Source organism: Mustela erminea, chromosome 12 (genome assembly GCF_009829155.1).
Source record: "Mustela erminea isolate mMusErm1 chromosome 12, mMusErm1.Pri, whole genome shotgun sequence".
Lineage (NCBI taxonomy): Eukaryota > Metazoa > Chordata > Mammalia > Carnivora > Mustelidae > Mustela > Mustela erminea.
The window spans coordinates 80,869,937-81,978,416 of record NC_045625.1 but is presented as its reverse complement, the minus strand read 5'-3'; the positions used below and the strand labels follow the sequence as shown (position 1 = coordinate 81,978,416).

At 41.8% G+C, this 1,108,480-nt stretch overlaps 5 protein-coding genes, 6 long non-coding RNA genes and 3 pseudogenes across 33 annotated transcripts; 8 read left to right on the top strand and 6 right to left on the bottom strand.

The window, feature by feature from the left end:
- Positions 1–15,699: 15,699 nt before the first annotated feature.
- On the top strand, positions 15,700–111,135 carry SMC5 (structural maintenance of chromosomes 5). Of its 3 annotated transcripts, XM_032306540.1 has the most exons (25): positions 15,700–15,999; positions 20,246–20,387; positions 28,359–28,411; positions 41,839–42,001; positions 43,119–43,253; positions 45,003–45,143; positions 46,479–46,640; positions 47,975–48,046; positions 65,602–65,857; positions 67,584–67,738; positions 71,043–71,156; positions 73,265–73,359; positions 74,166–74,298; positions 76,440–76,613; positions 76,710–76,879; positions 88,416–88,539; positions 88,889–89,011; positions 101,911–102,036; positions 104,701–104,745; positions 105,161–105,256; positions 105,689–105,793; positions 106,004–106,123; positions 107,302–107,481; positions 107,564–107,659; positions 108,739–111,135. In XM_032306540.1, exons 1-25 carry the CDS (start codon positions 15,812–15,814, stop codon positions 108,880–108,882), a joined length of 3,312 nt encoding a protein of 1,103 aa, XP_032162431.1. In that variant the 5' UTR covers positions 15,700–15,811; the 3' UTR covers positions 108,883–111,135. The 3 variants fall into 3 exon arrangements, with proteins under 3 accessions (XP_032162431.1, XP_032162433.1, XP_032162434.1); XM_032306542.1 differs by lacking the exon at positions 104,701–104,745; XM_032306543.1 differs by lacking the exon at positions 106,004–106,123.
- On the top strand, positions 20,394–24,054 carry LOC116570043 (complement component 1 Q subcomponent-binding protein, mitochondrial-like). Its single transcript, XM_032306544.1, is given in 2 exon segments — positions 20,394–22,154; positions 22,156–24,054. Coding segments are annotated over 2 exon segments (927 nt in total). The 5' UTR covers positions 20,394–21,588; the 3' UTR covers positions 22,517–24,054.
- LOC116570044 lies at positions 78,598–95,330 on the bottom strand. Its single transcript, XR_004277263.1, has 3 exons — positions 95,246–95,330; positions 93,811–93,814; positions 78,598–78,609 (listed from the first exon to the last, which is right to left on the bottom strand). It is a non-coding gene; the product is annotated as an uncharacterized LOC116570044 (long non-coding RNA).
- Positions 111,136–171,494: 60,359 nt separating the features above from the next.
- Positions 171,495–193,659, bottom strand: KLF9 (Kruppel like factor 9). The gene is made up of 2 exons (XM_032306458.1): positions 192,894–193,659; positions 171,495–172,279 (listed from the first exon to the last, which is right to left on the bottom strand). The coding sequence occupies exons 1-2, from the start codon at positions 193,396–193,398 to the stop codon at positions 172,050–172,052; spliced, it is 735 nt and encodes a 244-aa protein (XP_032162349.1). The 5' UTR covers positions 193,399–193,659; the 3' UTR covers positions 171,495–172,049.
- A 488-nt stretch (positions 193,660–194,147) lies between these two features.
- LOC116569946 lies at positions 194,148–213,275 on the top strand. 3 transcript variants are annotated; one of them, XR_004277257.1, is made up of 5 exons: positions 194,372–194,466; positions 194,753–194,940; positions 210,683–210,813; positions 212,379–212,686; positions 212,937–213,275. It is a non-coding gene; the product is annotated as an uncharacterized LOC116569946 (long non-coding RNA). The 3 variants fall into 3 exon arrangements; XR_004277256.1 differs by having other exon boundaries at positions 212,379–213,079; positions 213,172–213,275; XR_004277255.1 differs by having other exon boundaries at positions 194,148–194,466; positions 212,379–213,275.
- On the top strand, positions 198,622–203,154 carry LOC116569945 (annotated as a pseudogene).
- On the bottom strand, positions 200,976–243,129 carry LOC116569947. Its single transcript, XR_004277258.1, has 5 exons — positions 243,046–243,129; positions 242,310–242,613; positions 213,270–213,445; positions 206,202–206,369; positions 200,976–200,986 (listed from the first exon to the last, which is right to left on the bottom strand). It is a non-coding gene; the product is annotated as an uncharacterized LOC116569947 (long non-coding RNA).
- LOC116569948 lies at positions 221,060–222,619 on the top strand. Its single transcript, XR_004277259.1, has 3 exons — positions 221,060–221,357; positions 221,710–221,847; positions 221,970–222,619. It is a non-coding gene; the product is annotated as an uncharacterized LOC116569948 (long non-coding RNA).
- Positions 243,130–272,577: 29,448 nt separating the features above from the next.
- TRPM3 (transient receptor potential cation channel subfamily M member 3) lies at positions 272,578–1,057,959 on the bottom strand. Of its 19 annotated transcripts, XM_032308298.1 has the most exons (28): positions 1,055,382–1,057,959; positions 526,816–526,895; positions 525,054–525,258; positions 511,546–511,759; positions 508,046–508,170; positions 494,192–494,363; positions 477,880–477,954; positions 457,932–458,106; positions 436,586–436,709; positions 396,983–397,055; positions 371,314–371,414; positions 369,780–369,914; positions 365,702–365,752; positions 357,397–357,432; positions 357,083–357,223; positions 353,652–353,681; positions 352,313–352,602; positions 351,548–351,776; positions 349,226–349,393; positions 343,644–343,784; positions 337,179–337,307; positions 332,601–332,852; positions 326,841–327,051; positions 291,900–292,050; positions 291,582–291,781; positions 289,948–290,080; positions 280,784–281,067; positions 272,578–279,114 (listed from the first exon to the last, which is right to left on the bottom strand). In XM_032308298.1, exons 1-28 carry the CDS (start codon positions 1,055,562–1,055,564, stop codon positions 279,092–279,094), a joined length of 4,131 nt encoding a protein of 1,376 aa, XP_032164189.1. In that variant the 5' UTR covers positions 1,055,565–1,057,959; the 3' UTR covers positions 272,578–279,091. The 19 variants fall into 19 exon arrangements, with proteins under 19 accessions (XP_032164189.1, XP_032164172.1, XP_032164174.1 ...); XM_032308281.1 differs by having other exon boundaries at positions 272,578–281,067; XM_032308283.1 differs by having other exon boundaries at positions 272,578–281,067; positions 326,877–327,051; positions 1,055,382–1,057,958.
- LOC116570778 lies at positions 334,287–337,483 on the top strand. The gene is made up of 2 exons (XR_004277552.1): positions 334,287–335,154; positions 337,203–337,483. It is a non-coding gene; the product is annotated as an uncharacterized LOC116570778 (long non-coding RNA).
- Positions 424,585–426,650, bottom strand: LOC116570777 (annotated as a pseudogene).
- On the top strand, positions 646,699–648,682 carry LOC116570775 (importin subunit alpha-1-like). Its single transcript, XM_032308302.1, has one exon. It carries the CDS (start codon positions 646,820–646,822, stop codon positions 648,407–648,409), a length of 1,590 nt encoding a protein of 529 aa, XP_032164193.1. The 5' UTR covers positions 646,699–646,819; the 3' UTR covers positions 648,410–648,682.
- Positions 848,169–851,243, bottom strand: LOC116570779. The gene is made up of 2 exons (XR_004277553.1): positions 849,985–851,243; positions 848,169–849,773 (listed from the first exon to the last, which is right to left on the bottom strand). It is a non-coding gene; the product is annotated as an uncharacterized LOC116570779 (long non-coding RNA).
- Positions 1,030,215–1,031,061, top strand: LOC116570776 (annotated as a pseudogene).
- Positions 1,057,960–1,108,480: the final 50,521 nt, after the last annotated feature.

Genomic DNA, 1,108,480 nt, shown 5'->3' with positions numbered 1-1,108,480 from the left:
CCTAAATAGAGCCGAAACATTGAGGAAGAGATATCAAGATGTGAACCAACTCAACAGTATACGAGACATTATAATTTCCCAACCCTGTTCTTCCTGTCCAGAGCTTAGTTGTATTTGCTGAATAAAGAAATGAAAATATTGTCCCCAAGACCTAACACAATAGCTCCTGCATAACAAGGGGTTTGTAATAGATAGTGACTAAATGAAGTAATTCACCAGCCTCCTTGCTCATGGATTACTTAAATCCATCATAAAAATCAGAGCTAACATTTATTGAATACTTACTATCTTCAGTTATCATTCACTTTGCATGAATTCGCCCATTTAATTCTGATAACAACCCATGTGTAGATCTCATGATATTTCTACTGTATATATAGAGAAAATGAATTTGTCCAAGTTCAGCAGCTGGTGTAGGGCTTAGGATTGGGCCTGGTGTGTTTCATTGCCAAACCTGTGCTCCGATCCTAGCAGGACTGCCTCCTGAACCTGCCAGCTCTCCTGCCAACTCCACCCCCAATACCAATTTATTTATTGATTGATTTCTAAAAAGATTTTTATTTATTTATTTATTTATTTATTTATTTGACAGACAGAGACCACAAGTAGGCAGAGAGGCAGGCAGAGAGAGCAGAGGAAGCAGGCTCCCCACTGAGTTGAGAGCCCAACGTGGGGCTCGATTCAAGGACCCTGAGATCATGACCTGAGCCAAAGGCAGAGGCTTTAACCCACTGAGCCACTCAGGCGCCCCCCCCATACCGATTTAAACCATAGGCAAAGGTTCCAACTTTCTCTCACTCCAGAAGATTCAGTGGCTACCAAAATTGCACCAAAGGTTGCCAAACCCGAAATCGTACTGGTGTAGCCATTCTGGAAAACAGTAATGGAAGTTCCAAGTTCCTCAAAAAGTTAAAAATAGAGCTACCCTATGACCAGCAATTGCACTACTGTGTATTTAACTAAAGGATGCGTAGTGGTCCGAAGGGGCACCTGCACCCCAGTGTTTGTAGCGGCAAGGTTCAAAATAGCCAAATTATGGAAAGATCCCAGATGTCCATCGACTGATGAATGGATAAAGAAGATGTGGTCTATATACAATGGACTATTACCCAGCCAGCAAAAAGAATGAAATCTTGCCATTTGCAATGATGTGGAAAGAGCTAGAGGGTATTATGCTACGCAAAATAGGTCAGTCAGAGAAGGGCAAATACCACTGGATTTCACTTATATGTGCAACTGAAGAAACAAAACAGATGAACATAGGGGAAGGAGGGGGGGAAAGAGAGTGAGAAGTAAACCATGAGACTCAACAACAGAGAACAAACTGAGGGTTGGTGGAGGGAGGTGGATGGGGGATGGGCTAAATAGGGGATGGGCACTAAGGAGGACACTTGTGATGAGCGCTGGGTGTTGTATTGAAGTGATAAATCCCTAAATTCTACTCCTGAAGCCAAATTCTACCATATATGCTAGTTCACCAGAATATAAATAAAAACTTGAAATTAAAAATAAATACTCATTGGGACACCAGCTTTGGGAACTTGGGGACAAAAGGTGGGAGTTGGCCACTAGTTACTAAGTTATGGCAGAAAGGGAAGAAGTGATTGTTACCAGTTGTTGTTAAGAAGCAACGGGTAGTTCCTATCTGAGGAGAGAGGGGTAGAAGGTAAGAGGACTAATATACCCTTCTTCACTCATGTTCATTTGGCGGCAGAATTCACTCTTTGGATGCTTTTCTTCCTTTCCAGGTTGCTCTTGCCATTCATTTTAACTATATTTCGCCTGGATGAAAATATGAAAGTACAACGTAGTTTCCTCGGGTTTACAAATGCCCTCACAGAAGGCGTGCCAGCTAATGGGTACGCCGCGACCATTCCCGCACAGGATTTGCATTTACTTTATCCAAACCCACAAGTGCTTCAAAGACAAACTACTTTTTCCAGACAGACCGCCTTCTCTACAACAATTTGCTCTCTGGGTTGGAGATTATTTATATGTAGAAGGCAGTGAGGCAGAAGCTAGGACCACTGAGTCAAGGTCTGATTTCACGTGGAATAAGAAAAGATTCAACAAAGATTTGGTGACGGGGCACCTGGGCAGCTCAGTCGGTTGGTTAAGTGTCCTGCTCTTGGTTTCAGCTCAAGTCATGGTCTCAAGGTGTCCCAGCTCAAATCCTGGCCTTGCCACTTACCAGATTCAGGACTAGGGGCAATTCACTTACACCGTCTCTGATCCCTACTTTCAGTCTGCAAAATGGGGCGGACTACTCCTTGTTTCTACTTCTTCGGTTGCTGTCAAGATGAAATGAAAGTGATACCTACAAGCATTTAGTGTCTGACACACAAGAGCCGCCCTAGTTTATTTTAGAAGGTTTGAGTGAATTTTTTAAAATAAATCACAGTTCTTTCAATGTATTCTTTCTCTCCAAAGGAATTGTGAGTTTATAGTGCCATCTTAAGGAGAAAGCAACCATAGAATCTTGTCACTTACCACGTTTTCCCTTTGTACTAACAATGCTAGGCTCATTTTAACCAGCAGCTGGGCAGTGCCTTTCCCTTTGCTCTTCCTTCTCCAGTCGCCGTTGGTGGTTCTTTTGGGCTGCTCGCCCCATGTATACACCCGAGCAGAAGTTATCATGCTAAACCTAAGTTCTTGTTCTTATGGCCATCTTCTCAAGAATGGTCACTTTCCAATTTTGTGCCCCCAACTGCCTACCACACTCAACAAATATTTCTGGACTAAAGAAACAAGTGCTCAATTAAAAACATTTAGTTTAATACAAATACGTATGTGGATTTCAGAAATCACAAGGGATATAAAGATTCTCATTTGTCCATCAACATCTCATGGTCTGGAAACCCATGCTCTAAAAATTTAACATGAAAATGTGTCCCTGGCCAGTGAGGACCCTTGGGGCAAGTGGAAAAAACAACTTTAAATCTTCTTTAGGGTGCCATAACTTTCAACCCAGGCTACACACATTTCCCACATATAAAACTACACAGAAGGACTCGCAATCCAAAATTGCAACACATTTGGTCAGCTGTCAACAGCGGAATTAGATAACCAAGACTTCACAGCATGATATTTTTTGATAGACACTTTAAAATAATGATTTTTAAAAATAGACACACAAAAACAAAAACATTGAGCGCATGAAAAGCAATATGCTATGAACTAAGGAGCAGGCAGAATGATTTTAAAGGGAACCAAATAGAACTTCAACACATGAAAAATAGTCATTAAAATTAAAAATTGAATGGAAGAAGCAAATAATTAATCATGCCTAACAGGAGAGAACTGGTGAACTAGAATATAAGATAAGAAATGTGAATACAATAGAGAGAAAAAAATGAAAAATATGAAGGAGGCAGAGAATGAGAACATCCAGAGTATTACAGAAAAAGTTCCCAAAAGAGAGAATGGGGGAGGGAAGATTCAAAAGGAGAACATTTGAGACAATTTCAGAATTGGTTATGGGTAAAATGTTTCAAACAAGGAAGTCTAACCAACTCTGAGCAATGTAAGTGAAAATAAATCCACACCTAGATCCATCATTATGAAATGCCAAAGGCAGAGAGATTTCAAATGCAACCAGAAGGAGAAGACAGATGAATTACAGAGGAATAAAAATTAAACAAAATCAAACTTCTCATTAATGAGGAAGGTGTGAAGACTGTGGAGTAAAACCTTCAACATCTGCTGAGAGAAAATCACATCACCTGGAATGTTATCATTCAGAAGAACAAAATCACGACATTTTCAGATAAAGAAGAAATCATGTATTGTTCCTATGTATGTGTATAGATATGCATGAATATATTCATATACGGATATTCCTCAACTTACAATGGGGTTATACTCCAACAAACCCATCATAAGTTGAAAATATTCTAACTTGGAAATGCATTTAATACACCTAGCCTGCTGGTCACCATAGCTCAAACTTACCACCTCAACCATGCTCAGAAAGCTCACATTAACCTCCAGCTGGACAAGATCATGGAACACAAAGCCTATTTTGTAATCAAGTGTGGAATATCACATGCAATTTCTTGAATACCGTATTGAACATGAAAAACAGAATGGTTGTCTGGGTACAGAATGCTTGTGGGCTGTTCATGCTTGTGATCCCGGGGCTGACTGGGAGTTGTGGGCGCTGCCCGTGCCTAGCATCACAAGGGAATATCGCATATGGCTAGCCCAGGGAAAGATCTGCATTCAAAATCTGAAGCATGATTCCTCCTAAACGCGTATGGCTTTCACACCAATGTCAAGTTGAAAAATCGTAAGTCAAACCATCCTTGGTCAGGGACCATCTGTACATCTAGATCAATGACAGTTAAAAGTACCACCTATCAAAATTCGTGGGATGTAGCTATTAACATATGAAAAGAATCTTGTCATCTTAAATTATTAATTTGAAAACTAGAAAAAGGGAGAATTATTGAGACAAGCAACAGACTTAAGTTAGAATAAGAACAGAAAATCTAAAGAAAGAAGGAAAACGGAAAGAGCATACATTAATAAAATAAAAACAAAATCTAATAGGGAAAGAATTAATAATCTGTGAAAGCATCTCAAGAATTAGACTAGCAAATTAAACCTAAAAGACAATACCACCCTAGATCCAGGTGAAGGGAGCCTCCACCCTGAGAGCCGGTTGTGGGGGCTCTAAGCATTCCATAAATGGTCTCAGATTGCGCCATGAGTTGAGAATACCAGGCTATCAGTATGTCTCATTCTTTATTTAAATTTTATTTTAATTAATTGGTCAATTGATTGATTAACTAATTTCACATGGCAGACGGAAGCCGCCGCAGGTAGGCCTCAAGGACCAATGGAGCTCTTACCAGGCCCAGGAAGAGCTATGGTCTTGGGGAAAAGGTGGTGTAAGAGGGGCTGTGGCCAGACGTGGAGGAACACAGCCTCCTCTGAAAGGCAGCGGTGCTCCAGTCCCTAGTGAACCCAATCAAAAGTCAGAGGACAAGTGAGCCTTGATGACACAGGCCAGAGAAATCTATGTCCCAGGCCACAGAGCAGGGTGAAGAGGGTAGGACAAGGGATACAGTGGGGCAAGCAGAAAAAACAGCAGAGAATCTTTGTCTCTTAATGCATTTGTGCTCTCTCTCTCTCTCTCTTTTTTTTAAGATTTTATTTATTTATTTGAGAAAGAAAGTGAGATCACCAGCAGGGAGGAAGGGTAGAGAGGGAGAAGCAGACTCCCTGCTGAGCAAGGAGCCCAACGTGGGGCTGGACACTAGGACCCTGAGATCACGACCTGAGCCAAAGGCAGACCCTTAACAGACTGAGCCACCCAGGCGCCCCGCCACCCCTACCCCCCTGCATCTTTCTTTGGATCTTAATGAGAAGGAATAGGAAGTTTCTCCGTTAGTTATCATGTGCGCTCCAGGTTTCTGATAAGTAGCATCCCTCAAGTTCAGAAACTTCAGTGCCATTCATAGTTTTCTAAGAACTTATCACAAACAGACATTGAATTTTATCAGATGCTTCTTTGAATAGGATTTTTCCCCTCTAACTTTTTAACATGGTGAATTACATGGATAAGTTGTAGATTCTTTTTTTCTCATTTGGAATATCTAACTTTTTTTAAAGATTTTTTAAAAAATTTATTTATTTGACAGATCACAAGTAGGCAGAGAGGCAGACAGAGAGAGAGAGGAGGAAGCAGGCTCCCCACTGAGCAGAGAGCCCGATGCGGGGCTCGATCCCAGCACCCTGAAACCATGACCTGAGCTGAAGGCGGAGGCTTTAACCCACTGAGGCACCCAGGTGCCCCTGGAATATCTAACTTTTATGTGAAACATAATCCAATCCAACTGTGAAAGATTGTAAGGCATGTGTGGCCAATGTTAAAGAATAGTAATGACCACTGGTGGACCGTTGATCCTGCCTGAGAAACAGAACATTATCAATAACTCGGAAGCAGTCTGCGGACGACGGCCCCATCCCACATCCTTCTCTTGCCCAGAGAGGTGACCATCATCCTACAGTTCATGGTAAGCCTTCCTTTGTTTTGTTTTTTTATAGTCCTATTTGCTATCTATGCATCCTAACAATATATTACTTAGTTTTGTTGGTTTTATACAAAGGTAGGGTGCCTGCGTGGCATCTTGGTTTAGGCTGAGATCATGATCTCAGGAGTGTGAGACCAAGCCCCACCTCAGGCTCTGGCTCTGCATTGGGCATAGAGCCTGCTTGAGATTCTCTCTCTCCCTCTCTTTCTGCCCCTGCCCCCGCTCATGTACATGTGGCCACACACACAATCTCTCTCTCTCTCAAAAGAAAAATTATACAGAGGAAATAATTGTGTGTATGCATGTATATATGCATACATATGTATATATACATATATACACACATGTATACTATAAGCATATATACACATGTATACATATATACACATATGTATGTATACATATATATATCCACCTATAATTTATCTTTTTTGCTCAAAATTATGTTTTAGAGATTCAGCAATGTTGACTTTCTAGCTATAGTTAATTCATTTTCACTGTGGTATGATATTCTATGAAATGATTATATTGCAATTTATTAATTCATTTTACCATTGATGAATATTGGAGTCGGTTCTAGATTTTTGCTCTTGTGACAATTTTGCTAAAATATATTTTGTGCAAGTACCCCGGTACCCATGTGAAAGATAGCTTTGGGTTGCCTCTCAAACATGTGAATTGCTGGTTTGCACAATAGGTCTGCTATGCTCAGTGAGGGAAAAGTGCTTCCCAACTACACAACTCTTACCAGTGTAGATGAGTGCCAAAAATATGCGAATGTCAGATTTTAATTTTTGCCCATCTGGTAATTAGGAAACCGCATTTTACTGAGGCTTTAATTTACATATCTCCAATTTCTAATTCAATTGAGCATCTTATCAGTGTTCTGTGACCATTCATGTTTAACCTTGTGCAAAATGCCTATTTATTTTGCCCATTTTTCTAGTGAACTGTGTATCTTTTTCTTACAGATTCATAGGAATCTCTTAATATTCCAGATACAAATTCCAGAATTTGATTCATGAAAGCGATTAGTTTTTAATGTGTATGAACTCATAATCTTATTTTCTTTGTGATTTATATATATTTTTTGTCTTAAGAAACTCTTACCCTGTGTTTTTAAAGATATTTCCATATAGTTTCTTCTAGAAAAGTAAACTTTTGTCTATTTCCTTTGAAGTGTTTGATTTCTCTGGAATTATATCCAGCCAACTTGCTAAGCTCTCTTGTTATTTCTCAGAACAGACTCTGTATTTACATACCGTTGCTGCAACAAATCACGACACACTTTGTGGCACGAAACGACACACTCATTATCTCATAATTCTGTAAGTTAGAGTCCTGAAAATGAGTCTCATGGAGCTAAAATTAAAGTTTCAGCAGGGCTGTGTTCCTTCTGGAGGCTCTAACAAAAAATCCGTTTGCCTTTTCTGGTTTTTAGAGGCTTCCCGCATTCCTTGGCTCAGGGCCGACTTCCAGCTGTGTTCTCACTCTAATGTCTGCTTTCATTGTCACATCCCCTCTGACCCTGACCATCCTGCCTCTCTCTCTCTTTTTAAATATTTTAGTTATTTATTTGACACAGAGAGAGATTACAAGTAGGCAGAGCATCCTGCCTCTCTCTTATAAGGACCCTCGTGATTATATGGGTTCACCTGGATGCTCCAGTAGAATCACTCCATCTCAAGATCCTTAACTTAATGGCATCAACAAGCTGGACGAGATAGACAAAAGAGAGACATTTGACATATTTCTCAAACAATCAGTTACTAAGAAATTGACCGCATGTAACAATGTCAAGAAACTGAAGGAAAGTAATTAGCATGGTATATAGTCTAGCAATTTTAATTCTTGGTCTCTATCCTAGGGAAATTCTAGCACCTATACATAAAGACATGTTTGAGGATGTTCCCTAAAGCAATGTTTGTAAAAATGAAAAATTGGAAGCAATCTGTATGTCAAATCTGTAATGGATAAAGTGAGATACAGTCATACAAAACCCTACAGCACTTAAAAAGGAACAAGTTTTATATGTGTCAACATAAATATATCTCAAATATATTTTTGCATGAAAAATAAAATTACAAAACTATTCTTACTATATTTTTAACATTAATACATTTATCTGTATGCATGTAATATGTCTTTATATAACACATTTATGTAATGCATTCACACTCAAAATATTACTACATATTTTCTGTAGATAAAATGCATGTAAATATAAAAATGACCTTAAAGGACATTACATTACACACTAAATAAATGTATAGGTAGAGGTAGTTAACTCTGGAGAAAAGGGTCACAGCAGCAAGATTGAGGGGAAAAAATGCCAAAAGTACACTAATTTGATCTGTGTTGTTTTATTTTTTAAGAGGAGAATGTATGCATGTGTTTCATGTGTAATTGTTTAAAAAGTAGATAATAGAAAGACAATAAAATCATGCCACATTGTTAGCAGTGTTAATTCCTTTTTTTAAAAAAAACTTTTGAAAATACCTTTAATCGATCCCTTTTGGATATTTAAATTAATTCCAATATTCTGTTAAAATAAAACGTGCTCTGATGAACATCTCATATTCACATTGCTGAATATTTACTTAGGGCAAATTCATGAAAGGAAAATACTGACTTAAGAGGCATGAATAATTTTGTTGTTTTCATCTGTATTGCTAGATTATACCCCAAAACTTGTTGAACCAAGCTCCTCTAACATCAGCAATTTTCCTTTTAGTGCTGGAATCTCTTTTTGTTACTCTCTCATGAACACTGGATGAAAGATTATAATTTTCAATTTTTGACTAATTTGAACGGCCAACTTTATATTTGCTTTGTAATAATTTGCACTTTTTAAATACTTGGTGTGAATATTTTTTCAAATATCTGTTGCCATTTTAGTTCTTGTTTTGTGACATTGCTTGTTTTAGATTTCTTTTCAAATTTTTATTTAAATTCTAGTTAGTTAACACACTGTGCAATGTTGGTATCAGGAGTAGAATTCGATAATCCTTCACTCACATATGACACCCAGTGTTCATCACAAGTGTCCTCCTTAGCAACCATCACCCAGTTAGCCCAACCCCCAGCCACCTCCTTCCACCAACCCTCAGTTTGTTCTCTCTCTTTAAGAGTCTCTTATGGTTTGTTTGCCTTTTTTCATCTTTCTCTCCCTTCCCATATGTTTAATTGTTTTATTTCTTCAATTCTACATATAAGTAAAATCATACGGTACTTACCTTTCTCTGATGGACTTATTACACTGAACATAATACTCTTCTAGCTCCATCCACTGCAAATGGCAAGATTTCATTCTTTTTGATGGCTGAATAATATTCCTCTCTCTGTGTGTGTGTGTGTGTGTGTGTGTGTGTGTGTGTGTACACCAAATCTTCTTTACCAATTCATTCCATTCATTAGTCAATGGACGTTTGGGTTCTTTCCATAGCTTTGCTGTTGTTGATAGTGCTGCTACAGACATCAGGGTGCATATACCCCACCGAATCAGTATTTTTGTATCCCTTGGGTAAATACTTAGTAGTGCAATTGCTGGATCATAGGGTAGCTCTATTTTTAACGGTTGAGGCCTGTCCACACAGTGTTAATTCTTTTTTAAAGATGTATTCATTTACTTTAGAGAGAGAGAGAGTGGGGTTGGGGCAGAGGGAGACGGTGTCAAGCAGACTCCCCAACAAACATGGAGCCATACTCAGCACTCAGTCCCATGACCCATGAGATCATGACCTGGACCCAAAATCATGAGTCTGAAGCTTAACTGACTGAGCCACCCAGGTGTTCCTGTTAATTCTTGATGGTAGGAATACGCGTGCGTGGTGGTTGGTTTCTGTTTTGTGTTTTTGGGGGGTTTTCAAAATTCATAAAATAATAACAAAAACACAAAGGCAATTTCAATTATACAAAGAATGTTTGGCTACCAATCAAAACGGCGGACGTGAGAACTTAAAACCCCCAAGTTCATGGGAGAGTTTATTTTATACTATATGGAGCGAATTTCAGCAGATTTAGCATGACTCTGACAATTCCCAACTTTCTTTCCTCGAGGAAGTAACACAGTGTGAGGGGAAACACTCGCTCTCCCCTGCGAGGCCTCTGACCTAGCCTGGACAAGGAGGACTACCCGTTCACTTGGCGAGGACCGGCAGAGAGCGCTGCTCCTGGTGCTTTAGTGCCTCGTTCCCAATCTTCCGGAAATGGAAGGTAAATTCCTTCCGGAGCAACGTAATATCTGTTTTCCCATTTCATATCCTCAAACGAAATGAAGGCACATTTAACCATAGACTTTCTATCCTGACACATTACAGAGAATATTTTGAAACCTCATATTAATTCCTAATATTTTTTTTTCAATCTTTCGGTTGGTTTGTATCCAAGAGATGGAAATTTGAGAAAGATGCAAATCTGTTGAGACATTGATCCAGAATATAAACATGAATTATGAAAAAGTACTTAGAACAGTAGCTGGCATATGGTACACTCTGTTAGTATCGGCTATTACTACTAATATGGTAGCTATTACTAGAACCAATTCCAAGTGTACTGACACCACGGTAAGAAGAAGCAGATATTTTCATTATTTAAAGCTTTTGGGGGGGCACCTGGGTGGCTCAGTCATTTAAGTGTCTGCCCTTGGCTCAGGTCATGATCCCAGGGTCCTGAGTCAAGTTCTGCATCGAGAGGAGCCTCCTTCTCCCTCTCCCTCTGCTGCTCCCCCTGCTTGTGCTCTCTCTCTCGCTCACTCTCTCAAATAAATAAATAAAAATCTTTTTTAAAAATAAAGCTTTTCTTGATCCCAGGGTCCTGGGATCGAGCCCCGCATCGGGCTCTCTGCTCTGCAGGGAGCCTGCTTCCTCCTCTCTCTCTCTCTCTGCCTGCCTCTCTGCCTACTTGTAATCTCTGTCTGTCAAATAAATAAATAAAAATCTTTAAAAAAAAATAAAATAAAGCTTTTCTATGATGTTAGGAACAAATTTTTTTTTAAGTAAAAACTTTAAAGATAAAGTATCCTTCTTTCTAGCAGAAGCTTGCTGTATGGGGTGTTAGTTTCCCTCTTGGAAGGGTGTTTACTCTCCTCAGAACCCCTCATCCCTCCCTACCTCTTCCCCAACCGTTTGTTCTTCTTCTTTTTAAGATTTAATTTATTTATTTCACAGACAGAGATCACAAATAGGCAGAGAGGCAGGCAGAGAGAGAGGGGGAAGCAGGCTCCCTGCTGAGCAGAGAGCCTGATACGGGACTCAGTCCCAGGTCCCTGGGATCATGACCTGAGCTGAAGGCAGAGACTTTTACCCACTGAGCCACCCAGGTGCCCCTCATTTTCTTTTTCTTAAGATTTCATTTATTTAGAGAGAGAGAGTGAGAGCACATATGAGAGTGGTGGGGAGGGGAGAGGCGGGGGGAGGGAAAGGGAGAGAATCTCAAGCAAACTCTTGCTGAGTGTCAAGCCAGGCCTGGGGCTTGTTCTCAGGACCCTGAGAAAACGCTTCAGCTGAAACCACGAGTCAGATCCTTAACCAACGGAGCTACCCAGGTACCCCTCCCCAACTGTTCTTTAACAAGGTTAATTAGAAAGTGTGAGTGAGGGCACCAGGGAAAAAGGGTTGTTTCGGGGTCCCAAGGACTTCAGTTTCAGCCTAGACTTTTTCCTTCCTTTCCAAGGGACAAGGGCTCACTTTTCCACTTTAAGAATCTGCCAAAAGCCAAAGTAGGATTTCCTTTCCCTTGTTCTTATCAGAACCGGAAGAGTGAACCGTCTTAGTTGATGGTGGCCTCCGCAGGGTCCGGTCTGGGTATCGTGCCCCACCTTCTTGCTCCTCTAGCACCATTATCAAGGGCGTGTGTGGTAAAGCCAAGAATGACAACTCAGAAGATAGTATTCCAAGGGTGAGGTGAAATATACTTACAGTCCTTGACCCTGACCCTTTTTTTTTTCTTGATTTTTTTTAAGACTTTTTAAATTTATTTGACAGACAGATCACAAGTAGGCAGAGAGGCAGGCAGAGAGAGAGAGAGAGGGAGAGAGGAGGAAGCAGGCTCCCTGCTGAGCAGAGAGCCCGATGCGGGACTCGATCCCAGGACCCTGAGATCATGACCTGAGCCGAAGGCAGAGGCTCTAACCACTGAGCCACCCAGGCGCCCCGACCCTGCCCCTTTCTGCCAGTTTTTTGTTTGTAGCAGTTTTTAAGTTTCTGGAGCATTGTAAGGCCTTCACTCGATGTAGCCCCTGGTGACTTACTCCTTGGTGAGTAGAAGGTTAAATACAGTGGCATGGCTAGATCTATTAGCCAGCAAACATGGCATGACGAGCTCAGCTGATGAGTGGGCTTCAAATCCTGGAAGTATAAATTCAACTATGTGGCTCACTGACTCATTCATGAGCCGCAGCTTCCTGTTAATTGATATTGTTTCCTGAGACCGTCTCCCTCTGCCTCCCTACTCTCACCTGTTTTGAGACAGTTTTCACCAGTGAAATTAAATAAACCAAGTGTGGCAAGATATATGTGTACAGGTTTATGGGTGCATGAAATTATTAAAGAATGATAAGAAGCACTGAGCTTCTTATAGTCAGACAGAGGATCCTTGGTTCATGCTAATACCCAGTCACACAGAGTCCCACAAAAAAGAAATATTTACGTCAATTATACTGTCTGCTTGATGGAACACTATATGGTTACTTAAAACTAGGTCACAGAAAAATATTTAATGGCGTGGAAATATACTCATATTATGTGAGAAAAAGAAGGTTAAATAATGGGAGAGAGATATATATATCTACATATGTAGATATATATATATACATATATATATATCTCGATATAGATAGAGAATTTGTGCAGCATCATTCTGGATTTGGGGGGGTGTGGGGGGCAACAAAAGGAGCATGTCGTATACACAGAAGGAAAAAAGATAAAACATACATCCAAAACCTAACAGTGTTTAGTCTGGGTAGAGGAATTCGGAGTAACTTTTCCCTTTGTGTATGTTTTTCTGAGTGTTCCCCAAGTTTCTATACTTAATATGTGTTGGTTTTGTAATCAGGAGTGAAAGTGATAGTATTTTCCTTTTTAAAAGGTGGTGGCACCAGTTAGAATCACAAAAATTAACAAGACAGGAAGCAACAAATGTCAGTGGGAATGCAAGCTGGTATAGACACTCTGGAAAACAGGATGGAGGTTCCTAAGGATGTTAAAAATAGGGCTACCCTAGGACCCAGCCATTGCACTCCTGGGTATTTACCCCAAAGATACAAACCTAGGGTTTTAAAAGGGCACATGCACCCCAAGGTTCATAGCAGCAATGTCCACAATAGCCAAACTGTGGAAGGAACCCAGATGCTCTTCAACAGAGAAATGGATAAAGAAGATGTGGTCCGTACTTACAAAGGAATGTTACTCAGTCATCAGAAAGGATGAATACCCACCATTTGCCTCAACATGGATGGAACTAGAGGGAATTATGCTGAGTGAAATAAGTCAATCAGAGAAAGACAATTATCATACGGTTTCACTCATATGTGGAACATAAAGAATAGCACAGAGGGCAGTAGGGGAAGTGAGGGGAAACTGAAGGGGAAGAAATCAGTGAGGGAGATAAACCATGGAAAACTCTGGACTCCGGGAGCCAAACCGAGAGAAGAGAGGGGTGCAGGAATAGGGTAAGTGGGTGATAGGTATTAAGGAGGACACGTGTGGCGCTGAGCACTGAGTATTATATACAACTCATAAATCACTGAACACTACATCAAAAACTAATGATGTATTTTTTATGTTGGCTAATTGAACATAATAAAAAAATAAAATAAAAGGTGGTGGCAGAGTATGACTGGCTGGCTATTTAGAAAAGAACTCTTAGCTTGTGCGCATTTGGGTGGTCATAACAAGTTCAGGGACTCATGCTCAACTTTCAGGTTGATAACCACAATTTGATTAATTCACCGAAGAACCAATAATGGTACAAAACGGGTTCCTGCACTCAACTACCATCACTCTGCCTGTGTTATTTTTCCATTAGAATAGATTCCCCCAAATGTTATCATTTTTTCAAAGACTTCGACTCTTCTAAGGTTCTTGAAGTGCAGTAACGAATTACTTTCCAAAAAACTCGTTGCAATCTTGTAAGAATAAGAGCATAGCACCCTCCTGAGCACGATTTGACCAGTTCTAAAATTACTCTTCTGTAATTTGCCCTTTATTATTATTTATTTCTAGTAACCATGGTGCATTCATATGCTTTTTTCTCATTCTATTTTCTTTGCTAATAACCTTTAGAGATTCCACTGGTGTGAGAGGACGTGGAGGGCACCTGGGAAAGGAGCATTAGTCGCAGGTGTCAGGAGTCAGGATTCTACCGCACCCGTTTTCTAAACGGCCTCCCCGCTTCCACGTTGGCCCACTCCAAACAGCAACCAGAGTGATTATTCAAAAACTTTTCATCAGATACGTCTCTGTCCTGCTTAAAACCATCCACTGGCTTCCCAGCGCTTTAAAAATAAACGGCCTTGCCATGATGGGCAAGGCTCTGCTCGGCAACGGTGGCAGCCACACTGGCCTTCCCTTTGTTCCTCAAGCATCCCAGGAGTTCCCACTCCAGGGCTTCCGTCCTTGCCTCGAATGCTCTTTCCTCATTCATGCACTTGCTCCTTTCTCATTTAGGGCTCAGCTCAAACACGACCTCTCCGGACATGCCGTCTGTGCCTCTCCGTACACCTGTTCTGTTTTTTTTTTTTTTTTTTTTTTTTTTTTTCAGATCATCTAGCCCAGCCTGGGATCACCCTGATCTTTGGGGGTTCACGGGTTCTTTGGGCTCCGACGTGCACCCTTGACTGGGGTCCTCTGGGCCGCAGCCGCAGCCTCCTGGAGGGCAGACGTTGATGAGCTGCGTGAACGCGGAGCTGCGAAGCCCCGGAGCCCCTCTTCCTCGTTGCGTGAGGTTAGGCAGCTGCAGGTGGGCAGGTGTCAGTGCAAGCGCGCGCTCGCCGAAGCCCGTGCGTTCCAGCTCGCGGATCTCTAGAAACCTCGGGCCAGGAAGCCTTAAAAGGGAAGGAGGAAGCGAGGGGGTGGAGGGTCCGCCGGCAGGGTTGGCGCGGTGCCGTCGGTTCACAAGTGGAAGCGCGCACGGGGCTCAGCACGACGCTTCTTAAGGGAGGCCCGGGCACGGGGCCAGTGCTGGGGCTTCCCTTTTCGGACCCCGCGCCCTGCCTGAAGGGAAATAGGGAGCCAACTGAGAAGAGGGAAAGCCAACGACAGGCGAGTCCGGGTCCGCTCGATCGGTGCCCGGACAAGGCTGGTCGGTCGTCGCCCGCCTCCCGCCCCGAGTGCCACCGCCTGCCTCCGTCCGTTCTCTCGCGGGTCGGCTTCCCCGGCGCGCTGAAAGGGCTTCCAAGTACTAAATGCAGTTGACGTCTATTTCTGAGTTTAAAACACCCAGCTCTGAAAAATGCACAAACGCTCAGAGAGGAAGGTCGAAGAGCCGCCCACACACGGAGGCCGTCGTCCCCGCCCGCTTGCGCCCGCGCCCGGGCGCCCCCCGCGCCACCCCCACCCCGCGACGGGCTCCCGCGGCCTTCAGCCTCCGAGGCGCGGGGCTGGGGGGCGGGGCCCGGCGGCCGCCTGACGCCGCCGGGCGGAACTGCGCAGGCGCGGGGCGGGCTCGCGGGCGCTGTCGCGCGCCGGGCAGTTCGCGCGGGAGCCGGGCGCAGCGGCGCCGAGGCTGCAGGTCGGTGGGAACGGAAGCGCGTCCGGGACTGAGGGGAAGCCAGGATGGCGACTCCGAGTAGGAAGACGTCGACCCCAAGCACCCTGCCCTCCAAGAGAGCTCTCCCGAGAGATCCCTCGTCGGAGGTCCCGAGCAAGAGGAAGAGCTCGGCCCCGCCGGCGCCTCTGCCGCTGCAATCGTCCAGGCCTTTCGTGGAAGGCTCTATCGTCCGCATCGTGATGGAGAACTTCTTGTGAGTGGCCGGAGGCCGCGCCGCGGCGGGGAGGCGGGCGGGGGGCGCAGGCTGCGCGGCGGGGTGAGGCGGGAGGCGGCTGTGCGCCCGGCTGGGGGTCTGGCGGCGAGTTCAAGCCGGGGTTACCGTGAGGATGGACGTCCGCGTTGGGGTGGTTCGGCGTGCGGCCGCTGTGCTGCGGGCTTCTATTCATTCCGCCGCCGTTCTCGGAGGGCGTCCTGCGGCGGCCGCGGATCGCTGCCGCCTGCGAGTCGCGGCCTACGGAGGGAGGACCCAGTCTCTAATTCACCCAAGTGCGGGCGCCGGGAACTCCGAGGAAGCCACAGTTAAATCAGGGGAGCCGTGATGCTGTGGCGGAGTCCGCGGTTGCTAGGTGGGCCAGGTGGTGAATCAGGCTGTCCCGGATGGAGGTGCAAGTGTACGCGAACAGGAGCCTCCTCTCTGTTGTGGGGCCCCCAGCAGACCCTTGCCCCCTCCCAATCCCAGCTTTCCCCCCCGCCGGCTTCCCCTTCTGTCTTTCCAGACAACTAATCATCGTAGTAATCATTTCAGGATTTAGTAAATACGTCTTAACACAAATGCTGTGTATCTGTCTAGCATCTTACAGTTTTGTTGTTGTTGTTGTTGTTGTTGTTGTTTGGTCACGGTCTTTTTTTTTTTTAAGCTTGCACATGGTGGCTTAGGATAACAGAATTGTAATAATACCATCCCCCCATCTATCATGTGCCAGATGTAGAAGTAGAGGCTTTATTTACACAGTACTCTGATTCTCACCTTATAACAACTCTTAATCTCTTTGACGAGACGAGCTCAGAAAGCTTCATTTATCCATGTTTCTGCTGTAACAAGCAACTGAATTGCTGTTTGAATCCAGATCAGGAAAGATAGAGAAAATCAAATGGGTGACCTACCATAAGAAGATCTGTGTATCTCAGGATGCCTTAGGGGCACAAAGGATGAAGCGGTTCATTTCATCCCTAACTGTGAGAAAGGGCTTTGTAGAGGAGGTTCACCACAGTCTGCCGGGAAGAGCACTGTAGACAGAAGGAACTGCCTGAAACAGTTGGTCATCCTTAGGAAGTGTCTAGTATTTGAGAATGGGTAGAACGTAAGATGTGAGTGACACGGACAGAGATGATACCTAGGAGGTAGGCAGCTGCGGAGGATCCGTGTTTTCTGGGCTGAGGAATTCCAGCTTTATCCTGTCCACAACCAGGATGCATTTCAAGCAGGGCTTGACATGTTATTTCCATCTTACCCCCGCCCCCGCCCCCGCAGCAGTGTGAGCAATGATGTAGAAAGGGTACAAGTTGGGAGGCAAGACGACTTTTACGACAATGAGAGGGCATCAGAGTTTGAACCTAGGAGTGACAGTGGGAAGTAGTGGAAAGAAGATTTGACAGGATCAGGCTACAGTTTAGGAGGCCTGAGGGTAAGAGTTATGCAGTATTTTTCTCAAGTTCTCTCTTGCTCTTGGTCAGATGTGGTCCTTTTGGGGACCGGGAGCAATTTGGGGAGAGTAATAATGAATGCTTTGTGGATCCTGCAACTTGAAGTTTCCTGTGGGGTGTCTACAAAAGATCTTCCATAAGCAGTATTTTTAAGGGTCTGGAAAATGTGAACAGGTGAGAGATTTGGAAGTGATGTGTATAGATGGTTCTTGAAGTTGCAGAAATGGTTGAGCTGGCCCCAAAGGAAATATAAATAGGAATAGAAGGCCAGCTATGGCGTCCTGGAGGAATGCCAACATGTAAGGGTGAGCAGAAGAGGAGCTGGGACAGAGAAGAATCTGTTCAGGGAGGTAAGAGGAGAACCGTGGGAGATTATTCTCTAAGAAGCCTAAGGGGAAAGTGTTTCAAAAATATTATCTGCCGCATTCGAGTGGGGCGACAGGACTGCGAAGAGCCTACTTTATTCTGCATTTGGGAATTCTTCTACCCTTTGAAGCAGGGTACGCACAGCGTTTTGCAAGTCCTAGAAGAAGGAATAACTGTGAGGAAATAGAGCTTGGCTGGCTGTCATGTGCAGAGCTGTCCCCATTTATTTTCATGATCAGAGGGCTCTGAGTTTTAAGAATGAGGGCGGAGGGGTGGGCTTAGAGAACTGAAGTGGTCTGAAAGTCAGTAGTTACCGGAGGAATTCCTAGGAGTGAATAAAGTCCAGTGGGATTGGGAATGGAGGGAGAGGTTTTTAGGCTGACAGAATAGCTTGTGCAAAGGCTTGTAGAATAAATAACATAAAGATAGTCAAGAAACTGAAAGAAGTTCATGATAGGTAGAATTCGGAGGTCTGGTTAGAGAACATGGGAAGGAGGTAGAAAGTAGAAAAAGATGATTCAAGAGCTAAATTCTGAAGAGTCCTGTTGTTTTCTTCTTTTTCTTAATGAGTAATCTCAAAACTGCGTGTCTACTGACAGGACTTGATGACTTGTTGATTGATGGGGGCCGGAGGGGAAGGAGTTGGGAGAATCAAAGATGATGCAAAACTAATGCCTAGGTTTCTGACTTGGTCAATGGGATGAAGATAAGAGACCACAGGAATGGTTTGGGAGTAGAAAGATAGCGGGTTTAGTTTTGAATGTGGAAAGTTTGAAGTGACTGTTCCGCAGCATCCACATAGTGTTTGGGAAGTGGTGATTTCATCTGTAGGTCATGTGGGCTGACTTTGAGCATGTCAGTCCTACCAGAAGTCCTGGAGGATATATGAGATACCAGGCAAAGTACAGAGATGGAGAAGAGGGCAGGCATTTGACAATAGTTCTTTTCAGGAGGTGCTTGGAGAAAAGGAAACTCACAAAAAGGGAATTCCCAATAAAATCAGTCAGACAAACTAATTTTTTTTTTAAATGTGGAGGCTTTGTTTTGTTTTGATGTGTGGGGTGGTTTTTGTTTTTGTTTTTGTTTGGTTGGTTGGTTTCGTTTTCTTGGTTTTTTTTTTTTTTGGCAACTTTCTGTTGATAATATCTATGTGTATGTTATAGGCTAGGAGTTCCTCTCCTTTTTCCTCGCTTTTATTGTTATCTTAAACATCAGTTACATCACTGTTTTTTTTAAAACAGGGGCACAAAGATATTATAGCAGAAAATTAAAAAGTTGAAAGAATCAGGGTTCATGTTTTGGGATTAAGAAGTTCCAAGGCTGTTCATTTTCCAGATGCCTGAAGTTCCCAAACTAGTTTCATTTTAATCATTATATTAAGGGTTTCTTTATGATCCGGCTTCCAACAGAACAAAGCATTTGAAAAGATAAAGTAGGTAGATAGACACTGTTGAGATGTGGGGCTGGAAACCTGTCAGAAAATAACTTGTTGACTCCCTGTACTTACTTTTATTACCACATGGCACTTCACATTATTTTTCTCTGAGCACTGAAGTGGAAGTGTGCTTGACTACATTACTGACATGCCTACCAGATTAGTAGCTGGGTCAGTTTTTATCAGGTTATTATTTATGGGTTCTAATTCAAGGTATTCAGAGACAAAGTAGAAGATTATCTGAGTCTGTTTGACATTTTGCCATAGTTGTCCTTGGTGACTAATAAAGATTAGGTGCTACCTTGCAGGTAGTTAATTAAAACTCTGGACAGCAGACAGCTTTCTGGTTTGAGGGAATGTTACAGAAGTGCTTGGTGATGATGCATTCTTGTTTTTTTCCATAGGAGTAACATTTATTTGAACATGGACTAAACAGTGAATATCTCCGGCAGCATATTGAAAAAAGTGGATTTTTAAAAAATTAACAATAAAATGAAACCATTGAGTTGATAGATGTGTGATTGGAATAGAAATTTGGATTGTTTCACTTAGTAAAATGTGAGGGGTTGCTATTAAGCATTTTAATTCCAGAGAAAGACAAATGTAAAATTCACAGATTTAAGATGAGCCATGGTTTCTCTTACATAAAATTTTTTGAAAAATTATTTTTACAGTGGCTTTGATAAATTTTCTCATGAAAGGGATAAATAATACCAAACTTTGCTTCATTCAACAGCTGTAAATTAAAAGAGCCTATGAAATCTTATTTTCCCACTGATATTCTTATTTCAGATACGCATTATCATTTTCTCAGTTTTTCCACTGATTTTTTTTTCTCTCTAGTTTATTAATAATGTATAAATAACATTAAAATGTAAGGTCAGCTGGCTTTTAAAGCAATTCAAGGAAGCCTGTAGAAAACATCAGCAGAAATAAATGTTTTTGTAAAGAAAATATTTTTATGTCTTAGTAATTTTACCTCTCTATAATTCAGAACGTATGATATCTGTGAAGTCTCTCCTGGACCCCATCTGAATATGATTATTGGAGCTAATGGAACAGGAAAGTCTAGCATCGTATGTGCCATTTGTCTTGGATTAGCAGGCAAACCTGCTTTCATGGGACGGGCAGATAAGGTGAGTGAACTTAAGTACTTTAAAAAAAAAAAATTCAGAGTTGCGACTTGCTTTTAGTAACAGATCACTTTCTCTCTCAGTTCCTTGAGTAAAACACAAATGTAGAGCTTGAAAGTAAAGAATGGAGTTGGTAGGTAGAACTGCTGGCAGGAATTGCCATTTCTAGAAGTATTTTGGACTATATACCTAGAGAATTCTCCAAGTATGTAACACTTAAAATGCTTAGGAATAGTGTCAAATGTCTTCTTAAATGTATTCCTGGGCTTGTGGAAAGATGAAGCAAACTTACCAAGGGCAGAGGCAGAATTGTGCAGATCCAAAGACATCAGAGTTGTTCCCCCAAGGGCATTCGCTGACTTTGCACTGGAAAGGCATTTGGTTGCCCTGAATTTTGGGGGTCCTGGAGGTAGGGGAAGACTGGGAGATAAAACTAGAAGGCAAGCACTGTGTTTAGAAGGAAAAATAACCCCACAGAGTGGGACATACGGTTACTTACTTATCTGATTGTTAGCTCTGAATATAGTGGAATAAAAAAAAAAAATCCTCCTGAGAATTACTACTATTTTCTGTTGAATAATTGACATATAGTATTAGTTTCAGGTGTATAATATAGTCAATATTTTATATACATTATGAAATGGTCACCACAATAAGTCTAGTTACCATCTATCACTATACAAAGTTGTTACTATATTATTGATTGTATTCCTTTTAAGTTGTCTTATTTTTATATAACAAAGATTGTTAATTAATCTCTTCATCTCCTTCATTTGTTTTTTCCATTCCCCCTCTTCCCTCGGCCAAAAATCAGTAATTTCTAGAGAAGGTTATGGGGGGTAGATAAAGTAGAAAAAAGGAATGTAAAAAAAAAAAATAAAGATATGTTACAGGTCGAAAACAACCCTGAAATTCTGGTTTAAAAATACAGATTAGTTCTTCTTGCTACTTACCCAGTCTAGGCTGTGATCCTTGGGTACCTAGGCTGCTGGAGTCTTCACTTGAGTACATTGTCCTGTGATTGCCACCTAGGTAAAGGGAACTGGCTGTTAAAAGTTCTTCCAAAAAGCCACAGATATTTGTTCGGCTCACATTTTCATTGGACAAAGGCCATTAAGAGGCCACACCTTCCATCAGAGGGAAGGAGCAAATGCAGTTATGCCGCGGGCTTGCAGGAGAACTGTAGTGTTCATGAACTGCCAGGATGCCTACCGCCAGGCCATTACCAGAATGGGGCAAAGATTTAAATGATGATGAGAGTATTATAGGGCCCTCTGTGTCAGCTGCTGCACTACTGCTGCTGTCATGCCCAGTGCCTTGCTCGCTGGGCTCTGCGGCCACTGAGCCACCACACGCCATGCCTGCCCTCTTGTCTCAGCCCACGCGGCTGCCTTCGCCGCTGCAGCCCATGCACCCCAGGCCATACATGCGGCCCTTTGTGCGGCTCCGGGTGGCAAGGGCCCATGCTGCCTACGGTCTCCTGCGCTCTCCTGGGCCCTGCGGCTGCAGCACACTGCACACCCAGGGGCACAGAGCTTTTGTTGAATTGCTGAATGATGACATTGAGGAGGAAATGGAGATACCAAAGCGTAATTACCTCCCCAAGAGTTCTGGAAGTTGGGAGCTGGAAGTAGATGGGTCAGAAGCCAAGTTAGTGCAGAAAGTTGCCGGAGAGAAGATCACTGTGGCTTTCAACATTGACAATAGTATCCTGCCAACATTGGATGGGGAGGAGGAGCTCTCCAAGGGCAGAAGGTTGAAGAACAGCCTGATTGACATCCATTCCCGGTTTTGTGGTTGAAGTTTTGAGGACTTGTAGCAAGAAGCCCCCGGTGCTGGACTGTCCCTGTCCAGAAGATGAGACTAGGCAAGAAGAGGAGGTCCCGAGTGACACTGTCTCCATCAGGGAAGTGAGCTTTCAGTCTGTTGAGTCTGAGTGGAAGGATCTGAATTACACAGTCAACACTGATCCCCTGGACTGGGCCTTATATGACTACCTGATGGATTTCCCGGCAGATGGATGGGGGGGTAACACTTCTGCAGATGAGTTGGTAGAGCTCCGCACAGACCTGGAGCACTGGGAATACATTCCTTTAATCTTCGATCACAAACATTTTGTCAGAAGCCAGTAGAGCAGCAAGACCTCGAACACCTTAATTCTATGGCAAGCTTTGGCCAGGGAACAGCCTACTCTGAGCCAGGCATACACATATGTTGAAATGGTTTTCATCCTAATATCATGGAAAATTTTCAAACTTAAATTATTTCCATTGCCCTCTAATTTACTATTCATTTATTTCTTTTCTACAACTCAAATATTTTGTTCCTAGATTTTTGTGTGACATAGGGACAATAAAATTGGCTTATCTCCTCCCTAAACAAAAAAAATTTATGAACAACTTTATGGTAGTAAAGCTTAAATTCTTAAAAGTTGTGAATGTGTAGGTTTCTACAACTACATAAATGATCAAAATGGACTCTTAGGAGAAAAAAAAGAGCTGTTAATTTTCTTAGAACACCGAAGACAATTATTCATTAGTTCTTAAAGGAGTCATTTCCCATTTTACACAAAGAATATGACTGTACCAGAATGTGATGGTACCAGAATCCATCAAGGATAGAATAAGAAAAAATAGTTTAACTTACAAATAGAGAAGCAAAAATCTCAAGAAAAAGAAACAGTAGTCTGTTGAATCTAATACATAAAATACGTAATACACCATGACCAAATAGAATTTATTCAAGGAATGAGAGATTGAACATTAGAAAAAAGTTAACATCTCCTGTTTTATTTATTTTTTTACATAGCCCATTTTAAAGGAGAACTGGATGATCCTCTCAGTAGAGGAAAAAGCATTAAATTCCACAGTAATCTGATTAAAAAAAAAAAAAACTCTTAGCAAATTAGGAGTAGAAAATACCTACCTTTTAAAATTACATGAAAGACAAGTGAAAATGTGCAGCAAGTTCAGAACCAAGTCAAGGGTACCTACTCACACTGCTACTCAACATTGTTCTGCAAGTTCTAGGTGGAGCAGTAAGGTAAAACAAAAGAAAGAAGGAAAACTATCATATATAGGTTTTATGCAAGTATGCAGTGAAAACCACAAAATACTCCACATAAGCTTTCTGATGAATTAATCTGGAAATTTGTTAGGCTTGCTAGTTACAAGATTCTGTAACAAAAATCTGTTGCATTTCCATACACTAACAATGAACAGAAAAATGCAATTAAAAATCGATATTTATAGTAGCATCAAAAAAGCAAGTAACATAGCAATAAATTAACAAGACATGTAAGGCCTATTTTTAGAAAGTTTAAAATTTTATTTGAAAATATTGGAGTTGGATTAGATGGACAGATACACTGTATATATATTAATGAGCATGAAGACCTACTATAAAAATGTCATTCTTCACATTGATAAACATATTGAGCATCATTCCATTCAAAATCCCAGTACTGTCTATAGCAAATTCCAAGTTGCCTTTAAAATTTAGGTGAAAAAAGAAATGGCCAAGAATAGCTAAGAAACTCCTAAAGAAATTCAACAAAATGGAAAAAACTTGCCCTATCAGATACCAAGACTTAACACAAAGTTATAATAGTTCATGAAAACATTGTATAGAATATTATTTAGAGGGGCACCTCGGTGGCTCAGTGGGTTAGGCCTCTGTGTTTGGCTTAGGTCATGATCTCAGGGTCCTGGGATCAAGCCCCACCTTGGGCACTCTGCTCAGCAGGGAGCCTGCTTCCCCGGCCTCCTGTGCCTGCCTGTCTGCCTACTTGTGATCTCTCTCTGTCAAATAAATAAAATAATAAAATCTTCAAAAAATATATTTTTAAAAAGAATATTATTTAGCCATAAAAAAGAATGAAATCCTCACATTTGCAACAACATGAATGGACCTAGAGCATGTTAGACTAAGTGAAATAAGTCTGAGTAAGACAAATACCATATTTCACTAATATGTGGAATCTCGAATACAGACTCAATGCAGAACAACAAATACAGAACAAACTGGTGGTTGCTAGAGGGGAAGATGAGGTGGGTTGGGTAAGATAGGTGAAGGGGATTAAGAGGCATAGACTTCAGTTTACAACAAGTCATGGAGATGAAAAGCACAGCATAGGGAATACAGTGGCTAGTATTGTAATAACTTTGCATGGTTACAGGTGACAACTACACTTACTGTGCTGAGCGTTATGTAGTGTACAGAGTTATCATTGTTGTACCTGAAACTAATCACATTGTTTGTCAACTGTATTAAGAAAACAAAACAAAACAAACCTGTGGTATTGGTGGGAAATACATCAGACCAGTGTGCTATGACAGAATAGAAAGCGCAGATCCAAAGCTGTGATGAGTAGACTCTTGATTTATGAAGACTGACATTGGAAACGAATGGGGAAAAGATGGATAAATTGCACTGAGGCAGTTGGTTGTGTACGAAAAAAAGAAATTAAGTTCTATCTTCACACATGAGCACACATCAGTTCCAATTGGATTGAAGATCTAATTGTGATTGACCAGAAAGGTTTTAGGACATACTGGTGTAGAGGAGAATATCTTTGTTAACTTTGTTAACTTTGGGTTAAATAAAAGTTCTTAAGTGAAAGTATAGGTTGAAAAGGAAAATACTGATAAAAATAAGAAACTTCTATCAAAAGACACCATGAAGAAAAAGACAAGCCTCAAATTGGGAGTGGGTATATATAGCCCATATAACAAAAGATAGGTATTTAAACTTTTTAATAAGTAAAACAGTAACAATTAAGAAAGGATAAAATATGTGCTCAGACACTTCACAGAAGAGGCAGCTCAGACAGCCAAGAAGTACAGTGGATCTTTGAACAACTTTGGTTTGAACTGTGCGAATCCACCTATATGTGGATTTTTTTTTAGTAAATACAGTATGATACTGTAAATGTGTTTTCCATATGATTTTCTCAGGAACTTGTTTTTGTACTTGTAGGAATACAGTATATAGTACATGTAACATACAAAATATTTATTAACTGCTTATGTTACTGCTAAGGATTCTGGTCAACACTAGGCTATTAGTAATTAAGTTTTGGGGAAGTCCAAAGTTGTATGCAAATTTTTGTGCAGGGTGTTGGCAGTCCTAACCCTAGTGTTATTCAAGGACCAACTGTATTTTTAAAGATACGCAACTTCACTCTCAGAAAAATGCACACTAATGCTGGCAAAGTGTATTCCTCAAAAATTCTGGTGATCAATGTGCTTATAAGGAAATGGAGCAATGGGAACTCTGATGCACTCTTGGTGGGAATAGAAATTTTATAGTCTTGGAAAATGGCATTACCTAGTGAATCTGCAGATGCATATACCCAATCACTCAAAAATTCTACTCCTAGACAGCCCTTGTACATTAATACTAGGTAAAAGTATTAAACTATTTATAGCATTATTATTTTTAAATAAATCCTATTATAGTCAAAATTGAATATTACATACCAGTGAAAATAATCCTTAGCTCATTGGTTAAATCTCAAAACATAATTTTAAGGAAAAATGCTATTTTGGAAGAATACTTGTAATACGAATTTATATAAGGGTCAAAACACAAAGTATTTAATATTTTAATATTTAAAGAGCTATATGGCTATATGTATATAACAAAACTAGAGAGAAGCAAAAGGATGATCAAGTCAGGATTACATTTGTTGAAATAGGATACAATAGTATTGAGTTCTACAGGGAATGTCAGATATACTGTTAATTTTCAGTTCCTTAAATTTGTGGTAGATGCTTGGTGGTTTTACTGTTGCTTCAAGCAGTGTATGAAGTTTATATGTCATATTTGGTGTATATTTCACATAAAATTCTGTTTTAAAAAGGAAGTTTGAGGGATACCTGGGTGGCTCAGTGGTTTAAAGCCTCTGCCTTGGGCTCAGGTCATGATCTCGGGGTCCTGGGATCAAGTTCCGCATCAGGCGCTCTGCTCGGCAGGGAGCCTGCTTCCTCCTCTCTCTCTGCCTGCCTCTCTGCCTACTTGTGATCTCTTCAAATAAATAAATAAAATCTTAAAAAAAAAAAAAAAATATATATATATATATAAAAGGAAGTTTGAGAGTTGAGTTATCCCACTGCAAAATAGTTGTAAAAGTTAAAATGATTCTTTATATTTTTCTAAAACTGCTGGGAATATTGCAATATTATTAAAATGGTATTATAGGTTTCTTAGCCAGGCTTACAGTTTAATGTAGGATTACAAGATTGACGCATATACCCTTAAGGTTATAAATAAATCTATTCAAAATACGTGTGTATGTGTGTGTTTTTCTTTAAATACTCTTTGGGAGGCATTTATGAGTTAAGAGTACTCATAGGTACTACTCTATTAATAATTAACTTTTGACCTTAGCCATTTGTCTAGACTTCAGTTTTTCTTTATTTTAAAGTTGGGGGTTGGAGTAGATAACTTCCAGAGACCAGATTTTTATAAATACGGATGTGTAGTTTTTTAATTATTAAAAATCATTTCTTAAATCCTTATCTCTGTGTAATGGTCTGCTGGACTCCAAACTTTGTATGATTGAATGGATTGGTTTGTAACAGTTTCCACCAATCTTCCCATTTATTTTTGGCTTGAAGAAGACAGACCTTATCCTTGAGTGGTATGCTTTTTAAAGAAGGCTGTGGAGCGCAGGGTTTCTTAGGTGACAGATTACAGACTTTTGGGTTTCACTACATGCATTTAGGGGCTGTACAAGTTCTCAGCGAAAATACTTTTAATGTTGTATTTATAGTTAAATCTTAATAGGGAAATTTAATACTAGCATGTTCTGTACTATCCATATATACATTTTATAATAAGAACTGCTTTGTAATTTTTTTTTCTTACTGGTGCCAAATATTTTAATTGATGCAAACTAATGAGCAGATAGCACTCCTACAAAAATGCTGTTGTTTTTCCTGTTTATGAAGAAACTAAAACAGAGAGGTTTAGTAACTTGGTCAGAGTCCAACAACTTACACGCTTATGGCATGAGATAGGAACCTGGATGCTGTGTTAAAGTGTGTCTGTCCTCTTAATCATTAAGCTGGACTTTCTAGTTACAAGGACAGACCTCCTTTGTCACCTTTCTGGGCCTCCGTTTCATCGTTTGTAAAATGGATATAATACATATCTCCTACAGTTGCTCCTGAGTATTAAGAAAAAATTATAAATTGCTTAGCACAGTAGCATATGGTAATGCTTAATAAATGTTCACTGTTGTGATTCTAATTGCTTTCCTAACTGCTGTTAGCACTATCAAAAGGATAATTCTTTGCAAGGTGTGTTTCCACTTTTTTTTTAGAATTACTTACTTAGAGCCTGATTGAAGATCCAGTCTGGTATTTTTTAGGCCCAAGGTCTCTCTTCAGATTTGTGCCTGTACATGTATTCAAACTAGACTAAATAGGTCTATTTTACCATGTAAATTGTATTTACTATGTGTATTCTTCTTTTTAAGAAAATGATAATTACATCCTCATTAATAACAAGATGGGTAATATTAGAATAGTTGTTAATATTTAATCTGCAACTCCAGAGGAGTCTCCAGGGGTAATAAGGAGATTTGGTCAATCCTGTGATTAAACTGTAGAACCTGTTTTCCCGTTGGCTTTTTTGCCTCTACCAAGATGTTTAGGATAGAGGCTAAGTACACAGACTCTGGGGCCATATTATGTGGGTTTAGTTCCTTGCTCTGTATCACCTTTTGGCTTTGTCATAACCTCTGTAAGAGGCTGTCTGGCACCTGGAATGCTCGTAAATGGTAACTAATAGTATTTTTACTTGTGGGAGGAAACAATGGAAACAATTTCCCAAATCCGGGAAAATGAAGAGAGTGGACAGAGAAAATAGTTACTGAAAGGATTTGAATGTGACAGTAATGACTTTGCTGAATCTGTGGTATAACATGGAACTGTCATCACTGAGTGCACTTTGTCTTTTTTGCTCTAGGTTGGTTTTTTTGTGAAGAGAGGATGTTCCAAAGGAATGGTTGAAATTGAATTGTAAGTGTCAAAACTGCTGAAACCCCTTTTTCCTGTACAGTTGCTTTATGTTCATGCTTTTGTGATGACTTTAGAAAATATAGCATTATGGTATAACTATTAGACATAATATTTAAAGGATGTTTTATCCAGATAAGTTTTTTTTTATGCATCTTTTAAAATCCAAATGGTAAGATTTTTCTTTCAGTAGATTTCCTAAAGAAATTACCTCTCTTGGCAGCCATTTCTGATGTGTCAGAGTTAGTATTCAAGTTAAAACCAGTTACCCATCCTTAGTGTATGTACTCTCAGTCTTTTAAACACAGATAAGCTCATTGTTTAGTTGATTTAGTGAGTGTTGTTTTTTGGAGTGTTTATAGAAAGTCCTGAACTTTTTGAGCTTAAGTAGCTTTTAAAGATCATCTGATAGCTTCATCATTTTTATAGCATGTGGGGAAATGATCTTTTTACTCAAAAAGTGGGAGAATGCTTTATTTATGTAAAGAGAAATAGGCACACATAGAAATAAGAGAAAACAAGATTATACTCAATTTATTAAAATGTAACAATAGTGTTTTACTGAAAGATACAAAACTAAGACATGAATAAATGGAGGAGCATACTGTGTTCCTAGAAACATAAATATTCACTTTCAACATTTTCAATCCTTTCAAATTAATATATAAATTTGATACAGTTCCAACCAGAGTATCAACAGGTAAGTGAACAAGTTGATTCTAAAGTACTTTTGGGAGAATAAATGTTCTGGAAAACCCAAGAAGATTTTGAAAAAGCAGAATAATGAATAAGATGTCTGTGTACCAGATGTTAAAGGGTATTATAAAGCTGTTAATAATAAGGTCTTAGTACAGAAAATTAGAGAAGCAGATTGAAAAAAGCAGGGAGATCTAAATGTATATGAGAATTTATTATAAAGATGGCAGCTTAAGTGTAGGCTATAAATTACTGGAATTGAGGTGAACTAATTGGCTATTAATTTTTATAAACATAAATTTAGAGCTTTATCAAACATCTGACTCAGATCTAGAGGTGCTAAAGGCTGAGTGAAAAACTATGTAACTTCGAAAAAAATAGAAAAAATGTATATTATTTTTTAAATCTTAGGATTTAAAGCAGAATAGGATACCCAAAACCATAAAAAGGAAGATTGGAAATTAAGATTCTATACAAATCCAATTGAAAATAATGGTACCGCAGTTAAAAATGAATGATGGGAGAAAACATTTTCAGCACAAATAACATGTACATGTCTTAAAATTACCAAAATACCAGTATCTCATGCAAGTCAGTAAAAATTACAAGCAACTTACAGAATCTAAGCAAAGAAATTTAACACTAAGTAAAATAAATGGCCAATAAGTATAAAAAGGATACAACTCATTAGTTAAAACTCATGAGTTTTGAAGGAAATCAAAATGAGAATTTTTTCCTTTGAGTTTAGAAAAATTTTTAAGTAAAATTTAGTAATATGAAGGTGTAGAGAAGTGAATCCTGCCATGCACATGGGAACATAAGCAGTACATCATATTCGGCAGTAATAATAGATTTTAAATAATCTTCGGTCCAGTTACTATTCTAGAGAATGTTTTACTCATTTGGACAAAATTAGATTTTTCCCAATTTTAATAGTGAAAACTTACAAACCCTCCAAAAGTGTACCATCTGATAAATGGCTGAACAAAATGTGATGTACTCATTAAAGAACATCATACTCAGCTGTAGAAAGGAACAAAACGCTGATAGATCCGACAACGTGGGGGAACCCGGAGAGCGTGCTTCGTGCAAGAAGCCAGACGCCAGTACTGCCCGCTGTGTGATTCCACGTCTTCGGGAGGTCCAGAATAGGCAGATCCACAGAGATGAAATAGATTGCTTGGGAATGAGGGGAAGAGAGAGTGGGGGGAGTGGCCGCTTAACAGGTTTGGGCTCCTTTTTGGGTTGGTGATGACATTTCGGAATTAGGTGATGGTGGTGGTGGTGGCAGAACCGTGTACATATGTTAAAAACTGTTGTTGATACACATACTCCTTCAGCTGTACACCTGAAATGGTTAAAATGGTAAATTTTATGTTAGGTACATTTTACCACAATAAAAAAGCATGGATTTATATATATAAAATGGATTATATGATAGGAGTTATATGTCATTTTTATAAAATTGCCAAAAGTATTCCTGTGTTAGCCTTGGTGCTGTCCATAGCTCACAGTGGTTTCTTAGATACTACAACTGAAACAAACTGTGCGGGGTATATTTATAAAATACAGAGGGAATATTAATATATATAAAATACAGAGGGAGTATTAATACGTACGTTTCAAAGTCCTTTATGGGTGGCTGCAGGTGTTAAGCACTTCCGATTTTTTGCTCTGAATCAGCCTGGTTGTTTTCTTGGTTATCTAAAGAGGTAGACTTTTTGGTACGTAATAACAAATAGCTGTAATAATCTAACTGGTGAGCAAAACCAGAGTTCTGTTGCCAGAACTACAGGGGAGGTCTCCCTTTCCCCAAACTCTTTTAGCTACATTGTGGTCACTTGTTGGGAATACAAACAATAAATGGCTTCTCCTTAGTTGAAATTGTTACTGCTATTGAACAATGTGTTAACTGGTCATACACTCTTTGGAACAGTGGATGGAATAATGTCTAGTATACATATATGCGGTCATTTTCAAGTATTTGAAAATGAGGGAAGGGCAGATAAATACATAGGTAAAATACATATGACATTGGATGGTCATTAGTGTTAGGTAGAAGACTGAGCAGAAAAGGAGTTTAGGGAGGGAGTGCCAGAGTGAAGTTTACAGCATTAAATAGGGTGATCAAGAAAGTTCCCACACAGAAGAAAGTACCTGAGCAAAGACTTGAAGGAGATAAGGTGTTGAGTATGGAGATACTTGGGGAACCGGCATGTCAGCATCTGCAGATACTAAGAAAGACTGACGTGGTACCCAGTGTGTTTGCCTTGAACTGAACAAGAGGATAGTGAGAGATAAGGTATGAGACTATCAAGGAGCCAGCTCATAGGGTCTTGTAGGCCAGTGTAAGGACTTTGCATTTATTTTGAGTAATCTGTGAACCCACCAGGATTTGAGCAGAGAAGTGGCATGATGTAGGTGTCCTCTGTAGTATCTTAGCCTCCTTGGTTTTTTTTTTTCCCCCTTGATTTGAAAAAATTGATTTGTCTGTTTCCTCAGTCTTTGTCAGTGAATTGATTTCTGCCTTATGGTTTTCGTCTTACATCATGGTTTTCTGTTTCATTATTTTCTATATTAATTCTTGAAACTTTTGTTTTTTGATTTTTTTCTTAATTTCTTGATATGGATATTTTTTACACAAATTTTTCGTCTTGTTTTCCTTCGTATAATCATCTAAGGCAAAAAAATTTCCCTCTCAATATTGCTTGAGCTCTTTCTCCCAAATTTTGGTATGTAACATTTTCCTATTTTTCAGTTCTGTTCATTTTCTTTGAGTTCATAATTAGAAGTTGTTTCAAATTCTAGTAATTTAGAATGTAGTCAAAATGTAGTAATTTTCTTGTTATTTTAGTGTTGATTTCCACTTTGATAGTAGTTCTGTGGTAAAAAAAAAATACATCTGTTATAAAAATATAAAATTACACGTTATATTTGTTACTGTATATATTCTATATTACATGTTACTATATGGTCCGATTTATAGTAATATAGTATATGGTCCAATATATAGTAATATATATAATATATAGTAATACTATATATAGCATATATAATGAATAATAATACATAGTAAAATTATATATTGCTGTATTATATGTGTAGTGTATATTGCATGTTTTATTATATATACATATATATAACCTTAGAGTAATACATAGTGTAATATATAGTAATATATGTAAATATATGGTCATATACCAACCCTTGGAAATTTGTTAAGGCATCCTTTCTGTAGTGAGCTTACATAATTGTTACCCACTGGGTTGAAAGAATGAGTGGAGTATTCTGCTCTTGTTATGTGCAGTGTTCTGTGTCCATTAGTGCAAGCTGATTAATTATATTGTTAAAGCTTGTATATTTTTGCTGATTTCAGTCATCAGATCGATTCTTTAATTACTGAGAAAGGTGTATTACATTTTCCTTCTATATAGATGTAGCTTCAGGATACAGCTAAGATTCAGATTGTTCTATCTTCCTAGTAGAGTTGAACTTTCTGTTGTGTACTGACTTTATCTTTTGATGCATTTCCCTTAGAATATGTTTTAATTTGCCACTAGTGTAGTTGGCGGCTTTCTTTTTTTTTTTTTTTTTTTTGTAAAGATTTTATTTATTTGATAGAGATCACAAGTAGAGAGAGGCAGGCAGAGAGAGAGGAGGAAGCAGGCTTCCCCGCCAAGCAGAAAGCCTGATGCGGGGCTCGATCCCAGGACCCTGAGATCATGACCAGAGCTGAAGGCAGAGGCTTATCCCACTGAGCCACGCAGGTGCCCTAGCAGCTTTCTTTTTTAAGTGGTTTCCAAATTACCTTTTTTTATTCATTAATTTCAAATTTTTAATACCTTTTGTATCTCATTTCAACATGATAGTTGGGTGGTGTTTACATAGTCCCCCCCCCCTTTTTTTTTAAAGATTTTATTAATTTATTTGACAGAGAGAGACACTGTGAGAGAGGGAATACAAGCAGAGGGAGTGCGAGAGGGAGAAGCAGGCTTCCCGCAGAGCAGGGAGCCTGATACGGGGTTCGATCCCAGGGTGCTGGGATCACGACCTGAGTTGAAGGCAGAGGCTTAACCCACTGAGCCACCCAGGCACCCCTACATAGCCTTTTAAATAGTGCATATCCATTACATTTATTGGTTTATATGTTGGGACTTATTTTTACTGCCTTATTCTGTGCTTTTTATTTGTTAATATTTTTCAGTATTTCTTTTCTCTCTTGACTTTGTTTGGATTTTTGTGTAATTTTTCTTTACTGTTTTGGAAATTATTCATTCTTGTATTAGCCGTTGTTAGAATTTTTAACACATATATTTGAATTTGAGTCTAGACCAAAATGTCTGTATCTTCCTATTGAATAAAGACCTTAGAGTTTTTAATTTGAATACCTTGTCTGAACTATTTTAGTTTTGTCTTGTCTTTTAAACTCTTTTAGACATAATAACTATTATCAATTTCTATTGTCAATGTTTGTTTAGAATTATCTCATGTGTCTTTGGTTTGTCTTGCTTTTATTTTTTCTTGCATTTTTGTTATTTCCTTTGAGATCACTTTCTTTCCGCCAGAGGGTATTTTTAAGAGTTTTCTTTAATGAAGATCTAGTGGAATGTTCAGTTTTTGTCTGAAAATGATGTTCTTTTGCTCTAAGTCTTTTTTTTTTAAATTTTTAATTTTTTTTATTAACATATAATGTATTATTAGTCCCAGGGCTACAGGTCTGTGAATTGCCAGGTTTACACACTTCACAGCACTCACCAAGCACATACCTTCCCCATTGTCCATAACCCAACCACCCTTTGCCCCGGCAACCCTCAGTTTGTTTTGTGAGATTAAGAGTCTCATGGTTTGTCTGCTGCCCGATCCCATCTTGTTTCATTTTTTCCTTCCCTACCCCCCAAATCCTCCACTTGCCTCTCAACTTCCTCATATCAAGGAGATCATATGATAGTTGTCTTTCTCTGATTGACTTATTTTGCTCAGCTCTAGTTCCATCCATGTCGTTGCAAATGGCAAGATTTCATTTCTTTTGATGGCTGCATAGTATTCCATTGTGTACACACACACACACACACACACACACCACATCTTCTTAATCCATTCATCTGTTGATGGACATCTAGGTTCTTTTCATAGTTTGGCTATTGTGGACATGGCTGCTGTGAACATTTGGGTGCACGTACCCCTTCAGATCCCTACATTTGTATCTTTAGGGTAAATACCCATTATTGCGATTGCTGGGCCATAAGGTAGCTCTATTTTCAACTTTTTGAGGAACCTCCATGCTGTTTTCCATAGTGGCTGTACCAGCTTGTGTTCCCACCAGCAGTGTAGGAAGATTCCCCTTTCTCCACATCCTTGCCAGCATCTGTTGTTTCCTGACTTGCTAATTTTAGCCATTCTGACTGGCGTGAGGTGGTATCTCATTGTGGTTTTGATTTGTATTTCCCTGATGCTGAGTGATGTGGAGGACTTTTTCATGTGTCTATTGGCCATCTGGATGTCTTCTTTGCAGAAATGTCTGTTCATGTCCTCTGCCCATTTCTTCATTGGATTATTTGTTCTTTGGGTGTTGAGTTTGATTAGTTGTTACAGATTTTGGATACTAGCCCTTTATCTGGTATTTTGTTTGCATATATCTTCTCCCATTCTGTCAGTTGTCTTTTGGTTTTGTTGACTGTTTCCTTTGCTGTGCAAAAGCTTTTGATCTTGATGAAATCCCAGTAGTTCATTTTTGCCCTTGCTTCCCTTGCCTTTGGTGATGTTTCTAGGAAGAAGTTGCTGTGGCTGAGGTCGAAGAGGTTGCTGCCTGTGTTCTCCTCAAGGGTTTTGATGGATTCCTGTCTCACATTGAGGTCTTTCATCCCTTTGGAGTCTATTTTTGTGTGTGTTGTAAGGAAATATTCTAGTTTCATTTTTTTTGCATGTAGCTCTCCAGTTGTCCCAACACCATTTGTTGAAGGGATTGTCTTTTTTCCATTGGACATTCTTTCCTGCTTTGTTGAAGATTAGTTGACCATAGAGTTGAGGGTCTATTTCTGGGCTCTCTATTCTGTTCCATTGATCTATGTGTCTGTTTTTGTGCCAGTACCATACCGTCTTGATGATGACAGCTTTGTAACAGAGCTTGAAGTCTGGAATTGTGATGCCACCAACTGTGGCTTTCTTTTTTAACGTTCCTCTGGCTATTCGAGGTCTTTTCTGGTTCCATATAAATTTTAGGATTATTTGTTCCATTTGTGTGAAAAAAATGGATGGTATTTTGATAGGTATTGCATTAAACGTGTAGATTGCTTTAGGTAGCATAGACACGTTCACAATATTTGTTCTTAAATCCATGAGCATGGAATATTTCTGTTTCTTTGTGTCTTCCTCAGTTTCTTTCATTAGTACTTTATAGTTTTCTGAGTACAGATTTTTTACCTCTTTGATTAGGTTTATTCCTAGGTATCTTATGGTTTTGGTGGAATTGTGAATGGGATTGACTCTTTGATTTCTCTTTCTTCTGTCTTATTGTTGGTATATAGAAATGCAACTGATTTCTGTGCATTGATTTTATATCTTGACACTTTACTGAATTCCTGTATGAGTTCTAGCAGTTATGGAGTGGAGTCTTTTGGGTTTTCCACATAAAGTATATCATCTGCAAAGAGTGAGAATTTGACTTCCTCTTTGCCGATTTGGATGCCTTTAATTTCTTTTTGTTGTCTGATTGCTGAGGCTGGGACCTCTAGTACTATGTTGAATAGCAGTGGTGATAATGGACATCCCTGCCATGTTCCTGAGCTTAGCGGAAAAGCTTTCAGTTTTTCTCCATTGAGAATGATATTCGCTGTGGGTTTTTCATACATGGCTTTGATGATATTGAGGTATGTACCCTTAGTCCCTACACTTTGAAGAGTTTTGCTCAAGAAAGGATGCTGTACTTTGTCAAATGCTTTTTCAGCATCTATTGAGAGTATCATATGTTTCTTGTTTTATCTTTTATTAATGTATTGTATCACATTGATTGATTCGTGGATGTTGAACCAACCTTGAAGCCCTGGAATAAATCCCACTTAGTCATGGTGAATAATACTTTCAATGTATTGTTGGATCCTATTGGCTAGTATTTTGGTGAGAATTTTTGCATCTCTGTTCATCAAGGATGTTGGTCTGTAATTCTCTTTTTTGATGGGATCTTTGTCTGGTTTTGGGATCAAGGTGATGCTGGCCTCGTAAAATGAGCTTGGAAGTTTTCCTTCCATTTCTGTTTTTTGGAATAGTTTCAGGAGAATAGGAATTAATTCTTCTTTAAATGCTTGTTAGAATTCCCCAGGGAAGCCATCTGGCCTTGGGCTCTCGTTTGTTGGGAGATTTTTGATGACTGTTTCAATCTCCTTACTGGTTATGGGTCTGTTCAGGTTTTCTATTTCATCTGGATTCAGTTATGGTACTTTATATGTCTCTAGGAATGCATTCATTTCTTCCAGATTGTTAAGTTTGCTGGTGTATAGTTGCTCATAATATGTTCTTATAAGTTGGTTGTGATCTCTCCTCTTTCATTCATGATTTTATTTATTTGGGTCCTTTCTCTTTTCCTTTTGATAAGTCTGGCCAGGGGTTTATAAGTTTTCTTAATTCTTTCAAAGAACTAGCTCCTAGTTTCGTTGATTTGTTCTGTCATTTTTTTGGTTTCTATTTCATTGATTTTGGCTCTGATCTTGATTATTTCTCTTCTCCTGCTGGGTTTAGGCTTTCTTTGCTGTTCTTTCTCCAGCTCCTTTAGGTGTAGGATTAGGTTGTATATTTGAGACCTTTCTTGTTTCTTGAGAAAGGCTTGTATTTCTGTTTTCCTCTCAGAACTACCTTTTCTGTGTCCCACGGATTTTGAGCAGTTGTGCTTTCATTATCATTTGTTTCCATGAGTTTTTTTCAATTTTTCTTTAATTTCCTGGTTGACCTATTCATTCTTTAGTAGGATGCTCTTTAGCTTGCATGTATTTGGGTTCTTTCCAACTTTCCTCTTGTGATTGAGTTTTAGCTTCAGAGCACTGTGGTCTGAAAATATGCAGGGAATGATCCCAATCTTTTGGTACCTGCCAGTTGATACATGATTTGTGACCCAGGATGTGATCTATTCTGGAGAATGTTCCATGTGCACTAGAGAAGAGTGCATATTCTGTTGCTTTGGGATGGAATGTTCTGAATATATCTGTGATGTCCATCTGGTCCAGTGTGTCTTTTAAGGCCTTTATTTCCTTGTTGAACTTTTGCTTGGATGATCTGTCCATTTCAGTGAGGGGGGTGTTAAAGTCGCCTACTATTACTGTATTATTATCGATGTGTTTCTTTGATTTTGTTTATTAATTGGTTTGTATAGTTGGCTGCTCCCATGTTAGGAGCATAGATACTTAAAATTGTTAGATCTTCTTGCTGATCAGACCCTTTGAGTATGGTAGTGTGTCCTTCCTCATCTCTTATGATAGTGTTTGGCTTAAAATCTAATTGATCTGATATAAGGATTGCCACCCCAGCTTTCTTTTGATGTCCCTTGGCATGGTGAATTGTTTTTCACCCCCTCACTTTAAATCTGGAGGTGTCTTTGGGTCTAAAATCAGGTTCTTGTAGACAGCATATTGATTTTTTTTTTTTAATCAATCTGATACTCTGTGTCTTTTGATTGGGGCATTTAGCCCATTTACATTCAGGGTAACTATTGAGAGAGATGAATTTAATGCCAGTGTATCGCCTATAAGGTGACTGTTACTGTATATTGTCTCTGTTCCTTTCTGGTCTATTACTTTTAGGATCTCTCTTTGGCTGGAGGACTCCTTTCAGTATTTCCTGTAGAGCTGGTTTGGTGTTTACAGATTCTTTTAGTTTTTGTTTGTCCTGGAAGTTTTTTATCTCTCTTTCTATTTTTAGTGATAGCCTAGCTGGATATAGTATTCTTGACTGCATGTTTTTCTCATTTAGTGCTCTGAATATATCATGCCAGTTCTTTTTGGCCTGCCAGGTCTATGTGGATAAGTCTGCTGCCAATCTAATATTTTTATCATTGTATGTTACAGACTTCTTGTCCCAGGCTGCTTTTAGGATTTTCCCTTTGTCACTAAGACTTGTAAGTTTTACTATTAGATGGCGAGGTGTGGACCTATTCTTACTGATTTTGAGGGGGGTTCTCTGCGCCTCCTGGATTTTGATGTTTGTTCCCTTTGCCACATTAGAGAAATTCTCTACAATAATTCGCTCCAATATACCTTCTGTTCCCCTCTCTCTTTCTTCTTCTTTTGGAATCCCAATTATTCTAATATTGTTTCATCTTATGGTATCATCTATCTCAGATTCTCCCCTCATTGTCCAGTAGTTGTTTGTCTCTCTTTTGCTCAGCAGCTTTATTCTCTGTCATTTGGTCTTCTATATCACTAACTCTCTCTTCTGCCTCATTTATCCTAGCAGTAAGAGCCTCCATTTTTTATTGTACCTCATTAATAGCTTTTTTGACTTCAGCTTGGTTAGATTTTAGTTTTTTTATTTCTCCAGAAAGTGCTTTTATATCTCCAGATAGGATTTCTCTAATATCTTCCATGCATTTTTTGAGCCCAGCTAGCACCTTGAGAATCATCATTCTGAACTCTAGATCTGACATATTACCAAAGTCCGTATTGATTAGGTCTCTAGCCTTTGGTACTGCCTCTCGTTCTTTTTTTTGTGGTGAGTTTTTCTGCCTTGTCATTTTACCCAGATAAGAATATATGAATGAGAGAATAAAATACTAAAAGGGTGGCACAGGCCCCCGAAAAATGTGCATTAACCAAATCAGAAGAGAACTCAGATTGTGGGGAGAAGGGTTAAAAAGAAGTTCAAAAAAGAATTTAAAAAAGAAAATATATGTATTTGACTGGTGAATAGAACAGAGCCACTCACTTGATTTTGGGAGTATTTTGGAGTATCTTAGAAGAAACTACCTCCCAAAATTTTAAGAAAGAAAAAAAAATACACACACACACACACACACAAATAAGGGTAAACATGGTGAAGGGATGGAATATGACTGTAAAGATGAAAATTAAAAAAAAAAATTTCTAAAAAGGGGCACCTGGGTGGCTCAGTGGGTTAAAGCCTCTGCTTTCGGCTCAGGTCATGATCCCAGGGTAGTGGGATCAAGCCCCATATCAGGCTCTCTGCTCAGCAGGGAGCCTGCTTCCTCCTCTCTCTCTGCCTGCCTCTCTGCCTACTTGTGATCTGTCTGTCAAATAAATAAATAAATCTTTAAAAAAATTTTTTTCTAAAAATGGAGTTGATAATTTAAGTTGGTTGGGAAAAGAAAGAAAAAGAAAGTGGAGAGAACTTGCTCAGGCTGGAGATTAGAACAAACCCTGTGCTAGATTTAGGGTATATTTTGATCTATTAGAAGAAGTTGTATCCCAAAATTTTGTAGAAGAAAAAACCCTTTCAGAAAGCGGTCCACTTTCTGTTTCTAGAATTGTTGCTCTTCTTCTCTTCGATCTCCTGTTGGATTTGTAGGTGCTCGGAATGGTTTAATAACGATCTAGCTAATCTCCTGCTACCTGATGTCATCTCAGCCTTCTCTTCCTCCCCCATCTTGACCTACCCATTCTAGGTCTTGAAAGATGTATTTGGTAGATATAAATTCTACATTGATAGGTCTTTTCTCAACACATGTGAAGTATAATTCCGTCTTCAAGTATGAATATAATCCTAGTTTCTTTGGCAGTAATTCTCTTTATCTCAAGTGCCTTTTTTGCGGGGGGGTGGGGAGGGGGTCATTGGTTTCATGTGGCTCAAGTGTCTTTTGAAATCCTGTTTTTGTTGTTTTATAGTTTCACATCATATATTTAGATGTGGATTTATTTTTTTTATTTATTTGCTTGGGATTTAATGAGCTTCTTAAATTTATGGTTTGGAAAATTCTTATCTATTATCTCTTCCTATATTGCCAGACTTTTTTGTCTTCTTCCCTTCTAGAACTCCTATTAGATGTTGGGTTCTCTTAGTCAGTCATCTGTGTCTCTTAACATTCTCCATATTTTTCATCTTTTTATGTCTTTGTGCTGCATTCTAGATCCATTTCCCTTTAGTTCTTCTTTAGATATAAGTAAATATTTTCAATCTTCTATTTCTTGAAATATAGTGAATTTCTTATTCTGTATTTGCCCATTAATTCAGTATGACTCTACTTTGTTATTTCTGCTAGTTCTTACTCTGGGTTTTGTTTTCATGTATGTGTGTTTCCAGTGAGCTGCCCCTTTCTCTTTGAACTTTGTGTTAATTTTTTGAGGGTAAAGGTAGATTCCTGCTGAGGGAATTTTCACTAACTTATACAACAGACCACTGGGTACTTTCAATCCAGGATCAAAATATACACAATTCTCAGTTTGTGCGTTTTGGAACCCTAGGTATGTCATGTAATTGACTTAAGTATACTAATATATCTGAGACTGGGTTGATGTTATTAACTGTCCTCAGGAGAAATTGTGGGTTGTTGTGTTTTTGTTTGTTTGTTTGTTTGTTTGTTTTTGCAGTTTAAGCCGTAGTTTGAGACAGGCAATTTACCTCACTGTCAATGGTGGTGGTGGTGGTGCTGGCAGTGGTGGTGATGGTGATTATAGAGTAGTTCTAGTTTACCCTTACATGGAGAGTATAGTCTTTTGGGGATGGTTTTTATTAGACTCTCGGGGCCTTTGTAGCTCCTCTCCTAGGAGATTATGGAAATGAATGTGTAAGGTTATTTGGTGGAACAGATACTCCCAAAGTAAAAGCCAGTTTTCATTTTTCAACTTCTGGATCTCCACCTGCCCTGGGATTTAGGCCAGATTTACTTGCCTTCATGCTAACTGATAAATGCATTTGTGAACATATTTTAATATTTCATTATTTGTAGTTCAGAACAAGACAACCAACAGAGTACTTCATTAGTCATTCTGCTGGAAATGAAAATTTAAAATTACTTTTTTTTAAAGTTCTAAAATCTTAATGTTTGTGGAGTGTTCTGATTACAGTATAGTCTATATACACGACATTTACAAAGTATCATTGTCATTTAGCCATTGAATACCAATAATTTATCTTTCTACCACATGCTGCTGATTCCCAGTGAAGAAGATGGATGGGAGGTGTGGAGCAGTAGTACTTCTAAAAGCAAGAAATAAGTAAATACCCTTCTTTCAGATTCTGTATTGCTTAATGTTCCTTTAAGAGGGCGTATGATATAGTCCCCTCTGAATTCAGAGTGGAGTACATGACAAGGAAGGCATGGGCTACCTGTATGACCAGGCTAGTTTTGATGTCTGGAACTGCTTATGCAAAAATTGGTTTTCATTCCTTTATCTTCCAGTAGAGGAAGTTACAGCACTTAATTTTGTATGGTTGAATATACCAATCCATTTTGAATTGCAGTCAACGCATGTGATTGGAGAATAATAATTAAAGGATAAATAACTCCAGATATGTAAATCCTCTGTCAGTGTTTGGAAATTAGTGTTGGCTTTGTTTTATTTTAATAGTTTAAATAATTATGATGTTGAAAGTGGTAACTTACCTGTGATCAGTTATGTATTATTACCAATAAATTATCAAGTTTTCCTTTTTTGGAGGGGCCAAAATTTCAAAAGGAATAAAAGTTATAATAATCCTGTCTGGCAACCTTTTTTGCAAGAGAATTTTGGAAATTATATTTCTAAAACGATATATGTATTTTGAACATAAAGATTTTTAAAATTATTTTTAACTAGGTTCAGAACTTCAGGAAATCTTGTAATTACCCGTGAGATTGACGTGGCAAAAAATCAGTCGTCTTGGTTCATCAACAAAAAATCTACAACCCAGAAAGTAGTAGAAGAGCAAGTTGCAGCCTTAAACATTCAAGTGGGCAATCTTTGCCAATTTCTACCTCAGGTATGAGAGAATTAAGTGTACACATGGTAGAATTTGTGTCCTCTTCATGTCATAGCAGAATCTAAATACTTTTCAAAGAATATTGTAATAGAGGCTATTTAAAGTAAGCCTCATAACTAATACTTTCTACTTTGTAAAAGGTGGCATTTCGTCTCATAATCTTATTGAAGTAATTTGGAAGATTTCAATTAATAAAAAGCTGAAAGTCTAAACTACAGAATATGGTAAAGGAAATAAAGTATTGTTTTTAAGTACAGCAACTTGCGTGTCCATGTGCTAGAGTTTGTAGGCACTTAAAATTTTGGTAATAACTTCTTAATCATGTTTTTATATAAAGTATGTGGTGTACTAAAACTCTTAAATCTATAGATGTACATTCTAAAACTTTGTTATATTTTAAATTTTAGTAAAAATACCCTGAAAATGCACATGAAATGTTAAATTTGAGTGCTGTGTAGTGACTGAATTATAGTTCATTTTTTCAATTCAGAAACAATGACTTAATTACATTTGTCCAAATTAAAAAAAAATTTAAAATTTGAAAGCATTGTTAGCTGATGTCTGATATGTCCAGAAGTAGTTGTTGTAAATATCCTTTTTCTTAACTTCTGACATTCCAGTTGATGTGTGGTAGATAATGGTTTCAGTCCAGGGAACTCTTTTTTATCTCCAAGCTATTTATTATATGTATATAAACACTTTACCCTAGAAATATCGACCTAGAAAATTTTAAAGGATTCTTAGATGACAATTCATACCCTTTATCATTTTAAGAAATAATATATGAAGGACAGAGTTTGTATATATTGCACATCTTAACAGTTTTTTTTCTTTTAAATGCGTTTCATTTTAACAAGCGTGATCGCTGAGTGAAATATGTTTTGAAGATATTTATGAATGGTAATAGTTGCAGAGCGCCTGGGTGGCACATTCAGTTACATGTCTGACTCTTGGTTTCTGCTCAGGTCATGTTATCAGGGTCGTGAGTTCGAGCCCTGGGTTGGACTCTTTGCTGAGTTCAGAGTCTGCTTAAGTTTCTCTGTCCCTCTCCCATTCTAACAAATAAGTCTTTTTTAAAAATGATAATAGTTGCTGATATTTAAGTTTTATGCTCTAGGATAAAGTTGGAGAATTTGCTAAACTGAGTAAAATTGAACTTCTTGAAGCTACTGAGAAGTCTATTGGTCCTCCAGAAATGCACAGATACCATTGTGAACTCAAAAACTTCAGGGAGAAAGAAAAACAACTAGAGGTATTTATAAACAGACAACTCATTTTTTATTGTCCCTGACTGATTTCCATATTTCACAGTGTGGTAGGGTGAATAGTAGCTCTGATTCATCAAGTGGCTTCATATATTTGTGGGTTTTTTCCACCTAGGATTGTATTGCTGACATACATTAAGTCATAGAAAGTGAGAATTGGAGTTGAAAAAAGTTTGAAAAATTTGACTACCATTTCTTCAAATACATGTTATTAATTGAACTTCTAAGGAACCAATAATGGTATTTTAAAGTATTTATTTCTCTCAGGAAGTTTCGGTATTATTCTTTTACTCATTCAGTATTTCTTACAACACCTGCCATATGCCAGGATGGTACAAGGCTTTGGGTAATATAGCAGTGAACCTGTAGCTTTTGATGTAGTGTCTCTGTTGAACCTGTTCTCATATTTTTTGAGTTGCAGGAGGGTAGACTTTGTAGAGAGCTCTGTGTTCTGTTGCCGTGTTGTTTTTATGTTCACCTTAAATAAACACATAGGCTATAAAAGGATATTTTAGTTTATCATTTGAAGAGGTGTTTTGTTTAACAAATCATTTTCGATGTCCCAGCCACTAAAATAAATTCAGTAAATTTTCATAAGATACCTTATAAACAGATGCTCTCTCTTCAATTGTAACTGTCCATACTTAATAATATGCAAATTATTATAATTTATTATACTTTTTCAGAATCCATGACCAAAGGAGTAGTAATTATTTTATGCTTTTTCAGATACTCTGTCCGTCTTTGTACCCTTGCCCCCCTGGAACAGTCTGATACAGTAGTCCCCCATTATTCACGCTTGTAGTTACCTGCCATTTCAATTACCCATGGTGACCTGTGGTCCAGAAGCAGATGAGCTGCCTGATATATATATATATGGTCACAAGGTCAACAGTAGTCTGATGTTATGTCACAGTGCCTCACTTCATGTCATCACATGGCATTTTATAATCTCGAATCATCACAAGAAGGGTGACAATAGTATGATAATATATTCTGAGAGAGAAGCCACATTCATTAACTTTTATGATTGCTTATTGTTACTCTGTTTTCTTGTTATTAGTCTCTTACTGTGTCTGATATGTAAATTAAGCTTTATCATAGGCATGCATGTACAGGAAAAAACAGTATTTATGGGTGTGGTACTGTCTTCAGTTTCAGGCATCCTCTAGTGGTTTGGGCCTCTATTCCCCTCAAATAAGGGGAGGGACTCCTGTACACCATCAGAAACTCTCTGAAATTAGTACCGTCCCCTGAAGGAATGTAGCCACTTATCCTGCTAGGTTTTGAGTACATCTCTGCATTTGTTAACTCAGTCTAAAGGGCAAATTTTAGCTTCCTTCATCTCATTTCTAAGTCCTAAGTCATGGGTATTCATAACATGCTAATTGTAGTAATGCTAGTTTTCACTTGTATATCACATTATAGCTTTTGTTGACCTTGCACTTTAGAGTGTGTTGCTTCTACCCTTGAGGTGAGTGGGGCAGATAGGTGTTTTTTCTTCAGGCAGGAAGAGGCCAGGCTTAGAGATGTGGTGGGGCTTCCCCACAGTCACCCAACTAATAAATCGCAGGGCCTAGACCAGAGCTCAGGTATGCATGTTAGTTGTACACAGTTCTTAGGAACGCCCGTGAAATTCTTTATTGTGAAATTTTGGTAGCATTGTTCATTTTCATCATTAAAGAATCTGACCTGTTGACTTTTCAGTTAAACTAATTGTTAAATATTTGTTTTAGACCTCGTGCAAAGAGAAAACTGAGTATCTAGAGAAAATGATTCAGAGGAATGAACGATACAAACAAGATGTGGAGAGGTTCTATGAACGTAAGCGACATTTAGATTTGATTGAGATGCTTGAAGCTAAAAGGCCGTGGGTGGTAAGTCTTAATTATTAGAGGCAAAATAGTGATGCTTTAACTAGCAGAAAAGCTATATAGAAGGTACTGATTGCTCTGTATTCAAATTAGGTGCTTTTGTTCATTTTTGCTTTATATATCATAATACATTTGGTATTATTGATGGTATTATGATATAGGTGTGTACTGTTACTGTTATTGTGTAACAAATAACAGTTGATGGTGCTCTTAACTCTTCCAGATTTGAATCCTCAACAGACAGTTTGTTTTATAAGATGTTAATGAGCTAAAAATGTTTACACAAAAAAATCTTTGAGTGTCCTCAGGTCACAGAGAATTTACTTGGTGTGTACCACTAATAAGTTCAGGTGCAGATGCAGCTGCGGGCTATGGACTAGAATTCTCTACTCCGGCTTCCTGAGTTTATTGGAGCTACTGTTCCTTTTAATCACTGTGCAGTGTATGGTTATTATTTATGACCACAGTTTGGGCTGAAGAGTCCCATTTCCTCAGTGCATTTCTTTTTGACGGGCAGAACAAAATAAGAAAGTTTTATCATGTTTGTTCCAGGGTTAGAATGGAGGTAATTGTTATTAAAATGGAAAAACACGTGGCTGTATTTGTGGCCTTTCTCTGCCACCCCCTCACCCTACCCTGTCCCATAATTCCATTATTCTTGAATTTTTTGCTTTACAGCTTGTTTTGACTACATTTTCCTATGCCCATTATTACTCTTAATCTACTTTTTCTTTCTCCTTTAAAGTCTTTTGGTTTATCTTCTTCTTTCTTAGATCGATTTCAATCTTTTTTTCTTTTTTAAAATTTATTTTAATGTTTGTAATCTTTTCTTCATCCCATTCTTACTGTATGCTCTCTGAGTACTGCACTTACTTTTGTTTTTTAGCAAACATTAATTCCTGTGACATGACAAGCATCGTTTTTACCCACTTTTTTTTTCCTTTTGATCCATTTTTCCTTTGTTTTTTCATTTTTACTTTTTATAACTGAGTTTCGTTTATTTATACATTCTCATATCTCTTCTTTATCGAGAGACTAGAGGAAAACCTCATTTTAGTAGCAGTTACTGGGTAAGTTTCAGAACCATGGAAGTCGGAGTCCGGCCTAGTGATGGAGATAAATTGAGTGATTTTCAAGCAGAATTCTTAATAAGTCATTGTTGGTATTCGCTATTTCTGAAGTTGTTTCAGAGGGTAAATTTTATATGAGTAGTCTTGCCAAAAGGATATCAAGACAAGTCTTTTCATAGGTTTGGTTTCTGCCTGCACTTTGGTTTTAGTCTATGTGTTAATTTAAGCTAGTAGTGCGTTAACTTCTGTTTCCTGAATTAATTGCAAGGAGTATGAAAATGTTCGTCAGGAGTATGAAGAAGTAAAACTAGCTCGAGACCGAGTGAAGGAAGAGGTGAGGAAACTTAAAGAAGGGCAGATCCCTATGACCCGTCGAATTGAAGAGATTGAGAGGCAGCGTCAAGTGTTGGAGGCTCGAATCAAAGAGAAGGTACTTTGCTGGCTCAATTTAGGATTTTCTGTATTTTATTTTATTTTTTAAAGACTTCATTTATTTGACAGACAGAGATCACAAGTAGGCACAGAGGCAGGCAGAGAGAGAAGGAGGAAGCAGGCTCCTTGCCGAGCAGAGAGCCTGATGCAGGGCTCTATCCCAGGACCTTGGGTTCATGACCTGAGCTGAAGGCAGAGGCTTTAACCCACTGAGCCATCCAGGCACCCCAGGATTTTCTGTATTTTAGCAAGTACAAAAAGTACTCTGCAGGTCTTCCAAGTAATTTTGTGAATTTACTTGTAGCTTTCGTTCGTTTTTTAACTCAAGTCTGCCACCATAGGGCTTTCGGGCTCCTAATTATCACGTTGGGCAGGTTGCTACTTTAAGATATTCCAGCATACAAAAGAGCAAACTGAAATGTGATTTTTTTTTCCCCCCCAAAGATTGTATTTGAGAGTGAGCAAGAGAGCGTGTGAATTGGGGGCAGAGGGAGATGGAGAAGCAGAATCCCTGCTGAGCCGGGAGCCCAATATAGGACTGGATCCCAGGACCCTGAGATGACCTGAGCCAAAGGCAGTCGCTGAACCAACCAAGCCACCCAGGCGCCCCCAAATCTGATTATTTTAATAAGAGAATTCAGAGTAGTATTCCTGGAAACATTGAATTTCTTCTATGAATTTATCATAGAAAACCTGATGTTTTTAGAATAAATAGTATAATGGCATATGGAATATTCCATTTATTAAAAATTTTATTTGAAAATTTTAAACCTAAAAATTTTTATGGTCATGGCTTTTAACCTTTAGGGAGATTTTGGAGTCCAAGATTTTGAAGAACAGTTTGAACTATTGACCCTGCTATCCTAATAGAATGTTTTTTTAGAATCAGATGAACTACCAAGAGATAATCCATGGGAAATGATAAAGAAATATGTATGTATATTGCCATGGCTATTTTTTTTTTTTTTTTTTTTTAATTTGACAGACAGAGATCACAAGTAGTTAGAGAGGCAGGCAGAGAGAGAGGAGGAAGCAGGCGCCCTGCTGAGCAGAGAGCCCGATGCGGGGCTCGATCCCAGGACCCTGAGATCATGACCCGAGCCAAAGGCAGAGGCTTTAACCACTGAGCCACCCAGGGACCCCCTATTTTTAATATCAGTAAATAACATTTTATAGATTTGTAAGTAAGTTAGTATTTTGGGTGGTAACTGAATTTGGTTTGGAAGAAATGAAAAGCCTTGTGGATTAATTTGATATTTGGGTTGGTAAGGCCTCATAATGGCTTGCTTAAGATTTTAACTACGTTCCCCTCCTTCTGGTTCAATCTTACAGGCAACAGATATTAAGGAGACCTCTCAAAAATGCAAACAAAAGCAAGATATTATAGAAAGGAAAGATAAGCAGGTAAGATTGTTTTGAAATTTTTACTATGGTAATGTGACTTAACTTTTGTGTTAAGGTCTAGATTATGGGACAACTTTTTGTTTGGAAATTGTATAAGGTCCTCCTCATTTTCCTCCTTAATCTGTGAGGGATACTAAGATTGGGAAGTAGAGCAGTTGCACAGAAGATAATGAGGAAAAATTCGCAAGACTACTCCTGGGCAGGCACTATGATCTTTGCAACTGAGTGGTTCTAGTTTATTGGAGTGATGGTAAAATTGGATGTAGTTATCTCAGTAGCAGAAATTAAATTTTAAGAGATATATTCTGTTGACATTAAGGGTAGGACGTTAAAAAGTCGATAATAAATTCTTTGTGCATGGGTGGGGCTTGATGGCAAAATCATATTAAGATGGCTGTGGAAGAAAGCAGACGTCTTGCATAAGAGATTCCTAGCAGTATGTGGGGTTTTTTTCTTCAGAGCCATTCAGAAACTGAAGTTTGAATGACCTTTCTTAGGAATAGACGTATAACTTGAAACATTACTGGTGGTTGAAGCATTATGTGAATCTTCCAGTTTTCAGCTTCACTCCTTTTTCTGTGCCTTTATCTTCAGATCCCAAGCGCCTCTCATAAACGGTGCAGAGGCTGAGCTGTCAGGGCTAAGTGCTCAGGGTATCTGTGCGGATGGGGTCTGGGGGCAAGGGGACAGGAGATGCAGGGCAGGGCAGTCCTGTTCTATATGTTGTTTTTTATACTTGACATGTCTGAGTTCTCCAGAAGTTCTGGAATGGGTTTTTTTTGTTTTGAAAGAGTCTTCTTTTCTTTTACTTTTCTCTCATCGCCTGTCACACTGTGGCTTCTGTAAAAGGATACTAAATTAGTTGTCCTTCTGCTGTCTTTCCTCTTTTGAATGCCATTGAGGTCTCCAGTTGCTGACGTTGTCTCTGTTGTTCCTCATGGGAGTGAACCCTTTGTACTCCGTTGCTAATATTTCTTTAGAGTTTAGGAGGGAAGAGGCATAAAGATTTCACTTTTAAAACCCTAAACAGGAATACAGGTTGATACGTTGTGTAATGTTGAATCATCTTTAGGTTTCAGTCGCAAATTGTACTTGATATTTTACTACATTGCTGGATTCAACTAGAAAATCTTGTTTTTATGATATTTTGCACCATGTGAGATGGGCCTAAAATTTGATTTTGTTCCATCCTTAACTGGTTTTTCAGTTATGCTTACTTTTCAAGTAGTTTAATACTCCTTGGACCAGGATTGTCCATTTTTGCCTAGGCATACTTACCAGGGCTTGTCACTTCCGTAAGTTATTTCACTTTTCACTTTAACTTTTAGTAAATACATTTCAGGGCATATATATTTTTCTGGTTATCACTTGGTTATGTCTCCTATGTGTTGATAAGTGCTTTTATTGCTTTTCTGTTTAAAAGTTCGTATTTTCAGTTAAACATTTTCATTCATTTAAGGTTGTACAGGAGTTCTTGCCATTTTAATTTCTATGAGTACGGAATTTCAAAATGTGAATGTAGAATTCTACTTCTTTTCCTTTCTGTTTAATTATTGTGAACTTTATGACCTTATTTTAGATATTTTGAAATTATTTTGGACTTGTATATTTGGTTTTATACATGTTTTGTATATAATAAATAATGTATACTCTATATATTTATATGTATGTTTAAATTATGTATATGCTGGAACAGGTTTACTATACGTACATTATGCAGATGTTCTACATACTTTATTACCTACCCAATTTATCCATTTTTAAAGTGTGATCCTTTTTCTATGAGTGTAGATTTGTCTATTTTTCCTAATAGTTATTTTAGTTTTTGCTTCCTAGATTGTAAAGCTGTCTTTTTTATTTATTTCTTGCATCGTATTTTGATTTATCTTATCTGCTGAGAATAGTATGTGTTGGGTTTTGTTCTGCAGTTTTTGTCATCGTGGTGTTGTGACACTGTCACCAGGAAGGGACTTTCCCCAGGTCCGCTTACAGCTGTTTTCACCTCCCTGTGCTGCTTGTTCGATTTTTCCTCCCTGCTCCTCTTTCTTCCTTTCTCTTTTTTGTTGCTGTTGATAAAGGTTTTCTTACTCCATTTTTCCCCCCTAAAGTTGTATATTCTAAGCCTATTCCGTTGACTACTCTTAAAGTTTAAGTAACGTGTGTTTTTTTAAAGTTAGCATTCTTACTCCTCCACTTAGTTTAGATACTTTCTCTCTTCTGTATCCACACCTTCAGAAATTTTACTTGTCTTTATTTAAAAAATGTTATTTTTTATGGTCTGTCTTGACTTAGACTTAATATGTGTGGCTAGTTTATTTGATCATGTTACTTGTTTTATCATTCTTCTGTCTCTTAGGAGGTAGACTTTTTTTTCTCGACAGATATTTTCCATGGGTGTTTTAGAGACTTGATGAACTTTCTGAGTACTTGTATGTCGGAAAGTACATTCTTTTGCACTCATTTTGGAATGTTAATGTTGCTGAATTTTAAATTATAAATTATAAATTACTTTTTTTCTCAACACTTTGCCTATTCTTCCTCTGTGTCCCGGGAGGTCCCGTTTTGTTCCTGAGAAGTAGAAGATACGAGAGCTGGGCAGAGACTGTATTAGACCCTTGAAGAAAAAAGAAAGGAAATTGAATTTGATTCTAAATGCAGTGAGACACAGAGAAGGCTTTCAAAGTTTTTAAGCTGGAGAGAAATAGTATTTCATATGCTTTAAAAGCACTCAGCATTGCCTTACGGATAGTAGACTGAAAGGGACAAAAATAAAAGCAGAGAGTTCGGTTACAAGGCTGGCTTCACCTCATATGATAGCAGTGGACAAGCGAATTTAGAAAACTGAACCACAGAATTTGCTCGGGGAGTAGATTGAAGAATTCAGTTGTGGAAGAATAGAGGATCCCGTCTTTGACTTCACGGTTGGATAGCGGTACCTGTCACTGTAATGAGAATTGCTATGACGGGAAATGAAGAGTTCTATTTGATTATATCATCTTTCATCCTTTTACTTGAAACCTGTGTCTTCGAATCTAAAATGTGTTTCTTGTGTATCATGGGTTTTCTTTCTTTCTTTCTTTCTTTTTTTAATTGAAGTAACTATTAACATACAATGTTAGTTTCAGGTGTACAGCATTGATTCAGTAATTCCCTGTACTACTCGTTGCTTACCACGCTAAGTGTAGTAACTGTGTATTATCATACAGTGTTGTTCCAGTATTATTGACTTTTCCTTACGTTGTACTTTTCATTTCTGTGGTTTATTTTGTAAGTGGAAGTTTTGATCTTTTAATCCCCTTATTTCACCCAGCCCCCCACCCGCCTCCCCTCTGGCAACCACCAGTTTTTTGGACTTAAGAGTCTATGTGTACACAACACACATACACACAGAACACATCTTGTTTATCCATTCATTTACGGACCGACACTTAGGTTGCTTTCATATTTTGCCTATTTTAAATAATACTATAGTAAACATAGGGTGCATATATATTTTGAAACTGGTGTTCCTGTTTTACCCTGTAATGGAATTACCGGATCTTAAAGTATTTCTATTCCTAACAGCAGCTCACAGTCGTTCCCTTTTCTCTACATCCTTGCCAGCACTTGTCAATTGTCTTTTTGATACTAGCCTTTGTGACTAGTGTAAAGTGATTGCTCATTGTGGTTTTGATTTACATTTTCCTTAAGATGCATATTATTGGGTGTCTTTTTTTTTTTTTTTTAAGTTTTTACTTACTCGTTTTTCTAGAGCAGGGGGAGGGGCAAAGGGAGAGGAAGAGAATCTCCAACAGACTTACTGCTGAGCACGGAGCCAAATGTGGGGTTCTATCCCATGACCCTGAGATCATGACCTGAGCTGAAATCAAGAGTTGGACCCTAAAGTTAGCCGTTTATGCACCCCAAGCTTCTTTTTAAGTATCTGCTGGGCATCTGTATGTCTTCTTTGGAAAAATATCTATTCAGATTTTCTGGTTATGTTTCATTCAGGTTGAGGGCTTTTTGTTTATTTTTGTTGTTGTTGTTTTTTGGGGAGGAGGGTGTTGAGTTGTATAATAACTTTATATATATATTGGATACCTCTTATCAAAAGTATCATTTACAGATGTCTTCTCTTATTCACTAGGTTGCTTTTTGTTTATTGATGTCTTCCTTCACTGTGCAAAAGCTTTTTATTTTGGTGTATCAGTAACTGTATTTGGTACACCCATAAGCACAATAGTTTATTTTTTGCTTTTGTTTTCACTTGCCTGAGGAGACATAGCCATAAATATGTTGCTAAGGGCACTGTCAGAGAGATTACTGCCTGTTTTATCTTTATTTTATTTTATCTTATTTTTTTTTTCCAGTTTTTCAGAATTCATTGTTTATGCACCACACCCAGCCCTCCATGCAATACGTGCCCTCCTTAATACGCTCCACGAGACTCACCCAGTCCCTCCCCTCCAGAACCCTCAGTTTGTTTCTCAGAGTCCACAGTCTCTCATACTTCATCTCCCCTTCCGGTTCCCCCAACTCACTTGTCCTCTCCACCTCCCAATGTCCTCCGTGTTATTCCTTATGCTTCACAAGTAAGTGAAACCTTATTGATAATTGACTCTCTCTGCTTGACTTATTTCACTCAGGATAATCTCCTGCAGTCCCGTCCATGTTGATACAAAAGTTGGGTATTCTTCCTTTCTGATGGAGGCATAATACTCCATTGTATGTATAGGCCAAATCTTCTTTATCTATTTGTCTGTTGAAGGACATCTTGGTTCTTTCCACAGTTTGGCAACTGTGGCCATTGCTGCCATGAACATTGGGGTACAGATGGCCCTTCTTTTCACTGCATCTGTATCTTTGGGGTAAAAACCCAGTAGTGCAATTGCAGGGTCATAGGGTAGCTCTATTTTTAATTTCTTAAGGAATCTCCATACTGTTTTCCAAAGTGGCTGCACCAACTTGCATTCCCACCAACAGTGTAAGAGGTTTCCCCTTTCTCCACATCCTCTCCAGCACATGTTGTTTACTGTCTTGTTGATTTTGGCCATTCTAACTGGTAAAGTGGGTATCTCAGTGTGGTTTTCATTTGAATCTCCCTTTCATGTGTCTCCTAGCCATTTGTATGTCTTCTTTGGAGAAATGTCTTTCATGTCTTCTGCCCATTTTTTGACGTGATTATCTATTTTGGGGGTGTTGAGTTTGAGTTCTTTATAGATCTTGGATTTCAGCCCTTTGTCTGTAGTGTCATTTGTGAATATCTTCTCCCATTCCATGGTTGCCTCTTTGTTTTGTTGATTGTTTCCTTTGCTGTGCAGAAGATTTTGATCTTGATGAAGTACCCAAAGTTCATTTTCGCTTTTGTTTCCTTTGCCTTTGGAGACACATCTTGAAAGAAGTTGCTGTGCCTGATGTCAAAAAGGTTACTGCCTATGTTCTTCTCTAGGATTTTGATAGATTCCTGCCTCATGTTGAGGTCTTTTATCCATTTTGAGTTTATCTTCATGTATGGTGTAAGAGAATGGTCAAGTTTCATTCTTCTATACATAGCTGTCCAATTTTCCCAGCACCATTTTATTGAAGAGAGTTTTTCCACTGTATATTTTTTCCTGCTTTGTCGAAGGTTATTTGACCATAGAGTTGTGGGTCCATATTTGTGCTCTCTACTCTGTTCCACTGGTCTGTGCGTCTGTTTTTTTTTGCCAGTACCATGCTGTCTTGGTGATCACAGCTTTGTAGTAAAGCTTGAAATCAGGCAAGGTGATGCCTGTTTTATCTTGTAGGGGTTATGTGGTATTCAGGTCTCACATTTAGGTCTTTAATCCATTTTTAGTTTATTTTTGTGCATGGTCTAAGAAAGTGGTCCAGTTTCATCCTTTTGCATGTAACTATCAAGTTTTTCAGCATTTATTGAAAAGATTGTTTTTTCCTTTTGTATATTATTGCCTCCTTTGTTGTAGATTGACTTTATAGGTGTGGGTTTATTTCCAGGCTCTCTGTACTGTATACTGCTGATTATCTATATGCCTATTTTTTGACGGGTACCGTGCTGTTTTGACTATTATTATAACTTTGGAGTATATCCTGAAATCTGTGATTGAGATACCTCCAGGTTTGTTCTTTCTCAAAATATTTGGCTATTCAGGATATTTTGTATTTCCATACAAATTTTAGTATTATTTGTTAAAGTTCTGTGAAAAATGCTCTTGATATTTTGATAAGGATTGTATTGAATCTGTAGGTTGTTTGGGATAGTTTAAACATTTTAATGGTATTCTTCCATGAGCATGGTATATCTTCCCATTTGTTTGTGTCACTTGGTTTGTTCCATCAGTGTCTTAGAGTTTTCTGAGTATAAGGCTTTTACCTCCTTGGTTGAATTTATTCCTAGGTATTTTATATTTTGGGGGTGCAGTAATACATCAGATTGTTTTCTTAATTTCCATTTTTGCTATTTTATTTTGAGTGTGTAAAAATACCACAGATTTCTTTATCCTGCAGTATTATTGAATTCTTTTATCAGTTTGAACAGTTTTTTGGTGGAGACTTTAGGGCTTCTTATATATAGTATACCATCTGCAAATAGTGACAATTTTACTACTTTTACCAGTTTGGATGTCTTTTATTTATTTTTCTTGTCTGATTGCTGCATCTAGGACTTCGTGTATTACGTTGAATAAAAGTGGTAATAGTGGATGTCCTTTTCTTGTTCTTAATCCTAGAGGAAAAGCTTTCAGTTTTTCATCATTGAGTATGATGTAGATGTGGGCTTTTCATTTATAGCCTTTATTATGTTGAGGTATGTTTCACTCTAAACATGAGTGGTTATTGTATTTTGTCAAATGCTTTTTCTGCATGAATTGAGATGATGATGTGATTTTTGTCCTTCTTGTTAATGTGATGTGTTACATTGGTTTGTGAATATTGAACCATCCTTACATCCCCTGAAAAACTTGAGCTTGGTCCTGGTGAATGATCCTTTAAATTTATTGTTGAATTTGGATTGTTCATACTTCAATGAGGATGTTGCATCTGTATTCATCAGATACTGGTCTATTGTTTTTTTGTGTGTTGGTAGTCTTTTTGTCTGATTTTAGTATTCATGTAATGCTCATCTTGTAGAATGAATTTGGACTTTTTCTCTCCTTTTCCATTTTTTGGAATAGTTTGAGAAGAATACATACCACCTTTTCTTTAAATGTTTGGTACATTTCACTTGTGAAATCACTTTGTCCTGGACTTGTTTGCTGGGAGATTTTTGAGTAGTGATTCAATTTCACTACTAGTGTTTGGTTTGTTTTGTTTAAATTTTTTGTTTCTTCCTTATTCAGTTTTGGGAGATTATATGTTTCTGGAATTTATCCATTTCTTCTGGATTGTCCAATTTGTTGGCCTATAATTCTTCATAATATTTTCTTTTTTAAAAAAGATTTTATTTATTTATTTGACAGAAATCACGTAGGCAGAGAGGCAGGCAGAGAGAGAGGAAGGTAAGCAGACTCCCTGCTGAGCAGAGAGCCTGACGCAGGACTCAATCCCAGGACCCTGGGATCATGACCTGAGCTGAAGGCAGAGGCTTTAACCCACTGACCCACCCAGGTGCCCCAATATTTTCTTATTTGTGTTTCTGTAGTATCAGTTTTTTCTTTTCCTTCATTTCAAATTGTATTTATTTGAGTCCTCTCCCTTTAATTTCTTGATGAGTCTGGCTGAAAGGTCATCAATTTTGTTTATCTTTTCAAGGAACCAACTATTGGTTTCTTTTATCTTTCTTTTAGTCCATTTTTCATTTATTTATGCTTTAATCTTTATTATTTTCTTCCTTTACCTAGCTTTAAGCTTGCTTTGCTCTTTTTATTTTATTTATTTGACAGACAGAGATCACAAATAGGCAGAGAGGCAGGCAGAGAGAGGGGAGAAAGCAGGCTCCCTGCTGAGCAGAGAGCCCGATGTGGGGCTCGATCCCAGGACCCTGGGATCATGACCTGAGCCGAAGGCAGAGGCTTTAACCCACTGAGCTACCCAGGCGCCCCAATTCCTGTGACCATTATTTTGAATTCTTTATTAGGTATATTGTTTACCTCCATTTCACTTAGCTCTTTTACTGTGTTTTTTGTCTTGTACTTTCATTTGAGATATATTACTGTCTCGTTTTGCCTGACTCTGTGTTTGTTTCTGTCTATTAGGTAGCTAGCTACATCTCCTCGTTGTGAAAGTCAGGGCCTTGAGTAAAAGAGGTCCTGTGGTACCCTGTCGTACTTGCCCTCTCTGGTCTCCAGAGTTGCCCTCTGTGCGGACTGCATATTTCCTGCTCTTGAGGCTGAAATGCTGTTGCCTTCAGCCTAGCTGACTGCTATGACCCAAAGTATGTGCTGTGGGTGCACTAGGCAGGGTTTGGTCTCTGCTGTTGAGAGGCCTGAGGTTGCCTCAGGCTTGTTGGCGGGCAGGGCTGGCCATTAGCCTACGAGTCTCTCATTCGCCTCTCTGCCATAGTTGCAGGAGCATCAGAGGGCACAGCTTGCTCCCTGCACAGCCGGCTACGGGTCTGAGCCACTGGAACTGCAGGTGTGCCAGTGTGTGGGGTTATCTCCCCCCTCCCCAGGGCAGGGGTCACTTTAGAGTGGCACCAGTATCTGCTGGGGGTGCCTCCAGCGGGTGGCGAGGCAGGAGCAGTGCTTTGGATGGCTGCGTTCTCAGGGGAATGCTTGGGGGGAGCACATGATGCTGGCGAGATAGATGCGAGAGGGTCAGCTCTGGCTTCTCCCAGTGTCCGGCTGTGTAGGCTGGTGGAGTAAAAGAGAAGCGGCATCTGCCAGCACTTTTGTTCCTGGAGAACTCTCCTGAAGATCCCTGTCCCTTTACACGTTCTAAGATTAGCCAGTAAATCCCCTTCATTTATACCCCAGGTGGTTTTCAGACTGCTGCTCTGGGCTGTGTCTCACAGAGTTCCTTGTTTTTCGGACTCTTTAAGGGCAGCAGCTGAGTTCCCTCTTGCCCTCTGGTTCTTTCAGATCCAAGTCCCGCTGATTTTCCAAGCCACGTGTTTTGGGGATTCGTCTTCCCAGTGCAGGCGCCTGCTGCCGGGATTGCCTGGCGTGGGGTCTGATCCTCTCACTTCTCCGTGCTTGTAGTGTCCCTCCCGTTTGTGGTTCTTACCTCCAGGGCTTCACTTCCCAGTAGTGTCTTCGTCCTTCCTCTCCTTTTCCATGCGGCCTCCCCTTGACAGTTGACTGGGGAGGGTCTGTTCTGCTAATCTGGAGATGGTTGTCAGGTTAGTTGTAGAGTTGTAGCTGTTACCTTGTGTCCGCGGAAGGAGGTGAACTCAGAATCCTCCTACTTGTCCATCTTCCGTATCCATTTGCCCCTCCCTGCCTTTACATTGGAGTGTTTAAATCACTGACATTTGATGTGATTCCTGACGAAGGTAGCGTTTACGTTAGCCATTTTGCTCATTTGTTTTCAGTGTCTTAGGACTTTTTTGTTCCTCTAGTTCTCCATTATTACTTTATATTAAATGTTTTCTGTTGTACCATTTTAATTCCCTTGTTTCTTACACTGTATTTTTTGAGCTGTTTTCTTAGTGGCTGCCTTTAGAATAACAATATCTTAATTTATAACAATCTGGTTCATATACCAACTTGATTTCAGTAGTATGCACACTTTGTCCCGATATAGCTCCATTCCATTCTCCCTGCTTTGTGTTCTTCCTGTCCTACAAATTGTATTTTAATTATTATAAGCCTATCAGCCCAGCTTTTATCATTATTTCTTCATATAGTTTTGTTTTGGTAACAATAATGTTTGATTCTCTGGCACCAACCAAGTGTCTTACAATTCAGTTCAATTCTGATACTAACCACCAGGAATTAGAGCAGACTCTACAAGTTAGCAGGACAGCCCTTCCTTCCTACATAAGTCTCAAGGACCTAGGACACAAGTTACCTGCACTTTGGCCTGAGTTGGCTGCAAATTCAGGGGTTCCCACATCCCCTCTTCAGGTTTGGGACTTGCTACATCGACTCGTAGAACTCAGGAGAATGTTATACTTAGCAATTGCCAGTTTATTATAAAGGATGCAACTCAGTAACCCCCAAATGGAAGAGATGCACAAGGCAAGGTATGGGAGATAGTGTTCAGAGCTTTCTTTTCCTCTTCTGGGTGCATCACCTTCCCAGAATATTGACCTGTTCTCCAAACCAGAAGCTCCAGAACCTTATCGTTTAGGATTTTTAATGTTTCATTACATAGGCATGATTGATTAAATTTTTTGGCCACTGGTAAATGAACTTAAAATCTTCAGTTCTTTCCGCCTCCTTGAGGTCAGGAGGTGGGGATAAAAGTTCCAGCCTTCTAATCCATGTGCTTGATCTTCCTGAAGCCAGTCTCCATTCTCAAACTATCTAGGGGGCCCTTCCAAGACTCATCTTATTAGCATAAAATCAGGCGTGGTCAAAAGTGCCTGGGTGCTTGGTATGAATAGCAAAAGCTGCTTCTGTCACTCAGGAGATTCCAAGGGTTTTAAGAACTCCAGGCCAGGGACCAGGGACTAAGAAAATAAATATTTTATATTAATACCACAACAGTTGTCTTTTAAGTCAGATAAGAGAAAAAAGTTACAAATGAGATACATTTTTACTCCCTTTTACATTAACTGTGTAGTTACCTTTACTGATGCTCTTTCTTTGTACAGAGTCAGGTTATTCTCCAGTGTCCTTTCATTCTGGCAAGAAAGACTAGGATTTCTTGTAGGGTGCTCCTGCTAATGATGAATTCTCTCAGTTCTTGTTTAGCTCGCAATGTCTTAAGTTATCTTTTGTTTCTGAAGGATGGTTTCCACTGGATAGAGAATTCTTGTTCTTTTTTTCCCAGCACTTTGAATGTGACATTCGCTGGTTTCTAGCTTCCCTGATTTCTGATGAGGAGTCAGCTTTTAATCTTACTGGGAATCCCTTGTACATGATGAGTTACTTTTTTTCTTGCTTTCAGTGTTTTTTCCACAGTTAACTATGATGGTCTTCAATGTGACTCTCCTTTAAGTTTATCCTGCTGGGAAGTTATTTAGCTTCTGGGGCATGCAGATTAATGTTTTAGATCCAAGCTGTGGGAATTCTGGGGTTGTTAGTTTCCTCAGATATTCATTCTGCCTTTTTCTCTTCTCCTGACACTCCTGTTCTGCATAGTTTGATATACAGTGATATACTTTGTTGCACATTTTTATTCATTTTTTTTTTCTTTTCATCAGACTGGGTAATCTCAAGTGACCGATCTTCAGGTTTCCTTTGTTTTACCTGTTCAGATCCCTTTAGCCTCGCTAGTGAATCTTATTTCAGTTATTGTACTTTACAGCTCCACAATTTCTAGTTTGCTCTTTTTTGTACTTTTTTCCTCTGTTGATATTCACTGTTCAGTGAGACACTGTTCTCTTCCTTTCCTTTAGTTCTTTAGACATGGTTTTCTTTAGTTGATTGAACATTCTTAAAATAGCTGTTTTAAAGTCTTCACTTTGTAAGTCTATTTCTGGGCTTCCTCAGGGATATTTTCTATTGGCTGCTTTTTTTCCAGTGTATGGCCTATACTTTTGTTGAAAATGTTGTAATTTTTGTTGAAACTGGCATTTTAAGTAACATGATGTGGCAACTTTGAAATCAGTTGTCCTTCTCTCCCCAGGCTTCTTGTTGTGGTTTGTTTAGTTACTTTCCTAACTAATTCTTTGAAATTTGTATTTTTTGTTGTATGTGACTATTGAAGTCTCTGCTGAGTTAGTGTACTGGTCAGATATTTCCTTAAATAACTGCAACCAGGATGTCTCCCTGTCTTTGTCGAGGATCTCCTCATGTATGTTAGGTCACACCTTCAACACACAGCAGGGTAGTGTTTTTACTCTGTACCAAGATTCAGTAAGTGCTCTCTAAATTGTTGCAAGGTTTGGTTAATATCCAGTGCTAGTTTACAGCTCTGGTTTGGGTTTCACTTCCAATTTGCACATAGCCTCAAGGTGAAACATTCATGTACGCAGAGCCTTTGTGAGAGCTTAGGGTCTCTTCCAGTCTTGAGCATGTGCAGAGTTCTAGACATGCACACTGTCTGCTCATACATGTAGCCTTCTAGATTCCTCAGGAGTTTCCCAAGTCTCACATAGGTGTCTCATTCTCCAGCTTTTTAAGTTTTTTGGGGAAAGTCTATTGTTTACCACAACTGTTATTCCTCATGAAACAGCTGTGGTATTAAACACTTGCCGCTGATTGTTTTTAGCAAATGCTTCAGGGTAAAGGCTGCAAACTGTGGAGTCATGTCGAATAAAGATAGACCTTATAGTAAGGTTTTCCAGAAGTGCAGATAGATCAGATAATGGTAGTTTTCTAAGAATGAGAACTTAAAACCTTTTTAACCAAGGGAATGGGGCTTGTTCAGAATCCCACAAAATTTGCTGTTTTTACCAAGATTCAGACATTTTTATGGAATAAACAGTCTCCAGGTAATTATAAGCATTTGATTAAATTCCGGAGTTCCAAAAAAGTTAATTTTGACAGTTTTTGTCAGTGTTTTCATTGCTTTTATGGAGGAGAGGATTTTCATAGTTTGATTTTGCCATTCCTGATGACATCCAAATCTTTTCTATATCTACAGAAAAATGTTGCTGGGATTGTAATAGGAATTGCATTAAACGTGTATATCAATTTGGGGAGAATTGAAATCTTTACTGGGTTGAGTCTTCCAATCTTTGAACACGGTATGTCTTCATTTATTTAGATACTTGATTTCTTCAGTGAGCGTTTTGTAGTTTTTAGCATACATGTTTTTTGTATTTTGTGAGATTACACCTAAGTATTTCTTTTCCTTTCCTCTCTCCTTTTCAGAAATAGAGACCTTGGGATTTTCTGCATAGGCAAGCATGTCATGTACAAGTAGGGATGACTTTTGTTTTTTCTTTTCTGATTTGTATGCCTTTAATTTCTTGCCTTACTGCACTGGCTAGAACTTCCAGCACTGTGTTAAATAAGAATGGCAGAAGTGGACATTCTTATCTTGTACTTGATCTTGGGAGGAAAGCAACTAGTTTTTTTTCACTATTAAGTATATTGTTAGCTGTAGGTTTCATATAGATTTTTTTAATCAAGTTTGGGAAGTTCCACTCTTCCCATGTTTCTGAGAGTATATTGATTGAGTGTTGGATTGTTAAGTGCTTTTTTTATTTTTTTGCATCTATCAATACAACAGTGTCCGTGTTCGTCTTTAGCTTATTAACATGATGCACTACCTTAATTTTTTTTTTTAACCAACAAATAACCTTAAATCCCTGGAAATCCTTCTTGGCTGTGGCATATAAATATACTTTTATGCATTGTTGAATTCTATTAACTAATAGTTTGTGTTTGTGAGGGATATTCTGTAGCTTTTGTTTTTATACTGTCTCTGCTTTTGGTGTCAGAATACCAACTAGCTTTATAAAATGGGAAGTGTTCCCTCCTCTTCAGTTGTGTTTTTGGAAGAGATTGTGTAGAATTGGTGTTAATTCTACACAATTGGTGAATAGTTGGTGAATAATTCTCAAATGACACTATCTGGGTTTTTGAGATTTCTTTTTTGGGGAGTTTTAAAATTATGAATTTTAATAGAGAGCTATTCAAGTAATCTATTTCATATTCAGTGAGTTGTGGTAGCTAATATTTTTTGAGGAATTGGTCCATTGTGTCTAAATTGTCCAATTGTGTACATAAAGTTTCTTACTGTCCTTTTGATGTTTGTAGTGATACAGTGATACCCCTGTTTCATTCTTGATATTGTTAATTTCTGTCTTCTCCTTTTTGGGAGCACCCCAAAGAAAGGGGGCAGCCTTTCTAGAAGTTTGTTAATTTTATTGCTTTTTTTCGAAGAACCAGCTGTTGGTTTCATATATTGTCTCTGTTTTTCCCCTTTTTTAATTTTATTGATATCTGTTTGTATCTTTATTATTTCCTTTTTTCCTGCTTGATGTGGGTTTATATGGTGTTTCTTCTGGGTTCTTGATCTGAGAGTTTTCCTCTTATATATGTACCTAATGCTATAAACTTTATTCTCATCCCTGCTTTAGCTGTGTCCACCAATTTTGATATGTTCTATTTTAATTTTTGTTTGCTTTAATGTATTTTTTTCCCTTGTGACCACAGTTTATCTTCTCACCTATTGATGGATATTAAGTTATTACTGGTTTGGGGCTATTACCAGTAAACTGGCATGAGTATTGTACAAGCTTTTGTATAAATATGTGCTTTCGTTTTTTATAATTTCCTAGGAGTAGAATATCATAGTATGATATCAAAAATATAGTAGAATATAATATTTTGAAGAAATTGACAAGCTGTTTTCCAAAATGATTGTTAATAATTTATTGTAGGTGTAATTGATACAAGTTGACTTTTGATGGCTTGGAATTTTAAAAAAATTGTCCTCTACCGTAAGTAATTAGAGAAACTCTGCTTAGAGTAGTCTTAGACTTAGGTAGCTACAAGGACTCTACATATATTGTACAAGATAAAATGAATTGAGTACAGATAGAGTTAGGGTGATGGATTGTAAAACAGGAATAGTACTCTGATCATAGCACTGATTTTAATTATGCTGTTCATGAAGTATGAGACAAAGTTATCAGCTGAGTGAGTAGAGCGCCTCCAGCAATAAAGAACTGAGGAAGGGAGGAGGCCAGGCTGTGAACTCCTTTTAGAATGAGCTCACACATTTATTAGAGAAATGTAATAGGTTTGTCTGGTAGTTCTGAGTTCCTATTTAAGTTTTGTGGCCATGAATTCAAAGTGAGATGAGTTTTTGGAGAGTTTCTTCAATTAGTTCAGCTTCTTGGATACTGCTTAGAATATCCAAGACACATAGTATCCAAGACACACAGAAGGCATATAGTTGGGTTTAATAGAGACTGCTTTTTTCCCTAGCTGATGTGACATAGGAGTGGTAGAGAGTCAAGAGTCTTTGCAGGGAATGGTTCTTGTGCTGGCTTGTAGAACTTTAGCAGATTAAAGAAAAGAAATGAAGGGGATAATGGATTGTGAAAAGATGGTAGGGTCACTGGATTGCAGGACCCTGTGGAGTCAAAGAATAGTTTGGATACTACAGTAAGTAAAATGGAAGTAAAGGGGACTGGAAGAACAAGATTGTAGAAATGGTTTTCAGGTGTATAGTTTGTGGTGCTTTACATGATCTGAAGTAAAATGGTAAGTAGCTGAGGAGAGGTTTAGGAAAAGATGGTTAAAGGTGAAGAAATCCAGGAACACAGAGGCCGAAGAGTTAGACTGTGGGACTTCAACATACAGAGAGGAAAACAATTGGCATGCTAAATCATCAATGAATGGAGTGAGGAAGGGTGTGCAGGGTGAGCTAGTTAACACAGCAACAGAGATGATGGGTGGTAAAGCCTGATACCAGTCTTCAAGGGAAATTAAGTGGGGCTTACTTAATGGAGGATATAGTACAGTAGGGATTAGTGAGGATTAACACCCTCCCCACCTCTGAAGGATTGTGGCAGGAGGTCACCTTAGAGAGGATTCTAGGGAGAATGTCTTTCAGGAATAGCCAAGTGTCAGAATAAGAACATTCATGGAAATTGAAGATAATGGGTGATCTAGGAGTTTGTACCTATGGTGCCTGATATAAAACCTGAGTATGATGGAATTAGTCATGGAAGTTTTCTGGATGAGAACTGCACATGAATTCGAGTTCAGAAAGCTTATCTGGAAGAATGGGGTCCCCTGGGCTGCTTCCTAGTTTTTTAAGTCAGGTAGTCATACAGATTTGTTCAGTAGCCCCAGTGATTTTTGGTAGCTTTGTGGGTCTCTGTTTTGCTGGGAGTACAAAGGCTTTGCAATATTTCTTGTCCCCTTTTCATGGAGCCTTCTTCATGTGTTTGGTGATTTTTTTTTTTTTAAAGATTTTTAAAAATTTATTTGGCAGAGAGCAAGTACAAGTAGGGGAGTAGCAGGGAGAAGGAGAGGGAGCAGCAGGCTCCTTGCTGAGAGGGGAGCAGTCCTGGGATCATGACTTGAGCTGAAGGTCAGATGCTTAACGACTGAGCCACCCAGCACCCTGTGTCTGGTGATTCTTAATTCTGTCCCTATTTATTCCCATTGCCTTGGACCTCATGGGTTCCCTGGCTGGATACTGTGGCTTCTTGTCTCCTTCTTCCTTTTAGGTCCATTGAACATTGTTCACTTTCAATCACAGATATGTATTTTAACTTTCACTGTTTCTGCCTTCTGCCTGTTTGGTATAGGAGGGGGGATTTTGGATGTTCCAATTCATTTTCTTGACACTGCCAAAGTTAAAGTTTCAGAAAGGAGAAATTGGTACCAACGCAAATGTCCAACAGTAGGGAACGGGGTGAAATGTGTCATAGCCATGTAACAGGACATTACACAGGTAACAAAATTTTGTTTTGCCAAGGACATGGGAGAAATGAGAAACTGCTCTCAATACATTTTTAGTGATACCATAAAACATATATGTTCCATGAAAAGATAGAAGTAGATATTAAAATGTAAAGGTTTAAGGATATTAAGGTTTAGATGATTGCTTGTTAAAAATTAGTGTGCTTTCCATATTTCCATATAATGAATTTGATCCTACTTTGGTAAGGGGGAGGGAGAAAGGGAGTAAATAGGACTTGGAGTGAAGGCAGCCTAACAGATTATGTGATGTGTTGTTACGAAATTGTACTTTTTACACAACGAGGATTCTATACGTGTATATTTTTGTGTATGCATGTGTGTCTTAAAGTCTTAACTTTTAGCTGGACTTTGTAAGGTTTTGATAAAAATCTACTGGCATCTTATATGACTTGGTTTTTTTTTTTTTTTAACAATTTACCTTGAATATGTCACCAAATCTAAACATATAGTTGGAGGATTAATCTCAAAATATTAATTTCAAGTATTAGTAAATAATTTTGTTGAAAGAAAATAGTTTCAGGGGCATCTGGGTGGCTCAGTCTGTTAAGCGTTTGCTTTTGGCTCGGGTCTCGATCCCAGGGTTCTGGGATCCGGCCCAGTGTCAGACTGCCTGCTCAGCAGGGAGTCTGCTTCCCCCTCTATCTCTCCCTCTGCTTACTTGCTCTCACTCGCTCACTCTCTCAAATAAATAAAATCCTAAAAAAAAAAAGTTTGTCGAAAATTAAGACTGACATAACCTTTGTTATCATTTCTGTTATTACTGCTTTATTCAAAGTTTCTCATATACATATAAACACTATTTTAGTTGTCTTCTGGTGTGTGATATGAATTTATTTTCTGTCAGTATTTAGAAATCTGCAAATTGGCTTTACAAATATTTTGTTTATTGAGCAAATATTTAATAAGTGCTAACAACTATATGCTAAGCACCGCTCCCAGTACTTAGGACATTATTAGTGAACAAATAAAGATAACAGGTGGTCTGGTAGGAGTAACACTCTGAATTACCGTAGAGTACTGTTTAGTTAGGAAAACACCCATGTTGTTAGGTTGTTTGCATTTTAAATACTATATTACTATAAAAGCCTTAGCAAGAGAGAAAAAAACAGTCTCCTGTACCATCCTTCTTTGTTTTCTCAGATTGAGGAACTGCAGCAGGCATTAACGGTAAAACAGAATGAAGAGCACGACCGCCAGAGGAGGATAAGTAACACTCGGAAGATGATAGAGGATTTGCAGAATGAACTGAAGACCGCAGAAAACTGTGAGAATCTTCAGCCGCACATTGATGCCATTACAAATGATCTGAGACGAGTTCAAGATGAAAAGGCATTATGTGAAGGCGAGGTAATTGATAAGCGAGGAGAGAAGGAGAGCCTAGAGAAGGAGAGAAAGAGTAAGTTTTATGAAACAGGGTGAAGAGATGTTGATACAATGGAGATCTCTTTCTGTTGATGGCTTTCTTCTTGCCCTGGTACCGTGTCTTTAGCTGCTCTAATCCCCTTGTTGAGGAAGCTCAGCTTGGTCTTTGCAAGTTAATGTCTTAATCACCTAAAAGTAGCATAGACCGTGCTTTGTGACTGGCTAACCATTCATTGCCTTATGTATGTCAGATTATGACAGTTGATTTTAATTCTGGAAAAATGGTTTCCTTTATTTTCTTCACAGAGTCACTCACTATTATTTATCAGATCGAATTTAAGCTCTTCACTCTAGTTTTCAGAACCTTCCATTAGCTTTGCCCTTTTGAAATCTGTTCGATTTCATCTTTGCTCTTCTTCTCTATGGACCATGAAAATTGATTTATAACATTCTACACATGGAAGAAGTTTTAAGTACTAACTACTCAGTGTGTACGACTAAGATCAGTGAAAAAAAAACAACCCCCATTTTGTATGTTTATCAGTTTCCTCCACCTCTTTCAGATCTCCATACCCACTCTCAGGTGTGTGCATTTTTAAATAACTCAGCAGTTTTTTCCAGTACACCATTATTTATATTTTTATCATGTTATTTCACCATGGCTTGATTAATTAATTTTAAGATACTATGTTTTGCTATTTTATAACTTGAGATACAGATTTTGGCTCATAACAGTTCCTATCCTATATTAATTCCTTGAGTGGGGTTAGTAGTATTAGTTAGTAATCATTAACCTTTATGATTGATTTATTATGATACCCTTCTATCTTGTGTCAAATAGTTGTCAGTAGTGCTTGAATGCACACTTTGTAAGCTGAAATACTAGCACTCATCCTTTTCACTTTTTGCTCCTCTGACATTCTAAGTCCTCTAATTTGTGCTCTGGTTTTTATATTTTCAAGGCTGAAAACATCTCTTGAGAACCATATTAAGTTTTATGTGCTCTGTTTATGGGTTAATTCTAAAAGCTAGGAATAGTAAGGATTCTTGCAGCAGTGAGACTTGTTTACAGCAGAGCCGGGTAATGCGGTAGGGTGAGATTTTCTTTCATTGATGGCTTTTTTTTTTTTTTTTTTAAGTTTTAATTTACCTTTAAAAAATCCATTTGCCTTAATATTTTCTTAGAAAGAAAAGAAAGTAGGCAGTTGTCTGGGATTTCTTGGGCTTCGTCACAAATCCTTTTCTGTGTTGGGTAAAGCTATTCCTGAATTCTGTGTACTTTTTGTTTTTTTTTTCTTATATTACTTAGTATGTTCTTACATTGTTCCCTTATCTTTGGGTTACCTTGTAGGAAGAGATATTTGGGGATTAATTTCAGAGTCTTTGCATCCCTAAAGATGCCTTTATTTCATGATCCTCTTCTCTTGGTTTTGTTGTATATGTGACTCTATGTTGAAAATTTTTCTCAGAATTTTGAAGGCCTGTTGCAATCATGTTAGGAAATGTAGTGTTTTCTTACTTTTTTTTTTTTTTTGCTGACTTATTTTTGTGACCTCTTTAGTTTTGATAGCTTAAAGAGCATGTTTTATCTCAAGTGTTTAGAAATTTGATAATAATTTGTCCATGGTGGTCCTTTCTCACTGTGGTGGATACTTGCTGAGTGGTGTTGCTAACTTTTGGATCTAAGGTATCTTTTGTATTACTAATGGATTCAGTAGTTAAAGCTTTCAGAGAACTAATAACTTTCCTTTCCTTTTTAGGTGTGGGTGATAATATTGTACGATTTGACAATCTTATGAATCAGAAGGAAGATAAGCTGAGGCAAAGATACCGTGACACATATGACGCTGTTTTATGGCTAAGAAATAACCGGGACAAATTTAAGCAAAGAGTCTATGAGCCTATAATGCTCACGGTAAGAAATTTTGTTCATTGTGGTAGCATCTGTTTCATTATTGTATTTCATATTGTATTCATTATAGATTTTTTGTTCTAATACAGATTTTTTGTTGTTTTAAGAATTCCTAGTCTTATTAACACCTTAGTTTCCCTTTATCAGACTTGTGGCTACTGATGTGCTGCTGAATCCATACCTGACTTTTGACCAATAAGTCTTTGGACTTTGTCAGAGTATGGAACTGTCAGCTTATTGACCAAGAATCCTGTATAAAATTAGTTCAGTCAGCTAGTTCCTTCTGGCAGTTACTAGATTATAGCAGGCCATAGAAGTTGAAGAGGAAGTCTCCTCCAAATAATCGAGCATTCTTACGATTCTGAGAATGCAGCCAGCAGTCTTTTGACCACATAAACCTTTGATAGCTAGCTATTTTGATGACCATGGGTCATTTAGAATAGGATAAGCTGTGTTTAGTAAATCATTTAATGAAATGTGGCCATGGAATGGCTAGGAAGATTTCCATCTAAAATATTTTTAAAAGGTTGGCCATCAAAAGAGAAAATAAAGTAAAAGCCACATTCTTTGACAGTGATATAGTTAGGTATAATATGAACTTAAAACTTACCAAAATGACTCAAGGATTGTTATTGCTGGGTTATAGTTTTCTTTTTTTTACTTTAGGAAAGAGTGTACTATAGATCCTTGTAGGATTCATGAAAACTTCTACTTTCTTTAATTCATATTTGTATTATTATTTAAAATCATTTCATGTAGTCTTTTTTTTAATAGATTATATTAGCAAAGTTAATATGCATAATACTGTATTCTCTTCTTGCTCAGGTATGTATTATTATTTTTGCCAGATCAAGAAGGGAATATCTATTTTGGATGCAGACATTATTGTTTTGATTAATTTGGTAAGGACTGAAAGAAAATAGAAAAAAGTAGTTTGAGCCTTAATAACTTATAATGCAAGTAATTAACAGATTTTCATTAAAATGTCAACCTCAAAATTATAATTCACAACTTTGGTAAATTTGCCATCCTTTTATCTCCCAATAGTAGTAGCCTGTCACCAACAGGGATTACTACCTGGCATATATTTATATTTCAAATTACATTTGAATCTTTGAAATAAAAAGGTACAGTCTTGCTTTTTTTATCCTTTCTGGAATACCCTTGTATTCCGCCACCCGCAACATATACACTTAATCCTTCAATATCTAGTTGAAATGTCATCAATGTGGACAAGTTAGCAATCCATAAACTTAAAATTTTAGCTATATTACTTGTCAACTGTCCATTTCCATGATTTATTTCTAACCAGCTCAGTCTAGAATGGGAGAACTGTGCAAAGAAGTACTTATAGTTCTGTTCCTCACAGCAGGGTTTTATAATAGCCCAAATGATAATGGGACAAAGAAGAAAATTTCCAGAGATGGACTGGTCATGTAAACTGTTCTATAATCTATTAAAAGGAATACTATGCAGCCATTAAAAAGTCATTCTTGGTGTCTCTTAATATAAGAGGACATTTATGATCTATTAATGATTTATAAAACAGGTTCTAAGATAGATTGTATAGAAAGATTTCATGTTAAAAAACTGAACTATGAGTCTGCCATCAACCAGCAGATGACTCTGGAGTACAGTGTCTCCTCTGCCTACCACTCTGTCTTTACTGGGTTGTGAAACAGTGGCCTTGAACTTTGCCAAATATTTTCTTTACCCATCTCATGAGAGGAGCTTGCTAAGTAGCTGATGAAGCCGCAGAACCAACAAATTGGTGAAATCTTCCTTCTGGATGTCAGGAGGCCAGATTCAGTGCAGAGCAGTTTGCGTTACCTGGGGAAAAAGCAGTGTGACTCAGTCACTACTGGAAGGGCACAAGCTGGGCAGGGACGGAAATGACCCTATTCATGTGACTTTTTGAAACTATTCTCTAAATGAGCAGGTGACGTTCTTCAAAGAGCTGAATGACCACATCACCACTGTACACAAGGTGGAAGCCCCAGTAAAGGGGAACTCTGGTAAAGGAGTGATAATGAGAGCCCCGTCTTAGGCCGACTTAGCCACAGCTCTTTTTAAAAAGGGGACTTCTGCAGTCACAGTGGGGTTATTTTACCCTCTAAGTCGTAGCTAACACCCACTTCTCTTTCATTTGTACCATTGCTTCTGATGCAGTAATTGCTACCAAAAAAAAATAATAATAAGGAATGATAGAGGCTACATTTCTGTAGTGTTTAAGTTTAGGTATTTCTTGTGACTTACTTTCTTGTGTATCGGTTTTCCCCGTTTTAATGCTAGCTGATATTTTGTAGTTTAAAATAGAGAGTAATACTTGCCAATGTGTATATGACAAGCATTGTACTAAAATGTTTTTATTAGCTCTCTTAATCCACATTTGTTCCTGAGATGTAGACTATTGTACTGTGCCCATTTTGGCGATGAACTAACTGAAACTTTCAGAGACTTAAGGGTATGTGATTTGAAGCATCATCTGTCTGACCCCAGAGCCTTAGCTCTTCACCAGTAGTATGCTGTGTTTTATATAAATGGTACATAAATACCTTCTTTCACAAATCTTTTTTTTTTTTTTTTTTTTCCAAGAAGGTGGATTTCCATCTGCTGAAGATCATCTATCTGCCCCCTAAAATTCCATAAGAGAGCACGTTTCATATACCCCTGTTACGGATCTTTATTATAGTGTTCTGCTTTTTTTGCTTTTTTTTTAACTTAGCATCTGCAAAAAGTATATTGATTTGTTGTCTTGACCTTTTTAGTATTTTCCATAACATTGAACCTCACATGCAGAAGGGCCTGGTTTGTTAATACTTAAAAAATAAATCCTAGTGATACAAGCCTAGGATTTCTCTTGAAAGCACTATTAAAGTTGTATTTTAATTCTTTGTGTTTTTATACTGATCAGTTATTGCCATATATAACTTCCTCTTGAAGATTAAGAAGACAAATAGTAAAAGTTTGGGGACAGAAGAAAAATGTTTATACTCTTAGATTACCTTCTGAGCCATTTCAGATGTTTTCCAGAGGGTTGACTAGAAAGGAACATAGTTACTTCTTAGATAAAATCAAAATTGATGTGCATCAGGTGCTTATTTAAGTCTTATTTTTTGTTTTATGATGTATTAGATGTTTCTGGGTACTAAATTAAGTAGAGGTTTTAAAATGTTGAGTCTTCAGTACCAAATTTTATCCCCCTTAAGTGTTAAATTGAAACTTGTTAAATAACTCAAAGTAAAATTATGTTTTAGTATTCACTTTGGATTTCATGAGAATTAACTTATATTTTCTTTTTGTTTAGATCAATATGAAAGATAATAAAAATGCCAAGTACATTGAAAATCATATTTCATCAAATGACTTGAGAGCTTTTGTATTTGAGAGTCAAGAAGATATGGAGGTTTTCCTCAAAGAGGCAAGTGACCTGTGTAATACTTTGACTCACCTGGTGCTTACCTTCTGGTACTTCAGTTTTTAAATGCAAACTAAAACAAAAAATAGTCATTAATTATACCAGCAGTAACTTTTGTATAAAATCATTTGATTTTGTGAATTTCTTTTTTTATCTCTGTCATTATTGGGGAATGAATTTGTTTTGCAAGAGAAAAAACAGTCCATAATTCCATCTGTAACATGTTTTGAAGTTATTTGGAGTTAGTAAGAATAATTCTGTCATACTGTTTTAAGAGCAAAAAAATCCATAACGATGGACTTTTGGTCTTCAACATCCTTTTTGAAGATGTACTGGAATCAAACCCTTCTTTGATGGGGAGCGTGGGAATCAATATGTTGTTGCTTTTAAATAAAACCTCTTCAAAAAGAATGAGAATTCTATATCTGGCTATTGAAACACCCTGGGAGTCTAAGCTACTACCAGGCAATGTGGCTTAGTAGTTACAGGCACAGACTCTGTAGATAGGCTGCCAAGATTTGAATTCTGGCTTTGCTACTAAATTGGGCAAGTTTCCTAAATGTTTTATGCCATAATTTCCTCATCTGTAAAATGTAGATATATGATCTACTTCAAAAGATGGCTATGAGGATTAAATCCTTTAATAAATAAAGGTGTGTAGAATACTGCTTATTTGTGATTTTTATTACATTATCTATAATATATATATGTATATATATTCGATATATATATTGTTGTTCTTATTGTCAGTCAGATTTCTTTCCTTTTGTGTATGTCACCTTTTAAAACCCTAAAGATAGGTTTAGATTTTGTTTTGTTTAAGTCTTTGTCAGCAAGTATAAGGACAGGACCCTGAGTTAGGTCGGTGGTCCTCGATTTCTGTGGTGCACTAGTGATTGGAAAGAATCCTTACTTTTTTTTTGGCTTTTACCATATTGCCCTCCTGGTTTGGGAGTTTGCAGAGAATGTGAATATATGGTAATTGCATAAAAAGTTGCATGTATAAAATTACAGAATGGACTCCAGAAAGTTAGACAGTTGTGTAGTTTGGTATTATTTAAGCTTAGCCAGGAGTTTTTGTTGTGGTGTGAGAGCTTTCTGAAGAAGTCGCTTCCTTAGATTACGAGTCTGATATGTGGCATGCTATGAAGGGCTTTCCGTCAGGTGCATTTGTCTGCTTTCTATTGGAAATGGCCTGCTTAGCCAACACTGAGTGCCTTTTTCGAGTCAAAAACTTGGGCTTCTTTTGCGCTAAGGATATGAATCCTATATAGATAATGTGACCTGGGTTCCTGAAATTTTGACCTTTATTTTTGTGTGTGTGCTCTGTTAAGTAACTTTTCGTAGCTTCTCCTCAATAGGACTAGAACTTCCTCTTACAGGTGTGACTTTGTTTGTATTTTAAATTGTGAAATTTATCGTATATAACCGCCTCCTACGACATTATCTATTAGAGTACCATTCCCCATACTACCATGTATAATAAGTATTATGTCTGCTGTGCAGTTACCCTAGATGCCCTTTATCAGGATGATGAAGTTTCCTTCTGTTCCTAGTTTGCCAAGAATTTGTCATATTTTTCTGCATCTGTTGGGGTGATCATATGGGTTTTGTACTTCATTGATTTAAGTGAGATTGGTTTTTGGAGCATATCATCAATCTCACCTTGCTGGAATAAACTCTACTTGGTCATGTGTATTGTTCACATATTGCTGGATTCCGTATACTAATATTTTGTAAAGGATTTTTGCATATGTATTCATGAGGGCTTTTGTTTGTTCATGTTTTGGTATCAGGATTATGCTAGAATCCTAAAGTAATTTGGGAAATGACCATTGTACTTCCTCTTACTTTCTGGAAGAGTTTTGGTATTACTGCTTCCTCGACTGTTAGAGCATATTTGTTTTACTATTTTCACTGATAAATACTTTCTGTAAAAACATGTAATAATAGGGTCATTATCACACTAAAAAGTTTGCTTGAAAGTACCATTAAATATCCAGTTTTTGGTCATCCTTTCCTATCCTAACACCAGTTGGAATATAACTTCAAAAAATCATTTTGATTGATAGTATATGTCAATTAAAATATATTCTTTCCCTTATATTCAGATTCGTGACAATAAAAAATTAAGAGTAAATGCTGTTATTGCTCCCAAGAGCTCATATGCAGACAAAGCACCTTCAAGATCTCTGAATGAGCTAAAGTAAGTCTTGAAACTATTTTTAGAATTAACCTGTTATTTTGAATATTGAATAACCATTAGCTTTTAAATATATTTTCTCTCACATAAGTATGTTATAAACTATTTATTTCCTTATAGGATCTCTACTTAAGTCTAAAATAAGGAAAAATTTAGGAACAGATAAATTGTAGAATACTTACTATATGGTGATGATGTTTCAGATCAGTGGATCAATATTGAATTGTTGAATGGAAGATACTAAAATAATTGGTTAGGTGTTGGGAAAATAAAACAAATTGTCACTTTGTAATGCAGGAGTGATTTCCAGAAGGACTAAGTGGAAAATTTGCAATTATGAAACAGTTATAAGTAAATATCTTAATTCTGAATGTAAATAAACATTCTAAAAATAAAAGCAATGGAAGAAACAAAAGAGATTAATAGTTTTTAATGATGAATATTAAAAGAAATTGTCACTTCGTAATGCAGGAGTGATTTCCAGAAGGACTAAGTGGAAAATTTGCAATTATGAAACAGTTATAAGTAAATATCTTAATTCTGAATCTAAATAAACATTCTAAAAATAAAAGCAATGGAAGAAACAAAAGAGATTAATAGTTTTTAATGATGAATATATTAAATTTTTCTGACAAGGAAATCGGTCTCAACATTAATCATAATATTAAGTGTTTTTAAAATACACAGAAATTTCTGCTGTACAACCATTAATTTATATGTTATTGTTTATTTGCCACTTTTCAACTATCAGATTTCTTTACATGATATTTTTTTAAGAAGAAAAATCTAGTAAGTGCTTTTCATTTCAGACAGTATGGATTTTTCTCTTACTTGCGAGAATTATTTGATGCCCCTGATCCCGTCATGAGCTTCCTTTGCTGCCATTATCATATTCATGAGGTTCCTGTAGGAACTGAAAGGACCAGAGAAAGAATTGAACGGGTAAGAAAGTACTGAATCTAGAACCTCATTTTGTTAACACTTCTTAGCATAAAAACATCAAGCAAAAATTTAGAGATATTTAAAGAGGTAGGACATTCTGTTATTTTAAACCACACAGAAATTCTTTGTATTTTACATTTTTAATATACAGAAAACAGTGACTGTTGACTAATACTATATGATAGGTGTAAGTGATGTGGAGTTATCTGGAGGAAACGCTTTAGTTGAAGCCTAAAAAGAGACACCTGTCTTGTTTGGCAAATTGTTCAGACTTTATATTACTGGCTTACCCATTTAAATTCTTGTATTCCAGATTATTTTTCAGAGAAAGTATATGTTAGAATAGTAGGCTGGGTGTAGAACTGTTTTGGTAAGCCCTTCCTTTTCTTTTTTTCTTTTTCTTTTTTTTTTTTTTTTAAGATTTTATTTATTTGACAGAGATCACAAGTAGGCAAAGAGGCAGGCAGAGAGAGAGAGGAGGAAGCAGGCTCCTTGCTGAGCAGAGAGTCCAATGTGGAGCTTGATCCCAGGACCCTGGGATCATGACCCGAGCTGAAGGCGAGGCTTTAACCCACTGAGCCACCCAGGCGCCCCACGCCCTTCCTTTCTTAAAGCTGCCCCTGACGATTATCTCTGGTATGAATGACCTCCCTTCATAGGATCTCCTTTCCTGGCTAGCATAGCACACACTCGTAGTTCCTATGTTCTGCTCGTGCTGGGATTTCTCTCCTCCTCATATAAACAGTCTCCAAGACTCACCTTACATTTGTTGCTTGTCACAGGCTGAAACAGGAAAGAAATCTCTTCATCTACGCAGGTTTTTCCATAACACCATTTGGAGTGTTTTTTGCTTATAAGCATCTAGGACCCTGTGAGAGACCCAACTACTAGTTGTTCTATTGAATTTATTACAAAATGTGTTTTAAAAGTTTACCACATAGTATACCAGTATCCCTAGGACAACTCATTTGTAATTTAGGGACTCTTTTTACTTAACTGACATAAGATAGAAATGAGGGCTCATTGCCAACTGTTTTGGGGGGGAAAAAAACCTAAAAAACCCCACCTAGCTGATTATAATAAGTTGCATGTGTCTTTGATTAAAAATTTCACTATGGGGAACATCTGAGGAAATAAATATTAGGACTTGCATGTGGGTGTACCTCTCCTGTCATTTAGAAAAGAGGATAAGACCATATATGCATATAAGACCCTTTATGGACTTGTTTTGATTAATTTCTAAGACTCTCCCCTTCAGTTAAATTGTCTCCTGCCAGCCTTTGGTCATGATGTCCTTTTTGTTGGGAGGGCCCTTCCTTCACCATTTCTTTCAGTTTAAATTTATTAGAACTTGAGTAGCCTAACTTCTTCTTGCTTTCTTTTCATTCCAAATTATTCTGCAATTTATGGATGCCGGGTTATACCCTGTTAAGTGTGCGTAAATATGCCTTATCTCTTCACTTAGACTATAAACTTCTGGATAGAAACAAGCCACAAGAGTATCGATAGTGAAACTTCAGATATTGGAAAAAACTGTATTATGAAAGCCTGCTCTTTATTAGTATCCAGAAATATGTAAAATAATGTTACTGTCTTCAGAATGAGCTTTAGTTCTTGGAACTTCTTGTCTAAGTTCTTGAGAGAGAAGCTCTCCGAAAAATTAAAAAAAAAAAAAAATTGAGATCCTTTGAATGTTTCCAGGAATTAAATATGATTATGTGTCTGTGAACAATATAACTGAGGGAAGGTGAGAATCTGTGACTTAGGTGAGCTACCACAGTTGTGTGTCCTGAGCCACTCGTTCCTGGTATCTCCTCTGTAGACCCAGCAAAACTCCAAAAGGACACTTACTTGGGAGAGATTATGTAGTCAAATAAAAGTATAGTCGCCTTTGCCATCGTTGTTTGGATTTTCTCCCTTCTCTCTTCTTTAGTGTTTTCCAAAATGATAACCTGAACTATAACACCACCTTTTGAGAGATGTTACTGGAGAAGTTAACAAGAAAAAAAAATTGAAAACACATCTGTTTTGATCTTCTAAAATTCACTTGATCTGTATTTTCTAATGCTTCAGTCCTTGTAAAAATATTTTCATTAAGTGTACACTAACATTTGTTTGACATTGTTTGACTTCTGTGCCAGGTAATACAAGAAACCCGGTTAAAACAAATCTATACAGCAGAAGAAAAGTATGTGGTGAAAACTTCCATTTATTCAAATAAAGTCATTTCCAGTAACACATCCCTAAAAGTAGCCCAGTTTCTCACAGTCACTGTGGATCTTGAGCAAAGACGACACTTAGAAGAACAGCTAAAGGTTGGTTATTTTGAGCATTAAAAAAGGATATTAACTGGATTTGTAATACTTTAACTAGAATTGTTTTTAAAATAACAATTTTGAATATTTTTGTAGGAAATTAATAGAAAATTGCAAGCAGTGGAAGCAGGGTTGATTGCCCTATATGAGAGAAACAAACATCTAGAACACAAAGACAATGAACTTAGACAAAAGAAGAAGGAACTTCTTGAAAGGAAAACCAAGAAAAGACAACTGGAACAAAAAATTAGTTCCAAACTGGGGAGGTAGGATTCCGCCTATCTGGGCAGCGGGGTCGGGGGTAAGGGGTGGCAGGGCACTGTGAGGGTACTGTTATTAGTTATACAGCCCTACCTTGTTCTGTTGTGCTGTGCCTAACACATTGAAGGGTTGTGCGGCCCTGTGTCAAGCAGATCTGTTGGCACCATTTTTCCAGTAGCATTTGCTCACTTTGTGCCTCTTTATCACATTTGGTGATTCTGACAATATGTGTGTAGTGATCAGGACTCTGAAAGCGCAGGTAGTGGTCAGCATTTTTTTAGCAGTGAAGTATTTTTTAGACATAACACGGTGGCACACTTAATGGACTACAGTATACTGTAAACAAAACTTTTATATGCACTGGGAAACCACAGAATTTTTTGGACTCCCTTTACCGTGGTCTGGAACCAAAGCTGCAGTATCTCTGACGTGTGCCTAGACCCTGTCCTGATGATGAATTCCCACAAACATGTTTTATCCCCCCAAAATTGTGTGTAGGACAAAAGTTGGTGAATCTTAAGTGGCGTGAGTTTTCCTGTCCCCTGATTAGCTGTTTTTAATCCCTGGACCCCTTTCCGTGCTTAGAAGTTATGTTGGTACGGTTTATATCATTGGTATTTACCATATCAGTAATTAAAACTGGGGATTGTTAAAATATTTAGGAAAAATCACGGTTTTCTAAACAATATGTTTAGCAGAAAGAGGGGCATTGTTTTACATTGTTATCAGGCTCTTTAAATGAGTGCTTTCATGTCATATCTGCTCACTTTCAGTCTCTTGTGAGAGGTTGCTTTGAAATAGATGAGGAAAACATGGCCTCACATAGATTTGTAGCTGGGAAGGGAAGGAGTACTTTAATAGACTTTTCAGATACTTGTCTATCATCTTCTTTAATACTGTATCACAACCTGCCAAGATGGAGTTTGTTGAAGTTCAGTTGCACTGTGAAATCTGAATCAGGGAAGTAGATCACTCTTACGTTAAAGTCCATTGCACTGTAAGTGGATCTTTTACATGATGTAATTTTGTTACATCATGCATCAGTCCTTTAGAAAATGTTGGTCTTTCATATGTTGACATATTTTATTGTGTAATATAAAAAAAAAATGATGTCGATTTCCAGTCCCATCAGAAGACTCTTTTAAGAATTAGGAAGCTATCAGGCTCACAGGCTCACAGTGGTAGACACAAATTCCTCAAAAATACAAATTACACATGAAATTTGTTTATCATTGTTGACAAATATTGGCAGTTATTTTTCTTGAAGTGATAGACTCACTTGTTCACTTTGGGTGGGGAGTAAAATCTGCCAAATACATAAGTCTAAATAACGATAGTTTGTCTTACTTCTTTCATGAAATAACTTTTTTTTTTAAGATTTTATTTGTTTACTTGACAGAGATCACAAGTAGGCAGAGAGGCAGGCAGAGAGACAGAGAGGCTGAGCAGAGAGCCCGATGCGGGGCTTGATCCTAGGACCCCAGGACCACGACGGAGCTGAAGGCAGAGGCTTTAACCCACTGAGCCATCCAGGTGCCCCTAACATTTTTATTTGAAAGAATAATCTAGTCCAGCTCCCAACTCAGTCACACAAGTGCTTTTCTGTGAGGCAACCATCATACTTCGGTATGCATCGTAAGTACTGTGTGCTTTCTGTTTCGTCACACGGACTATTAAAAAGATACATACTCAGTTACCACTGGGAGGTGGTTCAAGATGGCAGCATGGAAAGATACTAAACTCCCCTCCTTGCACAGACCCAGCAAATCAACAGCTACATAGAAAATGTTCCTTCTGAAAAAGACCTGAAAACAAACTCAGCAGCTCTTTTGTTACAAAGGATGTAAGGTTCACAGCCAGAAGGGTAGGAACTACAAGGACAGGATCTCCTGCAAAACCCTGCGCTTAGCGTGACCAGCACTTGGGAAGGATATCACAGATACAGAGTTGTTCCCTGAAGAGCAGAGTTTGTGCCCCATGTCAGGCACCCCCAGCTCTTGGGACCTCTACCAGAGAGATGAGTCCCCAAAATGTCTGGCTTTGAAAACCAGTGGGGCTTATACACAGGAGAACAATAGAGCAGTAACGAGTGGATTGTGCTCTTTTTAGGGTTCATGCAGAGACTCACCACAGCACCCTGAGCAAAAGTAGCAGTGTGAAAAGTGCTTAGGCCGTTTGCATTGGAGGTTCATTTCTCGTCTTAAAGCATCTGCCCAAGGAGGGTGCCTGGGTGGCTCAGTGGGTTAAGCCTCTGCCTTCGGCTCAGGTCATGATCTCAGGGTCCTGGGATCAAGCCCCGAATTGGGCTCTCTGCTCAGCAGGGAGCCTGCTTCTGCCTCTCTCTACCTGCCTCTCAGCCTACTTGTGATCTCTGTCAAATAAATAAATAAAATCTTTAAAAAAAATTAAAAAAGCATCTGCCCACGGGGTAGGAGCCTAATGGGAATCCCTCCTGGGACACAGGCACTGGTGGGCACCACTCTCGTATTCTCCCTCTAACCTGCACTGGGTGTACGGCGCCCTGCAGTCCCCGCCAGAGCTGGGCGCCCAAGGGTCTGAAACAATCTTCTTGGCAGATTACTATCCCCAGGGTACTTCACAGACAGCAGTCTGAAACTTTCTCCAGTCTTCCTCTGAAAAAGACCTCTCTTTACTTGTCCTAGAACTTTAGCCTTAGGGGCTTCAGGATTACCACATATCTATAAGCTATGAAATTGTTCTCAGGGAACATGATCCAGGAGATGCCATCTTTCTACTTGGTTGGCCTTGCTGAAGCTCACCAGTACCTCCTGGAAAGGAGCTCTCTCCTGTGGAGCCCTGATTTTCCCAACAGTTTCCTAGGGGATAATTCCAGGTTGCCTGGTCTGTAGACCAGCAGGGTATATGGTGGTCCCATAGGACTGGATCTGTATTTGCATGCCTTAAAGGCTGCTGCCTGAGGGTTCTAGCTTCTGGCTTTTCTTCCACCTGAAACTAGGAACAGACTGAGATCCCTTCCTCTGGAACACTCGCAGGACTTGGCACTCTCTCAGCAACTGGGAGCTGGCGAGAGTAAATCCAGGCTGCTCAGACCCCAAAGGTTCACATCACCACTGAGCCAGAGGAGGTTTGAACGACAGGGTTCATCTCCATGAAGCCATTTCAAGACTTGTTGAGGGTTGTTTCATCTGTGCTTAGAAACAACACAGAGTCAAGCAAAATGAAGAGTATGTTTCAAATGAAAGATCATGGTAAAATACCAGAAAAAGAACCATTATGAAATGGTGGTAATTTACCTAAAAAAGAAATCAAAGTAATGGTTTTAAAAATGTTCACTGAACTTGCAACCTGAATGAACACAGCAAGAACCTCAGTAAAGAGAAAGTATAAGAAAGTACCAAACAGACTTCACCGAGCTGAAGAATACAGTAACTGAATTAAAAAAATACACTGGAGGGTTCCAACAACAGACTAGACGAAGCAGAAGAAAAATCAGTAATGTGGAAGCCAGGGTAGTAGGATTCACCCAATAGCAAAAAGAATTTTATTATTCTATTTTTTAGAGAGCACATGTGTGTGAATGGGAGTGGGGGTGAGGGGTAGAAGGAGAGGAAGAATCTCAACAGGCTCCACTCTCAGTGCAGAGCTTAATGTGGGGCTCAGTTTCATGACCCTAAGAATCATGACATGACCCGAAATCAGGAGTCGGACACTTACCTCAATGAGCCACCCACATGCCCCAAAAACAGAATTTTAAAAAGTAAAATAGCTTAAGGGGCCAGTGGGACAACATCAAACAAATAATTTCACATTATATGAGTCCCAGAAGGAGGAAGAAAAAGGAGCAGAACACATATTTGAAGAAAAAATAACAACTTCCCTAACCTTGAGAAGAAACAGACATCCAGATCCAGGAAGTGCAAAGAGTTCACATAAGAATAAATGGAAATCTGTTATGCAGAAGAGCACTGATTTTTTTACTGAAAACAAAGCACAGTCAGATGCCAGTGACATTTGACAGGACCGGAAACCCACATCCCTCAGTAATGAAGAATTTACACAATTAGTGTTCGAGGCTTTTGATGTCTGTTTTGTTTTTCAGCCATCATGACATGACTGATGGAAGCATATTATTTGTGTCTGAGAAAATATAACTTCATTGCTTCAATATTTACCATTTGATCTTGTGGATCAAAGTATTTTATCCCAGAGAGGGAACATTCACTGGTTTAAAAAAAAAAATTCTCTACCCATCTGCTGGAAAGTGACTCATTAACACTGGAGTATTTAATATCAGAATTCTGTTGTCACATGCTTTGAGGAAGCATATGAGACCAAGAGAGTCATGTACCTATGAATATGTGTAATTTATAGGAAATTTCGAATCAGTAAACAGTGTATCCACCTTAGCAAAGAATGGTTTCAAAGGAACTATACAAGCACAGATAGGCCCTAAGATGGTTGAGATTGTATTGCAGCCACTGTCAGATAAGCTACAACTTAGTTCATCCAGGATGTGCACTGTCAAAGAGCTTAATGAAGAGTTTTAGACATCTAGACGTAGTCAAGAATTTTATTGCTAGGTACTAGGAAGTACCTGTGATAGGACATTTGAAGTTCTATGAACATCCAGTTATAATTACCACGTGATGGTCCAGAGCATTTGCCAGAAATGTCACGAGCACTTAATGCAGTATGGGAAAAGCTATGTCCTGTTACTACACGTTTCTAAACAAAGGACCACGGCGGATTTGGCTTCAGACTCACTGTGTCATTGATCTTTAGTAGAATTCAAGGCCAGAGTTTTTGTTCGTACTCACCTCATACTAAATTATGCAGAAGTTAGGGGTGATGAGTACTTGGCATTGAAGTCTCTCTCCCTGAGACGACCACTGACAAAAGCCAAGATTCTGGGTCTGATAATTGTATAGACCTAGTCAAGCCTCGAGAAAGCATTGGAAAGGTTTGATCACAGCCCAACCCCTTCTCCTTCCTTCCAAAATTCGAGAAAATCCTCTCACACAGCAATCAGACCCTTCCCTAACACCAACAGGGACCCAGCAGATACCTTCACTCCTCTCAGATGCCATATACCAGCTTACCAGCTCCTGAAAAGACGGTAACAAAGAAGGTCATAGTTTAGTCAATCTGTTATTCAGACATTGGTACAGCCGGTGAGGTCCTAACGTTGCAAATTTCCCAGTTTCTTAAGCCTTGGCTCAGTCTCCATATTTAGCCCAATTACAAGCTGCGCCGCATCTGACAGACCAGGTGGAGCGACAGCCATGGCTGACAGAGGCAAGTATTCACGAGCCACAAGGAAACTAAGCAACATTGAAGATCCAACTTCAGATGGCCCATGGTTAAGGGCTGTAGATGTTTTTACAACAGTCAAGCCCTGAGTCAAATTTGGATTCCGTTCACCTTTCTTCTGAAATTCATCTAACATCCAGCAACTTGTACCTTCAATTTTAAGGACCAGGTTTCACACTAACCAGAATGCAAGTGCACTGCATACTGGACACAGTGGCACACACAACATGATTCAGCAGTGGACTTTACAACGTCCACCAAGTCAGGGTCCACGAACACGCGGAGGTGGCACCGTGAGCCGGACACAGAGCACTCTTAGAGCCCTGCTGTGTGACACTGTGACGATTTCATAGCTGGACCAGGGTCCAGATTCCATCTCGAATGCCACAAAGCAGCCCAGAGGGCTGCACTAACGCCATTCATTCAGGACGCACACAAGGACGCACACAAGGTATTCTCAAGGTCAGCAGCTTGTGGTTAGTGATTACATGAGTGCCTCCTCCCATAGCTTGTGGGGTGGTCATGGTGCTTTGCACTGTGCTTACGGGACGGGCGGTGGCTGCCCTACTTCTGCTCCTGAAAGCAGCGGGCGCAGATGTTGTCCGTCACACAGCAGCAGCGGACTTCCCAGCTTGCCCTAGATCGGCACCCATCGCGGGCTCCAGCTCCTGAGCAGTGTTTACAGCCTGAAGGATTCCCATGGAGCAACCTTGAAACAGCTTATCCTCTCTGCTGCATTGCCACCCCCACAGGGCACTTTCCCTCAGTCCCATCCCCAGCAACAGCAGTCTCCACAACAGCAGGAGTCAGCCCGGGACTGGCAGTTAGATCTGCTCTTCTAAGCTGCAGCCACGGTAGGACATAGGCCTCCTCTGACCTCAAGGGAGGAAGGTGTTGGCCATGAAGAGTTGCTCAGAGGATCTGAAGCTAGGGTAAGTCTTAGTAGTTTCACAAGAAGCAGCATTGAATGTTCAAGTTCCTGGAATTAGTTATTAGCAAGGAAAATGCGGCCTAGTGTTACAGATAGCGTTCAACATCAGCCAGTGGGGGGTGACAGTGTTGGACTTCCTGGGGTTTTTGTTGTTGTTGTTGTTGTTTTTTAATGGGAAGAAGTGTATTGCCAAATATTAAGCTTAGATATGAAACATGGTCTCCAGTCAATCAGCAAGGCACTAACAGTATTAGTAACCTTTGGCTCTATACCTATTTTCAAGTATTATAGGACACATCACTGTCATGTTCAGGGCACAGTGATGCCATGAAGATAGTCTAGTAGACTCAGTAGACCCCTTCCCGAGCCCCTCTCCCTTTTCAGAGAATGATGGGATAGTAATTAATGTCAGAATGTTGTGTAGGTACAAATTTTTTATGTACAAATGCTGTAAGTGCTATGGCTATGTCTGAATAAAAGAGAAAGCAAAAAAAAAAAAATACTGTCATCTTAATAGATGCAGAAAAAGGACTTGACAAACTACAACACCCATTTTTTAATAAAAACTCCTAACAGTGTGGGCAGAGAGGAAACATAGTTGAATATAATAAAGACAGTATGCGACAAATCCACAGCTAACATTATACTCAACTGTGAAAAGCTAAAATAAGTTCCTTTAACATCAGGATCAAGACCAGGATGCCCATCCTCCCCAGTTTTATTCAGCATAGTATTAGAAATTGGGATTTCTGATCAGAGCGGTTAGGCAAGAAAGAGAAATAAAAAGGCATTTAAATTGGAAAGACGTAAAACCGGTGCTTTTTGTGGCTGACGTGATTTTACATAGAAAACTTTAAATATTCCACCAAAAGAAACTTGTAGAACAAATCAGCAAATTCAGTAAAGTTGCAGGGTACGAAATCAGCATATAAAAATCTGTTGCATTTTCATACACTAACAGTGGACTCAAAGGTGAATTAAGAAAACAGTCCCATTTATAAAATCACACCAAAAAGAAAATGTTTAAGAATAAATTTAACCAAGGATTTGAAAGACCTTATACTGAACCATACATAACACATTAAGGAAAGAAATTAAACGATACAAATAAATGGAAAGATTTTCTGTACTCCTGGATTTGCAGAATTAATATTGTTCAAGTATCTGTGTTACCCAGAGCAATCTATAGATTCAGTGGAATTCCTATCTGTTTCCCAATTCCATTGGCATTTTTCAGAATTGGAAGAATCCTAAAATTTTATGGGACCACAAAAGATACCAAGTAGCCAAAGCAGTCTGGAGAAAGAAAAACAAAGCTGAAAGCATCGTGCTCCCTGTTTTCAAGCTGTATCAGAAAACTATATTAATCAAAACAGGTACTGACATAAAAACAGACACATAGATCAGTGGAACAGAATAGAGAGCCCAGAAATAAACCCATGGATCTGTGGTCAGTTACTTTATGACAAAAGAGATAAGAGTGAACCACGAAGAAAGGATAGTCTCTTCAATAAATGGTGCAGGAAAATCTGGACAGCCCCATGCAAAAGAGTGAAACTGGACCACAAGCTTACACCAAACAGAAAAATCAACTCAAAATGGATTAAAGACTAATATAAGACCAGAAATCCTAAAATTCCTGGAAGAAAACAGTAAGTTCTTTGACATGAGAGTGGACAGCAATTTTTTTTTTTTTAACTGACTCCCAAGACCTTGGCAACAAAAGCAAAAATAAACAAATTGGACTACATCAAACTTAAAAGCTTCCGCCCAGTAAAGGAAGCCATTGCCACACCAAGAAGGCAACCTATGGGACAGGAGGAGATACTTGGAAATATTGTGTTCAGTAAGGGTTTAATATCTAAGATGTAATGAATTCCTATAACTCATAGCAAAAAAACCCCAATCTGATTAACAAATGGGCAGAGAAACTGAATAGACAGACGTTTTTTCCAAAGAATACCTACAGATGGTCAGCAGGCACCTGAAAAGGTGCTCAGTGTCACTGATCATCAGGGATATTTAAATAGCCACAGTGAGATTAGCATGTCACACCTGTCAGAATGGCTGTTATCAAAGCACAAGAAATACCACATGTTGGCAAGGATGCGGAGAAAACGGAACCCTTGTCTGCTGTTGGTGGACATGTAAATTGGTGCAGCCGTTGTGGAAAACAAGATGGAGGTTCCTCAACACATTAAAAATAGAAGTACCATATGATCCAGTAATTCCACTTCTGGGTATTTATTCAAAGAAGATGAAACACAGATTTGAAAAATTATCTGTGCTCTCATATTCATTGTAGCATTCTTTACGGGAGCCAAGATATGGACACACCCTCAGTGTCCATGAATGGCTGAATGGGTAAAGGAGGAGTGAGATACACACAGACACATGCATGTGTGTGTGTGCACACACTGCACTACTGCTTAGCCATGAGAAAGAAGGAAATCTGTGACAAATGAGTGGAACTTGAGAGTATTATGCCAAGTGCAGTAAGTCAGACACACGCTATATGATTTCAGTTACAGTGCTATCTAAAAAACCAACGGACGGCAGAAACGCATAGATACAGAGAACCGATTGGTGGTTGGGGGGGGCGGGGCTAGAGAGGAGAGCTGGGGGTTGGTAAAATAGGTGATCGAGAGGTCCAGACTGCCAGGATAAGATAAAGACTCACGGGAAGGTAATGTGTGGCGTGTGACTAGTTAATAAGACTGTATTGCATATTTGAAAGCTGCTGAGAGTAGATCTTAAAAGTTTTCTTTATCAGAGAAAAACTTTGATGGCTACATACGGTGACAGATGTTAACTAGATTTTTGTGGTGATGATTTCATGATATATACAGACATGAAACCATTAGGTTTCACACCTGCAACTAATATGTTATACTTGAAGTAAAAAATGAAAATATGTAAGATTCACGACTTAATAGCTAATGTTTACTGTCACAGCAATATTAATTGAATTGGACATTTCTGAAATTTTTGAGTACATGGCACTGAAGAATCTCACGACGCTGGGTGCACTTTGGTGCTTCTACCTAGATGTGTCCCTGAGCACTAGCGTATTTTTATTCACCATTGCTTTTATACCGTCATTGCAAAAAACATCACTACAGTCCGTGGGGCAGTTGAAGTCTTCTCACAACAGCGGGAGTAGTTCAGGATTCCCTTGCAGTGGTTTCCGGGATCCCCACAGGCCTCTGGACCACACTTTGAGAACGACTGACCCAGACCTATATCCAGAATAAGAAGTCCGTCGACTTTGGATCGGTGGGAGAGGAGAGAAGGCGGTACAGGCAGCGAGCTGAGCAGCCCAGACCCTTAGGCTACGCGCCTTCGCACTGATTCTGAAAGAGAGTAAAAGGGAGGGAGGAGGAGGTGCTGATTTCTCACAGAAGAGGGCGGGCACCTGGGGGTTTAGCCCACTTCTTCAGCTGAAGTCTCCCTTGTTCACCTGGAATTACGTCTGCCTTTGCCTTAATGATAACATATTCCATAGAATATGCAAATAGTGTACATCTTAGCTGAAGGAGAATGGCCGGCTTACTGAGAGCACCCAGGCAGCTCTCTTCGGAGCCCCTTAGCCGCTCTGTAGTATTTGGATGTTCTGTAGAAACTGGGATATAACCGAGGGACAAAAGCTACGAGGGTGTTCGTTCCAGGCAAGGGGAGCATGGCTTCCGGTTCTAAGGCTTTCCCCATAGTCTGCTTCACACCTGACTTTTTGTTGTGATTATCCTTTTTTCCCCCCATAAAGATTTAGATATTAATGGCATCGTCAGTCTTTGATAATGAATGCCCGCTTACTTTCCTTGAGCTAAGGTATCTGTTTACCTTGACCTAATGTATAGTATGTGTTCTTAAGCACATTCCTAAATTGAATCATACATGAAATGCATTAAGAGAATTTGTTCTTTACTGGTTTTTGTTGTTGTTTTTTTAAACCATTGTCCATTAACAATTAGGGAAAATGTAACAGTGTACCTTTGGTGCTTAAAGCAAGATACTATTTAGTCTGGCTGCCTCGATGGTTTTCATCTCTGAGCCCCTTTTCAGCCTTCACCTTTGTCCTCATTCGTGTCTTTCATCATCTGCAAGACACCTAACCTTTCCTGTTTGACTGTTCTGCCGGACCCAGTGTCTAAAACCAAACTCTCTCTTCGTAAGTGATGCGGTTTTTTGTAGTGAGAGGGCCTTTCATACCCATCACCAGCCTGCTTCTCATACCTATGTTAATCACCTCTGGGTACAAAACTCCTTTTCTTAGATTGACTTGCAACTGTTTCGAGTCTCCTTTCACTTGACCCGTTTCATCTCACTTCCCTGGCTTCCTCTACTCTCTCCTTCGTGTACTGTTCAGGCCCCTGTCTACAACATCTGCTGAACTTGTTCATTCTTGTGTATTACTGTTTCCAAACTGGGTTCCCGCTTTTACCGTGGAGGCCACGTGGTGGGGTGGAAGAGAACTTGGGCTGCTGTCGGACACATCTTAACCACATACCACTCATGATCTCAGGGAACTTCATTTCTTATCCTTAAGTTTCTTTACCTTGAATAGCAAAGTAGTATAGACTTTTAGGGTTGTATTATCTTTTTGCTATATATTTTTAATCTGTTAATCAGATCTCCCCAGTTAAGCTACTTTAGGTAAGGGACTGTGTGTAAACAACATTCATAACGATGGTTAGTAACTAATATTCATCAGTGAAGGGCCAGGCACTGTATTAAGTGTGTTACATATTTTACCTTTATAAAATTTTCATCATAACTCTGTAGGGGAAGTACTATTACTTTTTCCACTTTATAGCTAAACTAAAGTTCAGAAGAGTAACTTGTTTAGGGGCGTCTGGGTGGTTCAGTTGGTTAAGCAGCTACCTTCGGCTCAGGTCATAGTTCCAGGGTCCCGGGATTGAGCCCTGCATCAGGCTCCCTGCTCGTCCAAGAGCTTGCTTTTCCCTCTCCCTCTGCCTGCCACTCTGCCTGCTTGTGCTTTCTGTCTCTCTCTCTGTCGTATAAAATTAAAAAAAGAGTGACTTGTCTAGTTATACTGGTCATCAGTGGCAAAGAGGAGATCAAATCCATCTTCCTGACACCAGATCCTGTACCATTACCATCATCATTACTTCAGCTGTGCTCAACAAATACTTTTAGATCCTGAGTGGTTACATAACCAGATTGTTTAATCTGGAAGCTAGTAGTGTTTATGTCTGAATAGCATGGCTTAAAAAGCCCATCAAACAGCAGGAGACCTAAGGATTTGGGCTCAAACCTGTGTTAACTCGGATTTCTCAATCATTATGTGTTTCATACAGTTTAAAGCTGATGGAACAGGATGTTTGCAACCTGGAGGAGGAAGAGCGAAGAGCAAGTACCAAAATCAGAGAAATAAATGTTCAAAAAGCAAAACTTGTTACTGAATTAACAAACTTTGTAAAGGTGAGCCGTTTTCTTAATTTTAGTCACTTTTTTATAGCAGGTAGATAAGTTAGATTTTAAAAAGCTCTTGGTAAGATTTTACTATAATTTTTAACTTCGACATTGTTCATTTTAGGTCAGTAAATGGGTTAAAAGCACTCAGTAAGCTAAGTTATTATGTTGCAGATGATTCATTTAAACATACAGAAAAACATCGAAAAACTCTCTAAGAAATAATCGTAAAAAGAACAATTTGAGCTATCAGTTGCATTAGAAAAATGTTCTCTTTGTCATGGTTTATACATTTTTTAAAACTTTTTTTTTTCTTAGTTGTCAAACAGATTAAACTTTTAGGGATTTTTGTTCCTAGATTTGTACTTCTTTGCATATACAAAAAGTTGATTTAATTCTTCAAAATACTACAGTGATCTCTGAGAAGAACAAACTAGAATCTGATTATATGGCTGCTTCATCACAACTCCGTCTCACAGAGGTACAGTTTTCCTTTAATTTTTTATGATGGGGTTCCTGTGTCATCACTTGGGATATGCATTTTTTTCCATGCTCTTTAGTTTACGAATTTAATGCATTTTGCGGATGAGGAAGCATTATTTGAAACACTGTACTATGCATTTTATGTTATTTGACTGGGGGAGGTACGGTGTAGGGTATCGAATGGAGTCACTAGACACGCAGGGTCTCCTGTGTGTTCTCTTAACCCGTATAAATTAGAGTCCCCCTGTCAGCAGCTAGCAGCTGGTGGCCTTTACTACAGTTTGTGCAGCCCGTAAAATACGGTGCCGATGAGTTACAGTCGCCACCCAGAGTGGCTTTAGAGTACGGTTTTGGTGTTTTAATCTTCTGGTAATATCGATGCATGAAATGATAAATACGAAGATAACATGCAGGGGGGGAAACGTGATGCACTGAAGTTAACGAAAATGCCAACGAAGAACTGATAGCAGAGTGCGAGTAGCAGTGGCGTAGTTTTGAGTCTTCCAAATCCTTCCCCACAAACAGAAGAGCAACTAGGGTAAGAGCCACAAACCCATGAACAACATGGACAACAAAACTGAGTTCCAAAGTACCCCTCTCGGTGTACTGCAGTTTCCTCTCCCCGTAACCACCCGGTGTTGGTCCCCCACAAGCCTGCCCTGCAGGCTCCTGCCGTAAGTCAAGATAATCCCCTGGCTTAACGCCCAGCCCTCTGATCACATGATTTGTCTTTCTGGCATTGTCCATCCCTTTCTTGAGTCATCTCCTAAGCTTGAACATAGCTATGATCCAAGGAGTGGGCTCCTGAGTAACCCATCACTCAGAAAATTCCTAGGATTTTAGAGTCTCTTCCCGAACATTAGGGGCAAAGGCCTAATTCTTTGTTATACAACATGTGTGAACGCCAGAATATCAGTGGGTAAGAATAAGGGACATGGTAAATAGGGGGAGAGTTCATTCAGGGTACCCAAAAATGAGGTTACCAACAGGTTCTCCTCTCTAAACGAAGGAGGCCCCACGAGCTGTGGAAGGCTCTGCAGATCATTTTGAGAGCAGCTGAAGCTGGGAGGTGACTGTAGGCCCCAGAAAGGTCCGATGGAGCAGTGGTGGTCCAGGCCCTGGGAAACCTCCAACCAAAGTAAACTACTTTGCAGAAGCACACTGCTTACTGAGAGCCAGAACCATGCAGTAGACGAAGGAGACAATAAAATTGGTCTTACATGGCTTTAAGGCTGAAAGCATAGCTGACACACAGCACTGGAAACGGGAGAGGAGAGACAGTTGAAGTAAAACAGAATATAGTCCCTGATTGTCCCATAGGTATCATCAGGAAATAAGATGATATTACTTCAAAGGAGGTGCTTTGGGAGACAGAAAGGAGGAATTTCAATACTGTTTGTAGTGGGAACCAACAGACAATATTATTAAAAAGATATAAAGGATGAAGGACATTATATAAGGCATTTGTGCAAATTTTGCTAAATACCAAAAGATATACAAAGAAAATGAGAGATAAAACACATCATATCACTAGAGATTAGATATTTTATTCATATACGTATATGCCCCAAAAGTAAATATGACATGAAATGACCGAACTAAGGCCAAACATCAGTCTTGTCATGAAGTATGAAAGGAGGTAACTCATCTTTAAAAAAAAGACCATTTCCAAGTTCCAATATGGTGCAGAATGTGAGAGATACATCTTTAAGAAAGAGACTGAGTAAAGTTTAAACAAGAGGTTGTAGAGCCCAGTGGACTTTTTTTTTTTTTTTTAAGATTTTATTTATTTATTTGACAGACAGATCACAAATAGGCAGAGAGGCAGGCAGAGAGAGAGAGAGGAGGAAGCAGGCTCCCCTCTGAGCAGATCGATGCGGGGCTCGATCCCAGGACCCTGAGATCATGACCCGAGCTGAAGGCAGAGGCTTTTAACCCACTGAGCCACCCAGGTGCCCCTGGATTTTTTTTTTTTTCTTTAAGATTTTATTTATTTATTTGACAGAGATCACAAGTAGGCAGAGAGGCAGGCAGAGAGAAAGGAGGAAACAGGCTCCCTGCTGAGCAGAGAGCCCGATGCGGGACTCGATCCCAGGACCCTGAGATCATGACCTGAGCCGAAGGCAGCGGCTTAACCCACTGAGCCACCCAGGCGCCTGGATTTTTTTTTTTTTTTAATCACAGAAACCCAAAATATTGAAAGGATCTATATTTATGAAATCACAGTGATACTTTTAAAAAATAGTAATATTGGTCCCCTTTGGAGGATATTGGAGAAGCAGCTCATTATTTTGAAAAATGGCAAGGAAAGAATCTAGCATTTATCCAGAATTTCCTGGGTGATGTATTACTTAGGATAAGTAAGAGAAGATTACAGAAGCATTTCAGATAATGCAGAGGGAATTGCAGTAATAGACTGACAGCACTTTGTAGCTGCCAGTCAATCAGGGGATCATATTAGCTGCTACAATCTCACACACACACACACACACACACACACACACACACACACACAACCAGATCTTTTTGTGCATACCTTCAGACATAACATGAGATTATTTCAGTCTGATTAAAGTTCTGGCCCAGGGTGTGTCAGCACTGCCAACATTGTCCACTGGAGAAGTCTTAGTGTAGGGGCTGTGCTGTGCATTGGAGAATGTGTAAACACATCTCTCTGGCCTTTACTTGCTAGATGCCTGCTAGATGCCAGCAGTCTGCCCCTCCCCACTCCAGCTGTGACGAGATTGCCGGATGTACCCTGGGGGACAAGTGGTTCTCCCATTTCAGAACCACTGTTCTAAAACTACCAATTTTAAGTCTGTAGAATACTCTAGTTTATAATTAGATCTCAATTTAGAGGATAAATTGTCATCAGAAATATTTGAATCTATTTTGATTTTGTAAAACTTACAGTTGAAAAAGTAAATTCATGCACCCAAGTTGTTCTAACTAAACATTTTCTGATAGCTGGAGTATTGGTTTTTATTTTTAAATTAAATTAAACTAAAAATGTAGTTTCTCAGTGATACTAGCTGCATTTTAAGTGCTTAATGGCCATGTATGATTTGGGCCTGCTGCATTGGATAGTGCAATATCTAAGAAAAGGAAAAAGGGGAGAGAGAACCTAATTAAGTGAAAAAGATCTTTAAAAATATATTAACCAAATAAAATGAATGGACATAATTTAGATCCCAATTTGAACAAAACAATTGTAAAAAAAAAAAAAATTTTTTTTTTTTAAACCTGAGAAATGGAAGTTTGAACACTGACTCAATAATATTAGAATTCATTGACATTTTTAGGTTTGATAATGTGGTTATGGATTTTTTTTAAAGTCAAAAATACATGGTTTTAGTATTTATGAAGAAAATACAATGTCTGGAATGTCTTCAAAATCCTCCAGGGAAGAAGGGAATCTAGATGGAGTATATATGACACTATCTTGGTCTCGAGTTTAGAATTGTTGAAGCTGGATGATAGGTACCTGAAGGTTTACTAGACTGCTCTCTCTGCTTTCATGTATGTTTGAAATTTTCCATAATCAAAAATTTTAAAATGCCAGGAAGCACAGGACAGTGATTTTTGAGGGAAGGGAAAAAAGGGCAAGATGATCCCTTGGATGGCCTTAGCTTACTGCCCGGAAAGTTTCCAGGCCACAGTGTTGGAAGAGGAAGCCAGTAGGAAACAGAGCGCAGCACTACAGAGCTCACAAACGCTGAAAGGGTATTAGGAGAACGGTGAACGACTTTCAGGCAGTAAATTTGACAATTTAGAAGAAATGGGCAAACTCTTTTTATAAGCCCCAAAAGTCCCTGAAGGAAGAGCTAATTAGAATAGCCCTGTATTTACTAAAGAAATTAAATTTGCACTTAGAAACCTTCCCACAAGGAAAACGCCAGCCTTGAGGCTTCATTGGTGAATTCCAGGGAGAAGGAAGACTGACAGTTCTACCTAAGAGTCTTAAAAGGTGAAGGGGGGTGGGGGTACTTCATGACGGATTCTATGAGGCTAGCATTCTCCAGTATCAAAACCAGACTAAACTATAGACCAGTGAATCTCGTGAACCATAGCTGCAAAAATTGATTTAAAACGCTAGCAAATGAGGGATGCCTGGGTGGCTCAAATGGTTAAGCATCTGTCTTCAGCTCAGGTCATGATCTCAGGGTCCTGGGATTGAGCCCCACATCAATTTAAAGATTTAAAAATAAAATCTCGGGGAAAAAAATGTTAATCCAACAGTATATAAACAGTAAAATCCAACTAACCAAGTGAGTTTATCTTAGAAGTACAAGGTTGATCTAACATTTGAAGATTCATCAGTGTAATCCAGCATGTGAACAACTACAGAAGAACCAGATGATTGTCTTACTATATACAGAGAAAATATTTGCCAAAGTCTAGCATCCTTTTATGATAAAAGCTTTGTGTTTCTAGGAATAGAAGGAAATTATCCAAAACCACTAGCTCATAGCGTACTCATTGATGAAGGAATGAAGCTTTCCCCTAATGACTGGAAACAAGGAAAATGCTCACTACTCAGTTCTGTTCCACATTGCACCGGAGATCTAGCCAGTGCACTAAGGAAAAAAAAAAAAAAAGAAAGAAAACCCCAAAACGAAAAACTTGTCTATTTCAGACAGACTTAGGTCTGTGGAAAATCTTAAGGAGTCAGTGCTGTCAATGCATTTAGCAAGGTTGTAGGATACAAGTCAGTATAGAAGTTCAGAATCCGATGTGGCTCCATCTCCTAGCAATAAACAATTGGAAATCAAAGTTGAAGAGGACTCTGTGGGGCACCTGGCTGGCTTGGTTGGTTAAGCATGACTCTTGATCTCAGCTCGGTCTTAGCTTGGGGTTGTTTTTTTTTTTGTTTTTTGTTTTTTGGGTTTTTTTGGTTAAGATTTTACTTATTTATTTGAGAGAGAGAGAGAGAGAACGTGTGCACAAGGAGAGGGGAAGCAGGCTTCCTGCTGAGCAGGCAGCCCGATGTGGGGCTGGATCCCAGGACCCCAGAATCATGAGCTGAGCCAAAGGCAGACACTTAACGGACTCTTAAGGTGCCCTTAACTTTGGGTCTTGAATGCAAGCCCTGTGTTGGCTACCCAATCCGTGTGGAACCTACTCAAAAACAAAACAAAACTACTGTGTGCAATATCAAAAATATGAAATGCTTAGGGATATATTTATAAGACCTGTATACTGAAAACTACAAAATCTTGCTGAAATTAAAATAAGACTTAAATAAATGGAGAGATTGTGTTCATGGATCAAAGGTCCAGGATTTGTTTAAATGTCAGAACTCTCCTATAGATTCAATGAAATTCCCAGCAGGGCTTTTAGAAATTGACAAGCTTATTCGAAAATGGAGTAGACTTAGAAGAACTTTGAAAAAGACCAGGTTTGATGACTCACCCTTCCTAATTTTAAGGCTTATTATAAAGCTGCAATAATGAAGACATCATTGTATTGGTGTAAAAATAGACGTATATGGCTAAGTGGGACCGAACAGGGAAACCAGAAATAGATTCACACATATATAGTCGATTGTTTTTTGGCACAGATAACTGAGGCAATTCAGTGGTGTAAGAATAGTCTAACAAATAGTGCCGGAACAATCGTGTACAATTGAATAATCCTGTACAAAAGATGAGCCGCAACCCTTACCCTCCTACCGTATATAAATGGCCACAGACTTAAATGGAAGAACTAAAGCTAAAAGCTTTTTGAAGGAAAAAAAAATTCTTGGTTTGGGAAAAATTGAGTGGAACCCAAAAAGCACAAATTGTAAGGCAAAAGGAATTACAAGTTTTACTTCAACAAAATTAACTTGCTTTTCAATAGATGCTGTTAAAAAAGGCAGGCTACAGACTGGCGGGGAGCATATATTTGCAACGCGTTACACCTGACAAAGGACTTGTGTCAAGGTGATGGGCTATTACTGGGGGCCAAATGGAGCCTAACAACTGCTTATATTAAGTCCCTGCAAGCTACTAGTTCTTGCATTTTCAAGGGATTAAAAAAAAAATACATAACATTCTGTATGGGGCCCTCGACATACCCTCGACAAAAATATAGCTCCTTGGCCCTGTACAGAAAAGGGTTGCTGACATGGAGAATACTATAAGAAGAACTCTTGTACAACTGTCAATACAGAGATGACAGCCCAGTCAGAAAATGGGCAGAAGATTTAACATAATCTTCACTAAAGAAAATACACAGATAGCAGATGAACACGTGGAAAGACGTAGGGAAGCGTGAATTATGAGCTATAGCCGTAGACCCACTGGAACGGCAGACGTCGTGCGGACGTGTTGGTGAGGGTGTGCAGCATCTGGGACTCACGTACATCCTGGTAGAGAGTTCAAGGGCACAGCCACTTTGGAAAACCATTAGAGAGATTTTTAAACGCTAAAAATATACCTGCCAATCCAGCCATTCCTCTCCTAGTATTTACCCAAAAGAAGGGAAAGGATATATCCATGAGAGACCGGTACAGGAACAGGTGACAGTTTTGTCATCATTAAAAGCCGGAAACAAATGTCCAGCAGTGTTGAAGACACGAATTACAGTATATATCCACACCACAGGGTATTACTCAGTTGTAAAAAGGAATGAATTACTGAGACAGTATGATGGATCCTAATTATGCTGGGTGGAGGAAGCCAGACCAGAGACAACTCTGATTCCATTTATATGACATTTACAGAATGTAGAATGGCCTGTGATGGAAATCAGTCAGCGGTGGCCTGGGGGGATATAGTGGGGTAGGTTACAGAGGGGTACACAGTGTTGAAAACGGATAGATAGGTTTGTTACATTGGGGGCGATGGTTTCGCTGTTGAATAGGTTCCTCAGAACCCACCAGCTTGTCCCCTTGAAGGCAGCTCATTCACCAGTTACATTTCCAAGCTGAAAAAATGCTTAAAAACTTAGGAGCTTATCATTTGTTTCACTAAAGTCTTTTTTCCTACATTTCCTACTATGAAATTTGAAAGATACACCAGAGTAGGAGTAATAGAACTTCCATACGTCCCTTCTCCCTAACAAATGTAGCACTTTGCCATGTTTGTTGCAGATTTTTAAAGCTCGTTCTGTATTTGAAGTCCCTTGTGCCTTGGTCGTCCGCTCTTTTCCCCTCCCAGAGTCTGCTACGCTGTGGCTGGGTCTGTACATGATTCACATTATGCCTCACTTTCCAGAAACATTCCTTTGCTTAATACTGAACTGGAGTAGTGTCTTTTTGTGGAAACAGACCTGATAAGTTTTAGGAAATTGAGGACCGCTCAGAGAGTGGGAACATTTTTCTAAAGTCAGCCTCTTCAGAATCGGCTTCCAGAAAAAGTGGCTAGAAAAAGTTGGGAGAAACAAGTTTTTGCTAGCTGATAAGCACGTTAGAGTAGTAGGCGAGCACAAACACAGCTCGCAAGAAGGAGCTGAAGGTCAGGTTTGATACGCTAGGATTGGTGAGTGTGCTTAGAGCAAAGGCCGGAAGCTTGGAAGATGCGGAAGTCCTTCCTTCACTGTTGTACAAAACAAAAAAAGCAGAGGAAGGGAGCAGGAGTAGCCAGAGTCTTTCTGAACATGGTGAAGGGATGCAGCAAAGAAACAACCGAAGGTAGTACTGAGATGGGGGGCGGGGGGAGGGTGCTGTGGGAGCTGGGTATGGAGCTAGTTAGCCAAACGGAGCCCTGTCTGTGTTTATTTCATTTCACGGGGTGCGAGCGAAGTCCTCTATCCGTCATGTGTTCAATGGTAAAAAATTAAAAATCGAGCCCATGCTACATTTGTCACCGACTGAGCCTGTGAGCCTGGTTGTTCGGGGGAGGGGACATTACAGAAGAGATTTCAGGAAAAAAGGACCCCATCGCACCCATACTGTATGGAGTGAATCCAGCCACACAATACAGCATTGGATCCTTGTGCGTGAAGTTTTGTTTTTGAATTAAGCGTTCATGAGCTACGGGTCATGATCCCAGGGTCCTGGGATCGAGCCCCTCGTCGGGCTCTCTGCTCAGCAGGGAGACTGCTTCCTCCTCTCTCTGTGCCTGCCTCTCTGCTTACTTGTGATCTCTGTCAAAAATTTAAAAAAAAAAAGCATTAATGAGCTAAAGAGAACTAACTATAGGTTGGTGTCACGTTTACAGAAGTATCATGAAATCGTGAGGGCTTTGGGGTCAGTGTCCCACCTTCAGCCCACTCTGGAATGGAGCTGCTCTGCAGCAGCCTGTGGTCACGTAGATGTACCAAGACCTGGTGGCAGCGGACAGAGTTACTGTCCTGGGACCCACTGTGTGAGTGGAAGCAGGAATATTAATCCTTTGAGCAGAGTAGACTATGATGGAGAGTAGCAAAGTTTCTTGGGAGAAGGATTTGTTTTCAGTTTTTCAGTCACTAATTTTTTTATAAGGATGCCACATTACACTGTCCAAAGAAATAACCTCTGGTTACTGCTTGTCCCTTTAGATTTGGTACCTGGAAATAGCCACTCTGTTCTCAGCCTCTCGACCACTCACAGACACACGCGCGCACAGCCCCCGTCGGGGCCATGCTGCCCGACTGTATCGTGTGTCTCCTCGGCAGTATTTTGTACCATTCTCTTTTCTCTTTTCCATGAGCTGATCTGAAAATTGTTTTATACATCCCTTTCGGAAGGTTCTTTTATTTCCTGCACTGTATGCTCATTAAGTGTTTGTTGCTGACTGACCATGGTCCCTAATCACCCTTTTGGAATAATGAAGACTGAGTGGAAGAGTGTATAGCATATGTCTCTCATCGTTCACTTTCTTACTTTACTTTTCCTTTCTGTTTGTGGTCAGATGCTCGTACTGTTATTCTTGCTGTCCTGTGTCCTTTGAAACAAGAGAAAAGAATGGGTTGTTTTTTCCCCCCCACTTGTCCCTCTGAACACTTGGCAGGTTGCACTAAGGAACCGTTACTACCACTTCCCATTTTGTCTTTGACGCTGACCATGAAAACACGTTCACAAAAGAAGATTGAGATGTTCAGTCATATCCATGAGGGAACTTGAAGGATGACCACCATGGGGTTTGATAGGGCCTCAGACTGTTGGAAGGCCAAGAGGGCAACAGGGTTGCCTCTAAAATGTCTTCAGAGAAGAAAGGTGGTTGTGTGTGTCGGTTAATTGTGTCAGGAATATCTTTAGGACAAGTTAGTAAGCTGACTGCATGTCAGTTTACATATGAAGGTGGATACAGAGGGATAGACCTGTTACTTGGTTGAGGTTTTGGGTTTTTTTGTTTTGTTTTAAGCCGCGCACTGCTTTCCTAACCCTCGCTTCATGTCTCTTATTTTTAGCCATAGGTATTAAAATGCCTATCTGCCTTGCCAGGGGTATTGTGATAATTCCATTTAATATATATCAAGATGCTTAGTGCACTGCCTAGCATGAAACCAGGGTTTCCTTAATAAGTATAGGTTTGCATCAGAATTAATATTAGAAGAATTAGAAATTGTTTAATGTGTTTGTCCTCCCACTAAATTTAGATACCCCTTGCTTTCATCTAATGTTCTCTTCTGGGGACTTCCTGCTTACCTCTGTCCCACAGCACAATATCAGGAGACTTGTTTTTTAAGATAGATAGACTTGAGGAGAGAAGAGGTCATTTAACAGGTAAACCGTATTGCCGCTTCTTAATTTCTTATCATTATAATTTGTAATCTTGTATACTAGTAAGTCAAGACCACTGTCTTTTTAAATTTCAAATTTGACATTAAAATTTAAAGTTGATTTTAAAAGATTACTTTTCATATTTCTAAAATATGTATTCTGCATGATATGTAGTAAAACTTAGTTAACATTTGAATTTGAAATCCATTAAGTTGCTATGAAATTTGAGGCTTATTTATATCAAAGGAAAATTAAAATACTGTTTTTATTTACAACTAGTGTTTTAGTAAAAGTTAATGCTACTTAGAACTGACATTTCTTTCATACAGAATATCATTTTCATTTTGACTCAATATTGTTAAATAGAATACTTTATTATAAATTTTAGGGGTAGTATGCTTTTTGTATTTGGTAAGAAATTCTGTGACGCATTCCAATTTATTCCACTAGAGGGCCCTCTTAGAGAAGGTTTTCCTCGTTCAATGTCATTATACGCCTTTCAGGACCATTGAACTTTCTCAGAATTTCCGAGAAAAGATGATACTTATTCTTTCAGAATATGTACCCACAGAGTAGTCCTTTCTGAGATGTTGGTGGGGCATAGTTTGCAAATTTGCCTTTTTCTCCTCTTAGGTCTCCCACAGATGAAAAGTTTCTGTTGTCCATTACCTGTTTAAAGGATAGACTCTAAGCAGAATTGTTAATAAAGCCTTTTTCGCGAGTCTGACTTTACAACATTATCTTGGATCATGGTTTGCTTCTCTTCTTCCTGCTCTTTACCTGCCCTCCCCACCCCGAGCAGGGAAACTCAGCAAGAATTATGGTTGGGGTTATAGGATTATGGATGGTGGTGGGGGCCGGTAGGGGGTGTTGCGCATGCACCCTGTGAAGAGTTAGGTCACAAACATGTACATAAAGAATGGCTTTCTCTGATAAATACTTGATTGGACCTCTGCCACTCAGTGGAAGGCAATGTTGGATGAGGTTTTGTCCTCCCGAGTCCAGAGGCCCACATGTGCTTTGTTTTGGCAAGGCCCAGAGGAGTATGAAGCGGGAATGGAAGACTCTAGAAGTTTCTCCCTGGCCCCCCTTGACAGCTGCCTCAGTGTACTTGGCCCTGAGAGCAAAGCAGGTGTGGCAGGGAGTCTTCAACGTTTTCCTTCCTGTGTCTCAGGTTCAGGGAACTGTCCTGACACGTGTTCGGATCAGGCCGGCTTTGTATCTGCAGTTCAGTCCAGGACATATTCCTTTGACTTTGTGTGTGTGTGTTGGGTTAGGTCATTTGCTGTGAAACCTGTGTACATCAAAGTGACCTGAGGACCTTAATAATGTACATGTCCAGGTCTCTGCCCGGAGAGATCTTAATAAATCTGCCATGTCGCTGGGCACCGGTACTGATTGACAGTATTTACCATTCCCCTCGCACACCCCTTTGGTATTTTTTGTGCAGACTGAAGTTGGAGGCTTCATGGGAAGAGCAAGCCAGACCTGTTTTCTTAGGAACCTGTTCACTTGGTATTTTTGTAACCTTGAGCAAGGTTCCTAAGATCTCTGAGCCACGTGTAAAGAAGATAATACATACTCAAAGATTATAATGAGGATTAGATTAATTAACATACAAGGTAGTGGTTCTAACAAGCTTGGCCCCCAGAAGGCATTCCATGATGCCCTCCTCATTACCCATGAAACTTGCCATCGGGCTCTTGTCTACTTTATCACTGATTTTTTCCAATCTTCCCTCTCCTCCAACTATGGTAGATTTCTTGTTCCCTAACTAAGCCTCTAAGGAGGCTTCTCTGCCTTTACATTTCTAATCAGCTGTCCTGGGACTGCATTCTGCTACTTCCTCTTTCGTAGTTGCTTACCTGTTCTTGAAAACCATTCCCCTGTCCTGGCTTCTGTGACCACTCTGGCCTTCTTTCCTGTTTGCCTCTGCCACCCCCGACCCCTGGCCCCACACCTCTGGCTTTGCTTTTCTCTCCAGCTCTCTCCGAGGGGCATGGTGCTGTAAGGAAAAGAGCATGAGTTCTAGAAGCAGGCGTGGATGTGAATCCTGACAGCCTGCAACTAAGTGTGTGAGTTTGGACGAGAGGCTTCATTTCTTTTCTTAACGTGCAAAATGGGGAATAATATCCTTGTACAGTACTGTGAGAAGGGAATCATGTGTGAAGCACACAGCACATAGCTTTCCGTGAACAGTAGAGCTGTTTCTCTAATGATAATAATTTTGTGTGTCTTTCTCCTTTTTCACCTTTCTGTGTTCAGTGCATAATAAAATACTGACATTTAATGGATTCTCAGTAATTATCTGGTGAAGGAATGAATGGGTCCATGAATAAATGATAACTATATGAAAGGCACCAGGACAACTACCAAACACTATTTAAAGGTTCTCTTCACATTCATGTGCTCAGTTTTCAGATAGGAAGCCTATGTACTATGTGTTTCAAATTGTATTAGAATATAATTATATATATATAACTAAGTTAAACTTTTCAGAAAAAAGCAAATTTAAATTTCAAAGCTCAGGGGGCACCTGGGTGGCTCAGTTGGATAAGCATCTGCCTCCGGCTCAGGTTATGATCCCAGAATCCTGGGATCTCAGTGGGGAGTCTGCTTCTCCTTCTTCCTGTGTGTGTGTGCTTACTCTCTTTCTCTCTCTCTCTCCCCCTCAATAAATAAATCTTAAAAAAAAAAAAAGATGAATTTCAGAGCTCTTAAGGATTAATGTCATATGATATGCTGATAATATTTCAAAGTGTAAGTTCAAATTTAAACTTTCTAATCTTGGTCATGATTTTTGAGGTATGGCTTTTAGATGATGTGCTTCTTAAAATTCAGTTGTTGATGTACAGGCATACCTCATTCTGTTACTCTTCACTTGACTATACTTAAGATCTGGTATAATATCCCATTATTATGTCTATTATGGTGACCTGTGATCCGTGAGTGGCTTTGCTGAAAGCTCACATGGTGGTGGTTAGCATTTTTTAGCAATGAAGTATTTTTTAAGTGAGGTGTGTACATTTTTTTAAGACATAATGCTATTGCACACTTACTAGACTACAGCATAGTAAATGTGACCTTCACACACACTAGGAAACTAAAACATTCACTGCACATGCTTTACGGCGATGGTTCCTTTATTGAGGTGCTCTGGGACTAAATCCACAGGGTCCGCAAAGTACGCCTCTAATGTGGTTTAATGACGTAGTCTTCTGACATAACGGTAACCTACAAATTATCAAAACTTCTTTTTCTCGCAATAGCAACATTTCATTGAGCTGGATGAGAGTCGACAGAGGTTACTGCAGAAGTGCAAGGAGCTGATGAAGAGAGCTAGGCAAGTATGCAACCTGGGTGCGGAGCAGACGGTTCCTCAAGAATACCAGACAGTAAGTATCACAAGTGTATAAGGCTGCAGGGTCACGTGCTGCTACGTTCTCTGTCAGCTTCAGTGTGTGAGGCGTTGTAACGGCCCTGAGAAACAAAATATGCTGAAAGAAACAGCCGATTTCCCCTGTTTTTAAACTGAGTTTGTATGTGAAGTAATTGTGCTTATGGATTTTCTTTACTGTATTCAAACTTGAGCATCCGTCAGTCCTGGCTTAGTCCTAACGCTACTAAAGCACAGGTAGCCCCTTACCCAGTTACCAGTTCCAGAATGTTCATTCTTCCCATAAAAGGCTTTTTTTCCTAACCTACCTTTAAGAGGTAGGGTCAAGTGGAGTGTAATTTTTTTATGGAAACATAGCATTGGCAATTGGTGTATAAGAAATGGTAAATAGAAGTGGTATTTATTTAAAAAGGCAAAGTGAAAATGTCTTTCTGGAAAATAGGGTGTTTATTTAGGGTTTGAGGAGACCCAGATCTCTGGGGCTAACATCTGTTGGTACGAAAAGGAGAACAGAGGCTTTCCTCCTTTCCTTTTTATTTTCTGTGCTGACATTCTGTTTGGTTAGTAAAAGGAGATGCTGCCTTATTAATTATGTGGCCCTATGACCCCAAGTGTTAGTAGGGATTGTACCTTGCCTAACATACCACCTTTGAATGTCAAAATAAAAGAAGAAACTAGAAAATGAATTTTTAGAGGAAGTATTTTATTTTAATTTCAATAGATAATAAAATGTGTATTTCCCTATTTCAGTAGTTAATGTCTAATCTCTTTCAATAGCTAATGATATGTCTGAAAAAAAAGTTTGGATTAAATTTTTAAATCCTCAAAGATCTTACTCTATTATATCAGACACAGATACCCTGAAGGGTGGTTCTATTTTAGGTACATAGTAGGGATTTAGTAGGAACATATATAAGACAAATCGAGTGGCTCTTATTTCTAAAAATATATTAGAACTTCTCCCAAGTACATGGAATTGTCATAAAATAAATAATAGTAGATATCTGTAATGTTTTTTTCTTTCAGAGAATAATATGGTTCTATCCTTGATAAGTTGTATTGTTTTTGAAAAAAAATTAGAAGATAATTCATATATTATGAATGTTCAGGCACTGAACAAGACAGATACTTCTCTATTAAAGTTTATATTCTAGTCTGGAGGGAGGGGCAGATAAATTAAAAAACAGAGACCATGTCGTCTTATCAAGAGGTGCTAAGAAGAAAAACAAAACAAGGTAAGAGGATAGTGCCAGGGAAATCTCCTTCGAGAAGATAGAATTATGGAGGATTCCTGAATGGAGAGAAGAAATTAGTCAAGTGAGAGTTTGAAGGAAAAGTTTTCCAGGCAGAGCTAGTCACTGCATACAGAGCCCCGGGGGCAGAAGTACACAGGGCATGTCTCACGTGAAGGAAGAAATACTCAGTCTGGCCCAGACAGGATCATCCGGGCACGAAGGACGGTGGAAATCAGAGCAGAAGGAGCATAGGTTGTATGTGGAGACAGAACCCACTGGAAGATTGTCAAGAGGACTGATGGGGCTGGCTGAGCGTGTAGCACGTGCTGACGGCCTGGTGGGGAATCCAGCAGGGACAGAAGAATGAAAGCAAGGAGACCCTTGAGAAGATGATCGCTTTGGACCAGGCCGGAGAGAAGAGGGGCCTGAAGCAGTACTGGGGTTGGGGGGGGGAGTTGGCCAATATGAGGATCTTTTTGAGACCGTCAGCAGGACTGGCTAACAGATTAGAGGGAAGGGGTGAAAGAGAGAACCAGCCCCTGGGTTCTGCCGTGGACTGAGACGAAGAAGATTGAAGGAGAAATAGATGGGCTCAGAGTGGTGGGGAGGGCAGGTGACACGAAGATTTCTCCTGGACCATCTTCAACGGAAGACGCGCACTGGGGATTCACTGAAGATGCCGAGAGCATGTTCAAGCACAGGGAGAGCTCAGTGGACAAGTCAGTCAGCAACGGACACGTCTTATCTGAGGGCCTGTAGAAGCTGAACTGCTTTCTGAACAGATAGAAGACAACGATTAAAACGTTAGAGTCATGTCGTATTGCAGGATCTTTTTCAGAGTTTCAAGATTGATTTTGTACCTCGTGTTGTATTAACTATGCAGGTTGTGTCGGCAAATCCGTGTTCTGCTTTCCTCCCAGATAAAAAGGTGTCTGTTCTGACTTGGTTCTAGGACCTGGACTCAGAAGGTAGTACGGCTGACCCTCGACCAACACGGGTTTGAACTGCATTGTGAATTTTTTTTTCAACAAATACAGTGCTATCAATATATTTTCTTTTATGTTTTCCTTGGTAACATTTCCTTTTCTCTAGCTTACTGTATGAGTACAGTATGTAAAATACGTAACATACAAAATACATGTTACCTCACTGCTGATGTTCTCGGGAAGGCTTCCAGTCAGCAGTAGCTATCAGTAGCTACGTTTTGGGGGCGTCAAAAGTTAGTTATACATGCGTTTTTGACGACACAGTGGGGCTCAGTCCCCCTAACCCTGTTGTTTGAGGGTCAGCTGTGCTACCGTGAAATTCTGTCAAAGTAATTGGATTCTTAAGATGCTTTTGTCATTCTTCGTAAGTACAGTATAAAGTTCTAACTTCTTGCTCTCTTTCAATGCCCCACATATTCTGGACCCATTCTACCAATTCAGCAAGTACCCACCATTCCAAATGGACACAACTCCTCACCCCCCATGGTATGCAGCGCTTTCTTTTTTCCAAGCTCCTGTTTCCCCTCTGCCTTGCTTTCCCTCCGCTTCTTGCTTAAAGGCCCACAGACTTCTGGGAAAGTGAGGCCTCTCAATTCTCTTAACTCTCTGTAGCTCCTCTAGCATGAACTGATATTTCCCTTCTGTAAATCCCATAGCCTGTAGGGTAGAACTGCTTACTTTAATACTCAACACCAATACTCAGTCTTAAGGTGTTTTCCACTGTTACTAAGTGTAAGCTTTTTGAAGGCAAAAAAAAACCCTGTTTAATTCCTTTGATTCCTTGTGTGCTAGCATGCTGTTGAACACGTAGTACTTACTCAGCAGAATATTTAACTGTTCAAGTTAAACTGCTTTTGCTAGACTATTTGTAATTACAGACCATTTTCTTCTTCTTCTTTAGGCTTTCCAGGATCTTCCAAACACATTGGATGAAATTGATGCTTTGTTAACTGAAGAAAGATCAAGAGCCTCTTGTTTCACGGGACTGAATCCTACGGTAGGCCTCTTTTCTTACTGCCTGCCTCAAGCACAGCCACCCCCTCCCCATGCACACCGCGCACGCGCGCACCCTTCCCTCCAGTACTCGCCTCCCACTCTGTACTAGAGCTCTTGGTAATAATAAGCTAGACAGCAGGAACAATGTGCTTTAAATGCCAGATTCTGAATCTATTAGAATTTTAAATAGACTCTTCCTAAGGAACACACTGTTCTGTGCCTTTCCTTTATAAAAAGAATCGTTGGGCTAACCTGAAATACTGCAGTGTATTTTTTCAAGGATAAAAAACCCGTTCAGTAGAAGAACATTAATTAATGGCATACAAACAATGCAACACAATTGGCATTTTCTGTTAGTGCTCTAATTGATGCAAAATTTCCTGTGATGTTATCCTTTGGTAGATTTATCTTAAATGCTTTTTTTCCCTGCCAGGTCGTTCAAGAATACACAAAAAGAGAAGAAGAAATAGAGCAATTAACTGAGGAACTAAAGATAAAGAAAGTTGAACTGGAGAAATACAGGGAAAGCATTTCACAGGTAATTATTTAACCTTTACCTTTTCTCTCTATCACATGCTTACCGTGTATCGTATGGGAGTGTGGAGTAATGCAGCCTGAAACGACAGGCTTCTGAGAACAGATGCAGTGTGTGTGTTCTCATGACTCGGTTGGTACTGAAATGGTTTTGTGGACAATCTTCTGTCAATGCAGTCAGCCTTTAAATTGTGCTTTTATAATTGATTCGCAGGTAAAAGAAAGGTGGCTTAATCCTTTAAAGGAGCTCGTGGAAAAAATTAATGAAAAATTCAGCAATTTTTTCAGTTCCATGCAGTGTGCTGGAGAAGTCGATCTACATACAGAAAACGAGGTAACGCCGCATTTGAAATGTTTCCTGAAGTGATTGTAATTAGATGCTAACAGTATGGACAGTTGCTTATTCTGAAGTATGCTTCCTAAAAAATTGTCCAGAGGAAGGAAAACACCACCTCTAGGAGCCCATCGCTTTTTGGGGGTGGCGGGGCATTTGAGACAAGTCCCTAATGCTTTACTAAAACTATAGATAGGTAATGGTTATTCAGCTGTGAATGATTTGCTTTAGAAATCTACCACTGTCCCCAGCAGAAGAGTCCTAAAGAGATCGGCAAACGTCACTGAAATACAGTATCAGTGGTTTCCTTTTTTTAATCAAGATTTTAAGAGTACCCAGAAATGAAAATATTTGGAAATTTGTTAGTAATTCCTTGAGCTGTGAGTTAATGCATTGCAAAGGGTAGGTAAAATAATTTCCATTCAGAAATGTGTAAAGTGACGAACCTGGGCTTTGCTTTAAGGTCACTGAAGATGAGAGGGGAGAGCCAGAGCTGACACCGGAGTGGTCCTGTGCTGCGCGCAGTTGACGCTGAGCTTATTTTAGTGTTCTCTCTAGTTTTGTGTATGTCAAAAAATTTCCCCACTAAGTTTTTTTTTCCCTTAGGACAGAAGTGAAGACAATAAAAGATCCTTTTCCTTCACATCTTAACATCTTTGTATTTCAGCTTGTATGCAGTTCTGCATGTACGCTACGTGCGTGGCTAGAGAGCAGGGTAGTGCCTCAGGAGCCTTGCCCCACGACTGCTTCCCTTGGCTGATGAATGGCCAGCGTTAATCTCACTTGGTGAGATGGGAGATTCTGCCCCAGCGATGTCGTCTGCAGTCCTGGGGCTCTTACAGTGCAGGGACGGAGTGTAGTAACAAGTATCATTTATAGTGAACTGCCCACGTGCCAGGCCCTGTGCCGCAGCACTTGAAAGCGTGTTAGCGCCTTCCAGCCTCTCAGTTACTGTATAAAGCAGGTACTTCGACCAACTCTTCCTTACGATTAAACTCAAAGTATCAAAGAACTAGTCCTTATCCACATGCCTTGAGGGATCTTCACGGGTCTATTCAGACAAAACTCCTTTCACTAAATTTAAATTGTTTTCTTATCATTTATTCAGTCTATTTTCAAATAGCAGTAGGAAATTGCTGGAGCCAACCATAACCTGTCAGCGCTGTCCCGTTTTACAGGAGGACTACGATAAATACGGAATTCGAATCCGTGTCAAGTTTCGCAGCAGCACGCAGCTGCACGAGCTGACGCCGCACCATCAGAGCGGCGGCGAGAGAAGCGTCTCCACCATGTTGTACCTGATGGCTCTGCAGGAGCTGAATCGGTGTCCGTTCAGAGTCGTCGATGAAATCAATCAGGTGTGGTGCTTTTCCTTTTCCTGGGGCTTTCTTGCAGCTTATAACCGATTTAAATGTATTCATTGTGATTGTCATTGTTTAGGGAATGGACCCGATCAATGAGCGGAGAGTGTTTGAAATGGTTGTAAATACTGCTTGTAAAGAAAATACATCTCAGTACTTCTTTATTACACCAAAGGTAGGTAATAAGTCATCTACGAGCGCTCATTGTACTCAGAAGTCCCCGGTGGCCTCATCATGGAGCAGACTATGGCCCGATAGATCAGTATGCGCAGAAACACTCCCAGAGAAGGACTAACAAGATGACAGTATTATTTATATAAAGGGGACAAGTTCCAGTGCCATACTCAATCAGAAACCTTATTATTGGAAGAAGAAATGTAAGAGGCATAGAATTATGTTCTGGAACCAAGATTTCCTCCCTGCTTTTGGCACTTAACTCTTCATTTAGAGAAGTTCCTCTTTTAGCACTTTTTACAAGAGGCAGGAGAACGCAAACCCTAGGGGTCCGGTGCTTCTCATTTGTCTGGGACAGCACTGCCCGGGTGCAGGGTAACACTTAAGTTACTCTGACCTCTCCTCTCCTCCAGTTAACTTGGATAAAAACACAATTATCCTTACAGAGAATTTTCCATTCTAGAGCTAGAACCATGACAGCAGGAAATTTTCTTTTGTGACCTCTTATGCTGTGGCTAAGGTGTAAGACCAGGATACTCAAAGACATGTTTGTTAATATTATCAGATTTTTTTTAAACCCAGTAGGCATGAAAAATTTCACTGGAGAGCCCATCTCAAATGCACATTTTTATTGAATGGTAGCATCTGTCTTCTTTGTCCAGCAGATGCCCTCTGGTCTTTACCAAACCCCCTGGCCTCGAAGCCCTCCCTCTGGCACACACCTTGCAGGCTGCCAGGCTTTCACAGACCCTTCGAGTTGCTCGCGAACTGTTTGTGGATACATAAAGTAGGAATCCTCAGAAAATTCTGAAGGACATACTTCCAGGGTCAGCCTGGGAAATTGTAGGATCTAATTTGGCCTGGGACTGCTGACCAGGCCCTGGTGTGGATCCTTCAGGCCAGGCGTCAGGTGTGGCAGTTCCAGTAAGGACCACTGTGGGAGGCTGTGTGTGTTGAGTTGCCAGCCTCCTAGGTGTGTCATTAGTGTTAGAAATAGCATTTGACTTGACACATGTCAGTATGGCAAACTGTACTCCTTAATGTATGGCATTATAGGACCATCTGTTTTCACACTTACAGCTCCTGCAAAATCTTCCTTACTCTGACAAGATGACCGTGTTGTTTGTCTACAATGGCCCTCATATGCTGGAACCTAACAGATGGAATTTAAAGGCTTTCCAAAGGCGGCGGCGCAGGATCACATTCACCCAACCTTCTCAGTAAAAGTGAAGGGCAAGAACTTTGGAATTTTTTTGGTTAAATCCTGTTTATAAGTATGGCTCACCTGAATAAAAGGAGATTCATTAAGACTAAGAGATGGGTCATTTTTGGAAGCCTGCTGTTAAATGCAAAGGGTTGATGAACGGACACCATAGTAACGCCTTTCCGTGGAACCTCATCTGATAGGTTCAACAGAAACTGAAGACTTACTTTCTCCTAAGTCGTTGGCCCTCTGACCACAAGTCAGTGGGTTCCCATGGCAAAAGGTACTTACTTAGTATTCACATCACAGGTACCGGGGAAGGGGTTACCTGTCACAGGAAGTGTGCTTGACCTGGTAATTCTGAGCTTTAATTCCAGAGGAACTTTAATTACTCTCAGAGTCTAAAGCGGACTCTACAGGTCAATCATAGTTTCCTCCCAGTGTTATATTTAATTTTTTAAAAATTGATATGGAAATGTCTAGACTAATGTATAATAATAATTTATGACAGATCTATTCATTTCTTCCTATTAAAGAGGATTACCTTATCTCCACTAGGAAATGGGATTTTATGGGCCTTTGAAAAGATTTTACAAAACTTGCCACTGTAATTGTATTGGGATCTCTAGGGGAAAACATACTGGGCTTCAAAAATGGTAGCAGAACGTCTCTGAAATGATGCCACAAGGTGGCCACTAGATGATGCAAGGAACAACCAGAAGATTGACAGAAAAGAAATCAAGTGATAAGGGTTTTTAAAGAATAACCCTGTAAAGCATGTGTGGGGTTTGTTTTGGGGTTTTGGTTTTTTTTTTTTTTTTTTGGTTGTTTTTTTATTTAAAGTCAACTGTATTTTACATCTTCAATTTCTAAAAGCATTTTTATAATTATTTTTAGTAAGATTTTTTCTTAAGATTTCATATACTGGTTTCTACAGTTTATATTTGAAATTTCTCAGTGTTATGTCAAGAGTGAGGGAAGCACTGATTTGTTTTAAAACATGTTTCTAGAACCTAAGCTTTTAAGTCCTTCCTTAACAGTGTTGATCCTACCCCATTGTCTTAAAAAAAAATCTAGTTTAAACTGTTTGAGCAGGAAAGAATTAGATGGGAGAATCATTTGTTTATCTCTGAGTTAATACTAATTAACATTGCCAAAACGAATTCTGTTCTTTAAAAAAATAAAGCTTGTGAGATAGTGGACTAATCCAAGAACATATCTCTGGACAGCGAATTGGATCTGTGCCAGAAATGACAAAATTATTATTTTTTTGACTTGGTAGCTTCAGTAAATTGAAGAATTCACTTTGGCTTTTGTAGATTCATAAATAGCCATGGAGATTTATATTCTTAATAGGTCAAAAAATAATGATCCATAAGTCTATATACTTGGACATTTTCTCTTTAAAAAGGTATTTTTTCTTGAAAAAAATTTTAAAAGAGCCTTCTCCTCTTAGCTTAATGCATGTATTATGAAAATATTTTAAAATAACATTTTTACTCGTGTAACAACTCACGTAAACATCGAAAAACTTGGTAACCTATTAGTAAAAGGATGTTGTTACCAAATGTTGGTTGTTTAATACTTTGATTTCCACCAAAATATCTTTACTAATATGTGCTTACTGTCATTTGTCTATTGTCTGAGTCAGTGCCAGTCATCTTATTTCTGTAAAATGATTCAGTGTGAAACAAGAGCTTGAAGATGAGGCATGTTTGCAAAAGAAAAAGGTCAAGTACATTTCAGTTTGCATTTGCCAGAAATTACTCCATACCTTGTCTGTAAGCATTTTATATTTCTCTATTGGACAAATACTTAGTTTTACATTGGATTTTGAGCTGTAAAGGAAAAATTATGTATCATTTTAAGAAAATAAGCCTAACACATGATATTCTCAGCCACTTAAAACTTCATATATTTTCTGCAGAGGTTGATTTCTAATTACATACAAATTGTAAAAACACCAAGTAAAAGTCTGATTTGATGAATAAAATATTTAAAGAGAAAATCTTCATTGATTTGCCTAAGGAGAGAGTCTCTATTCACAGATTTTTAGTGTTCAAAGTAAAAAGTAAAGATTTTTTTGCTGCTTTCTGATTGTATTTTGGACATGTGCTTATTTTCTTTGGAGTATGAATCTTTAGTATGTGGAAAATGTAATTTTGTCCTACTATAGTGTGTGTCTGTGTGTATGTATGCGTGTGTATCACTGGGGGAAAAAATCGCTGTGGGAAATGCTACTTTGTTGGTAATAAATGCATATTTTCATATTCTTTTGGTGTATGTTATTTTGAATGAGAACTGTTTTTACACTTTCAACCTTCTTAAGAGTCATTCTGGTTTTCACACTTACTGAAAAACAAGTCTGTTCAATGTGCCTTTGCTGGTCCGTCCATGGTCAAAAGCATGGAAGTTCTTGTCTGCCCGCAAGGGAATTACAGTCTCGTCACAGCACTGAACACAGTGAAAAATGTTTTAGCCATCTCAGGAAGCCAAGGTACAACACAAGTGTAAACACTCTTAGATTGAAACGCTAGATTTGCTTAAAAAAAAAAAAAAAATTCACAATAGTCCTTTTGTCTTCATACATTAAGCTGCTATCTTGACTCAGTTTCCTTATTGTGAAATGATAATACTGCATTCACAGGGTTGTCAGAGGAAGCAGATCAGGTAAGGGGTCTCTCATGAGGACACCTGGCATCCTAGTGTACACTTTATCAATGTTGGCTCTAATTTTTTTCCAGCTTTATTGCAGTTTGTATTTAAATTTAAAAAAAATTTTTTTTAGAGGGAGAAGGAGCACAAGTGGAAGGGGCAGAGAGGGGAGGAGAGAAGCAACCCAGCAAACTGCTCTGAGCACAGAGTCTGATGCGGGACGCAATGTCACGACCCTGAGATCACAGCCTGGGCTGAAACCAAGAGTCGGACGCTTAACCGACTGTCACCCAAGCACTCATTGTGTTTTAAATCTTAAATGTTATACACTATGTATTTTATACATCAAGAACTGAGAATTCCCACTTAAGAACAGTTAATGTAGTGTTTTTATTCTGTTTACGGATTGTGTCTGTTGTTCCAAGGACATAGACACCTATTGGTTTTGACTGAGCCTTTCTAAGCACAGATAAAATTGTCCTACATGTTCATGAAATTTGAATTTATTGGTATTCGTATCTTCAGAGTAGTTCATCTCATTTCTTTATAGTCACACCATATATTTTGGAAAACTTGTAATTAATTGCAAATTTGGAGGATTTGACTCTCTTTTGACAGTTCAGGCGTATTTCTTATTCCCAGTGGAAAATTGGGATTTCTGGGGTTTTTGGTTGTTGAGATAGAACTATTCACTCCTTGCTTCAAAGTAAGCAAGGGATTAAACAAAGCTGGCTTTAAAAACAAAAAACCAAATCTTCCAAAGAGAACAAACAGGGCTGTTCTGTTCAGCTCCCTTCTAAGGGGATTTGGTGAAGCTGAGCTCTGGCTCGGTGTTGGCTGTTCTGGGGCAGCTCACAAACATGAAGGATGTTCTCCCACCATAAATACCACCTTACCTATCTGATCATCCGATAGTCAGGTTTCATTTCCTTTTGCTTCTCAAGAGCATGCTTCCACACGTGGTCCGTGTCCAGGCCCATGTGTTAAAGTGCCCCCTTGGCACCCCGACCCTCCAGTCTCCTCTCGTACCAGTCCTGCCAATACTAAGGAGTGGGTTCAAACGCCATTTCAGAGTAAAAGATTCAGGACAAACTGTCCAATGAATGTTGTGATAGAATCATTTTAAATTCTTTTCATATTATTTTTAAAATCTTAATTTAGTCCCAGTGATCTCGGTGACATGTTGCATTCTTCGCTTTCCAAATACTTGGAAACAATCCCCCACGTGGCTTAGATCATCCTCCTCTTTTCACTATCTTAAGTCCTGAAAAGAAAGCATTTGAGTGATTTAGGCTAGCACTGCTAAGCCCGGTTATTTTGTAAACTAGAGGGAATAGTAATTGGTTTATAAGCTGTATTATACTTTCAAAGTGTTTCCACCCAACAACCCTGTACTGTAGATTAATGGAAACTTAGCAGTGTTAAAACTTTTTCCAGCTTTTACTGTCAGTAAATGGCAGAGGCGGGGCTGAAGGAACTTGGTTTCCCAGAATACTGTACTGCCTTTTTAATCCAGGTACCTTGCCTTTTGGACTGTTGGGAGCTATATCATGAACAGTTACTGGTTATGTAATGTACTTGGCTACAGCTAAGTGCTGCTCCAATATGCCCCTGAATTAGGGTACAAATTTTGCAGGAACAAAAACCCAGGTAGATAGAACTTATACAAGATAGACCTTTATTCCTTTCTAACAGAGCTCAGCAGTCTGGGATTTCTCACCCAGTTCATATTTGGCTTCTCTGCCTTTCTCAAGAAATGGTGGGTTCTTTCTCATGGGCCAAGATGGCTACTCCAACTCTTGCCAACATTTGTATCCAAACGATGAAGAAGGGAGAAAGGGACAAGAGGAAGACATGGCAACCACCCCCCCTTAAGATCTTATTTGAGAGAGAATGAGATAGCCAGAGCGTGAGCAGACTGCTGAGCAGAGAGCCTGACTTGGGGCATGAGCACAGGACCCTGGGATCATGATCTGAGCTGAAGGCACCCCCAACTGAGCTACTCAGGTGCCCCAACATGGCTTCTTCTTGAAGAGAATGCAAAAGGCCCAAGTTACTTTAAGTCTTGTCCCGAACTTAGTCGCATGGCCTTCAAGAGACTTGACTATGTTAGCTTTAGCTATGGGACTATGTACCTAGTTAAACTCCAGCCACTGTTTTAAAAAAAAAAAAAGGGTGAGGAAGGGGGACAAGAAGGGGAAAGCAAGTCTCCTCTCTCTGATACTCTCAAGTCTTGGCACATCCTTAGCTACTGGGAGCTATTAAAAACCTAATAGGCTCCTTGGACAAGCACAAGTATCTGAAAGCAAGAGCTAGGGCAGGATTGAACAGGGTTTATCTCCTACACGAATTAACTTCAAGACTAGGAGAGATGATTACTTCAGTTAATGCCTAGAAACAGAGAGTCAAGCAAAATGAAGCAACAAAAAAGTATGTTGGGAAATTAAAGAACAAGATAAAAACTTAGAGGGGGGAAATGAAATGGCAATAAGTAACCTACCTGTTAGTTCAAAGTAATGGTCATAAATATGCTTACCAAACTGGGGAGAATAGATGAAAACAGTGACACCTTTAACAAAGAGATGGGAAATATGAGAAAGTGCCAAATAGAAGTTGCAGAGCTGAGGAATACAGTAACTGAACTAAATGATCCACTAGGGGCATTTAACAGATTACATGAAGCAGAAGAAAGGATCAGTGAACTCAAAGACAAAGCAATAGAACTCACCCAATCAGAGCAGCACAAAGAAAAATGAATGAAAGGAGGAAAGACAGCTTAAGAGATTTATAGGGTGACATCAAATGGATTAATGTTCCCATCATAGGAATCCCAGAAGGAGGAGAGAGAGGGGCGGAGCTTTTCCTTGAAAAAAGCAATGACTGAAAATTTCCCTAACCTGGAGAACCAAACAAACATCAAGATCCAGGAAACCCTGAGAGTTCCGAAGAAGATGAACCCAAAGAGACCCACACTAAGACACATCATGAGGATGTCAAAAGTTAAAGATAAGGAGAGAATCTTAAAAGCCAAAAGAAAAAAACAAGCTGTTAATGTACAAGGAAACACTCATTAGACTATCAGCTGATTTTTTTCAGCAGAAATTTTGCAGGCCAGAATAGAGTGGCATGATCTATTTAAAGAACTGAAAGGGGAGGGAGTTGGGGACCCTTCCCAAAATACACTACTCAACAAAGTTATCATTCAGAATTGAAAGAAAGATAAGGAATTTTCCAGACAAGTAAAGCTAACAGCTTTCATCACCATCAAACCAGCCTTACAAGAAATGTTAAGGGACTTCTATAAAAGCTAAGAAGAAGGGTGCTAATTAGTAACAAAATATAAAAGAATAAATCTCACTGGAATGGAAATATAGAGTAAAGGTAGAAGATTAATCACTTTTAACGCCAGTATGAAGGTTTAAGACCAAAGTGGTAAAAATGACTAGGATTATCATAATTAGTTAAGAGATACACAAGATAAAAAGATGTAAAATGTGACATTAAAAACTTAAAATGTAGGAAAGAGCACTCATCTGAAGATGAGCATTCAAAGTTAAGTGTTACCAACTTAAAATAGACTGATAATCGATTTAGGTTTTCTATATAAGCCCGGTGATAAACAAAGCAAAAACCTACAGTATTTAAATAAAAGAATCTAAGCATACCATCACAGAAAATGAACCAAACAACACAAGGGCAAGGGAAGAAAGGAACAGAAGAACTCCAAGAGAGCCAGAAAAAAATAACAAAATGAAACAAGTACATACCTATCACTGATTACTTTAAATATAAGTAGACTAAATTCTACTGAGTAGAATTTAGTAGAAAGAGTGACCAAATGCATTAAACAACAACAGGACCCATCCCAGTACTGCCTACAAGATACACACTTTCAGTGTAAGAATGCACAGAGTAGAAGCTAAAAGATGAAGGATTATATTCTACACAAAAGGAAACTAAAGAGAGCTGGAGTCGCTGTATTTACATTAGACAAAACAGACTTTAAAACAAATAAGACTATAATAAGAGAAAAAGAAAAGCATTGCATGACGATAAAGGAAATCAATTTTTTTTTTTTTAAGATTGTACTCATTTCTTTGACAGAGAGAGAGCGCACCCAAGCAGGGGGAGCGGCAGAGGGAGAAGGAGAGCCCCGACTTGGGGCTGACCCAGGATCCGGGATCATGACCTGAGCCAAATGCAGATGCTTAGACTGAGCCACCCAGGGCCCCAAGGGAATCAGTTCAATAAGACGATATAACATTTGTAAATATTTGTGTACCCAGCATAGGAGCGCATCTATATATATGTATATGATATATGTGTATAATATATTTATTATTGGAGGAACAGTAATACAGTAACACTTGGGACATTTTTAATACCAACTTACATCCGTGTAAAGATCACCTATCTAGGAAATCAATAAGGAAACCACCTTCAACAACACATTAGATCAGATAGACTTAACAGTTACATACAGAATATTCTATCCAAAAGCAACAAAATATACAGTTTTATGTGCTCATGGAACATCCCCCCCAGGATACATCATGTGTTAGACACAAAAACGAGACAATATCTTTTTTTTTTTTAATTTGACAGAGAGAGATCACAAGTAGGCAGAGAGAGGAAGGGAAGCAGGCCCCCGCTGAGCACAGAGCCCGATGCAGGACTCAATCCCAGGACCCTGAGATCATGACCCAAGCCGAAGGCAGTGGCTTAACCCACTGAGCCACCCAGGCGCCCCCCACGAGACAATATCTTTAAGAAGACTGAAATATCAAGCATCTTTTCTGACCATACACAGTGGTATGAAATTAGCAATCAACTGCATGAAGAAAACCAGAAAATCCATACATATATAGAGATTAAGCAACATGTTAATGAACAACAAATGGAACAAAGAAAAAAATCAAAAGGGAAATCAAAAAATACCTTCAGACAAATGAAAACAGACAGAAAACCTGTTCTAATAGGCCAGTTCACAGCAATAAAAGCCTACATAAAGAAATAAGGAGACCCGATAATCTAACTTTTATATCTCAGTAAACTCGAAGGAAAGATAGAGTCTCAAGTTAGTAGAAAGGAGGACATAACAAAGATTACAGCAGAAATAACAAGATGGCAACAAGTACATGCCTATCCATTACTTTAAATGTAAATGGACTAAATGCTCCAATCGAAATATAAAGGGTGGCAGAATGGATTGGACAATATATATATATATTGCTGCCTACAAGTGATTCACCTCGGACCTGAGGAGATATTCAGACTGAAATTGAAGGGATGAAAAGCATTTAATGCAAATGGAAGTGGAGGTGGGGAAGCCAGGGTAGCAATACTTTTATCAGACAAAATAGACTTTAGGGGCACCTGGGTGGCTCAGTGGGTTAAGCCTCTGCCTTCAGCTCAGGTCATGATCTCAGGGTCCTGGGATCGAGCCCTGCATCGGGCTCTCGGCTCAGCAGGGAGCCTGCTTCCACCTCTCTCTCTGCCTGTCTCTCTGCCTGCTTGTGATCTCTGCCTGTCAAATAAATAAATAAAAAATCTTAAAAAAAAAAAAAAGACTTTAAAACAAAGACTATAGCAAGAGACAAAGAAGGACATTACATGATGATGAATCAACCCAAGAGGATATAAGAATTGTAAATATCTACATGCCCAACCCTATAGCACCGAAATACATAAAGCAAATATTAAATGGACATAAGGACAGAAATTAGAACACCTCCCTTTACATCAATTGATAGATCATTCAGGCAGAAAATCAATAAGAAAAGTGTCTTTGAATGACATATTGGGCCAGATGGCTGTAATGGATATATATAGAACATTTCATTCCAAAACAGAATATACATTCTTTTCAAGTGCACACTGAACATTCTCGAGACAGATCACATTTAGGCCTTTAAACAAACCTCGATCAATTTAGGAAGTATGAAATCATATCATGCCTATTCTCTGATCACAACCATTTACTAGAAATCACTTATAGAAAAACTGTAAAAAGTCAAATATGTGGAAGTTAAACATCACCATACTAAGTAATTAATGGGTTAATGGATCAACCGAAGAAAATGAAAAGTACATGGAGACAAATGAAGATGAAAACACAGGCATCCAAGATCTTTGGGACAGCAAAAGCAGTTTTTTTTAAAAATTTTTTTAATTTATTTATCAGAGAGAGAGGGGGAGAGAGCGAGCACAGGCAGACAGAATGGCAGGCAGAGGCAGAGGGAGAAGCAGGCTCCCCGCTGAGCAAGGAGCCCGATGTGGGACTCGATCCCAGGATGCTGGGATCATGACCCGAGCCGAAGGCAGCTGCTCAACCAACTGAGCCACCCAGGCATCCCAGCAAAAGCAGTTCTAAGAAGGACATATATAGCCATAGAGGCCTACATCAGGAAGTAAGAAAAAGCTCAAACAATCTAACCTTACACCTAAAGGAACTAGAAAAACAATAAGCAAAACCCAAGGTGAGAAGAAAGGAAATAACAGAGATTAGAGCAGAAATAAAGGAGACAATTAACTGATTTTTTTAAAAAATCAATTAAACCAAGAGCTGGTTTTTTGAAAAGATAAATAAAATTGATAAGCCCTTAGCCAGACTCATAAAAAACAGCCCAAATGAATAAAATCTGAAACAAGAAACATCATAGAAATATGTAAGATTATAAAAAAAAAATACTATAAAAAATTAAATGCCAACAAACCGGACAACATAGACAAAATGTTAAAGCCCTGAACCTAACTTTCCTAGACTAAATCAGGAGGAAACAGAAAATCCAAACAAACCAATTACTACTAATAGAATTGAATCAGTAATAAAAGAAAGAACAAGATGGATTCATGGATGAATTCTACCAAACATGCTATAAACTGCGTCATCTACACAGTACGGTCCTGGCACAAAACAACATACTGATCAACAGAACGGAATAGAACCACAACTATAAGGTTAGTTAATCTACAATCGTGCTGGGAAAACTGAACAGCTACATTCAAAAGAATGAAACTGGACCACTTTTGCACACCCTACACCTAAAATAAAAACACTAAAAATAGATTTAAGGCCTAAATGTGAGACCTGAGACCATTAAACTCCTGCAAGGTAACAAAGGCAGTAATTTTTCTGACATCAGCTGTAGCAACATTTTTCTAGATATAGCTCTTAAGGCAAGGGAAACAAAAGCAAAAATAAAGAATTTGGACAATATCACAATAAAAAGCTTTTGCTAATGATGAAGGAGATCACTAAAAAACAAAATGGCAAAGTTCCGAATGGGCAAAAATATTTGCAAGGGATATATCCAATAAAAGGTTAACATCTAAAATCTATATAAAGATCTTATATAACAACAACACAACAGACAATCCAATTAAAAAATGGGCAGAGGACCTAAATAGACATACTAGATGGCCCACACAAGAAAAGATGCTCTGCCTCACTTATCACCAGGGAAATGCAAGTCAAAACCACGAGATATCGCCTTACGCCTATCAGAATGGTTAAAATAAAAACCAGAACAAGTAACAAGTGCTGATGAAGGGAGAAAAAGAAATCTTCATACACTGTTGGTGGAGATGTACATTAGTAGAGTGGAAAACAGAATGAAAGTTTCTCAACAAATTAAAAATAGAAATACCACATGATCCAATAAATCCACCACTGGATATTTACTGAAAAAAAAAAAAACTGAAAACACTAACCCAAAAAGACATCTGCACCCCTCTATGTATTGCAGAATTATTTACAATAACAAAGATAACAATAGAGCCAGAAAACAATAACAAATGAAACAAGTACAAGTTTGTACAAGTACAACATGTACACATCAAATTCAACAATACACTGAAAGGATCATACACCATGATCGAGTGGGGTTTATTCCAAAGGATGGTTCAACATCTGCACATCACTCGATGGGACAGAGCACATTAACAAAATGAAAGATGTATGATCGTCAGGATAGATTCAGAGAAATCATTTAACAAAATTCAACATTCATGTGTGATTAAAAACTCTCAACCAAGTGGGTATAGAGGGAACGCACCCATAACAGAGGCCGCATATGACCAGCCTGTAGCTAACATCATACTCCACGGTGAAAATCTGAAAGTTTCTCCTGCACAGTCAGGAACAAGACTGGGATGCCTGCTCTAGCCAGTCTTACTCAATATGGTACTGGAGGTCCTAACTAGAACAAGTAGGCAAGAAAAATGAACAAAGTCTTACAAATTGGAAAGGAAAAAGTGAAGCATTTGTCTATGACGTGATATTATATACAGAAAACCCTAAAGACTGTATCACAAACTGAGAATAAACAAATTCAGTAAAGTTGTAGAATCTGAAATCAATACACCAAAATTTCTGGCATTTTATACACTACTAATGAACTATCAGAAAGAGAAAGTAAAAAAATGATACCATTCATAATTGCTCTAAAAAGAATAAAACACCTTGGAATAAACTTAACTCAGGAGGTAAGAGGCTGAAAACTATGAGATGTTAATGGAAGAAATTGAAGATCTCACTCACACACACACACACACACACACACACGGAAAGATTTCATGTTCATGTGTTAGAATAATTAGCACTATTAAAATGTCCCTATCACTTCAAACAACCTTTATTCAATGCAATCCCTATCCAAATTCCAATGGCATTTTCTACAGAATTAGAATCAACAATAAAATTTTATGGAATTTTATTCCTAAAATTTTAAGGGATCACAAAAGATGCTCAGTAGGCAGAGCAATCTTGAGAAAGAACAAAGCACCTGGCTCCCTTGTTTCAAACTGTACCACAAAGCAATAGTAATCAAAACCAGGATAACATTGACATAAAAACACATCAGTGGAACAGAATAGAGACCTCAGAAATAAACCTACTCATACACAGTCAATTCAGTTATGACAGAGGCAAGAATATACAATGGAGAAAGGTCAGTCTCTTTGACAAATGGTGCTGGGAAGACTAGAGCACTTTCTTAGGCCATACACAAAAATTAACTCAAAATGGATTAAAGACTTGAATGAAAGACCTGAAACCATTAGACCTCCCCATCAAAACAAAAACAAAAACAAAAATATCCACCAACAACATGGGCATAGGTGTTGGTGGTGATATTTTGAATTTGACACCAAAAGTAAAGGCAACAAAGGCAAAAATAAGCAAGTAGGACTAACCTCAAAGTAAAAATCTAAACAGCCAACCATCAATAAGATGAAAAGGCAGCCTAGTGAATGCTAGAAGATATTTACAGAGCATCTATCTGATTAGGGGTTAATATCCAAAACACACACAGAACACATACAACTCCACACCAAAACCAAACAAAAAATGGGTAAAAAATGGGCTGAAGTTGTAGGCATGTGTTTTTCCAGAGATGACATACTGTTGACCAACAGACACAAGGAAATATGCCCAACATCACTAATCATTGGGAAAATGCAAACCAAAAACCTCACACCTATTCAGATCGTTAGAATCAAAAAGACAAGAAATACAGTGTTGGCAAGAGTAGGGAAGATACGGGACCCTTTTGCTCTGTTGGTGGGAATGTAAAATGGTTCCTCAAAAAAAAAAAAATATATATATATATATATATATAACTACCCTATTATCCAGCAATTCCACTTTTGGGTATTTATGCGAAGAAAACGAAAACACTTACTCAAAAGGATGTCTGTAGTTCTACGGTCATTGCTGCATTATTTACAATAACCAAGCTTTGAAAACAACCTTATTGTCCATCAATAGGTGAATGGACAAATAAATTATACATATAGACGCAATGGGGTATTATTCGGCCTTTAAAAATAATGAAATCTTGCCATTTACGACAATATGAGTGGAACTTGAGGGCACTACGCTAAGTGATATAAGACCAAGAAAGACAAAGGCCCATGGGGAGCTAGAAACCAAAGCCAGCCTCACGGATGCAGAGCATGGACGGGAGAAGCTAGAGGGGAGGGGTGGGGGGTAGAAGAAATGGGCGAAGGAAAGCAAAAAGTAAAAAATAATAATTAAAAATAAATATAAATAAAAGTAAACAAACTTGGTCTATGAAGGTATTTTCAATTGCACCCCAGGGCCGCCCAGTGGCTCCATTGGTTGCGGGTCTGACTCCTGATTGCCGCTCAGGGTGCGGTCTCACGGTCCCGAGACCGAGCCCTGTGTCTAGGCTGAGCTTCCTGGGGATTCTGCTTCTCTCCGTCTGCTCCTCCTCCCACTGACACTCGCTCTCTCTAAATTAAATGGACACATCTTTAAAAATATAAAAAATAAAGTGTACCGCAAAGATATTTTGAGGTGCAGTAATGGCATACAGACCGAACACTGCTGACATCAAGAAGGTTTGGGGTCTGAGAAATGGGAAGGCTTCGTGAAGATACGGAACATGGGTATTCATGGTGGACACACCGAACAGGCAGGCAAGCTACACGGGCTGATTATACAAGTGGAAAGATATTCGTGTCATCAACAATTTATGTTATTTCCAGCCGATCCAAGGCAATTCCGTCACATAGAATTCTTAGGAATTTTGTTTGTCATAACCCAAACTCAACATGGATAAGAGCTATTCCCCCACAATCTTGTTTACAGATACAATGAAAGTAAGTCTTAGATAATTCTGCCAGTCATAGACATTTGGAATGATTATTATTTTGTTATTTATGTCATAGACATTTATTAAGCATTTGTCACAAGGAAGTATTGAACTCTTCTTGTACTGAACTTTCTATGTACAGTGAAGTTCTACCTAGCTTTTACTCTTTCGGAGGATTTGATCATACTTTGCATGAAAGGTTCACTTACACCAGATGTGATAATATTCCTTTACTGGAAAAACAACAAGATATCCTTAGACCAATTTCCAGTCCAAAGTTTGCTAGGGACTCAAGCTTTGGGAACCATCTCTGAGTAAAGAATCTGGAGCTTACTGGATTCTTAAACCAGTTCACGAAATAATTGGGAATATTTGAACATTTTAGCTAAGCTATTAATGCATATGTTGGAGACCTTTAATTTCTCAGCGAGAGCTCATTCTGAACATTCATCATGTTAATTACGAGCTATCAATTTAATAAAAACCCAATTTTGACGCTCTGTGCTAATTAACAAAGCATCTGTCTGGTTTTAATCAATATATAGATAGTATATCTGTATACTCTGGGGCGGGCTCTCTGCTCAGAAGGCTCAAGTACACCCTCGTTAAGCCAATGGATACACACGCTATCACTGTGCCCAGGCAGAACACTTGAAAGGAATTTTACATGGAACAGCGGCCAAAGGCCGTGATGGAAAAATCGTTTATAAAGGTAGGGTGGGGCAACATAATGCAGAATAAGGCACAGAATTTTCTTATTACATTGTCTTGTTGTTGCAGCAGGAGAATAACACAACCAGAACTTAAGCCCAGGAGGGCTCTTTAGGCCATCAGTTTCAAGGGAAGGAAACCAGGGCACGCGAGAAAGAGAAAGCACGTAGATGCATAAGGAAGACCGAACAGTTGCTGTGCTAAGAATAGAAGTAGAGAAGTAGAGGAAAAGCACAAAAGCTATTTATACAGAGAATATATGAAAATATTGATCGTGCTTCCCATTTGTGTCATGTTTGGTCTTTCACGGATCTCCTTTAATTTGGAGAGAAACTGTAGAAAATGAATATTTTCTCGGTGTTAGGGGACTCAGAGTCCTCAGATGGACTTGGCCACCCTCATCAGCCTAGTGCAGCGCAGGAGCTGGGGCTCCGAGGCAGGGGTGCACTGAGGGGTGCAGGGAAAGGCGAAACGCGAGAAGTAGGCACCTGGGGACAGAGACGCGCATGAGCTGTTGGTGACAGTGCCCGACAGGTGCTGGCCTCAGGATAGATTGTGCTGAATCGCTCACCACTAAGTAAGATCCCTTCTGACCCAGCGAGTCCGCCCACCCGAACGGAGCCTGCCTATTCTCCCCTGGTATTTCCAAGCATGGGTGAGGGTGTGAAACCCAATACTGTTTGAAATGCAGTCCGGAAACAGGTCAATAAATTAGGAAGCCAACAACCATTAGAAAGAATATTGCACAGTCGTTGGAAAGAACGAGGCTGCTCTTTGTGTCCTGAGAAGATCAGATCTCCAGGCTGCATGAAGGAAAACACGGAGGTCGTGGGGAGGGGGAGAGGCAGGGAAATTACTACGTGCATTTGAAAAGAAACACACACCCTTCATTTTCCAGCTCTTGAAGGTACAAAGAAACAGAGGTTACCTCTAGGGAAAGCAACAGGGTTGGAAAGATTTATTTTTCACCATAGCCCTGTTTGTATCTCTTGAGTTATAAACCTTACACTACTTATTTTTAAAGCTTTTTTATCTTAAAAAACAAACAAACAAACAAACAAACAAACAAAACAACCAAAAACATACGGGCTTTGAACTCAAAGAGAATTTACTTCCACTACTTAACTATGTGAACTTGGTCAAGGTTTTATTCTTTTTTTCCCAATTTAGTGTGATATCATAGATGATATGATGAAGTGTCTTACGAAGCCAATGCAGAGACACAATCATTGTCAAAATTTGGTGTAATTCTTCTCTTTAATTCTTTATTTAAAAAAATAAAAATAAAAACTGACCACTTTACCTGATTACAAATACAGTTAAGTTTTAAAAAGTGTATTACATATCACCACTGCTATTCAACATAGTACTAGAAGTTCTAGCCTCAGCAATCAGACAACAAAAAGAAATTAAAGGCATCCAAATCGGCAAAGAAGAAGTCAAACTATCACTCTTCGCAGATGATATGATACTATATGTGGAAAACCCAAAAGATTCCACTCCAAAACTGCTAGAACTTGTACAGGAATTCAGTAAAGTGTCAGGATATAAAATCAATGCACAGAAATCAGTTGCATTTCTCTACACCAACAACAAGACAAAAGAAAGAGAAATTAAGGAGTCAATCCCATTTACAACTGCACCCAAAACCATAAGATACCTAGGAATAAACCTAACCAAAGAGGCTAAGAATGTATACTCAGAAAACTATAAAGTACTCATGAAAGAAATTGAGGAAGACACAAAGAAATGTAAAAATGTTCCATGCTCCTGGATTGGAAGAATAAATATTGTGAAAATGTCTATGCTACCTAAAGCAATCTACACATTTAATGCAATTCCTATCAAAGTACCATCCATCTTTTTCAAAGAAATGGAACAAATAATTCTAAAATTTATATGGAACCAGAAAAGACCTCGATTAGCCAGAGGAATATTGAAAAAGAAAGCCAAAGTTGGTGGCATCCCAATTCCGGACTTCAAGCTCTATTACAAAGCTGTCATCATCAAGACAGTATGGTACTGGCACAAAAACAGACACATAGATCAATGGAACAGAATAGAGAGCCCAGAAATAGACCCTCAACTCTATGGTCAACTAATCTTCGACAAAGCAGGAAAGAATGCCCAATGGAAAAAAGACAGCCTCTTCAATAAATGGTGCTGGGGAAATTGGACAGCCACATGCAGAAAAATAAAATTGGACCATTTCTTTACATCACACACGAAAATAGACTCAAAATGGATGAAGGACCTCAATGTGCCAAAGGAATCCATCAAAATCCTTGAGGAGAACACAGGCAGCAACCTCTTCTACCTCAGCTGCAGGAACATCTTCCTAGGAACATCGCCAAAGGCAAGGGAAGCAAGGGCAAAAATGAACTATTGGGATTTCATCAAGATCAAAAGCTTTTGCACAGCAAAGGAAACAGTTAACAAAACCAAAAGACAACTGACAGAATGGGAGAATATATTTGCAAACGATATATCAGATAAAGGACTAGTGTCCAAAATCTATAAAGAACTTAGCAAACTCGACACCCAAAGAACAAATAATCCAATCAAGAAATGGGCAGAGGACATGAACAGACATTTCTGCAAAGAAGACATCCAGATGGCCAACAGACACGTGAAAAAGTGCTCCATATCACTCAGCATCAGGGAAATACAAATCAAAACCACAGTGAGATAGCACCTCACACCAGTCAGAATGGCTAAAATTAACAAGTCAGGAAATGACAGATGCTGGCCAGGATGCGGAGAAAGGAGAACCCTCCTACACTGTTGGTGGGAATGCAAGGGGGTGCAGCCACTCTGGAAAACAGCATGGAGGTTCCTCAAAATGTTGAAAATAGAACTGCCCTATGACCCAGCAATTGCACTTCTAGGTATTTACCCTAAAGATACAAACGTAGTGATCCGAAGGGGCACGTGCACCTGAATGTTTATAGCAGCAATGCCTACAATAGCCAAACTATGGAAAGAAACTAGATGTCCATCAACAGATGAATGGATCAAGAAGATGTGGTATATATACACAATGGAATACTATGCAGCCATCAAAAGAAATGAAATCTGCCATTTGCGACAACGTGGATGGAACTAGAGTGTATCATGCTTAGCGAAATAAGTCAAGCAGAGAAAGACAACTATCATATGATCTCCCTGATATGAGGAAGTGGTGATACAACATGGGGGTTTAAGGGGGTAGGAGAAGAATAAATGAAACAAGATGGGATTGGGAGGGAGACAAACCATAAGTGACTCTTAATCTCACAAAACAAACTGAGAGTTGCTGGGGGGAGGGGGGTTGGGAGAAGGTGGTGGGGTTATGAACATTGGGGAGGGTATGTGCTATGGTGAGTGCTGTGAAGTGTGTAAACCTGGCGATTCACAGACCTGTACCCCTGGGGATAAAAATATATTATATGTTTATAAAAAATAAAAAAATTAAAGATAAAGTATATTACAAAATTCATCAACCCATGTAAAGTAGAGTGACTTGCGATGAAGATTTAGAATAACGAGAAGTGTTTAAATGCTGGTTTTTTGTTCAGTAAGCCCGCCATATTTTCCTCTTGAGTCCAAAAATCATCTTTACTGTCAAATGTACCCTTCCTGGCTAATAGCATATCCCGTCTAGAAAAAGCAGCAGCAAGTGTTACTACTATAAATACTATGGCTCCGGGGAGCTGGTTTGTACTGAAACAGCACAGGTTATCCTGCCTGTCCTGCATGGACATCACTCAGCGACTTCCAGGGACTTAAACATGGTTACTCTGCTTTGCGGGTGATGAGGACAAATGCAAGTCTTAGTCAGAGTGTGCAGGAAAACAGGAAGCCTCATTCATTTTCCAGTCAAGTTCAAGTTACCATTCAGAATTCTGTAACATGAAACCTAGAACCGCAGGCTTTCCTTTGGGGCCTTTGCTTGAGCTCTTCAGGCCATCCTCAAGTAAGTGCAGACCACTTGCTCTCTCGCTGCCTTCCATCTCCCTCCTGGAGAGAGAAACCTAAGAGAGGGATCCCTGTGCCAAGGGGAGAGAAGCAGCACCATCCACAGAAGGAATGTCTGTCCCTATTAGGTAGGACTTAAACCGGCCAAGGAGAGCACACTGTGGCCATATGACCAGAAGCAAGACAGGACAAGAGCCAGAAGGGCCCAGTGGCACTGTAGAGCAAGTCTCAAGTTCCAGACTCCCTGATACAGAGCTCAGAGCCGGCGAAGGAGGCGGAGTCCCAGGGCCCAGGCCCAGGCCCCACTTGCAAAGCTGCCCCAATTGATCCGGACCATTCACGGAGGCAGCGTTCAAGAGAAGAGAAATGAGCATCTTTATTAAGCCGCCTTCCTATTTGATCTCTGCTACAGTAGTGGAACTTAGCATAGTTAATATGCAGCCAAATAGGGCGCCTGGGTGGCTCAGTGGGTTAAGCCGCTGCCTTCGGCTCGGGTCATGATCTCAGGGTCCTGGGATCGAGTCCCGCATCGGGCTCTCTGCTCAGCAGGGAGCCTGCTTCCTCCTCTCTCTCTCTGCCTGCCTCTCTGTCTACATTTGATCTCTCTCTGTCAAATAAATAAATAAAATCTTAAAAAAAAAAAAAAATATGCAGCCAAATAGGAGACCCTGCAAACCCGTTACTTCCGTAAATCTGATAAAGTCAAAATAAAGTATCTTTTTTTCTCGCCTAATTTGAACTTTTGATTAGTGACATGGTGCCTTTCTGTTTCTCAGTCATTTGTGTTTCTTCTTTGAATTGTCTCTTTTCCTTTTGTGTCCATTACTTGACTTTATGGACTTTTTCATATTGATTTTTGTAAGTATATTTCATGTCTATAAAATATATGAACCTATAGAAATATGTTTCATAAAATGAAATAATGAAACAAGCCATTTGCCCATGATATAAGTGGCAAATATTTTTCCCCAGCCTATTTTTGACTGTTTATAGTGTGGGGTTTTTTGTTGTTGTTTTTCTAGGTAAGAATTGCTGTTCCTGTGGTTATTTTTTATTTATTTTTTTAATTTTACTTTAGTCAGATTTTTTATTCTCTGCTCTATGGAATTTTCAGAAAGGCTTTTCCTACTCTTAGATATGAATAATTTACTCATGTTTTCTTCAGTCTTTTTATAGGTTTTTTTTACATTTAAATCTTTGCCTGTAATTGGTTTTGAAATAAGAATGAAGCAAGAATCAAGCTCCCACACGTAACCAGTCTGTTTCCACATGGTTTCAAACACTCTTTATTCATGGTACATATTCTTATCTTGTGGAAGTAACTGGCCCACTTTTCTTATTGCTCAGAATTACTCTATTTTCCTATGCTTTATATTTCCAGGTGAACTTTAGAATCATTTTGGCCTCTAGAAAAACAAGTTTTTTGTGATTTCATTTGTTATTGTATGAGTTTCCAAATGAAATAAATGACATTTATATAATATCAGATCTTCTCACTCAAGAGTAAGATAGGTCTCTATTTCATCAACTTCCTATATTCCAAAGAGATTTATGATTTTATAGATTATAGATTTATAGGCCTTTTCAAATCTATTTCTAGGTATCAATCTTGGTGTTATTGCTATTATGAAATAGAAAATATAATAATCTTGATATTTTGTAACTATTAAACCAAATTAATAGGAAAACTTGGTTGCCTTCCCCAGATTATCAGTCACACATGGACTTATTTTATTAAATTGATCTTGTACGCTGGAGCACACAATTAAAAAATCCAACTCATTTGAGCTAGTCTATTCATAAAATTTGTTCTGAAGCCATATACCCTAGCTTGAAATGATTCACAGCCTTGAAGATACTAAAATATGCATGAGCCAAAAATGTTAGGTAACATATAAAACATTATCTGAATTGCTGGTATATTTTCAGGTTATTGATACTTCTTGCCATAAAATACAGAACTCTAGTTCACGGAGGCGTATGGAACTATTTCATATTATTAAATATTTGTTACTATTTAAAAACTAAGGACTTTCTCATTTTGTGAAGAGTATATATTAGACCCACAGAACCAAGAAATCTGACGAAACCCAAACACACGAAACAGGACAAAAACAACACCAAAGTGTATCAGAAGGAAATCGCTAAAAACCAGTAAGAAGGAGAAAAACTTAAGAGCAGCCACGGGACAAGATATTATATAAAACAAGAGAAGATATTATATAAAACAAGGGAAGATTAATAGGAGATTCCTCAATGGCTAGAATACGGATGAGAGGTCTGTGGGGCCGCATATACTGAGCACTGAGAGAAAAAACTCAACCTAGGATTCTCTACACAATGAAACTCTCTTCCCAAAACAAAGACAAAGTAAAGATGCCTTTAATTTTTTAATAAAGTTTTTTTATTGGGGCACCTGGGTGGCTCAGTTGGTTAAGTGGCTGCCTTGGGCTCAGGTCATGATCCCGGGGTCCTGGGATTGAGCCCACATTGGGGTCCCTGCTCAATAAGGAGCCTGCTTCTCCCTCTGCCCCGCTCCCTGACTCATGCTGTCTCTCACACTCTCTGACTCAAATAAATAAATAAAATCTTTTTTAAAAAAGATTTTATTTATTTATTTGACAGACAGAGTCACAAGCAGGCAGAGAGGCAGGCAGAGAGGTGGTGGGGGAGAAGCAGGCTCCCTGCTGAGCAGAGAGCCCAATGTAGGGCTCGATCCCAGGACCCAGAGATCATGACGGGAGCCAAAGACAGAGGCTTTAACCCACTGAGCCACCCCAGTGCTCCAATAAATAAAATATTTTAAAATAATGTTTATTTCAGCAATCTCTACACTCAATATGAGGCTCGAACTCACAACCCCAAAATCAAGAGTTCCATGCCCTTCTGACTGAACTAACCAGGCAGCCCAATAAAGACATTTAGACATACAAAAGCACACCAATTCTACAATAAATCTTAACAGAAGTTTTACTAGCAGAAAAAAAAAATCTAGATCTACAAAAGGAATGAAAAAAAGAATGAGGTAGTAACTACCTGGGAAAATATATAAATTATATAAATTTTAGATATATAAAATAGACATTTTAATATTATTTAAATATATTTAAAATATTATTGACCATTTAAATAACAGTAATAACGTAGAGTTGGGTTTAGAACTTATGTAAAAAAGTAAAATGCAGGACAACAACACAAGGATCAGAAAGTGAGAAACGGAAGCATACTAAGGTTCTCATAATATTGTATCTACAAACGTGGTATACTATTACTTAAAGACAAGATACAATAATAACTCATCACAGTCCAAAAGCCCTAAGGTAATTGCTAAAATAACGTAGAATTACAGCTAATAAGCAGGGGCTGGGGTGTGGACCAAATGGGTGAAGGTGGCCAGAAGGTACAAACTCCGGTTGTAGAATACAAAGCACAGGGATGTAACATACAGCACAGTAACATAGTTAATAATGGTGTGCTGTGTATTTCAACGTTACTAAAAGAGTAGACTTTTTTTGTGTTTTATAGATTTTACTTATTTATTTTAGAGAGGGAGGGGCCAGAGGGATGAGGGAGGGGCGAGAAGGACAGCGGGGAGGGGGCGGTGGGGGGGCGGGGAGAGGGCTGGAGGCGAGGGGTGGGAACGAGAGGTGGGGGGAGGGAGGGGACAAGTAACTTCTCTAACCATAATGGAGTTAAGTTAGAAATAAGAGAAAAATCTAAGGAAAGTCTCCAAATATATAGAAGCTGAATAAAACATTTTTAGGTAACATGTGAGTCAAAAAATAATCAAAGCAGAAATCAGAAAGTATATGGAACTAAATAAAAATAAAAACAAAACATATCAAAATTTGCCTATACAGTAAGACTTAGGGGAAATATATAAATATATTAAAATATCATATATAAAATATTAAATATAATATATATAAAATATATTAAGATATTATATATAAAGGATTATATATAATATAATAAACTTATATAGTAAGTATTAATAAGTATACTTATATAATAAATATATACTATTAATAATTATATAATAAGTATATACTTACAAGTATATAAGTTAATAATTACTTATTAATAATAAGTATATACTATTAATAAGTATACTTATATAATAAGTATATAAATATATAATACTATATATAATATATAAATAAATATATTATATTATAAAAATATATATCACAAGAAATGGCTATATATATTTATATAAATATATATATTTTATATATTTCTAAAGAAAAAAAATATTTATATATATATATAGCAAGAAATGGCTATATATATATATATATATATATAAAATATATATTTTTTTTCTTTAGAAAATAAAGATCTCAAGACCTTAAGCCATAAACCTCCTAGAAGAAAACTAGGCAGAAAGCTCTTTGACATCTGCCTTAACAACAGTTTTCTAGATCTCTCTCCTCAGGCAAGAAAAAATAAACTATTGGGACTACACCAAAATAAAAAAAACCTCTGCACAGCAAAGGAAACCATCAGTAAAACAAAAAAGGCAACCCACTGAATAAGAGAAAATATCTGCGAATAATACATCCGATAAAAAGTTAATATCCAAAAGCACGAAGAACTACAACTCAACATCAAAAACAAACAATCCAATTTTTTAAAAAGGGCCAAAGACCTGAAGAGACATTTTTTCCAAAGACAACATATAGTTAGCCAACAAGCACATGAAAATGTTCAGCACCACTCACCACTGGGAAATGCAAATCCAAGCCTTACACCTGTCAGGGTGGCCGGAATAATAAAGACGACCATAACAAGTGTGGGCCAGGATGTGGAGAAAAAGGATCCCTCGTACATACACTGTTAGTGGGAATGTAAAGGAATGTAAACTGGTATAAGCACTATAGCCATTATTTTTTGGAGGTTCCTCAAAAAATTAAAAATAGAAATATTATATGATCCAATAATCTCACTACCTGGTATTTAGCCAAAGAAAACAAAAACGCCAATTCAAAAAGGTATACATGCACCCCTATGTTTACAGCAGATTATTTATAATAGCCAAGATATGGAAGCAACCCGCATGTCCATCAGTAAATGAATGCATACAGAAGATGTGGTGTTTATATATAATGGAATGTTACCCAGCCATAAAAAAGAATGAGATCACGCCATTTACACAATACAGACGGACCTAGAGGTCATTATGCTAAGTGAAAGAAGCCAGACAGGAGAAGACAAATACCATATTATTTCACCTATATGTGAAGTTTTAAAAGCAAAGCAAATGAACAAAGAAGCCAAAAACCAGACAAATACAGAAAACAAATGGATAGTTGCTTATATCGGGTGTTGGGGGGGGCAGTGAGTGGGGAGTGAGAAAATTAATGACCCCAGCTTCTACCTTAAGTAGCTAGAGAAAGAAAAGCAGATTAATTCCAAGGTAAACAGGAGAAGGGAAATAAAAATCAGGACAGAAGTTACCAGTACGAGAATGAGGAAAATGCCGCTACTAGAGATTCCATAGATATTAAAAGGATAAGGAAACACTATGAACAAATTTATGCCAATGATTTTAAAAGATTTTATTTATTTATTTGACAGACAGAGATCACAAGTAGGCAGAAAGGCAGGCAGAGAGAGAGAGGAAGGGAAGCAGGCTCCCTGCTGAGCAGAGAGCCCGATGTGGGGCTCGATCCCAGGACCCTGAGATCATGACCTGAGCTGAAGGCAGAGGCTTTAACCCACTGAGCCACCCAGGTGCCCCAATATGCCAATGATTTTGATAACTTAGATGAACTGATAAATTTCTTGAAAGACACAAATTGCCAAAGCTTGCCCAGGAACGGAACAGCCCTAATTTATTTAAAAAAATTGAATTAATAGTTGAAAACTTTCCCACAAAGACAACTCCAGGCACACAGGGCACCACTGGCGAATTCTAAATATTTATGAATATTCCACAGACTCTTCCAGAGAATGGAAAACAAGGGTAAACTTCCCAACTCATAAGCCCGGAGATTACTCTAATACCAAAATCAGACAAAGGTCTTACAGAGAAATTGCAGACCAATATCTTTAGGTAATAATATAGGTAACAAAAATCCTAAATACAATTTTTACAAATAGAATCCAATATAGGTGAAAAGGAGAATTAATACATTTGACGAAGTGAAGTTTACCCAAGGAATGAAAGATTGTTTTGACATTTGAAAATCCATCAGAGTAGGCCGGGGTACATGGATAAGTCATCTGAATTCTGAGTACAAAAATCCATCAATGTAACTTATCATATTAACAGATTAAAAATCTGTATCCATAAATATAGAAATTGTATGTGACTCTCTCTACAGATGCAGACAATCATAGGAGAAACTCTAATGTCAATTCTTGACAAAAACTTTCTGGTAATGAAGAAAAGAATGAAAAATTCCTCAACCTGATAGAGAGCATTTACTTAATATCCTCTAACTAGTCATACTTAATGGTATACAATTAAATGATTTTCCCCTAAGATCAGGAACAAGGCAAGGATGCCTAGACTCAATGCTGGAGATTTTAGCCAATGTGATAAGGCAAGTGAGAATAAATAAAAAGCATCCATATTGAAAAAAAAAAAAAAACTGTCTTTTTTCACAAGTGACATGATCCCTTATGTAGAAAATCTCATGAGATCTATGAAAATCCTGAGGGCCAATAACTGAGTTCAGTCAGTTTTCAGGATACAAGATCAATATATAAGAACTGTTTCTAGGGGCTTCTGGGTGGCTCAGTGGGTTAAAGCCTCTGCCTTCAGCTCAGGTCATGATCCCGGGGTCCTGGGATCCAGCCCGGTGTCAGGCTCTCTGCTCAGCGGGGAGCCTGCTTCCTCCTCTCTTTCTGCCTGCCTCTCTGCCTACTTGTGATCTCTGTCTGTCAAATAAATAAAGAAAATCTTTTAAAAAGAGAGAGAGAGAATTTTTCTATAGACTAGCAATGAAGATTCAAAAATTAAAAGCACCAAAGAGTACTGTTTGTTTACAGTGGTATCAAAAAACTTGAAAACTCAGGGAATAAGTCTAACAAAAGATATGAAAGGCTTCCACACAAAACTATGAACAATGCTGAGAGAAATTAAAGAGGACTTAAATAAATGGAGATACAACTTGTTCCTAAGTTGGAAACTCAGTCTTGTTTTCAGTTCTCCCAAACTGATCTCTGGCTTCAAAACAGACTCTACCAAAATCCTAGCAGGAATTTTTATAGAAATTGTGACAAACTGATTCTAAAATCCAAAAGAAAATTCAAAAGATCGAGAATAATCAGAACTTTGAAAAAGAAAACAAAATTTAAGTTCTAACACTAACATTTCAAGAATGATTATTAAGCGAAAGCAATCAGGTCAGTATGCTAGTAGCATACATAAATAGATTAGGAGAATTAAAGGGTCCAGAAACAGACTTTTTTTTCAGCAACTCATTTTCAACAAAATCGCCAATACAATTTAGTGGAGAAATGATAGCCTTTTCATTTAAAACAACAAAAGATCTACACATTAGAAAACAAAATAAACAAGCAAAACTTTGATCCCTATTTTCCAACATATAAAAAATTAACATAAAGTAGACCATAGGCCTACATGTAAAACTTAAAAGGGAGAAGTAAAACTTCCATCAAGAAACAGGGTAACATTTTGGGATCTTGGGTTAGGCAAAGATTTCTTTTGACACCAAAAGTGTAATTCATAGAATAACAACTTGTTCAATCTGAGTCATCAGAATAAAAAAAACTTCTGCACATAGGAAGGATACAAGTAAAGAAAAAAAATTCCAGCCAGACTGGTAGAAAGTCATTTCAGAGGGTACATCTGATCAATGACTTGTATTCAGAACTTATACTCTCAAAACTCAATAATCAGAAAACAAACCAATTTTTTTTAACAGCCATGAGTTTCAGTAGTCAATTCACCAAAGAAGATAGGACCAGTGCATTAAATAGTACTCAGTGTCATTACTCATTAGGGAAATGCAAATTAAAATAATGCCATACCACTACACACTCAATAAAATACCTAAAATTATAAAAGATATTTAATGACAAGTGCTGACATCCATGTAGAAGAGCTGGAAGGCTCCTACAAGGCTCGTGGACATACAGAATGGAACCACCACTTGGAACAATGGTTAGCCAGTTTCTTAGAAAGTTAAATACACAGATAGCAGATGATACAGCTCTTCAACTCTTAAGTATTTAGTCAACAGGATTATTGTAAACATGTGTCCATGCAAACATTTTCCTAACGAGGTTTATAAAAGTTCTCCTTAGGAGAGCCACAAACTAGGCACCACCCAGGTGTCCATCAATAGAGAAATGGGTAAGGAAACTATAGTATATTCTACATGCAATGGAGTTCTACATGCTGCATTCTAGAGGCAATGGAATTCTATATGGATCTATCTCCAAATTACACTCAGCAATGGAAACCAGACACCCTCTCCCCCATACAGGACACACTGTATTATTCTACTCATACACAATTCTAGGAAAAGCAATTTAACTTATAGTAACAAAATAGAGGCGTGGTTGCCTGGAGATGGTAGAAGGGGGTGGAAAATGATGTGAGAAGATTGTAAAGGGTCATGGGCAAATTTTGCATCTGATGGACTTGGGCACAATCTTGATTAATTAATCTTGATTAATGGTTTCTACAGGTGTATGCATGTTAAAATTTACATTCTGCTCTTTAAATAGGTGCAGTTTCTTGTATGTCAATTATAACTCACCAAAGCTGTTAAAATTATTAATTGGATAAAATATTGAGAACTTAAATCAATCTGATCCTCCCTCTGAACAGATGGGAGGAAAGGCAGACTTTCATAATAAAGGGACTCCCATTCCACAGCAAATCAGAGCATGGAGACAGTTTCTTGCAAAGGTTTGCTAGTTTTATTATTCTTGGTTGTTTGTCTTGCCTTTCCTTCGTGCTAGTTCCTGGGCGTCCCTGTAAGACGGTTTTGATACAGAGTAAGCAAAATTCCATACTCAGGAACCCTCTAGAAAACATCCTCTCCTTTAACATCCAAAATGACCCATCTGTCTTCAGAGGGAGAACAGATTCTCAGCTGATAATAACCCAAACTCATTATGGAGTTATAACCAATGTTCAGTCCTACAAATTGTTCCTGAGTATCTAAACCAGGGAGTAGAACACCCAGCTTAACCACCGGGTGCCTGAAGCCTAGGACTTCTTGTCTTTTTATTTTAATGTGCAAATATAAACTCATTCCGCATAAGCTTGGATTCGGTTTGCAGAATTTTGCAGAAACTCTTCAGAACCCACAGAGCCCCGGTGGAGAGATTAGGTTATCTGTCCCCTTGCCTCAGCTGTAGCTTGCAAATGTTAGTAAAGTCTTTACAGAGAGGTTGGGTCCTCCCCGAGTTCCATACCTGTTGGATCTTGGTAGAAGCCAAGCACAGGAGAACGGGGTTAGGTCTCAGTGTGTATCACCAAACACAGATGAAACAGAGGACAGGACCCCAAACCCTTGATCTCTTGACTTCACCATCCCATGGTTCTTTACCTTATTTTGAAATTATAGGACACAACAACTGTTTTCCTTTTGAGAGATTCCCTTCTCATTTTCTTTCTGTTGCTCAGTTCTAAACCTGGTGGCTCTTCGGGAACTCAATGTGGAGAAATTTCAAGAGGGAAAACTCTAGCCACAGAATATTATCAACCGTTGAAAAGTGGCATTGAGGTTGGTTTCCCTCCACTAAGCTGTGTGTGCGAACTCAAAAAACAATGCCATCCTTTGAGATGGTCTCGGGACAGTCATTTGAAATGACTGTGAAGGCAAAACCAATAAGAAATCAACAAAAGAGCAATGAAGTGACTTTCACAAGGAGTTTTGGGGACCGTGGGTATTTTCCCATTCACCGCGCACCTCCCTTTCCTTCAAACATTTAAAAGACTTTGGCCACAAAAACTGCCTTGGTTAGAACACTATCAAAAACCATTTCGAGAATACCCCGTTTCTGTACTATCTTATTGGTGAAGTACTTTTTCTTTCGCCCAATTTCCTATCTCTTGCTCACAGGTTTTAATTATAATAGCTATCTTAACCATTTTCACATTTACATACAATTTTCCCCATCGCGTAGCCAAGAAATTTCCCACAAATGCTGCCTATTTTTTTTTCAACACAATATACATATGGCCATTATTTTTCCTTTTCTGCTTTTTTTCCCTTTTTATCCTCCAATGTATTTATTTCCCCATTCTGCTTCCATGCTTCTGACGCCTACACGTTTGCAGGCTTCTGCATTTCTATTCTTTCTAGACCCATTGCTCTGCCTTTCTTCTCCCACTTCCAAGATAGCCTTCATGAGTAGCAAGAAAAATATCCTCTTGGTACAGGACCATCCAATATCGGGCAAATGCCTTGCACGTTGTTGTGTTGATTCAATGAGATGAGCAAGGGTCGCCTGGGTGGCTCAGTGTGTTAAGCCGCTGCCTTCGGCTTAGGTCATGATCCCAATAGTCCTGGGATCGAGTCCCACATCAGGCTCTCTGCTCAGTGGGGAGCCTGCTTCTCCCTTTCTCTCTGCCTACTTGTGACCTCTGTCAAATAAATAAGTAAAATCTTAAAAAAAAAAAAAAAGATGAGCTAAGCTTGAAAACCCAGCTGCCCCGCCCCTCCCTTTTTCTCGTTTTTGTTTTGTTTTTTGGCCAAGTAGCCTCAAAATCTTTTTGTATTAATACGTTCATGCCAACATTAGTTGAATGTCCAGCCCTGTGTCCGGTAGGTTGTAACCACTGCGTGTGCTAGCTCACTGAATCATTACGCTCTCCGGGGCAATCCCAGACTCTGCCCTGATTGCAGGAGAGAACTTGGGCTCACCAAGTGAAGTCACTCTGTTACCCTTTGCTACACATGGAGTAAACCACAGGACTGTTCTGAGCCTCTGCTCCCTGTTTCAGAGCCTGAACCCTGGCGTCCCAACCTCCCCTGCCCCCTGCCTTCTTGTTCTCTTCCTTCTCAGACCCCCCCTACCTGTCTTCGGAGAGACCCTCTTTTCCTTATGTATCTTCTGACTTTGATTTTATTTTATTTTTATTTATTTTTATTTTTTTTAAGATTTTATTTATTTATCGGGGGTGGGGGAGAGAGCAAGCACAGGCAGACAGAATGGTAGGCAGAGGCAGAGGGAGAAGCAGACTCCCTGCTGAGCAAGGAGCCTGATGTGGGACTCGATCCCAGGATGCTGGGATCATGACCTGAGCCGAAGGCAGCTGCTTAACCAACTGAGCCACCCAGGCATCCCCTGACTTTGATTTTAGATTGGTCCTATCTCCTAAAATATTTTGCCAAGCAAAATCGATGTGAAGGAGAAATTTGATGCTGGTGTTTTATTTATTTTTGCCTTTCTCATATAAAACCTCTCCCCTGAGTTCCTGTCTTTGTCTTCAACCTCAAATTCTGTGGTTGCTTTCTGACGCTGAGTGACCCTGCCTGCAAATCCACAGACTCCTTAGGTTGGAGGAGGTTGCCTGGCATTTTTAATTTCTTCTGAACTTTCTTTCCTGCCTGGTTTGCCCTTTCCTTGTATCTGCTGGGTACTTCTTTCCCCCTCAGAGCAGTAGTCTGGAGACTCGCCAGTCTTCAAGCCTAGGGCAGAGGGTTTTAGGATTCTCTCTCCAATTCTGTTTTCTTTACATGACATGCAAGAATGGAAAAGGATTCTGCATCCATCAGGCCTTCTGGAACAGTCTGACTCCCTTGTTCATGTCTGACTTCTGAGGCTTATGAGCTTCCTCCCCTCGAGCCCCACACGTGGGTGGGCTGATGGAGAGCCTGAGGGTCCATCTTGCTCCTGCAGAGCTCCTGTTCTTGCCATTGAAGGAAGCTTTGTCTTCTGTTCCCCTCTTGTGGGGCCTTCTGAGTTGGCTACCTTGTCGTATATGGTGCCCAGACATGGTTTGACCCTCCTCACCATTGTTCTAACCCTGGCTTCTTAATTTCCCCTGAACTTAGTACCTTGCCTGATTTATTATTTTCCTTGTTTTGTTGGTATAAACCAAGAATTCTCACCAGCCCATCCTTTATTGGTGTTTATTGAAGGTTATCATAGTGTCCTGTTTCCCTGGTATTTATACTTTTCCATTTTGGGTTGCCTCTTGTTCACATTGCTCTAGCATATTCTTTACTCAATTTAATATGCATGACTGATCAGTCATGCATCAGACAGAGGGCAGGTTTGTTGGACAAGGAGTATTTCCAGTCACGGTTTTGCAACTTTTCAGCTAGCAACGACCCCTTTACCTTTACAAACAATGTCTATATATTTACACTGAAGATTATAAATCCTGCCTATAGGGGTGCCTGGGTGGCTCAGTCGGTTAAGCACTGCCTTCGGCTCAGGTCATGATCCCAGGGTCGTGGGATCAAGCCCCACGTTGGGCTCCCTGCTCGGCGGGGACCTGCTTCTCTCTCTCCCTCTGCCCCTCCATCTGCTTCTGCTGTCTCTGTCTCTCAAGTAATTAAAATCCTTAAAAGTAAATAAATACTGCCTATAATTGTTGGAATATTCATTTTAAAAGTAATCTATTTTCGATAGAAAAGGTAATACATGTGTGTAGATACACAAAAGACAAAGAAATCTCCCGGTCACCTCAGACCTTCCCATCCCCTTCCCGGAGGCAATCACTTAACCATCAGGATATACCAGAAACTTGCAAACACACACATACAAACATATATATATACATACATACACACCGACTTTTTTAAAATTATAACTTCACTCATACATGTGTACACACACACACACACACACACACACACATATACACACGGGGCACCTGGCCAGTGTCTGAAGAACGAGTCATTCTTGATCTCAGGGTGGTGAGTTTGAGCCCCACAATAAACAAACAAACAGACAAATAAATAAATAAGCAAATTAAAAAAAAAAAGATGTCACAAATAGAAATACCATTGATTAAAGTAGGCAGGTGAATCAGAGACCTGTCTGCCATAAGTTCTGTGTCCCCAGTGCTCAGACAGTACCTGGCCTTTAGAAGGCACTCACTCCATAGTTGTTGAATGAATGAATGAATGAATGTTGTTCACAGAATTTATCTTGAGACGTATCCCTTGTCGCACAGAAGTTCTACCTCATTCTTGTTAAGAGCAAATGTTAGTCCACATTGTAAGTTTGTCATTCCTTTATTGGACTGAGACCCATGATGGACTTTGAGTTCGCTTCTGACCTTTTCTGCCTCAAAGATTAATGAGAAGTGACCTCACCGAGGTGGCTCATGTTCGGCTCTCCCACTCCACTGTGTATAGAAAGTTCTTTGCTCTTTTCAGGAATAGGTTATAAGAATGGATCATCCCATCAGAGGTTTCGGGTTTTTCTTTATGGAAAAAGACAAAAAACAAAAACAAACCCCCTCAAACTATGAAAGGCCCCAAAATATGAGAGAAATATCCTACTGAAAATGAAGAAAAGTGTTGACAAGCAGGACCAGGGGCATCTCTGCCTGGAAAAAGTATTTAAATAACTTGGAGAAAAAAGGGGCTGCTTAAAAAAAAAAATACATTTAGGAAATTTTTAAGCATTCTGGAGGTAAACAGATGTTATCTATTTTCTAATTAATTGTAGCCAACATTGTTTTTATCAGTTTGCTCTTGGGCAAGTTACTAGGAACTGGGGATTTAAAATTTTACATAATGGAAGTATTGCTTAAGTAGGAGACTGTAAACAACTTAAGACAACTCCAATGTTTCAGATTGAGAGGGATAACAAAGTCTAGGATGGGGAATCCCTGGTTCATTGAATGTACCACCCAAGTTTCTCCTGCCCCATTTCATTCTGGAAAAATTGTCCCCAAAGGACAGTTGGGCAGTGAAACATTACAGAGATGTTGGACTTCTAACAGGTCAGCTAGAGCTGGCTATACCTCATTTTATCACACATTGCTTTATTGTACTTCACAGATTTTGTTCTGTTTTTGTTTTTACAAATTGAGGGTTTGTGACAAGCATGTCTACCGGTACCATCTTTCCAACAGCACTGGCTCATTTTGGGTCTCTGTATCATTTTGGTATAATTCTTTGAAATATTTCAAACGTTTTCATTATTATTGTATTTGTTATGGGGATCTGTCATCAGTGACATTTGATGTCACTAGTCACTGCTGTGCGGTGCCATGAACCATGTGAGACGGAGAACTTAACTGATAACGATGCCTGTTTTGACTCTACAGCTGGTCATTCCCCATCTTCCCTCTCCTCCCTGAGAGTCAACGATGTGGAAATTAGGCCAATTAATAACCCTTCAATGGTCTCTAAGTGTTCCAGTGAAAAGAACAGTCCTACATCACTCACTTTGAATCAAAAGCTAGAAGTGAGTAAGCTGAGGGAAAGAGGCTTGTCAAAGCCTGAGATGGACGCAAGAGGCCAGGCTTTTGGGCTAACAGCCACGTTGTGAATGCGAAGGAAAAGCTCTTCAAGGAAATTAAAAGTGCTACTCCAGCAAGTGCACGAATGATAAGAATGTCAAACAGCCTTGCTGCTGATATGAAGAAAGTTCTAGGGGCCTGGACAGAAGACCAACCCAGCCACAACATTCTCTTCAGCCCCAGCCTAATCCAGGGCAAGGCCCTAGCTCTCTTCAACATTATGAAGACAGAGAGGGGAGAAAGCTACACAAGAAAAGCTTGAAGCTAGAGGGGTTGGTTCATATGGTTTAGGAAGCCATCCCTTTGAGGCTCCTGGCTGGCTCCGTTGGTTAAGGATCTGACTCTTCGTTTTGGCTCAGGTTATGAGTTCAGGGTCATGAACTCAAGCCTTGCATCAAGCTCTGCGCTCAGCAGGGAGTCTGTCTGAGATGGTTTCCTTTCCCTTTTCCACCCCTTCTGCTCCTACCCTGCTTGTACTCTTTCTTGCTCTCTCTGAAAATAAATAAAATCTTTAAGAAGGAAGCAGCAGCAGCTGTGTCTATTCCGTAAAACTGCGAGGTGAAGCAGACAGTGGTCTAGAAGATCTAGCTGTGCAGACAGCCACACTGACCAAATTTTCATTCTGATGAAACAGCCTCCTATTGGAAGAAGATGCCAGCTTGGACTTTCACAGATAGAGAGAAGTCAGTGCCTGGCTTCAGAGTTTCCAAGGACAGACAGACTCTCCTGTGAGGGGCTCATGGACTGGTGACTAGAAGTTGAAGCCAAAGCTCATTTACCACACCAAAAGTGCTAAGGCCCTTAATAATGGTGCGAATTCTACTCTGCCCGCGCTCTATAAATATAACAACAAAGCCTAGATGACGGTATGTCCATTAATAACACGGTTTACTGAGGATTTCAAGCCTGTTATTAAGAACTACTGCTCAGAAAAAAAAATTTTTTTAATATTACTGTTCTCTGACAATGTACCTGGTCACCAGAGGGACCAGAAGGAGATGTACAAAGAGATAAATGTTGTTTTCATGTCTGCAAACCCAACTTCCTTTCTGCAGCCCAAGGAACAAGGAGTCATTTTCACTTTCAAGTCTTAAAATTTAAGAAATACATGCCATAAGGCTATAGCTGCTCTAGACAGTGGTTCCTCTGATGGAGCAGGGCAAAGTCAATTAAAACCTTCTGGAAAGGAATTGCCATTCTAGGTGCCATTAAGAACATTCACGATTCATTGGAAGAGGTCAAAATATCAACATGAGCAAGGGTTTGGAGGAAGCTAATTCAACCTTCATGGGGGACTTTGAGTGGTTCAAGACTGCAGGGGAGGAAGTAATTGCAGACGTAGTAGAAAAAGCAAGAGAACTAGACTTAGGAGCTTGAAGATAGACCTGAATGGCTGCAAACTCACGATAATGTGTTAATGGACAAGAAGTGGCTTCTTATAGATGGCCAAAGAAAGAGGTTTCTTGAGATGGAATCTCCCCATGGTGAAGATGCTGTGAAGATTGTTGACCTGACAACAAAGAATTTAGAAGATTACATAAACTTAGTTGATAAGGCAGGGACAGCATATGAAAGGATTGACTCCGATTTTGAAAGAAGACCTCCTGTGGGTAAAATGCCAACAAACCACCCCACGTTAAAGAGAAATCTTTCATGAAATAAAGAGTCCATTGATTTGGCGAATTTCACCGTTGTCTTCTTTCAAGGAAACCCCACAGACACCCCACCCCAGCCTTCAGCCACCACCACCCTGACCAGTCAGCAGCCATCAAAAATGAGATTACGACTCACAGAAAGCTCAGATGATGGTGAGTATTTTTTTTTTTTTTTCCCAGCAGAAGTATTTTAGGGGCACCTGGCTGGCTCAGTCAGTTCAGGAGCTGCCTTCAGCTCAGGTCATGATCCTGGGGTCCTGGGATCAAATCCTGCATCAGGCTCCCTGCTCAGTGAGGAGTCTGCTTCTCCCTCTCCCTCCGACTCACCCCCTGCTTGTGCACATGCGTGCACATGCACATACACACACACACACAAATAAAATTTTTTTAAAACTATTTTAAAATTAAGATATATACATCTTTTTGTAGACATAATATTATTACATATGTAATAGGAAACAGTGTAAACCTAACTTTTATAGGTACTAGGAGACCAAATTCATTTACCTCCTTGTATTGTACTATTCAATCTATTGTGGGAGTCTGGAATTGGACTCGTAATATCTCTGAGGTTTTCCTGTATCACTGTCTTAAAAAAATGTGATATTAGAATCTTTTTACTGATTGTTTTGTTGGCTTACAAATATGTTTTTCTCAACTTTGTGGTAGCAGGTTTGACCAGCGTCATGGAAGAATTTTTGGTTAAATGTCATGAAAGGATCTTAATTTAAAAATGGAACTGGCAAATATGAAATGAAAAATATCACATGTGCACCCTCAGAAAAACAAAACGGAAGGACCGAGACACTATTTCCTGTAAATGCCTCTTTTACTGAAAACCAAGACTTATCTCCTGACCAATGAGCATCCACCAAGGACCACTCCTCATCCTCAAGCCAATGAACTTACTATTTGGACTCTGCCTGGACTTCCCCTGTTTATGCTCCTTGTGCATAAATACAGCCCCTCCCAAATCCCGGAGCCTGCTACAGCATGTGTTTCCCAAACTGTAATTCTTCTGTTATTCACAAATAAACTTAATTTTTTGGAAATTCAAGTTCTCCTCAGTTGACTTCTTTGAGTTGACATTTCACAGGTGTCTAAAGAGGCATTTGAAGGAAACAACTTCCGGAAGGACAGTGACCGTGAATTAGGGTGCACTTGGTTTGGATTTAAACCTATGGATTTTCCTCAGAGTAAAACTCAAACTTAAGTGGAGAGGCATAGGTTGAGCACCTCAATACTGCTAAAACACTTTCCACTTCCATGTACAATCAATGGTTTCCAAAGCACAAGAATCCCACATAAGGAGAAGATGGGCACGGACAAGTAGTTTTCACAATTGGTTGCTTGTGGCCCACAGGAAATTCCATGCAATGGGGGATACCTGGTCAAGAGTCAGACAACTTAGGTAGAGACGGTCAGCCAGGGGAAACAAATATCCCTTGAAAGGCACACTGTTAAACAAAACACATTTCCCAACTCTCAGGCTCTCTAGGATACTTCTTTGCTCTTGAGAAAAGTCCAAAAGTGGGGTCCCAGTCATCAAAATGGTCTAACGGTGGCCCCATTTCAGGAAGCCCAGCTGGGTTTATGTTAGACATTATAGTCTCTTCTTATACACATTTTTCACTAAATGGACCAATATTACTAAGACAATCTGGAATTACAAAGGCCATTATGAGGAACATCCCAACTAGACAAGATCCTTCCTTTATGAAGTGCACTTGAAACCGAATGGGATACCTACTTTAACTGGCATGCAGAAGCTTCTAGAAGCCTTCACGATTTCTTAATAGCTTCACTAGAAGATTCATTGCAAAAGACTAATGAAAAATTTTAAAGAGGAACCTAAAACAAAGACGGTATGACTCAAGTGACTCCCACTGCTTTCTTCTATCTGCCTTTCCTGGAGTGCTCAGCCTATTAATTCTCCATCTGAATCATCTTTCTATATGGAAGAGACTGTAGGATCGTAAACAAAAGTCTGCCAGGTTAGTGGCCTTAAAGGACACCCCATATCTACCATCAAAGGAGGGCACCGAAGGGCCTCTCCTAGGGTGATGGGACTCTGTGGTGTTCTCCTACCAGTCATTCCCTTAAATGGCCAAGGGAAAAAATTAATGTTGACAAATCCTGGTAGATCCTGGAGCTGCATGCTGTACTTTGAACTCCATCCACTCTAGAACCTGTAGATGGGATCCAGAGAAGACCAGAGACATTGGTGAAAAGTGAGAATTCTTATTGCACTCAGCTTTCCTGAACCTGTCTATAGAGCCCAGCTGAAAGAAGAAAATCAATTTTTGTGTTGTCCATTTCCAAATCCAGACCCTATTTTTTTTTTAATCCTTTATCTCCCAGAGATAGCTGCTGCCTCTTGTTGCCCCATTTTGTGTCCTGAGAACTCGGCTTGGTGCTAATCATGTTGGGCATGCCAAAATACTGCCAGAGAGAAACGTGGGCTCAACCCCATGTTTATGAAGGGTCCTACTGACTACTTTCAGCCCTCAGGAGAATCTCCCAAGTCGTCTTTATTTTATTTTTTGCTATCTTTGGAAGTTGCTCTGGATCTTGGGAGTATAGTATCCTTTCCATCTTTGAGGAGACGCAAAGTGAAAATTGGCTAAAGTTAAAGTTGGTCACAAGTTAAAATTGAAAGCAGATACTGAAAGCAAAATTGAAAGCAGATATTCAGGGCCTCATAGAAACACCCCCCCCCTTTTTTATGGTCTTCTCCCCTAACCTAAAATGAAACTACGTACCAAGATGGAAAGGAAAAACAACAACAACAATCATTTCAAAGACAGTCAGCTTGAAATCTAGAACACGGGAATCTTTTGATTTCCATCTTAGCTGGAGATCTTCTTCTTGGTCTAAAGCAGCAAACTGAAGATGATGTAATAGGATGGGAGGGTCAGCCTAGGACACATTCAAGTTCCAAACCAGTTCCTTGAGGAACTAAAAGCAATGTTCCTTGTCTTTATAAGAACAAGAATGCAGCTCTAGAAGCAATTTATATCCCTTTTTTTTTTAAAACCACCAATCCCCACACTGTCCCCTATTCATCTCAAAAGCCCTGCAGATATTATAAAGGATCTGGTCTTAGGAAACCAATGTCCCTCATGGAGGAACTTTCCATGGGCCTCTGAGATGTCACTGTTCTCCCTGGTTGCCCCTAAGAACTCTCAATGAGGCCCATCTCTTCGAAGTGCAAACTCAGGGGGGTTATTCTTCTTAAATGAAAACTGGAGAGTCGGGAAAAGACTATTTGGAAAGACTTGAGTCAATTTTCTCAAGTGTCTTGTCTACAAATATTAGTAAAAAAGCTTTAGCCTTCTGAGCAGTTAATTTTAATTTATTCCAACTTCCGACAATACAATTTGGATTCAACTGTTCTTTGAAAAACTATTGATTTTTGTATTGTACATGACTCATGGCTAAAATTTTTACAAGAACAGTAAGATATATGTTATATCTATTTTTTTTAATGTACACCTATGTATGTGTGTATGTATGAGATAAATGTGTGACATTTTTCTATCTCTGGATGGTATTGCTAAAATTAATTTGGAGAAGAGTTCTATTTAATTGGCTTCGAGAAAAATAAGCACGTACCAAATTAAGTATTCCTAAAACTCAGAAGTACAAAAATGAACCCAAATGTTTTTCAAGTTTACATGATCTAAGATAAGTCTTCAATAAATAAAAGCTAGTCTGTAGGTTTAATGAAAAGAAACCGGTCTTTAGAGCTGTCAGCATTAAATATTAAATCTTTGTTCTACCTAGTTTTCTGAAGGTCAAATAACCTCATGTTATCCCCTTTATGGAATTTCTCAGCAAGAGAGAAAACCTAGGCTAGTTAGCTGTTTAATGTCTCAAGGAATTTTTATGAGTAATCTAAGCTTAATTATGAAGAATAAAGTAGATATAAGTAAAAGTTCACAAATGAACTTTTATTATGTTTAATTAGCCAACATATAATCCATCAGTTTTTGATGTAGTATTCAGTGGTTCATCAGCTGCGTATAACACCCAGTGCTCATCCCAACATGTGCCCTCCTTAATACCCATTACCCAGTTACCCATCCCCTCAGCACCCTTCCTTCTGTAACTCTGTTTGGTTTCTAGAATCCAGAGTCTCTCGTGATTTGTCTCCCTCTCTGATATCTTCCCATTCAGTTTTCCCTCCCTTCTCTTTGGTCCTCCAAGCTATTCCTTATGTTCCACATAGGAGTGAAACCACATGATACATGTCTTTCCCTGCTTGACCTGTTCCACTTAGCATAATCCCCTCCAGTTCCATCCATGCTGATGCAAATGGTAGGTGTTTATCCTTTCTGATGGCTGCGTAATATTCCACTGTATATATAAACCACATCTTCTTTATTTTCACTCATCTGTTGAAGGACATCTGGGGCTCCTTCCACAGTCTGGCTATTGTGGACATTGCTGCCATGGACATTGGGGTGCATGTGCCCCTGCTTTTCACAATATCTGTATCTTTGTGTAAATATCCAATAGTGCAATTGCTGGGCCATAGGGTAGCTCTATTTTTAACATCTTGAGGAACCTCCATACTGTTTTCCAGAGTGGCTGTACCAGCTTGCATTCCCATTGACAGTCTAAAAGTGTCCCCCCTTCTCCACATCTTTACCAAAACTTGTTTCCTGTCTTGTTAATTTTTGCAATTCTAAACTTATGGCTTTGATTTGAATCTTTCTGATAGCGAGTGATGTTGAACATTTTTTCATGTTGTCTGTTAGCCATTTGTAGGTCTTCTTTTGAGAAGTGTCTGTTCATGTCTTTTGCTCATTTCTTGATTGGATTATTTGTTTTTTTGGGGTGTTGAGTTTGAGAAGTTCTTTCTAGATCTTGAATACCAGCCCTTTATCTGTAATGTCATTTGCAAATATGTTTCTCCCATTCTGTATGCTGCCTTTTAGTTTTGTTGATTGTTTCCTTTGCTGTGCAAAAGGTTTTTGTTTTGTTTTTTAAGATTTTATTTTTTAAGATTTATTTGACACAGAGAGAGAGATCACAAGCAGGCAGAGAGGCAGGTGGAGAGAGAGGGGGGAAGCAGGCTCCCTGCTGAGCAGAGAGGTTAAGGCAGAGGCTTAACCCACTGAGCCACCCAGATGCTCCTAAGATTTTATTTATTTATTTATTTATTTGACAGAGAGAGACACACACACACACACAACGAGAGAGGAACACAAGCAGGGGCAGAGAGAGAGGGAGAAGCAGGCTTCCATGGACACTGGGATCATGACCTGGGCCGAAGGCAAATGCTTAATGACTGAGCCACCCAGGTGCCCTGTGCAGAAGCTTTTTATCTTGATGAAGTCCCAAAAGTTCGTTCTTTGCCTTTGTTTCCCTGCTTTTGGAGACGTGTCATGGAAGAAGTTGCTGTAATGGATTTTTCAACAATAATTGTGTTTGATGGTAGGTGCATTTAAAAATGGTTTCCAAATTTGTTGGTTACATAAAAACTTAAAGTCATACTGAGAGAAGCTAAATAATGGGTATTTGTTGAATGTTTACTGGAAACAACTGTTGCACATGGGCTCGTCTACTTTGGGCTTCTGGTTTACAGAGGAACTAAAGATACTTGCGCCCACATTGGTAAACATGCCATACATTTCTAGAAGTGTATACTTTCAGGAATTAGGAAATATTTTTATAAGTTTGCCAGTAACACACAGTTCACAATCATTTACCTAATCCTCACTACAAATTAGGGTTTTTAAAGGGTTAAGTATTTGTATATATGTAATTAAAACTAGTAGAATTAATAAGGAAACATCGCTGTATGTCAGTTAAGTAGAATGTTTATTTTAAGCAGAAGAAGTGTGAAGGGTGAGGTGCATTTCTGTTCAAGGAAAAGAAAGTAACTTTGTCCCAAGGTAAATTTGGTTATTTCAGAATGGGGAAAGGTGAATAAAGGGCAAAATAAATGGATTTAGAAAGTTGGGAAGAAAGAGAGGGATACGGGTGGGGTGGGGAGAGAGAATCATACCTTGTGTGGTCAAGTTGGCAAAAACTAAATGAATTCTTACAAGTTTTTTTTTGTTGTTGTTAATAAGCTTTACTATGAATAGTACACTTATGTAAAACTCAACCTTAAGTTTCTTTCATCCACTGATAAAACTTTTCTTGGGCTATTGGTCTGCTCCTGGTAAGAGATGGTGAAGGGGTTTTCTTTACCTTTCCAGGTTAACTGCCTGGACAGCAAAGATATTGTGTCTTAACACAATCAGTGGGTGTGCTTTTTGTTGCCCTTCCCAGGTCTTTGTTTACTTCAGAAAGCCCATGCTTTTTAATATTCAAAGAGCTAAGTTTTGTTCACAACCTAGGTAAGCTTCCAGATTTTCTATTTTACTTTGGTTAAATAATTATTATTTCACAATGGTCTGTGATCCTGTTTAGTCCAAATGTTCAAACCCTCTGACATTTTGACAACATCCCCAAATCAAATCCGAAATCTTTTTTTTTTTTTTTAACCTCAAAGTAACTTTGAGATTTCCCACAGGGACATACACACACACACACACACACACACAAAATCTCAAAGGACTTACTTCTCATTTGGTAACATGTGAAACTAATTAGATTTACTTGACATGTTAAGTTATACAGGAAGTGTTCTCAAGTAAGAACTGATGCTAAGCCTTCTTAGCTTCTATTTGTATAGGTCCTAATTCAAGTCTTCTAGAAATTTATGAAATTCCTAGAAATCTGATATGTTCTGGTATAATTTTATCGGCCATAATTGCAGTTATCTTAAAATGCCAGAAGGGGAACAGAAAGTCAATCTTTGACAAAATATTACTTTAAGATAATTATTTTTAGGAAATAGCATACCGAGAAAAAGATCTCTAGAAACTGAGTAGACATTACCCTTTTCTATGAAACATTTACATTTATGGGAAAATCTCCATTTGTAAGGGGGTCTCCCTCTTTGTACCAGAAGAGAAGGGTATCTCTAAATCTCTGGAAACTCTTACCAATGGAGAAGGCAAAGACTTAAAACTCCAGGACAACCTACTCTTGCTTCCCATGCTTTTCATGGTAACATCCCAGACCTGGCCCTCCCCAACATTTTCTTTTTTCTTTAGCTGGAGATGCTATTTAGGTGGTGGATTGGGCCAAGTATCTCCCATTTATACAGGTGGTATACAAGTTATTAAACTTGTTTCTCATCTGCCAATCTTTTAATTTAGGGTAGTCTCAGACAAAAACCAAGAAGGAAGGATAGAGGGAAATTATTTTTCCTCACAGTGATGTGTCACACAGCAATAACCAAATTTCCTTGTCAACTCCATTAAAACAAGATCTCCTCAGGTTTGTAACCATGGGCATTTTTAAGCCAGTTGTCTTTGTTTTTTTAAAGATTTATTTATTTATTTGACAGACAGAGATCACAAGCAGTCAGAGAGAGCGCTCAGAGGAAGCAGGCTCCCTGCTGAGCAGACAGCCCGATGCGAGACTCGATCCCAGGACCCTGAGATCATGACCTGAGCCGAAGGCAGAGGCTTAACCAACTGAGCCACCCAGGTGCCCCTAGCTCATTGTCTTTAAGTGATTCCTTCAATGAAGATTTTTCTTTCACTTATTGGATTCTGATTGGTTTGGGTCTTGGAGGCCATGGTCCTAAAATGCTCTCCATAATCCTAGTAGTCTCCCTGGTGAGCTGTAATGAGGATATTGTTTTTATGCTTATCAAGTGACCATGGAAATGGTCTAGCCTAGACCTAGATCTCAGCCTGGAAGAGCATGGCTGAGATTGTTTCCTAGTCCTTTTGTTGTTCAAATGAGACCAATGATATCCACTTGCCATTTCCTCTTCTACGTGGGATAAGACACCTGAGGATGGTTGTCCTCTGGTCCAAGGGACCTGCGCTCCATCTAACAATGTTTTTGACTGAGGGGAAAAAAAAAAAAAAAAGGAAAATAATGCTCAAGTGACATGGTTGATGAGCAATGCTTTCTGTAGAAGATCCTGACTGAGAGAGGTAAATGTGAAAGAATATCTAAAATAGAATTGGAAGATATGAAATGGGTGATTGTAACCATATACCCTCAGAAGTATGAAACTGAAAAACTGGAAAACGAATCTCTTGCCAATTCCTGATTTACAGAAGACCAAGACTTGCCTCTTGACCAATGAACACCCACCAAGACTCTCTCTCCATCTTCAAGCCAGTGAGTTTACTACTTAGACTCTGACTGGATTTCCTCTTCTTTGTACTCCTTGTCCATAAATACAGCCTGTCCCAAACCCTCAGTGGACTCGCCAATAGCTTGCCCAAATTGCAATTCCTCTGCTCTTCTTGGGGAAACAAACAAATAAACAAACAAACCAAAAACCTCAATTTCTGATCATTTGAGCTTGGCTCTGTGTACCTCTTTATTTAGGGTGACGAAGTTATAAAAGTCAAAAGTCAAACTAGCTACAACACTATAAAATTCACTTATACACACGACTGGGAAGTAGAGGCTCAAACTAGGATTCAGGCACAGCTGACTGGTTCATAAATCGGCCCTTTGCCATGCAAGAATCATGCAGTCCAACTTAGCCAATGTAGCAGAAAATAGCTCGTCTCTTCCCAACATCGGTTTGGCCAATCTGAGTTTCTGGGAGGGACAGGGTGTAGGAGTCCCCAAAGAATGGGGCGGAGCCATGTTACACCAAGGTAAGTAACACAGTCCAAAACCCAAGAGCCCACTGGGAAAGCGAAGAGTAAATACATTGCTCCTTGTCAATGTTGTGTGCTGTGGGAGCCAGAAGAATGAGCGGCCAAATCTTTGTTTTAAAAACAAATTAATGATTAATATCCATGTTGCATCAGCTGAGTACATGCCTAGACCCCTGTGACCTTTGTACCTCATTTCTCTTCAGCACAGGCTCTCCTCCTAAAGACGCTACAGTTTATTCCGCCTCTGCCCCTCCCCCCACTTTCACGCCCCACAGCCACACCTTCACCTTGACGAGACTTAACTCCAGCTTTTAAATGAGCAACAACACTTTCTAGTTCAAACACTTGCCCAGATCGTTGGAGTTTATTTTTCAGCTGTGTTCCTCGATCTGTTATTATCATGAAGGTTTCTAATGGGGAGGCGGTGGGACGGGTGAGAAGAACCAGGAAAATTAGAGGCCGGCTTCAAAAGCAAACTTTAGGCAACCTCGTTCCGAAATGCCTTTCAAGTACATATAAAATTTCAGATACTTAAATTGGAGGACACTTAAAAACATTTCAGTGTTGAGACATTCCTTCATAGAATCCTGAAGAGGGAAAAATACAAGCGATAAGCCCTGATATTAAAAATAAACATAGCTGAAGCATGCATAAAGGTTGACGCATTCAGGTAAATTCCTCAGAGGCCAACTGGTATTTGCATGGGTGGGGACAACAGAAAAATAACTCTTTTTGAGGATGCCCGAAGCTGATTGCCTACGTCCAGCCCAGAAACACAGAAGGTGAACATAGGCGTTTAAAAAGTAACTTTGGGGATGCCTGGGTGACTCAGTTGATTAAGCAGCTGCCTTTGGCTCAGGTCATGATCCCAGCGTCCTGGGATCGAGTCCCACATCTGGTTCCTTGCTCGGCAGGGAGCCTGCTTCTCCCTCTGCCTCTGCCTGCCATTCTGTCTGCCTGTGCTCACTCTCTCTCCCTCTCTCTGACAATTAAAAAAAAAAAATCTTAAAAAGTAATTTTGGTTTCCAAAGAAAACATCTTTTTAGCCATCATCAGAAGTATGTAGGAAGCATCGGTTGCACATCAAGGTTGATCAAGTCAGAAGGAGAAGTCATTTAAAATGCATTTATCCACAACTCCCTTAAAAAAATGGGGGAAGGCCTGAGGAAGGAGGGGTTCAAGCCCCATATGGGGCACCCACTTGCCCTTGGGACCGGCACCAGGAAGAGGAGCTCTCGCCATGTCTGGCTTTGGAAACCAGCAGGACTTAACCTGGAGAGCAGGAGGCTATAGGAAACGGAGAGTCTGCTCTCAGAGGGCCTGCCCGCAACCTTGCTCGCTCTGAGACCCAGCACAGACACAGCAGCTTGAAAAACACATGGGCCACATGTGAAAGAGATTGGCGGAGTCCCTGTAGGGCAGGTGCTGGCAGGGACAGCATGGAGACTTTCACCAGGAGTGGAAGCACTGGTGGGAGCCATTTTCCTTCTCCTCCTTCAGCCTAGCGGGCCCCATGCTGGCGGCTACCAGTTGTGACCTCCTCCATCCCCATCGCTGGCACCGCTCGCCCAGCTCCGGGCTTCCCCTGCCGACTTGCCACACCCAACCCATCCGCCCCAGCAAGGGGCCCCCCCCCTGCAGCAGCTCCCACCTGACCACGCCCAGCCAACAGCCTCAGCTGGGACCAGCTCCCGTCCAAGTTGTCTCCTGCCATAGGGAGGAAGAGGCCAGCCCACCTCCAGCAGGCCCACAACAGCTGTGGCCAAGTTCTACAGCCAGTCACGGCAGGCGCTAACCTCGAGGACCCCCCCACCCCCACCCCCAAATAGCATGCCTGCAGCAGCTGGAGCAAAACCTCTTGGCCAGCTGTGCTCGTCGCCAGCCTCACCCACCAGTGCACCTGCAGCGGTCAAGGCCTGGCCACAACAGGAGAGCGCATGCTGCTGCTACAGTGGATAGCCCTAATGCACCTGGTTCTGGGGGCTGAGGCGGACTGCACGTCTGGGACCCACAGGATGCCTTCGACCTAAGACCCATGCCTTCAAGACCAGGAGATGTAGTTGATTTACTTAATAGATAGCAATACACACAAAGAGACAAAATGCAGACAAGAATGTGCTCCAAGTGAAAGAACAAGACAAAACCTCAGAAAAAGAACTAAATAAAGTGCTGATAAGCAATTAAGAGTTAAAAAATAATGGTCCTTAAAGATGCTCACTCGACTTGGGAGGAGAGCGGGTGAACTTAGGAAGAACTTCAGTAGAGACAGACAACATTAAGAATAACCGATCAGAATCAAAGAGGGACAGCAACGAATAAGCCAGAAGGACTCAGCAGCAGTCTAAAGGGCTCCAAAGAATAGATCAGCGATCTGGAAGACAGGGTGTGGAAATCATCCAAACTGAACAGAAAAAAAAAAAAAATTTAAATAAGGATAGGTTAAGAGACATTAGGGAGAACATGGAGGGTACTGACATTTGCATTATTGGGATATTGCGTTGTGTAGGGGTCCTGGAAGGAAAGGCAGAAAGGGGAAGAGAACTTAAGAAGTAGGAGCTTAAAAGTTCCCTAACTTTGGGAAGAAAACAGTCACCCAGGTCCCAGAACAGAGCTCAAGAGAAGATAAACCCAAAAACCTTCACACCAAGACATGTAATAGCAATGTCAAAAGTTACTAGAGAGAATCTTAAAAGAAGCAAGAGAAAAGAAACTGGTTACATGTAAGTTAACACCCTAAGACTAAGAGCTGAATTTTCAGCAAAAACTTTGCAGCCACAAGAAAGTGGCAGGAAATACTCTAAGTGCTGAAAGAAAAACTTACAACCAAAAATCCTCTGCAGAGCAAAGTTATCACTTGAAACTGAAGGACAGTTTTCCAAACAGAAAACAAAAACAAAACCCTATAGGAGTTCATCACCACTAAACTGAACCTACAAAAAATGTTAAGGGAACTTCTTTAAGCAAAAAAGAAAAGGCCATAAGTGGAAGAAAGAAAATAATCAAAGAAAAAATTTCCCTGATAAAGATATACTGAAGGCAGTAGATCAATTGCTCATAAAGTTAGTAATCAGTAAAGTCAACTCTATCTATAACAATTAGGTAAGAGAAACAATATATTTAAATATGGATGTAAAATATGACTGAAAATATATAAATCATGGAGATGAGGGAGTAAAACTGTAGTGCTTTAGGTTTTGGAATTAAGTAACCCTCCACTTAAAAAAAAGACTGCTTTCTACATAGGGTGTTATCTATGAATCTCACGGTAACCACAAACCAAAACCCAATAGATACCTAAAAAATGAAGAGAAAGGAATCCAAGCATAACACTAAAGAAAAGCCACAAGAGAAGAAAGCAAGAGAAGAACAGGGGAAAACTACAAAAATAATGAAGAAATAATTAATAAAATGGCAGTAAGTATGCACCAATAATTAATGTATTTGGATTAAATGTTCAAAAAACCTCATCCAAATGTTGCCTGTAATACACTTCAGACTCGAAGACACACACAGACTGAAGAAATGGAAAAGATATTCTGTGGGAATGAAAATTGGTGTGGGGGGGAAGCAGGGGTAGCAGGACTTAGCTGACATGATGGAGTTCAAAACAAAGACTGTATCAAGAAGCAGAGAAGGGCATTACAGAATGACAATGTGATGAATACAAGAGGATATAACAACTGGAAATATCTTTGTATCCAACAGAGGAACACCTAGATACGTCAAGGAAAATTTAATAGACATAAAGGAAAAAAATGAGGGTAATAATACATTTACATCATACAGAGATCACCAAGACAGAAAATCAACAAGCAAACGGTGGCTTTGAAGGACACATGAAATCAAATGGACTTTACGTACAGAACATTTCAACCTAAAACAGCAGAATACACCTTTTTCTTGAGTGCACATGGGAGAACAGATAACGTGTCAGGCTGCAAAAGTCTCAAAGAATTTAGGACCCTAAAATCCTATGGGGCATTTCCTTTAACCAGAATGCTATAAAACTGGAAAAAAGAAAAAAAGCTAGAAAAAAGACAAAGAGATGAAGCTAAACAACATATGGGTCAATGAAGAAATTGAAGAGAAAATATTTAAAAAATACCTGAAGGCAAATGAAAATGGAAAGAAGGTTCCAAAATCTTTGGGACAGAGAAAAAGCAGTTCAAAGAGGGAAGTTTATAGCAATTTAGGCCTACTTCAAGGAACAAGAAAACTCTCAACCTGTTTGCACACATAAAGAAACTAGAAAAAGAACAAGTCCAAAATATAGTAGAAGGAAATGTTACATATCAAAGCAGAAATACATGAAACAGAGACTAAAAAATAGTGAAATGATCAATGGAACTAAAAGTTGTTTCTTTGAAAGGATAAACAAAATTGACCAACCTTTAGTCAGATGCATCACACACAAATGTGCGCACGCACACATGTGTACCACTAAAAAAACCTCAAAATCAGAAATCAGAGAGAAGTTACAACCTAAGAAATACTAACAAGAGAAATACAAGCGATTGCATTAGACTGCTCTGAAAAAAAATACACCAGCAAATTGGATAACCTCCAAGAAATGGACACATTCCTAGAAACATGCACTCTTTCAAGACTGAATTGGAAGGAAATGGAAAATCTGAACAGACCCATTCATCGTAGTAAAACTGTATCCATAATTTAAAAAAAAACAAAACCCAGCAAACAAAAGCCAAAGACCAGGTCTTCACAGTTGGATTCTACCAAACATGTAGAGAGTTATTATATAGACTTCCCAAACTACTATCCCACCCAAAAAAAAATTAGAGAGGAACGAACACCACCAAATTCATTCATTACTCGGATATCTAAACTAGACCAAAGCATGACAAAAGAAAGAAAGTTACACACCAACATCCCTGATGAACATAGACACCAAAACCCTCAACAAAATAACAGTAAACCAAATGCAACTTTACACAAAAAGATTCATTCACAACAATCCAGTGGGATTTATTTCAGAGATTCAGGGATGATTCAGTATTTGCCAATCAATGTGATACATCATATTCACAAAATGAAGAATGAAAATCATACAATCATCTCAGTAGCGTCCAAAAAAAAAAAAAATCTTTGACCAAATTCATTATTTATGATAAAAAAAAACCTCTCATCAGTATTAGAGGAAACACACCTCAACATATTAAAGACCACATATGACAAATCCACAGCTGACACAGTCAATAGTGAAAAGCTGAAAGCTTTTCCTCTAAGATCAGGAACAAGAGGAGGATGTTCATTCTCATCACTTTTATTCAACACAGAGCTGAAGTCCTAGGCACAGCAATCAGTCAACAAAAAGAAATAAAATGCATCCAAACTAGGAAGAAGTAAAACTGGGACTATTTGCATTTAACGTGATACTATATATAGAAAACCCCAAAGACGCCACAAAACGAACAAAAAACTGTAACAATAAAAGAACCCACCGTAACTATTAGAACTAATAAAGGGACTCAGTAAACTTGCAGGATACAAAATTAATATAAAAATATGCTGGATTTCTATAGACTAATAATCAAAGGGAAGTTAAAACAATTCCATTTGTAATTGCATCAAAAAGAATCAAATACCTAGGAATAAGTTTAACCAAGGAAGTGAAAGACTTGTACTTGGAAAATTCTAAGACAATGGTGAAAGAAATTCAAGAGGATATAAACAGAAACAGCCCATGCTCGTGGATTCCAAGAGTATTAAAATGTCCATCCTACTCAAAGCAATCTACAGATTCAATGCAAACTCTATCAAAACACCAATAGCATTTTTCACAGAACCAGAATAAAATTTGTTAAAATGTGTATTGAATTCCTAAAACCTGTATGGAATTACATAAAACCTTGAAGGGCCGAAGTGATCCTGAGAAAGAAGAATGAAGAGGAAGGCATCACACACCCAGATTTCAAACTATACTACAGAACTATACTAAACAGAACAGTATGGTACTGGCACAAAAATAAAGAACACAGCTCAGTGCAGAGAATTGTGAGCCCAGAAATAAACCCATGCTTATGGTTAATTTACCGGACAGCTATATGCAAAAGAATAAAATTGGACCATACAGAAAAATAAATTCACATGGATTAAAGATCTAAATCTGAGAACTGAAACCATGAAACTCCTAAAAGAAAACATAGGCAGTTAACTCTTGGACGACAGTCTTAGCTAGCTAGCTAGCTAGCTATCTATCTATCTATCTCCATAGGCAAGAGAGACAAAAGCAAAAACAACAGAGACTACATCAAACTAAAAAGCTTTTGCACAGTGAAGGAAACCATCAACCAAACAAAAAGTAAACTTCTGAATGGGAGAAGATATTTGCAAATGATATACCTGATAAATGTTCTTATCCAAAATATATAAAGAACTCCCACAAGTCAAATCATGACAGTTTGATTAAAAATAGGCCAAGGACCTGAACAGAAAATACTTTCTCAGAGAAGACTTATAGATAGCCAAGAGACACATTAAAAGATGCTCTGCAACACCGATCAGGGAAATCCAAGTCAAAACCATACGGAGAGATTTCCTCCCACCTGTCAGAATGGCTCAAGTCTAAGCGACCAGACATAACAAGTGTTGGTGACAATGTGGAGACGAAGGGACCCTCATGCACTGTTAGTGAGAAGGTCACGTGGGGCAGCCAGTATGGAAAACAGTAGGAGATTTTCTCAAAAAATTAAAAATAGAAACACTGTATGATCCAGCGACTTCTAATTCTGGTTGTTTACTCCAAGAAGATGAAAACACACTAATTCAAAAGGATATGTGCATCCCTAGGTGCACGGAAGCGTCATTTACAATAGTCAAGATATGAAAACAACCTACGTGTCCACTGACGGACCAATGAACACAGAAGATGGGCTTACATCGGCAATGAAGTACTACAGAGCAGTAAGACAGAATCAAATCTTGCCATTTTTTTTTTTTAAGATTTTTATTTATTTTGAGAGAGAGAGAGAGAGAACATGAGAGGAGAGGTCAGAGGGAGAAGCAGACTCCCCATAGAGCTGGGAGCCCAATGTAGGACTTGATCCCAGGACTCTGGGACCATGACCTGAGCCAAAGGCAGTTGCTTAACCAACTGAGCCACTCAGGTGCCCAAATCTTGCCATTTCTAACCACAAAGATGGACCTAGAGGATATTAGGCCAAGTGACATATTTAAGATAAACAGAAACACTGCATGAGTTCACTTATATGAGGAATCGAAGAAACAAGTGAACAAACAGAACAAAAAATAAACAGACTCATAAATACAGAGAACCAGTTGGTGGTTGCCAGAAGGGACAGTGGTGGGCACGTGGGCAAAGTAGATGAAGGGGATTTAGAGGTGGAAATCTCCAGTTATAAGAGAAATTGAGTCATGGGGATGTAAAATATAGCACAGGGAACAGAGTCAATAATATTGTAATAACTTTGATGGTGAGAGATGGTGACTACACACCGTGGTGAGCATCTCGTAATGTATACAGATGACCAGTCACTCTGTACAACTGAACCGCATGAAACATCACTATTGTTCAATTGAAATAAATAACCCTTAAACGAATCCATTTAATCCTTAGTCTCAAGAAAAAAAAGAAAATTGGGGTAAGTTAGCTGGAATCTTGGCTACCATAAACACAGTATGATGAAATTATATAATGAACACATCCTAGAACATAATAAAAGTTTAGAAAAGCTATAAGCTGCTTAGCCCTTCCTCTATGGAGACCCCTGTCTGGTGTTTTGGGGTTTTTGTTTCTTTTTTTTTTTTAGTTGTCTTGATTTGTCAAATGTGTAATTATTGTGTATTTCAATGTGCAGATGAATAGAGAGGCTGACCTAGGCAGGATCTAAAATCTGCCAGAACTAGGCGAAACCCCAACAGAGATAACGCACCGCACCGAAACCTTTGAAGGGACTGAGCGGGGAGGTAGCGTGCTAGGGCTGGTATCCTGCTGCTTGAGGAAAAGGGAGAAATCTGCCAACATCTGATGGTTCACAGCTTAAAAATGCAAAGAATGTATAGGACCCTAAGGTTTTTCCTGGAATTAACAGAAAGCAGGCATACCTCCTTAGGTAAATATGGTTGCTTTGAGCTCCTGTTGGAAGAAACTATGAGTCTCCAGGGGGTGTGGTGTTTCTGCCCGAGAACACAAAGGTGTCTTTGAGAATAAGCAAAATGGAGTTCAGTTTGGCGTGCCTATGATCATTCTAAGGGCTGGGGCCCTTTAAATCCTGCTCTTGTGGGTACAGCTTTGTTGAGTGTTAGTTTCACTTAATAAAGACTTCTTTACTTTTATAGAAGAGCTGTAACAGAATGGATGATGGGCTAGATTCGCCCTCCAATTTTTTTAGGCTCAATGGAGCCATAATTTAACCCTGCCAGTTCTGGCGGCATACGGATCAGCCCCACCCAAACGCCCATTATCCAAGAGGAGAGGAGGGCAAAAAACTCTTTCTGCAGAGGCTCCTCTCTCTGTTTGGGGGACTGCCTTTTGCAGGAAAAAAACAGAATATTTACCGTTAGTATCTGAACATCTCACCTACACAGAAATGAGAAGGTCAAAGCGATCACACCGCACGGGAATCCTCCCATTATGAAGGGACAAACAATGAGTTTTGGAACACTGAAAAAAAAAATTTTTTTTAAATAAAATAAACACAGGGATTACAGGGGTCCCTTTGAGTACCTTCTTCTAGGATGCCTGTTTATAAATTGAATAACAAAGGAAGCCAAATGACAAAGGAAGGCGTTGCCGATCAAATATCAATTAAAATTTATGACAAACACAAACTTCAAGTAGTCAGTATTTGAAAATAGATATAAAACCTAAAAGCTTACCCTAAAATCTTGTCTAGACCACCCACCCGGTAGCTCCTAACAGACAGGCTGACTGTCTAGAAAGAAACAAGCCGCCTTAGCTGTGCCAGGCTTGCAAACCTGAATCTATCACCTCCACTGGGATTTAAGAAAAAGGATGGGCATTTCAAAAATTCAGACTTCAAAAGACATTTGATTTTTAAAAATACGATCCAATGGGTAATACCGCTTATATTTAAAGCTTGCCTTCAGGAAATATTTATTTTTTAAAAAAGATTTTATTTATTTATTTATTTGACGGAGATCACAAGTAGGCAGAGAGGCAGGCAGAGAGAGGAGGGGAAGCAGGCTCCCTGCTGAGCAGAGAGCCCTATGTGGGGCTCCATCCTAGGACTCTGAGATCAGGACCTGAGTTGAAGGCAGAGTCTTAACCACTGAGCCATCCAGGCGCCCCTCAGGAAATATTTGGATAGGAAAAAGCCTAGAGCAGAGGTCAGCAAACATTTTACATGAAGGGCCAGATCTCAAATACTTTAGGCTTTGCAGGCTGTACAGTCTCTGCCACAAAATCTTCACTCTGACACTCTGTGACAGCTGTCACAGACTGTATGTAAATGAATGAATGGCTGTGTCCCAATAAAACTTTATTTATAAACACCAAAATGTGAATTTCATGTAAGTTTCACGTGTCTGGTAGAACATTCTTTTCGAATTGTTCGACCATTTAAAATTGTGGAAACCATTCTCAGCGTTACAGGTTCATTAAAAAAAAAAAAAAAAAAAGAACAGGCTATGGGTCAGGATTGAGCAGGGGCCAGAATTTGCCAACACCAACGCGCGCCCCCCCCCCATAACGCACTGTACACACATTGCAGACTCTTTATATAAACAAAGGCTGACTTCAGAAAACTGTACCCACACGAGGGAGAAATGGGACTGAAACTCCTTTTATTAATTGAAGGCTAGATTAACTCCAGGGGTGGGGGATGGAAAGACCAAGTATTTGCTGAATGCCTAGCACCGTGACTGAAGGCTTCCTGATTCTCCACCGGAACAGTCCCAGGAGACGCTACATACACACGCACGCTTTTCCTGGAGGAGGTAGGACACTCAGAGAGAGGAACTGCTTTGCCTAGATCTGGTTCCCAGCCAGGATTTGAACATGGGTCAATCTTCAGAAAACCTGTAGTTTTCCAGGGAGGAGCAGGGTTGATGAGGAAGGTGGGAAGGGCAAGAGATGCTCCGAGAAGAGGAAAAAACCCAAGAAGCAGGAGCTTTGGGGCTGCAGGGAACAGAGCTGACCTGGGCTAGAGCATGGACGCGAGAGTGAGCATTCACTGCTCTGCTACGCAGCAGCCCTAGAGACCATTCCTCATCTACCCAAAGTGACTGGGTGGTGTGACCCCAGATTGGCTTGTGGTGCGGGGGGCCAGCAGTCCTAAGCGGACCGCTAAAAATCGAACTTAATTAAGGCCAGACCATACAGCAAGTCACCCGCCAGACAAGAACTACAGCTCTACCACTGCTGTTCGAAGAGGCAAGTTTAAGTCCATCTAAGTTTCGATCGACTTCTGGCATTTTCCCTCCCCCTTTTAACAAATACATAATCCCTCTGTAAAGACTTGGGAAAAATACACATAAGGACTACACATGAAAAATTGTCCATGCAAATAATCACACTTCACATTTTGGGGGAATATCCTTTAAGTTTTTCTGGTCTTTTATCTACACGTTTTGAAGCGGGGACTGTGCTATTCACCACTTTTTGCACCAAACATATCTCAGACTTGTTTCTAGGTCATTCCCCAAAGTCAAATCTATAAGTCGTTCCCCCCAAAACAAAGCAGAATGGCCGTTATCAAAAAAGGCTGGTGCAAATCTTCGCTCCGTCCGCGCCCCAGGTGTGAACAATACCTATCAGATCTGAGCGAGGTTTGCAAAGAACTCCAGTGGGAAAACCTGCTCACCTTGCCAGGGAATCTCGAATTTATATAATCATGGGATCCTTCTGGTACATAACATTTAGAAAACTGATACTCTACAGAATATCCGTGGTCAAAAGCTGTTCTGCATGATTTGTAATGGTCCCGAATATTCGGTGATTTACGCGATCCCTTACGAACTTTTACAAACAAAACCACCAAGCCCAGTTTTGCAACTAAATCTTTACAAACACGAATGGTAATTCCTTGGACATGCAATTGCTTTGTCAAGGATGCGAACGTTACAGTTTTCTTTTTTCAGAAATGGGTATTGCAGATAAAATTGTCTTGCGTTTGCATGAGAACTTGAATGCTACATTTCCATTCTAAGTTTACTTCATTAATAATTAATGGAGATAATGAACCAGGCAAGCCTCTACTAGACGCTTAATATCCCGTTTCTACTCTAAGACCAACATGAAAAAACAGCTGACACTCTCATATACTCCTGGAGCAAACAAACTGGTACTTTGCAAAACTGTCGGCAGCATCTACTAAAATTGAACACAAGCGCACTCCATGTATTACTTTTCTAGTGCTGTATAACCCATCACCACAAACTTAGCGGCTTAAAACAAAACCATAGTCAACTCACAGTTCTGGAGATCAGTCTGACACAGGGTGGCTGGGTTGTCGTCTCCTGCCCAACGCTGAAATCAAGGTGTTCAGAGGACCGAGTCCTTACCTGGAGTCCTTGGGGAGAAATCCACATTCTAGCTCCTTCAGGTTGTTGGCAAAATTCAGGTCCTTGAGGTCCTGTTTCCTTGCCGGTGGGCAGCTGAGAGCCACCCTCAGCTCCCAGAGGGCACCCCGCAGTCCTTGCAGGGGGACCCCGGATTATGAAGCCAGCAACAACGCCGGAAGGCTTCCTTACGTCCAGTGTCTCCGTCTCTCTCTCCTGCTCCTAGCTGCAGAGGAACTCTCTGTATTTAAGGTGGCTGGTGTGATCAGGTTCACCTGGCTATCTCGGTCTCATAAAGCCCACCTGGATAATATCCCTGTCATTAGGGCATAGAATCGGGCGGCTATTTTGGTATTCTGCCTGCCTCCTCCCATAACTGAGTTCCAGTCCTAGATATATACCCAGCGGAAATGCATACACAGTTTTCTCCAAAATGTAGGCACAGAAGGCTAAGAGAAACACGATTCATAGTAGCCAAAACCTAGAGAAACTCTTTAACAATAATAATTGTATATTTTTATAATATAAATACATAGTGTGGAGTAACCAGGTCAGTATTTCATGGGACTAAGTGCAGGGGAACCTAACGGAGCCCAGAAAGTCACAGAAGACTTCTCGGGGAAAGTATAGCTTTCACGGCAAAGAATGAGAGTGAGTGATGGGGTAACAGTGGGCAGGACTGGCTCTGCAATTGACATAATAATAGGAAAAGAGGTAACACGCATGCAAAAATTATGAGCAGATGGGTATCATAAATGGACAGCAAAATGTGGGTGTGTGTGCGTGGGGGGGGGGGCAATGACATGCCCAGAGAAGTAGACAAGGATCAGAACACGGAGAACCTTGGAGACCACATTAATACGACTGACCTCGGGGCGCCTGGGTGGTTCAGTCGGTTGAGCATCTGACTTTTGATTTCAGCTCAGGTCATGATCTCAGGGTCCCGAGTTGGGCTCCACACTGGGCATGGAGCCTGTTTAAGATTTTCTCTCCCTCAGCCCCTCCCCCAACTCCTCTCTTGTGCTCTCTAAAAAAACAAAGGCTGAGGCTGACCTTAATCCTGCTGGGATGGCGACAGAAAAGGAGGACCTTGTAAAAGAAAGGATATGGACATATTCCCAATCGGGATCAGGACACTGCAAAGTGGAAGGTGACATTTCAAGAGGAACGTGAGGACACTAGGTTCATTAGGAGGCTGTTCAAGGAGTACAGGTTAAGAGATGGGAACCTGAGTTGCTGGCGTGAAAGGAGCAGGAAAGTTATCGGAAGTCTGGAAGACTTGAACCCACCTCCATGCCCCAAATCTCAGAGTCCTATGAGCGTTGTTGTGGTTTTGAATCCCATTAGCTCTCAGGAGGACATGTGCCGATCCTAATCCCCACTAGCAAATGCCCGTGTCTCCCAGTTCTTGACAGAATGGGTGTTTAAAAAAAAAAAAAAATTTCACCACTTACATAGGCAATAACTGTACCTCATTATTTTATATTGTATTTTTGGTCGAAAGCATTAACATTTATTTAAATGTGCATTGCCTGTCATTTTGTAAAGTATTGATTCATATCACTTTAGGCTAGATTGTTTGAAAGGTGTTCGTTTCTTCCTATTGTGAGAAATTATAAATTAAATATACTAACCCCTTTGAAGTGCGTTTCTCCATATCCACACCTTTTGATTTTGTGGAGGCTAATTTTTTTTTCATTTCTAATGATTTCATGTGATTAATTAAATCAATTCCTCTATTATTGGTTTCCACCTTGGGATTTAGGCATTTGAGTTCTTCCCCAATCATGACTGGTGAATCTTTACCTAGATTTTCTTTAGGTGCTTTAGTCATTTTATTTAAATCTTCAATTGATATAGGATTTATTTTGGTATATACTATACAGTATCTCAATTTTTTTCTGGATAATCATTTGGCTAAACAAAATGGGTAATTCATGCTTTTCCTGTTGATTTGGAATACCACTCATATATATTAAATTCTTATGTCTTCAAAACAGGCTGTAATTCATGAGCCAAATTCCCCTATGTTACTTTTCTTTTCTAAAATACTCTCAACTGGGGGCGCCTGGGTGGCTCAGTGGTTTAAGCCTCTGCCTTCAGCTCAGGTCATGATCTCAGGGTCCTGGGATCGAGCCCCGCATCGGGCTCTCTGCTCAGCGGCGAGCCTGCTTCCCCCGCCTCTCTGCCTACTTCTGATCTCTCTCTATCAAATAAAAAAAAAAAATCTTTAAAATACTCTCAACTGTTTTTGCAAATAAGGGTTAAATGAGCTTCCTAGAGTGAACTGAAATGTTTCTCATCATTTTCTATGCTCTGTGTTCTAACAGTTTAAAAACTAAAGGAGATATTAGTTCCTTAAAGCTTTGAAAGATTTTGTTTATAAAATTTTCCAGGTGCTGAAATTCTCTGACATTTGTCAACTTCTTTTATAGCTTTTGGTCCATATAATTTACCATCCATTTAAAGTGTTCTTTGGAGGGGCGCCTGGTAGCTCAGCGGGTTAAAGCCTCTGCCTTCGGCTCAGGTTATGATCCCAGAGTCCTGGGATCGAGCCCTGCATCGGGCTCTCTGCTTAGCAGGGAGCCTGCTTTTCCTCCTCTCTCTGCCTGCCTCTCTGCCTGCTTGTGATCTCTGTCTGTCAAATAAATAAATAAAAATCTTAAAAAAAAAAAAGTGTTCTTTGGGGTGCCTGGCTGGCTCAGTCGATAGAGCATGTGACTCTTGATCTCAGGGTGGAGCCCCACACTGGGTGTAGAGGTTACTTAAAAATAACATCTTCTGGGGTGCCTGGGTAGCTCAGTGGGTTAAGCCTCTGCCTTCAGCTTGGGTCATGATCTCAGGGTCCTGGGATGGAGCCCCCCCGTTGGACTCTCTGCTCAGCAGGGAGCCTGCTTCCCCCTCTTTTTCTGCTGCCTCTCTGCCTACTTGTGATCTCTTTCTCTGTCAAATAAATAAATATTATCTTTTTTAAAAAAAAAGTTAACTATTTGTTTAAAAAAAATCTTCTAAGAAACAGGTAAATCTTTAACTAAAAGAACCATTTAATCAAAATGTCCAAAAATATTAGCGTATCATACCTATAGCTAATTTCTCTTTTCATTCATAACATGAATTCAGATTTTCTTTTTCTTGCTAGGCTTTGTCAAAAGTGTATATTTTATTGGTCTTTTTAAAGATACACTTTTTGGGTTACCTATCAATCCCATTTAAATTTTATTCTTTCCTCGTGCTTTTCCTAATTTTTTCTTTCACTTTTTGGCTTCTGAATTGATTGCTTGGTTTATTTTTATTTTGTTCATGGATTTAAGCATGTAAGGCTCTAAGTTTTACTTGAGGTAGAGCTTTGGGATTTTTTTTGGATTTATAATTTTCCCTATTTTTATTGTCTTAAACTGAGATTATAATTTGTATTTTTGTCTTTGACCTATGAATTATCTGACAGCATTTTAATTTCCACTATTTAAAAAAATTATCATTTTGTTATGACTCGCTCACTTTACCACCTGTGGTCAGAAAATGTAGTCTACAGTGTGTTACTTATAGTCTTACTATATCCTCTATTTTTGTCCAGGTTCCTTGGATATTTGAAAAGAACATGCATATTATAAAAATACTCTTTCTCTTCCTTGGGTAAGATGGTGGTTTTCATGAAATCCTCCTGCTGGTTTTTTGTTTTTTGGGTTTTTTTCGCATTTTTTTGCTTTGCAGTTTGATGGACTATGACTAGGCATGGTTACATTTTCAATCGAGAATGTGCCCATACAAAGTAATTTTTTCCTGAAATTCTATTTTTTTTAATAAAGATTTTTATTTATTTATTAGACAGAGATCACAAGTAGGCAGAGAGGCAGGCGGAGGGGTCGGGGAAGCAGGTTCCCCGCTGAGCAGAGAGCCCGATTTGGGGCTCTATCCCAGGACCCTGGGATCATGACCCGAGCTGAAGGCAGAGGCTTAACCCACTGAGCAACCCAGGTGCCCCTTAATTATTTTTTCCTGATACCAATATGACTACTCTTGTTCAGTGGATTCTTTGCCTTGTCTTTAACAATCACTCTGTTTAGCCAGTGTCGTTTCATTATTAGGGGACCCTCTAGTGAAATGTGCGCGGGCGTGCACACACACACACACAATTGCAGGTGCACACATAGGCAGTACTTCATTTTTTTTATCCAAATTGAAAATCTGACTTTAAATAAGGACATTTAGGTGACACGCGTATTCTGTGTTTCTTCTTATTTTGTCTGTTTCTTCTTATTTTGTCTTCTTTTGCTGGGCATCGATCCGGACTAATTTGTTTTCACTTTCTACAGACTGTGCAGGACTTCACTGTCCTTCCCCTTTTAGGTCTTTCACTTCCCGATTATTCCTGCCCCTACCCAAGCAGATGTCTGTTTTCACCATTCTCATGTAACGGCTCTAATGAGCCACCAATAACTTCAGAGTCCTAAATACAGCGAACGCTTCCCTTTTCACGAGCTCTGGTCTTACTACACCCTCCTCGTGACATTCAACACATCTGATCACTCTGCCCTCCCCCTCTGCCCCTTAGTCTAAGACCCTGCCCTTGTCTGGATTTTGTCTGCGGGTCAGTGCTGTCTTTCTGTCCTTCATTCTCCTCTCTCTCCCCCTCCGCCCCGTCCCCACTAGGCGCTAACACTGCCCTTTCCGTCTATATTCTACCACTGGGGAGTTCCTCCACTTGTGGCTTTAGTTACTCTCAGATATGCCTGACTTCCAAATCTCCAGTCCAGATCACTTCTTGGAGCCCTAAACTAATATACGCCATCATGTCGCCTTCCCCCCACACTTAGGTCATAGGACTCTTGTTTTCATCACGTTCTTCTCACGATCTGCAATTATACGGAAAATTTACTTATGTGTTTCCATTCCCTGACAGTATAGCCCCCGACTGCAGAAAGCTTGTAGGTTTTTCTTCAGTCTTGCATCCGCAGTGACAACAGTGCCTGACGTTAATTAATAGGGGCTCAGCAAAATGGGTCAAATGAAAATGACTCTTAATAAATCCCACTGACCTGATGCAGGCATGGAATTGACGGAGAACTGGATTGAGCACATCCAGTTGTCTACACCTGTCTACACCACTTACTAGACGTGTCTTTTAGCCGGTTATCTGACCCTCAGTTTCTCCGTCTGAAATATGAGGATAACAAAGGCCTCTACTAGACGGGGCTGCACAGAACTGCTCCATGGATTAAACGAGAAGAAAAACCTAAACACAGTACATAGTAAGGGCTTAATAAATTGTAGCTAGCTAGTGTGTATCTATAGAAATTACGTGCGCGCGCGCGCACACACACACACACATTTTGTTCATTTAGTGTAATGGTTCTACCGTCCTGTCTTTGGGACCTCGACTTGCGTCTTCTTAACAACATTGTATCTCAAGAGCAGAGTCGGAGTCTCTAACGTCCCCCGCCCACTGCCTAGGCCGCCCCAGCACGGTTATGAGCTTTTATAAACCTCTTTAAATGATTTACCTGAAAATATAAATATTTTCCTCCAGTATCATACAGTGGTTTCAAGCAGCCTACATTCCTTCTACTTCCTCAGAGGTCTGCGAACAGTAAATACACACAGGTCTCTACAAATATCACACATGCTGAACGACAGAGTAAAATCATCTTTGGACTTACCGTAACAAATCCTGTGGGCCCACGCCGAAGCGGCAGCCCCCATCACGGCCAGGTACGCCCCTTTTACAACACACAGCGGCAGGGACAATTTCATCTTTGTCATTTATTCCTTTTATTTGGACAACGTATATACATATGTACAAAATACCTACTGTCAGAATCCTCTTTTATAATTTCATTTGATTTACAAAACGGGACAACAAAATAACTTAGGTCACTAATACTGTACAAAAATAAAACTGATTAAACAGTTGTAAAGATCAGTATCTTACAGTGTTACAGATCATTCATCTGCGGTGAAAGAACATCTCGGTCTATCCAGAGTGATGAGTGCTGTGCTAAGTCTACCTGCGAAGTGACGAGGAACCAATTTCTGTAACATGACTACCAAATATAATTCTCAAAAGAAGCATGATGTAAAGCCAGACCTTAAAGCCAGGGCGTCATTCCAAAGCGGTGAAGGGCTTTCTTCTTCCCTAACCAAGGAGAGGAGTTATCTTAACTCTAAAACTATTAAATTTTCCAGAATATGACAACTACTTACAGTATTAGATAAAACGACTTGTCTTTCTTTTTAAACACCTGCAAGAGTCTTTCAAAAAAATTCAGTTTGGTTAAAAAAGTAAACAAAAATTACTATCCTGCATTTGGATTTTTACAAGTTAAATCCATGGTCTTTTTAATATAAAAAGTAATTGCTTCATAGTTTTAGTGTTCAATGAACTCTAGTAGTCCTATTTGAACCATATCTTGATAGAGTAAATCTAATTAGAATGCTGGTTCCTGTTTCGTGACATTTGAAAACAGGATTTATCACGAAGAATAAAAAGCCTTGAGTTTATACGTTACGTTACTATAACATATAAGAGAATATCAAATGTGTGTTCTTCAACAACTTGAAAAGGCAAGTAACAACTTTTTTTTTTGGGAAGTTAAATTGTGCATTTTTTTTTTTTTTTAAACAAGTTGCTGCGTTTATATCCATCTAAGTAAGTGCGGGACAAAAGCCACATACAGATTTACTCTTGAAACTACAAAGATTGTCTTTCACTGACTTTGCTTGGTTTTCCTTCATTTCTTTCTGTGAGGGGAAGATGAGTTTGTCCAAGTTGGTGGGTTGCTAGGCAGCCCCAAACTCCTCACTCACTAAAAGGCAGCGTGCAAAGGATCACAAGCAGGACCGTTCCGTGAGCTCAGTAAGAAATAGACAGCCTAACCTATTTCGTATGGAAGAACAGATGTCCTTAAAACTTATTTTGGACACAGAAATTAAAATTTGGTTTAAAATAAGCGTTTCAAAAATCTGAAACAGAGGTAGAAAGTGTTCTTTATTTTTCCTGACATGTTTTCCCGTGAGAAAACACTTTCCTTTTTATCTCAATGGACTGTTCCCAGTCCCTAATGTTAAAAGCAGTTCTCTTTATAGAACTACTGATACAACTACATTGGTTAAACAAACAAAAAAGAAAAACACCGTGCTAGTGATGGCTATTGTATTGGAAGTCGGAGTCAGCCGTGCCCCACGCCTGCTGTAGGAGCCCACACCAGTTCTGAACCTGGCAACGAGCATGTGTTGGATGAAATCACGAGTTCACTGACGGGGAGGCACCCTAAGTTTACACGACACAGCTTATAGCACATGTATAAACGAGAGTGCACCGTAGCTCCCTGTGTTAAATAGCAGATAAAATTGCCAGAAAGCATTCTTTCTGACAAAAGAAAATGTAAACATTTCTCCCACAGTCACTGCTGACTCCCTGTACTTGAGGTTTCTTTGCTATGAAAACAGTTCAGTTTTTTCTGACCACGTGAAGGCCAAAATTAAGTTTTCAGGTAAATGGCATTTTATGGATGTAGTGGTTTAGGCCATTGTAGACACCTGGATACAAGATACATAGTGGTGAGGCTTCTGATGTCAAAGATACAGTGATGTGTCTTCAATCACATGCATTTCGTGTGCCTCTGTTCTCCAAAAGGGACCATTTCGAAGTCACCTTGGATAATCATCATGGTATTTTCCCTTGGGACTCACTACTTACGGGGATATATTTTTCTTTTCACATGTCAGCTTCCTCTTCCTTTTTTACATAATTCTTGCACCTGTTAGTGGGAGTTTGTAGGAACACGGGAAGGAGACCAACACACCTCTTTTTCTTCACAAAATCGGTGTTTCAGAAGTTACTGTTATGCACCCGTTCAATAAAACCCAACAGAGTCAAAACCCTCTCCCTTCGTGGCACTGGAACAGTAAAGTGATGTTAACTAAAAGGATCGGAAAATTTGGAAAAGTTAATAGAGTTAAAATTCTCTTTGTTCTTTTTGCTTTTTTAAAAAAATACTACCCTCCTTTTCCTTCAGCATCTGTCCTATATATTCTGCCCTCCCATCTCTGCCATGATCTCATAGGGAAACGTGTATACTATATATATATGTATATTAAAAAAAAAGCAGATTATAACGTGGTTCCAAACAGAATGTCTGCTTCTATCCTTAAAGCACATATTTAACTTATTCCTCCTCTGCATTAGAAAATAAAAGTGCAGCTTATGTTCAAAAAGTACAATTCATACAAAGCAAGGTTTAAAAGTTCCGTACTTAGTGTAACCTTTTAGAGGTTTGTCTTGATTAGTATAAATTCAGACTGCTTACCCATTGACTATAAGTAATTTTTTTTGTTGTTGTTTTCAAGTCTTTAGATGACAGATCATGCTGGAGTAGATGTGCTCTTGCTTGCATAAAGACAGCTGTGCTATGGCGTGTTTTTTGTTGGTTTTTGTGTGTTTTTTTATCTCAAAGGTTAACGTGATTCAAGAGAGTGGTTTTGCTAAAGAAACCGAAGCACACTCGTCATTACATCGAAAAGGTAAGAAAACAATTCTGAGACAGCAAGCACAAAGGGCCCAGAATCACTGTGCGACGCCACAGGTCCGCTCACCGGGTCAGACGTATGTACACCAGTGTTGAATCTTTAAAAGTTCACCCCCTCCCCCAGCCCCGTCTTGGCCTTGCCCCCCTCCCCCCACCCCCATCCACCCCCCCCAAAAAAAAATAAAGGAGAGAGAAAAAAAAAGAAAAAAAACCAAAACCAAAGCATCCGCCTTCCCTCCAGCAGTCAGAGACGGTTCCGAGCTGCCGCTGCGAGGGGCCCCAGGGTGGGCTTGGGTCGCGGGCTGCGCTGTGCTTTTCAGAAACCGCGGCGGGGCGGGGAGCGCGGGGGCGGCGGCGGGCAGGGCCCCGCGCGCCCCGCAGCGCGCCCCCTGGCGGCCAGCCGTGTCCCCGGGCGCCGGCGCGGTTGGGTCCGGCGGGCGCGCGCCGCGGCTCACAAGGGGTGGGCCAGCGCCTTTTTCGAGCGCTTGATCATACTGGGGTGGAACTCGGTGTGGCGCCGCGCGTGCTTGGTGAGGTGGTCGCTCCTCATGAAGCGCTTCTCGCACAGCGGGCAGCGGAACTGCTTCTCGCCCGTGTGCGTCCGGTAGTGGCGCGTCAGCTCGTCCGAGCGCGAGAACTTTTTAAGGCAGTCTGGCCACGTGCAGGGGAAGGGCCGCTCACCTGCGGGCGGGAGGGGGGTCGAGACAGGACGCGGGTGAGACAGCAACGTCGCGGAAGGCGGCAGGCAGCGCCGGGACCCGCGCGACACGGTCCCCCCCCCCCCAGCACCCCCCGCCCCCGTCGCCGGGCTGGCATCCTGACCCCCGGGGCCAGGCACGGGGCTGCACGCGGGGACAGTCTGCGCAGAGGACCCTGACGGAGGCCTCGGAAGGAAGCAGCGCTGCGGACCCTCCCACACCGACAGACACATTGCTGTCGCCTAAGCCACCCCCCCAGGGACACCTAACAGACCAATAACTACCCTGAGGACGTTCCCCTGAATCATGTTCTCCACGCGAAGGAACCTGCTGTGTTATACCCAGGGGACCCCTGAGCGCCTTGGCTGCTAACATCATCATCATCATCATCATTACTACTATTATTTGGGGGAGGGGCCTGGTTATTCCACGTGGTGGCTGGTCGCACAGGTTCTCCCAGAAAGTCAGGAACCTTAGCCCTTCCCTGCATTTGCTGAGGCCGCTAGCCTAACCCACATCTCCCCTAGAGCAGGTGTTTCCCCTGGAGCTCCTGAGTGCTGTGGTCACCGAGCCTCTGTCAGGGCCAGTCTGGGGACAGGGAGGCCGGCACCCGACCAGAAAGCCTACTTCTTCCTGAGCATCTTGGTAACAAATACTTTTAGAGACCTGGAATGTGCTTCCCTGTGAAGGCCATATTTTAAGTCATATTGTTTTATTATTATTAATCTCTATGCCCCACTTGGGGCTCAAACTCACAACACTGACATCAAGAGTCATACACTCTTCAGGGTGGCTTAGTGGGTTAAAGCCTCTGCCTTCGGCTCAGGTCATGATCCCAGGGTCCTGGGATCGAGTCCTACATCGGGCTCTCTGCTCAGCAGCGAGCCTGCTTCCCCCCTCTCTCTGCCTGCTTGTGATCTCTGTCAAATAAATAAATAAAATCTTAAAAAAAAAAAAAGAGTCACATCCTCTTCTGATATAGCCAGCCAGGCGCCCCAAGTCATATTGTCCTATACAAAAAATACATTTGTTCCCTCTGCTGCGTAATAATCCTTTAACTATCTGAAGACGGCTCTTCTTTCTCTAGTCTCTGTTCAGACTAAGCGGCCCTAGTTTCTTTCCTATTCCTCATCAAAGAATTAACATTATTCTAAAACAGTAGGCGCTAAAGGCTTCACATGCATAATCACACTGATTTCTCATAGGATGCCCCTTGGAGGTGGCCCATTTCACAGATGAGGAAACAGGCTCAGCACTTGCTGGTGTTTCCAGCAGCCCTTCCTTCGCGGTGGCTTTCCTCAGATTCACCATATTGTCTCCATGTCCCACTTAATTAAAATGCAGCCAAGCTTCCCCCTCCCATGTGATCACGTTAGCCTTGGGGGGCCTCCTGGCCCCTGCTGTGGCAGGAGAGGGCCCGTGGCCACATTGGCGGGACCCACACACAAGCTGAAAGGCAGAATGAGCCGTTTAAGATGAGAGGGCCTTGTGCAGCCCTCTTTGTGTGTGCCCGCCTGCCTACTTCTCACCTCATTCAAACACAGCCCAAAGCAGCAGCTTCACAGACCCTAGGCACACAGGCTCCTGCCTTCCGCAGAACTCTCCAGACACTCCTTTGGTAGGTGTGAGGAGTGCATGTTTTCTCACTTCTGTCCCCACCTTCCCGGAACCCAGAGACTCAAAAGGCTGAGGGCTGCCCGGTGCGGTGCGTCTGAGTCATGCAAATATTATTCATCCTTCCCCTGCCTCCTGCTTCTCCTACCCTGGGCCAGAGATGCAGAAATACCAATAACAACAACAAAACCAAGCCTGTGTCATCTCGATGACAGTCCGCACATGGCTAAGATTTTATTTGCTGTTCTCTCAGCAGAGCAATGGTCATCACGCCCCGGTCAATCTCCTTGTTCTTACGGGAAACCGATATGTGCAAAACAAATCTGTACCAGTAGCTTCGTTACACGTGGGGCGGGGTGTAAACCCTTGCTTCGCCGGGGGCTGGAGAGCCACAGTAGCACAAGGCAACAGGACACCGATGAATGCCGAGTCCTACCCAAGGTGGACGGGTGCTGGGGTTCAGGAGGCATGAGTATGCTCAGAGACTCCAGGAGGGCCAACACCCCCCAAAACAAAACAAAAAGCAACCGTACTTCAAACTGAACCCTCTGAAAAACTCAACAACACAGAGTTGGAAACCACACTTTTGCAATTTCTGCTGGATCCAACAGTATTCTACCCGGTTCAGAGCTTGGAACAAAAAGGTGGAATTCAGGGTGTCATAACCCAACAAGGTTGAACCCCCTGGGATGAGGACCACATCAGGTCTGATTTTTGTGCTGCTTATACTGCCAAGCATTTAGTTACTTCCTAAGTGTGTGAGCGTGTGTGTGTGTGAGCATGTGTGTGTGTGTGTGTGTGTGTACATATAGCTGGGGTCGCTCACATGACAGACCTACTCAGAAGTTCCCAGATCGCTGGGGAAGACAACTCCAGCCTCTTTCAGAGTTACACAGCCAAGTCCTCTGAATCCCCGTGAAAGGTTTATGGGAGAAATGTTCTCTTAAACATGTTATGTTAAAAAATATAATGAAGGGTTAGAATTCACACAGCGATGAATTATAAAACCAAACCAAACCAAAGCATGCCAAGCAAAACCACCGTGCCCGCTCCCTCCGTACTGGAATCGTCTCTCCCCTGCTTTGTGATTTGGTGGTAAGAAAAGCGACAGAAAGGAAAGGCTTGGTGTTTTCTTGGTGCTTGTTAGGACAAAAACTCGTCAGAGTGATTTTTCTTAGAGGAGTGGTAATGTGGTTTAGCTTACTCACTAGCACATGTTTCTTTCAAGTGAGTCATGAGAGGAGGTTAATTTATTGGAACAGATCTGTGTCCACTGTGGAAAAAATGGATCAGAAGACCACTCTGCTATAGTCTGCATTGGAAAGAGAAAGAAGGTTCTCCCTCTGTTTTAGGAAGATGGCTTGATGGAAGAGAGAGTCAATGGAAAATGGTCATGAAGCTTGAATCGGCTGTATGTACAGAACTATTAAGTATTTATGCTTGTGATGTATGTATGTTTCAAGTGTAATCAGGGTCCCTCCCCACTGAATTCACCTTCAGTCTAGCTTATGGCTACACTGTCCTCATGGCCCCTCATGGCTGTCCCCGTGTGATTATTCTCTTGCTTCTAACCCAGATGCTGCCTTTGACGTAACATCTTTATCCGTTTCAGAGAGGGCCACCTACTGAGCCCAGAGCAAATCCGAGCCAACAGCAGCCTTTGTTAGACTCATATAACTCGTATAATTCCACCTTACAGTTTCTAAGCATTTAAAAAAAGATCCACTTGGATGTGAATTCCTAGTGTAGAATCTCCAGGATCATTCTTTATTTTTCTCGGATCCTTTGGGAAAACATTAGGAGCTTTGGATCAGTGATCTAAACCAGGGGTTTAGCAAGCTATAGCCCCCAGGCCAAATCTGACCTGTAAAGTCTGTGAGTTAAAATGGTATAAACACCATTTTTACTTTGGTTTTTTACCAAAGCAGCTGGAAGGGGGGGAGGGTGGGGAAATCAAAAGAACAATAATATTCTGGGATAGGAGAAAGTTTGATGAAATTCAAATTGCCATGTCCATATCCCAAGTTTATTGGACCACAGCCACATTCGTCTGTTTGGGTATGGTTATCTATGGTGGCTTTCTCACTGCGACAGCGGGGTCAAACAGTGGCTGCAGACACTGGACGGCCGACAAAGCTTTGTTAAGGAGAAAGTTGGCCAACCCATGATCTCACCCTGAAGACTTGAACTTGTACCTGCTGTACACCAGAGTTTGCAAGTCCAGATGTCTTCAGGAGCCAGACACATGGTGAAAATGGGTGAAACACCAGGTGCATTCACGGCTTGTGCTGGATAGGGCTTTGTCCCCTCAAAGGCATTCGGATTCAACACTTTACAAAGCATTGTGCCAGCCAGACAATGTGTGCGTGCAGGAAGCCTGGGTTCTTCTTGGGGACCTAGGATTTGTAGCCCTTTGAAACCACCCACTTCTTTAACCCATGAAGGTTCTGCAACCTACTCTGGGATACATTTCGAATGTTCGCTAATAATAGACACATAATAAGGTATCATCTAAAAAATGATACACGCTTTGCACCTAAGAAAGTACGGAATGGAGAAATCCTATGCGGAGAAGGAACAGAATTTAAAGGAGAATGGGACCAGAGATCATGGGACAGAGGAAGAAAAGAGAGGTCTTGGAGAAGATGTGGCTGTTGTCCCGTCATCCTACAGCCAAGGGGAAATCAAGTCAGGCCTGGAATTCTGCTCAGTGCTAAGGCTCACAAAAGAACAGTTAAGTTTCTTCACACCGACCAAATCGCAGGGCACAGCAACTACCAATTAAAGAATCTTTAAATTAGTCCTTAGTATTAGTGAGAGCGTTACCGTTCTCCAGGGGAGGGGGGCAGGAAGAACAGGCATGTACTAGTGTTTTATTTCTGGCCTTTACAGGAAAACATACCCAGAGGCAGTGACACAGTCAGCTCTTGCTCTCCGGGAGCAGAGCTCTCACAGCACAAGCTCTGCGTTCTCAGTATTTGCACACCGCTCCCTCCCCTTGCAGCCGCGAGCGAAGCACCTCTCAGTGACAGGCTCGGCTTGGAGTAGAAAATTAACTGGATCAGAATAGCTACTGATCCAGTAGGGCAGCCGGTGTGTAGAACACTTTTTTGCAGACAAAGGTCAGGCCTCCCGAGGTCTCCTGGGCCTCCAAGGGGTTCCAGAGGAGTAGAGGCTGCTGGCTATGCGCATGCGCGCCTGCCAACTTAGCCTAAAGGAAGGGACAGCTCGTTGTTTTCCAGAAGGGGCCTCCACTCTACCTGGGGGTCAGTGGACAAGGCCAAGTGGTGAGTCCTCCGTACAAGAGAAGAAAGAGGACAGTGTGGGGAGTGCCAGCTGGTTACACTCAACTTGGTCCAGGCTCCCTTGGGTTCAGAAAGGCTGCCAGTGAGCTATGGGCCCAGGGTCCGGGAGGCCTAGGCCTTCAACACACCTGCTTTCCCACCTGGCTCTTCTCCCCGTCTGTTTCACAGCTCCGTGGAAGAGCCTAAAAGGGGCTGACCTTAATCAAGGCAGGAAGGTTAAAAATACACGCTTCATGAACCTCCCATGGCTTCTACCAAAGGGAACTCCCTCTTGTAAAACAAATCTAAGGGTGTGAGGCCTCCTTTTCAGAACGGAACTCCAAAAATGCCAATTAGGAATCATGGCTTCTTGCAGATGGACAAAATCAGGGCCGCTTCTTGAGGAGAAAATAGTGCATTTTGATCATTAAAAAAGCAACTAGGATTCCAGAGAAAAAAGGATAACCTGACATTAGGAAATCACATTGATAGGATTCCCCCTTTAAACCGACTAATACACTCATCCCCACATGTATTTTCCCTCGAAAAATGCAAAATAGTGTTTGGCAAAATTCAACATCCAGCCCTAATAAAAGCTTTTAGGAAAATAGAAGAATTATTCCTTAACGGGGTAGAAAAATATAGATCCAAAACACCTCCCCTGCAAGGTCAGCAGGAAGATAAAGGCAGCATTCTATTAGTCGGGCTGGAGGCATGAATGGACACTGCCCCCATCACTATAGCTACTTAATGTTGTTCAGGAAATGCTGGTGAGTGCCATTAGATAACAAAGGAAGAAGTAAATCATCACAAGGGGAAGGTGCTAGAAGGATTATTTGCAGTTGATACAACTTTCTATTTGGAAAGTCGAAGAGAAATACCGAAAAAAACTAATATAAATTTAAAAAATGCATTCTCCGGTATAAACATACAAAAGAGCAGTGGTTTTCTTATATGTTAACCACAGCCAGTCCGGATGAGCCTAATGATAAAAGTTCAGGACCCGCATGAAGAAAATCATCAGACCCTGATATAAAAGAAAATGAACAAATGGAACACTTCCCATGCTCTCAGATGATAAGATTCAACAGTAGAACATGACAATGCTGTACAAAGTCGTCTATGAAATTAACACATAGCTTAGAAATTCTTTTTTCTTGAACTTGACAATATTATGCTAAAGTGAGTTTGGAAGAATAAGTATACTCCACTTGCCAAGAAAATTTTACAATAGAACAACAATAAGTGAACACTAGTGATACCAGTTATTACAATGTATGATTAAAGCTGTAATAATTAAGACAGTGCGAGACCAGCACAGGAAAAGACAACTCAGTGGAACAGAGTCAAGTCTGAAAATAAACCGAAGACTCAACACGGATGGGATGTTCCAAATTAGTGATGAAATGAATGTTTAACTCAATAAATGGTATAGACATCTGAAAAGATCAAATCTCAATCCCTCCCTTATACCGTTCCCTTCAATAAATTCTATAAATTTACATTTATATACATAAATGTAAAATATAAGACCACAGAGGTGAGAGAAAGTATAGGTGACTATTTTTAGAATCCTAGAGTGGGGAGAGATTGTCTAAACATGAAACCAAAGGCAAAATTCTATTGGAAGAGTAGTTGTGAAATACATAACAAATTTTAAACTTCTGTATAGTAAAAATATACATAAGTGAAAAAATTTGAGTCAGAAAGGTGAATAAAGGAATTTGCAGCATAAGACAAAAGACAATACAAAAGGTACACTTACAAATCAAAATTAATAACTCAATTTAATAAAATGGCACAAAGATGCAAATAAGTAATTTGCAAAATAAGAAATATTAATGGCCAATAAATAAATAAATGGAAATATATTTAATCTCACAAGTAATCAAAACAGGTCAATTAAGACATCAATGAAATATTTATCAGGCAGGCAAAAATGTTCAAAAGTATGTGCATATGGGGCACCTGGGTGGCTCAGTTGGTTAAGCACCTGACTTTTGACCTCAAGGTCATGAGTTCAAGTCCTGTGTTGGGCTCCATGCTGGGCATGGTGCCTACTTACCAAAAAAAAAAAAAAAAAAGTTTGTACATAAGCCCATCATTAGCGGAGGCATGAGGAAACAGGCAACTCCTGCAAAAATGGACTTATAATTGATCTAGAGCTATCTGGCAATACATTCATCTAGGAATTATTTCTGGTATTAATTAGAGAGGAACGCAATAGTATACAGGGATACCTGCTTGGTTCATAAGAGCTAAAACTTGGTAACAACTTAACAATAGAGAAACAGTTTGCTACATTGTAGTGCATCCATCCAGTGGGAAAATGTGTATTTGTTACAAAGGTACTAGGCTGTTACAGAATGAAATGGGAAATGTTAGTAAGACACCACTACCTGAAAAGGGCAGTGTGTGATCGGCTGTATACGTACGTAAGAGCAGCATCTACGGAGGGAGAAAACCCTGGAACAGTATATACATAATATGGACAGTAGAGGTCTACAGGCGGGGGGATTAAGAGTAACACTTTCTGTTGTATTTTCTGATTTTTTAAAAACAGTTAAGTAGAAGTTTCTTTTATAAGACAAAGTTAGAAAAAAGTCTTACACAAAACAAAGGAAACGGATGAATTTGAGTTTAAAGTTTTCCATGAATGGATTGATCATTGATCAAGAATATATTCTACACAGAGAATGGGGGGCAAGTCAGGTATTTACTTTCTACTGGGAAATAACATTCCAGTGTCCAAGACCAAAGAAAGGAGCATCATTCTGTTTCCTTCTCAAACTGTTAGAAAGTAAGAAACTTTCAGAGGACACTTCACCTGTTTCCTCACTCCTTCTCTACTCCCCCCGCCAACTTTTTCTGTAATTGAGAAAAAATCGCCCCACAAGGACAGGCAGGAATCTCCCTTCAGAGTTACGTGGATAGTAATGACAAGGCTGCAACACCTGAGGCGTGCGTTCGCTGGGAAGCCGGGGAGTGAGTGTATGCAGGGGTGCAAACCCCAGGGTCCCATACAGCGTTCGCAGATGAGGCTGGCGGGACACATACCCGTCCAGACCTGCCCTGACCCTAGGCCTTCGGGACCCCCATCCCCTTGTCCACGATCACCTATCCTCGTTCCGACTGGGGAGCGATGCTATTACAGGTACAGAATGTGAGCCTTTGCTTTATTCTTTTTCATGTCCTTGACCCTCAAATGCAGCAGGACCATGCACTTGACAGAAGAGGTAGGCAACAGACAATTCTACACTTCCCTGCAAACGTTGCTCCAATTAACTACGACCTCAAAAATCAAGAAATCAAAAGTCAGAAGAAAAACCCGAAGTCTCCCGTTTGCCAGAATTATTGCGACCTGCACAGGCAGAGGCTCTGAAGAAATAAACACACTTCATCGGCTCTGGAAGAATCGTCCTGCCCCATATCTACTGCCATTCCATTATCCTGTCATTTGCTCTTGGCCCCTTTCTGAATCCCGCTTGTGATCTGGTTTCTTTTTATATTCCACTGGTTGATATAACAGAGTCATTTTAGAGCTTGAATGTGTGATTTTACTTCCTGGCCCCTGTGTTTATCTGTGGAAAGCAACCCGCTCCATTCTTTAGGTTCTGAGCTGGGAAGTGGGGGGTGTGTCTGTAACATCTATCATGGGACGCTTGATGTTGGTGTCTAGGAAGCAAGCCTGTCTGAATATTGTGTGTGTGTCCCCAACCTCAACGGATCTGGGAGTTCATTCGTGCGCTGGGGCCTCAGAAGGAGAGACGGTGGACACCAGATTCTTGACTCTGGGTTCTCAACCTAGCAAGAGAAATGTCCTCATGTCTCAGTCATACGGCCCCACCGGAGCTGGCGGAGGTGCAGTGACCTTACCTCCACTCCCAAGCACACAGCTAGGTCTGGGCTCAGATTAACTGACTCCCATGCCCATGGTCTTCCTGCCCATCCCAGACTATATGGCTTCTGCCCAGTTGTTTGTGGGAAAGAGAAATAATAAATGAACCCACTAAACACTGAGCAGGATATAAATGTTTAATGGCAAAACCATCCTGAGAACATAGATTCTTTGGATCTTTGCATTTTGGATGACTTTGAGAACCATCAGATTCAAACCTGTCAAACCTGACAGATAAAGCCAACTCAGAGGGCAGAGGGCTTGTCCAAGGGTATGCCAGGATGAGAACCGGTTTTCAAACACCTCCTTCAACTCGGAGCACAAGACAAGATTAGATGTGAAAGAAGAGCAAAGGCTCTAACTCACTGGAGAACGGGCCTCCTACCACGGGCTTCTCCCATTCTCTTACTCCTGGGTTCTTCTCCCCAGACGGGCTGACTTCGGGAGGGCATGTATAGTTTCAAGTCTCTTGACTGGACCGGTGCTTCCTACTGACACCTGAGCTATAGAGAGGCTGGAGGGGCTGAGTTTACAGAACAGGTGTTGATGGTTCCTAAGAAAGGTCCTGTATTCTCTCTCCTATTAATAATAGGTGTGGGCAGTCCTAGGGAGGGGCCACTGTCATCGGGCCTAGAGCGTGCACCAGCCGCTCTGGGGAAGTCCCCTCTTTCCCGGGGCGGGGCACGCAACTGCTGGAGTTGGGCAGCCACGCCAAGAGAAGGGTCTCGGTGCATGCCTCCTAGCCTCACCCTTCCAAATGTAGGGTGGGTCCTGAGCCCAGGACCACACAGCTGGGAGAATGTCCCTGGCATCCCGAGTCACAGAGCACAAGGATCTGCCACTCTCCAGAGGCCCTTTCGAGCAGAGGAGGTCAGTGCATGAGGACCGAGACCTAAGCTGGCACACGACACCCCACAGAGGACCATCAAGGTCAGAGCATAGTATGCAAGATCCACGGCCCTCCCATGATGTCAGAAAGAAAAGAGGGGGACTTCTTGCTTCCCAAATACTAGCTCACTCCCAGGAGAAAGAAAGGCAAAGGAAGAGGGAGAGAGAATGCTGATTTTTGCAAACATTTACCCAAAAAAGAATGCAATTCAATAGAAGTGACAGAGAGACCCTCATAGGAGTCAAGATGACATTTCTGCATCAACAGCCCAAAATGGTGGGGGTGAGGGCAGGGGTTAGGGGAGAACATGCGCCAGCACTCAACAACCCAGCTCTGGTTACGGAGTGACATCTTTGCACACCTCGGGCTTGTGATTGGGAAATTCGTGCCCGATGCACACAGTGGCTTTACAAGCGCCAATGAGACGTCTGGCTTCCATCGCAAATACAAGGATTCCCTTTCCATTTGCGCACTTAGGTCTAATCATACGTAGCATCCACAGCTCCCAGTCTCAAGCAACCGCGATCCAGGACTAACGACTTCGGCTCGGATCAAGCAATGGGCAAAAGATAAAAGCCCAGGAGACAAGACTGCTGTCTGGTTAGAAAAATGCCTGCTCTACCTGCCAGCCAGGCAGGGGCCCTCGCGGTGGCTCAGAGGGACTGGTGATGCTTTTCCAGCACATGCGGCCAGCCTTTTCCCTCTGGGCTCAACCTCTGTACGCCGCTGGCCCCACAGTAAGGCTGTGATGACCACATGCCACAGGGGCCACCATCAAATCGTTTTTCAAGCTTTAATGGGCTGAGCTACGGGTTCCTATGGCCTGGTGTTTGTCACCAAGGACCACAAAGCTTGGCAGGACTGAGCTGTCCGACCTTCCGCAAGCAGCCCCCCACCAGCCCTCCTGGGGCTGGCATTCCCTGGGCAGAGCTTCGCCACGTGAAAGCCAGCAGGACATCGAGATGACTCAGGCTGGAGGGACAGAGCCCCTGTTTCTTCACACCGGGAACCCCCGCTTGCAACAGATAATGCTCCCTAGACAAACATTTCGTGGCTGGCCACGGGGATGATTTGTAACATGACCGAGGAAAAGCCGGCTGTTCGGCTGTCATTCTGCTTACTGCCGTTAAAACGGCAGAGGTACAAAACCACCGTAGAATTATGGCAGCACAGAAATTTAAGTCATGTTTATGTGTTTTTTTGTGAGTTATTTTTAAGAGCTAATCTTTGCCTCACTATTTAGTAGGGTGGTGTCGGGCACGGCGCATGATGGATTGACTCGGGAACCCCAACGGGAATTGTCGTACAAACAGCCCATCTTTGTGAATTTGAGGCCTTTATCTGTTCACAGCCAGGTGACAAACATTCCTGTGGACACAATTCATTTCTCTGGGCATTAAAATGGGTAGACAACCGGAATTAAGAAAACGTGAATGGGGCAGCTTATCACACTGCTGTTAACCTTATTCCACGAGAGGCTTCTAGAACGTCCACGGAAGCGGCATGAAGTATGAGCCTGAACACAAGAAATGCGTGTTGAAATAATCTATCTTCTGCCAAGACCATTTAGTATATGCAGTGGCGGTCTATCTTTAAGGATGAACTCCAGAGATAGCTCTGAGTCCTTTCTCTTCAAAGGAGAGGGGGGGGAAATGCTGTCATACGGATCTGTCTCTAATTTTGTCAAACCGCTGCTTTTTGGAAAATCCTGTCTATAGTTCTACGTGGGCAGATGGAGGGGGTATCTGCTGGCTTTGCCTGTCGGGCATCCATTGCTTCTTTGGGGTCACAAATAGCATGCCTTGAATTTCCTTGTCGAAACTATCCCTTCCCCACTCTGAGTCTATGTAATTCTTGGGCAGGAGAGGGGACCCCAAACCCCAAGCCCAGAGGTTCGATGTGACCTAGCCATGCCACTGTGACTGAGTTCAGGGACAGGTGCAGAATTCTAGCTCAGTTATGAAGACTGAAGCCCAAGATTTTGCTGGGATCACTGGGAAAGGAGAACTTCCTCTCCTTGCTGAATTGGCAGGCTGGGAAAGTGCTACCACCGGCGGCTACCTTACCACCCTCCAGAGACAGCCTGCCCACGAATGAAGCCAAAGCACAGGACAGCAGAGCTGAGCCAGGGAGAGAGCCAGACACCGAGTCCCCGAATCCAGAGATACCAGAAACCAGAGCTACCCTGATGTGTGGGTAATTTGAACCAATAAAGTTCTATTTTTTTAAGGAGCTGGTCCTAGTCTAGACTCAGAGAGTCTAGACCGAGAGCCCTGACTAATACAGCTGTGGGCCCAGAACGGGTGTCTTTTCAACGGGAAGGAAGCAGGTTCTGAATAGCTCTTGGAAAATATAGGATAGGTTTGGTCAGAGTCCAAGATCTCTGTAGATATTCTTAACCAAGGTTCATCAAAACCAGCCACGCGCCAGAGTTAGAACACAAGAGTAAACAGCTGAGGACCTTGGGGCCAAGTCCAGGAGAGGCATGCAAGGCAGGATCTCTTTCCACTGGTGAACCCCACCGGGTCCAGGCCAACAAAAATTCATGCGTAATTCCAGGTAGTTAGAAACATACGAGGAAAATTCCAGAGTAACAACCTGGACTAAGATAACGGACACCAAGTCTAATTCCTCCTATAAAACAAGAGTACTTTCCTATCTCATAGGGCTTCCATGAGTTTCAGTGTCACAGTGTATGTAAACCATTTGGCTTAGAAGCTGGCACATAAAAAATGCTGAATGTTATTGCTGTTTCTATTATTACTATTAATATTCATAATTTTCCATTATTACTATTATTCACAATGTTCACAGTTCCTGCTTTCAACATCTAAAACAGCTCTATGCCTGTAACAGTCACTCAATAAATAAATATTCTTTCAACGAATGAGCTGTTGCTGGACTGCTCCGGAATTGCAAACACAAATTCTAGGATCCTCAAGGCCTTCTGGGAAATACCTGTAAATTATTTTTAATTATAATTCTTGGTGTATGGGGACACTGTCCAATATGCTCTAAACACCTTATCTGAATTAGTCTCGGAACAACATCAGTTGAATCACTGAACTCCATTTTACAGATGGGAACACTGAGGCTCAGAGAGTTTGTACCATATGAGAGTGGCAGAGGCAGGACTCGAGCACAGGTCTGAGGGCCCCAAAGCCCTCTGACTGGTCTCTCTACTGAAGCAAAGGCCTGTCCTGGAGATGCCTGCGTTCGAGGTCCTTAGAGTGGGCTGGCCTCCCTACCACACACTCTTCTCACTGCCTCTACCTCATCAAAGCTGGGCCCCTGGGAGGGAGAGATGGGGAAACCTCCTTTTCCCTCCCTTTGAACCAAGACGATCTATAAAATTCATTCCGGTTCTGAAGTGTCTGCAAAGCTTCTGTCCGTTGCCTGCCTCACCGGTTCCCTCTTTGGTTCCAGTCGACTCTGGGAGGCACTCACTTCCAAAATGACAGAGACTTGCCTTGGAAAAATGTTCCCACTTTGTTTGATACAAAATACTGCTGCCTGCATTTCAAATCCTTGTCATTAATTTTGCATGGCTTAAGCTCCCCTCTCTTTATTTTCATCTATGTAAATAATGCCCTCGCTTTTTAAAAAGGCTCAATCAGGGATGAATTCCGTTCTCCTGTTCAAATTTGTGATCATTCTCAGTTTTATTTAAAAAAAAAATAAAAAAGAAAGAAAAATATCGAACACCCAGGGGCCCTGGGCTTAGCCAGAGAGCTAGCTGTTTCTTGCAGCTCTAGAACCCTTGGATTTCATTTCCGGATGTTCATTCGCGGCTCAGGATTCCAGAGGCTAACATAGCTCACAATGCACCCAGATTCCAAGTGAAGCCTGTGGGTGCACCTTTGCAAACATGGGCTTGGAGCACCAATGGAAATGAATGCCTCGCAGGAACCCAGGCATAAAAAATGGGGACCCCTCACTCCCTTAGTGGGAAAGGCATGCTCTGTGCATAATAATGTGAGTCCTATTATTTCCTGAGGGGACTGCTTGAGGCCAGGGTAAGACAAATGTTTACTACTGGCCTTAATGCACCAAAAAGGTATTAAAGTTTCAGGAGGGCTCCAGGAAGGGTGGAGAAGGAAATCTCACTGACGCTTGGCCTCGGGCTGGTTCCCAGTGTGCAGTTCCCATAATAAGAGGGCAGAGGTCCCAGGGCTGACACTACCTCTTGTCCTTTCGCTTGGTTAATTTGGTTAATGCGAAGCCGCTCTTTAAACCGGGTTTAAAAAATGTTAACCGAGGGTTGGAATTTTCGGGAGACCGTGGCGGGGCGGGGGAGAATTCAGATCAAAGAATTGCAAAGAATTCACCATGAGGGAAGGTCTCTAGGTCGGCCTTGCCCAGGCCTTTAGCAGGTCTTTGACAGCCCTTCAGAGTCCGGGGCGCCCTCTTGTGTTGCTGAGGAAACCCGGGCCCCCGGAGCCCGGGCTCTGGGCCCAAAGTCACATGGCTGTCAGGGCAGCAGGCCAGCCTCGGAACCCTCCAAGAGAACGTGCGTCCAAAGAACAATCCCCGTGCCTAAGAGGGTGGCCAGACCCTCCTCTACAGGCAAAAGGATGGGTGTGATGACCCCTCAAGGTCACTTTCAAGCTCCAAATTTTCTTTTGATACTGACAGCTGCTGCCACCAAAGGACTTTGACCTAGACCTAGGCCTGTGACTAGCTTCCCAACAAAAAGTGGGGCGCAGCCAGAGACAGGACCGCTCAGAAACCACTGCAAAGGATCCCATTTCTTTCCTTTTAACCATCTGTGGGGTTTTTTTTTTCCTTTCCCGTCGCCCCTCCTTTTTGCGTGTGTTGCATAGAAACAGAAAGTGCCTTTGTACCAATTACGAGGTACTAATTTACGTTCTTCAGTGGGCGTGGGGCTTGCTGGAGAAACATTAGGAGAAGGTGGGAGGGTCGGACGTGGGGGAGGCCTGCAAGCTTTTTCTCCAAGCCTGAGAACAGCCAAGGGGAGGGAAAAAACAACCCCCCAAATCTGGAAGTCAAGACTAACGAAAATGACGAAGCTGGTTTTATCTTGTTTGTTTAAATCAACCATGCCCGTGACCGGTGTGCCTGAGTGGCTCAGTGGGGTAAAGCCTCTGCCTTTGGCTCAGGTCATGATCCCAGGGTTCTGGGATCGAGCCCCACATCGGGCTCTCTGCTCAGCAGGGAGCCTGCTTCCCTTCCTCTCTCTCTGCCTGCCTCTCTCCTTACTTGTGATCTGTCTGTCAAATAAATAAATACAAAAATCTTTAAAAAAAAAAAAGAATGCCAGTGACCATAAGGCATTCAGAAATCACCCTGATGGCCTAGAAGGCCGACTCTAACCGGCGCACGCCATGTGCTCTCAGGGGCTCCTGGAAGAGTGAATACTGGAACCCATCTGCCCACTTTTCTTCCCAACGAACTTCTCAAGGAAGACCATTGTCAGCCGCTTTCCCAATAGGTCATATGATAGTTCTCCCTGGGAAGTTCGAGCTGGGAATTTCCCACAGAATGACTCGCTCTTGGGATAAACGTCAACAATTGAGACAAGAATGTAAATCTGACCCTTGTGTTCAGAATCCAAGAACTCATTTCCCTCAGGTTACATCTTTACATCTGAAGGTAATGGGGTGTTGCCATCAAAACAGCTCTGCATTTGTCCAGAGACCTCCTCCCCCACCCCAGGCCCTACTTGTCCCTTCCCCTGTCCTCACCACTCTTCAAAGTTCCTGGGGGAAAAGAGGGGGAAAATCTTTTCATCCTATAATTCTACTCCGTGTGTATTTTCTGTTGTGAGACAATAACCTTGCCGGCAGCCAAAGCTTTTCTAAGTCAACTCTGCTTTATTTCTGTGAGTACAGGGGAGGTGAGGATGAGGAACCCCGGGTCCTACCTTGGGGCCTGGCAACAAAGAGAAGTTGGGTTCCCCGAAAGGCCTCAATCCCCAGCGGGCTGGGGCTCCGGCGGCCACCTGGGCCATGAGTCCTTGGAATCGAGGGGGTTTCAGCCTCTTGTCTGAAGCCCAGAAGCAATGCCTTTAGGAGTCCCTCCTCGAGATCCTTAGAAACCTCACATCTTCTAGAGCTGGAGCTAGCCTTCTTCTCCCATGTAGATTGTCATTTTTTTTTTCCTGACAGGATGCATGAGGTGGTGTCTAGACTGTCTCACTGGGGAGTGGGGTGCATATGGCCCCAAGGGGGCAAAAATCAGATCTTTGGCAGGTGAGGAAAGTCTTAGCTATCACAGTGGTTTGTGGCCTTTTAAAAGAGTTCAGGACACACACAGGCCTGCAGTCTTCCCGTGGCACTGACATGTCATGGGAGGGAGGCCGATTATAGGGAAAAAATGTCTAACGTCTCCTTAGGGGAAAGAAAATGGGGGTGGGGGGTAGAAAAACAATTACCTGTGCAAGCAAGCCCCACTCGGGCTAAGCTGTAAATCTATTTTGGATGAAGCGTGTCAGGCTATGAAATACAACAATCCACATCACTTGGGGAGCCCTATGGAGAGAAGAACAGGGCAGAGAATGTGTCCTCAGGGACCACACGCAGGGCCTCCCTTCTGCTTCGGAAGTGGCAGAGACTGGACACGGGCAAATGAGGAGCCTGCCCCAAGGACACTTGTGCCCTGAGGCCCCCAGTCTGGGGTCTGCGGCCAAAGCGAGACCTTGCCCTGTCCCTGAGCCCCTGCCTCCCGGGGAATGGAATGGGTCCTTTTACCCACCTCTGATGGGACAAGGCTGTCCTAAACCGAAGGGTTCACTCGAAAGCTTTTTCTGATAATTAAAGGAGATGAGTACAAGAGGCTCAAGCCAGGCCTGGCACCTGTGTTAGCAAAATTTTAAACCTAGAGAACTTCGTGGCTGAACGGACATTCCTAAAGAGCCCAGAAAATCCGTTTCCAGGGTTGGAGGAGACCTTCCACGGCGAGGGTCCTTCAGATCCCCCCTGCCCGATTTTCTCAGGTATCCCAGGGAAATATGCAAGCAGGAGAGGGAGAAACAGAAGCAATCGCTCTTTTGGGGGTTTTGCAACTCTCTGTCTCCTTGATTTTACACAAATGTCCTTCTGCTCTATTAAAAAAAAACAAATGTTGTTTTTAAAACGTTTTCCGTAGAACTGGAAGGATATACCCAGTGTCCTCAAGCTCAACCCATGTCGCCACTGAGGGAGAGCTGACTCGAGTCCTTCTGAAAAGAAAGTAAAATGGCACTTAGCCTGGGAGCAAAGCCTCAGGTCTCTGTCCCTGGGATGTCAGCCTCATCTACACCAGCTGGTCCTGAAGACTTCGATCTGGAATTCGGATGTCCTTGTTTCCTTCCTCCAAACTTACCCCCCCCCCCATATATACATAACTATGCAAGGTGACCACAAAGTCACGAAACAGGATAAACTTTTTTCTTTTTTTTTAGTGTTCATGATGGGTGGAAGAGACGGGGATGTGGCAGAGGCCTGCGGTGTGAGTGGGTATTTGTGGAGCCCGTTTGGGGTATATGCTCTGAGGTGGGGGAGGACTGTATGGCTGTAGATGTGCGGGCTGTGAGGGGACTTCTGTGTGTGTGTGTGTGTGTGTGTGTGTGTGTTTGTAGGTGATGGCAGTGATGGGGGTGTGGGTCTGCAGGGGGGGCGTGACAGGATTAACTTTAAATTGCTTGCATTAAAAAAAAAAAAAAAATATATATATATATATATATATATATATATATATATATATTGCATGTGTTATCAGGCAAAGCACTCTAATGGGTCTAATTGTTAAGCTGTAACGTTACCAAAAATACCCTCGAAAGTGTCCCAAAAGTCTGGAAATGAGAAGGAATGTATTTGTGGCATTTTTGAAATTAAACCATGGATCTGCTGCTTAAAGGTTAGAAGCACATTACTGGAAAAGAGTCTCTGACCCAGGGGCTGGAGGAAAGCAAATTGAGCACAGTATTATAAAATGTAAACCGATGTACTACTTCAAAAAAAGTTCATCCGGGTTCCTAATTTGGAGGAATCCCTCTCTATTACACACAAACTCTCAGATTCAGGATTTCTTGAGGTTTTCTGTTTGTGGCACCCTAAGCTAGTTGCTTTGTCTACGTTATTTAATCTTTGCATAAGAGCCTATGAGGAGACCAGTGGTAACAGCCTATCCAGTGGATTAAGAAACTGAGGTTCAAAGGGGTGGGTAGTAAACTTACATGCCAGCAAAGATGATGCAAATGACTAAAATAAAGGACACTGCCCTGCAAAAAATGATCAGTTCAAGCCAATTGTTGCTGGATAGGGATTCAGGCCCCGTACTGCCCGACTGATCGATTTTTCCAGAGAAGCCAGAACTCTGGATTTGGGCCGAATCTTCTGATTTTCAGATGCTGGTGACTAATTACATTTTTCTATTAACTCTGTGTTGGCCAGGCCAAACGGATTTGCGAAGCAAACCCAGCGGCAAGCCTCTAGTTTGCCAGCTTGGAATTGAAGGAACTCGCTGAAGTTTCCCCCACCTGGGAAACAAGACGACATAGGAGAACCAAACTCAAAATCGTCCTTTTCTCTTCGGAAAGGACAGCAGTGGCTGCACTGGCTTAAAGGCAATTTTGTTTAAATGACTCAACTTCTAAGGCCACTGCGTCCATGGAAGTGGGAGCTGTAGGAGGCTCTAGGAGGCGACCACGCAGCAGGAAGGACTCTCATTGGGCCACACTGAGCAGGGGGGTGTGGCTGGAATTTTAGCTGTTAAAATCTTCACCAAATGCAAACGTTCCAAGGGCTAGCTCAGGTCCACCTTCTGGATTTAATACCAGCAAAAAGCAAAACAACAACAACAACATTACCTCATTTCCCCCCACCCCAACGCAATCTAACTTGAAGCTGAAACTGCAACTTCCAAATGTATCAGACCTGTAAGTCTCTTATTTAAAGAGGATCCTTGACACACACCTTCTTCAGCAGGAGGGTGCTGCCCACCATATTTACAGACGCTGAGGTTTTTGTTCAACCTTGCCCTGGTGTTCCAGAGTCTCCAAACCTAAACAAGACACCTGCTCTCATCCGATCACTAGTTTCAAGAGACCGACTGCAGCATTTAGAATGGGATTAACATTTCACTCGGTCTTCCACTCCTGACTGTGTAAAAGGTTCTCCTGGAACAGCTGAGCTGCCTTGCCTTATGGAAAATTAGAGATCAGCACGAATGCACACACCCATAAGCAGCCATTTCTGAAAATGCCCGAGAAAAATCACTCAGCTGAATGGTTCAGAACTCCAGGAATCTTTTTTTCTAAGACAGCAAGGCTCAGGTAGCTGCCACAGAAACCCTGCAAGGCCTCCCCAGCCCAGCCTCCTGACCGGGCAGCTCCCTGAAGGAGAGCGTGCCTTTGCTCAAGGTGGCAGTGGGTGTCTGAGCTCCGGGAACATGGCTGACAAGGCCAGGCCCGCCCAACAGCTGCTGGTGAGTAACACCCTCCAGTTAATATACCCCTGCCTCACCCCGGGGGAGTCACACGAAAGGTCACATCCCCCAATCCGGGCGTACATCTGCCTTCCGACAGCCTTACACATACAGACTTCCAAGTCTGCTGTTTGAGGGCAGCTTTAGATGACAACCCCAAACAACCTCTTGGGACATGAATCACGCAGGAAACTCTGTTGCACGCCCGTGCCAGCAGCCACCTCGACAAGAAGCACCGTCCAAAGGAAATAAAATCCGAAACACAGTTACGTGGCTTTGCTTTTCAAAAGCAAAACCAAATCAAAAACCAACCCATGATCATTTTAAAACCACAGGCCCAGGGCCTCGTCTTAAAAGTACCTACAAGGACACCCCCAGATGACAATACTTGGCTAAGTAACTCCAACAGCCTCTTCAAGATCGCGTCAGAGGGTTGAAGGAACAGAGGATCCAAGAAAAGATCAAGTCCTGTGCTTCCTTATCAGAATAGCATCGGCAGAAGAACGTTACTAAAGATGGTGGGATAGCACGGCCCAACCCTTTCCAACTTTTTCTGAGTTATGTTAAACAGAATCAGCAGAATTGGCTGACCAAGGTCTCTGTACGCCTCCAAAGCCCGTTTTATTCTGCATATGTCTTCCTGGCCACATTCCTTCAGCCGGGCCCCTGCCTTTTCGGTCTCTCTGGGGAGAGAGCCTTCCAGGTCTCCAGGCCCAGGTTCTCTACCGAGCCTTGACCTCAGGCAAGGACCACACCTGCCCCCTAACTATTCAGGGTAGAGAGGGTGCCACGAATCATGGGGGTTGGGGGGTGGGGGGGTGGGAATCAGCTACCCAATGTCATTAAAAAGGCTAACTAGTCCTGAAGTTAACCCACCAGCCATCACTGGATCAGACTCCTCTGCCGCCTGAAGCCGTGTTATTTTAAACCACCCTGGGGACTCTTGGCCAAATTTAAAACCACCTCGGCAAGCCCCGAAAAGTGGCAAGCATACAGCTAAATGAGTCCTTAGTCATCCCTAAAAGGTTCCACGTAAAGCGTGCCGCTTCTCCCCAGGTTCTGGGCATTTCGCTGCAATCCCTTAAGAGAATCAAATAAAAGATACGCCATTTGACCTCCCCGGTGCCAGCGCCTGCCCAGGTGGGGTGGCCCCACGGTCGGCCGCGGGGTGCGGGAGTCCTGGGGGCGGGGCGGGCCGGGAGGGGCGGCACCACTCCCCTCCGAGCCACGCACAGGGGCTGGCACTCCGCACTCACTCTGCCCGCCAGGTTAAGGCTCTCCATGGCTTCTAGAGACTGGAGACGATTACGGAGAGAGGGAGCTTTTCCGTCTCTACGCGGCTCCAACCTTTAAAGCGTTAAACAGCATCTTATCCAAAATGTGGGCACCCTTGAGGCCGAGCGTGGTGTCCTTAACGCCCGGAAAGACTGCCCGGCCAAAGGTTAACTAACCCCAGAGCTCGGTGGGAGAGGGAGACGCCGCTAACCTGTATGCACTCTGTAATGGGCTTTGAGATGGGAGGATTTTCCATAGACTTTCCCACAGCCACTGTAGGGGCACTTGTGCCTCTTTTCGGAGGCGTGTTTCCCCTTCGCAGCCACTCCAGGGTGGAGGAGGGAGAGCGGGCTGGGCGCGCTGCCAGGATCCTGTCTCTCCTCCGGGCTGTGAGAAGGACTCGACCCAGATTCGGTGGTCACGTCGCTGTCGGATCCCATATCCTCATCCGGACTCTCCAGACTGTCGCTGCACACCGAGGGGGTCTGGATGGGTCGGTACTTGTTCAGGTCCAACAAGCTCTTGGCGATGGTGACCAGCGTGCAGTAATCCTTCCAGGTGTCCCCCGGGTCGCCGTGCTCCTTGGTCACCTCGCGCTCAGGGAGTCGCAGTCGCTCGGCGTCCGGAGCGCCCCCATGCTCCGGCACCGCAGCGCGGTTCGAAATAGAAACCAGACACTGGGCAGCCACGAAGTCCATGTAGGCGGCCGCGGACATGGTGCGGGCGACAGCAGCCCCGGCGGCGCGGCCGAACTTGGCGGTGGCTGCGGAGGTTCGGCTCGCCCTGCCCTGGCCTCGGACGACGAGCGCGGCGCGGCGCGGCGGCCAAGGGGGCGGGGGCGCGGGGCGCTTCCGACTCGCAGGAGCGCGAGGCGACCTCAGCCCCTCATCTTTACGTAACCGGCAGCGCCTCCGCACGCAGCATCCACGGCCCCGGGCTCCGCCGCGCTGCTGCTGCCGCCGCCGCCGCCGCCGCCGCCGCTCGCCGCCGCCCGCGCCCCGCGCCCGGCGTGATCCCCCCGACGGGCGCGCCGGCCGCTCCGAGCCGGCTCCCTTGGAAAGATGCCACACGTGGCGGCCGCAAGTTTATTCGCTGGAAAACGCCCCCGAGGCGCTGGGAGAGGAAACTGCAAGCGCGGTCCACGCCCTCCGCCGCCTCTCCGTCCAGCCAAAGCCCCAGGACATTCACCCGACCACCCCGGCGCGGGTGGCGAGGGCCGGACCGAGCGCCGCGTCTAAGAGACACTTTTCCCCCCGTCGGCGGACGCCGTCTGAGCCCCTGCTCCGGCCGGACCGCACCGTTCCGGCATTCTCTCGCTCAGTAACAATTTCGCAGAATCCCATCACGTCACAATCCAAACCCCCTCCAATTGGCCAGCGGGGAGGGTGATTCAACTCTGTTTACTTTCTCCCCCTGCCAGTCAGAACGGCCCTTCGGTGGAGAGGTGCGTCTGGAACCGAGGCGTGCGGCCAATCCGACTGTTCCGTTTCGCCGCCTCGTGCTACCCCGGCCGCCTCGAACGCTGACATTTAAAAGGGTAACAGCCGGGAGGCTGGAAGGGGGCCGCTGCCCAGCCTCGGGAGCGCCTCTCGGTCCGGGAGCCGCGCCGGGGCCTCCGCGCCCGCGGTCCCGCCCGCGGAGCCGGGGGACACGCCTTCCCCGGGCACTGGCGCGCGCGCTCGTGACAAAAGAAAACTTCAGGTGCGGTTCTCCAGCTTGCAAACAGTTAAGTGACTTCCTGCAAACGCTAGAGTCCCAGCAACCGGCCTTCCAATCAAAAGTAAGTTGGTTGATGTCACTGACATGGGCCCAGCCAATCAGGAGGGCGCTCCGAAAGCAAGCGCTCCGCACTTGTAAACGCCGAGAGCTGTAGTGAAACTGGACACATCCCCGTGTTTTGGGTGGCTGGTAGTAAAAGTGAGATATGTATGCGAGGGCAGGGGTGATGAGCAAATGCAACGCCGAGTCAAAACTTAAAACACAACAACAACAAACAACGAAATATGTCAGGCCGAGTTGCCCAAGAATAAATACAAATGAGAAAGCATCATTTCATTTTTTTTTTTTCAGTTCGGGGATGCAGCATACTTGGAGGCAGATTTTTAATAATCATTCGATCTAGTGCACAAATTGACTATGAGTAATTCATCTTAAAACCAAAGTCTTTTTTACTGGCTCACTGTTCCTACCTGGAACACCCCATCTTTGCTTCTGTGATGCCTTTTCATTCCTCTCCTTCCCAATGCAATCTACTCTAGGTAAGTTATTTCAGTCTTGTTTTGAAGCTCCTGGAACCCATCTTCAATTAAATGGACGCAAAAATTTCTATGACTTTATCAAAGACACCATTCTCCTTCGATCGATCCCTGGATGAATTTCAGGGGTTCTCTTCCCCTTAGAAGCAGTGATATGCAGGGACATGACTTGTCTATCTTATCAGGTAGATAGTGACAGAGCTCAACTGAAATCATAAATCTAATGATTCCAAGCCCTTTGGGCTTTACAACAACCAAGCTCTTCGATTTTGTGAAGTATTAACTGTGCTAAACAGATTCTTAAGAACGGGAACAAGCCAGAGATCCTTAGCTATTGAATATTTTGGCATTACTTGATCAATGATTAGCACGGGTCTTGGAGTCTGATGAACTCAGTTTGCCTCTCCCTCTGAATGAACGATGAGTTGTTTTCCATCATGATAGCTGAGAAAAGAATCTAGGGTTAATGCCTAATGCAGGAGGCAAACTGTTAGCACGATTGCTTAAAAATATGTTGATTTTCCTAATTGGGTGTGAGAGGTACCTGCCTCTCACTGATACAGATCCACTGAGGTTCAACCATGGGCTCTACTGGCTGTTAGCCTTAGGTTAAGGTTTGGGAAAGTTATACTACTTTCCTGGTCTCTAAAGGAAGAGTTCCAAATGAACCCTCCCAGTTTGAAGGCCAGTATAGTTCCTTGTTTTTGACTTTGCTTTTGCCATGGTCCAGGAAGATATAGCAGTAGGTTGATTATATGGAAAAGTGAAGTGTGAAAAGGAAGTGGCGGTCAGCCGTGAGTGTTACCATCGCCATCAGTATCATAGTAAAGTAGGTACATCATGGAATGTAATGGTAAAAGTGGCAAAAAAAAAAAAAATGGTAGAAGTGAAGCCATCTTAGAGTTCTTATATTCCAATCCCCTTAATTTTAGAAAAGAATTCACTGAAGCCCAGGGGAGTTTGCCTACTTCATAATTTTTCTGGGACAAACTCTGTCCCCAAGGATACATGATCATCTAGAAGTCACACCTTGGCTTGCGTCTTTAAAGTCCAGCACAAATACCAATGGGATGGCTCCAGGGTCTCTATGATCACTGCCTGCACAGTCTCTTGAACTTGCATTGCAACAGGCATTGCACTGAGCACCCCCGGATTGCCCTAGAGTTCATTAACATTGGGGTTATTCCAGAAAAGAAGGAAAGTCTGTATCTTTCCTTGGACATTATAATCCAGGAACTTGAATGAATCCATCATCATCGTTTTTTTTGCAAAATATAACTCCCCCTTACTTCTTGCCCTCTTTTCTTTTATTAATTACCTTTAATTTAATTTTGTTTGGACTGGACATAAACCCTGAATTCTTCCAACTCATTCATTTCACAGTTATAGAGGAAAAGTAATAAAAGAAAACCAAGATTTCATGCACACGAGTTTCTCTCACATATTTATAAATGTATCTGCTGCTCGACTTGATTTAGAATAGCTTTTTAAACCCAGAAATTCTAGAATTATAGAATTCTTTCCCCTTTATCTCTTTTTCCACTCATTCCTTCTCCAGATACTTAAGTTTCAGTCACGGAGCTAGGCATGGGCGAGTACAGAAATGAAAAGACAGTCTATCCTCGATGAGACTTATATGTTAAAAATAAATTATATATACCATAAACTAACATATATCACAAGTAATAATTCCTACATCAGGAGTGTGTGTGTGTGTGTGTGTAATTTAACAAGCTTCCCTTGCTCTGTTAGGATGTGTGTTATAATAGTTTTATGATTAAACTCAGCTTACACTGTTTTGCCAGCATGTAGTTGTCCCAATTAAATTCTGGCAAAGTAAATTATCCCAAATTAATATGAATCATTCCTAATTACAATGAATAATTTACCAGTAAAGTATATATTATGCCACATAAATATGAGAGGTCTGGTTTCCCCCAATTTAGTCTTTGTAAATACACATTTCAAATCCACACAGACCAACTGGGAGGAGCATGGGACTTCAAAGACTCTAACTGTGCTCCTCGTTTATAAGTATGTGTTTTCCTCTCTAAATTCTGTCTAAGGCTTGGTTTTATTATCCCAGTTCTCAAGAACAAGCGTTTATGGGCCTGTAGCTAAAGTCTTATTTTCTGTGCATCCTAAGATAATTATCAGTATCACCTCTAGAAGAGGTAGTGCCTACCTTGAGCTGATTCTTTGAGCAGGTATTTGGGCCAGCTTAGGGTAGAGAAGGGGCCTCCTGGGCCCGAGATGAGCAGCACGACCCTAGGCAACCTCTTAGAATTATTTCCTTATCTGTGAATTAAGGGCATTAGATGAATACATCTCCACAGTCTCTTACATATTCCAAATATTCTAGGGATCCCCCCAACCAAAAAAAAAAATCATAGGGAAAAGTACTGAGCAAGACTTGGGTTCTTTAAACACCATCTCATGTGTTATGCATGTACAGACAGTTCTTTATGGCAACGAAGGTCAGAATGTCTTAAATTAGTATTTAATGGGATAGCAGGCACAATACAAACTTGTCCTGAATCCCTTGAATCTTTTCTTCCTTAATTTCATGGTCTTGCTTTTTCTCTCTTCAAGCTAGCTTGTGCAAATTTTCCACCCTAGCCTAGCCCAAGCGGAGGTATTTCCAGGACGAATGCAGCCCATTCCCAGTCCTCTTCCCTGAGATTTTAATCCTAATTGAGCCCTGGGCAGAGTTTCCCCAACTCTCTGGTGGAGCTTATCACCTGGGGCTTAATCTAAAATACATATTGCCCAGTCTCATCTTTGCCCAAGACCCAGGGAGGTTTAGGTTAGAACAGGACTCTGTACATAGTGGGTTCTGCCAACTCTGGCTTTTCTCACTCTTTCCTGCTGGGAGGCGTGGACGGTGCTGGGCAGAGCTGCCAGCCTCCCGGCGGGAAGGAAAGAGAACAGATGGCCCGCTGGGGGTAGGGGATCACGTGTCGGACCTCACTCTGGGCTAGATCCAGACTTCTTTCAGGACCCAGGCCCTTCGGCTTCAGCGGTTCCACCTAGGCACACAGCATCTATCTACCTGGGGCAAACCAGCATTCATTTTAGGGAAAGCTGGGAATTAGGAGGTGGTGGTGAGTTGGGGGAGGGGAAGGCGGACCGAAGGGATCCGGGCTCCCAGCAAAGGCAGCAGTGCTAGATTTGAAATACAATCAGGTAAAGACCTATCTGCCAAAACGCCCGCGACCGTAACATCAGTTAACACGCAGGGTCTGGAGAGGGAGGGGGGCTCCGGCCCGCTCGCAAACTTGCACAACGCCCTACTTTGCTCTCGCTCCACTTAGCAGCCTTCCGCAAACTCCAGGCCTTTCCTTTGCCGAGCAGAAAGGCCACACGTTCATGCATATGCAGGAGGATAAGTTTAGCTAGCAGCCCCCCGCGCGCGGAGAGGCCCTGCGCGGCGCACCGTGCATCACCCGCGCTCGGGGGCGGGCGCTCGGCTCCGGCAGCAGACTGGCGGGCGGCGCGGCCACTTGCGGGCTGCGCGCCCCGGCCTGGCATCGCCCTTTTAAAAAGTCTTCCGCAGGCGGCCGCCGCCGCAGCAGCAGCAGCCGGAGGAGCCGAGTTCATCTGAGGACAGCCCCAGTTCTCAGAAATCCCTTCCCTGCTGGAACATCAAGCTCCCTTTACTGCAGTTGAACAAACTGCCCTAGATTGGGGGATGAGGAACCCGCCCCAAACTCGTGCAAGGAGCTCCGGGCGCCCGCGCCCACGTGAGCTAACCTTGAAATTAGTCCCCGCAACCCCGGCGGGAGGTGGGGCAGGCTGGCTGGGGTGAGAGTGGGCGGGGGCCGGCTGCTGGCTCTTCTAGGCCCAAGCCCTTGGGTTTGGGCCCTCCGCTGGCGCGTACCGCGCCCACCACCCTGTTTCATAACTGTCGGGTTGAATATTTTTCTTTTTTAACTCTTTGGGGGAGCATAGGTGCGCGCGCGTGTGTGTACTTGTGTGTGTGTTGAAGGAGGTTGGAGGGGGCGGGTAGAGGCACCTTCCCCATCCCCCACAGCCGCGAAGAGGAAAACCTGCCTTGCGGTCTCCCCTGGGAACACTGCGGAGTAGGGTGTCGGGATGACATCAGCTTCTAAACATAGCCCGCACCGCACCCCAACTCTGAGCGCAGCGAGCAGAGCTGGGGCGGGAGCGAGGGGAACGCAGGGAGGCGGGTGCTGCTGTCCGCGGGCGGGGCGCGCCGGCCGGCCGGGCTGTGCGGGAGGACATGACTTTGCAGGAATCCTGCTCGCAAGAGTTTGCAGGCGATCTCTCCCGCGATGGTCGGGCCACGGGGTTAGGAAACATTCTTTCCATTCCGCGCGCTCCCTTGCCCCACAAAAGCCACGGACACACGTGCGCACGCACGCAGTCCCGGGATCTAAGGTGTCTTTATTTATATAAATCAACCCAACCCCCGGCCGAAGCTCCCAGCTTGGGTCCGCCCGGGGGCATCCATGCCCTCCAGCCTCGTGCCTGCCTGGGGGCTAAGCCCGCGAGGGGGTCGGCGCAGCCCTCCCGGTGAGTCAGATGGGCTGTGTTTCCTGTGGTTGTTGTGGAACAGTTTGTCCTTTTTACCACCCCCCCCCCTCGCCCGGTCTCCACCCCCTTGGTAAATATAGCGCTCACGTTTCATCATCTCTTTGTCCAACGAGCGCCAGACACCCCGGCCCGCGGCCCCCGCCGCCTCCCTCCTCCTCCCGGCTCGCGGTTACCTCGCATAACCCCGCGCGGGCAGGCGGCGGGCAGCAGCTTGCCCCACGGCCCCCGCCAGCCCTGCACCCCACCGCTTCCCGGGCGGTACACTCCCACCCCCACCTCCTGTTCCCACCCCTGCTGCCAATGCCCCCGCGAGTTGTGTCCCCAAGCCTCCGTCCCACCCCTCTGGCCCGCTGTCCCGGGGACCGGGCCGGGATTCGTGTAGGTGTTGGGAGGTTCACTCCCGTTCTTCCCAGCCGCAGGCGTCCCCCCGCGCTCCGGCCGGTCCTGGGTCGTCCTCCACTTACCCAACCTCCCCTCTCCCAAGTCCCAGGGCCGCCCCCTGTCCCCCTAACTGAGCGCAGGGGACGAGCTGCTGAGACAGTGTCTGATTCACAGACCGCTGAGCCCGCGACGCTCACTTGGGGGTGGGCGCTTCGTGAACGTCTCCTTCCCACCCCCGCACCCCAGAGGGGAGTGGGCTGGAGGGGCGGGAAAAGCGGGGTGGGTGGGTAACAGCCGAGAAGTGCGCGCTTACCCTTCCCTCTCCCCCTCCCCCTCCCGCTTTCATTTGCACACATAAGCCACCCACCGGGGACCGGAGGCGGCTGGTGTTCTCCGAACGCCGGGAACTGGCTCTCTCTGTGGTCTCCTGTTTACTTCCCTCCTCGCCTTCCCCCTCCCTCCGCCGCGCCCCCACCACCCCACGCTGCCTCCCGCCCCGGAGCAGCTGGGAAACCTGCTGCAAAACACTGCAGTCATGAGATTTCCCTGGACCCGAGCTGTGGCCTGGGTTTGCCCTGCCTTGCCCTGCCTTGCCCTGGGTCCACTTGGGGCTCTTGGTCCTGGAAGGAGAGGCTCTTCGGGCGCCCCATCCAGGAACCGGAAGAGGGGACAGCCTCCCCCCTCGCTTCTTTGTCCTCCCTCCCTCGCTTGGCACCAGATACCATCCTGTGGGGGCCCTGCCTGGCTGCCTTTTTGGCCAGGGCCCTGGGCCACCCCTAGGAGTGGCCACCTGTCCCGGGAGGGGTAGTGAGAGAAACGACAGTGTGCAAGGACTCCGAATCCAGGATGCTGCGGGGCTGGCTAATTGGCCATCACAGGCTGTCCTGTTCGGGCCAGGGTGCCGGAAGTTCCCTGCTGACTGAGGTTTTCCGGCAGAGCCCCCCCAAAAACCTGCTCCCAGGGACACACCCTCTCCTTATGGAGTCTGGCAAAACCTTCCCTTGCAAAGCTTGCTTCCCAGCAGGGAAGAATTCGGTTTCTCTTCCTAAGTAAGCTGAGTGAACAAAGAGCTCCCCAGAGGCCATGAGGGTGCGCTCTGGGGGCCGCCCACCTGAAGCTCACCCCCATTTATAAACCACCTCTTCACCACAGCTCTGGGCTCCACTGTCATGGTTACCAGCTCCCTGTCCTTCCGCAGCAGCACCAACGTTGCACAGAGGTGGAAACAAACAGGGGCATTGAAAATGTCCTTTTGAATATTCCAAACGCAGCCTTGGAATTTGGGTAGTGGAGAAGAGGGAATGCAAGTCCCCCCCTGTGGTTCAGTGGTTGCCTTCGGACCCCATGACCTTGAATGAATCCGTCACCCTAATTGGCCCCTCAGGTGACCGAGGAGGGAAAGGAGCCCGTTGAGATACTACAGAGTGCAGTTCGGAACAGAGGAGGTCCACCTGCGCTGGGGAATCTCAAGTCAGTCTTCTGCCCTTTCCACCCAGCCTGAACCCCCAGCACACTACACCGCCCCCTTCTGCCGTCTCCTGTGGATACCCTCTTCTTCCCGGAGATTCCAGCACCTGACCCACAGTCCTGCACCTTCGCGCCACCCCTGCTAATGTTTCAGGGGAATCTAGCAGCCTTGTGGAATAATGACCTGTCAGGAACCCCAGTCGCCCCACGGCAACCCTTTTGCCCTCCACCTTGGACCTTTGTCATGTGGATACCCTGGACCTTTTTTACTTCTAAAGAACAGCACCACCTCTGCTGTCTTCATCTCAAGCCAACAGGTGCCTGACCAACACCTCCTCCCCCTCCACCTTATTTACTCTAATAACCCACTTGAACCGTTCTTTGACCTTACTTTGACCTTCAGCCTACTCTTTCATTGTTCATCATGGCCCTTACAGTCTCACAACCCTCCTATCCAGCTTCGATTTCATGGTCTCTGTCCATCACTCTACCATCCATGCACCTCTCTCTGCCTTCTTCCTGGGACCACCCACCCGGCAAGACCCTGATTCTGTCCAGCTTATCCCGCAGGACAAATCCAACAGTGCCGTCCTCACTAATTCTACGATCATGAATCTCAAGTTCATGATCAACACCGCCCTTCTGCTTTTCCCTACTCTGTTGGCTCTCTCACACTCTGAAATGACCCTGCACCCCTCCCCCCTTCCTCACTCTGAGCTGAAAACCTTGCTCCTTAATCTCTGACAAAATCAACGCAGTTTCACAAGAACTGCCCAATCTTGCCAGCACCATAGCTTCCATCCCACCTGCCTCTCTGCCCTGGCGTGGCCTTTCCTCCTGCCACAGGGAGGTAGTAGCATCCGGGCCCTTAGGTAAACCAGATCTCTCCACGTGGCACCATGGTCCGTCCCTCTCTCAACCACCGACTGACCGCTCCTGGGATTACCCCCCATCTCCTGCTCCTCAGCCGTCCCCTTCTCTTAAGTAATTCTTGGGGACACAAAAACATGGTGTGGTTCTTCCTTTCTATTTTTGAGAGAGAGAGAGCGAGACTGAGAAAGAGTGAAAATGTGTGTGTAAGCAGCAGGGGTGGGGCAGAGAGAGAGAGAGAATGAATGAATGAATCTTAAGCAGTCTCCACGCTCAGCACAGAGACTAATGTGGGGCTCAGTCTCATGACCCTGAGATGGTGCCCTGAGCCGACATGGAGAGTCCAATGTTTAACGGACTGAGCCCCCCAGGCACCCCTTCCCTTCCTTTCTTTATATGTGTTTGTACGTATCTCCTTAGCCCCCAATTCCCCTCCATTATTACTCTTTTTGCCACTTTTTTCTTGGCTGCAGACATCTCAAAGTTGCCTGTGTGCCTGCATCTCCCATTCCCTCTTGATCTCAGGCCCATCTGACTTTCACTGTCCTTGCACCGCCAAAACCGCTGTTGTCAAGGTCACGAAGGAGCACCATCCTACCGAATCCCCTGGCCACGCATTTCCCTTCATGCAGCTTAGAGCAAAGAAGACTAAGGAGGACAATGAAGGAGGAGGAAAACGGGAAAAATACGCCGTCTTAGAAGCAAAGGGGAGACAGTGTTTCAGGGAAAGAGTTTAATTCTTCATCTCCTTTGCTGGTTTCATTTCTTCTCTGGACTCTCTAAACATCGCAGTGCCCTGTCCTTTGGCTCTTCTCTACACCTACACTCGCTCTCTTGGTGATAGGATCCTTACCTTCTAGCTGCCAATGACTCCCAAAAATATTTTTTAAAGATTTTATTTCTTTGAGAGAGAGTGAGTGAGCACACAAGCTGGGGCAAGGGGCAGAGGGAGAAGCAAACTCGATGCTGAGCAGGGAGCCCGATGCAGGACTCGATCCCAGGACCCTGGGATCATGACCTGAGCTGAAGGCAGACCCTTAACCCACTGAGCCACCCAGGAGCTCCTGACTCTCAAGTTTTTATCTTCAGTCTAGACCTCACTCCTGAATTCCACATTTGACTGTCCATCTGTCCATTCATCATTTCCACTTGATTATCTAGCAGGCATCTCAAACTTCACATATTCTAATGGAACTATTGGTTATTTCTCCCTACAATGACTTCATACAAGGCCCTCCCATCTTTGGAAAAGGCATCCCTGTGCTTCTGGTTGCTCAGGCCAGGAACTGAGGAGTTCTCTTTCATTCTGTTCCTTAACCTATACCCCTGGGCTAAGCCCTCAGGAATCCTGTCAGCTGTGATTTCCAAATATATCCTGAATCTGCACTTGTCAGTTTCACGACCACCTTCCTCTCTCTCGGGTTGCTAACTGCAGGAGCCTTCTCGCTGCTCTCCGTGCTCCCACTGAGCCCTGGCTTCTTTTTTTCTCAACACAACTGCCACAGTGCTCTCCTCGACCCCCATACCAGGTCAGGTCCCTCCTCTGCTCAGATCTCCACAGTGCTCCCCATCGCTCCTTGAGTAACTGTCCAAGTCCTTATCCAGGCTCTTTCTCCTACCTGGAAACTCCGCTCCACGAGGGTTCTGCATGGGCTGCTGGGGTGGCTCAGTTGGTTGAGTGTCTGCCTTTGGCTCAGGTCGTGATCCCAGGGTCCTGAGATTGAGCCCCACCTGGGCTCCCTGCTCAGCGGGGAGCCTGCTTCTCCCTCTCCCTCTATCCCAGCACCACCCCCCGCACGGTGCTCTCTATCTCAAATGAATAAATAAAATCTGTAAAAATCAAGAGAGGGTTCTGCATGGCTCACTCCCACACCTTCCTCAAGTCTTTGCTCCCCAGTCCCCCTCTAAAAGTGGTCTATCTACCTTGACTGTTGCATTTAGACAACTGCGATTGCTCGCTCCTAAGTTTTCTTTTTTCCTTTGACACTTAGCATATTATGACATGCTACGAAATTTGCTTATTTATGAGAGAGAGAGAGAGAGTGTGTGTGCATGTGCATAAGTGTTGGGGGAGGAGCAGAGAAGGAGAGAATCTTAAGTAGACTGCACACTTACTGCACAGGCCACTGTGGGTCTCGAATTCATGACCCTGAGATCACAACCTGAGCTGAAATCAAGAGTCAGACCCTTAACTGACTGAGCCACCCAGGGGCCCTGCCTCTCTACATTTACAAAAAGCAAAAGTGAGATCAGGCTGTACTTTTCAAAATCTCGTTTTCAGCTAACAATTTTCTGTGAATGCTTTCCATATCCTACATCACATTCTTCTACCTTATTATTTTAAAAAATAATTTCTCTCTTGAATAAGTAAACATTCACACGGTTTAGTTAAAAAAGTATAAAAGGCTATGTAATGCAAAATCTCTTTCCCAACCTTGTCCCTTTTCTTGTTACCTTTTTCGGAAGCAACGGAGTATTTCTGTCCGGCACAACCCTCCCCCCCTTTTCAGGAGGTAAGTTCTTTCTCAGGTATTTTATGTACATCCAAGCAAATACATATATATATCTTGCTTACACTGAACACAAATGGCTAATATCAAATCAGTGCTCTGTGGTTTACTTTATTTTTTAAAAAGATATATATTTATTTATTTATTTATTTATTTTAGAAAGAGAAAGCACGAACAAGAGGGACAGAGGGAGAAAAAAATCTCAAGCAGACTCTGCACTGAGCTTGGAGCCCATTGTGGGGTGTCCTCTCATGACCCTGAGATCAGGACCTGAGCAGAAGCCCAGAGTCTGACGCTCAACGGACAGGGCCATCCAGGCACCCCATACCTTACTTTATGAACATAATAATATATCTTGACAATCACTAAAGATCAATATATGTAGTTTCCTTAAGTTTAAGGGCTTCCATGTAATTCTGATATAAGGGATGCCTGGGTGGCTCAGTTGGTTAAGCATCTGCCTTTGGTTCAGGTCATGATCATGACCCCAGGGGATTGAGGCCGAAATGAACTCCTTGCTCGGCCGGACAGCCGCTTCTCCCTCTGCCTGCAGCTCTCCCTGCTTGTGCTCTCTCTGGCAAATAAATAAAATTAAAAAAAAAAAGAATTCTGATATAAATGTACCTTAATTTATCTAACAAGTCCCCTGCTGCTCAGCATTTAGGTTACTTGGAATCTTTTGGAATTTCAAAAATCATTACCATAAATAACCTTCGTTCACACTGGGGCAATGGAGCCGTAGGAGGAAGTTCTTGAAATGAAATGCCCGATTAAAAGATACCTGCATTCGTAACTCTGAGAGATGTCAAACTGCTTTCTCCAGACTTTGTACCAGTTTATAGACGTCTCCTCCTAAGCCTGCAGGAGCACGTGTTACTCCCATCCCCATCAACAAGTTGGTTAAAAACGAGTTTTATCTTTGCTGATGTGATTAATAAAAATGATATTTTAGGGTGCTTTTAATTTTCCACCTCTCATTATAGGTGAGGTTGGGTATCTTTTCACATGATTGAGAGCTTTTGATTATATATATTTATATATAAATATATATTCTAATATATATTATATATATTAGTATTATATATTATAATATATTTATATATTATATATATATTATCCATAGTTATTACCCCTTTTCTTTCAGACCATCAGATTTTTTCCCCCAGGGTCTTTGTATATTAGGACATCAGCCTTCTCTCTGCATGGATCACAAACATCTTCCCCAATGTGTCACTTGCTTTTTCACTTTACTTATTGTGTTTGTGCCGTGCAGGAGTTTTTAATGTTATTATTGTTGTATTTTTCAGTTTTCTGTACTTCCAAATGTTATTTCAGAAAGGTCTTCCATATTCTTATTATGAAATAACTGTCTCATGGCTTCCTCTCATGCCTTCATGATCTTATTGACCTATTAAAAATTTTTTCTGAGCTGATAATGCCTTTTCTTTTTTTTTTTTTTTCTTACCTCATTGTACTTACCAAAACCTCTAGCAAAATGTTGGTGAAAGTAGGGACAGTGGGCATCCTTGCCTTGATCTTGGTTTTACACGGGAGCAAATAGGTAAATGATGGGCTGACTCTGCATTGCCGAATTACTCTCCATGAAGTTGATGCCAATTTGAACTGCTCTTCCTGGCTTGGAGTTGCCTAGGAAACCGTAACCATTAAGTATGATGTTAGCTGTAGGTTGTCGATGTCCTTTATCACATTTAGAAAGTCCCCTTCTATTCCTAGTTTGCTGAGAGTTTTTATCATAAATTTTGACAAGTGCTTTTTCTGTATCTATGGGGATGATCATATGCTGGTTTGTTGGTTTTCTTTTTTCTTTTTTTTTTTTTTTTGGCCTTTATCCTGTTAATGTAGTGAATTATATTACTTTATTTTTGACCCTGAAGTCATTTGTGGAGTAAACCCTGCATTTCTGGAGTAAACTCCACTTGGTCATGACTTATCCTTTTATATATTGCTTGATTATATATGGCTAATACTCGGTAATGGGATTTTATATTATGTTCATGAGGGATATTGGTCTGTAACTGCCTTTCTTATGGCATCCTTGCTATGTATTGATTTAAATTCCTGTTCATTTTTCAGTCCATTTCTGGATTTTATATTCTATTCTCTTCCATGAATCATTGCCTTTCTTATCTTACTATTGTTAACGGGTGGATTGTTGGGTATTTAGGAATTGGGTTATTTCCCATGTCCTGTTATTACAGACAACGCTGCAATGAACAGTATTTCGGCTAGATCTTTTCCGACTCCTTGATTATACCCTTAGTATAAATCCTTAGAAGTTGAGTAACTGGGTCAATGCAGAGATGGAAGCAGAGTAGTGTACAAATGCTTTCTTCCTTCGTGCCTTCCAGGGGCCCCTTCCATCCCACTCATGCGTCCCATTGATGGAACCTTAGCGGAAGCAAGATGGCAAAGAAATGTGGAAAAGTCCTTGGCAGGATCCAGCTCCCACTGAGACAGAGCAGCAGGGCTGGGATCGGGGACATTGGATCTGCGCAGCCTTAAGGAGCCCTGTCCTTAGAGAAGCCCTTTGCTGTCAGTGTCTTGAAATTCATAATCCTTTCTGAGCAAGGGGTCTTGCGTTTTCACATTGCTCTGGCCCTGCAGATGATGTGGTCGGTCCTGCCGAGCAGAGCACAGAGGGACCAGAACGGAGCTGAGCGGAAAATGCCAGGGCTGCTCTGTTACCAAATGGTTCCTCACAAAGTTTATGCCAATTTGAATTACTTCCCAATGTAGGGAGTTGCCTGGGAAACCACAAATTCGTTATGGTGCTGATAGGGAAGTGCTTAAGGGTCCCCCTCGACAGTCTCCAGCAGTAGCAAAAGCAAGAACAGAGAAGTCAACGAATTGGTTCCTTGCTCTTCCAACTTAGGGAGTCTGACTAGAAACCCTCCCTGTGCTCCAATGTGTCACCCCCCCTTCACCCTTAAAGAAGAAAACAGATCTGACTGGTATTACTGGTTGTCACAAAATTCATATGGTTTGTTTGTTTGTTTGTTTTTTGGTCTATCTGGTCTACCATTAAATTTATCTTTTACTATTCTTTCTATAACTTACTGGTGCAGAGGAAACAGTGGGTCTCTCAGCAGTACTTGGGGGTTGGGCTTTTCTAGACCTGCTTCTGGAAGCAGACACCAGGCCTCACATTGGCTCTGAAGAACCCACCAACAGGAAAGGAATGGGAAAGATGTTCAGAGAAGGTTCTGGAGATTTGGGGAGGGTGGTTACAAGGGTCAGAGTGTGGCCCTGCCACTGTGGAGGGGTGGGGGGGTGGTGACCTAGAGAGGAAGCAGAGGCACCTCCTAGGGAACCCAGAGGGGTTCCAACCCTTTAGAGACCAAGACGAGCCCACTGTGGGATAAGGCACTTTCAAATATACCTCCCCTATGCCTACCACCATTGTCAAAAATATCCTTCTTAAAGATCTATTTCCTGAGTTAAAGCCCATAGGTAACTTTCTGTAGCTACTCATGAAGGAAGCAATTCATTCATTCATTCATTCATTCTTCAATAGATTGGGCTTCCATAATATGCCAGCACTGGACTTGGTAGTAGGGGTATAATGGTGACTAGCACACCCATGACCCCTGCCTTCCCAGTTCTATGGTCTAAAAGGGGGAGGAAACTAATCAGTTGCAGTACAGTGTGATTAGCATTGGGTCAGAGGAATCAAAGGGGTCCGTAAAAGAAACATAACAGGGGCCCCCCACCTTGTCAGAGCATCAAGGAGGGACTGAGAACAAAGCCGGGGGGGGGCAGTTAGGTAAGGAAGGAGGGGAGTGGGGGGGAGGGGTGTTGTAGGAAGGGGAAGAGCAAATACAAAGTCCAGAGGTGAGAAATTAAGCTTCTGTAAGAAACTGAAAGAAGTTCGGTGTGGGGACGCCCCAGGAGGGAGAGCTGATGCTCGGAAAGGGGGCTCGAGTCACATCTTCATGGGCTTTGAGTATCCGTAGGGCCTTGATCCTAAGGACAAGGGCAAGCCCTTCAGGTCTTTAGCCTGGAAGGAGACAGAGATTTGTGCTTTTGGAATGCTATTCTGCCTACGTTCTGAGGAAGGAATAGAGTGGAGCCAAGCTTAGAGGAAGGGAGACGAGCCCAGGGAAGAAAGGATGTGGCTTGGAATAGGGTTGGGGCAAAGGGATGGAGAGAAGTTGGCAGTTTCTGAGAAGCTGAGGAGGAAACATTGTCAGGGCTTGGGAATCAGATCAGGTGGAGCAGGGCCAGGCAGGGCAAGCATGACTCTTTAGTCTAGGGAATGGACAACTGGGGACACAAGCTTGTGGTTAGGACAAAGTTGGCCCTTGGGCGAGTTGAGTTTGAGGTGTCCGTGGAGCTGTCCAGCAGACGGGGGGGGGGGGGCTCCTCACCTTGAATTACTTTGTTACAGATTAACAACCAAACTTGCACATTACAAAGGGGAGAAGATGCAAGTACCTTTGCTTTGCTCAAGGAGGAAGGACGGTCTCCCACCTTGAAATCATACGTCCAATGAGAGATCCCCCTCTCCTGGTTGCGTTAAACTCCCTGCACTTTCTCTAGAGCATTCCTCTCACTATTACTGCTAAGTTGTCCATTTACCCATCAGTGTTCCTTGCTGGATTATGAGCTGGAGGCAGGTTCGGGGTCCAATTCATCTTTGGTTTTCTAGCATCTCCTAGGGTACCTTGAACACAGTATACTCGTCTCCCACTAAGTGACTTTAAAATAGGCTAAAAATTCTGCTGCTAAGTGAAAAGCTGTTACATGGAGAAAAAACCCCAAACAAACCTCTGTTCATTTTAGTGGGAAAAACTGTGTTGTATCCCATCTCAAGATACCAAACAATTTTCAGATAGAACAATATAGCAATTGAACAATGGCAACAAATTAAGTTAAAGACTAAGCACAATTTGGGGCATCTGGCTGGTTCAGTCGGCAGAGCACGGGACTCTTGACATTGGGATCCTGAGTTTGAGCTCTACGTTGATGCAGAGATTACTTAATTAAAAAAAAAAAAAAAGAATAAGCACAATTTGAAAGTTCAATCAATACAGTTTCTACAGAAAAGGTAATGTATTAAAACTTTCTTGTAGTTATTCTTTGTTTTTTGTTTTTGTTTTTTTATCCTTTTGGTGACTTCTGCATTCTCACTGGGTTAAAAATAAAACTATGGCCCAGAAAGATATTTCCAGAGTTAAAATAAAAGTTAAACAAGCACGTGCTTGGAAATACATGCAAATAGTGTGGGCACACTAAAGGTCACAGAGTCATAGATGCTGCAATTCCTCAGTCCTCTCCTGGAGCATGTGTACACACACCAGGATGTTTCAGGTTCATATCAACAGGACTTGCAATTCAGATTTGTTCCAAGCAATAAACTGTGTGTCAAGAAAATTGGTGAGTGGTCTTTGTTTGAAACCCCAATGAAGAAATAGTACTTGTTCATTGTTTAGTGAGTTTTTGAGTAAAAGAGTTATTATACATATGTATATAAGAGAAAGAAGTGGTATGACCTCCAAGAGGTGTTATAGTGAAAAACTGCTAATGCATAAAAGAAAGATGAAGGAAGGATCAATGAATGGATAGACACTTGGTAAGGCCCTCTTGGAAGGTCAGAAGGAGCCCTTGTTATCTGAGAGAAGTCTGAGAACACTGGGGAGCCCGCAGTGATGGCAGAACTGATGGGCAACCCAAGCAGAAGCCAGTGCAAAAACCAATATTCTGGAAGAATGCTAGCTACCCGTTAGCGATCGTTTGGTATAAGCTATGTGTAATGACAGAAGATCTCTCCTGGAGCCTTGGGCTCTGCCAAGAGCACCTTGCTTTGCACGCCAGCCCAGAAGGCCTTCCTTTGGTCTGGGTGGCCAACTTGAGTGTGGAAGCCCTTCAAGTTTCCAGTCCACTCTGCGGAAAGATCCTCATTTGTGTTGACCACTGGGAATTCTCTCTTCTTCCTCAAGGTGACACCATGGCCTCTACTCCCTTGGGACTTGGACACCAGCCATGTTGCCATGTTGATTCTAGTCTGTCAAGTGGGCCAAGATGGCTGCAGCTTCCTTGGTCTAGGGCTGTGTCGGACAGTTAGCATATGGTAGGTACGAGTTTCCTCCTCCCTGTGCCCCGCAAAACCATCCGCCTTCACCTCTGCTCCTACTGCCTCAACTTAAACCAACCTGGAACAGAGAACAGTTTCTTGCATTTACCATCTACCTGGCATATGCGTTCCTTGAAATGTCAGGGTCTTATGCTCCCTCTCTTCTCCGTCCTTCTCAGTTTTTGCATTTGCTTCTCTGGTTTCCATACATGACTTTACGGTTTCACAGTGTGCCCATTTTGCTCTCTCTGGCCTGTCCCAGTGCTCTATTGGCTCTGATCTCTCTTTCTTTCCCCTGTATTATTTCTGCATACTTGTTCTCTCTGTGGCTTCCCACTAACGTATGTGAAGATCAGTGAGAGCTTTCTGTCCCACAGACCAATGGAAAAGCCATAAGGAGCTCTGAGCATGAACATTATGGGCACGGAAGCAGATCATAATAAATTACCAAAAAAATTTCAGCATTATCAGATCTTAAATCTCAGGAGATGGTGGCCATTGAAATCCCATACAACCATTTTAAATTTTACTCCAGTCTTTCTTAAGCTCTCAGTTCTAAGGCATTCTACTGAATGAGTTGATGTTTCTAGCAGCTCGTAGATTAGCAGGAGTTGGGGCAAAGGTGGTATAGGAAGCGAGCCTAAGTGTTCCCCAAGGGGTCTGCAATGATTATAGGAACCTTCTGTTGGATCCCCAAACAACTGTCTTCAGCCAGCTCTCAGTTTCCAGCTTCTTGAGTCTGGTGTTTATTGTTGAAAAGGTGTGTGGCTTCTCCCCCGGAGGCCCCTTCTCTGTTGCAAGGTCTGTTAACACGGTTTTAGATTTGACTGGAGACTAAGAGAAATCAGCCGACCAGAGAAAGCTGCATCTTGGCATTAGGCTGATTTCAATAAATTATAAATGGAACTAGCCACACTGAGTGAGGCCACCCATTCAGCCCAAGTTATATGAACAGGGGTTTAAGATGTCAGCGCTCTCATAGTTCACATTACCGTGTGGATCTCGGTGGAAATTTTACTCAGCACAACCACTTCAGGGGGAATATCATGTCTGAGTTGTTTGGAAAAGGCAACATGGCTTCTCTTAACACTTTTATACTTTCAGTGCTTTCTAAGCAGCTTTGTCACCTGAAATGGAGGCAAACATTATTGCTCTCATGTCATGGGTGAAAAGAGGGTGCATGGCACGAATCGACTTTCACCTTGCAGGGCAACGGCTGAGTCATTCAGGGTCACAGGTCTGCTTTCTGCTGCTTATTCTATAGGACAGCCTCACCTCGTGGTCGGCGAGTTCAAAGCCCTGGGCTCCCCTACGGTGGGAGGCAGGCTGTTGGTGACCTTGAGTGACTTTCACAGTCTCTCTGGCTGCCTGTTTTCTTGCTGGAAGTCTAGATAACACACCCATACATCTGATTGTATCTTTTTTTTTTTTAATTAGGAATGATGGATTGCCAGTGAATCAGAGGTGAGGGTGTTATTATTATACATAAGTGCAGAATCTCCAGGTTAGAAAGGACCTAGAAAGGACGGCTGGCTTAATGGTCCTGAAATTTTGCCTTACAGGGGAACTCGTGAAGGACTCCAAGACTACAGCTTTCTGAGGCCCAGCCTCCTGAAACGGAAAATACCAACAATGGAAAACACCAGGATTCTGTATTTAACAAAATCACCGCAGGTCGCCTGGTGCTGGTTTAGAAACCATGGCTTAGGTGGAACCCCTCCAAGAGCACGGAGCAGGAGGCACGCTCGGCAGCTGCTGAGGAGACAGATGTGCACTGTAAATAAATGGGCCACGGAGGAGAAAAGCGACCCCCTTCAGAGCAGTTGAGCTGGGGGGAGGTGCTGGGAAAGACTGGAGTCTGTTTTTGCCAGTAAGTCCTTGAGTTTAGGTATGGAAGCTGGAAAAAGCCCCGACTGGAGCAGGCTCAGCGTGAGTCAGCTGTGTGACCTTGGGCAAGCCGTGCCCCATCTCCTGGCCTCAGTTTCCCATCTGTAAAATGGGAGTGCAGGCTGGTTGATCTCTAAGGTGTTTCTACGACACCTGGGCACTTCCCTACCATCCTTTTTGATGGGGACGTGCTGCAATTCTAAGTGTGCTCCTTTATCTTAATGTTTTCATAGAATGCTTTACAGACCCAGTGCTTGTCGTGTGGAACCTGTTCTAGTCACATCCTCCCCCACCCCGCCCTCGAGCTGTGTGACTGCCCACAGCGCTCAGAGCATTCCGAGAAGATTTTTGAGCTGGAAAAGCAACTTCCAAGAAGGTGAGATCTAGGGAAGAGAGAAGTCTAGATGGCAGAGGCTTGCGGAAGGAGAGGTGGTTTGGTTTGTCTCCTACCGGACATCTCTGTTCCAGGTGAGGGTAATTCTACCTGCTGCCTGCTACTGCGGAAGGTGACCAGAGAAGGCTCCTTCGCTGGCAAAGACAGAAGGTTTTCCAGTGACCGTGCTCACCTGGCCCTGGGTCGTGGCTGCTGTTGGCAGGGAGGCAGGTAACGGCCATCACAGCTGGCGCTGGCGTGGGCTGCTCAGGCCCCAGGCAGGCCCCGGGACAGGAGGCCCAGCGAGGCAAGGCTGCAGGAGAAGCAGCAGCATCTCATGGGCCGGAAGTGATCAAGTGTTCACCACGACTGGAAAGGAACCAAAAGAGAACGGTTTCGGTAAGAGAGCCAATGCCGAGGAACCAAGGAAAAGGTTTTATTAGGCCGTTGTTAGGGTCAATTAAATTCAGTGGAGGGATGGTTACTGAGTACCTCCCACGAGTCAGAAACTGAGCCCAGCTTTAGGAATTCAAAGATAAACAGGGCACGGTCCGTTCTTTTAGGTGTTTATAATCTGGTAAAGACGTTCTCCGGAGGATGGCATATCCCGTGTCTTTCCAGCGGGGACAGCACAGCGTGGGGCCGGGGGAGCTTTACAGGGTCTCGGGCAGCAGGAGAGGAAGGTAGAGAAGGTGCCGTGAGTAGGACTTTGCTAGGAGAGAAGGGAGTGGACAGGCCTTCCCAGCGGAAGAGACACAATTAGCAAAGACAAGGAGGTGTGTAGAAATGTGGTGTCTTTGGGAACCGAGAGGAGGTTGGGGGCATGAAGGGTAATAGGTACACAGCGGGGAGAGGGGGTCAGAGGGGTACAGTTTCAGATTTCAGACCTCGCTGGGGAGCTGGGCTTAGAGAGTGTGTGTGGGTGTGTATGTGTGTGTGTGTGTGTGTAAGAGCTTTAGCACATGGAGTCTCTTGTTAAATACTCACATTTGTGTTTGAGAAATACCGTCCTAGAGAAAACACAGAGGGACGAGTGGGCAGAGGGCAGGAACGGAGCTGGGATCATATTAGGACGTTAGCGGGGAGAAGGGTGGTGGTCGAAAGGCCAGGTCACCCGTGTCTGGATGTGGCCAGTTGTGAAAGGGAGGTGCGAAAAATCATTCTTGGTTTTCTGGCTGGATCAAGGGACTCCAGAGCTGCCGCCCCCAACCCCGCCAGCCCCCGACCCCTCACCCTTCACCCCTTCCCGCCCCCTCCTCTAAGTCTGTATTCGTTGGGCCGGGGGCACCTGCTCTCTGCTTCTCCAACACGCATGCCAGATGACTTGGAAACAGGGGGCTGAGTGGCTCACTTGAAGGAACAGAGTGTTCTGAGAGGCGCCCATCAGAGGAAAGTACTTAAAAATAAACTTGGCAAAACTCTTTTCAGAACTGTGTATTATTTAGGACTATTCATCTGGAAAACAAGTAAGTACATATATATATAAAGGGGACCGTTACCCACATACTGAAATGTACGACGAAACTCTGTGACAGATCCCAGAGCACACCTCGCTGCGACCATCCTGCCGGGCTGGAAATGTGGGCAACGCTGCCAGCACCCTGGAAGGAAGCCCCTTCCCGTTCAGACCCCCCTTCCCTCCCCCCCCCCGCCCCCAGGAGAACCACATCCTCACGAAAGAACCTGAAAAGAAACCGCGCATTTGGAAATTGCGTCAATTAAAAAAAAAAAAGTAACAAAAGCCCATCTTCCTTATTTTCCTTTTTCCCATTTTAGCTTAGTTTCTCCTCATCTTAGTCTGACTGACTTTGGTGGGGGTGGGGGTGGGGGTGGGGGGTGTCCTGAAATGGTCATTTGGTTCAGTCCCTACGGTAGTCACAGAACCACGGTCCGGGCTGTCCTCCTGTCTGCGTCCCTTCATCATCTCTGTGACTTTCTGTGGCTTCTGCAGCTGTGACGACAGAAAGGCCGTGCCTCCTGCCAGTGGCATTTACTTGTGTCCACAGCGGTGAGTGCAGCCCGGACCGTGTACAGGGACAGAGCGAGGAGAACAAAGGGTGAACATGGTGCCCGGACTCCTCACATTTACTTATTTTAGGATCTCGGTGTCTTTACGGGCGTGAGGAGCTACGTACCCATCGCACTTTCTAGAGAGGCTCCTTCTTCAACCGGCCCTTAGGCTTGCAGGCTTCCGCCCGTTCTGGAAGCTACGTGTCCATTCGTGACAGCGGGGAGTTGTGTGTGGAAAGAGGGTCTACCTAGAAGAAAGGGTGGATGGCCCAGATGTCTGATCCCCTGGGGCGAGCCACCTCAAAAGAGGCCAACGGGGCCAGGCATGGGGGGCATTTGGAAAGACCCACCAATTGCCGAGGAGCCCTCAGCCTCCTTCCCCGCTTTGTCATCCAGAAGGCCGAGTGGGCCCGCCTCTCCAAGTTCACCTCAAGGTTTACGAGGGTCAGCGTGTTTGTGCTGGCCTTGACATTTTCACAGATCGCTCGTGGTTGTTTTTATTAGTTTTATTCCAGCTGCTGTGCCAAGGCCCTTGGAGCAGCCTGGCCTTCCAGGCCGGCTTGGGCTTGGGCGTGGAGTCCCTCCTTAATTGACTCAAGTCGGGAAGAGGTACCATGTGCTTTGAACTCTTGCCTATTCCAATGCCGGACAAAATCCCAGGCAGGCACCGTAGGAAAACCAGTAATGAGGTTCACACCTCCAAGCTGACATCGCCCCCAGACTCGGACTCTGTCTGGTCAGGTGTTAAGTGCCAAGGTGAAGTGCAAGTCCAAGGGGGGGGCAGGTCTGAGGCATAAACAGGGCCCCAGAATGTGCTTCCTCCTGGGTCCTAAGTGACGCCGGCCTTGGGAGATCTCGCAGCAATCCTGTCACAACCCCGCAGCTAATAGCATCACGATGACCTAAATAAATTCACAGATATCAGTGACTGCCTGTGTTTTCACTTCACACCGACTCTCCCCAGATGTGCCTCGGCTGGGGAAGTACTTGGGAAAAGGCCTCAGGGAGAATTTTCCTGCGAAGCTATTAGTTTTATCCTACTTCCTAGAGACAAAATAAGAAAAAAACAAAAACAAAAACTGAAGGAGGGTTAGGAAGAAGGGCCCCAGTCGTCATGATGCAGTGGATGTGTCCTGCTGTTGAGATGCTTTCTTGTTTCATATTTATTATTTAAAAGAGATACCAAGGGCAGTGTCAATGGAGCAAAATATTTATTGACTTTCATGAACCGTCCCCCAATAGAGACTTTTTTAAAAACTTTTATCAACTCTAGTGTGAAATTGACTTCTATCTCCTCCAGTATAGTGTGTAATCAGAGTGTCTTTCTTTGATAAATTTTGATACTTGAAAATGGACCCAAGATCAAGCGTACCTCAAAAAGTGATATCTCAAAGAGGGGCTCCCTTCGGCTGCCATTTGTTTATCTGGAGTGTTGAGTCACCACTGGGAATCAGAAAGCAGTGGCCTGTTTACTAGAGCTTGGAAAGACGGTCTCCACATGTACCACTAGTGCAGGGTGTGGTAGATGGGGTGTGGTGGGAGAGAGAGGGAGAGGCCCTAAATTAAAACAGATTTAAGAGTTCTATCAACCAAAGGCAATGGAAGACCTTGCTTAGGTCCTGCCTTGGACAAACCGACTGACTCTAAAACAAACAAACAGGGAAACAGAACCTGCGACAATTGGGGGAAATAAGACACTGACTGGATATTTGATGACATTAAGAAATTATTTTTTCTTAAATGGCATAGCAGTTATGCTTTTTTTTTTTTTTTTTTTTTCAAGTTCTCAGGACACCTGGGTGGCTCAATCGGTTAAGTGGCTGCCTTCAGCTCAGGTCATGATCCTGGGGTCCTGGGATCAAGCCCCACATCAGGCTCCCTGCTCAGTGGGGAGCCTGTTTCTCCCTCTCCCTCTTCCTGCTGGTCTCTGCAAGTCCTGCCTGCTTGTGCACTCTCTCTGAAAAATAAATAAAATCTTAAAAAAAAACAAAAAGTTCTCATCTTCTTATATTTTAGAAATAGGTACTGAAGTATTTACAAGATGAAATGATATAATGTCTGAAATTTGTTTCAAAATAACCCAAAGGGTCAGGATGGGGGTTAAGGGTGTGGCAAGGGAGGGGGGGCAAGAGATGAAATAAAATTGGCCTTGAACTGGTAACTGTTGACGATGCTTACAGGAGTTCTGATTTATTGTATTATTGTCTCTGCTTCTCCATGATGAACATTTCTGTGATGAAAAGTTACAAAGGAAAGACCTCCTTGACTCTTGTCTCTGTTTGTTTTTTCTTTGTAAGGGAAGGAAAAGGTAGTAAGGATCCCCTCTCCAATGGGGCATACAATTGTTACCCTGGTTCAATTTATAATCAAAGAAATCTCAATGGGCTCTTTCTAATCTTATGAATCTTTGATTATATGATTCTGTAAAATTGTGATGAAGTGACACTGGGCTTGGGGAGAGGCAGGAAAGCAATGGACTCCATCCACTGGGAAGTGGTTGGTTTTTTTTTACTTATACAAAGTCAGGGATCCAGTCTGATTGGTTATAAGGGGGTGGGGTGATGCAGGACAAGACAATGCTAGGCTTCAGGCACTCTTATAAATGCAGGTGGGGAGAGTACTTATGGTTTGTGTGATACAGCTCATTTAAATTTAAATAAAATTTTATTTTTTTAAAGATTTTATCTATTTTTTGAGAGAAAGAGAGAGAGCTCGAGTGAGGGTAGGAGCAGAGACAGAGGGAGGAACTGACTCTCCTGTTGAGCTTGGAGCCCCACTCTGGGCTGGACCCCAGAACCCAGAGATCATGACCCGAGCCGAACTGACAGAGCCACCCACACACAACCACCCCTCTCCCGCCCTTTTTTAAGATTCGATAAAGCACATTTTAAAGAAACTCTGTCCTAGACTCAGAAATAACTTATACCTTAGCATGGATTTCCAGCACTATCACCGCTATATTCGTTATCTGTGCCGTGTAACAAATACGCCCATGTTCAGTGGCTGAAAACCACTAACATTTATTATCTTACAGTTTCTCTGGAAGGTGGTTCTGGCTCTCAGTCTCCCTGGAGGCTGCAGGCCGGCACTGGGTGCAGCTGTCAAATTCACATCTGTGGGTCTCTCCACAAGGCTGCCTCCTGACCCGGTGGCCAGCTTCTCCTAGAGCAAGTGAACCGTGAGAGCATGAGAGAGAGCCTCACATGGAAGCCACAGTCTTTTGGTAACATAATCATGGAAGTGGTAGCTCATTGCTTCTGCTGCATTCTGTTCTTGATGAGTGAGTCACTAAACCCAGTGACAGTGACCGGCTCCTCCTCATTTGCCCCGGAGCTTTCCTACATTAGCACTGAAAGACCCACATCTTGGGCATCCCCTTGGTGGGCAAACCAGGAGGACTTGTTGTCCTGAATCCAGCTGACACTCAAGCGCAGGGACTTCCTTAAGGGCATGAAGACCAAGGGGTGGGGATTACAGAGGGTCACCTTGGAGGCTGGCTACCATAGCAACCTTTCTAAGATTTACTTCTCTTCTTACCAAAGAGTCAAGCCCATGAGCCTCTGGTGATTTATAAAATAAATGTTGCAGTTTGTAAATGATATAATGAATCATGTCAAAGTGAATTGAATAAATATATAAACCCACTCTAGAAACAAAACTTCATTTGAATGGGTTAATGAGATTTATTATATCCATGTATGTATGTATGTATGTGTATATATATAGGGTTTTTCCCCCCCCATCTAGTCATCATTTCAAGGCAAATATTGAAGTGGATATACCATTTCCATCTTTTGCTTTGCTTTCTAGAATTTCTGGCTAGATTTATGGCCTAATTTTTTTTAAATTTATTTGTTAGAGAGAGCGAGCAAGCGAGCACAGGCAGACAAGAGTGGCAGGCAGAGGTAGAGGGAGTAGCAGGCTCCCCGCTGAGCAAGGAGCCCGATGTGGGACTCGATCCCAGGCCGCTGGGATCATGACCTGAGCCGAAGGCAGCTGCTTAACCAACTGAGCCACCCAGGCATCCCTTATGACCTAATTTTTAAAGAAAAGTTAACTTTTGAACTATGGAAGTATCATGCTTTATTCTAGGCTTTATTCTAGACTATTGGGAATCTATAGAAGAGTGATATGAAACAGAAAAAACATCCAAAGATTTTTGCTTATTTCTGTATATGTTGATGCTTTGTGTTTAACCTTGTAGTACACTTTCTATCTTTTCACACATGTCTTCATTCATGTGCTTTTTAGGGCCCCCATAGTTTTCCAATTAAGGGGCTATGCCATGATGTTCTTCACATTTCCCTATGGCTGGATATTTTAATTAGTTTGAATTTTAGAGCATTCTCTAATAATTTTAACCCACGTTTGACCATTTTTGACTCTGACTCAGAAGAAAAGTCAAATCATTCATTCATTCATTCATTCAAGAGACCATTATTTACAAAGGACCTACTGTGCGTCACGGGGAGGACTGGTGACCTTATAGGATGAGGAGTCAGAGAGAGGGGACTGACCTGCCAGCAGACAGCCCCCATTCTCCTCTGCTAAGGCATCCTCTCTATAGGGCAGGCTTTGCCTTTGTCGAGGGCCTTCACATCATTCGGTGCTGCCCATCCGTGGGTGGGGAGGTCTGCCCTATTCTGGAATTCAGTATTAGAAAGCTCATTATTCCCGTACCCTTAAGCCGTGTCTTCCCTCCCAGTCTTTATGACTCATGTCTTAGTCAGTTCAGGCTGCTGTAACAAAAACATCATAAACTCGGAGGCTTAAAACAATATCTATGTCTTATAGGTCTGGAGGCCGAGGGCAGGGTCCAGCACAGTTGGGCTCTGGTGAGGGGCCCCATTCTGCAGCACAGTTGGGCTCTGGTGAGGGGCCCCATTCTGATTTGCAGATGGCCGTCCTCTCGCTGTATCCTCACACGGTGGAGAGTAGGGAGCGGTCTTGCACCTCTTCTTCTAAAGGCACCAAACCCTCATGAGGGCTCCACTCTCGTGACTTAATCCCCTTCCAAAGGCCTCATCTCCAAATACCACCCCACTGGGAATTAGAGTTCCAATATGTGAATTTTGGGGACACACATTCGGTCCACAGAATTGTAATAAAGCTGGTACTTTCGTCTTCTTCCGCTGGACTCCTGGGACTTTTTCCTCAACCAGTTCCGAACTTCCTCACATACCAATAGCTAAGGTCTAGTGTTGGGGTTGGGGTGGGGCTGATCCAGGGAGAAGCAGATTGTTTCCTTGGTTCAGCCCTTAACCAGTTTTCACAGAACAAATCATTTCCTTTCTTTGAGGCCCTGCACCCAAGCCCACCCTGGCCCTCTTCTGGGGCTGGGGGACGCCACTCCCTTCCCCGCAGGAGGTGTAACCCTCTCCTGTTTTGAGCCAGCTGCTGACAGACCCTTTTTTCCAACCTCTTCCATCTGATAACTCGAGGGGGAGAACTTTGGGAATAGAGAGCAAGGAGAGAGGGCAGAAGTAGGCCAAATAGTCGCCTTCTGGGCAGTGCCCAGCCTCACGCTTCTCAAACGCAAACTGACCCTTTTCAACCAAATGGATGCACAGGGATGCAAGTTTAAGTAGGAGGAAACCTCTCTCAGGGGGCCCCTTGGCTCCTCAGGCGAGTAGAACTCTTCAAGAGCCAACCCCAACAGCTGACCCTGCCATGTCTGAATACATAATACAGACAGACAGACATACATACATACAACACATACATGCCAACTAAATGCAATAAAGATATATAGAATATATATGATAATATACAATAATACTATGTTTATACACATCTTAGGATTTAATGCTACAGACGGATACATATACGCATATGCAGAACAAAGCAAGTATATACACACACATTTGCTACATAGAACAGAACAACCTCCCCACCCCCAAGGCTTTAAGTTCAGTCAATAAACACAAGGAAGGCACTGTTTGCATACTTCAGCTATCCTCAGGGTTAGCTCTCTGAGTCACGCCTCTCCTCCAACTCGGGATTTAAATCTGTTGGGAAGGCAGTATATGGAGGATGAGAAGTCAAGAACCGGGGCCTGCTTCCGACCCGCTCGCTGGCTGTGTGACCTGGAGAGACGCGCCCTCCTGCTTAGCTGCCTGAGTCTCACTGCAGTTGGTGGGGTAGAGGCTGTGCTGTATGGGCTTTCTAGCTCCTTCCATAGGTGTATACTCTGAATGAACAGCCAGTGACTTGTCAGCGGCCAGAGGAAGATGTGATGGGAGAGAGAAGGTGGTGAGCTTGGAAGAGACAGGTAAGAGGGCTGCCCTCACCCACCAGAGTGGTATGGTATGCTACTAGGAAAGGACAGAGATCCAGACATTTTGGCTGAATGCAGGCCTGTCTTATCAATGGTTTCAAGAATGACGTAGATGACTATAGTCCATTTTTGCACCCTTTAAAAGAAAAGTGCAGGGCTGGGCCCTTCATTGGGTGACACAAGGAACAAACACAGTGGTGGACCAGCCACGGACAATTCCACGTTGCTTGCCAACAGGCTCGCCTAAACTGCTGCCTGCAAGGGTCACCAGCCAGATGCTCCAGAACTTGATAAACTAGAAAATGCTATATCCATCTTTCTGTTTAAGTCATGAGCTATTTTTCAGACACATTCCTTCAGGAAAGCTCCCATAGGATTCACTTTTGGTTCTCTCACCTGGCCTCTCCCACCGAAGGCATGATACATATTTATTGAATGTATTGGCACAAGTTGTTTATAAAACCTTCGCTTGGATTGTAGTTAGGTAGGTATATTAGGGAACCTTTTGTGCTTGCTGCAACTCTGGGCTAGAAAGGCGTGATTCAAGATGTTTCCTTTGGGTTTCTCAAATATTTACCTGGGTCCCCTGTATTTTTTGTTTTCTAGTTCCTCCTCACTCAAGCACTTCCCCTCCCTTCCCCCTCCAAGCCCACCTACTCTGGAAGCCTCCAAGATCGGCCCATCGGCGTTTGTCCTGAAACACACAGAAGGATTTCTGCGCTAGATACTGACTTTTTGGTATTTCCTGCTGGAGCTCTGTCTGGGTGGAGTTGCCGCTGAAGTGCCAGAGTTTTCCTGTTTGTGCAGTTGATTTTCAAAACCTTAAATAAACTCTGTTGTGATGTGTTCAGAATCGTAACAACTCAACAGCTGTTTATTGAGCACCTACTACGAGCCCGGCCCTGTTCCAGGGGCTGAGTGGATGGTGGTGACCTCAGAAGACACCCCGTTCAGCGAGCTCTCAGTCAGGTCCAGGACACTGATTAGTAAACAGGCACTTGCCCTCCACGTGGTGAGGGCCGTGAAGGATAAAGTCCAGGGTGCTGGGATGAGAGGTGGGGGTGGGGGCAAATAGCAGGGGCAGCGAACCCAGGCTCAGGCCTGGCAAGGCTTGGGGTCGGGGGTGTGGATGTGCCAACAGAGAACCAAATCCCACTAAAACCAAACCCCCAAAACATGAGAAACTAAAGTTTGTAGAATCTGTTCTCATTTATCTGCAAGTCAATGACTCCCCTTCCTTTGCAAGGAAACTTTTCCAAGCCTTTTTTTTTTTCCCCCATAGCTTGAGTCTCCCAATTCCTTCTGCATCTGCTGCGAGCTACCCTAGAGGCACAAGTCTCCTGAAGTCAGAGGCACCTACAGACGGACGGACGGAGACAGCCTGTGGGAGGGAAGGCCCGGGACTGGGTGAAACGTTGCATTTCCTGCTCGGAAGGAGCAGGGAGAGGTGGGGTCAGGCGGGGAAAGTGAAGGGCTCCCAAGCTTCCAACAATTCGGGTCTTTAGAGGGAATTTCATGATTTCATGTGAAGTGAATTTTAGGCCTGTCCAGCAGGCCCATCTCTCCTCAAACACCAGGGAGGCAACACAAAAGTATATTCCAGAGCGGCTGGAGGTAAGTGACTTGTGTATTTTCTCCTTTTTAGAGTTCTCTGGGTCATTGTTCCCTTCCATTTGTGCAAATAATAAAGACCAACTTCTTGCCAAAAGAAAAAAAAAATTGGGTGTGGGATAGGAAACAAAACAAAGGATTCTGTGTGTCTGGCCAGACAGTTCCCTGTGATTAGGTTTGGATCTACTTTTGATCTCTTGGTCAGGCAATAAAATGCCTATTTATTTAGTTTCAAAATAACTTTTTAAAGGTGTGATTTACACGCCATAAAACGCACCCGTTTTAAGTATACCGTTCTGCGAGTTCCGACAAATGTGTGTGTGGGCGCCACTTTCTCCACAACCAAGACCGGTTGTGACCCCCCGAAGTCCCCTTAGGGCTTCCTCTTGTTCCCCCAGCCCCAGCCAGGCAACCACTGACCCAGTTTCTGTCACCAGAGATCAATTTGGCCTGTTTCAGAACTTCCACTAAATGGAATCCCACCGTGGTGTTCTGTTGTGTCTAGCTGTCTCCCCTGGGATCAGCATCAATTGAGATTGAGTCCTGTTGTTCATGTATTCTCGGTTCATTCCTTTATTTAAAATGCTGATTTAAAAAAAAAGATTTTATTTATTTATTTGACAGAGAGAGAGATCACAAGTAGGCAGAGAGAGAGAGAGAGAGAGAGAGGAGGAAGCAGGCTCCCTGCTGAGCAGAGAGCCCGATGTGGGGTCTGATCCCAGGACCCCGAGACCATGACCTGAGCTGAAGGCAGAGGCTCAACCCACTGAGCCACCCAGGCGCCCTAAAATGCTGATTTTTTAAGGAGCCAGCGGACGTTCGATTTTCACACTCAGGCCGAGGAGGGGATCGAGGTCCCTCCGTTCTACAAATTCTATCAACTCGCCCAGGAAGCGCAGACCCAAGGACTGGGTCAGGTTGGTCGAATCCCATTTAAGCAGCAGCCGGACCCACGAATTTCTGAGGGGCCTGAGCCCAGGAGGACGGGGAGCGACGAGGCACTGACATGAGAGAGGACGACTGGGCTCTTTGTCTGGTTCTAAGTTCAGCAAAATGGGACGATCCGGGAAACAGAAAATATACTGCTGTATTTACATGCGCACCTGCTTCAGGACGCCCGGCAGGAAGCGGCCGGTGGCAGAGTGGGGTCCTGCAGGGCTGGGGTGGGCAGAGATTACCAGGTAAGGGGAAGACCACGTCAGTTGTGTGGCTGATAAATGAGAACTACAAGGAGAGCTGGTCATTCCTGAGCACTCACGGGGCACCTGGCACTCTTCCTACACTCACTGCGTCCTGGGAGTCTCTGCCCGTGCCTGAGTCTCTGCCCATGTCCATCACATCCCTTATCGTATTCCTTTTTCTTTTAAAAGAATTTATTCGACAGAGAGAGAGGGGGAGGACAAGCAGGGGGAGCAGCAGAGGGAGAGGGAGAAGCAGACTCCCCGCTGAGCAGGGAGCCTGATGTGGGACTCGATTCCAAGACTTCAGATCATGACCTGAGCCGAAGGCAGACGCTTAACCGACCGAGCCACCAGGCGCCCCCTTACCATGTTCCTGTGCACTTATCACTGCGAGCCGTGTGCCCCCTGTGTTGGGGGACAGTCCTCGAGCTGCTGGAACTGATTTGCATCCCAGCCTGGACAGCAGACGTACCTGGGACTTATGGGTAACCAGACAGGGCAGGGGACAAGCACCTCAGACCCCCGTGTCACCTGCCTTATCTCCAGTTCTCTGGTTCATGGCATTTTGCTTGACTCAGCATTGCTTGGCCGCTTTCACTTCCCTGTCCCTTTTCCTCAACTTCTTTTATTTTACAGAGGGAGAGAGGGCAGCAGGAGCAGAGAGAGAGAGAGAGAGCAAAGAGAGAATCACAAGCAGACTCCACTCCCAGCACAGAGGAGCCGGTGGTCGCGGGGCTTGATCTCACAAACCTGAGGTCATGACCTGAGCTAATAGAGCGAAGGGTCCAGTGCTTACGGGACTGAGCCACCCCTGCGCCCTTACTCCTCACCTTCTGAAGCAGTAGCTCCTGGGCTCGCTTCCTGATAAATCACATTTACATGATTTCTCCTCTCGGGGTCTGCTTCTGGGGACCCCGGACTTAGACAAAGTAGTGTGGCCACAGTTGTTTTACAAATAAGAAACCCGAGACACTCTCTCTCTCTCTCTCTCTCTCTCTCTCTCTCACACACACACACACACACACACACACACACACACACACACACATCCCTAGCTAGACTGTACTCATCCTTCAGACAGAAACCCAAACTTCACTTTCTTCGGCAGCTTTCCCGGACTCCGCACCCACGGGAAGTCCCCTGCTTATGCTCCCGCACGCCTCCTTTGTGGCACTGATCTCCAGTTCTCAGTCACAATGACCTGCTAGATCATCTCACCCACGACCATCTCCCTGCCAGACTGAGGGCTCTGGGAGGTCAGGAGGCTCTCACCTCTATCCCCAGCACCCCAGCAGAGTTTCTAGAACACAGTAATTGCTCAATAAATTTTTACCAAACAAATGATGTGAAGCTCCTTTAATTCTCTTGCAGGTGTTCACTGGTGGACCTCTTGGCCTCTGCATGGGCCAGAAATGCATAACGTATAACCCCCAGGGGTGACACGAGGCCTCCCGCCCAGCTCCGTACTTCTGGGTATTTAGGGCAAGGTGACATTACTTTGCTCCGGGGGACCAAAATTCAGCATCAGCTGTGGAGCTGAATCCAGATATGAGCCTGGAAGTCTGGGTGAAATTTGAACGGATTATTCGCAGGAAATTTGAATATTATTTTAATGAAATCTGATGCCGCCTAAGCACATATACATTGCGAACTACAGACACGTTCTTGGATCCCTGTCCTTCTCATCAAAAGCACACTTAGTCCTGAGTTCTCATTAGGAAGCTGAGAAGCATCCTGTTTCCTTCTATTCCAACAATGATGATTCCCAGCTATATAAAATTTACAAACTGCTTTGGAAGCATCTGTAGAGAAAGGTGCCATATGAATGTATGAGATTATTGAAATAAATGCTGATTTAGAGATTCCCCAGGTGGATAGTTAAAATATACCCAGGCTCACACATAACGCTCATACCCCACACTCAGGGTACTTTCCGCTCTGATCAGCAGGGATAAATTTTCCTACTTGACAGTTGACTGTAAATCAAAAGTGTGTTCGAATAGTCACCAGATTTCTGCTGCTGTGTGCTGCTGTTTTCGACAATCCTTCACCTCCCGGGACACAGGACCTGAAGGATCTTGGCACTTTCTCTCCACTGCACATGGAGAGAGGTGCTTAGCAGCAAAGCAAATATGAGTGGAGAATATAAATAAGTCAGGGTAGCCTTAGAAAAGTTGACCTCTGGATCCACCATTTTTTTCCCCAGTAGGTAACAGAATAAGAAATCAGGAGTTTCCCAGGTTTTTACCAATGCAAAAGAAAATACTTGTGTAACAGTATATGGAGAGTATTTGACCATCAATAAATACTGAGTAAATAATTCTGAAGGTAAACACAAGCCCTTATTTCCATAAACCCTGATTACTGGGCTAAACTAACTGAACTTTCTCCTTCTGATTTAATCCCTCATAATCCTGCCCATCCATGTTTGCTTGGAGGAGCTCAAATAAACCAGACTGTTCCACACCCCAGTACCTTTGCACATGCTGCCCTTTGTGCCTGCACCAGAATGCTCCCTGTTAATCCAGATGGGCTGGGGTCACTTTCGGATATTTTAATACCCAGTTACAGGATAACCTTTCATTTCCTTTATGAAGTTTTTCTTGACACATTCTCCCACTCTTAGAACTGCCACTTTATCCCGCGCAAATGCACATATCTATTTAACACAAACATGGCTGGGCTCTCTTGGGAAGTCCTCTGCTCTCCCCCTGTACACTTTGAGGTCATAATCAATACTCCATTGCTACCCAGTTGCCTCCTTGTGATCTCCCAAGCCTCTTCCCAAAGCATTTTGAGTAATGTATATTTTGCTGAAATGTTCACAACGGAGGTCAGTGGAAGGCTTACACGAAACACCACGTGGGCAAACTTTGTAAAATCGCCACCATTCCCAAAGCCTCTTCTCTCATTAGCAGCAGGCTTCCTGCCTGCCTAGTTGTCATCCCAATCCCATTTAGCATTTCAGCCCTTTCAACCCTTCCCCGTTCATAAAGGAGAAAGCCTCAAAATCCCTGAAGTTTCAGGGCCTTTCATCGAACAAGCCATCTCTTTGAGATTCCTCTTAAAAGGCCAGGGTAACAACATCAAATACATTTCTTCTCTTCCTGCTAAAGACTCGAGCTCCTTGAGGGTCAGAATCAAGCGTACACACCTTGGTGTCTCCCATGCAAAATATTTAAAATATTTGTGAAACATCAGGATAAGAGAATCTAGCCACAGAATAAAATCTCTGAAGTTCCACTGTGACCATGGCTTTCTTCTGCTCAAACACCTTCCGTACCTTCTCCACTCGTGCTCTGGCCAAATGCCCCTTCTTCCTGACTATGATGGCTATGATGGGCCGTCTCCCCTCAAGGCCACCATGCATAATGTTGCCTTCGGGTGTCCATCTGAGTCATCTCTCCAGCCCTGGAATAACCTGTGTCACTCAAGAAAGTGGCTGGTGGTGGGGTACCATAACCCCATGGAAGGCCACCGTGGATGCAATTGGTCTGGTCTTGTGGTCCATTCAACTCCTAACCCTTCTTCAAGGCTCAATGCCTCACCGACCTCTGGAGAGGTCCCTGAGGGTTGCAGTCCAGACATAATTCACTCCCTTGAGTCCTCAGGTTATAAGCCTTGAATGCAGCCACTCTGATGCCCCTGAATTATCCGGACTTACATTATCATGCAATTGGGGGGACTGAGGTTTTGAGGTCATCCCTCTTCCCAGAATGTGCTCGTGATTAGACCTATTGACTGAAATTTTCAGGCCTTTTGCCCATTTCCAGACTTGCAGTATGCGGGTGCTTCTCTTGCCCCTTGAAGTGATGTGGTCATGTGTGTCCCTTTAATTTGCTTTGCCCAGTAAAAGGTAAGCAGAACAGACATGAGCCCCTTTGGAGAAGAGGCTTTCAGAGGGAGAAGCATGATGAGCAGGTGAGTGGTTGATCCCACCGTGTGTCCCCCTGACCCAGGGACTGGCAGCGTGAGAGCTGTCCGGGGGATCGTTCACCTGTCCGGAGTCTTGAGGAAAGGCCCAAGTGATTCACAGTGGGCACATGGTGTGAGCAAGCAGTCAGCTGTGGTTGTGTTATATCGGCTTGATCCAGAGGTTATTTGAATAATTAATAATTAGTAATAATAATAACATTAATTAATAACAAAGTTACGCTTGCACAACCAGACCTATCCAGACAGACTGTAAGTTCCTTGCAGAACCCAGGCAAAGCTGACCTCACTATCCCCCAGAGAACATAGCACAATGTCCCCAGGGCATCTGATAACTTTTGCTGAATGACTCTATAGACTGAGATATGGTGCATAGAGGAGACTGGAGAGTAGGACTTGGTGTCAGGACTTCAGCCAGAGGCTTTGGCCTTGGGAAATCCTAAAGAAGTGTATCAGATGATTCTAGCAGTATTCTAATAAGGTTCTCACACGCGAGGAGGCAGGAGAGCGTAAGGCTAGGAACCTGGGCTCTCACGCTGGACTGGCCTGGGATTAAGGGCAAAGTTCTGCCAGGCACTGGGCCGCATGACCTGTGGGCCCATTAGTGCAGTTGTTTGAATTGGAAATGACATCACGACTTGCTGTATAGGATTACTGCGGGGATTAAATGAGAGAATGTATGTAAAGCTTCTGGCACATAATGAATGGCAACCAACGTCATTCTCTGAGGCTGTCCTCCCATCAAATGTGTGTGGGTTGTACGAAATCTTGCTTAATTCTCTGGGAACGACTTCCCTTCGTTTACTCCCTCTGAGATCTTGGTCACTTGCCTAGTCCTTGAATTTATTTAGCTTGGTCTACCTCAGATCCCTGGGGTTTTGCTTTTACTGCCCTATGCACACTCTGGCATTCTGAGAAATCCCATCTGCAACTGACTGGAATTGGCAGTAGCCCTTGGCAAAGGACGTCAGGGGGTGGGGGAGGGGAAGCATTTCTTGCAACCGGCGGTCTGCTGCCAAAATCTTAAACAGGGCCCTCCACGTGGTGGGTGAAGTCAGGGAGGTGATCTTCGTGGGGCAGAAAAAATTGAGGAGGTCATGGTGACCAGGTCCAAGGAAGCCCTACGTTGGCCTGGGCCCTGGCTCACGGAGCAGGTGATCCTTCTACTGAACCCTGGGATCCTATCTTTGATGGTGAAGGCAGCAGGGACGCCTGTGAATGTGTCAATGATTGACTCCTTTCGTACCCTGGGGCTTGGTATGGCGCCTGAGGGCTTGTGTTTCCTTGAACTCCCAGCCTAGCGAGCCCTGTGTTCTTAGGTTCATGCGTTGTCCGTGACTGAGTCCTTGAGGCTACCTCTGTCCATGTCCCCCGCCCCCACCCCCTGGGGAGGCAGCCGCAGTGAGGTAGCTGGTCCAATCTCTCCAAAGGTGCTTGTGTAACTTGTTTTTCCAAGTCTTGGCAGGAGCTCCAGGGCTGAAGTGAGAAAGGCTGTTTACATTCTAGAAGAGCAGTCCCGAGCAGTGTCTGACATCAGGACTGTCCCCAATCAATCCCTGCTCCCCCGCAGCTTCTTCTCTCTGGGATGGCTTGTGACCCAGAAGCAAGGAGCCTGAGCGTGAAGAAGACAGGCTGTGACGAAGCCTTCACCCAGCACCAGGGGTCCGCGGCCGCCTTGTGTAAACCTGAGAGGCGAGGGAGCAGCTTGAGAACGAGGCTTTTGTCGCCTCCGTGTTTGGTGCAGTGGCTCGCACTGAGCGCAGTGCGTGGTGGCCACGATCAGTGGCCATCCACTAAGTCAGTAACGGGGCAAACGCGTGGACAAGAAAACATGTGAGAGGCCACAGTGGTGGCGGTTCTCAACTGACACGTTAACGGCTTTCTGTGAACGGTGGTACTTCCATTACTAATGCTCATGACTTTATTATCTGGTCGATGCCATGCAAAGGCATATGTGATTTCCTTGCATTCTACGATAGTCAATAGTTCTATAGAATGGTAGCCCCTGTTCCCCTTAATAGCCAAAGAGGCCACAGAGACTCATGGGCCCAAGGTCTGGGATCTTGCCTGAGGTTTACAGACCGTAAAGCAGGACTCAAACGCTCTGGCCAGCACCCAAGCCCCTGCTTTTCCACTTTCCATTTTTTCCCCACGCTGCCCCTCACCCCTGCTGGACTCGGCCACCTGCAGCAGCACAAGAGAGGGACCTCCAAGGAGGGGGGAGGGGGGCCGAGGAGGCAGCACCGCCACTCCCCTGCTGTGGGTAGCCTGCATTCTTGTTGTCACTCCTTCCTCTATCAAATGGGCTTGAATTCAGCATGAAAAGTGCAGTGGGCAGCAGCCCCATTCCAGAGGTCAGCACTTAATACTGAAAACACCCACCCATACTCAGGCCTTCTGGTACCTCGGTCTCCAGACCCTCCCCCCTCCCTGGACACTTTCCCAGTGTGGATGCACACAACTTCCCTCTTTTCCTCCTCTTCTGATTGGCTTCAAGGCTAGGATTTCCCTGCCCTAGAACGATCCTGCTACAACTACTGCCCCATACTTAGACCGTCTCTGGCATCATATATGCACTCTTCAAATATTTACTGAAGTGCGTGCTAACTTCCAGAAGAAATAAGACCAAAACGGGAATCCAGAAGAAAATGGAAAAGCCCGGAGGTCGGGGGAGGGGCTGCAGGCGCCCAGTCTCCTCTCTCCCCGCCTCCCCCTGCCCCAGGACCCATGCAGCCGGGCGGATTCAGAGTTCAGGTTGCCTTTTGATGACCGTAACATCCGAACCGGCAGAAAAGCTCCAGTCGAAGCCAGAGCAGAAAGTGACCACGCAGGGGTTGGTTCCTTGGAAATGTTTCAGCTGTAAGTACTCTCCCCGAGGAAATATCCAAACAACTTCCTCGACCCGCTGGGGGCAAGAAGCAACCACCCGGTGGAGAAGCGCTTCTGCGACCTCGGGCTCCCGGGGCGGGAGTGAGCGCGCGCGGGCGGCTGCGGTGCGTGTGTCCGCGTGCGCGCGCGGTGGCAGCTCGGGGACCGGCCGCGGGGCGCCTTTGACAGCCGCTCTATTCAAACGCCGGGGCCGTGGGCTGGCGCGCGGTGCCTGCCGCCGCCGCTGCTGAGATCATGCTGTTGATTTTGTTTTACAGAGAGCGGCCCAGCCTGTTGTGCAGAGTACAGAATGTTCTCTTCTGTGAACTGAGCTTGAACTTCTCCAACCCACTTTGTCTGAGGAATCACACAGACGCAGAGGGGAAAAGGCAGGGAAGATAACCCCCAAATTGTTGAAATCATTGTGTTCTCTCTGGTTTTGGCCCAGATCTGTTGCTTTTCACGACGCATAATGAAAAATCCCAAGCATTAGAGTTCTTGGAAGAACTGAATGCCTGTGATGTCCTCTGTCTCAGCCAGGGCATGGGGCTTCAACTTTGGAAATGTACAAGTCTGTCACTCTTTCTCCTTGATTTTTGGTTCTTTCCCCTTTATTTTCTTTCTCCCTTTTTTCTTCCTCCTTCTCTCTTTTCTTCCTTCCCATTCCCCTCTCCCTCCCTCTTACCATCTCTCTCTCTTTCTCTCTCTTTCTTCCCTTTAAGGCACTAAAGGGACAAGGACAACAAAAGCCATTTTTCCTGTAAGAGAGAGAAAGGCTTCCAGTGCCTGTGACTTCTCTTGCAGTTGTTCAGGCTATCGTGATTTTAAAAGAGTGTTCCCCAGTGTGTTGTATGGCCCGAGAGAACGGACAGCGAGGGCTTTGGGTTGATGGCCTTCATTAAATCACCCACTTGAGAAGCTGCCCATGCTTGGTAAAAGTGGTTTGAAATTTCTCTTTGAAAACAACCTTTGCCTAGTCTTAGGGCCCAGTCTCCAGATTGGAGGCACTCTGATAAACAGTTTGGGGATCTGCTTGGAGGCTCTGAGTGTGAGACCTCTCTAGGACAGACAGCAGTAGCTTTCCAACTTATTTTTTAATAGCAGTGGATTCCTTTCCTTATACTCATATTTACCCCAAACTCACTGGTAAGGCAGAAGAGCACAACTTCATGTGAGTCATGGATTGGAAGTGTGAGCTGTGGGTCTGAGTCTCCTACTTGTGAGTGTACATAAGATATTGGACAAGTCAATGTGTGAGAGGGACACAAAGCATGTCTTCTGTATGTGTACAGTCATCTACAAGCGTCAAGTGCTATCCTGGGTCACCACCACCAAAAGGATCTTCTCTTGAATTTGCTCTCTACCATGTGCCTCATAACTGGGGGCCCACTGGCTGATGGACCTTGTTCACTGCTGGAAACTGGGAGATTCCTACCAGAGGGTCTACTGAGATGATTCCACTTCCCTGGACAGTCCACGTGACTTTCTGACTTTCCTTTTTAGGTTAACATGCCACCAGAATATTGGTTCATTCATTCATTCAATCCATAAAATATTACTGAATTCTTGTTGTGTTTAAGTTACTGGATGGGACCTAGGGGTTGGGAGATAAGGAAGCTATGTTCATTGCCTTTAAAGAGGTTATTGTCCAGTGGGAGCGGCGGAAATACACAAGTACATACACACGCACCCATTCACACATAATATTTATGTATTCCTTGTAATACAAATGAGGTCAATACATGTTCAATGGAGGGGCAAGTTTAAAATGTGAAGGCAGAGTATTACAGGAACAAGATGAAGATTCTAATAAGTGGGAGTTGAGCCAAGAGCAGTCTAGACAGCAGAATACAGACATCATGAAAATAGTTAACAGGTTAACAGGATAGTGTAGTATATTTGAATATCAGTGAGTAGTTCTTTTGGCTGAGCAGTTGATGCTAGAGGATGTAAGAAGAAGCAAAAAAATACACTGACCCTAGATTGGGGATATCTACTTCCCTCTCTTATGTCTATTGTTAACCATTCTTCTGGAGTCTGTATGAACCTCAGAATCCTACTCAACACAGTTCTCTAAGAGGCCACCACCAGTCAGTCGGTGTTGGCCCCTGAAATAAAACCACCTGTCAGCATCAGGGAAGATGGCAGAGGAGAAGGATCCTGAGCTGACACCCTCCCAGAGATACAACAAGGCCATAACTACACATATTTCAACTCACTCTAAAAACCACCGGAAGACTGGCAGAGCGCATCTTCCACAGCTGGAGTCCTAAAGAAGAGGCCACATGGAAAAGGTTGGGAGAGAAAGAGATGTAGTTGGGAACCAGACACCCAGCCTGACTACCTGCAAGTGGGCAGGAGGGCACCAGCATGGAGGAGGGAGCACAGAAGTAGCAGTTTAAAAGGTGCCTGCATTATACATGCAGGAGATTTGTTGGCTAATTTCAGGATGTGTGGTAGAGGGACAGGGATCTGCAGGAGCTTCCTATGGAAACAGAAGTACTGGTGCGGGCCATTTTCTTGCTCTCCTTTAGCACGGATAGCTGAAAATTTGCAGGAGCCAGCTCTGACACTCTCCATTTCCTTGCCCAGGTGGTCCCCTGTGGATCCAGGTGGACCCCCCATAGGCAGGCTCCCCTCCCAAGGGGCTCCCACCCTGCCACATCCGATTCTGGTGGGCAGCCCCCTGAAACAGAATACCCATTCCTTTCAAGTGCACGTGCAATATTCTGTAGGATAGATCACATGCTAGGCCACAAAACAAGTCTCAGTTACTTGAGAAGACTGAGATCTTGTGGGAAATGGGAAATCAAGTACAAGGAAAAAACCTGGAAAAATACAAACACACGGAGGTTAAACAATACGTTACTCAACAACCGAAGGGTCAATAGAGAAATCAAAGAGGAAACGATATCAGGAGACAAAAGAAAATGTGTATATATAGTGATATATATATGACTAAAGAACAGCAACAAAAAAGAATAAACAAAACCCAAAGTTAGGAGGAAGAAGGAAAAATAGAAGTCAGAGGGGAAATAAATGAAGTAGAGAGTTAAAAAAAAGAGAAAAGAAAGAAATAGAATTAAGGGTGGTTCTTTGATAAGATAAACAAAGTTGACAAACCTTCAGCCACAATAATCAGGAAGAAAGGAGATGCCTTGAATAAAGAAAATCAGGAATGAAGAAGTTACAACTGACACCAAAGAAACACAAAGGAGCATAAGAGACTACTACAGAAAATTATACGCCAATAAATTGGACAATTAGAAGAAATGGTACAATCTTCTAAGACTGAACACTGAAGAAATAGAAAATCTGAACAAATTGAACAAATTTTTTAATTAAAAAACTGCCAACACACAGAAGTCCAGGACCAAATGGCTTCACAGGTGAATTCTAGCAAATATTTAGAGAAAAGTTAACATCTATCCTTCTCAAACTATTCCAAAAATCAGAAGAGGAGGGGATGTTTTTGAACTCATCCTATGAGGCCAGCATTATCCTGATACTAATCCTATAGGCACTACAAAAAAAGAAAATCACAGACCAATGTGAATATAGATACAAAAATCTCCAACAAAATATTAGCAAACCCAATTAGAAAATACATTAAAAGGATTATTCACCAGGTCAAATGGTATTATCTCAGGAACACAAGGATGGTTGATATCCAAAAACTGATCAACATGACCTACTACATTTAACACAATGAAGGATAAAAATCATATGCATATCCATAGGTGCAGAAAAAGCATTTGACAAAGTTTAACATCCATTTATGATAAAAACTCTCAACCAAGTGGTACAAAAAACACATACCTCAACAAAATAAAGGCCATACTGACAAATCCACAGCTAATAAGTGCTCAGTAGTAAAAAGCTGAAATCTTTTTTCCCAAGATCAGGAATAAGACACGGTGTCCACTCTCACCACTTTTATTTACCAGAGTGTGGAAGTCCTGTCCACAGCAATCAAATAAAAAAAGAAATAAAAGGCATCTAAATTGGTAAGGAAGGAGCAAAATGACACTATTTGCAGATGACATGGTGTTCTACTTAGAAAACCCTGAAGACTCCAGCCAAAACTATTAAAACTAATAATTGACTTCAGTAAAGTTGCAGGATATAAAATTAATATACATAAATCTGTTGTGCTTCTATACACCAATAATGAAATAGTAGGAAGAGAAATAAGAAAACAATCCCATTTACAATTGCGTCAAAAAGAGTAAAATACCTAGTAATAAATTTAACCAAGGAAGTGAAAGATCTGTACTCTGAGAACTATGAGGCATTGATGAAGGAAATTAAATATGACACAAATAAGTGGAAAGGGACACCACGCTTGTGGACTGGAAGAATTAATATTGTTAAAATGTCCATACTCCCCAAAGCAATCTACAGATTCAGCGCAATCCCTTTCAAAATACCAACTGTATTTTTCACAAAACTGGAACAAAAAAAATCCTGAATGTCTATGGAACCACAAAGACTCTGGCTAGACAAAGCAATCTTGGGAAAGAAAAACAAAGATGGAGGATCACACTTGCAGATTTCAAGCTATACGACCAAACTGTAGCAATCTAAACAGTATGGTCCGGGCACAAAAACAGACACACAGAGGAATGGAACAGAACTGAGATCCCAGAGGTGAATCTGTGCTATTATGGTCACTTAGTCTGTGACAAAGGAAGTGAAAATATACGATGGGGGGAAAGATAGTCTTTTCAGTAAATGGTGTGGAGAAAACAGGACAGCTATATGAAAAAGCATGAAACTGGACCACTTTCTTATACCCTACACAAAAATAAACTCAAATGGATTACAGACCTAAATGTAAGACCTGAAGCTCTAAAACTTTTAGACTTTTTGAAAGGGTTTTATTTTATTTATTTATGTATTTGTCAGAGAGAGAGAGAGAGAGCGAGAGAGCATGAGAGCATGCACAAGCAGGCAGAATGGCACACAGAGGCAGAGAGAGAAGCAGGCTCCCTGCTGAGCAAGGAGCCTGATGTGGGACTCGATCCCATGACCCTGGGATCATGACCTGAGCCAAAGGCAGCGGCTTAACCAAATGAGCCACCCAGGCACCCTGAAACCATAAAAATTTTAAAAGAAAACATAGGTTGTCATGGATATTGGCCTTAGCAATATTTTTCTGCATGTGTCTCCCCAGAAAGGGAAATGAAAGCAAAAATAAACAATTGGGACTACATCCAAATAAAAAGCTTTTGAATAGTGAAGGCAACCATCACGAAATGAAAAGACAACCTACTGCATGGGAGAAGATATTTGCAAATGATAAATCCAATAAAGGGTTCATATCCAAAGTATATAAAGAACTCTTACAACTCAACCCCAAAAAACTCCCCCAATAATCTGATGTAAAAATGAACAGAGGACCTGAATAGACATTTTTCCGAACAAGACATAAAGATGGCCAAGAGATACATGAGAAGATGCTTGGCATCACTAATCACGTGGGAAATATAAATCAAAATCCCAATGAGGTATCACCTAACACCAGCAGAATGGCTAAAAACAGAAAGACAAAATAACAAATGCTGGTAAGGATGTGGAGAAAAAAGAATCTTCCTGCACTGCTGGTGGGAGTGTAAATTGGTGCAGCTGCTGTGGAAGACAGTATGGAGGTTCAAAAAAAAAAAAATAGAATTAACATAGGAGCCACTAATTCCACTTCTGGGTACTTTCCCAAAGGAAATGAAAATACTAACTCAAAAAGATATCTGCATCTCTATGTTCATGTCAGTATTATTTACAATAGCAAAGATCTGGAAGCAACCTACGTGTCCATCTGTAGAGGAATGGATAAAGATGTGTATGCATACAATGAAATGTTACTTAGCCATAAAAGAGAATGAGATTTTGCTATTCCTGATAACATGGATGGACCTAGAAGATATTAAGTGAAATATTTCAGGTAGAAAAAAACAAACACTGTATGACTTCACTTATATGTGGGATCTAAAACACAAAACAAACAAAACCAAAACAGAAACACACTAAAAAGTATAGAGACCAGAACACACTAAAAAGCATTATAGAGGGCACATGATATGACGGGCATTGGGTGTTCTATGCAACTAATGGATCCTTGAACACTACATCTGAAACTAATGATGTATTGTATGTTGTCTGGTTGAATTTAAATTAAAAAAAAATAATAAATAAATAGAAAAACCTGGTGGTTTCCAGAGGGGAGATGGGCAGAGGAATAGGCAAAGTAGGTAAAGCAGATTAGGGGCTACAGACTTTGTTATTATAAAAAGTCACAGGGATGAAAAGTATAGCCCAGGAAAGAGAGTCAGTAACTGTAATAACTTCATATGGTAACAGGTGGTAACATTTATTATGGTGAGCCTGTTGCCATGCATATAACTATGGAATCACTGTTGTGCATCTGGAACTAATATAATATTACATGTCAACTATATTCAACTAAAATTGAAAAAAATATTAAAAGAATTTTAAAGCCACTTGTCCTTCTCTGCTGGGGCTGTGATACTCATGTTTACACATTTGTATGTTATTTGGTGTTCTTGGGGGAGTTTCTGCATGTTTTTAAGAAGGGGATTGATAAGAGTGAATGCCAAGATTCAACTGATGCTTTCGTAAGGAAGCCGCTGGCCATGGGAAGGCTCCCTGGGAAAGGGGGGGACAGAGAGACAAGTAAGCAGACCACACAAACCATCCTGACCAGTGGGAGTGGGAGGGACAAATGTGCTGGACAGATGGGGCTCTGCGGAGGTAGGGTTAGTGATAATAGAGGAAGGGGAAGGAAATTTGACAGTAACGGAGTGTTTTCATTTGGCTTACTGACAGGCAAGCGGGGTTGCTCTGGTCTGAATGTGCCCCACCCCCCAATTCATAGGTTGAGAAATGCTAACCCTAAATAAATGAGGCCCTGGGGGTAGAGCCCTCATGATGGGAGTATTTCCTTAGGAGAGAGACCCAGCTGAGCTCCCCAGCCCCTTCCAGCTACAGGGACACAGCAAGAAGTCTCAGATCTGGCAGAGGGCCTCACTCTACCGTGCTATGATCTTGGTCTTCTGGCTTCCAGAACCGTGAGAAATACATTTCTGTGGTTTATAAGCTATCCAGTCTGTGACATTTAATTTAGTATTATTATTTACGATCCATTTATTTATTTTAGAGAGAGAGAACAGGGGCAAACGGGGGAGAGAGAGAGAGAGAGAGAATATCAGGCAGATTCCCTGCTCAGCACGAGCCTAACTCGGAGCTCAATCTCACGGCTCGGAGGTCACCACCTGAGCCAAGACTCAGAGTCAGGCACCCAACTGACTGAGCCACCCATGCGCCCCTGGTGAGCTTTTAACCTTTATTTTATAAGGGGAAGAGGATACACTGAGTTTCAGACAGGAGAGACAATGGAGAGAATTCAGCCATCATTTGGAAGTACAGATCAGGAGTCAAGAGCTAAAAAAGTAATTCAGAATTCAGCCACACAGAGGAACCAAGGGAAGCCCTGAGAGTAGATGTTATCACCCAGAAAGAGCTATGCAGGTCTTTTACAGGCCCGTGGGGGAAGAGGGCCAGGTTAGACCTCGAGAGGTACTTATAGTAATGAACACCAGAGGAAGAACATTCTAGAAATAATTCAAATTCCTAACACTATGGGAGACCATCTAGCTCTCCACTGCTGTATCTGATTTTTCTTTAACACACAACAAAGACTGGGGGTGCCTGGCTGGCTCGGTTGGTAGAGTGTACAACTCTTGACCTCGGGGCTGTGAGTTCAAGCCTCACATTAGGGATACAGTTTACTTAATTAAAAAAAATTTTTTTTGGAGTGCCTGGGTGGCTCACTTGGTTGGTCTACCTTTTGATTTTGGCTCAGGTCATGACCTCAGAGTCTTGGGATCGAGGCCAACTTTGGGCTGCACCCTCAGCGGGCAGTCTGCTGGGGGATTCTCTTTCCCTCTGCCCCTCCCCCCACTTGTGTGTGCGCTCTCTCTAAATAAATAGTCCTAAAAAGAAAAAAAAAGAATGATGACTCATCTTCTTTAATACAGAATCTGTATTCTGTGCCTGTTTGAGAATAAAAGAAAATAGATTGTTTTCTCCTGCATATTCTCTAAGGCAGTATTTCAACTCTTAGTGGTTGGCCGTGACCCCCAGAGAGAAATACAAGTTGCTTATGCATATATAATTATGTATCTGAGACAAAGGGCTTTGTGGAACAATATCTACCTGTATCTTCTACATCTGATGCTATTTTCTATTTTACTCTCTTTCAGTAAGGAAAGAAAAAAAAAAAAAAGCTAACTGGGTCCCAGTGAGTTGATACCAGAAGAGACACTGGGGTTCAGGGCGGTGGTTTCGGGAAGTCCACTCTCCCTCTAGTGGTCGGCATCTTTCAGCAGAGATCAGAGCTTGTTCCTCTTAGTCTCAGCTTGGCCTGGCGACCCCTGCAGAAGAACTTAGCTCCATCTCCAAGGGCCCCTCTTTCCTGGAGGAATTTTTTTTTTTTTTTTTAAAGATTGTATTTATTTATTTGACAGACGGAGATCACAAGCAGGCAGAGAGGCAGAGAGAGAGAGAGAAGGAAGCAGGCTCCCTGCTGAGCAGAGAGCCCAATGCAGGGCTCGATCCCAGGACTCTGAGATCATGACCTGAGCCAAAGGCAGCGGCTTTACCCACTGAGCCACCCAGGCGCCCCTCCTGGGGGAATTTTTAGCTTTAGGAGGAAGTCTAGGTGAGTTCTGCCCACAGGGCTGCTGATGTTGTTCCCAGAGGCACATCATCACCATCACCACCATCATCAGGACAGGGACTGAATCAAGCACTTCACATACATTATTAACGATTCTCATAACAAGCCTGTGAGGGAAATGTGATTATCACCTCCATTTTACAGATGAGTTCTATCAGAGCTAAGAGAGGGAGCCCCCCCCCAACTCTGATCTGCCCGTGAGTGGAGAGCTGAGCTGCCTCCTCGGCTGGCTCTCGGGGCAGGGGGATAAGCTCCATCTTCCTTGGTTTGCTCCATGTCATCCCCGTCAGGCCCCAGCAAGTGTCTCTCAGCGAGGCTGCGGCTGTCACAGAGTCTCTGACATGCCTTCAAGAAGCAGAGGCAGGAAAAGAAGACAGCCAGAGAGGAAAAGTAAGGGAGCTGCGCGGAAGGCTGATGAATGTACTTTTGAGGCAGGGCTGGAAAGGGGTAGCGGACAAGCCCTCGGCACCTTGACCTCCTTGCCCCTGTCTTGGCCCTGACGGTCACCCACCCCCACATCTCCAGCAGGCTGACCTCTCCCAAACAGCTCTGTCGTCCTCACTCTCGTGCTGTCTCGTGCTGCCTGCGGACACGGCCACTCTCCCTGTCCAGAGCTGAAACCCTTCCTCTCTCCCTTCAACGCCAGTTCAGGGTCTCCCCTTCTCATGGCCATTCCAGCCCTAGCTACCGCCCCCATTCCTGGCCCATGACCCCCTCATGTGGTTCAGCCTGGGAGCTTTTCTCTCGGGCTCTGGATGCACGGGGCCTGTCTGATCTCAGTGCCTGGGGTCGTCTTGGGTCCCCGCCTGGAATGCATCTCCTCCTTCCCCCTCTAGACCTACCCAGGCTCGAAGACTCTGTTCCCACCAGGCTTCTGCCCCGATGGCTTCCCCTATCCCTTCTTCTGTCTTTGCCTCTTTGTCTTTGTATCATTCGTTGAGGAGTATCACCAAACACTGCAGAATATTTAAATGGTCCACAGGTACACCCTCAACAAATTCATTCATTCGTTTAATTTACTTAAATATTTACTTATTTATTTTTTAAAAAGATTTTGTTTATTTGTCCGATTGTTAAGCAAGAGGAGTTGCAGGTAGAGGGAGAAGCAGGCTTCCTGCTGCGCAAGGAGCCTGATGTGGGACTCGATCTCACGACCCTGAGATCATGACCTTCGCCAAAACCTAAGAGTCAGACATTTAACCAGCTGGGCCACCCAGGTGCCCCTTCACTCATTCATTTTAAAATTATTGTTTGAATTGCCTATTAAGTTTCTGACGCAGGAAAATCAATGAAACTGAAGGTAGGTATCATGCCCCCAGGATTTGCAAACAGGGCAGCTCCGTGCAGGGGAGAGCTGTAGGAGCAGGGCCAGACCCCCCTCACCACCTCCAGAGAGGAGGGGGCATGTGAGAGAGGGTGGGCCGGTGAGAGACGTGCACTCTCCGGGTCACAGATATTGGTTCAGAGACGGGGTGTGCCCAGCTAGGCCCCTGGGAAACCAGTCCCTGGTTCTTGCTAGAACTATCTGGGAATGCCAGGCTGGTGGAACATGAGCCAGGAGCTGCTGGCAATTATTACTGCCACCACCTGCAGGGGGCCCATCCAAAGGTGAAGCCAGCATGGAGGGCACTGGCATTGAGGGCTTCTGGATAACACCTGCTAAGCCCCTGAACGCAGCCACTACTGCACCAGAAATCCATTGAATTCTTTCTCGCTGAGGCCGGTTTCTGGGCAGATTCAGTAACATACCACTCCAACAGCTCTAACTGTGTGGCCTCTTCTGTGATTCCCCACTCCGTGGTGATCTACCAGCGGAGAACAGCTCAAGACATGGCTCTCCAGCCCTCACTAGCCAAGCTGCATTCCCATCCTGGCTCAGGCCGGGCTGAGGGTCAGATTCAAGTGAGTCTGTTGATTTCACACGGCGCTGTGGAGAGGAGCCCCGCCGGTCCCCCCATGTCAAAGCCTTCCCATGGCCCTGGACTGGCGCTGGTGGCCTTCAACTGCTCAGTGAATCCCTGTGGCTTCTGGACCACTTCCTGTCCGCCCACTGGTGCCAAGAGTTGGTATTGGTGTCTCTGCACATGGTAGAGGTGACCCTCTATCATTTGATAGGCGAGGTGTATCTCGAAATGAGATAGGATCCTCATGTCGAGCAAGACTTGCGGAAATGAGCTTGTAGGTCTACAGGGGACCGATCAACCGTAAGTGGTGACACAGAGAGAACCAGGAAAGAAACTTCATTTCAGTAATGCCTGTGGACAAGTGCTGGCCACTGGGTATATGCTTTATCTGTTCTCTGCCAACTTCTTATCAGTCCATCAGCGTGTATCTAATAAGCACTGACTAGAAATTAGAGCCAGACCCTGGCAGGCATCTGCCAGAGCCCTAAGCCAATATTTGTCTAATACACATCTTTGGCGATTAATAATGCTTTACAGCCTTGATGTCATTTAGAGACAACATTGAACACAAGGAGGACAAACTCTTGGTTCCCAATATGGTGCCTGTCTCCACCCCTGGGTCAAGGAATGACCAAATATTCCTGAGAATATTTTCACACGGCGGGTTATGCCTTGAACTACAACACTGCCTTACCTTCAATGTCCTGAGGACGTCCCACCGGCTTCCGTGCCTGCATCCAGTCTCCGGCCAAGGCCACACGCGGACACGCCCTTGGCTCAGGTCCTTCTTGCTTAAGTGCTTCTGCCTGGTGAGTATTTGGAACATTTCAGGCACCCTCTCTGGCCCCTTTGAGGTAAGGCCTTCTATAGTCCAGTCATAATAAAATAATGACAGCAGTCTTCTGCGACGGAGCCCAGTGAGTATCTCCTGTTAGAGGTGCATTCAGAAGCGAGGCTAGCCACCGGTCTGCATGTGAGATGGTGGGTAGCGGGTAATCCTACCAGAAAGGATGATTTAATTAGAACCTGTTAGGAGCAGGACTTCCCATTCAGCTCCTTCTGATTAAGAAAGCTCAGACTGGACGCCTGGGTGGTTCAGTGGGTTAAGCCTATGCTTTCTGCTCAGGTCGTGATCTCAGGGTTCTGGGATGGAGCCCGGCATCAGGCTGTCTGCTGAGCAGGGAGTCTGCTTCCCCCTCCCCCTACCTTCCTCTCTGCCTACTTGTGATCTCTCTCTCTCTCTCTCTCTCTCTCTCAAATAAATAAATAAATAAATAAAATCTTAAAAAAAGAAATGAAAGCTCAGACCCTTCTGAGACGGAACAATATACCCCCTACCCCCTAATATCCCAGAAATCACTAGGCCTGAAAGATCTGGTAATAGTTGTATTTTTCCTATAGCCAAGAGCTGGGCAGTAGATTTCACTTACCTGCTCTCCTTCACGGAAGCTGGGTTGCCGTGGTTTTCAAGCAGATGCTAAAGCAGTGGGTCTCCTGGGCACTGGCTCTCAGCCTGGAGGTCACATTAGAAAATGAAGATTTTAGGGGCGCCTGGCTAGCTCAGTCAGTAGAGCATGACTGTTGATCTCAGGGTTCTAAGTTCAAGCCCTGCATTGGTTATGGAGATTACTTAACAATCTTAATAAATAAATAAATAAATAAATAAAGATTTAAACCTAAATCTTAAAAAAAAAAAGAAAAAAGAAAAAAGAAAAAAGAAACCTGGGGGTTTAAAAAACTACTCATGTCTGCCCCGCCCCTCCCCCACCCCACTGAGAGTTAATGTGGTCTGGGGTGCATCTGGCATCAGGATTGAAAAATCTTGCCACCTGGGGCACCTGGGTGGCTCAGTTAAGTGTCTGCCTTTGGCTCAGGTCATGATCCCAGGGTCCTGAGATGCAGCTCCTGCATTGGGTTCCCGGCTTGGCATGGAGCCTGCCTTTCCCTCTCCCACTCCCCCTGCTTGTGTCCCTGCTCTTGCCATCTCTCTCTGTCAAGTAAATAAATAAAATCTTAAAAAAAAAAAAAAAAAAAAGAAAGAAAGAAAGAAAGAAAGAAAAAGTCTTGCCAGCTACTTATAATGTGCTGTAGTTGTGTGATCTGACCAGGTGCTGAGGAAAAAAGAAAAGGCTAAATCCAGCCTTTGTTTATAAAGGTTATCATTGCTTAGAATTTTCTTTTTATATGCCATGGAATTTATGACTTTGTAATAAAGAAAACTGGACAAGGCTTTTTGGTTTTTTTGGCTGTCGGTGGGAGGAAAAGTCTCCTCCTTGGGCATCCCATAGTAGAGGGGGTCGGGGGCTGGGGAGTGGGGGGGAGGTGCCTGGGGAGGGTTGGGGGTGGGGGGAGGGGCAGTGCTCTGTATACCAGGATTGGCAGCCTTGCACACTTGTCCAGTGTAGGGATGGGGTCAGGCCGCTAAATGCTGGAGGAGCAGGATACCAACAAGGAGCTTTAGGCCTGGAGTGAGGCAGGACTCCTACCTAGCTCAAGGCGTGACATTGACTCAGGGGTGGCTGATTGGCACCTTTTTTTTTTTTTTTTTTTTTTTGAGAAGACATACATAAGGATTTGTAAACTGAATCTCTCACTTGTAAGAACACTGAGCGGTCAGCTGGGTGGCTCAGTCAGTTAAGCGTCTGACTCTTAAATTTCAGTTCAGGTCACGATCTCATGGTGGTGAGATCAAGCCCCATGGGGGGCTCCGTGCTCAGTGGGGAGTCTGCTGGGGATTCTCTCCTTCTCAAGCTCTCTGAAAATAAATAAATATTTAAAAAAACAAAAAACAACAACAAAAATCCCCACTGAGTGCCAAAAAGCACATGCGGAGAGTAGACACACAGACCCCAACCTGTCTTTGAAAGTCACCTTAGTTCCTTCCCACACTCCATGAGAAGACAGCTGGTAATCCTCTCTCAAGCGTGGAGATGCATTGCAATTCTTCGAATAAAAAACAAACATCAAAAAATTCCAAGAGTAGGGGCGCCTGGGTGGCTCAGTGGGTTAAGCCGCTGCCTTCGGGTCAGGTCATGATCTCAGGGTCCTGGGATCGAGTCCCACATCGGGCTCTCTGCTCAGCAGGGAGCCTGCTTCCTCTTCTCTCTCTCTGCCTGCCTCTCTTCCTACCTGTGATCTCTCTCTGTCAAATAAATAAATAAAATCTTTAAAAAAAAAAAAAAAAAAAAAAAAAAAAAAAAAAAAATTCCAAGAGTAATCAGTGTCCTTGGTGCCGTCCTCTTCAGTGTGTAGACACGCATACGGAGACCCAAAGACTTAGAGGGATATGCCCAGGGTCGCATGGTCAAGTAGTGGCCATAGGACATTCTTGAACATTCTTGATCAAACATCTAGTCCCTACTTCTTTCTTCCCAACAGAATTACCAATATGGGCATCTGTCCTTCCCAGCGTGAAACTTAGGGATGCTCAAGGTGACAGCATGTCCAGCACTGAGCAGATCCTGGTTCATCTAAGCCAGTCTACACACGGCATTCTCCCGGGAACTGCTACGGATCCCGTGGTGAGGACTTGACCTGGGGTGGCCCAGTCAGATCCACGGGGAGGACTTAGGTCCCACGCTTGGGGGAGAAGACGGTCTTTCCTGCCTGTTGCCTCCATTCCCAGTGGGAGCCATCAGGGGTCTCTCTGATGCAGGTTTCCAAACACCATCAGAGCACCGAGTGACTTTCTAGGGCTCGGTTTGCGGCAGGTGAATCTTATGCTGGTCCCCAGTGCAGTGAATGGCAGTGCCTGCGTCTGCACGTGGAAACAGAGACAGGAGAGGAAGAAGTACCTGAACTAGCCAAGATATTGTGGCTGTAAGAAATGGATGATGCACTTCAAGCTGCCTAAATAACAAAAGAAACACACTGGCTCAAGTAAAGAAAAAGTACTTGGATGCGTGACTCAATCTATAGGCTCAAATGACATCACTAGGACCTGCCTCCTGTCACTTCTGGGCCGTCCTATCCACCCACATTGACTTTATTTATTCTCACATTCCCCACAGGGTCAGTGGACAGCCAACAGCTCTGGACACACCTTCTCCCCGACCCCAGACCCGTGGAATGGACGTGAACCCCTGCCCCCGTCATTGCTCTGTGGATCGCAGGGGTCTCATTGGCTCTGGGGGATCACATGGCCATTTCCCCACCGATGGCTGCGGCCGTGGTCTCAATGGCCAGGCCCGAGCTGTGTGTCTCTCTCTCCCTGGAAAGAACATCAACTGCAAACAGCAGCCGATCCGTGAAGGAAAATTACTGTTCTGTCAGCCAGGAGACAGGCAAATTGGTGCTGGCTGCCCAACTCAATAACTAGAAGCTTTTCCAAATGTGTAGGTTTTGTTGGGTTTATATTGTGCACAGAGCAAGAGAATTTGAAATCAGAGATCTCAGCCCACAATAGTTCACTGGGGAGGGATACCACTTTGCCATTTGCCGGCGGATTTGTTGGGGATTGAATGAGATCCTGTATAGCAAAGTACTTTTTAAAATGTTAAAGGCTAAACCCACATGAGGGACTGTTGTCTGTCATTACTGTTGTCTTTTCTGAGTTTCTCCCACTCATGCTCTGATTAGGATGTAATGTGATTTCAGGCAAGACAGAGGAGGAAATGCATCAGTAGCAGCTAGAATGATTTTGGCCAAGGTGGCCCTAAGCATACGTGGCATCTCTATGAGAATGAGAAATAGACCCCTCCTTCCCTCTAGGTGATGCAGTTCTCAGGGAACATGGCTTGACAAGTGGATAGAATCTTTGTGCAAAGAAAAAGTCACCCCTTCCCCTAGCTAGACAACCTGAATGCTAGCTGACATGGCAGGGTAGGGGGAAGCCTACTGGATTTCAGCAGTTGCTGCCCCCTAGGCAGGAAGGTGACCAGGCAGGGGTGGGGAGTTCTGTGCAGTGCACAACCTGCACTGCTGTACTTTGTGGCCCTGACGCTGGTGATGAACCATCGAGCAGGTTGAACTCTGGAAGCCTCACCACTCCTTTTCCTGGCAAAGTTCATGCAAGCCTTAAGACCATTTATCACCTTCCTCTTTTTGGAGCATGTTCACTTCGTGCTAAATGCACCAGGCTGCATTCTGTTTCTTTTAGTTAATTACCCACTGGCGCTTCAGAATCGGCCGGCCTTTTCAGATGCTCAGTGCACATCATTCCAACAGCAGGGAAGAGAAGACTTCCTTTCTAACCACGCTGATGAGTGATGTCGCTGAGGGTGGCTCACCCTTTAAAATGAACACAGGGCAATTGCTGCACCGCGGTCGGCTGTTGCTGGAAAGTCAGAGCCGATTTCTCTGAAATGCCCAGGAAGAAGGGAGGGAAAGCACAGACAGCTTCCCCTAGACGGACCGCCACTGTTTGCTGTTCTAAATCCTCCTGGCAACAGCAACTCCGGAAAGAAATTATTTGAACCAGAGCCAGCCAGCCTCCAGGGAGCCAGGGATCTAATACTGTCGCCTTTGTGTTGCTGTGACTGAAAGTCGTCTTCTTCTTAAAAGATTATCCTTCTCTTGCGTGACAGATGGATAGTTGGAGCCAGCAGGAACTTGCCATGTGGTTGTCCCTTTCGCTTCACCCTTGGTGTCTTCTGGGACACCTGAAATGCTAGAGACTTTTCAACACGACGTGAAGCAGGATTCACCCATCGCCGCGAGGCCAGTGCTGCGGTTTAGGTGAACCGAGTGTCAGTGTGACGCGTGCTCGGGTCTCTTTGGCCTGGACGGCACCCACCTTGGCTTCATGTCGCTGTTCTTCCTTCGGTCCCCTCCGGGGACCCAGGAGAGTCTGCTGCCCCACCTGCCAGCTCCTGTTTCTGTTTGTCCTCCTCTCCCCATAGATCCATCCTCTGCCCCCCCCCCTTTTTTATTGCCCCCGCTGGGCTCCTTGCCCCCATGCTTCTGGTTGAGAGGCACAGCGGGCCCCCGGAAGGTGTCCGTCTGTTTCCTGCAGGGACACTCAGTGATACAGTCTTCATCCTTGCCCTCTTCTGGAGTGTCTTCCTGGACGTTCGCCTGGGACCTAAGAGAACGCCCCGGCCCACCTCTTCAGCCACCTGTGCCCGTGTTAATTCTCTGTGACCCTCTCGTCTTCCGACGCTCTTCCATCCTCCTCCCCTTCCTTCTGCTCACCGACAAGAACCATCATAGCTGCTTCTTAAGTGGTCTTCTTGTTTCCACTCCATCCTGCCTCTTCTGGAAATCAGCGATTTAAAAAAATCTCCCTAGATACAGGCCTCCGGTTATGGAGTGAATAAATCCTGGGGAGGAAAGGGACGGCACGGGGGGTGCAGCCAGTGGCATCGCGACAGAGTCGGCTGGCGACAGAGGGCAGCCGCGCCTGTGGTGAGCCAGCGTCACAGCGTCACATACAGAAACGTCGTGTTGCTGTCGTACACCTGAAACCGAAACTCGCGTGACCCTGCGTTACATTAGGAACCTACAGCATAGTCTAAAGATTTTATTTATTTATTTGTTTTTAAAGATGGTTTTTCTTTGAGAGCAAGAGAGCCTGAGCTGGGGGAGAAGCAGAGGGAGAGGGAGATGCAGGCTCCCCGCTGAGCAGAGAGCCCGATGTGGAGCTCAGTCCTGAGACTCCGGGATCAGAACCCGAGCTGAAGGCCGACACTTAACCGACTGAGCCACCTAGGTGCAACCTACTTATTTATTTGAAAGAGAGAGAGAGGCAGAGTGAGAGGGACAGAGTCTTCAGCAGACTCTGTGTTCAGGACGGAGCCCAATGTGAGGCTCAACTCCAGGATCCTTAGCTCACAACCTGATCCGAGACCAAGAATTGTCCCCTTAACTGACTGTGCCACCCAGGCACGCCCTGTAAGTCTATTTTTCAAATATAAATCTCCCCAAACACCTAGAACCCATTTATGAAGGGAGGTTCCTGATAGCCTCCATCCTCCCCTTGTGAGGGTCTCCCAACCTGCCCCACCTTGCTGGGAGCCCTGGGAGACGGACGGATCAAAGGGCTCCCTCACCCCCTTGCTTCCTGCTGGGTTGAGCCAGTTGGGAAGCACTGAAGGGAAAGCAGAAGGCAGGAGGAAGGTGAGGTTGGGGTACTCATCTCCCCGGCTGCCTCCCGGATGGGCAGGGGTTGGCAGTGGCCATGCGTCCCTCGCGTGGGCCACAGCTGCCACAGCAGACGCCCCCGCCGCTGCTGCTCCTTCTCCCCTCCGGGTCTTGGGAAGAGAGCCTCTCCCTCCTGCTGCTCGCCTGCACCTGCCCACCACCTTGTTCACAGTCCTGTCCTGTGAAACTGTCCTGAATGACCTTCAGTTGAGGGTGCCTTGGACTTCCTGCTGGGACCCCGACTAACGTCCTGGGGCCCTAATGAGTCAAACCCAGTGGACTCCCCTTCTCATCATGGAGGAGCTCGCATTGCATTCCGGTCACTCCAATTTAATACAACTTAGCTCAGTCTGGTTAGAAATTTCATCTCCTCTCTAATTTAATTCTCATTTCTTGTCCTCTCCTCAAGGATACGGATGCTTGGAGTAAGGCGTGGTAGAGCCCTTCAAGTCTTCTCCCTCTACCCGACATCCAGTGCATGTTGGGGAGGAGGAAGAGGGGAGGGGACAAATCTCTCTTTCCCCATCTAGCTACTGAGACAGTTTCATCTTTCTGGTCCATGAAAGTCTCTGGCTGACACTGTGGGCCAGGGGAGGCTCTCTAAGGGGCAAGAGTCCAGACGAATGGGCGAGGTTATTCCGTGCCAACCAACCAACCAACCCAGAATCTGAAAAACCCAGATCGGCAAAGCCTGACTTCTCTTTCTACAGCACGTCCACGGCAGGTCAGCAGAGCCCTGCTCACCAGATCCCTCAGGGACTCAAGCTGATGGGACAGCCCCTGCCCCAACACTGCTGCTTTCCCAGGAGGATAGCGCCTCGCAGAAGGTCCTGCACCGGGACTGCCACAGATCAGGGAGACACTGACCCTTGCATGCACGTCATTGGCCAGAACTAGTCACATGACTCCACTCAGTTGGGAGGCGTCAGGAAATGTAATCTTTCCACCTCCCCAGAGCGGGGGTCTGAGTGAGCCCGGAACGCTGCTGATGCGTCCACAGGGTACATGCGTGAGTTCTTCAGAAGATTCTGCACAGCCTTGTTCTCCGGCAGGGGAGATCAGACTCCAGCCTGCCTAAAGCTGACCCGGTCTCCATCACTGAAGGCGCACTCCCCAGCACATGGCTTCCCGGTTTCTACTCCTGACAGGCAGCACTGCTCCCCCCACCCCCAACCCAAGGGGATAAGTCATAAGATGTCTGAAGCTCAGCTGCTATTTTTATTTTTTTAAGAAAATTATCCTGTTCAAATACACGCTTGCCATGAAATTGACCAATTGCATTATTTTAAAGTACACAGTTTAGTGATATTTACTACATGCACAGGGTTGTACAACCATCACCACTTCCTCATTCCAGAGCATTTCCACCCCCCAAAGGGAAACCCCATACCCATTAAGCAGTTACTCCCCATTTCTATCCTCACTCTAGCCCTGGCAACCTTGAATCGGCTTTCTGTCTGTGAAATTGCCTGTTCTGGCTGTTACGTATAAATGGAATCATTTGATCTAGGTCTTTGAGCGCAGCTACTTTCTGAGGTGCCCCTGTGACCCATGGGAAACTCATCCACTGTTGTACCAAGCTCTGGCTGGGCAGGTCCCCACAGACGCCTCCTCTGTCCCCCTCCTGTCACTCTGGTTTCCTTCCCCCTGGCTCAGTGGGACAGCAGCACCCTGCTTGTCTAAGCAGGGAATCGACCCTGTTCTCAGACCCTCTGGGTGCATCTCTATGGGAATCCCTTCCTTACACAAGTATGGAGTGGGGTGGAGAAGAAAACACACCCCCAGTGGGCACTGTATTCACTGGCCAGTGTCTCCTGATTCCCACTCCACCCTGGCAGGAAGCGCTTTCTTAGCTCGAAGTGGGCTGATCGTAGTGAAAGCACAGTTAACAAGCCCTGGGGGAGTGTAGCATCTGGCCCCATTTTCCCCCTATACTCTTGACCATATGTGCTGTTTAGCTGCGGTCATTTTTGGCTACAGGCTTGAGGACCACGCTGCCACAGGAAAGTCCTATTTGAGGTCTCCTTATGCATCATTTTGATAATGTTCCTCCCCACTCAGCAGCTTTTCATGTCTGTTATGAATGGGTCAGTCCCAAACTCTTGGCTTGGCATTCAAGGCCCTTGACCAACTAGTTCCTGTTTAGCCTTCCTTCTCGCTGTGCCCTGCACAAACTCTGCTCTCTGTAGGCTGGTCTGCTCAACTCCCTGCCTCCAGAGAGACCTCGCTCTATTTGGGTTGGGGTCCTTGACCCTGCCGTCCCCACCTGGCACGCACTTCCTCTCTTCCTGGATGGGAGGCTCTTTGCCCTGGTCTCCTCACGGCCTTCCTGGGTCTCCAGCCTCCCTGAAGTCCACCGCCTGGCCTGGCCCTTTTGGGCAGGTGTGTGCTGCCTTGGTGGCCAGTGACCTGCTACGGGTTGACACCGCCTTCTGGGGACAGGGTGAGTTGAATGACCCCACCGATTGTGGTCAGCATGAAGGCTGACCCTCCCATCCCCTCACGCCGTGTGTCCTCAAAAACGGAAACTAGCAGAGCCAGACAGAAGGGCGATTAGCCAAGGCCACAGAACCCAAACCCTTCTCCCGGCTGGTGAGTGAGATGTTAGGAAGGAGTGAGGAAGGGGACTCTGGAGAGCTCCGCCATCTTCCAGGGACACCTGCTCGGGGTCCCGCTAGGACTAGGCATCAGGAAGTGATGGTCAGGGGCGCCTGGGTGGCTCAGTGGGTTAAGCCTCTGCCTTTGGCTCGGGTCATGATCTCAGGGTCCTGGGATCGAGCCCTCCATCGGGCTCTTCGCTCAGTGGGGAGCCTGCTTCCCCCTCTCTCTCTCTACCTACTTGTGATCTCTGTCAAATAAGTAAATAATATTTAAAAAAAAAAAAAGGAGTTGATGGTCACCCATGTTCTGTTGGAGTCCTCTCAGGCTGAGCCAGAAGTCCATTGTGTTGCGGCCAGGGTTAGGTGGAGGGGTGGGGGAAGGGAGAGAGGAAAGGGAGCAAGAAAGGGACTTTGGGGCAGGAAGAGAGAAAGGGCAAGTCAAAGGAGGGGAAGGGTGGGGGAGGGGAAGGGACTAAGGAATCCCAAATTTGGTGAAAAGCAAGATTTTTCTCATTTTGCTGAAGGGAAGAGCTGGTGGTCCTTGGGCTCCTGTATGCACGCGTCCCTCCTCCTCCTCCTCCTCCTCGCCCAGGATGCACCATCATCCTGCTCTCCTCCAGTCACCTGCCGTCACAGTCCAAAGCAGCCTCAGCCCAGACTGCATGCCCCCTTTGGCAATATCCTCTCTGTGCTGTGCCCTGCTCTGCTCCCGTGTTTCTGGTTTAGTTCATTGCCACGCGGGAAGCGGACTTGTGCCCTGGAGGAATTATTCCGGGAGCTGGACGGGTGCCCGGAGGGACAGACTGTGGTCGCATCTCCAGCGCAGGCTGACCTTTCTCAGGATGGCCTGGAGCCACTCAGATGCCCGGAGTTTCCCTGGGCCCTGCAGGCCCCTGGAAGTGGGTGGGCCTCGTGCCTGCTGCCCCAGCCCTGGGGTATCCTTCTTCCTTTCCGGGTCCCGGGCTAGGCCCTCCCTAGCTCAGGGCAGACTGGCAACATTCTGGTGAGGTTCTCGGACGTCTGCAAATCCTTGCTCCCTTACTTGAAGGCAGAGCCTCTAGGCACAAGGGTTATGAAGAAAGTTCGTATACGCGACTCCTCTAAAGCCCGTGATGTGGCGTGTGTCCAGGTGAGGGGTCCCGCAGCTGTCTTCTTTAGTGTCAGCCTTAGCACCACGTGCGTTCTCATCCGTGAAGCCTTCGCTCCTGGACTAGGCAGCGGCTCTGGAAAGACGCCTGACCTCCAGACGCTCTACTCCATTCGGTCTGTGGCTGGTGGATTCATTTTGCTAAAGGCCGTCTCGTAGCTTCTCATTCTTTCCCTCAAAAGCCATCAGTGGCTACCATTGCCTACTATGGAATGAATAACCGGTTTGTGCCATCAAATTCTCGGTGCTTCGTCCAGACAGTACAACCCTGAGGGCAGGCCTGGGAGCCGGGGAGCCATGACTCTCAGCAGGCTGGGACCCCGACTCCTGGTCCCGGTCCCAGGGATGCCACTTGGAATGTTGGTCCTGGGATGATCCTGCCTCTTGAGCCAAACATCCTTTCCATTTGGGGTTCCTCCTCATCCCAGGCCTTCAAGTAGCAGCCATTTACACAATCTGGAAAAGGAACGTTCTAGATGAATCTCCAGGTTTGCAGATCACGAGAAGCCGGTGATAGCTAGTTCTTGGCACGAAGACTCTCACATTTTTCCTCCCTGACCCATGGCAGTTGGGACTAATCCACTTAGGGCTCAAGGAGCCCAGTTGAGACCTCAAAAGGTTTCTGAACCCCACCTGGGCCACCGGTACCCACTGACTGAACTTGGCAAGTGAGACGGAAACCTGTTATTCCGACACACACTTCTTCTACTGAACGAAACTCTAAACCTTGATAAGACTGTGTATAAGAAGACATGAACGGGTCACTACAAGGGACCCAGAGTGGTAGGGGGGAGGGGCTGGCGCTCACAATTGTGTGATGATTACATTTTGAGATTTAACCAGAAAATTTTCTTCCTCATTCCCGATTATCCTTAGCCCTTTCCTGAATTCAGGCTAAAGACATTCTGCTTTTATTCTTTTACTGCGCGAATGACTCAGCAAAAACGCAGAGAGAGCTAAGAGTCTAAACAGACTTTTGAAACTCCTGGCAGAGATGGTAATTCAGGGGAGGGGGGGTTGGTGTGGAGAGAAAAGCATTTGATGTTCAGAAGCTTAAGTTTTGGAGTTTCAAAAGGAGAGCTCCAAAGGGGAGCTCAGGGCACTAGGAACACAGGAGGAATAGAAAAAAGGAATGAAGGCAGACAAACAGGGAAAGGCAGTCCTGGAGCGGAGGCTGGAGACTAAGACCTCGGAGGTGAAATTCTGGGGAGCAGGGAGTCTCTGACAAGCGCTCCTGGGCCCTGCAGGTCCCTGCGTCACGTCTGGAGGAGATAGGATGGGCTCCTAGCTGCGCTTGGGAAACTGAGGCCACAGGGAACCTGCACCTCTCTTTCCTGGGGTGAGCCTAAGAAAGGGCCCAGCGTGGTGTGGAAGGTGGAGGGCCTCAGACCAACGCTCTGGGTTTCTTGAGGCCCAGGGGAGTGTGAGAAGCTCGCTCGGGCAGGATCCTGAGCTCCTGAGAGCGCCAAGGATGAGGCACAGAGAGAGGCAGGGGACACACCACAGGGCAGAGGACAGTGACGGTGGGAACCCTCTGTGATACCAGTGTGGTAGAGGACACAGAGGGCCCAGGGACCCCTTGCCCTGGCATCTGGAGAGACAGGAGGAAAGGATCGCTATAGGGATTCTGAGTTTGGGGAGATAAAATTTCTGCCATTGAGCAGAATGGGAGCACGGAAAAGGAAAGCAAGTCACACTGTGGGCACATTTCAGCGGGTATTTATATGCACTGCACATAGAAAGGCACTCCCCAGGGGCGCCTGAGTGGCTCAGGGGGTTAAGGTATGCCTTCAGCTCAGGTCATGACCTCAAGGTCCTGGGATGGAGCCCCATGGGGCTCCCTGCTCAGCGGGGAGCCTGCTTCTCCCTCTCCTCTTACCCCCACCCACCCACGCCCCACTGGTGCTCTCTCTCAAAGAAGTAAATGAATTAATTTAAAAAAAAAAAAAAAAGGAAAGGCGTTTCCCTGACTGTAATTAGGAAGTGTCTCTTGACTGACTATGGCCTGGTTGTCTCTTTCCAGAAGCATCTAGTTCTCTGCCAGGCTGCCCTGATCTGGAGCACTGGGTGGGGGTCTGGACAGTGCGCTCCGGGAACTGTGGTGGGGAAGACTCAGGGTAGGCCGTGCTGAGAGCGGGAGGAAGCTGGCGGGGTAGGGCCGGCAGGCATGGCAGCTGTGTGACAACGAGCGAGGCCTAGAAGGCACGCGGCTAACAGGAGGTCTCCTCAGAATCATCAAGGGGGACGGCTGGGCCCCCCGGATTGTGTGTGCAGACCCAGAGCACTGCGGATCGAGAGCTGGGCCCAATGCACAGTACTGGAGGGAAGGTATTTTTGGAATCACAGAGGAGAAAAGATCTCTGGGCCTACTCGACCTGCAAGAATGTAAACAGATAAAAGTACGAATAATGTCAAAGAAGTGGTTCACTTAGGGCCTAGCCTTTCTTATCCTCAGCATTATCGGCATTGCGAGGCAGGTAATCCTTTGTCGTCCTGGGTATTGCAAGATGTCTAGCAGCAGCCCTGGCCTCCGCCCACCACAAGACAGGAGCGCCTTGACCCCTGTCCAACCCCAGGTGTGATGATACATTCGGATGACTCCGTATGTCTCCTGTCGGGGTTGGGGGGCAAAACTGCCCCCCCCCCCCCCCGCCGCCCAGTAGAGAACACTGACTGGCTTAGTTTCACGTTCCCAAAGCATGCATCATGGAATGGGTTTATGCAAAAGAGACGTGGGGTCTCTGCGGCCCCATCAGTCTGCAAATGCTGAGTGAGAAGCAGCTAACCAGAGCTACTTGTTTGCAGGACTTCCCAGGCCTGCCACATGGCCACGGACACGTTAAATCTCCAAGAGGGAGCGTGTCTGATCAGTGCACGTTCAGTACACGCCGGACATTGCTACATTAGACACATTCACGGCCTGGAAGTCACAAGGATTAATAAACACGTTATTGGGGGCGCCTGGGTGGCTCAGTGGGTTAAAGCCTCTGCCTTCAGCTCAGGTCATGATCCCAGGGTTCTGGGATCGAGCCCCACATCGGGCTCTCTGCTCAGTGGGGAGCCTGCTTCCTCCTCTCTCTCTCTCTCTGCCTATTTGTGATCTCTGTCTGTCAAATAAATAAATAAATAAATAATCTTAAAAAAAAAATAATAAACACGTTATTGGCACTTTAAAACGGACGTATCTACCCAGTAGATTTTGTTTTTGCCTTTTCATGGTCATTCAAGATCAGTCTAATTATTCCTTCTTCTAGGAGAACCAGGGCTCAGAATTAAGGTATGTTCTCATGGCCAACCACCAACACACGGGGAGACTGGGTTTTAGATTCTCCATTCCATGTTCTTAGTAGGTTTCCGCCTGGCTTCCCGGGCACTGCCCGGTGCTTCTAAAGCTCAGGTCCTGCCACGAAGTTTCTCCCCAATCTCCGGGACGCGGGCCATCTTCTGTTCAGAGTTCTCTCAAGAGACACTGTTCACTGGGTCCCCATTTACAGAGGCAAACGGGAGGCTCAGTGGGAAAATACTGGCTATCTTCGGCACAAGGCAGCTTCCTCGGGTTACAATTTTTAAGTAAAACGGTTTTCTTCCTTCTGAAAATGAAAATGGTCATTGCATTGTTTTATGTTTTCTTTGCTTGCCAGGAAGCTCAGATCCAAAACTTCTATCTTGTCTGACAGTGTTCTTTCTTCTTGGTTCTATTATTATTTATTGCATATTTTCATACGGTTTGTATACAGCCTCAAACACATACAATTAATAAATGGAAACCTTGCAAAATATTCACCCCTTAAAAAAAAACCAAACCCTCAATGCTTAAAAATGCTTCCATCTGATTTTATTTTGTAATCATGGTGAAATGCTATGTGTGGGTGGCGGCCAGGAGTGGTCCCATTTGGGTGAAAGACGAGCAGCCATCCTTGTGGGTTTCATCTAAGCCACGTATCAAGCGTGGGGTTTACAAAGCCTTTGCATAATCATTACCTTATTTGAGCTCATCAACTAGCCTGCGAGCTGGAGCAGGTATCACTAATTACCATTCCCATTTGACTGCTGATGAGTAAACAAACCCAGGCTCAAATATTTTTAGAGGACTTATTTTTTTGGCTTTCCAAGATTTCTGGCCCAGACTAGCTGGTGGAAGAATTGAGATGCAGAGCTGGGTCTTTGGCCTCCACGTGGAACGCTGGACCTGAGCAGGTGGCAAATCTGCGGCACCTGTAATGGACGCAGCCACCCCACCCCCCACCCCCGCAATGACCCCCACGTACAAGCTACAGGGTCCAAGAGGGGGGCAGTACAGCCCTCAGTGATCTGCACCCGTTTCCCACTGAGCACAACCATTGCCAGAGTCCTCCCCACAGGGCCCCAGACACACATCGTCAGTCACACAACAGATATCCCAAGACAGAGGGACAATTTTTAGAGTGCTGTGAAACTCAAAGATCCTCAAATTGTAGGGCTATATACAAGATTAAAAACACGAGATCATAGGGGCACCTGGGTGGCTCATTCGGTCCAGAACATCCGGCTCTCGGTTTGGGGTTCTGATCTTGGGGTTATGGGATCAAGCCCAGTGTCAGGCTCTGTGCTTAGCAGGGCAAATGCCGGAGATTCTTTCCCTTTGCCGCCCCCCCCACCCCCACCCCCCGCCCCGCCTGCCCTGGGCGCATGTGTGCTAAAATAAATAAATAAATCTCGAAAAAAGCGTGAGATTATAAAAGTGATGGCTTTTGTCTGTAGCCCCTGCATGGCCATTCGAACTGCCGTGGTGGGAGTCAGCTCTGGCCGCCGTAATAAAATGCCATAGAAGGGGGGTGGTTCGAACAACAGAAACTTCACTCTCACCGTTCTGGGGGCCAGAAGTCCAAGTCCGAGGCGCTGACTGTTGTGGCGTCCGGTGACTTCCCCAGCAGCGCGTCTCACGGGGTGCTCACTCCTCGGCGTGCGCCCCAAGAGAGCGGGAGAGCCTGTGCTCGGGGAACGTGGAAGCTGGAAGCAGCTCTCCCCCCTTTATGAGGCCTCCTTTGTGAGCTGATTTAGCTTTAAGGACCTCCACCGGGCCCTCTCTCCAAATATGGCCACGTGGGGGGCTTTGGGACCCGCAGCCCATGAATTAGGGGAGGGGGCGCAGTTCAGCCCACAGCAAGCAGACCTGTCGTTGGGGAGTAAGTTTATTCCCAAGGTTTGCTCCCGTCTGGATGGGGCGAACTGTGCAATCAGCCCTTGCTGATGGGCTAAACAGCACGCACGGGACACCTGGAGCAAAGCCGGGGCTGATCTCGAGGTTTGGCGGCTTCAGCTGTAACGGCCCTGAGCTCCCTTCTCAGCGGATGTTTGGAGGCCGGCACTCAGGGTCACTGCAAGTCTGGCACTAGGTTCCAAATTTGCACGTGGGCCGGCACCCCAGGGCAGCAGGTATAGAGAGCTGCACAGGCAGCTGGCACGAGGAAGCGGAGAGGAAATGTCTTCTGCAGTTCCAGAGAATGGCTCCAGCAGAAGCCCGCTTCTCTGTCTTCAGGGACACCATGATCGCAGGGCTTTGGGTTTAAAAATAAAATCACAACGTTCTCTGAAGTGTGGTCTTTTGTCTGACTTGCAGTATAAATTAAGGGCAATTAAAATCAAGGCCCTCCTTGTGGCGTGGGATGGTTTATCAGTAAATGTGCTTCCTTTGCTATCTGGTCCCAGATGATGTGAGATCTCGGTCATCCTGGGTGAATAACATGGCGACACCCCAGCCTAGTGTTCTTCATCGAAGGTTGATGTGTTATTTAAGGCCACGCTCCTATTCTTTTTTAGTCCATTTCCTTAATGTCCTATGAATGTGCTAGAAAGATGGCCCAATGATAAAGGAATCTTGGGATCATTGACTGACAATCACGCCTCACCCTTTTCCTCATCTGTCTGTCTCTCTCTCTCTCTCTCAAGGATAAGGGACCCAGAGCCTCGCATGATAAAGCCACAAAAGGAACCAAATTATGCTGAGCAAAAAATATTCTTTTCCTGAGAATTTCCCAGGAGTTTGGGTATTTTTGACTCTTGCTCACTAAATATGGAAAGATTGAGACACCACGAGAAGCAGGGGAGCTGTTCTGCTTTTTTTAGTCCTTCTGTTAAGAAATCATTTCATCTCTTTGAGGCTGTGTTTACAATGTCTCAGAAGTCCCCTCCCTGTGGAAAAGTCAGAGCCCTCTGCACGGTCACAGTTTCTGGAGATGTTCTCTGGCTTTTATTTTTGTATAAAGGATAAAGCTCCGTGAACGATCGTTTCTATTTCCTGGTGGTCTGATGACTGCCCAACATAGGGAATGAAGCAAATGGCATCTTTTATCTCGGAGGAGTCCTCCCTTTGCCTTGCATTTGGCACTGGCTCCCAGTGTTCTCTGAATTGATTCAGTGGGCGTGTCAGTGGAACTGCGGGGGGGGGGGGGGGACGGGCGGGGGGGGCAGGGGAGGCAGGGGTGGTGGGTTGGTGGGGGCAGAGGTGAGGGGTGGAGGTGGGGAAGGCAGAGGAGGGACGACCTGGGTACCAGGGCTAGGGAGGGAACTTTGTACTGCCCTCTGCATGCACAGTATGCCTTTTTATGAAGGGATAGATAAGATTGGGAACTTCAGTTAATGGGGGTTAATTTTAAGGATATGATTGTGGAAATCAAGAAGAGGTGGAATGGTCAGCTCTACTGAAAATGAGTGCATTGTTCAAGGAGCATGAACACTCATTCAGAGTTCAGAGTTTAATACTTTGGCAGTAGCGTTGGTCCAAGAGCAACCTGGTGACCGGCCATACTGCTGGCCCTGTGTCACATTCCCCCCCACCCAGGGTCATTTTACGTGTTTCTCTATTTTTGGTGGTACATGCACTCTGGTCTTCAGAACTAGGGGTTTGGTCAGATTCTTCTCCTTGCTCTTCTTGTTTCGCTAAGGACTTGTGTTTTCTATCTGGTTATCTCTCCCTTAAGGTTGTGAACAACCACGAATGTTCATTGTCTGGATATATTAATTTATTACCATCGAAAAATGATCATATTCTGATTTTATCATTCTTTATTGGCCGGGAGACTAGCTATGAAGAGAAAATTTCCAGGTCAACTGTTTGATTGCCCTGACGTACGTTTCCTTCAGGAAACAGTAAATGCTTGATTCTTCCCTTCTATTTATTAGTTTTCAAGATGATGAGTTGGTTCTCTGAGGAGCATATGGAGAAGTTTTGCATTCCTATAAAGTCATATTTTTAACTGTGTTCATAGACTATGTAGACCTTAACAGTGTTCAGGACTTGCACAGGGAAAAACAAGACCCTTTAGGCAGAGCTTCTCATGCACTGTTAGGGGAAATGTCAATCGTTGGAACCACTTTGAAAGGCCATTGGGCAAAATCTAGAAAAGATAAGTACATTGCTCCAACCCAGCAATTTTTTTTCTAGAGAAACTCTTAAAGTTGCAGGCATACAACATTATTTATAATAGTAGGCATTAAAAAAAAACAAAAATGTTAATGTTCATAAAAAGGAGAATGACTAAATGGATTATTATATATTCAAGTGATAGAATAGATCAATATATAGCAACATAGATTTCAAAAGCATAATATTGAACAAAAAACAGACTATAGAATGAGTATGGTAATGTATCATTTGTGTAAAATTAAAATCTACAAAACAATACTGTGTGCTGTTTATGGCTACATAAATAGATTTTAACTGTAATAAAACATGAACAAAACCCTTCTTTCTCTGAGCTCCCGGGAAGAGAGAATTGTAGTTTGTAAATAACTCTTTTTATACTATTTTCCTGTTTCTCTGCTCATTGCACTGCCTTGCCTTCCGGTTTTCCCCTGGGATTTAGGTTTGATTGACTAGTCTGATTGATATTTCCACTTGGATGCATTCTTGCGAAGGCATGTAGGGGGGAATGGCAGTGACCGCTCTGGGTAGTGAGCCATCTCGGGGGACCAGGGTGGAGGGAACAACGGTACTGAAGTAAGAGAGAACCCCAAGGTTTTATTTACTTGGTGCTTTCTGCAACCTTCCAGAAGGAAGACTATTTCTTGTGTAAACATGTCAGATCTGTAAAAAGTACAGGAAATCAGCTTCCGAAATTGTGAAACATCAGTGGCACGACAGCGTGCTCTGTGACAGTATAAAGTGCAAATTTTCATCATCAGAGGAGCTGCAAACAAAGAAAAACGGAGCCCTGGGCGATATGAGGCAAAAGCCACAGTGTTTGGGGGTGGGAGAAACAGTCTTGTGCTCTGAGAAATGAGACTGTGGGTTTTGGGAGGCAAGCTGGCAGCCCACAAATGTTTTTTTGTTAAAATTGTTTTGGCAAAAAAAAAAAAAATTTTTTTTTGGTTGAATTTTTATTGGGAAAAATGTACTGTTTAAAATTGGGTAAACATTGAAGTATTGGGAGATTTCACATTAAAAACTATATAAATTCGGATTCTGGGTTCTCTTGACAATCCGAAGGTTGGGCACCTCTGGGCTCACTGTGTGTGGGTGGCAGGGAGCAGTCACTGGGAGCGCTGCCCCCTGCAGGGTGAGCATGCGCTCTCTGGCTCCCTGCTGTCCCCACAGGACAGCGCCCCTTATCCCTGTCACCTGCCTGCTCCATTAACAGATCAGTACTGCCTATTTTCCCTCTGCAGATAATGGCACTTCATTTCTCCCCTAACCAAGGTTTCTTCCCTTCGAACATTTTCAGTCACATGTCAAATGAAAACCAAGAGCCCTGTGCCCCTAGGGTTCCCCCACCTTCCTCAGGCCTTTGTTTTCTTTGGGGGTTGGGCAATCTGATTCCACTAAAAGGTGAGTTGGTAGATCCTCCTCGAAACCCTGGTTCCTCATTGGCAGGACCGTGACCTTAGTGCTTGGTCTTGGTCCTCTGTGGCCGTGAAAGATGGCAGAGTGCACCGGGCTGCCAAAAATAAATTTTACAATTCTGAATGCAGACCACACTCTATTATTTATAACACCCACAGCAACGATTCCCAAAGAACGAAGTCTAATTAAGAATTCCTACTCATTATCTAGTGAAAAAATAGATTGGGATGAGTCCCAGACTCCATCCCTGCCTGTGTATGGGGTGGGGGCGGGAGGGCGAGGGCTCCCCAGGTGAGGAGAAAGAGAGGCCCAATGGCAGGTTCAAATAGGTCATTCAATCAAAAGACTCATTTCCACAGGGCAACCTCGCAGAAGACTGCGTGCCCAGTGCCGTGGGCAGAAGTGGGTTCAGATGAGTCAGTGTGGACTGAGACTGAAATATAAAAGATACTGCCAGCTCAACAACACAGGCAAACTGTAGCTGGAACGTTTCCATGGAGAGGGCACGTGTGTGATGTAACCAGAGGATGTCGGGAAGGGGTGATCCGAGGGATACCCACCACCACCACCACCACCACCATTTTGCAAAATTCAGCTTCCATCGCTGCTTCCTTACCTGTCCGATATCCCAGGGCTAGAGAGCCATATCTTGGTATTCAGACACGATCCCTAGGCTTGGTCTCTTTTTGTATAAATATCCTTGGGAGAAGCTTTAAAAAAGGCTTTTTAAAATACGGTTACTGTCTGTGCCAGCCTCTTCCTTATACATGAATTCGTGCCCAAGGTGACGTAGCTAGTCAGTGGTCACCAACAGTGGGCTCCTCCAATTCCAGATTTCTTGGTCTTTGTTGAAGTTAGTTCTCAGTGTATGTTCCTAGGACTTCTGTGGGTCCTGAGGCAGGTCTATGAGGTCAGAACTGTTTTCACAGTAATACGAAGACAGTATTTGTCTTTTGAACTCTCATTCCCTCATGGACGTATGGTGGAGTATTCCAGAGGCTACGTGACATGTGCTATTACAACAGATTGAATCAGAAGCAGATAGGGAATCCAGCTGTCTTCTAAGTCAGGCGCTGAAGAGCTTTGCAAACATACAAACAATGCCATTCTACTCGCTTATTTTTTTGTTTATTTATTTTGGAGCTCTTTGGGATTGTCAATAATTTTGAGGAGTGCAAAGCATCCTGAGATCGAAATATTTGAGAACTGCTGTTCAGTGGCACAGCTAGCACATTGCCTAATCTTCTTCATCGAAATGTGGGCTGGGTTGCTTTTTCTCTGAGACAGCCAGCCCTGGAAGTGAGAGTCTGTGGGGAGAAAGGTGGGCTTTACCATGGAGGACAGACTTAGGCCTGAGAAGATAAGCACAAGGGTCTTTAGGGAGAGAAGAGGGCATGGAGTGGGGAGTTGGGAAGCGCTAGGAACAAAAGCTTCTCTACGCCCAGACTGGGAGTTGGATTATTATGGTGTAGTGGTGGGAACCAAGACCTGCTTCGGAAGACTCGTTTCAGCAAAACCATTTAGGAATGGTGCGATCTGGGCAGATCACTTATCTTCATAGGGTTTTCCTCTTCCTTAGCTCTTGGCTGGACTAAATCAAGATTTTCAACCCACTATGATGATAAAATCATAGATAATAATACATAGAGAAGTAATGAAAGATAAAATAATATAAAAGAGCAAAGCTTAGAAATATTGATTTAATAAAAAATTAAGGCATATTTGGCATTGTCTCCTAGCATAAGGCTGCTCTACTTATCTGAGTTCTGATGTGCTTTCTTGAGTGGGAGCACAGTGAGCACAGAATGGGTTCACCCCAGGAAGCGTAAGTCACCACAGCAGAGGAGAGAGGCAAAGAGCCACTGAAACTAGGTGATTTAGTACAGTTCTCTTTTGGTTCAAAGTCTCTAGAGGTCTAGCGTATGGTTTGGTGCATCTCCTGTTAGCATGTGTCCTCAAAGAATAGAGGAGAGACCACTTGGAAGGAGGGTCAAGAGTTACCAGACTTTCTGGCAGCACAGACCTGTGATTTCCCAGCTCCGTCACCTAATTTATTTGTGTGTTTTTGAGCAAGAGATAGAATCTCTTTGAAAAATGGAATAATATTGCCCACCGTCTAGGTAGCTGTTCAATGAGAAAACATATGTCCAATTGGCTGGCTCATAGCCAGCAGTCTATGAAACATTGGCCTCCTTCTGTTTTCTCAAAGTGCATATACAGAGAACCGGATGATATAACATGAAAAGTTGCTTTTTTGGGGGGTATCTCTTGAGGACACAGAGGGCTGTCTCAGAGGAGTGGGTTTCCAGCACTTAGATGTTGATTAAGAGGAGAAGAAATGTGATAATTGTGTCCATGGAGCTGAGAGAATGCCATCTCAGTGGCCTGGTCACTCCTGGCAGCCGCATGGAATGCTTCCTGATTCATAGCTGCTCTCCTGGGTCCTACTTCCCCGGAGGCATGACGGACGAACCCACAGGCAGCAAAGACTTTGCTCCCCATTTATCTTCTGGCTTGCTGTTGGAGCCATTTGTTTTCCAACAGGTGAGCTGGAGGAGATGGATTATAGGTTGTCAGGATAATAAGTAACGGGATGTTGTGATCATTTTCTTTGTGATGTACAAGTGGGAAATACTTAAGTGCTTCAATTTAGCCTAACAACAAGCTCAGGAAATAGAAATTCTGAATCCCAATCTTTCCTCCCTGGTTTCACTTACTGACTTGAAAATTCCCAGAAAAAGTGCCTTATTCAGGTTTAAGGAAAAAAAAAAAACTCTTGGCACAATTGTATTTGGAGAAGATAAAGTAAACACTGGCTAGAGTTAAACATTATTTGACAGTACTTTGTGCAAATAAATATGGTAGGCAAAGAGATCTGAGGGGATGTTGTCAGGACTCCTAGGCTGGTGCCACTAAATGAGCTCCAACTGAAAACCTTCTCTTAGGATCCCAGAACACAGAGTTCTAGAACTCCAAGCACACAGTTTGCATGCAATCTGAGAAGGGGATTGGAAAAAGCATAGGCCTTGGAATTGGGAGACAGCTGGGTTTGAACTGGGGCTCTTCTATCTGCTAAGTGTGTGACTTTGGAAATATCCTTTAACCATAGGAACCTCAATTTTCTTATCCATAAGTTGGAGGTGACAAAATCTACCTTGTAGAACTGTTTTGAGGATTCGACATAATGTATGTGAAGTGTGTTATAACAACAGATGCCTAATTAATGGTAGCTCTGATGGTCATGTTGTCTGTAGTCTGTGCTGATAAATTAGGACACCTACTTTAACTGGAACTATTTGCCCTGGGGAGTTACCTCACAGCACCCCTTTATATACCACACCCTGTATTGTTCGCTCCTCTAGTCTTGCTGAAAACGACTAGGTTTGGAGACAAGTCAACTCCTCAATGGTCACGAGCCGCATACATAACCTTAGGAAGGAAGCACATTAAGTACATTGTGTAAGTATGAGAGCAATGGCAGGTCCCTGTGGATAGAGAAGTTGGAGGATGGGTGATCAGATCCACTCTTCCTAGTTCTAATGGAAGATCATCTCAACTTACTTTCCTACAGCTTTGGAAAACATACATACAGATATAAAGCAAATAAAGCAAAATGTCAAGCATCATTGCCCATAGGCAGAGGGTATAAAAGTGTTCATCATCCTATTCTTTCAATGGCTCTGTATGTTTGCAAGTTTCCATGATTAAGAGGAGAAAAAAGAGAGAGGGGGACTTAGGGGTTGGTTCTAGACTTCTTATTAATACTGGAAAAACTAAGAGACAGTAATCGTTCTATTCCCTGTTAGTAGACCAGCAGCCCATACTGGTTTAAAAAATAAAAGGAGACGAAGCCTGTTCACTTAGACTTTTCAATGTGACAGAGAGGAAATCTAGGTATATGTCAGTCCCTTAAAGTCACGATGAGAAATCCGGGTGCTGGGATGTGGGCGACTTTCTCAGCAGCAGACAGTCCTTCCTGAGGTGGAGGTGGGGAGCCTGATCTCAAGACGAATTGAGGTAATTGACAAGACTATTAGCTCATCTCCATTTGTAGGCGGAGTTTGCAGTGGGAGAATCTTTGGTTCTCAGGGGACTCGGAGGTGCACAGGCTGTTCGAGCTGCCTTCATCGGAAATAGACTGACTTATTTAATTCAGGATCTTATGGTCTCGAGTTCAGTGCGGTTGCTCAGCAGCTGTGGAGGAGGACAGGTGAGAGCCTGCCATTTGCCTCAGGGCTCATCCAGCTGTCAGCCCCATATCTTCTGCAGACAGATGTTTCAGGACGACTGTGTCTGCTTTTTGTTTTGCCAGCCTGCATGGAATCTCAGAGCTTTGGACTTGGAGAGACGTTTGAGTCTTAACCTGGGCTCCCAGATTCTTCCTTCGGTGACTGTGGATGGGCTTCCGGGATTCCAAGAACACTTTTCAACAGTCTCATGATTCTAAGCTTTCTTCCCTAGGAAAGGTTCCTATCTTTCAGCAGATTCCAATAAGTGATTACAACTCAAGAAATTTAAGAGCCACTTATCTGGTCCAACCTCTACACCCCACATAGCAGACAGAAAAAAAATGAGAGAACAAATTAGGAAAAACATTTTTTGGAATGTCTGTATACTTTAAAGAACTGACCTGGTTTTCAGCCTCTGCAGACTGAGCTAATGGGCCAGGAAAATCGGTTGAATGAAATAGAGCCACTGGGGAGCTTTTGCTGTCAGCATAGAAACTCCAAATAGCAGAGACAAGTCTGGTTGAAATCCCCAAGAAGGCAACATCATTTGGGAGCAGGCTCTGCAGTCTCGAGAAGCCAGGGACATGGGGGAGACCAGTTGGATGCTTTTGCATATTTACATTTGAGCTCTGAGAAAGAGAGTATCATTGAGAAATATTAATGTCAACAAATTCTATTGTCCACCCACTTTCCTCTCCACCTCTCCACCTGGCCCCTCCAACCCATTTTTAAAAACGTGGGTCTCTGGGCAGAACTGAATTCTGGCAGAACTAAGAACCGAGAAAGCTCAGTTTTCTTTCTGAAACACAGAAAGCCCTCTCTTTGATGAAGTATGGTTGTGCTCACCCAATGAGCAAGATAAAGACAGAAGAGATTCTTTAAACACTGAAAGTGATAGGGGCATAGCAAGGGGTTGGAGAATAGTTATAACCAACCCATTTAGGTACTTCTATCTTATTTTTCTTTTTAATTTTTAAATTAAGCATAAATAACAGAGTTTTAAGTTAGTTTCAGGTTTACATTATAATGATTCAGCAATTGTATACATGACTCAGTGCTCATCACTGTAAGTGACCCCACTCACCTGTTTCACCCATCTCTTCACACCCCCTCCCCTCCGGCAGCTACCAGTTTCTTTCTATACCGTTTAAGTAATTTTTGAAAGACTCCAAGTATCTGGGTGCTAGATGGAGGGTCTGGTGTGTCCTGAATGTCCTGAAGCTGCCTCTGCTTCGAGTGGCTTCGAGAGTCCCGAGTGGCTCCTGGTGATGCGGGAAGCTTCCTTCTGCATCCAATCTCCTTTCTGCCACCGTCTCTTATTGTCAGCTCCTCCCGAGCACCCAGTCACCCTGTGGACCTCTCTGTTAGCAGCATCTTCCTACCACTGCACTGACTTTCATGCCAAGTTTGAAATTTCCCTTATGGGATATCTGTTGGATTTTGTATACCCTTCTCCTGGATTAGGAGGTCACTGAGGGCATATTCAGACATGCCACGATGGGGAAAAATACCTTGGTGGGCAAAGTATCTATGACTATGGTCTCCAAAATACCTTTCAGCCCAGATCCAGTATGCTCGAAAAGGTCCCATCTGTCTCCTACCTCAGCCTTATTCCCACTTGCCATGGCTTGGCCAAAGAACCATTGTTCATATGTTCAGCCATTCAACTCATCACTTGTTTGTTTCGTAATTCATTTATTTGTTCACTCATGTATTTGGTAAATGTTGATTGGCTCACAACTGGAATATACAATTGCTCACCCCACCCCTCCACCTGAATAATATTTGAGGATTCACATTTGAGAATCAAAATCTCAGAGTCATCTTCCATGTTCCCCTTTCCATTGGGCTGTTTCTATCCTCACCCTATCGTGAGTGCCCTACTTGATTTCTCCTGCTGCATTTAACCCCATCGATGGTCCTTTTACCCCATTGGCAAGTCCTGCCTCTCTTCCACTTTGGCTTCTATCATTTCCTTTTTCAGGTCATCCTCACCTCTCCCCTAGACCACATTTTCTGGACTTGCCTTGTCCTACTATGATACGTTGACATACCTGTAGCCATTATGAATTACTTACCTGTTTTCTGGTGCTTTCTTGTCTCTTCATTCCATTGTGACTTTTTTTGATGGCAATCCTTTTTTGATGGTAAAACTTTTTGCCTATAATCCTTCCCCCACCCCCGCTTTTCAGCCTTTCAAAATCCCACTCATCCTTCAAGGCTGAGATATTTGAGCTCAAGTGTCCGTCACCCCTCCTGAGAAGCCCCTCCCAAACTTTCCTTCAACCCTGCTCTCCAGTTACTGCGAATTTGACTGCACATTTCAAAAGCACACTCTGTGCTCCAGAAGGCTTTGTTTATGTAATCTATTCATGGTGCTTTGAAAACTCTGATTTGGATAATGACATATCTGCTTCTGTTGGACGGGGAGCTCGCTGAGGTCACAGACAGTCTATGCATTTATTTCCTGACTCATTCCATGAGCAGGCACTGAACTGGGCACCAGAGACTGCACCACGGTGCTTGTGGTTTACCTGGAGAGACAAACAAGTCAACCTACCATCATCAAGTAAGGTGACAATTGATGGAGGATACATGTGAGGCTTGACACATGGTCAAGAAAGGAGAGTTTATTATGATGAATTACAGAAGGCTTCACAGAGGTAGAGCTGGTTGAGTTCGACTTAAAGGATATATTGCCTTTTTTCAGTAATTCTGAGTACACATTTCCCCCCCATATTTTGAAACCAGAATGTGTCTTTTGATCAACGTGTGCCTATCGTGTGGCAGCATTTCTTTTCCACCGCAACACTGATACTGATTTGGCAGGGTGTCGTACAGTCTGTGGCATCTTTGTACTAAGGTAGGGTGCTTCGATTCTTGTGGTTACATGTAAAAGGTACCAACGTGATTTTAAATGAAAGCGTGTGCATGGGAGGCATATTAGTAGTTTCCTATCGCTGCTGCAGTAAGTCACCACGAATGCAGCAGCTTTCAACAACACAAATTTATTCTTTTACAGTTCTGGAGATCAGAAGTAAAAATGAATCTTGAGGGGCTAAAATCAAGATGTCAGCAGGTCTGTTTCCTTCTGGAGGCCAGGGGGGGAATCTATTCCTTGTCTTCTCCAGCTTTTGAGGCTGCCTTCATTCATTTCTCGGCTGGTGGCCCCTTCGCTCATCTTCAGCGTGAATCACTTCAATCTTCGCTTCCCTTGTCACACCTGCTCTCTGACTCTGACCACCCCCTCCTCCCTCTTATAAAGACCTTTGTAATTACACTGAGCCTCTGTGGCTAATCCAAGATCATCTGCCTATCTCAACACTCTTAATTCATTACATCTGCAGATAAGATAACATGCATAGGTCCTGGGGGGTGAGAATGTGGGCATCTTTGGGCAGTCATCAGTTGGCTTACCATATGCGGAATTTATATTAAGGATACTGATACGCTCTTAGACCCCAACATGGGACTATGGTTATGTCCCAGGAGGAGTCTCAAATTTCTGTTTCCCCTATCTGCTCCTGTCTCTGTCTCTATATTCCTTCTTTCTCATGGCAGACTGATTTTCTCTGCAACTCTGCCATACACAGGAACATGATTGTCAAGAATTCCTGAGCCTGTAAGTTATGGCTTCACCATGCCAACCCCATTTGTTCCAAATTCCTAAGAAAAAAGCTCTGACTAGCTCTCTTGGGTCTGTGTCACCCTTTGCCAAAGATCTAGCCAAAACGGTGGCCATAGACAAAGGACACCGCTCTTCCGCAACATACAAAATGGCTGCCAGGAAGGAAGAATCTCAAGGGATGCTCGTCTGGGCACATACTAGAACACAGTCTTCTGAAAGGATGACTCGTTCATCAGGAAATTAAGTAAGAGGGTAACATTTCAAGTAGAATGTGCTGGTACTTGGTCAAGTGTTTTTCCAAAAGTGAGTCTCCACTGAAATATTTGTTGAATTAGGTTGAGTTGTAAAACTTCTTCAGTGTCTTCATCCGTGGGGTTTTACTACCTCTTGCCTGGAATCCTGTGGTCAGTCCCACGGCACCTCTCCCTCCCCTGCCACGTCACATTTTTGCCCAGAATTCTTTAGTCACTTTCAGAATAAAGTCCAAATTCTAATCTGGATTCATGTGTAAAATGATGAGTGAGTCCCTCCCCCCTGCATCTGGGAAGGAAGAATAATAATGCAGATTTCATAGATGTGCTGAGTGGATGAAGTGGAGATAAGGGATGGTGATATTTCCCTGCAAATCTCCAGTGTGAGTCCTCTGCCCTGATCATGTTGGCTTCTGTTTTCCAAGCAGACCTTAATCATTCTCATGGCTACAGCTTTGTTTTCCAACAGCCTTGGAAATAAACACCTGCTTCTTACCTCCTGTCTTCCCCAGCCCCATCTATTTCATTAAGCCTGGCTAGGCTACAGATGTTCATTCTTTCCTCTTACCCAAAAAGCATCTCTTGTTTGTTCTATGCAGTCTCAGAGCACATTATGTAGTCCGGTTTCCTCCCCGAATGTGGGAAACCATCCACACCCAGCCTTCCTGGCGGCCATTTTGCTTCCACGTGAACACTTTCAGTGTTGATGAGCTAAATTTGGGCCGCTCATCCTGATTTCTTCAACAGCTCTAATTAAATAACTATACCATGTAATTATCTTTTTAGTCATGACAGTCTTGCCTTTTTAATAACATTTTCAGTACTTCCAGGGGAACAAAGTAGCTGCTCGAAAGATATTGGTTGTATTTCTGCCTAAAATGACAATTTCACGACATTAGTAGTTAAACCATTGCTACCACTTTTCTCTTCTTTCAAATTTACCATTCCTTGGAGGAGACATGTTGCTTTTCCAGGGCTTGTGGTTATTGGAACGATGTCTAGAACAGATGTCTGAGCAGAAAGAAGGCAAAGGTGTCTGTTGATCCTTGAACCAACTTTTCTTGGGCCACTTTAGATTACTTTTCAACAGTATCTGAATTTTTGGAAAAAAAGGAAAAACTTCTGCAATACAACTTCTACTCCTTCCTCGGTATTCTTTCAATCTTTACTATTCACATATGACTATCTCTACATCTATATCCCTGCTTTAATTTTTATGAAAATTAGGATTAGACCCTATATGTTGTTCTCAATTTCCTTTTAAAAAGACTTGAAAAGCAGAGAAAGACAATTATCATACGGCTTCACTCATATGTGGAACATAAGCAATAGCACGGAGGACCGTAGGGGTGGGGAGGGAAAACTAAAGGGGGAGAAATAAGAGAGGGAGATGAACCATGAGAAACTATGGACTCCAGAAACAAACTGAAGGTTTCGGGGGGGGGGCGCGGGAGGGATGGGGTAGCTGGGTGATGGGTATTGAGGAGGGCACGTGCCTCAAAAAGTAATGATGTACTATACAGTGGTTAATTGAACATAATAAAAATAAATAAAAAGACTTGACAATATACCAATGGCCTCTTCTCATGTCAATGTACAAAGGTTTAATTATTCTTAATGGCTCCATGGTATGGCACAGTTGGTCTATTTTTTTTTTTTTCCCTACTGACAGTACATCTATTGTTTCCAACTGATTCCTGAATTCCAATTTCTCTGCTTTGAAAGATATTAAAAAGATAAATGACTGCCACACTCTTACTTATAAATTTACCTCATATTAAGGGTTGAGTTTTATCGCCCCCACTGTTTCTATGTTGAAATCCTAGCCCCTTGAACCTTAGAATGTGACCTTTTCGGTGAATAGGGTCATTTCAGATATAACTAGTTCAGGTGAGGTCGCACTGGAATGCAGTGGGTGACATACTATAAGAAGAGTAAATCTGGACATGGGTGGCACACAGGTAGAGTATCATGTGAAGATGGCAGAGATTGGGGTGATGCCACAAGCCAAGGAATGTCAAGGATTGCCAGAAAATCACGAGAAGCTATGAAAGAGGCATTGAATAGATTCTCACAGCCCTCAAAAGGAACCAATCTTGACAACACTTTGATCTTGGACTTCTTGCTTCTAGAACTATAAGGCAAAAAATTTCTGTCATACTACCTAATTTGTGGTATTTTTTAAAGGCAGCCCTGACGAACAAACACATCTAGTCTTATATAAAATAGGTGGGTCTTTGGTGCCTGAGATGAAGAATATTGGGGCAATGGTTCATTGTTTTGAGTACAAGTCCTTTTAGTGTGACTATATTATGTCCTAAGATAATGACTGTGACACAGCACAAGAGAAAGATGGCTGATAGACGGCTGAAACTGGAAGACAGTACTGTGCCAAATGTTGGGCGGAGGCCAAGTTAACAACCAGAGATCAGGAGAGGTAAAAAAGAAGTAATTCCTGAGAACATTCCACTGATAGGGATGTGGTAATCTAGGCCTTTAAACAACAAGTCATGTTCTGGTTTTTAATCAAACAGAGTAATGTCAACAAGTAAGTAACAGACAAATTACTTTTAAATCTAAATTAACTTTTAAATTTAGCCCTAGAGAATTAATTTTCTTCAGCCTTCATCAATATCTCCTTCAAGGAAGCTGAGATCTCAAAAATCTCAAAATCTGAGATTTTGGTAGCAAAGGATGGTGGACCCAATTTTCCAGGAAATCTGAGAGCATGTGGTTGAAGAGTGTGTGTGTTACATAAATCTCCATATTCATAAACACAGACACATTGCTATACTATCCGTCCCATTTTCAAAAGATTGGCTAGACAGAGCCAGTGGGAAAGGTACAGATGAAGAGACTAGTTGGAGCAAAGCCTCATTCATAAAACTGGGGTCAGTACTGGAGATTCCATGGGGCTGCCCAGAAGTTCTAACCAGGATGAAGCACTAGAGCATTTGAAGGCTCATCAAATTCCTGTTCCCCTTACCTGGAGTGACCTCCGTGTGTCTTATTAAACCCGCCCTGTTCCTTAGGAACATTCCAGGGCAGCCTTTTCCAGAGGCTACCTGTTCTCAACTTCTGCTCTGCAAATTAATTTACATGGCCCTAAGCAATTATCTCTGTGTGCCCCAACTCCTCTTGGCATGCAGATGGTGGAGATCAAGTGATGGCAAATAAATGCACAAGGAAACCCAAGTCATGTTTTAAACTACCGAGGTTTTTTTTTTTTTTTATTGCAAAACATTTGTTACAGAAATTTCAGAAAGTTTTTCCCAGGGTATCTGCCAACTTCTGCTTCGAATTATATATCTAAACAAACAAGCTCAAAGTGCATTGTGAATCCAATAATAGACCTTTAAAAAAAGAACAATTCCTCTAAGGATTTATATATATTTATAATGTCGATAGATATGCCAACCGCGGTCTATCCATACACAAAGAAGGAAAAGATGTATATATATTTAACAAACCCAATTTCAAAATTGTTATATTTATAGGAATTCATTTAAAAATGATATCTGAATAATTTCCCCCATTATAAACTATGGTTAGAATGCTTACAAATGAGAGTCTAAGTTCTAGGTTATGAAATGACTATGAGTACAGTATACCATGTATACTGTTTTGCACAGCAGGAACAGCAATATAAACTCAAGTTAGATGCTCTAGTGACAAAAAGCAGATAAGCCTTGATACGATGCTATGTACGGTACTCTTCTTCTGAATCCCCCTCACAAAGATCCTGCCTTTGGGTCCAGAAAGATGCAGCTAGCAAATACACATGCATCTCTCATTCAGGAGAAAAGGAATAACCCTGAATAGGGTGAGTTCCTCTCCACCCCCACCTCAGTTCTCGGTGTATTTCTTGTATACACTAAGTCAGGATCAAGAACATGATCCCAGCTGGCCCTAAGTCAGAGGTCCCAAACTATTGCCACTGGGACTGAATGCTGCTGGCAGACATGTTTGTTTGGCTAGCAGAGTGTTTACAAATTGGAATGTGAATGTTTTTGTCATAGGACGTGTGTTCCCTCGTGCCCCACAAACCCTGCTTCTTCCTGTTGTCTTTCTTGAGTCCAACGGGAACATTTGTGTCCTGGCGTCAGGCCCTGCCTGTCCTTCGGCTTGCAGCCCCACCATCTAGATGCAGACGGCTGGTTCTGATGACATGTGGGGAATGGGGGTAAAGACGTGAGGGGTTCTTTTGGGGTTCAGATAGGCATAGAATTGGACGGGGCCAACACAAACACTGGCTGAGTTCAGGATAGGGGGTAGAATGCGGGGTGGGTGGGGAGAGCCTCGGTTAGTGGAAAGATGAGGGGTGGACAAAGTCTGAAAGCATGACCTGTTCCAAGGAGCCCGTGTTTCAGCTTACTGTGCCAGGCTCCACGGGGTGCTGAGGTCATAGGACCAAGGGTCTGTGGGTTTGGCAAAAAGCCTGTTGTGCTGGGCCAAGAGAAAAGAAGAAAGTTAGGGGGGTGAAGAAAGCTGCACATCTGGGGGCCAAGGTGAACTTACTTCTGCGGCCCAATGCTCCGGGCAGCCTGCCCATCCCGGAGGAAGGCCTGGGTCAAGGTTGGTACCGAAGCTCTGCAGAGAGCCCACCGACCTGTGGCCATGTGTGCCCTTTTCACTTTCCAGCACATAAACGCTATGCAGACAGGCAAGGGGCTGGAGGCTTAAGGGGGCTGGCAGACAAGGGAACTTAGGGAAGGGAAAATTCACCTCACTCTTATTGCCAGGTGGATTACGTGGCCACCGAGACCCTTTCTCAGACAGACATATAGAGATCGTCACGTCTTGACGTCATAGCGACCAGCGCAAGGAACTCATCAGAGAAAAGGTAACAAAATGGCTTTTGTGAGTGGATTAAAAAAGAAAAGAAAAAAAAAAAATCTTGTTTTCCTTAAATCAGAACCAAGCCCTGCTTTGGTTGACTCTGGTATGGGGAAAGAGAACGTCTGACATGGAAAGGGAAGAGAAAGTTTAGGCCAGCAGAGGCTGGGAGAAGTTTTCTCTCCCTGTTGGAAGGGCAGTCATTTATAAGACTGTGCAAAGTGGCTCCTTTCCATTTGGAAAAGAGAGGCTTCTGATAATGACATGGTGATTTCTTTAAAGGGCAACCTTCTTCAGTCACCCGGTTCTGGATCAGACCCCCAGTCACCCACCCCTCGCTCGCCTCTGGACCAGGCTCGCACACAAGGTAGAAAAGCCACCAGGTAGGAGGGAGGTCACGGGCGTCATTGGGCCACTCATTCATAATGCTCTGTGGCTTTCTGTACTGTCCGAAGGGACTTCTCACTTTCCGCTCTGGTTTCGCGATTTGCACCCAGTGGCCCTAAAGGATCAGAAATGTGTCTTTCCTACATCACAGATGCGCCAACACCTGCACAGTGTCGGCCAGCCATCTCTGGGTCCTCTAGCTACGCACCCTGTGGTTAATACCTTATTTCATATTATTTGTTCGGAGCTTAAAATAAGATTAAAAAAAAAACCCTTGGTTACTTTTTTGTTTTTAATTTTTAAAAATCAAACATAATCCCCAAACAGTATAAGAAGCCCAACAATGTGAGCGAATTCCTAGCTGGGTTAAGTGTTACAGCAGGCAATAGTCAAATATTAAGTGTCTTTAAAAAGTCAAAAGAAACGCATAAAGCAGAGCATGCATTTTGTTGCCACAAAATTAAGACTGGATTTGGAGAGGGATTACTTCATTTAAGTTACATCGCTATCATTAAAGAATAATGAGTCAGATGCAATATTGAGAACATATATAACTACCTACACACTAGCATCACTTCATCTAGAAACAAACGTATCAGTGTTACTAAATGAACATATTTATAAAATACTGTACACTGCTTCTGCAGGGGGTTAGCAGATGTAAACAAACAGCTAATTCCACACTGGAGTTGAAAATATTATCTTAAGTTCATTTGTCACAGAGTCTTTCGCATCACAGGCCAGTTCGCATTTTGCAAAACCCAACTTGCCTACCACGGTTCGCGGGGCTGGTTAGAGGACGGACCTCGGCCCAGGCAAGTAGTTCCTTGAGGGTTAGAGGACTGCGAAAACCAAAAAGCAGATCGGGAACCAAAGTGCTCATTTTGCGGGGATGCTGAATAACGTGGAATTGGGCACATACTTAATCCTTGCGACATGTGCTTCTTTACTGAATGTCACAGACTGGCCAGTGACGTTCATTAATACAACCACATGCTACAACTATGCCGGGTGAAACACGGGTTACATATATGTGTATGTGTGTTTTATAATACAGCATGGCTCGACACTTTGGATGGCACAGTCTATAGATGGCGCATGATGGATGACTGGATAATATTGATTGCCAAGACAGAAGTCACACAGCCAAACATTCAGGAAGATTAGACTGCAGAGCCTCAGAAAGTCGAATGAATGTACTATCCAGTTATCTACCATAATATTATCTATAGAAACCATCTTTGAGAATACATTTGAAACATTCAGAAGAAACACACTGTGTGTTTTTACAAGTACCTTTTTCCCACTGGATTATTCATATATATATATTCACATATATATGTGTGTGTATACACACACACACACACACATATACATACATACATATGTGTGTGTGTGTGTATGTGTGTGTGTATATGTATTTTTTTAAGGAGAACTTTCAAAGTGCTAAATATATATCCTAGACCTGGAAGTTTAGACTTAAAAGGAAAGCCAGTTCTGGTAAAGTGCTGTGTTCTGCCTGCTAATACACCTCTGGCTTGCAGAAATGTATGAACTAGCCATGGCAACTGTGCCCAAGTTTTCCAGCCCCTCATTCAAATCCGTCAAGGAGGAAGTTTCTAACTGTAAGTATGGGTCAATCAGGGAATTTCCATGGCCATTTTCATAAAACACCCTTTTCTTTCTTTCTTTTTTTTTCAAAAGGAACAAGTGACTTAGAACAAATCATGACGTATAGTACATGTAAAAATTGGCACCTCAGAAGCAGATGATGAAACCAAAGCTATTACTGCTGTGAGCTCTCTCTGACTTTATTTATGTTCCTCAATAATGTGCTGCCCATGAGCTGCTTAACTCATAGAGACAGGTAATTAACGTCCCCTTGATCAGGGACGGGATGGAATAAATGAGCTGAACACGAGCTTGACTGCACAAGACCATGGAGTCAATGCCATGTCGGGGCGCGGAGAACCCAGAAATGGGAAGAAATGGATTGAGACAGAATACACATGTATGTGCACAGGAAAGAAATGGCTCATGAGAATTGCACGGTTTACATTTAAAGTAATTTAAATTTGGCTTATATATTTTGCACACATCACAAAGAGGTAAGAGCTTCGTTTTCCTGTACGACAAAAGGACCAGGCAGTCACGAGGTCTGGACTGGCAAGGACTGCATTTCCCCAGTCCTGTTCTGCTCTCTCCAGAAATCATGATGAATGGAAACACTTGTGCACATAATTTCTTTCCCTCGCTTTCCAGAATGGGGCCCTAGAGGTACCATGATGTCCTGCTCTGTGGTCAAAGAATAATGGTTTTGCCTCCTTCCTGGATTCCTCTACAGACTCACTCAGAGAGCCTCTGGCTTCTTAAATCATCAAACATTAGGATACAAGTATATCAAAATAGCAAAATATAATCTAAGGGACGAAAAGAACAAAATCTTGGTTCCAACTCTGGTGCTGAGACTTGGCCTTCCTGAGAATCACAGAGAAATGGTCTCAAATGTAAAGTGCCTATTTGGACTTCGTATCGATTATGAACAAACATGGTTCCTCTTCCTCATTATCAAGCAACTGGAACCAGGGGTTCATGGATCCTCCTTTCAAGTTACATTGCAATGCTGCATGTATATACATTTTCTTCTGGGGAGAGGGCCCAGAGATTTCATCAGATTCTCACTGAGATGCATGGCTCAAGGAAGTTTAAGGGCAACTGATTTATTCTCAGACCAAATGCCTATTTGCTGAAAGGGAAACAGCCAATGTGGGGCTCAATAAAAATGTAAGCATTTCTAGAGCAATCACACACGAGGGAGTCTGGTTGCTTGTGTCCGATTTACTCAAATGCCAAAGAGTGAGAAGGAATTCTTTAATTCTTTGTATGTGGCCTCATAACTATTTCTATAGCCAAAAGGTTTGTTCAGAGGGGTTTAAAAAAAAAAAACAAACAAACACAAAGCCTTACAGGCTAGAGCTTTAGTCCACATATTTACTTGATTTCACATAATAAGAAAATTTGGAGCTCCCAATGACAACTCAACGGGAGAACCACATAGTATTTTGGGGGCCGAGAATATTAGGTCATTTTCCTTAAAGATTTTATTCTTTTGAAAATCAGGGACACAAGAAGGAATTGGAAGATTTGAGGGTCAATATTGCTTTATCCCCCTTCAAATCCAGATTCTGACCTAGTAGCGTACGTCTGTATTAAAGAGTCCGTAATACTATCTGGTTTAGAATTGCATGTCTAATTCAGACTGTACTTGGCGTAATCACTTCGTGCAGGAGAAACCAGACTAAATAAGATGTCATCGCAGCAAGTGTTTCCGGACAGAAAAGAAGCAAAGGGCAGGTAGCCAGTCATTTTGGCAACTTTAGTTTGGGACAAGGAAGAGTTAAGGTCATAGGGATTTAAAAAAAAAACAAAAACATAATTTCAACATCTGTCAAAATTCAACTTAACAGAATGAGCTCTTTCAATGGAACTCCTTGGGTATTAAAAATCCTGGTTTATACCTCAAGGTGATAGAAAAGTCCAAGCCTCTGAAGAAAGCTCTATATGCCTGTCTATATACTATATATAAACATGTCTCTGTGTAAATGCATATATAGGTATATAAGCAGCATATACTATAGAAGTCTTTATGTGGTTTGCTTTCTACTTGGGTCTACTCTATCATTTTTATAGCTCTACATATAAGAAAAATATTCATGGTAGGCCTGCAACTGATGGCTTTGGGTTGTACCAAATTCCCAGTCAATTCTAAGATTATTTATGATTTGAAACTTCCTTAAAAAGTACTTTGGAACATTTCCATATAAAAGATACCAGCCCTTGAAAAACTCCAATTAAATTTATGCTGAGCTCAGATTAAACGGCAAAACTCTAGGTATGAAAATATCCACGTGTGATCAGATCTTCATATACAAAATGGTCATGTGATGAGTGGTGTGAAGAATTTCTAGGTACATCTTGGAAATGTTCAGAAGACATGGGGGAGCCATGCAAATGATGACAATCACACAGCAGCATGACACGGGACACGAAGGGTGAGAATGTAACAGTATACCACATGGCAATTTTAGGTGAGTTCTGCCCACTATATATATTTCTTTCTTTCAGTTCACTATCACAGATTCAGTGAGTGACTTCATTGATGACAAGTGAGGTACAAAATAAATTAAAAATATAAAATTATTTAATTACATTCATCCTGAGCTTGCTCGACTATACTCGAATGCCCACTATCTGTAATAAACTACTTGACCCTTGTTTTTAGCCTCAATTCTTCTTTCATTTTGCTTGCAACACAAAAAGGCATTTCTGTTCCCTTTATTTTCTTCAAGAAAGATAAACAGTTGTGGCACCAGAAGTGAATATAGAAGAGACAGGTGAACTATGACTGTTACCTTGTTTTTTCTTTATAATGATCAATTACAGAAGTGTTGGCATGAGAAGGATGTGGGACGTTAGGTAGAACTGCTTGCTGCCGGCTTATACTGAATAAAAAGGATGCTCTTCATCAGTCACCAGTGATGGAGCCAATGTGAAAAGAAAACAGAATTGAAGTTTAGAATATCTCATTTGTATGCTGGCTACTTTATTTTATCTTATTTTGCAATTTAGCCCTGTATCCTAAAACTCTTGGTAATGGTCAGAAATGGAAAGATGCCTCCTGGCATGGAGAGTGCGTGAAGCCCCTTCATTCCCAGAGCTCATGGCTTTCTGAAGTCGCTAGACCTACACGCTCACCGCACCCCTTCTTCTCCCTCTTTTCCCACCCTACCCATCGAGTGTGAACATGACTTAAAGCCCCTGTGTTTGGCACTGGGCTAGACCAAGTGCTTTCCTGATCTGCGGCCCAGAGGTCATCTTCGAGTTAACACCTCCCAAGGCATTGCTTGTTTTGCTCAGCTAAGAATAAAGCAGGTAAGCTTCAAGGAAGGGGAACAGGTGGAGTTCAGGGAGAATTTCAGGGCTGGATTCTTGAGCCTCCTGCAGTGCTGACTAAGAAGGTTTAGTTGTGCTTGCTTTCAAAGCTGTGGAAGGCGGATGTTCTCGACAGTCTCCTCATGGACAGGCTGTCCCCTCGTCCCTCTGGCTTGGAGGACTTACTCCTCTGGAAGGGGTTTCGCAGGCTTGCTGTGTTCCGCTGCCTGTCGAGCTTGTCACTGATGGAGAAGCTCTTCCTGGTGTGTGCATATGATGCACTTGGCTCCTCTGCCGAGTAGCTGTTGGCACGCTCTATCTTGGGAACCGTGATGTTGTTGGACAGGGTTCTGTCTGAGTTATCACCCTCCTGGGAGGGTACTGTGATGGTGGCTCTGCGGCCTTTGGCCTCGTTCTCCTCGCTGTCAGAGCTGGGGTGACTCAGTTCTGCTTCTCGCTCAGGATGGCAGCACAATGGATCCTCTACTTTGCCTCCCAGGGCACCAGGGAAGGTGGCCCTGTCAGCAATCGCTTGAGGGGCATTGACACACCTTGTGTCAATACAGTCTGTAATACTTGTGTACTCTGCTGTTTTCACGGGCACTCCAAAGTTGGCGTAATAGCTCCTCGACGGAGAAAACATAAAGCTATGAGATTTCACAATGGGGGCCTCTTCTAGAAGAAAGGGAGTGGTGGCTAGGTAGCGGCTACTTTTGGAGCGCTCGATGCTCTGGTACATTGGAGGGTCAGTGTCCCAGGGGTTTTGGCATTCTGGGAGGTGCGTATAGTCTGAAGAAAAAGATCTCGTGTCCATGGAGGTGATGTCCTCAAAATCGATGCTCCGGCTTGGAGGTCTGTCTGTGGGTGCAAGAGTTGCATAGGCACTACTTGAAGGAGCTGTGGAAGGTGCTAGAGCTGAAAAACTGGGCTCTCCCAGGCCAAGGATATTCATGGAATTGTCCAGAGGGTCCATATCACAGTGGAGTTCATCCATGGCAGAGACATAGATGTCGATACACGAAGACGGTCTTCTAGAGTCAGGAACAATGGCCAAGGTGTTTGCGGGGGCTGCAGGAGCTTTGGACTCTTTCGCTACAGAGTGGGAGCTAGTAGCCCGGTGTAGGCTCAGGGACCTTTCTTTAAAAAGACTCTCCAACTTTTCTATACCACCTTTGTCTTTCATATTGACTGAATAGAAAGAATGGCTTCTCATACGGGGCATTAGGGTTGGAGAAGTTGGGGACATGGTCTCCTCACCTGCAGGGTCTATACTCTCTTGGAGCTTGAAGGTGTTCCCCTCCTGGCTGTTGAAGCTGCTCTGGCGAACGATGTAGGCGGCGTCTGTGCAGTCAGACGAGGTCCGGGAGCGGATTTTGTTGGACTCGGCCCGCTCCAGACCTGTCAGGCGCTCTAGGGCCGTGGCCATGCGCCCAATGAGGTCCTCGAGCTGCGCCAGTCGGATGTCCACGGTCTGGAGCGAGGCCTTCATGCAGTGCTCCCTCTCATTGACTTCCTCCAGCCGCATGGACATGTTCTCCACCCTGGGCAAGAAACACAAGGAGGGTCACGCAAGGCCGGGCTCCTCTCCGGAGAAGCTAAATCATCTGGAGCTGGAAGAGGCCTGAGGGATGATCTAATCCAGTGGTATTTATCTACCAAACCCCTTTCCACTCAGTAAAATTTAATGCACAATCCTGATAAACACCAAAGTTGAGTAGTTCTTATTGAAGTGGAGTGGGACCCAAGTACCTCATGACTTAGCTGGGACCTGGAGCGGGGTTCAAGGAACTAACCATGTATTCGGGCATCGGCTAAATCAGTCGCCACCAAGATGAGGATGTTGCCTTTCGATGACTTGATTCAGAACTGCACCAGAGAATTTCAGGAGGCAGCTTTTCTTGTTGCAGTGTCCACAGAAGACTTGGAGTGTGGACTGGGGTTATTTTGCTTTGCACTATTTTTTTTTTTTTTTTTAAGATTTATTTATTTATTTATTTGACAGAGAGAAAGCGAAAAAGAGAGTGTGTGCAAGCAGGGGGAGCAGCAGAAGGAGAGAGAGAAGTAGTCTCCCCACTGAAGAGGGAGTCCGGACATGGGGCTCGATCCCAGAACCCTTGGATCATGACCTGAGCTGAAGGCAGACTCATAACCTCTGGAGCCTCCCAGGCGCCCTCATTTTGCATTTAGATAATCATCTTTTTTGGTTGTTGCCATTTACAATCATCTTTTTAAAATTTAGCACCTCTGAAGGAATTAATACAGTCCTGTCACAGAGGCACCTGTGATATAATTTAACCCAAGCATTTCATTAATGAGGGAAAAGCAAACATCAAGGAATTTAACCAAGATTACATAAAGTAATTTATGGTAAAACCTGGAGTGCCTATCAAGAAGTAAATTCTACTACTCCTCTCTCTCTCTCTCTCTCTCTCTGGATAGCTGGTCACAGATGCCTTATATTACAGTCATTTCTAGATGTCTCTACCCTCCCCACTGATAATTCTCAAGGGCGTGATCTGTCTCATATTCCTTTTTCCATTTCCATGCTGCCAGCTGCCACTAATGGTTCACCGAGTCCATCGTGGTTATGAACTTGATTTCAATGGTCTAGTAGGCTGCCTGGACATTTATTTACAAAGACAGAGGCCACATACTTAAAATAAAGCTGTGCCATACTTTTCACTTGACTGGGGAAGGAGAAACCAGAACCAAGCTTTGCTGTGACCTCCAACTTGCACTATGAAATGCCGCAAGGCAGATCTTTTGTGAGATCCATTCACAACTTTTCTGGAGAAGCTAGAAGTAAAGATACGTTTCCAATACTCCCAGTGGGCACAGTAAGTCTGGTGACTGCTGAGCCTTCAAAGAAACATGCTGGGGGCGGAGTACAGAATGTGCTTTAAGAACAGTGGTGGGAATTGGGGCTGGGTCCCCTCAGCTGTAGTGATTGGGGGGAGGGGGCAATATGTAAATAGTAGCGACACCCTCGTCAGAGAAAAATACACGTTACAGTGCCCAAAGGAGGAGTTAGAGGCATGTGGTTTCCCTCTCAGAGGAACTGAAGTTCTTTTCTTTTCTTTTTTTCTTTTTTTTTTTTTTTAAGATTTTATTTATTTATTTGACAGAGAGAAGCACAGTGAGAGGGAACACAAACAGGGGGAGGGGCAGAGGGAGAAGCAGGCCCCCCACTGAGCGGTGAGCCAGATGCCATGTCAGGACCTTGGGATCCTGACCTGAGCTAGAGGCAGACACTTAATCTACAAAGCCACCCAGGGGCCCCAGACCTGAAGGCTTTAAAAAACCAAAAAGCTCTTCTGGCCAGAGTGTGAGCCTTTGGCCTCGGCCCTGTCTCTGTCTCTGTCCGCAATAGCCCCCTCACCCCCCCCCAACTCCCTCCTCTCACTCTTTTATCTTCCAGGGTCCCTTCCCCGGGCTCAAGGTTCCAGACTGCCCTCACCAGCCCTGCCCTGGAGATGTCCTTCTCATGCTCCAGACCCAACGTAGCACTTCCAGGGTCCGGGAACTTTCTGCCGCCACGCCCCGGTGTATTCCTAAAAGACTTGAAAATTGAGCAATTCTGTATCTGGCAAACCCAATGCTCTTTACGCAGCTAATGCAGCTGATTCAGAAGGAAAATACAACCTCCCCCAGCTTCAGTTGATTTTGTGGTATAAACATAGCTGGAGAAACACTACTTAAAATAATAAGTTTGTGTGTCGTACAGAGGCACGATTCATTTTGTCACCATCTAGCCTCTGCAGTTTGGTTTCACAGGGACTGCAGTTTCATATTTTGCCATGCAGTAAGCTTTGGGTAAGTGGGTAAAATACGTCTTCATTAAAGTCGGGAGCAGGAGAGACCCATTTTTGTAGAATGAGACTTTCCATTTTGGATGCTCTAGGTACTGGGATCTCTTAGTTGTTTAGTGTTGGCAGAATCAAAACAGGCAGGACAGTGTTCTTCCTCCTCCTCCGTCCTTTCCTGGAGCCTGGTGTACAAAAAGTTGGTATGGAAAGAGCGAAAGATGCTCTTTCAGCATGACTGTGTGTGAACACGGGTCTGAACACTGGAAAATATCTCCCTGCTCTGCGGGGAGCTCCCTGCCTGTGTCCCACCTGCCTTCCGCCCAAGGATCCAACGGGGCAGAGAAAAGCAGCCGGTGAGAGGCAGAACTAAGGCACCATGAGCCCAAGGAGGAGTTAGGAGCTGGTTCCGGATAGTAAACGAGACAGAAACTAAGGAGCCCCGTGGGAAGGGAGGAACAGAGAGGGAAGGACAGACAGGCGGTGCACGGAGGAAGGACAGACAGGCGGTGCACGGAGAAAGAGGGTTTTCAAGGAAAACGAAGAGGTGGCGGGGGGAGGGGGTACTCAAAAGCCAAGGAAAGGAGCAGGGCCCCAGGGAATGACAGACAGGGAGGTGGTGGGGAAGACAGCCCGAACAGGATCCCGGAGCTATTCCTCGCCAGTCTCTCCTCAGCCGCTCTCCTGTGGGGTCTGAGCTGTTTGGAAAAGTAAGAATTGGGAGGAGGGGCTGTTTCTTCCAACTTCTGGATTTCTGGATGTGTTTAACCACCAAACGGTATGATCAGTTAGGTAGTGAATATAACTGCAGAGGTTTAATACAAGAGTTGAAGAGAAGAAAAGATCCTGGAATCAAAATTTACATGTTTGTTCCATAAACAGAGTGCCTCCCTTCGTCTTAAAACATTTTTTTTAAAAGATTTTATTTATTTATTTATTTGTCAGAGAGAGCACGCGCGAACAGGCAGAGTGGCAGGCAGAGGCGGAGAGAGAAGGCTCCCTGCCGAGCAAGGAGCCAGATGTGGGACTCGATCCTAGGACCCTGGGATGACCTGAGCCAATGACCTGAGCCAAAGGCTTTGGCTTAACCAACTGAGCCACTCAGGCCTCCCAGAACATTTTTTTGAGAAGTGACTGTACATGGGTGTGCGTCACCAATATAAATAGGTGTGAGGGACAAGCAGAGTTCTGGGTCGTGATTGCAGTCACTAGTTACTGACTCTGGTCAAACCACTCAGGAGATAAAACAGAAGTAAGAATGGTAAGGATTTATGAATCGATAGGAAGTCTCAAGGAGAGAGAGACAGGAAGTCACTAAGTGAGGATGAAAAAGAGGCACCATGGAAGGGAAGATGCCTTTTCTTCTTTCCCTTTTTCCCTTTTCTTCTTTCCCTTTTTCCCTTTTCTTCTTTCCCTTTTTCATGTCTCTGGGCGTCACAGGGCGTACTCAGCATCACTCCGGAGGCAAGCACAAGAGGGGCACAACAGGGTCCTGGAAGGATGTGATGTCTCCTGTCCCTGGGTGCCCAAGAAAGTGACAGCTGGGACCCCACCAGAGGGCACGCAGTGGGTTGTTGAAAAGCACAGGGAAGAAGACAACGAGCCTCTAATGGCCAATATGATGAAGAAAAGAGCCTTCACAAGAAGATTCTAATGACACAGAAAATGTCAGCTTCAAAGTGCAATTTCTTAAGAGCTGTTATTTTCTAGAAATTCATTTTCTTTCCTGATATGCTCAAAATGTGGTCAAAGGAAATGCAGTAAAAGAAGGAGAAGGACTGGGGCACCTGGGTGGCTTAGTGGGTTAAAGCCTCTGCCTTCGGCTCAGGTCATGATCTCAGGGTCCTGGGATCGAGCCCCACATCAGGCTCTCTGCTCAGTGGGGAGCCTGCTTCCTCCTCTCTCTGCCTGCCTCTCTGCCTACTTGTGATTTCTGTCTGTCATATAAATAAATAAATAAATAAATCTTTACCCCCCCCCCCAAAAAAAAGACAGACAAGGACTGGTTGGCCATGCCTGTTTCACTTATTTTTTAAAAAAGATTTATTTATTAACTTGATAAAGAGAGAGGAAGAGAGCACACAAGCAGGGGGAGAGGCAGAGGGAGAGGGAGTAGCAGGCTCTCTACTGGGCGGGGAACCCTATTTGGACTTGATCCTGGGGCCCTGGGATCATGACCTGAGCTAAAGGCAGACGCTTAATCAACTGAACCACCCAGGTGCCCTGCCATGCCTGTTTTAGATCTCAAACAAAATAAGATGGAAACAGAGAGGAAGGCAAATCATAAGAGACTCTTAACTTTAGGGAAAAAACTGAGGGTTCCTGGAGGGGAGGTGGGGGGTAGAGGGGAGGCGGGGGGTAGAGGGTAACGGGGGGCTGGGCATTAAGGAGGGCACTTGAAGTAATGAGCACTGGCTGTTGTATGCAACTGATGAATCACTCAATTCTACCTCTGAAACTAGTAATACACTGTATATTAATTAAACTGAATTAAACAAAAACAAAAACAAAAAACAACCTCCCTGGAGCGCTAGCAGTAGGATGGCTACAGGATAAGGGGCAAACACAATCCCATATCACATGAACCAATCACAGGGCCTCTTGCTGGGGGAGAGGGCATGCTCACACAGGTTTTCAAATGAAAGGCTATGATGCAGAACAAATAAGGCAAACTCTGGCTTCTCCATAGACTGACACCTAATTTGTGAATTATTCAATTCCCTTGGGGTCACCTTCCCTTCCCTTTGGGCTAGTCATCTTTCTCATCATACTGGGAAGGAAAAGGGAATGCAATTTAAATCCAACTCAATCAGCAGAGCTACCAAAGATCAGCACTGGAAAAAAGATATGGTTGGGAGGTGGGTAAAGCTCATCTTTCTTGGCTTACACTGGTTTTTGATTACTTATGAGTCTCATATATCTGAAGTTATTCTTGTCTCCCTTTGTTATGAAAATTAGAAGTTGAATACACTATTAATAGTCACATGACTGTTCCTTTTTTTTTTTTTGGATCTAGGTGAAGAGCAAAAAGGACACAAAGCCCTTTGGCTCAGGAATGATGATGTTCGATAAGTGATGCTAGAAACCATGTATATCCTTCTTCGCTTAAATTGTTACTGGAGAGAAGAAAAATCAAACTGCAACTTCTTCTGACAAGTGGAACTGGACAGGTGGGGTGATGGGGAGGGTGATCCGGAAGCTCTCAGTTGTGGGTCTGAGAGTTAAATGCCCACGGGGAGGGCAGATCAAGTGAGCAGGTGAGGTCAGGAAGCAGGTGAGGACAGAAGCAGGGATGCTGTGGCAGCAGAGGGGATGCCCAGGCCAGAGGCACTCAGAACAGATTTCAACCATCACTGCAAGCCTAACCCAATAGCCCTCTGTGGGCAGATGTTGCCCAAGAGCCACCAGTTTGCAAACCCTGCTTTAAGGGAGTTAAGAACTTGCCGCTGCGATCACTAGAAAATGTAAGCAATCCTTAATAACCAGTGGGAAATAAAAAAGAAATGCCAGGAGACTGGAGATAGGAAAAGGTTTTTCTGATATGAAAAGTTCCTGAATTATAGGAATTATATGAGTTTGACATAAATTCTAGGCAGCATTACAGAATAGCTCAGTAGTATATAGTTAAGCAGATGGTACTTTTTGAGTACTTTAAAAAGGTAGAGTTCTTTAACAGGAGACTTTATGGGCACAGCAGTCATCTTGTCTTGATAATTTAGACCAATACAGTAACACAGATGCATAATGTTTGTGATGGAGTACCTAGTGATTTTAGCAGGGAGGCTGACACACTGGGCTGAGGGGAGAAATGTGGATATCTGGCTGGTTATTAACAAAAGGAGAGGGGGTGAAACAGGGGCCAATACTGTCAGTGGAAGGTATTTTTAGAGTCATACCAATGTCTTGGTTCTGTCTTGGTTCACATGATCTGTGCTGGTGGGCATCTGGGGAATTATGGTGAAGGCACAGCAGGTATACTTATCAAGTCAACAATGAGATAAAATGAATATAATGGAGAAAAGAAGGATTTTTCAGAATCAATTCCTAAGAGGTGTTAGTGATCTCTCAAATACTGTATTGCGCTCTTTATATAACATTTGGGTGCAAAAATATGACTTAGGAATGATGCATTTAAGTTGACAATTATGGAAGTATCTTTGTATTTCTATAAAGATTTATGCAAGTAAAACTTATATAAATAAGTTATATTTTACAGGCGGTGGCACAGAGAGGAATGTGGGGCTCGCTATGTAAAGAAATCCTTTTCCCAAGTCTTTTAGCAGAGCAGAGCCAGCTCTTAATTTTTCTGATCTCAAATCCCTGTATTGGGGCTGTTTAACATGAAGAGAGAATTATATAATATCTTATTCATATGTGTACAGTTAATTACGTAAATTAAACATTAACTATCCAAATGTGTGTGTGTGTATTATATATATGTGTATTATCTATCATTTATTATCTATTATATGTTGTCTATCTGTTGAAAGCAAATGGGACATGTGATTTCACCTGCCATTCCACTCAGAAAGTGTCCCAGAGCGCGCGTGAGGTGGGGAATACGGGTCCTCTGCTTCCTTGGTTGATCTTCGTTCCCTCATGCACCTTGTGGCGTTTGTTGTGCAGAGTGCAATTCTAGTTTTTAACGATTTTTTGGTCCACTTGCAAATGCGAAACAAACCAATACCACCACTACCACCACCGACAAAAATCAAACCCCAAACAAACACAGACAGAAGCAACAGAAGCAGGATGAGACCTGGACTTAGATGCACCTCTCTGGCACCTGAGCTTGGTCGTGAGCTTGTCCTGGCCTTCCAGGCCTCCACTCCTCCAGAAAGCTACTTAATGCCTAAGACACAGGAAGGGGGTGCCTGTGATCTGTCCTGAATTTCTGGAAATTGCTCACCTTGGTCATCGTCCTTGAGGGCAGAGCTCTGTAACCACACCCAGAAGAAGACGGTCTTGGGGAAGGAGTCTCCTGCAAGTGCTTACAGGTGGGCATGAGAGGCTCAGGTAAGGTGTTATATATAGTTCCTTCCTGTTTCTATCCAGTTCCAAGGAACTGGTGGCATGGTCACAACATGTTCACAGGCGCTGGTGCCCATACCTCTCATTCTAGTTCCCCAGAGAGGTGAAGGCTTCCTTGCATCTCAACACTCCTTCCCCCTACCTTTCTTTGATCCCAGGTCTGTAGCTTTTTGAGATCAAAAAACATTTCAAAGTCTCGTGCACATATGCTTTGGAAATGTTTGAGCAACAGGCAATGTGTCCGCGTGGCACAGTTTTCTGGAAACCACATGGCTATATGTCCATTAATAAATAGCTTTTTCAAGGCCTTAGAATGAGAGATTTTTAGATTTACAGCTCCTTCCTCTGTTTGCCAGAAAATTGCTTCACATCATATCGTCCTAGAATGCTCTGTTGTGCAATGACAGATGTGCATAAAATTTGTGCGCAGCTTTAAACTTTGTTAATATTGGCGGAGTACCAATGGATACAATCACTCACTGGCATGTGTGTATATACCTGCTTATCTAGACTGCATTCTTCAAAGAAATGAAGAGGCAGGGACAGAAGAATGCGGCTTGTGTAATTTCTACAGAGCCACTAGAGAGTGTACAAAGTGGGTGAGCAGATAAAATGTCATTTCCTGAAAACTTGAGGTCACTGATTCATATCTTAGAAGTCTAAATCATATCAACTGAAGTCATCAATATAATGCCTTTCCCCACTATTTGTAATAGTGCCATCTTCATGTCTCAAATGCTTACAACTGAAAGTTACACCAAGCTTTGTAAGTCTGCACATTCTTTACCAGAATGGTTCCCAAATGATGGGTTTTGAACATGCCAGCCCAGAATGAAGTGTTTATTAGTCTACGGCAAAATGAAAAAATTCAGAAAATGTAAATCCCTTTGCATTAAGCTAGATTAATTACACTTCCAGGATTCTTTCTTTATATTTTGGGATTGTTTTTTTTCTTGTAGTGTTACTGGTCCACAAAACTATTTGACCAGTGAGATCTGCAAGTATATCACCACTGGCTAGAAGAATCTGCTTCTCTTCATTTGTTTTCATATTGTTCCATAAAAAGAATAAAACAAAATAATTCGGAAAAAACCGCTCATCCATTATTGTACCTAATTCAGAAGTCTCTGGCTGCTGCCGATTCAGAGGCACTGAATATCCATGTGAACCAGGTACGAGGACTGTTCTCCTCCTGAAAAGATGTCTGGGGATCTACGTGAAACGCCAACCTGCTGGAGCCTCAGCCCAAGGAGAGACCTTGGTCTCTTCTTGGGCTGGGTCTCTCTTGGTTGGTGTCTGGGCGGGAATGTTCCAATTTCTGGTCTGAGCCAGCAGACCTGTCTTAGACTCAACAACCTAGTGTCCAGGAGAGTGGGTGCTATTGCCTCCTGGAGAAGTCCAGGATCTCTAAGTATGGGATTTTGGTCGATAGATGCTTCAGACAATGTTCCATTCGCTCATAAGCTTGGACAATAAAAATAAGCACAAGGGGAATCTTTGTTTTGGGGGGCTGCAAACAAACACAGCTGATAAGGCACGCCATGACACAAAACATCCTTGGGAGGGGCGTGTGCCCATGGAACGTACCTTTCCGAAGTCACCCGTATCCTCTCGTCATTGGATGAGTTGAATCGATCATCCTTCTCTCTGAAATATTCCTCTATACACTGCTCTTCGAAATCGTGTACTTTCTTGAGCTCATCATCAGTTATGAACAATTCTGTGGAAAAAAAGTGAGCGATGTAAAACAGGAAGGACAAGCAATGGCATCTGATCTATGGGCCTAATGACTTTCCTCACTTAATCAACGTTCAGAAAAGGGGTTGAAATTCTTTACTAAGTGTCAGGCTAACTCCCAGCCCAGTCGGGTGACCTCCGTCCCTGTGCTCCTTCTGTGCGTTAGGCTCACTCTGGAGCCCTGGAGTTCTGAGTGTGTCTGGTTTACTGCAGGGACGGGTTCGAATCATACACATTGCAAGGCTGAGAAAGGAGCTAAGTCAAAGAAAAAGCAGGTTACTCAAAAGCTCAGTTTCTGGTTTGTGGAGTGTGGCAGACGCCCACAGCTGAGGCTGGAAAGCCACATCCACACATCTCCAGCCTCCTCTGAGGTTGGCAGCAACCACAAGACCCAGTTTGGCTCCAGAGAAAGAAGTGTGCTGCAGGGAGGGGTGGTGTGCTGGGAAGAGGTTCTGCCTTCCTGATAAACTCTTCAGAGGGAGCTGCTTCTCTCCACATTTTCGCACCTTCCCCTTCTTCCTGTCTGGAACACAAATGTGATGACTGGGAAGACAGCAGCTATTTTGCTCCCACGAGATAAGACAGTGCAAGAAGGAAGAGCGGAGCCTAAAAGGGAATGCAGGGTCTTTGACTTCAGGGAGCCACTACTGAGCTCTGGACTCCTACCCCTTCGCTTTTGGTTACACGAGAAAAATACAACTTTATTGATTTGTGTTGTTGTTAGTCCGGTTTTCTGTAACTATCAGGGAGAGTAATTCATAACTGATACAGCCGTAGAAAGAGCCCAGTGGAAATGTGAACCCTTTTCCCACTAAGCTTTCTATTTGCCTAGATTTGTGTTTCTAGTGGAAACAGTAACTTATGGAATTCCAGGCTCTCTTTGACTCACTAGTTTTAATGTCTAGAAAGAAGCTGGGCATTGTTTTGTCAGGGAAGTTGTTAAAAGCTTCAGACTTAGAGAAGCCATTGAGGAAGTGGCTTTGGTTTCAGCTTTGGCGCACTAGTGATCACCAAGAGGTACCCCCTGAGCTCCAATCCCAGAGGCTATGGCCCAGTAGATTTAATGCAGGTGCTCTATTTAACACACTTGGAGAAACCACAGGAGCTTGCCTGTATGAGGCTGGACTCCCAGTGGTTCCTAAGTGTGCGTGGGGTACTGAGGGGCATTTAGGGACCTGCAGGAGCTATTGGTATTCAATGTGTGGAGGCTGGGCGTGCTAAATCTTCTGTGATGTGTGGGACAATCCCACGCCATGAAGAATTATTCCACCCCAATGCCAATAGAACCTCCTTTTAGAAACACTGGGTAGAAGGTGGATCGTGGTGTGTTTCTATTTTTCCTTTGACTAATAGAGAGCAGGGCTGATTTCCTCATGAAGTCCTACAGGCATAATAGGGTGGGCATGGGGTCCTACATGGCTGTCTGCAGGAGATGGTAGGAATCCCTGCTTTGTGGTGGCCCAGGGCCGTCACCCGAAGCTTACTCAAGCCGTAGTCCCTCTCGTCTGGGTCGCTCTCGTGTTTTCGCCATCGGCAGCACAGATGCTGGAAGATCATGGTCATGTGGCTAAAGATGATCAGAGGTGGGGGCAGAACTGGCCTTTCGTGGAAAGTCATGATAAGCTGATACCTCTGAAACTTCCACACTTGGTTGGATATGGATTTTACCTCAAAGAATGTATTGCTGAAATAGAGATGAGAGAGAATCAAGCGAGAGATGCCACTCCTTTCTCAGGCACCAGAGCCTGCCCTCCCCTGGCCTCCCACTCCGTCCCAAGACCTCCGAGGAAGGATCCACTTACTTGAAGACAGCGATGAGCAGGTTGACCAGCAGGATGTTTGCCACTAAAAGGTAGCAGGCCATGATGGCCGGCACAATCCAGGCTCCCGTCTTGCAGGGAGGCAACTGAATTATTTTGCCATCCTCTCGGGTCTCATTCTGTCCACAGGGAGCTGAAGGAAACAACAGAGGCAAGAAATGAGAAACTGTGGTTCTGTGATTAAAAAAAAAAAGAAAAAGAAAAAGAAAAAAGGACTGATTTGAAGGAGAGAGGGTTTTTTTAGATGGAAGAAAAAGAGGGCCATCTCAAACAAAAAGGAAAAAAAAAAAAGAATTCTAAAAAAGCCAAAATAGAAAAATGAAAGCTTTGTGGATATCCCAAGGGATGGATCCCAGAGCGGAGCTGGTTCGGCTCCTGAGGTGTCACCGGACATGAAAGAGGTGTTGGGATGCCCGCTTGCTCACCCTGTCCCTTGCCCCCGACCCCCAGTGAAGGATACTGGCTGTCAGGAGGAAGCCTGTCAAGGGCTTTCCTGGGGAGGGGTGGGGGGTGCAGAGTCTCACGGCCCCAACAAGTTACTTCCAAAATGTGCCGTGGAGGCTGCAGCATCCAGCCAGGTGTAAGAGCAGTGGCAGCGGGTTATTGATTGGAATTAACACAGGGCACAGCTAACTGCTGTGGGAAACAACCCAGGGCACCAAGCTAAGGATCTGCGGCCTCAGCGTAGAAGGCGTAAAGCAGGGCAGCGCCTTGGGAAGTCTGCGGAGGGCTTGCTGCTCGGCGCCCCTGATGGATGGCATTTCGCTGGGAGGCCAATGAGAGGTGATGAGCTGGGACCCTGGAGCCCTTAGGTACCTGCTTTCTTCTGGTGGCATTTCCATTCTGAAAATGCGCTTTTCAAGGGCCCAGGGCACAGAACCCAACTGCACTGAATAAGTGGGCAAGTGGGAAAAAAAAAAAGAGAGAGAAAGTTCTGGAGGTGGGGGCGAGGAGGAAGGTGATGTGTGGGACTGGGGGAATGTGAGTAATGTGCTAATGAGGCCTGCTTCGAGTTTCCAGGTAAATTCAGGGGAAAAGCAAATCCTTCACAGAGCTTTTTAGCGCTGCACGGAGAACATGGCTGGGGAGTGAGACGGTGCCCGGGGTGAGCAGGTCCCTCTCCTTCTCCAGCTGCCTCCTACTGTCTTAGAAAGTGGCCTGCCTGTAGGAAGCAGGATGGGCCTGCAGTGGTCTCAGCACTTGCTACAGGCAGCTTTTGAAGGTCTGCCGGGAAGGTGTGCAATGCTGGTCCAGAGTCTCGGCTGGAGTATCTGGCAAGGGGGGTCCATTCCCTTCTCAAGAGCTAACGTGGCTACGTGGGGTGCGCCATCGTGGTTCTCAACCCTGGCTGTGCTGAGGAGCTTTAAAATACGCCGATGCCCCATCCCACCCCCAGACAACTGAACCAGAATCTCTGAGGGTGGCCGGGGAAAGGGTATTTCTTTCCTTTAAAACTTCCCAGGTGCCTCTAAGGAGAGTCCCCTGAGCTAGATTTAGGCTGGTAAGTGTATGTGATTTCTGACATTCTCTCAAGCCCCAAAATGCATGTTCTTAGCCCAAAAGGGGTTTTTAATGTCAGGACACTAAGACAGAAAAGATGCTTTGTTTGGATCAGGCCATTGTGTATCGGGGTCAGGTGTGTTCCAGCATCATTGTTACTGGTATGTGGGGCACTAAAACCACCCAAGAGGGTCCTCTGGAAGGAGCTGATTACTCCTTTGGAAGGAAAACCCAGTGATGGAGCCCGCCCCCCCCCCCCCCCCCCCCCCGCCGTGCTTCAGGACGAAGTTCAAACTCTGAGGGTGTCTGGTCCCGTGCCACCTCTAGCCACTTCCTACCCCTCCGCAGCATACAAACTGGACTGAGTCTCTTGTGGTTCCTAGAAATGTCACGCTCTCTCTTCCTGATTTTCAGCCATGCTGCTTTTGCTTCCAGAAGGCCCCTCCAAAACCTCACTCCCACTCCCATGCTCCACCTTGGGTGCACCCTGTTCAGTTTTCAACGTTCACGTAGCTTTCTGGAGCTTTCTGGAACCCATCCCAGCTCACTTTCTGCTCCTTTCCAGCCAGGACTGGGGGAGGTATTGACAGAGACTCCCTGCCTGGCTAAGCTCTGCTCAGGCTCTTCTGGGCTTTTTTCAGCTAGGCCTGGACTTTTGTCTCTTCATTGTCATTTTCAGCAAGAATCCTGCTAAGCCACTTTGGCCAGAATTCCCACCCTTAATAACTCATCACCACCGACACCCGCTCCATTTTCTCATCCTCCACCATCCCCCAGCCTGTGTCTTGACCACCTTGGCCAGCCCTTGCCAAGAAGCCGGTTCGGCCTGTAGGGCAGGAACCCCCTACCCTGGTATTTCCTCTTCCTGATTTTCCAGCTACTGACCTACCCATCGATTTCTGGTTTCCCTGGCTGCATTCAGAGTTGGGCCCAATCTCTCTCTCCTATCGCAAACCACCATCGTAGTTGCTCTCCACCCCCTTGAGTGAAGTCTCCCTTGCCATCTTCCCCAGGAAACGCTGATCCCAGTTCTTTATCTGGGATCCTCAAAAGGGAAGGACAGTAGAGACGGGAGGACACCCATGGCGAGAGCATAGCATGTGCCACCTCTGCTCTGGGCACTTCACGAGGGGTGACATGCCTTACCCAAGATCGCACAGCTAATGAGGGGTAATGCCAGAACCATTCAATCATTCATCAAACAAAACAAAACAAAAACAAACCGAGAGCTTGCTACGTGCTAGCGGAACTGGGACTGGAGATAACAGTGATAAACGAAGAAGTGAGTCCTGGCTTCCCTCTGACCCCAGAGCTGGTAAGTATTCTGATTTATCTCAAGTGGCCTTTCCAATGTAGTAATACATAATAATAGTAGCGACCACCTAGTGCATGCTTAAATGTGCTATGAGCTTTAGTTATACCACCTTATTTTAATTGTGACAATATTTTGACACAATAGATATCCTTATCCCCATTTTACAGATGAAGACTTGAGGCTCAGAAAGCTTGAGGATCCCTGTCCAGATCTCAGTCAGAAAGTCCGTGCAAGCCTTCTTGATTACAAAGTTCCCACTGTGTCTCTGAAGAAGGGGCCTACACAGGGCTGAGGGGGGGCCTTTCTGTTATGAACAAATGCAGACACAAGTCCATAGGTATCTGAATTTTTCTCATTTCCATCAACATGAATAATGGCCTGAGCCATTCCGATGAGGTAACAAGGTCAGAGACTGAAGAAAGAAATCTCATTCACACTATGCGTATCAGATGTAGGCACCCACGTCGCAAAGATTAAGATGCATACCCTTTTAATTCCATCCTATAATATATTTGGAAAAGAAACTTTTTAAAAAATTCACACAGTACCTTCTCCCCAAAGAGTAACAGAAAATTAAAATGAAACACTAGGCAGTGTTTGATATAATCAGAGTCATCCTTAAAAATATGACGAAGAAGCGTATTTCTCCAAGATTGCCCCTTCCCCTCCTGTCTGAAGAAACGTCTCAAAAGCTTATTCCAGATCACAGTCAATGGAATAAAGAGCTTAGTTAAGTGTATGACTACATTTATCCTATCTTTTTTTTTAAGGAAGGATTTTCAACTAAAAATCCATCCTGAGAAGATAACAGGACAAAAAGGATTTCTCCACCTCCTTTTGAAAATCCATACAGTTTGCCAGAGGATTTAGAATTCCATTAGCACAGCTTCTACGGCCTACTCCAAGGGTGAATTAGATTTAGATGGCTCTGCTCTTTTCTCACACAATGCTTTTTTTGGCAAGACAACTGGAGATGCTTCCCTTCGTATGGCTACATCCTTCTAGAAGGTTCCTGATCTAAATGTCTTGGGTGGTGGTGGAGCCAGACAGGAGTTTTCCTTATGGAAGTGGGGGGCAACTTTCTATTTCTTTCAGCTTTTGGGTAGGGCTACCATCTATGTCTTCCAGTAACGGAGGAGAGGAAGAGCAGGTGTAATTGAAAACCAGGGAAGCTCCGACTTTGTAGAGTCAAAAGCACCATCGTCAGCTCTGCCTCTGCCTTCTTTCGTGTTTCTTTTCTTTTCCCTTCCCCCAGCCAAACTGCTAGGTAAGAGGCAAAGCGGTAGTGATGTGGCGCAAAGGTAACTGTCAGGAAGGAGAGAGAAGAGGCCTCAGTTTCTCCACATGTGAATGTCGGGAATGCTATTCCCTATAGCATGAGAAGTCCAAGATGATTTCAGAATACAGGGGCAGGGCACTGAATAACACTGAATCAGACAGTGAGAAACTGATGACCTTTTCAAGTCCCTTTTGATCTCCCTGACTCCATCAGAAAGAATCGCCAGTTGAGGATAATACTCCTTAAACACGTGCTTCATTTTTGCTGAATTCCCTTATTAGAGAAAATTGGGCAGGCTGAAGGCTCAAACGACTGGACAGAATTTCATAACAAGGTGGTGGTCGTTCTGTCTGTTTTATGGTTATCTTCTATTTCTATAAAATCATACTGATTTTTCAACTTAAGGCCATGATGATACATTTTAAAAAATAATTTAGCTTTGAAAAAGAAGCCAATTTCTCTCAAACCATCAAAGGCTAGAGCACATTTCTACAAAACAATGAATGGTTTATGTGACTAACGATTGAGAAATCCTGGACTAGATGATTTCCAAGCCCATCTAGCCCTGTTATTCTGTGACTCTGTGTTTCTGTGGCAAGGAGTAAAAGACCAGAATAACTCTCAGACTGGATGGTCTATCCCTGGAGCTAATCTATCCCTGTAGGTCTATCCCTGTAGGTCACTTGTAGAAGCCTTACACTTTCCACCCTGAGCCCAAAACCAATCAAATAATTAGCCCCCACTGCCTGACATGCCCCACTGCAGGGGGCATCAGTGACAAAGCCTTGGACTCTTCCGGGTTTCTGGTCTACTTGCTATTTGCACACATGTTCAGCCTTAAGCCACTTAAAAAGCACTATTAAACTGAATACGCCTCACTTTTTTTCATCTGGTGAATGAGAAAGCAGGATGTCACAAGCCAAGGTGGGTCATGTGTGAGTCGTGGGTGTGGGTGGGGCATGCATTATGGGGAAGAAAGTCACTTCCCTCTGTTGCCTTAGTTCTCCAGTCTTGCTATTCAATACATGTAGTTCACATGGTGACAAAATTATTGTTTTTTTTGATGTTATTTGAGAGGCTTCAAAATTCCAACCTTGGTATTCATTCTTTGGATCAGGAATTAGTATCAGAAAGATTCTGGGCAAGTCTTGCTGGGGCAGGAGGTAGCCTGTGGCACGGGTCCGTGAGTTTGTTGCCATGACACACTGGATTGACTGCACAAGTGGCTCCAGTTTCTCTCCTCCCCCCAGAGCGAAGCTCCTTTGCCATGTGATCTGATAGTTTTTCTCACCAAAGAAGTAGAAACTATTTTTTTTGCTCCTTGATTCTGAGTTTGGCCACGTGAGTCTCTTTGGCCAATGGGATGTTAGCAAATGGGATCCCCAGAGAACCCAGACAAAACCCTTGAATGCTTCTGTTTCCACTCTTCCACCCCAGTCATAACCATGAGGAACAGGCCCAAGTTAGTCTGCTGGAGGAGACACACATGCACCTCTGATTCCAGGCACTTCTGCTGCTGGAGCTCAGGCTGGTCTGCATCAGTTGACAGCCAGCGGAGTCCCTGGCACGTGACTGAGCCCAGCCATGACCAGGAGAACCGTCCAGCCAGCCCACACCCTCCTGAGCTCGATAGGCTTACAGCTTTAAGCCACACTTTCTAGGGTGGTGGGTCCCTGGGCATCATCAACAGGTAATGTCCATATCCATGGCCAAGGGACAATGACAATACATACTGATACGCACACTCGACATCCTCTGCACTGCTCACAGCGAGGAGAGACAGCCTGCCTTTCAAGCAGACACAGCCCTAAGTTCTTCACTACCACCCGCTCCCCCGCAAACTCCCAGTTTAGGGCCATTCCCATCACCACCCAAAGAGCAAATTCACTGAGTGATGACCAATGAGTAACCAGCCTCTGTCTTCAGAACTTAAACTGAGGTGCAGAAACTCGAGGGAGAGGGTGCCAGGAGCTTCACGGAAACATCACTGGAGTCAGACCAAGTTAGATCGTGTCAGAGGAAAGCAAGGCATCAGAGGGAGGGAGCGGGAGAGAGAGGAGGGAGGAAAGGGGAGAGGCAGGGAGGTGACTGACTGATTGAAGCTACAGGGAAGTGGTGAGAAGGCAGAAGACAGCGGTCATGTCTTCGGAGTCTGGCTTCCCCAAACCACTTCCAGTTTCACTTCCAGTCAGTGCACGTCATGCTTTGCTTCCTGTCTTTGAATGTCTCTGAGGTTTCCTCTTATACACTTAGAGCCGGTCTTTATTTATTCTAGTTTGAGTGGGTTTTGTTTTCTCACAAATTACCATTTTTCTCTTGTTGAGGACAGTCATTCACACCTTAGAGAGAATCAGCATCTTGGGCTAGAAGTTTCTTGAGAGGGGACCATGATCCAGAGTGCTGGGAGTTCATGGCAGTTACGAAGGGGCTCAGGAAAATGTTGGAAGGACAGAAATAAAAAGCATTTAACTTACAATTTTACTGAGGGCTCACCTCACTCGTTTTGCTCTTTGCCTAAACAAACTAGGATTACTGGAGCTTTTTTCTTCTTCAGACCAAAACCAAAAGAAAACATAAGTCCGAGAAAGTCAAATAAATGATTGACTCTCCCAGATCTCTGTGTCACCGTCTGTCTCCACTGTCATTCTTGACTAGAAGGTTCTTGTCAAGCTCCTCATGTGGCAACAACATCCCTTCTCCTTCCATCACAGACGGGTTAAGATGGCCTTAACCGTGAAAGGTTTCCCCAGTGGGTCCACAATATCTTAGCCATCATGCCACAGGAATATGATTTATGTTTTTGTTTAAAAAGGGATTGCACAGTTTTTCAGAAACCCATTCATCTATTCCATAAGGTGCCTGAAGAGGGAAGAACCAGGCTCTTCTTCAGGAGGGAGCGTCTTATCAAAAGAACCAGCAATCTCCCTGCAGGGCTTCCTGTGCTGAGAAACATCAGTCCTGAGAGCCAGACTGGGCATATCTCCATGTAGACATACAGACGTACATCACAGACGCGAAGCTGTAACAGCTCCACAAAAATGATCCATGGCTCCCGCCGATTCCCATTGGATCGTGCCCCCAGAGTTATTGACATCAAGGGAAACAATCAATGTGGCCCCTAATATTCAGTAAAGCATTTACAAGCAAACACGAGTTCCCACTGACATTATTTACGAATTCCCTGGTAAGCGACAAGGCAAGAAATCCATTTGCACTCACAGCTCATGCTCCTGGCTCTGTCTGCTGGCCCACTTCCCTCTTGGGAGCTGTCTGGCCCTTCTTGCGTGGGCTCTATTCACCTTGCCCTCTCTCCTGTTATGTGAGGGCCACCTTCATATAAACAAGAGCCCACTTGTCTCTGTTTCCTGTTAAAACATGAGCTTTGGGGCGCCTGGGTGGCTCAGTGGGTTAAGCCTCTACCTTCAGCTCAGATCATGATCTCAGGGTCCTGGGATCGAGCCCCGCATCGGGCTCTCTGCTCAGCAGGGAACCTTCTTCCCTCTCTCTCTCTCTGTCTGCCTACTTGTGATCTCTGTCTGTCAAATAATAAATAAAATCTTAAAAAAAAAATTAAACGTGAGTTTTCACACTTCAACGGATGCTCCTCCAACAGCAGAAAATCTAGATCAGAGGTGGTCCATATTCTGCTTAAACCTAAACTCCCGTGGGCGGGCTCACCGGTGCCCATCACTTACTGCGAGGTTGTGAATACAAGTCCAGCTGTATGCTACATATAAACAGTGTTGTGATTCTAGTACACGGCTGCAGGGCAGCACATATACACATAGTAGGTTAACAAATATTTTCTCTCCCCGGGAAACACTGACATACGCCAGTTGCAATGAACACTTTCACCTTATACGAGTGATCTGTTAAAGGTAAGAAACTCGGGTGCAGGTCAAGTGGAGATGCAAGGTTGGGGGGCACAGAGAGGGGAAGGACTGGGAAAAGGACTTTGCTGTTAATCATGGTTGGAATATTTTAAATAATCACATTGCTGTACCTTTCCCGTTCGGGGATCTACCTATAATGGGTCCATCTTACTAAGTCATGTTCTGAAGTCCCTGGACACAAGGCACTGACTGTAGGTGGGCTCAGTATGAGCCCTAGACTGGATGTTTTGCTATTTGTATACTACTCAGCAGGTCAGTTCCTGTATCTGAGCCTCAGTGTCCTCATGTCTAAGTTTGACATCACAGCAGTAGAAATAATATGAATAACTGTGATGATGCCTGTCCAGCTTCCCTCATCATTCTTTCAAGTACTAATAGAGTCCCTTACCCTGTTCTGAGGGTTTGGGGTACATGGGTGATGGCACACCAGAGACTCCTGCCCTTCCACTGCCTGCACAGGGAAGGGGTGGGGATGGGAGCAGGTGGGCAGAAAATAAACACTAACGTAATAAATGAGTCAACAAAGTGGTGTGCTAGTAGGTGATAAGCATTGCGGAAGAAAAAAGGGCAAGGCAAAGGCAAGAGGATCAGGAGGAGGTGTGGGTGGCTGGGAGCCACACAGAGAAGGTGAAGTGGGAGCCAGTGAGGGTGTTGGACAAGATGCTTTCTGGTGACAGGGTGCATTCGGCAGCAGGCACTGCCAGTGCAAAGGCCCTGGGGTAGTCACAAGCTTGCTGCATTCTGTGAGCCACAGGCAAGTTCTCTTGTGTGAAGTAGTGCAGGGGACAGGAACTTAATAAGAGGAGAGATCACTGAGGGGTAGAGGGAGAGCATCCTGTGGGGCCTTGGGCAGGTCCAGTCAGATAGTGATAAGGTGCTGTTACTTACTGTCATCCTTCCTGGCTCTGTTAAAGAAACAGTAGTTCCCCTTCACCCCCTTCACCTAATTTAGCTCCTGCCTGGTAGTTTCTTGCTCTACTAAATGAGCCCTCTCTTCATGGCTTCTGTTTTTTCTCAACAGCTCCCTGATGCCCTTAAATGAAATCGGAACCAAACCCCTGTCCTAGTTGGGAAAGCTGCAGCCGGCTGAATTTTGGTCCTGCGCAGTCTGCAACAGGGACTCTTGGACTCCCCTCTGCACCCACCTGCCAGAGAGAAACGGGGTGCTCATCAAAACTGGTACCCGAGATCGCACGAGCATTCTTACCATCCCACCCACGTGAAGGGCTGTCCTGCCTCTATTGGCCAAAGGCAGAGCTGATTTCTCATCTGACTTGAGCTGAATCACCTTTTCTAGACAGAAGAAACGCTCCCAGTGCGAGCCTGGGGGAGGGAGCAGGGTTCGCAAGATGGCTTCGGAACACAAACCCACCTTTTGTCCTTGCAGCGAAACCCTTTAGCGGCGGCTGCTTGGTGCTAACTGCTGTCCCCGCCCTGTCAAAGAACAACAAGCCCAGGTACAGGTGACCACCCCCCCCCCCACCCCCGTGCCTTGAGTATCTTAACCTTCCCTGGTGCAGGATTCCCACCAAAAGCTGCGGCCGGCGGATAAGTCTGAAAAATGTGTGGACTGTTGTATTCAGCAGAGCGCATGGCTCTCACAGTTTATGAAGAGAAAGGGCGGGTTTGAGCTCACAGCTCCTGAAGGCAGGAAGGTTGTGACTGCTTTTTTAAGTGAAATAGATGGTTGATGTAGCAACTGCATTTTCCTCTCAGACCCGGGTCCTCCCGCTTCCCCCAACAAGGATGCCGCTGTTTTCATAAACCACAGCTGAGTTGAGGAGCGTGCTGGAAGAGAGATGACTTCACTTTGTCATCGCACAAAGCACACGCTGCGGATGAGACAGCTGACCTGTATTTGTTTTTTTAAAAAACACGGCCATCCCATTTTTAAAATAAGTTTCTGCTTCATGCGGCTCCACTCTAATAAGGCCGGGTGGTGGTGTTCCTGTGGCCAAGTCGGTCTGAGGAGACCTTCGGGAGAATCTGAACATTAAATTACAAGCAGTATGAAATGGGCTTGTTTCTGAGGCCTGCCTAGAAGAGGAAAAAGCCGGGCTTCCCTGCTCTACACCTTGACTCATCATGAAGCAAAGGCTGCTCTCTGGGTTCTCTGGTGGACCAGCTAGTGCGCTGCAAATGCGGGGTGTTTATAATGGAATGTTCTTTCTTTCCCCATATATTGTCCAACCATCGAGGCAAAAAAGAATATTAATATGCAGGCTCTGGGCCACACACTGAGCCATGACATACACACATGTGGGTGAGGACAGCCACACCCAGGAAGAGAGGAGAGAGCACTGCTAAGAGAGCTGCGGGGTCAAGTTCAGCTGGACTGCTAAGTCAGCTAGCAAGATACAGAGCAGCGGCCTCCCGCGCGCATCTACCGTCCGCCTGGCTACAGTCAAATCCCAGGGTGAGATGCAGCGCTGCTGTGGTGACAGAAAACCAACGTCCAATGGAACAAGAGCGATCACTGCTCCTTGGGGCCGCAACAGGACATGCCAACGTGGACAGACATATAAGGCCGATGTTCATCTATGGGCTTTCAAAGAACAGGGTTGATACGGCTCTGATCAAACAAGTTTCAAACTCAGGTTTAAGGATTTAGAACTATATAGCAAACAAACCATAGTTCCAACCATCTTAGAGATTCTATGTCAGAGTCTATGCCGGATGCTTTCATATTAGCTCATTTCATCGTCGTAATTAACAAATTTGTTTTTTTAAAAAAGGTAATAAGGTTACAGAGGTTGGACATGAGGACAACATGGTGAAAATCCTGCAAGAAACACTTGAGGATTTCTCATCTTCTCATCTGCTTTTTAAACTTCCATTTGACAAATAATAAAACACTTGCTATATCCCAGGAAGTATTCTGCATGCTTTATAAATTTCAGTTCCTAAAAAACAGGAGAAAAATACGAGGTAGTGTCTTAGTGAGTCAAACTGTCCTAATAAAAATGCCATACACTGGGGGGCTTAAACGACAGGTATTAACTTCCCCTAATTCTGGAGGCTGGAAAGTCTAAGACCTAGGAGCCTGATGAATCGGTTCTCCAGCGAGAGCCGTCCCACTGGTTTGCAGACAGCCATCTTCTCACTGTATCCTCATATGGCAGAGAGAGAGAGGAAGCAAGCCTTCCACTGTCTGTTATTAAATGGGCACTAAGCTCATCATGAGGGTCCCTCTCATTTCCTCTAAATCTAGTTACCTTCTAAGGGCCTCAACATAGTCACACTGAGGCCTGGGGATTCAACACATAAATCTGGGGAGAAATAATTTAGTGCATGCCCGGTAGGTACTATTATGTCCATTCTACAGATAAATAAACTGAGGGCCAAAGAGGAAGTCACTTGTTCAAAGGCACACAGCTAGGAAGAGGCCTCAGAGCCTGAATTCCTAAGACATTCCATCATCTTAGCTACCATACTGTTTCATGTCTCATGATGAGGCAGATGACGGCTACGTTAAAGTTGAAGGTCCAGACGTCTGCATACAGACTTTCCTTGCGTTTCATTCTTTTGTCTGGGTCAGGCGCCCCTAAATGGTGATATCCATAGGGAATACTCTGATGAATTCTTCTCAGAGTGTAAGTTTAAGCATAAGTAATTTTTGGCCAACATGCTTACTTTAGAACCACATCTCTGTGGATAATACATTCAATATAAATGGAAAATGTAGATTGATCACCACAAATGTAGTGCAAGAAATCACAAAGCCCAGTTTTCATTTTATTGATTGTCCACTGCTGCTTTTGGAACTGAGTAAGCTGATATCTTTGGGAAGGGTCATGAACAGTAATTCTTGAACCAGAAGTGCCATTCATAAAGTGCTGGACAAGCTGCTTCATCTCATAGGTTTGAAGACTCCATTTCAGTCCTCCTCAGGTCTCCTTTACCCCAGTCAACTGTGTAAACAGACGGTTTTTAACCCACGGAATCAGAGATCTCCCCACTTCACTAGAAGGTGTAGATGAGACCAAGCATAAGCAACTGGCTTAGGCATAGGTGTTTGCACCCACCATGACCGAGGGCTTCATTTAGCACCACGGTGTTGGGTTTGCAGTGGGGTCTGCTGGGAAAAGGGCTAGGCATGGCCTAAAATAAAGTACCATCAGTGAACAGAGCCAAACCTTGTTTTCCTGTGTGTTGTGAGCAATTAGCCTGTTACTTCACGTTTCTAGATGAGTGAAGGAACTGGTTATATCCGTGGTTGCCATGGATATGCTCCGCTCCAACTGATCCCAGATTACAATATGATGTTGAGTTGAGGAATAGCAAGCAAAGGGATCTGGCCTGACCGACTGGTAGAAGTGTGTGAGCATCTGAGACCAATCGAGATGTTCACAGTCATGTTTATGTGCTTCAGAATCAGAGAGAACTGCCGTCGTAAAGACAGGTACACAGGGCCCCATGAGCAAAGTGGGGCCAATGATATATTCATTGCAGTGTACTTTTCATTTAATTAATTAGGTTTTCATATGAATGAGTGAATTTTTTTGGTACCTGTGCCTCGTTCAGGCCTGTTTGTAGTCTAAATTGTATTTCCACACAACTGACCCAGAATATTGATCCATGAATAATGGTACTTAATCTGCTCTACTTTGAGATTTGAAGAGGTAAAGCCAAGGAGGTTTCTATCCTTGTGTGGATTTCACAGTCTGAATTACTTAGTGATCAAGACTGGAGTTCCTTCAGAGTCTGGGACTCTTTATTTGTATAGAATCTTCTTGCTAGGCAATCTGTAGCTAGCTTAATTTAACACATGGTATACATGTAAAAACAATGGACTTGCATTTCTTAAAATTACGTAGTACATTTTTGTTGTTGTTATTATACTAATTTGGATTCAGTTGGCATTTCATATTAGTAAAGGTTTAGATCATATTATGCAATGACATTGTAAAAAATTAATTTGCCAGACAAGCAACATTTGGCTATTTTCTTTCTTCTCCGCCTAAGAGAATCCTGGTGTAAGTTAAGTCGATTAAGTATTGGGTCATTCTGACATGACCACATCACTGTTGGGTAGAGTAGATCCAAGCACCAAATGTCCATGGGATGTCCGGCAAGTCATTTAAGAGTAGAGAGAAGCCAGCCCCTTGCAAAGTACTGGATTCCAAACGGCTTCAGCACAGGGACTCTTCTCCAGTCTCTCAACATTCTCTTCTTTTGCTCCATTGTCTTTCATTCTCTTTTATTTCCATGCTGATTTTTGGAAGAGATTCTGAGGTCAATTTTCTGCTCCCCCAGAGTAACAATGCCATTTGTTTTGAGCTGGCCAGAAGATCCAGTGTCCCCCTTCTGCATGTCCTAGCAAATGCAAGGCCCTTGACATCTGCTTTGAGGTTGCACAGGGGAAGCCTCCTATCTCCAGATTCTCAGAATGCTGTGAAAGCCAGTCTCTGTCAATGCTGCCGTATTGCACCTGTACACACGAGACGCAGAGTGTCCTGGAACCATGCTCCAGAGCCCGCAGTCTGGGTTCAAACCCCAGCTCCACCATTTCTTAGCTGGGCAACATATGGCAGGCCACTGTAGCTCTCTGGGCCTCAGGTTCCTCTACTATAAATTGGGTGATAATCAAAAGTACCTCAAGAGTGTTGCTGCAGAGGGAAATGAGTTGTCGATCCACAGAGAGCTTTAGATACTGCCCAAAACGAAGTGAGCACTCAGTAAATGCTGCCATTCCTGCAAGAGGCCCTATGGCTGAAAGCCCCCAGCCCAGGCTCCTGAGCCAGCTGCCAGGTTTCAAAGTCCAGCACCAGCTCTCGCACAGAGGCAAGTTAGGTATTAGGTCAAGCTGTATGACCGGTTTCTACAGAAATGGCAATGTCATAGGGTTCAGTCAAATACATGCGTGATATTCGGTCCTTTGTCCATTAAAACCAGGGGCCGTAATCCTACCTTCTAGGATTACTATGGGGAGGAAATGAGGGTGCATTCACAAACACGTGGGACAGTGCTTGAGATGCAGACAGCCCACTTAAGTATTCGGTGTTATTATTTGTCTTACCCTCACATCTCACTACCACTTGAGACAAACTGTCCCCAGGAATAGCCTGCTTAGTAATCCTTCTTGCTTCTGACTATCAGACTTTCTGTCGCATGTGCAATGCCCGTCCTGTCCTCCAAAGCTTGGTCTCAGTCTGTCCAAATGCCCCGCCCCCGCCATTCCCTCCATTTCTACCACATCTCCTGGCTTTTGTACCTTACCAAGGACACGGTGTTTTTACATTTAAGCCACCAGTGGTTCCTGTGGCATCTTTGTCTTCTTCATATACTAACCCTGGGGTGTGAGGGTCTAGGGAGGACGTGACATTTCTTCTACTTTGTGTGCTTTCAGGGGATAATTATTTTATATCTTTAGAAAAATTCCTTAAGTTGTATCTAAGTTTGGGACCCCTAGCATCTTCCTGTGTATGTGTGTGTGTGTGTGTGTGTTTTACAACGGACTTAAAAAATAAAATAACTGTAGACTTAAAGAAAAGTTGTTAGTTCAGAGAATTCCCAAATGCCCTTTACCCAGTGTCCTCCAATGTTAGAATCATCCACAACCATTTTACATTTGCCAAAATGAAGAAACCTACACGCGTCTAATTCTATTAATCAAACTTCAGACCTGATCCAACATTTTACCCATCTTTCACTAATGTTCTTTCTCTCTCTCAGGATCCCATCCAGGACACTACGTTGCACTTGGTCATTCTGTCCCCTCAGTCTCCTCTGGTTTGTGACAGTGCTTAGTCTTCCATGTTTTTCATGACCTTGACAGTCTTGAGGAATCCCAGTCTGTTTCACAGAGTAGGAAATTAACTCCCAGTCTGTTTTACAGAGTAGGAAATTAATAATTTGAGTTAATTTTATTTTCTCCCCCTAATGATTAGACTGGGGTTATGGACTCTTGGGAAGAACACCGAAACGTCAAATGTCCTTCTCATCATATTATCTTGGGGGTATATGATACCAACATGACTACTCATTGGTGATGTCAACCTTGGTACCTCTGTGGGTCTACAATTCTTACACAGAATTCTCTGTATGCTACAGTTACTGAGAGACCATCCAAACATTCACGGTAAGCAGCTACAATGCCAAAACCATAGCATTCTGAAGCACTGAACAGGCTTGCTCAGTTGTTCTCAACCTTATCAGACCCAACACCTTTTTTTAAACAATAAATATTTTCAAATGCCTTGCTTACTATTCTGAGTAAAAAATTTATAGAGGGTGTAATTTATCTGTACTCATGGTCAATGAATACAGTAAAATCAATATAATATCCTAACTTTAATATAAAGGGGCAACGCAAGGAAAATGGCATGTAATAAAATAATAAACATTTCCATATATAAATGCTCAGGTCTGACTACTCTATAAGCCCTAGTAATGCAGTCAGATTCTTATACCCGTAGGAAGGCTGTTCACAAATAAGACAGACACAAATGTACAGACTGATCGAGGACTCAAGGACAGTGAGTGGCACTGTCATTGGTGAGCTCATTTTCTCAAGGGGTGAACCACACTTCGGAAAGGTCCAAAGCCAAGAAAATAACCACCGCCCTCAATTTTCACGGTGTTTCTTTCCTGGAAAAACCCACTGCTTATGGAAACCATGCAAAAATATTATGCCTTTAAAGGTATGATGGAGTTAGGCTCTAATGACCATAACACATGTGTGTACGTGCTGGAACAGCACAAAGCTGTGTGGGGCAGAGAACAGTGCTTGATTGTGGGAATATCCTGCGCGTTTTAGGACACAGGATCTCCTTGGACTCCACCTGCCACATGCTAGCGGCACACCTGAATCAGAAAGGGCAAAGAGACACACTCCTTGAATTTCAAGACTAAATTTCCAAACTACGGGGGCCATGCTGCCCTAGTCAAGACTACCACCAGTGTAGCTGATGTTCAATGGCTCCTGTTCATTCCTCGGAGCTGGGCACGGGTCCATGTCACCAGCACAGGAAGGCAAGACTTAACCTGGAAGTCAGGCCTTTCAGCTCCTAATCTGCACGACCTGGTGCTTGTCAGACCCTCAAGAGGACCCACTGGTAACCCTTGGATTGTTGCTGATTGATCAAATCATGCAACTCACATCACCTACACACATGCACATGCACATGCTTACGTACACACGCCCCACCATCACTGCCACAACTCAATTCCTGCAATGAGTCTACCCTTCGTAGACGTCCCATTAAATGTAGGAGAATATTCATTACTTTACATTGGCCTAAAAGGCCCTGCGCAACTTGACCCTCATTTGTCCTTCAGCTTTATTTCATGCAGTTTCCCTCCCCCCCCCGGCCCACACATGTTCTGTCCCTACCATGCTGGTCTCCTCTCAGTTACTGTCAACAGTTACCTCCTCCCTGCTACAGGGCCTTGGCACATACTGTCCCCTCCTCTCTGGCTCCTTCCCTACTTGTTGCCTGGCAAGCTCCTACTTACTCTGCATAGCATAGCTTAAAAGTCACTTATTCAGAAAGCCCTTCCCTGAGTCTCCTTGTGTAAATACTCTAATTTCTTCTATTGCTTGAATATACACTTATCAGAGTTTAGGATTAAGTACTTACACGATTCTGTGTTTGATACCTGATGCCTCCACTAGGCTCCCCAAGAGGCAGAAGCTCCCCTGGCTTTGCTCGTTATTGTACTCCCAGCACACAGCCTAGGGCCTGGGACAGAGGACATTCTAAATCTTTGCACAACACGTGAAGAGAGGAAAAATTTCATTAGGTATCTAGAGTGACTACTGGGTTGACTAGAAGGCAGACACAATAGGGCACACAAAATCACGGCCTTCCATGATGGGCAGGAGCTATGGAACCTTGGTTCTGCTTTGCTGGGAAGACAGAGAGGCATGCTCTCTGAGACTGTTTCTTTTGGCTTCGTTGTTTCAGTGGGCTTGATTTCAAAAGGACACCCGAGCACAGAGAAGGCTGGGAGGACCTCTGTTTAGACAACTCAAAGCTCCTGCATCTGTCTGGAGCTAGCTTCCCTGCTAGAAGGAATTGGAGGCTCAACTAACAGCTCTGCAAGCTTCGGCATTCTAAGACTCAACCCGGTAAGTACGCCTGGTACATTTCTTCCTTCCCCTGGTATTACCAATATCATCCTATCTGAATAGTTCTAGATGTTGTCTCTTTTAAAGTGCAAATTTCAGCTACGTTCTTTCCCAAACTTCGGTCCTTTGGGTATCACTTGCATTAATTTGGAACATCTGCACGTCACCAGTGCTATTATTTATTAATGTTTTTCTTTGAACCCATCAACCCTGACGTTGATGCAGATTTTAGCTTCAAAACACACACTAATAGGCATGAACTCCTGTATTTCTGGGGTTTGTTATATTTATTTGGGAAGGATTGCTTTTTCTTCACCATGTTCTGGACGTGGAGGTGGGGACGCACACCAAAGCAGACCTCCTTCCTGTCCTTAATTTGTTAAGAACGCTGATGAACGGAGTGGTCCGCTCACTTGCAAGGCCACGGAGTGGTCGGCGCTGACAGAGCACGGATTCTGTGTCTGGCTCCTCGTTCTGACCTGGGCGCTCCCTGGTCACGCAGACTCAGAGCGTTCTTAACCCAGTTCTCCCGCCACACCAGGCATTCCATAAATGTGAATTGTGATGGGACTAATGATCACTCCTCAAAGCCGACTCTTCTGTGAGGCTTTTCCCCCCGAGGATGTTGTATCCAGTACATGCGCTGGTACCTGGGGAGCCAACACCTTTCAGCAGGCTCTTCCCAATTTGTAATATTCTGAGCTATCTGTGAGCCATGTCTCATTTACAAATGCTTTATTCTTCCTGTTTACATTACTGGGAGGTTCACAGTTTGGATGATGAATGCTATTCTGACTTCCTCATAGGAGTCAGGTAAATCTCCTCTTGGGAGGGAGGATGTATTTTTCATGTGAGTGTCTAACTCATCCATGATGGTGCTTCTGAGAAGAGCCAAGGTGTCACCACCCCAGGGCCAGAGAAAACTTTCAGTGAGGCCCCAGGATGGCTCCAACACTGGAGGGAGCTCCCCTCCTGACTCTGGAAGCCACCACTGACTTCTGGAAGATTCCTTGCCCACCTGTCGGCATAGGGTGTTGTGCTGTTTCCTGCACTACGGCAGAGCTGCTGATGCTGTTTTTAAATTCAGTCCATAATTTAGAATTAAGTCACACACTGGACTCCAAGCATTCCACCATGACATGTTACACCAACCTGAGCTGCTTTCGACCTTAAACTCTGATCACACTGGTGTTCTTTCTGCTCCTCACCAAACACATCTAGATCACTCCAACCACATGGCGTGGGTCCTTGCTGTTCCCTCGGACTGGAACATTCTCTCCCCTGTTCTTGCCACACCTGTTTTCATCATTCATGCTTCAACACAACCTTATCTCTTCAAGGCCTTTCCCTGACCATCCTATGTTAAACTGCACTCCCAACTCAGCCAATGACCCCTTGTCTATTACTTAGACTTACTTTCCTCATGGGACTTATTTTGACCCCCCAAATAGCTTATTTATTTGTTTACTAATGGCCTATTCCCCTCTTGCCCCCAGGAGGATGTAACTCCCACCAAAGAAGGGATCTCTCGCTTACTGCTTCCTCTCCAGTGCCAGCTAGGGCACTCTGTAAGTTGTTGCTAAGTACACAAACACAGGACTGGGGTCCAGTCCCCACAGTGAGGTGCAGGGGAAAAAGAAGGACCGTGGGGTCAGCTGGATGCAGCCGTCTGTTTTCCTGGAGAAATAAGAACACGGGCTTAGGAGCTCGATAGGGCTGGACCCCAGTTCCACGTCTGTCGTCCTGGCTGTGTGCCAGAAGCAAGTGATTTCACGTCCACTCTTTGTGCGCAGCCACAGTAAACCAGGACTCAGCACGCCGCTCCGGGATATCACGTGCCTGGGCCCATGCCATCCTCAGTACCGGGATCTCAACAAATGTTAATTGACTTCCCTTCCCTTACAAATGCCAGAAGAAACCCACGAAACTCATGACAGCCCTTGTAACACACTTGACAGCTAATAAAGAACTCGGGCGTCCTTACGTTTGGTACAATCTGCGTTAAGTACAACTGCCATACATTTTTCAAAATGCAGTGACATTTTCGATACTTGGTTATCTTATGCAGACTCCGGAGCAAGGGTAGAGTCTTAAATCCGCTGAAAAGAACAGAGTCTTTCAGTGCATGACCTAGCTGATAGAGGTGTCCCTCCCCTGTATATTCAATTACTTGCCGTATAATAGAACCGGACGCACCGCAGAGAGTTTGGTAGCTGAACAGTACGTTCCTCAGGTGGCATAAGTGACTTTGAAGTACCTGTCAGCAACTAGCCTTCCTGGAGGCGTGCTGCAACTGCTCAGTTCACAGTGGCATTTTGCTTCGGAAGCCCTTGTTCGGAATATTAAAAAGGGCATGCAGCAGACCTCATTCCTTCGCTTCAAGGACTGTGATTTTGTAAAGCTGGACCCCATGGTCTACTCAGGAGAAAGTTGCTGGCTCCAGCAAATGTTTAAAGACGGTCTGAACTGGGTCCAGTGGTGCTCAAGTTGGTCGGTAACTATCACTGTGAGTCTGAGCACGGGGAGTGTGGTTCTCTTTCCTGCTTCCTCCCGATGATGAGCTGGGCGGACTGAACTGGACAATGTCACAGGACATCCAAGGTCACACAAGCCGCTTTTTCTGTTAGTGCAGGACGGTGCTCTCCTGTTGTTTGAAAAAGTCACTGGCCTTTTGCAGATGTGGACTTGGGAAGGGAAGAGTTGAAGTTTGCTAGACTTTGTCTTGATCAGCAACATTTCTGGTAAATTCTGAATGATCAGTCAGGTCTCTGGGTTCTTCTCATTCTTCACTGCAATGGCAGTTGACTTTATTCTATCTGAAATTCATGCCCAAGAGCAGAAGATGGGACCTATTGGTGTCCAAAGGTGGTTTGTCATGTTGGCCATTGTGACGCCATCATTGCCTGATGTCCAGCTTGGCCTTTGGTCTGAAGTCAGTGAGCAGAGCAGAGCGGGATGGGGAACTCTGTAAGGGATGGCACATGGGGGCTGGCATGCTTTGCTCCTGGCTTCAGGTTGTGAGGACTCGGGATCTTTTTGGATCTGTTTTTGAGGACTTTGCAGAAGTCGAGAGCAACTCTCTTGTGCCATTTTTCTTTGCGAAGCAACAAGAAGTTGAATTTTGGATTCTGAGAGGCAAGGTTTGCTCAAACTCAGCACTACTGACTTTTTGGGTTGGCTAATTCTCTCTTGGGGGGGCATCTTGTGTATCTCAACATGTGCAGTAGCATTCCTGGCCTCTATCATTAGATGCTGTGAGCCTCCAAGTTGGGACAGCCAAAAATACTCCAAGACAGTGCCAAACGTCTCCTGGAGGCAGGAGCTGGGGGTGAAACCGCCCCTGATGGAGAACCTTCTCCGCGGGAGATTTCATGGTCACATGTAAACTTGGATATTCCAGCTTCTCTGGGCTGTCCTGGGGCTTTAAGACCTTTGAGTTTCCTGGGAAATAGATTTCTGATGGCCCTGCAGACAGGCAAAGGAGGAACTAAGGACAAAGATCTGAGAGGGTGGAACCCAAATGCACTTGATTCCTTCTCTCTCTTCCTCCCTCTCGTCTTCTAGCAGTGAAGCGGGCAGGGGCGCAGACGAGGGGCACCTTGGCTGAACTGGAGAAGCCAGAGCTGGGAAGCCCAGTGCCTGCAGACGAAACTGGGAGGGCCTGAAGATTTCTGAACTTCAAGCAATCCTGTTGTATCAGTTCAGGCATCAGCAAATTCCTGCCGGCAGCATGGAAGACAGTTTCTGGAGGCAAGCTGGGCATCAGCCGGGGCCCTTGGCAAAACTGCCATGTAGGCAAAGCTGTTTTTGCCACCACCTCTCTTTCTGAACCTCCCCCACGCCCTGTCTCACTTTCTCTGCCCTCCGGGCACACCGTCGCCTGCGCTATCCTCTGGCTGCTAAGTCTGCCTCGTCCGGCCAGAGCCATCTGCTTGTTATCTGCCCCCAGATTCACTCTCCTAACCCGAATGCTGATTCAGCTATTTTGGGGGTTAAGACTAAAGATTCAAATACCTCACACTAAGGGGAGAAGAGTCAGTAGGTTTAACCTATTCAGGGGATGTTTTGATTCACTGAAGCTTGCTGCTCTTCTTCTAGAACACATTTGGGAACAAATGGCCTTGCCATGGCTTTTCCAGTTTCCCTGAAATGAGCCTCCTGGTTGCATATTTTCCCAGTCACAGTCTCCCCACCTGGCGATCACAGCCTTTGAAATCCATAAACTGAAGAATTAACTAAGAAAGGGGCTTCACACAAGGTGAGCTGTGAATTTTCCATTAAAAAAATGACCCAAATTCCTGAGCCTGGCCTACAAAGGTCTTTACAATCCCCCCTGTCTAGCCTCTTCTCCATTCATTCACTCAAACTGGGTGAAGAAGATGGACACAGACCCTGGCACCCACTCTCCAAAAATGCTTGTTGTCCAGAGGGGGCTATACAAAGCAAACCAGACAAAATCGAGTAATGCCACGTGTCGGCCCTGGGAGCACCTTGCAGGGGGTACTAGCTCCAGTGGCTGGTCCAGGGAGGGAGTCTTGCCATTTCCACGTGCCTATACCTGACACACCTTGTTACCTCCCTCCAGCTTTGTACCTGAGTGTCCCTCCACTTAAATGCCCTCCCCTCACCTTCTGGAAAACTCTTTTAGGATCCAGTTTATCTGCTACCCCCCCAGAGAATTTCTCTCTGGCTGCCCTTTATCCTCTCTTGCTTTGCTTTGCCATGTCTCCCGCTGCTCACCCTCCAAATAAGTCTGTTCTTTTCTTTAAGCTTATATGCCCATTCTAGGGAAATACAGAAATACGTATCATGGTGATTTGCAATGATGTGTTTACTTGTCAGTCTTCCCTATGAAACTTTTCTCAAAGCCGAGGCAACGAAGTGTATCTCTTTCTAAGCCCCAGCTCCTAGCACAGCGCTTGGCACACAGAAGGTCTCAGTAAAGGTCGCTGTATGAATGGACTCATCCAAACTAGAATCTGGAAGATGTGATCACAGGTTGCCTGCTTTACTCCCTTTTGTCTTACATTGTGGGATTTTTATACGGGAGAGTCCATAAAACATACATGACAGTTTAAAATGAAAACTCACGTAACCACAACTTGGGTCAAGAAATTGCTCTCCTCTGTTCCTGGCTCATCAGTGGGTGTCATCTACTCCAACCAAGTATGTCGTGAAGACAAGAACTCCAAATTCTCTATCTGACCTGAAGTTATTGGGGTCTCCTGCGAAGCATGTTCTCAGCTTGAACCTCAGGCCTGAGATTCCAGATACCACAAGCTTGGCTGAAAGCCAAGCAATTCAGTCAAACATCACTTGGCAGACGTGGCCTGAAATCTAGCCGGAGGAAGCTATTCGCTCCACTGGACAGGATCTGGTACGAGATCTTGAGTACTTTACTCTCCCGCTATGTATCCAGACTGCAGGTTTATGTGGACTCTGTCACATTTGAGAAAAAAACTGAACACGTGAGCCTCTCTGCTAATAGATAACCTGCGTGGAGATGGGTTGATTTTTTGGTGGCTGTTAATACGGATCAGCTAAAATCTTGCCATGTGAGCGGAAGTGGTGTACTGTGCTCTGCTTTGAGTGAAAAGCAGCCATCTGCCTCACTGCATTTGGTCAGAACACTGTGCCTTTGGAAAGGCCTCCAGTTCCAGGAGGCATGGCAACCCCCCTCGGCGCGACACAGCTCCGAGCTGGCAGGGCTGACTGTGCGGGTCTCATCCAGTCCTGCTGCGGGGCCCCCCGGGGCCTCTCTTCCTTCCCCAGCTGCCCTCCACACGCAAGGACCAGCCTGCCCGCCTTCTTCCCCTCCTCCTCTTTGCCTTTATCCAGCCCTGTCTCCTCTCCTTCCTTCCTTCCTTCCCTTCCTTACAGCTGTCCAGCAATCACCTCTACATACAGAGTAGAATAAGGACTTGTTCAATAAGTACTTCTTGAGCCTGGCTGTAATTCTTTTCTTGAACATAAACTCAGCTAAATTTCAGCAAGTTGTCAATTCCAGGGTCTTCTGATTTCACTTTTCCGTGTGTGTGTGTGTGAGAGAGAGATGCATGAATCCACTATCACTGTACTTAACTTTAACTCAAATTAAAACACTTTGGGGGGTAAAGCAGATAACAGCCTTATTCTCGTTCTATTCCTTGCTTCACGGGGTTTAATTCCAGCACTATTTTCTGAGCATCTACTATGTGACAGACACAGTCTGAGACGCTGAGGCTACAGCAGGGAGTAAGGCAGAGGTGGTCCCTGAACTTAGCTGTCCAGGGTGGTATCCACTAGAACTTATATTTTACATATTATATTTTATATTCTAGAACTGAGCTGTCCAGGGTGGTATCCAATAATGACATGCAGCTATTTAAATTAATTAAAATTATATAAAACATAATATTCACCATCTTCGTACTGGCCCCATTTCAAGGGCTCGCTAAGCTCATGACTAGCAGCTAGGTATTGGACAGCACAGATCTAGACCAGTCCCATCATCACAGAAGAGTCTACTGAACAAGGCAGTTCTGGAAGAATCTGCTAGAACTACTACCACTCTGAGACCGTAAGAAATCCCCATAGCCATACTACGAGATGATTAATTATGATACAAGATCATGATTCCTTTACATACAACCTACCCTTTGAAACACGGAGCTTGTATCCAGGAGGCCTGGAGCTAATGAGTTTATTTTTATTTTGAGCATCCTGTTTTACTTACAAGACAGCTACATCAGTGTGGCGGAAGAGCCTTTTGAAATACTCATTTTTCCCTCTTGTCTTTCAAGCAGGTATTGGCTCTATATCAGAGAAAGAAGGACTGCAGGGCAGAATCCAGAAACAGCCTTTGAGTCTCTGGCTGCTTTTGTGGTCCCGATGTATAAGCTCAGGGCCTTCAAGTGTTTGTAGAAGGGGCAACAGAAAGGAAGATTTGGGGAATAGATGAAAAAACCTTGGCCTAAAGGAGGACTGGCAGAGAGGAGAGAAGAGAGAAATGTTTGTGCAGACAGGTGAGGGTGTTTGAGGGGGAATGCATGTGTGTCGTGGGCTCAGGCTGCATGGTTTTCCTGGCCATTCTACTGGGGGTAGAGATCCCAGGGGGATAGTGTCTAGGATTTGGTACAGCAGGGAGACATCACAGATCCACTAGACCTGAAGGGTCAAACTGACAACAACGATGGACATTTTAGCAGCTGTGTGATAATTCCACTACATACTGTTTCCACTCCAACCCTAACCAACCTCTGGGAAGGCAAAGAGGTATAAGCCTCAGGTTGTGACTTTCCTCAGGCTTTATGGGGATACATGTTCAAAACAGGAGTTAGTAGAGTTCTAATAAAAAAATAAAGCTGCTTTTCTGGCAGCATCTGTGTTTGTGGTCTGGGAGCCATCCCCACTCCTCAAGCAGTGTGGTTTCCTTGTACACTAACTCAACAACCGCAGACCTCGTCCCCTTTGGTTTGCTGTACTTGATTTGGTCGGGTAACATTTCTCCTGAAAGAAATAAAGGCATAAAGCAGTGTCCTCTTCTATATTTGGATAAAGCGTCAAATAGGACATTGGCTCCATCCGGGAGCTCTGGTTTCACACGTTCATCAACGGAAGTAAGGGGAGGACGCCAAGGCCATGGCATAACGGGACGGTCCTGATGAGGAGTTAGCAAACTATTGCCCATAGGCCGAATCTTGCTCGTCTCCTGCTTCAATAATAAAGTTTTATTGGAACACGCAGAGTTATAATGTAGACTGTATGGCTCTCAACACCACCTGACATTCAATAGAAAGAGGCAGCTGACCCTTTGGCTCAGATTACAAACTCCTGAAAGAGTAGAACAGTGTACATCTCCTGCTTCCTGCCAGGACCTGCCTGTTGAAGAGCAGGTCCAGAGCAGGGAGCGGAGAAACATGGTGGGAAAGATTCTAAGGCTGAGATAAACTTGCTTGCTTCCAGAATGGCCTCCTTCACGGACTCCTGGGAACATAACTCCTGGAGTTACAGCATCAACTTCAAGTGTTAAAGAAGGACAAGGTGCAAATCCGTCTCTATCATCTGTCATGACAGAGATAATCTTGTCGCCTTGTTACTACGGGTGATCAGATCAACTGTCTCCTTTATGTATAATCTGGGTGCCCGGGGTCTCCTGCTCTGCACTGCAAGGAAGGGTCCTGAAGCCTCCAATGCATATGGCCTGTGTGTCCTTCTTAGGAGGAATTCTTCCAGGAGCGACACCACGTAAAGGAGTCACGAGAAGGTGATTTGTTGAGGCTGTGCTCCAAAAGAGAAACCAGACAGAAGAAAGGGGAGGAAACAGAGTAAGCAGTGGGAAAAGACCAAAAACAACAACAACAAAATACCCCAAAAGAAACTAAGTCTAATTTCAGATGAAGTCCAAGCCTTAGCCTGATCTGACGGGGGGACCTTTGGAGTATGAATCGCATTTCACATTCAAGAAGCGACTGTGCAGTCCTGAAGACAGTAGCTTTTCCACTGAAGCCAAGAGTCAAGGGAACTGGGATTCCATACCCTGTCTTCCTTTCTTGCCCAGGAGGCAGCATCAGCCTTCAGAGGCCCTGGAGGTACAGAAACTCTCAGGCACTTCCGACTCTCTGGGTGCTGTAGAGGCGTCTGCAGCTCAAGGTGACGTTCATAGCGAAGAGCCCTTAGCATCAAAGCACACAGAAACTGGACGGTATGAACAAGACTTTGGTGAAGGGGGATCTGGGAAAGGGGACTAACAGTATTTGCTACATGCCAAGGCTTACCAGCGATTTGGGGTTATACGCTATTCTGAATCATCCACACCATTTCTACGATATGGGCCCTCCCATATATAGCAGCTGCTTCTTCCTCTTTTCCCTCATCCTTTTCATTTTTCTTCAGAAAAAAATTATTTTGGAGGGGGAACCCCCCCAAAAGCCACTTTTTGTTCAGGGTCTCCCTTGTTATAATTAAAAAGATAAAATGTTCAAAATTTGCTTTGAGACTGTATCATTTCTCCTGTAACATCTCCAAGGGGCAATAAATCCCAGGATTTCTCTACCCACTCTGTAGAAGGGCATTTCTTTTATTTGACCCAAATCTACAACTTTCATCCTTCAATGGAGCCTTGGCTCGAGTACACTGGGATTTGGGGGCCCATGTCAGACACACTTTCTCTGCAGAGAGATTCATTTGGGGCGTTCACAGACTCCACACCTGGTTGTTTTCATCTTTCGGAGCAAAGAGTCCTCATCTTCCTGATCTGTCCTCAAATTATGGCTTCTCATTTACTCCCTCCTTAAGTCTGGCTGCTCTTCTCTGGCTCAATGCATCTAGGTCTTTCTTGAGAGACAGTGACCAGCCCCATCCTCAGGGTCCCAGGCACACATCGCCACAGCTCCTGATCAAGTAAAGGTAGTCCATTTTGTTTTTCTTTTAATGCTATTCTAGATGATGTTCAGCATCACTGGGTTGAGTTATACACTATGTAGGTGTCTCTAGTATTCAATCTATAGTGATTACCTTTTCCTCCATGTAATCAATTGCATCTGGCTGGACAACAGACTATTACTGGTTTTTTGTTTTTATTTTTTTAATTTTTACATTCAAAAAAAAATCTTTTTAAGTAATCTCTATGCCTAACATGGGGCTCGAACTCACAGCCCCAGTATCAAGAGTTGTATGCTCTTCCTACCAAGCCAGCCAGGCATCCCACACTATTATTGGATTTTAATGACTGCTTTCATCTTAAACACGCTCTTAGTCAACCTTTCCACTACTTTTCTTCTGGCACACCCATGAACTCTTTCTGTCTTTCACTGTTGGCTTAGTAGTCAGCATTGCCAGAGACTAGTGTTTTCTCTAAATCTTACAGAATCCCATTTTATTTTTGCATGTGCTAAAGAGGACAAATTCCACCAGAGTTTTAAAGAAAACCCTACTGATTTGCTTCTATGTGGAGGGACACATACTTTTTATATCTCTTGTCCCCAGCGAGAAGTTAGCTCCCTATAGGTGATGAAATAGTCGCAACAGCTAGATGGGAGGCTAACTCTTCTCTCCCGAGTAAACTTTTTGGGAAATGGTTTAGAGCTTTTTTGAGATAGTTTCAAAAATTTTAAATATATCCCATCTGCTGATGCTTTATTTTCCATGGGGTTATGTAGGACTGCTTGGAGTATTTGCGGTAGAGTAGAAAAAGCATGGGCTTTGGAGTCATGCAAACATACCATGTACCAGAGGTGATCTGTTAAGGGCAGAGTTACAACAGAGGCTGAAATTGGCCAGGATGGGCCAAGCACAGCATTTAACTATAGCCAAGGTATCAGCAAGTCTACAGTTAAAAGACAAATGGAATACTTCAGGTGATAACAAGAGCTCATTCTTGTGAAAGCTAATGAATGGTGATGCTTCTGTAGTACAACAGGTGACTGCTAATTTCAAAAGGGGAGCCTCCCCCAAGGCAGGAGAACTCTCCAAGCCACCTGGGGTGGTTCCTCTTTAGAATCTGGCTGTTCTGCGTCACTACAAAAGGTTTCCACTTCCACCCTTTGAGGGCATCGGAACCATCTGTCTTCATCACAATCTTGGAAACCTGAGCAAAGGTTGCTCTAGACCGCCTATGAGACCGAGCTGCTCTTAGCCCAGTTTGGCCCCTTATACTACTAAGGCTCCAGACTTCAGCTGCCTCAAAACTCTAGATAATTATTCCCACCCTACTTCTCTGACCTATCGTCCTCTATTCCTACAGTGCAAGTTCCTCTGGTCAACTAGGCTCCCCTAAGCTTCTGTCCTCATGTCATGTTGGGCTTTTGTCCACTGAATTTTCCTGTCATTTCTCCCTTTCCTCCCTTTCCCCAGAGCCTTCTGGAACATCCTTGTCATTGAACACATACTCCTCTGCTTTCCCATACTTCTACAAGCCCAGTCTCCATTTTCTTGCCTTAACTACATCCCATTTTGCAGAAAGACGCCCCTTCCCTGTAACCTCAAAGGAAAATCGCACATCCTTGTACATCCATCATTGCAGTTCCCCTAAGTGACATCTGCATTGTCCCTGATACTTTGCCTCTTCCCACCCATTACTTTTCACTCTTGTACCAAAAGCCCTTTTTCCTCTAAGTTTCAGGTAATTTCGATCGAAGTCTTCCTGTCCACTCCTGTCAAAAGAACACTTCAACAGCTGCTGTGACAAATACAGAAGAACCTAGCTTCAAGATGCCTGACCTCAATTCCAGCATATCCAAGAATCCATTCTGGACCTTATCATTCTCCTAAATTGCTCTACCTCTGAACTATGAATATCAATTTACCACCTTCGGCCACAACATTTTATCATCCCACCTCTCGGGATCCAAGTTCTCAAAGCACTTGGTGCTCAGGTCAGGACTCTTGTCCCTTGATTGTTGCTTCTTCTTTCTAGGTACTTACCAACATTATAATTTGTTTCTCTTAATTTGCTTTTCCTCCCATCTTAGACCTCATAACGTACAACAGTAAACCCTGTAAGCATCTTCAAAAAACCCTGGCCCCTTTCTTTACGCCATACTGACACAGTAACGCATTAATCTTGGATTAATCCAACTCTTTATTTTTCTTGATCTGGGCTGTTGAGTCTTGACTGAGAAAACAGAAAACCCAACTATGCAAACAGGTGGCCCTAAGCAATCCTTTGATGCATGCTTGGTAACTTTCCTGAGTGGTGATGACAAAATAGTACTCTCTCTCTCAAAGCCCCACTTCATTGAACCTCCTTCTCCCCTTGCCACCTCACACAGACACAACACTGCTCTCTCTTCCCTGGTAAATGTCTTGCCTTGCTGCTCCTTAACTCTTAAATCACTGTAGTTTGTTTCTATATTCACTCCCGAAAGGAAGATTCTCTGGCCAAAACTACCAGTGACTTCCTAAAGGTCTAGCTGAATGAACTTCCTCTGAAGATTCAGCTAATTGTTGTCCTCTCTTGCTCTTGATATTGTTGACTCCTCCATTCCACTGTTCCACTCTGGGCTTCTCTCTCTGCTTGTGCTCCCGGGCAAGCTCACCCACTTGCATGGCTTTAACTGGAATTATAGTCTTGATCCCAAGATCTGGATCTCCAGGCTGGCTCTTTCTGCATCCACATACAAAATAGCCTTCTTCATGGTTTTCTTAGAATTCCCATGGGAACCTCAAACTCAGTCCGACCCCAAATGAACAAATCCACCTCTCCCTATAGTTCTTCCTCGTGGGTTCTCTATCTCACTAAATGACGTCATTCTTCTGACTGAGCCAGAAACCTCAGAGTGACCTTCAACTTCCCCATCTCAAATCCTCATCACTTCCCCATTACCCCCCTGTGCACCATCTGACGTCTGCCCAGGTCCTCCTGATTTGACTTTCTTAAACTCTCAGGTTGCCTGTCTTCTCCATCCCAACGCGTACTGCGGAGCTAGTGCGTACTCACCTCCCATCTCTAGATTTCTGCTCGAAAGTTCTGACTACAACATGTCAGATCATGGTACTACCCTGAGCATGGAGTATAAGGCCTGCAAGATCTATCCTCCCGTCTCCCAACTTCAGACCCATCTGTCCTCCTTCCTGCCTCTTGCCTCCCACCCCGCAGTCAGCCATATTAAACTACCCGCTGTGCCTGGAACTGTCCATGCTGAGTCTCAGTTGGGAAGGCCATTCTTCTCCTTCACACCCCCCTACTCCCATCTGCCCAGCAAATAACTGCTCGTATTTCAGGTCTCAGCTCAACCTTCCCATTCTTTGCAAGGCTTCATCTGTTGTGCCCCGGGCTCTCATCCTAGGACTACTACTGAACTGACTACTTTTCTTTGGGGGCTCCATCTCCACATATATATTGTCAATGTCAGTTTACCTCTTTGGGACTGTCAGCCTCCTTAAAGACAATCTCTCTCTGGGACGCCTGGATGGCTCAGTTGGTTAAGCCACTGCCTTCGGCTCAGGTCATGATCCCAGGGTCATCGGCTCGAGTCCTGCATGGGGCTCCTTGCTCAGTAGGGAGCCTGCTTCTCTCTCTGCCTCTGCCTGCTTGTGTGCTCTCTCTCTCTCTGACAAATAAATAAATAAAATCTTAAAAGAAAAACAAAAAAACCACAGTATCGCTGTCATGTGCCTCTCTTTACCGCAAGTGTCTGGGCTCCTGGTAGGACAAAACAAACCTCCACTGAATGAAGAAATGAATGGATTAAAAATGGATCCCAACCTGTGAGCTAAGGCTGAAGGAATATTGTGAGAGTGAAACAAATGCTGATCACTGCAGCATCCTGAATCATCACAAAGGCTTGTCTGCAGAGAGCTCTGCTGTTTGTAAACTCACTAAGTCTCAGTTTGCATTAGCAAACAAGTTGGGTGGGTATCCTTTAGAATATAAGCTGACTTTCAGGGACAGAAAAAGGGGGGAAGGGGGGTGGCGCCGTCTGCTGGCTTCCGTCCTTAGCAATCTGCGAAAAAACAAAACCCAGCGTAACAATTCCCCCTGTCCCCAAAGTTGGCACTGGCTCAAGTTTTTCTTTTCCAAAATATTTTCTTTGGTCGGGCAACACTCCCCACGCTATAGCTGTTAGGCATTAGTGTGCTCTGAATCCCTTAGAGAAGGTCAGCCCTGAATACCAAATGGCTGCAGAGCCCTGAGTTTCCAGAACGGGAGTCGACGGATGGAAAGGCGTAATGATGGCCATCTTCTGTGTCCACGCTGTTCTAAGCTTTGCCATAAGCAGGCATATTTTAGAGACTGGCCCTGAGCGATCTTAACGTCCACACATGAAACGAGGAGCGAATAATTTGAGACAGAAAAGTCATACAAGGCAATGTTTTAGCTTTATATGTACACGCAGGCTCCCTGTTTCCTCACAGAAACGGCGCTTCAGACCCAGTCAACATCACAGAGACGCCAGAAGAGCAAGGTTTTTGCTTGTTTGCATTTTAAACAGCAAAACATTTGAAATAAATAAATAATACATAATAAATAAATAAATAAAATGGAGCAACACCAAACCAAACCACGACACAAATAAGCCCTCTTACTCCAGATTACCTATTAATTTTAGATGGAAAGCCCTAGGCAGTAAGAGAAAAAAAAAAAATTGACCCATGCGTTAAGTAGACTGGATAGTCAATTTGGGCCAAGGGAAACAGCCAAATAATATTAAGTGGTTACGGTAGGAAGTAAGTTTTGGACATTCTGCTTTCACGTTAGTACCCAAACTTGTAAAAATACTCAGAGCAGCAGAAAGAAGGACTAAATTTAGACCCTGATTTAATGCATTCAAGAGCGTGATTCATTTCTCCCCTGTCCCGGTACAGCCTGGGGAATCTGTGCGTACGGCAGGCAACACAAGGATACCCTGTGAATAAAGGGAAGTCTCACTCATTCAGAGGCTTAAGGAAGCTAGAGACACCCCATCTTCTTGGCCAACAAAGGTGTATTTCTAGGTACCTCACCCACCATGGAACCACATTTCTCAACTGCCAAGAGGCCCTCTAATTTTAGCTTTGCCCTGGCCTTGACATGAATGTGCTGGAAATTTATTCTGTTGCTCCTTCTCTCTAAGTGGCTTTTCCCCCCTCAGGCTCCAGTGGGATCCTGACCAACTCTCAGATGCCGTGCAACATGGGTCACCTTAATGAGACACTTAAAAGGATGTCATCATTTGGTGGCAATACATTTAGCAAGCTGGGGCCCGAGTCACTGAACGGTAGCCCATAGATTGGGTCGTAGAGAACTGCTGTTATATATAACTTAAACATCAACTCAACGACTACAGCAAGGTCATTTCTCCTCAGTTCATAAGGCTGCTAGGCAAAACACCCCGGCAGAGCAGACCATGACTGCCCCTGCCCAGTTTCATTACCCGCTGCTGCCAATCACGACTTTGCATGCACACCAGCTCCCGGCACAAAGCAAATGTTTCAGCCTCGCAGATCACTGAGATTCACGCCAGACTAGAATTTGTGTTAATCTAATCTGGTTTAGAGGTGAAAGCCCCCTAAATTATTTGGTGATTTTACAGTGACGCCATTCTTTCTTACTTCTTTTGCTTTCTGTCTTTAAGCACATTTGGAAAGTAACCTTAGAAGTCTCATTCCGGCTTTTTTGGCCTTATTGAAAGTCTCTGGGTTTAGGAGAAATGACAAGGAAAAAAAAATGGGAGTGTATATAAAAAAATCTGTCATCCAGTAACGCTGCCTTCCAGAAGTGAGGGCGTTAGCGCGGTCCTCCCTTCTGAGGCGCAAGACAGATGTCAATAACCCACCGCTTGGGCCCCATTACACATCCACATACAGCCCATCCCCAGCAGATTATTTCCCCAAACATGAAATGGCTTCAGCAACTTTGCGGTTCAAAACAAAAAGAGTTAGATACGGAGCACGTGCATCATGTTAGAAATGAGTCGCTCTGAGGAGGGGTGTGTGAATGAGCAGCACGGGCAAGGCCCCCGCAGGGCCACATCCACAGGATGGGACTGGCAGACCCTGCGCAGGGTCGCGGGTCCAGGCGGATATGAGATCCCGTCGGCCTGAACACATGCTTCACAAACCAGCCTGGACACGGCACAGAAAAGAGGCAAGACACCATAGGGCAGCGTAAACGATCTGTACCTTTCTCAAATAGCTCAGTTCTTGGGTCTCCCGGGGCAATTCTGCATGGCTGGGTGGGGCTGTCACCCAATGGCCCTTGGGCTTGTCCAGTGCCATAACATGAAAATCAAATTATTTCCAAGACAGCGATGGGTGTTCAATGGCCTCGGCCAAATATAATGACAGATTTGGGGGCAGCCTCCTATACCCATTTGAGAAAGGACAAATAAATGCTCTTTAGCACTCCAAACAGCAAACTGGCTGATTTAGCTTAGAACAGTGGCTACCATTGCAGCCAATTTTGGAATGTCAAGAAGGAAGGTAACTGGGGGAAAGGTTATCATGAAGCTTGCTTGCATCCATCCAAGGCTGGGTCAGGTCTGTATTGAGATTTGGGGCAGAAATTTATTCTCACACACGTAGAGCACCACAGATCTAATGAACAATAAGGGATGTCTATTTTCATGCTTCACTCACACGAAACACCTCTCTTCCATTTCGGGGTTGGGGGTGGGGGTGGGGTTCCAGTTCTAAACTACAATCAGCCCTTCTTTTAAAATAACAATAAGAATTCCTCTTATTCAGCCAGATGGTGGTGTCTGTTGCACTAGGTTGGGCTCATAGTACAACATCAATAAATGGCCACTTGTAGAGGGACAGACAGAATCCCATTTATAAAACACACCTACACTTCCTGTCTTCTCCCCTCCCAAAATGTTGCGCTGCCCAAAACACCCGTGGGGCGTAATCTCATTTTGCGGAAGGAAGGAAAACTTAAAAAGGCAAAATAATGTACGTGGAGAGCAATTTCTTGGGGGAGATAAGACAATTAACCTCTGAGGAGAATGATTATAGATGGGCGTTTAAGCTGTTTTGCCTTTGGGGGCCATTTGAAGGGAGGATACCGAAAGGGTTTTCCCCAGGCCCTGGAAAGCTGTCTCCGTGAAGGCTGCACCTTGCCAACCAAAGATCTTACAACCAGGAGGTGGAATTAAAATTCTTCCTTAGTGAGGTTGGCCAAGTCTCCTGAAATGAATATTTGTTCCAATTAGGTGTTCCAAAAAGCCTTCTTGCCTCAGATGACTCATTTTAAGAAAGGTATTTGTTGAAAATCCATCGTAGGCAGGAAAACGACATATTAATGGGTCCTGGTGCCAGGGTTCACCTACACCTCACAGGCCTGGAGGGCTCACCTCTCTGGTGCTTGCTCTTTCTTTCCTGGGTGTCCGTCCTACCTGGGACTGGCCGAGGCGGGGCGGCGCTATGCTGACAGGGCTTTGCTCCTGCTCTACCTGGTTATGCAACCCCGATCCGTGTCCACGGTCCAGGGCTCGGATGGCTGGCTTGTCAGCAAAAAACGTTTCAAAAATGTTAATTCGACAATGTTGGAGGGATGTTATTTCTAGAGCTAAATTCCTCAGGGAAATGAGAAAAAGTTGCTGGAGGAATTCAGTTCTTCCATACTGCAAGTTACTTCCTTCCTGATGCTTTCTTCCCAATAATTTCCCAATGCCTGGTGTGCCCTGACATTTGGTCCAAATAAAATGCTGGAACACACTCCTATGATACAACTACCTCCAAACTCTGTATGAGAGGGTGTTTATTACAGAGAATCGGCATCTATTAGGGCATGAAGCATTCAGGGCCTGCTGGAGCTCACTCCTCACACTGAATCATTTCATGATATAGATACTATTTTTTTTTTCCTGGCATTTACAGCAAGCAACTCAGTTTATAACCTAAGGCATTTTCCATACTTCCAGGCAATGAATACTAGCTTCTTTTGAGTCTCAAAAGCACATAATTTAAGACAGGGGGGGAAAGGAGCTGAAGAATAGTTTCCATTGCAAGGAAAACACCATGCAGATGTTTGCCCTCTTGAATTCTGATGGCAAAATAGAGAATTGTTTATTTGTTCTGAAGTCAAACCCAAAGAATTTAGTTTTTACAGGCTGGGGCCTCGGGTAGGGGTGGGAGTAATGACATAATATTTTAATAATATTGAAATATTCACCACATGGCCCTAGGATTTTGATTCCCCAAATATAATTTAGATCTTTTTATACAGTTTTTGATCAAAATTTAGGATGTCAGATATCAATATGTGTCACAGAAAGGACATACCTGGAGAAACACCCAAGGACTACTTTGTGAAAATTGTGTATTCGCCTTCTGTAATTGTTATTTTTTTAATTTTCTTTCTCCGAGATAGCAAGCTAGGAATTGGTCCTCTATCTTGAGCCATTTATTGAGAACAAACAAATGAACTCAGAAAAGACGTGACCCAATTGAAGTTCAATACCTGACTTTGGTGTATGAGAATCATAAACTTGCTTACGGTCTATCTGGTCCGCAAACACTTCCCCATAAATCATCCAGTAGGGCATGTAGAAGATGTTCTTGGCCAGTTTCCATGATGGCTCCTCATTGGGAAAGAGAATGGCTTGCCTGGCGACCCCAAAACTCATCAGTACCACCAGCATAATGATGACAAAGTACATCATGTCTATCATCTGGAAGAGAGAAACAAAAGAAAATCCGTATAATTGAGTGTTCCTATGACACCAACAGTGATGGAAACCTTTGAAGGAGGTTCACTTTTAAAACTATCACTATGGGATATATACATAGACAGCTGTGTCCAAGTAAGAAAGAGAACACTTTCTTACTATTGAAGCAATGTCCGCAGAACTTATCAGTAACTCAAAACTCATTTTTAAAAAAGCACACATGGCATGGAACCCCATCATCTTTCATTGTAGTCTGTGCCACCTACTTAAGATTAGGCATGGAGTCACATGAAGCTCGGGTCTCTCTACGAATCCAGTACTAACTTTGTCTCTGTTCCTGGGAATGGCAAACGTCCTCCTAGGGTCTCTTTCTTCTTAGCAAAAGTGAAGCTAGAAGAATTGAAATATTTCAAGAACAACTGCAGTGCTGTAAATTCCCTAAGCTGGAAAGGCTAATAAAGATTTCAAATACTCAAGAAAATAATCATTTGGAACAAAGCTAGCACAACCCAAATATCCATCTTATTCCTGTGGTCCACCTCATCACTTGGTATTCTACCACAAACCAGTCCCTCAGAGAACCATTCTTTCTGTACTTAACTCTCTTGTAGCATATCCTATCAGTTATGGAGGGTGTTTTTGTAGGCGACAGAATCAAGTTGCCTCATGGCTCATTTCTGTGTCTGCTGTTGAAATGTTGGATTTTCATCTTGACGTGTTTATAAAATTCTCTTGACTGCATTTGAGCACAATATCATCTCTTGTTCCTCTTGATTCCTTTCTTTTTTGCTTGTTTTCATGATACATATTATCTGGGATCTGTTTCTCATATGCCAAATTACTTTCCTTTTATCACCAAAAATAGATGGGGATATAATCACTATTATTTTGCCTGGCCAGAACCCATTGCCTCCTTCTTTTAGAAGCAGTTCCCACCCATTTTGGCCACAAAGATAGGTATCTTTTCCAGGCTAAGTTAATCATGGTAGCTCACCCTCCAGCAACGGCGATAGGACGTAGGCATGCAACATAAGATGGGCCAACCAGAATCCTATCTCTGGATTTTTTTCAACTGAAGCTGGGAGAGAGAAGCTCCCTTTCTTTTTTGGTAATGATATGAATTCAGAGTGGCTGAGGCTCCCACTAGTGAAACTGATCAGGAGTGAATGAAGCAGATATTCCAGACAGAGAAAGAGAGAGAGTTATGTCCTGACAGAGGTTGAGGGCCTGATTGAAGCAGCCCTTTAGGCCAGTTTCATTTTGCCCTTCTCTAAGTCAAAAGAGCCCTCCTGGGCTTAAGCTAGTTGGAGACTGGCTTCTACTCCTCACATCAAACCACCTAATACAAAAGATGACCTTCTCTTGGATATCAAACTTCCTGAAGGGATACCTACCCACAAAGAAACACTAATGATAATTTTATCAATGATAATAAAGGCTGTAAATTTGCTTTAAAAATTTATTTTGAAAGAATATATTCCACAGAGCCTGTTAATAGAATTAAAACACTAGAGCCTTCCTGTTTGCCTGAGGACACTGGGGGCTCAATATATTTTAGGTCAATTAATCAACCAACAAGGCAACTTCCAAACCCAGCTTTCAAGTATCATCTAATTTTGAGACTCAGTAAGAATCTCTCAAAACTTGACGTTCATTCATATCTGTTCACTGTTTTTAGAAATATATGTGACTTAATTGGTTATTCCTTCCACAGCATAGCAGCCTCAGAATGCTCTTAAAAGAGTGAACAAGCTGGGCGCCTGGGTGGCTCAGTGGGTTAAGCCGCTGCCTTCGGCTCAGGTCATGATCTCAGGGTCCTGGGATCGAGGCCCGCATAGGGCTCTCTGCTCAGCAGGGAGCCTGCTTCCCTCTCTCTCTCTCTGCCTGCCTCTCCATCTACTTGTGATTTCTCTCTGTCAAATAAATAAATAAAATCTTTAAAAAAAAAAAAAAAAAGAGTGAACAAGCCAGCTGTGTTGAAGCAGTTTCATAGGCAACAGAGGCCTGTTGCTTATCTTCTATTTTGTAAAATTCTTTCACTCCTCATTTACAAAAAGTTCTATCAATGAGAAAACACTAATGGGGCCTTCAAGTTGTATATTTGGCTTGACTAAAAGGTGAGTGGGAAGAGGAATGTATGTACTCATGAAATTTAGGAGCCAGTCTGACCCAAGAAAACAGCCAGTACACACAGCAACTGGTCTGATCTAATTTCCCAGGGCTGTTCTCATTCAGATTGAGTCTGCTCTCTATCCGCAGGGCCAAACAACCAAAGATGAGAAACATTCTTCCCACCCAACGTCATAGATCTCAAAAACCTATACCACACAAATACTGAAATCTGGTAGAGCGCAGAAACAGAACATTATTAGTAAAAACGGGGGACCTCTGTTTTTAAACTGTCCAGTTGGTTCAACATGAGGAGAGCTGATACTGTCTCATTCTTATAACTATTCGTTGGTTGCATTCTGTATAGGTGTTAGACCACCTGATTTTCATCTTGACTGTTCTGGTAAAAACAGCTTAGGTGGTTACGTGCAAGTTACTTAATCTTGGTTTTTCCCTCATTTTCAAAATGGGGATAATAAAGACTACAGCAATGCATATGAATTTTATAAGGATTAAATGTGATAACATGTGAAGCAATGTGGGTAGATCCCTGTAAATGTTCATGTATTGTTATTATTAGCACGGGATGGCCGGGCTGTGACGTCAGACCCACCCAAGCTGGAATCCTGCCTTTGTTCTTTGCCTAGTTTCAGTGTACCTAGGTACCAAATGAAGATACTAAAAGCCATTTCATGGGGTGGTAGTGACGATGACGTGTCTGACACGGTGTTTGGCACAGAGTAAATGAGAGCTATCATCGTTGGTTTTTTCCTGTATCATATAAGGGAGCTTAGTACTAGGCTTAGAGAATTGCACTGAGAAGTGGACTATGATGGAAAGAGGTCAGGATCCCAGTAAGTGATTCTGGGTTTAAAGATCAGTTGGAATCCTACTTGATCAAGTATTGTGTCCAGATATCTTAGCAGCTGTCTGTCTATCCCTTACCACAGGGCACAGTGAGTTACTTGGCTGTTTAGTACCAAATAGGGACTCTCTAATGTTGAGGGGCTTTCAGAATAATCACATCTGGGCATATTTTGTTATGCATCCCACCTGGCAGTCCATCTGGCTCAATGATAAATTCTATGGGCATATTTTACCTCTCTTCTAGATGAGTGACTCAATTATTGAACTAAGTATCTGGGAAACTCCAGGAAAGAGAACAAAGCCACCAAATACACTCATTTTCTACTTATTCTTGACTGATAAGGGAAGTCATTCGTAAGTTGGAAGGTAGAGAAAATGCAGTACGTCTCTCTTGCTCACTCCATAGTAAGGGTTCATTCAAGTCAAAACTGGGGATAATTATGCCATTATTAAAATGATAGACGGGGATTTTACAATAAGCTAGCTGTTTTAGTGTGACTTTAGATATTTCAAGTATTTCAATACCACCCGATGTTTTTAAAGTAATATACTTAGCTGGTTTGAGACCTCAGATCTTATTTACTGAAACAAAACAAGGCAACCAATCAATCAGAAGAAACAAGCCATCAGATTATGTAATCGTCTATTGTGGTGGTTCTCAACAGAGAGCAAGTGTGTCCCCAGAGTACATATGGCAATGTTGTTGTAAGTGTGTGTGTGTGTGTGTGTGTGTGTGTGTGTGTGTGTGTACCTTCCCTACTGGTATTAGTGGGTAGAAGCCAATGATGCTTTTAAACACCCTAAGATGAACAGGATGGCCCCCATGACAACGAATCATCTAATCTGAAATATCAGTAGGGCCCAGGCTAAGAAAATTGAGCCTAATTTTGCAGCTGTTATAATTTTCACTCTCATTGGGTCCATTTGAAAATACATTTGAGAGTCTCAGGGAAGCTTGTCCTCTCTGTCCAGGAATTCATATGCCCGTGTATTTTTTACATATAAATTGGGTGGAGGGTCCATCAATCCTTTCTTCTAAATCTCTCCTGAAGACTCTAAGTTGAGAGGCTCTGCTTTTAGACATCCAAATCTTTACCACAATCCCAAATTCATTACTAAAACACAGAGAAGATTATATAACGGGCTGTGCAACGGAATAAGATATACATATTTTATCTAGTCAAAAATCCCAGTTGAATTGGGATTTGGTTTTGGGTAAATAAATCAGGCTTGTTGAATTCCAATTTTCCTCTCCAGAATGGGCTTGGTGATATATCCCCTAAGCAATACTGGTGTTATAGATTGCAAGCTTTTGTACAAAAGGGTTAAGAATAGAGCAGACTAACCATGCTCACCAATCCCCTGTCCCTCTTCGCCCTTTTTATTATACTTTAACATAAGGTGAACGTAAATATAAGAGATGGCATTTATCATCTACCTACTATGGGCCAGACCCTATTAGCTATTTAGTATGTTCTTTCTAATCATCACAACAACCCTTGCAAGATATAACCTTGCATTTATTATAATTACTTTGAATGAATAAACTAAAGTCTTAAAGAGGTTAAATAAATTGCTCCAGGTCTCACAACCCCTTCCTTTTGGATTCAAATTCTTCTCTTTGCAAGTGTTTGCCAGTGCTTCTGTAGGAAGAGACTTGGTTATTGAAGATTCATTTCAGTAGAGTTATACACGCACATACACACTAATAATGATAACAAATATTGATTTGCTGACCTAAGGTCAGCAATGATGATGTATATAGTAAAACTTGACTGAGAATTATAAAGGACATCTATTGACTGAGGGTTGGTTTTCAACAGCTCACAAGCAGAAGTGGAATGGAGGTTATCAGCACAGAGAATTTTCAGTAAGAGCTCTTTACCACGGTAGGAGGGAGGTATTTGGCTCTTACACGAATGCCCTGTAAAGGTGAAGTAAGGGACATTTACTCAAATTCAACCTAATTGAACTTAGCGAAAATAGATTATATCTTCTTCCCTTTGCATAGGGAAAGGCATTTTTCAAGCACTTCATTAAAAAGGAGAAGGAGAAGAAGAAGAAGAAGAAGAAATGTTACAAATCGAGAAATCCGTTAAAAATTTGGAGTGGACACCCACTCCTCCTCCAAGATCCAGCGAAAATGTAACCTCCATGGGAAGCCTTCCCTGACCTACACCGTCTTTTCTATGCTCCTTTATACTTTACAGGCCTCTCTATCACAGCATTCTCATACTGTATGGTAATTACTTCTCTTTCTCTTATCTTTGATCTCAGAGAATGAGCTCCTTTATATACCGAACTCCTACTCCAGTGCTTAGCACAAAATAGATGATCTGTGATTGTTTTTCAGTAAGTAAATGGGTGAGTGATGATTAATTTTCCAGTGATGGATACACATGTAGTCAAACTCCTAAACACTCACAAGGAATGAAAAAAAAAAAAAAAACCACCCCCAGGGCCATTTCAGACCATCATGGCAAGCCCAAATGAATTATTTTCCTCTTCCTGTTATTGCCTCTGCAATAACTCCTCCTCTGCAAGTGTATCACATGGAATCAGAGGATCCTGCTTACCATTTTTCCAATCATCATTACATAGGGGCCCAAATACTTGTTCACGCCGAAGATGTCTAGTAGACGGATGTACCAATAAATGATGTTCACACAGTAGATGACCCTCCCATCACTCCTGAAGGGCTGGTCTTGGAGACGAAGGATCATTCCGACAGAGAACAAAAGGATGGCTATCAGGTCTGTGACGTTCCAGTATTCCTGCAGCCACACCTTCACTTTCTGCAGCAACTTCCCTGGTTCCGACATTAGAATCTAAAAGACAGGAAAGAGAACGGGCTTAGGTCTGATTTCAGTCTAGGTTTTTGGTGCAGTTGGAAAATGCTTGGACTGTTAGTCGACATCCGTAGCTTGTTTTGTTTACCTGGGTCTACTTGGATATGTGCATGCTGTGAATACACAACCAAACTAAACTTAGGCCATGCAGAGACAAACATTCTGGAGGCAAATATAAGCAAGAATTTTTCTCCTTTGGGTTGCCTTACTACCCTAAGACACGCATGAGGGTTTTACTATAAAATTACTGATTCCTAATACATTGTAAATCTCTTGAAATTCTGCTCCATCTTGGTGCCACCATTTTGAGTTCCTCAGATCCCCAGGGAGGACTCCTTCAGTCTTCTCGCCACATCCAGAGAATTGCATCAATATCACCTCTATTTCTAAATACGATCTGATCCAACCACTTCTCACCACTACCCACTGCTGCCACTCTATTCTAAGGCCTATCACGTCAACCAGATGATTGCAACAGCCTTCTAACCAGTATCTCTGCCACCAGGGATGCCCACCCTTCCTCAATCCATTCTCTGAGGAGCACACAGAATGATCTTTAAAAACTGAAGCCATGATCTGGACGGCGATTACATAGTTGTACGGGTAGACAGAAAGCCATCAAGCTGGACCCTTATGAGTTGTTCATTTTCTTCAATAACAACAACAACAACAAAAAACTAAAGCAAATTGTGATAAGTGACTATTTAAATCGCCTGATGGCTTCTAATAAAAACAGAGAAAGATCCAAACTTCTTCCCGCGGCCTCATGTCGCATTCCACCTTATTCTGGCCGTTCCACACCTGCAGACACAGTTCATTCTGTGTCTCCAGCATAGTAAGTTCATTCTATGCTCAGGATATTTGCACTTGTGCCTTCTCTTGGGCATTTTCTCCCAGATTTTTCTCCTCAAGGTCTTTGCTCTTATTTCCCCTTCTTAGGACTACTTCTTTGACTACCCCACCTGCAGGGGCCTCCCCATCCCCAAGTCAGTCCGTAACATACTACCCATATGTTCCATTATACTAGCTTCTGCATGCATGTAAATATGCTGTATGTGTCTGTCTACCTATCAACCCCGCTAGACTGTAAACTCGGAAGACAGACCCTTGTCAGTCTAGAGGGGCTCTTCTGCCACACACAGGCTCTAGGAAAGGCACAGTGGGATGGTGGGAGTTGCCACCCCACCCACCGCACAACCTGCCAGCGGATGCGGGGAGCCAGGAGGTTGGAGAGCTGGGCTACCTTCACTTATCCTGGGGGTTTCCCCGGAGACTTCCGTCCCTTGCCGCCGTCATCCCCAGCCCCGCTTTCCCAGCTCCGGGACCTCCTCTCAAAGGAGAGGAAAGCAAAGACGGGGGCAGGTCAGGTCGAATCTGCAGCTATTTATGGGACTCCTGTGTCCCCCTTTCATGGCTTACCTTGGCCTGAAATATTAAGGGAGGGAGGCCTTGGGACGAGGGGCTGGAGTGCTGCGCGAACACCTGCGCCGGCGGCTGGCCTCCCGCTTCCCGCTCTGCCGCGCGCCATTCCTAACCCTAGCCCCGGGGTTCCTCCGACGGGAGCCGGTCGTCAGCGTCACCTGCGGGGCGGGCGAGAGCGCGGACGGCTGCGCCCGGCGCCTGGAGCTTCTGCGTCGCCGCGCCGGCTGCGGGGCTCGGGAGTTCACATTGCTAACGAGTTCCCAGGTCAAGCCGGTGACAACAGGCCGAGAACCACTGTCCTACCCATCGGGGATCCCCGCACCTGCCGCCGTCCCGGTGGCTTCTCACCCGGCGTCGTCTCCACGAGGAGAAACTCCGCGTGTGCGGGCGGGCGGGCGGGGGTAGGGTGGGGACGGGCATTGACTTGGGAGTTTTCTAACCCTGAGTCCACACCTTCCTTCAACTAACGGGTCAACACAGGGGCTGACAGCTTCATTTTTTAAACGGCAGCGATCTTTTTGTGAAATGTCAACGTAAACAACAAAGGGCAGGGCTGAGGGGCTGCCGGGAAGCTGAAGCGCGAAGGCCCCAGAAGCTAAAGCTTCTCCGACGGGCTCTGAGGGGGCGTGGCGGCGGGAAGGGGCGTGGTCGCGGAGGCGGCGTGGCGGCGGGTCTCGGACCCGCGGTGCCCTCGCGGGGTTGCGGGGAGGAGGGTCCGGGCGGGAGGACGTCCGCCCGGGCGCGCTGTAAACAGTTCCGGGCCCTCGAGGGATCCCCAGGGCCCGTGCTGGTGACCGCGCGTAGAAGTATGCGGTGCTGGGAATGGGAGCGCCGCCTGTGAAGCCGCAAAGCCCCGCTTGTGTGGGGGGAGGCCGGGAAGCCTGCAGACTTTCCCACGTTTCCAGGATCGGGCGTGCCCGCGCGCTGCGGGAGACGCGGAGGCGGGACCTGTGGGGTCCTCGGCCTCGGGGCGCTCGGGCATCCTCGCTCCTCGCTCGGACGGGTCCCGGGGCGCCGGGCGGGGGCGGCTGCCTCGCCAGGCCGAGGAGGAAAAGGCGGGACGGGGCAGGAAGGGGGTCAGCGCCTCCCTGTGCGCTGCCTCCTCGGAAGCCGGGCTCTTGGGCTGACCCCCTGCTGACCCGAGGCTGCAGAGCCCGGCCCCGTGCGCTGGTACATGCAGCCTCAGGAGAAATGGATATCCAGGCCGGGAGGTTCCTGGCAGCCCGCCTGCTTGGCAGCCTCTTCCAGAACAGTCCGTGGAGTACAGACTGCTCCCTGTCTTCTTCCAGTCTGGTCCCTGGAGGGATTCCAGTCTCCCAGCCCAAGTCTTTCCCTTTTCTGCTTATCATGGGGAAGGAATATGCATCAGGGCGTTAAATCACGGGAGGGGAGCTGGCGCTGAGCAGCCGCAGAGCCCTGACCAGTGAGGAGCAGCCCTCGGTTCTCAGAGAGCTGCACAAAGACCGCAGCAAATTTATTACAGTTGTTCAGTTCGCAGATGGGAGGTCGGCGGCCCTGGTCAGGAAGTAGAAGGCATTGTGAATAGGAAGACCTAAGAGTAGACCACCAGCTAGAACAGGGCCAGGAGAGGCATCCATTACAAAAAAAAAAAAAACAAAAACAAAAAAAAAACTAAAAAATCCAGCTCATGAAAGGGACTAGTACACACCTCCAAACTCTCAGGATGGAGGAATGCCGATTAGAATTTATGTATCCCCAAAGCAGTTTAAAGGCCAAAAGAAGGGCTCTAAATATATTAAGAGATTAAAAAAAAAAAAATGATCCCAATATGATGGCGTCGAATAGATACTGCATCCCTTTTTTTCTGGAAGAGAACATCCGAGAGCTGTAACCTAAGATACTGAGCTTTTAACCTGTCTTGGTAACGAAGGCAAGGATGAATTTATGTATTTGTAGGAATCCTTTTTTTTTCCTGTGGAGCCTGATAACATTTTCCCACTCACTATAGTATAATGAGTAGGATTGTTCCGGAGCTCCTGAGGGTGCAGTGGACTTGACGAAGAGGCCTTGCCTGCTGACTCCAGGGGGAAATGCAGAAGAATCCTCACACAGGGCAAGCCCGCCTTGCCAGCCTAGGGAAGGGGAGTTCGTGGGGCACGTTTAGCAGGGTTGCAGAGCCCTCTGGTGGACCGTTGCCTGAGCACATTCATTTTAGCAGCTCACATTCTGATGGCCCCCGGGGCTGGCTTTGACTTCAAGCAAGACCTGTGGGAGTGGGGTTATTATGCTGGTTCCTTTTGCAAGATGGGGATTGGGGAGCGGGGGAAGAGGGAGACCCACATCCTCAACCTGTAGGGCAAGAAGTGTCTCCATTTCACCTCCACGATGCCTAGAACTGGTGGAAAGGCTGGTGCCAAGCAGGTGCATAATAAATGTGGAGAAGGAAAAAACCAGAGGATGAATTAATGAAGGAAAGCATAGTTCCTCCTCCCACAGCTGCTGAAACGCATTTGAAGAATCATAGGTGTTGGATGACAGTGTCCAAAGAGACCCAGAGTAAAGGGTTGCAGCGGGAGTTAAAAGTGGGAAAATGGAACAATTTGAGAAGTCCTGTTTATAGAGTGGAGGAAAGAGAGGTGTTGACGGTATCAAAGACGGGGGGAGGGTTTCTTGGGGCAAGAGCTCGGTGGGCAGAAGCTAGAGCAGACCCTGAGCATGCGCGGAGTGGCAACTGATAAACACACACTGTGATGCCTCCCCAGGTCAAGGCCTCCTCAGGGCCAAGTCCACGATTTCCACGGCAGCATTAGAGAATACAGTTTCTGGCTTCATGTGGATCCCCGGCAGCCACCTCTCCCTTCCACCCACAAGCGTAACTAACCACCCTCTTTCTCCCGTGTTCTCGTTTCTGAAAGCGGTTACCTCTCTCATCTTTTCTATTCCCAGGGTGAATATGTAGGAAATGACGATCCACTCCTGCGTGGAAGGCCAGCGCTCCATCTTCACCAACACGATGTAGTTGAAGAGCATCAGATACCCGATGTACGCCAGCTGCAAGGAAGCACAGAGAAGAGGGGGCGCTTGGGTTCCGAAGACCCAGGAGCCCTGCCCTCGGGACGGAAGGAGCCCACCCCGCAGGACGGAACAAGGTCAGCGAGCAGGACGTAGCATTCATGATGGAATTAACCTGAAAGCTTTCAACTGTCCAAAGAATTAAAAAAAAAAAAGATGGTAATATCTGAAATCATGTGATGTGCTGTTTTCCTTTGGACCCTGATGCGTGAGTCTGGGTCCCAGTGCTCTGCTTACACCTCTGTGTCCTGAAACATCATTTTGTTTTGCAATTACCCAGTTTCTTGTGTCTTTCTGGCTAAAAAGCAAACTGCTTCTCTCAGGACTTTTCTCATTCCTGCCTGAGGCTCAGGTTCTTGAATGAGGGCAACACAGTGGGTTTGAGCCTAACGGATGCCAGGTAGATTAAATGTCTGTAGGAAAGAAAGGAAGACACATACTATACTGTACTTGTAAACCAGTCAAACCAACGCAAAAACAGACTGGACTTGATCTCGAAGCCCCACTTGAATTATTTTCCGAGTTCATGTCTTCTCTCTCTCTCTCTCTCTCTCTCTTTTTCCCCCCCTCCTACCTTAATGTGCTTGGCTTGGCGGGACCCCAGGGGAGGGATTTATCTATTTTCCCTTGTACACCTCCCCACCCAACCCAAGCTGGGGTCGTCCTCCCTGGTTTCTGCTTCTTCAAAAGAAAACAAGAGAAGAGAAAGCGATTTATAGAAAGGAACGGGTCTGTGTATCCTACTGCGGCTTGGAGGGGGGTGTAATCCTCACGAGGCTTGAATCCTGTTTGAATCCCAATAGGACTGGCTGAACGGCTGGCTAGGTGTCCGAGGAAAACTGGGGCTCAGGTTTGGTGACTGTCCCTGGAGGATTCAGTTACGTCTCGATGAGTGGGTGGAGTGGAGGAGGGCCGGTGAGGTTCTCGCCCAGGGGGGCAAGGAACCTCTGGAGAAAAAGGCCCCCTTGGGGAAATGGTGTGTGAGCTCAGCCTTTTCTAGGTGACGTTGCAAGCTAAGGCGCTTGCTGATTTTGGGGGGCTTTGGGGCTGTGCGTGGGAACCGAGAGTGACTTCATTCCTATGGGCACTCTTCGGAGCCCACATAGCAAAGAATAGCACACAGTGTGGGCAAAAAGGTTGAGGCCTTAGAGGTACAGGGAGCCCTGGAGGCAGCTTAGTAGGTGGAGAAAGGTGATGCCTGGCTGGGAGACGGTAGGGGAGCCAGCAGCCCCGCAGAGCTGGAGAAATACAGCATTCTCCGCTAATGGGGCCACGCCCTCTCCCTTTCTCTCCTTTTTCAATAAAATGAATACACAGATTCGTAATAGGAGTCAAAGGTATTTTTAGAGACCCAATGACTTCGGTGCGTTTGCAGACACACCCTCTAATTCCTCACCTCTGGAGGTGAACAGATGTCAGAGCTCCTCGAGATTGAGTGCAGAAGCTGTGGGGAGGCCCGAGGGCAAGGAGGGCTCGTTCTCCACCTGTTGGACGCGCTCTTGCACACCCGCCCCCTTCTGGGCCTGTCATTCTATGCCACACCTCAGGTCCCACCCCTCCCCTTGGGGATTCTCAGCACCCTCTGCCCACCTCATCTGAGAAGTCTCCTCTCCTTGAAACCACACAGGATGCTGTTTAAAATGTAACTTGGTTCATGGGGTTCCTGTTTACCATTATACACTGGCATCCGCTCTGGTCCCTGGGAGTATTTCTCAAGACACAGTGGACTTCGACGGCTAAACTCTAAAACATATGCTGAGCCCCTTTCTAGCCTGAAATCCTTCTTTCTGGTTGCTTCTTTTTGTTGGTTGGAGCCCATTCCATTGCTTCAGGACAAACCAGTCTCCTTAACTGCCCTGGTGTTTATCGCCCAATGCACTGCAACACATTCCAAAGTATTATCTTCTCTTGGCACATGGAGGCCCAGTGACACCCACACCATTCTCCCAGAACCTCAGCATTTTATCATTTCACTCCTCCAACCTGCCTCTGACTCTGCCTCCAAATACAGGCCTAGCATATTCATTTGCTGGAAGGAATGTAGACATCTCAGTCAGTGAAACTTGGATTTAAATCCTAGCTCGGGTCCTTCCAAGCTGTATCATTTTGGGTAAATCATGTCACCTGCCTGGGCCTCCATCCTGACCTGAGATGAGGGCTACTGACCTTACAGAGCTTTGGGAAGGACTGGGGTGGGGGGTGGGGGAAGGGGGGAAAACGCATGTCTCTTTCCTGACAGTAGAGGCCCCATGAATGGTCGCTACTGTTATAATTTGCCTCTTTTTTCAAGAAAGTTCTATTTCTCTCGTCTCCTCTTGCCTCACTCCTTGCTTCCTTTGGATCCTGTTAACTAGCCATATCACTCCTTTTCTAAATTGCCCTGTTAACGTTCATGCTTCTTCCACGATCAGCCTGTTCTCTAAATCCCAGTTACTCTATGGTGTTTTTCTTTCCATAATCAGGCTACAATATAACATTTTGGGACAACTCTCAAAATATGAACTTCCAAAAATACGGTTTTAAATGTGTTTAAGTGGCACGACGGAGGACTGGCTGCTGTCTGGGAAGCAACCTATCTTAGAACTCACCAACACTCGTGAGTCTTGCCGCAGATTACCTTAACAGGACATGCTTTCATGTTGTGTGTGTGTGTGCGTGTGTAGACACGTCCGCACATGTATTCTGTAAGCTTTCGCAGGCTCTGTATAGAACGTCAAAGCTTTGAATAGAAATATAACCTTATGACTCTTATTGAAGTCAACGGGAATCCTATAAGGGTTTGTATATTATTGGCTTCTATATTCTTTGTATCAATTTTCCATTGACAAGATGCCCAACTCCTGAACTATGTGATACAAGCACCAAAGCCTGCAGTAGGTCGGGTGGGTCCAGATTTTCCTACTGCTGCTGGAGAGTGGAGGGGACACGTGGCCCTGAAATGGAGGAAGGAGTCTGTCCCTGCTGGAGGAGCCCGGAGCATGTCCCTTGTGCTCTGTCTTGGGTCCTCTTTCATAGCTTGAACTGGCATTCTCTCCACGGGGCAGTTGAAATGGCTTTCATCACAAACCAGGTCTGGAAGCCAGCTGGATCCTTGCCTCCTTTCTTCTGGGAACAGAAGAGGACCCAACCTGCTCTTCCAGAAGTTTGCTAAGAAATTAGAAGTGAGGTTATGCGGAAGTGAGGTGTGTCCTATCTTTGAGAAACTTGGGAGCTTAGAAGGGGATGTTTTTTGAAATCAGAGTGGGAAATACTCTTACAGAAAAGAACATAACTGAAAGCCATGGGGACATTTGATCTAAAGCTGAATTTTCCTCTTAAGCGTCTCTGGGGATTTCAAAACGGGGCACTCCTCATCTCCAGGTACTTCCTTGAGGCCTGGGCTTTGCAAATACATAAACATGGGTTTCTGAACGTCGTCGTGTAAATACAACCAAACAGGACTGGGTCTAGTCTAGTCTATCGTCATCTAGTCTATAGTCAGCTGTGTGGGAGGGAGCTAGACACGGAAGCTCCCCTTCTCAGAAGCAGCTTCACGACCTGCCAACTAATGAGACAAGGAAAGCAGTGTGTCCCAAGCTTCCGGAACCACAGAACTCACGTGGGAAGCTTGTTAAACCTACAGCCTCCTCATCTCCTCCTTGGAGATTTGATTTAACGGGTCTGTGATGGGACTAGGATTTGCATGTCTAACAAGATTCTTTATCATCACAGAAGTTTGGGGAAATACTGGGCTAAAACCTGGGCCTCTGCCTAGAGTGGTGGTTCTTAACCCTGACTGCCCGTTACAACTACCTGGGAGCTGCAAAATACCTGGATGCTTGGGCTGTGCCCCAGACCAATGATGTCAGAATCGCGGAGAATAGAACCTAGGTGCCCTTAAAAAAATAAATGAAGATAGAGATTAAATGGAACCCAGGTATTGTTTTTTCTTTTTAAAGTACTCCAGGTGGTTCCAGCGTGTAGCCGAGGCTGAAAACCACTGTCCAGGGCATTGGTGACATAAAAGCATCCTTGGCTAAGAAACCACAGCTGAATAAATGGGGGCCAAGGGAATCAAAGAAATAAAGTTAATACTAAACAAAGATTAAGGGAAAAAGAGAAGTTTCAGAAGGATAAGAGAAGGGAGTCCTGTATTTGTAAAGGTGATAGATAATTCTTGATACTATGGCTCCTCTGGTTCCTTTACGCTCTAGATCAGGAAGTCTACAGCAAACTTCTTCTGTAAAGGACGAGAAAGTTAATTTTTGAGGCTTTGCAGGCCTGACAACCTTTATGGCAAGTAATTGACTCAACGGTTGTAGCACAAAGCAGCCAGATTATAGGTAAACAAATGAATTTGGTTGTGCTCCAAGAAAACTTTATTTATGGACACTGAAGTGTGAATTTCATATAGTTTTCATGTGTCATAAAGTGTTCTTCCTTCGATTTTATTTTCCATTCTTTAAAAATGTGAAAACCATTCTTAGCTTGCAGTCTACAATGATGCGCCTGGATTTTGGACTGGATTCAGCCTGTGGGAACGTAGCTTGCCAAGCCCTGTTTTAGGTGGAGACAACTGAGGGAGCCTGGTATGAGAAGAAAGACGGGAATGGGTGTAAAATGCAGGAAAACCATTATCTTGATAAAACTGTTCGTATAGGGAAAGTCTCTGTAAAGCACTCCTAACAGGGCTGCATAGTAGGTGTTCAAAGACAGATATTAACATTATTGAGTGGATGGGTGAATAAAAAACACTCTCGCTGTGCACTGTGACTAGCCTCAGAATAAAAACAGTTACATTTCTATTGTGCTTCCGCGTTCCAAGCACTGTTCTAAGTGCTTTACATATTTTAACACATTTAATCTTTCCTAAATCCTACAAAGTAGGTACTATTATTATCCCCATCTTAAGGAATTTTTACTTCACTAAAAAAATCTGATAATTATATTTTGATGATACCCTCTTCCAAGATCTTAGTTGAAAGCAGTCATTTCCGACCCGACCCGTGTCAACGTCAGCCCATAAGGGGGGAAGTGGGGGACACGGGGCAAGGTCTGGAGACCTTGGTCACCCGGCTCCGGGGTTAGAGAACGCTGCTGACATCTAGTGGACAGAGGCCAAGGCTGCAGCTGAACGTGCGATTATGCCCAGGCCAGTCCTCCTCCACCAAGAATCACTCTGCCTAACGTGTTAATCGTGCTGAGGTTCTGAAAGCCGGATTGAAAGACAGCGTCAAGTGCAGAGGATACAGGACCATGCAGGACAGCTCCGCTGGTCAGCTGATCATCCTGGCCTCGCACTTGGATTTTCCTTTGCTGACTCAGGTGACTGGTGTGTAGCTGGTTGAGAAAGGCCAAAAATACAAATGCCCTCCGTCGTCTGGCACCGTGCCACTGTGGCTGGGGAGAAACAGAGCTGACCTGAGCCTGTGCTCACCTTCGGCTTAAAATACCATGAAACAGAGAAGTAGAAAGCCAACAGCTGAGCCATTTCGTTCATATCCAGAGGCTATTTCAGGGACGATCTTTATCTCTGGGCACTGAAGCATCCTTGCCCTGATTGTAGGTGACTGAGTGCTTTCTGCTGCCTTGTCTGGCATGTTGTTTAATTGTCTCTGAGCAAGAAAGGTTGTTTGATGACACTCCCCGGTTGGCAGTAGTCACACACTTAGGTTCCCCCCACCTCCACCCTTTAGTGGTGTTACTTCTTTTTTTTTTTTTTTTTTAAAGATTTTATTTATTTATTTGACAGAGAGAGATCCCAAGTAGGCAGAGAGGCAAGGCAGAGAGAGAGAGAGAGGAGGAATCAGGCTCCCCATGGAGCAGAGAGCCCGATGTGGGGCTCGTTCCCAGGACCCTGGGATCATGACCTGAGCTGAAAGCAGAGGCTTTAACCCACTGAGCCACCCAGGTGCCCCTAGTGGTGTTACTTCTGACACTCTGCTCGGTCCTTACCCTTCAGGTGTCCCCCAAACCCAGGACTGGCATCGAAAACGGGCAACTCTGATCCAGCGCTCATCCAACCAGAACACAGAAGCGTTTTAGAAAATGACATCTATTTTCCTGCTAGACTAGACTCATACTCATCTCACCTCTATTTCTGTTAGTTCTCACTTTTACCATTTCCTTTATTTTCTGCAAGGAGGAGAAGCGCAGACGCTGTGGAAGCCGCCTCGCACACTCCCCGCGTCTTGCAGAACCCCTGGGAAAAGCTCTCATCCCCGCCTGTGTGATCCTTCCACTGTGGGACTCAGAGGAAGCTGCGTACGTGCACGCAAACCTGACCTTGGCTCTCTGCGGTCACCTGTGAGCAAGAAGAAAAAGGAAGATGCTTACGGTGTAGAACCAGAACTTCACGATGGGTGCGTTGTAGAATTCATAGATTTTTCTGCCCAGGGGGATCAACCTGTGTCTGCTCTGAACTTCCTCTTCATCCTTCTTTCTGGAAGACTCCCCGTTGTTGCGTCCCAACATTGCCTACAGTGGAAGAGAATCAATACCATCACGGCAGGGCCCCGGAAAGCAGGTAGTTCTATGTGCTCATTTTACCAACCAAGCATGCATGCTCACAGAGCTGGAGGGTGTTGTCCCAGGTCCCTAGAGATTCAGACGTTGTGCCTTTCCTAAGTGTGCATTTGCATTATACATAGAATCAAAGGTTTTGGTCCAGGATGGAAGCCTTAGGGAGAGCTCTTGATTATTCTCTTTTCTTCTACCCTGGGAGCTCTGAAAGATGTCCGTGATGGAAGATACCCAGGGTTCTGACAGGGAGAAGTCCAGGCATCTTTCTTTTACTTCCACCCCCACTCCCCATACATGTAACGAGACAGGCGGATCTGGATTCGAATTCTGTCTTCACTCAGGCTCACGACCCTTAAGTAAAAAATACACTGGACCAGTAATACCTAACTTACCCAAAGGTTACGAAGTGTTTCAGAGGCTGTTATCTGAAATGCCTAGAGCTTAGTTAAGTTAGAAACATCTCTACCCTGAGGCATAAACCTTGGCTCCTTGTTTTCAGACCCCATAAATCCTGCATTCCTGCTGGTATTAGTTTCGTGGCAACTCCTAGGTACACGGCCTTCCTCTGGGTGGGACAGTCCACCAAGTGGGACTCGGAGAAGCAGGGCCTGACCTGGAGAGGCCTTGTCTCCAAGCTGCTGGAAGTTTCTTTACAAACAGAGTTGTTTTCTTCTCACTCATGGCAACGGCAGCAGCAAAAACAGTCATTAAACAGCACACAAAAAGGCAGAATTTGAGAAAAGGCAGATGCATGCCTGTCTGGGCAGCAAGTGACAGGATGAGTGTCCCAAGGAGGGCTGGAGATCCTGCTGGTGAAGAGTACCAGACTTTGGGTCACTCAGAAGGAGGACTGAGTCCTCTCTTGGATACGTAGCACCCATGGCACCTTGGGAAAAGCTTTCTGAATCTTAGTTTCTTTATCTTAAATTGGAGGTAATAACAGCATCTTTTATAGGATTGGTCTATAAATCAATAAGCATCTGTCCTCTTAATAAGAGCTCAGTACATTCCAGCTGGTGTTTACAACGAACTGAGACTTTCTTGGGTACTCTTGACTGAAAGGACCTAGTTGGGAATCTCTCACCAGAAAAAGGAAAAGTATTATCAGGGTCTAATATAACATAATTTATCGGCTTCTTTCCTTCCTTTCTTCCAGTATCTCTCTTTTTCTCCCTTTCTTTCTCTCTTTCTCCCTTCCTCCCTCTCTCTCTCTCTCTCTCTTTCAGTTCCATGCCCAGCCTGGAACCCAACATGGGGCCCAAACTCACAACCCTGAGATGAAGACCTGAGCCGAGACCAAGAATTGGACGTTTAACTGACTGAGTCACCCAGGTGTGCTGGCTTTAATTCTTTCAATATTATTCTAAGGAAAGCTTACTTCTATAATATTTGGTAAATGACATTTTAATTTTATTTGTATTTTTTATTGTTTATGTTATTTAAATTTAATTAATTAACATATAGTATATTGTTAGTTTCAGAGGTAAAGTTCAGTGATTCATCAGTTGCACATAACACTCCGTGCTCATTCGAGCCAGGGCCCTCCCTAATGCCCATCCTCCAGTTACCCCATCCACTACTGCCTTCCCCCCAGCAACCTTCAGTTGGTTCCCTAGAGTTAAGAGTCTCTTATGGTTTGCCTCCCTCTCTGTTTTTGTCTTATTTTGTTTTTTCTTCCCTTCTCCTGGATCCTCTGTCTTTTTTCTTAAATTCCACATATGATGAATGACATGAAATGAGTGAATGAAAAAGACAAGTGTGATACTTTTCTTTTTCTGACTGACTTATTTCACTTAGAATAATACCCTCTAGTTCCATCTATATCATTGCAAAAGACTTTTTTTTTTTTGAGGGAAATGAGATTTTTATTAAATGTGATAACAGGGCAAATCCTTCTAACTGCTCAGAGACTGACAAGGATTTGGGACAAGAAAAAGGACTGGGATTATAGAAATTATTATAATTATATTATAGAAATAATTTGTTTATCTTGAATTTGAGAACCAGATAATGTTGGTTTCAAACCACCTTACTCAAGACATACATATATAAATTTCAACTACTTTTGTCATTGCCTCAACTATCTACCTACTCACATACATAACAAAAATGATAAACCTGTACTCTGTGGGATTTCTGGAGAAGGTAACGAGGTAACTTCCACTTCTGTCTTGGACTCTCTGGCTAGAAGGTTGCCTTGACTTAATGAACAGGTAAGATCCCATTTGATGGCCTATCCAAGCCTTCATTTGGTCAGTGAGCTGGGTTAGCCTTCACGATGGAGAGAGCACGTCAGACTTCTATAAATATTGACCTCAAGAAACTCTGACGTTCCATGATATTTATCCTTCTATAATTTATAATTTATGTAACATAATTATCCTGCCTCTGTTCTACTTCTTTATCTGCTCAACAGTATAGTACTATTTGGAGACATAATAGAACTTTAGCAAAGGCACCTTGGGGACTTTTAGGTGTCTTGGAGAATGATATCTTGGGGTAACCTCTAGGGACAGTGGCTTCCCTCAACAGAGTTGAAACAATGCCCTGGGTCCATGGACAGGCTGGGACTTTAGTAGGCAGAGTGCAAAAACACTTACCCGGCAATGCAGGTAACACAAAAATAAAAACACCACAGCCGGCCTGGCCTTTATTATTCCAATAATTCCCAAGTGAATGCTTTTTTAAAACGCCTTTCTTTCATGAATTGAAGGAAAGCATTTTCTAAAACTTCATTAATTCTAGCCTAAGCAGTTCAAGTAACTGATTTTCTTGATTTCTCTTCCCAGTAGCCAAACATTTCCTTTGACTACATTCCTTTAGCGGAATGTAATAGGGTCAAATACAGGCAAAACGGCACAATATGGATTGGAGAATTTTTTGCTGGCTGGACACAGATGTCAGGTCCGGGAAAGATCTCTGAAAGGCTACAGGGATGAAACTGAGACTCACGCTCGTGTATAATTTTGGAAGGGCCAGGGAAAACGTCCCAGTCCAAGAAAGGAGATGTTTGGCTTAACACAGAAGTCCAGATAGCGTTCCTATGAAAAGAGTGGAGGTATCAACAGGCGGCAATCTTCAACCCTCCCCGGGCTGAGACAAGAACAGAGATCCAGCAGTCACAGAATTGTCCTTGGGGTCAGAGGGAGCTCCAGCTTGAAGACAGCTGCTGTTCAGCCCTGACTTTACCAGCCCACAAGTCCCTTCTTCCATTCCTCCTAGCTCTTTCTGCCTGCAGGGGAGAAGGCCAGGCAGTGCTCCTCATGGTCTGGCTTTGACTTGGGTATATAACAGTGGGGCCGACTCTCTGGGAACCAGACTTTGGTCCAGGCCCTCAAAGTTCTACCCAGAGCAGGAGAAGGGAGCTGCTTCCGTTGTTTTCTTGCTCGAGACCCAACCACAAAGAATGCTGATCTAGCACCTGGCTGCTTTCGTAGGCTCCTTTCTTGGGCTCCAAGGTCATGTCATCCTTGAAGCAGGAGGCCCATGCATTATTTTTGGATTCTTTCTGCTATATGGTAGACCGAACCTGAATCCCTACATTTGAGACTAAGAAGAAATTCTCTGCATCCTTGAGCCTATAGGCCTCCAAGCATGGCCGATGGGATCTCTATACCTGGGTTCTAATCCTGGCCTTGCAACTAATTAGCTGGGTAACCTAGGGCAACGTAACTTCTCTGAGTCTCAGCTTTCTCATCTGTAAGATGGGATAATAACAGTATCTACCTCCTGGGATGGCTGGGAGGATTCCAGGAGTAGGCGCACATCAAACATTTGTCACTGTGATCACAATATTTGCAAACATTTATCAAGGCTGACTGTGTACCAGGCCCTGGTCTAGAGAATTTTCATGTGCGGTTCTTAGACTGAAAAACTACCTGTGAGCTGGACAATGTTCTTATTCCCGTGTTAGAGGTGAAGCAGCCATGACCCAGGTCCCACAGTGCATAGGTGCTGGGGCAGGATTCTGGGTCCAGGCTGTACACTCTTTGCCCCTCTACTGAAGTATTCGGTAAAGACTTGGCACCATGACTACTACTGTTTCTGTTAATGACTAAAACATCATTCCCTCTGCTTGAGAGATTTAGAGGCCACCATTATGGTAAGTAAGCTCTTTAGGGAGACGGTCTTTTAATCCTATCACGGAGGCAAGCGGACCCATCCACTCATTTTTATAAGAATCCTGAAATGAGGACTGCCTGGATGGCTCAGTGGGTTAAAGCCTCTGCCTTCGGCTCAGGTCATGATCTCAGGGTCCTGGGATCGAGCCCCGCATTGGGCTCTCTGCTCAGCAGGGAGCCTGCTTTCTCCTCTCTCTCTGCCTGCCTCTGCCTACTTGTGATCTCTATCTGTCAAATAAATAAATAAATAATCCAAAAAAAAAAAAAAAGAATCTGGAAATGGAAAACAAACTTTCTTTCTTTTTCTTTCTTTTTCTTTCTTTTTTTTAAACTCTGTGAGTCAAAAACTGTGAATGATTAATCAATCAAAAGAGTGGTCAGATGCCTATGCCCTGCTGTACTTGGGGTTGGAACTGTTCCCTTTAGGAAGGAAATATTGTTGATCTGGAAGAAAAATTATTCACAGGGCGGTCCCACTAGGCTAATAATGCAAAGGGCCTTTTGTCACCGGAGCAAAACCCATTTTTGTTTTCTCTCTTTACAGGTTTTTTGGGTCATCACAGTCATGGTGGGGGAGGGCGGGTGATATCAAGGAAGTCCTATGGAGTTGTTACTTGCTATCTCCCAAACTCTGAAGCGCTGCCTGTCCCTCTAACGGCAGGTGATATTTTTAGACTTTGGATACAATCCAGTAGCAGTCACGCTGCTCCAGCGGGGGCTGCAGGAAGCCGTCCCATGCCCAGCTGCCCTGTTCCCCCTGCAGAACAAAGCAGCCACTTTCTATAATTATACCAGGGAGAGCTAATAAAAGCCTTCCATACAAACCTCAAAATTCAATTAGTCTTGCATTTGTGGGCCTGACCCTGGAGACAAAAAGGCAGAGCATCTGATCACCTGCACAGCTCCAGCCCAGGGAAGCTGGCTGCTCCCATCGCATCGATGCCTCTGCCTCCCTCGTAGGCTCCGTGCCACCTCGCCTGCTTGTGTATAAAGCATTGTCCGTTTGGAAAGCTGAAGGTGCCTTGCTTTTCAGTCCTCCTGGGTGGCCCTGTGCCACTGACTCTGACTGAAGGATTTTGCACAGAAGTGGACATCAGTGCACAGAGAAGACCCTTCTGTAATACCTGGGTCTGCATCCTTCAAGGAAACCCCTGGTTGGAGGGGGAGCTTGGGAGTGACTGAGTCTTAAGCCATCTTAAATCTTAAGCCTTAAGTCTATGGTTCAAGGGGTTTGGGGTTGCTGCCCGTGGACCATGACTGTGTGGTTTTCCTTACTGTCAATTCCATGTCCTCTTCATCTTTTTCCTTTGTGGGCTTCTCTGGCTCTTCTGGCTCCTTCTCTTGAAGGTGAATTTCCTGGGCCTGAGACATGTAGGGCATGTCGTCTTTGTTCTTGAACTCCAAGCTGAGAATTGAAGGAGGAAGTAGAATTCCCAGAATTACCTAAAGTAATAATAATGATAATAATAATAATCACATTTAAAGGATTAAGATTAGGGTGGTTTTTTGTTTGTTTTTCTTTTTTAGAATCAGAGGGCCTAGGGTGGGGGAGTGTGTGTATGTGTGTGTGTGCACGTGTGCATGTGTGCACTGTGTGTGCCCTGAGCAAGGACCTCCATATGTTACTGCTCAGGGGGTCACTCTTGCCCGTCTGAGAATCTGTCATACACGGCAGGAGCTCAGCCCGAGGTTGGAGAAACAGTATCCTGCCCAAATACATCTTACCCAGTTAACACCCACTTGGCATGAGGGAAACCCAGGAAAATGCCAGAACCTGCCCAAGGCCACAGTGGGAAAGAATTCAGATTTTCCTTTAGCCATCAGCACTTGGTTTTGCAAAATCAATTCCTACATATGTCCCCTGGCTTTTATTTGCTCACACGTCAAGTGGAGGCGATTATGCATCATCTGGTTATCTCTGTAAAAGAAGGCTGTCCCCAGTTGACCTTGAGGAAGTCCATGTGGGAAAGCATGTTTTTATTCCAGAGTACTTGCCTGACATTTGCTACTATAGCACAGAAATACACACACACACACACACACACACACACACACACACTAGCGGGCTCCTTATTCACCATGAGGAACCAGGGTGCTCAGCACTGTGTTCCTCTCAGGTATAAAGGACATGGTTCCACCTCCATGTGATGATAGTAAATCCATGGGCCCTTCTCCCGAGGGGACGATCTCATTCTGCCTTTGAATGATAATCCGGGCATGTGACTTGGGTTCCCTCGATCTTCTCCAGCCTCTCCTCTCAAACACTAAGCTGGTTCTGCTGTATGAAACTTCTGAATACAAGTGTCCTTGGAGAAGCCGCACCAAGGGAGGGGCTCACAGAGATCCCAAGCAGTAAGTGAAAATGATCCTCAAGTATTGAGGCAAGGACAGCCTGTGCTTGAATGCCCACAGGGACTCGGGAGCAGCCAAGGGAAAAGGGAAGGAGGTGGCCCTGAGGTCGGGGTGACTGGCAGGCCTGGGAAGGCTCAGGTGGCTGGCTGGCAGCCTTCAGGGGACATGACACCCCGTCCTCGGAGCAGAGAGCCAGGCTTGGCAGTCGCTAGCGGTGTGGCTATGAAGCACCCATGACCCACGTCATGGAGCCCTTCTGTGACTCTGGGCCAAGAGCCCGTGGGAAGGGTGGTGTGGGGGAGGGGTGCTGGTCCATCAGGGTGGCTTCTGGAATGCTTGGTCTGGTGGCCCTTCTGCTTGGCCCTGACCTCAGGGTTACCCAGACCAGGTAGCTCCAGGTACGTGTGAGCCTGACTTCCGCTGTCCCAGCCACAAACTCTCGACCGAGAAAGCATTTGAAAACATTCTTTCCATCTCACCCTCCCATTTTTTCTTTGTACGTCTTTCAGTTTAAGGACTTCCTTGTGAAACACTAAGGAAAACATAAAGAAGCGAAGCCATGTGTCGTCCCATGTCTTGTACTTTCCAGCCCAGAGGTAACTGCTACAAACAACTATCAGTAAATCCTTCCTCGTTTCTTAACAAAATCATAGACAGATATAATAACTAGGCACGTACATGCTTAAAAAAACCACAGACGGACTCAGACTTTATATAACTGGTCTACCACTTGTTCCTCTTCACTTATGAATAGATCGCGCTGAGATGGCAACATCTTTACCTATAAATCCGTCTCTTTTTGATTTCTGTTTAAAACGTTTCTCAAGCACAGCTGCTAAGAGCCAGGGTCCCTATGACACGGTGCAAAAGACGGCCGAGGCACTGGGGCGTGGGCAGCCAGGACAGGTTGCCTGGTGAGGGGTTCCTGGTACAGCACGGCTTGTGCCAGAGCGAACGGCACTTCCTATAGCACCTCTGTGGGCCCATCACCTCCGGATCTTTTGCAAAATACTAACGTCTGGGCATGCCGTCTCTAGTTCTGACTTAGCAGAATTTGGGGTAGGCCCTAGTCTCTATGTGAAAACAACAACAACCCACTGTAGAAAAGATTCTGGTACATAGCTGGAGCTTGAAGTCACCCTCCTGAGACCAGAGAAAGCCCTGTCCCGCCGTAGACTTGGCTTGGCGAGCTCCAAACCAGCCCTCCACGCCTCCCAGCCAACCCGCCCTTCGCGGCGCGCTGACCTTGAGGCCCGAGTTCTTGCGCATGCGCAGCCGGCCCATCCACATGTCCGTGAGCAGCATCTGGCTGCACGTGTGCGCGATGAAGTCGCGGTGCTTGGCCGCCACGGCGAGCTGCAGGCAGGTGGCATTGCTCCAGTTCTTCAGCTCGTACGTCAGCAGCTTCATGGCCAGCTGTTCATCCTGCTTGTACGACTGGTCGAGGAGCTCCACAGCCAGCTGGCCGAAGTCCCTGGAAGACAGAATGCGAGGGGGTGTCTTTTGGCCATCTTGGAGACTTACATGATGGAAGCAGGGACCTGGGGGCCAAGCCACAGGAGGTGGTTACTGGGTGGCCTCGTTGTCTCTCATAGAGTCTGGTCTGTTCCTTCGCTCATCTAGCTGACGTCGATTAAGCATCTACTATGTGCTGGGGGCGTAAGTCAAGCAGGCGGTTGTTCTGGTCCTCAAGGCTCTGGATGGGGGAGGTAGACTGAAAAAAGCAACAATCAGAGTACAGTAGGTCTTCTTAAATGGGACAGGCCTCAGTTCCTGTTGGAGCCCTATCAACCCTGAGGGTGTGATCTTGGGCAAGTTACTTAATTCTCCGAGAGGATGAAATACAATCTATGTATCTTGCGTACTTCTCTATCTAGCACTGTGTGCCACAAATGTTAATTATTCACGTCCACCCTCTTTGTGTGTACCATGGAGGCGATACTACCCATGCTTAAAGGTTTAGGTAGCTCAGACCCTCCTGTATCTGAGGCCCCTGCTGGGCTGGCCAACCTGGAGTTGTGGTTCAGCTCCTGGGAGATGTCGTCAACCATGTCATTCTCTGAAGCCTCATGAGCCATGGCTTTGCAAAGTTTACAGGCCACCAGGGCCTTGGCCATGGCCTCCTCGCCATGCTGCCAGAAGAACAGGGCCATCTTCTGTCTCTTCATCAGGACGGCCCACACCATCAGCTCGTGGAAAGGGAAAGGGAAGTGGTTGATCTCAGGGTCGTCCAAGTCAATGTCCACCTCTTCTTCTCTCTTCTTGGTGGTCTTTCTTCCTCGCCTCAGGGGGACATCATCCTATAATTTTAGGGAAAAAACACAGAGGTGGAGTTAGAAACGAACCAGTTACATTTATTAAATAGTTATTTGTTGGATACCTCCTAAGGGTCCTGTTCTGGGATCAACACAGAGACGAACTAGCCTATCCCAGCTCCTAACCCAAAGTACTCATGCCTAACTTTAAAACAAGTTGTAATGAATGCAGAAGCATAGCCCTATGGGAACATGCTGGTGTTAAACTTGATTTTTAAAAAGTATTTTTTAAGGGTCATTCCCTGCCTTTCTCTCTTCCTTTTCTTTTCCTCCCTCCCTTCTTTCCTTTCACTTTTGTTTTTGTCCATTTCTTTTCCTACAGGTAAGGCTATTTGTGCCTCGTGATGGACAGCATTGCCCTTTTCTCTGAAAAGACAAGGACATCCTTCTCTTCAGGTGCATAAACAACAACACCCACACAAAGAGACGGGAAATGGGAAACGGATGACCTGTCTCCACTTTCTGCAAACCTCTTAGATGCATTTGTGAAGTATTTCTGGCCTTTGGATCTGTTGCCAGTTGTAAACAACCATGAACAGATTTCACTCACTGGAATTTATATGGTTCTTTGGTTTTTAAATTAGTATTTCAAGTAAGACTTATTTTCTTACCTGTAAGGCTAATGTAACCTTATGGTAGAATTTTCAAAGCTACTGTAACTTGCCCCCCTTAATAATGGGAAAAAATGGGCTCCTGGGTGGCTCAGTGGGTTAAGCCTCTGCCATCGGCTTGGGTCATGATCTCAGGGTCCTGGGATCGAGCCCCATATGGGGCTCTCTGCTCAGTGGGTAGCCTGCTTCCCCCAACCCCCATCTGCCTACTTGTGATCTCTCTCTGTCAAATAAATAAATAAAATCTTAAAGAAAAAAAAAAAACCTGGGAAAAAACTTCCCTTCCTTATTTTAGAATCATGTACTAAGCCTTACCAACTAAATGAACATATATGTGTGTGTGTATACACACACATATATATATTTAAAATGTATAATAAAGAAAATAAATAATTGACATTAATAATTTGGGCAAATACTTACCTCCATTCCCAGTAGTTTCAAGGCTTTGGGCTATTTAAAAAAAAAGTTATACATAAAGTTAGATCTTTCTTTATAGAGGTAAGAAAAGAATCTATTATATCTTAACCAGGTAATAGAAGAACTCTACCGCACATATAGCATTTATTCATTTCACTAAAGAAAACAACACCAGAGGAACCCATTTATAGAAATACTAGAATTAAGGAGTGCCTGGGTGGCTCAGTGGGTTAAAGCCTCTGCCTTCGGCTCGGGTCATGATCTCAGGGTCCTGGCATCAAGCCCTGCATCAGGAGCTCTGCTCAGTGGGGAGCCTGCTTCCCCCTCTCCCTCTGCCTGCCTCTCTGTCTACTTTCTCTCTCTCTGTCAAATAAATAAATAAATAAATAAATAAATAAATAAATAAAATCTTACAAAGAAATTCTAGAATGAAGGATTTAGTGATTTTGGTGCATTATAGAAAACCAGACACTCAGAGAGGCATAATGAGATCGTCCAAGGGTAGACCCTGTATAATCTCTTTTATGAGCCCAAATTTCTTCATCTTCCCAGAACCGTCCTGCTTGGCAGACATCTCCATGATTCAAGCACTTGGGCTCAGTCAAACCAAGAGCTATTTTTTAAGCCCTTGCAAGGCCTCTATTACCCAGAGAATTTGGAATATTATTCAGAGTATGTGTTTAGGTATTTCACGCGGGCCATCTCCCTGTGTAGCTGTCCAGTAAGGCAAGGGTGAGTGGGGCCACGGGGACATGTGCAGACCGTGGCAGAAGGTGCTCAGTGCCATGGAAAGTGTCAGCACATACAGTGGCATCACTGGTCATGCCGGGAATGTGCAAAATAGCCACAGGCCAAGACAGAGAGAGAGAGAGAGGGCAACTCAGCAAATTACAGAACTTGATTTACACCTAACAAGTGGAGATATGAAATTACATCTCAGGGATCAGGAATTCCAGTTCTGTGTTTTAAGTGTTACCCAATGGAGAAGTGCTATCTTGGAAGTTGTTCGGTAACTAATAAGGTTAAAGTATTCTCCATTCCTCCAAATTTTATTTTGGAATAAAATAAAACTAAGACTAGCCTGAACCTTGTCTCTCTCCCTCTTTTCTTTCCCTTTTAGCTTTTAAAGTGACCACAGTTTGAAATTTGTGTGATTTTATTTTTCTTATTTATACTTTCTGGTGTTTTCAAAGTGGTCTTCAAGCACCACCAAATACTTTTGTCATCAGAAGATCAGCTTTGTTAAAAGTAGAAATCAAGGAGCCTGAGTGGCTCAGTGGGTTAAAGCCTCTGCCTTTGACTCAGGTCATGATCCCAGGGTCCTGGGATCGAGCCCCACATCAGGCTCTCTGCTCAGCAGGGAGCCTGCTTCCTCCTCTCTCTCTCTGCTTGTCTCTCTGCCTACTTGTGATCTCTGTATGCCAAATAAATAAATAAAATCTTAAAAAAAAAAAAAAAAGTAGAAATCAAGGAGCCTGGGTGGCTCAGTGGGTTAAGCCTCTGCCTTCAACTCAGGTTGTGATCTCAGGGTCCTGGGATCGAGCCCTGCATTGGGCTCCCTGCTCTGCGGGGAGCCTGCTTCTCCCTCTCCCACTCCCCCTGCTTGTGTTCCCTCTCTCACTGTATCTCTCTCTGTCAAAAAAATAAATGAAATCTTAAGAAAAAAAAAAAAAGGCAGAAATCATGCCCACCACCAGCTAGAGTAACAGTTTTAAAATGTGGTCCAGGAAACATAAGATCCTTTTTGGGGGCTCAAAGGTGTTTTCCTAATAATACTAAAATGTTCTTTGGTTTCAACAGCCATTAACATTTTGCAATGATGGTGCAAAGGCGAGCCAAACTGTGGGGGGCCCTGGCAGGAATGACAAGAAGTCCTAGCAGCAGACCCAGACTTCACTAGTTGCCATTAGATTTCACTGTTCCGCACTTGAAGTTTAAAGGCAAACAAAAAACCAGTTAGACTTAAGAAGTCCTTGATGAGGCTAAAAAACCAGTTAATTATATTAAATCTCTACCCTCCATACTAAAAAAAAAAAAAAAAGTCTTTCAGCTATTTTGAGGGATGAAATGTTAAGTGTGCTGAAAGCACTTTTGTTACATAGTGAAAGAGGACAGGTCATTCTGAGGACAAACACACACTTACTTGGATTAGAGCTACACTGCTTCATGGGCGATCTACTTGAAGGAATGACTGGCAGACAAACTACGGTTTACTTAGCCTTGGACATTGGGCGGACGTTTTTGGTTATGGCCTAAGTGGAGTTGTCGTTTCAAGGAAAATAACTAACTGATGGTATTTGTTGCCAATGACAGAATTTTCCAAACCGAAATTAGAAAAAAATTAAAAATTTTAAAAACTTGCATATTCTTTCCCCCATGACCTGGACGGTTTTTCAGAAGTTAAAGACTTCTGATGAGATTGGAGGTGATTTTAGTGAAGGATGAGTTTCTGAAATTGTCCAGTGAAATGTGTCAGCCGTCAGAAGATCTGCATAACTTGACAAATGATGATACAATGACCAGTCTACCATGTTCCCAGATCCAAAGTGTAAGATCAGTCAATGCAATTTGAAGTTGCAGGGTGTGAAAAGTTCATTGAACTATTTCAGATTTTGTGTTTCCATTGATCTTTCAGAAATTGCCAACTGAGTTTTGACGTATGCAGCATCAAAAAAGAATATCTATAATTATTTGTAAAAATTATTAAAACACTCCTTCCTTCAGACATATATATACATTTATATATATTTGTCATATTTGTCACATCTTTGTGTGAAGTCACATTTTCTTTGTACAATTCAACCCAAACATCTGGCAACAGAGTGCAGAAGGAGATACGAGACTCTAGCTTTCTTCCATTAAGCCAGATATTACAGAAATATGCAAAAAATGTAGAACAATGCTACTCTTATACCAAATTTTGTTTTGAAAATACAGCTATTTTTCACAAACATGTCATTTATGTTAACGTAATGGGCTTCTTATAGTTAACTGAAAATGAATTAACATTAATAATTAATAAATATGGTGAAGTCTTTCATTCCTAACACGATAACAGCGATTGATAGAACTCCCAGAAATAAGAGCTTTTGGGGGCCCTCAATAATTTTTTAAAGGTATAAATGGATTCCCAAGACCAAAAACCGTGAGTGAGGCAGGTAAGATTAATTTGAATTTCATGATTAGTCCCTGATCATTAGGGCTCACTCTCAGGGCCGGTTTCTGATTTTAACGGGACCTAGTGAGGAAAAGAAAGGGGTGTATCCCCCAATACATGGCCTTTTTTTTTTTTAATGGATTTGATGGTGGAGGAAAGAGGTGGGTGGGGCCAGCTGCCTTCTTACTGGATCTCCCCCTGGGAGATAACCATGCCACCTCCCAAATGTGTCCCACCCTAGTCCTCCCCAGGAAAGGGAACAGGCTGCAAAACTCACCCTCTTGGGGCCGAAGAGATTGTGGTAGAGCGTCCGGAAGCGCTTGCGCGTGTAGTTGCAGCGGTAAGCCCCGCCCATCAGGTACTCGATCACCAGGCCGATGTCGATCAGGCTGATTCTGTAATCCGGAGGCAGGTTCCCCTATCAGGGAAGACACACACACACACACACACACACGCACACACACACACACACAAAAGACAGCGTGGTTTACTAGGGATTCGATGCCATGTGTTCTGTAACTATTTTAGAGTAAAAAAAAAAACTAATTCAGAAACATAGGAATGTAGTATTATGCTGGTTAATTAATTCACCTTAAAATAGATCCAACCGAAACCTGGATATTCTCGCTTGGAAAGAAGACATAAGTTAAATAAGAAGATGCAGAAATCGTCGGCAATAACAGAAAATCAAAATATTTATTCAAGTCTTCAGCTGGGGAGAAAAAAACACCAGTGTAGCAGAGAGAAACACAAGGCTCGACATGGCAAACACGGAGCTCCAGCCGCTAGCAACTCGGCTCCCCGGACGGTCCCCAGGCCCCCGCCCAGCGCCGCCCTGCCTCTGCCCCAGGCTTGCTCCCGCTTTTGCTAACCAGTTACTTCTTCGCGCTCACTAAAGGAAGACTCCTTCCAGAAGATGGTTGTTATTACCATCGCCTGCATCAGGCAGATAGATATGCTGAGAGTTCCTCTGCAAAACCTCGATGAACAATGGGAAAAAAAAAAAAAAAGGCAACTTTTTCATAAAAGGAGAGCGGATGGATGTCAGGATGAAGTCACTTAGGAACATCCCTTGTGGTTAGAGAGAAAGGGGGTGGCATGAGAAGAGATTTTGAGGGAATATTTATTTCCCTGGAATTAAGGAGGTTTGGGATATTTTCTTTCAAAGAGAAGAGCATTTCTTGAAGACCAAGAATGATGGCGTTTAAGTTTTATGGGGCTGGTATGCACAGATGTGAAATATAAGGATTTTATTATCATTCATTGTCTACTCGTTACTGGTTTCGGCACCAAAAGGGTTCTCTCTAGGGTCTAAGGAAAATACCTGCTCTGCTAGGTCAGGGGGGGAGTTAGTTCCATCTACGGCAAGTTCTGAGCACACTGCGAGTTCCAAAAAGCGTGAGTAAGGAATGAGCTGTCTGGTTTGGCTTCCTGTGGCAGGAGCGAGCGCGCTCTGTACCATGAACCGCGAGGGTACAGCTCTGCGTAGGAAGCCTCAGATACATTGTGGAGAGGCAGGAGGGCTCTGTCTACTATGGTCTTAATGGAGGACCCACTCTGATACCATGTGAGGTTTCTGCCGCTTACAGAAGGGGCTCATAGCCACGGTGGTGGCTCTCCAACTTTGGTGGCATCAGAATCACCTGGCGAACTTGGTGACAGTGCCAACTGCTGGCTTTAATGTATGGGCTTCTCTGTGCCTTGTTAGCTCTCTGGGTGGTTTTGAGATACACCCAAGTTTGTGCTAAATAAGGTGGGTCAGGTGAGCTCACATGGCAGAATCAGAAAACTCATGGTGTATAATCAGTCATTAGGAAATCAGCTTCCGTTTTTGCAGAACCGAGGGTAGGTTTTCTGTTACCCATACTCAGCTTTGCTATGGCCAACAGCACCCATCTGAAGGGCATTCAGGCCACTGTAGCCTTCCACCAAACCTATAGCTTTGATGGTGTTACCAATCTCTGTATTCCCGGTGCCTTCTATAGTGACTGGTGTGTGGTCGGCATTCGGGATGTTTCTGTGGTGAAGCTGCGAATGAGTGAAACTGTGCAATTCACTGATGTGGTTGGGATCTACTCTCAGTTTCAGGTTTCTCGGTACTATATTCTGGTCAGTAACGCAACTAACTGGCCACGGTCTCTGGGTCGTCCTGTCTGGGAGAGCCCCGCGTCACTGTGGAAATTCGACTTGAAATAGGTTGATGGCTCTGTGGGTATTTTCAGTGGAGTGGGAACAAGGGGGTAGCAGTTGTCCCAGCCCACCGCAGAGGAGGGCCTAGTGCTACCCTTTAGACTGGCTTGCTGCCTCTGCACAGTTCCAACCCGTCGGGTTCTACCTCTCTCTTGGCTTGGGGCACAAAGCAGTCTTGGGGGACAAAGCAGGCTTGGGGGACCTCAGGCAGAGAACACCTCCCTTCCTTGACCTTGGCTCATCAGAACCCCACCCATCATAGAAATGGCCTTATTCTCCTCCTTGCCATGCTCAGAATTCCACCGTCTCCTCTGAGCAGCTCATCAGCCTAACCACACTGGCAAGGGAAGCTCCCCATAGGCTATTAGAAAAGGCCAACTGCCTGGCCTCTTTATGCCAAGTGTGGCAACAACAGAGGAAAGGGAACTCAGAGAAAGTTTGAAGATGGTAATTGTTCATGTATCACCCTTTCCATAAACACGAAACTGAGTTTGGAAATATTCCTCCTGCAACTGCTTTTCTGCACTGTGTGGGGGCAGGGGAACAAGGCTGCGAGTTTCTGCCTCGACGGGCTGTACCCGACGGGTAGGCAGGCCTCTTCTTTCGGGAGTAGAAGAGCTCGAGAGCCTGGACGCACGTGGGTCCGCCTCCTCTCTTCTGCATTTGGCTCCTATAAGGATGACCCCGCAGAGGAGGTCCTGCATTTGTGTTATTTTCCTGGGCGTTGTGTGGCCGGCAGACAACGGTGGCTGGGAATCAACTGCCCTGGGATTCTTTCTGTCTGTCCTTCATAAATCAACCAGCTTCCTGCAAGGCCTCAGTTTTCTCCCCCAAACAAAGGGTGGAACTCGATGGCCTCTATTGTCTGTAACGCCCAAGTACCAGGTTACAGAAACAAACCTACGAGATGTAGTGTGAAGCTTTGGGAAGGAAGGCATAGCAAGTCTATGAATGCTGCCTATTTTTAATCCTGTAAGAATTTTCTCAATTTAAAACACATGAGTAACAGCGAACCTAACACCTATATATTTTCTTTTGAGACACCGATGTGTGAACGTCAGTTTGAGTTCTAAGAACAAGACACGAATATTGCCTGAAGACTGACAGGGAGTGTCAAGAACTATGCTTTGGGATGGTCTATAGGAGGAGGGGTTACCAGGAAAGTGATAATGGTAAAATTAAAAATAATCAAAATTTGAGAGAGGCAAAGGAAACATTTTTGCCAATGATTATATTCATAAAGGGCTCTTGGGTTTATATACCACCTAAGGAAGGTGCTGGAATCTTTTTTTGTAGGAACTTCTCATGTAAAGCTTGATTATTTTGCAGTGATTTACATGGGATCTGGTATCAAGCCAGAGAAGGGATTCAAGGAAGAACAGTCTTGGTTCTGCCCAGCTTTGAGCAAAGGCCTTAAAGGAACGGGCTGGCCTTCTGTTTGACCACAAGGGGGCGATGTTCACCGGGCCGACCCCAATGGCGGTTCCATCAGCATTTTACCTGCCTGTTCTGTTTTATATGAGTAATAAGGCGATGTAAATGAATAGGGCAGATTGGAGGACTTGGAAATCAGGAGTCAGATGCCCTTGTTAAAGTGATATCTGGAGGAGGGACAGCTTACTTTACCAGGTAATGTGTCGGAAAGCCTGCAAGACTGATTGCATCTGTTTTCGCCCCCTAGAGTCTTAGAAAGCACGGAAATTAGTTTCACAATTTTTACTGGGGAGAATGGAAGTCTTTTGGGGAAGAAGAAATAGATTTTACAAAATTAATAAAATCGGGTACCATTTTAGCCTCTTTGGATAACTGTGTCCTGGATGAACTCTGAAGGGGATGGGAACATTTGGGGTATGTCTGATGTGCTGGGCTGATGGCCTTGGCCACCTGTGACCCTAGATGTCACAAACACAGAGAACAGCCCGCAGTAGCACCCCGCAGTGGACAGAGCACTGGGCTGGACTGTGGTCCAGCTCTGCTTCTCTGTGACCCTGGGCAGATGGCTTCCTTTCTCCGTGCCTCAGTTTACACTCTGCAAACAGGCACTTTGGACAGCGTGACTTCAAAGGTGATGTCCATTTCTAGAGGTCCAATTTTTCTGACCTGTACCTGACAGGCTGCTCTTATTTCTATGCTGCCTGGGCACCGGGCAAAGACTGTTGTCCAGAGCATGCAGAGTTGACATAGTTCCCATTAACCACCCTTGAAATGTGGTCAGTGGAGTGGGGACTCAGAGACAGGACAGTCAAGGACTAGACAGAGGTGGTGTTGAGCTCATCGCATCCACCTCCTTTGGAAAAAGCAGAGACACCACAGGTAATGTCCAAAAACCTTCTGGAAGAGTCTTCCTTCTCCTGGAGGCTTTCCAAACAGGAAGCCAACAGCGACACTGAAGAAATGCTTCTTCTGTCATTTCTGTTCTTCCTTTCTTCCTCTTTTGGTAATTACTTTGGTAATTGGTAATGCCTGAGCACTTACGTCCTCTTTCATGCCTCAACAACACATGGCAAGCCATGTGACTCAAACAATTTGATCCACAGAGTGAAACAGAGAAGCCTGGCTCTATCAGTAGGTAAAATCTGACAACAGGAAAACACTGCTCCTTTTTCTTGTGCCATGGGCTACTTCTCTGAAGCTAAATTTTAATCCATGCCATCCTAAAGAGGACTTTTAACTAAGAGTTTAAATGCATGTATGGATCTGCTCTTCTGAATATACTCTTTTTCAGAAGTCAGCTCGTGATATCGCTATCAGATTTCAGCTGTTCAGGAAACACATTTTATGGAAACTTATAACAAGCATTCAAAAGAAGATTGTTTCCTTCTGATGTATGTAAAGGTGTAAACCAACCAATGATTGCTGGTCATTGAATTTACCAAGGAAGGGTGTTCAAAAGTCTATTCTGGCCAAAGTTTATGGAAAAGAGGACATTCCCTCAATGTTCAGCTTTGTTACAGACCAGGCAATCTTTTAAAAAATAAAAATTCTTTTGCAAATCTGCATGAATTCGGCAGATGGGATTATGAAAACGTCCTTTCTTTATCCAAAGACTGTCTAAAATGCTTCCCCCACCCTTTCATTCTGCCAAAGCTCTGGGTCTTAATTCCCATGTGAATGACATTAAACTATCATAATTTCACAATTACCTCTATATAATACTCAACTATCGCCCTCCCTTTGTGGGGAATAATAGTACAGGTCATCCAAAGTATTAGCACATTTAAGTTAGGAAAGAAAAGCTAGTACTTTAAAACACAGAGAGGCACAAATCGAGCAGACAGTTAGCTTCTAAAAATGGCAAGTTAGATTTCGCGGAAAAGCAGACAGACTCGGGCTGATCTGGATTAATGTGGCCTTGTTGCGTCCGATGGATTTATGCAGAAAAGCAGTTCCGGGAAGTGCGTTAGCTTCTATCATTTAAAATTTCTGATGGATGCTGTAAACCAGCTTTTTACCTCCTGGCTCCTAGATTGTTCCCTTGATACAAATAATTTGAGAGTCAATTCTCCAAGGTTGGTTCTGTTTAAGTCAAAGGAGAGCTGGGCTTGGAGATATCCTGCTGTTACGTGGGACCATCGGGTGATTCCTAAATGTACTCCCTGGGTTCCTAAGGGTTATTTGCTTTTGATTTTCCAGGCATATCATCGAACACTATGTTTAAGGTCCAGAACTATGTTCCTAACACAGGAGTAGCATTTCACACCAGGGCTTATCCCTTATTGTTTCATATTTTTTTGGTCACAGATCACATCAATTAACAGGTAACATAATCCTAAAGCACAAAGCACATGCTAATTACCAACTTCCTTAATTTTGAAAATGGCTTAACCTGCCCAAGATTTTCTTAGCATTTTAAACTTAGCTTTTGCAGACCCTGCCTATCGCATTGGCCTAAATGGCTGGACATCATCTGGAATCATCTGAAGAAGATGAGCATCGGTGTTACTCCTTTTTTTTTCTTTTAAGATTTTATTATTATTTTTTATTTGAGAGAGAGCAAGAGAGAGCATAAGCGGGGGGAAAGGCAGATGGAGAGGGAGAAGCAGGCTTCCCGCTGAGCAGGGAGTCCAACGCGGGACTCGATCCCAGGACCCTGGCATCATGACCTGAGCTGAAGGCAGACGCTTAACCGACTGAGCCACCCAGGCGCCCTCCTCTCATTTACTTCTTAAGAAAACACAAAGGCCCCTCATTCTTAGCTCCCTTCATCCATATAACACAAAGCGTAGAGACTTCCCCTCCTCTGGCTGCCACTGTTACCCCTTCTCTTCATGAAGTCAGGGGCTCACCTCGTCTACAGAAGTAAACAAGCGTCTGCTTTCCTGTCCCTCTCTCTTCCCAAGCGAAGAAACGAAACACAGGCTGTTTCTCCCCACCCGACTGGCAGTCTCTTTTCCCAGGTAAAAGTTTAACTGGTTCCTACGCCAGCTCAGAAGTACCCTGGGTCATTTGCAACCACTTTTTCCAGTTACTGACTCAGTACGTAAATGAATCCTTATATATTTTTGTTCCAATATTTGGATCACACTTGAAAGAAAACTAAGACGGCTCCTAATACTCCTTCCTCCTCAGTCCTCACATCCCATTCTCTCTTGTTAGTTTGTATTACTTCTGAAGTACATCTTTAGCTGAGAAGTTAAAACAAAAAAAACAAAAAAAACCAAAAAAAAACGCTACCTTAAAAATACATGTCTTCTAATGCCAGTGCAGTGAGTGGGATTTCCGAAGGGAGGAAATGGTGTTGCAAAGCAGAGCCCTACAAGGAAGAGAGCCTAACAGGAGGGATTTTGATCAATGAAACCTAACTGCAAAAATCCCTTAGAAAATCCGGCAAAATACTGAGAAACTGGGACTGCGGGGAAGAAGGGGAATCAGTGACTGTATTTGAAGGCTCGAATTGCCCTACGGCTGAGGTTGAGGGACAAAGGCAGAGCTGTCTCTTCGGAAAGTCTCACAATTTCTGCAGCGATCCAGACTCGCTCTAGGGGGTGGGGGAGGGGAAGATCTCTTATTTACTATTTAAAAACCCTCAGGATGTTTTGTGGTACCCGAGCAACAAATATCTTGGCAGAGACTATGCGTTAGATGTGTACACTTCATCTTTCGAGATCCTTCCCCCTATTTAGTTTCCAGGCAATTTTAAGCCAGAAAAAAAAATCACACAAAATTGGAAGGCTTGAGGATAAGAGAAATGGCTCTGTTGGGGGCAGATGTGCTTTTGGCTGGACATGGGGCAAATCAGGGAAAGATGTGGTCTTGGTAAAGACCACCTGGTTGGACTGGGGGTAGAGATTGTGCAGCGTCTGTTTCTCTCACTTGGAAGGCTTCGCTCACTCACTCAGATGAAAAACCCTTCAGTAAGTTTGTGTGGAAATGAGAGGAAAGTCTCTAAGAGCCAGCAGAAGGTTTGGGTTTGGGTTTTTTTGTACCCTTTACTCATTACTGGCAAAGGTCTAGCTACTTAATAGGTACATTCTCAGCAGCCCCAGGACATTTACTTGGCCTTTCAAGGGAAACAAACTTCTAAGGGAAGTTCTAGACAATGACTCCGTATGAGGACTCGTACTCTAGTTTTGACCTTACTTGGTAGCCTTCTCGGAGTAGGTCCTTGGGGGCTTTGGTGAGGAATTGCTATGGTCTGGTGGGTGGGGTGCCTCTCTGTGCAGGGGGTGGGAAAAGCGCCCCCATCTATTTCGTCCTCTGGAGTTAGAACACCAGTGTCAGGGAATGCTGTTGAGGTTTCAGAATGAAGTCAGTTACCTCTGAGAGAGAGCGAAGGGAGCAAAACCCAAGCCCTTGGCTAAGATTAAACATAGCTTCCTTGCCTCTCACTGTTCCCATCTATACACTGGAACCATACTATATAATAACGATGATCAAATAACAATTCAACTCCATAGAATTGTCACAACAATGAAACGAGCTGCGATGTACAGTAGGCTCAGGTCAGTGCCACACACCTCATCGTCACTAAAGGTCTGGCACTCCTTTATGATTGTTAATCAGAGGATCTGAGTTTGAACTCCGCCTCTTCCCTAACCGCACCCTCTATGTCTGTAAAATGGGAATAATTCTTGATCCAAACCTCCCGCTGCTTGTCTCCCCTGCCCCCCAACGCACACCATCAAGTGAGATGGCAACGTGAAAAAATCTACCGGAAAAAATCGAGTCTTAGCAGAACGGAATGCACATATGTTTTCGTCTCTGATGCTCTGAGACTTTCTGAGCCGAGTTGCCTGTGCTCTGCATAATGTTAGAAGGGACAGTGACGCAAGGCCTCCGGAGCTAGGACGTGAAGATCCCGCCTACGGTTAGTCCAACAACATGGAAACTAGCTGCCCAGACAGTAAGGGGCGTGTGGGAGAAAACAGGCAGTGGCATAAATCCACCCAGCGTGGTGCGAAGCTCTCAAAAACAGGACGCGTTCTGCCTTCCGAAAACATTATGTCCAGTGAAAGCATCTAAAACCACAGGGGCGGGAGGTGAAACCACAGCTGCATTGTAAGCAGAGATGTCATCGTTAAAAGGCAACACACACACACACACACACACACGCACACGCGCGCACACACACACACATACAGCGTCCTGAAATGAGGGGGCTCGCGGGGACAGGACCGCTCTGGCAGCTCATGCAAAACAGAGGTGCTTTCTAATCACAGGAAGCAGTCAAGACAGGCCTCCGACCTTCAGTCGGGAGGGTCCTTACCTTTTTGACATCCCTGACCAAGTGGTACAATGTGTTTGAGGGCCCATGTCTCTGAAAACAATAAAGAAGAATCAAATGGATTTGCGGGTCATGGGCTCTCGTCGGTAAGGCAAGAAGGTTCTGGAAAGGAAGGGTTCTGGCCAGAGGAGGGGCAGTTCTTTAAGATGAACCTTGTTGTAGTTGCTCAGTTGTACCTGTCTTTTCTAAACAAACACGCTGGCAGATTTTGGGATTGTGGTTCCTCGAGAAAAAGCAGTTGAGGGTCTAGGTTCAAGCTTTGTAAAGGAGGTTGTCAACGCTGTGGATGGCTGGGCCAAAACATCATTAAAGAGGCTGGTTTTGAGGTGGGGGTTCCAGGGGAGACAAAGGGGCCAATTTAGAGCCTTGGAAATACGCTTGGGCACATGCCGATCACAACTTGTTACCCATCGTGAATGAGAAATTATCCAACACGCGTTGGCAACATTTTCTGTAAATGGCTAAGGAATCACTCTTTTATACTTCATAGGTCATATACTTTTCATGTTCGAATCTGCCATTGTGCAAAAGTAGCCAGAGACAATATGTCAACAGATGAGCCTGCCCATGTATCGATAAATCTTTATGGACACCAAAAGAGAATCAGATTTCATAGAATTTTAATACGTCACAAAATATCATTCTTCTACTGATTTTTTCAATCATTAAAAATGTTTAAAAAACCATTTTTAGCTTGCAGACTGTATTTAAAAAAAAAAAAAAGGCAGTGGGCTGGATTTGATTCTTTGGTAGCATTTTGCTCACATCTAAAGAAAAAGCCACAGGCTCTTGGCAGGGAAAGAGAGACTAATGTGAAATGACTCGCCATCCCGCCGTCTTTCGGGAATAGGAACGCTAGATGGGATACAGGATGCCCAGTTAAATTTGAATTTCAGATAAATGAGAAATGTGTTTTAGTATAAGTATATCCCAAATAGTTCACGGGACACCTCATATTAGAAATTACTCACTATCTACCTGGGATTCAAATTTAACTGGGGATCCTGTATTTTTATTTGCAAAATCTGGTGAGCCTATTGGAGACTCTCAAACAGTGATGGGAAATCCTTCAGCAGTGCGGGAGCACATTCAGGGATGGAGGCGATTCCTGGGTATGGCCTCAACTACCTGCCCATTCACGCGACACACTTCCCAGAATTCTTCTTCCAATGAGGAATGCAGTCTGATACAGGGATTAAACACACAGACTCTGGAGTCAGAATGCCGGCCTCCATCCCCACCTGTGTCCCATTTTATTTTTTATTTATTTTACTGAAAACCCCATTATTCTTTTTTTCCCCCTGGCTTTTTTGAGATATAATTGAATAAGACATTGTGTCAGTTGAAGGTATACAATGTGATTTATTTATCACAATAAGGTTAGGTAACACACCTTCGCCTAACACAATTATCATGTCATTGTTGTTGTTATGGTGAGAACATCAAAGCTCTGATCTCATGGCAACTTTCAATTATAATACAATGTGGTGTTGTTAACTATAGTCTCCAAGCTGTACATTAGACCCGTGGAATTCATTTGTCTTATAGTCGAAAGTTTATATCCTTTGGCTAACATCTCTCATTTTTCCCACCCTTCAGCCCCAAATATTTTGGGGCTCCTCCAAAACACACTTTTATATCTGGCTCCCTTTTCAAATATTAGTTGACCATATATGCATGTGTTTATTGCTTGGCTTTTGACTCTGTGATATGGACAATTTAACATTATTAACACTTGGAATCCATGAACATGGGATATCTTTCCATTTATTTGTGTCTTCTTCAATTTCTTTAACCAATGTCTTACAGTTTTTGCTTTATAGATCTTTTACTTCTTGGTGAAAATTATCTCTAAGTATTTTATAGCTTTTGATGCTATTGTAAATAGGACTGTCTTATTCTCTTTTCAGATTGTTCATTGTTAGTGTATAGACATGCAACTGCTTTTTTGTATGTTGATTTTGTATCTTTAAACTCTACTGGGTTCTTTTATTAGTTCTAACAGTTTTGTTTTTGTTTTTTATTTTTGTTTTTGTTTTTGTTTTTTTGGTCAAGTCTTTAGGATTTTCTGTATACAAAATCATGTTATCAGCAAAGACAATTTTACTTCTTCCTTTCCAAACTGGGTGCCTGTTTTTCCCTGCCTCTCTCTCTATTGAGATAATATGAGTTTGTCTTTCATTCTATTAATGTGATGTGCATTTACTGATTTGCATATATTGAACCATCCTTGCATTTATGGATGGAATCCCATTTGGTCATGGTGCATGATCTTTTTAAGTGCTGGTGAATTTCAATTGCTACTATTTTGTTGAGAATTTTTGGACCTATGTTCATCAGGGATATTGGCCTATAGTTTTATTTTCTTGTAGTGTCCTTTTCTTGTTTTAGTGTCAGTATATTGCTGGCCTCCTAAAATAAGTTTGGGAGTGTTGCCTCATCTTCAAGTTTTTTGAAAAATTGGACAAGAATTGGGGTTAATTCTTTAAATATTTGGTAGAATTCACCTGTGAAGCCACCTACTCCTGGGCTTTTCTTTGTCAGGAAGTTTTTGATTACTGATTCCATCTCCTTACTTATTATTGGTCTGTTCAAATTTTACTGTTTCTTCATGATTCAGATTTGATCAGTTGCATGTTTCTAGGGATTTATCTACTTCTCCATGGCTAATTATCGATGTTTTGGTGGGGACAGAAACTGGGATTTCCTATGCGATCATTTCAGTCTATTATTCTTACTGAAAGTCTCACTATGCAGAATCAAGAAAAATCTGCAGAGAAAACAGAAACCTGGAGCCGCTCTGCCAAACTGTTTTCTAGTTCCAGCAGCAAGAAGGAGATAGAGCCAGTGCAGTATCACCTAACACCCTCCGCTGGCTGGGGAGAGGTCAACAAGCTCCATCTCATTAGAGCTGTGGGTGGTAGGACAGAGAAGCAGTGATAAATGAGGGGAAGAATAACCTCGAAGACAGAAGTATTGGTTCAGTACTGGCTTTCTTCTTTCTTAGGAGTTTTGTGACCTTAAATGAACCAATTCACTTCTTAGCCTCAGTTTTCTTATCTATAAAATGGAGGAAAACAATACCTCTCTTTCTTTTAATATTCCAAGTAAAAGTTTATCAACCTTGATCAAGAATTCTTACATATTTAATATTGCTTCTAATGTATCATAGGAATTACTTCCCCAAAATATTAATCAATGCTGGATTGAAAGAGTATATGGGAAATGTAGTAATGTTGTTTATGTAAGCATAAACCACATTATAGTCTACTGGAGATCCAAAGGGATTTGCCTTTATGGCAAAAGAACAAGCAGCAAAAGCTATTCAGGCAGGTCCAGAACCTTTGGGAAGAAAGTTTTTCTTAACCTTCCTGAATTGTACTCTCCAAGCGTCCTGTACCCTCTTGAAGTTTCCAACATCTGCTCTTTAACCTTCTTTGGATTTTAGTGCATATCAGCTCAGAGCCAAAGCACTTAGCTCACTGAATACTACAAACAACTTCCCTAAATAGTAGTTTTTCTTTATGATCACTCCTTGGTATTCCTAGTTAATGAAGTAGCAAATTATTATAAAATAATGCAAACAATATTTTGTGGTAACTCCAAACAAGAGGTATTTTACATTTTATTCCACTATAGAGGAAAGGGAATGAATCTCATAGCTCTGAGGATAACAAGATGGTGTGGGATAGTTGATCAGTCTCCTATGATGCTTTGAGTTAAATCAATTGCCCTCTGCTGATTGCCTCAAACGCCTTCTGGGCTTACAGCATAAACTGGGTTCTAATTTTCAGAGCCTTGTGGGTTTGTGTAAGAAGCTGAGAATGTTAGCTTTTGGTGTGATCCCATAACTTTCTGCTTTGGAGGCTGACAACTGAGCAGTTAAAACAAGCGGAATCTTAGTGACTTGGCGTTGTTGTCTACAGGTCTAAGGGAGCATCTTTGAAAAATGATCCATGCATTTGGAAGGGAGGGAAGAGACTCACAGGCATGTGGGGGGCAGGAGAAGACAAAACGAAAAAACACAGAGAAAATAAAAAGTGCCTTAGCTCGGCCCTACCGTATTGTACAATTCCTCTAGTCTGGAGATGGTGAGAAAACGGTGCATGCTTACTCCATTCTCTATGAGTAATTTCACAAAATCCACTCTGTCCAGAACTAGGGCATCCAACATGGCTTGCTCCAAAGACCCCACCTGCAAATCAAGTCACTGAGTTAGTCTGCCCCAGGCTCTAGGGATGCAGTTCCTTGGTGTTCACCTGAACACTTTAGAATGGATGCCTTTGACATCTGGTAAACCTTCAGCACATCCAAGAACATGCGAACAAGACTGTTTCCAGCTCCACTTTTGGCACAGCCATAATCTCTCTTGTGTTGTGGGATCTGTCTTTGCAAACAGAATTCAAACTTTTCTAGTTCCAAAGCTATTTCCTCTCTGACTCTTTTTCTCTTCTGGGTCCCAAGAAGACACAGGATATACAAGAATTTCCCGTGTATTCTCTGACCAAACTTCCTGTAATACCAGTAAAGCACCAAAGTGGCTGCTTTGCTCTCCTCCTTTTCATCTTCCTGAGGCTCTGAATTAGACCCCCGGCTACCTTGAAAAGAGGGACCCTAGCGAACAGATCAGAAAGTAGGCCTTTCTTTATTTTAATTGTTAGACTACCTTGCTTCTGCCTCACTCATTTCCGCGCAGAGACTTAGCAACTATTCAGGTCCTTGAGTCTGTCTACTCAGGGTTTTATTCAAATCATTTCACAAAAACCTCCTGGTGTCCAGACTCCTTGACAAATCTTTCCACGCTAGGAATCCACTAGTGGCACTAAATAAAGACAGGGTCAGGGCCAGGCAGCAGCTCTCTGGGGGCAAGACAGAGTTAAAGAAGACCCATCCGTGAGGGTATTGCCGCTCAGTTATTCCAGCATTAAAGTCAAATCTCAGACTGCTGGCTGCCTCCCTGGGATCCAAACACCAACCACCCAATAGCCAATTTTCCAAGTTTTTATTTTTGGTAGTGTCCGTTGAGGGAAACGAACCAAGAACAGTTACATAAAGCTTTGGTTCCCTCTGAGTGGTGCTCGGGAATAGGGAGGACCTGTGCTCAGCCACCAGGACCAGATGGCACCTGCACGCGGGAGCTTGCTAATCCTGCGTCCGGAGGTGTGACCGAGCCATACGCTGTATCACGGGGCGCCGCTGCTGCGGAGTGGCAACCTCAGAGACAACCAGAAACCACCTGCTAGTTCCACGCCTTCCGTCATTTTAACGAACACGTTTTGGCCTTATATGTTTTCTCGGATATATGGAAGAAATGGCATTATTTGCAGCTGAAGGTTGCCATCAGAGCCCCCCACCCCCCACCCCCCCGCACCGAGATGGGAACCGTCTGGAATGTTTGCAGTTGTGCTTTGTCGCGTCGTCCACCAGGTGGCAGTGTTTTCCTAAATATGAGAAAGGGGCGGAGCCTGAGGATGGCCGCGAGGGAGGGAACATTTGCATCCTAGAGAACAGGCCGCAGTTTCTCCGAGCCGCTCCCAAGCAAATACCGTTGCCCAAACAAGTGGGCTTTGCAGGGGTAGTGACATATACTCTACCGGCCACTGCTGCCCATAAATAAAGATCTGGCTGCGAGCGATGTCCACTCTGTTCCAGGCTAGAGCTAAGCTCAGCTGGTCGGGGGCCGAGGCATTTGCTCCTGGGCAGACAAGGAAGAGAAAAGGGTGGGAGAGAGAAAGGAATGATCAGTTATCATACCAAGAAGACCCGGAACAGTAGACTCGGCTGGACAACAGGGTTGTCATATGGGGCACTCTGGGCATTTGGGGGCAGGATGATTCTTCCCCGTGGGATCTGTCCTGCACATGGTAGGTCACTGAGCAGCATTTCTGCATCCAACCAAGTAGATGCCCATGACACTTGCACCCCTGTCATGACAATCCAGGATGTCTCCAGACACTGCCAGATGCCTCCAGGGGGCAGGAAAGGGACAAGATCAGCTCACTGACGACCACTGCTCAACACCCTTGCTAGTCCGCGTGTGGCCCATGGAGCCAAAGCAGCAGCACCCGGGCACCTGCTAGAAATGCAGACCCTCAGGGCCCACCCTAGGTCTCTTAAACGAGAAATCTATATTTTAACAAGGTCTCAGATGACTCATGCACGCATTCAGGTTTGGGAAGCAGTGCTCTGTAACTTGCGTCTCTTTCCGTGGCTGATCTCTGGTGTGAATGAAGCATTGTTCTGATTGTATGTTGCACAGGGCTACCACGAGTGGGCCAACTTGGCCACTCTACTGAAATAAAGTTAAAATCTTTTAAGAGAAAGGCAAACAAGCAGCTTAGGTTTTCTTTGATTGGTGGGTAGAAGCCACTAAAATAAACCTTCAGTTTCCCATTATTCTCCAGACTCCGTGGCTAGATGGGTGCCGTCTACCAGTGGCTATTTAAATCTAAGTTCATTCAAATTAAAACAAAACTTTTTTTTTTTTTAAGATTTTATTTATTTATTTGACAGAGAGAGATCACAAGTAGGCAGAGAGGCAGGCAGAGAGAGAGGAGGAAGCAGGCTCCCTGCTGAGCAGAGAGCCCGATGTGGGACTCGATCCCAGGACCCTGAGATCATGACCTGAGCCGAAGGCAGCGGCTTAACCCACTGAGCCACCCAGGCGCCCCTAAAACAAAACTTTTAATGCTTCAGTCACACTAGCCACTTTTCAAATGCTCAGGAGCCAGATGTGGCTGGTGGTCTTTGGACTGGAGAGTGCAGATTCAAAATAGCTCCACCATCCCCGAAAGTTCTGCTGGAACAGGGCTGGTCTAGATCAATGCAGCTGCCAAGCAGCTGGGTGTGAGGCTGAGAAGAGCAGGTAGGAGAACGCTGGGCTACAGTCAGCGGCCCCGCGTCTGCCATTTTACAGCTGTGTGACTTTGGTCCTCTCTGCACCACTGTTCTATCACCTTGTGAAATGGGATAATAAGAATGATCCTATTTACTGGCTGGGATGGGGGCCTGGAATGCGACCATACACATGAATTCACATGTGAGCAGGGTTTTTGCAGTTAACAACCTTGGTACCCTGACCAGGACCCTTCCCTAAATATGTGTCTGACCTTATGCTGCTAGTGGTCCCACCAGCAGGGGCGCAGGGTTCAGAGAACGCACTCTTGCCTCAGAGGTTTTGGACATCTGCTGCGTGCTAGACAACATATTAGGCACTTGCACATGCTATTGTAGGTAATGTCCCAAATAATCCTGGGAAATGGGTCTTCTGGTCTCTGTTTGACAGATGAAGATACTGAGGTTCAGAGAGGTTAAAAAGCAAATAGCTACTAACAGAAGGTGAACAGAAAAAGCACTTATCATGCCAGAGGTGAGATTGGGCCCCAGTGAGTTTTCCTTTGTTTTATTCCTGGTGATTCTGATGAGGGAAGGAGGGCTTGCAAATGTTAGTATGACCCATTTTTCTGGATTCTTCAGCAGTGGAGGCTCGAAGCAATGAGCTGCAGAGAGGGTTGCTGGTGATGAAACAGGGGTTCTCAAAGTCTGCTGCCCATTAGAATCATGGGGGAAGCTTTTAAAATATCCCTATGCCCAGGCTGCACCCCCAAAACAACCACATCCCCTTGCTTGGGCTGGGAGCCAGGCTCTGATAGTTTCAAACATCTCCAGGCGTTTTCAACGTGCCCCTGAGCTTGGGAACCAGTGCGCTGCGTGATTCTGTCTGCTGCCTCCCCTCGCCTCTTCCCTCCTCTTCATTCTGAGATAGTGAAGTTAAGAATCGAGTGAGCAAAATGTTCTCTAGACAGCACGTCTCAAATTTGAGCACAGGAATAACCTGGAGAGATGGGCCCTACCTCCTGAGCATCAGATTTAGTGGGTCCCCGTGGACCGAGTCTCTGCATTTCTGGTCTCCCAGGCGGTGCTGGTAAAAGGAGGATCCGAGACCTTCATTTGAATAACAAAGACCCTAGAGCCCGGTGGGCCACTTACTCTTCCCAGGGCAAAGGGTGTTTCGATTCCGGTGTCTACACATGAATGGGTTCGGTATAAACCACATACTTGCAGTAAATTAATGTTTGGGATGATGAGCATTAATTCAGTTTCCACAGGGATTTTTCGATTAAAAATTATTTATCACCTCAGGTGATAACATCAGAAACTGCAAACTAACACCCAGAGTAACTGGTGGAAACAAGTGATAAGTAGAAATGCGTCGAAGTGTACCGTCATCACTTGAGAGGAAAGAAAGTGCAGGCTCACTGCGGATGCGTCTGGAAAGGTAGCACTTAATCCTTTGCTCCCTTGGTCCTTGCGGACCTGCTGTAATGGTCTAATCATTCCCTTTCCATTTGTATGCCACACATTTGTATGTCACCCTGTCAACGGTAGCAGCACAAGTCCGAACAAAAACCCAGGAGGAAGCAGCTCTTGGGGTCAATGTGAGCTACCTGAATGTAATCACTTAAGTGTCAAGGAAAATCACAAAGCCAATGAGTCTTGACTTCTCAAAAATTGAAAATACATCACTCCAAAGAGATCCTGAGTGACAGTCTGGATCCGAGGTTCTCAACTTGTGTGACCAACCATCCCAGCTGCCCAGGAGTCAGGTTGTTAGCACTGAAATTTACACATCCTTGGAGACCTGCCAGTACTGGTCAGCCTACGCCGCACGGTAGTTACACGCTGGAATTGCCCGGAGACCTTGACGTAGACTCATGCTTGGGAGCCATCCCAGAGATTCTGGTTTCATTGGTCCTGGGCACTGCAGTTTTTAAAAGCTCCCCAAGAACTTTTAAGAACAAGAGGTCTTCAACCTTGTCTTGACATTAGAATCATGGAGACAGGGGGAGGAACTTTGAGTCTAGATGGTATATATTCATTCACTTACTCCCCTGGTTATTCACTTATTTCCACATTAAACAAATCCAGATTTCATGCCTTCTCTTAGGGCAGGCACTATGCCCGTCTGAGGACCAAGGCGAGGAAGGCAGAGTCCATTGTCTGGAGAGCTTCCATTCTAGAGGAAGAGCTAGGTCTGTAAGTAACTGCATCATCTCGGGCAGTCATTCATTTATCTGCTCGACAGACACTGAATACCGTCTATGGCAGGAACTATTTGAACGTTGACCATCCATCCAACGGGGAGGAAGGCCGCTAAGGTCACTCTGCACAGGGCTTACTACTTACTTCTACCCGTGGAGGGGGCAGCGCTCAGAAAGTAAAGGAATAAACAAACAGAGGAACTGTGTACTTTCTGATCGTGTAAGTGCTGTGAAGGAGCAGAGTCATTGCCGGGAGATGTGGGACCTGTGTCTGGGGACACTTTGAGTCACTCCAAGTCAGTGTGGCAGCACCACCCTGGCTCTCCGGTCTTACATGAAGCCCTTGGATAACCTCATGGATACAAGTGTGGGTGTCCTCTGGGGCATCTGGTTGGCCCTGGGAGGGAAAGAGAGGGTTAGATAAAGGCCCCGCAGTATTGAAATGGGGCTGGGGATCTAAGAGGATCCTGGTCTGGGCTAAGGATACACCATCCGTATGACACTGTGGCCTTGCTGATGCCAGACCCCAGCTGGGCATGGAGAAGGCCTTTTAAAGTGCTGGCTTCATGGTCGTTCTGTTGATGACCCAGATGGGAGTGGAGTTGTTCTGTTAGGATGAATGGACAGGAGACCTCCCTGAGAGTGACACTTGAACTAGGATCTAAATGATGAGGAAAAGCCACCATGTGAAGAAGTGCGTAGGGGGTGGGAGTGGGGGGAACATTCTAGAAAGAGGGAACATCAGATACAAAGCCCCTGATGTGGGAATGAATGCAAGTCGGTATAAGACATTTTAAAAAAAAAATAAGAGTTTTAGTATTTCCTCTTTCTGCAGGAGGTCAGGGAAACTTTAAGTGAATAGATAATGGTTTTCAGGGAAGGATTACTTCACTAGACAAATGAGACGAAGAAGGGCATTGTAGCCCAAAGGAACAGCCCAACCAAGGATTGGGAGAGTTAAATACCTGCGAGTTTGGGAAATTCATGGGAAGACACTGAGGGAGCATTAGAAGCAAAGAAAGATGAAACCAAAATGGAAGAATTTGTACATGACATTGGAGGAGTTTCCCTTTATTCTGAAGACGCGGGGAAACCGCCGGTACACCTCCTTTCAGAAATAATGCAGTCACATGCATGTCTTGGAAAAAATCCCTTTGGCAGCTGTGTGGTGGGTAGACTGGAAGGGACACTGGACTGGAGCAATAAGGAACGTTTTGCTGTATTGTAGGAAAGGGGCCATGACTGGCAGGAGCAGCTGGGGTGGAGGGATCTTTAGAAAGCACAATTGGTAGCTTTGGGTAAGAGATTTAAAGTAGGGCACAAGAGAAGTCAGAAGTGGTCTCCTAACCCTAGCTTGGGAGCCCAGGTACATAATGACCAACTGAGATTGGCAATGCAAGATAAAAACAGGCTTTGGGGGGAACAGCAAAATGGCGTCCTTGAACATACTGAGCCTAAAAATGCCTGAGGTATATCCATCCGGGTGGGAATGACCAGAGGCCATTGGATATGGAGATGTGGGGCAGAGGAAGGGTGAGCGTGGAGACAGAGATGTGGAAAACATTAGCATGAAGGTGACAGGGAGAGAGCGGAGAACCTGGAGATCAGGGTGCCCTAACCTTTGGGAAGAGAGACTTTTCAGAAAGAGGGGGTGGTCATTAGGTCAAAAGCTGCAACGAGGGCAAGTAAAAAAGGTAGGCTTTCCTTCTTCTTCTTCTTCTTCTTTTTAAAGATTATTTATTTTAGAAAGAGAGAGAGCTGGAGTGAGGTGGGGGGAAGGGGCAGATGGAGAGGGAGAGACAGAATCTCAAGCAGGTTCCACATCTAGCACAGAGCCCTGGGTGCTGGGGCTAGATCTCAGGACCCCAAGATCATGACCTGAGCCAAAATCAAGAGTTGGAGGCTTAACCAACTGAGCCATCCAGGTGCCCCGATCGGCTTTCCTTCTTTACAACTCTTTTTATTACAAGGGGCCAGGTTATGAATCTATTAGTTTATTACTTGCTTCCTTCTCTGAAGTGTAAACCTCAAGGGGGTAAGGCGTTGTCCACTTTACTCACTGTTGTATTCTGAGAGTTCAGAACAGTGCTTGGCACATCATGGGTGCTCAATAACCATTTGGGGAATGAATGAATGAACCTCTAAGTGTGCGCTGGATTTGGCAATTAAGAAGTCTGGCCATGTTAGTGTGTGCACCTTTAGGAGAGTGTGAGAACAGCAGCATATCTGCAATCTCTTCCCTCAAGAAAAATGCAGTCTAATAAGAATGGAGGTGGTGGGATGCCTGGGTGGCTCAGTCGGTTGAGCTTCTGCCTTAGGCTCAGGTCACGATCCCAGGGTCTTGGGATCAAGCCTCACACTGGGTTCCTTTGCCCAGTAGGGAGCCTGCCTCTCCCTCTGCCTGCTGTTCCCTCTGCTTGTGCTCTCTCTCTCTCTGTCAAATAAATAAATAAAATCTTAAAAAAAAAAAAAAAGAATGGAGATGGGATGGGATAGAGGGAGAGCTAGGACAAGTCTACAAATCACTCTGTCAAAGAACAAAGTGGTTAAGTGCTATAGAAGCGACATGAGTAAGCCAGAATGCTTCCTTATCAGCTGTACCACTTTGAGGAGGAAAGAAGACTTTGATTCTAGCAGGGAAGGATGGTGGAGATTTGAACACATGCACTGTGTGGTAAACTGAACGATGCCCCCGCCCCTCAAAGTTGTGCGTGTCCCAATCCCAGGAACCAGGGAAGATGTTCCTTCATATGGCGGAGGGACTTTGTAAATGCAATTAAATTAAGAATTTTGAGACGAGGAGGTTATACTGGCTTATCTGGTGAGCTCAATGTGATGTAATTACAAGGGTCCTTATGAGAGGGAGACAAAGGATTCAAAGCCGTCCTAGGACATGTGAAGATGAAGGCATCGGTTGGACCAAGCAAGCAAAGAGCCACAAGTCAAGGATTGCGAACAGCCTCCAGCAGCTGAAAAAGGCAAAGAAGCGATTCTCCCCTAAAGCTTTCAGAAGGAACATAACCCTGCTGATACCTTAATTTTAGACTTCAAGCCTCCAAAATTATAAGAGAATGGATTTTTTTGTTTTAAGGTACTAAGTTTGAGAGAATTTGTTATAAGAGAAGAAAACACTATTAGCCATTAACAATACTATTGAAGGTAAAAAACATCAAGATAAGGCAAAATAGAGTTGAGAAAGCAGGAGTATTTCACACGTTGGCTGTAGTGCAGAGCAGAATCCTCAAACTTTAATGTGCATATGACTCACCTGGGAATCTTGCTTAAATGGCGACTCTGATTCAGTTGGTCTGGGGAGGGACTCCTAATCCTATCTCTTTAGGCAACACTCATTACTTCCGTGAGCAATGATTGTCTGCCTGTACTCTTTCTCCCTTTTCTCTCCTCTCCCTTTCGATTTTAGAATATACCATTATATTTTTAGTGTTTTACTGGGTTCTGGTAAATATGCTTACATTTCCATTACTAATATTTGAATTGTCCATCTTAAATTATATTCCTATTTTAGGAGGCAGAATGTGTAGATGTTATAAAGAGTCGAAGAGCCTACCCCACCTCTACCTCCATCCTCCCTCCTCTTAATTTCTTTTTGTTGTTGTGTTATTTCTACCTTGGAAGGCAGGAAATACTTAAATTCCTTCCTGTTACTCAAAGTCCCATTTTTGTTTTTATCTTAGTTCTGTTAGATTCTAGCATCAATGCTTACAATTGGTAATTTTGCCAGAATGTACCCAAGTGTCTCTTGGTCAGTAGGCTGCATCTTCTCTAGTAAGTTTTCTGAGGGAAAATCATGGGAACAATATTGTCTGAGTTCTAGAATGTTCTAAACTGTTTTTTTTTTTAAGTAGTCTTCAGAGTTGAATGACATTGGCTCAATTTAAAATCTGCTCTATTATCTCCTGGCGTTGACTGCTACTGTAAGAAGGTTTGTAGCCAACCTGATTTTTTAATCTCATGAAAGACTTGCTCATTTTGCATGGGGGCCCAAAGGAGTCTTTATTTTTCTTGGAGGTCCAGTAACTTCATTAGGAATTTTCTAGGTGTTGAGGATTCTGAATCAATTTAACCTGCACAGGTGGCCCTTTCAATATGTAGATCGAAGTTTCAAAACGTGTTTGATGATAAAATTCTTAAATTGTGTGTTCTGATCTGTTACTTTGTCTTCTTCTTTGGAGACACCAGTTCTGCTTATGTTGGATCTCCATTTTCAGTCTTCTGTAATTTCTCCTTAATCCTAATGAACTCTTTATTTCCTTTTCATTTCATTTCTGTCCACTTTCCTCATTTCTATCCTCTGTGTCCCGCACTAAGTTTTTCATCATGCATATCTGACCTTGCACCCGGTCTCAGGTCTGCAATTTTGTGCCGACTTCACTTCCCCCTCAACTTCATTCCTGAGCACTGCGCACATTTCATCCCCTCCTGTTGCCTCACCTACTCTTACCTGGATTTTGGCATTCCGACTTGGAAGTATTACTTCATGGATAAAGTGCTTCACTGAGATTTAATTTTTTTAAAAGTTCACGGTAAAATATTTATTTATAATGTTCATCTGTTCTCTGGAAACATTTTTATAGAGTATTCTTCTGTGCACACATTTTGCCCTTTTGTTATTTTTTTTTAGAATGTATCTATATGCTAATTGCTTTTTTATTATTTATCATCTAGTGAGCTGGGTTATAATGGGCCCAGGGTAGCATTCCAGGCTAGTTATTATTCATGACTGGAAGGCTTTCATCTCAGCTCCCACAAAGATAACCTCCTTGCTGCAAGTAGGACTTCTCTGCATAATTCTATGTGCGGCTTACTGCCTCTATTTCTAGGTATAAATTTGAGGTCAGGGGTCGCCACAGAACTCACTCTTGGTCTCGCGCATGCTGTTCCAGGCAAAGGAGAGAACATTGTACCTTAGGCCATCCTGGCATCTAGGAATTTCATTTCAGGGCTTTCTGAGGATTGCCGCTGCTAGCTCCTCTCTCCTCAGCTTTTACTCTTTCCTCCCACAGAGCTCTTGCATTTACATATATTTTGGAATATTTCCCAGTGTTGACCAAAAATAGTTTGCCTGCTTTTTCTCTTCCTTTCCATTATTACTTTTTGAAGCTTTCTAGAGAAGAAACTGATGAATTTGTGTTGCCATGCTTGCCCTGGACATCCTGAAGGATTCTGTAGGTAGGAGAGTGTTTTTGATCAGATCTTTTCATTAGTAGTGTTCCTCTAATTGAAATACTGAGAATGCAGAGGGGTATGTCAGTAAGAAGCAGGAAGATCCAATAAGAAGTCACTGCAGTTAACCAGAACAAATGTCCTGAAGGGTCTAATGGCGCTGAACCAGGAGGGAAAAGAAAGGATAGATGTATGAGATATTGTGGTGGCAAAAATGCCCCAAATTAGTAAGAATTTGCTTGAACAAAGGGAAGAAAACTGTAATGGAGGTTTTGAGCCTGGAGAATTCTGCAGATAGGGGCTGTATGAACATAACTAGGAAAATCAGGTAGAAATCAACTTTTGGGAGAAAGATGATTTGTTTTTGTTTTTTAATATATGTTTATTTACTTATTTTTTAGAAAGATTTTATTTCTTGATTTGATGGATAGAGAGAGCGAGAGAGGGAACACAAGTAGGGGGAAGGGCAGAGGGAGATGTAGGCTCCTCGCTGAGCAGGGAGCCTGATGCAGGGCTCAATCCCAGGACCCTGGGATCATGACCTGAGCTGAAGGCAGATGCTTAATGACTAAGCCACCCAGGTGCCCCTAATATATGTATATTTAAAGACAATTAATTTGATTGAATTTGGGGTGGGGAGTGACACCAAGGGGAGTTGTCAGTAGGCAATTAGAAGAGGGGGCATGGAGGGAAGCTGGAGCTGGGCATGTCACTGGAGGTCATCCATGCAGACATGATAGTAAAGACATGGTATTTTATAATTTTGACAGAAGGCAAAGGGGAGAAGTAAGAATGTCTGACAAAGGAGACAAGGAGCCATTAGAAATGTAGAGCACTCAGTGCTCTGAGGAAAGATAAAAATAAATACGATTACCATGCTTTATCGAAAGTCAGTCACATACTAGGCATTTTACATTTATTATCTCATTTAATACAAAACCCTGTACAGTGAATGTCTTTATCTCTACTCAGCAAACAGAGGCTTGGAGACATGGAGTAACGTGTAGAACCAGGCTGGAAACTGAAGCCTTCTCTCAGGCTAGAAAAGAGTCACAGAGAGCAGGAGATAAAGTTGGGGGCGCCTGGGTGGCTCAGTTGGTTGGGCGTCTGCCTTTGGCTCGGGTTAGGATCCTAGGGTCCTGGGATCGAGCCCCGCGTCCGGCTCCCGGCTCCGTGGAGACCCTGCTTCTCCCGCTCCCTGTGCCCCTACCCACCGCTTGTGTTCTCACTCGCTCACTTGCAGAATGCAGAAGACAGAAGTTTACAGACTGAGCCAGTGAGCCCAGAAGAGAGAGCAGGTGGGCGGGAAGGGCAGTTGGTGGGAAAGCAGATCACCTTTCAGAGCTGGTTGGTTAAGAGGGGAAAACTAAGACGCTTCCTGGAGGGACTTGGTGGAGGGGGACAAGGTCTCTGTAGGTGACAGGGAGCCTGACTGTGCTGAGAGCAGAGACGCAACAGCAGTGGGCGAGGGAGGAAGTACAAGTCCATGGTGGGTCAGAACCCACAGCCTCAGGGCTGGAGAGCAGCCGGCCGGCGAAGAGGAGACGGAAGGCTGAGTGGAGAAACTAATATTCCTTGAGGGGGAAAGAGAGCTTCGATGCAGCTCAACATAGAAAGTGAAGGAAGAGGGGGACACCCCGTGCCGAGAGGGAGCGGGACTGAGAAGCTGAAGAGAAAGGACGGACGTGGAGAACGTGCCACAGGCTGAGGCCTTAAGAAGGAGGGGGTATCCGAGCCGAGCCAGGGCCCCCGTGAAGTAAGACATCCCAACGATGGCACCAAAGGCACCAAAGGCACATAGGACCGGGAATGTTTGTTTATTTAGGGACTTGAGTTTCAGTGTTGGAGGACATTTTTTTTTTTAAATACCCTGAGGGTCACTCAATATTTCGGTGGCTCGTAAATGGAGTTGCAGACTCCCTCCAGGAGAGCTGCTAAATAGAAGTGTCGGGTGTGTCATTCGAGCTTGGTAGTTCAAGGATGATCCCGCTTGATGGACGGAAGTCGTGGAGGGGGCAGGACTGGCAGACCTCGCGACGTCCTGGGGGATGCCAGGATCGTCCGATCTGTAGGATGATACCACCCACCTCTCTATTAGTTGAGAAACATTTCTTCTTGTGGAGGGGTGGTCTTTGGACCTTTCTGTGTTTTATCTGAGGAATCCTGTCTGGGTTAAATGTGCGTCCTGGGGATTCTGTTCGTTTCCATCAATTCACTTGTTTGTAAATGTTGTGCCAAAATGCGACAGGGTCTCAGTCAATGAAAACCTAACCATCTATTCATTTAAAGACATCACATGGGGTGCCTGGGTGGCTCAGTGGGTTAAGCCTCTGCCTTTGAGCTCAGGTCATGATCTCAGGGTCCTGGGATCGAGCCCCGCATCAGGCTCTCTGCTCAGCAGGGAGTCTGCTTCCTCCTCTCTCTCTGCCTGCCTCTCTGCCTACTTGTGATCTCTCTCTGTGTCAAATAAATAAATAAATAAAATCTTAAAAAAGAAAAAAGATAAAGACATCACCTTCCCTGCGTGTATGAAAACCACAAAGGTGCAAGGGAACTAGCTGAAGGGCCCTGTCACATGACTGGATTGCTAGGAGACAGCTTCAGCGGTTCCCCAGGGCAGAGCTGCCCCCCCCAACCTGGTGAGCCTCTCTTAGGGATGGGGCAGCTACATCGAGAAAAAAAAAAAACAAATTAAAGGCTTGAAACATGCACATAAAAAAGTGGATGAGATCTGTGTCTAATTTATTCGTTGCTCTATTTTCTTGCCCATCTCCTCTTGGTAAAAATAACTTCAGGTAGATTCCCAGGAGAAAGTTAAAAGGAATCAGGAAAAATTAGATTAACTTTAGCTGGAAGAAATTCACACTTGGTTTGTAAGAGACAAAACAGGCAGTGGAGGGGAAGGAACCCAGTACAGGAAGATAGGGTTTTCTTTCTCAGTTTATCTTTAGGAAACAAGACAATAAAATTAATATTCTTTCATGCTTAGCTTGTGCCAGGCACTGCTTCTAAATCTCCACGTATTAAATTCTCACAACAAGCTATGAGGTGCCATTACCCCATTTTGCAGACAAGGAAACTGAGGTACAGAAACTTGTCCAAGATCAAGTAGCCAGGAAGAGCCAGAGGCAAGCTTCGAATGCAGGCAGTCTGATTTTAGAGCTGACTTCTTTTTTTTTTTTCAATTCATAGGAACTTACAGAATTTTACTGAAGTCATGCTACAAACAAAGGGAAGTGGGCAAACAGGCTTTTGTGTTCTCTATCATAAAACCACCCACATTGCATGAATGCAGGAAGCCAGGATATTCTCTAATGCTCTGTCATTAGGGCCAAACTTGGTAAACCAATAACTAAAATTCACTTATCCCCTTAATTTTTTTTAATCTTTATTTTTGTCAGCCAACCCATCTGGGCTTGGAGATTTACTTATTTATCTGGTTTAATTATTTAAAAACATTTATTAGTGCATCTAAAAGAGGCTGCTTTTTAAAAGATACAGTTTGTGAATACCCTTTAAGGAATTTAGTGACTGGGTACAATGATGTGCACCTGTTTGGGCAACATGACCCCTGTCTGGATATTCTTAGGTCCTGTTTATTTGAAGGCTCTGATTTTTAAGACTGATAAGATGTTTATTAAGTTTTTAAAACTTAATGAAGTTGAAAGTGGGAATGCAAATTGGTGCAGCCACTGTGGAAAACTGTAGGGAGGTTCCTCAAAAAATTAAAAATAGAGCTACCCTATGAGCCAGTAACACACTATTGGGTATTTACCCAAAGAATACAAAAACACTAATTGGAAAGGACACAGGCACCCCTGATGTTTATTGTAGCATTACGTACGATAGTCACATCATGGAAGGCGTTCACGTGTCCACTGACAGATGAATGGATAGAGAAGATGTGTTGTATAGTGATGGAATATTACTCAGCCATAAAAAAGAACGAAATCTTGCCATTGGCAATGACGTGGATGGAGCTAGAGCGTATCACGCTAAGTCAGACAAAGACAAATACTGGAGGATTTCATTCATATGTGGAATTTAAGGATTAATAAGATTTTTAAAAAGCATCTTCTTAATTTAATTTAATTTTTTGGTATCTTCTTAATTTTAAATTCCTCTGAAAAAGTAATTGGCATACTGTTTGTCTTTCTTTAGGCTGTTTATTTGCTATCACGGGTTGGCACTCTGAACTGTAGAGAGGCACTTCAAATGTTGCCTCTCTAGTAAAATGTCCCCTGAAACCAGGAGCGGAGTTCCCTTGGTTTGCCCCCTTTTAGCATTTTATTTACTTTTTATTATGACATGTACTTCTACCATATTTTAAGACTTTGTAGACTTGTACCACTTAAGATAATGCCTTGTGCACAGGAGGTGTTCTGGTGACTGGGTCATTAACTTCTAATATCAAGACTGACTCACAGTGGCCCCTTACGAATGAGTGACTAGTCTGATGGCGATGGCGGCAGCTTCCTTGTTTAGTTCTGATCCGTGTCAGGTTACCCTTCACTGGGTGGGGTGGGGTAAGCATTAAGTAGGGGCCTTATGGACTTTTTCTGAGTGGAAAAGAAAGGGCGCTGAGCTTGTTTACTACCTGTGAGGCCTTGGGAAGCTTACTTATCCTAAGACCTAACTGCTTCTTATATAAAATGAGATTAATAATATCCTCCTCAAGGGATTGCTTTGAAGGTTAAATAGAAAAGTAGATGGGAAAACTTGTTAAATTAAAGCACTGTGGAAATATTTTCAGTATCTTACTATTCCCAACGATAAATTTGTCAGATTAATAGTAATTTAATAAATTAACGCAGTTATAATGCCATTGGTGGGCAGATACTCTTCACTATAGTGTCTGTTGTGAGTGATTAGGTGTAATTGAATTTTCTCAAAAGGAATACTTACTATGTAGTAAAACAGGAATTCTCAGAATTAAGTGCTGACACTCCCTAAATTACCCAGGGTTTATGCACATGTCAGAATTGGGGCCAGGCTCCGGGATCAGTCCTCTGACAGAGCTTGGGGAGTCAATCAAATGCTACCTTCTACTGAGGTTTTCTCTTCCAGCACTCCCCTAAGTGAGCTGAAGCTTCTAGGTGCTGAAAGCAAAAAGAGGAGGTCCATTTGTTACAACTCAGCAAGAGGCTGAGTTTAGATACAAATGGTCTCTTTGAATTTTAAGAATGTGATTATTTTGTAGGCAAGTAAACTGAGATGCTGGGTGTCTTCCATATAATCTAGATCCACCTTCAATTAGGAAGGTGCCTCTGGCCCCTCCCCAGGCTGCCTAGTGTAACAGAACATTGTTCAAGTGCAAGATACTTGCTGCAACCTTCAGAGGGATCCTGCACCTTCTCTGGCCTTGTCAGAGGTGACCTCAGCCTCTGCGGGGACTGACTTCTCTCAGCCTTGTTCCCTGCCTGGAGTAAGAGCTGAACTCTTCTTCCCCTGGGTTCCTAAACACTGGGTCTAGCGGTGGGAGGAGGTGGTGATTTAACTTTGTTTTGTTTTTCTCCAATTTATTGGGTCTGTGTTTTTGGCACATGGTCTCACTAACTTTGAAAAATTGTTCGTGTCGTTTTAGAGTTAGATTGGAAGACTTTATTTATTTATTTTTTTTAAGGATTTTTATTTATTTGACAGGCAGAGGTCACAAGTAGGCAGAGAGACAGGAGGGGACCAGGAAGGGGAAAGCAGACTCCCTGCTGAGCAGAGAGCCCAATGCGGGGCTCGATCTCAGGACCCTGGGATCATGACCTGAGCCGAAGGCAGAGGCTTCAACCCACTGAGCCACCCAGGTGACCCTGGTTGGAAGACTTTTATGGACCAACACTTTGTAAAAACCTTACAAAGTCCAGTTGTCTAGGTAATGATATTTGCCAAGAGTTTCTGCAGGAAATATTGCTACTATTTCTTTGTGTCCTAATAACATAAGCAAGCAAAAAGGACAAATGAAATTCTATGCCTTATGATTAAGAACACTGTGGAGCACTATCCTATTTCCTTTTTTTGGCCAACCTAGCCAAATGGACGAGTCCTCTTTATTGTGCCCTTTCTGCAATAAAAGAAGCCAATACTTCACAAAGTCTCCCATTAACATGTTAAAAAAAACTTTATAAAAATAGCATTCCTGTATTATGCACAATATGCAACTGAGAAATGTTCTCAACTTAAGACAGAGGGAAGAAAAGAAAAAAAAATTCTACGGGGTTATCCTGCTTGCTTGTGATATGACAAAAATGAATTCATTTACATGGATGAGTATGTAAAATATTTGCCATTTTCATATTGTGATTTTTAGCAGGATTATATAGAAATGTACACTCCGGAGTTCTAGCACATTTTCTGGAATCACTGCTGTGACGATTCTTGTCTTCTGTTCTCTCTTCCTTTGTCTTTCACTCATGCTCTTTCATTGGGAACCAGGTCATCCATTCTGTACTTCATTTTTACTAAGGTTATACAGGCACAGATTTTCAAGTCACCTATTCCTACAAGATTTGTTATAAAGTCACAAATCTCCTCACCCCAGGCCTCTTTACCCAGACTCAAGTGCTTCACTTCTTGGAGCTGATCATTTGGGGCCTCCACAGTAGCTAGTCTTTGACAGTAGCTTCTAAGGATCGATAGATACTCTCCCGGCATTCACACTGGATCTGGGCTGCTCTCGTGACCCCCGGTGCCCATGGAATGCAGCAGAAATGACACCATGCCGATTTCAGACTTGAGTCTTAGGAAGAAGGTCTGGCATCTCCTGCTTCTGCCTGCTATGCCGGTGGTGCAGAAGGGTCCCCCTGCCTCGGCCTCCAGGCATTGCCCACACTGCCCTCCTGCGTTAGAGCGCCCCCTGCCCATGTTCCATGTCTCCTCTTTTATTGGTGTTTGGTTTGGTTTCCTCTTTCCTTCTAGGGGTGCATGTCTCCAGCCATTCCCAAAGAAATAGTTCCATGGGTAGTAAAAGTTCTGATAACTCATGTCTGACATGTCTATTCTACCTTTGCCAGTGGCAAAGATTATGCATAAAATTCTAGATTGCAAATAAATGTTCTTCAGAATTTTTAAGGCATTGCACCATCGATTTCTATGTAGTTGTTTAAAAGTTGACAGCATTCTGGCTCCTTTGCATGAGACCTGTTTTTCTCTTTGGAAGCTCAAAGGAGAATTTTATATATGTGTATATATATATGTAGATATATGTATGTGTATGTTTTATATATGTGTATATATAATTATATGTATTTATAATACCATATTATACTCTGTAATATAATTTATAAACTATATGAATATTAAATATAATTTATAAATATAATATTTATAATACATATTAAAATATATGTTATATATATTTGTTTTCCCATTTGTTTTGCAATATTATAATATAACTTGAGAAGGGTTTATTTTCATCCTGTGCTGGGCACTCAGTGGGACCTTATAATCTAGAAATGTGTGTTCTGGACTTCAGGGATATTTTCTAAAATTATTACAATGATGATTATATATTACCATATATATTTTCATATATATATTCACATATATTCATTTGTATTCACATATATTCATAGATATTCACATATATTTGCAGATATATATGCATATACATATATAAAATGCCTACCATATGTCAAGCATTTTTCTGGGTGTTAGGAGACAAAGACAAAGATGACATAATCCTTTTGCTCCAGAAACTTCCTACTGAAGGTGGGTTTGTAATCAGGATGATCACACTTCCCAGTTTACCTGGACATTCTAAGTTTATTCTAGTTTTTCAGGCATAATTATTAGTACTGCTCATTTCCCTGACCAAGAAAGTCTCGGGCTGGAGATAAATTATCTGGTAACCATTCCCCAGAGTTGTTGCAAAGATTAGATGCTAAAATTTATGTGAAAATGCTTTGTGAACTGTAGAAAGTACAAATAACAGGATGAAAAGATTTAAGTTATTTTATTCTTTCTTCTAACTGAGCCAAAAATGTCTACAATTGCTCTCTACCTTGCTCTCTGTTATTGCTCTAAGATGTCCTTGGATGTGTAAGAAAATAAACTTGCCAGAAAATTAATTTCATTTTAAGGCAGCTTAGCATGTTCTCAACCAGTTTCAAGATGAAACTCCTCTTGGGGCGCTTGGGTGGCTCAGTGGGTTAAAGCCTCTGTCTTTGGCTCAGGTCATGATCTCAGGGTCGTGAGATCGTGCCCTGCATCAGGCTCTCTGCTCAGCTGGGAGCCTGCTTCCCCCTCTTTCTCTGCCTGCCTCTCTGCCTACTTGTTATCTCTGTCTGTCAAATAAATAAATAAAATCTTAAAAAAAAAAAAAAAAACGATGAAACTCCTCTTTGTGGATTGTTTCGGATCCTTACACGTATGCTTGAGGTTTAATTATTGGTTGCTTGTCATTTGCAGATTTATGGGTCCTTTCGAATTTAACACTTTCTGATTCTGTTGGGTTTTGCACATAGGGGACATGTCAGTTCCCTGGGGATTTTTAAAGCCCATAAGGGAAGATGAAAAGTGTAAAACTACTCATTGTTAGGTCTTTACCATAAAGAAGGCAGAATGCCTGCCCTCAACGAGCTCCCAGCGTCAATGTCTCATGTGTCCCTTATGTCCCTCCACATGACAGAGCTGTGATCTTCCTTGGCACAGGGAAGGAACTGAGGCATGTGTAGAGAGAGGTTAAGTAACCTAGTTAATCAGTGTGACAGCCAGGAAAGCGCTAGGATCTAAATAGTATGTAATCTGATTCTAAAGCCCATCGATCATTTCTTCATGAGTGTGACAATGGTTTTTGAATACTGATGACGTGCAAGGCGGTGAGTAAAACGAGCTGGTCTTGGTTCTCCTATCTAGCTTGGCAGGCGTCATCATCATCTATCAGACCATCATTTATTAAACAGATTTTTCCAGGTATGGGGTTCATATGGGGTTCACGCTTTCCTTGCATTATCAATGGTTACAGCGGCAGTGTTAGAGAGATTAAAATCCCTGGGTTTTACAGATTAGGAAACCGAGCTTCCATGAAGGGAATCTGTTTGAACAACAGGGAGTAGTAATGGTTTGCCTATGGTGTCACTGTCCCTACGACCAGGACCTTTGCTGGACAGTCCCACCGTGGTTGGTAGCCCGCTGACGGGCTGGGGGTCAGTGGAGGATGGCCTGGAAGCAGCCCAGTGGGGAAAGCCTGGGGCGACTTGGTCTTTATGGAATCATTTTTTTTTTCTAAGGAATGGACTTTGGTCTTGGGGAAAAAATGGTAAGAATGTAATTTCCTTTAAAATTTTTGCCAGAAAGACTCAAGTACAGACTATGAAAATTGAAAAAGGTAGTAGTGATTACAATAATACATAATCACTGTGTAGTAAAAAATATTATTAAGTTACATATTTAGGTCTACCTGAAGTAAACCATATGAGTATGGCTGGTCCCATCTCGCATTTCATGGTTACAGGGATTCTCCCACGGCCTTTGCCCCAGGGATGAATTCAGGGATGGGCACTGACCTGAGGCAAGCATATGCAAGTCCCCCCTGGGTTCCTTCTGCTCTCATCACCCAGGATTTAATGGGGATTTACTCAGTTGGCTGGGAATGAGCCTAGTACTGCTGATAGCCATTCTGTGCGACAGGTAGACAGACTTACGTCTGAGAGACAGAGGACAGATCCTGATAATGTCAGTTGAGCCCTGGATCCTACTTTGCCTAAACTCCGTTTACCCTTCAACTTCCTCAACATGTAAACCCCCAAGTCCATCATCTTATTTATTTTTGCTTTAGTGCATTTGAATTATGTTTCTGTCACTTGTCACCAAAAAGTTTCTTGGTTGAAGCCATATTCCACTGGGGATCTAATCTTTAAAAATAGCACAAGTGTCAGATCACACAGATTCTTGCCATTACATTCAGAGAAATTGTGGGCATTCTAGTTTCGTCACTAAGATATTGTGTGGGCAGCCAAGGTCATCTGGTAGGTAAGTGCCCTGGTAAGAGCTCTGAGAGATTGATGATTGATTGATTGATTTTAAAGATTTTATTTATTTATTTGACAGAGAGAGAGAGAGCAGGAACATAAGCAGGGGGAGGGGGAGAGGGAAAGCAGGCTTCCCACGAAGCAGGGAGCCTGATGCAGGGCTTGATCCCAGGTTCCTGGGATCATGATCTGAGCCAAAAGCAGTCGCTCAATGACTGAGCCACTCAGGTGCCCCACCTCTGAGAGTTTTAAGGAAGCAGATGTCCTGCTCTATATAGGGTTTAGGGGGCCCAAGCTAGGACTCTACCTGCTCCTGGCCAATCTGCTCTGTGATATATAAGTTAAAGGTGTGACAAAAGGGGTAAACAGAGCCATGAGGAAATGTGCCCGTGCGGAAGCCTGATTGTCAAGTCAAAGGACAAAAGGAAGACCAAATGTGGCCTTATGGAGAGAAGGACTGAACATTTTTGGAAAGAATCGTCACTGACAAAATTGCCTAGTGAGCTTTGTCTCTAACTGATATATATCACGATTCTCCCCCAGTTTACCCCTCATACCCTTTTAAGCTTAAAATACGCCACACATTTGGACCTTGTCAATCTTTTTTGGATAAAATTTCATCTACTTTCATTTGCATAATATTTAATAACTATGGTAACTTTGCATTTCATATAAGTGATGATAGTGTCAACATGAATGTCTCTTTTTTGGTTTTTTTGGGACATATTAAGGCTATCTAAACAACTTCAAGTTAAAAAATATTATTAAAAGGAAAGCAATTAAAAAATAGAAAAAAGAAAGCAGTAGTGCATGTGCTGTTTTAAGCTGCCTACACATAGGAAACAGGGATGGGGAAGGCTGAACATATAATCAGAAATAGTTTTTTATCTTTACAGCAAGGCCATAATTAATTCCCATTAAATCTATTCATGAATCATCTGAGATCAAGCAAGGTAGCTTCTCAGTAAACACTTCTGGATATTAGTTGCTTTTGAGATCTACTGGGTACATAGAATTATTGCACAAACCCTACTTCAGAATAATGTCACAATTTGGTTTTACTAAGGATTAATTAAGTCATTTAAAAACGAAGATGAGTTATTTAGCAAGACTAATTGCCTATTGATATCAGGATAGTTTGTGATAATAATTGAATTTTCTAGTTAATAGAGTTGGAGGGGCATACCCGCAGAAGTAGTTTCAAAACATTAAAATATATTGTTTTTTAAAACATTTTATCCAATCCTATTTCAAGTTGAGTAGTTTGTAAAGATATAATTTTAAAGGAAAATGGTTCAGAACATAGTGATTTTCATTGTTTTGAATGATCTAATCAACAGCATTCTTGAGAATGTTCCAAAGTTAGAACATACCCACTCTTCTTTTGGCATTTCAATTTTTATTTCAAACTCCTTCCCTCATTGTTTCAAGAAAATTACAGAAGGGTATCTTAAAAAGAAGTTGTCACTCTCCACTTACAAGTATCTGTGAGTAATTAATTAGTTTAATTATCGATAGGATTAATTTTGTCTGAAGAGCGAAAACATTTTTAAAAAAAGGGAAGAACTAGATAATTTTCTCTGAAATGATTGTGTAAGTCCATAGGGAAACCGAATTTCATACAAATTGCTTCCTATTAGTCCTGAATTTAAATGTCTCCTGCTTAGATGCCCCAGTGAGATTTCTAATCATTTCTTAGTGATCAGCTATTATCCATGCCTATCTGATTTATATAGACATTTTATATTAACACAATCTGCACCTAGTACAGGACTTTGATTACATATGTACATGACTTTCACAGCTAATTCCCTAGGATGCTTTCTCCTTTTTTGTCATTCTGACATGACATGAAAGGTTTCTTTGGTGACAATATGTCTCCTGCTCAGATCCAAAATGATAGCACAGCACTCCTATTTTCCCCTTAAAACCTTAAAAAATGGGATTATAGACATTGGGGAGGGTATGTGCTTTGGTGAGTGCTGTGAAGTGTGTAAACCTGGTGATTCACAGACCTGTACCCCTGGGGATAAAAATATATGTTTATAAAAAAAAAATAAATAAATAAATAAATAAATAAATAATGCCACAAATGTCCATGTTTCATTCAGATTTTCCTAGTTTTAAACCCAATACTCTTTCTTTTTTTCTGCTTGAGGATCTGGTCCAGGAAGTCGCATTACCTGTGGTCATTACACCTCCTTAGGCTCCTCTAGGCTGTGACAATTTCTCAAACTACTCTTGTTTTTGATGAGCTGGGCAGTTTTGAGGAAGAACATAAGAGTTTTGTAGCCGTTTGAGCTTTTAAAAAATGCTTTCCAGAAAAAAGAAGTAAGCAATAAAGGTCTTTTCCTGTGTCACAGAAGAATTTCTTTACCAGGGCAGATTAAACCCTGCAACTGCACTACTGGGTATTTACCCCAAAGATAGAGATGTAGTGAAAAGAAGTGCCATCTGTACCCCAATGTTCATAGCAGCAACGGCCACAGTCGCCAAACTGTGGAAAGAACCAAGATGCCCTTCAATGGATGAATGGATAAAGATTTGGTCCATATACACTATGGAGTATTATGCCTCCATCAGAAAGGATGAATACCCAACTTTTGTAACAACATGGACGGTACTGGAAGAGATTATGCAGAGTGAAAGAAGTCAAGCAGAGAGAGTCAATTATCGTGATTTCATTTACTTGTGAAGCATAAGGAATAACACGGAGGACATGGGGAGATGGAGAGGAGAAGTAGGTTGGGGGAAATTGGAAGGGGAGACAAACCATGAGAGACCGGGAACTCTGAGAAAAAAAATGAGGGTTTTGGAGGGGAGGGGGGTGGGGGTTGGATGAGTCTGGTGGTCGGTATTAAGGAGGCACGTGTTGCATGGAGCACTGGGCATGTTGCATAAACGATGAATCTTGGAACATTGAAAAACAAAACTAAATAAAAAAAAAAAGAATAGTTCTAAAAAAAAATCTCTAAAAAAAACACAAAGAAAAAGAATTTTTTGCTTATGGAGGATAGTGATTGCCACATACTATACTTCCATACATGCAGAGGAATGAAAGAGTTCACACCCACGTGATTTGACTTCTGAGCTGCCTAAGAGAAGATTTTTAAAAACTGGAAATAATTACATCCACAGAGACGGTCAAGGGACCCTGCTGAGCAGATGTTTTCTGGCTTTGCTGATCTTGGAGCAGAAGGGGCTGAAGCAAGGGGCACGCGCACACTGGCCAGGAAAAGGGGACTCAGAGCAGGCTGGTAAACACTGGATAGTTTACAAAGGTAAGTCTGGGGTTGTTTCCAGTGAAGCCTCTGGTTGCTAAGATTTAGAAGGAGGCAGACAGAGAGGGACTCGGTGACTTCCCTAGATTTTTGAGTACTCTTCCCCTAGAACCACTCAGGATGTCTGAAGTCCAGAAATATTCATGGCACCAGGCCTCCTCGGAGTAGGGAAGCCTGATTTGGCAAACAGAAACACAAGACTCCCAGTTAAGGATGAATTTCAGAGAAATAATAAACAGCTTTTTTTAGTATAAGTAGGTTCCAGCCAATATTTGGGACATGCTTATGCTAAAAATTTATTTGTTGTTTGTCTGAATAGTCAACGTCCTGCATTTTCTCTGCATTTTCCTTGGGTTCCCGTTGGGTAGGCAGGGGAGCGGAGAGGGCGGTTTCTAGCCTCAGCCCACCACTTTCAGGGAGCAGTTACCTTAACTTGAAAGATAAATGTTGTATCATGTCTTCTCAAAAGCTACCCCAGGTCAGCTTTCAAAGAAACTGCGAGCCTCTAGGACCCCTGGAACAGCATTCTTTTTGTCTCCTTCTTTATTTTTGAACAAATACCCAGGAAGTCTGTGTCCTATAAACAGTATCTTTTAATATATACAGTTACTGAAGAAAATCAAACCCAATCAGAAGCAATGGGTCAGCAAAGGTAGAATTTCCCCATGACCACCTGGTTCCTTTTTTTTTTTTTTTCTTTGCTGGGCTCTGGATTTATATACCAGTGTTTAGTCTCACACCTTTCTCCCCCTCCTCCTATCTAATTTCTAGTTTTCTCAGATGATGGCAGGAATAAAAACTTGACTGTAAAAAATCCCTCATGCATGGGATAATTGAAAACTAAGTATAATTGTAAAAATTAAGTGTTAAACCATATTATGTGTCTAGGCACAATTTAAAAAATAGATAAGCACAATTTAACAAACTTAAAAAAATTTGAAACTGATAGAAGTATGCTCTTGGCCTCCAAGAAAGTCAGCAAAAGGATAAAGCTTGTATCCTTCACAAATCAGTTGGGTCAAAATCAGCATTTAAAAGCCTTTGTAAAATAGAGTTGATACATCATAATCTTTTAATGGCAGAAATTCCCATTAGCATCAACTGTTGCATAAATAATATTCATTATAGTGATTAGAAATGTTAATTTCTTAGAGCAATCATAATTTCCTTTAATCTACTATGGCAGTGTTTTTTAAACTCCAGGTTATGACCCATTAGTGGGTCATGAAATCAATTTAGTGGGATATAATCAGCATTAAAGAGAATAGAATAGAATAGAAAATATTCAATTTCATTGCATACAATGTAAATATAATTTCATGAGCTTTAGCTTCAGCTTTCTAAAAACATATGTATAACTACTTGGTTACAATATAAAATGTATTTCATGGGATCTGTTCTGCACAGTCGGGTAACAACTCTCTTATATTATAACAAATAAATTCTATGATCTAAAGGTAAAGCACAAGTTTAAGTCACACACTGGTGAAAGAAGAAGAAAATATTGACAGTAGAAGATACTGTGATAGCTTCTATGTGTTTAACCAATAATGGAGCCACTTCTTCACTTGCTGAGTTCTGATTCAAGGTGATAAATGTGGCAAATCTACTTCTTATTATCAATGCAATAGAGATGCATTGGTGGTCTACACTAGGAGGGCTATGGGGGCATCGTGTCTCTACTGCTTACTGGCTAGCTGATCTTGGTCATGCAACTGAATTTTCTGTGTCCCAATTTCCTTATAGATAAGACGGGTCTTGTAATGAACTGGTCATCCAACTTGGAAAGATTAAATGAATTTATACACAGAATGTATCTAACACAGCGTTTGGCACCATAGCAAGTCTTCAATAAGTGTTAGTTACTGGTTTTAATACTTTTTCTTATTTTCGTGTAAGAATAGGAAGTATTAGAGACTTCCCTGCCTCAAACTTTTTAATTTTATCCCTGACAACTGGAGAACGGAGGCCGGAGCGTGCCTTGTGGTTCAGCCCACGCACAGTCCCACGCGTGAATTCTTTGTGTCTTCGTTGGAATGAACTGCTTCAGAGCGAAGTTCTCAACCTGGGACACATGATACACCTTGCAGGACTGTGAATTTCTGAAATGTGACTGGGATTTTGAATGAATGTGCAAATACATCTTCGGGGGATACATGGAGGGGATAATGGCTTCTAGCGTTAAGGGGGCCACATGTAGTACAGTGAAGACTTCGAAGGGCCTAGATCTAAGTTCAGGTTTATTAATTAGCATGGTAACCCTGAGCAAGTTACTGAAATCTTTTTTTTTTTTTTTTTTTTTTTAAGATTTTTATTTATTTATTTGATAGACAGAAATCACAAGTAGGCAGAGAGGCAGGCAGAGAGAGAGGGGGAAGCAGGCTCCCCGCTGAGCAGAGAGCCCGATGTGGGGCTCGATCCCAGGACCCTGAGATCATGACCTGAGCCGAAGGCAGAGGCCTAAACCACTGAGCCACCCAGGTGCCCAAGTTACTGAAATCTTGTAGCTCCACTTACCTGTCTGTAGAATGGGGATTCAAGATAGCTGTTACAGAACACAGTTGCTGTCATAATTACTGTTAAGAGTATTTGTAAAAAGCTTCGCACAGGCACAATGGCTGCCACAGGATGGGTATTCAAGGAAGCATTAATGGCGGAGATAGGGTAGGGGGGATGGAGAATACAATGGTTGCTATTCTGAGTTTCAATTTTGGAGTGTTAAGTCTGTCACTGAATCATTAAGTAATCATTCATTCAGTAATCAGTTCCTTCGCTTATTCAACAAAAAATGGACCAAATGCTGCCATGTGTGAGGGCTTGGGGGAGGTGGTGAGGTGTGTCTTATCCATTGGTAAGACACATTCTCTGCCCTCACAGAGCTCACGATCCAGAAAGGCTTACGAAGAGGCAGTCACCAACCTTGTGATAAAGGGAGCAGCAGGCAAAGTATGGGGCTTGGGGAGAACGTGGGCAACACCTTGAACTCAGAACCACATTCAACAAGATTTGTGGTTTTGTTTTGTCTCATAGTTCTAGTTTCCAGTTCAGTGCTGCACAGAGATGACTTCCTTTTATTTATTTTAACGTTGAATGTTATGGGTCAAATGTATAGACCTGTTAAGGGGCATGAAGGACAGAATTTGATCTGGGGAGCCCAGAGGAAACCGCTCTTCTCCGGAATTTGGTTCCAAGGATGAGCACATGTAGTGAGACCTCTTGATAGTAAGGGGACTAGAGAACAGGACAAACATCCACCCTCAAGGAAAATCATAAAATCCAATTCTACTTTTGCCTGGACTTCAAGGAAACTTAGAGCTAAATTTAATGTTCCAATTACAAGTAGAGTAACCTAGTTTTTTTGTTTATTTCTTCCTCCTTTCTTCTCAATGGTTTTGATTTTCCGTTTTCAATGCATTATTATATCTCTGTATCTATCTACCATCTGTACCAGATTAAATGGTTTTTGGAAGTAGACAGGGTAATAATTATTAAATAACTTCAGTGACTTAGTATCTTACATATTGCATTAGCCTTTTACTTTGTATATTTTTATGACTCAATGGACACGACTGAATTGTAATACATTTAAACTTTATGAAATTGAGTCATACTTTGACAGCTCTATCATAGAAGAATTTTATAGCAGGAACAATGTCTTCCAGGAGAAGTCCTTATGTTATCAATAATTGGATGTCACAGTATCATTTGGGATTGCATCTACTATTAGGAGACAAGGTTGCTATGCTAATCCATTTAAATTATTTTTTTACTCTCTGGACATAGAAACTCTTTTACCTTTGAGCAAAGCTGTCAGGATAGCTAAGTCAATGTCCTGGTGTCCTTCTGATCCCATCCGGAATACCGTAATCTGCAATTTGAGACAAGGTGACCATTAACAATGCATGCTTTTCCCCAAGACAAATTCAATCAATGAGACCATATCTGAACACAGATTATCTTAATATCTACAAGGTGGATTCTTGACCCCAGGAGAAGCAGACAGAGCAGGTTTTCAGCTATAGGGTTCTGCAGTTCATTAAGGGGAAGATGTCTCATAGCCTCCTAACACAGACCACCTCATATAATTGCATTGATTATATTGACAATGACAAGAAACCCAAGACCCAGGAAAATGTCATCTATCATTTCAGTTTTAAAATTAAATCTTACTGGACTTACAGAAATGTGTAAGCTGTGACATACACGGTGAGTTGAGAAATTAAGTGTTTAAAAGTAGTTTAGTATGCCCTTCAGTAAGTGGTCCTATGCGTGTGTGTGTGTGTGTGCGTGCATGTGTGTATGTATCTGTGTGTGTGCAATGCCAGTGCCACACTTACTCCACAGCAATAGTTACAAAGGGTCTCAACAGTGTGATGGCTCTAGATCCTTCAGTCCTCTCACTAACCCTGAACCCCTTTGAAATCTCTAGCACTGTTGGTGAAAATGCAAACTGGTGCAGTCACTCTGGAAAACAATATGGAGTTTCCTCAAAAAGTTAAAAATAGAGCTACTCTATGACCCAGCATTTATACTACTGGGTATTTACCCAAAGGACACAAACACAGTGTCCCAAACACAGGGACACCTGCCTCCCAATATTTATAGCAGTAATGTCCACAGTAGCCAAACTGTGGAAAGAACCTAGATTTCCATCAACAGATGAATGGATAAAGAAGATGTGGTGTGCATACACACACACACACACACACACACACACAAATACTATGCAGCCATCAAAAAGAATGAAGTCTTCCCATTTGCAACGATGTGGTTGGAGCTAGAGGGTATTATGCTGAGCGAAATAACTCAGTCAGAGAAAGGCAAATATATGATTTCACTCGTATATGGAATTTAAGAAACAAAACAGATGAACATAAGGGAAAGGAAGGAAAAATAAAATAAGAGGAAAATAGGGAGACAAATCGTAAGGGATACTGAACTCTAGGGAGTAAACTGAGGGTTTGGAGGGGAGGGGAGGGGCGATGGGGTTACTGGGGGATGGACACTAAGGAAGGTACCTGAAGTAATGAGCACTGGGTGTTGTATGCAGCCATGAATCTCTAAATTCTACCTCTGAACTAACAATACACTGTATGTTAATAAAATTGAATTTAAATTAAAAAAAAAATACCCTTGAACTCCCTTGAGAGTAACTTAGCAATTACTTTCAGGTTGTAAGAAGGGGAAAGCGGACACTACAATAACATCTTTCCTTTTTGGGGATCCAGGGGAGAAAAGTATTCTCCACAGATGAATCGCAGGAAGGAGCATAAAGACACCGCAAGGAAGGAACGATACATGTCGAATTAATACAAAGTTCCCAAATAATGCTGAACAATAACAAAGATCTCTTCTTCAAGTCAGAGGGAAGTTACTTAAGGAAGCCAAAAGGTTATTTGACTATCTGCACTGAATTACTATTTTTCTCAGCTGCTTTAGGCTTCAGGTTTCTCTAGCTGTGAAACGGGAAAACAATAGTGTTTGTCTGTTTCCAACTACATGGGAAGTACACTTTACTGCATTTGCTAATAGAGAATTCCAAGTTTAGCCACTGTGAGGGAAAGAAGAGACACAGACTCAGAGACTGTGACATTATCAGTTGCCTTAGAAATCCAGTCCACTATCCAAAGTAACTTGTTTAAGGTCGCAAAATGAGTTAGTTAGCTAGGAGAGTTGTGATCAGAACCCAAGAGCCCTGACGTTTTTGTCTTGTGCCTTAAACACAGCGATGAAGAGAGGGGAAGAAAGATCATACGAACATCTGACTCGTGAGCTGCTTAATTCTGTGTGTCTTGATTGTTCATGTCCTGAGGTCAGAGTGTGGGATGAGTGTAAGGCAGAGAGTGTAGACTGAAATGTCTTGGTAGGCTTTTGAACGTAAAAATATGAAAAATAGAGAGAGACAAACAAAACCTATCTACAGCCTGTGTTTGGCTCCCAGGCCAAAACTGTGATCTCTGGAAAGGACCAGCGTGCGCAGGCGTGCCCCAGCTCCGTTAGATTTGCACTGAAATCCACTTCCGCTTGGCTGTAGGTCTGGCCGAAGGGCCAACAGGACATTCTCCCAAATGGCTACAGTTGCCCCCACAAAATCCACTTGGAAGAAGAGAGGCAGCTCTTCTCGGTTTGGAACTCGGGGACAGGTGCCTGAATTGGGAAGACAGTCTGCAGTCCACGGGATTAAGAACCAGGGGGCAGAAGTGGAACTTGGCCAACCCTACAGATGAACTCTTTGAGCCAGGCCGGCTATGCTGTGTCCTTAGCCAGGAGCAAGCCGAGCAGAATCAGGAAAACATGTGAGCACCTTGTTTCAGAAGAATTCAAAACTTAGGCATCAAAGAATTCCTTAAACATCGGACCTACTTGTTCTGTAGATGCTGACATTTTACTGCCTAATTAGAGATCACATTTCTTACGCAAATTTTTCTGAGACAGCAAATGGAAAAATTTACCCTGAAATGTAACATTATCAGGCCTTCCTAGGAACAGATTTGAGGAGGGGAAAAGGTTTATATTGTAGGATTTCTAAAGGATTTGGGGTAAGAGGCAGTGGAGACATAGTTTCGTGTTTGTTTTTTTAAAGATTTATTTATTTATTTATTTGAGAGAGAGAGAGAGAGAGAGAGAGAGAGAGAAGGAAGGGGCTGAGAGAGAGGGAGAGATTAAATTTCAAGCAGACTCAACACTGAGCACAGAGCCCAACACGGGGCTCGATCCCATGACCCTGAGATCAGGACCTGAGCTGAAATCTCTTGATTTTTGGATGTTTAACTGATGGGGCCACCAGGCGCCCCTCTCTGTTTTTGTTTGTCAAGGAGCCTGATGTGGAATCGCATGCCAGGGCTTCACGTTTTTCTGGAAACCTGATGTGGAGGGAGAGGCTGCCCATCTGCCCCTATTCAAGAGGAGAAGGAAGAACGGAGGAGAGGCTGGAGGTTCCAAAGACAATATTTATTTCATAATTTTGCCTTGAGCTGATTTGCGGGATTGTGTCTTCATCACTCCTCTAAAACATTTTTATTTGAAATTTAAGACATTTTAAAATCCCAATTACACGATGTCTCCATCTAACCTCAGGGGGAAAAAGGTCAAATAAAATCAGAGCCCTTCTACCAACCCCAGGTTTGGCAGAGATGCAGAAAATCAAGTATTCTGAAATATTCTTGGTGCGGCTGTGAATCAAAATAGTAGTTTTGGAGTATGATAGGTTGATAAAAATTCACTGGTATTGATATATGATTCTTTAACAGCACTAATATTTTATTTAGGTCTTTGCAACTGTTTGGAAATGAGGTTGGTACAGGTCATCAATCTTGCCTCATTTTGGGATTAGAGTTGCAGTGACTTTCCAGAATGACTTGGAAAGCCTTTTGAATTTACTTATGCCCCAGAACAGTTTATGTAACAGAAGAATTCTCCCACTTCTCCAGGTTTAGGGAGATGTAAACACCCATATTTAGGGACAGATCGCTGATCACCTGTATAAATTTTCCAGCAATTATTGACCAATTTAGCTTTTCTGACTGTCCAAGAATTTGATTTTAATTTTATGGATCAATATTATTATTTACAATTTGAAGTTACTATTTTCTGCTTTTATCATTATCCATTCATTTCTTCTGTTTTTGCTCCCTTAAGCCATTCTTTTCCTAGAATTTTAGGTGGATGCTGTGGTTATGTTATTTTTATTCCTTCTTGTTTCCTAATCATTGGATCTAAGATTATGTATTTCACATGTTTTTATATGCATTATGTAATTTTCATTCATTTAAAAATATGTCACTTATTTTCTCTTAAAATCATTTTTAATGTTAGAACGTATTTTAACATTTTTTAAACATGCTCTTTTGCTTGAAAAAAAGTGTGTCTTCTCTATCTGCTGGGTACAGAGTTTCAGGTAGATTGATATAGACACAGATCATACCTTTTATTCAAACACTCTACATATTTATTTTCAAGAGGCATGTTAAAGTCTCCTATTATTTTTTTTATATATATTTATTTGACAGAGATCTCAAGTAGGGGGAGAGGCAGAGAGAGAGAGAAGGAAGCAGGCTCCCTACTGAGCAGAGAGCCTGATGCAGGGCTCGATCCCAAGACATTGGGATCATGACCTGAGCCGAAAACAGGGGATTTAACACACTGAGTCATCCAGGTGCCCCGTTAAAGTCTCCTATTATGAGTAAGACTTCATAATTATTCCTTCAAAGTAAATAAGTCTTGGGTTTGCATGTTTTGAAGCTTTTAAAAAATGTATAAAGGTTCATGACAGTCTGTTCTTGGTGGGTTGCAGTTTTTATCAACATCAACTAGCTCCCTTTTCTATTTAGTGATGTTGCTTTGTGTTACATTTTATTTTAAATTAACATTTTAATCACCATATATGCTCTTATAGGGGATTAGAATGTGTCTGATATATTATTCCATCTGTACATCTGTGGGGTTTTTTGGGGGGTCACTTCTTGGTGGTCATTTTGTTTTAGATGTCTATCTTATAAACAACAAGGCTAGAGTTTGTTGATTTTTTTTTTTAAATGAATCAGAATATCTTTCTCTTCAAGGCAGAAAAGAATCCAGCTATGTTTAATATGATTACTGATTTCTTTCGTCATTTTTTTCCAGCGTATTTTGTTTTCTATTTTCTAGACTTTATCATTTCCCTTCTACCTTTCTTTTCCTTTAAAAATATCATACTTGTTTAGATAATAAATGCACACGGCAAGAACAAAATCCCAACAGCATAAAGAAACATATGGTAAAAATGAAGGGGATCCAGTTTCTGTCCTTAGTTTTCCAGCACTTCTCAACAAAGGTAAGCGTATGACTGGTTTTGGAGATGTTCTACATTGTAAATAAACAGAAATGCGTGCATCTCTCCCTTTTCCCGTGAATGGTAGCAAGCTTTATACATTATTACATTTCACTTTTTTTATTTGACTATCCTGGAGACCATTCCACTCAGCCTTGAAGACTGCTTGCTTCATTGTTCGTTGACTCCAGATGCTTCATTATATGCATGTACTACGATTTATGTAACCAGTCTTCTACCAGTGAGCACTGGGTGTCTCCCATCTTTGGTCATGATAAACAGCATTGCAGGCAGTGCACATGGAACGCCCACGGCTGGTCTATAGGTAGAACAATCTCATTCCTGCTTTTGTTTATTCTGATCCTGTATGGTAACTGAAATAATTTTTAACTTTACGGTATGTATTTTTCTGCTCAAATAATTTGCAAGCTCTAATTTTTGTTTTTGTTTTTGTAAGTAGCCTCCACACCCAGCATGGAGCCCAAGAAGGGCTTGACCTCATGACCCTGAGATCAACACCTGAGCTGAGATCAAGAGTCAGATGCTTAATCAACTGAGCTGCCCAACAGCCCTTGCAAATCCTAGTTTCTATACCTGCTTTTTATTTTTTATTTTTTTATACCTGCTTTTAATATTCCAGAAATTAATCAAAATTTCTTGTCTCCCAGCATGGTTTCCTTTTTCATCTTCTTCTGTGCTAAGCACTGATGGAGATTTGTTTAAAACAAATATATGTTTTTTGTTATTTTTGCCTTGTTTTGGTCATTTAAGGGGCAGGCTATGCTCATTCTATTAAATCTCATCAATGTACCTTTAACAGAAAAAAACATTTTTAATTACAAAGAAGTAGAAGTTATTTAGCTATTTTATTGATTGATTTAGTAAATAAAGCTTGATTTTCCTTTTTGATAAAATTGGTATTTTCAACATGTACTCTAAAGGCAACTCTTGGATTTGTTTGACATGGTTGGTTATTTTGTCAAAATGCTATGAAATATAGAGAGATTAAAGTGTTCTTTAAGATTTGAAAGAAAAAACCTCATTTTGTTTAAAAAACCCACAACATCCCCCCAAATTCAGTTTGACATTTTCTATCTTCAGCTCACTTGCGGACAAATTGCCTTAGCCCAGATGCAATTCTGATTCTCAGATTGAAGGGAGGCTAAGTCTTTCCAAATGACAAGATGCCTGCATTTTCCACCCCTCGAACTGGTCTGCCAAGCAGCTCTTCTGATTATGTTCTGGCTCTCATTTTGCACCCGGTTCAAAGTCGGGAGGGAGTCAGGGTGTCCTATCTGTCACCTGCACCCCCCCTGCAAACAAGGGAGTCGGGAAACACAGATTCATGGAGCATTTCTGTGCTATGGACCGTGGAGGTGCTGGGACAGAGCAGTGAGCAGAGCTGACAAAAAATTCCTGTTTTCCCGGAGCTCACCTCCTTCTAGTGCATTCTATGTAAGAGAGATGGAGGGAAGTGAGAAAGCATATGGTATGTCCAGGTTCCTTACAGCCTCCTCCTCCTTCTCCATCTCACTGTCATGGCCACTATTCAGCCTGTAGACTCTGAACTTTCCAGGAATTTCTTTACTGGTCCTCCCCATTCTGGTCCTTCCATTCCTACTCCCCATGCTGCTGCCCAAGCGATCTTCCTGATTGTATCGCCCTCCTTACTAAAATATTTTAGTGGCTCCCATGGCTAAAAATGCTTTTTTAAAAAAATATTTATTTCAGAGAGGGAGAGAGGGCAAGCACAAGAGGGGGGTAGGGGCAGATGGAGAGGAAGAGGGAGAAGCTGACTCCCCAACGGAGCAGGGAGCCTGAGGACAAGGGACTCGATCCCAGGACCTTGAGATCGTACCTGAGCCGAGGTCAGATGCTTCACTGACGGAGCCACTCAGGTGTCCCCATTGCTAAACAACCATCACAGGGAATTCAAGGACGGCCAGTATCACATTCCCATCTAGGTCTTTAGTTTTATCTCTTGCTGATACGTGGTCCCTGCTACCCCCTTGCTGCTACTCCCACCACAACAGCCCAACCCACATGCCTGATGCCCCAGCTGTACTGAGCAACTTGGTCCTTTCAGGGCCCCCAACATTGTTTCTATCCTCTTAGACTTTGTTTATTCAGTTCCCTTCTTTTTGGAGCGCCCTTCCCTCTGCTTGCAGAACCCACCACAAGACGCTGAGCTGACGCGTGCCACAAAGGAAGCCCTCTGGTGTAACGGGGATGGAGCCCGCACTGCCCCTGTGCCTCTCGCAGACTCCCGGAGGCTACTTGGCGCTCTGCTCTAGCCCTCTTTCCCCTGGTTTGCACACGTCGCCTTGTATAAAAGAGAGGTCTGTTTGCAGACGGGATTGCCAGTCGTCCTTGCTGACTGGTTGAATTGTTACCAAATCGCTGTGTTAAGGAAACTGGTAAATGAAAAAGTAGCACAGTCCACAAGGGATGGTAACACAGCTAAAGTGCATGGCCACGTTAGGCTAGACACCAAGCTGGTATTTCAAATGCAAACCATCAATTTTAATTAAGACTCTCCTGGACGCTGTATTAGTGCTAAGCACTTAGTCAAACATTATGTGATAGAAACTGGGCTGCCTGGGTTCTTAGAAATTGAGGCTTATGATGAATGTGACAGTTTTGAGATCAGGCAGCAACTGATTAACCCAGAAATATGTTTCACCAAAATGTCTGAAACTTCAGTGCCATGTAGATTAACCCATGGTATGGAAAAAGACTCAGAGCAGATATTATAGAAAAATGACAAAATCCCAGAAGTCAAAAAATGACGTGGGAGAAGTAATTTTATATTTGAAGATGGTTTGGTTCCTCTTCTGGGCAACAAGCAAGTGTATTCACCACTTAAATAATAAAACAGAGTACACGTGGCTGAACTAATCATGGACTTTCCACTTCTAAAACCCAGCAGGTCCTGGAGTGGAATAAAGATGAAGGTACAGAAAAACATACTGGAAAAATTAAATTGACTCCTGTTCAAGGTGTCTATTAACTAGCTTAATTTGTGATTTTTATTTATGTAACAGCAGGCAAGGAATCTGTAAAAATTGACATGGAGATTGAAGCAAGCTTTTGAAAATGAAAATAGCCATGATATTAAGCTGAAAAATATTGGTAAGTAACAAGGCCACTTTGGTTCCATCTATCACAAACAGAAAGGAACATTCCACAGTCATTTCATGCTGTGTTAGCTATGTAAGAGACAATACCTGGGTTTGACAAGTGGTTTGGAACATGTCAGAGAATTTTAGAGAAACACCAAAGCTATACAATAGATAATTAGCAAAAGTCTTATGATTTTGTAGACATTCAGGAAAGTCCACCTATAATAATGTTAACCAACAGCTTTGAGGACATTAACATGCCACATCTGAAACTTTCTTCAAAGAACCATCTCTGAAATGTCTCCTATTTACTCATTTAATTTCTTAATAAAATCTGGAGATGTGTCTCCTGAGGACTAGAGCAGGGAGAGAGGGAGACCATTAGATCCAGAAGCCATTCAATCCTCACAATGCAGTAACTTAAAAACCACCAGCAAAGGGGCACCTGGATGGCTCAGTCAGATGCACGTCTGACTCCTCATTTTGGTTCAGGTCATGACCTCAGGGCTGTGAGATCGAGCCCTCAGTGGGCTTTGCACTCAGCCAGAAGTCTGCTTGAAATTCTCTCTCTCTGCCACTCCCCCTTTCCTACAGAAAATCACCAGCTAAGCAGAATATTTCCCTGATGAAATATTAATATTCAAGAGACCACTGAGGGTTTAATAGGAAATGTGAAAATCCAGCTTCATCAAGATGCAGAATAATACAAGACCCCTAATAAGGATCTAAACAGGAATTGTGGTGGATAACAAAAGGCCTTTGAGCAGATATTGGCTTCAGTTTTTACTCTGGTATGACTAAAGGTCACTTGGCCCAGGGAATACAGCAATGCAACTGGATGAAAAGTTCCTATGCCATCTAAAATACACTCCTATTTTATTTCCACCATCTGTGGAAAAGAACTCCTCTTCCTTGACAAAATTCATTTTTTTCCCCCTTTCTTTTTTTAAGATTTATTTATTTACTTGAGAAAGAGCGAGAGCAGGGGGAGGGAGAGGGAGAGGGAGAGAATCTTGAAGCAGACTCTGTGTTGACGGCAGAGTTGACACGGGGTTCGATCTCACAACCAAGAGTCAGATGCTTATCCGGCTGAGCCACCTAGGCTCTCCGGGTTGACAAAATTCTTAAAGGTAACGTTGTGCCAAAGGTGCTGGCTTGGAAAGGGACAGATTGATTTATATGGAGGAGGGGAGGAAATCAGAGGAAATTCAAACACAACTGGAAATGAGCAAACCAAAGATTAGTGGGAGGGGACAGTCAAAATTTTTGTGAGAAAATTAATACCAAATAAGTGTACTCATTTGTTATGGAGTTCCATATAAATTTTGTATTGACTCTCCGTGTAATATTTTTGAACAGGATTCAGTCTCGTATTGAAGTGGCTGAATAAAAAGTAATGCTTCGGAGATAGAAATTGGATGAAATTACTGTAAATCTACTTTGCCCTACCTTCCAAAGACTCAGATGTATGAATTTACACATCGGATAAAATACGCGATTAGCTGACTTCTAAAAGGATATTTTATTACGCATTGGATTTGCCAGTTAATTTTAAAAGTGAGTTCTCTCTACTTTTGGGACACAATTCTGTTTAGGTTGCTCTTAGTAGATTAGAGCACACCCATATTCCTGTAACGCCACATTCTCTCAAGGGATCTTCTCGCATGCACAAGGGGGCAATTACCGGAGTGCCAGAGAAAGGAGGAGGTTTTGCTCATTTGACTCTAATCCTTGATTCCCCTTTCTCTTTTTCCCACTGTAATTAAGAAGACTAGTGTTTGTTTCTCCCTTTAAGAAATACAATTCAGAGGTCAGAAGCCCACTGGTGCCAATATGAGAAATAATTTTTTTCTTATTATAAAAGCATTGCATGACCGCGCATGACTATCATGAAAAACTGAAGAAGTTTAGAAAAAGTCAAATGAGAAATAGTTTCCCAAATCCCAAGTCCTACCCAAATATAGCTAGTAATGGTACCTTCGTTTATTTCCTTCAGGTCTCTTTCTTCTTTTCTTTTTCTTCTCCCCCCCAACCCGCATTGCCAGTGTGTATATATGTGTCTGTGTTGGGGGGTGGGTAGGCATATTTGTGAACTGCTAGTTTGTATTCTCATACTCTTTTCCATTAGCATTCTAACTAAGTTCTTTCCTGTATTATTGGGAACACTTTTAAAAGCATAATGTTCAATATCTATAGAGTAGTCTGTCCAATAGATGAGAATAGCTCACTTAACCAATACCTGCTTTGTTGGACATTTATATTGTGTCTAAATGTCTGATACAGATAAAAATGGGATGACTATCATTTAAAACCTGATCTGTATGTGGTATTCTGTCCTTAGGATAGATTCCTAAAAGCTTGGAACTCTTGTTACCAACTGTCTCGCAGCTAGAAATGAGTATTTCAGTACCTCATGAGCGAGCTGAAGTAAAACAGAAACAAAAACAAAAACAAAAAAACCCCAAACCCCAAACAAAATAACAAAAAACCCCACTCGTGTTGTTCTTGAATCAGATTTGCTGTAATGGCCTCCAACCCAGCCAGGGACGTGCTGGAGAGAGGGAGGCAACTCTCGCCAAGCTGGCTGTACAAAATGGCGGTGGGAAACCAGCACACACCCTGTTTAGAGTGCAGCCTTCTGATCTGGGGACAGAGGAGCTTTGAGCAGGCTCAGCTCTTGTCCCCTGTTTATTTGCATCACTACCAACCACCAGGAGGAGTTTAGGCTCTTCTTTTTGGGAAAAGGGGTCTTGAAAAACAGACTGACCTCATGATTTTCTCCTACTTTCATTTTCCTGATGTTTCCTTTAGCCCTTAGCTGCTGCCTTGGTCCCAGGGCAGCACTGGCTTAAATAAAGGTGCAAATGAAATCATTTGGTGAACATGAGCTTTGGAAACTTCATCTTCCTCTTCTTTTTTTTTTTTTTTTTTGCTTTTCAGCACATATCACAGTAAGGAAACTGTTAAATATGGGTCAGGAACTCAACCAAGGCTCCCCAGATCTTGACTGACATATCCTTCATAGTCTGAGGAACACTTTGCGACCGTAAGGTGACACAGAGGGAGGACAGAAAAAGCAGCCCAGCTGAGTTTGTGATGAGGGCAAAAAATGAGAACAGGCTAAATTCCTCATCTATTAATTATCTGGAGAAACTTCAGCAGGGCTCTTTAGGGGGTTGGAACGATATGACAACCTGTCACCTACCGTCTCCTGCTTTCAGTTCTTCTCCTGACAACTGACATTCCCTCTTTCATCTGTTATATAACCATGTGGTGTACCTCACTGGGTACCAACATGACAGATCCTACAGGTCCAGTAATAACATTTCTAGAAGCTTCTTTCTATATCTCATGGTGTTGGCTAGCAGAATCAAGAATATTTGTCATCTAGCATCTCGTCAGTCAGACAGATGGGTGAAAATTCAATTCGACCTGAAGGATTACTTTCTATCTCAGGAAGGGCATTATTGGATTCGTGTGTGTTTTCTTATATATTTTTAAAAAATAATTAGAAATCTCTCCGAGGAGAATATGTAGGGCCACAGATGGTTCTCAAAGGCCAACACCATATGGGCTTCTTACTGGGGCTGTAATAATTTTTAGGGGTTATTTTGGTGGCTTTTTTTTTTTTATCATTACAAGGTAGCATTCTATCTTTTTTCTGACTTCCCTGTTATATTTATCAAGACACTACATCCTTCTGTGATCTCCCACGGGAGAGACTGCCAAGAAAGCCACATAAAGTGCTACAGATGGTGGGGTTCTCTTGTGTCTCTTCTTCAGCTGGTCTAGTTCCCCCAGCAATGATCTTCTTGTCAGTTTCCTGACAACAAGGGACGCCCTTGGGGCAGCCCTCTGGGCACCTGCCTGTGTGAATGCCTCTGGGATTAGTGATAACCCTTCCTCTGTCAGATTCCTGGACTTCCTTTGTATGGCTGATAGGATGTGGCTAGTTTCATATGGCAGTTGTGACATGTCAAAAGGATCTTGGCCTAATCACCTCACTTCTCTGAATCTTGATTTTACCATCTACAAAATAATAATAATAATAATAATAATAATAATAACAACAACAACAACAACTCCGACTAGATGATCATTAGGGCTCTTTTTAGCTTTAGAAAGATCACACAATTTCTTTCTTTGTGCTCAAAATGGCAGACAATCTGCATTGGAGACATCTAATAGGTTTGGCTTCCTGTCTGATACATTAATTCCCTCGAGAACATCCCTAAGAAGGGATCTTGATTTTTGTGCCTGGTACCATATAGAAACTTTATTTCCTTTTGCTGTCTCACTCTCATCTGTTCATTAGCTTTGGGCAAATTACCATTTTTTTAATCAAGATGTAATTAACATATAATGGTGTATACGTTTCACGTCTATAGTGTGTTGACTTGATACACTTATATATGGCAGTACGATTACCACTGCAGCATTAGCTAATGATAGGATCCAGGAACCCCACTTCTGGGTATCCATCCAAAGGAAATGAAAACGGTATGTCAGAAAGAGATCTGTACTTCTGTGTTCCCTACAGCGTCATTCACAATAGCCAAGATACAGAAGTCACCTAAGTGTCTGTCAACAGATGCAGGGATGATAACACAGGCGAGGGAATGGTATTCAGCCTTGAGAAAGAAGGAAATCCTGCCCTCTGTGACAACATGGGTAGGCTTTGAGGGTAATATGCTACGTAAGATAAGTCAGACCGAGAAAGACAAATACTGCATGATATCATTTACATTTGGAATCTAAAAAAGCCAAACTCATAGAAACAAATGACCATTTTTAAAACATTCCCCGTCCATGTTGCGGAGCCAGATCTCTGTCATCTCATTCCCTGCCATGAACGCCATACTGGTGATCCTTACACGCCCAGCTCTTACGCCGCTGGGATTAGTGATAGCCCTTCCTCTGGTCAGGAAAAGCTGTAACACTTACACCCCTCACGGTGAATTCTGGGACTTTTCTGGTCTGGCCCCTGAGAATGTTCCACAGCCCCCCACAGCCCTCCCGACACCAACACAGTTATGCTCTGGCTCCCAGAGCACAGACTGTGTACAGAACCCAAGCTTTAGAGTCCTTCGGACCCAGAAGTGACTCAGGCCAGCGGAGGGATATGCGACCTTAGGTCACTGCTGAGGTGCTTGGGTCAGTCTTGGAGCTTCAGGTTCTTTCTGAGCAAATATCAGGGATGCACCTTGTCTTGGGGTTAGTGCAAAGCTTTCTGGGGGATCATCTTTTAAAACCACACAGTGCAGTTTCTAGTGTCTCACATGGGCTTAATAGTTGTTAATTCTCTTCCCATTTGCTAAGCTGGGCATGTTCCCTGCGCCTGCTCCCTCTCCCACAGCAGTGGCTTTGTCCTGTCCCTTCTCTCTGATGCTGTGTCTGGTCCCTTCGGCTCTGCCTGCCTATCTACCCCTTGTCCTCAGGCACTGTTCAAGTATCATCTCTTGTGAGACCATGTGGACTCAAAAGCAGCCTTCCCTGGGGTGAGGCATCTGTCCTCTGTCGCGCTGATGGCATACTACAAACCATGTCCCCATCTGTGATGGCAATACTACTACGGGTGTTTGCTGTGTTATTTACAAGATGTTGAACATTGCGCAAAGCAGTCCACAGATAGGCTTTGGACGGCCCCACAAAAATCTGTCATCTAGTTCTATGATGATTCCCATTTCCCAAATGATGACCTGGAGGCCAGGGAGGTTAGATGCCATTTGGAAGGCCGGGCAGTCAGGAAAAGCTGGGGTACGTTCAGATCCAGGCGACATGGTTTGAGAGCATGGTCTCCTGTTGGCTGGTCTCCCTCCTTCAACAGTCTGATTTCTTAGAAGGCAAGGACCCTTCTTCCCTCTCTACATTCCGGTTACCCAGTAGTATGCTTGGCATGTTGTGGGTGCCCCATGAATGTGGAATGAATTCTTCATTCCAAGTTCAAATCTGGCATTGGTTTTCAGATGGGACCGTGCATGACTAAGGCTCTCTCCCTGACCAAAGTTTAGCCTGGCTTCTCTGAACCCTCTTCTCTACCAGGCTCCAACCTTTACGCTTCCATGTTCATCTTGACATTGCCTTGTTTTAACAAGAATGAGCCACCCTTAGTATCGGATCATTCTCTATATTTGGCCTCCACCATCCCCCAGTGACATCTGAGCCCCCTAGCTGCCTTTAGCAAGCATCTTGGTAGGTCTGTTTTGCAAGACTCCTCCCACTCTCTTAGCCATTTCCTGTCCATTGACCCCCTCCTTCGACCCCTTAACTATAAATTCCCACTTTTCTTCTTTTCTGTTCAGAGTTGAGCTCAGTCTTTCTCTCCTGCTACAAAACCCCAGTGCAGAGCTCCTTGAATAAAATCTTCCTTACTGTCTGAACAAGTGTCAGAATATTTTTTTTTCCTTTAACATATCTGAGACTGAAATGTACTAATTGGATTCCAGAAAGGCAGGTCTGGGGTCTTGGATGCTCAGCATCTGGGCTTGGGTGTCTATATGTCTCTGCATTGTCTGTCATTCAGAGACCAGTCATTTTCCTCCTAATATTCATCCCCAGTCCCGCCAGTAAAGACAAGACAAGCTCAGCCCTGTATTCCAAGGGCACCCTGGTCCTAAAGGATTAGGACGCATCTCATGTGTACCCTTGCAGGCTAATCAGAAGCAAAATTGATGCTGCCGTTTGGTCAAGAATGTCCCCCATGTGGTCGTAAGAACCAATATTAAATTAAATTCCTAGCCTGAGTCAGAGGATAAAGAAAGAAAACCTTTCAGGTGGCTTTGGGGTTGGGGAGAGAAACCACATGGTGCAGGGACCCATGTTGGAAGGACATGTTGGGCCAACATTGGGATGTCCTGGGGAACGTGCCTGACCCAAGATGATCCTGAATCTTATGTGTTTGTTTGAATGAATGTATTTGAATACATGTGCAAGTGGACAAGAAGGTATTTTAGTATGATGACTCATGTCTTCAACCATGGTAGTTAAGAGAGAAAATCACAGAGATCATTTACTGAGAGTCAGACCTTCTCTAGTTTGCATGCCTGCCCAGGGCTGCTCTCCTCTCCTGGTTGCCGTGTGCCTGCCCCACAGTCCCAGCGGCAGAGAAAAATCCCTTGTTGATTGCACACCATGCCCAGCCTGGGGATACCGCTTTTTTTCTCTCCCTTTTTGCAGGTTTTGATTTCAGTGTGTGCTCTCTCCACAGCTTTTTTCTAGGGCTGCTGGAGAAGAATAAGAAGCAAGGGCTTCCTTTGTCATAGGACAAGAATGAAAATACAAAGGGAAACAAAAAGCAGCCCCAGTAGGTTTTCCCCTTAACCCAGCCTGGCAAATTAAAAATAAAGCTGGTGGGAGATTGGAAGGCCTCCCCTGCATTTTCTGGCCTGACAATGGCAGGGTGTGACATTTGTTCAATGGTAAAAGGGAGCACGAGTCCAGGGCGCTTCTATTGTTGTATGTACCAGCCTACAGTGAACCTCGTTTTGAAGAGTTTTCTATTCTTTCAAAGTCTGATGGGATTGATTGGAGGAAAGCACGATTCCATTTATCGGCCCCATCATCTCTCTCTAAACCCAAGTATTCCCTTTCTCCTCTTTGGCTAACGTGGACACACAGCCCTATCTCCCTCCATTGAACGGTTGAGTTCATTCTCCTCGTGGCTCATGCACAAGCCATAGCTGCAAACTATCCCAGGGTCAAAACTCTTAGCATAATAAATTGAGGGCAAGGGAGGGTCTGGGCACCTTCTGCTCCCCCCAAAATTGCAGGCCTGGATGTCAGAACTATTAACGTCTTAGAGCATGACTGCTTAGAAGGGATAATTTTTGTCCCGAATAGAGCAATTCGTTTCTCCCTGTCTCCCTTACAGTTGGCTTATGATTTCACGTCATATGTTCCAGATCATGGGTACATATGTCCAATGGGAAAGCATCTGGGGAGAAAGAGAGATCCAGAGATGCTCGGAATGAGGACGCTATGAGGAAGGCCACGAGAAAATTCCGACGAGGCTCAGAACATAAGGGCTAAGGAGACCAAGACCATTTCTAGCTGGTATGACCCAAGAAGATTTCATGGAGGAGGCCAGGATTTGGGCTGAACCTCGTGGGCTAGTTTGAATTTCAATTGGGAAGTGGGGTGCTGGGAGGATCAGGAAGAAGAAAATGGTAAGAGAAAATAAGAGCAAAATAAACATAAAAATGTTATACACAAATATTCAGTTTGGCTGGAGCCCTGGATGGAGGGAAGGTGGCTCATGAAGCAAGCCTAGAAGGGAAGGTTGAGGCCAAGCTACGAATGATTTCGAGGCTTAAGGAATTTGGACAGAGTTCGGTTCACACAGGGCCTGGTGCCATGCACCTTACACCTGTTACCTTGTTAATTCTCAACCCTATGAGGCTCAGAGATTAAACTGTTACCCCGAGTGCTTAGCTGGAACATGGTCAAGACTGGGTCTCAGGTCCGTGCAGCTCTAGAGGCTGCACCCCGCAGCCTCTCGAAGCTGTTTTGCTGCAGTCAAACGCTCTGAGGCACAAATAAGTCTCAGCATGGGGAGTGGAGTTGGGGACCAGCTTCAGAGCTGTGGCAGCAGGCGTGAAATGGGTAACAAGGGCCTCGGTTAATGGGTGGCTGTAGGATGGGGGAGACACGCACGAGGGGGATCAAGGAGAATCACCAGGCGGGTGACCTTCGGGGTCAAGAGTCAGGTGGAAACCGACTTAGATTTTCAGCCTTGGCAATGACAGCGTGGGCTGCTCTTAGGAGAGACAGAAGCCAGGATGACTGGGGGCAGGTGAGGAGTTTATCCATCATATCTATCCTTTTTGACTCAAAAGCTGAGTGGAGGGGCGCCTGGGTGGCTCAGTGGGTTAAGCTGCTGCCTTCGGCTCAGGTCATGATCTCAGGGTCCTGGGATCGAGTCCCGCATCGGGCTCTCTGCTCAGCAGGGAGCCTGCTTCCTCCTCTCTCTCTCTCTCTCTGCCTGCCTCTCTACCTACCTGTGATCTCTCTCTCTGTCAAATAAATAAATAAAATCTTTAAAAAAAAAAAATGCTGAGTGGAGGCTCAGGGCAGACTCTGCCAGGCAGGGGGTGGTGGTTTGGACAGCACTCTGTCCTGCAGTGAAACCAAAACTATTCGAGTTTCTGCTGCCCACATGCACTCCAAACCTTGGTGCTGGTGAGCAAAAATAATGAGCTCTTTGTTAGAGCTTCTCTCCCTGGAGCTAGAGCACAGCCCTGGGGAGGCTCTGGAGAGAGCCTCTCAATCTCGCAAACCTTAGAGGCTGCCAATAGCTTTTAAGGGTATAACCGCCCCAGAGCAATGTGTGTCAATGTGTGTGTAAATGTGGAGAACCCAAGATTAAGACAGCAGAATCTCTCATCTTCCTCATCTTGTCTCGTTTGCTCTGCAGAACTGGAGGGAGGTTATACACAGACCCACTGGCCTATCACAGCAATAGGAAGATACGTGTGCATGTGCGCACACACACACACACGCACATGCACACACGTGCACACACACACAGTGGTTTCATGAGTCACGTGGCGGGGCCATATTAAATATGCCAACCATTGTCCCAGAAGGCAACTCGGTACTAATCTGGGCGTGTTTCTCTTGGAAGGCAGAATGTACATTTTAACCAGCATTGCCTTTCCCACAAAGAACGCTCAGAACAATGTTTGACTTTGTAATCACTGCGTCAATCAAACGCCAGCGTTTTCTCACATTCCCCTGTCACACTGGCTGTCCAGCTACATAATGATGTCTACCCTATCACAGACATAAAGAATGAAGTGTTCTGCTGAAGAGAACTTTCTAGTTAAGGATGGATTAAACCTTCATGCCAAGTAAAAACATGTTACTTCTCTTGGGTAGAAACTTTTCTGCACTGGAACGGACACATTTGTCTTCTCAGACAACATTAAATACAATGAAAATTCATTTTTTTCCCCTTCTGGCATGATTTAGTGGTGTCCTCATGGACAAGAAAGGTAGGTCTGTTTGGCCTTATCTCAATGGCCCAGGCTTCTCACATGTAGAGATCCTGAATCTGCTATTTATAGAGCCTGGACACTCGGTCTGATGAACTCTTCTGACAGTGCTCATTCATTACGCCAATCTGCTTTCTGGCTGCAAAGAGCAGGACAGCCAGGCCGACCCGGTGCCGGAGTGTGCTGGTTTCTGCGACACTTTGTGCCTATGCCCACGTGGGATTTCGTGCACAGACTGCCTGATATCGATGCTGACATTCAGATAAGTCTTTTTTTTTCCCCCCTTCTCTTATTTCCTGGTTCAGAGTTGACGTTTCTGTATGAGATCTTTCGATAAATTAGATATTGTCATTTTTTTTTTAGCAGGAAAATTTTCCAATTAATTTTATTTCAGCTCCTCCTGCTACTATCTGCTTAGGAAGGAAGGATCTTGAACATTTCTCGATTCTCAAGGGGAGCGGCTGCTGAGGGAAGTCAGCACCTCTGTCTAAGGTGGGAAGAGAAGTGAGCCCTTTGTGATGAGAAAGCAGCTCTGCGGGGCAGGCGTGCCTCTACGGCTCTCGTGGAACCACCCCCATGACCCCCAATGTCATTACTCCTGTGTTCCCGTAGGGATACCTGAGGCTTGAAGAAGTCCAAGAACTAACTCAAAGTCACAGCGCTGGCATTCCCAGCTGTGCTCTCTGATACGACCTTGTTAGAGACCTCCCCACTCATTCTGCCTGATGGCTCCTTAGAATTTCCAGGATTCTGTGGAAGGGCAGAAGAAGGAATGGTAGCCACACAGAAGACAGAAGTAGTGTTTCATCGATGATGCCCATGGCCACTACTTCCATGCAAAGAAACACCTGCCGGAAGAAGGGGTTGGGCAGCACCGCCTTGCAGGTGGGACCAGAGGCCTGATGGCTCTCAGACCCCCCTGACCAGCTGCCCTGTCACAGGAGCCGCATTTCCCCTATTGGGTGCAGTGTGGTCATCTACTCAATGAGCTTGGAGGAAAAGAAAAGCCCAGCAGAAAGAAAGAATCATGGTGGCTGGCCTGTCTTCCTTCATTCTCTAAAGGTCAGAATTCGTCTCTTATTTCCTGGAAAGCCACCAACCCAGCAGAGAGGGTAGGAAGAACCCGATTACAAAGAAGGAGGCACGGTTACCCGCCAGCCTTGAACTTCCTCTCTACTGCTTTGGCAAGAGCACCTGCTGATTGGTCAGAGTCTATCTGTCATTGATCAGCAGCTCCTTTGGGCTTTGCTTTTCTTGAATACAGAATTCCCTAGAGGCCCAGCAGGAGAACTAACATGGAATAAAGCAAGCTGCCGAAGAGAGTCAAGCTCCCAAAAATAGGCACGGGAGGATGGCATGAAAAGGTGCATATTTTTAGCTAGCAATTATAAAGCTACTGCATTTAATTGAGGTAACAGTGGTACGAAGTAGAATGTAATTATTTTCTGTCCAGTACCTGTCTTTGAGTCTGCCACTAGGTTGTTCACTTCTGGACCGGAATGAGAGATCCTTCTCTGCTTTTTAACCTCTTCCTTATCAGCCCATTGCAGTAAAAACATCACATAGCTTGAAAGCATGTATGCATAGATGCATGGGAACATGCAAGGAACAGTGAGATGCTGAGTCCCCCTCAAACCCTGCATTTCTTTTGCTTATTTTCAGGCTCCTCCTCTCTTTCCCTCTTCATTCCCTCCTTTCTTTCCTTCTTCCCAAAATCCTAAGGCTCTGTGCGATATATACAATAGATATATACATAAATTTAAAGGCTCCCAGTTCTTAGGTGCACATACATATTAATCATATTTAATACACTGTATTCTATATAAATATATTAATAATATAAATAATAACTAATGATCAATAATAAATATGTACACATATATACACATATTTTCTAGGAGCCTTTAGTTAAGATATTAACTAGGAACCTTTAAAGCACCAGCACACAGTCGCGTCCACAGTAACCTATGTAGAGGCTAGTTGATGTTAGATATACACACACAGATATTATATATAATATATTCACACATATTGACTCATGCCTAGGAATATATTTCTATTATCTGCATCTGCTTATGTTTCTGTATGGTGTCTGCCTTTAGGATCACTCGCTCTTTCTCTCATGTTTTGGATAATGAGTTCATAAAACTTCATCGGCACTTGACTGAATTTTGGTGACACTGTGATGCCACAGAAATATTTGTTTCTATGGAATAGGAACTATATTGATTAGGTGAAGCTCAGTTCCAAGTTTAGAACCTTAAAAACTGCAATGTTATTAGTTAAAAGAATATAGTTTTCGTAAGATAAGAAGAATGTAGCTGAGGTTGTTTTTTTTTTTTTTTTTTTTTTTTTCTGGCCATACAGGTACAAAACAAGAAATCATAGACTCTATTAAGAGCTGAGTGAAACTTAATTTAGCCAGGGGGAAAATCATAAAATTAGGCACCATTGAGCGGCTTCCTGAAATTCTGACCACAAAGAAAAGTAGTGGATTTATGTTAGGTAAAATGGACAATTCTAATTCCTTGAAAGGAAACCAGGTTTTATTTTTATTTACCATTTAGAAAAGAAAAACCTAGTTTTTAATAGGTAGTAGATTCTGAGAGCATGACACTGTTATGGCTCTTCATAATTATGCTGTCAGTCTGAAAGGGCAGGTAAGGCCAAGTTCATGGACATCAAAACTTCATGAGCCTGAGACCTAACAGAAGTGAGGCAGGCCATCCCTAAAATAAATTAGGCCATGGGAAGATTTTTTTTTCCCAAAAGAAGAAATATCATGTCAGTGACAAATCCTTTACTTACTCAAGACAGTATCTTATCAAGTATTACTCAACAATTTTTTTTTTTTTTTTAAAGACCACCTAGGCTCCATCAGTTAAGTGCCCAACTCTTGATATCAACTCAGGACTTGGTCTCGGGTCATGAGTTCAAGCCCTGTGTTGGGCTCCCCATTGGGTATGTAGCATACATTAAAAAGAAAAAAAAAAAAAGCCACCTAAAGCATGACCATCATGTCACTAGGAACAAAAAAGGAAGACAGCCCACACTCACCAGCCCTGATATTGAGAAGAAAGGAGGGGTTCGTGAACATTTCCCCAGTGGCTGGGTTTTTTGAGTCCATCTGTCAGGCTAGTTCAATTCCTCTAAGAATTCCCAGATCTGACAGGCAGTCAACAGCTTTGCTGGGTATGACATGTTTCATTTCAAAGAGTCCAGCTTGTAATTTCAAGTAGGACGGCTGCGGTTAGAGGTCCAATCAACTCAAGGTTTCGATTGCTTTCAAGCATTGCTTCATTGAACACACTCAGCAATGACAGAACCGCCCAGGCCAATGCAGCAAAGGCTGAGGGAAAGAACTCGAAAGTCCCTTAAAGCAAAAGGGTATTGTAACAGCTGTCTGAAAAAAAAAGCATACTAAATACACCTTTTTCATAGTGATGGATCCTCTACTTTCTGAGATGCAAGAGGAAAGGAGATATTTCTGGAACTGGGATGGAATCCAGGGGGAAGACTTCATTTTTATCACTCGTAACTTACTCGTGCTGACTTGTGAAAGAACTTTGGATGCTCCTGCTTTCACTCCAGCTCAAATCTTTGTTGGGTTTTACTGACAGTTTTTTAAAAGATCAGGTTTTTAACTTTTGCAAATATTTGAGTAGATGTCAATCCAAAGAAGTTAAAAAAATGGCATTCCACTGTTTACACTGACATACAACTAATATACGCATTAGATACACACATCAAACACATACACTAACTATACACATGGAATTTTCCAGAATCGTCCCTATTTCAAATGTTCCACCCAGTTGGTAGTTCCAAGGCCATCCAGTCTAGATTTTAGTACTGAAACTATGGTTTTCTGACCCATATAATCCACTGTGTTAACTCTAAGTGACATTCAGATTTTGATTTAGTAGGTATTTTCTGAACACCTTCTCCAGATGTAGGGTTGGTGTTTCAAGTCAATTATGTGGGATATGGCATATTATTTTTTTCTGATTGGCCTCACCAATGTGTGACGGATGGATTGCAACACTCTTAACTAAAAAATTTGATGCAGGGCGCCTGGGTGGCTCAGTGGGTTAAGCCGCTGCCTTCAGCTCAGGTCATGATCTCAGGGTCCTGGGATCGAGTCCCGCATCGGGCTCTCTGCTCAGCAGGGAGCCTGCTTCCCTCTCTCTCTCTCTCTGCCTGCCTCCCCATCTACTTGTGATTTCTCTCTGTCAGATAAATAAATAAAATCTTTAAAAAAAAAAAATTTGATGCACAGAAACTTTTAGAGAAATGGATTTTTGTAAGTCTCAATACAGAATAGTTATTATTATATAACATATATTTGTTATAACATTATATTTTATCGTGTTATAGATAATATAATAAAAGATAACCATATAATATTTTAGGCCACTTAGTGGGCTCTGTGGCCTTGAGCACATCATCTGTTTTACAGAAGATGACATTAACAACATTATGAATCACTAAATTCTACCTCTGAAATGAATAATGCACTATATGTTAATTAAATGGAATTTAAATAAGAAGTTTGCCTGCATAGGTTGTTGTGAGAAAATGAATTAATATGCATAACCTAGTTAGAAAAGACCATGACATATTCTTGGAGAAACTGAACTAGCTTGAGTAGATGGGCTCAAAAAACCAAGCCACCTGGAAAATGTAAGTGTTCAGTAAATACTGTTGCTATTATTGTCATTATTTAAAGCCCTGATTTCCTCACCAGCACCTTGAACGGGGAGATTTAATCTTGATGATCCCTACAGTTTCTTTCTCTTGCTGTGGTGTCCTTTAGCTTCCTAGGGAGTGACCCATATCCTAGATGAGTGGGCCAACATAGCAAATAAACATAAGAATAACTAACTATTCTGTCTCTATGATTTTTTTTTAATAATGCCAGAATGATGAAGTGATCTGTCCCAGGTAATTTCCCCTGGGGGCTTAATTACTTGGCCTAACTTTGAATGCTTTGGGAATCCAGAAGGAGAGAGACCCCATCAGCCTTCACAGAGAGCAGAACAGCTTGTCAACTGGTTGTTTTCCCTCTCTGGGGGCTCACTCTGATGCGGCAATTTTCTGTTATAAATTCGGGAGAATGTTTGGACAGGCTGAAGGCCAGTTGTTCCAGCCGCTGCTACTGTAAATCCTTCATTCCCCAAGTAGTTGCTCTCTTTTGCAAGTGTCCTCCTACACAGAATAAATGCTAGTTGTGCGGGCTATAAACTGCTTAAAATTAGGCTTTGTCTAGTGAGTATGGCCCCTCCTAAGAAAGATTTTTTTTTTCCCTTACATTTCCTAGTATTTTGCCTCCACCAAACTTGAGGGCTCTATTTCTTGCTTCCAAATGCATAGAAAAAGTATTTAAAAAAAAAAAATAATGGTGAGAGACGAAGCAGTTAAGAAGATATGGGTGGTTTTGTCTGTTCGTTTGTTTTAGAGAACTGTCCAGAAAAGAAAAAAATACTGTTCATCAGTAGTTCAATTTCAGTGGAGTTTAACGAAATGAACCACTTCTGATGAGACGTAGATTTTATTGGTAACTCTGCTTGTAAACAATTCAATGGAAACAGAAAGACTGAAAGAGAAACAGAGCATGTGAGAGGAGGCATGAGAGGCATGGTGGTTCTAGTTGGTTTCTACCACTGTCCGTGACATAGCCTTTGTTGAGCGTGAAGAGTAGCACTGAGCCCTGACTATTCCATAATAGGTCATTGTTAGTCCAAGGTTAGTCAAGGACTGGTAAGGAGGGAGCCTTGCTGGTTGTATTATACTCAGCAAACAGGAAACTTACAATGGGATTTTCTCCAGGACCAACTTCAGAGTCACATTTGTGGAGAATGCAAATTCAGTCAAGGTAAGACTGGCAGGAATACATCAGTGAAAGACTGTATTTATCACAGATGTCAAGTCCAGACTAGGTCTTCCTACTTCTTTTCATCACACAATTTCTTCTTATCCTATGGCTCCTCCACACGGACCGCATATGCAGGGGACAAAGGAGGTTTTGACTAAGGTCAAATCCCACAAGGTCTAAAAATCCATGACACTCTCCAACTCGGCAAATCATTCAATGAATTAAAATTAATTACGTAAACTTCACGAGTAAAACGGGTCTGCTAGTAAGTGCCATTTCTTCATTATCCTATTTAACAATTGCCCTTTGTTCAAGGCATGGAATATTGTGCAGTTTTCAGTACGTGCTCATAAATTGCATTCATGTGCAATTTTAATGGTTAGGAAGGCTTGGTTAAGGTGACGGAGGGTTGGCCTGCTCCTAAATGCTATATATTTTAAAGTGTTTCAATAGAGTCATAACATTGATAACTCATCACATTGATCATAGGAGGACCATAAAGTTAATTCTTACAGAAAGCAGGTTTGAGAATCATGGCGGAAGAAGAGAAGTAGCACTGACTCTGGTATCGTTCTAACCAGACACCTACACTTTTCTATAAGTACGGGCAGGAGGGCTTAGGTGTGAGATCCATGTCAGTTCCTGAGTTTAAAACTCAACCTAATGTTTTTAGTGGGGGAATCCCACTGTTAAATAATGAAAGAGCCCACCTTAAAACGTATGCATATGAAATACATGAAACAATGAAAGTGTTTTAATGTTAAATGAGCAATCTTGTTGTACAAATATATACATGATTATGATGGTGTTTAAAACAAATCTAGTAACTTACATAGGGGGGAAAAAACCAGAGGGAAATTTAACAAAAGTCACTGTGCTTGTGGGGTCGGGGTCAGTATTTTTCTTCCTCTTATTTTGTAGTAGTCTCTAAATTGATAATAAACATATTTTTAATCAGTGTGTATTGCTTTTACAATGGAAAAAATGAACTGGATCAAAGCTACGTTCATATTGTTCCCTGAGAGCTGTGACATTAACCTTAAGTATGGGAGAAGACTCAGATCGTTTAAATGAATCATAGAACCCAAGACAGGCAAAGCTGGCTGGGACCCAGAGGTCATTCAGATTGCGTCTTCCATCTCATCAAATCATTAGAAGGTGAGATTTTTTGGCTGGAGAGTTAGAAGCCAGTCCTTCCTATATTAGATGAGAGAAGTGGAAAGTACTCAAGATGCTTATTCAGAAACGTCTGGATTCAAACCTTGAGGCTGCTTTTGAACCCTCCCTGTCCCTTGGGCAAATTATTTAATCTCTCTCAGCTTTAAAGAGGAGAAAGGACAATAATACCTAGTTTTTAAGGTGGTTTTCGATTTAAAGGAAAGAGGGAGAGAGAGAGAGAGATGGAGGGAAGGAATACGTATAACTTCCAAGTATCTCATAAGCACCCAATAAATGGCAGCTTTTAAATATTATTATTTGGGGATGCCTGGGTGGCTCAGTGGGTTAAGCCTCTGCCTTCGGCTCAGGTCATGATCTCAGGGTCCTGGGATGGAGCCCCGCATTGGGCTCTCTGCTCAGCAGGGAGCCTGCTTCCCCTCCTCTCTCTGCCTGCCTCTCTGCCTACTTGTGACTTCTATCAAATAAATAAAATCTTTAAAAAATAAAAACATTATTATTTGAATTTAATTTCTCAGGGGCCCCTAGGCCAAAAGTATTTCAAAGCCATTTCTCTCTGGTTTAGAAGAGAATGAAGATAGTTAACCAAAATCTCTGTCCTGAGTCTTCCAAAACTGAAGAGGGTAAATATTTAAGGTCATGGAATTTTTTTTATAGACGAGAGTTATTGTGATTTCATCCCTTGGTCTCTGTCCTCCTCCAGCCTCCCCATTTTTTTAAATCACAAAATTTCCCCAAAACATCTTATTTTCACTTGTTTCTATTCGGATTTTTTCTACACCACCACTGAAACCGCACTCCTCAAGGTCAACAGCAAAATCGTATCTTGCTAAATCTGGTGGCCGATCTTTAATCCTGGTGGTACTTGATATATGAGCACAAGCCTGTTCCCTCCTCCGTTTCCATGTATTTAGTATTTCTTTACTATCTCTCCCCCACCGGTGTGTAGGTTGTCTGAGGATCGGTACTGCCCTAACCCCGGCCCCGTAAATACCGCTGGGCATGTAACAGGTGTTCAAGAAATGAATGAAAAACTGCACACATAGTTTGTGGAACAGAAGAGTACCGCACGTAACACGCAGACGCTAGCTTGCTCCGGGTGATTTAGAGGGGGATCCTGAATGGAATGTGAATGAATGTTCCCACTAAAGACCACCCCATGGGTGCCATGAGCATTCCGGGAATATAGTCTAGACTCCTGTTCGATGCTTATCATTTATTGGCATGTGTGATGGCTTGGCTTCAAAAAAAAAAGATGCATTTCCTGCCTGGTTTTTCCCGCAGTGAGCTTTCTGCATATGCTCATGCTGATGTGTGGACAGTGTGTGCTGTGCCTGGCATCTGCTCTGCTTCCGGGCCCTCTGTGTGTTCATGCGCCCAGGGCATCTGGGAGTCTGCTGGCATGTTGTAAGATGGTTTGGAAAATTCTCCTCTCTGAGCCCTCTGGCTTCCCCTCCCGGGGCTGAGAAAGCTATGAAGTACTGCTCGTCTGGCCGAGGGACAACACTGACCCACACAAGCAGCTAAAACAGCGGCAGTGAGGATGGGGGACGTCGGACGACCAGTGAAAGAGGAAGACAGAGATTACAGCTCCCAGATGGCAGATGGCAGAGGTCTGGTTAGAAATCGGGTTGTCGAGAAAACATTTTGTCTTAGGCAGAGCTGGAACACTGGCATTTAAAGCCACACAAGGGCCCTACTGGTGTCAGGATGAGACCCTCTCCTTCATGGTCCTAGCCCCATTTTGGTCCATAAAGGAACCTGCAAGTTGGCTCTCGTGAGTCCTGACCTTGGGACGCAAGCAGGTGTGTTATCTGGGTACTGTGCCCTATTCCAGAGCATTCTGTCACGGCAGGGGCATCTCTCTGGAGGTACAAGCACTGAGGATGCGGCATCGAGGCGCTGGAAACATGGGTGTTAAGAGCGGAGAATTCCAGAGAGCCATGGAAAAGGAAATCGCCGTTCAAAGTGACTTCCTGACTTCACTGTTGCCAGAAAGTGCTCTCTCTGGCAGGAATGACTTCTGTGCTTCCTGCCAGGGAATGTGCATGTTTTTGGCAATGTGAAAGGGGAGCCTAGGGGGAAAGAATGAACACATACGAGGAGAGGAAGAAAGATAAATGAAAAGCATTGTTGTCCAAGTCTTTGGAAAGTTACTCCTCCTCCCTGATACTCTGTCTCTCCCCCCCCACCCCCCCGCACTGCCGGCAGACAAAGTGTCACAGAGTGAGAAAAGGAAAAGCTTTGGAATTAGATTCATCTGTGCTTGAATCCTGGCCGTTTCAGTTATGATATTGGCTGAGGCAAGAAACCTAATTTCTCAAGCCTTAGTTTCTTCATCTGTGAAACTGGAGAAATAACACCTATCACATAGTGTTATTTTGAGTTATAAATGAAATATAGGTGCAAAGTGCCTAGCATAGGGTCTGAAATAGAGTCCTCCTTAAATAGTAGTTGAAAAAAAAAAAAAGGGCAGGGGGAGAAAATACAGCATCAGATGTGGCAGACCTGGGCTTCATTTATCAATTTATTGATATGTAAATTTATTTTTAAAGCGAGCATCTGCTTTGTTTCTAGAGACATGTGGCATGCTGGACTAGAACATGCCTTCACTGAGGCTAAGAGTGCAGAGAGACAAAAACACATGCAAACATGAATCAATGAGAGGAGTGCACCGTGTGGCAACTGCCATCACAAAACAAACAGTGGTGTGAATGGGGGAACAGCTTTATGTAGGGTGGTCAGGGAAGGCTTCCTGGAGGAGGGGAGATTCAAGCTGAGAATGAAAAATGACAAGAGCCAGTCATGTGAAGATGGGAGGGAAGGAGTCACAGGCAGAAAGAAGGGTACAAGCCAACGTCTGAGACCCAAGAAACCCAAAGTAGCTGAGATGAGAGACCAGGGCCAGAGTAAGGAAAGAGACACTCATGTAGGTGTTGGCGGTCATTCCCAAGGAAAACTACTCCTGAGAGTCTACTATTGCCCCCTGCCCCCCGAAAATGCTGCTTTGTGATGGGATTTCTCCCTCTGGTTATCAGCCTGTCCTCTACGGGTTTGGAAACAAGATGATGCTTCTTTGTTGAAGCGAGGTCATCTGCCGCTATTCGAATCACTGGCATCCGACTGTTGGTTAGTGTTGGTAGATGACAGAATGGTGAGCTTGTGTGAGCATTCTGTTGTTCTGCAGGAGAACTGCTGGCTCCATGGCAGAAGTCCTGTGGCTCTCTCCATGTGGGGAAGCCTGATGAAAGGACTCACGCCTTGGGGTTGACATTCCTGCAGAAGGTGCTGGAAATTACTGAAAGAAGTTGTGTTTCTCCCCTGACCCAGCGCCCGGTGGAGGTGAGCATGCTGCCAGGAAAACTCCATCTTCACTTCTTGGGCCCCAAGTCAGTCTGCCTCCCCCTGAGGCCGAGAGGGGGCAAGCGCCCTCTCCTCTGGGCAGAAAGTGCGTTTCCCCCACCTGGAATGAGGCTGGCGGGAAGCGGCAAGGAAACTTGATTTTCTCACTGGATGGATGGTAGTTATCTTTGTTTTTCTGTTTATTTTAGGGTTTTTTGGTAGGCTTTAATTCACTTTATTTTTCTTGTATAAAGCATGTGGTGGCCACAGCAGGAGCCTGGGTCCTCTCCACGCAGACTCTGGTGTGGCTTGTTACGAGATAGTCAGGGAATCCCTGATTGGGAAACTCGGTGAATGCAGTCTGTTTCCAGAGTCAGGGTGAACCAGCTGTAAGACTCCGGAATGACATCAAAAGTGGCTTTGGTGAAGTTGCCCAGGGTGGCAGTGCAGTCCCTGGCTAAGGGGGAGCTGTTGTCTGTACTGGCCACCATCAATAGCTTCGTAGGTACAGGAGCTGAGGCAGTGCCAGTGCCCCTAGGGTGGGGAGTGAGGCGCCCCAGCACAGAGGCACAGTGGCTGGTCACCGTGCATGGGACAACGTGGGGCTTGCCGATCTTGATCCCCAAGTAGCCTCACCACACAGGTCTTTGGAAAGCTTGTCAGGGATCATGGCCCCATGGATGGCAGTGGCGACCAGACAGCAGTGTCCATTGTCATCTCTGATGGCAACCAATGCCTTGAACTTGGTACACTGGCCAGCATAGGTCTGCTTTTGCACCAGCATAACCTCATCCTTGAGGGTTGCCCCCAGGGAAAGTCAACGATCCCAGATTCCTTGATGGGCAGGGAGGAGAAACACATCTCCTCCAGGGACTGCATCTTCATGTCCTTGACCAGGAGGCCCAGCTTGGTGATGGGGATCCACTCCTTGTCTTTGGCCCACAGAGAAGCCACTGTATCTTTCCATGGTCCCTGGGACCCCCCAGGCCCACCCACAACATCGGTGTCATGTGACACTTGGTGTTTTCTCAAGAAGAAGCAGGACTGTTGTCTTTGAATGGATGACAGCAGTGAGCAGGAGGTAGCAGGAGGCCCACTCATGTCACTGACTAGCTGAGTGATCTCAAGTCAGTAAATATAGGGAGGATATTCTCTGTCTCTTAATATTGTGAGGAAGATGAAATTACAAAGCAACCTGTAAGCGAGGGATTAATTTACTCCTCCTCTTCCAGTTCCTGCCTTTCCTTTCCTCCTCTCGACGAGTCTGTCCCTCCTCTGCTCCCTCCTTTCTGTCCTCGATCATTGAATGGCTCATCATGGGCACATGCAGAGCCCTTGGGGGGGTGTGAAGCCCCCACAGTCCTTCTGACCACTTGTTAGAAGTCTTGGCCAAGTGCTTGGAGAAGAATGTGATCACAGTACAGACGGTTCCCAACTTCTGATGGTTCAGTTTACGATCTTTCAGCTTTCCTCTGGTGTGAAAGTGATTTGCATTCCGTAGAAACTGGACTTCAGATTTTGAATTTGGATCGTTCCGGGCTAATGGAATGTGTTAGGAAATCTTCTCATGATGCTGGGCAGTGGTAGCTGCAGCTCCTGGTCAGCCCTGTAGTCACAAGCGTCAACAATGGATACGCTGATAACCATTCTGTATGCATATAGACATGTTTTCATGTTCAGTAGAGTATTCCAGAAATTACATGAGATATCCAACACTTTACTATAAAATAGCCTTTGTGTTCAATGACTTTATCTAACTGTAGACTACCAGGTTCTAAGCACCTGTTCTGGTAGGCTCCGTAAAGCGATAATGTTTAGTAGGTTAGCTGTACTAAATAGACTTTTGACTTAATGATATTTTCACTGTGTGATGGTTTTATCAGGACATAACCCAACTGTACGCTGAGAAAGATGTGAATGTAAAATCAACTTGATTGTGGTCAATTTCACCTAATTATACTTTTCCTCTGTTCTGGCCCCCCCACCAGGCCTGTTCTTAATAATATCATGATGCTTCATTTGGCGGCATCTTTGGAAAATGAGGAGTATCATACAGGTGAAACCTTAGTTTGTTTTTTAGAAAAAGCCCATCCTTGTGGCGAGTTATACCAGAACCTCTTTAGGCTCAAAGGCAAAGAAGGAAATAGAGTTTATAAGTGGTAACGTGGCGGAACCAAGAATTTTCTTCCATGAAAGTCCCACCTGGAGAGCATTCCACATCTTACAGTCTTAGGCCACATCCCAGGCCAATGACATGAGCTTCCAGGGGTAGGATCCAGGCGTCCGTCATTTCTAAAGCTCCCGAGGTGATTCTAACACACAGCCCATGTTGAAACCACTGCTGTGTGTTTTGTTTTTTTTTAATACCCTGAACATCTATGTTTCTGTGATTGTGTGTCTATGTTTCTATGAATTAAAAAGAGGGAGGAGGAGGAGCCGGAGAAGAAGGAGGAAGCTACAATGGTGTGGCCACCAGAGGCCAATGCCATGGTCCACAAGGAATAGGGGGAGGTAAGTGTGAGTCCCGTCATTATGGAAATGAACAAGACAGACCGGCTCCAGAGGGAGACTGAGCTCTGGCCACGGCAGATCAGAAACCATGATACTGGGCAGGAAAATAAAGAAAACACAAGAGAGAGAAAGGCCAGATGAGAAAGAGAGAAAAAAGCAAATCAGATTTAAAATAAAGGAGGAGATTGACAGACAGGACATTTAAATTCTCTTTGAGGGAGAAAACAGCCAAGTAAAGCAGATAAATAGCAAAGATAAATAAGAGAGATGATATGACAGTGATCATCTTTATGCAGTATGTGTCTGTCCTTCTCCATTAGGGTAATCTTCTCTGGTCAAGGCTTGGGTTTGCTGAAGGCAGAAAATAAATTGGGCGGATGGTCTATTGGGTGACACGTGATCAGCATCAGGCTAATGGCCCTGGGCTGAAACCTTGGGATTTGATGAATGTATCCATTTACTGGGAATCACACCTAATAAGAAGAAGCATAAATACTAATACAGATGGAAATGTGGGTGAATGAGTTTAAATGACAGGAGGTACATATACACCTTGATTAGCATGGACGAGAGAGCAGAAAGTATCTGGCTTTTGGACACCTGGTTTACAAATGACCCATGCTCATCAATGGCTTCTCCAGCTCCTTCCCATTTAATTTCCCCTCAACCCTCCTGCAAACACTGTCCAAAGCACAACAGAACATACAGGTTTGAATACATTCTGCGGGATCAAAGCGATGGAAGGAAATACGTCGGGAACCACCCGTGTCCTCTGGAGCTGTAATTTTCAAACTGTAGTTTTACAGTCTTTGGTCAAATGAAGTTTCCTGGGAAGGGTTAGAGACCTCAGATAAATTTAAAACAGAGAAAGGGTAAGCCAGTGTCTGTTATGCTTCTTCTCCTTGCTTTTGGCCATGAAGGAGATGCTGGATGAAGCCGCGTGGAGACGATGTGAAGATGAGAGTTGACATGAGTTTTCCGAATAAGACTGGACAATCTATGTGACAGCTCAGCCCTTCAAAACCTCCCCCTTGTATTTTTCCCTTCACTTGTTATACTGTCTTAGAGTCCCCTAATCAATAATTCCTTCAGTTCTGGGGTACCTGGGGGGCTCAATTGCTTAAATGTCTGCCTTTGGCTCAGGTCATGATCCCAGGGTCCTGGGATCAAGACCTGTGTTGGGCTCCCCCTGCTCTTGCTCTCTCTCTCTCAAATAAATAAATAAAATCTTAGAAAAAAATAATTCCTTCGGCTCCATATGCATCCTCCATCAGAAGCTTAAGTCAGTTACAGAGGCCAAAGGGCTCTCAGTCCCACATCCATGAACATGAATTGAAATAATCCTGGCCTCCAGATTCCCAGGTAAGTCCATCAGCAGTGAGGTCATGGCATTGTACCAGTTGGAAGATGGGCAATGCTAAAGGAATGAGATGGGCAAATCCGATTCAGGAGTACAAAGAGGTTTTGTGGTGGGTAGGGTGGGTGAGGGGCTTTGTGAGCAATGTTGCAGAGAAAGAGGGAACAGGTTCTAAATTGTTAATAGGTTAACAATTTTGCCCATCCAGGGTCAATCTTTCTTTTCTTTGCAAGTACATTTCTTGGTTTCCTGTTCTCAGTCTCATTACAGCAAACTAGAATTTTGCTGTATTATTTACATTGCTTTATGAGACAGTGGGTTCTGAGCTGTAAATAGATCTCTGGATCACAGCCCATTTACAAGCAGCTGGCTTCCTGAAGTGTATGATTGACTGTTTATCATGGAAGAGATTATATCTACAAAAACTGTTAATGAGAAATGTGGAGGTGCACACATTTAAAATTGCTCAGAGGTTAAATGTTCATCCAGATGGGGTGTCTCTGAGGGACTAGGTCTATTGGAATGTGAGGTGGTGTTTATGGTTCCTGTGATCCAAACTTAATTGTTGCCAGGGAAAGTCATCTACTACTGGGGTTCTTAACTCTCTGGAGTGATTCATCCCTGGGTAATCTGAGAATTGAATGCATTCTTCCCATAATGTGCTTATACATACAAAATTCTGCACACATTTTCAGGGGATTCACAGAACTTACTAAAGTCTTATTGCTGTTCTTAGACATGAGGCTAAGAATTCTTACTCTATTGAATTCAGGGAAAACACTAGTCCATGTATTCCTTTTTGCGAATAGTAACATTCTTATTTGGAAATTTACTGTAGGGTAGGGGTAGAGAATCCATCCCAGTGCCTCTAGAAACAAATGCTTTTAACATTTGAAGAGAGGATTCAAGAATTTGCACAAGATACAGAAACATGTATAAGGCATGGTCTTCTTCCTCAAGGAAAATTAGACGCGAGTGTAAAAGTATTGGTACTAGCAGTTGTGGCTGGAAAGGTAGACCAAGTCCAGACCAGAAAGGGCCCTGAGCGCTACATTAAGGAACTAAAACTTAGTTCCAAAGGCAGCATGTTCCCACCTAACAAGTCTTTCTTGTACAGTCTTCACTGTTTCGCCATTTCTATATCCCAATACAACAATCAGATTGTTTTCTTCAAACTGATCCCCCTTTAAAAGTTGTGTTTATTTAAACTTACTATTCATGGTTTTGTGCTTTGTTGTCATTATTTGTAATCTATATGAGAATTAATACATGCCTCTTAAAATAAAAGTATTCTCGTATCTGGAATTTTAAAGTCTCATAAATATTTGTTCAGATTATTCCAGATATGAGAGAGAAAATGGGTTCCTACTTCAAGGGCATTTTTACCTTGGTCATACCTGATGTTTAGAATATAGAATAAGTTGACATACGGTGGGAAGTGCTCAGCCCTTGACAAAGATGCTCTTGGTTTAAGTACTGTAGTTGCTATGATGTGGAGATACTAACAGTGACTTTGACAAGGGTCACTATAATATCCAATAAGAAGACATGAAGATGATCTTTGTTAAATATGAAGCATTATACAGACACCATCACCACTGTCATCATCATTCTTACAATGAACGTATCTACTGAGTACGTATTATGTTATCTTCATCTATTAACTTATTCAATTCTTATAATTAATCTTATAAATGCAATTATTATTATCTGGAGGAAAAAAACAAAGGCATCTAGTGGTTCAATAGTTTGCCAAGTGCCATGCATTAAATGGCAAATCTGGGATTTGGAGCCCAGCAAACAGATTCCAAAACCTGCATTATCCTTATTCCTAGAAAGGGATATTCTGATCATCTAAAAGAGTTTCAGAACCTTTAGAAATCAACCTGCACCCCACTGTGTGTTGAGAACACGATATGGAGAACATTTTTAAGGGAGCATTACTTCTGCATCCTTTTCCCACAATCTCATTTAAAATATTTAGATTTAAGTTATGTTAAGATGACATTTAAATGAATTTAAAAGGAGTTAGGTATAATCCAGCATCTGTCTCAAAGAGCATTTCTATTTCTCCTCAAACTCTGTGTTGGAGGAAACTGTTTTTTTAATTTTTATTATTTTTAAAGATTTTACTTATTTATTTGACAGAGAGATCACAAGTAGGCAGCAAGGCAGGCAGAGAGAGAGGGGGAAGCAAGCTCACTGCTGAGCAGAGAGCCCGATGCAGGGCTCGATCCCAGGACCCTGAGATCATGACCTGAGCCGAAACACAGAGGCTTAACCCACTGAGCCACTCAGGTGCCCCAAGAACTGCTTTTTAAACTTGCTACTGACTCTATGACTTTTAGCCATTTGGCCTAAAAAGCCCCTTCCTTTGCAGCTTGAAGCATTTCTACCTTCACTGTGCTTGTCTGGGCATTGGTGTTTAATGGGGAGGCCATTCGGAGGTTCCATCTATGTTTCCTCTTGTCTGTATTCTCCGTCCATTAAGATGAGCAAAGTGGGGAGCTGGAGCTTGAAGTGGGATGACAAGTCTCCCACCTCAAATTGTGCCTCACTGACAATTTTAGTGAGGACTATGAAAACACAAGGACAAGAGTAGACATCTGTGCTTACACTTGGGTTAGTATCTATAGTTACCTGCAGAATAAATGCAATTACAGCGAAAAGTCATCCAGCACTTCCTACCAGCCACCCACTGAGCCAACATTCTTTACCCATGCGGAAGTGCTGAGTTCTTTCAGTAAGTCAGGCCCATAGAGTACCCGGGGTCTCCAGGAGCACCTCCTACACGACACTGAGACCCTAACCTGCCCAGTACCACTCAGCCACCGGCCCGTGGTATTAAGAGTCTGACAAGCATCAAATTTCCAAGCAAGGACTTTGTGGTCCTTCCTTGGATATAAGGGGCCGTTGGCAAAAAGAGAAGAAACCTCTTTGTTCAGAAGTCATGTTTGCTTGATATGTTATGAATCTGTGAAAAGATGGGCAGGAAGTCATCCCTCAGTTTCCCGCATGGGGAAGAGGGTGTGACGGGATATCAGCATGCGCTTTAGCTACCCCTCATGAAGACACAGATCTCCACCCGGAGTCTCACTGGTAAGGCACAGACAACCTTCCTCTGTTGCCCTCCCACATATCTAGGGGACATTCACCAGCGCTGGAGCCTGGGACTGTCCAGTAAGGACAGGAAGCTGTATGAGTGACGTCTGGATTCGGCTCGGCCTCGTCTATGGCAGGACATGGATGGAGGGCACGTGAGACCCTCACGCCAGTCTTGATCATTTGGTCTATTATAATTTTTGTCTCATTGTGCATGTGTGTGTGTGTGTGTGTGTGTGTTTAAAGAATCAACTATATCTGTTCCAAGGGGAGGAAGTGTGGTCGATCCTAGAACACATGGGTATTATTATCACTTTTAAAGTGGACAGTCCAGGGGAGCCTGGGGGGCTCAGTGGGTTAAGCCTGTGCCTTCAGCTCAGCTCATGATCCCAGGGTCCTGGGATCAAGCCCCATATTGGGCTCTCTGCTTAGCGAGGAGCCTGCTTCCTCTGTCTCTCCCTCTCTCTGCCTGCCTCTGCCTATTTGTGATCTTTGTCAAATAAATAATAAAAAATAAAATCTTTAAAGTAGACAGTCCTGGAGCTTCATGGAGTTAAGTCCCTTGAATGATGAAGCCAGAGTTGGAACCCAGGTTTGTCTGCTTCTAGAGTTTGCCCCTCCTAACCACAGCACAGGCATAGTGCTCATCACTGAAGCAGATGGCCCGGAGTCAAACCAGAGTCCATAAACCACATCTATGACTCCCTACGGAGAGGTAATGCTGCATTAGCGGAGATTTTAAGGCAATTTATGGATATTAAATACGTACCTCTCCTTGCTAACATATATCCCTCTGAATTCATTCACTCATCCATTAAATAAAGATGTATCGAGTGTCTGCTGTGTATGCGCTGTGCGACTGATGGATAAGGGATGAGTGAGCGCAGGGAAAACAGAATAATGAATTACACACAGATTCCCCTCTTTGGAGCTCATGTGAGAAGGCAGAGACATACCTAAATGACTTAAGGTGTCAATGGCGAGCACCACGAGAGAGTTGCAAATAAAGGAATGCAGTGCACGCGGGGTGTGCGTGGGGCGGGTGTGAGTGTGTGTGCTCATGTGCATTCGTGGGCACGTATGTGTCTGCCCATTGGTTACGGCTAACGAGAGAGCTCTGAGTTTGAATGAATGAAGGGAAACAGGCAATAAAAAATTAACTACATGAAAGGTAACATGAAAGGTCCATAAAAAAGTGGTGGAACTTAAGACCGGAAATCGAAGCAACACAGGACACCTTCCATTCGAAGGAGTGATGTCATCGGTTCTGGGCTGAGGTCGGAAGTAGCGGGCAGCACCGAGTGGCAGCGGCCAGCAAAGCACACAGCTCGTGGGTCCCCTTTGGCCCACGGCCTGTTTCTTGATGGCCAGTAAATAGGAAATGGCTTTGAGATTTTGAAGTGTTGTTTAAAAACAAAGAAGCACATAAACAAAGAAACTGTGACAGAGACTTTGTGCAGTGCACAAACCCCGGATGTTTGCCAACCCTTCGACATACAGAATGGATTGCGGGGCGGTACTGGACTGGGGCAGTCCAGCTTAGTGGGGAGACAGAAACAGTCTAGACAAGGAAGACAAGGAGGGTGTGGGTGAGAGCGTGAGAGGAAAAGCAAATTTCTCCAAGAACAATATGAAATGAATAGAAAGCATTAACACAAAAGGCCCATGAAGAGGTATTTTCCATGAGGCCACCTGGCCCAGAGGCTCAAGCTTCACAAGCCTACTACACCTGCCTAGTGAAGTTCTTCACTACAGAAGTTATGACGATGCCGGCATGAGAAAGATGTCAGCTCAGCTCTGGAACCAAGTTCCTTCACTGAACTTAGCAAGGGTTAGACTGTCCTCAAAATATCATATACCACTTCATCTGTGAAAGCTACTTCTTAGAGGTGGCAACTTTCCCTCCAAACCTGCAAGGGGCTGAAAGTTCTCACAAAGGTCATGCGGACGCTCTCTGGCCCTGGGAGGTGCTATCCTGGGCAGCATGGGGGGTAGCTGCTGGGGCTTCGCAGCAAGACAGCCCCTGGGGGGCTTATCCTGACTGGGTGCACCTCCCTCTCCCACCTCAGTCCCTTCCTCTGGTCCCCTCCAAAGGAGAGAAACAAGGCCTACCTCCTGTCCACATCTTTATAGAGCATCTAGTACTGTCTACATACATAAACAGTCCCTCCAAAAATGAAAATCATTTTAATTACATGACTTTAAAGATCTTCATTCCTGCCCAGTTACAGAAATGAGGACAATGTATTTCTTGTTAAGACTGCATCGCCTTAGCCTACAGTGAGGGATATGTCATCTGTCCTGCAGTGAGTATCTGTCACTAAAATGCACTTGACCTTTTCAGCAGGGACCATGATGAAGGGACCTGTGACTGTCAGGCAGAATCCCAGGGAACAGTCCTGCAAAATACCTCATCTGGAGAGGCCATGCACCTTCATTCGGTTTTACGACTTCCAAGTGGTTCCTGGAATTTTAATCCTAACTGCCTTTCTAGGAAATTTATAGGACCGCTGAAATGGAGAGTTCTGGTAAGTTCTCATGGTTGGCATTGGAAAGCCATTAGCAGGCAGTCAGCAAGAAATCCATCCTACGTGTGGCAGGTTCAGGGGTTCACGTACCTGTTTGGGGCTAGAGGAAGAGTTTGAACTGATAGTCTCCTTGTGGATAGCAGCTGTCCTGGCTGTGAAACCCATCTGTGCACTGGCTTCTCTATACTAGGTGGCCATACTACCTTGGACACTCAAGGATTAGAGGTGGCAACTTCCACCCCAAACCTGGAAGGGGCTGAAGGTTCTCACAGAGGTCATGCAGATGTTTTCTGGACATGGGTCTTGCTTACTTGAATCAAAGCCAGTTTTCCCAAATGTTTGGCTTTTTACACTCAGAAATTGCCTACTTCCCCTGCTCCCCCTCTTCCTGGCAGTCTCAGTGAGCTCTGGTGTGTGCCGGCCACTGTCCTGGGCATAGGGACACCATTGTGAGCAAGAGGACTCCAGACTGTGCCTGGAGGTGCTTAGGGTTTAGTGGGGGAACTGGCTGAAAGTGGCTCACTCCAGACCCTCCCAACCCTCTCTGCTTCCCTGGGGCTGACCCTGTCAGGGTCTGGCCCTGGTGCCCCTCTGGAGGTGAGGTGTCCCCTCCCCAGTGTCCCCAGATGCCCATGTGGCCTTGAGGTGGTTCAAAGCCTGAGTGAGGCTTCTGCTCTAATAGAAGCTACTCTTTTAACTTCCCCTGTCAGCAGGCAGACTCATGAGACCTCTGAGGATAGGCTCTGCCTGCGGAGGTGGGCAGGGGATCCGCTCAGAGTGGGCTTTGGTGGGGCAATTTCTGCTAAGAACATTTTCCACAGAGATGAAATACTGCAGTGTGGAGTCCTGCTTCCTCATTTACTCATCAAGTCTGTCTGCATCTCCTCATCTGTCAGGTGAGGATAATGATCCCGCCTCTCTCCTTGGGCCCGTTGTAAAGATCGCGGGAGTTAATACATGTAAAGACTTAGCATGCTGCCTGGCACATAGCAAGCGCTCGTTAAATGTTAGCTCATGTTATTTCTGTTCACTCTAACAGAAGGTCTCTGTGATGATACCACATTTGCAAGACACTTTTCACCAGATGTAAGAAATGTTTCAGTAGCTATTGGAGGACACTTCAGAAGCTACGGAAGTTTCCAGCATTCCGCGGGCATGCCCCTCCCTTTTCTACCTGCATGGATGAGCATATTAGCATAGCAGTCCTGTGTCACTAAGATATTTGACAATAAGCCCATCAGTGATTCCCAACTCCCAAACAAAGGGAAAGCCTTGAAGGGAAGCATTTTCCAGGAGGAAACCTATTTTCTCTCCTCAACTCATTTGGTGGAGGCAATCGGAAGCAATGGGTGAGCTTCACTAGGGTGCAGAAGCCCAGCTGTGCACAATTCATTAAATCCGGGCACAAAAAGTAGTGTCTTAGCTACTGAGGGGAGGAGGCTACAGGAGCCAATGGAGCCTGAGGAACGTTGTGAGCTTGGCTGGAAATGAAGAACAGTTGGTGTGTGATTCAAGAAAATGTTTCGACGGACCAAGGGAATATGGAGAGGGCTCTGCCACTCATGGGGGACGCTGTTGACATACCAATTCCTTCTTCTTCATGCACTCCATGAGGATGATGAACAGATGCTGGGCTTGGGTCCGAGTGTACGTGAAAGTCTTCTGGATGGTCACCAGCAGCTGGTCCCTCAGAGATTCATTGATAAGTCTGCAGTTAAAAACAATGTCAACATTAGGTCAACCTATCTCCTCGCCACTACGAGTTTCTGAGGAATATTCTAGAACCCAGGAAAGCACTGTGGGGATTGAGTTTAGACAGGAGTTATTTCTTCCTGTATTTTTCTCACCACAGTTATTTCAGCTGTGGTAATTTAAAACTACAACAACAACAGTACACTTAAAAATAATTATCCATTTTAATGTCTCAGAACCTAAAAGAGTAAAATCAGAAGATGAATTTGGTTCTTTTTTTTTTCTTTGTCTCTCTTTTTTCCTTTTATATGGCATGTGTCTAATACCCTCTTCCTCAAGTGCTCTTATCAAAAAAAGCCTTACTCATTAGCACCATAGCAAAACTTTACTGTATTACATATATGAAGATTTAAATTTCAACTTCATCTCTAATTGTGGGGGGAAAAGCTTCCATCTCAGTAATTTGAACACCAAGGAGGAGACATGGGACTTACGTTTCTTCTAAAACCACTTCCTGTAGGCGGTAACTTCTCTGACTAATGATTCAGATCACCATTTATTTCAAGCCTTGACATAAGCCAACAGGAAACTGACCCACAGGAGGTTTAATATGAACTATTTCATCTGGAGAGAGTTTTCATGCTAGAGAAGAACAAGGAAAAGCAAGGGAGGTACCTGATACCCAGCCACTGCCCTGTTGCCTCTCGAAGACTTACCAGATGTAACTTTTAACACCACCTTCACTAACTGGCCTGGTGAGAACTGGGCTATCTTTACCAGCCATCAGATGGCAGGGAATGAAAAATCACTTTACTCTTCATAGATTCTGTCCAAAATCAGAAGGATAAAACTGCTTCCAAGGACCAGTGACAAAATTATCATACTTTGCCTAGCATTTTGTGGTTTTATCATTTTTCCCCCATAATTGAAGCACCAGAAACTCCTCTATACAAGCAGTAAAATAGAAGTATTTCATTTGGTGCTCATGGGAACGCTGTAGGCAAAAGGTCTGTATAATTGAAAAGGGAAAGGTATTTTAGCTGTAAGAGCTGGATGCTTAAGGTCAGAGCTAGAACTAGAATCTAGGTCTTCTGATTCCTTGTCTAGTACTCTTTCCCTTACGCCACTTTCTCTCATTACTCCAAGGCCTCTCTTCATCACTGTGACTACCTGAGAAGCAAATTATAACATTTGCTTTCATGTGAAAGCATAACAAATTTTGTGGCTTTCAGAAAGCAAGATGGCGGGCTTGAGGATATCCTTCTGTGCCCCAGGATTGTGTGAGGATCACTTGAGCCCACTAGGTTGGACAATATGGTGCCCTAAGCTTTGAGGAGGGTGCACTCCTCATGACGGAATTGTATCAAGGATCCTGGAATGTCATGCAGCTTGATGAAGGACGGGGTTACGGCTTCTGCACCCCAAGTAGATTTATACCATGAATATTTAGAAAAAGAGAATGATCCAGATGAAGTTGAAAAAGAAAGTAAAGTTGGGACAGTTGGATATAATCTAATCTGGGGGTATAGGGAAGACTCCTTTGAGGAAGTGCTGTTTAATCTGACACTTGAAGAATACAGGAGCATAACACGATTGGGGAGGTGTTGGGGCTCAGGAAGAGCATTCCTGGCTGATGAAATAGTGCCAACAAGCCCAGACTAGGGTCGGTATGGCTGGAACATGGAGAGAGCAAAAGAAAGAGTGAAACAAGATGGTGCTGCAAAAGGGGTGAGTATGGAGAAGATCCTGGGAGACTTTTGAGACGGTGTTAGAGACTTTGGATTTTATCCCACAGGTAATGAGGAACCTGCGGGAGAGTGACATGATCCCATCTGTGCTGCCAAATTTCCTGAAGGGTCAAGACATGAGCACTGTACTTGACAGGCAACCCATGTGGATGGGTCTAGAGGGTTCTGCGGTACTGAGTATACATAAATGCTATACGTGATTAACAACACAAGAAGAGACTCTTCTCATTAGCCACTTGATAGATCTAATCATTCATCGGCAGGTGTTTAATTTTGATAACAACTCGAGATTTCCATTGCTAACCATCTGTAGTGAAATCCCAGTTCCCAGAGGTCATTAACTGTTTGAGGAACCTGTTATTCATATGTAGTCTATCAGTTTGTAAAAACTGAGAAATCATGTACAACTTAGTCGACTGTAAGCTTCATTAGTGAGGAGAGCTGAAAGACCTTGAAGATGTCTTTATACTAAGAAGTATAAAGATCTTATATTTTTTGGCCCAATTTTGCAACTGAATGAAGCTGTGCCTTTAGTTAAATCACTTAGCAACAGAAACCCAGAATTCTACCTCTACAAGTACAAGGATTCTCTAGATTGGTGTTTTCTAAAGTGTGGGGTGCCCATCATTGATTGAACAGAGTGGTTTTAGGGGAGACGAAGATGACGTAGTCTTTCCAAAGGATTAAGTTATACTTACTAAACATCAAATGACTGTTATTCCGGCTTTAGTTCTTGTACCATCCTGATTGCATCAAGAGGAAAATCAACATTTTTTATGCTTCTTTGGCTTTATTAACTCATAAGCATTTGTAAATATCCCCCTTTTGACAAAGAAATATAGATCCCATGCTTTTTGCAGGAAGAGTTTAAGAACTTTTAAAAGAAAATCCTGTATAGCATCTGGTGTGTTCAGAGCACATCATGGTTTAGGACATACAACAGCATCATATCACTTGATTTTCATAACAATCTGAGAGCAAAGCAGGTAGTAATTCCACTTTGCAGAAGAGGAGACTGTGGTCCCAAGAGACCAAATGATGTGTACAAAGTCACAGAGGCTGATGATCTCAGCGCTTGAGCCAAGTCTGCCTTCCATCGTGGTGCTGCTTTTCCTGTGTGAAACCTCTAAATATGTCTTTTGGTTTCCTACTCATCTGCATTAGAAGTAGAAATTTAAGTATATATATTTGTTTTAGGAAATTGCTTTTCCTTCTTGTGATAGGACATCTGAAGGAAATCAGATGAGTTTGAAGAAGATACGGGGAAGAGGTGAGGACAATGGCAAAGTGCATTTAGTATGCTCAAGATTCTATTTGCTTCTGATTTCCTCACAAGTATTTGCTACGCTGAATGAGATGTTTTCTTTTTGGCACAAAGACTTCCTCTGTCTTCTTTAAGGACCCTTTCTTACTTTGTGACCATATTCTGTAGGATATTGGGAAGCCTACTTTTTTGAAATTACTGTTTTCCTAGCTCTTGGCATTTTTTTTTTTCCTGCACAACACCAGAATGATTTAAAAATTTTGACCGTGATATTTAATCACCAGCAAAAAATAGAAATAAGCCCATTTTAGATTTCTCTTTACGGCACCAGAATAGTGATTGAGAATTTCTTGACATCAAAACATGGTCATAGTATTATATAAAATTTTCATTTTAGACTTGGGCCTCTGACAAAATGGTGCCTATTTATAGAAAATGCTAATTTGTGGCTCCATATGGACCAACGCTATTTTTGGTATACCTCAAATTAGAATGTTTCTTGATTTAGGAAGGGTAGTCATTGAAGTGAGGAAAATCTCCATACTATGGCATTTGTGTTTCGATTTAGACGCTGAACTTGTGATCTGGAGCTTTTTGGATGAGTCACAGAAGTATCTGAAATAGGTCAACCTTCATCCAGGGCTCGGACCTTCCCAAATTTGGCTATTTGTTTTCTGTTCAAAGGTTAGCAATACAACCCACACGTGCACACTTTTCTCAGAATGACTTTAATTACCTGCCATATCCGAGTTTTGTTCCTTGATTTAAAAATAAGAAAATACATTTAGGATTCAATGGGACATGAAGAGCTAGACGTAGGTTAATGGCTTTCATCGAGCAGCGAAGCGCTTCTCCTGCCCTCCATACACGCTCTGTATTTCTTCAGATACAATATGAGAACATTGTACCTCTATAAATAAAGATCATTAATAGTATCACAATTGCGCACGTAAAAGACATCATTTGCCAGAGAATCTCTAATGCTCTAAAGAAAACTGAAATTTTGTCATTGGCTTCATGCCAAAGCAAATTACTACATGTAACCTTAGGACACGGAAAGGTTTCATGTCTTTCCCAAGGTCACCAAAAAACGGCATTTTTCTTTTCTTCTCTTCCTGTCCCCTTCTTCTTCTCCTTCTTCTTGCTTAGTAAAAGTTACCCCTTCCTCCCAAATGCCATGACCCTGGGGTCACAAATAATAGCACGATTCTTCCCAGAGAGGTGGGACAACACTGTGAATAAAAAAAGCATCACAGTCACCAGGGTTAAGCTCTCTGGATGGAAGCTGTCACTTGCTAGCTATTGGATCTCGTTCAAGTTGTTGGGTCTTTCCGTGTCATGTTTTTCATATACGTGAAGTGAGAATTACAAGACTGCTTATCTCATAGACTTGTGAATATTTAATGAGTTAATCTTTGTAGAGGGCCTGATGCGTAGCAAGCCTTATGCAAGCATTTGTGTTATAAACACACTGTCCCACATGGCTCCTGGCTCACTGACATTCTGTCTTCTTAAGGAGCAATGCCAGTGGCTGGGGCCTTTGTGTGCAATACAGACCTCTCTCCTGAGACCACCGGAGCTCTTCTTGCTCTGCCCCACGGTATAAGGCCACTCCCAATCCAAGCTGGAAAAAGAACTTTCCCACTTCAGAGAGGTCAGAGATCACCTGTTCTTTCTTACATTTGGGAAAGAGGGATGCATAGCAGACTTAGGAGGCTTCCATACCGTGGAAACTTGCAAACACTCCATGCAGACTTCTGCCCATCTACTTACTCATTCAGCAAACAAGACTGGTGCCTGCCAGGCACTCTGCGAGGGGTGGAGAGATGAATAATATCTAGTCTTAGCCTCAATGAACTCATAGAGTTGTAACCCATATATTCTGGTCATCTATTAATAGGTAACACACCCCCAAACTTAGTGATGTAACAGAGTTTGTTTGTTTGTTTTTTTTTTTTTTGCCTGTGTGTTGAAGATTTGTGGGTCAGGAATTGAGGCAGAGCACAGTGGGGATGACTCATGGCTGCTCCGTGATATCTGGGTCCTCAGCTGGAGAGTACAGAATGGCTGTAGATGACTTTGGTGCCTCAACCACGAGCATCTGCTGGGGTGCAATGTCCAAGATGACTTCTCTGCTCCTTTGTCTGGAACCCAGCCTGGGATGGCGGAGAGAACTGAGGACTGGCTGGCACTGTTCTCTCTGCTGGTTGCATGGTGGATGGACTTCATACAGGACAACTGGCTTCTCTCAAATTGAGGATTCCAAGAGAGCATTCAAAGAGGCCCAGGCCAAGATGTCATGACTTCCTCTGATTTAACCTCACAAGTCCCAGAATGTCATTTCCTTACATTCAATTAATCAAGCATGTCTAAGAGTAGTCTGGGTTCAAGAGGAGAGGGAATCCACCTCTTGGGAATCCACCTCTTGGTGGAAGGAAGGCAGGAATAGACAGAGAAGGAATATACGGATGGTGGTCATCTTGGAGACCAGCAAACCCGTCAAGGGCCTCTGTTCAGATGAGACATTATAAAGCATCAGTCTTTTCCACAGTTTAATGATAAACAGCATCAGGTGTCTTACTTTCCTTTTTTTCTTTTCATAGCGGATTATGAGAATCACCGTTTTCCTTAAAAGTGATAGTCTAACCACTCTGAAGTATGAAGTATTTTCAAATGTTACTACTGATTCAAAGCACAGAACCAGCAAATATTTTCTCCTTTGCTTCAGTGGTCTGTTGACATCTATTTAGCTTGTACTATGTACCAGATGGTTACTTTTAGGCCTTGGGCATCCGGCCAGAGACTTTTGTCCATGGACACCATCATCGTACTCTGTCCCTCTTAAGTGCAGTGTGCAAGGGACATCTTCAGCCAAATGTGCGCATGCTTGGGTCAGCCTTAATGCCCAGCTTAAGTCACCATCAAAACCAGCAGGGTGTTTTCTTGGTGACCTCATCTCGATTTGAAGGCTGTTTGGAGAGGAAAAGCAGCAACAAGCACCTGCCAAAAACTTGAGAGAAATTCTGACTTACTAAAGTACTGGTCCAATTTATGTTATGCTTTTTTTTTTTTTTTTTTGAAGGGGCGGGCAGAGGGAGAACAAAAGAGGGAATCATGAGTAGACTCTATACCCAGCATGGGGCCTGATGAGGGGCTTGATCTCACGACCCCAAGATCACGACCTGAGATGAAATCAAGAGTCAGATGCTTCACTGACTGAGCCACCCAGGCACCCCCAGTTTACATTAGTCTTAATCTACCTTTGTTGGGGCCCTCCACCATCTTACTTGGATGGGACCAACAGACTACTAATCGGTTTCTTCTCTATGCTCCCTTAATCCATTCCACACATTGGATTGAATGGCTGTTCTACAAAGCAGGGATGATTCCAACACATCCTTCTGAAAACCCTGCAATAGTTTCTCATCACTGGTAAGATAACATCTCAACTTCTGACATTTCTGGAGTTTGTATGTTGTTCATCTGAAAATTTAGCCAAGGGATTTGAACTTTGGGATAAATTAATGATACAACTTAGGAGCTCACTGTTTTTCAGAGTCTGGAGACTACAGTGGGAAACTAATCTGCTAAAGATTATATATCTGAAAGCATCAGAGCTGACCTTAGAGGACAAGAGAGTCACGAAGGAAGGATCTTTGATATTGAACTACACTGACCTAAATATGTAGGCTCAACTCAGTGTGGTTACATAAAGTTAGTATTTTGTTGCTTAATGACTAGATACAAGGGGAGATTTCTTCTGTTTTATCCCTGAGATAGGATGTTCTATATCTTATGTGTGAGAAGACTGAGACTGAGTAACATAGTTTTAAGGATCTACTATTTCCCCCAGAATTACTCCCCAGCTTTTCTGATGCCCAGAGTTCCTTTTAATTAACTAAGAAGCCAAACAATATTTTGCTCAACCAACTGGGATCCCTAAGAGCAACTCTTAGGTTAAGTGATATTTCATGTTAAACTCACAGGTAATTGACAGATGCTGATGGCTTGTAGAAACCATTTCTTGTTGGACAGAAAGTTGGGGAAGATGTGATGGGACCCAGGGAAGTGACCAACAGATGGGATGGGATGGGGAGCAACCTACTTTGCCCAACTTCTTACGGGAGATCAACTCCAGATACAAATGGCTTCTATCAGCAAAGATCTGTGAAAATAGTACCTCTGTCTTGTCTTAATATGTAGCTTAGAAAAGTGGTTCACCTGGGCTTTTTCTGAGGGTTTTATCTAGTCGTGTGAGGTGGTGAGAATGATCTTGGAGAAGCTGCCTGCAATTGGGGAGGATGCACACTTGTGGATATGATCTGTTCAAAAAATATCATTTACCACTACCCCCAGAGGGAGCAGTTCTTATTTATGTTCACTTTCTCCTTATTTTTTTTACTTTTTAAAAAATCCACTCTAGAGTCTTGAGCTAGATATGGTAAAACAGAAGGTGCGGATACACATACAAAAGGAAACAGAAGGGGGTGGTGCAGTGGGGTTGAGGGTTGTAAAGAGAGGCACACTGTATCTATTATAAGACCAGATCTGTGCTAGGCATTTTGTGTGTGGCATTTCATAAAGACAGATTAATCCAAGAAATTCCTAACTAGACTAACTCCTTGGATGCATGGATGATGACATGTGGTATTACTTATGTATTCTATTTTCTTGGTCTACATCAAGGATCAAGGTGCTGAAGACAGATGCTTTTCCACAATCCTATTACCTTGATTCCGTTCTCCCTTCTCTTTGCTCATAGCATATCACTTTCTAAAGTATTGTATAGTGCACTTATTAAGTTAACTACTTATCATCTATCTGACCCTGCTAAAATCTAAGTTCCATAACCACACTTTTGTCTATTTTCTTGACAGGTGTATTTTTACCAGTGCCTAGAACAGTGTCTGGAACAGAGGAGGTCTTTAAAAAATATTTGTTGAAGGGTACCTGGGTGGGTGTGTCAGTTAAGCATTTAACTCTCCATTTTGGCTCAGGTCATTATCTCAGGGTTGCGAGATTGAGCCCCACATTGGGCTCCATGCTCAGCGGGGAATCTGCTTGACATGCTCTCTCTCCTTCTCCCTCTGCCCCTCCCCCAGTTCATGTGCTCTCTTGCTCACTGTCATTCTAACATAAATAAATCTTTTAAAAAATATTTGTTGAATGACTGAACACATAATGTTGGACGACAGAACGTAATTAAACAACGAAGGGAACAATGTCCAATAACACTGAAAATCCATCAGACACTGAAGGGGTCCCCACGTGGTAGCTCAATTAGTTATGTTATCCAATATAGGAGCTGTTAGCCACACATGGCAATTCAAATTTAAATGGATGTACAGCTAATAAATTTAAAATTCAAATCCTTAGTCACACTAATGACAGCTCAAGTGTTCAGTGGCCATCTGACTGGATTGAAGACATTGCCATCATCACAGAAGGTTCTACTGGACAGCACTGCTCTTGAGGCAGACGGGGCTGCCAAGCTCGTTACCTTGGGCAGAAACTAGGAAGACATGTAGGTGAAAAATCCTCAGCAGTGTTGGCTGTGTCTGTAATTTCTCTCCTTTCCTTCTTTTGGGTATGAACATGCCCAAGAGTGAAAACTGTTGCGGGTTGCCAAAGCATACAGGGACTGCCACATGGTCAGGTAGCGTCTCTGCTGCCAACACTGAAGGGGAGCACACGCCCTCTGTGATCACCCCATCCACGACTATTGCATGTCGCCAGGCAGGAGGAACAGTGGGATTTTTATCGTTTTAGGCCCTCTGTAAAGGACAGAATCAGAGCTGGTCTTAGATGTATGAGCTTCTTGGGCAGGCAAACATGCTGGCTCCTCTTTAACTGACATGTTTTTAAAGGCTGGTCCAACATTTACTCAGAGCAGATGCTCACCAGCACGTGAGAGAAGGGGGGCAGCTGGAAGCTGTCATGAAGTTTCACTCGGCTCTAGGGCCTGCAAGCCTCCTGCAGTTCCTGGTCTCCTACTCCCAGAGGCAATACCACGTAGCTGCTAGGACTATAGCTTCCAGCCCCAATGTTCCAGGACAGACCCTCCCTAGCAGGAGCTGTTGAGCAAACGTCCTAATCTTTCTGTCCTCAATTTCCTTATTTATAAAATGGGGATAATTATCATAGTGACCCCAGAGAGTGGATGATAGACTGTGTTTAGATCAGGTTCTTGCATGCAGAAGCTTTAAAAAAATTCAATGTTTCAAGTATGCTTTTGGGAAGAGGGTCACAGGTACGGGGGGGAAGGGTGGGGTAAATCTCAGCTCTCAGTCTAAGTAATTTGTCAAAGATTCCTTCGGACCCCATATTCGACTCTAGGCGATGTGGGAGCAAGTAAGACTATTTTTTCAGATGGATTAGTGACGGATTAATTCCTCACGGTTTTTCAATTATTCTTTCTTATAAATTATCCATAGACAACTGCTCAGTTACTCTGTCCCTCAATGCAGGTTCAAACAGTACCCCACAACAAAGAGCCTCTTGTTTCTGATATCCTATGTATTATGCCTGTAGGGAAGGACTCATATTGTCAGATAATTTAGACTGATGCACTTCATGGTGTTGATGAAACATTGACTATTTCCCAGACATATTTCAGGCAGATAAATTTATTTTCCCCTTGGCTTCATAATTCAATGTGCTATTTGATGACTGTCTGGTAGTGATATATGGGGTTATCTAGAACACTTTGTCTTCACTCCAGAATAAAAGTAGCCACCCATGGCATGTTGACTGAATGGCTCTTTCTTTGCATCATTGTTAATTCACCATGGAACTCTTTCCCCTGAGCCCAAATATGGCCTCAGACTCATTCTCAACACAGCATCCTAGGACGCTGGTATCAGTGCATTATTGTTGACACTCAAGATGAAAACTATTTGTCATGCCTGCATTAGAGATAATAAAATCTCAAATATACTATCAAATGGTGAATACCAAGGATATCACAGTGTTGAAGAACTCTAAATTTTAGGTTTGTCTCCAAGACACTGAACTAGGACCTCCATGAACTCAAAGGAATAGATTTTTTACTGCTCACTTTAGGGATCACTGCTTACGGATACTTGATTTGCACTGAATATCTCCAGAAAACACAATGAATATGTATATCAACTCGAGGACAGTTGTCCAGCAATTACGACAACTAAAGAGAAAGCTCATTGAAGCTGAGTGGAGACTTTTCTTGACAACAGTAGTACAGATGTGAGTTAACCTTGGAATGCTACATTAATGCATCTTTAGTGTGTCTCTGGTGGAAGAAGCTTTTACAGCACGTGGTCACTGCTCTATTTAGTTTTTATGAATCCTGTGGTCCATAATCAACAATGAGAACTACGTGGGGAACCTAATGGAAATCCATTAAGAACACTGCAAGCGTTATCTATTATTAATGATACCAGCGGGTGAGATGTTAATCCACTTTATTTCTAGAAGCTGCAGGTTCTCCTGTCTGCCAGGATGATCAAAATTCATCTCCTCTAAGGTAGAGGTATTAAATACCAGGGCATTTTATTATCTGAGGCTCCCTCAGACACATTTTAAATGTGTTTGTGGATTTTGAAGTCCTCATGGCTTCTCTTCACAAGAGAAAGAGGCTATCTTGTAGAAGCAGGTGGGGACATGGACGTGTACATCTCCTGCTAAGGCAGCAATGGGGAGGACAAATCAGTCTGGTTGTTTGGTGAATGGAAGGTTCGTTGAGATGGCCCTAGGAAGCAGCTGGGGCCAGAATGCAAAGGGTCTTGAGTCCAAGCAAAGGACTGTGGTCTTGACCTGTGGATTAATGGTCTTTAACTGGCTCCACAAAGAAGCCCCTAGAATTTTGAGGAGGTGCTTCAGAGCTGTCTGAGTGAGTGACACCTGGACAGAGAGAGGCTCTAGACCAGTGGCTCTCAAATTATGGTCCCTGGACCAACAGCATCTGCATCTCCTGGGTACTTCTTGGAAAAGCAAACCACCTGGCCAATCTGACCGAACTAGAAAATCTGAGATGGAGCCCAGCTATGTGATTTTTAATAAGCCCTCGAGGTGATTATGATGCAAGATAAACAGTTGAGAACTACTGGTCTAGGCCTTCCACCTCAGCTTCACCAGAGTAAACATGTAAACATGTGTGTATCTTGTCTTATTTTTTTTAATTTAATTTTTTTCAGCATTCCAAGATTCGTTATTTATGCACCACACCCAGTGTTCCACACAATACGTGCCCTCCTTAATACTGACCAACCCCACCCCCTCCCCTCCAAAATCCTCAGTTTGTTTCTCAGAGTCCACAGTCTCTCATGGTTTGTCTCCCACTCTGATCTCCCCCAACTCATTTCTCTCCAACTCCCAATGTCCTCTGTGTTATTCCTTATGCTCCACAAGTAAGTGAAACCATATATAATTGACTCTCTCTGCTTGACTTATTTCACTCAGTATATTCTCCTCCAGTCCCGTCCATGTTGATACAAAAGCTGGGTATTCATCCTTTCTAATGGAGGCATAATATTCCATTGTATATATGGACCACATCTTCTTTATCCATTCATCTGTTGAAGGGTATCTTGGCTCTTTTCACAGTTTAGCGACCATGGCCATTGCTGCTATGAACATTGGGGTACAGATGGCCCTTCTTTTCACTACATCTCTGTCTTTGGGGTAAATAACCAGTAGTGCAATTGCAGGGTCATAGGGAAGCTCTATTTTTAATTTCTTAAGGAATCTCTACACTGTTTTCCAAAGTGGCTGCACCAACTGGCATTCCCACCAACAGTGTAAGAGGGTTCCCCTTTCTCCACATCTTCTCTAACACTTGTTGTTTACTGTCTTGTTGATTTTGGCCCTTCTAACTGGTGTAATGTGGTATCTCAATGTGGTTTTGATTTAAATCTCCCTGATGGCTAATGATGATGAACATTTTTTCATATGTCTGCTAGTCATTTGTATGTCTTCTTTGGAGTGTCTGTTCATGTCTTCTGCCCATTTTTTGATGTGATTATCTGTTTTGTGTGTGTTGAGTTTGAGGAGTTCTTTATAGATCTTGGATATCAGCCTTTTGTCTGTAGTGTCATTTGCGAATATCTTCTCCCATTCTGTGGTTTGCTTCTTTGTTTTATTGACTGTTTCCCTTTCTGTGCAGAAGCTTTTGATCTTGATGAGGTCCCAAAAGTTCATTTTCACTTTGTTTCCTTTGCTTTTGGAGACATGTTTTGAAAGCTGCTGCTGTGGCTGATGTCAAAGAGGTTACTTCCTATGTTCTCCTCTAGGATTTTGATAGATTCCTGCCTCATGTTGAGGTCTTTTATCTGTTTCAAGTTTATCTTTGTGTATGGTGTAAGAGAATGGTCGAATTTCATTCTTCTATACATAGCTGTCCAATTTTCCCAGCACCGTTTATTGAAGAGACTGTCTTTTTTCTACTGTATATTCTTTCCTGCTTTGTCGAAGATTAGTTGACCAGAGAGTTGCAGGTCCATATCTGGACTGTCTACTCTGTTCCATTGGTCTATGTGTCTGTTTTAGAGACAGTACCATGCTGTCTTGGTGATCACAGCTTTGTAATAAAGCTTGAAATCAGGTAACATGATGCCCTAGTTTTGTTTTTCTTTTTTAACATTTCCTTAGCAATTCAGGGTCTCTTCTGGTTCCACACAAATTTTAGGATTGTTTGCTCCAGCCATTTGAAGAATGTCGGTGGAATTTTGATCAGGATGGTATTGAAAGTATAGATTGCTCTAGGCAGTATAGACATTTTAACAATGTTTATTCTTCCAATCCATGAGCATGGAATGCTTTTCCATCTTTTTTGTGTCTTCTTCAATTTTTTTCATGAGTGTTCTGTAGTTCCTTGAGTACAGAGCCTTTACCTCTTAGGTTAGTTTTATTCACTTTTAAAAAGTGAAAATCAATGCTACAGGCCTGTGGAAAATTGGGACTCTTAAAGGGTTGTCCCCTGCAATTATGAAGTCTAAGGTAAAGGAGCCAGGCCCTTCTAATGCTGAATGTAGTGGCTTTGATGACTCTCTGTGGCATCTTCCACAGCAGAGAAAGCTGTGCTTCACAACTAGCACCATTTGGGGTCTAAACACCTTTATGTTTCTCATTATCTTCTTTTCTCTTTTGAAATTGGTCATCCATTTTGACCTAGTCAGAAAATCATTTTCAAAAGAAATGAGGAAATGAACTGAATGCCCTTAAGAAGTCCATGTAAATATGAACAGAGCTATCTACCAGTCCTGGCAAAACAAGCATTTCTGTGGCAAAGCTTTTTCTTCAAGGGAGAGATTTTCAAGTCTAACAGATGTTTGGAACCAAAAACAGCTGTGATCAAGAAATAAATGAGGTGATCTTTGCTAAATAAACTTTTTAAGTCAACTGGGTTCCAGAGACAAAAGTTGGCAGTGGGTACAAAGTGCTTGTGGTAACAGAGCAATGGTTGGTGTGCCCAGTACACGCATGACATGTAGAAAGTGATGAAGCTCTTTCTGAAAACATCAGGGAAATATGAAGACAAAGTTCATTCATATACATTTAAGAGTTTCTGCAAGTGTGGTCCATGGACCACTCTGGTTGGAATCACTGGGATTTTTTTTTTTAAAAGATTTATTTTTTAGAGAGAACAAACCAACAAGTAGGGGAAGGGGAAGAGGAAGAGGGAGAGAGAGAATCTCAAGCAGACTCCCTGCTGAGCATGGAGCCCTACATAGGGCTCAATCCCAAGGCCCTGAGATCATGACCTGGGCTGAAGTCAAGAGTAGATGCTTAACTGACTGAGCCACCCAGGTGCCCCAGCATCACTGGGATTTTGGTTTCAAGGACAGTTTCCTGCAACCCAGCCCAGGAACACTGAATCAGGATTATTATGCCTATTTTCAATGTTTTCTGTGTAATAAGTGGTCAAGAAGTTAGCTAATCAAATCTCAGAGGAACATAGTTAATCCATCCTTTGAAATCTTCACTTGGTATTGATGGGCTGTCTAAAAGTCAGGGGCAGTGGTTCTCTGAAAAGGATTGGTTTATCATAATGGATTACTCAGCTCTGTGTTTTTTGTTTTTTGTTTTTTTTTTTCTGATGTCTGCTGTTTATATTCAAGGCCACAGTTTACCCGCTTGGAGCTGAGCAATTATAAAGCAAATTTAATCAATAGGAGAACTGACTGACCAACTGAGATCAGTAAAACTTCTCCCCTCACTAGTACTTTCTTCCATGAATGCTAGGTAATTGTTTTAAAGTCAATGCTTCGTCTTCTCCATGTTGACACAGCATGGATGGATCAAGTAACCATACTTTATTTTGAATAAACGAAGCTACTCCAACCTTCTGGAACTGGGGAGACAATGTCACAGGTATCTATACAGCAATATCTGTAATATATTTCATGGAGGGAAAAATTGCAATGTAAAAATTGCAAAATTGCATTTTAATAATTACAGGCATTAGTGTATGTGTGTGTATATATATACATACACATACTAATTATACATATAATTAATTTTATTAATTTGTCATTTAAATCGAAATATAGAAATTCCATATATAAATATATAATATAAAGTATATTAATATAATCAATATGTAATAAATATCAATATAAAAACAGAATATTAATATATAAATAGATTCAAATTATATTTATATGTAAATATATTATATATTAATATATTTGAATTATAGTTATAGAAATATATAATTAACATGTGTCATATCCTATGTAACATATTTAAAGATAAATTTGAGTATATATAAATTCAATGTAATAATATGTACACAGACCTCCAAACACACTATCTCATAAACTTATCCTTTTTACTGACTTTCCTTCAATACCATGCAGACTGATTCTTCGTTTTGTGTTGCGCTACATAAAAGAGGGTCAAGTATTAGCTTTTTCTTGGTCAATCAGGCTGATCCTCAGTTTGGATCCAGTTTTTAAAGGAAAATGGAGAAAAGGAGCAACAGAGTCATTATATTGCCATTTTGTGTGTAATTAACATAGGCTGTTCCACTGAATAGATCTTTGGGAGGAATGCCACACTCAAGTACTTTGCCCTCTGGGCTCTTGAAACACTTTGTACATTTATCACAGCACATGTGACCATCTAGTTATCTGTATTTATGCCTATGTTTTAATCTCCATTCTAGAATCTCTGACAGGACCATGTCTTGCTCATTCTCTAGCAGTTCCATGCATAAATGTTAACTTAGAAACGTTTACAAAAACAACGCTTTTTATAAATAAAGCCCTCAATATCCTTTGTCTGTACAACCTGTTTCCAACTTTCTTTCCTTCCTTCTCGGAAAGTTACAAAACAGACTCAAGTTTTGACAGGCTCATCTCTTACAGAAAATTCTATAAAAGAGACAAGGTAAGATGAAATTAATGGAAACTGAAATGGACACTTGAAGTCAGCAGGCTTGATATTTGTTTCCTTCTTTCTCACTGGACATTCCAATTATGTCTAAATCATACTGGGATACAAACCACCGAGATCAATTACCTCCTTTCAGCAGACCTCATGGAGACAAATGAGAGGGCTGTGACAGCCTTCAGCCTTAGATGGAAATCTCAAGCAGCAGAAGAAAGCATTAGTAACCATTGCACAGAGTGATATGCCCTAGGGATACAGACCACACCTGGATTTCTAAAATGGCTAGTTTTCTGGCAACTTCCTCCTAATTTTGGCCATTTTGATATGTACTTGGAGAGAAACAAGCTTTTGTTACATCTGTGCTAGGACAGAGATAAAATGGAAAGCCATGCAACCTATTTTTCCTTATTCATCTCCACTTTGCCTTCCATTTATGCCTTCAGCTCAGCTAATCAAAAAAACAAAGGGACCGGGCGCCTGGGTGGCTCAGTGGGTTAAGCCGCTGCCTTCGGCTCAGGTCATGATCTCAGGGTCCTGGGATCGAGCCCCGCATCGGGCTCTCTGCTCAGCAGGGAGCCTGCTTCCTCCTCTCTCTCTGCCTGCCTCTCTGCCTACTTGTAATCTCTCTCTGTCAAATAAATAAATAAATCTTTAAAAAAAAAAAAAAAAAAAACAAAGGGACCTTTATTAAGCTCCCTTAAAACAGGGAAGATAAGATTTTTTGATTTATTTGATTTTTTAAAAATCTATTCCTGTCCTCAAGAGTAGGCCAAAAGAGGGAATATCAGAATTTCTATTTGATTCATTTGATTTTTTAAAAAAATTTATTCCTGTCCTCAAGAGAAGGCCATTTCTCAGTGTTTCTCCACCATATTTACTGCAAATTCCACTGACACAGCACAGTGGGAAGAGTCTTAGTGTCTGTCCCACTGGTAGCTTCCCCAAAGTTATCCAGATACTACTTAAGATCTGTAAGGCTTTCTGCTATCACAGGTCCTGTTTCTTGTCCTAAGAGCTCTAAAAATGCTAAATCCATATAATTACTTATAGGAAAAAGACACCAAAATAAATGTAAGGATTGGCAATAAAACCCAGAGGAATGAGGGACATTGTCTCTGAATACACATGCATTCAGATGCCTTTTTCACGCTGACATTTTTCATCTGTGCGACTGACTGCTAAATGAGCTAGACTGTTTCTCTGCAATCTGAAACTTAGATTATGAATTTTCAAGCAACCTCTGACTTCAGCTGCAGGCACCTATCCCCTGAAAGGTGTTCCTGACAATGCGTGATGTTGGTTGGCTTCCTTGGTCAGCAGCAAAAAGAAGAATCTTAGTACTGAATCTTAGTATTTGAAAATGTAGGTCATTGGGGTGCCTGGGCAGCTCAGTTGCTAAGCATTTGCCTTCAGCTCAGGTCATGATCCCAGGACCCTGAGATGGAGCCCTACCTCAGGCTCCCTGCTCAGCAGAAGCCTGCTTCTCCCTCTCTCACTCCCCCTGCGTGTGTTCCTTCTCTCACTGTCTCTCTCCATCAAATGAATAAATAAAATCTTTAAAAAAGAAAAGAAAATGTAGGTCATCAAATCTAATGCTCCTGGGTGGCATTAATCTGTTTCTGTTTGCAGTGTTTAGTCATTCATGATTCAGAAAAAAAAATTGGTAAGATTTTTAAGGAATGAAATTAGTTAGGGAAAGGGATCTGTGACTCATTTTAAACTATGACAGAGGAGAAATAGAAAATCTAGTAGGACAATAAGGGAAAAAGAGAATTTGGCCATTTCTTTTGGGAAGCTTGTGCCATAGAGCAGAGACCCATGTGTGTGGGGTAGACAGAGCCTGTTTTCCTCTATCACCAGTAATCTCATCTTCAAAAGTTAATTAGTTTTGCCAATTATAATTTGCTTCCAAAGTGATGCCATTTCAAATTCATATTCTTGGAAGGTGGTTAATAACAGGGAATTTAAAGGCAAAATAGCAAGTTCACAAAAGTTAAACCAGAATGTGTGTAAATTTCATTCACTTCTTTAAGATTATAAAATGAAAAGCTTTAGAGTTGAATATACACATTTACCTGTCGTTGGACCTGTATTATTTATCTAACCCTTTGTAAATGATTTTGAAACATTTTAAAGCATATTTGAATAACAACAACAACAAAAAAACCCCAAAAAGCAAAAATCAATGACTCCAAACTCTGATTGAAGGTTTAGTAAACAAGGTATGTGTGTTTTCTTTTTTCTTTTCTTTTCTTTTTTTTTTTTTTTTTTTTTTAAGATTTTATTTATTTATTTGATAGACAGAGATGACAAGTAGGCAGAGAGTCAGGCAGAGAGACAGGCAGAGAGACAGGAGGAAGCAGGCTCTCCATGGAGCAGAGAGCCCGATGCGGGGCTCGATCCCAGGACTCTGGGATCATGACCCGAGCCGAAGGCAGAGGCTTCAATCCACTGAGCCACCCAGGCGCCCCGGTATGTGTGTTTTCTATAATCAATTTTATATGTACAATTATACCCATTTATTTATATATGTTTGTCTGTATGAACATATAGTTACACATTTATATTTATTTGTAGTGAAATATATCCCAACTCTGTTGGACTTTTTGGGAATCAAAAAAGAAATTCTTGGTGAATGTAGTCAGAGATGGGCTCATTTTTGTTTGTTTTTTGGCTTTCTTTTTCAGCATAAAGAAAACACACTCCCAGGGCGCCTGGATGGCTCAGTGGGTTAAAGCCTCTGCCTTCGGCTCAGGTCATGATCCCAGGGTCCTGGGATCCAGCCCCGCATTGGGCTCTCTGCTCAGCAGGGAGCCTGCTTCTCCGTCTCTCTCTGCCTGCCTCTTTGCCTACTTGTGATCTCTCTTTGTCAAATAAATAAATAAAATCTTAAAAAAAAAAAAAAGAAAGAAAGAAAACACACTCCTGTAAAATACTGTTCCTTGGAAGTGCTTTTTTAAATCAGCTATACATGTGTGGCTAGACAACTTCTTATTCAAGCGAAATAAACATGATTAATTCCGGCAGTTATTCAAATGACACAGAGCAACGTCACGAATTCATTTGATCAGGATAAATTTATAATTGCTTTCCTGGAGCAAGAGCATACTTCTATTCTAACAGCCTATAAAATAAATAAATGCAGACTTGTATATTTGGGTTGGCAAATATAAAGTTTCTCTTGAAGTTTGTATTTTCTTAATAACTGTTTCTAAGTGTTTCTTAAAATTTTTTAAGTTTTAATTTTAATAATTCCCAAGGTTAGAAATCAGATCTTAATTCTCCATCTTCATGCTGTTTAATTCTTTGATGATCCACTTGGTTTATATGTTTGCACATGACTACGCTTTTTCACACTGGTCATAAAATAAACAGAACTAAAACTAAACTTTGGCTTTAAAACTAGAATTGCCAATTAAAGTTAAAAGGGCATGGTATTCTAACTCTTATTTGGGTCTGGGTCGGAGGAAGGAAAAGAGTCTATCTATATGATGCCTGACACTAATATTATACTATGTGTTAACTGGAATTTAGGTAAAAACTTAATTTTTTTTTTAAAGGAAAGTTGGGGAAAAAAGAGGAACCCCCACTGGTCAGCTTGGACACTGGTTCACAGCCAGGAATGCAGTGATTTTATCTTTTGGGACTACATAGAATAATAAAAAAAAATAAGAAATTACAATGCAAAGGGGACGCTAAAGGGAACTTAAGTGCACCTACAGCCAAACAACAGGACCACTGAAGTACTACGTAAGAAACATGAAGGCAGATGCCACAAAATCCATTTCAGTGAATTTCTGTAATAGACCAGGTAGAGTCCTGACCTGGGATCGGGGGCAAGTACGTAACTGCTCTGTGCATCTGTCCCCCTGGTTCCACCCAAGTTCTAAGGCGTGTACCATTTCCCCTACATACAAAACAGAATCAGGAAGAGCAACGGAGCAAAAAACTGTAACACTTTGAAAGTATACAACCCATAGCAGAACAAAAGGGAGGCCCTGGACCCAGACCTTCCCTGTGCACAGACCTAGAAGACCTGAAATGCTGAGATCAACAGTTCACTTCTCCATGAATTTTCTGAAAAGGAAATGTGCATTCTCAATGCAACCTCGTGTCTACTTTGCGGAAACACCGTACGGTGATTACAGGCACTGGGAAGGCAGAAAGGAAGCCAAAGCTAAAAACTGTGTAAATTCTTCAGGTATGTTTGCAAAAGGAACACACTGCTATATATAAATCGCTGAGCACTATGGCTAAATTTATAATAAAATCAAAGCACAGTTGAGGATCCTGAGCTCTGGTTTGTAACCCACATGGAGGCTTTCGGGCTAGTGTTCTTTTGAGTTTTTTAGCTGGAGAATGGACCAATATTTACAATGAAAGGAGAACAGAAAGGTAGTATCAATTTGCCAGGAAGCAAACTCCGATTTCATGCTCATGAATATTGGCTTTTGTTTTTGTTTTTATTCATATCAAAAGCTTTAAGGGGGCCTGAAATCACTGTCCCTATAAGCCTTGTTAGCTGGAGGGCCCGTGACTCTCCTGTATTCAGGTCAGGACAGGGCGCCGTGTGAATGGCCACCTGGTGGACGGTGGGGCATGGAGTGTCCCGCACCGGGCAAGTTCACCAGTCACTCACTATTATCATTACACGCTTGTCTACCTCCTAGACTTCCTAGGGGCTCTCGGAGGCTAGGAAGAGTTGTTATGCTTTTTCCTATCTGCGTGTGTGGTGCTCAGTGGGCACTTTGTGGATATTTGTAAGAGGGATAAATAAAAGATCCCATCTCCTCTGGGGCTCCTTTCTCCCACCAGGTTCATGGGTTAGGAGAACTGATTAGGTGAGAAACTTCCTTATTTAAAAATTCAATGACCGGGGTGCCTGGCTGCCCCTGTCTGAAGAGCGAGGGACTCTTAATCTTGGGGTTGTGAGCTTGAGCCCCATGCTGGGTACAAGACTATGTATATCAATAAGAACTTAAAAAAATAAAAATAATGGTGAATGCTATGAAGTGTGTAAACCTGGCAATTCACAGACCTGTACCCCTGGGGCTAATAATACATTATATGTTTATAAAAAAATTAAAAAATTAAAAACAAACAACAAACAAAAAACAAACAAAAAAAATTCAATGACTCCTCCTAGTTTTCTTCCTTAAACTTATTCACACTCAGGATGAGCTATTTTGATCAATAATACTGGAGTGCTTGGATTTTTACCACTCCCTGGATGGGACCTCAGACTGGTAGGGAAGGCGGAAAGGGAGGTCCTTCTTGGGGCTGGGGCTTTGGACTGTTGAAAATACCAACAGGGGACAGACAGACCAAGGAAAGTGCATGGGCAGGAGGCCAGGAAGGATGTACAGAGGACCAGAGTGGTTAGAGGCTCTGCTTTTTGAGCCGATCTAGAAGGATTTCACAGCACAGGCCATCCAAAATTTTGGTAAACCTTTGGCCTTTGTAAACATGCAGCAGTTTGGTGAAGCTGGTGTTTGGAGGCTGAACCTGAAAGCTGCACATCCCAGCTTCTCCCAAGGTTCTTGCATGAACCATAAGGTCTGGATTAGCTGTCCTTCATGTGTTCAAACCCAGTCCCTGCTTCTCCATAGAGGGAGGAGCAGAAGAGAGAAGAAATGAAGAGAAGAGAAGTGCTATGACCCCTCTTTCCCTTTTTTTCTTCCTTATTAGTCTGGTCTAGTGGGGCTTTCATGGAATTTCTCACTTCATAGGACATCTAGAATATCTTCCCTACCACCTTCCCAAGACCAAACGTCTCCATCAATGGATACGATCTTTCAGAGCTTTCAACACAGGCTTTGTACTCAAAGGTCTCTATGGGGCCTGGTAAATTACCTACCCGCCTTCTTCTGAATATTTATGCCCAAATGCCAGGATGTCAGATGCCCGTCCACTCCCATCACAGACAACAACAGGCACGGGAGGGGTGTCTCGAAGGTACTCCAAGACGATCGAGATCACATTGGGTCCTCCTTCCACAATGAGCGCCACCACCGGAACGCCTTGACCGATTCCTGCATTAAAAAAGGAAAAGAAAAGGAAAAAAAAAAAAGAGAAAAGAACACAAAGCCAGCAAACCAAAGAAACAAAAAAGGGAAACAAAAAGCACAAACTAAAATTACTGAGCACGGGGGAGATAACAACATATGAAGGGATAAAATACGGAGCAAAAATTGTACAGAAAATCCTTTCGCAGAATCTTCCCACCACAGAGTCTATCTGACTTTGCCCTCTCCCCGGACAGAGCTCCCGGGGTGCTGGGGCTGGTGAAGGCACCCACCACCCTACTTTCCGGGGGCAGGAGGGGTGTGTGCAAGGGTGAGGAGGGAGAGGAAGGAAGGTTAGTAGATGAAGTCCTGAGCCAGCAACCGGAAGATTGGAAGCTAAATGTGACCTCAAGCAAGTCTCCTATGTACCCAGTGGTTTAGTTTCTTACGTGGATAACAGGAATTTAAAACAGGTCAGATCCCTGATATCATCACAGTGCTAAGAAAACACCTGAAAGGTTCCCTTTATTAAAGATTACCAAAATCAGCTGGGGACATATTTACACTTGTTGAGTCAACTACTGGCTACATTAGAGGTCTATGTATATCTGACCATAAATGATCTTCTGGATTATGGGTTCTTAACAGCATAGTAGTCATGATAAAGAATCTGGGAGACATGGCAACTACCATCTGCCTCCTGCCATTACTGTGTCCTCACCATTGAGCAAGGTGCTAGGCACATGGTGGGCGGTCCGGAAACAGGTGTTGAATTCAGTTGTTGAATTCTGGGGTGTCCCAGACTTTTTCTCAAGTATTTCAGCTATTCATGGTGAGCTCAAAGATGTAAAACTTGCCCTAACATCAGCAGTCACATAGGGTTCAACCCAACATATTAAAGACGAGTATTAAAAACGAATGTCCATGAGAGACAACAATGAAAAAGAAATGAAGAAGTTCATTTTCAAGTGACCTCCCCAAGTGTCGGCACGGTTCATCGAACCACTTCTTTTGCTCATTTTGGTATCACACGGCATTTTCTCACTCGTCACCTTCCCAGAATAGTTAAGGAATTGAGAAGTACCATAAAAATGAGATGGTTTAAAAAAAATGATGGTTTTATACAGAAAAGCTATCTTAAAAAAGAAATAATCAAGATTCTGTACCACTTCTGTAAATACGAACTAAAAATAAAACCTTTAGTCATCTCAGTTTTTCCCTTTCCCCCTCCTGTTGTGGGTTGTTTTTTTTCCCCCCTTTTATCCAGAAACTGCTGCCCTGTGAGAAATAATAGTATTTCTTGCTCCATTAAGAAGGGATTGCGTTTGACGTGGGTGACCTGTTACATTTCTACAGTATTATCAGTAGCCTACGGACTTCTCTTCACTAAGTCAGTGTTTTTCATGGTTTGATTTTCATCTTAAAGGAATGGTCCACAATGTTAGTTACACAAAAATGGGTGCTATTTTTAAATCAACATATTAAAAGTATAAGAAAATGATGATTGTGGGCCCCAAGATTTCTTTTTGTACTGCAGAGGGAATTATAGGAGACGGATGACCCATGTGCCATTGGATGGTTGTGGATGGAGAAAATTCCTCCTTTGGGTCCAAGGGGAGGGAAGCGGGAAGCGGGAAGCAAAAGGTCAGTGCGGCTGCCCTTTGGCTCAAAGACCATTAATGATTCAGACAAAATGTCCCTTTAAACTCCATTTATTGGGGCACCTGTGTGGTTCAGTGGGTTAAAGCCTCTGCCTTCGGCTCAGGTCATGATCTCAGGGTCCTGGGATTGAGTCCCGCATCGGGCTCTCTGCTCCGCGGGGAGCCTGCTTCCCCCTTTCTCTCTGCCTGCCTCTCTGCCTACTTGTGATCTCTGTTGGTCAAATAAATAAAATCTTTAAAAAAATAAAACAACAAAAAATAAAACTCCATTTGCATGTCTATGAAGGAGATGTTTTCCCCACTGGTGATCCTGAGGATTAAGTAAGTTCCTGTTGAAAGGCTCTTTGAAAATCAAGGGCTAATTTGAAATGTTAATACAGCACACTTGTTTATAAAGGGAATTTGCTGACATAGGAAACAGCCATCCCTACATGGATTTGTATTTTCATACATGTTAGAAAAGGGTCTCTTTTCCAATATTTAAAATTTTTAGGAGGCATTTCCCAAAGAACTATGATATTTAATTTTTCCCTTTTCCTTGGGTTAGTACATGTATTGTAGGGCTTCATATCAAGGAAGAGTAATACGCCATTCTAGCTGTTTTATACCAAATGATATATTTAGACTCATTCTAGGATCTTCCAAGAGAGGCATTTGCCAAATTCTGATTTTGGGCATTGATTCTGTCGGTGGAATCTTTACTCCGACTTACAGACCAATTGTGATCCACTCAATATTCTCATGGAGAACGAAGTCTTAGAATGAGCCTTCTAGAATTTCCAGTCATCTACAACCTACCAGACAACAGGCAAGACAGCTGGAAACCTCTCTTCTCTTTGAGGGGATACATAGGATTCCCTCCAAAGGATCAATTTTTATAGGGTGACTTGAGAGCAATAAACTGTCAAATGACTTCATATCAGTATTTTTATCAAATTGTTGTAACCGTAGAAACACAGACACATTTTAGATGATCAAATTTCCTATATTTGGAATGAAGCCATTATCGATCACAAGGATAAGAACAACTATATTAATTTATATTATTATTATATCCATGCTATTATATATCCAGTGCTAAAAATCGGATGAAGTATCAAGATATCATCTCCTTTTTCAACAGTTCTGATTATATCTGGCCTCCAAATTCTCTTCCATTTCCTACAGTGATAATACATGGAAATTTGTTCCATAGACAACAAAAGCTCTTATAGTCTAAAATAAAGTACTTACTGTCTAAAATAAAGTACTCTTGAATTTCTTAGTTATGGGAGGTAGAGAAAGAGGCTATATCTAAAAATTTCATGCTTTATGTAAACTACCAGAATATGGTAACATTAAGTCTTTCTGTCAGGAAACACACACACACACACACACACACACACCCGCCTTTGTTTCTGAGAAAAGAAAATGACATCAAATAATCAGTAATGCACAAAAGCAATTGTTCTTAGACCATTTTTTGGAGAAAAGGGTCTTTGAATACTTTTGTGACTCTGATGAAGGCTAGTGACTCTTTCTCCAGAAAAATAAACATACATAGGGATAATCAAAAAAGTGTGTCTATGCAATTTCAAGGGTATATGGATCTTTGAGAGTGACTCATGAAAAACTTGCGAGTGGACCCTTATAAAACTCCACCCTAGATTAACCACATTATTCTGTGAAGCCCTGTGAAAGATGTTCTGGAATGGGTTTTCACGTGAAACTTTATGCCCAAGGGATCTCTGTACCTGTTGCTGTTCAGGTACACTGACGGGCTACACTTCCACAGCAAACACACGGTCTGTAGGATATCACCCTTCTCTTCGTTCTTTCTCTCATTTTTCTTTATTTCTTCTATTCACACTTAAGTTTCCAAGTTACATTTTGGACACAGGATATTAAAAATACCCTAGAGGGGCACTTGGATGGCTCAGTGGGTTAAAGCCTCTGCCTTTGGCTCAGGTCATGATCCCAGAGTCCTGGGATCGAGTTCCACATCGGGCTCTCTGCTCAGTGGGGAGCCTGCTTCCCTTCTTCTCTCTGCCTGCCTCTCTGCCTACTTGTGATCTCTGTCTATCAGAAAAAAAAAATCTTAAAAAAAATACCCTAGAGATAGTCACAAATACAAAAATTAGACTCTGTAGTATATGACCTCTTTAGTTTAAAAAAAAAAAAAAGCCTTTTAAACTATCAAGAAGAGTACATTTTCTATTTTGGACATAAAGAAAACATTTTTCTTTCTGGAATCCACTGCATATTCAGCTTGATTCACATGGCCTGCTACTATTTTCTCCATGCCCATAACAAAATTAATACAAATTCCTTTGAAGATAGCTACAAATTTATACCATGTCGGCTAAGCCTACTAGCCATTCACACACACACAAAATAGTTGTTCAGATTTATAGTTTGTGAGGTTTTTTTTTTAATACATTTCCTGTGCTTTCGGGGAAAAATAGGTAAATTCCTTAGTTGATCACAATAATTTTTCATTTTCTACTATAACCAAAGGTTTTCCTTTGAAATCCAAGTGATTTCCATTATAATTTAATTTTAGAGTAATGTGGAGTTGCTTAAGCAGGAAGAGGCAAGATGCTTGCCACACTCTCAAGCTTTTGCAATGTTGTAGCTAGGAGCGCAGCCTTCAAAACTGTGGGTTGGTTAATGGATTTAACAGCTACATTTGACAACATTCCAGGTTGACCTAGGGCTTTCAAAATACAAACTGAACCCCAGTTCACTGTTCTTTGCAGAAGATAGCCTCTTGGACTTCTGTCACATTTTGTTCTGGCTGCAATGTCCTTTAGCTTGGGCTCCCAGTAAGGCAGAAAGTATCAAATTTGGCTTAAGCAAAAACTGGGTTGGGTGTTGGGAGGAAGGGAGGTAGCAGGAATAAGAGAATGTCTTAAAATTCCAAAAGACTTCCCCCACCCCCTTTCTTGCTGGTGACTTGAGATAGTAATCTATGATCAGTTCAGACACTTGGGAAAACATTCACAAGTAGTAGTGAAATGCCTGGATAATATGATAGTTTTGATCAAAGGAAAGGAACACTTTGGATTTATGTCAACATCACCATATATGATCGAAAATGCCTATGGGCCTAAGGAATATTTTATTTTCTGTTGGAAATTGTTTGTATTTACATGAGGATGGAGTATGGAATGTTGGTCTTAGGTAGGCCATCATGATATAAACCACAGATTAGGTGATTATTATAGGAGAGACCATGTAGAAAGGAGGGTTCAAACTCTCCATGAGAGACAACTTCCCAAAGATCTTAATGCATTCAAGACTGAGTCTGCCAATGGTGGGTGGACCTTTCTGTCAAGCCCCTAAAATTGTGTAACAATAACATGAACACAGTTAATCCACTGGCCTTACCACCTCTGGGATTATGTGACTCTTGATGATTTAGAAGTTTGTGTGGAGAATTCACATGCTCTGAAATTATGCGTATGGTAGGATTTTACCAGTATATTTTATATTTCACAATTTTAAAGTCGCATAATTAAAATTGGCATATAATTTTAAAGCATTGGACATGTCCCCTTCATCCAACTTCTCACTTGAATTGCCTGGTCTTTGGTTCACTGGTTGACTCTACCAACAGAACACTATCCACTATCTCCTGTATTTGGACCACATAATGAAGCCAAAAAAACTCAGCAATTGCCCAAGATTTTGCATTTCTCAAACAGAACTTTGTATAGACTTGGAGGGTCTTAGTGGTTACTATAGTGATGGGAAGACAAGCAGTAAGCTGTTTACCTCATTTTAACGGACACCGATTTGCTGCCTACTCAAGCAGTAATGGCTGAAGTTTGCGTAATACACAACTTTCAACAGATAGGTTCAAAATGAGATTCTTGAAGTTCTTATCTATTTGTGTATCTCTTTTATGGTCAGAGAAATTGTGGCTAGATTTATGAAAAGGATGTAAATCTGGTAATCACTTGTGTTCAACAGACAACACTCAAAGCTATTCTTGTTTATTAAGTTTATTAAGGTGCTTCTTATAATTGGGAAGATTCATAACCCTTGAATATTCAGGAACAACTATAGAATATTATGGTCCAGAAAGAGAATATTTTAATATGCTGTATTTTTTGAAAGGAAACATAATTGGAAATTGTTGAGCTATCAAGGAACAGGGTGAGCCCAAGAAAATATCTAGGGGATGACCTAAGAAAAAACTCTAGAAAATGACATAAGAAAACACCTTTTCTTCTTCTGAAAAGATCTTTTCAGTCTTCTGTGGAAGTAGATGTTTTGGATATTGCCTTCATGTTTTAGAGGTAGGATATACTATCTACTCAAGACAACAGAACTATAACTGGAATGTGGCTGGCCTTCCTTGAAATGAGTAATAACCCAATTAATTATCTGTTGGTGAGTCAGGGTGGTATAACAATTGGTCAACACCAAACCCTGCGAACCACTGCTATGCGTCATTGTAATTACTATATCTTTTTGCCACTATAATTCTGCACCTAAATTGATGCTTCGGAAAGCATTTGGAGATACAAAATACCGCACCAACTCTTAGGCAGCGAAAATAAAGCCACATACAACAAGATGCTTCCCTTGTGAACGCTCACGGTTCTTGAGTGGGAAGGAAGTTCCTGGAAAGACGGCTGGGGTCTTTCCTGGTGGTGGGGACTTCCCAACGTATAACTTTCCAATTCCCTTTAGGATTAGGCAGTGGGAAAAGAATACGAATTTCTTAAATGTCCTTTCCGGCCATCACCAATTCCTAGGGCATTTCCCTTACTGATATTCAGTGTAATGGGTCCCCTCCCTATACAGTCCTTCCTGTTTACAGCTAATGCCAGTATGCCAGATAAACACACACTGTGTTTTATTTTGCCATTAAATCTCAGCGAATTTGGCTGGAGACAGGTGGTTGGAGACAGGTGGCTTAACAACCACCGAAGATACAGAGTTCGAGTTAATGGGAAAGCCTCTCTTCGTGATCAATGATTGAAAGCTGGTGGTGGCGCTTTTCTTTTCCTGGGGACCGAGAATGCAAAATCTATGAAACTAATGTGGCAAAACCCTTTTTGTCCAGCCTCTTTTCAATCCTGTTGAACTCATTTATTTTAAGCGTTATCCATGCTACCGGTATTTCATGGGAATGCTGGCCTAGCTCCCAACGGCTGGCTTTTCTTGGAGATTTTCTTGCTTTAATTTTCTGTCTGGTCATCAGAGAGCCAAGGACAGACTGGGAAGGTGCATGAGTGGATTAAGTGAGGCATCCTGTAGGCCAGCCATGGTACACTGTGGCACGCATACCACACCACATGTGTCATGTCCTCAGAGAACTGACCCCTCCATCGAAGGTTGGCCTTATTTGGCTTCTTTCAAAGCTGTTGGACTAGAGGTGGATTTCGGAGCTGCAGTGGGCCACACTTCCCTTCCTGGAATTGGAGTGGAAATCCCTAGGCCTGGAGTGAGTAACTATAAAGTGGGCTGGTGAGAGTGAAGTCTCTGTGAGCTGTGGCTCTGGTGGGATCCTAAAGGGCGTTTACCCAAGCCGAGAAGAATGTATGTGGGAAGAAAGGAAGGGGCAGAGGGTACCATGGAGAAGGGATTATATGACCCGAGTGAGGGGAGTGAAAGGGTTTGTGGTGTGGGTGTGTAAGTGAGAGACAGAGAGACAGACAGAGAGAGGGGAGAGAGATTTATAATTAGTCAGTATTTATAAAACACGTAGAACAGAGTCTGACACTTGAGGGCCATATGGTTAAACAAACACATATAAAGATTCTTATTTATATTTATTAAGCTTATACAAGATTTCTACTTTAAGTATATGTAAATATTCATGAGGAGGAAAGAAAAATAAATGCATTTCATATGTTTAAACCAAAAGTATGCTCTATAAATTATTTGAAACATATTTTTCCAAAGTTTGAATGTTCTCTCACACGGACCAATAATAAGCTTAGGAAGACAATTTTTATTTTATTTTATTTTTTTAATCTTGTATCTGAAAGGCTAAAACTTTCTGGTTTGGGGTAGGTGACTCTTTCTGGAGGGGGTGTTTGGTGACTTTTTGCATTACTCCCCAAATGCCTTCTGCTTTGGGCCTCTCCTTGGTGCTTTGATCAGCTTAGAAAGCCTTGTGAGTTCTGTGGGTTGGACAACAATGTAAACGCCAAATAACAAAACCCATAAACTGACTCCAAGTCTATTATATGCTAATGAAGTAACTTGGCCTTTGACTTCGTCAATGGGAAACAGCCATCCCCTCATGGCCAGCCAGCTCTGATTGAAATATCCTGCTAGTGATGTTCACATATTGTCAGGACATCCAAGTAACATTCTCTGTGAATCCTTTCAATAAAAAGGGACCAGCCAGTCCCAGGGGCTGCGGGGCAAGTATTACTTTAATAAAAGGAAAGAGCCAGCGTTTTCTTTGAGGCCATTGTTTGCAGGCTGAATGTTTTAATGTGATTGATCTAAGTCTACAAGAAAAGTCGCCCAGACAAAGCTAGAGGCTTCTTAGTTTCTACTCTGTTCAAAACCCACATCAAAAGGTATCCCCTGCCTTCTCAAATGTAAGGTAATCAGAATGGTTCTAACTTATTTTACTTTACAATACTTTGCCTATCCTCCCCTATAAATGTGCCAGGATCTAGGTCCACAGCCAAAGTTCCTTTGGCTTCTTGGTGGAATTAGCAGGCAGCAGAGCAGCCCAGGGAATTACGGATTGAACAAAGCCTGGAAAGACCAGGCCCCCAGGGCAGGACAGAGGTGGGAGGAGGGGGAGGCGGTAGGAAAGAGAAATATTGCAGGTAATGGCAAATGGTGACACGTGTATTAATTTGCCCTTCCAAAAAACAAACAAACAAAAACCCTCTTTGTCTCAGTTAAGACAGGCTGCGATTACTTCTTCCCACCCCAAATTCCTCTCCTTAAGGAATGTTCTCTTTGACTTACTGTCTGTGAAGAACTCATACTCACCCTGCAGTTCTCAGGTTCAAAGACAAGTCCTCCCGAGCACCTTCCCCTCTGACCCCACTGGGCAGAATGAACCATTCGCACTTGTGTTGCCTCGTAGCATTTGCTTTTGTTAAACGCCCATGCCAGTGAGTATATTTTATAACTTTGTCCATCAGTGACTTGGTTGTAAATAAAAACATTCTCACAGTACCTTTCATCCCGGAGGTTTAGTTCATTACTGACATGTCTGGGCACCTCTTTCCTCTTCTAGGTAGGCTTATCTTTGTATTCCCTGCATGTCACCCAGTGCTCCACACCGGGTAGTTGCTCACTAAAACTCGGGGTCCAGGAGGGAGACGGGAAGGCAGGACACTGCATTACCATCAGGTGGCTCCTGATTTCTTGGAGGTTGAATGACGGTGTCATTATTTCCACATAAAGTTTTAGATGTTTTCTGACATAAGCAATTTCCCCTCAGTCCACTGGTCTGAGTTCCAGGGCACTGAGATCTGATTTGAATTCTCATGAAGTCAGGAATTATTCCAAAGGCCTCGTTCCTATGCTCATTGGTATGCTCACCAGAAGTGCATCCTGATTTCCCTGCTCCAACAACCATCACCCAGGCTAGTTCGCACCATAAACATCGTCTTCTCTGGAGCCATCTTTAGAGGGTTATAGACAAAAGCTCACACCTTTCACATGTCCGGTGAGGCTCCCCGGGTTCTGGCCCCAGACTTCATCTGCAGCCTTATCTCCCTCCCCAACCCTCTGTCCACCCTAATTCTGATCTCATCAGACTATCCTCAGGATCCGCCATGGAAGATTCCTAGCCGTCTTAATTTTTAGAGCGAAGTACCTCTCTCTGCTTCCAGTTTCTTGAAGAAGAATGAGGTCTCCCAGCTTCCCCGGGGGCCCTGGACCTACAGCTGTGTGTGCTGGGGTGGGGGTAGGGGGCTAAAGGCTCCTTGTGGGATACTGACTGATCTGGGGGAGCCATTAAGCCCATTTGGCCAACAGACTTAAAGCCACATCTGCTAACTTGCCCAACAACAGAAACTGGTATTTTAGGTCCCATCAAGTTCTTTTTTTATTTCTCAAATTGTTCAGCGTTTAGCTGAGGAAGACAGGTGCTATTTGCTGAGGTCCCTCAGAGACTGCCAACTCCATCTTCAAAGTCCAGCTCAAATGTTACTAATTCCTGAGGTAGTTCCTAGCTCCCTTGGGTAGCATTAATCATTCATTCCTTTGTAGTCCACCATCGATTTGTTTTTCTTCTACAAATCTTTTGGCAATTATTTTATTCTGTCTTGCTTTAGTGAAAGGTTCACCCACTAGATTTTAAATTTCTTGGGACAGAAAAATCCCTACCTCCATCCCTCTTAGACAACGTCCTGGTTTCCAAAGTGCTTCACACATAGAAGCTAGTTTAAATACTTGTGAAATAAAACAGAATTAAAATGCACCATATCTGGGGTCTCGACCTTGGGACCAGCACAGCTGAAGGGACAGGAATAAATTGGTGATTATAAAGGGACTGAGTGCCTTATCTCAATTCTATTGATGTGTCCTGCTGACAGTAGAAATGATAGCCATAAATGGCTTCAAAGTGGCCTCGTGCTGGCCTTTCATAGGTCTTAACTAATGGGACCCAGCAGTAGTCAGAGACCTAGAGAAGAAGGTGCCGAGTCACCCAGAGGGATGCTCACATTTCGCTTGTCCTTTTGGATTAGGTCTGGACGAGTCCAGATTCTTAGCGACTCAAAGAGCCAATTTCGGTTCAGCTGTCTTGTACTTTTAAATTGAAGGCTCATTGTTTCTCAGAATTGGACCCAGCTGGAGTGACAACGTGTTCTGGCCATGGAGGGGGAAAGACATAAACAAAGGTTCACATTCTTCTCTTTGCTGGGACGACCGCCACCAGAGCTATTACTTCCTCCAGATAAAACGAAGACAGAGCGACATGACTGAAATGACAACCCGATTCTGTTCTCGCTGAGGGATGATTCAGCCGTGAAGGTGCTGTGGGCTAAGAGTGACCTTCATTCACCACCAAGGTTATTAAAATAACCGACTGTTCTATCCTACATGAGACAAAGGAAGTATTCTGATTATTTGGGATCTAGTAATGGCTTTGAGTCCAATTTCTGACCAGCAGTTGGGAGAAATGACAAATTTTTATTTGATTACTTGGGCATCTTTTCTAAAAGACAATGTGTCACGTCTAATCAAATCTTTACTGTGATTAAATGCTCAGTGAGAAATACGAATGACAAGGTCACGAGGAACCTTCTTTCCCCTGGTTGCAAGTTTCTGTGTGGACGGAGGACTATTAGGGGAACACACCTTGCCCCTTGTCCTTCCATTACTCCTCTCCACATAGAAAATTGAGTAAATTGATTGGTGGTGACTGTGTGTCCATGTCTCTCTGGTGGATAGAATAAATCTACTTAAAGTCTCCCATTAAAGAAAATTTGGTTTCTTTCTTCCTTTACCTCCACGGACCAGTGCCAGTCACTGCTGTTAGCAAAGGTGTCTTTTATAGACACAAATTTCTTCTCTGAGTGGCTGTCTGGAGGCCGAAGTAAGTAGGCAAACCCTTTTGGCTTTCACACTAAGTCATTATTTCCAACAACTTCACCATTAATAAAATCGATATTTTGATCTCCATCTGCCTGACTCTGGGGTCCAACTCTCAGTCAGTTTCAGTCTTGTCCCATCGAGGGTGAAGTATAATTTATTGGGCTTTCCTGAGCTCCAACACCATGAACTACAATACCCTCCTTTCTCTTCCTGGCCTTCACTTTGTAGCACAGCATCCAACAAACTCAAGCCTCTGGTTCAGACCTGTGAATGTGAAATTATCTTTCAAGTGCAAATATGGCCTTCTCTGAAAGACAATTTTTTAAAATGTTTTTATAGCTCCTCAGAAGGAAACAACAGTTACAAAATGCTAAAATCAAACAAACGAACAAACAAAAAAAAACCCCCAAACAACCCTAGTTGTAAATGGAGCCCAAACAAGGTCATTTATGAATTTCTGGGTCACTGTGAGTGATCTCATGTAGTAGAGTCTGCTCAGCCAAATGGCTGAAGGCAGTTTCTTTTTCTCTTAGGGGAAGGAGTGGTTGCTGAACACCTACCGGCTATGGCCAGCAGCCAGGTGGGTTGCACTGGCTTACTCAGTCTACTCAACAACCCTCTGATGGAGCTATTATTATCCCCATTTTATAGTTAAATAAACTGAGGCCTACAGCATAAACTGCCTATCTGAACTGGGTTTCAAACCGAGGCCTGTTAGGAAATGCAGAGTCTGGACACTGTACTCTTCTGGGTTGTCGCTCACAGGGGTGACCATATGATTTAGCTCTCAAAGGCCAGGATGGCTCAGTGGGCACCTGGGTGGCTCAGTGGGTTAAAGCCTCTGCCTTCGGTTCGGGTCGTGATCCCAGGGTTCTGGGATCGAGCCCCACTTCGGGCTCTCTGCTCAACAGGGAGCCTGCTTTCTCCTCTCTCTCTGTCTGCTTCTCTGCCTGCTTGTGATCTCCGTCTGTCAAATAAATAAATAAAATCTTAAAAAAAAAAAAAAAAAAAAAAGGCCAGGACATGTTTGCAAGGGAAGGGGCCACCCATCATGAATAGTTTTTCCGGGGTGACAGGTCTAAGCCAGAACTATCTTGTCCGGGATAAACCAGTACATAGGATCACTCTACGTCTCTCATGTCTTAGCATCTCAGACTAGTTTCTGGAAGATTCTAAACATGGATGCCACCCTCCGATATTCAGAAAGGGGCCCGAGTCTGCTCGCTGTTCCTTTACTACATCGCATCCAGGCTTAATAAGGCCAAGCCTCACTGCCGCCCCTCTCTGATTCCCTGGGATCAGGTTTCCAGCTCCTTCTAAACCATAGCTGTTCCTAGTCACAGATACTCCTTCCTGTTAGACTCTTGGAGGGAAGAAGCTCCAGAGAAGGATTAGATCATTAAGCAAAGGAAAATAGCACCTACAATCCAGCAGCACCTGCATAAATCCTGGAGGGGGAAAAATATCGATTTAAAGTTTTTCTCATTCTAGCATATCCTTGATGGTGCTGAAAACAAATCCCTTCTACTTTTCTCTCGTAAATAAATGCCTCATTACATTCTATTACTTAAACACATTGGAGTGCCAGGATGAGGAATCAGCAGACAGTCATGGCCCAGGGGCATCCAATAGTGTTTTGGGTCCTTAATCACTCTCTCCTTATCCTATTCTGTCGTGTCTGTGTGAAAACAGCCGCTTGGCCTGTTACTACTCTGCCACAACTGTCTGATCGCAATAATAAGTGCTAATACCATCATCCTAGAAAGGGCGTGACCCTAATGTTTTGGATAAGAAAGTGGCCCCCTAAGGACTGTTCTTAAAACCCTAATGCTAATGTACAAAGAACTAGTTTGTGCATTGAAAATTACTACCTGGAAAGCTCCGATATACACTGCTCAATAGAAAGAGTCATTGAATAATTTAAAACAATATGTAATTGATATCAACATATAATATTCCATTCCGTTTCTTACAGCGGTAACATTCTGGAATAAATCTATTTACTTTGAAAAAAAATGCCCGTTTCAAGTCCTTAGCTTTTCTGGTCCGTATCTGCTTTTCTAGTCTGTATCTGCTCTAGCTCATGGCTTTTGAGAGTAGCGTGTTCAGAATCACCCAAAGCTTCCAAGGAGGTCTAAAATGTGACTTGAGGATGTGCATTTCCAACAAGCTCCCAAGTTCCTGTAGCTGCGGGTCCACAGACTACACGTTGAGAACCACCGTCCAGCATGAAGCTCTGTGTAGAGGAGACTCCCATCTCCGAAAAGAAGTGAAATCTAAGATGTGTCTCTTGGGGTAACTTAAGATGAGAGCTCATGGAGTAGGTCCCAAACACGCATGTTATGTTTTCAGTAGTTTATTTTAAAGTCCGAACTAGGGTCAGCAAACTTTGCCTGAAAAAGGCCAGATAGTATTTTCAGCTTTGCAGGCCAGACAGCCTCTGTTTAAGTCGTCAGCTCTGCCACTGTAGCATGAAGGCAGCCAGAGGCGGTACATGAATGAGCATGGACGTGGCCATGTTCCAATAAAGCTTTATTTACAAAGACAGACGGCATGCTGGATTTGCAAAGCCCATGGGTTCTAGTCCGCCAACCCTTAGGTCTAACTAATGTGATAAAAATGATTCCTATGAGGCAACATCTGTTCGTCTGCCAAGACTGAGTATATCCATGATCGATGAAAAGCTATTTCAATGAAAAACGATTATATTCATATTTTGTTTTCCATTTGTTTCTCTTTCTCCTTATTTCCAAAAGGGCCCACTGAGCTGTCTTTCCTTGGGGAAAGGTGGCATTGCTGAACTGAGGATGAACTCACCACATGGCTTTTGTTAAGAACCCAAGCTCACTAATGTCCTGAAGAGAAAGAGGAGAAGGCAAGTGTCTCTGATGGGGACAAGTGGGAGCTGATGGGGCAGGAAGAAGGGATTCCCAATCTCCCCCAGTGGTCAGTTCCTAGGTCTCTTCTGACTTGAGCCAGTTGGTCATTCCTTCCTCTTGGAAATATGTTCTTTACTTGTAAAGAGGAAATATGTCCTTTACTCTTCCTTTCCAGACAGCTCCGTCTCCTTACTCTGCTAGCGTCTCCTTGTTCATCTTTGAGGGTCGCTTGTCATCTCCCTGACCTCTGGCAAGACAGACTGTCTTAGGAACGAGTTCTTGGTCCTCGGCTGTCCTCTCTCCTCTCCTCACACACTCCCTGGATGATCTCATCCACCCACCCACACGGTTTCATATCCTGGCTCCACACGGACAACTTCCATATTTCCATCTCCAGACAGAATATCACCACTGAACTTGAGTCTTGCACAACCTTGCTCCTGTGGTCATCACCACATGGACTGTGAGATGCCTTCTATCAGACATGCCCAAACGTGAGCTTCTGATATCTCATGCCGGCCATTGTCATCCCCACGGTCTTCACCATCCGAATAAATGGCCACACATTCTTCTTGCTGGGCAGTCCCCCCCCATAACTGGACTCATCTTTTCCCTTTCACAACTTGTAGCTAATTTAATGGTACATCTTGTCTGCTCTTTCATCTTTGAATGACAGCCTGAATGATACACTTCTCACCTCCGCAACTATTGCCACCCCTCGTCTAAGCACCTCCAGCTCCTGCCTGGGTTACTGCCATGGTCTCTTGACTGTGGTTCTACTTCCACACGCGCTCCCTGTGTAGCTACTCAACTCAGTAGGTAAGGCGATGCTGATGAAACATACAAGACCACGTATTCCTTTGCTCAAAACTCTACAAGTTGCTATTCCGTACAGGGTGAACACGGAAGTCAAAGTTGTTACCCTCCTCCCTGGATCTGCCCTTGTTCCTTCCCCGAGTCCTTTCCTGCTCCTTTTCCTCCCTGTTCCATGCACATGGCCACCCAGGCCTCCTGATCTTCTCTAACCATGGTGCCCACGTTCCCGCCTTCGGGCCTTTTCTTTGCTGTGCTGGAAATGGTCTCCCCCAAGAGGTCCCATAACTCGCTCCCTCCCTTGCTAAGGTCTTCATTCCAGGGAGGCCTCCTCCACCACTCCGTAAGATCGCGGCTCCCTCCCTGCACTCCCTTTGTTGGCTTCTCTGCCTTACTTCTTTCCCTAACACTTACCACTATGCAATATATTACATGTTTTACTTATTTATTTCCTGTTTCCCTCCACCCAAACGCAAGCTCCAGGAGGGGACAATGGGCATGGACATGTGACCTGAGGGGGACTGCCATGAAATGCACCCTGGGGCTCTTCTCAGCACTGGAGCTCCAGAGGCTTCTTTCTGCCTGGCCTGGAAGGGACCACGGAGGTCTGGGTGGTTGCGGTAGCAATGGCGACCGTGGCTGAGGGAAAGTAAGAGGCCCCTTCCCGATTTCCCAGGTACGCTATACGCCCGAGAGAGAGCAGGAGCGGAGAGAGGGATAAGACAGGAAAGGAGTGGGGGAAAGGGGTGTGCGGGGGCGGTGGGCAAGGACAGAGAGACCTAATAAAGACTGAGAGCAACTTCACTAAAACCAAATGGAAAGTGGGCTGGGAACTGGACTTATTTGAATTAAGGAAAATTTTTATTATGTGACATTTCCTACATACCCAAGTTTATGAAGCATAATTCATACTCACTACAACCATTCTTATTACTTGAATAACAGAAAGAATTAAGTGGACAGAACAAATCTTGCTTGGTGCCCGCCATGAAAACCGAATCTAGAGATGGAAATACAAGGGTGAGAACTCTCTCCCTCTCCCCCAACTCCTGATGTGGCACGCCATGCTTCATCGTCTTTTTCAGAATCTCCCCCGCGATTTCGTAATATGCATCTGAGTCATCCTCACTTCCTGGGTTCTCCCTCTTGGGTGGAAGCAATGCGGCTAATGAGGAGAGGTTCAGCTCAGATTTGTCTGATGACCAGAAAAGCTGACTCTTGGATCCTCACTGCCCTGGTTGCCCAAAGGTGCACCTGTTTTGTTGTGTTTTCTCATCCTCCCTCAGTCCAGCAGGAATTGCCCACAGAACCCTGTATGGATGCCAAGACGCCAAGGCTCATTAGCCAACCAGGGCTGTTGGTTCCTCTGCCTGAGACTCAGGACCTCAGTGTTTCCCCACAGCGCAGTGGCATGTGGAACTCTATGCAGCTTTTGAAATCTGGCGTCCTCACAGAACAGGGACAGCCTGTTCACTGAGGGGAAGAGCTGCTTGTTTGTTTCAGCTCTGGATGCCAGAAAAGAAAAGGAAAAAAAAAAAAGAAATCAACTGTTTGCCTATTTGGCTGGTATTCGGGCAGAAAATCTCTTATTTTCCTTTCCCCCCACCCCCCCTTAGGGGTTAATCTCTTTTGCAGAGGGTCTGAGATGAAAAGATGTGTATTCTCTTACAACCTCTGGCCATTTTATTCCTGACACCTTGGGAGCCCTATTTCTGGTCACTTTTCAAGCCTATCTGAAATTGACTTCACTTTCACAGCCATCAGTTTCAATGATTTTGAAAGGATCCAACTGATATTCGAAGGGAGAGGCAGATTATTTTAAATTCTGGGAAGAGGCTGTAGGGGTCCCATGATAAATTCCCTGGCCTTACAAGCAAATTAAAATCTAATCTCTCTCTCTCTCTCTCTCTCTCTTTTTAAGACTCCTAGAGAATGAGATACCTTATCCTCTCTAAATACATCCCACTGTAAAATCATTGATTATGGCAGAAAAGTACTCAGTCAGCACAAGTTCTGGCATTTACTTCACTTTTGCCTAACTTTCTAAAGTTAGCGACGCATTTCCAGTGAATGGTGGATCCTAATCTAGGCTGAAAAGCAGCCACGGGCAATTCCCACTTTAAATAAGTGGGGGGAAATCAATACTTATTTCTTTTTCTGTGTCAACGGAAATGAAGAAGCCACCACGGCGTTGGCTGCTACAAAAAATACATATCCTTGGACTCTCTAAGTTCATATGATGGCCACGATTTAACAAGAATCACAAGTCAACAAGGAACACAGTCAGACTTCCAGAATACAAGCATTCATGCTCACGACAGTCTGAGGTGTTCACGACGGTCTTTGCCGGTACATGTCCCTATTCGTTTCTCTTCCCTGAGTCTGTCTGTGTTACTGCTTTATTAGGAGTCCTTCCTTGTAGCTTTCCACATCCAAGCTCCTCTATTACATCTTTATGTCAGGTTGGAAATCAGAGCTAAAAAGAAGGCCAGAAAAACATGGACTGATGTTTACAATAAAGATTTATTCCGCACCGACCTGCCCATACCAGGTACTGTGCTAGGGTTGCTGGGTAACAAAGATGAGGAGGACTCAGGCTCTGCTCACGAGGAGCTCACAATCTGCAGGTGACGGAGAGCAGGGCAGGCAGGCACAGAAGTCCTGGGTCAGAGGAGATACGGCCTCTTATTCGGACGCTCGCACAGTGTGGAGATGGGGATTAGGGGGTGAGTAATGGAGCCTACAAGAATCACAGTGTGTGTGTGTGTGTGTGTGTGTGTGTGTATGTGTGTGTCTTATGATAAGATTTCACCAAAGAGAAGATGTTCAAGCTGAGGCTTGGAATGTAGGTTTCTGTCAATAACTAGAGTTGGAAGAGGGTGGAATTTCAGCAAATGTCAAAACAGGCAGAAAACACATCCGACGAGGTATGTCATTATGTCATTTATGGGAAACTGCAAGGAGCTTGGGATGGGTGCAACAGAAGATCCAAAATGCATGATGGAAGGAGAAACTAGAAACACAACAGATGAAAAGAAACGGAAAGACTTTCCTTTAGCAGTGAACCCAGAAGGGGTTGGGTTAAGAAGATCAGTTAGATCTGACCAACAACAAACAGCAGATTGTGCTGACATTGAGACCAAAATGCCAAATATTTGCAACGCAAATCTTTCTAATCTGAAAAGAGATCTCAGCCTCCTTCTCTGAACTAAAAGAAGCTAGGAGATCTTATGGAATGGTGATCGTTCCCCAGCTGGACTCACTTGTTTACAGGGACATCCCCTGGCCCTGAACAAGTCATTCTAGTGCATAAAGGAGTGCTTTCCTAAAAGAGAAAAGGCTCCTAGCTTGACCTGGAAAATGAGTCAGATAAACAAGTCAGGCAGCTACCTAGAAACAGGCTTTGCTAATGTTAATTCTACATCCCCAACATCCTTCTTTTGACTCCAATATTGTCTTGACTGACAAAGGGGACGTTTTAGTACCATGACAAACATTTCAATGACAGCCAACTTGTATCAGGCCATTTCAAAAGATGAAGAGAGGGCAGATGTTTACGTGGCATTGTCTTCATCACACAACCTATTCTTTTAGAGGGAGAATTCTTTAAAGGGCAGAAAGCACTTCAAACAACACGTTCAGCTGAGAGTGACTAAAAAATGGCAGATCACCAGAGTCCAAAGTGAAGTGATTATGAATTTGATATTCATATTTTGATGGTCTTTTACTTGACTGGTTGAGTCTACAGGTAGTAGAAAGTCCAAATGATTGGGCTGAACAGGTTAGAACATCCACAGAGGGCAATGAAATGTCCCTGAAATACATGTAACTCACCCGGAGGAAGTTTAATAACATCTTTTTCAAGTCATGTGGTTTGAACCCAGGGCTGTCATTCTGGGGGAATATACATTCATTATTTCTTAATTCCAGGTCTCCCTGGATGAAGTTCTGCTATGACCCTGAGCCCACAGAACTCTTACTGATCTCATGGAACAGTTATGGGCTCAATGATGGAAATTTTCATGTCATGGTCACCCCAATGCATTTGAAGATGGTGCAATGATCAACAAAGATGCCAGTGATGACAATTGAACGTCCCTTTGCCTTCCCAGCCTCCTTCATATATTCTCAGGCATAGGATGACAAAGGGAAGTCCACGAGTCACATGAAGAAAGACGGTAGCCATGGGCACACGATCAGGAGCTCCTCTGTTTCTCTTCACCCCACCCTCCACGCCATCAGCCCACCTTCCTTCCTCCTCATTCTTTGTTGCTCCTGTGAATTCCTCCGCCACCTTGCCACTAACCACTGTCTTCTGCCCAAAGTTCTGCTGCTGATGAATTCCAACTGAACCAATGTTCTACCCGTGTGGGACATGGAGTTTATGTTCCAATAATTGCTGAATGAAATAATAACCCCCAAACCCTCCAAGGTAACAAGATTTTAGGGGAGTGTCTTTTTGAGTGAAATAATGCTTCCTTATGTAGGGGGAAAGGAACAAAGGTTCTGGAATCACATGAGCCTGGTTTGCACCACTCTGTGCCACTAACTGGATTTAGAACAAGGGCTTGGTTACTCTGAAATGCTGTTTCATTGACTATAAAAAAGGAAGATAATAATCCCTACCTTGAAAGGTTGCTGTGAGTATTAAGAGAGATAGTAATGTATGAATGCCTAGCATGGTGCCCGGAACATACCGGGACCTCAAGAAATGCTTAACTCCCTCCTCCCTGTCTTACTACGGGGGATTTTAGGATGATAAACAATAGGGAGTAACTAATCTCTGATGGGGCTAAAAGTCTAAGAAAGAGATAAACAACAGCCTTAGGGAGAGAGAGCGTTAGGAATATCTAAAGGAAACGAATGGTTTTTATGGTTAATTTTCTTGGTTGGGGTTTAAGAGAAGATTCAGGTTGTTCATTAATTATACTTACCAATTGGGTCTAATTGGCAACTACCCCAAAATGAATAAAACAAGCGGGAGTCAAGAGAGAAAAACGGCAGGCATCCTGTCAAAAAATAAAATCTTTGAAATTTCTACAACCCAGTGGTTGAATACACATTTTATTACAGAAGACAGACTCACCCAATTTATAAATGTGTGCACGCAATGGAACTCTAAGTCGCACATTCAGACTTTCACAACGCATCACCAGCCCCTCTGCACTGGCTCTACCACGTCTCCTCACTCTACTTGTTGGGTCCTTCAAACCAGCGTCCCCTAAGCTGGAGGAAGCATCCCTTGTGATTCTGCTTTAGCCTAGGTGACTGCTCTGGTGGTCAAAGGGTTAAAGGAGGCACATGTGTTGAGTACTCCTAAGGATGCTTAGCCTTCGTAAATCCTCAAGAAATGGCTCTGGCCGTTGTTATAGTGATTCTAATCACAATTATGAATCTGGCTTTGTGTTTTCCAAGACTGAGCAAAAACCAGATTGTCTCCTCTCTCCTTTTAAAGACACTTGTCTGTTTTTTGGTTTTTTTTTTGTTTGTTTGTTTCTGGTTTTTTTTTTTTTTTTTTTTGGAGCCATGTGTCTGTATTCAGGTGACTGGCTTACTCTTGACCTAAAAGGAATATTTTTCCCCCCATTGGCTAATGGACTTAACTTCTTTTCCTTTTAAAGAGAAACTGAAACGAATGCTGATATATGACTCAACATGCATATTATTTACTGAAAAAATTCCATATGTCACTCTTTTCTTTCTCTCACCGCCAAGAAAATGACTAATTAGATAGATACAGTCATATATACATTATCTATCCATATCATGTATCTGCGGCTTCCTTCCTTCCTTCTATGTATGTGTGTATGTATCTATCTACAGAAAAAGTCACCAAAGCCATTTCGTTATAATAGGATTCCTTACTGATTTGGCTGCATTATCCCAAACTGGGAGGTAAATTTAATTATAATATCCTGCCTCAGGAGGTGTTAATTGACTGAAGAAGCTAGCAAGGGTTAAGATGATTCAGTATTTCATTTCAAACCTAGGCCTCAGAGGACAATCCCACGAACAGCTGTTTCTGCCCCTCTGTTTCTTCCCTAGAAATGATATTTATGGAAGCCCCCAGATCCTCAAGTTATGTCTTCTGGTCCCAGCTTCCTAGGATCAAGCCAGACTTCCAGAGCAGCCTCACTGGGGGCAGTGGCTGGGCAGAAGGTAGCTGGTCGGTGAGAGACACAGTAGGGTCTTACCCACTTTTATGGAATATTACTTGGTGATTCCTCATTGTCCACAACCTGGCTGAGCTGCCTTTTCGTGAGAATGTATCCAGTGGGCAAAACACAAAGAAGCACAAAATGTAAGGGTCGGTTCCTCTGGATTCTTAAGAGTTTATAAAATAATAAGCTAAGAGTAACTACTGTGTATTTTCCAGAAAGTTACCAATTAGCATGTTCCTGAGAACACAGATTCAACTTGGGAGCATACGCCTCCCCAGGCCACTCTACCACTGTGCACAACAATTAGCCTGCTGGCTAGGCACTCTGAGCAAAGCTGCAAAGAGACAACAACACAAGCCCTCCTGGAAATTTAGCACAAGCATTTGGTTACGGAACCAAGCACACAACCGGCTGAGCTCTGTCTTCCCCGCAGAGTGAACAGCACCGTGGTATTTTCAGCTCGTTTCTTCTTTCCTTCCAAATACCAAACTCTAACTAACAAAAGTGAAAATGACATTTTAGTGAAGATTAACCAGATTCGTTGAAGATTTGTTGCGTGATTGAGAACGGAAATGTCCAGCCATCTGGCATCGGTTGACTGTGACTCCAACTGTCTTGTTATTTCCTTGATTACCCTTCTGGGCATGATGGAAAAAGTGGTTTCAAGGAGGAAAAAGGGGACATAAAGGGCCAAGGATTTTGCTTCCAATGAGGCTGATGTCCTAAGGACCCTGCTTTCACTCCTTGCTGGGGAGCATGGAGAACCTTTCCTAATCTGGGTTCCCTGGTGTTGTGCTAAATTGAGTAAGAAAAGTACCTCCCAAACGAACACATTGACTATGCTGAGCAGCAGACTTGAAGTGTGGTGTTTTGAGCTGAGATCTGTGCCAACTAATGCACGGAAGGAAAAGGGGCAGGATGTGTGATGGTCCAAGGGGGCTTTCCTACCTGGTATATATACTTCATGAACTACATGAAGTATATATATATACACACATACACACACACACACACACACACACATATATATATAAATATCTGTATAAATATATATAAATAATAGTGTATATATATAGTGTATATATATGATAATAGTGTATATATATGGCTATATAGAACCCATGAAATGAGCAGCTTTGTACCTGCCCCATCTGTACATCTCTATACATGTAATTATATCCCAGTTATCATAAATTATTCTATAGTTCATCTTTATGCCTGCATGGTGAGGAGTATCTGGAAAAAGAAAACAATGAAACATATGTATCTTTTCCTTATGATCTTGTTATTTGTCTTCCCTAAAAAACTAACCACTAGGCTGTTTAAACAAAGTCTAAACAGACCTTGTTTAGATTTGCAGCTAAAATAATGCAACCAGATAGGCTAAACAAGTTAATGAGAGTAGAACAATTTCAGTTCCACCGCAGGCCAGGCACTCCATTTCTGGATGTCCAAAGCTTTCACCCACATGGTTGCAAACCATCGCTCACATCCCACCCCTCAAAATCTTACTGAAAATACCTCTGCCGCATAGGCCCTTGAACATTCCACCGAGAAATACTCTTCCTCTGAACTCCTGTCCTAGTTCATGTCCTTAAAGGGCACGTAACACTTGCTGCTCATGAAAATGCAGATCTTTGTGTCCCGAGCGGAAACAGCCCCGTGGTGGTGGCTCCGATGCAGGCGGACTTCTTGGCTCTGCCTCTGATGACCAGTCTGATGTCAGGGCAGTCACTTGACCTCAGTTTTCTTTTTGGTCAGTGGGGATAATCAATGGTACTCACTTCCTAGGGTTGTCGTTAGGGGTAAATCATTACGTCCTGCAAAGTGCTTAGAATAGCACTGAACACTGGTTATTGTTCACCGGTTTGTAAAACCCTAATTCTCCAAGTGCACAACTATGCCTTATTTGTCTTGCGAGTCCTGCGGTGCTCTGTATGTCACAGGCGCAGGCGCACAAGCCAATACTGGTAGAGCCACAGGAGCACCGCCAAGGGGAAATGGAACAGAGCGATCGCTATTTATTATAAATGACAGACATCTGACGTTTCCATTTTGCTACATTTTGAAGAGCTGAAGAACTTTAAGTCCATGTTTTGGCTCCAAAGGAAGCATCTTAAAGGGATGGTGGAATAAAGAATACAGCAGAAGCCACTCTTCCTCGTGAGCACCACGATCTTTAACACCAAACAGCTATGGAGTGAGCTACCGGGTGACCCAGCTCCATCTCAGGGAGGAGGACCCTGGGAGAGGGGAGTGGAACTTTGGGGTGGCCAGGAGCATAATGAAGGGAAAATGAACAATTCCAGCTCTGCTGAACTAGACTCACAGTAGAGATATAAAAGTGGGACGTTTTCAGGAGCCCCATTATACTAGGATGTCTGGCTACGGCTGAGGCCTGGGAATAAATTTAGGTTGTTTTGTCATTCACTAAGTCCCAACAGGGAAGATAATTTTGCTTCTGATTTCAGCTACTGTCAAATGGAAGCATCAAATCTGTTACATTGGTCTCATAATTAAAAAGCAAATTGTCTATTTGAGAGAGAGCGAGAGATAAGAGAACGCACAAGCAGGGGGGGGGCAGAGGAAGAGGGAGAAGCAGGCTCCCTGCGGAGCAGAGAGCCCAGGAGGGGGCTGGATGCCAGGACCCCAAGACCATGACCCGAGCTGATGGCAGATGCTTAACAAACATGAGCCACCCAGGCAACCCAGTCACATAATTTTTATACACATCCTTTATATATGACTGGACATATTATTTTGTATGTGTCCTTCACCAGCCTCTTCTCTTAGGTTTCCTGACTTGACTCTATGCTCTCGGATGAAGCACGGGATCGCCGGCCGGTTGAGTAAGCAAGAGAAAACTTGGGGAGCAGAGGTTGGCTCCTTACCCAGAGGTCAAGAATGATATATATACGCTTGAGGGAGGAAGGTTCTGAGCCCATACATTGCATGGACAGGCGGGCTGCTTCCGAAGGTCGCCTTCCTCCTTCCTTCTCTCCCTCCTCCGCTCGCCCTAGTCCCTTCCCTTTCCTTCTTTCCTTCCTTGCACTACAGAAGCTGTAGTTGCTCATTATAAAAACATTGAGAAGTACTTAAAAGCTCTACAAGGAACACATCCGTTCTCATCTTACCTCCACTACCTCAGGTTTCACTCCCTAGAAGCTATGATTTTTTTTTTTTTTTTAGATTTTATTTATTTATTGGACAGACAGAGATCACAAGTAGGCAGAGAGGCAGGCAGAGAGAGAGGGGAAAGCAGGCTCCCTGCTGAGCAGAGAGCCCGATGCGGGGCTCGATCCCAGGACCCTGAGATCATGACCTGAGCTGAAGGCAGAGGCTTTAACCCACTGAGCCACCCAGGCACCGCAACAAGCTATGATTGATAATTATTCACCTGTGTCCTTTCAGATACTTTATAAGTACGTACATATATTGTAAAAAATTTTATAAACATACATGTAATCATAAACACACAGTTGTACTGTTTCACAACAGTTTTTTTTTTTTTAAACTTAGGAAAAAAATACCCTTGGAGATCTCTCCATACGAACCCAAAGAGAGTTAGTGCATTATTCATAACTTCAAAGTATTTCGCTATATGTTTACATAAAATTTAATTAGTCACTTACTCACGAATCTTTGGGTCAAAAATACTATAAGAAATATGAATAGAATAAATTTGTAGAAGTAAAAATATATGGCTAAGGGGTATGCACATTTAAAATTTAATAGAGGTAGCCAAATGAGATTCCCCACATTGGCACACACAAATAATGCCTATTTCTATATACACTTCTTGACAGTAGATAATCGTAAACTTTGTTTTTTGCCAGTGAATAGGCTGAATACATTTCCCTGTCTTAATTCTCATTTCTTTAATTTCGAGCGAGGAAATCTGTACGTTCTTCCCTGTGATCTTCCTGTTGATATATTTTGCCCATTTTTATAGAATTTTCCTTTGGATTTGTGGGTGTCCTTTGTGTATTATGGAAATGAGCCCTCTGTCATGGTTGCAACTATTTGCTTTCCTTCGCCATTTTTTTTTTTTTTTTTGAACTAGTATTTTCTCACAGCCCTTCTAAGCACTGAATTTGTTTTCTACAGCAGCTTGGCTCGTGTGAATGGATGAGTCACGACAGCTCTGAGTTTGGTAGTACTAAAAGAAGAAGTGAGAAGATACCACGGTAGGCAGAAACCAAGGAAAGTAACAGTTCCACATATGGAGTATCTGAAGAGGAAAGGTGAGGTTTGTTTTCAAAGCACCTGCCTGCGGTTTCATCCAATCTGTAAGGCATTAGATCCTCCTGCCTCCATTCAGTTAGGAAGCTAGAAGGTAATTCCAACTGTCTACAGCTCTACCTCTAGGGTTTTATTGAATAACACAAGCTAAACTCAAAAGAAAAACTATGGTTGGATGAACAAGGAATATGCATATCTTGGTCTCTAAAACAAGGTGACCCAATTCACTATTTATTATAAGAAGCTTCACGAATTAATCTTGTTGTAACTGTCAGTGTCCCAAAGAGTCTCAATTCTGTATTTACTGAATTTCAAAACATTTTAAGGGCCCTTTAGATGTTATTAGTTATCACTTAGGGGTTATTAAAATGTAGGAAGATCATATAGGATAATTGGTATAAGAAGGTTTTCAGTCCCTGAGAAACCCATCTGCTCATCAGGTCTCCTCAAATGTTTCTGCAACAGATTGGACGGTGCAGAGGGGGTATTCTTATTCCCTAAGACAGCTCCTTTGTCCTTTTCTCTCAACAGGGCTGAAGTCCTAGTGCAACCTATGGCTTTGAGGGGCTGACCAATCACTCTCCTCCCTACCACCGAGGTGACAGCCAAGTGTCAGTCACATGAGAATTACTTTCCGGGATTTATCTTTGAAACGTTTGTATCAAGAGTACAGCGTCATGGAAACATGGAATCTTTCTGATTTATTTTTAATACTTTGGGATTTAAAATGTTACTAAATGATGTGTAACAAAATTTGTGCCTCCATTAAGGACCCATTATGGGTTATACGTGCGTTATGCATAGCACAGTGTCTGCAGTTACTCTGAGGCGTAGGGGCTCTACCTGAGATAGTTAACTTAAGAAGTTAATGAAATCAGAATGGTCCAAGATAAGCTATATAATTTTAGACAATCTTGTCTCCATCCAGCTGCAAGCAGAAATTGCAATTTCCAGATCCAGGGCAAGACTCTGCAACTACCGATCACGGAGAGACTCACAAGTAGAGAGAGAAAGAGCGGGGTAGGAAGCCTGCGCCACAGGAACTGTTTATGGACAAGGCTCCCCAGTGAACATATTGGAACCGTAACAGGCATATCTCCTCTGTGAGTGGCAGATAACGTTTATCTTATGTGACAACTCCAGCCATTCCTTAACAACAATCTGGAACGCTAATCTGAAAAGAGATGGCAAAAACTACTGGCTATACCTCAGGATCTATTTTTCCCTTCCTTCAAAGTGATGGGATTTTAGCTTGAGATGTATTTGACTAGGATAAAGACTACATTTTCACACCTCCTTTTAGCTAGGTGTGAACGTGGGACCAAACAGTGCCATGCGGGATGGAAGCCAAAATGGTTTGTATGACTTCCTCATGGTGACTTTAAAGGGAAAGGGTGTGATGTTCCCTTGCTCCTTTTTCCTGACTCTTTCTGCCTTGAAAGTAGAAGATATGGAGAGCTCCCATGGACCGTGAAGACAGACTGGAGAGGAAAAGAAAAGGAATCTGAGTTCTCAACTCCATGAGGCCACTACATTAAATCTGGACTCCTGTTCAGAATCACATGAAAATAAGGGAAAAAATCCCGTCTCTTTTAGGCATCCAGCGTTTTGAGTCCTTGTTACAGCAGCAGAACCCGTGTCTTAATGAATGCAAAATGGTTATGAGCTGAATCAAGGCTCGGTGGGAAAAGTCATGCTAGGTTTGCAATGCCAGCTGTGGGCAAGGGACCCAATGGTCTACCAACTCTAACCTCTTACTGTATGGATAGCTAACCTACTCCAAAATGGAAAACTCTCAAAAAAAAAAAAAAGAAAAAAACAACCTTTTAAGTCACTCGTACATTACAGCTTTCCTTGGCTATAAGCCCGTCTCCCTCTCTGTTGTATTGTTTACCACTTCAGGCTTAACCTCTCTGTATTTGGTAGAAATACAAAGAAATGAGACTGACTTAACAATCATAATAAGAATAAAATAAGTAATATGTATCGTATTTAGGATATACTATTTATTTATATATAAATGTCTACAATCCTTTAAAATAGCCTCCTGGAAAACTATATGCTTACTTCAATGATGCTGCCATTACTAAAATATTTTTAGAATTGTTTTGAAGTTGTATATCCACCCATTTCTTATAATAATAGGACTGAACCAAATCACTAAAACTTCTTTCATGCCCAACCGTGACTCTTTATTGAGCACTTGCTATGCCTAACATCGTTAGTTTGGGTATCCGAGAAGTTGGTAATCAATTGAGGAAGTCAATAGTACTCTTTTGACAATCTATGTTAAATCTCCTGCTTAATGTGGTTTCATAATTTAACAATAAAAAAAATACATATAAGGAGTCTATAGTCCAGGGAAGTGAGAAATATATGCCAGAAATGAAATGTGAATTTTTAAAAAGCTCTGCTTCATGGAGTTTTATACCATTGATTTATTCATTCCCTCGAGATTTATATTACTGCCCTGCTCCCTTACTTCCCCCTAGATTCTCAGTAATTTATAGATTAAAAATTAGAGTTCTCTTTGTCTTCAATTTCAAAACTCCTTATTCTACTAGAGCCTTGATTTATTAATGCATTCCTCATTGCAATGCATTCTACTGAGTAGGCTTTTCCAGGAGCCTCTGGGTAAAGCAACCCCCTCTCTGTGTCTGCCCCCACACCAGCTAATAACCGTGGGCTGTGGGCTTTCTCTGAGTCTCAGGGACTCTGACAGGAGAGCTCCTGGGATGAAGCACATTTCTGGAGTCACTGAGCCTGAAATGTAAAGCCGTGGTACTCAGAGTGGGTGCCGCTGAGCTGGAAATACTGATCTACTTCGAGAGTCTTGGTTCTGCCGGTTCTGCCGGTTAAGCAAGTCAGTGTGTCTCTTCAAATGAGTAACAGCTTCCTAATAGCCAATAGGGCAGAAAGGTAAACTCAAGTCCATTTATAGTTTTCGAGTATGCCCGGAGCTTGGGCTTAGACAATGGCTTTGGTCCTCACCCTGGATAGAAGGGATTCAGGGCCAATGAAGTCAGACAGAAGGAAGAACTTCCCAATGGCAAGGACATTAGGATCGGAAGGGCAGGCCAGGGCGGACATCCAGCGCATGCTGTTGGATTCAGAAACCACTGTCCTCACCGGTGGTTAAATATTTTAAACCTCACTGCTAGCTCACTATTGCTGCCTTGTCTGTGTGTCTTTAGACTAGAATAGAGTATCATGGTGTGGTCTTGACACGTCAGGTGTGGGCTATTGGGAAGATTTGGAAAACAGCAAAAATAACAAAAACAACCAAACAAACAAAAAGAAAACTCATGGAAACATATCTGCAGTAGTGTTTCCTAAAGGATGTGATTGGCCTTGGGGGCACCCAGGTCTTCACGTGAAACTGTTCTGCCCAAGGCAGAATATCAACATCCCTGCCTCTTCTCTCATGTCATTCTGGAGCACCAGAAATCGTGTCAACCTGGAGGCCTCCTGATATTTTTAAATGCCTCCTGGGGAGGCCGGGTCACCCTAGTTGTAAGCCATGTTTAAGAATTATCACCCAAATGGTGGTAAAGGAAGGAGGACATCAATGATGCAGCCGTGATTACTTATTTCCGATTATGGAAATTTCATGAGAACAATCTGCTTTAAACTGATGTGTGTCGTGTCATAGAGATGAGCTTTTTAAAATAAAATCCTTTGGAGCCAATAGGACTTTACCAGTATTGACTCACTTTGGGCCTTAGAAGGTTCTATGGCTCATCCTATAACTCGGCGGAAAGGGATATATTTGTTTCCACAATAAGGCATAATTTATTAGGGATGATGTCCTGTACTGTTGGAAGACATTATTCTTCTTATTATTTTTGTTAGTTTGGGTGAGTAAGCATACAATCATATATAAATAGGTGTGTTGGCTTAGGGACTGCATAATAAAACGTATTTTTCCTACAGAATTCTAAATAGCAATATCTTCAAATATCGAATGTGATTATGCTTTATGAATTCTGCCATCGTTTCTGCCACTTTGTTTACTCAGAAATACCAAGCCCATTTTAAGCGGCTGCTTTAGAGAAAGTACTCCTGGTGTCCTCATCAGACGAGGCTATGCTCAAATGTCAGTCAGTACTCTGGGGCAGAGAAAATGTGGAGAAACAAATTCTCTCTCAGGAAAACCCCAACAGTAGCAAAAGTATTGGTTATGGAAACCTAAATCCACCCAGACACCCCCATTAATTAATATCACAAAGTAAATGTATCTATGATGACTGTCACGGGCACATAATCCCTTAGACTGGATTTAGTCTGACATAGATTTCACTTCAGAGCATGGACATGACAAAGTTAGAAATTTCTAGCTTCATAATGAAATTTCCTACAGCCTAAGTGGATGTTCACAATATAATTAGATATGCAATCTGAATAAAATTTTGCATTTGGGCAATCCTAAAACAAAATTCAAATAACAAAAGAGTAACATTTTAATCAAATAGAGCCCAAAGATAACTAGATTTCTCTTGTCTTCCTTCAATCCCCTTTTTGAATAAAATGATAACTTACGAGAAGAAAATTTAAAGTGTAAGATATATTGTGGGATGATTCATGTTTAGCCCGAAATCTGACACCGCTACCAAATACACTATTCAATGGCCCTAACTGAGAGTTACCAATGACTTCTCTAAGACACTTGGATGGCTTGAATCTCTAAAGAAAGGTTACATTTTCTCCATCACACTCTGCTTATTCGGGCAGAAGGAACAACTACAGTGTAGAATACACTTTCTACAATATAGAAAAAGAAAAAAGGGTTTTCTGGTTATTGCTGCAATGGTTAAGATTTTAAATCAATTACTCTTCAACAAATCATGTTAACAGAGGCTTGATGATATGTTCCAGAACATAAATTTGAGCCCTCATTTTTTTCTCTTTGGATCTTTCCATTAACTATAGACATACATGGTTCCTCTTCAACAAGGAGAGCCAGGTCTGATTTGTGGTTAAAAAAACAAAACAAATCAAAACTAAACAAAAGAAGAGAAGAGAAAATACACACACACATACACACACACACACACACACACACACACACACATACATTGTGATGAATTCTCTTGACTCTTGTAGGTTTCAAATGAGAGGGTCTGGTCTCAGGTTGGAACCCATGTCATCCAGGCTATATCAACACAGGACATGGTTCCCTGGCAGTGGGGGACCACTGTACCACCAAGAAGGCAGGAAGCGAACCGGTGTTTCTGGACAGCCACGTGCTAGAATCCTTTCATATGCTGACTCCTATGTCAACTCCTTTAACCAGGGTTCACAGATCCAGAAACAGAGTCTAAGAGAAATGCTTTGGTACTGGTATATTTATGGATAAAATTATATGCTGTCTGGATTTCCTTCAAAATTATCCAGAGGAGGATATAGGTTGGTACGTATAGAGAGATTCTAAGCTTGGCCATGGGCTGGTAAATGTGGAGGTTGGGTGCCAGTCATGGTGGGTTATTATAATCTTCTCCAACTTTTTTGTATGTGAAATGCTTTAACAATAAAAATGGATACACAAGATATACTTAGGGTTTTAAAGTCCCATGAGGCTGCTTATGTGCTACTTTCTAGAACAGCCCCTTGGTAGTCTTTCAGCTAATACATATTTCCTGAGTAGCTGCTGTGTTCCCAGCAATGTGTTAAGTTGCCTCAATTTACGTGAATATGTGAATAGCAATAAAATATTTTAATATAAGGAATTTTTTATTATCTACCATTTTTAAAATTTAAATAGTTCAAACTTAGTATATGGTGCTTGGCAATATTAATGAAAGGTGTGGGTCACCTTTGATAATCCCAACTCACTTCCCTGCACTGCAGTCTGATCTTTGAGATGAATGACTTTATGTTCTTATGAATGTCAACTGCACCGTTGCTTTCATCCACAGACACAGATGACACTTCTGGGATACAGGTATATAGGATTACAGAGTCAAACAGCCTCACTCCCTTGCTTCTCTCTCCCTTTTACTTGCCAGGCAAAATCCCAGCAGGTGCTTAACCCAATTCTATGTCTGTTCTATTGCTTGAGCTGAACACGGCTGCAAAGAAAACACACACCCTAGCGATCCCTGGCTTTCAAAATTCACAACCAAAATACCCGATGGGGCCAGGATGCTGTGGGGGAAAGCTACACTTCCCTGGTCCCAACATTCTCCCTGTCTCTACATTAACTGTAGTGCCTTGCGCTCCCTAATCTCTCTCCCTCCCTTCCTTCCACACTGATGTTTGCTGATGACCTCCTGTATTCTTTTATTCATAAAGAAACTAACTACAGAGAAGCACCTGATCATCCCAGCAGAAAATGTCCTACCCATGTCTGTGCCCATATGCTCTGTCTTCCCTCCTGCCGAGTTCTTTATTCGTGCACTGAATCTCATGACCTTTGTCCTGGTTCCCCCAGAGATTCCCCCGCCCCCCTGCCTTTTTTCCCCTGCAAAAGCTTACTTGTTTGGAGCTCTCCCCAGCTCCCCCTGCCCCTTTTTAAGAATCTACCAGTGTTGCGAAGAATGGCCTCGCAGCTTTTACTTGGTGTGTCTACTCCTTACCATGGATGCCCAATTCATTAGCAAGTCCTCCGGAGTTCTACCTGCATGATATATCTTAGGATGTATGATTCATATGAGGCATCTAGAATAGAATACGATACATCCAATGATCATGGAAAGTTATGCTTATAAATTACGATACATCCAATGATCCAATGATTCACAAAGATACAAAGTAGAAGAGTGGTTCCCAGAGGCTGCAGGGAGGGAGGAAAGGGGAGGTAGTGTTAATGGGCATAGAATTTCGGTGTGGAGTGAGGAAAGTGTTCTGGAATGGGCAGTGGTGACCGTCACACAACAATGTGTATGTACTTCCTGTCACTGAACTGTATACTCAAAAATGGTTCAAATGGTAAATTTTATTTTATATATATTTTATATTTTTTTTAAAAAGCCCAGTTAAGAAGATATCTATGCAATATTTGAATCCGACCACATTTTACTTCCCCTCTTACTAAAGTTCTATTTCGAAGTGCGCTCATTCCCACCCGCATTATTCCTCCCAAAACATCTCCCTGCTGGACAGCTTGCTCCCACCTCAGTCTGGTCTCTGCACACTGCAGCAGAGTGAGGTTCTAAACCGGAAAGGAGATCCTGGAATGTGCCAGATCACAATTCCGTTAGAATAAACCCTAGCTCTCTACAAATGCCTTGCTCTTTCTGGAACACCCAGGGCTTTCGTCCCTACTTTCGCTCCCTTCCAGAATGTTCTCCCCGCAGTGGGCTCCCTGACTTCATTCAGGTCTCTGCTTCCATGTCACCTCCTCACAGAGGCCCTTCCTGTCTACCTTACAGCAGCCTCTCAATGCACAGGTGCGGGTGCGTGCAAACCCGCCCGCGCAGGTCCGGTCCTATACCTTCCTCTGCTCTCTTTTTCTTAACAGTTCTTTTTACCACCAGACATCACGTATTTATTTGTTTCCTTATTTAACCTATTACTCAACCCCTCTGCAGTTAAACTCAATGAACTGTCGACAGCTGCTTTCCCAGACCTCAGCCGTGACCGGTCTGTAACGGGAGTTCAAGAACTATCTGGATCCTAAAAGGCTGTGCACATGAAATTTGAAGTTTAGCAAGTGGCCGGTGGAAAAGTGTTCCAAAGCAGGTCACTGCTCATGTCCAACCAAAGGGTTCTCCTTTAAAAACAAAGACCTTCAGGAACCGGTGACAATACTTCAGAAGGGACCGCTGACACCAGGAATGAGTGGAGGGCGGGGAAGAGAAGAGATAATGGAGGCTCGGGGTGCCGAGACAGATGGAAGGGACTGGTGTTTGCGACACATTATCATCAACGAGGGTCATTTAGATGAGAGAGGGTTGAAAGTTCTCCCGAGCAAGACTCACTTAATATTTAAGGAAAATATCCTTCAGAAGCTTATGTCACTTAAGTCAGAAACAGACTTGTTGAAAGGCCACTGTGGTAGGCAGGTCACCCCCAAGTGATGAGGAGGAAAGGCACTTGAATGAGAAACACGCTGAGGGTATTCAGCAGGGGACATTTAGTGACAAATCAGAGACAGGCACCTGGCACGAGGTGATGACCCTCTCAGATTCAGCTCAGGGACAGAACTGGTGTGAAAGCTAACTCCCGGCGTCTCTCACTATAGTTTGTGGGCAATCTGCGACCCTGAGCCTTTCTACCTCCTCTGACCTCAGAGACCTCCTCTGGGGTCTTTTACCGCTGCCTCCCATGTAATTATTTTTATTCAATGGGAACCTATGGGTTTCTGCAAATCCTCAAGTAAGTATCTCAAAGCAGGGAGGAAAGTTATGCTTATAAATTACGATACATCCAATGACCATGTGGCTCCCCTGCCCCCACCCTCATTCCAGCTCCCATCACCTAACCCACTCGGGGGGCTCACCCCTTACTTCAGACCTAATCCTACTGGTGGACTTGGAGCAGTTTGAGAGTCTCTGGCCTGCCTCTCTGACCTTGTGCCTCAGCTTTGCAGCTGTGCATGCTTCTCCCCTACTTTTTACCCTAGACCCTTGACTGGGTCCCCACTTGTCAATGTTTCTATGTGCTGATACCTGCCTTGGTAAGCTAGCAAGGGTCCATGGTCTCTCTGAATGGCATGAGGCGTGTGCAGGGGGTCCCGGCTCTTCCAGCATCCCTGACATCCTGACCCGCCTTGGTCTGCTCTTTGACGCCATGTTTCTGGGCTTTGCACCTCATTGTGGCCAGGTCACTGTAAGGGAGCCTCTCCGGGTCCTCCCGTAGGCTACTCACATGGAGAGCACCTCTGGGAGCTTTACCAGAAAGGTACCCCCACCCCCCCACCAGGAAGATAAATTATAAAAAGATGTTCCCTCTAAGATGACCAGTTAGGAAAACAGCACCCCTTTCTCGGGCAGCCTGTAAGGCACGGAGCTTGGCAGACAGAACTTGGCAGGTTTGTCCCTGCCCCCAGCACCCCCAAGCTGGGTGTATAACTTACACAACCATGTACCTAGTTCTCCTCCTCACCACTGACTAACCGGCCCAGCTGCCACCGGTGCCCGACCCCATGACAGGCTTCCTGGTCTGGACAGGTTTTGCCTCATTGGAACCCTGAATCTGACCCGGAATTTGCTCTTTGTCTGTCCTGCCCCCATCCTGTGTCTTTCAGGTCACTCCCACTGAGGTTCTCATTCTCAATCTGACGGTGTATAAGAAGTCAAAATCTAAGGAGATATCACTCATAAAATAACATTGGCCTTTTCTATCTACTACTGTAATACGATTCAATTTCAGTACTACAAAACCTACTACCTGTTGGTTAGAGTGCTTTGTTACACTTGATCTCTGCCAATTTCTGGATCGATTTTCTAGTCTCTTCTATTCCTCCCCCCCACCCCCCAAGACATCTAGCTTGGGATAATCCTGTTTTCTCTTTCCAAAGACAGCTGGGGATTCTAGGATAGAAGACAGTTTCCTAATACAAGCTGGACTTCAGGCCTAGACCAAAAGGTACTATTCTAGATACCCCTGTGAAAAAGACAAAACAGGAGTAGCTCCTAAGCGTTGGGATGGTAACATGTGTAAGAGAGAGAAGGTGTGATCTGACAGGGCGAACATTCCAGTTCTGGAAGGAACGTGGTTCTGGCAAGGAAACCACCCCCCGCCCCCCAGACAGATACAGAGAAAAGACCAGGGGGCAACCATTCAGACAGGCTGAATCACAGCACACTGAGCGTCTGGAAACTTATCCAGCCAAAGAGAATCGTTTGTTATTTAGAACTGCAGGCTTTGAAAGTTGGATCAATTAGATCCAAGTTGCCCTGATGAGACAAACAATTACCCCTAAAGTCTAAGCTTGCCACGAATCCTCCTCAATGTTTGCTTTGTGGAAACAAATTAAAATATTGTGAGGAGACATGGTAGATGACTTTTCTACCTCTGCTACATTTACACACAAGCTACTTAGTGATTTGGGGAGCACTGCTGTTTTCACAGTGTTACCTTTTCACAGTTCATTGTGGGCACACTAAATACAGCATAGAATGCATGAGTACTTAAGAGGTAATTTAAGTAAACCCACCACAGATACGGATTATGTAGTGTGCATAAACATGCACATAAATCTAAACATATATATTTAAAGACAATAAATAACACAGAATTAAAACACAGAATCAAAGTTTATGAAAATGGGTACAGAGTACTTTTGTTTAGAGAATGCCAGTTGTCTTGAAATTCCTAAGCATAGGCAGATTTATAATACGATATATATAGTGTGTATATAGATATACATATCTATATATGTATATATATCATATATATTATATAATAATATATATGATATATATTATAATCATATATAATATAATAATATATAAATATATTTATAAATAAATATATTATTATATATTATAATATAGCATATTATAATATAATATATATCATATATATATATGTAATTTCTGGCCAACAACAACAAAAAAAGACAAATGGAAACAATTTCTCTAGGGTGCCTTTCCTCCTAGAGTACTGTGTAGAGGATGTAGGAAAAGTCTGGAAAGAAAAGTGTATCTGCATGCATACACCCTAGATGAGACAATGACAAATGAGTGCTAATCCACTAATTACGTAATCCCTTGTCTTTCACGGCCAGTCCTCTGCCCCCGGATGACCTCCTCGGGTTCTAACCACTGGCCCCGCAGACACATAATGGTCCCTCTTTGTCACTTGCTCAAGTTCTTGTAATATTGCCACATGGTACACTTGTGGTTACTTTCCACCGGCTTCCCATGAGGCCCAGCAGTGGGAAGAGCTGCCCACTTACTTGTGTTTATCTTCTGGAGAGAAATGTGCTTTTCCAGTTGTCGCCGCAGCTTGACCTCAGCTCCGTATTTCCCGGTGGTCCCGTTGTCGGCCAGGATGAAGTGGGAATGCATGCTGTTGAGAACAGTGAGCTTGCTCATGGGGTTGGACATGGTCTGATATGGCCGGACAACCTGCAGAATTTCAAAAGGAAGAGGTGGCAGTCAGAGAAAGAGCGAGCAAAATATGAAAAGGAGAACCAGCCAGAGAGGAAACAGAGAGAGAAGGATAAGTCAGTTCTTTGGTACAGTGAAAACAGTTTATATCCTCTTCCTAACACCACTGTGGGTAGCAAGTTTTATGGTCAAAGTTCCCCAGTCACAGCAAGATTATACTTAAGGAATAACATGTTTATATGCTGAGTTTGATACAGAAGCTAGAGTTTGTGCTCTCACCATACTCAAAAACTGGCATGTGAAGGATTGTGTCATTGTGATCTTTTCATTTGCTGATGAACCACAAGTAATTTTAACATTTACTCGTTTTGTTTTGTCTTTCTCTTCTCCACGATGTCCATACTCCAATTGGCACGGCAGAGCCATCATGGTTCTGGAGTAGGGTTGGGTTGGGAGTGGGGGCCAGGCAGATTTTTTCATTCAGTCATCTGAAGGTCTGTTAATTCGAAAAATCAACCTTGATCTTATTAGACACCTTATTTAAGTGGAAATACTGAATGTCAAATACGTGTCTCATGAAATGAGCGTGAATCAAAATATTCATCTCTGTCTTTGTTTGTTGTTGTGTTATTTTCATTTTGTGGTGAATTATACTACCCCAAACAGAGTAAGTCTTTCAGTTTTTTATATCAAAAGAAAAGCAAAATCGATTGTGAGTTTGGGTTGCCAGTTCTAGTTGCTTTATAGACATTACCTATATTCCTTGCAACAATCCTACAAGGTGGGTGCTCTCATGTTTATCTCGGAGATGGAGAAATGGCACTGGAGGTAAAATGGGTTTTTCAAGAGTTTCTCATGCACAAACCAGAACTGACATCTGGGTCTGATTCCAAAATCTTTGCTTGTTCCCCTGCCCACACTGCTTAGACATGATGGAAACAAAATGATGTTTTGGAAATCTACTCCTAAAATATTTAGGTAGAGATTCCACTCAAGACCATGAAAAGGAAAGCTCAACAAGCTCATTGTTACAAGGCTTGGTATGGTTAGCCTTATACTGAATCATCAGAATTGACAGAACATAAATACATGCTACTGGGTTTTTATTTCCGTGCCTTTGTGCGATGTGTACATTCATTATGGAGTTGAGATGCTCTCATTCATTTTCAGTATGTAATAACTCACTCACGAAAAGCTGTAGTAAGATTGAATAGTTTGCTAAAGAAATTACAAAGTGATTTAGTAAGGGTAGTCTTTAATAGCAGAGATCTCATAAAAGTCATTTTTTTTTTTTTTTTAGATCTTGATTCTGATTTCAAAATTTACTTCTATGTGCCTGGCACACAGAATCTACTCAATACATAGTGAATGAATGAATATGAAAACTTGAGACAGGCATGTTTTTGTTTAAAATTAAAAAAAAAAAAAGGACCCTCTCTTTTCTGAATTGCTTGGGAGTTGATCTAATCTAAATTTAAAATGTGTAACTTTGAGCTTTTGAAATAGCCTTCATTCCTTTTCATGTATGTCTTATTTGTTAATGTAGCATTAATACAACATTAATTCATAGGCTCATTTTAGTTGACTCTCAGTGATAAAGGAAGCTCGTAACTTTTCGATTATTGTTTCCAGTAATGGATTGGATATTTTCCAGTAATGGAGCGGTATTCAATTACTGCTTTGTCTAGATGAGTGCTCGAGAGTCCTCCAAAATACAGAGACAGCGGTTTGCTAACTCCATCCCAAGTTCTTTATCACTGGAAGAGTGGGTCGCCTGTGGCTGAAATTCCCATTTTGTTGTTACTCATTTTTGATTATAAAACATTCATTCTATAGCAAAGTGCAAGTTAATAAATATTAATGCCTTGCTGAAAGAAAAGAGGCTTAGCAGAAGGACTTTCTCCTATCCTTTAAGAGCCTCTGCATTGTGCTTTTGGACAAAAGAAAATGCTTTAGTTACTCTTCACTATTTTCTGAGCGGGTCCCCAAGTCTCCATGCCAAGGAGGAGGAGGACCCAAATTATTTCTTTGAGAGGCAGGGGACAGTGGATTTTCTAGAGGTTAAACAGTGTGTCATAGTGAATCCCAGACACTTGTTCTAGGTGAGACATGAGAACACACTTTTTAATTCCTGGGAACAGAGTTAAAGACCCATCAGTGAAAACGAAATTTTCAAATGAAGAAGGTTGTGAAAATAATTCTGGGCCAACTGACATACTTACCACAATCTGAGAATAACAGAACTGCATTAAATCATCTAACTATATTCTCTCTGTTTCCTCACCACAGGATTCTAAGGACAGTGGGGCATCAATCTTCTGAGTTTGGACCTTCTTTTCTTGTGATACATGAAACCAGCTCTTTGGAAATACTGTTCCTTTAGATCAGTCATGGCAAGAGGGTCAAGTTTACAGTAGCACACATGAATTTTAATTTTTTCATCTTACTGCTCCCCGTTTGGTTTGATCTCATATGAAGGTAAGTTAAAGGTGGTCCTATTTTGGCAGAGATTTCGTCTGCTGTGTAATAGGGGATATACAACTGGAAAGTAAGTAAAATGCCCTAATTTATTTTGCTATCATCATTGGAGGAAGATTTCCTTGAGAATCCTGGTCAGACAAGCCATGGAAATCTGTCCGAATCCCATGAGTTCTGCCAGCTGCTGTATAAATCTGAGGCTCACATTTTTCATCTGTAAAAGGGAAGTGAGAACACCACTTAACTTCGCGGGTTAGATGAGATTATAGGTGCAAAGTACCGGGCACTTTGCCTGGTTCCTTGCAGGCAATCTACAAATGGGAATTCCTTCTCGAGCTTGGCTTTATTCTACCAACTACAAACTGATTTTCCCACTGCAAGCTAGTGACCAAAATGATATGATGACAGACAAATCACAGACTTTTGTTTTCCACAAGAGATCTGAATCAATCTTTTTAAGTAAAGAAAAAAAAATTAGCAATCAGTTGGCAAAACACACCACGTGACGTGTTTTTACTCTGTCACCTGTCTCGGGCCATTTAAGAAGGTGAGGCTCTGGAATTATTGGATCAGCTACAAAGTTGGAAAGAGCTCCCCAAGTGCTTCAAGAGGAATGCATGTTGGTCTACTTGCCTACAAAATCCTGTTAATATTCTTCATAACAAACATACCAGCAGTCTATTCTTGTTTGAGTTACAATTTGCATATCTTCCTGTTGCTTCTCAAATCGGGGGGAAAAAAAAGTCTTGCTTTTGTGTCACATGAATACAAATGAATTCTTCCCTCTGACAAATTTTGGAGGTAATGCATCTACTTGCATTGTTAAGAGCTCATAAAAAAGCGCTTTTTGGAAGTGTGTGTGTGTATGTGTGCACATGAGCCCACAGCAAGAACAAGTGTGACACGTTCTGGACTTGTAGACGTGTTAGATGTCTCTAACACATCTCTCAGCCACTGTTTTTTGAGAGCATCAAATCCTAATGCTTATACATATGGATGATTCCCCTAAGAATAAAAGATGGTCCAGCTTATACACTATCTTTGAGGGAATTAAGAAGAGAATCACTCAAATAATTTTCCATGTTCATATTTCAGATGTGGAATCCGGGTTGATGAAGGCTGAATGGCATCTGAAAGGCCTTCATTATTGGTAAATACAGAATTATATATACCTAGATGGGAAATCTGCTTAGAAGTAGATTTTAGATACTTTGTATTCTTTGGGTATCATGGGCCAGTATACCTCTAAGTAATAATATTTTTGCCCCTTTCTTGTCCCTCAAGGCGAGATGGAAGAATTCTGCACTCCTTAATACATCTACACCTCTTTGTACTGGCTGACTGGTTAAATCCTGGTTCCAAGGCCTCTGCCTATCTTGACTCTAAAAACAAAGAAGCAATGAAGTCTAAATTAATGTTTAAGAAACTAATGAAGGTGGGGACACCTGGATGGATCTGTCAGGTAAGCAGCGGGCTCTTGGTTTTGGCTCAGGTCATGATCTCAGGGGTTGGGGGATCAAGTCCCAAGTCGGGCTCTGCAATCAGTAGGGAGTCTGCTTCTCTCCCTCTCCCATTGCCCACCCCCCACCCACTCTCTCTCTAAAAATAAATAAAAATCTTTTTAAAAAAAGGAGAGAGATTAATGAAGGTGAAAGCTCTTGATGTAATGTACTTTTAGGGTCATTACCGTTGCCGGGAGGTGACCCATCCAGAGACACCATGGAAAATCTGAACATTTTTTATGTGCTGATGTCCGTTTGCTACATTTCTTACCCACGGGGAGACTTCACTGGATCGTTTGGGAGCTGATCTAAGACACCCGCTTGAGTTTTTCTAGCTACTTTCACACATGTTCTGGTCTCATTCAGGAGTACTTAGTGGGCAGTCAGGAAATGGGGAAGGGGCATTCTAGTTCCTCCAGCTACTCATTTGTGACTTTGGGCAAGTCTTTCAACTCATTCCTTTCTTCCTCTATTCATACATTAAGAATGCCTTGAGGAAATGTTCCTGGTAAGTACTGTGCTGGCTTGAGGAGACATACAACTTTGCACCTAGGTAATATTTTTCACTGAATGTTCAAATTACATTGAAACCACTTGTCTGTGGTTTCTAAGGGCTTTCTACCTCTAAGATTGAGTCTGAACAGCCCATGTTGAAAAGTACATTTGCTTCTTCCAAGGTAGCACAGAAAAAGGACACAGAGGTGGGTCACTCCTGTCCTGGGGTCTCCTTCCCCTTTCTAGTGCTTTCTACCGTGCAAGGGCAGTTGGCTCATCTGAAACTCCTTTCCTGAACAGAATTGAATTGAGCTCAACTGGGTTCTTGAGTCATCCGTCGCAGGCCTTTGGCAATCCCTGAACTTATGACCCGGTGAGGTACATATCAACATGCCCATGGCAAGTAACAGGCAGGCAGAACACCGAAGCATTTGTTCCCTCATAATAGCACTATGATTTTAATTTAGGCAGGAAGAAAATGAGGATTTACTGATCACTTATTCTATGCCAGCCACTATGATACAACTTTTCCATGGATTAACCCATTCTGTGCTTACCATATAGGCAAAACTACAGATGCTCAGAGAAGTGAAGTCTTTTGGGCAAACGCGTCCCACAAACACTCTTTCCTCTAAATCTACACAGCACATAGATCTTAAATTCCTGTACAGGCCAGGAGCCATTTAGAGGGAAGATGGAGGAGCCAGCCTGATTTTAAACTCATAAAGGATATTATGGTTGGTTTTGCTGCTGGACATTTTTGCCAGTGGCTCAGCTGAGCACTGAAATCCTTGTGACAGCTGATCAGATTATTTCCAGATGAGTCATCTAGAACTGTAGAGTATGCAGAAGTCAGGAGAGGCGGCAGTGGGCGGCAAGATGGGGTTTGTGCTTTGCAGAAAGAGACACAAAAGGGACGGGCAAGGTTCTCGTAGGATCAGGCCTGCTTTCTGGGAGAGATGAGGGGATATTGCCGAGACGTGGGCAGCACTCTCTGTTTGAGAATGAGGAACATAGGGACTGAGAGAAGGAGATGAAAACCAAATAGAGAAAGACACCGTGTGTCCTCATAAGCCTAGTGAGGCCTGTGTTAGCAGGGATACTGGGCTGGTTGGTATCCATCCAGCCAGCTCGGCTGCAAGTCTAGGTATAAAGTAGGGTCATATGAAACCCAGATGCTGCCTTTCTGCCCAGCAATCCAAGCAAAAACCCAGCAAACCCAGACATCTGTCCCAGAGAGTGCCCAGGTGCCTAAAATCCATGGCTAAAATCCACAGGTGGAACAATTATGTCTTTCTACAGCATTCTGAAAACGTGTCCCTCAAATCATGGGCTCGCTGGGGGTTACATCGTCCTCATTTCTGGCCCACCTCCCTTTGGCCTGTCCTGAGGGAAGCCACGGACCGTCCAGGTTAAGGGCCTACTTAGAGTGGAAAAAGGCCCTTAAGTTCTAAAACGGGTTACTTGCTTAAGAAACCACCATGTGTCACTGGGGTTGTTTTAAAATATGTTAAAAAATTCTTTGAAAATATTCCCATCCAGTCTGCAGTTGTCAGTGACTCACTTTGAAGAAATAGAATAAAACAGAAGTGATGGTGTGTCGACTTGCAAAAAACTAGGTCATGAAAGGGTTCCTTTTAGCTCTCTTGGATCACTTACTCTGGGGGAAGCCAGCTGCCATAATAAAGCAGCCTTCTGGAGACGTCCACATGGGGAGGAACTCCTACCCACAGCCATGTGCGTGAGTCATCTTAGAAGGTACCGTATCCCCATTCGATCCTTTAGATGATGCAGCCCCAACTGATATCTTGACTGTGACCTTAAGAGAGACCCAAGCCAGCACCACACAGATGAGCTACTAATAAATTTCTGACCCACAGAAACTGTGACACAATCAGTGTTGTGTCAAGCCATTAAATTTGGGGGTAATTTGTTACATAGCAGTAGACAACACAATAGCGTATTATTGCTATCTTGAGGCTTCAAAATGTGTTCTCTCCCCTCTGTTCTGGATTCGCTGGTGCATCGTAATTTTGTGCCCTCTAGTGCCTCCCTGCCTCCTCCCTGGGCTCCAGTCAGCTCTGGCTCCTGTTTTCTGCTGGAGCTATGGCCACCATCTTCCACTCTCTCACTGCCCACATCTGATGCCTCACCCCAGCCTCCTCAGTGGGCAGATGGTCTGACTCCCGTACCTACACCTACACACCTGCCAGTCGGGTGAACCAAAGCAGGCTGTCCTCTGTGATTCAGCATCTCCATATGTCAATTAATAATTGATTGATAATGATTAATCAGAGTATTGTAAACATTAGATGAGATATAAAATGCACGGCCCAATGCACATATGAACTCAGATAAATGATCGCTGCTATGATTAAGGAGAAGTCACATCACATCATAGGTAAGGATGCAGTCTTGGGAGCTGGATGGTGTAGGCTGAAATCCCAGCCATATGACTTATTAGTCATGTAACACTGGGCAAGTTACTTAATCTTTTTGTGTTTAATTTTACCATCAGAGATATGGAAGGATTACAGAGATATTAAAAACAACTTCTGAATGCCATTGCGGGCATTAGGGGACCACTTGTGATGTGTGCTGAGATGCACTAAGCTCAACGAAAGTGGTGCCATTATGATTATTGGTGTTGTTATTTATTATTATTAGCATAATAATAAAACCTCCAGGCTGAAACTTCAATATCCTGCCATCAATCCTCTGCAGACATACTCTTTCCTCTTCTCCTTCAGTTGTGAGGATACAGATGGTTCCTCTCCCCTTTAGATCTAGATCTGGACCCCATCTCCTCAGGGCCACCCTAGGACTTATTTCATCAATTCTATTTTCCCTATCTCTGTTTTCTCCCCTAACATCAACACAGAAGCAAACTCAAGTCCCTCCCTTCTTGAAGAAAAATCCTGCGAATTACAGCCCCCTTCAGCTACTCACTTCTTGTCACAGCCAAACTTCTAAAAGGCTGGTCTCTACTGGGATCTCTACTTTTTCACTTCTCCCTTTTCAACCCCTTGTGATCTGCCCCTTCATCATTCTGAGACTGTTCTGACTAGTGATGACAACACTGTCTTGATAAACAGAACGAATGTTCTGTCTTGATAAATAGAACGAACGTGTCCAAGTCCTCCTCCTCCTCTGTCTCTCTGTTGTACTGGGCACTGCCCTTCATTCCATCCTTCTGAAGCACCTGTTCCCTTGGTTTCCACAACATTCTCTGATTTTTTTCTACCTCTTGGCCCTTTTTTGGTCTTCTCTGCAGGCTGTTTTTCCTCTGCTTAACCATTAAATATTGGATCCCATCAGGATCCAGGTGTAGACCCTCCTTCCCCTCACTCCACACACATTCCCTTGGTGATCCTATCCACCACAATGTCATCTATATGCAGAGGTCCCTCGAGTCTGAATATATAGCCAGATCTTATTCCTGAAACTCTACCTCAAAAACTTAGTGTCCTGCTGGACACTTTCGATACACACCTCTCAAAGCAACTTTGAAATCAACATATCCAAATCCAAACTCAATACTATCTTCACTGAAACTGCATTCCCTACATCACCGAATGCAGCCCAGGATTGGAATGTGGTCTTGGGTTAGCTAGAGTTGGCTCTTGTATGACTGTTAGAGACTTGGGTGAGTTTCCTTATCTTTGAATTTCTCCTCTCACATCCTCTGGAAACATCTTATATCACCTAGCCACGGAAGTCCAATAAAGTCCACGCGAGAACCATTACAGGGAAGCTTTCTGAGCTTACAGGATGAAGTCGTATTTGGCCTGCTTTAGAAATAGGTGACAAATACACTGAGTTGATAATGATATGAGAATTATCAATCTGGTGTGTTATTAAACTTGATTTTTTCACGGCTTGAAATACAAAGATGGCATTGAAAGAATACTTTCCAATTAAATATAAGAACTCTTAAAGGTTATAAAATTCTGAGAATAAATCTATGGTTTAGGGGAAAATGTAAGATATCACTGACTGTCATGATAATTTAATAACCACATAAGCTCATGGGTTGGAAAGCTTCCCAAATACAATTTTCATCCTCAAGTGAAAATGAAAAGTGTTTTTTTCTTATGATCATGTCTGGATTTTTAATTTGGCATGTATTTTGTTAGTCTAGATTTGGGAAAAGACAAATTATAAAGGTTTCTGGAACTGCTCAATTACCTGAAATAATTCTGGTCAAACTGTTTTCCAAAGTAGGGAAATATAAAGCTACAATGAGTCTGTAAAAATTGTAATTCAATGGAGGTTCTTTCCTGACTTTACAATGGGGATACTTTCATCATCCATCCAGATCAAGAATCTGATGTCAAATGGAGGAAAGGAACAGAAGAAAAAAAAAAAAAAAAGATTTTTACAGAGTAATAAAATTTAAAACTGAGCTGTTTAAATGTTGCTGTTTTTACCTGTCTGTTCTTATCCGAAAGTGGGACATTCCCAGGAAGAGGAAGGTTCCACTTGGTTCCTTAAATCGCCAAAAGCCCTAGTCCAGAATTCACCCCCCATCCCCCGAATTCTTGCAACATTATTTCCCAGTTGGTTGATGCCAAGGCAAAAAGACATCCTTTTAATGGTTAGAGAGGATCAGTTACTTAAATGATTTCATGTCAGTGTTGTATTTATGGTTTTACAATAAAACGACCTTTAGGAAAAAAAAAAAAAAAAAGAATCCCTAGGTACAAAGAAAAGGGTACTGGTCATTCTCATAGTCTTATTTTCTTAGTTCTATTTATAGGCATTAGGTATTTGCCAGTATCTCAACTAACAATAAAAACACCCTTAAATATTTTCTTCTGTATTACTTGACATGCTACTAGATAAGTGTATGAGCTTTGGAGATAGTGCACCTTAGTTCTAGCCCTTATTTAGTTTCCTTACATAATAATACATACCTCATAATGCTAATACATGCAATCACAGGGAGCTTCCTCGACTAGGAGCTCAATAAATTGTAATTACTACTATTATGATTATGCTCCTACAAGCTATATAAAGATAGAGCAAGGATTTTTATAGTTCACTTAGAAATGAAGGAATCCACTCTTACAGAGTTTTAAGTCACATGTCAGTACCTCCCGTTCGTGCAAAGTAGTGTATTAGTGGTTGGCAATAAACAAAGACAACAATTTCATCTCTACTTTTGAGGAACTTTTACCTAAATGGGCGGAGAGGATCATTGTTAGAAGAATTATAATCAGGGATATGACATTATGGGTGAAGTTAGTCATGGAAGACATCTTGGTGGAACCAACCCTTGAGATCAGTTTGACTGAAGAGTAGATCACGGGTTGTAATAACAGAATGGGGCAGTAGGAATCATATGGAGAAATCACAGAGGAGTAGAAAAACTAGACAGCTGAACAGTATTTATTTTCACGTTTCATGGCAGAGCAAAAGTTATTACCATCTCAGTAATCATAACATTATTTCTCATCAAATTCTATTGTTTTGATCTAGTAATTGAAGGTCTGATTAAACAGAGTAGAAGAGATTTAAATGTAAAGAACCACGGCTAGTTCATTACTCACTTGGGTGGATCATGCATCTCTCAAAGGGGTTACAGAAAAGCCTGTTCTCATTCTGTTCTTCTTTGTCCCCATATCCAACATGAAGCTTCAACACCCACCTCCCACCTTGAGTTGCTACATAAGAAAGCAGTTTTGTATTTTGATGCTTGATTAAAAAATGCTTTCATTATAGTTACTAAAGTAGGATCAAGCTTGGGAATGTACATGGAGATAAAATTGTGGTAAAGTTGTGAACTAGGTAAGAGGTATCATTTCATTTTTTTCTATAGCATTAATTTTCCTTGTAGTCTGAATTTCATCATGCCCAGTCTGTCTTCATCGGTATTTCCTGAGCACCTGCCACACATACGGCTCTAAGTTGAACTCTGAGAAGCCAAAGATACATGCCCAATATTTTTACAGTCGCAGCTGAAGTCTGGCTAAGAGATAAGACTGGAAAGGAGGTAGGTGATTCAGAATATCTGGAAGCAGACCCAAGGGAAAGTTAACTCTTCTTTTTTTATGTGTAGGACTAGTCTTTGCCTTTACAGTGCCATTCCAAAGGGACAATCCATGCTAGGAAGGATAGTAACTGCTGTGTCTACCACTTTTACCGATAAAATAACTATAGAACTACTTGATTGTTCGGCTTCTGAAACTGCCCTTTGGAGAGTCATCCCCACAGAAATAAAAGGATCTTTATATTTTATCAGCTTGGAAATAAATCTCCTGTAATAAAATATTAGGCATAAGAAATGGAGCCTTTCTTTTACCCTCATATTTTTATTTCATGTAAGTTTCTTCGATTTCCCTTGACATTTATTTTGTGCTGCTTCAACCTTATTCTGGAATACAGCCATAGACCAGATCAAAAATACAATTACTTATTTCTAAATAAATGAATTCCGATAGAATTCTGAAATGCTGAAGGTTTTTAATAATACGTTAGTTTTTTTTTCCTCTGCTACCTCATGTCTGATGTTCTCATGTTTATTTTCTTGATGCTTATTACTGTAAGTTTGATTATACAAAATGGACGGAAAAGAACAGATGGCACTAAATTAGGCCGGCTGTGAAAATTTGTGTAACTACTTAAGAAGTTTACCAGATAACCCTTCCACTTCCATGATTTTTAGGTGGACTCTCAAGAGTGACCACTAGTATTGTATTCAAATATTCCTTTTTGTGACAAAGCAGCACCACATTCCTTTTTAATTATAATATTAGAATAGTTGAACACATATAAAAATTTCCCTCAAACTATGCCCTAAATCCTTTACACCAAAAAACAGCACTTTTGGTCCAAGTAATTTAGAATGTGAAGAACAAATTCCATTGCTCTATGGGAGCCTGGAAACCCTATGCACATTCCGACTCCTGAGTTTGGTTGGGGATGGGGCCTTGAACCAGAGGGGTTGAAATTCAATAGCTCTCGGTCAAAGATTTATCGAGAAAGTAAAATGCAACTGTTTTTCCCGTGCTTTTTACAATCTGTCAATGTCAATCTTTTCTTCAATGGTCTCTGCAGGTTCACCTGGCCCTTCGTGAACCACGGTTTGCCTCTATTAGCCGCTGTGAGTGGGATCAGGACTAAATTTTTTCATTGGGAAGTCAGGCAATGCCACTAAGACCCACTGGCATAGGCCTATGGAAGTTCCTATTGGCATAAAACTGGAAAGAAATATGGGTAGAAAGAAATTAAGAATAAAAAGGAGGAGCGTGAGAGGAGGTGAAATCAGAGGAAAGGAGCTCAAACTGGAGGAAGAGGAATCAGGGGTCATTCTTTCAACTCAGCAAGGCAAGTGAATGTAGCGGAAGCTCTGTCTGTCTGCACTCACACAGAATTTCTAAGACACACAAAAATGACACAGAAAGGCAGTAGGTCAGCATTGTCTGCAAATGTTTAGGCAACTGAGGTCATTATTTGATTACTCTATTTGAATAATGAAATCATCAGCTTCCGTTTATTCATAGTTCGTCTGAATAAGAAAGTTCCAAAGTGGTTCCCCCCCACCACCAAAAAAAAAAAAAAAAACCCTACATAATAGTAACTCAGGTTTACAATAGAGATCCTGAAGCCATGGACATTTAAAAACGACCTCTGAATCATCACAACATTTTTAAATAATTAAGTCATTTGCTAATAAAATGCACTTATTCTAGTTCACCATCAACTTCAAAGCCAGCTCAGAATCTGAGGAAAGCATTAACCCAAGTATATTTCATCAAAGACTAATTCCACATATTCCACAATTCTTAAAAAAAAAAAAATCAGCCATGTTTGTTTTTCCAGTCAGTTCTGCCTACATATCACTTTGGAAATTGCTGCTTGAGATAATCAAGCTGTGTGTGATATAAAACAGCCAGAAAATTCTAGTCAAGAGACTATTACACAGATAAAATTAATATCTCATTTCTTACCCCATGTTTTCTAGATAAATTAGTGTTTCTACAGGTGTAGCATTGATAAGGATGCTTCATATCCACTTAAAGGTCCTGAAGGATTTAAAGAGTGTTTTACTGCATTTCATGATGTTTGATTTTTCTTTTTACTCAAAGAATTTTGCCTTGTATTAAAAACTTCAGAGGCTGTGCTGTATTAAAATAAGATGGTTTCACTGTATTGCTATGCAACAGAAGGAGCAATTTAAGACCAGTTAATTCTCAAGCTCTCAGTTTTTGGTTCAGACAGACCTCATGGAACTTGGAAAAACCACGGAGCACATTTGTTACACCCTACGGTGTCTTGATCAGGAAGGGAAGAGTGTATGGACCTTATGTAGAGGTGCAATGACTAATAATTAATTATGAAAATTATCAGGGGAAAAAAGCAGTGAATAAAAGTATGGCCATTACATATAGTTTAACTACAATTCCTATCAGTTGGAATTGATAGGTTATATATAGGGGAAGAAGTCTGGTGGATTATAGGAGAGAAAACCCTCCAAAGGAGGTTGGGGATAACCAGTTGGTGGTAGACAAAACAAAACAAAGCAAAACAAAAGCAGGACTTAGAAGAAACAGAAGAAAAATGACGAATCAGAAAAAATAAGATAAGTTCTCTCTGGCAAAAACTGACTGATCGGGCCGTGTGTGGCTCTGGACCTGTGAGAAGGAAACAGAGTTCAGCAACTTGCTGAGTTTGGTCAAAAGTTTCTGAGGAGTTTCTGAGTGGGAAATCAAGAATCCAACTGTGCCTACTCCTTACCCAAGCATTCAGCAAGAATCAGATTCGGAAAGAATCTTCCCCTGTAGCTTTCCTGAGCTAGCTGAAGGGCACTTGAATAATAAGGAAGCTGGAGACTTGGGTGTGAAGGTCCCCATGTCATGTGGCAGTCGACGAGCTCATGTTGCTTGATGTGACCTGGTGTTAGTTAATCTCAACTGAATCAGGCCAACAGCACTCAGAAGATTTGATGGGTGAGGAAAGACACTACTTGATTCAAACCAAGCGGGTAGTGCGTAAGTCTTACTTAGGATCTTTCTGATCATAAGAACTGAGGCTGGAGTTTATATAGGTAGATTCTGGAAAATACATGGTCTTCCAATAAATTATTCCTCACGTGAATTTCTTTTTGGGAGGTGGGGACCAAAAGAGTATTCTAAAATGTGTATTCTGAGTTCTAATTTTATCTTACTCTTTCGATAGGCACTCTAGGAGAAGTCACAGGCCGGGGCAGTTTCTAGGACTTACATCTCTTCCAATCAGGTCCTCCTGGTTTTCCACAATTCCCCAGGGGGCGATGCCTATGGTACATATCTTCCCTCGAGACTTGGATGCATGGTCCTTTAAGGCGTCTCCAACATGGCGAATAACACCTGAGAGGAAAAGGAAGTAATTATTCTTTCTTTTAAAGCAATGACTTTCTCTTGTTCTAAAGGAAATTGTGATAAATGTGTCTTGCAAGGCTAAACGCATTGACTATAAATTTTTAACACGTTTCTATACAAATGTTCAGAACAGAACATATTTGTGGCTCTAATGTCAGATATATTTGTGGGACTTTTATATGAACTCTAGCAATGGGTTTCTCATTCGACTTTAAGTTCTTTTTTTGTCCAAGGAAAAAACAATTTAAAAGCATCCAATGTCTTAAAAAACAAAACAAATATAATTCTTTAAACTTAGGGAATCTTTTTCTTGTACTCTAAGTATAAAGGTATTAGCATGGCTGAGAACTGATACCATGAATATATCCTATAAAAAGCACCATACAGGGGCACCTGGGTGGCTCAGTGGGTTAAGCCTCTGTCTTCGGCTCAGGTCATGATCTCAGGGTCCTGGGATCGAGCCCCACATCGGGCTCTCTGCTCAGCGGGGAGCCTGCTTCTCTGCCTACTTGTGATCTCTGTCTGTCAAATAAATAAATAAAATATTTTTAAAAAAAGCACAATACAGAATATTACATGAAATCTATGCCACAGTTTGTGTCTAAGTTAGAGTCATTCAAATAGAGTAGTTACTTCAATCATATTTTGTTAACCTTGATTTCATCTTCCTATTTATTGACACATCATGTGGAGACCCTACTTTGAAAGAAAACCTTGGCATATTCTTTGGAAAATTTAAGTTGAAAATATAGTTTTTTAGTTTCATCATTTGAACTGTTTTCCTTTTCTCTCATAATAGCTTTCTCCATCACCGCAGCCTTCCTCACCACAGTTAAAAGTGAAAAAATTCAGTTTACAAGATGGCAGGGAACCTATCTCTTGTATTTTAATAAAGATAAGCTGCACTGAAAGACGCAATTCTAATCTATTAACCTCCTTCTCAAACCATTTTTATAGAAGATGTAAACTATATTCTCTAAGGAAAGTTGTGTTCACTTATCTCAATTCTACCCATTCCTCAAGGAAAACTTCACATGTAGTGCCATCTCCTACACGAAAGCTGAGTTGGATTTGATTTTCCCCTCCCTTTGAGTAGGACTGCAGTTGGCGTATCTTGAATCGCTGGGTATGTTATGTAACATATTCTTCTGAGAGTCGCTATTACACATGAGGGTAAAACTCCCCGTGGGGCAGGCCGGGGCGGGTCAGCATCTTACTTCACCTTCACGTGTCTCAGGTGCTAGAACCAAGTCAGGGCTCCAGCACTGCAGGGAACGGACAGAGCACACAGAACGCCCCAGGGAGCTTCATAACCAGAGAGGAGACACATGTGAATCACGCCATTCTGAAATAGTCATAAGAGCAAACAGAAAGACCCTCCTTTTTTTTTTTTTTTAAAGATTTTATTTATATATTTGACATAGAGAGATCACAAGTAGGCAGAGAGGCAGGCAGAGAGAGAGGAGGAAGCAGGCTCCCTGCTGAGTGGACAACCTGATGCAGGGCTCGATACCAGGACTCTGAGATCATGACCTGAGCCAAAGGCAGAGGCTCAACCCACTGAGCCACCCAGGTTTCCCAAGACCCTACTTAAAAAAAAAAAAATCAAATAAAAGAGTGTAAATAGCATTAATCCATATTGAGCCATGCTGGCAGTGTTGATTAATAAGAATATCAATTTCACTTGGGAGCTTATCTAGGGATCTTCTAAGACAGAGTAATGGTGGGGAAAAAAAAAAAAGCAAAGGAAAAGCAAATGCAAGAATTAAGCTGGGAATATCAGTGTTCATTTACCCGCTATTTATATGCAAAACTTTCAGGGTCTATCAAGGACAAGTTTATCCTCATGGCCTGCCCTCCCTCAGCCACAGTCCTACCATTGCCTCTTACCTAACCTGAGACGCTGCCATTAGACCCCGACTTTGGGTGTTGGACTGAGCGCTAGCCTGGGGTGAGGCCGAGATGAACTATTTGGTTTACGGTATTCACGCTATAACTTCTTCTTTTGATACTGGGTGCATTTCATAAAAGAAAAAAGTAATAAAGGACATTCCACATTCCCAGAAACAGAAGATTGTTAAGAGATTCTTTTGAACCTTCAGAAACCTTGCAGTGGGTCTGCAGTGAGGGGCAGGGACACCAGGAGGGCAAAAGGTCGAATGATCACGCGTGAATGAGGCCGCGACACGGAATGAAAGCTGGCGCCTAAAGGCTGAACAGCCACTGAGAGATGATTGCTCTGTGGGTATTTGATGACTACCAAGTAAACAGTAAAGGGCTGACTGGGCAGGTCACGGTCAGATCAGGTCAGACAGAGTCAGGAACGCACAGAACAATGATGAGTGAGGGCCATGAGCGGCATTGCCTGCTGAAATGTGCCTGTGGAGTCACAGGCTGTTCACAAACTCTAGGTATCGGGGAGAATTCTGAGTGCGGGTCTTGCTGCACTATTTCCCAAATTGCACACAAATGAATAAACAGTACTGAGATAACCTCTTATTTAAAATGAGTTAGCCCAGGGTAATGCTGAATCTTCCCCAATTCCAAATGCGGGTGGGATGCCCAGACTTAGAGCCTTGAACCAAGTTTAAAGGAACTTGCTTCGGTCTTCCTTGTGCATTTCCGATCGGCCCTTCTGACTCAGGCCGGGGGAAATACGGCAAAGCAATTTACAGGCATCCATTCTATTATCTACTGCACGTTAATAACGTGCGACAAGTCAGCACTTAACTGTAGTGGGCTTGTGAGAATTGATTTGACAGCCTACCTGCGTCACAATGTAGAGAAACTAACCTGGCAGGAGAAAAAAAAATTATTGGGAAATCAGAGTGTCTTCTATTGGTTTAGAGCTGATTTAATAAACTATTTTAAATAATAAACAAACAGTACTCCAGACTTTGCTGTCACAATTTATGTCCCAGATGTAACGGGCATTTTACAACAACGAAAGCTATTTGCACCTAGCTGAAAATCACTTCAAGATCAGATGCGAGCTTTCAATTTAGAGCAAAGGTAATTCTTTAAAAAAACTACTGGATACTTATCTGGCAACCTGAGGTATTGAAAGGATCCTGCGAAATTCCATTAGTCAGGTTTACAAATTCTGTAGAGTCGAATATTAAATATCCCAACCCGTTTCCCAAGTGTAAGTGATTCCTCACGGTTGAGAACTGCCTGGATGGTTATCAGGCTGGTCGCGGAGGGCAGAAGCAGAATCAGAGGATGAGCGACCCGCCCGTGAGGACACACAGGATGGGAGATGAGATAGGGGGACACACATATACTGAGCCTTAGGAGAAAATGGCCTTAGTGACAGCACCCCCGTGGCCTCAGCTTGCCCTTCCCTGTCCCGCTTCCAGTTACCTGTGTTAACCCCTCCGGTGAAGATCCACGCTCCGGTGGTCATGGCCGCTTTGATGAGCCCCTTCCCGAAGACTTGCTTGAGTTTTGGCTGCAGTTCGAAGTTCTGCAGGCCCCCGTGCACGGAGATGAGAAGCTTGGGAAGCTCCAGCTGCCATTCCTTGGTCATCAGGTGCAGAAGGAGATCAGGTTTTGTGTCGAAGGACACTCGCACATACTGGAAGAAGAAGGGCCACCAGTTAGGGAGACAGGGCAGGGCTGCCTGGGTTGGCCGTGGGGAGGGGGGCTGCAGGTGTGTGTGTGTGTGTGTGTGTGTGTGTGTGTGTGTGTGTTGCTGCTTAGCTTTACTGATTGCAACAGCGTGTCCAGTACTTGAAGAAAACCTCTCATATGAAATCTAACTTTTGAAAAAAGGCAAATCATTTTCGTCACCAAGAGAGTCTTTGTTTGATGAAGGGATTCATCGCTTTTAAAGGTTTTCTTGAAATTGTGATTTGTTACGAACTTTAAAATGGTTCTAATTCTTTGTTTGATGAAGGGATTCATCGCTTTTAAAGGTTTTCTTGAAATTGTGATTTGTTACGAACTTTAAAATGGTTCTATTTTCTAAAAGTTACATTTCTAAAACGTAACTTTCCCCAGTTACACCGACTGGGCCTAGACATCACTGGTTTCTGTGACCCTGATAGTCTGAGCAGTTTGGAAAAGTTCTGCAGTTCTACCTAAGGAGAATTTTAAAACATGGTAACAGCTGATTACATTTATTTAATCTATAATACTGCACACTAAATATTTTTTTAAAGATTTTATTTATTTCACAGAGAGATCACAAGTAAGCAGAGAAGCAGGCAGAGAGAGGGGGAAGCAGGCTCCCTGCTGAGCAAAGAGCCCGATGCAGGGCTCGATCCCAGGACCCTGGGATCATGACCTGAGCCGAAAGCAGAGGCTTAACCCATGGAACCACCCAGGCGCCCCTGCACACTAAATATTTCTTAAAGAAGACAAGTGACAAAAGGCATGCCAATCATTTTTATAGAATAATACAACAAATTAAAGCGTATATCAGATTTCAAGGTATTAGCAGATGCATCTAGAAATAAGTATACTAAGTATATGTAAATGAAATGCTATAAATACATACAAAGATAAGCACATACATACTCATTTAGGTCTCATTTTAATTATATAAAAACCTTTCACCTTTAGGTGGAAACAACTGAAATATTGGGCAAATATATCTGAAAGCCTTCTGAAATGCATTGCTGAGCGGGCATGAAAAGAGCCAATATTCAGATTCCCAAACAAAGCAGAAGCTGGAACCTCAGGAAACAAGGAAGGACCAAAGCAGGCTTTGGACCTGAGAGTTTCTCCTAAACCCTGGCAGATGCGGGAACCTACTTTACCGGCTTTGCACAGTATGGACAAGTTTAACAGGGAAACCCCATGTAAGCTGGGGTACTTCAACGGGCTTATTCTCAAGTGTAAGGAAGAAACAAGTGAGCAGAAGTCTGAGGTACAAAGAGAGCAAGGAAACCTGCCTGCTTCTACCTTGGTTCTGAGTGGATGGGGAAAAAAATTCCCCTCTGATTATTTATAAACCAGGGGGCCCTCGTGAAGGCTTTGATCTACATTCACACTATTAGTGTGGCTTGAAAAATACTAGAGTATTTGATTTTAAATGGATCTGGCTGGGTAATGGCTCCAGATACTCAGCAGAAACACATGCAAAATCCCCTGTAGAGGAATGAGTCCTCAATCCAGAGCTTGCAGAGTATCCGCAGGAAAATAAACATTTCATAGTAAAAAAAATAAATAAATTCACGTCTCGCATAAGGAAATCCAGCAATATGCTGGAAAGACCGAAAGAAATAACAGGTAGCAGAATAAGACCCTCAAAGATATTGAAATATTCAGAGATTATAAAATAGCTATATTTAATCTGTTAAAAACACACATGAGATTATTGAATGCATCAGTAAGGAAAAACAGACTATAGGGAATGACCAATCCTTTTGAAAAAGAATGAAAAGCAATGCTGAGAAATAAAAAAGTAATAATTTAAAGAAAAATATGATAGAAAAATTAAGCTACAGATTAGACACACTAATGATAGATCCAGAGAAATTGACCAGATGCAGCCTACAGAGACAAAGGAATTAAAAACAGAAGCAAAATTGAAAACCTTGGAGGAGATGATCTGCATTCTAGATGGAACTAAAAGAAATAATGGGCAAGAAGCAATACTCAAAAAGACGCTGGCTGGCAATTTCTTAGAAATGTTGAACGATACAGATTCTCAAATCCAGGAACGTCCATGAATCCCAAGCAGGATAAAAAAAAAACAAAAACAAAAAAACACCACTCAGAGACACCTCATAGAGAACACCAAAGGGAGGGAAATTTTAAAAACCTTCAAAATCTGCTAGAAAATAAGACAAATCACCTACAAAGAAACCTGCTGTAAGAGAGAAGGTCTATTCCTCAACAGCAAAAATGGATGCCACAAACCAGTGTCTTCCATGCGCCGAGAGGAATTATCCGTCAGTGTAAAATTCTACATTCAGTGGAAATATCTTCCAAAGATGAGAGCAAATTATAGATATTTTCAGACTACCCAAACAGAATTTATCTCTAGCAGACTTCCCTGAAGGAAAATTTAAAATATATACAGCAGGGAGAAATTGCACAATCCCGAATGGATGATTTGGGATACAAGGAAGAATCATTAATGAAGAAATTAGCAAATACGCAGCAAATCTAAAAAAAAAAAGCAGTGGGTGTAGAATATAAAATGATGATATGGTCTAATTTACTGTGAGAAGGGCTAGAACTACAGCACCGGACAATACCACATTTAATTGGGTGGAAGTTACCAGCATGAAAGCATTCTAAAGTCTCTATGCTGTGTGGGAGAGGAGAGAAGGGTACTGATTAACTTTGGAACTTGTTAAGTATTAATGTTGAAGTAGCACAACCACAGAAAGAACAGAACGACGTGTAATCGTGCAAACATACGCTTTTGGATGTACACACAAATGAGGTTATGCAGGAGGTGACAATTTATTGCAATATTTTTGGACCTAGGAGACCCCATGGTTGCAAAAACCTCAGAAATTATGTCAATTCTTTTGTTAAAATGCATTTTAAATATATTTAGCTGGAATGTGAAGCCAAGTAGCAGAAAAAATGAATGCAGCCTGACAACATAAACTGCATCATCAAGAAATACCAAAGAGCTAACGTTTCCTACACACATAGACCAGAAATCTAAAGAGGTGTTGGAATCTAATAAGCTAATTCTCTATTAAATTAATCTACACAGCAACAATCAATTCCAGAATGGAAAGGGTAAGGGTCGGCAATTTTAGCTAAGTACATTATACCAACAGAATAATACTAGAAGTGGCATATTTTGCACACAAACTTTCCTGCAGAGGGCAAGACCTTTCTGATACACAACCACAGAGATTTTCAATAATGATGTGTGTTTTCATGCCACGCAAAGAGCCTTGGGGTTAAAGAGTGGGCACAGCCACCGTAGAAGCAAGTACAGTGTTTCTTCAATAAAGGCTATGCTATTATCTTTATTATTATATTTATGAACTCACTGAGTGACCCTAAGGAAAACCTTGGATAATAGATGCTATAAGATGAAAGAATAAAATGTTTTCTTTGCCTGTATACCGCATCTATGCCATTTGAGTAGTTAAAGTTCGGCGGCCCTGTTGAATTGAATTTCTGTCATGTTGACTAATTCTGAAAAGGGGTATTTAGTGAAATAAATTAGGGCTGGGACTCCCAAGGCTTCCAAACCATACAAACCCAAAATGCTTAGTGTAGGAGATGGTTAAAAAAAAAAAAAAAGCTTCCTAAGTTACTGTTCTCTTCTTTACCCTCTTCTGCCTTCAAAAAAGAAAAAAAGAAGCCCAGGAAAGTGACACCCCCCCCCCACAAAAACCCTACTGACTTTGTTAAAATTCCTTTTGAAGCAGCCTAATCTTTTTCCTAGTTAAGAGAAGCTTGCTTGTGATCACAGAAGTCTTGTTACTCTGAGTGCTCTACTAGGGAATGAATGACCTTGGGTCACCTTGTCCCCAGCTCTGTCTTACAGATGGGGAAACAGAGGCACTTGCTGTCCAGTCTGTGTAAGGTCACACTGCCGGTAGAACCTCTTCATATATTTTTTTCTGCTCTCAATTTCTTAATTCTATTAAAAACCACCCCTCCCGAACCCCAAACCAAGACCTTTTTGTATTTACTGTGCCCCAGCACATGTATTATCATGATTCCTCTCAGTAATGAGGAGGTTGGTATTAGCCACATTTCACTGCTGGGGGGGCAGAAACGATCCATCAGGTTCTCAAGTTCAACTGACAGTTAGTGGTAATGACAGGGTCCATAGCCCAGGTTTGCTGACTCTAGAGTCCTCGCTCTGGGCTTCAAATTAAAAATGCCCCTCCCTTCTTCTTCTTTTCTTTCGCCTAGAAGCAGTCCCAAAGTTCTAATGATGCAGCAGCCTCCAACGGCCTTCTCCACCCCATGCCCTCGCCAAGACATCAACAGAGTTCTTTCTCCAGCTCCTTTTTGATCCCACTAGTTCTCCGTTCAAAGTGCAACATTCTATGTAAACCCTCACGCTGCCTGTCCTGGCCCTCCCCACTTTGGCCTGCCCCCACCTAGAGGTGTTTCCCCCACTTCTCTCTGCATTTGGCTAATGCTGTTCCCTAAGTCCTAGAATACCCAATTCACCCCTGTGTTGTCTACAGAAATCCTCCTCCTCTACCAAAGGCTTTACGCGACTTCCCCTGAGAATGCAAGCTCGTATCAATGCAGCGTAGCTCTCCACCTGACCCAACTGGATTTTTTTTCCCGGTTGTTTCTTGCGCTTGTCCGTTATATCTGCCCAGCTTGCAAGATATTTGAGGGCAGGGACCATGTTTGACCTGACCATGATTTTTGATAAAAATTTCATATTGGCTATGAAGTAGTCAGTCTTAGAAATGGAAGGGAACTTGGAAGTATCTTAGCAATCACGGGAACTAGAAATCACTGGGTTCAATTCTTCTGCTTTACAGGGAAGGACAGTGAGAGCCAGAGAAAGTGAGTGACTGGGACCTCCGAGCTAGCCGTCTAATCATCAACCACTCATCTAGTTCATGATTAAAACCAATGCTGCTGCAGAAACTCTCGGTGGACCTGTGCCTCTCAGGATTTAGTGTGCACAACTCTCCCGGGGACCTTGTCAAAAATAGAGCTTCTGGTCCTGTAGGGCTGGGGTGGGGCCTATGGTTTTGCATTTCTGACTAGCTTCCCAGGGACCACGTGAGAAGCAAGGATTATAACTCTTCCCCAGACCAAAGATTCTAAGCAGTGTCTTGTGTTTCTCATCATGCCAAAGGATAGAAAGATCACTGAATATTTTATATGAAACTCACAGGAACAGCACGAACAGGAGAGATACCGGAGGAATTACTCAGGCGACAATAAAGAAGAAAACACAGCTATTTTCAGTGACCCAAATGATCACGAATGACCTAATCCCCTGGAAAATAAGAGGCAAGATTTCTTTTTAAAGGAAGAATTTAAAGGAATCCATTAATTGTTTTTGTTATTGTCATGGTTTAGTAACTCCAATGATTTGGGGGTTAAGGGGCTAATTAAAACAAAGGGATAAAATGACACTTAATGATGACCTGAAGATGTCAACTTTTAAAATTATGAATTTATACCCATAAAAAGCAGGTTAGTCGGGAACTCTCCAGGAGCTTATAATGTAACACAGCTAACTCATGTGCCAAATCAGCAGCTTCAAGGTCATAAACGGTTGTCTCCAGAGCAATTAATAAGTAGTCAATGTGACTGGAAATTAGGAGCTGTTTTGGTTGTCAAGATAAGCAGTTTTGACTGTCTACCTGTGAGCTCACTGACTGCTAAGGGATCACCTTACAAGTAACAAGAAGCCCTCCTGATGCAGATACTACATCCTGTCACCTGGGCAGTACTCTGATACGGTGAGGTGTGCTTCCATTTATGGATTTTCTAACCATGAGCAGTATCACACTCTATCATCAGGTATGGGCACTGTAAGTCCTTTGGCCAATTTGCACACCTTCGCTTGTGATATGGGGGTGATCTCAACCACCTCACAGGACATCGTGAGGACTAAATTGTGGAAAATCACCTGGTATGACAGAAAAACCAATACATGAAAACTGAATGAAGGTTCCAAACACTCACCTTGTAAGTGGCTTCTGCCTACAACAAATAACTTGCCTTTAACTCTTCAGCAGATGGGTTAAAAGAGCAATTTGTTTCTCAGTTCTGAGTTATCTGGGGGCGTGACTGGTGCAGGTGTTTATCTACATGAAAGTACCTGTCAAGAGCAAAAATGCTCCTTTTGCCCTGGGCTGCCTAACCCATCCTTTGCCCCCATGCCCTTAGTCGCTCACTATATAATTTCTAGAGATAAACAGAGCTCAAATAAGTTGCCCAGGCCTAGAATAATCTCCTTTTCTTTTCCATCATTAGCACCTCGCCTGTAGCAGAAGCCTGTGTGATGAGCTAATGACACCCAGACAGCACTTCAAGAAATTTCTATATAAAATAGGAGTTTGGAGGGGGCGCCGAGGTGGCTCAGTCGGTTAAAATAGGAGTTTGGGGGGCACCTGGGTGGTTCAGTGGGTTAAGCCACTGCCTTCGGTTCAGGTCATGATCTCAGGGTCCTGGGATTGAGTCCCGCATTGGGCTCTCTGCTCAGCAGGGAGCCTGCTTCCCTCTCTCTCTCTGCCTGCCTCTCTGTCTACTTGTGATCTCTCTCTGTCAAATAAATAAATAAAATCTTAAAAAAAAAAAAAAAGGAGTTTGGGGAGCCTGGGTGGCTCAGTGGGTTAAAGCCTCTGCCTTCAGCTCAGGTCATGATCCCAGGGTCCTGGGATCGAGCCCCGCATCGGGCTCTCTGCTCAGCAGGCAGCCTGCTTCTCCGTCTCTCTCTGCCTGCCTCTCTGCCTGCTTGTGACCTTTGTCTGTCAAATAAATAAATAAAATATTTTTCAAAAATAGGAGTTTGCTCTGGTTGAAATTGTCCTATTGGATCTGTTCTTAGGTGTTTTGGGGGCATATAGTGTGATTTTCACAAAGAACTCACATTTTGAGTTCTGAACCATAAGCTTATGAATTAAATTTTGTGAGACGCTGAGAGAAAACTAGGGATTTCTTTTGCTCCAGGGACACAGGGCTTTGGTAGCTGAAGCCCGAGTTTTTATTCTGCCTGATGATGCTAAAGGTCTTTCTGGGTAGCAGGTGACTTCACTGAAGTTTTTTCTAAAGCTACTCTTCCTGCCAAGTCAGTAGAAATGTTACTATTCACTCATCAAAACAGGACTTGACTTCACCCATGGCCTCACTCTGAACTAAACTTGGAGGTCACAGGTGCGTCAGAGACCAGACAATATGGTTCTGCCTTTGTAACACCCAGGGTGAGCAAAGCCTGGTGGTGTGTGTGTATGTGTGTGTGTGTGTGTGTGTGTGTGCACCCACACGTGTATGTGTGTGAGGGATCGCCATTACAACTTAGGACAGGCTGGGGCTGTTTAATTAAAATATAATTAAAAATTCTGGACTGGATTGGAATTCTGAACTGGAGAGTTGGAGGCATAATTTGGCGGTGATGAGGAATGAGTCACCTCTGTAGGCCTAAATTTTGACCCCGGTCACCTTGCACGCCTTTTTAAATGAAAATGTAAAAGAACTGCAGAATGATAAATCTGGCCACGCTCCTGGAAACAATAAATCCTCTTCCTGGTCTTGTAACACCATCTTTAATTCTGGGAAATTATCCACTGGGGTTGGTCAGTAGTGCTTGCTTGGACGAGTGATAAGACCGCTGTGAACTATCTGAACACTTATTTTGAATGCTTTTCTTCCAAGGCTGTAGGGGGACATTTGGCCCATTTTCCTTTCTGTTGAGAAATGTGATAAGCATCATTTCATTTTTTAAATTCTTTGTAGCCACATCTTTAAATGGGTACTTTTAATTGAAGCTGTGGCCAAGGATGACGTGTTGGGTCAGATTGCTAGACAATTTTGCTGACACCAGTTTCCTAAGCCCCTGGAGCTATGAGTTTTGCAGCAAGAATTTCACACTGACGGTCGTTCCGTATATGTGAAAGCTCCCTAGAAGGAAAATACTCGGAGAGCAAATGTGTGGTGTCACTGGTTATTGCATTCCTAGTTGCTGACCCACAAAACTTTGGAAGTGAAAAATGCCATTGCAATTTAGTCTATGTTGTTTTTGTGATTCCTCAGTGTTAAATATCAGGTACGTCCGGGTGATAGCTGCTGGCTGAGAAGTCAGAGCCAAAGGTTTAGAAATATCAAACTCCACAGAGCATATAAATAGGTCAGAGTAGGGGTACTCTCTATATTTTCTGCCAGAATTATTTAGCATAAAATTTTCTAGAGGCAACGAGATAGGAATCGTCTAAAGCAAAATGTGTTTCCTGCAGGAGGGTTGGTTCTTTCCTTCCTTTCCTATAGGTCTATGATCGGGTCCAGAAGTTTCAGTGATATATTCTAGTTTTAATCTCTGTTTCAGAAAGCCCTCCCAAAAGTACTGCAAATTCAGTGGCCTGAAGATTAAAAGGTAGAAAGTAGAAATCAATGGAACAATTACCAAACCCTTCAAATACCTTACCACGCTTATGGAAAGCTGCCTAGTAAGCCAACGTCTAATGATTAGTTGTTTTGTTTGGTGAAATGGATTTCATTTAATTTCGTATTTGGTATGTGTCAGTCAGTGACGAGTCCCAGATTAAATTTGCATAATTCAAAGACAGACAATTAAAAAAAATCAAATTCCATCCCAAAACGTTTGAAGAGCATACGATCATAGATGGACGTGTTGCCAACGGACTCCGCACCCCCGGAAGCATCCTCCCACCCCAATCCTCCCACTGGCCATGCTCAGAGAATGAGGCTTTCACCTGAGCGGACTCAACAGTTAGAGCTTTAAGTGTGACAATGAAGCAGAGGAACAATTACCTAAATTATATAAAAACTGTAATCAGGGGCTCAACCTGATCTAATAAACAGTGAATAGCAAGGGAAAACCTGAAGATAATTATGTGAACGACTGGAGAGGTTTAAATACAAGCCCTTAATTAGGTTATACTTACCTGGTCCACAAGTCAGCTCAGCATTAATTGGAAGAGATGGTGATTAGTAGCAAAGAAGATTCTGTACACTCGAGTCCCGCCCTGCCCTGTTTTCTAAAGAACCTATAGCCGTAGCCCCAGATAAAGAAGAGTCTTTGAGAGAGGGAAGGCCCCATCTCTACTGTGGGGCCGCATCTCGTGACTGTTCTCTAAGTCAGTTTTAAAAGGTTACCGAGAATGCATTCTACTAAGACAATGTCTAACCCAGAGCTTTAGTATCTTATCTTCTTCCTTGGTCCTCATATTCTCACATTTAGGAGGCACCTGCATGAACTGCCGGGTCCCCCAGTAGCCCAGGAATGGCATTAGGGGCATGCAATTTGGTAGGGCCTTGGCTCGGTGCCGAGACCAGAAGGGAATGAGGATCCCTCACTCACTGTCAGCTGTGGGAGTCTCTCCTGCCTGGGTCCCGGTTTCTTTGTGAAGTGAGCAGGATGCTGGACCCAGGGCTACTGCATGTTCCCAGGCTTGTCAAGCCTGGGAATTGAGGACAGGATACCACAAAGTGCTGGGAAAAGCTCGGAAAATGGTCCCATTAACCTAGGATGTAATTTTACAAAGACCTCCTCCTGCTCATAGCTTTTGAGTTTAATTAACCTCATCAAATAACAGTAATTTTCTAATTCTACTGCAAAGTTTTCAAAACCCTTACAAGAGAGCTAGAATAGAATAGTAATTAGCTTCCCTTCAAAGCATCTATAGTCGATACCAAGTACAGGACAGAGAAGACACAGAACTGACGGCAAGTCTGGAGGGGCCCCAGTTCAAGAATTATCTATGTCATTAAATAACCGAGTAACTCTGGGAAAAGAATTTAACTTCTCTGGGCTCTGGTCGCCTCGTCTGTAAAACAGGTAGGGTGAGATTACTTAGTACTTTTTGAGCCTGGCTGAATAGAATAACCTGGCTATTTTAAAAAAATACTTCAAATGCCCAGGTTCCAACCCAAACCAATGAGGGAGACTCTCTGGGAGTGATTCTTGGCCACGGGCATCTGCAGCAGCCCAAGGTCATTGTGGTCCCCCAAGCAGAGAGCCACCGTATCAATCTTTCCAGCATTTTGGGTGACCGAAGCTCTGTGATGTCATGCTGTACTTCCTAGGGGAAGACACACAGACAATGTCTCCGAGCAGATTATGGTTTCCCTATGGCCCACCATATTTTAATAAAGATTCTCTTTTCTCCAACTGAACCTTCTACCAAACTCCGGTGGATTGTACCTCATAATGTGTCCAGACCACAATGGCATTTTGAAGACCCAAATGCCTCATCTTGGGCTGTCTTGAAGGTAAAAATTAATGTTATGTATATAATTTAAAAAAATAAAAGTCAAAATTGATCTGCCCTCTAGAAGATTTTTGCCCACCTTGCTAAAAATCATCTCAACTTTCAAATATTCTTGTCAGGAACACGGATCAAAGACGCCAAGTTAGCTGACCTGTTTCCCTTCAATCAGGGTGAACACTTAGCCACGCCTTCCCCATCTGAAGACCGACTGACATTCTTTAACAGACAGTAGTTGCTGATTTTTCCCTTTGTCCAAACTGCATGCCAGTTCGTTGGGGAGGGCAAGAAGTAAGGGAGGCCCGCTTGGCACAAAACCTGCCTGATAAAGCCAGACATCTGACCTGCTGTCAGCCCATCCCTTGGTCTAGACAGGAGAATCAGAATAACTCAAGGCCGGGTATTCAAAGTGGACAAAATGTTCATTGTCTCTGGATAGGAGGGACTCCACTCGCTAAATATTTGGTTGTATGAAGAAAAAAAAAAGTAGAAAAAGAAAAGAAAGAAAGAAAACTGGTTCTTGTTTGGCTGATAAGACTCTGAAAGAAAGGCTTCTCCTCATGGAGTCTGCTAGGAGACCATCAAGGACACGCAAGACCTAATCTGAGGGCCGGCTTCATGGTCACGCTGCTCAGAAAGGCAGTGCTTAGTCTAATGCTCTGCACCTGCTATCCTGAGGTCCTTAACAGTTTTACCCTTGAATCTGTGCTTTGTATGTGAAGTCTGATGGGACGGGAAAGCATGTGCAGAGGGCTTGGGACCTCAGCTCACACGTGGTCCACGGTCCCACATCCCACCCCCTTCTGCTGCCTCCCTGGCACAGGGGATCTCAGTCACCAGCTCCCACCTCCAGTGTCCCTGCTGGTCCAGCCTCCCCATCTCAATGTCACCTGGGGCAGCAAATGGTTTTGTGCCCCATCACTGACTGGGACCTGAGCACTGGCGAGGACAGGGGCAGGGTTGGGTGTATTCCTTGAAGCATTTAGAGACAGAGAAGGAAGTAGCTGTCTTCACTTTAGGCTGCCCAGGCTATGGTGTGTTTCCTAGGTGACTTGCTGGAAAGTCTCACCCATACCAGATCCCGAGCAGGTCCCACGACAGAGACAGCCATTCCCTGGATCACTGCCTGTCTACTGTGAGTTGGGGTTGTCAGCCATGGGAATAAAAGAAGATTGCTTTCCCTGCCCCAGCTGGGGGCCTACACTTTCATTTTACACGGGGATCTACAATCCTGTAGCTGACCTTTCCTGACCTGATGGCCGACAGATAGTTCTGCATGTCACAGAGCTATGTGGGGCTTGGGGAGGGCTATGGAAGTTCAATGTCATACATATTCACACTCCCAGAGCAGAGCGGAAGAGTTGCCTCTTCAAGTTTTTCTTCTTCTGCCAGTGTCATAATATACACATATCATGTATCAGCTGTGCGACGTGCAGCACAAAGCTTGCAGGCCCCATTCAAGTGCCCTATGATGTCACTGGGTAGACACTCCATGATGATCACCATCTACTAACCTACTTCCTTATCTGTGGCCTGTTCTCTCATCTGGGGTAGGGGGCACACTTCATTCTCGGCATTATCAGAGTCTCATCTCCAGCCAAGAACTTTGGCCCCTCATGGATTCTTTTCCATCCCTTGGCTTACTTTTCTTTTCTTTCTTTCTTTCTTTTTTTTTTTTTTTTGCAGCACTTTTCTTAAAGGATGAACTGAGATGACTTTTAATTAATGCATGGGTCTAGAGGATCCCCAGTGTATATGGTTCGATCCCATACTGTGAATGGGAACTGTGCTGAGCTGGGGACTTTAATGGCTTTGTGTAGGGGAAATACATCCCCTGGGTGGGTGGGGACACTGCCACATTTCCACTGCCCTTGGTTCTGTAGAGGCCAAGACTAATTACCTCCCCCCACAGGCCTCCGTTTCCCCCAGGCCTTACTGGGAGCTGCACATGGCACCCTTTTCTTCCCAATACACTGCTCAAAATTGTTCTTACTCCAATGTATAGCTCTGGACTGATTTTCTTAGGGAAAAATGATGAGAATAACTCAGTCAGTCATTCATGGGGAAGAAAACCCTGTAGCAGTTCGGGGGATAGAGGGAAAGGGGAAGAGAGATGAGAAGGAGAGAGGCGGCTTTTCCCCATTTTTAGTCTGTGACCAGTGTAAAGTGGCTTCCCTTGCATTTTGCAGTATGCTGCTCTAAGCAGAATTTCCTCTCCACACTCGGAAAGCTTCGCAGTGTGCCTGAGAGCAGCCACTGGTCCGCCCTCAACTAACTCTGTCTGTCAGAAGCAAGCCTGTTGAAATAGAGCATTTCTAGAATTTCCAAAAACATATGGTGTACTGTTCTCCTGGAAAAAAAAAAAAAATCTGTCGGCCAAGTAGGGAGAGTTTCATGATGAAAGCTGCAATTTAGAAGCAACAACTCTTAGAAGTAAAATTTGTATTATTTCCTAAAGCCTCTGTTCCAAACAAAACACTTTTCATATGGAGCTCTTCTCCTGAGCTCATTATTGGACACAGCGGCTTGGAGGAAAAACACTCGCTTTAGACGGCAAGATCTCTGGTAGGACAGTCTGGGATGATCATTTCTACCTTGAACTGAAAGAAATGCTAGTTACCGGCAGAACAAAACAGAAACCTAAAGGTAAGAATTTTTTTTTTTTTTTTAACCAAAGGAGACAGAAAAACATGCCCTAAGGGATGAGACCCAGAGAGTAACAGAATAAACATGGGTCACTGTAGAAAGCTACCTGTTATTATTAGTTATAACAACAGTCACTGTGTCCAGTAACCATACTAATTATTTAAAAAATCCTGGGAGGAAGCTTTTCTTCCTCCCATTTTACAAAGGAGAGCAGATATGCACAAGGCCAAGGTTATCAGAGCCCCTTGCCCAGCCGGGATCGGGCAGACGTGGGATCAAGCCCAAAGGCTCCCTCTCCGGCTCTTTGCCCGAGATGTGAGGAAGATGTGAGGAAGACCTTGGGAAGCGACGGAATGGGTTTCTGATTACCATGGCTTTGTTGGAATGGCCACCTCCTTGGAACTCGATGGTCCCGAAAGCATCCGTCGGGCTGAGCTGTGTGTGCTTGCTGATGGACCACTTCTCGGACTGGATGTCATTTCGGGAGAGGCGACTCTCATTTTTCTCATTCTGAAGAACGGAGATACTGGGAGTGAGGCCCACATGCTGGCCGATCAGACGCCCACAGCAACACCTGCAACAGAAGAGGTCAAGGTGAATCCCTTGTCTCTGCCATGATTGGAGCACCCACTTCGGACGACCCGCAGGAGACACGGACAGACCGTAGCCAGCCAGTCAGCTCTCCGGCCGCTGCGGCAGAATCCCATGATGTGGCTGTATGAGGCAAATAGTGAACTCAGGATTTACTTGCCATAGCAATTTTCTTTTCGGCCCCTCCTCATTTCCTTTAGCTGGAGAAGCCAACATGCCTCCCAGCTTTCTCCACCCGCCTCTCTCAGACCTGCCATATTGTTCAGGATCGGAACCTGGGAACAAAAGCCCTACAGGTTTTTCTACCTTTCACTCCTCCCGTCGATCAAATCTTGCATGAAAGCCACTGCGCGGCTTTGAGGGGAGGATTTTAACGTGCACATTTAAATAAGGACTCTCACTCAAACGTGAGTCACAACCTAACTTGTCTTTCCCCGGCTGACATTCACTGTCAAATGTCCAATTCTGGGAATAAAAACCTACAGCTTAAGTGTTCCCAAAGAAACAATGAAAATATTATTCACAAGATATTTGAAAACAAAATTCAATCTTCACATCATGGAAGCGGCCTTTATGCTTTCCCACTACCACTATTAAAACGTTACTAATAATACTGGTACCACTACTAAAACTGTTAGTAAAAATACTGACACATAGTTATCACTTATTAAATACTAATGATGATCACATTTATTTTATGAATAAAATATTGCAGTTTTGAAGGTTAGGAAACATGCTCAAGGTTACACAGCTAGTCCTTATGACTCTACAGACTGTATTTTAAATTGTGGGGCGACTGAGTGGCTCGGTGGGTTAAAGCCTCTGCCTTTGGCTCAGGTTATGATCCCAGAGTCCTGGGATCGAGCCCTGCATTGGGCTCTCTGCTCGGCAGGGAGCCTGCTTCCTCCCCTCTCTCTGCCTGCCTCTCTGCCTACTTGTGATCTCTGTCAAATAAATGAATAATATCTTTAGATTGCTTGGTTACATTGCCTTTTCATAAAGGCATTTCCAGACATTCATATTTACTACATGCCAAATGCTTCTTAGCTCATATGTTTTAAGGCAAAATGAGGGCGGTAAGGAGAATACTAAAGGTAAGGTAAGTAGGATACTACAAACGTGCTCGGACAGGAATTTGCTGGTCAGCAGTCTAGTCAGTAATCTGCTAGGAGTCTTTTGTTTAAAAAGCTCTTTTTCATTATAGCAGAGAATGGTGGTACAAACCAAGCATTTTGATGAAATGCCGAGAAGAGAAAATCAGTAACCATACTAAAAATACATATAACCCACTTATAGATGGTGATTAATTCCTTCCCAATGGGGTATCTGTTATTTTGCACAGGCTTTTAGAGAATTAACCACAGGCATGGTATATTATGTGGGGTATACATAGAAGATTGTTACAGAGATGCCCAGCAAATATAAAAAATAAAAATCTTTGACATTGGTTCCCTTGCAATGGATAGTCATTACTATTGTAGTTCTGTTCCCGTAATTGCTACTCTGTGTTCTCACTTCATTATAGAAACAGCAAGATTACCTATGGGGGTCTTTGGTGCTGGGTATGATGTGAACACATTCTCTTTTATAAAATGCTCTTTCTATCCAGGATTTCTGAGCCTGAAAAAAAAAAAAAAGAAGAAGAAGAAAGGTGAACATAACCTTGATATATTCTTGTCGGGGAAGCAAATTTTCATAATCATGTAATAGACTAGTATTTCATAAACCAAATTGAAATTGTGGTTACTTCACACATAAACGCTGCATATAACAAAATCAATTGCTGCCAGTACCTGTTGATTAGGTTAACCTCGTAACATTGAGTCCAAGAAAATGACCATAATAAAAAAAAATGTTAGTGATGGAACCATATACAAATTCTTGATCATTTCTGAAGGCAGAGAACAATGCTATTTGTGGAGGAAATGAAAAACACAGAGCTACGGTATGTTTATATCCCCATATATAACAAATATTCAGGGGTAGAAGGAAATACATGTAAATCAGGATGAAGTTCTCATGGCTAACACTTCCATTTGATTTTCTTTGTGGAAAGAAAGAGAAACTGAGGTGCCTGGGGCATTCAGTCAGTTGAGTGTTCAGTTCTTGATTTTGGCTCAGGTCATGATATCAGGGTCATGAGATCAAGCCCCACGTTGGGCTCTGATCTTGTTGAGGAATCTGCCTGAGATTCTCTCTCTCCCTTTGTCCCTCCCTCCACCTCTCCAAAAAGAAAGAAAGAGAGAGAGAGAGAGAAAGAGAAAAGTGGCAAGAGAATTACAAAATTCAAGAGCTCTATTCCATCATGACGTTTTTTCAATAATCCTAATTAGCCGTGCTTAAATGCCAGAGGAAAAAAAGGAAATGGAAGCATAAGGAAGATAAATGCCTTCAACACTTAGTCCAGAGCTTCACAGGTAATGCCTTTAGAAGGAAGGAAGATAGCACTCTTTCTTTTCCTTTCTTTTCTTTTTTAATTCCACATGTCTTTCAGCATAGGAAACACAGCTTCTTAGAATGGGCATTGTTGGGACTGTCCACCAGGAAGTCCGGGCACTGAGATTGCGTTCCCAGAAGGATAAAGGAAGCTCCAGAAGACTATACCATCTTTGTTCCAGAGCACAGTGTCCATCCCACAGCCCTTTACCTCTTTCTTTACCAGTTTTTGACAAAGTAGAGGAGTTTCCCATGAGATCCTGTAAGCTACACAGAAGATTCCTTTTCTAAGCATTTACGACGGAAGTTGTTAAAGCATCGCGTAAAGTTATTTCCATATGGTATCATCTTTTCTTTAACACAGTATCAAGGCTAAATTTATACTCTTGAAATTCTTGCACTCTTGCACTTTGAAAGGGCCAAAGTGCAACTTCGTGGTTTATTTGGCCTCCGTGTCCACTGCTAACTGTTACAAGCCCCCATATGTTGGCTGTAATTGATACTGACTCTGCCAAGGACCCAAACATCTATATAAACTGTGCCAAGGTCTTGTTTGCTCCCAACCCTTAGTCTCCCATCACTCTCCGCTCTCCTGATGGAGGCTAGGCAAGCATACAGCACAAAAGGCAGGAGTTATTTCATATGACAAAAACATCGTAAAAGTAGCAACATGGGGGATGCTTGCATTTCTCAGTGTTTATGCACTGTCCACATGAAGAGGAGCGCCCAGCCTGCCTCGAGATCCCTGGGTCCAGGTGGCCCTCTGCACCCTCAAACCACAAAAGGTAACATTTGCAATTCTGTTTGTCAGCTGGGCATGAAGAAAGCCCCAGTGTCTCTTTACAAAGATTTTTCTTCTCAAATATATAGGAAAAGCAAGTGGCTGCATCTTTGCAACAGAAATGAGCCGAGCAGCGTAGATAACCAGGCTTTATCTTTGTGAAAAGCCTGTAAGTTAAACTATTCACAGGCTGTGATTTTTCCTAGACACTGAATACTTTCATTGATAACATCTCTTGGCAGAAAGATGGTAAAAATATTCCTCCCTGGACATTTGAAACCAACTTTCACTACACCTCAGGGAGCAGGAAAGGTAGAATGCACTTTCCTTTCTTCTTTGTGGCCCACTTTGGCGAGAATTCAGAAGGATCTTTTGGAGAAGCATCTGCAAATACTCCCCGAGAGAAAAAAGGCATGGCAGTATCACAAATAGAGCATGAGGTGTGCCATTAGAAACAGTGGCATGACTGGGACTCTACAGCATGGACAGAGTCACATAATTTTGGGGGTCCTCAGTTTTTCTCATCCATAAAATGGGCACAATACTACTAGCTGCCACTCCAAGTTGTTACCATTATTATTTGGGCACCGTGTTTCACTTCAAGAAAAGGGGCCAGTGCTGGCTCGGTTCTGGTACTGAAAGTTCAGATGCAGATTCAGAGAAGATCACTATGAACCTGCTCTCACAGTCTTGACCTAGTTTGATTTCTCTTTGTGTTGGGGGATCAGAGGCTCTGAGAAGGCCTCGTTGGCCACAAAAAAATGGCATACAGGAAAGTTATTTAACTTCCCTGAGTCTTTTCTATTAACACGAGGATAATCTAGCCGCCTCAGAACACTGTTGTATTTACCAAAGCACGTGATTCAGGGACAGCACCTGGGACTCAGGAGCCACTCAATATTTAACATTTATGAAGGGCTCCTCTTGTTCCTGGAAGTATGCCATATATGTATCATCTCCATGGGTCCTCATAAGGACCCCATGAGGGAAGAGCTACTTTTACACCCGCTCTACCACTGAAGGAGTTGAGGGAGAGAGATGCAGCAGGGACACTTTAAAGCCAGAGTTTGCGCTTGTGCAGTCTGACTAGAGTTCACACACTTACCCATTCTGCTAAACTGCCTTTCCTAATGATATATTATTGATATTAAATACCCTTGATCTGGCAATACCATCTGGGCATGCTTGGGATTGCCTTGGTTTTTAGACAGAGTTGGACTCCTAGAGGCAAACCTTAGACCCAGCATATACTGCACCTTTCTCTCCTCTTTCCCCTGCTCTGTCCCCACATGTGGAGTAATATACTCTACTCTGCGTTCTACCTCTCTCCTTAGGAGAAAGGATTGGGGTGGGACATTAGGCATGTAATAGGAGCAAGAAGTAAAAGGCGGGGGGTCATTATAACAGCTCTAACAAAGAAAGGTGATTCCAACAGGATTCCTAACTTGAGAATCTAGAGGACCATGACATAAGAATTAGACTTTCCAAGGACACCTTGATTATTTGTCTCACTCATGGATCCCAGTTTCAACTTGGAAGACCCTAGAAGTTTTACTCAGAATTACTACATAGAGAAATGGCCAACTGGTTAGTTTTTAAAAATAAAGTAAATTGACTTGTTACAGTTTAGAAACTTAATTGCCTTCCTGAAGCCAACAATCTCACCTCACTGTTAGTGAAAGGAATGAAGATCAATTTCTATTTCTTACTACCAGCAGCTTAACCATTTCCCTTGCAAAGGCATGGAAAATTGGGAGGAGGGTAGGGGAAAGAATATAATAGAAAAAAAAAATCTTTCCAACATTCATAATTGAATTTTTTTTTTTGCAAAAAAAAGTATAAAACCTAATAGAAAGAGCACATGTATAACACATGAATTAGAAATGCTACAAAATATCGTGCATAATTGATTATGCTCTACTGTGGGCTTTGCTGTATTATGCTTTAATTCAGGTCTTCAATGTAGATAGATATTAGATTTTTAAAATTATTTTCTAGAAGAGAATAAATTTGAAGTATAATCACAGTTTAACTTGTTCCCCAAACTAATTCCTTTCTCTTTTGTCCAAAGGCTTTGAACTGCTCTGCGTGAGCTTCATACTTGGCTTAAATATCCAAGTAAGTTAGCTCAGAATGGCTATCCTTGTTGTTAGAAAGCATGAAATAGTTTTGACATGCCACGATTCTCACTGACCTTTTAATTCTCTTCTAATACAAAACTTCAATGGACAGGATGCCCTAAAATCTTTTCTTTTTAAATTGGCTTCGGAAGTCTTGTGTACTCTTAGAAAAGATGGCTTCCATCGGACCTTAGAAAATCACTTTGTACATTCTTTTCTAAAGGTAGAACAGCCACATCACCATGACTGAGTTCATGAAGGGCGATTTTCTTTCTTGTCTTTCTGCATTATCAGTCATGTGTGATGTGTAATAGGGAAGTGGTTTCTAAGGCTAATAATTAAAGGACATCGTATTGCAAACAAAAACGAGGACATTCGAGTCTTGAACAAAGTATCATGATTACCCTGAAAGAATAAAGCACTAATTTTGCAAGTAAAATGTACAGTCAATAAAGGATACAAATGATAGAAACAAACAAACAAACAAACAAAAGCTGTAATATTGCCTCTTAAAGGGAAAAAAGTTAAGTTATTTCACTTGGTCAGGTTTCACTTCTTTTTCACAAAGGTTCTGCTGCAAACATTCATTCCCCCGATGATTCTGATGCTTCATACTCCTGATTTCCACCCCCGCCCCCTCTCTCACCCCCAGCTACAGGACCAAGAACTTCTCCAGGCAGGAATGGTTGATAAGCACATACATCAAGTATATGCTAAATCTGTCTCCAGAAAGTCTTGGAAACCGCTACTGTAATCCACCTTTTAGAAAGGTAACTTAACAGAACAACAACCCAGACCAGTAATGACAAGATGAGAGACAGAAAAAAAGAATCCACTAAATCTATAGAACAAACTGAAATTTCACCATGTTCCTTGAGACTCTCCTGTTTCAGATGTACGCTCTGTCCTAATCAGAACAAAAACACCAAAGACCCAAAGGTAATGAATGCCTGTATTCCTTTTTAACTCTAGCTTTCCTTCAGCATCAACCTGGGCAATCCTTTGGTCTTTCTCTAGGTCCCCCTGATGCACTTTTGGGAGGTTGAACAAGAAGAAAACAAGCCGAAATCATTTTACCTGAGCACTGACTCTGGGTGGTGGCAAAGGCAGTCCCACGAGCAGCTCCTGTTGCTTTCATTTTGCTGTGTCTGGGGCTGGTCATCCCGTTAATAATGCTCTTATGACCGCCCACTGGAAAAAAAGCCACTTGCCCAGCTCTTCCCCCAAGAGACGTTTCAAGTAAGCAATGAACTTGGGCAGATTAGCCCCTTGGAATGTGCCGCTTTGGGATTAGCCTCACTAAGAATCCCATGGACATTCCCTTGCAGCCCTCAAACACTGCTTGATTTGAACATCTAATCTGACGCCAGAAGAAAAACAAATCCCCGGAGAGATCGGATTTAACTGGCACAAGTCCTGACAGGCTCCCCGCGCCACCCCCCCCCCTTTCCTTTTTCCATTTTCAGAGAGAAGGCTTCTGAAAGTGTGATAAGGTGTTCTGAGTTCTGAAAAGTTCAACTCGGGAAAGCAAACCCTTCTAAGGAAACTGTGTATTAATGCTCCGAGTGGTTCGAACACACAGGGGGCATTGTTCCTTCCTCCCCGAAGAATGGGAAGATAGCGTTTCTTTAAAGAGGAATGGCTCACAACTCTGCATGTTTCAAAAAGAATAGTTTGGTCCTCAAACCTGAGCTCAAGCAGGATGAAGTTGGACTTTGCCAGTGGCTTTCCACAACTTCTAAAATGTCAATAAATGATAAAACTTGTCTGATGGCACCTCCCGTCCTTGGTCCCTCCCTTGGAATTGCAAATGTGTGATTAGAAACCTACACTCTCCTGTTTCCCGGTGACAGCGAGGAGCGGTGAGCATTCCAGGGATAGAGACATGGACTGAAAGCAGTCACACCAGCGTGGTTTGTGACCTGTGGCGGCCCAAGTGGGAGCTTCTGGCTCACACATAAAGGGCTCTCTCAAACATCCCCCGGGGGTGAATTTTTCAGATAACAGTAGTTCTTACCTACCTAAGTGAACAAACTGAGAGAGAAAAGACTCCACTTTCAACAATGCACAAGCACTTTGTATAAAGTAAATATATAAGCATGTCCTCTCCAAAGGACCGCTCTCTCCCCACAGACAGAAGCCAGAGCAGAGAGGGGGTGTTTATGCTCAACAACCTGGGCTGTGAATCTGTGAGGGCAGGGCCACTGTGATCTTCATTTTTCCTGACAACACCTAGTAGGTGTTACTTGAACGCTTGCGGGGGGTCATAGCGTGACCCAGAGGACTTACCCGGAACTTGGATGGAATCCTTGCCTTCTCCTTGATTCTCTGCCGTTTCCAAGACTGATCTCCTTCAAACTCTGGTCTCTCACATACTGAGGTTCCCCAGACACAAGAATCAATAAATTGCTTAATGACCTTCAACCGAGGAGGCAGCCCAGTAAGCAACTTACAAGTGGGACACCAGACTGAGCTTTACCCTTAAACACAGCGCGGAGAAGTCCCTTCACTTGTCTTCAGGAGTGTGGCTTCAGAATGGCTGTAGCGACAGCCTTGACGATGTGCAACCCCTCTTTTCAAGCAGTGGGAACACTCCCATGCGCTCTATTCCCAGGGACTCACCAGAGATGCGAGCACAGAAAGATGTTCATTGCGGCTTTATTTATAACACAGAAAACTCGGAAACAAAAGTCCATCAATGGGAGCCAATTAAACTATGGCTCATCGCACTTGAGGATCAGAATCCAGTTTCAAAAGACTAATTACCTACAGAAATACACATTTTCACATTCTTCTGTGTGAAAAGTGGGCATAAAATAGTAAGCGAATAATAATTAGAAATTTTAAATACAGACAGACCTAATAGGTAGGAACTATACTAAAGTGGAAACTGTGGCTAATTTTTATTTTCTTCCTTTTGTTTTTCTATATTTTCCTAAGCTTTTTTTCCCCCCTGTAATCATATATTTGTAGTCATAAAACTATATTCTTTGGGGTCAGAAGGTTGCCAGTTCCTCCCCACCCCCCACCCCCGCCCCAACTATGAAGCTTAAGATAACAGGAAGTCCCTGGGAAGAGCAGTTCAGGAAGTGACCTAGGAAGAATTCGGTCAAAAGAGAGAGGGCCTGGCCCGCTTAGTCAGGACAGCATGTAACCTTTGACCTCTGGGTGACGAGGTGAGCCCCACACTGGGTGTTAGAGATTATTTTGAAAAAATAGAGAAGGCTCAGTGGGAAATAGGTGGAAAGAAAATTTCTACAATGTCCTGGGTGAGTCTTCCAGAAGGAGGAGTTGGGGAAGGGAAGAGAGAATAGCAGGAGAAAGACCAGAAGTAGGAGGGACAGAAGGGACAGACGGAGGAAGGAGAAGAGGAGGAGGAGGACGTTGGCGGGCGGGTAAGCACCTGAGAGACACGGGGCTGGTGGGCTGTAGACTCTCTGTGTGACTAAATAAGTTGGTTACGGATGATCCCTCCCATGTAAGAAACATGAAAAATTCATCTTTCTTCAACCTCCTTCCTCACCAGATGCTACTTCAACCCGTCATCTGACTGACTTTAAATCCTGAGTTCCCTCACATTCATACTGAGGGTTTTAAATACTGCCTCTGGATTTTTCCTAATTCTGTTCCCTCACTTTTACTCATTTCCCCGCCTTTTTGCTTACTTTTCCTTTACAGAGAGAAATATTTGATAGGGACAAGAATATGGGGCGTCTCCATGAACTTTAGGCCGAAGACAAAAATATTACCACCAGAAGCATGAGCACTTTTCTTTAAGAGAAAGGGAGCCCCCAGGTAAAGTCAGGCCGATGTTTTCACGTGAAGCCACAGAGGATCTTCAGGACCCTTTGATTTGAAAAGGTAATTAGTTCCAAAGAGACTCGTTGCTCTGGGCCACACTGTCCATATGGATCTTTTTAAAATCTTGTGCATCACCCAACAATGCAACTCCTGACAGGATGTATTTCCATCCTGTTTCAGATGTAGTTTAGAGAGAATATAATTTGAATACCAACAAGAGGAAACCACAAGGGTAATGCTGGCTGTGGCTGTTCCTTATGTAGTGGCGGAATACCTTATTCCCCTAATTCATCATTAAAGAGAAAAGTCACACTCGAATAGAATACACTAAAAACTTTCCACAGGCACCTAACTCAATTTTAAGAATGGAAATCAGATTTCCTACCAGTAAAAACTAGGTTTTAAGATGGAAAAACACATATTTCACCATTCAAGGCATTTTTTTTTTCCTGTAATGTCCACATCTGACGACAACAGCAACAAGCAGCATGATACGGAGGAGGACTCAGCAGACATTTTCTCAGAAGGACCAGATGGGAAATCATTTAGGCTCTTTGGGGGCCATATAATCTCTGCTGTACGGTTTGGCTCTCATACTGTAGTGCCACAGAGGCTGTGGGCAACACACGAAGCAGCGAGCATGGCTGTGTCTCCCTGAAGTGGGCAGCGGGCTGGGACTGGTGTGTGCTGGTCAGCCCTTGGAACAGGGAAAGGGGGTGTTCATGATGGGGTAGCAGGGGAGGGCTGGTGGCCCGAAGAACCAGGCTTTCCTGGCACCATTCCTTGCGACTCCCGGCTCTTCCTCAAGCATGTCAGGCAACTTCTCACCCAGGTGCCTTTGTTCCTGTTTCTTCTGCCCAGACAGCTGCATCCTGAGATCCCACAGCTTGCTCCCTGCACACATCCGGGGCCACTAAGAGACATTCCTCAACCAGCTCTTGCAAGGCACACTGTGTCTGTCTCACAGCCCTTCACATTACCTGGCAGTACGTCACATCCTTACGTCATGATCTGTCTACTGTCTCTGTCCACCCCTAGAATGGGAATGTTGAGGACAGCGATGCGTTTTGTGATTTCTGTCGCCCAGGCACCTAGAAGTGTGTTTGGGACATCCTAGGCATACACAGGGGCTTAGGCACCTTGTTGGACCTCCTTACACATTAGTTTCTCACCTGTAAGATGACAGAAGCAGATGGACCTGTGTTTCCTAAAGGGGGACTTCAGGATGGTACCTAGATGTGCATTTTCAATAGTTGGGTTAAGGTTAAAATATAATATACAACCAAAGGTTAACTCCGCAACTTAACAAATGCTATAGCTCGGGGTACCTACATTTTCCCTTTCGGAGTCATAAAAAAATATGTAATAAATTAGAGTAAAAACCATTTGCAGGTAAGAGAAAAATCATGACGCAACACAAAAGAGACTGAAACTGGGGAAATGCAGGACCAGTCCCTCGTAAGTGTTCCTTATTTTCATTCTGATGCTTGAAAATGAATACATGGTGGTCTCTGATATTCAGAGTTGCAGTTACCTATAAAGTAGAAAACAATGCCAGAGAAAGCTCATAAAACCAGCGGCCTCCAGAGAAGGCGGCCACCAGCACGCTCTTCTTGCAGTGATCGGTTCAGCGGCCACTCCTTGGCCTGGTCCCCTCTACGACACCCCATCCCCAGCACCATCCAGGCAGCTCAGTATTTAAACCTTTAGGATCTGGTCCTGGAGGTATCTTCGTCGGATCTGTCAATTTTCCTCCGAATCTTAGAACATATTATGCTCCAGTAAACTGAACTATTGACTGTTCCCTGTGCACCAGGCTAGTCCAGAATTCTCAAGCTCTGAAGACGTCGTCCCATTAGTCCGGAATGCCAAGTTCCAGGATCTGTACTTCGTAAATACGTCTTCGGCCCTCCAGACTCTGGACAACACTGTGTTCTCGAAGACGCTTGGCTGGGCACTGCCAGACATAGTAACTCATCACGCTTACTGTTCCACTTCCGTGCCTTGCCCAGACTTCCATTGGGGAAAAGTCATACAGGCTTATACTTATTTATTTTCACATCGAAATTTATAATCAACCAATGACCATACTCAGTACTCTGGGTCTGTTATGGTGCTGCCTCATCTGGAACATGTTCCTTTTCCCTTCTATTTGTTACCCTGGCCTCTATGGGGATATGAACAAAAACCTCACTTTTAATAAATCATCTTTGGGGGATGATTCTTTGCGGACTGAAATCATTTGTAAGAAATTTCACTTTATAGTCTCTACACTTCAATCATATACACCTTAACACAAAGTTAAATTATATTTTGTCACCAGACTGGGAAAAGATTCAATAAGTTATACTTTACAGTTACAAAGGAAACTCATTTTTTTATCAATGGGTCATGCCAGGTAAATTTTAAATGCGTTCAGAATTCTTCCGTAGAGGTAACATGAATATATATAAGAATGTTAATCTCAAAGGCATTTTCACAAACCATTTAAAAATATATTTCCAGGTTTCTTTGGAAAACTATTTCTTCATCATAAAGCAGCTAATCACTGCTTGGCAATAACATAAATTTCTAAAGAATTCTACAGTTCACGAATGCTTTCCCAAATAGCATTTCGTGAAATATTCACAGTAACTCTGTAAGGCAGGTATTATAAAATTCCATTACCCGAATAAAAAACTGTGGCTTACAGAGGTTACAGCATGCCGAAGTTACACATCAGCCGTCAGGCTTAGCCAGACAAGCCCCACGCCCTTGTGCTCCCTTTCGCTAGGGTACAGAGAGCCCTGAATCCCTTTACACTCCGTGACTGGTTTTAGGGGTGCTGAATGATCTTTTTTCTTCTTTGTAGTGGAATAAGTGCATTTTGGTCATCCTGATCTTAATAAGCATATACATACATCATCAAGCCTAATACATTACTGAAATATTGCATGGGGATGTAGGCTTCTATTTCAAAAGCATCCCAATTAGAGTCCATTTGTTTGAATGTAATATAGCTCATTTCCTACCTGGTACCATAAACACTTAAAAGCCACATACCTACTCTTAGGGACTTTATTGGTTCAATTGGCCGAAAAACAGAATCACAATAATGCCGACCCTATTTCAAAGGTAATGGGAAGATGAACTTGACCAGAGAGGAGAAAACTGCAAGAAGGAATTATGACCAACCACACTATGGGAATGAGATTTGACCACCCCCACCGCCGCCCTGCCAACCCCAACGACAAGAGCCAGGAAGTTTAAAAGGACGAGTTATTTGTTAGAAACACCTGTGTGCACAACCAGTGATGGGGCGGGGTGGGGGCCGGGAGGCGGTGGTGGTTTCTCTATTCATGGAGGCCGTCCCCAAGGGAAATACAACTTTATTTTCTGTGGAGTGAAAGAGGAGTGGGCACCACCTCTGTGCTCTTAATTCTGTTTACCTCTCACTCCTCATTCCTGCCCTGCTCTGACTCTGTCAGGAGCCCAAGAAACTAGGCTGAGTGGTGAAATGGAAACATGTTGTGTTAGGTAGAAATGTGGAATTTAGGTGACAAACTGTATCACAGATTCAGAGGCTAATTTCCATTTTGTTTACCTCTCTGGCCCTGAAAGGAGGAAGATGTTGAGAAGAGCATACGGATGGATACATAGTTGCATAGTATGTATATACAAATACAGATACATAGTATTTGTATTTGTAGTAGAGTTTCCAGGCCAGGATTCACTGCAAAGGAAACCAAGGCCCCTTTCCTTCTCCTTCTCTCTTTCTCTCTCTCTCTCGATATATAAATCAATATATAGATACCCCAAATTTAAAACACATACAAATATATATTCATATTTCTATATTGCTAATAGATAATACAGTCTACATTTTATGTTACTATTTTGATATTGTCCTCATATTTTATATTTATTTTGAATTTCACACATTTTATTTATAAAATATATTTCATAACATATTAAAATGTATTTAAAACATCTGCATATACTTCTAAATATTTGTGCATACACATATACATTTTTCAACTATTTTTTTAGTTTCTTTATCATCGGTCCTAACTACTTTAAAGTCGTCTGGTTTATCTGAGATACTGATTTATCTTAATCAAGGAGTGATTTCAATTCTCAGGCCAAACACTGTGTCCTCACAAGGGACAGGCTTAAATCTGGCTGTGGGCTTTTATTTCTGAAACCTTGCTTTTCTTTATCCATTCAAAGCTGTTGAAAGGCTGAGCCCCATGGAAGCCTGACTGGTCAGGAGTCCCGAGTTACCCTGCCTAGCCTCGGCTTGCTGACGACTATGCATGTGACCTTGGGGAAATGACCTCATCTTGGTGATCTCTTAGGTCAGTTCTTAGAGCTGAGGATTCAGGGAATCAGAAACCAACAAGTCTGTCCTCATTAGTGTGTAGAGAGCATGTGTAGAGGCATTTTGAAAAGAAGGTTTGTTGTGTTTAGTTTTGTTTTTTTAAATTTTTTACCAATTTGTGGAGCCATTATTTTTTTGATAACAAACAAAAATGTAGCACAGCATGAGGTTTTGTACCTACCGAGACAAAGTACATAAGGAGATTTGAATTAATAAATAATCCCTGAAAGAATTCTCACTAGATGCCAACCATTCTTAAGAATGCCACTGGTAGAGCAATCTGGCACACGTGAGAAGTTCTAATTCTGTTTCAGTAAGACTTCAAGGATTATTAAGACATTATTGCAATTAACTAATAAGTTGACATTTCTAAGTTCAGCCATTGAGAGAGTTTTTCAAGACCAGAACTTATGTGTTCTCTTGCTCTTATCCACCGCCAGAGGATCAACCAAATCTTGGTGATCATTTGGGTCAGACTCTGCAGAGACTGCCCATAATTTTTATTTCTTTTCTTTTTTTTTTTTTTTAAGCCCAGCAATCAAGAATTATTTAACTGCAGAGGCTGAGATCAAGTCAATCCCATTTTTATTATGAGAAGCAAGTTATAAGCAAACAAGTGCCGTGATGTAAATGTGAAATTATTCCTATTAATCTCTGGAAATGAAAAATTCATTTAATGCAGTGTAATTCATTTAATGCAGTGTAAATGTATTCTGTCTGATAGCCATCTTTCTCTGTCATATTACTAGATTGCTAGGTAGGAAATAAAACCACCCACATAAATTCAGCCTCTGGTTATGTTGCACTGAAGTGTTACGGTGGTTCAAGGGTATGGGGCCTGGCTTCAGAGTCCTGTCGGCGGCATCCCTTACATTCTCACGACCAACCTAAGCTCCGGCTTTTTAAATTTATTCTTATCTTATAATATAAAATCTCTATGGAAGATTTTAGGTCCTAGAAGACACAGATCCACGTATTAGCTTTCTCTAAATATACTGATTTAAATTTGAGGCACACAGAAATGAACACAAACTCAAAAGTAGGTGTAAAAACAGTAGATAATGAGAAATATAGATTGAATCTCCAATTTGTGTTCCATGGAATGGCAACGTGATTTTTTTTCCCTCTTCTATTTTCTTACTACTTCACCTTACTCTAACATGGAGAATTCTCATCTTTTTTTTTTTTTAAGACTTTATTTATTTATTGGACAGACAGAGATCACAAGTAGACAGAGAGGCAGGCGGGGGGTGGGGGGAAGCAGGCTCTCTGCTGAGCAGAGAGCCCAATGTGGGGCTCCATCCCAGGACCCTGAGATCATGACCTGAGCGGAAGGCAGAGGCTTAACCCGCTGAGCCAGCCAGGCGCCCTCCTTTTTTTTTTTTTTTTTTTTTTTTTTTAAAGATTTTACTTATTTATTTGAGAGAGAGAACGAGAGAGTGTGGGCAGAGGGAGAAGCAGTTTCCCTGCTGAGCGGGATACCTAGTATGATTGCGGGGGGTGGGAGGAGGCTTGACCCCAGGCCCCTGAGATGATGATCTGAGCCAAATGAGCAGATGGTTAACTGACTGAGCCACCCAGGCACCCCGAGAATTCCCATCTTTGCATGATACCAAAATGAATTTCCGATAGCACTATTCTTCCGAGAGAAGCTATGCTAATAAAGTTATTTCAAAAAACATACTGTGGTGGCTTCCTAATTTGTCTCTCCATTTCACTGTCCATCCGGCAATAATCTTTTTTCCCGTCTTATTCAAGAGACTTTCTCAGAGCAGTTTTAGGTTTGAAGAAAAACTGAACAGAAGTACAGAGAGTTGTCTAATATTCCCTCCCTCTACTGTCCCCATGGTTTCCTTCTTATCTAACGTCTTGCATTGGTGTGCTACATTTGTTCCAATTTATGAACTGACATTGACATATCTTCATTCCGTTAAATCCACAATTTATGTCAGGGTTCCTTCTTTGTGGTGTACAGCTCTCTGAGTTTTGCCAAATGCATAGCATCGTGACTCTATCATTATGGGACCATATGGAAGAGTTTTAGTGATGACCATTTTTTAAAAAATTCATTTATTTGACAGAGAGAGAGCACAAGCAGGGGAAGCAGGAGAGGGTGAGGGAGAAGTAGGTTCCCCACTGAGTGGGGAGATGGACACAGGCTCCATCCCAGGACCCTGGAATCACCACCGGAGCCAAAGGCAGATGATTAATCGATTGAGCCACCCAGGTGGCCCTAATGATGGCCATTTAAAAGAACAGATTAGTTGAAGCACTTCAATGGCTTAGTCGGTTAAGCATCCTACTCTTGGTTCTGGCTCAGGTTCGTGAGATCCAGCCCGTGTCAGGCTTCACACTGGGCATGGAGCCTGCTTAAAATTCTCTCTCTCCCTCTGCGCTGCTCCCCCCAACACGCTTTCTAAATAAATAAATAAATAAATAAATAATAACAATAAAATAAAATAAGGAATTAGCTCATGGCATTCCATCTCCCTGGCCCCCAAAATCCAGTGACTTCTCACTGCTTCTAGAGGAAAATCTAGATTCCGCAACTGGTCCCAAGCTGGCATACTTCTCACATCCCCGCTGCCTCCAGCCACACCAGGCTTCTTTCAGATCTGTCACCGCTCCAGAGAAAGGGGCATAAGAGTAAGAATGTCATCATATAAGTTAGTCTTTCATCTGAACACTACTTTTTGAAGGAAATATAAACAGATAATATTCATGACCTGAGTAGAAGGGGTTGAGGATGATTTGATGTTTCAAATGTACATTTTCCTACGTAGCAGTTCTCCACAGATGTATTTAACTTGATCATGCGATCTATCCTAAGTTTCCTATCGGCACGTGAAGGGTAAGTGTGATAACTAAATTGGAAATAGGGTCAGGTCATTAATCACTGAGAAATTATGGAGCAGAGACTAAATATCCTGTTTCATCTACCAACTTAAACTCCAAACCCTAAGTTTGCAAGAGATCTTAGGTCCTTTCTCCAGTATTTAGTAAAAAACTACCTCCTTTCTGGTGAAAGACACCTTGTTGCTAGCTAATGATGTCATTGTTTTCTGGTTTTTTGTTTTTTAGACTTTATTTATTTATTTGACAGACAGAGAGATCACAAGTACGCAGAGAGGCAGGCAGAGAGAGAAGGGGAAGCAGGCTCCCCGCTGAGCAGAGAGTCCGATGCGGGGCTTGATCCTAATGATGTCATTGTAAAGGAAATTCATAAAACACACACACTCTCATATGAAATTCCTGATTCTGGGATGCTATCCCCATGTTAAAATATGGTATGTGACCATTCGTTAAAACTGTCACTTCAGGTAAAGGCATATAATAGACTGTGATTCCATTTGACTTTCACACACACACATACACGCATACACACAGATATACACACACACATACAAAATACTATTTCTTCTGTTCAAACAGGTCTTTCTTCCTCCTTTTCCTTTTTGTTTTGAGCACCACATGTCCTACTGAGGCATGAATTACCATTAAATACTGAGTCTACCCGAGGTCACGGCAACTGAAGAACAATGATGAGGTTCAGGACACACAGGAACGCACACTTGGGTATGTGATTTCTCCCACTTCAAATCCCAGGGTCGGTTATTTGAAAGGAAATTATTATGAGAGAGGGCGTGCTTTTCACAAATGCATAGATCTAGTACTCCACAAGAGAGAATGAGGTGGAGAAAACATTTCTTTATGCTAACAGTTCTAATGCAGAAGTCTTTAAACAATCATTAAGAATTAAATGTAAACAAAAGCTTGGCTGTGGACTTGCTAAGTATACCTCATTAAAGTTTGATGCTACCTGGAGCTCTGACTGTAACCACTGCCTGGAGAATGTGGAAATGGGCAGTCGGAGCCGCATTCACCTCTCTTTTAATTAATTCACATCAGCATTCAGGAACATCTGCGGAACACTGATCATGTGCAACATTGTTTTAGTCGCAGAGGAAATTGAAAACTTTACAAAGACCCTGTATCTGCTTTTCAGTACCTACAGTGTGCTAGAGCAATGCTTCTCACGTGACCTGTGGTGAAGGATCATTTTTCTTTTTTTTTAAAAGTTCAATCCATTACAAACTGATAGTTTTGTAAAATGCCACACGAGGATGCACATGGACTTTGCGGCAATGGCGAACTGCTGTAAATGTCTGAGTGTTCTTTTCTCAGTTTCTGCGCCTCTCTCGGCATCCACAAACAGGCTGTGGGCCAGCACCGGTTCACGGGCCCTATGTCTCGACCCAACGTGTAGCCTGCGAACTAGCAGTACCAGCAGCTTCCAGGAACTTGCTAGAAATGCAGATTCCTAGGCCCCACCCCAGACCCATCGAATCAGCACTCTTCAGAAGAGAGATCAATCAGATGGATGAAAAGCTACAATAGAGGCGCCTGGATGGCTCAGCTGCTTAAGCATCCACCTCGAGGTTTGGCTTAGGGCATGATCTCGGGTCCTGAGATGGAGCCCCATGTGGGCTCTACACCCAGCAGGAAGTCTGCTCGAGAGTCTCTCTCTCTCCCTCTTCCCCTTCTCCTACTCACGCTCTGCCTCTCCCCCAAATAAATAATCTTTTAAAAAAAGAAACAAAAGCTACAATAACATACAATCATAGCAGTAGTAGCGAGTTTATAGTCCCTACAACAGCATATATACACTGGTCTAATTATTTCCTTCTATTAACTAATTTGAACCTAACACACCTGTGAAGTAAGAGCTTCTGTTACGCTCCTTTTACAGATAGGGACAATGAGGCAATAGGAGTCAGGCTTCTTGACCAATGTCACACAGCTAGGGAGCAGAAAGCAGGCACACGGAATAGCGTGAGTGAAATAAGAGGTGTAGAGACAGGCTGAGCAGGGCTGCTCGGAGGAGGGAAGGGTCAGTGTTGCCCAAGAGAGGACCTGGAGCCGCGTCTGGAGGACCGCCGGCGGTCTCAGCATAGAGGAGGCACTTAAATGATTTTTGTTGCATTTCTTTGAATTAATTGACTTTTGTCCTTCGATAGTTCTATAATTTCCAGGGAGGTGGTTTCCAATTTAATGAGCTGCTCTCAGGCTTTCTACTTTTTCAGATTTAGCTTCAATTTTCCTTTCTTCTTCTCTTTCCATCTCTACAATGTAAAGGGTTTCCTCTTCTCAACTTCCAAGCACTTTGTGCTTTCCCTGTCTGTTGACGCTTTCTACCCCTCTTGATGGAGTACAGTTATTCCGTATCCTTGGGTTCATTTAGGGCTGGGGCCGTATCTACTTGCCTTTTTACTCTCTTCCCTAACCCCAGTGCCTGGTGCCTAACAGACCCTCAGAAAATACTTGTTAAAATAATGGATGATATTACACGTTTATCAAGAAAATGGTCAATCGACTGTTGATGGAGAGTGCTTTAAAATATTCATTAATGGGACACCTTGCTCTTCTATCTTCCTAACCTGTTTTGCACCAGTGGAACTACTGAGCCTTGAAATTCTAGGCCAAATGTACCTGTCAGTCTAAAGGCATTGCCCCTGAATTGGCTGAGTGGGTACGCTGGGTCACATGTCCGTGCGTGCCACGCATGCGTGCACACACACACGCCCAAGCATGTCGTGTTTTGTTTTATGTTGTTGGAATCTGCTAGACACACTCCAAGTTCTGCTTTCACCAATTCTATGGTATAGAAAACATGCTGGAAAGAAACGAAGAGAGAGAAATATATTAAAATGTATCAAATCTCCAACCCTCCTTTGGCTGGCACTACAGCTTATTAGCACATTTGAAGGACGATGGGTGCTTGCTATCATTCTGGAATGCACGAGTCTCCAAATTAGTATTTTGGAATCCAAGGGGGGGAAAAAAAAACTTAGGAAGGTTTTTGATTGTCATATGTTATTTTGAAAGTACACAAAGTCTTTTCTTAAGTGTCAGTAGATGTCATTATTTAAATTCAGCCATTGGTTAAGTAGTGAAATTGCCCATCAATTAGGTTTTCCCACTGAATTTAGATCATGTTATACCACTCCTTTGCTCAAAAATTTTCAAGTCTTAGAAAATAGAGGCTGACGGTAGATTATGTGAAAGATAATTTTAGTCAATGTCATTCAAAATAACAGAGACCAGGACTTTTATCTCTTAGGTAGCCTTTAAATGAGGGTCCTTGCTAGCTTCTGTTCTATCCAAATAGAAAGCTCTACATTTTCTATGTTTAAAAAATGAAATTGCACCAAAAGAATCCTAAATGGCCACATGTTAGCTGGTATTTGCCTATATAGGGAGTTCTGTGTGTCCTGGCCAGGTTTAAATGATAAATTAGTCCATAAGACTGAGGACAACATCTTGAAGTGCTTTATTCTGCTTAATTCTACGGCTCCCTTTCTTTTGTTTAGACACAAATCCTACCCGCATCTGTACTGCTCTGCCCATTACTTAAGATTTCAGTCCTCATGGAGGAGTTCCTCAAGACACTGTTACTATCAACTTGAGCTTTTGTGAGAGACATCAGTCTAAGTAATTTGGAGAACATTTACTTTAGCATTCACGTGAATGCTAAATCACTGTTAGTGATTCTGTTTTTACAGTCCTCTCTTACCTGGACCCCTTAGGAAAAAAGAAAGAGAGAGAAAGAGAGAGAGAGAAGGAGATGCAATGATAGCCTGCTTGTGTTTCTGATGATGACCGAGGACAAAGCATTCCATTGCCTCTCTCCCTCTGCAAACCTAAAGCACACTGCCTATATCTTATTACCTCCCAAGGCACTGTGGTCTGAATTGATAACATGATGACAGCTTTGGATTCTCCAAGTATCATATGAAGGCTTGTTAGCTACAGTGCTAGCTTGCTGTATGCAAAATAAAGCAGTCTGTTCAACTTTCTTTGTGTAACAGGTGGCTGAGTTTAAGCAGTTTTAAATGACATTCTTGTTTGCCTTATACCTAAATGTCAATTTTCTTCGGATTAAAAAGGCACTCTATAAATTAACATAACTTCAAAAAGTGCACACACATGCGCACAGACACACACACACACACACACACACACTGGGAATTTTTCTGAGTTTAAGTAACATGGAATTTGATTACACAGTGCATTCTGGGGCTCAGCCTCAGCAGGTTCTAGACACCAGGCAGGCTGATTATGACTTAAGCATTGTTTCAATGTGATTTTGCAAAGGATTTCATTTAATGCAGATTAGTAACTTTATTAAGCTGTTGATAATTGAAGCCTCTTAGGTTTGACAAGTACCACCCAGCAAGGTAGATTAGTGGGGTTTAATTTGTTGCTCTCAAATAGCAAACAAAGACTTAGCAGAATAATTACATCTCCTCAGTGGGCTAATAAAAGGCGACATCACAATGGTGCTTCGGGCCATTTCTGCATTTCTGCAGTTTCCTTTGGGGCCCGGCCTTTAGAGCTCTGTGCATTTCTCTCCAGTGACACCCAAATCAGAGCACCTGTAAATTACCTCGTTTCAAGAGCAATGACTAATGAGGTCACGTGAAATGTGAGGCCTAAGCACAAATATTTACTTCAGAGCAGGCCGTCTTCTACCTTAGTCGTAACTTTTCCCTAAAATGTTTTGTCCACCCCTTTGTCCAGATTGTAAATCTCTCGAGGGCAGAGGTCAGGCCTCTCATCTGATTCCTTAGCAACCAGTACAGCATAGGGCCTGTAGCAACACAGTCTGTGTGCCCACCAGATTAAGGAATTGTTTCAAATAATTACAAAGTATGCTTACTAATAACGTTGTGGCCAAACTTTCAAATTCCAGGAAGTTAGTCTTAGAGGGGGGGTATCAGATTGCTGTTTTAGCCAAAAGACTGAGTCAACAGAGGAAAGAGATCCTGTCAGTGAGTGAAATGATGATTTATTATCTGAGAGATTCTCGGCCACACAGAGCATCTAGCCCACGTCAGCTGGCTAAACAAATTCACTCTGTGTGTTAACATGCCCCTGTCCTGACTTCAGTTGATCTGGTGGCACACACGAAGAGAAAGACTCCTTACTCCCCTGGACTGCTGGGTCTACCATATTTCTAAGAGGGTCACCAAGCAGACAATGCAAAATGCTACACTAGGGGAACCGACATAAATAACATTTCTTAAATGCCAAAGCTGTTTGAAATGGCTGGAAATGAATTTCTAAAGTCAATCCTTTCTTCATTTATTCCCTCTTCTATCTCTGAACATTAGAACATCAGCGAGACCGCAGGTGTGGAGACTCAGGTCTCAGGGACTGGTGCTGGATTTTTTTTTCTCCATTGGCTTTACAGGCAGCTTGCTTTTTCAGAGTGAGACACCCGAAACCTCAAACTTGGCAAGCAATGCTGAATATTTGGGGAGATATCACTTTCCTTAAAATTAATTTTAAACTCAATCCCACTTCTCTGTCTCCCAATTCACTCTATAGATCAGTGGGTTGGGCCGCTGCCTTCGGCTCAGGTTCATGATCTCGGGGTCCTGGGATCGAGTCCCGCGTCGGGCTCTCTGCTCGGCGGGGAGCCTGCTTCCTCCTCTCTCTCTCTCTCTCTCTCGGCCTGCCTCTCTGCCTACTTGTGATCTCTCTGTCAAATGAATAAATAAAATCTTTAAAAAAAAAAAAAAAGATTCTACCAAGTGACTTAGCAAGGATGCTCGGCTGGAAGTCATAGAAGTTATCCCCAGGGACATTATAATAGCAGGAAGAGCAAAGGAGAATGAAACCTGATTCGGGTCTTTCACGTGAGTGAGTAGTGACTTTTTTTCCAGACTACATCCTTTGTAAACGATGGACCCTTTTCCCAAGGCAATATCCCTAGACATGTCTGTTTCCTAAACCACAGAACAGAACAGAAGGATAATAAACTTCAAAAGGATACATATGGGGGCGCCTGGGTGGCTCAGTGGGTTAAGCCGCTGCCTTCGGCTCAGGTCATGGTCTCAGGGTCCTGGGATCGAGTCCCGCATCGGGCTCTCTGCTCAGCAGGGGCCTGCTTCCTTCCCTTCCCCTCTCTCTGCCTGCCTCTCTGCCTACTGTGATCTCTCTCTGTCAAATAAATAAATAAAATCTATAAAAAAAAAAAAAAAAAGGATACATATGTAAGAGTGCTAAAGCCAGGAATCAGAGTCAAGTATTTACACCAGTGTACTTCCTAGAGCTCTCAGTCGGTGCCTTTCTGTCTACATGTGGCCATTTTTATTACGATGCTACCTCCTCACCCAGCCGCAGTGTTCAGAATGGAAGAGACCAGTGGACCAGCGATGGTGCCTGACTCCAGAGCAAAAAACTGATAGGTGGGCCACTACCTGTGACTTACGCGTTAGCCCCCAAAGAGAAGCTGATTACTCGTATTCGTTTTCTTGGAAATTCGTACTTAGAAACTTAGAAAAAATGAACCAGGAACCATGGTGAACTAATGCAGGGAAGTCTTGAGGGAGAGAAAGTTCCCAAAAGGCAACAAGACCTGTGCCTAAGTAGAAACTGGAGGAGGGGGACAGGCATCATCAGCGTCCTCTATAGGACTGGTGGAGTTACAAGCAGAGATGCTGTGTCTGAGAAAGAAACCAGGGAACCTATGGAAGACAGAGGGATGGAGGGGAAAGTCCTACTTCCTAATCCTTTTTCTCCCCCCATTTCAATTGTAGTCAATTTCTAGGCTCACAATAATTTCCTTTCTCCTGAAGTGACTTAAGTGTATTCTTGCTAGTGTAGCTCGGAGAGGTACCAGTAAAATCAGATAAGCCAAAAGACACCTAAAACACCTGTGATCTTCCCAGATCACAGATCCAGTTCTCAAGGGCAGCATCTCATTTGATCTACCTGAGCGCCATGGTGGAAGACACTGGCATTCGGAGAGCAGATACGGCTTGCTCAAGGTCACACCACTAGCAACTAGCAAAGCCAGGATCCAAACCAACGATTCCGACCCAGACACATCTTCTCACCCCTCCATGTGGAAGGCAGAGTTGGCTGGCTTCTAAGATTGGAGTATTTTCATCTCTGGAAAGAAGCTCATTTGAAGGACAAGTACAAATAGGCTGATACATTCTGTCTGTAACAAGGGCAAGATCTCAGATGTTATTTTGCATTTGGAATCACGTTTTTGCGCCGACATCCATGGGTCTTGGCTGTCCCAATGTTTCACTTAATGAGACTCATCTAAAGGAACGTGACTTTCAACATTTGGGCAGTTTCTTTCTGGACTGTATTAGAAAACATAGCTTAGGGATCTCAATAAATATAGGGACTGACGTTTATGGTAAAATCCATCCCCTTGGGGCTCCATCCTTTGCCCCAAGGATGCTGTTGACAATGAAGGGCTTCCTCAGGGGTCTGTCTGAGGATGGTTTCTGGTGATCTCTTGCAGGGACAGTGCTCAAATGCAAATGCATCAAATTGCCTTTTGACAACTTGTTTTGTATGTTCTTTCTGTGCTACAAAAGCTGTGATGAGTCAGTGGGGGCCTTCCAGGAAATAGTTATACAAGAAGAGGAAAATACCTATTACCTTTAATCCTGACTCCCATTAGGAAAGGATTCTGATAACGTGCTGGCATATAGGAAAAGTAGAAATAGTTGGTGTAAAGTATAGGATAGCCCAGAAGCCTACAAAACAAATGTCCGATTTCCCCCTGGGATGCGGTGACCCGGAGAGAGCATGCACAATTAAATTAACCATTCATCTGAGAATGTGCTGACCAGGCATGGGAGGGGTGGGACTAGCGATGGCCCCAGCATGGGACAAAGCATGCCTGTGAAATGTGGCAAAGGTGTGCCTTCTTTCAGGAGAGATGTGGCATTTATACAAATACCCCCAAACAGGTCCTGCATACAGAAGACACAGCCACACCTTTGTTTCTGCAACATCTGCAATGTGTTTGCTTTACCTGCCTACTTTATAAGCTGGGGGACATGGATTCTTCCAATATGAGTGGTTAAAAAAAAATCAGGACAATCCTGGATTTATAAGCATCCTTGATGCTTATAAAGTTTAGGAATCAGGGATTTGAGGTGGAACTCCTGATGAAAACTTATCCCAAGAGCTTGTGAAAAGCTCCTACTGGCCCCTTGCTCATGGGTTCTGTCTGTCGGCAAGGTGGGGTTCTCAGCATTTCCATTTTTATTTTTTTTTAAAGATTTTATTTATTTATTTGACTGACAGAGGTCACAAGTAGGCAGAGAGGCAGGCAGAGAGAGGAGGAAGCAGGCTCCCTGCTGAGCAGAGAGCCCGATGCGGGGCTTGATCTCAGGACCCTGAGATCATGACCTGAGCTAAAGGCAGAGGCTTTAACCCACTGAGCCACCCAGGTGTCTCAGCAATTCCATTTTTAAATAACAACCATGGACAATTCCAGAAACAACTCTCTGAGATACATGGCTAATGTTTCCCCTTGGCCACTGGTTGGGGTCTGAGTTTCTCAAGGTTGGCTACTTAGGATTCCTTGCAATGCACTGAACCCTCTGCTGCTGCCTTACCGTAGCCCTGTCATCCTGCCCCAACATTGTCACTAGAAATTCCCTACGGGCCTCTCTGCCCTCCACACCCCCTCCCTTGGCCACCCTCCCTGGTACCATAGAAATATCGTCTGAAACCAGAGTTTCTCAACCACGGGACTACTGGTACAACCTTGGTACTACTACAATTCTTTGTTGTGCGGGGCTGTCCTGTCCTTAACAACACCCATGGCCTCTACTCTCTAGCAACCAGTAGCATCCCCAACTCCAGTTACAACAACCGCAACTGTCTCCAGTGATTGCACAACGTCCCTCTGCGGCAAAACTGACCTAGGTTGAAAACCACAGTTCTTAAACCTTAGGAAAAATGGGCTGGTCTTCTCTATTGTAGAAATGTTTTTCTGTGGCGTTCAAGCACCTGTGTGACTTAGCTCCAAACCACATTGCCAGTCTTGTCTACCGTTCAACTCCTCAATGACCCTCACTCTGCTTTCCCAGGAAAACCGGACTCCTTCAAAGCTTAGTTTAAAATTTATCTTCTCCCAAGTTTTTCTTGATTTTTCCTAATTTTGTCAGTTCCCTTCTTGAGTTACACATGTTCACCTGCCTCTCTATGCAGAACTTGCTCAGACTTGTCCTGCAACCAAAGTTTTGTCCATCTCTTTCACTTGGACTGCAAAGACCAGACCTTATTTCTGCCCAGGTCGCTACCACTTAGCCTAGGGAAAGCACACGTTGGTCCTTAATAACTTCTGTGCAAATAAATAAAAATGTGACGTAGAAAGCCCACCACAGAGAGTAAAAATTTTTTTTCCTGCATCCACATATTGTAACTGACTCACCAGGAATAATGGAAGTGAAATGCAATGTATGTACTAGACCCGTAGCATCATGCAGGGAGCCAGGGTATCTATCAGCCATCAACATCAGAACAGGTTATGCGGCATTAAGTCTTTAACTAGAGTTATGCTAAAACTAGTAAGAACAGGTGACCAAGCTACCCATAGGCAACTTCTATTAAGTAAAACCACACACCCCTCAAAGCAGCCTATAAGCCCTCTTCAGTTTAGTATTTCTCCCTTTCACAGACCTAAGTTACATCTCAAGTCATCTTTGCAAAGCACTCATTCAGGGACGTGCTGTGTTAGCACCTTTGGTGGAATTGTTCCAAAGAGAACCCCCAAGGAGTCCTGCTTTTAGGAATTACTCTATTATTGGCTTAACAACTGCAGTAATTCACAGCAATTAACTTGTCGTCTATGGTCCCCCCCCCCCCCCCGCCCCGCCCCATTGCCTTGTGCCCTTTCTTCTGTTGCATAACATGCATCCGGTCCACACCAGCAGCAAGTGTTTATTTCTACCACCTTAACTACCTGGAATTCAGAGGAGATGGAGACCAGGGTTTGGGAGGGGATGGAGCAGGGACTGTTGAGGAAGAAATGATGGTGGTGGGAGAGGTCCTCTGAGACCTTCTGTTTTCATTTATAAGGTGTCAACGTTTATCACTGATAATCTGTAGGAAATGAAACCAAAACGAAGGTTAAGAGGACCTTCTTCCTCATGGAAATTGATAATTCTTCCTAGAATTTATGAGTGAAGACTGCCCAAGTCCTACGTCATTTGGATTTCTTTAAGCACAACACCTGTGTCTAGCTGGTTGGTCTTCTGGTTAGACAGAGAGAGGGCTGAGAACAGGAATTATGGGCCTTAGTTTCGTGAGGCAGCTCATACAAATCTCGTATTTTCTTGCTGCCTGGTTATCTTGTTTTTCAACGTTCGCTTTTTAAGTTATCAACCCACTGATTATCACCAGTTGCTGGCTTGGTCCATTTTACCGCTGTGCCTCAACACATGCATTTAGAACCACATGTGTGGAAGACTTAAATTTGGTCTGAGGCAGAGATATTATAAGTTGTCTATCAAACACCATGTATCTTTCCCATAACCATCATCCAATGAAAAATAATGTCAACAATTGTGCAACTGCAGTATGACAAGTGTGAATGCCCTAATTGGTCAACTAGACCAGAATGATGAGTTGCTTTTTTTTTTTTTTAAACCAATGTCACTTCTAATCTATTACAACAGTAATGAACAGCCAGGCAGCCTATTTCCCACGGATATCTTCAAAGCTCTACAGATTGCCATCTGAACCATTCTTTAATTGCATTTGGCACAGATTGTAGTATGCTCCATAGAACCAAGAAGGCGTATTAACTAGATTTGGCTATTCCTAAGTCACTATAATGATGAGGCTTTCTATGTCTGAAGGAAGCTTAACTTCAGTCTTTACTATCAACTGTTGTAACCACCTAACATAGTAGTTGCCTAAAAAATCCAAATTTCTAAAAAAAAAAAAAAAAAAAAAAATCCAAATTTCTAAGACCATGTATTCATTTTTTTAAGATTTCTTATTGGGTTAACGGGAATTAAGAGTATTTTTTGCTTGTGTGTAGTATGTGTGTGTGGTCTGTACAATCTTGGATATAAAATTTTCTGGATAATTAAGATAAAATAAGAAATAGTTGATCCAGTAGTATATATACTCCAAAATTTAACTCAAAAATTTTATCTTTTAATTTTTATATTATTTATATATAATTATATATTTATTTTCTATATTATATATAATATATATTATAAATAAAAGATTTATAATATATATTTTTATATTATTTATAATATAAATATTATATTCTCTCAAAATAAGTTCTTTCAGAATAAATATTATATTCTCTCAAAAATTTTATCTTTCATTTTGTTAATTTTTATATTATTTATACATATTTATATATTTATTTTATATATTATATAATATATTATAAATAATATATTTATAATATATTTTATATTATTTATAATATAATTATATTCTCTCAAAATAAATTCTCTCAGAATAAATATATTCTATCAAAAATTTTATCTTTTATTTTGTTTATTTTAATTTTTATATTACTTATATATATTTATTTTATATATAATATATAATATATTATAAATACATGTATTTATAATATATACATTTTATATGATTTATTTTGTTTTTGAATTTATTTTGCCTTTGACAGATATATATTTTGCTTTCAGCTTTGTCTACTGTCTTCTCTCCATTGTTAGTGTACAGTCCATACCATTTAAAAAAATGCCTCCGATAATGGGGAAGGATGGCTGTACAGTATCCTCCCTCTAAGCCAGTGATAATTCCCTAACCATTTCCATTTGGCTACTTTGGCTCAGTAGACACTGACTTGCCTCCAGTGCATAGAGAATAGTAAGGAGGCCTGGCTCCCTTCAGGCCAACTTTCGTCTATGTTAAAAGGTGATGATGTACAATTGGGACAAGGTGCTGATGTCCATTCTGGAGTGCTCAGTGACAGCACTTCTGATCAAACATTGGAAGATGGAATACATGCATTTTTTCCTGGTCTCTCTCCAATATTCTCCTAAAATGACAGTAAAGGAAAAATAAAAACGAAACAAAGGCATATCCCACAAAGTCGGACAAGAGCATGGAGGAGAAAGGGGTGGTAACTCATGACGGATGCCAATGACATTCTGAAAGCTTTAAGTGGTTGAGTGGTAGCTGGTAGACCTCACTGGGATTGTTCGAAGATTAAATGACTGGACGTGGTACAAACCAACAAGAAACAGGCTGTTTCACTCGGCTGAAACTGACAGGCTCAGGGATAGAGGCACTGAGCATTTTTGAAGGCTGCAGACTGCTTAGGTTGTAGGGTCAAACCCACAGGAACAATTGGTTTTAGAGTCTTTAAGACAAGAAGCCAAAATTCTTCTTCCACTCCACATAGTCAGGAAAATGACCCTCTCCTACAAAGTTAGAAAGCCAGAGGTTTATTCTTTTTTTTCTTAATTATTATTATTTTCAAAGTTCAATTTAATTTTATTTTTTAAAAATATTTTATTTATTTATTTGACGGAGATCACAAGTAGGCAGAGAGGTAGGCAGAGAGACAGGGGGAAGCAGGCTCCCTGCTGAGCGGAGAGCCTGATGCAGAACTTGATCCCAGGACCCTGGGATCATAACCTGAGCTGAAGGCAGAGGCTTTAACCCACTGGACCACCCAGGCGCCCTTATTTTATTTTTTTATAATTTTTAAAATTTTTAATAAACATATAATGTATTATTAGCCCCAGTGGTACAGGTCTATGAATTGCCAGGTTTACACACTTCACAGCACTCACCATAGCACATACCCTCCCCAGTGTCCATCACCCTCTCCCTGCCCCCTCCCCCTCCCCCCAGGTTTATTCTTTTGAAAAGCTGAACCTCAGAGGGTTGGGTCCTGAGGCACAGATGAGAGAAGGCACAAGACACCAGACTAGAAACAAAAAGATGGAGTGAAAGTCTTCTCTCAGCTGCTAGGACATGAGCAGTGCAGCTGAATTTCTTCCCCACGACCCCTACCCATGCCTGCACCACCCGGCGCACATCTCCAGGTATGACATAGGACGACTTTTCTTTGGAAACACTAAAGAGTGCCAAGCAAGGACTTAATGGTCTTGGCTTTGGGGGCTCTCCCAACAAAATTCGGGGGCCTCACTGAAGAGGTCCCCAGGCAGTGAGTCCCACCTCAAGAAGAATTCCCAGTTTGCACATCAGTGCCTCATTTTAAGATACAATAATAACCAAATGTTTCTAGGACTTGAGGAAAGCCTCTAACATGAAAGACAGAGATCATTAAAAACAAAAACAAAAAGTTTTGAAAAACTATATTTAGAAATTAACTCCTCATGAGATAGAGGAGTTACTTTTATAATCACCAGGGTAGTATACGTTACCATAAGTGGAATGAGTCAACAACATTCAATGTCTCTCAGAGAAAGAAACCCTTATTACAGTGAGAACATGAACCTAGGCATCTATAAGTTGCTAGGGATATTTAGAAATAGGTAATTCCCCTAGATTAACACTTTCTTCCTTTACATTAATGGGGTAGACCTGAGTTTTGTAATAAAAAATAAAGCCAGTTTCTGGAATTTTACTACATTATGGGGAATACTTTTAGCTGATTTACTGATATTATGCCACTTTTTATTTTTTAAATAATTATCTTGAAAGAAACACTGTGGTGTGATTCAATTCTTGTGACTTCAGTTTTTTTTGTGTGTGCTTTTGGAATTAAAAAAAAAAAACTCTCAAATTAATACATTGTTCTTTCTACTTTGGAGTCAAGCTTTATACCTGCCTGGTCGATCTCAAAAAAAAAAAAAAAAAAAAGAGAGAATCAACAAATTAGCCAATCTGCAAGCATTTATGAAAAACTATTAAGTTCAGGATGGTGAAAACCAGCTCTAAGGGAATCTATATTTGCAGACAGTTTAAGCATTTTCAGCTGAAGAGGCTATTCTAATTCTTAATCAATATGAGAATGTAAGTAGTTAATACTTGTAATTATTATTTTAATCATATATATGGCACAGGTGGAAAAGGAAATAACTTGAACAACAACAACAAAAATACTATAGGTTCCCTGTTCTGTATGTTACTGAACATGTCTGGGAACATCACTTAGTGACATGACCAAATATGCCTTTAAATAAAAGTGAGAAAATACACCATCTGCTCTAACTACTTATGAGATTGTAAACATGCTGCAACATGAGATGGCATTTTATTTTATTTTTTAGAAAGATTTTATTTATTTATTTGAGAGAGAGAGAGCATGAGCAGAGGGAGGGGCAGAGGGAGAAACAGACTCCCCACTGAGAGGGAAGCCAGTCTTCGGGCTTGATCCCAGGACCTTGAGGCTCCAGGACCTTGAGCACATGACGTGAGCCTAAGGCACAGGCTTAACCGACTGAGCCACGGGGCACCCCCATGAGGCTGCATTTCAAACAAGCACAAAGTACAATCTCTCTACAGCCTGTTCTGCAAAAGAGGCAACATCAATTATCTCCTTTCGAAAGCACTGGTCCCCTACACTGGACGGCGGTTTTAATGTCTAGGTGCAGGTACTATCTGTGACAGCAAATGTGTTTCATGAACACATTTGTTCATGAAACTATTCCCCACAAGTCCTCCAGTTAGAAGGCCCACATGACGTGGAGATTTGCTTGGGGAGGTCACGGGGACCATGTGCAGGGCTGGGGTCAAAGAGCTGGCTGCATCACAAGGACCCTTGGGGCAGAAGCCAGAATGCTCCGAGCCCCAATTTTCTCACGCACAAAAAGGAAGCCCTGTTTGCTTCATAGGCTTTTGGTAGGCTCAGATGAATACATACTGTGAATGAGTACAGTATAAGAAACTCTTTCCCAAATGCTAAAGTGCCACAAATATACAAGTTACAATGATACGACTACTGCTCCAAGTAATGGTGTCACGTAAATATCGGGAGGCCCCATGGTGACCATCAACTTTTTAGCTATATCGGGATAACTTTGGGATTGAAAGTATACCTCTTAGACCTGGAATGCTTAGGGTTCTGTGGTGTTATTTTTTGGAATAGGAAAACTGAAATATAAGAATGTAGAGTCATGTTAATGTGGTAGCAAAGTACCCCCCCCCCACTTCAAATCCCACACGTGGTCAGATTAAAAGGCTCACGGTAATTAAAGATCGACACAGAGTGAATAAGATTAATATTAGAAAAGGATTACATCGAAAAAGATTTACATCAAAGGGTTCTTTCTCTTTTCTCCCAAAGAAGGCCTGGGACACGGAAGAAGTCCTTATGCAAAGCATTTTAAGCCTCTCAGTTATTTTTAAAGAAGTGGAAAAATATGACGAGGTAAGCACAATTTTTTTTTCAACTGGAAAAAGCAGAAGTTATAATATGCTTAAGGCATTACTCCACATATGGGAAATAATACTGTACTGGAAGGCAAATGGGGTCATGGATGTCTGGGAACTTAAAAATCTTATTTGGAAGCGTTAAAGGACAGCACGTACAGTAGACAGAATGAAAAGGTGTCTACAGTCATCCCACCAAATTTCAACACCAACAAGTTTTTTGTTTTTGTTTTTGTGTTTTAATGTGCCTCTTGTTGAGTTACAAGATGCAAGTTCTTATATATGGCATTCTGTACAAATGCAGGAGATGCATGTGTGTTTGTGTGTACACGGTCATCTAATTCTGATGTGTGGCCAGAGAACTCACACACACACACATGCGCGCGCGCGTGTGTGGAGGTTCTGGGTTCTGTGTGCTTTTATCATACAAAATCAGGAATATGATCTAAGACCAAAATAAAAAGATATGCAGACATCCACTAGAGGAAAAATTTACTTTGCTCAAAAGTTGGGAAGTCATTTCATTACAGATATACGCATGCCCCTGAGTTACAAGGGAGGAAAGAGTAGCACAGCACCAGAATGGCAAAGAACTTCAGAGATCAAGGAGCCTGGAAGGGCGCAAGGACCTGGGATTTCTCCTTTCAGAGCTGTTCTGGAGCTCAAATGCAACGTCTGGGAAAACCCTTTGGGGATTGTTACATAAGCCAATGAAAAGGCTCATTTTCAGTGTAACCCTCCAATGGCTCTGCCATCTAGGAACAGAGTCAAACTTAGGACCCAGCCGAGGTCTGCCCGGGGCTATACGGTGAATGGACACATGGGTGAGAGGGGCCACGGGACACCACCTGGGGTTTCTGGGACTGTTTCACCCTGGTGTGCTAAATTCAGTGTTCATATCTCGTGGAATCTCTCTATATATATCAAAGTGTGTGCCTTTGGTACAAAGACCTGGGTCACTCTCATCACTTTCCATCAACAGATGTTCCTTGAGCCCTTACCATGTCCCAGGCACTGACTGAGGCACCTAGTTGTATAGTGCTGATCAACAGCATTGAAGAGAATAAAATACAAGGTTATGAGTACCTGCGAATTCTGTAAAGAACAGAAAATAAAGCAGCAGGTGTCTCTGGGGCCCAGATCTCTGCATGGGCTGTCATAGGAAATTGCCATGTATCACTAACAATTATATAACACTTGACAGTTTGCTACATAAATGTTACTAGTATCATGACAATATCTCTTCTTCTTTTTTTTTTTTTAAGATTTTATTTATTTATTTGACAGAGATCACAAGTAGGAAGAGAGGCAGGCAGAGAGAGAGAGGAGGAAGCAGACTCCTTGCTGAACAGAGAGCCCGATGCAGGGCTCGATCCCAGGACTCCGAGATCATGACCCGAGCCGAAGGCAGAGGCTTTAACCCACTGAGCTACCCAGGCGCCCCAACAATATCACTTCTTACAACAGACGCTCTGGAGGGCCTGTCTCTAAAGAAGCTTCTTTCTGTCTTAGTGCCCCACTGATTCTAATAGGACCTACTAGAGTACTTGGACCCTGCTGCTTGGTCCATGAATCTGATGTGAGAAAAAAGAGCACAAAAAAGTCTGACTTTAAAAGTCAGACAACAGCTAATCTGAAGGCTGGCTTTACTGGGTGCAGGGGCCAGGACCTGGGAAGATCCTTATCTCTTCAGAGCCTCTACTGAAAACCCACAGAGATGACAAGGGTCCTTATTTATCAGGCATCCTGAACAAGATGAAATCTTGTCCGTGAAAGCACTTGGCAAAGTGTCAAGTGTAATATAAACATTAGCAGTGCTATGACAATTCTGGAAGCCACTCGGAACACACAGAGATCTGAGCTCAGATGAGATCTACTACTGCATTTTACGTTCTCTATAGAAGCCTCAAGTGCACACACCCTGAATTTTGTTCTCATGTTTCATGCGTACTAACTTTTCAGAAGATTCTTATATCCTAAGAATGTCCTACAATGGGGCAGGACCACCTGTCCCATTTCAACAAGGCACATCTATTTACAAAATTGCTTACATCACTAAAAATCTAGAGGAACATGTTAACTGGCCCAAACTATTTGAAATAAAATTATGTAACTAACAACTGGATGGAATCCCAACTTTCCTTTTCCTTCCTATCTGATATTTTCATTAGAATTATCTAATACAACAAACAGATCGACTAAAACTGGCCTCTGACAACACCCAATATTTAAAAGACAAATGGAATCCAGAAAATTACCAGTACTTCTAAGTGCAGAGAATTCCTTTAGACAGTGTTCTACTATGTTGTTCTTCTCCTGCTATGATGTCTACTACTACTGTGTTTAGACAGTGTTCTACGATGTTGTATATTTTAAAAACACCCTTTCAAAGAATTTCCTGTGCGACAAGCCATTTGAGGGAAATGGCACTGAGAATATATTGTACAGATACAGAAGGACCTCTAAAATTAGATGATATCAATAATTTACAACAAGAGACAGACTACTGACTGTCAAAACACCCTCCAAACCCAAGGGGGTAATCACGGAAGGAATACATCTGGGAGAGAGAGCAAATTTAACTAGAGACAGCACAAGTATTGGATAAGTCTTGGGTGCACAGTATGACTCTACTGTGTAGTGGAAAGTGGTGATTGAATCTTACAAATGTAGTTAGCGAAATCGATCACTGGAAGGCTGACACCCTTCAAAATATATTGAGAGTCTGGGTGAGTTTTCCACTTCAGCTACACATATTGATTACATTAAGCAGATAACCTCCATATCTTTGATTGCGTTTATGAGGTACAGTCACAGAAAATAAAGAACCAGATGCTGGAAGACAAAAGAATTCCAAAGTGAATGTGCATGAATTATTATACAAAAAGAGCAGTAATCAATTGGTGAACGTGTAGAGACAATGAGTACTTTCAATAACAAAAGAAACAAAAAAATACAGCTGTTTAATCATGACTGAGGCTCACTGTGTACGGAGATATTTTAACATTTATTAATAAAAGCCTCAAAGTGCATTGTATATCACTCCTGGATCCGGTTAGGCAGGTTTTAATTAAAAGAGTACCTCTGACAAATAACAATAAAGAGATTTAAAGGGACTAATGCTTCAACCAAGAGATTTTTTTTTTTTTAAATGAATGTCTCTCGTTTATTGTTGTTTTTTAAGCAACAGAGCAGTGCAAGAGCTTCGCACCACAGAGCCCTTTAGAGCGAAGCAGACATTCTGACTCATCTTTTTGACAGATGAGAAAACCAAAGTGCACCAGGGATTGTGACTATCAGGTTTGGAACTAGGTCCAGATTTCCAACCATTCCTTCTAGAGAGCTTTGATTATATCGGACAGTTGCTCCAAAAAGTTTGAACAAGTCTAGGCTGAAGTTCTGAAGAGGAGACTGTTTTCCCAGAGGCAGTCTCCTAGAAAAAATGATAAAATCTGTAGGAAGATGTCTCCATCTAGGAGAAGGCAGTGATTATATTTAGTGAGGGGAAGAAGCAGAGTACGCTAATGGTTTGTAAATTAAGCAAACAATGGCTTCTAAATTATGCTGATGACCTAGAAGACAATTCTCTGTACTGCTGTGCACCAGCTCACTGGTCATTAACAGCATCTTGCATGAAGGTCAAGGAGGGGCAGCCTGGTAAATTATAGCAAGGCTTAAGCTGTCTGGGCAGTTGTCATTGAACTATAGATAATTAACAGTTCAAGACAAAATAAAGCACTAACTCCAATTTGTGGAGCTTTGCTAGTCCTGGAGACCCCCTTGCTCGAATGAGATCCCTCCAAGTGCTATGTGCTAAGCAGTCCATTAGAACAGTCTGTGTTTGGGCATTGGGGAACCTACAGTCTCACTCAGCAACTCATGGAAGTTTCAAAGGTAATGTTTTTAAAAGGTTTTCTTGGCTTTCCTGTACTTCTACCAATCTGAAAGCAGACAGAGGATAGGAGACGCTTGGGACAGAATTCAGGCTGCACAAGTCTCTAGAAGCAAGACTCTTCCTGGGAATGAAAGTGATCCTAATGATGTGTACCTAATCGCCAAGTTTGTTACCAATGTGGAGCTTGGACAACAGAAGTAAATGTGCCCCGTAGGAAGCAGCCAGGGAATTGAGCTGAAGCCAGGGCCAAGGCCTACATAAAGTATTCGAAGAACCTGAAATGTGAGCTTGTAGAGAGAAGGGAGCAGGGCGTGGAAGCCTCTGCCAAAAGGCTGAGAGATATCTGGGGAACCAGGATGGAAATGCAGTATAGCAGACCAAAGTCGAAAGAGGGAAAGAGAGCTTCCATTTTCCAAGATAACCCAAACGACCATCCTTGATCATAAACTTGCACCACATTTTGTTGTAGCCTTAGCAGCTGACTGGCATCCCTGCAGGTAACCCTCCAGTTAGGGTTTATGCATGAAAACACGATCTCTTGAGCAAATCTGACCATACCCTCCAACTAGATCCTCGCTGACTAAAGGTTTGTGTCCAGACTTCTCATGGCATCCTGAGTCCTGTTCCATCTCTATCCTGGCTCATTTCTTACTCGTCTCCCCTTCACCCCTCTTGCTTGAGCCACAAAACGACATCTGAGATCCTGAGCTGCTTATATAGGATTAAGTCCCTTGGGTTTTTTTTGTACTTACACTCCACCCAAAACAACAAAGTTCTTGTCCCCTCCCTGACCTCATAGGGACCTGCTGCTGTTTTGCAAAACTCAGCTGAATCATGAGGCCGTCTATAAAGCTTTCTCTTAGCTGCATCTGAGGAAGACCCGATCACCCTTCCTTTTGTGCCCCAAAGCACCCCCAGATGCCTAGACCGTAGTAATGATTACCCTTTATGGCATCTGCTTAACGGTGTGTTTGTCTTCACCAGAGTGGGAACACCTCCAGGTTAGAAGCTGTCTCTGCTTTACTACCACAGAAATAGTTCTTAGCATTGTGCTGGCACAGAGAAGTCGCTTAATGTTTGAAGAATGAATGAATGAATGGGTCAGTCAACCAACCACTGGGTAAATATATACCTGAAGACATGGTCTTCATTATACTACTGAGGCATTATAATTGCTTTAAAGTATCCATAAAGAGTGTAAGGACAGGCACTGCCTCAACTCTCATTATCCCTCCCTTCATTGGACAAAAGGGACATTTCAGGGAATCTCAGGGTTGAAAGTGCCCTTAAAAACAAATTCATCGGGGCATCTGGGTGGCTCAGTGGGTTAAAGCCTCTGCTTTTGGCTCAGGTCTTGATCCCAGGGTCCTGGGATCGAGCCCTGCATCAGGCTCTCTGCTCAGCAGGGAGCCTGCTTTCCTTCCTCTCTCTCGGCCTGCCTCTCTGTCTGCTTGTGATCTCTGTCTGTCAAATAAATTAAAACAAACAAACAAACAAACAAACAAATTCATCAAAAGAGAAAAATCAAGTTTCCAGTATGGGAACCATCACTTTAATCGCGTAGATACAATCCAACATGTTAGAGGTCAAGAAATAGATCTTTAGAAAATCAAGTGAGTGAGGTACAAGCGTGGGTCATTGTTTAGAGACTTCTTGCAGAGATTAAGAAAGTTCTAAGAAAGAAAAGAAAAAATAAACAGGAACAGAGTTTGGAACTAAAGGGAACAAATAAGGATAACAAAAAAAAAAAAAAACAGAGTGGAGCATTATAGAAATACGTTATGAAAATTAAAAGAGAATCAAGTACTTAGGGACTTCACCTCAAAAGGCATATTCTATAACTTACAGCACAAAACTAGGAAGTATCCCCAAATATCTTTCAATGAGAATCTCTGGCCTTTTCCTACTTCAAGTGGATGGTTCACTCGGACCAACCTTTACACATACACTCTTCCCATTGTTCTCCTAGCCTGACGGGACGGCGGGCCTGAGGGTTGCGCCCTAAATCACGCAGAGGGTCCAGACTCAGGTCTGACGATAACATGAGCAGTGTCCGTCTAGAGGAAGAGTCTGTCTGGCTCAGAGAGTCATAATACTTTCATGAGGGCAGTGGTTTCCTTCTGGGCCAAAGACACTTTGAACACATGTTTTTGAGGCTTCTACAGAGCTTTCAAAACTGTGCTCTGTGATATTTGCAGTGGGATTGAGAGGGCAACTCCCCTCACCCACTCACTAGTTTTCAAGAGAAATTCCTGATTGGTTTGCCTAAACACTGCTCTTTGTTCCAGGGCTATTTATACACTGTCTTGCTTCAGAAGGAACAGGAACAGCCTAAAATGAAAAGGGTATGAAAAAGAGGGAAAAAAGGGGGGGGGGCAAAATGTAAATAGGAAATAGGTGACAGTGCATAGGGTAATGACCTACACAATAGTTACGGGTGTGGCTCTGATCACACAAATTAAAACCAAGAGACACACCCTTCATCACTAAACTCAGAGGGGACAGTAGATTAATGACTCCTGAAGCATTTCCAGTTCTTAGAGAGAAAAATCCCCATGAGCGAGCTCCAAATATTGCCAAGTAACACGGAAGGCTAGACTTTCTGGAGGTACATTCCTTAATCTGATGGCTTATCTTGCTTGAGTAACTTATCAAGATATTACATTTACCTTATCTCTCTTGACAGGGTGGGTTAAGTGTGACCCTTGTTAGCAACACGTCTATAGTGGTAAACCATCTTAGGGAATCTGAAATATACTGTGGAAAGGATATACTCGGGAATTTTATTTTATACCCAGAAATAAATTCATTAAATAATTACAAAATTGAAGCAGTCAAAAAAGTTGTAAACCATGGCAGGAGAAGAAATACATGCGGCTACGAATGATCATGAGACTAGGACAATTTGAAGCACTAAGGTTTTGGTGTTACCTAATGACACAAAAGAATACAGAAAAGGTGAGTTTTGTTTTCAAGGTATTAATTTCCAAATTATTAATAATTGATTCATGTTCTCTAAGGATGGCTTCTGATAGGAGTACACAAGAGCTCATAGGGAAAAATGTAAACTTTGACCCAACTGATAGATGTACTATCTATCTACTATCTATATATCTACTATATATCTACTATCATAACTATGCATGTACTAAATACTGTGTTGGTTGCTACAGTTGGGATAAGAGAACACTGACAGACACCTGTGGGCACACAAAGCAAGTTTTATGCACTGACCTTCTGGTTCCTTGGTGGTTGCAAGTTTTATGCACTGACCTTCTGGTTCCTTGATGGTTGCGGTGCAGTCATATAGAACATGAGGGTCAACACTGAATATCACAGAGCTTTAGTATATTATGTAACTATCCTTTTACCAAGCCTGCTTCTCTGCAACATGGCTAGCTGATAAGGATCCAAATTTACCACACCTGCAAACGAACCATACCTAGCAAAGGCACGATCAGAAAAGTCTGACATGCAAATAAGCATCATCTTGCAAGGTCGGTCATGGCTGCTGCCTGGTTTAGGCAAGTCCCTTCATCTCTTCATAACCCACACTCAGCAAAGCCGTGGTTATGCTAGACCTGATCACACTCAAGATCTGGGATGCCTCATCTCTTTTGTGCTTGACGCTCACTGTACTCATTTAATAAATGCTGATGGCTGAATGGGAACCAATTAAGATTTACTTTGTTACTCTGAAGGCCAAGCATTTTAATTTGGAGGAAGATAAGAGAGGGACACAGATTTCAGATTTTGTACAAGAGACAAAAATTCTTTGCGTCTGTATGAGACAAGTGAGGGTCGCTTTGGTTTTCCTCCCAATCTTTCATCTATTATTTGAATAAGAATCATGTTAATTGCTTTTTTTCTTCTTCCAGGGAAGCTACAATGAGCTAAACACAGGCCATTCACTCAGTGATTCAACTTTTGTGGACACGTTCAGCCCCAGGCACCATGCGAGATGCTGGGGATCTCTGAAAAATGTCACAGTGCCTGATGCCTTGATGAATCCATGAATGACCTCTGACTTGCACATAATAATGTTTCAGGGAAAAGAAAGTCGTTGGCTTGGATATTATTAGAATAAGTCACAGAACGCTCTGCAAGAGCTCACAGTTGTGGCATAAATCCAGCGATAACCCTATTTCTGCCTCTGGTTTATAGTGGGGTGTAAAGGCTGCCGCAGACACATACGATTCCATAATACAAGGCAAAATGTGTTCTGCTGTAAATGTGAAAGAGAAGGCAAAGGGGACGGGGGATGTGGAGATGTTATCCAGATAGATAGTGGGGAGCAGAGGCACGGGGAATTAGAGCCAGAGCTCGTTCCCAGGAAAAGAATTCAGAAACCAAATCCAGTACAAAGGAAAGATGACTCCGTGTTGGTTTGTATCTTACCGTCCTTTCCTGTGTTGAAACGTTAACATTTTCAGATACAATGGGTCTTTTTTCCAGGTCATGAAACACAAACAATGTGCCAGGGGCTGAACAAAGCTGGCTCATCAGCAGGGCTTTGCACTTAAAACAAAGATCAGAGTTTTGCTGGCTATTTAAATGAGAGTTGGGCATTAATACACAGAGAGATGACTGACAAGTTTGGTTGTGGGGATCAGCTTCATTGTATGGAAATGCCAAGTTGGCATCCCCACACCAACATTCTCTTCAAGTGTGAATGGTGGCTTCCGCCTACCTCCCTAAAAAGATAATTTCCCTTAAAATACTCACAGAAAGTGTTCTTGGGATTTTCTTTTCTTTCTTTCTTTCTTTCTTAAATGGAATTGGGCAAAAAGAACGGGATCACAATTAGGAATCAACATATTTTTTCCTTGACAGGGGAACTGAGAGAAATTTTGTTGAGTTTATCACTAAAAAATGAAAAAGCAAAATGCTGAATATAAAACACTAAAAAGCAATTTAAGTTAAATTTTACTGTATTGTTTCACTTTGTTGGCGAGGACTATTAGGATCTAATTTACCACAGTTTTGGTTGTATCGCTTGCAAATAGTGGGGTTCTCATATGTAAGAGGTGTGCAATAAATGAATTTATTTAACCATTGTTTAATTAAGTATTCATCATGTGTATGTAAGAATAGAAAGGAAAAAAACGTTTTCTTTGAGGTACGGAATTACATAGAATTTGAAGTTGTCATATATTTTCTTTTTTGCTTACTTGAAATTAATTAACATAAATAAAGATTAATTAATAAAATAAAATAAAGATTCCTTACTTTTCTGGCTGTCATGACTATCCATAACACAGCCCCAAGCTGTGTTATAATAATATTTGTTGATTGAATACTTGCCTAATAAGAAAAAAACAAAGAAAATTTCTGAGAAGTTACTTCTTTCTAATCAAAGACGCACAGCTTAGATGTTCGTTCTGGGCCCACTCCTCTAATTCATTACCTGGACCCACAAGCTATGAACTTGGTTTCCAAGAGCGCAGCAGATTAGAAGCAGTCTGGGGCAGGGCAGGAAGAAGGGGGAAAAAGAAGGCTCTCAAAGGCAGAGAAGAAGTAACTTCAGAAAAGAGAGCAACCTGGGGCCACCTGGAGGCGAGGTCAATGGCCAGCATGTATTACGGGCCTTGGAACAGCGCTGACTTTCAGCACAAAATGTCACAAAATGATGCCTCTTTCAAGGAAGGGCTAAGTTAGACTTGGTGTTCTGAGTTTGGGAAGACAGGGTGATCATGTAGAACATTTTCTCTTCAAAGGTGTGGAAATGAAGTTTTACTAACTTAATGACATCTTCAAAGAGGAACGAAGGGGAAGTCTTTGCAGTGAACCTCAGTTTCTTTGGATATTAACAAAATCTGAAAGGAGGTTTTCTGAAATTTTTTGTTTATATTTGGAAGTCTGAATTTCCTTAAGGCTGGGGAAGCTTTCCTTCGAATGATCCCCAAGTCCCATCACATCTGCTTCACCTGGTGTGGTTTAATGAAGCAGGTAAGCCAAACTCAACTGTTTTGGCAGGTTTCAAGATTTGCAGGGGAGATGCCACTAATCCTAAAAAGCCGTCTCCTGAGCATCAGTAATAAACAGACCTGGCTCCTGCCAATCATTAATCATCTGTTTTCTTCCGTGAGATTGTCTACGCCTGCAAATGTAATGTAGGTCTCATTCTGGAGCACTTTTCCCAAATCTCCGCCTTTCGTAGCATTATTCCTGCAAGATGTTGCTTAACAGACATCTGAAGTTAAGTATGACTGAGACTGTACACACTGTAATCTCCTCCTGGAGGCACCAAATACACATTACCATATTAAAGAGCATAAATATTGCAGGAAAAAAAGCAGTTTAACTTTTAAGTCAACATTTTCAAAACTAATTAAAAGTCCCTCTTCCCTTTAAGGAGAGACCAGTAGCAACTGTGGACATCTTGCAGAAGATACCACAGTGCTTATGCTAGAATTTTCACTGTCATTACAACCAATGGAGGGGAATGGCCTCTAGTGAGCTGTAATTATGTGTATTTCTCTCAATAAAGTGAATTTGATTACTCTGAGGAGTAACCTACCACCGTACAAAGAGACCAACAGATTTACTGCTATAGAGAGATGCAGCAACACTTTATAAATTAGACATGCAATGAACCACCATTTGTCATCTCTGTAGCTGATAAATACGCTGGAGATAATCCGTTATAAGAATTAAAAGGCAAGTCACATGGTAAATGACATTGCAATACATGTAATCAATTAAGAGTTTGTATCAATAAATACAAATCAATAGTCCAGGCCCTCTGAAAAACCAACCCTGTGGGAAAGCTAATGAAAAACTGCTTTACTGCGAAATAAAAAGTCCGGGGCAGCAAGAGGAGGGAAGGGGAAGAACCTGTATGCTGGTTTTCTTCTAGCTCCTGTCTCTCATGGTCAAAGTACTCTGCACTAGGGCATTAACCGTGTACCATTTCTAGGTTGGGTCACATGGCCTTTCCGAGTAGCGAGCAGGGGGTGGTGGGAGGAGGAGACCCTCCACAGTCTTACAGGTTGTGCCGGGAGCCAGAACGTGTGCAGCTCCAGCATGGTGGGCATGAGGAAGACCATGTTCATGACCAGCTCCTTATGCTGAGGGAGCCCTGAGCGGCCTGTGGAGAGAAAAGGAGGCCATAGCACTGGGCGTTTGTGCCACTCGTTGAGCAAGGAGTTAAGGTTCAAGGGTGGGGGTTAGAAGGACTGAGTTACCTGAGGGGAGGGCATATAAATTGGGTCCGACACAATCTATGAGAAGCTGCCAAAGTACTTGATGAGATCCTCTGAAGTAATCCAAATGGCCAATAAAGATAGTGAGATGTATTCAGCCTCCTTTGTCATCAGGAAAATGAAAAGTGAAATCACAATGAAATACTGAAATACTGGTACTTTCCCATCTAATGGCTATAAGTAAAAAGACCAACATGAAATATTGGTGATGATGCAAGAATGAAATTCTGGAATGCTAAGCAGGGCATACAGTGCCCTAAGTTGGAGTGTCAATGGATATAATGACTTCAAATTCTCTATGAATATTGAATATATGCATACCCTAGGATCCAGCCATCCTGCTCTCAGGCAAATATATCAACAGGAACCCATACATATGCTCAGAAAAAAGATGTGTAGATGAACATGTATGATATCATTATTGTATGATACTGAGTTACAGTATGTATGTTATAGTTATATAGTTATAAAACAGTCACATAATGTACTATGTATATAGTATATACTATATATATTATATATAGTACTATATATGTATATAGTATTATATACTGTATATTATGTATTATTATATATAGTATTATATACTATATATATTATGTATATATACATAATATAGTATGATATTGAGTTATAGTAGCCTCAAGCTGGAAACAATCCACATTTCTATTCATTGTAGGAGAGAGAACTGAATTGTGGCCTGCTTACACAAGGAAATCCTATAGGACAGTGAGAAAGAATCCACTCTTACATGCACCCATTGGGGGGGGATTTTCATCAACATAATGTTAAGCAGGAATTTATATACAAAGAGTACCCCATTCCATACGTATCTGTGTGCAGACAGAGAGAAGATTCTCTAAACTAGGACTCTGAAGAACCTACGCATCTTTCTCTTTGCATGCACTACATTCCTTTAGAATCAATTCTTGGCAAAAGGAATCCAACTCTGAATGAACACCCCCTCTCCAATCCTGTTCTCAGCTGAACACGCATGTCCCTGTGCATTGGGTTATCAGTGTAGACTTGGACAACCCAATATGTTGGGCCTCAAAACGAAGTTCAACTGGTGGGCTGTGATTTTCCTAAAAATCACTACATGATGCACCTAAAATGAATTAATTTAATGTTCTGTGAATTATACTTCAATAAAGCTATTCAGAAAAGGAGTTTACAACACAAAGGGAGTTTTGACATTTTTGCACCTCTGCGTATCTTCCGCAGATACCCTTCCCACTGCTCTCCGAAGATATATAACACTTTCCTGTGATTACCATGTTTCTACTCTGTCATGGCTTTCAGAACTTATTACAATTCCTTTAACTTCGCTTGTGGCTAAGCCCTCACACACTGATTCTCCACTGGTGAGAAAATATCATTTCAAAAAATGGTTAAGGGAAGCAGCCGGCTCATTTGATTTGATTTCGGTTACTGTTAAGGAGCTAAGTGGTCTCACGCTTGTTTTCCTCCACATATTGAGGATGGGTCTCCAAACAGGTTCTTTTTCAAAAGGAGATTTTGCAGGTAACCAGCATGTTATACAGAATGTAATGTTTGGGCCCTGAGGAACGAGAAGAGACTCTCCAAGCCCGTTGCACAGCCCACTGGCTGTGAGCTCATCTGTCTCTGGGCTCCTGATCGGCTCATCAGAAATTGTCCACACTGAGGGCAAAAGTGACTGGCCTTATTGACTTTAGTTTCCTAAACGGCGCAGGCTGGAGGACCTACCAGACACTACAGTGCCTCTCCGGGGACAATTCACTGCATCTACAAATGGCTCAGTGTGTTCATTTCTTCCACAATCTGGGCAAATGAGCTGATGAAAACAAAGTCCAGAAAACCTTAAGGGAAATGCGACTTAAGGCAGGTAAGTTTCCATCCCCGTGGGATTTCACACCTTTCTGTACGTGTTTGTATTTACTATTGCAATTACTCGCGTTTGTCCTACGTTAAGATGACAGAAGAGGTACACAGAGAAGAAGAAATGTGTCAGGATTTCAAGCCAAGGTTCAAGCATTTACTTCCTAGACTGCTACAGGAGGTTCTTAAATGTATTTAGTTTTTTTTTTTCTGATACCATTAATTCACGTTAATTGTAGCAAAGTATGGAACATGTAGAAAACACAAAGAAGGAAAAAAAAAAACCCAAGTCATCATCATCTGTCAGTGATGAGAATCGAGTCTCTTTTGCCCAAGAGATGACTGTAAAGTTAATAGAGCTAACACGAAGGAAAGACGCCTCCATTCTCAGGGTCAGGAATTAGAGAATCTTTTTTTTTTTCTTCTTTTTTTTCAGTGTGTGCATAGATCCATATCTCCTGTGAGTCCTTCTTGCTAGATGTCAACCCACTTCCAAAGAGTCTCCTTTAGGCAAGACCCTGGAGAGTTGGTAAGTCCCTCTTCAAGTCTGATACCTCTATAGCTGGACTTGATGACGTACAAGCACAAAAGTAACTTGATTTTATTTCCTTCTTTTAAGTCAGTGGTTTGCAATGAAAGGTGATTTTCCACGCCACCTCGGAAGACATTTAACAGCCGGGAGACATTTTGGGTGTCCTATCTGGGGGCCAGGGGTGCTGCTGAACGTCCTCCAATAACAGAAATAACCACTCTTGACATTTCATTGAGTGTCCATGAATATAATTTTTCCTTCCTTCATTCCTTTTCATTTTCCTCCCCAAATTATAATCACACTGGTCATTTGCTTTCATTTCCTACTATTTTTTACTTACAATTATACTGTGAATACTTCCTTACATCAGGAGACTTCAAAACATGATATTTAATGCTGCATAATACTCTGCCATGTGATTTATTTATTCCTTTCTGATAATCATTCATTGTCTTTCCAGTATGTCAACCTCATAAACCATGTTGGTATGAACATTTTTGACCATAAACCTACTTCCATGTCTCTAATGATTTTCTTTGGATGGATTCCTAGAAGTACAATTACTGAGTCAAACTAAATGAATGTTTTTAAAGCTTTTCCTCTTGCTGCCAAATTACTTTTTCAATTAACAGCCTCTCTGGCAGTGTATTAGAGGGCACATCAGGCCCTTGCCGTCTCTCCCACATCTCGCTCAGTTAAAATTTGACTAAATGCTAACACTAATACTTATATCTCCGAGCTCGAATGTGATGTATAGGGTATTCAGCACTTTGGCAACCATTCTCTGACCAATGGGAGGCAGGAAGCTAAGGCACCATTTCCTCTCCCACCCCCACCCCCACCAAGACATACATAGGAAACTCTCATTCATTCACTCACTCATTTGTTCATCCATTCATTGGCTTTGTTTTGATTACTACCCCTCCAGCAATTTTACAGCTAAGCACGAGGAGGAGGGTTAGAGCCCGCCTACGACCACACGTCCATTAAAAGGGAGTCCTGGGATTTGAACCCAGCCATGCTGATGTCAGGACCTGGATTCCTAATCCCTCTTTGCTCTGCATCTCTAACTCCTTCACAAAGCACTCTTATTTTAAAGAAGTGATTTCCTCAAGGATACGTAGATTAAAAAAAAAGAAGACAAAAGAAGGTGAAGAAGGCTGAACCACGGTAAGAAGCCTACTTCCATTCTGAGCTCTGTCTACTCAACCATGAAGCCTCATTATCGCTGAGATAACACAATTGCCATTTTGTAATGTGAATTACTTGGACACAGACGTGCACTGATTCAAGCTAGTCAAGGATTTTGGCCTTCAGATTCTCTAATACTTGGCTAACAAGTGTTTCCCTACCTGCCCCTTTCCAGCAGATGGTGCTGTTTTTCCAACATTTAAATTTGCTACGCAGCAACTTTTGATTGATTTGAGCAGGCTTGCTTAGGGGTGTTCAATGAAGTCTACTTTGCACATGGATATTATTGAAATTGCTCACAAGCCCCAATTGAACCTGAAAATAAGATGCAGACTTCAAATACAAAACCTGTCTTTGCTCAGAATTGATGGAAAAAATATGTTTTTTGAGACTACCAAGGGGTAAATAAACGATGACTCCCCATCCACCAGCAATGACCTATCAAACCAGACCCTTTTCCTGGAGACACAAACGAAAATGTTTTGGGGACACTATAGAGAAATCACGGGTGGGTCTCAAACAGAGTAGAGAAAGATTAGGAGTCATAAAAAGATTCTATATCATATCTATGGTAGATATCACAGAAACAAGGGTTGTGGAACACGGATTAGCTGGTGGGGGAGGGGTGGGGAAGGGCAGAATCAGCAGTGTCTCATCTTCCAAAATAATTTAATGTTAAGATGAATGAAGAAGCGCCATAACTCCTTTCAGCCAGCCCAATGGAGATAAATTTCTCACTGTCAATCCAGGTTAGACATTCTCTTAAACACAATTAGGGCTTGGAGGAGAGCAGAGCCTTTCCCAGGTTCAGAAATTGTTTACAATGTAGACACGCAGCCAGTCCAATTCCTCTCAAAACAGCAAGACCCAAGTGAGACAAGAGCAGAATTCATGAAGTATTTCAGGTCCAGCCCCAACTAACGTACTTGTGAAGTTATTTGTGTTTATTTGTAAAGATCTGGGGGTATATACATCAGAGATACTAACGTATGAAGTCTAATCTTTTGCAAAATCACAAGACTGCATGTGAGTCAATGGAGAGACAAAAAAAAAAAAAAAAAAGAAAGAAAGAAAGAAAGAAAGAAAGAAAGAAAGAAAGAAAGAAAGAAAGAAAAGTAGGCTCTCCTAAAAAGAAGTGGCACTGGAAAAGGAGGCAGAACAATATACCAAAGGTAAAATTACTTTTTTAGGTCTTAAAACATCCCAGAAAAAAAGCCACAGCTTTTTCTTCACCTACTACTCCTTCAAAGAAACACGACAGTACTTTCTAATTCAACTCACAACCCAGTCCGGGGCTTTAATAACAGAAGTTAACAAGCAGAACCACTTCTCTGTGACCCGTTATTTGAAATGCGCTATAATTTACTTAGTCTTCCGCATTATCTATCTGAGGCACTTGGCTGCGTTGCTCCCACATGCCCTGTAGCTGGTAGGCAGTCCTCTCAGCCCTGGGTGTGCGTAGGGAAGGTATTTTAAAGACTGTATTTTCAAAGGTATCTGCAACCCTGCAATTTGAGATCATCAGATATCCACAACTCAGAACATGTCAACTAGATCTTCCAATCAGGGGAGACCTGTGTTGACAGCTCTCCCCAAGGCAAGCACTGGGTTTAGTCAGAAAATTTCCAGCTTGGAGGTTGAATGCTAGCCTGGAAATGCACCGTATAGAAGGAAATTCCATTTCTAATAACATGCAACTTTATTCTAGAATTCTCCATGACTGTCACAATTGAAGGGCTCAGTCTTACTGATCATGGTTTTATATTATACGTTATTATCAACAAACTGAAATGTTTTTCTGTTTATTCTCACTTTGTATCTGAATTTATTGCCCTCTAGTGCTCTTTTCATGGGACGCTTTCATAGAAAGTTCTCTTATGTGGAAGCCAGAGAGAGTGTGTCCCCTTATATTTTTATGGAAATTTAAATTTCCTTTCACACTATTATGTTCTGCCTATAGGAGGTGAAAACACGTTAAGTGGCAGATAAGGCACTATTGAACGCACCACTGGTAAACGCCTTCCAGCAGCAGCTGTCACACAGCTATGTAAATCAACGGATGACATTTCAGGAAAGTCACAGCATCAGAAAAGGTAAAGGAGTTTTAATGCAACTAGCAAAGGCTAAACGCATCCAAATCTTCCAATTTAATTTTTTAAGTTAGAAAAGTACATTAGGGTTTTCTGAGAGAGAGAAGGAGAGAGAGAGAGAGAGAAAATGTTTTATTATATACTTTCTTGGGTTTCCAGGTTCCAATGCCTGGTTTAATGATTCCTGCTATTCACAATATTTTCCGAATACTTTTCTCCCACATTTTTTCTTCTTCCAGTGTTTCTCCAAGGTCTGGACACAGAGAGTCTGAAGTTCCCATTTACAAAAAAGGGAGATGTGGCAAAGTCACTGCAGCTTATAGGTCCTGCCACCAAGAATGATTTAGGGCAAAACTATGAGACCGACACAATCAACCAGCTCTCTTTTTTTCTTTGGGGTATCACCCACTGTCCCCTAATTTAAGCTGCCTCTTCCCCACTTTCAGCACTGCAGCAGCTTCTGCACCTCTCATGAATTACTAGTTTCTAACAGCATTTACAGGCAGTATTTATTTTTTATTAATAACTTTTCTGAGAAATCTCTTATTTCCCAGATAATGGGCATACTGCTTAGAGGTGCAGAAGCTATTCTAGAGACCTTTATTCTTTCTGAGTTCTCATGACTTCAAGCAATTGCGCCCATCTTTGCAGGTCATCTGAATATTTAACTAGTAAGGCAAGATGGGAAGAGCATGGGTTTTGGTGTCAGAGAGAGAGAGAGATCTGGGAGCAGTTGCCATTTCTGTAACTTACTAAGTATGTGAAAAGGGAAGCTTTAATGTCTTGGGGCCTCGGTTTCCTCATCTATGAACTGTCAGGATTGTAAGCTAATGCTCTGTGAAAAACATCTGGCCTCATCTGAATAGACCATGTCACTCACTCATTTTTAAATAACTGCCTTCTCTCTTCAATTCATGCTAGAAGAGTGAGCCTAGGGACGGTCTGACTTAATGCAGGTGGTCTGGACCCTGTGGCTACACTGACAGAACAACATGGACACCTGACCCCAAGGGAACCCATCGAGGGATTAAGTACAGCCAATGATGGTGTCTTTCCCGAGAACCTAAAACAAAAGACACACACAAAATGTAGCTGAGACAATACGGGGCACGGGATCTCCTGGAGATCCTGACTACCCACATGGGCTTGCCCCTCCAGATGCGTCATTATATCTCGCAGCTGAACATGTTCAACTGGATCCAAAGGAAAGATGGCAGACCTGAGCCCCAGATGACAGGGAGGAACAGAAGCCAGGAGGTTCTGAGAAACATGGTCATGGAGAGAGGTAGGAGGACAAAGCAGGTATGTGGAGAGAGGATGGAGCAGGGTATCACGCAACCTCACGAGAGACCTGCCTTACCTTTGCTTCTTGACCTTGGCTATCTCAGAGTTTGGCCTGACCATGAACAACCTATCACAGAATGTAGCCGGAACAGCTTTCTATAGCTTGCCACCAAGTTGTCCCTAAAAAAGCCCTCGGTTCCCCATTCTGGCACAGCACCGTGTGTGACATGAGTTACTCATTCTTAGTAGGCCAGCCAACTGTGGTTTCGTCTATAGTCCGGGAAGATTAGGGGGGGAAGGAGTCTACATTCTCATAGTTTTTCTAGCCATATTCACAAATAGTGGAAAGTCTCTTGGTTTATTTAGTTGGCAGCTGATAAATAACAGTGGTCTTCAAACACTGCCTTCCTTTCTGCCTCATTTCTGAAATACAATTCTTCCTCATACTTTTTCATGACTTTGGAGTCTCAGCCACATGATAAGTTGTGCTTTACAAAAATCACACATTCTGGGTGGTCTTTCAGGACAGTTTTTCCAAAATCACATGTTTACTGGGTCTTACATGAGTCTCTTTATGGCTGATCTTGAAAACCAGAAAATCTATCCTTGACATGGGCAGAGAAAAATTCCTTCTCCCAAAAGAGAAACCTCGTGCACTGTTGGCAGGTATGGAAATTGGTGGTACACACACTGTGCAAAAGAGATGGAGGTTCCTTGAAAAGTTAAAAATAGAAATACCATATGACCTAGTAATTCACTACTGGGTATTTATGCTAAGAAAATGAAAACACTATGTTTATTGCACCATTATTGACAATAGCCAATATAGGGAAACACCCAAGTGTCCAGTGATAGATGAATGGGTAAAGAAGATGTGGCAGGATATATATACTGAAATATTACTCAGCCATAAAAGACAATGGGATCTTGCCATCTGTGACAACACAGATGGACCTAGAGGGTATTGAGCTAAATGAAATAAGCCAAATACCATATGATCTCACTTATATGCAGAATCTATAAAAAACCAAAACAAGTGAATAAACAAAACACAGAAACAGACCCATCAATGCATAGAACAGCTGATATTTGCCAGAGGGGAGTGAGGTGGGGGATGGGCAAAATGGGTGAAAGGGAGTGGGAGGTTCAAGCTTCCAGTTACAGAAAGAGTATGTCACCAGGATGAAAGGAACAGCATAGGGAGTGCAGTCAGTGGTATTGTAATAGCATTGTGTGGTGACAGATGGCAGCCACACTTGTGGTGAGCACAGCGTAACTTGTAACTTGTAGAGTTGTGAATCACTATGCCGTAAACCAGGAAGTAATGTAACCCTGTGCGTCAACAAGACTTCAAAAAAAAATTGCTTCTCCTACAGTTTCTGGCATAGGGCCCTTACCTTAACCAACAGCTCCTCTAAGTGCTTGAACATATTAGAGTTTTTTGTGTTTTGTTTTTTAGGACACTTACCCTACCCTCTTTCCCAATCCCTAACTCTAGCCTCCCTTCCTATACAGAATTTGAATTAACTCTCAAAATTTCAGCTCTTCAGTCTGCCAGCTAGAAGTGAAAGAAACTGTGAAATCCTAAGTGTCAACCGCTGAATGTACATAACGTGATTTGTTCCTCACAACAATCTTTACGAGGGACGTCTTTTGTTCCCACTTTACCTCTCCAACTGAGGCTCGTTCCTCTTTTCTGGAAGAAGATAGAGTACATATTGTAAATGGTAGAGGAGGGAGGCCATATCTGGAGCTTCCCACAGTTCTCCTTTCTATATCCATCCATGGTTGGGGGAGGGTGTCGGAGAATGGAAGCGATTCACAGGAGACAATGGAGGGTGGGGGGGGGATGGGAAAAAAACCAAAGTAATAGATACAAACATAGCCACATTTGTAAAGTTCCTAGCATACTGCCTTGCACTGAGAACAAACAGTAAATGAGGGCTACTTCCTATCATCATTTCCAAAATGGCAGTTCAAAGAAATCATCCATGTTGTTACTTCTTGCTGCTGTAGTAAGAGCCGATGAGAGGATTCAGCAGTGCCAGGAAGATTGTTTCTCTGGGTGAATGTTTATATTCCTTCTTACCATCTTTTATTACCTTCTGCTTACAACTGTTTTCTGATTATTTAAAAAGTGTAACTTGTATGTCATGGGACTCTTTCTTTAAGTATTAACATGAAAGCCACATTATGATTTGGGCCCACAGGAGATTAAAAAGTTCATGACAGAGCAAAGCATCACATAGTCTTACTAAGGTATGTTAGGAGTTGCTAAGAAATGAAAGACAGGATTACCAAGGAATGCGGAGGTCCTGGAACAGGATCACATGGCTGCTTCACGTAATGAAATAGGATTTAAACTCAATTAACTTAAATATCAAAAGTCATTTCCATAAAAACTTTGGCAAAGGCCAGAAGAGTTCGTTTTCAATATTCATTAAAAACAAGACCAAATCTTCCTGGTGTGTTGAGCTGAGATGTGGGGCCTGAGAGACCAGAAGAAGCGGGATTGAGGAAAACAGCTGACGAGAAGTACAGTACACATACTCCCTGGCATCAAATATAATAACCCAATGGGGAAGACACAGGTAACCTTGAATGCTGGGGCTCCGGTTACCGTACCCTCCAAGCTCTGGATTGGATAAAGGAGCATACTATTGACTTTTTTCCAAAAAAGTAATTTTTTAGTGTTTGAATAAAACCAATTTGTTTCCTAACTTTATGAGTTATATAAGGATAATGATAAGCAAAGCAACATTGGGTAGACAAAGTTCAGCACCGGCAGAAACTCGTGTTCCATAGATTGCCTGCATTAACCATCACTGTCCTTACAGTAAATGCACTTATATACATGTATAAGTTATAAGTATTAAGGGTAATGTGAAATGTGTAATTTGCACTATGAGTAAATTTTAAAAACTCTTATTTCCCAAAGAATCCAAGAAACAAAAATGCAAAAGTTATGTAATTTTAAGACAGTGTATTCAAATGCATTAAGAGAATGCATAAAGAAGATATGTCCATAATTAAAAATAAGAATGGCTTCATAAATGTGAACTCTTGCTGGTTAAAGCTGAATGGAGACCGAACCTGGAAAACAGAGCTATATCCTAAGATGATATCTCCCAGCTTTCAGCTGGCAACAATAAAATGAAGTTAAAAAAAATTCATTTAAACAAGTGAAACTCAGGGCCAAATACCATTTCGGTCTTCTTTTCTTTGCTTTTTTCAGAGTAGAAGAAGGACCAACAAGAAATGGAAAAATGAACTCTCTGGAGAAAGATAGTATTTTCTCCAAATGACATATCTTTTAGTATTTTCACCAGTGCTTTCTGGATTAGTGTAAAACTTTAAAATCACAATTTTATGATGTATCTTGCAGTTTTCCTATCACATACATTTGTATGTTTCTAAATTAATGAGCATATAATCAAATATTGTCTTCAGTGCATCAACTCCCACTAAACCTGGCCCCTGAAATTAAGAAAGTCATACAATCACATTCCCTGGTTTCTGTTGTTTTCCCAATCTTCTGGATGCTGAAGGATTGTCTCATGGCTGTCCAAAACAAGTATTTGCCAATGTGTTTTTATAAGTGCGCCCAAGTCCTTGGAGTACACAGGACTGGGCTGAGTCCTGGACAGACTCAGGAATAACAAAGAAGGACACGAAGGATAAATGTGCAGTATGGAAGGATGACAGGAGGATTTTGCAAGAAAAATGCAGTATTTGATGATTCCAGGATCAGGCCAGGGAAAAGCTTGGGAGCAATTCCGGTCTGCTTTATGAGTGTTAAGTGACATTATGGGGAAAAATAGATTTGCGAATCAGCTACACTTGGGTTCAAATCCCAGTTGTGCCATAAGCAAGTAATTTAGCCTTTAGCCTCAGTGTCCTCATCACTGAAAGGGAATAAAAAATGAACTCAGAGGGAGGAGTAAGATGATGTAAGAGTAGGAGCCCTAAATATCATTAGGTCCCAGGAGATCAGCTAGATAGTTATCAAACAATTCTGGACACCTATAAACTCAACAGGAGATCGAAGAGAAGAAGAACAGCAATTCTAGGAACAGAAAAGCAATCACTTTCTGGAAGGTAGGACATGGGAGAAGTGAATCCAAAGGGACATTAGGGAAGTGAGACCACCGGGGGAGGGGCCATTCCCGGCAAGTGGTAGAAGAAAAGAGCACAAAATCAGAACTTTTAGACGTCTGCTCCACTGAGGGATGTCACTCCAGAAGATAAGTGGGGGTGGAACCCACACGAAGATAGTGTGGTTTCCGGACCCACAGGGTCACAGAAAGACTGGGGGTGTCTGAGTGTGGCAGAGCCCCCAGGTATTGGAGCAGGGATGGAGCTGAGGAGGGATTCTCAGCTCAGAGTTACCTTAAACTGTGGTCCAAGTCACAGTCAGACCACTGGTCTTTGAGCAGAGAACCTACAAGTGGCAGATCCAGGGAGAAACTCTTCTTCCTCCTCTGGGAGGAGTGGCATGGAAGCACATGGAAGGAATCTGCTGGTTCTGGAGACTCCAAACAGGGTTGAGCGCCAGAGACAGAAACACTGGGTCACAAGCCAGGTGAGCGCAGAGTGCAGCCAGAGACCAGGGAGATGGGAGGGAGTGACTGCTTTTCTCTGAGGGCACACTGAAGAGTGGGGCCCTGAGCACTTGGCTTCTCTGGGCTGGAGAGTGAGAGGCCGCCATTTTCATTCCCGTCTTCCAAAGCTCTACAGAAAGCATTCAGGGATCAAAAGCTCCTGAGAGTGAACCCAAGCAGATTACTTAGCCCAGCCCTTGGCAAAGGCAATGCAATTCCACCTCAGGCAAAGACATTTGAGAATCACTGCAACAGGTCCCTCCCCCAGAAGATCAGAAAGAACATCCAGTTAAGACCAAGTTCACTGATGAATGAGAATGTGGAACTCCAGAGCTAGGGGAAAGAGACACAGAATTCATGGCTTTTCCCCCATGATTCTTTAGTCTTTCAAAGTTTTTTTTTAATTTTATTTTTTTTTCTTATTCTATCTTTTAAAAATCTTTTCTCTTTCTTATTTTAACATTTTAAAAATATTTTATCTTATCAAAACCTTTTTAAAAATCTTTTAAAATTTTCATTGCTATAGTCATATTCTATTCCTTCATTGTATTTAACCTTATTTTTTGTATACATACAGGTTTTTCTTTAAAATTTTAGGATACAGTTTCTTCTAATATATCAAAATATACCCTCCAGCCTGATCACATTCTTTCCTTTTTTTTTCTTTTTCCAACTCCTTTTTAAGAATCTTTTTAAATTTTCATCTTTACAGTCATATTCCACCCCTTCATTGTGTTTACCCTTATTTTTGTATATATATAACTTTTTCTTTCTTTAAAATTTGGGGAGGCAACTTCTTCTTATAGGCCAAAATACATCCAAAATCAAGTATGTGGCTTTGTTCTATTCACCAGTTGCTATCTTTTCAGTATTTTGTTCTCTCATTCAACTATTCTTATCTGGATAAAATGACAAGACAGAAAAACTCAACTCAAAACAAGAAGCAGTACCAACAGCCAACAGCTAGGGACCTAATCAATATGGACATTAGTAGTATGTCAGAACTAGAGTTCAGAATGATGATTTTCAAGATGCTGGCTGGGCTTGAAAAAAGTATGGAAGAATCCCTAGAGAATCGCTTTCTGGAAAAATAAAAGAACCAAAATGTAACAAAGTTGAAATTAAAAAAGCTATTAATGAGGTGCAATAAAAAATGGAGGCTCTTACTGCCTGGATAAATGAGGCAGAAGAGAGAATTAGTGATATAGAAGGCTAAATGACGGAGAAAAAAGAAGCGGACCAAAAGAGAGACAAACAACTACCAGATCACGAGGGAAGAATTTGAGAGATAAGTGATACCATAAGACAAAACAGTATTAGAATAATTGGGATCCCAAAAGAAGAAGAAAGAGAGAGAGGGGGGCAGAAGGCATATTGGATCAAATTATAGTGGAAAATTTCCTTAATTTGGTGAAGGGAATAAGCATCAAAATCCAGGAGGCACAGAGAACTGCCCTCTCAAAATCAATAAAAATAGGTCCACACCCCATCATCTAATAATAAAACTTACAAGTCTTACTGAAAAAGAGAAAACCCTGAAAGCAGCTCGGGACAAGAGGTCTGTAACATTCAATGGTAGAAATATTAGATTGGCAGCAGACCTATCCAGAGAGACCTGGAAGGCCAGAAAAGACTGTCATGATATATTCAGAGAACTAAACAAGAAAAATGTGCAGCCAAGAATAGTATACCCAGCTAGGCTGTCACTGAAAATAGAAGGAGAGATAAAAAGCTTCTAGGACAAACCAAAACTAAAAGAATTTGCAAACACCAAACCAGCCCCATAGGAAATATTGCAAGGGGTCCTTTAAGCAAAGAGAGGGCCTAAAAGTAGTAGACCAGAAAGGAACAGAGACAATATACAGTAATAATCATCTTACAGGCAATACAATGGCACTAAATTAATATCTTTCAATAGTTACCCTGAATGTAAATGGGCTAAATGCCCCAATCAAAAGACACGGTGTATCAGAATGGATAAAAAAACAAGACCCATTGATATGATGTCTGCAAGAAACTCATTTTAGACCCCAAAACACCTCCAGATTTAAGGTGATGGGGTGGAAAATAATTTACCATCCTAATGGACTTCAAAGGAAAGCTGGGGTGGCAATCCTTGTATCAGATAAATTAGATTTTAAGCCAAAGACTATAATAAGAGATGAAGAAGAACACTATGTCATACTTAAAGGGTCTGTCCAAGAAGAAGATCTAACAGTTGAAAATATCTATGCCCCTAACATGGGAGCAGCCAATTATATAAGACAATTAATAACAAAAATCAAAGAAACAAATCAACAATAATACAATAATAGTAGGGGACTTTAACACCCCCTCATTGAAATGGACAGATCATCTAAGAAAGAGATCAACAAAGAAATAAAGGCTTTAAATGACACACTGGATCAGATGGATATCACATATATATTCAGAACATTCCATCCCAAAGCAACAGAATACACATTCTTCTCTAGTGCACATGGAACATTGTCCAGAATAGATCACATCCTGGGTCACAAATCAGGTCTCAACCAGTACCAAAAGGTTGGGATCATTCCCTGCATATTTTCAAACAACAATGCTTTGAAACTAGAACTCAATCACAAGAAAAAAGTTGGAAAGAGCTCAAATACATGGAGGCTAAAGAGCATCCTACTAAAGAAAGAATGAGTCAACAAGGAAATTAAAGGAGAATTTAAAAAATTCATGGAAAAAAATGAAAATGAAAACACAACTCTTCAAAATCTTTGGGACACAGCAAAGGTGGTCCTGAGAGGAAAGTATATAGCAACTCAACGCTTTTTCAAGAACAAGAAAGGTCTCAAATACACAACCTAACCCTACACCTAAAGGAGCTAGAGAAAGAACAGCAAAGAAAGCCTAACCCCATCACCCCATCAGGAGAAGAGAAATCATAAAGATCAGAGCAGAAATCAATGAAACAGAAACCAAAAGAACAGTAGTACAAATCAATGAAACTGGGAGCTGTTTCTTTGAAAGAATTAATAAGCTTGATAAACCCCTGGCCAAACTTATCAAAAAGAAAAGACAAAGGACTCAAATAAATAAAATCATTAATGAAAGAGAAGAGATTCCAACCAACACCAAAGAAATACAAACAATTAAAAGAACATAATATGAGCAACTATACATCAGCAAATTTGACAATCTGGAAGAAATGGATACATTCCCAGAGACATATAAACTACCAGCAAGAAATAGAAAACCTGAACAGACCCATAACCAGTAAGGAGATTGAAACAGTCATCAAAAATCTCCCAACAAACAAGAGCCCCGGGCCAGACAGCTTCCCAGGAGAATTCTACCAGACATTTAAAGAAGAATTAATTCCTATTTTCCAGAAACTGTTCCAAAAAATCTAAAGGGAAGGAATACTTCCAAACTCATTTTATGAGGCCAGCATTACTTTGATCCCAAAAGCAGAAAAAGACTCCATAAAAAAGGAGAATTACAGACCAATATCCTTGATGAACATGGATGCAAAAATTCTCACCAAAATACTAGTCAAAAGGATCCAACAGTACATTAAAAGTATTATTCACCATGACCAAGTGGGATTTACTCCTCGGCTGTGAAGTTGGCTCAACATCTGCAAACCAATCAATGTAATACATTAATAAAAGAAAGAACAAGAACCATATGATACTCTCAATAGATGCTGAAAATGTATTTGACAAAGTACAGCATCCTTTCCTGATCAAAACTCTTCACAGTGTAGGGATAGAGGGTACATTCCTCAATATCATCAAAGCCATCTATGAAAAACCCACAGCGACTATCATTCTCAAAGGGGAAGAATTACAGCTTTTTCCCTAAGGTCAGGAACACGGCAGGGATATCCACTATTACAACTGCTATTCAACATAGTACTAGAAGTCCTAGCCTCAGCAATCAGACAACAAAAAGAAATAAAAGACATCTGAATCGGCAAAGAAGAAGTCAAACTCTCACTCTTTGCAGATGATAGGATACTTTATGTGGAAAACCCAAAAGACTCCACTCCAAAACTGCCAGAACTTATAAAGGAATTCAGTAAAGTGTCAGGATATAAAATCAATGCACAGAAATCAGTGGCATTTCTATACACCAGCAGCAAGACAGAAGAAAGAAAAATGAAGGAGTTAATCCCATTTACATTTGCACCCAAAACCATAAGATACCTAGGAATAAATCTAACTGAAGAGGCAAAGAATCCGTACTCAGAAAGCTATACAGTGCTCATGAAAGAAATTGAGGAAGACACAAAGAAATGGAAAAACATTCCATGCTCACAGATTGGAAGAACAAAATTGTGAAAATCTTTATGCTACCTAAAGCAATCTACACATTTAATGCAATCCTTATTAAAATACTATCAATTTTTTTCAATGAAATGGAACAATTATCCTAAAATTTATATGGAACCAGAAAAGACCCTGAATAGCCAGAAGAATATAGAAAAAGAAAACCAAAGTTGGCAGCATCACAATTCCAGACTTCAAGCTCTATTACAAAGCTATAATAATCAAGATGTATGGTACTGGCACAAAAACAGACACATAGATCAATGGAACAGAATAGAGAGTCCAGAACTGGACCCTCAACTCTATGGTCAACTAATCTTTGACAAAGCAGGAAAGAATTTCCAATGGAAAAAAGACAGTCTCTTCAACAAATGGTGTTGGGAAAATTGGACAGCCACATGCAGAAGAATAAAACTAGACCATTTCTTTCCAAACACACAAAAATAGACTCTAAATGGATGAAAGACCTCAATGTGAGACAGGAATCCATCAAAATCCTTGAGGAGAACAAAGGCATCAACCTCTTCGACCTCAGCCACAGCAACTTTTTCCTAGAAACATCGCCAAAAGCAATGGAAGCAAGGGCAAAAATGAACTACTGGGACTTCATCAGGATCAAAAGCTTTTGCACAGCAAAGGAAAGAGCCAACAATACCAAAAGACAACTGACAGAATGGGAAAAGATATTTGCAAATGACATATCAGATTAAGGGCTAGTATCCAAAATCTATAAAAAAGTTTATCAAACTCAACACCCAAAGAACAAATAATCCAATCAAGAAATGGGCAGAAGACATAAACAGACATTTTGGCAAAGAAGACATCCAATTGGCCAACAGACACATGAAAAATTGATCACAACATCACTCAGCATCAGGGAAATACAAATCAAAACCAGTGAGATACCACTTCACACCAGTCAGAATGGCTAAAATTAACAAGTCAGGAAATGACAGATGTTGGTGAGGGTGTGGAGAAGGAGGAATGCTCCTACACTGCTGGTGGGAATGTAAGCTGGTGCAGTCACTCTGGAAAACAGTATGGACATTCCTCAAAAAGTTGAAAATAGAGCTATCCTATGACCCAGCAATCGCACTACTGGGTGTTTACCCTAAAGATACAAATGTAGTGATCTGAAGGGGCACATGCACCCAAATGTTTATAGCAGCAGTGTCCACAATAGCCAAACTATGGAAAGAATCTAGATGTCCATCAACAGATGAATGGATAAAAAATGGCATATAAATGGAATACTATGCAGCTATCAAAAATTGAAATCTTGCCATTTGCAATGACGTGGATGGAACAAGCGGTATTATGCTGAGTGAAATAAGTCAATCAGAGAAAGACAATTATCATATGATCTTTCTGATATGAGCAATTTGAGAGGCAGGGCAGGGGTCATGGGGGCTAGGGAGGGAAAAAATGAAACAAGATGGTATCAGAAGGGAGACAAACCATGAGACTCTTCATCTCACAAAACACACTGAGGGCTGCCGGGGGGGAGGCGGGCAGGGAGAGGGTGGTGGGGTTATGGACACTGGGGAGGGTATGTGCTATGGTGAGTGCTGTGAACTGTGTAAGACTGATGATTCACAGACCTCTACCCCTGGGGCTAATAATACATTATATGTTAATAAGAAAATGATCTCACAGAGTTGTGAAAATTAAAGCAAGCAATACATACAGCATATATACCATGTGTATATCACCCAGAACACATTAAGTACAACCTGGACAGTTGTTACATTGGTGAATTTGGGCTAGCAAACTACTCTCTGTGTGCGTGTCCTCAACTTTCTCATCCCCAAAATGAGGAATGAATGATACCTAGGACCACAGACTCACGGAGCTCTATGTAAAATGCTGACTGCAGTAGAATTTTCCTTTCCCTTAGAAAAAAAGCTGAACATCTGTCTTTCTTTCACCCTCGAGTGTCTTCTGGGAGGAGGTGTGCTGTGCGGGTACAGCCCTAGGCGAGTCAATGTCCTCCTCTGCCACCAGAGCATTCTCTGCATCTCAGCCCTTCCTCGCCCTCTGCACACCCACTGCTTGGCTCATTAACTCCTTGACTCCCACTCACCCAGAATTTATCTGTTGATGGGTCTGACTTCCACACCAGCCTGTGAGCAACCTGGGGGAGAAGAACTCAATTCATTTTGGGGATGACATCAGCGTCTCCTATGATGTCAGAGCATCACGGCGTCAACATGCATGAGGTGAAGTCAAGACTGAATGCTGGGGATATTTTAAATAAGGAAGCTGGCTTGGAGAATTATCTAACAGGTATCTCTGTTACAAAATCATGCCATTGAAACAGGAAGCCATTCACACTTTACAGCTGGTCTGCAAATGTGCCCAACCTCTGAGCTGTACACATCGAAAATGCAACAGATGTCTTCCTGCGTCTACTCTGCCCCCCTTCCTCAATGATGTGTTTTCAATATCTCCGTGTGGGTCACTGAGCAGTGGGAGCCCTGACAAACAAGTGATATCTCATAATTAGTCTTGTTCCAAGTACAGGCTGACACCTCTGTATGTTTTCTGGATGAGACGTAAACAAAATCTTGTTTCTATTTGTGAATTTTAAAAGAGGAAAGAAGTTTCTTTCTCTTTGCATGATCCATGCTCTGCATAATACCTTTTGCTATGCTGCTTGCTGGGATCAGTTCCCTATTTTCAAATTTGCCCTCACGCGCTTCAAAGCTGTGAGGCTTCAGAAAAGGAGCATTGGTGGTCCAGTTAAGTGCTGGGGGGGAAAAACACGTCTGCAAATCCTGGTGCATTTATGCATGTTTCTTTCTTCCAACACTTTCTGGTAATGCCAAGGACACCTGGCAGTGCTTAGCAACAGGATTCACTTTGGCCTGAAAACATGGAAGAGAGAGCTTTCTTGGGGCAACTGTTCTCCTGAAGTAACTTTATAATTTACAGTTTGTAAGGCTTTTCCACTGATTGTATGGCATAAATGTGCTGTGAGTTCAGCCAATTAACACATAAAGAAATGACTAAAAGGGCTGATCTTTAGATGCGAACAATAGTATTGCTTGCTTTGATTCAATTTTCAGGGATTTCTGAAACAAAATAAAACATAACAAAAACTTAAGTCCATTCTGTAAATTTTATTATGCTATTCTCTCCTGGCAGCCATGGAGAGAGAGAGAGAGGGCGAGAGAGAGAATATGTATATCCATCCTCTGCTAAGCTTCAGCTAAGAGTGGGGTTCTGTACATTATACCCCCTGATAGAACCCTTCATTCTTTAGAATCAGATGAGGAAACCAGGCTGCACTGGCAGAAATGGGGAAACCCAACTGGAGAGAAGGTGTTCTATTCTGACACCACTGTGGGTTAGTAGAGGAGCAGCAAACAACACCAACCATGGGTTGGTCACTACCACAATGATGGGTGTTTTCAGTAATGGTCAGGTAAACTGAAGGCTGCCATCTTTACCCCCAGGGACTCTGGGAGCTCCTGTTTCCACATGAGCCTCCTATGCTTAGAGTATCTCTGATTCAGTAAACAGGTTTCTCGCTCACACTCAATGGAACACACTCTCTGCTCACAAGAAGAGCGCTCCCTGTAGATGATGGGAACTGAGACCACGCTCATTCTGATTCAGCTCATGGGACTCCAGGCTTTGGCATCCTGAGGAGGAAATTCACATACGATTTCTCTGCTCTAACTCATATTTATCAAGAACTTGCAGGCTCTCAGGATTCCAGACCATACAAAGGATACGTGACTTATCACCAGTTTTCCATCTCTGCTATCTCACACACCTTCCCAAGCAATCAGACCAAGGCATGAATTGTCTTACACTTTTGCTCAATATGAACACAATGAAGAAATGTGCCATGAGCTGAAAAGAATTTTAAAGGAACGATGTTATACATTTTGATGTAACTTCCCCAGCTGGCAAGAGTTGAGATAACTTCATCATTGTACCTTTCAAAATGAGATACATTTTTCAAAGTGGTTAGTTAAAAGTAGACAGACAGGCAGAGAAACAGGCACTGAGCTGGGAATTAGATTTAGGTTCTATTCTCTAGTTTCCCTGGGTAGTTTGGCCACAAACTAGCATGTTTGGGCAAATTTAGCTACCTCTCCCTCAGTGTACCACCACACCCCTATGAAAAAATTTATTCATGATTCTAAAATCAATCCTTTGAGGATCTACACTATAAATGCTTTACTGGAAACAGTAAACATGGCAATATTTTAGAATATTTCATTTCATTCTTGCTGAAATAACTCTGCAACACATTCTAGACAGAAGGGTCTGAAGTTACTGAGACAATACAAATTTCTCTGTGGACCAAGGAAAAAAAAAAGAAAAAAGAAAAAAACCCACAGTATTTTAATTGACTACCATTCTTGAATTAAAATAAACTAAACATATTTGTGGAGAGCATATTCATTGAGTCTCTGGTGTGGAAATCTCAGCAGGAAACCAGCCTCAAAATGTGCCTGACTGAAAATGTGGCCATCAGTGTACAAAGATTTGAATATTTACTGGGTGGACTGTGAAATCTTTCCAAGCTCCGGAGGCAGGAGGGGTCCAGAAATTCTATTTGTGATTCCTTGTGACTCTCCTACGTCCTAGAGAAATCAGCTGAGGTCCTGGTAGATTCTCAGACTAAAAGCTAGCAATGTTTGGGGAGGGGCTTGCTTCTAAAGAACTCCTCTTCTGAATTTTGACCTCTTCGTTGGTTTCTGAGCATATGTTCCCTAATTTCCTATGAGGACCCGCTTCTGCTACCGGGTCCCGGTATATTCTGTCCAGTAAGCAGAAGTTGGAGGTCTGCTTTTAGGACTCTTACATCTGCTGGGATGGGGACTAGGATGTGGGGCTGCATCACTGAAAGGGAAGGGGGCACTGGGTATGCAGAGGTGGGACAGAGGGAACTAAGATGCTCAAACTCTTTGTCATGAGACTATCAGGCAAGACTCAAGACTCAAGACTATTGAGCTATTAGGTAAGGTTGCATCTAACACTCCAGAGATCCAGGCAGATTCTGAAGAACAAATTTCAGGCACATCATCTCTCCTTCCTCAGGTCCTTTCCCTTCTCAGTTCACTGAGCCCCGAGCCTGCTCTCTTCAAGATCACCAATGACTCTCCGTTGGCTTCAAGTTGTTCCTCTTCACCAAAATTCTCAGCGAAGCCATTGTCTCTCTCGAGGACAGAACCTTCGCCAGCGAGCACGAGGTCCCACCTACTGTTGCTGCTCAACAGTCCCTGAAGCTTCTCTCCGCTCCGGAGAGTAACTCCTCCCTTTCTCTCATAGATGTTAATTACTCAGTAAGATTAATGACTTCTCACTCTGATTTCAGCAGGAGAGCAAATATTAGTCAGCCCAATTGCTCAGAGCAGTACAGGATCTGAACAGCAGCAGGAAGATTTACCTGATCTGCTTCAAGGAACAGTTTCTTGAGATAAATCAACAAACCCCTAATTGGGTTATAGTGATCGGACGTGCCCAGAAGGGTTGATTTTGCCAGCGAACAACTGGAAAGAGAAATTTCCTAAGACAAATCCAATTAAAATTTATACTGAGAGATACAAGAGGAAATCTGATGGAGAGACAGCTCCGACTTTGATTGAGTGCTGAATTATGGACTCGAGTTGCTACCTTCCCAAGCATCTCTGTTCACTCTTTCCCTGGCCCTGGGGTGTTTTTCTCCTCCGTGTACCCATCTATGAAGGTAAAATTAATTAATCCTGCTAATGACGTAAGATGCTGCCTCTTGAAGCGTGAAGGTGGCATGGACATAGAGTGCTTACAGTCCTTTGCAATTCAGCTTGCTGAAGCAAATTCACCATTATAATGACACTACCCTACTTTCTAGCTCAAGAAGCTACAGTGAGGAGTCATTATTTAAAACACACAATGTGGTGCTCCGTTGGGTGGCTTTAACCTCCTGCAGTGAACTGGGGATTCCTGCAGTGCTGGAACCCCTGGAGGAGGCCTTTGAAACTCTTTCCTGTGGAAGTCTAGCCAGAACATATGTGCCAGCCACTGTTATTAAAAATAAATAAATAAAGTGCATGACATGTGTTAACTTATTTAAGCTTCAAGACCACCTTTTGAATCAGATGCAGTCACTACCCCCAGCTTACAGATGAGGAGACTTACCCAAAGAGAGATAAAGCACTCCGCTTATGTTCTCTATGAAGTGGCAAAGCTGGGGTGTGAGCTTGTGTTCTTCATCATCAAGTGATATTATCTCTTTATGCTTATCTGAAAACTCATTAGGGCTCCACTGGAATATAAAGACACAACTGGAGGGTAACTGGGTAGAGAATGGAGACAAGAAAGTGGCTCAGTTTCTCAATATCTTAGTTTCACTGGTCCATCAATTCAAAATTTCTTGAGCATCTACTATGTGCTATGTGCGATGCTAGGTAATGGGATGTTCCTTGCCATTATGGGGCTCGTAGGGTATTAGGGAACTAAAGAAAGAAGTACACAACAAAGGAGGTAAACAAAAAACATATACAAATACAAAACAGTGTATAATAAAAACGGCATGGAAGAAATCATCGTGAAGCAAACAGAAATCAAGGCACGGACCTGTTTGCATAGGAAAAGCCTCCCTCGGGAGGCTGCAGTGGAGCTAAGATGAAAGGGTACAAAGTTAGCAGCGAGAAGCTGGAGGGCTGGGATGGGGAGCGGGCACAAGGGGAGCTAGATGCCAAGGGAGCACCGTGCTCGGGCTTGAGGAGAGAAAGAGCTAGCTCATATTGGAGTTAGTGAAGGATGGCCATTGTTGCAGGGACTAAGTGAGGGACGAAACTCACTCTCCTTTCAGACGGCATTACAGCTGACGCATTTACTTAAGATTCCTCTTGGAAATGATGAACACTCTATGATTCCTAATAGTTTGCACCTAAAGAATGCAAGAACAGAATCTGAAAATCATTCTGGAGTATAAAGCAGTATCTCAGGGGGTATCAGGGCAGCATTTGCCCTGGGCTGAGCGGCGACCCCATGTCCTGCAGATTTTGTCGATGCACAGACTGATACAGAAAAGCAAGAGGCATTTTACTGAAGGTGGCAAACTACCAGCTTCCAATTCACGCTGTGAAAGACCCAGAGGGACTGCCTTGTGCCAAGTGAGCATCTGATCAGATTTTGTTCCCCTGAATCTCAGTATCCTTCTGGGAACTCACTGCACTCTGGCAAAATGAATATGATCACTGTTTCTTAACTTGTCAATAAAGCAAGTAGTTTCCACCCCCAAAGCATTACTTAAAAAAAAAAAAAAAAAAATCTGTCTCTATCAGTTCCAAAAACAATCAGTAGAGGCTCTTGGAAATCTTGTAAAATACTTTGCTCGAAGCCTGTAGGTTTTTTCCAATAAAATCTTCCGACATGTGCTTTTCAACTTCTCTTTCGATGCCATTTGCTCTTCATGTGTGAGACAAATGGGTCATGCGGTTGTTAGCGAGCGCTAGCAGGAACAAGTGACGACCCTTTGACTGAGATACTTTCCAGAAACAGACTTGAAAAAGAGACAATATTCCTTCCCCAAACCCCACCCTAGCACCATTTCTTCTGCTATTGTTTTTAGAGCTCACCCTGAGGATCTCAAACACTTCTATATTTATGTATCCATGCGCGTGCACGCACACACACACGCACACACACACACAGAGCTGAATTAACCATTCACGAATAGTAGGGAATATCAAACAAAGCAGAGACGGACAAACAGATTTAGGCCAAAAATGCATGGAAGTCCAAAAGGAGAGCCAAAGGAAAACGACGGCAAGATCCTGAAAGAAGAGGCAACCACCCCGGTATCAACCAACACGTTGGCACATGGACACATTATTTATCAATCAACTCTGGCTCTTGGAGATCAAAACATTGCTTGGAAATTTCACTGGGCAAGGCTTCTTTTCTTGCCCATTGAGAAAAGAAGCCTTGCCCAGTGAATAGAAGAAGTGATCATATGATTAAAAAAAATTTTTTTTTCCAGCAATGAGTATCAGTTCTATGTAGCATATACCTTCTGTATTTTCTACATCTGCTGGTATTGCATTCTAAGTTCAGAAGCAGAGACTCTGGGGTCGGACTGGCTTGAGGCTTGGCTCTACCACTGCCTTTGGGGAAGCTACTAACCTCAGCAGATCCTCTTTCATATGGATGGTTTTGACTCAAACTTTGGTGGAGAGCTAGTAAAGAACACAGAAGTCAAACTCACTAAAGGATGCTAGGGTCTGGTCATTCGTAGGTTCAAGTTCCCCCAGGCAATTCTGATACTCACTGATTTGGGAGATTAAAGATGAGCTAATTTAACAAGCACCTGGACATCTATAAATATTTCCTAACTGGGATTTCATGGTAAAATGGAAAGGAGATTTGTCTTTGGAGTCTAAGACCTGACTTCCTAGGTGGGTTCTACTGCCTACTCAGTTTGGCTAAGTCGCTCAACTTATGTGACCCACAGTGTACTCATTTGTTAGACAGGGACAGTAATTCCCACCCTGACAGATCATGAATTTGATGAGATAAGGTGGCTCACGGGAGGTGACTCGTGGATGCCGGGGAAAGCAGAATCTCCCCCATATATGTGTTTAACCCATTTAGAACCATCTAGACACAAAACTTGTGTGGATTTGGCTCCATGAAAACTCTTTCAAAAATTTTCCGATAGATTATGTATTTCTTTCTTTTTTTTTTTTTAAGATTTTATTTATTTATTTGACACACAGAGAGAGATCACAAGCAGGCAGAGAGGCAGGCAGAGAGAGAGAGGAGGAAACAGGTTCCCCGCTGAGTAGAGAGCCTGATGCGGGGCTCGATCCTAGGACCTGAGATCATGACCTGAGCTGAAGGCAGAGGTTTAACCCACTGAGCCACCCAGGTGCCCCAGATTATGTATTTCTTGAATGTGGGAATTGAATGCATGGCTGCCACTGACTATATTTACCTGTGAAACTGAGTATCATTTCTGACACAGAATGTTTTGATTATGTCATACACAACTCCTATCAAACCTGTTGGTTTCTTACATCCACTGAATACCTGAGTCGATTTTCCAGAAAGACTGGTAACATGTTTTGTTTCGCTGGGTTACAAGCTATTTTTATGAACTATGTGTACCACCTCTTTGGCTCCAAATCATAGCTAATCGCAAACATGGGTCAGAGTCACGGAACTATGTTTCCGAGCTAAGTCATTCTCCCCCTTCATTAATTTAAGAAAATCTTATCATTTGGTTTTAAAAGATTTTGTGTAGACTTCAAGGTCTCCAGTGTCTGATATTGAATAGTAATTATACTGAGTATTAGTCATGATATATGATGATGATGATGATGATGATTTTAAAGTAATTTTTTTTTTTTTTTAAATAAAAGGGGACTCTATTGGGTTGCACAGGCAATAGAGAAGCAGGCTGGGTCTGGCCTCTGCTCTAGCTGGCAGTGGGAAGAAGGAAGTAGTTGGAGGGCTGGAGGTGAATGAATGGAGCCAGAGAAAACAAGCGGCAGCAGCATTAGTGGCCACCCTGCTTGAATAATTCCTCTTCCAATCAGCAAAAAGGAAGCCACAAGCCCAAGTGAGCAACAGCCTTGGAACAAGGCATGTGTTTCTCTGGTGTTTCTTTATTTTGTTCTCTGACTTCTGAGTGGGCTTTCAACCACAGTGCCCAAATCCTGCCCTTTCATTTTCACACTCCCCAATTTCTCTTATTTTCTTATTCCTTTCCTTTGTCTCCTCCTCTTTTTTTTTCTGATCTCTTTATTCCTCAATGAATGAGGTTATGAGTCAAGAGTTATCCTAGATGCCTCCTATGAAGACTTCCGCTTTCCTCCTCTATAAACGCCCACCCCATGCCTGAAGGGGTTCAGTGCGGATGATAATGTCCTTTGATAGCAACTGAAATTCCCCCATGCAGAATGTGTACACCAGCAGGAGAAACTTGATTTAGAGACATTTAGAAAAATAGATAGCACAAGTTAAGATTTCTCTGAGGACCTCCCTAAGATTTCTTGATTAAAATGGCCAGAAGGACAGCATTAATCCCGATTTTTACATTTTTAACAGCGATCGCTTGTGGTTTGCAAGGAAATGTTTCTGCCCATTTATGTTTTGTAAGTTGTATTTTCTCCTCGTATATAGAAACAGATTACATGCTCACAGGAAAAAAGAAACCTGACGACACATAAAAGTTTCAATCAAACTGAGTGATCAGAGACCTATGTATATGTGTCCATGTTTTACATTAAACTTAAGGCATCAACAGAAGCAAGCACTGTCATTTTTAAGGCCACATTCAATTGTGTTTTGCTTGTAAAGGTATCATATATAATTAAAAAGTCTCTTTGGGAGTAGAGTATGAGCAGAGGTATATTTTAAAAGCTCCTTGGTTATTCTTACATGCAGCCAAAGTAGAGAACTATTATCTACAAGGAATTGAGAAGGTACAGGAGATTCTGCCTTGAATTTCTCCGGGTGAAACCGAGCCTGCCCAGCTCTGCAGGTTCTTTTCTAATTTATCATTCTGTTTCATGAGGGTTTTTTTTTGTTTGTTTGTTTGTTTGTTTGTTTTCCATAGCATTACTACCATTGCAATTACCTTTATAGACTTGTGTGTCAGGTGTGTGTGGCCCCTCTCCTCTCTCAAGAACGGAAGCTCCAGTGGACCCAGAACAGTATTTGGTATATGGTAGTTGCCCTATTATATATTTGTGAAATAGACAATTTAAATCCATTACATGTCAGCATTCTCACCTTGCAATGGACACGGGTCAAACCAGATTGTTGTGAAGATCCAGGGAAGCGGTGTGTATATAAACTAAAGTGGGTGGTGTGAAATGCCAAGAAATGTTATTCTTATTACTACAAGACACTGTCTAGCCCAAAATGTTTCCCCAAAGAGTTCCTGGCTCACAATTTCCAAGATCAGATTCCCTCATCTGGCTTTTGGGTGTCTTTTGTTAACATGTAAATTGCTCACCTTGGTGGAATAATATTAATTAGGTGAGTTTTCTCACTTAGCAACCATTAGCAGCTCTAAAATACAGAACAAATTAATTCTGAAATAAATGAAAATTTGAGGGGTGTTCTGTCCTATTCAGGCAGGGCAGCCCCAGTTTGTAGAAAGAACTGGCTAGGACGATGGAGAGGGGGTGAAAAATGGGACAGGGTGTGGAAGACACTGAGTCCCAAGGGAACCAGAAAAGGAGAGAGAAGTATGTGAGGAATGAACTTTGTTGACCCTGAACTGGGGAGGTCTAGGGTCAGCTCTGATAAGAAAGGTAGAACAGTTATGCTTTTAGTCAACATTAGTTAAATTGATGACCGCCATATATATATGCACAGTGCACGTCCAACAGAGGGCTTGAACTCACAACCCTGAGATCAAGAGTCACACACTCTTCTGATGGAGCCAGCCAGGAGCCCCAGTGATTGCCATATAGTATATCATTTAATCCTCAATACAACACAGCTCTTGATATACTGCTATCCCAATTTTAGAAGAGGAGAAATGGTCATTCACAGATGTTCAGCTCCTAGAGAAGCAGTGTAAGTAACAGTGTTAGGGACACTCACTCTACAGAGAGACAGTCTGGGTTAGAAACCCAGCTCTAGCACATACCAGCCATGGGACCCTGGGCAAGTTACCTACATGCCCACGCATCAGTTTCTCTTCTGTAAGGCAGGGATGATAATGATTGTAATGACCATCTAGGGTCATTAGGATGGTTCATTGCCTTACTATTTACAAAGCACTCAGAATACTGGCACAGAGTGGTACTGTCTAATCATACGTAAGGATACACAGCTTGTGATGGTAGAGAACCGAACTTTTATAAAGCTCGTAGAATTTATATGTATCTTGATGGATGTCACACACTGAACACACATGCAGCCAGCATCTAGACCGTGACACAGAAGATTATCTCTGCCCAAAAGCTGCACTTGTGCTCCCCTTCCCAGCCCATCACCCTCCCTCCTCCAGATTACCCCACAGTCTGACTTCTCACATGCAGCAGAGGCGTTTCTGTTTTTTGTGGGAACCACACAATGCCTAAGTTCCTTATCTGACCTCTTGCACCAAACATTATATATATGAGAGGCATTCATGTTGCTGTGTACAGATAAAAATCCTTTAGTCTTCTTTCTGTGCAGTACTAGAAATTTACCAGTTTATATATCTAAATTACTTTAGATAGGAATTTGAGTAGTTCCTAGATTTAAGCTCTTTAAGCTACTGTCCATCGTAGTGCTATAAACATTCTCCCAGTGCTCTTTGGTGAACATGTGTACACGGTTTCATGTATTACACACTTGGGAGTGAAATTTCTGGCTCACCAGGTATGAACATAGTCAGCTTTAGACTATACAGTAAAACAAAGTGGGTATACAAGAGATACCCCATCCGCAGTGAAAGGGAGTCTATTTCTTTTGTCTTTTTCTCTAGAGCTATTCTGGAGAGAACAGAGAGACATCTCTTTGTGATTTTACTTTGCATTTCTTTGATGGTTAACGCAACTGTATACTTGTTTTTTGGGCACTTGGATTGCTTCTTCTGTGAAGTAATGCCAAGAGTCAAACTTAGGTTTTTCTAGGTCAAAAGTCTGTGGTCTTTCTCTACCTCCACTTTTAAAAAACAAAAACAAAAACAAAAACAAAAACCTCTCCCTTCCATGGTTTTCAGAGAATTCTAAGTCCTGATTTAGAAACTGAGGGTGTTCACTATTTTTATTTTGTGTTCACTTCCCCCCCCCTTTTGTAATTTAGAGAATTATCTTCGGTTAATGGAGGGGAAGAAAAGGGGTCTTCCATAAAAGACATTTTTGCTCTTCCTTTTGTTGCCATTCAAAGCGGGATTAAAAAATTATCTGGGCTCTGCAGGCCAGCGCAGAGCCCAGGGGAGGGGAAGGAGCAGACAATAAGGGAAGCTGACCTACTTTTCCAGGCTCCGTGACACCATTTTTAGTCACTGCAAGGTGCTTTCACAACATTTATGTCTGAAACGGAGCCAGGTGAGTGGGGAAGCACGTGTGCTGTATGTCGAGAACAATGACAATACAGAAAGCCCATGAGAATTTTGCAGGGCAATGCAGGACTGCTGTTTGGGGTTTTAAGCTTTACTTTCATTGTTCACACATAGAGGTAACCCGAAGTTTCCCCGCGTTTCCGGCAAAGCTTTTTCAGCAGGGAAGCTAAACAGAGGAAAGGTGCTATTGTAAGATGTATCACTTATAAAAACACCCTGTTTTAGCTTTTATTTGTATTTATGACAATGAGCAGGACTACTACCTGGTTTCTTAACTTCACTTGATTTTATAAACAGGAGCGTTAGTATCATCCAGGATAAGACTCCCAATTTATTCATATACACATATATTTTGTTGTTGTTGTTTTGTTGGGGTTTTTTGTTGTTTTTAAAGATTTTTATTTATTTATTTGACAGACAGAGATCACAGTTAGGCAGAGAGGCAGGCAGAGAGAGAGAGAGGAGGAAGCAGGCTCCCCGCTGAGCAGAGAGCCTGATGTGGGACTCGATCCCAGGAACCTGAGATCATGACCTGAGCCGAAGGCAGAGGCTTTAACCTACTGAGCCACCCTGGCACCCCCACATACACATAATGTTTATATGTAAATGTCTTATATATGTACATTTTACATATAAATATGTTTTAATACATATAAACACATTAATATATCTTGATATATAAACATATATATAAACATGCATATATAAACACACACACACACACACACACAATTTCTTTTTTTAAAAGTAGGCACCATACCCAGCATGCAGCGCAATGTGGGGCTTGGATCTCACAACCCTGAGATCAAGACCTGAGCGGAACTCAAGAGTCAGATGCTTAAGTGAGCCCCCCAGGCACACCCCAGCTCCTACATTTTCATTCTCATCCTCAAAAGCCAGCTTTTTAAAAACTTCTCATATAAAACACTAAATTGTTCTTCATTCTCATAAAAGGGTTTCAGCTAATGGATTTATTTTCTTGGCTTATGTCCAAATCATAGTTTTTCTTCTGGATGTGAAGGAAACTTCTTCCTCAAGAAATCTTCTCAAATATAAATTATTTAAAATGATTTTTTTTTTTTTTTAGCTTGGGAAATTTGGGTCGGGAAGTACATTTTTAATCACCTATGCCAATCTGAACATTGCTGAAAGCAAACTATACTTTAAGGGTTCCAACTAGAAGCATTCAGCCTATTCTGATGTTTCCCTGTCTTTCTCTGTAATGAAACACGAAGCCTGAAAAAAAAAACAAAGAGCCCTTTGATGAGGGCAGTAAGTTGTTAGAGTGTGGTGTGTTCTTTGGTTTGGGTACATCTATGAAGAATTGAGACTGTGACCAGCAGTCTGGGCTGAAGGTTGAAAATGAATGAAGCTATTAACAATTGCAAAGATTGTCTTCCAAAACATGGCTTGGGCAGAAGCGAGGCTATTAAACAAACAGCACACTCATTAGGAATTTAGAATCTGCAAACGGGATTTCCGCTGTTCCCGGCAGTTGGTATTCCGGCCACTATGCATGGTAGGTGGCCGGTCCAAAAAGCAGTCCCCGCTCTTGGTGAACTCCCAACATGACATTGGTTCCAGGGTCACCTTGGACATAGATTTTCCTGGTAATGAATGCAGGAAGATGTGAACCTTTCTGCTTCAAAGTTTTAATTACATTGTATCTTTACCACAAACAGGTTTGTTCTTTTGTTGATACTGGAGTGTTTTCCTACATTGTATTTTTCGGGAGAGAGTGCCCTCAGCTTAAATTTTCATGACATTTCCTTGACTTGCCAATTATACTTAAATTTGTTTATTCGATTAGTATTTAAATACCCACTATAGCCTGAGTATGGAAATAACCCCTGGACAAAGAGTGTTCTATGAAATGGACATGATCGATGGATTTGTGGCGCTTACAGTGCACTGAGGGTGGGGGGAGGGGGCAATAAACAGGTAGAATATCAGATGTCTATTTTATGAGAATTTTGGTGCTTTAAAGGCAATAAATTACATGCAATGATAGTGAATATTCAAGGTGGGAATGCAGTCAGGACAGTCAGAGAAGGAATTTCCGAGTTTATGGAATTGACGAAAGCCATGTGTAGCAGGAGCACACCATCCACAGGCAAAAAAAGAATAGAAAGTTGTTAATGGGGGTTTATCATAATGCAATCACTGGACAACTGGACGAGAGCAACTGCAGAAAGCTATTTATCATGGCATTGTTTATCTTCCTGGAAAACTGGAAAACTAGATTTCATGTCTAACAATAACAGAATCAGTCACCCAATTAAGGCTTATGCTTATAATTCAAAAGTATTCATTATTAAAAATAGGATTGGAGGTGGATGATAGCAGTGTCTAATGATTCTAAATATAGCGGCTGGAACAAAACTGCCTCTGTCCAAAGTGAGGTTCGGCCACTTAGTAGCTGTGTGACCTTGGGAAAATCACACAACTTCTCTGTGCTTTAGTTATCTTATATTTACAATGATGATAATAATCTAAGAGAGGACTGTTCCGAAATTTACAGGAGTCAATACACAAAAAGGAATTAAAGTGTCTTTGTGTGTTGTATGTTGTTATCATCATTTACTGACTTAGAAAGCCTGGTCATTGCAAAGTCTAAAATGTAGGTTACACAACCATACAAATAGTATGTCTGACATATTTTTAATACTCTTGCATGAAAAGGACAGAACATAATAGAGAATATTAATGGTGGTTATAGCTGATGATTTTAATTTTCTTTTTCATTTTTACGTATTGTGTTGCATTTCTATAATTAATCTATATCACTTTTATAATCAGATTAATAATGCAAGTTCCCTTTTACAAAAACACATTTTTGTATTTTCATTTCTAGAATCTTCCAGTGAGGTGATTTCAAAACATAATGGTACAAAAATCTATTTATGGAGTGGCAATCGCATGTCATCTCTTTTCATGGCTAGCTCCTTTCTTTCTCTCTTTCACCTGCCATTAAAAAAATGGGCATTAAGAGGGCGCCTGGGTGGCTCTGGATGGTTAAATGTCTGCTTTTGGCTCAGGTCATGATCCTGGGGTCCTGGGATTGAGCCCCTCATCGGGCTCTTTGCTCAGTGGGGAGTCTGCTTCTCCCTCTCCACCTGCCTCTCCCCCATTCATGTTCTCTCTCTCTCATAAATTAAAATTTTTTTAAAAAGTGGGCATTATGGAGGGCACATGATGTGATGAAAATGGGTGTTATATGCAACTTATTGAACACTACATCAACTGACTCATTGAACACTACATCAAAAACTAATGATGTACTGTATGTTGGCTAACTGAATTTTTTTTTTTTAAGTGCTTTCCAGGGGCACCTGGATGCCTCTGTCAGTTAAAAGTCAGAGTCTTGATGTCAGCTCAGGTCATTACTTCAGGAATGTGAGATGGAGCCCTGCATCAGGCTCCACGCTGGCTGTAGAGCCTGCTTGGGAATCTCTCTCTCCTTCTTCCCCTGGCCCCCAGCTGGTGCACTCTCTCTCTCTCCTTCTCTACCCCTCTAAATAAAACAAAACAAAACAAAATTGCTTTCCAAGGTGCTAAGCATTACGTCAAGCCCTGGGGATATGGTGATAACTAACTTGACATTTTCCCCTCTATACAGCTTACAATCTAGCTGAGAAACACAAAAAAGTAATAGGTATATAAAAAGTTGCTTGTGGGCCAGAAGTGGTCCCATGTTGCTGAAAGGTCTCATGAAGGACGTGATTCATCAGGGGAGCCTGGGAAAATAGGAAGGGACAAACGGAGCGGTTTAGGTGGGGGTGGCCCGGTGTTCTCAGCACGTGCAGCTGTGTGTGGACAGCGTGGGGTACACAGAACCACGGGGGTTTCCACATGGCTGCAGCCTCAGGGAGAGGGAAGTGAGTCTGAAGAGCTGGGAGGAGGTGAGATTCTGGGAGGAATTCTCTGCCATGTTAGGGAGTTTCAACTTAACCCTAAGGATGATGGGGGGTGCCCAGTTGGCCCAGTTAGTAGAGCATGTGACTCTTGATCTTGGGGTCATGAGTTGGAGCCTCATGTTGAGTGTAGAGATTACTTTAAAAAAAATTTTTTTTAATCTTAGACAAAAAAATTCTGAAAGACAATTAATGGGGAGTCCATGGAGGATACTAAGGAAATAGAATGGTGATCAGATGTGTGTTTGCGGGAGTTTTTTGTTTTTTGTTTTTTAAATGATATAAGTTTCTGGAAGAGATTCAACATTCTTTTGATTCTAGTGGTGAGAACTGCCTCCTTCATCTGAGACATGGGAGTCACTGCCTGGCCAAGGTAGTCTGCTTTTCCTCCCCATGCCTGAGTTGCAGGGCCAATGGATTCCCACGGATGGAGTCCACGTGCAACTTGCAAGCCCCCCAAATACTAATTTGGCACTGTGGCTTGGGAGAATGCTAATGCAATTCATTTCGGTGTGACTGGTGAGATGTTCATATGCTGTTTACTTAGATTTGAAAACCTCTCCATGCAGTCATCTTCCTTTTAAACTGAAATGGTAAACTCTACACAGAATTGTAGTTTCTAGAAAAACCCTCTAAAACTGCCTTATTTAAACAATTTAAAAAGTATTTCAGTAGCAAAATGGCTTTCTTTTTAAGCAGTGCTGCAGTAGAGATGCATGGAAACTCACAGCAGACCATGATTTGTGGCCTCAAAAAACCTTTTTAGAATTCTCTATTTGCTCTTAACAAAGAGCTTTCATGAGCTCCTGGTGTTATTTTTCAAGTGACTAGAATACACTTTTGACTTAATCCATCAAACCTAGATGGGCAAATCTCCACGATATTTCCTGGGTGTTGTATTAGTTGTGTGCAACTGACAGTATCACTGAAACAAATAACGTGGTTGAGAACATACAAACCTGAGAACACCTGGTATTTCGTGGATTGTACGAGAATCCTGTGGAAAATGTGTCTTTCAAGAAACAGGAATGAGCTGAGGCACCGAGAATGGAGTTCGCCCCACAGTTAATGGGCAGATGGGTTCTGAGGCAACTGGAATTAACCAAAATGAAGACAGAGGAGAAAGCCAACGTGATGGCCTATGTATTCATTGAAATTAGGAATCTGAAAAGGCCCGTTCACTCTCATCCAGTCTTTCATATAGCACCTTGACCTTGCTGGTTTACTGGATCTGTTTTTCAACTTTTCAGCCTTCAAGATCAGCCCTCCCGATCTCTTACACGAAAATGTCCTGATTCAATCAACTTAGCCTGGGGAAAACAACCGTTAGATTTCCCATCTTGCCAGTCAGCTTTCATAGATGGTTAATAAATAATTATATTTGAATGGGTGGAGAGACAGAATGTCAACAAATAATGATGATAAACTTCTTGCATAATTTTCAGCTCAATATAAGAAACTCTAGATCTGTGGTCAAGATGACCAATTAAAAACAAACAAAAAAGAGGACAGTGACAGCATTCTATTATCTTGTAAGTAATCACATATGGATTAGAGGAATTTGCTTTAAATGTCAAAATATGTATCGTGCACATAAAAGAGGAAGGAAAACAGAGGTACAATATTAAGAGGTAAACCAACTCTTTTAAAATATACTAACACTCTGTTCAATCTTATCCTATTACATTGCTGGCTCTTCACAAAACATACCCCATAAATCATATTATATCATCATGACACTTTTAGAATTTGAGAAATAGGACAGAACTATTAAGTCTTGTTGCTTACATAACGCAGGGGCAGAGACGCTCATTGATAACATTTCTGTTACAGTCTGTTCTTGAGTTTCTCCAGTAACTTCCAGAGAAATACAGATTTTTGCAGAGTGAAAGGAATGTCTTCTGGAAGGCCCTCTTGTTCTTTCCTGTTTTCTATTACCATTCAACAGCCAACTGTTTTGGTAATGAGGATGGAATTCTATTTAAACAAACCAACCAACTCATAAGCTTTCCAAACAAAACAAAACAAAACGAAAACCATAACTTGTGTCACTGCATTTCAGCATTCCAGAATGGGTGATTTGTTGAACAAAACTTCACCCTGGACATCGAGGCTGTTTCCTTTGCTGGAAGGGGCTGTTCTAGGGCAGACCAAACTGTTCAAGGTCAGGAGGCTCCTGGGATTCATGAACCAAGAAGTCTTGGATCCTCCAGAAAACAAATGCAAGTCCCTGATTAGAAAAGAGCCATTCTCCTAATCATCGATGAGCCCACATTTCTTCCTTCAAAGATCTGCTCACTGCCTGTCAGCTAAGACTCTGGCATTTGATGAAATGCGGCACACATTTTTCTTTAGCAGAAAAATTTTATTGCTCACCTTACAGCCTGACCCCATAGCCAAGGGATACCTTGCTCCTACAATTACGATTGTGTTGAATTCTTAAATGGTGAGTTAGGACATGTTTTTATGTGTGAAGGTCATACTATAGCTCTTAACGGCTCTTCGGTAATGACCGAAAAGATCTGCCGGCGAGAGGTCACAAAAATTAAGCGAGCAGTTTCTAATCACTGTTTACACGGCATACGCAGAAGACTCTTGACACTGGGATAGAGATAATATGGAAAATGTACAATTATTTAACTTCTTTCAGAAACACTAATTGTTTTGAGCATTTGTGATGGACCAAGGCTTTCCGACAGGCTCTGGGAATTTGGAGAAGAATGCGACATGGCCAATTCTGGGAAGAGTTTAAGAGTTTAAAGAGTTTAAAGAATTAGTCTCTCCTGAAGGGTAAGTAAAAATTCACCTGGAAGACTGAATGAGGGAGGGTGGGAGGATGGGCAAGGACAGGCATCTAGACAGAGTGCGGGGGCAAATGACAGGAGTCTACTGAGTTTGCAGTGACCAGAGCCTGTGGGAGGTCCCTGGGAGCTGACTCTGGAGAGGGAAACAGGAACCAGTTGCTGACAGGCCTAGGAGAGCCATGTGAAAGATTTTGGACTTTATTCAGAAAATAAGGGAAAGCAACTGAAAGAGTTTTTAAAGAGGGAAGTGACAAAACCGATTAGAATCATCAAAGAAATGGCGGAGCATTCAGGCCATTTTTCTGCCGCTAGGCCAAGTACTGACAAAAATGGTTTCTCTACTGACCCAAATAACATAAAAATAGACTTAAAACTAGGTGCCTCTTTTCTGGTCCTACAGGTAGACAGACTAAAGTCAAACGATGGGCCACAGCTGTGAGACACCAAATGTTTCATGCTCCATCGCCACTCAAGAGAACATCTATAATCTCTTTTCTTTTCCAGTGGGGGCAGGGATGTTTGCCTGAGAATGGCCCATGTCAAGGTCATTGAGTTTCAAAGTGCTTTTGCTCTTCAGGGTCGCCTAACCAACTGGGGCTCCCATGAGAAGGCTGTCATCTCAACACCTGTAACTGGGGTGTGGGGTCCATAGACATTCTTTCAAAGGGAAGAATGAACTAATCACCCCTGAGGAAGATTACTGTGGATAATGTTTTTCTTCTAGTCTCAAAAAAAAAAAAAAAAAATCAGTTTAAGAACACAACACTATTTCCAGAAAAATCTACGATGTTCTCAAGCATTTTACATGTTTCATCATGAACACATATTCTTTAGAAACCAGGAAATCTATTTTTTGAGAATCCTGATTGTTGAGAAGAGTTTTAGACATGTGGTTTTTGACCACCTCTTAGCTGCATAAGAATGGGTCTTGTATGGAAAACACTTTTTTACCAAAAGAAATTTTTTAGAAAGTCCACACTGCATGTGCTGGACTTAGCATCTGTGTAAGACTATCTTTCTCTGTTTCAGACTCAGAGATACAACGTGTGCTTCTCTGCTCAGTTTAAGTGTGTGTGTGATATGGTGCCTGGTCAAGCCATTGCTGTATCTGTCCTCTGCAGGAAGGAGACTGGGGGTCCTCCATTCAGTGGCAAAGTGGGGTATAGGAAGGTCAACAGCCCTACACTGGCTGCTGGGAAGGACTCACTGGTCATATGGGACCAACGTCCATTACTGAAGCTACCACTGCTCTGTGTGAGTTAAGCGTTATTTCTTCAAGTGTTTGATTGCACTGTTTCCTTGGTGGCTTTGATACCATGATGCAGTGGGCAGCAGTATTCAAACTTCTACTCCTCATAAGAGGCAACATATGTCAATTGTTCAGCATGGATTCTATGCTAAAATGGTTAGAAATTATTTTTTAGGCAATAAAAATGGCAGTATTCAATATGACTATGGAATGTGACCAAGAACCCAAGAATCTGGGTCATACACTAGCCATTGCTCTCCAGGTCCAAACTCTAGGGCAGAACTCTCCAGGGACCTAGGAGGGACCTCCAGATTCAACCCCTATGGCTTAAACACGGTTGGCTGAAAAGACCAAAGGCTGAACCAGACCGAGGGGGCCACCATGCCCAAGCCCAAATCTCGGACCTCACCAGGCGACTACCAAGACTCTCATCCAGAGCCAGCCCAAGAGCTCAAAGAGGAAGATCAAAGAAATGTGTTTTGCAATGCCAACTGCAGATTTAGTCTAGAAAAGCTTCCACAAGTCTTCTGACGCTGGGGTCATCAGGAATATCCGTGAAGAAATAGCATCCCACAAAGAAACAGAGGGGAAAAACTAGGCTTCTTCCAGAAGAAAGTAGATCATCTCTATCTACTCTGGTCATATGGGGACAAAGTTCAGAAGGAAACCAAAGACCACAAGGGCACTAGCCACTTCTCTCTAGCTTACTGTAAGAAAATCCATGTAGAGTAAGAGACAGTGATGGTCCCTCTTCTTCCTTCCTTCTCTGCTCGGGACAGTGAAACATTCTCTCTGTTACTCTTACAACGCAACGACCAATAGAATATCCTTCAGCGTGTCCGCCAGACCTCTTTGGTGGAGGAGTAAAATGCCTTGACCCTGATCCAGTTCTGTTAAAGGATCAGATACAAGTGTGTAGAGGGATGTGGGAGGGTATGAAGTGTTTCTGTGTCCACTAGACCCCTCCCCCCTGCCAAATTGCAGTGAAATCCTATTTCATTGTCTCTAAGACTTATCTTAACCCTATTAACAACAGTGACTGGAAGGCAAGTCTCATGTTTGATGTGTGCCTTTCATTGTCGCTGTTGTTCTTTTAAAAGCTCTTATTAAGTTAATGGTATATCCCAACCACAGGAGTCTTGGAATTGGGGAATTAGTATAATGTCCAAGTGCATAGGAATCAAGTCTAGTTGCATACACTCAATTGATCTAGAGTCAATATTTGAAATCCTTGGTTCTTAATTTTGGTCTTTTCACACAAGTGCTATTAGAGAAATGGCTTTGAAGGGAAGTATCAGCTGGGGTGTTAGTCTGTCTACTGTCAACTGCACATCACTCCTCATCCTTGGGGAGAACCCTGGGACCCCCACTTCCTGGGATCCCTTGCCAGCTAAGTCCCTACATGAGCTCTGCCTGTGGGAATCACCTGCAGGAAATCCGGGGAGAAGATGGGGAACAGCAGCCTGCAGCCTGCAGCCATGAACAGGAGAGCATGACAGACGCCCATGGAAGAGTCTGCCCCGGGGCTTTTAGGGGAGCGCCTGTGAGTCACCTGGGAGTTGGAGGCGACAGAGATCATTAGCACTAGCTCTTCGATGTTTCCTGCATTGCCAGAGCTCCCGAAAACCAGGAGCATTTCCATCCGCCCACCTTTGCTCCTGCAGCCCTTCCAACAGTGGATCAGCCTCTAATTCCCTGCACTGCATTCTCTTCTGCTTGAAATGCTTAGAGTGACTGAAAACAAGTGACGATCATGTTCTTCTTTTTCCTGTGTGACACTCCTCTGCTTTCAGCTAACAGAGTCTTTTAATGGCTAAGGGGTAGTCTTTTTAGAGGCTGTTTCAGTGTTATAAATGACATTACAGGAAGACTGAGGACTATTCTTTGGACTTATTTAGTTCCCTGTCTCATGCACTTACTTTATATATACTTCATGCTCTGTCTGTAGATATTCACCACTAACCCACATGGTTGCATAACAACAGCAGCAGCAATTAACATCTCTCTAGTTCTTAACACTTTTCAATGCACGCTTAATATACGTTATCTCGCTTGATCGTCACGGTAATTTTATCACTTGAATGGAATGGCATTATATTTTCCTATTTTATACATGGAAAATTTGAGACCCAGAGAGGTTAAGTGATTCATTCGAGGCTAGATAGAAAAGCATGGAATGTGCTAGGACCAGACTTCTAGATTTTTGACTATTACTATTCTAGGATGCCTGACAGTATTCTACTATCTTGTCAAGATGGCAACCCTTGCACGTAACTTTCCCGATCTGGAAAATTTCCTAGAGTTTAAGCCTTATGAACTCTTGAGTTACCACATTTCTTTTGTGTGAGTACATTCCAAGTCTTTGTCAATGCTCTGAAACTTATTCTTCCAATTAATTTAACAAGCTCAATGGGTAACTGCACGATCATTGGTGGGGTGGGGGGGCAGCTCTATGATTGCTATTTGGCCTCAAATGTATCTGGGATTCTGGCAAAGTATAATAATGATGGGAGTGACAACATATCATTATCTCTGACGACCTTTCAGTGGTTCATAGCAATTAGTCAGTGGTCTACTATCTACTGAATGAGTTTTCATGCTGGAGAAGCTGCCAAGATTCTAACTGGACTATTTAACAATGTCACTTAAAGAGCACTAAACTGAGAATCAGAGGGACAGAACTTCTTGCTTATTCAAACATAAATTTTTCAGAATAAAAATAAAGGAATTGGGTAATATCAAGAGTAAAAGACCACAGGCTATACTGAATGTTTGAATACTGAATAGCTTTCAGGTTTAAAAAAAATTTTTTTTAAGATTTTTTAGAAGATTATTATTTGAGAGAGAATGAGTGAGAGAGATCATGAGAAGGGGGTGAGGGGCAGAGGGAAAAGCAGACTCCCTGCTGAGCAGGAAGCCTGATATGGGGCTGGATCCCAGGACCCTGAGATCATGACCTGAGCCAAAGGCAGACACTTAACTGGCTGAGCCACCCGAGTGTCTCTCTTAGGATTTTTTTAATCTTGTAAATAAAAATAGCTAAGACTCTGCTAAGAGAAATGTACATTTTTAACTTCAGAGAGCATTGGTTTCCATTAATAAATTCAACATTTCCATCTAAAGATAGTAAATTTTAAATATAAAAAAAATAAGGAAAAATATATAAATGGCAGTATGTCCTCAAAGCTAACAGAAGAGTGGCAGCCAGCTTCTAAAGCAAAGAGAGAGATGTTGAAGATCTGTAGGAAGGTAGTGTTGACTAAAGACATGGCTGGACGTGCACGTGCTGACCAGCATGTCATGCCACGATGAATAAGAGTTTTCATGGTTTTACTTCTTACATACAACTTCCATTAAAAAGCCTCCTAAATTTTGAAGTTTTATTTTTAAAGTAAATGCTTTGTAAGTAGACTTGTGCACAATGGCAATGACAAAGATGGCTTTGGAATAGGTCATGGAACATGTGACCTATTAAGTTTAGGCCCACTAAACACCTAGGAAGCACCAACTGTGTGTTACCCGTGAGCCCAGGTGGTATCAGCATTGGGGTGGAAAAGAGCTCTGGGGTCAAGAGGACCAAATTCAAAGTCCAGCTCTACCACCCAAAGGTTGTGGGACAACCATGTATTTGGATAACTTCTTGTTAATGTTCACATCTGTGAACCTCATAGTTTGTTTTGAAACAGAATAGGTATTAAAATGATTTCGCAGAGGACCTGGCTCAGAGTTGGCCACCAATGCTCATTCCTCTCAATTTTCACGAATGTCACAGTAATTCCAGCACTCTGCCCAGCAGCTGCCCTGCTCTACCCTCGTCAGCCATCATTCGGTCTGGGATGCCTTCAAAGACACAATCAGTGAGAAGAGGCAGAGCTGTTCACATTTAGGAAACAGACTTTCTTCTCCTATCACGTCAAAGTCCCCCTGGTTCTTCAACCCTCTTGCCCTTCCGTAAAGGAATATCATGTAAAAAAAAGAGAGCGCTTTGCCTTCCAAGCAAACTTCTCCGGAGATACTCTTTGCGTGCCCAAAGAAGAGGGTTTAATCACCAGAAAATCAGGAATAGCATGCAGGAGACACATAACCAACTTCCAGATGGAGTATAGAAGGGGACACTGCATGCCCAGAGATCCCTGACCCCTCGGGGTCTCTCCTGATGACCACTGTAGCTACTCCCAATGTCCGTGACTCTGGAGCAGTGGTCCCCTTCTGTCCGACACCCTGAGCATGGGAAACAGGGACAAAATGCACAGGTTGCTATCACTGTGCGGTTTGTTTGGTTTTGTATTAGAAGGTAAAGAAATCTTTAACAGTAGCAAAAGTGCATAAATTCACTAGAGGTCATTTCCCTTGATCATAACAAAACTCTCAATAATTTTAAAGCACAAATGCCTTACTGTATCGTGTAGTCCTTATTTGTTTATGAAAATGTTCCGCTCAAACTAGTATATCTCCAATGAACCATACCTTGAGTTTCAACAAATGCTTACTACAATTTAATGCAAGAATGTAACAATAATGCTCATACTGGTAAGTGTAGCCCTTGACTTGTCCTCGTTGGGACACCTACATTCTAAAGTCTGAGGACTTCGATGGCTAAAGGGTAAAATGTTCTTGAATGAAGGAAATGGGAAAGATCACTTTCCCCCTCTTTTAAGGGAAGAGAACCAAGTAAAAGAGAGAGGCGTGTTCACTTGGCAGCAAAGGAAGACATTCCCCTTAAAAAGCAGCCCTCTGCCAAGTTTTTAGCTTCTGTTTGTTGTTGCTTAAAAGGTAAACACAATTAAGAAAGAAAATACCGAGTCTTTAAAAACACAGCTGAGTATTTATGTTTTCCCTCAGAGACTTCTGGGCTTCTTTCTGAGGCTGTTTCTCTGCTACTGAACATCGTAATAGTTAAATGCCCCCCCAAATAATTCTGCCGCACCGTTCTGCCTCAGGAAGAGGAGAACATGTTGATTTCGTAACGTCCATCCCTCTCAGATGGCGTTGTAATTCTTCCAGATCTGAACACCAGCATTAAAATTTTCTCTCCCATTGCCAAATGCATGCAAAATTCCATGTTATCAAGTCTGAGGGTACAGCTTTCTGATCCCATCGGAATTGCTTTACCCTAGATAAGCATCCCCACTGGTAATAGGGCCCCCTAATGAGTTAATAAACCATCTGGGCTTGCTAACTCCTGCGCCATCGGAATTTGCGTTGCCAGAGAGGCAACTCCAGTCCTTGTTCCCATTAGTGAGAATTCCCCGAAAAAATTCTCCCAGTCTATTGCAAGTCTGCTCATTCATTTGATTCTTGGGCTGTGTTTGTGTTTTGTTTTTTTTCCCCCTAATTTCACCCCATGTGGAGTCATAGCTATCCCCAGTTTCAACCGAGTACTAGCTGAGTCAAAACTCACAGCGTGTGACAACTTATTTTAAGTTGTGGACAACGTAGAAAGGGAAAGCAACAGAGAGTTCCTGCACCGCATCTCAGACTCTGCTGTGAACACCCTTCAGGGTTCTTCTGCATCAGACTGGTTCTGCTGGCTGCCAGCACGTGTTCGTCCCCACCACCGATGACAACTGTCTCTACTTTATCTCTTCAAGGTGAAACCCCCCTTTGGGAGCCCCTGGGAAGGCTATCTGGAGAGGTCATTCCCAGCCTCTGAGCCTGACAGGGATTCCTCAGAAACCAAAGCACGTGCGTCTGACTCCCATTCTCGTGTACTGGGAGGCAGGAAGGGGCACAGTCCTCCCCGGGTGGCTGCTCTTCCATGTCGAAGCAAAGGCCACTTGGAGAAAGTTAAGACTTGGTTCACAAGTGCAAAGGAAGGCAAGCATGTGGGGGGTCTCTTGCTCCCACGTGACAAACACATAGACAAGCAAGCGCACCACACCACACCACACCACACATACACCGTCCAAGGACAGATTCAACAACCACTGCTTTGGTCCCCCGTCTCCACACTTCTCTTCACAGTGCTCTGCTTTTTATTCTGTGCTTTGCTCATGTCACCCCCCAAACCGAAATGTTCAGTGGTTTTGAGCTGTGTGGGATAAACTTCCAAGCCTCTCACTTGAAAAGCTCTTCAATGTGGCGCTGACGACTATACCTGGCAGAAGGACCCCCCACACACGCCCAAGTCCTATTCCCGGAACTGCGAGTATGTCGTCTCGCCCCGCAGAACGGACTTTGCAGATGGGATTGAGTTAATTAAGACTCGAGGAGATAATCCCAGATTCTTCCGGTGGGGACAAGGCCACTACAGGACCCTTACAAGAAGAAGGCAGGAGGGTGTGAGCCAGGGACGATGTGATGACATAAGCAGATGTTGGAGTGATGTGCTCTGAAAATGGAGGACGGGGCCGCCAGCCAAGAAATGCAGGTGGCTTCTAGAAGCTGGGAAAGTCATGGAAAGAGATTTTCCCCAAGAGCCTCCAGAAGGAAGGCAGTTCTGTCGACACCTTGATTTTAGCCATAAGACCCATTTTGGACGTGTGACATACACAACTGTTAGATAATACATTTGTTACCGGAAGCCACCAAGTCTGTTGTGGAAATTTGTTACAGCAAGTGCCCTCACCTTATACCTTCTCTCCCCTCAGTGTCCTGAATCCTTGGTTAAAGCCAGCTTTTATCAGCCAGATGTTTTACAGTCTGACTGCAGATTCTACTCTTTCTCCAGGAACATCTCCAATTCTACCACTTTGTGACCAAGGGATTCCTGCTTTCTTGGGACATCTCTAGAAATGAATCTGAAACCACCCCTGATGTCCTCTTACTCATGGGTAGTACCACAACATTCCTACTACTACTTTGAATTAATATTTAACTTTCTGTGACTATACTTTTGTCCTCCTCCCCAGCCAAATTTTAAGTACTCTGAGGATGGGGCTTAGGTTATTTTGTTTTGTTTTGTTTTGTTTTACCCACAGTTCCTAGGGTCGTGCACTAAATAGGAAAGCACTAAATAAATATTCATTAGGCTGGTTTTTTGGTGGTTGTTGTTTTTTGTTTTTGTTTTTTTGGTCAACAGAGCCATATGAAATAATGCTGTAAGATTTATTATAAAATGTGCAAATAGCCCTTCTTAGCAGCAACTTCATAGGATTAAACCTGGCAGTGGGTTTTCACCGAGGCCCTCTAGACTTCTAAAGCAGCATCATAGAACGACCTGTACGGCTGTGATTACTGATCAGTAACGGAAAATAAAACAACAGGTGCAAGTATTATAAAGATAAAAAGAAGAAAATGGTAGTACAATCAGCAAGGCACTCAAATCCCCCAAAGCTCTTCCCAGACGGCCTGACATGCTCTCGTGCAGATGTAACACAATAAAAATAGATTTGGGCTTTAAATTTTAGGGCTTTGCATGAGGGATTTCTATGGCCTGTGTCCTCCGAGCTGTGTTCAGTGCTATTTCCTGGTAAGGGTACAGAGGAGCGTGTAATAGACTTCCCTGTTATTTTTTCAACCAAGACCTTCTCTCCACTGGGAAGCTGAAATATACAAGCAATAGCATTTCCTACAAAAACTGTGGTTTAAAAAAAAATGACAAGATCTGTTTGTACTAGGGCTCTGCCTATCAACAGTGAGTCCACCTTCTGGAGACTAAGAGCCTACATTGAAATCTTCTTAGTGGTTAAGTCAACTTTCATGACTTTCTGGCCTCAGTTCCTCATCTCTACAGTGGGAATAACATGAATACCTTTCTCATTTGGCCATGGTGAGGGTTAAATGAGATAAGGCATTGGAGGTGATCCGTAGAGTACCCAGCCCATAAGGAGTCTTCATGAGAGATTACTTGTTCTATCTGGAATTTTTTATCTAGATTATTGTTCTATCTGGAATCCTGCTTGGGTCACAACTCTAATCTTTCAGGGCACGAACCAACCAAGTGTGTTTGGAGATGAATGTAGGACGAAGAGCTATCACATAGGAGGGAACGGCATAGAGAAGAATCAATGGTGCGATCAAGGCCCACGTTTTAGCGGTAGACCCGGAGCCAAGGTCCGGTCTATCCAGTGTTTCCACATCCACTCCCTTGCTTGTCACTAGCACTTCCACACGTGTATGCACTGCTTGTGAGCACAGAACTAGGGATAAAACACTCAGCTTTTCCAGCACCTCCATGGAAGCCCAGCCCTACATCTTGCATAGCTCCCACAGTTATCATGATCACAGTATAAGGTGTGCAACATTTCTCCCCATTCTACAGATGCAGGAATGTGCTTCAGTGTAGGAAGCCAGATACCCCACAATGCATCTAATTTGATTTCACACGTATAAAGGTTTTAAAAGAGTACAACGCAAAATTTTAGGTTAAAAACTAAGTCAAGAAAGTGGTTACTGTGGAGAGGAGAGAGGGGAAGTCATTGAAAGGGGATTCTGATGGGCTGGCAACAGCCCACGTCGTGGTTTGGGTGGTAGCTACACATATCTTTTGGTGATAGTTCATTGAGCAGTATAGCCATATTTAGTGCATTTTTTAAGTGTGCTGTACTTCAACTAAAATGCTTACAAAAATGAGGCTCTGAAGTTCACGTGGGAAACCTCTGGAAGGGTGTGGACTCCTGCCCATGTTTCTCAGACGGGACATGAAAATGTAGTCTTCCCCAAGCTCTGTTGCCTTCAAAGAGGGCAAATGAAAAATGAGCCTTCTGCATCAAGAGTACGCTATGCTGTGGTCCAGAAACTTCTGTTTGGGGTCAGAAAGAAATGTTTTAAAGCAAGATTCCTTTGTTGTTTTCTAACTAAGGAAGGACATTCAAGAGCCTATCATCTTTACACACATTTTTTCCCCTTTCAAAGTGGGTTTTCTCTGGTAATGTTTTCTTTGAGTTAAACTGAGGCAACAACTTCCAGTAAAAAGCCTTGTCTGGAACAGGTAGTTTGGTGTCTAGTAGATTTCTATTGTGTGAAGAGTCCAGGGACCCAAGTCAGTAAAATAAGGATAAAAAGATCATTAAAACTGAACAGACAATCTGGATATATACAGTTAAGCAATTTTTGACAAAGTCACATTAGCAATTCAAAAAGAAAAAAAAAAAGTCTTGTCAAGAAAGAACCGGGGGAGGGGGGTTCAGCCAGTTAATCGTCTGCCTTTTGGCTCAGGTCATGATCTCAGGGTCCTGGGATCGAGTCATGCTGGTGCTCCCTGCTCCGCGGGAAGTCTGCTTCTCTCTTTCTCTCCATCCCTCTGCCTCTCCCCACCACTTGTTCTCTTTCTCTCTCAAACACATACATAAAATCTTGAAAAAAATGATTCTAGAAAAGCTGGATATTTGTACAGAAAAAAGAACACCTCAACTCCTATCTTACAGCATACAGAAAAATTAATTCAAGATGGATCAGAGTTTTATCAAACCCCAAAACTATAAAGTTTCTAAAAAATATAAGAAAATATCCAATGGAGGAGGCAAAGATTCTTAAATTGGTCAAAAATAGCACTTACCTTAAAATGAGAAATTTGATTAATTTGACTTAATTAAAATTAATAACTTCTGTTCCTTAAAAGAGAACAATGAGAAAAATGAAAAGTGAGAAAAATTTTGCACATGTGTATCTAACAAAGGATTCTAATCCAGAATATATTTTGAAAGGTCCCACAAATCAATAATCCAAAGATAAATGGTGTAATATTTTTAACAGGCAAAGTAACGGAATGCACTTTATAAAAAAAAATAATGGATGAGTCAACAAGCACATAAGAATTTGTTTAACATCTGTTGGTCATCAGAGTAACTAAATTCACAGTGAGATATCAGGATACCCTCACGAGAAGAGCTAAAAGAGAGGTAACATCAATCGTTGGCAAGGATGAAAAGCAACTGGAAAAATTAATACATAAATTTTGTGGTGCTTCACTGGCATATCAGTGATTACAAATCAGTTTAATGGAGTGCTTTCTCAAAGGACAGTGAGACTTGTGCCCACTTGGAGTGGCCATGGTGAAGTAGTACATCCTTCCTGGAGACTTGTCTTCATTTGCCATCATTTTTATTCTTATTATTTATCCCCACTGTGGTTTAATATATTTTTTCAGGGTTCTTGGCCTATCTCTCCTACTAGATCATAAGCCCTACAAGGGCAGAGTGCATACCCACTACGAGCTACACAGAAGAATCTCAAGGAAGAGGTTTCGAGCGAATGAATGAATGTTTAAAATTAATGCATGAATTAACAGAGAAGAAACAGAATGACAAGAATTTAAAAATTATGAGGCCTTTTGGTAAATGGCAGAAGCATATTTTTGAAGTCAGGGCACTAATTTCCCTGACTGCTATCTTGTTCCCGTGTGGTTCTTCACTCTGGTTTATTTACTGATGTGACTTAGTCCGGACAGCCAGTGTTTACTGAGCAGCTACTACATTCAAGGGCATGTATGTGGGGTGGGAATAGGCTGGTTGAGGAGCTCACAGACAGATCTGCAGTTACATTCTGAACCAACGTCTATTATTATAATAATTTGAATTTGAGACACAGGGACGATTCCTTACCTTGACTCATTTTCCTCCATCACAACTTGGATTGGAATAATGACATTGTAATTAAGGACAGAGGTTTAGAGAAACCATCCATCACAGAGATCCTGCTTAGGTGTTCAGTTCTGTTTTCATAAATCACAAGACTATCAAAATCGAATCTTTTCTGACTCTTTTATTACATGAGATAGAAATTTGTATCAGTCTTCACTTCTCTGCCTAATTTTAAAGATTTTATTTATTTATTTGACAGAGAGAGATCACAAGTAGGCAGAGAGGCAGGCAGAGAGAGAGGAAGGGAAGCAGGCTCCCTGCTGAGCAGAGAGCCCGATGCGGGACTCGATTCCAGGACCCTGAGATCATGACCTGAGCCGAAGGCAGCGGCTTAACACACTGAGCCACCCAGGCGCCCCTCTGCCTAATTTTAATTCTCTGTCTACAGTAAGAAGAACACTACACTGAGGTTGTTTGTAGTGCAGTAAACTAGCTTCTCACGCCATCTCTTCCTACCTACACCCACAGTTGCTGATCCTACTACTCAAAAATTCTTTAACTCACTCTTCTCTACCCTCAGTCTAATACCTAGCTTCTCCAAGGATGGCTGGTATCATGCCCTCAAGCTTTCCTTTTTTTTTTTTTTTTCCTCCTGAAATTCACAGTGGAAGTGGCTAATGGGAATTTTCTTTCACCACAGATAACATTTACATCAGTGCATTAGTCAGAAGGCCAAAGAGCATCTCATTTGCAAGAGCAGCACTGAGTACATTTATGAGATTTTAAATTGAGTAAACACTATACTTTGATTTTACCACTCCAATAAAAGGGGCCCCTGGTAAAAAATAATGTGATAATTTTCCATTAGGAATGCTGCATTTCATCACTTTTTAAAAGTGATGATAGAAACTCATAGTTTTGGATAGACACTCATAGTTTTCAGCATAGTAGGGAAGAGTTGAAGGTGAAAAATAATCAAGGACTCACAGAGGGCAGAGAATTACCATTTTTTACAGCTGTATTTTTATAAAAAGATAGATGAGAATTTAAATGTAAATCCATGTCCAAGTTTAGAAGATTCACACTTAATATCTATTTTGGATAAATGAAATTTTTATAATTGTGAACTCAGGATTGAGTCATAATGCAAACAAAAAAAACAAGAAGAAAGAAGGAAAAGAAAGGAAAAAAATAAAGAAGCAGCTTCCCTTTGTGCAATTTTTTTGGAACTCTAATGAAGAAATGCTGCCTTTTCTTTTAAAACTGTGGTTTTCTCACAAATCTCACTCTAATCCTATTCAACCCCATCAAATGTGGGACATTTTAATTCTGCATAATTCTAGTTTCTTAGAGACGACTGCTAAGAACCCAGTTCCTTGGGGACACAGTCAGTGCTAAGACAGGTCAGAGAACAGAGGGATCCCTGTGGGCAAGAGGGGAGGGGTGTTGGGAAGATTTTGTAAAAGACAGAAACCCTGAAGAGGGTTTAAGTGGGTTGAATTGGATGGTAAGACATAACTCTAAAAATGCTTTTTATTTAAACAAAATATATCCAAGGGACACCTGGGTGGTTTAGTCTGTTCAGTATTCACTGTCAGCTCAGGTCATGATCCCGGGGTCTGGAGGGATAGAGTCCCCTCCTGGGCTCTCTGCTCAGCAGGGAGCCTGCTTCTCCCTCTTCCTCTGCCTAGTGGTCCCCCTGCTTCTGAGCTCTCTTTCTCTCTGTCAAATAAATGAATAAAATCTTAAAAAAAAAAAAAAAACCCAAGTAGACAAACCCATGGGTAGAATGAGAAGCTAGTGTCAGACACATTTTCTGACCCAAAGAAACTATTTACTTTGTGAACATGCACTATAATTACACAAAATAACATGGGTGATCATGTACGTTATACAAGCACACAAAGGACTTATGCGAGTGTTAGCACTTCTCAAAGTTTGTTCCACGGAACCTGCAGTGTTCACGGATAAATTCTGGATAAAGAGGTTCTATGGTCCAAATATTTGGAAACCTCCAAGGTTTGACCATTTCTTTTTAGCCTTAAATACTTCTCAGCATCATTATGGTGCAAACGTGCATTGAAAATCTGTAACAGGGAATATATTTAGGGTTTTCAAATTTATTTTAGCATAAAATCCTCTTGGGATATTTCAAGTATCTAGTAATCCCTACACTGCATCCTGGAAAATGCTGGTTCACATTATGCCATGTGAACTCCATGGAAACCAAGCTAGTGTCATTATCCCATTATCTGTCCCTCTCTCTAGTATCTACATATTTATCTATATCTCCCCCTCGAACTATCTAGCAGCTAGGTAGCTAGCTAGTCATCCTCTTAGAGTAGCGCCTGATACATAGTGAAGAGTAACCATTACCACTACTACTATGATTACTATCCCGCGGTTGTATGACTAGCATATGGTAAGGCTTATATTTGAAAGCAGGTTTGTGGGTCTCTACACTAGACAGTCAATTCAACATCCACGTGGACAGTGGCAAAATCAGCAATTACAGATATACGCCGAGCGACAGAAGGAGCACGAGCTTCAGCATCAGACAGAGCGTGTCTAATGGCGGTGGGACAGATCCTTTACTGTACTACGTGAGTCAGTTAGCTAACCTCTCCAAACCTCCATTCCTTCACCGAGGACAGGAGGATGTGAGGACCTGGGTTGTAGGGCTGTTACGAATACGCGAGCTGATTTATGTAAAGTGTTCCTATCACAGTGATTCTGACAGCATGGTGATCTTCACTAATGGCATTGAATGACACCCAGTAGGGTCACATGGAGGAGAAGGTTGGCTAAAACCCAGTGCCCTGAGTCCAAATCCTGAGCATCTTTTGCTACATCAGAAGTGCCTCAGAATTCCTCTGAAGCGAAAGGCAAACCAAGTCCGTGAAGGCTATGCTTGTTTGCTGTCATTCAAGGCATTCCAGAAAGAGCTGGTACAGCCCATGGACCCTTTGCTGCGGCGGGAGGCGTAGTGTCTCCTAAACCTGGTCTGGTCCCCTCTTTGCTGCCCTGCTCTTCTCTCCCTGGGGTGATGTCTTTCTCCTGTTCGAGCTCACATTATTGTCCTGAACAGCACCTGCTCATCATCTCATGTTCTATTTTCCTCGCAGTAAACTATAAAAGACAGTGGGGGCAGGGCGATGAGGCCCAAGTGAGGGCTTCTGAGCAGCCAAGCTCATCCCCGTGGCAAATGACAGGCAAATAACGCACGGGCCAGGAAGAAGCTGAGCACTTGGGAAACACCGTCATCTTCATCCTCCTCCTCCTCCTGGCCTTGCTGGGCCGTCTCAGCAAAAGAGAACATCTGAAGAGTGGCTGGTCGCCCACACAGAGATCTTGTATTTCCACAGTATGGCACTTAGGACTAAGAAAAGAAAAACCAAAACTGCAAATAGACATTTTTTTCTCTAACTCATTTGGCAACGAAACCAGACCTAAACCGATACAAAGCTATTTAGGGCTTTCAACCCCCTTTGTGTTATATTCATTTGCTGTTGTGTTTGATTCTGCCTCAGACCCCAGCAGGGTGTTATATAACATATGGCACACCCACTGTAATACTTTTCTAAAATCTGAAAAAGACTGAATTACAAAACGTACCCTAGCTCCAATGGAGTGTAGTTCTGTATAACCAGAATACCGTAAGTTTGGGTATTTAAAAGGTTTCTTACCCCCTTCCATGGAGCAATGTCTCCACAACCCCCACTGTCTCCAGATGGCCAAACCCTTCTCCCACCTCAACACACAGCAATAGTTGGAGTTCATCACCATAAGCATTTTTGGTCTCCCCTTTTGGTCCCTTGCTTCTATTCATTTGGTGAATCTCATTTCCGGCTTTTCAGGTACCTGAGTTCTCTACCCCTGGGACTAGTCGCCATCCATTACCTTACCCAGATGTGACTGGAATCATGGCATGGAAAATGGTACCAGAACTCCTGTTACAGAGAAAGCTGCTTTTGTGGGGGGGCGGGGAGGATAAATTCTTGTGGGGAAGAAAGTGAGGAATTTGAGTAAGGAAAGGAAGGTGTTAAGCTGTGCGGTGTGAGGAAATGAGAGAAATTTGTGTTGTGGCTCTTGAGAGGCCAGGAGAGAAGAGCAGGAAAGACGGAGGACCCAGTCGAAGAAAAGAAGCATTTAGGAAGCAGATTATACTGGGGATAATGAACAGTAAAACATCCTTCAGCCAAAATAACTTTGATGGTTAGAGATGTCTAAAATGTGATTTTAGGATGTTTATCTGATATAGGATGTGACTACTACAATTTTTGTGAAGTCTATTCCATGGGTGTTTTATGAAAGAGGGGTTTGGGGGTATGTGTGTGTGTCTCTGTGTATCCCTACAAATCAAGGAAGGGCTTGGTTTTCCTCTGTGCTGGTGTGACAACAGGGACACTCTGTACTAAGAAGCCGCGTATAAGCCAAAGATAGAGATACCATCAAAGCATTATATCTATATTTGAGATTACAACTCAAAACGGACCAAGACTTAAGCATAAAAGCTAACACTACTAAACTCTTAGAAGAAAACATGTAACTACAGCACAGGTGACAAAAATAAAAAAGTCAATCAGACTTCATCAAAATTAAAAACTTTTGTGCACCAAAGAATACCAGCAAGACAGTAAAAAAAGACACCCACGTACTGAGAGAAAAGTGTTGCTCATCATACATCTGATTAGGAATTTGTATCCACAATATATAAAGAACTCTTAAAACTCAATAATAAAATGGTGACCCAACTAAAAATGGGAACGGGATTTGAAAGGGCATTTCTCCAAGGAGGATATACAAGTGGCCAATAAACTACACGGAGAGATGCTGAATTTTATTAGTCATTAGGGAAATATGAATCAAAACAACAAGATGTAACTACTTCACACCCACCAGGATGGTTATAATGAATAAAGCAGACAGTAACAATCGGTGCCAAGAACGGGGAGAAACTGAAATCCTCCTCCACTGTTGGGGGGAATGCAAGCCGGACTAGCTGCCTCGGAGGCAGTTCCTCAAAGAGGTACACGGAGTTTCCGTGGCCCTCAGCAATTCCTCTCGAGCTAGATGCCCAAGAGAACTGAGCATGCATGTTTACACGAAAACTTGTATATGGATGTTGACATCAGGATTATTCACTATAAAAAATGCAAACAATCCAAAGGCCCATCAACTGACGTGGAAAACCATACAATGAAATGTTATTCAACCCTGAAAAGGAATGAGATTGTGATACATGCTACAACATAAATGAATTCGGACGGCGTCATGGTAAAGCAGAAGAAACCAGACATGAAAGGCCACGTACAGTGAGATTCGGTTTATAGGAAGTATTCAAAAGAGGCAACTCTAGAGAGACAGAATGTAGGTTAAGGTTGCCAGGGACTCGGGGAAGGGGGAAATGAACATTGACCTCTAACCAGTACAGGGTTTCTTTTGGGGGTAGTGAGAACATTCTAGAATTGGTAACAGGATGCACAACCCTGTGAATATACTGAAATCCAGTATATTGTACAACTGTAAAAGATGAACTTTATGGTACGTGAATTAGCTCTCACCAAAGCTGTTGAGGAGAATTAAAAAGAACGTCAGGGCCTCTAGAACTTTCTAGGCCCTTGAAGGATGGGATCTTTGGGTGTGTTCCGTGGTAGATATGTTTCGTTTTGTTTTGTTTTCCCTCCTCCATCTCCAGGGGCAGAGAGGCCCTGGATGATATCATAAGTGTCGTTCAGCAGGACACCCAGTGTGACCCACCATTACTATTGTTTTCCATGAAAACTCTGATATCTAAAAGCCCGGAAGTGTGCGGGGAAGTCACATGTGACTTCTGCCTTCTCATGTCCTGATCTGGGCTCTCATCCCTACCGAGGATATAACCATCCTCTCCATAAGCTGTCATTCACGGGTGATGTCGGTATAATGCTTTTGGTTTTTAAAGGACCTTGGCATTTATGCTTTCAATCAGAATGATTATTTCCGATGTAAAGATGTAGCAGCTGGGGCGTAAATCAGATTTTAAGTGACAGAGGCAGAGAGCTGCCCCAGAATCCGAGTCTGCTGAATGACAGCCCAGAGTCCCCTTTATACCTCCTACGTACAAGCACTTCCCAGCTCAAAGGGCCGATTGATCACCTCAGGGACAGGTTGTGGGGGGTGAATGTTAGCAGGGGCCTCTTCTCCTTAGACTTCTGATCATGCTGACCAGGCCACTGCCTACTCTGCTTACTTTAGCTGAGTTAGTCCAAGTACGAGGAGCTCCTCGTTGGTTGTGAATGCGTCTGACTTCTCATAAGTGACTCATGCAAGTGTACGGTGACATCTCAAACCTCATCAGCTACACCTACATGGGAAAGGAGTTACTGTCGGGAACTCAAACTGGGCACTTTAGGACGCACTTCCTTCCTTCCGAGCTTATCTATGTATCTAGGTCCCTCTCACTAACCTCAAATGTATAGCATTTTTTTTTTTAGTTTAAATTTAATTAAAATTTATAGCATTTTAAGAATAAGAAATAAAAATACGACACTCAAGGGATCTGGCTGTTGGCATCTCTTCCCATCTCTGTACTGTGACATCCTGTTGGGAAGACTGAATCAGCCCCAGTGCATGTATTGACTCCAGGGGAACCAGCAAATGATACAAATTAGGGTCTTCATCCTTTCATCCCCCGACCTGGATATTAACCATCGTCCATCTGGTTGTTAAACTTTTATAGCACACCCCTGGGTGAGAACTATCTCCCACTGGAAGGAAATTAAAAACCCAGACTGACATCATTGGAAAAGGACTACTAATTATAACAAAGCCATCGCTGAACAGAGTTTTTAAATAAAGTTCTATAAATTACACGGCACAGACCTGGTCAGCTGCAAAGACATAGTACAATTCCTCACCACTGCGCAAAGACATTTATAAAGGAGTCGATGCCTACAAGGATAATATTTCCCAGTAAGTTAAATGAGTTATTATTCACCAAATGCCTGGCGTAGAGTCAGTGAAGTACCCAGGTGCACTGCAGAAATAAAAAGGAATAATACGCATGTTTTTAACTGCCTACCAACCAAAGAAATCAGCAGGCTACGCCTGAAATGTAAGCCCGCCATCAGGGTTTAGTGAAAGCAAATTCCTTCTCTTTGAGCAGCATGAAAACTTTATGGAAGGTTTTCACAGACACTATTTTTTTGAATGATATTAACTGTTCCCAGATGTAAATGAGAAAGGTTTTTTTGGTATTTGTTTTTAACAAGAGAACGGTGAAATTCAGGAAAGGCTAATAAATGTTCATAAAGACAAAAACTCAAGATCAATCGCCAAGTCCACAAGAACGAGAGACCATCCGTGTCTGTTAAAGAAACTCCAGCGATATGGGGCACCTGGGTGGCTCAGTCGGCTGAGCATCTGCCTTTGGCTCAGGTCATCATCTCAGGGTCCTGGAATCGAGTCCCGCATCGGGCTCCCTACTTGGTGGGGAGCCTGCTTCTCTCTCTGCCTGCCTCTCTCCCTGCTTGTGTTCTCTCCTCTCTCTGACAAATAAAGAAATAAAATCTTTAAAAAAAAAAAAAAAAAAGAAAGAAAGAAACTCCAGCAACGAAATTATTGAGCCATTTCACAGTATCGAGGTACTCCTATTTCAAAATGTGCCTTCGAGAGTAAGAAATAAGAGAGGAATTTAGGATTCTGTCCCGGAAAGAGCTTGTTACTTGCACCACAGTCATTCCTAGGAAACACCTTGTGGAAAAACCTATGAAGTTATAAACATCTTTATGCGCCTCTTGGAACACATACATAATGCTACTGAGGGCTTTAAGCCTGAGTGTATTTTACTCCTATCAGTAAAAAATAGTGTCCATCTGTACACCCATCTAACATCAAGCAGTCACAACTTTGGAGGCAGTTTCTCAAATCTGTTGCAGGGGATAAATGCCACGAGAGTCCTTTGTCCCAGGGAAGCTCTCGGGGAAGACGTCACCCTTGCTGGACAGCGGTGCAGCTCACAGGTTACAGACGCTGCATTCGGATATGTCAGCATCACCCAGGAGCTTCCTCCGGTTAGCCCCTGCCCTATTTTGGCCGGCCTTCCTCTCAGGAGCCAGCATGAGATCATGGAAGGAATCTTGTCTTTGGAATCAGACAAGCCGGGGCTGAATTCCGAGGCTGCCATTTTCCAGCTCTACACCACTGGGACTGTGACCTCCCTTCTCTGCACCTAGGATCCTCATCTGTAAGAACATGGGCATCAGGTTCCTTGTAGATCATTTAAGCACACGATCAGGCGCAGTGCCTAGGACACATGTCTTAGTTCCCCTTCTTTTCACCCCTCCTCCCCCAAGCCTGATGTCCATTCCCAGCCTGAGCTGGAGTCCAGGGGGTCTCCTTTCACTCGGGCCAGCACACACTTTCAGTACAATCACTTAGGGAGAGGCCATCTCCTTCCAGAGCAGAGCAGGCAACCCGTGGCGAGATTCCCCAGACAAGGAGAGAGCACAGATAGGCTCATTCTCAGTGAAGAACAACTCAGCAGGAGACACTGGTCAAGAAGGAGAGAGGTCAATAAAGATTATCCCATGAGCCCAAACTGCAGGGGCAAAGGGTTTGTCCCCGGGAAGGTGGACACAGACCAGGGAAGCTCAGCTTCTTCCAAGGACATCACACGGCTAGTGATTTCTCAATGAGATTCACCAAGTCATGCACAGGTCAAGTTCTCAGGACACCAGGGCCCTGGGCAGAATGTCCAAACTTCACGCTCAAGTCAAGAGGTTCAAGAGCATCCTAGCTCATCCCGGACGCCAAATATCCTCAAAGCATGGGATCCAGCCACAGGGAAATGAGCACAAAAGGTTTCTAAATCAGACGGTTCCTGGAAATTCTTACGTATGCTACAATTTGCGAGCAGCTTCTAAAGAAGCTCATTTCTTTGCAAGTGCTTGTGTCTTAAAAGGTAGTCTGTGCAGTGGTGAAGGGCAGGGAATCCAAGAATTAGACTGCCTTTATTTAATTCCTGCCTCCTTCCCTTAGCAGCTGTGCAGCCTTGGGCAATCGACTTAACCTCTCTGGGTGTGACAAGAGTCTCTCTCTGCCTCCTGGAATTACGGTGAGCACTGAACGAGACAATGCCTCAACATAAGGCTATCAAGGACCCTCAGGACTGCTGCTGCTGAACGTAGGCCAGCCTCTGAAAGATCCCTTTGAATCGCCATTTTCTCATTTGTGGATTGCCCTAATATGATTCTCCTTTAATCACAGAGATATTTTTTTTTTTTCAAGAAGGGGGCGGAGGGGGGTGGGAAGCAAGGCTCGGCATTCCTTTCAGGATGAAGGGCCAAACAACATTTAAGAAATACATCTGGGGATGCCTGGGTGGCTCAGTAGGTTAAGCCTCTGCCTTTGGCTCAGGTCATGACTCAGGGTCCTGGGATGGAGCCCCACATCGGGCTCTCTGCTCAGTGGGGAGCCTGCTTCCCCCTCTCTTTGCCTGCCTCTTTGCCTACTTGAGATCTCTGTCTGTCAAATAGATAAAATCTTCAAAAAAGAAAAGAAAAGAAAAGAAAGAAATACATCTGAATACTAAGAACTGAAAACCCATTCTGCCTGAGGCCCTGTGCTGGGCAGAAATGGGGTGTGTCAGCCCCCCTCCCCCTCAGAGTCTCTAGCACAACTTTGACTAACGTGCACATGTGGCCTAAGACACATCCCGGCGGCTTCTCCAGGCTGCTGTTCCTTCCATATACTGCCTCGTGATGAAGGCAACAGCAATGCAGCCTGCTGAGTGCAGGAAAACCAGCCCCAGCCCACCCTGCTACCTCTCAACAATGTATTTCACTCTTCTGCAGTCTGTTGACATTGCTCAGAAAAATCCCTTTATGGGGTTCTCCCTCTCCAAAACGTGGGTTCAACCTCTTTTCCCGGGAACAATCCTGCTTATTCGGCTGCAGCTCCCCCCGTGTGCCCACTGCTTCCATGCTTCTGTTTGCAAGATAAATCCTGGAAACCCTGCCTTCACCAGGGAATCCTGTAGCTCCTGCCACGGGGAAGGCATTTAGCTTAGTGCTCATTTGCCATCAGCAGAATTTAAACAACTTCATAAAATATAAATGGCATGAAATGGAAAGGCGCTAGTGGAAGTTAGGACTATGGTTTTGGGCTCCCTGAGTACCCTGCCAGGGCCTTCACCAGGGAAGGCTGAGGTTGGCCGCCACCCATGTTGCAGGGGAATGAACGGAATGCCACAGTGATACCTTTTCCACAAAGGCCTGAGAGATTCCCCCCCTCCCCAGGGAAGAAAGAAAACCAGAAGACTGAGCATTACTGTCCTGGCAGTTATCGTGAGATGAGTTATGTCAAGGGAACACTTTCTAGAGCAGGAAAGAACTTCCAACGAATACAACGCTTCCAAGGGAAGGCTGTGCACTGCTTCTTGATACCAGTGATGGTCAAGACACAAAGTCCCTTTGGGGACACAGAATTAGTCTTTTCAGCCCAACCCTCTCGAGTGTTCTCCTTACCTCCTGGTACATCTTCAAGTGGACCACTGATTCTTCGCTTTCTGCCACACCTCACATCCCATCTGTCTGGAAATCTCACCTGTCTCCACCTTCCAAACGCATCTGGAATCTAATCTCTGCTCCCTACCTCTCTGCTGCCTCCCTGGCTCGAACTTCCATCTTGTGCCCAGGTCATGATAGGAGATTCCTAGAAAGCCCCTCCTTCTACCTTTGCCATCCTATAGTCTATTTTCAACAAGACAGTCAGAGCGGTCAGTTTAAAATGCAAGCCAGATCATGTAGGTCCCCTTCCCAAATGCTTGTCATTATGCCATCACCAGCATGAACGGAGGAGGAGCAGAAATCTTCACGAAGACTGAGGTCTGGTCCCTTTCTCCTTCTGGCTTGCCTCCTCCACCCCCATCTCTACCCTCAGGACCCTGCTGGATTTCATGGGGGTCACGGGGTAAGAATGGCGGTGGGAGTGGTGGGTGATGAGCATGGACTCTCTCCCCCCTCCCCCTTAACTGGCCAGTGCCCTGCAAGAGCTCATGGATACATGCAACACAAAATCCAGCACAGAGAAATCTTCTGGGGGTGGTGAGGTATATAATGCAGAAAAAAGCATGACCGTCAGAAAAATCGAGATCTCAACAGAATGTAGACTGTTCTGGCTGCCACCCCTCTCCCCCACAAGAATGCAAATAGGACCAGAATTAATCTTCCTGCTATATGGCCACTGCCATTTTATTCTCCCAGCTGGCCCCCAAGTCTTCTAGAAGGCAAACACATGCTTTCTGCCAACCTTGCTAATATCTCTCCTGGAGGTTCCCGTTGCTGGACTGAGTATCGAGGACTAAAGGGGGTGAGTCTGCAGGGGTGCATGTACCCCCCACCTGAGGAGAAGTCCCCCAGGGACCACCCTCTTTCTGAGTCAGAGGGAAGGATTCCTTGATATAAATTATGGTGTGGGTGTGTTGGCTTGGGGATGGGAACAAAGCTTTGTCCTTCCGCCCCCTTTTAATAGCATCGAATTACTTCCAGGCTTCTAGACAGCTTCACAACACAGTAGTTAAGGTAGTGGGAGCAGAACTTTTTCAGCTGGGCTCTCCCATTCCTACTTAAAAACAATGATTATTGAAGTCCAGTTGACATGCGTTATCGGAGTTTCATAAACGCCATAGCGACTGGACTATTCTAGGCACTACTCAAGGCTCACCACGAGTGGCTACTTCTTGATAACTGTGGAAGTCCTTACTTGAAGCAGTTTGTCGGAGGTGAATGCTACACCTAAAAATGCAGACAGATGACCACAGCTTGAGCTTAACGGGACTTCTATAGGCTGTGAAAATGCGCCCGTGACCAGCGGTGCAGCCTGACAACACTCCAGGCTGTTCGTTAGCTAACTTGACTCGTCCTGTGTACACTGAGAACACGCCCTGTTGCTCTCTCTGGTGTCGGGTAACCAGAAGTTTAGAAAAGGCAGAGAGGGTAAGTCGACGGGGCAAGCCAACTGCAAGCCGTAAACGAAGACAGGCAGAGGACATGTGTCACCCCCACATTATGAGAAACACCAGAATTTACAGGTATTTACTAGTACTGGCTTTATATAAACACTCTGCCTATTGTAAATGCAGTCAAATGGGCAATTTTTGCCTTGTGGGAGTTTGATCCTATCACGGATGACCTAAATTCAACCACCACTCTTCCCAGCCGCCAGCACCCCGTATACCCACACACCGCCGTGGACTGTTCCGGCTACCATGGGCAAACAGCCTTGCTGAATGCCATCAACAGCACAAGTTGACTTTCCCCTGGCTCTGAAGGACCACTAGTCCTGATCAAGGTTCAAGCAGGGTCCAGTCTCGAGTGAGGCCTCTTTTCCTGACTTGCAGGGAGCCGCCTTCCTGCACGTCTTCTCCAGGTGGTGGCTCGGAGCGCGGGGTGAAGATTTGGGGGGAAGAAGGTCCTCATTCTTCCCTCTTCCTAAAAGGCCACAGTACTTTCAAATTTGGGCCCCAGCCATAGGACCTCACTTAACCGCTATTACCCCAAATATATTCCCAAATACGGTCCCACTGGGGGTTAGGACTTCAACCTAGGAACTGGCAGGGGGGTGAGTCCGTCCACAGCATTTCACATGCATTGCACGCTCAGCCAAGAGCTAGTGGGATGGTGAGACCACGGGTGACGGAACATTGACCTCGAGGAGAACCTTCCTGAAGCAGGCCCCCCCGTGTGCTCTGGGAGGCATCCTGACAGTCAGTGTGAGCTGTCATCCTTGGGTCAGGAAAGGCTTTCTAGAGAAATGGGGGTTTCTGGTGCTATCTGGAGGGCGGACAGACAGACTTAAATGATAACAGAAAGAATAACAAGAGCAGCAGGAGCAGCAGCACGAGCGAGATCTGAGTGAGAAGAAAGAAAGATACACAGAGGGGCCCGGCCCATCGGGGAGAGTTTTCCTACTCTCCCTTCACTTTTCTAAAGTGGTTACAAAATGGTTTGCCTTTGTGCTCCTAGTGCAGGAAGCTCCTCGACGCCGCTGGGTGTGGGTGTGCATTTTTCTTTTATTCCCCCTGCGCATGTCTGTCTACTGCTCCCTGGGGCTAGAAGGCATCCGCTTCATTTTCTCCCGTTATTCCCATCTCTCTCTAGACGGCCTGATTTACTCACCTTCTATCCTGACTCATCCAACCCCACCTCTTTTGCCTCCCACTCACTCCCACATAATTAGCATCCTGGCCCCTGCCAAGACATACCCCCCTCAGCTGCCTTAGCTTGAACTTCTCTCTACTAAGTGGGCCCAGGGGCGCCTGAGTGGCTCAGTGGGTTAAGTGTCCGACTCTTGATTTGGGCTCAGGTCATGATCTCAGGGTTGTGAGATCGAGCCCTGGGTCTGGCTCTGCATTCAGCGGGGAGTCTGCTTGACATTCTCTCTCTCTCTCTCCTCTGCTCCCCCTCCCCCCAGTGCACATGTGCATGTGTGCTTGCTCTTTCTCTCTCAAATAAATAAGTACATCCTTAAAAAAAAAATAAATTTTCAGGGCACATGGGTGGCTCAGTGGGTTAAGCCTCTACCTTCAGCTTAGGTCATGATCTTGGGATCCTGGGATCAACCCCCACCTCGGGCTCTCTGCTTAGCAGGGATCCTGCTTCCCCCTGTCTCTCCGCCTGCCTCTCTGCCTACATGTGATCTCTCTCTCTCTCTACAAATAAATAAATAAAATCTTTAAAAATAAATAAATAAATAAATTGGTTAATTAATTAATTAATTTTCAAAGAGTGGGCACAGGTGATTAAAAATCCAAGCAAACTACTTTTTCCACATGTGAGAACCCCATGTTTGGGTACATTCTGCTGTCTTGGCCGGGACCGTAAGCTGAATGTTGTCTCACGGCAGAGATAGGCACACGATTATAGCCTACTGGCCTTTTCCCATCGTCGCCTACATTTTAGGTGCCAGGAAGCGCACACATATTCATTTGCTTTAGGAAATCTATGTCACACACACAACAAGATGAATACGGATGCATGAGCTGAGGAACATGTTAATTTGCTGGATGGGCAGAAGGGCACATTCACAGTTTATACACATGTCAAATCATCATGATGCATACTTTAAATAGCTTATGATTTTATTTGTCAATCACACTTTGATAAAGCTGAAATATTTTTAAAAAGAACACAGAAGAGAGATCTAAAGGAATTTCACTGCACACATATGTGTTTGCATGAGTGCATGAGAATGCCTCTTTTCACGGCATGTGGGCAGCTCAGTCAGTGAAGCACCTGATTCTTGATTTCAGCTCAGATGATGATCTGAGGGTTCTGAGATCAAGCCCCGAGTTGGGCTCCACGCTCAGTGTGAAGCCTGCTTTAGACTCTCTCTCTCCCTCTGCTGCTTTCCCACTTGCGCTTTCTCTCTCTCTCTCTCTCTCTCTCTCAAAAAAGAGAATGCGTCTTTTCTTAGGTGACTGGGACTCTCAGGAGCCACATCAAAGCAGTTGCTTCCAGATTACAATGAGCTTTGATGAGCCCAGAGTCTCTGTCAGGTCTTTCTGTTCCCATATCCCAGACCTGTTTATTTCTACTGAGAAAGATGACAGTGTGATTTGGTCCGGAGCTTTCGAGGTCTTGATTTGAGGGCCCTAGTGTATTAAACCAGTACTGTTCTCTCCTCTGCAGCTTTATAGCACAGAATGGCTCGAAAATGGGAGACTAAAAGCACCATTAGAGCGATCTCTTTGATCTAGGCCACAGCCTTCAGAAAGTTTTCTAATAAATGATGAACATGACCTCTGGGAAGACAGGACTAACCCATTGTTGCTGTGCTTGGAAAGGAGATGGAAGATGTGTCATGTTGGGAAGCTGGGGGTGTCTGACAAGGTCTGAGAAGGCCAAGTAAAGGGAGACAGTTGCAGGACACCTGGGGATTTCCTGGAGATCACTCCTGCTGACATCACAATATTGCCTGAGAACATCCTGCCTGGGTTCTGGTGCTGGCACCGTCCCTTCCTTGCAGAGGGACCTCCAGCAAGCCCCAAGACTCCAGAAACCTTAGTTTCCCTGATTGTAATATGGAGATAATAATGGCATCTAAATTACACGATAGTTACAAGGATGAAATGACGTAATGTAGACAAACAGTTGGCAGAGTATCTGGCTCACTGTAAAGACTCAATGCTAATCATTATTATTATGCTAGAATAACATCTTTCCCCCCTCCCATTCCAGTTTAAAGTTCATGGGCCTAAGACACACATAATGGAAATACCAAAAAAACCAAGAGAAATTCCAAAAAAGTAATAGAAAAGCATGCAAGCTTCCCAAGCTTAGAAAATATTATCTTTCTATTATCTCCAAATTGGACTCCATTTAGTAAAGCACTACGAGTATTCTTAGGAGATTTATAAATGACCCAAAGAGAAATGTACGCTAAGGTACTTTGCATACTAGTGTGACTTAAGCAAAACTTTCAAAACTTCCTCCTCTTTCTGAGGCCTTGGAGGACGGGAACTATTTCACCATTGACCCTCACCAAACCTCCGTTCTCCGTGATATCCGCTCCTGAAACCAATTCCAACTCATCCTTCATGAATGTTCTCTTTTCTCTCTCAGCCCAGCCCCTCGTCTCTCTGTTGATTTCATTTCTCCAAGTCATTGATACTGTACAACCTGATATTCTTGGGTCAACTTACTGTTGTAAAAACACATTCAAGATTTAAACCTCGAATGAGCCTTCAACTGTGCCTGGAATTCTTTCCATCATTTCCCCAGTAAACTGCATCTCAGACTTCCCACAGCGACTACCGGAAACATTTCCAAAATCATGTCCTGTCACTCAGAAGATCAAAGCTTTCCAAAGGATGCCTTGTGAAAATAAAAAACCCACTGACCTACACAATAATCCCCATCCTCTCGTGTTAGCTTAAAGGAGTCATTCCAACAATCGTTTAAGCTCTTGTTCTCTCTCCTCTGGACCATGACATGGTTATTTATTTTCCTCTTCCATTTAGTCAACCAACCCCTTTCAAGTGGACCCTTCCTGTCAAACACTTTTTTTTTTTTATTTTAAGATTTTATTTATTCATTTTCCTGAGAGAGAGAGTACACACGAGCAGGGGGAGTGGCAGGCTCCCTGCTGGGTGAGGAGCCCAATGTGGGGCTCCATCCCAGCACCCTGGGATCATGACCTGAGCCAAAGTCAGACACTTAACAGACTGAGCCACCCAGGCATCCTCTGTCAACTTTTAAATATGTGCAAATTTGGGGCTCCTGGGTAGCTCAGTCTGTTAAGCTTCTGACTCTCGATTTTGGCTCAGGTCATGATCTCTGGATCCCGAGATCGAGCCCCACGTCAGGCTACATGCTAGGCGTGGAGCCTGCTTCAGAGTCTCTCTCCCTCTCTTTCTGCCCTTCCTTCACCCACTACTTGCACATGTTCTTCCTCTCTAAAAAAAAAAAAATTAAAATGAATGAATGCAAACTTTAGCTGTCTTCCAGTAATCCTTCCTGATTCTCACATTCGACTCCAGCTCCCAGTACGTTTTCATACTCTCTGAACTTTCAGTCTTTCTTTCTCTCCCTTTCTGCTCCACCTCCTTGACTCTGACCATCACGCGTGGCCATCACACGTCCCTATTGCTAACTCACTCACTGTCAGCATTAGATGGTGTCAATCACTTGCTTCTGAAACCTCCCCTCCCTTGATGCCCACGATCCCACTGCCCTAGTTTTTCTCTTATCCCCTGTTATCTCTTCACACTCTTTTCTAGGCTGATGCTGCTTTTTCCTCCAGGATCAGTTCTAATATTTCCTATCTTCTCACTTAATACATTTCACTACGCAACTTAATCCACCCTCCATGGCTTAGTATCGCTAAGTGCCGACCTGACATGGGGACTTCAAGGCTTCAAAGACATCAAAGCCACCCTATCCGAGGTCCATTTCCTCTCACTATAGCATTTTCTCTCTCACTGAAAGATGTATCTGTGGAAATAAAAAAAGATCACCCAAATGAGAGCAAGTAAAGAAGACAATTCACTCTTGAACAATGCAGGGGTAAGGGGTACAGAGCACCGCCCCCGTGCAGTTGAAAATCTGTGTATGACTTTTGACTCCTGCCCAAACTTAACTACTAACAGCCTACCACTGACCAGAAGCCTTACCTATAACAAAAAGTGGTTGGTTAACACATATTTTGTATACTCTATGTACTATATTTTTATAATAAACTAAGCTAGAAGAAAGACAAGAAAATCATAAAAAAGAAAAAATACATTTACAGGGCTATAGTGTATGTATTGAAAAAAATTCCATGTATAAGTGGATCCATACGGTTGAAATCAATGTTGTTCAAGGGCCAACTGTATTTATAAGAGCAAGGGAGTCAGCCGCCATTATTGGTATTTGGCAGAGGCTCAAAGGCAGGCAGAGGAGTGCAAATGTTTCCTAGTGGAGAAGAAAAACAAAGGCTTCAGGTAAGGCCTGATATGGCTGTTGGCGTAGGGAAACGTAGGCGAGCTAACTAGCCGTGGGCATCCCATGTGATTGGTTAGGGCACACATTTAGATTTCTCCAGCTGGTGCTATACTGGAAGTGGAGGCAAATATTAGGAAAGATGTCGGTTGTTAATCAAGCCTGGGCCGTTTGAGGCCAATTGTTATGGGGGTTATTGTTTGTTTCCAAAACAGGCCGCTAGAGATAGTAGTCTGATTTCCTGGACTGGTACTCTATAAATAGGAGGTTAGCTTCCTGGACTAGTTGCTGCAGGAGCAGAATTCTGCTGGGTCAGAATTCTATTTTATATATAGTCTTCCCTTTGCCCATTTGTATTTATAGTCTCTCAACTCCATCCGTCCAGCTGTGCACACTAGAAGCTAAGGACGCAAGATAGCACTGACAAGAATGTGAGTTCTAGAATCACACTGTTTATTTCCTAGGTCCAGCACACATGAGCGGTGCACACTGGATAAGCTACTTCAGTTTTATTTTAATTTTCTTTTACATACCCCCAAAATTAGGAGAGCAAGAGATTTATCTGAGTCTGACACGGTTATTGCCTACCCAACAGCCACTACCCACACTTTGCTAAAAGTGTTCACAGCATTATCTAGTAGCTATGTGCTTGGTCCAAGGATAATCAAGAATGGCACATTATAAGTAACAGAGCCTAAAATGAGAATGTGATTGAAGGAAGAAAAGAGATGGGGGTACTGAGAACTCTATTCTTAGATTCGAAGTTAATAAGCTTTCAATGTCAAAATGTTTGGATTGGTTATTGCCTTATTACTTTAGAATGAAGACAATTTTACTAACAAGGCTGATACTAAAATAAGGAGAATTCGGCCTGTTCTTTTGTGTTAGCTTCAGCCTTGCAGAATTCAGTATAGTCTTTTAAGAGTCAAACTTGCGAAGAGAAACTCTTTCTACCAATAGCTAGAAATTTAAATCAATTAAATCTTCTATAATTGGAAGCCTTATAGGGTTAGAATACATTAATTCTCACCTTCAATTAGTGTAAACCCACGGAGAGAGGTAGGAAATACACTACTGAGAAAACTATGCTCCACCCCCCCCCCAACCCTGTTGCATCTTCCAAGCATCTTCTCTTACTTATTCGCTGCTTGATGAAGGAGAAAAGTGATAGGAAAGACAAGCTTAAAAGAGATGCTTTCCCGTACTACTCAAGATACTGTCTCATATTTTAACTGGAGCCATTAAAATAAAAGCTACTGGGAGCAGCCGAGGACATAGACAAGTGGCCAGAAGACAGGTGTCCACAAGGATGATGCACAAGGAGATTGTTGGCCCCGAGCTTCCGGTGTGGAGCAGATCCTCCACAGTGGATGGCTAAAACCGTGTGGCTCAAAGGGACGTGCTCCCCAGTTCATGTTCAGGTATCGTTCTGAAAGACAACAGATAAGGAAGATCTAGGGCAGAACCAGGGAGACCAGCCTGACTGAATGACCTCTACCCCAGTGGAGAGTCCTTAACTTTCCTGGATAGGGAGATATGATATTTGCCATTTTTCACTGTGTGTGTCCCTTCTCCTCTTTCTCTTCCTCTGAAAAGTAGTTTTGAACTATAGTGATCCATTTATTTCTTTGACACAATGATCTGGTGCAAAGGGGGTTGAACAGTTTGTCTTCTATACTTTGAGGACCTGAACACGAGTCATCCTTTCCAGACCGGATGCGGGGGAATACATTCTCACCAGGGACCCCAGCAGAATAAACAACTGGTGGGGATTTAAAATCTTTGTAGGAGAGGAGGCCAGTGTGTTTTATGTAGATATGCCATTTCTTCGATGAGTGTGTGGGGTGATGGATGTTAATGGGCCTTGGGCACTAAAAGAGGTGGACTCGGGCGGATGCTGTTGGCAGCAAATGCAACAGTCATTCTCATTCTGTCGCCCCTCCCTTACTGCTTCTTCTCTGATAAAATATAATGTCCATTTATAAATTGAACACATGCTTAGGGCAACTTGGGTGTCATTGTAGCCCCACGGTAAACCTTGACTAGCCTGACCTAATCTTAGTAATTCTGTTTCCTTACCGGCAATTGTTTTAGGAATGGGCATGTAATACAATTCTGGCTAATGAAAGAGAATAATAAACATGCTGAGAGGTTTCTAGAAATATTTTTCTTGCCTTTAAAAAAACTAACAGAAGGGAACTTACTCAACTTGATAAATATTTATAAAAAAATCTACAGCTAACATCATACTTACTAGTGAGAGATTCAAACATTTCCCACTAAGATCAGCAAAAATGTCCCTTCTTATCACTCCTTTTCAACATCATATTTAAAGTTCTAACTAATGCAATTTTAAAAAGTAAATAAGAGATATATAAATTGGGGAGGAAAGCATAAATTTGCCTTTTTAGATAACATGATCCTAAGTGATTATAGCAAGGTTATAGAATCTAAGATTAATATACAAAAGTGAATTACTGTCCTAGACACTAGCAATGAAAGAGTGAAATTAAAATTTTTAGAGACCATTTATTTTAGCATCCAAAAAAAGGAAATGCCTAGGTACAAATCAAAGAGAATATGTATAAGACTTCCATCAAGAAAGTTATAAAACTCTGACAAAAGAAATCAAAGACAAACTAAATATTCATTTTGCCCCTTTTCCTATCCCCCTTTCCCTTTGGCGACCATCAGTTTGTTCTCTGTATTTACAGGTCTCCTTTCTGTTTGTTTATTCATTTGTTTGGTTTTCTATAGGTTCCACATATGAGTGAAATCACATGGTGTTTGTCTTTCTTGGTCTGACTTATTTCACTTAGCATAATACTCTCTAGGACCATCCATGTTGTTCCTTTTTTATGGCCACAAGTGCTCCTGTGTGTGTGTGTGTGTGTGTGTGTGTGTGTGTGTGTGTAAATGTGTTCATGTATACACACATCTTCCTTATCCACCTGTCTATAGATGAACACTCAGGTTTCTTTTATACATTGGCTACTGTAAAATGCTGCAAGAAACACAGGGGTGCATTTATCTTTTTGAATTAGTGGGAGAAGGGTACTGAGAGATACTAGTTTCCAATTATAGAATAAAGAAATCACAGGAATAAAAGGCACAGCATAGAGAATTCAGTCAAATATTGTAACAGAGCTGTGTGGTGACAGATGGTAGCTATGCTTGTGGTGAGCACGGCATTATGTATGGACTTCTCAAATCACTATGTTGTACACCTGAAACTAACAGACCACTGTGGATCAACTGTACTCTAATTTAAAAAAAAAAAAAAAAAGGATTTGGGGGAAAAAAAAAAGACTAAATAAGTAGTGAGATACTCATGGAGACAAAGATATAATATTGTAAAGAGGTCAGTTTTCTCCAACTTGATTTATACATTCAATGTAATCCTGATAAAAATCCCCACAAGTTATTTTGTGGATGTTGACAAACTGGTAGTACAGTTTATATGGAGAGGCAAAACTCCCCGAAACAGCCAACACAAGATTGTGGGAGAAGGACAAAGCAGAAAGATGGACACTGTTGGACTCCAAGACTAACTATAAAGACACAGTGATTAAGACAGTGCAGTATTAGCGAAAGAACAGACACATCATTCAATAGAACAGAACAGAGAACCCAGAATAGACCACATGAATATAGTCAAGTGATCTTTGACAAAGGAACAAATATTATACAATGGGGAAAGATGGCCTCTTCAACAAATGGTACTAGAACAATTGTAAATAAATCTAGACATGGACTCCACAAGATTCACAAAATTTAAAAAGGATCAAAGATTTAAATGTCAAATGCAAAACTACAGAAGAGACCACAGAAGAAAACTTGATGACCCTGGGTTTGGTGACGGTTTTGTAGACACGGTACCAGAAGCAAGATCCATGAAAGGAATAATTGACAAAGTGGACCTAATTAAGTGACAAACTTCTGCTCCGAGAAAGAACATGTCAAGAGAACGAGAAGACAAGTCACAGACTGGGAGAAAATATTTGCTAAAGACACATCTGATAAAGCACTGCTATCCAAGACCTCTGGGGAAGGTGGTTGAGTCATAGGACTATAGCGCATCTCATCCCATGAATCCAACTAGATAACACACATCAGTTTAAGTGACCCAGAGAAGGACCAAAGACTGGCAGAAAGGACTCCCCACCGCGAAACATAGAGAAGAGGCCACACTGAAGGGTGCAGGAAGGGTGGAGATGCAGTGGGGAGTGAAACCGTATGGCCCTGGCCACCAGAGGAAGGGGCCTGTGGGGCTGGAGAGGGGGGAGCAACAGACTGTCACACCACGGAGTCCACACAGGGAGGGAAGATGACTTCCTGTAACATCTGGCTTGGAAAACCAGAGGGGCGAAATTTCATAAGTTCTTACAACCACTGGGACTGAACACCTGGAACTTCAAAAATCATCAGGGTTGCTCCGGGAGAGCGGGAGTACGATAGGAAACTGAGCCCCCGTCCTTAAAGAGACAGCACAATGCAGAGGCCACTAAGCTACAGCACAGAAGCCCAGTTTGGAAAATGCCTGGGGTGTAGAGGAAGGAGACTTATTTATTCGTTTTTATTTATTTATAAAATTTTTGAGAGAGAGCGAGGGCACCTGCATGAGCAGGGGTGGGGGAGGAGGGGTGGGAGAGAGAGAGAGAAAAGCAGCAGGGCTCCATGCCCAGCACACAGCCAGATGCTGGCCTCCATCTCATGAACCTGAGGTCATGACCTGAGCCCAAATCAAGAGTCAAAGGCTTAACCGACTGAGCCACGCAGGCACCCCCAAGAAGGAGATTTATTTACTAATCTCAGAGGGGGTATGAGAGGGACAAGGATCTTTGTGAGACTTCCCCAGAAACACAGGAGCCTGCAGATGCCATCTCCTTCCCCAGCTCCCCAGTCCAGACTGGTCAGACTCCTGCAGGAATCAGTGCAGCCCAACACTCTCCACCGAGATCTCAAGATCTTGCTAATGGTGCAGCCCACTCCTGTGCACCTAATGGACCCACCCCCTCCCACTCGCCTTACCTGGCAGGCATCTTCCCAGGTTGCTACAGGTCCCTTCCCACAGAGGACCAGCACAGACCTTGTTGGCATCACGTGCCCCACTCCCTTGTTTTCCTGTGGATCTGACCCCTCCAATACACCCAAGGTCAGAGCCCATCCAAAGCAGTGCCCCAAGCCTGGCAGTGTGCCAGCAGCCTGGAGAGGGGCCAGCCCCACGCCAAGGGTCTCCTGTCCTGTGGTGAGGGGAGGACAGCTGCACACACCGGTGCCCCTGGGGTGCTGCCCGCTGATAAAAGCTTCTCAGGGAAAAGCGCAGGGCAAGTGCCCTATGGTCCAGCGCTATGGGATCTCTGGCAAATGCCTTGACTGACTCACCTGGATCGATCATCCAGACAGAAAATCAACACGGCAACAGTGGCTCTGACCAGATGGATCTAACAGACATATTCAGAACATTCCATCCTAAAATAGCAGAATACATGTTCTGTTCAAGAACACATGGAACATTCTCCAGAAGAGATCACATGTGAGGCCACAGAACAAGTCTCAACAAATGCAAAAAGATCAAAGACGTACTATGCATCTTTTCTGACCACAATGCTGTGAAACTAGAAATCAATCACGAGAGAAAAGCTGGAAAGAACACACAGGCATGGGGGTTAAGGAACAAGCTACTAAACAATGAAGGGGCCAACCAAGAAATCAAAGAGGAAATAAAGACATAGACACAAATGAAAATGAAAACACCATGGTCCAATCTTTGGCACCCAGCAAAAGCTGTTCTAAGACAACAGAAATCTGTAGCAATATAGGCCTGCATCAAGAACAGGAAAAATCTCAAACCACCGAACCTTATATCTAAAGGAGTTAGAAAAAGAAGAGCAAACAAAACCCTAAACCAGTAGAGGGAAGGAGATTAGAAAGATGAGAGCACAAATTAAAAACAAAACAAAACAAAATCAGACCAATGAAACCAGGAGCAGTTTCTTTGATAAGATCCACAAAATTGATAGACCTCTAGACAGACTCATTGTAGGACTCTAAAAAACAAAACCATAAATGAAAGAGGAGAAATAACACCACAGAAATCTGAGGGACTCTAAGAGAGCATTATGGAAAATTATATGCGAACAAACTGAACAACCTAGAAGAAATGGATAAAATCCCAGAAACATATAACCTCCCAAAACCGAATCAGGGAGTAATAGAGAATTTGAACAGACCCATTACCAGCAAAGAAATTGAATCAGTAACCAAAAAGCTCCCAATAAACAAAAGTCTGGGATCAGATGGCTTCACAGGTGAATTCCACCAAACTTTTAAAGTATTCTATTCTTCTCAAACTATACCAAAAAGTAGAAGAGGAAGGAGAGCTTCCAAATTCATTCTATGAAGCCAGAATTACCTTGGTATCACATACAGATAATGACACTGCCAAAAAAAGGGGGGGGGGTGGTGGTGAGAGAGAATTACAGGCCAGTATCTCTGATGAACATAGATACAAAAAGCCTCAGCAAAATAATACAGAATGACAGCAAACCAAACCTAGCAATGCATTAAAAAAAAAAAAAAATCATTCCCCACAATTGACTGGGATTTATTCCTGGGATGCAAGAGTAGTTCAATATTTGCAAATCAATGTGCTATGTCCCATCAGTAAAAAAAGGATTAAAAACCATATGACCACTTCAATAGATACAGAAAAGGCATTTAAATAAGAAAAAAACCCAATTAAAAATTAGGCCAAAGACCTTAACAGACACCTCACCAAAGATGATACACAGATTGCGAACAGGCGTAAGAAAAGATGCTCCACATCACATGTCATCAAGGAAATGCACATTAAAACAATAAAGAAATAACACAACACACCTCTAAGAATGGTTGAAAACCACAACAGGGACAATGGCCAATACTGGTGAGGATATGGAGCAACAGGAAAGCTCATTCACTACTTGCAAGACAGGTTGGCAGGATCTTACAAAACTAAACAGACTCTTACCTTACCATCCAGCAGTGAAGCTCCTTGGCATTTACCCAAAGGGGCTGAAAACTTATGTCCATGCACAAACTTGCACACAACTGTTTACAGCAACTTCCTTCACAATTGTCAAAACTTGGACGCAACGAAAATGTCCTTTAGTAGGTGAATAAATGGTGGAACAACCACATAATGGATAAAAAGAAACAAGTTATCAAGCCATGAAAAGACACAGAGTGATCTTAAGTGCATATGACTAAGTGAAAGAAGCCAATCTAAAAAAGCTAGAAATTGTATAATTCTGACTATATGACATTCTCGAAAGGTCAAGACTATGGAGACAAAGAAATATCAGTGGGTGTCAGGAACTGCGGGTGTGAGGAGAAGACGGAGCACAGAGGAGGACTTTTAGGGCAGGGAGACTATTCTGTAGGACACGAGAAGAGTGGAAAATAATTACTGTATATTTTTCCAAACTCCCAGAATGCACAACACCGTAAGTGAACTAGAACATGAACTACAGACTTTGAGTAGTCCTGGTGTGTCCATCAACTGCAAAAAATGCACCTCTCCCATAGGAGATGCTGATGGTGGGGGAGGCTGTGCACGTGTGGGGAGGAGGTGTAAGGGGCATCTCTGCACCTTCCTCTCAGTTTTGCTGTGAACCTAAAGCTACTCGTAAAGAAAATAAGGTCTATTATCCTATTGTTTCACTTACTTGTGGAACATAAGGAATAGCACGGAGGACATTAGGAGAAGGAAAGGAAAAATGAAGGGGTGGGAGTCAGAGGGGGAGATGAACCATGAGAGACCATGGACTCTGAGAAACAAATGGGCTTTCAGACGGGAAGGGGTGGGGGATGGGTGAGCCCGGTGATGCGTATCAAGGAGGGCAAGTATTGCATGGAGCACTGGGTGTTGTACCTAAACAATGAATCATGGAACACTACATCACAAACTAATGACGTACTGTATGGTGACTAACATAACATAATAATTTTTTTTTTAAAATAAGTTCCTTTGAAAAAAAAAATAGTATAGTTGAGCAAATAGAAAGATATCCAACATCCTTGGAAAGAAAGACTTGGCATCAAACGGAGGTCAATTCTCCAAAGTCTGTTCACATATGTGACACAATTCCAATGAAAGCACCAGTCAGTCTTTTTCTGGAGTCAGTTAAATCAGCCACAGAGTTTATTTGGAAGAATTAGCAAGCAAAAATTTCCAGGAAAACTTAAAAATGCAATGTTGGGGAGGGGGCTGAGATGGCTAATGGATAGTCAGTATTATATAAGCTTCTATAATTAAAATAGTATGCAATGATGTAATGAGGAGAGAGACAAACCCATAGAATAGGGAAGAAACGTAGGAACAGATCCAAGGATGGACGAAAATTTAGAATATGATCAGTACAACATCTCATGTCAGTGATGTGAGGGGAAAAAAGGTTACCAAGTTTTGACAATGGAATGAAAACATGGGAAAAGATAAAACAGGATGGCTGCTTGCACAGTATGTCAAGACTAATTCCACATAAGAGCAGAGAGCTGATTATAAAAACATTAATTCGTTTAAGTGCTTTCATTAATTAATTATGAGAAAAAAATCAGTTGGATTACATAAAAATAAAAACTTTGCCCGACAAAAAGCGACAGTAGTAAAATAAAATGCCAAGTGACAAAAATGAGAAAAGTATTTTCAAATTAAATCATAAATAACCATAACCTGTAATCTATAAAGGCTTTCCCAACTTAAGTCCCAAATTAAGACTAACAAGCCAATAGAAAAATGAGCACATGATGAGACCAGACAGCTCACAGAATAAATGGCATCAATCATAGGAGATTCTTCATGCTTCTAATAAGGTAAAGGCAAAATTAAACATAATGTGATTCCACTTGTCACCTCTCAGATCGTCAAAAACCCAAAGCCTGACAATTACATCTCAGGCCATCACGAAGCAAACATTCGTCTGCTGCTCGTGGGAAGGCAAAGAGGTACAGCATATTACCGAGGAGGGAAATTTGGTGCTCCAACTGCTATGTGTTTACCCTTTAACAAAGCAGTCCTTCTGGGAATCAATTCTGAAGATACATAGGAAAAAATATGAAATGACATATGAGCAGCTTACTCGATATAACACTCCTTATAAGCACAGAAGGCTAGAATATACCCAAATGTCTATCAATAAAAGACTAGTTGAATAAATGATGGTACAGCCACAAATGGAGTGCTATGCAGCTATAAAAAGAAGTGAGGAATGAGTGATCTTCATATAGGAGTGATCTTCAGGATATGTTATTAAGTGATAAAAATATATGGGCAGGACAATGTGTATTACATGCGACCTTTATAAAAGAAAAGATATGCATCTACATATTTGCTACTGTCTCCATAAAGACACAATGTAAGGATAATACACCCAAACGAAAATGGACGCTTACTAAAGAAGAGGGGAGGTAACAGAAGGAGACAGAGGTGGCAAGTTTTTCTTCTAGATTTAGCTGGATGAGTAGTGATGGCTGGAGTGCATGCAGCCAGCTTGCGACCATGAAGGGACCTATATAAAGAATCGTCACAGTATTCACTGATGATGACAGAGTGGACACAGAATGACTCTGGGTCCCACACGAGGTTAGGGCTGATGAATTCATTCAACATCAAAACTACCCTACCTGCTGGATATTATTCTACAACATTGTGACATGTCTTCTCTGGAACCAGAAGCCAAAGTGTATTGATAATGCTATTGTCTAGATGTGAAAAATAAGGAAACTCACGAAGAAAGTTGTTTATCACCACATCTCACATGGTAAACATTTAACAAATAATAGCTAAAATAATTATCTACCTCCCTATTTTCCAAACTCTCACCAAATTCTTCCTATTATCATTATCTCCTCGGCATCAGTGACACCTTTTCTCTTCATGCTTGCTATCAGTTACTTAACAACTTTCTGCACTACTGAGGAGCCCCATCATTACCTATCATACAATGAACCTGTCTTTCTGCTCCTACCCAACTAAAAACTCAGTGGCTTCACTCCTGGGATCAAGATTCAGAATCCTTAGCATGGCCTACAACAGTCCTCGACCACCCAACCTCTACTTACCCCTTCAGTCACATTGATATCTATTACTCTTTCCCTTGCTCTCTGTATTCCAATCATGCTGGACTTATTTCAGTTCCTGGAATGAACTTTACTCCTTCCCACCACAGGGCCTTTGTGTGTGCTGTCCCCACCATTTGCAAAGCAATCACTGCCTCTCTTTTGCTGAATTTCCTCCTACTCATTCTTCAAGCTAAAGTATAACTTCAGGGAAGCCTTTCTAAAATCCCCTGCCCAAATCTAGTTCTTTTGTTGCATGCTTTCATGGGAAGTTTCTTTCCTTTTAGATTTACTAGATAATGATAATGTGATCTCAAAAAGAGAATGATAATGTGATCTCAACAAGAGAGAGATTTCATATCTATCCTGACACAAACGCATGGCAGACTATTCCTTCTTCTCCAGTTCACATTCAAAAGGAAGGACTCAATTTAGCACACTGTTTCCTCAAAGATTTCCTCACTACTCAAGAAAGAAACATTTTAGTCCCTAGAGGATACATAGCAAGAGTAGTGCAGGAAATGTGGGCTTTAGAATTAGACCATCATTTTGAACTCTGCTTCTGCTCCTGATGAGCTCTATGACCCAGTGGAGTTATCCCAGAGCCTCAGCATTCTTCCCTATACAATGTGGATAATGCACATTTTAAGGACTTACCATTATGTTCGTATCAGGCTGAGTACCTAGTACCTACATGCTATTATGGGAATACCTCCTCTCTTCGTTATTACATCTTTCCTTTATTTAAAGTCTGTTTCCAGCCCAGTCCTCAGAAATTTTCCCCCAAATCCTTCCACCCCTGGTTTAATCTCCTGCTTGTTTCTGGATGCATGGATTTCTGTAACTGCTCTCTCAAGGCGCAGTAATGCTCTGTAGCCCTTAGGCGCTTAATAATTACCAGTTATACGTTGTTGGCTTCTCTCAAACCTACCTTATCTTGTGATCAAAATGCCCTTGATTTGGAAAAATTCTCTTTTGGAACCAGGGAAAAACTTTGGAAAGTGGCCTTTTAAAAAAAACTGTTCTCTTAGGACCTCATACTTCCTCTGTCACTGGCACTGGTATCCACGCGGACACCTGACATCTTACAAAGAGATGAGAATGATGTTTACAGTAAGTAGAAAGGAGACCTGATGCAGTGTGAAAACAGACGCTTCCTTCGCTGTTTTTCTGATTTTCTACCCCCAGAATTAACCTTCCCTTGAAAACTTACCAATTAAAGCTCCTGCACATACCCCATGTAATCTGCTCCAGCAGGCATAAGAGCATTAATACGACTGCTGTGTTTGATGGGTCTTTTTTCCTGCCTGATCCATATTAGAAGCTGTGACTCAGACCCCTGGTCTCGGACCTGGACTCCCAACCAACAAGTGCAGGTAAGTCACGTGTCCTCATTTCTAAAGAAGATCATGCTGCCTTGAGAGGTGGGATCCCACACGGACAGGGATTTTGTTCATGGCCTATCTCAGCTTCTAGAGGGGGTGGCATTTCATGCCTCCTGGAAAAGGCAAGAAAGATTCCCTGAAGCATCCAGGAAGCAGCAGCCCTCCTGACATCTTGATTTTAGCCACTTATGGCTCCTTTTAAACTTCCAATATCCAGAATTGTAAAAGAATGGACTGCATTGTTTCAAGCTGCTAAATGTGTCGAGTTTTGTCGCAGCAACAATAGAAAGTCATGTCATCCCCAGGCTCATTTACCCCACAGATTACGGGGTCAGGCAGAGCTCCCTGCAGCCCCATCCCAGGTTCCAGCTTTCTGCTATTGGGTTTTCACAAACTAAATACACTTTAAGATTCAGGTGTTAATAATACCCGGCAGATGGCATGGAGTGCTGTAGCAACAGATGGGGGGAACGAAGAAAAAGTAAAAGGAAATGAGATCACAAAGGAGGTCTAATTATGCCATTATTATCTATAGGAGTTAGGGCCAGCTGTACTGTGGATGCAGCTGTTGGGGCCAATACCAGACATTCCTTAGATGGGGAATGTCAAAGGCACCCCCAGATACCCAGTGGTAACTAATTTAAAGAAATGTCTGCTGGAGGATGTCTGGGAAAGAATTTTTTCTTAAAGAGAGATGAGTGAAGAAAGGCTCTTTCCCTACTTCTGTTCCTGTTTGGTGTGTTTGATGTGAAGACATGCCACATGGAACTACTGCAGCCATTTTGGGACCATGAGGAAAAGACCAAGAGAATTCTGGAGAGGGCAATCCAGTGTTCTCATAGCATCGAGCCTCGGAGTCAGCATCAGGGAATGCACATTTAAATTTCGTTTTAGATAGACAATGGAATATCTGTATTATTTTTTAGTCAGAAATTTATTCTATCACTTGTGGTCAAAAGCATTATAAGAAAAATGGTACATTAAAAAATAAAGCTTGGAGACACCTGGATGGCTCAGTTGATTAAGCCTCCAATTCTTGGTTTGAGTTTGGGTCATGATCTCAGGGTCCTAGAACAGAGCCCTGCGTGGGGCTCCACGTCAGCAGGGAGTCTGTTTCTCTGCCTCTCCCTCCCTCTCTCTCTGTCCCTCCCTGCACTCATGTCTCTAAAATAAATAATCTTTAGAAAAATAAAAAAATAAATAAAGTTTGGCTTCTAAATCCATCCAAAATACTTATCAGTCATCTCGGCTCAGAAGTCAAGCGTTTTCTGAGAACCGACTTCGCACTGCTATATTGGGGGGCAGAAAAATGGTCCAAATATGATCCTTATACACGTGAAACTTATAATCTATCAGGGGAAGAGAACCATTCTATTTGCAGAAATTCTATCCACAGAATACATAAACCTTTTAAAAAGGGGGGGAGGGAAACTCAAAGAGCCAAGAGTTTAGAAAGAGAATGAGTCACTGAAACAGGTATATTCAATACCGAGGTGTACCACAGGCAAGACGGAGGGGGAGGATTTAAACCAACAATAAAACTGACAAAAAAAAAAATCAGTCTGCTTTTTATCACACACCAGCAATTCTAAATAATTTCAATGATCAAGTATTCTTCCTGGAAAAAGTACTTTTTGAGTCCAAGTTCTAGATAATTCTTTGATTATAATTGGGTTTTAGTAATATCTACATTTGCTTGAAATTATTATCTTTTTATTATTTATACTTCAATAAACACATAGACTTGATTCATTCATCCCGAGAACAAGTTCGCTATGATTCAGAACGATTTGCTTCGAGATAGCTTCCCCTAGAAAGATCTAAGTCAAATCAGATAATTTCCACCTGAGGATAGAAACCTAGAAACCTAGGGTGACTGGCCTTTGGAAGTTAAATCTGCCTCTTACTTTAGTATTTATGATTTCCAAAAAATGTAGACAGACAGAATACAGGCAGGTATGCAAAAACAGATGTTTAATCTAGTAGACTCTCTTCAGATCTCTGGTGTTAAGGAAAAAAAAAAAAATACTAACACCTCAGAAGACCACAGGCCACATTTACCCTTCAAGGAGAATCATTTAGCCAATGGTGGATCAGTGTCATCTAATAGTCTTCTGGGTGAAGGAAGTGTTCGTATCTCTGCTGTATCTTTCCAATATGGTAGCCTCTAGCCACAGTGGTTCTTGGGCATTGGAATTATGATGAGTGTGACTGAGAAACTAGATTTTTTATTTACTTTAATTAATTTATATTTAAATTTAATTTATTGAAGAGTACAGAAACAACATAGATTTTGTTAATCTTTTCCACAGATGAATAAATAAATAAATAAATCTGTGGTAATATATGTATCCAATAGAGTATTAGTCTAAATTGATTTAAAAAAAGATACATATCACACCGTCTTTGGAGTGATTCGTGGTGGACGTTTTGAGGGCAGCTGACCTGCAGCCTGCGCGTCCCGGACCGCCTCCCGTGGAAGCCTGAGCCGGCCGTGTAGCTTTCTCCCTTTGTCTCATAACCATGTCCACCAACGAGAATGCTAATTCACCAGCTGCCCGCCTTAACAGATTCAAGAACAAGGGGAAAGACAGTACAGAAATGAGGCGGCGTCGAATAGAAGTTAATGTGGAGCTGAGGAAAGCAAAGAAGGATGACCAGATGCTGAAAAGGAGAAACGTAAGCTCGTTTCCCGATGATGCTACCTCTCCACTGCAGGAAAACCGCAACAACCAGGGCACTGTAAATTGGTCAGTTGATGACATTGTCAAGGGCATAAATAGCAACAATTTGGAAAGCCAGCTCCAGGCTACTCAAGCTGCTAGGAAACTGCTTTCTCGGGAAAAGCAGCCCCCCATAGACAACATAATCCGGGCTGGTTTGATTCCAGAATTTGTGTCCTTCTTGGGCAGAACTGATTGTAGTCCCATTCAGTTTGAATCCGCTTGGGCTCTCACCAACATTGCTTCCGGGACCTCAGAACAGACCAAGGCTGTGGTCGATGGAGGCGCGATCCCAGCGTTCATTTCCCTGTTGGCATCTTCCCACGCCCACATCAGCGAACAGGCTGTGTGGGCTCTAGGAAACATTGCAGGGGATGGTTCTGTTTTTCGAGACTTGGTTATCAAGTACGGTGCGGTTGATCCGCTTCTGGCTCTCCTCGCGGTTCCTGATATGTCATCATTAGCATGTGGCTACTTGCGTAACCTTACTTGGACACTTTCAAACCTTTGTCGCAACAAGAACCCTGCACCCCCGCTAGATGCCGTTGAGCAGATTCTTCCTACCTTAGTTCGTCTCCTGCATCACGATGATCCAGAGGTCTTGGCAGATACCTGCTGGGCCATCTCCTACCTGACGGATGGTCCAAACGAATGGATTGAAATGGTCGTGAAAACAGGAGTTGTGCCGCAGCTTGTGAAGCTTCTAGGAGCTACTGAATTGCCCATTGTGACTCCTGCGCTAAGAGCCATAGGAAATATTGTCACTGGGACAGATGAACAGACTCAGGTTGTAATAGACGCAGGAGCGCTTGCTATCTTTCCCAGCCTGCTAACAAACCCCAAAACTAATATTCAGAAGGAAGCCACGTGGACAATGTCAAACATCACAGCTGGCCGCCAGGACCAGATACAGCAAGTTGTGAATCATGGATTAGTCCCGTTCCTCGTTGGTGTTCTCTCTAAGGCAGACTTTAAGACACAAAAGGAAGCTGTCTGGGCTGTGACCAACTATACAAGTGGTGGGACAGTTGAACAGATTGTATACCTCGTCCATTGTGGCATAATAGAACCATTGATGAACCTCTTAACTGCGAAGGATACCAAAATTATTCTGGTCATTCTGGATGCCATTTCCAACATCTTTCAGGCTGCTGAGAAACTAGGTGAAACCGAGAAACTTAGTATAATGATTGAAGAATGTGGAGGTTTGGACAAAATCGAGGCTCTACAAAACCATGAAAATGAGTCTGTGTACAAAGCTTCATTAAACTTGATTGAGAAGTATTTCTCTGTAGAGGAAGAGGAAGATCAGAATGTTGTGCCAGAAACTACCTCTGAAGGCTATACGTTCCAGGTTCAGGATGGCACTGCTGGGACCTTTAACTTTTAGCTTGTACAGCCGATGCAGAAAGTTGTTTGTGGTGTGCTTTGTTTGGTAGAAGTTTGTCTTATTGTTTCTCTACTAAGAACTCTTTTTAAATGTGTTTTGTTATTGTAGCACTTTTTACAACAAAACTCTACTTGACCAGTTCCAAACTGTAAAAACTGTATGAAGCTCCTCCTGCCAGTGGGTTTCTTATTTCTATGTGGACTCTCCTCTCTTGCAGTGTCCTGTAAATAAAGATTAAATTCCACCCTTTTCTTTTAAAAAAAAAAAAAAAAAAGATACATATGTATGTATGTATGTACACACAATGGAATATTATTCAGCTATGAAAAAGGAAATCCTGCCATTTGCAGCAACATGGATGGAGCTAGGGAGTATTATGCTAAGTGAAATAAGTCAGAGAAAGACAAATACTGTACGATCTCACTTGTATGTGGACTCTAACACACAGACGAAAATCAAACTCCCAGATACACAGAAAGACTGGTGGCTGCCAGGAAGTGGAGGGATGGAGGAATGGGGCACTGGGGGAAGGAGTGAAATCAGTGAAGGTAGAAAAAATTTTTAATTACAAAACAAAAATGTAAAATGCAAGGGTTTGCAATCGTTGTTGATGCAAGCCTAGCAAAAATTCCCAGTTTCCTTATCAACAAAACTAAAAATACTATTTTAGCTTCCATGAAAGCAGTTTCTGAGAGACGTTACTTAAAATAATGGTGGGAACACATGTGGACACTTGCCTTTTATTTTTAAATCCTCAGCTCATTTCTTCTCTCTTCCTATGCCTTTTTTTCATACTTTTTCAAACTGAGTGGTAGTCAACTCAAACAGCACCATCTCTGTAACCAAACCCCCGCCTCAGGCAGTGAGAGACAAAAACCCAATTCAAGAAGCTTAAGAAAAAAGTGGAACTGCATTATATGTCCATTAAATTCAAGTGAAACCACGTGTGCTCAGCAGAAACACAGTAACAATGATAGTACAAGAACAGCAACAAACAAGAACTGATACGTTTTGCTTAAATACAAAAAAGCCCCTACAACTTAAGTCAAATATCTGAACTCATGCTTAACTGAAGAAAGTATGATCTGTTCTATCCCTTTATCGAGTCGTTGAAGATAATTTTGACTTCATGTAATTTTTGCGTCTCCTGCTGAACTTTGGGCACAGGCTCTGAGTAAGATACGACTTGGAGCTACCCTATTTGACATAGACAGGAATTGAAATATACTCAACTTTTGGGAAATTTCTGCTTCATTCTTCCATTTCTTGTGCTCTTTTCTTTCTGAGGTCTCTAAAATCTATTACATCCCCCAACATTTATAAATATTATTTCTGATGGGATTACTAGTTTATTGCCATAGAGATGATGTCCCAATCACTAATTCTAGTGTTTTTTGAAACTTGAAAGCCAGAGGCAAGTACATATGGCACATTAATTGTCACTAATAAGTCAAAATATATGTTCATATATATTGGTTTTATGTGGGTAAAAACACACATATAAATTACTATGTTTGTGAGCAATGAAAACTTTTTAGGAATGGAGCCTGTGAAAAAAAGATCAAAGAGGTTCTCACTGCCATTATTAGCATTCTGAAGATATAATCATGCATACAGAGTATATTATTAATCTAGTAATCTATCAGCTGGAACTTTCCATTAAGTAATCTCTACACACCAATAAAATGACAAAGATTAATTATCTGTTGGATTGTGAAAAGTCTTTGAAGTGCTAAAAAATTTTTAACACCATATTAAAATATTCATGTACTTTAAATTATATTAAAATTTTCTTTTATGAATAAGTAATGCTGTGCATGCTATATAAGTAACAAATCAAAAAATACTCCAACTGTAAGCATTGGTTCCCAAATGCCAGACCAGGGATTAGTACATTCACTGACAAGTTTGTTTTCATTCCATGGAGAAGTTAGAAAAATAAGGATGTAAATGATCATCTTTTATTCCATAATGACATTTTTCTGGATTTCCTGGGTATTAAAATATCTGTTTTTAAAATAGGTGAGCTTACACTAGCTGCTGAGACTCTCTCAACTCTAGACCTAGAGAATCAGAATGTCTTACCGGAGTGCCTAGAAATTAACACCTTTAGCAAGTTTTCAATTGACTCAAAAATGTCCTAATGTTTGAGACCCACTAGTATGGAGTCAAGCATGCAGACTTTGAATTCAGAACACTCAAAAGTTCAAAACTTGTCTTGCTGTTTTCTGAGTGACCTAAGAGGCTTTAATGAAAGTCTCTCAGCCTTTATCATCTCAAATGTAAATTGGAAGAATTTTAGAAGAGAAAATGTAAATCAGTGTGACATTTCCAACAGCACCTAGTCTAGAACAGAAACCCAAGGACACTAGTTCTCTTCAAACCCTGTAGATGCTAAGTATCTACCATACTGTATCTCGCATATGTATATATTGATAGAATTGTAAGATGGTCCCCCCCCAAATTTCTGATCACCGATTACTGAATTAAACACAAATCCAGGTGTGTAATTTGGCTTATGTAATTTTTAAAGTCCCAAATATGTTGATCTTAAACTAAGAAGATTATTCTGGTACACCTGACCTAATCATATGAGCCTTTTATTTGTTTAGTATTGATTGATTAATAGATCGGTTGGTTGACTGCAAGTTTAAAGCTTCGAATGATCAGCAAATGTCCTTAAGTTTGGTTCTCAACTTCCGTAGTTTTAGTTGACCAGAGCTTAGGTTCTATTTTTATGTTTGGGCTTCTATTTGGTGATCTGTGTTATTCCAACCATGTAATTGGGGTACAAACCTTTCTTACATAACTTTCATTTCAAAGGTTTTAATGTATCCCAGCTTGTTTCCCCTATGAGATAACACCCGGTGACATTCCCTGAATCTTTGTTATCAAAGTTGCTTTCTTTTTTTTTTTTTTTTTTTTTTTCCCCTTTCCCTTTCTCTCTCTCTCTTTCTTTCTTTCTTTGAATATACTTGACACATGATGTTACATTAGTTTTGGGTTACAACATGGTGATTTGACAAGTTTCTACATTACGCTGTGCTCACCCCAAGTGTAGCGGCCCGCTGTCCCACTACATTGCTATTATAGTATCACTGACTGTATTCCCTCTGCTTTTTTATCCCTGTGATTTACTCATTCCCTAACTGGAGGCCTGTATCTCCCTCTTCCCTTCACCCATTTTGCCCTCGCTCCTTACCCCTTCCCCTCTGGCGACCAACAGTTTGTTGTCTGTATTTATCGTTCTGATGATGCTTTAGTTTATTCATTTTTTAGATTCCATTTATGAGTGCAGTCATACGGTATATGTCTTTGACATACGGCCTGATATCATCTTTAATGGCTGCATGATATTCCATTGTGTGTGTGTGTGTGTGTGTGTGTACACATACACATACCATTTCTTTGACATACGGCATGATAGCATCTTTAACAGCTGCATGATATTCCATTGTGTGTGTGTGTGTGTGTGTACACACATACACATACCATATCTTCCTTACTTGTCTACTGATGGACACTTAAGTTGTTTCCAAGTCTTGACTATTGTAAATAATGCTGCAATAAACATAGAGGTGCCTGTCTTTTCGATTTAGTGTTTTTGTTCTCCCTAGGTAAATACCCAATAGAATTACTGAATCATACTGTATTTCTATTTTTAATTTTTTGAGGAGCCTCCACACTGTTTTCTACAGGTGGCCATACCAACATATATTCCCATCAATAGAGCACGAGGGTTCTTTTTTTCCGTATCCTCACCAAGCCTTGTTATTTCTTGACTTTTTGAATCTAGCCATTCTAATAGGTGTGAGATAATGTCTAATAGTGGTTTTGATTTCTATTTTCCTGAGGATTAGTGATGTTGAGCATCTGTTATGTGTCTGTTGGCTATCTGTATGTCTTTTTTTGGAAAAATGTTTATTCTGGTCCTTTGCCCATTTTTTAATTGGATTTTTTTTTTTTTTGGTGTTGAGTGCATAAATTGTTAAAATGCCCATATTACCCAAAGCCACCTATAGATTCAAGGCAACCCCTATCAAAATACCAATAGCATTTTTCACAAACTAGAAAAAATAATACTAAAATTTGTACGAGTCACAAAAGACCCTGGATAGCCAAAGCACTCTTGAGAAAGAAGAAAACTTGGAGGAACCACAAAATCGGATTTTGAGACATACCAGAAAGCTGTAGTAATCAAACAGAATGGAACTGGCACAAAACTAGACATGTAGATCAACAGAGGAGAACAGAAATAAACCCATAATTATACGGTCAATTAATCCACCGAAATCCTAGAAGAGAACACAGGTGGTAATTTCTCTGGCGCTGACACAGTAACAGTTTTCTAGGTATGTCTCCTGAGGCAAGGGACATAAGAGCAAAAACAAATACTGGGACTACCTCAAAATAAAAATGTTTCATGCAACAAAGGTAACCATCCACAAAACCATAAACACAACCTACTGAATAGGAGTATATATTTGCAAATGATTTATCTGGTAAGAGGTTAGTATCTAAAATATATAAAGAACTTCGATAACTCACATGGGCCCTTTAAAAGCACAGGAGTCAGCGAGACGCACTCAGGCAGGCCTGGAAGAAAGTCAGCATCGTTGTTGTGAACTGCCATGGGGCCACATGGTGAGGTCTTGAGAGTGGCCTCTAGGTGCTAAGATCAGTCCCTGATGGACAGTCCACAAAGGGAACCTCAGTCCTACACCTGCAAGGAAATGCATCTGGAGAAGCTTGGAGGAGATCTTTCCCTAATTGAGTCTCTAGATGAGGACGCGGCCAGCTGGTACCCGGAGCTGAATGGAGTCCCCCATTCCCTCCGCGGAGACCCCAGTCCTGCTGTGTCACTTCCGATCTACACTATACTCAGTCAGTGAGTCTGCTCAAAGTCTCCAGGTTTGTGACAACTCACAAACAACTCATTACACAGCGAAAGAAGAACATATCTACAATGTAACTGTGCTCTATGATTATATTTTTAAAAGGAAACATTATTCAAAGAACAAATTCTTCCTCTTGTCTTTTTCACCACCCACCTAGGCACCTATCTATAATATAAATACAAAGGGACAGTTCTGATCTTCCAAGGGACAAATGGAAGGAAAAGCAATGTATCTACTATTTTGACATTATCACGGAGGGTTGCATACATGCGCATCTCTTTCACTCCATCTCCTTTAGTTTGTTATCAACGCCCTAGAGTGAAATAACCTTCCCATCTTGCCCACAGGCTTAGTCAAGAGTCTGGAAGAAACGGCAACTGAACTTTTAGCTTGGAGAAGCAGCCATCCCCCAGAGGTTTACAACTGTTAAGAGCTTTCTCTCTTATTACTGTGCTTGACTTTGTTTTCTTGGTCCTTCTCTACTGTTGGGGAAGGGGTTGATCCTTTCTGCCCTTCTGACCTGGACCAAGATCAAGAATTTCTTAGAAAATCTTTAGGCTTCTGCAAGAACAGTGAGCTTTATGTGTTGTTCAAACTAAATCCCACTTGGTCTGGACTGTTTAAACGAGGTACTGATATTAGTAACTGGATCTTCTAATGTGTTTCAAAAATAAATCATCTTTAGTCTCCCTGAAGTCTGAGCTAATAGAAGCCTAATGATCTCTTTCCTTCTTTTTACAGCCCGAGGAAAGTCTAGGTGGGCATTTCCACTGGTGTAGGGGGCGTGTGTGCATTTCCCACATAGATGACAGCACCGACCATTTATGCTAGACCCCACCGTGGGCATTTTAGGTGTGTTGATTTAACTGCAGTAACATCTCTCTGAGAAGGGCATGAAAGTTCTAACCTTGGGCCTCTTGTATAATGCTGGAACTACAGAGTATTTCAATATCTTCCCCCCACGCTGCGTGGCTACTAAGTGGAGGGGCTGGGAACCCAGAAATCCTGGCTCTCGGGTTATGTACTTAATGCCTTTTCTATTTTGAGATGAGAGGTATTAGTCCTCTCAGTCCCCAGGTCCACGGCTTCCAAAATGCAGCATTCAGCAGAAGATACAGAACCTTCCTGTCAAAGCATGTTTTCTCTGCCTGGAAAGGCAAAACGCATAGGCGGGAGACAAGGAAACATCTTTAAAAACGGTGATAAAGTTCAAACCTTTTTCTCTTCTTCACCACGGCTACTGGCAATAAAAATGAAGAATAAGAAAACCACTTGAAAGCTGCTGCCTGGAGCCTTGACAATTCAATAAGGTGCCATAAACCAGACAGTACAATTTAAGAGTTTACAACAAGATAGAAGCTTTCAGTTCAAGTTATGGGATAAACAGGTCTTGAAAGGTGACTCCCTGGATCCCTGTTCTTTTATCATGTTTTCTTGGGTCCAAAACACTGTGCTCGGCTTGAAATGAAGGAACGCATAATCCACTCCCCTCTGTCCTGAGCTGTTTCTGACTGTCACTGATGTCAGGTATTCAACTGTGTGTTTGTGTGTGGACATATTTAAAAACAAAACAATGCCACAAGATGCACAAAAGGGATTTCTTTTCCCGGAAGAGCAGATTTTAGGGCTACTCAGTTTTCTTCCTATCATGTTCCAAATGAGCTCTGGAAATAGAAGGAGCAGAACTGTCTCTCTCCAGCAATACTGTGTCTCTGAAGCTTGCCTATCTCCAAGCTCTGTGAATTACATTATGCCTTAAATGAGGTAAAGGGAGGAGGGACCTATATTTGCAGAAGACCTATAGGACATACAAATAATTGGCCTTTAAATGTTCTAATTTGGCAGTAAATACATGCCACGTTGGTTTTAAAAGGAACTGCTCCGCTCCGGCTTCCTCCTCCCCCGTGGGATCACCGGATGTATTTCTAACCGCATTGCTTGTGTTCAGCCTCATGGCCCCTGCTCCCAGCTCCTTCCGACCACAAGTTCATCCCCTAAATCACCTCGTGCAGGGGCCCTGGATCCAGATTGAGCTCAGTGGTCTATCAACTTGAATTAAAAAAAAAAAATCTGTATTTTCACTGCTATCTAATTGAAATTTAGCATTTATTTCTGTCAAGAATGGAGACAACAAAGCTCAGTATTATTTGTTGTAGCAGTGACCTCTGTCACCAAACAAAATCAGAGACACCTTCCTATCTCGTTGTAGCTGCAGTAAACATCCCCAAAGAGCATGTATGCTCACCGCCACTCAAAATTATCGTTATTAGACTTGCTCCCAGATCTTATTATTTATTACCTTGAATAGTGAAGCACATCTATTGTTAGATGACAAACTTATTTTTTTTCTAGATTTGAATCACTGTATTTTAATGTACTTATGTACTTATAGACTTACTGGTCTCCTTGGAAATTCTAGGTGTCTTTTTTTTTTTTTTTTTCAAATTCTGAGAAGGGATCTGTTGGCCTTCCCAGACTGCTAACAGGCAGTCTCTGGCACGCACACACAAGAATTAAGAACCTCCACTCTGGATCTTTCTAAAATAAAGTTTTCATCATGTTATGTCCTTAAACTTCCTTATGGGGAGCAGGTCATCTTCCTAAGAGTGTGCAAACCTTCTGTGGTTCACAGAAAGCCTTGCCACCTGTGTGCAAAGCCTGGTACTCTGCAATTCATGTGTTCCAAATTGTTTCAAGCTCCCAGTTGCACTGAACCCTCACAGCTCGCATTTGTCTCTGGGTGCAGGTCTCGCTGATAAAAAAAAGGTCTCTCGCTGACTGCTGGCAAACTCCTACTCATTCTGCAAGACCCAGTTCAAAGTTGCCTCCTTGAGATACTCTGACATAAGGACCCTTTAGCCCTTCCACACTCGGGAGAATCCCGTGTTCCTTTGCTCCGCTCTTGCACATGGCATCTGCGTTACAGCCCCTACCACAGGGCATCATGGCTGTGGACATACAGGCCTCTTTAAGGGTTTGGGAGTCTGGGAGTTCGTAGGTTCCAGTAGCACCCAGTACACCGCAGGCCTTTGATGCCCCTGAGCTAGAATACTGTCCACGAGAGGTATGTGAGAAAATAAACTCTGAGTTGGCCCCAAAGCTGGTTTCATGGCAAGGGTAGGGTTCTCAGCTGAGGTGAAATAGGACTAATTTGTCTTGCTGATGGCATCTTGGTGAAGTAGAGCCGTTAAATTCCAACTATGAGTGCTGGGTTCCGCCAGCCCCTCTGGGTAGATTCATTTTTATCTTCAAAATGCTAAGGAAACTTCTCTGGTAAAAGAATCACAGTCAACAGATTAACTCTTTGTGATAGCTCCAAGTGGGGTTTCCTCCTGAAGAATTCCATTCCTCTTTATATACGTAATTTGTTCATCGGTTCATTCGCTCAGCAAACATGTCCAAGGTCTATGACCTGCCAGGGACTGCTGGGGGGGACTCAGCAGTGCATGAGTCAAACCCTGCCCCTGTTCTCACGGAGCTTACAATGTAGGGCAGTGCTGTCCAACAGAACTTTCTGTGATGATAGAAATGCATGTATGCATTGTCCAATATGGTAACCACTCGCTGTATGTGGAAACAGCCGTATGCTGACAGCGGGCACCATACTGTCTGCAGTGTGGGGTAGAAATGAGTACGTGAACAAGCGTGTGAATAAATGCCTGACAACCAGAAACACAAGAACTCCCCAGACACCGAGGACTGCCAGTGCTGAGAACTCACTCGGCCAATGGCGAGTCAACAGGGTGTCAGATAAAGTTCCTTTGAGGAGGTGACATTTGAGCCGAGAGCAGAGTATCAAGAAAAAATCGGTTCTGGGAAGAAACAGACAAAGAAAACTCTAGGCAGAGGGAACAATTACGAACTTGCAGGAGAGATGTGCTTAGACGGTTTGAAGGACACGGTGTGGGGGGGGGGGGGGGGCAATGTGACCGAAGGAGGATATAAGGTCAGAGAAGGGCTGGCGCCCCTTTGGATCTAAAAACCAATATAAGGAGTTCAGATTTGTTTTCCAAGACCAAAGGGAAGTCATTGGAGGGGCTTCAATAAGGGGACAGCATGACCTTATCCACAGTTCATAAAGCTCATACTGATGCCTACGTGAAGAATGGATGGCAGAGGGGCACCTCGTGGCTCAGTGGGTTAAAGCCTCTGCCTTCAGCTCAGGTCATGATCTCAGGGTCCTGGGATCAAGCCCTGCGTCGGGCTCTCTGCTCAGCCAGGAGCCTGCTTCACCCCCAGCCCCTGCCTGCCTCTATGCCTACTTGTGATCTCTGTCTGTCAAATAAATAAATTAATAAAAGAACAGATGGCAGAACAGAAGCCAGGGGTCCAGTCAGAATAATTACAGTGACCCCGGTGTGAGGGGATGGCGGTTCTGTATTAGGATCATGGCTATGTAGGTAGAGAGGAGTGAGTAGAATCAGTATGTATTCTACAAGTGAAGTCAACAAAATTTTCTGGACTGATGGAGAGGGGGAACCAAGAACAGCTCTTATATTTGGGGCTTCAGCAATGGCGTGGATCACGCTACTGATGGGATATGACTGGAGAAGGAGCCGATGCGGCGGGGTGGGGGGGGGGGCAAGAAATGGACAGTTCAGTTTTGAATAGGCCAAGGGTAGTACCTGTTGGACATCCAAGTGGAAATGTGACGTCGGGAGCTCTGAGGCAATGTCAAGACTGGGAATGTGGATCTGGGACTTAACCATTAGAGACGGTTTTTGAAGCTGAGGGGCTAGAGGAGATGACCTCTGGGACGGGTACAGGCAGAAAAGAGAAAGCACTCCAGGAGGACCGAGCATGAGCACCGCCTACAGAGGGTGGTTTTTCCCTTCAGGTGACGGTCACTCTCCTATTGGGGCAAAAATGGGCTCCAAGGGCCCAGCCGCCAGTGACCCAAACTGCACAACAAAGAGCTATAGTTTGAGTTTTGCTCTGAGCAAATACATACAGTCAGGGAGAGAAAGAACCAACCATTACCAGCTGCTAACTATGTCCACCCACAAGCCCTGGAAGATTAGTAAGAGCATCATTTTTTTCACAGAGAATGTAACGAGAACAAATACGCAGTCATGGAGACCCGAGTTAAAATCCCAACTCTACCCTTATAGGTTAACCCTTAAAAGGTTTCCCTGCATAATCTTAGACAAGGTATTTAATATCTCCCAAACTTATGTAAAATAATGCATAAAACCCCAATGCCTAATACATAATAAATGACCAAAACGAGTGAGCTATCCACACAAAATACCCCGACCGGTGTTAGTAATCCTGGTTGCCGTGCACCACCCCTAAGAAATTTATGCAGGTTATGCAACTCCAAAGCTGGTGATCTTCCTTCCCACGGTTCCATGACTGTGTTTGAGAACTACCTGACGTTGGCTTTACCCCTTCTTTGTCTCGTTCAGTTCGCTAATGTTCCCTAAAAATAGTTTTTTAATTTAACTCATTTTTTAGAAGTTGGACAGCGCTCCTTCCTTAAACTGGTTTTGCCTTCTGCTCTGACAGAGGCCAAGTATTCAGTTGGATGTGCCTCTCTCAGATAGAAGTCTGGGCAAATTCTTTCCCCCCACTGTGTCCCCATCTCCTCCTCCCAACCCAGCTCCCTTCTCAGGGGAACTTCCCCGGCTTGCACAGGATCCAGAGCCTGCCAGGGAAGCCTTGAGCCTGCTCTTTTCTCAACCTGCAGTTAGACATGTGGATCAGCTCCGCTCCTGCTGACTCTGCATTCCCTGTGCATTCTGTTTTAATAAACCTCCAGCCACCCTGGATGTAAGAAACAAAGAGATGGCAGACGGTTTATTTATCCCTGCTGGTCAGTTAGAAACCGCATCCAGCCCGGTGTGGTCAGCTCCTCAACTCCCTTCCCTGCTTTCTGCAGAGCGTGTTTCTCCACCCGTGATTCGCTGGATCCATGCAGACACTCCGAATGAACCAGCCCCGCCGAGGCGCGTCCGGGGGACTTGGCAGGACTCCATGTGTAGGCCTCCACGGTACCTGCTCCTTCTTCTGTGTGTCCACGTGTGTGTGCATCTCATCAGCATTTCCCTGCCTTATGCTTGGCCCACAAGTCTTTATGGTGCGACACGTAGATGCTGACCCTTTCTTAAACAGTCAGCATTTTCTCAGGGTAGAGGATCTAATAAACTTACTTTGAACTCCCTTATCAGGGGTTAGGATTAATTCAAAAACGCATTTGAAATCAGCAGTTCAAGCAATTTTTCTCTACATCGAGGCAGATGAGAAGTAGAGATGGATCACTTACTTGTTAACCCTTGCCTTTCCTAAAGTGCACCTGTTAGAGGATCACTTTTTTTTTTTTTTTTAATTCCCAACAACATACTCTCCAAACCCCATACACTGGGTCCATTTGTTTTTTTTTTTTTTTTTTTTTTTTTTTTTTTTTTTTTAAAGATTTTATTTATTTATTTGACAGACAGAGATCACAAGTAGGCAGAGACAGGCAGAGAGAGAGAAGAAAGCAGGCCCCCTGCCGAGCAGAGAGCCCGATGCGGGGCTCGATCCAGGACCCAGAGATCATGACCTGAGCCGAAGGCAGCGGCTTAACCCACTGAGCCACCCAGGCGCCCCAGGTCCATTTGTCTTTATACCTCCCTTTCCCTTTGGCATTTGTCATCCTGGCACATCAAGTCCTTGTATCAATTAGGAAAGACATCTGGCGGGACTTTTTGAGACTTTTCCTCCATTAGGCTATGGCAGAATGTACCGGAGAAAGGGAGCTGTTGCTTGCCCAGCCATTGGAGATACCAAAGCAGGACCCATTTGTTTTAATTAGCTATGTCAGAGGTTCCTAGCATCTTTCCAGATGTGTGGGCAAGGTGGCGAATAAACTCAGCATTCCACACTCTTACAAATCAATTGCTCAAAATAAATCCCTGCAAAACCCAGCCACTGTCTGCCCCTATACCTCCCTGCTCACACTTGGGCTTAGGCTTCTGGACTTATTTACTTAACTGTCCTGCCATGGTGTCTCAACTTTCGTTTGTAATTGCCACCGCTTCAGACAATTTCAGGAAGAAACTTCCGTCTTGTTGCTTTTTCCTAATTCCCTGGGTCCATTAGCTCTGTGCGTCTCTTTACTGTAATGCAGAATGCATTTTTTGAAACTGGCTGGCTCTTGTTTACCCCAGGGGACTCAGAATGGCTTAAAAGGACAACTAATGTCTCATTCGTTTTTATAATCACAGAACCTGCTGTCACATACACTGACGGCACTACCTCGCTCTGTTAACAAAAGGTCTTTCTTGATCATTTCAGATATGTGACCAATGATATCTTCATCTCAATAAAACTGACCACATATCTGTAGAGACAAAATTCTGCCTATCATTTTAAGGAGTTAAGGACCTGGATCTACAGCCGTGAACTCACCTTGCTCGATCTGTCTAGAGTGTGAAGTCCTAGGTGATGAAATACTTGGACCCAAAATATTTGGAGTTCATGGGGAATCTGGTTAAAAAAAAGGGAGGTGGGCTCTCTCCTTGTTTCCTAGTCTATAATGACATCAAAGGACTTGGGCTACCTAGGTCGACTCCAGACAAATTCTGATGATCAAGCCAAGTGAACAAGATACCCAGGAACATTTGTTATGTTGGCTTATGTTGGCCTATGAAGACATGATGAACAAACTAGAATGGTCAATATAGGGTCCCACCTTCCAATTGTATCCCAGGCCATGGCAATGGAATGGTAACTGATGCTAACGGTGACTCACTGGCCGAGTCACAGGATTAAATCACACTAATTCCGCACCTTGAGTTCAGCTCTCCAGGGCATTTCTAATGTACTGAATACTATCTGGTTTAACAGTCTGTTTGGAAATTCACTTTTCCCTTTCCCTTTAACAGTGGCTTTAAGCTTTCTTTCATTGGGTTTGTTGACTCTCTGATGAGGTTTCCTCCGAAGTTTTAACACTGATCATCTCAAGTGTCAAAGCAGCTAAAATGTGAATTAAATTTGTTCTGGTGCTCTTTTGACACCAGATGTGGAAACTACTCTTTTGGGTCTCAGGCCTTGAGGGTAGGGCTTGCCATTCTTTTCACAAATGAGAGCAACCTTCTAATCAGTCATGGAGATCCCTTTGCTAGGGGTTTATGAGTCCTGTTCATTTTGTTTTCCTCCCATGGGTAGTACTGGGGCTTCTTCTGCCCTAATTCTCTTTAATGCTCTATGAGTATGGTTTGTTGTTTTTATCTAAGAAGGACTAGATGAACAACATACTTTCTAACAACAGACCTCAAAACTGCTTCATAACTTTAGGAATGTATTGCCCATTCTTTCCTTCTCCTCCCTGTCTGCCATTTTTTTTTTTTTAATACTCATTCATCTTAATACTTTTCTTTGTTTTTCTTCAGCCTTTTCAGAACTGGAGTTTCCCACGTTCTTTCCCAGACTACCATTTCCAGTATTTTTGGACTCTAGTAAGTCAGGGTAGAGGACTTCCCCACAGCTTTCACTTTCCTCTTGAAAGGATAAAATGGCTTCTTCCCCAGGGTTTGTCACTGTTTTCTCGGTCCAGATGATGTTCCTATCACAAGCACACTGTGGGTATTGGACAGATTTCCATGTTCAGCGTTCCTGGGTATCGATGTAAATTATAACGCACTGTGGATTTCTACTAGAAATTTCACTTTTTAATTTTTTTAAATTTTTTTTGCATTTCTTGGATGAACTTGCATGACCTGCCTGATCCGCTTCTGTGTCTACTTTCTTGAAAGTGGTAGTAATTTACAAAATCTCCACACTTCTTTAATACCCACTAAACAACACCCAACAGGATCTCTCAAGCCTCCCAGCAGAATATCCCACATCCCACAGCACACAGCCCACGCGGTGACAAGAAATACCTTGTCCATATGCCTTTGAGCCTGTTCCTATTGTTCTGGAGGTATGGCTGTTGCTGAAAAATTCTATTTTAAATTTTTTCTCTATTTATATACTCCATACACAGTGTTTCTGTTGTATTTCTCTATGTCAGGCTTTTTCTTATCCTGATATAACCTCTGTCATGGAATTTTATTTATATCGCTATCACTATTTTTAACTTGTTTTCTAGTACAGTATCCTTTCCTTCTTTCCCCTTCTGTTTACATTGTTGCTAGGAGAAGGATACATTATTTACTCTGAGAACTGGGAGGAAAATGCTGCGAAATGCACAATTTCACAAGCGTGGTTTTCAAGGCCTAGAACTGCACTTCCACCTGTTCTAAAATAAGGGTCTTTGCATCCTGTTAAAATGTAGCTTTCTACCTTCTCATCCTGTCACGCCACCCAGTGCCTGCCCCTCGTTCAGACTTTTCATCATTTTCTGGTTGCGTTCTCGGGATAGAAGAGACACTATGGTAGAGGGTAGTCACGTTTAAAAGACAGGGGTCTAGCAGAGCTGCCTACTGCCGCCTTCCTGACAGCCACTGCCTCCTTTAAGCTCCCTGGTTCCTTCCAATTTCACCTCAAATGGTTCTCCATTTTTCTTCCATTCTGGTTGCCTTTCGGGCATGCTGGAATGAAAGCACTCGGCAAAGATGAGTCAGAGTATCTGGCCCGGCTCCCAAACGGCCTCGCTAGGAAGAAGGATGAAGGCACTGACCTAGTAATGTGCTGCCCATCACACCTGAAGGAGCACTGACCTAGTAATGTGCTGCCCATCACACCTGAAGGAGATCGCTTCTCCGCTTTCAGCTGATTTGACTTTCCTAGCGGCATGAACGGGGCAGCCTTTGGAGACCCACACCTTCTTGTTGGGACTCATTCAGGCAATACTAGCTCATGCCAGAATTCAGCATCATACCTACAACTGACCAGGACCGGGCATGGTAGTTCTTCATGTGACCATAACCACAAACACCAAGCAGAAGGGATGATCCCACCTGGGACGAATCCAGAAGAGGGAAATAGAGGCACCTTTACTTCTACTCAAAGGCAGAAGGTAAAGAGTTCAGGAGGTGACATCAGGGGAAGTGAAGGGCTGAAAACTCCAGTTTATTCCTCCATAAGCACGTTTCTTGAGAACGCTTGGCTACCACACGTAGTATTATGAACCTGGCATACTTTGATGGCCTATTATTTTTGGCAAGGTGGCATTTTAAGTTTTTGTTTCTTAATCGCAGAACGGACAAGCATAGTGTTTCACTCCTGTTGATGCTGGATTATTTTTATTCTCCAGCACCTCCCAAAGTCACACCAGAAAAAGGTACATTTTCTGGGCACTCCTCCTACAGACGGTCTAAAATATCCACGGGGGTAGCATTCCTACTGCTTTCAGGAGCATCTGAAACCATCCACTGTGATATTTGGCAGGACGCACTCGGGGCCACATGTGTTCTTTCTCTCCGTATTCAGTGCTCAGGCCGTTTTTAAAGTTAAAGCCCTGTGCAGGGGGAGGGGCCGGGCCAAGCGTCTAGTGTCATATACTGCAACAGCCTGGTAGTTTTCTGATCTCACTTATCCTGAGAAAGCTGTCAGGAATGGCCCCTGCAGAGACAGCTGACCTAAATTATGAGTTTTTTCAGGGAAGAGAAACCCCCTTTAGGACAAACAGGAAGCCATCTTTCAGCATAATGTATTCCCATTGGGAGCAAGTAAACAGTTTACTGTTCAGTTCAAAGCAGTGAATTCAAGACACATAAGTTAGTTTTGGCTCAATGTGACCCTAAAATCAAGTCAAATGGAATGAGTTTACAATTCAGAGCCTTAAGATTCTATTTTGCTGAACACGGGGGTTGAAGTGTTGATTTCCATCTCATCTTAGTTATTATCTTTTCTTTGGCCACTTCCAAAATACTGCTAAATTCTGGAAATAAAATAAAGAAAGTGCTAAACTGGTTTTCAGATCCATGAGCCGCCTCTCTCGGTGCAAAAATAATCCCCTGAGGTGTACTGGTAGGTGAAATATAAATTTTAAGTGTATACGTACAACTGAAGGAAATTCTTCTCCATCTAATCAAGATCTTGAGAAATTCAGATTTGGCTTCATAATTTATTTGACCTCGCTCTGCCAATTAACAGTGAAACTTACCTGGTTTTATTACCTTTAGAGCTAGTTAAACACAGTTTGCTGATTAAGTAGCCTCAACATCTACCATCATACAGGAAAGGGATCTTGCCCTTTACTTCATTAACCAAGACCCCTCATCTAGTTTCGAAGCTGACAATAAAATGTGCATCTGTCATTTAGTTCGCTGGGTGACACACCCTGAAACATCAACTGGGCTCTTTCTCCCATTTTTCTCACTAGCATGAAGAGATGACAGTCTTCACGGAACCAGGATAACTGCAGTCACCCTGTCCTACCATCCTGTTGTAGAAGAAACTGATACTTGTCTGGTAAGTTTTGTTTCTCATCAACTTAATGCCAGCTAGATAACAAAACATCTTTTCTTCTTAGAAGGGTCTCGACAAATATCATGCCAGATACAAAGTTGAGAGTTTAGCAGCCAGATTTCCTCTGTTCTACTGAATTGCCTTCCATTCTGATCAAAGTCTGGTGTTGAATATATGGGGGCAGTGTCTGGTGGATGGGTTATTGAGTAAATTCTGATTAGGGATTTGGAACCCAGCCCAGGCTGTGCTAGGCGGTGTGGTCTGACAATGCCCACGTGTCCCCAGATGTCAGCCCTAGGAAGAGTTCTAAGTCTATATAGCCACTGTGCCTTCTGATTCGGTTTATAAACCTGAGGATAACAAACACAGAGAAAGAGAAAAAGGCATCATTCTCCCTCAGCTTTCTCTATTTTTGTTTTATTAAGGTCATGTTAAGCTTCCCTGTATCTCAACAAACCTGAGATTTCTGGGATCTCATACTTGTAGTATCAGAAGTTTCAATATTCCTACTGATCCAAATGCATTCCGAATAGGCATGCTGAGTTACTTCTAAATGTCTTCATAGCACACAATGTCCATTAAGGTGCCTGTGTGGTTGGTGGGGGGTGGGGGAGGTGGGGGGTGTGGGGCGAGGCACAATAGAGACATTGTAAAAAATAAAACCAAACATTCTCCTTTTTTCTTTTCTCCTGGAAAAACATCAAGTCCCTAACCCTGAAAGATTAGTCTTTTTGATGTTGAACCAAAGCAAAAAAAAAAAAAAAAAAAAAAAAAAAAAAGGCATTCTGAATGGAAGGGGGAAGGTACTGTTGATTTTCCTGTGTCCAGGCAGCTATTGTGAATTCTAACCCAAGGGGGAGGCTGAGACACATAGTATCTAGGTGCGGTGTCAGCAATTTGAAACTTACTCACGTCTCTTTTCCCGCAGCTGCTCAGTTGGCAGGGGCATCTGTGAAAGAGGTGGGAGCTGCCCAGGAGGGCTGTGCAGAACCATAAGAAACAAAGGAAATACCTTCGGGAAGCCTCAGGGGATACAGACCAGGTATCCGGTCTTGGGTGCCCCCTTGTGGTTGCCATGCCAATACAGAGGGCAGAACCGAGCAGTGGGGGGAGGGGAAGTGAAAAAAAAATGCAATCTTTTTTCTCACTCTTCCATTTTCCTTTTCTGTGCTCTAGCCACACTGGCTTTCTTCTCTTAGTTCCCGAATGTGTCCTACTTCTTTCTTGCTTTTGTTCTTCACACAAGCTGTCCCCTGTGCTTACAACAGCATCTCATCCACCCATTTGCCTATTTTTTTTTTTTTTTTAAAGATTTTAGAGACAGAAAGAGAGAGCATGAGCAGGGAGGGGCAGAGGGAGAGGAGAGACAAAGTCTGAAGCCGACTCCTCACTTGAGTGTGAACCCCAGTGCGGGGCTTGATCCCACAACCACAAGATCATGACCTGAGCCAAGATCAGGAGTCGGACGCTTAACCGACTGAGCCACCCCGGTGTCCTTCCTAGTTAATTCTCTCCCATCCTTCAGAGGTCATTTCGACATCATTTCATCAAGGAAGCGTTCCCTGACTGCATGGACTAAGTAATTTCATGCGCTGCACACTATAAGCAATCATCGGTTGCTAAAAATACTTCTCGAGATTGAAATTGGAGCCAGTGGTTTTAGCTTTTGAACTTTAAAGAGGAATGTCAGTGTCTGAGAAACTAATACAAGAGACTGTATTTCTTCTTAATGAGAGCTCTCAGGGGAAATGAAAGACCAACGTTTTAGACACACAACATAATTATCCTATATTCATGTTTTCACTAAAACTGCATCCAGTATGTTCATTATTTTTCTCCTTTTCTCCTTCCACTATACATGTCTGTTCTTTAGGAACCTCACTAGGTTCTTTTGTCCCCTACCACACCTCAACTAGAACAGGCATCAGGGAATGTTTATTCGGTCAGGATGACAGTTTTTCACCTTTAAACATTATTAAAATTTAGGTGTAAATGTCAGTGAACTACAAAGTAAATAAAAGGCATAGGTCTACTTTATCTTTTATTCTGGACATCTCACATTTTTACTTGAATAATTTCAAATCTGCTTTTGAGCTGGATAGTACAATGAGCACCTACGTACCTTTATCTATCTACACCTATCCTTTAGAACTCTTCGAATACAAGTTGCAGAGATCATGACTCCTCTTCCCTAAACACTTCAGCACGGACCCTGTTTACCATTCTATTTTCTGCCAACTGTGTCTCCCATGCAGACACAATTCCCATATCATGACTAAGAATTTCACATTGAAGAGTATGATTTAATATACAGTCCATATTCGAGTCTTCCAAAAATGCCTTTAATAACTGTTGTTCAATCCAGGACTCAATCGGAGATTAATTACTGCATTTGGTTCCAAGTCTCGCCAGTGTCTTTTATCTAGAACAGGTCCAGGGCCTTGTATATTTCTCTTTTTCTGGTCATTCATTATACTGACATTTTTAAAGAGTCCTGTAATCTGGTATCTTGTGTGATTTTCCACAATTTGCTTTGTGTGACTGTAGCTTCAAAGCTAAATTCAGTGTAAAATTTGAATCCTCTCAGTCTTGCCCCCCCCCCCCACACACTTGACATTTTATCCTGGGAATCACTGTATCACAGTTCAGGACATTCTCCTCTTTCTGTGTGTCTTTCCTTATAGAGTACTTTGCTGTGCAAAGGTCACCCAAACATTCTTCTGTGGGGGGACATTTGTGCTGTTTCCAGTATCTCATTACAACAAACAGTGGTGCAATCAAGAAATTTTGTTAAACAAATATATGTTTGTTTAAATTTATTCAGGTGAAATTCCAGGGTAAATTACTAGAATTGAAATTGCTGGTCAAAGAGAAATGAATGCTTATGTTTTGTAGATTGTAGTAAACTCCCTTCCACAGGCATGGTTCTACCTGGCACTCCTACTGACAACATAGGGTCCTTCTCTATAGATGCGCTAATAGAGCGTGTTGCCAAACTTTTGAATTGTTATCGATCTGATGGATGAGAACTAGATCTCACTACAGTTTGATTTACATTATTCTTTTAGATAAACTTTGGTATCTTTTTATTTTAAAGACTATTTGCATTCTATTCTCTGCCAACTGTGTCTTTTTCCCATTTACTGTCAGGGTTTTGCTATTTCTTTTTCTATCATTTTTAAGAAGTTTTTTTATATGTTAGGAGGATTAGCCCTTTGTGTTATATTTTCAGGTATCTTCTCCAAATTTTTTCTTTGATTTCAAATCTCATGATTTTTTATGTAAGTTTTTTTACTTCACCATAATAAAATGTATAAGCTTCTTTATCTAATTGCATCTTGCTTGAGTCATAACAAAAAGGCTTTTCATCCAGGGATTATATAAGAATTCATCCATGTTTTCTTCTAGTAGTTCCATGGTTTCATTTTTTTACACTTAACCTCTGACACATTTGAAGTTTACTCTGCTACATGGTGTGAGGTATGGATTCAATTTTTTGTTTTCTCAACACTATTTATTTAAAAGACTATCTTTACCCCCAGGGATTAGAGATAATACATTTTCATATACTTTATTTTCATATGCGTATTTGTTTCTTGATTTTCCATTCCATTCTTTGGTTTGTGTATCTGTTCATATGACACACTCTTTTAGATACAGAAGTTTATAGTTTGCTTTAATATCTGGTAGGACCAGTCCTTCCATTACTGCTGAGCATTTTCTTAGTAATTACACATGTTAATTTTTCCATAAGAACTTAGTACTAATTTATCTATTGCCAGGAAGAACAAAACGTATTGTTTTGGAAAGCATTGCTTTGTTATGTTAACTTGTTCACTTTGTCTTTTCTGTGCTTTCAAGTTTTCCTCATTATTTTGGCAAATTTTTTTTTTTTTTTGGCAAATTTTTTTTAAAGATTTTATTTACTTATTTGACAGAGATCACAAGTAGGTAGAGAGGCAGGCTGAGAGAGGGGGGGAAGTAGGCTTCCCACTGAGCAGAGAGCCCGATGTGGGGCTCGATCCCAGGACCCTGAGATCATGACCTGAGCCAAAGGCAGAGGTGTAACCCACTGAGCCACCCAGGTGCCCCTGTTATGGCAAATTTCTTGAAGTGACTCCTTCCATTAGTCTTTCTAATAGCTTTTGTTTATATGAGTGAAGGCTAATGGTAATCATGTTTGTTTTATATTCTGATATCTTACTGGATTCTTTTATGATTTATCTTGGTTTCATTATGGAGACTCAAAGACTTTTTTAGATATCCTGTTAATAAATACAGATAATTCTTATTTCTTTCTCAGTTGCTGTGACTGTATATTTACTCTTACTTGATCTCATTGGCTAATGCATCCAATGCAATGTTTAACAGTAGTAGGGTACGGGCCTTCATCCCTTTGTTCCTGATCTTAATGTGAATACCTCGTGTTTCCTTAGTGGTGCTGGGTTTGGCATACATACACACACATACATGTACATGCAGGTGGTATGTGTATATACATATGTACTTATACATGCGTACATGCATGGGTCTGCATATGAGAAGGCGGAGAGAAATGAGAAAAAGGAGTCATACCAAGGAAGGATCCATTAATTTCTATGTTGATTTCTCTTTTAACTCAGGAATGGGTGGAAATTTTTAATAAATGCCTTTTGAATGGAGGCGATTGTATGATTTTTCTCCTTAGATCTATGGCTATGGCAAAATTTTATTAGTGGGTTTCCTGTTACTGAACCATCTTTGAATTTCCAGAATAAAACTTCCTTGTAAAAAAATTTTTTTAGGTGCTATTGGGTTTTATTTATGATATTTGCATTTATATTCACATGTGAGACTAAACTATTACTTACCTTGTTGTATTGTCTTTGTAATATTTAGAAACCGATACTATACTTGTTTCATAAGAATACTTGAGACACATTCGTTTTTTTTTATTTCTGTGCTTTGAAACAATGTAGGTACATTTGGGATGATCAAGCCTTTGAAGGTTTAGTAGAATTTGCTTCAGAAAACAGCTAAAGGAGCATTTTTTGGTGAGGTGGTACTTTGGTAATTATTTCTATTCTATTTAAATTGTTCTAAGTTTTTTTTTTTTTTAACCTCTCAAGGTCAATTTTGGCAAATTGTATTATTTTAGGCAATTATCCATTTCAGCTAGACCTGTAATCTATTTGCACAGAGTAGTGCAAAATATCTCAAACAGTTTTAAAACTTTCTCAATTTCAAGGTGTTTACCCATTTCCATTATTAAAGAGTGTCCCCGTTATCATGCACTTTGAATTTTATCTCACGTTTGTTCTGCATTCTCAATCAATAAAACCAAAACTTTCCTTGTGAACACAGGCTAAGCAAAAAGAAAGCCAATGAACCAGAATTGTGTTGTTTAATTCACTAAAGACTTCTGTCATACTTTTGCTCTGAATGAAATATTCATCTGTCACATTGAGGAGCAGGTTTTGGGTAGATCCCTAGATAGAGTGTCCTGTGGCCTCATAAAAATAAATGAAAAGAGAGGTAAGGACATTCTGAAGATGTTACCAACCATACGTAGACTGCAGATCTTCCTAGCATCCCTTTTTAAAATTGTGGTAAAACATACATAACCTAAAGTTTACCTTTCTAACCATTTTGCAGCCTACACTTCCATGGCATTAAGTGCATCCACACTGTTCTATAACTATCGCCAACATCCATCTCGAGAACTTTCTCATGCTGTACTCATTGAATAGTACGACTCCATTCCCCTCTCTCTAGCCCCAGCCCCTGGGAATCACTATTCTACTGTTTTTCTCTATGAATTTAACAACTCTAAGTACTTCACCTACATAGAATCATAGAGTATTTGAGCTTTTGTGCTGGCTCATTTCACGCAGTACCATGTCTTCAGGATTCATCCTCTTGGGAGCTCGTGTCAGGATGTCACCCATTTTTAAGGCTGACTAATATTCGATTGTGTGCATATACCACATCTTATTTATCCATTCATCCATCCATGCAGACCTGAGTTGCTTCCACCTTTTGCTATTATGAATAATCCTGCTAATAGCAGCACAAATACCTGTTTAAAGTCACATTTTCAATTCTTTTGAGTATATATGCAGAGCATATGAGGAGTTGGCGAATCATACGGCAATTCAATTTTTAATTTTCTGAGGCACCACCGCATTGCTGTTCAGAGAAGCTGTATCATGTTATAGTCCCATCCACAGTGGAGAGGGTGCCAGTTTCTCTATGTCTCACCAACACTCTGTTATCTTTTGGATTTTTGTGTTGTTTTGCTTTTTAATAATATCCATCCTGGTGGGTATGAAAGGGTATCTCATTGTGAAACATACTTTTTGTGCTTCTGTTGTTATTTTCCATTATGGTGTAAGCACAAGATTCAGATGCAATCAGTTGAGCAGACTGGGGCCACTATGTGTCAGATACTGTGTGAGATACCCTTACAAAGATTTTCACATTCAGTGCATATAGAAAACCCTGCTAGTTTACTTCTTGTATAAATAAATCAAACAAACTTCCAAAGAATGCTAGAGGAGACCTGAATAAAGGAGCCTTGACAGATCTCTGCTCTACTAGGTTTTCTAATCTTCTTAAATAAATTACTTAACCTTCTAAATAAGAAAGGAGAAGAAAAGGAAGATAAAGAAATATGGGACAAGCAGAAAACAAATAGTATGATGGCACATTTAAACCATAAGATGCATATAACTATATAAAATATAAACAGACAAAAATGTAAGGGCTTATTTAAAGGGCACCCTGGATCAGAAAAAAACAAGCAAGCAAATAACAAACCAGCAAAAAATTCCCCAAAGAACCAAGAAACAACCATATGCTGATTATAAAAAACATATCATAAATACACAAATGTAAGAGGTTTCAAATAGAAAGGTGGAAAACATATATGTATATATATGAAGCAAAGAAGACTATGCTAATATCAGGTATATTCATATATATTGCTTTAATTAGAGAAAGAAGCCTTATTAGAAGTAAAGGTTACTTCAAAATAACAAAAGATCAGCTCACATAGAATTAATGTTCATTTCTTAATTATATAGCCTTAATTTATAAAGCAAAAATTGATAGATACTAGTGAAAAAATATAACATATCTTTCTCCTAATAGAATAAGTGGGAAAGTATCATCAAGGATATAGAAAACAAGTAACAGACTTGACCTAACTAGCATCCAGAGAACTCTACACCCAACAACTATTAAACATACATTCTTTCTAAATGATAAAAAGAATGTCTGACAAAATTGTTCATATTCTGGGCTATAAAACAAGCTTTAAAAGTTTTAAAAAATGAAATCAAATAAAAAGCTTCTGCCCAGTGAAGGAAACCACCAACAAAACAAAAAGGTAACCTACTGAATGGAGAAGATATTGCGAATGATGTATCTGACAACGAGTTATTATCCAAAATATATACAGAACTTACACAATTCAGCACCAAAAAAACCCAATCTGGTTTAAAAATGGGCAGAGGACCTGAATAGATGTTTTCCACAGAAGACATACAGATGTGAACAGACACATGAAAAGATGCTCGACATCACTAATAATCAGGGAAATGCAAATCAAAACCACAATGAGATGCCACCTTATAACTGTCAGACAGCTAGAATCAAAAAATATTGGCAGAGATATGAAGAAAAAGAAACTTTTGGGGAGCCTGTTTCTCCCTCTCCTCCTGGCTCATGTTCTCTGTCATATTCTACGTCTTTGCACTCTCTCAAATAAATAAATAAAATCTTACAGAGAGAAAAAGAGAAACTCTTGTGTATGCTTGTTAGGAATGAAATTAGTACAGACAGTGAGGAAAACAGTGCAGAGTTTCCTCAAAAAATTAAGAATAGAATAACCACAGGATCCAGTGATTCCACTACTGGCTATTAACCAAAGAAAACAAAACACTAATTCACTAATGTGTACCCCTATCTGTACAGAAGCATTATTTACCATAGTCAAGATACAAAAGCAACTCAAGTGTCCATCAATAGATGAATGCATAAAGATGTGGTGTCTGTGTACACACACACACACACGCATATATATATATAATGGGTTATTACTGAGCAGTAGAAAAGAATGGGATCTTGCCAGCTATAGCAATATGGATGGACCTAGCTGGTATTACAACAAGTGAAAGACAAATACACATGATTTCATTTATATGTGGGATCTAAAATCAAATGAATGGTGGACGCCTGGGTGGCTCAGTCGGTAAAGCATCTGCCTTGAGCTCAGGTCATGACCCAGAGTCTTGAGATCAAGCCCCACATCAGGCTCCTTGCTCAGCACAGAGTCTGCTCCCCCCTCTCCCTCGGCCTGCTGCTCCCCCTGCTTGTGCTCTCTGACTCTCTCTCTCTGTCAAATAAAGAAATAAAATCTTTAAAAGTCATTTAAAAATTAAGAATAAACAAAAAGAAGAGACAGACCCATAGATACAGAGAATGAACGGATGGTTGCCAGTGGGAAAGGGGAGAGGATGAGGATAGGCAAAATGGGTAAAGCCGAGTGGGAGACACAGGTTGGCAGTGACGGAATAAATAAGTCGTGGGGATATAAGATACTGCGTAGAGCATATAGTCAGTAGTATTGTAATACTGTCGTGTGGTGAAAGACGGTAGCTACTACACTTGTGGTAACATAACATATCAACTTGTCCAATCACTGTGATGTACACCTGAAACGAAGGTAACATTCTGTGTCAGTAATACTTCAATTTTTGAAAAAATTAAAAATAAAGAAGAAAGAGGGTGCCTGGGTGGCTCAGTTAGTTGATCCTGAGCCAAAGGCAGTTGCTTAAGTCCTGCACTGGGCTCCCTGCTCAGGGGCATTCTGCTTTTCTCTCTCTGACCCTCCCTCCTCTTGTGCCATCTCTCTCTCCTTGTCTCTCATATAAATAAAATCCTTAAATAAGTAAATAAGTAAGTAAAAGGGGGGAAATAAACTCATGCAGATTTTTTTCTGATCAAATGGAATTACAATAGGCTTCAATAATGAAAAGATAAGTGGATCATTTTCAATGTTTAAAAGCTAAACAATACACTTCTGAAGAACTCATGAGTCAAATATAAAATCAAAATTAAATTATGAACTATTTGAGGATGAATTACAATGAAATAATAATATAATGTGAAGGATATATTTAAAGCTTAGAGAAAAAATTTATAGCCTTAGTTGAATATATTAGAAAAGATAAAAAGCTTAAAAATTGATCCAAACTTCTACCTCAAGAAGCTGAAAAAAGAACAAATGAAAGCAAGTAAAATAAAGAAGATAATAAAGATAAGAACAGAGATTAGTGAAATAAGAAACAAACATAAAGTAAAATAAAGAAACCAAAAGGTGATTTTTAACATACGCAAATACTTCAATAAAAATTTATTACGAAATGATTGACAACAGCAATGTAAGGAATCAAGAAATACATCATTCAAGTGTGAAGTCATATGAAATGTGACATAATTTCGAGTAATTGGTGGAGGTGGTCTATTTCGACTCGGCATTAAGAACGTATGTGTTGGAATGGCCCAAGCATTGTTACTGGCATAGTATAGAAATTCATAACTAAATATTCATAGTTTTATTTTTTTTTTTTTAAGATTTTATTTATTTATTTGTCAGAGAGAGAGAGAGAGCACAGGCAGAGTGGCAGGCAGAGTCAGAGGGAGAGGCAGGCTCCCTGCGGGGCAAGGAGCCCGATGCGGGACTCGATCCCAGGACGCTGGGATCATGACCTGAGCCGAAGGCAGCTGCTTAACCAACTGAGCCACCCAGGCGTCCCTAAATATTCATAGTTTTAAAAAGCTGAAAATGTTGAGTGATTTTCCACTGTTCAAGTCCAACTGCAGACAATTATCATTTTAAAAAAGATTGCAAAAGTTGAAAATTCTGACAATGCTTAAGAAAAAGAATGCGAGGTAAAAGGTTTGGGGGAACAATAACGTCATCTTACAAAGTTGGGAGTCAAGAGATGAAGGTTCGAGTCTGTCTTTTGAAGATGCACAGGCAGCTGGTGAACAAACTAGACACAGTGGTTGAACCACCGGAGAAGGAAGAGGAAGAGAGAGTGGGGACTGATTTCAGGGAGCCAAGACCTATATGTCATAGCAGAAAAATGCGTAATACCAAAATGTGATAAATCAAGAGGTAGCCATACAAGCATATTATTTAGAGATAGAGTCAACATCCAAAAATAACCGAAAAAATTAGTCTACAGTTGTTGCCTTCTAGAGGTTGGCATAGGATGGGAGTAGAGCAGGGGTTGTTGCTTTTCATTATAAAATAACAGTACAGATAGGAAACTGTTAAAGCAAACTTGCAAAAGATAAAGTGGAAGGAATCACTTTACCCAAAATCAAGTCTTACTGGATAGCTACATTAACCGAGACAGGGTGGTATTTGCAGAGGACCGTGCATATAGTTAATGAAACTGAATAGAGAATCCACAGAAAGTCCACACAAATATGTTGAACTGTCTTTTAGAAAGGGTGTAAAAGCAATTCATCAGGAAGAGCAGTTTTCTCAAGAGATAATACTAGAACAACTGGAATCCGCAGGTTAAATGAGCAAATAAATAGATGAACTTTGACCTAAACCTTACACTTCATACAAAAATTAACTCAAAAATAGATCACAGGCCTACATGTAAACCAGAAAACATAAAAGTTTTGGCAAAGAAAACTGAGAAGTCTTTGAAATCTAAGGATGGGTAGAGAATTCTTAGTCTTGACGCCAAAAGCATAATCTATAAAAGAAAAAAATCATTTGAGGACTTTATCAACATTTTAAAAATTTTGTTCTGCACAAGAACCCATTAACAGGTCAAAAATACAAGATACAAACTCAGAGAAAATATTTGTAAACCTCATATCCAGCAAAAGATAATTAACTGGAATGTGCAAAGAACTCTCCAAGATCAATGGTAAAGAAAGAAAAAAACAACTAAATCCAGTTAGAAGATCGGCAAAAGACATGGACAGACATTGCACAGAAGAAAAATACAGACAGCAAATAAACACATGAAAAGATGTTCAACATCATCAGACATCAGAAAAATGCAAATGAAAACCCTAGTAAGCTATCACTATGTTCCTGTCGGAAAGGCGAAAATACAAAATAGTGACAGCCCTAAACGCTGGTGCGGAACACATCACCACCCAAAATACACAGCAGAGTGTGGTTGTTGAGTGTGTGAGCTCTAAAATGGACTTCCTGAAGCCCAATACCAACTCTGTCACTTATGAGCTGTGTGCCTCAGTTTACTCATACTACATGGATCCCAGAAGGTTCTCATGAAGACCAGAGAGGGTAAAGTATCTAAAACTCGGAGAAAATTGCCTGGGATTTAGCCAGTCTTAGTGAGTTGTGTAACTGCCTGACCTGAGGGCATTTATCATTTATATGATAACATAAGGAATCATTTTTCTCTTTATTCTTACTATTTCCTGTGTTTTGAAGCTTCTACTCTCTGAGCTCATCTCACAGTGTCCAGAGGCGGGGAACTGCCGCCTCTCCATCTCTGATGGCTAAAGCCAGCTATTTGAAAGCAGGCCAAAGCAGCACAGTATCGTGTAGGCAGCTGCTTACCCATCAAGGTACACACAGTCCTACTTGGGGTGAGAAACTGGTTCATAAGTACATCCCACTAGAACCTGTTCCCCCTTTCCTGGCTCTCATTTCCAATGTATCTTTGTTTTAGTCCAGGGCAAATCAGAGGTAATTCTGTATTTTCTTCACTCTCTCGGCACCAAGCAATCTGTCTAGTCTCTGACCGAGTTTAAATTCAACACTCACTGAAGCTCTCATCATCATTTCCTAGCCCTGCTGACCATTTTCTTCCTCATTTTGTACACTCCTTGACTGATGAAGATTGACAGATGGTAATGATCTAGACAGAAGTAGTGGGCTCTAAATCCCCTACAGACACACCTGCTTGGCTTGTCACAGGTGCGGGAGTGGGTGCTGGAGTAGCCCTGAAGCCTGCAGAATAATAGCCCAGAGAATTCCACTCTACGACAGCACAAGCTTTACTGGCAAAAACACATGATTCATGGAAAAAAAGAAATACATATATATATATTTCTTAATTTATGGGCATGAGTTATAGGAGACTCATTATCTTCTAATGAACCATAATATGGTCACTCCCAGGGAAAATATGATGTTGGTGGTATAGGCACATTTCTTCTTTAATAAGGACAAGCACGGACTTGGCAGCCATTGCTGTTGGTTCATCACACATAACACGCAGCCATGGAAACACCGAAAAAAAAAAAAAAAGAAGAAGAAGAAGAAGAAAACCACACAGAGGGAACATCAGAATACAGTCCATTGTGTGGCTCCGGTTTAAGTCGTGAAAAGAGATTTTGTCATCGGCAACGGTTGACCTCTCTGTCAGTAACTTCAGAAATTTAGGAATGTGAGTTTATCGTTTCTACTTTCTCTTCATGAAATCCCCTTAGAAACCCACCATTCACACACTGAACTGTTTTGAGCCTCCTTTTTTGGATAATATTAACAAATGTCATCTTCGGAGATGACCAGTTCCGTATGTTTAGTGCTTGCTGTGCACGGGGTTCTATCACTTTTTCAACCTGATTTCTTAAGTCCAACTGCCCTGGCGGAGTTCTGGGTTTCAGAATTTAGCTCAAAGAGCCATCTCCATCTTCTCTCCACTCCCCAGAAGATATCCAGCTGGTGTGTGCTCAGTCCTCACCTTCTCCAGTCAAGTGTCCCTCCATCCCCTGATCAGTTCAGTTCACACCGACTGAACCTCCTTTCTTCTTGTGTAAGGTCAGGCACCAGAACCATACATTGGACAAGAGCACAGAAAGATCAGACACATCATACTCCAACCCAGATTTTCAATTTTTCCTGCTGGAATTCTTCCTAAAGTCTATCAGCTCTGCAGAGACATGGAAGAGTGGGGAACTGCCTACAGATCACTACACTTTGGGAAACAGTCAACAGTCACTTCAAGATACAACGGAATGGTTTTCTGCAAACCTGTTACCTTTCCCCATGAAAGCACATCTACCACGTCTTACCAGGTCTTTTTGAAATCATCCTTATTACTGTGGCAACTCATTCTCTGGAGGAGATTAGCATCATCTCTAGATACAAAGACTGGAACTTTCTTCTTATTTTTTTTTTAAGATTTTTATTTATTTATTTGACAGAGAGAGATCACAAGTAGGCAGAGAGAGAGGGGGAAGCAGGCTCCCTGCTGAGCAGAGAGCCCGATGCAGGGCTCCATCCTAGGATCCCAGGATCATGACCTGAGCCAAAGGCAGAGGCTTAACTCACTGAGCCACCCAGGCACCCCTGGAATTTTCTTCTTTTAAAAAAGATCACTTAAGCATACCCTTATTTATTTTTCTCCCTCTACCTTTTAATCATTCTCTTTTATTTTGAAGTTAGTTTTCTATCCAGTTCTTTCTACCCAAGTTCTATTATCATCTTTTTTTTTAAGACTGAAAACTAATCAAAAGATATTTTTGAAGCCTAAGCCTCAAGAAAATTGGCTCTATATGGCACTTCTATATAATCCCTTTGTATTACATAGCCACTAAGATAATGTATAAAAAAATTCATAGTAAGGCATGATCTTTCTGGTATATTGTCAGTTTAAAAAAGCACATGGTATCTTTATGCGTGGTATCATCCTACTTTATGCATGATATCATCCTACTAAAAAAACATAAATAAAGCGTGTGCCTAAGAAAATGCTGGAAAAACATCCATCAAATAACATTAGTTATTTCTGAGTGGGAAATATCTATCCATAAATCAAACAAATAGAGGTTGAAATCAGTACCATTTTAAATGTGTATTTTAAAATATGCATCTTAAATAAAAATATCTAACTAATCAGATTTTAAAGTTCATCCAGCCTTATTCTTACAAAGCTCTTAATGTTATAAGCTATGACAGCATTATTGTTATGTGTTGGTATATTATCTTCATCTCTGGGGGATTAAAATAAATAGGTAGATTCTAGTTTTATTTGCAAAATAGTTTTTATGCATAAAATTAACTTATTTACAAAGAAAACTTACTATATTTAAATACTAAAATGCCAAATATTATTGTTAAAATAATAAAACAATAAATTGCTAATAGAATAAAATAGGTAAGATTTTATTAGTATATTAAATATCAGTATCGGGTCTATTAACTATGGTAATTTCAAATTAGTGATGAATGTACTCTGTTTAGGTGTCTCTAACACCTGTGAAGTGAATGGAAAATATCTAAATTTCATTGGTGACAAAGTCATATATGATATTGCTAACACTACTGTAGTTTTTTGTCTACATTCATAATTGAATAAACTGATACATTTCACTTAGGGGTTACTGAATATGAAGATGTATATATTTTTCCTATCCAACTTCAAAAACCTTATGAATTTAATCTTTGAATGCTTTGGGAGTCTATGGATTCCAGAACTCCTAAATTACAGCAAGACCAAAACATTCTCATAAAGAGAAAGTAAAAAAGTAAAATACTTATAGAAATCACCTTAATATTAATAAGAAAGATTCTTTAATGTGTTCTATATATTCACAAATTTCTAATGTCAAAGATTTACAAAATCCAGTATTGAATAAAAGCTACATATTGAAAGATGACTAAAGTATAAAATCACACCAAATTAATATGTCTAAATTACATGAATAAAAAGTTCAAGATTTACCCATTCAAAACTCAACTACTATATGAAGATATGATAAAGTAAGAAAAATATCATAATAAAGTTTAGAGAATTTAAGCTTAAGGGAAAAAAAGGAGAAAATCAATGGGTTTTTTCAATACACGTATTCTTTTTTTTTTTTTTTTTCCAATACACGTATTCTTGAGAACAGTCCTTCAGGCATTGTAAAGTCTTTATGAATCAGATATATAAGGATGCATTTAAGAGACCTTTTGGCAAGAAATCACATCAAGTCAGTTCAGAACCTTACAGAGTAATGAGTTGAAATGTCAGTATTATAGGCGCTGATCGTAAATACTAGACTACTGAATTCAGAAAAGAAATATCTGGAAAATCAGAGTAGAATTAGGGCTATGGCACTGCTTTAGTGGGTCACTCTTATTTGAGTCATGTACCGGGATATACACTGATCTCTTAGCTACAAGGAGCTACTCTAGGGGTCTCCGTACCTGAAATGACATTTGGAACAAGAATGTCTGACCCCCTTTCCCTTTCTACTGACTTGCATATCTATAAATAGAGTATAAAATCTCTTAGGACACAGAAACTAAATGTTAATGAATGTTCATGGTAGTTATCTTAGGCCCAAGAGATGGATTTCTTATTTTTGATTATAGTTTCTAAAGTTTGTTCAATGAACATACACTCTTTTTATAGTTATTAAAATTATTTAAGAATGATTTACCATCAATTCATTTTTAGAGATGACAGAGTCATCTATTTGGTAATAGTTGTATTTTTCCCTTATGACAAAACCCTCAGTTTTAATGCTGCTTAAAGGTTGCTCAGACAACATGCAGCTTTTTCTTGGCTAATCAGGCTAAATGGCATTTTTAAGAACACAAAGCATTCTTTTAGTATGGACAAGATTATTCATTTTGGAGTCTAGTGCAACATTAGCTTGGACATAAAGAATAAGCGTATAAAGCAGACACAGCAAACTCATGAACTCAACACCCAGGAAACAGTCCATGCTATTTGGTAATTCTACTTGGGTTACAGAGATTGCATGAATATCAAGCTATTTTCCCCCTGAGACTTTTTAAGTCTTGCATTTATTATGCTGATATTGATATGGAACTCCTGAAAAGAAATTATGCAGACACAGAGTATTTACCAGTCACCAATGAAATTATAAGAGGTAAACAGTGAATTGCTGAACTCCTGGGGGATTCTGGATTTCAGCATCTTGGTAGTCTTTCCGAGATTATGTATTAGATCTAGGAAATATAATCTATTTCCTAGATTATATTCTCCACTGCTGCAAACTCACTAATTCAAATAGTCTCATTTGAATGGTCTGGAAGTTCAACAAAATGTTAACATTATAATTCTCACTCTACAGATGAAAAAAACGTAACAGCTAACAAGAACTTGGGAGAAACATTCACCTATTCTTCCGACTCAGACAAATACATTGAATGCCAAGCAAATTATTAAGTATTAGAAAGAGACACAATCTTTGCTGTTCCAAAGCTTGCAATCAGATGCCGTAATAGAGAACAGAATTCTGTCAGCCTGATTTGAGTCTGAATATTGACTTCACCTCGTATTTCTCTCTGAACTTTTCTTAGCTTCAATTTCTTCATTTATGAACACAGGACAGTGATAACCCTATGCGAAGTTGCTACGAAAAACAATCTGAAGTACCAAGTGAACCCTTCAGTACAATAATGGTACTTAAGAAAAGTCAGATTCCTGACACAAAGTAGATACTTAAAAAAAGCATACTCACTGGTGTTGTTTTTGTGGCTGTTGGTATTTTTAATAATTTTTTGAAAGTATCATGCTAATTTATCTTCAATGAGGGCCCTGGCATTTCCAAAGTGTGGTATCATGGGAGATTTACACTCTCTCTTTTCACATGTAAAAACCTCTTTGGAGAACAGTGTGGAGATTCCTCAAGAAATTAAAAATAGAACTTCCCTATGACCCTGCAATTGCACTCCTGGGTATTTACCCCAAAGATACAGATGTAGTGAAAAGAAGGGCCATCTGTACCCCAATGTTTATAGCAGCAATGGCCACGGTCGCCAAACTATGGAAAGAACCAAGATGCCCTTCAACGGACGAATGGATAAGGAAGATGTGGTCCATATACACTATGGAGTATTATGCCTCCATCAGAAAGGACGAATACCCAACTTTTGTAGCAACATGGACGGGACTGGAAGAGATTATGCTGAGTGAAATAAGTCAAGCAGAGAGAGTCAATTATCATATGGTTTCACTTATTTGTGGAGCATAACAAATAGCATGGAGGACATGGGGAGTTAGACAGGAGAAGGGAGTTGGGGGAAATTGGAAGGGGAGATGAACCATGAGAGACTATGGACTCTGAAAAACAATCTGAGGGTTTGAAGTGGCGGGGGGGTGGGAGGTCGGGGTACCAGGTGGTGGGTATTATAGAGGGCATGGATTGCATGGAGCATTGGGTGTGGTGAAAAAATAATGAATACTGTTATGCTGAAAATAAATAAATTTAATTTAAAAAAAAATAAAAAGAAATGAAAAAAAAAATCTGAACTTGAGGGTCAAGGTTGGAGACACTGTGTTAATCTTACCTTCAATGTTTTTAACCAGGTTCTTTCATAAAATCTATTTCATGAACTGGAAAACCACTGAAATTTGACACTTGCTACTTATATACTAGATGGAAGATATCGGCACCCTCCTTTGATGTATTTACTAATATCAGGGTTTTTTTTATGTACATATTTATTTATACACACACACACACACACACACACACACACACACACATGTACCTTGGAGATAAATCACAACCCCTCCACTACAAGGAAATAAGCAGCAGGTTTATCGTTTTAATAATACTACCATTATCAGCTCATACCCTGACATCTGCACAGCAGGACCCACCTAATTTTTTACTTACAGTTCCCTCCAGGTGTCATCTGATGGAGGAAAGTTCCTCTCTATACCCATCTCCTTAAAACTGTCCTGTCATCTATTCTGTGTTCTCCAATGGCTGAGAAGGAATTAATTGCTGTTAATGAATCAATGCAAATTGTAATATCAGGGTTTTAAAACACAGACATCAGGTTACAAATCCACCATTAACTTCAACATATTACTGAAATACAGTCTCAATATTGCAGAAGTGAACAAGCTAATAGGACAGAAGAAGAGAAAAAATTTAAAAGGGAGGAAGAGAAGATAGTTATTTGAAGTCTACATAAATGTAAATACTATTTTATTAACAAGGGATGATATAAAAATGTGCATAATGAAAAGATCTGGACCCATAGATTGCAAAAGCTATCTTCCGTGTCCAATTAACCTCGAATCTGAAAACGTAAGCATTTCTTTCTTTCTACCACACCACTGTGTGGGCATGTGTGTGCTCATATACTTTAAATTTGTTTTGTAGCCGTTTTTCTGTGATAATGTCTACTCTAAACTTCAGCCTTTTGCCAGTAGATTTTGAAGTAATGAAGTGTTTTATTTTCTTATGAGAAGAGGCATGCTAGGTTGCTCAGATCCATTCTGTATTATAAAATTCCAACAAGGACGAATGGGCACCTAACTTTTTTTGACCTGATGAAAGATTTAATTGTGTAGGTTTTGGAAAATATTTGTTGATTAGAAGAAAACAATTTCTTGAGTGTTAGAACCATGTCTATGGCCATTTATACCACAAGGGTTCTCAGCAGACGGTCATTAACTAACGGTATTTCCAGAATATTTAAGGAAGTAACTATCCTCCCTCTCAGAAACATTTTGCAAATTTGGATTAAATGTAACCTTTTTGAGTTATACTCGATTATTTCCTGGACTCCATCTCGTTATCTATTCATCACAGTCTCTTTCACCTTGAGTAAAACCCCGTCCTTTATTTAGTGCCCATTTTTGATGGTAAGCAGAGTTCAATAATCAGGTCCGTTTCCCGCGGAGGCTTTGAGCACCACGTGACACCCAGTGCTGAGTCATCTCCCCATCTCAAGCAAGTTGGCGCTTCCAGTCTCTGAAGTAAGAGGGAAAGCAGGGGGCTGAAGAAAAGGGGTCCTAGACTGTCATACGGACAAACAGCCAGAGTGAGTTGTTCTAAGAATCAGGCTGTACCGAGAGCAAGGTCCCTGGGACATGGCTGACTCTAGTATCTTCAAAGCAGTAACTCTAGACTTGACCTTCCTCTTCCTTCCTCCTGGAGGTCATGCCCCAGCTCTGCTTGGAACAGTAGCGATCCCATCAGCACTCCATCTGGCCAGTAAGTCTGAGTCACTGGCAAACTGAGAGAAGGTTTGGTGAGGGCTTCATGTTTATAGAGATCATTTATCCAATGAATGTATTTCACTAACATGAGCTTATTCACAAGATGAGGCAAGCCTCACTGTTTTATTCCACTGACTGAAACACAGGGAAAAGGAAGATGAATATATCATTCTGTGTATTTAGATGATTTTATACTGGGTCATCTGTATATCGGATTCACAAGTTGAGTCTCAGAGATACTAGGGTAAGTGGTATACAAGGGCAGGGTATGCAGCGATTTGCTTTAGTTGGTTTTCAGTGGAGAGAGCTGACTGTGCATCTATTCCCAACTCTGCACTCAGTGATGTAACTGTCACTGCTAGAAACTGGCTGTGATGGAGTCTTGATACCATGGAAATTATCACTACAAATCAGGGCATTTGTATATTTCTGTTTTCAGAGAGCTGTCCCGTTGTTAAATATACATCAGCACACGACTCAGTGTGTTTCTGTAGGTGTGTGCATGCACACACATTCTGGAAATTTAATTCTGGAAAATTAACCAAAATTAATCAAAATAACTTTAAAGACTGCTCTAGCTCACCCACATATTGAGAGAGGATCAGCTATATGTTTTAATAGCTATAAACCTCAACTCTACTTCCTATTTCATTTTGTTTATTCATTTTTTTATAGTGGGAAGTTGTTAACAGCAGACTCACCTCAACCTGTTGAGAATTCCAACCCAATTCTTTCCCTTAGTAGGCCAACCCTTCCTTCAAACTTAACTAGAGTTATTCCAAAGCTTTTCCTTTTTTAGCTCATTTGTTTCTCTTGATTAGTAGAACCTTGGTTAGCAACCACTCAGATAACTGTAACCTTCAAATAACAGGCACTTCACAGAATGTTGAGTGATCAGGAAGAGAAAGGTCAAACTTTTGTTTGCAAACTTTGCAATCTAACAACAAAAACAGTAACAATGCCAAGCCAGAAACTACTCTGCGACACTTAGTGTATGTCAAGAACAGGTGCTAGAAGACACAAATTTGCCAATTTCTATATTCCATAAAAATAAAATATAAAAATTTACTCTTCGGGCATTTGGGTGGCTCAGTTAAGCAACTGCCTTCAGTCCAGGTCATGATCCCAGAGTCTTGGGACTGAGTCCCACATGGGCTCCCTGCTCAGCTGGGGGTCCGCTTCTCCCTCTGCCTCTGCCCCTCCCACACTGCGTCTGTGCATATGTGCATGTGTGTGCTATCTCTCTCTCTCTCTTTCTCATGCTCTCTCTCGCGTGCTCTCACTCTCTCAAATAAAATCTTCTTAAAAACTTACTTCTTCATCAAATTTTATGAAGGTCCATTCTAGTTAGGATCTCTTCAAGAAAAAACTCACAGCCTCTACCCTTGAAGAACTCAATATCTACTGGAGGTCAGATCATAAATTACATTGCAATATTTTGTACACAGAGATAAGGAGAAGATGTTTTTTAAGTGATCTATTTTAATTAGATTTATTCTCTCCCATGTAAAAACTCAACTTGGTGATCAAATATGAGCTTTTTAGTGATTTGGAGATTTTGTTTTTCAGTTTTAATAAGAGACAAAACCAACCTTAACCATGTGGTCTGGGAGGGGTGGGTTTCAGACTGGATTTTTAGTCCCCAACTTCTAAGCAGTTAAGGGGTTCCCCACTTTGCTACATACTTTCACAAAAATGGACATTAATTTATTAACCCTTGGTTGGCTAGAGGAGTCAGCTCAATATAATACCTTATTCCCTAACCAAACCAGCAACCTGAAGAGTAGCTATAATTGCTTCTTATCCAGATGACAGAAAGCAATTTCAGTGACTGCTTTACTTAATTAGGATGCATGAAGCATGGACCTCCAGGTCACATCTCTGTAAATTATGCTTCTTCAATTTTCTTGAAAAAGCACTTATGTCTCAGGCACCTTGACACAGTTTTCAGGAAGACCATAGAAACTCAGGGCAACCACATTTCACTTATTTGTGGTTATATTATCTGCACTGCCTTCTGGTTTTTCCACAGAGCCCAGTTCATTTAATTATTTATCTCCACTTGCTGAGTATTAACTGGAAAATTATCAGTGAAATGCCTTCATTACACATTTGTTGGCACAATATGTTTGAAGGAATAGGTGAATCCATGAAGGCACTCCCTCAATTTACTTTGCCTGATGAGAGCTCCTCAAAACAGAAGTTTTTGGCCCCTTGCCCAGATTAAGAGTTGTTTTGAAAGAAGGCTAAGTTTGCATTAGTCTGAAGCAAAGCAGCTGCCTACCTTTGTGAAGTGACTTTTGGTGGCATGGGGACCTGGACAACTCCTTTGTACCACGGGGATGTCACTAGGTGTTTCAATGGTTGTTGAAGACCAACAGATACTTAAATATGCATAAAAACACATTCCAAAGACAAACACAAATTGGCCATTTTTAAGTTATGCAACATTTAGGACAACCCACTCCAATGTGACTGTAAGCATTTAAGGCAAGAAGCTATGATGGAGATATCAAGAAATATTGGACCCAGTTGCTGTACTCAAATAGTCCATGACCAGCAACAGCAGCAACAGGAGAAGCATCAGTAATAACACAAAACTTTAAAAAGCACCCATGTGACAAGGTATACTCTATGATGTATAACTCTACAATTACTTCCTTTTCTCTTATGGTACTGAGAGTTAACTGTACCCTGATCATCCAGCCTTGATCAATTCTTATGATGATTATTTCCAACTTACGATAGTGAGAAGTTTCAACACTTGGATACGTAGGCATTCAAGACTAGACTAATTTAACCAATTAGCAGCCACTGGCTCAACCTCAGAATAAGTCTTGGTATCCTGGGACATAGCATGTTTAAAGTCTGAATATATAATACAACTCCAGTGTTGTGACTGGATTTTTAATTTTGCTGGGTGGGATCCAGGAGTTTCCTAGAAGTCAGTGGGGCTTTGTGTGTTCATGAACACTTGTATATGTATGGATGTGTGCAGGTGGCGTGTGGCTTCAAACGGGACAAGCTTATACACCCATGTGTGTGCACATGTGTACCAATGCAGTGAGCAGCTCTTCCAGTGTGGAGTTACAAGACCACCCTTCTTGTTTACTCGAACCTTCCCACTGTGGCTGACTGTGTGCTGTGTGGTTCACTTCATTTCTCAGCTAACCGCCTGCAGAACTTTGGTACGATGTGGTCGGCACCCGCAGAAACCTCTCAGTGAAACTTATCACATCAGATCTAATCAGTGATGTACAAGAGCCCATTAGTTGTATACACGAGCCCACCTGCTGCTCCCCCCCTGCCCACTCACTGTTCCACCGAGCATGATGGCACAGGAAAATCCTAATCAAGAGGCACCTGATAATAACATCAGTGCTTCTAGAAAATGGCATTTATGCATCCAAATAAGTGGTCTAGGCTATCATTCCTGCAGCTAAAGCTCTTACATGCCTTTTTTTTTTTTTCAGTCTTTTTCAGTCAAAATACAGTAGGGCTTACTGATTACAGGGGAATAGAGGTCTAAGAATTTATTTTAATGACCTGACTCAATTTTCAACAGTCTTAGCTTAGTAAGATAAAAGCTGGAGTGGCAGCGTATGAAGTGTTTCCAAACAGATTTGCATTGTTGAGGGCCACGGGTCACCTCAGTCTGTGGGGAGCTGGAAGAGAAGTGCATCTTGGTGTACATTAGGACTTGAGAACACTTATCTGTGAACAATTGTAGTTCGGGAGGAGGATGGAGTTTAAAGAAATCTGAGATGCCTCTTGTCTTCAAGTTCAGATTCCAATTTTAGTGATAAAAAAATTAGAAGTTCAGAGAGGGGAGATAATTTATTCAATGTTATGAAGCAAGCAAATGGAGGGGCACCGAACACATTTCCACTCGCCCTCACTCCTGTACTTTTCTGTATCCATCATGCTCATCACGCACCTGCCGCCCACATTCTCTTCCTCCTCCACGCCCCCTTCTCCCTTTCTCCTTCCCTCCCTTATCTCTCCGACAACTCTCCCTCCTCTCTCTCTCTCTCTCTCTCTCACATCCGACCATCCATCTATTTAACAATTATTTGCTGAGTACCTATTATGTGCCAGGCATAGCGTTAGGTACCAGGGGCTCAGTGGGTCCCTGAACGGGCACACAGACACGTCAGGAGAAGCCTTCTGAGGAAGCCCTACTTACAGCGAGATCTGAAGAAAGCCTGTTGTGGAACGGGGGAAGGTAACATTCTGGGCAGAGGGAATCATTTGTGCTCGTGTCCCACAGCAGAAAGCTGCTCAAAGAGACCATTAGGGGGATCTCAGCAGAACTGACACACCAGGCAAATGCAAAAGATTGGTTTTTGACTCGGCTTCACGGTCACGGCCCCAGTCCCCAGGCCCACATTCCCTCTAGAATATTTTCACTCCCATATAATCTTTAAATCTTGACCTAATCAATAAGGAAAAAAGATGCTGGCACTCTGGCACTATAACCAAGCACGGTAGTCTTTTTTTTTTTTTTTTTACCTGCACATCCCCACACCCTTGGACAAGCCCGTGTGGTCAGTGTGCTATATGAACTACGGATTCTGACATCGGAGAAATCAGAGAATCTAATTCTCACTCCAAACTTCCTGAGGCTTTGGTCTCGAACAAATCTTTTTATGGCTAAGCTTCAGCTTTCTCATGTACAGAATTAAAATTCAAAACTATCATCCAGAAGGTAGGAAACCAGCAGGTTAGACATGTAAAGAGCCCAGCATGGTGCCAGGCATATAAGGGACTCAACAAACACCCAAAACATTCAATGAGTGGGTCAAATGGTATATAATATTTTTAAAGTCAATGTTTTAAATCATACTACCAGTAGATGCTCTTTAATGATACCAGCGGGTTTACAGAAATGCAAATCTATAACCTCTGACTAGATACTGCCAGGATGATAGAAGGTTCTGTTTCAAGAGAACATATTGGGACTAGAAATGCCAGATGTGGACATCGAAGGAGGAAACATGGATGAGTCTTTTGGGCCATAAGCTCAGTGAAGTCCGCTCAACACTGTTCTCACCAACACAGATATACACACCAAAAAAGACCCCAGCTCTCTGCATTTATGAGTAAGACTCATCAACACTGGAAATGGAATGAAAAGCATTAAACCCCATCTCAGTTTTGTCTTCTATAAATGGAGACAGTACTACACAGGGTGGCTTCGGACTGAATGAGAATATATAGAACATATTGGTGTATTTCGTACCCGGAGCATCGTATGCAATAAGCAGACACTATACTCTTTTATTCTGGGTGTATGTGAAGGTCCTGTTTCGAAGTGCAGTGTTTGGGGGCGCCTGGGTGGCTTAGAGGGTTAAGTCTCTGTCTTTGGCTCAGGTCATGATCTCAGGGGTCCTGGGATGGAGCCCCGCATCAGGCTCTCTGCTCAAGCAGGAAACCTGTTTCCTCCTCTCTCTGCCTGCCTCTCTGCCTACTTGTGATCTCTGTCTGTCAAATAAATAAAATCTTTTTTTTTTAAGTGCAGTGTTTGAAATACTAATACTTGATTATTTGATTTTAATAGTAGTAATGCAAGAGTGGCCAAACATTTTCTTTCTCTAATCCAACTCGCGGAGTTTATGAGAACTCATTTTTTCCCCTTCATGTTCAAGGAAGGGGAGAAAGAGCCAGAGCCCCCATGGAGGGAAGAGAAAGCTGGTGTCTGTTTCACACAAGACTTTTAAGGCTTCTCCATCGACTTTCAGTGATACACAAACACGTTTACTGCTTGAGTAAAAGCAAAAGACTAAATTCTTCACGTCTTTTGGCAGAAGCACATCCTGATGGCCAGAGCTGGAATTCTTCATAAAAAATAGTTTATCCCAAAGCACATACTAGTTCTCAGTTTATTTTAAAGATGAACCTTGGTGAACCAAGCTTTCTCTCTAACAGAAGCTCTCATGGCGTAGCTGCTCATTGGCCTGGTGCTGTTTCCCATCCCTCCTCAGCAGGGCCAGCCCCTGGGCATTAACGGTCACCACTAGGGCTTGAGAGGCTTTTCCAAGCTTCCTATAATAAACATTCTGATTTCGGGGTGGCGTTTTGTAAAGTGGAGTCATTCGCAAAAAGTAGCATCTCCCTGAATACAGGCTTTAAAAGTGGCTGTGGATGTGGAATTTTAGAAGTCACCATTCAGGACCCATCATTGATTGGATCCTGACTGATTCAGATCTAACTGATTCAGAAAGATTCACCAGGGGATGCTAAAGCTAATGCCAGTTTTTAGTAACAGGGTATTTTTACATAGTCGCAAAGCAAAGCAGAGAACAGGAGAAGCCAAGTAGGTACCACCTTCACCCAGAGATGAAAATTAGCATCAGCAACGAGAGCCATCAGGATCTGATGATGCACTGGAACGAACACAGTGATGCTTCTGTGGTAAAAACAAGGGACTTGAATGCCGTCCTGCGGAGAGAGCAGACGGACTCAAATATTGAGAGAATCACCAAAATAATTGGCCTGGACTCTTCAAAAAACTGTCAAGTCATGAACGACAAAGGAAGGAAAGAAGGAAACATTTGGCAAAATTTGAATAAAGTATGTGGATTAGGTAATAAGGTATTTGTTCCAATTGCATGAATTAGGTCACTGCACTCCTGTTACGAAAGAACATCCTCATTTGGAGGATATACCCAGGTCGTTAAGGGTAGAATCTGTGACGATGTGCGCATGCACGCGCACATACATGAATCCCTACATTTTCAATGGGGTAGCCATTATTGTTCCAATTTTACAGCTCAGGAAACAGGATCAAGAGACAATTTTTAGTTGTCTGGGTTTGTCCTTTCCCTACTTACTTCCTAAAGTAGGTACCTTAGAACACTGAGGAGATTACTTGAGAAAAAAAAAGCAGGGTGGGGGGTCGGGGAGAGTAGGATGAGCAAATACATTGAGGACAGACTGCATTAAATGAAATTAAGTTAGCTTCCGGCATGCTCTTTTATGTTACTATTCCTCAATATGCGTGCAGCTATGCAGCATTCCCTATATCATGGGCACATGCAACAGCTACTTTCAAAAAATTGTTGTTATTTTATGTTATTTTGTCTTGACACTCAAATAGGTAGTATTTGCTTGAAGAATGGGATGTGCCTTACACTTCAGTCTCGTTCAGGTGTTAAGCCCCTAGTAGGTATTCAATAAATAAACCATGATCACTGGTTTCGTGATCAGCCCCAGCCTCCTATACGGTCTCCTTACAGTATTTCTTAGTTTTCCCTGAATTTTCATTCCTCCAACTTCCTGTCTCCACGCTAATATTTACATATAAATATGTAAATGTAAATATGACCTTCAGATGTCCTGATGCTGACTTGTAATCATTAATAGAAACTCCAGCCTTCTGACGGCCTTTGATTACATTTGTGTAACTCTTCATCCTCCTCTGACCCAGGGAAGGGTCAATTTTGCAAAGAGCAGAGTCCTTAAAGGGTTTTTGAATGAGAGAGGAAAAATTGAATTTAAATAAACGTCACATACCTGGCAGTTGGGAAAAATGAAAGGGCCCTAAGAAGTACATCAGGAAGCACCATGGCGTGTTAAATTATAGGTAATAAAATCATGGTGTCATAAAGAAAACCACTACGAAGACTTTGAAATGACTTTTCTCAACTGCAGTAGTTGCATTACTTTGTATTGCCTGAGATTGCACGTGACCATGACTGCGTTTGGTAGGAAGCAGAAAGTGGTCTGCTAACTTCTTGTAGTTTTATGAGACAGAAATTTTGATATCGTTGCAAAACAGATCTTGAGCTTTAGCACATAAATGTAAGAAGGCACGCACTGCTGCATTTTTCAGACTGAACTGATGTCTGATACATCAGTATCAGATACGACCCTTTCATAGCTCAACTCTCTGCAGAGAACCTCAAACCTTGCTAGGTCCCAACTTTGATACGAGGTGATTGTCACACGACTGATATATTTTGGATACAAGATGGAATGTGGGGGGTGCAGTTTCTGGGGAGGAGAGACGGAGGAGTTCTGAAGAGGTGAGTGACCATCTTGAAGGCTACTTTTATGAAGTCTTAGCTACCAGAGCAAGGAGAAAGAAATGGCTATTGGCTCTCTTCCATGCAGAGACAGCTCCTGGGTACCTCATGCATGTAAGTTGCTGGGTGCTATGGGAGGGAAGATTAGTCCCCAGAAGTATAGTCTTTTCCCATCTTCTTTTCATAAGCAACTCTTTTGATCTTGCTTCCATTTGCTGCCTAGGCATCTAGACTATCATTTATTCCCTTACTCTCTTACACCTGTTATAATCTTCCACCGCTCTGTTACTGTGGTTCTCAAAGTACAGTCCCTTGGAGTAGTAACATCAGCATCAACGGGAAATCTGTTAGCAGTGGAAATTGTCTGGCCTCACTGCAGATCCACAAAATCAGAATATTTGGTGGCAGGTGGTTAGGGAGGAGAACTGAGCAGCAGTCTGTGTTGTAACAAGCCCTCCAGGGGGTTCCAACGCACACTGCAGGAAGAGCCACTGCCCTCTTGGAAACCACATTCGTCAAGTTCAGTAATGACCTCTGATACACCAAATCTAGGAGTCTTTCCTCAGATTGGATCCTTCTTTACCTCTGTGAGCATCACACTATGTCCACATTTCACATCACTGCTGGAGACTTCATCCTCCTTGGTTTCCTGTGGTTTCATACTACCCTGACTCTCTTCGACTCTCATCAGCCCTTGATCTCTTTCACTGAGACTTTCTCCCCCACTGTCTGGCATTCTGTTCAGTTCAATCTCCCTCCTTTCACTTTCTACGTTCTCCCGTGAGGGTCTGAGTCACCTCGATCATCTCAAGTATTTATTTAATTACAGGAGTTTTAGAATTGTGTGTTTTTTAAAAAAGAGTTTATTTATTTATTTGACAGAGATCACAAGTAGGCAGAGAGAGAGGGGGAAGCAGGCTCCCCGCTGAGCAGAGAGCCCAATGCGGGGCTCGATCCCAAGACCCTGGGATCATGACCTGAGCCGAAGGCAGAAGCTCTAACCCACTGAGCCACCCGGGTGGCCTTAGAATTGTGTTTGTTATCCAAGCCTCTGTGTTAGTCTTCACGTTTGTGTTTCAGATTGCTCGCAGGGAAATGCCATCCCCATGTTCCATGGCCTCTTAAAAGGAAGGCATGGAAACCCAAACACCCCATCCTCACCACCCCCAAAGCAGCTGCTCTTTGGCTTGCCTAGTTCTCTCTCGACTCTCAGACAAGAACACTCGGAGACTCAGACTCATCCATGGTTTTAATTCACTCCGTGACCGACGACTCACCGAGGCTTGCGGAGCCTCTGTACCTTCTTTCTGCCACCTTGGCCTTTCCATCACCTTCCCAGTAGTCCAAGCTTCTAGGCTTCTTTCACTTGAGCTTTTTCCCTCATAATTGCTACTAAGTAATTTTCTTAATGCTACTAAGATCATTATTTCTCAGTAATGTATCATTATAAAGACATTCAAGGATGCTGTGATACGGGCCGCAGCCTCTTCCGCGTCAGATCTTCATTCGTCAACCTGACACGTGCCATTATTTGTTCCCTGACTCCTCACTTTCCTTCCAGGGTTAGTTCATGCCACTCCTTGTGAGATTACAGCCAAGCTGGGAGCCTCCCCACTGAAGAGTCTCCAGGCCTACCACGTCTGTAGCTCTGCACCTGCACCTTCTAATGCTCTCACCCAACCTGCAGTGTCATCTCAGCTCTCTTCCGTGTCTCCTTCTTAGGTGTCCCCCATCTGGACATTACCTTTACCCTATTTTCACCTCCTTTATACCGCTCTCATGGCAGGTGACCCACCGGCAGGCCACTCTACTAATGCCCCCTCATGCAGTTAGATTGTAACCTCCGTGAAGACAGATGCTAAGACGGTCTTTAAGTTTTCCTTCCTCCCTTCAGTAACTAGTGCCCAATCTGTCAGCGGAAAGACACTTAATAAATACTTGTGTTCTGAGTTCTGAGGAAAATGAATAGCTAATAGTCCCTAAAATCAGGAGTTCTATAATCAAATAATTGGGGGAAATAGAATAGACAAAAATACACAGGGTTCTTGCCTGTATGACTTCCTAGGTCTTTCCACGTACTAATGTATGACTTTCCAGAGGGGTCCGCAGCCCGAGGTATTTCCTACACTTCTCTGAGCACAGCCCTCTTTTATCCCCGAGCATCGTGTAGGAACAGCATTGCGGACAAACTCATGCTGGGGAATGCTGTGAGCTTTTAAATATAAAACTAAAGGCAACTTTAATATTCAGGACCTTAGAAATGAAAAAAAAAATAAATTAGCTAGCCTGTAAAATGGCAAGAAAGGGGGCATTTCTATTTTAAGCCTCCGAAATATTATCTGCTTCACAGTCCCCTCTCCCAAGAGGATTTCCCCGACTCTCCTTATTTGTTGCCTGTTTCCAGCTCTGCGCCCCCACCAGCTACCACCCACCCCTCTTTTCTATTCTCACTTTATGAGACACTTCTTTTCTGCAGGGATCTTCTTAACAATCCCAGGAAGGTGGAAAAGAGAAAATTAACTACACGTGTAACTCTCAGGCCCTTACAATTTACAATGGATATACCACAACTTGAAAGTGTTGCCAAAGCAACATATATATTAAATAGATATTTGCATGTGGGCCCAGAGTAAGAAACTGATTACAATGGAGTGAATATTTTATCTGGACTTAGATATTTCATAGTTGCGGCCCATCTTTCTTGCCATGACATCTACTTAAGAAATGTTCCTAATAATAATTTAAAATAATAAGCACCAAATATCGCTTGAGTTCCACCCAGATGCCCAAATAATCTCACCCTTGTATCCTCAAGAACTGCCCCTCCCAGTATCTTGAATGCAAAATACAAGTTGCATATTCAATGTTTCTGAGGATGAATTCCTCAGGACTGTTCCTTCAAGGAAAGAAGAGAGAGAAAGAGAGAGACTGTGTGTGTGTGTGTGTGTGCGCGCGCGCGTGTGTGTGCGTGTGTGTAAAATAAATAAAATTGTTTTCCAATAGATGGAGAGGGTTCCAAATTAAACCCACATATGGATATCTCCTTGGCAACTTGGAATCAAGATAATTGGATTAGTGGGAATTACTGACTATGTAGATAAATAAATAGGTTATACTCTTTGATCATTCATGGACCTTTATTTTTACAGTATCCCAGTTTTTGTTGGTTTTCTTCTATCCATTCAAATGCTTTAGCCTGAACTGATCATCAGGTAAGAAAATTTTAATGATTCTTTTTCCTGAAATTCTTATGAAATATTTTACTTGAATGTCTCCTAATCAAGATCCTTCATTAAGAATCTAGACATGGCACAAATAGGGTTAGAAAGAATTCAATTGATGAGTTGATATTGTACATGGACTGAAATATTCTGGTAGAAAGGAAACTGTCCCCAACTGCTGCAACTTTGATTATCCTCTAGATAAGATAAACACTGCTCATTTGATTATTTGGAGAAGATGCAAGCTGGTCTGCTGGGTCACCACATGCCAGAACTCCTTCCTTCATGATCAGAGAAGGAGAGCAGTGGCTCAATCCAATGGTTCAGTCTGACAGTCAGAATTATACAACTCCAAGTTTATACATATGCAATCACAGAAAATCACTGCCTCCTAAACGAAAACCTACCGGTTGCACTCTTCTAGAACAGAAGCGTGTTAAGGGCAGATAATCTAACTCTCTCATTCACCGATAACTAACTAACCGATGCTTTATAGATAGCCTGAATGGTAGGTGCCTAAAAAGTCTTTGTTGAACAAATCTTGTCTACTCTGCTCATATCACTGTTCAACTCTAATAGATTCTTAATCTAAGATGATATTGACACTTTGGGGGGGGGGAGGGAGAAGAGTAGTATTTTCATCACCCCATTCTGCATACAGCTTCGATCAATGTTCTACTCAAAACAGGTGCTTGATACATTTTTTTTAAGTGAAAGGATAGCTAAAACTATCTTTTAACTTTTTAGAGCATTTAGTTATTGACTTACCATGTCCCTTTATGCCAAATAAGTAAGTAATTCTGTATAATAATATATTATTATGTATTATACTATACATAGTAAATATGTATAATAATATAATAAAGATAATAAGTAAATTATGCCAAAGAAATAAGTGACTCAAGTGCTCAAGAGGTTGGCCTTCACTTAGGGGCACAGAAACTGGCCTCCAACCCTCCTGTCTTTGGGAGCACTTTACTCGAGGCCACTTACAAAGTACCCAACCCTTCTCTGCAGGCACGCTGGGCAGTGCGTGCTTTTATCAACAGTCCTGTGGCTCTCCTCGACCATGTAAATCAGGAGAATACCTACTTGTTTCTGCTTCCTCTCTGCATACTTTGTTTATCACTCCAGCCAAAGTGGCCAGCCTTGCCTCAAGCCTCAATGTACCTCCCTTGGTTTTGTGATTCGAACACTATGTTTTACTTACTTAGAATCTGAGCTTTGCCCTGAAAAGGATAGAGACAGTTGCAGACCATCCAACTCAGGCATGGAAACTGCAGGTGACTGAAAAGCAGTGTCCGATTTTTGAGGCTGTCTCGGAAAGCAAAACTCTCACTCTGATGCTCACGTGAGAGGAATGTCAAGACATATTTATGTGGGGTATTAAGTAATGGAAGGGACTGGAAATCACTCATTGCTAATGTGCAAAAGGACATATGATTTTTCATCAGGCATCTGAGCTCTGGCTCCAGCCCTGCCTGCATTAGCCATTACGAGATGAAAGCAGATGGAAATTATTCATTCCCTCCAAACTCACGTTCTTAAAATGCCATCTTACAAAATAGCCTCCCCACAATCTTTCACGTCCAGGGAAATGGGACAAATGAGTCTTTCTCCAGAGCAGCCGGAGGAGCCTCACTTTACCATTTCCTTGCTGCGCTAACATCTTCGGCACCGTCCTTGGTCATGTGTCATGGACACTATAGCTGCCTCCACCTCTTATTCCAGAAACCAATATTGCACTGCATGTTAACGGACTAAAATTTAAATTAAAAAAATAAATGACTCCAGCTCACTTATCTTTTCATCCTGAAGCACACTCTGAGTCCTCCTGCCCCAAGGACTGTCCTGACCTGTCCTACTGGCTTGATGGTCTTCCAACACCCCGGTCCCATCTTGCACCCAAAGATGCTCAGAGTCATGGCTGTAGAGTTAAGAACTCATCTTTTAGCATATGGGAACACTATCTAATAATGCTCTGACATTGTCCATATCTGAAATGTGGTTGTAGTCCCTGAAACATTATTTTATAATTAAATCTGAAATCAAATTAACCAATTCCTGTTGTTTTTGTGAGGAGAAGGGGGAAAGGGTGGCTCCAGGGAACACACATATGCCAGTAAGGGGGCATATGTGTTGCCAGGGTTTGGGAGGAGAAGGGAGGAAATGGCCAAACAAGAAGGTTCCAAAAGAGATTGACACCTTGCCTGGCTCTGCTGGACTCCCACTCTTTGAAGGCAGAGAGGGTACTGAGGTGGGATGGCAAAAAAATATAAGTTCTAGACTCCCAGTGGCATAGATTGAAGTCTCATTTCCTTCACTTCCCAGCTCTATGAGTCTGGACAAGTTACCCCACTCTCTGAGACTCAGTTCCCTCATTCATGATCTTGGGGTTCATAAGAGCCTCTCTTTGAATCTTCCATACAATACTGTGCCTATAATCAGCAATACAATGTACTATATACTTACATTTTTGTTAAGGGTGGATCTCATGTTAAGTGCTCTTAACAATCAAAATCAAAATTTAAAAAATCAATTTAAAAAACCTCCATAAAACTCAACTAAACAAAAAGCACTCCAAGTTATTTTGAAACTTCAATAAAATAATGCAAAGTGGAATAACAACTGGGGTTGGAACACAAAAGGTGCTCAAAAGCTTTATTAATTATTTTCTATAAAGTCCCCCCTCAGCATCACACACATAATAGGAAACAATGCAGACGGGAAATTGTTCTACGGGGATTGTGACTTTTTCATCATTGTTTTGCCGATGTGAAGCATGGTACTTGGGACCTAAGAAGCTCTCAACTAAAATTTATAAATGTGAATGAGATGTACCAATTATCTTTTTGTGAGACTCACATAGGTCTCCTAAAACACACCTTGGTACCAGGGAATTTTAAAAATAAATAGAAACAAAGTACAATTTGTACTTTTAAGAAGGGCAGCGATAAGGTACAATGTTGCTTATAGAAAAGGAAGTGTTTCTCAGATGCGTCCTGGAGTCCCTGTCATGTCAGACGAAACACAGGAAAACCACAGTAATGGAAGGGGGAAAAAAAAAAGGACACATAGAAAACAAAACAATGTATCTTGGGTTATTAAAATGCACTTATTATTGTATAATTCAGTAAGAAAAATTGTGTCTTATTTAACACCAGCTATATTTTACCACACAAAATATCCTATCTTAATATACTACTTGTTGACCAGAAGTGTCACTTTCTTAAAACACTTCTGTTTGCATATCATACGCAAAGTGTATCCACAACTCTGATGTACAAGGATTGTTCAGACCTTTTACTTGTCTGAGCTTGCAAATGGGCCCATGCCAACAGAACACACGCCGGCCGCCATACTGAATGAACTAATATTAACTCAAAGCTGGTCTTTGATGTCTCTGGATATCACTTCACAGAAGAGGGAGGGCTTCAGATAAATGCATGATTCAGTAAGGTAATTCAGAAATTACTGGTAAGATGGGATTGGGGGAAGGCCAATGAAGAAATGGACTTCATTTCATGAGAAACGAGTCTCTCACATCCATAGGCTTTAGTATCCTTATCTATAAAACAACAGACTTAGACCCAGGCAGTGCTTCTCTAACTGTCTCTACTGGCCTAGGCAGTTCTGGTATGGTGGAGTTATGACTGAGCTGGGCTTTGGGTCTTCTTCAATCTGGGAAGCTTCCATTTTTTTTTTTTAATCTGTCTTAATTATTAGCTTGTTATAGTAAGACTTTTTTTGAACAAAGTATTAAACTATAAAAAAAATCTGTAAAGTCGGTGGTGGACTAAGCAAATTAATTGGTTTGCATTTAATCAGCAGGTCTTTGAGCCTCTAAGACTAAAAATGTGTAAGTGCTTTGCAATTTACTAAATACACTAAATTGTATGCATGGTCTCGCTTCAACACTGTTGTGAGGTCAATGTTATCCTCCCCTCCATTTTGAAGATTAGGAAGCTTGTTGAGGTCAACCATGGACCTAAAGATACATAGGTAGTTGACACAAGAGCACAAGTGTTCTGGTCCCAAGGGCAGTGTCCGTCCCCCACAGTGCACTGCCTCACCCATGTAGGGAACGCTCCCACTCAGAGGGCACAACACCTGAGAGGAGAGAAAGGAAAGACAGGCAGACTGCGTAGTCTTATTCTGCATTGTAAATATGCCCCAAGTATGGAGGCCAACAAGTCATTTGGCTGTTTCCTTCTTCTGTCACCACGGATTATCACAGAACACACAGTCTGGGTGTTCATTTCTATCATCATTATCTAGGGGATTGGGGGAAGCGCTTAATTATCATTTAATCTCGCCTCCATTAGTATTCAAGTCTAGCACGTCCTACCCGCTTCTGTACTACATCTCTTAATCAAATGTATGCCTGACACTGGAATAACCAAGTCAGAAGGAGAAGAAAGCCGGGCATGGTGAAAGAGAAAGTATAAAGGCGACACACTCGCCACTGGCAGTTGGATCTATATCACATAAAGAAGGAAAATTTGGGGCACAATGTAGCATCATGTTAAAGAAACATGTCAATGTGTTTTTGGACTTATTCCCATTTCATAGCAGGGAAATGAAATAAGTTTAAAAAAAAAAAAAAAAACTTGGCCAGGGTCACCTGGGTGGCTCAGGCTGTCAAGCGTTCTACCTCTTGCTTTTGGCTCAGGTCATGATCTCAGGGGCTCGTGAGATCAAGCCCCGTGTTGGGCTCCTGCTAAGCATGGAGTCAGCTCGAGATTCTCTCTCTGTCCCTTTGCTCCTCCACCCACTCACACACTCTCTCTCTCCCTCTCTAGAATAAATAAAATCTTTAAGAAGAAGAAGAAGAACAACAACAACAACAACAACAAAAACCCCAAAACTTGCCAGTCACACAGGTAGTAAACAGCAGATCAAGGACACATAGTCTCATCCAAGTAGATGTTTAATATGAAGTTAAAATTGAGCTAGAGGAAGGAGGTACGAGCTCATTAATCCAAACTGAGCAAAACTGAATGTATTGTTCTGAGAACCCAGATCTAGTTCTTAGATGCTCATTGGGATGAGACTTGGAATAGCAGCTGGGCTTGGGGTACTAATTCTTAGGAGCCAGTAGTACCTTCCTGAACTGCCGTGTTGAGAAAGGATTCTGAGGTCTTGACCCACACTAGCAGGAAAAAGTGCCATGTTCAGTGAGTCATGTCTAAGGAGGGTGGGGGGGTCTAAGTGGGAGTGAGGACACAAGTGCTCCGGAGTTCATGAACTTTACCTACTGGAATCAGAAAATAACTATACTCTCATCGCAAATACTTTACAGTAATTCTTAATCATGACAGTTATACTCAGCTTTCTTCTACTTCTATTCAATAACCAAACCAAAAACCATATATCTAGACAACCCTCTAATTCCAAGTATCTAGGAGTTTTCTGCCAAAGTCCAAGATACCAACATCTGCTTTCTTCAATACACAAGCAAAACACAACTCACTTTCACCAGATAAAATAAATTCCCCTAAATCCATGTGAGACAATAATTTCTCTTTTTGAGTGAAATGACCATCAACAGCTCTATTTTCATGGCAAAAAAGAAAAAAAAAACCCAAAAACCAAAACCAAAATAAATAAATAAATAAAACCCACAAAAACCATTATTACAAAAAACAAAGTGACAAAGCATTTACACCTCTCCCAAGTGGTTTCGGTGACTCGCTTGGCACCAATGATGCACATGAAATCTTATAACCTGCAAACCAATGTGTCTCTTCCACAGAATCATGTTATAGGGGCAAAAAAAAAAAAAGAAAAAAAAAAAGGAGCAGACATAGAAGGAGGAGGTTGTTGGCCTTGCAGTAGATGTTTAGAATCTTGCCATTAACAACCTGAAGGGACTTCAGGATCATTTATTCCAATTCTCTGCCCAAGAACAGTGTGATGGAAGGCAGAGACACACTGCCCTCTGCAGACGTCCGTGCAATCCTGGGTCTCTCACGCGAACTCATTCTGCTTGATTATCCTCATGTCCACAGAGCTGCCCATCTCATTTCCCATCACATTCATTTAAGTGCTAATGTCACAGAAATTCTGAAGAAGACGTGTCCCAGAAGTGAAAAGATTTATTGCTAAATACACACGCAGAGTTGGCAGCCTTGAGAATGGAAGGTCGTTTCTCAAGGTTACGGTGGCAGAGGATGAGGGCCGACTTGCTTACTGTGTATGAAACACAAGATAATGAAAGAGGTACAGACGCCATCTATAATTCCACAGCCCAATTTTGACCAACATGTGCTACTTTTCAGCTCTGCTGGAGATTAGCGAGGTCTTCTGACAATCTGAAAACATTTTAGAATTTCTGTTTAAGTATCACATTGCTTCTCAATGACGTGGACTTGGCAAGTGAAGCTTCTTTCTAGTATCTGTTCTGCCTCCTTTCACTCCCCAGTCAGGATGCCCTCAGCAGACGGGAGCCAGACTGAGCTACATAATGATGGAGATCGGTCCAGCAGCCTCCCCTGCCCATGGGGTAGACGTACCAAAACCATCAATACGGAAGATTGGCCAAACCTCACAAAATGGGGTGCAGGATCTTCAGATACTAGAGTGGGAGAGATTCCAGTCAACCCAGGAGCTCCAGAGTCAAAGAGGACTTGTGGAAGAATCACTGAATTTTGGAGCTGGAAGAGGCCTTACAACGGTGGCATTCAAACTTTTAAGTTCACTTAGCGGGTGTAAACCCTAGCTCTGGCCCATACTAGCTGTGCTAGCCGCAGTCGACATGTGCATGCCTTTGGCATGCTGTGTGACCTCTGAACCCCCGCTAGCTGTTAACTATCTCTAGCAGTCTCTTTAAGTCAGAGAGGACGTACTTGGTCAAAAAATGGGAAGGGGTCTGACCAAGACTACCCAGTCAGTTGTGCAGAGGCACAAGGAAGAGAACGGTTCTGAGGAGGGGCAGCAGCCTGATTTATGGACTGGCTTGAGCCATTGCCCACATTCTGTGTTCTGCTTCTTTGCTTATTCAGGAGCCCTCTATGGAACTCTCTTCCCTCTTGTAGGAAGCCACACACCAGCAATGTTCCTTCATAGCACCAAATCCTCAAGTTCCCGGAATTAGTTTATTCTGCCTCTTGAGGCAGACAGAGGTAGTTGTGAAATGAACGGAATTTAATTCAGCTCAGCATTGGTGTGGGTCAATACAGTAGCCCTGGGTGCCACGTTGCTTTTTAGTATTTGTGTTATGCTTGCTCGGAAACCATCCATTCTATCCATTCACCAAACATTCATGGAATGTCTCCTCTGAGGCTAACACTGTGCTAGACCTTATGTGTATGAAAAGGACGTATTCCATTGATATCTCCATGGTCCCAGTAATAAAGTAGCTCATGGTCTTCCCAGTGGAGATGCTCAAAGGTCTCACTGGTAGATCGGCAGCAGCAGGGACTGGGGCTGGGGCAGGAGGACAGCTTTGGAGTCAAGCAAACTCACCTCCTTTATATAACCTGAGGACAATAACAGCATCTTCTAATGAGTTCTTATCCAGTTACTGTGAAGATTTAAGGAAATGACACACAGACAGCATGGCGCACATGCTTCGCAGCTAGTAAGCACTCAGTAAACGTTAGCCCTATTTGTGGTTTAAGCAGTGAGTTGAGAATACACTTGGAGGTTCCAGTTCATTGGAAAACTACGTGAGGAGGTGAGGCATTTAGTTACTACCATTAGGTTGTGCTTCTACTACTTGGGAGGGTAGCTGGCCAAAAATTCACTGGGTTGAACAGAGTTACATTTGAAGAAACTTAATCAGGCAGGTGGATGGGAGAGCACAGAGAATCAAGTCAAGGAGACCAGTTATAGAAATAATAATCTTGGCAAGAATTAGTGGGAACCTAAGGTAAAGTCAGTGCAGAAGATTTAGAAAATAACAAAGAGGCGGTCTGAGGATAATTAGACACTACTGGTGATGGAGAATAAAATAGAGAAAATTAGAGGTGTCTGCAAGATTTAAAATATAGCACCTAGAAAAGGAGACAATTCAGAATGAGCAAGAGAATCAAGAGGGGGAAAGAGAAGGTTTCCAGTTTCCTATTTTTTCAGCATATGTTTATATATCCAGGATTTGTGAGTGGCCAAATACTGTTCAACACACATCCTTTCTTCTATCCAAATGCCACGTTTTTCCAACAGCACAGCACAGCTTCAGCGGGATCACAGTTCAAATGTACGCATGTCCAGGCAGTGTCACCCAATACTTTGCACTACTGGCCTGATACAGCATAAACCCTCCAGCCTCGATGTTTGCTCTCTCAAAGGAACTGATGATGTAGATGGACGTCCTAAGAGTTCAGATCTTCACGCCAATTTCTTGAAGACAGTGTCACATCTATTGGTGCTGCTACAGTTCAAGGTGAGTGTGTCCTTCTGAGTTCGCAAATGAATGTGGATTGGAATGAGTGACTTCGAAGTAATCCAGAATAGTTTCTGTTCCTGACAGAGAACAAGAGTTGAAGGAGAATACCTCTTTCTCAACCTCCTCTCAACTCAACATCTGAAAGCCACTCCTTTTCCCATGTACCATTTATAGAAATAACCCTTATAGATTTAACTATCGTGCATTGAGTGCCTACTGTATGTCAGACATTGTACAAAGCACTTCAGAGCAACAGCTCCTCTTACTTCCTTAGTTTCCTATCAGGAAACTGCCCCCCTTTTACAGAAGAATGGAGTAAGACCTATAGAAACAAACTTGTCCAAGGCCACTCAAGTAGCTAGTGTGAGAGCCATGATTCAAATCAAGTTCAAAGGAGTATTAAAAGAACTTATGTAGGGGATGAAATTTTTTGCAGACTAGAAAATTGGGACTAGAACTGAGGAAGAATACATTACGTTCCAGTGTTTACAAAGTACTCATTAGCTGTGAATGGAAATTAACATCAATCACAGCATGCTGCCTCTTGCAATTTTTTCATATGTTCAAAGGAAATCTAATTTATTAGTTTCAAAACTTCAGAATAGGATGATTATTTGACTCTAATTCTTAGGATGCAGTGCAAAGTTAGAGATAATTAGGTACTCTTCATGGAGATGAAGATTAAGCTTGTGGTCTAGTCAGTGGGTCACGCTGAATTTTTCCTTTCCAGGAGCACTTAATGGCATGGATTTGCACTGAGTTGTATCTCCTGAAATTCACGTGTTAAAGTCCTAACTCTTCATACCACAGAATGTGACTACATTTGGAGGTAGGATCTTACAGTGACAAGGCAAAATGAGGTCACGAGGGAAGGCCCTAATTCAATTTGGCTGCTGTCTTGACAAGAAAAAGAAAATTCTGTCTTGACAAAAGAAAGAAAATTTCTTGACAAGAAAAAGAAATTCAGACAAAGACAGGCACAGAAGGAAGACCATGTGAAGACACGGGGAGAAAAAGGCCATCTACAAGATAGGAAAGAGGCCTCAGAAGAAACCAACCTTGCTAACAACTTGACCTCAGTCTTCTATCCTCCGGAAGAGGAGACAATACATTTCTGTTGTGTAAACCATGCCATCTGTAGTCCTTTGTGACAGCAGCCCTAGCAAACTAATATGGCACGCTTGGAGTTGTCCACAGTCGAGAACCTGGGCTCCCTTGTGAGGAAAATCATATCACCATATTTATTGAGAAAGATGAAATGGTGAGAAGAAATGCTTTGGAGGTTCCAGAGTGTTCTCTTTTAGGTAAAAAACAAAACAAAACAAAAACAAACAAAAAAAACAGAGGAAGGGGACAAAAGATTCTGATCTGCAGCGACACTGTCATTTTAAGTCTCTGGGCACCCATGCGATGAGCTCGTGAGGCCCTTTACAGAGACCTGGATTTCCAAGCCCCTCTTGGTGCTTCTGTGCCTGACCAGGGGGTCCCTGCCACTCTCGCCTCTGAAGGGTGGGGGGGCTGTCAGCTCTTTCCCTCTGCACCTTCCCCTGAAAATCTTTCATGACAGTTTTCATTCCATTGAGTCTCCTCTTAAACAGAGCATAGCCTCACCTCAGCCTGATGGCTGTCTTCTTCTGCTTCTGTATGTGAAGTCACTCAGATAAGAAAGTGCTCTCAACAGGCTCAGCTAAACTGCTGTTCAGTTATATCGATGTGGTCTCATGGATTTAATGCATTTGCTGTCTGCCTTGCTCCTGGATCTCTACCTTTGTTCCCACCTATTTGAGAGGTGTGCCATTTTTATTTTTTTTCCAGACAGACCTAACAAAGGCAATGATTTCTATTCATGGAGTTTCTATGATGTGGCCAACACTTCAGATTATTAGCTCTAATCCTCAAACCTGTCCTTACAGTTAAATATGATCACTTCCGTTTTATGGATGCGAAATATAAGACTTGAAAGAGGCCATAAAGGAGGTGAACTCTGAATAAAGTCCTGACAGTAAAACCCAGCTTTTTTTCTCTGGACGTACTATTTTCTAACTGTGGTCATTCCCATGTCACTACCACGATGTTGATCATATCTGCCTACTGCCCGTACTATTACTTATTTAACACTTTCCTTCCAAGTTCTACCTTCATGTTGTTTCAAGCAATACGCAACAACTGTATTTTTATGTAGCTTAATGCAACAGCTATACTCCTTAAATATTCATTAAAATGAATACAACATTACATTTTACATGAATACGCACTAAAACAAATAAGCTCATGAGCTGAATAAAATATGAACAACCACATAAAACCTAAAACTGTCCTATGTCACCCCCGCTATAGATATCATACTCTTGGAAACACACTACAAACCGGTACTACTTAGGAACAGAATGAGCATAGGGCAGGGCCCAGCACAAGCCGTGATGTTTTCCCAGAACCACGAGTCATGCATTCTAAGCAAGCTGTGCAGCCTCCTGGCAGGATCTTAAAATCTAGAGCTTTGCCTAATGGGTACTGCACTTAATGCTTTATTATTATTATTATTATTATTATTATTATTATTATTAACTAGACTCCACGCCCAGTGCAGAGTCCAAAGCAGGACCTGAACTCAAGATGCTGAGCTCAAGACCTGGGCTGCGATCAAGAGTTGGAAGCTTAACCAGCTGAGCCACCCAGGCGCCCTGGCTTACATTGTTTTTGAAGTAATTGGCTGCGCTCTCTTCGTCTCCTATTGATTCTTGAGCTCCACAGTCCCTGTTGATACTGATAAGGGAATCAGGAAACCAAAGGAGGGCTGACCCAGCCCAGCTGCCTAGTTGTACAGAGACTGGCTTTATAGGCCAATCGAACGCAAGCAGTTCTTGGAGAGGTCAGCCTCCTGTCGGGCAGAGGGAACAGATTTCAGGAAAGTAGGATACAGTTGGGTCCACCTGCTAAATCTTGTGCCTGTTTCCCAAAATATCTCCCTCTCCGCCTGTCTTTGAAGTCTTGAAGTGCTGCTGTAATAAATACATTTCTATGTCATGTGTGGGAAATTTCCAGAGTCACGTATTAGTTTATAAGTAACCTGTAGGAAAAAGAACACTCCAAGTCATTACTACCTATACTCTGCTAGTGGTTTTCAGTGGTAGAAGGGGCTTGGGAACAGAAGGACTCGACCAGGCTTGGGGGACGGGTATGTTAAAGTGAAGTGCCTCCTTCCCTCCTCTGAGCTCCTAGACAGAATTCCTCCCTCTCCTCACCCTCCCTCTGATCTGGGGTTTTCCTGTGCTGTCAGGCATCCCGCCACCAGGACCAGGAACTTCTCCAACAGGTCCAGGCCCCCTGCTTGCAAGGGTGTCTACACAGTCAGTATAAACAAGTCTGTGCGGTCTCTTTTTAAAAAGTTAATACAATCTTAGAGCATGTTAACACGAAAGTGGTTTCCGGAACAAGGGAGCTAACATTCTCCGTGTTGGACCCAAGTCAGAGCAAATGTGTGGTGCTGGGCTCCGGCATCACACTTGCAGCCTACTGCCTGTGAAAGTTAATTTTATGGCTGCTCAGCTAGACAAGAGCATGAGTTATTTCATCAAAGAGTAACTCAGGTGTGGCTGTGAAGGTACTTTGTTAACACGTACAATCAGCTGAATTTTGGCAGTTTATCATCAATAATGGGGGGATGGCAGGGGGCTCCTCCAATCAAGCGAAGGCCAGAAGAGCAAAACCGTATTTCACAGGAAGAAGAAATTCTGCCTCAAGGAGACACCATCAATGCCTGCCTGAGTTCCCAGCCTGCCAGGACCTGATCCACAGACTTTGGACTTGGCAGCCCAGAGAGTACCATGAACCAATTCCTTAAAGTAAAAAAAAAAAAAAAAAAAAAAAAAAAAATTAAAAAACCCAACATCTATCCCATTGGTTCTGCTTCTCTGGAGAGCTCTGATGGATCTGCGGCCCATTTGGAGCACGTGTGCAGAGAGACAGCCAAGACTGCGAGGGGTCCGGAAAACAGGGGGGCCGGAAACACCAGTCTGTTCATTTGAGGAGTGGCTGACAACACTACACGTGCTTCTTCTGGAAGGAGGAGGTCCGAGCGTGATCAGACAGCTGTCTTCATACATTTAAAAGGCTGAAGTGTGGAGGAGGCATCAGACTTGTTCTGTGTTACTCCAGAAACCAGAATTTGGCCCTAAGGTTAGAGGTAACAGCAGGCAGATCTGGGATCAACAGTTTTAAGAGTCCGCACTAACGGTTTGAGAGCCACCAGCTCCCAAGGGAAGGGATTTCCAACAGAACAGAGATATGTGGAGAAAACTTAGAATAAGGACTCCTTGGTTAGGTGAGAGGAAAGAGCTCGGAATCAGCAAGGATTCATTTATCAAGGGCTTCCTGTGTGCTAAGCACTGTGCTTAGTACTTCATACATTTGATTTCGCCACATCAGCCTTCCAACTCCTAAGGTGGCCTTAGTGTATCTTCACTTTAAAGACTGGAAAAATAAGGCCCTTGGAAATCCGGTAACTGGTCCAAAGTCATCCACCAAGTAGAGAAGCAGTAGGTTTCCAACTGAGGCCCACCTGACCCTCACGCCTCCACGGTGTGGAAACCCTGGGTTTCCCTGTGACAGCAGGACTCCAAAATGGTACATGTGAGCCATAAGCCATTGACTTTCCAACCCATAGCACAGCATCCCAATTACACGTTCATCTGCCTTCCGTCCAATGTGGGGAGGTGAATTTCTCTGTGATATAGCCATGCCTTATCTGCCAAAGCAGTGAAAGCGAAAGAAATACATTCTATCACGAAACAAATACCGGTTGACCACAGGTACCAGTTATCTAGAAAAGTAGCTACAAACACCACAGACATGGCCTCAATCCCATCAAAAAACTCACATCTCCAGGAAAGGCAAATATTAAATGAAAATGTATTAAGTATTTAATTACGATGGTCACCAATGCTGAGAAGGAGAAGAAATCAATTCTCTGAGAATGAGCATCAGGTGGATCATCTTCCTACAGGAGGGTCAGGGAAGACCCTCAGTGAGGGGGTGCCAGGGTGGGAACCGAAGAAAGCATGTGCTTAGCCAGGGGGCGTCGCAGAGCAAGGCCTTGACACAGGAAATCAGTCAGAGCTCTGGAAGAACTCAAAAATGACCTATGTGGCTGACTTTTTATTAACAAAAAAGGCAGGGGATGGAGAGCTGACAGAGACCACTTGCACAGAATATGGAATGATTTTAAATGAGTCAGTGAGGATAGAGATAACTTGGTGGCTTGGGTCAACAGGGCAGACTGGAGATCGCCATTCCTGGAAGTCCTCTCTGCAAGGTGGGCCCCTTGGCTGGCGACAGGAAACACGGGACATTCAGAAGGTTCCCACCATTCCCACAAGGATACGAGAGGCTCAGTGTACCTACACTGTTTGTGGGAACAATATGGTTTATGTTGAGCACTTGCTTTTTTTCACATGTCTGGAATAAGGTAGGCAGAAGATGCCTATGTGACCAACCCCTAAGAAAACCCCTGAGCACTAAGCGCCTAATGAGACTTCCTGGTGGAAATCATTTCAGACAATGGTCATTCCTCTGACAGAGGGATCAACATACCCTGGGTGACTCTGCAGGGAAGGCTCAGGAAACTTGAGCTTGGTCTCTTATCTCTTCATCCATGCATCTTTGTCCTATGGCTGAGCTGGCTTTTTGTCTTTTCCTTGTAATAAATCTTACCATGAGTACAACTGCGTAAGTTCTGTGAGTGTCAGTAGAGGGTCACCAGTGTTGGGGGGAGGTTGGTCTTGGGAACCCCTGACACAGGATGTGACCTTGCTGACTCCCCAACAGTGGCCATGGAAACAGGAGTTCCCCTCTGATGGCACAAGAGCTTATTGAGACGGGCTGAAATGGTCTCCTCGCTTCTGGGGACCTCCAGCCTCTGTAAACTAATTCCCTACTTTAAGGTCTAGAAATGTCTGCAGTGATCCACAGCTGTGCAATGAAAATTTAAAGACAAACACCAACTTCCAGGGTAGCTGCATAATAAATATTAAATAAGCACCTGCAACCCCAGTCCCACGGCCCTGGATCCGCCAGGAACATGCCGTCTTACCATTGGGAGCTCAGAAAGCCAATTCTGTAATGCTCTATAGCTTTAATCTATCTGCCCTTTATTAAAATGCAAGATGCACCAATGAGTCTAACAAGGTAGCCTTAAGGGCATTTCCATTTTATATCTTTACATTTCGATAGCTTACGTTACTATCTTAATAGTTTCGTTTTTTATGCTTTCAACTTCTTATTCAAGACCAAGGAAAATCAGTCATTTCTTTGTACTTTACATTCTGCTAATTGCAAGATCTAGCAATATAAACATACTAGAAACCACACAAAAGCAAATTTTATAAAATATAAGCCACTTCACTACAGCCGGGGGAACAGTGCTTAAAGCTGTTGATTTTGCTTACTAAATACTTTTGTTTGAGTAAATGAAAATTCAATATACTTACTCTTACATTCCCAGAAAAAAAAAAAAAACCCAGCAATCCAATATTGATGAGATAAGAACCGGCATGGAAGACAAATCCTACTTTCTAAAGTAAATAATCAAACCACACTACTGCTCTTCTACGCCTGGAATCCAGCCATCCTGGCCACATCTTCAAGGCAGATTTACATTCCTCTCCCTGGACTTACCCTCCTCCCATAAACTGCCACTTGGGAGAGTCCTAAAGCTCAGCAATCTGTTATCTCTGGGGAGCCTGTTTCCTATGGAGATTCTCACTGATGCCGATCAATAAAATGTCCTCACCTTTGCTGAGCACAGTCCGAATTTTTTAATGAAATCAATAAATATTTACCTGGCACCCACTTCCTGCAAGGCATGTGCTGTGTCCTGAAGGTGACAGGGTCCTTGATATCTAGACCCTGTCCGTCCTAGGCATGTCACCATATGTTCCAGTGCAATAAAACAATAGAAAAAACTGTGCTAAGTACCAAAGGCAGACCGACGGTATGAACTTGGAAAGAAGAGAACCCTCTGCGGATGTAAAAGTCTTCCCAGGAAGAATCAGAACTGAAACACCAGGACTGGTGGACTCAGTGCCTCGAGGTAGGAGAGTATTTGGGATGCAGCTGCTTATGGACGTGAGTGCACATGCTGAGGACAATCAGTAGACTAGGGTGGCTGAGGGAAGAATGTGTTCAGAGACATAATGCAGGGGCATAATGCTAGGTGTCTCGGTCGGTGAAGCATCCGACTCTTGGTTTTGGCTCAGGTCATGATCTCAGGGCCTGCCTTGGGCTCTGCGTGGGGCATGTATCTGGCTTTATATTCTCTCTCTCCTTCTACCCCTCCCCACCCCACTAGCTCTTTCTCTCTTGAATGAATGAATGAATGAATGAATGAAATAATGCAGTATAAATCTGGACAGGTACACTGGAGCCAGGCTGAGAACAGCCTAGAATGTAGTCTAGAAAGCTTGGTTTTCCATGTGTGAGCAACAGGAGACCACCAAAGGTGTCTGTGGAGCAGAGAACTTTTGATCTCAAGGTGACATTGTGGATGCTTAATTTGGGGGTGCAGCATTAAAAAAGAACAAAATGGGAGACATGAAATGAAGTGAAATGAAGATCTGGAAAAGTGAAATGAAGATGTAGAAAAGTGTTGGCTGGATTGGTGAGCTGGAAAGCATGTCTGTGGAAATGAGAAGAGTGCAAATTGGGTTGAAAACACAAAAAAAGGGGGAAAAAAGGACACTGACATGATAGGCAGTGGAAACTCTTATGATATGGCGCCCCCATAAAAGAAGCATTAAAAAGCCAGGTTTAATACTCTACTCTCATAAGGGATGTACTTCTAATTCATAATCTTTACCATAACTTCAAAAAAAAATAATGATAATTATTGATTTATTGTTATTCTTTTCTCTTTTTTTAAGATTTTATTTATTTGACAGAGAGAGCAAGAGAACACAGGCAGGGGGAACAGCAGAAGGAGAGGGCGAAGCAGGCTCTCCGCTGACCAGGGAGCCCGAAACAGGACCCAATCCCACGACTCTGAGATCATGACCCAGACCAAAGGCAGACACTTAACCACTTAACCAACCAAGCCAGCCAGGCGCCTCTACTGTTATTCTTTTCTAACCCATAAACTTTTTACAGGCTGGGAGCATGTCTCGTGTGCCTGAGGGTAGGGCATGACACATTGTAATTGTTCAAAAACTAGAATTAATATGCAGGCATATTAAAAACAGAAAATAATTTGAGAAAAAAAAATCTGGGAAATCTAGTTTCAAACAAAGAGAACTGAAGGCCAGTGACCAGTATGAGACACTTGCTTAGAACATGCTTTCCTGTAGTTTGGTGATAGGGCTTGTAAGCAATCGACACACAGATCTTTCAGAATATTCTGTGGACGTCACTTGTCCAAATCCCTGTAGTGATGAACCATACCACAAAACTGACTTTTATTGGAAAAGGTAATAGTCACTGAAGATTCTCAAAGCTAGTGGATGGAGAAAACATGCTCAAGGGGGAATGTCAAGTAAGGGTGATTTTTTTCACGCTCAATTATTGAAAACGCCTCTAACTAGTTTAAAGTTCTTTCAGCGTCCTATTTCTTTGAAGCCCCATTCCCTCTTAAGCCTCTGTAACCTTGAGATCACGCTGCACACAAGTACAGAATTAATCCTTCTTAAATACCTCTTTGATGAGGGACTGAATGAATGAGTGAGAGCTCGGAATCCTGGGAGATTCTGGAAACCATCCTCACTGCTTCTAACTGGCTAATGACCATGGTCGAGGCGCAGCTGCGGGAGGCTGTGACTCACTTGCTCATCCTACGTTTCTCAACAACGGGCCCACGGACCTGTTCTGAACACTTTGAGGGTGTACCATTAAGTACATTTATTTAAAAGGAAAAAACCACTAAAAGTATCTATTGATGCTCATAGGACAAAACTCACTGACCTAAAAAGCATCCATCTTATGGTCTCAACCACCTAAAGTAATCCCAGAACCCAGGAGATTGAGCAAAGTAGCCAAAATTTGTAGAACACATGTCTGACTGGCATGCCAGGAAGAGTAAGGAAGGAGACTCGGAAGTGGCGTATTAAGGGAGAGATCCCAATTCAAGGGCAGATACACAAACTGACCCGGGACAGGAGGCTGGAACTCAAGTGCAGAGAAACAACTACATACTCATCAGTTCTCTTCAAAAATAATCACTTGTGTGTACAATGCTGACCCCCATCCCAGCCACCCCAAAGGACAGGGCTTTGCTTCAAAAGGGACAGGAATGGGGGCGCCTGGGTGGCTCAGTGGGTTGAGCTGCTGCCTTCGGCTCAGGTCATGATCTCAGGGTCCTGGGATCGAGTCCCACATCGGGCTCTCTGCTCAGCGGGGAGTTTGTTTCCCCTCTCTCTCTCTGCCTGCCTCTCTGCCTACTTGTGATCTCTCTCTGTCAAATAAATAAAATCTTTAAAAAAAAAAAAAAAGGGACAGGAATGGATCACGTATTTGAGAAGTGTTCCTACCCACCTGCTTCAAGTTAGAGACAGTAAGCTGTGACACCTTCAAGTTATAAAACCCGGTCTTGCGGGAAAAAACATTCATTCAAGTAAAATATTTTCTATCCCGATGACGGTAATATCTAAACAAGACTTGACTTTGTAAACTCTACTATTAAAATAATGGAAAACCTGCCTAAGGCAGAGCTTGACACTTGAGAAACCTTAGGTTGCCTGAGAAACAAACATATGGTCTGATTTTCATACCCAGAAACGCAATCCTAAGAGATGAATTCCATGCAGACTTTCCAAGAAATTGCCCATTAACGTAGAGGCTCAAAATCACAAGAAACTCTATGACAGACACCTTCCTGGTCATGAATAATGGATTCTAAAACTGTTTTGTAAACGGGGTCTTGGCAGATGGGGTGCAGTCTTTAAGTTGTGCTCATACTGTTTTGTGACAGCAAGGAACAGAGAGGGCCCCTGATGGCCTGAGACGCAGAGCGGGGTCACATTCCAGGCTGTTGTTTAATTCACAACTCGGAGTTTTGGCATTAGAGACACACACTGGTGAATCATTGCTGACTAGCACTGAAGGCTGCTGCATATGAAATTACTTTGGTTTTTTTCCCCTAAAGTGGGAAATCGTGGCTAAACATAATTCACCGTTCAGACCACTCTTTCTTACGTGGTCTCTCTGAAAGGCCTCCGCCCTGCTGATCCCTCCTGGCTCCCACTCCCCTTTCTCATCTCATCTCTCCACAGTATCCAGTCCTTGGTCAACTCGCTGTACCCAAAAGCTAACTCCTGCAATCCACCCCATTCCCAGTGTTCTACAGATAAAATTTGGAGGTCTGTCTTCTTCGGTGACTTTAAGGGGTTGGTGCAATGGTGCCATATTTCAGCCCACGAAGACATTCACGCTGTTCCGCCAGCCCTTGAAATCCCCACAGTACAAGAGCACTCCAAAGACAGACAAGAATATACCCTCGAGGCCCGAAACTAGACAGTAAATGTCTGTAGAAGTCATCAAGGAAGCCTTTCGATGGTTTGAGACAGAAAGGAGGCAATGAATCTCTAAGTTGCTTATACCATATTTTAAAAATAATATTTATTTTCTTTTTGACTATCCAAGTAGCAGATGTACTTTGTAGAACATTTGGAATACAGATCAGTGCCAAGCAAAAATCAAACTGCACTTATTGGAGGACCAAGGGATAATCACTGTGGACATTTGAGTACATAACCATCTAGTCTTTTATCACTGAAAACATCTCAGTGGCGTTTCTTCATTTTAGGGCTTATGTTCAAGTGCAAAAGTTACCAGGCACAGAGCCAAGATTCTATTATGTTTCATGTTTCATAAGAACGCAGATAGGTAAAAGCTTTGGTCATTACTCTCAAAGTTGGCCTTAATCATTTCCCAGAGAGAAACAGCCCTCACATAATAATGCAGAGCGTGGGCTTATGGGGCCCAAGTGCTGGAGCTGGAATACCAGCAAATGAATGAATTTCTGTACTTCCTTTTCCTCATAAATAAAACGGAGAGGACAACAACAATAATAATGATAATAATAATGCCACTTACTTTATGGAATGATTATTAGAACTAACTGAATTAATATGTAAAGTACTCAGGACAGTCACTAGCACCAAGTAAGTGGTCAACCAACACTTACAATCATAAAGACTGTAGGACCTGGAAATGGTGTATTTCTTCACTGCCAAGGGCTTACTGAGGGCCAAGTTCATAGATGATTTTCAAAGTCTTGAAGACATCAGTGACCACATATTAAGATTCCCGTATTCCAGCTCTATCCCTGCTGCAAATAATTACATGACCTTGATAAGTCACGGCAATCCTCTGGATCCTTGCTTCATCATTGGGAAAACAAAGGTGCTAGACTACGCCAGTAGAGCTGAATCATTTTGAGGAGATTAGAAACTCCTTTGACACAGCATTCTGTTTATGACTTCAAAGATGTCCACTGACCCTTGGAAGATCAAGGGTCTCTTCTAGGGGCCTCAGATGTAACCATCTTATGCTATATGATCTCTGAAGGTTCCTGAAGCTCTGACATTCTGTGGTGGTCCGTTCTGTAAAAATGGCCCCATGCTTTATGATTTCTGACCCGACTATTGTGGAAACAAGAGAAAGGTAAATGGTAAACTCAGGAAGCAACTCTTCCTCACTGAAGATTTTTCTGTTTTCTGCCTTATTGGAGATTGTGAGAGTTTCCTAATTAAATCTCTGGCATCTACTTTCAATTCCTGGTGCACTCAGGATCTGGGAATCTAACACCTTATTTATATGCTAATTTGCTACAGAGAACTGTGGTCTTTCTCAATCCCAAAGGCACAAGAGATATTCAGCCTTATGTTTTGCTGCACCCACTGGAGCCTAAGGCAGCCTGTGCATGGCCAGAGTGCAAAGTGCCCTGGAGAACAAGGCCTGGCCCAAAGTACTACCATGGAACCAGATGGCAGTGGGGCCTGAGAATACTGGTGACTACCCAGCAGGACACCCTCCACAAATAACGTGTGCCTCTAGACACCATCTATGGCTCTGGGCTAAAGCGTGGAGCAGGGCTCACTGCTCCTCAATCATCTGGGGGGTGTAGGTTCAAAATGAAGATTGCCAAGCAGGACATGTAGGTACCATTCTACATGAATGGCCCTGCTAGAGTTGGGCTCCTGGTAACAGATGTGTTCCAGCAACTCACCCTAGACCTGCCGATAAGAACTTATGAGATCAGAGCCTGGAAATCTGCATTTTCAGAGGCATCAATGGATTCTCTTACGTGAGAAACTCTGTTGTAGAAAAACTTCTCTGTGAGCATACAGAGGAAGAAGATTTCCTTAAGACTATCCAGTATTTAAGAACTGGTATTACTGCTTCCAAGGGGTAGTAGATCAGGAACCCCTCTCTCAGACCCTGAAAGCACACAGAAGCACACCGAAGCTCCCAGGGCTTTACCCTTCTGCAATCAGGCTACTAGTGCCTACCTTTGAGTAGTTAAGGATATTAGAGCACTTGAGCACGTAACTCCCTTTAGACTAGTTATAAATAAACTCTGACACAACCATACCATAGAAAACAAGGCAGCCCTATGAAAGAATGAGGAAACGGTTTACGTACTTGTATCAAAATCTCCCTAAGATAGCTTACATGAGAAATGCCAAGTACAGAGTAGAATGTATACAACTTATATGCTCTTTCACATAAGAAAGGCAGGGGAAATGCACTTGCATTTATACATTAAGCCTATTTAAAAAGTCATAAAAATGGTTACCAGTGGGGATCACAGTGTGGGGATGGGTAGATAGGAACAGAGGATCCCAAATTAATTTTTTTAAAAGCCCTTTAGTCTCTGCCTATAACATAAATTCATTCTAATCAAAGAAAAGTGGATTTAAAGCCACCAGTCCTGCAATTTAATATGCCAAGTTATCATTCTGTTTAATTTAGATTTTAATGGGTGTTGACCATGGCATTATTCTATTTTGCTCTGTTGCCAAAACTCTCATCTCCCAAATCAACCCGCAAATTAAGGGGGGACATATCTGGATGAGGAGCTATTATTAAAATGTATTAGTTATTTGTCCCTGAAACGGGAGGGGGAAATGTCCTAGATCAGCAGAAAATGCAACAGGAGAAGCCTGTCACCTACAGCTGAACCGATTTGTGCGGTGGGATTCCGGCATCGATCGCCATGTACTTTGTCTACCCCGTCAGGTCAGGAATGATGCACGGTGAGACCGGAGGTTCAGCTACAAAGCTCTCCACTGCTGAACGGAAACACAGACGACTGGAAGAAAAGCACAAACGGGTCCTCACTCTGCTTTGGCCTCCGCACCAGCTTATGAAGCAAACCCACAACCGCTTCTGTAAGCTCCGTTCCCTAGATTCTCTTGGGCCAGATTTCTTATCAGATATATTTTCTTAAAAAAAAAAAAAATCAAAACAACATAAAACCAGAGCAAGATATTTTAGAAGAACAACATTTGCAGAACTCCGAGTTGCGGAATGGTCCCTGCCAACAACAACATATTCGCTACAAAAAAAATGCTGACGTTTGCAAAGGGAGAGAGGATCAGAAGAGATATGCAAATCTAGAATTATCTTTGCAGTCTAGTTATTGCCTCTTTGTAACACAAATATAAGTCTTTGTCTCGTAGTTAGAATGAATAGAAATTTCATTTTCCCCCCAATCCTGGAGAAAGGCTGGAGATTTTTCCAACTCAGCTGATCAGCTTGTAAAATACAGACTTTTACATCTACCAAGACCTTAACTGTTGCTTTAAAAGATTTCTTTCCAGCTCTAAAACTGATGGAATTCTATGTTGGTGAGGGTCTGGAGAAAAAACTGAATGGGCAAGGCAGGACCTCAGAGAGGGCAATGGAACCTAGGTCAGCTTCCGTAGGAGAGACAGTGGGACTCGTGAAGGTTCTTTACTTTGGGAGGAGTCAGAGACCCCTTGGATTATGCCCCAGTACGTTTTTCTTTCAGCAGGAGAACCTCATCTCTGCACCTGCCTGGTTAGAAGGTTCACTGGTTTTATAGCTAGTTTTGTTGTATGAGTGAGTTTGGACCAGTAAGATGGTAGTAGCAGGAATATGTGCCATTTTGGGGCCGTCTCCTTGTCTTGGACTACCTGCTTCTCCCTTCCTGGGAAAGAGGCAACATTCAAAGCCATGTTTTGAGGACAGCAAAGCTGTTTGCTAGTATTGAACTATTACATGAAAGAGAAATATACCTTATACCTTAATGAGTAAAGATGGGGAAAGCATTTTAGGAAATGGGTTTAGCTATGGGTAATCAACAACAAATCAAGTAAAAGGCAAGAGATTATTAGAAAGTTGAATCCACAGGAATACAATGATGAAAATGAACTGAGTAATATTAAACTACCCAGGAAAACTTGTCTTCAAAAGTTGACCATAGGTAGGAAAGGAATAAATGAAACAAGATGGGATTGGGAGGGAGACAAACCATAAGAGACTCTTAATCTCACAAAACAAACTGAGGGTTGCTGCGGGGAGGGGGGGTGTGGAGAGGGTGTTAGGGTTATGGATATGGGAGAAGGTATGTGCTATGGTGAGTGCTGTGAAGTGTAAACCTGGAGATTCATAGACCTGTACCCCTGGGGCTAATAATACATTATATGTTAATTAAAAAAACTAAAAATTGACCATAAGGGACTGTAACTGAACCAGACTCTGTATATATTTCTTACAGGTTCTTAATTAAGCAAGAACAAATTAGTGCATTATAGCTACAACTTTATCCATAGATTCTGTGCTACAGGGATGAGAGATGCCAACCTGGGCTTCTTTATAAGAGAATGGGCCCTAGTGCCATAATGACCAGGGTTTGACTCCAGCTCTGCCGTTTACTTAAGATGAAAGATGCTGGGAGATTCATTTAACTCCTCTGAACCTATAATGTAAGTGGGGATACAGACACCCGCCCGTTGCAAAGGATGTGGCTTAGAGCTTCTGGCAGTGGACCTCATTCATACCGAGGAAATCAATAAATGTCAGGTGCATTTATCTCTCTTCTGTTCCTGTGAGGGATATCACAGACATCTTAGTGACAGGAAAAAAGAAAAGAGAGGTAAGGGGGAAGAGTAAGAAACAGAATTTGAATGTTTCTAGTACTGGATCTCTTGATTAGGTAAAGCTAATCTCTTAATTAGGCAGTAATCCTCAGATTACTAGGCCCAGACTCTAAGACATAATTTCAAAGAGAAACTGAGTGAAACTAGTATGACACAATACACGTCTATCTGATTTCTTTATCGAGGAAAACCCACACATTTCAGGTCTAGTTTCCAGCAGTTTATAGAATGCCCTCATTTATGACAACGTTTATGTCATTCGAGATTTCTCTATTTGCTATTATAGTTGCTGAGTGTCAGGACCACATTTTGCTTTCAGAATCATCAGTTAATTTTTTTTAAAGATTTTATTTATTTATTTGACACACAGAGAGAGGCAGCTAGAGAGGGAACACAAGCAGGGGCAGAGGGAGAGGGAGAAGCAGGCTTCCTGCTGGGCAGGGAGCCCCTTATGGGGATCGATCCCAGGATCCTGGGATCATGACCTGAGCTAAAGGCAGATGCTTAACAACTAAGCCACCCAGGTGCCTCAGTTATTATTTTTTTTAAGTTAAGGTAGTTAACTTACCACTATTTCTACAAAGCATTTTACCAAGCATTTGCCCATTTCCCCTCCCCCCAGACTATGTCTGTCCATCCATCTCTTCAACAGCTAATACTTATTAAGAACTTACCATGTGCCAGACTTCCTTCTAAAGCACTTGACTGATATTAACTCATTTAATCCTCACAGTAACCCTTGGAGGCACATACCATTATTACCCCATTCTGCAGATGTGATACCTGGATTCACCTGTTGCCCAAGGTCACACAGCTCATTGAGTTCGGAGCCAAGATCAAGATGCAGGCAGTTTCCTTGCAGTTACACTGTCTCTTCAAGCCTCAGGATAAGTCACAAAAACTAAAACTATGCACAGCATCGGGTACAGAAACCAGAGAAAATAAAACTATGAACAGAAGACCAGGGAAAGCCGAGTAGAAAAGGATGAGGATGGGGGGTGGCCGAGAGTTGAGACGGAACAGCCAAAAATGTAAGCTCAATGCAAGAGCCTGAATCGGGGCCCAAATCCTACCTCTCAACTTCTTGGGAGGTTGAGGCAAAAAGGAAAACAGGAATGAAGGTGTGGTTTTCACTACACAGCAAAGTGAAGACTACTCATTTTGAAGAAGAAACATACTGTCTGACTGTATTCCCAGCCCTTCGATTAGTTTCCCTGCGCTGACCTCGAGGACGGAGGGGAAAGCTCATCCGTGAGTAGCCAGCCGTGGACCCTGTCCAACAGCTTCAGCTGTGCTGGTCGGAGATGTAGCTTCAACTAGTGCCCATATTCCAATCAGCCCGTTCGTGTCTTCTTGGTAACAAGTTGCAGTGCCTTCCCCCATTCTACTCCACAGATGATCAAGGAACAACAAACCAATTTGTTTAGAAAATCTTATTTCTTCTGCCACATAATATTAAAGCACAGAGTTGTGCTTTTCAAACTAGTTGCTTATATATAGCAGGAACTCTAGGATATGACTGAGTTAAATATTATTCAGTTTTTTTAAAACCCATAAGAACTACTGCTGAGATCATGCTGAAAAAGTAATGCTTAATTTTCTATTGATACATTTATGATTATCATGATGTTATTTCCCTAAGTAGCTATTAGAAAGCTGGAAAATCACTGATCAAAGGAAAATATGCATCTATCATATCAAACTGTTCTAATTTAGACTTTCTTTTCTAGACCCATTTTCCTTCTCTGTAAAAATGCATCTTTTGATTGTATTAAATCAGGCCTTTTACATGAGTTACTTTAAGATCTACAAAAATAGTTTTTTCTCCATCAAACAGAGAGGCCAGAAGATTACGGTCAACATGATTATGGTTGATATAACTCAACAGCCTGTAATTAATTCTATTTTCATAGCTATCAGAACAGGTAAATTATTAGTTTAGCTCTTAAATTATTGTCTAAATATTACATAGTATTTTTTCTAAGCATGAGGTAAGCAATCTGTGCAACTGATTCTTGTAGCTTTTACTCTAATTGGTAATGTGAGTAAGCCATTTAGGAGGGGAGAATTTCCTGGCATGGGTATTTACTTACTCCTGTTTATATAATTTGTGTGTGTGTGTGTGTGTGTGTGTGTGTGTGTGCTTTAAAGTAGAAATAAATATGGCTTATGGCCACATAACCACTGGATTTGGGATAGTTGAGAGTTTCAGTGTTTCTCGATCCTGTGACGTCACTTGTCAACACTGGCCGCAGCTCTGGCACCAGATTCCCCTCCAGAGCAAGTGACTTACCAACCTCCTGCTCCAGGGGCTCCACATCTAAAATGGGAACAACATAACTTTCTCCCTCCCAGGGTTCTAAGGATTAAAGGAGAGGAGACTTATTCTAATGAGAAGACACTTATTTGAAGACACATGGGATATCTTAGAATAAAGTCATAGTCATCACAGAATAATACACAGATTCTCAATAGTTATTACTGCTGTCAGTATAGCTTAAAAAAAGAAAAAAGAAAAAAAAAAAGCAGAGACCTGGCAAGGTCTGGACAGAATTCAGAAGGACATCACTGCGGTGATTTAAGACTAACCATTACCAGGAAAGGCTAACTGGAAATGACCCTATTCAGTGTGGGAAAACATATTTTGTTATAAATAGTGGGGGTAGAAAGTTTGAATGGGACTTGATCCAGGGAAAATGAAATTTTATGTCAAAAACTTAAGTTTTAATCCATCCATTTGTTGATTCTTAGAATGAGTATTGTTTCTAAGGATACATGGCTCTACTGTTTTTGTTTTGCTTTGGTTTTGTTTTTGGTGGATGGGAATGTAGCTAGCTAGCTAGGTTTCCTAACAAATTTGCATGATATGTCATAGTACCATTATTAAAATGGCCATTTTGGTAAAAACAAAACAAAACAATTTTTGCAAAAGTTTCTCTCAATGTTTTGATATTTGAATAATTCACTTCTGAAGAGCCTGTCTTGTACTCATCTTCAGATTTCTTCAATTCTTGACTCAGCTAAGTCAATCAGATCATCATTTGTTTTGTGGCTTTGCACAAGACCCCAGGCCATTCCCCAACATGGCCAACAGTGAAATTCCGCATGTGAAAGGATTTTCAGTTTCACTTAATCAGTTTTCATTACATTTTCTTCAATGTTTAAGCAGACAAGACATCAAGTGGGAGAGGGTTGTTCGAGTGGGGGCTAATTTTTTAAGTGGTGAATTCATTCGTGAATATTTGCATGATATGATCATCTTTGCTTTCCCCATGCAAGCTTGTTCCCACAGAGATTTGGATAAAAAATGTTTACAGAAAAAACTACCCCCTCTCATATACCATTTGATAGATTTAATTTAAATATACATCTATTTTGTCTTTAAAAATCTTTAAGACTCCGTGTACTGAGCCTATCTAATGCTTCAAAAAGCCACCTAGTAAGTGACTTGTGTGTCCTAAGTAAACAGTAAGTCATAGGTTTAACTAAAATACTTTTTTGTGCTTTAAGGAAAGCTATAATTCTTTTGGCCTAAGATTTATAACTGGATCTCTTGGAATAGAAATACTCTATACTATTCTTAATCATAACGCTCAAGTCAACAGACTGCGAAGAGTACGTATTAACTAACAACAAGGTAGGCTTTCTCTAAAATGGAAAACTAAACAGGACACAGATGAAAATCACTAATCACGGTAAAAAGAAGGAAACTTTAGCCTCAATCCTTCATTTTGGTTTTTGTTTTATTGTTTAATTGAGATACTGAGATAGGGAAGCCAAAGAACTCCATAAAAATCTGCTTTTTGCTCCTTTTCTTGCTCTCATTCTTACTAAGGCAGCACCCCATTTTACACAGGCCTCAGAATGCAAATTGTACATGTCCTCCTTGTAAGAGACAAGGAGTTATGATTTTTATGGGGTGGTGGATGACATCTAAAGAAGGACCAGGTGAGAACGAAGCTATTGGAGGCATAGCCCAGAGCATGGCGCTGGACAGCCCAACACCAAGGCTTGCTGGCTCCAAGGAGTAACACTTGGGTCCTCATCTTTGTTCTGACTGGTTCCTTGATGCCTGAGGGGACACATGCACTAGACCGTAATCCTCAACATAAACCCCCGGACTCCAAACAGAGATGAGACTCCCTTCTTTCTTTTCTCAGTCTCCCGGACACTGCATCCGTACCTGTACTCTCTCCATGCCTTCAATGAACAGCTTTCACCTGCTGCTAGCTTGCCTTTGACTTCTCTCCTCAGCGCAGCCAAGGGATCCTCCTGGCTGGTCTTACAGGACCCCTTCCTGCCAGCATCAGTATCACCTATATACAATAAAGTGCCAATTCTTTAAATTTATGCAAAAGAAACTACCAAAATTTTACAAATGACTAGAAGCTGGGGGGTCCAGGAAGGATTCAGCAGCGGTGTGCTGAAATCGGTTCTCGCTGACTCAGGAGAGCTGCTCATCCAGGTTCCAGGAAACTTGCAAGCCAGGTGTCCAACTGCCAGCAGAGTGGAATCAGCCATGGGAGAGTCTCTGCACCACGAAATTAGCAAAGGCTGCCCATAGGGATCCTTTTTTTTTTCCAGAGCTGGGTGTTACGCGTTCACTAGCACATCACTGTATCTTATGATAAAAATAATGGGCTAATTTGCTCATGGATCAAGCAGCCATCCTTGGGAAGAGGGAAAAAAGCTTTCATTTGCTCTCAGATTCTGACGGGGAGTTCTCTGCAGAAACCGTCAACTAGGAAAGGGAGAGCTGCTACACACAACACAAGGAAAAGCCTTCGAGTCACTGAAGATCTCCGTTCTGTGGCTCTTAGCCTCCTCCTCTGCGAGGACAGTGAACAACACTTTGATAATCCAGCATCTTTTCCTCCACTGGAAATCAAGGAGGGGAAGGGAGCTAATTTGGGGAAGAAGAGCCGGAGAGAGGTCACCGGTGCCTCTTCAGACTCGCGTAAATCCAGACAAGGTTCCCAACACTTCTGCCTGGAAAGCTTTAAAAATATGTCCGTGTCTGCGCCCCATCCTGAAACCAGTGAATTCCATCTGCGGCTGGAGCTCGGGCAGCAGGGACGGTGCAACGGAGAATCACTTATCCGGATGGCTGAATAATACAAAAAACAGAATCTAATCTCGGACAGCAGGATCCACCCCCAGGAACAGAGGATTCACAACCTGTACTCCTCCACAGAGAGAAGGTACTTTCTGGAGATACAACAAACATTCCATGCACTACAGACACTTGGCCTAAACGAAGGTTTCTTACACCGTCAACAGGTGTCTGTATGTCCTCCAACCCTGCTTGAGTATCAGAACCGCCCATAGACAGGAGAACACGCATTCCCGGGCCCTGCCCTTGAAGAGCCTCCATCAGATCTCCACCACTGCGAGCCAGTGACTAAGGGACTGGGCAGGGCTAGGAAGGGAGAGACAGGGAGCGCGCCATGGGATCAGGCTCACAAAATTCCAAAAAATCATAGATGAAAGGAAACTAGAGATCAGAAAACAAATCAGACCATCCTGTTTTAGGTGTCAGAGGTGGGGTCTTGTTATAACAGCTACTCGTGACCAACAAAGAGCTAGCAGACCCTACAAAGGAAGGAAGCCAGCGAAGGTGTTACCTCTGGTCCTTGCTCAAGGGTGGTATCAGCAGAGATGTTAGAAGGATTTCCCTGGCTAGCTTCCTATAAAAGAACAACCCTGGAGGCCCTCGGCACCAACCCTGGTGGGACCCCTCTCACCCTTGAGAGCTTTCTCTGTATCTTCACTTAATAAACTAATATTGCTTTATTTACTCTGTGTTGTCTGTGAGATTCATTCTTTCATTTGGTGAGACAAGAACCTAGGTCTCCCACTTCACCTTGAATCTGCATTCCCCAAATTTCCCAGGGGACCCTGAAGTGCTTCCAGATTTGAAAACGAGTGGTGGAAAGTAGGCGCTGCCAAAGGCCACGCTCCTTCCAGAGGCAGCCAGCCGAGGGTCTCGGAGAAACACCAGGAGCCGCTGGGCAGTTCTCACACGCCTGACGCTGGGCTTCACCTCCCGGCTCTACATACAGGTCTCAGTTCCGCTGCAGGACACCCCTTTCATTCCTCCTCCACTCTTTATTCCAATCCCTTTCACCTCATGAAAACCTCTTCCTCTGATCCATTTCCATGAATCACACAAGAAAGGCAGTCAAAGGACAAAACAGTCAAAGTCAGGATAGATTGGTTAACTCCTATAGGCCCTTAAAGTTTCCAGAGAAACAAGGAACACCCTTCAGAATCTCCAAAGATCTTTTCTCCTTCCTCGACCAACACCTGGTGGCCTTCAAGTGATGGTAAACTGCCGATTTAAATTGGTTGTTCTTGTCTTTGCAGAATTACCTTGTGTTACAATATTGCCTTCTTTCAAACAGATGTACATTTGTTTCTGCTACCTTGTGCCTAAGATATACTGTTGTATGATGGTTTAGGAATTGAAACAATGTACCCCAAGGTTTCTGTGAGCACAGGTATGCCAAGCTCCAGTGGATTTAAGCGACTTCTGGATTTCGGAAATCAACCCATGGTTAAACAGGGAATAGCCTGTGTATCAGTTTGTCCTGAATTGTTGATAAACCCTATAGGCTGAAGCAGAAATATATTTGAGGTACAAAAGTGTCCTGTGAACATCAATGCCCTCCTCACCAGCACCATCCTGATCTTAAAATTTCTCACCTGCACCCCTGTAACACCTGCCTGCACCTGTGGACTGGGGATTTCTGAAAGGTAAGATAAGCCCGAAGCCATACTCACCGGTGTGCACCTTCCCCCTGCCCGTGCCCTCTGGCTCCTTCCCATCCACCTAGCATTGCTTACACGTACTAGAACAAACTAACTAAACCACCGACTCCTTAGGTGCCTGGGTGACTCAGTTAAGTGTCTACCTTCAGCTCAAGGTCACGATCCCAGGTTCCTAGAATCAAGTCCCATGTCGGGCTTCCACTTGGCGGGGACTCTGCTTCTCTCTCCACCCCTCCCTCTGCTTGTGGCTCCCCCCCTCTCTCATGTTCTATTAAATAAATAAAATCTTCAAAAATAAACTAATAAAGATCTATGATTTTAGTATGTTCTAACATTTTAATTCAACTTATAGTCACCTGTTTGGGTTTCATATTTGTCTTTCTTTTCCCCCCTAGTCCATCAGTTTTTCCATGCTAGCTAGTCACACGAGCTTCTTATAGTTTAGAAATTTAGAAACCCTTATCAAAAGGTTTAAATGCATGTGTGTTTTGAGCCAGTAACTCCACCTCCAGAAGATCATCTTATACATTTATGTGAGCATGTGGGCAAAAACATACTAATGAGACTTTTTTTTACACTGTTGTTCATAATTGCAAAAATCTAGGAATCATCCTCTTTAGATGACTCGTTACACAAATTAAGGAACATCTTTGAAATGGAAATATATGGAGATGCTAAAAAGTGAGACAGATCTATTTGTGCTGATATGTAACTGTCTCCTAGATATAATTTTAGGTGGAAAAAAGAAAAAGAAAGATGCAGGATACTATGTAAAGTTTCTTCTCATGCACATAAACACATACTTTCATTTATACATAGCAAATTTCTAGAAAGATACACCATGAATATTTTAACAGTAACTGCATCTTGGGAAGGAGAATCTAGAATTAATTCGTGGTGATGAGATGTCATATTATTTTTCATTGTCTTGTACCCTTTAAAAGTTTTGCCATGGCCTGTATTACGTTATAAATAATTTTTTAAAAACAGAAAACACCATCATTGAAAAGTTTTAAGTATTCAGACTTACATATGTATATGTAGGTATAACATTTTGTTACCTAAGAGTTTGCGATATGAAAGGGATTACCAAAAACTATCTTCCCCTGATCACTTTGCTTCTTTAAATACACAAGAGGATTTCTGCACCATTCCCTTGGGTTGGCTTCTGTCCCAAAGAACTTGTACCAGGTTCCGGGGAAAGATGTGCTGTATGTAATAAAGACCAGGCCAAAGGAAAATTGGGCTGCAGGGGGAGTGTGACCTTAGTAAGTCAAGCCACCTCTCTCGGCCTCCACCTTCTCTTTAAGTGCCTGGGTGGGAAGAAATATTTGCAAAAGTCCCTTTCCATTTGCACGTTCAGACCTGTAGCGTTTGGAGATGAGCTGGAAAGTACATCATTCTTTATGAAAAATGCACGAGTCTTCCCAGTGGAATGTAGTGCTTGGTTATGCAAACTGCACCCAGCTGCTCCCTCTCCAGCTGGTTTTCTCAGTGGGTCCACTGGCCCTGAAGACCCTGCCATCATGGTACACATATCCCTCTATCAGATTGGGAAGGCTGGTCCACCCTGAAATGGACCCTCATGGTTCTCTGCTTACCCTAGGACCTTTCTAAGGACCCAAAAGAGACTCTGCCCTCTAACATATGCAATCTAGTTCTGGAGATGAGACAGCCATGCCCATGTCAAAGGATGTCCTTTGATGGCTGGTCCACAACCCCAGTTGTGGCCGGAGCATGAAGGGGCTTCAGCCATACCTTCCGTCAGCTCTGACTACGAAGCCAAACCAAATAAATAAGTATTAAGAGTCGGCTTCCTACACCAGTAAGCAGTGTAGCTGCTCGGGCCCCCGGCTTAGAAGGGGGACCTGCCCTTGGGGTTTAATACTCCACAGCTGCTATCGTGAAATTCTTCATAATTTTTGAGTTTGTATTCTGGGAGGTCTGATGGGACAATGGAGGATTCTCTGGGGCTCTGGAGACCAGGCGGAGCTGCAGTCCCATCTCTCACTGCTCCTTGGGACAGACTCTTGGTCAACCCCAATCCCAGCACCACCCGGGAACTGTCCCCCCCCTTTCTGTCTCTCTCCTTCAGGGGTCCTCACTGCATTCGGCCAATGACTATCCCCTTGGCTGAGGGAGCGCAACATTAAATAGCAAATAAAAATCACCAGGACTGGGTGAAAGACCGCAGAAAAAAGGAATAAACTTTTGCCTGTGTTTTGAACAAGAGTCCCATATTTTCATTTTGCACTAGGCCTAGCGAATTATGTAGCCAGCACGCAAGTCCCTAAAGTTCCTCCTTCCATAATCCTAAACCCCTTCTACATACACACTGTGGGGTCGACCATTTCCGAAGGAGGAAAGACCAGGGAGCAGCCGTTGAGAGGAGAGGAGGGAGACGCCAGGTTTGTTGGAGGCAGGACTATGCCTTCCAGCTCTGACCTCCACGGGTCCAGGCCTTGAACTCTACCCTCAGCTTTCCGGATGTGAAGCCAAACTGGTTTTTATCAAGCCAAGACTTACTGTGCCTTCAAGGGCATAAAGGGAAACAATGTCTACCACATATTAAAAAAACTACCTGGAAGGGCGCCTGGGTGGCTCAGTCGGTTAAGCGCCTGCCTTCAGCTCAGGTCATGATCCCAGGGTCCTGGATTCAAGTCCCACACTGGGCTCTCTGCTCAGTGGGGAGTCCACTTCTCCCTCCCTGGGCCTCTTCCCCATTTATGAGCCTGCTTTCTCTTTTGATCTTTCTCTTGCTCTCTCTCTCCAATAAATAAAATCTTAGGGGAAAAAAAAAAACCTAGCTGGAAAGATATAATCACAGAGAATAGTAGTTAATAGTGAACACGGAAGGTGATCTATGGAAGCAATTAGGAAGGTGGACACTCAGAAGAGACTGTGCCTAGCTTGCATTCTTGGCTCATCCCTCCCTAGTTGTGTGCTTTTGGACAAGCTGTCCTCTTTGTTTTAAACAGTGCTCTCATCTTTACGATAGTCTAATAAGAGCAGCTCCCCTTCCTAACTGTTAAAAGGATTAAATGCTTAGGAGAGTGCCCAGCACATAAGAGTGCTTTAATTAATGTTAATATAAAGGTTCAAAGAGGGACACCTGGGTGGCTCAGTCCGTTAAGCCTCTGCCTTAGGCTCAGGTCATGATCTCCGTGTCCTGGGATCGAGCTCCATATCAAGCTCCCTGCTCCGGGGGAAGAAGGCTTCTCCCTCTGCCCAACCCCCTCAACCCCACCACATGTACTCTGTCTCAAATAAATAAATAAAATCTTTAAAAAATAAATAAAGGTTCAAAGAACAAAAGTTTTTGAGGGACTCAGGGTCATCAAGGAAAGATCTGTAAGGTGCCCAGACAAAGGTCAAGTTTGCTGAAAATCTGCATGGCATTGCTAAGAAGGCAAAGCTTTCATTAGAAACAATCTTTGGTCTACTGTCTAGATGAAAATGCTTTATGTTGTTATTTGAAAACACATACACACACACACATGGGACCACTTAGAAGTAAGAGACTTAGTTTAGCTATATCCTTTGTAAGGTATTTCTTAAATGATTACTGCTGGTTTTTCCAATCTCACGGAGCCCTGATTCAGTATTAAGCAGTTCTAATGAAAGTGTGCAAACATCTGTCTTTTATTCTGGCTCTTTCCTTGGCTACACTGCCACATTGGTTTATAGTTTAGGATGACTCCGAATAGGATAAAAGTCACATCTGCCTATCCATCGATCTTTTATTTTTGTACAACCAGAACCTTATGTCCCTGTACAGATGTACCATCAAGTAGTGTTTTAAAATAAATCCTGTTGGAAAGAATGCAGAAAAAGTGTATCTATCTGGCCATATCATAGGGTTCCTAAAATACCAATTAGGTAACTGTGTGTTCAATTAATAGTTGTATACTATCAACTTACTCCAGCATCGATCTCAAGGATCATGGAAATATATCAATGTACTAAGGGTAATTCCCTTGGTATTTACTGATAATTGTTTGGGTACTTTGGATTTAATTACAAGCACTCATTCTTAGAAGAGGTCTAAACAGCTGAGGTTGAAAAATAAAAGTTAGGAAACCATTAGAATGGTGCCAATTTTCCTGACATTGATGGAATATCACCTTACTTTTCTTTTGGAGCATCATTAACAAGGCCCTATAAGTTTACCATTCCATAGGGTCTTTTTGTGGGATTCCTACCAACATGAGGAGCAAAGAGAGGAGGGCTGTAAGGTTAAGTTAGAGTTGTGTTCTCAATTCATTCTAGGTAAAAGAAATTTATGTTTGGATTCAAGACTTAAGTCAGAGACACTACTGAATGGTGGCTCACAAGGTGCCTTAACTTCTAGAACTTCCCTTTATCCTGAGTAGAGACAAAGGGAGCTGGAAACACTCTGTCCAATGCCTTCCTGCACTAATAGTTTCTGATTCTATCATTAGTAGATTATGTGATCTTACAAGCCTGATTCCCTGTCAAATCAGGGGAGAGGGAACAGTTTGTTACTGAAATTACAAAGGCCCATGTCAAGAAAAAGAAGCTGAAAGGTTAATAAGGTAACCACTGAGAGTGGTTTTACCTGGAATAGTACCTCCGTAGGGGTAGAGACAAGAAAAGTCACATAAAAACACAAGGTGCTAAATTTTACTTCTATTGTAAGAGGCTTTAGAATAGCAGGAAGGAATTACAAAGGCAGGAATAGGCCAATAACATCGAGGAAGACAATCTGAAAAGTCTTTATATGGAAATTTCATGTGGAAATTTCTAGCTTGTCCTGAATAGGGAAAATTCTCAAACAGCTCTATGTGTGTGTTCTGAAGAATAGCCTTCATTTAGATGATACGACATGACGCGTAATGCATTTCACAGAATCTAATGAACACATAAAAGAGGTATGAGTCTGAATTCCAAGCAAATCCCTTCGAATATACAGGGAATAAAGTGGCTGAGTGATTTGTATGAGGTGGAAATAATTTCATAAAATTGTAATCAATGTCAGGCCGGTAGTCATAGTTACCATTTACTGAGTGCGTACCATGGATCCGGAACTATGCTGGATGATTTACGTGTATCATCTCACCTAATACAGCACCACAGAGAAACAATTTAATATCTAAAACAAATGTTCAGAAAGGCAAGCAACCTCATCAAGGTCACAAGGCTGGTGGATGGGAATTTGAAACCCAAGCCTCACTGAATGAAAGCTCATCGTCTTCTTCCCCGTCGTCTGCCTGGCCACTGTATTTTATGGGGTGAGCTAATCTGAAAAGCCACAGACTCTGAAACTGTAAACACCACAACTCTCTGACGGCACACTGCATGTTTTCGATGAAGGAGAAAGTACAAAGGAGTAAATGTAGACTTTATTTTTTAAAAAGATTTTATCTATTTGAGGGATACAGAGAGAGAACATGAGTGGGGTGAGGGGCAGAGAGAGAAGCAGACTCCCCGCTGAGCAGGGACCCGATGCGGGGCTCGATCCCAGGACTCCAAGATCATGACCTGGACCGAAGGCAGATGCTTAACCCACTGAGCCACCCAGGTGCCCCTGTAGTCCTTATTTTTCATGACTATGACTCTACACGTTATTTGTTTTTTTAAAAATTACTAGACCTGTATGTTGAAGGGGCTATGTGTGTATATATATTTACACACGCACCCCAATATACCGATACTGTATACACCAGTGTAATGTATATACAACTAGCATATAGGTACATTCTTTATATATACATGCATATGTATATTTTTAGTATGTACATGCATGTATGTAGTATATATGTGTGTATAAATATATATGCAGATATATATGTGTGTGTATACACAGATATATTTTATGTGTACATATAAAATTTTTCACCAACTTTTCCTTTGAAGTGGAGGTACGATGTGTCCTAAAACCAGTCAACCATCTGGCACAGGATGTTCAAAGACAGCAATTATCTTAGCAGGGGAATCCTGAAGTACTGTGATATGGACCCAGTCTATGTGGAAGAAAGCAATTCTATAGGGGAAAAGATTTTTGAAAGGAGAAGCAAACCAGTATTTGGCTGAAGGCCTACAGTGTGCTAATGTTGTGACAGGTGCTTCCTGAATATCTCCTTTATTGCTCATGCGTGACAAATAATGCAGACTGCCTAGAGTTGAGTAGACACTCTTGACCGGAAAGGCATAGAGTGTGTACACGAATGTAACAATAGACCACACAGTAGATTTACACAACAAACTGCTCTAACAATCTGTGATTGTGCATGGCTTCATGTAGGCACTCAGTAATGAATTAGTAACAACACGAAGGGATCCTGTCAATGAATGAACAAGTGTTCCAGGACACCTACTTCTTGGTTTGAAGAAGAAGAGATTCCAATTTTTTTTCCCCCTCCTCTTCTCAGCAAGCTTCAACATGAGTGGTAAGTCTGGATTCTCCTAACAGACCACGGACAACTCATTCTCAGAATTAGGTGCCATCACCCGTCAGAGATGACCTTTCTCTATCTGAGACCAAGAATCTAACCTAGGTCCAAGTGAAGGAGACCTGAGGGTCATTATGCATATCCTGTCAGGGTAAGTGAGAGCGTCAGCCTCACGGAGACTAAGGTCCTCTTTTTCTAGTTGGCCTGGTTGACTGAAAGATCTCATTGCAGTGCTACATTTCTATGCAAAATAGGCTTCCTCTCCCCTACAGGAATTGAAAATGGTGGCCCAACAAAGAATCCATTGACCACTGTGCGAGTACGCAGGAAAAGAGATAGGAAATGCTACAAACGCCTACTACAGTGATACTAACTTAGTCCTCTAGCCCCGAGCCCGGGCTAGGTTAAGGTGAGTGAGGTACCATTTCAGGCACTTGCACCACCAGCAGAATGAGTGTTTCTAAGTTTATACCCTAAGCTCCCCACATGCTTTTCCACAGTCTCGGGCTTCACTGGAAGGAGAGTTGTGTCTGGACATTTCCTTTCCTTATGAAATTACCAAATTGCCTCCTACTTATCAATTCACTAGCCATTGACTCTGATGTCGGGTGCTTGAAAACTTTTGAACACCTTGGCTTATTTCTTCTTTCCCTGGCCTCCAAAACTTTCATTATCTGCCTGAGAAATGAAATCAGGATCCTCACCTCTCACCAAGAACGTTTGATCCAAATCTGATTTTACAGCCTTATCTCATACCCCATCTCCACTCCTAAATCCTCTCTGTGCCCCCCTCCCCCAAAATTAGCTTTCAACTTTGCTGTTTTCAGCCTTATGTCCAAGACACATCTTCCTCTTGAAAGTTCCCTTCTCTATACGGCTTATACTGTGCAATGTTTTACATCGTATACTTCAAAGCTTGATTCAAATGCCCTTTCCTCTGGGAGGTCTTTTACATCCCACCCATCGGAATTAATTTTTTCCATCCTTGTTCTACCACTTCCTTTGTTCACAGTAATAACCGAGCATGGATGTCAGTGCTCCTTTTATAAAAACATTATTTGCCGTTACATCTGTTCTATGATCAGCCTTCGGCCTCCTGGAGGGGAGAGCCTATTGCCCTTTCTCTGTACTCCCAAAGGATCTGGCACTGAATGGCACATGGTGGGGTGTCAGTCCATTTACACCTCACTGCATGACTGAGTGCGCTCTTTGGGAAAGTAAGTGTACATGGATTAATAAGCTTTTAGGGAGAGCAAGCAAGCGAGTGCAAGCTCATTTCTTTTTTAATCAGCAAAGCAGATTTTAAACACAGGCTGTTGAACGTTCAGGCCCATTCTACTGGGTATAAAGACTAGGAAAACACTTATAACTAATAAATGACTTCAGGGTGAGGACACGGTGTAACTGTGTTTTGGAAATTACAATCTGCATACATACAAAGTAAGTAAGTCCTAGAAGTGCAAATATTTAAAAACCTCAAAAAATGTGAACATGATGGTCTTTGGATTCATATGGTGACGAAGAAACCAGGTCTATGGCAGTCCATCTGCTTTAACTCTTATACTGATTTTCATTTTTTCAATTAAGTGTATACTGTGTGTCTCCACTGGGCTAGGGGCTAGAGAGAGAAAACAGAGAGGAAAGTCCATGAGTTCTTGTCAACAATGAGATACGGTTACACCTGTCAGGTTCTAGTGACTCCATAGCCTTTTGTAGAAGAAAAGACAAGCACTGGTAGAGGGAAGCATGTGGGAACCCAAATTATTAAGAGGAAAGGATACAGGGTTTTAAAAATGAGAAAATGGACTGTAGGATGGAAGCTTTTCCAACAGACTGTGGAGGCTGAGTGGAACTGCTCCAGACAGCAAGGGAGGAATTGTATTCTCCAAAGGGGGAACAGAACTATAGAGAATTCTGAATGGGTTTGATGTATCTTAAGCTGTATTAAATCACATTTTAAAGATGGACATAAAATATCTTTGGAGGCCAAGATAATCTATATACAGAATCTAATAATAGCTTATTATACAGACTAAGCTATAGTTACTTGGTTACCCGAATGTTTCCAAATGTAACAACAATGTTTCTCTCTGGTTCTAGATTCAAGCTGACTACTAGTACTTTATTTTAGAAAGTCAAAAATTATCCAAGCTAACTGAGAAGCTAACTAACATTTCTGGATATAAGCAGCAGAATTTTAAAAGGCAGAAGGAGGTTTCCTCATTCTTAATTCATCCAAGGTAACATAATTAGCAGGTGGATTTGGGGGGTTTCATTTCTGGTTCTAAAATTCTGTAACACCACTTTACCCAGTGCTCCTCTCTTTGAAAGATTCGTCATGCTCTTTTGATTTTAGAAGTCACCACATCCAAACTTTCCCTCTGCACTTGTGCATTGAGACCAGATGATAAAATCCACAAGTAAAGAGGTGGAAAGAGTGGGGAAAGGGTGTCACAGAAGCTGGGTGACGAAGGACACAGCCTCGGAGACATTGCTCTCCTCTTGCTCTAGTAACTGCTCTCTCTGAAAAATGATACACACACACACACTTATAATGTATGTATATCTGGTCAGGTATATTACATTATATATATGAACATTAGCTTATACGTATGCACAGTTTCTATAGAACTATAAAATTAGTTCTGGAGAAGTGTTTTGTAACTCTGAAGATGCTATATAAGAGCGTACATGCAAGGGCCGTCTGGGTGGCTCAGTCAATTACGTGTCTACCTTTGGCTCACGTCATGATCTCGGAGTCCTAGGATCAAGCCCCACGTTGGGCTCACTGCTCAGCTAGGAGTCTGCTTCTCCCTCTCCCTCTGCCCCCTGACTCATGATCTCTATCGTGCTCTCTCTCAAATAAGTAAATAAAATCTTTTTAAAAACAGCATACATGCAAGAATACATACATACGATGCATATTTTCTTCACATAGCATTTCTATCTCCATAGAGCTTATCCATGCAGATCATCTGCTTGGGAACAGATAAGAGATAGTGACAGACTCTATGTCTGCATCATTTGCAGCTTCCTTTATGTCACCTGAAACTACTTCTATCTAAGAGACATATCTAGATACTTGACTACCAGACATTCATTTAGGATTTTTTTTTCTCAGATGCATAAAATATTTGAACAATGATGTGAAAAACATACAAAACAGGCATAAAATCATGCCATAAATATCACAGAACTAAGTGGGGTCTCTGAAGTCACATAAGTTATCATCTGCACAATGCATTAATTTACCACCGTAACTATGGTCCCCAGTTCTCTGTTGCAAATAACCGGGGACAGGGGCCCTGTGTCTCACCAGCTGGCAGCCCGAAGCATCTGCTGTGTACAAGGCTAACGGAGGACTCCCAAAGGGTTCATGGACGAAGCTAGCAAAGCACTTGTGCTCAGAGAGTTCATGGGCTAGCCTCAGAGAGAAATCTTCGTCAGTCAAGGATAGCACAAGGCAGCAGCGGTGATTGTCTTAGGAACAGCAGCATGTTAGTGCTCTCAGAGTTACTGGAAGAAGATGCTGGTGGCTGGCAGTGGTGAAGGGAATCAAGCAAGGCCTCATAGAATAAATGGCATTTTGAGCTTTCAAGGACAGGCTGCATTTAGATATGTGAAGGGTGGTGGAGTATTCTAGATGAAAGGAACAGTATATGCCAAAGGGTAATTGCTAACACCTTTGCTTAGCTGTAAACTGTCTCCCTGAAACATCCCGCACTCATTGCAAGCAGGGTAAGTACAATTCTCTATCTCTGAGATGGTTCTCACAAAGAGGATGCTATGGCCTGAACATCTGTGTCCCCTCCCCCCCCCATTCATATGTCAAAATCCTAATCTTAAGGTGATGATATTTAGAGATGGCGCCTTTGGGAGGTCATGAGGCCGTGAGGAGGGAGCCCAGTTGAGGGGATGAGTGCCCTCACATGAAGACACACAAGACAGCCTGCTCCCTCTCTCTCTGCCATGTGACGCACAGCCGACTGCCATCTGGAACCAGGAACCTGCTGGTGCCCTGATCTCAGACTTCAAGCCTCCAGAACTGGGAGAAGTAAATGTTTGTTGAGTAAGCCACCCAGGCTACTGTCATTTGTTAGACTAGCCTAACTAAGACATAGGAGAAGCCATCATGTCCCTTTCCTCGGTAAAAACCTACTCATCAGCCAATTTTCAGACTCCTCAGCCTCCTGGCCGTTCTCCACAACACACCCTCATGTTTCTGGAGGTCTCCTCCACGATCTGCTTCCATGTGCCCTGACCAACCACGGCTTCTCCAGCTGTGGGTTGTTTCTGTGGATGTTAGGAGCTAAGGGCACAAGTTAAATCCCTGTCTCTCAAACCTACTGAAGGTTAATGCAGGCCGTTTCACTCGCTTGCTCTGGGATCTAAGACAAGTGATTTAACTTGGCCAATCCTCACTGTCCGCACTTCCGAAATGAGGATGACAAGTCGCTACTCTCACGGGGCTACCACCGCTTTACTGTGGGGTTTATGTGAGGATTAAAAGGATTCGGGAAAATGCCAGACCTGTAGGAAGGACCTAATAAATGTCAAGCAGTATTAGTAGCACATTCATAGGTAATGATTTTAAAAGTGCCAATAAAACTTTCAGACTCTCGACTGCTGTCTCTATCAGAAAATTTTCAAACATCTCCCCGACCCTCTTTTTCTTTTAATAAGTCATAAAAAATTACTGTCATTTTCTACCTTCTTAATTAATTTTTGCTTAATGGTCACTGACCCTACTTTTGGATTCTGGCTGAGTAAGGAACTCCTTGAAACGTCAAATCTGGAAAACGCTATGCTTGCCATTCCCTTGCAGACAGAACATCTCCCTTTTTGGCGTGGCGATAGCTTTTGTTATGAAAATTGAGTGGATTGTGGTAAAGTATAGACAAAGAAGGTCGCATTTCTCTTTATGGCTTCTGTAATCAACATCTACAGTTTCTGCTCCCTGAATTCGTCTCAGCCCAGTTCCGGTCACGGAGAGTTAGACTTCCTCTTCTCTCAGTTTGGCCTTCAATCTTTAGCTGGTGAATCTACCCCAGTTCAGAGCTGGAAGGTGTAACGCAGGCCTAAGCTGCTCAGAGAACACCACTGCCCTTGCCACAACAGTTGGTTTGAATTTGCCCTAGGACCCAGCCAGAGCCTGTGAAACACGTGATGCATGTGAGTCCAGACTTGCTGCAGTCTCTGTGAGCCTCAAGAGGACACCATGCAGAGGACAGAAGTAACCCAGAAACAACCTAATAAAAAGATGGATGAAGAGAAACCTAATACCAGCAACACCGTCTACTTGAAACTGAACAATTAATGTTAGAGCTTACAATTGGAGGACCCGATCAAGCTACTTCGGGCTTCCAGTTGGTTGGGGTTGGATTTTCATCATTTCCTGCTCATAAAGAAGGCAAAGCTGATCCAAATGAAATCACTAGTTCAGTGTGTCACTAAAGAAAATCAGGGATATAAAAACCCTACAAAAGGCCAGTTTCCCAGCATCTTCAATTATCAGAAAACTCATGGAAATAAGGAGTCGTTGCTACTGTGGTCAGAGTAAATATGAGGGGTAAAGAATTGTGTGTGCATGCCCCCGATTTAAAGTATCATAGTAACCTTAGCTATTAGCTAGTTTCTAGCTATTCAAGAATGAGCATGCATCATTTATAGCTCTGTACGTCTACGCATCTATGCATCTATCTGTACCACTAGATCAATCACATTTGCCTGAAGATACTGTCACATCAGTTTGGTGTTTTTCATTCTGATAAATGGTAAATCTCCTTAGAGATCATGTCTTACTCATCTGCAAGGTTCTAGCCCAAAGTTTGACACACATATCCAATAAATGCAAAAATAAAATGAATTAACATAGGAACATGGAAAAAATAATTCCCTGGATAAATTGTTCCTTGTGCAAATAGAAATCATTGCTTTGGACTAAACAATCTAGCTCAAGAGAAGGAAAGGCAGGGCTACTAATGTGTAGGAAACTGGAGCACTCCATAAGCCAGGCTGCCATTCACACAGATTTACTACGATGGGAACGGCGTCCCCTGGAGTTGTGCGATGGAGCCACCTGAGCAAGGCTTCTAAACTACACACAATAAAACACAAATTATCTCTCTTCATGACAAACATGAGGAGACGTGGATTTATTGAAACTTAAATGTGACTTCTCACTAATGTTTCCCTAATGGCGGTAAGACTAACTTCTTCACTTACCAAGTATAGATTTTTCTGCCTTCTCTTCTTAATATTTTATAAGCTATAAAACACACTGGCTTTGAAATTTCAGGATCTGAATCGGAAGATATCCACAAATAATGTCAGTGGTATTTCTGTAACTATAATACCATATTGACTGTAATAGAGACTTAAGAGTAACAGAGACAAAATAAGTATTTCATGTTTTTCTGCTCTGATTCTAAATTTCTGAATCTTTAAGACTGATAAGGCTGCGGGCGCCTGGGTGGCTCAGTTGGTTAAGCAACTGCCTTCGGTTCAGGTCACAGTCCCTGAGTCCTGGGATCGAGTCCCGCATCAGGCTCCCAGCTCCATGGGGAGTCTGCTTCTCCCTCTGACCTTCTCGCCTCTCATGCTCTCTCTCACTGTCTCTCTCTCAAATAAATAAATAAAATCTTAAAAAAAAAAAAAAGACTGATATGGCTGCATTCATTTGTATTGAGAAAATCAATGTCCTCTGCTCTTTGGTTTTTATTATAATGTATCTTTTATATTAAACACTGGGATACATTTATGGATGGTGTAACATAAACATTAATTTATTTAAAAATATTTGGATGTTTCCATCTGCCAAGCACAGTGCCAGGTGCTAGCAATGCAAGAATGAAAAGTCAAGGTGCTTCTTCTTGTAGAAACAATCTCTGACAGACATTTGGGATTAAAAAATTGAATCTTCTTTCAAACCTGCATATTCGCACCATATTAGCTTGACTGCTTCTCTACTTCCTTCCTACTTTTTATATGCTGTGCTTTATTGTTTTAGAGAATCCCTATTGTTCCATGGAAAAAGAGAGCAAAATAAGAGAAACTCCGGAGGAAGAAATCAATTGGTAGTTAAGGACACTGAGCAAGATCAAATGTGAGCTACCACTTACCACCAACTACTAGCAGAGTCACCTCTAACACTTAAGTTGTATGGACAAAGGTGATCTTATGTCAGTCATAGCGCTGTTGGGAAGATCAATGAGATAAAAAGAAAGTAAGCATAGTACCTGTCACACCATAATTTTTCTGTTGTAAAAGTACATTCTAAAAATCAAATTTGCTTCTGGTTTAACCATATACATCATTGAAGAATTAAAAAAAAAATCAAACCAATGATTTACTGTATGGTGAAACCTACAATAAGATTTATTGTAGGTTTATTAATTTATTGTATGGTGAAATCTACAATAAGAAAAAATCCATCCTCTGAATATAGACACTCAACCTAGAAAAGGACACTAGTCTCACTGGCTAGAGTCAGGGTTTACCGTACAGGGCCAGGAAGAGGATGACCACAAAGCTTTCCAGTTTGAGACGTACATACAGCTCTAGGAAGGTCTGAAGTTCCTCTCCGCACCCTCCATCCAAACAACTACTTGGTATTCATAAGAGGAACTGTACCATCGCCACAGATGACCATCTACAATATGGCCTGTAATCCAAGCCCTGTGAAATGCCTTGGCTCTTATCTGGAATAGGGTTCAAAGAACATATTACTATTTCCCTTTTGTGCTTCCTGGACTGAGTTTCTGATTACATTTGCCTGTTAAAATTTACATGAACAAAAACTCTCCTGTTTTCACTGACAGAAGATCTGCTTATTAAATGAACAGAGAAGAGATCCCATGGACTCCATCACCACGCATAGAAGCTAGAACCATTTTCCAGATTCCATTCTTTTTCTTCTCGTACAAAAGAACATGGAATTGGGTGGGGGCGGGGGTGCCATAAGGCAAGAAGGGAGAGCCCTTAATTTCAGCTTTTCAACTGTTTCTTTATGAGTCCCTAATCACAAACTAAAATAGGTAGAAGATAAAATTAACTCTGTCAACCCAGGAGAAGTTGAGAATTTTCTATTTAAGTTTATTTTCTACTATTTCCATTGTTCACGGACTACCCACCAGTGATATGGAGTGGACACTTGAGATTTTCATCACAATAACTTCTCAAGGAATTACAATTCTCCTCTCCCATTATCGGATCAGTCGTAAAAAATCAAAGTGGGCCTGTGGTTTTCTTTTCTGGGAACCACCACTGTTTTATCCAGTTGCGAGTTAAACAAAGGCATTTACTCAAGCAAGATAACTTTCCAATATTAGCTTTCATGCCTCTGGAGGACCAAATCTGATTTTAAGTGAAGTTCATGTTTCTAAACCATAAGGTCAGTTGCCCCAACCTAAAAACAGATCAGTGGTCAGGAAAAAAAAAAAAAAAGGAAATTAAAAAAAAAAATGTTATACATGCTATACTTCTATCCAGAATCAAGACAGCACAGAACCGGAGCCCAGCTTCTTTCTGCAACTGATTTCTGTATCTGGTTGCTTTTCTCTTTATGACTAAAAATCGCAGGAACTACTCTGCTAGGGTCTGAAGGACAAAGAGAATCATGTCCATGGTTGAATTTCTATGAAACCTCAGAGGAAGCCAAGCACATCGTACATACCACCTTGCCTCCAGGCGACAGGGAACTCTTCCAGAGGTGGAGAGTGAGAACGGGACTCAGCAGGTGGGGAGCGTGCAGGATCGCCCACCGATCTTTGGAACCCGCATCCGCTGGTGTCTGCACACACTCAACGCAGTAAAATGGTGGAGAAAGGTCGAGGAGCTACCATGGCAATGGCAGAGTCTCACTACCTGGAGAGCCGCGATCATTATCGATACACAAATAATCCTTCATAATTAAATGTTCACTTTCAGATCAGCTGGTGGTCCGAATTAAGGTTTCTGTGAATTTTGTGAACAAGTGGAAGACACCATCTGGGACGACTGGAAAGAAGATATGGATATAGAATTCAAACATGATCAGACTCCTGTTGCCAGAACAGTTGCTAGAATGATCTCTTTGATGAAACTACGGCAGTCACTCCATTGATCGCCAATATAATTGTGCCTCCAAGTAGCTACGGCTTTGGTGGGGGCGAGGGGTTACCAATTCCTGTGACCTATTTGGCCAGAGCCCACCAGGTAACATTAGCAATTTCTGTGTCCTTCCTGACTTGGGCAGCTTTTATGGCTTGTTGTCGAAAAGACCTAAGCTTTATAATTGGCTTTATAATGTTTATTATATCCTTTTTATAAAAAGGATCCATGCTCCCTGAAAAACTTTGAAAACACTCAAAATACATAGAACATATATACTGTCTAATAGTTTCCCATAGTAATATTAACGCTTTCAGATACATATACATATATATGTGGCCAACATTTTTTTTTAAAGGTTATATTTATTTGACGCAGAGAGCAAGAGAGCACAAGCAATGGGTGTGGCAGAGGGAGAGGGAGAAGCGGGGTCCACGCTAAGGAGCTCCATCCCAGGACCCTGGGATCAGGACCTGCGCCAAAGGCAGACACTTAACTCAGTGAGTCACCCAGGTGCCCCCGGTCAACATTTCATGTACACATATATACTCTCATACACACATACACACATATATATGTAGTTTAAGGTAAGACATGTTTAACTTCCATGCCTACGTAGTATTTACACTTAATTTATGCAGACAAAATATATTTACATGTAAATGCATGGGGTTTCTTTTAGTTCCTGCATTCTTCTGAAGTCTTCTGAACTTACAACTCACCCTGGTGAACTTTCTGACACTTTCAAGTCTCCTTATTCTTATGGGTACCATTGAATTTCTCCAGAAACCAAATATACACCCCAAAGGAACAACATATTTCCCATTACTCAGGTTCCCAGGCCTCCACATTTTAGGGCTTAAAAATAGCTGTCAACAGAAGTCCAAGTGCTCAGCAGTGCCACATAGAAGGGAAATGATTATCCCAATATCATAGATGACAAAACAGGCGATTATGGTTTTGAAAGACATCGCCAACAGACGAACTATTTTTGATAGATGTTGGGGCCAAGGGGCACTTTGGATGTAACTAGCAGCTGCCCAGGGTCACAGACGGTGTGCGGGTAGAGGTACGGGAGGGGAAGGGAAAGATGCAGACAGGAAACCTCCTAACACCGTCCAGGACTCTCGTGAGGGTCCTGCTGTAGAGAGGAAGGAAACAGGATGCAAAAACTCCGCCAAAGCCAGCATGGCCTCTCGGATCCAGGGTATGCCAGGAACTGTGCTGCATAACGAAGAGAGTCAACACTGGAACATGTGTCATAGGTTTACTTGTCTCCGAATAGCCTCTGCAGCAGGACCATGGACCATGTCAGGTGTCCTCACTCGACTAACACAATGTCAAACCCAAAAGTTGCAAAAGCAACAACTAAAAGTAAAGAAGTCAATGCTTCTCAGTGGGAAGCTAGCAGGACCAAACATTAATTGATTTAGTGTGTCGGAGTGAAGCAAGTCTGTTTTCACATCATCAGTTAGCTAGCGACCCTGGGAAACAAACCAAGCTGGGCTCCCTGGCTGCTCATGCTGGTGTTTTCTGGTTTAATGCAACCACCTTCACACCCTCTTCAAGCCAGCCGCACTCCTCCTAATGCTGGTTGCTCACGGGAAAATGCACTGGCAGATGCCCCCCACCACCCGCCTTTCCCCAAACTTCGTTAAGCAGATTCTTAATACAGGTGATCTTCAGAATATCACTCAGACTTTCTGGATCGCCAGTTAAGGGCTACCGTGGACCAAATAAGCTGTTAGGTTCTTCTCAGCTCTAGAATTCCATGTAATTTCAGTTTCCTCAACTACATGAGGATGGAAGTTGTAAATGTGTAGATAGAAGAGTAGCACAGCTCTCTACCTCTAACACCAACCAAAGGACTGCTAGTTCTTCTCTTTCCCAGAGATATCTTTGAGTCCCCTGGAGAGTCGGCGGCCAGTGAAACCTCACAAGTGATGCCATGCATCCCCAGGCACCCCTACTCCCTCCTCTCCCAGGGCTGTGAGCCTGGTGCTATTGGCGGGGCCATGCTGGGCTGCTCAGGCAAGGGGTAGGGAGAGCTCAGTTTCCACTCCACAGGCATCACAGCAGCACACCAAACACGAACTAACATTGCCTCGTGCTTCCAACATCTCAGGCACTCTAGAACAAAAGGCACCCCATCTCCCCACTATATTTCACTTATAATCCCAGTCTTCTGAAACGCACAGGATGGGCACAAGTCTGCATACTGCAACCCCAACCCCACCCCCCTACCCCCAATCAGTGACGGGCCTTTTTAATGACCGAAGCTCACATGTGACTGTGCCTGGAGATACAGTCTTTCCCCAAATGGCTTCAACAAGCCCCCTGTGCCAGCTCTCCTCATGCCAGGATGGAAGATACAACACAGCCTCCACCGGCTCCATGCTATGTTTGTGTTAGGACCCCAAGCTCCCTCTGATTCATACAGCATCAAAGAAGAGTTAATACTGACTGACCATTTACTGTGCATAAAGCCTTAAGTGCTTTAAGTGTGTTAGCTTATTTGATCTTTGTAACAATTGAAGGAGGTATTATTTCCTTTACAGATGAGGAAACTCAGGTTTACAGAAATCAGTTTGTCCAGAGTTTCCAGTGACTCGAGATGAGTCGAGTATTTATGAGTATGAGTCGGGCATTTATAATGCTTATGGTATTCTGCATCCTTGGGGGTGATTACTGACCCTGTTATGTGCTGGACGGTAGGCTATAGTTGCTCCCATTATTTTCAATACCAGAAGAAATTAAATACACCTTTATTTTAGAAGTTTTACTTGACATAGCAGGACCTCAGATCTTACTGGCCACACTTCAAGGGACTGCTATATTTCTCTGTCATGATATTTTATAAAAATTATTTCTGACTTTCAATTCTTAATTTCCATCTCCCCAACTTGAATCCCTTTGATTAAAAGATCCGTTAACAAATACCTGACTGACTGCCTCAAGGCAGGCATCTTGTGAGCCACTGAGAGAGAATCAGAGACACCAAGTCGATGTCTTTACCTTCAGGGAATATACAATCCACAAAGCAACAGACGCATAAATATTGAGGAAACCATTGGAAAATGAGAAGGAGGCTCAAGCTCCCAGCCTTATCCCCTTGCTTTCAGAAAGTGATGGCCTCTGGAAGCACTGACTCTAAGTTAAATCCTAGCTCATTTCCAAGTGTTCTCTGAGCCTCGTTCCCCAAACTAGAAATGACCAGAATACTACCCCGCCCCCCACCCTGCTGGTGTATGGCGAGGATTAAATGAGACAACATACGTAAAGTACACAACATGCTGCCTGGCACACGGCCATCATTTCCTAAATCTTTACCACAATTACCTTGGAGGACTAAAGCTTAAGAGTCTCCAAACTCCTCTCCTTCTCCATCAAAACCATTGTACTTTTAACTCCTCTTCCTTCTGTCTTAGAAGATGAACGGTCATTCCTCACACACTTGCTTATTTAACAAATATTATGTGCCCACCATTAGATTTCTCCTCTCCAAGAAAAACTCGGCCTCTGATGCTGACTCATTTTGTCTTCTTAAATCAGGCTTCAAATTTAAATCCCCTTTTCTCTATTGGCTTCCAACTTCACATGTTGAAAAGCGAAATACACCTTTCACCCGGGGCCATGTTCCCATCTGAAGCCCAGCTTCCCTGTGTCCTCCTCTCTGCTACTGCTCAGAGTACACCCAGGGCCTCTCCCTCTGCTTCCTCCATCCCCCCAGGAAACACACAAGCATCTGTGACTTCAATGTAGGCGTTACGATCTCTGCTCTTGAGATGGTCATGTTTGTGTCCCACGAGCGCCCTACCACAGCTCCTCATGGAGTCACCCTTGAGTCTCCCAAATCACTCAAACCAAGAGTCTTTCCTCAGTCCTCACTGTCTTCCTCATTTCAAGGAAGCTAATAGAACAGAATCTGCAGAAATAGTCTCAACCAGTGGCTGAACGTTTCTCACGACTGAAGGGAGGGCTGGCTTGTACGTGTTTGTGTCATTGAGGACAGACTAGAAGACAGAGAGGTACCGTAGCTAAGGTGGGATGAGTAATATCGAGGGAACTCACGCAAACTCAGTTAAGGAAATAAAAAAATTGGCAGAGAGCTATGCTGTCAAAGATGAATGCTGCAAAAACCTCCTCCATCGGATGCAATTTGCATTCATTTGTATGAGTTTCTTCAAGGTAATGAACACCCGAGACATCTCTTCCTGAGAGGAAGAGGGAAGAGTGCTGTAAATGCGTTCTTTGTGAGCCTTCTGACCCAGTTTAGTGACTAGTTTAATATTCAAAGGGCAGATGTGTTCTCTTCACTTTGGAGAGTTTGACGCTCAAAGACAATTTAGGTCATTGGCTCTCGTGGCAGCATTTCCCTTGTGAGGAAGCTACATTTAAGTATCCATCTTTTGTATTATTGATAACAAAACTGAGATGGGTCTGCAAAGTCCAACAAGTTTTCTGGGCTGTTTGGAAAAAGCAATTAGATCAAGACTCTGTTCCAGCTTTCCCCTTTAGAGGGATGTGTGTGTCCTTTGAACACCAGATGGGTCAAACAAGAGTTTTAGCACAAATTATTCTTTTCAAACACATTTCAATCATCTCTTCCCCACCGAAGCAAAATCAGAAATGACATTACAGACACATTAAGTTTTTGATTCAAAACATGAACATTTTCATCTTGTAGTGAGTGCGATGGACTCCTTTACCGGTAAAGAAAACAAAGCCTGTCCCTCATTCTCCCATCTTCCTTCCCATGATGTACAAAGAGCCACCCATCCTTGAATCAACTCCCATTGTTTCTATGTTGGTCTATCTCCACTTAAGATCCTGGGAGATGGGAGTGAATTTTTATTCACTGTGTTCTCAGTGCCCAGTTCAGATTCTGCCACACAGATTTCTATAATTATTTGTCAAATATCAGGGGAAAATGTTTTCCCCTAAGAACATTTTAGAAAAAAATTCAGATGTAAAATCTAAATTACTGAGCATAGCACATGAAGCCCTTCTCACTTCCTGTCCTAGCTCCTGTCCCATTGCCTACATTCCCCTAGAGTCTACGCTAGCAGCTACACTGATCAACTTCAAGTCACCCAACACGGCATGCCCATTCACACCACGATGCTTTTGCAAATACTCCTATGTCCATCTGGCATGTTCATTCCCTCCTTGGCTAATCATCTTTTAAGATTTATATAACCCCAACATAACCCACTCTACAATGTCTTCTCCCTCAGGCAAAATTATTTTGTACACTCTGCTAGCTAGAATATTTTTATGGTATGTTTTATTAGAAAGCATTATAATTCACTGCTTATGTCCATTTTTCCCCTCAGTTGGTCAGATTCTAGAATGTATAAATTATGACATTTTCATCTTTGGTACAGCTAATGCCCAGCATGAAGCTTAGAACATGGGAAATGCTCAAAAATATTTATTGAATTAAGTGGATTTCTAGGTCCAAGCCCAACACATATACTTTATTTTGCCCCTGATTAACTAGTATATATTTTACCCCTTACCAATATTTTAATAAAATTCTAGAGGCAGAGTAAAAATAAATTTTTTAATTAGTCACAGAAGTCAAATCCTCTTTAAAATAAGAAAGCCAGTAAATACGTACTTATGTAAATAGGTAAAAAAGATAACAGCTTTAATCATTTTAAAATACCTATCCCTTAAATCACACATTAAACTGCACTGTTTGAAGTTTTCTCAAACACTCGTACTATTTTTTCCATTGAATCCTGATTGTAACCAAGGTAAATACTTCTATTAAGTTTTATTATAAAATGAGAATTATTAAAAAGAAAAAGTGGAATAGGAATCTTAGAATAAAGTGACAAGTATCTTCTCTCTTATTATTTGAGTATCCTATGAAAAGTGATCTATCCACCTGCTGAAATCTAAGAAGGACTATGTATTTGAGAAGTCTGTCAGATAAGGTCTGAGATTTCAGTAGCGAGTGGTGAAAAAAAATTATGAAATACTGACACAGAAATTTGTGTCCCTGTGATCTTTGAAATTTACAAAAAAGGGGGCATTTAAAAAAAGAAAAAACTACAAATACAAACAAAAGAAACTACCCCATGGCCCAAACACAAAAGATTTAGCTAACCATGGAGACCTCTTGAAAAGACCACCCCTAGGTGGTATAAGTATAATTAATTAAGGAACTACATGTGAGGTTGGGGAGATAGAACACATCCAGAAAGATAGCCTTTTCTTCTCTTCAGATCTGTGAAGGCTCATTGTACAAGTGTGTATTGCCATCACCCAGTATATCTTTTTTTTTTTAATTTTATTTATTTATTTGACAGACAAGAGATCACAAGTAGGCAGAGAGGCAGGCAGAGAGAGGAGGAAGCAGACTCCCATCCAGCAGAGAGCCCGATGTGAGGCTCAATCCCAGGACCCTGAGATCATGACCTGAGCCAAAGGCAGAGGCTTAACCACTGAGCCACCCAGGCGCCCCCATCACCCAGTGTATCTTAGGCATAGAAGGCATCTGAGAAGTTTGGTGGAGTCGGCGAATTCATCACTCAATTAACAACAGGCTATGATCTCTTTCTGAAATGTGGACACTCTCCACCTAAACCAGGGTCCATGGAGTAACCATAGCTGAGCACAATCAGACCCATTCGGCAACTCTTCAAGGGCGACCATTACCACTAATATGGACACATCCCTAGTGGTACAGCCAACATTTTATAAAAGGTCTTCATGTTAACTTCAGCTTGGTTAAAGTCATAGCCTGTCACACTCTGATCTTCCCAAGCCACAAAGCTAACTTGTTGTTTTTATTTTTTAAAGATTTTATTTATTTGAGAAAGAGACAATGAGAGAGAGAGAGCATGACAAGGGGAAGGGTCAGAGGGAGGCACAGACTACCCGCTGAGCAGGAAGACAGATTCTGGACTCCATCCCGGGATAACAGGATCATGACCTGAGCTGAAGGCAGTCACTTAACCGACTGAGCCTCCCAGGCTCCCCAAGCAATCAGGTTTTTTTTTTTAAATTTGTAGTAGGAGTGCCAGGGTGCCTCAGTTGGTTAAATATCTGCCTCTGGCTCAAGTCATGGTCCTGGGGTCCTGGGATGAGCCCCATGTTGGCTCCCTGCTCAGCAGGGAACCTGCTTCTCCCTCTGCTCTTGCTCTCTCTTCTCCCAAAAGTGAAAGAAAAAAAATCCTTAAAATTTATAGTATTATATTTCCAAACAGCAAAAACACATTGAGTGCTTCTCACGTGGCAGGCACTATACTCAGTTCTTTACATTAAAATAAACAACAACAACAACAACCATAATATGTACAAATGAGTATAACTCATTTCTCCCAAATACATTGCAAGGTAATATTACTATCCCTATCTTATGTAATGTCTCTTTGTCACAAATTCATCTGAAAACTGGACATAACACCTCATTATTAAAGATGACATGACATAGTATAAATTATGTCTTAGTTTCTAGCCCTGATAGAGTTTCTAGCCCTGGACAAAGTTCATTTTCTTTCCCTTTCAACTTTACCCACTTTTTTTGGCTACTGTTCTAGTTAAAAAAAAAAAAATACTGTTGTATGTGATATTTAGTATCACATTAGTTACTGGAAAAATGAAAATTATAATAAAGATAAAACTATACACCCATCAGAAGGGCTGAAATTTAAAAATTAAGACAATGTTTTGGCGAGAATATGCAGCAGTTGAAAACTCTCATATGCTACATTAAAAGGAGCACAGAACTCTACGACCATATGCCTCCCCTACAAGCCAGTAATCCCATTCCTACTATATAAACGAGACCCATGAGTGCATATGTTCACAGAAATGTTCACAGCACCTTTATTTGTAGGAGCACAACATGAGAAATAAACCAAATGTCCAGAAACAGGAAAGAGGACAAATGAGTTATGCTAGAGTCATACAACGTGTCCTTACACAAAATGAGATGAAACGAAATGGATGAATCTCAAAAGCCTTACGCAGAACAGAAGAACCCGGACACAAGAATACATACTGTCTGGTTCCACTTACTCAGAAGTTCCTAATCAGGCCAGACAGTAACGGGATGATAAAGCCTGACCGCGGTTACCTCAGGTCACGGGTGCCGTGGAATTAACTGGGAAGGGCACCAGGGAACGTGGGAGGATAATGGAAACTGACATGTTTCATTGTGGATGGTGGTCACCTAAGTGACTTCATTTATAAAAAATGACTGAGCTTAGAGGTGAAAGTCATTAATTTTACGGTAAGTACGTTTACCTCGATTTAAGTAACTTTTCTCGATGACGTTCAACAGTTGGTTTGAGTAGTTCACCTGTTAGAAATTTCACAGGATGGGGAAACACACCCATGCCAGAGAAGCCCAGTTTGAAGTTGGAGAGTTTTGAGTCTAAAGGTCATGTGTTTGTTGTGCGAGGACAGCTGCGAATGCACGTTCACTCTTTCTCCTCAGAGACGCAGCACCATGAACAAGGGCAGAGTAAGCTCCTCACTCCCTCTGCCTAACATTCCAGAGCCGTCGGGAACAAGAGAAAGCGTTCCATGCCAGAGCTCCTCTTGACTAGAATTCTCCTAAGGCCATTCGATCACTCTGGAGGAAGACATTTTAAAATATACATAACAGGGGGCACTTGGGTGGCTCAGTTGGTTAAGCATCTCCTTCTGCTAAGGTCATGATCCCAGGGTTCTGGGATCAACTCCACATCGGACTCTCTGCTCAGCAGGGAGGCTGCTTCCTCCTCTCTCCCTGCCGGCCTCTCTGCCTACTTGCCCTCTCTCTCTATCTCTCTGTCAAATAAATAAAATCTTAAACAAAATAAAATAAAATATATGTAACAGGAGGTGCCTGGCTGGCTATGTCAGAAGAGCACACCACTCTTGATCTCGGGTCAAGAGTTCGAGCCCCACACTGGTTGTAGAGAACACTTAAATAAAAACTTCTCAAAAAATAAATAGAATGTATTCAACAGAATGAAACACTTGTCCATGAGGGGGCAGTTTGCAAAGGTGTCTGGATATGGAAAGTGAGTTTGCCACAGGCACCAAAAACAAAACAAAACAAAGGAAAAGCAGGTGCCTGGGTGGCTCAGTGAGTTAAGCCTCTACCTTAGGCTCAGGTCATGATCTCAGGGTCCTAGGATCAAGCCCCACATCATCAGGCTCTCTGCTCAGCTGGGAGCCTGCTTCCCCTCTCTGTCTGCCTGCCTCTCTGCCTACTTGTGATCTCTCTCTCTCTGTGTCAAATAAATTAACAAAAACTTAAAAAAAAAAAAAAAGTCAAACAAAGGAAAAGCAAAGCAAGGGTCCCTCCTACAATGTAACTCTCTTAAGAAAGCATCCCGTGGCTGCTGAACCACTCTGCATTTAATGACTAACTCATCTGGGCTCGCCTCTGCATTTACACAGCTGGGGATGGCAGTGCTCTGGGCAGAGTTCTTTGAGGTAGTGGGTGAGGAGGTGGCGGCATTGCATTTCAACTTGAGCAGCCTCAACTGTGCGGACTGGTGGGGTACGAGCTGTACATCAGAGCAACGTACCCATACCCCACACCCACCACCCCAAGGAGCCCCATTTCTTGTCCCGGCATTCCCTTCATACTTTGTGCCTCCACGTGCGAGACTCTCTAGGAGGCCTCCTTGCCTTTGTATATGCCACACTACTCTGGAATATTCTTTCTATTCCAACTTCCCTTAGAGATCCCTTCAATGCTTTGCTCTAGTAACTCGCCAGCTCGGTTTGGTGGCACTCATCTAGGCTCATCACTATGAAAACATCTCCCAAGCCATAGGGTCATCTCCAATTTGCTTGTCTGTCTCCCTAACTCCATTATTAGCTCCTTTTGATCAGGGTCTAGTATTTTTTCATCCTTGAATTTCTAATACCTTTGGTAGTTTGACACAAAGCAACAGGTGATTATAGAATAAATGTGGTAAGCATGAATAAATGGGGGAGAAAAGCTAATTTTGCACTCTTGTTTTGATATGTGAATTGCTGTAGACCTAAAAACAAAATGCTCATTTTGACAGCATTCAATATGTATCAACTTTCCACCTCAAAAATGTCCACAGAAACAGGAATACTCCGATTAAAATGTTAATCCCTCTTACACTGAATTCCTTTAAGTGTCGTTAGTTAAAAAAAAATCCTAAGACTGTTCTCATATTCAGTTTACTATCTTATTGCTTTATTTTTAAAATATTTTATTTATTTATTTGACAGAGAGAGATCACAAATAGGCAGAGAGGCAGGCAGAGAGAGAGGAGGAAGCAGGCTCCCTGCTGAGCAGAGAGCCCGAGACGGGGCTCCGTCCCAGGACCCAGGGATCACGATCCGAGCCGAAGGCAGAGGCTTTAACCCACTGAGCCACCCAGACGCCCCTCCTATTGCTACTTCTAAACCACGTTATTCCGCTTTCTTTTCTCAGGGATATAGATTGGGATGCTGCCATTTTACGAAGCCAGAAGAGTTGACAAACCCCATTAAAAGTCCCACACGACGTTTTAGCAGGCATGGAACCATAAACAAGGGAGAACTCCAGCAGAATTTGAGGTGACATAGGCACAGGCCATCTTGCAGTGGATCTCTAAAAGCATTTCTTCTGGACTTCAATGTACTCCTCCAGTGGAGGAGAGATTCCTATGTTTCTAAGTTCATTAAGGCTCTTCCTCAGAAACACAGTTTATGGCCCTCCAGAATCAGATTCTAGAGCTGGGAGTCCCTCTCCTCTTGTTACGTATTCGGAAAGGCACAGACTTGGTGAGTTTCACCTGCAGAGTGAAATCTTAGTTTGAGATGAACTGCAGTTTCAGGCCTGGGTGCCTTCCAGAATCATTAAGCTACTATGTATCTAGGGGGATCGCCACTAATTGAATTAGTTAAGCCTTGTGCCTACATCCACTCTAAAGAGAATCCGTTTTGGCCCACATCACCCGCGGGAAGAATGGGTCTAGGTGGCCACATATTTACCTGGTGATTCAATTCCCCTACCGAGAGCCACATAGGCAAGGGTGGGGATCTGTCCAGACCCTGGTCAGTGAGATTCCACAGGAGAGGGAGAGAGACAAACTGGTGAGACATGAGGAATGCAACTGTAGGGTCACGTAGTACAGAACGCTGTGGCAAGTGTTAGTAAAATATGAGTAATGGAGAAAGCTGGTCTACAAAGAAAAACCCAAGCATAGAGTAGATGGGCAAGAGGAGTGGAAATGAGACTCCATGGTACCTAAGACAACTCGACGGTCCAGTTGGGCCTCAGATGAAAAGAGAGCAGTGGAGGGAGACACAGGATGGAAAGGAGCGCACAGGGCGGAATTCTGAAGTGGGGTCAGGAAAGCCCCTAGCATGCTGCCTGACCTATCTGCGCTACATATATATATATATATATACACACACACATATATATACATACACACACACACACATATATACATACACACACACATATATACATTCACACACATATATACACACATTTTTTTTTTCCAGCTAAAAAGGAGAGTAATTGTTTACTCTACTTGCTTTGCAGGGTGGTTGTGAAGTTCAGCTCCTTTGATGTAAAGCAAGGTACTCTGGAAATTGAAAAGAACTTTACAAATGTTCCATTTTAAAACCATTTCACTGGGTCTCCTGGGTGGCTCAGCGGGTTAAGCCACTGCCTTCGGCTCCGGTCATGATCCCAGGATCCTGGGACTGAGTCCCACATCGGGCTCTCTGCTCAGCGGGGAGCCTGCTTCCCTCTCTCTCTCTCTGCCTCTCTGCTTACTTGTGATCTCTCTCTGTCAAATTAAATAAATTCTTTTTAAAAAATAAATAAATAAAAAATAAAACCATTTTACTTTCCGTCTCTGTGCATTTCAATAGAGTTCTTGAAAAATACCATCTTTTGTAAGACTGGAACGTTCCTTTTTCTCAGAGCATTAGAAAACAAGGACCCCCTACAAACATTTGCTAAATGTGAGCTACATGGTGAGACATCAAGCCCACCACACACCACTCCCGAACAAGCATTACATTATTATAATTAATAAACCATTTACTCTCAGCTCTTTTAGATATTAAGGTAATTTTAAAATAACTAAGGACATACAATGACTTTCTCCCATTCCTACTCAATCCCAGAATGTCAGAGCTGTAAAGGACCTTAACAAGCATCTCAGAGTTGGCAAACTATAGCCCACAGCCCAAGTACCACTGCCCTCTATCTACAGCCAGTGAGCTAGGACTAGTTTTACATTTAAAAACAGTTGAAAACAATGAAAATAATGTTTTATGTCCTGCCACAATTATAGGAAATTCAATTGTCAGTCTGTCTTAGTCTCCTCAAGCTGCTGTAATAAAATAACAGAGCAGGTGGCTTATAAAAAAAAGAAATGCATTGCTCACAGCTCTAGAAGCAAAAGTTCAAGATCAGGGTGCCAGGATGGTCAGGTGAGGGCCCTCTTTTAAGTCAGAGACTTCTTGTGTCCTCACATGATGGAAAAGGCTAGGAAGCCTCTTTTACAAGTCACAAATCCCATTATAAGGGCCACCTTCAAGACTTAAGTACTTCCCAAAGTCCTCACCTACTCATATCATCACCTTTGGGGATCAGGATTTCAACGTGCAAATTTTCACCATATGAAGATTCAGACCATTGCACGGTATTCCCAGTAAGTTGTCCTGGAACATAGCTACACTCATTTATGCATTGTGTATGGCTGCTTTCTCAGGCTACAGTGGCAGAGTTGAAAAACTGTGACAGAGACTGTACGACCTACAAAGCCATTTACAATGTGGTCTTTTATAGAAAAAGTTTGCCAACCATGATCTAATCCAATCTTGTCATTTTACAGATGAGGAAACTAAAGCCCTGAAAGATAAAATACTTATTCTCAGTAATTCAGCTAGCATATTATTTAAATGCAGAATCAAGGCTAAAATCTAGTTTTTCTGTCCATTTTTGATCATGCTGAATTTAATGACTGAAAAATTAGCTGTCATTAAACTTTTCTTTCTCTATGGCATTAGTTTTATTTGAATATAGTTGACACACCAGGTTATACTGGTTTTAGGTACATAATATAGCTATATGTTATGCTACTCATCTTTAAATTATACAGGTTCCTTATGCTAATTATTGGATTTATCTTAAAATCTTTGATTGCTCACATGAACTAGCTTCATACAAAAAATTCACCTTGAAGTAAAACGTTTTCGTGTGTTCATGGAAATGGATTTTCTATCTTATTATTCTTAAATAGTTCTAAGTAGAAGTTATTGTAGAACAAAATGATGATAAAAATTAAATATTTCACTGGATACATCAATCAAATAAAATATGCTCTGCTTTTAAATTACAAAGCAATAATGTATGGAACATTCAAACACTTTCAGACAAATTGGACCCACTGAATTTTCTTACAAGAGATGATTGACAATAAAATTGAGAAACGAGTTCCTTAGTCTTTCTATGTTTAGTGAATAGAACTCGACCAGTTAATTTCCCAAATGTAAGCTGAATTTCAGTCTTTTGTAAAATAAAAAAGGAAGTGTGTCTGAAGCTGAGCATCCCCATCCCATCACTGGAAGGTCTCTGTTGGGAAGCTGGTAAAATCAATTACCTACCCAGCTCTTAAAATATTCATCTTCAAGAGGTAATGTTTACAGCGTTGGTTCTCAACTGGGGGTGATTTTTGTCCCCCGATGGATATTTGGCAATGTATGGAGACATGTTTGATTGTCACAATGGGATGTGGGAGGAAGGTGGTTCTGGAATCTAGTCAATAAATCCAAACATATTGCTAAATATCCTACAATGCACAGGACAGAAAGCCTTACAACGAAGACTTATTCAGGGCAAAATGTCAGTAATATCATCATTGGGGAACCCTGTTTTAAAGGGAAATCACTAGGCTGGCCCAAAGCACTCAGCAATTACAACTTAAATTTCCAGAGCTTAAATGTCATTCACTCCTGAACTAGCACTATAGAGCAAATATGTTCTACGGATGCCTGTATAATAGTTCATTCTTTTAAATATTTTTATTCATTTCTTTATCCCAGAAAATAGATGGGAAAGCATGGAGATGATGCAAAACAAATTTTTTTTTTTACTTTCTTTCCAGCTACTTCTTTTATTGATCTTAGCCAACCAGTACTAGGATAATTTTTCTAATGATTCTGGTATCTTTCCTAAAAAATTTATTTTGACTTTGATCTATTTTTTCCAGTAGTTTATCAGGTAAACTACTGACTAATAAACTAAGACTTCTATTTGACTTGTATCCATAACAGCTGATATAGTAAAAATAACCTAATGCTAACAGAAAAACAAATTCTAAGTCACATTTACCTTTAAATGGAAATGTCAGGATACTTCAATAGGATTATATCTTACCGTTATCTCTAGACACTCACAAGAGGCACATTTAAAGAAAGCAAGGGACATCTAGGTGGCTCAGTCAATTAAGTATCTGACCCTTGATTTTGGCTCAAGTCATGATCTCAGGGTCATGAGACGGAGCCCTGTGTAGGGCTCTGTGCTGAGTGTGGAGCCTGCTTAAGATTCTCTCCCTTTGGAGCCCTCCTACACGGTTGGTGGGAATGCAAGCTGGTGCAACCACTCTGGAAAACAGCATGAATGTGCCTCAAAAAGTTGAAAATAGAGCTACCTTACGACCCAGCAATTGCACTACTGGATATTTACCCTAAAGATACAAATGTAGTGATCTGAAGAGGCATGTGCACCCAAATGTTTATAGCAGCAATGTCCACAACAGCCAAACTATGGCAGGAACCTAGATGTCCATCAACAGATGAATGGATAAAGAAGATGTGGTACATATATACAATGTAATACTATGCAGCCATCAAAAGAAATGAAATCTTGCCATTTGCAATGACATGGATGGAACTAGAAGGTATTATGCTTAGCAGAATAAGTCAATCAGAGAAAGACAACTATCATATGATCTCCCTGATATGAGGAAGTGGAGATGCAATGGCAGCGGAGGGAGGTTGGGGGGGTAGGAAAAGATAAATGAAGCAAGATGGGATCGGGAGGGAGACAAACCAAAAGAGACTCTTAATGTCACAAAACAAACTGTGGGGAGGGGCTAGGGAGAGGGTGGTTGGGTTACGGACATTGGGGAGGTTATGTGCTATGGTGAGTGCTGTGAAGTGTGTAAACCTGGCGATTCACAGACCTGTACCCCTGGGGCTAATAATACATTATATGTTTATAAAAAAAATATTTTTTAATTTATTAAAAAAAAAAATTCTCTCCCTTTGTCCCTATCCCCTCGATTATACTCTCTCATGCTCTCGTTCTCTCTCAAAAATAAAAAATAAAAAATGAAGAATGGCCCAGCAAGACAACTATGTAGAACAGCACTGCCTCTAATTCACAGGGTAACCCATCCAATAACATTATTAAAGGTAATATGTTAAAGTCTCTTACATCACTAAATTAAGGAATGTCCTTTGTCCAACATAATCGATAGATGAGGTAATTACAATCTCTCACTTTCTCTTTCAGCAAGTATTTTCAAAGCAGGTATCAGGTGCTATCTATTTACAGTTTCTCTCTTGAGTATGTAATTCTATTCTGCATCACTTTGACTGAGTATTAATTATTGGTTCAATTCCTTAATTAATCATCCAATTTGGGGAACACACGAAGTATATCTACTCAAGCTCAATGTTTTCTTTAATTAGACAAAAATGCCAAGACCCTGTAATAGCATTTAGTTCTTTTGTGTAATAACTTCAGAGAACTGCATCAAGAGCATAGTTATCTACTTGGACATTTCCCCAATCAACTGTAATTCACCTAGCACTCAAAATATTCTCAACTCTTTGCCAAATGCACACACCAAATTGTCTAAAATATGAATCCCATGGGATGAAAGAACTAATATTACAACATACTAAAAGCAAGATAGAAATGCCCACTGATTTTTAGGGACGTGCATACAAGTAGAGCCTAATCTGGTTTTGGGGATTCAGGGAAATTTTTCCTAAATTCATCCAGCTCACCTGAGTTCTGTCTTAAAATATGGGCAGGAGTTGGGTAGGAGGCGTGACTCAGACTTCCCAGGTAGTAGAAATACCGTGTGCAAAAAGCCCAGCTAGAAGGAATGTCGAGGTTTTAGGAAGGAAAGACAAAATATAAAGGTCAAGAAGTAGGCAAAGGACTGGTCAATGAGGATGCTTCATACCACAACAAGGGTCTTAGATTTTAGTCTACATGAGAAAGGGAACCACTGAAGAATGTCAAATATGGCAGCATCCTACTCTTACTTGCATTTCAAGTGGACCACTCTGGTGACTGTGGGAAGGATCAATTTGAAGTAGACAACTACAGTATTTTGGATCCAAGAAAAGAGACTAATCTTGGGAGCTATGGATAGACAGAAGGAGTAGAGCAGAGACATATTTATGAGGAAACCTGGCAGAACTAATTGGCTGCTAATGGCAGGGATGAGAGCCAACAAAGGAAAAGGCACAAACCCAGGTTTTGCAGTTCAGACAACCTGGGGAATGGGTGACGGTAAACGGGAGACAGAAGGAGAAGCAGCAGATATAAAGGAGTCACAATTAATTCAGCAATGGCTGAACGATTAGAGCAAATGTTAGACTTATTAAAGTCTGCTGCAGCTGAAACCATGTAAGTATGTTGTTTCTTCACGTAAACAGAGGTTGATATGTCATGCTTTATTTTTTTAAAAAAGATTTCTTTTAGAGAGAGAGCAAAAGAGAGTTGGGGGGGCGGGGGTGGTGCCGAGGAAGAGAGAGAGAATCCTCAAATACTGACTGCCCACTGAGTGCAGAGTCCAAAGCAGGGCTCGATCCCACAACTGTGAAATCATGACCTGAGCAGAAATCAAGAGTCAGACGCCTAACCTACTGAGCCAACCAGGCGCCCCTCCCCATGTTTTCTTTTATTATAGGATACCACTTACCTACTGTACATTTCTAATACCCAAACTAGCTCCCTCCATGATCCCTTAGGGGAGCCTGGGTGGCTCAGTGGGTTAAGCCTCTACCTTAAGCTCCGGTCATGATCCCAGGGTCCTGGGATCGAGCCCCACATGGGGCTCTCTGCTCAGCGGGGAGCCTGCTTCCTCTTCTCTCCTCTCTCTCTGCCTCTCTGCCTGCTTGCCATCTCTGTCAAATAAATAAATAAAATCTTTAAAAAAAAAAAAAAAGAAACAATTATGAAAGTCATCCAATGCTCTAGGAACGTGGGGACTTTTAAGATATGGAAACATTATGGGCCTATATACCTATATACACTTAGAGAGACTGTGTGCTCAATTTCTAACCATGAAAATCAGATACTGAGGTGTGGTCCTACCAGAGGCATGATTTTAATGAGTCCATGTCTCTTTACTTAAGTGTCACACTTCAGAAGACAGAGTTTCGAAATATTACAATGCATACGGTTCATCTGCATTGCTTGTTAAAATGCGAATGCTCAAGGTCCTTCCCGGTGTTGATCTTAGTTGGTTTGGGTGGAATCCCAAGAAATGGATTCTGTAACCGGGAGTCTTGGACCACACTTGGAGAAACGCTTCAAGGGTTCATTTGGTGGATACATCTTCTTCCAAGGCAACTGAACATAGAAGGTGTTGCTGTTAACAGATTTATAAATAGAATCACTCCTGCCTTCCTTCCCTCCTAGTCATCCATCCATCCATCCACTCTCGAAAAATCTTTAATTATTTGGGGGAGAAGAAGTAAAAATTATCAGTTCTATCCCAAATCTGCAATTCCTATGCATGTGCCTCTGAAAATGGAGGTAGAGAGCAGCCCCTGGTTTGTGCATTTCCAAATGTTTTTAAAAATAAATTATGCGTGATAAACAGAAAAATGCAATATCCCTCTCCTAGAGATTTTGTTAGGTCTGCCCCCACTCATCACAGCCGTTACATTATTGTATCTTTCCCCTATGCTTGAGGGCCAAGAAAAATTTGTTCAGCTCAGCTTTCCTTATTTAAGAATATTGGGAATTATTTTAAGAAAAATTTCAAGTATAAAATTAATTTTAACTTTGAAAGGGTTTTTCCAAATGAAAGCCCCGAATGTTCTCTTCCTCCCCTCCCAGTTCCAGTCCAGATTCTCCTCTTTCCTTGGTTTTTGAAGGCTGTAGGGTAGAGTGGGTGGGGCGAGTGGGGAGCAACTCTACCACTGTAGACATTGGCCATGGCTGCTTTGGCTTGGCCCCCAAGTGAACAGGCCACGACTCACTTGGTACAACCACATTCCACTGGAATCAAAGGAACATGCACTTGAATGACCTCTGCCATCCGAAGGGCACAGGGGAAGGATAAAGGGGGCCTAGACAAGACACTGCAGAATTCTCACCATACACACCGTCTCTGGGAGCTCCGGTTCACAAAGCTCCGGGTGAATTCCACAGAACGGAAACATCTGAAATCCGATGTCACTTGACTGAGAACAACTTGAGACAAAAACGGAGAAATACACAAATAAACAAAACCCAAAAAGAGGGAAAACCATTCCTCCAGACTGTTTTGTCATCTACCCATCAAAACAGGGCAGCTGAACTCAATTTGCTTCTTTATCTATAAATGACTGCTCATGATTAAATTCTGAAAACCTGGGAACTGTTTACTTAAAACCTTTTGCTCTCACTGTTGACTATCACAAAATCTGTTCTGCCCAGATGCCGGCATAGGAAAGGGCATTTAATCTAGTTTCCCTCCAGCTGAGCTGAATCTGTGTCGGCTTTTCTCCTTGTATGGTCCTTCTAAGAGCTGTTCCCATCAGAATCATTGAAGAGCTTGTTAAAATGCAAATTCCCAGGCCCACCACCTACCTACTAATTTGGGGGTGGACTTGGGCATTTGCTCCCCAGCTCTCCAGGGGATTCCTAAGCATCCCCAGGATTCCACACACTAGCACTGTTTCTTTACTCTTCAATAAACACTTACTGAATACTTTTTTTTTTTATTTGTCAGCCAGAGCTGTCAAACTCCTTTCCCTGTCAGCAACAGAGAGGAAGAAAGGACCCGATCTAGCCACCTGCAGCTGAGGTTACTCCAACAAGATGAGGGAAAATCCACTTGGAGAGGCAGTGCTCGCCTGAGCAGCCAGAAGTCCGGTCTACAGCAAGACAGAGCCCTCTCCCCGGAGACAGACCTTGCCTGGGACTCCACAAGTCATCCCGGAGCCAGGGGGCCCCGGACTCAGACTCCCAGCCACATTCTCCCTCTTTCCCCAGCGACCACAACTTTCAGCCTTTTTCCTGTGGGAGACGGCCCCAGAAGACAGAGCTCTCCAGAGAGACAAGGAGGGTTTCTTGTTGCCTCAGGAATTTCCGTCAGGCTGCCTGAGGAACATTTCACAAAAAAGGCAAGTCACATGGTGAGTGCTCGGCAGCCGGAATCAAGCCACCATCTGAAACACACCAGACAGATTCTCTCTCTCTCTCTCTCCTGGGTTTCAGTTTGAGCACATTTTTCTTTTCTTTTTTTCTCTTCTCTCTCTCATTTTCTTAAAGAGAATATGAGGCTGGCTTGCCGAGATGAAAAGCCGGAAGTTTCTTTATTAGTAGCCCTTAACATTTTCCCTGGCAACCCACTGTGTTGGCCTAAAAGCAGTTGATTCTGCAAGTGTCTCATCTTGAAGGCACTTACTTAGTGGAACGGCCCCTCAGACACTCCCTGACCTTGCTCGCCACGGCTCACCGACATGTCTAGATAGAACAGGTGTGTGTTTTCTGTCCTGTGCTGGAAATTCAACCGCTGCTCACGAGGAGGTGGCTCAGGAGTGCCTCGTCCTGGCTAAGCAAAAACAGTCTGGTTTACTGAGATTCCTCTATGTGCCATGTAAAAATTCGGGATTTTAGATGTGAAAAGGAGACCTTGGAAGTGTTAAATTTAAAACACACATTGAAATGAATCTCAGTCTAGGGGCACCTGGGTGGCTCAGTGGGTTAAGCCTCTGCCTTCAGCTCAGGTCATGATCTCAGGGTCCTGGGATCGAGCTCTCTGCTTGGCAGGGAGTCTGCTTCCTCCCTTCTGCCTACTTGTGATGTCTGTCTGTCAAATAAATAAATAAATAACATCTTAAAAAAGAAATTTAAGGAAAAAAAAAAAAGAAATCTCAATCTAATTGTTTCCTACAAGTTCGAGACCATCAAAGGGAAGTCAATTTCCAGAATGCCTGGCATCAACTACAGAAGACAGACTCAATTCATCTTGTTGTAAGGATCTCACTATGATTCAGGGACAGCATGATGGACACTGGTTACTCTTACAAGGAATTATAGATGTAGAAAACCTCAGTAATCGAGCAGAATTTATGTTCACCTGGTAGACTACCTTGATCACTACTCTCAATTACTTCCTTTTTGTGACCCAGTTCACTTTCATTAATCCTTTGGCTAATACTATGAAAGAAAGGAGAAGAGAGAGAAACGTGAGCCTTTTGACTGGATTCCAAAAAATTAGCAGTTTACTATGCATACAATCTAAAAAAAATATTAGAAGAGATATTCCTGATTACATATTATTCACACTAAAGTGTTCTGTGATCAAGCAGTGACTGGGGCTCATACTCCTCAATGACATGGGGTTATTTCTTTTCTCAATCCCACTAGAAGAACTGACATCCCCTTTCTAACTCAACAAAGAGGAACCACAAAATGAGAAGGTCTGTCCTTCCTTCTCAAGACTCTTCTTCTCAGATGGGGGACCTCTAACCAACGAGGCACAAAGATCAAAACTCAGAACTTAGCCTCAATTCCTCCCTTCGCCACAATGAATCAAGTGTTAAACCCTGTTTATGTTACCTCCATTCCTACTGCCTTAGCCCACCTCCTCATCAACTGTCTGGGTCTCCAACTTGACCTCCAAGCTTTTGATCCTACCATCTTCAATCCATTCCCGACAGTATAGCAGGAACAATGTATTTAATGCCTCAATCTGGAAGTCTGCTAACGTCCCTTTGGGGTACTCCATCATTTTCAGGATAATGATCAAACATCTTAGCTTAGCAGCTAGGGCCCTCTATGATTTTAAGAGCTGCTGAATGTTCTAGTTCTCTTCTATTTGAATATCCAATCCAGACAAACTAAGAGAGTATGTCCTTTCATACCCACAGAAGATGGTGGCCTTTACCACGTGGAATTTTAGCACTGGATCCAAGTCAAGACCTAACCTTTCATTTTAAACAAGAGGGCACTAAGTTACCAAGAGTTTAAGTAAGTTACCCAAGGTAACACAGGTGGTTAGAAACAAAACACATTTAGGATCCAGTGTTTAGGTCTAACCCTCCAGAATATAATTTCTTTAATCTATTTTGACATTGCTCTAAGTACGAAAGCAGATTCCTTCTCAGTATAAAACTCAGAATATCCTAAAATGATAGGTCTTGGTCTTGGTCTTGAAGGACAAACTGACTTAAATGTTTGTATCTAAAATCTGTTCAAAGTATAGAGCTTCCCTTTCCCCTAGAGCAATCCATTTTCAGAAGCCTTCTCTTCAATAAGTCCACTGAGACATCAATACAAAGCTCTCTACCCTAAAATTAATCTTCAAATTCATCATTAAGTCACCAAAATAAAAATCTCCCAAATAAAACAAAAGCAGAGGCAGACCTAATAATGAATATGAAATATGCTAAGAACGTTCTGTCACTGAAATTAACTTGACTTCTTGTGATTAGCAAGATGATATCTTAAAACACAAGAATGAAGCAAAAGACAACTGAAGAGAAATAGTCTGGACAGGGTCCCATTTGAAATGTATCCGTTTGAAAACAGCCTCTGTCTTTTGGCTATCATTACCACGAGCCTGTCCAAAAATTCATTTTCAAATGTTATTTCCAAGTGCAATCTCAAATTCAAAATGTGAGTTGGTTGGCATGTTCAAAATTTGCTCTGAGATGGACAAAGCAACAAATGAGATGTTTTCAGAAGGAATAATAAGTATATTCCAACATTCATTCATTGAGTTTAATTCATGCTTCAGATGCCAGCCTTCCCCTTCTAATTCCTTTGTATCCTGTTTCTATTAGGAAATAGGGAAAATAGGATTATAAAACCATTTCTAAATATTAACATGGTACTGAAGTAAGTTAGCAAAGGAACATATACATTCTCAAGGAGAGGGCGGGGAGGGAAGGTGGCTTGAGCCCAGTCTGTGAGAAAGGGTGAGTGATCCGAGGTTAGCAAAATCTGACCATTACCGTCACATCCTCTGCTGTGTTACTGACCACAAGTCAGAGCACTGGAAAAAAAACATATGACATCAGAAAAATGCTTGGAAGGGGACCAAAAATTACCTGTTGAATAGGAGAACTGGGTTTGTTAGCTTGTGATTTCATAGACTCTGGGATGCCCAGAGAAGGCATCCACTAAATCACCATGGTGGCAGGAGACTGGGAAAGGAGGGAAGGAAATGAGAAAGAACTGTGAAGAATCACAGTTACTAAATATTTAATTTATAAACTAAACCAGGAAGAACACAGACCAAAAGATGCAAAGGATTACTCAGGAACTTCTAATTTATATATAAATGGAAATACGAAAGCAGGGCAAGGATACACAGGGACTAGCAAAGCAGGTAAGACAGCAGCAATCCAAAGGAGGACAAAATTATATGAAATCCATATCCAGAACGTTGGTGATATAAAACTGAATAAACCAAAGTAGCTTTCCTTTCTTTTTAAGTATTGCTGGAAGAATCTGGTGTCACTTTCTTTTTTTAAAGAGTTTGAAATATGTTCACTATCTGAAGTTTCCTAGGATAGGTACGATCTTTCAAAAATACAGATGTCATTTGGAAACGAGGAACTTCTCTAGTAACACACATCCTGTCTTTCATGTATTGAGAGACTCAGAAGGACACTCATCAGTACACTTTATTAGATGAATTCTTATAAAGTACCATGTTAAAAAAGCATGGTAGGAGCCAACTGTACACCAATCACAGTATTGGTATAACATTGACAATGCCTGCTGGTAGAGAGCATCAACAGTGTTTTCCATTAAAAAAGACAACAGCTGTTCTCAAAATAAGTAATCTACCTCAGATACATACTTCTCTGCTGGTTTTGTGACTATGGAATGACGAATAAAGTTTTCCATTAAAAAAAAAAACTAGAGTATTAATGAATAATATATTGAGAGTGCTATTTTGCACATGCCTGTTAAGAAGGTCATTATGTAAGTTAAAAAGCATTATTGGGGGGGGAGGGGGGAGGGCCAATGAATGACTTCAAGTGAAAAATGTTTCTCATTGCACATGGGATTGCTAGAGTCAATTTTCTCAGTCCTTGTTGGATTTGCCAAGACATCTTTTGCCCCAGACCCTTGATTCAACAGTGATTCTGGAGGAAAAATTACATGCATTTGTTTCCTTCCCTGGCCTCATTCTCTCTCATGCCCTATCACACATGTTGTTCCTATACAGCAAAAACACTTACACCCAAGGACGCTTCTCTCCCACTCCTTATTCCCAAATTGGCTTTTCCTCCTCAATACTCTCTTAGGGAGGGAAACCATCGCCATGACAACATTATGGTGGGGCTTTGAACAGGACATGGGGCAGCCTTTGTCAAAGTTAACATGGGGTTTTTGCTGGACAGGATAAAGAAAACTCGGACCGTGGGTAATGCTCCCTTGTGAGCTGCTTAGCTGCACAGAACTAACTGTCCATATCTAACTTGACCCAACCAAACCACAGCCTTAACAAAGAAGAAAGAAAAAAAAAAAAAAAAAAAAGGAAAAAGAAAAAAAATGCTGCAAGTGTCATTTATTTTGGACTAATTCCTTAATCCTCCGTTGTGGTCAATTAGGCTCAATAGCCAGTGGTCATTAAATCACAGTATCATATTAATATGGAAAAGAGAATAAGGAACTTTGCCTTTTTCACTTCACGTGGATGTGGGACTTCCAGAGACACCTACTTTTCCCAAATAAGTGTTAGTACATTCTCTCCTCTAGGGAAAAATACTTGTTTTCTGCACCTTTTAAATTTCATGGGATTTTTCTTCCCTATGTGGCAGATGATGAAGATGAATTATTACGCAGTTGTGGGGACTTTTCCCGGATCTTTAACATACCGGCCTCCAGAGAGAGGAGTGCTGCAAACACAAGGTGACAATTCTGAGCCCAGGTGTAGTCCCATTCTTTTGTGTAACTCAGAGCAGGAGCTCAAGGATTACGTTCAACATATATTTAACAACACTTTCCCACTGCGGGCTTCAGGTAGGAGATGAAAATTATCACACCTTTCTAAAAACAAGGACGCCTAAGAAGTCACCCACTGATGAGATTCATTCTTTGTCTTTACCTGAGCGACCACCTAAGGACACGGGGCTTTTAAAATGTGAGGAGAATCCTTTGTTCTCTCAGGTTCCATTTAAAGGGAAAGTGGGTCGAAGGGCTTCCCCAGGGAGCGGGGTGGGGAAAAAAAACCACAAGGAAGAGCCAAACACCCAGGAGTAAGAGATTTCACTCCCACTACGGTTCCCACCCTCCCGAAGAAGTTAATTAATTCTATTTCAGGGATGTTTAGGGCGGGGGGCTGAAGGGGGAGAGCACCCAGGCAGCCCATTCTCTGCCATCATACTCTCATTCTCAACGTGGCTCAGACCATCTCTCCTCCTGACACCATGGGGTGGGGGCGGGCGATGGACCGCTGAGAGCCTCTCTCCAGCCTTAGGCAATGGAGCCAATACCATAAGCGTTTGTGCTCCCCAAAAGGTGTGTCCCAGCCCAAGTGCGAAGTTGGGTATTTAGACCTGAAAAGCACAATTAGAGCCATTCAAAGCAGCAAGTTACAGTACCTTCAGAAGTCTGACAGATGGGAGAAAGGCCGCGTGGCACAGCTTCCGGATGGTCCAGTTTAGGGGACGAGGAGCATCAGTCTGATTCATGACCCCTTCCAAATTCCACCGGGAGAACCAAAAACTGCAACCCTGAGCAATGCCTAGAAAACAAACGGTCCCCCACGGCCTTGGCATCCCATGGTCATCTCCACACCTGCAAATTCCATCAGGGCTGAGGCTTGCTGGAACTTGGGAGACTAGTCAAGTGGCGTTGCCTGAGCCACGGAACCTTCTTAAGAAAGCCACCTCCCCTCTCCCTGCAGCCGTGCTCATGCATACCAAATGTGGCTGAATGGAGGCACACTGCCTGCTGCTTCGGGGAGGGGATGCACGGTTTTGAAGGAGAAGGACAGCCTGTGCGAGCCAGCCTGTGGTCGCAGCGAGAGCAGCCCGCTCCGAACGCGCGCTCCCTCTGCGGCTCTCCTCCCAGTGAACGCAAGTCAGGCACTGGGGGAGAACCCGGGCCATTTGCTCTGCTCTCGCTTGCTTTGGGGGGGAGCCAGGAGGAGACCAAGAGGGAAAATCAATAAAGCCAGAACGAGCAACTTGCACTTTCTGGCACAAAGCATCTTTGGGGGGCTGGAAACTGGCACGAGGGGAGGGGCTAGGACCCAGAGGGAGAAGCGATGCCTCCGAATGATAAGATAAACACTCGCCTTTTGATTTATGTGACCGAAGAAATGGAGAGCTGTTGTAAAATGGATCTATAGTAAAAGGGATCTCTGTCGTGTTCCCGGGATTTTTATTAACTGTGACCGAAGGTCCTCGCCCTGATATCCACATTGTATCCATGACGGACAGGCAGACTGACAGAGAGAAGCGAACCAACCCCCGGCCACAGGGAGCGGCAAGTTATTCCTTTCTTAGAAAGCAGTGCAAACTAATGTACATTGGGCTTACCTTTCAGAAATGGCAGTTTCTAAACTGGGGCTTATATCTTCCTGGAAAGCCACTTGATACTCTTTCTCTGCAACAGAAATTTAACCCTCAATGTGCCACACAGGATGCTTTACATAAAAAGATGGGTTTCCTCATGTGGGGATACCCACCCCCCCCCTCATTTTCTAAGGACGGCTTTAAGAGTGAGAGAGAGAGAGAGAGAGGCTGAGTTAGTACGATTCTGGTTCCTGTGGCAAAAGAGAGAATAAAGGAGAACTTTCCATCTGGAGGTAGAAATTGGATAATTTCACTTGAAGTGAAGTTCTGGCATTGGCAAGAAGAAGTTCATGTCACAACCCAGCGGGACCTCCTGCTCCCGTCTCGCTCCCCTAACCCTCCACCCCCAGCATCAGACTCCGTGGGTGCAGTTGACCCTTGGCTGGCCAGGAGAATCCCTATATTTTTTTAGAAAGATTTTATTTATTTATTTGACACAGAGAGAGATCACAAGTAGGCAGAGAGGCAGGCAGAGAGAGAGGGAGAAGCAGGCTCCCCACTGAGCGGAGAGCCCTATGCAGGGCTCCACCCCAGGAACCTGGGAACATGACCTGAGCCTAAGGCAGAGATCAACCCACTGAGGCACCCAGGCACCCTGAGAATCCCCACATCTTTATAGCATTACCATCTTCCTGATTTTTCCTAAGTCCCCACCCATGGCTACACTGATTTTGCATTTCTAAGGACCTCAAGGAGATTAGTAAATGCTAGCCCCACAGTTTATGCATTGTGAAGCAGAATCAGGAGAGGGGAGAGCAGATGTGACACACTGGGACCCTGCTGTAATTCAGATTTGGGGACAACTTGAATTTTCCCTGCAGAGTAGTTAGCACCTGACACGCGGCATTACAATGCTTCCTCCCTCACAAGCTAAGGACACTTGCAGAAAACCTCATCTATTGGTGGAATCCAGACCACTGACTTGCCCTGTCGAAAATTCAGCATCTGAGTATCTTCTACTCAACAATTTCACTTTAATAGATCCCCTCCCCCAGCTGCTTCATTTGGTCACGATTCTATTTCCACAAAAGATAAGTGATCATGTTTTGCGGTCAGCACTCTGAACACATTACCAAAGTTCCCGTCAAGAGCACCCTACCGAGTAGATGCTGTGATCATGTGCCCACTTCAAAGATTAAGCAACTGAGGACTTGAGAAATTACTAACAGGCCTAAAACACGTAACTAGTAAAACTAGAATTTAGTTCAAAACTAGTCTATTGCACTCCAAAGACAAGTGTTCTCTCCCGTCTTTCTTTCCTAATCATGGGGACCCAGCTTTAAAGCCTGGGGCTCAGTTTTCTGGTGATTCAACCATCTAATTGCTGAGCTAAAAGCCCTTGAAGAACAAATGCTCTACATTTCTTCCAGATCATTTCTTTGGTGTGACGCTGATGCAGTAGTAAGCAACTGAACTCTAGAATCGGGCTGCGTGGTTCCCGTTCTAATTCTGACCCTGGCCTTGGGCAATCTACTTACCTACGCTGGGCTTTAGTCTTCCTCCGTAAATGGAGACACAAATGAAACCTAAGGTTATTAGGAGGACTCAATGAGCTCCTGTCAGCCAAGCACCCAGAACAGTGCCTGGCCCAGACTGAATCCCTTCCACCACGACCCGCCTTCTAAGGAAGCTTGTGTTGATGCTGAAGTAGGAGCCTGCTAATCACTTCCATTAAGTATGCACCACTGTATGCACTTCTAGGACCAGATAATGAAGCTGAGAAGGCAGATTAAACCTGGATTTTTCCTTGCAGTTGCCATGCATTTCATAAATGGGGGAAAGAGGAAGGGGCGAGCCTGTGAGGTCAGTATGGGTTTCCTCACGCTATACTGCAGGGTGGCATTCGGCAGAATGCAAGAGGCGGCCTTTCGAGAAGGCCACAGGCTTAACAAAAGGCCACATGGTGAGGCTCCCTTGTAGTTGGGAGAAGTCCGCCCCAAGAAAATGCTGAAACATGCATTTGCCTCTCCTCCTGCCCCTCACTGTTCACACTGTTAAAGGACCCCCACAAAAGTGCCAGCACCATTCTGAAAACACACAGCTTTTGATCCTCGGAGCCCCTTTAATTTTTAGTGAGTAACTTTAGTCAAAGAGAATAGTTAGGAACCCTACAGAAGAGCAAAGGAGAAGGATTCTCGGCTCTCTCTAATGGCAATTAGAGAGAAACACAGAAGCTCTGGAGAATTGCTTTGGAGACGACAGTGCAGGAGAGGTACAGATCAAAGAGGGAAGGGGGTGCGAGAGAGGAGGGTTTTCTTCCATCACTGGAGTAGTTTGTGCCAGAACGGTCGGCTGTCAAAACGTCTCAAGCCGGGTTCTCAGGACCCCGCCCCCTTCAAGAAATGAAATTTCCACCCGGAATGATACCTTCTCCCGGGGCAGGGAGAGAAGTCTAATGAGGGAAATGCTGAGAGCAGCAAGGCCAGACCTGGAGGTTAGCCGCCCAAAATGCTTCTTTACCAGTTTTATGAACGTGGGTGTTTACAAATCTACAGAAGAAATTCTAGCAGGCTTAAAGACCTGACGTGACCACATTAGCTTTCAGGATCCTAACAAACAGCAAGCCCAACACACAGCCAGTCTCTGCACTCTGCAGTCCGCCTTTGCGCAAACTAATTCTCTTTCATGCTACATAAGCCCACTTCCGAGTGATCGTCTTTGCATTTTATTTCCTATGTAAATGATACTAAATTTAAGAATCATGATAAGATTTGAGCTGTCTCATGGCTGACAATGAGCCATGGTATAGATGTTCTGCTTCCCTTCCTTTTGAAAAGCAAGTTCCTTCTCTTTAAAGAAAAACACTCACAGAACCCCCAAGGTACCACTTCCCACGTTGTCTTCCTTTACCCTCTTTAAATATAAAAGGGCCTGGCCCATGAAAACCTAAGACAACAGAAAGGAAAGGACCCGGACAGTTCAGTGTTCCTCTACCTCATGCTCAAGAAAACCAAAGCTAAAACAAAAACTGCAATATAATTTTTCACAGCGTAACACTGAAATTCATAGTTATCTGGACATTAATTGAGCATCTATTTTCAGGCTCTAACAGTGAATATAAAGTACATAAGTGCAAAAAATGGCATGTAAGCATCCAAGGGAAATGCAGGAACAAGCCCAGTGCTCAAGCCTTTGTAGATAACTCCATTTGTCACAATATTCTGAGACCCTGATATTAACTTCCTGCTTGCTTTGTGATTGGCCTCAGCTCTTACCTTTGTTACATTTCATAGTTCCCCATTTTTATCAGAAAAATCATTCATGTTGTGAACTCTGGCAATTTAACAGTCTTATTAGAAAAATGCTTTTCCCATTTCTTCTCTTTAACTACATTTAAATACTGCTATAATATTGTTAGGAATTTCTAGATGCTTCTACAGTATTTTCCAAAATAGCAAATCTCTTTATAGATTCCGATGACACTCGAGAGTCCTTAACTAACTTCCAAGTGTATGTTCTTCCAATAGATGAAATAACTTTTTTTCTACTGAAGGTATTTTTCTGCTTGGCATCTTTTATAGGTAATAGTTTCTGAAGTACACTAAAATCTATTAAAATAAATGACTCGCATTTATAGCTTCGATGGCATTTATTTTGTGTAAAATGACAAGATCTCAGAACCAGAATAGTTTCCTTCTCTGTTCCCTGCAGTACTGAGACCTCGCCCCACTTCCCTCCCTGCTGGCCGCCCTCCACAGGTGACCCCCGGGGAGCAGGTGAGCCTCCAAAGCAGCCCATCCTGTCGCTGGGTGGCTCTAGCTGACACAAACTCTCCCCCTTTAACTCCCAAGGCAAGTCTCTCCTCCAGAGAATGGCTCTCCAAGTGGAGAGGCTGACAACAAGCTTCCTGAAACCTCCTCTCCACGCTGGCCATCTCTGACATGCACTTCCCCTTCTCCACGTGATGCAGTGCAGTTCCGGGAAAACCCTCTTGGCTGATCATCTAGATTACGTCATAAAGGTACTTTCAATATCGTAGTGTCTCATCCTCTTAAAGGGCTTCAATTACTTCTCATAAAGGTCCTTTTGAGAACTTTAAGTCACAGCGGATACACACACAGATACGCAGGTCTTCTTCCCTCAACCTCCCGTGTGAGTGTGCCAAACAGAACCTTGTTGCAAAGTGGCCTCCGTGATATCCGACATCTGCAATGTTGTGTGTAATTTACTTTTACGATCCTGACTGGTCAGGGAGGTTGTGGTGAGCCCTGGCTAAGGAGAAGCCTATGCTCCTATCAAGACATGGATTAGAGGGTGCCTGGGTGGCTCAGTGGGTTAAGCCTCTGCCTTCGGCTCAGGTCATGACCTCGGGATTCTGGGATCGAGCCCCACATCGGGCTCTCTGCTCAGCAGGGAGCCTGCTTCCTCCTCTCTCTCTGCCTGCCTGTCTGCCTACTTGCGATCTCCAACTGTCAAATAATAAAATATTAAAAAAAAAAAAAAGACATGGATAGAGACTGGACCACTGTGCTTCCTCCTCTCTACCCTTACCTGCCCACTTGAAGTCAGATTCATTTCAAACTCAAGTCCCACCCTCACAGGCAGTGGGGCTCTGGGCCAGTGACACAATCACTCAGCCTTGGTTTCCACATGATAAAACTGGGCCTGTGATAGTTTCTCCCTCAAGGTCTTTGTGAAGATAAAAAAACGATTAGCACAATGCTTAGAGGGTAAACATACATTTAATTGAAATTTGGTTAGGATGATGATTGTTCTTTCTTTCTTTCTCTTTTTGAAGATTTTATTCATTTATTTGACAGAGATCACAAGCAGGCAGAGAGGCAGGCAGAAAGAGAGGGGTAGGCAGGCTCCCTGCTGAGCAGAGAGCCTGATGCAGGGCTTCATCCAGGATCCTGAGATCATGACCTGAGCTGAAAGCAGAGGCTTTAACCCACTGAGCCACCCAGGCGCCCCATGATGATTGTTATTTCTTTCACTGACATCACTGGCATAGCCCGTAATAGCCCAAGCCGTACATCCAATGGCCTGGGTTTGAACGCCCTTCACCACGGACACGTGGCTTTGAGAAATTTCTTTACCTTACCATGCTTTAGTGTCTTCAACTGCAGACTGAGGATAATTATACCCCCCATGTCAGAGGAATACTGCAAAGCTGATTAGCTAATATGCACAGAGCCCTTGAAGAGAAACTGGTGCATGGTAAAAGTTCAAAAAATATTAGCAACTGAAACTACCAATATGAAGTCCTCTACTGTCTTTCCCCAAGCTACTGCTCTAGGAGAAGCAAAGCAAAATCATCTTCACGCCCTCCATTGCTTCATCCAGGAAGAAGATAAGCTGCAAAGAACAGGAGAAAGGAAAAGCACGTGCGGCTTTGCTCCTGGCTCTCCTCTCTGCAGCTGAGGGGATCGGCTAGTCCAGGAGTAGAGTACAAAACTTTAATATAAAAATGTTTCACTCTGGGGGCGCCTGGGTGGCTCAGTGGGTTAAGCCGCTGCCTTCAGCTCAGGTCATGATCCCAGGGTCCTGGGATCGAGTCCCGCATCGGGCTCTCTGCTCAGCAGGGAGCCTGCTTCCTCCTCTCTCTCTCTGCCTGCCTCTCTGCCTACTTGTAATCTCTCTCTGTCAAATAAATAAATAAAATCTTTAAAAAAAAAAAAAAAATGTTTCACTCTGGAAAACCCTAAGGGATATAAGCAGCTTCTGTCTCAGCAAAAACAGAAAGCCTACACACACACACACACACAGACACACACAATGTATAACAAATATTCAAAGGCCAAAAGCTAAAATACATCCTCATTCAAGCTTTGAAAACCTAAAATTTCCATTTACAAAGGGGATAATTCTTGTATGATTCTAAAATTTTAATGAGTCCATAGAGGCTTGTTAAAAATAAAAGAATTTGAAAGATGCATTTCTAAACCACTTAATATATGCCTTCTTCTAATATCTGCAATGCTATTCCTTTGTGTAGATGTTCTCTACTGTGAGCCTAGACCTTGATCTCTCTTTCACACACACACACAGACACACACATGTGCACATTAATATATACACACACACACACACAGAATAAAGATATTTTAGATAATTTTCCATTATGAAACCAAGAATCTGACCAACTTGGTAAGGAACTCCTGAATGAATACCTTTGGGTATTTAAGGGAAAGGGAATTTAAGCCTTGAGGCTTCAATTATTCTTGGAATAAATAGTGTCAATCGGAGAGAAGCTCAGCGTTTCATTACTCATGGGACAGCAGTGTAAATCAGATCTTCCGGTCAATGTTGCTCAAGATACAAGTTCAAACTCAAGCTTCACATATGCCTTTCTCAAACACCATCTGACTTCCATCCCCGAGAGCCGAGAGCCTGCCCCAGCCACACACCCCTTTCTGCGTGTGGGTTTCGGACATGAATGGCTAGCACGGGGTTCAACCCTGAAGTCCACTCACCTGGCAAGCAGAGCCATGCTGGGATTTGGCAAATCCTCAGCCTGGTAGCTGTGCATGGTAGAGGATATCACGGAAGAAAGGTGACGGAAACCACACTTGCCATCTATTTTGACCATCTTTCTAAACCACTTAATATATGCCTTCTTCTAATATGTATGACTGTTAATGTTTACTCCAATATCATTTTTAACAACCGTGAGCCTTTCATTTTTCTTTTGACTAAGAGTCGTGGCAGGAATTACATGACTTTAGTTTTTCAGAGAGGTTGTCCAGGTTTTCTTTTGTTTCTCTCATGAGGCGGCATGACATCAATGCAAACAGCACCGATTCTGAAATCAGGAAGAACTGGGTTTGAATCCATGTTACAATGCCAGGCAGTTCGAATAACCTTCATGAATCTTTCTCTTAAAAGCAATGTAATGGCTAATTATACAATGTAAGATGATGATAAGTAACTGTAAGTGTAGAGCATGTGCTAAAATGTGCAAACCCTCTTTTTTTTTTTTAAATATTTTATTTATTTATTTACAGCCAGAGATCACAAGCAAGCAGAGAGAGATAAGGAAGCAGGCTCCCCGCTGAGCAGAGAGCCTGATGCGGGGCTCGATCCCAGGTCCCTGAGATCATGATCTGAGCCGAAGACAGAGGCTTTAACCCACTGAGGCACCCAGGCGCCCCTGTGCAAACCCTTGTAAAGGCATCGCTCTTTTGATTCTTACGGCAAACCTATTTTGTTTGCAGACAAGTTTTGGAGCATGACAATCTTCGTATTCTTAGATTGGGTAATAGAATGAGGTAATAGTCTCAGGGAGCCACAGACTCCAAGAGGTTAAGAAACTTGCAGGTCACGCAGCTGGTAAATTGACTTGAATCCAGGTCTACAATTTTGTACCTTGTGTGTATCTGATTCTACAAACTCCCTTATCCACTACCATGTGCTCCTGCCAATTAAAAAAAAAAAAAAAAAAGGTATCCTGCGGCATTCCAAAAGCAATGTAGTGTTTGATCACTAATATACTTCGAAAAGAGGAAAAGCAACTCAATGGATCTAACCTTATAACATCCAAATCCCGCAGAGCACAGAAGTACCAAAGGTCTCCCCAGTGGCTCTGGGTTTCCACACTCTCCTACTGTCCACTTCCATCTGGCTTAGGCAGCCCGCCCTGAGCCAGAAGCTCAGGCCTCTCGCTGAGACAAAGATTTATCATCCTCATTTAATATGCCAGTATATAACACAAGTGCTGGGGACACAGTATTTATTAAGTGGAAAAATGAATGTTCCTGAAGAACTCACATGATTCTTGCAAATATGAATTAAATTCTTTATGCATACGAACTCATCTAATTCTCACGACTACCCCATTTTATACCCACCTGCATTTTCTAGATGAGGAAACAGAGACACGGAAAGTTTAAATTTTTGCCCAAGTTCACACAGTTTCAGAGCCATGGTTTTAATTCAAATATAAACTCTTGATAATACTGTATACTGTCTTAGAATATATAAATGAAAAATAAAATCTACTTTTAAGGCAACTTAGTTTCAGATTCTTTAGTTAGATAACTAATAAAACCAGGATCTATCATTCTTCATGACTGAAGGACGATATTCTCAAATATTTACGAGGGCAACAGGAGGTTGTAATCACACAGAAGATGCACTTGGCCAGAATACCTGATAACTATCATGGTAAGTAAATACCAAAGGTATCTGTGTAACCATATAAAACATTAGGATGATTCTTCAAGGTTACATGATGCTTACATGAAATATGCAAAGCATGTGGGGAGGGAAAAGTATATCATCAAACTCTACTACTGACCTGAAGCTGCCGTGTTAGAAAATGAAGGTGCCAAAGAATTTGATTTAAAATATCTCTTCAATTGGCTAATAAATTAGATTCTAACTGCTATTTTTTTTAAAATCCAGCCAAAGCCAGCCACAGGAGCCTAAAGGATACACGTGCTGACACAGGGTATGTGGCTCACTACATTGGGAACCCCAGGCGGGGAGCCTCTCCCAGTAAGCAAGTGGACAGATTAATAAAGGGAAGACTACGGTGTCCCATAATACCTGACATTATCCCAAAGGGAAAATCTTGATAAATTATTGTTCTAGGAAATAATAGGTAAAGAAAGCTTTAACGTATTTTTTCCTTGCATTTTAATTAAATTCCTTGCAAATAAACCACTGGCAACAGATGTGAGAATGATCAGTTCTATTTATGAAAACATCCAGGATTAAAACCTAGCAAGTCACTCTCATAAATAAAACCAACCAATTCTCCCTACGGAGTTAGGGCATCCCTGTTTGCAGCTCTTGTTTAAATTCTTCTTAGTTATCAGAGTTTGTAACTATTTCATTGGTTGGTTGGTTGATTTTTGGTCTTCATCTGCTATGTTAATGTAATTTCCATTAAGGCAATTCTCAGGTCTACAGGGTATCTAGAACACAACGGAAACACAACCAAAATTCAGTTGGTTGAACGAATAATGAATAAATAAATGAGGCATGAATGACCCAGACATGTTTGTTGCATCCTTTCTTTCAAGTCATTTAGAGCTACTTCCTAGTGTCTAGCACTTATCTGCAACTTGGTTTGAACACTTTCTGGTTTTTCAGTGCCTTGCTGTTCCCTCAAATCTTAACTGTATTGCCTTGGAAAGTCTAAGAATTGCTTATTAGAAAACGAAAGATTCAGAAAACGAGGAGGGTGTTTGTGGACTCTTAACCCACTAGTAGAGACAATGTTCTCAACACAGACAGATTTGGAAAAGAAAGCCAAAGAAGTAAGAAGTATGGATATCAGAATTTGGGTCTGGAAATAACATGCTAGAGAATTCAAAAAATTACCTCTTGTAGTAAAACATTCTAAAACATCTGGCTCATTTCTCAACAATCTCCATGATGGCTTACCCTAACATCAGGAATTGCAAGGACAAGCCTCCTTTTCAAGGAAAGGAAGACCGACCTGCATATCCACAATCTTAATTAGACTCATAATGACAATAAAACCAGAAACTGATGCTCATGTCTCACAAAGTGGTTTAACGAGCATATTCTGATTTGTTATCCATAACGATGCTGCAGGATAGGTGAGGATGGTATTACTATTAGCCTCACTTTACAGATGAGCAAACTACAAATCAGAAAAGGTAATGACTTGTCTAAGGTCTCCAGGCTCAGTAACATTATTCTTTCCACTATGCCCATGGACTGCCTCTTCAACCCAAGGTTAATTTTTGAAACGAAACCACACAATGAATACTGTTTCAGAATAGATTCTTTAGAACAAGACACAGCATATACAATGGCATGGATCTCTCTTGAAAATCATACTGAAATTCTAGAGAAGACAGAACAGCAGTGGCAGAAAGCAAAGCCGTGGCTGTCAGGAATTATTTGGGGGGATGCAACTGACTACAGAGGGTCGTGAGGAACTTTTAAGGGTGATGAAAATGCTTCCTACCTTGAAAGCAATGGCAGTTACTCAAATGTAATGTAATTGCTGCAATTTATCATACTATACAGTCAAAATTTGTGGATTCTGTGTATGTAAGAAAGCTAGGGAAAATATCTACTGTGTGGTTTTTTTCTGATTGTGAAAGAACTTTTCAATATAGAAAATTTAAAAAGTTATACATATATAAAGAAATAAAAATTACCTTTAATTCCATTACTCATAAGTAACCATTGATGAGATTATACGAAATTCCATCAGGTATTTTAGGAATCGTGCTTTACCTATATATAGCTTAGTAAGATTATGATATCATGAAATAATCCCCATGTTATTGAATATTCTGATTGTATGGAATTTTATGTGTTATTCACTGCAGGATAAGCAGCCTGCCTCTATTTTTATTGTTATAAATAATGCTACTATGAATATATTTGATCATACACTTTTGTGCACAACTCTTGAATATTTCCTTAAGATACAACTTAGGATGAAGGATAATTGGCTCATAAATCAGGAATATTTTTTCTGGTTCTTGAGAGGTACTTCCAAATTGCAATCCAGAAATGTACCATTTTATATATACATATGTATATATAAAATATATTGCCCCTCAGCAATATATAAAATAATAGTCCCTATTACTGAACCATTGAGAAAACTCGTCATATCATTAATTTAAATTAACTTTTGACCAAGTTGATCATAGGAAAAGAAACATCGAGCACTGATTTGGTAACTTACAAAGCTCCATTCTTCTGGTGGCCATTTATCATTCTTCTAGTGAGTCCCTTCTTCTTGTATTAGCTTTTTACTTTTCTTATGAATTCATAACTGGTCTTTTATATTAAGGGTATTAATTCATTGTCATAGGAGTTGCTACTGTTATTACAATTTTCCATTTGGCTCTTTATTTTGTTAGTTAGAAGAAATTTTTAACATGTATACATTCTCACCTAGAGATTTTTAACATGTATACATTCTCACCTAGAGATTTTTAACTTGTATACATTCTCACCTAGAGATTTTTAACTTGTATACATTCTCACCTAGCAATCACTTCCTTTGCATCTCCCAGTACGGTTGCTATGCTGAAGGAAGGCCACTGCCAACCCACACTCAGATTAACACCCATCTATATGTTCTCACAGCTCTTCTGTGGTCAGTGAGAGCTCGCAACACCATCTTTGCTCTGTTCTCCTTCCTTCGTGACCTCTTTAGTTTGCCTATTACCTATGAAAGCGTGTGCTTGTGTGTGTGCCTATCTCCATTTCTCGCCCTCTCTTTCATTATATTTTAAATATTTTGACTAAAATTTCCTTGCTGATACTTAACCAAACTGCAATTCTCTATTACTCTTTTTATTATAGTCCCATCCAAATGGTGTGATAAAATTCCTTAAACAGCAACTGTGAAGACAGGGATCTTCTGTTCCATGATACCATCTACAATCTGTTCTAAATGAGGCCTGTTGCTTCATATTTTCAAATATTATTAAGGGCTTCTTCTTTCCCACAAACACTCTCTCCACAGAGTAAAGAACACAACTGCCTTGGAATCTCGGTCATCTCAGTCTCCAATCGATGCAATGCTGTGGCGTTCAACGTGGCGGTAATGTCTACCACAGGATGTGCAGGAAGCAGTGATGAGTGAACCGCATGCTCTCTTACTGGCCAGCCACTGAACAGAGAAATCTAAACCACTAGAGACTTGTGGACGATCTGAGCCAACACCTTGAACTGAGCTCTCTGGACTGGTAGCCAGAAAACGGAGAACTTCTGCTTCTTCGAGCTGTCAACCTGGCCCCAAACCAGCTGGGGGAAAATCCAATGTGAAAACACACTAAACCCTCACAACGGTAAGCACAGGCAAGAAGCAGACAGATAAAGAGTATGTCAACAAAAGGAACACATCATAAATATACCTTCCAAGAGCATAACTTACCTAAACCCCAGCATTCTGGAATTATTAGGAGAATCTTTAGCGTCCCTGAATGACATGAGTGACTCCTCAAGCATTCATCTGGAATCAAAACTTATTTTTGGTCTCCAAAGGTCATCTTCTGTTGGCAGCCTGTCCATACACTGGACGGCAAATTCTCAGCCACCCTTCACCTCCCTGGTTCCCCTCTTTTCAAAAAACTGCCATTGGTTATCTCTAGTTCATTGAGGGATTAGGGCAGAGAGAAGGGTGCCAAGCAGAAGACATGGAGACATGATTACACAGAATGGGAGTCATACGGAGGCCAAGGCAGCTGGATTCTTCTCCTGTGTCACACTGAGTAGCAGTGTGGACTTCATCAGGGCACCTCACTCCTCTGGGCCTCAGGAGGATGGTATAAAGGAACAGTCATGTGGATGCTCTGGTGAGCTCGTTCTAGAGCTAACATTTCAGATTTTAAGACGTATGCCTTCCTAGATTGTTTCCATCCATTTTCAGGGTAGTAGAAATAAAGCATTTCTAGCATTATCTATTAAGAATAAGAAGTGAATATTGACTAATATATACCACAGATATTTACCTAATATTTACTATTTCCTAATATTTACCTATTACAGGACAACCTAAGAGGCTAAATTCATCTCTAGAGCCACATGGAATGCAATCAGAGATATAAATGGAGACTTCTGCATCCTTCAGGAGTTTATGCTGTGAAACATCTGGACCAGAAACACCTCAGCATATGGTTATCATCAGGCAAAAAACAAACAAACAAACAAACAACCTAGTTTTAGCAAATTTTGGATGTGCTTTATTTTTCTCAGATTGAAACAGTCATGTGTCAAAGGCTATTAATATAAAAGGCAAATATTATTGTTTGCTGAGGAATTACATAAACGTATTTCTCTAGGCCTCAAACTTGTTTGGTGCCATACTCACAAAATGATCATGAATTTAAGAATTTTGCACATTTATGAAGAAAATGTTTAAAAGTGATTTAATTAACACTGATGCACTAATTGGACATATTGGCTAATCCAACCAATTCCTTCTGACTCTCTGCTGTGCGTCCAGCACTACGCCAGTTTCTGAGGATAAAAGAGATTAAAATATAACCCACGCAATGATGGAACACATCAGCGCATTACTTGAGAAAATGAGACGTTCACACAGCATAGCAAATGCCAGACGAAAAGCAAGACTGGACAGAGAGCCTCCTAGACACAGTAAAAACACAAATTCTTTAGCTACTGGATCAAGAAGGGTTAATCCTTTCAACCTTATTTGGAGGAGTGGCTGAGAGTTGTGTGGGGAATGATGAAAGATGGCGAGGCCCAGCCTCTCCTCTACTGCCCTAAGTCACTTAACTCTGACACCAAATATGGACACCCCATCCAGTAAAACACAAGTGTCACAGGTACCCAGACTCATCCACCTGAGAAGGTAGCTTGGAGCTAGGATTGGAACCGACTTCCTGGGGATTTTCACTCTTTAACCCTAATGACTTTTCAGTCAGTCCTTCCCAACCTTCCCAACCCTATACCTTAGTGTCCCTGAGAGACGTTCTAATAAATGTGTTCTCATCTTCCTTGGGACACATCCAGTGGTATTACGGTATGCCAACAACATTCGAACGTCCATTATACAACAGGGACCAGATAGGGGCTCCTAGTTTTTGCTCCTTAATCCAGGTCTAGATCAGGACATGCCCAAAATGCTAAAAAGAGTACAGGAGAGGGACGTACCTGTGGGCGGTCTCACAGTACCGAGCACAGGAAGACATGTCATTTCTTTTTTTTTTTTTTTTTTAAAGATTTTATTTATTTATTTGACAGAGAGAAATCACAAGTAGATGGAGAGGCAGGCAGAGAGAGAGAGAGAGAGGGAAGCAGGCTCCCTGACGAGCAGAGAGCCCGATGCAGGACTCGATCCCAGGACCCTGAGATCATGACCTGAGCCGAAGGCAACGGCTTAACCCACTGAGCCACCCAGGCGCCCCAGACATGTCATTTCTAAACTACTACTGGGAGGACAAGATTTTTGTCAGTCTAGCCAGAGAAAGGAATTCCAGATACAACAGCCCTGGAAAGGCAAGGAAGGAAGAGGCCCCATGGTACCTTTCAAAGACAGGAAGTAGTCTTGTATGACAAAAGAATAGACGGGAGAAGGTAACAGTTTCACTTGTACCATTAAAACAGATGGGGTGGGGGCAGTCCTAAAGCTCTAAATCCTGGGAGTAAGTGTTTTCGGTGTAGACAATGGATCACAGTGGAGCATGTGTAGCCAAGGGCTTATTGCGGGGGATGACTAGAGGAAGGAAAACAAATAGTAATGCTCTGTGTGTGTGTGTGCGCGCGTGTGTGTGTTTGACAACAAAATTTTCTTTAACCGCTAAACTCAACGCTAAAATTTTCTTAGAGTTGAGACCAATCTAATGCTCCAAGCATGTGCTTACTAATGCAAAATTATTTATGTTGTGACTGTTCCTTAAAACTAACATGAAAGTATTGAAATTCACACAAAAGACACAAAAAAAAAGGATATTACTTCAAAGAAATAAAGATTAAGTGTCACCATTTTCATGGTTTAAGACTAAGACAAAAATCTATTGTTTGAGATAGCTTCTCCCCTGTACCAAGAACATCAAATTAAAATCTAATAGTCTAACAAATATCAAGCAAACAGATTATCTTAAATACGTTAGTAAGTACTAAAGACAAGCTCATCTGAACATAACTAACATGAAGAAATGATAACTGAGTTTTGAAGTTTCATCAGTGGGATTCTAGACAATATATTTAGCAACGGTGTCAATAAACAGGTAAAAATGGCTGAGCAATTCCAATTATTTTAATCTCTTTTCTTCTTGAAAAAAAATGTTTCTTTCCATATTTCTCTTTAATTTCCCACACGGAATAGGCACGTGAGTTTGAGCTGTAATCCTCACCAGTTTACTTTAATAGTTCACTAAAAGTCTCATATGCAAAAGATTCAAGAGTTCTGCAAAATGTCCAAAAGGAAGCTTCCCGTTTAGATGATACTTTTCAACAATTACTTTTAGGAAAGAAACATTTTTCTATTAAGTACCTTAAATACATGTTTAAGTAACTTCTTCAAGTAGAAATCGACAATGGAGCTTTGAAAAGAGGAACTAATTCCCCCCCCTCATCTGTGGGAGGTATGTTCCAAGACCTTCTGTGGATGCCTGAAATTGTGGACTGTACCGAACCCCACCTACTAGGTTTGCTCCTATACCTACACACCGATGATAAAATGGAATGTATAAATTAGCCACAGTAAGAGATTAACACTAATAAAGTAGAACAGTTATAACAATATACGGTAATAAACATTGTGTGAATGTGGTCCCTCTCAAAATAGCTTACGTACTCTACCCATCCTTGTGATACTAGATGACAAAATGCCTACGTGGGAAGACAAGGTGAGGGGAATGACATGGGCGCTGTGATGTCACACTAGATGACTGCTGACCGTCTGACACTATGTTGGAAAGAGGATTTTTCTGCCTCCAGACAGCAGCTGATCACAAGCCACAGTAACGGAAACCACAAAAAGCAAAATCGTGAGTAAGGGGACAGTGGGGGGCGGGGGGTAAGGCAGGAAGGGGGAGGAGGGGAGGCACAGACGACTACTGTATTAGGAATCAAGAAAAACCCGAAAGGAAACATGCCAACAAAACCTCCATTCTCAAACTCACACACCTGGTTCCACATCAAAGGTCTCCTTAGCATCTTTCTCTACCCAGCCTTCCCTCTGCGTTTTTATTTGCTCCCATGCATGGGGGGCTTTTCTATTTCCTGGCGGATTCTGCGTGAATACCAAGGATGAAGAACGCTCAAACTCAGGGCACAGACACCACAGCAGAGCATAAATACTATTTTTAATATGCTTTCAGGTTTTAAATGAAAAAGAAATGTTATCCAAAAGGTTTTTCAGTATTCATAGGAGTTTCTAATTCAAAATCAGCATTTTCTATCCGTTCTTTGTTTTCTGTTTACTTAAAAATAATAGAACCAACCACCGAATGGTATACTTCAAATTGATGAAATTTTATTGTACATAAATTGATTCTCAATAAAGCTCTTCTAAAAAATGAAACAGATTATAATAAGGAAACAATAATAGGTCTGGGTTATGGTTCCACTTTCCCTAATATTTCAACTATTTATTAGGTAGAATTCTTCTGATTTCTCTGGTTAGAGTCTCTCTTTTCTCTAATTTACCCTCTGATCCCTTCAGTATATTAATGACCCGTACTTCAAAGTCATGTACATTTCTGCTTGCTGCAACACAAAATTGATTTTTAGGGACAGCTAGGTGGCTTGATCAATTGAACAGCAGACTCTGTTGCAGCCTCAGGTTGTGATCTCGGGTCCTGAGACTGAACCCCACCTTGGGCTTCATGCCCAGCGGGGAGTCTGCTCAAGGTTCTCTCTCTCCCTCTGCCCCTCCCCCAACTTGCACCTGTGCACACTCTTTCTCTCTCTCAAATAACTGAAATCTTTAAAAAAAAAATTTTTTTTTTAATGTGATTTGTCTTTCGTCTTACAAACATGAACAACACTGTTCCCAAAGGCTCCTGGCTTGGCAAGTTAACACTAGCATATAATTTGTATAACAGAAAGTCTAATGATTAGTATGTTCAAAGGGATCCCTCATAGATTTTATTACTTTCAAGCTTTTTTTCCTCTCCTTTGCAGATTTGCATTTTGTTTACCTCCTTGGGGTTCTTACTTAATTCCCTGAATACATGCTATTTTATCTTCCCCAAATGCTGTCCGCTTTCACCACAACACGTGTTGTGACTGGAACAAGGGACGTCCTCCAAGAATAAATTGAGGACAACAGCATATCAGAATTTCTCTCATTAGCTGAACAGGCCACGTAGAAATGATCATGTGATGAGGTATTATCCCAAGAGGTTTTCTGCCATGAAAATTTTTATAAGTCATGAAACTCTGAAGTAAAATTCACTTTAATTCCTAAGAATATATTTAAAATAATTAAAATAAAAACTTCCACTCATCTTAACTGATAAACCACTGTTTATATTTCAGTCCTGAACACAGGTATGAACTCTTGCCTGGGAATCTTCATAAAAACAGAGTGGGGGTGGGATTAAAGAAAAGGCAAGAATTGAGATGATACATAAAGGATAATAACAGTATCCGAGTTTATAAATAATTTATGAAAAAAAATTTAAGTGGTAAGAAGTAGCCTATTTTACCATGGAAAATCATAACTTATATTGGAATATTTCTCTTAAGTACAGTCTGGGATAGTCACAGTAATAACAGTAATACTGAATATTAAGGACTTGACATCCTGGGTTGGGGGCACCTGGGTGGCCCAGTCAGTTAAGCGCCTGACTCATTAGTTTTGGCTCAGGTCATGATCTCAGGGCTCTGGGATGGAGCCCCATGTTGGGCTCTGCGCTCAGTGTAGACTCTGCTTGAGATTGTCTCTCCCTCCCCACTGCCCCCACCACTTGTGTGGTCTCAGTGTCTCTCTCTCCCTCCAATAAAAAAAATAAATAAATCCTTAAAAAAATAAATAAATATATATATATATATAAATAAAATCTGCACCAGGCATGGTGTAAAGCAGGAATAATCCTTGCAATGACAGCAACACAGGCTCTCTCGGCTGGCGGCCCCAGAGCCATTCACAACCTCTTTCTTACTTGTCCTTCTGCTAGAAAAACCAAGAATCAGAGGCTTATTGTCTAAGCTTCCTTTCCCATCAGTTCTGGTCAAAAAGGGAAAGAAGGCATGTGGGACATGGCGGAAAGACTTCCCTTTGGGAAAAATGAGAAAGGTACCCAATAATCTGGCAGCTCCTTCACAAAGCCACTTACTGTCCCTCCACCTGTTCCTTCGGGAAGCTGTCATTTGAGGAGGGGATGTCCAGGGCTGCGGCAATCATCTGGAAACCCTGAGTGAGAGGTCAAAATGCAGGCAGAGGTGGCAGCCCAGCAGCCTCGTGTCCTGGGCTGGTGAGCTCATGGGGAATGTGTTAGCTCCAAGATTTCTAGTTACACAAGATAACCAGACCCCTTTATTATTTAAGAGGGTTTCTATTACCTGCAGCTTGATGCTTCAGTACAAGCAGCCCTAGGGAGCAAATTAGGGATGAAGAGACTGAAGGGGAGAAAAGCTAACCTCCCTCAAGACACGTAGGCAGGAAGTGGCAGAGACATGCTGCAACCCAAGCACTCTGTCTGCGCTGTTTTCAGTATCTGCTCTACACTCTGCCCCGCGTCCTTAATACGGCATCCTGACATCTTGCCACGTTTGGTCCTTTACCCCATCCTAGCATAATGTCTGGGAAGAGTTTCATGTCATGGTACCTTTCAGGCCAAGAGGCATGTAACCTTGCTCAATGATTGCCCTAAATTAACAGTTAATCCATCCATCCACCCACCCAAACATGTGCTGAGCTTCTAGGTGCCTGGCCGTGAGATAAAAGTAGCAAGGCGAGAGATAAACAGGACTAGTGCCTAACAGTTGAGTCATAAGTGTACTTGTAGAGAAAAACACTATTAATATACCACATAAATATATCACCGCGATGAGCACAATACAAACAAACAAGCTATGATTTTAGCAGAGGAGAAAAGCAGCTGGCTCTGCCTGGGGAAATCTGAGGGGTTCACAGGGTGTATGCTTGAGGTGGACTATATCGTTCAAATTTAATTAGTGTCTAGCCTCAAAAGTAGGCAGATAAAACCCCCGATGTCCACTTGTCATGTGTCCATTCGTGTTAAAAATATTGTGATTATGCATATCCTTGTTTTACCTTTTTGTACTGACAAGAACCATAATCAAGTACATTGAACATGATATTTAACTTAACATATAAAATTAAAATTTCCACAAAAAACTAAGATGGTTATAGTGTTGGCATGTTCCTGAAAGTATTATCATATGCATTTGACTTCAGAGATCTTTCTAACTAGCATCTACTTGAGTGAGATTCCAATATCCTGGCACAACTTATAAATATTTTGAGCTTTTAATATAAATACACAAAAATACTGAAATTCATACATAAGATGGATTTTAATGTTCAAAAAGATTGTAAGAAGTCGTGAACATTTAGTTTTTAATTTGGGGATGGCTATAACTGTCCTTTGACTTCTGATTCTGATTTTTTTTTTAACTGATCATTTCAAAGTAGATCTTTCTTAATTCATCTTTTTGTGGTAAGTTGTGCCTTTTCTGCATTCGCGATTTATTAAGTTATAGGGGCTTTTCAAACACAAACCTAGAAATATTCTGAGTTAATGAGGTTACGTGTTCATATGATTGCCTGGATCTGTAGCAAAACATGACAACATTTGAAGTCTATCTCTGAGGCCTCAAGCACGGAATTAACAGTATTACTACCACTTACAATAAACTTATTACATTTCACAGGTTGATAACATTTTTTACGTAACACTTTCACTCATGTTTGTAATTCGGATAGTTGCTGTCCTACAAAACCCCAATTACTTCGGAATGGCCTTTTGGTTTCCCATGAAATGATGTTTTTTTTCCACCATAGCACCTATAATGCTGTGTTACTAAACATTTTGTGTTTTGATCATTCCTGGAATTCTATTCTCTTGGCCTGTGCTATAACCAAGCTCCTGGTGTATGAAAGATGTCATCAAAAACAACAGTGTATATCTGAATGTCTTCAAAACTGAGCAGGAAGGGTTTTTGTTTCTGTCTTCATCTTTACTTCTGCTATAGTAAACATTTTTAAATGTTGAGAATGCTCACGTCAAGAACACGAAGTCTGGAGTCCAGAGGGTAGAACATTCTCTCCTCTGTTTGTGACTCTGCATAGGCCTCCATGTCTCTGGACCTCCTGTTGCCACTTTCGCAAGACAGGGGCTCGAGCTGGGTCATTTCTTGACAGGGCGTATCTCCAAAATGCCTCTGCACGTGGTGGTCCCTTGTTCTGAAATGCCTGAGGTTGGGTTCTTCCCCTAAACCACGCAATAAGACCGTGAGGGCAAGCAGTTCGTTTGGTAGCGAGCCCGGCGAGCAGAAGGAAAGGAGGAATCGAGGCTGGTCGGGAAAGACAATGAGGATGGTCCTAAGTCACCGCAAGGAGCACCTGGAGCTTCTATCACCAGATGCTTTGGGACCAGAGAGATCCCATCTGAAGGCTGAAGGAACTGTGGGATTTGCACACCAAGTCCTGTCGGTCGCTGGCTGAGGGCTGCTGGGGGTGGGGGGGAGGGGGGTACACTGTCTCTGACCCGTCCGTCCTGCCACACAGGCCTCCAGCCGCTGGAGGATGTTCTCGAGCAAAGAGATGCAGATAGGAGGAGATCCAGTGGAGCTTGCCGAACGATATGGGAGGTACCGTGGGGGAGGGGAGGGTCCCCTGACAGCTTGCTACACCACGGTCGGTGCCCCTTTCCCCATATCTACCAGGAAGACCATCCTCTGGACTAGCTCGACTGTCACATCATCTGTGAACAGCTTCTCTAACTCCCAAACTCTGCTGCACCATCTGCTTTCGTTGCGGGAATGGTCACATCAGGTCCCTCTCTCCCTATTAAACTCCCACATTCTCTCTCTACCTTGTAGTCCATCTCCATCTACCTGATCATCGCTGTTAGATAAGCCTGTGGTTCTTTTGTCGAAATCTACCCTTCGCCAAACTATCTCTTAACTCATTTCATTAAGGAAACAGACCATACAGAAGTTTACTATAGTAGCTTGGGCCAAACAGGTATCCCTGTCTGCAATTCTTAAACTACTTAGACACCTAAATAGTTGAGTAGTTTATACAGACATTTTAACGTTGCTATCAAATTTGCAACATCAAAAACATGGTGGGCCAAGAAGTTTCAGCAGTGGCAGCTCCAGCAAGCATATATTGGGTGTCGACCTAATATGTTTAAAGCACTGTAGTGGGGTACCTGGGTGGCTCAGTGGGTTAAGCCTCTGCCTTCAGCTCAGGTCATGATTTCAAGGTCCTGGGATCGAGTCCCGCATCGGGCTCTCTGCTCAGCCGGGAGCCTGCTTCCTTCTCTCTCTCTGCTTGCCTCTCTGCCTACTTGTGATCCCTCTCTGTCAAATAAATAAAATCTTTAAAAAATAAAAATAAAAAAAATAAAACAGTGTAGTACTTAGGACACTTCTAGCATTCTATACATTATAATTATGATTTCTATATTTATAGAAATATATTTATATTTATATATTATTCTATATTTATAGAAGTTATAATTTTGAGTATTCTATACATTATAATTATATATTAAATTATCACTATACATAATTACATAATAATTATTGATATTATTAATTCTATAATCCATAGACTATATAGAATTTAACCTGAGATCAGATCTAATGTTTAAATTTTACTATTGAAAGGTTACCAAAACCAGCAACCAAGCTATTTTGAGCACAGTTGCTTTAACAACGGTAACCTCCCCAAATTTACTTTTCACTGATAACTTATAAAAAGAAGCTCGTCTAGCAATTTATATTAGAGTTGTCTCTTCTGCTTATGTGAAGATGTGTTTTTCATGCACTGTCAGATTCTGTTACTTTATATAAATAGTATACAGTCTTCAAAGCAGTCGTGTATTTTTCCAGTTAGAATTTTGTCCCATTAACTATTACCCTGGTTAATAGAGCCGCATTTTATTTTTTTTAATAGAGCTGCATTTTAAAAGCATATTCTAAACAACTTTATTTCTTTTCTATTTATTTATTTCTATTGGATAGTTCTGAAATGCATGTTTTCTCTCTGTTTCTAGAAAATCTCCCTTACTTTATGGCCATTCCCCTGGGAAAGAAGAAGTACAAAAAGTGATTAAGAGAGTTCTAAATTTCATTTCTTTTTCAGTTTCCTATTACCCAGGTTTGAGTCTATGTATCTAGCAGCAGTATATTTTACCCAAAGAAATTACTTTTAAGAAGACTCATCTGATAACTTAATTTTAGTTCTAGCCAATCTTAGCTTATTAAAACACACACACACACACACACACACACACACACACAGAGAACAGCACAGAACAAAACAACCTTTCCCAAATCCTCTCTTCCAACACTCTGCTCATGGGCACTGTGACCTGGATCTGGTTCTACCCACTTCTCCATGCATTTTCTGTTTCCCACCTTCCTAGGTTTCACTCAGCTGAGATCATTTCTTGCTTCTAGTCCCTTCTTAATAATAATTGTTACAGTATCCTTGAAATAGGCAGTGCATGCAATGAGATTTGAGGACTTTTTTTTAGGCGGAGCAAAGGTTGCAATCCCCCCCATCCCCCACTCTGGGTCAATTAGGTTTCTATGAGCTCCCTAGTGGGTTGGTCTAACACATTATAATATGCACTATTCTGAGGGTTATACATAAACCTTCCTTAACACATCAGCAGGAGAAAGAAAAAAGTCAAACCAGACTGCTGATCAGTCCTTTTGACACACAGTTTAAACTGTGCCCTTGGGGTGGGGGGGCAGTCTTTAGAGAAAAAAGATTAAAAACAATTCAGGAACAATATGCTTAATAAAATAAACCTAGTGAAAAAGAAAATGAACCCCAATCAAAGAGCCGTATTTTTGGTTAAACTACATTACATGCTAAAAATAGTTCGTAATAAATTGATGAAGTAAGCTTCTCCATGTACGTATCCATGACAACTCAGGTTTATATTTTTAAGTTTCAAATAGCTATGCCACCAGAAGTATGTAAATTATTTAAAATGTTGTAATAAGATAAAGTGATTTTTTTCCATAAATATCCACTAGCAAACAGTCCAACCACAGACTTCACAAATTCTGAAGTGTTTTGATTATTTAGAGAAGAAATTAGAAAAGCTATTTATTACCATAATGGTAACGGAGAGCAAGAGGTAAGGGGTCGCATCCCTTCAGACTGTCGTGAAGCAGAAGGATAGGAACATAAGAGAAAATATGGCCGCCACCTAAGCTAGCAGATGGAACTCCATTTGGAAGTCTGACAGCGTCACTTCCTTGTTGCTGCTACACGCCAAAGGAAAACCGCCACTGAGGAGTCAGCGTGGGTTTCCAGGCAAGGGTTCCTGCTAACTCTTTTCTTTTTCCAGTGAGAGGTGTAATCGTCTTTCGAAAAGAGACTTGAAGAATGGATTCTGGAATATTCATTCCGTGAGAAAGCAGCCAATACCACACCGTTAGACTGTGTCTACTCAGAGCATGCTGAAAGCCCTAGTCAACAGTGACAAATTCTGGAGGTGCCCTGCAGGAAAACTGTGAATTTCTGGGAAAGAAAATATTGATGATATGAAGAATGGATAAAAACGGGCATTCCAAAGTCCATATTGTCATGTAGAATCCCAATTTTTCTTTTGTATAATGGAAAAGAAAAGCATACTGCGATTGTGATGTGCAGAAAAAGAAGCACTGAGAGAAACAGGTCTTAAAATATGGAATTTAGGGGCACCTGGGTACCTCAGTTGGTTAAGCATCTGACTCTTGATTTCAGCTCAGGTCAGGATCTCAGGGTTATGAGATCAAGCCCCAAATCAGGTTCCATGCTGGGCATGGAGCCGGCTTTAAGATTCTCTCTCCCTCTCCTTCTGCCCCTCCCCACTCCCTCTCTCAAAAAAATATGCATACACACACACGTGGAATTTATATTTCAGATTAAAGTTTTCCAATAGTATCTAAAATGTCTTTTAAAAAGGGAAACTTATAAACTAATTGGAATAAAACATGAAAATTAACGGGACGCTAAAGTATAAAATTAAACATTTTAATTCCTCCCCTGATGCCAGATTCTATTTCTCAGTGCATCAGGTCTAGCAAAGACTTCTGAAGGAGAAAATGTCTGCCTAGTAAGCAGCATGGTTCTTCAGGAAGACACACCGAGTCAAGGCACAGCTTGTGCTGAGGTACTCGGATACAAAGGGAGGTGCTGTTTACTCTCTGAGGCAGGCCTGTTATTTAGATCTATTCTCCCCTCGCAGACAACACGAATCAACACTTCCTGTCTTTGGGACAGGAAGGAAAGATGACCAAACCATCTTGTATCTTCCTGATACCTATTCACAAGTTCGTTAACTTGCTGCATCTTTACTGAGATAATAAATGACACAGAACATCGTCTGAGGAGAGTTATCATGCCGGTCACCTCACATATAGCTTGTGTGTGTGTGTGTATATGTGTGTGTTGAGAACACTAATATCTATTTTCCTGTGGGGGCACCTGTGTGGCTCAGTAGATTTAAGGGTCTGTCTTCAACTCAGATCATGATGCCTCCTGGGGATCCACTCAGCAGGGAGTTGGCTTCTCCCCTCATTCTGTCCCTCCCCCTAAATTGTTCTCTCTCTCTCTAGTAACATCTTCTTTTTTTAAAAAAAAAAGATGTACTTTCTTGTCAACTCTACTGAAAAAAAAAAAAAAGAGATCTAGTTTCTCAGTAACTGCAAAATTACAAAAAAGCATTAAGTATGGCCCCCATGCTGGGCATTAGATCCCCAGAAAATATTCATCTTCTTTTTCTGTTGAAACAAAAGCTTACTGAGGTATAATGGACATACAAAGAACTGTACATATTTGATGTGTACAGCTGGATGAGTATGGACATGTGCAAGCAGCCAGGATTCCGTTATCCATGACACCATTAATTATACCCCAATCAAGGGGTATTACCATATGGTAATACCATATTATCTCATAGCTCAAAGCTGATACCCTTTGACCAACTTCTCCCCATTTCTCCCATGCTCTAGCCCCAGCACCCATCATTGTACTGTCTGATTCTAGGGGTTTAGCGGTTTTAGACATCTCATATATATATGGAATTATACAGTATCTGTCCTTCTGCATTGATTTCCTTTGCTTAGAATGTATTGAAGGTTAACCCATGTTGTCACATACTGCAGGATTTCCTTCCTTTTTTATGCCTGAGTTATATTCCCTTATATTTATATACCATAACAGAAATTGATTCTGAGAATGAAATAAACTACAGGCAGGCACAACTGAGAAACAAAAAGAAACCTGATAACATTTCTTGAGCCCCTGGATATACCCTGCGCAAAACCGGTAACACCAACTTGGGCTTGCCAGCGTGGTGGCCGAAAGTTCCTTTTTTGCTCAAGCCAGGGTGAATACGGTTTCGCCTGCAGCCCACAGAGACATCACACAACATTTTCAACAAGGAAACAGCTCCATGGCTTTCTTACATAAATTAGAGTTCACAAACAGGAAATTTCTTAAAGAATTCTCCCTGCAAAGTATTAGGATGTTACAGATCAATCAACACTTTGCCTTGCCCAACCCTGTTCTCCGCCGTATCCATTTGTATCATTTGGGTTTGTAGCCTCAGATCTATTTTCCTTCTTGTTTCCAAAGAGAAGATGGGGGAGGGGCGCAACGGAGCGATGGATGAAGGACTGAGCGCCTCTTCTAGAGGTACTGCTATGAAAATGACAGATCTAGGAGTATGGGGAAATGAATAGACAGTTATCTTGCATGTGATGCTAACTAAAGGAATCATTTTATGTATGGTTTTGTTTTCTGCACCTTGTTCCCTTTGCTTACCGATACGTTGAAGTGTTCCATCAGGTGTCCGCGGGGGCTGAGCCGTCTGCTTTAAATGCTATGAAGTAGCTTCACTGAGGTCAATGCATCATCAGGTCTATCCATTTTCCTAATAATACCTATTTAATTTTTTCTTTTATAATTCTACACATTAATACAATAAACACCCAACCAACCACAGGTGTCTCAGACTCAGCACCTGACTTCTATGAGCCCCAGACGGTACTGACGGTGGTGGGAAATGAGGCAACACCCATGTCCTTAGAATCTTGAAAAGAACACACTTTTCTCCTGGAGATCTCAGCAGCTGGTAGCCTTGCACAATTTACTGAACAAACATTTGTTACATTACTATCTCAGCAATGTCCCTAATCGTCAAACAGAACAATGGAATGAATTTGCTTCCTGCCTTGAAGGAGTTCACAATTTATTACACACAATAATTATGAGAGGAATATCTACCATATACACATAATTACTGACAATTATTATGTGCCAGGCACTTGGCTAAGTCTTTGACGTAGGATACCATGTTTAGTCTTCATAAGGACCATATCATTCTCAACTTACAGATCCAATTAAAGGCCTAATGTCACATAGCCAGTAAGGCTCAGAGGTGTATTTTGACCCGAATACCTCTGTCTACCAAAACCAGGTTTATAAACATGACACAAACTGCATCTAGAATGAAAACGTTTATGTTCTTTGGTATTGGGTGAGCACTAGCTTGAGGGGAAATAGGCAGACAGAAGGCCACGCCACAGGCCTGACCTACTAATGCTATGCAAGGGGAGGCCACAGAATTTGGGAAATGGAAGTTGGATGCTTAAGAATCCTAACATAAAAAACCCTAAAGCCAGGAAATGCCAAACACACATACCAGAGCTCCTATTTAGTTCTGGGTACTCGGTAAAGGTCCCACGGACGTCATATGTGCAGAGCACCCCTTCCATGGACTCCCAGCACTCCTCTGCACCGTTGCTTCCCCAGTTCACAGGATTCAGCAAATGTTTGCTGAATTAAAGAACAGAAATATGTAACATTCTGGGGTGCCTGGGTGGCTCAGTGAAGTGTTTGCCTTCGGCTCAGGTCATTATCTCAGTGTCCTGGGACCATGTCCCACATGGGGCTTCCGGGGAGTCTGCTTCTCCCTCTTACTCTTCCTTTGTGCACTCCCTCCTGCCCCCCCTCTGTCTCTCACTCTCTCAAACAAATAAATAAATGAACATACTTCTAGCTGTGTCTTAGAAAACAGAAAAGCCTAGAAATTACAATGTACTGAAAGGCATAGGTTAATCTGCCCCCGTTTTTAAATTGCTGTGCATTAAAAAAATAGTACCTGGAACCTTTAGAACAGAAATTTCATAGAGGAGTATCTAAACTATAACTGGCCAGAGTCCAGATAACCATTTCTCTTTAATATTAAAACAAAATACACTTATCATCAAACACTTCTACCAGTATGACCCCCCTACACACACACACACCCAGGGCAATAAAATTTGAACTTGCTGGGAAAGGGTTAACGGAAACCAAACTCAACTGTTATGTCTCCTAAGAGAACTCTTTCCCAGAGCTTCTCTGAAGTCCTATGCCCACACTTGACAGAAACCCTCCAGAGATCTGGGTTGTGTACTCAGTGATTTTTTAAACTGATCTCCACTCTGAATGGAAATCAGGTGAAGACTGCACTTCGGAATTCAGCCTATTTCAAGGGTGCTAATCACATAACAGCCTGAAAAAAATAACTGTTTGCTGCCAACCTTTGCTGACTCAAGTTCTCACAGAAAGAAAATCCCGCCCTCGGACGAAGGCAGGTATTGGACTCCTACCTCAGACCTGCCAACGCAGCAGCAGCATGACAAGCAGGGGCCTCTCAACAGGCACCCACTGAATGGCACTTTCTGACCAACATGTCATTTCCCAGCAATCTAGAATATTCTCCCTCTCTTCTCTACCTTGACAAAAATCTATCCAGCCCAAGAATCAGCTCAACAAGAAACCTGCTTTGAAAAATCTACTCAATGATGGCCGCTCCTTCCTCTCACTAACAGGTATCATTATGGACTTAATCACTAATTCTCAAATGGGGATGACAGGAACTGGTAGAACATACTTGTCTTAAGTTTAAAAATCTTCTCAAGTGGTCATCACATACTTGTCCTCCCATTTTAGAAAAACTGTTAGAGACTTAAGTACCACATACGGCTTGAGTCCTTAGGAGATAAATTTTAAGAACCAAATTTTTTCATCAGCTAAAATTACCAGATAATCTTAAAAAAGTATTAGATCTATTCAATTACTAGAATACTTCCAAAACAAATTATACACTTGCCAAATTATTATAACTAACATTAAAGGTGATTTACATTTTTCTTGACACCTTGAGACATTATAACATATATCATTATGATGTGACATGCTGCCGTAATGCTTACAGACACAACTGAGGTGTGTGAGATGTTGTTTTGAAAGGCTTTACTTTGGGGGGACTTCATTTAGATTTTTATGATTTTGTTAAAAATCTCCTCTCTCATTCTTCTGTCAACTGTTTACAGAATTCTTCAAGAGCAGAATATACAACGAGCACATGCTAAAGTGATGACTGAGAAGATCTTAGAAAAAGCAGGAACCAAGAATTTTATATCCAGCTAAGCAACTGCTTAAGTATGGAGTCCAAAGAAAGGTTTTTTTCAACATACAAGAACACAGAGAACATTGTTACAAGATAGCTTTCGTGAAGCAGTTTGAAATTTCTTGAAGTCTGAGGATACATTCCAGTTGAAGAAGAGAAAAATGGAGTAAGAAAAGCAATAGCAGTGGCCTCTGAAGTCATTTAATCCTAGGATAAAGAAAAAAAAAAAAAAACAAAAACAAAAACAAAACCTGTAGCCATTATGGTAACAGAATCATAAAATGTAGAGTATAACTACCAAAATGTAGAATGTAACTACCAAAACTTTAATGAGAAGGACACAGTAGTCAATTAGATACTGAGTCTTTTCAGAACTGGGGATTCAAAAATTATCATATACAGCTGATAAATTCAGTAAGAGCAACAGAGGTATATTCAAAGATAGAAATAAAAGTATTAGCATTAATTAAAATATAATCACCCTTAATTGTGAAAGAAAAGACAGGAAGGAAGGCAAGTGAGAGGAAGTGGAAATTTACTAACTGAAGCACCACACACCGAGGAGAGACAATACATTCTGTCTAAATAAAGAGAAGCACACACAGCACAAAAAGTGATGACAGAATCAGGCCAAAGTGGTCTTCTAATTATAAGAAGAATATTCTCAACTTTTAAAGAATGATATTCTTGAAAGCAGAACTACATGTTGTAAATACACGTGTAAGAGATACACTTAAAACAAGGGGCTCATGGATGGTTGGGGAAAAAAAATGTGAGCAAAGGTTTTCCAGGAAAAGTAAATAAAAAGAGAAAAGGTTAAGAATTAATACTAAACCGGTCAATTCAGGACCATAAACATTAAATTACAAAAAAGAAGGCATTCTGTGATGATGAAGAATGTAATCCATGGAAGATTTAACAATTACATCATCTATGAATAAAATAGTTAAGCACTAAAATTCATAAAGCAAAACTTACAGGAAACACAGGAGATATAGACAGAATCTTATTAAACATAGCACATTTAATTTCTTTTTCCCAGCTCACAAAAAAGCAAATGGACTACAAATAACCAAGGTATCTTAGGCCTAAGGAGCAAGCTTAATATGGTCATTGATACAGATTCTTATAACCTATGAACCAAGACAATAACTCCCTTTGAAGTAATGATGTAATAACCAACAAAAAATTAAGAAACCTCCATAAACATGTAACAGTATAGATACACAAGTTAAAGAGGAAATAAATGTAAAATTACAGAATACTTAGAAAATACATACAATAAAAATTCTTTTAAAAATGTTAAGACAGGGGCGCCTGGGTGGCTCAGTGGGTTAAGCCTCTGACTTTGGCTCGGGTCATGATCCCAGGGTCCTGGGATCGAGCCCCGCATCGGGCTCTCTGCTCAGCGGGGAGCCTGCTTCCTCCTCCCTCTCTCTGCCTGCCTCTCTGCCTACTTGTGATCTCTGTTTGTCAAATAAATAAATAAAATCTTTTTAAAAAATGTTAAGAAATAGCTAAAGCCAGATTAAGGAGAAAATGTACAGTCTAAATATTTGTAGAACCATGAAAACTGAAATTACTGAAAGATTTATCCAATCTTACACAAGAAAGTTGAAAAAGAACAGCAAAATGAAAGTAAGGAACACAAAGAGAAAAACGGTAAAGAAAAAGGAAAAGCAGATAATTAGAATACAGAACTTTTGAAAAATTAACTTAAAAACACAAGAGATCCTTTTTTAAAAATGTTTCATCTCACATCTTTTTTTTTTTTTAAGATTTTATTTATTTATTTGACAGACAGAGATCACAAGCAGGCAAAGAGGCAGGCAGAGAGAGAGAGAGGAGGAAGCAGGCTCTCTGTGGAGCAGAGAGCCCGATGAGGGGCTCAATCCCAGGACCCTGGGATCATGACCTGAACTGAAGGCAGAGGCTTTAACCCACTGAGCCACCCAGGAGCCCCAAGAGATCCTTTTCTTAAAAATACAATCGAATACGTTAAGCAATGAACACAACCAAGAAAAAAAATGGGAGGCGCACACATAGATAACATAAAAGGAAATCATGTCAAGAACTGAGGAAGTTAACAGAAATGAGACTGCTACTTCTCTCAGCAATGTGAAAATGCACGGGTATGAAACGCATGGTTCGCTAGGAAAATGTAATTTGCCAAAACTGGGCTAGAGCAAGAGACAAATAAGCAGAGCACTGAGGATTTTCAGGGCAGTGAAAATACTTCGTATGATATTACGATAATGGATACGTGTCACTCAACATCTGTGCGAACCCAATCAACACACAGCACCAAGAGTGAACCCTAAGGTGAGCTATGGACTCTGGGTGATTATGAGGTGTCCATGTAGGTTCCTCCTTGGTTTTTAAAAAAAAAAAGTTACCATTCTGGTGAGGGGTATTAATAATGAGAGAGGCTCTTAGTGTGCGGTGTATACCTTCTGTATACCTTCCTCTCAATTTTGCTGTAAACAGAAAACTGCTCTAAAAAATAAAGTATAGAATAAAGGAAACAAGATGGGATCGGGAGGGAGACAAACCATAAGAGACTCTTAATCTCACAAAACAAAGGGTTGCCAGTGGTAGAGGGGGAGGGGGAGGGGGGTGGGGTTATGGACATTGGGGAGGGTTTGTGCTATGGTGAGTGTTGTGAAGTGTGTAAACCTGGTGATTCACAGACCTGTACTCCTGGGGCTAAAAATACATTATATGTTAATGAAAAAGATAAATAAATAAGAAAAGAAAAAAAATAAAGTATAAAAACCACTGGCCTAGCATGACAGAATCTATAAATATCCCAGTTGGTGGAAATAAAATTGAGGAAACGCAGGACAGTGATTTCTTCCCCCCCAACCATCCCACCATTACCGTCTACCTTTGAAAAAGTACCAGTCTCAGGTAATTCCCAGGTGAAAAGAAAACTATAAGGAGTAAATAGCTCCAATATTGTATCCTCCAATACCTCCAGAACTGAAATAGTTCCAAAGCAGAGAGAAAGAAAAAAAAAATCCCCTACATTATTTAAAATGAAGCCAGGATAATATGGACACCAAGGTCCAAAGTCCAAGAGTCTCCCAGTAAAACCCCTAACAAATAGCACTTCAGAAAACTGATACAGACACCTTAAATACAGCGGCAACCTATTTGTTGGGCCGATATCAAGCTATTTAATTTCCCTATGGAAAAATAAAGGTGCACAAAAGGGCAATATTTTAGAAAAGAATCCTGTTTAAGAGAAGGAGATAGAGTAAAAATGTATTTTAAGTCTTCTAAGTCACAGATGTTTACTACTATTAAAATACTGTTATCCTGTTGCATAAAAACATAGATCAGTGAACGGAGTCTAGACAAAAACCCACACACATACATATGGGACTTCAGGCTAGGAGGTAAATGGCATGTGGAACCAGCAGGGGAATGGGACCGAAAGGCGTTGAGATAATTGGGAAGCCATCTGAGAAAAACTAGAGATAAATTCTAGATAAAACCAAATATTTTTATTTGGTTTTTATTTTTATTTTTATCAAATAACTTCTAGATAAACCCACTCGAAACAAATAAGAGAGTGCCTATGTGTGTATGCACATGTGTGTGTCTGTATGTTTGTAGGCAGAAATAATCAAAGATTAATAAGTAAAAAAATCAATTTTCTTTCATAGGTAAACATATTACAAAAATGTCACAAGATCAACAACAAATGAGGAAAATATTTGCAAATCTTGTCAAAAAGGCATGTTCTTCCAACATGGGAAGATTTTCAACAAATCTTAAAAATACCAACTCTCCCAGATAACAAGGACAGAAAAGGCAGCCAAGGAAACAGGGATAACCTCCAATGCTCTCATGGGTAACAAAATCTGGGTAAATTAAAAGTATACAGATAGTATTTTTCACCTATCAGATTGGCGAAGATTTAAAAGCTTGATATACATATGTGACCCATGATGTATCTTCTCATACTTCTGGTCGGAGTATAAACAACAAATCTTCTATAAAGGACAATTTGGCCACCCTTATCAAAAATTTAAAAAATTGGGGGTCCTGGGTGGCTCAGTCGGTTCAGCGTCTGACTCTTGGGTCAGCTCAGACCCTGGGACAGAGCCCCTGGGCTCAGCCATCCAGGAGTCTGCTGGAAAGTGTCTCTCCCTTTCTGTCTCCCTCTACCCCTTCCCCCACTCAAACACGTGCACTCTCTCTCTCTGAAGTAAATAAATCTAAAAAAAATGTTTTTAATTGTACAGACCCTAGGGCCTACAGTTTTACCTAGGAATTCCTGCTGCACAGCACTAACCCATTAGCTACGTGGCACACACCGATATTCTTGACATCATCCTTTAGAGCGGCCGAAGTCTGTAACCAGCGCAAATCTCCATCCATAGGAGAATGGCTGCCTACATTGTATAAACTCACATAAAAGGATATTTGGTAGCCCTTACCAAAAAATGAGGCAATTCTACATGCACTAACGTGGAATGAGCTCCAAATGAAAAAAGCAGGGCGGCTAATACTGAGTCAAGCCCATTTCCCTTACTGCAAAAACATGTGCCAAGCTCTCATGGGAAGGTTGTGAGTTTCTTCCTTCAGCATCTGCCATCGACAAGTGAAAAATGTACATTGTAAAAACCATACCAGGACAGATCTGGCTTTCCTTTCAGAAGAGGTGTAAGAACTATGGCTGGTTCTATCAGTTGATATGTCATAGCGGATTTTATGATCATGGGAGTGTTTAAAATCCCGAGGCACGTTATAAATAACCAGAAGCGCACGCCCTTAATCACATACAAACCTGTAAACTCCTTGTTGATAAGAATTTCATCACCTTCAACCTGCGCTGTTATAAACTGTGAGAGAAATGATCCCGAAACTTACTGCCTGAGTATCTTGAGGATTTATTCTCCAAGTCAAGGCCGCCACCAGAAGCTAAGTCACTTTGAGGATGTGTGTTGTTTCTTTGCCAGGAAGCAGCTGCATGTTGATTGTCTTGCACTTTGCTTCAAAGGACTTAAGGACCTGACAAATTCCTTTACAATTATTATTGTACTTAAGTGAGTAAATCATCATACTGACAGGTTTCAACCTCAAGGAAATCGGCAAATGCAAGAGCAAATACAGCTCTGACCAAAACACAGGTTTTCTTTTCTGTTCAACTGGATCATTAATTTTCAATAAAAATAGTGTAGGTGCTCCTGGGTGGCTCAGTGGTTAAGCATCTGCCTATGGTTCAGGTCATAATTCCAGGGTCCTGGGATCGAGCCCCGCACTGGGCTCCCTGCTTAGCAGGAAGCCTGCTTCTCCCTTTCCCACTCCCCCCGGCTTGTGTTCCCTCTCTCACTGTATCTCTCCGTCAAATAAAATCTTTAAAAATAAAATAAATAAAAGGGAATTTTTTCCACTTTTTGAATTTCAACCCACCATATTTCAAGTGGACTGAAATACAGGAAGAAAATCCAGTGAGAGATAATATATACACATTGTTTGTCCTAATAGTGGAGTGGCCCCTCACTAGCTCTTCCTTGCCTTTTACTGCCCAAGAAGGTTGAAGCCCTTAGCAAGTAGAATCAGGACTCAGTCCTCCTTTATTAGCTCATTATTCTGTGAAGAACAGACATCTGAACTCTCAAAATGATAATAAGCTCTTCAATTAGGTAACTCTTGGATGATGGACATTCATTTCACCTCTTTACAGATCAGGACCTATTCCAGGGCACCTGGGTGGCTCAGTCGGTTAAGCGTCTGCCTTCGACTCAGGTTATGATTCCAAGATCCTGGGATTGAGCCCTACCTCTGCTCCCTCTTCAGTGGGGAATCTGCTTTTCTCTCTCCCTCTGCCTCTCCTTCCCTTCTGTCTAACAAATAAATCTTATTAAACACCTCCCCCCCCCCCCCCAAAAACAGCAGGTCTATCAGCAGTGAGCATCATGTTAAATCTAGAGAACTGAGAAGGAGCTCCAAATAGTCACAACGACCAATGCCAAGCTGCATTTTGTTGAATCTTCTTAACACCCATCTGCTGGCTTGGTCAGAACACTCTCTAGCAATACTGACCCTGAAAGTGATACCGTTAGACCCTGGTCATCTGTCTAGATGCCTGTGGGTTTTGGTAACGACGCTTGTCACACAGTGGCTTCCTATTTTAATTACTCTTTCTTGCTAACTAGATTCTAAGCTCAAAGCATGTGCTCTCGATATGTAAATGTCACACCACTGTAAATGGCGTTAAAACTTTTATCTTTTTGAAGTGTCTGCACTCCCTAAACAAGGGTGCTGTTACGCTGCTGACTCTACAATGCTTTTATCTTAAGGTGATTTGGCAGCTGATCCAAAGAAGGGTCAGGAGTGTCCTCTCACTTGTCCCAGGGCCCTGACTTGAAGCAGTAGAGTGAGACTTAAAGTCCCCACTTTTTCACTACACCAACTCCTGGAAGGCAAAGGAATTCTCTAGGCCCAAATGTGACCCACCAAGTATAGGGAGCACGTTCACGCTTTCTTGTACTTCAGCAACTTTGCTTCTGGACACATAACCTAACTTAGGGTATTTCCCCACAAGCTTCTTTAACATTGTGGACTTTGAGATGTATACAGCCGTCCTTCTATAGGGCCAACTTGACGTCACCAGGAGTAGATTTATGTGGCGCTCTGAGAGTGAAACTGTGGGGAGCTGCGCTAGTCAACGTTCAACTCCTAAGCGGCACAAAACCTCACAGTTTATAATCCTGGAGTTCTCCAAACAAATGGGACTCTACCGTAGGGAAGCCCGCAGAAGAACAAATTTCACATTGTCACTTCAAATATCCGCATATGGGACACCTGGGTGGCTCAGTTGGTTAAGCAGCTGCCTTCAGCTCAGGTCATGATCCCAGCGTCCTGGGATCGAGTCCCACATCGGGCTCCTTGCTCAGCAGGAAGCCTGCTTCTCCCTCTGCCTCTGCCTCTGCCGGCCACTCTGTCTGCCTGTGCTCACTCTCTCTGACCAAAAAAAAAAAAATAGTTTCTGTAAATACCTGCATATGCTTTAGATCTCTTACTCAGGGATATTTTGCATTTATAATATAACTATACCTTATTATTTTTAAAACATGTATTTTCAGGATTTTTAGTATGAAGCAAAATAATTCTTCTAGAATAAACCCAAGATAGGCACAGCAAGCCCCCCAGTGCATTAGCCGGAAGCGCATTAGCCAGGAAGGCACAGTGTGTGCCCTACATGGCCATCACCCAGGGAAGTTGGAGTTCCAGTGTCACTTCCTCCCGGGCCACCCTTTTCTGATGTAAAGTGAAGTGGCTGAGACAAATGATACGTAAGGCTTCTTCACATTTGAAGATGCCTTGAGTCCACTGTTGCTTGGCAAGCCAACGAACTTCAGTCATTTGCAGGTCAAAATGTATGTGCATGGAACGAAACCCAACCATCCTTCCCTTCCTTCCAAATAATCTAACTGAAGAAAGCTTCCCTGTCCCACAGGAATCGTCAAGCCGTTTTTACTTAAGTTGCAAACTTTCTATTATTCTAGGAATCGGTACCTGGCTTGGGCAGTTTCTAGAAAACTGCACTCAGGAATAAGTGGACAAAGGCTAAGACGCCCTCCTATGAGATATTTTCATTACTCCATACTTCCCAAACAATTTTTTTGTTTGTTTTTGGTTTTGTTTGTTTGTTTGGTTTTGGTTTTGTTTTTTTTCCCAAACCAATTTTTTTCCCAAACAATGTATTTTTCCCAGTTTCTCTAAAGAATATTGTGTCCAGGTAGAAACCATTGTCACCAGAGGAAAGAATGATATTGCTTAGAATTCAATACCCGAGACTCCCTTCAAGCTCATAGAAACTACAAATTATATCTAGTGTTACTAATGATATGAACTCATCAAAAAAGCATTATGTCGGTCTTCTTTCGTTAGTTTCTTTTCTTTTCTTTCTTTCTTTCTTTCTTTCTTTTTTTTTTGCTGTTTTAAGTCTAAAAGCAGCCTGGCTACATGCTAAAGGGGCTAGTTTACTGGAAAACACAACTAATATTTTCCAGATACAGTATTATCCTCAAATGAGTCACCATTCCAGGAAAGGCCTTATCAAATAACCTTAATTTTAAACTGAATACAGAATACCTCTATTTGAGCACCAGCTGTGCTTTCTTTCCAATTATCCAGAAAATGATCCATAGAATTTGTGTTTGAACTCAGAACAAATGAACTAACCAAAAATCTGTCCTAAATTTTTGCTGTTCATTCATTCATTCAAGAGACATTTGTTGACTTCTTATTAAGTGCCAAACTCCAGTCCCTGTGCAAGGGACACACACATGTTCAATGAGACAGATAAGCTATCAGTTCATGTTTTTGCAAAGACACCAACAATAAACAAGTAAAAACAATATTTCAGAAAATCAGAAGTGTTTAAAGAAAAAAATTTTTAATATAATAAACAATTTGGAAGGAGTTATTTTGGGAACATTCATAGGCAGTCTCTCTAAAGGAACATTAGAGTAGAAACCTTAATCGAGAGAGAAAACTACCCAGGCAATACTTCTCATATTGTAGGCCAACTGCAAAGACCCTGAGGCTAAAGTGAGCTTCGCTCATGCTGGGATTAAACTTTTATACTTCATACATCTGGATGAGTTTTTTATTATAGCTATTTAGTGGTTCAAATATATTAAAAATTAAATGAAACAAACTTGAAGCATTTCCACTGAATTGTGTTGTCCTAAAAGACACAGTTTGCTCTAAATAAATGCATCTATAAATGGCTATACATTAACATCAATTACAGAGTAAACACACCAGCGCCTAGGCCCCACCCAAGATCAACGGGATCAGAATCTCAGTATAAAAATTCCCCAGACAGGGGCACCTGGGTAGCTCAGTGGGTTAAGCCTCTGCCTTTGGCTCAGGTCATGATCTCAGGGTCCTGGGATCGAGTCCTGCATCAGGCTCTCTGCTCTGCAGGGAGCCTGCTTCCTCCTCTCTCTCTCTCTCTTTGTCTGCCTCTCTACCTACTTGTGATCTCTCTCTGTCAAATAAATAAATAAAATCTTAAAAAAAATTCCCCAATTTTAATATATAAGGAGAAATGAATGCCATCATTCTAAATTAATCTAGAAAACGGCATATTCTAGAAGCCAGACACTGTCTGGGGATCCTTCACTCGAATGGTCAACCTTAGGTTGACTTTTTTTGTTAATTCAGGTACATTGGGAGTTTGAGAAAGGCCCTCATGTGTGATGGCTGAGAATGTGAGTCCTGAGTCAGATCTTCCTTCTCATCAGTAATGAGTACTCTCATTAGCTATTGAGAGTTGGGCAAGTCACTGAATTCTTTCAGTGTTTACTTCTCTATACAAATTATGAGTATACAGCTGGTATCTACATGATTGTTCACCAGCTGACATATATACAGTGCTTATCACTGCACCAAGTACATAGTAACTGTTAAGTACCAACTACCGTTATTATTAATTAATTGAATAGTCTCTTTATCTACTTAAAAAAAACAAGAATAATTTCTCGTTCTAAAGATTCATTTTTAATGCTTTAAATGGGAAGAACTAATTGTGATTAGGTTGCTATCCATGTAATACCATATAATTATTTTGTTAAATGCCTTCAAATTATGAGTAAGATAAAAATGAGAGTTCTATCTCTAAATTACTCACCACCATACTTATGAAAATTTGCTATAAGCATTCTTCAGGATCCTTAAAAGACTTATATATTTATTTTTAATATAGGATAGGGACTTTTACCCTCTTGAAAATTTGCAGACTCTTACAAAAGAATGTTCAATGTCACTTGTGAATGCATTCCAAATTGCTTTGGAAACAACCATGATTATAGCTTGATGTGATAATGGGCATCTTCATGATGACCGTTCTCCAAGACCAAATCACTTTGAAGTGCTTAAATTATAACCCTTGTTATACAGAGGTGTCCCTGAGAATGTGTCTAAGAATGTCAAAGCCTAGTATAATTTCCATAAAGTAGACTTGATCAAATATTTAAATGTTCCATTTCTGCCTTCTTCCCACACATGGAAGACAGAGGGCTTCCCTGACTGTAATAATCCACACTGAATACTTAGCAACTTTCTTAGACTCTAGGTTTATTTTCCAAACATTAATAGAAGAAGAAAAGCAGTACATTATCAACAAAAAACATAACACCTACACAATGTTGAGGGAACATTCTGGCTTCCTGAGCTAACAAATGTTACAGCTCTGAAGGCAAAGAATAGTTTTGCCTAAACAAGTGGCAAAGTGTGTGTGTGTGTGTGTGTGTGTGTGTGTGTGTATCAGTATCACACATATATATACATATATATGTATATATATCTCCAAATTATGAATAGGTCTCTATAATGCTATGTAAACATCTTTAAAAGTATTACTTTTTTTAGAGATTTATTTATTTTAGAGAGACAAAGTGTGTGTGAGTGCATGTGTGAGTGAGCAGAGGGGGAGAGGGACAGAGAGAATCTCAAGCAAAGCCTCTCTAAGCACAGAGCCTGATTGGCAGGGGGGGTCCATCTCATCAACCCTGAGATCATGACCTGAGCTGAAATCAAGAGCTGGATGCTTCACTGACTGAGCCATCCAGGCACCCCTCTAAGTATTACTTTATATTTTTTTAAATTTTATTTGCTTTTAAGGATTTTATTTATTTATTTGGCAGAGAGGAAGAGGGAGAGTGCACAAGCATGGGGAATGATAGGCAGAGGGAGAGGGAAAAGCAGACTCCCGGCTGAGCAAGGAGCCCGAAGGAGCCCGATATGGGGCTCAATCCCAGGACCTCGAGATCATGACCTGAGCAGAAAGCAGACACTTAACCAATGTACCACCCAGGTGCCCCTAAGTTTTACTTTTTATTCCAGAAAGTTTTAAAGGCTATAGCTATCAATTTCAAAAGACGTTAACCTCTATGATGTTCTGTCCTCCAATCACCTGAAGATACAGATAGCATCATTTAACTCTTGCCTCTTTCCCAGTATGAGCAGGATAAAATTAAACCAATGACACTCTTTAGGTAAACTTATTAAATACGATGAGGATATCAATGAAAAACTTCAAGTCAAAGCAAAGCCATTCTAATTTTTCATCAATACATATTTTTGACAGAAACTCACAACTCTGATCAAGCTCAGTAATTAGCCATGCTCTTGGTCTAAAGATGCTTTATGTATCATTACTGTGTTTAAGTACTATAGGAAGCAAAAACTATAGATCTGTGCTGGCCTAACATTTAACGAACACTTTATATTTGAGTGCAGATGGTAAGTAATAAAATGACTTGGATTAAAATATACTTTTATTCGTCTTTTGTGAATCAGAGGAATCAAGTAGTTCAGTAAGGTACAATGTAAGCCAAAGAGCACACAGACAGATTGTTGAAACTGTAATAATTAAATTATGCAAGAACCATGAGACAGATTGTCAAAAATTTTCTGCATTTGGTGCTACAGAACACTTGACTGGGTTAAATGAGGTTAATACAACTTGCCATTCAAGACTGGTAATAAACTTTTCTTCTTCCAACCTAATTATCGTATCATACCTTGAGCTATATTATGTGTAATCTTAAAGTGTGACACAGAGTAGACTATTAACACTCAGTATGGAAACATGCTTTGCCAACCACACAAAGAAAAGGTCCTACTATATTCAACTGATGAAAACTCCAAGCTTACTCAGTCTAAAATAGATCCTTATTCAATTCTGTCAAAAAAAAAAAAAAACAACTCGGCAGGGTACGTGCGATTATCCTCAATTTATAGATCAGGAAATGCAAGCTCACCACTGTATGGTAACTTGACCAGAGTCATACTGTTCACGAGGGGCAAAGCTGGGACTTGAATACAGGATTTTCACACCCTTTCTACCTTCCACAATCTAGGATGCTCTATCAGGTCAAGAACACACGGTAGGTATCAACCTATTAACAATTATCCCCTCTACCAAACTCTAGTTACATACGTTTCAAAGAGAGTTAAAAAGAAGGTGACAATTTAATTGTATGCAAATACAAAGAATGTGGGAGTCATAGCCACACGAATACTACAGCACAAGAACATGTAAGCTGTGCAGCTTGAACACAATTTTTTAATCTCTGTAAGCTTCAGGTAACTCTTCTTTAGAATTTGAATAAAAGTGTCTCTTTTACTGACTCCTTTTGAAGATCAGAATTAAAATACAGTGCACACAGTAGGAACACATGAACGGAAGGCGGCCATTAACACACTCAGGCACACACAAACACGTTCCTCATACCCTTGCTGTAGATAGAGTCACATGGAGAAAATAAGGGTCGGCTAGACCATCTGTGTCAGTTTAGAAGAGGGAATTTAACCATTACTACGTGGAATCAAATATATCAAAATGCATACTTCATTGTTTGACCAAAGGAAACACATATATGTAAAAAAAAATTCTCTACATACATAAAATCTACAAACATAATTTTTTCTCCCCACCCTTTGTTTTTTAAAAAAGTTATTTTGTAATGGCCTTCTTTCTTTCAAACAAATTTCCTTCGAATATCCTTGGTGTAAAAACCCTTTCCAGGAAAACAACTCATACCTGCTGTGTCTAACGCAACACGTGTATGTCTCCATCACAGGGAACACATAACAATCTGAAATATTACCTCCTTTCTACTTGAAGTCTAGTAAAATCATCTCCATTTCAGGGATCTATGAGGTTGGGTCAAAAATTTAGAATGCAATAGAAACTAAGTGGATTCCATTCCACTGCGATATGAGTAGATCAATCGCCACATCCTGGCCAGGGGAAAACTGCTGGGGAGTACATTTTCTTTGAGATTCCAGGACCGCAGAACTACAGAGTGTTCTGGGGGGAGTTGGCATAGGAAACAAGAAATACTGTCAATCTTCTACCAGACCTTCTAGACCCCCCTAACCCCCACCCCACACCACTTTACTTCTCGGCGTCTTCAACTTCTCCCCTCTGCACCTGGCTCCAGTAATATAGACATCTGTGTCATTTCTTGAACACACCACTCGCAGTTTTTTCTCATCACTATCTTGCTGGAACATTCTCCCTTAAGATATCTGAATGGTTCTCTCCCTAATCCCCTTCAAGTCTTCGCTTGGACTACCCAAATTATGCTTGGACTACCCAGCTTAACATGTTAACTTGCAACTTAGAAGGCACAGCAATCCCCCTTATTCCACTTTTCTCCCCACATTATTTTTGTAGGACATAATTACTCTCTAAAATCCTTTATAATCCTTCTATTATGATTATTGTTTATCTTTTATCTCTCTCCATTTGCACATTGTAAGTATTCAATGCCTGTCGAATGTGAAACCCATTGTTCTATATAAGGACATTTCTCTACCTTGCGGCACACCACTCTGCGCCAACACAAGAAGGTACTGACTGTTCATTTTGCTCTAATGTCCATGTGTCTGCTTGGAACACATTTGTAATTAAAATGGTTTCCCCCACTTCTCTTTCACTGGTCAAAATCCAACTATCCTCCAAGCCTGTTCAAGTTCTGTCTTCTCCATAAAGTCTTCCTACATTCCTCTAGGAATTCCTCTAGGGAGTATTAAAGCCTCTTGTCTTCATTCCCATGACTTTAGTTAAGTAATTATCACAGTTGAGTTTCTTTCTCAAGCTCTCCAAGAAGGTACAGTCTTTAAAAAACCATCTGTATATTCCCCTAGAGCCTAGCACAGCACCTGGCACTTTAGAGGCATTTAATTATAGATATGAAACTGAACTGGCCTTGGGAGCCTGGTTGGCTCAGTGGGTTAAAGCCTCTGCCTTTGGCCCAGGTCATGATCTTGGGATCCTGTGATTGAGCCCCGCATTGGGCTTTCTGCTCAGCAGAGAGCCTGCTTTCCTCTCTCTCTGCCTGCCTCTCTGCCTACTTGTGATCTCTCTGCCAAATAAATAAATAAAATCTTTAAAAAAAAATTGAACTGGTCTTAACTTTGTGGTTGTATGTTGTTACTAGACAAACTATTAGACAATAAGTGTTATGCTTCATAGACAATGGCAATGAACTACTTCCAACTCAATGCAAATCCTTTCAGTCTGATGAAATATGAGGTTTCCTACTTAGTGACAATATATTGAACAATGAGGTGATTCTGCCAATGCAGTATTTCCCTTCAAACTTAGGTAAAATTGTATCACTCTTCCCCATTATAAGAAATGAAAAGGTTCCTTTCTGACTTACTGGTCTTGGTTTTGTAAATAAGCTTCAATTTAGTTTTAATGTTTCTTTAAAAGGAAGTTCTGAGTGTACTTTCACAGAATCTAAGCCCTCTTCCATTTTTGGTTATCTCTGGTGTGGCCTCATCTTCTACCCTCTCCCAACACAACATGACATCCTTCACTCCAGAAACAACCAAACCTGATTTCAGAGCTAACCGACCTGAGCTCTGTGGATCCTAGAGAGTCAATGAAATGCCTTTAGAGATCTATGACCCCCTGAACCTATTGTTAGCATCTGTGAGTATGAGTATGTGCGTTCTCTTTGAAAGAGGACTCTATCAGATGGTCAGGGGGCCACAATCCCAAGGAGATGAAGAAACACTCACTCTACTTCCTATTCTCTACTGTGTTATATCCTTGAATTCACCTTGGCTTTGCAGAGAATACATTAGGAGCTTTGGTAGGTTGGGAATCCTCTAAAATGGTCAAACTAAAAAGAAAGAACAGCTTCAAGAATGCAGACTCAAAATACTGTCACTGAGAACCTGCTTAGCATCTGGTACTATGCTAAGGAAGAATTGGAAAAGGGAACCTCTAATAAGTCAAACTCCAGAGAAAAGTTGGGTTATTTGGGGGAAGGTTTAGACTTTCAGAAAGACACTATATTCCAGGAAAATTATTTCTAAAGGAGATGTTTATTTTTGCTTTTGTTTCCCTTGCCTCCAGAGACATGTCTAGTAAGAAGTTGCTGTGGCTGAGGTAAAAAATGTTGTTGCCTACTTCTCCTCTAGGATTTTGATGGATTCCTATCTCACATTCAGGTCTTTTATCCATTTTGAGTTTATTCTTGTGTATGGTGTAAGGGAATGGTCCAGTTTCATTCCTCTGCATATGGCTGACCAATTGTTCCAGCACCATTTATTGAAGAGCTGTCTTTTTTCCACTGGATATTCTTTCCTGCTTTGTCAAAGATTAGTTGGCCATACAGTTGAGGGTCCATTTCTGGGCTCTCTACTCTGTTCCACTGGCCTATGTGTCTGTTTTTGTGCCAGTACCATGCTGTCTTGATGATGACAGCTTTGTATTAGAGCTTGAAGTCCGGAATTGTGATGCTTCCAGCTTTGGTTTTCTTTGTCAACATTCCTCTGGCTATTTTGGGGGGTCTTTTCTGATTCCATACAAGTTTTAAAGTTGTTTGTCCCAGCTCTGTGAAAAATGCTGGTGTTATTTGATAGAAATCTTGCATTTGCAACAATGTGGATGGAATTAGAGGGTATTATGCTAAGCAAATTAAGTCAGGCAAAGAAAGACAAATACCATATGCTTTCACTTGTATGTGGAACTGAAGAAACAATACAGATGAACGTACAGGAAGGGAAGGAACAATAAAATGAGATAAAAACAGAAAGGGAGGCAAACCACAAGAGACTCTTAACTATAGGAAACAAACAGAAGGTTGCTGGAGGGGAGGTGAAGTGGCAGGGGGACGCAGTAATTGGGTGATGGGCATTAAGGGCACATGATGTAATGAGGAGTGGGTGTTACATGCAAGTGATAAATCACTAAATTCTACCCAGAAACTAATAATACAGTATATGTTAACTAACCTGAATTTAAATGAAGTTTTTAAAAGGAGATGTTTAGTAATTTAAAACATTGCACAGAGATGAGTGAAACACCTAAAGCTTTGCTATATTCAAATTACCAAGTCTACGCAGATGCCAGAAGATCTTTTAAAGCAACTTTATTTAAAGGAAATAGCTTCCTTGGGGATTAGAGTAAGATTAGTTCATAATATAATATAAGTACTTCTGACTTTCCGGTAACCTATACTTCTCTTACCTACCATACAATAATAACTGACAGTTATGACAATGGACAAAGGACAAGAAAACACTGTAGACTGAATCATTTAGAGTAAGTAATACATTTTTTTTGTATTACGTATTTTATTATATTCTAATTCAATAAAATGGGCATGCTTTATATAGCATAAATAGCTTTACACACTATAACTGAAACATTTAATTAGCAAGAATGTAACTTCTCTCCAAATATGCAGAATAGAATTTGAAAATAGAAGTGAAATTACCTAAATGGAACTGTTCAGAGGAAGCATGTGAATTTTTTTAATGTAGAAAAATTTCTGCTTGTATCTTCATTTATTTCATTCATTTATATATTAATCATTCATTCAATAAACACTAACTACCAACTGTGTACTAGGCTAGATTTGGGGACATAAAATTAACAGGATTTGACCAAACATTTTAGTGTAAGAGACCGAAAAGTCAACAGACTATTCCAGAAGGGTATGATAAGTACTAAGGTGGAAATGTATATGTATAGCCTTCCAGAGGGTCAGGAGTCAGAGAAAGAATCTTGGAAGGTGATGCTTTCTGTAGGTCTTACAAGCAGGCCCTAAGAATATACATGGCACACTTATAAAATGTCATGTTTGTTATTTCTGGAAAAATGGATACATGCAGGAAAGGATAAGTGTTAGATGGGCCAGGTTATAAGGGCCTTATGTTGATAATAATTAGAGGACACTGTTCAAAAAAACAATGGTCATCTAATGACAACTTTCACCCAGAGAGGTGAAACGATCAGAGTAGGTCCTTTAAGGGCTCACTGGAGGGAGAGGAGAGCAGAAAGAAAATGATCATTGATGAACCATTTTGGTGATGTGGGGGAGAAGAGAGGCACACCTGCACGACACAGAAGCAGTGGTGATAAGGAAGGGAAAGCGGGTGGGCAGACAGTGGTCGAAATCGACCTGGGAGATGGAAATGGTAGGATCTGGTGGCCAAATGGACAGAACACGGTTGACTAAACAGCGGTACCATTTACCAGATGGGCAATGTCAGAGAGCACAATTTGGAGAAGGATGATGACAAGATTGAACTGCTTATGACATAAGCAAGTTGAGGTAACAATTAGACAGTTGTATAGCTATCTGGAGACCAGTAGAGAGGCCAAAAAAGAGATATAAATTTGGGGATGGTCAATACAGATGCATCCATTGGCATCACAGACACAGAGAAGTACATTTACAGATAGATGTAAAGGAGGAACCCAGAGGGTCAAGGGCTCCATTCCACAGAAAGATGATATTAAAGGGAGTCAGTGGCTGAAGAGACATTTGTCAAGGTGGCAGAACTAACATCTAGAAAAGAGACCATGAATCCTGGAAAGGAAGATTCTGGAAACCAAAGATATTTCAAGTAGTAGAGAACTATCAACATTGCATAAAAGCAGGAAGGTTATTGAGAAATATAATGACAGAAATACAGCTACTCAGTTTGGCCATATGAAGGTCAATGGTCACTGGGGGTAGAGAAATTTCATTAAAGAGTCAAATCCATCCCTAAGCTAAGTAGTAACCCTAATCCAAATCCTGGTGTTTATCTATAATGCACACACTAAAAAGTCCAGGCTTATATTTTGAGTAATACAGGTACACAGGCCACATGGGACCACAGAAAGTCCGAAAACAGGAATGCCAGATGACTTAGAATTTTCTGCTTCTGCCACTCCCAGAAGAACTGCTCAAAGGACTAATTGAACTACGGTTCGGAAGTGTCAGTCAGGACACTTTCTATCAAGTCACAGATGGTAGCCAGAATGAGCGGAAGCACAAAGCATGCTGGGAGAGCAACAACCAGGAAGGCAGGACCCAGGGCAGCCTCAGGACCCATATCCGGAGGGAATTTACCATTTCATCAACTGGCTGAATGGCCATTGTCTTCTGAAAGCCCATTCACTAACCAATGAGTTCCTCGAATTTACTTGTTGCTTTAACAATCTGAATTGGGGAGCACCTGGGTGGCTCAGTGGGTTAAGGCCTCTGCCTTCGGCTCAGGTCATGGTCTCAGGGTCCTGAGATTGAGCCCCGAAATGGGTTCTCGGCTCAGCAGGGAGCCTGCTTCCCCATCTCTCTGCCTGCCTCTGCCTCCTTGTAATCTCTGTCAAATAAATAAACAAAATCTTAAAAATAAAATCTGAAATGGTTTACAGAACTTTATATTAGCTGGGATAGGGGTAAGAGCTCGTGAAAAAATTTATGCATGTTGTAACTGACCAATTTTCTTTAGAGTTCAGTGTGTCCTGGATCCCCACGGTTAGAGCTGAAGGGGTAGAAGCAGCAGCCCCACAGCTGGAGCAGAGCAGAGGCAGCCTGCATCCCAGCCAGTACCGTGGATGAACTGATGGGGAATTGGGTGGGTGCAGATGAGAGCCAGAGGCAGAGTCTGGAGGGGAAAAGGGGAGTGAGAGGCAAGGTCCTAAAAGCACGTGTTCAAAGCTAGGAAGAGAATCACCAGGGTTTTAAGAAGATGCAAAGTGAGGACAATGAACCGCATTGTTCTGCATTTTATTTTCCTATCAACAAAACCAGAAGTGCTAGATGGCATCTGAGGCCAGATAGCCATACGTTCTGAACTTTTTGTTTTTGTTTCCGAATATCTAATACATTCCGGAACACTCACTAAATAACTGCTTTGACTCTTTGGAAAGAATTGCTTTAACATTCTCAAACCTTTCATGACTCATCCTTTTGCTTACATTTAAATCCATAAAGTTTCAAATTCACTGAGTTCAACAATAACTTACAAAGTTACGTACATAGGTAGGAATAATCTGATTTTTTTTAAAACAAAATAATGCATGGAAATTACCATTTAACGTATTCCCTCACACACCAAATCCGACTGAGCAAGTTATCCTTGTGTCTAATTAGCTTTACCAACAACACCTGTTCACAGTGATGCTGTATGTTTATGACAAGAATAATCAGTCTAGAGGAGCCTCAGAGGGCCTCCTGTGTTCCATGCCCAGCTTTACCACTCATCAACTGTGGGACCTCAGGCAAGTTACTTAACCACTCTGGATCTAGTTTCACAAACCAACACTGCAAGAATGACCTCTGAAGGTTTATGAGGATTAAATGCAGTAATACGTATGATGCTCCCAGGACAGGGACTGACCTGAACGGTAAGCACCATTTAAGCGTTCACTATTACCGTGCTTGTTATTTCTTAAAAACACATCTTTATTTATTTGAGAGCAAGACAGAGTGTGAATGGGGGAAGGGGGAGAGAGAGAGAATCTCAAGTAGACTCCACACCGAGCACAGAGCCCAGGGCAGGGCTCAATCCCACAACCCTGAGATCATGACCTGAGCCGAAACCAGGACTGGGGCGCTCAATCGACTATGCCACCCAGGCACCCCGTTCTTATTTTTTTTTTTTAAGATTTTATTTATTTATTTGACAGAGATCACAAGTAGGCAGAGAGTCAGGCAGAGAGAGAGGGGGAAGCAGGCTCCCCACCAAGCAGAGAGCCCGATGCAGGGCTCGATCCCAGGACCCTGAGATCATGACCTGAGCTGAAGGCAGAGGCTTAACCCACTGAGCCACCCAGGTGCCCCCGCCCCCGTTCTTATTTTTATTGAGCCTTTTTTTTTTATCCCTATGAACTACCCTTATAATACTTGATTTATGTCTTAAAGTAGCTTAAAATTCACGGAAGAGAGAGAAAATATGACACACGTACACAGATGCACACGAACATGCTAACAGCATGGTAAGCGGGACTGCATACATTGTAGGAAGTGTAAGAAACTGTATGAACATGTTCGGTGTGCTCCCCATTCACCAACCTTTCTTCCTGCCCTCTGTGTCCCAGTCCGCAGAAGCGCGAGCCTGAAGGGCACCCTTATAGTCCACAGGTACACACACTCTGTGGTGAGAGGTTACTCACCCTTACCCCAACTGTAACAGGCAAGAACAGCTCGTTCCTAGAGCCAAGCATTTCAGGGGAGGAGGAGACTCGTGAGCAGCTGCTTGTCAGGGAACCTGGCAGGCTGATTCCTGGGCTGGAACCAAGATAGAGTGTGAATGGGGGAAGGGGGAGAGAGAGAGAGAATCTCAAGTAGACTCCACACCGAGCACAGAGCCCAGGGCAGGGCTCAATCCCACGCTAAAACACGGGTAAACCTGCTATGGGCTGGAGCTGAAGCTGAAGACAGAAAGCTCTTCCAAGTGGCCCATGTCAGCAGGTCTGAAAAGGATTAAGTCCATTATATGTGTGAAAAACAGGGGACAGGCCCCCTCTAGGGTGCCAGAGGCCATCGGTGGGCATAGAAAAGAACTCCTGTGATTCATCTAGCCCCACAGGAGGTAACAAGGGGAAGAGAGGAAGGCAGAGACAGATGCGGAAGTCCTCTCCACAAGAAAGAACTAGAAACATGATCTCCTGGAAGGACACAAGGGAGTCTAGCTGTCCTTCTCTCCAGTACTTGTGAACAACAGTAGTCACCAACAGGAGGATGAACAAAGCCCTCACCACCCCCCACTGACTTTCCCCCACAAATGCAAAGCCCCTACAGAAACCATTTCCTCAGAGCATAAGCAGGACCCGAAGGAACTAGAACAGCTTAGTTACAATAAGTTCTGCTTCCATTATTCCTCTCCCTCCTCTTTCAAGAGACGAAACCTGGAAAAGAAAAAGAGAATGATGATCTAGAAACCAGACCCTCCTACTCTCCAAGTCCAAGGGGCCAAGATCATAACCCATGCCTGGACAAAGAGAATTTTGAATTAGACACGACACTTGAGTTTCAACAGGATTAGATTAATTATAATGACCCAAAATGACCAGAAAGTTATGGTATGTGGCTAAAAAGGACCAGAAGGAAATTCAAGTTAATAGGTTGAAAGTTGTGACTAAGGGAAAAAGAAATGTTTTTGTGTTGGCATATTCTTTTGAAAGTGTTCTGAAGAGAGAAATTAAAAGGACTGGCCAGTCATCAATGCAGAGGCTAAAAAGTCAAACTTCAGTCTATCTTTGATTATATGAAAGTAAATTTAGGCATATCATCAAGCATAAAATATTTGGAAGTTGACTAATAGAGCAACAAAGTAAAATAATGGGTTGTAAGACTGAAATCTCATACAAAGAACTTGGAATCGTTCACTTGGAACTGATTAAAGACATTACAGCAAATTAAATGACCTGGAAATATCCTGGGTACTGTCAATATTATTTCAACTTCTTATCATTATGTAGAAAAATGAGGTAAATGGTAGAAGAGATTTCAAAAACTCCATTTACTATTCCATTCTCATACCTAGAAAGTATCAGTAAAGTTGGTCTCCAGATCTTAGATCTTAGATCTCCAGATCTTAGAGACCAACTGGTCAACAGATACAGAGTAGAAAGAAAGAAAAAAAAAAAAAAAGAAAGAAAGAAAAGGGGGGGGGAAGCCCAAAATTTATAGCTATAAACTATAGCTATAACCAAAAGTTATAGCTAAAATTTCAAAATTTGAATTAGGTTAAATATGTGATGTATTACAATTCAAGATTAAGACTTTACCTGAGCTAGTCATCAGTGATTGGCTGTGGAACAATATCCAGATAATTCTGAAAAAGATGTCTCCATTTCAGCCCAACCTACTTTAGATAGGTAGTTTTTCTCTTTATCTATTTCTATCGTATGGGTTTCCTTAAGATTACCGGGCACGGTATAAAGATACTATCTTTCATTTAAAATTCTTTGTCCAGGCACACAGGTGGCTTAGTCAGTTGGATGAGTTGGATGCCCAACTCTTGATCTTGGCTCAGGTCATGATCTTCAGGGTCATGAGACGGAGCCCCGTGTTGGGCTTCACACTGAGCATGGAGCCTGCCTAAGATTCTCTCTCTCCCACTCTCTCCAGCTGTGCATGTGCTTGCTCTAAAAACAAACAAACAAACAAACAAATAAATAAAACTAATAAAAATAAGATAAAATTCACTGTCACTTTCCACTGGTACCCCCAAATTTTATACACAAAGACTTGCGAAACACAAGAGTGAACTGACTGGAGTGTTACCTAACTTTGTCCATAAAACCAGCCACACAACCAAGTATCTCCAGAACCGCGACATCACCAAAAAACTGAAAACAAACACAATTCTTTCTCTCATGATGTATTTCATTTTGGAATCTTTACAGGTATGACTTTTCCACAGAGTGACAATGCATTCCTGAATTCAACAAATCTCTATTCCATGCAAAGATTAATTTAGAACCTAATTAGCAGTTTTCAGACTCTTGAGAACCATAGGCTCATGGTCTAAGTTCCAATTAAGACTCCCTAGTAATGTCACCCCTTGCACAACTAGAGTGGGTTTTTTTTTTTTTTTTTATGTTTTCCCTGCTGAGCTATGAGAGATTCACCCAACTTTTCTAATAAACCAATTATGGAGGGAATCGTGACAACATAATTCAAAAAACAAAATCTAGCAGCATTCTAGGTGCATTACACAGAAGAAAAATTGAGAAATTAGAAAGGGTAGGGAGGTGGAAGGCAGGATGTGGGAGCACACAAGAACTAAAACAATTGTTTTCATTAGGTACACAGTTATCTTACCAGCAGCAGTATAATACCATGACAGATAGAATGCTAAGGAATTGTTTGTGCTGAAGCTGAAAATAAGTAAACTATGACATACTTCATCTAGAGGAAAAACTGTTATTATCCCAAGAATACAAAAATGGATTACCAGAAATGTTCTTTTAATGAGCTAGCAAGCCAAATTAAAAACTACCACCCATCACTGGACTCTCTTTAGTTGTATTATTTTGCCTGGCTTTGAAGCCACCAGACACTCTGGTTTCCACGTGGCATACAGACCACATTGACCTTGAATATGCTACTTATCTGCTGTCTCTCCTTGTGGTCTGTTTTTCACTTATTTGTACCTCTTAGTATCGGAGGAGAAAGGAAGACAGATTTGATACTACCCTCCCTCTCCCACTCCAGTCCCCCATTCCACCTGGGTGGAGAAAGCAAGGGAGCATGCTGAGGGGCAGGGGAATTTAGCCAGAGCCTCACTTTATCATCCACAACTCCAGCATCTCCAACTGCCCTTATCCCTGACCTCTCCCCATGTGGATTATCCCGTACCACTGATAATGAGCTACTTCCTGGATGTTGGTATAATTTACCAATAAAATAATTCTATCCATTTTTCAACAATCACAAACTTTCATGCCTGCAAGAAGGAAGTGTCTTGAAAGAGTTAAGAAGCCTGGTTCGAGTTCCAGGCACACTTTTGGTTTGCATTTGAAATACATAAGAATGTGCTCCAATGACACGAAGAAATAAGCTTCTCGTGTTTGCTTGAAATACGTCACGCTTTCCAGACATCTTTCATTATCCTATAACTGACCAAGCCATGGATAGAAGGATATATTTTCTCACTACAAGAGAATGCAATGAGAGAGCAGAGATGAATGAATGGTCACATGCCCTGGGCCTCCATATACGAGAAATAATACGGACAGCTGAGACTGTGGTCTGTGGCAAGTTGAGAGCCATACAAATGAAGATGGGCTACTAAGTCCTCGCTGAGTTTTTCCATATTGTAAAAGTGGATCATCTGTTGGATTTTTTTTAAATTTTATTTATTTATTTGACAGAGAGAGATTACAAGTAGGCAGAGAGGCAGGCAGAGAGAGATAGGAGGAAGCAGGCTCCCTGCTGAGCAGAGAGCCCGATGCGGAACTCGATCCCAGGACCCTGAGATCATGACCTGAGCCGAAGGCAGCAGCTTAACCCACTGAGCCACCCAGGAGCCCATCTGTTGGATTTTTAAAAAAATTTTTCTCAAGTGTGATTTTATTTAAAATTTTTAAATATTTTATTTATTTTTTTCAGTGTTCCAAAATTCATTGTTTATGCCCCACACTCAGGACTCCATGTAATATGTGCCCTCCTTAATACCCACCACCAGGCTCACCCCATCCCCACCCTTAAAGAGGACCCCCACATTTATTCTGTGACAGAGGAGATTGGGAAATGCAGCCTTGGAAAGTGAGAGCATATAGGTGAGTGTTATTTATAAGCAATAGACAAATGATGGGCGGAATGAGGCCAAGCATACAGATCAAGAGTGGGTCTGGGAAGCCAACTAAATACTATGAACAGGAGAAAAACAAACTATTTAGAGGCAAGTGCTCAATTCAGTGATTTATTTTCAGTCAAACAAACCGATTTGATTCCTCAAGGATTTTATTAAAACTGTGATTCCTCCCCCAGCCCGCCCCGCCCAGTGGGATGGAAGGCCAGGAAGAGAAATAGGCACTGATCGAAAAAATCCAAATTCGATCTATATTGCTGAATTTCCAATTTTCGGTGGCAGCTATGGAAGAGAATGGCGAGAGACACACAATGGAGGAAGAGGGAAAAGACCCTGGAGGAGAAATTCAGCCTGGTGGACTTCTGAAAAGGTTCCACTAGTATTCTTCCTATAGAGTTAATGGGCTGAGGAGTAAGGCAGTAACGGTCGGTGCACCAGCTTACAGCAGACAGAGAATGTGACGACAAGGGGCAGGGAGCTAAGAGGATCACAAGTGTACAAGGCTGAAGAAATGGAAACTCCAGTATTTGGGATCAAGATTCAAAGTTGGAAAGTCTGGGCCACTAAAGCCTATGAGTCAGGATGTGCAGCAACACTCTGAGTGAAGCCTAGATCCTTTATCTTCAAGCATGAATTTTACAAAGAGATTCTTCTACTCAAATTCATTTCTTTTTCATTAATAAAATAAGCCTTTATTCTGTACTTACTATGGGCCAGGAATTAAGTCATAGATTCTGTCTCTAAAAATACAATGTGTTCGGGGATAGAAACATAAATAGAAGCAGTAGTGTAATGGAGGGAAACACTGGGTTCTCTGGGAGAAGTACTGCTGCTCAAGTTGTGAACTGCACAAATGCAGGAGGTGCCATTCACACAGAGTGGAAGTAAATGGCATTCTCCGGAAGTGTGAGATGTGGCAAGGTCACTACCTGAAACGAGTCTCGTGCCACAGAACGCTTTTTGGAGGAAATCACTCTTGGACTAAGTCTTAAAAGCTCCTGGACGGAGTTAAGAAAGCAGAATTTAGCCATACAGAAATTTGCTGAGCAAGACAGGGAGGAAACGGAATAGAAAAGACCTCATTCACATAGAGGAACTTAAAAAAATAAAACATAAACATTGCTAATAATCACATCATTGCCAGGCTTAAAGGACATTTGCCAGCAAATAATGAGTCATATATTTAATTGGGAGGCCTCCGACAGAAACAGTGAAAGCTTTCTCACTGTTGCCCAGATTTACTGAATGTGATGTGCACAAAGGGATTTTTCCAAACAGAACATCTGAACAGATTTCTTCTCATTGAGCTGGAATGGACTGATTCAGGAAGTAGCTTAAGGAAACTCAAAATTAAAGATGGCGTCAGGAATAGAAAGGATACCACACGTGGTCAAGAGATATCTGAAGACCAAAGGCATTTTGTAACTAGGGAAGTAAATGGGAGCTTGAGCAAAACACCATGACAACCTGGAAAAGCCACATGGATATCAGAAGGAAAGACATAGCTAGTACGGCTTTTTCTTTTTTCTTCTACCGTAACTGTATCCGTCCTTGGACTGTCTTCTGACTGGGCCACATACTTGTCAGTGATGCCCTACTTGCCTTTCTGATGTTTTACTCTCTTCCTAACAAGACTGGACGTTTCTTCTCTCATAACTCTGCATTTTCCATGGTCCCCGGCGCATCAACCTCCACCAAGAATACATATGGAGGATGCGTAGAAGTAGACCACGGCACCACAGGCTGCTTTAAGATCTGTGAACGGTACCACCGACATGTGCAAGCACCGCCAGGAAATCTGTGCGAGCACCACCAGTGTGTAGCATCCTTTGCATTTCCCAGTAACAATCTAGCCGCACTGAAAAGGATTAACGAGCAAAGCAGATGCTCCTCAACCTTTTATAGTTTAATTGGACACGGTCTTGTACCTCTCTCCAAGCACACTTTATGAATCGCTATGAGACATGTTTGTTTTCTTCCAGTCCCTTCACCAGCCTCCTAGTGGGGGCTTCCCATTTTCCAGGACTATACCGGGCAGTATTATTTACCACCTGCCTTGATCTCTCTTCTATGCCTTCAATACTTCTACCTCTTTCTCAGCCACTGAACATTGCCCCAGGATCTCCAAACTTCTGTATACACACTTAATATTCAATTAAAAACAATCCTCCTGATCTGAACACCTATATTCCTTAGTAAAGCATTATAAATAACTTTTCCTAATTACAGAATAATATGGACAACCAGAGAATCAAATGATACTAGAAGTATACTCTGAACTTGGGGAGTTCAGGACATGTTACCCTAAGACTCGACACCTTAACCTGTTAAAGACTTTGAGCTGAAGGAGTCTGAGAAAATGGCAGAAGCAGGAAGCGCACCGAGACATTCCCACGTAACTTCTCCCTTGAAACAGATCATAAAATCCTCATGCGAGATATCACACTTACCTCACACCCTTTGACCTGTTATACCAAATGACCACACAGCCTTCATCACACCTGCCAATTAAAAATACTCGGGTTTAACTATTTCTTCAGGTCTCCATTTCCTGGTGAAGGTCCCCATGTCACAGAAAACTTGAGCCCATGTGTAAGCTTTCCTTCTGTTGACCGTCTTTGCCAGTTTAATTTTCAGAAGCAGCCAGGGACCCTAAGAGGACAGAAGGAAAGCTTGTCCTGCCCTACAGAACATATATGAAAAAGCGGTTTATTTACCTTGTAAGTCTTCTATTTGGTAGTGAAGAAAGAAACAAATTGTACTGCAAGAGTGTTCTTCCTAAAAATGTGGTTGGCAAGGGCCACCCCTGCCTCTGGGAGAGGAGCGAGCCGAGGCTAGGTATTGATGGAGGTGTCTGGCTTCTTTATGGAAAATTCCACGGGGTGGGATGGGGCGGCAGGGAGACGGATCACTACCTGCCAATGAAGAAGCTTTGGAAACAATCATGTCACAAATCATCCAAACGTTTTTTTCCCTACCTTCATCTAAGGTAAGAATGATACAGAAAAGGCTGCGGGGCAGCTTGAGTCAACTTTTAATTTGTTTTTAGATGTATTACCTAGGATGACTAATTTATTTCTTGAAATTACTATTCTTCCTTGTGAGCTTTTACTTGTACAAAGACAACAAGTTTGATTAGCAAATAACTGACAAGATCTGGGCATGGCTTTGTATTATAAATTGCTAAAAATAAAGTCATTCCACATTCACTGCACTCCCAGATAAACCCGATCTCAATTGTCATCTGCAATACAATGTACTTTCTGTGAAGGAACATACTTCAAAATCCGTGAACGTGTTAACTGACTATGCATGTGATTATTTTAGCACCAGATCAAAAAAGTATGTTCTATTAGGCTATATTTCTTCTTCAAAAATTCAAATAAAATAAATTTAGAAATAAAAAGGCATCTGGGGAAGGAAAGCCAAAGGAGAAAGGTCTTGGGGAAATGTCCCTGATTAAATTGCAGACAAGCTAAAATGGAAAACATCGTAGGAAAATTGAGTTGCCATGTCCAGCAGGTCTCTGCAAATGGAGCTGTAATTCTCAAGAGACTTGAGTGGAGGTGTATTTTGGGGCATCATGAAAATACAGTTGAAATGAAAGTGCGCTGATGGCTGAAATTGGGGAATGCCGGGCAAAAACCCAACGGGGAAAACTATCAGGGATAAACTTTCTAAAAAAACATTTCTCTTTTGAGCCTGAGGGGTGAAAAAGAAGCCATCGGGCAGAATTGGTACCATCAGAGCAGGACTGTCGGACAGAATGCGGGTTCAGCACGGCTGGCAGCCAGAGTCTGGGGCCATAAAAAGCTGCTGCCGCTGAAGAGGACACGGCCCTCCGGGAAGGACCCCACGTTCCCGCAGGGACAGAGGACAGGTAGGAGCGGACAGCCAGGTCTTGCACAAGCTGTCTGCTTGTCTCATTTCCCCACCGTGAGAGCTAATTGTCGTACAAGTGCTCTCGGGAGCGGAGGGACGCCTGAAGGGCCCTAAAGCAGGTGAGTTCTGGAACCCGAGGGCTGGGGACAAGAGCACGGACAGGAAGGAAGGGACAGATGGAGGTGAACTTGACCGAAGAGGCAGAGCAGCTCCCGCCAGAGGGAAGCTCTCTGCGCCGTCCGTGGGGAAGTGAGAGAAGGCAGGACTCCTCGGCAGAGACCAGAAAGGAGGTCACCAGCAGCCTCTGGGAAAGCTCGCTTCGGGTGGCGCGAGGGAGCAGCGAATGGGCCCGTGGGGCTGCGTTAATAACCGAACGACATTTGTGGGAGCCTGTAACAGGCTTGGCATGTGTGACTCTAGGCTTCTCCCCGGTGAGCCTAGCGGCTGAGGAGCCGGAGAGCAGAGAGCGCGCGCCGAGACTGTCGCAAGTGTTCCCGGCCATATGGGAAGCTGGGAGGCAGATCCCGGGAGAGGGAACATGCTGGGGAAAGGAAATCGCCAATATAACGAAGGTTGGAGGCCAAAGGGAGGGAGGTAGATGGTGAGCTGGAAGGCAGCCCTGTGATGTCGGGGCGGCAGACGGGCAGGAGTGAGGTCGCGTCCCCGCGGCGGCAGGCCGGGCACCGTGGCAGGCACTGTGAGAGCCTAGGAGGGCCGCAGACAGATCTCTGAGATGCAGCGGGGCTCGCTGTACTCAGGGCTGCGCTGCTGGTGAGAGCCTGTGCTGGCAAAAGGCATAAAGCCAGGTGAGGGAGAAATCCGATTGGCTTCTGACACAGAAACAAAAACCCTCAAAAGGTAAAGGAAATGAATACATGGGGTCTTAAAAGCCCAAGCCAGGAGCAGAAATTCCGGAAGGTATTAAAAAGCTATCAGTGATTTCACAGATTTACTCAGACACACGGAGTACCTAAGTTTTCACACACAGAGACGGGATTCCTATCATTCTTACATTAGGAAAATCCTAGCTTTTTCCCCACACCCAAATACTCAATTTCAAGATGACCCAACGGATATTCTAAATGTCCCCAAAGTTATTCAACGCACACCGCAACCTTCACGGAGTATTTCGATTTTCAGCTCTTGCTTCCTCTGACTTTGAGAAGAGCACACAGACGCTTGGTTTTTAGTCCTGTGGACGCGTCATCAAGGGTTACAGCCTACACTGACTCCATGAAGTTTTCCATTCATTTGCCCTACTTTCCGTAGGCTACAGGAGGGTTGCAGTCTGTACCACAACAGGAAGGATAGTTTAACGCTTCTAATGAACTGCCTTTGCTACCAGAAGATGTTTCACAGTCAACCAACATCTGATCTTCAACTCAGTAGGAGTGTAAACCTCACTCAGCTGGCGACCTCTGGAAATTTGTTTTCCTCTACGTAAGATTTTTATCACAGCCACACTGGACAAATTATGTGATAAAGTGACACAATGGCAGATGTAGCCACGTATGATTTACAAGGTGTCCCTGCATCTGAATTGCCAAAACTACCCTTCAAGGAGGAATTCTTATGCGCACCTTCTCCATATTTACAACTGCATATACAATAGAATGGAGCGTATTACAGAAGTGGGTACGTACATTCAGTGGGTTTTGTTTCAGGTAGGAGAAACAGTGTTTCTCATAGCAGTTGAACAGAACAACATCTGAAGAGAGGGTACACATCACGGCAATTTAGATGCAAGGAGGGATTGGGGCACCTACTGACTCAGTTCATTGAGGGTCTGACTCTTGATCTCAGCTCAGGTCTTGACCTCAGTTTTGTGAGTTCAAGCCCTGTGGTGGGGTCCCACCATGGGGCCTACTTTGGGGAAAAAATAAAAAGGAAAGGAAAAGAGGGCAAAAGAAATGGTACCTACATGATGGGATGGAGGTGGTAGCTTATGCCATGAGAGTAATCATTCGGCCATGTCCACATGTATCAAAGCAACATGCTGTGTACCTTAAAACTACACAGTGTTGGGGAGAGAGAGGCTGACTGGGTTATGGACACTGGGGAGGGTGTGCGCTATGGTGAGTGTTGTGAATTGCGTAAGACTGATGATTCACAGACCTGTACCCCTGAAGCAATACAATATATGTTAATAAAAAATGCAAATGATGTAATAAATATAAAAGAGCAAAAGGAAAAAAAAACCCACACACAGTGTTACGGGTCCACTGGATCGCCTTAAGGCTGAGGGAACAAAAATGAAAGGGGGAGGAAAACAGAATACAACTTCCCTCTAAGATCACAGGCAATTTTATTTTTCATTCAAATTAATCATTATTTATTATTACTCAGTAAGACCCCTGTCAAACAAGAGTTCAGACTTGTCCACATCGAAAGCTTTTAAGAGTCAATAAATCTATGACAATACATTTGCAAACAATTATTTTTTTAAGACATAATGTGTTTTCTATTGTGGAAACATCGAAGGCTGTATTTCCTTTAGGATACTATCTTCATGGTAGTGGTATTCAGAAGATAGGATTTGAAGGGATAATTACTAAAGAATGGGCAAATTATGAGAAGATACCACAGCTGAAGAGAAAAGAGCAATTTTATAATACTCATTCCATCTCTAAGAATAGTTTCCAACAAACTAGAAGTCTCAAATGTTATAGCATCCATGACACTATCAGAATCATCAGCTCTTTATCCTTGCCGTTTCAGCTGCTGCTAAAAATGTCTGCTTCCTTCACTCCGAAACCCCAACAGGCAGGGGAGGCTTGCCTTACTTCAGAGGATTTACTTCTATGAAGTCAAGGTAATTAATCCATCTTATTCCCTCAGTGACACTCCAGCTGCCATAGAACCTCGATTCTAAAAATTAACTTTTTAACTTTTGTTCAAAAACATTTTTAAGAGGACGGATTCAACTTTATTGAATAAAACTTCATGCCTTAGAATGATGAACTAGATAAACGGGAGCTTCCATGAGATATGCAGCTCGATTTTCCTTAGTTCTTTTATCCCAGCATTTCACCTGCTTTCAAGAAATTGGCAGCCCCACGCAGGATGAAGAGTTAGCTCTGCACCAATATGAGATACTGGGCTGGTCTAGTCATACTGGGCAGAGAAGACTTGATCAGAGGGGCCGACCGTTAAAAGGGGCAGCAAAATGGGCGAAGGGGAGTCGGAGACACAGGCTTCCAGTTATGGGATAAGTCGTGAGACTAAAAGGCACAGCACAGGAAACCGAGTCACTGGGATTGTAACAAAGCTGTGTGGAGACAGATGGTGGCTTTGCTTGTGGTGAGCACAGCATAAAATGTAGAAACTCTGGAATCACTGTGTCGTACACCTGAAACTAATGTAACACTGTGTGTCAACCACACTCAATAAGGAGGGAGGGGACAAGAAAAGGCAAGAGGCCGCACCACCTGTGAGCCTCAAGAGAAACAGCAGTCACCGGACAGACATCTGTTTGTCCAGCGAAATAGTAAAGCTTCCTCTCCATCCGGCTATAAGCAGTCTCCCCACACTCCTGTTGGAGGTTCTCGACTTGACCTTATTAGAAATCAAGTCCAAATCCATATTACCGGAACAAAATGGGGAATTTGCTATTTTTGGTGACTTTGATCAGTTTAGAGAATTCTAAACAAATCACACACACACGCACAAAATGCTATCTACTTACTAAATACTGAAACTGTAAGACAAAATGTTCTGAGCCAGGCAAGGCAACAAGGAAACCAGACTCCATGCGTTTTCTGAAAGGCAGAACGCGGACTTAGCTGAGAATGGCTGGGATCCACCGGGATCTAGAAGCTCTTTACTTGTCGTGCCGATGAAACTTGTCGTGCCGATGAAACCTAACCAACCTATATTCGCGTTTGGGGAATTTTCCACTAGGGAATATTTTTTCATAAACACCTTATGTCAACAAAATTTTAAACTCATAATCAGACTTCCTAATCGAATCTGCATCCCAAAATAGAAAGTGAATTTTAGTGGTTCACTTGACAATAGCAGCAGGACTCGCCATATGCCATTAATATGTCTGGGATGCCGGTGTTCATCACTGCAGGAAATTGCTTTGTTGCAACTACCATGTTGGAAATAATCTCTCTCCCAGAAGAATGTAACGGATTTTACAGGACACGATAAAGGGGAGATCCTTACCATCTATCTTTCTTAGAAAGGGATGTCATTCCTAATGTATGTGAAATTCAGTTCACTTGGAAATTTAACCTGGACATAATTCCCCAAGGTGTGGGTCACAGCCTGACCCTATTTCTAGAAAGGAACCTGCACCTTGTAAGTTCTGTACTTAGTGGGAAATGTGAGTTCCAATACTTCACATGGGAATCCAGAACAGACATTTGAAGGTCAAATTAATCTCTGAAAATGTGTCCGATCAGGGAGAAGGGAGGAGGCTGCGTGGTTCTGAAGTTCCCAAGAAACTAGAGTGCATTTGTGTGGGGATGTGTGGGGGATGTCCTAAGGCTACACGTTCTTTCTCTCAAGATACTCTGAAAATTTTTACCAAAATGAACAGCAAGCATCACAAGGCATCTCTCTCATGGATAAAGCAAGTTTGAACAATGTGACCCCAGTCAAAATGCCCTAAATCCCAAGATTAAGAGGTTAAGAGTACACAAAAGACGAACGCTCGTTGTAGAGTCCTCACGCCTCCTCCCTCCCAAAACTCTGGCAAACTGAATCGTCTAATGATAGAATAAAAGTACGATTTAAGGTTTGGCCTTTTGGTCCGGTGAGAATTAAGTTGCTAACGATAAAGGCAAAGGGTTCATGAGGGCTCCGCCATGTTTATCTTAATCATGGTAATGTGAGCACAGGGCGTTGACAAGACTGCCCTTACTTGAGGCCCCAATGTTTCTGAAGTTAAGAGTCATTTCTCTTAAAATTAATTTAACGCTGCCTTTTTTTTTTTTAATGCTGCCTCTTTTTAATGCTCCTTCTTTACAGAGAAAAAAAGACGTGTGATCCTCCAGAGAACAAAGAAATGACGCCCATCATTCACCACTCAAACTCTTCAAGGTTTTCTCTGAAATTGTGTGGAAACTGATCTCGTATGATCCCAGCGTCCTACAGCTTTGAACCCTATTAGGAATAGTCTGTACGTAGCCACTTTTAATTCGAACTTCTGATTTAATCCAAATAGCTATTTTATTTTTAAGAGGAAGAAAGTCAGAAACTGCTATTTTCTCTTGATTTAGAGAAAACCTAGTTCTTCCAATGGCAAGAAGACAAACCCAGTCCTCAGGTCAACTGTATTAAAAATAAAGCAGCAAATAGGAAATGCATAGCTTAAATAATGAAAGAATGATAAAAGGAATCCATGGCATTTATTAAATAGCTTATCGTCAGACGTCGTGTGAAATACTACCAAGGATTTTACAATCACTCTCGTTAAATCCTCTGAGGTAAATACTGTAGTTACCTGCATTTCTACAGATCAGTTCTTCTCTTTAAAACTTAGACAAATGATGTCAACTTTAGCACGTCCTTTAGCAACAGGAAGGCTTTTTTTCCCTTCTTTGTCCTTTCTCAGCCATACGCTCACTCACATGGGACTGTTAGATATCACTTTTGTGCAAAAGTCTGGCCCCAAATACTTTTAAGATCATCTCCCACGGTGTAAAGCACAGGTTTAAGATGACGCCCTTTGTGTTTCTTGTATTACCGGTATTATAGTCACCTGGTGTGTCTGCAAAAACACAAATGCCACAGAGACTCCATAAATACAGAACCAGAGTCAGTGGGAGCCTAGGAATCTGCATGTCTGACAAGTATCACTGACCATTTTTCAAAAGCACATGAATGATCAGAACAATGGCCTCTGCATCATGAACGCCCCCAAAATATTTTTTCAGGCCATTCTCAGCTTTAAAAATATATATATATATTTGAACCATATTTTGCCAAACCCACACATGCATATAAGTCACTTGGAAGTATGTGTTGGACAAACATTTTTCTCTTCTAAAATTAGTACCAAGTACATAGTATTTTCAGAGATGTTTCTTAAGTCAAAGTCACAGCAGATATTATCAGGAAAAGGAATAATCCTTGGTGTGGACGAGTGAGTGAGAGGAGTCCGGGAGATCCCATAGGCTGCCATCCTGAGAAATGTGCACTTTCTGCCCCCCTGAATTCCTCTCCTCAAAGACAGCCAGGGTGGGAGAGGTGCCTTCCAGGGCTCCAAGGCCATGAAAGGAATCTGGCTTCTTCTGTGTCATTAAATAATTTGATTTGGCCTAGTAAAATCTGATAATCTCTTTTTTCTTTTAATATGACAAGTAGGACCTCAATGAAGAACATAGTCTTAACTTCAAGTACCTTTAGCAAAAAACATACACGAACCTCTTTGTCCTAAAAAGATTTTCTTTGCACTTTAAGATCTTATTTGATGGGATTAAACATAATAAAACACAGAATAATATAATGGCTTACTTATATGCCCCAAAGCACTCACTACTGTCAAATTCAAAAGCACATCAAGGCAGGGAATGAAGTAACACATTCCCCAAGTGGTGTAAGAAAGACAATCGTCTGGTTATATACAGACAGACCTTATCCTCTCTCTGTAGGCAAGGCTGTAAATTGGGGTTTGGGTACCTAGATGCATATACTTTGACTATCCATCATTCACTCTGATGGGGAGACCTAAAATCAAAGCAATGTTTGTGATCCAGAACTTACGTGTCCCAGTTAGATCAACGGACGTGTTAACAATGGACGTACAAGGTTGAAGCTACCACTCAGTGCCACCCTCGGCCACACTCTCTAAGGATAGTTAAAGTAGAAGAACAGAAGAAAAGCATCTTGCTCGAGTCAGATCTTCCTCCTACAAGTCCTCCTCGGGGCAGTGATGCTGGCGGCAGTTCTGGCTCTGGCCATCCGGTCCCTTTCAAGGCACCTCTTCTCTTCCGCTCTTCAATTTCCTGTCTTACAACAGTTTATCAGCTCCTTCTCTTACAGATGCCTCTAAACACAGCCCAAGCGCCAAGCACAGTTGCGCTGCAGGATATTTTTTCCTTATTATATTCAAACCAATTGTTTTCTAAGCCTTGTTTATTAATTTCAAGCAAATTCTACAATTTCAGGATGATTGATTTAGAACACTTCCCCATCCAAATCGACGTGGCTAGGAAAATCCTCCCCTCTGGAGTTTCCATCATGTCACCGTAGCTGTCAACACCATTTCCTGAGCCCACGAATCACATGAAGGATGTAAGTGGTCTAAGTTTTTCCAGGTCCTCTGCTCTTTAACAAGTATGCCTGTCCAAGTTTAACCTATGGGGGCATTTGACTGAAAACCTGTTAGTATGTTTCCCCTATGGGGAATACAGGACGAGGAACAGAAGAGAACATGGTTTCCAGCTTTAAGGCCTCACTCATATGCCCACCACAGAACACAGTAGAGAAAACTCAACAGCAATTCACCCTGGGCCCCACTGACAGCCCGTGAGCAACGGTGCTGTAGCCTTGCCCCATTTTCTCTCACACCCTTGTCAGGAAACGTCGGCTCCTACCATGAGGTCAGCCACCATCAGGACAGGTTTTTTAGCTAGACAGGTAGCCGGCTTGTTCATGTAACTCTCCCGAAGGAGCTTGTGGGGATTCTGTCCCAGGTGTCGGCCATGTGTGGATGTTAGAGTCGTCCAGAACACCACCTGCAAAGAGCTACTGCTACTAGTGAAGAATCACCGACCTCACAGCAAATGGGAATAAACCAGAGAGTAACGAGTGGTATTAATCCGTGCCAGAACCTGAGACGGGGGCTTCGAGAGGCCCAGCTGCCCAGTGGTCACTCTTAGGCTCTCAAATCTACACTGATGAAAGAAATGAAATGAAAGTAATGAAAAGAAATGTTTACCTTTTGATTGTAATCATTTAAATATTACAGTCCTTGTGAGCTGGCCTTGGCATCTTTTTTTCTTCTCAAAATTACCAAAGCCCTGAAAAATCAATACGGTCTGGGCCAGGCCTCTCTTGACATCTGCTCATCCTCAATTCATTCCCTAACTGTCTCCTGCAGTGGGGCCATTTGGGCACTGAGCAGGCACACAATATTCTTGTTGTGAGGCATTAACCTAGAACTAGCCTCGGGCAAAAATTCTCATTAGGCAGCCTCAACCTTTGCCTTTTCTTCTCTCTCCTGGACTCATTCTTTCTCCTAAAGCTCACTTCCGTCTCCAACCCTGCTCTCAGGCAAGGATCTGACAACATTTGCTTGCTTATCCAAACTGAACTCGATGTTGCTTACTCCTGAAGAATTTGCATGTAAATACTATTTCTCATTGATGAAGAGGTTCGATTCATTCTTATTAAAAAAAAAAACAAAAAGGCAGGAGAGTAATTCAGAAATAGGTGGTCAAGACTCAAAGGTGAAGAGTAAATTCAAGACAGAGGATGACTGGACTAAGATCTGTTGGTCTTAAGGAGCAGATATGCAAACACATGTGCATGTTCAGAGAACCCAAGCGACTTTTCCAAGACTGTGTTCTTGGATGAACTCTAGGGAACTCTTTGGGGCAGAAAAGTTGCTGGGAGGAATCTACAACCTATGGTAATAAACCCCCACATGCAACCAGTATATGAAAGCGAAGAGGAGACTTGAGGAAAGCCATCAAGTTAGAGCTACCCCGAGTACAGAACTTAGCACAACCCCAGCTGCTTCAGGCTCAGCCCTTCTCCCTGCTCTTTACCCCTGCGAAGTGTAATACTGTCCCCGGGCTCGAAAGCAAAGATTTCAACCTGCAAAATTCCACAGGTATCTGCATTTTCACCTAGAGTAGCCCAAAAAACACCCAAGAACAAAACCAAAAATGAACCCCAACAAAACAGGAACATCAAAATTGCTTCAGAAGTAGAGAAACCCTCTTGTTTTGGCTTTGCCCTTTAGGTCAGCTGGAGCATAACCCTAGTCATGGATAAAGACCGAGCTCTCCTTCCTCAGACACCAAGGAGGACAGACTTTGGACAGAGCTTCTCACGGAGCCATGGACTGCCCTGCACAACTCCTAGAGGGGCACTGCTTGAAAAGTCCCATGTAAGCATCTGTTCCATACCAAGCTCTGTGCTCCGTGTACTAGTCGTAGTGTGTCACAGGTCAAGACACTGAGGCTCACGGAGACAAGGGACTTCTTCCCTGGGCTATCCGGCCACTGTCAGTATCAAGAGCACTTTGCAGAAGCCGGGGCTTGTGCACGTGAAAAGCATGAGAATCACACATTCATGGAAAAATCTAAGTAAATATTTTAGTTCCCTGATTATGTACTTAATGAGCAACATTGTAGAGATTAGCTGACCAGTAAGTGTCAATTACTGCTCTGCCATCAACTTAGAAAAATCTCAGTACTCCTTATCAAGGCCACCACTACTTCTCCTTAAATTCACACCCTTTCTGCTCTTAGACTACATACTTTTTAAGGGCAAGTTCTAGCTCTACTTAAACTTCTTATCTCCAACACATTTAGTTTCCAAATCATCAAAGGCAACCGATTTCCATCCTGCAATGGAGTTTGGAAAAGTTCACAAATGAATCATGACGATCTATGGCCATCCCAGACCAAGACCGGGGACAAAATCGGCCAGAATTTTACAATTTGTATTATTCCTACTTAGGAATATATTAGCAGAATTTGCTAGTAATCATTCTATTTAGCTCCTTAAAGAACAGATTTGAATGACTATAAAACCTTTCAGCTTTGCTCATACGTCTTGTGGTCACACAGGCGTCGTGTCCACGAAGCTGAGCCTAGCAAGAGTCTAACCAGCTCGTTATGCCTCATTTGCATCTGTGAGTAAATCTGAGACTACCACAGGGGTTTAAACATATCTCATAAACATATTTTCCCCTATCAGTTAAGAACCCTTCTTAGAAATCATCTGTAATAGTGCATAATACTTTATCAAGTGAACACACATAATTCTGGGTCAGTTTTAATTAAAAGATAAGCCTGATCTATAATTACTGGCCTATCTGCATACCAATACTTAGCTCACGGAATCTTTAACAGGAGCTCTACGGAGCATAGATTAAGCAAGCTTTTGGCTATCTTTGTAACAATACTATTGTGCTTGGCAAATTTCTTCATAGATCAGATAAAGTTAACCTTCAGTTCACTTTAGGTTAAATATTCCCTCATTTCTAATTAGTCCATTTACATTCAACAGCTTGGATGCTGGAACCACAATCTCTGTTTCTACATAGTTTGCTCCAACTGAAAAGCCTTTCAACACACAGTTTACAGTTTCCTCCAGGAAATTCCCGGTCACAAAGCCAACTTCTCGCTCACCTCATTTACCCCCGCGTCCTCCTGGGTACTCAGCACTCTCCGCAAAGGCCTACGGCTGGAGGAATGGAGGGGGCGGAGGAAGGATGTGCTCTCCTGGTCCTCCTAACCAGACATGGGCACACGGCACCACTCACTCCGAGAGATTTCTGGGAAACGAGGGTGGGGAGACTGGGATTCCTGACACTGGAGAGCAGAGAATCATCACCTCGGAGATAACTGTAACAAAACTGAGTGATTTTTTTTAAAACCTAAGGTTCATTGTTATTACAGTACATGTGTGTGAAATAAAAAACTCAAAAGAATATTAAGAATAATAAAGAATGCTGAACAAAATAAATTTTGGAGTGCCGCTTCCTGTTTCCCCATTCACCCAAAGCTGAGCACGCCTAATTGTATTATTTCAACATTGTTCAAGAATCTATGGTTAAACAGAGGCATATACTCTTTATGTCATAAAGAGAACACAGTTCTTGCATTAGTTTGCAATACTTTTCTCTGTGAATCTACCTCCTCTTTTCATGTCACAAGATATAAATATACATTTTTTCATTTTAAGTTCAATTATGTATCTCTCTCATTGTTCACCATTCAACACTTGTCTTCATGAACATTTAGGCTATTTCCCTTTTCCCTTTTTTCCTCTTATAAGCTGTAATAAACATCCTCATATTTGCTCCCAAAGGAGGGTGGGCATATCTCCATGATAAGTTTCCAGAGGAAGAAGGGCTAAATAAATATTCTGCACAGTTTTCACTTTAGAGGGCACTGACTAAGGTCATCCAGGCTGACCCTCCTGGCAGCGCTGTGTGAGACTGCATGCTCCCCCACATTCTTGCCGAACCCCAGGATCGTCTCCATCTCAATCTTTCCCAATCTGATTAGGAAAAAGGAAATTTTTAATTAAAAACCTCCTATCTACATGACAGCAGTGCCCATTCCCAGAGCTGACATGCCTAAGCTGACCGTGTCTCCAGACAGGTTTTCATCGCTGTAATCAGAGTGCACAAGAAATTACGTATTTTTCCCTTCGTGTTTAATCTCCTAGATGATCCTTTTGATGCTGCCATGTGATATTGATGATTATGAACCCGCAGAGTAGAAATAATGATGTCGTTGGATGAGCCTGGCAGACGGGGCTTCGCCCAGCTCGGGAGCTGGGGAGAAAGCACAGGTCCCTCACACACAACCCTGCTCTAGGCTGACCACCACCACCCCCGCCCCGGCACCAGCCCGTAGCTGGCCCAGGGCGTCCCACCATGACCCAGGAGCCACCATGCTTCCTCCCCTGCGTGTAAATCCAAGTATCCAGGCATGAGCTTTGTGCCAATGAAAAAGCATCATGGTTTTGTGTCTTCTGTAAAATGCAGATAATAACTAAGATTCACCTCTTAAACTTGACATATAAACAGTACATGATGTATTTCAAGTAACAGGCACAGTGCTTGGCACACAGTAGGTGTATAAAATTGTTATTTTTATATTGCTGTGTACTTTGTGCATGGGTCCATGAAGAAAGAAAGGGAAAAAAAAGGACCCATTTTACCAATTTGAGAAGTGAAGACACAGACGGTTCTCATCCCCAAGCCTTCGACACATAATTCCAGAACTGGTTTTAAATTCATCCGTGCCAACACTACTTCAGTCAAGATGCTTCTCAAAGCCACTCCATCAGCAGTAGCCTCTGGCCCTGATTTCCAGAATAAAGGTCAGCCAGTCCAAACCCCACCTTTCGGAAACTCTTTCCTAACCCCTCTGTGTGTTTGGCTCACTGTGCTCGAGAGGTTCATCGTCCCTTCACTCCGTAAGCAACAGACTCAGCTTGTGGATTCAGATGCTGAGGGAAGCCTCTTCCCCAAACAGCATTTATGGTACCTTTAGTTAAAAACTTTAAGGCTAACATACTCCCTTGACATGCTACATAGTAAAGTTCACCTTCTCCTTTTGCCTCGAAGCCTACCATCTCCAGTATAAGCTAGGTATCATGAAAGGAAGCCGTCTTGATTAATCAGGAATAAAAGCTTACTGTTATCTCAAGTCTTATTATCCTCTCTGCACCCCCCCACCAAAAAGAGAGAAAAAGCTCTGTTTTCGAGTGGAGAATTACTACAGATTAGTTCATATGAAAACCGGTTGTTCCTGCCATAGAAATCAGTCACAACAGGAATGGGAATTTAATTTGGGTGCCCCCGAGTGTATGTTGTTATAAAATGACCTACATGTTATGTAGGGCACCGACGCACATGCACAAACCCTCAGCCCGATGTGTGGATGCTTTATTGGCAGTTAAGACTATTTGTATTCTGGAACTTTCCCAGCTTTCTTGTTTCGGGTCCATTACACTGACCTCCAACCTGGACCTCCATGGCTCCCTGATAGCTCCCATTTACCCAGGTCTCCACCTGGGACCAAGCTGACCCTGCTCCCTAAAAACACTTTGGCCTTTCCAGCCCTCACATAGTGAACTCCTACTCCATCCTGGAAGGCCCAAGGCAAATGTCTCTTCCACCCCTTTGCCCTTTTTCCTCCCTCCCTCTTCCTTTAGCCCTCGGCATCTGTCTCCAGTTAGCTCTTGCCATGTATATCATAATTTGTTTTCTCTCCCCATTCATAGCGATGCTAGGTCTCTTGAGAACATGGACCAATGATGCGCTTTTTAAGTCTTTTATATACAAGACTTTACACATTATATATCCAGCTTTTTCCATTCCCATGCATTCTTCATACAGAAATTCACCTACAGGCCATGGTACTCCAAAGGCTTTCCATCCTTTTAATGGATTTTGGTGTCATTTCTATACATTCTAAGTTACCACCTGATTTCCCCAATGGCTGTCCAGAGATGGAAGAATTTGAAAGAGCAAACCAAATACCTTGCCCTTGGCCTTGACTTTGTGTTACAACGCTATGGGCTTTGCTGCGTCAATAGTTTCGTATGGAAAGCATGAGCAGGAGCAAAAGCACAGACAGGGTGGCACTGGCACTGAAATGCCCGAGCGGGGATGCGTAGTGCCAAACACACTGCACCCAGCAGCTCTGTCCATCCTGCCCCAACAACTTACACAAGCACCTGAGGACCACACACTCCACTCGGATCTGCCGAGGGAAAGCCAGCCCTTCCCATACCCTCACCGGTTCAGGTCTTCCGTCTTCTCTCCAAGATACCACGCGCACATATCTGCCGGACAGACTTGGAGCAATTGCCTCAAAGACAGGCATCTTTTCACAACTGATCATTTATTTATCAAGTATCTGAAATACACAAGTTTTCCAGGCCTCGGAAGCCATTCTGTGCAGAGGGATGGGTCAGATGATGAAGCGGAGGATAAAGGAAATGTTGAATTTTGTAGAGACACTTCATCAACTCATGGAGGTATCATAAAATCCACACATTGATGGCAAATTCACAACACGCACTTCCTTACGAAATAGGACAAAAGTACAGAGAACCGCATCACTTACCCCAGGATGTCAGACTTTGACAGCTCATCAACTGGCTGCCTTACTCCTCTGCTCTAGTCCCTGTTACACAACCACCGTGACCATGACACTCTCATGGGCAGAGACTGTGAAGGGCTTCATACGACCTACAGAAAGAATATGCCCAATTTCCCCGAGAGCCAGTCACAGACTATCTCCCACCAAAGCACCCTGATGACGTCTCCTAGTCCACTAAATGGGAAGCTCCAATCAGGGAAAAGCAACTCTCATTTTCTAAGCTCTTGCTATATATACACACCAGGCACCGTTTCTTAATAGCAGAGATCTATGCACTCCTTTAATCCTTACAACAGCCCTGCCAGGGAGACCTCCTGGCTTGGATTAGAGAGGAGGAATCCTAAACCTAAAATAAGGAACTCTTCTAAGGCCACACAGCTAGAAAACAATGTAGCTAGAACTTGCATACTCATTCCCAACCCTCTTCAACCTGATGGTCTATTTTGTAAAGATCTCATTTATTCGAGAGGGAGTGTGCAGACGCCTACATGCAGAAGCAGGGGAGAGGATCTCTAGCAGAATCCACACTGAGTACAGAGCCCCACGGGGGGTTTAATCTTACAACTCTTGAGGTTAGACCTGAGCCAAAACCTGGAGTCAGACACTCAACCAACTGAGCCACCCAGGCGTCGCTAACCCTAAAGGTTTGTACTGCACAGGTCTGTCATTTTGGACTTCAACTCTTGTATCTATCCTCACTGGCTAGTATGGTTCTCAGTAGGCAACAGTCGCTCAATAAACTCTTATTGAATAAATAAAGCAGGATCTTGTGGATTCTGCATGTTCACTTTCTGGACTGTATTAGACTCGCCTCTAACATTAGGAGATTGAAAATTCCTTGGGAGCACTATTGTTTTGACAATTTGGAGCTGATCGCTTTCCAATATAAAGTTTGTCTCTTCCATTGTGGACCAATTATTTTACTTATTTCCTTAAATTTAACAATTTTCTGACCCCACCATACCATCAAAGATCAGAAGTGAAGTGTGAATTCAGCCACTGGGAGCCCCTGCCTCAGGGTAATATAATGTCTATGGGGCTCATTACCTTGCCTTTCTTATTATCTGGAGAGGTGATGAGAAGGTGCCCTTTGGCTGCTTTACTCCCTTGCATAGAAATGAATCTAACATTCTAATAGACTTGTTACTTTTTCTGCCCCACCTTTTGAGGAGTGGAATCAAAGAAAAAGAAAAATGTATCTCATATGTGGTAACCTTTATTTCTAAGCTCAAGGAAGGCAGTGCCTTAAATCTTTATGTAAATATAGCAAAAGCACATGTTATTGAACAAGAAATCCAAAAGGTATCACTGTGATTCTGTCCTTTTTATAGCATTTTTAATCTTCTCTTCTTCTAAATCTAGGCTTCTGAGGAGGTGGCGGGGGGGGGGGGGGCGCGGGTAGGAAACAGGCATTAAGTACGCCTCTCTGACAGCAATTTGGCAATTTAAGGTCCAAGCTTAAGGATGCTAATAAATGAATGGAAATTCCTTCAAAGAAATTTACAACAGGAGTGTGTGTGTGTGTAGCTTTAAGTTGACTTTATGCCAATCACCCTGAATGAATTTCTAGGTAGGATTACTTAATTAAGGATTGATGGCCTATTGCACAAAGAAACAGTGATCCTACTTTCTTTCATTTCACTAATAAGAAGCAGTTTAGACGAGGCCCTAGCCATCACATTCAAGAATATTGTAAGAGATACACTTATTTTTTAACTACCACATAATTTTGTTCTATTTGTGGTTTATTTATTTGATTTCACAACTTCCTCAACTCTGTTTCTTTGTTTTTAAATATTTTATTTCAGATAGTAGCACCATAACAGAAAGAAGGGGAAAAAATCACCCATACTCCCATCCCCAGTGGCATATTTTAAAATGTGTATTAACCTTTGGTCCAAGTTACTGTGCAGATACAGTATCTGCATTTCCAACCGACAGTCGTGGATGGAGTTTGATAGTGTACATTTTTCTAATAAATGTCATGGCATTTTATCACATTTCCTCCTTTACCCCCATACACGGACCTATTGCGATGCTGTCAGCCCACCCCAACTTCAGCTACAACTATCTTCCTATGTCTGCTTTCCTAATTGACACCTAGCCATTAAACCCCTGCTACATCTAATACTGATCAGATGAGAGCTTTTCTCTTTCTTTTCACTTCAATTTTATTTAGCAATACTTAGAAGACTTCCCCGTTTTTCCAAAGAAAACTAATACACGTGCAGGAAGTTAAGCCATTCTTTCTGCACACAGGTGCAACTGCAGAACAGATTTGACGTTAGGTCTCTGCGTGCCCTTCAAAAGACGATTCCATCAACGACTGTTTTAACAGAATCTCGTTATTGAATTCCCCGGCATGGACTTCCCAGAGATCTCAAGTTGTTATGTTTAATACTTTCCAACTTCTGCCTTGTGCTTGCTCTGAGCATCTCCACAGGTGGAGAGTAGGCTCTGTCTCAGCCTCATGGAGAAGACCGATGGACCCCGGTGCTCACCTGGACAATCAGTGACTGTGGTGGCGTCTTTTGTTGTCACACCTGAGCAAGAATCATCAGCTAGACCACCTGGGTTAGCTCTGAATGCCAACTTCACGCCCTACAAGACCTTGTACTTGCTGGTACCCCCATTAGTGAGACGAACCAAACGATACAGTGAACATCACAGATGCGTTATGGGGAGTAAGCAAGTAAATTTATGTAATCAGCTTAAAAGTGTCTGTTATAAGGTAGGTATTGGAAAGAAGTTCTCCAAGCAAGAACAGCATATCTTAAATAATGCATTTTTTGGTTAAAGAGACATTCCCACAGTGTCAGCGTGGTATGCCCAATGCACGGACTCTGAAATCAGCGTCAAGTACTGAAAGCCAGGTTGCGACTTGGTAGCCTCCATGCTGGTCTTCAGGACAGCACGTGGGCAGAAGTGGTGCTGCATCTCCAGGTGACATGGACTCATATACACTCTAGAGAAACAGAAACTTTGGAGCAGGACAATGCTGCTTATGACGGCAGGTGCACCGCTTACGAGGTCATACTTGGTTTTATTAGCCTTTCTGGGCTTCCTTCACCCTGATCTGCAAATCTGGAAAATACCATAAGACCATTATGGTTAGCTGGTCATGCACATTCAGCAGGACTGTGACCCCCCTTTTTCTTCTACCATGTCTCCATAACTTGTAGCCAAATCTACTAGGCTTCCTTTTATATCAAAATACAAGACACCAATTCCAGTCTATTTTTAACTTTTAGTTGCTCATTTGTTTATATAGCTCAAATTAGGTCTTGAAGGCTCAAGAAGAGCTGAGTAAAATTGAATATTAATGATATTAGGCAGAATTACCCGGGAGACAGACTGTCATGGTTGAAACCCCAGCTCTGCTACTGACTAGACTCTGTGCCCTTGGGCATGTTGCTTGACCTCTCAGTGTCAGTTTCTTCATTTAACGAACAGAAGTTATAGTTGTTACCGCCTCTTAGGATTGTCGTGAGGGTTTGGGATAATATAGCTCTGGTACTTTGGACAGCGCCTGGCACACTGTGAGAAGCTTTCTACAAGTATCAGCTGTCATCAACCATCATCATCTTAAATGCCAATTCAGTCCCACAGATAGCAATGGAATCACAGCAGTCCCATTTCAAAGATGTGAGTGTAAAAGAAGGAAAAGGACCGCTTCCGTGAAAATATACATAAGTCTTCCTTTTGTTCAAAACTTCAAAAAGGAAAAAAAAAAAAAAAAGCTCAACGTATTCTACACTGAATTTGCTTGCATTTTAGGAGTGTCCCTGCCTACCTGTGCTTCTTTTTCCTTCTTTGTGGACAGTGTTCAAGAGTGGGGCTGGACAGAAGGCAAAAAGGAGATGGAATGGTGTCCATGCCATGAACACTTTTTAAATAAAATTATATGCAATGCTACATGAAGTGTTACATATCAGGGATTGTTTGAGAACACAGACAAAATAAAAGCTGTATTTATTAATTTGTACTTTCCTGAAAAAAAATATACTGATACATATTAAACTATTATACCATGTAGTCAGGAAGATATTAGCACAAGAATGAATTACTCATCCTTCCCAAATTTATGTTTTGTGTAGTAGTAAAATGATTCATTCACACCAATTAATAAGTGTCTCCCACCTCAGACTGTCATAAAAAAGAAATGAACAGGATGACTTCTCTGCTTGTAGTTTCTCTGCAAAAGGACAGAAATCCCTGTGTTTGTACACTCTGATTTCAGGAAAATTCAAGTGTGAAAGAGTCACTTCAGGGAACGAAAATAAGCAAAAGAAGCATTGGCTTCCATTATAAGAACATTCTCCAGCAATTTGAAAGGAGGAGTTTTGTAAAGAGGGACAGTAGACGGCTGGGATAAAGTTACTTTACTTCCCAAGTAAAGAAAATACACAGGTTTGTAACATGCTTTTCAGGACAAATATGATTTAAAACATACTAAATGGGTTCTCTAACTTACCTCAACTAATAATTCATGAACCCAAAACTACCCCACACAGCTTTCTTGGCCTGGTCCTCTTTTCAGCAACTGAAGTGAGTACAGAAACTGAACACGAAGATTAAAAGACAGCTACTGGGCGCCTGGGTGGCTCAGTGGGTTAAGCCGCTGCTTTCGGCTCAGGTCATGATCTCAGGGTCCTGGGATCAAGTCCCACATCGGGCTCTCTGCTCAGCAGGGAGCCTGCTTCCCTCTCTCTCTCTCTCTCTCTGCCTGCCTCTCTCTCCGTCTACTTGTGATCTCTCTCTGTCAAATAAATAAATAAAATCTTTAAAAAAAAAATAAAAGGCAGCTACTAGTATAAAATCAAGTGTTTACCTTTTCTTTCCATGCTAATACCTGGACACTGAGTAAGAATGTGTTCCTTAAAACTTGATGAGACACAGGGACGCCTGGGTGGCTCAGTTGGTTAAGCAGCTGCCTTCGGCTCAGGTCATGATCCCAGCATCCTGGGATCGAGTCCCACATTGGGCTCCTTGCTCGGCAGGGAGCCTGCTTCTCCCTCTGCCTCTGCCTTCCACTCTGTCTGCCTGTGCTCGCTCTCGCTCGCTCTCTCTCTGACAAATAAATAAATAAATAAATAATCTTTAAAAAAAAAAAAAAAAAACTTGATGAGACACATAGCCAGTTTCTACTAAGATTGCTTTTTCTTAAAGAAATGGATCAGGACACTATAAAAATACCTAACATTCTACTAGCAATTACTGACCTAATTTCTGGAATAATAGATCTCATGTATTTCACCTTTTTAAATGAAAAAAAAATACATCTTGACTTTCTTCAGTGGTGTGCCCAATGAAGTCATACTGGTCATTTTTCCTAAAGTGATTCTGACAGAAGGGATAAATGGGAGGTCCCACATATATTTTGTAATAGATACTGCACATCCTTTGGTTAATTCTTCACCAGTGGGAAATTCGGCAGGTTCAGGGCGGTACTACAGACCTTCCATAGAGTGAGGGACAGTAATCACAGAAACTCTCTGAATTAGTTATTGTTCAAAACGAGAATGAATTTTAAAGTATTTTAAAATACTCCATATAAAACCACTTGGTCCTTTTAACAGCTTTACTGTCCTTTTGAAAAATCAATAGAAAAGAACATAAAGAGCTGACATATGTCAAGATTTTTTCCATCCGTTCCCCAACACAGTTATGAAACTTTTCTTTTGCTTCCATAATTGCTTCAAAATTATACTGATCCATTCTTTAATGGGACTTGTTTCCTTTCAAAGCCTACCTGCCGTACGTCCACACTTGACTAATGGAGTAAGACATTTTATACTACAGGGGTGAGGAGGAAGGAGAGCAGTTGGGGAAATAGGGAAGGGCCTGAGTTATTTCCAATTTGTTCTTCCCTGTCTAGCCCTGAAAAGCAAGAAGATCCTAAAAACAAAAGGAACTCTGTGGCAGTGTTTTGTTAAAACTACAGGGCAGGCAGGACCCAACCAGATTTTAAGTCAATTATTTTTATCTGACACACTTATCTAACCAGCAACTGAATTTCACTTTAGCTAGAACGGACCACTGAATAATGGTGCAAAAAAAAAAAATGGTACATAAATAAATAAAGAGATATAATAAATATAAATAAATAAATGTGTGAAAATACTGCCAGGGTAAAGGGAGAGGAGGAATACAACTTGTCATTGCCGTTTTAAGTTTTCCTTTTGAACAGAACATTCTCACACACACACACACACACACACACACACACACACAAATATCAATAATTTAGGCATCACAAAGCTTTTGAAACATTGAAGGAAACAATTTGACTTTTATTCTTTACCCAGAGAACTGGAGTAAGTCAGTGGAAAGTATTCCTGCAGTGCAAGAAAGGCGAACATTTGGTGGTGAGGGGGGTGGCAGTGTTAGGAATAAATAGTTCAAATTGTTCTAGGAAGACCTAATTTGGTTTGCATTAATTAACATTGACTGTGAGGTCAGGTTCCAAGGAAGAATCAAGAATTTCAGTCTTTGAAGTCAATTGAATGCAAGTATCCTAGTTATATTAATGTCACCAAGACTTACACAAGAAGTTAACAAGAAACTGTTTTAAACTATCTAATTACAATTATGTACTATCACAAGAGTAGATCTCACTGTCAAAATATCTCTAGATATTTGTGATACCTGCTAATTAGACACTGTAATTGTCCCACTTTCTGAGGTAAAAAACCAAAATGGCCAGGGAAGTACAAACTTAAATATAACCTTCTGTAATTAAAAAATTATAGCTCAGTTTATTGCATCTGGGAACCTTAGTAAGCCTAAAACATAAATCTCACAACTTTCAGTAGTAGTCCATGAAACTATGTACTTGTGAAGAATTTCAGTGAATACAGACATTTTGGGCCATCCATATACAACATGAATCACGAAGCTTCAATCATTTTAATTATTCATATACCATTACACATACCACATCTGAATGGAATTCAGTTTCCATTCAGAATCCATTAGAATGGAAAAGAATAATTAGCAAATTGATGCCCCTTTTCTATTCTGCATTATATGGCTTCTTGGCCTTTTGGCTGAGATCAAGTATATTCTGCCTCATGACTGTTAAAACTAACTGCTTGTTGGGGCACCTGGGTGGCTCCGTCAGTCGCGTGTCTGCCTTCAGCTCAGGTCATGTTCCTGGAGTCGTGGGATCAAGCCCCACGTTGGGTTCCCTGCTCAGTGGGGAGCCTGTTTCTCCCTTTGCCCCTCACCCCACTCATGCTTTCTCTAATTAATAAGTAGAATCTTTTTTTTTAAACTAACTGCTTATTTGTTTTTTTCTTTTTAAAGATTTATTTATTTGAGAGAGAGAGTGTGCATGCCTGTTGGGGGAGGGGGTGGACGGACAGAGAGAGAGAGAGAGAGAGAGAGAGAGAATCCCATGCAGACTCCACACCGAGTACAGAGATCATGACCTGACCTGAAAGCAAGAATTGGATGCTCAACTGACAGAGCCACCCAGGCACCCCAACTGCATGTTTTTTAGGAAGTGAGAATTTGCATTTCCATAAGCAAAATTTATTTTGTAATTTTAACTTTCCGATGAGGAAGGCAGTTCCAAGAGTAATTTTATAAATTAAAACATGCAACCAAGGAAAGGGGGCTTTAAAGTGTAGAGTGAGACAGGAGAGTTTCCTTGGAGAACTTACTGTCTTCTCTAACATGAGTATAAAATCTATTACCGGGTAAAAGAAAGACAAACTTTTCAACATATTTCCAAGCAGGAAAATATCAACTACTGGAGCCCATGTTATTTGTAGGGGTACAAAGAACATCAGTGAGCTTGGCAAAATTCAGGAGAGCTTGGCAAAAGAGCACCTGCTGACCGAGAGAACTGTCCATGGTAGGGGTGCAAACTACTGTCCCCAGGTCAAAGCAGCCTAATGAGTAGCTCATGAGTAACAGTTTTTATACTCTAAAATGGTTGAAAACAATTCAATTCCTGACACACGAAAAGTCCATAAAATATAAATGTCAGCATCCATCCATAAAGTTTTCGTGGAACACAGCCATGTACATTCATGGACATTTCTCAGACACAGGTGTGCTGCTGTGAATGTGCGTGGTACACAGATCCTAAGCTACCCCATTAACAGAAAAAGTTTGCAAGCCAATGAGCTGGGTATTTGCTTTTATTCTTTCCTTGCTTTGTTCTGCTCGATCTCAGGATAAAGAACTTTTAAAGATGCTTCAGAGTAGTACATGAGTCACAAAACTTACCTTCTTGAGTTCACTCTTTTAAGGAAAGGATATTAAACCAAATGGAAAACATTAATTCTTAAGGCTACTGAAGGGGAGGTACTTTAAAGAGATATTATAAAAATTTTTTTAAATTCTGGCCGGAATTCTAAGACATAGCCCCTCGTTTCCATTTAAAGTGTGTAAGTACTTATTTAATAAAGAAATGATTCCATCCATTCACTGTGTCTAAATCAAGAGTATCTTTTTCTGATACAATACACACACACAGAGCCTGTGAACCATGGCAGAGCCTGGTGTGGATTTATATTTACTTTGAAAACTTAAGTGCCAAAGCTTCTTTTATATTGATCTTTTTTATTTTTTCATCAAATGCTTCATATTCTGCCCCCAAGTTTTAGGGAAAAAAAAAGTAAGCTTACTTCCCTCAACTACTATCTCAAAACTCATAGTTTCTTTAAAAATACCAAAAAAAAAACAAAAACAAAAAAACCCACACAAAAAACAAGCAATTATGTAATAGTCTTGGTTGGAGAAAATGCCTCCAACTCATTCAACTTTTACAAAAGAAGGTCTTAGGCGGGTTGCCAGCATCCCCAGAACAAGGAGACAGAGAGAACCAGGAAGCAAGTTTTATTAGAAAGGACCAAGAGTCTTAAGAATGGAACCTGAATCACAGCTTAATGCATCAGATACATCGGAATTCCCAGGCATTTCAAAAAATTATTAGGAAAATAGTTGGGAAGTTTCTTAAAATGTTAAAAACGTATTTATCACAGAATCCAGTAGCTTCATGCTTGCGTTATCTCCCTAAGAATAAGGAAAACCTACATCCCCACAAAGACTCCTGCACCAACATTCATACAGCAATAAAGCAAAAACAAGCCAAATGCCCACTAACTGCTCCTGACCCTCTAACGACAGCATCTGGTCTTTCCTACATGGTGGCTCCATTCATCATATTCCCATTTTTGTCGTATCATGTCCCTTCTCTCTTCAACTTTTCAGGGCTCCCCGTGACTGGCAGGATGAAGCCCCGACTACTGAACCGGGTACAGCACCAAACCTCCCTTCCAGGAACCACGGGCAGGTATCACACACTCCACGCCCCAGCTCTAAGGCTGATGACCTAGTCCTGAATAGTCCACATCCCCACTTCTATTGACTGCTCTGCCTGAAATGCCCTTTCCCAACTTGTTCACTTTGCAAGAGCAGTTGCTGGGTCAAAAGCAATAGTCTTTCATCCTTGACTGCCCTTCCAGAGTCCTTCCACGGTCTCGGGTGAATTGTTCTGTCATTCTATGCCCCCAAGGCCTCTTCACAGCTGTCATAATTCTAGCTTTTTTTTTTTTAACTTTGTAGCAGACTTTATTATCAGTCCACCCTTGCAAAAAAAAGAAACCTTTAAAACTGTAAGCTCCATGAGGATAGGAAAAATGTCTTATTAACCCTTAATGCAAATACCCGACCCTAAGTTGTGGTTCAAGTATTCGTTAAATATCAATATCCCTGAACGTGACTACTCGCACTTTCTCTGGAAAGCAAGTTTTTTTTAAAAAAAAAGAAAAAAAACCTGACTTATTTCATGAAGACACTGAAAATGGCTTGCATATGGGAGAGATGCACACAAAATGAGCTCTCACGATATAGCATGCAAACAGCCAACGGTGAAAACAGTGATTGTTTCATGGCATACGGTCCCTATGACTGCAACAGGCAATTCCTATAGTCTCACCTGTGACAGCTGATGAAGTTGAGTGAGACTGGGGGTGGAGAGTCTCTGCTTTGCAATTCACTTGTGCTCACGGTCGCAAGTTTAATGTGAGGGAATTCTGTAATTCCATAGATCCCGACTCTTCTTATTTTTCGGTTTAAGGGATTCCTTCCAGAAGCACTCAGCCTTCTAAAAAATATTGAACTTCTCTTAACTGAATGCATTCTTGGACTACTACCAGTGGATGCACTAACTTTTCTTGACATGTCTGGCAGTCCAGATTAGGGCCACTATTAAGAAACTGACAAATTTGGGAGGGAGATTTCCTTAAGTATAAAGTGAAATAGAATGAAATCTCCAGAGTATCCAGCCCCACCTCGAGAAGGAATTGCAGATTTTTCTTTGATGGTGGTTTTAATTGTAGTTTTAATTGTATAAGGCACTTGTTTATTTACCTTTTTAAAGAATTTTCCATGGCATTCTTTTTCTTTCTTTCTTTCTTTCTTTTTTTTTTTTTTTTAATGCCAGTATGAACAGACATTTTAGTGTAAAAGAGAGGTAGCCAGTATCACTAAGTAGCAAGGAAACCCTCAAAAAGTTACTTACACCAGATGGAGATGTTTTCCCCCAGTTGGCCCAGAGGAGTAAATATAGAGACACAGGTTAGAGCTAAAGATGGAGAAAAGCTAATAGGTCAGAGCCAGCAGAGATTTGCAAAAAAGGGCCCAGTGTATGTTTAACATGAAAGCTGAAAGCTTAAGGGGAAACCAGACCTCGATGGTAACAGAAGTATAAAATTGCTGAGAGAAGTTTGTTTCCAACAAAGGGGGCTTATAGAAATTCTGACTTGTTTTTTAACAGATGTGATTGTATTAAATGAGAATTACTACAAACAGTTAAATTGTGAGACTAATAATTTTTCTATTCATGGCTACACATCTTAAAATGAATTGATCTCACAGATATCTATCTAATGGATTAAAATGGATTAAAAGATATGTATGCTTATGTGTCTCTTACAGCTGCCTAGTTCTTGGTGAGCGGTAAAGGAATCAGATTACAAATCACTTTCACACGGTCATTACCTAAAAGGGCTAATGCAGTTATTATACCTTATATAAAATAATAAAATGTAGCTCTTTACTTTGGCAGAAGGTTGGAAATTTAACTTGCAGCTTTGTGTTCTCATTTCCGTATATAGGTCCATAATGAGTTTTTTAGACAAATGTATAGAGAGAGAAAGGTAGCTCATTTGTTATTTACTCTGTTAGGCTGAGTAAAAAGTGAAAAGCTAAGCAAAGAGCACATTTTCATTGAACTCAGCACACTTCCTGGCATATTTAGGTCTCATTAGACTCTACTCCCGGTAAATCTCTTTTAAAAAGGGATGAATCTCTATCCTCACCTCTGTATGTTAACAGCACTTGGCACATAATAGGTGCTCAATACCTTTTTGTAGCCTTGAATGGAGTATCAATTTCTAGGCTTATCCCTTAGGAGAGGCCAAGTGCTTCTACACTGACGCCCAAGAAAATTTACTTCAACATAATAGCCAATGAAAATGCCCTAGCAAGTAACCTGTGAAATGGGTCTCATTGATGCCTGTTTGGGGGCCCTCTCTGAGACCTTTCTCTAGACCGTGTAATGAAATACAGGGTCACCTGTTTAGCAAAGACGAGCCAGGCAACCACCATCTCACGGCACTTTTGCGGGCACTCAAGTATACACGTGTGGGGAAGGTGGGGTGGGAGGCAAGGTATGTTTCAGGTCCGTCCTCTAGGATGGAGCTAAAGCTGAGACAGTGTACTCATCCACTCAGTCACCTCCAACTCTTCCCCGTGAAGCCAGGATTTATGGCCAGGTATTTAACATAACATCATCCTTACAGTGTGCACAATAAAAATTCATCCGTTCATGTAATTTAATAGATAAATGGAAACATTCTGACATCTAAAGGCTTAATGCATGCAAGGTTTTGAAGTTTGGATCGAAATCTGTCTCCTGATTAAATCCAATGGTTTTTTTGTTTGTTTATTTGTTTTGGGTTGTCTTTTTGTTTTTTTGCCAGATCATTCTGCTTCAGAGAAAGCCAGGCAGTCTCCGCAGGAACCAAACCAGCAAACTTGGAGTCACTGTCTTCAAGCCTTATGCAACAGTGCATCCTGGCCACAGTGTCCTCCAGGGCCCTCCTGCTGGGACTCTATTTGACAGCAGCTTGGGCGTCTGGAAGAATTCAGGGGCCTCTTCTGCTACCCAGCTCACTACCCTGGAAGGACTAGGACTTGGAAAAGAAGGAACCACTGCTTCCATCCAAACAGCTCCTTGCCAAACTGCGAGTCAATTCATGGGAATCACAGGTTATTGGGATTATTTATAAGTAATTTTTTTCCAGGAAGAAGAAGATGGCTTTGCTTAACCGATTTTTACTGTATGGAAATAGTAAAATTTGATTAAAGGCAAAATAAAAGGGATCTGTGGTTATTTGTACTTGGTTTTGTTTTGTTTTTTGTTATTTGTATTTTAACTTAATGTCAGTCTGGTTCTTGCTATAACTCTTCCCATCCACGTGATCCCAGCATGTCCTGCACATGGAATTTTAGGATGTGGAACAGAGCATGTGATTTGTCTCATTCATTCCTCTTCACCCCCAAATACACAGACTCAATCATTACAACAGCATCAGTAACACCTCCCTCTTATGTAGCACTTCTTACATGGAAGGTGCTGCAAATATTGACTCATTTAATTACAGTAACATAACCAATACAATGCAAAAATACACTTTTATCATCTTTTTCAGATGACTAAATTCAAGCACAGAATGGTTAAGTAACTTGCTCAAGGTCACACAGCTAGTGAGTACGAATGAAAGGATTTGTGCCCAGTAATAACCACCAAGTTATATTATAGGTCTTCATCTATGAAAGTTGCCAAGGATCATCACCAAGAGTGAATTTTAATTTTCTATCACAAACAGTGAAGTCCTTCATCTGGCTCTCTGATGGGACTGATTTCTTTTGGCCCTTCTTATAGACATTTATCCCTTTACTCATTCATCCAATACCCCTGCTATACACAAGTCACTGTGCTTAAAATCAGGGGTACAAAAATGCCCGAGGATAATGTTAAAGTCAACTGGGAAAGTCAGGCCCATATTCCAAGGACTACATCATCATTCAAAAATGCTACTGGAGTGCAGAAGCCCGGGAGACTGTTTGCCAAGGGAAGGAGACTTTTACATAGTGAATGATTATTTAAACAAAGCGAACACAGGATGAGAAACACATGGACTGGTGGTGTCAAGGCCATATTATGATCATGCTCCTATTTTCCAGTAAGAAAAGGCTGCATTTTTTTTTCTTTGCAGTGGGTTTATCTAGACTAAGCAAGTTTTCAGAAAAGCTTGGTGAGAGAGGTGATTTTTTTTGTGGTTTTGTTTTTTGCTTTTTTCGTGGCTCTCAATTGCTTTTCTTTAAGCGACTTCCAAAATATTATGAGCATCCGTATAACACGGCCACCTTGACACACAAAATAAGCCCACATATGTATATTCTCTAATTCTCAAAGACTAGAGAAACTCCTGATACTCTTTATAGCTAGCTCTGTGTATTTAAATCCACACCTTATGTTTTTTTTTTTTTTAAAGATTTTATTTATTTATTTATTTGACAGAGAGAGATCACAAGTAGGCAGAGAGGCAGGCAGAGAGAGAGAGAGAGAGAGAGAGGAGGAAGCAGGCTCCCCGCTGAGCAGAGAGCCCGATGCGGGACTCGATCCCAGGACCCCGAGATCATGACCTGAGCCGAAGGCAGCGGCTCAACCCACTGAGCCACCCTATGTTTTTAAGGGATAAGTTTAACCAGCCTCATCACTCTTAAATTATTTAGATCACTGATAGGAAAAAGTATCTGCCATCCAAGAACCCAATAAAATTCTGAATTCAGAAAAGAATTCAGAAAAAGAAAACTGTTTCCATTTGCTACTATCTCAGGATAACTAAAGACTGCACACTTATACACTGAACTTTCCTTCATGTTTCTTAATACAAGGACATAAGCATGTGCTACAGGATACCGTACAGATTTTTCTAGAATCACAGACACCGTGTCTTGGATATTAATGTAGTGTGAACAATGTTAGTCTGGGAAGATGGGAATCAGGGAATCATGGGTGAATTTAGACAGATTTCCCACAGAGATGAGATCAAAGCATCAGTAGAAAATGTGGTACAATGAATATACATCGAGAGTTTAAGAATGTAGCTTATGGAAAGCCTTCAAGGATCTTTACTGCCTGATGCTATATATACAACTGGGTATGTACAGTCACATCTACATTTCCTAGGACAGGTTTTTATCAAAATCACAGAATGGGCTATATTCTTTTCCACTTCTCCCCCTCAATAAAACCTCTAAAGCCATTAAGCCAAGTGGGTTCACTGGTTAGAAAGAAACTGAAACGGGGTCCCCATTGTTTTAGAATTAGTAAAATAGTTATGTCTGGTTTACGGATAGTGAAAGGTACAAAGCCTCTCGGCATTGTTCTTAAATAACTGGACTCAGAAGAGTCAGCCGTGACCTAAGAGGAATTACTAACCCCCACTTGACATCAGCCACCCTCAGCCAAGGCGACATTTAGACCATGGGATTTAGGCGACCCGGTCCTGGGGTAACAGAAAAACCGTTATTAGCGGGCGCTACTCCCTTCCTTGGCCAGTGTGCTCAACACTTACACATAATGTTTAACTTTTCGAAGTCTGGTTCTCCTGTGCTCAGTCTACCAACTGACCTCAATAGGTAAGTTAAGGAAGAAAAACTGATCCCAGACGCACATGTTCTGAATTGCCTTTAATCTTCTTAGCTACCTCAAAGGCCAAGTGAAATTTGCTTAGTTTATGCCCTGTTCTGAGGTTTCTACTTACACCTCCATCCTGGACCATCACGGAAGACCACACAACTTACTGTAAAAGGGTCTGGGCTCTGGTCTCCAGCCCGAGGCCCATTCCCAGCTCTGCCTCTATCAACAATGTTCCTCTGAGCTCATTGCTTAGCTAAGCCACTGTCCCCTTATATCATGAAGTAACCCTTCCCAGGTTCTTAAGAGTAAATGAGATAAGGAAAAAAAGAGCTTTTTAGTACAACCTCACGCGCACAGCACAACCTTCTGCATCAAAGCACTTTGCTTTAACCTTTAACCTTTATCGTATTCCTTCCTGTATGCACACTAGCTACCGTTAGGACTCTGTCGTGGGAGCCTTTACTCCAACACAGTCGTACCACGTGAGAATGGTCAAACGTGGAGCACTGCTGGAATCACACAGAGATGTGTGCATCTGTTGCCTACTGCTTGGAGTCTAGGTAACAGTCCATCAGCTCTGGTTCATAGGCCAACTCTGGCCTGCCCTTGTCCTGCACAGCTCACGAATACAGCCACATCCCATCATCACACACTGTCTGTGACCAAAACTCAAAATCATTTACTGTCTGTCCATTTACTCGAGAAGTTGCTGACCTCTGCCTTAAAGCAGGACTCTACAAGAGAAGTGTAATGTGCTTTTAATTTTTAAATCTTGTGTAATAGGTCTGTTCCATAAACTATGTAATTTTAAATTTCCTGTAGCTTTTTTTGAAAAGTAAAGGAATTATTTTAACATTGCCATTAATCCAACATACTTAAAAGCATTACGAATTAATGGTTTTTCTCTTTCCCCCTACTAAGTCTTGGAAATCCCTTGTGGGTCTTGTACTTCTCTAACACATCAGGTCGGCCTAGCCACTCTCCAGGGTGTGGTAGCTGCTGGTGACACACACAACAGCGATCTAAAGGTTCTGAGGGCAGGGGCACCTGAGTGGCACAGTTGGGCAAGCTTTCAACTCCTGATCTTGGCTCAGGTTGTGATCTCAGGTCCTGGGATCGAGCCCCGTACCTGGCTCCATGCTCTGTGGGGAAACTGCTTGAGATTCTTCCGCTCCCTCTGCTCCTCCCACCTGTGCTGTCTAGTCTCTCAATTAAATATCTTTAAAAAATAAATAAAGGTCCTGAAGAGAGCAGTGGCATGTATTGCATGGAGCACAGGGTGTCGTACATAAATGATGAATCTTGGAACACTGCATCAAACACTAATGATGTATTTTATGATGACTAACATAACACAATACATTTTTTTTTTTTAAAGTGGCTATGTTGTCAGGCTTTGTCTAGGTCCCTTATACACACACACACACACACACACACACGCACACACACACAACGTCTGGGAACCCTGTCAGGCAATGGGTAAGGGGAGACAAATCAGAGAACATAAACAGCAGGCAAGTTAGAGCATGCGGGAGGAGAAGGAAGGAGGCATGTTGCCCCAGAAGATGAAGTTACCAGAGCCACAACGAGTGAGTGTGTATGCACAGCTGGAATTTAATAAAATTAAATGTCACTCTCCCTACCACTGAGATTTGAAACAACTCTTGCATTTGTTATATACCCTTAGAGAAGCGTTAGCTCTTCCAAGGCAAAAACCAAGTTCTATTCATGTTGTGCGTGACCCTGGCATCTACCACGGTGCTTGGCCCTTAGCTTGGCCTTCAAATGCATTAAAGCTCAAACGCAGCCACGGACGGTTGCTAAGTAGAAAAAGGATTATTGTCTGCACGGGTCACTAAAAATAGAGTAATACACCATTTTTTGGTGCTGCTAATAGCGTCGATCTCCCCAGGACACTTAGGATTTAATAAGGATGAGAATCTGAAACTTGAAGAAACAAAGTTTCATTGAGAAACACCAAGAATTGTTCTATTAACAGAAAGTGAAACATTATTTTTTTTTTAAGATTTTATTTATTTCTTTGACAGAGAGACCACAAGTAGGCAGAGAGACAGAGGGAAGCAGGCTCCCTGCTGAGCGGAGAGCCCGATGGAGGGCTCGATCCCAGGACCCTGAGATTATGACCTGAGCCTAAGCCAGAGGCTTAATCCACCGAGCCACCCAGGCACCCCTCATTATTCTTGTTAGTGTGCTTTATGGGGGAGGAGGGAGGAGGAGCAGGAAGAGCTTCTCAGGGCTCCCAATGTACCCTTTCCAATCATTAACATAGGAAATGCTGGGGCACCTGGGTGGCTCAGTCATTAAGCATCTGCCTTCGGCTCAGGCCATGATCCCAGGATCTTGGGATCAAGCCCCACATCTGGCTCCCTGCTCAGTGGGGAGCCTGCTTCTTCCTCTCCCTCTGCCATAGCCTCTGCTTGTGTTCCCTCTCTCATTATTTCTCTGTTAAATAAATAAATAAAATCTTTAAAAAAAAAAAAAAAACCATAGGCAATGTGACAAAGCAAGCTAATACAAAGGTACTTACAGGCCAACCTGGCCAGTTTCTGCCCCAAACTGTGCTTTTCCCAAGTAGACTTGGTCCCAGCTGCTGGTGGTCTTACTCTGGGCAGGTTAGGGCTCTGACATGCATAGTTTTCAAGACAGCGAAATCCAAAACCAGACAGAAACAGGGGACAACCTGAGGCTTCTGCCGAGCTCCGAAAGCTGAAGGATTGCCCAGGCAGGTCTGCCGTGTCTCCAGCCTTGCTCCAAAGCACACATTTCGCTTTTGGCTTTTGGGTTGTCTTTGTTTTTCATTTGCAAGATAAACTTCACATTGTTCACATGACAGGAGAGAATTTTTGGTGAAATAGAAAATGGGTTGACTACTTTCCAGTCTAACTAGGTTTCTGAGCCACCTTTTCACCAGTACCATCTAGCTCAATTTCCCCAACTCTGGCACAAGGAATAAAGTTCTTCCATGGAGTCTGACAAGCTGGCTGGCACCTCCAGTGTGGCGGTGTGTAGATCAGGACAGCAAAGACCGATATTGCTATATGGTGAAGATGAATTTAGCTGTATGATGACAGGATGTGAGCTCTACTCAGAATCTGACAGTTCTATGTCAACTTCACTCGTCCACTGGGTGTGCTGGCAGGTGGTCACACATTACTCTGGGCATGTCTGTGACAGTATTTCTAGATGAAATCAACATTTAAATCAACAGGCCTGAATAGAACAGAAAGAACTGAGCAAGAGAATTCCTTGTGTCTCACTGCCTTGAGCTGTAGGCTGTGGAAGGCTGAATAATGGACCACAAAAGATGTCCATGCCCTTATCTCAGAACTTGCAAATATGTTAGTGTACAGGGCAAAAGAAACTGGCCTGATGGGATGAAGAATCTGGAAAAGGGTAGATTTCCCTGAATTTTCCCAATGGAGTCAATGTAATCACAATGTGCCTTGTAAAAGCAGAAGGATCAGAGAGAGATGTGCTAACGGAAAAAGAGAGAGAGAGAGAGAGAGAGACCGGCGCTACACTGCTGGGCTTGAAGACAGAAAGGAGACCTGCGAGCCAAGAAATGCAGGCAGCTGCTAGAAGCTAGAAAAAGCAGGGGAACAGATTCTCCGCTAGAGCCTCCAGAAGGAACATGACCCTGCCAACCCATTTTAGGATTTTGCGCCTCCAGAACTGCAAGAGAATCAGTACGTGCTTTGTAAGGCCATTAAGTTGGTGGTCATTTGTTATAACAGCAATAGGAAACTCATACGTAAACCTTGTAAGTATATGTTTATGTTTGAAAAATAATGTAAAAATCATATTTCAGGGTCACATTTTATTAGTCCTTTCAAGTAGTTAAAGTATCCCAAAAGCAGTGCGTTCCTTTGGAAATTAAAAAAAAAATGCCTGCTTGCTACAAACTACCATCTCTGACAAATTAAAAAAAAAAAAAAAATGAAACTAGCCTTTGAGAACAGAAGGTTCAAGTAAGTCCCGTTAGCAAACACGGTAGAGTCCAAGAAGGAAAAGAGATTAAGCCAACACGGGGAATCTGAGCCTCCCGTCTGGAAATGAACAGGAACCAGCACTGTCTGCATCTCTTACATGGTAGTCTGGCCTGTTGTAGGTTCCTTGGTGTACCATCATAACGACCTTCCAGGATCACACTATTAACCAGTACATAGTGGGATCAGGATTTGAACCAAAGTTGGTCTAACTCCAACGTTCCAACTACGCCTGGTCTACCCACCTGCCTCCCATGTATTTTCGACAATACTGTTTGCTCATTTCCCCTACCCCATCCTCTCCCTAGTGCACATCCTGATTGTGCATAAGTTGGATTAGTATCCAGGTACTTATTAAGTTGTGCCTGTCTCCCGTCCTCCTTAAGTGTGCTGCCTCTCCCTCATTGTGTTGTCTCTGCTCTTTAGCTTTGGTGGGCTAACCTTCTGGTCCCCGTTACCACCCTGTTGTGTTGGGGGAGGGTTGGAATGTGCTCTCCCTCCTCAGCCTCCCTCCAGGAGGGCCCTGCAAGTGCCACACGTAGCCAGGAAAAGGCCAACCGGGGTCTTTGTTTTACTGTCCTGTTGTACTGCCCAAGAACACACAGTATCCCTCATGAAGAGAGCATAAGACTATTGGATTAACAAACCTAGTAATCAAAGAAAATAAATTGTATTTCCCTTTTAAAATTCAAAAGGAGAACAAATCCATACTAACTTTATCAAAGACTCTCATTCTTTTTGTAAAAGCTCTAATTACTTATAGCCAACAGACATCTCCTTCTTCTTCAAATTACAACTTGATCATTAAGGTAGCGTTTGCGTACCAAATACTCAAATGGCAGTCAATGTAGCCATGTTAATTATGTGCAGATACCTTCAACTGCTCACTTATTGGTTTAAGTAGTCTATGCAAAATCAAAAGGCATGTTAAAATCAGAGGATATCATTCCACTTTGCAGAGGCATCATCTCTACCACAAAAACAGAACAAAAAAAATCCCATTTATCCTTACATGGGGAACAAACCTGATAACTGTAGAAAACCATGCAAAAACTCTAAGGAGCTGCAGAAAGAATTGCCATCTTCCAGACAATAATAAACACACGTGAACATGTGTTTAAAATTATAGTTAAATAAATTGAAAATGTTTTTAATCAGCATTAGAAACCCTTCCACAATTTTTAAAAAGCCCACATTGCAAAAACCCTCGCCAAAAATTCAGTTAGGCCTTTTGAATGTCAATCTAAGGTTGGGTTTTCCCTTTGTAGTGAAGCTCACAAATCGCTTCCTTTAATTCAGACTGAATGAGATTCCACTGACCTACTTTCAGACTCACAAGAAGGAATGTGGCTATCTTGCCGAGTGCTTTTCTCTTTATGACATAACTTATCTATTGCTGTGTAACAAATTACCCCAGATGGAATAGTTCCAAACAACAAGATACGGTTATTGTTCAACTATCTCTGTGGGCCAAGAATTGGGGAGCAGCTTGGATGGGTGGTTCTGGCTCAAGATCTCTCATAGGGTTGCATCCTTATGTCAGCCAAAGCGGCAGAGTGTGCTTCTCGGGCTCCCTCACTAATGTGCCTGGCTGCTGTCAGAATGCCCGAGCTCCTTGCCCTGTTCACCTCTTCCCAGGGCTGTTTGTGGGTCCTTCTGACATGACGGCTGGCCTTTTCCACAATGCAGGATTCAGGTGAAAGCAATCTGGGAGCCACCATATCATTTACGACCTGGCCTCGGAAGTCACCACTACTTTCTCTGGGTTGCATGAATGAATTCTATTTTGTGTGAGGGAACCACACAAGGCTAAGAATGCCAGAAGGCAGGGGCCATTGGGGGCACCATCCTGAAGGCTAATTACCCCAACGATAAGATTCTGACAACTCCAGATCCACTCGGTGGGTCTGACTGCCATAACCAAGTTCCACAGACCAGATGGTTCAAACTAAAGTTCATTTCCTCACAGTTCCACAGGCTAGAAGTTTGAGATCAAGGTGTCAATGGGGTGAGTTTTTCCATAGACCTCTCTCTCCTTGGTTTGTAGATGGTGGTCTTCTCCCTGTGTGTTCACACAGTCTTCTGTGTCTGTGTCCTGATCTTGCACTAAGATACCAATCCTATCAGGTTAGGTCCCAGCCTAGTGATGTCATTTTACCTCTTTCAAGACCCTCTTTCCATCCATGCCTAGCACCCTGCTAGGCACCTTCTTCACAAAAGAGACCCTTTATCCTTGGCCTTGTGAAATCAAGTATTCAAAGTGCTTACCCAGAAACTGCTTAAATAGTGAACAGGTAACTATTTCGTATCTATTTATATGTAAGTCACAGGCACTCAGGAGAAAGTTCTGAGAAGACCGGGACTGAAATGCCCTATGAACAGAGTTCTTTCCATCTGATCTGGCCCCTGACTACCTCTCAACCTAGTTCCTTCCTATTTTGCTTGTTCACCCACTCCCTCCTCCTTGCTCCCGTAACAAGACAGGCTCATTGCCATGCAGGACTTTTGCCCACGCTGTTCTCTGAGGGATGTTCTGCTATATTGTTGCTTGGCTTGTTTACTCGCTTACTCAGGACTCTACTCAAATAGCTCCTTTTCAGAGAGACCTTCCCTGACATCTCATTCTTTTCACTCCTCCTCCCAACTTTTGCTCTGATTTTTTTAATCAACCAACAGATCACTATTTGAAATAGTCTATTTCTACTTCTACTTCTTTTTCTCACACTAGCCAATGAGATCTGTGATAATTGGAACTTTATTTATCTTGTTTACTACATATTCACAGAGCCCAGCACATAGTATATATTAGACAAGCAATACACTTATTTGTTGGAGAAATGAATAAAGTAACAATTAGGTGAGTTTGGGCAACCTGACTAGTAGATGAACCAGATAAAAAGATGAATGAAGGTAGTATCTATGTTGTATGATCTACATCTTCCAGGGTTTCTGGTCAGTAATAGTGTATTTTTTTTCTTTGCTTTAATTTCAGCAGATCACTTTAATCACATTGGAACTTCCAAGTAAATGTTTTTCTTAGATGTGTGACTGAGATTTACATATTACTCAATGCTGAACAATCAAACACACCAATGGCTGCCAATCTGGATAGGTTTCCCAGAAATTCTCCAAAACTCAAGTTCCTATATTTGCAAAGAGCTCTCTGATGATGCATACAGTTTGTACATTATCCAAAACTCAGCCATAAAGGTAGGAAATAATTCTTTACTCTAACAAGACTTTACATACACCAAAGATCAAGCTTGCAAAATGCTTTGTGACTTCCCTTCTTATTACATATTAATTTCTTACCTGAAAATCAAATTATGGGACTGTAAAATAATTTTTACATATCATGATATAACAAAAGTTTAAATGGCTCAGCAACTCTCTCTGGTCTACAGATTTATTAAGATAGGTTAATAGGCCCAACCTACAGAAAATTTCCAGAGACACAGAAATTAACTGTCTCCTTTCTTGCATTTGTTATGTATTATGTATACCTTGGCTGGGATTTTGAGGACCTGATTTCTAGTGTTAGAGTCACAAGTATGTGTGGAGTGTGGTAAGGCATTTAAATTCTCTGGATATTAGTTTCCTCATCTATAAATCTATAAATCAAGGAGTGACTGTCTAATTTGTATTGTTTCTTTTGATTCTAAAGCCCCATCATTTACTTCTCCTCAGCCTCTCCCTTTCAATCCCCCCCCCACTTATTTATAAATGGAAATATAAGGTAGCTGGACAAGTTTAGGAATAGCAGTGGCTTATAACTAGTAATCTGATTACAGTTAAAAATCAAAGTTTGTTATTCACTCTTCATTTCTCCTTGACTGCTGTTTCCAAATCTCTGGATAATCATCTAGGGATGAATTAAGTTGTGGCCTTTCAGATCATAAAGGGTCATACAACACACTTTTGTTTACTATTTAGACTGGAAGATACAATGCACCACTCTACTAACATCTGTTAAAATAAAGGCAGGTGGCATTCAATTAACTATGATGACTTTCATAATTTGACCTCTCCACATACAAAACACCCTAGTCACAAACATTAAGTCCCCTCAGGACAGAGAAAGGAGAATATATGTCTTATATAACATTATCTAACTAGGATGCTCAAGAAATGTTCACAATAGGTCAGTGTGTTTCTCACTACATTGTTTTATGAACAACTTATTTTCATATGTTTTCAGCAAAAAATTAAATAAAATCCATGCATAACAGCTGTAAAAGATGCACCTCGATGGGTCAGTTAAGTGTCTGCCTTTGGCTGGACCATGATTTCAGGGTCCTGGGATTGAGCCTCATGTTGGGCTCTCTGCTCAGTGGGGGTCTGCTTCTCCCACTCACTCTGCTCTTCCCACCTGCTTGTCCTCCCCCAACCCAAATAATAAATAATTTTTTTAAGTTGCTAAATGTTGAAATTTTGGAGTTCTGAGCTCTACAAGAAATGGGTACAGTTAGGTTGTGTGGTTTTGACACAATATAATTCACTCTACGCACAGTCTTGTTAGTATACTTGTGAATCAAATATTCTTTATTTTTATCTGAATGAGGTGATGATGATATCAGCATAGTTCTAGAGCACATCCAATAGGACTTCCACAACTTCCTAGATCTTATCCTTTAGAAACACTTCCCTCTTGAGATTTTCAATACTCTTTCTTTATTTAGGCACATCATTTCAAAAAGTTGCTTTATTTTCTTACAGGGTTGCTGGACAGCAATAGAAAGCCCACCTTTTATACTTCTATTTAATAGGTATCTGGAAGATGAATTCCATTTTAAATTCTTTAGCATTCCTGATAAAATTTTAATTTTTTTGGTAATTTTGACCCCATTTTCAACATTAACATGAATCTCCCGAGCAAAAGATTGGAAGACTCTCAAAAAGTGATTGGCAGTTTTTTCACCTTCAGATTCCCCCTCAGAATACCTGTCAAGTACCTATCAAATTTTATACCTATCAAATTTTTAATGGCTCATTTGCAATGAAGAATCAGCAGATACTCAACATGTTTTTCATGGTACTACCTCTGCATTCCCATAATGCAGCTGAATGCAGAAAAAAGCAGTAATAGCATTAATTATTGGGATATCCATTTCCTCTTCAGTAAATCAGCTTTTATTCTATCCCACATGGATCATAAGTAATGGCTGCCACCAAAGATGACGTCTGATATTTGGGGAGTAAGCCTGGTTTCCCTCTCCACGTATCATTCCCTAACTCAAGTGAAATGGCAATCCTCTCTCCCTAAGTATTACACAGTGATGTAAATTTTTAACTCCACCACAGGAAAGATGTTCAAAGTGAAATGAGGCTCTGGTGTTCACCATCCTTGTGTGGAGCCCTTGTTCAGCTGCCTCACTCCCGTGTCTCTCAGATCTCTGTTCTCTTCAGGGCCCCAATGCTCCAGTATGTGTGGACTTAGGATGAAATGAAGGTACTAGGTAGATAAAATTGGGTCTACACATTTTTCACTTTCAGGTGCTACTTACTTATAAACTCAATGTATCTCTCTTCAGTAGAACTTTAAGCAATGAGCCCTATGCAAAAGTTGTCAAGAAAACTTAGGAAAATGGAGATCTTAAAGAAAAATAAAAAAGAAAAATGGAGATCTTCCTGGTGTTTTCCAAAAATCACATCACACAAACGATCATCTACTCTTCAGTGTGAAAGGGTATTTGGGCTTTCCCCCTCCCTGGTAGATCAAGAGAATTGATATTACTTTTGAAGAACACTTTTTGAAAAACTGCCCACCATCATTCTAAGAGATATCAAGATATGGCCCTCTGCCAACTCTACCTGAGGTCATCACAATACAAAGTGGTACAAAAGAGCTCATGTCCCATAGGAAAATATATCCCCACACGAATCTATGAATTTGTCACACAAATGAGTATTTTGAAGTAAATGTTACTAAAAAGTAGCAAAAAAAATTTTTTTCAAAACAAAATCACCTTTCTACATCAGAAGTAATGAATCTAAACAGGGATTACATGAGTTATAGGAAATATTGCCTGTTTCCTTTGATACATACTCAAAATATAATTTAAGAGGAAATATAATATACTCATTCATTCCTTAGCATGGTAATATACCATGCATTTCTTAGAATGAGTAATTTTTTGATGGTCTTTTATTCTTCCTAGTTAAATAGTGATGAGGAAAATATATTTTCACGCAATTTATCAACTCCAAGTCTTTAAGGATACCAAAAATAAAAGTTATGCGTTGAAACTATTATATCACCATGACAGAGCCTCGTGAATTGGGAGTTTTCAAAAGCTGCTTTGCCTATTTAGATCTTTGCTAGAAAAGGGATTTCATTGTATTTAGAAAATGGAATTAATTAGAGCAGCCTGTTGAATTTATTCATATTAGCTACCTAAGAATTTATTCGCATGAAAGCCTTCATTCTTTTGTCAGGGATTAACTGAAGAGAACTCTGTAGCATCTAAATATAGCTCAGGGGAATAATTTAGTGCATCATGAAATTCATTACATAAACGTAAAGTTTCTCTCCCACCGGTACAGGAGGAGCCCAACATACCCGTACCAGTGTTTGCACCTGTTTCAGATTCTTTATCAAAATTTTGTTTTGTACATTTAAAAGTAATTTTCTAGGACACTCAGTCATTATTTTTATTTTTAAGGAAAATTTTAAGTTATTGTTATAACCTTCAAAATGACAATCCAGACAGACTGGACAGACTACTTCTTCCTGGAGGGCAATATTAGGTCATATTCATCTTTTTCTCCCTTGTGCCCCACCTACCAGAGTGAGCAATAAACATGAGTTGTCTTCAGGGACTGAAAGAACAAACACACTGTAAATGTAGCCTTGACTATTGGCCAGTGGGATACATTATCACCACAATCTTGGTTTAACACTCTACATCCAAGTCTACAGCAATTCTAAGGCAGATAATTTATGCAAATGTCAATACAGCTTTAAATGTTGGCATTAAATACCCAGCATTAAACAACAACAGCAAATTTATCTTTCCTTGTTTGGAGCAAAGACGGATATTTGAAAACAATTTCTGTGTTTCAAGTCAATTCAGTAAAGAGGGAAAACAAGAAAGGGAGAGAAAAACACCCACATGCTGGGGGAAAAGCACAAAGAAACCGAAGTCTCTAGACTACCCATTGCAGAATTAGTCTGCTAAAAAGAATTCATACGGTAGTATCTAGGTCATGCCAGGAATAAAATTTTAATTGAACTGTTTTGGCTTCTAGAATACCCAATTTTTTATGTTGAAAATCCCTATAATGTGGATTTTGCTTTATGAGTTGATCATTAGAACTTTTCTGAACACTGTGTCCTTTTTCAACTATTTTTCTTTCCAAAGACAAAAAGCTTTTAAAATGCTGAGTTACTTGGCTTCCAAGAGAAATGCAAATGGAGGACAATACCTCAAAATTACCACTTCTTTGTAGGGTATAAAGTTAACAGCCGGAATACACCGCTTCACCTCAATGCAAAGTCCTTCCAGTAGACCTTGAACATCAGGTAATCACCCATTTATCCAGCTCCCATTTCGCAGCTTTAAAATTAACATCTTCTCCAGGGGTAAGAGGGCAAAGCTATTAGAGCTCTTTCTGTTCCTACTCTCTGTAGCTCCTTCCTCTACAGCTCTGGTGGCCTTCGTAACTGCAGCTGGCCAAAAATTCAATTGCTTCAACACTTCAAAAATTATTCTCGATTGAAATCGGGGTTTGTCTAATAATGTTTTTTTACGGAATATACTGGAATTCTATTATGTAACACAGCAACACTTCATAAGCTTGTGGATCTGACACACTGTGAAACCTAAACTCATCTTGCAAAACAACAGAAATCCTGGCAATAAAGGTGACATATGCATACTTACTTTAAAATTAAAGGCTAAAGGGGCACCTGGGTGGCCCAGTCATTAAGCATCTGCCTTTGGCTCATGTTGTGATCCCAGTGTCCTGGGATCACGCATCGGGCTCCTTGCTCAGGAGGGAGCCTGCTCCTCCCTCTCCCACTCTCCCTGCTTGTGTTCCCTCTCTTGCTGTGTCTCTCTCTGTGAATTAAAAGAATTAAAATCTTTAATTAAGTAATTAATTAATTAAAGGCTGAGAGACAGACTTTAGACTTTGTGCTTGACGTCAATGGTTGTTGATGAGTGTTGACTGTAAGTATTTTGGATACAAATCTCTCCTGTGACTTTATTCAGGACACTCATTTCATCACCCAGCAGCACTGCTCATTTCTCCAGGGGACTCTCTGCACCAGAACGACTAAGATAGAGCACAGTAACCCCCTCACCCACAGGGGATACATTCCAGGACTCCCAGGAGATGCCTGTAACCGAGAATAGTATCAAACCCCATGTATAATTTCTCCTACACACACATGCCTATGAAAAAATTCAATTGGTAAGTTAGGCACAGTAAGAGATTAACAAAACGGAACAGTTCTAACTATATACTGTCATAAGGTGTGTAAATACCATCTCCCTCTCAAAATATTCTATTGCATTCACCCCTGCGGTGACAGGAGATAGGAGAGCACCTGTGCCATCAGATGAAGCGGGGTGAACGCTGGGTGAATGCCGTGAGCGCTGTGACATGGCCTTCGCATTACTGCTGACCTTCTGACATTAGTCTGTGTGGGAAGGGGGATGGTTGGTTGCCAGACCACTCCTGATAGGGAGTAACTAAATCACAGGACGTGAATCCACAGATAAGGGGAAGTACTGATTGCTTTGGGAAGGAAACGTGAGACAGAAACATCTCACACATTTGCATATGGGTCACCTAGGGAAATCGCTACTTCTCAAGAGCTCGAAGTTTAACTTTTTTACAGCAAACAGATGGGGAAAGCAGTATTTTATGCATCAACTCCTTTAGCAGCACGAGGTCCTGGGCTCTGCACGTTGCACAGATCTACAGACCCGAAGCCACAACAAATCCAGTGCACCTCCAGCTCAGGCCACTAAGCCCTCAGACACAGCTTCTTCTGCAAGAGACCACAGGATCCACAAGACGACTTTCAGCCCCAAGAGGCAGATTCTGTGTGCAGTTACCTGCAAAAACGTCTGGTTCTCTACAGCCAAACACACCGTCTATAAGCACAGAGCACTGCTCTGGAAAGTGCAGGTCCCTACTTGGTCGAGCGGGGAAAACGAACTATTCATTTATACTTGACTTTTGTTCACGGCACATGCCAGGGAAGGAATTTAGATTTTGACACAAGGATCCAACTTAAGTTGGCTACCTAAAACGTGGTGTCTAGGGCATCTAATTTAGAACCTGACAAATTCTGCATAATTATCACTGTTATTACCAGGGCCATTACTGACGCTAATATTGATGTCATCTTTGTAACAATGGATTAGTACCCCGCCATCACTGCCACAAGCACCCCTTGCCTGGGCCTCCTGTACAAGTCTTCTCACTGATCTCTGCGTCTTCCTTGTCGCCCTTTATCATCCATTATTGCCTGCATTACTCTTCACCACTCTCCACACTGCAAGCTGATGAGCCCTCCAATGAGTGCCCAGTAGGTCAGATGACTCAGTCATCTGTCTCTCTGACAGACGTAAACTTCATGAGGGCAGGAATTTTGTCTGTTTTCATGTAAAATTGTGCTGGATCCAGTGTATGTACTTGGGGAAAATATTTCAAACAAATGAACGGAGGAATAAATATGACTACTACTGGGAGCTTATATTTACTGATCATTTTCTAAGAACCAGAAAATGTGCTGCAATTACAGGGTCATAGCTGATCTATACTTCCAGGCTGTCAGGGAGAAGAGTGTTCATGGTACCAATCTCATAGCCTGTAAGAGATGTAAGGCTTCGGGAAAAAGACAAATGGAGACCCACACATTCTGAGTCTCAAGTCTCAAAAGTCATAAACACACTAATAAACCGTTACATAAAACATGCTCTCTGATCTTATCTTGGCAATATACTTTCATAAAAACATGTATAATCAGGCTTGAATTCCCCAGATTCCACAACAGGGACACAGAGAAACAGATCATTCTGGAACCCTACCAGCCAGTCCCCTTCCCTTATCTCTCACCCTGGCTGTGTCCCATTCTGTGAGGCACACCATGTGCACAGTCTGTGGAAATCCCCGCCCGCGGGGCTAAGCTCAGTCCACGCTGCATGGAACAGCTATCCCTGGAGAACACTTTGTTCCCATGGAGCAGCCACAGCAAGACAGGCTGAGCCAAGAGGCCTGGCAAGGTTCTGAAAGTAAGTAAGAGGTCGTCTGGGCAGAAGGTCTCAGGAATCCAGAGCTTGCTCTAGAAGGGGAGGATACAAGCTCCAGGTAAGCACAACCCCTTAGCAGCATAAACTCGTCTTATGAAGAAAGGCACCACCAGCCAGAACTTTTCAAAGCAGCAGCCCCTTTTACCGGACTCTAAGAATCAAAAACTCAAAAGTTTGCATCTCTAAAGAGTGAGTAGCAGAGTCTGATCTCTTCTGCAACCATTCTGATTCCAGGACGCATGCTTTTGACTCCTCTGACAACCTTGTTCACATCCCAGTAAACATGTAAAATGCTATTTGTAATGCAGACTGAGGTAAATCATTCAGGGCACCCCAAGCCCTGTCATGCTGCCTTGAATGCTAAGAGGATCAAAGTTGAGACCCATCAAAAATCACTTGTGGCAAACCGGCTCATTGAGCACGAGAACGTTGAATACCGTGCTTTACTCTTCCTTGTAAATTCCATAAAATTAGAAATATCATATCAAAACATAAGCCAGACTACTGGAACACAGGTCATTCCATTCTAGCCGATGTTGCCGAGGGCCTGCTCGGTGCTTGGGAAAACGGACTCGATGAGGCTACGAAGATAAACAGTGTAGAGTTACCGTCTTCAAAAGGTGTGTCATCCTCTGGGGAAAATTCAGATTGGCCACTGGATACAGTAAAAAGCAGGGTAAGTAAAGTGATTTGGCAGCCCTATAAGGAATTTAAATTAGGAATACAGAAAATGCTTGGTTAATTCTGATGCAAGAACCAGAAGAAGGGTTCTAGGGAAACCGAGGTGGCATTCAAAGGAGATCCTGAAAGCTAAGTAGGACTTAAACAGGTCAGTGTGGGGAGATGTTCTGAGTTGCCAAACCGACAGGAGCAGAGCCATGACCATCACAGTGATGGTACATCACTGGTGAGTCCAAAGTGGGTAGATCTAAGACTATTTGGTGAGAAGAGTTTGAAAAAATGGTCTGTGTCAAACTGAGGAAGATTCTGAATGAAGTCATCTGAATTTTTATCTCTAGGTCACAGAAGGCACTGAATGAATGTTTCCAGGCAAGGAATCCCATAACTCCACCTGTCTTAGCACCACAACTGAAGGACTTTGCAAGGACAATGTATTAGAACTGCAAAGGAAGTGCAGGTAAGGAAAAAATTCAAACAGGGCAGTAGTGGTGGAAATAAAAAGAACTGGATAGAATTATGGAGACGATGAAGGAATGACAACGTAATCATTTGATGACAGCCCCCTGGAGGGAGCAGGCATGATGGGAAAGGGTCTAGCCGGGACAACTAAAAGAACAGCAACAGAAGTTATCAATGCACGGGGCTGGTGTTCATATTAGAAAAGAGGAAGGTCTCGACTGCCCCAGGTAGGAGAGGAATCGATGAGATTTTGGCAGAAAAGAAGTAATTAGAGTATTTGATGAAGTTAATAAAGAAGATCTTGCATTTTCTCAGTGAGGCAGAACACTGAGGTCATCAATTGAGAAAGAAGAGATTGGAATATGGCCAAGGGTTTCAAATACTGTTTTTGAGACATTCTAAACTATGTAATGGGACTTGGTTAAAGGTCGGGAAATGGATCGCTAGATAATGTAGAAGTTTATTCTGTTGCATAATGTACCCTGTTCTGGATCCACTGATAGGCAGACACGTAGTTCAGTGACCGTTCTAATATTCTAACAGTTTTTATGAGAATGTTTTATGTTTTTCTCTAGGGGTTTGTTGATTTTTTTTTTTAATTTTCTAAGTATTTATATTTTGGAATACAATTAGAAAAGTCATGTTTTCATCAAGTTTGCAAACCAGACTGGTCGCAGTTTGGATTTGTGAATGGATGAGATCAATGAAAACAAAAGTAGAACAGTCAACAGAGCATCAGATACAAACTAAATGAAATTATTTAAGGGGCTTTCCCTTCCCACTGTCCAGTACATGCTTCTGGAAAATGAGCTGTTTCACCAAGCCCTTCAATCTGGGCCCTGATATATAATGGATTGGATTGAGATTTTAACTCCAAGAAAGAAAAGTCAACAATGCTTTTAACGAAAAGCACCCAGAATTGAATTGGCTCAATCTAATAGCCATTTATACAAATAACTAGTTTCACGAAACTGACACTCGCCTACAATTTTATCAACCTACTTTCAGTGTGTGAATAATAATAGGATTTATTTTGCCATCTCAAAATTGGCCTCTGTAAATTCACACAGTTCTAATTTATCTACCCTAATATCAGGAAGACTTAGTGGTAAGACACTTTAATTAGTGCTCTCTCGGTACTTGGTAGTTAGCTGCTACCATTTTAGCCTCTTTAGGTTTTATGTACACCCTGTAATTCTCATGTACTGCAAAGCAAATATAGATTACCAAAAGGTTACCTCTCAGAATACTTAATAAAGCTAAAAAAAGTAGCACAATAGAAACTCTACTTCAAATGCCAACTATTGCACAACTAGATTCAAGGAATCATACCTCCTGAGCTCCAAGAACCTAAAACTACGTCTGCAAGAGACCACAGTGGCAGTAGGGAGGCATGGGAGGGATACCTGAGAGGCAGAGTCAATAGGAAATGGCAAGTCATTGTATGTGTGTGGGGGGGAGGGGAGTGGTCAAGGGAAGGGTCAAAGTCAAATCCAACATGTCCTGCCTGGGTGACATGGAGAAAGACAGGGACGACAAGGCTCTCAAAGAGTCCGGAGGGGAAAAAAACCAAACACTAGCAGAGAGATTATCAGTGGAAGAGGGAAGTATTCCCTAACTCAAATATGAGAGGGAAGGGGAGCCTGGGAGGGACTGAGGGAGCATCATTTGAAGAGGCTCACATGAGCTGACCGACCTTTTCTCAAGGAAACAAACCATGAGCTCAGAGTGAAGAACTACTGTGGAGACGAGCTGGTGGGACAACAGAGTCCTTTCTCCTGCCCAGTTGTTAATGATGGCCTGGAACCACCATTCGTGATGGAAATAGGACAGGTAGTCAATTACGAATGAGGATTTACAATAAGGAGACCCGGAACCCCAAATCTCTATAATAAATACCATAGTACCATCGAGAGTGAAGGTTTCAAAGCAGGTGTACTAATGAAATATCTAAAGAACAAAAAGGAGACCAGCTTTACCTATGTGGCAGCCCAATTTCAAAGGCTGATGGACTGTCATTTCCCAAGGATCCATGAACTAAAACACAGTGATTTTAAGCAAACTCTCATTCTTATCTGATTACTGAATCTATTCAAACCCTCCTATACTTTCAACCATTGAGAGAACATCAGAGGATCAGAAATTACTGGCTGTTTAGCCCAAGCCCTTTCTTTCAGCGTTTCTTGGGTACCTTCCCCTGCAAAATTCTCCCCTCTACTCTGGGACTCAAGGGTCAACTAAACAGTCTGAGAAAGCATGGAAATCAAATTGCTTTGCCATGGCTTGGTCTAGAATGGAGTATATAACTAATACTGGTCAACATGACTTGAGTTGGCTACCGGGCCTCTGAGTACAGTCATACACTGCCTCCCCCACCCCATCCCCCACCAGGACATCTTGTGTTTGACTGTGATTTGTGGAAATATACAAACCTCCTGTGACCACGGAGGTGGGAACAAGCCAGAAGGCAGAGATGACACAATCTGGGAATGGTGTAAGAGAAAGACAGGATATATGTCAGGCTCTGTATTAACCAACCCTGGAAAACCTCATACCTCATTCCTCCTCATCACAGGAGATAAAACATTTGTCTTATACTTCACTTTAGTTGAGTTTTGGGTTTTTTGTTTGTCTGGTTGTTTTTGTTACTTGGGGCAAATTCCAACTTAACTGATATAAAGGGAGGCAGAGGAGAGATGAAGTCCCTATTCTCATCTAATTACCAGTTTCTGCCCTTGTCAGACTGACTGCCATTCAGCTACGCACTTGCAACAGAGCACTGGTCTAAGTGTTACAATGTCTGTCAGTTACGGTTTATACACTTACACAGCTCCCCATGGTTGTCCAGCTCCATCAACACCAACATTTTCTAAGAGCCCTCACGATCAGAAGTCTAAATTGTGTGTATTACGGAAAGAAGAGAGCCTTATAGTACACCAAGTACAAAGAAAGCCGTTTGAGGATACACAGCTAAAAATCTTCAGGAAGGAAGAATATGAAAACCAATTTATTTCAAAGCAGATAATCTCTAATGAGCTTTAAGATGCTTATGATTTGCTTCAAAACAGTAGGCATGTGGGGCACCTGGGTGGCTCAGTGGGTTAAGCCGCTGCCTTCGGCTCAGGTCATGGTCTCGGGGTCCTGGGATCGAGTCCCACATGGGGCTCTCTGCTCAGCAGGGAGCCTGCTTCCCTTCCTCTCTCTCTGCCTGCCTCTCCGTCTACTTGTGATTTCTCTCTGTCAAATAAATAAATAAATAAATCTTTAAAAAAAAACCAAAAAAAACAGTAAGCATGAAAACCACGGCTCATGTAGAATGTACCAGGACTTACAAAGAGCATCTGCAAAACTGCTTCATTTCATCTGCAACCTATTAATAGCCAAATTCATCTGCAGCATCTTTACAATGCTCTGGGCCACTGCCCCCTCAAAGCAGCATTCCCCCAAAGCTTCGTTTTACAAAATTCCAAACAAAATTTCTCTTATAAGGCCAAATCAACTCAGTGAATGAGGAAATATCCAAACTCAGCAAAAAAGTTACCGGTCCTTAAGAAAAAAAATATATACATTCAAAAGGTTCAATTTCCCTGAAAATACTATGAAATCAAAGTCTACAATACACTGGAGTTTTGATGGGGCTGCACATTATACGCTAATTATTTTTTTAAAGAACCACAGGAGTTTTTAATAAGCAAAGGAAGTATAAATATTCTGTTTTACTATAAAGAATATAGCTTCACCCTCTCTATACGGAATCATGGTATAATAGTTCAAAAACATGGTATTACGGTGCAAGCTAATAAGTAAACAAAAACATCACACACTCACAAACACACGCATTTTGTCCATTATATATATAATTTTCTGATAATTTTTTTTGAAAATCCTTTGCAGCTTTCCATTTCCTTTAAAAGAGAAGAAACAGTTCTTTAAAGTACAGTTTTAACAAGGAGAGTGAGAAATTTCCACAGTAAATATTCTTTAAAGAAACCTCCTAAAGACCTTCTCTTTAGGAAGCCTTCCAAACGATCGGTACTGCAGGTGGGAATGCGAGATAGGGGCAGGAGGAGGGCAGTGCAGACCGGGAACACACCGTCAGGAGTAGGTCAAGAGTTTTGGAAAACAATGGAGAGATGACATCAAGTGGCTGAAGAAAGAATTTTTCCTCAAGTGGGGACCGGTATTTCCAAACACTGCCATCTGGTGGCCAATACTGGAAGTCATTTTAGACTGATAAAACTAGAGTGTGAATATTGATCTTCCATGAGGTCGGTGATTTAAGGCTTGACAACTCTCTATTAGCATTACCAGAGGAAATCCCCTTGACAACCTTTATTATTCCATTACAGCAATGACAGGTTTCTAAGAAATGTTAATGACTGATAGATTATCAGTCTCATCTCTATAGGAGAGGGGAACAATGCTTAAAATTATTCCATCTGGCTTAATAAATGAGTTTTAGTGAATTTTTCCATGATAAATTCAAATTGAGTAGATATTTACAAGTCTGCTTAACTCTGGAGCTGTAGGTTTAGTTAGCTCACCAGTTTTTTTATTTTTCCTTTCCAAATCCCGTGGCCGCCTGCTAGCAATATCCTAGTTTTTTGTTTTTGCTCTCAATTGGGTTTTTGGGCTTTTCACCTGAAATAACTGATTCATTTCCATCTTCAAAAAAATATTTGATAATCTTTATCAAATGAATCTGTAATGGTGAGCAAAACAGATATAATTCTGCCCTCACAAAGATTATAATGACTGTAGGTCATTGAACATTTGTAGAGATGTCTTTGTTGATTCAGTCAAAATATACGTATTTTTTAAAAAAATATATGTATTAAGCGTACACTTTTGAGGGAGCCTGGGTGGCTCAGTGGGTTAAGCCTCTGCCTTTGGCTCAGGTCATGATCTCAGGGTCCTGGGATCGAGCCCCACATCGGGCTCTCTTGCTCAGCAGGGAGCCTGCTTCCCCCCTCTCTCTGTCTGCCTCTCTGCCTACTTGTGATCTCTCTCTCTGTCAAATAAATAAATAAAATCTTTAAAAGAAATACACTTTTCTTAAGCTCTGTTCAGGGATGTATTCATTAAAAAAAAACAAAAAACACAGACAAGGATTCCTACTCTCAAGGAATGTCTTGAAACACAGAGGAGGAAGTGCACAGAGCATGTAACAGGGACCCTTCCCAGGCCAGTGACATTTAAGCTGTGATGTGAACTGTGAAAAGGAGCCAGCAGAGGAGAGGACCGGAGGGAAGAGCAAAGGGAGGAGAATTGCAGGCGCACGTGCCAAGACCCGGAGATGGGCAAGGGCAGAAGATCGGCGCACTGTGCACTGAACAAGGTGCGCAGTGCTAGGACTGAGGTCAGAGAGAAGAAGGGGGCAGCCCATCGCAGCTTCTCCTACGTCCTGGGAAGGAGTCAAACTTTTGGTTTACAAGCAGTGGAAAGTCAAGGAAGAGATTCAATCATGGGAATAACAATTTGATTTGTTTTCAAAAGATCAGTACAACTGCCATTGGGCAGGTGGATGGATGCTGGGAAGGGAGGGAATTCTCACATTTTAAGAGAAATTTCCTTTTACTTCTGTTACTAAGAAGAAAAGTTAATTTGTTAACAATCTACCAAAAGCACCTCACAGCTTTCCAGCAGCTTCATGAGCGCTAGCGGAGAACACTTCTTGACTTGCCTATGTCCCTGGTAGACATTCTGCAGCTCAGGAACTAAGAGCTGGTGCTGCTCCTTTTGCCTCCTTCACAAGTTTTAGTCCGTTTTCTCATCTGAATTCTCCCTTCGCAGCACTCTTCTTACCACCCAAGGCACTAACAGGTATTTTGCATTCATCTTTCCTCCAAGACTGTAAATGCTTCAGCTCAAAGCGTGGTTTTTCCCCCTGCGATCAGAGAATATTCCCCTTTGTAATGTTTAAATAAAAACTGAAGTATAATACTAATTCATTGCACCATAGAATTTTAATTCATCAAATTAGAATCTTCATCTCCCTCAAAGAAAATTTAGATCCAAGCTAATTTATCTGACATTTTCTAATTACGGCCAGTTGAGGTAGAATGTGTGACTCTTTATAAAATCTGCTCTTCAGCTCTTCAGACGAGGGGACTACAGCATAGCAGGATGATGAAATCATTTTTCTGGGGCAGATACATGATATTCTAGGTTCTGTTCATGTTCTTTAGAGCCAGGAGACCTGTTTACCTGACACGGACTTTGCTTTTCTCCTTATTTCTGAAAACGATGAAAATTTTTAATACTAACAACCTCTGTCTCAGGGTCTTCCCTCATCGACACAGAACGGTGTGAAAAATCACTCAGCAGGACCAACTGCTTTCAGCAAAAAATTGTGCAGTTTTTATTGGGAATTTTTGGTAACTAAAATTATGATTTTCCTGCGTCTAGGGAGCATGTGGGGCCTTGTCTTCCAGGGAGCGGATCTAACACAGGAGAAACAAGCTGGAATAGGGCAGAAATCCCTTTCATTACACAAGTCCCCCGAGCTGGTCACTCCAAATTGGACTCTGTGTCCTCGGCTCCCCTGGCACCCAGGACTTAACGTCTCGAGAACCACACTCCTGCTGTACAGAGTAATGGTTTATTCCATACATCAGTCTTCCTTATTAAAATATAAATTTGTGAGGGCAGCTTCTTTTTTGTCTTCATATCCCCAGCATCGGACTCACTGTAAGATGCACATCTCATGATGATTAAGGAAAAAGGATGATCAGCCCTAGTTAAAAGATTTCCTGACTCCAAGACAAGTTTTCAAGTTCACAGTGAGGAACCACACATTGCATTTTAGGTCATTCTCAACCAGGGGGCAACATATGCCAGTATCTGGACACACTTATAGTTGCCACAGCTCAGAGGTGGATTTTGCTGCTATCATTTAACTGACAGAGGTCAATAACGTTGCTCAACACCACCCAGGGCAAACAGCCGCCACTTCCAATGAAGCAATTCAGAACATCACGAGTGCCAAGGGAGAGATGGCCACACTTTTAGATTAAGACTTCAATTACTCTTCAATTACTCTTAACACGTATTAACGTAGGACACCAGCCCCAATTTATCCTACTAGAAATTGCTTTGGTTTTGCCCAGTCTTATGATCTACCAAACCTGTATTCTGAAGAGGTCGAAAGCAACAACATTTGAGCATTCTGCCCCTGCTGATCTTCAGATGGTTTATAAAAGCTCTGTGTGTACATGAGCTAAAGTAAGATACAAGATGGCGACTGAACTTGAGAATTCCCTGCGTAGACAAAACCAATCACACCATGTAAGCAAACCTAAATCTAGCTGATTCCATGATCGTAAGCGAAACTTAGGTGTGTTTTTTTTTTTTTTAAATTTCTAAATGGCCTCTGACAATCACAGAAGGCAATCACAACACTTGAGCCATCTTCCTAAAATGGTTTAAGATAATCACTTTGAGCCAATCTTCTTCTTCTTGGAAACCCCCACTGTAATAACCCACCGTTGTCAAGCATAAGCAATTTCGTCACATTCATCTTAGAAGCCATCTTGTACCATCATACGTCAGAGCTCTGTATCAGTTTTGGGTCTGAGAGCTTCCAGGGCCGCCTCAGTGGCTGAGCCTGTTAAACGTTGGCCTTTGGCTCAGGTTATGATCCCAGCTGGGCCTGAGACCGGCATCAGGCTCCCTGCTCAGTGGGGAGTCTGCGTCTCCCTCTGCCTCTTCCTCATTCTCTTAAATAAATAAATAAATAAATAAATAAATAAATAAATCTTTTTAAAAAGAAGAAGAAGAAAGCCCCCAGTTGGTGAACTCTTCGTATATGTACAATAACCTCTGACTAACTACTTTTTACTGTTGTGGTTTTAATTTTTACTGACAATGGTAAGATCAAATCCCGTGCGTCCTTTCAAGTGCATCGCTCATTCAGGCAAGGCTCGCTCGAGTTCCCACAATGTCATCAAAAGATCTGGGCGCCTGGGTGGCTCAGTGGTTTAAAGCCTCTGCCTTCAGCTCGGGTCATGGTCTCAGGGTCCTGGGATCGAGGCCAGCATCGGGCTTTCTGCTCAGTGGGGAGCCTGCTTCCCCCCCTCTCTCTGTCTGCCTCTCTGCCTACTTGTGATTTCTGTCTGTCAAATAAATAAATAAAATCTTTAAAAAAAAAAAAAAAAAAGATCTATCCTACCTCTTTCTCAGATCACCCTCATTCCAGCAAAGCCAGATCTGGTGTTGGATTATGCTGGTCTCCATAGCTGTGGAACTGTATCCTTCCTTTAGCTGGTTCACCGGAGCCCACACACACACACACACACACACACACAAAACTAAAGTCCTTACAGTTACCATCAATCCCTTGCGGGGCCTGCTCTGAGCAGACACAACCAGAACCTACTACTCTGGCCATCTCTGTTGACATCTGCCTTCCCAGTGCTGCATATCTAAAACATCTGTTGATTTTTAACTGTTTTTTAAATGCTTTTTTTTTTTTTTTTTTTTTTGGTCAGAGAGAGAGAGAGAGAGAGAGAGAGCACAAGCAGGCACAGGCAGAGACAGAAGCAGGCTCCCTGCTGGACAAGGAGCCTGATGCGGGACTCAATGACAGGACCCTGGGACCATGACCTGAGACAAAGGCAGCAGCTTAACCGACTGAGCCACCCAGGCGTCCCTTAAATGCTCACTTTGAAGGAACTCCTGACCGGTTAGTCAATTTCAGGTCTCCTGAGTAGGAAACAAAAATAAATGACAATTAAAGAAGGCTTTAGAAGAATCCACTGGCACACCTGTTGGCTGGCTAATCACCCCACCTCCTCTCTGGCTGAGTTTCCACCACTACCCATCTCTTCCTAACTCCTTCCTGGACCCCCTCTGCATGTAGCTCTCTGCTCAAAAGACATGAAATATGTACAAATGAATTAAAGGATAGATGCTACCCACATTGAAGATAAAAGATAGAATTATATTGCCTAATGATCTTTAAATATGGATAAAAATGTATCTTTGCAACCTAGAAAGTGTATGACTGATTCTTGGGACCTTGGAAAAGTCTTCTATCTTGTTCCAATATTATTTTCTTATGGGTAATAATATGGGTTCTATATGCCTCTTAATTTGTAAAGCCCATCACGTTACTGCCCTTAGTAAATTCATTCTCTGAATATCCTTCCTCCTGGGACAGAGCTGCCTCTCTCTGCTGTTTGCTTCTTATAGACAGCTGTTGCCACAATTATCTTTTCAAAAATGAATGATCTATAGCCAACCAAGAGTGAGTGGTTAAATCAAAAAGAGGAAAAAAAAAACCTATTTATTGTTTCTCCTTTGATCTCCTTCCAAGATCTGAGATATGACATATTCAATAATGATCTCAACCCCTGTGAAGGCCATTCTGTTCCTCTTCTTTTTTATTCAGAGATAAGGTAACCAGGAAAGCAGAAAAGAGAGAAGGTAGGAAGTAACCTTCAAAGTTACAAATGCTCATCATTTTATTTGAAGCCATCTTTTTTTAGTAGAAAGTGAAGTTGAAATTCAGATGCCATTCCTGATGATAAGGATTTCATGTCTACAGTTAACCGTGTATTAATTAGTAAACACAGTCTTGCCTTCGGTGACTTCATTACAGTCCTAATTTAATGGCACTGTAGCTCTCTCTTCTAGAGACAACAGGGTATCAGTTCACCTCCAACAGATGTGCAATTCCTTTTCTTGCTGACCACAACTATGTGCCAGGTACCAGGAAGCCAGATCAAAGAGCACTGACTATTAAGAAATTTCTAGTTGGGCACAGAATGGGGGGGGGTCCTATGTACAAATAATTTATTTTTAATAAAGTGCAATGAAAACTCCAAGAAACATCAGTGCCAGGGAAATATACTACAGAAAAAGATCTGCTGCTTGGGTGGGTCAGGGAACGTTTTCCAATGGAAATGTTATTTGCACCCCCCCCCCCCCCAATCTGGAGGGACAGAGGTGTTCACCAAGCAGGAGAAGGTGGAGGGAAACAGCTCAGGTCAAGAGAGCTCTGGATGCAAAACGCACAGGACAATGTATATGATGCTGAATCTAGATGCACAGAGTTTGACGGGGGCCGGAAAGAAGTTGTTTAAGAGCAGATGTTGTGTATAGAGCCTGGGGTAAGAGCAGGGGGCTGACCACAGAGGCTCTTAGAAAGTGTGTTAAGGAATTTTTGCTGTATCTTACAGGTCATTGTCAATTGTGAGGGTTTCAAGAGGCAAATAAAATAATTTTTCATAAAGCATATTCCATAAAACACCAGTTCCTCTTTTAGTGGATTTCCAAAAAAAAAAAATAAAGATTTTGGTAAGTTTTAGGAGAGATTACATATTATAACAGCCTTTCAGATAACCATGATGTGTAAATCCCAAAAACTCTGGTAAGTCTTACAAGGAAGAATCCGGTGTAATGTGATTTAACCCAGAATTTCCCTAATGTAACATTTTTAACATTCTGCAGAAAGAGTGTTCGCAGAGCACTACGGGAAATGTCTACTAATGTAATTAGATTTGCATTTTAGAAGAAGTGCTTCGAGGCCATCTTCTCAAGTATTGTAGCAGGTGGATTAGAAGGGGAACAGGGAGGCAAGTGCTGTAACAGCAGAGGTGAAGGTGACAAGGCCTTCCAAGAACCAGACAACAAGAGATGAGCTCTTACACAGAGCGTCTACACAGGAGACACTTTAGAAACCATGGTAACTGGTGTGGGGAGTGGGGGACACCATATAGGAAAAAAGGAGACGACAGACCCCAAGGTGTCGACAACAGGGCAACTTAGCAGATGTGGCTTCATCTGACAGAAGAGGGAAACAGGAGGCAAAGCAGGTTGGGAGCAAAATGATGACTTCAGTGCAGGTGCCATGAAGAGCTACAGGCCATGGGCTTCGAGCTTGTTCAATGGAAACAGACTGTGAAGACTGCAATCTTACGTATCAAATACTTTCTCAATATAACAGCAAAGGCATGGGTCTGACTGAGCTATTTAGAACATTTCTTTACATACTTAATATGTCACACACACATATAAACTGAGTTTAGGTACACCAAGTGTTGGAGGCTATGGCATGGTTGGAGTCGTGGATCAAACCAGGCCCTGACTTGTGTCTCCTTCAAAGACGGGACGCCTTGACAAGGGGTTAAGGACAGGAAAGTTGAATAACACTGAGAAAGGGTCCGTGCTATGTGTCGTGCGCTCGCCTACGTGACTTCCCACACACTCTCCCTACAGAAGGGAACCACGTGGTCAGGGTCATGAGTTCTTCGTTGGTCCTTGTTGTTCCTGTACCTCCCATAACCCACTCCCTGGTTGATTGTCTTGCTAATGGCTTTAGCCGAGACTACCTGGCATCACGAGGTTTGCTTGTAGTTAATGTAAACTTGTTATAGGAGCCTGCGGTCATCTGACTAGGTACTGATGTATTACTCCTTCTATTGTGGTCTGCCTTATAAATCCTTGCAAGATGTGGAATAAAATCAGCCCTGTTGGACATCCTCCTCTGTGTCCCTCTGCCCCCATCTCTTTGTCTCTTAATTTCTTTTCACCATCCCCTTACCCTCACGTTTCCTGGTTGATTTGTTGCGCCGGCCACGACAACCAAGGGAAATTGTGTGTTTATAGCACTCGTAAGGGAAATACTTTCAAAAAAACCTATAATTCCAGATCAGTGGCTCCTCGTAGTAAGCGTGTAGTTGCATGCATACTGATTTTTTAAGCTGAGACCGGCAGAGTGCAGAAGGCCCTTTTGATAATGCCGTTTGTCAGTCAAGACTCCTCCATTATCGCTAATATCCTGGTAACTGAACAAGAGGTTTTGATTTTCATTCAGTGGTCCCATTACTTCACTTCCGGAGACCAGAGTGATTTTGTTACTAACTACCTCAAATTGGGGGAAGGGTCATTTGGTCACTATGCAGTAACTGCTCTGTAGGAGAATTTGCTTACACTCATTTCCTAAGTATTTATACCTTAAGAACTACCTCTGAAGATTTCACCGTTTAAAATCATCAGGACTGGGGCGCCTGGGTGGCTCAGCGGTTTAAGCCTCTGCCTTCGGCTCAGGTCATGATCTCAGGGTCCTGGGATCGAGCCCCGCATTGGGCTCTCTGCTCAGCGGGGAGCCTGCTTCCCTTCCTCTCTCTCTGCCTGCCTCTCTGCCTGCTTGTGATCTCTGTCAAATAAATAAATAAAATCTTAAAAGCAGAACCTTTAAAAAAAAAAATCATCAGGACTTACGTTTCCAAAAATGTTATTTCATTAATGCCGGAAGTGGTATTGCTCATTAAATCAAAAGCATGAATGACTAAAATTATGACAACAAAAATGTGACAGGGTCTAGGTCCTCACAGTCACATTTTCTAGGTATATGACATGGTAAGGAGTAACATACTGGTATCAGCACTCTCAGCTCTTTGCACACAGTGACTCACTTAATTCCTACCGTCACAGTACAAAACGGGTGTGGTTCTTAGCCGCATTGTATAGGTGGGGAAACGGAAATTCGGTAGGGTGCCCAAGTTCATGCACCAAAGCTAGCACTTGAACACAGGCAGGCTGGCAACAGCCTCTTAGCTCTTGAACCCTCTCCTTCCTCCCCCTGGCCTCTACCCCACTGTACCTAATTAGCATTTGCCCAGAAGTGACCTTTCAAGCTCAAGCATCCACTATCCCCATGGATTCTATTTATTAAAAGGAGCACAAGCTACGCATCATCTGGATTTCATACATTGAGAGTAAGTTTCGTCTTAGCTCTTATTTTCCTATTCAGAAATAAATAACTTGGAACATTAAGTTGGTAGTCATCTTCTAGGATTTTCACTTTTAATTTCTATCGCTGAAGCAATGTTTTTGTTGTTAATATGTCAGTCCTTCAAAACATACCAACACATTAAGATCTTCCTGTATGATTGCTGAACACCAAGTACTATGATAATTACTTTACATGCATCAACCATATTTAATCTTCCCAACATCAACAGAGTATTTTACCCACAAGCACTCTTAGATTCCCAAGGCACAAAGAAATTTCCCTGGTCTCGGCACCTTGAAAACTGTCCCCTTAAAAATTATAGACAACCGGGGCGCCTGGGTGGCTCAGTGGGTTAAAGCCTCTGCTTTCAGCTCAAGTCATGATCCCAGAGTCCTGGGTTTGAGCCTCGCATCGGGCTCTCTGCTCAGTGGAGAGCCCGCTTCCCCTCCTCTCTCCTGCCTGCCTCTCTGCTTACTTGTAATCTCTGTCAAATAAATAAATAAAATCTTTAAAAAAAATTATAGACTACCTGCTTTTTAGGGAATTATGATGGATTGATTAAATTTAATATCTGGGTGGTAATAATCAAAGTTGAATACCTGATGTCCTCAATTTTATCTGAAGACTACATTTTTAAGAACGTCGATGGCCTTAAGAACAACTAGAAAAACTAAAATCAAGAAAACCACGCAATTTACAGTAACCACCATTAATTCCTTTTTTCTCTTCTAAAACTTGTTATCCTGATTTTACTTATTCTAATATAGTTCTCATTTTTAATGACTACATCTTTTCATGTCATTGACATTGTAACATAGTTAATCTCCCTCCTCTGATCTACATTTAGTTCACTCACAATTACATTTTTTGTTTAAAACATTACAATGACCAAATGTGTACACATGTTTTTCCCCTTCTTTTGGGTTTTTCTTTAAAATCAAGTTCCAGGGCACCTGGGTGGCTCAGTGGGAGAAAGCCTCTGCTTTTGGCTCAGGTCATGATCTCAGAGTCCTGGAATTGAGCCCCGCATGGGGCTCTCTGCTGAGTGGGGAGCCTGCTTCCTCCTCTCTCTCTGCCTGCCTCTCTGCCTACTTGTGATCTCTCTCTGTCAAATAAATAAATAAAATCTTCAAAAAATTAAAAAATTAAATGAAATCAAGTTCTAAGAACAAGCAAGTGACTGATAATATAGTTAAAAGACTACGTTGCTTGAAATGTACTTTCAAGCCCATGAGAAAGAACAGTGGAGGAAGTCTTCTGGCCAGTAACAGTATCTTTCCTCTTTCAATTCTTCCAGCCATTGTTTGTGGAGCTCATCACAGATCTCCACAGAATGGTCAGCTCACATGGTCTATGCTGGCAATGACACATTCCTTAGGCTAAGTGATCTTGGCTTACTTACCTCCTTTAGATAGCACTTGGGTTGCTGTGCCCAGAGAAGCGAATCTAGCTGTTGATTTGGGCAGAATCACAGGGGGTCCAGAATGAAGGTGTCCCTGAATGTGTGCAAGGGCCACAGAACCAGCCGAGAAAAGAACCACCTCAGATCTCAAACACACAACCCTCTACCCAATTCTCATTTGATCTAGCCCCTACCCCTTAGTTTAGCCCATACAATTAATGCCACCACCTTGGGCCCAATTAAGATTCTGAAGTACAAAAGGAAGGAAAAGTGACAAGGAAAAAAAACTGAGGGAGAAAACCACACTGGAACGGTGTGCTCCCCCTCGCGGCTACAGAGAATTTTTACTGACAACAGTGGAGCTTAACTCCCCTCTATTCTCTACTGCCCAATATACCCAGGAAACAGAAGTGGCTGATGTTTCAGTAACCACATAAAGTGACCCAAAGCAAAGTCCCCAAATCATCATAGGAAACACCTCCTGTCAGAAGAGCCTTCACCACCAGGCTCTGTAAGCTCTACACAGCCACTTCTTTGATCCTTACAAAACCCCTGGAAGCTGGGAACCACTCTGACCCATCTTGCAGCTGAGGAAACACGCTAGGGAAGTTTGTTTGACTTGCTCAAGACTGCCCTGGAACAGAACCCGAGTAAGAACCCAGCGAAGCGAACTTCCGATCTGCACAGGAACCCATCCCATAAGCTTCAGGTCTACCTTCCTTCTTCCTCACATTATGAAAGTATTTCATCTTCCAGCCTCTGTATCCCAAAACAGACTATTTCTAGGTAAGGTATATTTTGGAAATCTACTTAATGCCAGATTATTTTTAAAAAGCCTTTGAAGCACGTTTCCATGTGGGTGAACCACTGCTCATTAATGCTGGAGAAAAGAATGTGTACGTCTTACCACAAGGTGTCTTAACAAAGAAATACACTTAAATTTGGACGATAACAGAGAAAGGTAATTTTGTGAGTACAAAACACCCACTCTGTGCCCTTAAATCCAAGTGTGCAATTTTTAATATTGTAAAATGGATTAAGGGAAAAAATGAATTGGAGCTTTTGTAACACAAAGAAAGTAAGTGAAAGTTGATATGGCCACTCTTGTATCACTTACAAAACATATCACACATTTTCAAAATAATCAAATTATCATTTTATAGTTTTAAGTTGTCTTTGAGCATAATAGTTCACCTGGCTTATCTTAGTGATGGTAATTTATAAAGATTCATTTACTCAGTTGAGACAGAGAAAGAGAGTGCAAGCACAAGCTGGGGGAGAGAGGGACAAGCAGACTCCCCACTGAGCAGGGAGCCTGATGTGGGGCTCGATTCCAGGACCCTGAGATCAGGACCCGAGCCGAAATCGAGTCGGCAGCTCAACCAACGGAGCCAGCCAAGGGCCCCAACTGATAGTCATTTAAATTGCTTGTGTAGATTATAATTTTTTTTCTCTCACATCCTTTTGAAGAGACTCATTTGGATAAAAGATGAACCTATAAATTAGGAAGACTGATTTTTTTAAAGTCTTTGAAAAGGACGACATTTGGAGATGTGAGTGAACGTGCATGCCAGAGACTGCTTTCTAGTGTCAGTGGAGTAGTACACACATCAAGTCAGCCAAGTTCCCCCTCGATTCCCGTTTCACGGACTTTATTTCCCAGTGCCTCTCTACCCACATTGATTGTTTTCAAACATCTGTTTTCAAAAGATGCTCAAGCCTCTTTTTGTTGTTTTGACTCCTCCATGAGAAATAGCCTAGGGCCCTTCACACATCTAAGTCTCAAGCAGGAAGGACAGTTCCCGTTGATATTAATCATACAAACATCAGGGCGCCTGGGTGGCTCAGTGGTTAAAGCCTCTACCTTCAGCTCAGGTCATGATCCCAGGCTCCTGGGATGGAGGCCCTAATTGGGCTCTCTGCTCAGCGGGGAGCCTGCTTCCTCCTTTCTCTCTCTCTGCTGCCTCTCTGCCTACTTGTGATCCCTGTCTGTCAAATAAATAAATAAAATCTTAAAAAAATAATAAAATGAACATCTTTGGTGTATTCATCTTCCTTTCTAATAGCCAACAATCGGCTGGGTTATTAGACTATTTGCTGTGGATGTAGTTCTTCCCTCAACTGTAACCTCCTCTAGCCCGAGAATATTCTCTCTCTCATGAAACCCACTGCAGCCCAAGCCAGAAAACTCAGATGTTTCTGCTAGTTCCTTACTACTTTTACATTCCAGTTCACCCCTTTTGAGTCCCACGTGTAGGAGTAGTGAACTGGAGCTTGTCTGGGCTCTTGTCTTCAGTTTTTCCAGCACCAACATTTATAGGATTCTGGGTCCTAAAACCTGGAGAATCATTTATTTAAAGATGTCTCCAAAACCCGTCAAAATTAAGTTCAGAGGCTATGAATATAATCTCAAAACCTTTCTATCATGAGGGAATGATTAAATAGCAGTTTAAAACATGATGTCCTAGCAAGAAAGAACAAAACCATCTCTTTTTAGTATCTGGTACACATGGTACCTCACTCTATGTTTTCTTCTCTTTTCTCTTCCTGTGCCTTTGCCCCCCATTAATTCCTTCTGGCCACCATCCCTCTCATCTTTCTCCCCTAATTCTCACCTTAAGTGGCAAAATGAGCACAGAAGCTTGAGGACAGTTTTAGTGTGTTCTAGGTTTTCATTAGAAAACAGTTTTAATACCACATCTTTTTTCCTTCCCCTAAAAAGAAGTCCTGCAAAATGACAAAAGTTAATTTTAAAATTCCACATAATTCAAACTCAAAAAAAAAAAAAAAAGTTAACCCTGTTAATCATTTACGGCAGATTCATCGAGCATCCTAGGACCTACTTCATTAGCTGGGACTAGCTGACCCCTGGTCCTCCTCTCCTTCTCCTCCCCAAGTCCTATCCTTCTGCTTGACTAACCTTATCCTTTAAGACTAAATTTAAATGTCACTTCCTCAGAAAAGCCTCTTAAGAACCCCACATTCCCACCCACCATGATAAGCCCTTATACCCTAAAATATTACTTTATGGCACTTATCAAAAATACAGTAAACAAATTATTTATGTAATAACATCTCTCTTCCCTTCCAGATTGGAAGCACTGTGAGGGCAAGACGTGTCTCTGTTTCATTCGTCAGTGTACATCCAACACCCAGGATGGTGGCTGCCCATCGGGAGTACCCAAAAGATGGTTGGAGAATATAGGAATGCACGAGTAAACGAATGGATAATTTCCCCCAAGGACTCTGTATTTCAGCTCCTGCCTGTTACTTCCTCAGGCCACAGAGCGATTTTGAAGTCCAAGGAGTCTCTTTACTCAGATGATTCATCATCTCTGCCCTCCCTGCTCAGATGACCTGAAACCCCACAGCCCACACCTTACTTCAAATGCCAAGGCTTACTCCCTCTCTTGGTGTGATTATCAATTACTTTTATTTTTATTTTTTAGAATGCCCAGAGATTCAGATAGGCATTTGTTTGCTGCCACAAAATCTAAATGGACATGACAGAATACAGACTTCTGTCATTTTGGGTAATATTCCCAGTGGGTGATAAATGAGTGTAAGTCACTCAAACCTCAGATCTTCCTGACCATTGCTACCACAGCATCCAGGGTGTATGGACAAGACAGAGATGAGTTTTTATCTCAGTGTATTTAAAATCCCTTGAAATCAGTCAACTGGAAGTTGTCCCTGTTCTTGAAGGTGTTGCAAGGTCTGATGACCAAATGACATGGAGGCAAATTTGCTGGGAAACACTACAATACTTTACATTGATTATTTAAAATGCTTTTGAGCGGACTGGCTAACATCAACAACATTTATTCAATCTATGACATACCGAAGACTATGAATCGGGTTGTGTCACTGAACAATTATGGTACTTTCAACTAAATGCTCTTAAATGGAGACCTCAAAGTCCTAGCATGGGTTTGTGGTGGAAACAGGAATTTTATTTGTCCAGAGAGATCAGAGAAGGTAGAAGGGTTATTCTGAGCTTTGAAAAAAGTAAGGTTGGAGGACATTTGAAGCCAAGCAAACCACATACATAAAGCAGTGAAGATAAGAAAATACATGGTATACTTACTGGTGAGTAACGCCATCAGGTTCAAGGTGTGGGCAGAGGTGGAGGGTCAACCAAAATATTTTGAATTCTGTTACATAGGTACATTCTTACTATTAAAAATATTTTTAATCATAAAGACACTCAGAGTTTAGTAGATACATATCTGAAGAGCCAGTACGTATATACGCAAGGCTCTGAAAAGCACAAGTATTCCCTTTCTTGTGTAAAAAGGAGATAAGAACACTGGGGAGCCTGGGTGGCTCAGTGGGTTAATCCTCTGCCTTTGGCTCGGATCATGATCTCAGGGTCCTGGGATCGAGCCCCGCATTGGGCTCTCTGCTCGGCAGGGGGCCCGCTTCCTCCTCTCTGCCTGTGTCTCTGCCTACTTGTGATCCCTGTCTGTCAAATAAATAAATAAAATCTTTAAAAAAAAATGAGATTAGAACGCTACATCAATACCGTTAGACCTGGAGAAAAGGTTACTTTTGCATACATGATTGGGACCAGAGACTATGAACTATTTTCTGTGCTACATTCTAGTACCGTTGAGATATTTCAAGGGGCATGGCAGGAGCATGGCGGGAGTTTAAGAGTAAGACTGAATACATTCCTCCTCCAAAGTCAGTGAGCCATGGCCACAATCTCAGCACCTGCACAGAGCAGCAAAGCAGAATAATCTCATTTGAAATCAAAGGCTGCATTTTCTCTGGAGGTCAAAACCACCCTACAAAGGCCAAGACTCACCACTGGCCAGTGAGCCAGAGGGCTGAAACATGGGTCCAAAGAAAAGCTATTCTTTCATGTCTGAAGTGAATTTTCTAAAAAATGAGTCAAAACCTGCCTTTTAACAGCATGAAAGGAACTGGAAAAATTGGAGTGAACAACACTATATCCGGCAAATAACAGAAGCGACACGTCAACTGCTTGAGCAGAAAAGCAACTCGGGGTTTGAAATGTTTAGAAAACACCTCCTAGATGTATTCCTGCCTGAACTCCCTGTGGATTTCGGTCCCTGTAAATGGCCAGGATCAAAAGGATAGCCTCCTTTACGATGACAGAACAGGAGGTCAGAGCTGTCATAAAGAAGTTGACACTTTTTGTTTAAATCCCTGGATCACTCGTGTCCTATAGCTCAACAAAACAGAATAAATATTTGCAATCCTTACAGGAGTTCGCACAATATGACCATCAAGGGTAAAAGTTAATCTTATCAGCCTTAACTCATTCTCATCAGCAACCCAATTTCTCAGGCCCAATTCAGTTGTTAGGATTATACTTTTGTTCCCCGTATGGTCATGCAGTTTTTGTTACTCCTCTGTTTAAAAGCTTCAGGTCCTCCCTACACTCAAAATATATTCCAAACCCCAGGAAAAGGATCTTACACAATCTAGCCCTTGCCTATTGGACTCATCCCATATGATTCTCCTTCTTGTTCAAGTAGCCACATGTTTATTCCTTGAAAACCTAAGGGTTTCCCTGCCACAGGGTCATTGGTTCTCCTCTGATTAAAACGCCGTACACCCTCAACTCTTCACCTAACAGACTGTTTTGCATTATTCTGGACTCAGTTCAACTATCCCTTCTGGTGGTAGCCAGCATCCAAGATGGCCCCTGAAGAGCCTCACCCTCCTGCTATTCATACCCCCATGACAGTCTCCTCCCATACTGCAGCATTAATATGGGTGACCAACAGAATAGAATGGAAGGGACATGATGTGACTTCCAAGACTAAGAAAATGTATTGCTGCTCTGCTTTGCTCTCTTGGATCATTTGCTTTGGGCGACACCAGTCAACACATCCTGAGGACACTTGCACAGTCCTTACAGAAGTATGTCTGGAAGGCAACTGAAATGCCCGGTCAACAGTCATGAGAATAGAGTCTCTGGCCCTGGTCAAGCTTTCAGATGACTGTAATCCCCTAGAGACTCAGAGACAGAACTACATATGTCGTTACTGAAATCCTGTGTGACAAAAATCATGTGACAGAGTATGAATGTTTTAAGCTGTTAGGTTTGGGGTCATTTGTTACAAAGCAGTAACTCTTACAAATTCTCATACTGGTCTCCCCCAACACCCAAACTCAGAAACCCCTACGCCTGTCACATGAAATTATTTCATGTTTTCTTAGTCCTTGTACCCAGGAATACCTTATTAATTTTGTTCTTTGTTGTTGTTGTTATTGTTATTGCTTTTTCCCTCCACTGGAAGGTAAGCTTCTTGGAAGCAGAAACATTGTCTGTCCAATTCATTTATGTTTATCCCCAGAACTGGGTCAGCTAGAGTAGATGCTTAATATACACCTGTTGGAAAAATAACTTAATACTCTGAAAATTTGATTTCACTTATTCTCCATGACATACATGGCTAATTGGATCCCTCTCCCAACTAATGTGGTTCTCACCAGGCTCAGATTCTCTACCACAGTCAGGAAGTATTTTGTCCACAACAAAGAAGAGGAACCATGGCTCTCAGTTATCCCTCTGCCAAAACGTCATGTTCTCAACTGCAGAAAGAACAGTGTTGTGTTGTTTGTGCATTTTTTGTGATAACCACTATTTAGGGAAGATTTTAGCACAGAGAATATGAAAATCTAGAAGAAATGAACATCATGTTCATTAGCAAGAGCTGGTAAAAATATTAGAAGTTCAGAGTTAAGATAGAAGAGATGATCACTGGCAAAAAAGGAGAAAGTTTTATAAATGAGAGGGAAAAGCAATTATAATATAGGTCATCTGGTTTCCTTTGGACCACCTGAAAAGATACACATGTGAACTGTCCAAAGCAGTTTTAAGAGCCCAAGAAGGGAAAACCACTCTACAGCCAGCCACTTCTGATAAATAAATCATTTAGATTTCTACATAGGTACATGGTTTAAGACCTCACAGTCAGATAGTAGATTCACCATATATACAATTCCATGACCAGAAATAGGGATAAAGGATCTGTACACAACCAGCATGTTGTGTACCTCATATGTATGTTCATGTGGTTTCTTCTGCAGGCTCAGTGGGAAAAACTGGATCTATTCCTTGGCTTCATTTCAGAAAGCCTCTTTCAGCCCTTCGGGCTGAGGTCCTGCCATCTGCACAAAATCGCAGCTGCACAGGGTTTAATCCCAGCTCTCAGTGAGGAGGCAGCATCACACCCGCACACCGTCACATACTCAAAACGCACTCCTGGAGGTTCAACTTTCCAATCAGAAGACATAAAGGAAAGGGGTGCCCAGGACTGCAGTGGGGGATGAAAAGGATAAAGATCTATTCATTCTTCCTTCCTGGAGGGCCAGACTAGTGGTTCCTGTTGTTCCTCTTGTGAGGAGCTACTTACTCCAGGTTGCTGTGCCCAATGGAGAGTCTAAGACCTAATTTCCGGTAACAGAGGGAATACCTCTTAAATCAAACCTCAGAAGAGCCGTGCATCAAAGGCATCCTAGAAACCACCCCTGCAGGTGGCAAACTGAAATGAGTGTGTGCCCTATTCACACAATGCCTGGGGATAGGGGAAGTGTTGTGGGTTTTCCTAATTGTTTTTTTCATTTTTAATCATTAAAATACCAATAAAATAGAAGTGGCACAAAAAGAAACCAACACTTTTCAAAGGTGATTACAATTTCACACAGCTAGATTCCAAACAAAAATAGGTTTTGCCCAGTCAAGAAAACCCATGAATTTGTTTATTTCTGTGAAGGGTATAAAATAAGTGAAAGTCTGTTTGGCAATACACTGCACACAGCCCAAATAAGCCAATACATAGTAACCTTGTTGGCTACAGATAGGCATGTTATGTATTTCTGTACTTACATATTAGCTCACTTATTAATTTTTTCACTCATCCAGGGATGTGCTCATTTCCTAAGTATCCAAACAACTTGACCGTTCGAAAGATGAAACAGACTCAGGTTTCATGCCTGCACATGGTGTATTCCTGGATGCTGCTGCTGTGAAATCAGCCCGTTTGTAATAAAACCGTATACACTCTTTGTAAATTTTTTGGGATGCCTGGGTGGCTCCATTGGTTTAAACGTCTGCCTTGGCTCAGGTCATGATCCCAGGGTCTTGGGATTGAGCCCCACATCGGGGTCCCTGCTCAGTGGGGAGCCTGCGTCCCCCTCTCCCTCTGCCTGTCACTCTGCCTACTTGCACTTGCGTTTACTCTCTCACTGTCAAATAAAATCTTTTTTTTTTAAAGATTGTATTTATTTATTTGAAAGAGAGAGAGAGAGAGAGAGATAGCCAGCTAGGGAATACAAGCGAGGGAGTGGGAGAGGGAGAAGCAGGCTTCCCATGGAGCAGGGAGCCCGATGTGGGGGGCTCGATCCCAGAACTCTGGGACCATGACCTGAGCCAAAAGCAGACACTTAACTACTGAGCCACCCAACCACAAAAGTTCTTTATAAATCTTTATGCATTTTATTGTTTCACATGACCATGGCATGTATTCATAATTATGCTCTATGTGAAGAGCTCAAATATAGGATTCTAGTAAGGTAAATCAGGAGCCAGAATCTAAAAATGAACGTGAAGTTACAGAAATTGTATCAAAGTGTGTTTGATTCTGTAACACTTCTACAGGACCAGAATTCTCAAGGTAAAGGAAGACATCACATTTTGGTTTCTTCCAGGGCCCCCTTTGCCGTCAGAGGTTAAGTCCAAGTCCACCGACACAGTTCTGCAACAGTGATGACTAGAGCCAAGCCGAGATTGCTACACATGGTATTGACAAGAAGCAGGACACTGTTTGAGGGACCTGATCTCTTACCACCAATCGTGTTGTCCTGTCTTACTTCTTTCAACTTTTGGCACAAGCACAGGGAGTTTGCACTGTCAGACAAAGTTGGTAGCAGTAAGTGGTAACTCAATAAGGCAGCATTATGTCCTGTATTTCCTTGGTAGGGCTGTCATTAAGGATGTCAGGAAGGTCCTATCATCAAAAGGAAGGCTTCTGTGATTCTGGGAGCTTTACATTGTCTGCTATTAGTCTAGTCCCTAAAGTGCCAATTAAGCGTGCTGTGCCCATAACTAGTTTGGAACTCTTGGGGGAGAGAATGCAACTCTAAAAATCATTTCACTTTTCAGCATCCTTCCTAGTATTTGTCCTTGGCACAAAGCCTGGCTTCCTGCGCTGCAGGCACGTCTGCTGGGCACGATGAAATACGCCTTCTAGCCCGCTCTGAACTCCTGATAGGAGCCTCCCAATGTGCCAGTTGCATCCTACACACTCGTCCCCAAGACCCTTCCCCCAAAGCATCCTGTCTCTCCCTTCCAGTTCCTGACAACACAGAGTCCACCTCTTCTTGCCTCTGAGCGAGTATTTAAGAATAACCTTTGTCTGTGGAGAGAAATCCGTGCATCTCTTCATCTGTTAGCAATAGTTTCTGTGCAACACGCATTTCCTCCTCCTCTTGGAGCTGTGAGCTCAACACCTGCCCCATCCCTTGGCTCACCTGCACTCCAGGCTGCTCCCAGGGGCTCAGCCCCTTTCACGGTCACAGCGGGGTGCCAGAAAGAGGGTTCCTGGATTTCTTACGCCTTGAATTAGACTTCACAAGTCTCCCAGTAGATTTCAAAAGACAGATGCCTACTTCAGAGAAAGCCTTCTTGGTGTAAGGACCAGCACTAAGAGTTCTATTTTTATTGGGGATAGAAGAGAGTGATTCTACTGAGTAAGAATTTAGAATGAGTCAGCTGGAGAGTGCTACTGTCCCGTCTCCCCATCACTTCTACGTCCCACCCCACAAGGTGAAAGAGCAATAGGTCCTTCCTACCCGTAAGGGGGGCAGTGAAAGGGTCCTGCAAGCACGCTGCCAGCTTTTGCTTCTCCAGGAAATGCTACTAAGACTGCCAGGGAGTCTGTCGGCCACTGTCTTCCTCCGTAATAGGGAGACTCTTTACAAAGATTGTATCCTGAAAGAGCCAAACAATGCTCTCAGGAAACAGACAATGTTTTCTGTACTGGAAGATATCATTTTCTTCCATCTATTCACTATATAGTGGGCATGTACCTTTGTCCACAAACTTAGGTATACAGGAAGTATTTTTTTCACAGCAGATGATGACAGTTTTACTTAAAGTAAAACTTTCTAATATGCTTTGCAGCAGAAATAACTTTAGGTTGGGATCTTTTCCTTTGTCTTCAGGGATTTATCTCAATTCTTAGGGGCTTATGTGTTAATCCTAATGCAGACAGGGGAAGCCCATCTGATTCTCAATGTTGAAATATTCAGAGTATCTCCTTTGAGTTTTCAAAAAAAGGCAAAGATATCTGCTATCTCTGGCTTCTATTCATCATTGTTTTGGAATGCCTAGCCAACACAGTAAGGAAAGGAAAAAATAAACGTGTGAGGATTAGGAAGGAAATTCATCATGATAGGATTATGTTTGTAGATGATAAAAAAATGATCTGCCTGTAAGTTATTATGACTCTTTACACAACTAGCAAGACTAGTCATAAAATCTGCGCACAAGGCATGCGAATTTCTCTTCATCTGCAACAAAATTTAGAAAACAAAAACTTTAAAAATATATACCATTTATAATAGTATAAAAATTGTCTGCAGACTCTGGTGAAATTATAATTTATTAAAAGACAATTTAAATAATTTAGTGATTATTAAAATAATTTAACAAACGGAAACATGAATGAATTGGAATACTCAATATTACAAAAATGTTATTTGATTACAAACTGATCTATAAATTCCAACCAAAATTCCACCTGTGCATGTGCATTTTATACATAATGCTTGACAAACTGATTCTAAAATACAAAGGGAATTTCAAAGTTCCCATAATTGCCAATAATCTAATGAAGAAGAGGAATGTTATCATGGGACTTGACCAACAGATACTACACTATCATAAAGCCACCTTCCCAAAGACAGCCAGGTATTGGGACAGGGACTGACAAATAGAGCAACTTAACAAAACAGAGAGCCCATAAACAGAGGGAGGACCACACAGTCACAGCAGATGATGGAGTAGTTATAATGCATGTCAGGGGAGAAAAGATGAACATTTTAAAATAAACTATACTGGGGCAACTGACTCTCTATTTGGGAAATTTCTTTTTCGGCCATACATGTAGATCAATCCCTGATGAACTGAGCACTTAAATGTGTAAGACAAGATTTTAGAAGAAATTTCGGCAATTTTATCTTAGGAGGGCAGAAATTACCGATGGCGTAAAATGGGCAAATTATGAAGAGTAAAACTGATAAATGCAACTGCACAAAAAATGAGAACTTCTATCCTCAAAAGCCATCATAGAGTAAAAATACAAGCCACAAATTTAGAGAAGGCATTACACTAATAAAGGGTTACTATGCAGTATATACAAAGAACTCCACATAAGACAAAGTCAACCACCACTGAAATATGATAAGAAATGAACACGAATTTCATAAAAGAGAAAAAAACAGATGATCCAAAATATACTGAAAAATATTAACTCTTCCAGTGATCAAGGAAGCATACATTGAAATCATAATGAGATGCAAACCATACCCAAAAGGTCGGCAAAACTGTAACTGTAGTAGGATAGTAAGTACTGCCGTGAACAAAGAACAAAGAGGTTTCTCATCCACTGAAAATGGGTATGGAAATGGATTCTGCTTTGGAAAATCATGTAGGGAATCCACACAACTATCTAGTTTATGATGCAGAAATTTCATTACTAGATATTTATCCTGGAAAAAAGTCTTGCACATGTGCCCCAAGAAATAGGTGTAAGAATGTTAACCATTACGCTACTTATAATAGCAGTAAAGCCGGAAAACCCCTGTGGATATCTCCAAAAGAAAAAGAAGTTATAATCAATGCTTCCCATGGAACACTCTAATTCCATGGCAAAGTCTGAATTTAAGGTCATATTCTACACACTAGCTAAGCCTCAAAAATACATTAAACAATAAAATCAAATTGCCAAAAATCCATAGTATGCCTTTATATAATTACAGAAATTACAAAAACAGACAAATCTGAATATAGTATTTAAAAATTCCTACAAAGGTTTTTAAAAAGTTTAGAAAAGCAAGGGATAATTAACAATATTCAGGATAATGGTCCACCTCTGAAGGGCTATATAGGAAAAAAAGACAATAAAATGGAACTTTATTGGGTGAAGTATATACAGATATGGATTTCTTTATTGTTCTTCAGCTGCATAGGTTAACATGCATGAGTATAAAGTTTTGGGAAAATCAATGTGATAAACTGAAGAAGAGGGAGGAATAGTATACAGTGGGTAACCTAAAGTTCTCCCCAAATGGAAAATGCCTGCGGTAGAGGCTGACTATAATGAGAGGACTCTTTTAGTGACATTATTTTTTCAACAAACATCTAACCCACATTTAAATAAAACAATGAATAAAATATTCTAAAAGAAAACATTTCATTGCAGTTTAACATACACACACATGAAACAAACACTGTACCCCACAGATGACTTTCAGAAAGAGAGCACGCACAGACAGAGTCCGAAACTAGAAACGAAAGGCAGGAGGTTAATATAAAAATATAAGAAGGAAATGAATGAAAAGGTGAAAAAAAATCTAACGAGAGTGTAGGATAATAATGCAAAGCCACAGAGCACATTCTGTTCCGGTGTTCCTGCTATTTCCATTGGTGCTGAGCTCTAGCGCAGGTCACAGAGCACTGAGCTGTAAAGTACTCACTATTCCTTGATCCACAGGAAGCTCAAGCTCAATCAGTTCAATTCCGATGAAAGGAACACTAACTGGGAATTTACTGTGAGCCAACCTGTGTCCTGGATCCGAGGATACAGAAGTCAACAAAATTGGGTTACAGCTTGGAGGTGCAAAAATGTGCAATCGCAGCAGGGACAGTAAATCCCAAGGGAGAAGTACCCACCGTGTCCCACCGAAGCCTAGCACAGGAGCACTGAACCAAGGCTCTCCCGCAGGGGCTGATGCCTGAGCCGAATCGAGGTGGCAGTAGGGAAGGGAATGACCACCACCATATTAGAACCACCGCAAAAGCACGAAGCACCCAAGCAGTTAACACCAGAACACGACTGAGTCGTTTTAATTCTCTAAGGAGAAATAAAGTGCTTATTTTCAAAGAAATACAATTCTTAAACTGGGGAACAAGTACAGGTTACTAGACACACAGGCAAAATAAAGTGCAGATGAAACTTTCTGTCACCTGGGGGCAGTACCAACTCTTTAATTCTGACCTTAAAAGCACAAACTACTTAGGTTGAATGCTATGTAACTGCCCATTTTTCCCCCGTTTGATGGACACAAAGAGCAATAGCGTAAGGGCTCACCCCGATACAAAGGAACAGAGAGATCCGTCCCGAAGTAAGAACCTAGACACATGTGACAGAGGGAGAATGAATACTTATTAGTGCATCCGCGCGCAACAGACACGGAGAGCTTCCCTTATCCACAAGGAAGGTCAAACCTCAGAGAAAAACAGGGACATGGAGAGTGGCAGGGAGAGACGGGGAACATGCCCGTGGCTAACGAGCCCCATCAGGCATCGTCCATCTCAAGGGTAATCAGAGACACGAGAGTGAAAGTAATAATAAGACACTATTTGGGGGACATCAGATTGAAAAACACTCCATTTCTCAAGTTCTCTCTTCACCGATCTGACCCTGCTTCCGGCGCACACACTCACAGCAACAACACCCAAGGACCATTTATGCTCTTTTTTTTTTTTCTTCTTCCAGGGAAATTGCTGAAGAATACCGTGTAGTGGAAATGAAACGAAGTAACTTCATTTCTTCAACAGAGCGGACTTTACCACAAATATTTCCTTTGGCCCGGCTACTAAGCCCAAAACGTTCACACAGGCGGAGGAGGGCAGCACCTGCCTGTGAAAGTGTCAACAGCTCGAGTGACCCCACTGGGTAAGAAATACACAAGGAAGGAAAACGAAGCCCAAATATGGAGAGTTACACAACAGAGCTCAAAGGTGTGTTGGCTCACGGAGGTTCGCCAAGACAACAGAGGATGTAGTTAAATATCTGTCCATCTGGTGCTTTAGAAAAAAAATAAAGTATTTTTAAAAGATAAAGCGAATCTGGATTTAAAAGAAAAAAAGTTTTATTTAGCTGAAGCAGAAAACAGAAATCATTTCCTTTGTTTTTCCCCAAGCATGTATGTTTGTGGAGAGGATCTCAGCATAGGGCCAGGCCACCGAGGAGGTCTTGGAGGACGTGTAGGGACGACAAGGGGCTCGACTGCATCCCACGGGCAACAGCATGGAACACCTGGAAGGGGTTCCCTGGGGTGCTCCAAGAACAACCTCTGGAGAAGGGCGTCTCGGTGCTGGGACCATGTGGACGGAGACGGCTCATCTGGGGAGCAATACTGACACGGACTTTGTCAAATATACCAACATTCAGCACGGATGGAAATGACTCCCCGGTTTTGGGGGAGAGAAAGTGATAATGCAGTCCCTTAAGACTTTAACATGTGGCTTGCATTAAGAAACAGATTCGGGGGGGCGGGGAGGACCCATGAGAGACTGTGGACTCCGAGAAACAAACAGGGTTCCAGAGGGGAGGGGCGTGTGGGGATCGGTGAGCCTGGTGGTGGGTATTAAGTATTGCATAGAGCACGGGGTGTCCTACACTAACAATGAATGTTGGAACGCTGCATCAGAAACTAATGATGTATGTTATGGCTAGCGTAACACAATAAATGAACGAACAAGCAAACAAACGAATGAAACAGATTCAGGCCACCCAGTATTCCAATTGCAACTCAATGTCACCAATGCTTTTATGCAGATCCTTTAAGGGGCCTGAATCTGTTCCCCTGGGCTCGAGGTCTCTGCCCATGCTGTTCAGTGGCCTCAAATGCAACCCTCCCCTCCCACAAACACTTCCATATGCAAATATGCCCATTAAAAGGCTGATTTCTTCCTTTCTTTCGAGCTCAGCTTAAATGATGCATTTCCAAGGAATAATTTCCCTTACTCTCTCTTTCGACATCCTGTTTGCTCCCTTCATAGCACTCATCAGATTCACTTGAGGGTGCTGGGTGCTGGGTGCTCTTGTGCTTTTTTCCTTATCACAATGGTAAGCTCCGTCAGGCAAGGAGCACACCGGTCTTCATCACCTCTACGCACCCAGCACCTGCACAGTGCCTGACACACAAGACCTTCTCAATCAGTGCCGGTGGAAATGACCAATACATACACTGGAGAAGAAAGCACGGACAAAAGCAGGACCCCAAGAGTGAAGGTGAGAGGTCTGCCCATGTGCTCCAGACCTACCCTGCCTGGTCGCAACCTCAGGAGATGAACCCCCATCAGGGAAGAGGCCAAGCAGACAGCAACAATTCAGAGCACAAGGGTCAAATGAGAGGTGAAGTTCAACAGTGACAGGGACACACGGTGAATGACTGTTACTAAGAATCCATAAGCACCCTGAGACACTTACGGCATCAGGAGAAGTTTGGCTACCTACCTCCCCAACTCATCTACATCTAACGCACTCTCCATTTTGTTTACCTATTTTGTCTCCTGTAATCCATTTCCACAGGACAGTGTCCTGCCCCTCGTTGTCCACGCCCAGAATCTGGCATGCAGAATGCACTGATATTTAATGACTGAATGAATTCTGCTGGGGGAGGTTTAGGAAAACACATTTTATAACAGGCATGGTGATGTTCTTTCCATTTCGCTGTCCTCTCCTAAACTGGCCACATGTGCTTTTTCCTATTGTTTTAGAATTTGTCTGATTCTGAGCTATCTTATTATTACCTGTCGAAGTCCCGGAAAGGACAGGAAACAGTCACGTTCTAGTGTACGCAAACACGCGCAACAACAGAAGGTCCATCTGGAAGTGACAATGCTCGTTATCCAGAGGTTCCCTTCCCCCAAGTGGCTGAAACTGTGACGCCAAAGCATTAGCAAGTCTCTGTGCATTTATGTTTGAGACTTCAAGGAGAGCTGTGATTTTTTAGAAGTGTGTTGTTTGGAAACATCTGTTAGCACCATCTGTAGAGGAATTCAAAACCAAAATTAACGGCATGCTCTTTCCTGTTTGGGGCTCAGAAGCAGGAGAACCTAAAGCCATCGGATTCATGTTCTTCCCGAGGACTGTTACAGCCTCTCCTGCCAGCCTCTGTGAAGGGCACCATCAGGCTCTGACTGTGACTGACGGGACCAGATGCCCTCAGCTCACTACAGAGCATTCACGGCTAAGGAGGCTATGCGTACGATCAACACCGCTGGTGACCCTCCCCTTATAAGAATGTCTACCTCCATCCACCCAGGGCACTGCCAGATGATAGCTCCCCCACCCCACCAACCAGCTCCATCTCACGTCCAGGGAACCTTCTCTTATGGTGTTCCCCAAGCTTCTACATTCTGACCACTCCTCTTTCAAGTACAACTCTTTTCTTGGAAATTGTATCTACCCCCACACTTTTCACTACCACCACTATTCAGAAATTTCACATTGCAAGCTGAATGTACCTTCAAGTATACCCACACCTAAGTCAGGACACTGTCCTCTGGTGTGTAGGATTCACAGTCCTAGATCTATTCTTTCTTGGGTGATGCATTCATCTGTCCCCTGCCCCACCAAAGGCCTTCTGACAGGCAGTATTTCAGGGAGCAGGCTGCCTGGGTCGGAGCCCTCCAGAAAACGGCCACCTAGCTGACCCCCGACGCACCCCCCGTAAATTGACTCCAACTTTGTGGCCCTTAGTTTTCGATTTTGCAGATTAAAGACTAATATGCTCTGTATTACTTGGTACGTACAATTCCGAACTCAGCTGGGAAATCAAAGACTATTCACTCTAGGAAATGCTATAAAAGCTGGATTAGTTACTATGCAAGAACTGTGAATTAAGTCTGGATTTTGTATTGCACTAAAAATGTAACTAAAAATTATATTTGGACAAAATTCTAATAAACTAAAAAGCTTTATTTCCCACATATTATTCTTAATTTTCCTTTTATTTAACATCAACAAACAGAATCAGTAAATTTACAGAGGAAGATCTGCCCAAAGTAGGACAAGAGGAAAACTAGTTGCATTTATACGTTTGCATATTTGGTAAGACTTCGGATATTTTGTGCTCTTTTTAAAAAGGGGGTCTCTCAACTATATAAGCTTTCAGCCCCACTGAACTCACACCTAATTCTGCCTGGGTATCATTCATCTGAGAATTCAAAATAATTCATTTTTTCCAGACTGGCTGTTCAATTTACCTGCATACTTGCTGCCGTCCACTAGAGGGCCCTAGCTACATAATGTATAGAGAGCCTCTGTGGCTCTTAGTCCTGTTCCTTTTTGTGCACCCAGACAAGCAAGGGAAACACTGAGCAAACAGGGAAACTCTCTCAGAACTGAAAAGCTGCCTATTAGCTCGGAGTGCTTCCATCAAGAGACTGATATGGCAGAAATGTCCTGTTCTGCCCCACAGCTGCCAACCTTGTACTTGGCAAACGCGGAGGGAAGCAGGGCCCAGCATGCCCTTCTGTTTAACAAAGTTGAATGAAAGGCCATTTCATCCCAGGGCTACTCAGTCAAAATCAAATAATGCCGAAGCTGTTTGGTCCAAGCCACTCGAGTGCTCAGACATCACAGGAGGCTTTCTTTGCTGAGAACAAGTGGCCGCGCCCTGCCCCCCACCCGCTTCTGCACACATTTCGCTTGCCCCTGTGGTTTCTGTGGCCTAACTTCCCAGCTGGGGTTTGCACCAAATTTCAAACTCAAGCCTCGCAGGGCCCTGCCACATAGACCTCTTTGACTCTGCACACTCTGCAGGTGCCAATTAACCTATTATGCTCTATAATTTCAAAAGGGCAATAGATCCATGTTACAGAAGCAAAAAGATGTACAGTGTCGCAGCATCAAGTCGTTTGTATCTGGTTGGAACTTTCCTCCATATCCTTACCTCTCCCATTGCTTACTTCCTCCCATGCAAAAAGCCTCGTTCAGAAGAGTAACATTTCCAGAGACCCGGAGGCACAAGGTCAAGGGCTTCAGAGGAGAAGGTAATGAGAAAGTTTAAATAGTGTCCCCGAAGCTCCCAAGAATTCCCTTTCATGAGCTCCCCACAGAAGGCAGTGAAGTGAGGCAACCACCGGAACTCTGTAATGACACTGTCATCAGATCAGAAATAAGTTTTATAACTTCCCAATCAACTTGTTGATAAATCATGATTAACAGTTCAGGAAGCTCACATTAGACAATAGTAATTCAAATTAAGCTGAGCCAAGGGAGGGCATGTAATTTATTCAGATTTCCAATCTGTTTATTGCAAGCAGCCAGAATCTTGCTGTGATCTGCCCTTCATGTACAAAGCTCACTCCACAGAATCTGTCTTCCATGGAGAGGGAAAATCTCTTCACAGAGAATCCAGCCCATGAATACATTTCTTCTTTATTTCCTCGCTAATCAAACCAGCTTTCTTGGTCACTGGAGCCCAAAGGAGTTAGGATGCATGTAGAAGGCTAGGCCAGGAGAAGACATTTACTGGCATCAAAAGCTTGAGCAAAAGAACAACCAGTTCACAGGGGAGAAGACAAAATGCAATAGAAGTCAACACCCTAAATTCTATTCAATTCCCCCTGGAATACTGATAATACAAATTACACGTCACATGATGTAGAGCTCTGGTCTGCTTCTCAGATTTCATCTCGTTCCGCTCTACACCTTGCTATGTTCCAGCCACACTGGCCTTCTTCTGGTTTTCCAAACCCCAGCCTCTTTCCCCCAACTGTAGTACTGTTTCTCCCACGACTGGAACCTGCCCTGCTTTTCTTCCTTGTTTCAAGCTCAAAGACCACCTCTTCTAAAGGCCTTCTATGACTGCCACAGGCAAAGTGGTCCTTCCTGTCTGACACCCCTCACGACTCCATCCCAATTACCACCATTTATAATCCTTCTTCATTTACTTGCTCATTTTCCTGTGTCTCTTAAGCTCCCAGAATTCCAGGAGACTAGGTCCTCCTCTCTCTTGCTCACTGATAGGCATAACCCTGAAGCCTAGAACTTTAAAGTGGGTTTTTTTCCCCCTTTGGTATTCAGTGAATAGTTGTTAAATGAATGAATGAGGAATAAGATTGTTCTCAAAAACTTTATATTAAATAATTAACCAAAGACAAGTGTATCAGGAAACCCATCTTCTGGGAATTTATATCTCATTTGAGAAATACAGAGCGTAAGGAAAAAATGCCTGGATATATTATATAAATGCCAAGAGGGATAATTGCATATATTAGTATTTAGGGAAGAAACAATGACTTGCTTTTCCTCACTGAGTGTCAGGAATCTTGGAATATATACCAAAGTGCTATGGTGACTGCAGAGCAAAGACATTTTTACACCGGCCATCACTACAGGGTTGATGCACATTCTTTGCCTGATGTAGGGTTTAGAGAAAAGCATCTGGGTACAAAAATCCACATGTGCTTTTGGTAATAGATATTTTATGAATGCTCAGCAACTTCAGAAAAGTAGGAATAGGACAAGTGTAGTTTCTTAATTTGGGGGGGAGGTAGAAAGGTCTTCAAAATTCTAGACTTTGAGACACAAAATGTCTAAAATTACAGAATCATGGAACATGGGGTCATTTCTTCAGGAAAATGAGATCCAGCCTACTAATACTCTCCTCCAGCCACACACTATGTATCCAACTGAATAAGCTCTTGTTTCTCACAACAGTTCGAGGAGACAGATGTGGTTATTATTTTCATTAAACCCATTTAATAAATGAGAGAAGGTAGTTAAGCATGTCACCCAATGTCACATGTGTAATAAGAGTGGCACTGGCCCTCCAGAAACAGGTCTCATAGGCAAGGTCACATTTCTGAGAAATCACCAGCCAGTTTGCCCAGACATTTTCAAGCACTGCCCAAGACAGTGCAGATAGCCCCGCGCTTCAACTTCCTGTAGGACCGCACACCTTGGTCAGTCTCTTCGCTGTGACTGAGTCCAATCCCACAGGGCTTATTAGTGAAGGGTTTATTCTTTGTTGGCTGGATGGAAATTTCCCAACATGTGCTGCTTCCTTAAAGTGAAGTGTTTTTTCTCTCCCTTAGTATTCCTTGCTCTAAATCTGGTATTTTACTGAAACTATGCCATTGAACAAAGAGATACCTTAAAGATTGGAGAAGACATGTTGGCACAGGAACAAGTTCTAAATCCATAATGTGGTCTATAGTATGTGCTATTTTCTATATGTAGAGCCAAAATTGCTTCATTATTGACAAAATCTAAATTTACTGGTACTATTTATCCAAGCAGTAAATTGTTTCATGTATATTTGTACCTGTCTACACATGTATGCATGCATATACAGACATATGTATACATATACAAAGCCAAAAATAAGGCTCGTCTACATGTAACAGGAAGTTCTCTATGCACATATGGCTTCCAATTGTATGACACACTAGTTTTAAACACACACACATAAACATATACACACACAATACAACACAATGCACACAATGCAATACAGAACTAAAAATGATTAAAAAATAATTTTCTTTTCTTTTTTAAGATTTTATTTTTTTATTTGACAGAGAGAGGGAGATCACAAATAGGCAGAGAGTCAGGCCGAGGGAGAGGGGGAACCATGCTCCCCGCTGAGCAGAGAGCCCGATGCAGGGCTCAATCCCAGGACCCCGAGATCATGACCTGAGCTGAAGGCAGAGGCTTTAACCCACTGAGCCACCCAGGTGCCCCTAAAAAAATAATTTTAATGCAGGGCTGAGATGGTAGATAAATAAAGAAAATTTTTTGGAAGACAGAATGGCAAAAAAGAATGAAACCCAAGAGGTAAAAAATCAGACAAGTCAGTGTTTACTCTGGGAGTCCTGGACAATCCACAGCTACCCAGATGCTGTTTTCTTCCAGGCTGCATGAGCATAAAATAGAAGGGGAAAAATATTAAGGCCCAAGTAGGTGGAAAGCCAGACAGAAGACCTGCATACATGAAGCCAGGATTCCACAAATGTCTGAGTTGGAAAAATCTCAGGGAGAGAGTGACGCTGGGCACGAGGCCCTCTTGATCTTCACTCGAGACAGGGATGGTGAGAAACGTACTCCCAGAGATGTTCTAACCCCCGGTCCAGTTCCATTTGGGAGAACACAATTTGTACAACCTAAGTGGATCACTGATCCCTAGTGTACACATTTAAAGACCTAATGGATGGGTAGTGTCTTTAGCACCACATACAAAGCAAACCCAAATCCTTCTTGAGGAACACCATGAAACCAAGCCTAAAAGAATGTCCATACGTAAAGTTCCAAGGAACATAAGCTCATAAGAAAAAAATTCACACAACAGGTAAGCAGACAGTAGACTAGAGTCAGCAGAAAATGAAAATTGTGGGATCAGCCCTGCAAAACCCACAACCTACTAATACCTATAAATGCTTTAAATGAATAAATAGAAAATGATCCACAAAGTATATAAAAGGGAAAGAGACCAAAAATGGACCAGAAAGTTTCAAAAAAGAAAGTAATAAGCTTCTAGAGAGAAAACTTCTAATCGAAATCACAACCTTCAAGATGTGATCAGAAGGGAGACAAAGCGTAAGAGACTCTTAATCTCAGGAAACAAACTGAGGATTGCTAGGGGGTGGCAGGGGAGGGATAGGGTGGCTGGCTGATGCACACTGGGGAGGGTACATGCCATGGTGAGTGCTGTGAATTATTTAAGACTGATGATTCACAGACCTGTACTCCTGAAGCAAATAATACATTATATGTTAATTAAAAAAAAAAAAAGAAATCTCAACCTCAATGAGTTTGACAGATTAGGTACAAATGAAGAAAAACATATGAACTTAACTAGATCTGAAGAAATTATTGTAATGTAGCACCAAGAGGCAAAATGTAAAAGAGGCTAAAAGAGAACAAACATGAGAAAGTACAACACAGATTTAGTCAAAATTTGCAAAAGGGAGGACAGACAAAATGGAGCAGAGGCAATACTTGTACAGATATTGACTTTGTATTTCTAATACACTAGCATACACATTTAATAAGTTCAAGATATCCTATGAATAAAAAAGGGAAGTCCCTACTTAAATATATCATGGTGAAATTTCAGAGCTCAGAAAACAAGAAAAAAAGATAATTAAAGTGGCAAAAAGACATACAAATGAAAGGATTTTCATTTTCATTCATGTTGAATTAATTTTTGTATTAGAAAGAGCGGAAACCAGTAGCTGGAATAGTACTTTCAAAATACGGAGAGAAAAAGTCAACGAAGAGTTTATGTCCAGCAGAAAAAATGTAGAACAAAGATATTTTCAGATCAACAGAGCTTAGAATCAAAAGATGCTTTAAAGGCCCTTTAAAGGAGTTCAGAAAAAAGAAAATGATCTCAAAAGGAATACATAAGATTCAAGAAATTAACAAGGAAAATTTGCAAACATATGAGTAGTAAAACTATACAGAACAAAAATGCATGCCTTATTTATAGAGTTAAAAGAATCAAGATACAGCTGAAATCCAGCATTATTATACAAATCAGGAAAAAATAATGTAAGTAAAGTCATTCTAAAATCCTTAAATTATTTGGGAGAATTGTAAAATATGCACAAACATTAGACTCTGCTAAATTAAATATACTCTTTAAAATATATTGAGCCTAAAGAATGCACACAGAACATATTAAATTCTGTACCACAGAAAATGGAATGAAGAAAAATTCTGGGGGGGAAAGGGCAATCAAATTAAAGAATAGTAAACATAAAATGTTAGAAATGAAGACAAATGTATTAGAAATACCCAATGTAAATTAATCAGATTTATTCAAATAGGTTAAATCGAAACACATGCTATTTACAAACACACAAAAAATTACAAGAAAATGGCAGTAAAAGATATATTAGCCAAAAACTACCTGAACCAACCTAAAGTGTATCTTATTACAAATCATTACAGATTCTGAAGGCAAAAGTCTTAGCAGAGGTATGAGTATGTCACTATCTATTTACAAATTGCCTAATTTCCCAAGAATATATCTGCTCTAAATTTCTATGCCCCTAATAACCTCAAAAATACATGAAGGAAAAACGATTATAAATACAAGAAAAAATGACAAATCTGCCATCATAGTAAGAGATTCTCATAGACTGCAATAATTGATATTATAATGCAGTAAAAATCAAAGTAGTGAAAACAACTGACCACAATGTAGTGGTCACTGTATTTCAGAAAATCATTATCCTATAGATCATGCTCTCTCACCACAAACACGTTATAAGCAAGTAAAAGAAAAAGTAAGAGGTGGAAGACCAGAGCAGGTAGAATCAGGAGGAGCAAGACAGAAAATGAAAATTTTAAAAAACACACTTTTAAACAGCACATTTTTAAAATAAAGACAAAGAAAAAGAAATGCTTAGGGGTGCCTGGGAGGTTCAATGGGTTAAAGCCTCTGCCTTCGGCTCAGGTCATGATCCCAGGGTCCTGGGATCGAGCCCCACATCGGGCTTTCTGCTCAGCAGGGGGCCTGCTTCCTCCTCTCTCTCTGCCTGCTGCTCTGCCTACTTGTGACCTCTCTCTGTCAAATAAATAAAATCTTAAAAAAAAGAAAAAATAAAAAGAAATGCTTAAAACACAAAGAATGAGGATAAAAAGTACAATATAGCAAAACCCAGAAGGGAAAGGTATAGAATGCATAAACATATATGGCTAAAATAGGCTGAAAGAATCAATTTAAGAAGAAAGAAAACAGGAGAACCATTTTTTTGTAAGCTGGCAGTAGGAAACAATATAATTGAAAGCATAAACAGAAAAGAAAAAATAGAAAATATTGATAGAGAAGATTAGTGAAGTCAACATTTAGTAGCTAATAAAATTAAGTAATCTCAAAAAGGACTGATTTTTTTAAAAAGGCACAAGTACTACTGGAATAAAAGTAATATCTTAAAAGAACATTACAAACTACAACATAAAAATAAACTGGAAAGGACAATGTCCTAAAATGTGTAAATTAGTATAGACTCAAAAAAAGAAAAAAAAATAAGAAAATCTGAATAATTCTAACATTCTAAAAATAAAGTAGATTGTTAAAAATCTTGCAAGGAAACATCATACCCAAGCCATTTTGTAAACAAATTCTACAAATCCTGAAGTGATCAATAACCACAATATACTACCATTATTCTTAAATAGAAAAGGAAAAAACAATGGCCAAGGAACTGAATCTAACCTTAATACTAAAACCAGATAAGCAGATAGCAGGAAAGAAAAATATCAGGCCAATCTTAATTATAAATATATATATGAGTATATATTTAATTAGAATAGCATACCTAACACAAAAATGCACACAACAGTTTAAAATATATTTAAACAGTATTAAACAGTATAAAATATATTAAAATATATATTTAAAACCACACTGGTTTTAATCTCAAGAATATGAAGTTCATTGAATACTGGAAATCAGAACTGTAACTCATTAATAGTTCAAAGGAAGAAAATCTATACTCATATCAATTTATTCGGTAAAAGCACCCTAACATTCAGCAAAAGTTTCTAATTAATTTTTTCCTACTAATTTTTTTAAAACTAGGACTTAAAATGGCTATCTACAAAAATAGAGTGAACATCTTATTCAATACTGAAATAGTGAAATCATTTTCTTTGAATTTACATCAAAAAATGTCCAGTATCACTTCTATTCAACATTACCTTTAAGGTTGAAATCAGTGCACTAATTTAAAAAAAAAAAAAAGGTAACATACAAATGACTTGTAAGTCAAGAAACAAAGTTTTTATTGTTCATGGATGTCACTGTATATACAGGAAGATAAGTATTCCCAATTACTACAGTTAGTAAAAGTAGTAAAGTTTTTTCAACAGAACTTAAGAATTCAATATTAAAATATATTGTTTATAAATAAAAGAAAAAAGGTCCCTGAGCCTAATTCTAATATAAATATGGGCAAATCCTTCATATAGAAACTATAATTCTTTTAAAAGATAGCTAGAAGATATCTATAAAATGATAGCTAAATAAATGGAGGAATATACTATGTCCATGGATAAAAATACCCCATGTTATAAAGTTATTGGCCCCCTTCCCCAAATTGACTTATACTTTCAATACAACTCCAATAGGATGTTTTATGGGACTTGAGAGATTAATTCTAAACATTTTCATGTACAAGTAAAAGGGTCAAGAAAATGATGAAATTACTTGTCCTACCAATTATTAAGATTTATTCTGAAGCTAACTCAATTTTAAAACTATATTATCATCTCAGGAACAAAGAGGTCAATCAAACAGGACAGTCAAAACTCAGCAAAAGACTTGAGGGACTCCTGGGTGGCTCAGTGGGTTAGGCCGCTGCCTTTGGCTCAGGTCATGATCGCAGGGTCCTGGGATCGAGCCCCGCGTCGGGCTCTCTGCTCAGCCAGGAGCCTGCTTCCTTCTCTCTCTCTCTCTGCCTGCCTCTCTGCCTGCTTGTGATCTCTCTCTGTCAAATAATAAAAAAAAAAAAAAACAGCGAAAGACTTGGGTATAAAGACTGGGTAATGCGTATCTGTGGGCAAGGGATACGTTTTTCAGTAGGTTATGCTGGAATAATTACACCTCCATATCGAAAACAATACAAAATTGATTCTTTCTTTGGAATATACAAAAATCTACTCAAGGACTTACATTAAGGGTTTTTGAAAAAAAATGCAGGAGATTGCCTTTGGCATCAAAGACATGGCATCAAAATGGAGAGTGCTTTATACACCAATTCAAAAAGAAAAATATTGATAAATTCAACTACACTAACTGTAAAAATTCTGTTTATAGAGAGGAACCCTGATGTGACAACCCAAAAAACTGGGATAAGACATCTGTTGTACATATGACAGACATAACAGTGTGTAGAACATGTAAGAAGAGCTTCTCTAAATCAGTAAGAAATGCCCCCAATCCAAGAGAAAACAAACCTGAGCATTTCCTAGAAGAGAAAATGGGAATGCCAACTAAGTGTATGAAAGCGCCTCCGCTTCTTTAGTACTCAAGGAAATGCAAATCCAAATCTTAAGGAGATAGCAGTTCACCCCTGCCAGACTGGCAGAACTTAAAAAACCTGACAATCTTCTTGACAATGTTCAGAAAGCTAGAAAGCCTCATGAATTTTCATGTCCAACAGGAGGAAAATGTAAATTGATATAATTACTTTGGAAAACAAGTAGGTATTGCACAGGAGAGTTTGATTTAAGGACATCCCATGACAGAGTAATACCTATTTGAGGTACAAACCTTTAAAAAAAAGAAAAGACTCTTGCCCATGTGTTCTAGCAGGCATAAGAAATTATGCACAGCAGCACTGTTCATAATAGCAAAACCTGTCAACAGTTCAACTACCCACCAGCAAGAGGAAGTAAATTGCGACTTATTCACACGATGGAATTCTGTACTGATGTGAGCGTGACCACACCACAGTTATATTCATCAGCAGGCATGAATCTCAAACACAGAACCTAAAGTGAAACACACGTCGCCAAATATGAACAATATGGTCCGATTTGTAGGAAATGAACTAAAATAGGCAAAAATAAATTTAAGTTGCTTAAGGATATCAAGAAAAGCAAAGGAATATTACTGAATTCAATGCAACCCCCTCTGTAAGTGGACGGAAGCATACAAGGAGTATCAGTCGTACTGAACATGTTCTATTTGTATAACTTGTAGCGGGGGGAATAGATGTTCATTTAATTCTTCCTTAAAACCACACATAAACTCTTGTTGCACACTTTTGCATGTATGCTCTGTTCCATAATACTTTTCTATATGTACAGTTGTATCAGTAATACAGGTACCTGAACAGGAGTCTTCCTAATTCGTTCTGTAAGTAACATGACATTCAGAAGGTTAGAATGGGGGTTAGATATGGAAAGTCAGATATCATGGTCAGTATTTTCAAAGTCTGATATAAAGGTTTAAAATATTAGGGAGTTGAAGCTGACCAAGTGGAATATTACAGAATGAGAACTCACACCAAACAGTTAATCTTAAAACAAGTGGGAAAAAAATAGATCAGCTATAAAAAGGATTTTAAATGATTATAGGAGAGTGAATTAACTCTATCATGGGATCACAATTTGCTGTGGTTTCCTTTTTTTAAAAAGGGATTAACATTTATTCATATAAAATACAAAAATATATCTATTGTCTCCTTAATCCTAAATGCTGGTTATAATCCCCTACAGAACTTGGGTGCTATAGTGAGAAAAATCCTTGGACCAAAGGCCCTAAGATACAGCCTTACTCTGTAAGTCCTGACTCTGCTTCTCTGCACCTTCCAGATTCCAGGAGAGTCTCCTGAGCCTCTTTGTTGGGACCTTTGAGGTATTAACAATGGGAAAATGTGGGGCACCTGGGTGGCTCAGTGGGTTGGGCCACTGCCTTCGGCTCAGGTCATGATCTCCGGGCCCTGGGATCAAGTCCCACGTTGGGCTCTCTGCTCAGCTGGGAGCCTGCTTCCCTTCCTCTCTCTCTGCCTGCCTCTCTGCCTACTTGTGATCTCTCTCTGTCAAAGAAATAAATAAAATCTTTTTAAAAAATGGGAAAATGTGGCAGTGGCCTAGAAGGACCACTGAGGACACTCAGCATCTTCCACATACTATGCACTGACCTTGTGTGCTCTATGCATTAACTCTCTCTCAACCTTCAAAACAAGCCTGTGAGGGGGTCCTCTCAGGATGTTAAGCAAAACTGCATTGTCATTAAACATACAGCAAAACAGAAATAGTTCCTCTATAGCAGTGAACAAGATCTTCAGGGTCCTCACACCTACGCAGCTTTAAATTCTAGGAGGAGGATGGAAAAATGAACGAACACAAACATAACATTCAGACAGAATATGTCGGAGGCTGCCTTGACCGCAGGTGATGGAGGACTGCCTTCCTGAGGTCACATTTGACTCGGACTAAAATGATGAAACCAGGCTTATAAAGATCTGGGGAAGGAATACTGCCAGCAAAAGGAACGTCAAATATCAAAAAAGAAAAAGAAAAAGAAAAAGGAAAAGGAAAAGAAAAAGAAAGGAAAAGAAAAGAAAGGAAGGGAGAGAGAAAGGGAAAGAACAAGCTTTGTGTGTCTGGTTAGGAAGACAAAAGCACTGCGAATGAAGCACATGAAATTAGGGAGGCAGGTATTGATGGTGAACATCATTAGGTGTTTGGATTTCATTCTAATGCCCTGGGGTCCTAAGCAATAATCTGATATAGGCGTTTTGTCCTGTTTGATTGTTTTAAGATTTATTTATTTCAGAGAGAAAGCGAGAGAGATTGGGGGTGAGGGGACAAGGGAGAGGGAAACCAGGCTACCTCCAACTCTGCTGAGGAGGGGAACCTGACACGGGGCTCGATCACCAGGAGATCTTGGTATGAGCTGAAACCAAGAATCAGCCGCCTAACCAATGGAGCCACCCAGACACCCCCTGATGTCGGGTTTTAAATTAGCACTCTAGTTGCTACTGATAGAAGGACTATGTGGACCACAAATCGCTAGAGGGTTACAGTAGGATCCCAGGGAAGGGACAGTGATGGCTTGCAGAGGAAGGATAGCAAAGACTGTCTCTAAAGAACGAGTTTTGAGACAGATTTTGAAGGTAGAGGAGAAAGTAACTTAACTGGCTTCCTAAGTTTGAGGCCTGAGCTATTGGTTGAAGAGTAATGCCATTTACTGAGACAGAAAACACTGGAGAGAAGGCTTGAGAGGAAAAGGAACAATTCATAAACATGGGATGAGACTCTTCCTATTCTTTCTCTGTATCTCCAGAAGAGACATCTGTAGCTTCCTGCAGTAATCCTTGTCCTCATAGCACAAGTACCAACATTTTTGAGAACTGATCAAGTACCAGGTCCTGGTCCTGATCTGAACCTGAAGATGTAGGTGGTACCATGTTCCTTTAATTAGTAGAAAACAAAGCACTGGTTTCTCAACCTACATCAGCTCTCTGGGGTAAGTGGCCAAAGCAGGGTTTGAATTTTGAATCCAGACAGTCTGGTTCCATTACCTGACTCTTGACCACTTGACTGCTCCATTTCATGGTTTACTTAGCACATCCAGAATGCAACTGACCCCTACATGTAATTACAGGTGAATGGTATAGCTCAGTAGACTCAAAGGGAAGACTACTCAGTCCTCTGGTTTTTGTTTTGTTTTTGGTTTTGTTTTTTGTTTTATTTATTTTTTGGGGGGGGGAACATAGCATCAATACATTTACAGTTGAAATTTCTATATAACTCTTGGGTAGTCAGTGCATGTTACATGAATGAACTATGTCCCCAAAATACAGTTCCTTTAGGAAACCGAGTCAAATAAATCTACCTTTAACTGAAGCATACCTTGAGTCTTCAATGGAGTGTATGTTATGAATCTCTAAGAGGACCAGAGGATGTACTACATGCTGAACTTACTGCACCTAGAAATCCTTAGAGTTTGTCTTTGTTACCTGGTCATTCTGCAGGACCTCAGGAAGCCTCCACAGACCAGCTGGAGCCTTCTAATGGATCCGAAAGCTCAGACACAAAGATCAGCCCCAGGGATAGGAGTTTATGGTCCTGCTGACAGTAAAATCTGATCCCCTCAAGTGGTCATGGAACAAGAAAGGAAATTAGAAATAGCCCAGTCAAGTGTTTTCTTGCACAGATGAGGAGATCCCAGTGCCCAGTCTTGAGTCTGACAGCGGTATGCTTCCTAATGATCCTTGACTAAGCCTGAGACATCAACTACTCCTTATTTTTAGTTCTGTTTTTCTCAATATTAGGAATTCATAGCCTAAACAGATGCCCCATCACTACTTGGCCAGGGCCCAGGACCAGACTGCAGGTAGCAACACGGGCAAGACCTTCTAATGTCACATCTACGGAGTCTCTCCATTCTCTCCAGCTCAAAACAGGCCTCCTTCAGAGAACTTGCGTCACTAGACAAATGTGCTTTCACCTGCAGAATTCATTTAAGTATTTTTATAGAACCCTCCCTTTTAAGGAAAAAGAGGACACAGAATCAGAAAAGCAAGATGGGAACAAGAACCAATTCGAATTAGAGCCCACATTGCCCTACTTTCCTAGGAAAGGCAAACAACTCAGTATTGTATTCCTCCCACTTCCACAAATATAATACCAGATAAATATTTGCCCAAAGAAAAGGAATAAAAACACTACTAGATTCAAATTCTTAAGGTCTTCCTTGAACCCCCAAAATTTTTCTAGTCAAGACAAGTACTTCCTAATGCCTACCTTTAGAATGATGAAAATCACTGATTTACTTGCAGAGGAATGGAAAGTCTGCTAAGATCCAAGAGGGTCATCCTTTAAGTTTCCACATTGCTACTAATCAGCTGAATTACCTTAAGTCAGTCAACATTAGAACTTTTTTTTTAAAGGAGGTTCCACCCCTAGCACAGACCCCAACACAGGCTTGAACCCATGACCCTGAAACCAAGACCTTAGCTAAGAGTCAGGTGCTCAACTGACTGAGCCACCCAGGCACCCCAACAAACACTAGGACTGTTAAGACTCCTGGGGTTCTCAGATTCTAAGTGGGATGAGTTTTGATTCAGATGTTAATTTTACAAGCAAAAACCACATATTTAATCACCAAAACTTGAATGAACAGTTGTCATGTACCATGTAGTATGCTAAGTGCCAGTACATGCTGATCTTATTTTGGGAATTTTCTTAATGCCTATCAGGTACTAGTATTTTCCCATTCTTATAAAGGAGGACATTGAAATCTTAGAAATCTTACAAGAATGGCAAGATTCCCTCATTCTGAGATGGGAAAATGGATTAAGGACATCACAAGCCTTGGAGTTTGAGTTTTATACTACGGACCAGAGATGTGCAAAGTTTGACACATTCAATTTCAGCAATTTTTTTTTCCAATGAAACTCCAGGTGAAAAGACATAACAGTTCTCTTTGTTAAAAAAAATAAAAAATACACACATATTCATGTCCTAAAAGCTTAGTAACCATCTGAAAAATATACATCAGTCAAAAGTCAAAGTACCATTTTTATTTCATCCTTAGCAGCCACATTACTTAGAAATGGGATAGGCTTGCCTAGGTACTGTGTACCTTAAGACTTTAAGTCAGGCTGGATAGAACCACCTTTGTTTTACATTGGGTTTTTGTGTGTGTGTGTGTGAGATACTTGCTTTTAACCACAGCAGCCACTAAAAACCCAGCTTGGTAAAATAGGACATCATCGAAAGGAATGTAGCCAATCTAATGGAGAAACAAAATGACCTCAAAGCTGGTATTGAGTACGTTCAACAGGTACATTGCTTTGTATCACCTACACATTTAAAATATCCATAGTGGGGCGCCTGGCTGGTTCAGTGGGTTAAAGCCTCTACCTTCAGCTCAGGTCATGATCCCAGGGTTCTGGGACTGAGCCCCGCATCGGGCTCTCTGCTCAGCAGGGAGCCTGCTTCTCCTCTCTCTCTCTCTCTCTGCCTGCCTCTGCCTAATTGTGATCTCAAATAAATAAATTAAATCTTTAAAAAAAAATCCATAGTGCCCATATGAGTTCACTGCAGTGCCTGGGGTGCCTTAGCACACACAGTTTGGGAACCACAGGTCTCATCAGTGAGGAATCCTAAAAAAGATTCAAAACAGGAGAAAGACATGATCCAGATGTACATCCTAGAAACATCCCCTTGGCAGCTGACCGGAGAAAGGATGGAGATGCCAAGACTGGAGACAAAGGCAACAGTCCAGAAATGGCTTCAGCATTCTAGGAATCAATTCTGGGTATTATCAAACCACGGCAGAGCTCTGTCAACAGGCTCTCAAATGAGATCATTAAGGTAAAGAACAACTTAAGGAAAAAAAGTCCCTCGAAATACACAATCAGAGTATAAATAACAGTAAGTAGGAGAGGAAATGAAAGTGGATATGGGTTGAAGCTATTTAATTGTATCCCTGGGTAATATGCAAGCAATCCTCTCATTGATATAAACCATTCCTATTGCATGGGGTGCTTAACAGGTGTTGAATAACAGGTCACCAGCCCTGTCAACCCTTAAGAAAGAATTTGACAATTATTAAGGCAAAGGGACTTGCTCAAGCTTTCACAATGAGTTAGGGACAAAAGCAAACCGAGAATGTCATCAGCAATCCCTAATTAACATTTACATAACACTAGGTTTACAGGTACATAAGAAATACAAGAGTTTTGATAAATATACCATTTTTATATAAAATATTAACTTTGGGGGAAGCTAGATGAATGGCATCTGGAATTTCTTTATAATATCTTTACAACTCATCTATAAATCTGAAGTTATATGAAAATGAAAGCTTAAAAAGCATAAAAAATATAAAAAGTGGAAGGTAAGAAAAAAAGGGAAGAAGAATTTAAAAATGGAGGGGGGGCTAGGACACAAGAGAGAGAGAAAAAAAGAATGAAAAGGAAGGAGGAAAGGAAGGAAAGAAGGAAGATTAGGGGACTGGATAAACTATTCCATTTTGCCAACAAGGTCATCGTTGAATTCCTAGTTTCAGAGCAAAAACTTGCTTCTCAGTTCTCAGAAAAATTAACCACGACTTTCCATGTAGGAAGCTGTTAGAGTTGAAAAACAAATCTGGTATTTCCACTGGGTGGCTCAGATAGCAAGCCATCCCTCAAATGGTCTTGCACATATTTATAAACATGGAAATGGAAGAAACAACTGTGAAAATATAACCATTAAAAGAACCTAGGCACGCGGGGGCGGGGGATAAAAGATCATTCACGTTTAAATGGATGTATTAGACTACAATGTAACAGAGAGAAAACAGGATAAACTTTCACGAGAAAAGCTCATTTATATGGGAGAGATTTGGTAGGAATCTTTCTAGGAAAGTCTTAACAAAATTAGCAAGACAGCTGTCCCATCAGCCTCCATGTGCTATTTCCCATACACAGAGAGGAAATGGAATTCCTAATTGAAGATTGTCCTGCTTCTGTCCTTCATTTCATGGCTTTTAAAGATAAAAGGAATTCTATATGATAAAATATTATTAATCATATCAACCAAAAGAACAGTACCTTACACACAAACTTTATAAAAATTTACATTTATTCTCATGGGTGGTTATAACACACTTTCAAAATGCATGATGCTGGGAGCTGGGTTTTTTTTTTAATTTTTAATTTTTTATTAACATACAATGTGTTATTAGCCCCAGGGGCACAGGTCGGTGAATCGCCAGGTTTACACACTTCACAGCTGGTTTTAATGGCACAGTCATGAAAGCCCAGAACCAGAGAGCCTCTTAACGGGCTAGCAAATTATTTAATTGGCTTCCTTCTCCATTCGGTTGTAAAGTATGTACATTTCTGAGCTCACACAAGGTCTCCTTATTGCATTCCTAATGATTCTATTTTGTCCAAAGGTCAAGTGAGGCTGTCTTACCTTCATCACAACTTGTGGCAAGCGACCCTTTCAGCTAAGTACAGTCAAACTGAAACAACTACCCGAATGATGAATATGGGAAGGCTTTTGTTTATACGTTGGTCCTTAAAGGATAGTGATACAAAGGTGATTTAAGAAATAGCACAGAGGATCACAGGGGAAGGGAGGGAAAACTGAATGGGAAGAAATCAGAGAGAACCAAACCACGAGAGACTCTTGACTCCAGGAAACAAACTGAGGGCTGTGGAAAGGGAGGTGCGTGGGGGGATGGGGTAACCGGGTGATGGGCATAAGGACGGCCCATGATGTCTAGAGCACTGGGTGTTCTGTGCAGCTAATGGACCCCTGAACGCTACATCCGACACTAACGATGTACTATATGTGGGCTAATTGAACTGAAATAAAAATAAAGTTTTAAATGGAATTCTGAATCAGGAATTTTCTCACACATCTTGATTTAGAACTTTTAACTCAAAGTCAGTCTTTACAAAATAAAAGTTTATTAAGAAAAGCCCTGACAGCTTTCCAACTTCTGTAATTAATTCCTAGATGATACAGTTAAAGACCTTTTTTTTTCCCCTTATGAAGTAGAAAAAAAGAAGAACCTAAAGCCAATGATGCCCCCCAAAGATATGTAAGATTTTAGAGCTTAGAATGATACCAGCTCCTCTGTGATGTTCTCGGGATCAGATCCGGGCCCTCGGTCAAGCCTTAAATAGCATCTTGACATCAATTTAACATGACTAATACGCATTCAATAGCTAGTATGTACTAGATCCACACTACTCAACAGAGAATCCGTCTCACCATGCTTCCATGTCTTCATCAAATGAGTATGTATGGGACATTTCCTACCTCTACAGTATTTTAAAATACAAAAAAATGTAGGGGAAAAAAACAGTTTACTTGTCCTCAGGGAAGCGTCTCTAAGCAGCATGTGCCAAAAACATTTTAGTTTAGTGTGGACATCTGATTTCATATCAGACATGGTGGGGTGTTTTTGTTTTGTTTTGTTTTGGGGAGGATATAAGAGTAAACTTTCTATTTCCAAAATAATTTGGAAGGAGGGAAAACTGATGCTTTACATGTTGGTTCCTGTTATTCCCACCTCCCAAGAGTAAGGGAATTCGTGCCAAACCATTGTGTTCAATTGTTCCCAAAATCATTTACACTGCATTTTAGAGTCAGATACTGAGTCAGTACATAAGAATAAATGCTTATATTTTATGGAAAATCACCTGCTGCGCATCTGATGGAAAGAGATTATAAAAAGATAATTTTTGTGTTTGGCAAGGGGCATAGGGAGAGAGAGTTTTTAGAATTCCAATTTGGCCACACACCAGTTGTTTCATTACTGTAAGAATTTCCTACCTAATAGGGACTAAAGAAAACATCATATAAGTACGAGCTATGAGTGGAGAATCTGGTACATGGTAGAAGCTTCCTAAGTATTAATTCCCTTTATGTTTCTGTGGAAACATGGATTTGCCCTCAAGGGGTTTTTTCAAGAGTGGAAAATCTGATCAATTATTCTCCCTACAAATTCTGCATTGAATTAACCTTACTGAAATGGCTTTTATGTTTATGCTTCCCCCCCCTTTATTCTGAGCCATTAGAGGTAATTGCCATAGCTTTGGGAATAACAGCAAATTCCAAATGTCTCCATAAAACAAAACAAAAACAATGTACAATTTAGTGTCACAAATCAACTCCTACACAGGTTTTTAAATTGTTTTCTATGTAACTATAGTTTTAAAAATCTACACAGTCAAGAAACTGTAGTTACTTAAATCACACAAAATAAAAGTCATTGCAGATAGGTTTTAATAGGTCTGGGATCATATAAGTTTGTTGAATACTAGTAAATATTATTTTGCATTCTCATTACCTATACTTATGATTAAATGGAAGGGTCAACAGACTATTCAAGTAAATGGGGCCATTTCATATAAAGTCCAAAACCACCAAAATCTTCTATGGAACACTACGAGACAGAACTGTTATGCAAGATTTGCCACACAGAAGCTAATGTGAAATAACAGTATCAGGGAACTCTGCCTTTTATTGCCTTACTTCTCCTTAACCCTTGTCCACAAACCCTAAGTTGAGGTTTCCTTTGATTCCAAAGAAAGGCAAAATCCAGCAGAGAAGAAGAATACCCTACTTTTGAATTCCAAAATAGGTTCTTAATGTCCACTTCAGAGACAACACTTATGAGAACAGAAGCTACTATTGGTAAAAAGCCAGGCCTTATTGATGGGTTGCGTGTAGGGGGCCCAATGCGTCAAAGGTGGGAGACTCAGCAGGAAGTGATCAATGTCGACCGCAGAATACATAATACTTTTTATTGAAGTATACTTGACACACAATCTTGTATTAGTTTCAGGTGCACACAGTTATTCAACAATTCCGTACCTTACACACAACGCTCACCATCTTAAGTGTAGCTCCCACCTGTCACCCTAGAATGTTACTCAAATACTAAGTTCCCCATGCTGTTCTTTTCATCCCCCTGACTTATAGTTGGGAAATCTGTAGCCCTTAATCAACTCCACCTATTTTGCATTCTCCCAACACATTCCCAAACTAGAACTATTTATATATATATATATCCCACAGGTAAAATATTATGGTATTTGTCTTTCTGATTTATTTCACTTATCATAATAGTCTCTAGGTCCATCCATGTCATGGCAAATGGCAAGATCTCATTCTTTTTTACAGCTGAGTAATATCTCATTGTGTGCGTGTATGCGTGCGTGCGTGTGTGTGTGTGTGTGTGTGTGTACACACATCTTTTCACAGTGGTTTAATCAATTCATATTCCCACCAAGAGTGGGATTCCCTTTTCTCCACAACCTCACCAACATTTGTTATTTCTTCTCTTTGACACTTGCCATTCTGACTGGTGTGAGGAGATTAGCTCCTTGTGGTTTTGACTTGTATTTCCCTGATGAAAAGATGGTCAATATCACTAATTACATTTCTGTTGGCCTTCACAATTCTTTGGAAAAAATGTTAATTCAGATCCTCTGCCCGTTCTTAATCAGATTATTGTGGCTTTGGTGTTGAATTGAAGTTCTTTATGTACTTTGGATATTAACCCCTTACCAAATGTATCATTTGCAACTATCTCCCATTTCAGTTTGTTGATAGTTTCCTTCACTGGCAATAGCCTTTTATTTTTGCACAGTAGAGTTTCCATAGTTTATTTTTGCCAAGTACCAGAAAAGGCTTTTAGAAAAGCCCTTTACAGCTGTAGTATAGATTGAAGAGATCGTACAGGGAGAAGTCTAGCATTAAGGTACTGCCTATACCACAGAGAAACTCCAGACAGACTGAAGGAAAACCTGAAAGTGGAAGAGGTCTGTGCAGTAGCTCGCAGCTGGGGCTCTGGGAGTGTATCTGGCGGTCACAGTGAATTTGAACAATATGTACAGAGTTCCTGAACTTCAAGGCCAGAGGCTATCACAGACTCCAGGGACTGCAGCAGAAGCGGAGTGAACCTAGTGTCCTCACTTACCTGGGCCAGGAGAGACCAGAGCACCCCGCCCGCACACACCGTCCCGTCCTACCTCATCACCCCTTTTCCCAAGAAAAGGAAAGGGAAGGAGCGCAGTAAAAAGGGATTCTGGACTTGTTCCCTTATATAAAGACTCAACTGTATAAAGAAAATGAATTATTTTGGGGTTGCCCAGGTGGCTCAGTCAGTTAAGGGTTTGCCTTTGGCTTGGGTCATGATCCCAGGGTCCTGGGACTAAGTGCCATTATCAGGCTCTGGCTTGGTAGGGAGCCTGCTTCTCCCTCTGCCTGTAGCTCTCCCTGCTTGTGCTCTGTCAAATAAATAAAATCTTAAAAAAAAAAAAAAAGAAAGAAAAAAAAGAAAAGGAAAAAGAAGAAGAAGAGAAAATGACTTAAGAAAATAAATTTTCTTTTTCCCCCCACTATCAACAGAAACAGAAGCCTAGGACCAAATAAAGTGCAATTGCAAAGAAAAAAAAGTCAAATTTCTGTATATCTGCATCCGATGGTGCAAATTCTAACAGACTACAACATTTTGCTAGATGCCAACTTCGAACATTCACAGAACAGAAGCAAAAATACTTAAAAATCTCAAGACAGAAGAAAATAGTTGGCAAGAAATCAAAGTGGATGAGGGGGCATCTTCATGCTGGTAGTGATAATCCCATGCATTTCTTGGCACTGGCCTGTTTTTAAGTCTTTAGCTCATTAGTGAGAAGAGACAGATCTCTGAGGAGAAAAGGAGAGGCACAGGGCGGCCTGGGTGGCTCAGTGGGTTAAAGCCTCTGCCTTCGACTCAGGGCATGATCCCGGGGTCCTGGGATCGAGCCCTGTGTCTGGCTGTGCTCAGTGGGGAGCCTGCTTCCTCCTCTCTCTCTGCCTGCCTCTCTGCCTACTTGTGATCTCTGTCTGTCAAATAAATAAATAAAATCTTTAAAAAAAGAGAGAGAGAGAGAAGAGGAGAGGCATGGTCAACTCTACACGAGCCAACTCATCTACCTTGAGTTAGGCAAAATTAAACCTAAGAGCTAGTTTGTTTCACTAGCTTATTAAAATATAAAAAGGTACAGAAAATTAAATTTCATTTTCAAGACCCCAAGAAACAAGATAGAATATACAGGTTTTTATGTTATTTTTAAATGAGGTTTTAACAGAAATGCTTAAGGAAACTAAAACTATGTGTTACGTTCATTATATTGCATTGATCCAAGGTTTGTTTCTGTGAACTATCAAGAGAAACCCTCCTCTCAGACCTCTACAGGAAACACACATATAAACATTCTTATGAACACCGGGTTACATGCACCTTGAGGGCCAACGTAGAAAATTCCTAACCTGAAGCAACTGCACACAAAGTTGATGCAACAAATTGTGCTTCCTGTACTTTGAGATATCTATGGCAGCTATGTAATTAATGTGATAATTTTAGTTTTATAGTCATGTTGCAGACTTAATTCAATGAACACCCCAAGACAAGAGTCATCGGAGTTCTCCAGGCGTGGTTTTAGGTTTTTTCACCTGGACTTTATTTCTTCCAAATGACCACCGGCTTTGAAAACCTGGCAGTCTCTGGTTCTGCGTGCCCACCTCATTCTGAGGAGGGTAAAGTTCCGAAAGCCCTTTTTTGTACAGTGAGAGAAGTCAGCCATGCAAGGACTAATGTAAGCTGTAAATAAGCATCATCTCACAAGGCACCAGCCATGTGGTACCTAAAATGAAGATTTACAAAACTTCAATGAAACCCAACCTAGCCTTCATTGTGAAGGTAGTCCTTTTTCATGAAATCAAGTCCCACTTTTAATTAAGCGTAAACAAACTACTCTCAAGACTCTATACTGAAAATCATGCCTAACAGACACATCACGCCTCCATGTAAATATGAAATATAATACTAAAAATTAGGTCAGCAGTTACATTTGCGAAAGTTTTTTTTTTTTTTTTTTTTTTTTAAGAACAGGGATCTGGTCTGCAATGTTCTCTCTTGAGGCAATATGTCAAGAAGTACACAAGTCACGTAGACATGTAGTGAGTCCACGTGTAGATCAAAGAGAACTCTGTGGTATTGTGACACTGGGTTTGGTTCTGTGGCATGGATCAGTCTCTAGTTTTAATCAGGACATCTTTTCCCCAAATATGGGATTCCAAGAGCCTCTGAGACACCATCATCACCACCAAAAATAGTCTCCATTTCTGGAGAACTTCATAGCAGGTGCTATGCTGGGGACTTGGCCTTATCTCATTTGACCCTTAGAATATTCTTGTGAGACAAGAACTAATCTAACATTTTAGAGGTAAGAAAATGGGAAGCTGGGAGAGAGCAAGCAATTTTCCCAAACCTACTGAGCTAGTAATAATACGAATCTGTCCGGGAAGGTCTTGCTCCTCTTCTCTCTTCATGAGCAAGAGAGGCACGCACAGGTCCTGAATGAGGAAACCAATGTACATATGTATTTTATAAGTTTTAATTATGATTAAAATATACAGAGAACACTGCCAGAGAAGAAAGCCAAGAGCCAAGATTTGGAAACTCCTAAGATTCATTGAGCAAAAGAACGATCTTCAGACACTTTGGTAAAAATAACCTTTCCAGGAATGGCAAGCCTCATAAAATGAAGACTGAATTGATCATGCTACAGGAGTATAATGCAGAAAACTGCGCACATAGATCTAATTTATTGTAGACTTGCTGATGCTGTGGTTGCTATTTTTCTATACTATAAGGGCCTGGTAAATAAAATTACAGAAAAATGTAGTGAAAAATGTCAGCAAAGACAGAGCTCTTTGAAGCCAACTGACATAGTTAGAAGTGGCTAGAGTAACAAATTTCGATACAAATATTATCTTTTTGTTTGTACAAAATTAAGTTACCATATAGTTTAGTGGACTCCAAAATAAGAGTACAACTCCTCCAAATACTTAAGTCTACAAAGAAGGGTTCGCAGTGGATTTAAGGCTTACGTGGCCTGATAGGCAAGCTGAGATTAAGGAAGTAGCAACAGCCAGGCTCAGAGAACATGCCACATGTGCCTGCAGCATCAGGCTCCCGGAGTTGTACACGGTCACCTCGAGAACAGTGGTCTTCCAAGCATGGTCCTAGAACCAGCAGCATCCACATCCCACGAGCCCTTGTTACAAATGCACATCTGGGAGGTTCCCAACACAGTCTGCTCAAACTCCAGGGCTGGAATGCAGCAATGCCCAAGAAGGTTTCCTGGTGATTCTGACCTAGATGCTTTTTGGTTCCCAAAATCTGAGAACCACTGAATCTGGAAGTTTTTTGTTTGTTTGTTTGTTAATTCTAGAATATTTTAAAATAAAACAACACCAGGGCAATACCTGGGGCATTAGACTCAATCATTCTGGGGCGGGACCCAGGTATCTGGCCTCCCAACCTAAAGGTACATGCAATTCTCTACTGTCTCACACCCACCATTGAGGGCTACTGGCTTGTTAAGGCTTGTTTCAAATGATACAAATACATACCATCTTCCTCCCGGAAAATACAGAAAAAAATATCTGGCTGAACTGAACATGTTAATGCTTTCCCTCTGAGTAATTCCAACCTCCAGAGAGTTCCGTTACTGGGACCACACCTGATAACTGGCAGCTGGAGTCAGGAACATCAGAGTAACAAGGCAATCATGAACCTCTTCCAGGGAGATTCAACGATCTTTGAAAATCACATTACATGCACAAAGACAAAGAAGAGAGAAACCCAACTTTCCACCAGCCAATCCAAGCCCCACGTGCTTGGACTATGAGGTATAGGCTCTGGGTTCAACTGTCCACACGTTTCCTAGCACGCTGGCAGGGGGGGACAAGGGCAGAAACAGCCTCCTCTGAGGGCCCCGAAGGCTTTCCCCAAAACGACTGTCAAGCGGCTCCTAAAATTTGCAGTTAATAGAACCCAAACATCAGTGCTAGTCCTAAGAAATACCTTATAACTCTTCTCTGGCATTTATGACTTATTTTACTCTAAAAAACACTGTAACAAATAGGCTGCAAGAGCGCCACAATCCCACTAACTCAGAGACCAAGGGTATGAGAAAGGGTCAGCGGGGAAAGTGAGAACGGCGGACCCAAGGCCTGAGGACCTGAAATGGGCTGCTCAACGCAAAAGCATCAGCGTCACCGGAGAACTTGCCGGAAACACACTCCCAGGTCCCACCGCACCCCTCCTCAGCATAAGCTCTGGGGTGGGCCCAGCAAGCTGCGTCGTAGCAAATCCGCCGGGTGAGTCTGATAGCCCCTCCAGGGTGGGAACCACAGCCCAGCTGTAACGTTCACTCTTTCGTCTAGCCACCCAAAGGAGAACCTATTTTTCATCCCAAAAGTAACCTGCTGCAAAGAATGAAGATTAAGGGAGGTGTTTAGATCATGAGGCCAGTGAGAGGCACATGTGGGGTCTACAGCAACAAGCCACGTCAGGAGCGATACAACAATCTGTTCCAAGGACTTGGACTCAATGGATCTTGGTTCATTTGTTCCAGAGTTCCCATGTTCCTTGTAACCTTACAAGGCCATTGAGGGTCTCTGGAACCTGCCCTGCCCTGGGTCAGAGGCGCTTGAGTGTTACTCTAGAAGCTCACTCATTATCCAATCTGAGGCCAAAATAATTTAACTCTGATCAGTGTCTTAACTCTAAAACCTAATCTTATTTATGAGACCAAATATTTTTTCCTAACTGAATCCCCAGCCTATTTTTTATAACCAATGGCTAATTCCTTCCCAAATGATGGAGTAAGGGTCATGTGATCATGGGGCCTCGGTGAACCGACCTTCAAGAATACCAACGGCCACTCTACCAGCCAGATTTAATCTATGAGCAGAAAAAGCCCACAGATGTGTTCTTTGGCTTGTCATGTGGATGCAGACACAGTCTTTCAAAAATCTAATGGCTGATGTTTAAATAATGAGCGACTTCATCAGACCCATCTAAATCTGTCTTCCTCTGAAATGCCTGAATCTGCAACAAGGGTCTAGGTTCCCACGTGGGGACCACAGGCTGGGCTTGAAGAGCAATTGCCATCACTGGGGCCTACAAATGGAAATTATCCTTTATCATCAACCTAGCGCTACGGTTTCATACACTAAGTAGAAAGTCAAGTATTTCTTGCGCCAAGTCTCTACCAAAATTGGGCAAACAAAATAGCCCCAAATGGCTATGTGTTTTACAAAGAAAAAAAAATGTTTTTGGTCCAAATACAAACAATTCCTAACATGTGGCCTATGTAAGCAGTGTTTGTTTTGGGGGGGGAAAAAAAGCCACCAAAGACACTACTATGGAAAACAAAACAAAAAACCTGGCCAGCTTCATTCATTTCACTACGATGAGGACACCCCCAACCCCAGGTAAATTTATTTGCAACCCTCATTCTATGAGGTAACCTTAGACCACATATATTTCATTAAGGCGCTGGTTCTCAGCAGTGGCTACCTGTGAGTACTCTTTGGGGGAGATTTTTCAATACTCATGCCTGGGATCCTATTTTAATTGTTCTCTGCCTTGGCCTGGATGTCAGTAATTTTTAAGCACTCGAAGACACTGCTCACACACAGCTGGGGTTGAGAATTATTCTACAGAATACAGGAGGAGTCATTTTAAAGATCAATTTTGGATGCACTGACATGTTTATAAACTTGTTTTTCCACTAACTATGTCTGTTTCTTCAACTTTGCCTTTTATTATCTCCGTAGTTTCCTAAGAAATGCACACCTCTGCAGATTCTTAGCTATTTCATACATATCTGCTATTTTCATGAGTTGCTTTCTTTCGGTATCGTTTCTAACTGAGTACTTCCGAGGCACTTTATTGGTTACTTTATTCATCTACTTTACTAAACACTTTTATTAAGTTATTTTTAACTGTATATGAGTTTTTTTCCTAGTTATTCCATTGTAGGGTCTATGTTATATTACATTTGTCAAACCATCCAAAACATCAATAGTCTCATGCTAAAATAATCATAACAAACATTTTTGTATTTTATACAAATAGAATTGTTTTTAGCTAGATAGAAACACGTTACTTTGGGATACATGTTAACTATGTCAAGAAAGTATATTTTGAGTGGTTCATATGAATTTGTGTTAATATTTTTAAGTATTTTTTCCCCTCATCTATTAACATAACCCTCTTGCTGTCCTTACAGTTTTGGTCTCTTGCATTAGTGAACCTTTTATTACTACTGAATAAATTCTGCGATAAATCTGAGTTATCAGAGTAGGCTTATTCTTTTACTGTATTGTCTAACATTTCTATTATAGATTTTTGTGTCCAAAAGTGGCAATAGATATTTTTCAGGATTAGAGTTTTAGATGTTTTATATGATTATGCCTTGAAAATATTTACACCTGACTTTTACTCATTTCAGTAAGTAAATGCTTAAGGTTTGGGTAAGTTCCAAATACATTTGAACACCCCTGCCCTTCCCAGAATCATTAAAAATAAATTCTACTTGTAATCTATGCAAAAATATAATTAAGAAATATTTCTTTAAAACAATTACTTGTTTTCACACATTGTCACTGCCTAAGTATAGAGGGGTAGCTGAGATTTTCTCAGCATGATTCCAGGAGCGCTGAGGGGAAGATTAATAAGGCTGTTTACACATCTAATTCAAACATCAATTTGTGATCACTACATTTATCTGGTCCTCCTAGCAATTCAGGCAGAATGTAGTTGTCATAACTACTTAATGATTAGTTATCACTTCATTAAAATGCCTGTCCTAAAAGTAGTATTTTACAACCTTAAAGGACCTCATCATTTTCTTTTGCAAGGCCAGTGGACATTAGGTAGGACTTAGTCTGGCTCAGAATGAAAATTATTTTACACTTCAGCAAACAAAGTAATGGGGGGGTTGACATAAAACAGTACTGCTGAGCTCTGTAATTGAAACTCAAAGACAGATCATGAAACCAGAGAAGCAGAAAACCCAAGTAAACTCTCCTGAAAAGAAATAAAAACCAACGGTGCTTCAGCTGAAAAGGGAGTCCCCATCTTCAGTCACAGTACAGCATGAAGCCGGTTCTAATGCACTGAAAGCTCTCGTTAGAATTACGCTGTATTCCTCATACCAGAAGATATACTGGGACTTGAATCAGCTATCCGAATTTTCCACTGAGTAGGAACTTGCCTTTGTCTGGCCCGTATTAGAAGCGGCTGCTGCATTTTCCATGGCAGGCTAGGAGCCCCCTGAAGAAACAGGACTTGGTGTGAGACAAACAAACACCACTATCTGAAACTCACTTTTAATCTTTGAAGGTCCACTGTCTGAAACTCTGAACACCACTATCTGAAACTCATTTTTAATCTTTGAAGTGTGACTTCTCCAGATTGTTTTTTCCTTTTCATAAAGGACTCACACCCAAAGATCTTTTCTACCGCCCATTGGCCTGCAGCAATTCTATGTATTCAGCAAATCTATACTTTTTTAGAAAATTATTTTTATTAACATATAATGTATTATAGCACACCTAGACTTTGAGGTGAGTTTCCTCAATATTCTACTGTTAGATTGTCATCACGGCAAAATTTCCATTGGCTTCACGGATGTTCCTAATACAAACAGATGCAAAGTAATACAGTAACCATTATTTTCTCCAGGAAAAATACTAAAAGCATAGTTACATTTTTATTGCTAATGTAATGGACATGTCTCAACAGAGACTGTCAACAGTGAGTGAATTCATTTTACTTAGTGGAACTATGTGAACTATCCCAGCCATCACTCATAACCACTTACCACTCCAAAATAAAGCATGCCTTGCAATCCAGCACAGCTGCCTATTCCTAATGCTGGATTTCCAGTTCTTTTCTTGAACTTACATTTTCCTATAATTCTGAAATGATGTGCACTTGAATAACACGCCCAAGGAACCACATGAATACTGAATCCATCGATTCCGGTTTCTTACAATGACGTACTTGCCACAAACTGTATGTTGACACGTTCATTCACAGTGGAAAGGTAAACTCATTTTTATAAAAACATCATGGCAGAATTGACAAAAATGACCGCAAACAAGTTTCTGTGAGTAGGCTACATACAGTTGGCCCTTGAGCAACACGGGTTTAAACTACATAGATCCACTTATATTTACATAAATTTTTAAAAATAAATATAGTACAGTACTACTATAAATGTGGGGTTTTTAAAGATTTATCTGAGAAAGGGAGAGAGAGAGGGGGGAAGGGAGAACGAGCAGGAGGGGCAGAGGGGGAGAGAGAGAGAAACTCCCAAGCCAACCCCACACTGAGCACAGAGGCTCAACCTCAGGACCCTGAGATCACTATGTGTGCCGAAACCAAGAGTTGGACGCTTAACCAACTGCACCACCCAAGCACCCCAAATGCATTTTCTCTTTATGGTTTTCTTAACATTCTCTCTTCTCTAGCTTTACTGTAAGAACACAGTACATAATACGTGTAACATACAAAATGTGTGTGCTACTGACTGTTAACTACCAACAGCCTGCTGATGACCTAAGTTTTGCAGCAATCAGAAGCTATAGATCTTCTGACCGCACAGAGGGTCACCATCCCAACCCCTGAGTTGTTCGAAAATCAACTGTATCTATTTTTCTATTTTGGAAAGTCACTTGTGGGGTTTGAAATTATGTTGTCCTTTAGCACATTTACGGAGTTTGTGAAAGAAATTTATAGTGGAGAACAAACCTTCAAGAAAGAATTTACCCTTCATAAAGGACTATAACACATACCTAGGTGGGTAGCAAAAATGCTGAACTACTGGTATTTATACACCATCAAAATAAAATATCAAATTACAATTCAAAATGTAGGTAACCTATCTTCAATGCATTACAGGGAAAGAACCAGCAAGCCCACAGATCAGGACAGAACCCTAGGTCAAGCACAAGAGTCTCTGAAATTAAGCAAGGTAAGAATACTTAACTGGAATTCATCATAACCTACCTTATGTTTTTCTTTTCAGATAGAGATCTTTCTCTTCTAAACTAAAAGTCATCAAATGAACCCATAGTAAAAGAAAACAAATCTGAAAGATACCATCATCTTAGAAATAGAAAGCAACATTTCATTAGAGTTTCACAATTTAGTGATATTATGTTCCAATAACCTTATACAATCTAGAGAAAGGAATGGTAGAGTAAAAACAGTTAAGAGGAAATCTGGGCAATGTCTCTGGTTATTGTAATAGAAAAATCATGGAGGGGGAGGGGACAAAGGGTAAATTGTCAGCCTCTCCTAGCTGGAAAGAAATATCTGTTAATATTCAATTCCCATTACTCTAATTTCATAGCCTCTAAACAACTTTCTTTACTGTAATTTGGCCACCAGAGGACATCTACTCACCCAAAGGGAGTGTCTTTTCCAGTGAACTGATCCAGTTATTGTACTAAATGCAACTTCCACTGTAAGTTAATGAGTGGGCATTAAGACTTATAGATCAGTCTCTTGTGACTTTAGCTAATATGAATCAATCTGTTAGGCTGTTTCACTACCAGCTGAATAGATATGCTCTGAGGTTTCAAGCATAGAACAATACTCTAAGTAACACTCTGCCAAAATCTGGGCACCAAGACTCAACCTGAAATGGCTTAATTATTTATCTTTACACCAAAACCCATCAAGAGTTAAAGTAACAGTTTCAAATCAGATATTGATTGAATTTTCCAATCTGCTCCTCAACTGAACTTTACCCTTAAAGAGAACTTCCTACTAAAAATTACAGATTATTCTAGAATTGTGGTGAATGAAAACCATAATGTTACACTTCTCTTTTCTTAGCTCTTTTTCATCATACAGGTTTTTGGGCAGTGACTTTAAAGGAAATACACACGTGCATGCGCGCACACACACACACACATAACCCAGTATGAGTCTAGTATTCTATTTCATTTCTGTTCTTGAAGAAATAGCTTAAAACTTGTGCACAAATACAGTGAAGCCAAATTTCCAGTACCTATTTTTTTTCGTAAATTCATCTTTTTTGAAACTATGGAAGAAATGAAACATTAGATTTAATTTCAACATCAGAGAAACATGGTCTACCAGAACACAGTTACTTTGTAGAGACTGTATCATCCTTACTAGAACAGGAGGTAGCAAGACCTCTACCTCTTACTAGCTGTGGAAGTGTTCTCTCTTGGAGACGGTGTCATGTTGGCAAAAGAAGAGACAAACAGATCAACAGAACAGAATAGAGAACACAAAACAAGCTTCCATCAACTTGGTATTTGACAAGAGAAAAGGCAATGCAATGGAGAAAAGATGGTCTTTTCAAGAAATGGTACTGGAACAACTGGACATCCACATGCAATGAAACTGGATGCAGACATACCTTTACACAAAAAGTGACATCAATCACAGACCTCAAGGTAAAATTCCAAAGTAGGATAGCAAGTAACATAGAACAGAAAGAATGACCTTGACTATGGTGATGACCTTCAGACGTAACACCAAAGGCACAATCTATGGAAGAAGTAATTGATTAGCTTGGCTTCATTAAATTTAAGAACTTCTATTATGTGAAATACACCGTCAAGAGAATGAGAAGAGAAGCCGCAGATGAGGAGAAATTATGTGCAAAAGGTCCATCTAATAAAGACTACCACCCGAAATATACAAAGAACTCTTAAAATCCAACAAAACCCAATTAAAAATGAGCCAAAGATCTGAACTGCACCTTATCAAAGAAAATATATCAGTAACAAGGATATAAAAAGATGCTCTGCATTATACATGCCCACCCATTAGAATGCACCCCCATTAAAACAACCAAAATCAAAATGCTAATGAGGGCATGGGACAACAGGAATTCCTTTCACTGTTGGTAAAAATGTTAAATCATCTAGCTACTTTGGAAGACAATTCTGTAATTTCTTATAAAATCAGATATACTTTAACCATACAATCCGGCAGTTGTGCTCCTTGGTCTTACCCAAAGGAGTTGAAAACATCTGTCCGCACAAAAACCTGCTTTTATAGCAACTTTTTTTTTTTTATTTTAGTTTTTCAGTGTTCCAAGATTCATTGTGTATATACCACACCCAGTGCTCCATGCAATACGTGCCTCCTTAATACCACCACCAGGCTCACCCAACCCCTCACCCTTATCCCCTCCAAAACCTTCTTTCCCTTTCCTTCTCCTAATGCCCTCCATGTTATTCCTGATGCTCCACAAGTAAGTGAAACCATATAACTGACTTTCTCTGCTTGACTTATTTCACTCAGCATAATCTCCTCCAGTCCCATCCATGTTGATACAAAAGTTGGTATTCATCCTTTCTGATGGAGGCATAATACTCCATAGTGTATATGGACCACATCTTCCTTATCCATTCATCTGTTGAAGGGCATCTTGGTTCTTCCTTCAGTTTGACGACTGTGGACACTGTATAGCAGCTTTACTCCTAACTGCTAACACTTGGAAGCAAGCAAGATGACCTTGACTAAGCGAAGGGGTAAGCCATGGTACATCCAGAGGCTGGAATATTATTCAGCACTGAAAAAAAGAAGCTATCAAGCCATGAAAAGATATGGCAGCATCTTAAATGCATATTACTAAGTTAAAGAAGCCAACTGAAAAGACTACATACTGTTTTGATTTCAAATACAGAACATTCTGAAGGTGGCAAAACTGTGTAAATGGTAATGGGAAAAACAACAACAATAACCCAGTAGCTACCATGGGTTAGTGAGAGAAAAATGACTAAGCACGAGGCAAATTATTCTGTAGGATACTCCAATGATGGCTACATATCATTGTCTATACGCCCAGACCTATAGACTGTAACACCCCCAGAGTGAACAGAAACGTACATTATGAACTTGAAGTAATAAGTTCCTGTGTCAGCGTAGGGTCATTGATTGTACCAAACATGGGATGTGCGCAGATGCTGACCGGGGTGGGGGGTGGTGAGGAGCACATCTAGGAGCAGGAGGGACACAGGAATAGAGCCACTTTCTGCACTTGCAGCTCAACTTGGCTATAAACCTCAAACTGCTCTTGAAAAGTTGTTATAAGAAATTCAGCACTAGAAATTTGTCAGGTAGTGTCAGTATGAGTTTATATAACCTAAGTTATTGCTGACTGACATGAATACCCAAATCTGGTACTTTAATAGCCTTAAAAGGATGAGCTGACACTTGATAGCTGGTGTTTAATTTCTAAATAAACTCTTCCAGACAGGAAATCGAAGGATGTTACAAAAAGTAGAACACGGCAAACGCATGAAGATGCTATTCACCTGGCACTCATGGATTATGCAATTAATAGAGGATTGCTTCCACAAGTAAATACATTGTGGTATCTAAAACATGGGCCTTACAGGATTCCTGATGGGTCTTTTCTTAAGGCAGCACAGGTGAGAGATTTGTGTTATCTAACTTTCTAATTATTTTTTCCTGTTGCTAAGATAACCTGCTGTTCACGAGCGCAGTCACTACCTTATTTCTACTGGCTTTCCTCTGAACAGAACGATCACCAGATCAATTAACCTGCAACAGAAGAATCTTTTGTTTCCTCCCAAGTCACTGAAAATGCCCACAAGCTTCTGCTTTTCCTTTTCATCACAGAACCTGATTTGTTTTTCTGGCTATAAAGAGTCCAAGAATATAATGAAGTAGAATAAAGTATCAGCAATAAACTAACCCCCCGATCCCAGGCAACCACTATTAACATTTTAGCCATTTTGTTTAGATTTTTTATGAAACTTCATAATCAAGGAAAAAAAAATCATATCCCTAACTTCCCATCTTGTTCTTTATTTAAACATTTTCCTGTTGCCAGGCAATACAATTTTGCAATGAACACCTTTCCACAGGAAAGCCTGCCTCCATTTTAAACCCCCCCTTGCTGGTGGTTTTCTCAATATCTTATTGGTTTTAAGGATAATTCAAATATACCCGTGACAGATCAGCCATGAACGCCATTATATCATTCTTTATCACAAAAAAATGTCAGCCGTATCTGGATCACTGCTACCCAACATTTTCCGAGGTTCTCACACCTCCTTTATTCCCTGTTACTGGGTTTTGCCCCTTTCAGTAGCCTATGTGTAATTTTTTAAATTCTCTGGTTTCAGTTACAGTCTACCTTATTGAAGTTCTTTTAAAATTAGTAACAGGCTTTTTTTGGGGTTTTGGTTTTGGTTGTTTTTTTTTTTTTCCCTTCTATCCACCCTGATAACCCCTGATGAGTCCTAGTTGGGGAGGAACATACAAGGACGCAGGAGTCCCTGGAGAAGCTCATGCGGGTTGCTAGGGTGCAGAAGATGTGAGTGGCAGTGACAGGGCACGTCCCCCCGTAGGGAGCATGGCCGAGGTCCTAGTCCATCTGTTCCCACACCTAGAGAGTGCAGCCTTAGTGAACACATCCTACAACCAGAAGAAGAAAGCCTCCAGGATTTTAAGACTTTTCTGATTTGGGGGCCCTGGGGATGCTCTGGGGAATCCTGTGGCTTGGTCAAAGTCAGAGGTTCTGAGGAACAGAACCTGTTTTTTTTTTTCTTTTTGGTGCACAGTGCCTTCTATTTGAGGAGAGAAGTCAGAACAAGATGGTCCTCAAGGTTCAGGAGGCAGCATGGAGGCCACGGCAAGGATGGAGCTTTGGAGCCCGGGCTATGTGAGTCTGGTCAGGCTACGTGGCTCAGGGTATGTTTGACCTTGCACGGGTTCTTCGCTGCTTGAAATCTTGGTTTTTCTCTGCTGGGTAACTCAAAAAGCTGTGGCAATGTGCAAAGCACCCAACAGTGTACCTGATACATTGCAGGTGTTTACTAAACCACCTGTACTAGACCACTTCTTCTCCCCCAATCCTTCCTTCGGCTCCGGCTGACTCGGGCAGGGTGAGATCAAGAAGACCCTACATTCTTTCCAGGAAGCGGAATAGGAATTATACACATAAACACGGTGTTCGTTTGCAAGACCAAGTAAACTTTCAGAAATAGCTGAATTATCCAATAAAACCAGTTACTGCTTTTTCTTTTTTTTTTTTTAAAGATTTTATTTATTTATTTAACAGAGAGAGATCACAGGTAGGTAGAGAGGCTGGTAGAGAGAGAGAGAGAGAGAGAGAGAGAAGCAGGCTCCTTGCTGAGCAGAGAGCCCGATGTGGGACTCGATCCCAGGACCCTGAGATCATGACCTGAGCCGAAGGCAGCGGCTTAACCCACTGAGCCACCCAGGCGCCCCAGTTACTGCTTTTTCAAAGACTGGTGTTGGGGAACAAGGCATTTTTCAAATTCTATATATTTGAAGCGGAGGAATTTCCTAAATCATGCAAAATTATCTTCCCACTCTGTGTAGATCTCTGCTTTCCTCACCCGTCACTGATCTTACAGCTTCTGCTCCCAATTTCAAACTACAATTAATTTTGAGACAATCAAATCCAGCTACGCTTGCAGCTATTAGATTCGTGTGAATATTCCATCCAGCTCGTTTATTAAAATCAATTTAAGAAAAATACAGTTTAAATGGATTCTGTAAGAAATTAAAGGCATTTAATTAACTAAAACAGGCTATTATCCTGCCATGTTTTAAAAATGATTTTTAAAATGTAATCTGCCTTTCCTTATCAACTTCATTTTGTGAAGGCTGGAATTTATTTTGCTAATTCGAAACCGAGAATTAAATCCTACCTTTCTGACATTCACATATCACAGTCTTATCTATTTAAATAGAGAACATCTGGTCCCTAGTTTATTTGATCTATAGTTCTTATCATTCTCCTATGGATCCTATATAGCCACTAAGCAAGAAACTCAAAGTTTAGTAACTGTATGAACCTGGTTCTGTTTTACCTTAATAGTTTAGTGCACATAAATGTTTGCCGTAGATTTTCAACTATTTTAATTGAGTTGCATCTGCCACCCAGACTGAGAAACAACTGCTCGAATGGGCCTATTCGTGTGGTTAGTTTAAATACTGAGTGAACAAAGAGGATCAGTAGGTCCAAAGTGTGGCGACTGGCATATTAAAAGCATTATTCTAAGAGCTACTTCTCTCTCTCTCTTGCTATTTTTTCATTTGTGGACTCTTCTGTTGAAAACCACACAGGCTGACCCCCTCCAAAACACTCCCATTAATTCAGTCTCCTGCTGCCCTTGTTTTAGTTCCTCCTCCTGTATTTTAATCCGACAGTGGGCACAATACTGTGAGACAGAATTATCCAGGGTTCTGCAGGTGAATCCAACCATCAGACCTGAGTCCTTAAAGCCACTCTCTGGCTGAGTTAAGAGCCAGAGAGAGGTCACAGGGAACTGCAGCCTTACTGTGCTTGAAGACAGGAAGGAGTGCACGGGTCAAGGACTGCAGGGCGGACCTCTAGAAGCCAGCAAGGGCAAAGAAAAGAATCCCACCCCAGAGCCTTCAGAAGGGAATCCGTCCTTGTCGACACTGTGAAGCCCACATCAGACTGACCTACAGAAGCCGGAGAGATTACATTTTTATGGTTTTAAGCCACTGTGGGACTGTATTATGACAGCAGTAGGAAACAGATACAACCCACGAGAATAAGTCACATTTAGAAGGTAAAAAATCTTGTGGGCCAAGTGGTTGCTGTGCTTTTCAGATGCATTGGGCCATCTACAGCATTGTGATTGTACTGCTAAAGGCTTTTTTTTTTTTTTCCTATTAAGACCATCTGTACATACTGATTGAGCCCCGCATCGGGCTCTCTGCTCAGCAGGAGGCCTTCTTCTCTTCCACTCTCTCTCTCTGCCTATTTGTGATCTCTGTCAAATAAATAAATAAAATCTTAAAAAAAAAAAAGAAAGAAAAGAAAGGGAGGGAGATGGAAGGCAGAGGGTCAGAAGGCCGCCAGAGGGAGAGGAGGAGAGGCAGAGAATCTGAAGCAGGCTCCACACCCAGGGCAGAGCCTGATGTGGGGCTGAGCTCACAACCCTGAGATCACGACCTGAGCCAAAACTCTAGAGTCTGATGTTAAACCAACTGAGCCATCCCAGCACCCCTGATTTCTGTATTCTATTCTGCTCTCTCCCCAGCACGTCAAGGATGTACCTACTCTCAATGAGCAAGATATATTCCGACCTGTCATAGGCTTTCACTGTGGCACACATGAATGCAAAACAAGAATGCATGAAGAGATCAGTTCTTTCCAATAGAAATCATGAATACGTTGGCCAGAATAACCATTTTTGTGAAGTAAGAGATGATAACGGAAAAAAAAAAATTTTGTGTTTTCTATAGGGCCAAGAAAATAGATTATGAAAAATAAAGAAAAAAACCATTGTTTTTATTTAAATTCAACTAGCCAGCATATGGTATATCATGAGTTTGGGATATAGTGTTGAATGATTCATCACTTTCATAGAAGACCCAGTACTCATCACATCATGTGCTCTGTCTTAATGCCCATCACCCCTTATCCCAACCCTCCACGCACCTCCCTTTCCGCCACCCTCAGTTTGTTTCCAGGAGTCAAGAGTCTCTCATAAAAAACCCTGTCGTTTTTTTAAAGTTTTTTAAATTTAATTTTACTTATTTGACAGAGATCACAAGTAGGTAGAAAGAGAGAGAGGAGGAAGCAGGCGCCCCACTGAGCAGAGAGCCCAATGCGGGGCTTGATCCCAGGACCCTGGGATCATGACCTGAGCCGAAGGCAGAAGCTTAACCCACTGAGCCACCCAGGCACCCCAAATGATGTCGTTTTAATTATATTTACTTTTTTGAACTGCTATTCTCATTCATTCTTGCATTTAATGAAATACTTTTATTTTTAAGTATTCCAAAATTATCAAAAGTAGCACTGATTATGTTCATTAAATTTTGGACCATCTATGACCAAACGCTTGAAATACAAAAAGGTATTCTTTAAGTACATCCAGGTAAGCAAAATTCTGGGCCCTGACTTTTAAAACAGATTGCGAAAAACTGAAGGGTTATCCATGTCTACTAATGCAGATTTTGTGCTAATTCAAAAATACATTTGCTCATTAGTGAAATCCAAGTTATGAAGAAGTAGTCAAATGAGATGTTTTAAAAAGATATTCTGTAATAGAGGCTTAACTCCAAAAGTAATCATGTTCCATTAATACATCATTTTTGATAACTTGAATGACATCTCCTTTAAAAACCTGAAATTCTGGCTTGTCCTAAGTTTGGACAGGACTCACACAGCTCTATGTTGATGACAAGGTTCCACTGTATGTCATTCAAGAACATCTGAATGGTAACTTTTTTTTTTTTTTTTTAGAAAAGCTTCACAACAAATACATCTCTGTTTCAACCAACATGTTACTATTTCAGAGCATGTTCAGCACTAGCTTAGGTTCTGAGAAGGAACGGATGCTCTGTTAGAGTGGCGGTTGTTGCGAACCAGCCATCAGTCATCATAACCAACTAGCTCTGATGTTAGGAACAGATGTAACTTTTTCAAGATACATTGTCTTTTACCTTCAGTTCTCTCACCTCTAAAGTAATAATCACAAAAAGTCAGAGTTAGAAGCAACATTAAAATGAACTTTTTTTTAAAAAAGATTTTATTTATTTATTTGACAGAGAGAGAGAGATCACAAGAAGGCAGAGAGGCAGGCGGGGGGCAGGAGGGAGAAGCAGGCTCTCTGCTCAGCAGGGATCAAGCAGAGGGATCAATGCAGGGCTTGATCCCAGGACCCTGAGACCATGACTTGAACCGAAGGCAGAGGCTCAATCCACTGAGCCACCCAGGTGCCCCTAAAATGGACTTTCTTTGACTCACTTTTTTTATGTCGTGTTATGTCATGCTCACCCCAACTGCAGCTACCATCTGTCACCATACTGCACGACTATAATACCACGGACTCTTTATGTGTTACTCGAATTTTTTAAAAATTTGATGTAATGGAAGTAAAATAAGTTTTACATATTTAAAGTACAAAATGTGTTTGGTTTTGACATTTGAAACCATCACTACAATCAAAATAATGAATGTTACCTCCTAAAATTTCCCCCTGCCCCTTGGTAACCCTCCCTAGGTACCCCCAACGACCACTGAACTGCTTTCCATTTCTTTTTGATGAGTACTATGCCTCCCATTTGTAATGAACTCGGTGGGTAAATCAGGAGCTGGGACTCATAATCCTCTCTACACCCAAATACTATATACACGTTACAACGTACTATTAGGTTACTACTACTACTCAAAAAATGTTACCCTAAGCCTTAGATATTTCAGCACTTTGGCAACAAGAAAATTGTCCTTAGGGGTCAGTCGGGCTAGGGATTTGACTGCATGAAACGGAAAGGAAATTTTGAGTGGAGAAGAACACCAATTCCCCGGTGCCACCATTGTTCACCCCCGAGACATCTGAAAAGGAGGTATTACAAAAATCCTATTATGAGGAGACCTTTTTTGTACTTATTTTAAGATCTGCACTACTCTAAAACATGATTATGGATCAGTGGAAACAACTTCCAGGAAGGCTTCAGAAGGACAGGAATTTGGGTGAGGAGCAGGCATCTTCTAGGCCATAGCCATCCTACAAGAGAAGATAATCTTCCCTCAAGTGTGAAACGTCCATTAAGAAGAGCAGCAGGATATACAGCAAAGCTAATCTTAGAATTATACTTCCGGCAATTCTGATGTTGTGACTGTATCTGCAGTATTATATTGCCTATGGTCCAAGCGCTGAGCCACTGCTCACAAAACAATTCTCCGCTTATCAGAAAAGTCTCCACAACTAGAGGAGAGCAACACAGATTTGTGTAGAAATAAGAGACTACCAGAGTTCATCAAAGAGAGAAAAATAATTCTCTTGGCATTATCTTTCATACTCTTCATCACGGGTCTTTTAATCACTCCTACCAGTAGAACCTAACTCCTGATTCTGCTGCAGCTCAACTTCCTCAACCTACTGGGTAAATGCTGTGCTTCTCTCAGCTCCGCCGTCAGCCCTCTTCACCCCTCACTTCCTGCTCTGACAACCTCATCCACTCTCATGCCTTTAATTGCCACCTATCCATGATGACTCACAGCTCCAGCCCAGACTTTCCCTCATAACTCTAGAGGTACACAGTCACTCAGCCACTTGAAAAATCCTATGGAGTGCTCCAAAGCCCTCTCAGAATCAACATGCCAAAAATAAACTTTTAATCTTCTTCCCAATCAAGATTCTCTTCCATAATTCCCTGTCAGTGAGTGATTCATGCAGCCACTCATACGCAGGAGCCCTCCTTGACATTTCCTTTGCCCCCATCCCCCTTCCATACTTCAGCCATCATCAGTTCTTACAGTCTTCACTCTCTAAACATACTCTTTCTCCCAAATTGGTCTACTTCTATCCATTTCCACTGATTTTGTCTTAATCCAAGTTGCCATCACAGACAGCTGCAGTAACGCCCCAGCTAGTCATTTCATGCATTCTCAACCTCTCTCAACCTCTGCAATGCAGCAGAGGGTCCTTCAAAACCAACCATCCCCTCCTCCTCCTCAGCCTCTGAAATATCATCACCTACACCTTTTAGTCTACCTACTAAATCTCTCTTGAATATATCCACTTTTCCCCGACCCCAAAGCCACTAAACCAGACCCTGACATATCTCATCTCTTGCCTAGATTATACCAACCACTTTGAAACTGGACTCTATCTTCACTTAGAAATATAAACTGATCATTCTAAAGCAAAAGATTATATTGTTCTCATTTAACTACGTAGTCGAAATCATATAAACAGAAAAACCAGTAACATAAAATTACAAATACACATAAATATCACTTTCATCTTATGAGGCATTCATCTGAGGCTTCCCATTCTTAGAATATGTCATAAGATGTCAAAAACAAACAGTTGAAATTTTGCACATTTGCTGAGTAAGATATAAAGTGCATTGCATACATGTTTCGCAGACTAAATGACAATAGTTCCTATGAAAAGAACGTCCCAGTAAATGTTGTCTACTAAACCAAGGAAATGAAATGTGTCTATGAGCTGCTCAGGGATCTGAGCTGGGGCTATCATCTGGAAAGAGACAAGTTTTTATTCAGAAAAGTTTTACTGAGCAGCTAGTCCATGCACATTTATTCGGTAAGCAACTCTGAGTACATACACACTTATAAGTGGCCCCTCACTACTCTCAAGGTGCTCATAATCTACCTGAGGAGATGTGACTCATTTATGAGAAAAAATTTAAAAGCAAGTGACCAGAAGTTATTACAGAAGGAAAAAAGTGAGGTGAGGGAGAACAGAGATTAAGAGATGCATAAAAACTTTATGGAAAGTCAACAGAAGTAAAAGAATTACATTTTAATAAAAAGTTGTAGATGAAGTGGCCAACAGGTTTGGGTAGGAGCTTTGACTTAAAGCTTTTATGGAATAAATTTTGGCTGAATACTCCATTATACATTTCTTCAGTATTTTAGATCATTAAAATCCCTTGTGATTCATTTGACCATAAGCCATCTCGGAGGTTAAGAGAGACCCTACTGGTGTGCTAAATGAATGTTGACAGGGAAATTTTGCATGGATAGTTCGCATCTGAACAAACCACTCAGCGATTCATCCAATTAGAGGATAATATCATTGTCGGGATAAACATATTGCTATTCTTGTAGGATTACAGTAAATTCTCTTATGTGAGAATTCATTAAGCATCTGCATGTGTAACTAGCTATCCAAGCTGATACATTATCCAAGAAATGACATCGCAGCCAGTCATACTGCCCCAGGTCATAGCAGAGTTAGACTATGCCATCCTGTTCTGTGCAACTGAGGGGGCTACAAGGAAAATGTCAAGTCCTACCTCATGAACATTTTGGGAGCAAGGATGAGTCACCTTTTCCCAACTTCTATTTTATGGGGTCAGTAGAGACCGTTAAAGTGAGGGACAGAGAGAGACAGAGAGAATCTTAGACTCCCCGCTGAGCACAGAGCCTGACAGAAGCTCAAATTCATGACCCCAAGATCATGACCTGAGCCAAAATCCTGAATCATACACTTAGCTGATGGAGCCACCCAGGCAACCCAGGAAAGACACATTTTAAGAACTACCTTTCACATAGTAAGTAAATGTTTCTTAGTAAATGGAAGAACTGCTTAGGTCAAGAGCAAGAATCAGTGCAATAACTAAGTCAACAAACACACAACTTCTCCTCTTCTCAAAGATACTGGCCATATTCTCATTCATTCTTTTGTTTGGGTTTTAAGAGCTTTAAAATACAAACACTGAGCATCCTTCTGTAAGACTGTTGGGGAAGAGCACATGTAGTGACTGAACAAGAGTGCTATCTTAATAAGATAGATGCCTAGGAACCATGGTATTTGTTGATAATACATCAGTAGGAATCCCAGAACTTCAAATCTGAAGAGCCCAGAATCCATTTCATTGAACATTTCCATTTTACAGATCAAGAAACTAAGTCTTTCCCAAATGACGGCCAGGTTAGTAATGCTTATCAGGTAATCTTTGTATTATGATTCTTCAGCTCCTTCTCTTGGAAGGCAGAGAATATGTATTTCATTCATCTTTGCATGCACAGTACCCAATAACTTACTTGGTTCAACATGACTATGCTGTAAGCATGGGTTGGATGAGTAAAGAACTCAAAAAAGTTCAACTCAAAATTTCAGGCATGAATTAAAAGTAGATGACTGCTGTTTGAATGCCATCTTTACCATGGTTGATAACGTCACTGAGCCTCCTGATTGGCTTGCAAAGCAGCCCTAGGATACTATTTGAAACAGGGAAGATGAACAGGAAAGCCTGGAGACAGCTGTAGCTTCCTCAGCCCCATAAACACCGTCCTAGTCTTAGGAACTCTGAGCCGTGGTAATGGATGACGGTGCTCCCTTCATGACCTTCTCTAACCCAGCAGACAGAAAAAGAACAGGACCAGTGTGCCTGCTGGGACTCCCAAGCCCTGGTTCTCTGGAATACTCACTCCAACTACAGAACACACTGGTTAGGAATTCACCTGGCATGACGACATCGGAACGGTGTCTCTAGGTACATGGGCTACTCATGCTATTTGCAGAGCCTCTACTTCTACAGGAATTCTCCCCACTTACAGATCTGAGTTCACAACACTTAGACTGGCTGTTAGGAACTGCTGTTTAGAGTTATGCTGCTTTTCAACTTTTCTTGGATCCTGGCATCTGCTTTCCTGTGGTACTACGACTGAATGTCTTAACTTTTATTAGAGAGATGCTGAAGATTTGATGTTAAGTTAGGATTTTGCTTGGTTGTTCTAAGGGCCAAAAGATCATTGAAAGGAAGTGAGCTGTGGAGAGCAATGGACAACCATCCAAAGCTACTACTCCTGGGGATGCCTGAGAACCTAGCATTCTGGAGCGGGCTGATCGGTCACACCATATACTCTGTCTCCCCCAGCTAATGTACCCCTCCCAGCAGAGATAGAGGGGCTTTTGGGGAATACAGAAGTATTTTATCTGCAAAAGGAGTCACATTGACTGCATTTGAGACAAAATTCATCAGATAAATATGAAATATGATACATACACTACAACCATATGGAACAACATAGAACGAATCACCTACTGGCTTTCCAACCCAAAGAATGATGCAATGATACAATGAATGAGCCTGTGTTTAATGTGTTGTATCTGTAACTGGAACAAAATACACTGTTCTTAGGTTCTTTCAACTCTTCTTTTATCTCGGCAACCGCCTCTGAATTCCCTTCAGAAATCGGCTTTGCTTCTGAAACCACCTGAATCTACCAGCACTTTTCTGAGAAGTTCTGTCAATGTTTTAAAAAGGTTGTAATGTATTAATCATTATACCTTGTCTACTTCCAAAAAGGCTGTAAGGGGAATTACTTCATGTCAGCTGTGTGTAGGTATCTAACATTAAGTAGCACAACAGGACTGCAGCCCTTCAAGCAACCAGTTCAGCTGCCCTGAAGCTGTGCCTTGAAGCTGCCCCACAGTACAGCCAGGCTCAGTTCTTTTGGGAAATGAGGAGTCTCTAGAATCAAAGAGTGGGCCCTAGTACAAATGGCATTAGCCAAAGAAAAGATCTACAGCTTTTCTAAGGAAAAAAAAAATACCCGTGACAAGCATGAAGAAGCCAGAGTGTCCCCTGTCTGGATGCTCTGGTTTCTCTTTCATCTTTGCTCCATCCCTAGGACCTCAACCTGGCCCACCTTTGTCACTAGGGTGTCCTACAAGGGCGTATCATCTTTCATCTTGATCTCTCCCGCCTTCTCCCTGCCCACCAAACCATGGGGTACAATGACCAGAAGCTCAGCACATGACTGAATTGGGGTCTGAGGTGTTGAGCCAAGGAGGAACAGTCTTAGCCAGTTTACTAACAACCAGGAACTAATTAACCACAAGAATCTAAAGAGGGCCCATCATTATACTCTCCAGGTGACTGCCACTAGGTCTCACGTTAGCATGTCCACAGTCCTCCACAATTACTATTGGAATAGAAAGGGATCAGATAATTAAGGGTTCAATTCCAGTGGGATTTGAAAGATTTCTTTAAAAATGAAAAACATTTACATGTCAAGTACCCATGTTCAAGCAATCAGTGTTAAGTTCTCATTAATACTTGAGAAGCATGGATCGGGCACCTGGGTGGCTCAGTTGGTTGGACGACTGCCTTCGGCTCAGGTCATGATCCTGGAGTCCCGGGATCGAGTCCCACATCGGGCTCCCAGCTCCATGGGGAGTCTGCTTCTCCCTCTGACCTTCTCCTCGCTCATGTTCTCTCTCACTGTCTCTCTCTCAAATAAATAAATAAAAACTTTAAAAAAAAAAATAAACTTTATAAAAAAAAAAAAAAAAAAAAAAAAAAAAAAAAAGAGAAGCATGGATCATTGCTATAGATTGAAAAACTACTGTTACTAAAAGTATTCCAGCATCCCACAGAAGTGGGTTTTTTGGGGGGCAGGGGGTTGTTTTGTTTTGTTTTTACCTTATCTCCCTATTCTGAAGAAAGCCTTAGTGGAAAGTGGTCTGGGATACAGATTTCCCCTGCCAGAATCTATCCCTAGCCCGATAAGACAAGTCATTTCAGGTCTTTGGGTAGAGTTCCTCATTTTTCTAACATATACAGTAATACTCATTATATAACACTGTAGCTTGTCATGATAAATTCCTACCTATGATCACCTAATATGAAGCTGCTTTCAAAACACCATCAGTTTATAAAATTTATGATTATTCAGTCGATTTTTACTATATCTCCTGTATTGCATTATAGCAATACATCCCATGTGTATTTTAACTGCTACCGTCACTGTTGTCATACAAAGGAATGCATCTCTGTCACCAAGCCCCAGAGGTTACCACCTTCCACGCTCCCGCATGGACAATACTGAATGCCAGCAAACGTATTTTGTACAATTACACTTGCTAATGTGATTCTGAGCACACAGTAGACAGAATATGGTTTTAATTACACGATGATTCTTCAATATTTCAATTGGTCAAGAAGAGTGTAGTGTCCCAAAGCCACACAGCTGAGCTCAGACTCGGGGATGTAGCAAAGAGTTCAAAGAAGCCAAGAAGATGTGGCTTCCACTACAGAATCTCCATAGTTTCAGAAATTGGAGATCTGAATAAAATTGAAATTCAATAAAAGGGGGCAAAGAGTTTTAAAAAGATGTTGAAAATCGTTGCCATGAGTAATCAAAATAATATGCAACCATGAAGACAAATCAATCTGTATCTTAGATGTCTTCCATCAAAACACATATCTCCACTCTACAGCAGTTTTCCTCGACGTTCTTCCTGTATTTTTTCCTGAGAGAAAAATGTATGTGCAGAACTCCAAAATTTGGAGGCAGGGACAATGAACAGTCTCCCAACAACAAGGCAAAAAAAAAAAAAAAAATTAATGATTCCTGAATTCTCTTAAAGGAACATGCCTGAGTACCTGGTGTATGCTTAGCATCCAGCAACTCAAACATAAGTACTCAGAAACATTCATACAAACAAATATAGAAACTTTCTTGGAAGCATCATATTCCAAGTTTCAATTTGAAGCAATTATGAGATGTGAGTTGGCAGACCAGAAAATGAGTGAGCAAAAAAGGACCCAAATTTAGGAAGACAATAGGAGAGCATCAACCCTTCAGAAACCACAGCCGGGTAGGAGCTATAGCCTACTTCCCAAAGTAGCACTTTAACAATCCTCATGTACAGCCCTGGGGCACCCTTCATCCAGGCAAGGCTCACGTTGTCCCACCCCACCTCGGAACAGCTCACTCACCTTGGCTAATGGGAGCCATAATGGCAGTCTAAATTTGTAGACAACTAAATTGCAGAGTTTTTTGTTGTTGTTGTTGCTATATCATTAAATTACTTTTGAGAACGTATAGTAACTCAGGCTAACAAAAGGTTTTCAATTTGGTGTGGGACAACTTTCATGAGAGAAAGAACTTCATAATCATTGTATTAATTCATACATAAGTGGCACTGCCGAAAATGGAGTGGATTATGCTAGTCAGCTACACTTGAAAGATAATGAATATTATTTATTGAGTGTGAAACACTTACCAGGTATTATACTAATGATCACAAAATCCCTGAAAGGTTAGAGTTCATTATTGCCTCTTTTTTTCTAATACTCGGGAAATCCTTAGTACAGTACAGTAGAGCACAGAGTACATCTTTCATTTGTCCATCTGAGAGAAACACCAACAAAGATGGCGCATATCTCAAAGCCTAGCGCTAAGGCATGTGCTCAAGGTTGCAGGAAAGATCAGGATGTGGCAGGGGACGTGTAAAACAAAGGAGAACCATCCCAACAGCTGGCTCATCCCAATAGGCTGAAGGAGGACGCTATGGTGCGCTTGTGCATGGTGAGCGTGGCGTGCTGTTGGACGACATTCATGGAGAGTCTTGGCACATGGCTCAGTTTGCCGGGACATGACACATAGCCTTTGAGGCCTTGGTATCTGTCCTGAGTGAGATGGCTGGAAACAGGGTAAGATGCAAAAGTTACCAGATGACAGGAAGACACAAGCAGTTGAGGGAGGCAAAGCCTACAAACATCGATGAGAAACCAGACTCTTTCCTTGTAGGGTTCCTACAGCTTCAGGTGTAGCAGGAGCTCACAGAGGTGGAAACCTGCCCTAGAGCAGGTCTTCACTTTTCTTAAAGAATTTGCCCAAGAAACAGGACAAAATCCTTATCTTTAAATGGCTAGGAGATCTTGGGAAATTTAATTCAACTCCTGGGATCTCCATTTTCATCTATCAAGTTAAAATTAGAACCCTGAGATAGTATATACAGTTCCATGTGATTTGATTTTACAGAACATTAATTGCTCAGAAGATTTTGAAAATAACCCTACATGAGTGTTCATTATAATCCAATTAAAACACCTCCAGATTAGGTAAAATTTCAGATGAAAAAATTTTATTATACAATGGAAACTCAAAAAGGTTACACTGTGAGCTCTCAGAGTGTTTGTCTAAGATACTGAAACTTTTTATTAATGCTCAGGTAGCAAGCTAGCCACGTGTTTTTTTGCCTCGTAGTAACTACCCTTCACATTGATTTAGATTATAACATACCTTTATAACAAATATGGCTAATTAATATTTGATTGGCTAATATTGTTACTGCCCAAAGCTACAATTCTCTACTAAATTCTGCACAGTGGGGGTGGGGGCAGGAACAACCTCACACGAGGAACCCCAGTAGCCCTCCCAGTAGATACTAGGCATACTTCATACTTACTATTGAAATTATATGTTTAAAATAGTGAAAATCATGGTAAATATACGAAATATTTACATGGGTTATTGTGTAGTGTTTAAGACAGACTGACATGGTGTGGTCAGGGAATAGAAAGCTCTGGCTAAATGAACAGAAGTGTCAAATAATGTATCTGGATAACTGACAGTCTGCTCACCTAACAACTATACTACGCATATTCAAATCCTGGAGGATTAAAAAAGATACCAATTTGGGGATGTAATATCCTGAAGTATCTTAAATTTTATAGCTCTTGTCAAAGGCAAGTTCTTATTCTGAAAATCTCTTGAAGTCCCTTTACCTAACCCAAAGAAAAATTAGTCTCCATCATTGGTTTTCTCTGTGTTTTTCAGTAGTGAAACCCTCGAGTGCATTCTTATACAATACTCCAGTTAAGCTGAAAGTTGTATCTTATCACTCTAAGTTCACATAAAAAATTTACTTATTATAGGGGCGCCTGGGTGGCTCAGTGGGTTAAAGCCTCTGCCTTTGGCTCGGGTCATGATCTCAGGGTCCTGGCATCGAGCCCCATATCAGACTCTCTGTTCTCTCCCCTCTGTCTCTCTCTCTGCCTGTCTCTCTGCCTACTTGTGATCTCTCTCTCTCTGTCAGATAAGTAAATAAAATCTTTTAAAAAATTTTACTTATTATAAAGTCAATCAACAGAGAATACATTCTGTTCTGATACATCAAAAAATGTGAAATCACAGGATAGAAAGTTATAGTGTTATTTCTGATTCCTTACCAATGTATTCATAGATTTCATTTTCATTGGACAGGTTCATGAATTTGCTTTATACCACCAAGCATTCGTGTAGAATTTTTTTTTTTAAGATTTTAGGGGTGCCTGAGTGGCTCAATGGGTTAAGCCTCTGCCTTCAGCTCAGGCCATGATCTCAGGGTCCTGGGATCAAGCCCCACATCAGACTCTCCGCTCAGCAGGGAGCCTGCTTCCTGCCTTACTGCCCACTTGTGATCTCTGTCAAATAAATAAAATCTTAAAAAAAAAAAAAGTTCCATTTCTGTGACTCCATGTGGTTGTACCGTCTCCACAGGGCAGAGAAAAGGAGGGATTTACAACTACAGAACAAATATTTCGACCAAAGAGGTCGTAGCAATGACATGAAGCAGGGATCACAAACTGAGCTGCATGGAGACGCCCAGCAGGGACCGTAAGCAGGTGAAGGGGACTGGACAAGGTCAGCTGTGGAGCAGAGAGCTCGTGACCTACTCACAGGGAGCCGGTCACAGCTTGGCAAACGCAGGGCTGCTGGGCAAAAGAACAGAGAGCTCCAGATGATTCTATAGCAACTCCTGAGGGCACTCACACCCTCGGATAACCGCCTCTCCTGGAGCAAGGACCAGACCTAGTGACTTACTGACAATGGAAAAACAACACAGAGCAAGTATCAGGGTGGCACTTCCGAGATTAGTTTATAGAAGATTCTGACTTGGGTCTTACTAGGACGCCTGTTGGCTCTCGTTTTTGTTCCAATAAAACAAAATGCCACATGATGAGCTACCTCTTGGAGAGGCCCATGTGAACAAGAACCAAGGGGACGTTTAACCAACTCCCCAGGAAGGAAGTGAATCCTTCCAACAACCTTGACAGTGAGTCTGGATGAGCCTCTCCCACTCAACTCCTCAAATGGCAGTAACCCCAGAGGACACCTAACGAGCACCTTTGTAAGAAATATCGAGCCAGAGGACCCAGTTAGGCTGCACCTGGGTTCCTGACCCGTAGAAATTGAGATCACGAATATTATTGCTTTAAGCAGTAGCCAGCTAATGAAGAATGTCAAATTTTCTCATTTTCCTAAAGCAGCTGGAAATCCAGATTCACAATGTATAAAATCTCTCAGCTTTTTAAAGTGGAAAACCAAGTCTTTTAGTAGATAAATATGTAGCTATGTTTAAAGGATAAAAGGGGCTAGAAAAAAAAAAGGGGCTAGAAATTTCTAGTTTCTCACAGATACGGTAACAGGGAAAATGCCAGGGACCATCATCAAAAGTGAATACACATTGATAAACATGTGCAATGAGAAAGAAGTCCTCTACAGTAAATATTTTTAAAAATTTCTTTTTTTTTTAAAGATTTTATTTATTGATTTGACAGACAGAGATCACAAGGAGGCAGAGAGGCAGGCAGAGAGGGGGCTGGGAAGCAGGCTCCCGCTGAGCAGAGAGCCCATGATCCCAGGACTCTGGGATCATGACCCAAGCCGAAGGCAGAGGCTTTAATCCACTGAGCCACCCAGGTGCCCCTACAAAAAAATTTCTTATTATAAAGTTGAACCTGACAAGATAGTTGGTCTACAAAAATTAAGATGTTCCTGTTGCAAATAGGTATGACAATCAGTAATAAAACCAGAGAAAAAAAATCATAACAGAAATTCAGCAGAAAGAGACCTTGAATCATTCAGAGCTTTACTATTAAGTCTGCTTAACATTTTGCTCATGTGTTTCTACCGAATGGTAATAAGCAAGCTGCCAAATAAACCCACGGGATTATTTTCTCCCTTTTAAAAAAACTTGAAAAACTATACTATAGTTAATATTCCTGATTTGCTAACTGCTAGGAGAAAGAGGTGGATTTCTAATACAGAAATGTACTCAGGGATAGAAATCATACTAAAATATTTTAAGACAAACTGTTTCTATAAATTTGTGCCACAGAATTACCATAACCTCATCGGCTCTATTACCAATGATAGCTAATCTTGTCTTACTCAACATTTCATCTATCATTTCTATGACAATGAATCCCAAATGTGCATTTCTTTCCCTGTCCACATCCCTAAGCAACAATCCTCTATCTCCAATTGTTTCTCTAAGCTTTCTTCCTTATTCCCTTTCTCCGCAGATCTTCTCCCCCCTGCACTACTTGACCATAGTTTCATCCCATATCAAATCTGATTAAGTAAGTAACATGAAAGAGTATTTCCCTTTAGCTCTCCCCAAGAATGATACTGGTTCAAGCCCCCACCAACTAGCAACCTAACTGCTAGGTTATTTTCTTCTGTTCCTTTTTTTTTTTTCTTTCCAATGATTCACCCATTATTCACTTATACTACACACACATCTATAGCAATATAGAGCTCTATGAATAAAATTTCATTGAATAAAATATCAGTCATTGAAGATGAGACAGAATTTTGCCCCACATTACAAAATGCAATCACCACTGAATTTGTAATTGCCAAAATGGAATGAAATAAGCGAGGAGGTATTAGGAAGGAGATAGTGGATAACTGAAAGTTACAGATAAAAGCAACTGCAATCAATTTTAATGGCCTGGAAGTAGCAATAATTTTGCAGACATGAGACATGATCTTGGCTCACTGGGGACCTAAGGTCAGCGCTCCTCAGCAAGACTTGCTATTTAACACAGATTAGTTATCATAGACAGCTGTAAACCAGACTGTCTCGTCATCTCCTGAAACCCTCGGGGGAAGTTTGGCAAATCACACACTTTTAGATTACATTTTATTTCAATTTATCAGAAGACTTATACAGAGTCATTATTAAGAAAACAATACTTCCTGAAGTGAGTAGCCATTCTTAAATGAGTAGTTAAATGCTTATCGATGGAGCACTTAATATAGAACACACCTTTACGATCTTCCCAGTATGACTCACACCAAACACTTACTAACTTGATAAACCTGCATCTGATAAGATCTGCTCATGGCTAATATGAAACAATTCGGAAGACAACTGCCAAAATTAAATTCACCATTTTTTTTCCATTTAAAGTAGGAGAAATAAATACTAAGTTAGTGTGATATTACGCCTCCAGGACCAATAAACTGGGTTACTTCAAAAATAAGCAAATAATCATTTTTTAATGAGTTTTTCTCTTACAAATTTTAGCATATTTTTTTCCAAGTCTTCAGCTTAATTTTATAAACATGAGAGATAGATGATTAAGGTTTAGTATCAAGCAGAAGCTATTAGAATCTATCATTTAGAAACAAGTTTTGGGCACTTCACTATTAAGTATCTTTCGCCCTGCTAGGAGTATGAAGATATGGTGCTCTTTGACTTTAGGTTCTGTATATATACAGCATAAACAGAGAAGATGGGTTTATTACTAAAGTCAGGAAAACCATCATGGGTCAGTGATAATTAGTCCAGAAGAAATTATTCAAGATAGTGGTACCTCTAACGTACCCATTAATTTACAAAAATAAAAAATAAAAATTTTTTTAAAAACTATTATCTGCTTAGTATCATACTTCAAGAATACTACCATGTATTTTCTAAAAATCTGGCTTTGAAAAATAACCAGAAAAGAATCAAGCTCATTTCTCATGCCTAGGGGTACCAATCAAGTAGGTAAGGCAGTGTGGTTAAATGGAGTAGGCAGACACTTAGGAGTTAATTCTACCGGGATTTATCTTGGTTCCAGACTTCTGAATCTAGGTAATGGCAGTCGTACCAGACTGCATTGTACCTGCCAATAAAAAATTCCAGGGGCATCTGGGTGGGTCAGTGGCTTAAAGCCTCTGCCTTTGGCTCAAGTCATGATCCCAGGGTCCTGGGATCGAGCCCTGAATCGGGCTCTCGGCTCAGCGAGGATCTTGCTTCCTCCTCTCTCTTTCTCTGCCTGCCTCTCTGCCTACTTGTGATCTCTCTCTCTCTCTGTGTCAAATAAATAAATAAAATCTAAAAAAAAAATTCTAGGCAAAATATTTTTAAATATTTTTGACGGTGTGCACTTTTGGTTATAAAAGGACCAAAAGTAGACAGAACTAGAAATAATCTATCCCTTGAGAGATGAAAAGGACATTGAATGAGACCCAATGTATACAACCATTCTTCAGAAAGCACTATCTACTCTTCCCAGAGCAAGGGCTAGAAAAAAAAGAAAACTGGTAATCTTAATGGACTGAAGGATCAGTTATCAGAGTCTGGGGCGACCAGAAAAACTACAAATCAAGGAAGAAACTCCCTGAAGGAAGGTGGCCAGAAAGTAGGGAGTCTCAAAATGTTTTGATGCCTCCTAACTGCACACGTTCAAGGCAAAAGTCCACACAACCCAGGGGGAAAATATCTAGAAAGCTGAAAGAGCCAACTGAAGACTTCAGCAGCTGCCTCCCACATGAATTCAGGAGTATGGTATACACCTTGATCAATCCAGTGAAGCTCTCAGTTTGAGTTAAGATAGACAGAGAGAGATATATAGAAATACACAGACATCTAGATAGCTATCTCACATTCCAACATTCCATGACTAATGATTTTCCTTAGCTTAATGGCAAACCTGATATAGAACCACTCCAACAAAACCCAAAACCAAGCATCTAGGACATCAAGGTGATATCCCAGTAATTTAAGTGCTTGGTGAACAACATTCAACACTCTTGTAAGAGACATTATAGAATCCGGGGCGCCTGGGTGGCTCAGTGGGTTAAGCCTCTGCCTTCGGCTCGGGTCATGATCCCAGGGTCCTGGGATCGAGCCCCACATCGGGCTCTCTGCTCAACGGGGAGCCTGCTTCCTCCTCTCTCTCTGCCTGCCTCTCTGCCTACCTGTGATCTCTGTCTGTCAAATAAATAAATAAAATCTTAAAAAAAAAAGAGAGACATTATAGAATCCAAAGTGTCCTCAGTGTTTCCAACAGAAATCCCAGTGTATTCACAGACAAACATGAGAAGATAATTCATGGTCATAGAAGAAAAATTGACAGAAATAGGTCCACCGTCAAGGAAAATTTTGAAATTACTACAAAAGAATTAAAACAAAAAAGAACGTATGATCAGTGTGGAACTACAATATAAATTTAAGAATAAAGAGGTATTTAAAAAACAGTTTCAAACCCAATATGAAAACTATGGAGATAACCAATGGAAATTCTAGAGCTAAAGGAAAAGCAATATCTGAAATACAATATTTGATTGTTAAAGTCTTTGGCAAAATTCAACAGCTACATCTACTAAAACCCATTATCAATAGGAACGGTGGAGTGCCTGGGTGGTTCGGTCAGTTAAGCATTCAACTCTTGATTTCGACACAGGTCATGATCTCAGGATCATGGGCTCAAGCCCCACACTGAGCTCTGTGCTGAGCACGGACCCTGCTTAAGACTCTCCATCCCTGTCCCTGTCCCTCTGCCCCTCCTAACTCTCTTAATTAAAAAAAAAAAAAAATGGGTCCCTGGGTGGCTCAGTCGTTAGGCACCTGCCTTCAGTTCAGGTCATAATCCCAGGGTCCTGAGATGGAACCTCAGCAGGGAACCTGCTTCTCCCTCCCCGTCTGCCCCTCCCCTGCTTGTGTTCCCTCTCTTGCTGTCTCTCTCCCTCTGTCAAATAAATAATTAACATTTAAAAAAAAATAAAGAGGAATAGATGGGTACTTCCTTACACACACATATCCCTATACCTCAGAGTCAGTCAGCATCTCACTTTATGGGTAGAGTGTACAAACACTGCTATTAAGGTCAAAAATAGGGTGAAGACATGATACCCACCATCTACCAATACTATTCAGGATTATATTGGAGGTATTAATCAATGCAATTAGACTTGATAAATAAAGTCATCTGTATTTGCAAGTAACATGATACTGTATCAAGAAACACCTAGAGGGGTGCCTGGGTGGCTCAGTGGGTTAAAGCCTCTGCCTTCAGCCCGGGTCATGATCCTGGGGTCCTGGGATCGAGCCCCGCATCAGGCTCTCTGCTCAGCGGGGAGCCTGCTTCTTCCTCTCTTTCTTTCTCTCTCTCTGCCTGCCTTTCTGTCTACTTGTGATCTCTGTCTGTCAAATGAATAAATAAATTTTTTTTTAAAAAAAAGAAACACCTAGAGACTCAATGATATAGTTCAAAGAATTAGACAGGATAGCAGATACACAGTTAGCTTGCAAAATCAATATTCTTTATACAGTAACAATTAGAATGCAAGATGGAAGCAAACTTGATTCACAATGGCAACAAGAGAAATACTCAAATGAACACAATTAACTTCAAAGCCTTTATGAAGTAAATCATGAAAACACCCTCAAATTATATAAATGGAGGCTTGTGTAAATGGAAAACATTTCTTTTATTGCTTTAAAAGTTTTATTGTCAAGATACATGTTCTCATGAAATCTTGCCATTTGCAACAACGTGGATGGAACTAGAGGGTATTATGCTGAGAGAAGTCAATCAGAGTAAGACAACTATGATATGATCTCCATGAAATGAGGAAGTGGAGATGCAACGTGGAGGGTTTGGTGGGTAGGAAAAGAATAAATGAAACAAGATGGGATCAGGAGGGAGACAAACCACAAGGGACTCTTAATCTCACAAAACAAACTGAGGTTTGGGGGGAGAGGGGTAGGGAGAGGGTGGTGGGATTATGGACATGGGGGAGGGTTTGTGCTATAGTGAGTGCTGTGAAGTATGTAAACCTGTCGATTCACAGACCTGTACCCCTGGGGCTAATAATACATTATATGTTTATTAAAAAATTTAGAAATTATTAAAAAAAAGATACATGTTCTCTCAAATTTATAAATTTAATGTGATTGCCCTAAGAATCTCTTCTTGGACCTAGAAAGCTTGATACAATCCAAACAGAAAAATAGGTATACATGGATAACTGGGGCAACAGTGAAAAGGAGCTCAGAGTCAACAGTGAAAATCTAGCTCCACTGGATTTTTTCAACATACTACAAAGCCTCCAAAATTAAAGCAGTATGGTGGCCGAGGCATGAGTAGACCAATAAAACAATGAAATAGAATAGAAAGCCCCAAAATACATCTAACAACTTATGGAATTTTAGCACATTACACAAGTGGCATCTCAAATCATGGAGGCCACTCTTAATAGTATTGAGGCAACTGTACAACCATTTGGAAAATGTAACACAGGCAATCCGCTGGATCCCCTCCTCACACCACATACTAAAACTCCAAATGCATGTGATTTAAACTTTTTTAATATAACTGTCATCTGTAACCCAAATGTAGGGGAAGGCTCTCCACCAAGGACATAAAATCCATGTTCAATAAAAAGGCAGGTTTTGAACCTTGACAATATACAAATAATTATGTGGGGGGGGGACCATATTAAGAAATATTAAGAGAATTAAGAGACAGCCTGATACTAGAAGAAAATGCTTACCAAATCACATTTCTGATAAAGAGCATATATCCAGAATACACAAAGAGCTCTCAAATTTTCCACAAATAAGGCAATTTTTAAAAATGGGTACACAGCAGATACACCTCAATTACAATGGCAAAAAAAAAAAAAGGCAGTATCAAGTGCTGGCAAACATGTGCAACAACTAGAATTCTGATGTTGGAAATGTAAAATGGTATGGCCTCTTTGAAAACTGTTTTGTTTCTTGTGTAGACATCTACCTTTATGACACAGCATGATCACCTCTAGATTTTACATAATAAAAATGCAAATTTATAGCCACACAAATATCTGTACATGAGATTTATAGCTGCTATATTCAGAGCCATTTACAACTATGAACAACACAAGTGTCCTTCAGCCAATAAAGAGACACACTGTAGTAGAGATACATAATGGTACACTACTCAGCAATATGAAGTAGTCAACTACTAATTCACAGAGTTGGCAAGGATGTGGAACTCCTCCCATTCACTGCTGACAGAAATCAAAAACATTCTTACAAAGCTTCTTACAAAGCTAAAGATAGACTTATACAATCCAGCAATGCAATCCCAGGTATTTTCAACCAAAGGAGTTGAAAATTATGTCCATATAAAAACCTATACATTAATATTCATAGCAATAATCAATTACTATGAATTGGGAACAACCAAGTTCTCTTTTAATAGGTAAATTTTTAAAATTCATGTAATGAAATAGTGATAAATGAGCTATCAAGCTATGAAAACACATGAAGTTCTTAAATGCCTATTTCTAAGTCCATAAAATTTTTTTGTAGTAGTATCTATGGCATTCTACCTTTAGTGTAAGAAAAAAAGCAAAGGAGAATATATCTATTTTTGCAAAAGAAAACAAGAATAAACCAGAAAATAAACTTATTTCCTATAGAGGCTTAGAGTTAGGGTTAGCGCAAGAGAAGGTATAGGGTATCAATTTTTTTGGTAGGATTTTGACTTCCATAAGCATATTAATGTCCTATAGATGTAGAATATAAAATTAAACCAATAATAAGGACAACCTCAGAACTGAATGCAAAGGAATGTACTAAATTTTATTTTAAAACAATGTTACTGAAGAGGGAAAAAAAATAGTCCAAGTAGTTTTTCATCACAGTATTTACTATATACCTTCAGTATAGGTGGGGAGAGAAGATTCAAACAAATCTTGAACCTTTTTTTTTTTTTGTAGGTTGTTTTTCACAAGGGTCTTGGGGTAGGAATTCTGGATTTTATGTGTATTATATGTAACAATAAATGAACATGTGGATATTATTGGGAGCCAGGATATTCACATGGGAGAAAGAAGATTCAAATATAGAAAGGGATAAAAAGCACAGAAGAATGTTGTGGGATTAGCTTGGAAGTGGATTTTAACAAACTGATACAGGATTTGGGTTCGAAGATGTCAGTGTAGGAAGATCCTAAACTCCATCTCTCCCATAGATACAACATATATGCAACTATATATGGAATAATTTCCTCTAGAAAAGACCAGAAGACTGGTAAACCTAGCCTTTCCACCAAAGGACAGAAAGCACATCATTCTGACAGATAGGAGAGGCACAGATATCATCTCATTGAGAAAAACAAAAACAAAAACCAGGAGCAATGATTCACAATTGGGAGTGACCTCGCTCAAAAATACTGAACTTTTCCCTAAGAAGAGAGGATTTGTATGTCACATTAGGCACCCCAACCCTTAGACCCTGCATGAGAAAGACAAACTCTAAATACTGGGCTTTGAAAACCAATGGAGGTTATGTCCAGGAAAACCATACATCTGTAGGGAAACGAAAACCTACTCTTAAAGGACTTAAACACAGACTCACTCCCCCAGAACTCAGCCGAAAAATGCCAACTAGAAAAGGACCCAGATCATATTGCAGATGGGCACACAGAAGACACACTTGAGTACCTATATCTTATGGTCAGAAGAAACTACACTTCCACTCTTCACATAACATGTTGTACACAAGCTCACTCCTTCAAGATTGAGAAAGGCAGCTGATTTACCTAACACACAGAAACACAGAGTCCAGCAAAATTAGGAGACAGAGAAATACAGTCCAAGTGAAGAATAAGACATCAGAAAAAGACCTTAATGAAATGAAGATTAGCCATCTACCTGATAAAGAGTAGAAAGTAATCATCAGGTGGTTCTATTTCAAACTCACCTCCTCCACATAACACATCAAACTAAGAGAACAATCCCTCTTGAAGAACTGAGATGACTAAACCCAAGACAGAACAGCAAGAGACACCAAAACACAGTAAAACAGGGAAACCCCATCCCTAACACTGCACATGGCAGTGGGGAAGGTAATACCAAGGGACTGAAAACCAATCCCTCTATCCTTGAGCACAAGAAAGAAACAAAAAAGAAAAAAAGAACACTCTCTCTCTCTCTCTCTCTCTCTCTCTCCAGTTTAAGAAAGCAATTAGCATATAAAACAGTCAACACTAGAATTCTGCCAAATGGTACAGGAATGGCTGGGAAGCTCCCCAGGTCAGAGGGACTGGAGAACCCAACAGTTTACATTCACACCCCATCTTAAAAGTCTAGACTGGAGCAGGATCCAGACACCACAACAGCTAAATCTGGTTATCTCAGCAAGCTGGCTACTTCAGTAAGCTCAGGGTCCCCAAACCTACTCCAGCCCTAGTCATGTCAGAACACAGAAAAGAGGCCAAGGTTTAAAAGGGGCAAGGGCTATAAGAATGCTCTCCTCTCACCCATCTTAAAAGAACAGAGTCCGGATGCCATAAAGGGCAAGACTCAGTGCCATTATTAAGGGTCCCACACTATAATGAATGGGTCTAGACTCCCCAACTGGTAGGTCTGGTCTTAACAGAGAACTTGCAACCTCAGTGTTCTCAGTGTCCTCAAGCCTACATGATCTTCCCTGTGATGCTGGGGCACAGAAAACGAGCCATGGTTTTGTGGGCATTTGTTTTTGGTTTTAGTTTTTACTTTTATTGTTTTTACTTTTAAAATTTTATTTTCTCTTGATTTTCCTTTCCTATAGTTTTTTCTTTATTCTTTCACTAAAAAGCCACAGCTTAAAAGAAAAACTAGCATAGAAAGTCATAGCTCCAGCCAGCCAGCAAGTCACCAAGCACACACACTGTACTTAAGGGACACCATTCACAAGACCACTATTTCAAGCTTAGAAGTAGCCATTTTGCCTAATCCATAGAAACACACACAGAAAGTCAAGCAAAATGCTTAAATATGCTCGAGAGTGAGCAAAGAAAAACCGCAGAAACAGAACCACACAAAACAGACATAATATGCCTGATAAAGAATTTACAGTAATGATTGTGAAGACCACTAGGCTTGAAAAAAGAACTCGGACCTTCAGTATATTAAAATATTGAAAAGAACCAACCAGAGTTAAATATAACTTAAAAAACACTGGGGGTGGGGGGGACCAACACTAGAGGGAATTAACAGTAGATTACCAGATGCAGAAGAACATATCAACAATCTGGAAGACAGGGTAATGCAAAGCACACAAGCTGAACAGCAAAAATAGTAAAGAATTTTTAAAGATCAGAATAAATTAAAAGATCTCTTGGAAAACATCAAGCACACATTGCCATTATAGGTGTTCCAGGAAAAAGGTGTAGAAAACTTCACTGAATAATAACTGAAAACTTCCCTATCCTAGGAAAGGAAATAGACATCCAAGTCCAAGAAGCAGAGTTCCAAACATGGGGAATCCAAGGAAGTCCACACCATGCTACATAATAATTAAAATGTCAAAGGTTAAATAAAAATATCAAATCTTAAAAGCAGCAAGAGAGAAACAAACAAAAAAGTTACCTATGAGGGAAAACCTATAAGGCTATCAGCTGATTTTTCAGCACAAACTTTCCAAGCCAGAAGAGAATGGTAGATATAGTCAAAGTGCAGAAAGGGGGGGAAAAAAAAAAACCACACACCTAAAATCAAGAACATTCTACAAAGTAAGATAACCCCCACCCCTTCAAATCTCAATGATAAAGCATTTTGAAGACAAACTGAGAGGATAAAAAGGAGTTTATCATCACTAAACTAGCCTTACAAGAAATGTTAAGAGGACTTCTTTAAGTAGAAAAGAGATGGCCGTAATTAGACATAAGAAAACTATGAATAAAAAGATATAAAATATGACAAATATGACAATATAAACGTACAATGTGGAGAAGGGAATCAAGAGGAAAGAAGGGAATAAGAAAGATTTCTTCTTTTTCTATTTAGAACATTTTTGAACTTAAATTACCAAATTAATATTGTTTGTTATTTACTTAGGAGGCAATATATGAACCTCACGGTAACTACATACCCCAAATCTATGGGACACACACACACACACACACAGAAAGCCAAATGAACCCAAAGGACACTCATCTATCACAAATAGCAAAAAGGAAAAAGAACTACAAAAACAACCAGAAAATGAATTCCTAAAAAGCAACTATATACCTGTCAATAATTACCTTAAACCTAAATGGCCTAAATGCTCCAATTAAAAGGCAGAGTGGCAGAAAGGATTAAAAAAAAAAAAATGACATATCTCTATGCTGCCTACAAGAGATTCACCATAGATCTAAAAATGCATACAAACTGAAAGTGAAGTGATGGAAAAGCATTCACCATGCAAACAGAAGTGGAAGTAAAAAAAAAAAAGCTAGAGTAGCAATATTTAGACAAGCTAGACTTTAAAATAAAGACTGTAATGAAAGACAATGAAGAGCATTACATAATGATAAAATGATCAATCCGACAAGAGGACATTATATTGTCAATACCTACACACCCAACAATGGATCTCCTAAACACATAAAGCAAATATTAATGAACATAAAGAGAGAAATTAATGGTAATACAATAGGCAACTTTAACACTCCACTCACCTCAATGGATAGACCATCCATCCAGAGATATCAATAAGGCTACCATCTTTGAAGGACACAATGGACCAGATGGACATATTATTCAGAACATTCCATCCAAAAACAGAATACACACTCTGTAGGGGCACGTGGAACAAACTTCAGAAGAGATCACATATTAAATTTACTGAGGCTTGTTTTATGGCTTAAGAATAATGAAACAATGCCATGCATCTTTCCTGACCACAATACAATGACACTAGAAACCACAAGAAAAAAACCTGGGGGGAAAAAAAAAAGCAGCAACATCTAGAGACCAAACAGCATGATACTAAACAACCAGAGGGTCAATGAAGAAATCAAAGAAACTAAAAAATGAAAACAAAACAAAACAAAAAAAATGGAGACAAATGAAAACGAAAGTAACACACGAAATTCTCCGGGACACTGAGAAAGCAGTTTTAAAAGGAAAAGATAGCGCAGTGCAGGCCTATCTTAACAAAAACCTCAAACTATCTAACATTCCACCTAAAGGAACTAGGAAAAAAAAGAAAAAAAAAAGAACAAAACCCAAGGTGAGTTGAAGAAAGGAAATAAAGAGGAGAGCTGATTTTTCAGCACAAACTTTTTTTTTTGTCTCTATATAAAGATACAGAAACAAAAAAAAAACAAAAACCAAAAAACAAACAATGAAACCAAGAGCTGGTTCTTTGAAAGGACCCAAATAAACAACATCAAAAATGAGAGGACAAGTAACAACAGACATTACAGAGATACAAATGTTTCCAATACTATAAGAAGTAAGCAAACAAACTGGAAAACTAAGAGGAAATGGATAAATTCCTGGCAACCTATAATCTTCTCGAATTGAACCAGGAAGAAACAGAAAATCTCAATAGACCAGTTGCAAATAACTCCATCTTACTGGTTATCAAAACCCTCCCCAAAAATACAAGTCGAGGACCAGATGAATTCACAGGTGAATTCTACCAGACATTTAAAGAACACTATAGAACTATTCTCCTCAAACTATTAAAAAAAAAAAAAAATAGAAGGAAAGCTTCCAAATACTTTCTGTGAGGCCAACATTACCCTGATACCAAAACCAAAGACACCACTAAAAAAGAACTATAGACCAATATCCTTGACACATACAGATGCAAAAACCCTCAAAATATTAGCAAACCAAATCCAACAATACATTAAAAATATCATTAACAATGATTAGGTGAGATTTATTTCTGGGATACAAAGGTGGATGGATATTCACAAATACATCCATCCCTAATAAAAACTCTCAATAAAATGGGGATGGAGGGAATATACCTCAACATAATAAAGGCCATATATGAAAAATCCACAGCTAACATCATCCTCGGGGGTAAAAAACAGTTTTCCTTGTAAGGCCAAAAACAAGACAAGGATGTCCACTCTTGCTACCTTTATTCAACATAGTACTTTAAGTCCTAGCCACAGCAATCAAACAAGGAAAAGAAATAAGAGGCATACATACTGGTAAAGAAGTTAAATTGTCACTATGGCAAATGACACAGTACTACACATACAAAACCCTAAAGACTCCACCAAAATACTGGAATAAACAAATTCAGCAAAGTGGCAAGGTATATAATTAACAGTCAGAAATCATCACTATTTCTGTATATTAACAAAAAGTTTCAAAGAGAAATTTTTTTTAATTAATTAATTTATTTATTTTCAGAAAAACAGTATTCATTATTTTTTCACCACACCCAGTGCTCCATGCAATCCGTGCCCTCTATAATACCCACCACCTGGTACCCCAACCTCCCACCCCCCCGCCACTTCAAACCCCTCAGATTGTTTTTCAGAGTCCATAGTCTCTCATGATTCACCTCCCCTTCCAATTTACCCCAACTCCCTTCTCCTCTCTAACACCCCTTGTCCTACATGATATTTGTTGAAACCACATTTAAATAAAACCTCTGAAGGAGCCTCTAAGAGCCAGATGACTTTCCTTTGCCTTTGGTACCCCCACCAGCTCGGTAATTTAGGAGGTGAACACAGCTGTGGGATAGAGTAGGCTGGTGAGCATCAGACTGAGACTAAGCGGTATGATGCAGGACCCCTATCGGACTGGTATAAATGGTCCCCTAGACCTGCGCTTATGCCTTAAAGGAGGCATGATCCCCAGTGCATGTGTGAGACATACTTAATACAAAGAGAAATTTTTAGAAACAATTTACAATTGCACCAAAAAGAAAATATTCAGAAATTAACTTGCCAAGGAAGTTAAAGACCTGAACTTTGGAAACTAAAACACTGAGGAAAGAAATTGAAGGAGACACTAATGGAAAGATAATTCTGTGTTCAGGTTGAAAGAACTAATATTGTTAAAATATCTGTATTACACAAAGCTATCTACAGATTCAATGCAATCCCTATTAAAATATCAACAGTATTTTTCACAAAACTAAAACAAATACTAACATTTGTATGGAACCACAGAACACCCCAAAGAGCTAAAGCAATCCTGAAGAAAAAGAATGAAGCTGGAGGTATCAAAATTCTAGATTTGGGGGTACCTGGGTGGCTCAGTTGGTTAAGTGTCTGTTTTCTGCTGGGGTCATGATCCCAGGGTCCCGGAATCAAGTCCCACACCAGGCTCCCTGCTCAGAGGGGATCCTGCTTCTCCCTCTGCATGTCTCTCCCCATGTTCATGCTCTCACTCTCTCTCTCTCACTCTCTATCAAATAAATAAATAAAATCTTTAAAAAGAAAATCTAGATTTCAAGACATACTAAAATCTGTAGCAGTCAAAACAGTATAGTATTGGCACAAAAACAGACATATCGATTGATGAAAAGAATAGAGACCCCATAAATAGTCCCATATTTATGTGGCCAACTAATCTACAGCAAAGGAGACAAGAATATACAATGGGAAAAAGACAGTCTCCTCAACAAATGGTGCTGGGAAAACTGGAAAGCTAACTATACCCAGACTACTTTTGGATGCCATACACAAAAATAAACTCAAAATGAATACAGACCTAAGTGAGTCCTGAAATCATAAAAACCCTAGAAGAGAATGCAGTAATTTCTGAAATCGAGCACAGCATCACCTTTCTAGGTAGGTCTCCTACGACAAGCAAAAGCAGAAATGAACTATTGCTACTACATCAAAATAAAGCTTTTGCACAGTCAAGGAAACCATCAACACAACAAAAGGACAAGCTACTGAATGGGAGAAGATATTTCCAAATGATGTATCAGCAGCCAGATTCTATAAATACCTTACACACCACCACCAAAAAAACCTCTTCACAATCTGATTAAAAATGGGCAGAGGATATGAATAGACATTTTTCCAGAAACAATATACAGAAGACCAACAGACACATAAAAAGATGTTCAACATCACTAATCATCGGGGAAATGCAATTCAAAACCACAGTATCATCTCACAGCAGTTAGAATGGCTAAAATCAAGACAAGACACAAGAGTTGGTGAGGATGTGGAGAAAGAGGAACTCTCATGCACTGTTTGACCAATGTCCTTTGGTCCAGCCACTGTGGGAAAAGTATGAAATCTCCTCAAAAAGTTAAAAGAACTTACATGAGAGGAAACCCCACAGAAATGCCCTATGATCTAGTACTTCTACTCTTGGGTATTTACCCAGGAATGCACCCCTGTGTTTACTGCAGCATTATTTACAACGGCCAAGACACGGATGACATCTAAGTGCACATCAATAGCGAAATGGACATGGAAAATTGTATGTATACTGGGGAAACTATACAGCCATTTAAAAAAGGAAGAGATTGTGCCATTTGTGACAACACAGATGGACCCAGAGGGTATCGTGCTCGTGAATCAGACTGAGGAAGACTAATGCCACACGACTCTACTCATAGATGGAATCTTCAAGAAAGAAAACAAAAAGAATCAGAAGTATAAATACAGAGGACTAATGGTTGCCAGAGGGGAAAGAGGTGAATGGGTGGGTGAATGGGTCAAGGGGAGAGGGAGACACAGGCCTGTAGTTGCAGAATGAGTCATTCATAATAAAAGACCATAAGGAATATAGTCTATATGGAAATAGCGATGTAGTGGGACAGATGTAGCTTTACTTGTGATCTTTGTATTTTACTAAACTTTATATTTTAGTGGTGAACACGTATAAACTTACAAATCACCAAGCTGTACACCTGAAATGAATGTAACACTGTGTCAGCCATACTGTTTGTGAAAGTGCCCAGTACAGCATCAACTACCCAAAAGAAAGCAGTAGAGAATTTTGCTGCCCTAAGATACCGAATCACAAGTAACAGACCAATTTGCCTGATGAATACAGAGACTGGATGAAGGGTAGCAATGATTTGTTAATAAGCTGCAAACCCTTTTCTGGGTAATCTCTGAATCATCACGAACATTTATTTGAATTACCACCACCCTGGCTCACAGCAGTGTGTTTAACTTTAAAATACCTGATAACATTAGGGCAAAAATAAGGAGAAAGTCTTTTTTTAAAAGCCTTTGAACTCCTTCTCGGTAATCAGAACCAATGATAAGTTTTGTATTTCTCTGTTGTGACATTTCCGTTAAAAAGCTACTGAAGACTAGTTAGGTTAGCCGATACAGGAGATCACAAGTAACCATTCTGTTTTTTAAAGCCCACCTTCCCAGCCTTCATGTACATTATATATTTGAGAATATCAAGTGGCTTAAATTATAGCCAGAAAAAGCCTTCGTTGCTTTGAAGATTGCCTGCTCTAACAGGACCTCATAGCAGAGAAGAAAGTAATACGAATATAGAAATGCATCTTCTATCAGTATTGTGATGGCTCTGAAACGGTCTCTCTAGCATCCTAGAATCAAAGTAAACATCTACGCCAGTATTTGACTTGAAGAAAGTTATAAAGCTACAGGTGTTCAATATGAAGACCTTGTGCTCTTCTGGAAGGCTCAGTCTACTAGAAGTTATCAGGTAGAAAAGATGAAACCCCCACCATAAAGCCTAAGAGAAGTGGACATCTCCCCAAGCATCAAAGTTTAACAGTGAGAATTAGTAGCTCACGTTCTAGAAAATAAGTTGAGACAAACTGCACTAAGGAGACCTCAGCACGCTGTTCTACAAATGGTCTCCCTATCTGGAGACTGACCTTAGGTTTTGTTGGTGGTGGCAGTGGGTTTTTTTTTTTAAGGGGTCTCCTCATCCAGCATGGAGCCCAACACAGGGCTTGAACTCAGGACCCTGAGATCAAGACCTGAGATGAGATCAGGAGAGAATCTGCTTAACCGACTGAGCCACCCAGCAACCCCACATTAGATTTATAAAACCCCAAGACATTCTACTTCACTAGAATCTTGACTTTATTTAAAGTCTGCTCCCAAATTCCTTTGAAAGTTAACAAACACCCTTTCATATGTACACTGAAGCAGCATTACAGTCAATAATGATTCTAATGTCTTTTCCTTTGACTAATTTTCTTCCTGAAACATGTTTGTAAAAAAGGCTCTAGAGTAATTTACTCATGCTGTACATCTTCACCCCTCCATGATTTTTTCTCCCTTTGCTACATAGGGAGGACACATTCACCTCCTCCTTGAATAGGCTGTCTGCTCTTCTACTCTACTCTTTATCACAGAGGGGAGTGCTAGTGTGCAAACCTGGAGACCACCACCCCCTCAGTATTATTTATATTGTTGTCCTATAGAAGGACCTCAAACCCTGCTTGGAAGCTGAAAAATTTTTACTCTGGTTTTTTCACTTTTTTCTTCAAAGCATGTGTATCTATCTATTTATACACACACACACACACACACACACACACACACACACACACGTAAAGCATATGCTTTAAGTATATATATGTATATATTTACATGTGTGTATACACATATGTATACACACCTCTAATTTGTGATTTTCCTCCACATACTAATAATTAGTCTGTATCCATCAACAGGTTAGAGAATATATTAAAACTGATTCCTTTTTTCCATCTTCCTATTTATGATTTGTCCTGTCTGGAGTGGTCATGATGAGGTCTATTCACAAATAATTTATGTATTATATGAAGAGAAAAAGTCACAATTTGCAGTGCTTCCAACTGTCTAATGTATTCTGTCTCAACCGGCAGATCCCAACACTAGAACTCTAGGCAATTACAAAGAAAATTTCACATTCTTCAATGGCACCGTTTCCAAGCCCTGCACTGCTCTGGTCAGGTTCCACACTTCTAGTTTATCAACGTGCCAAGGAAAATGCAGGTCCTGGAACCGCGAGCAAGTCTGCAGCTGTGGTCTGACCAGTCCCTGAGTAGAATAGGCCATTATCTCCCTGGGCTGTGGAATTATACTTCTATTAATGCAGCCATCAGTTTACTTTTTCCTTTTCACCGCATAATTGAACTGCTGACTCTCATTAGAACACTAGTGTATCCAAAATCCCAACATGTTTTGCCCGCGTGGAAATCTGCCAAATATACTTGACCTAATCTACTGCTTTTTCACTGATTCTTTTAATTTTTCCATTCATTCTAGAATTCAATTTTATTTTGTTGATTTGGATTTCTCCTTCAAGTGGATTAAATTACCGGCTCTGTCATCTAGCTTCCGAGTCATTTTCCAAGCTTCGTGTCACTCAAATTTAATAAGCATTATTTTTAGTCACACAGCAGAAAGAATGTGTCTTCTGGTGAAAACACTGGAAGCATCAATGATAACGGGTGTGGGAGGTATCTGAAGGAGAGGACCCCAGTTCCACACACACCCCAGTGATCAGGCCATACTGACATCTACCTGCAAGCCCATGAAACAAGTATCTTTAGGCCTCTCAGGAAATTAGGAATGGCTAAAAATGAGGGCTTTTTAAAATTCAGAATTCGACACTGAAAAGGCCAATAGTGTGACAGGATCTGATTGGGTGACCTTTTCTTACAGTAAGTCATTCTTTTAAAGGTGAACCTGCCGAGCCATCGTAAAGAAGTGAATATGAAAATATTTTCCTGCAGATAGTTACCAATTCATTTGACCCCTTTAATACACTTGCTGGAGCCAGAAAGTACTGGATTATGGAATAAAATCAGAGCTTCCTCTTTATTATGGTTGACCAACTCCTTTCCATTTAGAAGGTCATCAGTAGGTCCAATCGTAAACTTGGACACACATTTTTCAAGCTGTAGCAGGAGTCATACAACAACAACAAAAAATGTGATTGACATGTTGTCTCTTTCATTTTCTTTCAGAAATAATGATTGTATAACTTGAGGATCCCTGAAAATGGACAGAGGCAGCTATAAACAGCAAAGACTGAATAAGTTAAATTATATGTATGATTAGTCAAAGAACTTGACATTTAGATTGTTTCCAATTTAAACATCTATCAACAGGAGAATGAATAAATAAATCATGGCCTTTTTTCTACAGTGAAATACTATAGAGCAATGAAAATGAATGAAGTAGAGATATGTACATCAAAAGGATCTTCAAATTACAACACTGGGCAAAAATATTCCGGAAAGATAAGCACAGGAAGCTAGAAAATGTTTTAAAATGTCCAAATTACTATGTGTTTTTAGGATATACCTAATTTTTTTAAATGCCTTAAATGTTATTTTCTATGGCGCTATATAACCCTAAAACATATAGTTGGATATTTAAAAACAATTAAATTGAAAAGTAATGGAAATTTGATACCTAGTTGAGTAAAGTCTTATGGATGTTGGAGAGGTGATTAAAACGTAGGGAGAAGGAAACAGAGTTGGGGACAATTTTTAAGCTAATAGTGTACATACAGATGTTCATCATTTTTTACCTTTCATGATTAGAAAAGTTCTGTAACACAAGAGGATATTTAACTTTAAAAAAAAAACAAGAATTTCTCCCATGAATATTTGAAATTAACTCAACTACTGTATAACTTCAGATATTTTTCCCCACTATGTTAAACAGTGAATTTTTTTTCCTATAAAACAGCACAGACATGTCACTGACACCATGAAAAAAAATGATCCTGTTTATATTCTTTTATGGTTATTTATGGATGGAAAGGGGCTATGCCAGGACAGCATTTGGCCCGAGAAGTTGATATGCAGTATCTACAAATGCTATTGCATTACTAACACATTTACCACATGGTTCACGAGGAAGGCAGGAGGGTTCTTCATCCCATGATTTATCTCGGCCACAAGTCCTTGAGAATTAGGTATTACCCAAAATATAGTTTAATGAGAGGAGAACGGGTCCCGCCATGTGACTTCAGCACCTCCTCCAACTCACACCCGCAGCTGGTCCCGGCCTCTCCCTGACAGCAACTCGGGAGGTACAGCCCCTGTCTGTCTCAGACACCAGCCAAGCCCACCAGGGCAGGAAGCTCTCTTGGAAACAGTCCTCTTCCCATCCAAGCAGGCTCTCTTCCTGCCCTCTTCCAGAATGATTCAGGTTCTCCAGCTGGAGCCTCACAACCACCCAACCTGCATGCAAGACTCCTGGAGGGACAACGACCCAAAATTCAGGGTCCACAAACCAGCCTGTGTGCATGACAAGGGCCCAGCCCCCAAGCCACACCTACCAAGTCAGACTCTCAAGCAGTGCTCATGCAGCCCCATCAGCACTGGTCCAAAGCCAGCTCTGGATTCTTTGCGCTGGGTTTTTCCTGCTAGAAATACTCCTCTTCACCTACTAGTTAGGTACACAGTATTCTTGGGATGTTGCTACTACTTTGGTCGTTAGATCCTGGATCATCCTTTATATTAGACTCTGACCCAAATCCCATGATTTTGACTCGTGTATATTTTAAATAAGCTTCTGATGGTGCCTGCTTAACCCGAGACACTAAGAATGAGTTTCTCACAGATTATCAATCCAAATAGAATTCACCCTTCATCTACAGAACTTAAACACAAAGCAGATTTATTTTAAAAGACACTGAAGTAATAATTAGCCAGAGATATAGTTTGTCAATTAATCCTGCACTTTTCCACTAGTTTACACACACACACACACACACACACACACACACACACACACCACACCCTCCCCAAAAAACAAAAAACAACAAACAAAATTGTTTGTAACCAAAATATGCTCGTTGTACTAACTCCTCAACCTGAGATGCCCTGGCACCCAAAGGTCTTATTTTCAGGCTATCCTCTGTCCCTGTCAACCAGGGAGAATATTCATATCCCAGACAAAATGCTCCAGTTAGGTAGAAGGATTTGGGTTTGTATTTCCAACCCTATGGTCACAAGAGCAGATTCACTTCCTTCATGGTGGCAGAGATAAGATATGCAGAGGTCTCAAACCACGGAGACTATAAATATCCTCCAGGCTACTTTCCCAAATAGTAGCTGTTATTCGAACACCCTTTTATAGGTCAGACTATCTGCTTTATGTTCATAATCAAGCCTGCCTTAGTTCTTTGAGCTGCTAAGCTTTCTTAAACTCTTAGCAACTTCTGCAAAGAAGGGTCTCCATTTCCAATGTCAAAGGACAACGTAGCCATCATCAGTACTCCTTACCCTGTGTTTCCATGTCTCTTCCTTTCCAACCTCATAGTCCCATTGTGGTTCACAGTCCCTGTTTTAAGTTGGACTAACCACCCCCCAACCCCAAAAAAAAGATATGTCCAAATCCTAATCCCTAGTACCTGTGAATGTGACTTTATTTGGACAAAGGGTCTTGACAGATTTAAGTTAAAATGAAGTCGACCGAGTCAATTATCATATGGTTTCACTTATTTGTGGAGCATAACAAATATCATGGAGGACAAGGGGTGTTAGACAGGAGAAGGGAGTTGGGGTAAATTGGAGGGGGAGGTGAATCATGAGAGACTATGGACTCTGAAAAACAATCTGAGGGGTTTGAAGTGGCGGGGGGGTGGGAGGTTGGGGTACCAGGTGGTAGGTATTATAGAGGGCATGGATTGCATAGAGCACTGGGTGTGGTGAAAAAATAATGAATACTGTTTTTCTGAAAATAAATAAATTAATTAAAAAATAAAATAAAATAGTGGAAATAAAAAAAAATGAAGTCGACCAGATTAAGATGGGCACTAATCCAATGACTGGTCTTCTTTTAAGACAGAAATCCTGAGACAGACATGGATGGACTCATACAGCCAAGAACCCCAAGTGAAGACAGAGACAGAGACTATAGTGATGTTTCTGTAAACAGACACATGCCAAGGATGGTTGATGACCACCAGAAGCTAGCAGAGAGGCAAGCAACAGATTCTTACAGAGGCCTCCAGCAGAAGCCAATCCTACCAAACACCTGGTTTTGGGATTTCCAGCCCAGATGTGTCAGAATAACTTTGTTTTGTCTCAAGCTACCCAGTCTGTCTTTGTTTCCTATGGCTGCCAAGACAAATTCACAGGTTTCTTATGGCTGTTTGAAGTTCTGTGACTCTTTCTCTCCAGTAAGCTGTAAGGAGAAGTACATGCATTACAGGCAAAAACAATTCACTGATGTCAGACCCTCCCATTCTTTCCCTCTGGCTTGCGCTTCCAATCACCTACAATGGACATGGACACATGGCAGGAGCTACAACCAAACCTCTGTTATTCACTAATGATCATTGGGGTACTTTCACCGTGGAATAATACAATCTATCCTAGTTTTTCCAGGGGCTATAACTTCAATCCCTTTAAAGGACATAATACATTGGAAAATAATTAAGATTTTTAATAGATTAAAAAAAATCTTATAGTAACATCCAAATAACCTAAATCTTCATGCTGCTTAGAAAAAAACATACTTCAGGAAGAACAAATCTGCCAGGTAGTGGTTGATTAGGGATTTCCTCCAGAAATGAAAACACTGAAGCCTAATCATAAAATTTTAGGCAATAACCAGCAGGTGGGTCCCTCCGCCACACTTGAAATCATGTCAAGGAAGTGATTATCGTTCAGCCAATGGAAACAGCTACACTGACTGGGGCCCAGAATACCATCTGCATTGAGCTCTTTGTGGGGTCTGTGGCCACAGACACTCGGAGGTTCATGTCTCTGAGATGGTAGAATAGGCAAGTGATGAGGACAGAATGCTTGCATTCGCAACTCCGCTCCTTCCTCCTATACCAGGCTCCGGGTTCACAGCTCTGACATGGGGAGGGCTTCGTCAGGATGCTCGGAGAAGCTGATGAGGGAGTCCACGGGATCCAGCAGAGTCAGGGTCTGGCACACAGGACGTTCTCGATACTAGCAATGGCTATTAAGAATATATTTTTTTGACTTGGTAACACACAACCCAGAGACTTCTGCCATGTTGTGTTTAGTGTATGTGTGTATGTAGTTCTGATTCTTTCTCACACTCTTCTGTAACCCAGCCTGAGCTGGGAGGCTACTGAGAGAGCAGGAATGAGGGCACAATGGGTCCAAGTGGGAATTTAAAAAATGCTCCCAGAGCAGCTCTCGATGGTGTGAGAGTACCCATGAAAAGAAACTGAGAGAAGCGGCAGTGTGATGTGAATGAACAGAGAACCCACCCTCCAACAAACACCTGCATTCAGAGTTACCACAACATTAGGTTTGCTGGGGTAGGGGGTGTTTAAAATTGAACACATCACACAGGCTCAACAGATTACTTCCATTCTTTTTTAACACGACAAGCTTCACTTCTCACCGCACCACCAGTGTGGTTAAGAAGCAAATGACACATGTAAAGATATAATTTTGTGTCCTTTAACTTCAACCTGAAGTGGCAATCGTTCCCAAGAAACATGTTCACATTCTTTAAGTGCCATTAACTCAAGCAGTGACCTGTGTCACTTGATGAACCCAAGCTCAGAAGTTCCAAAAACAAGGATAAGCAGACACACTTTATTGTACAGAAATTCATGGCCAATCTCAGTTGCACACAGAGACAGCACTCCCCTCCCCTTGTTTTGGCCTGAACTTGCACCCACCAACATTTCCCGGTCCTATCTAAGAACAGTACACATGTGTCAGGTGTTTTGCTGGAACTGGGAACGCTGTCTGTCATGTCCCAGACAAAACTAACTGTCCTCTGTAATACAAATCATGCCCAGTTCACTGGGACAAAGTTCAATCCAGGCCTAACTGCTTCACACTTGAGTGATCTATCATCCTCAAAAGAAATGCATTTTTAATTATACAGAGAGACCCATAGTCAAATAGCTATTCAGCTCTAAAGCTTTTGCCATGAATCTGTGATGAAGGAAAGGGATTCCGGGAGCACTTGGAAAGCATAAGAGAGAGACTACTGCACACACTGCAAACACATTTCAGTTTGTCAAAATGAGCTAGGTCACTACGTTTTTGTCCCAGATCTTAATGCAAGAAGGGCCTTGAGGAGTAGGAAAAAGTGCAGATACAAGTCAACAGCACAGTGGACGTGAAATATTTGTTGTATTTTACATATATATATGAGTTCCCCCAACTAAATCTAATTACTGACTAGAAAGTAACAGGCATTAAATCTTCAATTAAATTCAATAAAGCTCAGGTTCAAATCTCACTTTTGGCCAAGTAGTCTGGAAGGTCAGTAAATACCATATCAACTCACTTTGTTATCAAGCACTATCGTTCCCCATGTTTGTTTTAAATAACTCACTCATCGGGAGGGTTTGAGAAGACCAAGGTTATGGGCTCCATCCTTACGTGAATCTGTTACCGATACATCACTTTCAAAAAAAAAAAAATCACACTGTTAAGACTTAGACACGTTTTTAGGAAGAGCATATCATTTGTTATATCATTTGTCAGACAGGGCCAAGCAAGACCTATGGCTAAATCAACATGGTCCCTCACCAATACTGGGCAAACTGAAGACATCTACACTACTGATTGTGGGTTTAAAGGTTATTTCCAAAAATCCAAGGCTACAAGTACATCTATTTACTCAAGCTTTCTGTTCTCTTCAGATTAAATGCACCTTGAGCCTGAAGGCTTCACAGTATACTGACTCCCCTTCTAATCACAAGGTATTTAAAACTTCAAACCCTAAATAGAAAGATATCAGTAAGAATAGAAAATAGGGGGTAGCCAGAAAAACCCAGAGTGAGCAGAACACAAGATAAGGTAGACGTTGGAGGTCAGCAGAAATTGTAACATTGGGATGGGACAGCTCTCTTCTCCCAAGTAGCTCATCGTAGGAAGTACATAAAAAATGACACGTCAATTATTTTTCCCCCATGGAAGAAGTTTAATAAAGAGACCATCAATTTTTCAAAGAAGAACAAAAATGGAAGACTTTCCCTGTCATATGTTGATTCCTAGAATAAATCCATAGAGTTCACAACAGGCACATTTCTCAGACTGTAAGCAGAATGAGGAAATCTAATTTTAAAAAAATAGAGAAACACAGCATTTACATGAAAACTTAGTATATGTCAATTTGAAAGTGAGTTATTTAGCAAATAATGCTGGGAAAATTAGCTCTCTCTATGGAAGAATATAAAATTAGATTCTTACCACATAGCTTATTCAAAAGTTAAATCCAAAATAGACCAAAGACATAAATGTAGAAGGAAGAAAAAAAAAAAAAACATGAAAACAACTAGAAGAAAACGTAGGGGAATAGATGTATAACCTCAGGATCAAAAAAATTACTTCAAATAGACCCATAAAGCCTAAATCATTAGCACAAGAAGTTGCAGATTAAGCTTTATGGAAACTGCATGAATCTGGCGATTATCAGGGCTCACAATATAAAGGTGCTCTGCCAAAGGGATAAACAGGCACATCCCCTAATTCCAAATCTTTTTGCCAGTAGCCATCACACTTCAAGGTACTTTTAAATTTTTCTAAATATGGAGGACATTTACACCTCAAAATAAATTCAATCAACTCTACTGACCGAATTCAAGAATTTGGTCAAGCTTGCTTTGATGCTGTGATGCCTGACTGAGCCTTGAAACCAAGACTAGGTATCGTTTATCTAAATACTAAGAACCAAAGTCAGGGAAGGGTTATGGAAATTACCCTGTTCCATCCAGAGCAGGAATGAAGAGAGAGCAGTCGTTGTACACAAGAGACTTGGGGCTTGAATAGGAGACAATGGCCACTAGAATTTACACAATCCATTTCGTTAAGACTCAAATAATGGTTGGGAAGGTAAAGGGCAAACATAAATGTTTTGGTACAGTGTTTATGATCTGCATTCATGTATTTCTGACTGTATCCATGAAGAAAAAAAATTCTTCAGTGGGAGTCACTGAAACTTGACAGAAAATTCTGAGATATGTCTAAATAAATGTCTATTGTCCTAAAATATAAGTAATTTGAAACACACTGCATTCAGCTTTAATTGCTAATGGCAAATACTATGGTTAACCTGTAATTATGCCAGTATTTTTAAGGGTTTTTTGTGGGGGGGCGGCTTGTTTGGTTTTTTTGCCTCTGTTTTCTTAATTTTCCTTTGGGGCATATATTTCCACCCAGATTTTAAGATGTTCCTGGATCTTCACATTAGGCAGAAAACGTTGTTATTTTCAGGACTCGGGCTAATAGAACAGGCATGTGGGCAGTATTTGATTCCCAGGCCAACGTGCCAAGCTAAGTTATGAATGCTGCTAAGTTTAACCAAGAATTATCCTTGATTTCTCTCATAACAGAAATGCCTATAATGTCTTACTGGTCTCCATCCATTTCAGAAGTCTTCACAGCTATTTCCACAGATGGGTTCTTTCATAGACACCTTCGCAGTTGAGGGTCTTCAAGACCCAACCTAATATACTTAACACCCCTAGTTAATAGCTCCCACTAAGAAGGAAAACACTCTGTATAAAACCATTAAAAGGGAAACAAACCTGACTTTGGATTATGAATACCTGTGCTGTCTTTTCATCTCCAATAGTTCATCAATTGGCTGATTTTCTATAGAACACTTTAAGGTAACGCTTCTTTTGCTAAAGCAACTTTTAAAAATCCCCATGTTGTCAATTTCTGGCTGCTTTAATTCATTTCTGTAGCTGATTGCTACCTATATTATTTTCATATCTACTCTTGATCAGACAGTACAAGAAATACAGTTCTGGGGCACCTGGGTGGCTCAGTGGGTTAAAGCCTCTGCCTTTGGCTCAGGTCATGATCCCAGGATCCTGGGATCAGGGCCCCCAATCGGGCTCTCTGCTCCACAGGGAGCCTCCTTCCCCCTCTCTCTCTGCCTGCCTCTCTGCCTACTTGTGATCTGTCAAGTGAATAAATAAAATATTTTTTAAAAAAATACAGTTCTGTTTTGGTTTTTCCTATTTCTTGTTTTCCCCCATTTTTTTTTTTTTAAAAAAGCCATTCTTTCGGGACGCCTGGGTGGCTCAGCTGGTTGGACGACTGCCTTCGGCTCAGGTCATGATCCCGGAGTCCCGGGATCGAGTCCCGCATCGGGCTCCCAGCTCCATGGGGAGTCTGCTTCTCCCTCTGACCTTCTCCTCGCTCAACTCTCTCTCACTGTCTCTCTCTCTCAAATAAATAAATAAAATCTTAAAAAAGCCATTCTTTCAAAATAATTAAAATGCTTAAAATATGTGGCTATGTTTTTTTTTTTTAAACCATCTTTCTTGCCCCTAAATCCAATTTTATATGGGTTATCTTAGGGCATATTAGCAAGGCTACTGTAAGAATGATCCTGAGGAACAAAGCTGCTCAAATCTTGCAATGAGCCAGAAGTCCGTGTTGCCATCAGAAGAATCACAGTCACAACTGAGGCTCTTAACTCACATCCTAATGTCTAAGTGAGTGCGGAGATAAAGCTGCCCCCCTGCCTCCAAAGCAGTTCCCTAGAAATAGACTGCATCGTACATATCTATGTTTTGCCACCCATGGTTTCATTTTCACTGACAAAGCTAAGAACTTCAGGAAGGAAAGCACAACTAGAGGGGCAGCATAGCAGAGTGGTTACAGATAAATGCCTTGAAGTTCAGTATCGACATAGCATAGCATGATGCTCATGATGGGGTTTCTGAAACAAGACCATGTGTTCACAACCCACCTATTAAGCACATACTTCAGATACTTCAACCTCCAGTGATTCAGTTTCCCCAACAATAAAATGGAGTTAAGGGTTTCTATGCATACAGTTGCTGCATACATCCAAGGAGGGTGATCTACAATGAGCAGGAATTCAGGGCTTTGCTTATTGCTGCATTGTAGCACCTAGAACAGGAATTGACACTTCAGATTCAATGTTAAAGAATAAACAAAGCAGACAGAAAAATGGCGGCACATAGCTAAAATAGTTATTTTCATTCCTATATCCTACTTGTTCTAAATCTTTACTTCCCAGCTGTGAGACCATCAGATAGTTATATAATCTCTAAGTTTCTATTGGATTTTATAAAGCACTATGAAAGAGTGATAAATGTCCTGGTCTCAATCAGGAATCACTCAACCATATATAATTATTTTCTTTGGACAAGTCTCTACTATCTTGGTCATCAGTGAACAGACAGAATAGTATGACAAATATGATAATTTTGTTATTAATATTTCTGAGTACAAAGATGAGAACTGAATGGTGAAAATGTTAAGAATATCAGAAGGATGCTATTTTAAAGTGGATTCCAGTGAAATTCAGTCAGATATTTTACCCTAAGGTGTTGGATAAGATATTATAGCTGGGTGTTAAAAGGTAACAAAGACTCAATTTCTAGATTTCTAAATTTCTAAATTATTCTAATCCCTAAACAGATAACCGGAGACCTAATATTAAGTGAACTCACTTTTTAAAGATTTGACAGAGACAGAGAGTGCACAATCAGGGGGAATAGCAGGCAGAGGGAGAGGCTGAAGCAGACTTCCCACGGAGCAAGGAGCCTGATGCAGGACTAGACCCCAGGACCATGACCTGAGCCAAAACAGATGCTTAACAACTGATCCACCCAGGCATCCATAAACTCACTTTTTAAAAAGGTGCTCTCGGGGCGTCTGGGTGGCTCAGTGGGTTAAAGCCTCTGCCTTCAGCTCAGGTCACGATCTCAGGGTCCTGGGATCAAGCCCCGCATCAGGCTCTCTGCTCAGTGGGGAGCCTGCTTCCCCCTCTCTCTCTACCTGCCTCTCTGCCTACTTGTGATCTCTCTGTCAAATAAACAAATAAAATCTTTTAAAAAAATTAAAAAATAAAAATAAAAAGGTGCCTAAAGAGGCACCTAAAAGAGGAAACCTAAGCAAGATAATATCATATACTAACCCCTAGAGATGGTCTCTGACTATATTATACAGCATTATCTCTTTGAATTGGGTAAGAGTTTATTTGTAGTTTCTTATACATTAGGAGTTTTTATCATCTACAACAATTTCTAATTGCAAATATCATCCTTTTTGTTAACAGTGGAGTTAAGAGAAAAATGCTCCAGAAGAATTATCAAGAAGGTTGCCACAATGTTGAAAACTGTGGCATCTAAATTAGATAGGTGTGTGGGGTGGGGTTATTATGTTTTCTTCCTTCTGTGTATATGAGAAACTCCAAAGTTGAAAATGAGGCATTAATAAATCTTAACTACCATCTAACTTTGAAGCGGGCTTTGCATTTCCAAGAACTAATGGCTAGGGCAGGACAGTAAATGTCTCTACGAGGACTTTAGAGACCTTGGCATACTAAGTTTCACTCTCAAAGATCTCCAGGAAAAGCAAAGAGACAAGAGAGAGACAGATGAAGCAAATGGACAGGAAAAATGTCTCCAAAAACGCCTGAGGGAGAAGTAGAGATGGCAGCAGGGACTGGATCATGGGAAGTCCTTGGGGCTGACCATAACCAAATCTGTGAGCTGGGAGTAGTCATAAGAGTTTTCCTTCGGAGGGAGTCAGGTATGACCAGCTGGCTGGAAGACAGAGCAAGGTTCCCGCTCCTGCACCTGAGTTTGGCTGTATCTGAAGATCAGTGTTTGGCCCACGTTGTGTCTTTGCTGTATCCCCATGGTACTATCACAACAATGGAGAAATTTCTGGAGCAAAAAATGACTGTTTCTAGTGCCTAATGAATTCTTCCACATGAAATTCTTCTAGATTTTCTCTAAATCTCCACTACAACTCCTGCCAAAAGTTGGGGGGGGGGGCATTAAACAGAATTTATTACAGTTGGAGGACTAGTCATTCTTCCCAGATCAGTTTCAAATACTTGAAAAAGAAAACCCTGCCATTTTTTCCTTTTTCACCTGTGGCCCAATAAAAAAACAAGTGTACAGAGAGAGATGAAACAGATTATAGAATCACAGAATGTTCATATTGAAGTCTCCTCATTTTACAGGTAAGAGACCCAAGGCTCAGCTTGAGGGTGATATGCTTTAAGACCATGGCACATTAGTTAATGGCACCAGAGTGGGCGGACAGGCTGACTCCCGGCTAGTGCTCTCTGTTGCATTCATCATGCCCATGGTAACGACACATCACAAGTAAATATGGCTGACGAGAGAAACTTCAGGCAGGGTTTCCTCTATTCCCCCAGGGTTCACAGGACCTGAACATCTTTCAGTGTGCAAGTTTCTTAAGGTTTCTTTATGTGGGAATAATTACACAACTAATTTCCCCCTGGGGTCGGGGGAGAGGGTGGAGAGAGGCATCTGGAGCCATTAACAGTCAGCTCAGAGCAAAGGATGTTGAACTTGGGCAGAGCAAGTTCCACTGAGTGGGAATTCCAGGAGGCTGGCCTTGGGGCTTTCTTCAGAACTGCAAAGAGAGTTGTGGTACCCAAAGTTAACACCGTGTCAAAGGGAAACTCCACCTTCCCCTGTGGTGGCCCGGAAGGATGGTACGTTGTTACTCTTGGCTGGTAAAGGAAATTTCAGCAAGGGTACCCACATGCTCACCCACTCTGAAAATCTAAGAGTTGAGTTCAAGTTTTCAAACAACCAGGATTCAGAAGGCTTCTTTCTTTCTTTCTTTTTTTAAAGATTTATTTGAGAGAAAGAGAGAGAGAGAGAGCAAGCGCAAGCAGGGAGGGTAGAAGAGGGAGAAGCAGGCTCCCCACTGAGCAGGGGGCCTGATGCCGGACTTGATCCCAGGACCCTGAGATCATGACCTGAGGCCGAAGGCAGTCGCTTAACCCACTGAGCCCCCCAGGTGCCCCTGGTTACCTTCAATTTAACATCATTGCCAGTCTCTGGGACTATATATAAACCTTCTGGAAATAACAGATAAAAATTCTTGTCACTTGTAATTAAATACCTTTCCTAACATAATGAATTAGATCTCAAGTTTCAAATTAAATAATACCTATGCCTATTAAAGCTGAGTGACTTAAGAAATACACAATATAACTCTAGTCCATGAATGCAGGAGTTTCATTCTAGAACTTGTAGAGATAAAATAACTACCTTAGGAATTAAGTTTAGCAGATGTGGATTTGGGCAAGCAGACTGGCATTTCATTGGGATTGTTTAAGAGCCAACAGTAATCCTTTCATCTGAAATAAGCTAACGAACTAAAACAAGCAAAATCATCTTCTGGGCAATACTATGGCAACAAGAAGCCTTGCTAATGCTCAGGTTGACAAATCACAATTGTTCATTTTATTTGTTATACTACCTGTACTACTCCAGAGGGACCATTCCAATCAAATTTTCACAAGGCAACATTTCTACAGGTGGACTCTGCTGGATCCCCAGTTACCACTGGAGACTTAGGAGTAGATTAAGAGAAACACTCTGCTCCAATAAGAGGATCCCTGCCATATTCCCAGGTCGGGAACATCAGTCTACCATTTCTAAGGGTGATCACAGACTTACTAGTAATTTTGTCTTAAGTCTTGCTTATACTAGACAAGTAAGTAGTCAACCTACCAATGGACTTGAAATTGTGCTTTTATGTTCCAAACAAAATAGATTATAATGACTACTCTTAAATATTACCATTGCGCTCCTGCTCTAAGAATGTAGTTTGTGCTTTGTATTATTTTAACAGACCCTGAAATCACTGTCAGGTAGCTATTACTGTAAACATTTTTCTAATTATTAGTCATCACTGAAGCTTAGTGATATTAACTTGTCTAAACTACTACGTATCAGAGCCACAACTAGAACATCATCAGGGTAACTCTGAAATCTACATCCCCAATCTCCACTATTTCCCAGGCAGGTGCCCATATATGCTGCTTAAATGGGAAGTGGAAATCTTTCCACAGAACCTGAACTGAGAGGCTATTAAATGAATACTCTTATTTCTATAAAATTCATTTTTTAATTAGAAGGATAAACGCTACAACTCCAAAAATGTGCTCCAGAAAACTACATGGTAATGGAGTTCTCCAAAATGTCGACCTAGCTCCTTAAGCCCATAAGGAATCTACAAAACACACTTTGTAAAACTAAGTTCATCTGGATTCACTACTAATTGCAAGCCCATTGCAGTGGCCATCACCATCCTGCCTGCCATGAGGTCATTTCATTTGGAAAAAAGGTACCCACGCTATGTCATGAATATGGGAGCCAAACTCTCCAACGCCTTTTGGTAAGCTTTTTGCTCATACTACTGCAGATGTTTAATGTGGTAAATGGCTTTCAAATCCTGTCTGGAAAGAGTAACAAAACAGCATCCATTAGGCAGCAGCTACTGTGTGCTGACACTCTAGACCTCATTCAAACAAATGAGAAGAGAAAACCCAAGGCTGGCGTAGTTCAGTAATATGTCCAGGGACACACATTTCATTAAACGGCAGGGGTGGGATTTGAACCCAAGCCCCCATCATTCCAGTACCGTTGCATTTTCATGTCACTAGGCTGCCACATACAGCATCTTTCTATATCTTAGTATTTTCAACTTCATTAGTAGTTGTTTGAAACAACTCTTCTGGCCCTAGTCAGCTACAGAAAATACATTTGCCAGAACCAGAAGCTGAGAAGCACAATGTACAAGTGTGCTTTGTAAAATGTCTATGCTAACTCCTTCTCATCCACCAGATCTCCATTTACCTCCCAAGTCCTCAGGGAATTCTTCCTTGCTCCCTGAACGGGAGGCCCCTGACTCGTGTCCCCAGAGCTCCCGTGTTACTACCAAAACACATCCCAGTAGGCTTCACTGCTAATGGAATCTGCCACCCCACTGGCCCAAGTTCCATGAGGGTAGATCCTGAACATGTTTTAGAACCCACTGTGTCCCCAGGCCTGGCATATAATAAATGCACCCCAGTATTTATGAAACAGGTGGACAGAATTTGCTATATTTGTGGTATCTGAATTCATTTGGACTTTGGAAGCTACTTGAAGGAAAACAAAAAACTGGTAAGACTGGAGAACAGACGTAGGACTATCTCACCGTACTAGGAGGAGACTGCTCTCTCTAGGGAGAAGGACCGTAAAAAATAGTGTTAGAACCCCATATACAAAAAGAGGGTGGTCATTCCCAGGGCAACCTTACTAGTTCTATTCCCCCTTATTAGGGCCTATTAATTCCAAGACAGGGCTGAAGACTAATTCTTGAAACATTCATTTAAGGAAATTTCAACATTCAAAGATAACAGGAGAGTCATACAGCCATCATTTGTACCTAACCAAATGGGATTTCTTCAGGACATTTTCAACCACTAATTGGCTGGTGCAAAACGTGTGTGTGTGTGTGTGTGTGTGTGTGTGTGTGTGTGTGTGATATTACATTAACACATCTGCCATCAGCAGCATCAGAGAGAAAGGGATGGTCATTAGAGGAAGGTTGGCTAATTTGTTTGCTTATCACAGAACCCAACCAGTTATTCCAAATGACTATGAAGGATCATAAATCCTCTTAAAGTTTAATGTGAGGTTCAGAGCTAAACTGGGAGAAGGAAATGATTTTTATATCTCCACAAATCCTAGGAGAGACAGGGTGGTAAGGATCCCATGGCTGAGACAATGGAAGAGTATTTATACCTGCAGCTTCAGAGTAGGTCTCATTAAGTAAAAGGTCTTTATCATCCTGGGTGACTGAAGTGACTGACCCAGGGCACTGCGAGTGAGGACAGAGAAGTCCACAATTAAGGGAACCATGAACTGTGAATCACAAAAGATTTACTCAGACACAAAAACACATCCCTTTTCTTTTTAACTGAATAATCACATGAATGTTCATAAGCATCCGCCTGGGGGAAGAGAACCTATTTTTCAGAAAAGGAAATAAGATACAATCTTGTTTCTCATTAGAATTTGCTCACCTTAACAATGCAGACCTACAGACAAAAAGAAAGGCCTGGTATTAAGGACACCAGGGCAGAAAGGAAAAGCAAAACAAAACAAAAAAAGAAAAAAGAAAAAAAGAAAAAAAAAAAAAAAAGGAAGAAACAAGCTAGAAGGAAATAAGCTTACCATTCAAGGACCTAAGAGGGGCAGAGCATATTTCTCCTTAAGGTCATTGTAGACAACAGACAATGTAGACAAAAGGCAAAGACCCCTTTCCCTCCTGTTCCTTTTCACTTCATTTAATAAATCACTCAGATTGTTTCCTATTAAGACTTTAGAGAAAGACTGCAAATGGGGGTGGGGTGTTGAGGAAGACGGATTCCTGAGCATGGAGCCTACACGGGGCTGGACCAAGCCCTGAGCCAAAATCAAGCGTAGGACACTCAACAGATGGAGCCACCACTCAGGTGGCTAAGAAATCCCTTTCTGAGATTTTAAAAATTCCCCAGATATGAACATTTACTGGGCCAGCCACACTGAATAGGTAACAGCCTCTGGGTTATGATTTTAGGGATTCTGAAGGGTGTGACTCAGCCAGGAATGGCTTAAGAGCTAGTGCTGTCTGCTACTTATTTAATTAGGATCCATCCTTCTTATATTGCAGATGGGGAAGTTGTACCGTGATGTAATCAGAGATGAAGAATTTGGAGCCAAACAAGCCTAGATTCTGACCTGTTTCCACCACTTCCTATTAGGAGACTTTAAGCTCGTTAATTGTTCTGAACCTGGCTTCCTCAACTGTGGAATTGGGGATAATGCCCAACCTCACTCCATATGTAACACCTACTGTTCTCGTTATGGGGGATACAGTGGCAACCAAAACAAAGGGCACCCTCTCACAGGGCTACCACTCTAGCTGATACGTTCAAATAGAAGCAAATGTATCAGTACGTATTGGCTAGAACGTCAGTGATAAATGATGTGAAACAAAATGGAACAGGAAAAGGGGACAAAGACGGATGGAGATGGAAGCCACGTTAGAGAGGAGGGCCTTTGAGAGGTCACGCCTGAGCTGAATCACCAATAAAAGGAGGTAAAGGCTGCCCAAAGAATTTCAGAGGTTAATAAACATCACAGTGATCAAGGACCTAGTACAGGACATGCTTAGTACCTCGAAAGCACTCCTACAAAAATTGATAGATACAAAAATTTGAGTTCATTTCTACCATTAAGGCCCAAGTTATTAAAACACTGAAGTGTTACTAGTTATTCTAGAGCACCCACAGGTACCTCACCATGGGGAGCTTTCTCCTCCTATGGCTTGCCTGGAAAACAGGAGAAATGGAGTTAGAGCTTAAAGGAATGATACCTTGGGACAGACAGCTCAGGGAGGGAAACAGGGAGGTATGCAGGGCTTGGGACCCACCCTCACCTGAGGGAAGGACTGTGTGAGGCCCTCTGCAGCCCTGCAGGCAGCTTGGGGGCTCAGGGCTCAAGCATCAGAATAGGTTGAGGTGGTGTGGGGAAAAGAGAAGAAAAGCTAGGTCTCCACAGCTAAGGCTGCCTATGTGACCTGCTTGCACAGGGCTGAGCCACTGTGATGCTCTTTACAGTTTAAGGACATGGTTCAGTGCTATCTTAAAATACCTCCCAAGAGAGCATTCTTCTCAAAACCCATTCCACAGGGCAGTGGGTCTTAAGAGTCTCCCTGTCATGTAGAGGTTTTAAGCACATTTTTATTATGTGAGAGATCAAAAAAAATGAATTCAGTAATTTCAATGCAGATTACTCTAATAGAAATAATTTGGCAGTGATGAATCTGCATTTTCAGAAATTTAAAGGTTGTTACAAATTCAAATGGATTTCTTATAGATGAGATTGCACCAACAGAAGTTCAAGACTTCAAGGCAAATGAGCCCATTTAATTGATGGTTTGGAAGTGCCAGGGAGACAGAGGGCATTAACTTTTCTATGATAACAGAATTAATAAGGAATTTCTTTTAGATTTTTAGGACTCTTTTGTTCAAACAAGACGATAAATAAAGTGATTCTAAGAAAAGCATTCAAGGTAATCTCTGAATCAAATTTTCTTCCTTAAAACAATAGCTTGAAAAATCTGGTGATATCAGAAATGTTTTACCCTGGACAACGAGCACAATTTGAAAGGGCTGTATATAAACAACTCAAAGCGAACACGGGTAGGAAAGCATTTTGGCAAGTCTTACACTGTAAGAGCTGACCCGCCTGGACTGTGTGCCTCTGTCCCAGAAGCTGGCAACAAAGCCACTAAATCCTCAGGAGATCCCCTGGAGGAGAGTCTGTTATCCTCTCCACTTGCAGATCAGGCCGTGGAGATCTGCTGAAGTTCGCCAAGATGTCTACATTTCACACAGGAAAAGTTAACATCATGAACTTTTTATTTTTTTTATTTTTATTATTTTTTTTTAAAGATTTTATTTATTTATTTGACAGAGAGAGATCACAAGTAGGCAGAGAGGCAGGCAGAGAGAGGAGGAAGCAGGCTCCCTGCTGAGCAGAGAGCCCGATGCGGGACTCGATCCCAGGACCCTGAGATCATGACCTGAGCTGAAGGCAGTGGCTTAACCCACTGAGCCACCCAGGCGCCCCAAACATCATGAACTTTTTAAATTCTCTTGATTAGGACCAAAGTCATGTTCTTAAAAATAGCGGCAGGAGGAAAAAGGGCTGAGCTCTAGTTCAGGGTCTACACTTTCTCTCCGCCTGTTTTCTCAGTCAGAAAGATCTAATCCAGATCAAGAGCTGCCAAAAACATCCAATAAGAGGATGAAGACAAAAGAACTCTGCACAAAAGAACAAGGCCCGAGGAAGTGGCAGGGTCCCCATACTGCTGAATTACTGGCAGAAGACGCATGCGGAAACGGTCACCTGTCTTGGGAATGGAGGCCATTAGTGCCTGCTTAGGTCCTACTTCAGTTACTCTTAGGGTGGTTGTGGCAGCTTTGGGGCCATCCTCCCGACTCCGAGGTATCTTTCCCCGACTTCAGAGGCTGTAAACTTTCAACTCACTGTTACAGTGTCTTCCTCAGTAGGTATCTATGTTAGGTTCACTGACTGAAGACGAATCAGTAACTGGAAACAGACCCACAACCACTTAAGAGAGGACCAAGACTTTAGATGAGCTCCAGTGACCTTAAAATAAATGTCTTTGGTAAAATGTGATGAGACTCCCAGCAGCGCTAGTCCCTTTGATTGGGAGTACAATTGTAGAAGCTGATTTGGACGCTCTGATTACTTGTTTGACAGCTGCAGAATGTGTCCATTAACTCAAGGGAGCTAAGGCTACCCTGAAATTTTCACTAACAAACAGAGTGACTGGAAAATTCTCAGGCAGCTGGCCCAACTCCAGACCTGAATTCCCATGTGAATCCTAGTGACAGCAAAGAAAGTTTTATCCCAAAGCCTGTAGGGGGAAAATTTCCACCACTGGAGAGAGTGTGTGTTGGGGTTGGGGGGTGGGGTGGGGGGGACAGAAACGCACATGCAATCTTGCATGCACATACACATACCCAAGGAGTGGAACTTGCCTCTTTCCCAGTAGATGGAAAGCCCCCTGAGAGCCCGGACCATGTTTATCTTATTTAATCATGTTTGCCCAACAGAGAGCAAAAGGGCTGGCTAGCATATAGTGACATGCTCTGAGGTATGGCTGTTGAGTGAATGAACAGACCTGCAATAAAATGAGAGGTTCTAAGCAGAGTCCCTCAAAGTCCATAAACAGACTGGGATTGGGGAAGAAGAAGGGGAAGCAAATGCTTTAGAGAAATTTTTATGACTGGCAACGCACAGTTACTCCAGGGTAATTCACAAGTACATGAATTCACTAACTATAATTTATGCCAGCACTTGTTCCTATCAAGTTTAGAGACACAGATCTTAGGAGCTCTTAAAACTCCCAATATGCCTTAAGAACGTCTGTGTGCCCTGGAGTTTCCTGCTTACTAGCATTCATCAAATCACTCAGAGTTAGAACCAACTACAGTGAGTAGTGCACTCACTCCCCTTGCACACAGCAGACAAGGTCTGCACCTTGTCTAGCAAGCATAGATTAAGAGCTGCCACCAAGCACACAGGTGGCCCTAGGTACTTCAAACCACATTCCTGATTTAACTGGCTCACTTCCTCTTTTTTATATTACTCTTCACCTCTTCATTTTCCTTTTTTAAAGGAAAGTTTCGTCAATAACTCAATTAGCTAGTTAGTATGTTAAGCTTTCAAGGTAAAGGGTTATGTAGGTAATGCTTCTTGCAATAGTCACTAAGATGGTCTAGTGGTAGTCTGAGAATAATAAATCAACAGAACCGTATCTATTAACAGATCCCCTCAAAAGCTTTTTAGATTCTCTATTTGCAGACTTAGGAGTGTTGACCAATAACCCACTGTCTTTTGCATAAGTAACAGAAGATAGACAATATTTTTAAATCAATTCCTTAACTTTAAAATATTGAGCTAAAAGGTTTATGAATTACTAGTTCAACTAACTGAAACCATTTCATCATCAGGAATCAGAACAGAACAAAATAGTCCTAATTATTGGTCACACCGAAGACCTGCTTTGGATAAAGCAGCACTGGAGGAGAGTCATTAAGTCACTGGCTGCTTCATACAGGCTAGGTCCAAAGCCATTTTATTTAGCTTTCACTGAAGCCTTCTATTCTAACAGAAACTAATTTTTTCAGGAATTACCCCACTTCCCCAACCCCACCCAAAAACCCAAAGGGGTTTATAGTACAACTTGCATAGGCAAATCATTAGCTGCCTTTAACAATTTGCAACAAAGCTGCACTTGTAACTTCAAGCTAAGAGAAAAAAAGGTAACTAAGTTCTAAAGACAATTTGCAACTGTAATACAAACAAACACTTTTTTTAAATAAAAGGAATTTCATTTACTCAACCTTTAAAACCTCACACTTTATTATCTCATACACCTAGATCATTGCTTTGAGAATATTCACAAATTCCTTACCAGAAACTACAAATGCACTACATGTACCTGTTTTAAGAATATCCACATACCAGGTACAACTCCAAGAGGAGGCATTGGAGGAGAACCAAGCTGGGTCTCGAAGGCATCCCACATCACGCCATGACACACCTAATTGGCACCAAGTATTTAATTAAGCTACTTGAGGATCATGTGTTCTATTAATTAAGTATTTAATTAAGCTACTTGAGGATCATGTGTTCTATTCCATCGCCCTGTAAACACATTTCTGCCTGGCCAATAGATACCATTTATCAGCGAAAGATTTTTCTGTTACTATACTCTGCACCAGTGGGTTGGTTTGGTAATAAACGTGAGGCCTTAAAAAAAAAAAAAAAAAAAAAAAAAGAATACTCATTTTTTAAATCTCACTTCACCCTGTTGCAGGGATCCTCTGATTTTTCTGCCTAACAATGGAGTTAATCTTCATTGTAGACATTGTAAGCTTTATATCAAAATAGAGGATACCAGATTTTGAGTTAAAATTTTTGATTACCTGTAATTACTCTAAAACATTTTTCTTACTATCTAAATGCTAAGGGGCACCTGGGTGGCTCAGTCATTAAGCAACTGCCTTCACTCAGGTCATGCTCCCAAGGTCCTGGGATCGAGCCCCACATCAGGCTCCCTACTCAGCGGGAAGCCTGCTTCTCCCTCTCTCCCCCTCTCTGCTTGTGTTTCCTCTCTTGCTGTGTGTCTCTCTGTCAAATAAATAAATAAAAATCTTTTTTAAAAAACATAAACAAATTTAAAAAATGCTAAAATGGCACATTAATTTCTACTACTTCTTAAAATGTTAAACCATTCTTTGATATGCAGAAAGATGATGACTCACCAGTTACTGCTGAGCTCCTAAAACTGAGCATTCAATACTTTTGTTTTCTTGGGTGAAAGTTTTTACTAAATAAAATTTAACCAGAAATTTTAACAACAAATTGTTAATTTAATCAACACTTTTAATACTGTGTATTAATTTTATGTTTTTTTTGTTTTTTTGTTTTTTTGTTTTTTTTTTTAAAGCTTGAAGCATTGAACAAAGTTTTTCTGGTCTTCTACAAAGTATGTTTTATTGGCCCCCTAATCAGAATTCCAAGTATTTCACCAAAATGAAATTCAGCTAAAATGAATTTCATCTTCTGTCATTGTCTGTGTATGAGTGGTAAAGTTTTCAAACAATCAGAAAAAGTACTGCTTAACATATATCATTGACAGTAATTTTGTTATGCAGTTATCTCTAGCCTTAATATAACTGCTTATAATGGCTTTAGTGATTTACTATTTTGAAATATTTGCTATCACACCTAAGTTTAAGTAAAAAAATGTTTTGATTCTGATTTATAAAAAGGATGTTTCCTATATGTTCCACAATAATTAGACATATACTAATCAAGTCACACATTGTAAAAATAGACTCTGAATCCACCCAATTTCACATAAAAATAAATGAAAATAAGATAAAGGACAAATAGGGGCACCTGGGGAACTCAGATGGTTTAGTGTCTGCCTTTGGCTCAGTTCATGTTCCCAGGGTCCTGGGATGATGCCCTACATCGGGCTCCCTGCTCTGCTGGAAAGCCTGCTTCTCCTCTCCCTGCTGCTTCCCCTACTTGTGTTTCCTCTCTCAAAAAAAAAAAAAAAAGATATTAGACAAACAGAAAACTCCCCAAAACACATAAGACCAAAAAGGAAATAATAGTGGAAATTTTTAAATGGATAAACTGGTAATAACAATATAACATACCAAAATAATGTAGGGAAAAAAATTAATAGGGCCCCCAGGCCTGGGGGGATAGAGTCTTAAATACATATATTATAAAAGCTAAGATCAGTAACAGCTAAAATGAGTTAACTATCCATCTCAAGAACCTAAACACACACACACACACACACACACACACACACACACCACCACCACCACCACCACCACCACATAAGTTAATCCCCCCCCCCAAAAAGGGGGAAAATAGTGAAAATAAGAACACAGATAAATGAAATAGGAGGGAAACACACAAAAAGGAGAAATAATGGTTTTGGTTTTTTTCCAGAAAAGACCAATAAATTCCTAGTAATACTGATCAAAAGGGATATTCTTCTACTTAAAAACAGTAAGATTATTCAGCAAAGAAGAAGTCAAACTCTCACTCTCACTCTGGTGATATGATACTTTATGTGGGAACCAAAAAGACCTCACTCCAAAACTGCTAGAACTCAGACAGGAATTCAGTGAAGAGTCAGGATATAAAAACAAAGCACAGAAATCAGTTGCATTTCTATACACCAAGAGCAAGACAGAAGAAAGAGAAATTAAGGAGCTGATCCCATTTACAATTGCACCCAAAACCATAAGATACCTAGGAATAAACCTAACCAAAGAGACAAAGAATCTATACTCAGAAAACTATACAGTACACAGGAAAGAAATTGAGGAAGACACAAGGAAATGGAAAAACTTTTCATGCTCTTGGATTGGAAGAACAAATATTGTGAAAATGTCTATGCTACCTAAAGCAATCTACACATTTAACACAATTCCTATCAAAATACCATCCATTTTTTTCAAAGAAATGGAACAAATAATCCTAAAATTGATATGGAAATAGAAAAGACCCCAAATAGCCAGAGGAATGTTGAAAAAGAAAACCAAAGTTGGTGGCATCACAATTCCAGACTTTAAGCTCTATTACAAAGCTGTCATCACCAAGACAGTATGGTACTGGCACAAAAACAGATACATAGATCAATGGAACAGAATAGAGAGCCCAGAAATAGACCCTCAACTCTATGGTCAACTAATCTTCAACAAAGCAGGAAAGAATGTCCAATGGAAAAAAGACAGCCTTTTCAACAAATGGTGTTTGGAAAACTGGACAGCCACATGCAGAAGAATGAAACTGGACCATTTCCTTACAACGGATACAAAAAAAGACTCAAAATGGATAAAAGACCTCAATGTGAGACAGGAATCCATCAAAATCCTTGAGGAGAACACAGGCAGCAACCTCTTCGACCTCAGCTGCAGCAACTTCTTCATAGAAATATCACCAAAGACAAGGGAAGTAAGGGCAAAAATGAACTACTGGGACTTCATCAAGATCAAAAGCTTTTGTACAGCAAAAGAGACAGCCAACAAAACCAAAAGACAACTGACAGAACGGGAGAAGATATTCACAATCGACATAACAGATAAAGGGCTAGTATCCAAAATCTATAAAGAACTTATCAAACTCAACACCCAAAGAACAAATAATCCAATCAAGAAATGAGCAGAAGACGTGAACAGACATTTCTGCAAAGAAGACATCCAGATGGCCAACAGACACATGAAAAAGTGCTCCACATCACTTGGCATCAGGGAAATGCAAATCAAAACCACAGTGAGATACCACCCCACACCAGTCAGAATAGCTATAATTAACAAGTCAGGAAATGACAGATGTTGGCGAGGATGCAGAGAAAAGGGAACCCTCCTACACTGTTGGTGGAAATGCAAACTGGTGTAGTCACTTTGGAAAATAGCATGGAGGTTCCTCAAAAAGTTTAAAATAGAGCTACCCTATAACCCATTAATTGCACTACTGAGTATTTACCCTAAAGATACAAATGTAGTGATCCGAAGGGGCAAGTGTGCCTGAACATTTATAGCAGCAATGTCCACCACAGCCACACTATGCAAAGAACCTAGATGTCCATCAACAGATGAATGGATAAAGAAGATGTGGTATATATACACAATGGAATGCTATGCGGCCATGAAAAGAAATGAAATCTTGCTATTTGCAACTATGTGGATGGAAGTAGAGGGTGTCATGCTTAGCGAAATAAGTCAATCAGAGAGAGACAATTAACATATGATCTCTCTGATATGAGGAATTTGAGAGGTAGAACAGGGGGTTGTGGGAGGTAGGGAAGGAAAAAATGAAACAAGATGGGATCGGGAGGGAGACAAACCATAAGAGACTCTTAATCTCACAAAACAAACTGAGGGTTGCAGGGGTGGGGGGAGTAGGGAGAGGGTGGTTGGGTTATGGACACTGGGGAGGGTTTGTGCTATGGTGAGTGCTGTGAACTGTGTTAAGACTGACAATTCACAGACCTGTACCCCTGAAGCAAATAATACATTATATGCTACTAAATAAAAATAAAAACAGTAAGATTATAAACTTTATGCCAACACACTTGCATATATAGATAAAAGGACATACTTTTTAAAAATGCACTTAGAAAGCTGAACTAAGATGAACCATCTACTAGCACTCTACCTAGGGGCCCCTTGCCTGGGAGGATCTGGAAGGGGGTCTCCAACTTGCTGGTGCCAGTCCATTTCTGGATTGAGCCTATGGATGGTGTATTTGTGAATATGCAATTTCTGAGCTTATTAACTTCTATATTTTTTTCCTGTATGGAATAAACATTAACAATGTTTATAATAATAAACCATTTCTTTCAAAAATAAAGTTACATACCTAGATACTTCCTGACAAGACTACCATCTTTTTTTCCCCAAGTTCCTAGATTATAATTTCTAATATTGGGTGGTAAAGGGTAGGGTCCATACTCCAAATTCTGAATTAACACAGAAGTCTGGAAAAATTTAGCTTTTTCATTTCATTATTTTCATTTATGATTAAGGGAGACTGGAATACTATAACAGAGCTTTAAGAATTTTAAAGCCAGCTCTCTATTCCAAACAATTTTCCCCTGCAAGTGACTTAAAGAAAACCCCTTAAATAGAATGAGATTTGAAATCTACAACACTGTATTTCATAATTACCAGTAACAGGCTACATAACAAGTAATTTTCCAAGAGTTCTATATTTGTAGCATGTTTAAAAGGAGGTCTTAACCTTTTTCTTTCCTACTCAGTGTAATAGGGATGTTGTGTTCTATTTTAACCAAGTTGTTAGGATTAAATAGTGAAATATATAATAAAACAGTGCCTGTCACATAGTAAGAGCCCACTAATTGCTGGCTGTTTTATCATCATCTTGACCATGAGAATAACTCCTTCTCTCCCAATTAAATGCAGTGCCAGGGTTCAATCATCAAATATGGGGTATGATTTACATTCATTTCTACCCTCATTTAACATACAAAGGAAAACAAAACTTGGAAATTCTGTGTTTCTACTCAAAAAAGTACAGTGAAGCATGGACTAAAAGATATTTAGATTTTTGCTCAATATTGAAGTTAAATTTGAAAGTATCTATTTTCTATGCAGTTCACAAACAATTTTTATTTCTCACTGTAACTGAAATTCTCTTAAATAGATTTTAAATTGAAAGACAAAAAATTGAATAACTACTATATGCCATGAGAGTGTTCCTTGGTGAACAACTAAAAGATGGTTCAGAAATTAAGAAATTTATACAATGCAAACAACTGATACATGGAAGAGAAGAGTTTAGAACATTTTTTGGAGATGCTAAGTCATTTTTAATTTTTCACCATGCTATACTGCCTGATATGGATTAAATATTTAGACAGCCATTCCCTCAAACAATTCCTATCAACCGAATATATTTTGGTAACTGAATATAATAAATCCAGGGTGTATGAGCATTAAAAACCTTTTAACCTTTTAAGAAATTGACTTTTAACCTCTGAGATGGACTGTTAATAACCACCATCCAAAGATGAACATTTGAGTCATTTATAAGATAAAGGGATTATATGGATGGGCTAGTCTAAGTTTCTTTAAACCAAATAAAGTTTAAGTTTAATAGGAGATATTGTTGGCTCCATTGCTTATATTCAAAAGCCAAAATTTTGAGCAGAACAAACTTAGCATAAGGGAGATCTGCAATAAATTACACCCATTAACTTCTTCCTCTATAATATCATTTCCGACTTTGCACTTTATTCTTTTAAGTGTGTTTAGTCTATCTTGATGTTTTTAGTGACGTAGAATGTATAGAAAACTAGAATGTATAGAAAAATACACAGAAAAGCACAAGTCCTAGGGTGTAGCTCCATGTCTCTTTACTAAGTAAACACACCAATGGAATCAACATCTACATGAACAGCACCTAGATATAAAAATAGGACATTAGGGCGCCTGGGTGGCTCAGTGGGTTAAGCTGCTGCCTTCGGCTCAGATCATGATCTCAGGGTCCTGGGATCAAGTCCCGCATCGGGCTCTCTGCTCAGCAGAGGGCCTGCTTCCCTTCCTCTCTCTCTGCCTGCCTCTCTGCCTACTTGTGATCTCTCTCTGTCAAATAAATAAATAAAATCTTTAAAAAAAAATAGGACATTAGTAGTCTCCCCCATCAATTACTGTTGCCCATCTGTGAGTATTACATAAGTAGACTCATTAAATACTACATTGTACCTGGCTTCTTTCACCTGTCCATGTAGCTGTAGTCCATTTTTCTCATTGTTCTTTGTATCAACTGTAGGACTAATCATTTACCCCTTCTATTATTGGGAGACTTTTGGATTGTCAAGTGACCTTCAAGAAATAAAGCAACATGGGTGTTTGGGTGGCTCCGTTGGTTAAGTGACTGCCTTTGTCTCAGGTCATGATCCTGAAGTCCTGGGATCGAGTCCTGTATCAGGCTCCCTACTCAGCAGGAAGTCTGATTCTCCCGCTAAACCTCCCCCCTCCCACACTCACTCTCTCTCTCTCTCTCTCTCTCTCTCTCATTCTCTTTCTTAAATAAATAAATAAAGCAACAAACTACAGAGTGGGAGAAGATACTTGCCATACAAGCGCTAAATATGATATCTAGAAGACATAATTAAGTCAAATAAAAAGACAGATTAACCTGTTTAAGGAAACAGTTGCAACAAAGAACTTCAAAAAGGAGAATATGTCAATTGTCAATAAACATCCCCCAAAAAAGACTTAGTTTCGCTCATCAGCAAGGTGATGCACATTAACACAGTAAGATACCACTATATATACACTATAATGGCTAAAATAGAAAAAACGGAACATCGAGAGTTCGCAACAAAGTGAACAACTAGAAGTTAGGCACACTGCTGATACAACCACTCTGTAAATTGGTACAAACTGCAGGAACCTGCTGAGCAAAAATGTTCAACAGTACCACGACCTGTAGTATTCCTCACCTGATAATGCTACAGTTCGAGCTATTCCAAGGTACAGAAGACACGCCGGGACCATCATTTTCCTGGTTCAGACAAAATTGAGTGCTCTTCAGTCAACAAACTCTAACCACCTAAATCACAGGCCCCATATCAAGTGTTAAGGCTACAAGACTCCAAATTAATTCTCCTTTATATTTTCATACGGAGATGCTTCCTGTTGTTGCCATCTGGAAACTCTGAATAGTGACAACATGGAAATATCCCCCAAATGATAAGAACTTTAGAGTATAACTATAATAATGCCCTTGAGTGGACATCTTCAGTTATCTAAGAAAAACTTTTCAACAAAAGAGGTTTAATTAAAAAAAAAAATTAGCTCCAGGGGTGCCTGGGTGGCTCAGTGGGTTAAAGTCTCTGCCTTCAGTTCAGGTCATGATCCCAGAGTCCTGGGATCAAGCCCCACATCAGGCTCTCTGCTCAGCGGGGAGCCTGCTTCCTCCTTTCTCTCTGCCTACTTGTGACCTCTGTCTGTCAAATAGGTAAATAAAATCTTTTTTAAAAAAATTAACTCCCGGGGCACCTGGGTGGCTCAGTGGTTTGGGCTGCTGCCTTCGGCTCGGGTCATGATCTCAGGGTCCTGGGATCGAGCCCCGCATCGGGCTCCCTGCTCCGCAGGAAGCCTGCTTCCCTCTCTCTCTCTCTCTCTCTCTGCCTGCCTCTCTGCCTACTTGTGATCTCTGTCTAATAAATAAATAAAATCTTTAAAAAAAAATTAACTCTCTTGACTAGGATCTAAGCTCATCCAGCCTTTATATTATATACCATTACAGAATTGTGTATTCTTGAGTATTATATAATGTACACAACCATCTCAACCACAATGGTGCAGTTTTGATGTCACTTAAAATTCTAGCAGTAGTAAGACTGGAATTGTCATATACCATAAGCTTGAAGATAAACACTAAAAAGCACAATTTTTAAATGCTAAAAATAAGTGGTGTCTTATTTTTTAAACTCCACTTTAGGTAGGATATCGCATCACAAATTTACAAGTACCCTGGCTAGAAAGATGACGTTTCTGTTTGTAGAATACTTAACATCATTTTTCACCTTTGGACAAACAAACTGTGAGGTAGCCTATGAAGAAGATCTATAGGCTTCGGGGCACCTGGATGGCTCAGCTGGTTAAGGGTGTGACTCTTGATTTCAGCTCAGGTCATGATCTCAGGGCTATGAGATGGAGCCTGGCAATGGGCTCCATACTGAGTGCAGAGTCTGCTTGATATTCTCTCTTCCCCTTCTCCCCCCAACCACTTACATGCTCCTCTCTCAAAAAACAAAACAAAACAAAACAAGATATGCTTAATCTTATCTTTGTCACGTATGACAGACTGCATCTATACTATTCAAGTCTTATGCAGATATAAAATACTGAAGAGCATTATTTGGAACAATACTTAAATACTATCACTTTTTGTAGAATAAAGTTCTACAGAGATTGCTCAGGTTTGGGAAAGCATTACTTTTCACTGTTTTCACAATCCTTCAGCACAGCCAATTGACTAATACATGGAGTTTCAAGAAGTCTTGATTCAAGGTATTAACACCCAACATTCCCTGTATTAGAAGGGACCCTATTTTTTCCTCAGTGCGGATTAGTTCCTTGCCTAGGCAAATTGTTCCTTCTTGAAAAAGGCTGCCAAATGTCACTGATGTTCTTTGAGCTTGATACAACAAGTCATGGGCTGTTTTATTCCCAAGAGATAATCCCAACATGTGCACATGACACATGAGGGAACATGTGAAATAGTCCATACTATTTTTTATATTTATACTTATATATATACTTATACTATTTTTTATACTTATACTATTTTTTATACTTATACTTTTTTTTATAAAAGACTTCTTTGTGTTTTAGGGGTGGGGAGGGAGAAGGAGAGGGAAAGAGAGCATCCCTAGCAGACTCCCTGTTGAGCCTAGAGCCAGACACGGGGCTCAAGCCTAGGACCCCAAGACCATGTCCCGAGCCAAAACCAAGAGTCCAACAACTGAATGAGCAACCCAGATGCCCCCCCATCTATAAATACTTCAGATCATGTCCAAGGTTACGAGAAATTTTGCACGCTTGTTATTTTGTAATATTACAAATTAGAGGAGGAAGCCCAACTCTTAATATCACAATTAAGAAAAGTTTAAACTTGGTTTCATCTTGGCCAGTGATTTCCTAAGGAGGGAGGCAGGTCCTCTTGATTCTGGAGCTACAGTAACCAACTGAAGTCCACAAGGCTGAATCACGGATCCATCTCTCTAACTCACGCTTCCCAGAGAAAGAAACTGCATTAGCAGAGAACTCAGAAACCAGAATAGAAAATACCTAATATTATATAGGAATAGAAAGCACAACCCTACCCTTAAGCCTTATGCATATGGAATGCTATCAGACAAACTCAGACAGCATCGTAGAGAAGATTGTGTTATGCGGTAAGGTCTAGAACACTCACACATCAATAAATACTGGAAAATAGGGAAGCCTTTTTTTAAAACAATCAAGATTGAATTAAGTCTTAAAGAGCTAGTAACATTCAGATGGGCGTACAGAGAAGAGGGTGTTTCCAGACCTACGGTGAACATAATGAAAACCAGCGGTAGGAGAGAGCAGGTGAGCATGTCCCTGGAGACCACAGAGTAGTGAGAATGAAGTCTCCCGCGGATGGCAAAGCCAGAACCTGGCCATTTCACTGACTGGGAATGCCCTGCGTGTACTCTCACGCAGATATTAAGCGGGATTCTATGCAACTGCAAAGTTGAAAGTTGAAAAAAGATTTGTTGTTGGACAGAAAAACAGATGGCCGTCAGGGATCATTACTAGTGACTATGTACTGACTATGTGACTATGTACTAGTGACTATGTACTGTATTACTAGTGACTATGTACTAGTGACTATGTACCAACTATGTGACTATGTACTAGTGACTATGTACCGACTATGTGACTATGTACTAGTGACTATGTACTGTATTACTAGTGACTATGTACTGTATTACTAGTGACTATGTACTAGTGACTATGTACCGACTATGTGACTATGTACTAGTGACTATGTACTGTATTACTGGTACTACTGTACTATATACTGTGTATATTTGGCAGCACAGCAATGCTAACAATACAATGATGCAGCCACTATTGACCATAGGTTACGGGTAAGGAAGTGGAGGCTCCGAGAAGTTAAAATCACTCAATAAACAGAAAAATTAGGATGTGAAGGCATGCATGTATTTCAGAGCCCATACAATTCATTATGCTACACAGTTTTCTCTAGAATTACGAGTTTTCAAAGAAAGGAATCATGCTTATGTGTCCTCAACATCTGGAGAGGGGCCTGGGTTCGGCTTGTTTCTGCCCGGACCTGACCTCACAGTGCTGGCAAACTCACTAAGACGGAAGTCAATAATCACAATCTACTGAGATTCCTGCCGAGGCTGAGGGAATGAATAAATGCACGCACTTAACACAGGGAACACATGTGAGATTGCAGTATTGGTTAACATAGCTGGAGTGTTTGACTTCGTTTCGAACCCTGTCCCTGGTATTTTCTAGCCACATGGCTCTGTACAAGCGATGTGATTTCTCAAAACTTCAGTTTATTCAGCCATAAAATGAGAATACCTGTGGGTTACAGTTCCCACTCAAGTAAAATCATGTATGTAAAGCCTTAGTGCTGTGTCTGACTTGGATAAGCCCTAAACTGACATCCTTCCTGGTGTCAGAAGGGGTGGCATCCTGTGATCTCACAGATGGAGGCTCTGGTTTTTATGCCACTAGACACAAGCGTCAACAGTGTGAACATGAACAAATGCCCACCTTTCTTCCTGTCCATATGTGCGTACTTGCCACATCAGTCTGTGAATTTAAGGAAACCAATTCATATTTCCTGTAGACCTGGAATATGGACTCGTTTTTACAAGGTGATGAGAAGCTAAGATTGACTACCTCATGGAGCCAGTCTAAGCATTCAGTTATCCAATGGAATCCTTGAAAAGGAGAAAAGGAGAAAAGGAGTCACAGACTAGAAAAAAAGACAATGAGAATTCTAATTAAACTTTAGAAATGGTTACTTTTCTAATGCTCCATAAAAAAAACAAAACAACAACAAAAACACAACACCAACAACACTTGGGTGGCTCAGTTGGTTGAGCATCTGACTCTTGATTATGGCTCAGGTCATAATCTCAGGGGCATGGGACTGGGCCCCATGTTGGACTCCAATCTCAGCATGGAGTCTGCTTGATATTCTCTCTCCCTCTATGCCCATTCATCCTCTAAATAATGGAATCTCAAATAAATAAATAAATAAATAAATAAACATACAAACAAACAGCTGACTGTTTTACTGAAAAATAGAAGGACAGGACTACTTCATTCATCGGATTTACAGTGTGCCAGCTGCAGGTAAAAAGCCTTTCCATCCATTGTTTTATTCTGAGTTTTTTCACAAATAAAAAATCCTACTACTAGAAAAGGATAAAACTAAGATTTGAATTCATGTTTACTGACTCTAAGTGGTTTTTACAATTGAATTTAATCAGTGAGAATAAGAGGTCCACACACCTGGCTGCAAGAGAGAATAGAAAATGCTTGCCTGTGTAGACCCAGCGAAAATACCAGATGAATCCCCATATCGGGGATATTCTGATATCTCTCGTTTGATAATCTTGCAAAACAATAAAAAGCTTCCCAACATCTATAAAACTCTTATCTGTAAACCCATAATTTCTGTAGTTCCTCACATACTGCTTTTTATGTCTTCCAATGTCTCCAACATAAATTCTTCTCAACTAGATGACCAGCTCTTTAAAGGCTACATTTTATACTTCCTTTTCTACCTTTATTTAGGGGTATATGAATTTTACTCATCTACTAAGATAGTCTCAGTTTATAATGTCTTGTCTGACAGCTGAGTATTAAAATAGTATCTCTTCATCCTTTTCATGTCTGTGATACTAAACTTTAGAAAAGGGGACTGCATTATTCAGCTCACTTTATAAACCCCAAATGATACTGCATACTGCATAGGGATACTGAATAAATGATTAAAAACAAATGGAACTCATTAAACAAAAATACTTCATGTCAATATTCTGCATTTTTCAATGTTTTTATGGAGTGTAATAAGATTTCTAACCTTTTACATCAATATTGATCAATATTTACCCAAATGAATACATACACCTATGTATACACACATGCATGCATTGGATATTTTTAGATTAAAAAAAAATTCATTCTTCGAAAAATGTGTCATTACTTGTGATGCTGGAGAGCTTGCGTTTGACCCATCAGATAGATCCCTCTCCCATTTCCCCGCTGTGTGCCTGGTAGATGGACCTTGAGGGACTGTTGACCTAGGTCTTTATCTTCAGTTCTGTTGGGTTCAGCCAGGGGGCGACACCAACAGGCAATGAGGGGGGTGGAGAGGGAAGTCCAGAGTATTTCCTCCCTGCTCCTGCTCCTGCTCCATCAAGTTAGTCAGCTATGTCCCTCTACCAAAGGCAGCAGCTCCTACCAAGCGACTCTCCCCCACAGCCATTCTCCCCAGGTTGTGGGATTACTTCCTTCCTCTTGCCCCATTTAGTCCAACTGCTCCCAGCCAGAACCAGCCCGGAGGATACTATCCCTTCTTCACTTTTCCCAAACCCTGTCTACAGTTTTGTGAGTTATACATTTCTCCACTAACGCAGACAGATTAGTCTTACTAAGCAGATCGGGGAAAAAAAAAAAAAGATTATACAAGCATCTGCCCATGAAACGAAAACAAAATGTGCTCACGAAGTGTTTTAAACCTTAGGCAAAAGGCCAGCATTTGCTTCTAGGGCCGAACCGATCCCTTACTAACACTTTGAATATGTGTCCTTCGTGATGCACAAAACACTCTAAAAGACATAGTCAGGCTCCCTAGTCCTCATGTTAAATCAGAGATTTCGAAACACAGCAATAAGGAAATTTCACCAAAAGCTGTTACAAATGCATGGGAGGAACTTGAGCAGTGATTAGTTTTGAATATTCTTCTATTCTACCACTGTTGTAATAAATCCTATCTTTTAGATGCAACAGGAATAAAGCTTTAATACATTACACCTTCTGATGGTTCAGATTTATGTTCAGAAATATTACAAAGTTTAAACGAAGTTTGAATAACTCTAGTTATTTCACATGTGGAGGCAGGCCTCCCTGAAATAAATGTTGAAATTTAAAAGTAAATTTTAAAAAAGTCTCCATTCTTTGGGTGCTTCATTTCAGGCATGCTGCCGAAGAAATTATTTGTAAGGCAATAACCCCTCTTAACAGAAATATGCAAGAATGTCACTTGCTCAAAAATACAAGAATAAATGGAATCCCTTATTTTGAATATTTTTTAAAAGAGAGGAGAAATATCAATTTGTCAAGCATTTTCATCTAAATTAATCCAATACGCTTTTAAAACAAAATCTCATGAGCATACATTTCCCCATTCACACTGCTGTCGTCATGGAGACCAATCTCTGGCACATTTGATGGTGTAACCTACACATCTTTCTAGCCCCGGAAAATCCCGTTGTTGCCATGGAAACTGCCAGTCACTAGCCTTTCTATTCCTCGATGCTCCCATAGATACCACTGAAATTTCAGCTATGATTTTCCTAACCTTTGGCAGTCTCAGGGCTTTCTGGCAAGACCAGAAAGAAAAACAAACAACTCTTGGTATCCTGTGCCTTAATCTAACAATTTATTTCCGTCAAATGTTACGGCATGAACACCATGTTAGTAATAATTTTAATACAATCCCAGGTGAGCCTTAAAACCATTTAGCAGCTCAAAATTCTAAAGAGATCTCTAATGTCATAAAATGCACTAATTCCTTAGTTAATAAGAATCTCTCCAGTAATAGAGGAAAAATTACTTAATGTAATAGACTTTGAAGTCCATCCCTTTCGGCGAAAAGGTAACCAAGAAATAAGATGTGGAATGTCCTAAGACAACTCAGTAGGGACACAATTATAGATCTGCCTCTTCAGTATTTCCAGCCTATCAACCTAGAATCCAATTTCTGAAAAATAAGCTATTTAATAACTTCAGAAGAAAGTAAACTGTATATGAAACACATGGTAGCCAAAACAATCTATATGCATAGATCTAAAACTGGCAACTCACAGGGCCAATTAGGTTTCTAGAGCTCAACTGTCCTGGCATATTCTTTATTTGAATTATAGGCTTCTGTTAAAAAATTCAGATCCCCAGATTCAGAAACCCAGATTCAGATCCCCAGCTTCTCTTAAGACACTGGAGTATCTGGGCATACCTGGGTGGCTCAGTCAGTTAAGTCTTTGCCTTTGGGCTCTGGTCATGATCCCAGGATCCTGCAATCAAGTCCCATATGGGGATCCCGGATGAGTGCAGAGTCTGGTGCTCCGTCCCTCCTTCTGCCCCTACACCCTACCATCTCCCGACCCACTAAAGAAACACAGTGGGATATCTGAAAACATGAAGTCTGTATTTCTACATGGTTACCATCCAGCTTACCACATCCCTGCCATCCCCAGCTGCATGACCACCAGACTATGGCACTCATTCCAATGACAGGACTAGTCCCTATCTACAGTAAAAACAGCAGTCACACTAGCAGATGCAATCCTTAGAATATGCAGGCATTAAGTCACTAAGAAATAGTGACTGGTTGGATGTGGAAGTTACAAGATGAAAAACAGAACTAAGAAATGACCGAGATTTCTTGGTTGGAGAAAGGGCAAAGTGTGGTAGGAAAATCCCTGGAATAAAAAATACAAGACAACAGGGTACTTGGGTGGCTCTATCTAAGCATCTGCCTCTTGGTTTCAGCCTGGGTCATGATCTCATGGGTCAGGAGATCAAGCCCTGCACAAAGGGTCTGCACTCACTGAGGCATCTGCTTGATGATTCTCTCCCTCTGCCCCTCACCCCCATACTGTGTGTGCACATACAAAAAATAAATCTCAAAAAATATAAGAAGAGGATACATATAGAGGGGTTGAGGGAGCAGAATTAATGAAAATAAATCTGGAAATTGTGGCTTTGTAGTAGCTGTGCAAGATCAAGGTACAGACACAGCAGGGAGTCAATACGGGGGTAATGTATATACAACTTGCATTAATTTTCATGCCATTATTGATAGTAACTTCTAAAATATTAATACTAGATACTAGTGTTCATTATAGGATACTAGATCCCTCATACTTGACTTATAAGCTTCAGTCTGGGTAGGTCCTCAAAATACTGACAGGAATAACTTTAATGAGTCTTCAAAAGCCTAGAAAATGATCAAATTTCTGAAGAAATAACAATGTTCCATAGTATCGGTCTGACTCTTAGTTTACCCCACAGTCTGATTGAGACATATACACAAAGCACAAACATTTACTTTTCTAGTAAATCATGTTCTTCCCCATTGGCATGGAGAGCTACAGCTGAGTAATGATCAGAATACTAAAAAATGTACTTGTATGCAGCTACCCCCAGGGAGGACATTTACTCAACTGATTAATTCCTACACTCATTCAAGTTATGGAACAGACCAGAAAGAGTTGAGTTTTAGTTGGTCATCAAGAGAATATAAGAGCCAGTTGGCCAAGTAATCTGGCCCCAGGCAATCTTACCCTCTCTCAGACCCTGCCCTTGAAATGTATAGTCTACCTACTATACTCATGCTAGCAGGTTTTCAAGGACACAGTCTGGAGACAGCAAAAGGTGCTAAGACCAGCTGGGCTGAACACATGACTAAGCCACGTAAGATCTTTAAAGAAACCCTTCGGATACTGGCGGCCAGGGGCTAATGTGTCGACTCATCTTGGAGCTGTGCACATGACAGGGCTCCTGGGTAAGATCCGCCGCTTAGGAAGTCCACCCCAGTCTCCCCCTCCACAGTGCCCTGCTGCCTTTGGTCGCTCTCCTTACCCTCCACGTAAGACGGCCAGTTTCCAATTTCACCCAGGAACCCCAAGATTGCGAGCCACTGAGTTGAGGCAAATTCTCTTGCCAAAGACAGAGAATATAAATAGACCAATGACTGAGGAGCTTGTAAGAAGAAACTGCACTCGGTATTTTAAAACTTGGGTTGCCTCTGGCAAGAGGGCAAGGTCATCCTGGTTTCTGGTTAGGGAGCCAGGTAAGCAGCTTCACAACAGCCTCAAGAATCACTGACTTCGAGACCATCAGGTACCAGAAGCTACCAACTGCCAATACCAGGGTTTCCGATTTCTATATCCTCATGGTCTCCAAATCAGAGATGAGCACCTGATCTCTAATTTGATAGCATCAGATTATCTGTGGGTTCTCTCTCAGAAAAATCTACTTTGGGCACATTCACAGATGACTTGAGATGATAGGATCCTCAATATTACTACCTTTTTTTTTTTTTAAGCCAAGAACCATGGCATTTCATATCCATATATCAAGTCTATGAAGAGGCTTAACTAAAGGAAATAAAGACTTTGATGCTTGACAAGGGATATTAATGCCACAATTTTTCAAATTAAATATTTATTATTTATACACCTGACTTTAGTTTGCAGGATGGAGAAAGTAGGGACATCCTTTTAAAATGCTTTTCATTGTTTTAATGTAACTTATTAAAATATGTATATTAAATGTATATTAAATGAAATCATTTAGATAAGGCATTAGCAATGCCTGACATGTAATAAGCACTCAAAACTTTGCGCCACTTTAACTAGAAAATCTACATTAGCACCAAAAGGCATATTCAGAAAAATATCCACAGACAGAAGCTCACAGATGCATCTAGACAGAACTCTGCTCTTTGGAGGAAATATCCTACTTGAGACACTATGATGTGTCATGCTTTTTCTACTCCATCATAGATTGTGAATACATTTCCACATTAAAATACATACTTGTCTCTTCTCCAGTAACTTTTCTACGACCTGCCCAACGGTATTCTTCAGATAGCTCTGGTTCTAAGAAGTTGAAGGGTTCTTTTCCTGTCTTCAAAGAAACTACAGTAATCAAAGGCTCGTTAGATTTCTGTGTCACTGTCCAAAAGACTCGGGCAGCACCCATCTAATGCGGCCAGATTCAGGGGTTGGGGAAGTGGGGGGAGACACAGAACCAGTTCCAGGAGAAGGGCCAGCAGGAAAAACCTTTTTGCCTTCAGGTTTGTCCTTCCTTACTGCCTGCAGTCTCTCACTATCATAGGCATATAAGGTTTAGGGCCATAAAGTTAAAGATCATCTTTTCAAAAATAAATAAAGAAAGGAGTACAGAAATTGGCTAATTACACCTAAGAGTCAAATTACATCTACAAAAAAGACTTGAAAAAGAAAAATCTGCCACAAATTTCTCCCCACCAACGTTCAGAGCTTAAGTCTTGGAGTACATGCAAGTCATCTGCTCTATTATCTTGTCATAACATGGGAGACACGCAGGCAAGCTGCGGACAGTATGTAAAGTCCCTTAAGGAACATGTAAATTATCTGAAGCTGAAGCAGAAATTAAGCCATGATCCTGTCCGGTCTACCTATTTCAGCTGACAGAGTAAACTAGGGCTCCACACAGATATTTTAGTAGCCTCTCCATTTTCTAACAGCTCTACATGACCAGGCAAGGGGAACGTTAGCTTCAGAGCAAACTCATTTGAAACTCAAGAACAAAAGAATTTTTTGTCTCCAATTTTCTTTATGTGAGTCCAGCACCTCGGGAAAAGAGTACTCTCACACTTTGAAGAAATGCACGTTTGCAGTCCGGAGCCCAGAGAATAGCGTCTATTTCTCCAGAGAAATCAAGATGAGAATTCTGAGGACCTGAACTAATGTGCAAAGGTTTGGCCACTTGAAAAACAGCAGATCCTACTGGAAGAATTAGAGCCAAACAGCTTCTCTCAATGAAAATGGAGAACAGAACCAAATATAATAGGACACAAGATAATCTCATCCCCGTATAAAGTTCAAATAAGCCATCTAGCCAATTCTTTTCAACAATATTGGTGAGAGAAGACACATGCACATATATTCATCTACATTCTCCTTTTGAAAGATAGATGGATAGATCTCAGTGGCACTGAGAATAAAACAGGAGGTGAAATTATTAAGAGCCCATATAAGTTTGAAAAGGAAAGAAGGAGAGGGAAGAGGAAGAAGGAATGAATGTACTTTGTCAAGTTCACTATGCACATGTACACTGGAAGTTTAAATAACTTCTGTCATCTGAGTTAACTGATTTGGGCTCTTATAATCTTAACAGCACATTCTTGGAGTCCTCCAAATTTCACAGTCACTTGCAAATCTTTAAGTTCTAACAATTCTAAATGTAAAGCCCACGTCCTTGTCTTGGCTAAAGATAGGATTCTCCTCTCTACCAGCTCCATAAATAAGGGCCAGCAGTTCCCTCCTTTAGGCACATCTAACAGCAATTAGAGGAGGCCGCCTAACAAACTCTTCATCCACCCTAGTTGTGCAGGTGCCACTCTAGGTCTAGACTAAGCAGATCTGTCCGTCATTGATTCTGCAAATCCCAAGCACTCCACTGCTATGACTGGGTACCACACTTGGCTCCAGTGATGATAAGCGAAACTGCAATTTTAAATCTAGCGAAGGAGAAGGTACTAAGTACATGATCACTTTTTCAAAGCAATTGTGGGAATAGCTCTCAAGGCCAAAGAAGCCCAGAGAACATGAGATGTGTCCCCATGAGTACGGGGAAGACTGCAGTTCAAGCAAAGATTGAAAGACAACATGGCTAGAACCAAGGGAGCATACCAAAGAGGTAAAGACGTTGAACATTAGGCCAGAGACACCAGGCAACCCAAGTCAGCAGAATATGAGAAAAGCAAACATTCCCCATAGCCTTGAGGATTACAAGTTACCTCATCTGTCACCAACCTTCTCCCTAAAACCATCCCCACCTAAACATCAAAGGGAAGGAAACATGAGCATCTATTATATACTAGTTACCATCTTCGGCCTCTTGATAGTTTATTAGTTTATTTGAACCAGAAAACCTGGGAGAGGGATGTCATTGTCTACTTTCTACAAAGAAAATGAAAGCTAAAAAACAAAACTTGTTTTTTGGTTCTGGAAAATGGATTCCATGATAATACTCAGGAACTACAATTATTTCCTTTTATCTCCTTGTTTCTTGGATGAAATATTAGTAAAATATATACAAATGATCCTCATGAAGTATTTTCTCAAAATTTTTTCCTATTTAAATGTAGGTTAATAATTATTGCTCATATATTCAGATTAAAATCTCTTTTTAAATTTCTAATTTTTAAATATAGTAGTCAAGTGTCATTAAATATTATTGGAATTTTTCCACATGAAGAATGTGAAAAGGGGTGCCTGGGTGGCTCAGTGGGTTGAAGCCTCTGCCTTTGGTTCAGGTCATGATCCCAGCACCCTGGGATCAAGCCCTGTATCGGGCTCTCTGTTCAGAGGGGAGCCTGCTTTCTCCTCTCTCTCTGCCTGCCTCTCTGCCTACCTGTGATCTCTGTCTGCCAAATAAATAAATAAAATCTTAAAAAAAAAAAAAAAAAAGAATGTGAAAAAGACTTTTACCCATACTCAAAATCCATTTTAGGAAGTTTTGTAAATTTGCAAAGAAAAAAAAATCAAGTTTGTTATGTTGAACCATTTGAAATTGTTAATGTTGAACCATTTTAATCAACAAAAATAATTTCATGCAGTTCAATCTAGTATTTGTTTCATTCATGCTGAACGTATGGCATTCTCATGGGCATAGAAATAAATTCTAACTCCTTCAGCTTGCTTAAGGGACAAGGTAAAAACTATTAAGGATTTAAGCAAATTTAATCTTTAAATCCAGGTCTTTTAAAGAAGTACATAATTTCCAAATGAAGGGCATAAAACAGCAAGCTCAGAGAAAGAAGGTAATTTACAGACATCTCCAAGGGCTAGAGGGACTTGGGAAAACCTTAAAAATTCAGTAGACTGTGATGCAGGCTCAGAGGGATGGCAAATTCAAATGCTGATGAGGGCCTGGGTGGAACTAAAAAGAAAAGCTATTGAAAAGAGCGGGACAACAGGAAATCAGGGGCACTGGAGATAAACTAAATATAAAGTATGTATGCCTTGCATTCAGAATTCAAATTCACTTTAAAAACAAACACTGTACTTATTAAACAAAACATATCTTCATAAGTGAAGAAGGTTTCGGAGATTGATGGTCTGTGAAACCTGGTTAAAGAGAAAATTAAGCAAGCCTACCAAAAGAACATAAAAGGTAGAGACAAGGAGAAGGACAAGCAAGGTGCTTGCCGGATACCAAAGCAGAGGCTAGTTTGTTAGCACAAAGAGTACAACAGAAGGAGGAGAGAGGAGGTAAGTCCAGAAAGAAGGCCAGCCAAGGTCAGAAAGGCCATCAACAAAAGACTAACAAGTTTAAACTAGACAGCTTGAATTTCCCTAGATGTGCCTGGGCTTGGTATCAGTCTTTATTTCTATTAGTCCATTTTCAAAGCCTGTTGCTGCATTTTTTCCCCTTGCCTATCTCCCATTGCTTTCTGGGATCTAGCTTTAATAAGCCTGCCCTACATTCCTCAGTCAGAGGAAGCCATGACCATTTTCTTCAAGTTCTCAAGACTCATAGAACCCTCTATCCAGCATTGTAGTAAGCCATGTCTACCTTGGTTTTCCGAGTAGGAAAAAAGTGGAGTTTGAGAAACTATATCTAAATCACATTTGTACCCAGTACAACAGAGAAAAATGGAACTGAAGACCGGAGATTGAATCGTCATTCCCCTGAAAGCACTCTATACCCCTCAGGAAATGGAAAAACCATTCAATGTTTTAGAGTACCTATGTAATGTGATCAAAGTAATGTTTTGGGAAGTTGTTTGGTAGGAATATAGAACAATACAGAAAGAAGACCAGAAATCTAGATCATGAATCATTGGCGTGGATCAGGGCATTAGTACCTATAAGTGAGGTACGATCTGTTTCTGGAAAAAGGTAGACCATGATGGTTCTAAATGGCTAGGAGATCAAGAAGTCAAAGATGACTGGGAAGTTCAGTGTGAGGAGATTAAAACAATGTAGTAAGAAAAGTAGAGATTGATTCAAGCCAAGAGAGTGAGAGAAGTAAGCTGACTTTTGATCTGTCCAGGTTTCCACAGCAATAAAACCACCAAAGGGAAGCACAGAATTATGTTTGAGAAAGAACACCTCTTTCTGGGTGTTTCTCCAGATATTAAACGGCGTAATATAGAATAAATTACTCCAAGTATTAAAAAAAATCTATTTTCATTCTCACATCCCAGAACCTGGCTTAGGTTAAAACGAATAAAATAGAGGGGATGGTTAACAGGGCAAGAACCAAAAAGGGAAATGTTGCCAAGGCTACTTAGGGATGCTTGTTGGGGGAATAATTACAATACAGCTTAATTTAAGAATACAATGTACCCCCTTCTGACTCACATAGCCAGTTCCATCAGTAATTAAGTTCTGGTACAATGGTCTGAAATAAACTCTAGATGGCCACGGAGTACAGATCAGTTGGCCAAAGTACAATACAGAGCACATTCAGTACCACTGAGACCAACAAAGTGATAGAACTCTCAGTATAATTCTTTTCTGACTTTTCCCATATTTGAGACCATTTATGCTGAAAAAATAGAATTTCTTAACCCAAGGCCTATATTCTTTCAGAAGATCCTTAAGTAGTCTTCAGGTTATCTAGAAATTTTATGTGCATATATGCCTTTTTCTGAAGGGAGACCCACTGATTTCCTTTGATCCTCATATTTGGGATATAAGACATTAGGAACCATTGCTGAAGGATATAGTCAATGATACCTACTTAACATGTTAAGTAAATCCTGACAATTCTCCTAGAATAGAAAAAAAATTATACAACTGACTCAACAATTCATATTAATATCCTTTTATTACTGAATAGATATCCTTATAAAGACTTAAAATTATGAAAGTATTTTACATACATTAAAGGAATAAACACAGGAAACAAAGTTGTATGTATTATAGGATTTCAACCATAGAAAATATATTTGGGGGGGAAAAAAAGTCCCCTATTAAAGATCTAAATTTCAGGGGTACCTGGATTGCTCAGTTGATTAAGTGTGTGACTCTTGATTTCAGCTCTGGTTATGATCTCAGGGTCCTAAGATTGAGCTCGGTGTCAGGCTCTGCACTGAGTGTGGAGCCTGCTTAAGATTCTCGCTCCTTCTCCCTCTTACTCCCACCCCCTGAGTGGTTCATGCATACTGTCATTCAGAAAAGATAAATTTTAGTTTTTCAAGATGTTTTGTGTTCTCTGAATTGTTATAGCATGTATTTAGTATGTTTATGTGTCTGTATGTAATTTGAAGATACATGGATTTTCTGGTTTTTCTGGATACCCACCAATTTGAGAAAATTCTGCTTTGTTGGTGCATATATTTCCCTCATATCCCAGGCTTTTTGATCATGTACGATCTCCTTACCACACAGTACCTCTAAACTGTAATAAGATTCCTCCCAGGTAATGGAATTCCACTTTAGAAATAATTTGAAGAGAAAAATCCAACTTGTCCTTTAGAAGCATCCAAGTCCACACCTTCTAAAACTGTCAGTAAACCCCCAGCTCGCTGGCATCATAAACGCAGTACCTGGGAATGCCAAAATCAGCACCAGCCCTAGGAGGAGAGCATGTTCCAGCAGTGGTTGCCAACCAAGGGTAGGAGGGCACCCAAGATACTGTTCTGGACCTGTGTGGGGTAAACTGTGACTATCACTGTAACCAGGGGCTACTACTGTCCTTTAGAACACAAGAACCAGGGATGCTGAACAGCCTACCACAACAGCGGTCCCTCATAATGAAGAGCTGTACTGTCAAAATGCCAAAAGTGTCTCTACTGAGAAAGAGCCTTTTGCCTGTGTTCTTCCCACCCTTTCTTTGGCAGGCCTCAAGTCCAAATCCATCTTTTCTAGGGAACCTTCCACAAGCACCTCATTGCATCTCTTCTATTTCCCTCTCTTGTACCCATATGGTACTAAATTACACAGTTTCTTTTTTTTTTTTTTTTTTTTTTTTTTTTAGATTTTATTTATTTATCAGAGAGAGAGAGGGGAGAGAGCGAGCACAGGCAGACAGAATAGCAGGCAGAGGCAGAGGGAGAAGCAGGCTCCCCGCCGAGCAAGGAGCCTGATGCGGGACTTGATCCCAGGACGCTGGGATCATGACCTGAGCCGAAGGCAGCTGCTTAACCAACTGAGCCACCCAGGCGTCCCAATTACACAGTTTCTTATAGGAGGATTTAAGAGCTTCATATATAAATGCTTTGCTTTCCTCAACTGAGGTATTAGCTCTCAAAGGCATGGTCCTCTAAGAAAATGTTGAGGACAATCATCTAGGAAAATGCTATGGACTCTGAACAAACCAGGATAGATAGAAGTATAGAGAAAGGCTAGAAATTGTAATAGCTTTAGACTTTCTAGGGAGACTCATTGAATAAAACAAAACAGAACAACAAAAACAAAGCAAAACTAAAAACCCAAGTACATGCTGATCTCAAGAGTTAACCTTAATTTAGAACTTGACAGTGGCGGCAGCTCTGTGCTCAAGCAATACCAGTACCAAAGTCAAATATTCCTCTTTCTGATTTTTCTACTTGCTAGAAATTTCATGAAGGCTTACTTCAACATTTTGATTAGACATCTTAGCTAAGGTCCTAAAACTCTAGTTCATTCTTTATCATAATCAAAAGCACATATTATCAAAGAAGACCTACAAATGGCCAATAGACACATGAAAAAATACTCAACATCACTCATCAGGGAAACACAAATCAAAACCACAGTGAGTACCACCTCACACCAGTCAGAATGGCTAAAATTAACAAGTCAGGAAACAAGACATGTTGGTGAGGATGCAAAGGAAGAGGAACCTGCTTACACTTTTTTCAGCTGGTGCAGCCACTCTGAAAAAAACAGTATGGAGGTTCCTCAAAAAGTTAAAAATAGAGCTACCCTAGGACCAAGGAATTGCACTACTAGGTATTTATCCAAGGAAACAAAAATAGGGATTCGAAGAGGCACCTGCACCCCAATGTTTATAGCAGCAATGTCACAATAGCCAAACTTTGGAAAGAGCCCAGATACCCATCAACATACTGAATGAATAAAGCAGAGATATCTCTCTCTCTCTCTCTCTCTCACACACACACACACACAGGAATAATACTCAGCCATCAAAAAGAATGAAACCTTGTCATTTGCAACAATGTGGCTGGAACTAGAGGGTATTATGCTAAGCAAAATGAGTCAGCCAGAGAAAGACAACTACCATATGACTTCACTCGTATGTGGAATTTTAAAAATTAAACAGAGAAACATAGGGGAATGGAAGGAAAATAGAAAACCAGAGGCAAATCATAAGACTCTTAAATACAGGTAACAAACAGTTGCTGGAGAGAAAGTGGATAGAGTAACTGCGTGATGGGCATTAAGGAAGGAATGTGATGGAATGAGCACTGGGTATTATACGCAAGTGATGAATCACTAAACTCTACCCTGAAACTGGTAATAAACTATGTTAACTTGAATTTAAATATTTTTTAAAAGCACTTATTACATTCGTATGATGGAAAATTTCATGCCAATTAAAACCTAAGTTTATTTTTTAGTGGTTTCCCAACAATAGAAAAAAAAATTTTACTAAGTGTAGAAAAAAACAAATTTTATGGGACTAGCATGATGTGGTGAGGGAGAAAGAGCCTTGAAGCAAAAGATGCTAACAAAAAATTACCCTCTTTGAAAAAGGTATGGTGGATGCCCTTCTTTAACCAGTTAAGGGAAGATTTAGTGGGAGAGCTGGAATTACAGGACTAATGCAAATGCCTAGGAATTTATAATCTGAAAGCAGGGAAAATTGCTGTTGGGTATGAATTCAGAGAATGAACAAAGGTAGGAGTGGAGACAAAAAACTAAGGTGATGGCAATGCTCAGGAAAAGGATGTAGAAAGGCTAAAATGGAGAAAAGTGAAAATAGAAGTTTAAAAAAAAATAGGAGGACTACTTTGAAAAAGAGGTTGGGCAATTTGTTCTTAATTCATGATTAGTGGGCAACTACTAAGACCATAAAAGGATTCAAGCAATCAAATGACAAATGATTTTGTAAGTTGTTTTCTGCTCTGGCTCCTGAGATTTAAAATTTATCACAGATTTAGCAGATATACATCACCCTTATTCAAGTTCATGAACTATTGTTTTAAATATTCTTGATGTACACATGATTATAAATCACCTAAGTATACATACAATTACCAAAGCACTATTTTTTGAACATTTTTATATCATGTTTAAAAGTCTAGAGAGTGACAGTTTGGTTTTACACACTGTAATCACAGTTATAGAAACAGGAATTTCATTTTCATTTAAAGCAATAGTTTTGTCGTAATGGAATAGAGTATTGAAAGGTCAGAGGGCCCCTCAGGGGGCCTTAACAGACATATTTCCCAAAATGTACAGATGGCCAATAGACACATAAAGTATGTTCAATGTCACAACCAGGGAAATGCAAACCAAAGCCAAAATGAGCTATGTCACACCCATTATAAGTGCTAAAATCAGAAAGAAATTATAAGAGTTGATGAGGATGTGGAGTTAAAGGAACCCTTGAGCATGGATTGGGATTGGAAACTGGTACAGCCAGTGTGAAAACAGCACGGAGGTTCCTCCAAAAAAGTAAAGGTAGATGGGGCGCGTGGGTGGCTCAGTGGGTTAAAGCCTCTGCCTTTGGCTCAGGTCATGATCTCAGGGTCCTGGGATCAAGCCCTGCTTCAGGCTCTCTGCTCAGCGGGGAGCCTGCGTCCCTCTCTTTCTGCCTGCCTCTCTGCCTACTTGTGATCTGTCAAATAAATAAATAAAATCTTTTAAAAAATTAAAAATAGGAATGCCATACAATCCAGTGGTTCCACTACTGAGTATTTACCCAAAGAAAACAAAACAAAGAAAAAAAACCCACTAATTTGAAAAGATATATGCACTCCTACATTTACTGCATTATTTACAATGCCCAAGATATGAAAGTAATCCAAGTGTCCATCAACAGATGAACAGATAATGATGTGTTTCATATATATGTACCCACAAGGTAATATTACACAGCTATAAAAAAGAATGAGATCCTACCATCTGCAACCAGTATGTATGGTCCTAGAGGCTACTGGGTTAAGTGAATTAAGTCAAAAACAAGTAACATCTCACTTATATGTGGAGTCAAAAAAAATGAACACAGAAGCAAGATCAGACCTGTAAATACAGAACTGATGGTTGATAGAGAGAAGGGAGAGGGAGATGCACAAAATGGGTAAAATGGAGTGGGAGATCCAAGCTTCCAGTTACAGAATGAATAGGTCATGGGAATAAAAAGGAACACAGGGAATACAGTCAACGATACTGTAATAGTGTGGTATCGGGATGGCTGGTAGCTACACCTGTGGGAAGTGTGTACAATGTATCGAGATGGTGAATCACTATGCTGCACACCTGAAACCAATATAACTGTGAAGCAAACCCAAGAGTTTTCCAATCAGATGGCCACAATTGTAGACGTGAGTCGTCCTATTATACTCTTGTACTTCGTAAATCCCAACCATAGGAATATCTGCTCAGGAGAAACAAGGTTTTAAGAACCATATCTAGGAAAAATTGTCAATCTTTGGAACAAAATCCCAAAGGAAAAAAATACATATATATATATATATATATATATATATATATATATATATATATATATATATGAGACATAGTTGAATGAAGAAAATATACTAGGTTAAATTTTTTGTCACTGTGTAAATTTACACTTAACTGTGGTAATTTTTAGGCAGGAAAAATTGAGTCTATCACCAAAAAAAGTGTTTCTAACAGAGAATTCAGTAAAATTAACACAGCACAGTAACATATTTCCACACAAAAAGCACAGCTGGTAATGAGGATAAAACCATGTCCCTCCAATGGTGATACGCATTTCCCTTTAGATATGGATCATTTTTTTGTTGTGTTTATAAAGCATGATCTTCTAGTACTACTCTATTCTCTGGCTTAATACCTATAAGCACATTTCTCAAACTCTGCTTTTTCCTTTGTCTTTCTAAAATCAGATAATCTTATGAGCCTTATCTTCATGGATTCTTGACACCCTGCGGTGTTGAGCATCACCGTGAAGTTGAATTAAATGTAAGAAAAACGCAAACTTCACACGCACTCTTCCACCCCATCAACGTTCTCTTTGGGCACATTCTTTCCAAAGCAGAAGGAATGCCAAAGAATTAAGACTGTGGCATTAAACCTCGGATCACCTAAGTCAGAGGCCTCAAATGAAAGTTTGGAAGAGGATTATGCAATTTGAAATGCAGCAACTAAACTTGTAAGTCTATTATAATACATGCATTCACAACTAACGTTTACTCATTTATTTTTTATATATATTATTTATGATGTCTATACTTTTATACATACATTTACAACTAACTTTCACATCATTAAAAATAGAAAGATGGGGGATCTGTATTCTATATTCTAGAATATGGAGTCCATCAAGCCTCACTGAACCCACATTCTAAATTCTTTAAGTTGACAAAAATGGCTTTCAGAAGTAGATCTGAACCCTGCCTAATATACAGAATGGATTCTTCACCCAGCCAAACTCCCAGCCCAGTCACTGGGATTTTCAACCATAACATGCACCCTCCCAGCAACTTTATCCAGTGGGTCTAAGAACAGACTGTCCTCGCATTTGCTCTGCAATCATATATTAAGTGCTCTACAGGTGTTGAATGCGGGCATAGACACAGCTGCTTCACAGTACCTCCATTTAATTATACTTGACTTTCAGGTAGTTTTTATTTCTATTTTATAAGTTCAAAGATCTCTCCTTTTAAAAGGTTTTCCTTCAGGCTAGGTAGAACGGAGGAGGAAAGCCCAGTTCAGATCCCAGTGCATCTTTGTTAGCCCATTACCCTGAGCAAGCAGTTTAATTTAAGTTTCATATTAAGTAGGATTCCTACAGGGCCCAATTTATCCCACAAGGTTGTTATAATGGATAATTGAGGGCTGAAAGTAGAAAGTGATAAATGTAAAGAAATAGTCCTCCTAAAATGAAGGCCACAGAGTGAAAAGGCAATTAATAACCCACAAATGTTGGGAAATATTTAATTTCATGAATAATAAGGTAAACCTTAAGCTTCTTTTACCCTGAAAGAAAAATCTCTCAAAACTGGTATTAAGGGCATTAACAATATCCACAATCTGCCTTTACACAGAACTTAGGCCATATTATTTGCTTCTAAATCAGTATTTTTAAAAATGTATACAGAAATATTTGTGCACATGAAGCTTCATAGCACTTTTATAGGGGGAAATGTGGTAACAACCTAAATGCACAGAAATAGGAGGATGTTTAGAACAACACGGGAGGGGGACGTTTTAAATAATATAAAATTCAAAGATGGAAGATGATGAAGTCATTAACAGTCATGACTTTGAAGACTAAAGTAGAAATAATCACCAGGGACTGAGCTTGTCAATGCCCAGCATTCACAGAATTTTCATGATACTAGGAGCAGAGTAACTATTTCACGGAGCTTAGAGTCTAAGTAGAAATAACTAGAGAAAAAACTGGATTTCATCCAGGCACAGTGATCAGAGTTATGTATTAGGTATACACTTAAAAAGACAGCAAAGAATCTACCAATGAGAACAGCTATCTTCAGATAATTACTATATAGATTACAGGGCACCTGGGTGGCTCAGTCGGTTAAGTGTCCAACTCGTGATTTGTACAGGTCATGATCTCCGGGTCATGCGACTGAGCCCCACGTTGAGCTTGATGCTCAGTAGGAGGTCTTCTTGAGATTCTCTAGCTGCCCCTCCCCACTCACTCACTCTCTCTTGCTAAAATAAATAAATCCATTAAAATAAAAGAGATTGCTAACTTTACTCCTACATTTTCCAGAGGTTTTAGGGACATGGAAAGAAAGTTTATAAAAATACATTTGAAGAAAAGGTTTCTAATTTTCATTAGTAAAACCAAACACACAATAAGAATAATGTAGCCAGCAACTTTTGCTTTCAAGAGATTTAGTACAAGTGGACATGGGACAGGAGGAAGAGAAGTCAGGGTAGGCTGGGGTAGTTAGAGGGTATCAGGATTTATAGGAGCGAACTACTGATTAAAGGGCATGCAGATAGAGGACAAGGTTTTTTTCAGTCCCAGGGGACAGTAAATGCATCTGTTGGGAGATGTTGTTAACTTTGAGAGATCCTGGACATACAAAAATTGGACGTATTTAAGGTATACAACTCTCTGTTTTGACATATGCATATTGTCAAAAGCCATCTAGCTAAGTAACTTACCATTTCTACGTAGTTACCACCGTGTGTGTGTGTGTGTGTGTGTGTGTGTGTGTGTGTGTGAGTAGATTAAAGGTCTACCTCTTAGCAAATCACGCATACGATACAGCATTAAGTCCTCTTACCTAGTATCACCGTACTCATGGTGGCATTACATTTCCGGTACCCATTCCTCTTGTGTAACTTTGAACTCTAATTTCTCCTTTTCCCACCTGCCATTCTTTTCTATTTCTAGAAGTTAAGTTCTCTGCACTTTCAGGTTCACTGCAGCATTATTCATAAGAGCCAATATATGAAAACAGCGTTTTGAGTTAGGTAAAGGGGGTGGGGAGAAATCAAGGGCTGGATAGATGGGAGAGGGCTCAATGCTAGAAGTCTAGAAAGCCAAGTTGAAGAGTTTGCTCTTGATGTGAACCCCAAGAGTTCACTGAATATTCTGGAATAATGATATTCTGAAAGCAGAATAAACACCCAGAGGAGTTAGAGAGTAGAGAATGGACCATGAGCTAGGTGGCAGAGGCGCTGAAAAGCTGAACTCCAGTGGCAGCAAGAGAATGGAGAAGAGGAAAAGCACCTGCCCACCATTTCAAAGGAAATGAAACAGAATGCTTTGGCTCTGTCAAAATAAAGCTCAGACTCAAATCTGACCAGAAAGAACCAAATAACGGAGGAATTTTTTTTTTTTTTCAAATAAATGACTTACCTACCTGAAGAGCCTTAGGCAGAGGCAAAACCTGAAATTCCAAAAGTTATTACCCACCATTCTAATGGGTTACTAGAAGAAAGAGCCCTCTAAAAGAGCACAGCACCAATGATCATTGTGTACATAGTAAAGTGATGGCTGGCCTACATATCAGAGTAGCTTCCGCCAACTTTCAGCCAGCAAAATTGAAATGGAGAGAGAAGTAAACATTCAAACAAAAGGTCATCAATTACTTATGACAAATTAGAATCAATAGCGAGTCTTCATAGCCTCACATTATGCTGCTTACATATGCTAAAGTAAATTTAAATCCAAAGCTGTTTTAGATCCAGTTCATTTTTATGTGGCAAGACAATTTAATGAAAACATGAAAAGATGCTATAAAATCTTGCTGTTTTAGTAGTCAATAAGAAGTATGTGGACTACCCTGAAACTGAAGAAACAAGGTCTTAAGATGGGTCGTTTTCTATCACCTGGTTTATCATCTCTTCCAAATCAACTGTTCTTTAGTAATTTTGATAAACCTCATCCTCCATACTCAGATATGTTGAAGATGACCTAAGGTCTTAAATGAATGTAGCAAAGGTCTATACTCCTATTTCAATCCCATTTGACAGTGACTTCTGAAGTCTACAATCAACATCCCCGACCCAATTATCTTTCCCTATATCCCTAAATTTAAAGTTTACATTGAAAATCCACTTAACTGAATCATCCCATTTCTAAGAAACAAAAGAACAGTTTTTATTTGTTTGATTTCAATGGCTTCTGTTTTGTAGGAAAAATACTTATTTTAAAGCAAACATAACGGTGTTTTATGCCTATTTTGTGTTATCTGAGGCAGACGCACCACGCCTTTCCTAACAATGACCCACCTTGCTTTGGCCTCAATTTGAACCCACCACTACTCTCATTCATTTAAACCTTTTTTTTAAGAAATGATTTTTATTTATTGAGTGCCTCATGTGCAAAACTCTCTACATACCATATATCCTTTCCGCATGATCACCCTACTGGTTATATTTTTTTTAAATAATATATAAAGGATTATTTGCTTCAAGGGTACAGGTCTGGGAATCATCAGTCTTACACATCCACAGCACTCACCATAGCATATATCCTCCCCCATGTCCATAACCCAGCCACCCTATTCCTCCCCCCAACACCCCCCAGCAACCCTCAGTTTGTTTCCTGAGATTAGGAGCCTCTTATGCTTTGTCTTCCTCCCCAATCCCATCTTGTTTCATTTTTTCCCTCCCTACCCCCACAACCCCCACCCCTGCTTCTCAAATTCCTCGTATCTGAGAGATCATATGATAATTGTTTTTCTCTGATTGACTTATTTCACTTATGTGGTGTGTGTGGATATATAGATATAGATATAGATATATATAGATATATAGATATATATATATATATTTTTACATTTAGATCATTTTATTTGAATGGTTGGAAGAGTGACTATAAATATTCTGTCCATCCATCCACCTGAATAAATTTTGATCATCCACATAAGACAAAAATGTTCAGGGATTATGAGCATCCCTTAATTCCATTATCATTCTGTGAATAAACTACCCAGATAAATGCAATCGTGAAACTATATCCTGTCAATATGTCTGTTCTTCTCAAGTTGATTTACAGATTCAAAGCAATCCCAATTGAAATCACAGCAAGTTAGTTTGTGGATATTGACAAGTGAATTCTAAAATTTATATGAAGAGGCAAAAGACCCAGAATAGCCAACACAATACTGATGAACAAAGTTGAGGGACTGATGCTATCTGACTTCAAGACTTACTATAAAGATACAGCAATTAAGACAGGGTGGTATTGGTGAAAGGAGGCAGACACATCAATGGAACACCACATAAGTGAAATAAGTGTATATTTCACACACATATATATATCCACACACACACAATGGAAAACTATGCAGCCCATCAAAAAATGAAATCTTACCATTTGCATGATGTGGATGGAACTAGAGGGTATTATGCTAAGTGACCCAATTTTTAAAGAGCAATTGAACACAAAGCTAGTGCACAGAACCCTGTTGATGAATTCATCCATTAACTCAAAATTTATAAGCCTTCTCTACCCTTGGAAAGGGTATAAAAAGTTGAAAATGCAATCCATGCTCTCAAAGTTCTCAATCTAATGGGTGGGAGGGATGGAGGGGGTGAGAGAGAAAGAGAGAGAGTGAGTGAGAGAGCACGTGCAAAGAGAATTTCCCAGGTGCAGAGAGGGCTTAGTTTCAGGTAGTAAATAGCTAAAGGTTCATCGAGAAGGGCACCCACCTTCCACTTCAGACTGGGAGCTTTGAGGGAATTTTCTAGAAAAGAGGTTGGCAAACTACATACTTGCAGGTCAAATCCAGCTCGACAGTTATATTATTAAAATAAATAAATAAATAAAAAGCTTTGTTAGAGCACAGGCACAGTACTCCTTTAATCATGTTCTTTGACTGCTTTCACAGTACAATGGTGGATGTGCTAGGTACAATATGGACCTCAAAGCCTAAGACAGTTACTACTGGGACCTTTGCAAATAACTTTGCCAACTCATGTTCTAGAGAAAGGGGAAACGAAGGGTTTGGAGATAGAGTTTGGCCATCCCAAGTAAGGAAGCATGTGCAAAGATGGCAAAGTAACAAAAATAATGCTTATTTCTAGAAACTGTGTGTGGCTTAGAGTGGCTAGAGCATGGAGTGTGTCTGGGGAGTAAGATTATGGCTAAAGGGATAACCATGGACTTGATCAGAAAGCACCTCGTGCTTATTAGGTAGTTGAAAAATACATGTCTATAATGTCTGTCATTTTTTAACATTTGCTATATGCCAGGTACTACAAGCTTTCCCATCCAGTAGCTCAGTTACTCTCTGTAACAGTCACGTGATGGAAGATGGACCTTCATTTGTTAAGTGAGTCAGCAGATGCACAGAATCATAGCAACATCACACAGCTAGTGAGTGACAGGGGAGGGGATCAAACCCAGGCAGTGTGACTCTTGTGCTCTACTCCATTCATAAAGCAAATAAGAAGTAGTTATCACCACTAAGTCTCTGGGAGGTAATATCGAAAGAGGTAGATCCAAAAGGCATCCATACTGGTGAAGAAGCCTAAATGGTCACTATTTGCAGGTGACAGGATACTACACAAAGAAAACCCTAAAGATTCTACCAACAATGACTAGTAATGAATTCAGTAAAGGTGCAGGATACAATATTACAATATTCACAGGAATTGGTAGCATTTCTTCATACTAATGAAATTAAATGAAGACAAGCATTTACAACTGCACCAAAAACAATAAAATCCCTAGGAATAAACTCAAGAGGTGAAAGACCTGTACTCAGAGAACTAAAATATTGAAAACATTGAGGACACAAACAAATGCAAAGATATTCCCTGCTCGTGGATTGAAAGAATATTGTTGGAAGGTCCATACTAACCAAAGCAATCTACAGATTCAGTGCAATCTCTTTCTAAATACCAAGAGCATTTTCACAAAACTAGAATACTGTAATTTGTGTGGAACCACAAAGGCCCCGAAAAGGCAAAGCCATCTTAACACAGCTGTAGTAATCCAAACAGTACGGTACTGGCACAAAAACAGACACATAGATCAATAGAACAGAATAGAGACCCCAGATATAAACCCACATTTACATGGACAACAGGTCTATGACAAAAGAGACAAGAAAATATAACTGGGAAGACACCATCTTTGCAATAAACAGTGCTGCGAAAACCAGACAGCTACATGGAAAAGAATAAAAGTGGATCACCTTTCAACACTATACACAAAAACACGCTCAAAATGGATCAGAGACCCTAATGTGAGACCTGAAACCATAAAAATCCTAGAAGATAGCACAAGGGAGTAGTTTTTAACATATGGTATACCAACATCATTCTACATATGTCTCCTAAGGCAAAGGTAACAGAAGCAAAAATGAACTATTGGGACTTCATCAGTTTAAAAGTTTTAAAAGATAAGCTACTGAACAGAAAAAGATATTCGCAAATAATCTGAGAAGAGGTTAATATCCACAATATTTAAAGATCTATAACTCCACACCAAAAAAATATCAGTTCAATTTAAAAATGTGCGGAGGACCTGAACAGGCACCTTTCCAAAGACAAATCCCAATAGTCACATGAAAAGATGTTCAACCTTGCTAATCAGGAAAATAAAGTCAAAACCACAATATCACCTTACACCTGTTAGAATAACCAAAATCAGAAAGAAACAATAAGTTCCTGAAGGATGTAGAAAAAAATGATCCCTCCTACTCTGTTGGTGGCAATACAAGTTGGTGCAGCCACTGTCCCATTAAAAATAGAAATACCAGGGGCACCTGGATGGCTCAATCCTGAGTGTCTGCCTTCAGCTCAGATCATGAACCCCAGTCCTGGCATCAAGCCCCACATCTGGCTCCCTGTTCAGCAGGGAGACTGCTTCTCCCTCTCCCTCTACTGCTCCCCCTGCTTGTGATCGCACTCTCTGTGTCAAATAAATCAAAACAAATAATAAATAAATAGATCAAAATAAATCTTTATTAAAAAAAGAAAACCAACAAAAGTTCTATTATAAAAAAAATAAAAATAGAAATACCATATGATCCAGTAATTCCACCATTGGGTAGTTACCCCAAGAAAATGAAAACCCAGACTTGAAAAGATATGCACCCTCTTCATTTATTGCAACATTATTTGCAATAGCTAAGATATGGAAGCAATCTAAGTGTCCATCAATAGCATATACATAAGAGGTAGTACATATACAATGGAATATTATTCAGCCACAAAAAAGGATGGGATCTTGCCATTTGTAAAAATGTAGATGCACAGAGAGGGTATTATGCTCAGTGAAATAAGTCAGACTTAAGACAAATACCATCATTCCACTCTCAAGTGAAATCTTTAAAAAAAAAAAAAAGAAGAAGAAGAAGAAGAACAAAAGGCAGGATCAGATCTATAAATACAGAGAACTGATGGTTGCCAGATGGGAGGGAGTGGGAGACTGGGCAAACGGGTGAAGGGGAGTGGGAGATACAGGCTTCCAGTTATGGAATAAGTCACGGGAATCAAAGGCACAGCATAAGGAGTATAGTCAATGGTATTATAATAGCATTGTATGGTGACAGATGGCAGCCACACTTGCAGGGAACACAGCATAATGCAGAAACCAAATCACTATGTTGCACACCTGAAACTAATGTAACATTGTGTCTCAACCATGTTCAAAAACAAAAAAAGCAGCTAGAACCTACAGAACCCCACAGGCCACCACACTAGAAAGAACATGAGGATTTTCTAACATGAATATAAGACTTCAAGGAACTTAGAACAGGTCAACGAGTCAATGCCTCCTACAAGGAATTTAGAACAGGCCAACAAGTTGATGCTTCCTAAGCTCCAATCATCAATATTTCCCCTTTCAAAATCCTGAAACATAGGTATATGAAATTCTAACATACGGAGGCTGAGCAAGCCAGTGAAAAGAGCAGCGCTTTAGAATTAAAAATCTAATTTTGTCCTACTAATGAAACCTCTTACAAGTTCAGGAAGGTACACAAGACACTAGTTACTCGGAGCCTTGGTTATGATCCATAAAAAAAGGGCTCTAATACACACATCCCAAGGTGACAGAGGATGATTAAAATATCTAAGTTCCTAACACAGAGCAGCTCAATAAAGCTTGTTATTATCATTGAGTTTTTAAAGAGAAAGCAGTATCCAACACATAAGAGAAATAAACAGGTGTTTTGTAATTGTTGCATTAATCGATTTTCATTAGGAAGTGAATGTAGCAAGTATCAGCCTTACTCAGATTCATTTCTACTTAACAACATCACACAGGAATCTTTTTCGGATTTGAAGTTATTCCAGGTATTCTTCTCTTACTCATCTCTCCCTTTCCCCACAATTTAATTATTCCCTAATTTCTTTCACATCTCCCTGACACAATCCTCCAGCTCTCCTCCTCGTGCCTTAGGTCAGGCAGACCCTGGTCATCTCTTGACTGGACTGGTGCTCTAACCTTCTGACTGCCGTTGCTTCCTCAAATATTTTTCTCTCTTCTAGCCCATTCTTAGATCTAGTGGATGGAATCCTAGGAGAACCCTAGTCCTCTTAAGTCCTCCCCATTGAATGCATGGAGCATTCGGTCTGGACTTCACAACCCACAAGCACCATCCCTCCCTGGCTTCCATCCAACCTCCCTGCCTCAATTTCTGCCACTTCCCCACAAACGAGGCTCATCGATCCTAGACTTGCTTGACACCTAGGACACTCTAGACCTAGAAGAAATATCTCCTGTACTTTAAGTCCCTCCTCTAACTTACGCAGGCAGAATCTGTCCATGGACCCCTCCAGTTCCTGCGGTCCTTCCCACAGAGCTCCATTTAGGTGTCCTACTTTGTACTGTTACCAATATGCCTATGTTACACCTAAGCTGTGGTTCTCTTTGAAGCAGGGATTCACTCTCATTTGACCTCACATCTTCAACACCTTGTATATTTCTTGCTTGATACTAATTACCAATAAATATTTGTGTACCAGTAAATGAAGTTATAATTATTCCTTGTCTGACTGCCTTCGCACGTTCTTCCAGCATTTAAAAACAACTTCATTCTGAGGTTAGCAGAATTTAGCACTTCCTTATCTAATACCTGTATGGCCCTGTCCTGTGCCCAACGGGATATACAAATGTCAAGAAGAAACAGAATCTTTTCTCTTATGCTAAGTTCTAGGAATTTAGAACAAGGCAGAAGTGGTCATTAGACACCAGGTTTAGATTAGGGAAAGATACAAACTAGCTGCCACATTCTTCTAATTCCCAAAGGTATTTCAATACAAATAGATAACTGGGTTTTCTTTTACATGTAAAGAAGATCTTATCCTGAAAACTAAAGCCACATACACAGATTTTTTTTTTAAGATTTTATTTATTTGTCAGAGAGAGAGAGAGAGCACAAACAGGCAGAATGGCAGGCAGAGAGAGAAGCAGGCTCCCCGCTGAGCCAGGACCTCGATGAGGGACTCAATCCCAGGACCCCAGGATCATGATCTGAGCCAAAGGTAGCCGCTCAACCCACTGAGCCACCCAGGTGCCCCAGTTTTGTTTTGTTTTGTTTTTTGTCAATGTTGTATGAATCAATAGGGGTCTTTCACCATCAGGAACAGAAGACAAAAGTAAACCACTCTAACAATCATAAATTCAAGTTCTGTTAGAAAGTTTGCTTACATACTGAAACCTAATTGTAATTGCTTTATAACAAAAATGCCATTTTGTAGATTTCTTCTCTTCCTAATGGTTCTTCTTTGCAGTGCTTAAAAAAAAAAAAAAAAACTGTCTTTATTTCCTGTACCAGGGCTACTTCAAAGAACAGTTATAAATAGTTGGCAGATGACAACTAATACATAGTCAAGATGAAAACATATTTTAAAGGACGCCAAAAGCTAAGAAAACATCTAGGTACCTATTCTTCATTGCTTCACATCTAAGTACAAGAACATTAAAAGTAATAAGTACAAAGTAATAAGTAAGAATGAGAAAGAGATAACCTTATAGTCACTGATGGAAGCCTTTATTTGTGAAGACAGTAAAAAATTGGTAAATAGCTCCCTACATGAGAATCTCCAGCCTGTATTTTGTTTATTAGTATCCCTAGTGCCTAGGACAATGCCTGGGATACAGGGAATGCTTCATATCTTTTGGGTAAATGAATCAAGAAACGGATGTAGAGCAATGTAAAAAGGAAAATCATGTAGTCTTAGAGATACTTCTATAGAAAAGAGAAATAAACATGAAAAGTTGGCCAAGATTTTCCTCAAGAATTAAGAGGACAGTGAGAAATACTGGCAAGGGGAGATCTTCAAGGGAAGAAGCCATCTGAACTTTCACTTAAACTTCATCAATCTTAGTATTGAGCCAAGGCCTGCCTTCCTCAATAAGGAAGCCATTTACAGCAGTTTATCAAGAGAAAAATGTAACACAAAGGTCCTTTGTATATATTTTGTGTGTATATACGTGTATATATGTATATATATTGTGTATATATGTATATATGTATGTATATACACGTATATACACACAAAATTGTGTATATATATATATTGTATATACACACATATATATATACAATATATATACACAAATTAATATCTATTAGAGAAAATGGACATTCTGCCCATGGAGTAGGGGGTGGGGGAAGATCAATAGGGCCAAAGTGTCCTTAGAGATTTAGAGGACCCTCAAATCAACGCAACCCAAAGGGGTTGTTTTCCCATCTTTGTTACAATCAGATCTGTCACTGCCTTGATGAACTAGAACAAGTAGTTTCCACTGGCTTAGGGGACTTTCCTTTGGGCTACTGAGTTCTCTTGGAAAATAGATGATGATATTGCTGGAGGGATCAAGGATTGAACTCTGACCACATGATGCCCAAACTCAGATGGTCTAGAACCTGCACAGGGATGCGGGTTTAGAGAGATGATTAGGTTTGATATAGGGGACTCAAGGGCCAGTGTGGGATTTTCAAAAAGTTCTGATCCCCACTGAAGGAGAAAAACCGGTCGAGCGTGTGCGTGGAGTATGGACTATGGAGTCATTTTGATCAGTGGGGTGTGCAGTGGCAGCCTTAATTCCATCACGCAGGTGATTTTCTCCATAAATAGTTTTACAGCTAGTTCAGAACCTGAAAAATCAATAACCCAGATTACTGAACAGTGAATATGGACCAGTCCTCAGGGTTTTGTACAATTTATCTAATTTAACCCTCAACTTTTGAGGTAATAACTGACTTTATAGATAACATACTAGATATTAGTTAATACTACAGATAACTTTCTCAAGGTCATAAAATGAGTAGTCATGACCTGTATGCATGTGGTCAGCCACCCGCCCCCCCCAAAATAAACCCTTAAAAAGCTCATCAGTATCCTAATCCCTCTGTATTTGTTCAGTAGACGAATAGTGCTTATGGGGCATTCTCACCTCCTCCCTGGCTCATATACAAGACTGCTCACCTTTCACATACTTTTGTGCTTCATATCCGTGTGTAGACACGTCTCTAAAAACGGCTTCTAAGAATAACCCTCTGCGTGATGGAAATTAAGGAGTGCACTTGTCGTGATGAGCAGGAGAACCTATGGAACTGCTAAATTACTATATTATACACCGGAGCTAATGCAATACCGCATGTTAACTTGAATTAAAAGCAGAACCCTCTGCTTTGTAATGTTCACAAGGCTCAACTGAAACATAGTTTTGTTGTTGTTGTTGTTGTTGTTTTAACATAATGCAATTAAAAGGTTTGGCTTCATTTGTCCCATTGTATTTCAACTGTTATATCTTCATGATGGGTCGCTCCAACCTCTCGGCAAGGCCACATGTTCTGCAGTCTACAAAGCTAAAGACAGGGAGATTAAAAAATGATGATACCATTTGAGGTCAGACGCCAGCATTTAAGTAAGAGCATGGAAATGAAATTTTAATAGGATGGGGTTTTTTTCCTCCATCAATGTATTATTACAAGAATCTGTTCATCATCCTAATAGGCTGTTGTGAAAGAGACTTGATATCCCCACTCTCTGAACAGCTTCTTCATTGATTACCTTTTAACTTCCTTTCAAAAGGAAAACAGAAGGGGATATACCGGACAAGCTTAAAAAAAATTAAGAAAAAAAATTAAGATGCTCTTATTTTCTGAACCAATACTTTTAGAAGGCCCACTCTGCCTGATGAGCTGTATGTGGCAATCACACTTTCTAAGTCTAAGATGTAATATTCAACAGATACAGTGGTTCACAACAGAACTGAAAATTTTCAGTTGGTATTGTCAGGGCAATTCTCGGCTGTAGGATACGTGCCATAATATGCACACAGGTCTTGGGCTCTAAGTCTTCACTATCATGCTAGAGACAAAACACTGACTCATGAAGCAGAGAAAACGAAGATTCTTCTTCTGATCATGAGTGACAACGACAGTATCTTAGACAACAGAAATACTCTGTTTGGGTAAATAAATATACTTAAACTATACGATGTGTAGGAAAGACCATATGTGCTTTGAAGTGACAGGGAAAAGAGCAATGTAATTAGAATAGCAAGTTTTTTGTTTTTGTTTTTTTTTTTAAAAGATCTTTGTAGCAGCCTGCATAATGGCACCCAAATATAGGAGGTCCTAATTCATTTCTGGAACCTGTAATGATTCTTTTGTTCAGAAAAAGGGTTTCTGTAGAGGTGATGGAGTTAAGGATCTTGAGATGGGAAGGTTATCCCGGGTTATCTGGGTGGGTCCTAAATGAAATCAGGGACCACAGAAGAGACAGAAGCCAATCGGACACAGACAGAAGAGACGGCCACAGGACCACGGGAGCAGAAATTAGCATGGCTATGAGCCAAGGAATGCCTCGAACCACCACAAGCTCCAAGATCCGAGAACAGACCCTCCTCCTCCTCTCAAGCCTCTGCTGGGAGTGTGGTCTTGCAGCCCCTTAATTTCAACGAATAATACTAATTTCAAGTTTTTGACAACCTCCGCAACTGTGGAAGAAAAATATCTGTCATCTTCAACTATCAAGTTTATGGTCATTAGCCACAGGTAACTGAAATGCCCATGATTGTGTCAATACAGCATTACTGTCTATTTTTCATAAATTATGAATAGAAGGGTGATACTGACATACGCGTTAAAGGGGAGACTCTCAAGTAAGTTTCAAAGCTATTTTCAAAAATTGCAAAGGGGGAGCCTGGATGGTTCAGTCAGTTAAGCCTCCAACTCCTGATTGTGGCTTCAGTCATGACGGGAGAAAATGGCGCTGCGTGTGGAGCCCACTTGGGATGCTCACGCACACGCCCTCCCCCTCCCAACCACAGCCCACAGGCTCATAAAAGGCAGGGGTGGGCAAACAGACTTTAAGCAGTCGCAAACCTCAGCTGTTTGTGGGGCCATTAAACTCTTAATATTGAAATGGATTCCAGCTTAGAAATTTTGGGCTTCACTTCCCCTCTGTTGCCGCCTTACTGAGAGTTTCCTGTACTCCCCACCAAAGGCTGAGAGACAGAGGTCTTCATCTCTAACAGCCTCTATTTAGGGTGCAAGGATTTTCATAAACACTAAAAATTAAAAAGCATTAGAAAAGTGAAAATCTGAAGGAACTGGGAAGATCGTTTCCAAACAACTCACTCTGAAATTGCATTAAATGAATGGATGGTAGAAAAATACTGCATTTCTATTGCTTGAGGCCTTGGCAGAAACACATTTTTTAATAACCCTGTTATAATATCCCAAGGACTTTTGTTAAGGTATTACTTTCCATTAGTTGACAGTAGGCTGAGAACTGCCCTTCCCAATAAATGAACTTTTTATTGGCTTTTATTTCACAAAGAAAAAAAAAAAAAGGACCTATGCATTTTACCTAAAGAATCAAAGAATTATCTGAGATTTCAATGTCAATGAATAATTTAGACCAATGTAAGTCAATATACCTTAGAAGAGGTATTATAAGAGAAGTTAAACACAGTAATGTGGTTTTTAAAAAAAGTTTTAAGAGATATAAATATGGACAAAGATTTGAAAATCATGATCATTTAATCTTACCATCTGCAATAACATCTATGGATCTAGAGAGTAATAACATGAAGCAAGTCAGAGGAAGACAAGTACTGTATGATTTTACTCAGAAATGGAATTTAAGAAGCAAAAGATTAAAATTTAAAAAAAAAAAAAGACTCAAATACAGATGACAAACTACTAGTTACCAGAGGGTAGAGGAGTCGGGAGGGAATGGGTGAAATAGGTGATGGGGATTAAGAATATACTTACAGTGATTAGCACTGACTTAAGAACAGAGCTGTCAAATCACTACATTATACACCTAAAACTAATATAACAATTATACTTGAATAACAATAGTAGCACCTGGGAATAAAAATTTTTAAATTTGATAAATCAGTTTAGGTTGGTTGGTAATTTCTTACCATCTATGATGATATATTTTTTTTATTTTAACATTTTTTCCCCAAATAGCACAAGCTAATTAAAGATAAGGGTTTATCTTATCGTTTATCATCAGTAAAATATATACTTCGTTTCCTTGGATAATTTTCCCATCCTAGATCATTTTTGAGAGATAATCATTTCTATGGCTCTCAAAGAACTAGACTCTTTAAAAATGTAATTATTAAGTGCCTTATGGTGTTTCCATGATAATTAAAATATTTCAAATACACCTTTACATAAGGTCTTTTTGGGGGCAGTGTGGTGGTGCAGTTGGTTAAGCAACCAACTCTTCTTGCTTTAGACTCAAGCCATGATCTCAGGGTCATGGGATCAAGCCCCATGTGGGGCTCCGTGCTCAGCAGACTCTCCTTAAGATTCTCTCTCCCTCTGCCCCTTCTGCTCACACATTCTCTAATTTAAAAAGGAGGGGGGGGCACCTGGGTGGCTCAGTGGGTTAAGCCTCTGCCTTCAGCTCAGGTCACGATCTCAGGGTCCTGGGATAGAGCCCCACATTGGGCTCTCTGCTCAGCGTCTGCCTGACTCTCTGCCTATTTATGATCACTCTCTCTCTGTCAAATAAGTCAAGCAGAGAGAGTCAATTATCATATGGTTTCACTTATTTGTGGAGCATAACAAATAGCATGGAGGACATGGGGACTTAGAGTGGAGAAGGGAGTTGGGGGAAATTGGAAGCGGAGGTGAACCATGAGAGACTATGGACTCTGAAAAACAATCTGAGGGTTTTGAAGGGACGGGGGGGGGGGGGGTGGGTGGTTGGGGTACCAGGTGGTGGGTATTATAGAGGGCACAGATTGCATGGAGCACGGGGTGTGGTGCAAAAATAATGAATACTGTTATGCTGGAAATTTAAAAAAAAAAAAAAAAAAAAGTCTTTTAAGGACAGTGTCCACCTTTACTTTTGTCAATGATATTGAAGTACAATACAATAAACTGCACCCCATTTAAGTGTTTCAAGGAGTTTTAATACGATTATACACCTGTGAAACTACCTCCCTAGGATATACGGTATTTCTTATGTCCAGAGGCTTTATTTTGTCCTTTTCCCAGATCATGGAACATTCACCCCCAGTCCTAGGTAATCACTTATCTGTCACTCTAAACTGGTTTTGCCTGTATTTTCATACACATGGAAACATACAATGTATCCTCTTGTATCTGATTTTTTTCATTCAACATCTCTAAGGCCTCACTATACGGCTGTACATATCCCTTCATCCTTCCCCTGCTGCACATTCCGTTATATGGATACACTCCACTTTATTCATCCATTCACCTATTAATGAACATTTGGCCAGTGGGGCTCTTACAACTAATCTTTTCTATGAATATTCATAGCATGGGCTTGGGTGGAGATAAATTTTCATGGGAGAATATCACGGATATACTGTAAGTGTTTAATTTTATGCAAAATGGCCAAGCTGTTTTCCAAAGTGTTCAGTAGTGTCTATACTGGTTTATGTCCTCACAACATATGGGAGTTTCAATTGCTCTACCTCCCTGATGACTCCGGGTACTGTCAATCTTAATTTTAGCCCCTCCATCTGGTGTGTATCTGTACCTCTTTGTGGTCTGGATTTATATTTCCCGAACATTGAGCATTGGCATTGAGCATTTGGCCATTTATAGATCTTCCTTTGTGAGGTCCCTGTTCCAAGCTCTTGGGGAGCAGGGACTATAACTTTTGTTGGAAGATATGTACCTACAGTCTTACACAGAGTCTGTCCCATGAGCACTCAAATAGTGACCACGTATCTGTTGATATTCCAAAGTACTGTCATATAATCCCAAGACCTCAGTGTCCTCATCTAAGTTAGTATATAAAGAACCTACAAGAACCAAGTACTGGGGAAACCTGGGTGGCTCAGTCAGTTAAGCATTTGCCTTAGGGTCAGGTCATGATCCCAGAGTCCCGGGATTTAGCCCCGAGTCTGGCTCTGTGCTCAGCTGGGAGTCCCCTTGGGATTCTCTTCTCCTTCTGCCCCTCCCCCGCACTTGTGTGCTCATGCCCTCTCGCTCTCTCTCAAAATCTTAAAAAAGGAAAAAAAAAGTGCTGCCAGGAGGTATGCCATCACGGAAAAGACAGGAAACGAGGCAATTCTAGACTGAGGAGGCTGGAAGCTCGGCGATTCTCAGCAGATACAGTCCCATCAAGACTCGCTTCTGTTGAGAGCAAGGCATGTGGCCACCAGCGTGTTCGCTCACCTTCCAAAAAGGGAGCCTCTGCCTAGGCTTTAGGTCTCACACCTGCCCCAACCACCAGGTGTTGGCGGGACCCTCACGACCACCCGAGCCAACCGTATCTAGGGTATTCATGTGTTGGAAAGGAAAAAAGGTCCAGAGTGGACAGGAACTAATCACTCTCCACTAATGAAAGTGAAAGCTCTCAACCTATCAAAGTCCACAGAGAATGGACTCTACTCCCCGATTGAAAGGGATCCCTGAAAGGCTCTAACAATGCCATTTGTGTGCATAAGTACTTTAAAAGCCATAAGGCACCTAGAAAATATTAACATTTCATTGCAAGGATATTAACTTAGAGAGGAAATCTTTGAAAACACACAGATGCAAACCTAAGGAAAATAAAACTGAAAAACACTCATAAAATGGATAATGCTGGGTTTTACTTTAAAGGTTTTGTTCATCCTTACACACCCTCTACTTCCTAGGGCAATTTTTCTTCCATAATAACTTTCTGGACTAATAAACAAAAGGCCTTCTTGATAGGATTTAATCATAATGATAGTAAGATGTGGATCTTTGTTCTGACTTCTGTTAAAGAGCATTTCCCCACCCAAGGACCCAGAAGTCAAATGACTGTTCAAGGTTTCAAGGTTGAGAAGTTAAGGTATATAGAATACATCATATTTTCTAGTGGTGTTTTTGTTTGCAAACTGGTTGGCTTCTTTTTGGTCTGAGGAATTCAATTCTCAGAGAATTTATTTCTAAGCAAACTGAAGGGGGAAAAAAGGTATCAAACCAGTTAATTTCTTTTGGCTACAAATCTGAATGTGCTTAGATTGTTATAAATAAGTAATAGCAAAAGAGAAAACATTCACAAAAGATTTGTAACCAGAAATCCAGGACATGGGTGCCTGGGTGGCTCAGTTGTTAAACATCTGCCTTCGGCTCAAGTCATGATCCCAGTGTCCTGGGATCAAGTTCCGCATGGGGTTCCCTGCTTCATGGGAAGCCTGCTTGTGTTCCCTCTCTCACTGTGTCTCTGTCAAATAAATAAATAAAATCTTAAAAAAAAAAAAAAGAAAAAGAAAAAGAAATATAGGACATAAGATGTTTCCTAAAGGTTCTGGTATCATGTGAATATAGTTAATGCCATTAACTATAAAAAAAACTATATACTTAAAAAAACCATAAAAATGTAAGATATATATTAAAAACGTAAGATATACATATATAACATTAAATGTTACCATTTACCAACAAAAAAATTAAAATTACTATTAAAAAGTTAATTTAAAATTATTAAATTAATTTTTTTAATTAAAAAGTTAAATTAAAATATACTATTAAGAAGTTCCAATATACAGAGTTTGGCTTATGTCCTTCCCATAATAAAAGTTTGATCATTTCTGTTCTGTAAGTCCTAAGGACAACAATGGTCCTAGACAAGAGTTCAGATGCAAAAATTGGGTCTAATTCTGACATTCTGAACATTAAAGCTTCACCAATTCAATGAAATGCAAAACTACTCTGTCCAATCATGAAGGTACTAGTTAGTCAACCAATCACAGACCAACTGGTTATGTATTTGACATGTAAAATGCTCTACTACAGCTTGTTTTAAATAAAAATGCTCATTGTTTCCATGCTGAAAATCTTCGAAACATGAGCTGCTCTCTTTCACTCCCATTACTCTTCATGAGGAGAAGAGTAGGGATCGGAGACATCTCGGGGTGGGTGATGTGGGTGCAAAGCCCCGTGGGGAGGGGACAGGCAAAGGAGAGATGAAACGAGACCAAAGGAAAACACGGAGGACAAAATGCTGCAAACATATTCACTATGGACCACTTTCCCCTTTCAAAGAGCTTCCTATTACTGCCCTCCAAATCCCGCTGCGGCCATTGCCACCACCACAATGCTGAAAGGAAAGATGGAGAATCAGCAGCAGCCCCTGGCACCAGAGTGGGAAGAGACTGGAAACGAGGCTGGGAGGCCCATGGGACCACCCAGCCTTCTGGGCCCTTCCCCCATGGCCAGCGGAAAGCCTGGTGACCCCAAGTCAGCCCCAAACTGGAATCCACCCACATGCCCACCCTCCGGAGAATGGATACATAAGGTTCAGTGTGTGCAGGCAGTGGGATACTACATAGCCATGAAGATGAATGAACTCCTGCTGCAGACAGCCTCAGTGAACCTCGCCCACGCCAGGCTGAGTGGAAGGAGCCGGACAGAAATGGATGCAGACACTCTTCATGGAGGTCCTCCAGGATCAAGGGGACCAACCGTTCCACCACTGCTGAGTCTCCCACTCCTCCCTGGGGCAGAGGCCCCATTCAGGGAGGTCCAGGGGTGGCCATATGGCCGTGGTTGGCGGGCAGCCAATACTGAACCTCCTTTTCCAGGACCAGGCCATGGGGGTCCTTTCAGGGGAGGCTTTCACAAAGAGCAGAGAAATCCTCCAAGACTCGAAAGTTGGTTTCTTATCAAAAATACCTGCTGCCCCCATCAATAAAAACCCAAAATCTTGCCATTTCCAATGCTATGATGGAACTAGAGGGTATTATGCTGAGTGAAATAAAAGTCAGGCTGAGAAAGATAATTATCATATGATCTCTCTGATATGAGGAATTTGAGGGGCAGGGTGGGGGGAAGGGGGTTGGGTGGAAAGGGGGAAGGAAGGGGAAAAAAATGAAACAAGATGGGATCAGGAGGGAGACAAACCATAAAAGGCTCTTCATCTCAGGAGACTGAGGGTTGCTGGGAGGTGAGGGGGCAGGGATCGGGTGGCTGGGTGATGGACTTTGGGGAGGGTATGTGCTATGGTGAGTGCTGTGAACTGTGTAAGACTGATGATTCACAGACCTATACCCCTGGGGCAATTAATACATTATATGTTAATAAAAAATATATATATCTGCTGCCCAAGGATGGCCCCCAAGTTATGGAAGACAAATCCAACCACCCTGTCTGCTCACACTTTGCCAAAAAGGACCACTGCTGATACAAGGATCTCTGTGCCTTCTCCCACCCAGGCATCAATGACTTCTGTGAGACTGTGCCTTCCCATCCAGGCTGGAAGGAGCCCTCTGACCTAGTGGCCATACGCTTTCCTGTGGCTGTGATGGCTACTGTAGGGCTGTTCCGCCCACCCCCACCCACCACCTCCCCAATCTGGGGTCCAGGATACAGCATGCATTTCTTCTGATCCAGCCTTCAGAGACTTGCCTTTAGGACCCCATCTTTGCTCCCTTCAACTGCCTCCTGGACCCTTTTCCCCCGCTCACCAACCGACTGCTGAACAGGAAACCTCTTCGGTGCATTTCTGATACATCCGTCCACCCAGGCCCCAGGACTGCCCTCGATTCCTGAGAGCCCTGGAGCAGTTTCCTTCTTCTAGCTGCTTGTTGTAAGTTCTATGTGACAGCCCCTACCCGCAAAGTAGCCAGTTGCCCTGTGAAACTCCCCAGGTTGACCTGGGCCAAGTATGGGTGACTGGTGCAGAGTTACTCCCTGAAAGGCCTCTCTCCCTGCCTTTTGATTTTGTAGTTTCTGCATCAGTAGCGCGATCCCTGCCGCTCTGGGCTTTGGGAAACTGTGCGTCCCCTTGTACATGTCAAGAAGAAGAAAAAAAGAGCCTCCTGCTTGTTACCAAGTTCGTCTTATATAAACTCCTCCCTTCTTTCAGTAGAACGTTTAGAGCAAATGTGTCGAATATACTCTGAAGGGAGTCATAAATGGATCAAGTACCACAGAGCTAGGATAACACAACCACCAACTTATGAAGGAATCAGGACTATTGTAACATACCGAAGGGGAAACAGGAAAAGCCCTAGCATCAGTGCAGAAGGACAATGGGACAGACAGACCATCGACACAGTTATAAGCAGACACGGCAAGCAAGGCCTTGTGTGACTGACAGCATGCTGTATCATGGGCAATGCATTACTGAAGACAACAGTTTTCCACCACTTGACCCAGGGGACTCTTCTGCCTTTGAGATCCCTCAAGCTCTGTTCACTACTAACCAAGTGACAAAGGGTTGGACTCCTTGTCCACAGGCCCAGTTTCCCAAGGATTCCCACTATACAGTCTATGAAAACCTAGGGTTTCACCAGAGTTTGAAAATCACTGTCCCCTCACTCTCCACAGACAAGGGGATTGGTCAGCTTTTTCTAGTAGCATTCCTCCAAAGACTTCTAAAGGAGCCAAAAACATTTCCATCACCACGGAAATTAAAAAGGGACTCTAAACGAGACACATTTGGCTGAACTCATGTCATACTGCTATGCTTGGTTTCTTAGAAACAGTTAGCTTTGGGAAATTATTCAGCTGATAATTAAGACACACAGATAGCTGCTTCCCAGTATCTGGAAACCTTCAAGACACTGTTGATTACAGCAACTCACAGACCTTTGTGTTCACTGGAGATTTAAGAATTTTCAAACCTTTCTCAGCTCACCACACATCCCCAGTAAGACGAGGACCTCTAAAGCGCTCCCCTAGGCAATATTACCACCTTAAGAGGGACTATGGATAATGCAAAACCTGCTGTTGAAATCTCAGTCCAGTCAACGCAGATGCATTCCGTGCTGAGCCCCATACAGCGGTTCTTCCGTCTGCTCAGTTTCAAGCGTTTTTGTCTCAGTCTGCCATGGCTTGTTCACCGCGCAGAGATCCAGGAGGAGACTGTTTCCCTGTGAGCAACTTGCTTTCATGAACATTAAAATCACTTCTAAGGGTTTGTAGCAGTTTCACTCTGACAGGTAACTCTGAAAACATTAGCCCTAAAGAGCAAAGATTCAGAATGGCCAGGAAAATAAAAAGTCCTTAAATAGCCATTATTTATCAAGTGCCCTTTAAGAACTGATCCAAATTTGCCACTTTTGCTTAGGAGTGGTGTCCTTTTGAGACTATCTGGAAATGTGACCAGAATCCAGGAGATGCAAACCCTCCACCTAAACGATGAAGAAATCAGGCATTTTCCAAGTAACCATACCTTGGTTTTCTTGACTTAGGGTCACCATTCTCTACAGAAAAGGTTCCCCAAAGTAAGGCCTGGCACCACGAAACTAGGTTAAGTTTGCTTTCTTTCAGTATTTATGCTCCTTACTAAAATTCCATAGACAGAAAACATTATGTTTTCCTAGAAACAGAAGACAACATACAATATACCTTTGTCGGGCTATGAAACGTCACACTCGGAAGAAACCCAGAAGGATGATTCAGGATATTAACGTTCTAGAAAGGGCACAGTTTCACCTAATCCACTTTACAATGTTTCTCTGCTAGATCTGACAGTTTATTTCTTCCTAAACTTAGCCTCGGCCCCCAATTTCATAACCCATAAAAGTGCAATTTTCTTAAAAGGCTAGAATTATTCAAGTATCAACCACGCCTTCCCGTAACTAACCTACTTCCTTCATCTGCTTTCCCTCCAAATCTGGTCACGTTTCCACCTCACCTGGGACAAGCTGCCAGAAGGGGCTGAATGGAATCCGACCGGCTGGCCTTCCAGACCCTGACCGCTCCCTACCGCACAGGGCACAGCCGGACAGTTTTCCAACTTCCCAGGTCTGCTCTTTACCTCCCGTCCAGAGCTGAAGTCCCCCGCGCTCTTGAGGAGGTCTTAGAGACTACCAACGTGGCAAGTCACACGGCTGCTTACAGACGGTTCCACACACAATGTTCTGTGAAAGGAGACTTCTGCACTGTTTTCCACTCTGCGTCAGCAGCCCTCAGTCTTGATTTGCTTAACCTTATCCTTATCAAGGATATCCTTATCCTTTTCGAGGAACAGTCATTTTGCACCTTATGGCAAACCATCTACCAAGTCTTAAGATCTGGGTTCAAACTCATTTTATCCTGCTTGACAAAACTGCAGTAAACTCCTACAGATGGTACTTTACATTCTCCTCCCCTTGGGTAAGGCAGGGCGAGAAAGGAAGTATTCAAGACCGGTTAAATAATGCAAATATAAGCCGTGCCATAAGGCAGGGAGGGCACAGTTACTTCCAGTGTTATGGACGGTGACAGGTTTACCCTGGCGACCTCTCCTCAGAGTCCGTCCCCTGTTTTACAGGTGTCCCTCCTCCTCCATGAGCATCCCCACTCCCTGTATGGGATCATTCCCATCAGGGCACAAACACGCTGTGGTACTGTTCGTCTTCAAAGACAAAAAGGAAGCACCGTGACCGCATATGCCCCCCAGGGGTCCAGACTATTTTTCTGCCCTGGTACATTCAACTTCTCAGAACACCGAGTACACACGCCATCTCCACCGCTTCACCTCACTCCTCAGCCCACTCCCATCTAGCTTTGGTTCCTGCAATGAAACGGCTCTGAGCAAATACACCACGAATCTGAACTGCGGAGGACAGGAGAATGTTAAGTGTCCTTTTTCTTGCTATTCAACCCTCTTAGTCACTTTCCTCCTGAAGGACACTCCTCTCCAGGCCGCTGGGACATAATTACCTGTGTGCATCTCTAGTTCTTTGTTTCCCTCAATAGCCCTTCTACTAAATAAGCCCACAGGGGCTTTTCCTAAGCCCCCTCCTAGCTCTGGGCACAGCCATCTTAATTAACAACCTTTCTTTCCCAGGCCTTTAATACAATCCATAAACTGGGAACATCTAAGGGATCTCTAACTCTGGTCTCTCCCCGGACTTGTCACCAATGTTCATAGAGATACCACGGCTATCATGCATCCCAGCTGCAGACCCTATTGCTTCCACCACCAAAATAGAAAGTCCCTTTCTTCCCATCACTATTGCCACCAACCTGGTCCAGGCCATGAGCACTTTTTTTTTTTTAAGATTTGAGAGAGAGAGAGAGAGCGAAAGCACCAGAGGAGTGGCAGAAGGAGAGAGACAAGCACACCACCCACTGAGCAGGGAGGCCGATGCCAGGCTCCATCCCAGGACCCTGAGATCATGACCTGAGCCAACAATGCTTAACAGACTATACCACCCAGGTGCCCCAGAGCATTTCTTACCATGTTTTCCCAAAACAGCCTCTGACTTACTCCTATGTCCCTCTGAACTATTCTCTACAAACCATCCAAAACCAGATTTAGCAAAAGCTGTCCTCTCACATCATTTCCCTGCTCAGAACTCTTTCTCAGTGGTCTCCCTTCGCACTTAGAATAAAACCTAGACTTCTTCCGCTGACCCACAAAGGGCTACAGATCTGGCCCCAAGATCCCCCCAAGATCCTGGCACTCTTTACCCCATTCTCTGGCTGTAGCCTACTGGACTCCTCTTAGTCCCTCAAACACGTTGCAGGCCCTCCTGCTTAAAAGGCTGTCCTCTCCACCTAGAATGCTGCTACCCAAACTGAACTTTCCTCTACGTGAGGTCGGTAGCAATTTAAGTCCCTCTTCTGGGAAACTTTCCTTGCCTTGCTCCAAAATCATATACCTCGTGCCAGTGATTTCCTTTCCCCGCATTTTGTGTCTCACAGATGTTGGCTGCATCTCTCACTAGATTGTGACCTACACAAGGACAGGGTGAGCCCAGCCCCTAGGACACTGCATCGCACTTTATAAGCAATCAACAAATATCTCTTCAACAAGTTGGCTTTAGAAGGCAGTAAGAAATGACCCAAAGACAGTGGGGAGAGCAGTCAGCTCTCCAGCCCTGCCAATGCTTTTGTCCTAGGCTTTGTTTTGTTTTGTTTTAATTGCTGTCTGCCCTATGCTATGCACAACCAGAGGCTTTCATGGATTATTTTTCCTGAGTTTTCAAAGGAAGGATTAGTTAGCAAACTGCGCATATCAAGAAACTGAGCAGCAAAAGCAAGTCGCTCATCACGATACAGAGTGTCAGGGTCAGAATTCAAATGTGACTCCAGATCTTTTGAATCGCTTTGATTAACCCAGAGCTGGCTTCACGGGCCAGAGACCTGTTTAGCTACACAGGGCCCAGGCTTTTTTAATGTGCTGGAACTGCTGTCTTGAAATCCTAACAGTTTCTGAACAGGGGCGGTGCGTTTTCATTTTGCACTGGGCCCCACAAATTACCTCCCCATTCTTGACTCTACCACAGGTTTTGTCGTGAAGAGCTTCCTCAATTTATTCCTAGTAGTTTAGCATTTCTTACACAGCAGAATTTGGGATCTAAGTAAACGGAGTGATTTACCACAGTATTCACAGCTGTAAGACATTTAGTAGTGTTAAGGAAAAGAAATTTCCAGACCTAATCCCAGAGGTAACTCACTATTTCTTTTCCTGTCTTGAGAAATGTCTGCTTATCTCCTTTTTATAGGTCTGCCATTAAGTCGGAGCTCATTCTTGAATAAAATATTACCTTCCCACCTTGACTCTTTCTAATCCCATGAAACTAAATTATTTTCAAAATTCTTAATCTAGAACCCAATCAAAGGCTTTTGGTTAGCCCATTATTCACAAACTCGCAAAAACCAAAAACAACCAAACTAATTAGATATACCTTAGAGCAATAACGTCGCCTTACTCACTATATTATTTTTCTTAAGCAATCAATGATTCTATCCTGGACGGTAGAGTTTTCCATACCTTCAAGGAAGATAATGTCGCTTACCTGTCCTGCAGCCTCCGGTGTCCTAACTCTGATGTCCTTATAAACCAGAAGTCCTCAAAGCACATTGCCTAAAACAGCACCAACTCTAGCACGGAAGAACTTGCTTGAAATGCAAATTTTCAAACCATGCCTCAGGTCCGTTCATTTAGAAACACCGGAAGGTGGGGCCCAGGGGAAGAACGGGCCGGCGGAAGGACATGCGGACCGGGGTCCACGGGGAAGGCAGGGCCATGGGAAGGCGGGGCCCATGTGGGGGAGGAGCTTAACAAGCCCTGCAGGTGATTCCAATATATGCTGGTGTGGAGCACTGCCAGCACAGGTAAAAGTTATTAAAGTCATCATTCCAAATTCATCTAAATCACCTGGGGATCTTTTCAGGGTACAGTTTTCCCAGCCTTGCCGGGGAAAGACAGTGTCCACAGGCATGGTGTTGCCAGTCCAGTAATCTGTCTTTTTAACCCCTACCCAGGTGTTCAGAGCCCAGCAGCTTTGGGAAACTTTTTCTAATGCCGTGTCTGTTTCAAATCAGTGACACGTTTTGATGAACAGTTTTATTTGCAGAATTCGTAGATAGGTGGTGGTTGGTCTGTTTATCTCATGGATGTATCTATCTCTACAGACCTTGACAAATCCCATCTGAAACTACTTGTTCTGACGCTTCTGGCATATTTCAGCAGCCAAATTGCCACTGAAACCAGCCTAAAAGTCTCGCTTGGCGAAAAACACAAAAGGCACGAACAAAAAGATATCCTCTCGTGGCTCCTTTTCGCCCTGGCGCACCCGTGGAATGCATTATAATCTTCAAATTCTCCCACATTTTGGTAACTGGCCTCTTGACTTAGTCTCATATAATGAACACTTCAAAGCAGATTTAATAAGCTCTTTAATGAGGACCCACTATGCGTACGGTACTGCACCTCACTGGTTAATCATATTTTCACCCCTGCCAGAGGGAAACTAGAATGAGAAAGTACTTTGACTAAATATGTATCTTCACCACCCTCCCAATCTTTCCTCCCAAATTTTCTTTTATATTCTTCACAGGGATCAGAGTAAAATTTTCCTCCTAACAGCCCATCTGTCAACCTCTGCTCCATATTTCAGGAAAGTGATGAGTGAAAACAAGAAAAAAGAAGAATAAAAGAAAAAATGCCCCACATTTTCTTCTAGTCCCTCCATTTTTTAAGAGTGCAGAATATAGGGCCAGGCAGCCTGATTTCAAACCTCAACTCAAGGGCATTGTGCAAATTCCTTAGTATCTCTGTGCCTTAGTTTGCTCATCTCTAAAATGGGTACAATGAGGTTATTATAAGGAACAAATTATTCAATATAGAGAAGCTTCACAGGGCAGTTTCTGGCACATGACGTTCAATATGTGTGACTGTTAACATTCCCACATCACGGTTCTTTGCAGCTGAATGTGCAAATCCACGATGACCTTTCTCCTAGATCCTAAACCCAAGAGCCCATGTCCTCCTGCCCTCAACAAAGCAACTTGTTGTCCATCCTGATTTTCTACAATATTGAACAGTTTCTCCTGTAAGATCTAGTGTTGTTCTTGACTTCCTGTGTCACTCTCTAGTTGTTTCATGTCCCCCATTTCATGATGTAAATGGAACATCAGAGACAAATTTGGAGGCAGATGGACCCAGGTTCACCTCTCCTCCTGGCTTCCCCTGCTCCAGTGTCTCTGGACTTCTTGTTCCTCAAACACTCCTCTGCTTCAGCACACTTGAACTTTTTCTCTCTGCCTGGAACATTCCTCCCCAGGTATCTCCAGAGTTTTCTTCCACTCCATCCTGACATCTGTCTGATAGCACCAGTCAGACTTTCCCTATAACTAAAAGAGTGCCCCTCCTCATTCTCTACCCTCCCGTCTTGCTTTGTTTTTTCCTCATAGTCTTTATAATCACTAGACATTTAATTATATATATTTATTTGCTTCTCTGGTCTGCCCTCACTAGCATATAAGCTCCGGGACAGCTGGAATTGGGTAAAATGGAAATGACGCTCACCTCATCAGGCTGGTTGTTGTGTGGACTAAATGAGATAACATGTATAAAATATAAAACCTTCATAAATATAAAAAAGTCTAACAAAATGCTGAGTATACAGCAAATGTTCATTTCCTCTCTTTTCTCACGCTAACAAATGAAGAGGCCCGCACATTTTCCTTCCCTTACATTCCGTGCGACCACAGTCACCCCTACACTGTATCCCTGAGACCTGAGAAGAACAAATGGAAACTCTTCAATGCTATGGTCATTATTTAAATTTGCAGCAAAAGTCAGCATGTCCTAATTAGATTTTAAATATACTCGCTTGTGAAAATACAGGCACATACTTCCTGTGTGTACACAGAGTAAGATTAACGAGGAGTGCTTGTGAAAAGACATGTTTTAATTAAGTGATTTTTCTAGTCAGTCATCAACTCATTTTCATTCACCCATTGTTATTGAACAACTCTCTTCCTGAGCTTAATGCACTTCCTTGCCTTAGTAAGTAGGAAAGCGGAAGAGAAATCCTTCGTTCTCATGTCTGAGTACATCTTGGCTGAGGGTCACTGTTATGGACAATGGCTCCCCCTTGGTATAACTGAAGATACTGAAGACTCAGCATGTTGACCCAACCTTATTCTGACCCCCAAGACACACCTAGGTAATTACTCTCTCAAATTAAACTCTCAGTAAAAGCTCTTACCTACCTCTTAACTTGTCACATTTTTCTAATGGTAAATTGCCCACGTGCACACACTCGCACACACAAAGTCTATTTAACAAGGATCCTATGCTCAAGTTTCACTCAAATTTCAAGTTTTCTAGATCTACTTTTGATTGGCATCCCATAGTCAAATATCAGCTTATTTAAAAATTTTAAAAGATAACGAAAAAATTCAACACATTAAAAATAAAGGGAATAGTCTTATAATTATGTGAATACAAACATATTGCCCTGTTCTCACCCAACAACAGTGAGAGAAGTAGCATCAAAAATGAATTACCTGTTTTTCTTTTTTCCACTCAATAGTTTATTCCTGGACCTAGGCTTGTTTGCAAGGCTGCTAACAACGTTGTTTAATTGCTTTCATTATTCCCTACTGCCCTGACTTGGTCTCACCATCCAGACTGACATTTATTTATTTATTTATTTATAAAGAAATTTTATTTATTTATTAATGAAAGACAGAGAAAGAGGCAGAGGAAGGGGAGAAACATGCTCCCTGTGAAGCAGGGAGTCCATTGCGGGACTCCATCCCAGAATCCTGGGATCACGACCCAAGCTGAAAGCAGACTCTTAACTGACTGAACCACCCAGGCATCCCCCATAACGACCTTTAAGAGACCCCCACAAATCACCTTTGTGAGAGAAAAGAAGTACATAAACCTTGTTTATGCCCTTTTAATTATTTTATCTCTAACTCACAAGTTAGCAGGGTATTAAAAAAAATTATAGATTGATTGCTTCTGAAATCTATCTCTACCATTTCCCAGCGACCCTAGTTAAAACTGACTTAACTTCTCTGAAATTTAGTTTCTTCATCTGTGCTTTGGGTATCTGCATAAAGCCTACATCAGAAAGATGTCAAGAAGATTGCATAAGAGATCACTTTAAGTGCCCGGTATTTAAAAAATACCAGATTGAGGGGCTCCTGGGTGGCTCAGTGGGTTAAGCCTCTGCCTTCGACTCAGGTCATGATCTCGGGGTCCTGGAATTGAGTCCTGCATCGGGCTCTCTGCTCAGCAGGGAGCCTGCTTCCCTCTCTCTCTCTCTGCCTGCCTATCTACTTGTGATCTCTCTCTCTGTCAAATAAATAAATAAAACCTTTAAAAAAAAATACCAGAATGATGCTCCCGTTCCTTCCCTTCTTCATCCTTTTTCTGTCCGGGATATGAAACACCTAAGTCTAGAGCTTTTTCACTATGCTCTTTCCTAGGTTCCGCACCCACGTACCAAGTTTCCATAACATTCCAGGCACTGAGCAAGACCTGGGACCACACTGATGAACAAAATGCAATTCTTATCCCAAAGGAGATTCTAAACCAAAGGACTAGATTGCACTTTAATCACATCTAAGGTTATGTTTGATAATCAGACATTTTCCCCAGGAAGAAGAAATAATGCCCAGCCTTCCAAAGGTTTTACAATGTGTATGATTCACAAACTATGCGGTAATACAATATCCTCTGGATTACCTCACTGCTGAGATCAATACAGGACCATGATGTTATCACACCAGCCTACCGGTCTGTCTCCATTGGTGGACGGAAAGGCACCAGTCGCATAGGGCATGGTATGATCACAAAAACATAAACAAACAAACAAAAAACTTGTTCCCTCCCCCAACTGTACTTAACGGGTAATGAGACAAAAGTAGGACTGAGCCATTATTTACCACTGGTTCCTTCTGCATTCATTTTTCATAGCCTGTTTATTTGGAGTATGTGGTCTTCACAACATGAATTAAGCTCTTGTTTTAGTTACTGTTACCAGTGCATTCTACTGTTACATCCAATAACTTGGCGCACCTCTTAAACAATAAGCTCTTTTTGTAGCTATAACCCAGATCATTCCCACTTTGTTCCAGGCTCTGGTAATTTGAATCATCATTGTTTATCTCTAAAGAAAACTAATTTCACTTAGTGCTGGTACAGGATAAGAATTTCAAATGCTTAAAAACTCCTATTTAATCGGGCTCCTTGCTCAGCAGGGAGCCTGCTTCTCCCTCTGCCTCTGCCTGCCATTCTGTCTGCCTGTGCTCGCTCTCTCCCCCTCTCTCTCTCTGATAAATAAATAAAATCTTAAAAAAAAAAACTCCTATTTATTTCCCACAAAATGGCTGCCAATAACTCAGAACAAAAGAAAGCAATTTTTTTTCTTTCCAAGTTTTTATTTAAATTCCAGCTAGTTAGCATATAGTGAGGAAAGCAATTTTAAAGTCAACTGTTGTGTTCAAAATGTGTCTTTACATGGAGATAACTTGGTGATATAAAGTCAAAAGGAATGAGAACAGTACTTTGAAATGGGAACCTGCTCTGGGCAGTGAGTTGGTGACAGCAGATGTCCATCAAGCCCATTTCTGCGACTATTACTCGATAATTCCTAAAGGACGTCTGTTTTGACAGACTTTATAAAGACAACAAAGGTAAAATTAAATGAATAGAGTTTATACACCTATGACCTTATACTTGGTTACCTACACAAGTTATAATAACTAATATTAATAATAATACCAACAACACACCACATAGCTATAACTACAGTAAAACCCTCGGTCAGGAATGACAAAGGAAAATATCTCGATCTTAAGTCAAGATCCAAATCTTTTCTCCTTATCTTGTTCTGTCTTGCTATAGACCCAGTCTTCAACTTTCTCTAGCTCCTGTTCCTTGATTCCCTGGTACTTTTTTGAGACCACTAGAAATCAACTGTAGAATTTCTGAGCTTTCAATACCCAACCACTTGCATGGAGTCTCCATCAGTTGTATATCTACAAATATATCTGTTTATTTTTCCCTAACCTTGAACATGTGCTAAAATTTCAAGCTCAAAACATTCTCCAGATATACAAATGACTCCTATACCGACAACCCAAGAATACCAGCTATAAATGCTATAGTCTCTCTCTCTCTCTCTGATGTTTAACAGGAAGATAACAACTCAAGGCCTGAGTTTTTCCCCACTCCTTAGCTCTCTGCCTTCCCAATTTGGAGGCCTCAGAGCACCTTGAAAACTTTCCAGTATCACCATCAAATGTCAAATTTGACAACTGTTCCTGAGAAAACAACCTGCTTGTGGCTTCTCTGAAGTTTGATAGTTTAATTGTTCATTGTCCAATTTGATATGGCTTCGGCAATCACTGTCTAGTGCTCTAGAAAATTATCAAAGTATTGCTTTAAAGATGTAATATTTCCTTCAATGTAACTGATCTTCAGTTCTATTTCCAGTAATTTTGTTTTCCACATCACAATTTGTGTTGTTTTGTATCATATTAACAAATTATGCCCCTTAAATTTATGCAATATGTCCAATATATTTTTTAAAAAAAGAAATAGGCATGATCTTTAAAAGAAAGACTCAACTTCTCACCTTATTTAACCTTAGCATTTGAAGACATTCTCTGTTACTGTGTCCTCACTTGGTGCTAATTATTCACCCTGCTTTCTTGCCTATTAACAGTAATTTGTAATAATTATCTATTGTTATAATCATTGTCTATTGAGTACAGGAGACAAGCACTTATATGAAAAAATCAGATGTCTTCAAATAACAGGGAAAAAAATAGCAAGAGTCCTATTTAAAAAGTAGTTGTGATTCAAACTTTTAAGTGGAGGGTTATTTTCATTCATTAAGAAGAAAAAAATCAATAAAACATTTATAAATTAGTAAAAAAAAAAAAAAACGCTGTTTGCCACATCTATATAGAATATATTAAATAAGGGGCACCTGGGTGGCTCAATGGGTTAAAGCGTCTGCCTTCAGCTCAGGTCATGATCCCAAGACCCTGGGATTGAGTCCCGCGTCAGGCTCTCTGCTCAGCAGGGAGCCTGCTTCCTCCTCTCTTTCTGCCTGCCTCTCCACCTACTTGTGATCTCTGTCAAATAAATAAATAAAATATTTTTTAAAAAAGAATATATTAAATAAGACTATCCCCCAAATTATTTTACCTGGGAAGCTTCAATTCAGCAAATCAAAAACTATTGGTCCAGTAAATTGATTTTCTCACTGATCTGACCAGTCTTACCAAGCTTTTTAGCAGACTAATAATATAATTAAGTCAATCTTAATATACTAATAATATGAATAATTGTTATAATACAACATTTACCTATACTTGCTAACTATATACTTAATACGCTTATATCATGTTATACACCAAATTGTACTTTCATCCCTCCCACCATCATAAGTCTTCCAGAAGTTTTATTCACATCTCTTCCTCCTGTAGCATTTGAGGTTTTATGCAGAGTGGGTGCTCATTAAAATGTATGTCAAAATAAATCATTCGTACTCCCAAATCTACTGGATATCCACTGTAGGAAAGGTAATTTCCACGTCTACAGTAATTATAAACTCAACACTCAGAAAGCAAAAGAATCTAAGTTTCGGTTACGCAGAATGAATTAATTCTGGAGATCAAATGTGCAGCAGGGTGCTTACAGTTAACACTACTCTGGTATTTTTGAAATTTACTAAGAGAATGGTTATCAACTGTTCTCACCACACAAAGAAAAAAGCAGTGACTATGTGAGGTGATGGATATGTTAATTAGCTTGATCGTTATAATCATTTCACAAGGTATACTACATCAAACCATCACACTGTACACCACAGATATATCTAATTTTTCTTTGTTAATTATAGCTCATAAAGCCGGGGGTGGGGGGAGGAAAAAAAAAAAGCAGTGAATCTTCATCTCTTCTGTTCTTTTGTTTGCCCACAGAACCTCATTCCAAAGAGATAAGCATTTATCATGAACTTAAAGGCAGCTTAGAGAAGGTCTTTCAACACCATTTTGCAATTTTGTCCAGTAAAGATTTAACAAACTGAATAGCAACATCTCCTTGCCTATGACAGGCAAAATAATGGCCTCCCAAGGAGGTCCACATCCTAATCCCTAGAATCTAGGAATATGTTACTTTACACGGCAAAGAAGAATTAATATTGCAGATGGAATTAAGTTTGTTAATTGCCTAACCTTAAAGTAAAGAGATTGTTCTGGATTATCCAGGTGGGTCCAATGTAATCATTTGAGTCCTTAAAAGTCAAAGAAGGAAGCAGATGGGAGGGTCAAAGAAAGCCGAATGACTGAAGTAGGATCAATGGGATGCAACTGTACTGACTTTAAAGAACAAAGGGCAGGGGCGCCTGGGTGGCTCAGTGGATTAAGCCTCTGCCTTCCTCTCAGGTCATGTTCTCAGTCCTGGGATGGAGCCCCGCATCGGGCTCCTTGCTCAGCAGAGAGCCTGTTTCCCCCTCTCTCCCTCTGCCTGCCTCTCTGCCTACTTGTGATCTCTGTCTGTCAAATATATAAATAAAATCTTTAAAAAAAAAAAAAAAGGGCAGGACCCAAAGGGCAGGACCCAAGGAACTAGGGTATCTTCTAGAAGCTAGAAAAGGCAAGTAAATGAATTCTCCCCTTAGAAACAAGAAATGAACACAGCTGACACCTTGATTTTTGTCTAGTGAAATTCATGTAAGACTTCTGAACTACAGAACTGTACGATAATAAACTCAATTACTGTGAGCCACTAAATTTGTGGTAATTTTTATGGCAGCAGTAGAAACCAAACACAATGCCCAAGACTTTCTTTTTAGCACCGATAGCAAAAACTTTAATACAGTAATAACTTGACAATGTATTTTTACACATTCTATTTCTTAATGAGAGCTAAATTGACCTTTATGATAAATAGACCAAATATTTCCTGATAGTTAACTCAACACAATAACCCAATTAAAGACTAAGGCCTGACAATAAACCTGCAGATCAATGCCGATACACAGTTCCTAGTATTATTGGTTCAACTTTTAAAAAACTATCTCTCTCAAGCATTTATCTTGACTTCACTGTATGAACTATAACTCGGAATAATGGAATAGTTGATGATGGGGGTTCCTATTCATAAAGGTATTTGAGCTATTAAATGAAAAAGGAAAGACAGAACTATAATATCACCATTTTGCAAAGCCCTGACAAAACAATGGATCTTAACCAGAAATCAGTCAAATCTAGTCAAGGGCCTGATCCAGTCCATTGCCCCTTTTCTTAACCTGTGAGCTAAGAACTATTTTTTTCATTTTCAAGTGATTAAGAAAATCAAAAGAATAATATTCGTGGCATAAATAATTATATGAAATTCTGATTTCAGTGTTTTATTAATAAAGTGATATTGGAACACAGCCACGCCCATTTACTTACACAATGCCTGTGGCTGCTTTTAAACAATAACAGCAGAGATGAGTAGTTGTAAGAGACGTTATGATGTGTGAAACCTGAAACATTTACTCTTTGGTCCTCTGCATAAAGTATTTGCCAACCCCTACTCTAGGTGATGATCAATAATGGTAGCTAACATCTGAAATGAGAGGCAAACAGAATACCTATATGGAAAAAATCAAAACTGATCTAGATTCCAGGTCAAACTGTCAAATCATAGAAATACAAGGGACAGAGGAACATGTAAGATGACACCACAGGGAGGTATTTAGCAGAATACAGAATGTAAGAAAATCTACAGGACAAACAAATTTATTTGACAAATGATCTTCAACAGAAAAAAAAAAGGAGATCAGGAAGAGAAACGTAACAGATGAAAAATGAAACAACTGTAATGTGCCAATTATAACTGTATTCTGATTCAGACAAACTGTGCATAAGAAACAGAATTATGAGATCACTAATGAAATGTGATCTTAATATATGTGGGTATTAGGAAACTACTAATTTGTTTACATTTTATAACAGTGTTATAGTTTTGTTTTAATAAGGAATCCTTATCTTTCAGATACTTTTTAGAAGAAATATGACATCCAGATTTGCCTGAAAACAATCTAGTGCAGAGGGAAGAAAAGAAAACAGAGTTACAAATGAAGCAAAACTGTCATGATTTGGTAATTGTTGAAGCTGGATTATGGGTGTATGTGGTAATTATACTATTTCCTCTCCTATTGTACATGGTTGAATTTTCCTTAATAAAAGGATTCTAAAACATCCTTTCCCAAAGGTCTTGAGGTTCATGAAGAGAATAATTTGGTCACCATAATTTATTTCAAAATCCAATGATACAGAGCCCAATAGTAAAAATACCAAAAGCAAAGAGTATCTTATATTTTTCAGTATGGTAGAAATTTCACATTTTATCTCTAAAAAAGTCAACAAATTCACCTTCAGTAAAAACACAGAGTAACACACATTTCAGGCCTACTGTGGAAAATAAACATCTTGGAGAAAACAAGCTGATTTTATTTTCTACAATACTTTCAAAACAAGAAGCTCAATATAATCATTAGCCTTTTATTACATCTTGGCTGTAACCAACAACATTCTAAACTCAAAAGAACTGAAGACCACAAACAACACTTCCCCATCAAGCAAAGGCAACTTTTCCTTTTGGTATTTGATGTAACACCTCTAGTTAATTCCAAGAGTTAGGTAACTATTACCATTTAGCAAGTATCTCTTGCCAGGCACTGCACTAGCTACACAATACATTTAACTTTCACAATTCATCCTGGAGACAGGGATTACCGTACTCATTTTATGAAAAAGGTACGAAGACAAGAAAGGTTAAGTTGCAAAATCAGTTAATGACCTGAGACAGACTTAAAATCAAGTCTGTCTGATTTGAATGCCAATATAATCTCAAAGCAGAAGGCCAGCGTCACTACCTTTCAGCCCCTTGCAAATTTTGACTCTGTTCAGAGGTTAGGATTTATAACATAGACAAGCTTGATATTTCTCTGGTGCAAAACAACTACAAAGGAAGCCCTGGTCCTTACGTCTTCCAAAAAGCAAGGTCAGTTCCTGAATTTTTACCTTGTCAAAAAATATTTGGGGGGCTTAAGTGGGTAGAAGAAGAATCAATGAAACAAGATGGAATTGGGAGGGAGACAAACCATAAGTGACTCTTAATCTCCCAAAACAAACTGAGGGTTGCTGGGGGGAGGGAGGTTGGGAGAAGGGGGTGGGATTATGGACATTGGGGAGGGTATGTGCTTTGGTGAGTGCTGTGAAGTGTGTAAACTTGGTGATTCACAGACCTGTACCCCTGGGGATAAAAATATATGTTTATAAAAAATTAAAAATTAAAAATTAAAAAAAAATATTTGCAAGAACCGACAAGTACAAAGATGTTAACTAAATATTGTTTGTAACCGCAAAAAAAAAAGGAAAAAGAAAAAAAAACTAAACTTTTTATTGTAGAGAAATGAATAAACTATGTGTGATATAAACATACACTAAAATAATTTGCAACATTTACATATAACCATATATCTCCAAAAATATAATGTTGAGTGAAAAAAGCAAATTGCAAAAGAGTATGTCTCACAATGCATGTAAAATTTTAAACACATAGAACCATACTATTTACACATTTTATGAGTATATAAATATAGACTAGAGTTATCTAAAAAACTATATGAGAAAATGAACTTCAAGTTCATAATATTTCTCTTTTTTTAAGATTTTATTTATTTATTTGACACAGAGAGAGAGAGATCACAAGTAGGCAGGGAGGCAGGCAGAGAAAGAGAGGAAAACAGGCTCCCCGTTGAGCAGACAGTACGATGTGGGGCTCCATCCCAGGACCCTGAGACCATGACCTGAGCTGAAGGCAGAGGCTTAACCCACTGAACCACCTAGGCGCCCCAAGTTCAGAATATTTCTTACCTTTGGAGAAGGAATCAGGAGAATGGTAGGGGAGTATTTTAAATGTGCCTATAACATTTTACTTCTTTTTAAAGACATGAAGAAAATATGCCAAATTATTAATCTTGGTTTAATATGTATTATGAGTATGTAGATCCTTTTCATAATATTTTCTATGATTTTTCTATTTTTTCCTATTTTCAGACAATTTAAGTTTTAAATAAAAATAAATAAATATTTTTTCTTTATATAAAAAGAAGACAAAGACTTGAGTGAATTTGACACTTGGTGGGAAAGGAAGAAGGAATTCTCCTGATAGAATTCAGGAGAAAAGAGACAAATATAATTCACCTAAGGCCACACAGCTAATAACAGACAAAGCCAAGATTCCAATCTAGATCTGTTTGATTTCAAAGCACCATATTATTCTCAAGATCAATTTGGATTTTCCATACAACTCCCAAAGTAGAGATGACGTGCATTCAAACTGAGCCTCCTAAGAACGCTTATCGTTAGAGCCCTCCCCTCCTAATCTCACTGTTGTAAAGTCCATTCCCAAGGAAGTCCTAGAAAAATCAACCTTCAGTGTGAACAAAAACCTGGCATGAATGTATTCCTTTTTGTGTGACTAGTTTGGGGTTGAAGTTCTGGCATTCTAGAGAGTTATTTGTAATGAACATGCAATCTCATGACATTGAATGCATGAATTTGCAGTTCGATGTGTCAACTCTGAACTTAGATAACTATCTTCAGAAGAGCTAAAGTAGTAATTCCCACCTTTTGAAATCTGCCTGAGAATTTTCCCACATTCCTTGAGGTATTTAGAGAGATCAAAGTGAGATAAAAAGTTATATTTCAGCAATCTTTGAATTACAAACAAAAGTTTTCTTAAAAATGCACATGTTTTGCATAACTTGTGAATTAATTTACCAACATTATAGACTAAATATGTATTAAGTAAAACCTGCAAAAGAATAAGCAATCAGGCTATGGTGAGTGCTGTGAAGTGTGTAAACCTGGCGATTCACAGACCTGTACCCCTGGGGCTAATAATATTATATGTTTATTAAAAAAATAAAAAATTAAGAATAAGCAATCAGATCCAGTGTCCACCAGGCAAGTTTGTAAGACAAAGAGAGGACAGAACCAGGATTGAAAACTAGCAAAAAATAGGTCTTCAACTCTCACGTAAAACAAATCCCAACTCCTCCAAGGCTATGGCTTAGTTTGACTACTCTTCTTTCTTCCTACTTGTTTAAACCCTTTAATAGGTTCTTCCTCCAACAAATAAACATGTTTGAGTCTCTCCCATCTTGCCACACAAGAAAAAGGAAAGAAAATGCTTCTGCCTGTTTCTCTTTGCTCTCATAGCCAAGGACTTAACGTCTACCTCGTATTAATGAGAAAATCCTATCTATTAATGTATTTATTAATTGGTCAATTCATTCATTGAACAAACATTTGAGGGCCAGCTATACACCAGGCACTGCTCAAGGCATCTGGATAAATTAGTGAACCAAAGATCCCTACCTTTGTGGAGCTTACATTTTAGCTGAAGTCAGGCAATGTGTAGTAAGTTAGGTGCTGTGCCTGGAGAGTGCCTGGAAAGTACTAAGTACTTGACAGTGTGTTTGTCCTTGATGCGGTTGCTTCTCTGTCTCATCTGCCTTGACTTCCACTCACTGCATTCAGGTATCCACTCTCATGAGTAGCTGAAAATGACTGCCCTGGTTCCAAATTGCCAAATCCACACAACTCTTCTGCTTCCTCATCTTTTGAGAATCAGGCGTCAAGTGGAGGATGCTTTTTACCTTCATTCCTCATCACCATCACTTAACAGGCATTCACTACTGTAACTTTCTCTCTATTGTATTCTGACCACAAAGCAGACTTCGTACATCTCTGTCTGGTTGCTTTGTCTTGCATGAAGACATCAGTTCTATTAGGAAAGTTGTTCAGTACCTACTAGGCTGCCTAACACTTCCTAGGTACTCAGTGACTATCAGATGAATTAAAGTTTGCTTCAGTGCTGTTCTCCATCATCCTTGCATTTTTGCTCCATGAGTCCTCTCTGGGTTTTGCCAAGGAAAGAAACAACAAGTAAAGCCAATGCACAGACCATCACAGCTGGCTGAGACAAATGACTATAATGTGTTGCTACTATTTATAAATGATTTTTAATGATTCAATTGCTTTTTCAAGATCTCAATAAATAATGGCAGGAAGAACTGTTCTAATATATTTTGGAATAATTGAAAACACATTTAACCATCACTATACAAGGGTCTTTTCTTCCTCAGAACTTAAAATATTTGAATTACTCACTAGCCATCTAATATATTTGTGGTCCTCAAATTAAAGATGAAACTAAATTTATTTCACTGTTCACTGTGACCAATAAAATAAGCCACTATCAGAAAATGGTGTTTTTCCCCATCAAAAATTCACAATAATAAGAAAATACATCTGTACTCCTGAGTGATACAACATTGTCCCTTTTTTTAATTATTATCATTTTTTCAACACAGTGAGTAAAAAGCAGACAAAAATCAACCTGTCAAGAAACAGTTACACAGTAATGGACTAGCCCTGCAGGGGATTCATTCTGATTTTACCAGGAGAGCCCTTTGCGTACCTAACAAGAACAAACCATTAAGGGTTTAACGACACTGTCCTCACGTATCAGAACACTGAAAAGGGAGCGAGGATCCTTTTCACCAACTTGCTGCTGTTTCTGCTACAGCCATCACCAGAATTACCATCCACATCAACCTCAAAAGACCAACTGGTTGGGAGAAGGGTTTTTCTCACTTTAGCCCTGCCTTTGACTCAGCTTTCCCTCATTTATTATAAGACCCTGAAGGACCCAGCTTTTGGCAGGAATAACCGGAAGTCACTTCCTAGGCCGAGAAGGGACAAGTCAGCCCGAGGAAGGGAAGCAGATTTGTTCCTGGAATCCCTCCCTGCCCACATCGCCTCTCACACAGCTGTAGGAAGACACAACTTGGTACCCAGCTGTACTGGACTCGTCTACTTTGCAGGGCTGCTGTTTCTATACACTCTCAGCTGCCCACTTCTCTGCACAAGGCGTGATGTTCTGTGGTTGGCACCTGCTGATAAGGGTAATTATAGCATTAGTGGAAGCAAGCGTGCCATCTAAGGTTGAAAAACAACTCTAATTACAACTCGACCATTTTACTCCCTCAGAATACTCCCCCCCCCCCTTTACACAGAGCTTACTTGGAGATTAAATGAAATCTGCATCTGTTTGAAAAGAAGCCCTGAAATAGTTGTGGGACTAGAGGAGGAAATCACCTTTCAAAATTAAAAACACTACAGGCTGAGGCAAACATGTGGTATTCCTAACACGGGATAGCACTTGCTGAATCCCCTTTCAATGGATTTCCCATGTATTTTTATGTGGGTAGGATTAAAACAAGTAACAGGAACAATAAGAACAATACTTCAAGGACAAATATGAGATCCAGATAGTATCGAATAGAGGCAAAGAAGGTTTAAAATCCTTTTATGCCTCCGGAGCAATTTAACAGTGGCATTATGTAAAATATTAATGTCCAGAAACCTAATTTCGTATCCACAATGCAAATATGTAACTTTTACATTGATATAACTATAAAACTGATACCAAACTTCTTTATTAGTTTACTGAAAAAACACCCCATTTTCAGATTTTAAAAAATATCCTATGACCCACGGTCAGAGAAGAACAAATTCCAAGGAATGACTATGATTAAATCCTACTTCACTTTATCAGAATTTTATGATTTGGGGTATAATCTGAGTATTGTAGATTACTGAATCAAACGGTGCATTATCAACTACGAAGCCTAAAAATAAGGGGAAAGAAGAAAGTTGCTTGGGAAAAAAATCTTTTCAAATCAACAAGGATTGATGTGTTGGACACATCTACTCTTGTGGCCCAGAACTTGAAAACGTGGCCTTTAAATACCACTATCAGGACCCAGAACAGCTTCCCCTTCCTCTTACCAGGGCACAGAGTAGGACTGCTTCTGCCTGTGCCAGAATAGAAGCAGACCCCAGGGAGCTAGGGCGAGGAGAGCACACGCTGCCCTGCCGTGGGCCTGCCACAGTCCACAAAGAATATCCCTAGACCAAGACTGCCAGAAATGTGACTTTCTGATTTCTCATACTGGCATCAAAATAATGGGGCCAGCCCAACCTCTAAGCTGTCTCTAAGAAAACCCCAACATATCTAGTGATAAGTAGACAGGAAATCTAATTACCAAGGTTGATTCCAACAGACCTCCCCTACCCTTGACACATAAAAATACCATGACTCAGACCATAGCAGGAAAGTATTTCTGGATAATCAAGAACATGGCAGACTTGCTGAAGAAAATCTCCCCCATTATCTATGATGTATTCATGCTTTGTTGTTAGTGAAAATGAAAACTAATGTAATCATTCCCCCTGGGGACAGAGTCATGGACTGTCATCGTTCCCTGGGAATAACTAACTGGAAGTGATTTCAAGACTCTAACTATAGCAGAAAAGAGAGTAACAGAGGCCACATCAATAAAACAACTACATAATCATTTCACATTCTCAAAAGAAAGAAGAAAGAAGGATCTAAGAACATTCCCATGTTTTATTACTAACTACCTTTTTCTACACTTATCTACTTGTCTTCAAAGAAAGAAAAAATTCTTCTATGATTTTTATCACAATGATGCCACAATATTTCTGACTACAACACAAAATGAATAAAATCCAGAGTCACATCACAGAATATCTTATTTATTCAGAAGAATAAATAAAAAGTAGCATTAATTATATTAACTGCTTCAATCACTTCCTTTAATCTGTCATTTAAGCTTTTTTTTTTTTTTTTGCATAAGATACAATGAAAGTTGAAAACAGCACCAGCTCACCTTAAGAGGCAGAAAAAAATCTTACCTTGAAGATTAAAAACTTTTGTCAGCATGTTTGTTGCAAGCCTTATTATTTCCTCCCTCTTGTTTGCATAAGTAAGTTGGGTGTATCACTTACAGATGAAGAAAAAGTCTTCGTTAACAACTAATGAAATCAAACCTTGATTAAAAACCACCATCCCAGCTCTAAAATTTACAAAACTTCATTATCTTTGTTTTAAAAATTCTGATAATTCAAATCATGACTAGGAGCTCTTCCTAGGTTTTTAGAACAAAATCGGTATCAAACAGGTCATGCAATGTGAGAATAAGCACAGGCGTTTGCCATAACCAGTTTTTAACTGAATTACTAATGTTTCAATTAACAAGTACTACAGAGAAATATAGCACCATCATCACCCTTAGTAAGCAGGAGGACACAGTTACTTTTCCAGATGCCTCCTGTTGTCATGGTATCCTATTACGTCCTCCCTCTCTTCTTGTATTTTTATTCTAAATAACAGACCTTAAGTTACTGAGCCTAACCTATGGTTCTATGAAGATTTTATACATTCCTGAGACTCTACCACACCTGTTGAACAGAATCAAAGGAGCAATATAAGAAGTTATTTAGAATAATACTTTCTATTAAAAGGAATAAAATTCTTAGTTCACATAATTGATGAAAACCAGAAGTCATCATTCCTATCTTCAGAATAATATTCTCCTTCTTAAAATATTAAATTCACCTTTATTTAAAAATGATATTGCAATGCCTGAAATAAAATTAATTACATTTTAAGTGTACTCTATCCATCTTTAGATTAAAAAAAAAACTTACCGACAACACTAAATATCAGGAAAAAAATATTTCAAATTTAGTAATATTTTTCTGCTAGTTTTTGTGAACAAGCAAACAAAATAAACATACCAAAAATTTTACATGTTTATATTTCATTCTGTTGAAGTAATGTTTTAAACGTCCTGCTTTTCACAGATTTTTATCCTTTATTGATGAACTCTTGAAAACAGAAGAAGGTACCATTATCCATGCTATGAGATACAATGCTTTTGTACCTCCCTTTTAAAAAATTAATTGTTTCTCCTCTATATAATATCTGCCATCAACTCTTCTGAATGTAAGGCATAGGTACACACACCAGCACACACACACGCTGATGTTCTTAATGATGTCTCCAAAGTTGAAGTGCTGTACCCTTGCTCCCTAGGAGCAACAGGAGGGCTCTCTGCCCTCTTCTGGAACAGAGTTCTTTCCCTCTAGGCTAAAGGAAAACAGGTAATATTTAAATCCTAAAAATGCATATGCAGCTAAAGTTTTTTATCAACTGTACTTCTGTACACACATACGATGCCTATATTAATTTCACTTGAGTGCTTTATATCGCTCTAATTAGACATTGAAGAGGAGCTGACGCATGGGAAAACTGTTTTCTGAACGCTGTGTATGTTAACAGGAGGATTCTAAGCACCTGGGATATTCTTGCTATTCTCTGCATGCAAATAACATTCTGCAAACAATTAAACGCACCCATTAACATAGTGGGGGTGTGGGATGAAAAAGAGCAAGTGTTAAGAGAGTGAAAAATGGCATGCCCTTCCTATTCCGCCCTCATTCAGCCGATGCCCAGTGTCTTCGAACAAGCCGCACAGACAGACCCTCGGGACGCACAGGAGTCACAACAATACACTCAGCAACATCTCGCACGCTCTGCTAATTGCGAAACTCCAACGATCTGCCAGTGAGCCCCTCGCCTCTCGAACATTTTCTCCATTTTTGCAAAGACACCCCAGACGTCAGGAGACCCTCCCCTCGCTGAAGAAAGGGAAGTCGTTCCTTCTTGCCCCTCCTCACAGCCCCCGACACTTTCGTTAGAAGACGCTCCACAAGTTCCCAGGCTCGAGCCCCTAAGGAGGCAAGTTCAGCACCATGGAAAGGGCTCGAGTCGCGGGCGGAGGGAGCAAGAGACGCAGGGGTTCTCTCCGGGCCACTCACCGGCGTCTGCTGCGATGGGAGTCCCGAGCGCTTGGTGGATCCCTGCTTGGAACTTAACCTTTTCCACGACTCGGCAAACCTGCCCCGGCTGGCGCTCCGGCTGCGCCTGCGGCTCTCCGCGTTGTCGTCGCGGTCAGAGCAGCCCCGCTCCACCTCCGCCGCATCCCTCCACTTCTTCCCCATGCTAAGTTCGCCTCGCTCTGCCGGGCAACACCCGGGCGCCGAGCTCTCGCTCCCGCCTCGCGCCACCGGGTCTCACTCCAGCCGGTGCGCAGCTCTCGGTTGGCGCCGCCTTTGCCTCCGCTGGCTCCTGCCAGAACCCTGCGCCCCGTTACCGCCGCCGCCACCAGGCTGCGCTTGCGTCCGCGATTGGCTGAACTGTCGGTTGGGGCTGCGAGCGCCACCTGCGCCCGAACCAGCTTCCTTTTGCGCCCCCAAATTGCTCTCCACCACCCCCAGGCGCCGCCTTCTCTGGGGGCACACGGCCCACGCCTGGGGCTATTGATGCGCCGCTAGGTGGTTACCGCCAGTCACCCCACCCCGCCCAGTCCAGTCCCCCAGACCTGCGGACCAACCACACCCCAGAAGCAGGTGCAAGCCTCTGTTCCCACAGTGGGAGACTCCAGTTGACTTGGAGAAAGACAGGAAGCATGCAACTTTGTCTTCCTTCCTTTTCTCTTTCTTCCCTTTCTCCTCTTTGCAGCAACAACGGTCTCCTAAGTATCCTTGGGAGGGGGCGGGGTAGAGCTTCACCTCTTTGTCAGATGCCACGCTAATTCCTTCTCGGGCTTGCGCGGATTAGCCCACTGGTTCTCAAACTTGGCTGCACGTTCGAGTTCCTTAATTTTTTTTTTTTTAATGCTGATATTCTTCAGAGTCTAATTTAATTGGCCTGGCTGGGGCCTAGGAATCAGGATAGTTAAAATCTCCAGTTTGATACTTGCTGCTCTAACCGCAATTAAGCGTCTGTGACAGCCTGTCCTATGGGGACACAGCAGAGGAGAGTCGTTGGAAGGGAAGAGAGGCAGAAGTGGGGTGTTCATTTTACCCTCACACTCCCGAGGCCAGCACGATGATACAGCAGTAAACGCAGAGAGGATGATCACCTGTGTGGCGAATATTCCCCGACACCTCGGCCTTGGTTCATCTATCTGCCTTCTGCTCATTAGAAGGAAACCCAACAGTCTCTCAACAGTTTTGTGTTAGTTGTTTTACCAGACTGAGCTGTCCTCCTGTTCAGAAATTTCCTTGATCAGATGAGAGAGAGCCAATGGGGGTGTCCCAAATTTAAAAACACTGAAACAGTGACCTTGCTCCTTATTAAAGGGAAGAAGGCCTAAAATCCCTCCTGGTTGAAAAGAGTTGTCTGGTTGCTTATCTGTTGCAATGGCAACAGACGCATTTTCATTTCTTTCTGAAATGGAACATTCTCTCTCCATTTTGAATAAGGCCAGGTCCTTCCAGGAGGAAAAGGTAAAAAGGGATTAAGAGGGAAGGGGAGAGGGTGAGAGATGCTGTAGGAAAATCTGTGCTGTGGTACCAGCTGTGAAATCATCATCTGAGTTGTCCGTGGTGGGTCTGATTAAGCAGAGGTTTTAGAATTGACTCGTTTTCAGGAGTGGAATACAGAGCTCTAAAACCCTACAGCTCTACACCTGTGTGTAGCGCTCCATTAATATTAATCCTGTCATCTTAAGCAAAGGGACTCACAGGGCACATTTCCTACCTTTTTAAACAACCCTCTGTGTCCAGAAATCACACACCCATATTAAACAAAATGAAGCTCTAAACAATGTTTGCAACACACAATGCCATTTAATGAGAAAACCACAGGCTGCATTTCACATTTCCTCGCTCCCTGTCTAAGTTCATGGATTTGAAACTATTAGTGACATTTCATGGAAATATAATAATTTAGTCCAGATTTCTACTCCCCACAAAAATGAATCAAAATGATTATGCATAGTTTACAGATTAAGACAGGTATGAGAGTTAAATACCAATTAGGGAGTAAAAAAAAAAAATCAGCAAATTAGGACTTAAATTAGATGTTTGCCTTTTCCTTAGTCGTCAACAAAGGGGAATGTAAGTGAAACCTCCCTAGGAGATGAAAAGCCTGTGTGCTAACCTGGAGGCCTTGAAAGTTCTTTCGATATAATGATAAAAGCTCTGCAAAGGACCTAAGAGGGGCTTTCCAGATGTATCGAGGCCCATAATCCAAGAACACTCACTTCTCAGAGTCTCAAGACCCTAGTTCACCCACATCAGCCCATTAAGGGGGAATAACACTGCTGTCAAGAATATCTATCACAAATGATGGCACCAGGACGTCTATGACTATTCAGAGCCCCTGGTGAGTTTTTCAGATACATTTAGAACATTCAGTGAGTAGTGATTGTAATTTTTTTTTTAACCAGTTTGGTCTAAAAATGAGCCTTGTATTGCTGTTATCTTAAGGCTGTGTTTTAAAGCCTTGTTTGAAGATGTTCTCTGCATTTTGTTTTTGTACTTGGCAAGTACAAGGAAAAATATCTGGGAACTGTACAAGAGGCTAAGTTAGACGTGATTACAAACAAGCAAATTATTAACCCTTCCCTCTTCTTTTTTTTTTATTTTTTTATTTTTTTTTTTAAAGATTTTATTTATTTATTTGACAGACAGAGATCACAAGTAGGCAGAAAGGCAGGCAGAGAGAGAGAGAGGAGGAAGCAGGCTCTCCGCAGAGCAGACAGCCTGATGCGGGGCTCGATCCCAGGACCCTGGGATCATGACCTGAGCCGAAGGCAGAGGCTTTAACCCACTGAGCCACCCAGGCGCCCCTAACCCTTCCCTCTTCTGATGTTCATTTGTCTTTTCCCAATTTTTCTAATAACTACAAACCGGAAAACTACATTGAAAGTATATCATTTTTCTTAGAAGTTAGCAGAGAATGGCAGCATCAAAGCTAAGAACATGTTTAAAATCACCAGCACTGAAAATCTGGAATCAAGGCTAGAAGCCATTTCTAGAGTAACTTAACTTTCCTGGAAGAGTCACTGTAAATGCAAAGGTGAGTCTAAATACATCAAAAAGGCTATTGGGAAGGATGCCATAAAACTTTTTTTTTTCCTCCATGGTTTCAATGCATTCAAGAATGCACATATTAGGGGCGCCTGGGTGGCTCAGTGGGTTGAGGCCTCTGCTTTCAGCTCAGGTCATGATCCCAGGGTCCTGGGATCGATCCCCGCATCGGGCTGTCTGCTCCGCGGAGAGCCTGCTTCCTCCTCTCTCTCTCTCTCTCTCTGCCTGCCTCTCTGCCTACTTGTGATCTCTGTCTGTCAAATAAATAAATAAAATCTTTAAAAAAAAAAAAAAAGAATGCACATATTAGGATAAGATTAGGCAAAAATTACTTATATTGTTATCCAATAGGTAGTCTACATAAAATAAAAATGTAAATATGTAAATCTTTAAATGTACAAATCAATCCAAATATACTGAAATGTTCTGAAAAGTGAGCTTTAAATAGTATTCAAAAAACTCTCTAGAAAATATCAAATGCCAACAATTTTTCATTAGCCCTACACAATCTATAACCCTTACATGATCCTACCAGCCTGTTGCGTGTGTTGAGTATATAATCAGAAGAAACTCTCTCCAAAATCCATTTGTTCTCAGTCACATGGTCATGAACTTTATTGCAAAAAAGTTAACAGGAAATATATTTTCCTTTGGTTATTCCAGGACATGGAAACCCACAGGCATACCCGGAGACTAACATGATCAAGCAAAGTCCAAGAGGGGAGGATAAACATAGAGAAAGTGATGAAAACTGTAAAGCTATGTTTGTTCCCAAAACTCTCCTTGCAAAATAAGAGAATATCAACATATTTCATCAACTTGAAAACACTCCCAATTTTTCACATTTTGAACACTCTTGAATCAGGATGCTTTTGATAATGGATGGTATCTTGGCTTCAGTATAATTATGTTATACGGAATCGTAGAGTTGAATAAGGAGTTAGATGCTTGTAGGTCTGACCTTAGAAACCCAACAAGCTGGCATTCACCCTTTGCCTACACATTCGGACCTCAGCATTAGACATCCTCTTTCTCATAAGCAGGACCTTTCCTTATTAAACCATTTTAAGCATTAGGAAACCCATCCTCATAAACTTGGCTGAAACCCATGCCTCCATCTTTATTCTAAACTCTTGTCTCCACACTAATTTAACAAGTGATAGTCATCAGGTATTTGAAGATGGCCTTTACAACTCTCCAGAATATCTCTTCTCTTAAGCCAAATGATGTCTAATTCCTTCTGTCACATCCTTACACACACAGGGAAGCAAAGTCTGAATTGGCACTCTTGCGTACTAAGAGAGATTTTTAAATGTATCTGTAAATTAATTTAGGGCCAACTGCTTCGTGAATTCACTAAAAACATAGCCACCATGACTAGACTCATAGAGGAATAGGCTTCGTCAATGCCTATGAAGCTGGAGACAGGCTGTAGAATCTGCCTTTAGTCATGATTAGATTCCCTTCAGTAGACATGAGGGCTGAGTTTCACACAAAGCCAAACAACCGTGAGAGTTGAAACAATTATTCCTGTAACTCGAGCAAAAAATCTCCCAAAGCCCACGACTATTAATCAAGACAAGGAGCAGTAGGGTTATACTGGTTTATGCAAATTGGCCATCTATGTGGATGAAATTCTCTGGGTGATAGCTTCCTGAAAAATTATCCTCCTTCTTAATGAAAAACAATCGCGTATCTTCTCTGAAATACCCACTGACAAGTTTCCCTGGTTAGATACCCCATCACAGCCTCTCTGCAGAGGCCAGCGCAGGTCAGCGAACCTGGCTACAGATCTGCTCTGTTCCCTTGCTCTCTCCCCCCTTCTCCCTCCTTCCATCCTCGTCTGCTCCTCCTCCCTTCCCCCTCCCTCCCTTCCTATTAATTTTTGCACAGACACAGAACAAACAAAATCCTCCAATTATCCAGGCTTCCTACACTTTAAACACTATTATGATTCATAGGAATGTGTAGTATAAACCCTCTTTATTTTTCATTGATGCATAAATGCATATGTATATAAGTTTTCCCTCTTTTTGAACCAATACATAGATAGTTTTCTGAAATTTTAATTCAACATTAAGAGATAATGACTAAAGTAAATGGTGTAAGAATTATAAATGTAAATAATAATAGAATTAAAAATAACAACTATTACAATGGGGTAGAGAAGGAAGAGAACAGAATAGGGAAGAGAAGGAGATATAACTGAACTAAATTCTCACCTATTATAAAATAATGTATAAAATAGATGTATAAAAAAATTCATAAATACTCCCAACAGAATGAATAAAACTCTGTAGATAGATAATTTAAGCTGACAAAAAACACCAAGATTTGCCCAGGATGTGAAGCAACCAGAACTCTCACATGCCACTGGCAGGATACTGGTAAGACCACTTTGGAAAACCACTTGGTACTATCCACTAACACTAATATGCCTCCAGTGACCCCACAATTCTACTCGAAGACATATACCTGACAGAAATGCATGCATGTGATCAAAAAAAGACTGCAAGAGGGCACTGGGTGGCTCAAGTCAGGATCTCAGTCCCATATCCGACTCTCTGCTCAGTGGGGAGTCGGTTTCTCCCTCTCTCTGCCCCTCCCCCCGCTCGTGCACTCTCCCTCAGGCTTTCTCTCTCAAATAAATAAGTAAAATCTTAAAATAAAGTAAAACACTGCAAGAATATTCATAGCAGCACTGTTTGCGAAAGTCCAAACCTAGAAACTACACAAATGTCCATCAAGGGCAAAATGGATACATACATTACAGTATAAGAGACAGTGGAATACTATTCAGCAGTGAGAGTGAATGAACCACTATCACATGCAAAACTGTGGGTGATGTAACAGCAATAACATGGTGTGGACAAGACAGCTGTTCTTTTAAAAAGAACTAAGTAGAAAAAAACAGAGGTTGGCTTCCCCCAAATTGCTCTGCCATTACCTTTACAATCTGCCTTTATTTTAAAGAAATAAAACTGGTAATTAGGTCCTATGTGATGGATGTAGTTTATGTAAAAAGGTAATTCAGAGGTTGAATTACTAGGAACATTTCAAAGAAAAGACTTTATTCTTATACCAAAAAATGGTAAATAAATATAATCTGTTTAAGTTCAAAAGAGATGTTTAAGCTTAACTGACTTTTCAACTGGTACAAGATCCAGCTATCCCAAGGTAGAACAAAGGAATTGGTTGTGACCCATTTAGAAAGGCTAAATTTTTCCTCAAACTCCTTTTCTGGCATCACAGATGCCTGGACTTCTAGCTTTACAATTTCATTAGTTTTGCTTCTTTAAAAATGCAACTCCTTCTATGATCAGTAATCCTTAGAATTTGTCCCTCATTATCCATCATTCTGAGGTCAGGATTTTTAGTTGTGTAGCCAGAACTCTAGGATATCAGTAGAGAAGGACATATAACACAGCTCTATCAAGGAGAGAGACAGAATCCAGGGTCTGGGGGTTTCTTTTTCTTTTTTTTAAGATTTTATTTATTTATTTATTTGTCAGAAAGAGAGAGCACACAAGCAGGCAGAGAGGCAGGCAGAGGCAGAGAGAGAGGCAGGCTCCCCGCCAAACAAGGAGTCCAATGCGGGACCCGATCCCAGGACCTTAGGACCATGACCCCAGCCAAAGGCAGCAGCCCAACCCACTGAGCCACCTAGGCATCCCGGTCTGGGGGTTTCTAAAGGTAAACTACTGTTTCCTGCCTGCTCTCGGGAGTCACAACACTAAAACAGAAGGCAATCATTTATGCCAAAATCCAATGATTTCTGTTTGTCCAGTATAAATGGCAGGAAAACATCAAAAATCATCTTAAAAAGGAACATACAGTTTTAGAGGCAGAGGCTAATCATTAGGGGAAAGTTACTTTTTCTTCTTGTTTATTTTTAAGAAAGTATCAATTTCTCAAGAATGGCTCAGTTGGTTAAGTGACTGCCTTTGGCTCAGGTCACAATCCTGGAGTACCAGGATCACATCCCACATCAGGCTCCCTACTCAGCAGGGAGCCTGCTTATCCCTCTAGCCCTCATCCCTCTAATGCTCTCTCCCTCAAATAAATAAATAAGATCTTTAAAAAACAAAACAAAAAAAAAACCCTATTTGAACAATTTTGTGAAATTTTGTGCTTTGGTGCTGAAGTACAAACAGTTATGCCTGGTCCATTACAAAACAAAGTAAAAGGAGGGCATGGAAGTAACATGCAAAATTTCGCCCATCTCATAGAGTCACAATTTCTTTTTTTTATAATTTTTTTTTAAGATTTTATTTATTTACTTGAGAGAGAGACAGTGAGAGAGAGCATGAACGAGGAGAAGGTCAGAGAGAGAAGCAGACTCCCCATGGAGCTGGGAGTCCGATGCGGGACTCGATCCCGGGACTCCAGGATCATGACCTGAGCCGAAGGCAGTCGTCCAACCAACTGAGCCACCCAGGCGTCCCGTATAATTTTTTTATTTTTTTATAAACATATAATGTATTATTAGCCCCAGTGGTACAGATCTGTGAATTGCCATGTTTACACACTTCACGGCACTCACCATAGCACATACCCTCCCCAATGTCCATAACCCCACCACCCTCTTCCTACCCCCCTCCCTCTGGCAACCCTCAGTTTGTTTTGTGAGATTAAAAGTTTCTTATGGTTTGTCTCCCTCCCAATCCCATCTTGTTTCATTTATTCTTTTCCTACCCCCCAAACACCCCACGCTGTATCTCCACTTCCTCATATCAGGGAGATCATATGATAGTTGTCTTTCTCCTATTGACTTACATATTTCACTCAGCATAATACCCTCTAGCTCCATCCACGTCATCATGAATGGTTAACATTTCATTTTGATGACTGCATAGTACTCCATTGTATATATATACCACATCTTCTTTATACAATCATCTGTTGATGGACATCTAGGTTCTTTCCATAGTTTGGCTATTGTGGACATTGCTGCTATAAACATTCGGGTGCATGAGCCCCTTCGGATCACTACATTTGTATCTTTAGGATAAATACCCAGTAGTGCAATTACTGGGTCGTAGGGTAGCTCTATTTTCAACTTTTGGAGTTTTCCAGAGTGGCTGCACCAACTTGCATTCCCACCAACAGTGTAGGAGGGTTCCCCTTTCTCCATATTCTCGCCAGCATCTGTCATTTCCTGACTTGTTAATTTTAGCCATTCTGACTGGTGTGAGGTGGTATCTCATTGTTGTTTTGATTTGTATTTCCCTGATGCTGAATGATGTGGAGCACTTTTTCATGTGTCTGTTGGCCATCTGGATGTCTTCTTTACAGAAATGTCTGTTTATGTCCTCTGCCCATTTCTTGATTAGATTATGTTCTTTGGGTGTTAAGTTTGGTAAGTTCTTTATAGATTTTGGATACTAGCCCTTTATGTGATATGTCATTTGCAAATATCTTCTTCCATTCTGTCAGTTGTCTTTTGGTTTTGTTAACTGTTTCCTTTGCTGTGCAAAAGCTTTTGATCTTGATAAAGTCCCAAGAGTTCATTTTTGCCCTTGCTTCCCTTGCCTTTGGAACAAGTTGCTGTGGCTGAGGTTAAAGAGATTGCTGCCTGTTCTCCTCAAGGATTTTGATGGATTCATTTCTCACATTGAGGTCCTTCATCCATTTTGAGTCTACTATCGTGTGTGGTGTGAGGGAATGGCCCAATTTCATTCTTCTGCATGTAGCTGTCTAATTTTCCCAACACCATTTGTTGAAGAGGCTGTCTTTTTTCCATTGGACATTCTTTCCTGCTTTGTTGAAGATTAGTTGACCATAGAATTGAGGATCTATTTCTGGGCTCTCTGTTCCGTTCCATTGATCTATGTGTCTGTTTTTGTGCCAGTGCCATACTGTCTTGATGATGACAGCTTTGTAATAGACCTTGAAGTCTGGGATTGTGATGCCAACAACTTTGGCTTTCTATTTCAACATTCCTCTGGCTGTTCGAGGTCTTTTCTGGTTCCATATAAAGTTTAGGATTATTTGTTCCATTTCTTTGAAAAAAATGGGTGGGATTTTGATTGGGATTGCATTAAATGTGTAGATTGCTTTAGGTAGCATAGACATTTTCACAATATTTGTTCTTCCAATCCATGAGCATGGAACATTTTTCCATTTCTTTGTGTCTTCCTCAATTTCTTTCATGAGTACTTTATAGTTTTCTGAGTATAGATTCTTTGCCTCTTTGGTTAGGTTTATTCCTAGATAACTTATGGTTTTGGGTGCAATTGTAAATGGGATTGAGAGTCACAATTTCTATTCATGCTGGGAAAGAATTGTGATTTTGAATCTGAGCATATTAGAGTCCTATTAAGCTTTTTTCACTACTCAAAACAAAACAAATTTGTGCATGTTTCCCCTGCGAAGTACAAAGGTGAATGGAATGAAAGCAATTAGTTAAACAAGAAGTAGCAGTTTGGTTACCTTTTCATCTTTGATGTACTTTCAAAATTCCTTTCCTCATGCAAAATCAGTTCTGGAGTTTTAAAAGTCTGAAGGCAGAGACTCAATGAACTAACTAAAATTCACAAGTGCTTTGTGTGTCTCCTCTGACTTCTACAAAAAGAAGCAAAGCCAACAATATGCTAAAAATGAGACAGGCTATTGCATTAACCTGATGTATTCCGCTGAAATTAACTCTGCCGGCTGAATGGGGTCTTGAGACATTCAGCAGAGATTCCAATGCCTACTATGATGCTTCAGATTAAAAGATTCTTTGTAGGGGCCCCGGGTGGCACAGGCAGTGAAGCATCTGACTCTGGTTTCGGCTCAGGTGTCATCTCAGGGTCGTGAGATAGGGCCCTATGCTCAGTGCCAAGTCTGTTTGAGTTTCTCTCTCTCTCTGACCCTCCCCACCTCTTCCAGCCCCCTCTCACAAATAAATAAATCTTTTAAAATTAAAAAAATAAAAAAAAGAAGATGGTTTGTAGTAAACTGAATTTTAAAGGAAATCCCTTGTGCCAGATTGTGTAGTTTTGTCTGTTACTTAGAAAAGAAAGCTGATGTGATTGGCTGAAATACAGGATATCTGCTGTGACAATAAAAAAGTTTAGCAAAAAAAAAAAAAAAGTTTAGCAAAGTTGTATGACCAGATCAGTGTCATAGAAACAAAACTCTTTAGGATGTTGAAAGCACAAGAAGATGGAGAGCAATAAGCTGTTTAAAATAAAAACTTAACCAAAATGAGAAAGGCAAATGGGAAAGCCATACTCCTTCTAAACTCTTCTTTTTTTCAAAGCTTTACAGATAAATGTTTACTTATCTAAAGGGGAAAATTAAGTGGTTTTTAGGATTCCTACCAACATGATGCCTCAGTATTTGGTGATTTTAGTTAATCAGTTTTACTTCTTAATCCCACCCATATTTTCCAACCAGACCTAACATGGAGCCATGGCAAACACATAAAGTGGTCGTATTCATTGATAAAGATCCTGTTGGATGCTACACACCACCCGCCTGTGTGAACAACTTTGCAGGTTGATTGGAAGTTTCTTTTTTTTTTTTAAGATTTTAATTATTTATTTGACAGAGAGAGAGATCACAAGTAGGCAGAGAGGCAGGCAGAGTGAAAGGAAGAAGCAGGCTCTCGCCGAGCAGAGAGCCCGATGCGGAACTCCATCCCAGGACCTGGAGATCATGACCTGAGCCACAGGCAGAGGCTTAATCCATTGAGCCAACCAGGCACCCCGATTGGAAGTTTCTATCTAACAAACTCTGCAACAGTGATATGCCCTATATCTGTGATTTTTAAAAAGTGTTCTCAGAATCTTAACTTCTTGACTGGGTCTGTGATGAAACTTAACTTGAAGGTAAAACTCTACATGTCTTCCAACACCACATTCTTTCCAAAAATATTTTTTAATTAACATATAATGTATTATCTGTTTCAGGGGTACAGGTCTGTGACTCATCAGTCATTACCATAGCACATACCCCACCCCCAGTGTTCATCACATAGCTACCCCATCCCTCCAAAAATATATTTATGATGTAAAGTAAACACACTGATCAAGGTGGTGGCAATAACATTAGTTCTAAGTCTCACCAGTTTATTCATATAGTATTCATAACTGTTCCTGGAGGTCCAAGGAGTACGTTGAAAAGAATACAAAAGAAAAGGAAAGACAGTGAAAGTACAAAAGTAAGAGCAGAACACAGTGGTATTAAAATGGTTAACATTTAATAAGCATTCACTGTGTCAGGCATTGTCTAACCTCACAGATTAATTCATTGAATTCTCACAATGACTCCATTTTACAGATGAGGAAACTGAGACAAAAGAGGCTAAAGAAATTGTGAAGACTACATAGTGAGATAGCTGCAGACCCGAGACTTTGACCCCAGGAGACTGGCTCCAGAGCCCCTGCAATTGATTACTGTGTCATTACATGCACAAAAGCAGACACAGGGAGGAAATAATTATCATAACCGCCTGACGTGAGACTGCTTCCTTTGTGCCACGTTCTGTGCTAAGTGTCTTGAATGAGAACACTGATGTCCAAAACTCTGGCAAGTAGCAAATAGTCTCATTTTTTTCAGGTGAGAAAAACAGACTCACACAAGTTAAGAGCATTACCCCGATTACTCAGCTTTTAAGTTGCAGCACTGAGATTAATCTCTAGTCTGCCTGACCTCTTCCCAATCACAGTCTATAAACAAATAATAACCAATATTTATTATTTTCTATATAATCAGGTTCAGCTCAAAGCACTACTGAGCACATAACTTCTCTCTGTTCCTGCTTTCACTGGTACTGAAGATTTAAAACTGTGGTTTTAGAGAGATTCCAAGCAACTTTCCCAGGACACCCAGGTAATAATTGACAGAATCCTGATTCCAATTCTGCGTATCTGACTCTTGAGCCTAGGGACACACCATTACACTTTATTTTTAGTACATTCAACCATTACACTACTAATTTAGTTTAAATTTTAAAAAAGCATAATTATTGCTATTAAAATAATGGATTGTCATTGTTGGTTCAGGAATTAAAGTTGGGGGAATGGTTATGAGGTTCTCTAGTTTCTCAGGGATTCTCTTAGCCAGTATTATTTTTCTCACAGGGGAGTTGTGAGAATCCAGTCAGTTAATATAAGTAAAGCCTTTTACTCGCTATCTAGTACATTCTCAGCTGCCTTCCCTCCCTCTAAAGATAGTGCCTTCTGGCGGCTGTAAACTCACTAATACTATTAGACTGTTATTACTCATATAACATGTAATCAACATAAAATGAACACTGAGGTATTTTACATCATGTTTTGTACCAAGTCTTTGAAATCCAGTGTACATCTATATTTACAGCATAACTCAGCTTAGATTAGCTACGTTTCAAGTGTCCGATAATCACATATGGCGAGTAGCTACCTTATCAGACAACAGAATTGCCATAAAATACCATCTGGATAATTGTGATTGACTTCAAAAAACAGTGAAGAAAAACATCAAGTGGGTGCTTTTAAGCTGGGTTGAGGAGGGAGATTAGATAATAGTTCCAAAACCTCTGGGAGGTTATAGGTCATCCACATGGAAGAGAAGTTGAATTATAGGTAACCCCCATACATTTGCCCACAATTTCATGAAATCCATGGCCCCAAGCTAAAGCATACCATCTAAATGATTTGCTTGAGAGACCATGTCTGGAGAATGACAAGGGACGGTGCCCACATACTATGAGATACCTTCTGGCCTTGCACAGAACAACGTGGACAGGAGCAGTGGCGGTGGTCTCCTGCCCCTGCGAGCTCATTCTCACACCCAGTCGGCCGTGTGGGATTCATCCACCTTGGCACGCTTGAAAGATTCTCACCAGAGAAGCCTACAGGTGTCACCGAGACAGAAATTACAAGAAGGCCCAAGAGATCTGGGGACTCTTGTAACTAATATTTTACATTAAACCAAGCAGACCAAAAACAGATATGTATTCTACATTTCCGAAAGAGTTATCTCCATATCAACATCCTCGGAAAATAGGAGAAACCCCACCATATTTTACTGCTCCTTTTTACTCAAGGCACCAGGGCCTTGGTGTCCGAGGTTTAACCTTACAGCATTCTAAATTCTTCCTAAATGTCAGAAGGATTCATCATTGGCCTGAACTTATTTAATTAGGCATCCAAATGTTTGGCTCGGTGCATGTTTTATGTATGAAAGACTTGCCGAATCTGACTCTTACTTTGGGCTCCTGTCTTTACTCTTCTTTGTCATTTAAACAGCACTGGGTCTTACCCATTTTTGAAATGAAATAACCCAAAATTCGAAATATCCTGAACTCATGCCTTACGCTTCTGCTTATCTTTTTAAAAACACAGGTTCACAGAGTGTTAATTTCATTTGTCAAACTAGCCATCCAATATTTACTTATTCTTTCTCAGGAGCATCTGCCCTCCATCAATTTCTTAGTAATTTGACAGAGTAAATTATTATTTCTAAGTGTGGAGGCACCTTTGAGACTTTCACTGTTTACAAAGGACTTAACACTAACTGCTGGTGCATTTTTCAGCGACTTAATGAGCTGACAACTCAGGCACAGTGTTTATTACCTTGGAGAGAAAAGAAAAGTATTTAAGCTACCAGTCTATTCCTTTATATTTTAGTTTATTATAACCTGTGTGTGTGTGTGTGTGTGACAAAGAGAAAGAGAGAGAGAGGATATGAGAGATTTCCTGTTCCATTCGTAATATTTGTAGTTAGCCCCCACACCAGAGTCTTCGACTTTCTTATAATCTCTCTTTGAAAAGCCAATCATTTTTTTTCCAACTGTATTTAATTCCCTTTCCCCTTGGATATCTCCTGGCTATAGGAGTTTACAGCTGAACTTTTACGTAGAATTTTAGAAACAGAAACAGTGATCTTAACAAAGGAGAGATTCTTTTCTGTTTGAAAGAATTATATGGAGGTTGTGTGTGTGTGTGTGTGTGTGTGTGTGTGTGTGTGTGTGTTTGTATTCCAGCCCCAAAAGTGGGCAATATGTGACATGTAGCATTCAAAAGTTTGATTAAGGATGGTGTCTCGGGCATCTGGGTAGCTCAGTGGGTTAGGCCTCTACCTTTGGCTTGGATCATGGTCTCAGGGTCCTGGGATTAAGTCCCGCATCGGGCCCTCTGCTCAGCAGGAAGCCTGCTTCCCCCTCTCTCTGCCTGCTTGTGATCTCCCTCTGTCAAATAAATAAAGAAAATCTTTTAAAAAAAAAAAAAAAGGATGGTGTCTCAGATATAACACCCCACCCACTCTCAACCCACCTCTCCTCTCTGAAAGGCTTATTATGTTTCAAGACCAACAATGTGATTGCGAACGGATTAGAACAGCCCGGGGGGAAGCCGAAGCAAAAGAAGCCGCAGGAATTCTCGACTTTTCAAGGTGTATTCTAGGATTCCACTAGGACAGATCCATCACCTCGGGCCCTTCTCTGGGCAGTCTGAGAACTCATGAGACTTCTGCGTCCTTCTTTCTTTGAGCTCCTTGCCGCCTAGCCTCTCACACTGGGGGATGCTCCAGATTTTGCCCTGTCTTTGGAGAGGGCGGTAGCTTGAGGTTATGCATGTGGACGAAGTGCAGGAGCCTGGCAAGTTCTTCCCTGAGTATTCCTGGCTCCACGGGCCCATGGCATCCATCCTGGTTTGGTTCCCAGTGCTGTTCTCTGGACGAGACAACAGTGTGCCCCTTCTCACAGCAGACACACTGTGTGGTACTCAACAAAATGTGGTACTAAACAAAATGCCTGGAATTATAAAGCTTTTTCTCCTACTAGCAAGCAATAATGGAGGGTAGTTTTGGCATTTGTTAAAAAAAAAAAAAAACATATTATGACAATGCCTGTTGACAATTATATATTCATAATCCTCTCTTAAATTCAGAAGCTTTCTGGGGAAAATACTCCCATCGTTAGATTAGCACAAGAAATCTGACAATGCAGCAGATCAAGTTTTCCTTTACAAGCTTACCTTTCAGAAATGACAAAAGTTTCCTAGGTGAGCTTTCCCTTGACTACCGCATGTTTTTTCAAGAACATGCTTTTACTTGTAGCTAAATCTTGGACTCTACAGAAGCCAAGAAGAGTTTTACCTTATAACAAGTCTTGTCTTTGAAAAGAAAAAAAAAAAAAATAGTGTATGCCAGGAAAATAAAATTAAGTGGAAAGTACAAGATTTGATGCTCAGACAGATCTGGGTTCAAGCTGCAGCCCTTACTTGCTACGTGATTTGAGGCAAATATCTTCATTTACTGGACCCACAGTGTCTTGGTGTACAATACGGTATAATATGGACATAATAACACCTATCTAGCAGGAATACCATAGTAATTATAAAGCAAAGAATACCTTAGCATATAACAGGCTAAATGATACCTGTTATTTCCCAAGTTTATAATAACTACTTACCATAGGTATACTATTTTCAGTATACATATGTGTGTATATGTGTGTATATATATTTATATGTTTTGTATATATATATATATAATTAATGTTTGGAACTAACTCAATAATTTTATTGGCATTATTCCTTTCTGTTTGATAAACAAGCTAACTCTTTCCCCTTAAATAGATATCCTTTATTTTTAGCAAGAAATGCATTTGATTTTTTGCATGTATGGCCTGAAAAAATTCAAAGAATCAGAATACATAAAAACTAAAGCAACTTTCTCTCAGTTAATTAGTCTCAATACAGTAGAAACCACAACAACTTGATAGTCACAAAACCACTTTCTGCACCCTGCCTCCACAAAGGGGTTTTGCAATGCTGCTTGTATCATAACACTGTAGCTTCAAAAATAAAGTGAAAAAAAATAGCAGATTGGAGCTACACCAAACACACACACACACACACACACACACACACACACACACCATTAACAGTAAATGAAAAGGCAGACCTTTTTAGAAAAGTAACCACAGAAATCCAAAACATCAAGGAGCTATGACAACATTTAGAAGACATAAGAAAATCATGACAACGTTTGTCACATAATTTCAACAGTGTGGCAAGGCAGAAAAGCAGTAACATGGAAAGGTTTAAGAAGCTGGTGGATTTAGGTAGGGGTTTAAATAACGGGCATTTTAAGCTTCTATCAGAAGAGATGATTTAAAACTCCTATCTGTGTAACTTTGAGGGGAATAAATTGTTGACAGAGAATGGCTTAAGCCCGAGAACGCTACTGAAATGTTGTGCAGCCTAAACTTTAAGAGGCAACCGAGCAAAATGAGTCCCTCAGTCGCTTTGATCAGGCTCCAGCTCTGACTTGCAGGTCACAGCGGCAAGACCCTGAGAGATGCCTTATAATATACACACGAATCCAGGAAAATGAATATTCTGATTTCTTACTGGAAGGAACCAAGGTCTACCTGCTTCAGGGAAGAGGGGAATGGAATCACACTGACATTAAAATATAAATGTCCTCCTCTCCTCGGGTTATCAACTCATCCTCTTTTTATTTTCAATACTAAACCCTCACTTTGGAGAAAGGTTATCTTTGCTAAGCTTTAAGCAAAATACTGTTACATTTTAGTATTCAAAAGCACTTTCTTATTTTGCTCAGTAGAGATTTCTGAACTGAGCTTATTTTGTTTATCTGTGATTTTACTTGAATATCTTAGCCTACAAAGGGTAGGTTTACGCTACACTGAACACAGGAGAAGCTTCATGTAAACCAAAGGACGATATGAAAAAAATAACCTTTCTGTGACTTCCTCCAAGAAGGTTAACCTTGTCCAACTGAAAACTGTGTTTTTAAACATATTTCTAGCCAGAGGAAATACTCCTGTCAATGAAACATGTAACAAATAATAACCAGTTTTTATTGAAGACTTACTGCAGATTAGAAACTACTTTTAACCTTTTAATGACTATAACCTACCAATAATGTTAAATAAAGCTAATTAGAATAGAGCAGTTATTATTATAAGCCAGACACTATTTCAAGTGTTACCCCTATAAACTCATTAAAGCCTCACAACAACCCTGTGATGCAGATACAATTATTCTCGCCATATTGCAGAAGAGGAAACTGAGCCCTGAGAGCTCAAATAACCAAGGTTTCAACCCCAAGCAGTCTGATCCTAGAGACCTCACTTTAAGCCATTAGTTCACATTTCCTTTCTGTGTAATGATTTCCTGTTCACATTGTTTCAAAATGGTATGCAGGAAATATATAAAAAGTGTTCAAGTTTATGTCATAGAGATTAGGAAATATCTACTGGTCATCACTACAGCCCCACCTCCTACAGGAATATTAACCCCACTGGGAACAGTCCATGGTAGAAACTCTCCAGTTGGGACCAGGCTGACACATCTTCGGAAAGAGCTAAGAATTGTTTCACTATGAGACTGGAATTCTAGCTGAGCCTGCACCCTACTTTCTTGGGATTCCAACTCTTCTGTCCAGGGGCTTTTGGGGATTCAGAAGTCTCCTTCTCAAGCAAGAGTCTGATGAAAAATTTGACTCAATCATGAAAACAAACACACAGAGTGACCACAGATAACTCTCATTTCCTTCAGTGTGGTCTTCATTCAGCAAAGAGGTATGGTCTCCATTCAGTATGGACTCCGGTTCAGTCTGCATTCAGCAATGAGGTCTGGAGTCCCTACTGTGTTCAAGGAACTCTTCCAGGTACTAAGGATTTAGAGGAATTCTAATTTCTGCCTTATATAACCTGAGGAGGTGGGGGTGGGAGAGAAAGGCATCAGTAAACCTCGAAGGCAAGTATGAATCTCAATCCTATACTCTAGCATACGAGAAAGAGCATTTTTCTCTGTTGTTCTTTAACAGACACCCTCCTGGGAAATCTACTGGAACTTGCTTCACCTCCTTGGACTGCACTAAAATCAAAGAGATACCACGTCTTCAAGTTCTCTGCATTGTTGCTTCCCTGCCAACCCCTTACCCTCCGTCAAGGCGTGGGGGCCTGAGACTTGTGCTTAGTCTTCCTTACTTCCTCAAGAACTCTTTCTGTGTATGCTCACTGCCTTCCTGGGGCTCTGGCACAAGTTGATGCTCAGGATCCCCTTGTTCCAGAACCCCATGCCCGTGACTTCTGTTCCCTCTAATCTCTCCTCTTCTCCTCCTGCTGCCTCCCTCTCCCTTTGAAAGACCCAGTACCTTCTGGCTCTCTCAACAAAAGGAAGCCGACTTTGACTTCAAGCAGCTCCTGCTATAGGCATTCCAAAATTCCCCCAGGGAAAAGAAATATCAAAAGTCAGGTTCCTTCTTGAAATGGAAACAAAAGTAAAACACATATTAGTATCACAGAAAAAAGTTATTTTGCCCCCAAAAGAGCTTTTCACGAAATTGCTAAGATAGTAGGGCATAAGGAGCAGTGCCCTGAGATGCTGCTGCAAGAGAAGAATGTAAGAGTATGTCCTGAAATAGCGACTAGAAAGTTCTGTAATGTTTTGAGAATCTCTGTAAGTACAAAAGAGGCCGGGGGAAGAGAGAACAGGCAAAGGCTCGGGATCCTTCTCCTCCCTGCAAATAATCCCATTTTATCTTTTTTTAAGCGGGAATTCATGTATAATTTGCTTTTATTCTTATTATTTCTGCTGCCGTTGTCCTGTACAGACTTGCCAGAAGAATTACAGGGACTACCACTCTCTGTCTAGATCCACGCAAACAAACGCGCACACATACTTTTTTTTGACACTTCAATATATACAAATTTTTAATAGAGAAACAAGGAAAATAATGTTTCCTACCTTTTATGGCAGTTTTTAAGTATATTATATACTTATTTCTCTATAAAATATTTGTATAGTGTCAAACCACATGAACTCTATGATCAAAGTCCTTATCATCAGAGTCTCATAGTCATGGAGCAGTTGACCACCTTGGTGGTCCTGCAAGGCCATATGCGTGATCAACTTGCGTAGAGCTGCACACATACACACGTGTGCATGAGTTCATGTGTCATGTGTTAAATCTGAATAAGTGCTATGGGTTGTCCCAAAGTCAATTTCTTGGTTCTAATATGCCACTATGATTGTGTAAGAAGTTAACAGTGGGAGGTGGGGGAAAGGGTACACGGGACCTCCTTGTACACCCTCGGCAATTTCCTGAGAATCTATAATTATTTCAAAATAACAAGTGTTTTAAAAATTCTTGTCAGCCCTCTGGGTGGCTCAGTCAGTGAAGCTTCCAACTCTTGATTTTACCTCAGGTCCTGATCACAGCCTTGTGAGATCCAGCCCCACGTTGGGCTCCATGCTAGGTATGGAGCCTGCTTAAGAGTCTCTTTCTCGCTCTCACTCAGAAACCCCTCCTCTAAAAAAATAAATAAATAAAAATAAAAATTCTTGTCACCTTTTTAAAAAAAATTTTTATTTTTTATTAAGTTATATTATTAGCCCCAGGGGTACAGGTCTTGTGAATCACCAGGTTTACACTTCACAGCACTCACCATAGCACATACCTTCCCCAATGTCCATAACCCACCACCCTTTCCCTAAGCCCCTCCCTCCTGGAAAACCTCAGTTTGGTTTTATGAGATTAAGAGTCTCTTATTGTCACCTTCTATCTTAATTATCTAACGTATACATTGTGAAAATGTTTTTACTTTTTTAACATAACAGTGTTCTTCAGTAATAGTGAATTTGTTGATGCCAACTTTGGACATATACAGTATACATACATTCAATATGGTAAGGCATGCTTCTACACTTGAAATAAACATTGAGGGGCACCTGGGTGGCTTAGTGTGTTAAGCCTCTGCCTTTGGCCCAGGTCATGATCTCAGGGTCCTGGGATCGAGCCCCACATCAGGCTCTCTGCTCAGCGGGGAGCCTGCTTCCCCCACTGTCTGCCTGCCCCTCTGCCTACTTGTGATCTCTGTCAAATAAATAAATAAGAAACATTTAGAGGCACTTGGGTGGCCCTGCCTTCAGCTCAGGTCATGATCCCAGGGTCCTGGGATCGAGCTCCACATCGGGCTCTCTGCTCAGTGGGCAGCCTGCCTCTGCCTCTCCCTCTGCTGCTCCCCAACCCACTCATGCTCTTTCTCACTCACTCTCTCAAGTAAGTAATAAAACCTTTAAAAAAAAAAAAAGAAAACGAACACTGAGCTTATTATTCCTTTTAGAATTTTAAGGGAGAAGGGAGGATTGTCAGATTAAAAGTGGCTTTAAAATTTTTACTCCTGATGTATCAATATATAGTACTAACTCTCAAGTTTTATCTTATTTATTTTTTTAAAGACTTTATTTATTTATTTGACAGACAGTGATCACAAGTAGGCAGAGAGAGAGGAGGAAGCAGGCTCCCCACCAAGCAGAGAGTCCGATGTGGGACTCGATCCCAGGATCCTGAGATCATGACCTGAGCCGAAGGCAGAGGCCCAACCCACTGAACCAACCAGGCACCCTCAAGTTTTATTTTAATAACAATAACCTTTTTACAAAAAGAATGGAAAAGTCACAGGAGATTTTATTGTACCTCAAAACTTGAGCTATTCATTTTACTAAAAAAGGCCATCATGGGGTGCCTGGGTGGCTCACTGGGTTGGGCCGCTGCCTTCGGCTCAGGTCATGATCTCAGGGTCCTGGGATCGAGTCCCGCATCGGGCTCTCTGCTCAGCAGGCAGCCTGCTTCCCTCTCCCTCTCTCTGCCTGCCTCTCTGTCTACTGTGATCTCTCTCTGTCAAATAAATAAATACAATCTTTAAAAAAAAAAAAAGGCCATCATGGATAGTGATAATTATCTTTAGAACATATTGGAGGAAATACGACAAATATACATTTTAAAACAATGGTTGGCACTTATATATTGTTTCTTTTTTTTTTTTACTTATAGAATCAATTTTAGATCCTCCCAATAGCCCTGTGAGATAGAGAAGGGAGGCAAACAGTATTAAAAGACATAAATAATCATATTTAAACAGCTCCGTGGCAGGAGCTGACGATATGTTCAGTCGTTAATGGAGAAAACTCACCCAGTTCTTGATTTCTGATCTCCAGTCTGACAGTGGGGATGGTGCTGGGGACTAGGACTGAAAATGGTGATGCTATCTTTATTTGCATCAGGTTCTACTACTTTATCCGAGGTTCAGTTCTGGCCTAATCCATGATGATGTCATCAAGCATTTTAGTACTTCAGGAAATCCTTCCCACCAGCTGGAATTTTGCAAAATTTTGGGGTCTATCCCCCAGGCAACCCCACACCCGTGCCCCAGGGCTCACGGAGGGGGCCCTGAGTCGTGGAGGCAGTTGGTGTGGGGAGGTGGCAATCCTACCCACCAATGATTATTCTTTAAAATCACTGAGGGCTCTCATTATACCTTCAACCAACAATCTCCCTGCCTCCACCACAAGCCTGCCAACGTGGTGAGATAGACATCATCCGTTTTTTACTTCTCTTCATTTTGAAATTCATTTGAGCTGGATTGTTTTTCAGCACTCTGATATCAAAGTGGAGAGGAAGGGTGAATGTGCCGGCGAATGGACCTTAGTTCTATATCTTTCTCGCAAATGCTGGGCCCCTGAATTGTACTGCCTTCTGTGCCTGATAATGCCGAAACAGATCATTACATTCTGCTAGATAAAGGTGTCGAAAAACAAATATTCCTTACGTGCCAATTAGGTTAAGTTCCAAGACAGAGCGGTAAACACTCTTGGCTTGTCTTTGACAAATGAATATATAAACACTTGTGGCTCTTTTCACAAACTATCTTTCAACAGGTACGAGGTACCTCCTCGTTATGTTCACGGAGTTCTTTTTTTTTTTTTTAAGATTTTATTTTTTATTTGACAGAGAGAGATCACAAGTAGAAAGGCAGGCAGAGAGAGAGGAGGAAGCAGGCTCCCTGCTGAGCAGAGAGCCCGATGTGGGGCTCGATCCCAGGACCCTGAGACCATGACCTGAGCTGAAGGCAGCGGCTTAACCCACTGAGCCACCCAGGTGCCCCTGTTCATGGAGTTCTTGATAAGGCCTGATTATGATGTTCAATTTCCATCTACCTCCCAGTTCTATCTACTTATTAAAAGTAACGCCATGAAAATCTATGACACTATTTTTTCATCCTCATGCCTCCTTGCTTCCCCCCAAATATATCAATCTGCCACTTTGCTCAAAGGTGCCGGTTTCTATGATGCTTCTGTCATTCATTGTACCAGGTGGATATTTATTGAATATAATAAAATTCACAGGTTATGATGTTTTCCACATATCCTGCCTTCTTCAATGAGAATAAAACTTGAACTTTTTATCAAGATTTTCGTGGAGGAAGGGCTGCTTATTTATAAGCAGATTTGTTTTTTGTTTCAAGTCTTCCCACTATCTTAATCATTGCTTTTATTTTTCCTTTTTGTCAGCAAGAGATCCCACCTTCTGTCTCATTTAACTATAATTAGCTTCTCTGTTCGGTAAGGTTGTTATATTTTCTAATTCTGGTGTAATCTCTTACAATGGTTTAAAACTGCTACAAATAAAGTTTTAAAATATATGGCACAACATCTTTTATTCCTTTATTTTCTCAAATATCCCATTTAATCTCCTAATCTCCAAAGTTATTCTACTTTGCACTGGGTTACACTTAGTAAACACACGCTTGTTTTTTAAAGTCTGTCTTTTAATAGATAAAATCATAAAGGATGTCAATAAACATCAAAGACACACGTAAGTGGGAAACAAGTCACAAGACTGAAGCGTGCATCCTGACTCTGGGGGAGGATGAATGGAGGGGACAGTCGTTGAGCTAGAAAAGGATCCAAGTCATTACTTAGATTTACCATACAATGATGGCTTCAGAAGTTCATGTGTATGAATTCTCAGAAGACACTGAAGATAAAACTAAGAAATCAGTTGTGGAAAGAGAACACTATATGGGAAGTATGAGGACTACCATAAGCCAGACTGTGAAACTGGCGAAATTCACTTTTAATATCCATCCATCTTCCATTCAGCATCTTTCTATTCAACATAGTTCAATCTCTCCTTCTCCCTCCCACCCGTCTCCCTCCATTTTCCACACACACAGATACACAACACACACACACACACACACACACACACACACACACACCATACGTGTTTCTCTAGTGACTGGGTCATCACTACTTTTTTAAACTTCATTTTTTCACATATAATACAGAGTGGTCTTATGTACCTTTTACCCAGTTTCCTCCAACAGTTACATCTTGTGTAACTAAAATACAGTATCAGAGTCAGGAAAATCTCCATTAAAATATATGTGTATCATTCTATGCCATTTTACTGCCTGGGTAGAGTCCTGTAACCACCACAGGAATCAGGATACAGAACTATTCCAAAACTCTACTTAGCTTCCCTTAAGTTGCTTTACCCTCTTCTATTTATAATACCATTGTTTTAAATATTTCCTCTACATATTTTGAGATCCACATCAGACAACGTTTTACTTTTTGCTGAGACCATAATTTGGAAAACTCGAAAAGTACAGGAAAGTCCATTGTATTCAACATAGTTTGGCCCTTTCCATTGTTCACATCTCTCTTGCTGATGTTCTAAGATATTTTTTCTTTATCAAAAACTTCTTTAAAAGCTATTATTTTGAGATAGGTCTGCTGGTAAAAATTCTTTTTGTTTTCCTTTGTCTCATAGTGTCATTATGTCCTCTTCATTCCTGACAGCAAATTTTGCATGACAGAAAATTCAGGGTTAATCATTCTTTTCTTCCAGCCCTTCAAAAACTGGTCAGTCTTTCTGGCCTCCGTAGTTTCTGAAGACAATCTGATCCCATTTGAGTTGTCACTTTGACACTGTTGTTTCTCTCCTACAGCTTTAAAGATTTCTTTTTCTTTTTTTTTTTTTTTTTTTAATTAGTTTTCTAAACTTAATTATGATGTGTCTTGACATGGATTTCTTTGGGTTTATTCTGTTTGGGCATTAAACTTTAAAATAAAACAACATTATTGAGGGGCGCCTGGGTGGCTCAGTGGGTTAAAGCCTCTGCCTTGGCTCAGGTCATGATCCCAGGGTCCTGGGATCAAGCCCTGCATGGGGCTCTCCACTCAGCTGCTTCCTCCTCTCTCTCTGCCTGCCTCTCCACCTACTTGTGAAAATCTTTAAAAAATAAAAACACACAACATTATTGAGATGTAATTCATATTACCATAAAATTCACCTATTTAAAGTATTAAATCAATGATTTTTTATGTCCTCACTACAAATTTGCAACTATCACCACAATCTAACTTTAGAATGATTTCGTCACCTCCAAACAAAACCTATTAATAATCACTCCCCAGGGGCACCTGGGTGGCTCAGTGAAGCCCAGCTCAGGTCATGATCTCAGGGTCCTGGGATCTAGCCCCACATCAGGCTCTCTGCCCAGCAAGGAGCCTGCTTTCCTTCCTCTCTCTCTCTGCCTGCCTCTCTGCCTACTTGTGATCTCTGTCTGTCAAATGAATGAATAAAAAATCTTTAAAAAAAATATAATCACTCCCCATACTTCTTCCCTCTCCCCCAGCCCAGGCGACCACTCATCTGCTTTTTGTTTCTACAGATTTTCTTTTCTGGACATTTCATATAAATAGAATCATGCAATATATGTTATTTTCTGCCTGGCTTCTTTCACTTAGCATAATGCCTTCAAGTTTCACCCCTACTATAGCATATACCAACACTTCCATTTCTTTTTATTGCCAAGTAATATTCTGTTGTATGGATATACCACAAATTATTTATCCATTCATTAGCCGATAGAAATTTGGTTTGTTACCATTTTCTATATAGAATAAGTAAGGCTGCCAGGAACATTCCTTCAAATTTTTGTATGCATGTATGTTTTTATTTCTCTTGGGTATACACTTACAGTGGAGTTTCTGGGTCACATAGTAACTCTATGTCTAACATTTAGAGGAACTGAAAGATGCTTTACCAATTTACATTTATACCAGTGATATATCAAGGTCTCAAATTCTGCACATCTATGTCAACACTTAATTATCTTCTTTATCAAAGCCATCTGAGTGGGAGCAAAGTAATATCTCACCATAATCTTGAAACACATTTCCATATAAATTCCATATAAATTTTACAGTGAGCTTTTCCATTTCTGAAAAATGAGGCCTTTAGGATTTTGGTGTATATTGATTATATCAAGTTGGTAAATCACATTAAAGAATACTGTTATCCTAATAATATTTTAATAAGACTATCAAGCTGTGATTGGGAGATTTCTTTCCATTAATTTGGAATCTTCTTTAATTTCTTTCAACAATGTTTTGTATTTTTCAATGTACAAGTTTTGAATGTCCTTGGCTAAATATGTTCCTAACTATTTTATTCTTTTTGTGCTGTCTTAAATGGAATTTTCTTAATTTTATTTTTTGATTGTTTATTGCTAGTGTACAGAAATACAACTGATTCTGTACATTGATTTTGTAGCTTGTAATCATGCTGAATTAGAATTTATCAGTTCTAATAAATTTTAATTGGATTCCTTAGAATTTTTTATATATGAGATCATGTCATCTGCAAACAGAGATACTTATACTGTTTCCTTTCCAATCTGGATGACTTCTGTTTCATTTCTTGCCTAATTGCCCTGGTTAGAATGTCTAGCACATGTTAAATAGTAGTGGTGGGAGCTGACATCTTTAAATTTTTCTGATCTTAAGGGAAAGGAATGAAGTCACTGACCATTAAATATGATCCTAGCTGTAGGGTTTTTTCATAGATGTTCTATATCATGTTAAGGAAACTCTGATCTATTCCTAGTTTGTTCAGTGTTTTTAATCACAAAAAATTACTGCTTTTGTCAAATGTTTTTTCTGCATCTATTGCTTTCACTGCTTCTATAACCAGGAGAAATTGATGATAATATTCATTCCACATTTTCTAAACTCTCCTACTTGTAAGGGCTCCTTTCATTTTTCATTTATGCCTATAGTAATTTCTTCCAGGACTGCCTGGTAATAGCTGACCCTCTGATCTTGTAAACTATGTCCACAGGTGACTATTCCCCAACTCTTATCTCTGTGATTATGAATACAGGTTGTTGCCCCAGAGGTAAGGACAGAGGAAGAACACTATGAAAAATAGGAGAAGGATATTGTTGTCAACCTACTTTAAAGGTAGGCAAGTAGTTTATTTGAGCCTCTTTCTCCAAGAGCAAACAAATAAGGGAAAATTCATTTTTATGCATACTCTGAGGACATAATCAACTTTATGAGAAGAAATGTAATATCTTCCCAACCTTATAATCATACACTATCCCCAGCAGACTGTGACACACAAGCCTACCCTTTTTCAGTGTAAAAGAAGATGAAAAATATAAGAAGGGAATGTGAAAGAACATAAATATATCCACAGGAAAGGATTAATTATGGATAAAGTCAGTTCTTGAAAAAAATAGTCCTGTTTAAATCTTCCCCTATTCTCCTTCATCTAGACATGTTATTTTCCTAAAATGAGATAAGCATCTTTTAATTCCAAAAGTATATCTTGTGAATTCTGCAAATAATTGTTACCATGGAGCTTTAAATATCCCATAGCAAGCTAATATGTTCTTAGGGCTATTCCTATTTTGGCATTTAATGTGCTTGCTCCTTCAACAGAAAAACCTAGAAGGATAAAATACAAAACTGTCTCCACTCCTAATTATTCCCTTTTAAACACACTGCTCTTCCTACTTGCTCTGCAGAACTGTGTTAAAAGAAAGTCTCATAGATCAGAAAAAATTAAGAAATGATTTCTTTTTTAGAGCTTTATTTAGACGTATGCTATGCAAATCTGAGCATGGTAAAATAAAACATAGAACTAAGAGATTAGTAAATCAAAAGTTCTATTGTGCAATTTGCTATAGAAAAATCTCAAGGGAAAAAAAAACAATGTACCAGAGTATACTGTTATTAAATGGCTTATAACACGTTTCATATGAAGTTTTTAAAACAGTTACAAATTTATCTACCCTACAAATAATCATGGGTGGGAGGAGAAAGAAGAGAAAAATAGATGTAGATCCTGGACATTTGCCCCTTTACAATAATATCATAATTTCTTGGATGATACAGCAATAATTTGATCCGCCTCAAGAAAAAAAAAAAAACTCCCCAAAGCTTGTCATGTTAAAATGTAAAAAATTACTATAGCTATTTTATAATAGAACTTGAGGGCAAAGGACATGAATTTTTTAAGGAGTTATCAGAAAGTTAACTACTCAACAAAACTTCTCTGCAGTTTTATTATTCTTATCATTATGGATACTATTGTTTTTTAAATTTCAATACCTTGCTCTACAGTTCAAAGAGAATTTTTTAAATACATTCTTACGCAATCCTGACAACATGTGGTATGTAGTCAGGTATCATCTTCATTGGATGGATGGAAAACTGGACTTTAAAGAAGTTATACCATTGGCCTAGAAACATACCTTCATAGTAAAATGAGAAAATGGAATTTAAGACCTGGACAGTACAACACAGGTTTAGGGGCCAGGCTACCTGATTTCACATCTCAGCACTGCCTTTCACTGTCTGATTCAACTTTAGCAAGTTACTGAGTAAATCTGTGCCTCAGTTTCCTCATTAAGTGAGTATAATGATGCTACCTGCTTCAAAGGATTGTTATCAAGGATAAATAAATTTAAGATGTATAAAGCGTATGTAGCCTATGGCAAATACTCAAAGAAGTCAGCTCACTTTATAGTCTAACAATTCATTGTTGTTCTAGAATTTTCAGTCTTCATGCCTACAGAGTCCCAAATCTCTTCTGAAGGAAACAGACTTATCCATGGCCAGAGCTTCAGGCAGCCACTGATGGATGATGGATTAGACCAGAATATAGGCACATGACATCAATATAGCCAACCACTATGCACATATGAGCTGGGCCTATCCTACTCTCATGGGATTTGTCTTCTGGAAATGGGAAACAAATTAGTAGCTTGAAGATAGGCCAAGATAGGAAGGATGTCAAGAAGAGACATGGCCATGAGAAAAGGTGGAGTTGGAGTTAGATGGGAGAAAGGCATTGTAAGAGAGGGGAGGTATATGGGCTTGACATCTCCTTGATTGACAACTTCTTCCCACTTCTACTCCACTTAGAGTTTTAAAATATCTTCCAATACACTTTTCTAAAGGCATGAGGGTCAGGTACAGCCCTATCTCGGTCCTTTCAAGGCATTAGAGACCCTCCTACTCTACTAGTAGTGTCTATGTTTCTCTGAGTCTACTCCACTCATATCTCTCACCTACTGACCTCATTACTCCCTTTTTACTTACTATATAGCTTTTACTTCCTTTACTATATACCTTTTATGTCTATATACCTTTTACAATTTCAGTCACTTCATAACTCCACCCTGCCTCACAAACTCCAAGAACTCGGTAAGTCTTATTAACCATTCAATTATCACAGGAACAAAAGAATAAGTTAATTTATTATGAAAGTTTATTCAAAGCAATTCAAAGTTTATTCAACCCACTCTCGTGGAAACCAAAGCCAGTGCTTATGTGGTGTGATATTGAGAAGAACCTCCTACCCTTCCTCTCATGACAGCCATCTGAACCCTAAAATATAGAACATCTTTATGAAGTTACAGAGTATTTTTTCCTCAATGAGAATCAGGCCTTAAAATTTCAGACCACCTAGAGAATAATGTATTTTTCAAGATTTTCCTCACAGTTATAGATGCTTTCCTAAGAGCAAACTCTGAAATGTGAATGGCATTAGAGACCCAAAGAAGAAGGCACAGTTGCAAAGAAGACAGTGAGAAGATAAACTGAAGGCCCCTCACACCACACCACACACTTGCTGTTCATCCTCCTTTATCTGGGACTAAATTTGGAAACTCTCTTCCATGCAGCTGTGTATATCCAATTTCTGGAATTTTTATTAAGCTAGGTCAGACATGTGTTACTTTTTAGCTAATCATTTCACAAGGAATAATTTTGATATTAAATAGAGGCTCAGTGAAGTCATAGCAACAGTTAGAGAGAAGAATCCAATTTGGCAAATTTAAGGACTCTGCAATAACTATCCATAAGACATTTCTTACCCAAAGTATTCCCTTGGGTATGAAAAACTGACCTCCCAAATCCAGGATCTCTACAGGGAATCAGGGAGGTAAAGTCGAACAGTATGGGTTAAAATCATTTCACTTATTTTATTATAAGTGTTTATTATTTAACTTATCTGTTGAATACTTTCCGTAAGCAGGTCGAGACATGTTATTGGCTCAATTACCAGGCACGGCATGAAGAGAAGGCACCTGCTGCCAAGCTGTAAGCTTTTTAAAGCCAGAACCTGTACCTTGTATCCCCAACACTTAGCACAGTGTCTGCTGAGAGGGTGGGAATTCTTTATAGAGGGAGGTATATAATAAAAGCAGACCATATTCCTGAGAATTATATGAAAAACACAGCCCACCTGCTTGGTGGTCTGAAATTTTAAGGCCTGATTCTCATTGAGAAAAAAATACTTTGTAACTTCATAAGATTTTATATATTTTAGGGTTCAGATGGCTGTCATGAGAGGAAGGGTAGGAGGTCCTTCTCAATATCACACCACATAAGCACTGGCTTTGGTGTCCACGAGAGTGGGTTGAATAAACTTTGAATAAACTTCCAAAAGGTAAAAGGGCAAAGTATCCCACCAAGTGTATTTACTGAAAAGGCTACTACTTTTCCCAATCAGCTGGATCTTCTCGCACTGGACCAATCTCCATCAGAATATGTAGGGCCGCCTCTGCACACTGGCTGCCCATCGTTCCTAACTCGTGAGGCTTGCCACATTATTGATCACTGCCCTAAGGAGAGCTTTTGAAGGCCCATTTTCTATACCCGTGCTTTCAAAGTGGTGTTTAATTTTACCATTTTAAAAGAATAGTTTTGCAAGTCCACAACTGGACTTTTTCTGCAAATGCAATGAGCCACCTGGATGAATATTACATGGGAATTCAGCTAAGTGTCTGCAGAAAATCACTCCCTGAAGAGTCAAGCTACATTGAAGTTACATCCATCCTTCATGTCCATGAACTCTATGTGGCTTTTCATTGCCTCCATTTACTTTTAAAGCGTTTACACTTTAACAATTCCCAGATTGCTGTGTTTCTTAAAAAAGAATTCCCACATATAGGTAGCGGCTCCTTTTGCACTGTACTTAATAAATTAACACTTTCTTTAAAGAGTGAAGTTCAATCTTTACATCAGAGATATGAATGATAAAGTGATAATCATGGATATTTCTAATAACCAATTTCAATCCTATAAAATAATTTAAAACCTTCTTCCTCTACAAGCATTGACTAAATAAATGAAACACTGACTAAAAACTCAGTGTGCAGACAGGCTATCAAGGAATGATCTAGAAAACTACAAAGGAGGGGGCACCTGGGTGACTCAGTCATCAAGCGTCGGCCTTCGGCTCAGGTCATGACCCCAGGGTTCTGAGATCTAGCCCTGCATCAGGCTCCCTGCTCCACGGGAAGCCTGCTTCTCCTTATCCCACTCCCCCTGCTTGTGTTCCCTCTCTGTCTCTCTCTCTGTCAAATAAATAAAAAATAAAACTTTTTTAAAAAGAGAAAACTACAAATGGGTTATAAAAAACTGTGCCATCATCACTTTCTAATGATACCTGGATTCCTAACAATAACCTTAAAATGTTTATGGATTTCACAAAATATCAGCTGCCTGAATTCCATTCTATTGTTACCATTTTTCAGAGTCGTACCTGGTCTATGATAACAGCTGATTCCTCCTACACACACACACCCGCACTTGTGTGTATACGTGCCCACGCATGTGCAACATTCCACCCAGGCATGTTTCAGTAACTGGCTCTACCATGACCCGTGTGCACAACTGAGAAACCTGCCAGTCACTTTTGACCCCTCCCTTTCTCCATCTCATACAACCTGTCAATCCCCAAATCCTGACAATTTCTATATACTTCAATCCATCCCCACCTGACTGGGTTATTAGAGTAGCCTCTGATCAGATCTCCATGTCCATTTTTAGAACCTTCCAATGCACTCTGCTCACTGAAGCAGGAGTAAAGCTTCTAAGATGTAAATCTGATCATAAATTGTCCCTGCCTCTGAGTGTTATATGCAAGTGATGAATCACTAAATTCTACCCCTGAAAGTAATACTACACTATATTTTAACTAAATGCAACTTAAATAAAATCCTGAAATGAGGCACCGGGGTGGCTTAGTCGGTTGATGGCCCTACTCTTGATGTTGGCTCAGGTCATGATCTCGTGATAGTCAGATTGAGCCCCTGGTCGGGCTCTGTGTCAGGCTGAGCATTGGTTCACGCTGAGTGTGAAGCCTGCTTGGGGTTCTCCCTCTCCCTCTGACCCTGCTCCGCCACATACTCTGTCCCTTAAATAAATAAATAAATAAATAAATAAATAAATAAATCTTGAAAGAGAAACTCTTGAAAGAAAAAAGTAAATAAAATAAAATTTTATTTTATTTACTTTTTTTATTTCCCTGCTTACCCTAACTCCCCCCTCAAAAAACCATACAAAACAAAACAAAAAACAAAAAAACCCTGCTTAAAGCCCATTATGACCTCCCTTTCCCTTTATGATAACATTTAAACTCTTAGCATACCTATAAAGTGCTTCATGACCTGGCATCTCCATCCTACTCCCTCCTTCGTCATTCTCAACCCCAGCTCATACTCTGAACTTTCCTCGGGGTCCTGGAAGGCTCAGTGAAAGGCACTGGTCACTTCTAGTTCTCCTTACAGGTCATTCCTTTGCCTACAACACTTTTCACCCTTCTGTTTGCTCTGGTAATGCCTACACAGCACTCAAGATTCAGCTAAAATGTAACTTCCTTTAGTATATCTCTGATATTTTCCCAGATTAGGATACTCCCCCTTCTCATAGATTCTGTCTCCTTTCATTGTACATAATTCACTGGATTGTATTTGCTTAATCAGCCGCCATCTTGACCAGATTACAGGATTGTATTTGCTTAATCAGCCGCCATCTTGACCAGATTACAAGCTGTAAATAACTAAGGCATCCTCCTTATCTCTTTCCATGTTAACCCCTTCATGGAACACCAGGTAGGCACTTGATAAATGTTACATAAGTGAATATATGCCTACCAGAATGGCCCTCCCAAAGTACAGCTTTCTCATTAACAAAAGCCTTCTACAGATTCAGAGAAAGATCTTTGGATCTTAGCTTGAGATTTACTAAGGCTATCACCTTTATGCCACCTCATATACATACTGTTTCTAGAAAATATCATGATCCCCACACCTAATCTTCACTTTCCTGCTGATTTCCTTTGCTCATGCTGAAATGCTAGTTCTTACCATCTCTACTTATTAAATCCTACCTATTCTTCAGTAACTAAAGACTATTCACATGGTCACTGATTATTTCCTTTTCCTAAGAATCAATCTCTTATCACTACAGGCAGTAGCTTACTCTCTTTCCTATGACACTTCATCCATTTCCAATAACATATGCCAGAATCTGCCTTGTAGTGTAATTAGTTGTTTGCATTTGCTATGGTAATAACCTGTAAGTTCCTTGTAAGATAGTTACTTTTTCCTGTATGTCTGGCTTCTCTAACAGATGAGATCCTTGGGAAGGGACCATGCCTCTTCCATCTTTAAATAGCTAGTGCAATATCTGACACATTAGGTAGGTATTTAGAGAATAGAAAGCAAAGGGGTTTCGGAATCAGGCAAAGCTGGATGTTTGTTCTTGATCATGTTACTTAGTATCTGTCAACCTTGGTTTTCCCATGTGCAAAATGGGAATAAAAGGGCTGCTATGAAAATGGTCACAATCGCCAAACTGTGGAAAGAGCCAAGATGCCCTTCAACAGATGAATGAATAAAGAAGATATGGTCCATATATACAATGGAATATTACTCAGCCATCAGAAAGGACGAATACCCAACTTCTGTATCAACATGGACAGGACTGGAAGAAATTATGCTGAGTGAAATAAGGCAAGAAGAGAAAGTCAATTATCATATGGTTTCTCTTACTTGTGGAGCATAAGGAATAACAAGGAGGACATTGGGAGATGGAGAGAAGTGAGTTGGGGGAAATTGGAGGGGGTGACAAACCATGAGCGACTGGACTCTGAGAAACAAACTGAGGGTTTTCAAACGGAGGAGGGTGAGGGAATAGGTGAGCCTGGTGGTGGGTATTAAGGAGGGCATGTGTTGCATGGAGCACTGGGTGTGTTGCATAAACAATCTTGGAACACTGAAAAAAAATTAAATTTAAAAAAAAAAGTAAGTCCTTGGGGGCGCCTGGGTGGCTCAGTCAGTTAAACATCTGCCTTTAGCTCAAATCACAATCTCAGGGCCCTGGGATTGAGCCCAACATTGGGCTCCCTGCTCAGTGGGGAGCCTGCTTCTCCTTCTTTCCCCTGCTCTCTCTTGACCCAAATAAATAAAATCCTAAAAGGGGGGGCTGCTATGAGTTAAATGAAGTGATATCCATTCAGTAAATATTGAGAATTTACCATTGTCAAGCATTAATTTATTCAATGAATGTTAATGGAGCATCTACCCTATAGCAGGCACTGTTCTTGGTGTTTGGGGTGCATCACTGAACCAAATGGACAAAGATCCCCACACTTGTTGAAGCTTACATTCAAGGGGAGAAAGAGACAATAAACACAATAAAACAGTAAATTGCACAGTATATTAGATGACGATAAATGCTATAGGGAAAAAAAGCACAGGGGAGGAGGGTAGAAGTTCAGAAATGCCTGGAGTGGATGGGAGATGGGGTCATTACTGTATTAAATAAGGCAACCAAGACAGACCTCACTGAGACGGTAATAAAGACAAATTTGAGTAAAGACCCAAACAGGAAGAAAGTGAGGGAGTGAGCTATGTGGGTACATGGGGGAAAATAGTGTTCCAGGCAAAGTGAACAACCAATATAAAGACCTACATGCAAACATTCCAAGTGTATGGCAGGAAGAACCAGAATATCACTGGATGTGGTGAAATTAGCAAGAAGGATGGTAGCAAGACATGAGGTCAGAGAGTCAACAAGAAGCCACTTCTCAGAGGGTTTTGCTGTCCTTTGTAAGTACTTTGACTTATACTCTTACTAAAATGGGAAACACAAGAACTATAAACCAAGGAGTCAAATCACTTGATTTATGTTTTAACAGGATCTCTCAGGCTACAACACTGACAACAGACATAGGGACAGGTGTAGAAGCATGAAGATCACTTAAGAGATAACTGACTGTAACTCAAGAGAAATTAGGTAAAAGAGTGTGTAGAATCAGGGTGACAAAATAGGCAGTAGTCAGATTCTAAGTATAATTTAAAGACGGACTTATAAAAGAAATTGAAGAAGACACAAAAAGATGGAAAAATTCCATGCTCACGGATCAGAAGAATAAACACTGTTAAAATGTCTATGCTACCCAGAGCAATCTACACTTTCAATGCCATCCCAATCCAAATACCAATGGCATTTTCCAAAGTGCTGGAGCAAATAATCCTCAAATTTGTATGGAACCAGAAAAGACCTCAAATCACCTAGGAAATGCTGGGGAAAAAAAAAAAAGCTGGGGGCATCACATGGCCTGATATCAAACTATATTGCAAAGTTATAATCGTCAAGACAGCATGGTACTGGCACAAAAAAAGACATGTAGGTCAATGGAACAGAAGAGAGCGCCCAGATATGGACCCTAAGCTCTAGTGTCAACTAATCTTCGACAAAGCAGGAAAGAACGTTCAGTGGAAACAAGACAGTCTCTTCAATAAATGGTGCTGGGGAAATTGGACAGCCATATACAAAGAATGAAACTCAACCATTCTCTTATACCATACACAAAGATAAACTTTAAATGTATGAAAGGCCTCAACATGAGGCAGGACTCCATCAAAATCCTAGAGGAGAACATGAGCAGTAACCGCTTCGACATTGGCCACAGCAACTTTGGTCAAAACAACGTCTCCAAAGATAAGGGAAACAAAAGTGAAAATGAACTTTTGGGACTTCATCAAGATAAAAAGTTTCTGCACAGCAAAGGAAACAGTCAACAAAACAAAAAGGCAACCCACAAAATGAGAGAAGATATTTGGAAATGACATTACAGATAAAGGGCTGATATAGGGGATCTAAAAAGAATTTCTCAAAATCAACATCCAAAAAACAAGTAAGTTAAAAAGATTAAAAGAGGGATGCCTGGGTGGCTCAGTGGGTTAAAGCCTCTGCCATGGGCTCCAGTCATGATTTCAGGGTCCTGGGATCGAGCCCCATATCAGGCTCTCTGCTCAGTGGGGAGCCTGCTTCCTCCTCTTCCTCTGCCTGCCTCTCTGCCTACTTGTGATCTCTGTCTGTCAAATAAATAAATAAAATCTTAAAAAAAGAATTAAAAAAAAAAAGATTAACAGACACTTCTCCAAAGACATACAAATGGCTAACAGACACATGAATAAATGTGCATTTTCACTAGCCATTAGGGAAATTCAAATCAAAACCACACTGACACACCACCTTACACCAGTCAGAATGGCAAAAATTGACAAGGCAAGAAACAACAAATGTTGGAGAGGTTGTGGAGAAAGGGAAACCTTCCTACACTGTTGGTGGGAATGCAAGTTGGTGCAGCCTCTTTGGAAAACAGTGTGGAGGTTACCCAAAAAGTTAAAAATAGAGCTACCCTATGGGCTAGCCTATGACCCGTCACTACTGGGTATTTACCCCAAAGATACAGATGTACTGAAAAGAAGGGCCACATGCAACCCAAGGTTCATAGTAGCAATGTCCACAATAGTTAAACTATGGAAAGAGTCAAGATGTCCTTCAACCGATGAGTGGATATAGAAGATGTGGTCCATATACACAATGGAATATTACTCAGCCATCAGAAAGGATGAATACCCAACTTTTGCATCAACATGGATGGGACTGGAGGTGACTAAGGGACTGGACTAAGTGAAATAAATCAAGGAGAGAAAGACAATTATCATGGTTTCACTTATTTGTGGACCATAAGGAATAGCATGGAGGACATCAGGAGAAGGAAGGGAAAAATGAAGGGGGGAATCAGAGGGGGAGATGAACCATGAGAGAGTATGGACTCCAGGAAACAAACTGAGAGTTTTAGAGGGGAGGGGGGTGGGGTGGGTTAGCCTGGTGGTGGTTATTAAGGAGGGCACATATTGCACGGAGCACTGGGTGTTACACGCAAACAATCCATCATGGAACACTACATCAAAAACTAATGATATACTGTATAATGACTAACATAACATAATAAAAATAATAAATAATAAATATGGAAGTAACAGGATTTCGAACAGACTAGATGAGGGGTACAAGTGAAAGGAAGGAGTCAAAGATGGCCTAAGACTTTTCATTTGAGCAGCTGGATAGATGTACTTGCTGTCATCTGAGATGTGGATGTAGGCTTGGGAAAATTAGAAGTTCAGTTTCAACATGTTCACTTGGAGAAGTCTACTAGACGTGTGTGAGAGTGCTAGTGGGTATATCTTCAATCTGGAGTTCAGAGTTGTAGTATGGGCTGAAGACAGAGATTTGGAGTTTACGGCAAATAAGAGGTATGTAAAGCCATGACACTGAATGGTTTGGTGGTAAATGAAACCTCAGAATTCCTGCTGGCTGAAAGCTTATAGTCTAGAACCAGAACACAATAAATGCTCACAAAATATCTGTCCTTTTTCCCCCAAACAGTGCTACTCAGCACTTGTTCTGTAGAGCCTAGCATGAGCATGATCTAGGAACAATAGTTAAAAATATGGAATTCTGGACCTCATTCCTAATCTAATGGCTTAGAAATTCTTAGTGTGGGCTCCTGAGACCATTTTAAATAAGTCTTTCAGAGATTCTTCCACTTGTCATCTGAGAACCACCTAGTGGCAATTCAATAAATACTTGTTGAACTCATTGATGTTCTAAAGGTTTAATTTCTATTTAATAACAACGTGACACTATTTAATAACAATATAAATGACACTATTTCATAACAATAATAATTCCCATTTAGTAACAATGTAACTCATCAATTCAACTTGATTTTGTTTGTAATTCTGGTTGTGAGGCTGAATTTCAATCCATTATCTTAGCGATCAGGGCTAAAATTTCCAAGCTGTTGAGTGCCATACAGTGGGAGCTCAAATGACGAGAGGCAAGAAAAAAGCAACAACCCAACTGGCTGTCTGACCCTCCCTTCTATCTGCTAAGACTGGGAGGAAGCACTGGAATAGACAATGTGTCAACAAGAGGGAAGAGAATCGGGATTCTTTTCTTTTCTTTTCCTTATTTTCTGTGTCCTGAGCTCTCCACAGGAGGCAAAACTAAATGACTTCTCAGAAGGCTTCCCAGTTACACCATCCTGTGACTTCCTCCCCTGAGGCTTCTACAAGGAGCACTGTGGAAAGCATGACCTGTAGCCAAGGCTGTTCACCCACACAAACACGCCTTCCCGATTTCCAGCCCAGGGCCCTCAGACACGGTGTCTAGATCAGCGGGCAATCCCAGGGGCTTCATGCAACTGCCACCAGACACAAACAGCATGGCCACAGCCTGTCGCTCGCCTGAAAAAGAAAATGCTGACACAAAGTAGAGTATTTTTCCGCGATGCCGGTGAATGTGTCAGCCAGGAGCACAGAGCCACAGGCCTACGAAGTGGAAGATCAGAGGTGGTTTGAACTGAGGTTGACCTCACATTGCCAAAAAGTCCATATTAACATACCGAGCATCTCAATCCTTGCCTTGCCAAGCTCTGTTTAACCAGAAGAATGAAGACTTTTTATCTTCAACATCAGTTCCAACCTAATTCCAGAGGTTTATTCGTACCCGACTGGGGACAAATTTGGCTCTTCCAGGAGGTGGGTCCTGACTATCTACATGCTTACAGAATAGGAAGCCTCCCTTACCCTCTGCTTGCCCTGATGTATGATGGGATTCTGTTGATTAGCATTCCCATTCCCCCAAAGGACAAGAACCCTGTCCCCAGTGCCTGTTGCCTTGGCTGGGATGGGGAAGGAAGGATAGAACAGAGCCCACCATCCTCCTATCTTTTGCCCCAGCCTCCTTTCCTGGAAGGCTGGACCCATCCCCCCTACCACCAGCTGATGGCTGGAAAGCTCTGTTCTATGTGCCAATCCCCTGAACCACAGTGCTATCACCTGCCAGCTTTGAGCATCACCTTTTTGCTGAAAATGACACTACAATGTCCTCCTAGAGCAGTGCTTCTAAACTCGCATGTGCATCAGGCTCCCCTAGAGGGCTTGTGGGGCCCAACCTCAGTGTTTCTGACCTATAGGCCTGCGTAGAACTTACCCATTTGGATTTTTGGTAAAATACTTATGACAATGGCATTGTCACTGAGGACCTCTGCAGCAGGGGACTGGATCACTTGAATATGGATGGAAGCTTATATGTGGCTTGTATTTCAAGGCATGAATAAAAAGACAGTCCCTCAATCTAATATTTATTAAGGGCACTGGACTAAACACTTGACATTTACCACTTCCCCTTACAACTACCCTATAATTTGTGTATTATAATGATGCCATATTGCCCTTGGGAATTGGGCTGAGTGGGTTCATACAGGGCAGCAGGTATTGGAGCTGGTCCTGACTCCTCAGGTGTCACTTTTTTGTAACAATGACAAGTTAAGTTTCTCTATGTACTGTACTTTGGCTACTTCCCACTGGCCAGTGCTACAGTCAGGAGCCAAAGCATGGCCCCCAGTCCTACTTACTCACCAGTTCCTTCTCTCCCCAATATCACTGTGGATAAGGTCTCGGCAGGCCCCAATAACAGACTCACCAAAACTATAACTGTGTTCTGCTCCTTGGGACTTACAGATCAATGAAATAATCAACAAACATGCCCACAATGGAAATCATGTAATTTGGTGACCGTACATTAAACCATCCAATGAACCAACATAACTTAGCATGAACCATAGCTGTATGGGTGTGGTAACTGCTTCTTCCACTGACAGATCTCTGGCATACACATATGTACATATGGGTACATATATACACATGTAGGTATGCCCATGTGCCTTTGGGGCACATGTCAAAGTTTAATAGCTAAAAGGGTACACATTCTTTATCCTGAATGCTCAGCTCCCTTGAGTGTTGAACACCCAGACTCATCTACTATAAGTTACACATACTTCAACCCACAACTTCACTAAGTGATACCAGGAAACCACATTAGCAGAGGCTGCTGGCGAGGCACCCAGGATGAGATGAAGGATTTCCAGGGCAAGCGAAACATAACGGAGAGTAGAAGGCAACTCTGTCACTCCTCGAAAGAATCTATTTTCAGGGATGCCTGGGTGGCTCAGTGGATTAAAGCCTCTGCCTTCGGCTCAGGCCCTGATCCCAGGGTCCATGAAGCCCCGCATCAGGCTCTCTGCTCAGCGGGGAGCCTGCTTCCCTTCCTCTCTCTCTGCCTGCCTCTCTGCCTACTTGTGATCTCTGTCTGTCAAATAAATAAATAAAATATTTTTTAAAAAAGAATCTATCATCATACAAATGTATATTAAGATCTGGGTGGGGCACCTGGGTGGCTCAGTGGGTTAAGCCGCTGCCTTCGGCTCAGGTCATGATCTCAGGGTCCTGGGATCGAGTCCCGCATCGGGCTCTCTGCTCAGCAGGGAGCCTGTTTCCTCCTCTCTCTCTCTCTGCCTGCCTCTCTGCCTACTTGTGATCTCTCTCTGTCAAATAAATAAATAAAATCTTTAAAAAAAAAAAAAGATCTGGGTGAAATTATTATAGTTTGAGCACCAGTGAATGTAAACCCTGAAAAACAGACAACCTGCATTTCCTTGAGGACAGAATCTGTTTCCTCTACAATCTTGAATATTGTTTGCACGTGCTAAAACCAAATCAAAATCTAGCAAATAATAGGAAGGAAAGGAAAGAGAAGAAAATGGAAGGGAGAAGGAAACTGGTACAGCCACTGGTGAGATTCTCATTAAATCGCCAGACTGGAAAAGGCATCGCATCTGCTAAACCAGCAAGTCTCCCTTTTGCCTCAGCTGATGGCTACATTGTTCCTCTTCTTTGAGACTGATGTTACGAAAAAAGTTTTTCTTTCTTTTGATATACCTAACTGGCCTTTGTTTTAGTCAGTTAGACTGAAATTGTAGATGAAGAGCCTATCTTTATCATTTTTACTAAAAATGAGATAACATGCACTTCCAGGGATGCCTGGGGGGCTCAGTCATTAAGCGTCTGCCTTCTGCTCAGGTCCTGATCCCAGGGTCCTGGGATAGAGCCCCGCATCAAGTTCCCTGCTCCATGGAAGCCTCCCCCTGCTTGTGTTTTCTCTCTCGCTGTGTCTCTCTCTGTCAAAAAAAAAAAAAGAAAGAAAGAAAGAAAATCTTTTTTTAAAAAATGGATTTCTAGATACATGGCAAAGCACCTCTTTTAACTTCTGCATCTCTCTGCAGCCCACCTCCGCTCTACTTTTCTGTCACTGCAATCCCTGGAAAATGATGGTGACAACAGAATACCAGGTGTAGGTCAATACAGTTCCCTCGAAAGAAAAGCAAAAAAAAAAAAAAAAAAAAAAAAAAAGAAAGAAAGAAAAGAAACCTTACTTACTTCTTATTAAATGCTTGTTAGTGTGGAAGCAAAATAGATTTGATATTTTTTTGATAAACCAGCCTGCAGGTCAGTTCAGCCCACACTGGATGTGAGTTTGTTTTCTGACCAAGTAATGAGTCATTCTAAATAAGAACATCAATTTGTTTGTACTTCTCAGGGTGACAGAGGGGAGACAGGTGTATCACCTAGAAGCAATGATCAAGAGAACTAAAGCTTAATACACATTACTCTGTCATATAATTTTACCAGAAATAAAAACTCAGAAATTTTAAGTGAAACATGAAGGGAAAAAAACATATTGTAACATAGCTCTATTCTTGTCTTATTTATACCTAACATAATCAATGGCTCCCTAGAGGATAGTGGACCAGATCAGCAGCATCACCTGGGAACTTACCAGAATTGCAGATTCTCAGACCACACCCCAGACCTAACCTAGATCAGAAACTCTGGCTACAATCGATACCCAGTTCTCCATGTTTTGAAAAGCTTTCCCGGTGATCTTGATGTCTGCTGAAGTCTAAGAAACACTGCTCAATGAGTCCTACTTCTACAAAGAATGTTGTATCAACCTTACGTGAGTAATGAGGTGTGTGCACTTTGTCTGGCCAGCATTAGTGACTCTATTGATTCTTGATAAAAGATGTGCAGATCACCAGGAGGTGATCTACCTAGAAAGTCCTGTGTTAGAGCCGAGCCCTGTGTTAGAGCCCTGTGTTGAACTCTCTATGGAGTTCAACAATATGACCGGCCACCAGATGGCTGTTTTAGCCTTCCAACTTCATCTGACAGCCTCCATGGCCCATGACTTAGGAACTCTAAGAAACATCTTCACGTGTGAGCTGCCTGCCAGCCACCTGGTTTTGATTTTGCTGTGGAATAAAAATGAAGTAATTAGCTTCCTGTTGCTAAATGGACTTCTCCTGATGCTTCTTACACACGTATTTTTCCCCTGTTGAGCCTTGCTGTGATGAATTTGGGGTTTTTATTGTCCCACCCCGCATTCCACACTCTTAATAAATACAAAAATGGCTCTGTTGGAAGCATGTGAAGCTACAAACACCACACCACCCTATGTCTGCCCAGATCTAATATCACAGTCTGCAAAACTCACAAAAATAAATCTTTTTCAACTTCTTTCCATTTATTTATTTATCTACTTCTCCAGGTAGTAATGCTTTCTGATCCATTTTATGTTATGATAAACAAATCATTGTTGCTAAAGAAAAGATGGATATTTATTTCTTCAATAGGACAGAAGATTGAGAGAGTATGGACACAAGCTTTTTTACTGCTTTATATTTCTATCTCTATTTTTACCCACAATATGCAGAGATAAAAATATCATCTATATATCATTTTAGAAATAGCTTGTAAAAATATTAATTCCACAAAATATTACCCTTGGTCCTCAAATGTGCATTGACTCTATCTACCTCTGGAACTGTTACCTTTTTGTCCAACATTCTTTTTAAAAGATGTATTTATTTATTTTGTGGGGGGAGAGGGAGACAGAAACTCAAGCAGACTTCCTGCTAGCATGGAAGGGGCTTGATCTTACAACCCTGAGATGACCTGAGCCAAAACCAAGAGTCAGATGCTTAAGTCCCTGAGCCACCCAGGAACCCCTGTCCAACATTTGTGACTGTCTCAGATTGACCCATCCTGCCTTTGCAGCATAGTTCTGTGCAAAGTTATAACTCCAAAGTGATGATAAGTTTCATGCCAGACTATAAAAGCAGCTTCAGTACCTCAACCATACTCCTCCATACAGAACCATGTCTTCACATGGCAAGAAGTCATGCTTCCGTGGGTCTCTATGGATTCTCTGTACATGTGCATACATGTGAGGATGCAACCCTAAGATGTCCCAATTCAAGTACTTTCCACAAGTGCTAAAAGTATTAATATAGCCCTATCTTTCCACTCTTTGGAGAACTCATGTCATGGGTGAATTCATGTACAGGAGAGTCTTTTCTGAGACTACCAGGCAGCTAATTTCCTGAGACTGTGGGGCTGGGAATCACCAACAATCAGTGATAAATGTTTGATTAAATGAGTACCTAAATGGGTAAATTAAGAATATATGAATGAAATGTAAATGGAACCCCAGCAGCCAAATCTGTTGCTATGAATAGAAGCCTCCCAGGACAATATCTTGAACAGGTTGGATATTTTCTTGCATCTCTAACTGTTCTGCCCAGCTTTGTTATGCCCACCCATGAGGCTTCCAGAGACGGCTGCTCAGAACCCTTGCTTTCTCTTAAGCCCCCACCCGCTGCTATAGGGCATTTCCATAGCCAGCTTTCCTAAGAGTAGACACAACTGTAAAATGATGTCGAGAGCTCAGAACATTCTATGAGAGCAAACCCTGACCAATCCCAAATCCTGCCTCTGAGCCTTGAGATGCCAAGAACCAGCCAGGCATGAATGTCTTCTTCCCTAGAACATTGAGGAGAAGAAATTTTCTTGACCTGTAGCATTGGGTACAAAATGGAAATGGAGTTGGGAGGGAGTAAAGGTAGAGAATAAAGATGCCTTCATTCTGCCATGGGACAGATTAAAAAATGAAAAAGAGAAAAAAAGGCTTAAGCATGAATTATTTTACCTTCCAGCCTACTAGAAAGACACTCAGAATTTGGCTTCAGAAAGCCAAATCAAACAATTTAAAGTTCATTCCTATAAAAATAGGATTTTGTTTTTTTGTTCCTGGTATATGAAGTGATATAGGACATGTATTCTACAGCATTTTCATGTTACAAAAATGCCTGTATTAAAATTATCAAAATTAAGAAGTTTCAAATTACTAATTCCTTAAAACAGAAGAAATAACTATCTTGTGATTTTTTAAAACAATACAGCAAAATTTAGAACCCACCAGAAATACCCCATTAATGCCAAGTGTCATGTCACTAAAATACTCACTTGGGGATGCTATTTCTTTTGAAATCTCTCAGAAAAGGACAGAAACCCAGACTGAGAAAGAATTAAACAATGAACATTTTAGTTCCAAAGTTACAGAGTTGACATTCTTAAGGATGGTGGCCTTTGACTCAACAGATCCTAATGAAGTCTTGTCACCTTTACCATATGCCCATAACACTGCTGAAGTCAATGAGCAAAGAAACCATGTGAAAAGCATCTGAGAAATTTGCTGAGACATCAGCTGTGACAGTTACCATCTCCATGGATTTGGAACATGGTGTTCTCCACCTAACTTTAACGCAGACCTCATGATCCCAAGAAGAAAGGCTTTAGACAAGGTCTGACTTTTAAAATTTTTTTTAAAATGAAATTAATCCACTTTCAGGCAGAGAAGTTCCTATAAAATATTACTACTATGTTCATTATCAGTTCCTAGTGAAAAACAACGCAAGACTGGTTTTGTGCACATTATTTGCAAACACGTTAAGATGCATGAACTTTTGCATGTTGTAGACTATGGCTTCTTAAAATATATACATATAAATACCCATATGCTGTACAGACAACATATAAAAGTAGACAGAACATTGTCATGAGAGACAGAAATCCTGGGTTTAGGGGTCAGCTCTGATACTGCATGACGGGAGTCACTCTTTTGAGCTCTTTGAACTTCGGTGTTCATATTTCATAGGAATGCTTCCGCTTCTTTCTTCAGTTGGTTGTTACAAGACTCTAACAGTGAGAAAACCCATGAAAGATTATTCTGTATTCTTTTTTTTTTAAGATTTTGTTTATTTATTTGACGGAGATCACAAGTAAACAGAGGCAGGCAGAGATAGAGGGGAAGCAGGCTCCCCGCTGAGCAGAGAGCCCGAGGCAGGACTTGATCCAAGGACACTGAGATCATGACCTGAGCCGAAGGCAGAGGCTTTAACCCACTGAGCCACCCAGACGCCCCGATTATTCCATATTCTATAGAAAGTATAGAAATAACAGCATTAGTATGTTTCTTTCTCATTTGTCTTCATGTTTTGCTCATACATGAATGTCAGGCTTTTCTGCAGTACATGTGATTTTGACATTTGTCTTTTTTATTGTTTAATAAAACTAAGATTTTGACAATACAATATGTTGTCAATTAACAAAATACTTTGGTAAGTTCCTTAAAAAGTATTTGCTTGACTTTAAATCTAGATTTTTCTATTCTCTGTTTGCTTAATGCAGGACCCTGAAATTTGTTATTATCAGTGTAGAGCAGGCTTTGTCAAACTCAACAATATTGGCACTTGGGCAGACCATTCTCTCTTGAGGAGACTTTCCTGTACATTGCATGATGTTTAAGAGCACCCCTAGCTTCTACCCACTGGTTGCCAGTAACAGCTACCTGCTAAGCACCCAACTGTGACAACCAAAAATATCTCAAGATTTGCCCAAGGGAACACCTAGAAAGCAACCTTGCTTCTGTTTGAGAACCACTGCTCTGGGCAGAGGATGTAGAGAAATGACGGGAAAAGATTTAATTAGGAATCAGGAACCCAGATTCTAGTCTAACCCTCTAGTCCTGCCCCAGGCTAGGCAAACTTGAGCAAGTCATAACTTTTTTAAGTGTGATTCCATAGCTAGGGGACATAGCTGGACAGATACTCTTTAAGAACCCACCCAGCTGTAATGTTCTATAGCTTTTATTCATTTATTTACCGATTTCCTCCATGAATGGGCTTGTCTTTTCAAGAAACTAAGATCTTGTGTTTTTTATGTTACAAAGAAAGCTGCAATATTAATACTTATTTGACTGGCATAATATTTTCACAATTCCATATCTGCGTCCCTGTTGTTGGCACGTCACGTAATCCACCGCATTTCTTTCTTTCTTTCTTTCTTTAAGATATGAGATAGCAGTGGTGGGGGGCAGAGGGAGAAGGAGAGGGAGAACCTCAAGCAGACTCCCCACTGAGTATGGAGCCTGACAAAGGGCTTGATCTTAACACCCCAGTTCATGACCTGAGCCGAAAGCAAGAGTCCAACATTCAACCAACTCACACACCCAGGTGCCCCAAGACATAATCTACTGCATTTCTAAGAAAAGAAGAACCCATACAGGTATACCTGGAAGGAGAAAGATCTCCTAGATGATTATCTACTTCTTATCTCTTATTAACTGCATTCCCTTTTATCTGTAACATCAATTTGCTGCTGGCTGTGAGTCAAACTTCTAAGCAAAGATTAAATTCTACAATCACTTTGAACCAATTCTTCTCTCCAAATTTATGAGCCACCAGAAAAAAAAAAAAAAAAACGAAAACCAGCTTTGTTGGTTGACTACAGGACCAATATGAAAGATTTAATAATTTTGGGGCGCCTGGGTGGCTCAGTGGGTTAAGCCGCTGCCTTCGGCTCAGGTCATGATCTCAGGGTCCTGCGATCGAGTCCCGCATTGGGCTCTCTGCTCAGCAGGGAGCCTGCTTCCCTCTCTCTCTCTCTGCCTGCCTCTCCATCTACTTGTGATTTCTCTCTGTCAAATAAATAAATAAAATCTTTAAAAAAAAAAGATTTAATAATTTTTTCCCCACTCAAAGAAAATGATCAAAAATGAGAGACCCCCACCTTAAAGTCCCAAGGGCTAGGAATTACCAACCACTATTTTATTCCAACGGCAATGGAACTCTTCTCAAATCCCACCTCAGAACTATTAATGGAGTTTCAGTCCTCCTTTTATTCCTTTCTCCAAGCTTGCCCCTCATTGCTATGATACTATTCTCTGCAGGAGCTGGATTAGAGGGCCATAGAGTAATGAAAGCAGAGGTCTAAGAACACGCGACAGAGTGGTTAGAATGGATTTGATTCAGACTACAATGTGAGTTCCACCATGTCTGAGGAGGGAACTAAAGAATCTAATTTTTACATACGCCATTTCATCTACGGGTATATACTCTAAGTGATATGCCATCTACTGATATTTTTTAAAAATTGATGAAGATTAAAATAATAATGGAATTGATCAAATAATAATGGAATATATATTTTGTAATTCATAAAGAAAAATTGGATTTTAGCTTACAAATAGGATTTAAAGATGTTTGTGTAAAATAAAGATTTTCCAGATACTTTCAAATTAGCTTCTAAAAATATACCAGTGGTATATATTTTAAAAAATAAAATAAAATAAGGGCACTTGTGCCGCACCATTGGTTAAGCATCCAACTCTTGGTTTCAGCTCAGGTCATGATCTCAGGGTTGTGAGATGGAGCCCCACATCAGGCTCCGTGCTCAGTGGGGAGTCTGCTTGAGATTCTCTCTCCTTCCTCTGCCCCTCTACATCCCCCCTCTCTAAAATACATAAATACATCTTTTTTGTTTTAAGGTAAAAAGAAACAAATTCCTCCCATTTACACTCCATGAAAAGCTAATGTAATTTTCCTTTTTGAGTGTAATTGAAATGTTCTCAAGATCAGTCACTTCACTGGACAGTTTCCTTCTACAGTCTGGACCATTCCCTTAGGTTAATCTTGAGAAAGCTTGGCTTATTTCCATGTGCAATGACATTACACCTTACTGTTCTCTTAAGATGTACTTCATGAAACAAAGAGGCCATAGCCATTTTCAAATGGAATAACATTTTCATTTTGTCCAGACTTTGCCAGAATATTAAATTTTGGGACTGCCAGGAGTCTTAACACAAACTTCGCCATATTAAATATGGACCAACGACTAGGAGTCCCTCTGACGATGTCCCCTCCCTAGTGTTCTGGATAAAATCCACTAGCTGTGACTTGTCCCAGTGGCTCATACCTTGCTATGTACAAGTAATGTAAGGATTCTCTGGGTGGGGCGGGGGGGGGGGCAATCATTCAAGTTTTCCTTGGGATCCACTGTACAGCCTGAATGCTCCTTCCCATGCTTCAACTGTTAATTATGATCTCTCTGGTCCTTTTAAAATAGAGCCATACTACATGTGTGGATTTTACCAAATGCAGACACTCCTGTATTAAAGGGTTTCCTTTATTTCTAGATTTCTTCTCTTATACTAAGAGCAGATTACATAGCACATCACAGAGAAAATATAGCTTCATTTTATTTCACCCAAGTGTGGGAGGCAAAAATAGCCTTAGATAAAATTATGAAATACATAAATATCATTAATTCCTGCCACCCTTCTACACCCAGGATGTCTCTGAAATTGACTCCTGCCCCTAGGATATCAAGGTTTTCAATTAATCCTTGTCCTACTGGTGCAAAGAAGGGTAAGCTAATGAATGCACTCACACTGAATCATTCTGTATGTTTTAGGATGGAACCATAAGAACTGAAAGTTCCAAACAAAGGAATGAATTGGTAATGGTGGAATTTCAAGCCTGAATTGCTTATTACTTGGGGTTATGCTTTTACAGTGTGGGGCTTCTTATTCCACAAATTTACACATCTAGATGGTTACTCATTTCACCTCCACATAAGATTGGCAATGGCTCCAAAATGCGAACTGTTTTCCCAGAGTCTAAAGCAACCTTTAAGATTTGAGATTTCTTCTCATCCTGCTAAATTCAAAAGCCTATGTCAATTTTATTCTTCCCTTCCAGACCTAAAAACTGAGTGGGATCTGAGATTGATGGACAAGATGTTATGATTCTGGTTCATATCATCTTTTCAACTGCATAGACGCCATACTGCATTCTCTCTTGGATGGAATCAGGGGAACAACCATCATCTGGCTGGAGGGCCTCCTAGAGAGGGTAGCGCATGTGCAGGTCTCTCGTAGCTGAAATAACACAATTCCATGGCAGGAAAGTAGACTGGTCTTAGTACCTGCTACCAATGATAGGAAAATACAGGCATGAGGGTTAGAGGAAAATACCTTGGGTACTGATTTCCAGTTTCAGAAGGAAATTAAGAGAAAATCTGGGCACTGTGGACCAGACACACTAACACCTCAAACCTCGTCTTCATGAACAGGGAATTAACAGTGAAGTGGAGAATTAGACCATTCCTTCCTACCAATGAAGAAAGGCATGGAGGATATCACCCATAACAGCTCTTCTATGCCAACAAAATGCCAGAGAAAGTTCTGGTAAAGACAGGTATTTCCCCCTCATTTTGGTAACCAAAACAAACAAACAAACAAAAAAACCCTCTCTGTAGAACAGACTATATCTTCCTATTGTTTCAGTTGCCTGGAGAATTTAAACCAAGTTGTTAGTTTAATTATAGCAAATAATGAGATTTTATAGTCTGAATCTCTCAATCTTAGTTCCTTCCTGCAACTGTGTTTTTAAATCTTCTTTTATTGTTTCTTAATAATATGTTATTTTTAAATCTACATTTGTCTTAAGACACTTCTGCTTCAAGTCCTCTATGTAAAAGAGCAGAAGAGGTGATGGGGGATACCTGTAGATACCAAGATACTAAGATACATCACCCCTTATCTCTACGAGAGAGTTCTACTCCTTATTACAAAGGTCCATTGAAGTGTACACCAAAACATGAGCTCATAACCACTTTCAAAAGAATCCCTGTGGTATTTACTAAAAATGCCGATTTTCATTCTACTCCAGGATAGACAAACTGAATCAGAAGCTTTGGGGTAGCACCCAGGAATCTAAGGTTTTAATAAGCATCCCAGAATACACTTATCTTCATTCAACTTACAGAAACAATGATATAAGGAAAACACCTCTTTCTCTACTGTGTAGCATGTCACAGACAAAAGTTAAAGCAACCTTAGTGTTAGAGACCTGAATTTGAACTTGGAAGACTGGTCATGCCTTACACTGCTTTTCCAGCCAAATATCACAGGCTTCCCTAATAGAAGTTTAATTGGAACTCCAGCTTCTACAATTTCTGTATTCCAAACGAGTGTTATGATATTAATAAGAATGCAAGGGTTAGTCGAATATTTTACCAATTTATGAAATTGAAATGACTCATTTTTCAACCTGTCAGTGAAGAGCATCTGTCTGTTTACAAAAAAAAATTAAATTAAAGAGATAGCAATGGCCCTGGCCAGAGTATCACCCTTTCCATGGTTGGCAGGTATGAATCATCTGCCAGGGTTGTGCCCATCTCTGAAGGCAACTCACCCTAGGGAACCATGCTTATGTTTCATTTGCATGATGCCACATTAAATTAGTTCCACTGATAGTGATGGTTTGCTACTATTATATGCAAACCAAGTGGTTTTTATCTCACCTGTTTTGTAAGGACAATGAATTTCCAAAATTAGAATTAATAGACTGGGACACCCTACCAAGATCTGAATATTTATACAAATTATGCTTTCATTTTCATCTGGCATTTAGGTAATATGAGTGAGAAAAATGTTTATTTGCTGCCAGAGCTACAAACACTAAAGAATGAAATGTTACTCCAGTCAAAGGCTGATTTTGTCTAATGACATTTAAAGTATTTGTAGCGAATAGAAATATCTCAGAGTAAGAATGCCATTATCACTTAAAAATCATATAATGCTCTTAGCTGCCAATCATTAATTTATTTCCACTCTCATAACCAACTTTGATGATCCCATGCAAATTCATTTGGGTCTGTGCCTTGCACATTCTGCCAGAATATTCACTGTAACCTACTATACTAAACTTATTCTCTACTGCTAGATCATCAGTCTGTTAAAAATCAAACCTTAAGTAAACTGGAAGATTAGAGTTCATGAATATTATTTATAAGCTTTTCAGGTCGTTTTCAGGCTTTTCTCAAGCAGCACAGTGGAATTCCATATTCTCAGTATAAGCTGATGTGTTACATGGAGTCAGCTGACCCCTAATTGAGCCAAGATTCCTTAGGTGAACATGCAGCCTCTTCACAGACTAGATGGTACAAAATAATTGCAGTGGCTGTTACAGGTATCCCAGCTATAAATAAATAAATAATAAATCTGTCTTCTTCTGTCCTTCTCTATCCCTATTTGTACAGTTTCTATTCCACTACTCTACCAACCCATGTACTTGGCACTTCCCTTCTAGAAGATTCAGTGTGCAAGTTGGACACACAAAGAATTAACGTAATAATAACTAATATTCAGGCCCCAGAAGGATGAAACATGGAGCTGACATGAGCCCAACACACAGTGAAAAGCCAAGTTCAGTCAGACCTACAGCTGGAGGCAATTACCCATCCAAATTCAGCCTACATCATCTTGACTCCCAGCTAACTCACCCGGATTAAAATAAATGAAAGCTTTCAGGTTTTAGATTTGTTACACAGCAATGGCTGACTGATACAGAAATCTTTTATGAAGTATGATGATTTACCTAATATCAGACTTCCCAACAGCCAGGATGGAATCCAGAAATCAATAAAACTAATATTTCCAGTGTGCTAACATAAGATAATAAATGACCTAGAATTCTATAATTCAAAAAACCATTCCTAAATAGATGAACAAAAGAAAAAAAATTAAGCATTTGCAGTCAACAGATGTTCACCAAAGAAACTTCAGGAATGAAGCATATCACCCCCAGAAGGAAAGTTTCAGATTAAAGAAGGAATAGTGAGTAAAGAAATTGGAAAGTATATAGTTATCTTGAAACAAACATGGCTGGCATAAAATACTTGTTTCTAAGTAACAAGAGTGTTTATTATTATTTTTTTTTTGAAGAACAGGATTAAAACACTGGATCATAATCCTGGTGACAGTGAAGTCTCTGACATTCTTGTAATATTTAGGAAAATGACTAAGATAGTAATGATAGATTTTGTTAAGTGCACATCAAAATTCTAGAAGTAATCACAAAAAGAATAAAACCAAAACATATTAACTTCTAAGCCAGTAAGAGAAAAAATTAAATAGGAAAAGGTAGTGAGCAAATAAAAAACCTCAAATAATTTTTTAAAAGCCAGAAAAATATTACCAAAAAGGACAAAATAAAGAACATATAAATTCCAGAAACAGACCTACACATGTATGAAAATTTAACACATATGGTGTTTAGACAATGGGTTATCCATAAGGCAAAAAAAAAAAAAAACCTGAAACTGAGTGCCTATATCACACCATTCACAAAAACCAGCTGCCAGTATATTGAGGACAACATAGAAGTAAAATATATGCAAAATCTTTATTACTGTAACTAGGAAAAAATCTCCTAAACACAAAGCAAGAAACACTACCCATAAGGGAAGATGTTGAAAAATTCAACTACACTAAAAACAAGAATTTCTGTTTCAAAACCTATCAAGAAGTGGGGAAAACAAAATCCAAGTCACAGTGGGAAAAAGAATTTGTAGTGCATACATACAACAAAGGATTAATATCAAGACAAAGAACTCTGAGAAACCAATAAGAAAAAGACAATTCAAAACTTTAAATATGTGCAGGCTTTGATCTGAAACTTCACACAAGAGGGAACACAGTGATTAAAATATAAAATACTGTCCACACTTACTTATAAGCAGAGCAATACAAAGTAAGATCACAGTGAGATTCAATTTTCTAGCCACCAGACTGGCAATATCAGCTGTTGTTAAAGATTCAGTAAAGACAATTCTTGCACACTGCTGGTGGGAATGTAAACAGGTTACACCCCTTTGGAAAAAATACTGGCAACAATCTTATAAAGTTGAGCATACACATATTAATTAGACTCCAAAGTTCATCTCTTTTTTTTAAGATTTTATTTCTTTATTTGATACATATAGAAAGAGTAACAGAAGCAGGGGGAACAGCAGAAGGAGAGAGAAGCAGGCTCTTCACCAAGCAGGGAGCCTGATGCAGGATCCAACCCCAGGACACTAAGATCATGACATGAGCCACAGGCAGACACTTAACTGACTGAGCCACCCAGGCGTCCTCCAAAGCGCATCTCTTATGAGCATCTCTTACACAGTGCAACAGTAAACCTGTATAAAAATATTCATAGCAGCACTGACTGTCATAAAAGGATCATTCTAGAGGAAGAGAAAATAAATGAAAAGCAATGCACAGTACTGTGGTCAAACCTTAGAAGTATACTCTTGAATGAGAAAAGCAATTTTCAGGTGATTATTACATGATACCATTTTTTTAAAGCTCATAACCAGTTAAAATAAATACTATAATGTGTAGGGAAGAATATACATTAAGTGAAATTACACGTTTTAAGAGCAAGATAGTAATAAATAGAAACTTCTATATACTATTTTCCTCTGGTGGAGACAGGCAGGAGACAGACAAACTCAGAAATGCAACAAGATTGGAAAGGCTCTAGCTGCTAGGTTTGTAATGGTTTTATGAATGTTCATTAGATTTTACAGCCTATCCATATTTCATATATATTCTGTTTTATTTATCTAAGAAAATATCATAAACTGACTAAATTAATAGGATTCATAATACAATGAGGCAGAGTTCTTTTATGGACTAAGGAAATAATTTAAGTGAGGCTGGCATATAAGATTGGGTAAAACTGTTTAGAAGGTAATTATTACTAGTTATAGGTTGAACAAAATCTTTGTGCTAAGATATGAGCTACATGCTAGACAAAGGTAAGAGCTAAAGAATGTCTACATTCTTCACAAATATACTACAAATATAGAACCCTGTTAGCTCAAGAAGTAGTATATGGTTATGGGCTTTGACCTGATTCGGTCATAGTGGGATTTGGCT

Coding starts and splice junctions, on each gene's coding strand:
- TRPM3 (XM_032308281.1), bottom strand. CDS start 1,055,564: ATGGGGAAGAAGTGGAGGGATGCGGCGGAGGTGGAGCGGGGCTGCTCT. Junction 327,052..332,600: donor TAATGATGATTGGAAAAATG/GTAAGCAGGATC, acceptor TCTCTCTTCCAG/ATGATAGACATGATGTACTT. Junction 281,068..289,947: donor ATACGGGTGACTTCGGAAAG/GTACGTTCCATG, acceptor TTTCTTGCCCAG/GGTGGAGAACATGTCCATGC.
- KLF9 (XM_032306458.1), bottom strand. CDS start 193,398: ATGTCCGCGGCCGCCTACATGGACTTCGTGGCTGCCCAGTGTCTGGTT. Junction 172,280..192,893: donor CCATTACAGAGTGCATACAG/GTTAGCGGCGTC, acceptor TCCCGCCCGCAG/GTGAGCGGCCCTTCCCCTGC.
- SMC5 (XM_032306540.1), top strand. CDS start 15,812: ATGGCGACTCCGAGTAGGAAGACGTCGACCCCAAGCACCCTGCCCTCC. Junction 48,047..65,601: donor TAGAAAGGAAAGATAAGCAG/GTAAGATTGTTT, acceptor TTGTTTTCTCAG/ATTGAGGAACTGCAGCAGGC. Junction 88,540..88,888: donor AATTAACAAACTTTGTAAAG/GTGAGCCGTTTT, acceptor TTTTGTTCCTAG/ATTTGTACTTCTTTGCATAT.
- LOC116570775 (XM_032308302.1), top strand. CDS start 646,820: ATGTCCACCAACGAGAATGCTAATTCACCAGCTGCCCGCCTTAACAGA.